Here is a 1,065,787-nt window from a genome sequence, read left to right on the forward strand (position 1 = left end):
TTTGGCATACAATTAAAAATGGCCAGGATAAGTAGGAGAAAAGAACATGTGATCAAAACCCAGTTGAAACAACAGATAATGGAACTAGAATAACAGGTTAACCAGATAAAAGACCTTTCAGATATTCATTAAAAATGCCTATGTTCAAGTAAATAGAAGACAAAATTAAGAATTTTAGGGGCAAACTGAAAATTATAAAAAAATCAGGTCTTGTTTCACGTAACGAAGTTCTGTAATTAGGGACTTAAACATTAGGAATATTGTCACCTGATAAATGGATTCATTAATTATAATGAAATGTTCCTATATGTCTCCAGTTATACTCTGTTTCTTGAAGTCTACTTTGGCATTAATGTACCCAGTCAAGCTTTCTTATGCTTAATTTTACACAGTATATTATTTTCTATACTATTACTTTCAACCTATCTCTTGAAATTCAAATTAATTCATGTGAAAGTAGCATATAGTAAATAGGACTTGTCTTTTTTCTAGTCTGAAAAACTCTCCATTCTAATTGGAATGATTAGATCTGCTTAAATTTAATATTATTAATACAGTTTGTTTTAAAGTTGATGGTCTTGCCATTCATTTTCTATTTTCCCCATCTACTTTTCTGTACTTCTTTTGTGCTTCCTTTTGAATATTGAATACTTTTTATTAATTCAATTTAAATTCCTCTTTTGAACTTTTATTTGTGGCAGTTTATTTTTTTAATTTTTTTAATCTCTGACTTTGTTTTTAATTCTTAAGCCCTATGATCGGATAGTTTACAAAATATATAAGTAGTTCTACAGTTGTGTTTCTGAATTCTGGTTTAAAAGACAATCCTGAATTATAACTTAGTCTGACTTCATGAAGAATGCACAAGCAAAGTTTGCTAGCATATCTTGTCACAGTGAATTTTAAAAGCATCTGACCTTAAAGATCCTCTATAAAATGTGAGGTGCCAAATATTCTTTATTTGATATTTGATGCTATACATAAACCATACTAAAATGCCTTTTTTAAGTAAAAGGCAGTATTTTATTAAATAATTTTAATTAAATTGGCATAGTTAAGACCGAAAAGATATAGTGGACATTGTCAGTGTGTCTTTAGCCCTTGCATAAATAGGCTAATGAGCACAACTTGCAACACAGGTGAATTTCATGCTGTTCTATAAGACAATGAAGGGACCTTCTCAGTGTTTAAATAAATATATATATATATGTCAGTTATAGAAATATATATATATATACCAGTTATAGAAATCTGAACATAAAACCAATCTCCTGTAGGGTCTGAGAAGGCATTCACCATCTTCCTGAAAAGTTTGACATTTCTAATTCAAGTTTAATCATCTCTTTAGAAAGGGAAAACAGTGATAGTCCTTGTTGAACCGGAATTACTATCAAAATTCAAAAAGCTGACCATATTCATTAAGCCACAAGCCGATCTTATTTGAATCAGGACTGTCCAACAGAAATATTCCATCAGTCATTCATGATCTGAATTCTAGTGTATGCTGCTGAGATCAATTTAAATATGGTACACATAAAAAGTCATGAGACGTTTCTGTTTTGTAATAAATAAGGCAGTGGACAACTATTACTCATTAGTAGCTTTTTTGAGATAAGCTATGGTCTTCCCTTTCTCCCTTCTTCTTAATGCCAGGGAACATCACTTTTGTTCCACAGATGCACTTGTGATTCTCCAAGTAATCCATCAGTTCCTCTCCCCAGGTGATGCCTTTGTTCTTGTTGGGATTTGTGTAAAAAGAATTCAGCTGCTTGACCTGTCTTTCACCCAAACAGACCATGGAGATTTGGCCCAGTCTTGTGCTTGCCTCCCTTTTCCACAATATGGCACGGGGCACACTTCTGAACAGAAATCTTGTCCTCAGCGTCACCCATTTTTAAATCGTTCCTTCTCCTTGCACGGTTGAGAGGTTCCTGCTTCAAGCCGCAAGCTGAAGGTCCCGCTCTCTAAGCCCAAGGACACACCCCTATGGCCATTTGAAAACCTCTCCACACATTCTTTAACCTCCTTTCCTTCAAGAAATGCGTCTTATGGCTGGCTCCTCCCAGGATTCTAGGTCAAGCCTAGTGAATCTTTGTAACCAATACAATGCAACAGTTGTGATGCTAGATAAATTCCTGGAGTGGAATTTCAGCCAACTGACATTATCAGCTGTCACCAGCAGAGGGCGCCGTGTTGGTCCTCCACCCTGTGCTTTTCAAGCACAGATTACAGGTCACGGTGGTTCTCGGTTTCCATATTTCCTTTCATATCCTGTAGAACTTCCGGTAATAACATCAACTACACGTTGTCCGCCGGCAGATTGACTCAGGTGTGTTTATATGGATATGTCTTAATTCACTGTTAGTTTGGAAAGATAATTTTGCCGGATAGAGAATTCTACCGACGTTTTATTTTTTTTGTTCAGTGTCAGAAAGGTTCTTCGCCATTATCTCGGTGTCTATGGATTCTGTTGAGAAGGCCGCCATTGTCGTTTCTAGGGAGGTAACGTATCTTTCTCAGACGTTTTGATTTTTGTACACTTCACTAATATTCTTTATATTTCATATAAATATCTAAAAGTCGTTTACTTCTGAAATATTTTAAAATTTAAATAGCTGTTTTGTCAATTCTAAATTTTCCATTTGTGTAAATAAAAGGATTAATTTATTGGAATGACAGAAGCAACAAAATATAGCAAGAGCAAAAATATCTTATTAAAAATAGCAAAAGGCTATGTATTTATTTTTTTCTTACTGCTGCTGCTGCTAAGTTGCTTCAGTCGTGTCCGACTCTGTGCGACCCCATAGACGGCAGCCCACCAGGCTCCTCTGTCCCTGGGATTCTCCAGGCAAGAATGCTGGAGTGGGCTGCCATTTTCTTCTCCTTTTTTTTTTTTTTTTTACTAAAATGCATAAAAAATCTGCAAAGGCTGTACCTAACCAGAATTTGGAGGGCATATAAAACGGTACTGAGTTTTTGGAAATTAATTTGCTGTTTTTTACCAATACTTTAAATTTACCTACCCTTTTCCACCATAATTGGCTTTCTATGACTGTATCTGACAGAATTTGTGGAAGATATGTATATAAATATGGCTACAAAAAGGCACAACAGCTATTTTTAGTACGTTATATTGTATTCATACTATAAATGCATTGCAGATTTTACACCCAAATAGATCATATATAATTGCAGAAGATATCTCCAGGACATATTTTTAATAAAAAGCAAGCAAGTTTATTTCACATGTGTTTACAAGTAAATAAATATTACTTATATAGATGTATATTTATATGTAAGTTCAGGTACACTCTTCATTGCTAATCATGGTTACTTCTGTGAAAGGATATATATCTGTGTTTTTTGGAAATTTTACACTGAGCACACATCTTACTTTTAATCAACAAAATAAAATAGTTACATGGCAGTATATTACTGATGATTCTTTTTAACCATCTACTTTATTTTTATAAGTAGTATGATACAGTGAGAAGTTATGCTTAAAACCAGAATTATGGCAGAGGTGGATGGGAAAGAAATAATATGAAAAAATATAGAAAATATACGTGGAGAAAAAATTAATTTTTGTGTGAACCATTTATAAGAAACTGACCTCTAATTAGTCAGTGAAATCATTGTACTGGGGGCGATAAGTAAAAGTGTCAGAAAGAATGCTTTTTTCACTGTTCTACTGGGATTAAATGTCAGGTGTAATGTAGAATTTACTTAATATCCAGGAGCTTCTCTTGCCATATTAGGAAAAGTGACAGCAGTAATCAGGGTCAAAATCCTCTCAATTTTTATCTGATCAGTGTACAGAAAAAGACTTAAAACTATAATCTTGTTGTATAGGGTTTTCATGCCATTTCTTATGATGTATATGAAATGTTTAGTGAGAATTGCTGTTCTTTAGAAAAATGTGTTTAGATTTAACTGTGTGGAATCCAGCAATATTGCTAAATGCAGTTATTAATTCTAATTTGTTACATGTAGATTATCTTGAGATATTCTGGAAACATAAATATTCAATTCAATAAAGATGTGTTTGTTTCTTTTCTTGTCAATTATTTATGCATTTTTAACTTTTGCATGTATTGTCACCCCTGCTGCTGTTGCTGCTAAGTCGCTTCAGTCATGTCCGACTCTGTGCGACCCCATAGACGGCAGCCCACCCGGCTCCACCCATCCCTGGGATTCTCCAGGCAAGAATCCTGGAGTGGGTTGCCATTTCCTTCTCCAATGCATGAAAGGGAAAAGTGAAAGTGAAGCTGCTCAGTCGTGTCTGACTCTTAGCGACCCTATGGACTGTAGCCTACCAGGCTCTTCCGTCCATGGGATTTTCCAGACAAGAGTACTGGAGTGGGGTGCCATTGCCTTCTCCATTGTCACCCCTAGGCCTCTATAAAATGTTGAAAAGAACTAGTAATAATAGGCATCCTTGCCTCCATTCTTATCTCAGGTTGTGTTTCTAAATGTTATATTACTAATTATGATATTTGCTATAGCTTTCTGAGGCCTTTTTAAAACTCATAACTGGATGGTAAATTTGCCTGATGGTTTATCTGTGTTTGTAGTGAAAGTGACAGGGTTATTTGTCTTTTGTTGAGGAGAATTGATGTTAAAATGTTAAGCCACTTAAGAATTCAGGTTTGGATTAAACTCAGTTTGTTCATGGATGATAACAATTGAAATGTGTTTGGATTCATAAGAATTTTTTTTCTTATGTTGTCATTGATGCATATCAATCTTCCTTTCCTTTTGCCTTGTCAGTTTAGTGTAAAATTTATAAGGATGTCATTAAACATTTTGGTTAGTGTTTTTATTATTTCTATTCCATGTAATGGGTTGAGCAAGACTGGTATTATTTATTTCTGAATTTTATTTAAAAGTTTACACAATCAGGCATCAGACTGTAGAAATCATTTGTAGGAAGGAATTTTATTATGAATACAATTAAAACCTATAGGATTTTGAAAATTTCTTGTTTTTTTGCAGTGTATTTTTCTGGAATTTTGTCATATCATATAATTTCAAATATTATATAAGGGTCTCAAGCATCTACAGTGATGATCCATTCTATATTCCTGGTGTTGATGATGTATGCCTTCCTTTGTGTGTGATCAGTCTTGCCAGGAATTATAATTTTTTAACATTTAGCCCCTGAAAAATAATTTTGGGGTTTATAAATGTTTGTATTTTTCTGAATTTCATTAGCTAATTCTAATTGTTTTAAATACACTATCTTTTTTTGCTTGTTTGTTTAAATCAGCTCTTTGCCTCTCAATTTTTGAGGTGGTTTATCAGATCTCCAATTTTCAGGGTTTCTTCCTCTACTCTTAATGCTAAAATGTTTCTTTAGACACATTTTGGTGGACCCCACACATTTTTAACAGCCTTTCTTAGGTGTGAGTGAAAGTGAGAGTTGCCCAGTCATGTCCAACTCTTTGGGACCTCATGGACTATGCAGTCCATGGAATTCTCCATGCCAGAATACTGGAGTGGGTGGCCGTTCCCTTCTCCAGGGGAGCTTCCCAACTCAGGGATCAAACCCAGGTCTCCCACATTACAGGCAGATTCTTGACCAGCTGAGCCACCAGATGTAATTGACTTAAAATAAACTGCACAACTTTGAAATAATGTAACTTTTGAGATATTTATATATTTGTAAAATCCTCACCACAATTAGGGCTTCCCTGGTGGTTCAGATGGTAAAGAATCTGCCTGCAGTACAGGAGACCTGCGTTCAATCCCTGGGTCAGGAAGATCCCCTGGAGAAGGGAATGGCTAGCCACTCCAATATTCTTGCCTGGGAAATCCCATGGACAGAGGAGCCTGGTGGGCTACAGTCCATGGGGTCACAAAGAGTCGGACACAACTGAGCGACTAACACTTTCACCACAATTAAGATGATAAACACATTTATCCCCCTCCGAGGTTTCCATGTGCACCTTTGAATTTTTCCTCCTTCTGATCCAGTCAAACTTTGTTCTATTTCACTCTATGAACTTTTTCATGCAATTCTTTGTGTGCGTATATACTTTCATTTTTTTTCTTGTATAAACATCAAGACATGGAATTGTTGGGTTACATGATATGTGTTTCTTTAAGATACTGTAGAAAATACTAAGCTGGTTTGTAAACTGATTATATTATTTTACACACTACTAGCAGTGTATCTGGGCTTCCCTGGTGGCTCAGATGGTAAAGAATCTGCCTGAAATGCAGGAGACCCGGGTTTGATCCATGGGTCAGGGAGATCTCCTGGAGAAGGGAATGACTACCCACTCCAGTATTCTTGCCTGGAGAGCAGTATATTAGGGACCCAGTTATTCTATATACTTGCCAGCACTTACTCTGGTTAGTATTGTTAATGGTAGCACTTCTGATAGGTGGGCAGTGCTTTGTCACTGTCACTCTAAATTGCACGGATGTAACTATGTCCTTGTTCTTTCTGTCCCAGGAGTCCCTCGTGAGGGGAAAAAAGTGGATTGCAGACCCGATACTAATCCTTTCATTCCCTTCTCCAGGGGATCTTCCTGACCCAGGGATGGAACCCCGGTCTCCTGCGATGCAGGCGAATTCTTTACTGTCTGAGCCACTAGGGAAGCCCTTTGAACGTACAGTTATAGTTTATTGCTTTTAGAACTTTATCTATGAAATACTATAGAGATAATTGGAGATATGGAGATAACTGGATGCTTTTATCTTCCTTCAGGGGGTATTTCCTTTTGTTTCTGGGAGGCAGCTAGGGTAGGAACAGTTCATCTCATTACAATCAGTGGTTGAGTCTTTTGAAGTTGGGTCTCAGGTTTTATGAATAATTTTCTATTTCAGGTTTATATTGACTTTTAGAACATAGACCCTTAAGGATGTTAAATTCACCCCTGGGTTGTTTTCCAGATCCTCTCTGCAAGGGTGGGCCTTGAACCCAGTCTGTGTTCCCTGGCTTGGTGAGATCAGCTGCTTAGGTTAGCAGCTGCAACTTTTTTCTTAGCATCCTGTGTTGTTAGTCACCTCCTTTGGATTAGCAAAAGGCTTGTGGGGAAGAGGGGTACCAAATTTGTGTCTCATTGCCTGGGTTTCTCTTCTGAGATCCAATTTCTTCAAATGCTTGCTTCCTTTGGGTTTATGATACCTTTGAACAAAATGTTTAATATCTACCAGCTTTCCTAGTTTTTCTCAGTGGGATGGTTGGGCAGAAATGGCTAGTCTACCATTACTGGAAGAAGACAGTCCTGCACATGCTATTTTTTGAAATATGTTTTATTTTTAGTTATTTTTCCTCCTAGATTCAGTTTTCCTATCTTTTGCCAGAATGTTTCTTTAGTTTCCTATATGTGCCAGGTATGCATGTGCAGGTACATTATTGAAAGGTAGCCTAAAGGAAAACAGACAAGTAAATACGGAGTATATTTTAAAAGGTAAATTTTATAGTAATCTTTTATGCTGTAATAATAGCCAGAACACTTATCTGTGGGCTTTCCAGGTGGCACCGGTGGTAAAGAACCTGCCTCCCAATGCAGGAGATGCAAGAGATGTGGGTTCAATCACTGGGAGGAGATCCCCTGGAGAAGGGCCTGGCAACTCACTCCAGTATTCTTGCCTGGAGAATCCCACGGACAGAGAAGCCTGGTGGGCTACGGTCCATAGGGTCCCAAAAAAGTAGGGCACGACTAAAGCAACTGAGTACACACTCACATACGCACTTACTTGTATTATATATACTGGTTACTCAAAGGATTGGCATGTGGATCTTTAAATTATCTTTGTCTATTCAGAGTTAAGATAGTACCAGTTTCTGTATGCGTAGCCTCACAACAGGATCAATCCATTTATTCTCCCATTTTGCTCTTTTGTCAAATATTTTATTTAAATGTTCTTATTTAAAAACTTAAATTGATTATATATAATTTATTTTCACCCTTTAATTTTCTTAAATATATTGCATATTCAGTAAATGCACAAAGCTTGTTGACAGTTAGATTAACTTTGCAAATTATGTATTTTACATCCGAAGCGCTGCTTCATTTTTACTTCAGGCAATCACCTTTTTAAACAGAAATAATTGAAAAAAAGTATTATTTTATATTTAGCCACATATCTTCCCTATTCAGTGCTCTTCTCTCCTTTTTGTAGTTTCTATTAGATATTTTTCCAGTTGACCCAAAAGAACTTGCTATAGGGTATATATTATTTTTGGACAGGGACAAAGCGTCTTAAACTTTTTTTATGTGTCTGCATCTCATCTCACTCTCAGTTTGGAAAGATAACTTTGATAGATAAAGAATTTTGGGTTGATGGTTTAATTTTTCTTTCAGCATTGGAAAGATGCTGCTCCATTATTGTTATTTCGCTAAGGATTCTTTTGAGAGTGCAGTCATCATTTTAATCATTATTGGTGCTTTATTTTTCAGAAGTTTTTTTTTTTTTTTTCTGGTATATACTTACAAACTTCACTAATATCTACATATTTCACATAGATGTCCCATATATAGTTTAGTGATAAAATATTTAAACATTTTAATTGCTATTTTATCAATCCAAATTTTTCCATTTGTGTAAATAAAGATAGATTATTGGATTAACAATAGTAACAAAAAAGCTAAAAAAAAACTCATAGGAAGAAATATTTTGCAAAAATCAAAATATTCGTTATTTACTTTCTGTCTATATATATAAATGTCTACACATATTGATACAGATTAAAATGTTACATACATTCTCATGTGAAGTTAATCTGATGCTAATATTGACATACATGAGAAATTGTATGAGAACAAATAAAACTCTTGATAAACAATAATAAAGTGTTTCATACAACAGAAAACAAAATGTTTATATTTATAGTAATTATATGCTATGTAATAGCATTCAATTTGGCAGGCAGTCTATATCTGAAATGACTTATATAAATATAGTACATATTGGAATACATTCATAACAGGCTCTATATATATGAAAGCAACAAGGATACACATATGATTAATATATAATAATTTTGATTTTAAAATATTTATGAAATGTTTGACTGTTTATTTAACAAATGGAATGGTAAAATAATCAAGCAATTCTGGAAATAAATGAAGACCATCAATATGAGAACAAGAACACACTACTTATTAAGAGCTTACTATAAAGCAGGAAATCAGACAATGTCACTTGTATTTGGCAGAGACATAAAGGCAGGTAGATGTGTGGGAAAGCTTTATGGTGGAGAAAAGGGAAGGCTTCACGTGTGCCCTAACTGGAGGTTGTTAGTCTGGGGAAAGTAGAGTCTGGTTAAGTAGAAGTGGAACATCATATATGTTTGCTTAAGGAATCATACTTGGCTTCCTCTCGTTCATCCTAAGTTAGGAGCAGGGGCAGAAATTAAGGAAGTTGGCCATTACTGATTAGGTCCTCCCTGTTTTGGACCAGTTGATGCAGAATCTGTGGTTTCGCTTCACCGGCTGCTTGCAGCAGAGCTGTGGGTGAGAGTTCTATTTTTGTATATAGTCTGATCATTGTCAGTTTGTACATTCAGTGTCTCACAGTAAAAACAAATATAAATGGCCAATTACTATTTCGAGTATACTCAATAGTTACTGCATTTTAAACAGGTAGTAAGACACTTTTTATCTTGATACAAAATTATTGAGGGAGAAAAAAATGATACTGGGTAAATTTTTGAAAATTAAAACGGTATTTTAAAGCAAATTTGAAACATTTCCTACTCTTTTCAAACAGTAATTTTCCTTCTAGTACTATACTCAACAAAACTAATCACAAACCTACATAAAAGTATGCTTAAAAATGATAAAAGATCTATTTTAGGTAAATTATATTGTGTTCTTATCATGACTATTATATAGATTTACAACTAGACAGTTCTTGTATATTTGAAGAAGACATCTCCAAGTCATATTCCTAATAAAAAATAAATTACAATTTATTTCACATGTGTGTACATGTGTATAAGCATATTACATTTGCAAGTGTATGTTTGTTCATATACACATTTCACTGTTAGTCATGGTTACTTCTGTGAAAAGATATATATATACTTTTTGGGAAATTTTATACTTAGTACATGCCAAATTTATAATTAGTAAAAGGAAATTAAAAAATGCATGAATGCATATGATTAGTTTAAAATATTTTCCTTTTAAATGTATAACAGGAAAGAATAAAAGTTACGCTAAAGACAAAAATAGAAAACCGTTTGAAACGAGAGATACAGTAAGAAAAACATAAAGAAGTTTTGTAGAAAGAGTTAATTGTGATCCATTTTAAAAAAAAAGCAGTTCTGTAGTAAAAAAAGCTGAGCTCTAGTTTGTAAATGAGATCACTGAATAGAGGCTGTTAAGTAAACTTATCACAAAGAGTGCTCTTTTCATTTTTCTCTTGGATTAAATGTAGTATATCATCAATCTTATTTTATATTCTGGAGCATCTATTACTATGATATCAGAAAAATGACAATAATAATTGAGGTATAATAACTCTCAAGTTCAGTTCAGTTATCTGATAATTATGTTGAAAAACACCTTTAAAAATGTAACCTTGTTCTGTAGAGTTTCATGCCATTTCTTAAAATGTGTATAGAGAATTCACTAAGAATTGCTTTCTCAGAAATATGGGTTGCTGTTTGACCATCTCTTTTCCATCAATCTTGATAAATTCAGTTATTATTTGTGTATGTTACCTAGAGATTGCTTTTAACAATAGCAGCCTATAAGTTAACGTACATTACAGAAGATAATTTTGTGGTAATTTGTTTGGAAACATAAGCATGCAGTTTGCTAAAAAGGCAAAATAATTTCATCCTTTTCAATATTTATGCCTTATTTTTTCTCTTTTTTTGCACTAGTGCCCTGGCTAAGACCTCCCTAAAATGTTCAATAGAACTTGTGCTAAGTTAGGCATCCTATTCTCATTCCTCATCTCAGGGAGAGGTTTTCAGTGTTTTGCTAGGAGGTATAATATTTGCTGCAAATTCCTGAGTATTTCTTTTCAATCATAAATGAGTGGTAAATTGCATCAAATGGTCTTTCTGTATTTGTTGTGATGAGTTCAGTTCAGTTCCGTCGCTCAGTCATGTCCTACTCTTTGTGACCCCATGGACTGCAGCATGCCATGCCTCTCTGTCCATCATCTACTCCCCAAGCTTGCTCAAACTCATGTCCATCGAGTCAGTGATGCCATTCAACCATCTTATCCTCTGTCATCCTCTTGTCCTCCTGCCTTCAGTCTTTCCCAGCATTAGGGTCTTTTCCAGTGAGTCGGCTCTTCGCATCAGGTGACCAAAGTAGTGGAGTTTCAGCTTCAGCATCAGTCCTTCCAATGAATGCTGCTGCTGCTGCTAAGTCGCTTCAGTCGTGTCCGACTCTGTGCGACCCCATAGACGGCAGCCCACCAGGCTCCGCCATCCCTGGGATTCTCCAGGCAAGAATACTGGAGTGGGTTGCCATTTCCTTCTCCAGTGCATGAATGGGAAAAGTGAAAGTGAAGTCGCTCAGTCGTGTCCAACTCTCAGCGACCCCATGGACTATAGCCTACCAGGCTCCTCCGTCCATGGGATTTTCCAGGCAAGAGTACTGGAGTGGGGTGCCATTGCCTTCTCCGCTTCCAATGAATATTCAGGGCTTATTTCCTTTAGGATTGACTGGTTTGTTTTCCTTGCAGTCAAAGGGACTCTCAAGAGTCTTCTATAACACCACAGTTCAAAAGCACCAATTCTTCGCCGCTCAGCTTTCCTTATACCCAACTCTCACATCTATACATGACTATTGGAAAAACCATAGCTTTGACTAGATGGACTTTGTCAGAAAAGTAATGCCTCTGCTTTTTAATATGCTGTCTAAGTTTGTCATAGCTTTTCTTCCAAGGAGCAAGCATCTTTTAATTTCATGGCTGCAGTCAGCATCTGCAGTGATTTTGGAGTCCCCAAAAATAAAGTCTGTCACTGTTTCCATTGTTTCCTCATCTATTTGCCATGAAGTGATGGGACCAGATGCCATGATCTTCATTTTTTGAATGGTGAGTTTTAAGCCAACTTTTTCACTCTCTTCTTTCACTTTCATCAAGAGGCTCTTTAGTTCCTCTATGCTTTCTGTCATAAGGGTGGTGTCATCTGCATATCTGAAGTTATTGTTATTTCTCCCGACAACCTTGATTCCAGCTTGTGCTTCATCCAGCCCCACATTTTGCATGATGTAGTCTGCATATAAGTTAAATAAGCAGGGTGAAAATATGTAGCCTTGAAGTACTCCTTTCTCAATTTGGAACCTGTCGTTCCATGTCTGGTTCTACCTGTTGCTTCTTGACTTGCATACAGATTTCTCAGGAGACAGGTCAGGTGGTCTGGTATTCCCATCCCTTGAAGAATTTTCCACAGTTTGTTGTGATCCACATAGTTGAAGGCTTTGACGTGGTCAATAAAGCAGTAGTAGATGTTTTTCTGAAACTCTCTTGCTTTTTTGATGATCCATCGAATGTTGGCAATTTGATCTCTGGTTCCTCTATCTTTTGTAAATCCAGCTTGAACATCTGGAAGTTCTCAGTTCGTACTGTTGAAGCCTGGCTTGGAGAATTTTGAGCATTACTCTGCTAGCATGTGCTGCTGCTGCTAAGTCGCTTCAGTCGTGTCCAACTCTGTGCGATCCCATAGACGGCAGCCCACCAGGCTCCGCCGTCCCTGGGATTCTCCAGGCAAGAACACTGGAGTGGGTTGTCATTTCCTTCTCCAGTGCATGAAAGGAAAAGTGAAAGTGAAGTTGCTCAGTCGTGTCCGACCCTTAGCGACCCCATGGACTACAGCCCACCAGGCTCCTCTGTCCATGGGATTTTCCAGGCGAGAGTACTGGAGTGGGTCGCCATTGAGATGAGTGCAATTGTGTGGTAATCTGAACATTCTTTGGCATTGCCTTTCTTTGGGATTAGAATGAAAACTGGACTTTTCCAGTCCTGTGCCCACTGCTGTTTTCCAAATTTGCTGGCATATTGAGTGCAACACTTTCACAGCATCATCTTTTAAGATTTGAAATAGCTCAACTGGTATTCCTTCACCTCCAGTACCTTTGTTTGTAGTGATGCTTCCTAAGGCCCACTTGACTTTGCATTCCAGGATGTCTGGCTCTAGGTGAGTGATCACACCATCGTGGTTATCTGAGTCAAGAAGATCTTTTTAGTATAGATCTTCTTTCTGTCTATTCTTGCCACCTCTTCTTAATATCTTTTGCTTCTGTTAGGTCCATGCTGTTTCTGTCCTTTATTGTGCCCATCTTTGCGTGAAATGTTCCTTTGGTATCTCTAATTTTCTTGAAGAGATCTCTAGTCTTTCCCATTCTGTTGTTTTTCTCTATTTCTTTGCATTGATCACTGAGGAAGGCTTGCTAATCTCTCCTTGCTATTTTTTGGAACTCTGCATTCAGATGGATATATCTTTCCTTTTCTCCTTTGCCTTTCACTTCTCTTCTTTTCTCAGCTGTTTGTAAGGCTTCCTCAGACAACCGTTTTGCCTTTTTGCATTTCTTTTTCTTGGAGATGGTCTTGATCACTGCTTCCTGTATGATGTCATGAACCTCTGTCCATAGTTCTTCAGGAACTCTGTCTATCAGATCTAATCCCTTGAATCTATTTCTCACTTATACTGTATAATCGTAAGGGATTTGATTTAGGTCATACCTGAATGGTCTAGTGGTTTTTTCTACTTTCTTCAATTTAAGTCTGAATTTGGCATTAAGGAGTTCATGATCTGATCCATAGTCAGCTCCTGGTCTTGTTTTTGCTGACTGGATAGAGCTTCTCCATCTTTGGCTGCGAAGAATAAAATCAATCTGTCTTTGATATTGATCATCTGGTGGTGTCCAGGCATAGAGTCTTCTCTTGTGTTGTTGGAAGAGGGTGTTTGCTATGACCAGTGCATTCTCTTGGCAAAACTTTGTTAGCCTTTGCCCTGCTTCAGTTTGACCCGCTTCACTATCTGTTGTGATAGGACATGATTTTGTTCCTTTGTTTGCTATAGTGGTCTGATTTCAAAATGAGAAGAATTCATTCTTAGATGAAATTCCATTTATTCATGAGCCATTACAGTTGAAATATCTTTGGATTCGGTTTGTAACACCATAGTTTTACATTTTATTTATTTATTTATTTTTCCTTTTGTTGTGAAGCATAAAGACTTGATATTTTTTATGTATAAGGGCCTTTCAGTTTGGTTAAACTTTATAAGGATCTTTTGTGCAATATCACTGTTATCTTTCTCAAATTCATGGACAAGATCAGGAATTCAGGCATCAGAGCTTTGAATTCACTTGTAGGAAAGTTCTCAGTCCAGGTGCAGTTTATGTAATAAGTTACAAAATTATTGGGATTTCCCAGTTTACCCATTTGCGAGATGGTGTTTTAGTTTTTGTAATTTCATCATTTCATGTAATTCCAAATATATTGGTATAAATTTGATTACAGTATAATGTATGTGTTGCCAAGATCCATAACAAAAATCCCCTCTGCATTCCTGTCTTTGATAATGTGTGCCTTCTGGTTATCTTTGTCAGGGCCTTTACCTTCCTTGTGATTCTCCTCCTCTTCTTTTTCTCCTCTTCTTCTTCCCCCTGCGCCCCCCCCCCACCCCGGTTCTTCCTCACCTGTTCTTCTTTTTCCTCTCCCTCCCTCTTCCCTTCCTGTTTCTTTCTCCTTCATCATTTTGATCAGTTTTGCCAGGGTTCATCAATTATTTTCACCATTAAAAACAAAAAATCCCTTTAGCATTATTGACCAGTTTTTTCAGTTTGATTTATCCACCATAACTTTAAATTTTTTGTTTCTGGCTTTGATTTATATTACTACTTTATTTTCCAATTTTGTGAAGTATCTTATCATATCTTAAATTTTCAGGATTTCCTACTTTGCATTAATGGTATAAATTTTCCTTTAGGTGCATGTTTTGATGCATCCACACAGTTTTTAATAGCTTCATTGAGATATAATAGGTGTAAAATAAACTGGACAACTTTAAAATAAATAATGTAGGTTTTGAAATATCAACCTATCTAAAACCATCACCACAATTAAGATAATATACATAGACATCCCCTCTCACCAAACTTCTTTGTTCACCATTTAATTTCCCCTTTTTGTTCCTACTCAAGCTATTCTTCCATTCATATGTTATGAATATTCTTGCACAAGTTTCTGTGTGAACATATACTTTCTCTCTGTTTCTTTGTTAGTTGAAAAAAAATCAAAGAAAAGAATGACTGGAACACATGAGAAATGTATATTTAGTTTTTTTCTAGAACATATCAGATGTCTTCTAGTGTGATTGTACTAATTTGCATCCTATCAGCAGTATGAGTTGCAATTGTTTTACATCTTTGACAAAACTTGTTGTGGTTAGTATATTTAATTGTAGTCCTTCTAATCATCATGCAATAGTATCTTACTGTCACTCTAAATTGTATGAGTGTTAGCTTTGAAAGTCTTAGCTTTCCATCCCAGGCATCATCAACAAATGGAGAAAATAGATCACATTTATATACCTAATTTTTCCCCTCCCCCATTTTATTTTGAATGTAGGGTTTGTTTTTTTTTTTTGTTATTGTGTGTGTGTGTGTTTTGTCTGCTGGATTTCCTGTGTGGTATACTATAAGAGATAATTGGAGGCTCTACATGATTTTATTTTTGCCTTGGGAGCATTTTCATTTTATTTGGATAGTTGGATAGTTCTCATCTCAATCAGTAATTCACTCTTTTTGAAGATGTATGTCATGTTTTGTGAGGAATTTTCCATTTCTGGCTCATATTTACACTAAAGACATAGCCCATCAGGGGTGCTAATTCAACTCTTGGGTTATTTTCTAGGTCCTGGGGCTTCCCTGATAGCTCAGTTGGTAAAGAATCCGCCTACAATACAGGAGACCCCGGTTTGATTCCTGGGTTGGGAAGAAGGGATAGGCTACCCACTCCAGTATTCTTGGGCTTCCCTTGTGGCTCAGCTGGTAAAAAATCCGCCTGCAATTTGGGAGATCTGGATTCGATCCCTGGGTTGGGAAGATCCCCTGGAGAAGGGAAAGGCTACCCACTCTAGGATTCTGGCCTAGAGAATTCCATGGACTGTATATTCCATGGGGTCACAAAGAGTTGGACATGACTAAATGACTTTAACTTTCACTTTCTCTGCCAGGGTGGGCCATGAACCCCCCGTGTGTTCATTAGGCTGGTAAGACTGCTGGGAGCCCTGGTCAGCTGCTTAACTTCTCAACTAAAATTTTCTACTTAGCACCTTAGTTACCACCTCTGAATCAGTAACAGCCTGGAGGAAAAAAAGGTACCAAATATGAGTCTCACTCTCTGGACTTCTCTTCTGAGATCCAGTTTCTTCAGATGCTTGTTTCCTTGGGTTTGTGGTGCCTTTGAACAAGATGTTTCATATCTTCCAGCTTTCTTAGTTTTTCTTAGCAAAGATGGTTGGTTGGCAGTGGCTTGTTTTCCATTCATAAAAGTAGATGGTTTCATAATACTGTTTTGTTTTAAATGTGTTTTTGTTTTCAGTTATTTTTCCTCCTCTAGCCAGTTAATCCATACATTATATCGGTAAGATAAAATAAATTTTATGGCAACAATCTACTCAAGTAGTGGGGCTTTTCTATCATTTTTTGTTTAATGAGCTCCAATTAAATTTTTTCAGGGATTTCTAAATGTTTCCCAAGTTACCAACATGTGCCAGGTATGGATTCTGTGGTGGAGGTACATTCTTGAGCTATAACCTAGTGAAAAAAATGCAAGTAAGTATGAGTATATTATAGGTGATACATTACTGGTAATTTGTTATTCAACAATAGTTACCAGAATGTTACTTATGCTACTTTATGTTATGTTCAATCATTTCTCTAGGGCCTGACGTATGAATCCTTTTCTTACCTTCAGTTCAGTTCAGTCGCTCATTCGTGTCCAACTCTTTGCGACCCCATGAATTGCAGCACGCCAGGCCTCCCTGTCCATCACTAACTCCCTAAGTCTACCCAAACCCATGTCCATTGAGTCAGCGATGCCATCCAACCATCTCATCCTCTGTCGTCCCCTTCTCCTCCTGCCCCTAATCCTTCCCAGCATTAGGGTCTTTTCCAGTGAGTCAACTCTTTGCGTGAGGTGGCCAAACTATTGGAGTTTCAGCTTCAACATCAGTCCTTCCAATGAACACCCAGGACTGATCTCCTTTAGGATGGATTGATTGGATCTCCTTGCAGTCCAAGGGACTCTCAAGAGTCTTCTCCAACACCACAGTTCAAAAGCATCAATTCTGCGGCGCTCAGCTTTCTTCACCATCCAACTCTCACATCCATACATGACCACTGGAAAAACCATAGCCTTGACTAGACGTACTTTTGTTGGCAAAGTAATGTCTCTGCTTTTAAATATGCTATCTAGGTTGGCCATAACCTTCCTTCCAAGGAGTAAGCGTCTTTTAATTTCATGGCTGCAATCACCATCAGCAGTGGTTTTGGAGCCCCCCAAAATAAAGTCTGACACTGTTTCCACTGTTTCCCCATCTATTTCCCATGGAGTGATGGGACCAGATGCCATGATCTTAGTTTTCTGAACGTTGAGCTTTAAGCCAACTTTTTCACTTTCCTCTTTCACTTTCCTCAAGAGGCTCTTTAGTTCTTCTTCACTTTCTGCCATAAGAGTGGTGTCATCTGCATATCTGAGGTTATTGATATTTCTCCCGGCAATCTTGATTCCAGCTTGTGCTTCTTCCAGCCCAGTGTTTCTCATGATGTACTCTGCATATAAGTTAAATGAGCAGGGTGACAATATACAGCCTTGACGTACTCCTTTTCCTATTTGGAACCAGTCTGTTGTTCCATGTCCAGTTCTAACTGTTGCTTCCTGACCTGCATACAGGTTTCTCAAGAGACAGGTCAGATGGTCTGGTATTCCCATCTCTTTCAGAATTTTCCACAGTTTATTGTGATCCACATAGTCAAAGGCTTTGACATAGTCAATAAAGCAGAAATAGATGTTTCTTACCTTAGACTCCTTCTATTAAGGATTGTACCCCTCTGTGTAAATGTAACTTCACAATACTACAATCCATTTATCCCCCCTTTCCTTTGTTCTCTTTTTGTCATGTATTTTATTATTTAAATGTTATTTGTTAATTATAACTTATATTTGCCTTATAATTCTGGTTAAGAGGTTAGCACATTAAATGAACAAATCTTAAAACAGTTTGATAATTTTACACATGGTCTTTACCATCTATAATTCTACTTATCATTTTGTTTTGAGTCATTTATCTTTTAATGAAATAATAGAAAAAAGTAGCCTTAATATTTCTGCAAATACTTTTCCTTTCAAGACCTTGTCACTCCTTTCTGTGGTTCTCAGTTTCTATCGAATGTCATTTGCCCTCCACTGAAAAACTTCTGTGGCTTTATTTAGATTACAGTCGGCCAGTGACAAATTGTCTCCAGTTTGCTTATGTGGCTATGCCTCAGTTTGAGAGGAAAATTTTGTTGAATGTCGAGTTCTAGCTTGAAAGGTTCTTCTTGCAGTATTGGAAAGACTCAGGTGCATTTTCTGTGCCTCTCCATGGGTTCTGTTGAGAAAGTGGCCATCATTTAAATAATTGTGCCTGGATTTGTAGTAATATGTCTTTATTTTTTGGAAGTTTTTGTTCGATACACATTTGTTCCCAGATATTCCTGATGCTTAATATAAATATCAAATATAAATGATACTAATATCATTTAAAAGGCTTCCCTGGTGGCTCAGTGGTAGAGAATACACCTCCCAATGCAGGAGATGCAGGTTCAATCCCTGGGTTGGGAAGCCGCCTGGAGAAGGAAATGGCAACCCGCTCTAGTTTTCTTGCCTGGGAAATCCCACAGGCAGAGGAGCCTGGCTGGTTACAGCCCATGGGATCACAAAGTGTTGGACATGACTTATTGACAAAACGACAGCAGATATCATTTAAAACTTCAGTAACTACTTTGTCAACCCAAATTTTTCCATTTAAGTAAATGAAAAGATAACTCATTCGGTTGAAAAGAGCAATAAAACAAGACAAAAACAAAAAACAGCTATCATTAAAAATAAAAAAGTCCAATTTTTTCAATTAAAATATATAAACATGTTGGTGCAAATTATATACAAATTAAAATAATGAAAGCACATTCACAAGCAAAATATCAAAATGGTCCTAATTATTGATATGTTGATAATGTTAACATATACAAGATAGTGTACAAGAACAGATTAAAACCCTTAATGCAAAATAATAAAGCAACATTTGTATTACCTATAGCAAAATATTTTATATACGTACTGTAATTGTATAACATATAGTATAATTCTTGGAATAAAAGTATTTTATATGTAGTACATATCCATCAATTCACTAACAGGAAATGTATAGAGTATAAATGAATGTAATAATTTATGCATTTATGTAGGCATAATATATAGTATAGTCATATGTTGTACTGGATTTTAGTATTCACACAATGAATGACAGTCTCTATAATTACAGATGGATTTAGTAAAATGCATCAAGGATATACACAAAAATTTTAAATTGGCAATTAACATATTAGATCTGTTCAGTACTTAGTGGAAGTTAGATAACAAGATATCCTTTTTTTATATTGATACCAGATAATGAAAGGAATATGCAATGGTCCTGAGTTTTTAAAATTAATTTAGTATTTTTTAGCAAAGTTTTAAATTCTGTCTACCCTTTCATATAGTAATTGTCTTTCTACCACTGTATCTGACAGAGCTGGTTAAACATGTGTATTTGTATGGATTTAAAAAGGCAAAACAAAACTATTTTTAAAGTAACTTCTACTCTGTTAAAATGGTGAATACTATGCAATTTTTACACCCAATCAGGTAAATCTTATAAAATTGCAGAAGGAACGTCAAAGGTATTACTAATAAAAAAGAAAGCAAATTGTACCTTATTTCATTTGTGTGCAAAAGTATATAAATGTATTACTTATCTAAATATTAGTGTATCTGTTGATAAATACACTGTGCTGCTAATCGTGCTTACTTCTGTGAGAGGATATACATTTCTATTTTGGGTGAAATTTTACACTAAGCATATGCCAGAGTGTTATTTGGTAAAATAAAATTAAAGAAGTAGTCACATGAAGTCATATCAATAATGATCTTTTGAAAGATCCATACTTTTTTCTTTTTCTTTTGTGAGGAAATACAGAACAGGTAAGAGCTTATGTTTAAAACCAAAAATAGGACAGAGTTAGAAAAGAAATAAGAAAATACATAAGGAATTTATATAAAGAAAATAATATAATTTAGTAGTAAAACATTTAGAAATAACTCTAATTAGTTGGTGAGATCATTAACCTTGGGGCCATAAGTAAAACTGGCACGGTGGATACTCTAAATTGTTTCATGAGGATTAACTATAGGTATATTGTGAGATTTATCATATATTCAGGGGCCTCTATTACCATGATATCAGAAAAAATGACAACAATATTCAGAGCTATAATAATTCTTAAATTTTATCTGATAAGTATATAGAAAAAAACTGAAAAATATGACCTTGTCTTGTAGGGTTTTGGGGCCATTTCTTATGAGGTGTATAACAAAGTTTAGTAAGAATTGCTATTCTCAGAAAAATGTGTTTAAATTTAACTCTATGGAATATGGCAGTCTTGCTAAATTCAATTCTAATATATTACCTATAGAGTGCTTTTCCATAGCCTGGAAACATGATTGTCCAATCTGTGAATAAAGTGGTTTCTTTCCTTTCTTTCCAATCTTTTTTTGCATGTTCTCTTTTTCTTGCATTTTTTTCCTGGCTTTGGTCTCCCTAAAGTGTTGAATAGAACTCATAGGCATTCTTATTTCTTTTACAATCTCAGGATAAGGTTGTCAATATTTCACCACTAATTATGATATTTGCTGCAGCTTCCAGAGGGTTTTTTTTTTTTTAATATAATTGGATGGTAAATTTTGTCATATAGTTTCTCAGTATCTATGGTGATAGTGACATAATTCTGCCCTTTGATTTGTTAAAGTTGTTTCGTTTCAAAATGTTATCTCAACGATAATTCACACTTGAATTCTACCCAATGTGTTCATGGGCTTATATAGTTGAAATACTTGGGGGTTCCGTTTGGCAAATGAATGATTTTTTGTTACTGTTGTTTGATTTTCCTGACAGTAAGCAGTATGGTTTTCTGAGGAATATAAATGTTTGTTTTTACTTTCTTATGATGTCCTTATCATCATGGTATAAAATTTATAAGGTTCACGTGAAACATTGTTGGAAATGTGTACTGCTTCTAGTATATGAAAGAGCTTATGTAAGATTTGTGTTATTTCTTTCTTATTATATATAAGATGCATGACTTCAGGCACCAGGGCTTAGAATTCATTTGTAAGAATTAGTTTTCAGTAAGTGCCTGTGTGTGCAAAGTCGCTTCAGTCGTGTCTGACTCTTTGCAATCCCATGGGCCGTAGCCTGCCAGGCTCCTCTGTCCATGGGATTTTCCTGGCAAGATTACTGGAGTGGGTTGCCATTTCCTACTCCAGGGAATCTTCCCGACCCAGGAATTGAATCCACATTGTCTCCTGCATCTCCACATTGCAGGCAGATTCTTTACCACTTAGCTACCAGGGAAGCCCATTTTTCAGTACAGACATAGCTTATTTGTGAAGTACAGAATAATTGAGATTTCTTAAGTTTTCTTGATTTGCTAAGCAGTGTTTTCTTGGAACATTCTCATTTTGTGTAATATCTCTTATTAGCGTAAATTTTCTTATACAACTATGTATGTGTCTCCAGGATATGGTGTGAGGATTTCCTTTATAATGCTCATATTCATTTTATCTTTATTTTTAAATTTGGTCAATCTGGTCAGGAGTTTATTAATTATTTTTTAACTTTTTATGAAAAATGAACATTTTTAGATTGGTTGATTTTCTCTTTGTAATTTTAAAAATACCTCTCAGTGATCTTAATTTTATTGTTTCATTTCCTTTTGATTGAGTTCCTTTCTCTCTGCTTACATTACTCTGCTCTTATATGTTCTCCAGTTTTTCCATTAGAGCCCTTAGCTTAATAATCATAGTTATTTTAAATTCCTGGTCTGATAATTCTAAAATCTTTGCCATACCTGAATCTAGCTTTGATGCTTTGGATACTGCCTTTTCAAGTTTTTTTTTTTTTTTCCCTTCCCCTTCAGTATGCCTTGTCATTTTCTGTTGAAAGCCAAATGTGTATTAGGTAAAAAGAACTGAGGTCAGAAGTCCATCACATATTTTGCAGCTCTGATATTGGGTCCATACACATTTAGGATTGCTGTATCCTTTTCTTCAGTTGACCATTTGTTATTATAGAATGTGCCTCTCTGTCTCTGGCAAATTTCTTTGCTCTGAAGTCTATTTTATATGATATATATGACCATTTTTGCTTTCTTTTGATTATCGTTGACATGATATATCTTTTCCAGTCATTGTATTTTCAACCTATCTCTGTTATTGTATTGGAAATGAGCTTGTTGTGGACAGAAAACAGTTGTCATATTTTAAAATTTACTTTTCCAGTGTCTGTCTCCTAATTGACGTGTTTATATCATTTTCATTTAATATTATTGTCAGTGTTAGGATTTCAGTGTACCCTCTTTACTTATTATCTCTATTCCTCTTTTCTGCCTTCTGTAGGTATTTGAATAATTTTTAGAATTTAGTTTTTATTTATCTATAGTGCTTTTTAGTGTATGTCTTTGGATCACTCTTTTAGTAATTGCTGTAACATTATATATATATATGTAAATATAAAAGGTATATACACATATCTTATCATTATACCACTTTGGGTTAAGTGAAAAACATGTATTTTATATCATTTATGCTCCATCATTTATAATATAGTTATATTAATTTTTTCCACATATTTTGAAAATCAGGTCAGAGAGTGTTACAATTTTTGCTTCAATCATCCATTCTAATTTAGAAAACTCAAAAAGAGAAGGAAAGGCTTTTGTATTCACCTATGTATTTTCTTTCTTATCTAATCTTTCTTATTTTAGATGTTCAAAGATTAATTCTTTTGTTATTCCTTTTTTTATAGAGCTTCCTTTAGCCAGTCTTTTAGGGTATTTTCATTTATCAGTTCATTGTTACCAACCCATCTCCTTCCATTCTCCTCTTGCATGTTTGCTCAGTCATGTAATCCCATGGACTGCAGTCCGCCAGGCTCCTCTGTCCATGGACTTTTCCAGACAAGAATACTGGAGTGGGTTGCCATTTCCTTCTCCACTGACAACCAGTTCTTTTGGTGTTCCTTCATCTGAGAATGTCTTGGTTTTTACTTTATTCCTAAAGAATATTTTTTCTGGATATAGTATCCTGGGCTGCCAGTTATTTTCTTTCAGCACTTAAATTTTTTTGTGTCACTTCCATCTGGCCTCTTGCTTGTGATGAGGAACTTAACCCCATTGAATGATTTTTATCCTATAGGTAATGTGTCATTTCTCTCTTTCTGCTTTCATGTTTCTTTCCATTTTTAGTTTTCAGAAGTTTGACTATGATGTGTCTTGGTGTGGATTTCTTCAAGTTTATATTTTTAGGATCTAGCTTCTTGAATCTGTAGGCTCATGTCATTTGACAAATTGTGAAGTTTTCAAGTATTATTGTTCCAAATTATCTTCCAGCTCAACCTCTATCCTTTTATCAGGGGAGTCCAATGACATGAGTCTTGTTATAGACTCATAGGTCCTTATGTCTTTATTATTTTTGTTTTTTGATGTTTCCTTTCTCTTGTTCTGTTGGTTAATTGCTCTTTTTTTTTCTTATCTTTAAGGCCATTGATTATTTCCTCTGACACCACACCAGCAGGGGAAATGTGGAGGTACCACCTCAAGTGGGCTTCCTTGGTGGCTCAGATGGTGAAAAATCTGCCTGCAATGCAGGAGACCCAGGCTCAATCCCTGGGTTGGGAAGATCCCCTGGAGAACAGAAGGGCTACCCACTCCAATATTCTTGCCTGGGAATTCAGTGGACAGAGGAGCCTGGTGGGCTAAAGTCCATAAGGTCGCAGAGTTGGACACTACTGTGTGACTAACACATACATATATACATACTACCTAAGTTGCCAGGTGCTGAAGTTCAGATTTCTCCCATAACCCCACTGGCTTGAAAGTGGGGAATGTTTTTGGTTACTCCTAATCAAGGTTGGGAGTTCTGCTCCCCACTGTTGTTTGTTGTTAAGTTTCCAAGTTGTGTCTGACTCTTTGTGACCCCATGGACTGCAGCACACCAGGCTTCCCTGTCCTTCACTATCTCACAGAGTTTGGTCAAACTCATGTCCACTGAGTTAGTGATACCATCCAACCATCTCATCCTCTGTTGTCCCTTCTCCTCCTGCCTTCAATCTTTCCCAGTATCAGGATCTTTTCCTAGTGAAAAGTTGACTCTGCATGAGGTGGCCAAAGTATTGGAGCTTCAGCTTTAGCATCAGTCCTTCCAATGAATATTCAGGGTTGATTTCCTTTAAGATTGACTGATTTGATCTCCCTGCTGTTGAAAGGACTCTCAAGAGTCTTCTCCAGCACCAGGCCTCCACTAATGCCTCCCTGATAGAAGAAATAGTGTCAGATTACAGGTCCTCAAGTGGACTCCACTGATACCATGCAGAATGACTTCTTTAAAATGGAATCTGGTTAAAGTTATTAATCTCTCTAAGCCTCCTCTGACATCACTTCAGCTAGGAGAGGAGGGTCATCTCATTAATTCCTAGGGACTGAAAGTCCAGTCTCCCAACATAATCTTCACTGACTGTGGTGGAGAGGTACTCTTTATGTTCACAAAGTATGAAACTCTTAGTGCCTATTCAGCTTTTTCTGACATCAGGGCATTGGCAGTTGGGGTGATTAGTTACATCCTGGTGAATGTGGGAGCCTAAGCTCCCTACAGGGCCTTTCCTTGCATGGGTTCTTTCTAAAGTCAGGACCTCCATTTTATCTGTCATGCTGGCTGGAGTAGGGTGCTTATTGTCTTAAAATCTATCTTGTTAGACTGTCCTTTTCCTACTTTTTCTCTAGAACTTTTTTTTTCATAGGGAGTCGGGGAGGCACTTTTTTCGGCCTATATCCTTTATTATTTACAGGTTGCTATATGGGCTTTCCAGGTGGCACTAGTGGTAAAGAAACCACCTGCCAGTGTAGAATATGTAAGAGACACGGGTTCAGTCCCTAGGTTGAGAAGATACCCTGGAGAAGGGTAGGGCAACCCAATCCAGTATTCTTGCCTGGAGAATCCCATGAGCAGAGGGACCTGGTGGGCTGCAGTCCATGGGGTCACAAAGAGTTGGACATGACTGAAGTGACTTAGCACACTCATGCATACCTTTTATATAAAAATACCATTTTAAAGTAGTCATAAAATGAAAAATACCCCCATGGTTTCAAGATTCATTCTGAAATGCTACATTATAGAAAATTCATATATCCAAATACAATGGAATCATATAAACTCAAACACTAACATAAAAGTGTAGCTGTCACAAACCATCAACTTATCTTTAATTTCCCAGTAGAATATCTTCACCAAGATACTGTACAGCTTCTATATGAACTTCAGTGCAGGAAACCACAATTTTCAGAACTGTTTTAACATTGACCGGTAGATTGTTCCTTTATTCTGTTTAACTGGAATCTAACTTCCTGTTAATTCTTCCCAATGGCCCCATTTTTTACTTACGCCTTTACAGAACATGCTGAATTATTGAACATGCTGGGATTTGACTTGCATTCACAGTGAATAGGGTTGCATGTGCTTTAGAGTGGAAAGAATTGATCACCTGAAAAAAGTGAATCTTCTGTTGAATAAGCTTTGAACACCATTCCAATTGTTCATATCTTCATTAATTCCTATCAATATAATTTCCCCATAGCTCACTATGTAAAGAGCTTGCACAGATTTCATTAAAATTTTACCTGAGAGTTTGATAATCTTTGAGTTTTTAAATGATATTCATAATTAATTTAATCATCTAATTTGCTGGCATTTGGAATTACAATTTTGATTAATCATGTATCCATCAATCTTGCCAAATTCACTTGTTAATTCTAATATATAATATAAAGATTGATGTTAGATAGTTTAGAAATATACTCACACGATATGTGAATAATAAGTTTCATTTCTCCAGGCCAGAATACTGAAGTGGGTAGCCATTCCCTTCTCCAGGGGATCTTCCCGACCCAGGAATCGAACTGGGGTCTCCTGCATTGCAGGTGGATTCTTTACCAGCTGAACTACTGGGGAAGCCCTAAAAGGGGTGGGTTGCCATGCCCTCCTCCAGGGGATCTTCCCAACCCAGGGACTGAACCCTGGTCTCCCACATTGTAGGCGGATCCTTTACCATCTGAGCCACCAGGGAAGCCCAAGAATACTGGAGCGAGTAGCCTATCCCTTCTCCAGGGGATCTTCCCAACCCAGAGATTGAACTGGGGTTTCCTGCATTGCAGATGGATTCTTTACCAGCTGAGCTACCCAGGAAGCCCCAAAGTTTTACCTGGGAGTTTGATAATCTTTGAGTTTGTAAATGATATTTATAATTAATTTAATCATCTAATTTGTTTCTGGCATTTGGAATTAGACTACTATAGACTGACTTATAATTGTCTCTCTTTTCCTTTTTCTGTTTTATCTATCTCTTATTTTTGTGCTTACTTAGGTATTCATTAGATGATATTTGTTATTCATTTTAAAGTCCTCTCTTGGATTTTTATCTATGGCAATTTAAAAAGATGCCTACATTAAAAACAAAGGAAAACAAAATATGCCCACATATTTTTTGACATTCCCTTGCTTCAAGTGTGTTATTGGGACTCCATGGACTGTAGCCCACCAGGCTCTTCTGTCCATGAAATTCTCCGGGCAAGAATACTGGAATGGGTAGCCATTCCCTTCTCTAAGTGATCTTTCCCGATCCAGGGATCAAACTCAGGGCTTCTGCTTTGAAGGCGGATTCTTTACCGTCTGAGCTACCAGGGAAGACCCTTGCTTCAAGAGATAGCGCCTTACTGGGCCAACTGTAGTGACTTTCTCCTAACCAATAAAATGCAGCAGTTCTGTTGTTGCGTAAATTCAGTTCAGTTGAGTTCAGTCGCTCAGTCGTGTCCGACTCTCTACGTCCCTATGGACTGCAGCACAGCAGGCTTCCCTGTCCATTACTAACTCCCGGAGCTTGCTCAAACTCATGTCCATCAAGTCTGTGATGCCATCCAACCATCTCATCCTCTGTCGTCCCCTTCTACTCCTGCCTTCAGTCTTTCCTAGCATCAGGGTCTTCTCCAATGAGTCAGTTCTTCGCATCAGGTGGCCAAAGTATTGCAGTTTCAGCTTCAGCATCAGTCCTTCCAATGCATATTCAGGACTGATTTCCTTTGGTAATTTAGCTGCATAATTTATGCAGGCAATTTAGTTGCATAAACACAGGCAATTTAGCTGCATAAATGCCAGTAATTTACCTGCATAAATTGCTGCTGCTGCTAAGTCGCTTCAGTCGTGTCCGACTCGGTGCGATCCTATAGACGGCAGCCCACCAGGCTCCGTCGTCCCTAGGATTCTCCAGGCAAGAATACTGGAGTGGGTTGCCATTTCCTTCTCCAGTGCACGAAAGGGAAATGAAAGTGAAGTCGCTCAGTCGTGTCCGACTCTTAGCGACCCCATGGACTGTAGCCTACCAGGCTCCTCCATCCATGGGATTTTCCAGGCAAGAGTACTGGAGTGGGGTGCCATTGCCTTCTCCTGCATAAATTACCGGGCCGGAATTCCAACCAACTGCCGTTACCAACTGCTGCCACTGGAGCGCGCCATCTTGGCTCTCTAACCCAGTTTTTGTTGCGTGCCGGTGTTCGCGCTTCTACCACGAGGCGGTCGCGGTGTGAATTAAACTTCGTCAAGCAGTAAATTGTCTCAGGTTTGTTTATGTGGCTGTATCTTACTTAACTCTCAGTTTGGAAGGATAATGTTGATTGTTGTAGAATTCTGGGGTGACTTTTATTTTTTCTTTCAGCTTTGGAAGAGTCTCCGTTTTCGCTGATTCTCCGTGGATTCCGCTGAGAAGGCAGCGGCCATCTTTTAGATCGTTGTTCCAGGCTAGGTAATGTATTTTTATTTTTCAGATGTTTTCAATTGGTATACATTTGTTCACTTCACTGATACTCTTTATATTTCATATGTGAAGTGAAAGTGAAGTTGCTCAGTTGTGTCCGACTCTTTGCGACCCCATGGACTATCACCTACCAGGTTCCTCCGTCCATTGGATTTTCCAGGCAAGAATACTGGAGTGGGTTGCCATTTCCTTCTCCATTATATTTCATATAGATGCCTAATATACAGCTTAAAAATGAAATATTTAAAAAATATCGGTACCTATATTGTCAATCCAAATTATTCAATTTATCTAAATAAAAATAGAACTATTTGATTGACAGTAGCAACAAAAGGCAGCAAAAGCAAAAGAAAGTCTTCCAAAGTGGGGGGGAATAATTTTTATTTCTTATTAAATATATATCTCTAAATTATATACAAAAGAGAATGAGCATATTCCACAAAAAATCCTAATTGTTTTTATAGTTGTTGATCTGTTTCTAGTGACATGCATGAAAAAATATGTAAGACAAAATTAAAATATAAAGAATAGTGAAGTGGCGCTTATATTACCTACTGCAAGATACTTGCTTTGGCAAATCATATTCTATATCTGAAACTATTTATATAACCACAGCACATATAGAAATTGATCCAGTAACAGGCATTATATGGAACAAAAGGGAAAGTAATAAGAATAAATATATATAATCTTAATATATAAAATGATTATTTCAAATAATTATAAAATGATAAACTACATTGGAATAGTAAACTACAGGAAGCATTTTAAACTAAAGTAAGCATATATTTTCAATATCTGTATTGAAATGTGTGCTAATTAGTGTAAAATAAATAACAAGATATTCCTTATCTTGATGCTAAATGGTACTGGGCTTTTGGCAATTAATTTGCCATTTTTAGAAACTTCTTTTTTATATATTCTTTTGTATTTTAATACTGTATCTAATTTGAAATGCTGCTGCTAAGTCACTTCAGTCGTGTCCGACTCTGTGGGACCCCATGAACTGCAGCCTACTAGGCTCCTCCTTCCATGGGATTTTCCAGGCAAGAGTACAGTAGTGGGTTGCCATTTCCTTCTCCGCAAACTTGAAATACATGGTTACAAAATTGGCAGAAGAGATATTTTTTAAATAAAATATATTGTGTTCATTTTATGGTTATTATGTAACTATGAAACTAGTCAGATTTCCTGTACTTACAGATTATATCTCTATGACATATTTCTTACCAAAAAAAGAACAAATTATAATTTCACTTGTGCGCCACACATATATAAATATATTCTTTATGTAAATGCATATTTACATGAATATGGTTTCATACACACTTTATTGATACTCATGGTTAATTCTGAGGGAAAATTTTTAGATTTTTGAAAATTTTACACTCAGCATATGCTGAATTTACAAATAGTAAAAACATTTTAGTGATGTGATGGCATATCACTAGTGATTGTTTTTTGAACATCTACTCTTTACTAGTGGCCCTAAGTAAAATTGTCTCAAATAATACACTTTTTATTCTTCTCCTTGGATTAAATGTCATGTGTATTCTAAAGTTTATGGGAGATCTCTATTACCATGATACCAGAAGAAATAATGTCAGTATTCAGAGGTATAGTAACTCTCACAATTTATCTGAAAAGTATATTAAAGAGCCTTAAAAAAAATTCTTATCTTGTGGAGTTTTTGTGCCATTTCTTGTGATGTCTATGAAAAGTTTATTAAAAATTGCTGTTCTTAGAAAAATGTGTTTAAGTTTACTTGTATGGTATTCATCAGTCTTGATAAATTTACTTGTTGAATGTATCACCTGCAGATTGATTTTAGGTAGCCTGGAAACATAATTAAGTGATCTGTGAATAAAAGCAGGTTCATTTCATTTTTTTTTTCAATCTCTATGCTTCCCCCTCTTCTTTTTCTTTCATTATTGCCTAAATTTCCCCTAAAATGTTGAATAGAAGTGGTGATAATATACATTCTTGTCTCTGTTTTTATCTCAAGAAGTTTTTCAGTATATTATTACTAATTATATATGTTGAAGTTTTCTAAGTTGTTTTTTAAAAATCATAAGTAGATGGTTAATTGTATTAAATAGCTTTTCTTTGTGTACTATTATGGTGACATGATTTTGTTCCTTTTTCAAGATTGTTTGGATTCTTGTTGGTTTAACATTTTCGAATCATTCTTGTGTTAAGCCCAATTTGTTCCTGGTATATTATATAGTTGAATTATCTTTGGATTCTGTTTGTCCAACATAAGGTTTTCATTTATTTATTAGTGTTTGTTATAAGGCAAAAAGAAAAAAAGCCTTGATTTTCTTTTTGTATAATGATATTATCAATTTGATGTCTGGTTTATAGGATTCTCTTAACAAGTTTGGTCAGAGTTTGTACTGTTTCTTATGGGAGAGGTTGTTTAAGGCTGGTGTTATTTCTCTGTTGATGTTCCTATTTTCCCATGCTATGGATATTCTTGTTTGAGTTTTGTATGGATGTATCTTATTGGATCAGGCAAGGATTGGAATGATTGGATCATATGAAATGCATTTTAAAGTTGTTTTAGAGTATGTGAAAATGCTTTTCAACATGACTGTACCATTTTACATCTTAAGCACAGTCTGAAGGTCATGCTTTACATTCTTGCCAGCCCTTGTAATGGTCAGTGTTTTTAATTGGTGTGCACTGGTATCTCTGGGTAGCTGTAAATTGTGTGGGTATGCACGAGGTATCATTCTTTCTTTGCTAGAGAATCGCTATAAATGGAGGAAATGGATCACAGGCCTGATGCTAGTCCTTTCCTTTCCTTTCCCTTTGTTCTTTTTGCGTGTATGGTTATTTGTTATTACATGCTAGATTTTCTGTATGAAATACCATGAAAGTAATTAGGGACTCTGAATGATTTTTTTATTTTTTTCTTGTGGGCTAGCATGAGGCCAGTTCATCTCATGGCAATCGGGGAATTAGTCCTTTGGAAGTTGGATCTCAGGTTTTGTGAGGGATTTTCTATTTCTAGCCTCTCAGGGATGTCAAATGGACCCCTAGGTTGTCATCCATATCCTTTCTCCTTGGTGCTCCTTCAGCTCCAGCTTGCCCCTTGAGCTGGGGAGACTGCTGGCAAGCCCTGCTCAGCTGCTTACTTTCTGAATTAACACTCCCAGTTTAGCTTTTTGACTTCTCAATTCACCCCCTTTGAATAACTACACCTTGAGAGGAGAAGAGATACCAAGTTTGGGTCTCACCACTTGGGTTTCTCTTCTGAGATCTTGTCTTTTTAAATGCTTACCTCCTTGGATTTGTAGTGCTTTCAAATGTCTTTAGTATTTTCCAGCTTTCCTGGTTGTTCTCAGCAGAATAGTTGGGCTAGTGAAGTTGCTTAGTCATTACTGAAAGCAGACACCTTTCAATGTGTGTATATAGTCTTCAGTGTGTGCAGATACTCTTTTTGGAATAAGTTTTTATAGTTGTTTTTCCTCCTATACCTTATTAATCAAATCTTTATATCAATTAGAGGAAAAACTTATTTTAAGGCAAATAAACTTCCAAAGTATAGATCTTTTTTGATCTCACTTACTTAGCGTACTCTGAACTTTTTCGTTGATCGCCTAAATGTTTTTTTAGTTCCCTGCAAGGGCCAGGTGTAGATTATGTGGTGAAGTTATGTGATTTCACTAGGTATAACCTAGTGGAAAACAAGTAAATTTGGATTATATTATAGAAGATAAGTTTTGTGGTAATTATTTAAGCTGTAGTAGTAAGTCAAATGTTACCTATACCTCTTTGTATTATGGTTACTTGCTAGTCTAGAATTTGGCATATAAAGCTTTTATTGTCTTGGCCTACTTAGAGTTAAGAAGGTACCAGTTTATGCCAATACAAAATTACAAGAGGAAAATTTCACTATTTCCCCTATTATTGGTCTTTTTATCACATTTTATTTGAATATTTTATTTAAAATATTGATGGTTATTCATTTTTTCCTTTAATTTTCTTAAATGAGGTAATTTTGCATTCAGTTATTAATATACAAATCTTGAGCTTCCATTGCAGTGAATTTTGCAAGCTATATATTTTATGTACAAAATGTTATTTTACATTTTTACTTAAAAAATCAGTTCTTTTTAAATTTCTGATTTCCTATTTGAATTCTTCTTTAATACATCGTTTATGTGGTTCAGAGTGGTTTAATTTTCATTTATTTTTAAAACTTCCAAATTTCTACTGGTTGTTTTTTTCTAACAGCTTTATTGAGGTGTAACTTATATACAAAAAGCTGCACATATTTAATGTGTACAATGGGCTTGAACACATGCATGTACCCATGAAACCATCACCACAATTAAGCAGCCTTTAATTAATTAACAGCCATTAATTAATTAATTAAGCACAATTAATAAACAGTCATTTAATTTCAGTCCATTGTGTCAGAGAATATACTTTGCTTTATTTCAGTCCTTTGAAAACTACTGAAGTTTGTTCTATGATCTAGTATATAGTCCTCACTGGAAATGTTCCATTTGTAAATGCAAAAAATGTGTATTGTGCAATTGTTGGATGAGTATTTTATAGGTGTCTTCTAGGTCTAGCTGTTTGTGGTGTTGTCCATGTCTTGTATTACTTGTTGATTTTTTCTTTGATTTTTTTTTTTTTTTTGCACAGTTATTCTGTTCACTATTCAAAGAAAAGTATTGAAATCTCTTAATAATTATGGTTGAAGTATCTATTTTTCTTCTCAGTTTTGTCAGTTTTTGCTTGAAGTATTTTGGGACTCTATAGTTAGGAGTATATCTGTTTACAATTTTTCTTTGTGATTGACTCTGTTATCATTATCTAGTAACATTTTTGTCTTCTTTTGTCTGATATTAATATAGCCACTCCAGCTCTCTTATGGTTGGTCTTTGTATGGCATGCTTACTTTGCATCTAATGTATGTCCTATATAGACAATATATAGTTGAATCTCATTTTCTTATTTAGCCTGATAATATTTTCCTTTACTTAGATCACTTAATCATTTACATTTAATATTATTATTATCGGTATGGTTTTTATTTATGTCAACATTTTTTTCTATATGGCTCGTAACTGTTTCTCCCTGTTTCTCACTAATTTCCTTTTATTAATTAGAATCCATCTCTCTGCAGTCAACAGCAGTCCTCGCCCTGGGATCCCTCCATAATCCCTAACCTCCAGCTCCCAGCCACTAACCCCCTTCCAGGAGACCCGTGTTCCTGCCCCGCTTATGTATGGCTGCAGCAAGGACTGTCTGATTCTCATTCCATTTAGGCTGCCACAGATCAGCTGTTTCACTTTCAGCCTTAAATGTTTCTCCTCTGACTCAGACAGTTGTCCCGATGTGGGGATTGAACCCCTGCTTCAGTGCCCCCACCCACCGAGCGCAAGTCCAGTCCTACTAACACTCCTGTTTTCCCCCTTAGTTCCTTTGTCCTTCCAAGTTTTGCTTGGTTCTGTATATTCTTTTCCACTGGTCAAGTACTCCTGTCCACTCTCAGCTGGTGTTCTGTGTGCACTTCTGTGTCTGAAGGTGTATTCCTGATGTATCTGTGGAGAGAGATGTACTCCACGTCCACGTACTCCTCTGCCATCTTGTTCTCCCCAGTGATGTATCTTTGATTCCATTTATCAAGCATAAGTTACTCTTGTTTTTTGCATTTGGTTATGTGAAATGTAAACCTTATATTTTACTTTCTTATTATATGTTCAGTTTGGTGTAAAGTTTGTAAGGGTCTTCTGGAACATATTTAGTGGTGTTTTTCTGTTTTGAGAGAAAGTTTATACAAGATTATTTCTTTCTCATATGGAAAATATCAGGAATTCAGACACTGGGACATGGAATTCATTTGTAGGAATTCATTATAGACACTGTTTAATACTCTAGGACCTTTGAGATTTCCTAAGATTAAAAAAATTGGCATTTCATGTAATTCCAAATTTACTAGCATAAATTTTAAAATAATATGTGTTTGTCTCCAGGATCTGTAGTGATGATCTCTTTTACATTTATGGTATTGGTAATGTGTCTTTTATTTGTCTTGATAAAACTTGCAAGGAATCTTTTAAGTTTTTATTCCAGCTTAATTATTGAGTTGTAATTGACAAAAATTGTATGCATTTAAGGTGTACAACATGGTTATTTGATACATATTGTGAAATGATAACCACAATCAAGTTAATTATTTTGTTCTATTAAAAAATCTTCAGGATTTGTTAGTCTCTTTGTGATCGTTAAAATTTCACTAACTGATCTTAATTTTGTTGTTTCATTCTTTAATCATTATTCATAGTAAATTACTTATTTCTTCAATTTCTTGAGGTAGATTATCTGATTTTAAAATTTCAGCATTTCCACTTGTGCAGTTAGTGGTATAAAGTTTCCTTTAGACAGATATTTTGGTGCAACTTATATATTTTAACAATTTTATAGAGGTATGATTGATTTAAAATAAACTGCACATCTTCAAAATGAACAGTATATGTTTTGAGATATGTCTGTGTTTGTGAAACGGTCAACACAAGATAATGTAAGCGACTATCTCACTCACCTTTCCTTGTGGTACATTCATATTCTCTCCCTGATAATTCTGCGTGAACACTTCCTATTATCTCATGCTCTGTACATTCTTATACAGTTCTTTATATGGTCATATACTTCCATTTTGGGGGGATAAACTTGAAAGAATGGGTTGCGAGATCACATGATTAGGGATATCTTAAAGTGATTTTAGAATATGACAAAATATTTTGCAGCATGTCTATACTGCTTTATACCCCCTCAGTGGTGTGAGTGTCTCAGTTGCTCTACATTCTTGCAAGCACTTGTTCTAGGCGTTATTTAAAGCCAAAGTCCATCTAATAAGTGTGCAGTGGTATTTCATTGTCACTCTGAGTTGCTTAATTGTAACCAAGCTCTTCCTGTCCCAGGCATCCCCTGTAGATGGAAAAAAAGAGATCAAAGGCCTGTTGTTAATCCTTCCCATTTATACTTTTGCCTGTATGGTTATTTTTATTGCCTGCTGGATGTTCAGCATGAAATACTAGAGAGATAATAATAGGCCCTAAGTGGTATTTTTCTTTCCCCAGGAAGCATTTCTTTTGCTATTCAGGAGCAGTTTCCTGCAGTAAGTTCCTTTTGACCTTGAGACCTTTTGAAACTGGATCTCCAGACTTATGAGATGTTTTCTCTTTCTAGTCCATATAGACATTTAGGGCATAACCCCTCAGAGATGCCAGAAGAATCCATGAGGTTTGTTTTGTTTCATTAGCCTTCTGCCTTGCTGGGCCCTGAGCTCAGTGTGTGTCCCCTGAAATGGTGAGAAGGCGTGAAGACCTGTTCATGTGCTTAGCTCTCAGCCTCTTCTTTCTGCTTAACATCTTGAGTGTTCAGTCCTCTCTTTTAAATTAGCAAATACTTTGTGGGGGAAAGTGGTACCAGATTTAGAGCTCACTACCTGGGCTTCTCTTCTTCCTTGAAATCCTGTCTCTTCCATGCTTACTTCCTTGAGTTTGCAATACCTTGAAAACCTGTCTTTCATATATTTCCAGCTTTCCCAATATTTCTCAGCAGGATATTGGGGCTAGTTGACTATTATAAGAAGCAGGTGTCTTCCCTAAAACTAGTTTTTGAAATAAGTTTTAAGTAATAGGTGTTTTTTTTTCTCCCATAGCCAATTAATTCCAACTTAATATCAAAACTATAAACAATAGTCAATTTAAGTTTCTATTTTAAGGTAATTATATGTTCATTTGCAATTGTAAGAAATACTATAGAGACATTCTAGTACCCAGTTTCCCCCAATTTTAACATCTTACAAAACTATGAATAATATCTCAACCAGGATATTAACATTCTTACAGTCAAGATACAGAACATTTCAGTCACCACAAGAATCCTTTCATAGGCAAGCCCCTCTTGCCCCTTCATCCATCCCTGCCTTCTGGCAACTACTAATCTGTTCTTCATTTCTATAATTTTTCCTTTAATGAATATTTTATAAGTAGAATCATTGTTTATGTGACCTTTCAGGTTAACTTTTCTCACTCAGCATAATTATCTGGAGATTCATCAGGGTGGTTGAGTATATAAATAATCTTTTGTTTCCATTACTGAGGAGAATGGTATGGATATACTACATTTTCTTTAATAATTCACTCTTTTAAAAACATCTGAACATTCCCAGTTTTTTACTTTTACAGAAAGCACTGTGATAAACAGTTCAGTACATGTTTCCTTGTGAGCATGAGTCTTCATATCTCTGTGATAAATACCCAAAAGTACAATTTCTGTATCATATTGTAGTTGCATGTTCTTTCATTTTTTAAGAAATTGCCTGCCTTCCAGAGTTCACTGTATTTTATGTGACAACAGGCAACGTATGAGTCTGTCTGCATCCTATGGTGAAGCATTTTATGGTGTAGCTATCTTTTTATCAGCCTTTCTAATAAATGTAGTGATATATCATTGTAATTTTAATTTGCATTTGCCTAATGTCTTTGGTGTTAAACATTTTCATGTGATTACTTGCCATATGTATATCCTCTTTGGTAAAATTTCTCATTTCTTTTTTTGGAGGGTGGCAGCACACCACACAGCATTTGGGATCTTAGTTCCCTGATCAGGGATCGAACCCACACTCCTGCAGTGAAGCATGGAGGCTTAACCACTAGACCACCAGGAAAGTCCCTTTCCTCATTTCTTTTGGTCATTTTCCAGTTGGATTTTTTTAAATTTTATATTTTAAGCTTTCTTTATATGTTACATTCATCATTTGTCAAATATTTGGCTTATAAATAATTTATCCCAGTATGTAACTTGCTGTTCCCAGTTACTTAACAGAAGTTGAAAACTGGTAGCGTAGCAAAAGGTTTAAATTTTGACAAAATCTAATTTGTTAATTTTTCCTTGTATGGATTGTACATATGGTGTTAGATCTGTCAGCTCTTTGCTTAGCCCTCGGACTTGAATGTTTATATCTTATTTCTTTTCTGTAAGTTTTATAGGTTTTGTTTTACTCTTAGGTCTGTGATACATTTTGAGTTGCCTTTTTTGTTGTTGTTGTTGTTGTGAGGTATGAAGTTAAGATTGAGGCTTAATTTGGGGCCTATGGATAACCAATTTTTATAGCATAATGTTTGAAAAGACTGTTATTTCTGAATTGAATTGCTTTTGCAGCTTTATAAAAAATAAATTGGCCATACTGTATGGGGCTGTTTATAGGTTTCCTTTCTGGCTCATTGATCTGTATCTCTCACTTTCTGTCTTTCTCACTCTCTCTAGTAATACCACACTGTCTTGGATATTGTAGCTATATAATACATCTTAAAATTGGGTGGAGTGATTCCTCCAAGTTTACTCTCCTTCATTTCAGTTCATTCGCTCATTTGTGTCCAACTTTTTGCAACCCCATGGACTGCAGCACACCAGGCTGCCCTGTCCATCACCAACTCCCAGAGCTTGCTCAAACTCATGTCCATCGAGTCGGTGATGCCATCTAACCATCTTATCCTCTGTTGCCCCCTTCTCCGCCTGTCTTCAGTCTTTCCCAGCATCAGGGTGTTTTCAAATGATTCAGTTCTTCACATCAGGTGGCCAGAGTATTGGAGGTTCATCAGTGTTGTGTAGTTTTTAACATAGAAGGCCTATACATATTTTGTCAGGTTTACTTCTAAGTATTTAATTTTTGAAGCAATTGTAATTTGTATTTTTTATTTCAATGTTCGCATGATCACTGTTAGTATATAGAAATACAGTTGAGCTTGTGTGTTCATCTTGTATCCAGTGTAACCTTGCTGATATCACGTACTTCAGAAATTTTTATAAATTCCTTGAAATTTTTTTATGTAGATATAATGGCATTTGCAAATAGCAATAATTTTATTTCTTCCTTTCAGGTTTCTATGTCTTTTATTTCCTTTTCTTGCCTTATGGCCCTGACTCACCTTCCAACACTATTTTGAATAAAAGTTATAGAAGTCAACATACTTCATAGAAGTGGACGTACTTGCCTTATTCCTGAACTTAGCAGGGAAGTTCAGTTTTTAACCATTATGCATAATGTGTATTGTAGATCTTTTGTTTGTTCTCTGTATCATGTTTCAGAAGTTTCTTTCTATTTCTGTTTCTATGGGTTTTTACCTTGAATGAGTTTTGATTTTGGTTAATAGTTTTTACTTCATTAATTGATACGTTTACTTTCATTCCTTAGCATGTTAATTACATTGATTGGTTTTTTAGATACCGAGCCAGACTTAGCATATGTTTTTTAGTATATTGATGAGTTCTATTTGCCAATATTGTATTAAGGATTTTGTGTCTGTATTCAAGGGCTATTACTGTATCAGTTTTTTTTTTTTTTGGTACTTCTTTGTTTGATTTTGATATCAGTATAATATTATCTTCGTTAAATGAATTGTGAAGTGTTTTCTCCTCTTTTATTTGCTTTCTGTCTTAAATTTTGATATATTGTTTTATTTTTATTTTAATTTATTTTGGTGATTTAATTTTTTTTATACTTCCTCTTTAACCTATTTTTTTTCAAGTGTGTTGTTTTGTTTGCAAATTTTTGAAGATTTTCCTGGTATGTTTCTTTCTTTCTTTTTTATTTTTTTGATTCCCTTGTGGCCAGACAATATACTCTTAGGATTTTAATTATTTTAAGTTTGTTGAGGTTTCTTTTATGCCCCAAGATATGGTGTATCTTGGTATATGGACATTCCATGGACATTTGAAAGTAATTTGTTGGGTGCAATGTTATGTCAATATTGATTAGCTCCTGCTGGTTAATATTACTGTTGATTTCTTCTGTATCTTTGTTGAATCTGTATAATTGTTCTGTCAGTTATTGGGGGGGGGGTTGAGATTTCCAGCAATAATTGTGGATTCATCTATTTCTCCTTTCAGTTTTATCAGTTTTGCTTCTGATATTTTAAAGCTCTATTTGTTGAATATAAACACATTTAGGATTACTGTATCTCCTTGTTAGACTGAGCGTTTGTCATTATATGATGTCCATTTTTGTCTCTGGTCATTTTCTTAACTCTGAATTCTGCTGCATCTGGTTGGTATTCATACTTTCTTTTTATTTATTGTTGGTATGATGTATCTTTTCCCATCCTTTGCTTTCAAACTGCCTGTATCCTATTCAAAGTGAGTTTGGTATAGACAGAAAATAGTTGTCTTTAAAAAAAAATTCACTCAGCCAATATCTGTCTTTCAGTTTATGTATGTAAGCCATTTCCATTTTATTTTATTTCTCATATACTCTCCACTGACACTGTGGTGTGGTGGAAGACAGGCGTTTCTTTAACTTCCCTGGTGGCTCAGACAGTAAAGCGTCTGCCTACAATGTGGGAGACCTGGGTTCGATCCCCAGGTCGGGAAGATCCCCTGGAGAAGGAAATAGCAACCCACTCTAGTATTCTTGCCTGGGAAATCCCATGGACAGAGGAGCCTGAGAGGCTACAGTCCATGGGGTCGCAAAGAGTCGGACACGACTGAGCGACTTCACTTTCACTTTTCAGCAAGTATGAAAGTCCTAGCTCCCTACTTGAGCTTTGGACATTACAAGAAGAAGGTTTGGGTTAAATGGTTACAACCTAGTGATTGTGGACCTTTGGTGGTAAGGATAAGGATGAAATCTCAGTTTTTCCTGTAGTGTTTGGAGTAGAGCAGTTCTAGTCAGTTATTAAAGAAGTAAAAGAATAGTCATATATTTATCCATGTAATTACATATATTATGGATGCCTAATTTTTCTGCAAATAGAATTCTGGGTTGAAAGATTTATTTTTCTTGCAGCGTTTGAAAGGTAGTATTCTATTTCTCTAGTTCTTTACCGTAAATCATTGATTTCCCTTTCTTCTAATACCCTTGTCATTTTTGTGTAAAGTTTATAGCAGTCTCATAACACAATTGAGGAGCATTTTTACTATTTCTATTCCATAGACAAGATTATGCAAGACTAGTGGTGTTTTTCATTATATGAAAAGATCAGGTCTTGAGTCGCCAGTAGAAACACTGGTAGGAAAGATTTAATTACAGATGCAGTTTATTAAATAGATATTGAATTGTTGAGATTTTCTGAATTTTCTTTTTGGTTAAACGGATTATTTCTTGGAATTTCAAGTAATTTCAGAATATTAGCATAACTTTGCTTATAATATTAAGTTGTCTTAAAGATCTATGTGATAATCCTCTGCATTTTGGTAGTGGTAATGTTTAGCTCTTTTTGGAGGGTGGACAAATGTTGTCAAGAGTTTATAATTTTTTGACCTATTCCAAAAAAGTAAAACAGCAACAAGAGCAACAGCAAAAAATGACTTTTGAATTTTAAAAAGTTCTCTTTATAATTTTAAATTTTCATTCATTAGCTTTAATAATATTATTTTTAAATTTTCCATTTTTTTTGGCTTAAAATTGTTTCCAATTTCTTGAGGTGTATAATTAGATTTAAAAATTTTAGTACTTCTTTTGACTTTAATGCTCTAATTCCTCTTTAAAACACATATTTGGTGCATGCTGCACATTTTGAACAGGTTCTTTAAGATATAATTATCATAAATTGCATAACATTAAAGTTAACAATATAAGTTTAAAGATATATATCCATTTGTGAAACCATCACTACAGTTAAGATAATATAAATATCCACTCCTCCCTCATCAAAGTTACTTGTGAATTTTATACTTCTCCTCTCTGATCCTCCCCAAGCCTTCTACTCTTTCCCATTTTTATGGACATTCTTGTAGGATTTTTTGGTATGGAGATTTAGGTTCATTTTTTTTCTTGGAAAAACCTCAAGGAACAGATGGCTGGATCACATGATAGTTGTCCATTTCATTTATTTTAGAATATGTCAAAGTGCTATGCAATGTGAATATGCTGTTGTACTCCCCATCAGAAGTACATGAGAGTCATGTTTGCTCTATTTCTTTGCCATTATTTGTTACAGTCAGTGTTTTTTATTGTTGCCCATCTGACAGGTATGTAGAGGTATCTCTGTTGCTCTAGGTTGCATGGGTATAACCAAGTCTTGGTTCTCTCTGTCCCAACATCCTCAGTAAGTGGAGAAAATGGCTCCCACATCTGATAAGTTGTTCTTTTCCTTCCCATTAACTTTTTGCATGTGTAGTGTTTTTCAATTGCAGGCTAGATTTTCTGTATGAAATACTAGAGAAGTAACTGAAGTTCCTGTGTGATTTTTATCTATTTTTAGTGAGCATTTGCTTTTGTTTTTGAGAGACAGTTGGGGCAGTTCATTAGATCAGAGATTGATACCTTTTGAATTTAGATCTCAGGTTTTGTGTGGAGTTTTCTGTTTTAGGTTCATATTGACATATAAGGCATAGCCCCTTGAGGATACCAAATACCCACTGGATTGTCTGCCAGAACCTCCCCTGGTGCAGGTCAAGTCATGGTGCACTGTCACATTCAGTCTGTTCCTCCTGAGTTGGTTGCGACTACTGGAATTCTGTTCAGCTGCTTAGCTGCTTAGCTGCAGATTTCTGTTTGGACCCTCAGTCACATCTTTGGAGTCAGCAAAAGCCTTCAAGAACAAAGCAGTAGCAAATTTGGGTGGATCGCACCACAAAGTCTTCTCTTCTAAGATTCAAGCTCTTCAAATGGGTTCCTTGAGTTTGTGGTGCCTTCAAACAGTATGCTTAATATCTTCCAACTTTCTTAATTTTTCTTTCTTTTTTTTTTCTTGGTACGTGCATAATGTTTATTATATTCTGTACATTTCTGTGTTGTAATGATTCTTAATTTTTCTTAGTGGGATGGTTCAGCTAAAATGGCTGGCATGCCACTAATGAAAGTGTTTATCTTACAAACACTAGTTACTGAAATACTTTTATATCTGTAGATGTTTTTTTCTTTTGTAAGAAATTGATATAATTTGTATGCCCATAATGGAGAAGGAAATGGCAACCCACTCCAGTATTCTTGCCTGGACAATCCTATGGACAGAGAAGCCTGGCAACCTACAGTCCATGGGGTCGCAAAGAGTCAGACACAACTGAGCGCTTGCACACACACACACACATACACATAAGTTCAGTTCAGTTCAGTCAATCAGTCGTGTCCGACTACACTGACTGTGGCTCAGATCATGAACTCCTTATTGCCAAATTCAGACTTAAATTGAAGAAAGTAGGGAAAACCACTAGACCATTCAGGTATGACCTAAATCGAATCCCTAATGAGTATACAGTGGAAGTGAGAAATAGATTTAAGGGACTAGATCTGATAGGCAGAGTGCCTGATGAACTATGGACAGAGGTTTGTGACATTGTACAGGAGACAGGGATCAAGACCATCCCCAAGAAAAAGAAATGCAAAAAAGCAAAATGGCTGTCTGAGGAGGCCTTACAAATAGCTGTGAAAAGAAGAGAAGCCGAAAGTAAAAGAGAAAAGGAAAGATATACGCATTTGAATGCAGAGTTCCAAAGAATAGCAAGGAGAGATAAGAAAGCCTTCCTCAATGATGAGTGCAAAGAAATAGAGGAAAACAATAGAATGGGAAAGACTAGAGATCTCTTCAAGAAAATTAGAGATACCAAGGGAACACATACACATACATGCCTATAAATAAACAATTTTTGTGAAGGTGAATGATCTTCCAAAGGACTGCATCTTTTCCCTTATCATTTTACCTGATTTATTTCAATTTAAATATTTCATTGATTCAGTAAATTTTTCTTCAGTTTCCAACATGTACTAGGTACAAGCCATGTGTTGGTGATACTTATTGAGATTCAATCTAGTAGGAAAGATAGTAAATAATGAGCATATTATAAAAGATACATTTTGGATGAATTTATTATACAGCTTTAGTAACCAGATTACTATCTATACTATGTTTATGAATTTTTGCTCTTGAACTGGCATATGAATGTTTACCTTATCCTGGTCTATTCAGAGTCATGACAGTACCACTCAACACACATGAAACCTCACATCCTCTTCCTTTCCTTTGTCACATTTCCTGTGTGACAAATCCATTCTTGTCATATATTTTACATATGTGTGCTGCTTACCACTTTTTCTTCACAGAGATTTATTTCAAAAATAGAGAAAAGTAGTCATATATATCCATGTATTTTTCCCTCTCCAGTTCTTTTCACTCCTTCTTGTAATTTTTAATTTCCATGATGTGTCCTTTCCCTTCAACCTGAAGACCTTACTTTAGTATTACTTGCATTAAACGTTGTCCAGCAACAAATGGTCTCAGGTTTGATCGTGTGAATGTGTCTTATTTCATTCTCAGTTTGGAAAGATAATTTTGATGGATATAGAATTCTGGATTGACTGTATTTTTTCTCCCAGTGTTGGAAAAATGCTGTCCCCTTTTTCTCTGGGTCTCCAGAGGTACCCTTAAGGCAGGCATTATTTTAATCATCATTCCCGGGTAGGAAATTCATCTTTATTTCTCCAGCACTTTTGTTTTTTATTCTTTGACTCTTGGCAGTTTAAGTATGATGTACCCATATGAATATCTATTTTAATTTAACCTATTTTGATTCTATTGATCTTGGATCTATAATTTAACATATTTCTTAAAGGGAAATTTTAATTTGGTTTACATCTATGTTTATTATATAGAAATATGATTTTTTTGTGTTTGATCTTATATCCTGCAACCTTGCTGAGGTAATTCTGTTCTAGGAGGATTTTTTGTAGATTGCTTAGAATTTTCAGCACAGACAATGATGTCTTCTGTAAATTGGTATAATTTTAATTCTTCTTTCCAATATGTATGTATGTTATTTATTTTTCTTAACATGTTTTAGTGGCAAGATTTTCTAGCATTATGTTTAATTGAGTGGTGGGAGCAGACTACCTTGCTTTGTTTCTGATATCAAAGTGTTCAGTCTTTCACCTTTAAATGTGATGTTATTTGTAGTATTTTTTTTTTTTAATAAATTTATTTATTTTAGTATTTGTAGTATTTTTAAAGATGCTCTTTACCAAATGGCACTAATAGCCTCCATTGGTAACTTGCTGAAAGTGTTTTTTTAAATTATAAATGGTTTTTGGATTTTTTTCAGATGCTTTTTCCATGTTGGTTATTATGATCATTTTTTCTCCTTTTTTCTCCTGATAATATGGTGGTTTACACTGATTGATTTTTAAATGTTGAACTAGTTTTGCATACCTAGAATGAATCCCATTTTGTCATGATGCATAATTAATTTTATACATCATTGCATTAAATTTACAAATTTATTGTGGAGTTTTGCATCTATATTCTATATTTATGTGAAATAATTGATCTGAAGTTTTGTTTTAATGTATTTGTTAGTGTTTGTATCAGGATAATATTGGCTTTTTAAAATGACTTTGGAAACATTCCTTTCTCCTCACATGGTCTTGTTTTATCTTGATTGAGTTATGGTGTTTGTGATTTTTCAAGAATCCATCCATTTCTTCTAAATTGTCTAATTTATTTGTGTAAAGTTGGTTGTTAACTTTCAATGGCTGTAGAAGTCAATGGCAACCCACTCCAGTACTCTTGCCTGGAAATTCCCATGGATGGAGGAGCCTGGTAGGCTGTAGTCCATGGTGTCGTTAAGAGTCAGACACAACTGAGCATCTTCACTTTCACTTTTCACTTTCATGGATTGGAGAGGGAAATGGCAACCCACTCCAGTATTCTTGCCTGGAGAATCCCAGGGACAGGGGAGCCTGGTGGGCTGCCATCTATGTGGTCACACAGAGTCGGACACAACTGAAGCAACTTAGCAGTGTCTATAGTGATAGCCTCTCTTTCACTCCTGATAGTGGTGATTTGTGTCTTCTCTTTCTTTGTCTTTGTCAGTCTTGCTATACACGTTGACTGATTTTATTGATTTTTTTTCAAAGAAGCAACTTGGTAATCATTGGTTTATATGTTGTTTTCTGTATTAGCAATTTTAGGGTTTCCTCTTCTTTTGTTGTTATTCCCATCTGTGTGCTTTGGGATTACTTTGCTCTTCTTTTTCTAGGTTTTAGCAGTGTTAACTTACATAATTGACTTGGGGCATTTCTTCTTTTTTAATGTGAGCACTTCCCTCTCAGCACTAGTATTGTTAATGTCCCACACGTTCTCTCTGATATGTTATATTTTCATTTTTATTCAGTTCTGTGTATTTTTACAATTTACCTTCAGGCTTCCTCTTAGACCATAGAGTATTTAGAAATCTGTTGTTTAATTTTCAAATGTTTAGAGATTTTCCTATTTTTTCTGATACTGATTGCCAGTTAGATTACATTATGGTCAAATAACACACTCTGTATGAGTTCCAGCTATCTTTCTTTTATTGATTTATAGTTGAGTTCCATTGTGATCTGAGAGCATACGCTGTATGATTTCTATTCTTTTAAATTTGTTACCATGTATTTTACGGCTCAGAATGTAGTCTGTCTTGGTAAATATTCTATGTGAGCTTGAGAAAATGTGTATTCTGATGTTGATGGAGGTAGAGGTGGTCTATGATGTCAGTTATATCCAAATTGAATGATATTACTGTTGAGTTCAACTCTGTCCTTATGATTTTCTGCTTCCTGATTTCTGATAGAGGGATGTTCAAGTCTCCACCTATAATAGTGGATCCATATATTACTCCTTACAGTTAGTTACAGTAGCTTTTTCCTCAGTATTTTGATACTCTGTTGTTAGGTGCATACTCATTAAGGATTGATATGTCTTATTGGATTATTGACCCCTTTGTTATTATGTCATGCCCCTCATCATCCCTGAAAATTTTCCTTGATCTAAAGTTTGCTGTATGAAATTAATGTAGCTACTCCCATTTTGTATTGATTTAGTGTTAACATGGTATAACTTTCTCCATTCCTTTACTTTTAATCTATTTGCTTCTGCATATTTTAAAAGAGTTTCTTGCAGACAACATGTCACAGGGTCTTGTTTTTTGATCCACTGTGATAATCTCTTTTAATTGGCATATTTAGGCCATTGGTATTGAAAGTGTTATTGATATAATTGGATTAATAACTACCATATTGAATACTGTTTTCCATTTGCTGCCCTTGTAACTTTCCTGTTTTTGACTGCCACATTTTTTCTGCCTTCTTTTGATTTTATTTTTTGAATTTACTTCCAGTTTTATTGAGGCCTAATTGACAAAGGAAAATTCTGTATATTTGAGGTGTACAGTATGATGTTTTGCTATACATACTCATTGTAGAATGGTTGCCACAGTCAAGGTAGTTAGCATATCCATCACCTCACATAGTTACCTTTTTTTTGTAGAGAACACTTAAGATCTATTCTGTTAACAAATTTCAAGCACAAAATACAGTATTATTAATTCCACCACCCTACTGTACATCAGATCTCTTGAACTTATTCTTCCTGCATTACTTAAACTGTGTACCATTTAACCAACATCATACCATATTCCCCTCTCACTCAGCCCCTGGAAGATACCGTTCTAATTTCTGCTTCTGTGAGTTTGAATTTTTTACATTCCACATATAAATGTGGTTTTATTTTTTGTTTTTAGTTTTTGGCCACGCCATTTGGCTTGTGGGATTTTAGTTCCCTGATCAGGGATTGAATCCAGACCCTCAGCAGTGAGAGCTCAGAGTCCTAACTACTGGACCACCAGAATATTCCCTAAGTGTGTGTGTGTGTGTGTGTGTGTGTGTGTGTGTGTGTGTGTGTGTGTGTGTGTGTGTGTGTGTGTGTGTGTGTGTGTGTGTGTGTGTGTGTGTGTGTGTGTTTAAATTAATTTTTATTGGGGAATAGTTGCTTTACAGTGTTGTGTTTTCCTGAGTGTAATTTTAATTGAGAATGTATATGTTCCATTTTCTCTTTTTTTTAGCATATTAATTATACTTCCTTTGTACTTTTTTCAGTGGTTGCCCTAGAGTTTGCAATATGCCCTAGAGTTTACATATAATCCAAGTCCACTTTCAAATAACACTACTGCTTTATGGGTAGTGCAGGTACCTTACAATAACAAAATATTCCAAATTCCTTCCTCCCATTCTTTGTATCATTGCTGTGATTCATTTCACTTAATCTACTGATAATAAGAGCACAAAGCATACATTAACATATGTATAAATATTTATACATATTAGAATACATTGTTGCTATTATTAGTTTGAACAAGCTATTATCAATTTAGAATAAGAAAAATAAGTTTTTATTTTACTTTTACTTACTCTTTTTCCAGTGTTCTTCCTTTCCTTATGAAGATATGATTTTCTGACCTATGTTATTTTCCTTCTCTCTAAAGAACTTCTTTAAATGTTCCTTGCAAGGGAGGTCTTCTGGCAATAAACTCTCTCATTTAGTGTTTGCTTGAGAAACTTTTATTTCTCCTTTGCTTTTGAAGATTAATTTCAAGAGTACAGAACCCTAGGTTGGTGGTATGATATAGAACCTTTACTACTATAAAGCTCCATGCCCACTCACCTTTATTGTACTGTTTTTTTATATATTATGCCTGTATATATATATCAATAAATGTAGTTATAATTATTCAAGACATGCATTGTTCTGATTATTCCTTTATGTAAGTTTATATCTATTGAAGAGTGCAGTGGAAAGAAAAGCACAAACACATTTTATAGAGTTCATTTTATTTTATACTAAACTTCTTATGTTGTATATCTGATGTATTTGTCTTACCATCTGGTTTCATTTCCTTACTCAAACATAACTTCATTCACAACCCTCTCCTTTGTGTTCTTATTATCAGTATATTACATTTGTATGTTATATGACTAAAATACAATTTTATAGATATTGTACATTTGTCTTTTAAATCAGTTATTATAAGAGAGTGTCAATATATATTTATATTTTGTTTTATCATTTTCTGCAGTTTCTTTAACTGGAGATCATTGTTTTTTCCACATAGATTTTATATTTTATAAGCCTGGTATCACTTCTTTCATGCTGAAGAACTTCCTTTAGAGTTTCTTATGTGGCAAGATTTATAACAAATTCTTTCAGTTTTTGTTTATGTGGGGATGTGTTCATTTTGAATGATAGCTTTGCTGGATATAAGAATATTGGTTATCAGATTTTTTGTTTTTTCCTGTTTTTTTTGTCAGCCCTTTGAGTATGTCATCCACAGCATTCAGGCAGTTCCTGATGAAGTATCAGCTGTTAGTCTTATTGATGTCTGCTTGTATATGATGGTTCACTTTTCTGTTCTTGCTTTCAATATTTTGTTTTTATCTTTTGCCTTCCGTGTTTTGACTATGATATGTCTTGATGTGGTTCTTACACTTATGCTCTTTGGAATTTTTTGAGTTTTTTCGATGTATAGATTAGCGGTTTTCATCAGATCTGGGGAGTTTTCAGCTATTATTCCTTCAAATTCTCTTGCTTCTCCTTCTGGCACTCCTATTACGTGTATTGAATGTTGACACTGTTGATGGTGTCCCACATTTCTGAGGCTCTGTTCATGCTTCTTCATTATTTTTTCTCTTTATTCTTCAGATTATATAATTCTTAGGGATTTAGTTTTTTAGTTTGCTGATTCATTCTTCTGTCATCTCAAATCTAATTTTGAGCCTCCCTGGTAAATTTTTAAATTTTATTTATCATAGTTTTCTACCCTAGGATTTCAATTTGGTTCTTTAAAAAAAACAATTCTAGATCTTTATTGGTATTCTTGACCAAGGGTTTGTCCATTTCTTACCCTCTCCTTTGTCTTCACAATATGTCAGTCAGATCTCTTCTTTTTACCAGACCCTAAACTCTAGTTGTCCCTAAGTCTGAGCATTCTCCAAAGGAAAAAAATGGAACATTCCCCTTTATTGGCTTATCCTGACCACAGCATGACTGTTTTCTTATCAAATCTCACTGGTCATTTCCTCTTGCTTTTTATTTCCCTCCAAAGTTTCTGTTTATCTCTGCTTGCCATCTCCTTTACCTTATAGAAAAAACTTTTTCTGTTTGATTTTAAGATATTTACATATTTTTGAGATTGGAGCATTCTCCCTATACAATAGTCTTTCTAATTAAAATATCTCCCTTTCTAAGTCTGAAGTTGTTTTTATTTGATATTCTATATTCGATGAGTCGTTATTGTCATATATTTCTTTAATTCTTTAAACATGTTGTTGTTCATTTGCTCAGTTGTGTCTTACTCTTTGCGACCCCATGGACAGCAGCACACCAGGCTTCCCTGTCCTTCACCGTCTCCAGGAGCTTGCTCAAGCTCATGTCCATTAAGTCAGTGATGCCATCCAACCATCTCATCCTCTGTTGTCCCCTTCTCCTGCCTTCAGTCTTTCCCAGCATCAGAGTCTTTTCCAATGAGTCAGCTCTTTGCATCAGGTGGGCAAAATATTGGAGCTTCAGCTTCAGCATCAGTCTTTCCAATGAATATTCAGGGTTGATTTCCTTTAGGATTGACTGGTTTGATCTCTTTGCTATCCAGGGGACTCTCAAGAGTCTTCTCCAGCACCAAAATTTGAAAACATCAGTTCTTCAGTGCTCGGCCTTCTTTATGATCCAACTCTCTTTAAACATGATTTCTTTTAATTCTTTGAACATATTTAGAATAACTTCTTTGAATCTTTGTCTGATAGGTCAACATCTGGGTACCCCCAAATGTGGTCTCTATTGTTTGGCTTTGGTCCTCCTGTGTATGTGTCACACTTTCCTATGTCTTTGCATATATAACCATTTTTTTTTCTTTAAAACTGTGCATATTAGAAAATGTAGTGAATCTGGACACTGATCCCTAACAGGCTTGCTGCTGTTGTTTGTTCAGTGACTTGCCTGAAGTAATTGTTTGTGATCTGTTTCTTTTGCAGTGTACAACTTCCGGAAGTCTTGCTCAGATATTCTCCACATTTTTCTCTGTTAACCTGACTTCCTAGGGATCCTCCTTTGGTCAGCATAACACACTTATTGGTTAAAGGCCCTGAAGCAGATGTTTACTTTTTACCATTGAATCTGTTTTTGGCTTAGAGAGCACTTTTGCAATTATGGGTTCAAAGTTATATCTTTTCTCAGCGGCATTGGAAAGGATGGACTGAGTGAGATTTTATTTTTAGCCCAGATTCCTAGATGGAGCCCTGTGTCAGTGGTAAACTGTGATGAAAAAGGAGAGTATAGTGATGAGGAGTGATTAAAGGAATCTATCTTCCTTATGCTTCTGGGAGTCTAACAGTGTTTCATTCTCCACATGGGTGGTGCTTATACAGCTATGTTCTATTTGGCTAACTACATTGAACTGGTTAGTTGGTATTTTTGCACTGTTTTCCATTATCATGCTTTGAAGGATAAATATATACAACATGTAAATACAGTAAATTTAACCTAGAAAAGCAAGGGAATGGTCATTACCAAATTTAAATTTTTGATATGTGTATATGTGTGTGTGTTTGTTTCTTTTCCTGGGAGAAAGTAGGGTGATATAATTGGGGAAGTGTGTACATGGGATCCTAAAAGCATTGTGGTTTTTTGTTTTTCTGTTTGTATAGAAAATTTTCATATAGTAATTTATTCTGAACTTGACTTCATATACAAAATTAGAATGACAATTATAATTAAAATTAACTCAGTAAAAAGTTTAAATATTATAGACACGTACTATGAAATTCCAGAAGGGATTCGAACAGGTAACAGATAGATACTATTACGCATCTTTGGACAGATCCTACAGGTACTGTTCTCTTTCAGGCGGATGTACATTTGTTCGATTCCTTAATAGTCTTTATATTTCATATATATGTCAAATATATAGTACTAATATATTTTTAAAAAATAATTTCATTTCACTGGACTTTTACACTCTGTACTCTTTTGCGTCCAGTTTGTTTTGCTAAGTGTAATATCTGTGTATTTGTTTGTAGGATCAGTTCATGTTTTGCTTTCTGTGCTCAATATTTTATTGCATAAATGTTCCATCATATGAATATTTATACATTATATTGTTGCCTGCCAGTTTGAATTGTATCCTGTTTGGTGCTACTTTTAGATAAATACTTGTTATATTGTTGCCTATAGTTTGAATTGTATCTCTCTGGGGTGAATTTGGGTAAACTTTCTATCTGTATTCTGGTACATATGTCTTAGTGAATATATGCACTCATTTTTTAAAGATATATACCTAGAAGTGGGATTGCTGAGTCACAGGCTACATAGAGAAGGTCTAAGTTTAAATAAATCTTTGAGTTTTTACCATCATTAAAGTCCTGGATATTATGGTTACTAAACTGAGTCTTTCTTTTTGACTGTAAAGTGGCCAGAGGATATTTTATTCTCTGAGTGAGTGAACAGTGGTAGAACATACTTAGGATTTTATGTATGGGGTTCAGAGTAGAGACAGTGAACAAATTTAAATGGGCAGTGGAAGGTCCAGGGAACACAAAAAATTTTTCTGATCCCAGATAGAGTATTGGTTATTAAATAAAATGGTTATGTTTGCATATAACAGAGAAACAATGATGGTGTTTTGGTATTAATTTACTTCACATAATGTAATAACAGTAGCATTGGTACTGAAATCTCCTTGCATTATATCTCTTGGTTACTCACTTTTGCAAGCAGTTTAGGCAGTGCATTCTTTATGTGATACCATTTTCTGCATTGGCCTTAGATTTATAAAAGGGTGTTACGATCACCTGCTAAATAAATTATTGGTGCCAGATTCTACCACTTATGGAAGCAATACGATGAAAATAGTATCAGTCACAGAAAACAGGGTTATTGAAAGAATATCATATTTTCTTTCATTAGGAAATAAACATGACCTACTCTCAGCATCAAAGGGCACTTATTTTCATCAAGAAACAATTTTGTGATCAAAGTCCACATAGTACAGGTTAAAGAACTATTCACTGTGTTTTAGCTTTGTTTAAATGGAGATCCAAATGAAGTGATAGAATCAAAATGCCTAAGATTTGGAAATATTGAGAGTAACATCTACCAGAAAAGGGTATTATTTAAAGGGGAATGGAACCAATAATAATAGGTACTAATTTTTGAATGCTTACTGTATCTTGCGTGCTGTGCAAAAGTCTTGAATTACTGCACTTAATTTCACAAACACAGACATATAGATATAATTAGATGTTTTAATGATGCTGCTGGGTTTAGAAAGTACACAACTTGGCACCGTCTGTTTGCATCAGATGACCAAAATACTGGAGCTTCAGCATCAGTCCTTCCAGTGAATATTCAGGGTTGATCTCCCTTAAGATTGATTGGTTTGATCTCCTTGCTGTCCAAGGGACTTTTAGGAGTCTTCTCCAGCACCACAGTTCAAAGGCATCAATTATTTGGTGTTCTGCCTTCTTTATGGCCCAGCTTTCACAACTGTACGTGACCACTGGGAAGACCATAGCCTTGATTATACGAACTTTTGTTGGTAGAGTGATGTCTCCTGCTTTTCAACACACTGTCTAGGTTTGTTATTGCTTTCCTGCAAAGAAGCAATTGTCTTCTGATTTCATGGCTGCAGTCAGTGTCCGCAGTGATTTTGGAGCCCAAGAAGAGGAAATCTGTCACTACTTCCACTTTTTCCCCTTCTATTTGCCATGCAGTAATGGAGCTGGATGCCCTGATCTTAGTATTTTTTAATACTTAGTCTTAAGCTGGCTCTTTCACTCTCCTCCTTCACCCTCATCAAGAGGCTCTTTTTAGTTCCTCTTCGCATTCTGCCATTAGAGTGGTCTCATCCACATATCTGAGGTTGTTGATGTTTCTCCTGCCTATTTTGATTCCAGCTTGTAACTCATCCAGCCCAGCATTTCCCATGATGTGAAAATATATAACATATAGGTATATGAAGCACAAGCTGGAATCAAGATTGCTGGGAGAAATATCGGTAACCTCAGATATGCATATGATACCAGCATTATGGCAGAAAGCAAAGAGGAACTGAAGAGCCTCTTGATGAAAGTGAAAGAAGAAAGTGCAAAAGCTGACTTAAAACTCAACATTCAAAAAATGAAGATCATGGCATCCAGTCCCATCACTTCATGGAAAGTAGATGGGGAAACAGTGACAGACTTCATTTTCTTGGGCTCCAAAAGCACTGCAGATGGTGACTGCAGCCATGAATTTAAAAGATGCTTGTTCCTTGGAAGAAAAGCTATGACCCTGATGCTGGGAAGGTTTGGGGGCAGGAGGAGAAGGAGATGACAGAGGATGAGATGGCTGGATGGCATCACTGACTCGATGGACATGAGTTTGGGTAGACTCCGGGAGTTGGTGATGGACAGGGAAGCCTGGCGTGCTGCGGTCCGTGGGGTCACAAAGAGTCAGACACGACTGAGCGACTGAACTGAACTGAACTGAATTCAGACTCTGGATGCATGTGCACATGCACACAAGCTCACATATACAGATTCAAAGTTTGCATGTCCTCATACTGTCTCTGGCAAGACCCAATATTTACCAACCATCATAGAAAAAAAATTGTAAATAACCGTAGACTCCTCTCTGTACCTGGAAAATCCTTGTAATTCTACCTTGTAGATGTATGACAGCTTTAGTCCCTTTTCTCCATCTTCTTTACAGCAACCTCAGGTTTTCACCTCACAAACTTCTCTCATTCAGGCCCTGATCATTTCTATCATGCCCTCATAAATGATCTCAGTACTAGAAATTCTTTGAATGAAACAAGCTGCCTCCTCTTTCCCTGTTCTGCATATGTCATATTTTTCTTATTCCTGGACTGTTCTTACTCACTTGTCTCTCTTGTAAACATACGCTCAGCCTTCAGTTGGCAAAGCAGGTTTCTCCAAGGTTTTTCCTGATCCTTACTCCTCATACTTCCTATTACCCAGTGTAGGTAGGGAGTATGTCTTGTTTTTGGGGGGTGGGGGGTCTCAAGTATCCTTCTTCCAAAATTGTACATGGGAAATCTGTAAGCTCTTGAAGATCCAGCTCAACTTTGATGTGGTTGGAAGTGTCCCTCATTAGTGTAGGCCTATGATTCTCACATTGTGATCCTCAGACAAGCAGCAAAGACACCTGGGAAACTGATAGAAATGCAAGTTCTCAAGCCACATAACTAAACTATTGAATCAGACTCTGGAAGTTTCTGTTTTAACAAAACCCCCAGGTGATTTGAGTGCAGGCTAAGTTGGAGAAACATGCAAAGACAGTATTTTTCTCATTCTCCATGCTTTCATAACAACTTCCACACATCTTCGGTTGTAGCACCATATTATATTTACTTTTACTTTATATTTTGTTTTTATATTTACCATATGATAATTACTTCTCAATTATTCTCTTAAATATTTTCCTGTTCCTTTCATAGGTGATGGAAATGAAAAAAAAAAATCAACCTACGCTAATAATCTTTGTAACACTCTTGTTTTCACTCACTGCCTTTAGCAGCTGCTGGCCAGTGGCCACAACTGGCCTAAGTTCATGTCTTATGCCAGCCTTGGCAAGGATGGGTGGGCTATTTTAAAGTCAGTATAGTGCTGATTGAGTTTTTGCTCGCAGGTTAGAAGGAACCTTATGAGCATGAGTCTGAATCACTTCAGCTCAAAACTCTTGATGACCTTTCTGTAGCACCCAATTCACGCCTCCCAGCTTGATAGCAATGCCAGTGCCAGGTTTCAACTGCATTGGATTGTTCTTCCCAAGATTCACTCACCCTATATTCAAACCGTTCTGTACCTGCAAACCATGGCCACAATCTGCTGTGGATTCATACACTTCATCAGACCTGCGAAGAGTGACTGGTCTAGCATTTTCTGGTAGTACTGCTTCTGGCAAGTTTTTGGTGGTGGTGAGGTTCAGGAACCTGTTTTTCCACTTTTCAGATAACCTCAGAAAATTATTACTTCCTTTGGTCTTCACAAAATTCCTGGAATTAAGCAAGACGGAAACAGTAGATAGAGAAAACTGAGGGTCCAGTACTTAAGCAGAGCAGATCAGCAACTACGAATGTATTCTGTAGGCTCACTCTTTGTTATTATATGGATATGGATGGATTCTTGCTTGTTGATATCAGCTGATGTTTACCCCCCCTTTTGGAAAGACAGAGACTGTCTTGTCTATAATTTCATAGTATTGGTGATTCATGTGTGTCATAGCTATGGAGATGATTGCCTTCTACCCAAAGAGTTTCATTTCTACTTATTTCAGATTTTCATTACCTGTTGCTAACACGATGGAAATGATGGAGTCTGATTTAATCCTGTTGGCTGATTCATCCTGAGAATTACTCAGCTTGCATTTACCCAACAAGATCTGGTTGTGCCGAGTAGTGCTGTAGGATATTAGCACAGGGCAAGGGGTGCCAGAAGACTTGATGACACTGAAGGTGCAAGGTTTGGCATGTCAGTCATTAGTTTACTAGACATATTTTTTCTTTTCTTTTTCTTTAACCCTTAAAAGGGCCACTGTGTCAATTCTCCAACAACCGTTACAGTCTTATGAAACAGCTCCCCACAGGTGATGCAGTCTTGATGACAGTGATGCTGGTAGCCTTGGACTGTGAGTGAAGTGAGTGAAGTCGCTCAGTCGTGTCCGACTCTTTGCGACCCCATGGACTGTAGCCTACCAGGCTCCTCCATCCATGGGATTCTCCAGGCAAGAATACTGGAGTGGGTTGCCATTTCCTTCTCCAGGGGATCTTCCCGACCCAGGGATCGAACCCGGGTCTCCTGCATTGGAGGCAGACGCTTTAACCTCTGAGCCACCAGGGAAGTGGACTGTAGATACTGACAATCTCCAGAGTATTTCGTTGAGTATTTACCCCACTCACGGCCTCCTAATGTTAGTTTCAAGGACTTGATACATAATATGAACAGAGCAGGTACATGTCTCCTGGATGCGGACAATAGGGAACATATTGTAGAATGCAGCAGATTGGTTTTCCTCAGAATAATTCCTTGCATTCATGACCTTCAGTTTATGGTGGCCATTAAACCACATTTCACTCATTTCAATTACTCTCTAGGTCAGAAGTAACTCATGTTATATAGAGCATATATTGCTGCTTTACAGGGTATCCAGGTGCATTAAAGAATACTATGCACATGAGATTCATCCTCTTCTCCTCAAGATGCTTGTTGACTTCTCCTCTCTGTCCCCATTGGGTGCCTCTTTGCTACATGGCACTTAAAATACCAGGTTTAGAATCTCCTGGATGGGTTTCTAACTAACTGACATTACCTGTGTACATCCCACTAAGCCTATTTACAATAATTATGCAAAATGTCAGATAAAATGAGAACACACAAACAGCACAATATACGCAGTGTAAGTAAAATGCAGGTGCACAGTCTATGTGGTCCACAGAACCACTCTATCTGAAACCTTTAGTTTCAGTAGAATTTGGCCATAATCAGTATGCACCTAATTATCTCTACCACCTGGAGAGTAAAATTGTCTTAACAGATTAAGTTAAATCTGCTGGAATGATTGGTTTTAGTCCTGAGAAATGATATGCCAGTGAAATTATCTGCCTTCATTTAAGAACTGTCATGATACCATCCTCAAGGGATAATAAAAATGCCCTGCTTAGAATAATAGAGGTAGGTTCATGCTAAAGGTGTTCAAGTTGTGCTCACTACAATCCCAGGCCAGTCAGTTGTCCTGTCTATCAGTTCAAAGTGTTGGTGCTTCTTTGGTTCTTTACATCATGACGGCTGATATAGTGATAGAGGTGACTCACTGCTCCACCTTTACATTTTCATTGCTTGCCAACAACAGGATGAAAACCAGAGGTTCTGTCTCAAAACCACTAATGATTTCTCTGAGAATTATTTAACTTGCATTTATACACTCAGAGTTGTCATTGTCCACTCCTGTTGTTGTCCAGTGTTATTGTGGGATGTGAACACAACCTAGTGGCTGCCACATGACCTCACAACCATGAAAGTGCCATCCTTAGTATGTCAGTCATTGGTTTTCTAGATTTAAATTTTTCATTTGGATACCCAAGGAGACATTGTAATAATTGTCCGGCAAGTGTTATAAGCTACGAGTACAACTACTGATGACACTGGTTTGCTGACAGTGGTGGTATGAATCTTAGATTGGATGGTATAGATTGTCTTCACAGTATCTCACCCTGCATTTACCCTGGCTCATAGCCCTTTGGCATCATTTTCTAACATTTGCGGTAGGATTGCCTGGAGAATCCCAGGGACGGCAGAGCCTGGTGGGCTGCCGTCTATGGGGTCACACAGAGTCGGACACGACTGAAGCGACTTGGCGGCAGCAGCAGCATGAACAGAGGATCAGGTGTCCATCCCCTGGGTCAGGATAATTTAGAGCAAGTTGTAATAATACACAGTGGAATGGTTTCAATCACCCCCTGCCTTCAGTTTCTGGTAGCCATTGTACCAAAAGTGCTTGTTATAATTAATTTCTAGGTTTGAAAGAATTGAGGGTCTGTATACAGTGTGTTGCTCCCTAAGGGATTTCTCTGGCGCATAAACAAATATTGTGCAAATGAGACTTCTTCTCTTCTCCTTTGCATGTTTAGGGAACTGTTCTCTGTGACTCCATTTATTAACCATTTACAGGGTGACAATTTACAGTGTGTACATCCCAATGTATCCTTTTGCATATGAATAACGCATTCCACATCACCTCACTTAGTGCCTTTAATGGTTATTTTTTAATATGTGATGCAGGATCTGAACACATACCCAGTGGGCAGGCCCAGTGAAAGGAGAATAAAGTTGTCATTCAAGGAATGCCAGACAATGATTCTAAGAACCGCTCACTCTACACTGACCACTTTGTTTTGGCTGAACTTGGTCATTATGGGCATTGATTTCATTTTCTTCAACTCCCTGGAGACAACATGTGATACCAGAACAAATTACATCTGCTACAGCTATTGGTTTGTGACCTGAGAAATGTATGCCCATGAGACTGATTTTTCCTTAAATATAGACCTATGAACTCAAATGTATTCTTCCAAAGCATGTAGCAGTGCTTGAGGGGTAATGAAAAAACTTTGTTTTGGACAATAAGTATAGTTTTTGCCAGACAGTTTTATCATGTTTTCACTGTACTCTCAGGCCAGTCAAGAATGTTTTCACCCTAACTTCAGCTTGTTCATTTTTTATTGGTCTTCACATTACTGAAGGCTAACATATTCATGGAGGAGATTCACGTCCTTTATAGTGCTTCATTTCTACTCATTTAAACATTCACTGCTTGCCAAGGAGCTTGATGGAAAATTAGGGGTTCTGGCCAAAAACCATGGACAATTCTTAGGAGGATTATTCATCTTCCACTCACGTTGTCATTTTCCAGTGTTACTCTTGTATCTGAACACATCTTCAGTGGCTGACACACAACTTGGTAACAGTGAGGGTTCCAGGTTGCCTATGTCATTCATGGGTTTCCAAGATATGTATTTTCCATCCTGACCTTTAAGAAGGCCAATGCAGCAGATTTCACAAGTGTTGTAAGCTATGAGCACAAAAGCTCTTGAAGACACAAGATTATTGACAATGTTGGTAAGAGGGTAGGATTGGAAGGTTGTGGATTGTTTTTTAAATTATTTTTATATATTTATCACCCACCCTGCACTGGTCTTTGTACTCTAGATCTTTGTTGTGATGTGGGGTTTTTAGTTGTGGCATGTGAGATCTAGTTACCAATCAGGTATTGAATCCCGGGCCCCCTGCGTTGGGAGCATGGAGTCCTAGCCACTGGACCACCAGGAAAGGCCCAGTTGTAGATTGTTAATATCTACAATATCTTGCCCAGAATTTACTCCACTCTGAGTCCTTTGGAACAATTTTCTAACTTTTGCTATAGAATATGGATAGAACACAAGATATAGGTCTCCTGAGTAAGAATACTGTGGAGCAAGTTGCAAAATACTGTAGATTAATTTGACTCAGACTCCCTGCCTTCACAGCCTTCAGTTTCTGGTGGCCACCACACTCCAGGACACTTAATGGGATTCCTTAATGAGTGGAAATAATTGGAATTCTGTATTCTTTATTTTCCTGCTTCAGGCCTTTGTCTGGTGTATGAAAGAGTATTATGCACATCAGAATCCTACTCTTCGCCTTTACTTGGTTCCTGACTTCTGCTCTTTGTCCCTACTCTTGACCTTTGCTGAATGACCCTTATTTGAAGGCTTTCAATTACAGTACACTCTTTCCCATTGGAATTACTTTTCCTGAATCACCCTGTTCAGGGTTGCTAACAGTCATTTTTTTTTTTTTAATGTGATTTATTGCATGAACACATACTGGAAACCATACAGTGTAACCTGGAGAAGGAAGAGGCAACCCACTGCCATGTTCTTGCCTGGAGAATTCCAAGGACAGAGGAGCCTGACAGGCTACAGTCCACGGGGTCGCAAAAGAGCCAGACATGGCTGAGTGACTAAACAACAAACAGATACACTGTAAAAAGTATATGAATTTGCTGATGTATGAAGGCTGGGCAGTGGTTGCCCAGAACCACTCACCTTGTGTTTACTACCTTCAATATCTGCTGAACTTACCCATTGTGGGCACTAATTTCATTTTCCTCATCTCCTTAGAAGAAAATTTGTTGTACCAAGGCAAGTTATATGTAACTTGGTGACTGACTTCAGATCTGATCCAAGTTATGCCCTTGAGACTGTTCTCTTCTTTTAGTACTAAGTCATGGACTCTTGCATGTGTTTTCATAGTATGATGCCTTCCTCAAGGGTTAATTGAAATGCTTTTCTCAGAATGATATGGGTAAGAGGTTCATGCCAGAGGTGTTCAGCTTGTGTTTGCTATACTCCCCAGTCTGTCAATATTGTCCTGTCTTTTAGTTCAAAGTGTTGGTGCTTCATTGGTTCTTTACAGTGTGAAGCCTGAGATAGTGATGGAGGTGACTCAGTTCCTTTAAAGTCCTTCCGCTCTGCCTTTTAAAATTTTTGTTGCTTGCCAACAAGAGGAGGAAAATCAGAGATTCATTGCTCAAAACCACTGAATTATTCCTATGAGAATTATTTAACTTGCATTTGGTCACTCAGAGCCTTCTTTTTCCATTGTCCCATGTTATGGTAGACACCCACTCTAGAGGTTATTCCTGAATAAAGAAGTTAATTGACATCCTCTGAATGCTCGTCCACTTGCTGTTTACCCAAACTCAGTTTCTGGTGAACTCGCCAGTAATAGGTATAAAATTCATGTTTTTCACTAGTCAGGCAGGAAGCTGAGCCAGTCAAGTTAAAAATACTTTATAGGTTGGTTTTCAGTCCAAAATGTTTTTATGTTCTTGAGTCTAATTCTGTACTTATGGTGGAAGATGGATTCTTTCATATATTCCCATAACATGAGCCCTCGAACAAAGACAATGCAGGTTTCTCATGTAAATAATAAGGGTAGCTTCCTTTTAGAGGATTTCACCATGTATTCATGCAACTCATCATGATAGACAAGATTTTCACGTCTGTCATTTCCTGTATAGACAGAGATGCCTAATATTACTGAAAGTATGTCATGGTCACAGAGTCGATTACCTTCCTCTCAAAGTGATTCATTCATACTCTTAAATTTTCATTGCCTGTATACCTGCATTGCTTCTCAAGTGGCTCAGTGGTAAGGAATCCGCCTGCCATTGTAGGAGCCGCAGGAGATGTGGGTTCAATCCCTGGGTCGGGGAGATCCCCTGGAGAAGGAAATGGCAACCCACTCCAGTATTCTTGCCTGGGAAATCCCATTGACGGAGGAGCCTGGTGGACTACAGTCCTTGGGGTCACAAAGAGTCGAACACAACTGAGCACACACACACACACACACACACACACCTGTATTATGGAAATTATGGAGTTGGTGAAATTTATTGGCTGACAAATACTGAGAATTACTTCTCTTGTATTTTACCCACTCAGAAATGGTTTTTCAGTCATCCAGTTGTTCAGTAGAATGGTAACATGAATAAAATTGATGGCACATATCTTGATCTTAATAATTGGCCAGGGTTAGCTTGTCAGTCCTTGATTTATAAGATTTTTTTCCTGCACTTACGCCTATATAGGCCAGTGTTGGAAATTTCTAGCAAATTATATAGTCCGTGAACAAAGCTCTCATGAATGACACAGACTTGAAGACAGTGATAACTCCAGTCTTGCAGTGAAGGGTATTAACTCCATTATAAATTGCCCTGTGTTTATTCCACTAAGAGTGGCTTAGAGTCATTGTCTGGTATGTGCTATAGAATATGAACAGAGAACCAAGTGGATGTTCCTTTAATGAGGATAATGTAAAGCAATTTGTAGAGCACAGTGGATTGGTTTTCCACCAAATCATTTATTTTATCCACCACCTTTAGTGTCTGGTGGACTTTGCACCACATGTGTGGAAATACAGTTGCTTTCCATGTAGAAATAATTGATGATCTGTTGTCAATGTACTGTCTTCTCAAAGTTTTTTTGTTTGTTTTTTGGTTTTTTGGTGCCTGAAAGAATATTACACTTATGAATCTCAGAGTTGTTGCCTCATGGAATTTGGTAATCTCTCCTCTCTCCTCATGGAATTTGGTAATCCTCAATGGGTGACCCCACTGCCTGCTTCTTTGTTAGATGGCACTTATTTTGCCAGGATAGACTAGCTTGGATAAACTTCCATCTGAATGCTTCCTGCTGTATTCACTCCACTAAGGGCTGTTTGCAGTCATGGAACATGTGATGCACAATGTAAGCCTAAACCCAGTGGGATACTTCCTGTGTAAGAAAAATGAAGGTGCTGTTCTTTGTAGGCCTAGAAATGGTTTCCCCAGAACTGCTCCTCCTGAGTTGACCACCTTCATTTTCTGCTGAGCTTGGCTACAATCAATATTGAGTTTGTGTAATTCAGCAACCCTCGAAAAATTGGTTGGTGTATCAGCTAACAGTATATGGCCTTCAAGGGTTCGATGCTGGCCAGAAACATTTGTATGCCTATGAGGGTGATTCTCTTCTAATACTGTGTAATGATCTTTCATGTAGGTTCCCACGTGGTTCCTAACATTACTGAGAGTATCTCAAGGTCATTGAAGTGATTTTCCTCCTCTCGAAGTGTTTCATGTGTGAAATCCCCATCATGGCAATAAAGTTGTCATTCTTAACATCTCTGTCATTAGTTTCCCCAAATTCATCTCTTCTGTGTTCATTCCTCCCAAAGCCAGTTGTGGTAATTGTCCAGCAAATGCTGTTGCCTGTAAACATACTTCTCACTGCATGCTACAGTGGCATTTGATGACATTAATGTAGCCATTCTTAGATTTCAGAAAATAGCTTTGCCCCAAAACTCCTCCTGTTAAATTCATCCCATGCATACCTAGCTGAAGCCGTAATCCAGCATATGATGTTGGCTGTCCACACACACTCTTCAGGGAATCCCTGTGCAATTATAATGAAGGTGTCAATCTGGGAGTGCTGTGTAGTGGCTTCTCCAGAATCCTTCCAACTGCATTTACCACCTCCTGCTCCTGCTGAAATTGGCCGTAATATCCTTTGAGTGATGAACATCACCAGTCCTGGCAAGAATGCATGGTCTCTCATATATTGCTTATTTGGGCATTGTTGTCATGCGTAAAAAAACTAGTATTTCCATGGGGCATTATCTTCTTCTAAAAAGCTTGAACCCTTCTCTTTTAAACCTCATTGAATGTCTTTTGCCCTCATGGCAATTATGTTTCCCGGTTTCAAATGCAGCTATTGTGTTAACCCCAGATATTTGTTTGTTTTCAACCCTATTCTCGTTTGACTTCAGTCATTGTCCCATCTGTCCTATAGGAAAAAGGTAGTCAATAAATTGGATGTTCTGTAGGTGAGCATTATGAATGTGCCAGCCTTTGAGTGCACCAAAACGGTTTAGCATAGACTCATCCACCTCTACTCAGTATCTGCAGTTTGTGCTGAACTTTGCAGTGAAAGTCACTTATTACAGTTACTTTCTAGGTCAGAAATAATGAATTGTCTTTGAGGCATGAAATGATATCTTGGGGGTTTCTAATGTTCCTGAAGGAATGTTATTAAGTTTGTAAGATTCCTGCTCCTCTCCTCATGGTGCTTGACACCCTCTCCTCTAAGTCCCCATTGTAGCCATTTGCATGTAAACCACCCTTCAGCCTCTGGTGAACTTGACCACAGCTGTCCTTAAATTCATATATTTTACCAGGCTTTGATAGAAATGGTGATGTGCCAGGTTAGTGTATTGTTTCATGTATTCTTCAGAAGCTCTAATAAATTTCAGGGTAATGATGCCTGAAAGTGAAAGTCTTAGTCACTCAGTCGTGTCTGACTCTTTGCGACTCCATGGACTGTAGCCTGCCAGGTTCCTCTGTCCATGGAATTCTCCAGGCAAGAACACTGGAGTGGGTTGCCATTCCCTTCTCCGGGGGATCTTCCCTGACCCAAGCAAGGATTAAGCCTGGGCCTCCCGCGTTGCAGACAGGTTCTTTACCACTGTGCCACCTGGGAAGTCCTATGATGCCCGATCCCTTCTGTTAAAACACTTGATGAGCACTCCCATAAGGCTTTCTGTGTGTCCCCCTGCTTGATAGCAGTGAGGGTAGGCTTGGGGTTTGCTATGGTTCCTTAAGCTGGTAGAGGGCTGGAGTGGCAGAGATGAGATTTAGGAACCCGATTTACCATTTTTAAAGTGCTTTTGAAATTGAAATGATTGCTTCTTTCAGTTTTTACAAATTCTCTGGGATGTAAACAAGGCAGTAAGAAAATCAACAGCCAAATATTTAAGCAGAGTAAGTCTAAGATTACTGCTGCATTCTTTCTGCTGAGTTAATCTTCCTTTTTTAAAAGAAAAATTTTAGTTGATGTTTTCAGTGTTAATTCAGTTACATCATTTTTGGTATATACTTTATTATCATTCATAGAAGTGCATTGATTCAGTATATGAAATGTTCCATCTCTTGCTTCTTTGTATCATTTTCCTCTCAGCTTAAGTTGCACCTTCAGAGAATACATCTCTGACCATAACTCTGGAGTATCACTCCAGGTGATTCTCTGAATCCCTGTCAATCACCCATCTTTGAATTATTTATCAGCATCTAATTTTTTTAATGTATTTGGTTATTTGTTTTATTTTGGCCAACATGCAGATTCCATAAGAGCTAAGACCTTGTTTTGTGTTCTTTTGTCTTCTTTTATTACGTCATCTGGAGAAGTGCCTTGTATACTTAATGTACGTATACTTATAACTGCACTTCTCTGCTGAATGAATGCATGTGTAAATTAATTGTCACATCAAGATGGGTTTCTGAGGAGTGTGTAGTTGAACCACAGGAAGTACACAGTAGAGTGTAAAGGACTCTTAAATAAAATAACTACTCATACATCTACTGACTGTAACCTTACCAAAAGAAACTCATATTGGTGTTTTTAGCATGTTTTTAGCATATTTTTAGCAAATGAGCCAAAGATGACCTTTGTATATTGGCCCTTAAGTTTTTCACTGTTTTTGACAGCAGGCTGAGACCCATTATCGCAAAAGCCCACCAGCACTGAACTCAAAATTTTTCACATTCAGTTGATTTAAGCCTAGCCCAAATAAGCAGATTTGTAGCCAATTATAGCTTGCTTGCTTTGCATCCCCTGTGTAACTGTGACCAACATCTGCTGGCCATAGATAAGATAAACCCAGTGCTAACAAGACTATGATGGTGCGTTTTGAAGATCTGTGACCCAGAGACACTCTGCCTTGTGACTGACTAATACGTAAGGCCCTCTTCGACCCTCTTTCCCCCAAAGAGTTTCCTTGTCAATTTTCTGGAGCATGTCTCCTGTGCAGTTGCCTCTGGACAGTCTCATGCTGGTGGGTGGGGGATTTGCCCCACATGCAACCCTGTCAGAACATTGTCCAAATAAAGCATGTATGTGCCACCTTATTGTGGTCTTATTTTTTTTCCTTCATCAGCCTCAAAATCCCTAGAACCACCTACACAGAGACTGGAATTAAGGTAGCTATAGCAACAAAGGAATATCTGATTTATAAGACTCTTTTTAGAACATATTGTCACATTTCATATATGCCAAGGAGTAATAGGATTAGGATGAGGATATTTTGGCAAAGCGTCACTATTCTACAACAGTAATTGCTTTGGCAGAAACCATATTGAGACCTGTTAGACTCAGCATATAGACACAATAAAATGTCTTATCTATTAGTGTTTTCCTTGAGCCTTGTACTGATTTTGGCACATAGCAGATACTCAGACATATTGGTTGTTTTGTTGGTTGAATAAATGAATGCTCGGAGAATTGAATGAATGTCAAAAGAGTATAATTTTTCATTTAATTAGAATGTATTAAAAATACCGTATTTTCTCACAATTCTTGTGATGCCCAGGGCTCATGATTTTAATTGTGATATTCAGTGAACAGTATGCATGTTTATATACATAATAAAGGAGAGTGGGTTGAGGAAACATTTTTCTTCCAATCACCCATCCTAGAAAGCTTTTGATTTTCTTAAATCTGTTTTATTGCCTTCTTCCTCAATTTAATATATTGGAATGAATAAAAAAATGCAGAATATGTAAAAGGAAACATAGTGCTGTTTATTATTTTTTTATCTGAGTTCCTTGGTTTCTAAATAAAGGAGAGTGTATTCATCTAAGGAAAAGTGTCATCAATTTTTCCATCTCAATAATAGTGGCAGAAAAAAAAGTGATCTTTAGTTTTCTACATGCATGTAAATAAAATAGAAGAGATTTTTCAAAGAGAGGATTTCTTTGTCCAGAAAAGATTTAAATGAAAAGAATGTATTTATTCTCTCTCTCTCTCTCGTTCACTCACTGTCTTTCATTGAATTGTTTTAGTATACCTGATTTATAAAGCCAGCATTTCTCCTGTGAATTTGTATCTCAGCAAGGAACACACTATTTTATCATTAGTCATTAGTCTTTTTTTTAATTAGATTACTTATCTATCTTTTAACTTTACAATACTGTATTTGTTTTACCATACATTGACATGAATCCACCATGGGTGTACATGTTTTCCCCTTCCAGAACCCCCTCCCACCTCCCTCTCCATCCCATCCCTCCGGGTCATCCCGGTGCACCAGCCCCAAGCGCCCTGTATCATGCATCGAACCTGGACTGGCTATTCGTTTCACATATGATAATTTACATGCTTCAATGCCATTCTCCCATATCATCCTGCCCTCGCCTTCCCCCATAGAGTCCATAATACTGTTCTATTTATCTGTGTCTCTTTTGATGTCTCGCATACAGGATTATCTTTACCGATTAACTAAATACCATATATTTGTGTTAGTATACTGTATTGGTGGTCTTCTTTCTGGCTTACTTCACTCTGTATAATAGGCTCCAGTTTCATCTAACTCATTAGAACTGATTCGAATGTATTCTTTTTAATGGCTGAGTAATATTCCATTGTGTATATGTACCACAGCTTCCTTATCCATTCGTCTGCTGATGGGCATCTAGGCTGCTTCCATGTCCTGGCTATTATAAACAGTGCTGCAATGAACATTGGAGTACATGTGTCTCTTTCAATTCTGGTTTCCTCAGTGTGTATGCCCAGCAGTGGGATTGCTGCATCATATGGCATTTCTATTCCTAGTTTTTTGAGGAATCTCCACACTGTTCTCCATAGTGGCTGGACTAGTTTGCATTCCCACCAACAGTGTAAGAGGATTCCCTTTTCTCTACACCCTCTCCAGCATTTGTTGCTTGTGGACTTTTGGATAGCAGCCATTCTGACGGGCATGAAATGGTACCTCATTGTGGTTTTGATTTGCATTTCTCTGATAATGAGTGATGTTGAGCATCTTTTCATGTGTTTGTTAGCCATCTGTATGTATTCTTTGGAGAAGTGTCTGTTTAGCTCTTTGGCCCACTTTTTGATTGGGTCGTTTATTTTTCTGGAATTGAGCTGCAGGAGTTGCTTGTATATTTTTGAGATTAATTGTTTGTCTGTTGCTTCGTTTGCTATTATTTTCTCCCATTCCGAAGACTGTCTTTTCACCCTGCTTATAGTTTCCTTTGTTGTGCAAAAGCTTTTAATTTTAATTAGGTCCCATTTGTTTATTTTTGCCAAGTTATTTTTCCCCCAGCTTTATTGAGATACAATAACCTTGTGCAAATTTAAGGTGTACAGTGTGCCAAGTATTATTAAAAAGAAGACCAGTTTTCATTTCTCAACATCTTGAGACCAGTATAAAGGGAAGACTGACAATGAAATGTGATGGCTGAGTAGATGAGAGGTCACTGTTACCATCTCCACTTCCCTTCCTAACAGAACCCTTGGAAATGTGATAAAGAGTGACTGCCTTGAGATCAATAAAACATAGATTCTAAGCTCCACAAGGTTAATTAATACATATGTCTTGCTGATATACCTCCATCTCTGACCTGATTGCCAGGCACACAGTAGATTCTATCAATGAGCCAATTGGGTACATTTATAGCAATTGCTTTGAGACTCGAAATAAACTACCTGTCAATGCTGGATAATGAATTATTATTATAGGACCATACCTACGAAGAGGATAGTGCAATACCTGGTACATTGAATCACTCAGCTGAGATAAAAGGAATATAATAATTAACTGTATTAAAATGCAAATATACAATGAACATATATTTACAATTTAAGATAAATTGTAATTTTAGATTCATAGTAGTGACCTGATTATTATTCTCATTATCACAAGGATATTTGAAAGCCTTTTACCATATGATTCGATTTGCTGTCACTCAGATGTGTTTTCATTTTAATATTACTGAAGATAGAAATTTGATTTTTTTTTTTATGTGCCAACAGGAGGAAGAGAAAGAAAACAACATTTATTGAAAGCTTTTCAATGCTCTACAGAATTTGAGTTTATTCTTAAACTCATTTTAATTAAAATATATTTTGCTCATTTTTATTTTTTCTGTAGTTCAGTATTTCTTGCAGAGTAACATAGGTAAAAAAGAAAATACAGTATGGTAATACTGTAGACGTGTTGTACACCATTATGCATTTGATATTTCCGACATTGCTTTAGAGTAGAGCCGTCAAATCTGATTGCTATTCAGCACTTTAGTTTTAACACACTCTAGAAGCTCTTTTGCCTCTAAGTGAAATCTTACTTGCAACCTATCATTTAGTTTTGATCATTACCTTTTTTATTAGTATGTTTAATCTTTGTTGTATTTGTAGTTAATCTTGAGGTATTTTAAACCACCATTTATAAATATAATATGGTATGATGTGTATGTATTCTCTTAAATGTGTGAGAATAAGCCTTATTAACTTGGTAAGTACTAGCTGTGCCCACAATGAGAAAGTAGGTCATAGGAAGAATACTGGAAGGAGTTGAATGACGGCTCTAAACACACAATGAGTGATTTCATTGTTACTTTCAATCTTCTTTCACACTTTTATCCCCCTCCCAGAGTGCTTCCATGCAGCTAAGGGAGTTAAGGGAAACTGGACAAGAATATTCCTCCCATATTTACAGTGTATGTGTTCTAAATAATAAGTGAAAGTATATTTGTAGGATCATTAGCTTACAATCTATTGAACACGACTCGTATTCAAATATATGAATTTAGAGCACAGGTTGGCAAATTTTTTCCTTAGAGGGCTAGATAACGAATATTTTACACTTTAAGGAACATCTAGTCTCTGTCTCAAGTATTCAGTTTGCTCTGGTACCATGAAAACAGTCATCAATCATATATAAATGGATGAATGTAGCTCTGTTCCAAACAAAAACAAAATTATTTGATTTACAAAATCAGATTGGACCAGATTTGCTTTTATAGCTTGTCAGCCTGCTGGTTTAGAAGGTAAATTCTCATGCCCATATTTCCCAAGGCATAATTTCATTGGCATAAAATGAGAATACAATTTTATATGATAATTATTTCCAAGCTATTCAGTGATACATGAAAAGTACATGTTTATAACTAAAAATTGATATTCAGTTAGAACTAGATTACCAGTGTATTAAGTAATAAATTAACTGAACAGAAGATATAACAGACTAAGAAATAGTGGAGGTTCCAGTGGAAAAAGCAAGCCAACGTATATGTAATATCACTATGAAAATATAATTTGAATGTTACAGATACATTTTTTATGATTCTGTATTCCATTATGCTAAATTGATTCATATGTATACTGTTAAATTGACAACGTCAACTAGAACATAGGACTCAGTTTTGAATCCACATCTGATTCTCTCGGGAGTTTTAAGAATTCCAGATGAAGCATTTTTATTTAAGATCATGGAAGAATAACTGATAATAAAGTTGCACCCCCACCCATCACTATGAATAACTAGAAAAATGGAGAAAAATATGTGGAACAACCCTTTTCAGACTTGAACAACAGGTAGGGCAGGATCCCAGAGGGAAGGGAAAGAACAAGGTGGGCTATACAATAGCCCCCAACGTCAGCCCCAAGCATTTACTAGACTTCATTGAACATAGTGGACTTCTCTGGCATTAAAAACAGAGACAAAAGCTTAGAGAGCTGAGGTGACTGCAATTTGTGCAACAGAGTACCAGAGCAGAGAGAATTGTTCACTGAATGAGTCCCATGTATCTGAATTGGGATCATACGGAACATTTGGCTGAGTAAGTGTCACATACATAAGGGGAGACTTCACAAGGCTGCGTAAAAGACAGCTCACATAGAGCTATAAACTGAACAGTTGTCACAGTTCACATGGGGTTGGAATATAACCAAAGTAGAGTAGCCTTCTTGATTACCCCGAGAATTCAGTACAAACCCCAGAAAGGCCAGATTTTAGAAGGAAGGTTGTACTACCCCTGGGATAAAAGGTAGCCTAGCTTAGTTATCATTAAGCAATCCTAACAAAGCTTAGAAAAAAACTCTCAACAAGAAAATGCTGATATGCAAGTACATTATTTTCCAAAATGAAACTCAACATTTTTTTCAAGGAAAACAACAAAATTTGGACAACATCATCATTTATAATGTCCACTGTCCAATCAATAATTTTCCTACTAACCAATCATGTAGTAGGAAAATATGGCTTATAACCACAAAAAAAATCACGTAAAAATCCTGAAATTGACAGATAAATTAATATTAAAAGATTTAAATAGTTATTACAAACATGACTAAGAAAATAAAGGAATCATTAATATAATGAAGAGAAAAATAGGAACTTAAAAAAAAAAAAAGAGAAAGAAGATCTGGAAATTATGCTGTGGCTGCACGTCTTCTCTCTCCTGAGTCCACTTGTCCTTGACCTGTCAGTTATAAGGAAATAGTTATAGCTAATGCTCTGCTACTAATTTTGCTTCGCTTGGCATTTCAAATGAAATATTCTTTATAGTATATTTTTATATTGACTTTTACTGGAGATTATTCCACCCTATAAAACTCATACCTAATATACTTAACAGCTGAGATTATTTAAAAGAACTGAACTAACTTTGACTATAAAACATATTTCTTAAATCAAAAGTGATAGGTAAAAGTTCCAGTGAAACAAAAACCATCAAATATCATTCAAAGCTAATTTTTTTACAGTATATTGCTGCACTACATACTTGAAAGTTAAATCTGAGTCTGATTAGAGGATGTTTCTCCTTAATTTGCTTTCATTTTCCCTTTCAGAAAGATTTGAGTACCTGTTCTATATTTGACAAGGATAATTTACTATATTTTCTCAAGCAATTTCTGGATGTTCCAAAGATATATCAGTAACCATCATATGTACCCATAATTAATGCCGGAGTTGAGTCAGCATACAGAAAGTATGGCCTTTGGATGGCAACTCTTGGCTGAATTCCTAATGTTCTGTTTCAATTTCTGATGAGGTGATGAAGTGGAAAGCTTGTACGATGTAATTTTGCCATATGTTTCTTTTGGGATTTTTGAAAGAGGATCAACGACTTAAAATCATTAGATCAAACACTTCAGCTTTTCAGAGACTAGAATGAGGAAGGTCAAAGCTAATTTTTTATAAAATTCAACCTGAAGTATCTGAATCTATTCCAGATGAACCCAAGTAGAGTGGTAGTAATACTTACTGGGGCTACAACAATATGATATAAAATTTGTGAAATATGATATAATTCATATACATGCTACATTTTCAATATTAGGAACAGATAGACTCAATTTGTTTTCCGAAGATCAGCATAATGCCAATATTTAAAATGTAAGCATTTCAGTCTAAGTAAGCCAAAAACATGCTGAGGATCAATTTACAAATGTAACATTTTTCAATAATTACTTTAAAATAATCCCTCAGTTCAGTTGCTCAGTCGTGTCCAACTCTTTGCGACCCCATGAACCACAGCATGCCAGGCCTTCCTGTCCATCACCAACACCCAGAGTCCACCCAGTGATGCTATCCAACCATCTCATCCTCTGTTGTCCCCTTCTCCTCCTGCCCTCAATCTTTCCCAGCATCAGGGTCTTTTCAAATGAGTCAACTCTTTGCATCAGGTGGCCAAAGTATTGGAGTTTCAGCTTCAACATCAGTCGTACTAATGAATATTCAAGACTGATTTCCTTTAGGATGGACTGGGTGGATCTCGTTGCAGTTCAAGGGACTCTCAAGAGTCTTCTCCAACACCACAGTTCAAAAGCATCAATTCTTCTGCTCTCAGCTTTCTTTACAGTCCAACTCTCACATCCATACATGACCACTGGGAAAACCATAGTCTTGACTAGACGGATCTTTGTTGACAAAGTAACAGTAATCCTAATAGTTACCTAATAAATTCATTTTGATGATCGTCAGTGGTTCATATTGGTTAGTATTTAATATTTATAATTTTGCAGAAAATGAGCATTAACCTTAAAGAACACTGGTTTCTAAGTGTTTTAATTTGGTTTAGTGTAACATCATTCTTCCAATAAACGCAATAACATATATACACATTTAAAAAAAATTGTAACAATGTTATGATGACCAACCATTGATGACCAACCAGTATTCTGATGACCAACCAAATGATCAGACATTTTCTAAGGCGTGAGGGCATTTTTAAAGGGGTTCTATTTCCCCAGCCAGGATAAAGAAAATGATAGAATATTCCAAAGGAATTACTTAGAGAAATTAGGACCATGTTGAAGTCCTCTGAATCTTTCTTTTCTTTCCTATATTTCTGACAGAAGTGATCTTATTTCACCTATATGTTACCTTTCTATAACTTTTGATTTATTCACTGAGATAATTTTGTTCTTCTAGAATAATCAAAAGCTACTATATTCTATCCCCCACCCCTACCCTGTCAAGAATGTGAACAAATTAATATTTAGTTCAACTCAACTAGAATATTGTTCTACTTTTTGTTATGAAGCATATATCATACAAAATAATGTATATGTTATTCACTGTTGTATGTTGAGTGCTTGCTCAGTCGTGTCTGACTCTTTATGACCCCATGGATGGCAGCCTGCTAGGCTCCTCTGTCCATGGGATTTTCCAAGCAAGAATACTGGAGTGGGTTGCCATTTCCTTCTGCAAAAGATCTTCCTAACCCAGGAATCGAACCTCCATCTCTTGTGTTTTCTGCATTGGCAGGCGAATTCTTTACCACTGTGCCACCTGGGAAGCCGTACATACATTTTTTTTGGAGAATATATATTTACCATCACAGAAATTTCCAAGATTGTAATGGATGGAGCCTGTTCATTATTACAGTAGTACGAGCTTTTTCAGACTTTTGTTTCCATTAACTATTTTTAAAATATTTTTTCTGAGTGTAATTCTTGTTACCACTTGTAAAGTATTTTGCACAATTTGATATGGTTAATTTTTTCTCAACAACAGTCAATTCAGTCGCTCAGTCGTGTCCGACCCTTTGAGACCCGATGGACTGCAGCACACCAGGCTTCCCTGTCCATCACCAACTCCCAGAGCTTGCTCAAATTCATGTCCATAGAGTCGGTGGTGCCATTAACCTCTCATCCTCTGTTGTCCCCTTCTCCTCCTGCCTTCAATCTTTCCCAGCATCAGGGTCTTTTCTAATGAGTCAGTTCTTTGCGTCAGGTGGCCAAAGGATTGGCGCTTCAGCTTCAACATCAGTCCTTCCAATGAATATTCAGGACCGATTTCCTTTACGATTGACTGGTTGGATCTCCTTGCAGCCAAAGGGACTCTCAAGAGTCTTCTCAGTTGAACACCACAGTTCAAAAGCATCAATTCTTTGGCACTCAGCTTTCTTTATAGTCCAACTCTCATGTTCATACATGACTACTGGCAAAACCATAGCTTTGACTAGATGGACCTTTGTTGGCAAAGTAATGTCTCTGCTTTTTAATATGCTGTCTAAGTTGGTCAACATATGAGTATGAAAATTGCTGAATAGAAAATCTGAAATATTTGCAGAGTAAATATCCAGATAACTACCATTTGAATTCTACAATTTCTAACATCTTGCTTTATTTGCTTTTATCTCATATATTTGTCTATCTCTGTATCTATCCATCTATCAATCCGTCTTACCTTTTGATGCATTTTACTCCTAAACACATCAGCGTGCATATCTTTATCTAGAGTTCAGTATTTGTTTTCAGACATTTAATTCTTAGAGCCCAACTTCACACACAGTGAAATGAACAGTTCTTGTATGGACTGTGCCATGAGTTTTGACAAAAGCTTACACCGTGTCAGCAGCCCCTCAAGATATGAAACAGATGCAAATCCCTGTCAAGATATGACACATTTCCATCACTACAGAGAATTTCTGCATGCCCCTCTCAAGTCAGTTCCTTCGAAGTAACCCTTTTCTGATTCTCTCCATAGTTAAATTTTGAGCTTGCCTAATATCTCTGAGCTTCCCTGATGGCTCAGATAGTAAAGAATTCACTTGCAGTGCAGGAGACCTGGGTTCAATCCCTGGGTCGGGAAGATTCCCTGGAGAAGGGAATGGCTTCCCACTCCAGTGTTCTTGCCTGGGAAATCCCATGGACAGAGGAGCTTGGTGGGCTACAGTCCATGGGGTCGCAAAGAGTCGGACACGACTGAGCAATTAACACTATCACACTTTTAATATCTCTACCTCTGTTTCTTCATACTCAAGTAGTTCATTTCTCTCACTGTGCTAGAACATTATACCATTTCTATAGTGAAAATCAAACAGATAGGCAAAATAATATAAATAAAAACAATTGACCTCCTCCATTAAATAATGGAACCATAATAACATTCCACATCCATTACAATTTGGTTCCATCCTTGCTTTCTAGCATTACTTAAATATTCCTCATAATTTCCATCATTTCTGTAATTACACTGAACTTACTCTCTGACTAAACCGTAAGTATTATATGCTGTTATCATGCGTTATACATAAGGATTTAATAGTCATAGTTTTGACTCTCTGAGGATCTGTGATATGTGGTAAATTTAATATAGCTGAATGACAGATTTGAATTACAAGCTTGGCAAAACTGACATGTGGAAGCAAGCCCTGTACAGTAAGTGAATGAGCACAGCCAGCTTCATACATCTGCCTCTCAATATAGTGACATTTGTTATATACATCAAGTGTACATTCACTCTCACCCAGATTTTGAAGGGATCACTTAATTTGTTTCACTATGTTTTAAAGAGAAAGTTATAAGCTATGAGGAAACACGACTTACAGGATTCACAGCCTTAGGGTTTATTCCTCAGATATATAAATGTTCTATCCTAGTTACTTGTTGGTGCTGCAAGAAATAGGAAACTAAACTTTTATTCTTATTCTAAATATATTAGTTTCTATCGTAGTCTTTTATGCCTTTTCTTAATTACCTATTTACATGCTAATTCTTCTTTACAAATTAAAGAAAATTAGGAAGCACCCCACATACTTGAAACACTGTAGCTTGCCTTTTAGAATATATAATTGAGCTATTTCTTTCTAAGAAAGATAAAAAAGGATTTTTAAGAGACCATGATGAGTCGGTTATATATGGAAAGCAATATCAATCTAATATCTTAAAAATATATCATATACATAATTATTCACCTTTCATTTGCTTAGAATATTTTCTTCCTTATACTACCCCATGTGCTACATTCTTACAAATTTAAGAACAAATTGGGACGCATACGTTTTTTTCCCCCTCATACTAACAATTTCAGTTAATTGTATTTTAGGAATCAAGAAAAGATTGGAATGTGGTCTTAAATAACTTTATCTCACAGGAAATTTCTTCTGTTCGACTGACAATAAAACTGCCCAGTTTTGAGAGATTTATGTAGGAGTTGATATATGTATAACATAGAAATGAGACATAAAAAATATAAGCTGATTTTTAAAATCATATTAATACTATTATAGTTAACCCCCTCCAAGCAAGCTAAACTGATGTAGAAATAATAATTTTTTTAAAAACTATCAAAAGAGTTCATGAGATGCACAATGCTGCTGCTAAGTCGCTTCAGTCGTGTCTGACTCTGTGCGACCCCATAGACGGTAGCCCACCAGGCTCCGCCGTCCCTGGGATTCTCCAGGCAAGAATACTGGAGTGGGTTGCCATTTCCTTCTCCAGTGCATGAAAGGGAAAAGTGAAAGTGAAGTTGCTCAGTCGTGTCCGACTCTTCGCGACCCCATGGACTGCAGCCTACCAGGCTCCTCCGTCCATGGGATTTTCCAGGCAAGAGTACTGGAGTGGGGTGCCACTGCCTTCTCCGAGATGCACAATACCTGATGTCATATTATCCACAGACAGTATTTGCACTAAATTAGGAAGAGAAGCTAGAACCTCAGAGGCTCAGCACAAGAGTTCCTATCTGACTTATGCCTGATTCAAATGCTATTTAGCAGAGAATCTGCATATCATAGTCATTTAGGGATATATGCTGATGAAAGCTCCAAACTAAAATGTTTCCATCATCTCTCAAAATGCAGGATTATGGGAAATCATGTACTGGTTTGTAAAGATCCCACTTAAAGAGACAAGGCTTCCCTGGTGACTCAGAGGATAAGGAATCTGCCTGCAATGCAGGAGACTTGGGTTTGATTCCTGGTTTGGGAAGATCCCCTAGAGAAGGGAATGGCAACCCATTCAGTATTCTTGCCTGGAGAATTCCCTGGACAGAGGAGCCTTGCGGGCTATAGTCCTGTGGGTCACAAAGAGTCAGGCACAACTGAGTGACTAATACTTTATAGAGACATTTCCTTCCCTGATTTTTAATTGTCTTAAGGGGTACCCACTTCAGTAATCTTGCCTGGGAAATCCCATGGGCAGATGAGACTGGCAGGTTACAGTCCATGGATTTGCAAAGAGTTGGACACGACTGAGCTACTGAGCACACAAAGCAATTCACATGGCTGCACTCAACTATAAAATGTATATGGAAGTGCTAACCTAAAACATGTGCCTGAAAGGAGAAGAGGAGCAGAATGTAAACAGCTTCAGTGACCACTTCAGTATTTTTGGCATTTGATGATCAACTGGTTTTTGTGAAAGCCTGAGATTTTTTTTTTTCTTTTTGCATTTGTATTTGGGACCTTTCCACCACCATGGAAAACAGCAGTTTACTTAGGTGTGTTAGGTGAGTGGGCAATTAATTGTTCTTTAATTCTTTTATCAAGTAACTGTCATCATTCACAATTTCTTAGCTTTCCATATACTTAACTAGCTGAGTGGGAATTGTTAATTGAATAGACATTCCATTAATTGAGCAATAATAATGAATTAGTGATGTAATTCTACTTCAAAAGAAATGGGCTCTACTTTATTTTTTGTGCCTTCTTCCATTGCCATAAGGTGTAAGATGTATTCATCAGGTCCACAGTGCCTTGTTATGTTTAACTCGTGTGTGTGTGTGTGTGTGTGACTGGGGGAGAGAGATATCTGGGAAAATGGAAATGCATACTAATAAAGTCCAATGGAGTTTAAAGGCTTCAGGAAAATAAAATAGCCCAATAGAGTCTGAAATTAAAAGATATATCAGGAGGTGTTCAGCTTGAAGGGCGTTCTACAATAATAGGAGCAGGAACCGAAATGGGCATGTCTTGCACTAGAGTACCACAAGCAAATCAGTGTGAGGAAGGGAAGCCTGAGAGAGACAAGAATGAGATCATGACATGTCTTATGTATATTGTTAAGAACTTTGGATATTATCTTATAAAATGAGATTATAATGAGAATAAGTTTTAAAATTGTGAATAAATATGTTGTACACTTGAAAGTTATATAATATTGTACATCAATTATATCTCAGTGGAATAAAAATAACATGTTTGGAAGTGTTTGGTGTGTTCTGGATATATATAGCCATTAGACATTTTGATATTTCAGTTATAAATATGGAGATAGCTTGTTACTGTAGAAAGAGATTTGAATGTGATCAGTGTAGAGATGGTGGTGAATAGTGGAGACTGGAAAATTTACCCATGGGAAAATTATATAAAGGGAGAAAAGCAGTGGGCAAATGATGAAACCAAAGATTCTTGACTATATTATTATGTTCTATTTGTACAAGTGGTAGGGAAAATTAGCTTACTCTCCATGACAGAATCTACTGACTATAATTCTGAAAATTACTGGCAAGAAGAAGTATAGTTCAGTCCAGTCACTCAGTCATGTTGGGCTCTTTGTGACCCCATGGACTGTAGCATGCCAGGCTTCTCTGTCCATCACCAGCTGCCAGAGCTTGCTGAAACTCAATGCCCATCGACTCAGTGATGCCATCCGACCATCTCATCCTCTGTCATCCCCTTCTCCTCCTGCCTTCAGCCTTTCCCAGCTTCAGGGTCTTTTCTAATGAGTCAGTTCTTTGCATCAGGTGGCCAAAGTGTTGGAATTTCAGCTTCAACATCAGTCTTTAGAGTGAATGTTCAGGACTGATTTCCTTTACGATTGACTGGTTTGATCTCCTTGCAGTCCAAGGGACTCTCAAGAGTCTTCTCCAAGACCACAGTTCAAAAGCCCCATCAGTTCTATGGTGTTCAGCTTTCTTTATGGTCCAACTCTCACATCTATACATGACTACTGGAAAAACCATAGCTTTGACTTGATGGACCTTTGTTGGCAAAGTAATGTCTCTGCTTTTTAATATGTTGTCTATGTTGGTCATAGCTTTTCTTCCAAGGAGCAAGCATCTTTTAATTTCATGGCTGCAGTCACCATCTGCAGTGATTGTAGAGCCCAAGAAAATAAAGTCTGTCACTGTTTCCATTGTTTCCCCATCTATTTGCCATGAAGTGATGGGACTGCATGTCATGATCTTTGTTTTCTGAATGTTGAGTTTTAAGCCAACTTTTTCACTCTCCTCTTTCACTTTCATCAGGAGGCTCTATAATTCCTCTTCGCTTTATGCCACAAGGGTGGTGTTGTCTGCATATCTGAGGTTATTGATATTTCTCCTGGCAATCTTGATTCCAGCTTGTGCTTCATCCAGCCTGGCATTTCCCGTGATGTACTCTGGATATAAGTTAAATAAGCAGGGTGACAATATATAGCCTTGTCATACTCCTTTCCCTATTTGGAACCTGTCCGTTGTTCCATGTCCAGTTCTAACCATTGCTTCTTGACCTGCATACAGGTTTCTCAGGGTGCATGTAAAGTGGTCTGGTATTCCTATCTCTTGAAGAATTTTCCACAGTTGTTGTGATCCACACAGTCAAAGGCTTTGGTGCAGTCAGTAAAGCAGAGGTAGATGTTTTTCTGGACTTCTCTTACTTTTTCTGTGATCCAATGGATTTTGGCAATTTGATCTGTTTCCACTGCCTTCTCTAAATCCAGCATGAACTTCTGGAAGTTCACAGTTGACACTGTTGAAGCCTGGCTTGGAGAATTTTGAGCATTACTTTGCTAGCGTTTGAGATGAGTGCAATCGTATGGTAGTTTGCACATTCTCTGACATTGCCTTTCTTGGGGATTGGAATGAAAACTGGCCTTTTCCTGTCCTGTGGCCAGTGCTGAGTTTTCCAAATTTGCTGGCGTACTGAGTGCAGCACTTTCACAGCATCATCTTTTAGGATTTGAAATAGCTCAACTGGAATTCCATCACCTCCACTAGCTTTGTTCATAGTGATGCTTCCTAAGGCCCACTTGACTTCACATTCCAGGATGTCTGGCTCTAGGTGAGTGATAACACCATCGTGGTTATCTGGGTCATGAGATTTTTATATAGTTCTGTGTATTCTTGCCACCTCTTCTTGATATCTTCTACTTTGACTAGGTCCATACCATTTCTGTCCTTTATTGTGCCCATCTTTGCATGAAATGTTCCCTTGGTATCTCTAATTTTCTTGAAGAGATCTCTAGTCTTTCCCATTCTATTGTTTTCCTCTGTTTCTTTGCATTGATCACTGAGGAAGGCTTTCTTATCTCTCCTTGCTATTCTTTGGAACTCTGCCTTCAAATAGGAATATCTTTCCTTTTCTCCTCTGCCTTTCACCTCTCTTCTTTTCATAGCTATTTGTAAGCCCTCCTCAGACAACCATTTGCCTTTTTGCATTTCTTTTTCTTGGGGATGGTCTTTGATTACTGCCTCCTGTACAGTGTCACAAACCTCTGTCCATAGTTCTTCAGCTGTTCTGTCTATCAGCTTTAATCCCTTGAATCTATTTGTCACTTCCACTGTATAATCATAAGACATTTGGTTTAGATCATACTGGAATGGTCTAGTGATTTTCCCTACTTTCTTCAATTTAAGTGTGAATTTGACTGTGAGCCGCAGTCAGCTTCTGGTCTATTTTGCTCACTGTGTAGAGCTTCTGCATCTTTGGCTGCAAAGAATGTAATCAATCTGATTTTGGGATTGACCATCTGGTGATTTCTGGTATAGAGTCTTCTCTTGTGTTGTTGAAAGAGGGTGTTTGCTATGACCAATGCAGTTCTCTTGGCAAAACCCTGTTAGGCTTTGCCCTGCTTCACTTTGTACTCCAAGGCCAAACTTGTTTGTTACTCCAGGTATCTCTTGACTTCCTACTTTTGCATTCCAGTCTCCTATGATGAAAAGGACATCTTTTTTGGATGTTATGTCTAGAAGGTTTTGTAGGTCATCATAGAACTGTTCAACTTCAGCTTCTTTGGCATTAGTGTTTGGGGAATAGTCTTGGATTACTGTGATATTGAATGGTTTGCCTTAGAAATGAACAGAAATCATTCTGTCCTTTTTGAGATTGCACCCAAGTACTGCATTTCAGACTCTTTTGTTGACTATCAGCCCTAGTCCATTTCTTCTAAAGGATTCTTGCCCACAGTAGTAGATAAAATGGTCATCTGCATTAAATTCACCCATTCCAGTCCATTTTAGTTCATTGATTCCTAAGATGTCCATGTTCACTCTTGCCATCTCCTGTTTGACCACTTTCAATTTACCTTGATTCATGGACCTGACATTCCAGGTTCCTATGCAGTATTGTTCTTTAGAGCATCAGACTTTACTTCCATCACCAGTCACATACACAACTGGGTGTTGTTTTCGCTTTGGCTCAGTCTCTTCATTTTTTCTGGAGTTATTTCTCTACTCTTCTCCAGTAGCATATTGGGCACCTATCGCCCTGGGGAGTTCATCTTTCAGTGTCTACCTTTTTGCCTTTCATACTTTTCATGGGGTTCTCAAGACAAGAATACTGAAGTGGTTTGTCATTCCCTTGTCCAGTTGACCATGTTTTGTCAGAACTTTCCACCATGACCCGTCCGTCTTGTGCGGCCCTACATGGCATGGCTCATGGTCTCATTGAGTTAGACAAGGCTTTGGTCAATGTGATCAGTTTCGTTAGTTTTCTGTGATTGTGGTTTTCATTCTGTCTGTCCTCTCATGAATAAAGAACAGTACAGATGAAGAAGAAAACAGTGTGCTCTAAAAGCCATAATGATGGGGATAGGGAGAACACAACATGAGCTACTCAAGCTTGTCAAATAAAAAGGAAATGACAGCCAACAGCTTGTTTATAGTGCTCACTGTGTGCCAGGTACTATTCTAAATTATATATATGTATCCTCACTTAATCCTCACAGCAGATTGGAACAGAGAAAGATCAAGTAACTTGCAAGGCTTGTAAGAGTTAAAATAGTTAAAATCTTTTTTTAACTATTTAAAAAAGTTAAAATCCTTATTTTCATTTTTTTTTGAAGAGCAAAATTTTTTACCCAGGACTTCTGGCTGCAGCATCTCTGCTCTCAACAATGAGATCATGGTGATATTTTAAAATCTTATAGCTTCAGCTGTAATCTCCCTGTCCTTGTGTTAGAAGGAACTAATATACTACATTTCATTGCTTTAGTTTGTACACTAGTAGGTTCTGGCTTTTTGATAATCACTGTAGTGGTGTTAACCATAACAAAGGACTATTAAGTATGCCAGTTCATTTAGTATTATTTATTGGTAAATCAGAAGCTATTTACACTCTTTTTAAAACAAAAATAATTCACAGAAGAAGTAGAAATATTAAGAAAATTTAGAATAAAGATGTCCTATGATAAAGATATACAGCTATTCAATCTTTGTGACATCAGTTTCTTTATTTGTGAAATGGTATCTACATTAAGAATAGTTGTAGGAGTCAAAGTTTGTGTTCATAGAACATCTCATATAATATTTGCAAGCTAATTTCTCAATATTTTCTAACTTCATTTAAAAATATGTATGAAAGTACAACTCAAAGTTGTATTCCAAATATAGCGACTGCTATAAGGAAGAGAAATGCTCTTGTCTAGCTATTAGTAGAACATGAAATCGTCTTACCTTCCTTCACTTCACAAAAATCTAATTTCATTAAAATGTTAAACTTAGAATAGTGATGTCTTAATTTCTGGTTTAGGGTACTTTGAAATTTTTAGCTTGAATATTCTAAAATTAAATTTAATTTGTACCACCTCAAAGTATGCTCATAAACATCCTTCATACATCTGAGTTTGTGAGGTAGAGCTAATATGACTTTAAAATAACATTTTAGTCACAAGTAAAGGGAAAATAAGTTTCTCAAAAATATCCCATTAAGATAAGGAAAGAATAAAATCAGTAAAATGAAAATCCCTTCGCATAATAGTCTACTATCATGTATAATTAAAATCTCATTTGGGTTTTAGGATTTTTAGAAAATATTCCCATTCAAATATAAGCTGCTTATAAACAACTGGGAAAGATGAAATAGAAGGTTTTATTTTTCCTAATCATAAATAATATCTGTATATGCACATTAACACTTTGAATTTGCATTAAAACTGAAATATTGAGTCTGTGGAGAAAACATGTACTGAACACCTACTCTATGAGGTACTATGTTAGCTTTTGAAGATACAAAAGAGAAATGGTACTTACCAGCAGTTAGATCACAACGAAGAGCAACAAAGAAGAAATTACTATGGAAACAGAGAGATCAGTGCCATATTAAGAAGTAATTAGGGAAAGCTTAATAAATGAAATGATATTTTGCCTGGACTTTTATGTTTTCAGTAGGAGGGGGTAATGTGCATAGTAATGTGTTCATGAGTAATAGAGGAGAAGAAAAAAGATCAGAGAATCGAGTAAATTATATTTTAGGCAATTAAAGTGTTCATAGTATCTATTTATCCATACTATATATTTATAATATCTATTTCATAAGAATATATAAAAATATTCCACTTATTAAAACCTTTTAAAGTTTCACAAAATGTTGATTTTCATTTAGCAAAATTAATTTAATGGCATTACAAAGTGTTGATTTGGTAATATATAGAAAATGAGAGAAGCAAACCTGAGCAAAACTAACATTTTCTAATGGAATACTTTTAAAATAGAATTTTATCATTTATTCATACCCTGGTTGTGTGTGTGTGTGGTGCGGGTGTGTGATTTAACATGTGTGCAGGTTTGTGATGAAAAAAATTGAAGAGTTGTGTGACCATATAGGGCTTTTGTAAATAGTACTCTCTATTTATCTTTGAAGTTTTTCTCAAAAAAAAAAAAAATAGACTATATTTGAGTGCCAGTGGGAAACTATTTTAACAAAACTACCTGTTCTCGGACTTGATATAAAATTTAGAATTTGCTCACCTTACTTCTTAGAATTAAGTCTAAGGTATTGCCATATGCAATACCTGTTGGTGGCAGTGAAGATGGTAGGAAAGTAACTAAAACTTTGTAGAATATAGGATTTTTGGAATGTGTATCTTAAGACTTTAGGTAGAGTAGCTGTATAAAGACAGCTGTTGTAAATGTGATTGTAAGCTCTGTCTTACCATATCATATTCATCATCTTCCCCTTTCTTTTTTTTCCCGCTAGCAGTTAGTTATAGGTCAAACAGTTACCTAGAACTCTAATACATACCCCAAACACTATTCCCATACCCCAAACCTACTCCTTGGAGATGGCTTGTATGGAGAGGCATTTAGTGATCAGTGATTATAGAATCATAGGATATCATTCTGGAAACATAGTTACTTTATAATTTCTCATTCAAAACCTGAAATAGCTCTTAGGAAGAGTTGTTGAACCAAATAGATCAATTACTGTTTTCATACTATCAGCATAATCTAGAATAAAAAGTGCTGTAGTAAGCACTTTATAAAATGTAAAAAATATAGGCATGTTAAAACATGTGCATACACACATTTCCAAACCACTCCAAAGCTGTTGCTTTTGAAATATACACACTTATTATATCATGTTTCTGAATAAATAACTGGAAAAGAGCAAAACTGGCTTGAAAAACTGAATTCTTCCAAATGTGGATATTGAGTGTAAGCCAACACTGTTTATTTCATTGGAATATCCAAATACAAGCATCTGGATGTGAGGATTTAACAAGAATCATATTTCTATTTTAAGTAGCTTAAATATTAGTTTGCACTATTATATACATGTTTTAATGCAAAATTATTTCCAGTCTCTTTTATCTAAGCCACTGAAAAAACCTTAGCATTTGCAAACTTCATTTTCAAACTTCAGTCTGACATTTAGTCTCTCCTCTTTTAGTTGTCTGATTGACATTCCATACTACAGTGTATACTGCAGGGCTTGTGTACCTCAAACTGCATATTTTAAACCCATTTGTTAATCACTGGGTGATAGATCTCTCTGTGTCATTCATGTATCTACATGTTTTGCAAGTGAGACACCAACTGCCCTATTTTAGCAATTCTCTTTTCAAGGATATTTACAAAGCAAAAGGCCATGAAAGATAAAGGCTCAAGCCGCTCCAAGAGGAATAAGCTTCCTTGTAAGAATAACTTTAATATGAAGCTGATTATATAATACAGTTAGAGATTTTAATTAGTAAAGTTATAATGTAAAATGTAATAATATACATCTTCAGCAGTATTTTAATAGAGATTTCAACTAGCTATTGTATTCTAGCTAAATTAAACTTCCTTTGTTCTTTTTTGATTAAAATTTTACATATCTACTTTTATGCATGGTGTTCAAAGTTTAGTTTGGCAAAGCCATATTTTATTTAGCAGTGGATTGAAGCAACAAGAATATAGAGTTAAGAAGTATAAGACTTAGGTTACATTCTGCCTTTTTTGCGTTCTAATCAAATGGATAATCAAAATTACCCAAATATACTTGATGTCTACTTTCCCGTAGAATTGGCAATAAAGTCTACCTTGACTTCTTTGTCCTCACATTGTGGTGTGGATTAGATGAAATTAGGTGACATATTTTCCATATTATTATTTCCATATATTTCTCTATAAAATGTAATTGCTTATTTATATATATTTTGCTTTATTACAAAAAGGATTGAATGTAGTTTATAATCTTAGCAGATTGAACTGATGAAAATCCCCTTGAATCCCATCTACCTCCACCACTAGCAATGACAAGCACAGAGAAATGTCAGATGAAATATATTCCAGAAAAGTTCAACTATTTTTGCAATTGAAAGCCAATCTAAAAAAAAGAGTCTACTCCCAAAGTATCAGCAAGGAATAAAGAACAAAAATACAACGTTAAGAGAGTGATCTTATGCTACAGAGATTTAAATTATTAATTTCTGAACCTGAAGCTAGAACTGTAAGATAAATCTCTTCATAACAACAGTTCTTAGATACATACAACAACATGAATGAAGCTCAAAAACATTATGCTAAGTGCAAACACATGACTCAAAAGGTTACATACTGGGCTTCTGGTTACAGATAGAATGGAACAGACTCCTTTCTCCTTTCCTGATGAGTACATCTCAGGACCCTGGACTAACAGACAGTCATAAGAGGAAAGAGAGCATTCTGGGTAGGAAATCTCGGGTCTTGAGGAATGACATGACGGCAAGTTCTCTGTGTTTTCTTTACTTAGTTTTTCTCATCTTTTCTTCAAAAAAAAAACAAAAAAAAACAAAACTATATATCCTGACTGGGCATTGGATTACTGTATAATGTGCAACACCAAACAGACACATACTCAGAAAAGCCCAAAGAAAAAGCCTGATTTCTTAGGCAAAAGATGAGGAAAGGGTCAGCCTAGGATGATAGAAATTTTTTGGCAAATAATTGCCCAACCCTAACCAAACACCATGGATGGGCCTGCACCCTGTCTACCTCCCCATGTGGGACAACTGGAGACTGAGTGAGGAGTCTGGACTTCACACTATTGTCCTGGTGGTGGCAGGAGGAGCCCCTCACATTCTTAACTAGACAGTTGGAGAATCTTGAAGAGAGGAAGAAGCAGGAGACAGAAATCCTTTGAACTTGCATAGGAAGCCCTGGGCAGATCTTTGAGCAACCCACATGTGAAACTGACCTGAATTATCACACCTAAGGGATCAGGAACTGAACTGCAGTGTGGAATAACACCCAGGTTTTCAGATTGATTTCTCGGTGATATGCTTCATGAAAGTATATTAGAATAGCACTGCAAAGGCCCTAAAAATTAAGTTGTCATTGGATCCAGACCTTCAAAAGTAGGTCAGGACCTACATGCTAAACCTACACAGGGTGACTACCAGCTAAAATCGAAGGTTTAAATAGGACCCAGAATCTCCTAACATAATAGTCACAATATCCAGGATACAATTGCTAATTGCTAGTCACACCAAGAACCAGTAAACTTCCCACCTAAATGAGGAAAGATAATCAAGTGATGCCGGTGCCTAGATGACTCAGATGTAGAAAGTATCCCACAGGGATTTTAAAACAGTTATCAGAAAAATGCTTCAATGAGCAGTGCTTTTAAAACAAATGAAACAAAGAAAATATCAGCAAAGAAATAGAAGACATATAAAAGAGCTAGACTAATGGCTCAACCCAGGGAAGAAAAGCCTGATATATAATAGACATTTCAAATATTAAGAATACCATGAAAAACTATGCCCATACATTTGACAAAAAGGTTAAAAGTGAAAACCTCTGTGTAAAAGTATAGCTTAGAGCTTGACAGAAAACAGCAAAATTCTGTAAAGCAATTATCCTTCAATAAAACATAAATTAATTTAAAAAATGCGTAGCTTAGAAATTTATCTTACGAGAAACTCAGAATAAAAGCAACAACAACAACAAAAACTTAAAAAGTGAATCAATCAAAATGAACCATTCAAATTAAGCCCTGGGATTATATAATTTTATATTAGTTATTATTCAAGGAAGTATAATCTCTGTTATGCAGAGTGATTTAAAAAAAAAAAGAGGAGAAAACCATCATTACTGTTAGGTTAAATTTTTATCTTAAATTGATAGGTTAAATTTTAACTTAGGTTTTTAACTGAAATTCCATTTATAGCAGAAGTGCAAATGATTTATTTCCAAATAACAAAATGCCAAAATCAACCATTCAAAAAAGAAAAAAATATATATATATATTTTAACCATGGGCAATATATAGTACTAGGTAACTGAATTGCTTTTTTTTTTTTAATATACACTGTTTTTTTTTATAAGCTAATGAAATGATGGAGAGCATCAAACTGGAATGGTGGTTTTGATTTAGGGATAATCAGAAACCATTATTTTGGACAGTAATTAGGGAGTGGATCCAGTTTTGTTGCAGTCACTTACATACGTATTACAAGAAAATATACACATTGATGACAGCAGAGTCATTTTTTAGTCTGTGAGAGACTGCTTATCCCTCTATTTTCTATACCAGAAGCAGGGCAAATTAGAACTCAGTAGTTTATTCAAACTGTTATAAAGTAATAAAAGCATAGTTATAGAGATGTATGGTGAGTAAGAATGAACACATTCCTGTTCACTTCACAGGACATTACTGTCTGTTCCTCCAAAGGCAATACCCATCAGCCTTCTCTCACAGTAGCATTAAGACACAAGTTCTAATCATCATCGGTAACTAAAAGTCTATTAATATTTTGAGTTCTTCCTTACTGTTTTACTGAAAACCAGTTCCTGCCCTTGGAAAGATATGTCAGGGAAATAGCAATAAAAATTTCCCTCTTAGTGTAGATATAAATTGCTTCTGCCTTTGTGGAGGCAATTGGACAGCATATATTGAAATTTAAATGGGAATGCTCTGTGATCCAGTAGTTATTTTGTTTAAAAGTAAGGAATAGAGAGCGGTTATTAAGAATACTGGTCCTGACACTAGATAGCATGTGTGGAACTCCCAGACGTGGCACTTACTCTGTGAACCTAGACAAGGCAATTTTTACCTTCAGTGCAATCTAAAGATAATAACACCTTTCTCACATAACACAGTACTTGGCACATAATATTATCTTAAAGCAATCATTGTACAAATGCATCACGAGACATATACAGAAGTCTCTCTAACAATATTTTCTAAAAACTTAAAACAACTAGTTAAATGATGACTAGCATAGATGTCGGAGAAGGCACTGGCAACCCACTCCAGTACTCTTGCCTGGAAAATCCCATGGACGAAGGAGCCTGGTAGGCTGCAGTCCATGGGGTCGCTAAGAGTCAGACACGACTGAGCGACTTCACTTTCACTTTTCACTTTCATGCATTGGAGAAGGAAATGGCAACCCACTCCAGTGTTCTTGCCTGGAGAATCCCAGGGACGGCGGAGCCTTGGTGGGCTGCCGTCTATGGGGTCGCACTGAGTCGGACACGACTGAAGCGACTTAGCAGCAGCAGCAGCAGCATAGATGTTACTGAAGACTTGCATTTACATATATTAGATCACTGTATCCCTGTACATAAATGAGATATATTTCATATTGCAGAATGAATAACTTCAGTACAAATTGAGGGGGGATATTGGTTGACATAAGCCATATTATTTGATTTGCCTGTAAAATGTAAAAGAAACTATTTGTCTAATAGCTATTTTAATATGTATATTTAAATCCCTAGAAAGAGATTAAAAGTACAAATACTAAAATGATAGCAGTAGATATTTTGGGAAGAGGAGTGGAATTTTGATGAGATCAAGAGGATTTTTTTTCATATATAAGGTTTCCATTTCTATAAAATGTATGCATGTCTTGCCTGAATGCATGCTAAGTTGATTTGGTCATGTCTGACTCTTTGCGACCCCATGAACTACAGCCCTCCAGGCTCCTCTGTCCATAGGATTCTCCAGACAGGAATACTGGAGTGGGTTGCCATGCCCTCCTCGAGGGGATCTTCTCAATCCAGGCATCGAACTCACGTCTCTTACATTTCCTTCACTGGCAGAAAGGTTCTTTATCACTTACCCTACCTGGGAAGCCCATATGCAACACCACAGTTCAAAAGCATCAATTCTTTGGCGTTCCACTTTCTTTATGGTCCACATCTCACATCCTACTTGACTACTGGAAAAACCATAGCTTTGACTGGATGGACCTTTGTTGGCAAAGTAATGTCTCTGCTTTTTAATATGCTGTCTAGGTTGGTCATAGCTTTTCTTCCAAGGAGCAAGAGTCTTTTAGTTTCATGGCTGCAGTCACCATCTGCAGTGATTTTGGAGCCCAAAAAAATAACGTCTGTCACGGTTTCCATTCTTTCCCCATCTATTTGCCATGAAGTGATGGGACTGGATATCACAATCTTAGTTTTCTGAATGTTGAGTTTTAAGCCAACTTTTTCATTCTCCTCTTTCACTTTCATCAAGAGGCCCTTTAGTTCTTTGCTTTCTGCCATAAGGGTGATGTCATCTGTGTATGTGAGGTTATTGATATTTCTCCCGGCAATCTTGATTCCAGCTTGTGCTTCATCCAGCCCCGAGTTTCGCATGATGTACTCTGCATATAAGTTACATAAGCAGGGTGACAATATGCAACCTTGACGTACTCCTTTCCCTATTTGGAACCAGTGTATTGTTCCATGTCCGGTTCTAACCGTTGCTTCTTGACCTGCATACATATTTCTCAAAAGGCACGTATTCCCAACTCTTGAAGAATTTTCCACAGTTTGTTGTGATCCACAGAGTCAAAGCCTTTGGCATAGCCAATAAAGCAGAGGTAGATGTTTTTCTGGAACTCTCTTGCATTTTCGATGATCCAGCAGATTTTGGCAGTTTGGTCTCTGGTTCCTCTGCCTTTTCTAAATCCAGTTTGAACATCTGGAATTTCATGGTTCATGTACTGTTGAAGCCTGGCTTGGAGAATTTTTGAGCATTACTTTACTAGTGTGTGAGATGAGTGCAATTGTGCAATAGTTTGAACATTTTTTGGCATAGAGTTAGTAAGTACCCTTAAAATTTGAGGAATAGAAAATTCTGCCTGGATGTTTTATATATTTAAGTTTTTAAATCAAATATGGTACCTGAAGGAACATTTCATAGCCCAGGCAGGAGACGCCTTTGGTATATAAATTTCAGTGTATTGGTTTTCATTTACAAAATTTTACAAAATTTTTCCAGTATGTGACAAGTTGACAATTTTTTTCTGGGCTCCCTAAGCCCTGATTCACCAAAGTTACGTGATCATCACTAGTTCCCAAATTTCTCATTCCTGGACTTACTAGTCTTACTTAGGTGCTGAGAAACAATTAAATGGGGCACAAATAATAAAGCTTAAAAGGCTGTTTTTAAAAAACTATTTATCTTAGTTAGAGTGCATCTGTTGCCACAAGCATCATAATGAAAAGATTGGAATAACCCTTTTCCAGTTTGCCATTTATTCAACTCAGAGTAAAACCTGAAGGATTCAGAGGAGAAGCCATGTAGTATGTGCCTGGGAACAGACACAGTGCTAAGAATTTTCTTCTTTTCTTCAGAATTGGATTATAAAATATTACCGTTTGTCAACACATTTCTTTTTCTAATAGGTGTAAAAATAAATCCAAAAATATCGTAGTGTCATGAAATTGTGATATTCATAAAGCTCCGTCTTGATCCAATTAAAATAATGAGAAGGCCTGCATACTAAAAAGTTTATGGTACACCCTTAATATATAATAATATTTTTAAAAATGCATTAGGCCATAAAACAAGTATAAGCATGTATAACAAGTGTTCTGCTTTTTCCTTTGATGACAGAGTTGGGTGTTTTATTGAAAATTCTCTCAGATCGTCCCACCCTCACCTTCTCCCACAGAGTCCAGGTTCGATGCATGAGACAAGTGCTCAGGGCTGGTGCAATGGGATGACCCAGAGGGATGGGATGGGGAAGGAGGTGGGAGGGGGGTTCAGGATGGGGAACACATGTAAACCCATGGCTGATTCATGTCAATGTATGGCAAAAACCACTACAATATTGTAAAGTAATTAGCCTCCAATTAAAATAAATAAATTAATTAAAATAAATAAGTAAATAAATAAAATACAATGAAAATCATTGAATGGGATTTAGAAAATATCAAGGATCTCAGGAGAAAATGCTATTTTGTCTATGCTTGTCATATTATGGAATAAATCATTCCGAGCCCCTTCAAAAAAAAAGAAAGTTCTTACTAGAAAACTAACCAAAATTATTGTGTATATATTTCTTCTGCTTTAAACATTTAGTCTGCCTTTTGGGTAAGCTTTGATTAAATTCTGCAAAAAAATAGATGAACTTGACAAGCATTCCACTTTTATTAATAAAAAAATGAAATGGACACATAGTGTTCTCATTAGAAGCTATTATAATATTACTAATTATACATGTATTATCATATGTAATGATATATTCTGTTTTTTAACTCAGAGCTATAACTATCTTCATATTTCAAATATTTCATATTAACTCAAATTTCAGCCTTACTTTGTACATTATATATCTTTTTAATGTATTACCAGTGTTTTTATTGACCAGTTTCATTTGAGAAAAAATGTTATCATATCATTAAAGATAAAATTGTTGTTGATGAGTTCATGAAAAAGAGGAAGGATTTGTAAATGCATAAGTAGGCTATCCTACTACATAATAATTTATATATAAAGTTCTAAAATAGACAGTACATTCTGTATTTAACCAAGTAACAGCAAATACATTAGTTCATTAATTTGTAGTTTATAATTTCATAATTTCATGTGGATAATAGTTTTATAATTATAATCATAAATTTACAATTTCATTGTGGATCACAAATGGACTTTTCACAAAATTATTTTTATTCTGAAAATTGTGCTAAACCTCTTAGTGATTGCAAATAAAATTGCAAAGAAAAATGTATCATTTCACTATTTTGAGATTTTTAAGGATGAAAGTTTGTCTTAACTTGTTATCTCCAGCACTTTATCCTATGCAGCTACTCAGATGTTATCCACTGTATATTGTCTGAATTTTGTTCATAAAACTTTAGCAGAAAAATACAAGACTATTGAGATACATGATGATAAGTTTAGAGATGCTGACTAGCTGAACTCATATCCATTAATCCACAGTTATCAAGATATTTTAAACCAACCTAAATATATCCAAATATGTATCTTGTTTATCTTTTGTCCTGGATAATTTGAACACGAGCACATATGTAACCCTGAAATACTGGGGTAATTAGTATGCAGACCTGGCTAGAAGAGTTAATAAAAATAAAATTCCACATGTTTCTTGTTTATTTGGTTTGGTTTTCTTGTTTTGTCCTTCCGCACCTATAAATCTGACTATAGGAAAATCAGAGCTGTGAAAAAGTTTATGAGAAATTGATAAATACTAGTGATGTTTATGTTTCATCACCTCATAATAGGCATCTACTTGAACTTTATCAGATTTCTGAAAGTTGATGAAAAAATGATGATGACAGGATAATGGCCGGGTAACAAAGTGAGAGTTCTATATGAAAATTATGTATATGTATATATATATTAACATGGTCAAACTTTAGTGAAAATTTCACATTCTTAAAGACTTATTTGTACCCATATACTAAGAAACAACAAATGACTTTTAGAAGTAGGAAAAAAATCTATCTAAATTGTGTTTCTTTTCACAGACTCTTTAAATACATGATTATATCTCAAAGCCTGTGTTTTGCTTATGTATTACTGCGTAGAAAACCATCCTAAACTTCATGGTGCAGAGTGACCCTTCTTTTCTTATGCTCATGGATTCTGAGGCATGGGGATTTGGAAAGAGCCCCTTGAGGTCAGCGTGTCTCTGTTCTATGTCAGAGACCTCACCTGCGAGGTGAATCCACAGCTGGAGGCTGGAATCATCTAAATTTTGTTTTTCACAAGTCCGGTGTTTAATGGTGGCTTTTGTATGGGACCTCAGAAGGGGCGCTTGGCCAGAACACCTACATAGGGCTTCTTCGTAGGGTTCTTTGTGTTTCCTCACTGCTTGGTGACTGAATTCAAGAGCACGCATACCAAGAGAACTAGATGGAAATTGTATCATCTTCTAAAAACTTAAGTGGCACAGCCTGAGAAATTACATGATTGTCCAAATTCAAAGAAGAGGGACATAGACCATATCTCTTGCTGGTTCTGTGTGTTACAATCACAATGTAAGAAAAACATATGAGATAGAAGATACTGTCATGGCTATTTATGGAAAATGCAATCTGGCACAGGCAGATTGAAGGGACACTATATAAGAGAAGATCTACAAATGGACCAAGAAACAGAAGAAAAGACCACCGGAGTAATTACTCATCAGATAAATGCAAGTGAAAACCACCACAGTACTACTACATACCCACTGGAATGGCTGGGTAATTAAAGAGATAGGATAGGCCAAGTTGTTAGTATGTGGAGCAACTAGAGCCATCATACATTGCCAGTGGGGCTGCAAAGAGCACAACCACTTTGGAAGATAGTTAGGTAGTTTTCTCACGAAGTCATAGCAATTGCATTCTGAGTTGTTGACCCAAGAGAAATTAAAACATATGTCCACACCAGTATTTCCTTATGAATGTTTATAGCAGCTTTTTTTTTTTTCTTGCATTAGCAAAAATCTGGAAACAACGCCAAAACCCATCAGTAGGTAAATGAATAATCACATTTTGGTCTTTATGGAATTCTACTCAGCAATGAAAGAGAACAAATTACCCACATGTAGCAACATGGAAAATTTTAAGATATTCTGCTGTGCAAAGAAGCAATGGAAAAGAGTATGTATGATTTCATTTATATGAAATTCCAGAAAACATCAAAGTAATCTGTAGTGACCAAGATTAAACTCGTGGATGTCTGAGGCTGAGAGTGGGTTGGAGGAAAACCACCTTCTGGAAGCTGGAGCGTAAGCCTGCTTTAGGTTTAGCCAATCATTTACCCCACCTCAGGAATTTGAATGGAAGGAGATGGTGTGGCAATGGAAGGAGATGGTGTGGCGATGGAAGGGTGGTTGAGAATTTAGTCATGCTCGCAAGGACATGCTGACAGCTTCTAAGTCTGGGAAAATGATGCCAAATCAATATCGTATCCTGGCAGTTTCCGTAGCATGATGTTGGTTGTGTCTCCATTACTCAGATCCCTTTGTTTTCTACTCATCTCCTGAGCCTGGTTCCTGAGCCTTCCTATTGATTCTGTAAGCTGCAGCTATCCTTCCAATAAATTTACGTTCGGCTGAAGTTACTTGGAGTCGGCTCCTGTTGCCTTAAAAAAAAAAAAAGAACCCGGATTGAAACAGACTTGCAGGTGCTGAATAATGGAATTTTTTCTTACTATGCAGCAGGAAAACTTTTCAGTAGAGAATTCAATAGGAAAGTACTATTGCGTGCAATATACCTAATGATACCATTGTTTTCAGTGCACTCTGGCTTACATTACAGTCATATTCTAAGAATCATCATACTTTATCTTAATTATGCAGATGATGGTAATAAATGGCCTAGTTTCTTGATCATTTATCTATCAAGGTCCCTCTTTTAAGGTGGCTTAATTTTAAAACTCAGGCTGAAATCAATATCCCCCTCTGGAATAATCTCCTTTCTACTGGAGGGTTTCTTAACTGTCTCAGTTGATAATTCTGTTGATGAACTTCAAGTTCACCTTTGATGCCAGTTCTGCTCTTATTTCTAATAACTGGCTCTTGGCTACATGCTTGGCAAAGGCTTTTTCTTCTAACTTGAGGTAATTCACTAGATCCTTGTTATTTCCCCATCTCTGAGCAGACATCTTAGTATTGAGTCTCCTTAACAGGCCACAAAGTACTACCTTAAGCCAAGCCTCCATCATGTTGAGCATTGCTTTTTAGTACTTCTATTGATTACCAGTCAACAGATTTTCTTAACACCTTTTTCCTGCCAGAATATCCACTGGCTGCCCTCCAGTGGACATTGCTGATTACATGAGCATGCTGCCTACTTGCTTATCTTCCTACTGCCTACTGGCAAATTCCCCTAACATTCAAGTAGCCAATCCAGATTCTTACTATTAATTGCCAGAAACTTCTCAGACTATGCTTCCTATAGCTTGATGACGTCTCTGGTTCCTAGGTCTCTAGATGTGTCTACTCAGATTTGATGGATGACTTGATAAAATCATAACTTTTGTTTTCATTTTCAGTGTGGTTAAAATCCGCTTTTATGCTTATACTTGGCCTGGTTAGATTTGATTAGGTTTCTCATATCGTGTATTCTCTTTCTCTCGCTTCTCTTTCTCTCTCTCTCAATGTAGGTAGAGGAACTTTTATCATTATTGAAGCCATCCAGGAAATTTCTGCAGACTTTGTCCAAATTTAAATTTATACAAGAAGATATTCTCAGTAGGGTCTTTGTAATATTGTGAATTTACTTTGTCTGAAAACAGGTATGTAACAGAGGCTGAATTTCAACAGAAGGAGAAACTAGCTTTTCTCAATGTCCTACCTATTTTCATTTCATTTTCATTATGTTTTAGATTATTTTTTGGTAAGATCAATATAATAATAGAGCATTGTTGGTCAAAACATGTAACATCAATATTTAGAGATACAGTTTTTCTTCTATTGGCTCACAAAATAATTATTTTTAAAGACCATCTTTTTAGTATATGTAAGCATAAAAACAAAATCTACCTAAACGTTTTATGCTTTTCATAGTATAAAACCACTTGGAACTAGGACTCTGTCAGGTTTATGAATGCATTGATGCTGTTTACCTGGATCAGTACTTTAGAATGTTTGTCAGGACAAATGTATACTGTCTACTTCGTAATGACAGATAGGCGGATGTGAGGGATATATTTTGTATTAGGCTTAATACAATTTTTAATATTTGGATTAATATAAATACCTGTTCAAAGTTACCAGAGGCATTTAATTATACTCCATTTCAGAGGATATTTCATTCTGTTTATTTGGGATTTTATTCATGAGAAGAATATGAAATTAATGTTATATATACAGTTAATGATTAACCTTTCTTTACATAAATACTATTTTATTTATCATTCATGGACAAAAGTGTTTTTACAATCTGTCTATTACTACATGTATTAGGACCAGACTTCAGGACTGTTGATATGATAGCTAATGGTTCTCTTAGTCTCATTGATTTGGGTTGGCTCTTAATATCCCAAAATGGTAATGACCTAAGGAGCAGATTTCAGTTTACTTTTACGAAAGTTGACTGTTACAGAAGAATAGCTTGACAATATCTATGCTTATATTGAAACCAGTGCATTGGGCCAGCTTTCTTAAGCATTGAAATAAAGATTGTAAACAGTTTCATTACTCACATGTTTAGGGGTGTAGTTTGTGGCCACTTCGATCAGAGAAATCCATATTAGGGCAATATTCTTTCCTTTTCTTTTCTACCCTCCAACGCTAAAATCAGATATTTTTGATACTCTATTATTTTATTCTCAATTAAATGAATTTCCTCAGTTGCTTTTTGAACTTACTCAGGCTAAATTGACTTTTTTTTGTCTTTTCTTTCTTATACTGTGATATTGTGGCTGATTATAATTATATGGATGAAAATCCAAATTTATTTTTAAGGCTATTGTATATTTTGCCTGTATTCATATTTGTGAAATTTTTCTGTGTTAGGATATGGTAAATTTTGGGGAAGAAACATTTTTTATTATTTTTTACATGTTTTTTTATTTAAAAAGTGCCTCAATTTTCCCAGGAGAAAGTAATATTTATTGCCTACTTATCGGGAGTGCTGATGTATTTGCAGAAAGTCATTGTTTATTTTTAAGGAACACATATGCGTAAGGTACACATATGGTCATAGCAAACACCCTTTTCCAACAATACAAGAGAAGACTCTACACATGGACATCACCAAATGGTCAATACTGAAATCAAATTGATTATATTTTTTGCAGCCAAAAGTGGAGAAGCTCTATACAGTCAGCAAAAAAAAGACTGGGAGCTGACTGTAGCTCAGATCATGAACTCCTTATTGGCAAATTCAGACTTAAATTGAAGAAAGTGAGGAAAATCACTAGCCATTCAGGTATGACCTAAATCAAATCCCTTATGATTATACAGTGGAAGTGAGAAATAGATTCAAGGGATTAGACCTGATACACAGACTGCCTGAAGAACTATGGATGGAGGTTCATGACATTGTATAGGAGGCATGGATCAAGACCATCTCTAAGACAAAGAAATGCAAAAAGGCAAAACAGTTGTCTGAGGAGGCCTTACAAATAGCTGTGAAAAGAAGAGAAGTGAAAGGCAAAGGAGAAAAGAAAAGATATACCCATTTGAATGCAGAGTTCCAAAGAATAGCAAGGGGAGATAAGAAAGATTTCCTCAGTGATCAATGCAAAGAAATAGAGGAAAATAATAGAATCGGAAAAACGAGAGAGCTCTTCGAGAAAATTAGAGATACCATGGGAATATTTCACGCAAAGATGGGCACAATAAAGGACAGAAATGGTAGGGACCTGACAGAAGCAGAAGCTATTAAGAAGAGGTGGCAAGAATACACAGAAGAACTATACAAAAAAGATCTTCACAACCCAGATAATCACGATGGTGTGATCACTCACCTAGAGCCAGACATCCTGGAATGTGAAGTCAAGTGGACCTTAGGAAGCCTCACTACGAACAAAGCTAGTGGAGGTGATGGAATTCCAGTTGAGCTATTTCAAATCCTAAAAGATGATGCTGTGAAAGTGCAGCACTCAATATGTCAGCAAATTTGGAAAACTCAGCAGTGGCCACAGGACTGGAAAAGGTCAGTTTTCATTCCAATCCCAAAGAAAAGCAATGCCAAAGAATGCTCAAATTACCGCATAACTGCACTCATCTCACACACTAGTAAAGTAATGCTCAAAATTCTCCAAGCCAGGCTTCAACAGTACGTGAACTTGAACTTCCAGATGTTCATGCTGGATTTAGAAAAGGCAGAGGAACCAGAGATCAAATTGCCAACATCCGCTGGATCATTGAAAAGGCAAGAGAGTTCCAGAAAAACATCTGCTTTATTGACTATGCCAAAGACTTTGACTATGTGGATCACAACAAGCGGGAAAATTCTGAAAGAGATGGGAATACCAGACCACCCAACCTGCCTCTTGAGAAATCTGTATGCAGGTCAGGAAGCAACAGTTAGACCTGAACATAAAACAACAGACTGGTTCCAAATCAAGAATGGAGTACGTCAAGGCTGTATATTGTCACCCTGCTTATTTAACTTATATGCAGAGTACATCATGGGAAATGCTGGGCTGGATGAAGCACAATCTGGAATCAAGATTGCCGGGAGAAATATCAATAACCTCACATACACAGATGACACCACCCTTATGGCAGAAAGCAAAGAAGAACTAAAGGGCCTCTTGATGAAAGTGAAAGAGGAGAGAGAAGAGGTTGGCTTAAAACTCAACATTCAGAAAACTAAAATCATGGCATCTGGTCCAATCACTTCATGGCAAATAGATGGGGAAACAATGGAAACCGTGACAGACTTTATTTTTTTGGGCTTCAACATCACTGCAGATGGTGACTGCAGCCATGAAATTAAAAAACTCTTGCTTCTTGGAAGAAAAGTTATGACCAACCTAGACAGCATATTGAAAAGCAGAGACATTACTTTGCCGACAAAGGTCCATCTAGTCAAAGCTATGCTTTTTTCCGTAGTCATGTATGGATGTGAGAGGTGGACTATAAAGAAAGCTGGGCACCGAAGAATTGATGCTTTTGAACTGTGGTGTTGGAGGAGACTCTTGAGAGTCTCTTGGACTGCAAGGAGATCCAACCAGTCCATCCTAAAGGAAATTAGTCCTGAATATTCTTTGGGAGGACTGATGCTGAAGCTGAAACTCCAATACTTTGGCCACCTGCCGCGAAGAACTGAATCCTTTGAAAAGGCTCTGATGCTGGGAAAGATTGAAGGCAGGAGGAGAAGGGGACAACAGAGGATGAGACGGTGGGATGGCATCACCAACTCAATGGACATGAGTTTGAGTAAATTCTGGGAGTTCGCAATGGACAGGGAGGCCCGGAATGCTGCAGTCCATGAGGTCACAAAGAGTCGGACACGACTGAGCGACTGAACTGAACTGAACACACATAACTTTCACTTAATGTCCCTAAGCGCTTGAGAAAAGTACTGTTCACAAAATCCATGCTATAGTTGACAGTTTAAGAGATAATTGGTTATTCTGTGTATTGCAGTTTAGATCACCAACGAGTCATGGAGTTATACTATATAAAGTCTATTAACTCAGCTTCTTAAAGAAATGCTTTTGATTTTTTTGGAGAACGAGGTAAACATACTCACCTGATAATATTTTACAGTTCCTGGTACCTTTGTCTCTTTTTATTCTATATTAATTTCTAACCTTTATTTTCAACTTTATTTTACCTGATTAATTCTAACAACCTAACATTTTTCAAATAGTTCTAAATACAGATATAAAATATCTGATCAATACTCTCTTCTCCCTAGTTGAAGGATTATCTTTTGCTCTGTTATCCTAAGCCCTCCAGTATGTCAACTGATTCAGTGGCTTTTGTGTTTTCTCATTTGCTTTGTTGTTTTGTCTATACTTTATTGAGCAACTACTTACTCTGTGCAAAGTGGAGTGAGTAGTAGTATATCTTTTTCTCACTAAATCCTTACAACTGCATATTTGGAGGCAAAATACAGATTTACAAGTTAAGCAACTGGTATTTAATAGATAGTTAAAAACAAAAATTTTTCCCTTCGTAACTCAGCTGGTAAAGAATCTGCCTACAATACAGGAGACCCCGGTTTGATGGTTGGGAAGATCCCCTGGAGAAGGGATAGGCTACCCACTCCCATATTCTTGGGCTTCCCTGGTGGCTCAGGCAATAAAGAATCTGCGTGCAATGCAGGAGACCTGGGTTCAATCCCTGGGTTGGGAAGATCCCCTGGAGGAGGGAACAGCTACCCACTCCAGTATTCTTTCCTGGAGAATTCCATGGACAGTGAAGCCTGGCAGGTTACAGTCTATGGCATCACAAAGAGTTGGACTTTCACTTTTCTTTCACTTACACTTATATATGCACACACACATCATTTAAGTGGGTATTGATACCCACAAAGTATCACTTGACAACCAGCTATTAGAGAAACACTAAGGCATGGAAAACTATTATGTTTTCTTAATAATAAAGATCTTGTAATAATTAAAACTTGTAGTCCATTCTCTCCAATTTCATATGTTAGGTATGAGTTGACAGTCATTAAGTTAAACTACAATGAGGGAAGTGAATTGCTAATGATTTTTCAAAAATTAAAACTGTTAGTTAGCATTTGTTGCCTAGTAACCCAATTATATATCTTTTTTTGTCCAATACCAGTTCTGCTTAAGGGTAGATGAATTACAACATATTTCATATAACTGCTATTACAATTTTCTCCTTTGCAAAATAAAATTAAAACAGCTTTGTTGTTTGTTTATATAGAGATTGCATCAGGCAAAAATACTTGTTTAATAAATAGGGTTGTGATATCTAAACCATAGCAGAACTGAGTAAATATTGATTCAGGAAATGTTTACAAATCAAGTACTGTGTTAGAAGAAACAAGTGTCTTCCTTTGCATATCTACTCAAAACAGTTTGCTATAGCTGTTAATATCTTCAAATGAAAATGTCTCTTGTATTTCTTTTTATTTAATTAAAGTATAGTTGATTTACTTGTGTCAGTTTCTAGCGTACAGCAAAGTGACTCATATATATACACACACACATACACGTACACACACATACATTCTTTTTCTTATTCTTTTCCATGTTAGTTTGTATTGTGTTAGTTTCTGTGTACATCAAAGTGCTAGATACATACTCTTTTTTATATTCTTTTCCATTATGGCTTATTACAGGATATTGAATATAGTTCCCTGTGGTATATAGGAGGGTCTTGTTTATCCATCCTGTATATAATAATTTGCATCTGCTAGTCCCAAACTCCCAATCCAACCCTCCTTGCCCCCTCCCTCTTGGCAACCACAAGTCTATTCTCTATGTCTTTGAGTCTGTTTCTGTTTCATAGATAAGTCCATTTGTGTCATATTTTAGATTCCATCCATGTAGCTGTAAATTTCATTCCTTTCTATATTTGCATCTTTTATATTTCTTTCCATTTTTCCCAAAGGCAAAAACAGTGTAAAGATTGACTGATTGATCAGTCATTTAGGTCATATTTTAAAACCTCATCTTGTTTGCAAAAGAATCATGACCATGGAATGCCTTGAACTCAATATAAATTATAACAGGGAGCCAAAAGGTTTTTTCAGTTTTGTGAAATTACCAGTTTTCTGATGAGTAAGTGTATTTTTTTAACATTCATGGTTCTTATAGAAACATTACATATGTTTCTATATATGAAAGAAAAAGAAAGAGAAAGAGAAAGGAAGGGAAAACACCTTAGGATGGTTTCTCTGTACCATATAAATCCCCATTGCAACTTCTGAAACCAGCACACAGACAATGAGCACTCCATAAATATGTGTCAATGATGATGATAGATTGCATGTTTTATATGCACTAATGTCAGTGCATGAGCACATTGCTTATGTTTCTGAAACCAAAGCAAGCAGTAATGTTGACAAATGACCACATTCTCTGGTCCTTCTGAGTACTGTAGTTCAAAGTCAGGGGCCCTTATCCATTTATCAGGACTACAACTGAAGTTCAGCTGCAATGTATTTGTCCAGCTTGAGCATTTAAGCATAAACACCATTTATCTGGAGTTACTTCTTTTCTCTTTAGATAGGTCTTGAGGTCAGACTTTCTTCTCAAATATGCTGGACACATTCAGAAGCTCTATCTTCCATAAAGTTTGAGATGTCTATACACTAAAAAGTGTAAATAATAATTTAAGGGAAAAAAAACCCTTCCATTCCATCTTGTGAAGCTAAACTAGTTTATCGCAGCAGTTTAGCTTTCAGTTTTGGGAAACAGAAGAGGTGGTGTTTGAATCTTATGCCACCTATTTCTAGCTTTATGTCCTCCAGCATATTAACTGGACCTTGCTAAATCTTAATGAAAGTCCCCTGTAAAATGCTGCTACTAAGAATTCCTATCTTGTAAAGTTTTTCTAAGAATCAGATGACATAATGTATATTATGCATTTAATGGAATTGCTGGTATATATTAAGTATTAGCTAAAATACCAATTTGCAGGTGTTTTAATAGAAAAACATCCATAGTTAGATATGAATGGATAACCACCACATTAGTACATTTCCTATTATTCCTGATGTTTACCCAGTCCCTTTTTTTGCCTGATTCTTTCTAACCACTTCGTTCCTTAGTTTTCCAAAAGTTCATCCATGTCCAAGTGGCTTCCTTAGAATTTATGAAAGAAGAGGATCTCAACATTAGAAAACATAAAATTCCCATAATAGAAACCATAAAAGCTTCCTAATATGGAAATTTTCAGATTTATAAAAAAAAAATAGAGAAAAGTAAAGTTAACTGATTTTTTTATACTCATATGTAGACTCAACGGTTGTCAACATTTTGCAAATCTTGTTTCTGTCTTTACTGAGAACTAAGACCATCTATATCAACATGACTTAGTCATTTTATTTTGTTTCCAGGATAACTTTTCTTTGGAAAGATAAGGCTATAAATTTATTAAAATAACTTTACTATTTGCCTTAGGAAAATCCTACAAATTGTTTTATCAAAGATAATCTCTTCATCTAAACAAACAACTCACTTACTAAATAACAATTTACTTATGAAAACTTGCTTTAAGACCCTTGCTACCTCACTGTGTCTACTATTAATAAATAATTATAGTATGATCTTTGTCCAGTTTCATTCAGTTCCCTGCCTTAAACCACTTGAGCCTGAGATACTGGTAAGAGTCTTTCAACATGGTTTTCTCCATTACTAAAATGATTTTCAACAAACTTAGTGTTTCTCTATTAGCAGATTGTCAAGTGATACTTTGTGGGTATCAGTGCCCACTTATATGATGCGTGTCTGTGTATTTGAGTGTAAGTGAAAGAAAAGTGAGAGTGAAAGTCGCTCAGTCATGTGTGACTGTTTGTGATCTCATGGACTGTAACCTGCCAGGCTCCTCTGTCCATGGAGTTCTCCAGGCAAGAATATTGGAATGGGTAGCCATTCCCTTCTCCAGGGGATCTTCCCATCCCAGGAATCGAACCCACTTCTCCTGCACTGCAGGCGGATTCTTTACCAGCTGAGCTACCAGTTTTGGGAGTAGTTAAGATTAAAAAAATAGATTCTATGTCATTTCAAGTGCAACATTTTCAGTTGACATCTCTAAGTGATCAGGGCATTTACAATAGCACAGTAATTATGCCATTATCATACTTAAACATAATTAGCGATTATTTCTTAAATTAGCTACTACTCAATCTGTATTCCGGAGAAGGCAATGGCACCCCACTCCAGTACTCTTGCCTGGAAAATCCCATGGACGGAGGAGCCTGGTAGGCTGCAGTCCATGGGGTTGCTAGGAGTCGGACACGACTGAGCGACTTCACTTTTACTTTTCACTTTCATGCACTGGAGAAGGAAATGGCAACCCACTCCAGTATTCTTGCCTGGAGAATCCCAGGGACGAGGGAGCCTGGTGGGCTTCTGTCTATGGGGTTGCGCAGAGTCGGACACGACTGAAGTGACTTAGCAGCAGCAGCAATCTGTATTCAAGTTTATTTGATTATCTCAAAGGTGATTTTAAGTATTTTTTTCTTTTAAATTAGGATTCAAATAAATGTCATACATTTGTTTACTAGGTTTCTGAAGTCTCTTTTATTCTGTAACTGTCTTCACTTTTATAAAAAATTTGCTATTGATTTATTGGATAAACAAGGTCACTTGTTCTAAATTTTGCTTTTCTCATGGTATGCATTTTCTTTCTATTCTACATATTACTCCCCATATTTCCTGTAAACTTCAGATAGTTCTGTGAGCTTTTTGGGGGAACATTATTTTAACAACATATCTTTTGAAGGTACTGTGTATTTCCTAGTGTATCTTATCATAGACATATAATGTAGGGTAGTCCAACTATTAGTTATAGTAGGGCTAATCATGGGGTTCATGTGGTATCAGTATTATCCTTCAGTTTTAAGTTTCTCCATCAGAACCTTACCTAAAGGATTAAGCATCCATTGAAGTTTATGGACTACTTCCATTATTTCATTGGGTACTAAAATTGTAATTTTATAATGTTACCATTCTTTCTGTGTTTATTAGCTGAGACTCTCTTATGGAGAACTTCCCTTATCAAGCAAGTATTTGATTACTTTGACATAGAATTTGTATGGGAAATGGAGGATAAATTTAGATTATTTCCTTCTATTTATCGATTTTCAGAGCAATGAAATTGTGCTCGAGCAGCATCCAGTGATGACCAATAAGGATTAACATTATGAACTGATTGTTTTTGTTTGTCTTTTTTTTTTTTTTTAACATTTGATACATTTGCAACTGAAACAATTTGTTCCTTACAGGTCATTAGAGGCCCTTTTTGTTTTGTTTTGTTTTAATTTAAATGTAAAATTCTTAGGACATATTCACAATTTATGATTATACATAACCAGTAAATTATCACAGCTTATGTGACCATTACCCACTCTAAAAACATTTATGAAATATTAATTCCCCCTTTTTGTTCCATCCTAATCTCTGTAATTTCTTTTTGTAAGCTAATTTTTATTGGAGTATAGTTGATTTGTATTGTTATATTAGTTTCTGGTGTACAGCAATGTGATTCAGTCATACATATACATATATTCACTCTTTTTAAGTTTCTGTTCCCCTATAGTTTATTAGAGAGTATTAAGTAGAGTTCCCTGTGCTATACAGTAGGTTCTTATTAGTTAATTTTATACATATATTTGTCTATATGGCAATATATATGTATATATGTCAATATATATGTGTGTGTATGTCAATCCCAATCTATAATTTCTTATAGAAATGTCAAATACACATGTGTATAAAATATAGTTACCAAATATATGTATGTTTGTATATGTCACATTAATATATGTGTATAAGTAACATATACACATGTATATTGTATATGTGTTGATCCCGATCTCTAGTTTCTTCCTTACCAAAGGTTGAAATGTTTTCACTATCATTATTTAACAGCATAGATTAGTTTTCTTTATTTTTGAACTTTAAATAATGGAATTGTCCAGTAATCATCCTTCTGTGGATGGATGTTTTTACTTAACATTATTTTTGTGAGATTCATCCTTGATGATGCAAGAAGCATTAGTTTGGTCATCTTCATTATGTTCACTCATTGCATGAATATAATCCAATATATCAGTCTGTACATTCATTAATACTTTACTGTCATAAATATTTTAGGTCTGTGATAAGTGCTGATATATAGTAACTTCTCCCAGCTTGTTAAGATTGATTTGGGTTTTTTTCCGTGTAAATTTTTGAATCAACTGGTTAATTTCCACTTAGAAAAAAAAAGAAAACCAAATTAAAACCTATTGGGATTTGTATTGTAAATTTAGTGGGTCTATAGATCAGTTTGGGGATAATTGTCACATTTATAGTACCAGATATTACAATGCATAGCTAATTCTGATTCACACAACCTTCACAATCCATTCTGTGCATTCTTCTTGTTAATGATTATTTTAAGTATTTCTGCCTGCTAAAGTGATTTTTTTTCCAATTTTTCTTTTTATGATTAGAATTATGTCAATTATATTTTTGTTCTTAAATGTAAAATTATTCTCTAATCAGTTCAGTTTAGTCGCTCAGTTGTGTCCGACTCTGTGCAACCCCATAGACTGCAGCACGCCAGGCTTCCCTGTCCATTACCAACTCCCGGAGCTTGCTCAAACTCATGTCCATCAAGTTGGTGATGCCATCCAACCATCTCATCCTCTGTCATCCTCTTCTCCTTCCTCTTGCCTTCAATTATAGTCAATATGATTTTCTGCCTGCACATGGTTTTCTTGTTATCCCTAAAGAATTATCCATTCTTACACCCCCAGACCCTTGTGGCTTTTTCCATTAAAGTTAATGATGGTAGATAACGATACACTTCAAGTTTTAGGGAGACAAAATGTACAATTATCAAATAATTCCATTAAAGTTTGGTGTGCTTGCCTGTTAGATTAGGATGATACATTATATATTGCTAGCTATTTTTAGTGCAGTGTTACTAGGTTTGTTTTTGTTTTTTTGTTTTATCTCGAGCTATATCTACATGATTCATTATTCCAGTGTTAACTTCACTAAATTAATTGTCTCTAAAACCATATATATTCTGATGTAGCCTTGTGCTTTCCTCACGTCATTATTCTTTCCTTCTCTCCCCCAGAGCCTACTTTGCTTAGGTTAATGCTGAATCATTCGAACTAATGTTTGAAAGAATAGAGGGAGAAAAGTTTTTTTTTTTCTTTTTTAAAGCAGTATTTATTTTGACTTGCCTCCAATGATTTCAGCAAATCTATTTTAGTTATCAGTTAATAGTTTTATCTGTTTTATCTCTTAATCACTTGGTTAAAAAGCTTTTATGTCTATTTAGCAGATAAAAGTCTAGCTATTCTGTTTCAAACTTCAGTTGTTCAAAAAGAACAAGTTCAGAGAAGACTTTACTTTTTTCCTCAGGTTATCATGTCTGAGCTCAAATGTTATTTGTCACTTTTGAAATGTTTAAAGCAGCCAAACTGGCATTTCAGTTCTTTGAGAACATCCTGCCTAATTTTCTGATACTTCACAGAAATTTTATTTAAAATAAAGTGAACTTTGATCTCTCAAACCCTGTTTCTGTTGAAGGTTTCAATAAAGTGTTTGGTCAAAAGGTCTTGACAGTTTGAAATGGACTGTGAATTGTTGTCAGAATCTGCACAATCAGACTGAACATTTCCTGAGGAAAGAAATAATCTTTGTGGAGTCATAGTTCCTACTCAGTCACAAGTATCTTAAACCCTTGAAATGTCTCCTTAAAATAATTAAGGAGAGAGCATTTGGGGTCAGATAATGATTTGTTGTGGAGTGTTCTTCTGTATGTTGTAGGAGGTTTGGTAGTATCTCTGGTCTTTACTCACTAAATGAAAGGACCACCCGCCTCCACCCAGTTGAAATAACCAACAGTGTCTCCATACATTGCTTAATGATCTGTGGGGAGCCAGATCACCACTGACTGAGAAGCAGGACTCTAGCATGTAATAGCCATAACTATTTATAGAAGAATTTTTTTGTTAATTTGTTTCCCTATTCTTATTAGAGAAGTGAGCTGAGGAGTAGCCCACTTACTCTCTTTAGAAAAAGAATTTTTGGAAGAATTAAATATCAATTCTTTGTTCCTAATCCAACCCCATCTCTGAGGGGGAAAGTAAAGATAGGTGATCTTTAAGGATATTCTCATGAATTAGGGAAACAAATCCTGAAAGAGCAAGATAGAGCATACATCTGGAAAATATAGCCCACATTAATCCAACCAACATTTCAGAAATGCCTTATAGTCAGAAAGAATACAAAAAGACAGATACTATGTGCTAAAGTGTTAAGAAAGCCAGAATTCACCATACTCAAATGAAGACAAAAGTCATTGGGAGGAAGAGGCAGGTGAAAAGCAGGTGAAACAAGATGAAATTAGAAACAAGAAAAGATTGCAGGGCAAATAAAATTAAGTAGTAGTTTACAAATCCATTTTGGAAAAAATGACAGAATATACAATATTGTGCATACTCACATTTTTTCAGTGATAAGCCATTTTTGCTTTACATTTCCTGTATTATTTAATTTTCATAACAATCTATGAATTAAGCAATATGAACTAAGCCAGTGGTAATGAGCAATAAAACCAGATTTTCATTGCAATGCTCTATTATACACAAGTTGCTTGAAAAGTTGTAAAAGGTCGAGAAAAAGACATTACTATATGCAGAGATGGTTGTTGTGACGAGGGTGTCTAATGTAAATACAAAATACAGAAATAGTTGAAGAGAGGAATGACAGAGAAACAGTACCAGTTGATCAGTGTAACTAACAACTGATGAGAAGTTGCTTCTTGAACAATAGTAGCAACAACAAAAAAGGACCTGAGGGTGAAGCTAGAAACAATTGGTGAACACTGGCAAAATCAATGTAAGGGAAACTACATCAAGATACTTTGTCAGATGAGATATGTTACAAAGTTAAGTGTAAAAGTCTGTAACATCCAGGAAAAAGGAGAGAAAAAGATCACCAAAAAAGAGTAAAAATAAGACTGCCTACGGACTTTTTTTCCAGTGTGAAGTACCAAAAAACAGTGAATTCATATTTTTAGACATCCTGGGGGGAAAATGTGGTAACCTGAGAATCTCAGGTTAAGATCTAAGATATCATGTTGTTGTACAGCAAAAACTAACACAACATTGTAAAGCAATTATTCTTCCAATTAAAAAAAAATAAGATAAAAAAGATCTAAGGTAAATTGTTTTTCACTCATGGACACAAATAACTTAATCCTTGTAGAGTCAAGAGTTTAGAAAATATCCTACCCATGCATCTTTCTTCAAAATATTACTTGAAGACTTTCCCAAAATTAATACTAAATCCTCCACTAGTTAAGTCATGACATGAGTTGACTTTCCTGAACAGGCTGAATGCCCTGAATGCAATATATCTCTGAATGCGTTATTGCCAGATGAGTTCTGCTGCTCAAAGTGAATGTTTCTCAATGCTTGCTCAAGTTTCCTCCCAATAATAATTACAGGATTGGTCTAGTACTAGTAGGTTTTTATTTGTTTTGTTCTATTTGGTTTAATTTCTCATATGTCTTTCATCTCACAGTTTAGTGGAAAACTCTTGTCACTTTTGAGAATGACATAAACTAATTACTCTTGCTGTCCTAAACCAGTAATTGGTAATAATAATGAAACTATTTTGGAGACCTTGCTGGATGAAATTGTGTCCAAAATGAGTTTTTTCTCTATCCACAAGAGCATGCTTGAAGAGAAAATTATAAATGCCTCACTCTTGTTGGAGACCTATAATGATTTTCTGCAACTGTAAATGTTATATTGAATGAGTTGAGCCATTTTTTGTTACTTTATTTTTGTCCTACCATTTAAAAATCTTAAATGTAGTATTTATGAATATTCCCAAGTTAACTCTTTTTAAAAGTCCAGTATCTTCTGAATGATGTAAACTACATAAAAACATGCAATAAAAAGGATAATAAAGAGATACACTAAAATGATGAGTCATTACATCTGGTTGGTGGGATTTTGTGTGGTGGTTTTTCATCATCATCATAATTTCCCATATTTTTAGAAATAACTTTTATGATAAAAGTAAAAACTTATATCCAATCAATTACAAGTAGTATTCATTAGAGAATATTCATTTGTCTATTCATTTGTATCAAGGCACAAATACTTTGGCAGGGTGGTAAAATTAGTAATATTTTTTCTTTCATCTTAGATTTTCTGTATTTTCTAACCATATCTCAAGAGTCAGCTTCCATCCTTCCCGTACCAAACAAAGTAAATGATGCCTTTCTCCATTATACATGGGAAAAAACCCTCAAATTGCCTCTCAGGCATTGTGCTTTTATCTTCTTTGCACTGTTTTTACTCCCTCACCCATCCCTATAAATCCCTACTCCAAGGTGCTTTTTCTTCCTCATGAAAGTCAGTAAGAGACTAACTGAAGAATATTGTGGTTATCCTTACTGTTCTTTCCACATCTCAAAGACACAAAGTAATCCTACCTCCTCCTGATGGTTTAGGTCAGTTACCCCCACCAGTGTCATGACTCTTCTCCTAGTCTGCCAGAAGTGAGCTGGCATCAGCCATAGCTTAATGTTAAATGGATTTCTTAGGAAAGGGATCCCAAAATAAAGAGGAAGATAGGAGAGGAAAGGAGATGTATCTTTTCACAAAAACTTGTTCCACTCCCCTCCTCCTCTCCCATCTTGTTGGTTAACAATAAAACTAAAACTACATTATTTGATAAGGAATTAATGCAAAATAATGATGATGATACCTTTAGAGAAATCCAGGTTTTCAATGACTAAAAAGTAATATGTAGGAAAAATTAATATCCATTTACTTGTTGCTTACAGCTTACTGTGGTTCTCCTTTTAAGGTTATTGAAAAGAATAGTAAAGTTGGGATAATGGAAAACTTTATACTGGGCTTGCCGGTATATTAGCATTTTATAAGGTTTAGTTTGGGGCTTCCCAGGTAGCTCAGTGGTAAAGAATCCACCTGCCAAGCAGGAGACTCGGATTTGATCCCTGTGTTAGAAAGATCCTCTGGAGGAGGAAATGGCAACCCACTCCAGTATTTGTAAAGAATCCACCTGCCAAGCAGGAGACTCGGATTTGATCCCTGTGTCAGAAAGATCCTCTGGAGGAGGAAATGGCAACCCACTCCAGTATTTTTGCCTGGGAAATCCCATGGACAGAGGAGCCTGGTGGGCTACAGTCTGTGGGGTTGCAGAAGAGTCAGACACTACTTAGTGACTGAACAACAACAAAAAAGCTTAGTCTAGTCTTGCTTTTTTCCTTTGATTAACCTGATTCATTTATGCTAGTTTATACATGTTGCTTGGAAATTATTTTTCAATGGTACTGTTTTGTGTGTTGTAAAGAAATTTCTACTTTTGTGTTAAGTCTGTATAAATACTTTCCTTTTGATGCCTTTATATTCATTTTGTTGTTTATCTTCTAACATTTTAAAGTGAAATTTTACCAATTTGTTTTGTAGTTTTTTTATTCTTATTGAACAGACTCAATGATTTAACTTTCTTCTCTGTGTAGAACAACATCCTCTTAAGATATTATTATGTATGTCCATATCCCCACTATTTTTGGATGGGAATATTCTTCAGTGAAAGTTTTTGACTTTTTGTTTTACTTATTTATTTAAGATCCTGTATCTTAGGGTTTTTTGTGTTTTTTTTTTTTTGATGCTTGTTGAGTTTTTGATACCATTGTAACCATAAACTTTTGTCTGCTTCAAGTTTACATTTTGGAATTTATCACAGTTGTCTCTGGACATATGATATGGTCATTTGTTTTTGTACATATATCTTTGATATCTGGCTCAAAATGGAGCCACTTGTGCTAAGCCTCACATCAGCAAACCACAATTTAATATAAACTAATGACAGTTTCAGCCTCTCTGAGGAGTGGAATTTTTAACCTATCAGTTTGGAATATCCTGATCAGAACTAGTAAGGTAATCTGCATGATACTCTCCCTCCCACAGCTGACTTTCCCTCAGAGGAAGGTGACCTTGCCTTCTTTCTTTCGTTACCTCCTACTTTCACCCTCTTTCTGCATATAAAAACCTGCCGCTTTGTGTAGTTCCTTGAGGTCTTGTTCTGCTAGCTAGATGAGATGCTGCCTGATTCATGAATTGTGAACAGAGAAAAACAGATCTTCAATTTTACTCAGTTGAATTCTATTTCTTAAAACTGTAAAATAATTTATTCTGATTTTGTAAGGCATTGATTTTAAACATATATCTTTTGCATAGTTTTGTTTTTAATAGTACTTAAATCTTAATGTTCTTAAGAATTGAGATATTGCTATAAAAATGACATAAAACTTCAATGTTTCTGTTAATTTGTCCTTATTTTTGTAGGTGTTTTATTTTATAAATGTTAAATGCTATAGTACTCTTTATCATCATAAAATAAGTTCATTGTCCCACTTAATGAGTTATACCTTGAAATGATTTTTCATGTTAATACTGTATCTTTTTGTTTCATTGGCATGTTATATCTTTATTGTTTTCATTTATAGTCAGTTCTTTCGAGGCAATTACTGAAACAGTATATGTTCACCTTTTAAATTTTTTGTTTTGTTTGTTTTCCTTGACCTTGAAAGTCATATTAATTTTATATATAAATTGTATTCCCTTTGTGTTTATTGTTAAAACTGGTAAGACTGATCTTGCTTTTGAAAAGTCAGTTTATGTTATTTTGTGACTTAAAGTTTCCTTTGTTTTGTTTTTCTATTGCTGTGCTCTATAAATTATGTAAATTGTGATTTTTGTATTTTTAGCATCACAGTTTTAAAAAGAAAATGAATTAGAATGTATACATCCTATTTGATTTCCTTTGTTTCCAGAAATTAAGAGTGATTTCTTGTTAGCTACACAGTTGGTGTTCATTTTAATTTTAATTCTCAGTATTTCTTTAAAAATTAGTTCTTTATGGTACAAAAGTGATAAATTGCTTGTATCCTTGCAATTCAAGATTGTTTTTATATTCTCTTAATTTCTGAAAGACTCATCATGTTGCAGGGAGGAAGCCAATTCTCACTGCATGTTGGAAACTGTTTCTTTGACTTGCTTTTATTATTATAATCATACTCAATGGCTTGCCTGGAGGACCCTGCCCCTCTGCTCAACTGTAAACTTTTAAAGTGCCTTTTTTCAGCTCTTGGAGAGATAGTCTGTCCCTGCTTACCTATAAATAGAAGAGATTAACATACCCCTTCCAAAGTCTGGCCTTTCCCTTGGAAATGTTTTGCAAGACTGAAGATCCTTTCACTTTACTTCCCCACTACATCTCCCTCTCTATTCTGCCTTTTGACTTTAGTTCCTCGTTGCTGCTTTCTCTCTAATATATAAAAGAACCTGGCATCCAGACCCCAAGAAGATGGTTATTTTGAGACGCTAGCCTGCCATCTTCGCGGCCTGCTGGCTCCCCAATTAAAGTCTCCTCCTTGCCTCGACACCTCATCTCTCTGCTTGATTGACCCATCGTGAGGGGAGCAGAGCGAACTTGGACTAGGTAAGTCAGAATAGAATTTTCTGATAGAAACTTTCTTATTTTGGTTCTGCTGTAGAAATTACTTCATTGACAATTAGCAGTTACATTTGTAGAAGAGAGAATTGCAGTTAGTACAGCCTTTTTTTCTATTTTTCCCTTGGTTAACATGATTCTTTCTGTGTCACTTCTTGATATTGGAAATGTGTAACTTCATCATAGTATAGGTTGTGGGTGTAGTTAATAATTTTTCTAAGTGTTAAAACTTTTAATCGGACATGTTCATGTTTTTCTTCATTTGAAATTTTTTTTCAAGTGTATCTGTGTGATTAAAAGAAAACTTTTCCATTTATCTTAGTCGTTTCTTTAAGCATTCTAATTTTCCTGTTATCCATTCTTTAGGAGTATTCACATTTTTGTCCTTGAATTCCATGTAATTTTCTCTAGTATACATTAAATACCACCGATTTTTCAATTTTTTAATGAAAGATTTGATACTACTGATTTATACTTTTAATTTAAAGTTTTGCAGTGTTATTATCTTTATTCTTAAATTGATTCTCATAACCTACCAGTTCCTCCTAAAGGGGAGCAGAGTTTGCCACCCCAAAATATGCCTCTTTGGCTAAGGATTATTTTGATCTTGTTATTTTTCTAAAAAAAAAAACAGATACGAAACTATGAAAACCAAGTAGAAGTTTTCCTTTCATAAGAGATATTTACATGTATAAGGGAAATGTCCGTGTGTAAGGGTGTCCTCCCTGTCTGTAATGGAAGAGAAGGATGATTAAATTGGTGGAAATTTATCAGTAGAAAAGACAAGGACTTAAATCTGCATATCACCCTTACCATTGCTACTTGTTACTGTGCTTTTCTGGATAATCTCCCATTAACAGCACTCCCCCGCCCCCAATATCTTTACTGAAGGTGGTATTTAAGGTGATAGCTTAGGCCATTTGGGGGAGTTACTCACTTTCCCTAGGTATTTCCCAGGTATATAGGAGGTATCTATGCTATTAAGTTTCTGTTTGTTTTTCTCCTATAAATCTGTCTTTTAGCACAGGGGGACCTCGGGAAAAATTCTTTCCTTCCCTATACTTTCTAATTATTAACTTATCACTATATTGCGGAATTCAGTGTCAAGGAGGAAGAAATTTTCCTCTACCCTTCTAGGTTCTTATGGCTGATCTAGAATTAATTGACATGAAGCAGATTAACAGGAGAAAACGAAACAAAATTTAATAACATGTATACATGGGAGAGTAAACTCCGGGAGTTGGTGATGGACAGGGAGGCCTGGCGTGCTGCAGTCCATGGGGTCGCGAAGAGTCAAACACGACTGAGCGACTGAACTGAACTGGTACATGGGAGAGACCCAGGAAAGCCACATAACTTACCAAAAAAGCCAAAAGTGAAGTCACTCAGTCGTGTCCGACTCTTTGCGACCCCATGGACTGACTATAACCTACCAGGCTCCTCTGTCCATGGGATTTTTCAGGCAAGAATACTAGAGTGGGTTGCCATTTCCTTCTCCAGGAGATCTTTCCGACCCAGAAATTAAACCTAAGTATCTCGCATTGTAGGCACACACTTTACTGTCTGAGCCACCAGGGAACCCTCACCTTAAATACCATCCTGAGATACAAACAAAAGGTGATGTTGAGGATGAGGTTAGTCAGTTGTGGGGAGTTACCAAGAAAAGCATGATACACAAGGGTGATTATGATGCAGATTTAAGTCATTGCCTTCTCCACTTCCAGGGGCTGAGAGGAAGACACTCTTATAAATGGTGATTTCCCTTACAGATGTAAATGTTTTATACCAGAGGGCATATACCAAGGGCAGACTCCTTGGTTTTCAGAGTCCTTTCCCTATTGGCTGTTTCTCAGAAAATAGCCTGCGTTTTAATGGTACACAAAAGAGACATATTTTGGGGTGGCAAATTCAGCTCCCCTACACTAGAAACATAGAAGTAAAAATCTTCTCCTGTTTTTTTTTTTCCATGGTGTGTGTTTTGGGAGTTTTGGTTGTTTGTTTTTGAAGGATGGGGGGGGCAGAGGGCAATCGTTTTATGTTTACTCTACCCAACTGGATTCCACACAAATGTGGATGGCATTTGCTTGACTCCTTTCCCAGGTGATGGAAACGGCTTTTAAGATCAAAACATTGAAATCTGAGCTGAGAAATTGGAAGCTGATAATTGATTTTTCATGTTTAGCCATTAAGTTATTCAGAGTCAGTGAAAAGATGATTCACTACCTGGTACCTTCCTAATGGTGCCTTTGTCTTCCTGTATTTTCTGTCTGAATATTTTACAAGTTATAGAAAGAAAAAATTGAAACCTAAAGCAAAGTTTAAAAAATTTTACGGTGAACTTCCTTATTCCCAGCATTTATAGTATTAACATTTTACTATACCTTTACACATCTAACCATTCATCTGTACGATTAATCCATCTCAATTTTTATGCATTTCACATTGATTTTCAGATATTTAGTCGTTAGTTATCTGAACACATCAGCAGGTGTATCATTAAAGTGAAATTTGTTTGCTGTGTGTTAAAAAACAAAATTCAACTGAGTAAATGTAAAAATCAAACTGACTTTATTAAACAATTCATGAATCAGACAGCATCCCATTCAGCATATAGAAAGGAGCTCCAAGGAGCTGTGCAGAATGAAAGCCTTTTATAAACGATTGGGAGACAGGGACAAGGAAAAGCAGATTGCCTCATGTTTCTTTGGGGGATAGAAGGGGTTGTTGACTTAAGAGAAGTCAGTCCAGTTAAATTGCTCAGTCGTGCCCAACTCTTTGCGACCCCATGGACTGCAGCACGCCAAGCATCCCTGTCCGTCACCAACTCCCAGAGCTTGCTCAAACTCATGTCCATCAAGTTGGTGATGCAATCCAACCATCTCATCCTCTGTCATTCCCTTCTCCTCCTTCCTTCAATCTTTCCCAGCATCAGGGTCTTTTCCAGTGAGTCAGTTCTTCGCATCAGGTGACCAAAGGATTGGAGTTTCAGCTTTAGCATCAGTCCTTCCAATGAATATTCAGGACTGATTTCCTTTAGAGTTGACTGGTTGGATCTCCTTGCAGTCCAAGGGACTCTCAGGATAGAGAACTGCATAGGGTAAAAAGTGTGGGTGGAGTTTATTCAATGTCTTACTGAGGACTATAGCCTGGGGTCTAGCCTATCAGAGAGCTCTGAGAAACTGTTTCAAAGGAGTAAGGAGGGAGGTCTGTATATATGTAATTCTGACAAACAGAATATGTGCAACCAACCAAACACACATCTTGGTAGAAAATTACTAGTCACAGGAACAGATATTTAGTTAATTGTTTTAATTCTTTTGTATGTATAGGAAGATGCAACAATCCAGGTTCATACAATATTTCAGCTGAAAATATCTAACTACCTGAAGGCCTATTCTACCAGTTTTCCCAGGGCACAGAGCATTTCATTCCTGATCTCCATCCTGAACTCCTTTTGGGATGTGTTAAGGGTCAGCAACTGCAGTGGCTAATGACTGAATCCTTGTAGAGCTGGATGGTGAACAACATTCTTTAGTTGGCAGGGTCTTAGGGGTATTACCTAACAACTGCTGACCAGAACATTCCAGACTGACCAGTTTAGATTACATTCCTGAGAAAGGTTGAAACTGCAGTTCAGTTCAGTTGCTCAGTCGTGTCTGACTCTATGACCCCATGGACTTCAGCATGCCAGGCTTCCCTGTCCATCACCAACTCCCAGAACTTACTCAAATTCATGTCCATTGCATCAGTGATGCCATCCAACCATCTCATCCTCTGCCATCCCCTTCTCCTCCCACTTTCAATCTTTCCCAGCATCAGAGTCTTTTCAAATGAGTCTGCATGAGTCCAGTGAAACTGCAGTTAGGTTGGATATTAAGTCTTGGTTTCCTGACATGGGGCTTAAGCACAAGTCACTCTTTTTTGGGGCTTGTTACTACTTCTTCTTGTTTTTTTAAAACAAGCTTTCTCTTTTGATGTGAAATTTGTTTTCATCTTAAATACCCATTTGGTGAATTTTGACAAGTGCATATACCTGTGTAACCCAGTCTTCTATTGAGGCATAAAATATTACAAACCCACAGTAAGTTCCCTCATGTCCCTTCCTAGAAAATGCTAGCCTTTACCGACCCAGAGATTTTTCTCTGTACATTAGTTTTACTTGTTCTAAAATTTCATGAAAGTTGAATAATGGAGTATATATTATATCACTTATGAATATGGGACAGAATATAATATGGGAAAGAGTATGCACTGTTTTGTGTAAGTCCTCTTTCACTCAGCATAATAGTTTGGAGATCCATCCATACTGTTGAGTATCTCATTAACATTATTCCTTTTTAGTACTAAGTAGTATTCTATTCCACTCCAGTACTCTTGCCTGGAAAATCCCATGGATGAAGGAGCCTGGTAGGCTACAGTCCGTGGGGTCGCTAAGAGTCGGACACAACTGAGCGATTTCACTTTCACTTTTCCCTTTCATGCACTGGAGAAGGAAATGGCAACCCACTCCAGTATTCTTGCCTGGAGAATCCCAGGGACGGCGCAGCCTTGTGGGCTGCCGTCTATGGGGTCGTGCAGAGTCGGACACGACTGAAGCGACTTAGCAGCAGCAGCAGTATTCTATTCTATACCCACTCCAGTGTTCTTGCCTAGAGAATCCCAGGGACGGGGGAGCCTGGTGGGCTGCCGTCTATGGGGTCACACAGAGTCGGACACAACTAAAGCGACTTAGCAGCAGCAGCAGCAGCAGCAGCATTCTGTTACCTGAATATACCACAGTTTGTTCTCCAATTGATGAGCATCTGAGATGTTTAGAGTTTTGGCTATTACGAATAAAACTACTATCAACAATTTTTAGATCTTATTGTGAACATATGTTTTCTTTTCTCTTTATTAAATACCTAGGAGAAGGAGAACTTTGTCATATGATAGATGATAGATGGTTATTTTTATAACAAATTACCAGAATTTTTTAATGATTGTAACATTTCATACCCACACCAGCAATGTATGCAAGTTATGGTTGCTCACACCCCCACCTATATTTGTTTTTGTCATTCTTTTAATTTTAACCATTCTCTTGGAATGTAATAGAATCTTACTGTGGTTGTGGATACATATTTTTCAAAGAATATTCATCTCTGGTTTACAGGTGCAAAGTAGTTTTGTTTCAGACTTCAAAAGCTAGTACTGATCATCCTTATGTTTTTACCCACTCTGCTGCTTTTACTGTTGGTACGTGGTTAGGAAAGAAGCCCTATAAGCCAAACATTCTCAGACCCTCCAATATTGAAGATGCCCAGCAAGATCCTTCAGAACACATTCGGCTAGATTTTCTCAACAGTTTTGTGTGAGCCCCCAATATCCTCTTTCAGCTGGGACCAAATTGCATTTTATTTGGCACATCCCACAATGATGATTGGAGCCTTTTCCTGTGTTAGTTATAAATGATGTTTTAGTCTCTGTTTTCATTGTTATCACTAATTTTGGGGAGAAATGAGAATTGTACATGGACATTTACTTCATCATTTCCCCATCTTTTAGGGAAATATTTAAAAGGGAAAAAAATCAACAAATGATATACAGTTTTTAAATTATGAAGCAACATTGCAAAAAGGCCCATTAATTCCTAAATCCATTTGTATCATCATATTATGGTAGTGAGTATGGACCTTTCTGCAATCCATTTTCCATCACTATATTAATGACTTTTGGATGGTTTTGTTTTATTTTAATCTCTAATTGAAATTTCACCCCAAGCAGGGTTTTCTTATTGAAAATTGTAATAAGGAGCTTTTCCATGTAGTTGGTAGATTGGTTTCAAGGCTTTTAAATTTTTTTTCTTTTTGAAAACAGGAGCAATCAGTTTCTAAGTTGTGACATGACAAAAGCTCCTACCAATTCTAATATACTGAAATACAATTGAAGTAACTTTCTAGCCTGGGAAAAAAACTAAATAAATGTGCATTATGATATTAGCTTTTCATTCTTCAAGGCACTGTTTAGAGTTTATGTCTAAAAGTTAATGTTCTGTTACTAAAAATTCTGATATCCAGGCAGTTTTCTAATTCTAAAGGCTAACTAGCTGTCAGTACTTGTTCTGAAAAGACAGCATCCAGAATCCAGCAAGCTTTTCCCTCCCTCCTTCTTTCCTCTCCTCCCTCCCTTCCTTCTTCCCTCCTTCTTTTCTCCCTCCCTTTGTTTCTCTCCCTCTCTCTCATATATTTTTTCTTCTTTTCTTCCGATTTCCCTCTCTCTTTTTATTTTTTTCTGGCTCGCTTCCACATGTAGCCCCTGGAGGAACTCTAATGATGTTCGCACATAACAACTTGATTTCAAAACCTAATCTGGCAGGGGATGGGCTGCCTTCAGACCTAGTGGCAGGGGAAGACACCCTACATATCACTTCTGTGAACACGTTAGAACATGCTAGTCCTTGTAAACCTTGTGGTTGAGCAACTGTTTAACCCATTCAAACTATGGAAATAAATACCAACCAAATGAGAATATTCAAAGGCTATTTAAACAAAGCTCCCTAGAGTGGGGAAGTCAGCCACGGATCACTTGAGTTTTGATAAAGACTCAAAGCAGGCAGGTATGTGGGAAAGTTTTAAAGTGGAAAAAAAGGGAAGGCCTCAGGTATGCCCTCCCTGATTGGAAATAGATGATAGGCTGGCTTTCCCCGGCTGATTATTATAATGAGTTCATTTCCTGTGCTGATTGCTGCAGGTTGGGGGTCAGAGCTTTCTTTTTATGTACAGCCTGGCCATTGTATATTTATATATTCAGTTTCTCCAAACTGAAGGTTGAACATATTGTTAAATGGGTACAGAGTTTAAGTTTTACATGGCGAAGAGTTCTGAAGATGGACCCATTTCCTTGCATTCACAATCAAATTGGATCACCTCCCATTCTGAGCACCCCTTCTGAAGACTTGGAACAGTTTATCAGTAATCTCTATGAAGAAATGTCATATTGATAATCAGCCTATTGGAACTCAAGGGAACACAGGAATTATCAGAGAAGAATATGTTAAAGAGCTCAAGGGCTACTGTGAAATATTTTTCTGTGACTTTCCAATAAAACTTCTAGATAAGTTTTCTTTTTCTACAAGCTTAGTGTTTCTTTAGATTCAGTGACAACACACAAAACCTACAAATTAATACGGGGGCATTCTTAAGCACTTAAAAAACAATTCTTCATGTTACGCCCATGTATCATGGCCATAAAAATGACTTGTCTTTGCTGGAGAGACTCCTGGAATTTTGTCTTTGGACATGGCTTTTTGGCAGATGGCAGAGGAATAGTCAGCTGCCAACTAAAGCAGTGATTTTTATCTTTAATATTGTAAGTGCAGATGTGAAAAAACTTGAAAAAAATATTTTCAAGTAGCTATTCAATTTTTTGTTGTTCAGTCACTAAGTCATGTCTGACTCTTTTTGACCCCATGGACTGCAGCATAGCAGGCTTCACTGTCCTCCATTTCCATTCAGTTTTTAATAACTATTATATTCCTGAAATATTGAATATTTTGCTACTTCAATACTATAAGTATTTAGACTTCCCAGGTGGTGCTAATGGTAAAGAATCCTCCTGCTAATGCAGTTATGGCACAAAAGATGCAGGTTCTATCCCTGGGTTGGGAAGATCCCCTGGAGAAGGAAATGGCAACCCACTCCAGTATTCTTGCCCAGAAAATCCCATGGACAGTAGAGTCTGGCAGGCTACAGTCCATGGGATCGCAAAGAGTTGGACATGACTGAGCATCTGAGCACAGAAGTGTTTAATCCATGAGGTTGGACACCAGTTTGGATTCTGCCATTACCAGTGGCTGGCAAGTCTAATGCAAGGGCTCTAATCACATGGAATAACCAGACCATGGTCTTCTAGAACTTTGCTCCATCTACTTAGAATAGTTACAGTGTGCTATTCATGTCAGTGGGCTTCCCTCATAGCTTAGTCCGTAAATCATCTGCCTGCAATGCAGAAGACCCGGGTTTGATTCCTGGATCAGGAAGATCCCCTGCAGAAGGAAATGGCAACCCACTCCAGTATTCTTGCCTGGAAAATCCCATGGACAGAGGAGCCTGGTGGGCTACAGTCCATGGGGTCACAAGAGTCGGACATGACTTACGACTAAAACCACCAACCACCAAAAATTAGTGATAATCACCAATGTCCAAGGATTTAATCAATCATGCCTGTGTAATGAGGCCTCCATAAAAACCCAAATGATGGAGTTTGGAGAGCTTGTGACTTGGCGAACACGTGCAAGTTCAGGGAGAAAGGTAGGCCTGGCAAGAGCATGGAAGAGCTATGCCTCCTCCCATGCTTTGCCCTGTGCATCTCTTCCATCTGTCCATTCCTGAGTTAAATTCTTTTATAATAAACCAGTGATCTAGTAGGTAAAATGTTTCTCTTGAGTTTTGTGAACTGCTGTCACAAATTAGTCAAACCTGAGGAGGGAGTCTTAGCAACCTCTATCTATAGCCAGTTGATCCCAAGCACAGATAACAACCTGGGTTTGTGAGTGGCAACTAAAGTTGTGGAAAGGGTGGACTCTTGTAGGACTGAACTCTTACCTGTGGAATCTGACGCTATCTCCAGGTAGACAGTGTCAGAATTGAAGTTGAATTGTAGGACACCCAGCTGGTACCTGGAAAAAACTCCTCTCCACACACTGGAAATTGAATCTCAAACTCATTTTAATAATAATATCATATTTTTTATTTGCTTATTTTTCAAGTATTTTTTTGCTGATCCTTCCTCAATAATCCTTAAGCTCAGTAAAATGTTTTTCAGTGTTATCTTCTGTACAGGCAAATATGTGAGATAGTTTCCTAGTCTCTCTCCTAAATTGTTATTATAATTTATTGGGCATTCTGTTTTCTTGTTTCTTTCTTACTTAGTTTACTTACATACCTTCCTGAAAAAGAAGGCATGAGAGAAAAGTAGTATGAGTTATTGTATATCTAAAATATCTTTGTTTTATCCTTTGGGTGGTTTGGCTGAATATAGTTTGCAATAACTGTCCCTCAGACTTTTTGTTTCATTTTCTTCTAGTTTTCTTCGTTGCTATTGAGAAGTTCTTTGTCATCCTATCAGAAAAGGTCCCTTATTAGTTTTCTTTGTTGCTATTCAGAAGTTCTTTGTCATTGTATCAGAAAAGGTCCCTTATTTCTCTCAAAAGCATTTTGAATATTTTCTGTAAGCCATATTCATTTCTCTTATCCAATTGTTTTGGTTATTATTTCCAAAGCAATATTAATTAGTAGTACTGACCATGAGAACCATTTCTCTTCTACATAACTCTTAGTGGAAATGCTTTTAGGTGTCCCCATTAATCACATTAATCATAATATCACCTTTGTCCTCACACAAATGCTTACCTATTTCATTATTGAGGCCATGCAATTGGCAGTCCTCTTTAATGTGGTTAATTTTTACATTCATGCCCTGCCTCCTTTCTGCTCTCATTTCTCTGAAAGATGCTTTCTGATTTACTTAGTTCAACATTTGGGTCTTTAACCTTTTCCTCTACAAACCAGTAGGGTTTTTAAACATTTGAGTTTCTCATGTTAATTTTTTCAAAAATTCTTTGTTGTCAATGTGTTTTTATATCTTTTTATTGAACAAGTTAAACGTTAAATACACTTGCAGTCTCTGATTCAAAAAAAAAAAAAATCCATCTATATTCAATCAACCACATTCTAGTCTGTATTCACACTCCTGCCACTACTCTTGTCAAGGATATCAACAGCCATCCTGTTGATAAAGCCAATGGACTACTTAAACCTTATTTTGTTTGATAAAACATAAGCATTCCAAAATGTTGTTCTTTTCCTTTTAAAAAACTCTTCCTTCACTTTTTATCACAATTTATTATATTGTTTTCTTTCTACAAATTCTGGTTGTTCCTTTTTGGTTTTTTCTTGTGGGTGGATTTTATTCTGCCAACCCTTGAATGTTGGAGTTCTTTGGGTTTCCGGTCTCGGCTGTCTCCTTTGCTCAGTGGACAGCTCTCTCTCGGACAGTTCCACTACTCCCAGGACTTTATTGGCCATCTGGCATGTAGCTGACATATAAGCTAACATTTCCAGATGTTTGCCTCCAGCCTAGGACTTTGCCTTCATATTCAGGGGCAAGAAACCAATAGCCTTATAGATATTTCCATGTGAATTTCTTATAGAATCTCAAACTGATTGTGTCCAGATGATAGGGTAATCTTTACTACCAGAACTGTTCCCCACAAGTATCTCTGCATTGTTGTTGTTGTTGTTCAGTCACTCAGTCATGTCTAACTCTTTGCGACCCCATGGACTGCAGCATGCCAGGCTTTCCCGTCCTCCACTGTCTCCCAGAGTTTACTCAGACTCACGTCCATTGAGTTGATAGTGCCATCCAACCAACTCATCCTCTGTCGCCCCCTTCTTATTTCTGTCTTGCTAAATAATAAATTCAGTCATGCTAATAATAAAATGATGCACTTTTCTTAGCTATTTTCTCTACCTTATGTCCAATTTCCAATAAATCACCTAGTCTATTGATTATACATTGTAAATGTCTTTTTAAATCTTTCTTTTCTCAATATTTACTGCCCCAAAGAAACCAACATCCTTCTCATGAGATGACTACTCATGACCAGTAGTCTCAAACTGAGACTTAAATCTCTTCTTGAAAATTTTCTTCTTGCCTTAGATTGCTCTCCTATTTTCTTAATCACCACAGACATTTGCATATAGTTATAATGTATTGCACTGAATGGCAAATATTTACTTATTCATATTTTCCAGTAAATTATAAACTTTGTTAATGACTGAATCTTTCTTGCTAATCATTGAAAAGCTAGCAATTAGCAAAAATGGCAATATAGTGCACTCAATATAATAGCTCAAGTTAATTAAAGAAAACATCATAGATGATTTATTAGGTGTTGTCATTGCCAGTGATTATCATAGTCCAAAAGAAACAGAACACATTAGATTTCCTTAAAAATATTCTCCTGGGGAGAAAAACACAAAAGATGAATAGCAGAATTTTTTAGTATTATTGGGAAGTCTATTGGCCAATATATCTTTAAATATTATTTCATTATGTGTTTCATTATGTGTTAAGGAAAATGTAATATCAATGTGACCTTTTTTACCAACTTATTGCTGAGAGTTAAAAGGAGAGCATACTCACCTTCAGTTTTGACAAATTGAGATACTGAGTTTCATTATATCTACAATTGGATGGGAAGAAATCCAGTTTATTCCACAGGTGCCATCTTTAGGAATAGACAATTACTGATTGCCTTTACTGAAGATTAAGTGTACCCCTTATGTTTATTTTTTATTCATATTTCAGACTATGCATAATGTGATTGATTACATTAATGTCCTGATCCCTCTCATCTGCCTATATCCATGCATTTTGCCATGCTATTTGTAGCCTCCCCTGCTCTTCACTTGCGTTGTCCTAAATGATGTTAGCATATGTGATGTAAGTGGAGATTTGACATGAGCTTGCACATTAGGTGATGCATTCTCTTGTGCCTCTGTTATTACCATAAAAACATTCCTGACCTAGTCTGCTGGAGGATGAGAGACATTTGGGCACAGCCAAGTTACCCAGTTCACCCCAGCCAAAGTGAGCCTAGATCAGGTGACCACCAGATCACCTTAAAACACATAAGAGAGGCCAGTAAAGATAGGCAGAACTGTGTAGCTGACTTCTAGCAGAGCGTGTGTGCATTGAGTGTTTACTGCTACATGCCGCTAAGGTTTTGTAGTTGTCTGCTATGCATAAAAAGATAACTGGTACATTACAATCCTTTCTGTATTCAAAATCCATTCAAAGTAGTTTCTGAAGAAGCATTAAAAAGTTACTTTCATGTAAGTGGCAAACTTGAAATAAGTTTTTTAAATAATTGAACAAAGTGATAAAAATATTCTGACTCTGTCAATAAACCATAAAAAATAGAAATTCAAGGAGTATTTAATAGTGCAGAATCTCTCTTTGAACATACTGAACATCCCTCTTGCACTACTTTGGCTCTAAAAGCAGGAGCCAGGTGACAGAGACAATGTTACCTGTAAAATATTTCTTCTTCCAGATCGAGGTGACTTTATACCTACCTCCTTTGCATTTTGACTAGAGTTGTGTACTTGAGTTTTTACTTATTAGAATATGAGAGAAGTGATGTGTTTTTTATGGTACAAGGCCATTAAGGATGGGCTTCCCTGATGGCTCAAACGGTAATCCCTGGGTAAGGAAGATCCCCTGGAGAAGGAAATGACAACCCACGCCAGTGTTCCTGCCAAGAGAATTCCATGGGGAGAAGAGCCTGGTGGGCTACAGTCCATCGGGTCACAGTCGGACACAACTGAACGACTAACACATGGGTTCTCCATGTTCATTCTTTCCCTCATGTATAGCTGAAAGTGAATTAATTGTAGTAGCTGTTTTTTTTTAAAAAAAGAAATCTAGCTCCACAGTACACTTTTGAAGAAAAGTCACCAGGTAGAACCTATAGGTTTGAATTGCAATGTGACGTGAGCCAGGAAATAGACTTTGGTCTATTTGTATAGTGTTCTATATGGCCACTAACTTTAATTAGCCTAAATAATAACAAGGTTACATTCTCAAAATCCTTTAAATACTATGCAAGTGAATAATCTAGGTGTAACATTGTACTCATTATCTACTGCTGCTTAACATATTCACCCCCAAAACATAGTAACTTGAAGCAGCAGTATGAATCATTTCATAGTTTCTGTGGGTCAGGAATTCAAAAGTGGCCTTAGTAGGTGGTTTTGTCTTAGGATCTCTCATGAGGTTGCATTCATGAGGTTGGTTGGGGCTACAGTCACTTGAAGCAGAAAGATCTGCATCCAGACTCACTCATGTGGTTGTTGGCAGACTCCACTTCCTTCGTGTGTGTGTCATTCCATAGGCTTCTATGAGAGTATTCATGACAAAGCAGCTAGATTCTTCCATAGCAAACGATTCAGGAGATAAAATGCCACTGTCCTTTGTAGTCAAATCTCAGAAATGATGTACCATTACTTCTGCTGTACTCTGTTTGTCACAAAAAGCAACTCAGATATAGTGTGGGCATGAATACGGGGAGAAGGAGATCCTTGGAGAATATCTGAGCATCCCTCTAGCTACCACAAACACAGTAGAGAATGGAGAGGCCTGAGATGAACTGGTGAGTGCATGCCCTACTCTAGTAATTCTGTTTATCTTTTTAGAACACTGTGTGGGCCAAAAAAAGCAACTCTCATTACAACTGGAAGGAAACACTCTTTTAAAAACACTGTATATATCAAGGGAAAATGTGGGTAGTGGGATGTTTCACTGAAAGAGAAAATGATATACTATAGGAATATGTGTCATTTTCAAGTTATGTCAAAAGAGAAAGTGTCCTTTCTGTGTATCTTTAATTTGAAATGGTAAGATCTTCTTTTATTTCAGTTAGTGTTGAGAGGCAGGTGGTATAATTGTCTGGTTCAAGCTGAAGTAATTAGTAGCTATCATTATATGCACATTAAGATAATGTAAAAATGTAATTTGCATAAAATGTCATCATAATAATCTTTAAGTCATTTTGCCCACTATAAAGAGGACCCAAAAGAAAGCCATATGGCCAAAATTTTAATTCTTACTACTTGTTAAAAAAACATAAAAATTGTGGTCATACCTTGATTCTTATAAATGTAGATCTCTCATTTTTAGCCATCTATTCAATATTTGCCACAAAAAAAAAGGAGTTAGAGGATCATAACTATAAAAATAATTCCCATGTAGGTGGCTCACCAATTGAGAAAAGAAGAGGTGGTTTGAATACTAAGGAATATAAAAGGAAAACTGTATGTATCATAATTTCTGGAACTTGGATAAAACAGAGGTACATTTCTAACAGATTAAGTTAATGATATCCAGTAATGGCATCTAATTGATAGAAGCAGAAAGAAGAATTCAGAATCTGAGGAGAGAAAGGCAAGAAAATTGGGTAATAGATTTTGTTCTGTTTTAAATGTCATAATTTTTTCTCAGCTTACATACAGGTCCCATATCCTTGTTATTATGGATGTGTGGTGTTTGTGTGTATGATTTTTAACCACACAGTTAACAGTAAAACATATATATATATATATATATGCTTATCTTTGTGTTGTGATAGAGTTCATTTTCATGTTATCTAGAGCAGTTACCAAATCTCCGTATTAGAAAAACTCACATGGCAGATGAAGAAAATGAATTATAGTTCATGATTATATTCCCTCAAAGGGAGTTCTGTTAAAATGGAAATGACCGTTGAAGATGTCCAGATTAGGTAAAAATACTGGATGATAGAAAAGGCAGCATCTTTTTATTTTTTTAATTTGGCATAATGAATAACTGCTTCAAATATCTGTAATGATATCTTGGCTGTAAATAATGGCAGAAGAGCTATTCAATAAAACAAATTTTAAGATATAGTTTTAAGATATATACCCATTTAGGTGGAAATCAGAACAGATCGTTTTAGAAATCAGTATATAGTGTTGATTTTATGCTCTATAAGCATATAATATTGACTCTACTTTCAGTTTTTCATGAAAACTTTTGCGTCATTGTTAGGGTATGGGGGCAGAATACTGGGCTTGGACTTGACCTAGATCTGGAACTCCTATTTTTGATTGTGTGATATCTGGTGATTTGAGGCTCAGATCAACAGTTGTGAAATGAAGGTAATGACACTTACCTCAAAGGATACTTGGGGTTTTGTTTGTTTATCTTTGGCTTTGTTTTGTTTTAAATATTTTATTTATGTATTTGGTGTGCCCCCAGGGCTTAGTTGTGGCATGCAGGATCTTTTAGTTTCAGCTTGAGAACTCTTGCTGTGGCGTGTGGGATCGAGTTCCCTGACCAGGGATCGAACGCAGGGCCCTTGTATTGGGAGTGCAGAGTCTAAGCTACTGGAACACCAGGGGAAGTCCCTCAAAGGACATTTGTGAGGAGTAAATGAGCAGCACATTTGCAAATAATTTGGAACTTGAAAAGTACTATGCAAATGTAGATTATGAATAGTTACCTCCAACTTACACTGGAAAACAGTTTTTTTTTTTCCTTTCCTCATTTATTTTCCTTCCTTTCTAACCATTTTATACCTCTGTCACTGCTCCTGCTGTCACAGAACTCGTCTCTAAACAGTTCCTGTCTTATAGCCTCCTTACAGACTGCTGTTTCTGATATGCTGGGCACTAAAAATGCAAATGGAACAAAAAAACAAGCTATTTGGATAGCTTATTGGAAGTTTTGCATTAAATAAATATGACTGTAATTTAAAGGCTCTGGCTTAAAACAGGAGGCAATAATTGTGCAGTAAACTGGTAGCCTTGTTTGGAATGATCAGGATCATCTACTATTTATTTACTTCCTGGTTCCTGTTGAGTTCCACAAAGATGAAATCTGAGAAGTGTGAAACAAGAATAAATGAAATGTTATAGAATTGTGGATATGTGGATAGAATACATGAACATATAAATATATTTGGGATATATGAAAAGACACAACTCTTTGCTAGATAATCATATGTCCACATGGAGTTTACTTCAGTTCAGTTCAGTTCAGTCCCTCAGTCGTTTCCGACTCTGCGACCCCATGAACTGCAGCATGCCAGGCTTCCCTGTCCATCGCCAACTCCCGGAGCTTACTCAGACTCATGTCCATAGAGTTAGTGATGCCATCCAACCATCTCATCCTCTGTTGTCCCCTTCTCCTCCTGCCTTCAGTCTTTCCCAGCATCAGGGTCTTTTCCAATGAGTCAGTTCTTCGCATCAGGTGGCCAAAGGATTGGAGTTTCAGCTTCAACATCAATCCTTCCAATGAATATTCAGGACTGATTTCCTTGAGGATGGACAGGTTGGATCTCCTTGCTGTCCAAGAGACTCTCAAGAGTCTTCTCCAACACCATAGTTCAAAAGCATCAATTCTTCAGAACCCAGCTTTCTTTATAGTCCAACTCTCACATCCGTACATGACTACTGGGAAAACCATAGCTTTGACTAGGTGGACTTTTGTTAGCAAAGTAATGTCTCTGCTTTTTAATATGCTGTCTAAGTTGGTCATAGCTTTTCTTCCAAGGAGCAGGCGTTTTTTAATTTCATGGCTGCAGTCACCATCTGCAGTGATTTTGGAGACCAAAAAAAGTCTCTTACTGTTTCCATTATTTCCGCATCTATTTGCCATGACGTGATGGGACTGGATGCCATGATCTTAGTTTTCTGGATGTTGAGTTTTAAGCCAACATTTACACTCCCCTCTTTCAGTTTCATCAAGAGGCTCTTTAGTTCTTCTTCACTTTCTGCCATAAGGGTGGTGTCATCTGCATATCTGAGGTTATTGATATTTCTCCTGGGAATCTTGATTCTAGCTTGTGCTTCATCCAGCCTGGTATTTCTCATGATATACTCTGCATATAAGTTAAATAAGCAGGATGACATTATATAGCCTTTACGTACTCCTTTCCCTATTTGGAACCAGTCTGTTGTTCCATGTCCAGTTCTAACTGTTGCTTCTTGACCTGCATACAGATTTCTCAGGAGGCAGGTCGGCTGGTCTGGTATTCCCATCTCTTTACGAATTTTCCACAGTTTGTTTTGATCCACACAGTCAAAGGCTTTGGCATAGTCAGTAAAGCAGAAGTAGATGTTTTTCTGGAACTCTCGTGCTTTTTTGATAAGTTTACTTACTATTTCTCAAATCTAATGCCTTATCTCCTGTCATTCTCATATCTGAATGATCTCAAGAAAAATAAAACAATTTTATCGCTAAAATAATTCCCATGTACTGCCACACTAAAGTTCCAGTAATATTAGCGTTATCAGTAATAGACTGTACAAGGTATTAAATAAATAGAAATGTACAAAATTTTTCAGAAATTTTCAACCAGGTAAATAGCATAATAAAGGTATTTCTGAAAACCCATTCACTTGTCTTCCTTAGCTCCTGTGCATAGCAGTGTCAGAGAATGTAACATATTGCTTTGTACAGGCTGATTTTCTTGAATGTCTCCCAGACTCATCTGTAAACGCCTTTAGAGAACAAATCACATCTTATTCTCCTTGCATTAGAACTACTGATAAGACTTGGTAAGACTGATATTTAGTAGTTCTCAATAAGTGTTTTTGAATGGATGAGTAAAAGATGAGAGCAAAGAGGAGGGATGACTGATACAACCAAAGACAGTCAGAGAAAAATTCACACGTAGTATTAACATTTTAAAAAAATTTATTTATTTACTTTATTTATTTTTGTCTGTGCTGGGTCTTTGTCGCTCTGTGGGCTTTTCTCTAGTTGCTGCAAGCAGGGGCTACTCTCTAGTTTTGGTGCAGTGGCTTCTCTTGTTGTGGAGCACAGGTTCTAGGCTATGTGCAGGCTTCAGTAGTTGCGGCTCCCGGGCTCTAGAGCACAGACTCAGTAGTTGTGGCACATGGGCTTAGTTGCTCCATGGCATATGGGATCTTCCCGGATCAGGAATCAAACCCATGTCTCCTGCACTGGCAGGTGGATTCTTTACCACTGAGCCACCAGGGAAACCCTAGTATTAACAATTAATCTGTCTCTCATTTTGATTTTTTGTTTTTTGAATTTTATTTTCTATTGTTTTCAAGTTCATTTATGAGTAATTGCCATATCACTGATGCCACCTATTGTAAGTGTTTAATTCAGTCATTTTTGGTAAATCTGTGCGGTAGTGAATCTGTCACAACAATCCACTTTGAGAACACTTTCATCAGGTGAAAAAGTTTCCATTTTCCCTTGTGCAGCCAATCCCCACTCCCACTCCCAGCCTCCGGCAAGTAACTACTCATCTACTTTCTGTATCTATATTGTTTCTCTTTTCCCCTCAAAATTTCATATAAACTGAAAAAAACAAAGCTATGGTCCTTAGTGTCTTGTATCACTCAACATAATGTTTTCATGGTTCATCCATGTTGAAACATGTATCAGGATTTTGTTCTTTTTTTGCTCAAATGTATTCCATTGTATGGATATTCCACCTTTTGTTCATCCATTCATGTTTGTTTTACAGACCTACCCTTTTTTCGATTTAATCTTTCTTTGGGCTCTGCTAGTTTTAGGGGTAATTTCTGAGCCTGGCTTCCCCCCAGCGGTTGGAAGGAGCCTTTTTATAAGTTTTCCCAGAGTCTTTCTGGTTTTCAGTCTCAACTTTTGTCAGTTAATCACTATATGCCTCTTTTAAAAGCTTTTCCCCAATGTCAGTTATTATATTTGACATTATCTGTTTCCACTGTCATTTTAAAAAATTATTTACTTGGCTGTGCCAGGTCTTAGTTGTGACATGCAGGATCTTTTTAGTTGCAGCATGCAAAATCTTTAGTTGTGGCATGTGGGATTTAGGTCCCCAACCAGGGGTTGAACCTGGGCCCCCCTCTTTGGGAGCTCAGAGTCTTAACTCCTGGACCACCAAGGAAGTCCCTGCACTGTCTCTATAGGAACTATTCCCTTCATTTTTCTCAAATGCCTTATACTCATTCATTTTCTTTCACTAGAATACTACCCCAGTTAACCACAGTAAACATTTTTTTTTTTAATTTCACTGTTGCCTGTTCCAGGGAATATGTGTGTTCTACCTATGATTAGTGATGGAGTTCTCATTGCCAGCTGAACTTTTGAAGATCTTATCTTAGTATTTGCTCTCTGACCACTCCTGGCCCAACTCTCAATGGTGGAGTTCTCCAAGAAGCAGACTCTAAGATGAAGATTAGTGTGCAAAAATTGTATTAGGGAGTGCTCTTGGCATCAGCATCTGTTGGAAAGAAAGAAGGAAGCAGGATTTGTCAGAAGGGAAGGTTGGGCTGTGATGCAACGTCCGTGATAGCTTCATACAACTGAATGAAGCTCTGAAGCTGGGAAGGACGGCCCTGCAAAGTTGTCCAGAGTTGAGGCAAGGGAAGCATACCCTTGTATTGGTTAATAAAAATGACTTTGAGCAAGACAACTCCATCAGTGGAGACAATTCTTAAGGAGGGCTTCTCTTTAAGAGATTAGGGCTGTCTGTCAACACTTCTCCTTGCAGCTGGGAAGATAAATCCTTCTGTCTTTAAGGGGAATCCAGATTGTATATCTAGCATCATAGAATCAGAAGGATTTTCTTACTGATGACATGAAGGGCAAAGGGTTAGTTGAGGCATAAAGGATGAATACAAGGTTTTTAGCCTGTGCAACTAGAAGGACGGGCGTTGCTATTAAGTGAGATGGTGCAGGCAATAAATGAAGTTTTTTGAGAGGGATTTCAGAAATTAAATTTGGGCCATATTGTCTGTGAGATATCGATTAAACATCCAAAAAGTTATGTCAAGTTGACAGTTGAATATATGTCTAAGGCCCAAGATAATTTTATTAATAACTGCCAGTATTTTTGAACTGCACTTTCCCATTCTTATGTTGTTATTTTCTTTTTGTTTTCTGGTGACTTTTGAAAATAGTACCTGGTTGTTCCATTTACTGAAATCTTGGAAGTCTAAGAATAATTTCTTTTTTTTTTTTTATTTCCACACTTGAATGGCAATTTGAGTACATACCTATTCCTGTGGAATTGTTCTTATTACTTTTTTCAAGCATAGGTATTTATGACTGTTTCTAGACTGTTTCTCTTCATCTAGGCTGTAGTATATTGGCTCAGTGGTAAAGAATCTACCTGCAAGGCAGGAGATGCAGGTTCGATCCCTAGGTCGGAAGATCCCCTGGAGAAGAAAATGGCAACCCACTCCAGTATTCTTGCCTGAGAAATCCCATGGACAGAGGAACCTGGCGAGCTACAGTCTGTGGGGTTGCAAAGAGTTGTACATGACTTAGTGATTAAAAAGCAACAATATTGTCATAGAACCCGTGCTTTAGTTATTGTTTGTAGATATATCCTTGAACATAATCAACAGCAAAAATCTACCTACACCCAGTGTTTCAAGACACTCAAATTCGTTGATTGATTTTGGCTTTTTCTCAATCACTGGGGCCAATGAGGATTTATTATTCATAAGATGGGGCATCTGCTGATATTTAAAAAGCTAAGTATTATTCTTGGTTAATATTTTGTCCCAATTATGCAGATTTATTTTGGATGGTTAATATCAAATCATCTGTTAATATTTTTGTCTTATCTCTGTTGTTACAGAAGTCATAAAATACTTCTGGTCTTAGAATATGTTCATTTCTTATTTTTTGGTTTCAAACCCTCCTCTTGTTGGGCAGTTAGAAATAAGAGTAATAAATCTTTCAGTCACTCAGATATCTTAATATCAATTTAGAATTTTTGATTTGTATATTAAAGATGAATACAGGTTTATCTCATAGATAGTGGTATGGAGTACAAGTAACAAAGAAGAGTAAGTCCTAAATAATAATGTCACAGGATATGTACAAGGAAATGCGTAGTCAGAGTGAGTATATAGGCAGAAACAGTGACCTATTTTTATACTTAATTCCATATATGTGTGTGTGTGTGTGTGTGTGTGTGTGTGTGTGTGTGTGTGTATGAAATATATTATTATATATTGAAGCTGGTGCACTGGGATTACCCAGAGGGATGGGATGGGGAGGGAGGTGGATTCAGGATGGGGAACACATGTACACCCATGGCGCATTCATGTCAATGTATGGCAAAACCACTACAATATTGTAAAGTAATTAGCCTCCAATTAAAATAAAGAAATTTATATTTTTTAAAAAAGAAATATATAGTTGGCTTCAGATTCACAGAAATTCTTTACTCTTAAACTATCTGGGTAATAAGGAGTTTTATATGCTGCCTGTGCTTTCATGAATATTTCTACTGTTGAGTTTAGCATCAGTAACAAAATCTCACAGCTTAGTAGACAGATCTAGGACTTTGAAAGATTACAGACAATAATTATGGTGAATCTGTTCCTACTGGTTAAATCCTGTGGTCCTCTCTTAAAAACATGCTCATTTAGTGACACTTCAGTAACAAGACCATGAATTAATTTTCCAGGTAAGAGTACTGGAGTGGGTTGCCATTGCCTTCTCTGATTAAATTAGGAAGAGAAACCAAATCTTTTAAAAAGGTGGTACTTTTTCGAAGTCAATGATAGTGACTCTTTGGAATAGAACCCTAGTATCATTTCCAGTATTCCTCATGACCACAAAATCCAAGGCTTCAATTTGACATTTAGTTTGTGTTGTGGATATTGATTTCCTAGGGGAAAATGAAATGTGCTACTGTGGTCCTATGTGCTTTATTGACCAAATAAATGCTGATTAAGAAGGCTTATGTACTATCCTTTGCTTTGTGTATTACTGCAAATTTATTTCAATGAAGCTTCTTTAATGATGGCTGATTGCAACTACATATATTAATAAACAGTACTACTAATTTACAAACTGATTACAAGATTTATTTTTTTTGTAGGCCTGCCTTAGCCCAGATAAAACCTTCAGTGTATTTTATAGTATTTTGTGAGGAACTTTATAATTAAGCTTATGTTTAAGTGGAAAGAGGTATGACAATACAATGCAGTTCCTCAAATCCTTTGATTTTTGCTGACTGCATTGAAAACTACAAAAGCCAAAGAAAGCTACCAGATATTTTTATGACTAAGTTGTAAATGATGCCTTTTGTTAAATATTTTTCTAAAAATGTAGTATCTTGGTTAAGTTAAAAGTGTTTTGCATCCCACCCAAGATACTGAAGACTCAAAAGCTATGACATTTCTCTTCAATATTTCCTACCCCCACATTCATTTAATATTACCTTGGTTAGTTTTTTCCTGTATATTGATTATTATGAACAAACTGGGTACAGTTCAGCTTTCTTAGATATACTAAATTAACCATTCTTCAGTTAAGTCGCTCAGTCATGTCTGACTCTTTGCGACCCTATGGACTGCAGCATGCCAGGCTTCCCTGTTCATCGCCAACTCTCGGAGCTTGCTCAAACTCATGTCTATTGAGTCAGTGATGCCATCCAACCATCTCATCCTCTGTCGTCCCCTTCTCCTGTCTTCAGTCTTTCCCAGCATCAGGGTGTTTTCCAGTGAGTCAGTTCTTCACATCAGGTAACCAAAGTATTGGAGCTTCAGCTTCAGCATCAGTCTCTCCAATGAATATTCAGAACTGATTTCCTTTAGGATTGACTGGTTTGATCTCCTTGTAGTCCGAGGGACTCTCAAGAGTCTTCTCCAGCATCACAGTTCAAAAGCCTCACACTAGGGCTCAAACCTGCAACTCATGCAGTGGAGGCACAGTGTCTTAACCACTAGACCACCAGGGAAGTCCCCAAATAAACCTTCTTAACTCAGTCATTCTGCATTGCTAGCACTCTTACTGAATGGCACGCTTCAGGTCTATTTCATTGAACACTACCACTAAACAAGAGAATATAATCAACATTTTTAGAACACTTTCACACACAACAGAATACACACTTTTTTCCCCAAGTCCACAGGAACACACTCCAAGACAGGCCATGTGCTAAGCCACAGTACTAACCTCAAAAAATGTACAGGAATTGAAATATAACGTAAACTCTTTGACCATAATGGAATCAAACTAGGAATCAATAATGGAAAGAAATAGAAGAATCTTAAAACACTTACAAATTAAATAACACATTTCTAACTGTTTTATGGGTCAAAGAGGAAAGCTCAAGAGAAGTAAAAACTACATCAAACTGAGTGAAAATGTAAATGCAAGATATCAAAATTTGTGGGACACAGTTAAAATAGTTCTGAGAGTGAAGTTTATAGCACTACGTGTTTACATTACAAAAGAGGAAGTCTTAAATCAATAATCCATGCACCCATTTCAGCAACTAAAAATAACAAAATATATCCAAAGCAAGCAGAAAGTGATAACAAAGATAAGACCAGAAATCATTTAAATTGAAAACATAAACAGTAGAGGAAAATAGCAAAATCAATTGCTGGTTCTTTGAAAAGATCCATAAAATTGATAACAACTGTAAAATAGAAAAGAAAAAACTTCACTAATATCAGGAATGAAATAGTAGCTGTCATTACATATGCATAAGGGGGTGTTATGTACAACTATCAAAATGTGTGCAGAATCTGTATGCAGGAAACTACAAAATCCCAATTATATAAATCAAAGAGAATCTGAATAAATGGAGAAATATCCATGTTTATGAATTGGAAGACTGACCATTGTAAAGATTTCAGTTCTCCTTAGATGGATCTCTAGACTGAACACAAATGAGTCTGTTGTTACTAAAAACAAACAAATCTACAGACATTGTTTATCATTGTTCTCCATATTGTCAGTTGGTTCCCTGGTGTCTCAGACAGTAAAGAATCTCCCTGCTATGCAGAAGACTCGAGTTCAATCCCTGGGTGGGGAAGATCCCCTGGAGAAGGACATGGCAACCCACTCCAGTATTCTTGCCTGTAGGATCCCATGGACAGAGGAGTCTGGCAGACTATAGTCATGTCCGACTCTTTGCAACCTCATGGACTGCAGCATGTCAGGCCTCTCTGGCCCTCACCATCTCCCAAAGTTTGCCCAAGTTCATGTCCATTACATCGGTGTTGCCGTCCTCTGTTGCCCTCTTCTCCTCTGCCTTCAATCTTTCCCACCATCAGGGACTTTTCCAATGAGTCAGCTGTTCACATCACATAACCAAAATACTGGAATTTCAGCTTCAGCATCAGTCCTTCCAATGAATATTCAGGGTTGATTTCCCTTAAGATTGATTGATTTGATCTCTTTGCCGTCCAAACGACTCTCAGGAGTCTTCTCTAGCACCATAATTAGAAGTCATCAATTCTTTGGCACTCTGCCTTCTTTACGGTTCACAACTGTACGTAACCACTGGGAAGCCCATAGCTTTCACTATACGGGCCTTTGTTGGCAGAGTAGTGTCTCTGCTTTTCAACATACTGTCTAGGTTTGTCATAGCTTTCCTGCCAAGAAGCAAACACCTTCTGATTTCATGGCTGAAACTCCAATACTTTGGCCACCTGATGCGAGGAAGTGACTCATTTGAAAAGACCCTGATGCTGGTAAAGATTGAAGGCAGGAGGAGAAGAGGATGACAGAGGATGAGATGGTTAGATGGCATCACCGACTCAATGGACATGAGTTTGGGTAAACTCCGGGAGTTGGTGATGGACAGGGAGGCCTGGCATGGTGTGGTTCATGGGGTTGCAAAGAGTCGGGCACGACTGAGCGACTGGACTGAACTTAACTGAATGAGGCCAGATGCCATGATCTTAGTTTTTTTCAATACTTCGTCTTAAGCCGACTCTTTCACTCTCCTCTTTCATTCTGATCAAGAGGCTGTTTAGTTTATCTTCATTTTCTGCCATTAGAGTGGTATCATATGCATATGCAAGGCTCTTGTTTCTCCTGCCTATCTTGCTTCCAGCTTGTAACTCATTCAGCCCAGCATTTCTCATGATGTGCTCAGCGTATACGGTAGACAACCCTGTCATATTCCTTTCTCAGTCTTGAACCAATCACTTGTTCCATAGAGGGTCCTAACTGTTGCTTCCTGACCTGCATACAGGTTTCTCAGGAGACTGGTAAAATGATCTGGTATTCCCATCTCTTTAAGAGCTTTCCACAGTTTATTATGGTCCACACAGTCAAAGGCTTTGGCGTAGTTGTTGAAACCCAGATAGATGTTTTTTTTCTGGAATTCCCTAGCTTTCACATAATTAAGGCCAGTGTGATATGAAAGTAATTGACAAATATATGTAACTCAATCCAATGTTCAACAAATATGCATTGAAAAAACATTTATTGGTTTGTGTTCTCATGGAGGTTAAGATATGATACTGACCAGCTTTTCAGGACATTTTTTTTTGTCCTTGGTGGGCACAATAAATATTATATGAAGAATGCTTTAAACATTTTTATATCTGGACAAAAATACTTTTAATAATACAGCTATCTCCCAAGGTCATGTGCCTCAAATGACTTCATTTGTGTAAAAAATTTGAATGAAAAATATGCTTACATTATTTTATATTATTTTTCATCATCAGTTCAGTTCAGTTGCTCAGTTGTGTCCGAATCTTTGCAACCCCATGGACTGCAGCAAGCCAGGCTTCCCTGTCCATCACCAACTCCTGGAGCTTGCTCAGACTTATGTCCATTGAATCAGTGATGCCATCCAACCATCTCATCCTCTGTCGTCTCCTTCTCCTGCCTTCAATCTTTCCCGGCATCAGGGTCTTTTCTAACGAGTCAGCTCTTTGCTTCAGGTGACCAAAGTATTAGAGCTTCAGCTTCAGCATCAGTCCTTCCAATGAATATTCAGACTGATTTCCTTTAATTAGGATTGACTGGTTTGATCCCCTTGCAGTGCAAGGGACTCTTTTCAGAGCTCAGCTTTCTTTATGGTCCAACTCTCACATCCATACATGACTACTGGAAAAACCATAGCTTTGACTAGATGGACCTTTGTTGGCAAAGTAATGCATAGTGAATATTTTTAAAATGTGAACTTATATTTATCATAGAAAATAATTTTGAACCTTATATATTTTGCAGTTCTCTAATGTGATTTCTAAACTTTTGATATTTTAAGATTCTTGAAAATATTTTAATCAATCATAGCAGGAAAGATTGACAAAACCATAAAATGGTTTTATCTATAGCTAGAATTATTCTCTAAAGTGGAAGACTCATCAAAACTGTGCTGATGTCTTAGTATTATCATTTTTTACTGCACAAGGCTATTTGTATTGAGCAGAGAGCAGAATCATTTTCAAATCAACCTCTTAAATTTACTGCATAGAAATACTTACAGGAGACAAAAGACCATAATACTGTCTAACTAGTGTTTTGTATTATAAGATATTAGAAATACATTCCTTTTTTTTTCTTCTGGCCTTGTATCCAAGTTTTGCTATAATGGTTTTTGCATTTTATCTTATCTGTAGTTTGCTTAGAACTATACATTTTAAGGTATAGAGCCAAAATTCATATTTCGTACTTTCTTGGATGTATCATTTAATTCTTCTTTAAGATCTCACTCAGCTCTACATCTCACTGGTTTTGTTCATAAGTGGCAAATGCCTACTTTGAACATTTTGTCTGAGGGTACAGATTCCAGTTATTGTTTTTAGCTATAGTTAGGTGAAACTACTTAGCAATATTTTAAAGGCAGATAAGGAGGCACTATTGGTAAAGAATACTTGTATATGTTAAACTTAGACAATGTTACATGTCGATTATATTTCAGTCAAAAAACCAAGCCTGAATATTAATTTATGTGTGATTTTTAATACCACATGGTAATCATAAACATAAATTTTTCCTCTGATTTATTTAAAATATATATACATGTACATAAATGACTATTTTGAACCACCTTCATATTCTCATCCTAATCATTATTCATTCATACTGTCTGTATTTAGTGTGTGCCTAAAATGTGGCAGGCGTTTTCCAAGAAGGTGGAGATTCAGAACTAAACAAAACATGTCAAATCCTTGCCCTAGAGGTATATAGTTATTTTTTCAGTGTCTTCTCTTTTCTGATACTTGATTTCTTACCTGGGTATTGATATTAAGAAATTATATGCTGATTTGAATTTTGTTTTCAATATTATCCTCACGTGGGCTTCCCTGACGTCAAAACAATATTATTAAGCATTATTTTAATTACTTCCCTGGTAGCTCAGTTGGTAAAGAATCCGCCTGCAGTGCAGGAGACCCTTGTTCAATCTCTGGGTCAGGAAGATCCCCTAGAGAAGGGAACGGCTACCCACTCCAGTATTCTGGCCTGGAGAATTCATGGACTATACAGTCCATGGAGTCGAAGAGTCAGACACAACTGAGCAACTTTCACTTTCACCTTAATTACTGCTCTGGAAAAGTTTAAATAGCGTTGGAACTAACTTCCTGGTTTGAAATCATTACAAAACCATCTGTGCCTCTTAATTTTTAGTGAGATATTTTATCAATATTTTAAAATTGATTTTCATTCAATGATTGGCTGGTTCAGATTTTCCATCTCTTCTGGAGTTAATTTTGATAATCAATGTTATTTATTTAATCTTGATTTTTTTAAAAATATACAAATTATTCTGTAATTTTTGATGTATATATGTTTTGTTTTCTATCTTTTCTCCTTTCTTCATTTCTGATTTTGCTATCATAGCATTTTATCCTTCTTCATATATTAACCTAGTGTCATTATAGTATTATTAAAGTGTATATAACTAGTTTAGGATTTTATATAATATTATTGATTAACCCCTTAAAATTTTTCTTTTTTCCATGGATTTTTTTTTTTTAAACATAACATGGAAAAATGTAACAATTTAAAAAATATTCTTTCTTATTTAGGGATATATGAGTCAAAGAGCATAAATTGTTTTTCACTGAAAATAGCTTTATAATATCATTATCTATTTTTTATACTTTAATTTTTTTTAATTAGAGGATAATACATTACAATATTGTGACGATTTTTGCCATACATCAACATGAATCTGCATTAGGTGTACATATATCCCCTCCCTGTTGAACTCCTTTGCACCTCTCTCCCCATCCCACCCCTCTAGCTTGTCACAGAGCACTGGCTTTGAGTTCCCTGCATCATACATCAAACTCCCATTGGCTGTCTATTTTATATATGGTGATGTATATGTTTCAGTGCTATTCTCTCATATCTGTTTTTAAAACATGTGTATCCTTACTCAAGATTGGTTTAAACTTTAAGAGCTTTATAGCAGTGCTTTCTTTGTAATTTAAAAATATTTTGAGACTTCAGATTTTCTTTCCTCCTTAATTTTAAATATTACACCATTGTGGCCAGAAAAATATGACTCTTTCTTTTTTTGCTTTCTTAAATGTATTGTGACTTTCCTTGTGGTCTAACATGTGCTCAATTTTAGTACTTGCCTCATCATCACATAAAGTTTTGTGTTATCAGGTTATAGAGAATATTATATGGCCATAGCAGATAGTAGTAGTTACTTGCCCATATCTCTCAGACTCTATCATTTTCAGGATGTGCCTTTGAACTTCCAGCTGCCGTTTTCTGTATCTCTCTGCCACAAGGCTGTTTTTGAACTCTTGATAAGCTATTCTGTTCCCACGTAGCAGGTCAGAAGTTCTGGTGAGTTAATACATGCCCTGCAACTCCCAATCCATGATTGCTGTGATATGTTATATAAATAACCTGCTTGTCTCCCCAGTTGGGTTTGAAAATGTGGTCATATTTTATGCTGTTTCTCAGAGTTTTCCCCTATGACTAGTCTGTGGCAGGTAGTTTAATTATGCACCTCTGCTGGCCGCTTTCCCTTACCTAAATAGTTTCTCTCTTCCCTACTTGTGTAGGCCTTCCCTAATAAACACATTTCATTGGTATTCTTATCTTACGACCTGCTTCTGGAGGAATTCAAAATAAGGAAATACCAATGTTATTAATCTGTTGTCCCTGATAGATTACATGGTTAACTGTTCAAAAAGATTATGTGACTTATTCATTAAGTATTTGTGGTGGTTTAAAGTCAGTTTATCATTCATTGATTTCCTTAATTTTGTTCTTGCAGTCTGTGTTTTATATTTTTGGATATTTTGTTTTTCAGTATCTAAATATTAATCACAAAGTTTTATTATTGATATGGACCATATTCTTTATTACTGTAACATGCTTGTCTTTTTCTTCTTTAAGAAGTCTCCTCCATTGTCTAAAATTAATATCATAACACAACTTGGTTCATTCTTGTACTTTTAAATCATTTTATATACACCTATTAAATGCAGTGTGTATTTGTTACTGTCATTTTAGCTGCCTAGCCTTTTACTTCTAGTATGTAAACTGATCCCTTTTCTAATTATTGATATACAAATATTTGGTCTGAATTCTTCCATTATATTTTATGTTATTTTATATTCAGTGCTTCATTTGTTTTCTCTCATCTGCTATGCAAATTGTATAAGAGTGGGTTTCTTTGTTCTAGTGTTTAGCTTTGTAACCTTAGATGACAGATGATGAATTCTGAAGGATAGGAAGAACCTCTTCTCTTTAGGCTGACAAGGGGTGAAAGACCTTCCATGAAAAGAGATTAATGTGTGCCCTTGCACAGGAGGTGAATGTTGTTCTAGAGAGAATGAGTGTAGGTATAGCCTTAATGAAACACTAGTCCTTTCTCTTCTATCGTCTCTGAGTGGGGAAAAGAGTTACTTAAAAGAAAAACACTGTAATGCAGTCTTTATAGTTCAGGCATTTAAAGTCTTCATGATTTGAAGTACCTTAAGATATCATATTTCCCAGTTTTCGAACCCTTTAAAACAGTGCATTAAATTAGTTCAAATTCAAGTGAAAGTCTTCCAGTTTTAACACATCTGTTAAAGCTTTCCTTTTTGATGATTCTTGCTTTCACTTTGGGATAGGGGTGTGGGTGTGGAGCATTAATAATCATTGACATGGTAGTTGTAAAGTTACTTGTCAGCAGTTTTCAAAAAAATTATAATAAAAATGATATAATTATATCTAATACATAGTATTTGTGTGTGCTTGCATGCTAAGTCGCTTTAGTTGTGTTCGACTCTTTGGGACCCAGTGGACATAGTATTTCAGTTCAGTCGCTCAGTCGTGTCCGACTCTTTGCGACCCCATTAATTGCAGCACGCCAGGCCTCTCTGTCCATCACCAACTCCCACTGGGTGACAGACATTGGTCCATATTTTCTATGTAGTAATCATTGATTTCCTCATGAGTTAAATGTGGATTATACTGCATGCAACTATGAGTTGTATATTAATACTACTATAAATGTATATCTGAAAAAATTGGCTAGCAGGAGTTTATATATCCTGTCTAGGGCTTCACATGCCTTAAATAGTATAGCCATGAGTCGAATTCATAATTCATAATATTTGGCTTCTGAATTCTTAACCACTCTTAACCACGTTACTACACATTCTCAGATAGGAGTCATCCTTTAAGAACGTATACCTGGAAAGATAAGAAATTTCACTCGTCTTCCCATTTGTTATACCTAAAATCTGGATAAGACAAATGAAAACAAACAGCAGAAGTTTATGAAAGGTAGAGAAAAGAAGGCAGATCCAGCTAGGAACACTGGGATTCAAGAAAAGACTCAAGAGTTGAGTCTTCTACTGTTATCTTTTTCACTTCTTCGTTCATGTCTCCAACCTGAGTATGGGAGAAGTTCTCAACCCTGAAAGGCAAACGTGTTGAAAAAGACCTAAAGAACAATGAAAAGAATCAGATTAAATCTGCTGTCTTTGACCAGGAGACTGCAAGGGCAGTGTTTGTCAACCAGGAATGATTTTATTCCTCAGGGGATGTTTGGCAGTCTGGAGACATCTGTGGTGGTCACTTTCAGAGAAGTAGAGTTCTGGGTCAACGGAAAGAATCAGTAAGCAGTCTATAATAGAAAACGGTTTTATTCAAGCCAAACTGAGGAGAGTAGCCCCAACAGAGCCTCTCAGATAGCTCTCAGTATTCCAGAGAAGCATGATTTTCAGCACAGTTTTACATCTTGTCAGAACAAAGAACATCAAACATGACAGGGTACATTCTTTCAAGGTTTCAAAAAGACAGATCAACACATACACAGCAAGTCAGTATGGCCATGGTGCTTGGGAATGAAGCCTTTCTCATTGAAAGAGTACTGACACTGACATCTCAGGAAGGGAGGCATTTAATCTTTATCTTTGAAACTGACTTTTTTTTCTAAACTTCTGATCAGTGCACCCTTTTCTTTAATGGTTAAAGCAGATATGCAATGTATGCTTAATAGACCACAAAGCAAGGTGTTTTAATAGACCACAAAGCAGGGTGCATAACGTTTTAAGTTAAATCATGTATAAGCCACAATGACTTGCCCATACCTCAGTATGTGAATTTTCTCCCATCAACTGGCATCTAGTGTATGGAGGCAGGAATTTTGCTCAGCATTCTACAGTGCACAGAATAGCTTCCATGACAGTTGTCTGGCCTCAAAAGTGCCAGGGTTGAGAAATCTTGCTAAGCTGTCCAGTCAGTAAACCATGGCCCCTCGCTTGCCAAGTCCAGCCCACTCTGTTTTTGTTGATAACATTTCATTGGAACTTTGCTTATGTATAATATATAGGATGTGGGAGTGGATAGGAGAGGGATATGTTATGGACACTTTTAATAGGGATTGTTTTTGTTCAGAGTAACAAAGAAAAGGATTAGCTTTAAAGCAGAATCTTCCTGAAATATACAGAAGTCTGAAAAGAGGGCCATGCCTATACTCTGTTTTTTGCTGCACTGTTTCCCTGGGATCTGGTGGTGGTGTTTCCCTGATCAGCATACTCTGGGGGAAAGATATTCTGCTATAGGCCATGTGAGTTCTGTTACACTTCTCTTCTCAGCTGTTTCTCTTTGAATTTGCAGATGTACTAATAAAGTATGCAAGAAATAGCAAAGTGAATATTACCAAGGATAATATTCTGTTGGCAGGAAAATGAAATTATATTTTAAAGTTATTATTTGCAGTGGAATGTATTACTTCCTCATCATGCTTTCACTGTAATTTCTACATAAAGTAATAATTTCAGGGGGTCCAGGAAGGGGAACACATGTAAACCCATGGCTGATTCATGTCAATGTATGGCAAAAACCATTACAATATTGTAAAGTAATTAGCCCCCAACTAAAATAAGTAAATTTATAAAAAATAAAAAAAAAAAAGGCACAGCCCAAAATGAATGGTTTAGGACCAGATTAAATCCAGGACTCCAGGGCAGTTTGAATAATGAATTCACTATTCATTATTCTTTTCTTTCTCTCTCTCTGGCATTTATTAATTAGCAACTGTTTTCCATAAAAATAATCAGTGGGGTCATCCTTACAACTGATCAAAATAAATGTAATGTTTAATTTTGTGTTTTAATTAAAACTCGATGTTATAATTGGATTTAAAAAAAAAATAATTTCATAATACTTAACATATATATGAACTGGGTAACATATTGCAAATTAAAAGACATTTGCACAGTTTTGTAGTTGTTCTCTCTTCAAGATACCTATTGATTACCAAGGAGAAAATAGGAAAATAGTAACTCTACAGCAGAGAAACCTGACAGACACCACCTTAACCAAGTCATAAAGGTCAATATCATCAGTAATAAGACATGTTGACATTATGAATCCCTTGATATGATGCACTGAGAACTCACTGTCACTTCCTTGGTATTGTCAAAAAATGTATAACTGAAATTCATTATGAGGAAACATCACAAAAAACTAAATTGAGGAACATTCAGCAAAATAACTGGCCAATTCTCTTAAAAAGTGTCGAGGTCATGACACTTCCTCAGGTTGGAAGACATGACAACTAATTGCAGTATGCCCATCTGGATACAAATAGCTGAGATAAGAAGAGAAGCTATAGGCAAAGGAGAAAAGGAACAATATACCCATTTGAGTGCAGAGTTCCAAAGAATAACAAGGAGAGATAAGAAAGACTTCCTCAGTGATCAATGCAAAGAAATAGAGAAAAACAATAGAATGGGAAAGACTAGAGATCTCTTCAAGAAAATTAGAGATACCAAGGGAACATTTCATGCAAAGATGGGCACAATAAAGGACAGAAATGGTATGGACCTAACAGAAGCAGAAGATATTAAGACTAGGTGGCAAGAATACACAGAACTATACAAAAAAGATCTTCATGACCCAGATAACCATGATGGTGTGATCACTCACCTAGAGCCAGACATCCTGGAATGCGAAGTCAAGTGGGCCTTAGGAAGCCTCACTACAAACAAAACTAGTGGAGGCGATGGAATGCCATCTTTCAAATCCTGAAAGATGATGCTGTGAAAGTGCTGCACTCATTGTGCCAGCAAATTTGGAAAACTCAAGAGGTGGGCACAGGCCTGGAAAAAGTCAGTTTTCATTCTAATCCCAAAGAAAGGAAGTGCCAGAGAATGGTCAAAGTATCGCACAGTTGCACTCATCTCACATGCTACCAAAGTAATGCTCAAAATTCTCCAAGCCAGGCTTCAACAGCATGTGGACTATGAACTTCCAAATGTTCAAGCTGGATTTAGAAAAGGCAGAGGAATCAGAGATCAAATGGCCAGCATCCGTTGGATTGTCGAAAAAGCAAGAGAGTTCCAGAAAAACATCTACTTTTGCTTTATTGACTATGCCAAAGGCTTTGTGTGGATCATAACAAACTGGAAAATTCTTCAAGAGATGGGAATAGCAGACCACCTTACCTGCCTCCTGAAAAATCTGTATGCAGGTCAAGAAACAACAGTTAGAACTGGACATGGAACAACAGACTGGTTCTAAATCAAGAAAGGAGTACGTCAAGGCTGTGTATTGTCACCCTGCTTATTTAACTTATATGCAGAGTACATCACGCAAAATGCCAGACTGGATGAAGCACAAGCAGGAATCAAGATTGCCGGGAGAAATACCAATAACCTCAGATATGCAGATGACACCACCCTTATGGCAGAAAGCAAAGAAGAACTAAAGAGCCTCTTGATGAAAGTGAAAGAGGAGAGTGAAAAAGTTGGCTTAAAACTCAACATTAAGAAAACTAAGATCATAGCATCTGGTCCCATCACTTCGTGGCAAATAGATAGGGAAAGAATGGAAACTGTGAAAGACTTTATTTTCTTGGGCTCCAAAATCACTGCAGATGGTGACTGCAGCCATGAAATTAAAAGAGGCTTGCTCCTTGGAAGAAAAGCTATGACCAACCTAGACGGCATACTAAAAAGCAGAGACATTACTTTGCCGACAAACGTCCATCTAGTCAAAACTATGGTTTTTTCAGTAGTCATGTATGGATGTGAGAGTTGGGCTGTAAAGAAAGCTGAGTGCCGAAGAATTGTTGTTTTTGAACTGTGGTGTTGGAGAAGACTTTTGAGAGTCTCTTGGACTGCAAGGATATCCAACCAGTCCATTCTAAAGGAAATCAGTCCTGAATATTCATTAGAAAGACTGATGCTGAAGCTGAAACTCCAATGTTTTGGCCACCTAATGAGAAGAACTGACTCATTGGAAAAGACCCTGATGCTGGGAAAGATTGAAGGCAGGAGGAGAAGGGGCTGACAGAGGATGAGATGGTTGGATGGCATCATCGACTCGGTGGACATAAGTTTGAGTAAGCTCCGGAAGTTGGTGATGGACAAGGAGGCCTGGCGTGCTGCAGTCCATGGGGTTGCAAAGAGTTGGACACGACTGAGCGACTGAACTGAACTTCTGGATTCAGTTCTGGAACAGTAAAAGGACATTATTGTGATAATTGGTAATATTTGATTAAGTTTTGTAGATTAGCTAGTAGTGTTCTATTGGTGATAATTTCCTGGTTCTTATGTACTACGATTTTATAAGGTGATAATTGGGGGTGAGGAGTTCTATGAAGGTAAAGGAACTGGGTACTATTTTTGCAGTGTCTTTTGGTTATATATATATGGATTTTTGCTCCACCAAGCCTAGCACAAATTAGCAGCTCCAGAAAAACTCGAATTAATAAATATACATCCATTAGTTTAATATTAAATTTTGTCTATACTTTGTTTAAACTGTTTGTTTCCTGAAACTAGATCTTACGTTCATCTCCAGAGAAGCCAATTGTTTTCTTTTTATGTAGAACTCTGCAAAATTCCAGTGCTCAAATGTGTCCACGTTTATTTTCAAAGACTGATGAAACCTCATCTCTTCTACTAGTAGCCTCTCTAGAACAATAAGAAAATCACTATCGGTACAGATAACATGAGCAGAATCCTAAGGGCCTGATTTGAAATGTAGCATATAATTTTTAATTATAATTTTATATAATTATAATTTAGCATTAAATTTGTGAACCTATGTTAATAACTTAAGTATATATTTATATGTGGTTGGATGGCATCATCGACTCAATGGACATGAATTTGAGCAAACTCCAGGAGATAGTGAAGGACAGGGAAGCCTGGTGTACTGCAGTTCATGGGGTCTAAAAGAGTAGGACATGACTGAGTGACTGAACAACAACAATTTTTTTGAAATCTTTTAATTAAAAAATATTGTCGTTTTACATTTGTATTGAAATCTTTTGAATTTAGCACTCAGACAAGCCATTATGAACTCTTCTTTACAGCTGTCAGTGTCTTATCTTACACATTTCCTCTCACTTAAAAGTTACTTACAGTAGATATATAAGAGAGAAGTAATTCCACAAGCCTCACATGAAAATCTCTGCTGGCATGCATTCATGTGTTTAACAGTTAAAAAGAATAAAATTTATTTTGTTTTTATGATCTTGATAAGTATCATGACTATTCTAAAAATATTTGGTGGCATCATTCTTTGAAGCTTCTGGTTGAAACAAATTAATTGTAAGTTGGTCATCCTTTGGATTAAAACAAAATATAAATCTGAAAATCTTGTTACTTGGAAGCAGCTAAATCTGTTAATATATGAGTATTGATATCTGTGATTCCACATTTACAGAGAAGTTAACTTAAAATTGCAATGTAGTATTTTATTGTCAAGATAAGAACAAAACTTGGCATCAGCTTCCTGGAATCAATAACTCTTATATAGCTAGATTTATTATACAAAAAAAGATGTTAATAAAGCTAAAATATTATAAGTGAATGGGCTTCCACTCTGGAATTGCTTTAAAATGAAAGGAAGCTGCAAAAGTTAATTATATTAGAGTTATAATGAAGAGTGAGCTTGAATATCTCATTGTGGTTATAATAATGGAGTTGGTCTGCTGACATATAAAAATTCTTAAGTGAAATAAGTTAACTTGCATCAAGAGAAATGGCCTCATAGTCCAGTAAAACTATCTGCAATAAGGTGCATATACAGAAGTAGGCAACCCGCTTTAAAGACTGTCATCCTGTAAATGATCCTGTAGTGAAAACTGATTTCAGTATTATACTCTTGGTAGCCATCTGTAATTAATCTGCAATGAGAATTTTAAATGTTTATTTTACTTATTAAAATAACTTGTGACATAAAATTGAACAGACTTTTTTTTTTAGTATAATTGACTTACAATATTATATTAGTTTTGGGATATTTTTATAGATAATATGCCATATAGTAAGTATAAAATATTGACTATATTACTTGGGTACATTATACTCTGTATATTACACCCTGTGACTTATTTGTTTTATAACTGGTAGATTGTACCCTTTATTCCTCTTCACCTATTTTGCCCCTCTCCTTCCATCCCTTCTCCCTTATTCTCTCTGTCTGTGAGGTTGTTTCCATTTTGTTACATTTATTTGTTTTGTTTTTAAAATTCCTGTATAAGTGAAAACATGCAGTCTATCTGTCAGACTTATTTCACTAAGCATAATACTCTCCAGGAACATCCATGCTGTGACAAATGGCAAGATTTCATTTTTTTTTTTAATGGCTGAGTAATGTTCCATTGTTTAAGTATGCGCACACATAGATACACATCATATCTTCTTCATCCATTCATCTCTTGATAGTAATTTAGGTTGCTGTCACATCTTTGCTATTGTATTAATAGACAATGCTGCTGTGAACACTAGGATGCATATGTCTTTTCAAATTATTGTTATTGTTTTCTTCAGATAAATATCTAAGAATAGAAGTGTTGGATCATATGGTAGTTGTATTTTTAAATTTTTTGAGGAACTTTCATACAGTTTTTCATAGTGGCTGTACCAGTTTACAGTCCCACCAACAGTGTATTAGGGATCCCTTTCTTTCACATCCTTGCTAAAACTTGTTATTTTTTGTCTTTTTGATGATAATCATTCTGACAGGTGTGAAGTGATTCCTCATTATGATTTTGATTTGTGTTTCCCTAGTAATGATGTTGAGCACCTTTTCATATGACTGTTTGCAGTCTTTCTGTATGTGTTCTTTGGAAAAATGCCTACTCTGGCCCCCTGCCCTTATCTTAATTGGATTATTTGGAGGTCTTTGGTGTTGAGTTGTATGAGGTTTTTTAAAATATATTTTGGAAATGAACCCCTTATCTGACATATGATTTGCATATATCTTCTCTCATTCAGTAGGTTGCTTTTCATTTTGTTGATGGTTTCCATCCCTGTGCAAAAACTTTTTAGTTGAAGTTTTATGGTTTCAGTCTTACATTTAAGTCTTGATCCATTTTGAGTTTACTTTTTTATATGATGTGAGGATATGTTCTAATCTCATTGTTTTATGTATAGCTGTCTAGTTTTCCCAACACCACTTATTGAAGAGACCATCTTTTCTCTATTGTATATTCTTGCCTGTTACATTTGTCTAGTGATTCTTCAGATGATTTCTCAAATTCAAGGCTTTTTTCTTACACTTTATGATAGTATGCCGAAGTTTTCAAGTTTAATATTATAATTCTGTAAATGTTCCCCCCTACAATAATGTGGTACACAGTTTTATTGTTGTTATTCTTGTTTCTGTTGTTTTCTACTCAGCATATTTTGTATTATTATTCTAAAGAACAGACAGAAGACATGATAGTATGGGAGATTCAAATCTACACATATCAGATATTAAGTTATGTATCAATAGACAAAATACCCCATTTTGCAAGTTAAGAAATGTCAGAAAGCATATATGATCTTAATGAATTCTGTGTCCTGTAAAAAAGAACAAGAATAATGTATAATGTGACAGTTAACCAAAGAAAGTTGGTGCTATTACTCTTACATCAGACAAAGTAGGTTGAAGGAAGGAAATTATTACTAAGAAAAAAATAGGCTTATTTTAATATAATAAGAGCCTGAATCCAAGAGGAGGATAGAAACATCCAAACCTTCTATTTAGATAATAATATAGCCAAATTTTACAAAACAAAAGAAGTCCAATTTACAAAAGGAGATATAAGTAATCACGGTCTAAGAGTTTAACTCACCTATCTCTGAAACTAAAAGAAAAACAAGGGGAAAAGATCACAAGAAAGAATAACATTTAAACAATCTTTTCCTAATTGACACACACAATAGACTCAACAATTGCAGTACAACAATTCAAGTACACATGAAATTATCTACACAATTTCATCAGATACTGAGTCTGATTATGCAAAATGTGACAAAATTCATGTAGCTAACACACAGTATATTCCATATCCAGAGTGGACTTAAGCTACAAATGAGTTAGAAATTTAGTTACTCTCAAAATATTTTCAAATCAGGTTTTCATATTTTGTATATATGATGACTTTTGGTTTTGATTTCCTATATACGTACATATATATATAGTTGTTCAGTCACTAAGTCATGTCCGAGTCTTTGAGACCCCATGGACTGCAGCACGCCAGGCTTCCATGTCTTTCACCATCTCCTGGAGTTTGCTCACACTCATGTCCACTGAGGCAGTGATGCCATCCAACCATCTCATCCTTGGTCACCCCCTTCTTCTCCTGCCTTTAGTCTTTCTCAGCATCAGGGTCTTTTCTAATGAGTCAACTTTTTCCATCAGGTGGCCAAAGTATTGGAGCTATATATATATTTATATTTATATATATAAACTGAATCATTTTGCTAGACACCTGAAACTAACACAACTTTGTGAGTCAGCTATACTTCAACAGAAAGAAAAAAAAACAGCTAAACTGACTGAGGTAAAAAAAGTGATTAGAGAGATTCTGGGTGATTTTGTCTTCTTCCAGGGAATACTTGCTTTTACTTCAAGAGGTGGGGGCAATTCATGTAATAGCTATCAGATATATGCAGTTTAAAATGCCTAATTATACAAAGAATAAAATTCAAATTTAAGAATTTAGAGAACTGGAAATTTACACAAACAAAACAATTTTTGTTTTATGTATTTAAAGTTCTATTTTTAGGCATCTAAATATTTAAGTTTATTGTATGCCTACTAAATGGATCCTTTAATTATAATGACACATCCCTTTTTTATCTTAATACTCATTTTCTTAAATTTTATTTTGTCTAATATTAATATACCCATTCCAGTTCTTATGCTTACTTTTGTTTGGTATTTTTTTCAAGCTGTTATTTTATAGCTTACCATATCTTTATAAGTTGTGTCATATAACTGGGATTTAGTTGTTGTTGTTTTTATCTCATCTGATAGTCTCTACTTTTAATTGGAATGTTTAGGTCTTTTGAAGTTTAGTTGTTATAAATATAGTTTGTTTTAAAGTTGACCATCTTGCCTTTCATTTTCTGTTTTCCAGTCTCTTTATTTCTCTGTTCCTGCTCTTGTGCCTACTTTTGTGTTTATTAAACATTTTTATTATGAAAATTAAGTTTTTTTTATTGCATTTTTATCTGAGGCATTTTAAACACACTTCCACACATTCTAAAAGTAACTAATTCCACACAAAAGTAACAGGAGCAAAGTATAGTAGCACAACTGAACACAGCAAGCTGAAGTTCCGTGATTCTTTATAGGATGATACTTTACCTAGTGTCATTTTTCCTGGCTTGATGTGGATATGCCCTTTAGTCTTCTTGCTGTGGTACTCCCAGACTGTGTCTTTTGCTTCTTATAGCTTAATAGGCTCAATAGGTGCTTACTTCTGCTTGCATCAAGTTGCCTTCAATTTTCTTGAAAGTTAAAACCCTGTATTTACTGAAATATTTCCTTATTTATTAGAAACTGTTACATTTTTAACTGTTAGTATGCTATCACAGTTATTGCTTTGTTCTCTAATCAAATTATATAGATTTGAGTGGTGTGATATAACCCATTATCCTATAATCCTTCTTGTTTTTAATGTATGCTTTTGGAAAAAAGATATTTTCTTCAGGAATGCATATTTTGCATTTATTTGCAGAGTGTCAGGCTTGCAATTCCTGACAGAGAAAAGTGTCTATTCAGCTGTTAGATGTTCACATTTCGTGAGGCATATTGGCACTGATGGTGGCTGCTGCTGCTAAATCGCTTCAGTCGTGTCTGACTCTGTGTGACCCCATAGACGGCAGCCCACCAGGCTCCGCCGTCCCTGGGATTCTCCAGGCAAGAACACTGGAGTGGGTTGCCACCTCTTTTTCCAATGCCTGAAAGTGAAAAGTGAAAGTGAAATCGCTCAGTCGTGTCCGACTCTTAGCGACCCCATGGACTGCAGCCCACCAGGCTCCTCCGTCCGTGGGATTTTCCAGGCAAGAGTACTGGAGTGGGTTGCCATTGCCTTCTCCGCACTGATGGTGGCGGTGACCCCAAATGTTTTAGTTAGAGGAGGCATCAGCATTGAGTTGGGTGAGGTTAGAGGACCCCAGTCCCACAAAACCCCTCAAACCACACTGTCCCTCAGCTAGTTCTGGTTGGGAAAGCCCTGAACTTTTGGGAAAGCCCTCATGACTTTTTAATTGACAGATGTCAGCACTTGTGATGCATAAATTCCTAGGCTGATGTTACAGTCGACTGCCACCACCAACTGCCATCAATGGGGGAAGCCATCTTGACCCGCCTCCCAGTATTCTTTCCTCGTATTTCAGTGGTTCTCAGTTCTCATACGTGTCACTTCCCTTCCGCTAGTAGAACTTCCGGTAGCTTGGTGAATTACGAACCATTAAGATAAATTGTCTCAGATTAGTTTATGTGGCGGAGAAGGCAATGGCACCCCACTCCAGTACTCTTGCCTGGAAAATCCCATGGACGGAGGAGCCTGGTGGGCTGTAGTCCCTGGGGTCGCTGAGAGTCAGACATGACTGAGCGACTTCACTTTCGCTTTTCCTGTTCATGCACTGGAGAAGGAATGGCACCCCACTCCAGTATTCCTGCCTGGAGAATCCCAGGGATGGCGGAGCCTGGTGGGCCGCCGTCTATGGGGTCGCACAGAGTCGGACACGACTGGAGCGACTTAGCAGCAGCAGCAGTTTATGTGGATGTGTCTTATTTTGGTTGCAGTTCGGAAGGATTATCTTGCCGAGTGTAGAATTCCGCCTCGAGGATTTTATTTCTTGTTTCTCTCTGGCTATAGTTCTCCGTGAATGCTATTGAGAAGACAGCCATCTTTTCAAAGCCCGTGACGACATCACCCCACTGAATGCGGCTTTGGTTTTAACTGCAGGTTAGCCTGGAGAAGGCAATGGCACCCCACTCCAGTACTCTTGCCTGGAAAATCCCATGAACGGAGGAGCCTGGCGGGCTGCAGTCCATGGGGTCACTGAGTCGGACACGACTGAGCGACTCCACTTTCACTTTTCACTTTCATGCCCTGGAGAAGGAAATGGCAGCCCACTCCAGTACTCTTGCCTGGAGAATCCCAGGGACGGGGGAGCCTGGTGGGCTGCCGTCTATGGGGTCGCACAGAGTCGGACACGACTGACGCGACTTAGCAGCAGCAGCAGCAGCAGCAGCAGGTTAGTCATTTATATTATTGCTCATTTCGTGGTACTATGTCCTTATTTCTCTGGCAATTGGTGTAAATACATTTGATCACTTCATATTTCATGTATATGATGAATATAAAGTACGGTAAAACATTTTGACAAAGTTTTAGCTAGTTTTAATCAAAATCATTTCTATTAATTTATATAACTTATAATTTCTATTAATTTATATAAATAAGCTAATTTGGTAATAACAATAAACTAAAGCAAAAAAGAAAAAGCCTAGCATAAAAATAACAAAAGCCAAAAAATTTAAATTGGCTTTTTTTCTTACCATAATATTTGAATAATTCATAGACAAAGTAATTTAGGCATATTTCTAAGCCAAGTTGCCAAAAATTAAAGCTTTTTCTATTATAATTGGTGATCTGATGCTAATGTTAAACTGGATGAAAAATTATGTAAGAACAGCTAAAGCTCTTTTTTTTTTTTTTTTTGGCCTGAAGCCATGATCTGCACAGAAGTTGCACACAATGTTGAGGTTTAAAAAGGAACCACTGTAAAGCTCTTAATAAAGAAAGTGAAGTGATACTTGTATTACCTATGGCAAAACATTTTATATGTACAGTAATTATATAACATTCAATTCTCACAGAACACCTTATATGTATTAATTTATATAGAAGTGTTCAAGTCAGAATCAATGCAGTAACAAATGGAACATAAATGAAAGTAAAACAAAAATATGCATTATATGTATGCTTAATATGTAATAATTTTGATATTTCAAATAATAATGAAATGATAGCCTATTTAAACAAATAGTAATTGTTAAAAAAAAAGAATAAATATGAAAAAATATAGAAGACCAGTAAGTATACTAAATATACTTAGTATTTAATATAAATTAAATGATAACTTTTATATTTCTACCCTAATATTAGATTATGAAGGAGTTTAAAATGTTGCACTTGTTTTGGAAATAAATTTGACACTGTTCTGCAAAATTTTTTTTGCATTACCTTGCACAGTAATTCCATGTCTAGAGCTGTATTTAGTACAGCTACTTAAACCTGCATATGAGTGTCTGGGTGCAGGGTTCTGGGGTTGCTGCTCCCTGTCTCCACCAGTTGGGGCTGTCCTTGCCCGATTCCCCTTCTGCTTTAAGAATTTACCTCAGTTGGGCAGCCTGGATGAGGGGAATGGGAATGTTCCTAGTGCGGGGGTGGAGGGGGGGGTGGATGGTTTCCCAGACCAGGGAGTGGAGGTGACCTTCGAAAAGAAGGCCTACTAAGCTGGGACCTCTGAGTTTCCCTCCAGGTTCAGGATGGGGCCAGGAGGGCCTTAATTTGTTTCTGGTTATGCCATGCTCTTCTATTCATTTGCAAAAGCAAATGCTCCATGTGGGACCCGGGCTGCCTGTTATTGAGGCCATACAACTGTCACAATCAATCTGGTAAATCTATATACACTTACAGAAAACATCTCCAATACACATTGCCAATAAAAAAGTTAAATTGTGGATTTTCAGAGAAGTGCACAAATATATAAATGTATTATTTATGTAAATGTGTATGTGTGTTTGCATTTGCTAATACACATATTTGATGTATAGTCATGATTTCTTTCTGCAAAGGGGTATGCATTTGTATTGTTTTGGAAGTTCTACATTGAATGCATGCTATATTTATAATTAATAGTATGAAAGTTAAATAGTCATATGATGGCATATTACTAAAGGTTACTTTGAAATGTCTGTGATCCTGCTTTTTTGTCTATAAAATTGCCTTTTTGGGTAATTTCACGTTGATGTGGTTTGATTTGTCTCGGTTTCTTCACTTGGCATAATGTTTTTGAGGTTCATCCATGTGCTAACATGCATCAGAAAGCAGGTTATTTTCATTACTGAGTCAGAATTCCTTTATCTGGCTATACCACTTATTGTTTACCGATTTATGAGTTGATGGAGATTGCAGTTCTTTTCATATTTTGGCTATTATGAATAAAGTGGCTATGAGCATTTTTTGTGGAAGTCTTTGGACAGAAGCTTCAAGTTCTCCTGGGCAGATACCTAGGAGTAGCAAGATTGGATCATATGGTGTGGTATTGTTAAGTCTTAAAGAAATTGCCTACGTGGTTTTCAAAGCTGCTGTATCTTTTTGAGTCTCACCATCAGTGTAAGAAGTTCCAGTTTTTCCACATCCTCATCAACTTTTGGTTTTGTGACACTTTTAAAATTTAACCATTATAGAAGGTGGGAACTGGTATCTGATTGTAGATTTTATTTTTATTTCCCTGAGGACCAAGGATGTTGCAAATTTATTCATGTGCTTGTTGGATATTCATTTCATTCATATTCAATATTCGTTCATTCATGAAGTATTTACTAAAGACAATTGTGCATATATTTAAAGTTGTATACTTAAATTTTATATATTTAATGAAATTGTACATGTATTCAAAGTTGAGTTTATATTTTTTATTTATTTAATTGGAATATAATTGCTTTACAATGTTGTGTTAGTTTCTGCTGTACAACAACATGAACCAGCTATATGTATACATATATCCTCTCCCTTTTGAGCCTCCCTCCCACCCCCTGTGCGTATATTTAAAGTTTATATATTTGATGAATTAGTTTATTTTTGGTATAGTGTCTAAGAAATTTTTTTCTGTGGCAAGCAAAGATTGAAAGATTTTTTTTTTTCTGTATGGTTTACAATTTGTACTTTTATATTACGTTCTAAGATCTATTTCAGGTTCATTTGCATAGTAGTATGAAATTCACATCCTAATATATTTTCCGTGTGATTATTCAGTTGTTACAGTATTTATTGAAACAACTCTTCTTTATTCCATTAGATTAGCTTGGCACCCTTGTCAAAAATTAATTGACTATGTTTCTAGACTCTCTTTTGGGTTCCATTTGCTCCTTATACCAATACTATACTTACTCTCTTGAATATTGGAGGTTTGTAGGAAGTCCTGAAATCAAGTATTAAAGATCCTTTAACTCATTGTTGTTGTTTTAAATAGATTCCTCATATTTCCATATTAATCTTAAAATAGTTCTGTAAATTTTTACATGAAAATCCTGCTGACATTTTTATTGAGGGTAAATCTGTAGATCAATTTGAAAAGAACTGAGAGCTTAACACTTTGGAGTTTTCCAACCCAAGAAAATTAGGGTATCACAGTTCTTTATTTCTTCTTTTGTTTTTCTCAGCAGTATGTAATGTTTACTTACAGGTTTTGCATATACTTTGCTAATGTTTCTCTAGGTATTTCATGTTTCTTGATGTTACTGTGCATGATAATATTTGAATTTGGTTTTAGATGTTTATTTGCCAATAGATATGCAATTGATTTTTTCGTGTACTGATCTTGTATCCCACAAACTTGATAAATTCACTTACTCATTCTGTTTACTTTTTTGTATATTCTTTCACGTTTTATATATATATATATATGGAAATTCCATTTCTGAAAAAAAGATAATTATAAGTAATATTTTCCAATCTGTGTATATTTTATTTCCTTTTATTGTCTGATTAAGCTAGCTAGGACTTCCATTTCAAGTTTGATTAGAAATGATACGAACCAATACCCTTATTTCCAAATCTGTGGAAAATCATGCAGGTTTTGTTTTATTTGTGTATGTGCATAAAGGTTTTTATTTTTTAGGATACATTACCAGAGTTACTGGGTTAAAGGGTAAGTTTTTTTTAACTTGAGATATAGTTGATTTATAATATATTAGTTTCAGATGTGCCATATGGTGAATCAGTTTTTATAGATTATATTCCATTTATAGTTGTTATTAAATATTAGCTACATTCCCTGTGCTGTACAAAGTTATCATTGTAGCTTACTTATTTTATGCATAGGAGTTTGTACCTCTTAATCTCCTACCCCTATCTTGCTCCCCCCCATAACCACTGGTTTGTTTCTATATCTGTGAGTCTGTTTCTTTTTGTTATATTTACTAGTTTGCCACATTTTCTTAGATTCCACATGTAAGTGATAAGATTCAGTGTTTGTCTTTCTCTTCCAGACCTATTTCACTAAGCATCACACCCTCCAGGTTCATCCATGTAATTGCAGATGGTAAAATTTCATATTTTTATGGCTGAGTTATCTATCTATATATATATATATTCTTTGGATACATTACCAGAATTACTGAGTTAAAGGGTATGCTTTATCTGAAATATCACACACACATATACATAGGACTTTCCTGGTGGCTCAGACGGTAAAGCGTCTGCCTACAATGTGTGAGACCTGGGTTCAATCCCCGGGTCGGGAACATCTCCTGGAGAAGGAAACGGCAACCCACTCCAGTATTCTTGCCTGGAAAATCCCACGGACAGAGGAGCCTGGGGAGCTACAGTCCATGGGGTCACAAAGAGTCGGGCACAACTGAGCGACTTCACTTTCACTTTTTCACTTTCATACGTACATGACACATCTTCTCTTCTTCTTTATCCATTCTTCTCATGATGGACACTTAGGTTGTTTCTGTATCTTGGCTATTGTAAATAATGCTGCTCTGAATGTTGGAATGTATGTGTCTTTTCAAATTAGTGTTTTAATTTTCTTTGGAATATATATACCCAGGACTGGAGTTTCTGGATCATATGGTAGCTCTATTTTTAGCCTTTTGAGGAACCTCCATACTGTTTTCCACAGTTGCTGCACCAATTTATATCCCCCTAACAGTGTACAAAGGTTTCCTTTTTGCCGACATTTGTTGTTTGTTGCCTTTTGTAGTCATTTTGACAGGTGTGAGGTGTTATCTCATTGTTGTTTTGATATGCATTTCTCTCATGGTAAGTAGTGCTGAGCATCTTTTCATGTAACTGTTGGCCATCTGTATGTCCTCTTTGGAAGAATGTCTGTTTAGGTCTTCTGCCCACTTGTTGTTAATCAGGTTTTTATTTTTTTTGATGTTGAGTTATATGAGCTGATTATATATGTTGGATATTAAAACCTTGTCAGTCATATTATTTCCAAATATTTTCTCTCATTCCGTTGGTCGTCTTTTCATTTTGTCACTGGTTTGTTTATTTTTGTTTTTATCTCCTTTAGGAGATGGGTCAAAAAAAAATATATATATATATGTATTGCTGTGATTTATCTCAAAGAGTGTTCTTCCTGTGTTTTTCTCTAGGAGTTTTATAGTATTTGATCTTATAGTTAGGCCTTTAATCCATTTTGAGTTTATTTTTGTATATGGTGTTAAAAAATGTTCAAATTTCACTCTTTTACATATGCTGGTAGTTTAGTCGCTAAGTTGTGACCCCATAGACTATAGCCCAACAGGCTTCTCTGTCCATAGGATTTCCCAGGCAAGAATACTGGAGTGGGTTGCTAGATCAAGGGGAAAAAATGCCATTATATAGTATCCATCCATAGAATGCCATTATATAGTATCTGAGCTCAGAAACAAAGTGTTATTTCCTTCAGAAGCTTCAACAATAATATGTTTTATCCTCTTTTCCTGGACATTCATCCCAGATTGTTACTGAGCAAAGACTTCAACCTTGTGTCTCCTCAGTTTACCATTTGCTACACAGACTATCTTGAATAGTTCATTGCCAAAATATTGTTTTTTGTTCTAAAAATTGATGAAGTATGCTTATCATGTGTAGAATTTAATGTAATTTTTCTGTATAATACAATCTTTCAGGTGAAAGAATTTAAATCTGTTGAGTCATTGACTCTTTACATAATTTGTTTAAATTTATGATCACTTTCTCAGCACACATACACACACACACACAAAACTGAATAGAGTCTATAAAAGAAAAGCAGACCATATCACTACTATGACATATGGTTCATCTGATTTGATTCAGCTTATTTCCCTGGTAGAGATGCCTATTGGGAACTGAATCTTTTCTACTTGTTTTGAATACACTAAATGACTAATTATGAACACTGGTACAGCATTTTATAATCTTTTTTTTTTTTTCAGTTCCCTTTGATTTTTTTTATTTTTTAATTTTTTTTTTATTAAATTAGTTCATTTTATATTTTTTAATTTCACAATATTGTATTTACATTGACATGAATCCACCATGGGTGTACATGTTTTCCCCTTCCAAAACCCACCTCCCACCTCCCTCCCCATCCCATCCCTCCGGGTCATCCTGGTGCACCAGCCCCGAGCACCCTGCATCATGCATTGAACCTGGACTGGCGATTCATTTCACATATGATAATTTACATGCTTCCAGGCCATTCTCCCATATCATCCAGCCCTCGCCCTCTCACATAGAGTCCATAATACTGTTCTATTTATCTGTGTCTCTTTTGATGTCTCGCATTCAGGGTTATCTTTACCGATTGACTAAATACCATATATATGTGTTAGTATACTGTATTGGTGTTTTTCTTTCTGGCTTACTTCACTCTGTATAATAGGCTCCAGTTTCATCCACCTCATTAGAACTGATTCGAATGTATTCTTTTTAATGGCTGAGTAATATTCCATTGTGTATATGTACCACACCTTTCTTATCCATTCATCTGCCGATGGACATCTAGATTGCTTCCATGTTCTGGCTATTATAAACTGTGCTGCGATGAACATTGGGGTACACGTGTCTCTTTCAGTTCTGGTTTCCTCCGTGTGTATGCCCAGCAGTGGGATTGCTGGGTCATATGGCAGTTCTATTTCACTTTCTTGAGGAATCTCCACACTGTTCTCCATAGTGGCTGGACTAGTTTGCATTCCCACCAACAGTGTAAGAGGGTTCCCTTTTCTCCACACCCTCTCCAGCATTTATTGCTTGTAGTCTTTTGGATAGCAGCCATTCTGACGGGCGTGAAATGGTACCTCATTGTGGTTTTGATTTGCATTTCTCTAATAATGAGTGATGTGGAGCGTCTTTTCATGTGTTTGTTAGCCATCTGTATGTGTTCTTTGGAGAAGTGTCAGTTTAGTTCTTTGGCCCACTTTTTGATTGGGTCATTTATTTTTCTGGAATTGAGCTGCAGGAGTTGCTTGTATATTTTTGAGATTAATTGTTTGTCCATTGCTTCATTTGCTATTATTTTCTCCCATTCCGAAGACTGTCTTTTCACCTTGCTTATAGTTTCCTTTGTTGTGCAAAAGCTTTCAATTTTAATTAGGTCCCATTTGTTTATTTTTGCTTTTATTTCCAATAAGGCTATGGTTTTTCCAGTTGTCATGTATGGATGTGAGAGTTGGATGATGAAGAAAGCTGAGTGCTGAAGAATTGATGCTTTTGAACTGTGGTGTTGGAGAAGACTCTTGAGAGTCCCTTGGACTGCAAGGAGATCCAACCAGTCCATCCTAAAGGAGATCAGTCCAGGGTGTTCACTGGAAGGACTGATGTTGAAGCTGAAACTCCAATACTTTGGCCACCTCATGAGAAGAGTTGACTCATTGGAAAAAACCCTAATGCTGGGAAGGATTGGGGGGCAGGAGGAGAAGGGGACGACAGAGGATGAGATGGTTGGATGGCATCACTAACTCGATGGACATGGGTTTGGGTAGACTCCGAGAGTTGGTGATGGACAGGGAGGCCTGGTGTGCTCTGATTCATGGGGTCGCAAAGAGTCGGACACGACTGAGCGACTGAACTGAACTTATTTCCAATATTCTGGGAGGTGGGTCTTAGAGGATCCTGCTGTGGTTTATGTTGGAGAGTGTTTTGCCTATGTTTTCCTCTAGGAGTTTTATAGTTTCTGGTCTTATGTTTAGATCTTTAATCCATTTTGAGTTTATCTTTGTGTATGGTGTTAGAAAGTGTTCTAGTTTCATTCTTTTACAAGTGGTTGACCAGTTTTCCCAGCACCACTTGTTAAAGAGATTGTCTCTTCTCCATTGTATATTCTTGCCTCCTTTGTCAAAGGTAAGGTGTCCATAGGTGCGTTTATTTGTAGTTTCATTTTCTATTTTATAAGCTTGTTATAGTTTATTTTTCTGTGAAATCAGATAAACCATCCAGAGTGGTTGGGGTAGTGGTAATGATACCTGCAGTCACAGTACAAAGGTCCAAACCTTGGATTGAGGCTTAATGAGTCCTTAAGTAAATAATGAAATTTCTGCACACGCAGGCTAACTTTATTGGCAAAGTGAAAATAATGATTATTTCCTCATAAACCTGAAAAAATAAACAAAATGTATGCAGTCCTCCAAAACAATTTGTTGTTATCTCATCAGCCAAAATAGTATGATCAATTCAAGGTCTCCTTCCTACAAGAGAGAAGACAGCCTTTCACTTTCCTTCTTCTTTAAATGTTTCTAACAATATTTTTCTGTGCTGCTCTCAAGTCTTATATAGTCATAACTATTTCATGACAGGAAAATATTTCACTTCCCTCTGTGTTTAACTTTTCTTTTATTAAGTAAGAACAGAAGTACATATTTTCGGAGAGGAAATGACAACCCACTCCAGTACTCTTGCCTGGAAACTCCCATAGATGGAGGAGCCTGGTGGGCTGCAGTCGGGGTCGCTAAGGGTCAGACATGACTGAGCGACTTCACTTTCACTTTTCACTTTCATGCATTGGAGAAGGAAATGGTAACCCACTCCAGTGTTCTTGCCTGGAGAATCCCAGGGACGGGGGAGCCTGGTGGGCTACCATCCATGGGGTCACACACAGTCGGACACGACTGAAGCAACTTAGCAGTAGCAGAAGTACATATTTTAAAGTTATCCTTCAGTAGATGTTATCATGCTTTCTTTGCATCATAGATCAAGTTACTCTGTTTCCATCTTTGTTACTTGTCCATTGAAAGTCTCTTATACGTAAAACAAATGTAGAATTTTAGGGGTCGAAAATTTATTTTGGTACATTCAGGTGATTATCATTTTCTCCTCTGACCTGTTGCTCAAATATATAAAATATGATAAACTGTCATGTTTATACTTTTATATTTAACTTTTAAATTACTCAAAGTTATATTTTGTTATCTTGTGTTTAGAGTGGATAGTTGTTTTTTTTTTCCTGGTAGTCAGTTCTTTGTCCTAGCACTATAGCACTATTCAATAATTAATATTTTTAAGGACATGTTTCAGTCCATGGAGTCACAAAGAGTTGGACATGACTTAACAACTGAACACAAAAAATTTTTAACCAACTAAACTGACAGTTTTACATGTTATCTTAAAACTTTATATATTCTAGAGTTTAGTTACAGGCTAATTCATTTCATTAATCTATTTACATGTCATTTTCATACTTTTATATGTTCAGTTCAGTCGCTCAGTCGTGTCTGACTCTTTGCAACCCCATGAATCGCAGCACATCAGGCCTCTCTGTCCATCACCAACCCCCGGAGTCTACCCAAACCCACTTCCATCGAGTCAGTGATGCCATCCAACCATCTCATCCTCTGTTGTCCCCTTCTCCTCCTGCCCCCCAATCCTTCCCAGCATTACGGTTTTTTCCAATGAGTCAACTCTTCTCATGAGGTGGCCAAAGTATTGGAGTTTCAGCTTCAACATCAGTCCTTCCCAGTGAACACCCTGGACTGATCTCCTTTAGGATGGACTGGTTGGATCTCCTTGCAGTCCAAGGGACTCTCAAGAGTCTTCTCCAACACCACAGTTGAAAAGCATCAATTCTTCAGCACTCAGCTTTCTTCACCGTCCAACTCTCACATCCATACATGACCACTGGAAAAACCATAGCCTTGACTAGACGGACCTTTGTTGGCAAAGTAATGTCTCTGCTTTAAAATATGCTATCTAGGTTGGCCATAACCTTCCTTCCAAGAAGTAAGCGTCTTTTAATTTCATGGCTGCAATCACCATCAGCAGTGATTCTGGAGCCCCCAAAAATAAAGTCTGACACTGTTTCCACTGTTTCCCCATCTATTTCCCATGAAGTGATCGGACAAGATGCCATGATCTTAGTTTTCTGAACGTCGAGCTTTAATCCAACTTTTTCACTCTCCTCTTTCACTTTCATCAAGAGGCTCCTTAGTTCTTCTTCACTTTCTGCCATAAGGGTGGTGTCATCTGCATATCTGAGGTTATTGATATTTCTCCCAGCAGTCTTGATTCCAGCTTGTGTTTCTTCCAGCCCAGCGTTTCTCATGATGTACTCTGCATAGAAGTTAAATAAGCAGGGTGACAGTATACAGCCTTGACGTACTCCTTTTCCTATTTGGAACCAGTCCGTTGTTCCATGTCCAGTTGGAACTGTTGCTTCCTGACCTGCGTACAGGTTTCTCAAGAGACAGGTCAGATGGTCTGGTATTCCCATCTCTTGAAGAATTTTCCACAGTTTATTGTGATCCACACAGCCAAAGGCTTTGGCATAGTCAATAAAGCAGAAATAGATGTTTTTCTGGAACTCTCTTGCTTTTTCGATGATCCAGCAGATATTGGCAATTTGATCTCTGGTTTCTCTGCCTTTTCTAAAACCAGCTTGAACATCTGGAAGTTCACGGTTCACGTATTGCTGAAGCCTGGCTTGGAGAATTTTGAGCATTACTTTACTAGCATGTGAGATGAGTGCAATTGTGCGGTAGTTTGAGCATTCTTTGCCATTGCCTTTCTTTGGGATTGGAACGAAAACTGACCTTTTCCAGTCCTGTGGCCACTGCTGAGTTTTCCAAATTTGCTGGCATATCGAGTGCAGCACTTTCACAGCATCATCTTTCAGAATTTGAAATAGCTCAACTGGAATTCCATCACCTCCACTAGCTTTGTTCGTAGTGATGCTTTGTAAGGCCCACCTGACTTCACATTCCAGGATTTCTGGCTCTAGGTGAGTGATCACACCATCCTGATTACCTGGGTCATGAAGATCTTTTTTGTACAGTTCTTCTGTGTATTCTTGCCACCTCTTCTTAATATCTTCTGCTTCTGTTAGGTCCATACCATTTCTGTCCTTTATCGAGCCTGTCTTTGCATGAAATGTTCCTTTGGCATCTCTAATTCTCTTTTATATGTATTAGATAGTAATTTGAGTATCTGTTAGCCAAAGTCCCTTGCTGACTCAGTTTCCAAAGTTCTGTTATGTTTGCTTTGCTCTTTATTCTTCCCCAGTCATTTTGGATTATTTGAGTCAATGAAAAACTAACCTTTCTGGGACTAAAGTGCACACTTTTCAAAAGAGATATTTGTAGAACAAATTGCGGAGCAGGAGTAAGAAAGGAAGAGTGAATCACTACTTAAAAATTCTATTCCTCACTTGGTACTGGACCCTTTTCCATTGGGGATAAAAATGTACAACTTAAACAATACAGGTTTTTTCCCTCAAAAACATGAATGACTGAAGTATAACATTGTAAGTATTATACTGAATACTTTCGTTACTTAGATCATTATTTAAGTGTTCTTTTTTTTAAGAATAAGAATAAAGAATTACACTGTGATCTTATTTTTGACAATTAAACTGTTGCTCATAACAGTTTAACCATTCTGAGACTGGTGCATAACGATTTCTGGCTATGTAAGGGTCGTATTTTTATATTCAGCCAAGTAACCCACTAATTAAAATGAAAAGAAATCAGTGAGTGATAGTTTGCTTCAAGTGTTCACACGAATGTCACCTTTTCTCTCTTTTAGTGAGACATTCTCTAAATAAATGTTCAGTAAGGCAATATTAATGGGAAAGAAAAGAAAAATGATAAATCAAGAGAGGGTTCTGCTTAAAGAATACATTGTAAGTTACCTGCATAAGTACTTTAATACATACTAGAATGTGGTGAATATGTCCCCGAGTATGATGGAACTTTAGAGAAGGGAGAAATTACTGTCATGTACAGCAATCTGGTATGACTTGATGGTTGATTTGGCATCTGTGCTACACCTTGACAGATGGTTTAGTTTGGGATTGAGGAGATGCCGTCACTGGAAGAGTTTAGATAAAGCCACTGAGATGCAGAGACTGAGTACATGTTCAGGGAAAACTAGGTAATTTATTTTGATTGGAACATAAGTATGTGAGAAAAAACCGTGGGAGATAATTTTGCAAAGACAGTTTGAAGCCAGATGGCATAATATGTTGAATGCTGGCTATTGCGTTGTGATTTTATTTTGTTGGTAATTTGTGATTCACAGAGTATTTTTTAAAAGACATTGTTAAGAGCAGTGCTATGCTTTACAAAGTTTACAGAATAGATTATCTAGATAAGCACTAAGGCTGATTTGCTGGGGGCTTTTGGATTTTTTTTTTTTTGACCATGTGGCATGTGGGATCTTAGTTGCTTGACCAGGGATTGAACCCACATCTCAAGCATTAGAAGCATGGAATCTTAACCACTGGAGCACCAGGAAAGTCCCTAGGCTGGGTATTTCTAGTACCATTGAGAGTCTAAGATTCTAAAATCTTAGATCACTAGGCTCAGGAAGATTTAGATAGTGCTGTTTTACTTAATGACTGATCGAGAAAGTTCATCCACCAAGCTATTTCTACTTTTGTGCTGTAATATTTGATGTCAAATTAATATTTTTTTGTTTTCCTTTATTTAAAGAAAGGTTTTAATATTTTTTTAAGGAATTAACTAAAATATATAATTAATGCCTTCTAGATTACTAGAATAAACTGCAATGTGAAATATTAAAGCTTTCTAGTGCATTACAATAATTATAAAATATCATATCATTTGAACATAAATTTGTGTTAAATTTGCTTCAGATATAACATTTTTTCTCAGTATAGTTACAAGTCAGTACACCTTCAGGATATCTCTGCTAATCTCAGATTAAGGAATTGGAATCACACTACAGACTAATTTAGTGTTTCATATGAGACTATTAGTTTTATTTCATTTTTAAATAAAGCCATACTCATAAAGAGCTTCATTTTATTTGTCATATGCATTATTTATTGAATTAATTGAGTCATGTAATTGATACTAATTTAGATAAATACTAAAAATGTAAACTAAGTAAACTCAATAATTTGCCACATGAGTGCTCGTGGACTAAAAAATGACTAAAGAAGTAGCAAAATCTAGTTGTAACTGGTAGTCCATTAGTGGGAACTAAATCAGTTCTTAGTGACACGTAATCTTGTTATATTGCAATAGCTAGTGGATAATTTTTATAAAAGCCAAAAGTCTGTAACATCTTAATTATGCATTTTATTTAGGAAATAACATTAAACCTGTATAAAAACCTGTAGCATAGAAATTTTGGAAACTGAGAGTGATCAGGCTTTGTAATTCTTAGAAAGTGATGAGATTTTCCATTTTAATGATTAGCAGTTTTGCATCTGTGAAGTTGCAGTTACTATGGTATACTTCACCTTTGGTATCTTTTCAGTTGAGATGTTAATATGTGGGAGCAATACAGGACTGGATAATGGATTAGATACAAGAGGTTAAAAAAATAGAGTTAAACTGACTTCCTCGATTTTGGCTAGTCTAACAGAATGGCTTAGTGGCTGCCGTCTTGGTCAGCTAAGGCTGCTAATCAAAGTACCATAGACTAGGTGGCTTATAAAAAATAGAAATTTAGTTCTCACAGTTCTGGAGCCTGAAAGTCTTAAGATCAGAGTGCCAGCATGATCAGGTTCTGATGAGGGTCCTCATCTAGATTGCAAACTGCTGCTGTCTTCTTGTATCCTCATATGGCAGAAAAAGGACAAAAGAGCTCTCTGGGGTTTCTATTATAAGGGCGCTAATCCTGTTCATGATCCAGTTATCTGCCAAAGGCCCCACCTCTGTTAGGGTAGGATTTCAGCATATAAGTTTGAGGAGGATACCACATTCAGTCCCTAACAGCTGCTATTTACAGAGATAGTGTGGAGTGTATAAGAAAAAACAGGGCTGAGAGATACAAATCTCAGTTTGGCCTTATACGGTTTTGAAATACTGCTTATCCAACTAGGTAGAGATGGCAAGAGTGCCATTGTATGTTGAGATGTGTAAGTCTGTGAAGGGGAAATTTATTTTGGGAGTTATTAGTATGCAAATTGCCAGTTGAAAACATAGAATTAAACTAGAGTGCTCAAGAAGACTGAAAAGAGGAGAAATTGGTGTCCTAGGATTAAGGCATGGGGTATTTAATCACTTACTGGCCTGGTAAGGGAGGTTGATCTTTGAAACAAGATTAAGGAAAGGCATCCAAAAAGTATAAAAACATTCATAAGAGGGACTATCACAGTAACTAAGGGAGCTACTAAGATTAAAAGTGCTACTGAGATTTAGATAAGGATTAGTTAATGATAATAATGTTTAACATTTATTGAATGAGTATTGTTTGCCTGGTACTAAGTACTTTACCTGGATTTATTCATTAGTTTTCAGTAATACCATGAGATGAATAGTACTGTCTTCATTTACAGATGAGGGAAACGAGGCTGAGAGAAAGTAAGAAACATACTCAAATTAAGACTGTTAGTAAATGGTGCATATGGGATTAGAACCTAGGTGATGTGAGTCCAGAGATTGAACACTTAGCCTGTATGCTCTATTCTATCCAAAGGGTCTGAAGAAATACCCACTGAATTTTTCTTTATTATGAAGAACAAACAGGGATTTATCAATGCAGAAAATGCTGAAGGCTGTTGAAGATGTGCTTTCTTCTACATACGCGTTTGAGGTTCTTTTGAATGATAAAATGAAGTAATATTGACTTCACTAGAGCCTACAAGTTGGAGGAGTCATGTAAAGGTCCTGAGTGACAGGAGAGAAAATAAGTGATAATGTACATGAAATTTTGGTTGGTTTTGACATTGCGTTAAAAAAAAAAAAATGACATTTCAGTTTTGCTTTAAGAGTATTAAAAGTCCAATCTCTAGCTCCACTCGAGTTGCATAAGCCAAGCATATCAAAGAGTGTCATTTTCAGCTGCCCCGTGGATTGATTGATATTGGCTTCCTTGGTATAAAACTCAGTTTTTAAAAATTTGGAACTTTAACTCTATTAAAATGGTAGAAAAATCTCTTCTAAATCTGCTGCCTTGCTTTCTTGTGGAAGCTTAATTCTTTTCCACTGCCCTGATCTGTAGAAATTATTGTGTTATTGAAGGGGACCTCTGGCCTTCCTACCTGTTACCCTCTCATTCTTCTGGAATGCTATGACATATTGAAACAGGAGCATGTGCTCAAGTGTACCACGGCAGATTTAGTTGTGGATTCTGTCTGAAGAGTTTAAGTGAGGACTACTCCACACACAGTTAGGAATTTCCCTCTTATTTGAATTAAGTCAAGTGTGTTCACATTTGGACATCATTTATTCCTTCTTGTACTAGATATCTCTAAGACCACCTTCTAAGACCATTTCTTAGAAGAATTCCCAGAAACCAGAAAAGCTATTCAACTCACACATACAAGGTTTATTATGGCAAAGCATAGAGATTAAAATCAGGAAAGGGAAAAGGTGCTTACAAAGAAATTCAGGAGACACTAGGCATAAACTTCCAGTTATTCTCATTCCTGTGGAGTTCTGCTTGATTCTTCAAGCAATGATGTGTGACAGCACATACGAAATGTTAACAATCTTGATCTATTGGCATGGAGCAGGTCATCTCCATCACTGACCTTAGCTACTCAGTCTTTAAGCCTCCATGGAGATCAAACTGAGTCAGTACACCTCAGAGCTCCAGTCATACACAGACATTCACCACAAACAACACTGTTAGCGTCAATATCTGATATGGCCCAATGTATCAGATATACAAAGATACTCTCACCAGGCAGGATATTCCAGAGGCTCAGAGGTTACATCCCAGGAGCTGGACAGGGGCCAGTCTGAAAGACCATAGGCAAGTGTAGGTTTGGGCAGTCCAGGTCTTGCAGTTAACCATGACTGCACAGTATATACATATATGTCTAGTATTTTTGTCCTATATAGTTCCTAAGTGTTTTTTTAATATATGAAAATGATTTCCAGCTATGTGTTTATTTTTCTATTTTATAAAACACTTGTTTCAATTCTAGTAACTTTGTTGTTCAGCTTTGCCTATAAATATCTGTAATCATAACTATTTACACATCAACAAAATAATTATCTTTGAGTATTTTCTGATATTGTTAGGCCTTATTTCTTATTTTTGTCTGGTTAAATTGATTTGAACCTCTGGGAAGGCTTTTAGATCACTGGGGTGATAATTTTCTCACTGATTACTAAAAATGAGAAAATAGACAACCCTTTAGCATATGCAAAAATTTAACATAAGAGAAAACAGAATATACATTTTTATGAGTTAAATAGTTATTGTGATCAGTTATATGTTAGAAATTGAAAAATGTGACGAGTTCTTATGCAGTTCTATTTCACTAATTCAAAAAATAAAAAAGTAATATATTCTAGGAAAAAATTATAAAGTGCTTCAGAAATGAGAAGAAAAATTAATGCAACATGATAAGTACTGAATAATATAAGACAGTAGACAAACTAGAAAACACTAACAAAGACATGGCAATAAAAATTAAGTGCAAATAATAGATTAATTATGCATTTGTGTTTTGCTTTTCTCACTGTTCAGTTAGCAATTTTTTTGTGCCCCTTTAAGAAACAACCCCAAATATCAGTCCAAGTTAAAACTGACACTTCCGTACACTCCAAGGGAGAAAATATGACTCCATCAATCATGTCTCCATCCTCCTGGCCAAAGTGCTTGGTCTAGGGGTGAGTCCATAATCCCCATTAGGTTGATGGGAGGTCTTTTTATTGACATTGATGGAAAGATGGGTTTTTTCCCTGCTGCATTTGGTAGAGTTGGACAGGATACGTCAAGAGCAGAGGCTCACAAGCTTACTGCACAGTAAATCCCAAGGGGAATTTTTAATACACCTGTTACCCAGGTCACAACCTATATCAAGTAAATCAGAGTTTCTGGTTTATAAAATCTGTGCTTCACTTGTATTTACAGACTCCCCAGAGAATTCTAATTGGCAGTCAGTGTTAGAAAACCTGTGGTCCAGAGAATAGTGATTCTCTACCTTTGTTGTGGATCCGAATCCTGGTGACCTGAATAAATCCCAAATTGTTTGGCCGGACTACACCATTTGAGTTTCTTTTTCATTAGGTGGGCTGGGTGGGACTGGGAATTTGTAGTTCTCTTAATTGCCTAGGTGATGCTGATTCTAAGACCAGACTGAATGATGCTTTGCTTCTCAAGAGAGAAAAAATTGAAAGTTAAGAAAAGGACAGAAATCTCAGGTAATTGAAATGCACAGGTAGATCTGGATGGTGGACCTCATGAGAACTTGAATTTCTTAGAAGGTTACAGTTTATGTCACTGTGGCTTTTTACTGGCCACATTTTGAGACTGACATTTGGTCAGTATAACTAATCATGATATCTACTGTGTTGTATGCTAATGTTTAGAAGTTTCATCTCAAGGTATTCAAATATTTCTAGTCTAACAATAAAGAAACAGGATCAGAATTAAACGGTTTACTTGAAGCCCTTGGACAAATAAGTGGCAGTCACTACTGCTTTGTGGTACCTTCAGGCATCTCTGCACACCTCTTGAGGAAGATGGAAAAATGTACCAGGTGTGCCAGCAATTAAAGTGTGGGGAGTGAAGGTGCCATGAGTCAGACAGCTTGAACACCTGCATGGCTCTGGATGTTGAAAGCCATAACTCCAGATTCCAAAGGCCAAAGCCATTCATGCCAGGCAGCCTGTTCTAAAGGTAGGTGCTCCTTCATCTTGCCAAGTTCAGTTCAGTTCAGTTCAGTCACTCAGTCGTGTCCGACTCTTTGTGACCCCATGAATCGCAGCACGCCAGGCCTCCCTGTCCATCACTAACTCCCTGAGTCCACCCAAACCCATGTCCATCAAGTTGGTGATGCCATCCAACCATCTCATCCTCTGTTGTCCCCTTCTCCTCCTGCCCCCAATCCTTCCCAGCATTAGGATCTTTTCCAATGAGTCAACTCTTCCCATGAGGAGGCCAAAGTATTGGAGTTTCAGCTTCAACATCAGTCCTTCCAGTGAACACCCTGGACTGATCTCCTTTAGGATGGACTGGTTGGATCTCCTTGCAGTCCAAGGGACTCTCAAGAGTCTTCTCCAACACCACAGCTCAGAAGCATCAACTCTTTGGCGCTCAGCTTTCTTCACCATCCAACTCTCACATCCATGCATGACCACTGGAAAAACCATAGCCTTGACTAGACGGACCTTTGTTGGCAAAGCAATGTCTCTGCTTTTTTATATGCTGTCTAGGTTGGTCATCACTTTTATTCCAAGGAGTAAGCGTCTTTTAATTTCGTGGCTGCAATCACCATCTGCAGTGATTTTGGAGCCCCCCAAAATAAAGTCTGACACTGTTTCCACTGTTTCCCCATCTATTTCCCATGAAGTGATGGGACCAGATGCCATGATCTTAGTTTTCTGAACGTTGAGCTTTAATATCTTGCCAAGGACCTGACCAAAAGTGGTCCTGCAGTCATTTGCTTACCTCTCAACCCGGAGACATATAAGAGATGAGGTGGAAAAGGTGGAAAGAGTATTGCTAGGGGCTTGTTCAAGGCAACAGTGTTCTCCCTCCACATGGTGAAGGGAGAGTCTGCTTTCCCCTTGTTTCACACCAAGCGCAGGTGGCTGCAGAAAGTCCACCCCCAGGGAAGCCAGCTTGGTAGTAAACTCATTGCAGATACAATGAGTGACCTTTGAACTTTTACAGTAAAGAAACTCCAAGAGAAAATCCACTAATCCAAAGATCCCTCCATGAAATTTAGGATCCCTACTTGAATTTCAGGAGATTTTTATTTGAATTATTAAACTTTTCTCTGAGTACAAGCAGAAGGTTACCACCCTAAAAACAGCTGAAGGAAGTCATACATGTGCTGTTTTCTGTATGGACACTTAAGGCTCATGGAGTGGTGGGACGAAGTAATATTGGCTGTTCTGCAGTGTCCAAAATGTCAGCGGTCGAGACAGGTTTCTCTCAGATCAAAAGAGCATAGTAAGTGTTATATGGACTTTTGATTAATTCTCAAACATCGTGATATGATATGTCGGGAGAGTGTGTAATTTCCTTGGTTCTGTCTCGCCACAACAAAGATGTGAAATGGTGGACCAGTGTTACAGCTCTGTTACAGCTCATAGTTTCATTGGGCAAACAAAGGATAGTACACCCTCCAGGCATGAGAGTGGGCCAACCCTAGAGGCGAGGCCTCAATCTTGGCTTCCTCTTTTTTGTCTCCTCCCCCCTGAGCCTGCCCTGTGCAAATTGGGCTAGCCAAGAAGGGGGTGTGTTTGTTTCACCTGAAGTTTTTACTCCAGTCCATGGATTTTCTTTTGTTCCATTTTTTTGGTCTTTTCCCTTTCTTTGTCTTTTAGCCACTGCCATTTTGGACTCCTTTTTCCTATTCTAACTACCTAACAGTAACAATCATGATCAAACAAAAGACTGTTACCACATAGAAGGCTGTTGAAAACCTCAGATAGCTGGACACCCCTCCCCAACCCTTCTACCATTCAGTTCAGTTCAGTTGCTCAGTCATGTCTGACTCTTTGTGACCCCATGGACTGCAGCACGCCAGGCCTCCCTGTCCATCACCAACTCCCAGAGTTTACTCAAACTCGTGTACATTGAGTTAGTGATGCCAGTCAACCATCTCATTCTCTGTTGTCCCCTCTCCTTCCGCCTTCAGTCTTTCCCAGCATCAGGGTCTTTTCAAATGAGTCAGTTCTTCGCATCAGGTGGCCAAAGTATTGGAGTTTCTACCTTCTACCCTTAGAATTTCTGATTGAAAAGATCTGAAGTTGAGGCTGAGGATTTGCACTTCTAAAGACTGCATAGATAATGTTGATGCTGTTGATCTGGAGCCCACATTCTGAGAACCACTGGTTGAACATTAAGGGCTACTACTTGAAGTGAGATCATCTGAGAATAAAACCAACAGAGGTAATAAGGGAATTTAGAGAGTCCTGGTGATGGAATCCGAGCACTTAGATCAGGAATGCTAGAATAGCAGGGGTTCTCACCATATGTTTACTTTTTATTTAAGTTACATAATTGAATTTCAAGTGAAAGCATCCAAAGCAAAACAGAATTCTAAATTAAAGTTGCATTAGAGGTTGCATTACTACTGAGTCTCCAGCTCCATACAGAGGTCAAACTGACACAGCAAGACCCAAAGCCTCAGGCAAACAAAAACAGACATTCCCATTGTTATTATAAGCTATCTGGTATGACCCAAAGCCTCAGGTGTATGCAGGCACTCTTATTAGGCAGGAGAATCAGAGGACTCAGAGTTTTTGTGCAAGAAACTGGGCCAAGGGTAGTCCTAAAGAGCTTTGGCATGTGGGGACTTTAGGCAAACCAGGAATGCTGGGTTGGGACCTGTTACAGCCCAGTTTGTAAATTCTTTTTATTTTATGTATGGCGTCCTTTATCCTATATAATTTATTCAACAGTTTTGTTATGAATGAAAATGTTTTCTAAAACTGTAAAGTATTAATTTTGCCTCCTTATAAAATATTTATACTAATTGTACTAAAGTTTGGTTGTCTGGTTGTGTTCACAAATAATTAAAATCATAATTATTTACATGTATACAAAAATCTATCCAGATTACTTTCTAACATTGCTAAGCTTTAATTCTTAGTTCGTCTGCTGAAATCCATTTGAATTTGTGAGGAAGCTTTTAAATATTAGGGGTGATAATATTTGCATTGTGAACTTAAACGAGAAAATAAGGAAGCCTTCAGCCTGTTCAACAAACTTAACATGAGAGAAAGAGAATAAGCATTTATATAAATTTAAAAAGTAGAATAACAGTAATATGCAAGATATTTGAAAATGTAACTTTTTGCAATTCTGTATCATTAATTTAAAAAAATAATATTTTTCTAGAAAAAAAGGAACTTAGCTTTTGCTTCATGATTCAGAACTAAAGATGAATGTAGCCATGATAAGTCAGGTTTATCCTCTGAAAACACAAACAAAATAAAGACAGTTAGGCAAGCTAGAAGATACTAACAGAAACATGACAATAAGCATTCTTATCAAGTTGTTATTTAATGAGAAACTTACTGTTGATTCCTGTTTATTATATTATTTATATAATAAATAATATTAATTATTTATATTAATAAATCCTCTTTGAGAACCATTCAGCCTGATTTTCAGGACAGGTTGTTTAGGAGTTGACAGTACCCCATATGCTATAAATGAGAATGCAGAGGGTCCATCAGGCAATCTTCTGTCCCCCAAGCCAAAGACCTTTGAGTTGGGTTGAGCACATAGCCATGTTAGGGCAATAAGAGGTCTTTTCCTGAGATTCCTAGGAAGATAAAGTCTCTTCCCATGTTACTCACTAAAGTTGTACAGGATAGGCCTAAGGTTGTGGTTCCCAAACTAACCGCACATGTTAATGTCCAGGTAAAAGGTTAAAACACCTGTCAGTGAGGGCATACCACACCTCAAATTCATGAGAAATTCCAGTTGTAAAAACCACGTATCAGTTGTTCTAAAAGAATCCACAGAGAATTCATGGTTATACATTATATTGAAGACAAGTCGTCAAGGAAATAGGTTTCTCATAATTTGCATGCATTGGAATTGATGAAGTGTTTGTTATTATTAATAAAATCCACATTGAATTGACCATACTCTCCCCTCAGACTCTGTACCTATATAGGTCTGGGTGAATGGGGTTGAGAATTGAAGTATTTACCACGTGCCCAGATATTACCGCTCTAAGGGCCATATTTTGAGAAGCACTGCTCCACTCTTAAGGGAAAGATTGAATATGCCACTTAAAAAATTTCACTGCTAATGATGAGAGTGTAGCATAAAAGGTTTTTTCCTTTGGTTTCAAAGGATAGAATTTTAGGCTACTGAGGTTTTCCAGATAGGCTTGCACATATGGGCCACCTGGGAATTAGATTGCCAAAACAATGGCACGTTATGCCAATGCTGATGTTTTCGGGAGCACATTTTTAGAACTACTCAGGAAAATTAAATACTCTCCTTTGAATATTTTACTTTATTTAAAATTTCTTTTATTTATTTATTTTCACGGCAACTGATGTTCATTGCTGTGCTCTGACTTGCTCTAATTGCGACATTTGGGGCCACTTTTCCTTTCACTGCACAGTCTTCTCACTGAGGTGGCTTCTCCTTCTTGCAGAACACAGGATATAGGGCTCACAGGCTACAATAATTGAGAAAGAGAGGGTCAGGAGTTCTGGCTCTTGGGCCCTAGAACTGGGGCTGAGTACTTGTGACTCAGAGGTTGAGTTGCTTTCCATCATGTAGTATCTTCGAAGATCAAGATTGGAACTCATGTCTTCTGACTGGCAGGCTGATTGTTTACCACTCAGCCACAGGGGAAGCCAGCAATTGATTTTTGAAACAATATCTGAGGGACTGCGATTCCTGATCATAGAAAAAACTTTTGATTCTACAGAATACTTTCCTCAAACCTTGGCACTCAGGGGACGCACTGGAGTGCTTGTGGAAATGCCTGTGGGTGTACAAGGCCCCAACAGAGTTTCTGAGGAGGCAGTCTCCGAACCATGGGTGAGAATGTGCACCACTACGAGGTGGCCACCTCTTGCTGAGGAGGAGACCGCGCGCTTTGAAAACACCTCCTCTGCTCTAGAGTCGAGGTCTACATTTGCCAGAGGAAAAAGTTGCGCTGTGTTTCTAATCAGAGGGTACTGAAAATGTTTATTGAAAGAAACAAAAGTGGTCAACTTTTACGGTGCCTTTACAGATGTGTGTGTGTGTGTGTGTGTGTGTGTGTGGACTCTCTTGGAATTTGTCATGTGAAGGACTTCTGTTTATGTGACTCCTCCTTACAGAGGATACATTTGAGGATACCAACAGTGTTTCCTCACCCTCTGTTGAGTACTGGACACTGAGTCTGACATGTGTTTAAACAAGTCGTGAAGGCAAGTATCTGTTATTTTCCAGGAGTTACAGTACAACTGTTTTTGTTTTTCTCGTAGAATTTCAGTTTTGATGCCTGAGGAAGGTACGGAATTGAGACGCATCTAGCAATAGAGAGGAAGCAGGGAAGCCTGGCGTGCTGCAGTCCAGGGGGTCTCACAGAGTCTGACACGACTGGGCGGCTGGACGGGAGGAGACGTATCAAAGCTGATGACCAGATGGAAGCAACTGTCTCCAGACACCAGATAGAGACTTTGAAGGCTTGGCATAACACTTGGATATGGCTGAACCTAAGCCGGGCCTGGGGGAGCCCGATGCGGAGAGAGTTCGCACCTGTTGGGGATCTTGGCCTATGCCCGTGTGGGCAGCTCTATGCGTCTTCTCTGTGGCCAGCCTGAGCCTCGGCGGTATGCAGCCACTACTGCTCCGTGGCAGCTGGAGGTACGTCTCTTTTCCTCTTGGGAAGACTGTACCCGCACCAAGCGTGCCGGCCATGAAGCCTGTGGCCAGAGCAGTTGCCGACGGGGCGACACGCCCCGCAGTATTCACAGGGTTTTGAACACTGCAAGCAAGAGCTCCGCTGGCTCATCGCTGAGGTGGAGGCCAGACTCCCTCCCGCTCTAAAGCCAGGTGCTCCTTTCTGTTGCCTAAGACCAGCCTGTGAAAGGGGTCTCAGGTTGTGGCTACGGCTTGTTGCGGGCAGCCATGTTCCACAGCCGCCTGGGACGGGGAGAGGGCCTGCCTGTTCCGTGTTGTGAGTTCAGCACGAGAGGCTTCAGAAAGTTTGCCCGCAAAGAGGCCAGCTCAGCCGTCCCCTCGCTGCTGACACACTTGACTGGCCTCGGGAGCTTTGGAGGCCGCCCAACTCCCCCCGGGACGTTCACTGGTCCCAGGATCCCTGGTCTCCTGCGGGCTCGACTCCCCCGGGGGATCATCCTTCCTTCAGAGTTTCTCTCTGAGAAAATGTGACTTGCAGAATCCAGGGACAGAGGATCCCGGTGCGCCAGGGCCCTCGCTTATTGCAGCGAGTCAGAGAGGACTTGGCAACTAAGCAACCAGCAGAAACCCTTGCTTCCTTTGGAAACCTGGCTCAGTGATTAGAGCCACTGAAATCCCCAGGCCATGGGGGAAACTTCTCCCGAGAAGACCCAGGGAGTGACCTCTCACCCTGTGCGGACAAGTCGCTCTGAGAAAGATGACTAGTCCGGAGGCTTGTTTGGAAAGTGGCCTCATCCCTGGCCCTAGCGAGTTGGGTTTTTTTCAGTTGCACAGTCGTGTCCGACTGTCTGCATCCCGCTTCGTGTGGCCATGGGAGTTTCCTGGCAGGAGTCCTGGTGTGGGTTGCCAGTTCCTTCTCCAGGGGATCTTTCCCCACCCAGGGATTGAACCTGTGTCTCCTGCGTTGCTGGAGGATTCTTCACCGTCCCAGTGGCCAGGGTCCTTCATGAATGTTTTCTCTGAGAACAAGCAGGAGGTGGCAACCCCAGAGGCAGCAGAAGGAGGCCCCGGGCTTGGGCGTGTCTGCCTGGCCAGGCGAGGCTCCCCGAGTGCTCTGAAGAAGTCCTGTGGGTTGGTTGAGGGTCTGAGAAGACACGCCGCTGTGGAAGACCCTCTGGATTTCCCCACACCCCAGTAAGTGTTCCCTGGCGTGGAGTGTGGCTGCTCTTGACCCGAGGGTGTGCTTTGTGATTGGGGACATGGGGGCGTGGGGCCCGGCTGTCCCCCCTGAGTCCGAGAGGCCGTGTGTCTTGGTTGTGCATGCTCCGTCGGGCCGAGGTGGTGCTAGAGCTGCTCCTTGGAGGAGCGCGTGGGGAGAAGCAGGGAGGCAGGCTGGAAGGCCGCCACCGGAAGGGGCCCCTATGAGGAGCACGTCCGCCTGGGCGGGTGCTCGGTCAGCTTACTGGGCTGGGCTTGCCTTTTCACAGTATCCCCGTACACCGCCGCGGTTTCTTGTATGCGTGTGACGTAGACAGTGCTTACCCGATCTCACCTCCGTCAACGTTGGTTTGCCAAAGACCCCTTGGGAAACTTAAGAGAGTCCGGAGCCGTGAGGCTGCTGTCTAGTTACCCCAGTCGGACCCATCTCACCCATTTTCAAACACTGAACGGAAACGAATTCCAGTTGCCTTCTCAAGGTGAGCAGTAGAATTTTAGCGTCAGTTGCCTTCCTACGTACGTGTTGAGGACAAGGTGTGTCACGCCCATAGTGATCTGACTCATCTGCGGACAGCCCGCCTCACCAAACAGCACGGGGGAGATGGGAAGGCTCCGGAAGTCGTTCTTCGATCTTCCCTCCCGTCCACCGGGCTTTGGGACAGACGGAGGACGCAGTCAGGTTATTTTTCCGTGGGGTCGGTTTCTGAGAATCTGGGAAGTCAAGGTCTTGCTCATGCCCTCTGCTGAAGATGCTGGGACGATGTTCTCGAGCCAGATCCGCTGGTTTCCCACACGTCACCCTCAGCGTATTAGAAACCCCCCCCCCCGGTCTCCCTGTATCATATTGCCTTGTATGGATCGATTCTCCTGGAGTGAACAGGTGTGTTCCCGTGCCATTTACAAGATGTCCCAAGGTTTCCTGTTTCCTGATAGTATTATGGACAAGGTGTGAAGGCAGTACTTGCCTCAAACCTTGGCGCTCAGGGTAAGCCCCGCTGTGCTTGGGGCAGTGCAGCATGGGTGCCCCGCCACGCCCTCAGAGTGTCTGAGGAGCTAGTCTGCGTATCACGGGTGAGAATGTGCACCACTACGAGGTGGCCACCTCTTGCCAAGGAGGAGACCGCGCGCTTTGAAAACACCTTCTCTGCTCTAGAGTCGAGTCTACCTTTGCCAGAGGAAAACGTTGCTGTGTTTCTAATCAGAGGGTACTGAAAATGTTTATTGAAGTAAACAAAAGTGGTCAACTTCTTTCAGAATATACAGGGAGTGACCTTTCACCCTGTTCAGACAAGCCGCTCTTCCAGAAAGATAACTTGTACAGAGGCTTGTTTGGAAAGGTGGCCTCATCCCTGGCACTATCGAGTTAGTTGGTTTGTCGCGAATTTTAGGATTCTTAGAGTTTGACAATGCCTTTTTCAAGGTTACCATGTTTTCTGGCCCCATGGTCTTGGGAGATCGTCTGCTTTTTCTGTGTTTCAAGCCCAGTGCCAGAAGCTTCAGATAATTTGCCCCAAAAAAGGACAGTTGAGCAAGTGGCTCTTCTAGAAAGTAACATTCATTCTAACAATGTACTTTTCACATTCATTTCTTTTTTCTCTCTCTCTCTTTTTTTATACATCAATTAAAAAATTTATTTTATTTTTTATTTATTTTAATTGGAGGCTAATTACTTTACAATATTGTAGTGGTTTTGCCATACACTGGCATGACTCCACCATGAGTGTACATGTGTTCCCCATCCTGAACTCTCCTCCCACCTCCCTCCCCTTCCCATCCCTCTCGGTTATCCCAGTGCACCTGCCCTGACCCCCTTTGTCTCAAGCATCGAATCTGGACTGGCGATCTGTTTCACATATTCTAATATACATGTTTCATTGCTGTTCTCTCAAATTATCCCACCCTCGCCTTCTCCCACAGAGTCCAAAAGTCTGTTCTTTATATATATGTCTTCTTTTGCTGTCTCACATGTAGGATCATTGTTACCATCTTTCTAAATTCCATATATATGCATTAATATACTGTATTGGTATTTTTCTTTCTGGCTTACTTCACTCTGTATAATAGGCTCCAGTTTCATCCACCTCATTAGAACTGATTCAAGTGTATTCTTTTTAATGGCTGAGTAATATTCCATTGTGTATATGTACCACAGCTTTCTTATCCATATGTCGGTTGATGGATATCTAGGTTGCTTCCATGTCCTGGCTATTATAAGTGCTGCAATGAACATTGGGGTACACGTGTCTCTTTCAGTTCTGGTTTCCTCGGTGTGTATGCCCAGCAGTGGGATTGCTGGGTCTTATGGCAGTTGTATATCCAGTTTTTTAAGGAATCTCCACACTGTTCTCCATAGTGGGTGTACTAGTTTGCATGCCCACCAACAGTGTAAGAGGGTTCCCTTTTCTCCAAACCCTCTCCAGCATTTATTGTTTGTAGACTTTTGGATAGCAGCCATTCTGACCAGTGTGAGATGGTACCTCATTGTGGTTTTGATTTGCATTTCTCTGATAATGAGTGATGTTGAGCATCTTTTTACATGTTTGTTAGCCATCTCTATGTCTTCTTTTACCATTGTATCAATTCTTTGTATTCTAATGTTTCAGTTTGCAGTGCCTACTGATACGTAGTCATGATTATCAATATACCCACAAGATAGATAATCTTGAGTATTTTCTACTGTTTATATGTCTCAATACCTGTTGTTGTCTACTTCAGTTTATTTCAACTTCTAAGAATACTGTTAAATATTTAGTGATAATTTTTATATTGGTAACATATGTGAGAATATACTCGAGACTTCAGCATGTATAACAAATTTAACCTGACAGAAAATGGAGTAAGTTTTTGTATGAATTACAAAATTATTGTGAGCAGAATATATGAGAAGTGGAGAAAACTATGATAAGTCCTTATGCATTTCTATATTGATAATTCAGAAGACAAATATTTTTCTAGGAGAAGTTTGGATTTTACTTTGCAAACAAAAAGAAAAGATGAATTCAACCAGGATAATCATTGAAAGAACAAACTGAACAAGGTAGAAAATACTGACAAGACCTTTGTCAATAAAAATTCCTTCCAAACATTTATTTAATATCATACTTGTTGTTTTCTATTAGCACTACCCTGTCCCCAAATTTTTGATTCTACTTTTAGGAACCACTCACCATTAATTTCATTCTAAGTTATTTTAATGGAGTTCAACCTACCCCACACACTAAGGGTGAGAATGCAATGGCTCCATTGATAATCCTTTATCCCCCTTCCCAAAATATTTGAAGTAGAGGTGAGCACATAGCCCATCTGGAGTCAGTGTGAGGTTTTTTCTTGAGATTTCTGAAGAGATGAGGTCTTCTTCTGCTCCCTTTGCTAAAGTCAGGCTGCATAGGCTAGAGCGGAGTTTCTCATACTTCCTCTGTATTAGAATTGTCAAAGTAGCATTGAAAATTTTTGTTTCCCAGTTCCTCCCTCATTTCAAAGTGATCACAGTCTCTGGTTGTAAAAACAGTGCTTCAGGTGTTTTCAAAGAATCACCTGGGGATTCCATTTAGTAGAAAATTTAGAAAGCCAGTGATCCAGGGAAGAGTGTTCTCAAACTTGGGCAGACATTCAGTCCCTCGCAGGTTTGTTAAATTGGCTTGATTGGCTCAATCTCAACCTGTGAATTTGTTTAGGTAGGTTTTCTCTAGGTTAGATTAAGAATTTGCATCTCCACCCACCATTTAGCTGAGGCTGATCAAGGATCACAGTTTGAGAATAATTGCTCTATGGCAAGATTTGGGTATGCCATTGAGAAGGGTGCTCTACTTTTGAAAAGAGAGAAGTATGAAAAAATATGTTTTTAGGCTACAATTTTCAGGTTACTGATCCCTACTGGATTGTCTGATTGGGTGGAACCCCTGAGAATATGCTTTCTAAGAAGATTCCAGGCCATGGCACTGCTGGTTTCAGGATCACCTCTTGAGAACTACTGCTCTTGCCCATCATCTTGAGGCTGCAATTTGTTTAATATAACTAATAAGAACTACTATGTTATATGCCAAGAGTTATACTAAGGTTTGTGCCTGGTATCTCATTTCAGTTCACTTGCATGGAGAACGTTGAAGTATCTCATCACCAAAAATATAGTGGCGATCAGAATTAAACTACCTTCTGAAGCCTCCAGGCTAAGAGGTGGCAGAGCTCAGATTGGAACCTAGAAAAGCAGGACCCCAAATCTGTGCTCTTAAGCACAAAGAGGAGGAGGTTTCACACCAGATGAAGGTGCCTACTCCGTGTCCTTCTTGGCAGGTAAACTCTTTCTTGTTGGTAAGTCGCAGGCCACAGCAGTGTGTAGCCACTACTGTTTGTGGTTTCCCTAGGCCCACTTCCTCACCTCTTAGAGAGGATGTATCTACCCATATTGCCTATAGGTAAAGGTGGTATGAGTGAAGATATTGGGAGCCAAACATATCCCTGAAAACCTGCATTGAACTAGATGCTGAAAGCAGCAGTTTTTCTTCCATGAGTTTGTTGGAGATGCCAAAGTCTGAATCCATACCTCCCAAGTACCCCTATATTTAAAGTGAGTGGCAGGTGATCTTGCAAAAGAACTGGGCCAAAACTGGTTCTGCAGGCATTAATCCATCACTCAACTAAGCAGTATAAAAGAGTTGAGGTGAAAGATGGTGCAAAGACTTGCCACCCTGACAAGGCATTTTCTCCACACACATTAGAGGAGAAAGATTGCTTTCCTAATGTTTCAGGCCAAGTGCAGGGAACCTCAGAAATCTTGCCCCCATCCAGGCCAGCTCAGCAGTAAACTCATTACAGACACAGTGAGTGGTCTTCAAACCTCTAAAAGAAAACAGACTCCCCGAGAAAGTCTGCTCATCCCAAGATAGCCGTTTGGTTCCTTGGTCCAAGATATGACCAGAGATGATCTATTGTTAAAAGTATTCTCTGAAAATAACAAGGAGCTCACAAGGCAAAAGAAAGCTGAAATAACTAACATTTGTGGCTGTTTCTGCATGCACACTTTAGGTTCCCAGAATGATACTGGCTGCGCTGGAGGCTCTGAAACTTCAGTGGTCAACAGAGGATCCTCTTGTGTCAAAAAGCACAGTAAGTGTTATCCCACATGCAGTCATGGGGGCTCTCAAGTGTTGGCATGCAATATAATCACCGGGGAGGTTGTTCAAACTTAGCTGCTGGACACCTCCTCTGTCCCCAGAGTTTCTGACTTAGTCCATGTGGAGTGGCGTCTTGGATTTTTTATTTCTAACAAGTAGCATAGATGATGTTGGTGCTGTGGTTTGAGGAACCACTGGTTTAACATCTAGGGCTACTATTCGAAGGAAGGTATTCTGGGAGTTAAGCCAACATGGATAAATTGGGACCCTAGATATTCTTGATGATGTGGTCTGAGTGCCTACTGTCAAGAGTGCCAGAATAGCAGAAATCTCACCATTTTTCTTTTAATTTAAATGAAATAAAATAATTCAATTTCAATGAAAGCATCCAAAGCAAAGTAGAATTTTAAATGATAACTAGTTTAAATGTGTATATTCATTTAGCTAAATTGAATTTGTCATTTAGTTAATAAATTGATCCTACAACCAAAAGAATACCTCCCAAATCTGTAATGAGTTGCAATTACAGAGTCCCTTAGGAACTGCTGTAATTTTGTTTTGTGAAAAAAAAAATGTTGGAAATACTGCAGACTACGGCAAAATTAAGTTTCAAAATTTTGCAGAAGAAAAATGACTTTGCCTATTCAAAACGATTCTTAGAATTAAGAATTATATGATTCTTAGTGAATCATATAATTAATTCCTCAAAGCCAATATTTATCAGTGGTATATTCATTAATTTGCAAGGAAGAGTTAAAGTAAATTGATTTAATTAAAGTACTATATTTGAAGGCTAAAATATTTAAAGATTTTTAAAATATGAAATAGCATTTGAATAATAAGTTAAAATAGACTCATATTTACATAATATGTTGTACATTTTATCATGGTGAAATTATTTCTGAATGTATGTAGTATTCAAAATAGTGTTTTTCATCTTCATATTCTGAAATAATGGACACAGCATTATTTTTAAAACCATTTTTGGTATACCTTTATATTTGGTCAATGGCTTTAGGAAACTATAACTTTGCAATGTAGGCCTTTGCAAATTGACCATTCATTTAATGACTCATTTGGAAAATTCACTTTAGGTAGGTTGGTTTTTAGTAAATTGAGCTAAAGATGGACTCTTAGACATCATTAGCTTTAACTGCTCAGAATTATTTCTGTTGTTTTGGAGAACTGCTTGCAGCTTTCCTTTGGAGAATTGCCCTTCCTACACAACTGGAATTGATGAAGTTCATGTGAAATTAATTCTTTCCTCAGCTACACTGAGTCTGTATAAACTAAGCTAATAAAAGGGTATGATATTCAAGTAAACAATGAATGGATTGACATTTGCTTCATTGATTAACAAGCTCTATATTTTTTTTAAAAAATGTTGGAATTCTGACTCTATTAATATAGTAGAAAAATCACTTCTAAATCTGTTGCTTTACTCTCTTTCAGAATATGGATTCTTCTTTGCTACTGACCTGTGCTGTAGACATTCCAGTGCTTTCAGGGAAGTCACAGCGAATTCACTTCATTTTCCCACCAGTGATGTGTGCAAACATGTGTAATTTTAGTGAAGATAATCCCATCCCCAGCTCCACTGTGGTTACATAAACCAAACTGGTCAAAACAAGCACATGTTCTTATTGGCTTTGTTGATATATAACCTTGTTTTCTTTGGAATCCTAACTCTATAATTACAGTCCCTAAAATCTTCCTGCAATACAGGAGCCTTGGGTTCAATCCTTGGATCAGGAAGATCCCCTGGAGAAGGAAATGGCAACCAACTCCAGTATTCTTGCCTGGAGAATTCTATGGATGCAGGAGCCTGGTGGGCTATAGACCATGGAGTTGTAAGTCAGGCACAATTTAGCGACTAAATGACAACAAAATCTTGTTTTCTTTGGAATCCTAACTATAATTACAGTCAGTAAAATCCCCCTGCAATGCAGGAGATGTGGGTTGGATCCCTAGTTTGGGAAGATCCCCTGGACAAAGAAATGGAAACCCACCTCAGTATTCTTGCATGGGAAATTCCATGGATGCAGGAGCCTGGTGGGCTACAGTCCATGGGGCTACAAAGAGTCAGACATGACTTAGTGACTAAACAGCAGTAAAACTTTGTTTTCTTTGGAATCCTAACTCTATAATTTACAGTCACTATATGACAAGTAAACCAGCTATCTTGCTTTCTGCTGGCAGGTTGATAACCCTACTACTGCTCTCATCAGTGATACTTCTGCTGTTGTTTTTCTTATGTGGCATAATGAAACAAATATGGGGTCAAGGTACCCTAGCATAATGCCTTTGGTCAAAGATTTGGCCAGATCTTTGTTCAGGGCTCTAGGTGACTAGGGGATGTAGGCAAGATCCCTTCCAACATCCAGTCAGCAATTCATATGTGTGTGTTGGTTAAAAAATATTTTAGGGGGACTTCCCTGGTGGTCCAGTGGCTTAGACTTCATATTCTCAATGCAGTGGGCCCAGATGTGATTCCTGGTCAGGGAACTGGATCCTACATGCCACAACTAAGAGTTCACATGGGGCAACTAAAACATGGCACAGCCAAGTAAATAAATGTAAAAAAAAATATATATATATATATATATATTTATTTGGACATATTCTGAACCCATCAGAAACCTGGAACAAATAAAATATTATATTTGATATATTGTTATTTGTGTTTTCTATTTTATATACATAGCATAATTTTGACTGATAAAATCTTTAATATCAATAAAACTAATTTGAATCACTTATGTGGTTTTGTGACTGTACAATCACAAACTACTATTTACATTAGCAAATTCTGTTTTATGTAAAACTGAATTTACAAGTGATTTAAAAAGTTGATATATTGGATTTAATAAAATTAAAATATTTCAAAGATACCGTCAAGAAAGTGGAAAGAAAACTCACAGACTGGAAGAAAATGCTATCCATAATCCACACTTTTAATTTGTTTTTTCCATTCATAAAAGGTATGTTAACCTGGGTTGTTATGGACTGAATTGTATCCCCACAAAATTCACATGTTGAAGACCTCACCTTCAAGGTGACTGTTATTTGGAGACAGGGCTTTTAAGGAGATAATTAAGGTTAAATGAGATCATAAGGGTGGGGCCATGATCTAATAGGATCATTGTTCTTAAAAGATGATGATGAGATGCCAAAGATCTTTCTCTCTCCACATGTGCACAGAGGAAATTTCATGTGAAGAGATAATGAGAAGGAAGACGTCTGCAAGCCAGGAAGAGATGCTTGACCAGAGACCAACCCTGCTGGCTCCTAGATTTTGGACTTCCAGCCTCCAGAACTGTGAGAAAATAAATTTCTCTAATTTACCTTGTCTGTCCTATTTTGTTATGGCAGCCTGAGCAAACTATGCATGGGACAGTGCTTGATACCAGCTGACAAAAATCGAAAGTCATCAATAGCCCACCCCAACACTAGACAATCTATAAATGAATGTTTTAAATTCTTGTGAATTTTTCCTGCTACATAGATTTTTTGCTCCATCATGCTAGTACTTCCATAGTAAAGGCCACTTTTACTCCTCTGCCTTACTAAGATATTGACATCTGCTCTTCTCCACCGATCTTACCATTAATTCACCCAAGTAAGCCAAACACATTTCTCACACTGTAGTTTTAGTCATCCATTTTAAATGAAAATCTGATCGCATCAATACACTATTTCCAAGTTATAGACCAGTTTAGATTTATTATCTGCCTTTTTTCAACTCTCTAAATATATCTGCACCATCGCCTTATGGTGCTTATGTTTATTAAATGAAACAAGTACAGAATTCAAATAAACAATTGTTAATGCTATAAGGAGCGCTGCTAAGATATGCAGAATATAAATCAGAATAGCTATGGAATTTCAGAGCTAAACAGTTTCAATAAAAAAAAGCTCAAGATGTTCATACACAGTATGTGAAAAGAAGAGTGTCTAGATTTTTTTTTTTCTGTAACCTTCAGGCAGAATATGTTTCTTAGTTATATCCACATCGCTGGCTTCTCAGATGTCTATCTCAATAAAGGCTCTTATTAATAAAGATTAAGGAGCTGACATTTCCACTAGGAAAACACCCAGAAAAGTCAAGAGTATAGCTAAGAAAGGAGTAAAAAGGCTGACTCCATCCTTCACAAAAGAATGAAGACTTGTTCTCCCTAGACTCATAACTTCAACAAGTTGATCTTCATGAATACATATTTTTTCAATTCCTATATTCCCATTTTAGTGTTTTGACATTTCTTTCACTTAGATTTGACTTTAATTACAGTTATGGTTCTCTCTCCTCAGATAATAACCCCTGGGTGAGTGGGACTGTTGGTGTTCAGTTGCTCAATCATGTCTGACTCTGTGACCCCATGGACTGCAGCACACCAGGCTTCCCTATCCTTCACTGTCTCCCGGAGTTTGCTCAAAACCATGTCCATCGAGTCGGTGATGCCATCAAAGCATCTCATCCTCCGTTGTCTCCTCCTCCTGCCTTCATGTTCCCTTGCATCCGAGTCCTTTCCAGTGAGCCGGCTCTTCACATCAGGTGGCCAGAGTATTGGAGCTTCAGCTTCAGCATCAGTCCTTCCAGTGAATATTCAGGGTTGATTTCCTTGAGGATTGACTGGTTTGATATCCTTGCTGTCGAAGGGACTCTCAAAAGTCATTTTCTTGCACCACAGTTTGAAAGCATCAGTTCTTTGGCTCAGCCTTTTTTACGGTTCAACTCTCACATCTGCACATGACTACTGGAAAAACCATAGCTTTGACTATATGGACCTTTGTCAGCAAAGTGATATCTCTGCTTTCTAGTACACTGTCTAGGTTTGTCATAGCTTTTCTTCCAAGGAGCAAGCATCTTTTAATATCATGGCTGCAGTCACCATCTGCAGTGATTTTGGAGTCTAGGAAAGGGTGTGTGGGACTAGTGGTACTTAATCTCTTCCTTTAGAGTTCAACACTTAATAGATGGTTATTGCATGTTTACTGAATAAAAATCACAGTGACATTTTTGACCATTTGCATTACATCACAAGTAAAGATTTATGTTTCAGTCACCATGGACATCGTTTTTGTGAAATGGTCTAACAGATAATTTTTACCATGTCTAAAACAGACAAGTGATTAGTATCTAAATTATTTAGGAAACAGCTACAAATATAAACACATAATCTCTAATAGATAAGTGAACAATTTACAAAACAGGAAATCCAAAATGTGAAAATAGCATTGGTAGAGTTGCTCAAAGTACACAATTCATCCCCCAAATGTTAATTGAAACAACAGTGAGTTAATCAGAATTCGTAATAATAACAAATTGGAAGTGTTTAAACAGCTAGAAAATGCCAGGTTTGAGTGAGGATGAGGATGTATTGTCCTACTGGTACACATTCTGTGGAGCAATCAGGCAGTACATTATCAAGCTAAATGTATATGACCTATGATCTAGCCATTCTACTACACATATTTTCCAGGGAAGTCCTTCTTTAGGTCCATGAGGAAAGAGGCAGAATGATGTACATTGCTTCATTAGACCTTGCCTGGACTGCTTGTCTGAAGATAGCCCCATGGTTTATCCTCGTATTCTTTTAGGTCTTAAGTCAAATGAGATCTTCTCAGAGTTTTTTTGACCAATTTATTAATTTGGGGATGTTTATCTCATTCCTCAAAAATCCTTATCCATCTCCCTTGCCTTGTTTTACTCCATATATTTTCCAACACATGAAATATGCCTTGCTTATTTACTTTTTACATAGCTTCATTATAATCTAAACAACATTTGTTATTGCTAGATCTCCAGTGGTGCAAGGAGTGCCTGACACATAATAGGTGCTCAATAATTTTCTGTTGACCAAATGAATTCAGTCCTAAGAATCTTAAGAATTCAAATACAGATGTGATGTTGCATCTTTCCCAAAACATGCAGTTTCTCTGAGTCTTGAGGTAAACAGATCAAAGCGTGAGCTTATCCTGACTTAATTTTCCCCTGTGCCCTATAACAGAGATAAAGAGAAATGGAAAGCTACTCCAGATTGGTTATAAAGATGCAGAAGAAAAGTTTTTGTTCACATTCAGGTCCCATAGCCTATTAAATCTCTTTCAATTGTTACCATTTAAGAGAGCACTTAAACTGAAGTATTTTTTAAAAAGCAAATTTTAGTTTTTACTGGTTGCTTTTTTTTTGCCAGAGAAAGCCAACATCTGGCAAACAGGGGTCTGTAATTAACTACCATAGTGATTGTTCTATCCCCCGCAGTCCATACTCATGTGCCGCTCTCTGAGGCACACTCACGAAGAGAAGTGGACAAGAAAAATTCCCTCAATGGGCATAAGAGGGTGTGTACTAAAAATTCTCTCCACTTACAACCATTACCATTCTTATTCATAAAGAAATGATAGATGCTTTGAGCCAGTAACCACTATATGCTAATTCCTCTTTACTGTTTTTCTAAATAAAATACACTTAAAAAAATTACTGTTACCCCATTTTTTTCCCCTGCAATCATATTTCAGGTGTGTTGAGGTGGTTAAATTGGTTATTTTTCACATAGGCTTCATCTCATTGCTAAACTGTATTTATAGAATGATCTAATTATTAGAGTCTAATACAGCAACAACTCTTTTAAGAACTTTCTATTTCAATAGATCTCTAGACTTTTCTTGCAAAGAAAGGAGCAATTTTGGTCACCTCTTATCACATCGGCATTAGGCAAGGTTACCTCAAAATAGGTTAAAGCTAACCTATTTAAAGCTATTAAAAGGTCTGATTGAATTTACTGAAGGGTTTATATAAGAGGTAAGGACAGGGTTAAGGGGACCAAACAGAAGTGTTGGAACCCTGAGAAAACCACAAGCCACAGTGGGAATCCTTTTACTTCCCCTAATACTGGGAGGCAGGGGGAGGAAAAGGTGATTCAGGAGCCTTTCATAGGGTCAGGAAGGAATATATACAGGAAGATAGGGTTTTAGAGGAATAAAAGTAGCTAAAACCTAAACTACAATAGCATGTACTACCAAAACTGCCTGTAACTCACTGCAGACACACAAGCTCTCTATCTAAACAGAGGACAGAGTGAACTCTTGCAGGTTCTGCCCTGAGAATTCCCTTCCCCATGGTTTAGCAAGGCTCTCCCTCAGTGAGGCTGTAATGTAGGAACCTTGTGCTTCCAGCTGCCTCCAGCACTCAGGCAAACTCAATTCATGAGTCAGATCCATGCTTTATCAGACTCGTGTCTGCGGGAATGCCCCCCTGGAAACCAGAGGCGTGGGTTGGAGGGAGAGGTCGCTAAGCCAGAGTAGTGGGTACAGTAAGAGCCCCGTGCTCCTCTTAGTTACTTCTGCTATTGAAGCTGCTTGGATCCGGTATCCTGTTTCATTTTTCTTTAACGAAATGGAATACTCACATATAAATTCAAATGCATGAGAACATGGGTCAGATAGCACATAATCTACAATGGGAAGCTGAGCCCACCTGGGCACTTGATTGTCCATACTTGGATGTTCATTCTCGATCGAGGTCTAGAGCCAATTAAGGCTTAATGGTCAACTGCTGCTGGAGGAGGTCATCAAGAGGACGTGACCGCTGATTGACCCTCCAGGTGTAGCCTGGCAGTCGGAGGCTCTGCCCCTTCTGGTGGCGGTGGGAGGTGTGCTCTGCATGCTGCTCCCAATAGCCGGAGCCATTGCAAGGCGTAGCCCTGAGGGAGTCGGCTGTGTTGAGACCATCTGGATTTGTGGCTGAACCCCATTAATGTGGCCACAGAAGCTTCTAGGATGCTGGAGGGCAGGTGTGGAGATCTCATTATGCAGCACCCAAGACAAGCCTCGGGGGTAAGTTCCTTTGCTACTTAGACCTGCCACCTACCCATCTGGAGTGGCCGTCTCTTTCTTCAGTCTCCTTGGCCTCCCAGTACAGGGCTGTTTTGCAAACCAACAAACGTGGACAAGTTTTTGGCAGAATATAGCATAGCCCTCCTCCAACAGACGGGGTGTCTGACTTTTGTTGTGGTTTGCCTACATGCCACAGACACTTGGAAGTATCCTGAGGTCACGTGCCAAGGCGTTCTGAATGCAAGCCTGAGCCGACTGTAGAACTCTCTTATTTTTAGCCTTACTCAAAACCAGCTAGCTTCTGAGCTACCTAAATTCATCAGAAAAGCAATCATGAATGTGGAATGTATGGCTGCAGAATTCTAAGAACTACACTGCTTGCTTCATTGTGGAAAGTTTGAGTTGCTGGAACTTGTTGCTCACTTTAGAGGGACTATCCCCATGTGCCATAGATTAATGGATGCCTAGTAACTATGGTGATGTGGCCGATAGGTCTATATTTTGGCATCTAGGGTACTGGCTACCTTTTTGTGAAAAGATTCAGTTAGCAAGATCAGTGTAATGGGCCAGAGGGATGTGAGTAAAACCACAGCGGCGGAGCATTGTATTTTAAACAAGGCGGTGATGCTGTCCTTAGAGAAGACAGAGAACTCAGACTGCTGCCCTCTGCAGGCGAAAGCGAACTTCTGATTTGCTGTACTGGTAAGTATTGAGAAGAGAGTGTTTGCTAGGTTAGCTCTGTATTAGGTGTCAGTGTCGAGATGCCCCAGCACTGTGAAACAGGCCAGTTAAATGAGATTCCTGATGCTGCACCTTTTAAGTTTTTGCAGGGGGCACCAATCTCTAAGGGGCTTCCCAGATGGCTCAGTGGTCAAGAATCCACCTGCAGTGCAGCAGACACAGGAGACGCAGTTTCCATCCCTAGGTTGGGATGATCGCCTGGAGGAGGAAATGGCAACCCACTTCAGTATTCTTGCCTGGAGAATCCCATGGACAGAGGAGCCTGGTGGGCTACCGTCCGTGGGGTGGCAAAAAGTTGGACACGCCTGAGCACATGACACACACACCTGGCACTAATCTTTGAAATCCTCTGATGTGGTAACGTGTTGGCTGACTATTTTGGAAGACAGACACAGTTCAACAATCGTCAAATTGGCCCTTCTTTTCTTAATAGTTCTCACTCCAGGCATCCAGGAAGCAATGTGAGGTTTCTCCTAGATACTTCATAAATCTTTGCCAGTATCTCTTCAGTAACTAAGGAAATAAACACAGACTAAGTCTGTGGTCTGTCTGAACCCACTGTTAGGCGGACATAGCCCAAGATTCATTCTGTATGTGATTTCCCTGCGTCTGCACTTTGATCAGTGGATCAAGGTGGCGTTACAACTCCCTAGGAGTTATCGACAGTTTGTATCTAACATCTAATAGTTTGCCAAAGTTTAGAGTGTTTTATTTTCCCCAGTTCCCATACATCTTAGGAAATGGCTGTCATTCCCTCTAGGAAGAGGCTTGGAGGAGTCACTGCAGTCAATCCTGGCTGCATTGCAGTCACCATTCAATATGACTTGGGCTCCCAATCAGTCAAGGCACTCTAGGTCTTTGAACTTGACTTGAATGTAGGATCTGGGTAAATTTACCCATTAGGGTGATGCATCAGGCTTCCACTTGCTCTACCAAGAATTTGAAATATTACCAGAAAGTTAGCCTAAAACAACATTCCACTAACCATTCCACTGGAATTTAGGATCCGGTAGTGTTTTATCTTTATTTAGGAAACCTGAAGTTGTCCTTGCTTCTTAAATCTACTGAAGTACTAGATATCTTTCAGTTGTATGAAGTACTGCTTTACTTTTATGGTTCAGTTCCATCATTTCAATGGGAAGGAGGGAGAAGGACCACCATGCAACAATTTTATTGATGACTATTTATTCATTTGCCAACAAATATTTATTGAATATCTACTACCTGCCAGACATTGTTCTAGGTACTGGAAATGAAGCAGTGAGTAAATCAGAAAAAATACTCCTGCCTTCATATACAGCTTGCATACTGGTGGGTGAAGACAAACAGTAACCAAGATAAATAGGTCAAAATATATTGTATGTTAGATGATAACAATACAAAGTAAAACAAAATACAGAAGGGAAATAAAAGTGATGAGAGAGGAGAGTTTGTACACTTGCAATTTTGAATAAGTTGGCCAGATATATCCTTCCTGTGAAGGTGACATTTCATTGAAGACCTGAAAGAGGTAAGAGAGTGAGATCTGTAGGTATCTGGGGTCGGAATAGTAGGGACAGAGAAAAGAGCAAGTGTGTCTACACCTCAAGGAGGGGACATGCCAGGCATGTATGAGAAACAGGGAAGACTAGTAAGTGATGCATAAATAATTGAAGAAATATCGATTTAAGTATTAGTAATGGTTAAAATGAACACTAGTAGAATTCAAAACCATTTGTACTTTTTCATCATTAGGCAAGATGAAATCAAAATCAAACAAGCTTCTCATAACTGTTTGAAAGCAACAAGGGAATGTTGAATGATACAAAGGAATGCTTACAAAGTAGGCCAAATGTAACTGTACTTTGTGACCTCTGATCTGTAACACGATATGACTGTGTGTGTGCTCAGTCGTGTCCGACCCTTTGCAACCTCATGGACTCTATGCTGTCAGGCTCCTCTGTCCATGGCATTTTCCAGGCAAGGATACTGGGGTGGGTTGCCATTTCCTACTCCAGGGGAATCTTTCCAACTCGGGGATAGAAACCGCATCTCCTGCATTGGCAGGCAGCATCTTTACCACTAGTGCCACCTGGGAAGCCCTATAACACAATATATCATTTTGAAATAAAATGTAGAACAGCAAGGAAAGTCACCAAAACGTTTTCTCTGAGTTGTGGGCCTTGAGTTAGAAAGATTTTCCTCCTTTTCCTTATCTGTACTGTCTAGTGTCTACAGTTTTGCTTTGCTTTCTCTAAAGGAACTAGAATACAGGCCTACCTCATTTAATTGTGCTTTGCTTTGTTTTGGTTCACAGATAATACCTTTAAAAAAAACAAGTTTAAGATTTGAGGCAGCTCTGCATGGAGTGTCTTTTGGTACCATTTTTCTAACAGCATTTGCTCCCTTCGTGTCTCTGTATCACATTTTAGTAATTCATATGATATTTCAAATTTTTTCATTAGTATTGTTTGTTATGGTGATCTGTGATCAGTGATTTGATGTTACTGTGACTTGGTGAAGATTCAGGTGATGGCCCACACTTTTTAGCAATAAAGCATTTCTTAAGGTGTGTACATTTTTAAAGACATATTGCTATTGCACATTTAGTAAAATACAGTATAGTGTAAGCATAACTTTTATATGTGTTGGGAAACCAAAACATTCATGTAACTTTATTGCGACACTCGATTTACTATAGTGGTTTGAAACCACAGTATTTCCAGGATCTGCCTCTGTAACAGTTAAGAGCTAAGGATTTGAATCAGACCTGAGTTGAAATGGTGGAGCTACTTGATCTACTGTTACCTTGGCTAACTGTTCATATCCGTAAATGGAGATAAGGATAATGACTTTATAGAATTGTTTTAGACACTAAATGCGGTACTGTTTTTAAAGGTGTTAATATAGTGCCTGATTGTCACAAATACTCAGTGGTAACATCATTATCAATCAAAAGTATGGCTCTTGAAATCTTTTTAAAAAGTTATTGGTTTAACTCAAACAATAACTCAGACATGTTAAATGATACCTCTCGTCACTGAACTTAAAACGGAGATTTCAGAGTAATTTCTACTCAAAATTCCCTACGTGGATATCACTTTTTTTGTTGTTACCTGTTTTTTTTTGTTTTGTTTTTTTTTTTGCATCTATGGTGAGAACACTGAGGATCTATTAATACTTTCTTTGCAAATTTTGAGTATATGATACAGTATGATTAACTATAGTCACCATGTTGGGCATTCAATCCCCAGGACTTAGACACATCTTACAGGTAACTGAAAGTTTGTTCTCTTTGACCAGTTTCTTTAACAGTTCAAACAAAATCCACCTTCTGGTTGATAACTGTATAGATGAGAAAAGATGTTTATTACATTTACAAACAATAGATTGTTTTTCTCATTTTAAGAGTGCTACATGATTTTTATAGACTCTTTGGAACAGGTAGGACATCTGAGGAAAAATATGTCGAAGATAGCCACTATAATATGTATATGTTTCTGTCCAGTATTTTACAGTATGTATTGTAAAATTTTTTTCTTAATCTGAAAGATGTTTAAATTATGTAATTTAATTAATGCAAAATAACACTTTTGAAATGTCTTAGTTTTTCATAACTTAAGCCAAATGTTCATATTTTTTTTAACTAAAAGAAGCATTTAAAACATTAAATAATAGATACTTAGATTTAGGTTCCAATAAAATTAGAATCACATTTTATAATATGACCAGTTCTTCAAAAATTGCTCTTGTATAACACCAGACAAATAATATTTCAAGATAAAGTTTAATTAAATGTGTTTTGTTAGAATTTTAATCTAATTTCTTTCATTTTCTTCTAAAAGATTTTAAAATGTAAACATAAAAATGACACACTAACCAAGAGAAACTGTAATCCTTTCCATTGTTTTAAAGTGCTTATTCCTAGCTCATACAAGTCTGTCAGCATGTTTTCAATCTAATGTACCAAGGTCAAATGCACTCTGGAGATATTTCTTAATGGAATTTTCAGGCTAGTCAATGCTATTGTACAGTAGACTAAACAATTTGATGGCCAGCACATTTAGAATATATATTATGTAATTTCAGAGAACTTTGGAAATGCAGGGGCTCCTTTTTAATGCTAAGCAGTATCTTTGGCCGTCCTTTCTGAAGAAATAGAAAGAAGAATTTTGCTGACTTCTTTCCAGTTAGACAAACTGCAGATGAATGGTGAGTGTAAATTTATTTCTTTCAGCTATTACTTCAGTAGGCTAAAAGCCTGTACAAAAAATATTCAGATGGACAGTAAGGAAGGCAAGATAGAGCAGCTCAAAGCTTCAGTTCAGTTCAGTCGCTCAGTCGTGTCCGACTCTCTGCGACCCCATGAACCGCAGCACGCCAGGCCTCCCTGTCCATCACTAACTCCCTAAGTCCACCCAAACCCATGTCCATCAAGTCAGTGATGCCATCCAGTCATCTCATCCTCTGTCGTCCCCTTCTCCTCCTGCCCCTAATCCTTCCCAGCATCAGGGTCTTTTCCAATGAGTCAACTCTTTGCATGAGGTGGCCGAAGTATTGGAGTTTCAGCTTCAACATCAGTCCTTCCAATGAACATCCAGGACTGATCTCCTTTAGGATGGACTGGTTGGATCTCCTTGCAGTCCAAGGGACTCTCAAGAGTCTTCTCCAACACCACAGTTCAAAAGCATCAATTCTTTGGTGCTCAGCCTTCTTCACCTTCCAACTCTCACATCCATACATGACCATTGGAAAAACCATAGCCTTGACTAGACGGACCTTTGTTGGCAGAGTACCGTCTCTGCTTTTCAATATGCTATCTAGGTTGGTCATAACCTTCCTTCCAAAGAGTAAGCGTCTTTTAATTTCATGGCTGCAGTCACCATCAGCAGTGATTTTGGAGCCCAAAAAAACAAAGTCTGACACTGTTTGCACTGTTTCCCCATCTATTTCCCATGAAGTGATGGGACCAGATGCCCTTGGCTGTCATTAATTTGTTAACAATTGTTCATGCATCAATATTATTAGATGATGTTATGGAAGGTAAATCAGGTCTCCATCCATTAACTAACTTATGGATGTGACAAATTAGAAGAACTTTATGTTATTACATATGTATTAAAGCAGATTAAGCTATGAACTATATGTTAAATAATGCCATATTTTAATTAATGTTGCCCTGATCCATTTAAATGTTATGGCAAGAATAATATTTATCAGAATAAAATTTGATGTTGAACAGAGTTATCATTCTGTTGTTGAAATAACTTTCTTTTATTTGATCATATTTACTATGTTTCTCATATTTCTCCATTGTTTTGTCTAGTGTGTCTTTTCTTATGTCATTTTTAATTCCTCTTACTTTCCTAACACATTAATGGTGGTTTTAAAAGCAATCACTCTATATTCCCAAAGTCTCTCCCTTGAATATCTTCATCTCCTTATTTTATTTATCAGCTATATATAGATAATAACCAAATATTAGACTTTTATTCTAGACTTTCCAGTGGCCAATTTGTAAGTCCCCTCTCTTTCTGCCCCTTTCCTACTTAGTTTACTATTAAGTTTCAAAATATCATATGAAGTATCTCATCAGTTTCTTCTCTCCTCTTTAGTATCTGTTGCTGTAGACATAAACAATATAGGTAAGAGCTATAGCTCTCCCCAATGATAGCCAGTATAACTTTCTGCAGTATCTTTGTTGTCAGATATGGTAGCCATTAGGGGAGCTATTGAACACTTGAACTATGGCTTATGCAATTGAGGAAGTGAAACTTTATTTAATTTTAATTGACATTAAATCTGTGCACATAAGGCTAGAAGCTACTGTATTGAACAGCACAGGTATAGATTGGTGTCAGAAGTTCCAAGATAAAGACTTCTGGATTTATCTTAAATCCAAGAAAGTGTACATATCACTCTGCTGCTTAAAGACTTTCCATGTCTCCTCCTATGTTACTACATAGTTGGATTCCAAAGGCTCACATATAATGTCCACATTGATCTCATTCCATAACACTTTCCCAGTCAAGTTTACATTAAACTTGTCCTTCTATGCTGTAATCCATCCAAACTGAAATATCTTTATTCTGAGTCCATGGGTTATGCCTTCTCCACACTCATAATTTGACTCATTGTATTCTCCTCTAGAAATTCTTTGCCCAGACTGTGTTTCCAAATCATCTTAATTGTTTCTTAAGAAAATTTCAAATATATTTGGAATATAACAGCAGAATACATTTTGTAAAATTGTGTATAATGAAACCATTTCTCTACCAGTTACATCAGTGGACCAGAGCCAGTTTATTTCAGAAGCCCCAGGGTGCCTTAAGACTATTTGTCTCATTATCCTTGTTATTTTCCCCTTCAGGGAACTGTCCTTAATAAACGTTATGTTTCTTCTCCTGGTTAGTGTTTTTTTTTTAATTATTATTCAATTTATTTAAACTAAAAGAAAAAAAAAAATTCATCCATTTCTTTGACCACACTGCTACCTCTCTACTCCCAACCTTCACCTCTAGCAACCAGAGGCTCTGTTCTGTCTACGAGCTTGGTTTTTTGTTTGTTTTATTTTTATATGCTGCATATAAGAGAGATCATACAGTATTTGTCTTTCTCTGTCTGACTTATTTCACTTAGCATAATGCCCTCAAGGTCTATACATGTTGTTGCAAATGGCAAGATTTCATTCTTTCTTATGGCTGAGTAATATTCCACTGTGTGTGTATACCACAATTTCTTCATTCATTCACCGATGGACACTTAGTTTTTTTCCACTGAGGACACTTAGTTTTTTTCCATATCTTGGCTGTTATAAATAATACTGCAGTGAACGTAGGGGTGCATATCTTTTTGAGTTAGTGTTTTCATTTTCTTCAGATAAATACCCAGAAGTGGAATTGCTGGATTGTATTTTAGTTCTATTTTTATTTTTTTGAGGAAACTTCATACTGTTTCCTATAGTGTTTCATCAATTTACATTCTTACCAACAGTGTACAAGAGTACCCTTTTCTCCAATTTCTCTCCAACACTTGTTAATTCCTTTTTTTTTTATCTTTTTGAATAACTGCCGTCCTAACAGGTGTGAAGTGATATCTCATTTTGTGGTTTGATTTGCATTTCTCTGGTTAGTGATATTGAGCATCTTTTCATGTACCCATTGGCCATTTGTATGTATTCTTTGGAAAACTGTCTATTCAGATCTTTTCCTCATGTTTTAATGGAATTAACTGTTCAGTTTCAGCTGAAGTTGCCACTTATTTTATGAAGCTTTTCCCAATTTCCCCTGTTAAGCAAGTTCTCCCTCCACTGAATCAGTCTAGTTATCTGTCTTTATTTCCTCCTGACATATATCTACTTTATCCTTATACAAGTTTATAAGCTCTTTCAGGTCATGTTCTGTATCTGATTTGTTCCATAATCTTCAGTCTCTGGTCTGTTGTCTAGTATATAGAAACATGCAAAATAATGGATTATCAAATGATTGGTTAACAATAACTGAATTAATGTGGAATTTTGAATTTGCTACTCTTACTATCATCAGAACTTTTCAAATGCAAGTAACTACCTCATTAGATACATAAGAATTTACAAAGGTATTGCATATATGGAAATGCATTTTTATTTATATATATTCTCTCAAATATGGAAATAGTCTCTTATAGCTGAAGGGTTTGCATATTTTATACAAATTGTTTTCTTTTTATGTGTATATGTAGTACATATTTTTGTATGATATGTCCTGAAGAAAGCAATTTTAATTTTTTAGTCTTCTGGATAATTGGCTCTGTTCTCCATTTTATTTCTCACATGTAGAGCAGTCTCAGACATTATAATTATATGCTACAAAGCAAAACATCATGTGAAAATATTTATTTGGAACCAGAATGTTATGTTGAGAGAATTTTCCCACCATGAACATTTGTTTGCCATCTGTATTCAGTCCAAGCAAGTTACTCATTACTATTAAGGAAACTTGGATAGTGGACCCTCTAACTCCTTGGAACTATTAAACTATAGCAGTCACCAATATAGTAAAGCTATGATGATATGACGTGCTGTTTAATGTTTTGTGAACTTTCTCTGGAATATCCTGAGACATTCACTTATTCCCTAAGAAATAGTCTCAAATAGTAAATAGGTATATTCATATTGTAAACACAAACCAAACAGTCTGTAGTACAGTTATTTCAGTGGTAAACTTTATATTTGTCTGACTACAGAAATGAATGATTCTTGGGACTGTCCTGATGGTCCCATGGTTAAGATTCTGCATTTTTGCTGCAGAGGGTGCAGGTTCGATCCCTGGTCAGGAAACTAAGATCCCACATGCTGTATGAGTCTGCCAATAAAACAAAACAAACCCCAAATCTGTTGTAAACAGTATCAAATGACAGGCTGTACTAAGGATTAGACATTAGGCATTAGACAGGGTTCAGTTGCTAAAGAAGACTCCCAGCAGCAACATGTTAAGACTTAAAAATGTGTCAGTTCCTTGCATGGAAAGGCCCCAACAAGGCACCAGCATTAAAGTCCAGATACAGGTCACAGCCAGAGGCTTGCTCAGAGTAAGGGTGTGAGGAAACCAAGCTATTGGCCTCCTTTTGCAAAGGCCATTACTAGGGCACACATTTTCTTTTAGATCAAGCACACAGTTTTCTCTTAAATTGAAAAACACCTACATGGGCACATAAAACCACAGAACTCAGGAACCCAAAATGGAGTCTCAACCAGAATTTCTTATGTCCCAGTGGTCCCGTAGGCATCTTCCTGCTGCATAACCTGCCCCTGTGGCACTTTCCAGGTCCCTCACCAAGACCAGGTGCAAATCATCAGTCTTACTTGTCAGTGAATATTGCTGATACGCTGATATATCACCCCAGATCTCCTCAGAACTACAGTTAGAAAGCAACACTAGTAGTCTGTGCAGTTTGTGCCCTGGCCAGGGTCAGAGCTGGACGGGTATTTTTCTTATTTCAGAGCATTTTCAAACCTAGGTTGGGGGATTGACTCTCACAGCTCAGACACCTAATAACAGGAACCATTTCTTTCAATGTGTAAAAGTGACAAAGGATTAGTATTCAGAATATATGAGATACTTGTAAACAAGAGGGAGAGAGACTCCAAACATATTTTTAAACACACACACATAAAAATTAATAATGGTTTAGGAATGATGAAAAACATCAACAAAAAAACTTAGCAGATTGCAAAACTTTCAGAAGTCTGCTAGATACATTTCAATAAGAATCTGGGAAAACAAAGGCCTTCACATGCTGCCAATGGTAGTGGAAAATGGTCCGGTCACTTAAAAGAGCAATTTGACAAGCTTTACCACAGGGAAGGATGTTTCTACCTTAAGATTGTTCATCTCCTAGGAATATACTTTAGAAAAACTAGAAAACATAACATGGGAAACATTTGCATGATTATTTATTACAGCATTGCTTGTAATAATGAAAAATTAGAAACAATGTATAACCTATACATAGAAAATATAGATACATTAGTTACCTATTTTTTAATGGACTACTCAGTAGAGGTTAAAATGAATGAACATTCTTGTATCATGAGTCAGTGATGTAATATTATACAAACCCTGAACTGTGAATATGCTGTTAATTCTAAAATTTTAAAACATAAAGCTGAGTGGAAATCAAATTATAGAAAGACACAAATTATATTGCATCACTTATATATGCAACTTAAAAACATGCAACTTAAAAACCCAAGAAAAATCTCATAATGCGTTATTTGTGAGACCATTCAGATGTCATGAAATATAAAATTTAGGAAAGATGAATACCACCTTTTGGATAGTAGTACTTCTATGGAGAAACTTAAATATCCTTAGTGAGGAGTCCAAAATGATTTATTTCTTTGAAAATAAGAACTTATGATAAATATGGCAGAAGGTTAACTACAGCATTTGGAAAATTAAAACTGTGCCTCCTAGAATTTAGGCAGTAGAGAGACAAGTGACAGACTTGCATCTGAAAAAAAAAAAATCTATCAGATAGGGAGGCCACAGAGGTCATACTGCCTCCCCATCAAAAGTAAAAGAAAATGATAAATTTTCAAGTAGCATAAAATGTGATAAAAATGGACTTCATCTGAAGAAACCTCTCTGGGCTTACCTTGGATTTTTCCTAAAATTACTGCCTGATTGGTTGTAGAATACAGCCCCAGCTTATGAATAGAAACTGAGTGAAGTGTCCTCAGCTCCCAGCGATAGTCGAGACATTTTCAAAGTCAAGAGTGATGAACTTGGATGGCTCCATTTGGAGTGCTTCTAAATAATTCTCGCAAACACAAAAGAAACACTTCATGGAATGAATAATAACTGGCATGAGGACCCTGCCATATTCAGAGGAAATCATCAAGGAATAGTCTTTTCTTGATCCTGTAGGCTGCTTGTTTGGAGGGAGAATGAAGCAAAGGAAGTGAAATATGAGAAGGGGTAGAGATGACAAAGATGAAGAACCAGATAATACCCCAGGAGTGATGGAGGACTGGACCCAGGTAAGAGACCCAGCTCTGAACTGAATGAGACTATGGAATTGATCATTACAATACAATGGGCATTTTAATTGTAAAATTGAGACTGTACCTTATGGCTAAATGTGGCCAGATCCCTTTTCATTATTTAACAGTGATCGTAAAGGTTTTTGGACCTGTTTGCAATTTCATCGTATGTAGGAGAAGAATTGGTCCTACAGAGTTGGTCTAAAGGGTCAGTGAGAGGAACAAATGTTATATGTTTATGCCTTAAGAGACACTAGTTGTACAATAAACAGATCTTGTGGTTATTTTGTGAAAGACAAATACAGGACACGAAGGAACATGTATCTTCTATAGAGCAGTTGTAATATAGACCTTAATCTGCTTGTCAGTGATTTGTGAGCATCATTATAATAACCTAGAAGAGAAAGGTAGAATTTGGTGGATATATATATTATAAACTACTTCACAATTCTGATCTAACTAAAACTTGTAGCGTTTTTCAGTTTTTTGTGCTAATCACTAATGTTACACATTGCAGTCCTATATATTTGTTTGGAGATGCCACATTGGTATCTTGAGATGCCACATGTGGTATTGTCAGAAAATACCACACTGGAAACATGAAGGAGAATTGGGGAATCATTCATTTAACACAGGGACAAAGAATGTGTTGGTTGAGTCTAATTTTTACCTGAATCATTAAGATAAATTCCTCTATCTCCAGTGTTTGAGGCTTAAGTAAGAAGTTTGAATACTTTTGCGGGGGTTGGGAAGGGGATTGTTTCAAAGTTTTTGATTTTCTTATTTTCACTTGTCACAAGTGTTTCTGTTTTCTAATGTGCAAATTCTCTGAAAGCCTATAATTTCCTCTATACAATTACAGTGAAGTATGACTGAGCAATTCAAGTGACCATTTGAGGTCATGGATTTGAGTTGCTACAAACTAGTTGAGTTAGAAGCTGTAATATTTAATGCAGCAATGCTCAGGGTGAACTTCTGTGTCACACAACTTTAAAGCCAGGTGATGCTTATCTGAATAATTTGGTTGATGTGATCTTTACTGCAGAGGGCTTATATGCAGCATAACATTACATGGTATCTAAGGGATCTTGACAAAGTTTGGAAAGATGAAGCCTGTAAGGTCATAGTCTTTAACTACTAGCATGATATAACATACCAACTGCTGAGTAAAGCCAGAATGTATGTTCTATCTATAGGCTTGGATGATTAGCAATAGAGTGATTTATATCAAAATGTCAACATGGGTTCCCAAACTCGTGTCTACTAAGCACTCTCTATCCCATATTGCTACATATAATATCCTGTTTCTCTCCCTCCAGAGATATGACCAGTGCCCCAGGAGGCATCTGATAATTTAACAAGAACGTTAAGTGACTTTTGAATTCCTTAGAATTGACTGATCATGTACTCTAATCAGTAACACTTTTCTAAGTGTTCATCACACACACACATGTTCTTTTATTTTAACTTATAATTTATACTTATACTAATGTTCTAGTACTTTATGTTCATTATTCAACGTATGCCCATACTAGAAACTTAAGATTTTTGAGATAAAGATTAAATAACCATTATTTCTGCAAAGATATCTTACAAGAGTCTTCAGCCTTAGATTCCAGCTATGAAATTCTTAATTGCTGTTTGAAGGGGAAAAAATTAATAAGATGCCATAAGTGCTTAAGTGTGTGTTGCCCCACTGTGATTTCATTCTGGAAGTCCCCTGACAGTGGAATTCAGTAACCAGGGGGATGTTATGTGACAGAAATAAGGCAGTCTTCAAAAACAATCCATGTAGCTGATATAAATGCATGCATAGATCAAGCAAATTTTGAGAACAAATGTCTGGGGCCATAGGGTTGTGTTCATGAAATGCATTGCAAAAGAAAATATTAAAACACTTCCCTGGCTCAAAGATGTAGAAATAAACACTGTTATAGAGCATTTGTGGGACAAACACAGAGGGGATTCTCCATTACACCAGAATTGTTGTGGCTTCCCTGATGGTACTAGTGGTAAAGAACCTGCCTGCCAATGCAGGAGACATAAGAGATGCGGATTCAATCTCTAGGTTGGGAAGATCCCCTGGAGGAGGGCATGGCAACCCACTCCAGTATTGTTGCCTGGAGAATCCCCATATACAGAGTAGCCTGGTGGGCTATAGTCCATGGGGTTGCAAAGAGACACGACTGAAGTGACATAGCACACATGCAGCTTTGTTGTAATTAACTTGCAAGAGGCAACAAAGGTAGAGTCAATGATTTCAACATAAAGCGAGCTTTTCTGTCCTGTAAAGGGCTTCCCTGGTAGCTCACTCAGTCAAGAATTTGCTTGCAATGCAGGAGACGAGGGTCTGATCCCGGCGTCAGGAAGATCCCCTGGAGAAGGAAATGGCAAACCACTCCAGTATTCTTGCTTGGAAAATCCTATATAGAGAGGAACCTGGCGGGCTACAGTCCATGCCAGGGTGGGGGGCGGGGTGTCATAAAAGTTGAACATGACTTAGCGACTAAACCACCACCACCACTTATCCTCTAAAGATTGGATGAAAATCCACTTTAATGACCCCTTGGTCAGACAAACACTTAGGGCAAAAGGGAGCATCTATAACCCAGGGGTTAAGAGACAGAAACAAACATGTCCCAGTAACCAGACACATAGATTTCATGTAACCGTGTTGGATCATTCAAGCGTTTGCAAAGGTATACAGTGGCTTTTAAGGAAAACCATAGCTGTTCAACTTTTTATTAAGTGTAGAGACGGGAAACTCCCTTAACTTACTAGAAAGATCATGACAAAAGGTAGCCTTTTCCATGCAAAGTTGCAAGGGATGGTGCAAAAAAGGAAAATAATAAAAGGAATCATTTCTCTTGGTTATTCCTTGAGGAAGTTCTCAACTCTGTTGAAGAGGGAATAGAAGTTAAAATAGGAATTCTACTGCAGCACTTCACAGTGCTGCTGGAATGAGAGTTCCAAAAGAAATAAATGTGTACTCAGGGAGAAAGAATTTTATGTGAAAATATAATCTGGGGTTCAGTTCAGTTCAGTCGCTCAGTCATGTCCGACTCTTTGCAACCCCATAAATCGTAGCACGCCAGGCCTCCCTGTCCATCACCAACTCCCGGAGTCTACCCAAACCCACGTCCATCGAGTCAGTGATGCCATCCAGCCATCTCATCCTCTGTCGTCCCCTTCTCCTCCTGCCCCTAATCCTTCCCAGCATCAGGGTCTTTTCGAATGAGTCAACTCTGCATGAGGTGGCCAAAGTATTGGAGTTTCAGATTCAACATCAGTCCTTCCAATGAACATCCAGGACTGATCTCCTTTAGGATGGACTGGTTGGATCTCCTTGCAGTCCAAGGGACTCTCAAGAGTCTTCTCCAACACCACAGTTCAAAAGCATCAATTCTTTGGTGCTCAGCCTTCTTCACCGTCCAACACGCACATCCATACATGACCACTGGAAAAACCATACCCTGACTAGACGGACCTTTGTTGGAAAAGTAATGTCTCTGCTTTTCAATATGCTATCTAGGTTGGCCATAACCTTCCTTCCAAGGAGTAAGCGTCTTTTAATTTCATGGCTGCAGTCACCATCAGCAGTGATTCTGGAGCCCAAAAAAATAAAGTCTGACACTGTTTCCACTGTTTCCCCATCTATTTCCCATGAAATGATGGGACCAGATGCCATGATCTTAGTTTTCTGAACGTTGAGCTTTATGCTAACTTTTTCACTCTCCTCTTTTACTTTCAACAAGAGGCTCTTTAGTTCTTCACTTTCTGCCATAAGGGTGGTGTCATCTGCATATCTGAGGTCATTGATATTTCTCCTTGCAATCTTGGTTCCAGCTTGTGTTTCTTCCAGCTCAGCGTTTCTCATGATGTACTCTGCACAAGACCTTCTAGAACTAACACCGAAAAAAGATGTCCTTTTCATAATAGGGGACTGGAATGCAAAAGTAGGAAGTCAATAAACACCTGGCATAACAGGCAAATTTGGCCTTGGAGTACAGAATGAAGCAGGGCAAAGGCTAATAGAGTTTTGCCAAGAGAACGCACTGGTCACAGCAAACACCCTATTCCAACAACACAAGAGAAGACTTTACACGTGGACATCACCAGATGGTCAACACCGAAATCAGATTGATTATATTCTTTGCAGCCAAAGATGGAGAAGCTCTATACAGTCAGCAACAACAAGACTGGGAGCAGACTGTGGCTCAGATCATGAACTGCTTATTGCCAAATTCAGACTTAAATGGAAGAAAGTAGGGAAAACTGCTAGTCCATTCAGGTATGACCTAGATCAAATCCCTTATGAGTATACAGTAGAAGTGACAAATAGATTTAAGGGACTAGATCTGACAGAGTGCCTAATGAACTATGGACAGAGGTTCGTGACATTGTGCAGGAAACAGGGACCAAGACCATCCCCATGGAAAAGAAATTCAAAAAAGCAAAATGGCTGTCTGAGGAGGCCATACAGATAGCTGGGAAGAGAAGAGAAGTGAAAAGCAAAGGAGAAAAGGAAAGGTATTCCCATCTGAATGCAGAGTTCCAAAGAATAGCAAGGAGAGATAAGAAAGCCTTCCTCAGTGATCAGTGCAAAGAAATAGAGGAAAACAACAGATTGGGAAAGACTAGAGATCTCTTCAAGAAAATTAGAGATACCAAAGGAACATTTCATGCAAAGATAGGCTCGATAAAGGACAGAAATGGTATGGACCTAACAGAAGCAGAAGATATTAAGAAGAGGTGGGAAGAATACACAGAAGAACTGTACAAAAAAGATCTTCACGACCCAGATAATCACGATGGTGTGATCACTCACCTAGAGCCAGACATCCTGGAATGTGAAGTCAAGTGGGCCTTAGAAAGCATCACTACGAACAAAGCTAGTGGAGGTGATGGAATTCCAGTTGAGCTATTTCAAATCCTGAAAGATGATGCTGTGAAAGTGCTGCACTCGATATGCCAGCAAATCTGGAAAACTCAGAAGTGGCCACAGGACTGGAAAAGATCAGTTTTCATTCCAATCCCAAAGAAAGGCAATGTCAAAGAATGCTCAAACTACCACACAATTGCACTCATCTCACATGCTAGTAAAGTAATGCTCAAAATTCTCCAAGCCAGGCTTCAGCAATACGTGAACCGTGAACTTCCAAATGTTCAAGCTGGTTTTAGAAAAGGCAGAGGAACCAGATACCAAACTGCCAACATCCGCTGGATGATCGAAAAAGCAAGAGAGTTCCAGAAAAACATCTATTTCTGCTTTATTGACTATGCCAAAGCCTTTGACTGTGTGGATCACAATAAACTGTGGAAAATTCTTCATGACATGGGAATACCAGACCATCTGACCTGTCTTTTGAGAAACCTGTATGCAGGTCAGGAAGCAACAGTTAGAACTGGACATGGAACAACAGACTGGTTCCAAATAGGAAAAGGAGTACGTCAAGGCTGTATATTATCACCCTGCTTATTTAACTTCTATGCAGAGTACATCATGAGAAACGCTGGGCTGGATGAAGCACAAGCTGGAATCAAGATTGCCAGGAGAAATATCAATAACCTCAGATATGCAGATGACACCACTCTTATGGCAGAAAGCAAAGAAGAGCTAAAGAGTCTCTTGATGAAAGAGGAGAGTGAAAAAGTTGGCTTAAAACTCAACATTCAGAAAACTAAGACCATGGCATCCAGTCCCATCACTTCATGGGAAATAGATGGGGAAACAGTGGAAACAGTGACAGACTTTATTTTGGGGGGCTCCTTGGAAGAAAAATTATGACCAACCTAGACAGCATATTAAAAAACAGAGACATTACTTTGCCAACAAAGGTCGGGCTAGTCAAAGCTATGGTTTTTCCAGTGGTCATGTATGGATGTGAGAGTTGGACTATAAAGAAAGCTGAGTGCTGAAGAATTGATGCTTTTGAACTGTGGTGTTGGAGAAGACTCTTTAGAGTCCCTTGGACTGCAAGGAGATCCAACCAGTCCATCCTAAAGGAAATCAGTCCTGAATATTCACTGGAAGGACTGATGCTGAAGCTGAAACGCCAATACTTTGGCCAGCTGATGCAAAGAACTGACTTATTGGAAAAACCCTGATGCTGGGAAATATTGAAGGTAGGAGGAGAAGGGGACAACAGAGGATGAGATGGTTGGATGGCATCACCAAGTCAATGCACATGAGTTTGAGGAAACTCCTGGAGTTGGTGATGGACAAGGATGCCTGGCATGCTGCAGTCCATGTGGTCACAGAGTCGGACACGACTGAGCCACTGAACTGAACTGAATTGAACTGACTCATGAAAATAATCTCACCCCTGAAATAACCATTAAGTATTTGTATCAAGTTAGATTGCATTTATAAAAGTATTATGGAATGAAAGGTAGTAGATTTAATGAGAGGAATATTTTATTGATTTGCTTGTACATATCTGTCACAGCCTTGCATCACAGAGGTTCAGTGCTACCTTGTGGTATTCATTGACCCAGAGTAGTACATTTGTCCCTCAGTGGATCATCAGCTAGGAATGGTTCTTAGAGTACAGAACGACTATAGTGGTAGAAAAAGAGATAGAGTAAGTGTTGTAAAACCCTCAGAGAGGGTGCACTTGACTATAAGCATGTTAATGTAAATTATCCTATTATATTCTATTCTCTGTTGTCCCAATGAAAATTGTGCTATTTAAGTCCACTGAGCAGTGCTTAGCTGTACTTTTAGATGTTCCACTTTATCTGAATATCCCTTTTCTTCTCTTCTCCCCTTTTTTAAATGAAGCCTTAGCAAAAAAAAAAAATTACATTATTAACTTACTGTGCCTTGGGAGCAGTTACTGTGAATTAAAATGCACATTTAATTTAAAATAAAAATTAAAAATATACAAAATGATTATATTTCTTTATGCAAAGTTATTTTCCTTCTTGCTAAAATGATTTACTTATTGCTTTTGCTTTAGATGGAACACAAATGAGGCATGAGAGCTCCTGTTTCTTTTTCATAGTTGAAAACGACATTGAGTATTAGCACAGTCATTAATATTATATAAAATCTCTAGTTCAGTAGGTTATTGATTTGTGTGATACCACACAACAAAGAAAGTGACTGTTTGAAAGAGCCTCAGCTGAACTGTGATAAAAATCATTATAGACTCTTGGCTTAAGCTAATCAACAGGTATTAGTTATGTTTTTAGGACTTTGAGCTGCTTTTTATGTTGCTACATGGATGATTAGTGAAACAAGGAGTTTGAGCTTTATTCAACACACACAGTTTCATTATTCTCTTTATCTGGTAAAACACTGATTATGAAGTCAAATATAAACTTTAGTTTTATATTGGAAAATTTTTAAAGCCATCACTCTTCAGATATGATCCAAAGCCATAACCAGGGAATTCACAGGAAGAGTGTCCTCACATTGATAATCTATTATTTATGTAAAGTTGAACTGATACTGTCATTTAGAGCAAATATTTGTTATTATGAAAAATGACACAATGTCTTGAAACGATCTTTTTAAAAACAGTTACATATTGAAATTTTAATTTTATTTTTTTGTGAACAGTCTAAGGAAATACATGTTGAATTCATAGTTTTATGAACATATTCTCAGTCACATTGATATAATGGTTCCAGTAGAAAACAGTATTTTGAAAAGTAATTCTCATACTAAGCATATCAAATCAGCAAATGCAGTGCATTTCAATATCTGATATCTGTGTTTTTCCTTTCTCAGATTTGGTATTGCCAACTTGTCTTGGTATAGTAATATGAGACCAGTTTGGATACTGCAGACCAAAGGGAAGCAATTTTGCCCCCAGAGGATATTTGACTATGTCTGGAGACTTTTGGGTAGTCACAATTTCTAAAATACTTCTAGAAAGCCAGTGTGTATTATACACTTAGTACATCTGAAATCAGACTAGCCACATTTCAGATATTCGATAGCCACCTGTAATTGGTGATTACTTGTACTGAGCAGAGTAGCTTGCCTATATTCTCACCTTTACTGCTATTCACCCATATTTTACGTACAGAAAAAAAAAAGAAGGATCTGTTCTGAGTTGTGCCACCAAGTGTGACCAGTATGTTCTTCTATTTAGCAAAGGAGATTTTTCATCCAATGATTTTATTAAGATTAAAACTTCCATATTAATGATATATCCCATCTTGAAAATTACCACTTTTTATGATCTTTACTCACAAAATCAGAAGGATTATCAGGAGGATGTGGTACAACCTCCATTTGAGTCCATCAGTTCTTGTATTTACAGTGTCAAGCCTATTGAGCTGTATCACCTGTATCTCTATCACTACCTAAAGTCAGTTTAATAATATTAAACGTGGAAGTACTTTTCTGAGAGCAATCTTAAATAGTATTTTTCATTTACTCTAAGAAATTCTTATATACAAAGACGGACAAAAGATTTAAGTAGACTTCTCTTATTTAAAATTAAATAGACTATTCCTGTGATTTACTCCCATTTAATGTGACACTGGAGTGCTCATTTGTATTTTCATGAGGATGATGAATCTGTGGTTAATGACTTATAAATGATATTACGTCAAAACTACCCCTCCTTTTAAAGTACAAGTATTATGGAATTAACTTTACTCTGGGCAAATAAACAATAAATTAGGGTTATTGTCTGAGTAGCCAGACAGTGCTAACCAGAATCTTGATATTTCTTGGAGAAAGTTGAAAATGCATCTTTCCTTAGCTTTTATTCTTCTACAAAATATAGGGCTGTCATAAATATAACATAAACATAACAAGTATCATTTTAATTGCTACTTTAAAAGAGTAAAGCAACCTCAAAATATTAATAAAATAGTGTATTTTCCCACAGAAAGCATAAACAAATTGTTTAGATGATTTAATCTACTGTTGAAAACTCCCATACTACTATATATGGCACCTGTGGTGAATTTGAAGAACACATATTTTGGTCCAAGTAACTTATCTTAATTTTGGTGCCTTTCCTCCCATGGAATCTCTCTCAAATGGCCAGGAACTTGGGGGAATTTCTGTTTCTGGTTTGAAGAGGTGGCTTCACACTTGGCAATTTGAGGTGTGGTTGATATAACAGCAAAGTCTTTGAATTTCTCTAAAACACATTAAGAAAGTTCTCCACTCACAAATGATGGGAATCTTAGAATTGAAGAGAACCGATTGTCAAATGAAACATGATGGTAGGTGATAGAATATGTTGAAATAGAGTTATCTGTTCTTCATTAATTGTTGCTGAAATGCACCATCTGCTTTAAAAGAATAATCATTTGTGGCATATCATCTTGATATGCCATTCATATGGCATATGTGTCATGAATATGACACATTCATGAGAAGAAATGAGTTTAATTTATTTTTGAACATCCACTTACTAGAGTCATTAATTTTGTATATTTGGCCAGTATGCTAGGGCAATAATACAGTGGGTGATCTACCTTTCAGCCAGGTAATCCGTTAGATCTGGTAGGGAATGTCTCCCTCAGTTCTTTCAGTATTCTTGGGTGAAAAGAATGAAGATATGTCTTGCCAATGGAGTTATATCAGAGGTATAGTACTGGTCAAATTGATATCTAAATGCTTGAAATATTTGGGAGAAGCTAAGTTTCATAAATGTCCATTGTAAGGGTTTGACGGTTATCTTCCAAGTAGGCTGCTATGTGCATTAATAGTACTCTTGCCCAGAAAATATAAAACGATTTGTGTTTTACAAGCAGGTAATCCAGAACAGTGTGATAGGCAATATTAATGACTCAGTATTTTACCTTAGATGTAATACAATCATTTCTTCATAGCATGTGAAACAAAATATGTTCTAGGCAGATGATAATAGTAGATAATATATTAAATATTTCAGTCTGTTCCTTTAAGGGTCACCTAAAGCATCTTTGCATGTTTTTCAATTCCTTCTCAATAATCTAATGATTGATTCTCATTATGTAATGTGGAAGTTATTCATTTTAGCTTGAATATCTTTGGCAGGTGTTTCTAATTCCCCCTTAACTATTTCCTTCCTTTTAGAAGACAAGCACTCTTAAGGGAAATGACTATCTTTGATTCTTCTAAATAATTTTTCTCAAATCTAGCACTCTTAATCAGTATTGGTTGTAATTAAATTGAATACTATATTGAATACTATTGAATACTATTCCCCATTTTGAGATTAATTGGCTGTCATGTATTAAGGAAAGAGTTTAATACACAACGCATTTTTCAAAGAGAAATCAGCCAGATGGGTTTTTTTCCATTTCAGTGGTTGACACACTTTTATATTTATTCCACGTGGCATGTGCTCTTTCTGTCACATCTCTCACTTTAATGAGTTGATAATGTCACCAAATGGTTTTTGGCTATATCAGAACTGGTATGTGTAGGAAGTAACTAGAATTCCCTTATGAATACCTGCAAATGTCAAATGAGTTTCTATGGAGGCATTAAGGGAAAAGAGAACATCTGAGTTAGTGAAAAAAGGGAATACACACTCTCTGGTAGATCTGTGATGGAAAGTACTTCGGATGGTGTGGTGTCTTCTTCAGAAACACAGGAAGCAGAGCTGACTCACTCTGTGTGTGTGTGTGTGTGTGTGTGTGTGTGTGTGTGTGTGTGTGTAACTGTGACTCACCTTGATTCTTTGTTCACCTAAAAAGGTATCTAGTATACTAGATACTAGTGTATTTACTAGTATATTTATTTACATCTGTAGAGTTGGTTTAGGTTTACTACTGAACATTGGAGAGTTTGACAAATACATATGTATTATTTAAGCTACCTATAGCAAATACAGAGAAGGGAATGGCAAACCACTTCAGTACTCCTGCTTTGAGAACCCCATGAACAATATGAAAAGGCAAAAAAGTTAGTACACTGAACAATGAACTCCCTAGGTTGGTAGGTGCCCAATATGCTACTGGAGATCAGTGGAGAAATAACTCCAGAAAGAATGAAGAGATGGAGCCAAAGCAAAAACAACACCCAGTGTGGATGTGACTGGTGATAGAAGCAAGCTCCTATGCTGTAAAGAGCAATATTGCATAGGAACCTGGAATGTTAGGTCCATGAATCAAGGCAAATTGGAAGTGATCAAACAGGAGATGGCAAGAGTGAACGTCAACATTTTAGGAATCAGCGAACTAAAATGGACTGGAATGGGTGAATTTACTCAGATGACCATTATATCTACTACTGTGGGCAAGAATCCCTTAGAAGAAATGGAGTAGCCCTCATAGTCAACAAAAGAGTCCGAAATGCTGTACTTGGATGCAGTCTCAAAAACAACAGAATGAACTCTGTTCGTTTCCAAGGAAAACTATTTAATATCACAGTAATCCAAGTCTATGCCCCGACCAGTAATGCTGAAGAAGCTGAAGTTGAACGGTTCTATGAAGATCTACAAGACCTTCTAGAACTAACACCCAAATAAGATGTCCTTTTCATTATAGGGGACTGGAATGCAAAAGTAGGAAGTCAAGAAACACCTGGAGTAACAGGCAGATTTGGCCTTGGAGTACAGAATGAAGCAGGGCAAAGGCTAATAGAGTTCTGCCAAGAGAACACACTGGTCATAGCAAACACCCTCTTCCAACAACACAAGAGAAGACTCTACACATGGACATCACCAGATGGTCAACACCAAAATCAGATTGATTATATTCTTTGCAGCCAAAGATGGAGAAGCTCTATACAGTCAGCAAAAACAAGACCTGAAGCTGACTGTGGTTCTGATCATGCACTCCTTATTGGCAAATTCAGACTTAAATTGAAGCAAGTGGGGAAAACCACTAGACCATTCAGGTATGACCTAAATCAAATCCCTAATGATTATACAGTGGAAGTGAACAAGAGATTTAAGGGACTAGATCTGATAGACAGAGTGCCTGATGAACTATGGACAGAGGTTTGCGATGTTCTACAGGAGACAGGGATCAAGACCATCCCCAAGATAAAGAAATGCAGAAAAGCAAAATGGCTGTCTGAGGTGGCCTTACAAATAGCTGTAAAAAGAAGAGAAGTGAAAAGCAAAGGAGAAAAGGAAAGATATACCCATTTGAGTGCAGAGTTCCAAAGAATAGCAAGGAGAGATAAGAAAGCCTTCCTCAGTGATCAGTGCAAAGAAATAGAGGAAAACAGTAGAATGGGAAAGACTAGAGATCTCTTCAAGAAAATTAGAGATACCAAGGGGACATTTCATGCAAAGATGGGCTCGATAAAGGACAGAAATGGTATGGACCTAACAGAAGCAAAAGATATTAAGAAGAGGTGGGAAGAATACACAGAAGAACTGTACAAAAAAGATCTTCATGACCAAGGTAACCATGATGGTGTGATCACTCACTTAGAGCCAGTCATCCTGGAATGTGAAGTCAAGTGGGCCTTAGGAAGCATCACTATGAACAAAGCTAATGGAGGTGATAGAATTCCAGTTGAGCTATTTGAAATGCTAAAAGATGATGCTGTGAAAGTGTTGCACTCAATATGCCAGCAAACTTGGAAAACTCAGAAGTGGCCACAGGACTGGAAAAGGTCAGTTTTCATTCCAATCCCTAAGAAAGGCAATGCCAAAAAATGCTCAAATTACCGCACAGTTGCACTCCTCTCACACACTAGTAAAGTAATGCTCAAAATTCTCCAATCCAGGCTTTAACAGTATGTGAACTGTGAACTTCCACATGTTCAAGCTGGTTTTAGCAAGGGCAGAGGAACCAGAGATCAAATTGCCCATATCCACTGGATCATCGAAAAAGCAAGAGAGTTCCAGAAAAACATCTATTTCTGCTTTATTGACTATGCCAAAGCCTTTGACTGTGTGGATCACAATAAGCTGTGGAAAATTCTTCAGGAGATGGGAATACCAGACCACCTGACCTGCCTCTTGAGAAACCTGTATGCAGGTCAGGAAGCAACAGTTAGAACTGGACATGGAACAACAGACTGGTTCCAAATAGGAAAAGGAGTACGTCAAGGCTGTATATTATCACCCTGCTTATTTAACTTACATGCAGAGTATATCATGAGAAACTCTGGAGTGGAAGAGCCACAAGCTGGAATCAAGATTGCCCGGAGAAATATCAATAACCTCAAATATGCAGATGACACCACCCTGATGGCAGAAAGTGAAGAAGATCTAAAGAGCTTCTTGATGAAAGTGAAAGAGGAGAGTGAAAAAGGTGGCTTAAAATTCAACATTCAGAAAACGAAGATCATGGCATCCTGTCCCATCTCTTTGTGGCAAATAGATGGAGAAACAGTGGAAACAGTGGCAGACTTTATTTTGGGCGGCTCCAAAATCACTGCAGATGGTGACTGCAGCCATGAAATTAAAAGACGCTTACTCCTTGGAAGAAAAGTTTTGACCAACCTAGACAGCATATTAAAAAGCAGAGACATTGCCAACAAAGGTCTGTCTAGTCCAGGCTATGGTTTTTCCAGTAGTCATGTATGAATGTGAGAGTTGGACGGTGAAGAAAGCTGAGCGCCGAAGAATTGATGCTTTTGAACTGTGGTGTTGGAGAAGACTCTTAAGTGTCCCTTGGACTGCAAGGAGATCCAACCAGTCCATCCTAAAGGAAATCAGTCCTGAATGTTCATTGGAAGGACTGATTGAAGCTGAAACTTCAATACTTTGGCCACCTGATGGGAAGAACTGCCTGTTGGAAAAATTCCTGATGCTGAGAAAGACTGAAGGCGGGAGGAGAAGGGGATGACAGAGGATGAGATGGTTGGATGGCATCACCGACTCGATGGACATGCGTTTGAGCAAGCTCCGGGAATTGGTGATGGACAGGGAGGCCTGGCGTGTTGCAGTCCATGGGGTCTCAAAGAGTCGGACATGACTGAGCAACTGAACTGAGCTGAACTGATGGCATATAAAGCTAGCCTCCAGGCATTAACTCAAAGGAAGCATGCAGGGAGCCACGAGCTTCCTAGTCTCATCTTTGTTGTGCACTTGGTATTTGTATGACCATGGCAAGACGTTTAACCTGTGAGTCAGTTTCTACATCTGTAAAATCAGAGATTTGAATGTCACATACTTTAGTGACATCACTTTAGTGAGTCTTCATTCTGAAGGTTTGCATGTGGTTGTGTGTGAATAAGACAGCCTTGATTTAATTCCCTCCTATATCACTTCGCTAGTGCCTAAGATTGCCTCATCATTTTCAAAAGGGATATAAATAAGCATGTGTTAGGAAGATTAAACACAAATAGTGATGTAAAATGCTTATGATATATAAAAATCTCAAATTTTGACTGTTACTATGAGTTTTTAAGCCATCAAAATGCCTTAAATATTTTTTTTTTTAATTTTAGTATAAAGCCTTCTATTTGCAATATAAATGTAAACTCTTCTGGTTCAGCTGTTTTAATCATGTTCCAAGTTTGATCATAAGTATAAAAGAAAAGCATAGTATATTTTATTACATATCCTTTATTGTATGAAAAAGTATTTCTGAAGATACGGAGTGTCAAGAGCTAAACTAATTAGGCAATGAAAAGTGTAATGTAAACCTCTTTAATGAGTAAGTCAGTGCTGTGCTGTGCTTAGTCACTCAGTCCTGTCCAACTCTTTGGGACCCCATGGACTGTAGCTCACCAGGCTCTTCTGTCCATGTGATTCTCCAGGCAGGGATACTGGAGTGGGTTGCCGTGCCCATCTCCAGGGAATCTTTCCAACCCAGGGATCAAACCCAGGTCTCCCCCATTGCAGGTGGATTCTTTACAGTATGAGCCACAAGGGAAGCAGTGTAAGTCAATATAAAATGCTTATTACTATACAGATTTTGGAGTATTTCAAATCTTTGCTCTTAAAAAGTATTTATAATCTAGATATCAAAGTGAGAAGTAAACAGTAAAATTATAATTCATGGTTGTTAAGAATATTAATTACTGGACTTTGAACAGTCAGATTAGCATATGATTTGGTGATGAGAAAAATCCCGAGTTAGGAGACAGTCAGTCATTCAACTCAATGTTGACAAAGGGCTAGACTGCAATGAACAGAGAATGATGCCCATGAAGTGGAAGAACGGCATGAGTATTAGGGCAGGAGTGGGAAAGACCGTGACGTGTTTTGCAGACAGTGGATAGATAGGGCTGGAGATGTTAAGGAGATAAGGCTAAAATGATGAAACTGCGATCCTTAATTGCCTGTTTAAGGACCAGAATTTTCCCTTCCAAGACAGAGGAAAATGTTGTAATTTTAACACAGGGCAAGTAATTTGCAGGGGTGTACCTAGCCTTTCCTGGTAGCTCAGCTGGTAAAGAATCCGCCTGCAATGCAGGAAACCGTGGTTCAATTCCTGGGTCAGGAAGATCCCCTGGAGAAGGGATAGGCTATCCACTCCAGTATTCTTGGGCTTCCCTGGTGGTCCAGATGGTCAAGAATTCACCTGCAATACAGGAGACCTGGGTTCGATCCCTGGGTTGGGAAGATACCCTGGAGGAGAGCATGGCAAGCTTGCATGCTGATGTTATTGGCTAAGTCTAGCTTTTATATTGATCTGATTTGTTGTCTTATAACAGATACTTTGCTCTGACTGGCTGACTTCTACCTCAGTTTGCTCTGATTGGCTGACTCCTGGTTTGTACATTGCTCTGATTGGCTGACTTCTAGCCTCCATTTGGCTTACCTCGGGCACCGCACTCCAGTACTCTTGCCTGGGAAACCCCAAGGACGGAGGAGCCTGGTAGGCTGCAGCCCATGGGGTCGGGAAGAGTCAGACATGACTGAGCAACTTCACTTTCACTTTTCACTTTCATGCACTGGAGGAGGAAATGGCAACCCACTCCAGTATTCTTGCCTGGAGAATCCCAGGGACGGAAGAGCCTGGTGGGCTGCCGTCCATGGGGTCGCACACAGTCGGACACGACTGACGCGACTTAGCAGCAGTAGCAGCAGCATGCCTGTACATTGCTCTGACACCTAATGACTCACCTGTAGCCTGGACATTTCTCTGATTGGCTGACTCCTAGCCTGAACATTGCTCTGATTGCCTGACCTCAGGCCTGTACTTTGTCCTGATTGGTGGAATCCTAGCCCATACTTTGCTCTGATTGGCTGAGTCCTGGTACTTTGCTCTGACTGACTACTTCTTGGACTGTCAGTATGTATGATTGGCTGAATACTAGCTCATACTTTGCTGTGATTGCCTGAATCCTGGCCAGTACCTTGCTCTGATTGGCTGACTTTTAGGCTGCACCTCTTGTTGACTGGCTGACACCTAAACTGTACGTTATTATGATTGGCTGATTCTAGCTTGTACATTGCCCTGACTGGCTAACTCAAAGCCTATACATTACTCTGATTGGCAGACCGCTAGCCTGTACTGTGAGCTGATTGGCTGACTACTAGCCAGTACCTTACTCTGATTGGCTGACAGTAGCCTGTAATTTGCCCTTATCAACTGCCTCCTAACTTTTATATTGTTCTGATTGGCTGACTCCCAACCTGTGCATTGCTCTGAGTGGCTAACTCCTATCATGCATATTTCTCTATTAAAGACGCTTAGCATTTCCCTGCACAGATTGGCTGACTTGAAATTGCAAACTGCTCTGATTGTCTGACTGGATGGTGCATTGTTCTGATTTGCTTACTCCTAGACTGTGCCTTCGGAGAAGGCAATGGCACCCCACTCCAGTACTCTTGCCTGGAAAATCCCACGGACGGAGGAACCTGGTAGGCTGCAGTCAGTGGGGTCGCTAAGAGTCGGACACGACTGAGCGACTTCACTTTCACTTTTCACTTTCACGCATTGGAGAAGGAAATGGCAACCCACTCCAGTGTTCTTGCATGGAGAATCCCAGGGAGGAGCCTGGTGGGCTGCCGTCTATGGGGTCGTACAGAGTCGGACACGATTGAAGTGACTTAGCAGCAGCGACTGTGCCTTATTCTGATTGGCTGACTCAAACTTGTGCATTGCCCTGATTGGCTGCCTCCTATCCCCTACTTTCTTTGATTGGCTGACTCCTGGCTTGTATTGCTCTGATTATCAGAGTCCTGGCCTATACTATGCTCTGATTGGTTACTACTTAGTCTGTTCACTGCTATAATTGGCTGAATACGAGCATAGTGTGCTGAGATTGCCTGACTCCTGCCTGTATGGTGCTCTGATTGGCTAATTCCAAGTGTGTTCTTTGTTCTGGTTGGCTGACTCCTAGCCGGGTCTTGGGCCTGATTGGCTGACTCTGAGCCTGATCTTTACCCTGATTGGCCAAATCTGAGCATGTACATTTAGCTGATTGAGTGACCTCAAGCCTGTAATTTGTCCTAATTGGCTGAATCCTAGCCTGTATTTTGCTCTGATTGGATGACTCCTGGCCTGTACTTTTCATTGATCGGCTGACTCGAAGCTTGCAAGCTGATGTTATTGGCTAAGCCTAGTCTTTACATTGATTTTATTTGCTATCTTATTGTATTATGGTCTGACTAGATGACTATTACCCCACTCCAGTACTCTTGCCTGGGAAACCCCACGGACGGAGGAACCTGGTAGGCTGCAGCCCATGGGGTCGCGAAGAGTCGGACGCGACTGAGCGACTTCACTTTCACTTTTCACTTTCATGCACTGGAGGAGGAAATGGCAACCCATTCCAGTATTCTTGTCTGGAGAATCCCAGGGACGGGGGAGCCTGGTGGGCTGCCGTCTATGGGGTCGGACACGACTGAAGCGACTTAGCAGCAGCAGCAGCAAATGACTACTATCCCGTAGTTTACTCTGATTGGCTGAACTCTAGCCTATTCTTTGCACTGATTGGCTGACTCCTAGCCTGTTCTTTTCTCTGATTGGCTGACTCTGAGGATGTTCTTTGCTCTGATTGTCTTGAGTCCGAGCCTTTACTTTGCACTGATCAGCTGAACTCTAGCATATATTTTGCCCCGAGTGGCTGACTCTTAGCCTATATTTTTCTCTGATTGGCTAACTCCCATCAGGTAGTTTGCTCTGATTGGCTAACTACTGGCCTGTACATTGCTCTGATTGGCTGAGTTCTAGCCAATACCTTGTTCTGATTGGCTAAACTCTAGGCTCTACTTGCTCTAATTGGCTGACTCCTAAGCTGTTCTTTTCTCTTATTGGCTGAGTCTGAGCCTGTACTTTGCCCTGATTGGCTGTGTCCTAGCCTAGCCATTTCTCTGATTGGCTAAACACTAACCTGTTCTTTGCTCTGATTGGCTGAGTTCGAGCCTGTACTTTGCCCTTATTGGCTGAGTCCTAGCCTGTATTTTTCTCTGATTAGCTAACTCCCACAGGTAGTTTTCTCTGAATGGCTGGCTCCTAGCCAGTGCCTTATACTGATTGGCTGAACTCTTGCCAGTCATTTGCCCTTATTGGCTGACTCCTAACCTGTCCTTAGCTCTGATTGGCTGAGTTCGAGCCTGTACTTTGCCATTACTGGCAGAGACATAACCTGAACATTTCTCTGATTGGCTAAACTCTGGCCTGTGCTTTGCTCTGATTGGCTGACACCTAGCCTGTTCTTTGCTCTGATTGGCTGAGTTTGAGCCTTTACTTTGTCCTTATTGAGTGAGTTCTAGCCTGTATTTTTCTCTGATTGGCTAACTCCCATCAGGTAGTTTGCTCTGAATGGCTGGTCCTAGCCAGTGCCTTATACTGATTGGCTGAACTCTAGCCTATACTTTCCTTTGATTGGCTGACTCCTAAGCTGTCCTTAGAACTGATTGGCTGAGTTCAAGCCTGTACTTTTTCATGATTGGCTGAGTCCTAACCTGAACATTTGTCTGATTGGCTGAACTCTAGCCAGTCTTTTGGCCTGATTTGCTGACCCCTAGCTTGCATTTTGCCCTGATTGGCTAACTCCCATCAGGTAGTTTGCTCTGATGGCTGACTACTGGCCTGTACATTGCTCTGATTGGCTGACTCCTAGCCTGCACATATTGGCTAAAGTCTAGCCTGTAGTTTGCTCTGATTGGCTGACTCTTAGCCAGTACATTGTTCTGACTGGATGAATTCTAGCCTGTCTTTTGCCCTGATTGGCTGACTACTGGTATGTACATTGCTCTGATTGGCTGGCTCCTAGCCAGTACCCTGTTCTGAATGGCTGACTGTAGCCTCTAGTTTGCCCTTATTACCTGAGTCCTATCTTGTATATTGCTCTGATTGGCTGATTCTTAGCCTGTGCATTGGTCTAATTTTTTGACTTCTATCCTGTACATTGCTCTGAGTGGCTAAGTCCTATCTGGTTGTTTTCTCTGATTGGCTGAGTCCTGGTCTTTCCTTGCTCTGATTGTCTGACTTGAACCTCTACATTGGTCTGATTTGCTGACTCCTAGACTAAACCTTGCTCTCATTGGCTGGCTCGAGCCTGTACTTTGCCCTGATTGGCTGACTTGTAGCCCCTACTTTGCTCGATTGGCTAACTCCTTGCCTGTTCGTTGCTCTGATTGGCTGGCTTCTGGCCTGCACTTTGCACTGATTGGCTGACTCAAAGCTTGCACGCTGTCCTGATTGGTTAAGTCAGGCTTTATATTGATCTGGTTTGCTAGCTTATAACCAGTACTTTTCTCTGACTTTTACCCGGTTATTTGTTCTGATTGGCTGACTCCTGGCCTGTCCTTTGCTCTGATTGGCTGGCTCCTGGACTTTTTTTTCCCATGATTTGCTGACTCCTTGCCTGTATTTTGCCCTGATTGGCTTGTGTATTGCACTGATTGGCAGATTCCTAACATGTACTTTGCTCTGATGGCTAACTCCTATCTGTTAATTTTCTCTGATTGGCTGACTCCTGAATTGTATTTACTCTGATTGGCTAACTGCTAGCATGTACATTGCTCCGATTGGCATACTCGAAGTCTGTACTTTGCACTGATTGGCTGACTTGAAACTGGTATTGTGCTCCGATTGTCTGACTACATCCTGTGCATTGGTCTATTTGGTGACGCCCAGACTGTACCTACTGTGATTGGCTGCCTTGAGCCTGTACTTTACATTGGTTGGCTGACTCCTATCCCCTCTACTTACTCTTATTGGCTGACTCCTGGCCTGCAGTTTCCTCTGGTTGGTTATCTCCTAGCATGTCTATTGCTCCGATTGGCATACTCCAAGTCTGTACTTTGCACTGATTGGCTGACTTGAAGCCGGTATTCTGCTTTGATTCTCTGACTTCACTGCTGCTACTGCTAAGTCGCTTCAGTCATGTACGACTCTGTGCGATCCCATAGACGGCAGCCCACCAGGCTCCTCTGTCCCTGGGATTCTCCAGGCAAGAACACTGGAGTGGGTTGCCATTTCCTTCTCCAATACATGAAAGTGAAAAGTGAAAGGGAAGTCGCTCAGTCGTGTCCGACTCTTAGCGACCCCGTGGACTGCAGCCTACCAGGCTCCTCCATCCATGGGATTTTCCAGGCAAGAGTACTGGAGTGGGTTGCCATTGCCTTCTCTGACTCTAGCCTGTGCATTTTTCTGATTCAGTGACTCCTCGACTGTACCTTACTGTGATTGACTGATTTGAACTTGTACTTTACCCTAATTGGCTGAATCCTATCCCCCACTTGCCATGATTGGCTGACTCCTGGCCTGTAATTGTCTGATTGACTGACTGATAGCCCATACTTTGCTCTGATTGGCTAACTCCTAGTCTGTACTTTGCTCTGACTGGCTGACTCCTAGCACCTCCTTTGCAGTGTTTGGCTGTTTCTTAGCCTCTTCTTTGCTCTGATTGGTTGACTCCTAGCCTGTGCTTTAGTTACCAAAATATATGTGGCTTCCTGCTGCTTGCTGCTCAGAAGCCAAAAAACAAGCAAGGTTGGTGGCTAGGAAAGATTGCTTAATTTCAGATGCTGGCAGCGGTGATGGCAAGATGAATGTCTGACCTAAGGCCAACTCCCCACTACTGGCAACTATTGTGGTAAGAGCTTTCATGGACAGGAGTGGGCTACGAGCAAAAACAGCATATTCAGCTCTGACATTCATCTTCCGATTGCTCATCGGTGATCTGATCAGAGTCATATTGGTTGTTTTAGGTACCCTTAATCTTCAGTTCTAAGGTCAGTTTGTTCCCATTTACTTGAGGCAAGTTCTTGGAATTGTGGCAGCATATGTCGTGGGTACAGCCTGGTCATCATGAAGCTAACTTTTTCACTCTAGTTTTTGATATCTGTACTTGTCACAGGATGTACCTCAGAATATTATCTGTAGAACTAAAGGTCCTTGACTATGCTTAATGAGTACAGTATTATTATTTGGTTTCTTTTACTGTTTTCCTTTGTTTTCACACTTTCTGATTAAACTTACTCTTTGACTAAAGTTTTCCACAAAAGGCTGACTGAGGACATGGTGGGTGCAGGAAGGCAAGGATCATAGGGTTCTGCTCTGTTTCAAACCTCCCTTTTCTTGATTACTCTGCAATCATGAATAGGGACAGGTACAGAAGAAGAAAGGGAATATTACTTTGTCATAGTACCTGGACAAGCATTTGAAAATTATTAGACATTACAGTGAGGATAATAATCAAACTGTATCTTTGTATTTTTTTCTGAATGCATTTTTCCTTAATGGTTAAAGCAGATGTACAGTGTATGTTTAATAGGCCACAAACAGGCTGTGCTTGTTAGCCTAAAGTTCAAGATAAATCCTGTGTGAAGTGAAGTGAGTTGCTCAGTCGTGTCCGACTCTTCGCGACCCCATGGACTATAGACCACTAAGTTCCTCTGTCCATGGAATTCTCCAGGCAAGAGTACTGGAGTGGGTTGCTATTTCCTCCTCCAGGGGATCTTTCCGACCCAGGGATCGAACCCGGGTCTCCCGCATTGCAGGCAGACACTTTACCGTCTGAGCCAGCAGGCCAGCATTATTTCCCCATACCTCAGTAGGTGAAAATTTCTTCCATCATTTGCCCCTTTTAATTGTAACTCCTTTCGAAGAAAGCATTGATGATCAATTATTTCTCTGACGTTGGCAGAGTGGCTCTTTTCCCTGCTTTGGGTCTATCCATTTCTCTGGGTCCTTGGCCTTGTTTTTGTTTATATATTTGCCTAGTTGTTCATGTTGGGGGAAAACTAATCAGATATCATGAACAGGCTCAGAGGTATGTTCACAGGGAAATGCTTTCTAGACCATACATTTTACAATTTATATCCAGTTGTCATAGAGATATTGTACATGTGCTTTAAGTCATAAACTTAAAGCCAGCAGTGCTACATATCACAAGTAGTTATACTCTGTGACCACATTATTGGACAATATTTCCATCCTGAACATTGGGGTCAAACTATGATTAGAAACAAGACAGTTACTTTCCTTTAGAAGTCTGTTACCAAATTCAGATCAATATTCCACTAGAACTTTGTTCTCTTCATAGAAGGAAAAAAAATTAGATCGAGATTCAGTTTACTATAATAAAATTCATTTACCTAATTAAATTTAGTGTAATCTTAATCCTGCCAAGGTACAAAATTCGTTTTTCAAAGTTCCTTTTTCAGAAACCTTTTTTATCGTCTCCTAAATCCCCACAGATTTGTCCTGCATTTTCCTATACAGAAACAAACACCTGTAGGACAGAAGGGTTATCATCAATCTTTCTCAACAAAAATATTTTCATCTTTATACCTTCTCTTTGCTGACAATACATATCCTATTGCTTTACACACTGCAATGGTTTCCTTATCACTTTTCACATCACAAGTTTTAAACCTGGAAAGCATAACAAATCCAAGACATAAGTAATTGAAATGTTATAGCAACATTTTCGGATTGGCAAATAAAAGAACATATTCCATAAACTTTAAAAACATTCATTTTATCACACCATAATTTTTTCTTTAATGATACAACATGCATGTTTAAAAACCCAAACATCTTTAGTTTCCTTCTTGTTCTTACAAGAAGACAAAAGTAGATAAATTTAGATTTGTTTGATTTGTAAGTGCTTATATTTTTTAAGGCCAATTCAATAGAACTCCTTTAAAAGTTAACCTCAGCAATAGTATCCAAAGTCAAAAGCCCATATTGAGACATGCAGATCTCCAGACAAATGGATATCTCATGGTTTCATCGTTTTACATTTCATGAATTAGACATTGCAGTTAAATGTATCTGTTTATGAATAACAGAATAGCCAATTTTACACACGCAATTTTAAGCCTTCTCTTTCTTCCCTTTGCCTTGAAGTTTTACTTATTAATCCAAAGCTGAAGTCTGAGGCAAAGTGGACATGTTTGTAATTCAAGGATATGGTGAGAGTCAACTTCCAACTTTCTTCTAGGTATATTTTTGTTTTAGCGTGGTCTGAAAAAATTGTTTTATCCAGCTAGGCTTCTCTAACCACACATGCAAAAAGAAACGGTTTTTAGAATTGCACGAGTTTCATCTTAACCACGGAGAAGGCAATGGCACCCAACTCCAGTACTCTTGCCTGGAAAATCCCATGGACAGAGGAGCCTGGTAGTCTACATTCCATGGGGTCGCTAAGAGTCGGATACGACTGAAGTGACTTAGCAGCAGCAGCAGCATCTTAACCAATTTTCTTAGGAATTTAAAGAATACTTTGCCATATATTGTCCAGAAAAAAAGTTTCTTTTTTGTTAGTCATGATTCCATGGCTAAAATTTTTCTTAGTGAATTGAACCTGAATTTCCCATTTTGCATAAGGCAACAAAATACCACTGACACAAATGGAATACACACACACGTACCAAACAACAGGTCGGTCACAAACCCTCTCCAAGGGAAACTGGTACAGATTCCCAGACAAACACCTCCCCAACATGATGCATCCCCAATTGGCAAAATGCCCAAATGACACTTGGTGCTCACCAGTGGTCCTCAATGGTAGACAGATGTCAGAACCAATTGGCAAGAATGCACCAATAGCACTGTTCACTAACAATCCTCAACATCAGACACACATCAGAACCAATTTGCAAAATGGTCAAATAGCACCTCGAGCCCCAAACAGTTCTCAACATCAGAACTAACTGGCAAGAATGCCCAAATAGCACTAGCACTCACAAATGGGAAGATTGCCCATGTGCACACTGGTGAACTAACCAGGATTTGGAGCTCGTCAGCTCATCTCAAGTGTAAGTTTCCATTCCACCAAGGAAAAGCCAGTGCCGAGCAAGGGAGAAACAGGGAGGATTCTCAAAACAAATGGTTTTGGCAGCTGCTAGGAACGTCCCCCAAATCCCCTACTCTGGGCTAGCTCGCCACAAGCAGCAGGCTCATACATTGTCATGACCACAGGTCTCCCCTGGAAAACCCAGGAGAACCAGGTGCCATGAAAGCTCAAGAGCTGGCAGTAGGCAGCCTCACGATGAGCACGAAAATCTGTTACCGGAAGGTGTGTGGGATCCGGGTGCTCTCCTCTCAAAAGCCAGTAAACTGTCCAGGTTGTTGTAAAGAAAAGTTTACTTTATTTCAGAGGCCTGCAGCTGAGTGGTAGGAGGGCAGATGTCTGTCCAAAGATGGACCACCACCCCCCACTGGCAACCATTGAGGCAAGAACTTGTTTAGATAGAAGGAGGGGACTATATGTAGAAAAGGCACAGTCAACTTTGAGTCATCTTGGTTGTCTTAAGTATAGTTGATCTTCAGTTCTAGGGTCCGTTTGTTCCCATTTCTTTGAAGCCAGTTCTCAGAATTGTGGCGGCTTATGTCATGAGTACAGTCTGGTCATCATGAAGTTAACTTCTTCACCCTGGTGTTTTAGTATCTATATTGACAGCTCACAGGGTGTGGCTCAGAATATTATCTATAGCCCTCAAGAAAGATTTAAAGGTCCTTGACTATGCTTAATCAATACATTATTGTTATTCGGTCTCCTTTGACTGCTTTCCTTGGTTTTCACATGTTCTCATTTTTCTGATTAAACTTATTCTTTGTCTATAGTTTTCCACAGACCAAAGGCAGGCAGGGGACATGGTATGTGGGAGTAAGGACCTCAGGGTTCCTCTCCATATCACTTTGCTCTGATTGATGGACTCTGATTGCCTGTACTATGCCCAGATGGTCTGACTCCTAGCCTATAAATTTCTCTAGTTGGCAGACCTCTAGCCTGTACACTGCTCTGATTGGCTGTCTCATAGCCTGTACCTAACGCTGATTGGCTAATTCTAGTCTGTACTTTGCCCTGATTGGCTGACTACTAGCCGGCCCATAGCTCTTTTTGACTGATGCCTAGCTTGTACTTTGCTCTCATTGGCTAACTGCTAGCCTGTACTTTGCTCTGATTGGCTGACTGCAGGCCTGTACTTTGCTCTCATTGGCTGACTGCTAGCCTATACGTTGCTCTCACTGGCTGACTCTTTGCTGGTAATTTCCCTTGCTTGAAAGTGAAAGTGTTAGTCACTCAGTCCTGTCTGACTCTTTGCCACCCCAGGGACTGTAGCCTGCCAGGCTCCTCCATCCATGGGATTATCCAGGCAAGAATACTGGAGTGAGTTGCCATTTCCATCTCCAGGGGATCTTCCCAACCCAGGGATCGAACTTGGGTCTCCCTCATTGTAAGCCGACTCTTAAGGGTCTGAGCCACCAGGGAAGAGCTTTCCCTGATTGGCTGACTCCTATTCTGTAATTTTCTCTTATTGGCTGACTTCTAGCCTGCACTTAACCCTGACAGGCTGACTCCTAACCTGTACCTTGCTTGACTGGCTGAACTCTAGCCAATATGTTGCTCTGATTAGATGGCTTGTAGCACGTACATTGGGCTTCCCTGATAGTTCACGGTAAAGAATCCGCCTGCAATGCAGGAGACCCCGGTTTGATTCCTGGGTTGGGAAGATCCCCTGGAGAAGGGATAGGCTACCCACTCCACTATTCTTGGGCTTCCCTGGTGGTTAAGTTGGTAAAGAATTCACCTGCGATGCACAAGACCTGGGTTCCATCCCTGGATTGGGTAGACCCCCTGGAGGAGGGCATGGCAACCCACTTTAGTATTCTTGACTGGTGAATCCCCATGGACAGAGGAGCCTGGCGGGCTGCAGTCTATGGGGTCTCAAAGAATCAGACAGGACTGAGCGACTAAGCACAGCACAGCCTGTACTTTACTCTGGTTGGGTGACTCCTAAGCCGTACTTTGCTCTGTTTGGCTGACTCTTCGCCTGTATATTGCTCTGATTAGCTAAGTCCAAGCTTGCACTCTGCTGTGACTGCCTGACTCTAACGTTGGTCTGATTCACTGACTCCTACCTTTACTTTGCTCTGACTGGCTAACTCGTAGCATGTCCTTTGCTCTGATTGGTTGACTCCTGGCCTGTACTTTGCTCTGATTGGATGACTCCTAGCCTACACCCTGTTTTGATTTGCTCACCTCTAGACAGAGGATGAGATGGTTGGATGGCATCACCGACTCAATAGACATGGGTTTGGGTAAACTCCGGGAGTTGGTGATGGACAGGGAGGCCTGGCGTGCTGCGATTCATGGGGTCGCAAAGAGTCGGACACGACTGAGCAACTGAACTGAACTGAACCTGTATGTTGTTCTGATTGGCTGACTCCTAGACTGTACCTTACTCTGATTAACTCATTCTAGCCTTTACTTTGCCTTGATTGGCTGACTCCTAGCCCAGTTTTCTCTGATTGGCTGACTCAAAGCTTGTGGGGGCGCTGAACTGATTAAGTCTAGCCTTTACATTGGTAGGATTTGCTGTCCCCCTACCCAGTTATGTGCTCTGATTGGCTGACTCCTGGCCTGTACTTTGCTCTGATTGGCTGACTCCTAGCCTGTACCTTGCTCTGATTGGCTGACTGTAGCCTGTAGTTAGCCCTGATTAGCAGACTTCTAGCCTGTATATCACTCTGATTAGCTGATTCCTAGCCTGTACTTTGCTCTGATGGTCTTAACTCCTTTCCAGTAGTTTGCTCTGATTGGCTGGCTCCTGGCCTGTATTTTTCCCTGATTCTCTGACTCCTAGCCCCTACTTTGCTCTGGCTGGCTGGCTCTTGGCCTATACGTTGCTGTGATTGGCTCACTCCAGGCCTATACTTTCTTCTGATTGGCTAACTCCTAGCTTGTACATTGCTCTGATTGGCTGACTGCTTGTCTGCATTTTGCACTGATTGGCTGACTTGAAGCTTGCACTCTGCTCTGATTCTCTGATTCTAGCCTGTGCATTGGTCTGATTTGCTGACTCCTAGACTGTACCTTAACTGTAATTGGCTGATTCAAGCCTATACTATGCCCTGATTGGCTGACTCCTAACCCCTACTTTCCCCTGATTGGTTGACTACTAGATTGTACTTTGCTCTCACTACTGACACCTAGCTTTTCCTTTGCTGTGATTGGCTGCTTCTTAGTCTGCACCTTGCTCTGGTTGGCTGACTCCTAGCCTGTGCTTTAGTTACCGATATGTATGTAGGTTCCAGCTGCTTGCTTCTCAAAAGCCAGTAAACAGACCAGGTTGGTGGAAAGGAAATATTGCTTAATTTAGTTGCTGGCAACTGGGGTGGCAAGAGGAATGTCAAGCTGAAGGCCAACTACCCACCACTGGCAACCTTTGGGGTAAGAAAGAGCTTTTATAGACAGAAGGAGGGGGCTATATGCAGAAATAGCATAGTCATCTCTGATAATCATCTTCGATTGGTCATCAGTGGTCTGAGTCATCTTGGTTGTTTTAGGTGCCCTTAATCTTCAGTTCCAGGGTCCATTTGTTCCCATTTCTTTGAGGCCAGTTCTCAGAATTGTGGCACCTTATGTCATGGGTATAGTATGGTCATCATGAAGTTAACTTCTTCACCCTAGTGTTTGGTATCTATAAGACAGCTCATAGGAAGTGGCTCAGAGTATTCTCTCAAGGCTGTGAGAAAGATTTAAAGGTCATTGTCTGTGCTTGATCGGTATATTATTCTTATTTGATCTTTTTTGAGTGTTTTCCTTGTTTTTCACATGTTCTCATTTTTCTAATTAAACTTATTCTTTGACTAAAGTTTTCTACACACAAAAGACTGGCTGAGGACATGTTGGGGGGTGTGGGAGGGCTGCTCCGTTTCAACCCTCCCTTTTCTTGGATACTCAATCAGTCTTGTATAGGGACAGGTACAGAAGAAGAAAGGGAGTATTACTTAGTCATAGTACCTGGACAAACACTTGAAAATTACTAGACATGACAATGAGGATAACAATCAAAATGTATCTTTGTATTATTTTCTGAATGTATTTTTTCTTAATGGTTAAAGCATAGGTACAATGTATGCTTAATAGGCCATAAATGGGCTGTATTGGTTAGCCTAAAGCTCAAGATAAATCATATGTAGGCCAGAATTATTTCCCCATACCTCGGTAGGTGAAAATTTCTTCCAGCATTTTCCTCTTTTAATTATAACTCCTTTCACAGAATGTGTCAATAATCAACATATTTTTCCCACGTTGGCAGAGTGGAAATATTTTCCCTGTTCTGGATCCATCGATGTCTCTCAGTTCTAGTCTTCACTTTGATCTGATTGACTGACTCCCAGCCTGTGATTTTCCCTGATTGTCAGAGTCCTAACTTGTACTTTGCTCTAATTGGCTGACTCCTAGTCTCTACCTTGCTCTGTTTGGCTGAGTACTAGCTGGTACCTTACTCTGATTGTCTGTCTCCTAGCCTGTACCTTACTCTGATTGGCTCTCTCCTAGTGTTTGCTTTGATTTGCTGACTCCTAGCTGGTATTCCTTAAAGCCTAAGCATCAGGAGAGATAAGAAGGCCTTCTTAAGTGAACAATGCCAAAAAAAAAAAAAAATAGAAGAAAACCATAGAATGGAAAAGGCTATAGATATCTGCCAGGAAAGTGGAGATACCAGTGGAACATTTCATGCAAAGGTGGGCACAATAAAGGACAGAAATGACAAGGACTTGACAGAAGCAAAGAGAAGAAGAAGAGGTGGCAAGAGTACACAGAAGAACGACGCAAAAAGGTCTTCATGACCTAGATAACCACGATGGTATAGTCACTCACTTAGAGCCAGACATCCTGGATTGAGAAGTCAAGTGGGCATTAAGAATCATTGTTATGAAGAAAGCTAATGGAGCTGATGGAATTCAGCTGAACTGTTAAACATCCTAAAAGATGATGCAGTTAAAGTGCTACATTCAATATGCCTGCAAATTTGGAAAACTCAGCAGTGGCCACAGGACTGGAAAAGGTCAGTTTTTATTCCAACCCCAAAGAAAGGCAATGCCAAAGAATGTTCAAACTACTGTATAATTTCAGTCATTTCACATTCTTCAAGGTAATGCTCAAAATCCTTCAAGCTAGCCTTTGACATCACATAACCGAGAACTTCCAGATGTACAAGCTGGGTTTAGAAAAACCAGAGGAACCTGAGATCAAATTGCCAACATTTATTGGATCATAGAAAAAGCATGAGAATTGCAAAACACATCTGCTTCGTTGAGGAAGCTAAAGCCTCTGATTATTTGGACCATAACAAACTGGAAAATTCTTAAACAGATGGGCATACCAGATACTATACCTGTCTCCTGAGAAATCTGAATGCAGGAGAAGAAGCAACAATTAGAACTGGACATGGAAAAATGGATCAGTTCAAAACTGGGAAAGGAGTATGTCAAGCTTATATATTGTTACCCTGCTTATTTAACTTACATGCAGAGTACATCATGCAAAATGCTGGGCTGGATGACACACAAGCTGAAATCAAGGTTACTTTAAGAAATATCAACAGCTTTAGATATGCTGATAATATCACTCTAATGGCAGAAAGCAAAGAGGAACTAAAGAGCGTCTTGATGGAGGTAAAAGAGGAGAGTGAAAAGCTGACTTAAAACTCAACATTCGAAAAGCTAAGATCATGACATCTGCTCCCATCACTTCATGGCAAATAGATGGGCAAAATGTGGAAATGGTGACAGATTTTATTTTCTTGGGCTCCAAAATCACTGCGGATGGTGACTGCATGAAATTAAAAGATGCTTGCTCCTTGGGAAAACAGCTGTGACAAACCTAGATAGCATATTAAACAGCAGAGACATCACTTTGCCCACAAAGGTCCATATAGTCAAAGCTATGGTTTTTCCTGTAGTCTTACACGGCTGTTAGAGTTGGATCATAAAGAAGACTGAGCACTAAAGAATTGATGCTTTCAAAATGTGGTGCTGGAGAAGACACTTGAGAGTCCCTTGGACAGTAAGGAGATCAAACCAGTCTATCTTAAAGGAAATTAATCCTGAATATTCCTGGAAGGACTGATGCTGAAGCTGAAGCTCCAGTACTTTGGCCACCTTATGCGAAGAGCCAACTCACTGGAAAAGTCCTGATGCTGGGAATGATTGAGGGTAGAAGGAGAAGGGGGTTACAGAGGATTAGATGGTTGGGTGGCATCATTGACTCAATGAGCATGAGTTTGAGCAAACTCCAGGAAGTGGTGAAGTGCAGGGAAGCCTGGCATGCTGCAGTCCATGGGGTCACAAAGAGTCAGACATGACTTAGCAACTGAACAACAACAAAGCATCACACATATTGTGTATATGAGTTGCCCGTGTTTGCACATGGCATGCTGGCTGTTAACAATATGTGAGTTAAACAAACTTAGTTCTTGTTTACAAACTCATTTAAATGTTCTGGGTTTCATTCTTTTTCTTTCATCCATCTTCTGGAGTTTTTGCATCTTTTTATTAGTGTAACTCTCTCACTTTTTTATTTTAAAATATTAGCTATTTTTTTAAACTTTTTATTCTGTATTGGGGTATAGCCGATGAACAAACTATGTTGTGATAGTTTCAGGTGAATAGATACACGCTGCTGTATTTAAAATGGATAAAGAACAGGGACCTACTGTATAGCACATGGAACTCTGCTTAATATTATGTGGCAACTTGAATAGAAGGGGGGCTTTGAGGGAGAATGGATACATGTGTGTGTATGGCTGAGTCCCTTCAGTGTAACTGTTTTAGATTAATCTTTTTCATATGCCACCTTGCAGGCTATGAGTTTTGATGTTATTTAAGAATTCTTTCCTTCTATTAGGTTAATTTTTCTTATTTACAGTTTATTGATGTATTCAGAAGATTTGATTTTACTCCCTTTTTCTTACTCTGTATTATCTATGTCTAATATTTTCCCCTTTTTCATAAGCATATTTTAATACAATTCTGTTTTTATTCATATTCAGAAGCTTGGCAGTTTGTTTTTATCCTTTCATTGATTTATTCTATAAATTAAAAGATGTGTAATCTAAATCACTAGAAGGTATTGGCAGGAGTGCTTATGGTGAATCAGATGTATTTGCAATATTGCTGGAGTGAAAATCCGAAGTAGGCTAGTTTTAAATAATTACAGTGGTATCTTGAGAACCTATCATTGATGACTTGTAGCATTTCTGTTTATTTAATTTTTTAAAGAAATACAACATAACAAATGATCTTGTAGGCACAGACAAAATAAAAAAAAAGAAACAACACTGATGACTCTGAATTAAAAGTAAAATCGTGTATATCATAATGATGCACCTTAAAATCAATCACACTATTGTGAACTATGATATATAATTACTAAGACCTTTACTGAACCCTCCACCATGAAAAATGAATATATTAGTAGATTCTCTTTCCATCTCTGCTTTCTCATAATTATTTTTACATTATATATAATGTAAGCTCTATAATATATACTTTTAGAGTAATAATCTATTTTTGACTTGTCAACTTAGTATTTTATATTTTACTTTCCTCAATGGAAAATATTAAAATTATTATATTTATACTTTCTCACACCCCATGTCATAATTTTAATTTCTTTTTAAACGAAACCATATGAAATTGCCCATTTTCTAAGGTCAAAACTGCCAACTCATGACAGTTTCATATAGTCTAACTTAATTACTATTATTTTTATACTGTTTTTATCATTTTAACTCACAAAAACATAATTTACACACAGCCTAGAAGATTTATTTGTATATAGCAATTGCCTCTGTGTAAAATGTATATTTTCAAAATCAGCCTGCCTGTGGGTCTCTAGGGCAAGTATTTTTCTCTCAGTAGGAAGTGTATCCAGTACTCACATAACACACCAACATAAGTTTCTCTAGATCTTTTTCTACTGACCACAAATATGGATGTCTGGGAAGTATGCTCTCAACTTTGGTGACAACTAGTAGTCTCTTACACAAATGCTGTCTAATTTTTGACACAGAGATACCTACAAAATGTACATAACTGTGTTAACATCGTGTATTAATTTCTAAACATAGAATTGAGTCTGTGATTTATAGGAAAGTAGAAAAATTTCAAAAACCAGAAAAGCAGTAGTAACAAATTTTGATAAATCAAGCTAGGAGAAAAGGTAAATAAAGGAGAAAGAAATGTGTAAAATTCAAATCACATAGAGAAAAATAAAGTAGTATGACAGAAATTAGACTAAATCAGTAATAGAAATTTGCTAATTATGCTTAACAAAATAAAAAATATGTACTATAAGGCTAAAAATAAGGAGCTAGATAAAGACAATCCAGATTTTTAAAATAACAGCATAATAAGATTATTAGTGATACAATCAGTCAGAGTAGAATTTAAGTTTAAAATCATTCAGTGAAACAAGCTTGGATTTTTGTGTCATCAAATGATGTGGCCCATCAAGAGTATATATAACAGCTCAGTATAATTACTTATTGAATAAGGTAATGTCAAAACGTAAAATGAAATGTTTTCCAAAAATACTGTAAATAGATGAATCCACATAGAGGGAATCCTTCATGAATTTTCTCAGAAATTGACAAAGAAAGTAGACAAAAAATAGAAAATTTAAGTAGGAGAATTAATAAGCGTAGTCAGAAAGATGAATAGAGAAAATTGTGCACAAGGAACAATTCTTTGTTAAGTCATTCTGGAACATTCCCCAAAACTGACCATATTAGAGCCACATAGAAAATTATAATTAATACAAAAAGAGTATCATATTGGCTACATTCTCTGAATTCTGTACAATGAAGCAAGAATTGAAAATAAATTGAGGACTTCCCTGGTGGGCAGTAGATGGGAATCTGCCTGCCATTTCAGGGACCACGGGTTCCATCCCTGATCCGGGAGTATTCCACATGTCTTGGAGCAACTAAGCCCGTGCACCACAACTTCTGAAGCTCGCACGCCCAAACTACTGAGCCCTCATGCTCCAACTATGGACCTGGGATGCCTAGAGCCTGTTGCTCTGCAACATTGAAGCCATCACAATGAGAAGCCCACACATGGCAACAAAGATAAATAAATAATTTTTTTTTAAAAAGGGTTGCCCATAAATATTTTAAAAATTTAAAAAATAAATTGAAAACCTTATTTTGCATTTGACTTCAAAGACAAGTTATAGTTAGGATTATATAAAGTAGAAAATGTAATGGAAATAGTGTAATACCTAATTTCTTAAAGCATTATTTGTACAAACCTGAGAAAATTCAGATTCAAGATGGCAAGTGAGGTACCCACATTTCTATCACATTGACATCTTATTTAGCAAGAGGTCCCAGAAAGAAGTATAAAATATGAAAGAATTAATTACCTTAGAAGAAACTTTGCAAATCATGTGATTGAGCAACATGGAGATATATGGAGACCTTGTCAATTAGTACTGGTTGTCAGATTATCCCTGAAAGCAAAACTAAAGAAAACACTCAAAGTAGAAAAAAATGATTTTTCACTTAGGAACGTGTTTGTGTGTATCCCTGAAATATACATGTATCTGAAATGCAATATTGACAAACTACATGTTGTGGATTCTTAAAAGAAAAATTATTCATGACCTAGTAGATGTTATCCCAAGAATTCAAGGAAGTTTCACAGTTTAAAATATGGTAATGTAATTCTTTTGAGAAACACATTAAAACGAAAAATAAACCATACAAGTATTTCGAAAGCTGCTGGAAAAGACTAACAACAGTAACAGCAAGGTCTATTAAAATTTTTAGCTAAATATAGATTTCTTTCAATCTCATCAAGTGTATTTTTCTAGAAATAGGGGGAGAATATGGTAACTAAGTGTGAATTAATGAAGTAGTATTCTTAATGTCCTCAGTAATATTATACATGCCAAAACATGGGTAAGTGAAAGTCGCTCAGTTGTGTCCAACTCTTTGCAACCCCATGGACTATACATGGACTATTCTCTATCACAGAATACTGGAGTGAGTAGCCTTTCCCTTCTCCAGGGGAATCTTTCAACCCAGGGATCGAACCCAGGTCTCCCACATTGCAGGCAGATTCTCTACCAGCTGAGCCACAAGGGAACTCAGAAGACATTAAGAAGAGGTGGCAAGAATACACAGGACTATGCAAAAAAGATCTTAACAACCCAGATAACCACAATGGTGTGATCACTCACCTAGAGCCAGACATCCTAGAGTCTGAAGTCAAGTGGGCCTTAGGAAGCGTCACTGCGAACCAAGCTAGTGGAGGTGACGGAATTTCAGTTAAGCTACTTCAAGCTTCACTCAATATGCCAGCAAATTTGGAAAACTCAGCAGTGGCCACAGGACTGGAAAAGGTGTTTTTATCCCAATCCCAAAGAAAGGCAATGCCAAAGAATGTTCAAACTACCACAGAATTGTACTCATCTCACATGCTAACAAAGTAGCGCTCAAAATTCTCCAAGCCAGGCTTCAACAGTTCGTGAACTGAGAACTTCCAGAGTTCAAGCTGGATTTAGAAAAGGCAGAGGAACCAGAGATCAAATTGCCAACATCCGTTGGATCATCAAAAAAGCAAGAGAATTCCAGAAAAACATACACTTCTGCTTTATTGACTATACCAAAGCCTTTGACTGTGTGGATCACAACAAACTGTGGAAAATTCTTCAAGAGATGGGAATACGAGAGCACCTTACCTGCCTCCTGAGAAATCTGTATGCAAGTCAGGAAGCAACGGTTAGAACTGGACATGGAACAACAGACTGGTTCCAAATCGGGAAAGTAGTGTGTCAAGGCTGTATATTGTCACCCTGTTTATTTAACTTCTATGCAGAGTATATCATGCGAAATGCCAGGCTGGATGAAGCAGAAGCTGGAATCAAGATTATCAGGAGAAATATCAATAACCTAAGATATGCAGATGACACCACCTTTATGGCAGAAAGTGAAGAGGAACTGAAGAGCCTCTTGATGAAAGTGAAAGAGGAGAGTGAAAAAGCTGGCTTAAAACTCAACATTCAAAAAACGAAGATCATGGCATCCGGTCCCCTTACTTCATGGCAAATAGATGGGGAAACAATGGAAACAGTAGCAGCCTTTACTTTCTTCAGTTCCAAAATCACTGCATATGGTAACTGCAGCCTTGAAATTACAAGACACTTGCTCCTTGGAAGAAAAGCTATGAACAACCTAGACAGCCTATTAAAAAGCAGAGACATTACTTTGCCGACAAAGGTCTGTCTAGTCAAAGCTATGGATTTTCCAGTGGTCATGTATGGATGTGAGAGTTGGACTCCAAAGAAAGCTGAGTGCATGCTTTTGAACTGTGGTGTTGGAGAAGACTCTTGAGAGTCCCTTGGACTGCAAGGAGATCCAACCAGTCCATCCTAAAGGAAATCAGTCCTGAACGTTCATTGGAAGGACTGATGCTGAAGCTGAAGCTCCAACATTTTGGCCACCTGATGCGTAGAACTAACTCATTTGAAAAGACCCTGATGCTGGGAATGATTGAAGGCAGGAGGAGAAGGGGACGACAGAGGATGAGATGGTTGAATGGCATCACCAACTCGATGGACATGAGTTTGTTCAAGCTCCAGGAGTTGGTGATGGACAGGGAGGCCTGGTTTGGTGCAGTCCATGGGTCGCAAAGAGTTGGACACGGCTGAGTGACTGAACTGAAACATGGGTAAAATCACTCACCTATTCAAAATGTTTCTGGATTAGAAAACATATTTAAGGTGAGCAAAAAAATATAAATGTTAGAAACAAACAAGACTAATTTGGTTTGCAGTAGTGAAATATCTACATAGCCTAATTTTGAAGTCAAACAGCCATTTTAAAAGCAAAGAATGCAGCCATCTTCATACCAGATGCACACACACACATACATACATACACAGACATCTATCACATTATGTACATGACCAGTACGTGGTGAGAAAAACATGTGGTGATGGTTTAGTCGCTAAGTCGTGTTCGACTCTTGAGACCCCATGGACTTTAGCCCGCCAGGCTCTTCTGTCCATGGGATTCTCCAGGCAAGAATACTGGAGTGGGTTGCCATTTCCTTCTCCAAGAGAGAAACAGATGCAATTTACGATAGTAACCCAGTAAAATTTCACCCCATCTCTAGTGCTGTCACTCTAGTCTCCCAACCTCCAATCCTTTATGTCTTCACTGGTCTCTTTGTCTTCACCCTTGATTCCCTGCAGTCTTCAATCTTTTTCAACAAAACAGCCAGAGGTATCTTTTTTTTTTTTTTTCCTTCAGTCAGAACTACCACTTAAAGCTGAAGTTAGATTTGTTCATAACCTCTGATAGCTTTGTTCTCACTCAGAGTGAAAGTCAAAGACCTTACAGGACCTTATACAATCATGACTCCCTTTATGTCTGTGACCTCATTTTCTGAAACTATCCATTTAGCTCTCTGCTCCAGCCACACTGGTTTCCCTCCTTTTCTTAGAACATGCCAGATGTGCGTTTCATCTCATATTGTTCCTCGCATATGCTTTTTTTTTTTTGCCTGAGTACAGTTCCCAGTTTTGCACAGGACTTCCTTTCTTGTCTCCTCCAGTTATTTATTTAAAGATCATCCTCTTTGCGAAGACCTTACAAGTTCATCCTATTTAGATTTGTGTTGCCCAGCACAGGTCTCTTCTTTTCCTTAGCACTCATCCCTATGTTATGTATTTTATATTTTCCTGATTTATCCTACTTATTTCTATCTCCCCATTGACAAGTATCTAAGAACATGCAGGTTAGGAACTGCTTCATTAGAAACATTCACATAGATTACAGCATTTTTTTTACTCCCCGTCTTTGTGTAATGTGCCACCTGCACAAATGTATAAGGTAGCCCTGTTCTCACGATAGTAATACATGCAAAGCCTGTTAGAGTGTCGATTTTTGCTGAGGTTTTTTTCCCCCTGTCATGTAAGGAGTGAGGTTAATAGTCGTGAGAGATGAGGTCAAAGAGGTAATGAGACCAGAGTGTGGATGGGCTTTGAAGGTCTTTGTAAGAACTTGGAATTTCCTTGGATTGAGGTTGGAAACCACTGGAGTTGTAACAACATAAGTGGTCTAATCCAGCTTTTGCTTTATAAGGATTACTCTGGCTGCCTTGTTCAGAATAGAATAGATGTGGAGGAAGATGGTGGTAATGGACATCAAACAGAAGACTGTTATAATGAATCAGGCCAGAAATGAAGGTGACTTGGGAAAAGAGGGACAGCGCGTCAGAGGTGGAGAGTTGTACTCAGGTCATGGATATATTGAAAGTAGAACCAAGAATTGCTGATACATTGGATGTGTGGGATATGGGAGAAAAAGTAGAGTTAAGAATAACCGAAGAGGTTTTGAGCCTGAGCCGCTACCTATTTCGAGCAACTACATATAACTCGAAATATGTAGTTGCCACTTACAGAGGCGGGAGAAATACCTGGAGCAGCTTGTTTGTGTTGGTGGGAGATCAGTAGTTGGGCTTTGAATATATCAGGTTTCAGATTTTTGTTGGACATTTGGATATATTTGGATATAGGACATTGAACTTTAAGGGGAGACATACAAGCTGAAGATACACATTTATGATTTATCAGTCTATCAATGGGCTTTTATTTTGTTTTTATTTTTAATTGTGGTAAAAATATACATAACACTTAATGTACCGTCTTAATCATTTTAAAGTGTAAAATTAAGTGATGTTAAGTATTGTAGATGGTTTTTAAGCCATGACCATGAGAAAGATCAACCAGAGCAAAGAGAAAATGCCTCAAGATTGATTCCTGGGGTACCCAATGTAAAAAAAAAATACAAGGAAGAACCAACAAAGCATAGAAGGAAAAACCAGTGAGAAGGAAGTGGGAAAACTAGGAATATGGGGTGAGTTACAAGTCAAGGGGAAAAATAGTTTCAGCATGGAAGTAGTGATCAACTATATCACATACTGCTGAATATTTAAAATAGATGAGCATTTAGATTTGACTATTTGATTTAGTACTGTGGGGCTCATTAGTGACAGTGGTATAGTAACATTTTTCGTCTCTAGTTTTTCAGCTCTGTCTTTACGCATGTCCTTTTCCTTGTGACTTTTCAGTTCTTCCCACTAGAGGCAAAGTGTGTATCTGTCCCTGATCTTGGACTTTGAGCCACGTTACTTATTTTGGCTGAAGGATCACAGAAAAGAGATCGGGGCTTCCCTGATAGCTCAGTTGATAAAGAATCTGCCTGCAATGCAAGAGACCCTGTTCCATTCCTGGGTCGGGAAGATCTGCTGGAGAAGCGATAAGCTACCCACTCCAGTATTCTTGGGCTTCTCTTGTGGCTCAGCTGGTAAAGCATCCGACTGCAATGCAGGAGACTTGGGTTCGATCCCTGGGTTGGGAAGATCCCCTGGAGAAGGGAAAGGCTACCCACTCCAGTATTCTGGCCTGGAGAATTCCATGGACTATATATGGGGTTGCAAAGAGTCGGACACGACAGAGCAACTTTCACTTTCAATGCTTCTGAGATACGTATATTTCCATTTGTCTTGCCCTTCTGTCTCACCATGAGGAGAGCATGGTCTAGTTAGCCTGCTGGTCCAAGGAGGATGAGATACCCTTGGGGACCCATACCCAGTCTGTGGCTTAGGGCTGTCCAGCCTACCACATGTCCCCATCAACTGCCTCTTAGACAGCTGATTTTGATAGGTGGTTGCTGGAGAGTCTGTGCTTGTTATATAGTTGACTGATGTGGTGACCTTGACAAGAGCTGTGTCATTGGAATGATGGACAGAGAGCCAATGTGAAGCAAGTTCAAAGGAAAATGGGAAGAAAATAATTGGTTATAGGCAGTATCTCAAAACTTCTGTGCAGTTTTTATAGTTTTCTCATAAATGGAAAATAAGAAATTGGAATGTATCTGGAGAGAGATGTGGAGTAAAAAATGATTTCTTTCTGGATGGCAGAAATGACAGCATGTTTGAATGCTGATGAGAATGATCCAATGCAGTGGAAGGCAGGAGGGGGAGAATGATGATGTAAGAAAAACAGGTAGAGAATGACTCCAGTCACTTTGAAGGATACCATGTTCACAGGTGAAGACTTTGGCTTAGGAAAATTTCAAGTTCAGATTGTCCTAACCCGAAAATCCACGCATTTTCTACTGAAATATACTGTCAAGTTTCTCTGTCTCTCTAAAAGCAGTAAATGTGGAACATGAGTGGGAAGATGTGTAGTAAAGCCAATTTAGTGGAATGATCGTTTAAAGTCTGGAGATCTTCCTGTGGTGTGCTTTAGATGCATGATCTCAGGCAGTCCTCTAATTATTTGGATCACTTCATTTCCTCACCTATTAAAAAGTGAATAGAGATATGACTTCTAAATTTCCTCATCTAGTTCTAAAATAGTATTGTTCTTTGACCTGACAATTATGCTTCAGATGCCCCTCTGAGAGCTGTTGCCATCATTATGTAAGCACATAGCTTGCTGGCATCCTCTGATATAACAGATCTCAAAATTCCTCTTTCACAGTAACATCCCAAACTCACCTAAAGTCAGATATTTTAGAATATCTGACATCTGCTTAGTCTCCAAAGACTGGCAGAATAGATTGAATAATAGTTATTTTAGGATGTAATTGCTGCACTGTTAAAAAATAAATCCCTCTGCAACTAAATAATGTCATATTTCTGAGTCACTTATGTAACCAAAATGATTTATCCAAATAAAAGAGCATAATTTGGGGAAACATTGAAAGAGTCATTGCAAATGGTTTTCATTACTAGCCTGCTGTGCTGTAAAAGTATGATTCTCCATAGGTTAGCTGGTAGCTATGTGGAACAATGGCAGTTTTCTAATATTACATGTTAAGAAAACTGAGCTTAAAAGCAATAGAGAAAATTAGGATATAGAATACAAGAAAGGGTATATGAAAGTGCTAATAGGCCCTAAATACCATGGAACAAATAGAAGGTAGTGGTAAGAAATTGTGGAAAGAGATTAAAAAGCTGACAGTACTTGATAAGTTTCTATACAAATGGTAGAGGAATAGTTGACAACCAAGAGGAGTAACATAAATGGAAATGAAGACCTGAGTAGAACAGACTGAGAAAACAAAGGGGGAAAAAAGGAAGTTTCTAGTAAACTTAACTTTGAATATTCAAGTTCAGGGTAATTAACGTCTGTAGTTTTAAAGAGCAACCTACCAAGCCCAGGGATTAGGGGTATGGATAAATAATGATAAGTGAATATATACTAAATATAGATAAACAGCATTTTCTGAGTATGAATAATTATATTTTATTTAAAATTTGTATAATTTTAAAGGATATCAAGAAACTAAGTTTGGCATAGCATACTAACTAGAATTGGGCAATGCCCATGCATATTAAAATCCTAAGTAGTCCTCAGTTAAGAATTTCAATGGCCTGGGGTGGATGATTGGATTAAAAAAAAAAGCCCCATCTGTACGCTTCATAGTGGAGAATCACTTCAGAGCTAAAGATATGCACAAAATTAAAGTGAGCGGGTGGAAAAAGATATTCCATATAAGAGTAAACAGAAAGCTGAAAGAGCAATACACATATTAGACAAAGTGAAAGTCTCTGAGTCATGTCCAACTCTTTGCAGTCCCATGGACTGTAGCTCGCCAGGCTCCTCTGTCCATGGAATTTTCCAGGCAAGAATACTGGAGTGGGTTGCCTTTCCCTTTTCCAGGGGATCTTCCTGAACCAGGAATCGAACCTGGGTCTCCTGCATTTCAGGCAGTTCTTTACTGTCTGAGCCACTAGGGAAACCCCATATTAGACCAAGTAGACTTTAAAACAAAGCCTGTAATAAAAGACAAAGAAAGGCTTTATATAATGATAAAAGGATCAATACGAAAAGATGATGTAACATTCATTAACATAAACATACTTAATATAGGAACACTTATATAAAGCAAATATTACAGACATAAATGGAGAAGTTGATAATAATACAATAAAAGTAGGGGATTTTAACCACCCACTTATATCAGTGGACAGGTCATCCAGCTAGAGCGTCAGTAAGGAAACAGTAGTTTTAAATGACCCATCAAAACTGTAGCACTTAACAGATATCTATGGAACATTCCATCCAAAACCAGCATAATACACATTCTTTTCAAGTGCACAAGGAACTTTCTTCAGGATATATCACATTCTAGGTCACAAAAATAAATCTCAACAAATTTAAAATTCAGTCAGACACCATTTCTGACCACAACGGCATGAAACTGGAAATCAATTACAGGAAGAAAAAAGAAAAAGCACAAATACATGGAGACTGAAGAATACACTACTAAAAAACAATGAATGAGTAAAGAAATCAAAGAGGAAATCAGAGAATACCTTGAGACGAATGAAAATAAAAACACAATTTTTCAAACTTTGGGACTTAGCAAAAGCAGTTTGGAGAGGGAAGTTTATAGATACAGCCTACTTGAAGAAACAAGAATAATCACAAACAACCTAACCTGCCATCTTGAAGAGTTAGAAAAAGAAGAACAAATAGAGCCCAAAGACAGCAGAAGGAAGGAAATAGTAAAGATCAGAGAAAACAAATAAAATAGAGACAAAAAAAGAAAGAAAAGATCAATGAAACCAAGAGCTGTTATTTTTTAAGATAAAATTGACAAGCCTTTAGCCAGACTCATAAAGAAAAAAGAGGACCCAAATAGACAAAATAGGAAATGAAAAAGGAGACATTATAACCAATATCACAGAAATACAAATAATAATAAGGGAATATTGCAGTCATGTGCCAACAAACTAGACAACCTAGAAGAAATGTATAAACTCCTAGAAATATACAATCTTCCAAGATTGCATCAAGAAGGAACAGACAATCTGAACACAGTGATTACTAGTACTGAAATTAAATCAGTAATCACAACATTCCTAACAAACCAAAGTCAAGGACCAGGTGGCTTCTCAGGGAAACCTTTCCAAACATATAAAAAGTTGATAACTATCCTTTTCAAACTTTTCCAAACAACTGAAGAGAGAAGGCTCAAACTCATTCTCCAAGGCCACCATTGTCCTGATACCAAACCCAGACAAGGACACTACAAAAAGAAAGAAAGAAAGAAAATTGCAGGTCAATATCTCTGATGCATATACATGCAAAAATTTGCAATAAAATATTATCAAATTATAATGAACAATTAAAAGATCATACACCATGATCAAGTAAGATTTATTCTAGGGATGCAAGCTTGTTTCAATATCTGAAAATCAATGTGACAGACCACATTAACAAAATGAAAGCACATAATCATCTCAACAGATGCGGAGAAAGTGACAAAGTTCAGTACCCATTCATGACAAAAACTCTCAACTGAGTTAGTATAGAGGGAACATACCTCAACATAACAATAACCATTTATAAAATGAACAAGCAACTAACATCATACTCAGTGGTGCAAAGCTGAAAGCTTTTCCTCTAAAATCAGGAACAAGACAAAGATGCCCACTCTCATCGTTTCTACTTAATATAGTATTAGAAGACTATATCGTCTTCCAAAATAGTCAGACAGGAAAAGACATAAAAGGCATTTATGTGACATAAGGATTTTTAAAGTACAGTCCAAATGGGGTAAGTAAAGTAAGTTGAAATAGAAATTGGAGTAGCAAGCAACTAAATTCTTAGACTTAAAGTCAAACTATGATTTTTAAAAATGACTTGTCAGAATATTTTAACTAGTAATTCATTATAATTATATAAGCAAATAAGCTGTTAAATGATATATTCTGAAATTTGAGTGAACTTCAAAGTAGTTTCAGTACTTGCATATGAACAGAGTTAAAGTGCAAAACAATATTCTGCTTTAATCTCATCCCCCAAAGAAAGACCATAAGCAGTCTCACTGAGATCCATATTGGCCCAATACTGAAATGTCAAATGCATGATATTAGTTAGCCCATCATTTCTTTCAGGTTCTGTAAATAAAGGTTTAAGGAGAAAATAACTAATTCATAGAGAAATAATCTGCATTACCATGACTGGTAAATCGTTTTAAGAAAGCAAGAGCTACTAAATCTCGTTCTTTTAATGGAATTTCCTGTCACTATGACACCTTTCTATGGGCATCCATCCCTATAGATGCAGCCACAGTAAATCCAATAAAAATAATCAGAAGCTAAAAGTTAGATTTTTTTTCTTACTAAAAAATGGATTAAAATCAGGTATCCGACACCAAAGTAAGTCCATTCAGTCTCTCAGTTCTGTCTGACTCTTTGCTACCCCATGGACTGCAGCATGCCAGGCTTCCGTGTCCATCACCAACTCCAGGAGCTTGCTCAAACTCATGTCTATCGAATCGGTGATGCCATCCAACCATCTCATCCTCTGTCGTCCCCTTCTCCTCCTGCCATCAGTCTTTCCCAGCATCAGGGCCTTTTCAAATGAGTTGGCTGTTCACATCAGGTGGCCAAAGTATTGGAATTTCAGCTTCAGCATCAGCCCTTCGAATGACTATTCAGGACTGATTTCCTTTAGGATTGACTGGTTGGATCTCCTTGCAGTCCAAGGGACTCTCAAGAGTCTTCTCCAACACCACAGTTCAAAAGCATCAATTCTTCGGCTCTCATCTTTCTTTATAGTCCAACTCTCACATCCATACACGATTACTGGAAAATTCATAGCTTTGACTAGATGGACCTTTGTCAGCAAAGTAATGTCTCTGCTTTTTAATATGCTGTCAAGGTTGGTCATAGCTTTTTCTTCCAAGAAGCAAGCATCTTTTAATTTCATGGCTGCAGTCACCATCTGCAGTGATTTTGGAGCCCCCCAAAATAGAGTCTCTCACTGTTTCCATTGTTTCCCCATCTATTTGCCATGAAGTGATGGGACTGGATGTCATGATCTTAGTTTTCTGAATGCTGAGTTTTAAGCCAACTTTTTGACTCTCCTCTTTAACTTTCATCAAAAGGCTCTTTAGTTCCTCTTCACTTTCTGCCATAAGGGTGGTGTTATCTGCATATCTGAAGTTATCAATATTTCTCCTGGCAATCTTGATTCTAGCTTGTGCTTCATCCAGCCTGCCATTTCACACGACACCAAATTAGTTAATCATATCGTTTGGCTTAGTTTCTGTGTTGTTATAATGACACATGACTGAATTTGACTTCATTTAAAAAAACTTCATTATTACATACATACTATGCCAAATATTTGAAGTGTCACCTCATTTAACAACCTTTATTCCTGATTCAAGCCAAAGATACACTAATAGATGATAGAGTCAGGATTCAGATCTAGATCTGCTTCCTTCAGAATTACGTTTTGTTGTCACAGACTGTCTTTGAAATACCATCTGGAGACAGGGTGTGGAATGAGGAGTGAGGATAAGTAATAATATGTAGGCAAATGGATATATGAATATAGATCCATAGCTAGATAAATTGATGGAAAGATGTGTTACATACTGTGGATGAATATTTAAACTTTATGGACAATTTGTGAAATTTTAAAGCATATCAAGCACACTGATTTTGTTATAGCATACTAATTTCACTAATTTCATCCATCATCTCTATACAATTGTAACTATAGCATATTTACCACAAAGGCATTAAATAGTACCATAACCAGAGGGTAAACAATAGGCAGATCTGAGTTCAAATCCAAGTTCTGCTACATACTGGCTATGTGACCTTGGCAAGTACAATAACTCATATACACTTCAGTTTCTTCAGCTGTAAGATAGAGATTTGGAATATATTGTTCTATCCAGAACTTACCCTTGGCCAGTGGTGGTGGGTTCTGATACAGTTTGGGTCCAAGTTAGAATCAACCTTCTTTCCCCCCTCACTTTCTATAGTTGAGTAACATAGAAAATAATAATTTAAGATGAGAGCTATATTGGCCCTGAATTGCTTGCTTATTCCCAGAGTGTAGGTTTCCAACCTTCTCCTGGAAACCTTAGAGACAGATTACAAGATAATGGTCCTTCTTCTTCAACCAGTCTTGAATCATTACCAAGTCCTGCAGAGATAGCCAGGCTAGTCTGTGCTGTTTTTGTGAGAAGTGTCATCAGTGGTGAAAACGATGCCTTGTTTGTTGTCCTTGAATTTGTCAGACCCAGTCTTCAGAGCATGTTTAACTTTGCAGTGGCTGAGCCTGGCTTGGGGCTCCTGACCTTCCCATTGCTTGGACCTCATGTTCACTTCTCAGTTGAAAGACACCATAGAGGAGGGAACAGTATTCTGTTTGGACGCCCCTGGACCCCACTGTGTACATGCCCTCTCAGGACCACCTGCCTGGGGTGGTGGGGCCCATGTCTGTGAATCAGAGTGCCTGTGACCACAGGACTGGACAGGGCTGTGCTCTATGCCAGAATAACCCTCCCTGACTAACCGCCTGGCCTCAGGTCTTCCCATGGGGTGGGGGTCTGCTCAGGAACCCCCAGCACCTGCCTGGGCCAGAAGAAGGGGAGTGTGTTGAGGAGCAGAGTAGCCTATGTGCCCACAGGGCTGCTGCCATGCCATCCTGGCTTTCTGAGTCTGGGTGGCAGCCACATGGCCCCCAGACTCAATTCTGAGATCCTGAGCCCACCCTTTTCAGTCCACACTTCTTCCCACTGCCCGGCTGCTGGGGGCTTCCCTTCTTATCACCCCGAGTGGCTGTCTGCATCAGGACTCCCTGGAGAGCTGGCTTCCATGTCTACTGAGGGAAGCATCAGGTGAATGTGCCAGATGGGGCATTGAGAGGGACCTCTGGGTTTGGGGAGGCAGCTCTGGGAGCCCAGGTCTATGACTCAAGGCCAGGAAACCTTGAACTTGGGCCTGCTTGGTCAGGATGCATGTTCTTTCCCCAGGAAACCCCCCTCCTGCAATGTTCTCCAGGTCTGCCCATGAGAGCCAGTCAGGCTGGTCCCCCACAAAGCAGGCATATAGCGCCCACACACATGTGGCCTTGGAGCCGTGTGCAGAGCTGGTGTGCCCAGGTGTGTGTCTACTTCTGCAGCCAAGAGTGTCCTGAGCAGGAGCCTACTTTTTTATAGATGGCCCTGTCGTTTCAGGGACTTCCCTGATGGCTCAGACGGTAAAGAATCCACCTGCAATGCAGGAAACCTGGGTTCAGTCCCTGGGTTGGGAAGATCCCCTGGAGAAGGAAACGGCTACCCACCCCATATTCTTGCCTGGAGAATTCCATGGATAGAGGAGCCTGGCAGGCAACAGTCCATGGGGTCACAGAGTCGGACATGACTGAGCGACTTTCACTTTCTGTGGTTTCAGAAGGCTTCCCAGGTCACACTAGTGGTAAAGAGCCCACCTGCCAATGCAGGAGACATAAGAGACACGGATTTGATCCCTGCGTTGGGAAGATCCCCTGGAGGAGGAAGTAGCAACCCACTCCAGTATTTTTGCTTAGAGAATCCCATGGACAAAGGAGCCTGGCAAGCTATATAGTCCATAGGGACACAAAGAGATGGACATGACTGAAGTGACTTAACATAAGATTATTCTCAAAATATTCTTGTGACACTGGTATACCACCCAATATGGAAAATGAACTTAGGCCAAATGCTTCGAGTAGATAACGATCAGAATAATTTAATATCTAAAAGTTTTTATCAATTCTTTGGTATAGAATAGTTCTTGACTTCACTCTGTTTTAATGATTTGGATTCAGCTACTCCATGAAGCAGGATCAAATGGATAATTGCATCAACTGGTTGACTACATCAGCAGCTTAACAACTGATTGCATTATTTCTGGTACTGTGATAAAAGGTCATTTTAATTTAAAATTTTTTCAGGTTCAGATAATTTTTTTTTAAATCTAACTTCTCATTACTGGGCCAAAAACTGAAGTGCTCTGTATTTTTTACTCTATATATCATTACAACCCCAGTGCCTAGTACAGTATCTGGCAAATTATCTATAGAAAAAGTGTGTTCATTGAAGTGAGTTGGGTAAATAATAAAATTACAAAGTGATGGTGGCTCAGACGGTAAAAAATCTGCTGGCAAAGTGGGAGACTCAGATTCGATCCCTGGGTCGAGACGATCTCCTGGAGGAAGGCATGGCAACCCACTTCAGTATTCTTGCCTGGAGAATCCCATGGACAGAGGAGCCTGGAGAGCTACAGTCTATGGGGTTGCAAGGAGTTGGACAGGACTGAGTGACTAACACTTTCACTTTCATTTTACTGTACTTGAAAAGAAATGTTTTAAATAGTTCTATGTAAAATTCCATTCTGTGCTGCAGGAGCTATATAAGAGTTATGCAGACAGCCATAAGAATAAACCTTTGAAGTTCATATATATAGCACTCATTAATGACTTTGAAATTGTGTGGGCAGTGGTAGAGAGAAATAAAAATGAAGCATAGGGCGAAAACTTAGTTTTTTCATAACACCTTTATGGGAACTTGTGCACACAAAGAACATATTTAAGTTAAAGACACACAGAATCCTATGAATACAAAATTAAAAAGGCATTTTTCTAATTCTGGGGTGGAATGCACTTTAACCAATGTTTTTATGTTTCGTTGTTAACGGAAAGTAGAACTATGACATTTTATGCAAAGTTACATGGAACAACGGACTGGTTCCAAATAAGAAAAGGAATACATCAAGGCTGTATATTGTCACCCTGCTTACTTAACTTATATGCAGAGTACATCATGAGAAACACTGGGCTGGATGAAACACAAGCTGGAATCAAGATTGGCGGAGAAATATCAATAACCTCAGATATGCAGATGACACCACCCTTATGGCAGAAAGTGAAGAAGTACCAATGAGCCTCTTGATGAAAGAGGAGAGTGAAAAAGTTGGCTTAAAGCTCAACATTCAGAAAACTAAGATCATGGCATCCGGTCCGATCAGTTCATGGCAAATAGATGGGGAAAGAGTGGAAACAGTGGCAGGCTATTTTTGGGGGGGTGGTCCAAAATCACTGCAGATGGTGACTGCAGCCATGAAATTAAAAGATGCTTACTCTTTGGAAGGAAAGTTATGACCAACCAGACAGCATATTAAAAAGCAGAGAGATTACTTTGCCAACCAAGGTCCGTCTAGTCAAGGCTATGGTTTTTCCAGTGGTCATGTGTGGATGTGAGAGTTGGACTATAAAGAAAGCTGAGCGCCAAAGAATTGATACTTTTGAACTTTGGTGTTGGAGAAGACTCTTGAGAGTCCCTTGGACTGCAAGGAGATCCAACCAGTCAATCCTAAAGGAAATCAGTCCTGAATATTCACTGAAAGGACTGATGTTGAAGCTGAAACTCCAATACTTTGGCCACCTGATATGAAGAGCTGACTCACTTGAAAAGACCCTGATGCTAGGAAGGATTGAAGGTGGGAGGAGAAGAGGATGGCAGAGGATGAGGTGGTTGGATGGCATCACCGACTCAACAGATATGAGTTTGAGTAAGCTCCAGGAGTTGGTGATGGACAGGGAGACCTGATGTGCTGCAGTCCATGGGGTCTCAAAGAGTCGGACACGACTGAGTGACTGAACTGAACCATTGAAGTTAAGGATAGGTTCTTAGGAATTTAATTTAGGTTGAATATCTTATCAATTACTCCTCAATTGTAGTATCACTTCCCTTTTCACCTTGTGAATCTTTAACCTTAGTCAGTTCAGTCGCTCAATCATGTCTGACTCTTTGCGACCCTATGAACCGCAGCACGCCAGGCCTCCCTGTCCATCACTAACTCCCTAAGTCCACCCAAACCCATGTCCATCAAGTCAGTGATGCCATCCAGCCATCTCATCCTCTGTCGTCCCCTTCTCCTCCTGCCCTCAATCTTTCCCAGCATCAGGGTCTTTTCCAATGAGTCAGCTCTTCACATCAGGTGGCCAAAGTATTGGACTTTCAGCTTCAACATCAGTCTTTCCAATGAACACCCAGGACTGATCTCCTTTAGGATGGACTGGTTGGATCTCCTTGCAGTCCAAGGGACTCTCAAGAGTCTTCTCCAACATCACAGTTCAAAAGCATCAATTCTTTGGTGCTCAGCTTTCTTTATAGTTCAACTCTCACATCCATACATGACCCCTGGAAAAACCATAGCCTTGACTAGACGGACCTTTGTTGGCAAAGTAATGTCTCTGCTTTTTAATATGCTATCTAGATTGGTCATAAGTTTCCTTCCAAAGAGTAAGCGTCTTTTAATTTCATGGCTGCAGTCACCATCTGCAGTGATTTTGGAGACCCCCAAAATGAAGTCAGCCACTGTTTCCACTGTTTCCCCATCTATCTGCCATGAAGTGATGGGACTGGATGATATGACGTTAGTTTTCTGAATGTTGAGCTTTAAGCCACCTTTTTCACTCTCCACTTTCACTTTCATCCAGAGGCTCTTTAGTTCTTCACTTTCTGCCATAAGGGTGGTGTCATCTGCATATCTGAGGTTATTGGTATTTCTCCCGGCAATCTTGATTCCAGCTTGTGTTTCTTCCAGCCCAGCGTTTCTCATGATGTACTCTGCATAGAAGTTACATAAGCAGGGTGACAATATACCGCCTTGATGTACTCCTTTTCCCATTTGGAACCAGTCTGTTGTTCCATGTCCAGTTCTAACTGTTGCTTCCTGACCTGCATACAGGTTTCTCAAGAGGCAGGTCAGGTGTTCTGGTATGCCCATCTCTTTCAGAATTTTCCACAGTTTATTGTGATCTACACAGTCAAAGGCTTTGGCATAGTTAGTGAAGCAGAAATAGATGTTTTTCTGGTACTCTCTTGCTTTTTCGATGATCCACCGGATGTTGGCAATTTGATCTCTGGTTCCTCTGCCTTTCCTAAAACCAGCTTGAACATCTGGAAGTTCATGGTTTATGTATTGCTGAAGCCTGGCTTGGAGAATTTTAAGCATTACTTTGCTAGCGTGTGAGATGAGTGCATTTGTGCGGTAGTTTGAGCATTCTTTGGCATTGCCTTTCTTTCGGATTGGAATGAAAACTGACCTTTTCCAGTCCTGTGGCCACTGCTAAAAAAAAAAATCTTTAACCTTAAATAGCCATAATTAAATCACCAAGGGATGATTTTTACCAGTTGGCCAAATCAAGGAGCAGACGTCTTTGCTGTAGCTGTGGTTATTGTTTTGTTGTGTATTTTTATGCCTTCCCTAAAGGGCAGATTATGAGTAGAGACCATTTGATCAAACTAATCATTTGTATTCTCAAACAATGGGTAGTTTTTCATACAGTGCTTTTTGATATCTAAATAAATGATTTCAATGTTAGTTATAGACTTGCTTTATTAATGTGGGAAGTTCAGATATGTACCATGATAAATAAAGTTATATCAGGTAACTTATATGTATATTTATAGGGTTGGCCAAAAAGTTCAGTCGTGTCTTTCCAAAATCTTATGGAAAAATTCAGTTTTTGGCCAACCTAGTATTTCCTATGAGAACATTCTACTGATGTTTTCTTCACTTTTTCATCTAACTGGAAAAAGTAAGAGGTTTTTGTAGTTCCTGGCCATGGTTGATAGACAATATTCTGTTAACAGTTTTTTTCATGTTAATGATTCTTTGCAATTTATGTCATGTTAATAATGTTTTACAATTTATTTCTTTGTACATATGTGGAGCTAATTTTAGCTACAAATTACAAGGTATACTTTGATAATTCCACTGTCCTTTATATAAATTATTTGGACAAATGTTGAAATTTTTTTGAAAACAAATGACAATTTCATTTATTTCAGGATGAAAAATACAAACTTACTTCATGATTATATACAATAGTAAGTGTTTAATTAGTAATTTTAGCAAGCAAGAAACAGAAATAAGGATAAAATTTATGAAGGTAAAGAAAATTTGTCTCTATTTACATACACATGTAAAATCTAATCCTTAAAACAATTTCTTGCATATGAAAGTTGCTCAGTCGTGTCCGAAACTTTGTGACCCCATGGACTGTATAATTCTCCAGGCCAGAATACTGGAGTGGGTAGCTGTTCCCTTCTCCAGCGGATCTTCCTGACCCAGGAATCAAACCTGGATCTCCTGCATTGCAGGCAGATTCTTTACCAACTGAGCTATCAGGGAAGCCCTTCTTGCATAAAACTATAAATTTTATACACACACATGAACATATACATATAAACATATTTATTTAACATTATATAGGAGAAAAATCTCCCTCTCCCCAAATTTCCTTAAAATTGTAAAATATTATTTATGCTTAAAATACAGATACATATCCACTTTGAGTTTAACCTGTAATATATATTTTTATCTTCCCCATTTTACTGTTGATTCATAAAATAGTCAATAATGGAACTATGAATGCGTTCCTTATATCACAAGCAATGCAAAGTATCAGTTGTTGCATATTATAAATTGTATTTCAAATTGAAATTACTATTGATTAAAAAATTCCCCTACAGTTAATAGAACAAACTTTAAAATGTCTACCCATTGAAAGAGCCACACAGTGCTGTAATGACCACAAACTCACTTTCACTCTTGTAAAGCATAAAATTTCTTACATATTAGAGTTAAAAAGAAATGTGAGATAAAATACATTGAAAGAATGCTATCCAGTCACAGAGAGAAAAAATAGAAGTTATGACAACATAATAAACAACCACAGTAGTTACCTGATTATGTGTTATGTAGTAACTAATGGCATCGCAATTGAACATCAAACCTGTTATTTGAAAGAGCTGTCATGGTTTCCATGATTGCAAAAAGAAGAGTGATTTCAGGAATTAGTTTTGATTATATACTACAGGCTAAATTCCGCTTCTATTAACATCAACAAAGATTAAATATTTCCTCATAAACAAGGTGGAAGTCAAAGTAGCTTTGAAAACAGCATCAGAGTTACTTCATTAACCCATTAGTTACAAATAGAATAAATTGTTTACGTATATTAAATCAATTTTGTGAGAAAATGCTTCATGTTTTATGGACAGAAAAAATTTAAAAACATTTAACATTTGGATTTCCCAGAATCTGTTTACCCCTCCAACATAAATGGAATCCAACAGGAATATTATATTATATCCTTTCTTGTTATTTCTAGTCACTAGTATTTAGTGGTATCACTTAGTTGTTGTCCTTTATGCTCCCTGACTCTGATTTGTGTCTTGAGATTGGTGCACAAGGCACATTGTAAATGAGAGATTAGGTGTGTGGAAGTTGCAGTGAATTTAAGAACGCATTGGAGCAATGAGGTGTGAGGTTTTGGAGGCTGGAAAGTTCAGCATCTCAGTGGACATGTGCAGAGAGGATAGTGCAGCAACATTGGTGGTGAGCATCAGTGGGATTTCTGGGACACGGCATTGGCCATATCTTGTGCCCCTCAGCTCCTGTTCCCAGCTGCTCCTGAAAATTTTCAGGGAGGCCTGTGAACTATCTGATTTTCTTTCAATAAATTCTTCTTATGCTTAAGATAGCCAAAGTAGGTTTCTGTTGTGGGCAATTAGGAATATTCATTTGTATTGCTTCTTTGTTTCTGAGGTACTTTTTTCTTTAATTGGTAATTGATGATGTAAATCTTTGGTGAACTTGAGCTTTAGCAAATTTATGAGCGTATGGCTTCCCTGGTAGCTCAAACAGTAAAGAATCTGCCTGCAATGCAGGAGACCTGGGTTCGATCCCTGGGTCAGGAAGATCCCCTGGAGGAGGGCATGGCAACCCACTCCAGTATTCTCGCCTGGAGAATCCCATGGACAGAGGAGCCTGGTGGGCTACAGTCCATGGGGTCGCCAAGAGTCGGACAACTGAGTGACATTCACAATGACAACAATGGCTAACCAGGGTATTTTGACTCTATCCAAGGATTGTTGAAGAAATGAAAGAGCCTGTGGATTTCGGGGAAATAAAACTCAGTGACCATTAAGAAAATTTTTTTCCACGCTTAAATGGAAATGTATGCACTAATTTCAGCAGAAAAAATAAAGCATGAGTAGTGGAATTGTGGGAAAACTCAATAAAATTCTGACATAATATTATGGTGTATAAAATTGACCACCCACAACCTAAAACCATTTCACCCTTAATTATTCATTCAAAAGACATTGTGAGGTAAATAAGTAAACAAGAAACTCTATTTTCTGAGCCTGTGAGTAGGAAAGACTTTTGTGAGAAATCAATCTATTTTAGAGCTTTAATGGAGCTGTAATAGTATAGTGTTCAAATGACCCAATTTAAATTGGTCCTTACCAGCCTATATTTTCCCACCCTGAATTGCAATTCACAATATCCAAATAGCTGGGATCAGGACAATTGCTGAATGAATAAATAAATACCTTAACAAATACTATTTTGCAATATGAAAATAGCATTAGTACAGATAACCCAATCTAAACAGTTATTAACATTTTTAACTAGAATCCAATCTCACAATATATATGCTCTATACTCCTAGGAGTTGTTAGCAAAGTTTAATGGAAGTTTGTCTCATCCATAGCTGATTCTAGACCTTGTTGCTCGGCAACTACCTGCCAGATCACATTTCCAAGCCATAATGTAACTGACTCCCTAGAGAGCACTTTAAACAAATGGGAGTTTTCAGCCACTTAATTCAATGCCCTTTACACAGGGATTGCTTCAGAGACCATGAGATTTGGGATTTAAACTGCCCCAGGACCCCTGTTAACTCTAAAGTTTTCTTAGAATGCTGGTTGCAGGTAAGTGCCTAGAACTGCAAAAGTGCGCACAGGCCCAACTGAAAGCAGGGGCCTGGCAGGCGTCTCATTTCTGAACTGCCATGAAGTGAATGAAATTGCCAGTAGAGAAACTGAAAAAGAGACAGAGAACAGTCTTGTATCATCATTTACCTGAATCTAAGGAGAAAGACATTGATAAAAAATATACAGTTGAAGAAGTACTTAGAAATTCTGGGACATATAATGGTTATGGAAGTTAATGAAGGACGGCATTTTAAGATAGTATGATCATCAGGGCCCACTCTATCCAAGAAGGCAAAGTGAGTGAGATAAAGCCATGGAATTTGAGGTAAAGTTGCTGATGAGACCAAAATAAATTGGCCTTATCAATCGATTGTTTTCCTATTGAGCACTTTACTAACTCACTTTTTTTAAAAAAGATTTTTTTGATGTGGACCATTTTTAGTCTTGATTGACTTTTTTACAATATTGCTTCTGTTTAGTATTTTATTTTTTTTGGCCATGAGGCATGTGGAATCCTCACTCCCCAACCAGAGATCAAACCCGCACACCCTGCATTGGAAGGCAAGGTCTTAACCACTGGACCTCCAGGAAAGTCCCCTAACTCACTTTCTTGGTGAGTCATTGGTAGTTTACCTTTAAACTTTCTAAGCAGTTACTCACCATCTCTATCTATGGCCCAAATAAAAGAAAGTAGAGTCAAGGAGATGGGGGGCAGGGCATCAAAGTCATTTCTTCATTGTTAGCATCAGGGCAGAATGGAGCAAGTCAATCAGAAAGTCTATCATACAGTCAAAGCATAGGAGCTGTCAAAGTATCCTTTGTCAAGAGAATCAGATGGGGGATAAAGGGCAAGAGGAAAGGTAAGGGCAAACTAGAAATCAAGAAAACAAAAAAGGAAAATTTTGGAGAGAATTTCCAAAACTCTGAGATTCCTCCAGACTTCTCTTTATACATATGAGGGAGTCCGTATCACTGGCCACAGCTTGAAACCTTAGTAAATTGTATAAGCTGGGACAGAGAGTGAAGTGGAACCCACCTATTCCTTCTAAGGAATCTAACACCCATTGATCTCTCTCTCTCAGTTTATCTATTTTTGTCTCTGTCTTTCTACATACATACACAGACACACAGGTGTATGCAAATACATTAAATTTTGTATAATATTAAATCGTTATTAGCCATCTTTATTACTAGTGCATAAGATCCTTCGTAGAAGAAAAAAAAAAAAAAGTCTTACACAATGCCAGCAGAGGAAATTGCAAATTATATGGCTTACTGTTGAAATGAAAAAAATGGACAGAAACCAAAATATATTTACTCAAAATAGAGGTATGTCAGGAGAAGCCTAGATATATCCCTAGGCATCTGAGCTCCGTATCCATCCTGCAGACCTTTTAAATTGCCTGCCCCACATTCACTTCTCTTTTATTAATGCTAATTCTCTTTGAGGTCGAAATGTGTGAGGTATTATTGCCTCTGGTTAAAAATACTCTCCTCTTCACAGCTACTTTGCAGATAGGGTTCTGGTCAGTGAGAGATAAAGAGAAATCAAGGGTGTTGGGCTTTGAAGAAATCTCTAATTTTCCTAATGAAAGGGGGCAGATTCAACATCCCTTCAATTTGTTTCTCCTCTGCCCTTTTTCATCTTCTTGCCTTGAGCAAAGGCTTGATGTTTGAAACAGTGGAGTTACTGTATTACAATCATGACTTAAAAGGTCATATTATAGGCATAATGAGGAAGGAAGCTAGAAAACTGTTGTAGACTTGATATCTTTCTTAAAGAACTACATCATCCCCGAATTCCAGTTCTCCCTGCTTCGTGTTACCTGAGAAAATAAGATCCCTATTTGTTGGAGACATAGATAATTCCCTGAGAGGTGATTTCATTAATGATAGTTACGTTATATCTGGGTCTATACATCTAAATTTATAGATTAAAAACAATTTAGTACATTGGCTTTCCAAGTAGCATTATTTACATATAGCAGCAGAAAAGACCACCAGGACTATTGTGTTAAGTATAATTAGGCAGTGATATACTTTGAAAAAATATTGTTGGATGTAAAAGTTGAGGTATTTTCAATAAAAAGACGGTGTCGACATAGGAGCAGTAACAACAGTAGAAAATTCATTATAGGAAACAGAAAGCACTATGCCATATTTGTTATAATTAAAATTCATCAATGTGAAAGGACAAGAAAAATTTTATTAAATGCCTCCATTTAATCCACATGAGAAAGAGAACTATGATTAAGGACATATTGAAATCTTGACTGTTAAACTTATGTTTTAAGAACATCTAAAAACCGGAGAGCAAATCATTATATTCAGGCCAGTATCCCACCATTTCAAGAAACATTTCTGTAAAAAGTTATTCCATCAAGGATTTGTTGAACATCATCTAACATAACATAAATATTGATTCTTGGGTCTAATAAATAGTAGAGGTGAGATGAAATGTCAAATGTCTAATGCAGGCAGATCTCATAAAACACTGGCAACATGTGGCCATTTATCACCTTTTGTTTTGCTTGTGTGTTTGTTTTTCCCGATATATGAAAAGTGGCAGACTGAAAAAAGTATTAAAGGGCATTTTTGTTTGGGGAGATTAAGGGTTTGATCCCATGCTTTTGTGGAAAGTGCACAAGGCATGAATATGTTTGAGAACCAGAAATATCGCACACTTGGGACCACATCAGAAAGACAAGATTTAGGTTTTTGAGGGAGCAACAAATTTGATTCCTTCTCCAGCAGATTAAGGAAATGTACCCTTGGTGAATAGCAACAAGGAATGGAGTACTTTTTTTGCTGCAACTCAGTCAAATAAAACCATCAGGCATATAGAGCAGACATGATGTTTGCCCAGTTTATTTCTGATATTGATATATTTTCTCATTTTCAAAAGTAAGAAATTTCAAGGCTTTCCAAATACAAGTGAGAGGTTATCTTTCCTCCATCAGCCTCCTTTTTTTTTTTTTCCCCTTCTATTCTTTGCCAGACCACAGGGCATGTGGCATCTTAGTTCCCTGACCAGGGATTGAACCCATACCCCATGCAGTGGAAGTGCTGCGTCTTAACCACTGGACCACTGGGGAAGTCCCTTTGTCATTTTCCCTTTATCCCCCTCTCTAGCCACTGCATCATCCTTAGAGAGTTCCTGGACTTAACCAAAATGTTTTCACTAGCAGTTCATTTTGCACGTGAATTACACTACAGCCCTCACTAGGATTATGATACATTGTTTCTTCCACTCTTCAGCTCTATCTACTTATGGTTTTTAAAATTTTAAATAACAAATTTCCATCCCCTTATACATATGCATTACTTTCAAAGACAGCTCCATGGTGTATGTTTACCTAGTCTAATGCTTATCAATGCGTCACACCCCCATGAGAGGAAAACTTGGCTGTCTCGAATCCTTTCATAAAGCCACCTCATTTCTGATAGCATGTTTTCTTTCACAGTCTCTGATAACACCCCTTGAGAAAGCTATTAACTGAGAAAGTTGTGACAGAGTAACCCTTGTAGGCTATGAGACTCCCATTGACTTGCTGTTTATGAGCAGAGGCAAACACTCTGTGGATTTCTGCAGTGATTTCCACCCCCATCCCTGCTGTAAATAAAGGAAGCCAGACAGTCATATCCAACTCTTTGCAACGCCATGGACTGCAGCATGCCAGGCCTCCCTGTCCCATACCATCTCCTGGAGTTTGCCCAAGTTCATGTTCATTGCATTGGTATTGCCGTCCAGCCATTTCATCCTCTGACACCCTCTTCTTCTGCCCTCGGTCTTTCGCAGCATCAAAGACTTTTCCCATGACTCAGCTGTTCTCATCAGATGACCAAAATACTGGAGCTTCAGCTTCAGCATCAGTCCTTCCAGTGAATATTCAGGGTTGATCTCCCTTAAGATTGGCAGGTTTGATCTCCTTGCAGTCCAAAGGACTCTCAGGAGTCTTCTCTAGCACTCCAGTTCGAAGGCATCAATTCTTCAGTGCTCTGTCGTCTTTACAGTCCAGCTCTCACAACTGTACATGACCACTGAGAAGACCATAGCTTTGACTATATGGACCTTTGTTGGCAGAGTAATGTCTCTACTTTTCAACACACTGTCTAGGTTTGTCATCGCTTTCCTGCCAAGAAGCAATCATCTTCTGATTTCATGGCTGCAGTCACCATCCGCAGTGATTTTAGAGCCCAAGAAGAGGAAATCTCACTACTTCCACTTTTTCCCCTTCTATTTGCCATGCAGTAATGGCGCTGGATGCCATGATCTTAGTTTTTTTAATATTCAGTTTTAAGCCGACTCTTTCACTCTCCTCCTTCACCCTCATCGAGAGGCTCTTTACTTCCTCTTCACTTTCTGCCATTGGAGCGGTATCATCCGCATATCTGAGGTTGTTGATGTTTCTCCCGCCTATCTTCATTCCAGCTTGTCATCCAGCCCAGCATTTCTCACGATGTGCTCTGCATATAGATTAAACAAATAGGGTGACAGCAGACAGCCCTGTTGTACTCCTTTCTTGATCTTGAACCAATCAGTTCTTCCATGCAGGGTTCTAACTGTTACTTCTTGACCTGCACACAGGTTTCTCAGTAGACAGGTAAGATGGTCTGGTATTGCCATCTCTTCAAGAGCTTTCCAGTTTGTCATGATCCACACAGTCAAAAGCTCTAGTGTAGTCGATGAAACAGATAGTCTTTACCATCTGAGCCACCAGGGAAGCTCAAGAATACTGGAGTGGGTAGCCTATCGCTTCTCCAGGGGATCTTCCTGACCCAGGAATCGAACCGGGGTCTCCTTCATTGCAGGTGGATTCTTTGCTAGCTGAGCTGCCAGGGAAGCCCCAGTCTTTTTTACATTCTGTTGAAAGTGATGAATGGTTAACTTTAAACTCGGCCTGGGGTTAAATGATCTCAGGCTTTAGTGAATTCTGATTCCTTTCTGGGAAACTTCCTGTGAGTTCCACTGTGTTCATTCATCCTAGAGATGCATGCAGGCAAGGCTTACTTGCAATTAGAAGAGCTAATCCAGAGTAGTGGCGGCCTTGTGGGCAGATGTTACTCTGTACTTATTGATCCATTTGGCTTCCCACTTTCAAGTCTTAGAGGTAGGAATCAGGGGAAACAAACTTTGCAGAGTGTAGCGAAGAACAAATTGAAAGGAGTGTGTGAACAAATTGAAAGGTGGGTAAAATAAATACACCTGAAATGGATTTCCCTCTCTTATATTCATTAATGATTCTATGAGTAGACAGTGATTTTTTTTTCCCATTTTCCAGATGTCCAAAAATATAGAGCAGTAACTTGACCTGCTGCTTAATATATATAAAAATGTTGATGGTGATGACAATCTAGGTTATGCAGCAATAAACTAACTACATGTTTCCTAAATAATGACTTTTTTATTACATGTCACTTCTCCCCTGTAAAAAATAAAATTTTGATCACAAACTGATGAACTCTTCCCCTACATTATAATTAGCAACACATTAGCCAAGTTGATGTGGGGAGAAATTTTATGAACACCATCTACCTTTATTTTTCTGGCTTCTCCATCTCCCTTCTGGGTGTTAGTGTAGGTCTTCCCACTGCTCTCAGCGACCTTTCTCTTTTTGATTCTGTGAAATAGGAAACACATGCTGCAGTGGACACTTAATCAGTTGGTGGTTTGTGGAGAGGAGGGTATTGACCTTGTAACGTACACATTTTTTTCTGTTACCTTCTGAGAGAACTGTGCGACAAAAAGGATGCAGGAAACAGTTACCAAGTTGAACTCCCAAGTGCCTGCCTTCTGGGGGAAGGTATTTGAAAAAAGGAAACTAAAAGAAACTTGGAGATTATAATCACGCACTGTAGCAGTGATGGTTTCAGAGGGCTGCCAATCTAAAAGAGGTATTCTGTTTTGTTGTTGTTTGTTTTTTAAAGTCTTTATTCAATTTGTTACAATATTACTCCTTTTTTTTACGTTTTGGGTTTTGGGGCCTCAAGGCCTGCAGAATCTTAGCTCCCCAACCAGGGATCAAACCCACACCGCCTGCATTGGAAGGCGAAGTCTTAACCTCTGGACCATCTAGGAAGTCCCTGAGAGTGGTATTCTTTATGGAAAGAACCAGAGAAGCATATAGGACTCTTCCTAGTTAGGACTCAGGAATAAAAATATAACTCACTGCCTAGTGTCACCCTGAATATTTTAGTTGTTTATAATGTTATCTTTCCCTCTGTCTCTCTGAATCTCGGTCTCTCTCTATATATGGTTGAATAACAGATATAAATGATTGAATTTATATATCTATATATAGACATATGTCATTTTGACTAAGGAGGAAGATTTTAGGAAGCATGTCTCCTTGTATTTGACTCAAACAGCCAAGCAGAATAGAATAGGCGAGGGCTGACAACAACCCTCTCTGGTCAGAGGATCACATTTGAATTGAAGATCAGTTCTTACAGAGGAGTCAGAACAACACAAATCTGCATCTCACTTCTCAAGTACAAGTTGTGTGATCTCAGTTTACTTACCTTAGGCAATGGAATCACATCACCAACTTTTTTGATCATTGAAAAATGTATATAAAATATTTAGTATGGTGCTTGACACATGAAAATGATCTAAAGGTGTAGCTATTTAAGTATTTTATGCAAATCATCCCTGCTTCTTAAAAGAAAAAGGTATAATTCTCCCAAACATGGATAGTGATACTGGTTTAGTAGATAAAAATATTAAGTAGACAATGAAAAGGGATGAAACTATATGTTTTTGTGAAAATTTATAGTGTTTTAGCTTGAAAATGTTATCTGATATGCCATAACTTTTATTGCACAAAAACTTCCCAAATGGGAAAAGGATGAGTTTAAAACTAAAAATGTAAAGAAATAGACCTATCCCCAGTGAGAAAACAAATGTATCCACCCACATACACATGAGATTGTTGGATGGCATCACTGACTCGATGGACCTGAGTTTGAGCAGGCCCCAGGAGTTGGTAATGGACAGGGAAGCCTGGTGTCCTTCAGTCCATGGGGTCACAAAGAGTCGGACACAACTGAGCCACTGTACTGAACTGAACATACACACACAGACAATACACCGTAGCAAGGTTATAATGGGTTACAAGAAATCCATTTAAAAATACTATCCTGTAGCAAAATTATTTTTTATGATCTGAACCTGAACTTCAAAAATTATGAAATATTTGAAGTGTTCCTTACACCTTTACTGGAATTAATTTACCAAAAAAAAATTTTCTATTGGATTGCAATTTCATATTTTAGAACAAAGTATTGAAATTCTGTTGATCTCCCATAAAAATGTATTCCATTGTATTCAATATATAATATATGCTACTATAGTTTAAAAGGTCATTGTCTTGTTTATGTGTTTATATGCGACATTTCTGTCTGTCTGTATTTGATAGATTTGCGATTATACTATGATTTTGAGGATTTATCTTTTTTCTATTCTCTTTGATGTGATAGTTGTCCCATATACTGCATATTGGTTTCATGCATATTGTATCTGAGCTTATATAATTCTTTTCACCTATTCATTTAATATAGTGTTGTTTATCTTTGGCATATAATTTATTTCAAACTACATTGCCTAGAGAGATGATAAGTTAGGTTAAATCCTTCAATGTGAAAGATATGAAACATACATATCATGTTGGTTCATATTCACTTTCAAAGTGAAATATGTCATGTTGACTTTCTGGGGTGGGAGAAAACAGTTATAAATTTACTAGAAAGGAAGAAAAATTATAACTGTGATAATTGCCTTAATGGTGTAGAATCAGGAAATCTTTATAAAATCCAGAAATGCTGTTAGAAAGCAAACTACATAACTGTGTTAAGTAAGGTAAGAGGAGCAAAGTTTTCTAAAAATAGAATATGTTAAACAACTTTGGATTGCTTTTTAATATATATATATATATATATATTCTTTTTTTAGATTCTTTTCCATTACAGGTGTTTGCAAGATATTGAGTATAGCTCCCTGTGCTTAGAATAGGTCCTTGTTCTTTATTTAATATATAGTAGTATGTATGTATTAATCCCAAACTCCTAATTTATTCATAGTTTGTTCTTAAACAGCCAATATAGCATTGATTGATCATTCCCTATGGACTGAGGAAATGAATAGAAAAAAAAAATTGTACAAGACAAACAAATGGAACTCAGAGTCTAAAGAATTCGTTCCACAAGCCTGACAGCTCTCAGCCAGTCAGAGATATCATACATTCATTCAGATTTATTGACAGTTTTTTTGTGTCTCCTAATGTGTACAGCATTATGAAAATCACTTGAGGAAACGACAAAGGTCAAATTAATCTAAGGGTTATTAAGTACAGAGATATACTAGGAGAGACAGCTTCTGCTGATCATAGCTAACAATTCAGAAGTGGAAATCGGTTCATACTAAGTGAGTCTAATGGAGATCAGATTGAGGCAGAAATCAAGTGCTGAGTTAATGGTAGATAAACATGGAGATTTATTTATCTACCCATTTGTTAAACAAATATTTATTGGCACCTCTGTGCCAGGCACTCTTTAAACATCGAGATGTAACTGCAGTCATAAAACACACAATGATCCCTGCCCTCGTGGAGCTGATAAATTTGCTAAATTGATCTGCCTTACACGGGACTTTTCTCTGTCAAATATTTTTTATGATAACGTGATTTTCTTTGAGAGATTAAGGCCTGCAAATGTTTCAAGCTTTCTACACACTGGGGAAAAATTCTGAGTGCCATTTACTTTTTTCCAACTTAGAGGAGTGTGATCTCTACCTTATAAAATAATGTGGAAAAATAGAGAATAAAATTGGTAGACAGGAGGGTAAGGCTAAAGAGATCTGCAATGGTTAGTGATTCCCTAGGACCCACTTCCCTTAGGAGGCTGAAATAAGGGCTCGTGAGAGATTGTACCCAGTAATGGGAAACTGTAAAGCCTCTTGTTGAGGCCAGTACTGACCACAGCAATCAGCCTGACACTTCAAGTATAATGGATATAAAATCACGTTGAGGAGAGTTCAGGCCAGAAGCTAAAAGCATAAACACAGTCATGCTGTTTTGGCATATCTAAATATGTTTCTGAGTTTTAATGCTAATATTATGGCTAAAGAAATACAGAATACCTTCTGGAAGAAGGTGATAGTGGGCAAAGATATAGAAATTTGATTATTAGACAAGAATGATAAGATGTTATCTTTGTTATCTCTGACTGCAGAGAAATTTCTTGAAGCGGTCTCTAATGGTGGAATGAATGGATGGAAAGATGGTTTCAACTCAGTCCTGGCTTACGGACTAAGCTTGTCTATTCCCAGTGGCCAGTGTATTCCTATTTTCAACACATGGATACATCTAAATAAATTATATTGTGTCTGATAGTTTCTTTTTGGTGGGATATCATGTTATGGACTCAGATAAAGAAAAAAGGGAAACATTACAATGTAATAACTGCAGAAATGAAACTAAAAAGAATTTTAAAAAATTGTTTTATCTTGTATCCACAATATAAATATAGATTTCTGCTAAAATATGTAAACTTGGGCTTCCCAGCTGGCTCAGTGGGTAAAGAATCTACCTGCAATGCAGGAGATGCAGGTTCAATCCCTGGGTTGGGAAGATCCCCTGGAGGAGGACATGGCAACCCACTCTAGTATTCTTGCCTGGAGAAGCTCATGAACAGAGGAGCCTGGTGGGTTACAGTCCATAGGGTCGCAAAGAGTTGGACACAACTGAATTGACTAAGCATGCACACAGGCTTGTAAATTATCAATAATTTTCAAAATTGGCACTACCAATATAACTATTATGGCTATGGTTAATCCTATATTTTGAACTATTTAAGCAATCTTTTTGTTTTAGTATTTGTATGCACTATTATAGGTGTGCCCTTATATCACTTTTTGTTTGTATCATTTTTATTAATTTTGTTTTATTGCTTTGAGTTCTCTCAGGTTCAAATTACTAAATAGTCCTTATCCCCAAATATAAGTGAGTGTACTAAAATTCCTTTGAAATTGGAGTGTGCTGAATTCAATGCTTTATTTCTAGTTTAGAAAGAAAATAACCCTATTAGAATAGTCTTTTAAAATAAATTTCCCAGTGGTCCTGACCAATATTTTCTTTAATTTCCCATTTAATTTTCTTCCTGGTTTCACACAAGGGTCTCTTTCAGTGCTCACCCAACCCCAGTTTCTTTCTCCTACCAATAGACATAAATTATTTTCTGTGAGGTGTTATTTTGCATTCATCTGAGTCACATATCTGGTACAAGAACTAAATTCTCTTTCATTGGTACCATTTATTCTTCTTCATCACGGATGATACGAAATGAGTAGTTCATGGGCAATTCCTCTAAATTAGAGACTGCTTATTGTTACATCTTAAGTTTTCTTCTAGGGTAAGTTTTTAGTCCTAGTAACAAAACTTTTTCAAAGTTTATTGAGAAATTGTTTCTTCAAAATCCTATATATTCTAGATTCATAAAGCTAGATATATTCTGCCAATTGATAATGTATTTTGACAGTGGTTACCAATTTATAAGCTTCCTATAGTCAGCAGTATGTCTTAATTTTCCCAAGAAATTCTATGCAGTTACTGTTCTATATGTATTTTTTCCCTCTTATCTCTCCACACCCAGCAAACGCATATTCCACTTGATATGAAATGCACCTATTAAAGAAATAGTTTTACAGTGTCTTAGTCACATGCTTTCTTAAAACAGAAGCACCCGTGTGGCTTTCTGGATGTCAAAAGATAGCATAGCCTTGACAATACTGTTTGCTGATTAGTAATTAATTAAAATTCCTAATTTAACTGAGAAGAAATTTATCACGTTGCTTTTAAGTACATTTTTTTTCCTGTAAATCCAACCTTATAATTATCCCCCTGCCTGTGATTAATATTGAGCCAAGAGCCACAAAGAGGCTCTTACTCATATCTTTTGGAGGACAGAATCAAGAAGAAGGACTGCCCATGTAAAGGCTCTCTTGTGTTGCTCCGAGAGATTCAATGTGCAGAGTAAAAACAGGACATCTTTGTAATAGAGGCTTAAGTTCTGAATTGTTCATACTTGTATCCCATGACTAGTAATGTAAGTCTTGAGAGGAAAAGATCTGCCTCCACTCATGAAAGCCAATAAGACAAGATATTTCATCTCCCAGCCTGTCAGTTAATATGCTTTCACCCACAAGTGACAGAATCTCCACCTCAAAGTGTATTAAAAAATAAGTAAATACATTATAGTATATATCACAAAGCTCAGAGAGACTGCAGGAGGGCTTCAGGGTGAGGCATTTAAATAACTCAGTGATATTGTTGGGGACATAGTTTCTTTCCAGCTCTCCATCTTCATTCCACAAAGCGGACTACCTTTTGAGATGGGTAACTTCAGAAAACTCGGCAGCATATCTATGTAACAGTGCCCAGAGGAAGCTGAGATGATTTTTCTGCTCTCCTAGGAGTGAAGAAATATTCCCATGAGCTCACAAGCAGACTTAATCACAATATTAAGTCACCAAATATTCCTGAACCAATCAGACCCAGTTTCCCATGAGTCACAGGACTGTGGCAGAAGCTGGATATCTGAACAAAACTGTGGTGCCTTTAAGGAGGAATAAGAGTTGAATGAGCCCTTAAGTGAACAGTCAGGGTGTTCACTATTCTCTGCCATCTGGCAGCTATGATAGAGGCACTAATTTATATTATCAACTGCCCTGTGTAGGCATTTCAGTATGCAACCCTGCCCACACCCTTCTCATCCCCTCCTGACCCAGAGTAAAATCCTCTCTTTTTTCTCACCGCTCACCCCGTGTACACAGTGTGCCATTTTGTAAGGGCCTTTTTGAACTGACTCTGACAACAAACATTACCCCCAGTAATATGGACCGAGAACACCAGCTCACTCTTCTCAGGCAGGGTGCAGGCTTAAAAGGGGATGGTTATAACTTGAGCTATTTTCTAAGTCAGCTTCATGATTGATTCAAAACATATGAACTGAGGGTAATGTCTGAGCCCGGATTATAGATAGTTCTGCATGATAGGATGGCCCGTGCCAGACGTTGAGGATCGTGTTATGTTTGATAGAAATAGCCCAGAAGGGAAAATCTTCCTCGTGGTCAAAATTTCAAATGGCCCATTTAATAGTTCACCTTATTTGAAAGATAGGATGGCCAGAGCTAACTCTAAATAGCAATTCATCAGCTGACACAAATGGCTTATGATTTAACTGGATCATCAGAGACTTGAAAGGGATAAAACTGTACTGTCTTAAAAGATGCCATAGAAAACCTAAATCTGTGCATAATATATGATGCTGCTGGTCCCTAGTCAGCATTCGTGTAATAAACAGGAGGGAGTGGAGATGCTGGCTCTCACGATTAAATCTGAATCACTCAGTGTTACTTCAGATCGTCATACCTCTAGGTTTCATTTTAGTACCCTAAAATGCATGCTTCCACTGTGCAAATATATTTCTCTTAAATTCTAAATGACACCTAGCGGTTTCAGCCTTTTAATGCCATTGCGTAAACAGGCAAAAAAAAGGGGGGGGGAGTAGGGAGAGGTTATGACACTGATTGGAGTGATTGATCTTAATTATTAAGGGGAAATAAGGTTGCTGATATACAACAGAGGTAAAGAGCAGTGTTTATGAAATTCAGATGACCCATGAGCGACTCCTTACACTGCATTGTCTGGAAGCAACTGATAATGGAAAACCACTGCATCTTTATGAAAGAAAGTGGCTGAGGGCTCAAACCATGGTCAAGGCAGAAGAAAACTTTACTCTCCCCTTCTGGGGTCTGGCTGGTGTAAGAATTAAATTAACATGACACAGATTAACAGGAGAAAATCAAATTTAATTTCATATGTACAGGAACCCCACACATGAGAGGGTCAGAAACAGAAAAGTGAAATGAGACATACACACCACCTGAGCTAAGGCATGGGGTAGGGCCTGGGGCTTCCAAGGACAGGAGGGTCATCCATAGGTCAGTAGGGGAACAGTTTGGAATTTAGATGTTTGCCCCGCCATACAGAAGGGGCCACCTAGATAAAATTTATCTCCAGTGATAACTCTCTTCTGGGAAAGATCCCCAGTTTAAATTCTCCTAGGTAGTTAAGGGAGGGACCATAGTTCATCTTGAGCCCTTCAGGGTCTCAATTACCTTTAGCTCAAAATAAACCTCAAGCAAAAGTGCCATGTTTTGGGGGAAGCTCATTCTGACCCCCTACACCACTCAGCAGTAAATAATGTGCCTAATGAATTTTTAATCAGCTCAGGAAATGGCTGAAGAAATGGAAACAGAATGGGTAATGGGAAACCTTGTAAATACCTGCAATCTGGTGAACAATTGCAAAAATAGAGACTGCACCCTCTCCCCCATGTTTCCTACCCTGTTTGTTGTGTCACGAATAGGAAGATATTTTAAATAATTGGTCTTCTTTTCTTTCTTTCGATGGGACAATTTAAAACACTGATACAAAATCTTTACCAAATACTGAGGCATCACCTAGAGATGGTGACTTATTACAGTCTAACATCACCTAGAGATTGTTGATGACAGTGAAGGACAGGGAAGCCTGGCGTGCTACAGTCCATGGGGTCACAGAGACTCAGACATGACTGAGCGACTAAACAACAACAAAGAGATTGTTACTGTTTATAGTAAGTGAACCTGGCTCATTGGTTTTGGACATTTAAATAAGAAAGGATGGATTTGGATATTGGAAAGTCTGTGGTGTGCACTTATTATTTTTGGAACTCAGCATGTAAATAACACTTTTGGGGGGAAGTAGGAGGGGTGATTCCCCACTTGAGTTAATCCTGGTAGGCAGAGGGCCCTGCATTTTACTACAAAATTCATCATGGTCCATATTTTCTCTCTTTCCCTCTAGCCATGACATAGGGGCATGACATAAGCTTGGCAATTAGGGTGTCCTGAGCCTGAGATTTTTTTTTAATTCATTTTTAATTGGAGGATAATTGCTTTACAGTGTTGTGTTGTTGTTTCTGCCATACATCAGCATGAATCAGCCATAAGTATACGTATGTCCCCTCCCTCTTGAAACTCCCACCCCATCCCACCCCATCCCACCCCATCCCACCCCATCCCACCCCTCTAGGTCATCACAAAGCTCGGTGTTGAGCTTCCTGTGTTATACAGCAGCTTCCCACTAGCTATCTGTTTTACATATGGTAATGTGTAAGTTTCAGTGCTACTCTCTCAATTCATCCCACCATCTCCTTCCCTGCTGTGTCCGTTTTTCTAGATTCCATATATATGTGTTAATATATTTTAATATTTGTTTTCTCTTTCTGGCTTACTTTACTTTGCATAAGAGCGGAGCCTGAGAGTTTTAAACTTGAAGGCATTACAAAAAGACCAGGGGAAGTAGAAAAACCACATGGTGTGGATGCAACAGTTAAGTATCCTGAGTCTAGTGGTTTCAGGGACATTTATTCAGCAACAGCGGTGCTAGCTGAGGCCTTCCTGAATTTGACTAAGTACACCTATTTTCCTACATGTCTATTATTTTACTATTCTGATTCTTTGGCCTTCTTCTCAACTCTATGAGTTTCCTGATGTTCTTCCAATAGTTATTTTTCTGTTTCTGATTCTTAGCTTGCCTACATTACTTATAAGGTAAATCCTCATTGGTACAGTAGGTAAACTTATCCCCTACAGATCAGTTTTTGTTTCTAAAATGAAGAGCAGGAAGTGGGCACTTTAAGATTCTTTCAATTTTTAAATTCATTTGTAAAAAGAAAAATTACTTAAAATATTAAAAACTATGTTTTGGAAGTTTCCTTAATAAATGAATTCAACCATTCCAACCTGTAATTAATTTGATCTGCAGAGAAAATAACTTGACAGATTTTTAAAAGTTACTCTCATGGTTTAAAAAATACTGTATTTTATTTTAAATACTCAAGTGAAAAATTATTCACTTAAATTATAAAGTAAAGAAATGCTTCACATATACCAACTATGCAAGCCACCATTTGTATCTCTAAATATTTGTTAAATTATAGTTAATAATTGAGAAATATGTCAAAATTCTATATGACAAGGTATCTTTAACATTTTCTTATGAAAAAGTGGTTACATGTAAGTATTTCTATTCTTAGTAGTTTATTTTGTTAGCTTGTTTATATATTACCAAGATTTGAAAATGCTTCCTCTGAAACTGGTAGCAAGTGATTTATACATTTTGAAAAATATGATGAAATGTCCAGCCTCTGTTCTGCAAAGTATTTGACAAGCATATTCTTGTTTCAGTTGGGGGAAGCAAGCTAAACAAGAAAAACAGGAGAGTTGTTTGTAGTATCACAAAATAAATCTCTCCTTTTTGGAACTCAAGTTATAAATGGGAAGGAAAAATAAAAACAATGCTTTTCATGAGTGGTAGCACTAATTGCTTCTGAGCTTAATTTTTTCCTGTGGATTTCCTTGAGTATCTTTTAAGTTACTGCTTAAATGTTTAATGAATGGATAAAATTATCTGTGACAGTGGCTAAATAGCAAATATTTTTTCAAACTTGATTTAAAAAGTGTCGAACACCATGAAATTTGTTGTTTTTGTACTAGGGTGATTCAACGTGGAGGAAAGAAGTTGGTTGAGCAAAGATATCTGTCAGAAAAATAACATTGTTAAATTCAAGCAGATTTATTTAGAAGCATCAATTAGAACAAAGTTAACCTTGTGTCTTTTGAAAATGCAAAGGAGTGAAACCAATTTAACAAATACAAAAAGAAAAACAAAAGACTTCCACTAGCTAATTCTCTGTTATAGAAATATAACATCTCCAAGATATACTTCTTTGTATTTTAATTCTAAACTAATGAAAACATGATTTTGTTTCAAACTCAATATGTTTCAATATAAAACACATAAAAGCTTATGGAGAAAAAAGAGAGTCATGGTCCTCAAGAACTGCAATCCAGTAACCATGCAAAATAGATTAACTTAAAGATGAATTAAACCATTTTTTTAAAAAGTAAAATTTGCCTTGGATGTTTTTATAGGTGTATACGCACATACACACACACATAATGTGTGTACTATAAGAGAATAAACAAATGACTAGTTGTAAAAAATCAGTATGTGTACCTAAAAATTCATAGATTTTAAACCTTTTATTTTGACAAGTGAAAATAATACACTTTAGGCTAAAGATTTTGTTTAATTACATTTTATTTATTGATGTAAGATATAAAAATTCTTGAACTATTAGTGACTTTAAGTATGTAATTATTCTTCTTCTATAGAAGCCTGCTTGGAACGTCTATGTATTTTAGGATAAATGTGTTATTAGATAAGTATTTTTCATAGGCCTGAAATGCAAGCCAAGACTTTTAACTAAAGAACACAAAATGTTATCAATTTTGTATAATCCATTTTTGCTCAAGTTTTATAGTTTTGACATTGCCTGTATAGCAACAGAATCAATATTTTATTCCAAAGTAAAAACATTTGCATATATATGCATATGTATGAAATACTTTAGAAATACATTCAATACATGCATAGGTGTAGGTAATATATATAAAAATTTCATAAGCTTCTGATAACTTTCTCTCTCTCTCTCACACACACACACACACACACACACACACACACACACAGAAACATGCTAAATAAAAACTGCCTCTGCTCCTACAAGAATAACAATTATGGCTGCAAAATAGGGTTGTCATCTTGATGCTGAAGTATATGATTTTCATCCAGTTATGAAATTGCATTTTATTTTCACATGCACCTGCTTCTATTCCATATTATATTATTCATTTCAACTCTGTTTTTTCTAGAATTGAGCCTTTGTGCTTTATTGAAGATTTTCAGCTCCTGAATGAAAAAATAGTGGGTCAGACACTTTTTCTTTTGCCAAAAGACAAAAAGAGGCATATGTGGTCGTAAGATAATGCTTTTGGCTACTCATGTGGTTTCCTTCATTTAATATTGAATCTTTTTCATTCACAAATCTACTCGAGAATAAAGCAAAAGCCTTTCTCCACCTCAATTTTAGAGGTTCCATGTTCATTCTTAAGAGACAGTGCACAGTTTCTTTCCTATAGTCTCAGATTTAGAATGGTTAGAAGTTTCAGATCATTTAATCACTCAAGCCCCATAAATATGCTTTAGATAATCCTCATTCAAAATGCATACAGGTATACAATTTACAACTCGTATAAATGAAGCTAGAACACTTGTCTCCTGAGTCTGGCCAGTGTGTTGTTGGCAATAGCCAGAGCATTAATAGTGTGATTTTTATTGTTTGCTGCTTTTAACACAGTATTAAAAAATAAGACATTAGCCCATTCAGGAATCAGTCTTCAAGCAGAAATAGAAGGAACATGAGATTAAAAAGAGGGAACAGAGATTAAAAACCTGTGTTTTCTTGTCTATGGAGTAAATATATAAAAAATGCACTAAGTTTGGGGGACAATGTAATTAACAAAGAAAGATACCTTTGTGTTTAAACTAGTCATATATTGAGACAACTTATAAAAGTTCTACAGAATCCAAGGAGGGCAAACTCCCCAGTGCTCATTCAGATATACCAATGAAAAGTGTGTGTTAGTTGCTCAGTCATGTCAGACTCTTTACGACCCCATGGTTCGTAGCCCACCAGGCTCCTCTGTCCATGCAATTCTCCAGGCAAGAATACTGGAGTAAGTTGCCATTTCCTTCTCCAGGGGATCTTCCTGACCCAGGGATCGAACCTGGATCTCCTGCATTGTGGGCAGACTCCTTACCGTCTGAGCCACCAGGGAAGCCCTGTACCAATGGAGGCTAATGATAAATTTCTTACAGAAATCAGAATCAAAAGCCAAACAAAGACTTTCTTATAGGAAGGATTCTTCATGGTACTTGTGTCACATGTCATCATCTTTCTATGTACCAGTGACTTTTGTATATTTCTCACTCTTTCATTCTGCAATTAATTTATCTGTTCTACTGTTCATGAACATTTGAGTTGTTCTAAACAATGCTACCATGGACATCCTTATAGACGTATCTTTGATCACATGGGGAATACTCAGTATATATCCTGGACTAGATTGTCATCATCATATCCTATGAATATATTTAATCATACTTGCTAATACCTAGTTTTTCGAAATAGTTATACTCACAAAGTGTATCTGTGTACCCATTGTTACACATCTTGAACAATGCTTTAAATTATCTGTCTTTTATTTATTTTTTTTTAATAAATTTATTTATTTTAGTTGGGGGCTAATTACTTTACAATATTGTAAGTTTTTGCCATACATTGACATGAATCAGCCATGAGTTTACATGTGTTCCCCTTCCTGGACCCCTCACCCACCTCCCTCCCCATCCCATCCCTCTGGGCCATCCCATTGCCCCGGCCCTGAGCCCTTGTCTCATGCATCGAACATGGAATGGTGTTATGTTTCACATATGATAATATACATGTTTCAATGCTATTCTCCCAGAACGTCCCACCCTCACCTTCTCCCTCAGAGTCCATAAAATTGTTCTATCTGTCTTTTAATATCTTTGCCTGTGTGTGTGTGAGATATATAAGTAGAGGAATCTCATTGTGGTTTTAATGGACATTTCCCAGAAAACTAAAATGATTGTACACTTTTGTGTGTATTTATTGGCAATTAGTATATCCACTTTTGTAAAGTGCACTGTATGAGTGTCTAGTTGCTTTGTATCCTTCCCCATCATTTGCCATTTTCCATCAATTGTTTTGACAATTTGAGTGGTAGTTAATATGTTTCATTGTGGAGTTAATTTACATTTCCCAGATGAATGATGAAGTTGGGCACTATAAAAAGATTTTGGCCCTTTGAATGACTATTATTAAGTTCCCACTCAGGACTGTTGCCTATTTTGTAAACACTGAATTTTCTCCCTCTTACTTATTTATAGAAGTGCTTTGTATAGAAATGGCATTTGTAATTCAAAAATTTCCATGAAAGAAAACTCTAGTCACATATGTTTTCACAGTTGAGAACTAACATCAATCTTATGCAAACATTTCCAGAGAAAAGAAAAAGAGAGACCACTTCCTAACCTGTTTTGTGAGGTCAGCATGATTTTTTGTTGTAATTTTTTATTTTTATTGAAGTATCATTGATTTACTATATTGTGTTAGTTTCAGGTGTACAGCAAAGTGATTCAGTTCAGAATCACTTTCTAAAAATATTTTTTTCAGTTTTTTTCATTATAGGTTATTACAAGATACTGAATATAGTTCCCTGTGCTATAGTAAATCCTTATTGTTTATCTATTTTATATATAGTAGTTTGTGTCTGTTAACTCCATACTCTTAATTTATCCCTCCCCTCCTTTTCCTTTTCCCTTTGGTAACCATAACTTTGTTTTCTATATCTGTGAGCCTATTTCTGAATTATATATAGATTAATGTAGTATTTTTTAGATTCCACATTTAAGTGGAATATTTTGACTGTAGTGGTGACTATGTGAGTATTTACATTTGTGAAAATTCGTAGTTCTGTAAACTTAAAAATGAAACATTTTCTTCTGTTAAATACATAAAATACATGGAAAATAAAATGAAACTATAAAATGGATACTTTTAAAAATCATAATGAGACATTACAACATTGACAGTAGAATGGCAACAATTAAATTAAAAAAAAAAACTGCTTAACAACATGAAGTGCTGGAGAGCATGTAGAGTGACTATAACACACACACATGGCGGATGAAGGCAGATTGTTCTTGTGTTTTGGAAAACTCTTTGATAATACTTGCTAAGAAAGCTCATTTATCCAAGATAAAAGCAGCTGTTCAGTCAATAGCAGAGCAGAAAAATTAACTGAGATACATAGTACAGGCAACACCATGAATGAACCTCACACACCCAATGTTGAGCAAAAGGAGCTAAACACAAATGATACAATTCCATTTATAAAAGTTCAAAGAGAGGTGAAACTAAGCTAGAAGGCAGAGAGTCGTGGTTACTTTTGGTGGGATAGTGGTATGTTGGACTTCTGGGATGCTATTGTGCTCTTTTTTTTTGACTGCATTGAGGGGTATGAGGTATCTTAGTTCACCTCCACCAACCCCCCAACCAGGGATCGAACCTGTGCCACCTGCAGTGGAAGCTCTGAGTCCTAACCACTGGACCATTAGGGAATTTCCTAATGTTCTATTTTTATGTGACTATTTATTACTAAGATGTGTGTTTGTTTTTTTTTTTTAATTCATCAGGTTGTGGAACTGTGATTTAGTACTTTTTGCATATCTAATACTTAAAATCTTTAAATTTAGATAATGAGATCATATTGTGGTTCTCAAAATTCTCCACTGGCTTCTCACTACACTTCTAGAAAAATTTCAAATCCCCACTCACTAAGCTCTGGCCACACTGGTCTGCTTTCTCTTCCTTCAGTTTTAAACCTTTTCACTTGCAGTTCCCTCTGCCTGGAACACCGTTTTCCAACATCTTGACCTAGCCTGCTTTTTATTGACATTCAGTTCTCTGCCTTTCCTGAGATCTAAAAGCAGTTCTCTTTACTTGATTTAAAATCCTGCATTTTTTTTTCAGTGTAATTCTGACATCTGAAATTATCTGATCTATTTATTTCATAGTTTCTGGCTCTCCTGGTTAGAGTGCAGAAAACATTTTTGCAGGAACTTTGGATGCCTTGCTCTTTGCTTTATCCTCAGTAACTAGAATCCTGCCAGACAGGCAGGGAGACATTCAGTGAATAATTGGAACATGGGAATTTATAGATGAATGAGTGAATGAATGAACTAAAAAGCTTATTGTATAGAAATTAATGGCTTGATTAACTATGAAATATTTTTATGGAACTGCATTAGGCAGGGAGAAATGTTAGGGAGTGATGTTTTTCTTCTACTTCTTAAATGACATTGTTGAAATATAGCCCAGGGAAAGGGCTTTGAGAGTGATGATTTCAGCAGCTTTCCATTCCAAGTAATAGAACATTTACTTATTTACTTCCTAATTTTATTTCATTTAATTTTATATATTTATTTCCCTCAAGCTTTCATTATCCTACAGTGTCATTGCTGAAGTTTCAAAGGTGAATAATGTTGCATAATGATTACATGTTACCCTAAAAACCTGAGTACTATGAACATGCATTTTTTCCAATACACTAAATGTATATTCTAAACACCTTACTCATAAAACCTATCAACACATCATATTTTTATACTTAAAGCAGATTATCATCTAATTTGTTTTGTTCAGTTTCTAAAGAGTTGCAGGTGCAGGAGGGCACATAAGTGCCTTTTCATGATAACGATAATTTACTGAGATTTCTTAGACATAGCATTTTCCTTGTAATGTTTTAGCGTCTATGTTCTCTTTAATACTTGCTGAATTCTGCTACCTGTAATATTTCATTTTCCCAGTTTGAACTATTAACATGTTTTACAGTTCTTAAGAATTTTTCATCTTTTAGCCTTATGTTCCCTCAAATCCTCATATTATAGTCAATAAATGGTGAATAACAGCAAACTGTATACAGAATTTAGCAAATGTGTATGAAAGGCCATATTTGCAAGGCTAAATGAATAGAAGTCATCTATTATGGTTAAAATTAGGTAACTTTTGCAGACCATACTCTAAATAGCTTACTATACTACTGATTAAGACAAAAGTTCAGTTGTAGAAACCAAGGTATATTCTTAGAAAGACATATTTGGAATGTAATTCATGTGAAATTAAACTATATTTCTCATAGTCTCATTCTACTATATCAGTTTGAAGTAATTCAGTTGCTCATTGGTGTCCAACTCTGAAATAATTGTTTTTTTAAGAATGGTGTTCACAACATCAAGAAATCAGTAGTTACTAAGAATGTATAGTGTTTTTCTAGCAATATCTAAGTGGAGAGAAACATTTTGGTTTTAAACACTTGTGTGTACATGATTTTACTTGATCCTCACTACAACATTAACTAATAAATATTTAGCTTATTGCTGGTGGTTATTTTGAAATCTTTGTCTGCCAGTTCCAATATCATTTCTGAGATTGATTTTTTTAGCAATTTTCCTGCTTCTTTGTATGTCTAGTTTTTTATTTGTTTGTTTTATAGAATGCCATATACTGGGGAGGATTTTAGAGGTTCTTTATTGTATTACCTTCTTCTTAAGAATGTTATGTCTTATTGGTTGATCACCACAGTTTTAACAACACTGTACTTATGAAAGCAGTGAAAGTATTAGTTATTCAGTCAAGTCCGACTCTTTGTGACCCCATGAACTGTAGAACCAGGCTCCTCTGTCCGTGGGATTTCCCAGGCAGGAATACTGCAGTGGGTGGCCTTTCCCTTCTCCAGAGGATCTTCCCAACCCAGGGACCAAACCTGGGTCTCCTGCATTGCAGGCAGATTATTTACTATCTGAGCCACCAGGAAAGTCATTGTGTGTGTGTGTGTGTGTGTGTGAGTGTGTGTGTGTGTGTGTGTGTGTGTTCAGTTGCTAAGTTGTGTCTGATTCTTTTGTGACACTGTGGACTGTAGCCTGCCAGACTCCTCTGTCTATGGGATTTCCCAGGCAAGGATCCTGGAATGGGTTGCCCTTTCCTTCTCTAGGGGATATTCCCGGCCCAGGGATCAAACCCACCTTTCCTGCATAGCAGGTGAATTTATCACTGAGCCACCAAGGAAGCCCCAACATTGATGTATTTGAACACTTAAAATTAAGAAAGTAGATCTCATATTAATTATTCCTACCACAACAAATGTGACTGGTGATGGAAGCAAGGTCCGATGCTGTAAAGAGCAATATTACATAAGAACCTGGAATGTTAGGTCCATGAATCAAGGCAAATTGGAAATGGTCAAACAGGAGATGGCAAGAGTAAACGTTGACATTCTAGGAATCAGTGAACTAAGATGGACTGGAATGGGTGAATTTAACTCAGATGACCATTATATCTACTACTGTGGGCAAGAATCTCTTAGAAGAAATGGAGTAGCCATCATAGTCAACAAAAGAGTCCAAAAGGCAGTACTTGGATGCAATCTCAAAAACGACAGAATGATCTCTGTTCGTTTCCAAGGCAAACCATTCAATATCATGGTAATCCAAGTCTATGCCCCAACCAATAATGCTGAAGAAGCTGAAGTTGAACGGTTCTATGAAGACCTACAAGACCTTCTAGAACTAACACCCAAAAAAGATGTCCTTTTCATTATAGGAGACTGGAATGCAAAAGTAGGAAGTCAAGAAACACCTGGAGCAACAGGCAAATTTGGCCTTGGAGTACAGAATGAAGCAGGGCAAAGGATAATAGAATTTTGCCAAGAGAACACACTGGTCATAGCAAACACCCTCTTCCAACAACACAAGAGAAGACTTTACACATGATGGTCAACACCAAAATCACATTGATTATATTCTTTGCAGCCAAAGATGGAGAAGCTCTATACAGTCAGCAAAAACAAGCCCAGGAGCTGACTGTGGTTCTGATCATGAACTGCTTATTGGCAAATTCAGACATAAATTGAAGAAAGTAGGGAAAACCACTAGACCATCCATGTATGACCCAAATCAAATCTCTTACGATTGTACAATGGAAGTGAGAAATAGATTTAAGGGACTAGATCTGATAGACAGAGTGCCTGATGAACTATGGACGGAGGTTCGCAACATTGTACAGGAGACAGGTATCAAGACCATCCCACAAAAAAAGAAATGCAAAAAAGCAAAATGGCAGTCTGAGAAGGACTTACAAATCTCTGTGAAAAGAAGAGAAGTGAAAAACAAAGGAGAAAAGGAAAGCTATACCCATTTGAATGCAGAGTTCCAAAGAATAGCAAGGAGAGATAAGAAAGCCTTCCTCAGTGGTGAGTGCAAAGAAATGGGGGAAAACAATAAAATGGGAAAGACTAGACATCTCTTCAAGAAAATTAGAGATCCCAAGGGAACATTTCATGCAAAGATGGGCTCAGTAAAGGACAGAAATGATATGGACCTAACAGAAGCAAAAGATATTAAGAAGAGGTGGCAAGAATACACAGAAGAACTGTACAAAAAAGATCTTCACTACCCAGATAATCGCAATGGTGTGATCACTCTCCTAGAGCCAGACATCCTGGAATACGAAGTCAAGTGGGCCTTAGGAAGCATCACTACGAATAAAGCTAGTGGAGGTGATGGAATTCCAGTTGAGCTATTTCAAATCCTAAAATATGGTGCTGTGAAAGTGCTGCACTCAATATGCCAGCCAAAATAAGTTGGCTTAAAACTCAACATTCAGAAAACTAAGATCATGGCATTCGGTCCCATCACTTCATGGCAAATAGATGGGGAAACAGTGGAAACAGTGTCAGACTTTATTTTTGGGGGCTCCAAAATCACTGCAGATGGTAATTGCAGCCATGAAATTAAAAGACACTTACTCCTTGGAAGGAAAGTTATGACCAACCTAGACAGCATATTAAAAAGCAGAGACATTACTTTGCCAACAAAGTTCCGTCTAATCAAGGCTATGGTTTTTTCAGTAGTCATGTATGGATGTGAGAGTTGGGAGTATAAAGAAAGCAGGTCACCGAAGAATTGATGCTTTTGAACTGTGGTGTTGGAGAAGACTCTTGAGAGTCCCTTGGACTGCAAGGAGATCCAACCAGTTCATCCTAAAGGAGATCAGTCCTGAGTATTCATTGGAAGGACTGATGCTGAAGCTGAAACTCCAATCCTTTGGCCACCTCATGCAAAGAGCTGACTCATTGGAAAAGACCCTGATGCTGGGAAAGATTGAAGGCGAGAGGAGAAGGGGATGACAGAGGATGAGATGGTTGGATGTCATCACTGACTCAATGGACATGAGTTTAGGTAAACTCCAGGAGTTTGTGATAGAGAGGGAGGCCTGGCATGCTGCAGTCCATTGGGTCGCAAAGAGTCGGACACGACTGAGTGACTGAACTGAACTGAACCACAACAAAATGCAACAAAATTAAAGGAAAGTTTTAAGCTTTGTTAAAGTGAGTCTATTTCACCTGTATTCTTAGAAAATCATGTGTACTTCTAGGTTGTAGCTTTTCTGGGGTGTCAGTTGTAAGTCTTCTGTGTTCATGAATGCCTTCTCCATTTGGGATAGCCCAAGCTCCAATGTCTCCCCACCATTCATGGTCTCTGAAATCTCTTCCCTCCTTCTAGCCTCTTGATTATATTCTCTTCTTGGTCTTCCAGCATCTTACCCTTCATATGCTCAATTCAGGAGCTGGCCAAGGCCCCAAGAAAGAATTTATTCATGGATTTTTAGAACTCTTTTCCTATAGTTCTCTCCTCTCAGTTTTCTATCTTTTAAGTTCCATCTGTTTTTGTGGACCCATTCTTTTTGCTTTGTCTTCTCCATCCAATGAGTCCATAGCTATCCTTGGGCTCTGAGATGGTTGGATGGTGTCTCCGACTCAATGGACATGAGTTTGAAAAAGCTCCACGAGTTGGTGATGGACAGGGAAGCCTAGCGTGGTGCAGTCCATGGGGTCGCAAAGAGTTGAACATGATTGAGCGACTGAACTGAACTGATGGTTTGGAAAATACCTTCAAACACATGACCAACCAGCCACCTCGTCCTCCAGTTTCCATCTGGTGTTATGCTGTTGTTTTGCTACCAGAATCTCCCGTGATATTTTCTATCCGTTATAGATCCAAGTTCTGTCTAACTATATCATCAGCTCTAGATCTGTATATCCTGAGTTTTCCTGTCAGTGAGTCCAGTCCTACACCCCCAGACTGTATAATTATCTACCTTATCCATCCAAAGACCTTAAAAGTTTCATGGCCTCAGCTTTCAATATTGCTACAGATTAGCATCTGATTCCTAAACCAGTTTTCTAGTACAATGCCTTTGTCAAAGAGATGCTATTTACTCACCCAAATTCCTTTATCTGTGTGTGGACCAGTGTGGTGTATGGTCCTAGCTTCTGAAATATCAGCATTACTTATGTTGACTGAAGTCAGTTGGACTAAAGCAAAACCGAACTTTGTTCTGCTAAAACTATATCAAAATGTTGAAAAACCTCAAAGATCCTACCTTAGCAGGCAGGAATATTTTTCTGTTGAGCATCAATTAACTTGAACATTACCTCTGAAACTGTCCAACAGAAGATTTAAGGGATTTCAGAGCTTTTCACTGAAGACTATCTTCATTTATCCTGTTTCTAGAGTGGTCATTTTCATAAATGGTTGTATTCAGTCCCACATTTGTCCAGTATATCATGCAAAATGGAATGAAAAGAGAGAAGAATTGGTACACAATAAAACGTGAAGACTCCTAGCAACTTAGTCCTCTAAAATAAGTGGGGAATTGTTTTTTTTTTCTTTCCCCCAGTGTCTGAAAGATTTCCTTTTATAGGTCTGCTGAGTTGTATTTTGTCAGGCCCTATTAAATTGTGGTGTCATAGATACATATGAATTGTATAGAATATAGAAAGGCTTTATTTTGGCTTTTATAAGCATCTGCAAACAAGGGCAAAAAAAGATTTAAAATGTCTGATTTTACTGAGGCTCTTCAATTTCTTGTTTCTTTAAGTTTCTTGTGCTAAAAAGCCATACTCTTGGCATTTAGGCATATTCAGGAAGTCTCAAGGGACTTTGAGTCTTTATAAATTGACTGTTTTTTCTAACATGTATGAATAAAAATGAATTATTTTGTGAATGTTTCATGTATTTTCAGTGACTATACAATGCATTGTCCTTCCATTCAGAAATACATATCTGGTATGTGCTTGTTTATGTATATGTGTGTGTTGATTTTTTTTGCCTCTCTTTTTAAAAAAATTCTTCAGTGTATAGTTGATCTACAGTGTTGTATTAGTTTTTGCTGTCCAACGAAGTGGATCAGTTTCCACTCCTTTTTAGAGTCTTTTCCCATGTAGTTCATTACAGAGAATTGAATAGAGTTCCCTGTCCTATACAGTACGTTCTTATTAGTTATCTATTTTACATATGGTAATATGTATATGTCAATCCCAATATATCCCTCCTCCCTCCCCCCACCTCAGTAAACATAAGATTGTTTCCTACATCTGTATGTCTGTTTCTGTTTTGTGAATAACTTCATATGTACTTTTTTTTAAAGATAACACATATAAGCAATATCATACAATATTTGTACTTCTCTGACTTCACTCAGTATGACAATCTCTAGGTCCATCCATGTTGCTACAAATGGCATTTTTTTTCATTCTGTTTTATGGCTAATATTCCATTATATATATGTCCCACATCTTCTTTGTCCATTCTTCTGCTGATGAACATTTAGGTTGTTTCCATGTCTTGGCCATTGTAAACAGTGCTGCAATGGACATTGGAGTGCATGTGTCTTTTTGAATTATGTTGTATAATTCAACATAATGGAGAGTATATGCTCAGGAGTGGATTTACTGGGTCATATGGTAGTTCTATATTTAGTTTTTTAAGGAGCCTTCATACTATTCTCCATATGACTGTACCAATTTACATTCCCACGAACAATGTAGGAGGGTTCCCTTCTCTCTACACTGTTTCCAGCATTTATTGTTTATGGATTTTTTGATGATAGCCATTCTGACTGGTACGAGGTGATATCTCATTGTAGTATTGATTTGCATTTCTCTAATAATTAGTGATGTTGAGCAGCTTTTCATTATTAGCCACCTGTGTGTCTTCTTTGGAGAAATGTCTATTTAGATCTTCTGGTTATTTCTTAATTGAGTTGTTTGTTTTGATGATATTAAGCTGCATGAGCCGTTTGTAAATTTTGGAGACTAATCCCTTGTAGGTCGCATTTATCTGCAAATATCTCCTCCCATTCTATGGGTTGTCTTTTTTTTATTATTTATGAATCCCTTTGATGTGGAAAACTTTTGAGTTTAATTAGGTCCGAGTTTTTATTTTTGTTTTTATTTCAATTGTTCTGGGGGATGGATCATAAAAGATGTTGCTGAAAAAGTATTCTGTCTATGTTTTCATCTAAGAGTTTGATAGTGTCCAGTTTCACATCTAAGTCTTTAATCCATTTTTAGTTTATTTTTGTGTATAGTGTTAAAGGTTGTTGTAATTTTATTTTTTTTAACATGTGGCTGTCCAGTTTTTCCAGCACTATTTATTGTGTTACTGTTGATTTCTCATTTTATGGTTGTTAGTATTTGCCTTACATATTGAGGTGCTCCTATATTGCATGCATATATATTTATAATTGTTATGTTTTGGATTGAACCGTTGATCATTATGTAGTGTCCTTCTTTGTCTCTTATAGCATTGTCTTTGTTTTAAAGTCTACTTTGTCTGCTATGAGTACTGCTACTCCAGCTTTCTTTTGATTTCCATTGACATGGAATACCTTCTCCCACCCTCTTACTTTCAGTCTGTAAGTGTCCCTAGGTCTGAGACTGCATACAGACAGCATATATATGGGTCTTGTTTTTCTATCCATCCAGCTAGTCCAGGTCTTTTGGTTGGTCTCATCACCATTTATTGAAAAGACTTTCCTCCATTGTATAGTCTTGCCTCCTGTGTTATAGATTGACCATAGGTGCATGGGTTTATTTCTAGGCTTCCTATTCTGTTCCATTGATCTATATTTCTATTTTTTTGTGTCAGTACCATACTGTTTTGATGACTTTAGCTTTGTAGTATAGTCTGAAGTCAGGAAGCCTGATTCCTCCAGCTCTGCTTTTCTTTCTCAAGATTGCTTTGGCTATTTGGAGTCTTTTGTGTCTCCATACAACTTTTAAGAGTTTTTATTCTAGTTCTGTGAGAAATGCCATTGGTAATTTGATAGGGATTGCATTGAATCCATAGATTGCCTTGGTTTTTAGTATAATCATTTTGACAATATTGATTCTTCTGCACAGGGGAGTTTTTAGGACAATGAGGCTGTTTTGTGTGATTCTGTAGTTGTAGATACATGACAGCATGCATTTGTCAGAATCCATAGAGCCTAATAGCACAAAGAGTGAACCTTAACTTATGCAAATTAGAAAAATTATTTAGAAGGTCAAGATGGATTGCAGAATGTGATCAAATAATCTCGTTATTTTAAATCTATGAGACAGTCTAACAGAGGTTGGAATATATATAGATAGGTTAAGTCATCCAAGTAAATGTAGACCTACAGCTATTATGCATTTACTAGATTTCCTAGTTCATTATCCTCTGAATGTATTTTTAACCATATAAAAGTATTATATAAATATTAAGTATTTAATATTGTGTTAAGTATTATAACACAAGGTATTACAAGAAACACCTCAATTGGAAAACTTCAGATTGAGATTTCAGTAGTGTTGAGAGTTTGTTATTCACCAGGATCTTTAAAAAGTATTTTTTCAAAATAACCTTATACATATATAAAATGTATAATTATATATTATAATCGTACATAACTGTTAATAATACATATAATCTATTAACATAAAATCTTATTCCAAACATATTTGATATAACATTCTCTTTAAGGATTCATAAATCTAATAAAAGCACTAAAATGATCTTTTACTTTTAACAATTCTAATTTTGTTGATGAATGCACATTATATATTAAATAAACATTTATATATATTCTTCTAGATATGTTTATGAATGAGATGGAATGATTATTTTTACAAATGACTAAAAACTTGCATATGACGTTCATTAAAGTTACAAAATCTCTGTGGTAGTTATTGCCATGGCTACAAAACCTTTTCTTTAAGTTATGCTCAATGAGTCACATTTCTAAAGTCTTTTCCCCAGTTTTTGGTACTATGTCACCCAGATAATAGAGTACCAATTCTATCTCCATCTGATCAACATGACAATTTATTAAAAGAAATGTTATAAAGGAACATTTTAATAATACATTATTAGAGTTGTGTATTACTTGTTTAAAACAGCTCACAACCAATTACTTGTTTCTGCTTCATTACTAAAGTCTTGGTAAGCAGGAATGCAATTTTGTTTTCAGGCAATGAAAGCTTTTGCTTTATAAAGAATTACTATTTTCTGATTTAACAGACAGAATGTCAAAAATCACCTTTTTTTTTGTAGTAAATGTCACCTTTTGAAGTAAATGTCTCTCAGGTTGATAACTCTTAAATCACCATCATTAATTGATCAGGGTAAGAGATATTTTACATAGTCACAGACAATTGAAATTATACCTTCCTCCGAGGACTTCTAGAGAATGGTTTCCTTAAGGAAATACCTGACAGGTACTGGTGGGTATCTTTCAGAATACATTAAAGGAATCTGTAAATAGTTTGAAAATATTGGGGTAGAAAGATTTCTACACCCTCAAGTCTCCTGTTCTGGAAGGAAATAAATATTCCTTCCATGTTATTATCATGAAAATAATAACAATGACACAAATTTAATCTAAATTTAGAAAACTGATGATAGTAGCAAATTAATACATGTTGATGAAGAAACAGGATAACTTAGCACTTAAATGAAGCACAGCTTTTCTGTTGGAAAGGTGAATCTGTTTAATCTCTGTGTATATACATAAAACATTTTACTGAGTCAAGTATTTTACTCACTGAGTTGCCAAGTAGTGCAGTATGAATATATCTCTCTTGGGCAGTGCTTTCCTTTTCTTATTAGAGTAAATCATTGCCATGTCTGTTTGTTTACGTACATTTGCTTATCATTCTTCCTTAACCTACATCCTCTTCCACCAGATGTTTCAGCATCTCTTTCTCATAGGACTTGCAGTAATATTTCACGCATGTGTTGAATTTCATTCTCTTTGGAGTCCTTTATTTTGAGGCCTCTGTTCTCTCTTCGGGAGTTGGTGATGGGCAGGGAGGCCTGGCGTGCTACAGTCCGTTGAGTCGCAAAGAGTTGGACACAACTGAGCAACTGAACTAAACTGTTCTCTCTCAAGGTGGACTAATCCCTCCCCAAACCAAATCTATAACCATTCATCCTAGAGCTGAATTTCCCTGTCAACCCAAGACTTTATGTTGTTGTCACTCTACTTTGCAACCCCTATTTTCCAGATCCTAAGTCCTTCTCTTGTTTTATTCAATCCTTTTTGTCTGGAGACATATTTCATGAACTTCCTAACAAAATGTCTTTGGGAAGTAAAACAAAATGCTGTATTTACATCTGGTGATATAGTTATTCTTCTATTCTAAATTAATCATTTGACTTGGATTTTGAAGTCTAGGTTAATAAACTCCCTCTGCAATGTAAAGGGTTTGTTTTCCTCTCCTTTACCTTTTAGCTTTAGAAATATTTCTTGTCATTTTAAAAGCCATTTTCTCTATTCTTTATGTAAATTTTTTTTTTTCTTTTTAAAAGTTTTAATGATCACCTGCTTGGTACTTATGTTCTGAAATGTCACCATTCTTATGGTTTGTTATGCATTTAAGCATTTTTCAACCCAAACAGTTATTTCCTTCATTTTCTTGAATATTTTCTTTCATAATTTTGTATACTCTGTTCCATGATAGTGATTTTTGGATTTGATATCATTTACTTGGGTATTTGACTTCTGAATTAATTATCTAGTTTTCTGTTTATTTCTCCAGTATTCAATTTTTTCACTTTGTTTTCTGAGAGACTTCCCATAGTATATCTTTCATCACTTCTACTGTATTACTTACTTTAGGTATCCAATTTTAATCTGTAAGAAAGCTTTATTTTTCTCTATTCTTTTATAGCATCCTGTTCTTGTTTAATAGATATAGTAACTTTCTTAGCCATCTGACTGCATTAATTGCTGTTCTGCTTTGATACTTTCTTCTGCCAGTTCCTCATAGTTTCTCTGTTTCTTTTTTTACTTTTGTATTTTAGAGAGAGAAATTATTTTACTATTTTGTTTTGTTTCCTTTGCTATTTTCATTTAATTCTATTGAAGGCATTCACCACATATCTGTTGTGCTCTTTGTTCATATTTAAACTTCTAATACTAAAAATAATTGAAATTTCTGTGTGTGTAAACTTAATTCTCCCACCAGTTTATCTGACAGTGAGGGGTAATTTGAGTGAGGATAGCCCCCAGTATAGTACTTGTAGCAAAATAATCTTTTGAGTGAATTTAATGATACCATGGGATGTTATAAATGTATGATATCAATTGCTTCATGAACGTAGCCCTCTTACTCTTCAAGGCATATCCCACCTTCTTAAGGTAGGAAGAGAACCATGAGAAAATGGGGTCATGGAAGAAAATGGGGAAGTGTTTTTAGAAATGTCAGATGCTACTGAAAGGACAAAGAAAATTGGCCTCAAAAATGGCCAGTAGATTTAGCAAAGTAGAAGTCCCTGGTGAGCTTACCAGAGAAGTTGCTGAAAAGAACTGGAGATTAACAGATGACTAAATGAGTTACAGGGAGAAAGGGAAGAGAGAAAACAGAAATAGTGAGTATATTCAACCCCTCACTTTATGTCAATACAACAGATTTTACCAAGAGCAAATTATATCTTCATATCTTGAAATATTTTAAGGAATCCTACCAGTCATATATTTAGAATTGGTGTAGTTAAACTGGTTTTTCAACTGAAAAAAAATGAAGTCTAGTATAAACTTGCGTTTGCCTTTTATTTCTAGTTTAAATCATACTCCCCAAAGGAGACTCAGTCCTTCCTTTCTCTGTGCTACCTTCTCTGTGTATAAAATGGTTACTTTATACAGATCTTACCTGTGAGCTTCCCTTTTGATTGCTGTCTTCTTTGATTTCAATACCTAGCACTTTGTCTGGGATGTAGTTGTTTCATAAGTATTTGGTTCACTAGAATAGAGCCATGGAGTTTAACCAGGTAGATATTATAGGAGTAATATAGTAACAAAGGCCTTTAGAAATGATACCAGAACATTGGTTTTTGCACCATGGTTCAATATGGCCAAGGAGATAAATTTTTAATGCCCAATATAGGATTTGAAACCTATCTACTACAACCTCATATCTTGGTAAATAGACTACCAAGCACTCCCTAATCTTACCCAGATAGTAAACTCATATATATGCCTTAGTGCCTATGGAGAAGATCTACCATAAACCCAAATTGAAATTGACATTTATCTTGAAGTCTCTGGAAAACCCATCTCATCTAAATGAGATGATTTACATGGACTGACTTATTTGTTGGTTTATTATTTTTGTTGGTGTAATTATGAGAGGATGGTTTGTTCCATAGATCTAGAGCAAGAAAAAATGGAACAATGCTGGAGAAAAATAGTATGTGTTTTGCATTCAGATCAGGTTGATGAGCCCATTGGAGAGAGAAGTTTCAGACAAAAGCTAAAGAAGACACTTACATAAAGGACCCCTATGTAATAAGGGACTCAGGATTATGACAAAATGACTCAGAATGCAGAAAGCTAGGTATTTTTTCCAATCTATATGGTACATAGTTCCACTACTATAGCACCCTGGGTACTCCAGTACAGTAGAGATGTTGCTAAATGGAACAGTGGTGAGGTAGTAATGAAACTCCAACTATCATGATGAATAGTAGCTAGTAGACACAGAAGTATTAACACTTAACATGTTTGAGAATAAGCGAGATTGCCTGGTGCTATTGTGAATTTGTAAATGCGTTTAATAAAATATTTAATGACTCTCCCAAATAATTTAATCACATTTTACTTGAAAGGAACATATGTAGGTGGGGACAAGAAATATAAAAACTTGAGTCATTGTTCTCACTGTGGTTTCATTGACATCATGGGATTATGGGCAGGTGTAGAATTTGATTATGTTTCTGTTTGTGTTTGTTTGTGTGTGTTCATCTATGATTGTTACTCTCACCAAATTACTGTCATTTACCTGAAAGAGTTAATAACACGTTCCTCAAAAGACCCATCTAGCTTTTCCTCAAGCACAAAACATGGCTTAGTCACTAAAAAAACTGAGCGAGAGAAATTTTACAAACATCTAGAGAACACTGAAACCGTGCAAAATAAACACAGTGGGATCATTAACAGTAAATCATGCTGGGCAAAGTTAAGAGGTTTTTTTCCTGACAGATTATAAAGTTAGGGCAGGAAGGGAGGACTAAGGATAATAAATGTCGAAGCTTCAATACAGTGGTTGATATAGTGGTTCAAGTAAGTGTATAAAAATTGTCAAATAAGTTTTGATAACACAATAAAATGGATTAAAAACAAACTAACAGCTCGTAAATGTGGAGAATGATAGATGAGAGTGGGACCTTTGAAGTTCCTGAAAATGATTCTTGGCGCTACTAAATGGATTTCTGACCATAAATAGAGGGCAAATAGAGCCCTGAATTAGATTGGCAGATTATATCAGTTTGGAAGGTGCTATCGAAACCGATTTGGAGAGAGAAATGATATATCTGGTTGTAAATATGTTCATGGGCAGAAAAGAACAAATGAGATTTAATTTGTAAAAGAGCAAGCAGGAAAAATATTATTCAACAACTATGTAACAGTACCATTTCTTCCCAGTAAAAGTGATGGTGCAGCCTTTTACGATATATAGCATGCCTAGTAAAGACTTATTTTTATGAGCTCATTGTGTAGCAAGCCAAGTGAACAGACTACTTTGTGGAATGAGGTTGATTATCCAAGGAAAGTCATTGAGATCTCCTCGGACTGGAGTCTGTGTGTTTGGCAGATGGGCCAGCTGCATATTTTGTTTCTATCTCCATCTGGCTCCTTCTGATTCTTGGAGCCTTGTCTGCATGTCAGGAAAGGGGCAGCAAGTTTCTCTTATTAGTAGAGCAACATGTCCACAATACTTCCTGGTGTTCAATCAGAGACTGAATTCTAAGTTATATCCCAAGACATGGTTCATCCTATTGTCTCCTCTAATGTATTCTTGCTTTCTGTCAAATACAATTTCATGAAATAAGTGCACAACATCTATCCACCCCATTTGGTCTGAAAGAAAAAGACAATCAGAACTCCTCCTGTTTGTGGTTTGATGGACCACGGGTGCTGTAGGTAAGGCAGTGCTATTAACCAGAGATGTAAACTTTCCTCCCTGTAAAACTATGTAATTTGTCTCCAGTTTTAAAAACCTGAATTCAAATAAGAATGAAAAGTGAAAGTGTTAGTCACTCAGTCGTGTCTGACTCTTTGTGACTCCGTAGACTGTAGCCCTCCAGGCTCCTCTGTCCATGGAATTCACCAGGCAAGAATACTGGAATGGGTTGCCATTCCCTTCTCCAGGGGATCTTCCTGACCCAGGGATCCAACCTGGGGGGTCTCCTGCATTGCAGGCAGATTCTTTACCATCTGAACCACCAAGGAAGACCTCAAATAAGAATGCGGAAGTATTATTTTGTTGTATGTGCAACACAAAAGGGGAGCAATGAGTTATGTTGGAAGTTAGGTTGGTAGCCACTCAAGATGTACATGTGTGACTCTACATAGAAGACAGAGATGGAAATAAACAAGGGGACTTTCTCATTATATGTAGTTAAATATGGTTTGTTTATTAGCCACAAACACTGCTGTGTTAGCTTCTTTATAGCCTTAGTAATTGCTCTGTAACAGCAATTAGGACTCAGCACATTGCATTACTGCTAATATGCATGCAATAAAAATATTATCAAAATAATTACTACAAAATCTTCTCCTAATTACTTCCTTCTCTTTGAAAGTCTCAGTGACTTTTGAGTCTTAGAATCCCAACTGAAGGCAGAGAAAAAGTTTATAGAAATCCTTTAAAGGATGATAGAATGCATTAAAGAGTTCCAGTAGAGTTGGGTGGTAAAGGAAAAGAGTAGGTGGGTGGTATTTAGACTGAGAAACCCAAGTCATTTCATCAGAAATGAATTAGGACGGCCAACACCCCCCAGAGAAAGAAGAACGAATGAACTAAGAACTTGTCAAATGTGAGTATTTTGTTACTTATAAGAGGGTAATTATAATAATAAAATTGAATGTATTTGCATTTGCTTTCCTAAACAAGGGAGCATTTCAACATATTCAGAGTTTCTGAGGTGTTGAGCATTCGCAGTTACCTTTGATGTGATATTAACCGGGTCAAGGGGAAACTCTTGAGCCCTCATAACTGGGCGAATCACTGTTGGAAGGGAATTTGGGTTGAGAATGCCAGTGTCACTTCAAAAACTGCTTTCTCAGTCAGGGTACCATGTTTTCTGAAAAAGCTGTATTTGTCAAGAAGAAATAAGATTTAAAATCAGTCAGAACTTGCTTTTGGATTCTCAGTAAGTGATAATCATTATGAAGAATCATGAAGAACTGGACGTTGAGATTTCACTGATTTGAACAGGAGTCATCATGACTCCAACAGAAAAAACAGGAATGCCTGGAAGATATAACTTGCCTTGACCATGCAAACACTTTATATCTCTACCAAAACTCAACCCCATCTGGAAAGCTTTCCTTCCTATGACCCATCATAGATTTCTCCTAAATGACAGAGAACGAGTTATATTTCACATATATTTTCTTTTTTATTTCTCTTTTGTACTGGAGTATAGTTTTTTAATATTTTTATTTATTTAATTGACTGCGCTTGGTCTCTGTTGCAGCACAGACTTTTCTCTAGTTGTGAAGAGCAAGGGCTCCTCTCGAGTTGTAGCGTTCAGGCTTCTCATTGCAGTGGCTTCTCTTGCTGTGGAGCGTGGGCTGTAGGCCCACAGGCTTCAGTAGTTGCGGCTCCTGGGCTCTAGAGCACTGGCTTAGTAGTTCTGGTGCATGGGCTTGGTTGCTCTGTGGCATGTGGGATCTTCCCAGATCAGGGATTGAACCTGTATCTCTTGCACTGGCAGGTGGATTCTTTACCACTGAGCCACCAGGGAAGTCCTAGAGTATAGTTGATTAACAATATTGTGTTAGTTTTCAGGTGTACAGCAAAGTGATTCAGTTGTGCATATACATGTATCTGTTCTTCAAATTCTTTCCCCACTTAGGTTATTACAGAATATTGAGTAGAGTTCCCTGTGCAATACAGTAGGTCCTTGTTGGTTATCTATTTTAAATACAGCGGTGAGTACATGTCCTTCCCAAACTCCCAATCTATCCCTCCCCACCTCCATCCTTTCCTCTGGTAACTATAAGTTCCTTCTAAGTCTGAGTCTGTTTCTGTTTTGTAAATAAGTTCGTTGGTATCCTTATTTTTTTAGATTCCACATATAAGTGATACCATATGATATTTGTCTTTCTCTGTCTTACTTCACTCGGAGAAGGCAATGGCACCCCACTCCAGTACTCTTGCCTGGAAAATCCCATGGACAGAAGAGCCTGGTAGGCTGCAGTCCATGGGGTCACTAAGAGTCGGACATGACTGAGCGACTTCACTTCCACTTTTCACTTTCATGCATTGGAGAAGGAAATGGCAACCCACTCCAGTGTTCTTGCCCGGAAAATCCCAGGGACGGGAGAGCCTGGTGGGCTGCTGTCTATGGGGTCGCACAGAGTCAGACACGACTGAAGCGACTTAGCAGCAGCAGCAGTATTACTTCACTAGGGATGAAAATCTCTAGTCCATCCATGTTGCTGCAAATGGCATTATTTTATTCTTTTTAACAGCTGAGTAATATTCCATTGTGTGTGTGTGTGTGTGTGTGTGTGTGTGTGTCTGTTTGTCTGTCTGTATGTCTGTATACCACATCTTCTTTATCCCCTCCTCTGTTGATGGACATTTAGGGTGTCTCCATGTCCTCACGGTTGTAAATATCACTGAAATGAGCATGGGGATACATGCATCCTTCTGAACCATGTTTTTCTCCAGATATATGCCCAGGAGTGGGACTGTGGATCATATGGTAGCTCTATTTTTAGTTTTTTAAGGAACCTTCATACTGTTCTCCATAGTGGCTGTACCAATTTACATTCCTACCAACAACGTAGAAAGTTTCCCTTTTCTCCACACCCTCTCCACATTTGTTTGTAGATTTTTTTAATGATGGTCATTTTGACTGATGTGAGGTGATATCTCATTGTTGTTTTGATTTGCTTTACATACATTTTCTCTTTCCTGTTGAACTACCACCAAGTTGTTGATGTTTGAGAAGAACTGAGGTTGTAGCTAATAAGGAAAGATTATGAATTTTTGGAATTATATTAAAATAAAAGGAAAAGTTTTAAATGCATTAACATTGTAATAGCTCAATAGCTATTATTGTTCCTCTATCATCTGAAAATCAGTGTGAAGCAGACTGTGGGGGCTGCAAAGAACAGGAAATTGTGTCCCATACTCTCAGGAAGTAAGCAGTGTAATGGTAGACAATAACACGTGAAACTAACTCTGCAGAAACAGGAAACAAGAAAATAGAAACAAAATAAAACAGCAAAATAGTTTGGGGGATTAGACATTTCCGTAATAATCCCAGCCTTGTATATAAAGTACGGAGAAGGCACTGGTGACCCACTCCAGTACTCTTGCCTGGAAAATCCCATGGACGGAGGAGCCTGGTAAGCTGTAGTCCATGGGGTCGCTAAGAGTCGGACACGACTGAGCGACTTCACTTTCACTTTTTACTTTCATGCATTGGAGAAGGAAATGGCAACCCACTCCAGTGTTCTTGCCTGGAGAATCCCAGGGACGGGGGAGCCTGGTGGGCTGCCGTCTATGGGGTCGCACAGAGTTGGACAAGACTGACACGACTTAGCAGCAGCAACAGTATATAAAGTAAGGACTCTTAAATTACAACTGATAAAGATTAAGGAATGAAACATTGCATTCCACCAAAGGCAGATTCTCAATGAGAAGGCTCATTTTGTCAATATTGTTTGTTTGTTTGTTTTAGTTTTGTCCAAACTAACTTTCACTTTTATAATCTGGGCTAAAAAGGCAGAGGAGTGCATGCGTGTGTGCTAAGTTGCTTCAGTCATATCTGACTCTTCGTGACCCTATGGACTGTAGCCAGCTAGGCTCCTCTGTCCATGGGATTCTCCAGGCAAGAATACTTGAGTGGGTTGCTATGCCTTCCTCCAGGCAATCTTCCTGACCCAGGGATCAAACCCGTGTCTCTTATGTCTCCTGTATTGGCAGGTGGGATCTTTACCACTAGCACCACCTGGGAAGCAGAGCTGTACTCCTTCAAAGATGAATCAAGAACATATTCCTAGTTTCTCTATTTCATTTGTTGTATTTTGCTTCCAATGCTACCCACTGCCATCTTGAACATAATGTACACTCACATTTCTCAATGACCATGTATTACAATGTGAGGGAGTTTGCCACTACTAGTGCTACATGCTAAAATATAGACCTTCTATCCCAAGGCTTGAAGATGTGACTGAACCCTGATTTCTAAGAGAAGCAAGTCTTTTTTTCTGCTGGGTCTGTTCTGCTTCTGTTTAATCTGTCTTAGAACCCATTTGCCATATCAGTTTCCTTGAGATCTAACTTGGCTGAAGTCATGGACGATCCTATTGTTTCCTTTTATTAAATAATTTATCATTTCCTTTTATTATTGATGACACGAGAATTCATTCATTGTTCATTCTGCGTACACCGAGTGCCTTTTATGCCCCAGACAGCGTTCTCTGAATGAAAAATACAGGAGTGAATGGAACCAACAAAGATGCTGCCTTTCCAGAATTCACAAAGGCAGGAGACAATGGCCCACAATACAACCAAATTAATAGAATAAAATTCCGAGTGGCGATAAGCAACCTATATTAAAATAGAGCAGACTAAGGTTCTAGAGGATGACATCACTGATTTTGATCTGATACTCAGGAAAGGCTGCTCAGAGGAGACAGCTTGAGACTGGAATGAAGTACAGGATGTAGCCGTGTGACCTGGAGGGAAAGAGTTCCCACGAGAGCCAATGCAAGTTCCTGTCAGGGGGAAGTCTTTGGCATGTAGAAGGAGCAGCAAGGGACCAGATGGCTGAAGTGCAGTGAGTGAGGCAGAAAGGCTGGGAGGTGAGGACAGAATGATAGGCAAGGACCAGATCTTGTTAGGCCTTTTTTTTACCCCCTACGCTAAAACCGTAATTTTCCTCAACATCTCTAGAGTCCATGCCACTCTTCCACTCAGGCTTTGGTCTTGCTTTACCAGTTATGTCCTCTCCTCTTAAGCTTTTGCTGTAAAGATCCTTCCAGTCACCCTCCCTCTTCCTGCATACGTAGGTGTGATTTATTGTGTTTGTGAAATAATTAGGAACAAACACAATTGTATTTGTCAAGAGGTTTTACATATGGGATATTTCTAAAGTTCACCTTTAGAGCAGTAAATAGCTTAGGGTGAAGACACAGAAGGGTGTTAGTCATAATCTGAGGGTTCATGCAGGGGACAACAAATCTTTGTGAGAGCAAATGCCAACCTGAAAAAGAATGTATTTCATAATCAGGGCCTTAAAATACAAGGAAGGCAGTGGGGAAGCTCAAGCACGGGGCAAGAAACCCCTCAGGTGTGTTTTCCTGAGGGTCTGACCGATGATGGTCACTTTAGACATGAGATCACACTCAGTGAAGGGCAGACACAGTGATCCAGCTGCTTCAGAATGGAGAAGATTTCAAAGTCACATGCATCTCATAATTTTTGTTATTTAATCTTTTTTATTTTGTATTGGAGTATAGCCGATTAACAATGTTGTGATAGTTTCAGGTGAACAGCGAAGGAACTCAGCCACACATGTATACATGTATCCCTTCTTCCCCAACCCACCCCCCCAGGCTGCCAAATAACACTGAGCAGAGTTCCCTGTGCTAGACAGTAGGTCATGTGGGTTACCCATTTTAAATACAGCACTGTATGCATGACCTTCCCAAAGTCCCTAACTATTCCTTCCCCCAGTCCTTTCCCCCTGGCAACCATGAGTTCATGCTCTAAGTCTGTGAATCTCTTTCTCTTTTGTAAGTTCATTTATATCATTTCATAATTTCTTGAGGAGCCCCTGTCATTTCCAGTCCTCTGAGGAATGATAAGTGGCTGTAACATCATTAATCCTTTGATCCAAGAGGTAGAGCTACAACGTGATGTCTAACACTGCCACATCACTTTGTCTGTTCTATGCTTGCTCTCCTTTCTTTAGGTAAATACTGAGGGTAGGGAAAGAATACGAAGAAAAAAGAAAAAAAAACTTAAACCTCTTCTTTGCCCCCCCCCCCTTTTTGGTCCATAAATAATCTCCGGGCAAAATTATATGTTATAAGGAAATGCATTACAAAACTTAATTAGGGCTTTTAAAATTCAAGCCCAACATACTATTTTATTTAATTTATATGGGGAATAGGCAGCTCTAGGTCAAAGGAAACAACTCAGCTTGTAGCCTGCTCTCCAGAAGAGGGAGGCCAAGCTACATGGACCCTGAAGTTTAACCAGCGCTCATATAATAGATAGCCTATTCTAGCTCTGGCTGCTAAGGTCACCTGGAAATTGTCCTTCGTGACAGCGTTTATACCTGTAGCCTTCAAGATCCAGATTTGTCTTAGCCTGAGATTTTTAAGTGCAGAATGACCCACTCAGAAATAGTTTAGATAAGCAGAATGATCTAAAACTTTAACCTCAATCTTTTCTGAACTCCCTTGTAGTTGACTAAGCTCTGTCTACACAGCCCTTCGTTTGTTTCTTGGTCTTCCAAAGCATTGTCCAATCTGAAGGACATCTGTCTGTGTGCCCTTTTCCTAAGATCTCCCAATGATTAGCTCAGTTAAATATCATTTCCTCTGGGAAGTCTTCTGATATCAGCATATATTAATAACACCCTCCATGCCAATTCTTTCTACCACATTTTTGTACTACCCCAGTATATTTCTTTCACCATCTCACTATTCAAAAATTAACTAGTTTATTTACTGGGTTTCTGTTTTTACCTATTTTCATCCACTCAAATGCAAGCACCATGATTTTTAGCTACATTAGTTTCTTGTACTCTAGAACAGTGCCTGCCACATGCACTGTTTAATAACCATTTTTTATACTTTCAGTTAAAAACTATTGCAAAATTATAGAAAAGTTGTAAGGAAAGAATAAAGAATGCCCATATAGCCTTCCACCAGATTCATGAATTGGTAACGTTCTGTCACATTTGTTTTATCACTTTTTTCTAAACATGTCTGACTACCTACCTACCTATCTACATATATATTTCCAAGAAACATTCTCATAACAGAACTTCATTGTAGGTAGCAAAGTCAGAAAATTTATTTTAATAGTTTTTATTAGCTAATTTCAGGCTTCCCTGGTGGCTCAGGCAGTAAAGAATTTGCCTACAATGTGGGAGACCCGGGTTCAATCCCTGGATTGGGAAGATCCCCTGGAGAAGAGAATGACAACCTAATCCAGTATTCTTGCCTGGAGAATTCCATGAACAGAGGAGCCTGGAGAGCTACAGTCTATGGAGTTGCAAAGAGTTGGACATGACTGAGTGACTAACATGCACGCATTAGCTAATTTAATGTCCACATTCAAATTGTGTAACTGTCCCAAATTATTTTTTGAGCATTTTTTTTTCTGATGTAAAATCCAGACCCTGATTAACTGTTGTCAATGTCTTTAGTATCCTTTAGTTGTCTTTAGTTGTCATGTCTTTAGTATCCTTTAATATGGAATACTTTTTTGGCTTTTCTTTGTCTTTCCTGACCATGAAATTTTTTAGGAGTACATTTATTTGGAGTACAGTTATTTTTGTAGAATACCAACAACCGTTTTCTTGAATTTGAATACATGAATACTGACTGCTGTCTAGAATTGTCCTTATATGAAAATTCATGAGAATTGAAAATGTGTAAAATTTTCAAAACTTCACTCAGTCCATTCTGAGATCTAAGAATAAAATGGGTACTAAATTAGACTTTGGGAGAGTCCCAATTTCCTGTCTTCCAACGTTTTTAATTTCCATAACTAAATAAATAACCTCAACAGATTTCCTGAATTTTTGTATTATGCTGACTTAAGATATACTATGAAAATTTAAGTAAGCTATTATAGTATAATTTATGTGGAACCCTTTTAAAGAGCATACATCAATGAAAATATCAATCTCATTAAAAATCAAGGCTTTACTAGCTTTACTTTCCAGTTTCATGTTCCACAGTTAGCCTTGTTTGATCAAAAAAGCAAAGGAGACAATGTCTGACTTTAGGTTTATTTTCAATAAAGTTCTTAGAGTGGAGGTTGCCATATACCAATGTATTACTCTTCCAAGGAGACAATCCAGATATGCTGGGCCATAAAAATCAATTAACAGTCTCAGATTTTAATGTTTGGGGGAGCCCAGTACAACATGATCTTGCCATTATATCTTCTTACCTTCTAAAAAGAAGTTGGCTGAATACTCAGTTTAAATAAATTCATTCAAACAACTGGCAGCTAAGAATTATCACTTTGTTTCATGGATTATTAATAGCCTTAGCCCCAAAAGGTCCTTAAAAAATCATGTATCTCCGTTCAGTTTTTTTCTTATCTGGGGGAAAAATCTGCCTCATCTTTTTAGTCTATTCAGTGGTTCCCAGCACTGGATGGTTATTGTAATAAGTTGGGAAACTTTGAACAACTAGCCATTCTTGAGTCACCACTACTGATTCTGGTAAAAATTGGTCTTGAGTGGACCCCTAATAATTGGTGTTATCTTGAAAGAACTTCATGTGCTTCTAAAGTGCAACCAGAATTATGAATCACTGATCTGAACCAAAGAAATCGCCATCACTCAGTGACATCAGTCAAGTGGAATGCTGAAATATCTTCCAGTCGGGTAGTCCTGCTTATACGGTATACTCATCCTTCCCCTTTGTGACAAGTCAATGTCTCTGGCTACTTCTAACTGAAGGGTTGTTGTTGAACCACAAAAAGACACTGGGATTCTTGGCCTCTGGAGGAGAAGAATTCAATCCAGGGCCAGAGACGAGGCTTGATCACTCAGAGCTTTTGTGTAATAAAGCTTTATTAAAGTATAAAGGAGATAGAGAAAGCTTCTGACATAGGCATCAGAAGGGGGCAGAAAGAATACCCCCCCTGCTAGTTTTTAGCTGGATGTTATATAGTCACTAGCAGCCTGTTAATGCTTAAAACTCAGAGAATGGCACCAGGCCCCTCATCCATAAAATGTATTTTGGGATAATCTTGGCACCAGAGGAGTCATCCCGGGGCCATAAAACGATTGACTCGAATCTTATAGAAAGGCAGATTACCATACAAATAGTTTCGTTTACATAGATTAGGGGAACAATGTCTGAGTATAACATACTGGTTTGTCAAGTGGTTCTGAGCCATTAGGCTGAACCGACTTGAAGACAGAGCCTGGGGTAAATGCATAGTATATTAACATAGCTTAAGACAAACATTTCCATAAGAAAAATGCATTGGTTAACTCAAGATTTGAGAATAGTTAACTTCAGGTGGAACCAGGTGTCATTATGGCAATACAGTATTTTAAAAGAAACCTTTTAAATTTGTATAGAGAAGGGGAAAAAAAATTATCACCAGTTTGTTTCCTCCTGCTGCTTAAGAGAGAGATAAAATATGTTTAACACTTGCAGCCTACTTCCTCAGTTTGGAGACCCCTGGCCTTCCTGCCTGTTACCTTCTCCTAACCAAATCTTTTAATTTTATTTAGATGCAATGGATTAAGACTCTTGACTAGAATAAATTAGACTATTATGTTACATAAACTTGTGACTAAAGAAACCTAAAACCTGTCTAATTTTGTCAATGTTAATTATCTTTAACCGTGGATTTGATTATATTTAATATCTCTCATATCCCTTTATGTTAAATATTTGATCATTTGTCTGGTTCGTTCTCTTGGGAATAACCATGGTCTTTAGTTGCAATGATGTCTCACTTAAAGTAAAAGATTTTCAAATTATAGAAAAACAAAAGAATTTGATACCACTAAATAATGAAACGTCATAAAACTTTTCAAGAGATTATGTAGTTAAATTGTTTATATATCCTCTTTTTATTTGGACTCTACAAATATGGATGTTATGATGTAAACAGTTAATTTAAAAAAAGAAAATCAATGGCAGTGTCATCTGAACTCTTTCCCCCTAATTTAATCAGGGTATTTGAACTACCCATTTCTGAGCTCATCAATGGTTCTTGAATGTCAGATGTACCCTATTTAATCAATAACTAAGACTTCATTAGACTCAATGAACTGCTGATGTGTATTTTTACATATTCAAACTGTCCCTCCATATAGAATCTAACTGGATCTTTATTGAATGAAAAGGTCAAGTCAGGCTTCCCTTTGGCAATTATGTTAACTCCCTCAGATTCTCATTAACTAAACCATGTGATCACTGCACAAAGAATGCTTATAGAAAAAAGAAGTATTGACTTCAGTGCATTATATTCTTTAAGAAGATTTAGTAATGGGCATTAGTTGTAGAAGCAAAGAACCTGACAGCTTACTGATTATGCAGATGTGTTTCCTGCATTTATTTAAAACGTTTGTTTTAAATTAGTTCAAGGGTTGGTAAACTCTTAAAGGGCCAGTGAGTTACAGTTTTAGGCTTTGCTGGCTACGTGGCCTGATGCAACTATTTAGCTATGCTCTTGCAGTGGAAAAGCAGCCACAGGCAGAACATAAAAGAACAGAGAAGGCTGTGTTACAAAATAAAGGCTTGTTTACAGAAACGGGTGTCAGGCTGTGGGTTATAGTTTGCTGACTCCTTAATTAGTGGAGCCAAATATGTCCTTTGTATAAAGATATATATATATATATATATATATGCATATATGTACATGTGTTTGTTTACAAAATGAAATTGAGTGCCTCTTGTAGCAAACTGAACAGCACAAAGTAATGCTACAAGAGATGCGAGTGAATTTTGCATATATTTGAAGCCATCATATTTTTTTCCTTTTAATCAGCATGTCATGTTAGAAAACATGAGAGAAAATCTCCATCCATGCCTCCTTTACTTAAGTACACTCTTTTCAGAACATATGCAGTACAGTCTTTCCTGCTAAGTCGCTTCAGTCGTGTCTGACTCTGTGTGACCCCATAGACGGCAGCCCACCAGGCTCCGCCGTCCCTGGGATTCTCCAGGCAAGAACACTGGAGTGGGTTGCAATTTCCTTCTCCAAAGCAGTCTTTCCTAAAGGAAGTCAATCGCAGAATTAAGCTATTCGTTAACTTTGCACACTTTAAATACCTAAGTAAATAAATACTCTCCTGTTTATTTGTTTGGCAGGGTTCTTGGATGTAAGATGCTTTATGCTGTCCTGACAGAATTCATCATCTCAGAGAAAGCACCAGAGGTCAGGTTTCAAGAGACAGTCTGTTTCCTCTGGTGAGGATAGAACTCTGTCATCAAATCTAAGTGCGCTTAATTTGGCAAGAACAATTGGTTAAAATTTCGGTACCAAAGTAAGAAATATATAGTGAATTGAGAAGGAGGGGTGTTCCTAAAATGGTTGAGATAGATGGATTCTGATATCAGTCTCAACTTTTTAAAGATTGCAGCCCAAGGACCTCTGGTGATATTTCTTCATGACATCCCGTAATACCTGATAATAGGAATAGAAACACAGGGGAAGGGGGAAAGAACCGACAATGTAGCCCTGATATAACCCCAACTCCTTCCATTCTGTTTAAGCTGCCATGCATTGTGACCTTTTATAATGGTCATTTGTTGACTTTTTCTCTCTTATAATGTGGAACTTGCCCTGTGCATATCCGAAAATGACAGTTACAATCAGAGTGGCCCACATATCTTCTGAAATTCAGACAGAAGCATTCCATATAACGTTCAGATCTAGTATTACAAAAGAGAAACACAACTAGCCAGTAAGACTCTCTTTGGTGCTTGGTTCACAGAGACCGAGCAGCATCTCATCTATTATTGCATTACTGCAGAATGTGTGTTGCAGTGCATTGCCTACAGCATAAAGTAGCTAGGCTTACACTTTTTGAGGGTATTTGGCCATATAGTCCTCAAGTCTGGTATCCAACTCTAGACGTAACTATACATTTTAAAGTAACTGAATCATGTATATCTTTAGAAGTAAACATTATCCTTGGTGTTTCTTCTAAGAGCATTGGGGACATATCTATACAGCAACTACATGTAGGGATTAATATATAATTATATGACTATGAATGCAAATAATAAATCTAGTTATTTAATAGTTTTCACATGAAAAGAAAATACTAACCTGAAGTTAAAATGTAGATCAATGATTCCAAGAAAACTAGTCTAACTACATTAAATAAGTTTTGTGACACACATTGGATGGAACCTTCAAACGTGTCAGAACTTTACAATTAATGTAAACTTCTGATGCTGGTTCATGGTTTTATGATCAATTTTGAAACTCAGCTCCATAGAAAAAAGTAAAAAGCAATTTTATTAGCTTTTGTAAAAAGCTTTTAAGTGATTTCACTAAATATTTAAAAACAAAAATAAATAACATTTCAGACTATTATTATCACCGGGGTTATATTAAAAGTCTCTTGGAAGTGATTATGACATTTTTGCTATTACAAAAAGCTTTTTATAAAAAAAAAAAACACTTTTATGTCCCAAATAGTTCAGTAATGATTCATTTTTTTGCAATAAGCAATAGCTATTTCGAAAACTAATATTTATTTGAAACCTAGGAAACTTGAGCAAAAATATAGAGGACAAATGAAGACATTTATAATCAATTAAATATAAAGAAGGCTAACTTTTCACAGGTTGTCCTCAAAATAGCCACTAATGGGCATAACTCTCAACAAGAAAAAGAATAAATAAATAAACCAAGGAGAAAGGAACTGAGTCAAAGGGAAAGTGGTAAATCCTGAAGATGTTGTGTGAGTTTTAAAAAGATCATAATAAAAGTTTTGTATAGTTTAAAAGCAAAGTTTAATTAAAAAATAGTATTAAACAATAGATGGATGATAGGTAGAAGATATTCAAATAAATTCTTTGTCTTGTAAAGAATGAGGAATAAAATATAGGCCAACTCTAAATTTGTAAGTTAAATATAGAATTAACTATGAATATTAATCTACTAAAATAGAGTAATAGAATAGCAAGAAGAAAATATGCAAAAGAAAACATAATTTAAAGTATTCTAGATTGAACACATATGTTAATAAAAAATGTAAAGACTTAAACTTATTGATGCTGGGAAAGATTGAAGACAAAAGGAGAAGGGAGCGGCAGAGGATGAGATGGTTAGATAGTAATCACTGACTCAATGGATATGAATTTGAGCAGACTCTGGGAGATGGTGAAGGAGAGGGAAGTCTGGTGTGCTGCAGTCTATGGGGTTGCAACAAGTTGGACACAACTTAGCAACTTAACAACAACAAAACTTATTCATCAGAAGCAAGTTAGAGACTAGATTCTTGCAAATTATTTGTACATGACTCACGAGAGAAGCATCTAAAGCAAAATGATATATAAAATTTGAATGATCAGAGATGAAAGGCAATATATATACCTGACAAAACAAATAGAAGATGATGAAGGAATGTATTAGATAAAACAGAATTTCACATGTCAAGAGTCCGTTGGAACTTAAAAAAAAAAAACCTCTTTTTTAGTTCTCATATTTTATTGAAGTATAGTGGATTTACAATGCCTTTCTGCTGTACAAGGTGATTCAGTTATACATATATATATATATTCTTTTTTTACATTTTTTCCATTATGATTTATCACAGGATATTGAATATAGTTCCCTATGATCTACAGCAGGACCTTGTTGTTGATCCATTCTATATATAAAAACTTACATCTGCTAAGCCCAACATACCACTCCAGCCCTCCCCCAACTCCCTCCCCCTTGGCAATCACTAGTCTGTTCTCTCTCTGTGATTCTGTTTCTGTTTCATAGATATGTTCATTTATGCCATATTTTGGATTCCACATATAAGTGATATCATATGTCTTTTTCTTTCTGACTTAATATGGTAATCTACAGTTGCATCCATGTTGCTGTAAATGGCATTATTTTGTTCTTTTTTATGGCTAATATTCCATTGTATGTATTTACCACATCTTCTTTATCCATTCATCTGTCAGTGGACATTCTGGTTGTTTCCATGTCTTGACTTTTGTGAATAGTGCTGCTGTGAACACAGGGGTGCATGTATCTTTTTGAATTATAGTTTTCCCTGGATATATGCCCAGGAGTGGAATTGCTAGATCATATGGTAGTTCTATTTTAAGTTTTCTGATGAACCACCATACTATTTTCCACAGTGACTGCATCAACTTGCATTCCCACTAACAGTGAAGGAGGGTTCCCTAAAAGTCAAAATTTATGAGAAATATTATATAAGTCATAAACTTGTATAGACTTAAGTGCCTGTCTTTGAAAAATAACATAAAATAGCATTTAAAATAAAATTTAAAGATTTTAAGAAAATTGTCTTAGAATATAATACACTGAGCACAAATAATTATGAATATAGATTATTTGTACAATACTATTAACTTCCCTATCTATGAAGCCATTAGAAGACAACTCTATTGTCTAGGATAAATATTCTAGTCTCATGATGCGTACTGCATAAATAAATACATATGGATTCAGAAAAGAGCACTTTTAGCAAATTCCAAATAAGGATTGGGTCATTTATATCAGTAGAAAAGAAGGTTAAGGAATAAATAAAACATGAACATGTGAGTTCTATCCATAGTACAGAATGCTACTCAACAGTCAAATTATTGGACTCAGCCTGCTTTTGCTAAGTCCCTTCAGTCATGTTTGACTCTTTGTGACCCCATGGACTGTAGCCTGCCAGCCTCCTCTGTCCATGGGATTCTCCAGGCAAGAAGAGTGGGTTGCCATGCTCTCCTCCAGGGGATCTTCCCAACCAGGGATCGAACCCAAGTCTCTTACGTTTCCTGCATTGGCAGGTGGATTCTTTACCACTAGCACCACCAGTTAGCCTAACTCATCATAAACAGGGGCTTCCCAGGTGGCTCAGTGGGTAAATAATCCATTTGCCATGCAGGAGACACAGGAGACATGGGTTCAATCCCTGTGTCGGGAAGAGCTCCTGGAGGAAGGTATGGCAACCCACTCCAGTATTCTTTCCTGGAGAATCCCCATGGACAGAGGAGCCTGGGTGGCTACAGTCCATGGGGTTGCAAGAGTTGAACATGACTGAAGTGACTTAGCATGCATGCACGCACACATCATAAACAGATCTCAAAAATATAATGTTGAGAGATGCAAGCAAGTTGTAGAATATCTGTACAATATAATTCTATTCATTATTATTTTGAGCATTCCAATTCTCAAAATAGGCAAATATATAAAACACTGAGTGGAACGAAACCCACTAAGTATATTGTAGTTACTGCTTCTCTCTGTGGAGGGAAATGCAATTGAGAATTGATTAGGAGTCAGTGAAACCACTCCTCTCTCTATGGGTAATGGTTGATGTCTTTTGCAAAGTACACCCCAAAATTGAGAGGAGTTGAAGAGGGGAAAAGGGACAGGAAGAGAATGACAGAGAGAAGGAGAAAAAGAGGCGAGGAGGAAGGAAGGGAATGGGAGAGGTAGAGAGAGGGAGGGAGGAAGTAGGTGGGGAGAGAGGGAGGGAGGATTTGAAACAAAAATCTGTGTGGTAGGCACTTCATCTCTTATTTCTCATACTGTTCCATACTCTCCTGTGTTTTTTAGCATTGATCAAAGCTCATTTCATTTGAATCAAGCTATATTAGATCCATGTTTCATAAGTGATTGCAAGTCAAAGAAAACTGGAATTAAAGTCAAGAGACTTGATTTTTAGTGCAATCTCTACCACTTATAGACTTGTGTGAGTCACCATCATTGAACCCTAGATCCTCTATCCACAAAATGTTAATAAGAATGGTTGCTCTGGTTAGTTCCCAAGAGTATGTGTAAAAAGCATTTTGTAACAAAGAAAATGCTTTCCAAATAGAAACGATATATATTTTTTTCTAATGAGCACTAAGTATTACAACTTCCAGGTATCTAATGCTTACCAAATGTCAGGCATTCTTAAAATATTGTTAATACTCAAAATACTAAAACTGAAAATTAGCTGTTTATCCCCATTTTAAAGAGCAGAATATTGAGGCTCAGTAAGAAACCATCCAAAGGGTGGTAAATAGCACTGTCAAGAAAAGGGCAGACCTTTTCTAACATAAGTTATCCCTTTCCTTTTGGTAAAAATGTCTTTTGCAACATATAGAATATTGGGGAGGGGATGATTCATTTAAAGGTTTTTCACATTTCTAGAGCTGGTACAATTTATTACTGATTGTGTGATACACTGTTTCTCTGGGTTAAATACTTGACTCTTGTTTTCTGATAGAAAGTATTTATCATTTGAATAAAAATATCACCAGATGCCTTCATCTGGGTCTCGTGGAAGGGACTCTCCTGACTTTAGCACTGAGAGTTCCGGTACAGTCATTTTTATATTTCCATGTTCTTAATGATATGTTGCCTTCTGCTGGTAGCTTAAGTGGCAGTCTGTCACCCTGCTGCTTCTGCTCACAGTCTGCCTGACAGCTCAAATACAAAAGAGCTATTGGCTCTGCCACACTTGCTCCCAGGAGCCCACAGCTATGCTACCTCATCTGAGTGTTGTGCTTCAGTAAGTCTCTAAGCGGGTTCTTCTGCCCACTCAGCTTATGTTCTCTAACCACATGGCAGCTGCTGGCAAAGCCAGCTCTCATCACTTCTCTACACAGACTCTCTCAACAGAGTTGCTCGGCAGCACGTATGGATTTAGTAGTGGCAGCCTCCTACCTTACTGATGCTTAGGCCATCACAACATTCAAAAATAAACATGAGTCACGGATACCTCTTACAGAGCTGTTCACTAAACCATCCGTGATCCATAGTAGCTTTCCTAATTTTTTTATGGCATCAGAAGACATCTCTGTAGGGACTTCCCTGGTGGTCCAGTGGTTCAGATTCTGTGCTTCCAAGGCAAGGGGTACGGGTTCAATCCCTGGTGGAGGAACTAAGATCCCACGTACCAGGCTGCACAGCCAAAAAAAAAAAAAAGACACCTCTGTAGACTCAGGAAAGAGCAAACCCCAAAGTGAAGCCTTTGAGAAGGAAAACTGTGCCTAATTTATTTTGTGAAAGTGCAGCAAATGCTATGTTCAGAAAAACTTTGCTTTGTAGTTCATTTGAAAGTTCCACTATCCTTGTCATTCATTTCAGTGGCTATCCAAATATTTGTTCATGAAAGTATTTGCCATTCTAAGCATGACTTGCTTTGGAACTCAGAGATCTTCATCCTGTTAGTTTTGGTTCTGTGTTGATTCATAGCAAAAAAAAGTAACCAAACGTAGTATCCTGACACTATATTTTATGTTGCATATTTGGTTCAGTGGAGATTTCTAGCAGTTGTGCTTATGAGCAAAGCTAAAATTCCCTACCTAGCCCTATGAATAAGTCCGTTTATGTTTTATTACTATTTTAAACATATTAATGGTTAAAATGTGTATGATGAGGGGTTTGGAATATGCATCTATATTCACATTTGGCTTTGAATACCTTGTTTTTGAATTACACTGACTTGAGATCATTTCAATATTTCAGAATGATTGATTCTATATACCAGTGAGAAAGACTAGCAATAGTTAGATGCTGATGTTTCATAAATTTGTTCTTGCATGTATCTAAAATATATTTACGTGATTACTTTAGTTTCTCTTTGCATTATAATTTGAAATGGAATTGTTACCATCTCCAAAAATGTATATGATTTTATCATCAGTTTATATATTCTGACTATATGTGGAATTTGAAATGCAGACCTTTCTTTTTTATGGATAGATAAAATGGCAAAATTCCTTATTTTCAGGCTCATTTTAATAATGCCCAATTCTAGGTGATTTTAAAGTGAGGTAAATGTTAATACACTAAGAATTTAATATCATTCACAAGAATAGAAATAATGCGTGGGTAGTGCTATATACGCAAAGTCTCAAGGATGGAAGGTTGTAAAAAAAAAAAAAAAAGGAGGGGGAGATAAAAATCAATGTAGAGCAGAGTAAACCTTCCTATTCTTTTTTCCATGTCAATTTGGAATTTTTTTACTCTAAGTCATACTGGAAAATGACAGAGGAATAAGTCACAACACCATCAAAAGCAGACAGGGGACATCCACAGAGTCCCAGTCACTTCTAGGACCATATGTTATTTTGACCCTGACATTGTCAATTATAGTCTGAACTCAAAACTAATAATGAAGCTCTGGGTTCCCTAGCAAGAAATTCTTCTTCATGTGCTTCCCCTGCTTGGATAGCCTGATGATTATTAATTATGCACAGATGATTAGTTTCAGTTCAGTTATACAAAATCCCTTTGTCTTGGTCACCGAAGAGGCCTGGGTCCCTACTTCATCACACATCACCTAGATTCTCATCCTCATCCTTATATTTGACTTTCATCTCTACCAATCCTTGATTCACCAAGGAGAAGGAAATGGCTACCCACTTCATTAGTCTTACCTGGAGAATTCGATAGACAGAGGAACCTGGCACACTATGGTCCACAGGGTTGCAAAGAGTCAGATAGGACTGAGCGACTAACACTTTCACTTTTTTCAGTCCTTGATTCACCAAGTCATTTCATTCTTGATTCTGAAATTCCCTATAGCCTTGCTCCTCAAATTGTTGGCGTCACCTGGGAACTTGTTAGTAAAGCAGAATAGAATCTTAGGCCAGAGCTCAGCATCTGCATTTAAACAAGGTCTCTGGTTAATTTGCATGTACATGTAAGTTTCAGAAATATCGCTCCTTGTGTTTCCTTACCATTTTCATCTAAGTGAAACACAGCTGTCTCCCTAAGCTGCTACTTCTTATGTAGTGGCTTCTCAAATGGTCATGTTCTCTGTCCTGTGTTTGTCATAGAATTTTGAAGGTCTGAAGGTTGGAAGAGTTCCCTCTTTGTTTCTTATTATTTCTAAATTGTTCTCGCTCTCCTCCCTAAGAAAACATATCTACACGGAAGCTTTTGCTTTTTGGTTTCTCCATTATCCCGTTATTCCTTGTTGCAAACCTCTATAGACTTGTCTCACTTCCCTCATGCCTTGAAAATATTTGGACCTCATTAACTCTTTCTACCTTGTGTACTACTCCTGATATAATGCATGGTGGTTAGAGAGTCCTTCCAATACATGGGCTCCAGTTTCTTGATCTCCTCGCTTATAATTATCTCGGCCTCCACTTCACATAAACCCAATGTTCTGCTCATGCCAGACATTATCATTCCCAATATGTACTTTTCATCCATAATCTCAGTTTCACAAATTCCGCTCTCTAAGTCTCACCTTCTCCCTTTCCAGTACATTCCCTCTAGTACCTTTTCTGCAACAATTGTTTACACCCATCAGCACTCATAATTTATTTAACTGCCCTGTTTTCACTCTCTTTCACTTACTTCCCTTCTTGCCTGGTTACCATAGTCATCTGTAAAACCTGTTTAAATCAAATTCTCTTACTACCCAGTTCTTACAGTTTATCACTTGAATATGTCATATAGTTGTATATTAATGTTACCACAAATTCTTTTTTCTAGGTAAATAAGACTTCCTCTGTTTCTTATAATTATTTCATACTCTCTTCTCTTCTCTCAAGCCTCAACACTTCTTCCGTGCTACACAGCCCTTTTACTATCTGTTGATGATCTGTTTTCTTATTTCATTGAGAAAACAGAAGCAATGCAAAGAGAAGTCTCCCAACTCCTACCTCCAAATCTAACAACAAATCTGTTTCCTACCCACCCCTTTCAGTTGATAACCTGTCCGAAATCCTTTCTAAGGCTGACTTGCAGTGGATGCAATGGATCCCATGTCTTCATGCCTTTTCAAGGACTTTGATACTTTGTCCCTCTTTTTCCTGGATAACCACATTAGCCAGCTCATCCTCATCTTTCTTTTAAGATCCTGTGACAGTGGGATCCCAAGTGTATTTTTATAATTGATTTATAATACTGTGTTATTTCAGGTATATAGCAAAGCGATTCAGTTATATGTGTGTGTGTGTGTGTGTGTGTATACACATATATACGTATTTGTTGCAGTCGCTCATTCATGTCTGACTCTTTGTGACCCCATGAACTGCAGCATGCCTGGCTTCCCTGTCCTTCGCTATCTCTCAGAGTTTGCTCAAACTCATGTCCATTGAGTCGGTGATGCCATCCAACCATTTCATCCTCTGTCATCCCCTTCTCCTCCCGTCTTCAATCTTTCCCAGCATCAGGGTCTTTTCCAATGAGTCGGCTCTTCGCATCAGGCGCCCAAAGTATTGGAGCTTCAGCATCAGTCCTTCCAATGTGCAGTCAGGGTTGATTTCCTTTAGGATGGACTTGTTTGATCTCCTTGCAGTCCAAGGGACTCTCAAGAGTCTTCTCCTGCACCACATTTCGGAAGCATCACTTCTTCAGTGCTCAGCCTTTTTTATGGTCCAACTCTCACATCTGTCATGGCTCCTGGAAAAACCACAGCTTTGACTATATGGACCTTTGTCAGCAAAGTGATGTCTCTGCTTTTTAATATGCTGTCTAGTTTTGTCATAGCTTTTCTTCTAAGGAGCAAGCATCTTTTAATTTCATGGCTGCAATCACCATCTGCAGTGATTTTGGGAAGAAGTCTGAAAATAAAGTCTGTCACTGTTTCTATTTCCCCCCACATCTATTTGCCATGAAGTGTTGGGACCAGATGCCATGATCTTAGTTTTTTGAATATTGAGTTTCAAGCCAGCTTTTTCACTCTCCTCTTGCACCTTCATCAAGAGGCTCTTTGGTTCCTCTTCACTTTCTGCCATTAGGGGATGTGTGTGTGCATTTCTGATTATTTTCCATTATAGATTATTATAAGATATTGAATATGATTCCCTGTGCTATACAATAGATCTTTGTTGCTCAGCATACTAAATTTAAGTCTTGCTATTGTAATTGTTCATTTCACTTCTGGAGAAAAATTCCTTGAAATGTCTTCTCATTGTAATTCACTATTTTCCTCTCATTCTTGTTTTAACCCACTTATATTAGTCTAAGTTACCCAGAGAAATAAAACCAATAGGAAATATATATGAATTACTTTTAATTATAAATATAACTTTAATTTATGTATATAAGAAATTATATATATATATATATATATATATATAAGGAATTGCCTCATGCAGTTATGGAGGTTGAGAAGTCCCAAGATCTGCAGTTGGCAAACTGGAGACTCAGAAGAACCAATGGTACAAGTTCTAGTATGTGTGCAGGAGAATGTCAGTGTCCCAGCTCATCAACAGTCAGCCAAAAAGAATATATTCTCCTTTATTTGGCCTTTTGTTCTATTCAGGCCTCCCACAAGTTGAATGAGGTCTGTCCACATTGAGGACGGCAGTCTTCTTTACTTAGTCTACCAATTCAAATGCTAATCTGATCTGGATCCACTCTCACAAACACACCTAGAATAATGTTTATCTTGGCACTCTGTGGCCTAGTCAAGCTGACACATAAAATTAATCGTGATATTACTCAATTAGACTTTTATTCCCAGCACTCCACCAAAAACCACCTCTTGAAAGTTGCTGCTGACCTCCATGTTACCATCCTAGTGCTTAATTCTCAGTTCTCATTTTCTTCAAATCAGTCACAGTTTATTGAAACACTCAAATTCACCTCAGGTATTCCAAATTCTTGGATTTTGTTTTTCCTAATAGGCTGCTCCATCTCAGTCTCTTTGAAAGTTCCTCTTTATTATCCCTATCTTTAAACTTTAAAGTGTCTTGGAGCTTAATCCCTTGACTTCTTGTCTTTTCTTTTATACATCCCTTCTGTTAGTGAACTCATCTAGCTTTCAGTAAAAGCTCTGTACCAGTGACTACATATGTTTTTCCTACCACCCTGGCTTCTTCCCCGAACTCCAGCACTGTCGTTGACATCACCTGCCTATATAATAGGCATTTCAATCTCAACATGTCTAACACCAAACTTTTGATTTATGATTGACTTAACCTAATCCATGTTATTTGCTATCTGACATCTCCATTCTACCACTAGTTTTAAGGGGTAAAAGCTTGAAATGATTTTGTCTTACTCCTTTATCTTTCATATTTCACATCAAATCCAGGAGTAAATCCTGTTGACACTAACTTTGAAATACATCCAAGTTTTGACCACTTATTATTCTCTTCACTGAACAAAGCCATGATCATCTTTTCCTTTGACTTCAATTAGAGCCTCCTGATTCGACTATTTTCTAAAACAGCTTTATTGAAATGTATTTAACATATCATAAAATTAATAATTTTTCATGTGTGCAATTCAATGATTCTAATAACTTTTCTCAGTAATTCAACCACCACAGTATAACGGTTTTAAAATATTATTATCCTCTTAATTTTAAGATAAGATCCATCATGCTTATTCCCCATTCCCAACCCTAGCTCTAGAAACCACTTGTCTTTTTATATCTGTGGCATTTGAAATAAGTAGAATGATAGAATATATAGTCTCTTCTGTCTGGTTTCTTTCACTTAGCATAATATTTTTGAGGTTCATCCCTGACATAATATATTTCAGTAGTTTGTTCCTTTCTATTGCTGTAGAGTATTTCATTGTATGGGTATACTACATTTCTGTCTATGCTTTATATAAGCCGATGAATACTTAGGTTGTTTCTAGTTTGGGGCTATTGTGAATAATTCTTTATGAACTTTGACTTGTAGGTCTTTTTGTGTACATGTTTTTATCTCCCCTAGATAGGTATCCAGTAGTAGAATTTCTGGATCATATGGTAGTCTCATGTTTAACTTTCGATGGCAAACTTGTTCCCCAAAGTGGTTATAACATTTCACATTTCCACCAGCAGTGTATGAGGGTTACTGTCTCCCCACATCCTTTCTTGTCCATACTGATCATTTTAGTGCATGCAGAATGGTATCTTATTGTGGTTTTAATTTGCATGTCCCTAGTGATTAATGAGGGGCTTCCCTGGTGGCGCAGTAGTAAAAAAAATTGCCTGTCAATGCAGGAGACACAGGAGACGCAGATTTGGTCCCTGGGTGGGGAAGAGTCCCTGGAGAAGGAAATGGCAGCCCACTCCAGTATTCTTGCTGGGAAATCCCATGGACAGAGGAGCTTGGCGGGCTACAGTCCATGGGGTCACAAAGAATCGGACATGACTTAGCGACTAAACAACAGTGACCAATGATGTTTAGCATCTTTTAATGTGCTTGTTAGCCATTCATCTTTCTTCTTTGACAAAATGTTTATTCCTATTTTTTTCCCTTTTTTTAATTGAGTTGTTTCTCTTCTTATTGAGGTGTCAAGGTTTCTTTTTAATGTATAAATTCTGGACACATATCTCATACTGCATATGTGTCTGTCAATATTATCTGCCAATTTGTTCTTTATCTTTTCATTTCTTAATGTTGCATATTGAAGTGCAAAAGGTTTGAATTTTGATGAGGTTCAGCTTATCAAATTTTTTTCTTTCATAGCCCATACTTTAGTGTTACAGCTAAGAAGTCTTTGCTTAGTTCTAGGTCCCGAAGATCTCCTGTGTTTCCACCTATAGTTTTCATTTATTTAGCTCTTACATTTAAGTCTCTGATCCAGTGTGAATTATTTTTTGTATATAGTGTCACATTCCCTGCTCCATCTTTATTCATGCACTTGCTGTGATCAACACCAAAAAAATGGTCATTTAAAATTTTAAGTCACATCATATGCCTCCTCCTGTTAAGATCCTCTAATGGCTTCGCATCTCATTCCAAGGGATACGCAAAGTCCTAAAGTGTCCTGGATCTCCTACCTTTTGATACCTCTCTTTAACTTGCATGGTTCACTCCAAGATTACAGACTTCATTGCTGTTTCTCAGAGTTTAATATCTCTACCTCACAGTGTCTGCTCATGCTGCTTTATCTGCCACGAATATTCTGTCATCTCCTCATAGGCATCTTCCCCAACTATACTCTCTGTAAACGAGTGCTCTGTGTCATATTCCCTGGTGACTTAGATGGTAAAGGATCTGGCCAAGTTCAATTCCTGGGTCAGGAAGATCCCATGAAGAAGGAAGTAGCAACTCACTCCAGTATTCTTGCCTGGAGAATTCCATGGACAGAGGAGCCTGGCAGGCTACAGTACACAGGGTCGGAAAGAGTTGGACACAACTGAGTGACTAGCACTGCATTTTGGACTACTGCATGTCCTATTCTGTATTGTCTTTTTGTATTTCCTTCATGGCCTTTAGCCTCTGCCAATACAATATATGTATATTTATTAATGTGTGTGTGTTTGTTTATATGTTGTCAGCTTACCCCATTAAAGCTCTGTAAGTTCAGAGACATTTTTCTTTTTTCCATGATGTTACCTTTATTACTTAGAAGAATGCCTGACACATAGTAAAAATGTTTGTGAATAAAAAATATGAATGACTCATGGTCCCTATCTTTGCTTCCAAGAAGATGTCTAGGAGTGGTATGTGAGTCCAAGTATGCTGATATTCTTGAAGAAGAATGAAAGTGGAGTAATATGGGGCTTGCTTTGTTTCTACTGATAGACACATCATTATGCAATGTTAACTGATAAACGATGATCTGAATGATTTTACAAAATAAAAATCCCATATTGAATTACCTCAGAATCATATTTATTATAATTATTTAATAATATATTTCAAGTTCTTGCACAGGTATTAGAAAAATATTTTTCAAAATAATTTATATAGAAATGTTCAATTTAAGAAGACAGATATGTGCATATTATTTGTTAGATAATGTAATCCTTTTCTGACTACCATATCTAGGAATAATTTTTCTCTCTCTTCCCACTTATAGTAATTTATTTAGGCCTACTTTTATGAAAGTTATCATTTGATTATCAATCTTTGCTTGTATTAAAGCCATCTCTGCCACCTCACTCTAAATATATACAAATGGATTATAAACTACTAATGAGCACAATCCGTATCTTATCTGTGTTTGCATTTTCCAGAAATACTTTTCATAAATTTCTCACATACATTTTTATCCAATAAATAGTTTTAAAAAACTTTAGCTAATATGCCAAAATATGAAACTCATGTTGCCAAGTGAGATTGATTGAACAATATAGAATAATAACGCTGACTGTTTTTATAGACTCATGGAACATATGAGCTCTTTCTATAATGTTTGAACTAGGCATCTACCCTATTCCGTTGCCTTCTGGATCCTGGGTACTGAGAAATGCTGGCAGTATATTGCACAGATTACATGACAGCAGCCAAAACAAATATTTTTAAGAAAGCATTTGATAGAAACCATTTTGAATGGTACTCTATTTTGCTGCTGCTGCTAAGTCGCTTCAGTCGTGTCCAACTCTGTGCTATCCCATAGACGGCAGCCCACTAGGCTGCCCCGTCACTGGGATTCTCCAGGCAAGAACACAGGAGTGGTTTGCCATTTCCTACTCCAATGCAGGAAAGTGAAGAGTCAAAGTGAAGTCGCTCAGTCGTGTCCAACTCTTAGCGACCCCATGGACTGCAGCCTACCAGGCTCCTCCGTCCACGGGATTTTCCAGGCAAGAGTACTGGAGTGGGTCGCCATTGCCTTCTCCGGTACTCTATTTTATCTGCATTTAATTATCGTTGTTGCTTCATACATGTATATGAACTGAAAAATAATGCTATATGTCTGTATATAAGTTTATGTATTTATACTAGGGATCTTATAATGTGAAATGTTAACTTTTATTCAGATGGAATCTGTGTTTTACAACTATGAAGAAAATGATGGAGGAAGACGTGCTTATAGTGCCTAACTGGTAAGTTGTGATGCTAGAGTTTTAATACATAGAATCTGAATCCATTGTGTGTCCCTAAGCACAGAAATGTACTGCTTTGTCTGTGAAAAACATTCTTTACATAATCTTTGTGTCTCAGTTTAATTATGTATGTAATGGGAATGTTAATTTAATCTATCTCTAGAATTGTGAGGAATTAATGATAATACTTTGTATATTATTATCAGTGTAGTGTCTAGCATATAGAGATGAATATTATCATTTTTATATTTGAAAATATATTACTTTTATAATAAAAGTGCAGGAAATAAAAAATTTAACAGAAGAAAACAAGGTTGTTGTGATTATAAGCCTTAAATAAATAAAGGATATCAAGGGAAATTGCAGTAATTAAACCTTACTTTATCCAATGCTCAGGTGATGTCCAAATTAGAGGTGAAGCATAGGTAGAAAACATGTGGGGCTGGTGATGCTAGAATATGAAACACAACTGACTTTGATTTTAACATTATGTTGTGTGAGGTATTTATATCATTAGGATTTTGTAGTTTCCTGCATACAGATTCTGCACAGATTTTGTTAGTTGTACACAACATCCCCTTATGCATATGTAATGACAACTACCGTTCAGTCCTGATATAAGTGAAGATTTTTTTCTTTCCATTTTACAGTTGTTATAAATTTTATGGATCTTGTCAATGAACCAGCAGTTGTTTTTGTTATTTTCCTCTACTGTTTTGTGTGTGTTTTCAATTTAATTTATTTCTCCTCTTATCTTTATTATCACTTTCTGCTTCTTTTGGATATATTTTGTTGTTTTCTAGTTGCTTGAAATAGGTGCATGCATAATAATGCAGAAGTCTTCAGCGCTCAATTTATTGGTCATTAGTTACTTTGAGAAGACTTCACTGAAAAAAATAAAACTCCTCCCCTCCCCAACTGATTTAAATGTCCAAATGCAAATTTTCCATAATGCCCTTTATTTATAACACAAATGATATCAGTATAATCATCAGTTTACTTGCCTGTCACTTCCATTAAAGGTACATCTTTCTGTGTCAATTTATAATTGAATCTTTATTCCTCATGCCTAACAGTATGAGGTACATTGCAATTCACTGATTTAAAAAAAGAAAAAAGAGCGATTTTATTGCACTGATAATTAGAAAGCAAGTCAGGAGAGAGTAGTACCTTGGACAGCAAAGCAGAATATTTTCAATAAAGAGAGATTAAAAACATCGAATCCCATGAAGTACATAAATCAGGTATCAATAGTAATGTGTCTACTGAATTTCTTAGAATTTGTGACTATATTATTTTGGAGTAGGTATTTTTCTTCATCAACGTTTAATTGTAGCATGTCATTAAGTTGTTTAGGGTTTGGGTATTGTAGTGAACATTCCTCTATGTTCACTACCCAATAGCTAAATCTCCATCTTGTGTTTGAAATATGTCTCTTCATGAGGCAGTCTTCCTTTCACTAGAAGAAAGAAATGGAAATCATATCAAACTTCCTTACAGCTAAGGAATGGGCAAATACAGCTTCATTTCTCCAAGTATCAGGTGCACTGGATCAGGACTTGAATTAGTGAATGCTGTTACAGTATTCATCAAATCAATGGCCATGACAGGCTATTCTTAATTATCTCAAAGATGATTATCTTGTCTGTGTATTAATCACCATCCTTTCCTTTTTCCAATCACCCTTAGAACAAAAAAAAAGGAGAACCTTGCCATGTTACTACATATTGAATTTAGTAGATTTGAACTGAAAATAATGGTTAAAATGAGATATTTACATCAATGATGTATTTGACATCTCTTTACTTTTCATATCTATTATTTCTATGTTGTTGTTTTACAGTCACTAAGTCATATCCAACTCTTTGCTACCCAATGGACTGCAGCACACCAGGCTCCTCTGTCCACCACTGTCTCCTGGAATTTGCTCAAATTCTTGTCCATTGAGTCAGTGATGCTATCTAACCATCTCATCCTCTGTCACTGCCCTTCTCTTTTTGCCTTCAATCTTTCCCAGAATGAGAGTCAGGGTCTTTTCCAATGAGTCGGCTCTTTGCATCAATTTGCCAGAGTATTGGAGCTTCAGCATCAGTCCTTCCAGTTAATATTCAGGGATGGTTTACTTTAGGATTGACTAGTTTGATCCCCTTTCTGTCCAAGGTACTCTCAAGAGTCTTCTCCAGCACCACAATTCAAAAGCATCAGTTCTTCAGCACTCAGCCTTCTTAACAGTCCAACTCTCACATTCATACATGACTACTGGAAAAATCAGAGCTTTGACTATATGGACCTTTGTCAGCAAAGTGATGTCTCTGCTTTTTAATATGCTGTCTAGGTTTGGCATAGCTGTTCTTCCAAGGAGCAAGTGTCTTTTAATTTCATGACTACAGTCAAGCCCCAGTGATTTTGGAGCCCAAGAAAATAAAATCTGTTACTGCTTCCATTTTTCCCCCTTCTGTTTGCCATGAAGTGTTGGCCTGATGCCATGATCTTATTTTTTCTTTTAATATTGAGTTTTAAGCCAGCTTTTTCACTTCTTATTAATCACCCTCATTAAGAGGCTCTTTAGTTCGTCTTCACTTTCTGCCATTAGAGTAGTACCATCTGCATATCTGAGGTTGTTGATATTTCTCCCAGCAATCTTGATTCCAGCTTGTGATTCATGCAGCCTGGCATTCTGTATGATACGCTCTGCACATAAGTTAAATAACAGGGTGACAATATACAGCCTGTCATACTCCTTTCCCAATTTTGAACCAATCAATTGTTCCATGTTTTTATAGATGACTGAAAAAAGTTACCTCCATTTTTCATATGTTAATGATCTGTGTATACATCTGTTTTAGTTCAGAAATCACCTTGACTATAAAATCTGTCCCTGGATATTTATAATATAAAATATTTTATATTTTTGTTGACCTTGATCCTTTAAAGTGCCACCTAGGGTTGATTGTGATCACATAGCTCACTTTTAAAATTTTAAGTATGTAGACTCATATAACAATTGGCATCTCACCCATTCCAAACTGTTGGCACAAAAAAGAATGCTGAATCATGACCTTGAGCTTCTGAGAATGCTACTTAAGTTAAGCAAATTAAGCACGACTGTCTTGGGCGCTTTAAGTAAGAATCAATCTGGATCATTACTTTTGGCACATTTACAGATCAACCTAAACCCAAAACATTTAAAAGCAAACAGGGAAAAGATAAGAAGTTTTTTAGAACTTGGGGTATTAGCATGGGAGCAGAGAATCAGGCTAGTGCCAGCATTGGAACCAGATTTGTCAAGGAGATAAGCAGATATTTCTTGAGCTTAACCAAGAAATAAACATACTACTGGACATTCTATGAGTGATTAATAAAATAGATAAGTAATTATTTTGTCTGGCATTTTTTTAAATAAAATAAATTTGGATGATAGGAGGAGGAATGCAGGCTTATATTTTGAAAAGGGTATTAACTACATGATATTAAATTCTATTAGAGAAAAATTGTATCACCTAAAGATATTAAGCCTATGAATTATTTTAGAAATTCCTTTGAAAATTGACCAGCAAACACTTCATTTATTTTAACTGCTTTAGGGATGCAATTGTGAGATTAAGTCAATTATATTATGAGATGAATTTATTCCTACTTTGGAAATTTCAGTTCCTTTTCTTTTTTTCTGTCTATTCACACTTTGTTTCACGACTTTTTTCCAAAATGCACCTGTTGCAAATCAAATACAATGAATGAATAACACTTTGCACCAGGCACTGCATGTCACCCGACATATTTAGAAATACTTCTAGGTTGTAATATAACTGGTAGCAATAACATAAAACACAAGTTAACTTGTAGCTGGTTCTTTTTAAGTAAAAGTAAAAACAAATAATAAATTCAAAAAGTGCCAAACTGCTGTCTGTCTCTTCTAGCAAGTTCCTCCTCCACATGGCAATTTTGAGTGTTTTAATCTTATTCCAGTGAATGAATTTCTGATCTGTCCTGCTCCATTATTCAGGTGTAATTGTGGTCTGTTGGCCTGGTTCTACTTGCTTGGCTTTAGCTGCTAGAAAGCAATTATATCTGATCATTTCTGGTAGTTATTACTGCCATTATCACTTGCCTGCCCAGAACCTGCCAAGATTTTCCCAAATACCACGACAGTTTTGTTCAAGAATAAGTGTGTGTGTATATGCATATATTATATATATGCGTCCTGTGTGCTGAGTTGCTTCAGTCGTGACTGACTCTGTGCGACCCCATGGACTGTAGCCCACCAGGCTCCTCTGTCCATGGGTTTCTCCAGGCAAGAATACTGGAGTGAGTTGCCATGCCCTCCTCCAGGGGATCTTCCTGACCCAGAGATTGAACCCACATCCCTTATGTCTCCTGCATTGGCAGGTGGGTTCTTTACCACTTGGGTAAAACCCCATTGTATATATATGTGTTATATAACACACACATATATTGCTGTATCAGTCCCATATTTGCATCTTTCTAGGGAATCACAATTGTGATGTTTGTTCTTCTGTAAAATTTTCTTTTTGCTGATGTTCATACTAAACTTCATGGGTGTAATGTGGCAGCTGGGTGTCTAGCCCCTCAATTTCTGTTTTTTATGATCTCTACAAGATTCTGGTCTCTAGCGTACAGTGCAGCTAACCCAACTATTATTTTTCCAGTTCCAGTCTAAGACAACTTTTAAAATGTAGGTTGCAACAAGTACAAATGTAGCCAGAGTATGCTGTCAGTTTCATATTGCTTCCTTCTTGTTTTCACACCAAGCAGAACTGGTGTTCAATACTTCCTCTGCTTTTGTTGATGGCTCTTGGTTTTTTACTCCATCAGTTTAATGACTGTATACACTGTACTGGGCTTCCTTGATAGCTCAGACAGCAAAGCGTCTGCTTGCGATGCGGGAGACCCGGGTTTGATTCCTGGGTGGGTAAGATACCCTGGAGAAGGAAATGGCAACCCACTCCAGTACGCTTGCATAGAAAATCCCATGGACAGAGGAGCCTGGTAGGCTACAGTCCATGGGGTCACAAAGAGTCATATACACTGTACTGGTCTTTCATACTTCCTGGATGGGAGGAAAGGTTTCATTTAAACTGAAGAATACTTAACAGTGAGGTCAACAGTGTCAAAAGACGCTGAAGGTCACAAATACATAGGAACATTCTGGGAAACTAACCCAGTTAGTTAACTCATTTGTGGAAATGAGTTAAATAGTAGAGTTTTCATCAGTTCAGTTCAGTTTCTCAGTCATGTATGACTCTTTGTGACCCCATGGACTGCAGCACACCAGGCCTCCCTGTCTATCACCAGTTCCTGGAGCTTGGTCAAACTCATGTCCATCGAGTCAGTAATGCCATCCAAGAATCTCATCCTCCATCGTCCTCTTCTCTTCCTGCCTTCAATCTTTCCCAGCATCAGGGACTTTTCCAAGGAGTCACTTCTTCACATCAGGTGGCCAAAGTATTGGAGTTTCAGCTTAAGCATCAGTTCTTCCAATGAACACCCAGGACTGATCTCCTTTAGGATGGACTGGTTGGATCTCCTTGTAGTCCAAGGGACTCTCAAGAGTCTTCTCCAGCACCACAGTTCAAAAGCATCAATTCTTTGGCGCTCAGCTTTCTTTATGGTCCAACTCTCACATCCATACATGACTATTGGAAAAACCATAGCTTTGACAATATGGACCTTTGTTGGCAAAGTAATGTCTCTGCTTTTTAATATGCTGTCTAGGTTGGTCATAGCTTTTCTTCCCAGGAGCATGTGTCTTTTAATTTCATGGCTGCAGTGACCATCTGCAGTGATTTTGGAGCCTAAGAAAATAAAATCAGTCACTATTTCCATTGTTTCCCCATCTATTTGCCATGAAGAGATGGGACTAGATGCCATGATCCAGATCTTAGTTTTTTGAATGTTAAGTTTTAAGCCAGCTTTTTCATTCTCTTTCACTTTCATCAAGAGGCTCTTTAGTTCTTCTTCACTTTCTGCCATAAGGGTGGTGTCATCTGCATATCTGAGGTTATTTATATTTCTCCCGGAAATCTTGATTCCAGCTTTTGATTCACCCAGCCCAGCATTTCGCATGATGTACTCTGCATATAAGTTAAATAAGCAGGGTGACAATATACAGCCTTGACATACTCCTTTTCCTATTTGGAACCAGTCTGTTGTTCCATGCCAGTTCTAACTGTTTCTTCTTGACCTGTGTACAGATTTCTCAGGGGGCATGTAAGGTGATCTGGTATTCCCATCTCTTTAAGAATTTTCCACAGTTTGTTCATATTGTCTCACATTTTGGATTATTATTATTATTAGAAGTTGCTTTTTGGTCTAGTTATGTTTCTTGAATACTTTCTTTTGGCATGTGAATTAAAATACATCATTTTTTCTTTGTTCATGCCTGACTGAGCCAAGAATGCATTTTGAAAGAAGGTAACTTTTGCTACTTAAAAATCATAAATTTGAGTCTGTCAGTAAATCATTCTCACTTAGATTCAGCCATCCTCAAAATCCTATTGACTGTGGGTATAAAATATAAATCCTAAAAGTTGCCTTCTAGGAACTTGAAGTCAATTTGTAGAGAAAAATGGAGGTAGTTTTAGCTGTAAACACAAATACAAAAGAACTAATGGTCAAGGCAGGTTATGATCATTGTCAGGGTCTGTTTGGTCTCATCCCCATCATGCATGTCCGGTCATCTCTAGGCTTGCTCTGCCCCCAGAGCCAGCAGGAGCCACCCCTGGTCACACAGCACAGCTTTTTTCTGCACTGGCAATGTCAGGATTTGGAAGTAATTTTCCTACGCTATGTGCTACCCTCTACCTTTCTCTCTACATGACCTCATTTCTGGCTGTCCCATCACCTGGGGGTGGTTTCTAACTTCTGTCCTTGGAGTCCGTGGAGTTCATTCCCACTGACTTTCTTCTTACTAGTTCAGCCCCTCCCCACTCTGAGCATGCCATATGGCAAGTGTTACACAAGAGTCCATGCTAATCCATTTATGAGAGTAAGTGCCAAATCAGTACTGCAGCTTACAAACTCTGCAAGAATTGAAATAAGTGACGAGTCACTCCAGACTAGCTTGTCAGAATCTTGATCTGTCTACAACCAGAAAGTATAGAGAAAAAGGAAAAGCTTTCTAGGTAGAGAAAAATCATAAGTGAAATCAAAGTTAAGACAATGTTTAATTGTGGAAGGATGACATGAATTTGCTTTGACAGGAGGGCTTGTGAAAACATAGCTGAAAATATAGTTTGTATCTAAATTAGGAATGTCCTTAAAGCTATGACATCTGGAATTATGTTGTATATAATGGAAAATTATTGGAAGGTTTTTGAGTAAAAGGACATTATTTTAAGCAACAGTTTAAGAATTTGGTTATGTAAGTTTGTGTATCATTGCAAACCAATGGACACATGCCCATTTTTGAAACAATCATTGGATTAATATATGGAATTGTCCTTCTTATAACTACACATTGAAAAACCTCTTAATTTCTAGGTTTTCTATGATAAACTCATATTACTTTTAAAAATAGAAAAAATATTACATTAAGAGAAAGACTATGCCAATGAAAAATATTTACAGAAAGTCAATAAGCATTAGCTCTATTCATTCATTTCACTGTAACATTTGTTCAGAGTACTTCAGGATCATTCTCAACACTATTATAATGTAATGAATAATAGTAATCATGAAGAATATTTAGAATTATTAATTCTCAGAAGAAATTAATATTATCTTCAACATTTATTACATACCTACTGTTCCAGATGTTAGCTTATGTTCTAGAAATAAAAATATAAACCTGAAATGATGCCTGCTATTAAGTAAAGCTAATGGAGGAGATAGTCAGATGCAGCACAGATTAACATAGATTAGTGGATGGCAAACTACAGTCCATGGGGCATATTTGGATGGCTATCTGTTTTTGTAAAGTTTTATTGGAACATATTATGTACCTCTTATAACCTATGTGTTTATGCATTTCCTGTGGCTGCTATCATGCTACAAAATCAGACTTGGGTAATTGCAACAGAGACTATGTGGCCCACAAATTCCAAAATAATTACTATCTGGCACCTTATGTATAAAGTTTGCAGACCCCTGACATGGAACATGACAATCATTGAGCTGAAAGTATACACCAGATGAATTGGGAGCACAAATAAGGGCATCTCAATCAATCCCATTCACTGAGAGGATTTTTAAGAAAAATTAATTGAAATTCAATTGTAGCACACTAATTACGCCAAGTCTGAATGACTGTCCATATGTGGATAAACAATCTTGAAAGCTAGCTGAACCTGTGAGACATTTTAGTTTCTTTGAAACACAGCATGACAAAAAGTTCTAAGCACAGCTGTGTTCATTGTGATTTGTAAATTATCATTTGACTGTCAAACATAAAATGATTAAATCATGGATCATTTTGTTAAAACAGTCATATTTAAAGTAAAACTTTTTAAATGTGATTTTTTATATAAGGACCACTATTCATTTGCTGCATTCAAGTGGTTTAGTCACCAAGTCGTGTCTGACTCTTTCGTGACCCCATGGACTAGAGCCCACCAGGCTCCTCTGTCCATGGAATTTCCCAGGCCAAAATACTGGAGTGGGTTGCCATTTCCTCCTCTGGGGCATCTTTCTGACTCAGGGAGTGAGCCCACATCTCTGCCATCTCCTGCATTGGCAGATGGATTCTTTACCCCTGAGCCACCTGCTTTCAAGTCGTATAAAATCAGTCTTTCCAAAATATCTCTCGTTCCTCAGATGAAAGGTCTTATATATCTTGAATTTGTTTCTTGATTTGCTTGTTGATTTTCATTCTGGTCACTCATATAATGGTATATTTAAAAGAGACTGAATGCATTTAACACAATTATATTACCATCATTTGTTGAACTTTGAACATATATATCCATCATTTGTTGAACTTTGTTTCCTAAAATGTTCTGATCTGTGTGCCAGAAAAGAGCAGACAAAAGCTTATAAAACTTATTAAGCTGGTGTTTATTCTTGGCTGTATTCTGATCTTGATTCACTTTAATTATATACCTGCATTACTAACACATTTTTTATCTAAGTCAGATTACATCCAAATTAGATGTATATATCAAATAAAAATCAAAAGTTTAGCTTTCTGGGATGCAATAATCATTCAGTAATAAAGCATGTTAAGTACTCCAAAAGGAAGATGCTGAATCTCCAAAATGATGACCGTGCTTAATATTTGTTTTCTTAATTCAGTAAAGAATAGTCTAGAGACTTTCCTGACGGCCCATTGGAAGACTTTGCCTTCCAATGCAGGGGGTGTGGGTTCAGTCCCTAGGATCCCACTGGCCTTGTGGCCTGAAAACCAAAACGTAGAGCAGAAACAATATTGTAACAAACTCAGTAAAGACTTTTTTGAAAATGGTCCACATTAAAAAAAAAAAAAAGGAGTAGTCTAAAATTGTCCATCTACTTGAAGGAAAAAGAGAGTCCAGAACTCCTAATTGTCCCATTCTACTGCTTGAAGAGCAGGGTGAAGAATAAGGCTTAGTCACCCAGTGTTCAGAGCACTCTAGGTAACACTTTAACTATGTGATGGCCAGAAGGAAGACAAGCCCCAAACACCAATGAGCTCTATGAGATCCCGTTTCTCCTTCCTCTCCTGCAATAATCACATCCTCATTCAATAAGATTTTCCTGTCTTCCCCCATCCAACCCGCTGGAGTCTTCTCCATCACTGTAAGTATAGAACTGGTGAAAATATTCATTTGGATTTTTCTTTCAGATGTTACAGAAAAACCTGAGCAAACTTTTTGGCCAACCCAATACCAACAGCTCTATCCTCTCAGCATTTTCAGTCAAAAGCAGGAAGTCATTCTTATTGCTTTGCTCTCACCATCCCCCCTTTATTGTATCATAACAAATCCTATTTTCTGTAATTTCAAAGTATTACAGTATTACCAAATCTAACCACTCCTTGGCAGCTGTACAGATAACAAATGACCTTCATTTCTGGTCTAAATTACTATGATCTTTGGCCAAAATTATTTTAATACTCTTTTGATAAACCTTGTTGTTCAGCCCTTTAACCCCTAATTATTCAGTTTATCTCAGCACAACAACGTAGATATTCCACTTATTACTGTATTTCCTTGAAGATGTCACACTTGTACTCAGAACAGGTCTATGGTGCTAAAGTTGCATCCTTTCAATTTCTCTGATCCTACAATATAAATTTCATACATGTTCTCTAATTTCAGTGGTACTCTGAAAAGACAAAGTCATAAATGTTCTCAACTTTCCATCATTAACTGGAGGCCAATAGGTATATTATACTCTCCAATGATATAGATGAGGAAACGGACAGTTTGACTAAGTTTTAGCTTACCCAAAGTCACAACTAGTCACATCTGGGATTCAGATTATTCCTTTATTAAGTATTATATCCAAAGGGAATGGAAATAGAAAGACACTGAATTTGAAAGCTACATTGCATTACACACACACACACACACACACAGAATATCATCTACTTCATCCCCAAAGTGGCATATATCATGCCCACTTACTGTTCATTTGTCAAAACAAGCCATGAGGCTCCAAGCTAACTTCAAGGGAAATTAGAAAAAGTTAAGAAGCTCAAGAAATATGTGTTGAGTACTAACTGCTTCTACTTGCACTGCTGATGAAGTGGCCCACTTGAGTCATCTTGAAAAAGTTTGCTGGCTGGATTGAGAATCTAGTAGAAAGAGGATGAAATTTCTTACCAAGAAACTCAGATGTATCTTCCATTTCTCTCTTGATCTCTGAAACTGCAACCTAGCATTTAATGTTCAGGTGTTAGGATTGCTTCTAGACAAGTATTACCATTTTTATCCCACTTATCAATAGTCACATCCTTTCATTATGTGCAGTAATTAATGGAGCTGCAAAAGGTCACAAAAAAGATATCATCCAGGCTAGAGAATGGTGTAGCCCCTCATCTCACTCTTAACCTAGATGATAACCTAGAAAGATGGAGGAAAGCTACCTGACTACTTGATCCATAAAAGACTCTTCATACATGGGTAGTAATCATTCTATTAAACCACAGCACAACATAGCATTAACGTCAATAGTGCAGACATTCACTTGGTCACCAGGAAAAGTCATATGGTCCTACTCTACCAAATTGGGAGAATCAGTTCACTTAATGGTAGTTCCTATCACAGGCAGTGCTCCTCTGCCTCTTACTGTCACATTTTTTTCAAAAATCTTCATGGATTCTCCCAGGTATTTAAGGAAATAACAGGTTCTATCCAGGATCTTGGTGCTCTGCGCTAGCAGCGTTATATAGGGAGCCTACCAAATTCTGCCGTTCAGTAAGGATCCAGAGTGGTTGTCTTAAAGATCCTAACACTTGAATTGAGGAGTGGAAGGAAATGTCATAGCTCTCTCTACTCCTGTGAAATTCTTCTTATAAAAAGTATCTTTAAGGAATGTTCTGCTCTCTTTTAGATGCAGTAGACAGGAGTGATGGTCATAAAACCAGTTTGGTTTCTGCTTTGTCCCTTCTTCATTGATGTTTCCTGAATATCCTTTTAGAATATTTGAGCTCTTACCCTCAGTTGCTGTGAGCTTTGGGTCTCAGTCAGAAATCTGAAGAACATTTTTACCATTCCAAGTGTTTGGGTAGGCAGTCAAACAGGATTTCTTTCTCAAAATTTTTATTATATAACCCCATGTTTTGAGCCAATGCAATACATTCTGGTGTCCCTTTCATTTTTTTTCTTTCTTATTTTCCTTTCTAATTCCCTACTCTTATTTCCCCCCAAAACTCCAAGTGATCTATGGATAGTAGTTAAGTAGTTTGGGATATGTGGTTTTAGGAACAAGTCCAGCTCTATCTCCCACATGTCAAAGCCTGGTCATTATTCAGTGATGGCTTAAAAAAAAAACAAAAAAAACCACTTTCAAGGTCTGTCCAAAAGATCAGTTACAGACGCTGATTCTAATTTAAAGCCAATGAGAAAACAAGTTTTAGACATAAATGAAGGGTAGGACCATGTTCAAAACAGGGAAAAAAGGACAGTAGGTAATAATTGCAATGCTTTTTCCAAAGCAGTCCTACTACCTAAATTCTGAATATTAAATTATATTTTTAAAAATATGACAACTGTGTAACGTGATAGAGCTGGTAATTATGTCTGCAATGGAAATCATATTACAGTATGTAAATGTATCAAATTAACATGTTGTGCACCTTAAATTTCCACAGTGTTATATGTCAAATATCAGTTCAGTTCAGTCGCTCAGTCGTGTCCGACTCTTTGTGACCCCATGAATTGCAGCACACCAGGCCTCCCTGTCCATCACCAACTCCCAGAGTCTACTCAAACCCATGTCCATCAAGTTGGTGATGCCATCCAGCCATCTCATCCTCTGTCGTCCCCTTCTCTTCCTGCCCCCAATCCTTCCCAGCATTAGGGTCTTTTCCAGTGAGTCAACTCTTCGCATGAGGTGGCCAGAGTATTGGAGTTTCAGCTTCAACATCAGTCCTTCCAATGAACACCCAGGACTGATCTCCTTTAGGATGGACTAGTTGGATCTCCTTGCAGTCCAAGGGACTCTCAAGAGTCTTCTCCAACACCACAGTTCAAAAGCATCAATTCTTTGGTGCTCAGCTTTCTTCACAGTCCAACTCTCTATTTCAATAAAATCAAAAAACTTACTAGTTATAATGTAAGAAATCACTGAAAAACTATCTAGATTCTTTGGTAAGGAATAATTTTATCTCTTGATTGCAAAATATATTAAAAGACCAGCAATCTCTGTGGCCGTCAAAATGGTAGGAGAACTGCGTGTCAGTCAGATCACTGGTAGTCAGAATAATGGCGTCCTAGTCCTCAAAACCTGTGACTATGTTACTTAATATGGTAAAAGGGACTCTGCAGCCTCTGTTAAGATTAAAGACATGGAGATATGGAGATATCTGGGCAGACCAAATGTAATGGCCTGAACTCTAAAAGTGGAAGAGAGAGGCAAAAGAAGAGGTCAGAGAGATGGTAGCCTGAGAAAGACTCAGTGAACCCATGGCTGGTTCTGAGATGTAGTTTTTGTTTTGTTTTTATTTATTTATTTATTTATTTATTTATTTTAATCGGAGGCTAATTACATTACAGTATTGTAGTGGTTTTTGCCATACATTGACATGAGTCAGCCATGGGTTTACATGTGTTCACCATCCTGAACCCCCCTCCCTCCTCCCTCCCCATCCCATCCCTCTGGGTCATCCTGGTGCACCAGTCCTGAGCACCTGTCTCATGCATCAAAACTGGACTGGCGATCTGTTTCACATATGATAATATATCATGTTTCAATACTGTTCTCTCAAATCATCCCACCCTCGCCTTCTCCCACAGAGTCCAAAAGACAGTTCTATACATCTGTGTCTCTTTTGCTGTCTCACATATAGGGTCATCGTTACCATCTTTCTAAATTCCATATATATGCATTAGTATACTGTATTGCAATGGCACCCCACTCCAGTACTCTTGCCTGGAAAATCCCATGGATGGAGGAGCCTGGTAGGCTACGGTCCATGGGGTCGCTAAGAGTCGGACACGACTGAGCGACTTCACTTTCACTTTTCCCTTTCATGCACTGGAGGAGGAAATGGCAGCCCACTCCAGTATTCTTGCCTGGAGAATCCCAGGGACGGTGATGCCTGGTGGGCTGCCGTCTATGGGGTCGCACAGAGTCGGACACGACTGAAGCGACTTAGCAGCATATTGTATTGGTGTTTTTCTTTTTGACTTACTTCACTCTGTATAATACACTCTGTATAATTACACTCTGTATAATACACTCCAGTTTCATCCACCTCATTAGAACTGATTCAAATGCATTCTTTTTAATGGCTGAGTAATATTCCATTGTGTATATGTACCATAGCTTTCTTATCCATTCATACCCCAATGTTCATCGCAGCACTGTTCACAATAGCCAGGACATGGAAGCACCCTAGATGTCCATTGGCAGACTAATGGATAAGAAAGCTGAGATGTAGTTTTATGCAAGGACCAGAGAAAGGCTTTGAGAAGCTAAGGGCAGCCCTCAGCCAACAAGGAAGTGGAGATCTCCTCACTGAAATGAATTTTGCCAACATCTGAATGAGGAATGAAACATTTTTTTTTTTTTCCCGAGAGCATCCAGAAAGTAATGCAGCCCCACCATTACCTTAATTTTAAACCAGTGAGACCCATATCAGACTTCTGACCCAAACAACTCCAAGGTTACTATTGATGGTGTTTTCAGCCACTATGTATGTTATAGAGGCAATAGAAAACTAATACAGTTACCACCAAGTAAGAATGGTTTCCCTGATGTGGCAATGTAAAGTTTTCTTTAGACATTGTGCCTGTCAACAGATATCTCAGTGTTGTCTTTTACTGGTAGCTCCCAACAGTGTAATCTTGGCAGTGGATTAGATCTATGATGTCTTCCATCCACATTAATTATTCTGCATTTCTTCTTCAATTGTGGGTTCTATATCGTGGGGGATTTCTATGGACAACTGTAATATTCAGCTGTTACTCTTTCTGGTACATTTTATGAGTGATCTGATTCTGCTGCTAGTGTGTTATTTGGGCAGCCTTTTAGATAGATCTTGATTGACAGATCTGCTGGTTACCATCTGTGGACCCTTGGGTAATTTAATTCACCATTCTGAGCTCTAGCTTTCTGTTTTGTTAAAAAAAGAATGAAATATTCACATTTCCTCCATAAGAATTGTATAAGAATTCATGAAGATTTTATGTTGTGAAGGGCTCATCACAATGTCTACAGTTGATTAACATTGCATCCTGTCTCCTTTCTCTGTTCATTCACTCAACAAATATTAAATGAACATTGACTACATGTAAATATTCTCCGAGGCACTTCATATACAGAAGACACAATCCTTCTTCTCATGAAATACATTCTCATGTAAACTCCACTCCACATATCACTCTATGATATCCTGTGTGGATTAACAGAAGTGATATATTGATGAACTGCATGGTATCATATTTATCATTTCTGGTTAATCTTGTTTCTCTTTCCCAGGACCCAAGAACTCTTTGTGAATTCAGAAGTAAGTTTATTCTCTATTGAGTTCTTCCGTACATTGCTTTGAAGAGTCTGTTGCTCTCTCCACTTAGTAATTTAAGGTACAAATATCTAAAAGTGAAAAGGATAATCAAAGTAATAGCTAGGTGACCCAAAACAGCCACAGGGAGAAATATTTTTAAAACATTAGAAATTTGTAGTGAGTGGTTTTGAAAAAGGATCAAATAAAAACCAACCAAGAAGGCCTCTGTAAAACTTCAGATAAATGTCTTAACCATAAAAATAATTCATGACTATTCTTAAAGGAGAACCAATTTTGGATAAAAAGGATAGCCGAGACTATTGTTAGCTCTACTTAGTTACAGTTTCAAAATGAAGTTTTCAAGATGAACAGATGGCCCTCTTTCTGCAGTGTTACTATTAGCTATGCAATATAAAAAAGTTTTGTTTGTTTGCTTACGTTTCAGTGCCAATTATATTTTTATTTACCTTATTTGTTTTAATTGATTATTTTTTCAGGCCTGAGTTTTCTAAGAAGAAAGAAGATGAGCTAATTTTAAGTTGTAAAACTAAAATTCCATCTAAAAATACACAGTGTACTCAGGCAAATGATTTCTATTGAATTTTCCTCTTTTTATCATTCAAATTCATCTGAGCACATAGAGAAAAGATTTTCTGTTGAATAGTCCTTATTTTTGTATTTTGCATCCAACAATTCCTCTTGGAAAAATTGAAAAATTATACTCTTTGAATTTCTAGAGAGACTGGTAAAACTGATAAATGTCTTCCATATATGTAGTGTTCAATTCAGTTCAGTCGCTCAGTCGTGTCTGACTCTTTGTGACCCCATGAACTGCAGCACGCCAGGCCTCCCTGCCCATCACCAACTCCCAGAGTTTACCCAAACTCATGTCCATTGAGTCAGTGATGCCATCCAGCCATCTCATCCTCTCTCGTCCCCTTCTCCTCCTGCCCTCAATCTTTCCCAGCATCAGGGTCTTTTCAAATGAGTCAGCTCTTCGCATCAGGTGGACAAAGTATTGGAGTTTCAGCTTCAGCATCAGTCCTTCCAATGAACACCCAGGACTGATCTCCTTTAGGATGGACTGGTTGGATCTCCTTGCAGTCCAAGGGACTCTCAAGAGGCTTCTCCAACACCACAATTCAAAAGCATCAATTCTTCAGCATTCAACTTTCTTTATAGTCCAACTCTCACATCCATACATGACTACTGGAAAAACCATAGCCTTGACTAGACGGACCTTTGTTGGCAAAGTAACGTCTCTGCTTTTGAATATGCTATCTAGGTTGGTCATAACTTTCCTTCCAAGGAGTAAGTGTCTTTTAATTTCATGGCTGCAATCACCATCAGCAATGATTTTGGAGCCCCCGAAAATAAAGTCAGCCAGTGTTTCCACTGTTTCCCCCATCCATTTGCCATAAAATGATGGGACTGGATGCCATGACCTTAGTTTTCTGAATGTTGAGCTTTAAGCCAACTTTTTCACTCTCCCCTTTCACTTTCATCAAGAGGCTCTTTAGTTCTTCACTTTCTACCATAAGGATGGTGTTATCTGCCTATCTGAGGTTATTGATATTTCTCCCACCAATCTTGATATGTGGTATAGTCTTCCTCAATATGAAGTCCTTCACATAGAATTGAGCAAACATCAAAGTAAACTGAAGTAAACACAAGTTTATTTTAGAGGACAAGTCAACATTTATAGTTGGGAATGAATCTATACAAATTTGAATCAGTGTTGACTTATAAGAGCTGCCCAATTTCCTGGCAGTGGCCAGAGGTAAACTTCAGTCTAATTTGGGCTACCACCAGAAAAAGACAAAGAGAGTTTTCCTTTTCAGCTGCAAATAAAAGAAATGAACTTGGCCAAGCAGAAAGCTCTTAGACAGGAGACAGGAGACAGGAACTGAGAGGAGGGCTGGTTGGTAAAAGACTGATGGAGAGGTTTCTTAGAGGTGTGTGAATGCTTTTTGCAGAGGTACGAGCACTTTACTGAATAATATTAAGTTGAGTGCTCCAGTAAGTAGCAAAAAGCCACAGCTGTAGTCAAGGACTCCCACAGAATGCCTTTTGGCAACTCAGCCAAGTTTCTCTCAGAACTTGGATAAGCTGTTCACTGTTCCCCACTGAAACAGACGGGTTTCCCAGGTGACTCAGTGGGTAAAGAATCTGCCTGCAATGCAGGAGACACAAGAGGTGCAGATTCTATCCCTGAGTCAGGAAGATCCACTAGAGAAGGGCATGGCAACCCACTCCAGTATTCTTACCTGGAGAATCCTGTGGACGGAGGAACCTGGCAGGCTATGCTCCATTAGATTGCAAAGAGTCGGACACGACTGAAGCGACTGTGCACAGTAACCAATAGTCACTCTGCCTCTTTCTCCTAGTATCATCAAAACAAATTCCCTCCCACAGAATCTCCTTAATCTTGGAAAATGGATCATGTTCTTTATGTATTATAGGGAAGGAAAATTTGCCACTCCAAAATGTACCACTTTGGCATGTGGAGTATTTTGAGCTGAAAACATTCAAGGCCCAAAAGACTCAGAAAGAAATTTTGACTTCCCCCTAACTGTCTAAATGTAGATAGAGGACTTGTTCCAGGAAGGGAGTTATCCCCATAGACAACTATAGTATGAACTAGATGTGTAGACAAGGAGGAACCTAGCAAAATCTGTCTATTAAAATTCCTCTTTGTGTCCCATTGCCTCAGCAAGGCCCAGCAAACATTTGTTTACCATTTTCATGTGAGTTACCTTCCTCCCCTTTGAAATCCCCGACTACTATTCTCTACATCCTCTTTTGCCCTTAACTGAAGGTGGTATTTAAGGTGAGGTCTTCAACCATTTGGGGGATTAACTCAGTTTCCCTGAATCTCTCCCATGTATACGTGGTTATTAAACTTCTGTTTGATTCTCTCCTGCCTAACCTGTCTCATGTCAGTTTAATTCTTAGACCAGCCAGAAGAACCTAGAAAGACAGAAGGAAAAAATTTTCCTTCCCAACAGTATCCTCTCTCTGGAACCTCCCCCCCTCCGCCCCTTCTCTCACTCATCCTTCAGATCTCAGCATCAGTGTCTCTTCCTCCAGAAAAACTTTGACCACTTCCCCAGTGCATGGAAGGCATTTTTCCTCTCCATGTTCCCTTAGTACCTGTGACCTCAGTCACAGCACACATCATCCCAGAAATTGTGGTTTAATTGTATGTGCTATTGTGTGAACTCTAAGGTCTTTGGGAACTTTCTACAATTATTACCAGTGAATCCCAAGCACTTAGCTTGTAATACTCTATATATTGTGTTTGTGGAATGACTGACCTGAAATCTGGGAATGGATTAGACTATTTAGGTCAATGAGTGATCACAGTTAGTGTTTCCCCTAGGTCCCTTCACATCTCTGTTATCATTTCTGAGCATTTAGATTTTCATCGTTCATTCAGTCGACTCAAATGCTTTTATATTCTATCATTACTGTGTAGAATATATGTCAATAAGAATACTGAGGAATCTGTGACTGGGTCACACTGAAGCATGCCATCATCAGCACCTTGTAAGTGGTCTTATAGCTACCTAAAAGTCAAAACTGTATCAGAGAGGGGCTTTTAAAAAATAATACTACCCGGCCACATGAATTGGAAATATAAATTCCAACATATGGAGATTTTGGAATTGAGATTTACTGTATAAAAATCACTGGCTCTTTTTATATCTTCACTCATCAAAAAGTATCTCTGAGCATCAGGTTGGCATAATAAATGTATAAGTCAGAAGCCTAAATAATATAAAATTAAGTAGCTCTTAACAGCTATAGCCTTAACCTTACATTTTATTTCCAGATGAATAGAAGTTTGCAGAATCTTTTCCTTCCTTTTTTTTTTTTTCTAATCAAAATAACTCCTCCTCCTGATTCTAAAGCTATGAAATGAAATGGCTAAAATCATGTTATTTTATGATAACGATTTTACAGCTGCTAAGAGGGAGACGGTTTTAAACCTCCCATATCTATTATAAACGACACTGAAATTATCATCCTTAGATTGAAGAAGAGGGTGAAATATTTGTCACAATATAGTCTCTCCACCCCACCATCCTGAGAAGAATGTGATGACTAAAATTAGAGAGTGCATGAAGCATTACTTAATTTCAGTCTTCTGCAGAAGGAGGAGAGAATTGGGTCTGAGAAGATAAATAGAGATCAGAACAAAGAAGCTAGTCAGTTCCTGTGAGCCTCTCAACACCCTGGGTGGTAAGCCCACAGTCATCCAAGAAACAGATGCTAAGCTGAAAACTCAATTCAGGGTGTCAGTGAATTGCATTAAACCTTCTATTTTGTTTGTCTCCTGAAGAAAAAAGAAAATCAAGTTTCATTTATCAAACACAAGCAGGTTTTTTGTTAGTTTGTTGTTTCAGAGATTTTGCTCTGGTGTTCTGCTTTAATTTCCTATTCCCTGAGGTCTTCAAGTCTCCCTTAAAAATGATGTCCATCCAATGTTCCAGGAATAAGTTAATTTATATCTCACATGATGAGCCTCGGCAGGATAGCCAACACAGCCTACCACAAAATGTTTGGCTTCTATTTAACATACTAGAGCATGAGTCATGCATTTAAAATTTCAGTAGATTTCTCCTGTTTTAAAGTCTAATTTCGGATTAGAGGAGAACAGACAGGTAGCAGAGTGAACAAACTGCATTAGCTCAAGGATGACAAGGAAATAGTCAACTGTCTGTAAAAAGGATATCTCAGGATGATTTCATATGGCACAGCCACCTCTCGTGCTTCTTACGCAGCTCCGAAAAAAGAGACAAATTCACTGATGAGGTTATTACAGTCATTAGGAGAATAAAAGTTACCGTCAACCAAGGGTTTCTAAGTGTTGTTGTCACTTGGAGACTTCTTTGTTTTGTTTTGTTTTGTTTTTTACAAAATTGGGAATTCTTGGTCATGCTAAGAAAATTTAACAACTTAACAGCAGCTTTTTGTGTAAGTACCTGTTTGTATACTTAAATACTTTTAAGTACAGAGAGATATTGTGAATGAAAAATAGTTGTATGAAAATAGATACTGTAAGGCAAAGAATGAGGATTGTCATGGGTATTACAAGCCTACATTTATAAACCAGTCTTGTTCTTTGTTGCCACTTAATGTTCCCCATTTTTCCATCTTAGTCAGGGATAGTGTATGTTGTATGTGATGATTTAATTTCAGGTGCTTTGAGCTTTCATTTGAATGACTTGTGAACCCCTGGATACTCCTTTCTCATTGATGACTTTTTAAACACAGGGTCCTACTAAACATTGGCAGGATATTCTGTAATCATTAGATACTATTCAGTTTAGTTCAGTTGCTCAGTTGTGTCCAACTCTTTGCAACCCCATGGACTAAAGCACGCCAGGCCTCCCTGTCCATCACCAACTCTCAGAGCTTGCTCAAACTCATGTCCATCAAGTCAGGGATGCCATCCAACCATCTCATCCTCTGTCATCCCCTTCTCCTCCTGCCTTCAATCTTTCCCCAAATCAGGGTCTTTTCAAATGAGTCAGTTCTTCGCACCAGGTGGCCCAAATATTGGAACTTCAGCTTTAGCATCAGTCCTTCCAATGAATATTCAGGACTGATTTCCTTTAGGATTAACAGGTTGGATTTCCTTGCAGTCCAAGAGACTCTGAAGAGTTTTCTCCAACACCACAGTTCAGAAGCATCAATTCTTTGGTGCTCAGCTTTCTTTATGGTCCAACTCTCACATCCATATGTTAGATACTATGGGGGAGGAAAAAGACCTTACCCCCTACACTTGTAGGTTCTTGTCTGAGAGTCTCCTTCAACAAAGGACAGTTTAACAAGAGAAAAACAAACAAAAGTTTAATAACTTGGATACCTCCTGTATACATGGGAGATGCCCAGGGAAACTGAGTCACTCCCTGAATCGGCCCAAGCCACCACCTTACATATTATCTCCAGTTAAAGACAACAGTATTAAGGAAAGGAGGCCAGTTATGGCAGGTAACAGGCAAAGCACAGTATGCAAGACTATGGTTGTAAAGTAGATATAAGTCTCTGCCTTCTCTCTTCACAAGAGATTCTAGAGATTTAAGGTTATCCTTCCCTTCCTAGTAGAGAGAGACATCCTTACAAATGGAAATTTCCCTTAAACATGTAAATATCTCTAACAAGAGGGTAATTTCTATTCAGTTTTTAGACCTTTTCCTACATCAGCCATTTCTTAAAAATAATCAGCCTAAAACAGTCTTTACTCCAAAGAGATATATTTGGCGAAGATATATTCTGCTCCCCTTCAATATAAAAAAATAATTTTTTACTATTTAAAAAAAATGTACTCACAGATAAAATGGGGTCAAAGTATATCATTTAATCTGTATACAGCATTACATTTTTTAATAAAAGATGGTTAACAAAAATATATTGTTAAGGAAATGAAAATATAAAGAAACACAATAGTACAGAATTTCAACATGAAGATCCCTAAGTCTGACTTTAATGAAAATAATTATCTGTGTATAAATTTATGTATCTGATTGAAATTTAATAGACTATATATGAAGAATTTTGGGAAGCATTTTATTTTTAAGTTATTTTAAAACTCCTCCTGAGGGATGGGATGGGGAGGGAGGTGGGAGGGGGTTCTGGAAGGGGAAAACATGTACACCCATGGTGGATTCGTGTCAATGTATGGCAAAACAAATACAATATTGTAAAGTTAAAAAATGGAAAATAAACTAATTAAAAAAAAAAAAGAAAAGAAAAAAAACCAACAACAAACTCCTCCTGAACCCTGAGAGAGAAAGGAAGAGGGTTCCCCTTTCTTTTTCAGTGGAAGATTTCCTTCTCTTCCTATTTTAGAATATTGTCAAGGAAAAGAAATATTTTAATGTTTTTTAACAAAGAGACTGTGATAAGAGAATTATCAAAAGAATGTAGATTTATCCAAGGAATTTTAAAAAGTAATATTTATCATTTTAGATGAAAAATTGTGGATAACTATGGCAAATATTCACATAAAATAGAGAATAGGAATAAAGCATGTTCACATAGTCTGTCAAAAGAATCTTGGAATATAAGCTCTTAATAACATCTGGCAGTGTTTTTCAAGAGCAAGGTGATTTTGGCAATTGACGTAGTTAATTAAATGAGCAATAAGTGCATCCCACAATTAAACTAAATCTGTCAGACTGTTAACTTAACCAGTCTACATATCAGCTTTTCAGGGGAGAAAATCTCTTCCTTTCTCCCTTTTAGGTTATTTGGCTGGTCTAATAACTAAACAGACATAAAGCAGATTAACGGAGGGAAAAAAAAAAAAACACAATTTTGTACATATGGGAATACCAAAGCCATGAAATTCCCTGGCAGTCAAACAATTGAGGCTTATGTACCATCCTGAGCTAAGGAGAAAGGGCTGAGGTCTAGGATGTCAAAGGAAAGGAAGACAACTCACAGGGAGATGGAAAGGGCAAATGTTTGATAAGCAAATGTTTGTCATGCCTTGTTGAGTAATCTTTCTCATGTAAAAAAGTTATCTGTGGTGTCCATATTTTTGTTCTCTACATCTGTGTGTTTCTGCTTTGCAAATAGGTTCATCTGTACCATTTTTCTAGATTCCATATATATGCATTAAAATATGATACTTGTTTTTCTTTCTGACTTACACTTTGTATGAAAGACTCTATGTAGGTTCATCCACATCTCTGCAGATGGCAAGATTTCATTCCTTTTTACGGCTGAATAATATTCCACATGGCCTTACCTGGTAGCTCAGCTGGTAAAGAATCAGCCTGCAATGCAGGAGGCCCCAGTTCAATTCCTGGGTTGGGAAGATTCCCTGGAGAAGGGCATGGTAACCCACTCCAGTATTCTTGCATGGAGAATCCCCATGGACAGAGGAGCCTGGTGGGCTACAGTCCATGGGGTTGCAAAGAGGCAGACATGACTGAGCAACTAAGCACAGCACAGTGTTATTCCACATAGAGAACAATCCTGGACACCAAGGGAGGAAAGGGGGTAGGATGAATTGGGAGACTGTGATTGACATATATATATGTATATATATATACTACTATGTATAAAATAGATAACTAATGAGAACCTACTGTATAGCACAGGGAGCTCTACTCATTGCTCTGTGGTGACCTAAATGGGAAGGAAGTCCAAAAACAGAGGGGATATATGTATACATATAGCTCATTTGCTTGTTGTACAACAGAAAATAATACAACATTGTAAAGCAACTCTACTCCGAAAGTTTTTTTGTTTTTTTTTTAAGCTATCTGTGGTAATAGCTCTCTTCCAGATACAAGCTGCCTATCTAAATTATTTAGGTAGTTAAGAGGAAGATAGAAAGCTCTTCTTGCATCTGTCAGGCCTTAATCATTTTTGGTGATGATGGTTTAGTCGTTAAGTCATGTCCAACTCTTGTGACCTCATGGACTATAGCCTGCCAAGCTCCTCTGTCCATGAGATTTTCCAGGCAAGAATACTGGAGTGGGTAGCCATTTCCTTCTCCTGGGGGTCTTCCCAACCCAGGAATCGAACCCGGGTCTCCTGCCTTGCAGGTAGATTCTTTACTGACTGAGCTTTGTGGGAAGCCCTAATCATAACTCAAAATAATCTGCGTGTCAAAAGTGGTACATTCTGGGACAAAATACATGAACCCCATCAGTCTTTTTGTTTATGTCTGTTTTTACAGACTATTCCGGCTCACACATCCTGAATAGGTATCATCATCTCATGTCCTTATTCTCTCTTTTCAGTTTACTCAACAAGTATCCTTCAAACAGATATTAATAGTAAAGGTGCAAAGGTGTCTGGTGACACTTTCTGGAAACATTAGACTTTTAGCTCAAGTGTGCTTATATGTATGTTTGAGGAAACTAGTGAGTCTTTCTGTGTAGAGTCATTGCCATTTGCTATTTTGCTTTAATCATTGTGCCCATTGCTCTCCCTTTTTGGGGATATAGATATGACATTTTCCAAGAGGTGTTTATGTTTCTACAGATTTAAAATCCCTACTTAATATTTCCTGGATTCAGTTTGTATAACACATTGATATTTCAATTAGCCAGACACTACTGAAGCGATTTAGCAAGCTTTCTAATAAATTGTTTGAACTCACTATAAGACATTTTAAAAATTATCTGAAGCTACAAATAACACACCAATGGAAAACATTACATCCATTGTTCCCTCTTGAGTGGTGGTAGATATTCATCTACTGCCATTCACATAAGCATCAACAAGTTATTATCTGATAAGATAAAATTTCTCTTTACTTGAATTTTGAATTGTTTGATTGCCTTACTTACTTTCCAGATGCATTATGTTTTGGTTACAGAAAGTGAGACTACTGTTGTAGAAAAACTGTCATGCTATCCATCACTGTGTACCATTAGGGGCCCTTTTGTTTATTGGGTTTTGTTTCTATCTGCCTCTGTTTGCTCGTTATGTCTCAAGAGATACAGTACTTTCTCTTAATTGCTGTGAATTGGATATCCATACACATGCACACACATTCTATCAATAATTTTACTGCACGTCTCACAATGTTCTGAAATAATGGCTAATTGAAATATCAATGTGTTATACAAACTGAATCCAATAGTGTCTGAGTCTGTGCAACGCTATGAACTGTGGCCCGCCAGGCTCCTCTGTCCATGGGATTTCCCAGGCAAGAATACTGGAGTGGGTTGCCATGCCCTCCTCCAGGGGATCCTCTCGACCCAGGGATTGAACCCAAGTCTCTTATATCTCCTGCATTAGCAGGTACCACCTGGGAAGCCCATTAGAAATCTTGTGTAATGATAAATAAAGGTTTAAAAACAAAATTTAATAATATTATGGTATATATATATATATACATATATATATATACACACACACATATATATATATATACACACACACATATATATATATATACACGTATATATATATTGAAGTACAATATGCCATACCTATTAATGATTTATTGTTTCAAATTCAGAAATGCCATTCTTATTTTCAAAACTGGGACACAGAAAAATGTAGAACTCAGTAAAAACTTCCAAATTGCCAGAAAAAGGTTTTCCTTTAAACTTTGAATAATGGATACAGCGAAATGTCCTCTTGATCAGATGTGTGTGATTCACTTGGGCCAGATGTTGGCCAAGCCCCTGGGCCTCAGCCAAGCCAACAGGAAGGACAGAGAGCGCAGACTATGAATTACTTGCTGAAGATGAAAATGGAGCCGCTCGTACCTACGCTGCTTCCTCCTTAGAACAGGGACTTCCCCAGGGAACTCTCAAGCACAGCGAAAGATGCAGTATTCCTAGTCTGTGGGCACAGCAAACACGCTGAGGAAACGGTGATGATTGTCTAAGCATGAAAGAACTAAATATGACAGCCATGAATAGAGTTTTCTTAACCAGCCATGTCTTCTTCGAATAGCGATTCCCAGTTTCAAATCTGTAACTCAAGGGAACTCTACAAAGAGTAGTGAGGTTATGTGGGAATTGCCCCCTGCCAGTATTTCACAAAGTCTAACAGTAGTCTTTGAATACATTTTCTAAAGACACCAGTGAAAATCATTTTCAAAACACGAAAGTCTAAGTGGGAAAAATAATAGAAGGGCTCTAGTTAGTGGAAAAAACTGGAAGTCATTGTTTGAGTACAGAATTTCCCCATGTATATTACTCAGAAAATTATTTCTGTAGGTTAATAAGCATTACTAGAAAGAAAAATAACCCAGTGGCCAAAATGTTTAGGAAATGTTCTGTTTAAAATAAATCATTTGACTTTCTAAGACTCTCCAAAAGGGGAATAGGAGAAAGTTTCCTAGACTTATTTATTTTGGCCACAGTGGGTACATGTGTGTGTATGCGTATGTTTCAGAGACTATGGCAGGACTAAACTTCTACAGAACTCATCTTGGGTAAGGCTTACTGAGATGACCGAGCCAACAGAACAGGAATGTGAACCTGAAGATGAAACCACCCAGCTGCCCTTAGACTCTGTTAGAACATTTTCATTCTGATGGAATAATCTGGATGCTTTAGGGTTTTATTTATTTATTTATGGAGAGCTCTTCTGACCCAATGACTCAGAATCCTCTGTCTTGGGACTGGTCTCTGTGATGTTTGCTGCCTGATGACTTCTTTTTACAAACTGTCTGCCCAGGGTTATTCTTTGTCTGGCTTTTTGTGGCTTGGGTCTGAGAAAGTAAGAGCCTAGCTTTTTTTCTTAACTTGCAGGGAGGTTATGTCATTATTCAACTCAACTGCAGCAACACTGAGTGCAGAAAGTCCAGCAAGAAACACGTAATCCTGGCAGGCTATGAAATTAGGGATCCTTGGAGCTTGTTGGGGCAAATGAGTTAAAGGAAAGTGATCTGGGCAGACATCCGTGTATTACTCCTACTAAACTTGGCATGTTGAAAAGCTACGGTATTTGCAAGAAAAGGATAGGAGATCTGAATCTCACCTTTGACCATCATTAGCTCTGGGAATTTGGACAATTTATGTAACTTTTTAAAACTTTAACTTCTTCATTTGTAACATAAAGACAACTGTGCTGACTTTGAATACTTAGAAGGTTAAATAACATAATTTCACATAGAAGAATCTGATATGTGTTAATATTAAAGATTAGGTCTTAGGGCTTCCCTGGTGGCTCAGACAGTAAAGAAAGAATCCACCTGCAGTGCAGGAGACCAGAGTTCAATTGCTGAGTTGGCAAGATACCCTGGAGAAGAGAATGGCAACCCACTCTAGTACTCTTGCCTGGAGAATACCATGAGGAGCCTGGCAGGCTACAGTCCATGGGGTCGCAAAGAGCTGGAGACAACTGAGCGACTAACACTTATTAGGTCTTAAATAGAATTATTATTAATAAAATAGAATGCATAAATCCTCTTGCCCCTACCATAGTCAGTCCTTGGAACCTCTTTCTTTACAACCTTCCTCCTTCTGCACCTCTCCTAACCTCTAGACAATGATTCTAAGTAGCATAAGATGTTTCTGGGAATTCCCTGGTGGTCCAGTGGTTAAGACTTGCACTTTCACTGCCATGGACTTGGGTTCGATCCCAGGTTGGGGAACTAAGATCCCACAAGACAAGTGGCATGGCAAAAAAAAAAAAAAAAAAAAGAGATGTTTCTGTTTCCACAGATAGTTTCTCTTCAGTGAATGATATCTGATGATTGAAAACACTTAGAGATAGAAGTAAATTCGTTTCTCATGATGTATTTTCAAACAATATAAAATACTATAGAAGAACTATTTCTAGTGTGAACATCTTTGCAGTGTTCCAATTTATATCATCCATGGGGGAGACTTAATCTTCACAAAGCTGACTCTCACCACACGCAACACTCGCACTTCCAGCAACCTCTTCAACCTTCTACTCCAATGCTTTTGATAATAGAAATTGACAGCATATTATCTATTGTTTGTCTAGCTATTTTGCATTACTCTGTGCAAACCCAGAGAGTAAAAATCTTATTTTACACCAGTGTGGTTCACTTTTAAAATGCTTCTCAAATTTTATTTTCCATTTCATGTCTTCATTCTATCTCCTCATTCCAACACTGTAAACCAAAGTGCATTACGTGATAGCTGTACTAATTGTGAACAGCAGAAATATGTGTGATATTCAAGTCTACCACTAAACTTACACAGCGATTGCTCACATTGAAATTTTATGTAAATGCTGTAAATAAACAAGTGAGATCATTTTGTGCCTCTTAAATGTTTATATATTGTAAAACTGCTGATCCTCAGTGCCCCCTGGTGTTTGAAATTATTTATTTGCTATAAAACATTTTAACGATTTTTCTCTATTATTTAAGCCAAGCTTTAAGTCATATGTAATTTTGCCAAGAGTTCTGCCAAGAGACAACTCTACTTGTCTGATAGCACGAGCAGTGTTGTTTTGTTTGTTGAGTTTTCCAAAACGGATAGTGCGGTCTTACACTCTGCAGCCTTTGTTCCAATGGGGTTGAATACCTTCTCATGTGTTCTGCTACTCTTTTTGGTACTTACTTGCATCTTAGTTCTCACAGTCTTCTGGAGTTCCCTCTTTGCTTCTCTCTCTCCCAAGATATAAGGCCTTGAAAAGTAGGAACTATGTCCTACCCACTACTGCCTCCTCAAATCCTATCACAGCATCTGACCCATTAGATATGCTTAAGAAATCTTTGTTCCATGAATGAATGTCATTGCAGAATCCTGACTGTGGAAAGAGGTTCATGGTCCATTTCCAAACAGAAACCACATGTACAGTGATACCCCTGGGGGTGGGATTCATCATTTCCAGTAGAACAATTCTAGTAATTTTGAACTCACTGTAGAGCTCAACTCATTTCTAAATTGTTCAGATGATTAAGAACTTTCTTGGTTATGCAGGTCAAATCTAGTTGATTAATATCTGAAAATACTCTGTTCTCTGTCTTTTGCTAAAGTAAATATAGTTTTATATCCTATTGGCATTTGTGTCATATCTGCACAGAGTAATTAATTCCTAACCTTTTATCTTGTTTTAGATTAAACCTCATCAGGTATTTTAATAGTCTTTGTATGGTATGCTGTAAGGTCCTAAGTCAACTTTTCTGTGGCTTGAACTATCCCTTTTATTTAGAAAAGACTCAGTGAAAATCCCAGAAATTATAAAACTCAGCTTCCATCCAGAATCTGGTCAAATGCCCTGTGTCTGTTTTCACAGGCAAAACAATAAGAACGATGAAAATAAGAAGACCCAGCCTTATTGTCATTTAGCAGAGACCCAACAAAGCTTGTTTGTGGAGCCCCAGAGCATCAGAACCAGTGCAGAGAGTATCAGGTAGGAAAAGTGAGAACAGTGATCAAAATCGTGCTTAATATATACCAGGGCTTCCACACAGTTATTTATTTTGCCCTTGTTGATTTGTTGTTTGCTGCCATTGGCATGAAACAGCCAATGAGTCTAGTACGGTTGTCCTTGCATTCATCTGTAACTTATAACCAGTGATTCCCAATCTTTTTAAAGTTAAGACATCTTACCACTGGTTATTTGATTTTATGAAACTTTTTCCTTTTTTTCTCCCTAAAGGAAAAAAAAATATTTTTTTAAATAAAACTAAACCAAAAAAAATGTGCTTAAAAAAGAATGCATAGGAAATGCAGCTACAGGTTCCAAAAAAGATGATTTAATTTGCTAATTTTGAAGGGCTATAAACTATCTTCTCCCTTGAAAATTTATTCATCTCATCATTAGAAGGTTTGTATGGTCCCATCTCCCACAATTCCCCAATGAAATAATATGAAGGTGGTAAGCTAGATTTTGTCTTCAACTCAAGTTAGTAGAATCCATTCTGCCTTGTTGCACATCAAGTTTATATCCCATTTATATATCCCCTCCTCAGCTCAACTGAATTCTGTTCATGATCAAACTGAAAGCATATTTCATTTCATACATGAAACTTCTTTCACAGAACACCTCGATATCATCTTATATAGATACTAAAAATCCAAATCTTAGGAAAATGTATTCCTAGCATCTTTACTAACATTCATGAATTATGGACATGACTCCAATAATTAAGAAATATAACAAATTAAGCTGATAAGGCTTACAAATAAGACCCCATACATATATGAAATGTAAATAAATTTCATAAATAGGAGCAAGCAGTTATAATAGAACACAGTAGATACAACTTGTGATACTATTATATCGATTTGATGAACTACCTCTTTGTAGATGAGACTTTCCTACTTTGTTTTTTAGATAATTTTATTTTGATAAATTTCATCTTTGTAACGAATTCATGAAAGCTATTTGGAAATACTTTTATTGAATTAATCTATTCAGTGAGTCATACTGTATTAGTTTTACTTGTTTTCATTGATCCTTTAAATCTGTAAACACAGTAACATTAATGTCCTGTTTGTTTGGTTTTTTCCTAACTGGACAAAGCCATTCCATAGCTAGTGATGTTTACATTGTAAAATACCACAGGTTTTCACATTAAAATGGCTAATGTTTGGGCAGATGATAAAGATAATATGTGGGAGGGAGAATGTGAACTGTGCTTTGACTCTGAAAAATATTTTTACGTATTTCAGAAGCAAAGGTGAGGTGAGTCATTTTGCTTCTTAGTGAGTTAGACCCTCAATGGCCAAGGGAATTTAAAAAGCTTTAAATTAAAACATTCTTTAAGGCCCTCAAGTGAGCAAACTTGAATTATTTTTTATATCTTAGGGAAAAAATAGTGGAAGGAGTTTTCCAATCACAAAATAGTAGTGGCTTAGACTTTAATCCTATCAAAAGTTTACTCATCTTTAGGACATAATTAAGGCAGTAGCTTATTTAGTGAAGAAATAAAATAAGGAAAATAATCCATGCAGCACAGAGAATCATGCTTTTGGCATGCATCTCTTTTTATATCCAATGACACATTACTGGTGAACGTTCCTTACTTAGTTCAACCTGACTTCCTACCAACAAGCAACATATAATTGCGATGTTCATAGATTGATACTGGATGAGCTTAATAAAGGGTTCTACTTCTGCACATCTCTGGAATTAAAACAAAAGGCACCAGACCTACAATTAACAGCTGGAGATAACATATAATTTTCCAGAGCCCAATAGCAGTTTTTATGTTACTCCATTGTGCTTCATATATTGGCCTATTTGCTGTGGATTCTGCCCTGGGAAAGCTGAGAGTTTGTACATGCTGAATTGGGATGTGGTTTGCTGTGACCTCTGAGCATTAGCGATACCAGCTTTACTGTCGGGGAAACATAGGCACCATGTTGCTTTTTTACCGTCAGAGATGTTGTCATTTGCTTCTCACAACAGAAATGCCTGTGGGTTGCACCACAGCCAAAACACAGTTTGTCAAGCAAATTTAATCAGCAGACACATCAGAGTACAGTCATGCTTGGAGCATCTATTCCATCGCTGTGAATCAGGTGTTATTTAGTAAAACACTCTGCCGAAGACAGCAGTGAAATAATTTGATGTGGTTAAAAGAATAATACTACATAAATCAAGGAAAAGAGCAGCAAGGCTTTTGGTTTTTCTTGGCAGCCTACTCTATGTAGTTAGTAATTGGCATGAGCATTTTTCTTAAAAAAAAGGCAATATCAAGCAATTGAGATGATTTCACTGAATTGAGTATACTAAAATTTAACAGAATAAAAACAGGGATGTTTAGAAAACCTAAGCCATAATGTCATAAGACTATAAAAATGCTGTCTTTACTATGTGAAAATAGCTCATATAAAAATGCACGTGTGCAGAAACATACCACACATGTGTAATGTCTAAGCAGAATTTTTGATACTTACATTTTATTTAATTTACACAAAGATCACAGAGAAAAAGGCTCTATCATTTTATACTAATGGTTGAGCAGTAGATGATAAAAAGGTTTTTTAATAAAAGTAAAAAAAAAAAAATAATTTGTAAAAAATTTAATTGAAAAAAAAAAAAAAGCTCAGGTGATGTACTAAGGTTTCAGGCTTAGTAAGTTAAAAATTTAGTCCAAAATTTTTTTCCCTATATATGAGGGTTTATTTTTAGATTTCTTTCCTTTGATGTTTCTGCCAAATCTGGGTTTCTGGGCTTCAGTTTATACATACTTCTCTTATTCCAAATACTGTTTGTGATGGCTTGCAATAAGAAACATGATATGCATATTGTGTATTATATTAATTATGTATCATATTAATAAAAATTATATATATGTATTAGTGAAACACGGGTGGGGAATGTATAAATACTATGAAAACATCAAATATAAAGTTACTCTAGAAAAATCCGTATTGTAATGTCCTTACAATACTCACATTGGACTGCAAAATTGGTTCTGAAATTCCTGCAGATTAAAACAAAAAGTGAAATGTGCTGGGTTACAAATTTACATTGTTCATTGCCTAAACCTCATATCACAAATGCCATAGTAAGAAGGTATAAAAATAATATGAAAAGAGAAATTCCAAATATAGCAAGTAAAATAATATATGTAAATATAATAAGCATATTGTGTCAAACAGAGTAAATGAAATATAAAGATCTGTGGGGTTTTTTGCATTTGATGAAAAAATGTAGCTTATTTGTATGCAGTCCATGAAATGATATACAGGAATAAATGAGCTAAAGCTGGAGATATAGGCTTGAATTTATGACCTTACAAAGCAAAATGTTTGACTTACTGAGATTGCACACTAAAACATCCTTATTTACTCTTAAAACAAGCCTTTCTAATTCTCTGGAACAGGAGGATTTAGAGGTAGTCTGTAGAGTATATTTTGGATCAGTGTTACAATGTATTCAATTTTAATTACTAATCAAGTTCTACTTTTTCTCTTGAATCACAATTGAATCAATAAATGGTTATTTTATAAAACATTGTCCATTTTTCCTGTTCGTCTTTCCACTGGCATATTGATTATAGCATCTTATAAATTTTAAAATATCTGCTATATCTGTGATTGCTTCCCTTTTTATGTTTTTGTCTCTGTTTTTTTCCTTTTTTACTTTATTTGTTCTCTCTTTTTGACATAATCAATCTTTCCAGAGGAGCATCTGTATTATTATTATTTAAAAACTGTAAGTTAGTGTGCAATAATTTAAAACATTTTGTTAAGGAGTCAGAGTTTGCATTACAAACAATCTCTATTTCTGCAAATTCAGAAAAAAAAAAGACCAATTACCTAGAATAGTGAAAGAAAAAAAGGCATACAGTAAGATGCAGCAAATATATCTTAGAAAGCCAGCATAAAACTGGTAACAAAATTAAGCAAATATTGCACAATAAAGCAATATGAAAAACATCCTCTAATGAATTTTGCCCTCTTTTCTCAGTTACCTATTCATTTATTGAGGTATAATTTACATAAGATAAAATTCACCCTTTTATTTTTTAGGTCCATAGTTCCATGAAATTTGTCAGTCTTATACAATCACGTAACTATTACCAAAATCAAGATATCTACATATGCCTATCACCTGAAAAGCTACCTTTATGCCACTTTGTAGTCAATCCCCACCTCTACTCCCATGTCTGGAAATCACCAATTTTATTTCTGTCTCTAGTTTTTTCTTTTGCTGAAGGTCATATAAATTGAATTGTGCAGTTTGCAGGATTTGGGGTCTGGCTTCTTTCATTTAGCAAGTTTTTGCACGTATCAGTGGATATTGCCCCTGTTTGTTGCTGAGTATTCTTTGATTATATGTATATATCACAATTTGTTTATTCATTCACCCACTAATGAACGTGTAGGTAACACATATAAAGATTCACTTATAGTTTTTGTGTATAAATATGTGTTCATTTCTCTTGGATACATACCTACATGTCAAATGGGTGGACAATGTGATAAGTGTGTGTTTAAAAATATAAAAACCACCAGATTATTTTCCAAAGTTGTAGTATCATTTCACATTTTCACCAAAAAATGTATGAGAGTTCTGGCTGTGTTCAGATATTGAAAGATTTAATATGTCAAGATGTCAGTTCTCCCCAAATTATTCTAAAGATTCAACACAATCTTATTCAAAATTTCAACAGGTGATTTTGTAGAATTTGATGAGATGATTCTAAAATTTGTATGGAAAGACAAAAACCCTAGGCATGCTAAATTTTTTAGTGAAAGAACAAAGCTGGGAAACTCTTGCAACCTGATTTCAAAAGCTAATATAAAGGTACAGTAATCAAGCCTGTGTTTTGTTGGTGAAAGGGTAGACATACAGTGTAATGGGACAGAAGAGAATACAGAAATAGACCTATATATTTATGGTCAATGGAATTTTTTCCTTACTAAGGAGAGATTTTGTTAAAAAACATGATTGCAAGCAAGAAGGAAGGGAGTGTTGTAATAGCGGAATGAGGGCTATTGTAATACAATGCTGTGGCTATAAGATGTGTGAGGATCTCAAGAGTTAGACAGATAGTTTTCCTTTTATAAAGAGGAGTAAGCAAGGCTAGGAAGAACTGGGTTTGGAAAGTGGGGTGAAAGCATGGCTTGATCAGACAGAAGATCAGATAGTGTTTTACCCTGAGACCAACCTGCTACCCTGGAGGAGCCTTTAAAGACAAGTGTATGCTAACTCAGGCTGGGGAAGTGAGGGGTCAAAAGTCAGGGTTTGAGAAAAGGAGGAAAATCTTTGTTTCTATTGATCAGTGAAGTAGCAATTTAACTAATTGTTTATGAGACAAAAAATGGAAATTTGGAGGGTCTGTGTCTGGCCCTATCATAGGTAAACACGGGAACTCAGGATTGCTCTTGGTGTTCCTGCAAAATCAGTTGAACCATCTGTTGAGGTTTGGTAGCAAAGGTCAATTGTTTTAATGTCAGGCATCTTAAAAGAGGGATATCAAGTGGCGCTAGTGGTAAAGAACCCTCCTGCCAATGCAGGAGACGTAAGACATGTGGGTTCAATCCCAGGGTTGGGAAGTTCCCCTGCAGGAGGGCATGGCAGCCCACTCCAGTATTCTTGCCTGGAGAATTCCATGGACAGAGAAGCCCGGCACACTGTAGTCCATAAGGTTGCAAAAGAGTTGAACACGAGTGAAGCAACTTAGCACACACCTCAAATGAAAAAGAGGCAGCATATGTTGCGTTAAACATTAGTATAATATTGAGTTTGTCCAAAAGTTTGTTTTTTTCCAGGAGAATGAACTTTTTTTGCCAACCCAATATATTAAACTATGCAAGAGGTTGGTGGATGGAAATCTTTTGATCATGTAACACTGCTTATAGAGTTTCTTGAAGCTATGATATCAGTACTATTGTGGTGTTGCCCAGTCTTGGTTAGCTCTCATATAACTGCTTGCACGATCTGAGCATTTTACCAGATTTGCTTAGTGACCCAGACAGTGGCTTTCCCAGGAAGAAATCCATCCCCTGTGTGATCAGTGACAGGACATGTCCTTTGATGTATATATCAAGTCATTGGGCTTTAACTGTCTGTGCTTCTGCAGCTCCTCAGAGAAAAGGCCAACTTCAAGGCAACCTGAGGTTTCAATAGGGATCTGGCCAGTCAGGTTTTGGTTCTCAGTGATGCCAAGTCAGGAGGGAGGGAGGAAGAATTAGAAATGTTCATTTGGAGAGATGTAGCCAGATAATATGTTTGATAATATGTGCAAGATGGTAGGTCCAATGTGCAGGTAGATAACAAAACCATACAATTTACAAAGAGTTACAAAATAGTTCAAAGACAATGAACAGGACCAGAATATGATAACCTACAATAATGTTCTAGAATTTACATTTGAAATATAAATGTCTCTCTACAGTTACACCATTTTTCATCAGGGATAATCTCTGAGATTGTTCTTGGTCACAGAATAAGTCTGTCTCATTAGATTTGGTCTGATTATTTACAAAGGTACAGCAAGAATAACAATTTACTAAATAGGCCCTTTACATCTCTCTTTGCTGGAAAATTTTATAAGGATTTATATTGGACTTTTAAAATCCTTTTGAGTCTAGTAAGCCAAGCCAAAAACTCACCACCCAATTTCACTTGCAGTACGTATTAATTTGGGTAAATTCCTCTCAAAGTCCCTCAACCCTGCCAGGAAGCAAACTTCCTTACGCACCTGAAAGGTTGAGCATCTTGTAAGCCACGTCCCAGGCAGGTTTCCCCAAAAAGCCTTTGTAAGCATTGGCTTCAAAATGTGAACCTTAGCTCTTTAGGAGTGTTTACAAATTGGATTCTGTGAGCATCATTCTCAAATATGACATTCCAGTCAAAGCTTTAGTTATGCAACCAATGTTTCCAATTACGTTCTGTTGATAAGGAGAACCAATTCTCATAAAACCCATGAAAACAATTCTTTTGCCATGAAAATAGTAATATTCAATAGGAGTTTCTGAATTCTGGAAGGATCAGGCCAGGAGAAAAATAAGTATTTCATCTCTGCTTATAAAATTATAATCTACTAAATTATTATAAATTCTAGCTAAAGAAAAAAAGGTTCCTTTTTTTCAGGAAATAAGATATCAATATTCCCAACAAAACTGACAATCACCCTAAGTTCATTCAGTCCTGTGCACTTAATTCTTGTTTGGCTCCATCTTGAATCTGCCGTTTTGTGAACTCATAAACTTCACTCAGGTTCTACAAATCCTGACTCAGTCCAGTGGTTTGGCCTCACTCATTTAAGCAAGGTTATCAGAAGTCTGTGCTCCAGGGTACTTGGCCTAGTCCTCTCCACAGATCTTACAGACAGTCGTTTTTGTTGAAGACCAGCATCCTAGCCTGATGGCACTCTTTCTGGGAAGCCTCACAGTAAAACAGAAAACTCTTTGTGGATGCCCAAAGACTAAAAACAACTATAGTTAAATATCTGATGAGACCTAATTATAAATATGTATGCAATCGACAAGGACATTTGGTTGCTTCTGTGTTATACGACATTTGAAAAAAAAAACAAAACTGAATTTGCGATCAAAGTAACTTATTTTGTGACCAGCAACACTACACTGTTGTAGTCTAATATCAGGCAAAGCATCCCCAGGATGTATTGTGGACAGCAGGGACACTGACACATCTCTATGAACTTCACACAATTTCTGAAATGTTTATGTTGGTAACATTTCCTCCATACAAACATAAACCAGGGAATGTTAAGCATCTCTTCTGATTTGGTAACACTTGCTATGCAATCCAACACATAAAATAAACCTAATTACTTCTAGCCCTTCTCGTTTTACAGGATGAAAGATCCTTTGTGGTTTTCCAGGGGTCCTCAAAAACAGTTTGAGGTCAGGAAGATATCATTTAGGATTTGCCTTCCAGAGTGCAAAATGTCAAAGGTTGTCAAGTCTGAATGCTTGGTTTAATAGGAGGTGGCTATCCATTTAACCAAAGTGGCTCTAAAAGTTTTCAAAAGTAAATATAGAAGGTAACATGATTCTATAAAACTTTCACTCTTTCAAAAGTGAGAAGACTTTGTTTTCTTAAATAATCAAGGACATGGCAAAAAGCAACACAAAACTCAGGATGTTACTCTGATAAAGCATAAAATCTTTGCCTTCTCGGCAGATTATTTAGAAAGTATAGAAAGTACCTTTCACAACCACTTAATAAGAGAACACCAATGGTCCTAGAAAAACTTGTCATTTTAACAGAGAGAAAACCAAATTCTAGTTTTGTATCAGTATAATATTTTATACTAAAGCTCTTTTTAAAACAATCTTATACATAAATCAATCAAATGCTAGCGAGCTTTAAGCAAGACAAATAAATTCCTGTTCTGCAAACTTTGTACAACTTTCCCCATCCATGCAGATTTTGTTTTGTTTCCTCGTTCTCATTCATGAACAGCCAGTCATTTTACCTCAGGACAAAATTATTTTTTTGCTTACCAAAAGGATATCCTGCATATCTTGCATACTTAATTTTAATTTTAGTGTAAGTTTAAGGTGTTAAAGTATGTATGATTAGCTAATTCATTTTTAATCAAGAAGAAATTATCAAAGAAGATACTGTCTTCATTTAAAAAAATCAAACATTATAATTTCTTTTAGAAGCTGTATAGTGAAGTGGTCTCAGAAAAGGGGAAAATTAGAGAAATATCAATACATTATGAAGAAATCATTACTAAATTTAGCTGAGCCCACAAAAACCAGACAAAGCAGTTATCAACTGATTTTAAAGTTTGCCTCTTTGTTTTCCAAAACTTAATTCAAGCATGATGATCTCTTCTCATAATATCCTAGATTACTTTTTATTTTGGTGCATAATTCACTGATAAAACTAAACATTGCTTTTAAATCAATTGAAATAACTTTTTATCACTTACTAAACACATGGAACATTTGTTATAAAACTGAAATCAATACACACTGCTTAAAATGTCTGTCCCAAATTTATTAGTACTAATGGGATTTTTAACATATTATGCTGCATATTACTATAGATAGGTTGTATTAACTGTGCCACTGTCTTATTTTACCCATGGCTGATTCATGTCAATGTATGGCAAAAACTATTACAATATTGTAAAGTAATTAGCCCCCAACTAAAATAAATAAATTTATTAAAAAATAAATAAATAAATAAAATGTAAAAAAAAAATGAAGTATATTTTATCATTTGTCCTTTTAAGATTAAATACATTTGTTTTTCTAGTTGGTCATTTCTGTTAGGGATTTTTTAATTGAATTTCTATTTATGATGCTTCTTTTAAGGGCATAAGCAAAGATATTTTTTTTCTTTTAGATATTTAGTCTGCTCATTCCTAATATACTTTTATCAGATTTCTATACCACTTTACTTCCTCAAAAAATTACAAATTCATTTGTTTTTTTTTAACTTATTATTTCATATTACAGTATATTCAGTTAACAATGTTGTAATAGTTTCAGGTGGACAACAAACAGCCTTAGCCATGCATCTACATGTATCCGTTCTCCCCAAATAGACTGTAGTAAATATTGAGAGATATCGTAGAGCACAGAACAAATCACTTTCTCATTCTGGTTGTATTTTATTTTAGCATATTTTTTCAAATATTTTGGAAAAAACGATTTTTTCTTTAATAAAAAATCCCTTTATGGTTTTTTAGAAATGGGTAAAATCAGAATCTGGTGTGATTGTAAATTTGAATTGTTACAGATGCTTCTTTCAATAGCTGGTTATTGTATTCCTTGATTTTTCAAGCGAAAAATCTAAGAAATACTATTCTCTTTCTCAAGCAGCCCAAATGTGACAGAAAAAAGAAGAGTGGCTAAGAAAAGGAATATAGGAGAAATTGTTTTTGCCCTCGAAACTCAAAGGTTAAAGTGGCGTTCTGTTATTGGAATGATGGCAGTCCGGCATGTGGCATGCTACCTAGGTGAAATCCAGCTTTTCGTTTAGAAAAGAAAAATAGAAGCTAGTATTCCTTCATTGTTGTATATTAAAAGCAGAAAATTGACATGGAATGAACTAGACAGGTAAAATATCCTTCTTGCAAAAGTATCTAGAAGCTGTTGACTGATAGCCTCAATCAAAGCCACAGAATTACAGAGGCATCATTACCAAAAAAATAGGTCCTCCCATCTGTTGTTTTTGCCACTGATCATCTTTTCTCTGCCAGGATATGAAGGAGACATTACAGACAGGTGACATAGGGTCAGATCGAAAGAAACCTCTTCCAATATAGAATTGCTGTTCCTCCAAAATTAACAAAGTAGAGATGGAAAAAAAAGATAATTTGAGACAGTTACTGCTTCAGTTGTTTTTAAGATTCCCTTCCTTCTCTCTTAATTCTCCAGGAAGTACAGGGTTAGAAGAAGAAATTACAGACTTTATTATTTCATTAGATGAATAAAATGGCATTCACATGTCCTAACTGTCAGTTTCAGTTACAAAAATCCCCATTAATAAAATCCATAAACTAAAAATAAATGTATTCAATTTTAAAAGGACAAACTCTATACGATATCCACCCTGATAGCCCAGTTGGTAAAGAATCTGCCTGCAATACAGGAGGCCCCGGTTCAATTCCTGGGTTGGGACGATCTGCTGGAGAAGGGATGGGTTACCCACTCCAGTATTCTTGGGCTTCCCTTGTGGCTCAGCTGGTAAAGCATACGCCTGCAATGCGGGAGACCTGGGTTTGATCCCTGGGTTAGGAAGATCCCCTGGAGAAGGGAAAGGCTACCCACTCCAGTATTCTGGCCTGGAGAGTTCCATGGACTATACAGTCAGTCCATGGGGTCTCAAAGAGTTGGACACGACTGAGTGACTTTCACTTTCATTTTACATATAGATGTTATTTTCAGTATCAGTGGCTATTTAAAAGGAAAATGGAGATATGTATAATATAACTATATATGACATCTGTATTATATATAGATATTATTTTCAATATCAGTGTAATCAATATAGTATCAATATAATCAACAATATATATTACATTATGATTTGTATGTGTGTGAATATATATATATATGTATGTATGTATATATGTATATATGGCTTTGTAAAGAATCTGCCTACAATGCAAGCGACCCAGGTTTCATACCTGGGTTAGGAAGATCCCCTGAAGAAGGGATAGGCTATGCACTCCAGTATTCTTGCCTGGAAAATCCCATGGACAGAGGAGCCTAGCAGTCTACAGTCCATGAGATCGAAAAGAGTCGGATACGACATAGCCTTAATCACCCATCCAACCTAAAATACTACTCAGAACATACCCTTCTTAGTATTCTAGATTTTTAATATTCAAGATTTTTCTCTCTTTATTGTTGAGGAACACAGACTACTCCTGGCCCTCATTAAGCTTTGGAAATAGTTCTGTCTGCTTCTTTCCAGTGGTTCTTTCCTCCCATTCAGGCACTAATCTGTCCACAACTTAGGGTGCCCGTGAAACTCTGCAATTCTCGTGAGCTTTTTCTCTGTGCTGTTCTTTTGTTTCTGTTCAGCTCTTTCTGCCTCTGTAATTATGTGGGTTTGATTGAGGCTGTCTGATACTCTGACTTGCCAACTCTAGCCTCTCTGGTTCTTAGGTATTTCTCCTCAAGTTGTGGTGATTGTAGGGCTCAACATCAGTTGTACATCCCTGTACTGCAGCCTAGATACTCATTCTAGGCAGTAAAGTGGAGCAATCATAGGGCTCACCTAATTTGTTTCCTGTCTCTCATGTATTGCTGTCCTGTACTGTGAAGCGCTCAATTTCTGAAAATTTTTGTTTCATGTATTTTGTCCGTTTTGTAGATGTTTAAGGTGAAATGATTATTTTGGCCCCTATTATTCCATCATGACCAGGGCAGAGATTTACCCTAAATTTTGCATTGCAGTTTTTCTGCCATGGTTTTAGTTTGCGCACATTATCTAGATATTTGTTCTCTCAGCTTTATTGTGATATGATTGACAAATTAAAAATGTATACATATAGGGTATACTACTTGATGGTTTTATATATGCATTGTGAAATTACCACAGTCAAGCTAACTGCAGTCAAGCTAACTAACATATCTATCACCTCACATGCTTACCATTTTCTTTTTGTTTGTGTGTGGTGAGAACACACCACACACAAAGATTTGACCTCTTAAGGTGTGGAGAAAAGGGAATGCTTCTATGCTGTTGGTGTGAATGTAAATTGGTGCAGCCGCTGTAGAAAACAGTATGGACTCTCTCAAAAACTAGACATAGAATTGCCATATGACCCAGCAGTTTCACTCCTGGGTATATATCCAGAAAAAAAAAAAAAAATGGAAACACCAATTTGAAAAGGTACATGTATCCCAATGTTCATGACAGCATTATTGACGATTGTCAAGATATGGAAGACGTTAGGTAAAGTTAGCAGTATCTGCTCTTTGAGGGAATACAAGGATTTCCATTAAAGCAATTGACCTTGCTCTTTTTTTTTTTTTTTTAAGAGGGAAGTTCTCTGACAAGCCCTTCTATTTCTTCCACAAAAATTGGTTTGGCATTTTTTTCTATAGGGATACATTTTGGTAAATTACATTTCCTAATAAGTCATCCACTTCCAAGAGGTTTTCAAGTTTAACTGAAAAGAGTTTGGCAAATGTTGTCCTCTGTTTCAGTAGTTGCTTCAGACTTATGGTGAATTGTACTTTTTTCTTGATTTAGCTGAGAATATCTGTTTCATTAATTGTTCACAGAAATTAGAGATTCATTTATATGTATTAGTACTACTTTTCTGGTTTCTAATGCATTAATTTCTGTTGTAAGCCTTATTATTTCCTTCCTTTGCTCTCTTTCACTTAATTTTGTTGTTATTAGCTTTTTAGTGGGATATTTAATTAATGTGTTTTCAAAATTTTCATTTATGCTGATCTAAATGTTTAAGTTTGTGACTATTCCATCACTGTTTTAATTGTACCCCATAAAATCTAAAATGCGGTATTGAGTTTTTAAATTTCTAAATAGAATTGTCTTTTAAAAAAAAATATTGATTTCTACCATACTGAATTGTGAACCAAGTATGTTGTTTGTATTATCTATACATGTTGTGCTTTTCTTTGTGACCCAATTAATTTCATAAATGCCCCAAATCCTATTGGTAAAAAACTGTGCATCCTCAGTTACTGAAGTGAAGAGCTTTATATATTATTCCATTACACTTCTGTAATTAGTGTGCTCAGGTCTTTTGTCTCTAGTGATTTTCAGTCCACTTCACTTGACTTAAAAATAGTGTCTGAAGAACTCATGTTTTTAGTGTGCTTCTATTATTCCAAGTATTGCATATAGTCTTTGCTGTGTAGGTATGCTGTTTAGTACATAGATATTCATAGCTGTTATGTCTACATTGTGAATTTGACTTTAGAATTCTAATATGTTCTCTCTCTCTTTTTGGGGGGAGAGGGAGTATGTGATTATTTTGACTTGAATTCTGCCTTGTCCAGTATCAAGATCACAAACACTACTTTCTCTCTCTTTTTTTCAGTCTCCTAACATACTTTTCCTTATGTCTTTATATTTAGCCTTTCTGAATCATCTTTTAAAAGTTGTATCTCTTGATTTCAGCATAGACTTGACTTTTGCCTTATGAGTTACTCTGAAAATAATTTCCATTTAATAGGTGAGTCAAGCCTATTTGCTTCCATTGGGATGGCTGATATGACTGATATAATTAGATTCAGCTCTATTAAATTGCTTTATGTTATGTTATTTTTTTAAATATTTGTTTACTTGGCTGTGCTGGGTCTTAGTTGCAGCATGTGGGATCTTAATTCCCTGACTAGGGATTGAACCCAGGCCCCCTGCGTTGGGAGCACAGAGTCTTAGCCACTGGACCACCAGAGTAGTCCCTATATTGTATTTTAATATGTGGTAATTCACTCTCTGATCTCCTCATTTGGATTTTCTTTAGGGACTTAGGAAGGTTTAGAATATTTCCTAGTTGTTATCTTAAACTAATATTCTAATATAATGCTATTATCCTTCTTTTTCTTAGTCATATCTTTGGTTTGTAAGCTTTCAATGTTTTTTTTTGCTACCCACATCTTATCTACATGCATGCAGTGTACTTACTCTGCATTTTAATTCTCCTCAATTTTTAAGATTCCATTACATCTGTTTGATGGAACAAATATTTCAGGCTTCAGTTCTTACCTCTAACTGTGTCCTTGATCTAAACCAATCATGACATCCATTTAATGTTCACTACTAGTCATCTTTCTGAAGTATCTTCTGTCATCAATGGGTTTATGAAGCTTATTCTCTAGTTACATGAGTGCAGGAGAGTTGGAGGGATTTATAAGGGCAGTACTCTGAATCTGGCATGTATGTATAACAATGTTTTTATTTAGCCTTGTACTTGAAGGACACATTGACAACATGCAAACTCCTTGATTCTCATTTTATTATCTGGTATTCCTTGAAAATATTACTTCTCTGTTCCTTTGCTGTGTGTGTTGTTGTCTAAAAGTCAGATTTCAAGCTGTGTGTTTTTTTTTTTGTAAGTAATATTCTTTTTGCCTGGAGGTCCAGAGGTTTTTTGTTTTTGTTTTATCTCCTAAGCTTAATCATTTTACTAACACATGCCTCAGAGTTGATCCATCCGGATTTTGTGGCCGATGTACATATCTCATATGTTCTTTTCTATAACTGGCTTCCATTTGCTTCTTTAGCTGCCTTCTGGAAAGACAGAGATATATCTTCCTGTTTACTCGTTTTCACAAAATTATTGAGTGTAATTTTTTGTTCTTTTCTTTCATGCCTGTTTAGGTTCTATTTAGTGCTGCACATTGCATACGAGATAATGTAGAAATAATTTGAGGATCTAGATAATGAGGCTTTCCCCTAAAGATTTACATTTGTTGGTTTCCTTTCACAGCGGGGTTTTGTCTCTATCTTATAACTTTTCTGAATGTTGTTCCCAGCCCCTCCTTTTGGCAGGACCTGAATTCCATAGTTGTTTACAAATCCCTCTTGAGTCTAAAACCACTCTTTCTCAGACTCTTAGCTTCATCTTTAAATATTAGTAAATGTCTCAACGGGAAATTTAACACAAAATCTAGCATGATGTCCAGAGTTTTCTCTTTCTCTTTGTAGATCAACAACATCCAAATTTTGGAATTTCTAGATATTCTCAGCAGGAAGGATAAAACAAAACAACTTAGTCTTCGTTACAAGTTGAAGTACTTTATTTCCCTCTCACCACTTTGGAATGATTCCCTTTACTTAGCTTATTGAGAAGTGTTGATATTTAGAAGCAAAGACTTAGTCATGAAGATTAGTGGTGTTCTTTATAGTAGTTTTAGTAATCTACATCTTTGTATAAAATACTGTAGCAGAGAACTGATATTTAATTTCCTGGATGAATATTGACAGGATGAACATAAGTCATGAACATACTAGATAAAGTGCATGGGCTAGATGTGAAGGCACCACTAGTCACCACTGAGCAAAAAGAGAGTCGATTTTCTTGTTGTTCAGTCACTTAAGTTGTATCCAACTCTTTGTGTCCCCATGAACTGCAGCACACCAGACTTCCCTGTCCTTCACCATCTCCCGGAGTTTGCTCAAGATCATCCTTTGAGTCGGTGATGCCATCCAACCATCTCATCCTCTGCTGTCCCTTTCTCCTATTGCCCTCACTTTTTCTCAGCATCAAGATCTTTTCCAGTAAGTCAACTCTTCACATCAGGTGGCCAAAGTATTGGAGCTTCAGCTTCAGCATCAGTCCTTCCAATGAATATTCAGGACTGATTTCTTTTAGGATTGACTGGTTTGGTCTCCTTGCAGTCCAGGGGATTCTCAAGAGTCTTCTCCAACACCACAGTTCAAAAGCATCAGTTCTTTGGTACTCAGCCTTCTTTATGATCCAACTCTCACATCCATACCTGACTGCTAAAAAAAACTATAGCTCTGACTGTACAGACCTTTGTTGACAAAGTAATGTCTCTGCTTTTTAATACACTGTATAGGTTTGTCAATGACTAATTCCAAAGACCTATTATATCGTGTTTTGCACATTTTTATTTAGTATCTGTTTAGTTTGTGCAGCTTCTCTGGTTTTATCATTGAAAGTGAATCTTAATATAATATTATTTATTTCTTTGCTTTTTTTCCCTTGCTAAATCTCACTAGAGTTGAATCAAGTGTTTGTCTTTTACACAATTAACTTTTGACATTGTTCAACATATATTCCCTTTGTCTTATTATTTTTTTTTTTTTTGGACTTCTTCCACTGTTTCTTGATAACCATTTAAATTTGATAATTAGCTCACAAGTTTTCATCCTGTCTGGTTTTGTAGTGTATGCATTTAAAGCTATAATTTCTCAGTTCTAGTTGCAACTTTCAAATTTTGATTTAGAGTGTTTTTGTTTTCATTTGGTTATAAGCTTTGTCTTTATTCTAATGTATTTTTGACCTATTAGTTTGAAAAATATTTTGAAAAATTATAATTATCTTTTCATATTTTCCCAAAATGTATTTCTAATTTAGTCTCACTTTTATTAAAGATTATGCATTTATTGTATTTTAGCTCTTTGATTGAATACTTATTTGAATAATTGTGTTAAAATCTCCTAAAATATTAGTTTCTTTGTCAGTTGTTTCTTGTGAATCTTTTAAAGTTTTTTGCTTAAATATTATGAACCATGTTGGTAGATCCATACAAGTTTAGAATTGAAATATTTACTGTGTGTGAAGTAACCATCATAAATAATAATGATTTAATGTCTATTTTAGGTGACAAATCTTCCTTTTGTATATATTTTCTTATTTTTTCACCTTCATTTATGTTCAAACTTTTTTGTAGGCTTTTGCTTTATGTGCTTGTGTGCTTGCTCAGTTGTGTCCAACTCTTGGCCACCCCATGTACAGTAGCCCACCAGGCTCCTCTGATCATGGAATCTTCCAAGCAAGAATGCTGGAGTGGGTTGCCATTTCCTACTCCAGGGGATCTTCCCCACTGAGGGATCAAACCTGTATCCCTTGCGTCTCCTGCATTGGCAGATAGATTCTTTACCACTAGTACCACATGAGAAGCCCTCTTTTGCTTTGCACATGTCTCTTATTAATGGCTAACTTTTGACTGTTCCTTGGGTGCCCTACCAATTCAGGACAATTTAAAATTAAATGAAATTTTTAAAAAATCATATGAACTAAAATCAAACCAAAATCTGCTTTAGTCTGATATTTCTTTCCAAAATTATCAAATTAGATTTTCTTTTCTTTCTTTTTTATTTTGGTTAGTTTGCTTTTAAACTTGGACTTTGTGCCTACACTGAATTGGGTATGTTTCCTCCTGGCTGCCTTCCTTACAGAAAGGCTTTTTACACATTCATAGTTTTTATAGTTCCATTTTAATGCAGGGAATACCCATCACAGACAGACCTTATGTTTGAAATTTTGGCCACAATACCCAGTACTAAAGTTCAAATTATCCAGGATTTGGTTAGCATACTCAGATCAAAAGCAAGTGTTTGTACTTCCTTACCACCAAGGGTTCCTGCTTATGACTCATTTGGGGAAATCTAGAATTCTTACCTTTATGTCAACTCAGTGATTTGTATTCAAATACATATTTTTATGTATTTTTTATGTATAAAAAAGATCTTAACTGGATTACTACAGAGGTGTGATTAGTCACCCAGAGCCAGACATTCTGGAGTGTGAAGTCAAGTGGGCCTTAAGAAGCACTGCTGTTAATCAAGCTAGTGGATGTGATGAAATTCCAGCAGAACTATTCAAATCCCTAAAGGATGATGCCATCAAGGTTTTGCATTCATTATGTCAGCAAATCTGGAAGACCCAGCAGGGACCACAGGACTGGAAAAGGTCAATCCTCATCCCAATTCCCAAGAAGGGTAGTACCAAACAATGTGATAACCATCGGACAATTGCACTCTTCTCCCATGCTAGAAAGGTCATGCTTGAAATCTTGCATGCTAGACTTCAGCATTATGCGAACCAAGAACATCCAGATGTCCAAGCTGGGTTTAGAAAAGGAAGAAGAACTAAAGATCAAATTGCCAACTAGAAAAACCAAAGGAATTTCAGAGGAACATCTATCTTTTTCATTGACTACACTAAAGCCTTTGACTGAATTGATCTTGACAAACTATAGAAGGCTCTTAGAGAGATGGGAATACCAGACCATCTTACCTGTATCCTGAAAAACCTGTATGCAGGTCAAGAAGTAATAGTTAGAACCCTGTATGAAACAACTGATTGGTTCAAGATTAAGAAAGGAGTATGACAGGGCTGTCTACTGTCACCCTATTTGTTTAACCTATACGCTGAACACATCATGAGAAATGCCAGGCTGGATGAGTTACAAGCTTGAATGAAGATAGGCGGGAGAAACATCAACAACCTCAGATATGCTGATGATACCACTCTAATGGCAGAAAGTGAAGAGGAACTAAAGAGCCTCTTGATGAGGGTGAAGGAGGAGAATGAAAGAGCAGGCTTAAGACTAAATAATAAAAACCTAAGATCATGGTATCCAGCCCCGTTACTGCATGCAAATAGGAGAAAAGGTGGAAGTAGTGACAGATTTCCTCTTCTTGGGCTCCAGAATCATACTGGACGGTGATTGCAGCCATGAAATCAGAAGACAGTGGTTTCTTGGCAGGAAAATGATGACAAACCTAGACAGTGTTGAAAAGCAGAGACATTATCTGCCAACGAAGGTCCGTGTGGTCAAGGCTATGGTCTTCCCAGTGGTCATGTACGGTTGTGAGATCTGGACCATAAAGAAGGCAGAATGCCAAAGAATTGATGCCTTTGAACTGTGGTGCTGGAAAAGACTCCTGAAAGCCCCTTGGACAGCAAGGGGATCAAACCAGTCAATCTTAAGGGAGATCAACCCTGAATGTTCATTGGAAGAACTTATGCTGAAGCTAAAGCTCCAGTATTTTGGTCATCTCATATGAACAGAGGGCTCATTGGGAAAGTCCCTGATGCTGGGAAAGGTTGAGAGCAGAAGGAGAAGAGGGCATCAGAGAATGAGATGGCTGGACAGCATCACTGATGCAATGAACATAAACTTGGGCAAATTCTGGGAGATAGCGAGAGACAGGGAGGCCTGGTGTGCTGCAGTTCATAGGGTCACAAAGAGTCAGACACGACTGGTTGACTAAACAACAACAAAATGTCTAAATCTTTGTCATTTCAATTATCTCCTATTTCTCTTTTATATCTTATTTCCCATTTCTATCTTTTATTTTACTTACTTAGCATATAAAAAGTCTTTTTATTTGAACTTTTTATTTTGTATGGTCAATTAACAATGCTGTAATAGTTTCAAGTGAACAGCAAAGTGACTCACCCATACAAAAAAATTTGTTTTAAAAAGCAGTTCCAGGTTCATAGCAAAACTGAGGGGAAGGCACAGAGATTTCCCACATATCTTCTACTCTAACACATGTATTCCCCGTCCTCCCTCCCCCATATCAACATCCCCTATCAGAGTGGGACATTTGTTCAGTTCAGTTCAGTTGCTTAGTCATGTTTGACTCTTTGAGACCCCATGGACTGCAGCACGCCAGGTTTCCCTGTCCATCACCAACTCTCAGAGCTTGCTCAAACTCATGTCCAAGTCAGTGATGCCATCCAACCATCTCATCCTCTGTTGTCCCTTTTTCCTCCTGCCTTCAGTCTTTCCCAGCATTGGGGTTTTTCCAATGAGTCAGTTCTTCTCATCAGGTGGCCAAAGCATTGGAGCTTCAGCTTCTGCATCAGTCCCTCCAGTGAATATTCAGGACTGATTTCCTTTAGGATGGACTAGTTGGATCTCATTGTAGTCCAAGGGACTCTCAAGAGTCTTCTCCAACACCACAGTTCAAAAGCATCAATTCTCTCTCAGTGCTCAGCTTTCTTTATGGTGCAACTCTTACAATCCATACATGACTACTGGAAAAAAACCACAGCTTTGACTCTACGGACCTTTGTCAGCAAAGTAATGTCTCTGCTTTTTAATATTTGTTACAACTGATGAACTTACATTGACACGTTATGACATTATCATTCAAGTCCATGGTTTGTTTACTAGGGTTCACTCTTGGTACAGTGCCTTCTATGGATATGGAAAAATGTTGACATGCATCTGTTTTCCCGACCCTAAAAAAATCCCCTGTGCTCTGCCTTTCCATCCCTCCCCACCCAAGTCCATAGCAAACACTGAGCTTTTTAATGTGTACATAGTTTTGTTTTTTCCCAGAGTGTCATACTGTTATATCATATAGTCTGTAGCCATTTTGAATTGGTTCCTTTCACTTAATGAGATGCATCTAAGGGTCCTCTGTGTCTTTTCATGCTTGCTGTCTTATCTCTTCTCACCATTGAATAAGATTCCATTGTCTGAATGTACCACAGTTTGTCCATTCACCTATAGAAAGATATCTTGGTTGCTTCTAAGTTTGGGCAATTATGAATAAAGCTGCTATAAACATCTGTGTGCAGATTTTGTGTGGACATAAGTGTTCATCCAACGTTTTTGGGTACATACCAAAGAGTGTGAATGCTGGATCATTTAGTAAGAATTTACTTACTTTAATTTTGTGAGAAACTACCAAGCTACCTTCCAGTAGCCGTACCAATTTGCAATCCCATCAGCAGTAAATGAGAGTTCCTCTTGCTCCATGTCTTCACCAGCACTTGGTTTTGTCAGTGTTTTGGATTTTTTTTTTTTAACCATGGCATCTCATTATTGTTTGAATTTGCAATTCCATAATGACATGTGATGTTTAACACCCTTTCATATGCTTATTTACCATATGTGGTGAAGTGTCTAATAAGCTATTTTGCCTATTTTTTAGTTGGGTTCTCGTTGTTGAGTTTGAAAGTTAGTTCCTTGCACATTTTAGAGGACAGTCCTTTATGAAATATATCTTTTGCAAATATTTTCTCCCTGTGTGTGGCTTGTCTTCTCATTCTTGTGGCAGTGTCATTGGTGGAGAAAAGGTTTTAATTTTAATGAAATCCAGGTCATTAATTATTCCTTTTGTGGATCTTACATGGGGGCAGCACTTTGCCCTGTGACATCACTTCTCTGGAGCTCTAAGAGGAATTGTTAGATTTTCAATTTTTTCAACTTTTTGCTTGTTGTTAGGATGGAGAGATGACTTCCAGGCTTCTTGTATGCCAGACCAGAAACTGGAAATCGAATTAACACTTTTGAAAAAATAAATGTCTTCTACCTCTTAAATGATCCTTTCTTCTTTAGAATTTACTTATCTAGCTGGCTAATTTATCACCTATCATCCAACTGTTTATCTAAAATATTTTAATGTATATTTATCTTATCTCTTTTTTTTTTCATGTTCTACAATTTCTTCAGCAGTCTGATGGTCTATGGGTGCCCATTTACATTAATGAATGAAGTGATAGAAAAAAAAATGATAGGATGTGCATGTGCATGATTATTCCTTCAGTTTCAGTCCAACTTATCGCTGGCCATGGGAAAAGAAGTATTTCTCTCAAGAAGCATTTCCCTCTCCCATGGCTGGTCACCTTTCGCAATCACTATTCCTCAGTACAGGAATATTAACAAGATCTTTAAAACTGGGGTCACATTCTTTAGATACATCAGTATCCTGCCAGAAGTATTTAGCTTCTGAGCCATTCCCAAAACCCCCCACCATTTGGGATCAGGTTTTACTGCCTTGACGTGATATACATTTTTTGTGCCTTTTGTATTTGAGTAATGGCACGCTAATAATATTCATTTGTGACCTTGAAATCAATATGTGTAGTGCTTTCACATTCATTGACAGATAGGTGCAGAGTGACCAAAAGGTTGAGTTATGCCCAACATGCAGGTTCCTAACTGAGGTCAAACAAGGCAGCATTTAGACTTCTTGTTTCAGTTCTCACACTGTAAACAAGTGCCCCTTTTGAAGTCTACTTAAAGAACATTTTTGTGCTTTTTGTTGGTGATTTCACTTTTTTAAATGGTCCAAAGCAGAATATTGAAGTGTGATCTAGTGCTCCTAAGCACAGAAAGAATATGATATACCTTATGGAGAAAATTAAAAAGAATAGATACATGTCCGTGTAAATATACTTTTCTGTACACCTGATGCTATTATAACACTGTTAATCAACTATACTCCAATATAAAGTAAAAAATTAAAGAAATTTTTTAAAAAAAGAAAATGCATATATTAGATAAGCTTCATTCAGGCATGAGTTATAATGCTGTTAGCTGCTAGTTCAGTGTAAATGGATCAAGTATATGTATATATCAGAGAAGGCAATGGCAACCAACTCCAGTACTCTTGCCTGGAGAATCCAATGGACAGAGGAGCCTGGTGGGCTGCAGTCCATGGGCTCGCTAGGAGTCGGACATGACTGAGTGACTTTCACTTTGACTTTTCACTTTCATGCATTGGTGAAGGAAATGGCAACCCACTCCAGTATTCTTGCCTGGAGAATCCCAGGGATGGGGGAGCCTGGTGGGCTGCCGTCTATGGGGTCACAAAGAGTCGGACACGACTGAAGCAACTTAGCAGCAGCAGCAGCATAAGTATATATATAAATATATAGACTCAACGCAGGTGGCGCTAGTGGTAGTGAATGCATCTGCCAATGCAGGAGATGTAAGAGACACAGGTTCGATCCCTGGGTTGGGAAGATCCCCTGGAGAAGGGCATGGCAACCCACTCCAGTATTCTTGCCTGTAGAATCCCATGGGCAGAGGAGCCTGGCAGACTGTATAGTCCATAGGGTCACAAAGAGTCTGACATGACTAAAGTGACCTAGCACACACATGCAAATACACGTGTGTGTGTATTTATATTTACATACATATACATACACACACTCAGATATGCAGATGACACCACCCTTATGGCAGAAAGTGAAGGGGAACTAAAGAGCCTCTTGATGAAAGTGAAAGAGGAGAGTGAAAAAGTTGGCTTAAAGCTCAACATTCAGAAAACTAAGGTCATGGCATCCGGTCCCATCACTTCATGGCAAATAGATGGGAAAACAGTGGAAACAGTGTCAGACTTTATATTTTTGAGCTCCAAAATCACTGCAGACAGTGATTGCAGCCATGAAATTAAAAGACACTTACTCCTTGGAAGGAAAGTTATGACCAACCTAGATAGCATATTAAAAAGCAGAGACGTTACTTTGCCAACAGAGGTCCGTCTAGTCAAGGCTATGGTTTTTCCAGTCGTCATGTATGGATGTGAGAGTTGGACGGTGAAGAAAGCTGAGTGCCAAAGAATTGATGCTTTTGAACTGTGGTGTTGGAGAAGACTCTTGAGAGTCCCTTGGACTGCAAGGAGATCCGACCAGTCCATCCTAAAGGAGATCAGTCCTGGTTGTTCATTGGAAGGACTGATGTTGAAGCTGAAGCTCCAATACTTTGGCCACCTCATGCGAAGAATTGACTCATTGGAAAAGACCCTAATGCTGGGAAGGATTGGGGGCAGGAGGAGAAGGGGACGACAGAGGATGAGATGGCTGGATGGCATCACCGACTCGATGGACATGAGTTTGGGTAAACTCCGGGAGTTGGTGATGGACAGGGAGGCCTGGCATGCTGCGATTCATGGGGTCTCAAAGAGTCGGACACAACTGAGCAACTGAACTGAACTGAACTGACATATACACACACATATATACATATATATGTAAAATAAAATGTCTTTAAATGGAAACATGCATAAAACTAGGTTATGTGTTCATCAGATGATGAAAATATTGTGGCTGGAAGTTCATAGGACTCTAACCTTGATTTCTCCTTGGAATAATGGTTCAATTTTCACTAATTCAATGTTTGTGGTAACTTTAAAAATATAACCACCACAAATAATGAGAATCAACTGTAGTTCAAAACTTGTGATTGATTGAAGGTTGTGATCACTTCATTGCTTCTTTGGAAATGTTGTATTTCTCTCTATTTCTGCTTTACTGCTTTTCTCCATTTGGGATGATTTCATGGAAGATAGTGGAAAATGGCTTCATTCTATGATATTTAACCAGAAACGTAATGTGTAATTTTATTTTTAAAGTCCTGTTCTAAAGGTTTTTTTTTTTCCCAAAGGATATTTCATTCTGCTATCAAATGACCCATGGTTATGTCTACAGAGGGGCAGTTTTGATGATCTGTAATTTTAGTATGTGGTTTTCAAGTTAAGCTTTAGAAATTTGAGTTCCTTCAAAATCATAGGACTCAATTTGTTGTTGTTCAGTCCCTAAGTCATGTCCAACTGTTTGCAACCCCATGGACTGCAGCACACCAGGCTTTCCTGTTCTTCACTATCTCCTGAAATTTGTTCATACTCATGTCCATTGAGTTAGTGATGCCATCCAACCATCTTATCCTCTGTGATCCCCTTTTCTTCCTGCCCTCAATCTTTCCTAGCATCAGGGTCTTTTTGTTTGTAGTTTCATACAATTTTTATTCCCCTCACCACTGAAAACTATCTTAATCCTGAGTAAGTTTTTAAAAAATAAAATAACATGACCCGAATCATAGTTTTCTGTATAGGCATATGGTAAAGGCTTTCTCTTCCATTAAGTTTTAGAAAAAAATCTCCCTCATTTTGTTAAAATTTTAATTTTCCATAACTTGAATTTGATCTGTAGTGAATTGTAGGCAAAATAATGGCATTGCTTGAGGGAAAAAAAAAAACAAAACAGTACAATGTTCTCAACTTCAAAAAACAGGTTAAATTTTTTTGAATTATTTAAAAAGTTAATGCTCATTTATTCTCATTTTTCTTTTGTTATAATTTTGTGTAATTATAAGAAAAAAGACATTCTACCTCTACAGTCTTCCTCCCTAAAGCCCATAATGCTGTTTAATCATGAGAAAAACATCAGATAAATCCCAATCAAGAGGCATTCTACAAAATACTTGGCCAGTGCTCTTTAAAAATCTTAGTCATGAAAAACATGGAAAGTCTGAGAAACTGTCATAGCCAAGAGGAAGCTAAAAAGGTGAGAAAATTAAATGTACTGTAGTATCCCAGATGGGGCCTTAGGAAAAAAAAAAAGACATTAAAAATCCCTGGTGGGCTGGTGGTTAAGACTTGACACTTTTACTACAGTGGTCCAGGGCTGAATCCTTGGTTTGGAACTAAGATCCCACAAACTGTATGCCATGGCCAAAAAACTAAAAAAAGACATTAGTGAAAAAGAAGGATTTCTGCATAAAGTAGGGAATTTAGTTAATATATCAATATCAGTTCATTAATTGTGACAGATGCACCATAATGTAAGATGTTAATAATAAGGAATGTTGGATGTAGGGTATATGAAAACTTTATTGTCTTAGCATTTTTCTATAAATCTAAAACTGTTTTTAAGTTAAAAGGCTATTTTTAAAAACCATGATCACATAAGAAAAGTTAAAGACAAGGTCTTCTTTTATTTTAAATTACAGCATCAAATGTTAAATTTGTATCTTCCATCAAAATGCCATCATAACACTAAGATTATAAAATTTTGTTCTTCTTGTGTTTGTTTTTCATGTAAAAACAGTGAATACTGCCTTAGTTGAACATATTCATGCTATTAATTCTTAAATGAGATTCTGCTAGCTAAGGAAGGAGATAAGAAAAATACTTTCCTTCACACAGAAAGTATTACAGAATCTTAACACTCTGCTCTATTTCTAAACTGGAAAAAACATCCTTTTTGGCAGAGATACTTAAAAGTTGGGCCATAAGTAAGAAAAAGGGTGTTTTTACCCATGCTTGTATCCTCTGTACCATGTTATTTTTGTATTATCAATGATCACTTTTATCCTATTTTAAGCATTAAAATAAATTTTTATTTCCAATGCATATTTGAATAAATGTAATCCTTCCATGATTATTACTTCCTAAAAGTCATTCCAACCATGTTTAGATCTTCATTGTATTTTTTAGGGCACCTTGAGCAAATGTGTAAAACATCAACTTTTATGAGTTCTGATATTATTTACCTAGTTAGGTAAAATCATTCTAAAGTTTATAACTAGCCGGTATAAGCTACAAAGTAGAAGAGGATCTTGGAGAATATAGTGACAACCCAGATAAAAGTAATAGAAAATAAAATGCTACAGAAAAAGTTCAGCTGAAGATTTTTGAATTAATCTACTTTTTACCAAAATATCCTTTATAAAAGTAAGTTATAACCATTGTATACTTGTCTTTTTGTCTCCCAAGTATGTCTTCTTTTCTTAGTCTGAATTTGTCTCTGTCCGAGTCTGAGTTAGGAAGCCTGCCTGGTCCCTGTTGTTTACTTGTTCAGTTGTGTCAGACCGTTTGCGAGCCTGTGGACTGTAGCCCGCCAGGCTCCTCTGTCCATGGGATCTCTCAGGCAAGAATACTGGAGTGGGTTGCCATTTCCTTCTTCAGGGCATCTTCCCAACCCAGGGACAGAACCCGAGTGTCCTGCATTGGCAGGCAGATTCTTTACCACTGCACCACTGGGGGAAGCTTAAATGACCTGCAGTGATTCCATAGTAATCCTGCACAGCCCAGGGGTTTCAAAGCAGGGCTAATCCTGCCACATCATCCCCTAAAGGAATCCCTTAATGTTTCCTGGAGAGTTCCTTCTCCTTGACCTCACTGATTTGCCCCATGAGAATCTGTCTGAGACTGTTGACAGAACTGCAGGGGATGATCTTTCCTTTTCCTCTGTAAATATACATTGTAAATATCAGTATTTTCCTATCATGTCAAGACCTAATATGAGAATAAAGCCAGTACAGGAAAGCAGATCTGAGAGATGGAAGTGCTAGTGACATTTTTGAACATCTAGATTTAGCCAGGCCCAAGGAAGCTCTGTCACTGGGCTTTCGATGAAGTGGACCAATTCATTCCTCTTATAAGTTATGTTTTTCTCAATCTAAACTGAAAATCATGGATAACACAGTAATTTTTTTGAATGTGGACTATGTGCTAGCAACCGTTAAATGCTTTAACTATATGATCTCATTTAATTCCCACAGTAGCTCTGTGACAGAGATTCTATAATTAATCCCTCTAAGGTAATAATTAACCCTATAATTAAAGATAAAAGAGTTTAAGTAACATGTCTAAGCTCCTGATTTTATAGATGGAGATACAGAGTCCCAACAAAGTTAACCCAGAGTCATAAAATGAAGTTTATCAAGGTCAAGGCTGTTATGCTACATCTGTCAGCACAAAAATCAGCATGAGAAAATGAATAATTGCCTGGCAGTCTAAACAGTTAAATTGACTTAACTAAAAACGTGAGTTCATTGACTGAATTCTACTTTTTATTTCCAAAGCAGTTTGTAAAAAGAGAGGATATTTTTTGTGTATATATATGTATACGTGCTTGTGTCACTTCACTCGTGTCCGACTCTTGGCGACCCTGTGGACTGTAGCCCACCAGGCTCCTCTGTCCATGGAATTCTCTAGGCAAGAATATTCAAGTGGGTGGCCATGCCCTCCTCCAGGGGATCTTCCTGCCCCACAGATCGAACCCTCATCTCTTATGTCTCCTGCACTGTCAGGTGGAACTTTACCACTAGCACCACCTGGGAAGCCCCATATGTGTGTATAGGTATATTTTTTCTTCTTTTCCACAAAACCAAAATAATTCAATGAATAGATAACACATTAATTTAACTATATGATGATCCATCAACAAAGTTTTTATTGACTTAAAAATATCAAAATGCTTATGTGGATATAAGACCCAAAATATATTGGCCACATGATCTTATTCACAAAAATACTTAATAAGCCTGCAGAAGATATATTTTTGTTCATATTTATGTTGCTTCTTTTTTCATGCTATGAGAATACTCTGAATGTTCCTAATTATTAGTCTTTCCTCAAAGTAATTTTGAAAGAGTGTATCACAAAACTGTTTTCATAATAAACTATTAGGTTCTAAATTCCAGTTCTCGAAATTACCATTTATAAGAGAAAGGTTAGAGAACTAGTAAGTCTGTAAGGGAGCTGAATATTAAAGGCAAAATCTTTGATTCTAGGATACATTTCTAAAAAGTAGTTGTCAATGCACTTAGAAATCTAGTAGTAATGAACATCATATGATTATGTGCTCTTTTGCTTTGCATGTCTTATAATCTAAGTAATGGATACTGGTACTGTGGTGTATATATATATATATATATATATACAGATTTTCTCTTAGTTCTTAATATTAAATATATATGTTGTATAGATTTGCCAAAAAGCAGAAAACAAAAGCCTACTCCCATATGCTAATTTATTTTTTGTTTTTAAATAATAACAAAATGAAACTGCATAAAGGACAAAAGAAATATAATTCTTGTCATATTTTAGAAATATATTTTAGTGCATGATTCCTGTGAATTTATAATGATTAACAGTGCTTCCTGGAAACTAAATGTATATCTTGGAGGTGGTTTAAATTTTAATAAGCATTTCCAGCAGTCTTTTCATTTAAAGTAGCTCAAGCATTTTTTTTTTTATTATTTTGTAAAAATTGGTATTATGGAGGGAAAACTTTTGCTTGTCCTCTTTTTCACTCTAGTTAATTGAGTTGTTCTTAATTTAACATCCTAAGTTCACCAAAGTAAAAACAGTTTAGCCAATCATTATCCATAAGCTATGTATGTATGTCCTTAGGTTTTAAGTACGGCTGCCCTGAAATTAGAACTAAAGATGGAAAGCACATGGCTATGAGCTCATCACGCCATAATGAGATGGGCTTCAGAGATTGCAAAGTGCTTCACTTCCACAATATGCAAATTGTGTACAATGCCAGATGCAGAAGCGCTGATCCAGTTGCCAAGTTCTGTGGAGGGCATGGTGATTCATTCACAAATTGTCACAAATTTAGATACTCAGGAACTTGCAGCCTGTTTAGGGCTGCCTACATGCATGGTTATGGTGGACTATTGTATGACATTCTGGCACCTGGAAGGAGACCTCAACCTTAAATTCTGTCAAAGTCTACCGTGATGTCAGACTCCGTTCACCCCAGGACATAACTCATAATATTTTTATGTGCCTGTGGATATTGGATCTGCCTGCTCATGACAGAGAGAAACCAATTCACATCGAAGAATTGACCTCAATGTAAATTAGCACCTGTTAGCACCTCTTTCCACACTCAGATTTATAGATTTCTCCTTTGAAACAAATTATTTTCTGCCTATATAGGCCAATGTTTAACTTATATATTTATGAAAGAACAAGTCTTAAATTCTATGTGACATATGATTATAGCTTTTTCACCATCTTAGAATAATATGTTCATTAACTCAGTGAATAATATTTAATGACTTACTGGGAGCCAGGAACTAAGTTAGATATCAAGAACAATATAACAAAATATGCCTTAAAGATATCAAAGTCTAGTGGAAATATAAATAAGTCATATATTCTTTGCTATTTGTGTGTGGCTAAAACTATTTACTTTTTAAAATATTTGATTTGTGTTTTGAGGGTCATTTGGGAGTGGAACAAAAATTTGATACCGAAAAAAATAAATCCTGGCCAGTTGCTGAGTTATTATTTACCCTTCACAATAAGAGTGTAGGCAGACTTTTGCAAAAGAGGAAGTTGGTTTGTTCCCTCCATCAGTTTTCTGCAGGTTTATCCCAGAGGTCTACTATTTTGGCCTAATGACTCTTTTTTTCAAGATATCAATCTTTTAAAAGAATGAAATACTGAGAGAGTAAAGGCTAGCAGATCTTTGAAAAATTGACTTTCTTAAGGGAAAGAAACTATATATTTTTTTCTCTGTGTGTAAAATGATGCAGATGCAAGTGGTGTGTATGTGTGATATCAGTGGGAAAATGTGCATTCAAAATTCCAAACAGTTGATAATGAGGTCAGCAAACTATGGCCTATTGGACAAATCAGATCTACCACCTTTCTTTGTAAACAAAATTTTATTAGAATACCACCATGCTTACTTATGTACATATTGCCTGTGACTGCCTGTACACTATAGCAGCAGAGTTGAATAGCGATGGTAAAGACCCTATGGCCTGCAAAGCCTAAAATATTTACTACATGAACATTTATAGAACCCTGGTTTGTAGTTTTGCATTGTATTCCTGTAAAAATTAGTGTTTATTTAAAAAATCAGCTCACATTTCCAAAGTGTTGCCCAAATAGAAAGTGCTAAATGATAATACTTATGCAGGGTGATTTATATCAGATTTCACATAAAAATACAATATAGAATCAAAATAGTTCTTTTGTGTAAAAGCCATCCTATAGAATCTATTTAACAGAGAAATTAAAGAAACACAAGTACTGCCCAATAATATTTTCTACAAAAATTACTAAATTTGGACCTATATTTTTTTCCATGTATATAAGGATCCAGTAAGGAAAACAGAAATCACACTAAGTTTATTACAGAGTACTAGTATAGGGAACTAGGTATAAAGACATTACAAGAACTAAAAATAAGGGTGGTGAGCCAATTCAAAGATTACCAACTGTGTGGGGTGACTACCATCAGTAGGGCTGAGAGAGTAAAAGGATACCAGTGGTGAGGTACTCTGGCTTCCAAGTAGAAGCTGGAATCACAGAAGTGCACCCCAGTGGGAACTAGGACTGTGAAGGGGTACTGTGTTAGTTTTCTTGGCTTGCCATAACAACTTTGTCATGGTCTGTGCATAGATTGGAAAGGAATTTCCAACATAATGCAGGGTGAGAGGAAAATAGAGTTTTTTAAAGTGGGAGACACTGTTAAAATAGTGGGCTGGCTCAAGAGAGAGTCTACGCTTTTGTGGGCCAGTAGCCAATTTTTATGGACTTCCCTGATAACTCAGTTGGTAAAGAATCCGCCTAAAATGCAGAAGACCCCAGTTCGATTCCTGGGTCAGGAAGATCTGCTGGAGAAAGGATAGGCTACCTACTCCAGTATTCTTGGGCCTCCCTTGTGGCTTAGCTGGTAAAGAATCTGACTACAATGTGGGAAACAGGTTTGAAGCCTGAAGACAAAGAAAATTCCTGCTGTAAAGTTTGCATTAGGTAATTGGTTAGCATGCTATAGAGTGGGTAATAGAGTGGGTATTTTTACCTAATATGGGGTCAAGGAGCTGGCTGGTTTAAGTTGGGGAGGGGACTCATGGCAAAAGCTGCTATGGGGCTCAGTCAGTTCTGAAAATGACCTTGGTGCAGAGCTCCATATCTGTGGCCTTGGTACAAGGCCCTGCATCTGTGACCTTGGTGGAGGGCTCCACATACTCATCATAAACTGCATGGCTTAAAATAGCAGAAGCTCATCCTCTTATAGTTCAGGGATCCTGAAGTCCAAAGTCAAGTTGTCAGCAGGGCCATGCTCCTTCTGAAGGCTCAAGGGAAGAAGTCTCCTTGCCTCTTTCTAGATTCTGGTGATTGCCAGCAATCCTTGGCATTCCTTGGCGTGTTGCTACATCCCTCCAATTTCTGCCTCCGTTTTCACGTGGCCATCTTCTCTTTGTGTGTCTGTCTCTTCTGTGTCTTTAAATTTCTTTTTGTTTATGAAGACATCAATCATTGGATTTAGGGACAACCTTAATCTACTATGACGATATCAGAAATGATTAAATCTGCAAAGACCCTATATCCCAATAAGGTTACATTCACAGGTTCCAAGTTGGCATGAATTTGGCATCTAGCTCAATAGAACTGGGCTTCCCTGATAGCACAGTTGGTAAAGAATCTGCCTGCAGTGCAGGAGACCCTGGTTCGATTCCTGGATTGGGGCGATCTGCTGGAGAAGGGATAGGCTTCCCACTCCTGTATTCTTGGGCTTCCCTTGTGGCTCAGCTGGTAAAGAATCTTCCTGCAATGTGCGAGACCTGGGTTCGATCTCCGGGTTGGGAAGATCCCCTGGAGAATGAAAAGGCTATCCACTCCAGTATTCTGGCCTGGAGAATTCCGTGGACTGTATAGTCCATGGGGTCGCAAAGAGTCAGACACAACTGAGTGACTTACACTTCACTTCAGTAGAACTGGACAACAGGCAAGAGGTGGATCCACTCAGTAAATTGTTGGAAATGTCACCTGAAGCATTCTCGATCCAATGCCTTCCATTTGCCAAACCTAACAAGAAGTTGAACGGAGACTGAGAAATGTGGTTTGCAAAGGGCAGCTCTTTGGGACATGAAGCAGATCAGGGGCTTGCTAGGTGGGTCTGAGAGACAGTAAGCAAACAAACAAAAAATAAAAACAACCTACTCATTGCTTTTAAAATTCTTCAGCACTTCCTAATCTTTTAATCTACCCTAAAAAATTTATTGATGAACTTATATGATGTTTGGAGTTTGCTTACCAATAATACAGAAAAGGGATGGAATGAGTTAGGGTCTAAATCAAGATATTTCAATGGCAGTAACACTGATATTTTGCACTGGGTAATTCTTCGTCATGGAAGTGAAGTGAAAGTCTCTCAGTTGTATCCGACTCGTTGTGACCCCATGGATTTTACAGCCCATGGAATTCTCCAGGCCAGAATACTGGAGTGGGTAGCCTTTTCCTTCTCCAAGGAATCTTCCCAACCCAGGGATCTGATCCAATCAAGGTCTCCCGCATTGCGGGCGGATTCTTTACCAACTGAGCCACAAGGGAAGCCCTTTGTCATGGAAAGGCAGGGGTATATGCATTGTAAGCTATTTACCAGTGTCTCTGACCTCTACCTACTAGATGCCAATAGCTCCTCCCCCCACCCCCACAACTCCCTCCAGTTGTGACGACCAAAAATGTGTCCAGACATTGACAAATGTATACTTGGGGGCAAAAGTGACCATTTTTGAAGATCACTGGTTTAGGTGAAAAAATTCTGACTTTGAGTGAATAATCAATCATTAAAGCTGGAGGATGGAAACAAAGTGGTTTGTTATGATATTCTCTCTGCTTTGGTATATTTTTAGTATTTCCATAACAAAAACTGAACCACACAAAATAATCTGCCTTAGAGAGTGTTCTGCTTCTGCTAAATTTAGTATGTGAAATAAGGTTCTTACTAAAGGTCACAAAAGTCAATACTTGAGTCAATTAGTAATGATGCTAATGAATTCTGAAGGTCAACTTCTGAAATGACTTTTCACAGAGAGAAATTGAGTAATTTTACATGCCCTATATCGTCATCATCAATATTCATGTATTAAGTATATAAATATATACAATACCCAATTAGATATTTATTTTTAAAATATATTTATACATATGCAACCCAAGTCTCCAAAAATCTTCAATCAAATAAAGATAGTTCCTTTGCACATAAATTGTCTTGCCTTACATTTGCAATGCAAATAGACAATCACATCATACCACACAATATAAGATAATGATGCTGAAAACTTGGCCTCTGTGTACCGGTGCCAAATCGAATCTCAGAGACAGTTTTGAGTGAATTAGAAAAGAATAGCTTTATTTCTTTGCCAGGCAAAGAGCGGGCAGGGGAGACAGTGGGCTCCTGACCTGAAAAATTGTGTGTTCCAACCTGGGAGGATTTGGTGAGGAGTTTTATAGCAATGGTCCAAGGATGAGGTTGCTGATAAGGATCAGGGTGTGTGTAGAACTTGTACTCCTTTAATCTGGTCTCAGAGGGTCTCCTAGAACTTTTCTGCTTCCTTTAATCAGGCTTCATGTGGTCTTCTCTGGAATGAAGAATGCTAGCATCTTCCATTTGTTGGGGTTTTGTAAATAGTTCAAAGATATTGTTATGTGTATCCCTTGGGGCAAAACCAAGACCTTGCCCCAAGGCTGCACTATTGTTTCTTGACTGCTCCTCCCTTGTCTCTCAGTTCAGTTCAGTTGCTCAGTCATGTCCGACTCCTTGCGACCCCATGGACTGCAACACACCAGGACTCCCTGTCCATCACCAATTCCCAGAGTTTACCCAAACTCATGTCCATTGAGTCGGTGATGCCATCCAACCATCTCCTCCTCTGTTGTCTCCTTCTTTTCCAGCCTCCAATCTTTCCCAGCATCAGGGTCTTTTCAAGTGTGTCAGCTCTTCGCATCAGGTGGCCAAAATATTGGAGTTTCAGCTTCAATATCAGTCCTTCCAATGAACACCCAGGACTGATCTCCTTTAGAATGGACTGGTTGGATCTCCTTGAAGTCCAAGGGACTCTCAAGAGTCTTCTCCAACACCACAATTCAAAAGCATCAATTCTTCAGGGCTCAGCTTTCTTTATAGTCCAACTGTCACATCCATACATGACCACTGGAAAAACCATAGCCTTGATTAGATGGACCTTTGTTGGCAAAGTAATGTCTCTGCTTTTTAATATGCTGTCAAGGTTGGTCATAAATTTCCTCCCAAGGAGTAAGCCTCTCTTAATTTCATGGCTGCAGTCACCATCTGCAGTGATTTTGGAGCTCCCAAAAATAAAGTCTGACACTGTTTCCACTGTTTCCCCATCTATTTGCCATGAAGTGATGGGACCGGATGCCATGATCTTAGTTTTCTGAATGTTGAGCTTTAAGCCAACTTTTCCACTCTCCTCTTTCACTTTCATCAAGAGGCTCTTTAGTTCTTCTTCACTTTGTCTCTGCACTCCCTCTATTCCCTGATTAGCAACTGTTTGAAAGGCTTCCATGCCCTGGCGCCCCACAGGGTCCTACCTGGTTTCAGTCAATCAGTTCAGTCACTCAGTCGTGTCTGACTCTTTGTGACCCCATGGACTGCAGCACACCAGGCCTCCCTGTCCATCAATAGCTGCATCCTAAAGTGAACCAGAAGTGACTCTGATGAGTTTGAATTCCAGGTTTGCTGTTACCCATATTCCTATTTTGGACAGACGATCCCTAGACCTCAGTCTCATGAGGACAAAAGAATTCTGTATAAAATTCCTATCATGATCTTTCTAAATATATACCATAATCATTTCCTTCTTATATCTTTAAGGATAAAGAACAAAATCTTCAGCGGGGTATCTACATTCCTTAAAATCTAGTCTTTGCTTATCACTCTGGTTATGTCTTACCATTTCTCACACCTCTATGCTTCATTCATGCTAATCTATCTGTAGTTCTGTGTATGTGTCATGGTTTATACTTTTTCTATATTTCTCCACATTCCATAGATCAACACAGTTCTGTGTTACTGGTGTCTGGAAGGAAGAAATTTTCCTCTACCCTCTAGGTTTTTCTGGCTAGGCTAAGAATTCAAATGACATGAGACAGATTAACAGGAAAAAAATCTCAACAAAAGTATATTAACATGTATACATAGGAGAGCTGAGTAACTCACCAAAATGACCAAAACCCTCACCTTAAATACTACCTTCAGCTAAAGACAGAAGAGGATGTTGAAGGTAGTGCTTTGGGACTTGAAAGGGAAGGAAGGCAATTCACATGGACCAGGCAGAGATTATGAAATCCAACCTGTAGTCTGACCTCTAGGCCCTGTAAAGTTTCCCCCATCACACCTAACCCATATTCTTTGCAGATATCTCTGATGATAGATCTGTTCCAGAAACAGGCCCTTTATCTAATTTATGTAGACAGTTAATAGGAAGGTAACAAGAAAAACTTCCTGAATCTTCCATCTTAAAAAAATAGATAAATAAACTAATTTAAAAAAAATGATCAGTTTAAATTAATCCTCATACCAGAGACACATTTGAAGTAGCTAAGTTTTGTACCCCTGTACTGGCCTGACCAGTCTTGGCCCCTTTGTAAGACACAAGTTGTTGTTGTGGTTTAGTTGCTAAGTCGTGTCTGACTCTTTTGCAACCCCATGAACCCAGGGGGTTTTGCGACCCCATGAACCCTGCCAGGCTCCTCTGCTCATGGAACTTCCCAGGAAAGAATACTGGAGTCGGTTGCCTTTTCCTTCTCCAGGGGATCTTCCTGACCCAGGGATTGAACCCATGTTTCCTGCACTGCAGGTAAGTTCTTTACCACTGAGCCGCCTGGGAAGTCTGACATTAATCTAAATATCAAGCAAATGGTTGGAATTTGTAACCTATGTTATTACAGAGTATTGCTAATGTCGATGAAAAAATAGTCAATCTAAGAAAGAAATGGAAAATTTTCCAGCTAGAGTTGAGGATTATAACCTGGATGAGTATCTCAAAAAGCTCTGAGAACTGTTCTACACATTAGAAGTCAAGGCATAGTTTTATGTTTTTTTAAGACAAAGGGCTGTACATCAAATAACGTATTATTAATAGTTTACATAATCCAGATCTAAGGGGCTTCATCGTGGGTCATGTGACCCCTTACAAGATTAAGAAGGAATTGTTAACATTTAAGGGGTGTATACTAGGACACTGTTGTTCTTTTTGTTTGAGCACATTATTTCTGAAAATAGGGGAGTGCTGGTTGATGCATAATGCAGTTACCCAATGCACAGTGCGGGGAGAGAGGCAGCCAAAGGGCAGAGAAGATATTTTGTTTGAATTTCTTTTGTCTTGTGATAAAAATATGACTTTTATTTCACACTAATATATATTTGAATGTGTAACTATTATTGTTGATCAGTCGCTCAGTTGTGTCTGACTGTTTGCTACCCCATGGACTGCAGCACACCAGGCTTCCCTGTCCTTCACCATCTCCAGGAGCTTTCTCAAACTCATGTCCATTGAGTCGGTGATGCCATCCAACCATCTTGTCCTCTGTTGTCCCCTTCTCCTCCTGCCTTCAGTTTTTCCCAGCATCAGGGTCTTTTCTAATGAGTCAGCTCCTTGCATCAGGTGGCCAAAGTATTGGAGCTTCAGCATCAGTCCTTCCAACGAATATTCAGTAACTATGCAATCTCTCATTTTTTTGTGTGTCAATTTTTAGTAATGATGATTTAAATGTCCAAAATTTCTAGCTACTCTTTCCATTTTGTAGTATTTCTCACTTTCCTTTCTCTATACTTACTGCTTTTCAACAAAATACTTCTATCAATAACCTTTCTTTTTAATGACTTCCTCTTCATGGTTCACTTTTATTACTCATGAACTTCCCGTAGTGACTCTGAGATAAGATCCTGGCATCTGGCTTTGTGCCACTCAACTCCACTTCCATATAAAAAACATTACTAGAACTAAGAGGCTGTAGACAAGACAACTTTCAGCTTGTTTTAATCTTCAGATAAACTTGGGATTTGCCTTCACCTACTTTAGAGGTATGTGCAATAATTTCCCATGGCAAACACACAATAGTGTCAAACAACCCAACAGATCTTCTATTTCCTTCAGTTTGAGAGGAAATGGTTACGTTTTAGAAATGTATGCAACACTATTTGAAAGCTTAGAGCAAATTTGGCTTCAACCCACAACTAGGTTGGCATATTATTATTTGGAAACAGTGGTTAAGCAATCTGATGGTTTCCTTGAAGTTCTTTCTCCATATATTGGAGAAAGGTTACTGAATAGTCAGTGATGGTTAAGTCAGCTGAGTTTCATGAAGTATCTGGTACTGATGCCAAAAACTTGTCCTCTGTGCAGTGGTGCTGAATCAGATCTCAGAGACAGAGTTTGGGGTGAAGGAGAAAAGAATAGTTTTACTGCTTTCCCAGGCAAAGTAGGATGCAGCAGGCTCATGCCTCAAAAATCGTGTGACCCAACCCAGGAGGATTTGGTGAAGAGTGTTACAGCAAAAGGGCTTCCCTTGTGGCTCAGCTGGTAAAGAAACCACCTGCAATGAGGGAGACCTGGGTTCATTCCCTGGGTTGGGAAAATCCCCTGGAGAAGGGAAAGGCTGCCCACTCCAGTATTCTGGCCTGGAGAATTTCTTGGCTGTACTTTCCTTGTCTCTGCATCCCCTTCCTTCCCTGATTAGCAACTGTTCGAATATGCCCTTTGGAACTCAGGGAAGGTCATGGAGGCTGCAGTCTATTCCCTACAAACAAGAAATGGGGGGACACAGAAAGGCTCCCATGCCCAGGATCCTCACAGAGTTCTGCTCATTTTCAGTATCTGTAAAATCACATTCTGGGTTTGAAATATTCATTCTTCTAAATTTCCTGCCTGGTGAAAGTCAGCATCATTCTAGGTATGGAATAAAAAAGGATAATCCAAGAGGATCTCTACTTCTTATATTAATTTACATTATTTTAATTTTTATAAATTATGTAATTATTACACATTACACATATACCAAAAGAAAATATTTATAAAAATGGTATAGTTAGACTCTACAGCTATTGCATAAACAGACAACTTATTCCCATTCTGTATGCATACCTCTATAAAAGAACAAAGCAAAACTTTTCAAAATGTATGAGCATATATTGTTGTTGTTATTATTTAGTTGGTCAGTCATGTCCTACTAATTTGTGGCCCCATGGACTATAGCCCAACAGGCTCCTCCATCCATGGGATTCTCTAGGCTAGAATACTGAACTGGGTTAACACTTCTTTCCCCAAGGGATCTTCCCAACCCAGGGATCAAACCCATGACTCCTGCATTGCAGGTGAATTCTTTACCACTGAGCCACCAGGGACGCCATGGGCTTACGTATTTTTTAGTAAATATTTTTATATCTCTGTGCATTTTTTGATAATATTTATCTAAAATGTGAAAATTTCCCCTAAGGTTTGGTCTATAAATGTTTAATAGAAAGTTACATTTAATAAGCACAAATCATTTCTCTTTCCCACTTGGGTTTATTAAATATTATAAATTACACAGATATAAAGTGATCATTGTTAGAAAAGTATGATCTTTCAGTTTCCTCTCCTACTTATACTCTAATATCAAAACTTAACAATCCTTTTAATATGAAACCCAAATAAAAATTACTTTTTATAAATTGTTTAAAGTAGCAATTTTTTAATATATTTCATTATTTGCTTTTGCTCCTGAACAGCAGTGTGCTTTAGCATAAATCAAACAAGAGCTTTACTCGTGACCTGGAAGCCAAAGCATTAGGTTGGGATGAAAGCTTTCCTGTTAAAGGGGCGTTTAAATGGCAGATCATTTACTGTTAAACTCTAAGTAATACTACATTAGGAATGCCTCAGGGTATCTTAAAACAAATCATCACCTTTTCTCGTTTCACAATTAAAAGGGAAGGAGGACTTCTAAGCATCCTTCGTTCCAGAAATACAAGTACGTCTGGAGTTCTGAACCTGGCAGTGATCAGTGGCCTCCTGTTAACAAAGCATGCCCCCAATTGCATACCTGGGATGACTGAGACGGCTGGCTTGGTGAGTCACTCAACCCTCGAGGACATTTTTGCAAATAGAGGCAAAACCTCAAGATCTTTCTCAAAAATTAAATCAGCAAGCTTGCTAGTTATCCTTCTGAGTTAAGTAGAGGGAGTAAATTCTTATTCCCTGAAGCATCTTGTAAGAGCAGAGATGCCTTTAGCATGAATGGGAGCTGGAAAAAATAGGCTTTTCAGAATACAAAGCAGGAAAAGTTTTCTCTTCCCATAAACCTATATGTAATACTTTTATAAAAAGTAATTACTCTGTACGATTGATGCATAGGAGTTTCACTAGTGCACTCTAAGCAAGGTCAGAATTTTAAGGAATAGTTTCAGTTACTTATAATGTGCTTTTTATAAAGACATATGAATCTCTTTTTCCATGGGTATCTACTTCAGATACTACAATCTACCTTCAGCTTCCTATATCTATTTTAAACATGCCTTTGCCCAGGAGAAGCTCTATACAGTCAGCAAAAACAAGACCGGGAGCTGACTGTGGATCAGATCATGAACTCCTTATTGCCAAATTCAGACTAAAATTGAAGAAAGTGGAGAAAACCACTAGACCATTCAGGAATGACCTAATCAAATCCTTTATGACTATACAATAGAAATGAAAAATAGATTTAAAGGACTAGATCTGATAGACAGAATGCTTGATGAACTATGGATGGAGGTTCGTGACATTGTACAGGAGACAGGAATCAAGACCATCCCCAAGAAAAAGAAATGCAAAAAAGCAAAATGGCTGTCTTAGGAGGCCTTACAAATAGCTGTGAAAAGATGGGAAGTGAAAAGCAAACGAGAAAAGGAAAGATATACATACCCATTTGAATGCAGAGTTCCAAAGAATAGCAAGGAGAGATAAGAAAGCCTTACTCAGTGATCAATGCAAAGAAATAGAGGAAAACACTAGAATGGGAAAGACTAGAGATCTTTTCAAGCAAATTAGAGATACCAAGGGAACATTTCATGCAAAGATGGGCTCAATAAAGGACAGAAATTGTAGGGACCTAACAGAAGCAGAAGATATTAAGAAGAGGTGGCAAGAATACACAGAAGAATTGTACAAAAAAGTTCCTCATGACCCAGACAATCATGATGGTGTGATCACTCACCTAGAGCCAGACATCCTGGAATGTGAAGTCAAGCGGGCCTTAGGAAGCATCACTACAAACAAAGCTAGTGGAGGTGATGGAATTCCAGTTGAGCTAGTTCAAATCCTGAACGATGATGCTGTGAAAGTGCTGCACTCAATATGCCAGCAAATCTGGAAAACTCAGCAGTGGCCACAGGACTGGAAAAGGTCAGTTTTCATTCCAATCCCAAAGAAAGGCAATGCCAAAGAATGCTCAAACTACCACACAATTGTACTCATCTCACATGATAGCAAAGTAATGCTTAAAATTCTCCAAGCCAGGCTTCAGCAATACGTGAACCATGAACTTCCAGATGTTCAAGCTGGTTTTAGAAAAGGCAGAGGAACCAGAGATCAAATTGCCAACATCCGCTGGATCATCAAAAAAATCAAGAGAGTTCCAGAAAAACATCTATTTCTACTTTATTGACTATGTCAAAGCCTTTGACTGTGTGGATTACAATAAACTGTGGAAAATTCTGAAAGAAATGGGAATACCCACCTACCTGACCTGCCTCTTGAGAAACCTGTATGCAGGTCAGGAAGCAACAGTTAGAACTGGACATGGAACAACAGACTGGTTCCAAATAGGAAAAGGAGTATATCAAGGCTGTATATTGTCACCCTGCTTATTTAACTTCTATGCAGAGTACATCATGAGAAACACTGGGCTGGAAGAAGCACAAGTTGGAATCAAGATTGCCGGGAGAAATATCAATAACCTCAGATATGCAGATGACACCACCCTTATGGCAGAAAGTAAAGAAAAACTAAAGAGCCTCTTGATGAAAGTGAAAGAGGAGAGTGAAAAAGTTGACTTAAAGCTCAACATTCAGAAAACTAAGATCATGGCATCTGATCCCATCACTTCATGGCAGATAGATGGGGAAACAGTGGAAACAGTGGCTGACTTTATTTTTCTGGGCTCCAAAATCACTGCAGATGGTGATTGCAGCCATGAAATTAAAAGACGCTTACTCCTTGGAAGGAAAGTTATGACCAATCTAGACAGCATATTGAAAAGCAGAGACATTACTTTGCCAACAAAGGTCCATCTAGTCAAGGCTATGGTTTTTCCAGTGGTCATGTATAGATGTGAGAGTTGGACTATAAAGAAAGCTGAGCGCCAAAGAATTGATGCTTTTGAACTGTGGTGTTGGAGAAGATTCTTGAGGGTCCCTTGGACTGCAAGGAGATCCAACCAGTCCACCCTAAAGGAGATCAGTCCTGGGTATTCATTGGAAGGACTGATGTTGAAGCTTAAACTCCAATCCTTTGGCCACCTGAAGCGAAGAGCTGACTCATTGAAAAAGACCCTGATGCTGGGATAGATTGAGGGCAGGAGGAGAAGGGGATGACAGAGGATGAGATGGCTCGATGGCAGCACCAACTCGATGGACATTGGTTTGGGTGGACTCAGGGAGTTGGTGATGGACAGGGAGGCCTGGCGTGCTGTGGTTCATGGGGTCGCAAAGAGTCGGACACGACTGAGCGACTGGACTGAACTGAATTTGCCCAGATGACTTTAAACACAACAGGGGCATGCTCTCAGCAGTGCTTTCCAATAGTACTTTGTGCTGGGATCAAAATGTTCTTGATCTCTTGGGTTGGCCAGAAAGTTCATTTGTGCTTTTCCATACCAGCTTACAGAAACCCTAAATAAACTTTTTTTTAGCCAACCCAATGCATTGTCCAGTACAGTAACCTCTAGCTACATTTGACTAATGAGCCCTTGAAATGTGGCTGGTGAGATTGAAGAACTGAAATTTTAATTTTTAAATTGTAATGAACTTGAAATATCCACATGTGGCCAGTAGCTACTCTGCTGGTATTGGGCAGCGCAGCTGTAGAACAACTCTTTTGAGCTCTAATAAGCACCAGGGGATCTTGTTGAAAGGAAAAGTCTGATGCACTGTGTCTAGGGTGAGACCTGAGATTGTGCACTTCCAACAGACTCCCAGGTGATGTCAGTGCTACCCACCACAGACTATGCTTCAAGTAGCGAGGCTTTACAAGAATGATTCTCAAACTTTGGTGCATATTAAAATAGCCTGGGGAGCATTACAATCCATGGTCCAGGCTGAACCCAATACCAAACAAATAAGGAATTCTCTTGGTGAGACACAAGTCATCGCTGTTGTGTTTTTGTTTGCTTCCTTTTTTAACATCTCTCCAGGTGATTCCCAATGTCTAGCCAAGTTTGAGAACTAGTGCTTATTATACTTCAGAGTCCATGGAAATCATCTGGATATATTGTTTAAACACAGATTTTGAGTTGCTGTGGGGTGAGGCTTAAGATCTTAACATTGCTAGTAAGCGTCTGGGTGCTTCCAAGGTTACTGATCTGCTCTAGACATCTCTCTGTCAGGTATTGTTGTAGCCATGCTTTCCAGCCATGCTTTTTAACAAACTCACTCAGAAGGACAATGCAGATAGTGGAGTGCAGTTTATTACACGGGCCGGCCCAAGGCAGAGTCTCATCTTAGCCAAGGACCCCGACCAGTTTTTGTGAAAACCTTATATACCCTAAGTGTACGTGCCCAAACCCACTTCCCCAAATTCCCTGAAACTAGTCTGAACAAAGGAAAAGAAAGATGCAATCAAAGTTAACCCATGATTCATATGCCTTAAGCCTAGGTAGTTAACAGTGGACAATTATCAATAGGCCTGTGGTCATACCCCAATAAGCATAATAGAATTTATGATTCTATTCAGTTACACAGATAATTAAGGTATTCTTTTAGGCAATAGAGAGTCTAGGTACGACCCCTGGAGCTCTTCCATCCAGGGGGTCTGGTTTTCCAGTTGGTATGTCATTTCCATAGACATTGGGCATATAGCTCAAAGTCCACAGTCCAGCTCAAGATGGAGTCCTGTTTTCAAGATGGAGCCTGTTCTGTCTGTTTCCTCCTTCAGTATCAGCATAATTAACATCACTGGAGAGCATTTTAGAAATGCATGATCTTGGGTTCTGCCCTAGAATCAATGAATCAGAAGCTGTTTTTAAGTAGCATTCACAGGCAATTTTGCATGTACATTATAGTTTAAGGGTCACTCTCCTGAAAGCTTAACCATTTTTTGTTAAAAATGTAATCCCAAGGAAGAGTATCATCAGATAGATGCTCAGTTAATATTTGTTGAATGGTTATTTATGAATAAAATATATAATATGCAGAATTTTTAGCATCTTCCAGGATGATCTTATAAAATGTGAACCTGATCATTTTATTTCTTCAGTAAAATCCTTTAACGCCTTACCAGTTCTATAAGGATGAATCAAAAACTCCTTAAGTTCATCTGCAGGATCTGGCCACATCCTAAGCCACTAACACCACCCAGAATCCCCCCACCCACCTAGCTCTTCAAAATACAATTATTCCAGCCTTCCATCACTTTTATCTTTGAAGCATACAACTTCCAACTTCAGGAACTTTGCTTGTTCAGATTGTCCTCTGCATATCTGTCTCACTACCTAGTTAATGACTTTTCACTCTTTGGATAACATGTCCCATATTCCTTTGAAAAGAATTCTTCGTGAATAAGTCCACCTCTCATGTTTTCTTATAGCTCTTTGTATTTTCCTTTAGTTTGCACATACCAGTATGTATCCATTTATTTGTTTAAAGTCTATCTCTGTTTCCATATTATAACCTCCTCAAAATCAGAGACCAGCTAGGAATTATACACCCAGTGACTAGCATATGGTAGCACTGGATATCTGTTGAATGAACAAGATAATTCATAATAAAAAAGATGAAGTAGTTTTAGTATCTCATCTGTCTTAGCTCCTTTGCTCCCCATCTCCACCCATTTTACAAATTAGAAAATTGAATAACTGAACTTTACCCAGAAATATTTAACTAGGTATCCTCAAAAAGTTTACCTGATGTATTTTCTTTATGTAAATTCAAAATGCCTAGCTCATAATTTTCTGAGAGGCAATAGTCTAATTGGAATTGTTTTCTTTGTTGTTTTTTTAAAATTAATTTGTAGATTTTTCCAAATTTTTATTTTTTCCAAAGCAGATAGATATATAACTAATTTACTGCCTGTTCCACCCTTTTAGTAGATCAAAGTAGGTCAATAAGAATTCAGAGTTAAATGTGTTTTTTTCATGTTTTTAGTTTCTCTGTATTAGATTCCTAGGGCTGCCCTAATGAATTACCACAAACTTGGTGACTTAAAACAACAGAAATTCTATTCTCTTTTCTCATTGTTCTGGACTCCAAGAATTTGAAATGAAGATGTTGCAGGGTTGGTTTCTTCTTGGAGGATCAGAGGAAGAATCTGTTCTATGTCTCTCTCATAGCTTCAGGTGATTGCTGGCTACTCTTGATATTCCTTGGCTTGTGGCAGTATAACTCCAATCTCTGCCTCCATCTTCACAGGGTCATCTTTCTTCTGTGTGTGTCCAAATTTTCATCTTATAAGGATACCAGTCACGAGGGCTTCCCAGGTGTCTCAATGGTAAAGAATCCACCTGCCAATGCCGGAGACACAGATTTGATCCCTGGGTGAGGAAGATCCCCTGGAGGAGGAAATGGCAACCCACTCCAGTATTGCCTGGAGAATCCCCTGGACAGAGAAGCCTGGCAGGCTACAGTCCATGGGGTTCCAAAGAGTAGGACATGACTGAACACACACACACCTTAATCCATATAGTCTCATCTTTACTTGATTATATCTACACATAAGTTGTGTCTGACTCTTTGCGACCCCATGAACTGCCTACCAGGCTGCTCCGTGCCTGGAATTCTCCAGGCAAAATTACTGGAGTGGGTTGCCTTTTCCTTCTCTAGGTGATCTTCCCAACCCAGGGATCAAACCCAGGTCTCCCACATTATAGGCAGACTCTTTACCATCTGAGCCACCAGGGAAGCCCTCAAATAAGGTCACATCCTGAGATTCTGGGTGGACATGAATTTGGGGCAGGAGACACTATTCAATTCAGGAAAAGCCTTCTCCCTAACAAGGAGGAAAGATTTAGTTAAAAGCAGGAATTATCATTTATTAGTTATTTAGTTATTCATTTGGTCTATCTCATATAATTTACCCAATAACATTGTGAAGTACAAGGTACTACTAGCTCTATTTGGCAAATGAAAGCCTAAGATTAAAAGAGAGTAAGTAAATTGTCTAACAACATATAGTCAATTTGTATTAGAACCAGAATTGAATTGAAATCAGATTTGAATTTTTTAACCAAAGCCTATGCTCTTTCTACTTCACCGTGATCCATACTGGTCCATACCAGGCCTTCCTACCCTACCTCATTTCATAAAGAAGAATGATATAGTGTAATAGTATAAACTCAATATTTATTCACAGTATTATTAAAATGTTACAAAGACAATATATTTACTCTTTGCATTTTACATATATACTCATTGCCTAAACTCCCAGACCTAAGGTTTTACCAATTCTGCCTCTTGATCATCTTGACAACCTACCATCTGATGGTAGGGCAGGGATGTAGTAAAGCATAGCATTTGTCAAAGGTAAATCCTGTGCCCTCTGGACTTACGTAAGATCATTCTCCCCTTTCGTCTCCTACCTATACATTCTAACTGAACTATTGGGGTTGTAGGTCATGCCCAGACAAGTCATATATGTTCTTTTGTTTCTTTTTTAGAAACTAATAAACTGATTTTAACTACTGCCATCAGAATTTACCATTATTTTCAACGACATCCTAAGCATTCTCTGTTTTCTATCAGCAGTCTGATGTCATTTTATTACTGGTGTATATAATAACATGCAAAGTAATTTTTTTAAGTATGTGCTCTTGATAATTTTCAGATAATTTCTATAATGAGTATAAGGAACATATAATTCTATAGATGCAATTATTGTTTGTTTGGTTTTTTCGTTGGAGTGTAGTTGATTTACAATGTTGTGTTAGTTTCAGATGTACAGCAACATGAATCAGTTATACATATACATATATCCACTCTTTTTTGGATTCTTTTCCCATGTAGGTCATTATAAATATTGAGTAGAGTTCCCTGTGATGTGCAGTAGGTTTTTATTAGTTATCTATTTTGTATATGATAGTATATATGTGTCAATCCCAATCTTCCAATTTATCCCTTCGTTTCCCTCCTTCCCCCTGGTAACTATTAGTTTGTTTTCTACATTTGTGATTCTATTTCTGTTTTGTAAATAAGTTCACTTACAAGTTTGAAGAAAAAAAGGGAAAAAAAGAAACTAAGTTCATGTATGCATGTAATTTTATTAGACGAGAAATATAAAATTTTTAAAAATTAGCCTGAATCCTAGAAATCATTTTAATTCAAGTAAATGTTATAAAAATATTTGAGTCATTTCTAGAGAGAGGGATACAAACAGCATCTGAAGATAATTCTGAATTAATTTGTGTGTGTGGATAACTTTCCTGTTTTTATTTATCTGATGCTGTGTTATAAATACTATATCACCATTGTCTCTAAAAGAGACTAAAGATATCAATTAGAGCTTTAACTGAAATTAATTAATTAGATAAACTAGGTTATTCTGCAGTAAAAACAAACTCCAAAATTTGACAGCTTAGAAAACAAAAGTTTATTTCTCACTGATATACCATGTGTTTGATAAACGGGCAGGGAACTCTGCTACTCATCTCAACTCGGGACCAGTTCTGATGCAACCATTGTGAATCTCCTACTTCAAAAAATATATAATATTTAAAATATTTTCCAGCTTTATTGCAATATAATTGACATATCCCATTGTGTAAGTTTAATATGCATGATCTATTCATTTCATGCACACATGTATATGTATATATATGTATTTATATAGAAAAATGATTATCACCCTAGCCTTACCTAACACGTTCATGATGTCACATAATTACTGTTCTTTTCTGTGGTGAGAACATTTAAGATTTACTTTCTTAATACCTTTTGGGGGTATAATACATCATTGTTATCTATAATCATGATTCTATGCATTAATTTATTCATCTTCTAACTGGAAGTTTGTACCTTTTAACCAACATCTCCTACTCCTTTTAAAGCTTCTTAAAACTTCTGATTGAGAGCAGCACACATCACTTCCACTCACATTTTATTAGCTAAAGCAATTAACATGGTTTCAATTTCAAGGAGGCAGATAGATGCAATCTTAACAAATACCTAGCAAGAGAACAAGAAATATTAGTGAAGAGCATTAATGACTATCACAGTCTCTCCTGATAGTGATAAACCTAAGGTTTGGTTTATTGTTGCATAAAATAGGCACACATCACCCTGACACCTTTTCAAAGTATAAAATCTAAAAAGACCCTGTCTTATTATTATTTGGGTGAAATTTCAGAATTTCTGAGCAATGTATAAGAATCTTTACATCTGATCCAAACGTGACCAGTCTTAATCCAGATACCTATGAACTAATTAAACAAGCAAATAAATGATATGTCCCACAGCAATATTTTTTTTTTCATACATACATGCATACCAGGAAACAAGATAAGGATGAAAGCTAGAGGGGATGTGAGCAGGTAGAATGTTCTTTGACTAGATCTTGATTATGCTACAGGGAAAGTGTGTCCAGTTCATTACTTTCTGTGGTCTCCAGCCACAAACTTTGAAAATATCTTCTTTTCCATTATCCTCCTTGCAAACATTTGAAATAACCATTGGAGAATAATATCTTTCCTTGGGGGTCTTTGCAGTTTTCTCAATCTGCTGCCCCTGGAAAGGTTGAGATGCCAAAGATCACTTTGAGTCTTAAATAATCATAAAATTTTTGTTTCTTTTGCAGTAACATTCTCGTGAGAAACTCAGTAGGTTTATTATGTTTTTATTAATAATTCTACCCAGTTCCATGCTCTAAAAGCCATGTATGTGGTTCATTTTTGTACTTGCTTATTAGATTTGTTCTATTTCTTGACTTTCTCATCCCCATACCTTCCTCTTTCTAATTAATTGCTTATTTCTTGGGCTTATCAACTTCCGGTAGGTGAACCATAATTTTATTCTATTTTTCTTAAGCCATTTTGTCCAATTGAAAGGATTTACTAGGTGTCAAAACCTTAATTGGGGCTTTTCTCTGAAAGATCTTTATTTGTTCAGAGATTGTAATTGTACATATGGAGGAAATACCCTTATTTGATTTCTGTCACAGACTAGGTTTTAATTGGCCTTGTCCTCAAAGCACTTCACAGATGTATATTTTACCAGTTAGTATTAAAAAGCAGTTTCCTCTTCTAATCCTGCAAGTCTCCAACTTTTTGGATTCTCAGTCTTTCCTTTTATTTCTGCTTGCAAACCAGCCAATCCTTTTCAGAGCCAGTCTGGTCTCTTTATTGTAGTACTTTATCAAAGGTAGCAACAAACAACTGACATATACATTTGCATTCTTTTTTTAAAAACTCTTTATTTCTTGATCTACAAACTCACAAGATATATAGTTTGTCTTCTATATTATCTGTCAACAATTTTGTCAAATGATTAGATACCATATAACTATAATTTTTATAGATAAGTTGAATAAATTTATTCTTTAATTAATTAATGTAATATAATTTGGCTGCATTGAGTCTTAGTTATGGCACATGGGATCTTCATTGCGGCATTAAACTCTCTAGTTGTGGTGTGCTGGCTCAGTAGTTGCAGTATATGGGTGTAGGTACTCTGCAGCGTGTGGCATCTTAGTTCCCCAATCAGAGATCAAGCCCGTGTCCCCTGCATTGCAAAGTGGATTCTTAACCACTGGGCCACCAGGAAAGTCCCATTACTATAATCCTTATAGCCTCTGATAACAATTTCCTCACATACACTTCCCAGTCTTTATTTTAAGGTTTTGTTATGGCAGTGCTACATTTGTAGTTATACATTTCTGTAGTAATAAAGATAGATGAGATTATTCTGCACGTTAAAAATTATTAGTGGCATAATCATCAAGATATACTTCTTGCTCCTGCTATATGGAATAGCTAGAGGCTGTCCTTATTCTAGGGTTGAGGCAATGGTACAGGGATATAGAGAGGATGGTGATTTAGCCTGGAAAGAACACATCATGTTCCACTCACATTTTTTCAGTTAAAGGAACTCACATGTTCGATTACAAACTCAGTGGTGGGGAGATACATACTCCCTACATGCCTGGGAAGATAAACAAAACTTTACTTTGTAAATTGCAGCAGTGACTGTCCTATCAAATAATAAATGAGTCAGTTTGGCTGTCAGAAATATTAGAAAGAAATTTGGCATGAATCTGTAATTTTACTAATATTCCAAAATAATTTAAAATACATATACTTCCTACTATATATATATATTTAGTATATCATGTGTGGATGCGAGAGTTGGACTATAAAGAAAGTTGAGCACTGAAGCACTGATGCTTTTGAACTGTGGTGTTGGAGAAGACTCTTGAGAGTCCCTTGGACTGCAACGAGATCCAGTCCATCCTAAAGGAAATCAGTCCTGAATATTCATTGGAAGGACTGATGCTGAAGCTGAAGCTCCAATACTTTGGCCACCTGATGCAAAGAACCGACTTATTTGAAAAGTCCCTGATACTGGGAAAGATTGAAGACAGGAGGAGAAGGGGACAACAGAGGATGAGATGGTTGGATGGCATCACTAACTCCATGGACATGAGTTTGAGCAAGCTTCAGGAGTTGGTGATGGACAGGGAAGCCTGGTGTACTGCAGTCCATGGGGTCGCAGAGTCGAACACGACTGAGAGACTGAACTGAGACTGAGTATATCATATAATAGTTATATTACATATATCTTCCTAAATATTTTTGTTTTGTCCAGTAATAAAAATAATGGTTATGTAAAGTAGTCTCAGCAATTTCTACATGGTAATTCATTTTATTCTTACAATCACCCTGTGAAGTATGTGTTATTATTCCTATTTGAGAGATGTTGAAACTTCAGTATTAAATAATCATGCCCAAGAAGTGCACTCATCGCTTGGTAATAAGTGAAGATGGATAAGATTCATATTTCTAGTCAGTTTCGGGCACTCTGAGATTAACAAATTCTTAACAACAACAGCAGTAGTAGTAGTAGTAATAGGACTACTACTATGAGAGAGCAACTATCACCTCTAACCAAAAAGTTTTAAAATTGTCTTTATTGTGGATAATAGATCAGTACCATTGAGGTTAGGTCATTCAACTTTGCTTTTTACTCTTTTCCATTGTCACTCCTCAGCACACCAAAGTTCTACTAATTTTATCTTTTTAATTATTCTTAAGTATTCTCAAAATGACTCAGGCTGTAAGATGAGTTCACCCTTGTCTCAAAGGGTAGGTATATGCTAATATGTAGACATATTCTAATATTCATATTCTAATAAATAGAAGCAACTTGGTATTTAATAATTAAAAAACACATGCAATATCGAAAGGGAATGTCTATCCCTAATGGTGTTTGTATTTAATAAATGTGCTCTGAGCTAATATGTTATGGAAAGCTTTCAAACATATAATGGGTCAATAAATTAAACTACAAAGTGCTTTAAAATCTAGGATTCTGCTAGGCCTGCTAGGCTGCAGGCCTACTTACTTCTTCCTTTCATATTTCTAAATCTTCTTTATGTACACCTACACACCAGTTTTAGTTTTGCCTCCATGTTTCCTAACTTAAATTTTGTAATCTCTGAAGTCATTCTTGTATCCTTCAAATTCTGTCACTCTCATGACCGACCTCACAGTGCTCTCTACTAGCAGGCTCTTCCCTTCTTGCTATTTTGCCCACCTTTTTCATTTCTTATTTCTCACTCTACCAATCTAAGTTGCAATGGTTCAGGCATGTCACTGCATTCCTAGTAGCTCCTTAGCTATAAACCACAGTGTCATCCTAATAGGTGATGAAAAATCCTTTGATGAAGTCCCATACTTATTTATGATGAAAAATATTCAGCAAACTAGGAAGTTATTTTAGGCTACTTCCTGCCTCTGACAAAGGACATCAGTGAAGACTTCTACAGCTAAAATTATATTACTTGTGAAATACTAAATTTTTACTCAAAAAAAATCAGGAACAAAAGATGTTCACTCCTACTACTTCTATTCAACAATTTAGTAGGGAAATCTAGCCACTGAGAAGACAAAGAAAAGCAACAGAAGTCACAGGGATTAGAAATAAAGAAGTAAAACTGTTGTAAACAATATGAACGTACACGTAAAAAAGCTTAACAGTTCTAAAATCTCCAAAAAGATATTAGAACTATTAAGTAAATTAAGCAAGTTTGCAGAATACAGGATCATATGCAAAATTCAGTTGTATTTTTATAAACCAACAATTGAAAATTGCATCCTAAAACACGAGATGCTTAGCTAAAGTCTAAAAATATAGGTGTATAATTTCTACATTAAAAACTATAATGCTTGGAGGAAATATTTGCATAGAGAAAATTTTTTTTAAAAACTAAGTAATTTCTGAGTGTACCATGTTCATAGGTTTGAAGATGCAGTCTTTTTTTTTTATTATTAATTTATTTATTTTAGTTGGAGGCTAATTACTTTACATTATTGTAGTGGTTTTTGCCATACATTGACATGAATCAGCCATGGGTTTACATGTGTTCCCCATCCTGAACCCCCCTCCCACCTCCCTTCCCATCCCATCCCTCTGGGTCATCCCATCGCACCAGCCCTGAGCACTTGTCTCAAGCATCGAACCTGGACTGGCGTTCTGTTTCACATAAGATAATATACATGTTTCAATGCTATTCTCTCAGATCGTCCCACCCTCACCTTCTCCCACAGAGTCCAAAAGACTGTTCTATGCATCTGTGTCTCTTTTTCTGTCTCACATATAGGGTTATCGTTACCATCTTTCTAAATTCCATATATGTGTGTTAGTATACTGTATTGGTGTTTTTCTTTCTGGCTAACTTCACTGTGTATAATGGGCTCCAGTTTCATCCACCTCATTAGAACTGATTCAAATGCATTCTTTTTAATGGCTGAGTAATATTCCATTGTGTATATGTACCACAGCTTCCTTATCCATTCATCTGCTGATGGACATCTTGGTTGCTTCCATGTCCTGGCTATTGTAAACAGTGCTGCGATGAACATTGGGGTACACATGTCTCTTTCAATTCTGGTCTCCTCAGTGTGTATGCCCAGCAGTGGGATTGCTGGGTCATATGGCAGTTCTATTTCCAGTTTTTTTAAGGAATCTCCACACTGTTCTCCATAGTGGCTGTTCTAGTTTGCATTCCCACCAACAGTGTAGGAGGGTTCCCTTTTCTCTACACCCTCTCCAGCATTTATTGTTTGTAGACTTTTTGATAGCAGCCATTCTGACTGGTGTGAAATGGTACCTCATTGTGGTTTTGGTTTGCATTTCTCTAATAATGAGTAATGTTGAGCATCTTTTCATGTGTTTGTTAGCCATCTGTATGTCTTCTTTGGAGAAATGTCTGTTTAGTTCTTTGACCCATTGAAGATTCAGTCTTATTAATATGCTGATTCTGCATAAATTCATCTATAAATTCAATGCAATTCTACTTAAAGCCACAGCAGGGTGGCTTAGAAACTGACAGGCTAATTACAAAATTTACATAGAAATGCAAGAAACTAACATAGCCAAAAACCATTTGAAAACCAAAGTTGGAAGGCTTACACTAACTGTGTATCAACTGTGATATGAAAACTAACTATAAATCAATAGTAATCAAAACAACATGATATTGCCATAAGAGTAGACATATAAGTCAATGGAATAGGATATGGTCAATTGATTTTCATCTAATATTCCATGATGTTTCAATGTAGAAAGGATAAACTTTCAACCAATGGTGCTAGAAAAATTGAATAACCATCTAGAAATAAATGAACTTTCACCCTTTCCTTGTACTGTAGTAACTAACTTGAAATAGATTATACACATGGACATAAAACTATAAAACTTCTGGAAGTAACCATAGGAGAATACCTTTGCAGCCTGGAACTAAACAAAATGTCTTAGGACACAATATGTCATTAAAAAATAATTTTTGTTGTGATAAAATATACATAATTTAAAATTTGGAATTGTAAGCATTTTAATGTATAGTTCAGTGGCATTAGGTACATTCACCACTAAAGCTCTCTAGAAATTTTTCATCATTGCAAACTGAAACTTTGTTGTTGTTGTTTTTTAATTAGTTTATTTTCTATTTTTTAACTTTACAATATTGTGTTTGTTATTGTATTTGTTTTGCCATACACTGACATGAATCCACCATGGGTGTACATGTGTTCCCCTTCCAGAACCCCCCTTCCACCTCCCCTCCCCATCCCATCCCTCCGGGTCATCCCGGTGCACCAACCTCGAGCACCCTGTATCATGCATTGAACCTGGACTGGCGATTCGTTTCACATATGATAATTTACATGCTTCCATGCCATTCTCCCATATCATCCCACCCTCGCCCTCTCCAAACTTTGTACCCATTAAACAGTAATTCCTTGTTTACTTCTCTCTGCCCCCCCACCCCCAACACCCAGCCCCCAATAACTACTATTCTACTTTCTATCCCTATGAATTTGACTATCACACATACCTCATTTAAGTTCAAACATCCAACATTTGTCCTTTATGTCTGGCATATTTCACTTAGCATCATGTTTTCATGATGTATCCATGTTGTAGCATAGATCAGAATTTCATTCATTTTAAAAACTGAATAATAATTCCGTTATATATTTTTATCACATGTTAGTTATCAATGGATATTAGTTATCATTGGATATTTGGGTCGTTTCCACCTTTGACTATTGTGAGTAATGCTGCTCTAAGTATCACTGTACAAATGTCTGTTTGAGTCCCTGCGTTCAGTCATTTGGGGTATGCATCTAGATGTGGAAAAGATTGCTTCTGTTGGCCCAGAAGATTTAGGGGAATTTGTGGGTGTAATCTCGCATATGTTCCCTTTCCAGATTTCTGGACTCCATTCTTTTTCCATTAGAATTCTAACTTTGTCATTGGGTGCTGTGGACAGCATACATCCCATCTGTTTTATAGCTCTGCTAATTTGCAATCAAATCCTAAGCCTGATGTGTTTAAGTAATGATATATGCTGTGGACATTTTCAAATATTTATAGAGATAGATATAGTAGTAAGATGAGCACACATGTATCCATCACCCAGCTTCAGCAATTATCAATGCATAACAAATCCTGTTTTAAATATACCCTCACTTCCACCACCCAGTCATTTTGTAGCAATTCTCTGACATCAGTATTTTATTTGGAAATATTTCACTATATAGATTTCAAAAAGATAAGAATCTTTTTAATACAAGCACTGTACTTTTATAACACCAAAAGGGAATAATAATTTTTTTAAATCATCAAATATCCAATCAGTGTTTACCATATTTTCCATGCATACATGCATGCTAAGTTGTGTCTGACTCTTTGCAACCCTATGGACTGTACCCTCCCAAGGCTCCTCTGTCCATGGGATTCTCTAGGCAAGAATACTGGAGTGGGTTGCCATGCCCTCCTCCAGGGGATCTTCTCGACCCAGGGATCAAACCCGTGTCTCTTATGTCTCCTTACATTGGCAGACAGGTTTTTTTTGTTTGTTTGTTTGTTTTTTTACCACTAGCGCCACCATAATGACTTTTATTTATATAAGTGTGTGTGTGTGTGTGTGTGTGTGTGTGTGTGTGTGTAATAGTCTGTTTATAATGAGATCTGGGCCTGTCTGCCTTGAAGTTGTTGGGAATGAGAGGCCTTCTGGCTTTTACAGCATGCTATCCATTGTTAGTTGGCTTTTCTGAGATTTTATTTCATTTTTGCTTGGGTTTCAGTGCTATTAACATAAGCCAGCCTACTCTACAATCATTCTAAATTAGCTTTGGCCTCATACAGTTAAATTGCTATAGCAACCATATATTCCAAAATCTCACCATCAACCTGCATTTCATCCCAATTAACCAGAGGTTTGAAAAAAACCTTTTTAATTGTAATGCTGTTGCATAGCATGCATTATCACCATGTCACCTGTCACCAGAAATGGCATCCCTATTGGCAGTGATCTGGTGAGCAAGCCAAGTCCAAAAATCCATCCCAAATAGATGGGATAGGTCTGTTTTCTAGGGCCACTCATGGTATAAAGTACCAGGCTGGATTCTCTAAAAAGCCTGAGGGATATCTTTTTTTTTTTCCCTAAAGTTCTTCTCCTTCACTTTTTTTATAGATTTACTTACTTTATTTTTTAATTTAGTTATGTATGGCTGTGCTGGGTCTCTGTGGGTGTGCACAGGCTTTCTCTAGTTGCAGCAAGCAGGGGCTACTCTTGTTGCGGTGGGTGGGCTTCTCATTGCAGTGGCTTCTCTTGTTGCAGAGCACAGGCTCTAGGCACGTGGGCTCAGTACTTGTGGCATGGGCTTAGTTGCTCTGCAGCATGTGGGGTCTTCTGGGACCAGGGATCCCACCTGCATCCATGTAATGGCAGGCAGATTCTTTACCCCTGGACCACATGGGAAGTCTGGGAAATCACATGTGCTGGTTTATTAGGGAGTACAGTCCCAGAGAAGCAGGAGCAAGGTAAATGAAGACAGAGTCACGGGGAGGGCAGTATGAGGAAGGCTTAGCAAACCGGCCTCCGCTAGGCATCAGGTTTGAGTTATTATTCAATGTCAGTGGACTTTCTTGTAAGAAGTTTTATGAACTCATGAGTATCAGGAAAAGTTAGATTGGAGGGAAGAGGAGGGAAAATTGTATTCACTGGCTTCCAGTCCCATTAGTTTAAACTTCTTCCCATGGGTTTCCTCTCCTTCCCACTTCTGGGTTACACTTTGGTCTCATACCTCAGTGGCAACAGGCAAGTTTCAGGTGGGAGGCTAAAACCATACTGCTTAAAAAAAAAAAAAGTGAGATTATTGAAAGGTTTGTTGCTGAACCACGGAAAGGAGCCGGATTCTTGGCCTCTGGAGGAGAAGAATTCAATCCGGGCCCAGAGACGAGGCTTGATCGCTCAGAGCTTTTGTGTAATAAAGTTTTATTAAAGTATAAAGGAGATAGAGAAAGCTTCTGACATAGACATCAGAAGGGGGTAGAAAGAGTACCCCCTTGCTAGTGTTAGCAGTGGAGTTATATACTCTAAGATAACAGGATTAGCCAGAAGGTTTAATCCAGAGACTGTCCTCAGGCAGGATACATTGTTGTTATAATATCCTAAGGAATGTAGAGGGAAAGAAAAAAAAGTTTGTCCTTTCTTCCTCCTTGAGAATTCCAGACCCCTCTCTCCATGGGGACCCCTAGACTTCCTATCAACCTGCCTAGGAAAGGACTCTCTCATTATGTTGTGTGGTACCTGCAAGTAGTCACATGACATTAGTAACTTCTACAGTGGAGGGGATGTTGAAAACAGTGGACAAGGGCTTAGACATGAGTGGGATCAAGAGACTCTAGAGTGGCTCAGAAGTTGTGTCTGATCCAACGCACTGTCCTAAATTAACCTGACCTCACTTGGTCCTTCATCTCCCACATAGGCTTCCCTGGTGGCTCAGAGGCTAAAGCGTCTGCCTGCAATGTGGCAGACCTGGGTTCGATCCCTGGGTGGGGAAGATCCCCTGGAGAAGGAAATGGCAACCCACTCCAGTACTCTTGCCTGGAGAATCCCATGGACGGAGGAGCCTGGTGGGCTACAGTCCACGGGGTCGCAAAGAGTCGGACACGACTGAGCGACTTCACTTTCACTTTCAGTTTCACTGTCAAGTTAAAGAGAAGTAATAAAAGTCACTAGTCAAAATTATTTAAGAGTGAAATTCTGTACTGTGGAAAGGGAATTCTTAAACCAAAATGCTCTACACCTGTTAAGTTCAAGGGTTCCTTTTGAAGTAGAGAAGGACAACATGCCCCTTACATAAAACATTAATAGTAACAAGAATAGGTGACAATGATAGGTGGCTACAGAATTGAAAATTCCATATTCGTTACATATCAGATTGAGTATCCAAGGGACGTAGATGTGTTTTTCCACTTGCTGAACACAAAAATCAAAACATGGGTAAGGACAAATTTGGGCCACTAAAGGGGAAAATGTGAGACAGATGAGTTTTTGAGTCATCCTTCTGTGGCAATGTCCATGGTAATCAGAGAACACATGTCATCGGGGAAATTACAACTACTTCAGTCAGACTGGAAGACTGGAGGAGTAAACGTCAGACTAGCTCCTAGATGAGAGAGGATGAAATGGGAAAGAGCCAATAACACTTTGCTAAAAGACTCAGGGATGTCTCTAAATGTCTTGAAACTATTATTGTACAGCTAAAGTAGATGTGAATTCATTGCTGTGAGTTCTGCTAAGTACTTCCATGCCTTGTGCAAATGTCACTGAAATTACTGATACTGTCGGCAGCATGCTACTTTCTGTGCTGGAGAAAGTTGTCAGATGACTCCAGTCACTTGGTGAGAAAGGGATACTTGAGAACAAATCTGGGCCCAGTGATTTGAATCGGTAACAGCAAAAGACACTCAGGTCCAAAATCTGGAGACTTTTTAGAGTTGCAAGTAGCTGCACTTAGAGTGCACAGACTTCATCTCTCTAGAATTTAAGGTGCTTGTCAAGATGCTCACTTCAGCGACTATACACAGACTTAGTTCACTGTGGACCAGAAAGTATCCATCATTGTGTCACTCTGGGTGAAACACCGTTCACTACATGGCTCAGTGGAGAACTCGGAAAAGAACCTAGCTCTCAAGCATGTAGAGGGACAAAATTTCCCCTTTTAATCCACAATAAAATATGAAACACCCAAGAAGAGAAAATGAACCACATTTCACTATTTTTTTACACAAATTGCCACTGAACAGAAGAAACTTTATAGACAATCTGTGGAATTAAGAGCGTGCCTATAATCCCATCAGGATTTACACCATTGTCTTTCTCTTATTTCATAGTATTCTTTTAGGGATGCACAAAGGAATTAGGGGCTTTCCAGGTGGTGCTAGTGGTGAAGAACCCACCTGCCAATACAGGAGACATAACAGACTTGGGTTCAATCCTTGGGTTGGGAAGATCCCCTGGAGGAGGGCGTGGCAGCCCACTCCAGTATTCTCGCCTAGAGAATCGATGGACAGAGGAACCTGGCGGGCTACAGTCCATAGGGTCACAAAGAATCGGACAACACTGAAGCAACTTAGCACAGTGGAGGTGAAATATTTGACAAGTTCATTCCAGAATTTAGCTAATCTTAAATGTACTTTGTAGGAAGTAACTTGACTAATGTACATGTTGCTCAATCTTAGAATAGGAAGTGATACATGGCAGAATCTTCCAGTATTGCTGCAACAGCAAGTAGCAGTGAAATGACCGATACTTATAATCTGCCTTTTGTTTCAAGAGAAGGAGGGTAGACTTATGACTTATTTGTATACCAAAAATGAAGTGAATGTGGTTAGGGAAATTTAAGATGATTCATCAAAAAACTTTTTGTTTACATGGGAATTTAATGGAGGAATTGCTCCCATTTTCTAGTGCAGAGGGAGCCTGTCAGAATGAGATTTTATCCAGCTGAAATAATAGATTCCTCACCTTAATTTACTAGGGTACCAAGAAGAAAGGTGGGGCAGTCATTCAGAGTGGAAAAATAGGGGTGATAATACCATGGCCCCAGTACCTCAAAATTGTTATTAAACAAAGATGTGGCTCGCTTTTTATTGTATCAATTGGAATTCAAGTTTAATTGTACCATATGGTAAAAACACTTTGATTTCCTATCAGAAGGTTCATGTGGGAAGAATATAAAAGGAGAATTGGAATCTGTCCTGGAATATCTTCTGATATAATAGTGATAAATATTTTGATATAAGTGTCAGAAATTTCCCCAGAAGTGAGTCTACAATTGAATCTTTTTTCCTTTTTATTGCTCATCATTAAATTGCCTCTTGCAATCTGAATATATATAATTCTTACATCAGACTGTAAAAAATCTTCTCTATATTTTTTAATATTTCCTTCCCTTTCCTTGGTTCTTGGTTATCTCGCTACAAAAATTTGAATGGATGTGTCGCGCTAAATTACCAAAGAAATTTCCAGATAGTTCTCAAGCAAAGATGGATTTATTTGAGATCAGTTTGAGGTCTGCAGGCACGGTGAGCCACATGTAAGCCCATACATAGCAAAGGCAGAGGATGATTTTAGGGAGAGGAAAAGGAAGTTGGGGGAGTGGGCTGGTTCTAGTAAACAAAGAGCCCAGGGCTTTTCACTGACTCAGTCCTTGCAGATAGAAGAGGAGTCTTTCTTCCTCCTGTTGGGCTCTGCTATCTTCGCAAAACTCGAGAGCTTTCCCTTCCAGTCTCCTGATTATTTAATTGACATTTCTGTTTATTAATTTTTTACAGATGGGTTCTGGTGTGTCTAGTTTTATCCTCCCTGTTACTTCACATTTTTCTCATATTTGTCATCCCTTTATTCTTTTCTCTTGAATTTTGAAATATTCCCCAGCTCGTGCATTTGATTGTCTTGGCCTGATTTGTACCACACAGTCTTCTGCAACCCAGGATTTTAGAGACCCCTGCTCTAGGAAACAGTTATCAGTTTGAGAAATCATTGGCCCTTTGCCAGCACATCACACAGGGAAGAGACAGGTTAGTGATTTAGTCCCCCAGCACCACTCCACCTCAGTTATCCCTGGAAAACTGCCTCTCCTTCCAGCCCCTTGCTGTTTGTTGTTCAGTCACTCAGTCATGCCCGACTCTTTATGACCCCATGGATTGCAACACACCAGGCTTCCCTTTCCTTCACCGTCTCCTGGAGTTTGCTCAAACTCACGTTCATTGAGTTGGTGATGCCATTCAACCATCTCATCTTCTGTTACCCTCTTCTCCTCCTGCCTTCAATGTTTCCTAGCATCAAGGTCTTTTCCAGTGAGTCAGCTCTTCACCTCAGGTGGCCAAAGTATTGGAGCTTCAGCTTTAGCATCAGTCCTTCCCATGAATATTCAGGTTTGATTTCCTTTAGGATGGACTGGTTTGATCTCCTTGTTCTACAGTAACACAATGAATAACTCCTAGTCATAGAAATCAGTCTCTGAGGTTTGTTTTGTATTGTGTTGTACTTCGTTAAAGATCTAAATATAAAGGATATACAGTCTTGATGAATCTAAAGTAATTTGCTAACTGTCTTGATTCTTTGGAGAGAACTACTAATAAAAATATGAAAGGTTAAAAAAAAAGTCATCCTTTCTACAATTTAATTTATAATTTTGAGAACTTCAGAAATAATTATTTAAATTTGAATTATGTTTTATTATTTCATCTTCAAAATCTTTTATTTTGAATATGATATCTGCTGGTATCACTTGGAAAATATGCATTATATTGTACTTGACATATTTTCTGTTTTAGCTCTCTTTCATTGTGAGTTTGATTATTTTGTTGACTTTGGTACCTCTCTTTCATGCTCTTATTTTTCTTCAAATGCTCGGTGATACTTGCTTTTCTCTTTCTACTGTAGATGAGGTTCTCGATTTAGCAACATTTATGGCTTGCCTATGTCTCTTTAGCTCAAGTAAAACATCTTAATTCTAGCATTGGTTAAGAACTCTTAAGCATAGGAACCCTAATTCTAGAAGGTTCATGGTAGAAGGGCATATAAGTGGACTGTTATTTATTCATTTAGGATATTTAAGCAATTTAAATTCCAAAAGTCACAACTCACCTTCCCTTGTGACACCTGTAAGTCACCAGAACACTTTCTATTTATACTGCCCTTGAGACCACTATGACATTACCCAGGGCCACAAAAACCTGCCTTAGAAAACTGTATTCTACCAAGTACATCAAAAGCATGATCTTTGCAAATGTCATGCATGCATTAGGTGCCATGAAATATTTGCCATGAAATTGAATCTAATCTAGAAGTGTCACTTACAATTCAAAATATGAAATCATTTTATCATCCAATTATTTTAATTTAATTACTTTTTATCATATTAGTGTACCATAGCAGTATGGGCAGGTGATATATGCTTTTGATATACAGTGAATAACATAGATGGAGTTCCTACCCTCTCATGGCTTATAACCTGATAGGAGAGCATAAAATACATTACAAAATAGTACAACTGCTGCTATAATAGAAGTCTTATTTAACACTAAATAGAACATAGCAGAAGTGATGTAAAGGAAAACTTCCTGGGAGGAGTGAAATTTAAGCTGGGAGGGATATGAAAGATAACTAGAAATTATCCAAATGAATTTGAGAGAAAAAGTGTTCCAGGTGTAAAAAAAAAATAGCAGCTATAATGGCCCAGAAGCAGGATAAAATGTAGTACCTTCAAAGATCTAAAAGGAATTTGAGTATAGCTCAGACCATAGGCTTCCCTGGCGGCTCAGATGGTAAAGAATCTGCCTGCAATGCAGGAGACCTGGGTTCAATCCCTGGGTTGGAAAGATCCCTTGGAGAAGGGAATGGCTACCCACTCTAGTATTCTTGCCTGGAAAATTCCATGGACAGAGGAGCCTGGCCATGAGGTTGCAAAGAATTGGACCTGACTGAATGGCTAGCACTTTCACTTTCAGAGCGTGGGATACAGTGTAGGAAGTGGAAAGAGGTGAAACTGGAAAGATAAACAGGTTCAGATCCCAGAGAATCAGATATGCCTTATTTAAGGACTGGGCCTTTAGATATATAGTTAAAGAGTGTTGAGGAAAAGACTAATGTAATCAGATTTTCACTTTGGAAAACTGAACCTGGTTACACTGTGAAAAATAGAACATTGGGATGGAAGGCTGGAGGGAAGGATAGTGATCAGAAGAGATGTTAGTGGCCTTGACATGAGCTTAGTAAGTACTATCAAGCTTGGTTATGGTTGGACTTTTAAAGACTGGACATGAGGTGAAGACAAATACTCGGGTTCATGGCACTGGGAACTTGGTAAAAGTTGTGTCAATTTCTTAGAAGTACAGGAAGAAGAGCTATCATAGGCATATGATTTGGGGGCAGTGAAGATGACTTTAGTTTTGAATAACTTATGTTCAATTGACTATAAGATATCTATGTTTATATGTCCTGTCGGCAGTTCTATATCAGAATCCTGCAAAAAAGTAACAGACATATCCAACACATACAATTAGAGAGATTTTAAGAAAAGACTGTTACAAGATGTTCCTAAGATTTAAGGAAACCAGAGAGGAGAGTGAAACACATGAGGCTAGCAAGAGCATAAGACGACAGGACGAGAGATGTAGCCTTTAGTAAAATAGCAAAACCATGACAAAACCATATTCCATCAATGAAGGAGCCAGTGGAGTATGTAGCTTGACATTTCTTTCCACTCGCCCTTGCTTTTCCCACGTAGTGCCTCCACTTGAAATAACCCAATTAAAAGCAAAGAGCAAGGAAGCCCACTCCAAAGAGCTCAGCTTTTCTGTAGAGATAAATGGGTGGTAGGCATAAAGGGAGGATATCCAACACAAGATCTAAATCTCTTACCTGGCCTAGAAGATGGGATTTTTAAAGAGCTATCCACTAAACAGACATTCATTTCATTGTGTGTTTGTGATAGAGAAGGATGAACTCATTCAAGAAAGTTGTATAGTGAAAATAGAACACATATCAGAGCTCTGCATCCGAGATTGGCAAACTTTTTCTGTCAAGGGCCAGATAAAAAACATTTTAGATGTTGTGGACTACTTGATCTGTGGAGAGTGAAGCGCTTGAGGCTAGCAGAGCACAAGTGTTACATCTATTTGTGCAATAAAATTCCTTTTTGATGACAAGACAAAAATTAAAATGAGAAATCTCCTCTGCCCTTTGGCCTCCTGTCTCCCCCAAGCCCCACTGTGCATTGTATATCTGCATCATGCATCACCCAACCCCCATCCCCCCATCAGCAGAAATACCTGCTCAACCATAAAGAGCAACATTCTCCTAACGTCGATAACTCCTTAAAAATAGCATTCCTTCTTGACAAGGGGTCACATGATATTTAGATCTGGATTGTGTAAACTGTCCATAATATGTCATTTAATATACAGCCCTCTGTCTCAAAAAAAAAAACCTCACATAAATAAAACTTTCATATATACATATATATACTGTATATCCTTTATATCTTAAATCAACTGATTAACTTTTCGTCAACTTTCTCAACTCAGTCATTCGTCAATGGCCAAAGCTTTAGACAATAGTCAAAGCTATGGTTTTTCCAGTAGTCATGTATGGATATGTTAGTTGGACCATTAAGAAAGCTGAGGGCTGAAGAATTGATGCTTCTGAACTGTGGTGTTGGAGAAGACTCTTGAGAGTCCCTTGGACTGCAAGGAGATCCAACCAGTCCATCCTAAAGGAAATCAGTCCTGAATATTCATTGGAAGGACTGATGCTGAAGCTGAAGCTCCAATACTTGGCCACCTGATGTGAAGAACTGACTCACTGGAAAAGACCCTCATGCTGGGAAAGACTGAAGGCAGGAGAAGGGGCCGACAGAGGATCAGACTGTTGGATGGCATCACCGACTCGATGGACATGAGTTTGAGCAGGCTCTGGGAGTTGGTGATGGACAGGGAAGCCTGCAGTCCATGGGATCGCAAAGAGTCGGACACGACTATGGACTGAACTGAATTGAACTTAGACAATACACCAATGAATGAGAGAGTCTCTGATCTAATAAAAAATTACTTATAAAAGCAGGTGGAGGTCAGGATTTGGCCTACAGGTCATAATTTGCTGATGATGGGCCTTAAGGAAATAAGAGTGAACAGAATAAAAGAAATGATCAGTTCAGTTCAGTTCAGTTCAGTTCAGTCGCTCAGTCGTGTCCGACTCTTTGCGACCCCATGAATCACAGAACGCCAGGCCTCCCTGTCCATCACCAACTCCTGGAGTTTACCCAAACCCATGTCCATCGAGTCAGTGATGCCATCCAAAATGATCAAAGGATACCAAATTGGACAGGATAGTTATTAGAGTACAAGAAGGAGTATTAAGCATTACAAAGCCAAAGGTACAGGGTGTTTAAAGGACAAGGGATGACCCATAATATCAAGAGATAAGGGAAAATTCAGTCAGAAAAAGACTAAGAAATTTCTGTTGGATTTAGGGATAGCGAGATAATCTGTTTTAGTGGTGCTCCAGAAGTGAGATTTTAGTGCATTGAAACCATAAAGTGAGAGTAAAATTACTGATTGTAAACAACTCTTTAAAACTGGGCTGTAAAGAGAAGTGATCTGCTGCTAATAGGAGGTGATAGCTTTTAAAAGATAGTTTAAGATAAGACAGATTAAAAGATATTTAAATGTGAATAGGAAAGAGCTAACAGGAAATAGTAGAAGATGCATGATATACATAATAAAGAAAGTGTACTTTACCTAAGAAAGGTCCCTTAATGGACAAAGATGGAAATTCAATCTTAGGAAAAGGAAGATCATTTTCATTATAACTAAATAGAAGCAGACAGTGACATTTTGTGTCTTGCTTTCATTATCCATTCTTGCATATCAAACTGCCCCTCAAAATCAATAAGGCTTTATTATTCTTCTACTTTATTTATGTTGACTGAGATCACTCATACAATAGTTAACCAGAGACTTACCTGGGACTGGCTGGCTTAAAATGGCTTCATTTCCCTGTAGCTCAAACGATAAAGAATCTGCCTGCGATGCAGGAGACGAGGGTTCGATCCCTGGGTTGGGAAGTTCCTTTGGAGAAGGGAATGTCAATCCACTCCAGTATTCTCGCCTGGAGAATTCCATGGACAGAGAAGCCTGATGGGCTACAGTCCTTGGGGTCACAAAGAGTTGGACACGACTGAGCAACTAACACACACACACACATGCCTAATGATTGATGCAGCTAAAGAAACAACTCTGTTCTCTGTATCTGTGAGTCTGTTTTGTTTCATAGATATGTTGATTTGTATCCTATTTTAGATTCCAGGAAGAGGGCAGATAGGGGAGGGAAGGAATGAGAATTTTGGAATTAGCAGAGGCAAACTGTTATATGTAAGATGGGTCAAAACAAGGTCCTACCATATAGTACAGGAAACTGTATTCAATATCCTGTGATAAACCATATAGGAAAAGAATGTGAGAAAGAATATGTGTATATGTATAACTGAGTCACTTCACCATACAGAAGAAATTAACACAACATTGTAAATCAACTGTGCATGCATGTGCTCAGTCGTGTCTGACTCTTGGCAACACTGCTGCTGCTAAGTCGCTTCAGTTGTGTCCGACTCTTAGCGATCCCATGGACTGCAGCCTACTAGGCTCCTCCGTCCATGGGATTTTCCAGGCGAGAGTACTGGAGTGGGTTGCCATTGCCTTCTCTGTTGCAACACTATGCTTCAATAAAATTTTAAAAAATAAATAAAAACAAAAAACCTCTGGTTCATGTTGCTCTCCAGCAGTGTAGCCATGGCTCATCAGAACTTATGAGGGTGAAAACTGAAGGGGCAAGACCTCTTAAGGCCAAGCCCCAGAGTTTGCAGAATATCTTTTCTGCTACCTTCTGTTTGTCAAAGAAGTCACAGGACCTGCCCAAATTCAAGAGGAGAGCAAAGAAGCACTGCCTCCTAATAGGAGGAAAGGAAAGTACTGTTGCCTTAGGGCTTATTGGGATGAGCAAGGTTGTTTCCAGCATCTTTGTGAACCACCTCATAAGCCTTCATAAAACCCATTCATTTACGCATTTCTCTTCCTTTTCTCAACAAAACAGACTGATTAGACCTCAAGTTTCAAAGGTATTATAAGCCATAATAACTAATGGGTAGAATGAGGAAGAATCGTGATTTTATGTAGATCTTCCTGGTAATAAAGCAATATTGAACAAAAGCAGCTGGAATACTTTTGATTCTATAATCCTTGACAGATGGAAAAAATATGAAAACGCTTCTTTATGGTTGCTTCAAGCACTAAAATCCAAAATATAATATGACAACTCCATTGATTTTTGACTCTAGGCTTTTGTTTATAACTTGCTTTCTACTTTCTGCAAAAGAGTGATTAAAACTTGCTCCCACTGAAACTGAGATTCAGAGAGTTGAGAGAGGACCAAAAGGCTTTGGAATTATTCGGTATATTCAGTTGATTTCTGGAAATATGATTGAAAAGTGGCACACGCAGTTCTTAACCATCAGAATTTAGATTGATCCTTTTATCTGAATAGAGTCTCAGTGGGTGAAAATCACGGAAATTGTAGAATATCTGAAACAACTTCAATCCATCACACTGCAAAATATCATCAGTGTGCTGAAAGGAATACAAAATAATGTTTACTTGCCTATTTTTGGTTCAAAAGTTTTCACTCAAAAAACTAATAAGTAGCTCAAGGTTTCCTAGTTGACATCTTTCTTAAAAACTACTTTTATAAAATTTCTGCTCTATTCAACAATTCTGAAGTGCTGAATTCAGTATTGATGACTTTTGAGACTGCATTTATTCTCTTACTTTCTCTTTTTTTGGTCTCTCTTTCAGTCCTTCCCTTCCTCCCTTCCTCTGTTTCTTGTTTCCCTCTTTTCTGTCCATAAATTGAAAGGAAGATATGTATGTTTGAGAGCCCTAATTTCCAAATGCATCAAGCTGAGATTTTATGCGTACACTCATTTTAGTTCAATTTTAGATTAATTTACGAGAGGTTACTCTTAACCCTGGCTGGAAATTGGGCCGTGCCCAGATAGATCTGAAGAGGTGCTGGGTTGAATATCACTAGGGGACAGTCTGTATGCTGAGTTCCAGGCTAAAAGAGAACAAGGAAAAACTTGTGTGTCAATATTTAAAGGGAAATTTGAGGCCAAGCAGGAAGGGGGAGACAAAATTCTGGCCAGTCTCAGTTACTGTCTAACCATCCTGGTTCCATCAACTTCTGTGAGAGCAAGATGCAGGCGTGTCGTTTGCACCGTATCTTGGCAGTGGGGAGGCGCCACCTTCAAGTGGCTTCTATTGGAGTCACCAACAGCAAAATAGTCCCAAGAAGACTATGAACCACCTGAGACACCTCTAGGGACCGCCAAACTGAGTAAGACTTTGAGGGGCCTAGGTAACCTGCTTAGGCACGTAAGGAAGAAAGAGTGAAATGCAATCCATCATATTAATATCCACTATATTTTGTATATTGGATCTGGTTAGGTTTCAGAGACAGGCTATACTTTGAAAATTTGCAAGGGAGTGTTTAGAAATTTGGTTGCAAAGAAATTTCTGATATATCCGGGACTTGATACGGAGCCTGTTAAGATGTATTGGCTGTACATAATGCCTCAGTAGATTTTTGCTTTGATAACTTTTAAAGGTAACACTAAACAAGAATACATAGCTGCTTATTTGGGCTGAAGTTTGCGTTATTTCCCTATTGCTAGTCACAGGTAATTGACTAAATTACACAAATCGTTGTCTATAGTTTGGTTTGGGCCATCAGGTCATTAGGAATTTTGGAATAATTGATCACAGCTGCTACTGGGTAAATTTACACTTGTTGGCAGTACAAACACCCACACATGAGCAGAGTTATCTGGTGATTAACCTACACTTTGGGGGTGAAGCTCCCTATTGGTTATCTTTAAGAAATATTCTTAAATTAGGGCAGCCATACTGGCACGGATGATTTATGTCCCTGTTACTCTCTGCATGAATGCAGATGTGCAATGCGAAATAGCTTATATATATATGTATATACATATATCATTGTTTGAATATTTGGTATACACATGGCTAAATATTTATTTTAAAAAACTGTCATTAAGATTTTTCTTTTGCACATCCTTAGCCTTCCTTTTCCAGTTTTTATTTTCTTTTTGTTTTTGCCTCACTATTGTTGCGATTTCCTATTATTTTATTGATCCTATTTTCTCACCAAAATCTAATTTTCATTTGTTCAATTGATTATGGTCTTTTTAAAATGTTTCAATATGCAGCTTTTTTTTTTTTAAGTGAGTTTCAGTGTGCCACTCCTACCAACAAATTACGGTTTAATTCATTCATCTTCAGTGATGAAATTAAAGACTGCCTTTCACAAAAGAGCCTGATTGGTAAGAAAGAAAGTCTGCAAAACTGCTTTCACACAGGAAATCTCTGTATCGAGCCTCACACTGGGGCTGGGGTCAGTGCTTTTATAGATGAATGCTATATATTGGGAAGAAGAGGTTTAGTCCAGTTTGAGGTGGAAATCAAGTTTTAAGAACTAAATATATTAAGAATTAAATATATTTATACATTTAGTCATGAAAATTGAGATGAAAGACTAATTGCCTTTGTATCTCTGAGCAGCCATGTAAAAATCCTATGGATAACATGCTGTGAGGAAGTTCAGGCCATATGGAAAATCCCCATGTCAGTGCCCTGGCTCCCATTCCCCAGTTTAGATCTCAACCCATAACCAGCATCAACTGCCGGACAACTGAGCAAAGGTGCCTCCAGAGGATTCCAGCTCCCTGCCACCACGCTGTCTTTACTTAGACAAAAGCTGTACACACTCTACTGTGTATCTGTAAACATAATAAAAATATTGCTTCATATTACTAGGTTTCAGGGTGGTTTCTTTGTAGCAAGAGTGAAAACAACGTGTGGAGAAAGGCTTTTCCCCAAATTTGAGGCCATATGAAAGGGAGAAATTCAAAGAGAATCGTTTGCAGAGATGAAAATGTAGCAAAAAGAAGACACTGGCTTTTCATTCATCATTTTGATGTTTGCTAATTGATCAGATTCAGTAATCTGCCCAGTTACCCATTTTGCATGGTAAGTGAACATCACGCCAAGTATCTGGGCTCAAGCCATCTTGGCAGGCTTCTGGAATGGCTCTGAGGTAAAGAATTGCCTGCAATGCAGGAGACAAAGGAGATGCAAGTTCGATCTCTGGGTCGGGAAGATCCCCTGGAGGAGAAAATGACAACCCATTCTGGTATTCTTGCCTGGGACAGAGGAGCCTGGCGGGCTACAGTCCATGGCATCACCAATAGTTGGACACAACTGAGCAACTGAGCATGCATACATCTTGGTGGTATGTTTCCCAAGATGACCAAAAGGTTACTAGTCTAGGTGATCTGAGCACCTCTGGGGAATGCCTTTGTGGCAGAAGCTGGAATTTTGGGGTGGAGTAAGTACAAGCGATTGAAGAGCAGAACAGGAGCCAGATCATTAAGGGGTACTTGTGGGAACTATTGAGGTTACAAGTCCAAGACTAGGGACTGCAGCCAATTAACATATTGTCTATTCAAGATTAATGGAAGAACATATGTCTGAATAAAGTCCACAACAGCAATCACAGAGACATATTTAGGAAATCAAAAAGAAGACTGAAAACTACAAACAAAAGGGATGGAAACTAACTGGTATAGGGTAGCAAGGCATAGGACCACTTAGGGACAGGCACACTGCAGTGAATTTCCAGAAGTGGTCCCAAAGTAATGAGTTCAGAGCTTTCTTTCTATAGTTGTTTGGAGAATAGTTGTTGTTTGGTCTGACAAATTTCATTGAGGTACTAGACATTAATCCAGTCTGAACCCAAATCCAATCTGAGCCAGGGAACAGTGGATCAGGAGTATCCCTAAGGATATATCTCACAGTATTTTTGCATACCTGCCACGGATATCTGTCAGCACTAGCCAAAGATGCTGCAATTAGAAAGAGGGGATGTGCAGTATATTATAGCCAAGACCAGTTAAATAAAAAGACTTTTTTCGCTTTCTCTTTTCTTCCTGCTCATGCCAACTCTTTGTCCTTTGAAAGGAGTCATGGGTAGAAGATGTCTAGCAACCGATCTTGTTTCCCTCAGCCCCCACAGGCAATCAAAGTCGCAGATCGGCTTGCACTGGGAAAGAAGAGAGAGGTTGAACTGAAATTGCCTAAAAATGTCATTAAGGGAACAAGATATACTTAATGTGTTTTTTCTTTTTGACAGGCAGTAGCTTATATATTCCCTTTTGTTAAAGATTCTTCAGTAAACAAGTCACTTGAATAATATGACTTTATATCCTTGAGCCTTGGGTAGGTCTTATAGAGTACTGGGGTACTAAAAGTACTGGCTTTGTAGGGTTATCAATTAATTAACTTCAAAGGTCCTAAAAACATAAATAAGCAAAGGAGGATCTCAGAATGTAACTAGTATTATCAGTGTTTTCCTCCTCCCATGGGAGGAAGGACCAGAAGACTATTTTGGATTTCAAATGTTTAAACAGAATTATAATAAGCTGCTCTGAGTTGCAAGCTTGAGAAAGAGAGAATTTCTAAGGATTTCGACTTATTATCTATGAAAAGAGTACTGATATTTTAACAGAATATTAAAGTTTTTAGATATCTTTATCATGTATTATCGTTTTTGACTTTCATAGTGCCCTTGTAAAAGAGAAGTTTAATTTTAGCCTTTTCATTTTATAGATGAGGAAAATAAAGCACAAATCTTTCAAAACTTGTTCAAAGTCATAAAATTAGACTAATATGGTATATAATGGTAACTCTGAATTCCCATCCCTTTCTTCTTATTTAGTGACTGCCCAAATTTTGTGTTTGTCTTGAGACCTCTGAAAATGCATACATAAATGTGATATGAATACAAAGGTAGATACTTTGTAACAATGAAATCGTGTAACAGATTACCATAAAGTACACTGGAAAGTTAATGATTTTAAGCCAGAACATATTTTGTTGAACTTTCCCAAGAGACTTAAAATGTTAAAATACATAAATGTAGAAAATGTGACTTTATCCAGTTTGGGTATTGATATAAGATAAATAGCCCAAAGTGAAATATTTTAAAAAATCACCTTTTTTTTCATATGAAAAAAAAAGAAAGTATGTCAACATTATATATGTAATTGAGAATTCCTATTAAGGATTGCTGATCTAAGAGGTAAAATTAGATTATGCATAATTTTCATTGATTTCTTGGCTCCTGGAATACCTATGGTTTTTTAACCATTAAAGACACTAATTTAACTAAGCACCACGTACCAAAGATGACCTGAGTCTGAGTATTCTAGTGGTCATTGTCATTTTGGACTGGACCATGGAATAATCAGAATGTTAGTCTGTGATTCTTTTTCTCCTCTTCTTCAGCTTGGTGATCCCGGTTAAAATAACTATATGATTGATTCTTGCTTTGGCTTCTTGTTTGTTTGTTTGTTTGTTTCCAATGCATATTTTCTCCAGCAGTCAGTGAGAATAAGGGAATGTATTATATATGCCAGCAAATACTCAAGATTATATTGCTTCAGCAAAATGTAACATTCATAAGAGAGAGCCTTGGAACACTCATTCTTCTGTGTGTGTGTGTGTGTAACTAGCTAGCTGGTGAGTAGGAGGAGAAGTTTCAGACTCTAAAGACAGAAAAAAGGCTTTTTATAATAAGACAGTGTACCTCATTGCACTTAATGGACTGATTCTATTTTAGTTAGTTCAACTTGGATTAATGTCAAGAATGACACTGAAATTTATCAGACTCAATTCAGCTCTTTTGATGAGACTTGACTCTAAACAACTATGGTAAGCAAACTCTAAACTATTCTGTACTCTGGGACCAGTTCTAGAAACTCACCACAGTGTTTTTTGTCCCCAGTTGGTGCTAAGCCTCCATCCCTCTTTGTTTGTAGCTGCAATCTTGCTGTTTGATTTCTTGCCCAAACTGTTGATTTGAGTGTGAGATAAATGTTGTTGTTTTCACATTTAACACAGACAGCAATAGATAACTGGAATAGATTTTTTTCTAACCTGGAATTGTGGTGCTTCTGTAACAAAATATAAAGCATATGACTTTGGGATAAAGCAATGTACGAGGAGGGAGAAGCTTTTTTTTTCTTTTAATTGATGTATAGTCAAGGTACAGTATTATATGTTACAGGTGTACAATACAGTGATCCACAATTTTTAAAGGTTATACTTCATTTATAGTTATTATAAAATGTTGAGTGTATTTCCGCATGTTGTATAGTATATCCTTGTAGCTAATTTTATACATAATAATTCATACCTCTTAGTCCCCTATGTTGCCCCTCCACTCTTCCTCTCCCTGCTGGTAACCACTAATTTGTTCTCTCTGAGTCTGTTTCTTTTTTGTTATATTCACTAGTTTGTTTAATTTTTAGATTTCATATGTAATTGATATCATACAGTGTTTGTCTTTCTCTGTCTGACTTATTTCACTAAAGCATAATACCCTCTAAGTCCATCCATGTTCTTGCAAATGACTGAGTAGTATACCATGGTGTGTATGTATGTGTATACAGTTCATGATCTGAGCCACAGTCTGCTCCCGGTCTTGTTTTTGCTGACTGTATAGAGCTTCTCCATCTTTGGCTGCAAAGATTATAATCAGTCTGATTTCGGTGTTGACTATCTGGTGATGTCCACGTGTAGAGTCTTCTCTTGTGTTGTTGGAAGAGGGTGTTTGCTATGACCAGTGCATTCTCTTGGCAAAACTCTGTTAGCCTTTGCCCTGCTTCATTCTGTACTCCAAGGCTAAATTTGCCTGTTACTCCAGGTGTTTCTTGACTTCCTACTTTTGCATTCCAGTCCCCTATAATGAAAAGGATAACACAAATTTGTACAATTAAAAAATTTTATTGGTTTGAAAGTGTTGAAGAACTAACATGGGAATATAGCAATAAAGTGAATCACATGAATATTGGGGTTTCCCAGTGCATATAAAATTTATATTTATACTATACTATAGTCTATTTAGGGTGCAACAGTATTATGTCTAAGTAGTATACGTTTATTAAAACATAGTTTGTAGCCAAAAAAGTGAAAAATAATTACAATGGTAACATCAATGATCACAGATCACCATAACATAATAATAATGAAGAAGTTTGAATTATTACAAGAATTATCTAAGTGTGAGAGACATAAAGTGAGCAAATGCTGTTGGAGAAATGATGCAAATAGTCTTGCTCGATACAGGCTTGTCTCAAACCTTCAATTTACTTTTTAAAAAAAGGCAGTCTCTGCAAAGTACAGTTAAGTGAAGCACAAGAAAATGAGGCATGCCTGTGCTAAGAAGAAAGTTGTATAGCTGAGTACATTTTAAAAGAAGATATCAAATTAACACCCTAACCTTACACCTTAAGGAACTAGAAAAAGAAGAATATACTAAACCAAAAACTATCAAAAGGAATAAAATAATAAAGACTAGAACAAAGATTAATGAAATAGAGACTAGGAAAACAATTTTAAAATATCAACTAAACTAAATTGTATTTTTACAAGATCAACAAAACTGATAAATCCTTACCCATTTTAATTAAGGAAAAAATCTGAAAGACACATATAAGTAATATCAGAAATTAAAGAGGAGACATAACAGCTGATGCCACATAAATTAAAAGGAATATAAGACAATACTATAAAAAGACACAATACTATAAATAATTTACCAATAATTTGGATAACCTTTGAAGAAATTGATAAATTCTTAGAAACACACAACTTCCAAGACTGAATCATGAAAAGAACAAAAATCTGAATATATGTATAACTAGTAAGAAGATAATGTCAGTAATCAAAAGCCTCCTGATAAAGAAAAGCTCAGTGTCACTGATGAATTCCACCAAGCATTTAAAGAAATATTAACATCAGTTACTTCCCAAACTCTTGCAGAAAGTTGAAGAGAAAAGGAACTTCCAAACTCATTTCATGAAGCCAGCAAACACATCTAAGAAAGGTTTATCTGAATAATTGGAAAAAGTTCAGCCTCTGTTCAATGAAGTTCCAGCAATGGAACCCCTGGACCCAGGTAGTTTTATACTACTTTGTTGTGGTTGTTTTTATAAACTTGCCAAGCTGGAACTCAAATTTATGTAGAAGAGCCAATTGCCAAGACTACATAAGAAGTTCCTTGAGGAAAACATGGTAAGGGGTTATTTTATCAAATATTTATTATTATTTTAAAGCAATCATTAATTACGATAACAAGATGTTTGTGCAGAGATGGCCAAATGGAGGAGAAAAAAATTTTAAGCCTCCAAATGTGAATCATCTTATATAAAAACTTAATTTATGTAAGAACTCAAAGATTTCAATAAATGAAATGGAGTGCCTAATTAGGCATTGATTGCTTTAAGTTTTTTCAATTGCTGAAAGAACTCAACAGGACTTAATCAGTTTTATTACAGTTTTATTATCAGAGGTAAAAGACACATTACAGCTACAGCAGGTGAAGCATATGCACTGAGGGGTCCAGAGATAGCAGAAGCAGGCTTCTTTATCTTCCCACCACTGGGTTGCAGAGGACATGTTTGCCCACAAATCTCACACCACTACTGGTCTGAATGCAAATGGAGACCAGCCACAAACATCAAAATCCCCCCGGATACACTGGAATCAGACACAAAGAAACAATTGAATCATTGTATAGCCACTCTAGAAAACATTATGGAGGTTCATCAAAAAATGAAATACAGAACTAACGTATTGTTGTTCAGTTGCCAGGTCTTCCTTGCGGCACGCAGGATCTTTAGATGCAGCATGCTAACTCTTAGTCGCAGCATGTGGGATCTAGTTCCCTGACCAGGGATCAAACCCGGGCCCCCTGCATTGGGACCACAAAGTCTTAGTCACTGGACCACCAGGGAAGTCCCCCTTATCTGACTTTATTCTTCATCATATCTCCAGTATCCTCCAAGGTGCCAGACACATAGTAGGTTCTCTATTTATTTTTGTTTAATGTTAGAAGGAAGGAAGGATGGAAGGAAGGAAATAAGGAAGAAAAGAAGTCATCCCCCAACCCCCGCCAGATACCCAGAGTATTAGGAACACAAAGCTGAGACAGAAAGCCTTTGACATATTAATTGTCCAGGTGAGAGATCAGAACACATCCACAGCCCCAAGCAGGACTACTCATGAATGAACTGTAGCCCCAGTAGTGGAAAATTGCAGAACTGGGAGTAGAGAAGTATTGTTATAGCAAATAGGGAAACCAGGTAGGAACATTTGAAAAAGGCCAGTGACCCGTAAAAGGTTAGAACTAGAGAAACGGAAGTGAACATCAAAGTAAATTCTAACAGCAAGAACTATTATTCAGAATTGATCAACGATCAGGGATATTATGATGCTCCCAGCTAATGGCTCATGGCTCTGCCTTCTCACCTCAGAGCTTGTTATCATAGGAAGAAGCTGCTAACTGTAATAGACTACATTTTAAAATAACTGTGTATTTTCTTATTTACTTGCTCTTCCATGCTTTTCACAGTTTGCACCTTTTGACAGTTTACTATTTAAATATAGTCTTTTAAGAAATGAAAAGTATAAAAAAGACATTCAAAGAAATGTAGAACAAGAGTTTAAAAATGTTGAAAAAGTTGGGAGTTTTCATGTGGTTTGATTTCCTGACAATAAATAACAGTTTTGAGGCCATGGATTAGGCCTTTTGCTCTGAGACTTTTCTATATAATCCTCTCGAACACCTCATCCCCTCCCCCCAAAATAGGCAGATAGGGGAACTAAGTCTGACAAAGTCTTTAGAGTTCTATAGCTTTAAGCATGTCTAGACCAAGGTTCAGGATATTAACATGGGAATATAGTAACCTTAAAACCAAGATCCTCCTTCCTTTATAATAGATTCCTCATATATCTTCTTTCTGAAGTTATCTCACTTTCAAAAGAAAAAAGACGTTTAAATTCCTCTCCCTTTGTTTAGAGGAAAGAGAGGGTACTAATGTGATATATAAACTACCTTCAGTTCAGTTCAGTCACTCAGTCATGTCCAACTCTTTGCGACCCCATGGACTGCAGCACGCCAGGCTTTCCTGTCCATCACCAACTCCCGGAGCTTACTCAAACTCACGTCCATCAAGTCGGTGATGCCATCCAACCATCGCATCCTTTGTTGTCCCCTTCTCTTCCCACCTTCAGCATCAGGGTCTTTTCCAATGAGTCAGCTCTTCGCATCAGGTGGCCAAATTATAGGAGTTTCAGCTTCAGCATCAGTCCTTCCAATGAATATTCAGGACTGATCTCCTTTAGGATGGACTGGTTGGATCTCCTTGCAGTCCAAGGGACTCTCAGGAGTCTTCTCCAACACCACCGTTCAAAACCATCAATTCTTCAGTGCTCAGCTTTTGTTATAGTCCAACTCTCACATCCATACATGACTACTGGAAAAACCATAGCTTTGACTACACGGACCTTTGTTGGCAAAGTAATGTCTCTGCTTTTTAATACGCTGTCTAGGTTGGTCATAACTTTTCTTCCAAGGAGCAAGCATCTTTTAATTTCATGGCTGCAGTCACCATCTGCAGTGATTTTTGAGCCCCCCAAAATAGTCCGTTACTGTTTCCACTGTTTCCCCATCTATTTGCCATGAAGCAATGGGACCGGGTGCCATTATCTTAGTTTTCTGAATGTTGAGTTTTAAGCCAACTTTTTCATTCTCCTCTTTCACTTTCATCAAGAGACTCTTTAGTTCTTCTTTGCTTTCTGCCATAAGGGTAGTATCATCTGCATATCTGAGGTTATTGATATTTCTCCCGGCACTCTTGGTTGCAGCTTGTGTTTTATCCAGCCCAGTATTTCTCATGATGTACTCTGCATATTAGTTAAATAAGCTGGGTGACAATATACAGCCTTGACGTACTCCTTTCCTGATTTGGAACCAGTCTGTTGTTCTATGTCCAGTTCTAGATGTTGCTTCCTGACCTGCATACAGATTTCTCAGGAGGCAGGTCAGGTGGTCTGGTATTCCCATCTCTTTCAGAATTTTCCAGTTTGTTGTGATCCACACAGTCAATAATAGTTATAGTTAATAGGTGTAGTTAATAAAGCAGAAGTAGATGTTTTTCTGGAACTCTCTTGCTTTTTCAATGATCCAGCGGATGTTGGCAATTTGATCTCTGGCTCCTCTGCCTTTTCTAAAACCAGCTTGAACATCTGGAAGTTCACGGTTCACGTATTGCTGAAGCCTGGCTTGGAGAATTTTGAGCATTACTTTACTAGCGTGTGAGATGAGTGCAATCGTGTAGTAGTTTGAACATTCTTTGGGATTGGAATGACAACTAACCTTTTCCAGTCCTGTGGCCATTGCTGAGTTTTCCAAATTTGCTAGCATATTGATTGCAACACTTTCACAGCATCATCTTTTAGGACTTGAAATAGCTCAACTGGAATTCCATCACCTCCACTAGCTTTGTTTGCAGTGATGCTTCCTGAGGCCCACTTGATTTTGCATTCCAGGATGTCTGGTTCTAGGTGAGTGATCACACCATCATGGTTATCTGGGTCATGAAGTTCTTTTTTGTATAGTTCTTCTGTGTATTCTTACAACTTCTTCTTAATATCTTATGCTTCTGTTACGTCCATACCATTTCTGTCCTTTATTGTGCCCATCTTTGCATGAAAAGTTCCCTTGGTATCTCTAATTTTCTTGAAGAGATCTCTAGTCTTTACCATTTGAATGTTTTTCCTCTATTTTTTTGCATTGATCACTGAGGAAGGCTTTCTTTTCTCTCCTTGCTATTCTTTGGAACTCTGCATCAAATGGGTATATCTTTCCTTTTTCTCCTTTGCCTTTTGCCTAAGAAACTACCTTAGCAAGTCTATAGAAAAGATCTTTCTTAAGGATGGATTTTAAGAGAGCTAGAATTGTATTTTGCAAACTTGAATGGGCTTTTTTCAAATAAGATCTTACCCCCAAACAATATATAAATAGATGAAAGAGGAGCTGCCCGGACAGAATTGAGGGTGGAGGAGCCTCTTGGATCCTGAATTCCCTTCCATGGTAGCTGAGGTGTCCCGGGGCAGCTCTGGAAAAAAAAAACCATAGCCCTAAGATTTTGAGCTCATAAATTCAGAGGGAAAAGAAGATAGGCTGATGGAGGTGGTGGGGGGGAGGGGTTTGGGTTGGGGAGGACATCAAAGGAGAAATAAAACAGCCTTCTCCTCATCATTTAAACATACAGTTGAAAATAATTTAAACATTCCTACTTTAGTCATTCTTTACCTTTATTTTTTTCTACATTTCTTCCAGACATATATATATAGTGTGTATATATATATATATATATATATATATGTAGTGTGTGTATATATATATACACATACATATACATACATATATACATATACATACATGTATGCATATGTATATGTATGTATGTGTATGTATGTGTATATATGTATATGTATATATATGTATACATATATGTGTGTGTATATACATATATATGTATATATGTGTGTATATACATATATATGTATGTGTGTATGTGTATATATATATAGTCTGGACATTTCCTTAGCTGTCTCAAAAGTAACTGAATCCCATCTGGTGAATTTCCAGTGCTGTGGTTTTCTCCTCTTAGGGTACAACTTGACCTATGCATCTTGAGCGTTTAGTGTGGGACAGGGGTGCTGTTGCTCCCCTTGCATTATTTATACAACCACAGCATTCAAAGTCACATCACAGCAGAGGCCTTCATACTGTTGCCTGACACTCATTTTTTTAGCCAACTGTACTAATTTCTCATTGCCATTCAACTCTATATGTACTTCTATATTTAGTGAATTTATAGCACATTTCCCTTTTATTCTTCCTTATGGTATCTTGGTTTCTTTCTTTTAGGTCCAGAATTTTTGTAAAAAATGGTAGCTACCTTTACCTATTAATATTTATTCAACAATTATCAAACTACTCATGGAAAATGTGCTTATAACCTTCATTACTCCTTAGAGATGATAATAAACCCTATGTGAAAGGCTTTATTTTTCTTAGTATTCACATCTTATTATGGTACTATAGGGTGTGTTCTCTCTCCATTTTGCAGGTGAGATCATTTGTTTAGTGTTTTAGTCATATTAGTGTGGCCTTATTTGGTATTTAAATAGACAGAGGATATTAATTCTGGTTTTGGCTCCCTGAAATATCAGATAAAAGACTTATTTCTGCCATTATCATGTGAAGAAAAATGGATCTCTTTTTCAATAGATCAATACTGAAATGGCATAATTTGCCTCAGTTAATGAAAGTTCTTAAAGAATACAGTGTTGTGTAATGATGCTGTCCAAAATAAAGGAAGAAGAATCATGGGTTACAGGAAAGCTCTTAATATTAATACTTGATTCTAATTTAGAAAAGTCTCCAGTATTTATACAACTTTTAATAAGATTTAGCCTCATAATCTTAGAGTAATACCCGCTTGTGTAGTGATAAGGGCACATGCAACTCATTTAAAATTATGGATTTTCACATAATCAGAAATTGACATTACTAAACCAAATGTCCCATTTTTTTCTATTCAAAACTAACAAAAATCCCACCAAATATAGTTCTACCTTATATTTCTTTCTACATAAGATACTCAACATCTGTATCCTGTACATGTAAAACAAAATAAGCTAAGCATTTAATTTATTGCTGTCATTCCTAGATAGTGCCATAATAGGATCAAAACTATCTTATTTCAATTGAATTAAGAAAACGTTTAGTGAGTGCATTTCTCTAAATACCCTAAAATTTACATGAGTAACTGCAGTCTTGGTCCTTTGAGTTATTTCTGATAGAATACGAGTGAATGTGAGGTTCTAGTTGCTTTCAATTAATTCTATTTATTTATTTATTTGTGGCTGTTTTGAGTCTTCATTGCTACGCATGGGCTTCCTCTGGTAACTGCGAGTGGGGGCTACTCTCTAGTTGCAGTGCGTGAGCTTCTCATTGTGGTGGCTTTTCTTGGTGGGGAGCATGGTCTCTAGCGCACAGGTTCAATAGTTGTGCAGCACAGGCTTACTTGCCCCGCAGCAAGTGGAATCTTCCCAGACCAGGGATCAAACCTGTGTCCCTTGCATTGGCAGGCAGATTCTTTACCACTGGAACACCAAGGAAGTCCTTGAGGTTCTATTTCTAATGTTTAGTCTATTCCCACATCACTAGGGCTTCAGTCATTTATACCTTAACTCATTCAACAAATATTAAAAATCCACAGTGCTAAGGTGTCCTGCTAGCCACTGACGCATTATATGATTGACATAATGTATGCCCTCATACAGTTAATGGTGAAGATAAGAAGCTAAACAGGCAAAAAATAAAATACGGTAAGAGAAATGGTGAGTGGTAAGGCCATACATTGCAGGAACATGAGGAGCTTGGGAAGACATCAAATTCTTGGGTCACATTCACTGGCTTTTCCCTTTTTCTCCTCTAGCAGATGTGATGGTGCTCCTCTTGTATTCCCATGTTACTCACAATTTTGATAAAAGCTTACACCATGCAGCTGGAAGCATCTGCAACCCCCAGCTCGTGTGTCGGACAGGCTAGAATTCCTGGTGAGTTGATGCCCCTAAAGAAGAGCCCTTAGCCAGCAACAGATGGGATTTGGAGGTTAATATCTAAGTTTCCTTAGTCCTCAGGTGGGAAATCTCTGCACAGTTTCCCAGAGTTCCTCAGTGGGACTGCGCCTCACTTGATACAGGACTAACTCCATCAGTAACATACACTTTCTTGGCTTCCTTGCCTGACCCATGCCACATCTCCCCTCCCAAAGAGGTGTTTCCAGGATCACCTTCCAAATAAACTACTTGCACCCAAATCCTTTTATCAGGGTTTACGCTAGAGGGAACCCAACCTATTATATTCACACTTCAAAACATACAGAAACTTTTGTAAAAATTGTTGATGCTCCAGTGCTTGTCAATTCATATGACATCTTTGACTTAACCCCTTGAGAAGAAAGAGATAAAGTCTGTCAAATTTTATTACCAGAGCCAAAACTAATAGACAGGTTTTCTGAATCTAAAACCATTGATATTCCTACAAAATCATGATGGTACCTCTCTAGTCAACCAGTTGATCTCATGGGGATAAATATCATGTCAGATAAAATCCTTTTTAATTATCTAGTAAATATTTTCTCAGTTAGGTAATCAAAATTGAAACACCAATCTTCAGTACTAAAAAGACAAGACTCTTGCCCTTATGCCTGGACAAGCCACATCCATTCAGCCATATAAATAAATAAGTTGATGTCTGAATTTTTATATAGAACTTTGCCATGCAAAGTAAAAATTAAAGATAGCAAACTTCAAGACCCATATTCTTAAAATCAAAAACATATATACAGGAAAGATAAACATGTATGTTACTAGATTAAAAACACCTAGATTATTGTTTAGAACTAATGACAATCACAAGCATATAAATGACTTTCTTGTATCAATATTTGGCATGTGGAACTATACAGAAATTATCAGCATAAGAGAGAACTTAGTATAGTTTACCCTACCATGTATTTTGGGTTAGTAGTAAAAGCAGATTTGAGATATTTTCCTTGGGCACAGAAAACGCCATTTTCTGTATGTCTTTCTGGTCTTGAAATGTGTATTTGATCATTTTTAGAAATTGCAGGTAACTATATTTTAAACCATTTGAAGTATAACTATTTTTCTGTTCTTTGGTATTGAAGATAGGTTTTCATATTCCTTCTATAAAAATATATTTCTGAATATCTACTCTGTGCAATGATGCTTTTTCTAAAATTTTTGGATAAATACTCAGGACTGGACTCTGGCATTGGAGTGCTTCTGGTTGGTAGGAGGCACAAATTAAATGTAGAATAAATGCATCAAGTAATTGATAAAGTGATAGTGGCTTTATATATTCATGTATTTTTATTCTGCTTTGTTCCAGAAAGAGAGACTTGATAAATATCTTGACTGAAGGAAAGTTTAAAATACACATTTCAGACATCAAGGCAAAGGGAAAAGAGCTACAGAAAAAGAATAGAGTTGAGAATAAAAGTAGTATACTAAGAACCACATAAATGTAGACAACCATAGATTTTATGGAGGATTCCAAATTTATTGCTAAGAACTCTTTGCTAGGCATATTCCATTCAGTCCTGTAGTGCAGTTCTCTATCCTTCTATATTTTGATCTCCCTCATGGCATCTGACCTGCATGGACTGTGTCGACAAGCTTCCTAGCCCTCTGGTTTCCAGTTGAGTTCCACCGTGGGTATACCCGGTAGGAAACTATAGAGAAGTGAGAGAATGAGGTCAGGGTATTTCTTTCTTTTGCTGTCACCTCACCTGATTGAAGTAGGTCACATCGCCTGGTTGTATCCTTCAAATGAGAGTCACTGTTTCTTTGAAGGAAGTCCTCTATGCAGAGTAGGTTCTGGGTTTTCATCATCACTTTATTCTTTCATAACTTTCTGGCCTATAATTGATAGAATCTTTGCTGTTACAACCGTAAGATTCCTGTACTATCCTGAATGACTTCCCTACAGACTGCTCACACCTTTGCAAATAGTCCCTTCGTTAGACTCTCTCTGAAATTTTCTATCTAAGCATGGTATTTATTTTCCTTTGAAACCTCCTTAACTGATACAACCCCAGTTTCTAAAATGAAGAAATAATCTAGAGGAAAATCAAGGTGCATAATGTTTATCAGATTGAAAACAATAGCAATTCATGAATCTATTTCAGTGAGTATATGATGTACAGTTTTCCTAAAGGGAGGTTCATAGCAAATGTGTTATCATGGGTATACATAGAGCTAGCTTTGTATTATAAATGTATGATATCTTCAATTCAGCAACAGGTTAAAAAGTATATGGCTGTTTTTTCATCTTTTTAATTTGTTTTTAATTGAAGAATAATTGCTTTACAGTATTACATTGTTTCTACCAAATATCAACATATATGGCTATTTTTAATAGCATCCTTCATGTAACTAATAAACATTATGTCCAACATATAGATTTCATGTGATTTAATCAGGAAACAAATATTTCTCTCCCACTGTCCCTCAAATGTGTTTGATAGGACTGCATTTCCCTTGCCTCTGGATGAAATTGATGGCAAGAATCAGTGTGTTGGGTTTTATCTAATCAGTGGTTAAGATATTCATTTCAGTGTAATAGTCAAAAATGTTTCCTTAGTCCAATGATGAGAATGTGAGGTCCTTTTTTTTCTTGGTCTTTTGCTTCATCTGTCCTTCTACATCTCTTACTGTGAGCATGTCCCTTTCCAAGTGCAGCAGATGAAGTGGTAAGGATCAGAGGGAGGGAGATGAGGTAAAGAGAGCAGGGACGTTCTTACTTGATTGGTGCTGCAGTGGTGCTTTCGTGTTCTGAAGTTGGAGAGTGTTTAGGGTTGGCCATTTGTTTCAGGGAGCCCTTTTGTAGGTTCTTCAGATTCTTCCCTTTATTTTCCAACCTTCAGACCCAGGGTTTCCTCATCCATATTTCCCTGGATGTAGAAGAATTGTTCTCTAGTCACTTCTTTGCATTATCACTTCATTACATCCTAGGCATCTTGGTGGTACTTTCTAGTTTATTAATTGATGAAGTCTGTTTGCCTCTCTAGAAGAACCTTTAGACATAACAACATAAGGCAATTCCATGCATGTCTTTTCGCACAGAGTCCCAAGGACATTCACGCATTCAGACCTCCGGGAAGCACTGGGAGAAGTGCCACTATTGATACATACTAAAACACAGTCCTCAGTTCTGGTACCACAGCCAGTTCAGACTGCCTCTTGTCTTTTATGTTTTTATGCCACTCGTCCAATTCCCAGGCATCGTTCCTTCTTACATCCTAAAGTAAAAACACCTGCAGGTGACACATACCCAGTTCTCAGAGTCTTTAGCAGGTTCTCTCCCTTGAAGCGACACTGAGGGGAAAGTGCCAAGAAGCCCCTTCTTTTGACAACACAATATTTTCTTATGGCAGGCAATTGGTTCTCTTTGGATAAGTCTTTCCTAACCATCTACTCCCACGAATTTTGTATCTTCATACAAAATTTGTATCTTCATACATATCAGTGACCTCATACCTCATTCTGGAATATACCTCAACCAACACTTCCATTTTGGTAGCTTATTTTAAAACCCTAACAGTCTAATGCATAAAGATATGTGAAGTCAAAATAATGTCATTGTTCCATCACAAAATCTCTAGGAATCCACTTGCATCCTGACCCAGAGGACTCATCTTCCTTTTCTTTATAATGGAAAATATGTGCCTATGTCTGATAAAGGTAAAACCGTTCCATTTGTCTCCTGTGACCCTCTCTAGTCCTGAACTTTGGTCTTACAATGATCTCTTCTCTGTCCCATATGGCCAAAATGCTTTCAGAGAGAAGCATCTGCATTCAAAGATAATCTAGTAATACACATCATTAAAACACTCTTTGTAACTTGTTATCCTCTTTGGGAGCTTGAAGGGTCACCTAGTAATTCATACTGCTTTTTTCTAAGATCTCTACTAGTTGAGAGAGAAAATACAAAGTATAAGGCATATTAAATCAGCTTTACTAACCTGTCATATTGGTACTTTTTTATATCAACATTAGAGAAGCTTTAACATGTCCTTGTGATAGCAGGGATAGTCTCTTCACTTCACTAAAATATGCAGTAGCCAAAAAAAAAAAAAAAGTGGTTATGATCTAATGTCCATCACTAAGCAATTAAACCAGGTACAAAATCATAATGTATCTTAACTGTGAATGACGCACATTAACTAAAACTGATGATAAAGATGCATACAAGCTGACTTAGAAAAATCTCCAATATATAGTTAAGATAAAAAAGGAAGTTGCAGAATGACACATATATTATGCTATAGTTTATGCAAATAAATTGCAAAATATCACTATACTTTTCTATTTACTGTACTGTGCTGTGCTTAGTGTCTCAGTTGTGTCCAACTCTTTGCAACCCCATGGGCTGCAGCCTGCCAGCCTCCTCTGTCCATGGGAATTCTTCAGGCAGGAATACTGGAGTGGGTTGCTATGCCCTCCTCCAGGGGACCTTCCCAATGCAGGGATTGAAACCCAGGTCTCCCGCACCACAGGTAGATTCTTTACCGTCCGAGCCACCAGGGAAGCCCACTTTTCTATTTGGTTGCACATTAATGTATAGAAAGTTTCTGTGAGTATAACATCCAGAAAGGAAATAACAGTGAATTCAGGGATTGTGATAGATTACAAATAGCCACAAATTCTTTGCAACTCCTGTGATTAAGAGGGGGAGTTTATTTCCCAACTCACGGAGTCTGGATTGGCCTTGGGACTGGCATTGTCACGTTGTTCAAGTTCAAAGGCTAGCTTTCAAAAGGTCTTGTAGTTTCTGACCTAGCTATCTTGGAACCCTGAGACCACTTACTTGAGAACTGAGATGTCACATGGAGAGAGAAGCCCAACCATCCTGGCTGTCCCAGTTGAGGCACATGAATGTGAGTGAACTCAACTGATGCCCAGTGGAGCAGAAACAGGACTTCGCTGATTCTAGCCCAAGTTACTGATCCACAGAATAGTGAGAAGACAAATGCCTTTTTTCAGTGCAGAAAAAAAGATAATATAGTGCTGTTCTTCAAAATGCCTTTTAGTTTTATGTGACCGGACTTCCCAGATGGCAAAGTGGTAAAGAATCCACCTGCCAAAGCAAGACACACAAGAGACAAGTATTTGATCCCTGTGTTGGGAAGGTCCCCTGGAGATGGGAATGGCAACCCACTCCAGGATTCTTGCCTGGAGAATTCCACGGACAGAGAAGATTGCAGAGTCAGACATAACTAAGCGGCGCATATGCGTGCGCACGCACACACGCACGCACGCACACACACACACACACCTTCTTCCCTCTCTGTCTCTCTCCCTGGCAATGGCCAGCTTCACTATTGTCTTAAGATGTGATCTCTGGAAGTCAGACTGCTTTATTTTATTTTTATTTATTTTATTATTATTATTTTTTCAGACTGCTTTAATACTTGATAAACTCTACCCTCTACTCATGTGCCCTTGGGAAAGTTACCAACCTCTCTAGGCTTCAGTTTTCTTCTCTATAAAATGACTTTAAAATAATAATACTTTATAGAGTTGTTATGAGAATTGACATATAGAAAACATTTAAAGCTTTTGGCACAAAGTGCAATACAAATGTTAGCTGTGAAGATGTTTGTCATTATTATTTTCTGTCGTCAAGAGTTACCACCTGAATCTTAGTGATATGTCTTGCCCAAGTTTGCCATGTGGAGAGTTTGGATTCTACTTTCTATTGTAGAACAGTATACATAACACAATTACCATTTTAACCATTTTTAACTGCACAGTTCAGTAATGTTAAATTTATTTACATTGTATACTCATCACCACTATCCACCACCATGACTCTTTTTTCGTCTTGTAAAAGTGAAACTCCATACCTGTTAAACAATAACTTCTCATACACCCCTCCCCTTAGTCCCTGGCAACCACCATTATTCTTTCTTACTTTAGTATTTTGCTTACTCTATATCTCATATGGGTGAATCATATAATATTTGTCTTTTTGTGACTGACTTATTTCACTTAGCATGATCTCCTCAAGTTTCAACCATGCTGTAACATATTGCAGAATTTCCTTCTTTTTTAAGGCTGAATAATATTCCATTGCCTGTGTATTCTACATTTTGCTTATCTGTTCATCTGTCAATGGACACTTGAATTGCTTCCATGTTTTAGCTATTGTGAATAATGCTGCTGAGAACATGGGTGTACAAATATCTTTTTGAGACCCTGCTTTCAATTCTTTTTAGTTGTATACCCAGAAGCGGGATTGCTGGATCGTATGGTAGTTCTATTTTTAACTTCTTGAGGAACTACCATACTGTTTTCCAAAGTGGAACACCAATAGTGTATGAGAGTTCTAGTTTCTCCATATCTTCATGTGTTCTTTTCTGTCTTCTTGATAGTAGCTATATTAATGGTGATGAGGCGGTATCTCAGTGTAGTTTTCATTTGCATTTCCCGAATGATTGGTGCTGTCAAACATCTTTGATATGTGTTTTGGCCATTCATATATCTTTTTTGGAAAGATGTCTGTTCAAACCCTTTGCCCATTTTTGAACTGGGTGGTTTGTTTATTTGCTGTTAACTTTTAAGAGTTCTCTATATATTCTGGATATCAATCCCTTATCAGATACATTATTTGCATATATTTTCTCCCATTCTGTGAATTGCCTTTTTACTCTGTGGCCAGAGCATCTTTTGATTGGGAGAAAGGGGTCTTTAACCCTGGCTCCTGAAGCCTACATGAAAGTTGCTCCAGGAACATGTACACAACTGCCTGTTAATATGGCTGGGGATTGGGATGGGTAGCTGCTACTGCGCTAAGGGCCAAAACTGACCAAAATTAACAACTTTCAGTCCCTCACCCCCTGGAAATTGTAAGCCTTCAATAGACTCCAGAGTTCCAAATAGTTACATCAAGCAGATTCTGCCATGCAACTCTTGTCTAGGTGAGAACACAGACTCCTCATGCATTCTACTCTACCATCTTCCCAGAATCCTCTTTAGGTTCATTTGATAGGCTTGTTATTTTTAATGGTCAGCTCATTAAAGCTAGGACTTGTTTCTAATTAGATCAACTGTATTACTTTCTCAGTAAATCTAATTTATAAAACACTGAAGACGTATTTTGCAATTAGAGCGTACAAAAGGATTTCTAATCCGTTTACTCAGAATAATACTTTTATTTTCTTATAAAAGTTATTGGTCTGTTTCATTTTGGAGTTAAGTATAAAATTTTAACAACCCAACATTAAATAGTTTCCTTCCAGGTCCCCAGATTAAATGCAAAATCTTGAGCTTCTTGCACAGTGAAATAACAAATGTTTCATGGAAGATTTTACAGCCTCAATATGGAAATCAAGACTGTACAAGAGCTTACACATTACAGAGGGCAGTGAGAAGGAAAATGTAGAATTTACTATAATTTAAAACTTGGGTTCTGCAAGACATAGAAAACAAACTTATGCTTCCAAAGCAGAAAGAGCAAGAGAAAAATTAGGAATTTGGGATTAGCATATACAGATGACTATATCTAACATAGGTAAACAGCAAGGTTCCACTATATAGCACAGGGAACTGTATATTCAATATCTTGTTATCAACTATAATAGAAAAGAAACTAACACTGTAAATCAGCTATACTTCAATTAAAAACAAAATGAAACTTGAGTTGTGGACCAACACACACACACACTCTCTCTCTCTCTCTTTATCTTTCTCTCTCACTCACTAACAGCAATATCTCTCTCACTAACAGTAATAGCCAGACTGGGCTTTTTTTTTTCTATTTAATTTTGTATCCATATGAAATGATGGTTGTTCACTAAACTTATTGTAATGATCATTTCATGATATATTAAGTCAAATCATTATGCTGTACACATTAGACCTTAGACTTATACAGGATTATATGTCAATTGTATCTCAATAAAACTAGAAGAAGAAAGCTTATGTACAGGGTATTTATTGCAATAGTATTTCTAATCATATAAAGGCAAAAACATCCTAATTGTGTAACCCAGACCTGGTACTTGTTCTCTGCTCCATGTACTACAACAAATGCTGGGAGATTGTGGTAGGTTCCCAAAATGGCCACATCTTTCACTCTTCCTTTTTTTTTTTCAGTTTTTGTTAGGGTATAGTTGCTTTACAATGTTGTATTAGTTTCTGATGTACAGCACAGTGAATCAGCTATACATATGCATACATATATATTCTTTCTTTTTTGGATTTCTTTTTCATTTAGGTCACCACAGAGCAGTGAATAGAGTTCCTTGTGCTATTCAGTAGGTTCTTATTAGTTATCTGTTTTCTACATAGTAGTGTGTGTATGTCAAGTCAAATCTCCCATTCCATACCACCCCTCTTCCCCCTACTTCCCTACCCACAGTGTCCACACATTTGTCCTGTATGTCTGTATCTCTATTTCTGCTTTGCAAACAGGTTCATCTGTACCACTTTTCTAGATTCCATATATATGCATTGATATACAGTATTTGTTTTTCTTATTTCTACCTTACTTCACTCTGTAAGCTTCTTTGCTTATATGAGTATTAGAAGATAACAAGTCTTCTAGTTTCTCATTTGGCATGTAAGAAGCTTAGAAGTCACCACTACACTACAAGAAATTTGGTGTTTTCTTACAAAACTACCCTAATTCTTATCAAATGATCCGCTTTCATTGATGTCTACCCAAAGGATCTAAAAACTATGTCCACATAAAAACCTACACATGGACATTTATAGCAGGTTTATTGATAACTGCCAGAACTTGGAAGTAAACAATATGTCCTTATATTTCAGTATCTTTAATTTGTGGAAGTTCATTATTTTATCCATAGTCATGCAAGCAAACACACATACACACATGTAGACACATGACTTTATCTTAAGTGGGATCTTACTGCTCTGCAGCCTTCTTCTTTGTCACCCCCACTTTAATACGGTAATCATTTTGCAATCTCGTTTAGCATCCTTTTCTACATTTTAGTTTTAATGATCAGACATTATTACATCAGTTTGCCAGTTAACCTTTTGATTACTGTTGTTGTTCAGTCGCTCAGTTATGTCTGACTCTTTGTGACCACATGGACTGCAGCCCGCCAGGCTTCTCTGTCCATGGGGTTCTCCAGGCAAGAATACTAGAGTGGGTTCCCATTTCCTTCTCCAGGTTTTTGATTACTAGTATTATTCTAATATTTACCATCTTTAATACCACAGCCATGAACTTCCTTCACTATAAATCTTTGCATGCACGTATAATAATTTTCTATGAGTAAATTGGGCTTCCCTGATAGCTCAGTTGGTAAAGAATCTACCTGCAATGCAGGAGACCCAAGTTCAATTCCTGGGTCTGGAAGATCCACTGGAGAAGGGATAGGCTACCCACTCCAATATTCTCTGGCTTCCCTTGTGGGTAAAGAATCAGCTGGTAAAGAATACGCCTGCAATGTGGGAGACGTGGGTTTGATTCCTGGGTTGGGAAGATCCCCTGAAGAAAGAAAAGGCTACCACTCCAGTATTCTGGCCTGGAGAATTCCATGGACTATAGTCCATGAAGTCGCAAAGAATTGGACACGACTGAGTGACTTTCACTTTCCTACTGATGAGTAAATTATTAATAGTCAAGGGGTCTATACACTTTAAAATTTTTGAATGTTTATTTGTCTCAAACAAAATTGTACCATTGTGATCTCTCCTCAGTTGTGTACAAAAAGGCCCCTTTGCCAAAAAACTGGCCTCACTGGGGATAACAGTATGGGTTTTCATGGCTAGTTTCATACTTGACATATTTCGTTCTTAATTCAATATGCATTCATTGGATTACTAGTATTTTCTCACAGTTTACACATGATTATGAATTGTTTAGTAATTTTGAATAGTTGATGAAGTGTGTTTGCTTTTCATGTTTGGTTAATTGGGCTATAACATCAGTTGTATTGATACTATATATGGAAACGTTAGGTATGTTGGAGAAAGGGTCTGGGCTGTACCACGGTTGAGGTATTTTTCTTTGGACTGAAAATTCTTGACTTTCTATCATTGTGGAACAGCTATACTTACAAGCTACTTTCTTCTGATCTAAACATGTAGAAATTATTGAGAAAAGATATGCATATGTATGAGGTATGGGGGGGACATCCATATTAGCAGTGAGGACGGGTATAAAACTACTATCAGTGGTTAAAGATCCAAAGGACTGAACGGTGGCATGGAATGAAGCCAGTCCCCCTGACTGAATCCAGGGCCAATGCTGTGAACCCCCAAACTAGTAGCTTGCTTGTGGCAAGGGGTAAACAACTATACTAGGAAGATTAACAAATGTTCTATTTAAAAAAAAAAAAAAAATCAGTGTCCAGGCAGGGCGGAGCACAAAAAAAAAAAAAAAAAGACACAAAAAGTTAAAAGATAAAGATGGCCTGGGAGAAGTTATTTGAATATATATCAAACACAGTATCAGAATTCAGTGAAAGTGTTAGTCGCTCAGTCATGTCCAACTCTTTGTGACCCCATGGACTGTAGCCCACCAGGCTCTTCTGTCCAGAGATTTCCCAGGCAAGAATACTAGAGTGAGTTGTCATTCCCTTCTCCAGGGGATCTTCCTGACCCAGGGATTGTACCTGGCCGGATCTCCTGAATTTCAGGCAGTTTCTTTACTGTCTGAACCACCAGGGAAGCCTTCAGAACTCAAAGTATATAACAAACTGTTACAAATAAATAAGGCTCAGGTAAACTGTTCAATAGAAAATTGGATACAGAGTTGGAACAGTAGTTTCACAGAGGTAAAACCTCAATGGCCTGAAAATACATGGAAACAGTTTCAACCATACAAATAATGACAGACTAGAGAAGGGAAAGGCTACCCACTCCAGTATTCTGGCCTGGAGAGCACCATGGACTAGTCCATGGGGTCGCAAAGAGTCAGACACGACTGAGCAACTTTCACTTTCACTTTTTCATATGTGATATACATAATGTTCAACAACTCCTATAGGAAAATTTGAGTGTCTTTTTTGCTCTCACTGCTGCTTTTAAACTGTGTATCTTCCTCCTCCTTCAAAACTCCAGATCTTCTGAATTTCATGCCATGAATCTTCAGTAACTGACACTTCTTTTCATATTTCCATCTACCAACCAGTGAAGTCACTTCTTGTTTACCTTGTATTCAGCAGCTAGCTTACTCTAGTCCTTTCTCCCACTTCCCATGTCATCACAGACTTAGATAATGCAGTACCCATAAGGATGGCCTCTCCCAGATTTTGTGCTCATGGTTCCTAAATATCTTGCTGCAATATTCATTTTCTCCATTAGCCTCAGTCTCTGACTCTCATGCCCTTATTGTTACTAGTAATTGCATGACTCCAAAATCTCTGCTACTGCCCCACACTCTAGCCAAGATCCCATCTTTCCAGTTTATCCAGTCTAGAATTTTATTTTCTGTAATTTTTCTAGCTAAGACCTCCAGTGATTTGGGTTACCATTTGTTTTTATTCGATATTAACTGCACAGCTTCACACATACTTCTTTCATTATCCAACTTGGGTTTTGTGTTCCATAATTGTAGTGGCTCATTTCAGTTTTATTGCCTTTCTCTCCATCCATAGTATACCACTGGCCAAGGTCCAACCTTGGCTATCACTGGCTGAGTTTCTACTGAATCATTTTTCCTTAAGCGGATAAATGCTGATTGGAGAATAGAGCACATTGTTGTCGGTATCTTTCCCATTAATGACTATTAATAATAAAAAGGCACTCTCTGCTGGTCAGAATTTTCACAAAACTTCTCTAGTATATTTACATTTCTATTCTTCCAGATTATTTCACATAGTATGCTTGTCTTCCAATCCCCATATGTGTCTTCCTGTACACACTGTATTGAAAGAAAAGCTTTAAAGAAAACAGTAATTTTCTCATGTCTCACCAATACTTTTACCAAGCTCTCTGCATCAGTATGCACATTGACTGCCTCGTTTCATGTTGTCAATGAAATAAACTGCCTGCATCAAAGCCAGTTCCTCTGGATCCTGCCATCTCTCAACATCTCAAAGGCTTAATTTCTATAGTTATCACATTCTCTCTGTCTCTTTCTCTTGTCTCATCTATTAATCTCACTCTACTGGATCATTCCCATCAATGTACAGATGTATTCTTCTCAAAGAAGCATTTAATTTGTCAAAATTTTAGAGCAATTTCAGTTTTTAAAATGAAAAAGAAAAATAAATTCATATATAAGATACTTGTAATTACTAAAAAGGATGAAATAATTCTATTAGCACTAATACGGAATGTCTCTAAGAAAAAGGAATCTGTACAATATATAGATGCATACATACATATATGCTTATGTTTGCATACACATTTAAAGTTTATGCATTTGTGCATGAAATATGTGGGAGTTACATACCATATTTTTTTTATAATAGGTATTCCTAAGAGGATGAGGGGAGTGAAAATGGAATGAAGTCAAAAGGTACAAAATTCTAGTTATTAGACAAATAATACTAAGGATGTAATGTACAACATGATAAATACAATTAACAGTGCTGGATGTCAGAGTTGAACCACAAAGAAGGCTGAGCACCAATGAATTGATGCTTTTGAATTGTGGTGATGGAGAAGACTCTAGAAAGTCCCTTGGACTGCAAGGAGATCAAGCCAGTCAATCCTAAAGGAAATCAACCCTGAATACTCATTGAAAGGACTGATGCTGAAGCTGAAGCTCCAATACTTTGGCCACCTGGTGCAAAGAGCTGACTCATTGGAAAAGACCCTCATGCTGGGAAAGATTGAAGACAGGAGAAGGGGACAACAGAGGATGAGATGGCTGGATGGCATCACTGACTCAATGGATATGAATTTGAGCAAATTCCAGGAGCTAATGAAGGACAGGGAAGCTTGGCGTGCTGCAGTTCATGGGCTCGCCAAGAGTTGGAGATGACTTAGCACAACAATGTTATATGTGAAAGTTAAGAGAGTAAACCCTCAGAGTTCTCATCACAAGGAAAAAAAATTTTTTTTTCAGCTTGTGCTTTTTCCAGCCCAGCGTTTCTCATGATGTACTCTGCATAGAAGTTAAATAAGCAGGGTGACAATATACAGCCTTGACATACTCCTTTTCCTATTTGGAACCAGTCTGTTGTTCCATGTCCATTTCTAACTGTTGCTTCCTGACCTGCATACAGGCTTCTCAAGAGACAGGTCAGATGGTCTGGTATTCCCATCTCTTTCAGAATTTTCCACAGAAGCATGGCCGAGAGGAGCTACCCAACGGCTGAGGCCGGGGGCGGCCGAGAGGAGCTACCCTGCATCCAATGAGTGGCAGCATGGGCACAGGAGGGCCGAGAGGAGTTATTCCTCATTCAAGGTCAGGAGGGGCCTCTGTGAGTAGATACCCCTTGTCTTTCCTCTTTGGTAACCACAAATTTGCTTTCATGTCTGTGAGTCTATTTCTGTTTTGTAAAAAGGTTCATTTGTATCATTTTTTTAGATTCCGCATACAAGTGATGTCATATGATACTTGTCTTTCTCTTTCAGACTTACTTTACTTAATGTGATAATCTCTAGGTCCTCCCATGTTGCTATAAACAGCATTATTTCATTCTTTTTTTGTATGGCTGTGTGATATTCCGTTGTATGTATAGACCACATCTTCTTTATCCATTTCTCTATTAATGGGCATTTAGGTTGCTTCCATGTCTTGGCTATTGTAAATAGTGCTGCTATGAGCACTCTGGTTCATGTATCTTTTCAAATTAGTTTTCATACTTTCCAGATATATGCCTAGAAGTGAGATTGCTGGATTATGTGGTAGTTGTATTTTTAGATTTTTAAGGAACCTCCATACTATTCTCCATAGTAGCTGCACCAATTTATATTCCCACCGACAGTGTAGGAGGGTTCCTGGGAAATGAATATTTCTTGAGCACCCACTACCTCCTGTGCTTGACTTTCACATATTTAGCATCTTATTTATTCACCTAATGTTTATATGTAGCTAGTAATGTAATGCCTTTGACAGAAAGGATAATTCAGTGCTCCTATCTGGTTTAGGGAAGGTAATCATGAGCTCTAGGTTTAAGCGCTTTGTTTGAAGACTTTTCCCCCTCTCCTTGATTTAGGGTTAATCCATGTTAGAAAGAAATAATGAAGTCCCACCTAATGATTAAATAGGAGGAGACAACAAGTTAGAGTGAATTCTAAGAACTCAATTCTTAGTGTATTCTCAATTCTTAGAATTCTTAGTGTATTCTAAGAACTCAATATTTATTAGTTGAATTAATGGATAGATGAATCTTGATCAGTTCACTTTATGCTTATATAAGAAAATACAAAATTATTAGTGAGGCACCTGATTATAATTCGCCAAAATAGATATTGAATCTTCTGTGAAATAAAGGCTGTGTAGAAGTACACAAACCTCAAATTAATCATTTTTTTCAATCATTCAGAAATATCTTTTCCACAGAAATAATAGCTTTCCAATTATAACCATGGTTTTATCCGTGTGGTCTTCTCTGTGATTAGGCAATTCATTATTATTCTATTAATTAGTGCAGTGATTTTCAACCTCAGCTGCACATTAGAATCACTTGGGGAGCTTTTAAAAATCCCATGCCCAGGGAAGCTGAACTCTGCACCAATTACCTCAGAATCTCTAGGGGGGTGACCCAAGCATCATTCCTTGTAAAAGCTCCCCCAGTGGTTTCACTGTGCAGCAATTTTGAGAATCACAAGGTTAATGGAAGTTGCATGATTTGCCCTCATAACAGAAGATGTGAATTCTCTCTGAAACCTGCAGCATGCCAAGTAAGCAGCAACATCAGGTGTTTTGTTTTGTTTTGTTTTTTTAAAGAAAGTTATCGTTTTAAATGTAGAACAGAAATGAAACAGAAGGCTCACCTGTTAAAATGTAATCTTGGATCTTTATTTAGGCACAGAGCCTGAGAACGTGGTAGTAAAATTTATTTACTCAGGAAAGGTTGGCATCTGATAAGTAGCTTCAGCTCAAGTTGGGATTTGCCTAGGGCAAGAGTACAGTTAATGAAGACAGAGCAGTGTTAAATCACAAGGCCGGTGATTGGTGTTTTGATTGGCTTCACAGAATTGTGAGAGCTACATTTTCAGTCTGATCCTCACCGGCTTTCTGTAATCAATTACAGCCTAAAATAATCATTTCTGCTTATTAAATCTGAACTTGGGAATGCAAATACATGTATGTGAATACAGATTAGAATTTGAAAATAAATGGAAACTAATGCTTCCTGTATATTTGATTTCTCCTTCCAGCAGAAAGAGTAACTCAATTGCATGTTTAATTTTCCTTCATTAATAGTACATTATACTTTTAGATGTTCCTTTAATATCTATGACTCAGGATGTTATACATTATTATTCTACATAAGCATAATCTTCAGAGATTTTGCATGATTTCCTGGGGCATCAGAATAAATTTTTCAGTGATATTTTTTCATGTAGTTTCCAATTCATAATGTTTCAGAATTCATAAAATTATATTTATTACTTAAATTGTTCCTTAATTTGTTAGTTGTTTCTATTCTCTTCAACAAGCATATTTTATCATAAACCATATCTTAATATTATGGTCATGCTATAGAGTATATAACAAAAATATACCATTAGTATTGCTCTAAAGGATGTTAAAATAGTGTGAGTCAGCATATGATATATATGAGGGCACAGAAATATATAAAAAATAAAATAAAATTTAGTCATCCTACAGGCTAGGAATTGTGTTTGCCTTTGAGGTGACTTATGTCAACAAGATGTAATGACCAATGTCTTCACAGGCTTTACTGGCATGTGTGTGTGTGTGTGTGTATGTATGTGGGAACAAAAATATTATATATGTACATTCACTGAAAATTTATCTTAATGGAAGTAAATGCACACACTATAAGAATATTTTGCAGGAGGAAATAACCCTGACCTGTTCTAGGGCTTGGGAAAATTAAGTCCAAATGAAACTACCGTACAGTATTTGTGGTAGAGATCCAGGTGAGAAATGGGCTCGGTATAGCCTGATAAAGTATACATTTCTCCCCAAAGGTAGTAGGTATATTGCCTTTAGTATGATACAAGATACTCAAATAAATATTAGGAATCTGGAGGCAAGGTAACCAAGGTGAGGCTGAAGAGGGAGACAGGAGAACAGTAAAGCTGAGCCAAAATGAACCAAGTATTGGGTTGGCCAAAAAGTTCGTTTGGGTTTTTCTATAAGATCCGCTGGAAAAATCTGAATGAACTTTTTGGCCAACCCAATATTACATTTGGGCTGTGAGTGCCCCACACCTTTATTATCTCAGAGGCAGAACCCTGGCACCTGAGTTGGGCTGTTGGAAGGAAGGAGCTCCAAATACCTTCGGGTCCCACCATGTTTCCTCTTTATAGGAAAGCACTCTTCATTCCCTAGGAGCACACTCTCCCCTCCTGCTCATCACAGGTCAGCAGGTGTGTGTGGAGAGGGGTCAAGCAGCATCAAGTGACCAAGGCACGTCTGCTCTAGTATCCAGGGGCCGGTCATTGTTGTTGTTCAGTTGCTCAGTCATGTCTGACTCTTTGTGACCTCATGCACTGCAACACGCCAGGGTTCCCTGTCCTTCACCATCTCCCAGAGTTTGCTCAAACTCATGTCCATTGAGTCGGTGATGCTATCCAACCGTCTCATCCTCTGTTGTCCCCTTCTCCTCCTGCCTTCAATCTTTTCCAGCATCAGGGTCTTTTCCAATGAAAAGACTGGGGCTAGAAGGTCAAGTCCTTCCTATACCAAAAAGGGATGGTTATGGGCTTCACTCCCTGGAAGACTGTTCCACTGCTCTGAGTTTGAGCCCCATGAACGTTTCCCATTCCAAAACACATGGGTTTCCTCCTACCTCCAAGTTTACAACTACTCCAAAATTACCATCACTGCTTAGCTGACTGCCTTTCAATGCTCAAGGGAGAAAGTTATGGCAAAGAGAGGCCCTGGATCACCATTGTTTGTGTGTGCTCAGTCACTCAGTCATGTCTGGCTCTTTTGGATCATCATTACATTGATAGTTTTAACTAGTGATCTCTCTGTCCACATGCAAAATTTGGAAAAGGCTTGTAAGTACACTGAAGACTTTGGATCTTATTCTACAACCCCAGTAAGCAGCCTTTGAAGAATTTTAAACACAGGCATCATATGATTGACTTTGTATTACAATAAAATATAATTCTAGCTACAATGTAGAGTACTAATTAGAGGTTCAAACTGAAGATGTCATGTAGGAATGTACTGCTCTCTCCTACTTCAGATGTCTAGAAATAACCAAAAAGTGATGTGTCTTATAATCCATAACCAAGACAGGATGTGAAAAAAAGAAATAATGAGGAAAATCTAAGAACTGAAAAGCAGAGGGGAATGTTTCACACCCTATGAAGACTAGATTAACCTGAAGGAACTTCTGCTGTGAAATACCTAGAAATTTTGGAATAAATATTCAACAAAGTCTTAAATGTGAAACAGATTTTGAAATAAATGACAGTAAATCTCCAGAGAATCTTTTCTTAAAAAATGCATAGGAAAGGACAGCCACAGTGATGTTAAAAGGTAAAATGAGGCACATTATAATTTTCTAGAGTTTATTTGAGTATGCAGTGATTCAGATTGGGCAACACCAAATCAAAAGTGGTTAGCAGCACCCCACCAAGGGGAGCTAGGAGAGAGATCTTTATAGGGAAGACTCGGAAGCAAAACAAGGAAATGATTTGATTGGCTACAGTTAAGTGGTTACCTTATTTGAGAAAGCCTAGTGGGCTTCCCCTTGGCTCAGTGCTAAAAAATCTACCTGCAGCGCAGGAGCCCTAGGAGACACATGTTCGATCCCTGGGTTGGGAAGACCCCTGGAGGAAAAAATGGCAATCCACTCCAGTATTCTTGCCTGTAAAATCCAGTGGGCAGAGGAGCTTGGTGGGCTACAGTCCATAGGGTCGCAAAGAGTTGGACATGACTGAAGTGACTTAGCACAGCACAGTGGGCTGTTTGTTATTGGTTATTCAGAAGTTTCATTTTCTAGGATTCCAGTGCACCACTCCAGCATAGATTTTGGTTTGCTTATGTAAGCCACCAAGGCGTTAGGGCTACCTCAATCTGATGAAACCCTTTTTTAATTACTTTAAGCAGTGGTAAATGGGTGTAGAATCTTTGATTGCCCTAAAAGCATTTGCTGGCTTCATTAACCAAATACTTGAGTTGTAATGGCTATGAAAAGTGAAAGCATTAGTCGTTCAGTTATATCCAACTCTTTGGGATACCACAGACTGTAGCCTCCTTCACGCTCCTCTGTCCATGAAATTATCTTCTCCAAGGGATAGCCATTCCCTTTACCAGGGGATCTTCCAGACCCAGGGATCGAACCCAGGTCCCCTGCATTGCAGGCAGATTCTTTACTGTCTGAGCCACCAGCTATACAAGGATAGAATTTCAAAGTAAATGCATACATGAAACCCCTGAAAATGGGAGAGGGGAGGAGAGGGTGAGATGTATGGAAAGAGTAACATGGAAACTTACATTACCATATGTAAAATAGATAGCCAATGGGAATTTGCTGTATGGCTCAGGAAACTCAAACAGGGGCTCTATATCAACCTAGAGGGGTGGGATGGGGAGGGACATGGGAGGGAGGTTCAAAAGGGAGGGGATATATGTATACCTATGGCTGACTCATGAGTTTTGTCAGAATACAGCAAAATTCTATAAAGCAATTATCCTTCAATTTAAAAAAATTTTTTTTTAAAAGCTGCAGTGTCCCAGAAAAAAACAACACCATTTCAAATCTGCTTAAAATATATCATTTGAGCTTTCCAAACTTATTTGACCTTGGAACCGAAAAAAAAAAAAAAAAGGTTGTCTAAGAAAGACTATACCGTCCATGGAATACAAAGGAACATTAAGCTATTGGCAAGCAAAGGGAGATGAAACCAAAGTTTGTATTTACCAACCTGGACTTTGGGTAAAAAAAACAGTGACCTAGGATCAGTTCTGGTATTCCAGTTCCAGTGCTCTAATTTGATATTTAATTGGTTCATAATATGAAGAACTAATTTATTCTTTCTCTCTCTCTCTTTTTTTTTTTTTTTTGCAGAGGGGATTCATAATACACTTTAAATTTATTAGTAGAGACTGAGAATGCCCTCTGGCCTTGTCAACACTGTTTGCATCAGCACTCGCTTTGAATACTATATATGTGGAAATACTCTGAGCTCCCTGTGGGAGATTTATTGGATTTAATACCAGTGAAAATACCTCACTGTTATAAACCTGGCTCCATGTCAATGTCTAGAGGAAAAAGCTCCAGGGATCTATCTCACCATCCATGTAAAATCATAACGTTTTAGAACAGGAGGAGTCTTTAGTGATGATGCGATTCAATGATCTGATTCAAATGATTAAATTACAGCCTACCAAAACTAACTAGAGCCTGATGCCTTCTTTAGGGAATAATTTAGCATTGTGGAGGGAAAAAAGGACCTTTCTCAATCCCCTATTAAAGAATTAAACATGGATCCAATTACTTTCAGGTGTGTTTTAGATTAATTCAGACAACTAGTACTCTTTCCTATAATTCCCATCTCACTAGTCCTTGAAATATGATGTCTTCACTCCTATCAGGAAAAAGGTAAAGGACAATCAGTATTAATTGATACAAGTCACTGAAGGAAAACCAAGCAATGATTAACTATATCTATTGCCAGATATAGCTTACTTGCTTAGTTGTCTCATCCAATATCCTTTAGGAAGAATGCTGAGCTTTACTATTCACTCTATAATATGTGAAAGAAATCTTCTGGCAGTGTTTGAGTTTTGTGGGTTACCTTGGGTGACCAAAATATTCATTTCCAACAGTCACAAATTACCTATATGTAGAATCCTCAAAATTTGCAGTATATTATCACCATTCCAGAGTCGCTCAAGGAAAAATAAAGGGAGATAAATGATGCAGCATAATATAACTTCTCTCCTCCACCTATGCTACCACTATATTATGATCATTATATATTTTAATGCCATATCAAAACAGCATACTTTTTTCTGGGAAAAATTCAATTTGCATTTTTGAGGATCATGACTCTCCATATGTATGACTCTAAACATAAATGTTTATATTAAAGAACATAAATGTATACATGTGTCCTCTAACCTATTTCCCTTCCGTTTTTCTCTATAAACGAATACAGTTTTAGCTAATACTCAAGAACAAACATGACATATTTAGTAATGCCAAGTCATGTGTCCCAAAGGGTAGAGAATTTGTTTGATGAGTTGATAAATAATGATTAATGATGATTATGATGATTAAGAATAAATGATAGGTCCTGGATATTTTGGGGTTCTCACCCCTCCCATTTGTATAACAGATGACAAATGCAACATACAGCTGCATTGCAATTAAATGGGTTTTTTCCTTTGTAGAATTAGAACCCTTTTTGATACTATGTAATATGCTGGGTCTATAAGGCAACTATACACACAACTCATCCAATCTGTAAGATTAATGATTTAACCAAAATGATGGAAAATGATACTGGTCTAAATAATTCACAGAATCACAGAAGATATTCATGAAATGTGGGTAAGTGCTTAAAAGTAACAAAAATATGATCCAAATTTGTTTAAACCATTAAATTTTACAAAAGAGAAAAATGTTTCTTGTCAGAATTGGACAGATAGATTATTCCCTTTTCATGTAAGGCAATTATAAAAAGCAGAAATGCCAATTTTTGGCATGGATGCTCTCTTGGAATTAGTTCTGTCAACACCCCTACAGGTGACACAAGAGAAACAGATTGAGAGGTTTGTTGATAATACGGGGTCATTCTGAAATCTCATTTTGGCTGTCCTCTTCAGCATCATTTAAAGTCCATGGATCTGACCCATAACATCTTTTTGATTTGGAAAATAATATTTCTGTATCCTGCCATAAAAATAAAACTGCTATTTTGTAACGAAAGTATCTGTTAAATGTCAAAAATTTGCCATGTGTTTAGCAGAGCTGAAATACTCCCATTGCTTCAATCAAGAAGAAGGTGCCAGCTGTAGCTTAGATGACTCTCACAAGATAGGTGATGATCATGGTATATGTACTGTTTTTGTTTCCACTCTCAGACTGAGTACTGGGATGTGGACCAGAAAATAGTCCTAATACAAATTCAGCTCATTTCCTGAAGGTTTTTGAAGTAACTTATTTTTTTAATCAAATTCAGTTTTTCACATTTATTGTTGTGCTAACATAATAGTCTCTTAAACTTGTCATGGATTGAGACCATGAATTAATGAATTTCATCTTGCTTGTTTTTAAATCCTCAGTACTTATCACATGGCAAATAGTATGCACTAAATATATGCTTACTGACTGATGATAATAAGAGAGTAAATTATTCTCTTAATACTGCTAACTCATTTATTTCACGATGAATAATAATAATAGCACTTTTAATACATTTCCATGTTGTTATTAGTAGTTAATAAAAGCCCCATAATTATTAGTATCTGCCCAATTGGGATATTGGAATATGAATAGCACAGTAAAAGCCACTAATTTGAAAATCTCAGCCATCTACCTAATTTAATTTCTCTCTGACTCTATATTGGTTGTAAAGCAAAATCTACATAAACCATGATAGACAATTCAGGCATCATAATTAAACCTGACCTTCTCTATCCTTTGTCTCTCATATGATTCTTTTTTGCAAAAAAAAAAAAAAAAGTCACCAAAGCTTTTGTTTATCACATTGACTGAAATGTCAAGGTCTCTGATGATTATGACTCTCAGAGAAAAGCTTTATCAGAAGTATGTAGCACTTTGGAATACTGTAAAATAAAACAATAATATTATATTATAGTTTATCTTTTGAGCTCTGCAGTATTCTAACATTACAGCAATTTCTTTTTTTCCCTCTACATTGCAGAAATTAAATAGACACAGGTATAACAGTAACTCAGGTTTCTCAATGGGAAACAAAGAAACAAACAAAAAAAGCAAAACACTTGTAATAGGATAAATGAAAATGGCATCTAGGATTAAAGTATCAGCCTTCACCAATGTGAATCCAATGATCAGCCAGTTGTTTGTGAGTGTGGGTGAGGAAGGATGGGAGGAGGATAATTAATCCTATAAAATACAAGGTGAAAGAGCAGAGGAGAGCAGAAAGAGTACAAAAGGATCAGACATCTGGGAGACCCTAGAAGATGAATTTCAAGGTCTAGCCAGATTGAAACCTGGTAAAATTTCCTAAATAGCTATGCAAACAAAACTAGTGAGCAATAAGTGAAAATTGTCATATATTATTAGTATAGTTGGGTCTATGCAAACACGAGGACAAAGAACTTTCAGTGTAGTATATTACACTCTACATGACTTGATCCCTGTCCATATTTCCAACTTAATCTCTCAGCAGCCACCTCACTGTATATGTTCCTATCACAAGGAACTCTTTTCAGTTTGGCTGAACACCCTTGTTGTTTCTCACTTTTGGATTTGTTTCCAGACTGTGTTTTTTCTGTCTATGCTCTGCCCCCACTCCCAGTTCTTACTTTCTTGGGTGACTCCTGTTCACAATCTGTAACTCAACTAAGAAATCACTTTGAAAAGACTTGACTGACTCCACTAAACCTGTGTTGTGTGTCCCTTCCATGATCCCATAGATCAATCCAGAGTTTATCATCAGTTCAGTTTATTTCAGTTCAGTCGCTCAGTCGTGTCTGACTCTTTGCGGCCCCATGAACCACAGCACACCAGGCCTCCATCACCAACTCCTGGAGTTTACCCAAACTCATGTCTATTGAGACGGTGATGCCATCCAACCATCTCGTCCTCTGTCGTCCCCTTCTCCTCCTGCCCTCAATCTTTCCCAGCATCAGGGTCTTTTCAAATGAGTCACCTCTTCGCATCAGGTGGACAAAGGATTGGAGTTTCAGCTTCAACATCAGTCCTTCCAATGAACACCCAGGACTGATCTCTTTTAGGATTAACTGCTTGGATCTCCTTGCAGTCCAAGGGACTCTCAAGAGTCTTCTCTAACACCACAGTCCAAACGCATCAATTCTTCGGCGCTCTTTCTTTATAGTCCAACTAACACATCCATACATGACTACTGGAAAAACCATAGCCTTGACTAGACGGACCTTTGTTGACAAAGTAATGTCTCTGCTTTTTAATATGCTGCCTAGGTTGGTCATAAATTTCCTTCCAAGGAGTAAGTGTCTTTTAATTTCATGGCTGCAATCACCATCTACAGTGGTTTTGGAGCCCAAAAGAATAAAGTCAGCCACTGTTTCCACTGTTTCCCCATCTATTTTCCATGAAGTGATGGGACCGGATGCCATGATCATAGTTTTCTGAATGTTGAGCTTTAAGCCAACCTTTTCACTCTCCTCTTTCACTTTCTTCAAGAGGCTCTTTAGTCCTTCTTCACTTTCTGCCATAAAGGTGGTGTCATCTGCATATCTGAGGTTATTGATATTTCTCCCAGCAATCTTGATTCCAGCTTGTGCTTCTTCTAGCCCAGCGTTTCTCATGATGTCCTCTGCATATAAATTATATGCATATAAGCAGGGTGACAATATACAGCCTTGACATACTCTTTTTCCTATTTGGAACCAGTTTGTTGTTCCATGTCCAGTTCTAACTGTTGCTTCCTGACCTGCATACAGGTTTCTCAAGAGGCAGGTCAGGTGGTCTGGTATTCGCATCTCTTACTAGATTGTAATCTAAGATACGCTCTCAACCATAATAATAATGCCTCTTAAGTTCTGTGAAGGCAGGAGATATAACCAGTAACAATATCTCTCTTGTTGATCATTATATGCCTTATTCATTGCACACTGTCTGTTTCATAGGAAATGCATCTGTTGGTTTAAATCAAAATTGAATGGTGAAGAAAGATGGCTATTCATTAAGCATTCATTAATTACTTACTATAGAGCCCAAATAATTCAGAAGAATTAAAAGCTAATACTAGGCAAGCGGATAGAAACCAAGGTTAAATTCAGCTCCAAAGGGTTCAGGAATTCAGACCAACACTTAGACAGGAGGACAGTTATATGACAGCCCCAAGACGAGAGAGACTGGGCATTTTGAGGCAAAAGGGGGATACAGAATATAGTAGCAGACAGAATTGAGGCAAACCTCAGCTTTAGGCAGAAAATATTTGTGCTGTTATTCTCAGGACAAAAACTGATCTTTGATCAAAGTTGGAGAGAGAGTGACATTTAGCATCTGCCCTGTGACTTAAAGTCTATTTTTAATTTGGTCAGTGGTATTGAAATATAACTCACATGTAGAAAAATGCATCCTTTTCCGAGTGCAGTTCTGGGAGTTTTAACAAATGTGTACAGTCATATAATCATCACCATAATCACAATATAGACCAGGCCCACTGCTCCATCACTTTATTTTGCCTTTTTGTAGTTATCCCTCACCCTCGCCTCCACCCCTAGCAACCAGTCATCTTTCTGTCCCCATAGTTGTGCTTTTTCCAAAATGTTATATAAATGAAATGGTAAATTCTGTGGTCTTTTGAAACTGGCTTCCCATAATGGTGGCTCAGATGGTAAACAATCAGCCTGCAATGCAGGAACGAAACCCAGGTTCTGTCCCTGGGTTGAGAAGATCCCCTGGAGGAGGGCATGGCAACCCACTCTAGTATTCTTGCCTGGAGAATCCCATGAACAGAGGAGCCTGGCGGGCTACAGTCCATGGGGTCGCAAAGAGTCGGACACAACTGAGGGACTAACATTTTCACTTTCCCATAATTAGTGTAATGCATCTGTGCTTCATTTGTGTTTTTATGTGTACATATTAGATGTTTGGGTTTTGTTTTGTTTTGTTTTAACCCCATAAGCGCAAATTGTACAATGAAGTTTCTCAAACATGGGAAAACTACAGGGAGTCAGCACATGTGCAGTGCTATGGGCAAGACTTGGCTTGGGAAAACCAACTTTGTGATCACACTATCTCCCTGGTCAAGTAAGTATTTATTAGATTATCTTTTATTGCTGAGTAATATTCTGCTGCTAGATATACCACAGGTTATTCATCCATTCTCCCACAGAAAGCTATTTGGCTTGCTTCTAGTTTTTGGCCATTATGAATAAAGGCACCATAAATACTCATGTACAAGTTTCTTGTGTGAAGATAAGTTTTTCCCCCTTCAGGTAAAATAAAAATTTGGCTTTAGCAAACGGGCCAGGCTTTTTCCTAAACTGCTGTAACATTTTGTATTCCAAGCAGCTGTTAATGAGAATTCCAGTTGTTCAGCATCCTTGCCAGCCCCTTGAGATTTTCAGGTTGTATACCTGAGTGTTCTGTTTTGGTTTTCATTTTATTTTTGTTTTAGCATTTCTAATCAGTGTATAGTGATATCTCACAGTGGGGTAGTGATACTGAACACAATATATGTCTCTCAACTTATAAAAGTCTTATTTGATTACCATTATCAGTGTTTTATACTTTTTAGTGTACAGATCTTGCATTTTTTGGTCAGATTTATATCTAAGTACTTCAGTGATTCTGATGCAAATTTAAATGCTATTTTTCCATAAACTTTAAAAATTATAGAATAGACTTAGATTAAAAGAGATTTTTCAAAATACAGAGCTCCTATATACCCCTTATCCTGTTTCCTCCATTGTTAACGACTAAGGAACTGACAGTTTTGCATTATAAAACTTCATACTTTTTAGTATTCCATTAATATCTTTTTTTTTTTCTGTTCCTGGATCCTATCTAGGATACCACATTACATTTAGTTGCTATGCCTCCTTAGGCTCTTCTTGTCTGTGACAGTTTCTCACCCTTTCCTTGTTTTTGGTGATGTTGACAGTTTTGAGGAGCATGAGTTAGACATTTTTAGAATTTTTCTCAGTTCGGATTTGTCTGGCATTTTTATTATGATTAGACTGTAAGTCTTCTCTAATGGAGAAGGAATTGGCAACCCACTCTGGTGTTCTTGCCTGGAGAATCCCAGGGATGGCGTTGCCTGGTGGGCTGCCGTCTATGGGGTCGCCGAGTCAGCCACGACTGAAGCGACTTAGCAGCAGCAGCAGCAGACTGTAAATAACATGTATAAATATCTAAAATGTTTTTATGTTTATGTCTGTGTAATGTATGCATATATTTTTATAATTTACAAATGTAAGAAATGTGTACGTATTTATATGCTTAGTATAAATGTATGCAACATATAAGGTGACATTGGTGACTGATGACTCTAGTAGAGCTCAAACAGTGCTTAGCAAACTTCTCATCACATCATTCTGTCAACACACCCAATTTTTCTGAGTGGGCAAATGAGATCATACATATCCTCCCTAACAAAGTATTGTATTTTTCTTCACTGTCAGCTATCGAGGAAGCCTCTGCTAAAACAATGACCATTATCCTGCCAGATGGGGACCCATCAGCTATCTCAGAAGAATCAGACCTCTTATTCTAACAATAGTCGTCTAAGGAAGGTCACAACCCCAGAATCTAAAGTGATTTTCTATATGTGACATGATCAGCCTTGTCGGTCACTACTAAAAACAGACAGAAAACCTGATTGCTCAAACACAGCCTCTAGTCAGGCACCTCGTGACACAGTCCCTCCTGAAAGTTATTCCTCCTAACTCTGCAAAGAATAATTAAAGAAATCAGGAAGTTTCCAATGCTGCTCTAGAGTTGTTCCCCAAACAATAACTTTACTCCGTTAGACAGTAGTTCACCTTCTGTGGGACACTTTCATCAGGCATTGTGGTGTTCTTCTTGGTCATCCTGAGTACAGGATAAATTTCATGACTCCATTTCAGGTCCATCTCCTGGGAATGCTTTCTTTTTTCCCCAGATTCTCAGTCTTTCTTAATCACTAGATATGAAGAGTGCTTCTGCATAGGTGTTTATATGCACAAGGAAGTCCCCAAATTCATGTGACTTGCTTTATTTTGGTGGTCTGGAACTGAACTTGCAATATCTCTGAGATATGCCTGTATTTTTACTACATGTATGTATTTTCTTAAGCATTGTAGACTATTCTTATGCAAATTTAATCTTCATACACATGGTATTTTATTACATTATCTGTTGGCAAACTGTCATTTTTTTATGCTATATTAGTTTTTAGTGATTCATCTATATTGATACAAGGTAGTCTAAATCATTTCATTCATTCTGAGCTGTTTCCAGTTGTTTGTACCACAAACAATATAGCTATAGATATTCTTGTCTCTTATGCACCTATGAGTGAAAATGCTGGATTATAGGGTATAAAAGTGAAAGTGAAGTCGCTCAGTCGTGTCCAACTCTTTGCGACCCCATGGACTGTAGCCTACCAGGCTCCTCAGTCCATGGGATTTTCCAGGCAAGAATACTGGAGTGGGTTCCCATTTCCTTATCCAGGGATCTTCCTGACCCAGGGATTGAACCCGGGTCTCCCGCATTGTAGGCAGACGGTTTTACTGTCTGAGCTACCAGGGAAGCCCAGGTAGGGTATGCAGAGTATCAAATTGTTTATCAAAAGTCACCAGTACATTTTTTTTACATAATTGTCCATACTTTCTTGAGATTTGCTGAGCTCAAACTATAGCAATGGTGATATGCTTCCCTTTATAGTTTTGATTTGGTAAAGTCAATATGTAGGTTGCCTCACCTTAGCACTTGATATGAAATAATAGTATTGATTAATATTAATATGTTAGTAAAATATGTTAAATAATATCTCTGAATTAGAAATAGTTTAATATGTAAATAATATATTTACTATGTTAAATTATATATTTATTAAATATGCTCTATACTATATTTATTTGTATAGCTAAGGAGAATACTGATTCAGACCGTGGAAATAAAATCAGAAGTGATTAAAATTCATCTCTTATGAAGAAAATTTGGCTTTCTGGAAACCACAGGTCATTCCTTCTCCTTTTTCTCCTCCTTTTTACTTTTAAAACTCGGAACCAAAAGCAAAAATGAAAATTTCAAACGAGCTTATTGTTTTTTCTTAAATCAGAAGATTAATTTTTCTCCCCTGCCTGCCTCTTTGTCCTTTGATGCAATTCTGATATTTTATATAACACTGGCTTCTACGATTCCTCTGTAACTTAGTCTCTTTCCACAAGACATAACTCTAAGGAACACAATTAAACAGAACACAAGAGGGTTTTAAAGTAGAGATAAAAAGTTATTTCTCCCCAGTAATGATGGAATGGATTTATACATGTTGCCCTATTGGTAGTTCCCAATCCACCACCAGAATTCAACAGCAAAATATCTATACACTAGCAGTTTGAATTGTTTCCCAGAGTGCCATATTTGTAAATATGTAATGGAAAAGAAAAATCAAACTCTAAATTGGGTTTCACATTTGCCTTGATAACACCCTCTTCACACAGAAAGCAGAACCTGAGCTACGGATGCTACCAATTCTGGTTCCTTGTAGTAGGAAAAAATATCTATGTGGAGAAAGCATTTCTTGTCTCCAAACATTTTGCCCTTGTCTCATATTGTTTCAGTGAGAATGTGTGCATGAAGAGTAGCTTAGTCATGTCTGACTCTGTGCCACCCTATGGACTGCAGCCCATTTAGCTCGTCTGTCCATGGGATTCTCCAGGCAAGAATACTGGAGTGGGTTGCCATGCCCTCCTCCAGGGGATCTTCCCGACCCACGGAACGACCCTGTGTCTCTTACATCGCCTGCATTGGCAGGTGGGTTCTTTACCACTAGTGACACCTGGGAAGCCCCGCTCCAGGGAGAATACTCTCTCAAATTCAGTAAAAACTCAATCTAACAGTAACACTTTGTATAACTTAATTGCAAACATCATTTCAATAGTCCCTCTTTTGTGTCATCTAAAGTTTTAATCAAATTTTTAGACAGAGTTGTGGCTCAAAAGTAAGGCTTTCAGAGATTTATATGACATGAGAGCGGTGTATTCAATTCTTGATGATCATTAGTTTGAAGCTAATGATAACTCCACTCCAAACCTGAAGAATGAGAGGAGACATAGTTTGAATTTTTAAGTTTATAGCATGTAAATCGGACTTTCCTGGTGGCTCAGACGGTAAAAGTGTCTGTCTACAATGTGGGAGACCCAGGTTTAATCCCTGGGTCGGGAAGATCTCCTGGAGAAGGAGATGGCAACCCACTGCAGTGTTCTTGCCTGGAAAATCCCATGGACGGAGGAGCCTGGTAGGCTACAGTCCATAGGGTCGCAAAGAGTAGGACATGACTGAGCGACTTCACTTCAGCTTTTAGCTTTTTAGCATGTAAATCTCCTTTACTTCATTATATATAATTTGTTTTTGTTTTAATCTTATAGTATTTTTCCTCAATTTTCTTCAATTTGTAATTGCAACCCAAATGAAATCATAATTACTAACATTTATTAAGGTGTCATTAAATGCTTACCATATGCCAGATAATTGTGTTGTTTTGCATATATTTTATTCTCTCAATCAATTTATGAATCAATAATGCCCCATTTTACATATGAGGAAACTGAGGCATATAAAGACTTTCACTTATTATTTGTATGTATAAGAAAATCTGTCGTGTTTATTCAATTTCAGACATTTGGAACAAAATAAAACTGAGAATAAACAAACTTAACAGTTAAGAACATTAATTAGAAATTATTCAGTTAAAATCAACAGAAATATAAAGAAACATAGTAAATTAATTACATGAAAATTTTCTTTAAATAAGCTCATTCAACCCCAAATCAATATGAAATTGAGACAAAACTGTCCTCTAAAATACTTTAACTACCTTTATTTAATGAAAGTATCTTCATTCATACTTTATCTCATTCCCTGTATGAATTGTAGAAAACTATTTATCATTAAAAATAGACCTTTACATACTTTATAGACTTTCAGAATGGTATTTTTGATTCCAGTCATTGTTGAAATCACTGGATTTCGGGTTATGATCCTAACCAATCACTTTCTGTTCTCTTTGGTTTGTCATGGAATTCCTGATATTTCACTCTATACATCTATCTTCCCTTAATTGAACAATCAAGTTTATGATGTGAACAGATAAGATTTTGCTGTTGAATTCTGTTATAGTTATCTCTTAGATTTCTGTTTCTTAAAAATGAATGAAATGAGGAAGGATGCAAGTGTGTATTTTTTTTGTTTTCTCTTATGCTTACTAATATTTAGTAAAATAACAGAAGGAAATAGAAAATTTCCTGGAATACCTAAACAAATAATGCCACAACTAGTTTGTTTTTTATAAAAAAAAGATGATTGCATATAATTGTGTATTAGTTACTGAAGTAACATTTTAAAATAAGAAATGTCTTTTTATATTGAGCTATTTCTTTTGCCTTTTGATAAATTGTTGAGATTTATACTTGGTACTGGGTCAAAGGCAATGGCACCCCACTGCAGTACTCTTGCCTGGAAAATCCCATGGACAGAGGAACCCGGTAGGCCGCAGTCCATGGGGTCGCTGAGAGTCAGACACAACTGAGCGACTTCACTTTCACTTTTCACTTTCATGCATTGGAGAAGGAAATGGCAACCCACTCCAGTGTTCTTGCCTGAAGAATCCCAGGGATGGGGGAGCCTGGTGGGCTGCTGTCTATGGGGTCACACAGAGTCGGACACGACTGAAGCAACTTAGCAGCAGCAACTGGGTCAAAAGAGAGTTTCCCCTGCCCTTCTAGGTTCTTCTGGCTGGTCTGAGAATTAAATTAATAGGAGACAGATTAACAGGAGAAAATCAAACCAAAGTTTAATAGCATGTATACATGGGAGAGACTCAGACTGAGAAACTTGCAAAAATGGCTGGAACTTTCATCTTAAATAGCATCTTCAGCTAAAGATAAGAGGTTATGGGGGTTAGTGATTTGAGACTTCAAAGGGGAGGAAGGTAATTCACATGGAGATGGAAAAGCAAGTATTTGGTAAACAAATGTTTGCTGGTCCAGGCAGAGACAATGGGACACAGAGTGGACTCTGATCTCTAGGCCCTGCCAAGTTTCCCCCCACCACACCTCGCCCATATACTTTGTAGAAGTCTCTAGTGACAGGGTAACAGGTCCTGTATCTAAATTATTTTAGGCAATTAAGTGGGGAGGTAACAAGAAAACCTTCCTGATTTTTCTGTTTCTTCAAAATAATCAGTGTAAATTAATCTGCATGTCAAAGGGACATATTTTGGGGGTGGCAAATCTTGCTCCTCTACACTAGAATAAAAAATCAATTAATTTGTGCCTCTAGGAATAATCGAATCAGAGTTATATGTTCTATACTGAATTATGTTTCCTCTTTTATAACTTATGTATCATTTTTTATTAGCTTCCTCCGTGTGTAGAATTTGAGGCATATTTTTTAATGTTACATTTCAATGCGATGAAAGTAACAATGACAGCAAAAAAAATCTGAATTTTATATTGTCATGCATATTCAATTTTAAGGAAATAAGCATTCTTATAACATAAGAATTTGAAGATTTTTACAAGATGAAATAGCTTTTAAATGCTACTGTATCACTGTCATTCTAAGGAGGTTCTTTAAGTGCTTATTTGTTTGATGGATTTAGATTCCACATGGAATTCACTCATTCATTTATTCATCAGATATTTATTAAGTGCCTGTCAGGCACCACAATTTGTACTGATCTCAGGTGGCCTTCAGGTAGCAACCTGAAGCGTGATTTTGGTTCCTGGTCAGAGACTGAAGTCTGGCCATGCCAGTGAGAATCCTAGCCACTAGACCACCAGGGACCAGGCCCTGGCCTGCTAGTTGTATAGAAATGAATTTTCACATAGAGATGCAAAGTAGTGAAACAAGCAGAGTGTTTACGAGGAGGAATAAGAGTACATTTGGATAGACTCACATGGTGGACTCAGAGTGTTGTACCCTCATGATAATTTAAGTCACTTTTATGAGGCATGTCTTCTGGTTTCCTTTAGATCAGCCATCTTGCTTTGCTTGGTTCTGAGTTCGTATTTGCGATGTCTCAGGGTCCTCCCATGTATGTATGCGCTCATCTCTTAGCCAAGATGAATCCTAGTGAAGGGGCTTACGGGTAGGCTGACATCATTTACTATGAGGTGATGCTCCCTCCTTTTTGACCTCTAAGGAGCCTTTCTGCACATGCATAATCTGGGAGGTCTCCTTGACTTCAAGACAGAGGAATATGTGATCTTTTACCTCTTATCTGGGCAGGGCTTGGCTTCTCCTCTCTTGCTATTTTGGAGTATCTGTCCACAGGGAACATCTGTCTCCTGACTCAGTACTAGGTACAAAAGAGTACAGGATATGGCTTAAATATCCTACAACAGTCAGAAAAGAAAACAAACTGATAGTTTAATTTAAAAAGCAAAACGAGAATGTTTATGTCTGTTTCCAGAAGTAAGGAATTCTCTTATGATGAAAAAAATAATAATAAGCAATGATAAAATGTATGTTTATGTACTCACTACCATTAAAATAGTAAGGACCTCAAGTAAAGAAGCCATGTCTTATTTTTGTCTCTTATTCAAAGTGAAATGTCTGTTATAACCAACAACCACTAGATCTCGGTGGCTTATCAAACAGAGATCTGTCTCTTCTTTTGTCACAGATAAATTGGCTATCTGGTGGAAAGCTTTGCAGAAGAGAGATTCAGAATGAGATTTTCTTTTCATTCGGTGGATCTACCACTTCTAGAGCCTCGGAGACCTCCTATGAACTGTGTGCAGCAAGCCTAGAGACAAAAGGTATCAGACACGGAGGATGACAAGTGGTCCTAGTAGTCAGCAGTGGAAGTGCCATATATACCTGCTCACACTCTATAGGCCAGAACTTCATTGTGTTACTCAAACTTAACTCCAGGGGTTTCTGGAAAAAAGAGAACTTGGATTATTTTTTAACAACTTGCCAAACTCTACCAAACCAGCCCTGTGCCTGAGACATTTGCTATTAATAAATGTTTGTTGAGCTCTTAGTTTGCATGAAACAGAACTTGAGCAAAGTAAACATACTTCTATAGCCCCTAAAATAATCTGTTTTGGATTTGCATTTTATAGACTTAATCTTTACTCAAAACTAATTGTATGTACTCTGGTAAGCAACTGGATATACTATATCCTTGAATCCCTATAACAGTAACCCTTTATTTTGTTTTCATTTTTCTCACAAGGAAAACAAGGATTTTCAAAAGTTAAATTACCCACCCCAAATCATATAAGGCAGGTGGTCTGATTTCACTGAGTTTTGTTATTTGGTCGTAATTTTTATAATTTTCAGTTTTTTAATATTATTGTTGGGCATGCAGTTTTGGTCATCATGAACATAAGCAAAAGAACTTTGTGACTTAAATAAGAAATATATGTTTGATGTTCATCCCTGTTTCTGACACAGAGCATCTAAAACCCTTGGAATTTCCTAAATAGTGAGAGCAATTGAGGTGTCCTTTGCTGTTGTTGTTAATGAGGTGACTTTTGGATCCGCCCCCCCTAAGGTTGGGGGCTGGTTTCCAAAGGAACCAACCAAGTGATTATATGGTTGAAACTTTGTCTCACTCTCCCATCCTTAGGGGAGTGGAGAGGGCACCTGGAGGTTGAATCCGTTGCATATGGATAGTGGTTTAACCTATCATGCCTAAGTAATGAAACCTCCACCAAAACCAAAAAGGACTGGCTTTGGAGAGTTTTACCAGTTGGTGAATCTGTACAGATTGGGGTTCGAGAGGAGGTGGCATACTGGAGAGGACCTGGGAGCTCTACGCCCTGTCCCCATATCTTGCCCTATGCATCTCTTTCATCTAGATGTTCCTGAATTATATTCTTTTATAATAAACCAATTGATGCCGAAAGCTCAGCTTCTCTGTACACTGGTGCTGAATTGAATCTTGGAGACAGAGTTTGGGGTGAACTAGAAAAGGATAGCTTTATTGCTTTGCCAGGCAAAGCAGGACACAGTGGGTTCCTGCCTCAAAAAACTGTGTGTCCCAACCCAGGAGGCAATAAGAAGTTTGCTGGCAATACTTCCCAAGGGAGGGCTTGCTGACAATATTAGGGTGTGTGCAGGGTAGTCAGGTCTCCTAATTTTGATGAACTTCTCTAGTCCCTTTAATCTTGCCTCGAGTGGTTTCTTGACTGCTCCTCCCTTGATTAGCAACATTTGAATCTGCCCTTAGGAACTCAGGGTAGGTCACAGAGACTGGAGTCTTGCCAACAAGAAATGGGGAACACAAAAAGAAGCTTCCATGTCCCACAGAGCCTCGCTCAGTTTCACAATGACCTAGTAAAGTAAGATGTTTCTCTGAGTTCTATGAACTGCTCTAGCAAATTAATTGAATCCCACGAGAGGATCTTGGGGACCTCTCTGATTTATAGCCAGTCAGTCAGAAGTATAGATAGTAACCTGGCCTTGTGACTGATGTTGAAAGTCAGCCCTGGTGGTGCCAAGGTGGTGCGGGTGGGCAGGGTGGTGCTGTGGTATCTTCTCAGACTGAACCCTTAACCTGTGGAATTGGATGTTATTTCCAGGTAAATAGTGTTGGAACTGAGTTGAATTGTAGGCCACCCAGCTAATGTTCCAAGAGTTGCTTGTTGTTTTGTATTAGTCCCTGACACTGAAATTGGTACCAGAACCTAGTCAAACTCTTATTCTCTTCCCTTTTCATCCATCTTCACTGTGTGTTCAGTAGTGTCTGTCTCTTTTGTGACCCCATGGACTATAGCCTGCCAGGCTCCTCTGTCTGTGGGTTTCTCCAGGCAAGAAGACTGCAGTGGGTTGCCATTTCCTCCTCCAGGGGATCTTTGTGACCCAAGGTTGGAACCTGTGACTCCTGTGGCTCCTGCATTGGCAGGCGAGTTCTTTACTGCTGAGCTAGTCTCTTAGGTGTAGACAATATTAGGACACAAAAAGAGATTTAGAGCAGGTTGAATAATGGCAATGTACTCTACATGTGGGTACAGAAGCAAACTCGGTGGCCTTGACTTTAAATGTGCTTTACTAATAATCTACATTTTCTGAAATAAGCCACATGGTGTTTCATAACCCTGGCTACCGCCTAGGTGTTAATATAGGTGTTCTGTCAGTCATGGAGGTGTGGGTCAAAAATGTTTGTTATAAGTAGTGCACCAGAATGTTTTAAAATGGAAGGTAAGTGTTCTGAATGTTCATCATTAAATAATCTTATATCAATACCTAAAAGAGGACATTTTAAAAAATATATTTTTATTTATTTATTTGGCTGTACTACGTCTTAGTTGTGGCATGTGGGATCTAGTTCCTTGAGCAGGGATTGAATCTGGTCCCCCTGCCTTGGGAGCACAGACTCCCAGTCACTGGACCACGAGGGAAGTCCCAAGGACATTTTTAGTATAGCCTCTCTCTAGTGCTGTGAGACATTGAATACCATTAAATCAGATTCTAGGGGTTAGTATGATATAACATTGAGCTAACAAGACTGGCCTAGTAATAATCACAGTTTATGGGATTGTTATGTCTTCTTGGAAAATTGTCCCCTTTATCATTCTGTGATGCTCCTCTTTATTTCATATGTTATTTTTCATGCACTGAAGTTAGCTTTATTTGAAATTAACACCTATTCTATCTTTCTTTTGATTAGTGTCTGCGTGGTACATATTTCTCCATCCCTATACTTCTAATCAATCTGTGTCTTTACATTTATAGTAACTTTCTTGTGAACAATGTATAGTTGGGTCTTATATTTCTATCCACTCAGATAGTCTCTATCTTTTAATTGGTGTAGTTAGACCATTTATATTTAAATTAATTATTGATAGAGTTGGATTCATATCAGTGACATTTTAACTATTTTTGTATTTGTTGCCCTTTTCTTTGTTTTTCTCTGTTTATTTTTGCCTTCTTGTCTTTTTCTTCCTTCTCTGGTTTTAATTGAGCATTTTGCATAATTTCATTTTCTCTCATCTTAACATATTAATTGTACTTAATTTTTTGAATTTGCCCTGTAGTTGACAATATACATTTACAACTGATATATGGATAGTGTAATATAACAATATGTCCCCAATTCCTCTCATCCTTAAAACACTACTGTCACTCATTTCACTTATCTGTAGCCTGTAGTCACTGAATACATTGTTGCTATTATTATTTTGAGCAAACTATTATCTATTAGATCAATTAAAATAAAAGATTTCATTTTACTTTCATTTATTCCTTCTCTGACACTCTAAGTCTCTGACGTATATCACTTTCCTTCTCTCTGAAGAACTTCTTTAAACATTTTTTGCAAGGCAAGACTACTGGAAACAAATTTTCTCATAATTTATGTTTGTCAGTGAAAGCCTTTCTTAATCCTTCACTGTTTTTCTTAATTGTAGTAAAATATAAAGAATGAAAGATTGGGATTTTTAAACCATTTTTAGTTTACAGTTCAGTGACATTAATTACATCACTCCTATCTCAAAAATTTTCCATCATCCCAAACAGAAACTCGGTTCCTTTTTTTCTTCCTCTTCTGATATTACTGTTCTAGGTATGTTAAACCCTTTGTAATTGTCACTCAATTCTTGGATATTTATTCCATTTTTTTTCTTTTCTGCTTTGTTTTTCAGTTTAGGAAGTTTTTATTGACTTCCCCTCAAGCTCATTGTTTGTTCTTCAGCTGTATTCAGTTTACTGATCAACCTATCAAAAGCATTCAGTTTTTATTTAACTGGTTTTGATTTCTAGCATTTCCTTTTGATTCTTTCTTTGAGTTTCTGTTGCAGGAAGTGGGGGGGGCGCATTCCAGTCTACCCAAGAGTAGACTCTTGTCTAACGCTCAGAAATGAATTGTCCAAGGATGCATACATGCTGACAAAGCAAAAAGCTTTACTTAGCAGAAGGACTCAAGCAGAGAGCAGCAGCATAAGGAAACTCAGGAGGACTGCTCTGCCATGTGGCTCACAGTCTTGGGTTTTATGGTAGTGAGGTTGTCTCTGGCCAGTCATTCTGTATCAGGGTCTTCCTGGTGGCGTGCACATCTCCCAGACAAGATGGATGTCAGTGAAAAGGATTTGGGGAGGTTGGTAGGATATATGGACTGGTATCTACTCTCTCCTTTCTACCTTTCCTAAATTCTTCTGGTTGGTGGTAGCTTGTTTGTTCCATGTTCCTTACCAAGACCTCCTGTTGTAACATAACTTTTGCTTGTGGTTATGATTGTGCCTGACCAGGGCGGGCAGTTTTGGTCAGCCGTTCCCTAAGATTTCCATCTCTCTGCTTATATTACCCATTTTTGCCTGTTGTCCATTTTGTTTCATTAGAGACTCTAGTATATTAGTCTTAGGTATTATAAATTTCCAGTCTGATAATTCCAACATCTCTGCTATATCTGAGTCTGGTTCTGATTCTTGGTTTGTTTCTTCACACTGTGTTTCTCACCTATTGCCATACTTTCTTTTTGCTGAAAGATGTAACAAGTTGGGCAAAAAGAACATAGGTAAATAAGTCTTTTGTGTGAGGTTTTACATTCATCTGGCTGTGTGTTAGGCTATATTTACTGGTTGCTCGAGTGTGGGTGTCAGAGGCAAAGATTCCCTCTGGTGTCTGTGTTTTGGTATCCTCTGTTGTATTTAGGTTTTCCTAGAGACATAAATAGAGACTGAGCCTAGGAATTCTTTGAAAAAATAACAGTTGCAATACCCTGCTATTATTCAGGAGCCCTGTTGATGTGGTAATAAATAAGGGGGCAGGGGGAAGTGTTCTGTAGTTCTATGATTATGTCTCAGTGTTTTAGGGAGTCTGTGGCCCGGGACTATGACCTTCACAAGTGCTTCTCAGCTTTTTCAAACATTACACAATGGCTAGGATGGACAGGTTTGGGTTTTCACCTTTCCCCACGTGGAAGGCTAGAAGGGCCTGAGGTTGGACATGTCTCTTCTCCCACCCAACACCCACGTTGGTTAGGCTCTGGTAAAATAGTTTCCCTTGAGGACAGTCTTTTCTTAAAGAGAACAAACCCTATGGGTGTTTTTGAAAGTGGTTTGCTTTTCCCTTCCTACTGATGGATACATGAAATTTTTATTTAATCTTCATTCTGAAAACCAAATGGTAAAATTCAATACCTGCTGGTAAAAGTGTAGAGGCCCCCACTAAGTATGGGTCCACAGGAATCTTTATCTCTCAAATGAGTACACACTCAGTCTACAGGAATTCAATTACCCTTGAAATATTCCAACCAGTCTCCGACTGTGGCTTCTGCTCCTGGAGGCTCAGATCCTCTGTACTCATCTCTTTATTTTTGGACCAGCAGATTGCCCTGTAATCTCAGTTCTCTGATGGATCTCAGATAAGTTATTGATTTCCAGTTTGTTCAACTTTTTGTGAGGATGAGGTTTATGACTTCTGAGCTATTTATATGTCTGGTAACCAGAAGTCACCATAATTTGTGGGAACAGCTTACTGTTAAAGTCTATTTCCTTTAAAAGTTTCCTGCTTAATAGCAAGGAGTCCTAGATATTTTGGAAAGAAATTTGTCTTGGGAAATAAATATATATATGATTTCTTAATGATTAGCAAACTTCGTAAAGAGTAAGTGTTAGTCGCTCAGTCGTATCTGACTCTTTGCAACCGCATGGACTCTAGCTTGACAGGCTCCTCTGTCCATGGGATTCTCCAGGCAAGAATACTGGAGTGGGTTGCCAATCCTCTCTCCAGGGGATCTTCCTGACCCAGGAATCGAATTCGAGTCTCCTGCATGGTAGGCGGATTCTTTACCATCTGAGCCACCAGGGAAGCCCTTGTAAAGAGTAAACCCAACAATAATTAAATATATGATAGTTGTTGGGCAAAATATTTCAAAATCATCACTTCAATTCACATAACCTACAATCCCTCATTTTTGTCTTCGAATTACCGGTGTGAACTACAGATTAGAGGTTCTCCAATTACTCATTTATTAGTTTAGTTGTGCTAGTTTTTTTTTTTTTAACAGTTTGACTACATTATTACATAATACTTGAATCAAAGCAATCTGACAATTTTTTACATAAGACATTAGTTGAAGTCTTTGCTTAAGTTTATTTTTAGAAAATATCTGTCTTGTCATTTGCAGAGAACTTCTATGACATTTAAAAATGCCCGTACAATTATTTACAGGTACTCAGCTGCAATGTGGAGATTTTAAAAACAAGTCATGTTACTCAGACAGCAAATTGTGAATAGATGTGTCATAGGTTGGGTTTCCAGGGAAGCCAACTCTGAAACGGTGTAATTTGCAGCAGATTTTTTGTGCTGGAATGTCATTAGGATCCAAAGCTGTGGAAGGGAGGAAAAGAAATCAGAAACAGGAGGAGAGAGAGGTCCAGTGTTGAGGCAGGCCCATCAAGAGTCTCCATCCATCCCTTGGAGGAAGCTCTGGAATTAGACTTGTCCTTCACCATCTGCTTGTATCATCTTTGATTTCTTTTATCAGTGTTTTATAGTTTTCTGAGTTGAGGTCTTTTGCCTCCTTAGGTAGGTTTATTTCTAGGGATTTTATTCTTTTTGTGGCACTGGTAAATGGGATTGTTTCCTTAATTTCTCTTTCTGATCTTTTGTTGTTAGTGTATAGGAATGCAAGAGGTTTCTGTGCATTAATTTTGTATCCTGCAACTTTACCAAACCCATTGATGAACTCTAGGATTTTTCTGGTGGCATCTTTTGGATTTTCTAGGTTTAGTATCATGTCATCTGCAAACAGTGACAATTTTACTTCTTCCTTTCCAATTTGGATTCCTTTTTCTTCTCTAAACTGTATTGCATGGTAGTGGTGAGAGTGGGCACCCTTGTCTGATTTCTGATCTTAGAGGAAATGCTTTGAGTTTTTCACCATTGAAAATGATGTTTGGTGTGGGTTTGTCATATATGGCCTTTATTATGTTGAGGTCGGTTCCCTCTGGGCTTCTCTGGTGGCTCAGATGGTAAAGAATCAACCTGCAATGCAGGAGACCTGGGTTTGATCCCTGGGTTGGGAGGATCCCCTGGAGGAGGGCATGGCAACCCACTTCAGTATTCTTGCCTGGAGAATCCCATGGTCAGAGGAGCCTGGCGGGCTATAGTTCGTGGGGTCACGAAGATCGACATGACTGAGTGACTAAGCACACACAGCACAGGTGCCCTCTATGGGCTTCCCAGATGGCACAGTGGTAAAGAATTCATCTGTCAGTGCAGAGGACACAGGAGACTTGGGTTTGCTCCATGGGGTGGGAAGATCCCCTGGAGGAGGAAATGGCAACCCACTCCAATATTCTTGCTTGGAAAATCCCATGGACAGAGGACCCTGGAGGTCTGCAGTCCATGGGGTTGCAAAGAGTCAGACACGACTGAGCACATGGCACAGGCAAGTTCCCTCTATGCCCGTTTTCTGGAGAGTTTTTATCATAAATGTGTGTTGAATTTTGTCAAAAGCTTTTCCTGCATCTATTGAGATGATCATATTTTTTTTAATTGGAGGATAATTGCTTTACAATATTGTGTTAATTTGATTGTATGGTTTTTATTCTTTAATTTGTTAATATGGTGTATCACATTGATTGGTTTGCGTATATTGAAGAATCCTTGCATCCCTGAGATAAATCCCACTTCTTCATGGTGTACAATCCTTTTAATGTATTGCTGGATTCTGTTTGCTAGTATTTTGTGGAGGATTTTTGCATCATGTTCATCAGTGATACTGGTCTGTAATTTTCTTTTTTGTGTGATATCTTTGTCTGGTTTGAGTATCAGAGTGATGGTGGCCTCATAGAATGAGTTTGGGAGTGTTCCTTCCCCTGCAATTTGGGATCAAAAAGCTAGGCCTTTCTACTCCTATATTAAGCAGTCTTTGGGTCTGGGCTGTCTGCAAGTTGTGATGTTGAGTAAGGCAGCTGAAATGACATGTAAAGGAGCTAAGAGTAAATAAGGCAACAAGTCTTTGAAGACAAACTATGTGTTGCATCTCTCTGTTCATCATGGCATGATAGTTGGATAAAAAGCACATTTCAATACCTTCTTCATTTAAGTATGATTTGAGGTTAAACAAAAGTCAAGGAATTGAGAATTCCTTGAAAACAACAATCAAGGAATTTATTTTGTCACCTCAACAGATATTTATCTATATGTGAGACTGAAAGTGTTAGTTGCTCAGTCACGTCTGACTCTGTAACCCCATGGACTATAGCCCACCAGGCTCCTCTGTCCATGGGAATTCTCCAGGCAAGAATACTGGAGTGGGTAGCCATTCCCTTCTCCAAGGGATCTTCCCAACCTAGGGATTGAACCTGGGTCTCCTGCACTACAGGCAGATTCTTTACCACCTGAACCACCAGGGAAGCCCTATGTGTGAGATTAGCTAATATAAAAAGCAGATATTCCTTTTACAGGAAATTTTTACAAAGGAATGTATTACAAACAAGAAATAGGTCAGACACTTAAAACATTATATGATCCCAGTAAAAGTTGCTCTTATAGAGTGGTGTCCTTTTTAATTTAGTAAAATTGAAATTAACATGGCATCTTGCTAAAATGTATTACACGTGCTATTGCTTTTATAGTCAAGGTGAGATGACTATTATCTGAATTTTTAAAAAATGATCTGTGGTCAACATTTTGATTACATGTTATATTATGTTAAATTATATTAATTATATTATATTTAAAGTTGGTGTGTACCCAAGAACTCCCCAAGAGGGTGGGTCTAGTTGGATTGGGAAAGTGACTGTAGGGACAGTATTTGTTAAAAATTTAATTTGAAGAATTCCATACTGAGCTAAAAACAAGCAGCAGTGTAGTTGAGAAAGACCAGGATGTTCACTGAGACAAAGGTTAAGTCAAGTTTTGCCAGTTGTTTTAAGGCCAGAATGTTGAAGAACATAGAAAGAAAAGGTGGGAGAATAGGATTGAGAATATTAGAAAGACAGGGGGCGAACATCCTTAAGAATAATCATCTAGGCTGAAAATTTGTGATAATGCATTGAGTTTGTACAATATACAACAGAGTGTTCCACATGAATATTATATAATCAAAATTCCTGCACTCTGCTTGCTTCATGTTCACTACTTCATTCAACATATACTTATTGCTTTCCCATTGTGAACTGTTATGAAAATTTTGAATCTTAATTTTTCATCCTGCAACGAAATGTACATAGAAGTCAGTAAAAAATTCAATGTGTTTATAATTTCCCATTTATTTACCATACCCTTAAACTTATTTGATCTAAAGATAACCATATTTTTTCCTCCCTTAGTTCCTTTCACATTTATGAAAATAATTAAGAAATTATGCTTAATTATAATTAAGCATATGACTTAAGGAAATAGCAACCCACTCCAGTATTCTTGCCTGGAAAATCCCATGGACAAAGGAGCCTGGTAGGCTACAGTCCATGGGGTCGCAAAGAGTCAGACACAACTGAACGACTTCACTTTCACTTTCTTTCTAAGTCATAATTAATTAAGATATGACACTTCTGGTAAGATATATATCTTTATCATTGGCTTGTGTAACAAACAATTAAGAATAAACATTACTGAGAATTCCATAATACTCCTTCTTAATTTTATTTTATAAAGAGGTTAAATTTATAAAGCTTTCAACACTAAACCTTAAAGTGAGGGAGCAAGGACACAATTTACTTCTACTTTGCACTTTATTAGTTCTTAGATTTTTATAGTGCTATTAAAGCAATTTAAGTTCATCTGTGGAAACTTAATTGTTTCACACTGCGACTATAACACATCAATGGCACCCCACTCCAGTACTCTTGCCTGGAAAATCCCATGGACGGAGGAGCCTGGTGGGCTGCAGTCCATGGGGTCACGAAGAGTCAGACACGACTGAACGACTTCACTTTCACTTTTAACTTTTCACTTTCAAGCATTGGAGAAGGAAATGGCAACCCACTCCAGTGTTCTTGCCTGGAGAATCCCAGTGATGGAGGAGCCTGGTAGGCTGCCATCTATGGGGTCGCACAGAGTCGGACACGACTGAAGCGACTTAGCAGCAGCAGCAACTATAACAAATAGATGTAATTCAAAAATATTTTGTAGCAGTAGAAATAAAGAAAACAGAACAGATGTCTATATAATCTTATGCTCTGGGTTGAAGGTGAAGATTAATTATAAGGATGAGATGTCAGATCACAGAGAATGTGACTTTTATTGGGAGAATTTTCATGAAGTTCTAAATCAGCACTTCTGAAGTATTACTATCTACTGATTTTCCTGAAGTGGACTAGATATACAAATAACTAGTTTTAGGATTTAGGGCAAGGAAGTAATATATTTTTTCCTACACATTTTGAACTCCCTTCCCCAAACAAAAAATAATTGAAATATCTTCATTAATTATAAGTATCAAAATTTTGGAAAAATATCTTTTTGAAATTAGCATGCAGTAATTTACAACACTTCCTTTGGGAGTCAGACTTTGCCTTTCAAAAGTATAATATGTAATTTTTATTTCCTATTCTTGGTTATGTAAGGTAGCACAATAATATCTTAAAATAAGCTTAATAGATTTTATTTGTTGACTTAGTTTGGGTAAACATTTCAAATTTTCACTAGAAAAAAAATATGAGCTTTTTTATTGGAAGGTGTATAAGAGATAATATGCAGAATATTACTTGGTGTATGAACATGCTAGATGTGTTTAGTTTTATTCCCAAAACATTGGGGCAAAATGAATACTACTGTTGTCCTGATAGTATTGATTTCAATTGTTTTATTATGAAGTACAACCTTTTCAGTAAATTAAACATATTACAATTTCTGTCAAAAGCAAACCTATTTTTTTAAAAAGAAATTAAAAGGTGACTTTAGTCAAAGATGTAGAATTCAGTTAAGTAAACAGTAACAGTGATTCCATTTAGATATAACCTCACTAAGGTGCCAGAGTCCTGCTCCAGCTGGAAAATGTAGAGTCATGCCAAATTGGCTCAACGGGTCAGCAGTTTTTGGCCTTTATTGAAACCAGGGTATTTTTTGTATATCCTAGTTACAGAAGTCTCAAGTTGTTTACATCATCTTCTGGCCTGGAGGCCTGCTAACATCTTATGACTCTTTATTGATAAGGGTTGATCAGCCAGAACACTTTTTTTAAAAGTATTTTTGTATCAGGCACAGAACGTGCCAGAGCTACATTTTTTTAAAGAATACAGACACAGTGGATTGTGACAAAGAAAGGATTCATTAATTCAAGGTTTCAAAGTAAAACCTGTTTTTTATAATCTATCTTTTGCCTTGAGCTTAAGAGAAAATAATGTAGTCCCGTAAAGTCATGGTATGGCAGGCTGAAACAATGTACACCAAGGTCAGTTCTTTCACAAAAATCACCAGCTAGATTAACAACTGTCTTATTATTTTTATATTTAGGCTAAACCTTTATTTTTATAAGTCTCTAACTACTATACCTTTATTATATAGGCTCAGGGCGTTAAGAGCAAAAACATAGCAAGTAAATATAGACCGAATAACAGTTTTATAAAGTAATATTTCTTATGTTTTTCCAATAGGCTTTCTCCCCCTCGAAGGGCTCTGTGCCCATTGGGGCCTTTTATGCGATTAGGCTCTCAATGCTGTTTATTGTTGAGGAGCAGTCATGCATACTAGTTCTAAAGGTACAGGCACATTTGTCAAGCAAACTAAGATGCTAGCAAAAGGAACTTAGATTAAAATACTCTTTTTTATGAATAATCTTATAGAGTGCCACCGTTCGGGGGACATGTTGATTAGAGTTTTAAATTGACCTGGTTAGGAAAGGATCAGGGAAGGCCTTCTGCCTAAGTCACAGAAATTAGGGAGCAGTCTATTATAGCAAGCATCAGAAAGATATCATCTTTAAGATGAGTGCTGAGGCAGCTTATCGAAATCCCTGAGGCCTGAGTTGCCTTGCTCGTCAGGTCTTCTCCTCATGACCTTGTCATGGGTGGGATCTCGTGTGCTGGCTCCCGGCACTAAGGAGTGCTAGAAAATTCTACATTCGTTTAGAGTTTGAATATCCTAATCTGTGGACCATGAAGAGAACTTATACCTTTCCTAGGCATACATGCTTTGTAACCATTTTGGAAGCAAGGAACTTAAAAGATTGCTTTTGGTCTGTAACCTGCATGCTTCCAAGCCTTATTCATATCTTGAATTTTAGTTGTTCCCAATATGCTGGCATGGTGACTTTATTTTAGCTCTTGATCTTAAAGACAGCAGAGGAGAAATTTAATGCACTTTATGGAAGCACAGATATTACTTTAAAATTATTAAAGTTCAGAATCAGTATGCCCATTTCCCTAAATAAACTGCATGCATCTTGTTCTTCTGCTTCTCTTTAAGCTTGATTACATCTCTGCTCAATTACAGAAATGAGCTTTTAATTGGACTTCCTTAATTGGAAGCTTGGCGGTTGCAGAGCACAACTGCTCACTTATTCCTTAAGCATCAGTTAGGTCTGATCTATGTGAATGCAATAGAAAAAATGACAAAGGTGGGTGCGGTCTCTGCAAATATAATGAGATTCCTAATGCAGGCTTCTAAATGACAAACCATACACAATGATTAGCCGTATCCAACCCTGTCGTTTTATTTATATCTTCTTCGTGTCTGATAGTCCTTACAAGACATTTGTAAATGTAAATGTTTTAAATTGCCTTTACTAAACAATAATGGCAGTATGGTTTATTAAAAGTCGAAAATATGCTTGTTTGTAAAATTTCAGATACTCAAAAATTCTACCCATTTTGCAAAAAAGTAGAATCATATTCTATATGCTCTTTTTAAATTGCTGAGTAATTCACTTTCATGAAAGCAAAATAAACTGAAGGGCACTTCAGATAAATGTGTGTTTGAAAAATCTAAATGATATGGCTAGATTAAAAAATAAGCTTTCAAAAACATAAAGAATTTGGAGCCATTTTGGTATTAATGCACCTTTATGTTTCAAATCTACATGGTACATTTTGACACCCTTCTGGGAAATTTAAGAAAAATTGGTACTCAGCCATTGACTTATTTCAACTTTACCTTCTCCATCCTCAGTTTTTATTCACTTATAATACTTTCACTATTGTCAAGTTTTATAACATTTATGCACTCTTTTTGAACTCTAAACTTACAATAGGATCAATTCTGTAAATTTAAATTGATTCATTGCTCATCATCAAGTTTACGCCATTCCTGATTTATTTTAAATCACACAACCAAGTAGTTGTATTTCACAATCAAGTAGTATTTATTTGTGAGTTTAATTTATAATAAAGAAGCTGTGGTTTTGGGGTATTATATGCCTTAGAGTCCTCTTTTTTGCTGCAAAAAGCTTTATTGTTTACATTTGGTCCAAGGCTTGGGAGAGAGCCTCCAGGGTGGTTAACAAGCTGCCCAGGGACTGCAGAGAGGAAGTTAAGCTTAAAAAATGGTGTTGTTGGTCCTGGTTCTGAAGGTTGAGGCGGGAAAAAAGGTTTGAGGGTGGTTGGAGGCTGGAACAAGGGGTGTCCCTTGGTGTCTTCCATCCAAACACTGTTACAGCAAGAGACAGATCCATGGGACCGCCCAGTGCACTGCCTGCCTTAAGTAATACCTTATTTTTATGTATTTTTTTCCTTTGGCTGCACCACATGGCTTGTGGGATCTTAGTTCCCTGAACAGGGATTGAACCTAGGGCCATGGTGCCTGCCTTAGAGTATTTGCCTTTTCACTTGAAGAAAAACTTAGCTGGCTATAAAATTCTTTAAACATGGTTTCTCCCTCACTACAGTGATGTAGCTTTGCTGTGCAGTCTTCTTGAGTTGAAAGTTGATTTGTAGAAGGCTGAAGGCAATGTACAGTGGAACATTAACAACATGAGTTTGAACTGCACGGGACCACTTACATGCAGATTGTTTTCAATAAATACAGTAGTACCCCATCTGCAGTTGGTTGAATCCAAGAATGCAGAACCAGTATATGGAGGGCTGATTGTGAAGTTATAGTGGATTTTTGACCAAAGAGTAGGGCTGCATGAGGGGGGGTTTCCCCTAACCCCACCCCACCACCACATTGTTTGAGGGTTAACTGTGCTTTCCATCACCTTGTGCATGACTTGCTTTGCCTTTGCCAGTGTGCATTTGTATAGTTTTGAAAAACTTAATGTTCAGTGGTATACCACCATATGCCTTGGCATTAAGCATTTCATTTCAGTTTCTCTAGAGATTATGTACCCTTTTGTTGTTGTTCAGTCACTAAGTTGTGTCTGACTCTTTGCAACCCCATGAACTATATAACACACTAGACTTCCCTGTCCTTCACTATCTCCCAGAGCTTGCTTAAACTCACGTCCATTGAGTCAGTGATGCCATCCAACCATCTCATTGTCTGTCATCCCTTTCTCCTCCTGCCCTCAAACTTTCCCAGCATCTGGTGACCAAAGGATGGGAGCTTCAGCTTCAGCATCAGTCCTTCCAATGAATATTCAGGGTTGATTTCCTTTAGGATTGACTGGTTTGATCTCCTTGCCATCTAAGACTCTCAAGAGTCTTCTCGAGCACCACATTTCAAAAGAATCAGTTCTTTAGTGCTCAGCCTTCATTATGGTCCAACTCTCACATTTATACATGACTACCGGAAAAACCATAGCTTTGACTATACAGACCTTTGTTGGCAAAGGGATGTCTCTGCTTTTTAATATGCTGACTAGGTTTGTCATAACTTTCCTTCCAAGGAGCAAGCGTCTTTTAATTTCATGGCTCCAGTCACCATCTGCAGTGATTTCCAAGCCCAGGAAAACAAAATCTGTCACTGTTTCCAGTTTTCCCCATCTATTTGCCATGATGCCATGATCTTAGTTTTTTGAATGTTGAGTTTTAAGCCAGCTTTTTCACTCTCCTCTTTCACCCTCATCAAGAGGCTTTTTAGTTCCTTTTCACTTTTTTGCCATTAGGGTGGTATCATTTGCATATCTGAGACTGTTGATATTTCTCCTGGCAATATTAACTTCAGCTTGTGAGTCATCCAGCCCAGAATTTCACATCATGTACTCTGGATAAAAGTTAAATAAACAGAGTGACAATATATAGCCTTGACGTACTCCTTTCCCAATTTTGCACTAGTCCGTTGTTTCATGTTTAGTTCTGACTGTTTCTTGCATCTGTATAATAAGTCCATTATATCAAAGACTCACAATTCTTTCCCATATATTCATCATACACAAATTTTTACTATGATAATAAAACTTATTACTATATATAAGTGAAAAATGTCAACATTGAAGACTTCTGTTTCTTTGTTAATTTCATTCATGTGTAATTCTGCCTGTGAGGAGAGAAATGCTAGTAGATCCCAACGAGAAACAGTGCACTGTCAGATCAACCACAGTTGCTGATTCTGGCCAAGACATGGGCTGTTATGTTATCTTTGAAAGGCTTTCACATCTAAGCCAAAATTTATGGGCTGAGTCCCTTGTAGAGTTAAGATTCATTGCTAATTCAGTTGGAATTTCCAAATCCACACCTGATCTCAGACTGTGTGTGTCTCTTGGTGCTTACATGCCCATCAAGTTTTGATCTGGGAGTTTTCTTCCTCAGTTTAAAAGTTACTTCATAATACTTTATAGAAATTTATTGTTAGACATTAGGTTATCTAAATGTGTCTATTCCAAGAAAAGCACACACTGTGTCTGTGTGATCAGTTCCTGTCTCTGGATTTTCAGCTAATCTGTCATGTTGCAGCTCATCACTGTAATCTCATTTGTCAGGTCATTGTGTCTGAATACCAGTGCTGCTTATTTGTCCTGATTTTATACAGTGCCAAACCTCAGAGAATTATGTAGCTTTCTTACAGTTCCTTATGGCCAATTTTCCTTACTTAGAGGAGATGCAAGTCTATATAACAACCCGTAACTCAAATGAAAAGAAAATTAAAGAAATGAGAAATTCTGAATAGGTTGCCATTGCATTTAAGCATATTCTTCTGTTAGTCATCTTCTTTTATATTTATAATTAACTTTTGTACATTTAAAATTAACTTTTCCATTTGCAAGTATCATTATGGACCCAAGGCTTTTCACAGATAAAACAAGTTCCAAATAATTATAATTATTATTCTTTTTGATTTTTCAGTTTTTTACAAGTTGTCCAGTGGGAGCTTTTATAGGGCACAGCTTTGCTCTTTTAACCTTACTGTCGATCTGTTTTAAAGACATCTTTCTTTTCTAGCAACAAAGTCTTCTAATTCATTATTTATTTTTTCCTGCCTCAAGAAATTAAATCAGTTACTCACTCCAATGTACAATAATTTCGAATTAGGAAAGACTTTTTAGAACTGTGGCAATTGGAACTGTATTCAGGTACTGGTAACAAGCTCCAGGAATGACATTTATTTAAACAAGTTAGGGGTTTATTTTTCTTACTTTCAGGAAAAATTTCAGAAGCCAGCAGTTCAATGTTAATTATAATATTAAATTCTTTGCCTTCTTTTCACCCTCGGGTCTTTGCTTTGACATATGTTTTGGAACAAATCCCTGAGCAACAATATGCCTAGAAAAGTATGTTTTAAAATAGACTAATTATAACAACAATCATTCAATATTTTTCTAAGTCCACATATTTCTTCTTATTCTAAAATGTTGCTTAACAGTGTCAATGCATGAATCTTCATCGAGTGACTTTTCCCCTGCCATTATTGAGATGTAATTTAAATATTATATTATGTAAGTTTAAGTTGTACAGTGTGATGATTTGATACACATATATTTTATGAAATGATTGCCTCAATGAGATTAGTCAACACATTCATCACCTCACAGAATTACAATGTATTTTCTGTGTGATGAGAACATATAAGATCTACTCTCTTAGCAGCTTTCAAGTAGTTAATGCACCATAGTTACCACACTATCCTCAGAACTTAAAACTATTTTATAATTGGAAGTTTGTATACTTTGACCACTTTCAATTTCCTCCACCCCACAGCACCTGGCAACCACCATTCTACTTTCTGTTTCTTTGCATCTGACAGTTGTTTTTCTTTTTTTTAATTTCACATTTGAGTGTTGGTCTTTCTCTATCTGCCTTATTTCGCTTAGCATAATGCTGTTCAGGTCCATTCATGTTATTAATATCACCAATGACAAGAATTTATTCTTTTTTAAGATGAATGATATTCCATTGTATATATGTGTGTGTATGTATATGTGTGTTATATATATATATATATATATAATTTTCTTCATCCATTCTTCCATTCATGATAACTTAGGTTGTTTACACATCTTGGAATAATGCTGCACTGAACATGAAGGTGCAGATATCTCTTTGAGATACTGATTTTATTTCCTTCAGATATATACCCAGAAGTAGGATTGTTAGATCTTAGGGTAGTCCTCTTTTTAATTTTTTGAGGAACCTCTGTACTTTTTTCCATAGTTGCTGCACCAATGTACATCCCCACCAACAGCGCAGGAGGGCTCCTTATTCTCCACATTCTTGCCAGCGCTCATTATTTATTGTCTTTTTGCTAATAGTCATTCTGACAGGTGTGAACTGGTATCTGTTTGTGATTTTGGTTTGCATTTCCCTGCTTAGTGATATTGAGCATCTTTTCATGTACCTTCTGGCCATCTGTACATCTTCTTTGGAAAAATGTCTATTCAGGCCCTCTACCCAGTTTTTAATTGGATTGTTTGTTTTCCCCTTTTTGAGTTGTAAGAGTTTGTTAATGAATTGTGTATTTGGATATTAACTCCTAATCAGATATATGATTTGAATATATCTTGCATATAACAGAATTTTCTCCCATTCAGTTGATTGTGTTTCATTTTGTTGCTGATTTCCTTTGCTGTGCAAAAGCACTTTGGTTTGATGTAGTCCAAAAAAAAAATCATCACCTTGACCCATGTCAAGGGAATTTTCTCCCATCTTTTCAAATTCCTTAGTTATTATTGATCTGTTTAGATTTCTAAGGGTCCTGATAGGTTTTATGTTTCTGAGAACTTTTTCATTTCTTCTAGGTTATCCAATTTATTGGCATAAAATTGTTCATAGTAACCACTTACAGTCCTTTGTATCAGTATTTCTGTGATGTCAGTTGGATAAATGTCTCCTCTTTCATTTAGAATTTAGATCTGTTTTTTAGTCCTTTCTTTTTTCTTGGTTAGCCTAGCTAAAGTTCAGTGAGTTCTGTTTATCTTTTAAAAGACAAAAATAAACAAGCAAAACCCCCCCCCAAAACTCAGTTTCTTTGATTATTTTCTTTCTAGTCTCTATTTCATTTAATTCTGCTCTCATATTTATTATTTCCATCCTTCTACTAACTTTGGACTTTAGTTCTTCTTCTTCTAATTCCATGAGGTATAAGCTTGGGTTGTTTGTTTATTTCAGATTTTCCCTTTTTTTTTCTTTTAAATTTATTTTTTATTGAAGGATAATTGCTTTACAGACTTTTGCTGAGTTTCTGCTGAAAGATCAGCTGTTGAGCATATGGGGTTTCCCTTGTATGTTACTTGTTGCTTCTCCCTTGATGCTTTTAATATTCTTACTTTGTGTATCGTCTTTGTTAGTTTGATTAGTATGTCTCATGGCTTGTTTCTCCTTGGGTTTATCCTGTATGGGACTCTTTGGGCCTCTTGGATTTGATTGACTATTTCCTTTTCCATGTTGGGGAAATTTTCAACTCTAATCTCTTCAAAAATTTTCTCATACCTTTTCTTTTTCTCTTCTTCTTCTGGGACCCCTATAATTCAAATGTTGGTGTGTTTGGTATTTTCCCAGAGTTCTCTGAGACTAACCTCAGTTCTTTTCATGCTTTGTACTTTATTCTGCTCTTCAGAAGTTGTTTCCACCATTTTATCTTTCAACTCACTGATTCGTTCTTCTCCTTCAGGTATTCTGCTATTGATTCCTTCTAGAGTATTTTTAATTTCAGTAATTGTGTTGTTTGTCTCTGTATGTTTATTCTTTAATTCTTCTAGGTCTTTGTTAATTGATTCTTGCATTTTCTCCATTTTGTTTTCAAGGTGTTTGATCATCTTACTATCATTCTGAATTCTTTTTCAGGTAGTTTGCCTATTTCCTATTCATGTATTTGGACTTCTGTGTTTCTAGTTTGTTCCTTCATTTGCATAGTATTTCTCTGCCTTTCCATTATTTTTTTTTAACATATTGTGTTTGTGGTCTCCTTTTCCCAGGCTTCGAGGTTGAATTCTTTCTTCCTTTTGGTTTCTGCCCTCCTCAGGTTGGTCCAGTGGTTTGTGTAAGCTTCTTATAGGGTGAAATTTGTGCTGAATTTTTGTTTGTTTTTCCTCTGATGGGCAAGACTCAGTGAGGTGGTAATCCTGTCTGCTGATGTTCGGGTTTTTATTTTTGTTTTGTTTGTTGTTTACATGGGTGTCCTGCACAGGGTGCTACTGGTGGTTGGGTGATGCCAGGTTTTGTATTCTGGTGATTTCCTTTGTGTGAGCTCTCACTATCTGATACTCCCTAGGGTTAGTTCTCTGGTAGTCTAGGGTCTTGGAGTCAGTGCTCCCACTCCGAAGGCTCAGGGCTTGATCTCTGGTCGGTAACAATGATTCCACAAGTGGTTTGTTATGGCATTAAGTGAGATTAAAATAAATATCCAAAACCGAGAAACCAAAGATGAACCCCAGACAAGTGGCAGTTACAAAATCAGGCAAATAATAATTAAAATAATGGAATATACACACATACATATACAGCCATGAGCAAAGTCAAAACAGTCCAGTGAAAATAAAGTACAATAAATTCACCTGGCAAACAAAGGAAATCAAAAGTTATATTTACCAGTTAAGAACAAAACTAACTAAAGCAGAAACTGGAAAACAAAACTAAAGCAAGATGCCAAGTGGGGAATAAAACAATGAAACAAAACTAACAAATATGTTGAGACGAAATGAAAGAAGGAAAAGAAAGAAAGAATAGATATGCAAAGTTAAATAGAAGCAGATGAAGAAGTGGAGAAGGAAATGGCAACCCACTCCAGTGTTCTTGCCTAGAGAATCCTGTGGACAGAGGAGCCTGGTGGGCTGCTGTCCATAGGGTGGCACAGAGCTGGACACGACTGAAGCGACTTAGCATGCATGCATGCGTTGGAGAAGGAAATGGCAACCCACTCCAGTGTTCTTGCCTGGAGAATCCCAGGGACAGAGGAGCCTGGTGGGCTGCCGTCTGTGGGGTTGCACAGAGTCAGACATGACTGAAGTGACTTAACAGCAGCAGCAGCAGCAGCAGAGCAAAAAGATTTATATACATTAAAGATTAACTGCAAGGGGAAAAAATCAGTAGGAAAAGCAAACAAAGGAATCAGTTCAATTCAGTTGCTCAGTCGTGTCCAACTCTTCGTGACCCCACGAACCGCAGCACGCCAGTCCTCCCTGTCCATCACCAACTCCTGGAGTTTACCCAAACTCATGGAATAAATGTAGAAAAATATAATAGGTTTAAAAAATTAAAAGTTAAAATTATAAAAAGAGAAAAGAAAAAAAATGGAAGAAGAAAGAAAAATGGAAAAAATTAAAGGAAAACTCTATTGAACTGCAAAAGCCCAACATAGATGCAGAAGCTTATAACAACAATAAAAACTGTGACTGAATATAGAAATATACATATACACCCATAAGCAAAATCAAAACAGTCCAATGAAAGTAAAGTACAATAGATTGACCTGGCGAACAAAGGAAACCAAAAATTATGTCTTCCAGAACAAAACTAACTAAAGCACCAACTAGAAAACAAAACTAAAGCAAAGTGCCAATTGGGGAATAAAGGAATGAAAATTAACAAATATGTTGAAAGGAAAGATATGCGAAGTTAAATAAAGGTAGATAAAGAAGATTTATATACATTAAAGGTTAACTGCAAGGGGAAAAGATCAGTAGGGAAAGCAAACAAAGGAATAAATGTAGAAAAATAATAATAGATTTTAAAAATTTAAAAAAGAGAGAGAGAAAAAAAAAAAAAACTCCCCAGAACTGCAGAGGTTTATAGCAACAATAAAAAAATGTGACCGTGAAAAGAAAAAAAAAAAAAACCCTCAAAATCTTAATTAGATTTCATTGTGCCACTAAAATGGACAACTACAACAGAGCGGGGGAAAAGGAAAAAAAAAAATCCAAAAGAATCTACAGAACAAGTCAAAAAATAAGAATAATAAATGTTTTCTTGAGTCACTGCTGTCAGAGTTCTTTCCCTCGCTGGGAGCCCCAGTCCACCTCACCTCCCTAGGATGCCCTCCAACACTGTGCTGATCTCTGAACCTGTTGTGGGGGCAGCTCAGATTCTAATCTGGTCCTACGACTCTCTTATTCTTGCCTCTAATGTCCACAGCTATCAGAACTACTGCATTTTCTTTTGTGGGAGCTCTCTCAATGACTTTTTATATATTCCATAGACACAGTCTGCCTAGTTGATGGTGTGGATTTCATCTGCAGCTTGTAGAGCTGGTGGGAAGGTTTTGCATCTTCGTCGTTAGTTACACTGCCCCTGGGTTTCAATTGTGGTTTTATTTCCACCTCTGCATGTGGGTTGTCCACTGGTGTTTACTCCTGAGGCTGCCCTGGAGGACTCAGGTCTGCCCCTGTGAGGGCCAGGTGTGGAGGTGGTGCAGCTGCTTGGGTCGCAGGGGTTCTGGCAGCACCAAGTACTCAGGGGAGTTGGTGGCTAGGGCAGCAGGAAATATAGTGCTCTAGAAGGGTATGACAGCCAGTATTGGCCAATATACTCCAGTATTCTTGCCTGGAGAGCCCCCCTCCCTGACAGAGAAGCCTGGCAGGATACAGTCTACAGGGTTGCAAAGAGTTGGACACTACCGAAGTGACCCAGCGTGCATAGATGCAAGACTTTTTTGCCTGTGGCAGCTCTGCCCCAGTGAGAGTTGAGTGTAAAGGTGGTGCAGCTGCTTGGCTCGTGGGGACCCTGGTGGCGCCAAGTGTGCAGGGATACAGACTGCCTCCACCACAGGAGTTATGGGCCTATCAGAGTCTTTTTTCGAACCTCTTGTAGCTGGCGATCAGAAGGCCTCTTTGGCCAGTCTTTCTCCATAGCTCCTCCCGTTCAGGCACTTAGAGGGCTCCCTTGCCTGGGATCCTTCTCTGTTGTTCGGCGCGTCAGGCACATAGAGGGCTGGCTGCGGTCCTACTCTGTAGATTAGCGCATTAGGCACTTAAAGGGGCACCCTGGGTGGGGTCCTACTCTGTAGTTCAGTGCATCAGGCATTTGATGGGCCAACCTCTGTATTGTTCAGCTGCCGATACTAGCATGTGGGGAGAGAGAGGCTATGGTGATGGTTCCACCCCCTACACATAACTCAGCAGTATCGCCTTGCTTCCATGGCTGCCCGGTTTTCCTCTACAGGCATTTCCCACCACAGTCTCTTCCCTCACCTCCTCCCCATCCGTGTCTCCGCAGTAAACAGCAGCCCTCGACCTGGCATTGCTCCACAATCCCCAAACTCCAGCTCCCAGCTGCTGTGCCTTCCCGGGGAACCCGCATCTCTATCCAGGGTATGTATAGCTGTGGCAAGGACTGTCTGATTCTTATTCCATTTAGGCTGCCACAGACCAGCTGTTTCACTCTCAGCCTTTAATGTTTCTCCTCTGACTCAGACAGTTGCCCCACTGTGAGGATCGGACTCCTGCTTCAGTTCCCCCACCCGCCAAGGGCAAGTCCAGTCCTACTAACACTCCCATTTTCCCCCGAGTTCCTTCCTCTACCAAGTTTTGCGTGAGTCTATATATTCTTTTCCGCTGGTCAGGTACTCCTGTCTGCTCTCAGCTGGTGTTCTGCATGCACTTCTGTGTCTGAAGGTTTATTCCTGTTGTATCCGTGTAGAGAGATGTACTCCATGTCCACCTACTCCTTCACTATCTTGTTCTCCCCAGATTTTCTTTTTATTAATGTAGGAATTTATTACTGTAGACCTCCCTCTTGGAACTGCTTTTGCTGTATCCCATAAGTCTTGGTATGTTGTATTTTAGTTTTTGTTTGTCTCAAGATACTTTCTGATTGTGCCATTGGTTGTTTAGGAGTGTATCCTTTAATTTTTACATGTTTGTGAATTTTTCAGTTTCTCTCCTCTTATTGAGGGTTTTCTTTCCAGTTGTAAAATGTCTGATAAGGCACATGAAAATATATAATAATAATTGGCTTCTAAACACTGATTCCTAAAATTGTTGATTAGAAAGGTTTTTTTTATAATCTGTGATCTCACTGGTCTTAACTAAAAATGAGAAACTTTACCATATGAGATATATAAATAATTTGTTTTTTAAATTTGTTTTTAAATTGCTTGATACCTCTTGAGTTATATGCTGGTAATTTAGTTTAAGAAGAAAAAAAGCTTGTCAGGAAGATTTATTTTTGGACTTGCTTTAAGCAAGAGTTATATTATGTTAGTCATTTTAATTCCTTGATATGTATTAGGCAGAATAATGTTCCCCAAAGATAACCAAATCCTAATCTCTGGAACCTATTAAATGTGACCTTAAATGGCAAGAGGGATTTTGCAGATGTAATTTAGTTAAAGATCTTCAGATAAAGAGGCTACACCCATATTCTCTGAATGGGCCAATATAATCACAAGACTCCTAAATGAAAAATGAGAGCAGTAGAGTCAGTGTCAGAGAGAGATTTGAAGATGTTAAGTTGCTGAGTTTGAGAATGGAGGAAGGGGCGTTGAGCCAAGAAATGCGGATAACCTCTAGTAGCTGGAAAAGACAAGGGAATGATTCTTGCCTAGAGTTCCCAAAAGGAAAGCAGCCTGGGTGATACCCTGATGTAAGACCCATTTTGCACTTCTGACCTCAACAACTATAAGATAATGTGTTTATGTGTGTGTCTGTGTGTCTTGAACTTTTTATTTTGTATTGGTCAATTAACAAGCAATGCTCTAATAGTTCTAGATGAACAGTGGAGGGACTCAGCCACACATATACATGTATTCATTCTCCTCCAAACCTCCCTCCCCTCCAGGCTGCCACATAACACTGAGCAGAGTTCTTTGTGCTATACAGTAGGTCCTTGCTGGTTATCTATTTTAAATATAGCAGTGTATACATGTCCATCCCAAACTCCCTGACTATCCCTTTCCCCTCATCCTTACCCCTGCCAACCATGAGTTCATTTTCTAAGTCTGTGAGTCTGTTTCTGTTTTGTAAGATTATTTGTATCTTTTCTTTTTAGATTCCAAATGTAAGGGATGTCATACGATATTTCTCCTTCTCTGTCTGACTTACTTCACTCAGACATTTGTGTTGTTTCAAGCCACTAACTTTGTGGTACTTTGTTACAACAATGGTAGGAAGCTAATATACAGTAGTAGATAAACAGAATTTCTGATTAAGTTCATGGTGTATTTTTAGTGGAGTTAGAGAAGGACTCAACAATCTTTACATTATTTACTTTTTAAAGAAAGCCTGTTAACACTATCTGGGCTTCCTTTGTGGCTCAGCTGGTAAGGAATCCGCCTGCAATGAGGGAGACCTGGGTTCGATCCCTGGGTTGGAAAGATCCCGTGGAGGAAGCAAAGGCTACCGACTCCAGTATTCTGGCCTGGAGAATTCCATGGACTGTATACTCCATGGGGTTGCAAAGAGTCGGACACAACTGAGCGACTTTCACTTTATTAACACTTTGGTTTTACATAAAACTAATATAGATAAGATTATGGAACACAAATCAATCACTTTGAGTTTTACTGCACTTAACTAAACTGTCCCAAAGCAACTATCCTAGAGGGAAAATACCTTTACCAGTTTTCTAATCAAATAACTTAATCAGCCAAAAATTTATAATCTAATTAATAATAATAGCAAAGCTACAAATAATGTATTTACTCACCTTAATGAAAGTAAGTTGCTAAGTATTAACTAGTGCTATAATTTTTTCCCCATTTTCCAACTAAGACACTGTAAAATATTTTTAGTTTTAAGTAAACATAGTATATCATTCATTTTAAATGAATATAACATTTCCAAGTACTTTATTTACAATGTATCAACATTCTAAGTCACTTTATCACTCTGTACTAGGTTACATATATAAGAAAATCAGAGTTGTGTAACAGAGGAGAAAGTAGCTTTGCTGCATATTATGAATTTGCTAAAATTCTACTTTTCAAACATTTTGGATCCCACATCTGTGTCCAAAAAGTCATATTATGCGTTACTTCTCTTCTCTGCAGTTTTTCTGCAATTGGCTCCATTAATTTAGATTTATGCTTAGAATTGGTGTTCAGCTGGTATTTGCCTATATGATCACACAGGTATCCAAAATGACTGATTATTGCCTGTGTCACACTGGCTGTTAAATATTTTCAATATCACCATTCTTTAGCTTGTATAATAAATACACAAAAACTGATTATGTGTTAGGCAGAATAATGTTCCCCAAAGACAACCAAATCCTAATCTCTGGAACCTATCAAATGTGACCCTAAATGGCAAGAGGGATTTTGGTGCATCCATCCTTGGTGCATTCAATCTTGCATTGTGGAAATAAGGAAAGTCCAAAATGTTGGGTTTAATACTTGATTGATCAAGGCGAGATACTGTGAATTATTATCACATTTGGGTAGTAAGTTGACCCCAGCCAAGGCAAAGAATGTCTCAGTTTGCTTCTGAAATCCAGGGTATGGGAATCATATTAATTGCAATGGTGAAATGAAGCCTACCACAATTCCACTATTCTCTAAAATTGCCCAAAAAAAGCAGCTAGGACCTGAAGTGAACACCTGGGTGTTCATTGGAAGGACTGATGTTGAAACTGAAACTCTAATACTTTGGCCACCTCATGCGAAGAGTTGACTCATTGGAAAAGACCCTAATGCTGGGTAGGGTTGGGGGCAGGAGGAGAAGGGGACGACAGAGGATGAGATGGTTGGATGGCATCACCGACTCGATGGACATGGGTTTGGGTGGACTCCGGGAGTTGGCGATGGACAGAGAGGCCTGGCGTGCTGCGATTCATGGGGTCGCAAAGAGTCGGACACGACTGAGCGACTGAACTGAACTGAGGACCTGAAGACTATATCATCCTCAGCTTCTCCAGCTATAGGATGTTGCATTAGCAATAATTGTTATTCTTATCAGGTTAAGCTAGTTCATGGGGAGAATTGTACAGAAACAGAACTATGTAATGTTTTGGGGGTAAAACTGGGGGGATGAGGTCACACTATGGTATAACTGGACCATGAGAAACAATGACAATGGTTTACATTTTTGTTTATGTACAGCAAGTTGACATCCATCAATTTGCCTAAAGCTTATTTACAAAACTATGCTGATGTTTAGAGTTGTCAAAGGTCTGTAAGTAGCACATCACATAGATGTAAAAATGAAACTACAGTGAATTCACTAGAGTGATAATGGAGTGATAATGGTTTTTTGTTGTTGTTGGGGTATAGTTGCTTCATAATGTTCTGTTGGTTTCTGCTGTACAATTCAATGAATCACCTGTAAGTATACATATAGCCCCTCCCTCTTGAGCCTTCTTCCCACCCTCCCCCCACCCCTCTAGGTCATCACAGAGCACCAAGCTGAGCTCCCTGTGCTTTATAGCAGCTTCCCACTAGCTATTTGTTTTACACATGGTAGTGTATATCTCTGAATCCCATTCTTTATTTGTACCCCGATGAAGGGAAATGAACCTGAGTCATTTAGCCCAAAATGTCTATTCAACATAGCAAAATGAAATGGGTTTCTTAGAGTTCGGTGAAATGTGACATGTCAAAACATTCTCACTAAAGTAGAGAATAAACTTAGGCATTTTGCTTCTTTGATCAAAGTCAGCAAATGAAGCACAAGGCTGGTGGGACATTCTGAATTACGGCATCAACATAATCTTTCCTGAGACTATTGGTTGGCCTACACCTAAAGACTTTGAAGGTGTTGCTATCCTTCTTGGGGTCTGGCCCAGGCACATGTCTTCCAACAATTGTAAGAAACCCTTCCTTTAGGGTTCGATCCCTGGGTCAGAAAGATTCCCTGGAGAAGGAAATGGCAACCCACTCCAGTACTCTTGCCTAGAAAATCCCATAGATGGAGGAACCTGGTGTCCATGGGGTCGCAAAGAGTCAGACACGACTGAGCGACTTCACTTTCTTTCACTTTCACTTTCTTCCTTTAGTCCTATAAGCCCTAATAGAACTAGAGGTCCTTCTACTAGTTCCAGAAGTGATTTGTGACCTTTCTGAAATTAACAAAGGGATGTTACAATCTTTTGAAGATTTTGAATGTCTGAGTTAAAATGATTATTATTGGTATGTCATTGTGTATTGGTGTCTGGCAGAGATCATCAATTAAAGTTGAAGTAAGAGGGTAGTCTGAAAGGTGGCCTACCACTACAGTTGCCAGAAAGTGATAAGCTGATTATGAGAAGAAATAATTAAAACTCAGTGGGACAAAATGTGGCTTTGTAAAGAAATTTTATTTCCTTTGTAATGACAAAGGAAAATCACATAAAATATGCAAAACCTTTCCACAAACTGATCGTGAAAAGCAATAATTATAACCCAGTGGAAAAAAGAGTTTCATGTCTCTGATGATGCTGAAAGAAGAAATTTGACAGAGAGCATACCAAAAATAGTTTCAAATTAAATTTCCAAGTATTTTACCAAGAAAGTTTTAGAGGTATATTATTTTTAAATGTTGGCCTAAATGCAGGTTACCAATCCAAAATTTTGTTTCCCTGCAGTTTTATATGACTGTCTATTAAAGTCTTGGTTAGAGGTTCAGAGTTTATATAGCATTTGACTGGCTGTGAATAGTATCTGATTCTTTTCAGATGAGAAAACCTACTGGGCCTCTTTGAAATGCTTAGTAAGGAGTGCACGTGACATACACTCCTCTCTCATCTGTAGACAAACATACACATCACTGATGTACATACAGAGACACATGCACAGACTCACAGTAGAGCTTAGTGTTTGTTCTTGTAAATTCCTAAGATGCAACATGTAATACATTTCGTCAACTGAAGGAGTGGTATTTCTTTTCCTTTTTTGAAAAGAGGTATTAGAGAAAAGTTTCAGTTCAGTTCAGTCGCTCAGTCATGTCTGACTCTTTGTGACCCCAAAGCAACTAGCAACAGACTGGTTCCAAATTGGGAAAGGAGTTACGTCAAAGCTATATATTGTGACCCTGCTTATTTAACTTATATGCAGAGTACATCATGAGAAATGCCGGGCTAGATGAAGCACAAGCTAGAATCAAGATTGCCGGGAGAAATATCAATAACCTCAGATATGCAGATGACACCACCCTTATGGCAGAAAGTGAAGAGGAACTAAAAAGCCTCTTGATGAAAGTGAAAGAGGAGAGTGGAAAAGTTGGCTTAAAACTCAACATTCAGAAAACTAAGATCATGGCATTCAGTCCCATCACTTCATGGCAAATAGATGGGGAAACAATGGAAACAGTGACAGACTTTATTTTCTTGGGCTCCAAAATCACTGTGGATGGTGACTGCATCCATGAAATGAAAAGACGCTTGCTCCTTGGAAGAAAAACTATGATCAACCTAGACAGCATATTAACAAGCAGAGACATTACTTTGCTAACAAAGGTCCGTCTAGTCAAAGCTATGGTTTTTCCAGTAGTCGTGTGGATGTGAGAGTTGGACTATAAAGAAAGCTGAATGCCGAAGACTTGATGCCTTTGAACTTTGGTGTTGGAGAAGACTCTTGAGAGTCCCTTGGACTGCAAGGAGATCCAACCAGTCCATCCTAAATGAAATCAGTCCTCATTATTCACTGGAAGGACTGATGTTGAAGCTGACACTCCAATACTTTGGCCACCTGATGCAAAGAACTGACTCATTTGAAAAGATCCTGATGCTGGGAAAGATTGAAGGCAGGAGGAGAAGGGGATGACAGAGGATGAGATGGTTGGATGACATCACCGACTCAATGGACATGAGTTTGAGTAAACTCCGGGAGTTGGTGATGGACAGGGAGGCCTGGCATGCTACAGTCCATGGGTTGCAAAAAGTAGGACACGATTGAGCGACTGAACTGAGCTGAGATATTTTTCTGGAACTCTCTTGCTTTTTCGATGATCCAGGAGATGTTGGCAATTTGATCTCTGGTTCCTCTGCCTTTTCCAAATCCAGCTTGAACATCTGGAAGTTCAAGGTTCAGGTACTGTTGAAACCTGACTTGGAGAATTTTGAGCATTACTTTGCTAGCGTGTGAGATGAGTGCAGTTCTGTAGTATTTTGAAAATTCTTTGGAATTGCCAAAGAGATAAGTACCAGTTAATGATAAATTACTGGATTTTATTGTTCTCCTCTACTATACTCTACAGTCCATGGGGTTGCAAAGAGTCAGACATGACTGAGCGACTTCACTTCACTTCATACTCTTTTTAGTCTGAATTCCCTTTAATCTTGTAGAATACATCATGGATCAAATAAAAAAAAATAGACCCAAAAGAGAACTGACATGAAATTATCAGTATCAAAATGTTGACACATCAACATTTTCCTGAAGTGGAATACAAGTGTTCACAGACTGTTTCATTCAACCCCACCACCAAAGTTCGAATTCATTCAGTTGCTTTGCTACTGTTGATTCCCCAGGAGACTACTAGAAAACTTGTTAATTAAAGAAACAAACTTAATTGGATTTACTTCAGTGAAGGAGGATCCTAGTTTGACAGAGTCTTAACATTACATCAGGATAGGGTGTCGGGAGAGAATATTTATAGAGCCATGGGGTCTGGAATCAAGTGGTTCAAGATGGGTCTTCCAAGACCAAAGAGACCAAAACTGTTGGAGACCGACAGATGTGGCTATAATAAGTTACAGCTGATGAACATCACTAGATAGGCATCTTGACATGAGTCTTGATGGTCAGCTCTTATTTGATAGGTGAGCTATTTGCTGATGTGATTAATATTCCTTACCCTCAAAGGAGATCTGTTTGCCCTCGTGAATAAACTGTCTGGCCAAATTGGCTTGTAAAAATTTCTTGAAGCAAAAAGTGCTGTTATGTTTTAATTTAAAAGTTTTATCTTCTAGGTCAAGAAGTTCCAGAGAATAGGTATTGTTCTCATGTTGAAAAAGTTGGCCTCAGTTCTCAGTCTTAATTGTTGAACTATGTTGATGCTGCTGCTGCTGCTGCTAAGTCGCTTCAATCGTGTCTGACTCTGTGCTACCCCACAGACGGCAGCCCACCAGGCTCCGCCGTCCCTGGGATTCTCCAGGCAAGAATACTGGAGTGGGTTGCCATTTCCTTCTCCAGTGCATGAACGGGAAAAGTGAAAGGGAAGTCGCTCAGTCGTGTCTGACTCTTAGCAACCCCATGGACCGCAGCCTACCAGGCTCCTCCGTCCATGGGATTTTCCAGGCAAGAGTACTGGAGTAGGGCGCCATTGCCTTCTCCCTGTGTTGATGCAGGTGGTCCCAATTCTTACTAAAAGTTCATCATAGCAAATATCTACAGTCTCCTATTGTGCAATACCAGTGTCCCAGGACTAAGCAAAGCTTTCAAGCACTGTCAAGAATCTTGTTCTGGGCCATTTAATAGGTAAGATACTGATTGAAATCAGAGCAAATTTGTCTTTGGAAGGAGGCAGAGATCAACACGCTTGAGAATGTGGTATGAGTTTTTATTCAAGGAAAGAATCAGTGATTCACAGGTGAAGAATCAGCTTCTACATAGATATTATGTATTAAACTTTACTCCATGAGATAGTCCATTTATTTCTACTCATTCATATCTTCTCAGAGAGTCCCATTGCCTTTTTTGTAGCTTTCGCAGAATCAACAACTGACTCAATTGAGGTTCTCTGAATAATAGTTTTCAAAAGAGAATCATAGGCAATATAACTACAATGCCCACATTCTGATACACACTATGACTAGATTCTATTAGGTTGATATATTACTTCTTCATGAATCTTCAATTAGTTTTATTTTGAATATAGCAAACTTTGATAAAAATCATGATTCTCCATGTATCATACATTTATGTGACAGGTGGAAAAATTTCCTGTTGAAACAATGAGTCTGAATTTATTGAACATTAGTATGAATAACATTGAAGTTAATCCATTTTATTGACATTTTACAGGGAAGTTGAGCAGAAATATTGAAAGTCATTCTTAACAATCTATAATAGACCATAGCTATTCACTCAAATTAGACAAAATAATAGATCTGAAAATATTATTTGTGATCCTAAAAAAAATTGCGGTGGATGACCTTTACTAAACCATGGCAATTCTACCTTCTAAGTGGTTCTCACTCCTCACTGTGAGATAATAAAAGTACATACATTTATTTCCCCACCCACCTCTAGCTCTGGTTCCTATCAAGTTCTAGAAATAAATCAAGCTATTTCCTACTGTATTAGTTTTCTGCTGTTGCAAAACAGATTACCACAAAGACAGTGGCTTAAAGCAGCACATTTTTATTATCTCACAGTTTCTGTGGGCCAAGAGTCTGGGCATGGCTTGGCAGAGTCCTCTACCCAGGCTGCAGTCAAATATTGGCTGACTAGAGTCTTATTGGACGCTTGACTAGAGAAGAAGCTGCTTTCGAGCTTATTCAGGCTGTTGACAGAATTAATTCGCTTATGGCTGTCTGACTGAGGTCCCTGGCTGCCTACAGGCTGTTGGCTGGAGGACAGCCGTGGTTCTCTGCCACATGGCCCCGTTCACAGGCAGTTCACAGCATGGCTCTGTGCTTCTTCAAAGCCACCAGGAGAATCTCTGTCTCTGTGTCTGTTTGTCTGTCTCTCATCTGCTGGACAGATTCATATGTAACAAAACACCATCATGGGAGTGACATCCTGTCACCTTTGTCATATTCTGTTGGTCAGAATCAAGTCACAGGTTCTACCTGTACTTGGGAGGCTGATGTATGGGTGTCACTCACTGGGGCTTACGTCAGAGTATGTCAGCAGTACATCTCATCCCAAAAATCAACTCTAAAGACACTGTAGAGATGAAAAGGTCTCATTGACTCAAGCAAAAATAACAATAACAAAAAATGGGGACCCCCCTGGGGAGTCATAGGACCCCTTGAATGGCCTGTGAGTTTACCAGATGTGCTGTAGCTTGGGGCAGAGAGCAGCCTGAGACAGCAATACAAGAAAATAATGGAAGGAACGCGTTAACTTTCATTTTCACCTCTCTCTTTTACCCTGAGACAACAGCCAGCAGCCCTTCAGCAAAGAATTCTGCAGCAACAGAATAGACTGCCAGTGTAGAAAATAAGAATGTAGAACAAAAGTCCTGCAAGAATGAGTTCAAAGCAACAGACGTGGGCTAACCAGACACTTGAGAGAGTTCTTTCTCTGTGACTTCACGCTCCAAACCTGAAGGCCAGTGAATGATAATCTAGGGAGACCATCTCCAGCCAGGGCTGCTTTTTCTGAAGAGCTTAAAGTGAAATCCTGGCCAGAGGGGTTATTTTGTTGAGTGACAGCAATTGGGAATGACATGCAGTGCATCTGGGTTACCGGATATTCTGTCTCTCTTTTAATTCATCCCGAGGAACTGTCCCAGACCTTGACTTTGACTTTATTCCAGTACCAAACAGAATGGCGGACACTACCAGGGGACATGTGCTCTCAGACCAACTACATTAGACACTCAAAATACAGTCACCTCAAAAGAAAGGCAACAAACTAAACAGGTGCTATATGGAACAGAACAGGAGTGCCAAAAATTTAAGTCTAGTTAAATAGTTGAGATGATGTAAGTAATAAAAATCATTAATCATGAGCCTTCAGTTAGAACCAAGTAAAAATATTTGATATAGAATTTACAATATTTAGGGCTTCCCTGGTAGCTCAGCTGGTAAAGAATCCATCTGCAATGCAGGAGACCCTGGTTCGATTCCTGGGTCGGGAAGATCCGCTGGAGAAGGGGTAGGCTACCCACTCCAGTATTCTTGGGTTTCCCTGGTGGCTCAACTGATAGAATCTGCCACAATGTGGGAGACTTGGGTTCAATCCCTGGGTTAGGAAGATTCCTTAGAGAAAGGAACGGCTACCCACTCTAGTATTCTGGCCTGAAGAATTCCATGGACTGTATAGTCCACAGGGTCAAAGAGTTGGACACAACTGAGCGACTTTCACTTCACTTCCACTTTTTTACAATATTTAAAATAAGAACATAATAGTTGAATGAATAGTAGGATATATATATCTGAAAAATTTCTTAGTGAGTTGAAAGGTGACGTTGATAACATCTAGATGGCAACCTGAAAGGGAAAATAAATCAAAATATAAAACTAAAGCTTCGAGTGAAGTACGATAACATTGTGAGTTTCAAAAGAAAACTAAAAGAAAAAGAGGAAAGTTAATTTTTGAAGGAATAGTGTTTTAAAAATGTCCCAGAATTAAAAAAAAAAACAAAAAACAGAGACCAGAACTTTAGATTTATGGTATTTCTTGAAAGCTAAGGGGGGCAAAAATCCACACCTAGACACATAATAATATTCACTAACACCAATAACAGACACCAATTTTAAATTATCAGAGAGTAAGAAGAAAATAATCTACAAGAGAGTAAGGATGAACCATTATATCAGAAGTATCAGCAGCAAAATTGAGCACAAAAATTAAAGAATGTTACAAATTAAATAAAAATATGTTTAGATCAAGAATGCAGTGTTGAGCCTCATTCTCATTCAAATGTGAGGGTGTAATAAAAAATAATTTTCAAAATGATGTCAGAATGTTCGCCAAAAAAAAAGATATTACACACTTGCAAGCATTATAGGAGAAACAAACCCAGTAATACACTTCAATATGTAAGTGTTGTAAGAATGTTATAATCCTTTAGTAGACTTTGTACGCTTAAAAATAAAATCTAATTCCTCAAAGGGATAAAAATGATGTCTATAATATCAACCTAGAAATAAGAATCCAGACAAATAACAGAAAATTTCCAGGGCAAGTCTACAAGGGATATATTTAAATACCTGCCTCTTAAATACCTGATTGTTAAGGGATAAAAATTTATAGGTTTAAAACTTCAAAATGAAAAGATTTTCATTTTGATTCAAGTTTTGGGTGTAGAAAGCCACACAAGAGTATTGCCCTTACCCTAAAAACCAGAAACTAAAATGAACATAAGAAACTTATATGAACTAAGTTCCAGAGAATGAAAAGCTTTTCTTAGCTGAGAAGAGACCCATGGCTGTTCTCATACCTGGGGGAAAGGAGGAAGAGGTGTGGTGAGGAGAAAACTAAGTGAATTTTAATGTTAGGTGATCAGACAAATTTGAGTATGGAGATTCCTCAGCCATAGAGCAACTCTTTCTCTGAGGTGTTCCCTGATTGCTCAGTGGTAGTGTACTATACACTAATGCAATCTAGAAAATAAATATTAAGTTGATCAATTTCTAGAAAAATATATACTCAGAGATTGATTGCTTGATCTCTACTGTACAGCTTTAGAAAGTGAAACTGATTGATTTTTTTGTAATCCCACTGATCTGAATCAGTGGGACAAAGCTAGTGGAGGTGATGGAATTCCAGTTGAGCTATTTCAAATCCTGAAAGATGATGCTGTGAAAGTGCTGCACTCAATATGCCAGCAAACTTGGAAAACTCAGCAGTGGCCACAGGACTGGAGAAGGTCAGTTTTCATTCCAATCCCAAAGAGGGGCAATGCCAAAGAATGCTCAAACTACTGCACAATTGCACTCATCTCACACGCTAGTAAAGTAATACTCAAAATTCTCCAAGCCAGGCTTCAGCAATACGTGAACCGTGAACTTCCAGATGTTCAAGCTAGTTTTAGAAAAGGCAGAGGAACCAGAGACCAAATTGCCAACATCTGCTGGATCATTGAAAAAGCAAGAGAGTTCCAGAAAAGCATCTACTTCTGCTTTACTGACTATGCCAAAGCCTTTAACTGTGTGGATCACTATAAACTGTGGAAAATTCTAAAAGAGATAGGAATACCAGACCACCTGACCTGTCTCTTAAGAAACCTGTATGCAGGTCAGGAAGCAACAGTTAGAACAGGACATGGAACAGCAGACTGGTTCCAAATAGGAAAAGGAGTACGTCAAGGCTGTATATTGTCACCCTGCTTATTTAACTTATATGCAGAGTACATCATGAGAAACGCTGGACTGGAAGAAGCACAAGCTGAAATCAAGATTGCTGGGAGAAATATCAATAACCTCAGATGTGCAGATGACACCACCCTTATGGCAGAAAGTGAAGGGGAACTAAATAGCCTCTTGATGAAAGTGAAAGAGGAGAGTGGAAAAGTTGGCTTAAAGCTCAACATTCAGAAAACTAAGATCATGACATCTGGTCCCATCACTTCATGGGAAATAGATGGGAAAACAGTGTCAGACTTTATTTTTTGGGGCTCCAAAATCACTGTGGATTGTGATTGCAGCCATGAAATTAAAAGACGCTTACTCCTTGGAAGGAAAGTTATGACCAACCTAGGTAGCATATTAAAAAGCAGAGACATTACTTTGTCAACAAAGGTCCATCTAGTCAAGGCTATGATTTTTCCAGTGGTCATGTATGGATGTGAGAGTTGGACTGTGAAGAAAGCTGAGTGCCGAAGAATTGATGCTTTTGAACTGTGGTGTTGGAGAAGACTCTTGAGGGTCCCTTGGACTGCAAGGAGATCCAACCAGTCCATCCTAAAGGAGATCAGTCCTGGGTGCTCATTGGAAGGACTGTTGTTGAAGCTGAAACTCTGATACTTTGGCCACCTCATGTGAAGAATTGACTCATTGGAAAAGACCCTGATGCTGGGAAGGATTTTGGGCAGGAGGAGAAGGGGATGACAGAGGATGAGATGGCTGGATGGCATCACCAACTCGATGGACATGAGTTTGGGTAAACTCCAGGAGTTGATGATGGACAGGGTGGCCTGGCGTGGTGCGGTTCATGGGGTCGCAAAGAGTTGGACATGACTGAGTGACTGAATTGAACTGAACTGATCTGATTCAGAGAATGTAATCAGTGTTTTTTAAATATCCCTGTGGATCTTTCCTCTCTGGAAAAAACTACTGTCCAAAATTATCCAGGGGTCATTTGTTTTATTTCACAATTTTTTAAGATGTCCTTATTTTTGCAAGTTTTTAACCTTTATACAGATGGAGTCACATAATTCATTTTCTGTAACCTTCTTTTAAATTCAGTAATATATTCACTGTTTTGGATTCATTAGTGTTCCTCATTCATTTTCACATAGTATTCAGGCCAGTGAATATACAAGAGCGTGCTTATCCATTCTCCTGGTGTTGATCATCTGCACTGTTGTAGGTTGCCTGCTATTACAAACTATGCTATGATGAACATGTTTACTTTTTCCTTTGTGCAAATGGGCAAATATTTATCTAGGATACTGATGCAGAAAATTGAAATAGCAGATATTTAAACCGTTTCAAAGGTGCGTATACCAATTTGTGAGAGTTTCTGATGAACAATATTTTTGACAATGCAAGATAGTGCCAAATTTTTATTAAGGCTTTACAGTCTTGTAAGATTGTATCTTATAGTAGTTTTTTAAAAATTTTCATTACCTGATTACTAACAGCACTGAACATATTTTCATATACTTACTGGTCATGTTTTCTAGGAAATGTCTGCTAAAACCTTTTGTTGCATTTTTCCTAGAGATACATTGTTTTAATTCTTATTGCTTGGCAGGAATTCATCATATGTCCTAGATTAAAATTATATTTCATTATGTGTGTTAGGATTATCTTTTCCCATTTTATCCTTGTTTTTAAACTTTTCAGACTTATTCTTTTATCATGCTAAAAAAAATAACATTAAATTTGCCATCTTAGCCATTTTTAAGCATTTATTTCAGTAGTGTTCAGTTCAGTTCCATCGCTCAGTCGTGTCCGACTCTTTGTGACCCCATGGACCACAGCACGCCAGGCCTCCCTGTCCATCACCAACTCCCGGAGTTTACTCAAACTCATGTCCATTGAGATGATGATGCCATCCAGCCATCTCATCCTCTGTCGTCCCCTTCTCCTCTTGCCTTCAAGCTTTCTCAGCATCAGGGTCTTTTCAAATGAGTCAGTTCTTTGCATCAGGTGGCCAAAGGATTGGAGTTTCAGCTTCAGCATCAGTCCTTCCAGTGACTATTCAGGACTGATTTCTTTTAGGATGGACTGATAGTGTTAAGTAGATTCAAAATATTATGCAGTAGATTTCTAGAACTTTTTCATCTTTCGAAACTGAAACTTTATACCTACCTATCCAACATTAATTTCATGTTCCCTCAGCTCTTGGTGACCACCTTTCTACTTTCTTTTTTGTATGATTTTGCTATTTTAGACACTTAATGTGAGTAGAATCATGTAATATATATCCTTTTGTGACTGGCTTATTTATCTTAGCATAGTGTCCTTGGAGTTCATCCATATTTTAGAATATAACAGAATTTCCTTTTTAAGGGCACACAATATTCCATTGTATATATATATCAGAAATACACTGATATGATATATACATATCACACTATCCATTCTTCTTTTAATAGGCATTTGTGTTGTTTTCATCTCTTGACTATTGTGAATAATCCTGCACTGAATGTGGTTGTGCAAATAATTGAGATACTACTTGGAGTTCTTTTAAATATATATCAAAAGTAGAATTGCTGGATCACGCAGTAATTCTATTATTAATATTTTGAGGACCCCTCCCCCATTGTGTTTTTCACAATGGCTGCACCATGTTACACTCACATCAACAGTATACAAAGATTCCAATTACTCTGCATCCTTGTCAACATTATTTTCTGTTTTTTTGATAGTGGCCATCCTACTGTGTGTGAAGAGATACCTCATAGTGATTCTGATTGGCATTTCTTTTGTAATTAGTGATGTTGAACATCTTTTTATATGTTTTTGACCACTTGTATATATCTTCTTTGGAGAGTTTTGACATATTTTTAAATCATGTTGGGTTTTTTTGTTATTATTGTTGAATTGTATTAGTTCCTTATATATTCTGGATATTGATCACTTATCAGATCTGTGATTAAAGCAAGGATTTTTCTCCCAATATTCAAGTTGCCTTTTTACTCTGTTGATCATTTTCTTTGATTAATAGAAGTTTTTAAGTTTGATTTAGTCCCATCTGTATATTTTTGCTTTTGTAGCTCCTGCTTTGGTGTCATATCTAAGAAATCATTACCAAATCCAATGTTATGAAGTTTTTCCTTATATTCCCTCCTAGAAACTTTATATATTTGTCTGTATGGCTATGTGATGTTGATTGGTTATTGTAGTTTTGTAATATATTTTAAAAATCTGGAAGTGTAAAGCCTTCAACTTTAGTTTTCTTTCTCAAGATTTTTTTAACTAATCAGAGAACCTTGGGATTCCACATGAATTTTAGGATTTTTTTTTCTTTTACTATTTCTGCAAAAAAATATGATTAGCATTTTGACACAGATTACATTGAATCAGTAGCTTGCCTTGGGTAGTTTGGATAATGTGGATTTTTAACAATATTATCTTGTAACTGATGAATATGGGATATTTGCTCATTTATTCATATGTTCTTTGATTTCATTTAGCAAAGCTTTATAGTTATCATATAGTTATCATATACAAATCCTTTGCCTGCTTAGTTAAATTTGTTTCTAAGATTATTTGATTCTTTTTGATGCTATTGTAAATTGTAAATGAAACTGTTTATTTTTTTCAGCTTGTTCATTCTTAGTGTATAGACATGAGACTAGTTTTTATGTTGATTTTGTATCCTTAAACTACTGAAAATGTTTATTAGTTATATAGTTTTCTGGTGCAATCTTTCTAGGGCTTTTTAGGTATAAGATCATGTCATCTGCGAACAGATATCATTTTACTTCTTTTCCAAGCTTTGAGTGCTTTTTCCTTTTCTTTTCTAATTGCTCTGACTAGGATTAGATGTAATGAGAATGGATATCCTTGTCTTTTTCCTAATCTAGAAGAAAAGTTTTCACCATTGAATATGATGTTAATTGTGGGCTATTCATGTACAGCTTTTATTATTTTGAGATAGTTTCTTTCTGCCCTGCTTTGTTAAGAGGTTTTATCATGAAAAGATATTGAATTTTGTTGAGTTCTTTTCTGCATCAATTGAGATGACCATGTGTATTTTGTCCTTAACTTTGTTAATATGGTGTATTGCATTGGTTGACTCATATATATATTGAACTAACCTTGTATCTCAGATATAGACCCCACTTAACCATAGTGTATGATTCTCTTAATGTGTTTCTGAATTTGGTTTGCTGGATTTTTGTGTGTTTGTTTGTAGGATTTTTGAGCCCGTATTAATCAGGGGTATTAGTCTGTGTTTTTGCTTTCTTAGTATGTCTTTGATTTTCATATCAGTGTAATGCTAGTCTTATAGAATGAGCTCAGTTCAATTCTTCGGAAGGGTGTAAGGAGAATTAGTGTTAATTCTTCCTTAAATGTTAGTAGAATTCTCCAGTGAAGCCATGTGATCCTGGGCTTTCTTTGTTGGATGCTTTGATTACTGGTTCAGTCTTCTTAGTAGTTATAGATTTGTTCAGATTTTTTATTTTTTTTTGTCATCCAGTCTTGGTAGATCCTATGTTTCTAGGAATTTGTCCATTTCTTCTAGGTTATCCAAATTTTGGCATGTAAATATTTGTTGTATCTTAGTCTCCATTGTATTTGTGTGGTATCTGCTGTAATTTCCCCTCTTTCAGTTCTAATTTTACTTATTTGACTTTTTGTCTGTTTTTCTTGTTGTTCTGTCTAAGGTTTAGCCAGAATAGGATCAATTGTATTGATCTTTAAAAAAGTTCATTCAGTTTTTTTATTATGTTCATAGATTCTATTTTACCTCTGCTCTAGTATTTATAATTACCTTCCTTCTGCTAACTTTGGAAACTTTTTCTGCTTCCATGAGATATAGATTTAGGTTGTTGACTTGAAATCATTCTTCCTTTTATTTTTCTTTTTAGTAAGCATTTTTAGCTATAAACTTCCCTCATCAGTTCAGTCGTTCAGTCATGTCTGACTCTTTGCAATCCCATGGACTGCAGCACGCCAGACATCCCTGTCCATCACCAACTCCCAGAGTTTACTCAAACTCATGTCTATTGAGTCGGTGATGCCATCCAACCATCTCATCCTCTGTCATTCCCTTCTCCTCCTGCCTTCAATCTTTCCCAGCATTAGGATCTTTTCCAATGAATCAGTTGTTCACATCAGGTGACCAAAGTATTGGAGTTTCAGCTTCAGCATCAGTCTTTCCAATGAATATTCAGGACGAATTTCCATCAGGATTGACTAGTTTGATCTCTTTGCAGTCCAAGGGACTCTCAAGAGTCTTCTCCAACACCATAGTTCAAAAGTACCAATTCTTTGTCACTCAGCTTTCTTTATGGTCCAACCTTCACATGCATACATGACTACTGGAAAAACCAAAGCTTTGACTAGACAGACCTTTGTCTGAGAAGTAATATCTCTGCTTTTTAATATGCTGTCTAGGTTGGTCATAGCTTTTCTTCCAAGGAGCAAGTGTCTTTTAATTTCATGACCACAGTCACCATCTACAGTGATTTTGGAACCGAAGAAAGTAAAGGCTGCTACTATTTCCATTGTTTCCCCATCTATTTGCCATGAAGTAAGGGGACCAGATGCCATGACCTTCATTTTTTGAATGTTGAGTTTTAAGCCAGCTTTTTCACTCTCCTCTTTCACTTTTATCAAGAGGCTCTTCAGTTCCTCTTCACTTTCTGCCATAAAGGTGGTGTCATCTGAGTATCTGAGATTATTGGTATTTCTCCCAGCAATCTTGATTCCAGCTTGTGTTTCATCCAGCCCAGCATTTTGCATGATGTACTCTGCATATAAATTAAATAACCAGGGTGACAATATACAGACTTGACGTAGTCCTATCTCAATTTGGAACCAGTCTGTTGTTCCTTGTCCGATTCTGTTGCTTCTTGACCTGCGTACAGGTTTCTCAGGAGGCAGGTAAGGTGGTCTGGTATTTCCATCTCTTGAAGAATTTTCCATAGTTTGTTGTGATCCACACAGTCAAAGGCTTTGGTGTAGTCAATAAAGCAGAAGTAGATGTTTTTCTGGAACTTTCTTGCATTTTCCATGATGCAACGGATGTTGGCAATTTGATCTTCCCTCATAGTACTTCCTCATTAAACTTCCCTCACAGTACTACTTTTGTTGCATCCCGTAAGCTTTGTTTTGTTTTCATTTGTCTCAAGACATCTTGGGAAATGTTCCGTGTGCACATGCTAAGAATGCCTGTTCTTCTGTTGTTAGATGAAGTATTCTGTACATGTTTGTTAGGTTCAGTTGATTTATGGTGTTGTTAAAACCTCTATTACCTTATTGATTTTCTGTATGGTTGTTCTGTCCATACCTAAAACTTGGGTATGAAATTCTGTCTTTTTTGTGTTGTTGTCTCTATCTTTTGTATTTCATTGATTTTTATATTGATTCTTTGTGAAAGTATATGTAATTTGAGGGTTAATATGTAAAGTGCTACTTAGTACCATTTTAAATGAAGTAACAGGTATGTATTTAATTATATTTATTTGATTGCTGTCTGGAATCAGGAATGATATACGGGCTTGTTAATGAGGACTAAGTAGGATGAAAAAACTATTTGTGATTTTATGTATAATTTGTTTTAATTTCTAATATGGTGAATATTGATATAGCGCATATAAACAAAAGCTCTTTGGGGTCCTCAATAACTTTAGATTTATAAAGCATCCCTGAGACAATGTATTGAATTGGCCAAAAAGTTTACTTGGGCTTTTCTGTCTTAAGCTGAATGAACTTTTGGGCCAACCCAACAGATTGAAAAGTGCTCTGTAAAGAAAACCCTCAAACATTCATTTTTCCATTGCTTACTCTCCTTCCATCTCTACTTCCATCAGCACAGAGAAATAACACCAGATTTGGTTATTAAGTGAAAATAAGATAAAGAATGAAAAATCTATTAGCGTAATGCTCAAGAAAGGTTAGCTGTTGTTAGCAGAATCATAATTTAGAATAGGAAACCATATTTTAAAGTCATAGTTAAGATATGTGCCAATATAGTTTGACTAAAAGCAGACCCAAAGTGGTATTTAGCCATCTACTCTTTTTCTACATGCTATCAAGTGATATTTTTTACTGTTTTTCATTTCAAGCAATTTTGATAAGTAGCATGCATGTTCAGTTGTGTCCAACTCTTTGCAACCTGATGGGCTGTAGCCCACCATGCTCCTCTGTCCATGCAATTTTCCTGGCAAGAATATTGAAGTGGGTTGCCATTTCCTCCTCTGGGGATCTTCTGGACCCAGGGATTGAACCTGTGTGTCTTGTGTCCCCTGCGTTGGCAGGCAGATTCTTTACCACTGCATTACCTGATCTCAAAATGCCTTCTTTCTATTTCAAGTTTTTCTTTAAAATAATTATGCATTGCCATTTTGGAGTTGGTGATGGACAGGGAAGCCTGGTGTGCTGCAAAGAGTTGCAAAGAGTTGAACATGACTGAGTGATTGAACTGAACTGATCTGTCATTTTGGAGAAGAGAATTGTATTTCAGGTACAAATGTAAATTTATATGAGAACTATTGGCAAGACTTCTGATGAGATTTGTTGGTTAAAAAAAAATCATACTTTGGTAGGCTGTTTAACAAATCACATCCCCAAACCATGTTGCCTGGCAGTGATTATTTGCAGTCATCTGTAAATATGTGACTTAATTTTAGTTTTTGCACATAGAGGGAAACCAGAAAAAAATGATACTGCAACATGGTCCCATGAAACACTGAAAAATGAAGTAGAGAAACAAGAATGTGGATTGCTTTCTTCTCTAGGCCTTTCAACCTGTCCACCCCAGAATCAAAACTAGACTTTCTGAAAGAATGAAAAATCACAAAATTGCTTATATCATATATACATGATTTATTGGTGATGTAGAATTAATGGACTACCTGCCAGCACACATCACTGAGGTCAAGTTTACCCTAGAATTATTTAATGAACTCTGACTTCATATGAAATGATAAAGGTCAGTAAAGTCCCTCTGTGTTACATGAAAAAGTAAACTTGAACTGATTCAGGGAGTAGTGCAGCAGATACTAAGTACCACAAAAATACACAGAGAGAAAAGTTTTTTTAACATCATCTAAAAGAAGATTGGTATTCAAGGTAAGACTAAAGTCCCCTTGATAAGAAAGTGAAGGAAAGTCCATTAATGTATAATAATAGTGGATTACTTTAGTAGTAATAGAAAATATATAGGAATTAAAATTAAATGAATATTGAAACCTGGACAGAATATTTATTGCAGCATTCCAGGTAAGATGAACTGTGGCTGTGTAGAAATTCATCACATACCTAGAGAAAGAACATGTTAATAAAAGGAAGTTGATTTGTACTGAATTACAGAAAAGCAGAAGTAACATAAGAAATACTGATAGAACTCATCAAAATGATAACCAGGGGGGAAGTCTTCACCAGTATGTTTTTAAATTTTATTTATTTATTTATTTGGCTGTGCTGGGTCTTTGTTGCTATGTAGGCTTTTCTCTATGTGGCAAGTGGGGGCTACTCTCTAGTTGCAGTGCACGGGCTTATCATGATCGTGGCTTCTCTTGATGCAGAGCACAGGTTCTAGGGCGCACAGGCTTAGTTGCTTGGCAGCAGGTGAGATCTTCCCAGACCAAGGATCAAACTCATGTCTCCTGCATTGGCAGGCAGATTCTTTACCACTGAGCCACCAGAGAACCCACACCAGCATATTTTGAGTAGTAGAATCCCAAGGGAAAGCTATCCTTCCTTATTTCATTATATCATTGTTTTAAGATGATGAAATTAACCATTTTAAAAAGAATTTTGAAATCCTTTTTCCTTTATTCTCTGCAGACCAAGCAAACTTTTGAGAATAGGTGATATTGAGCACAAATCTCTCTACGTGGAAGCACGTTGCTGGTCATGGGAGTACAGTTTATGCCATGAAAATTCAACTCTTTTCCAACCCAGACCACTGTGCTAGAAGGAATAACTATTCTTTCTTGTATATACATCCAGACATTTTCTATATCCACATGTGTCAAAGATTATAATGTTTAAAAATTTCATGACCAACATTCTGTGACATGGCTCCAACTTATCATGTCTGTTCCCTATTGATATGGTGGTGGTTTAGTCGCTAACTTGTGTCTGACTCTTTGTGCCTCCATGGACTGTAGCCCACCAGGCTCCTCTGTCCATGGAATTTTCCAGGCAAGAATACTAGGGTTGCCATTTCCTTCTCCAGGGGATCTTCCCCACTCAGGGATCAAACCTAGGTTTCCTGCATTGCAGGCAGATTCTTTACCAACTGAACCACCAGGGCATAAATTATTTTAAGTTTTGTTAAAGGCAGAGTTTCTAATTTTAAAATAATAAACTGTCTTCCATATTTAATGCCCTGTCTCAAAAAAAAATGGTTAATATATGACTGTCCCCTAAAACATGTATCTATTTTCAATGTGATTACTAAGAGCTGGTGGTTTTTTAAAGTTGAAGAAAAATCCCAAATCAAGATAAATTTACCAAGATAGTGTCCATATGAAAGTTCAGTATGAATCCTACATACTAGAGAGGGGCTGAGCCTGCAGATGAGGAAGTATATCAAATCTCAGGAACATTGCTGGAATTAACTTAATTGATGTTAAAAATGATGGTTAATCACCGAGACTAACTCACAAATGTTAATGTCATTAATGATGTAACTGAGTTATATAACTTAATATTTATGTAGGACGTGACACCAAAGGGAATGGCAGATTTCCCATTTGGGACTCCAAATGTATCACTTTGTCTATTGACAACTCTAAATAGGTTTATAGGGACTCTTACAGTTCTAACTTGTCAGGACACAGAATGCCAGTGGAGCGAAGACTAAAGGGACTTTAGTAGAATGATGCTGAGATGCTGTTCATAAGAATCTAACCAAACAATCTGTGTTACTAAATCTATAACATGTTGCTAAATTTTCTTTTTATTTTAATTCTAATCTACATGTAGTAAAAAGGTACATTTGACTATAGAACTATTTGGGGATAATGTCCCAAATCAGATAAATCTATATAGTCTTGCAAGTAGAATTGCAAGCATTTTTCACAAATACTCATATGTACCGGTAAAATAGGCTGTCACTGTTCGGTTGGTTTCAAAATCTCCTAAATTGCTTTGGTAAAATTTCCAGCTTGCACTAAACTCCATGCTTGGAGGGCTAATACTGACCCTGCACCTGTCAGTGAGGCTGCAGATGGTGCACGTAACACACACGATTGCCTTCAAAACAGGAAGGAGGAGGAGATGAAGGAACAGATTGCTCCGTGAAATGAACACACACTTCCAAAAGGCTAATTATTTGTTCCCTAAAACTATTTCCAGCATGTTGCATCCTTAAACACTGAGGCTCATTTCTGCGCATCATTAAAAAGCCAAAGAAAATTTACCACAGCAAATGCAATACATAAATATATTGTGATATCATTCACCAAAATGCATACTTCTTATTCTCTTGGAATTATTGGAGGTTGTGATAGAGAAATGTAGATTATAGATTAAACTTTCACACTTACCTTATGGATAGATGAAATAATATAATAAATGTTGTATAATGGATTTCTCTTCTTTTTTAAACAGAAAAATTGGTATTAGTTTCAGTGGACCTCTTCTTGATGACAAAATTACACTAGAGTATTGACTTAATTAAATTATATTTTAAGAGGAAATAGCTACCAAAAAAACTTTGGCACTGATCTTAAAATATAAAGTTGAGAAGCATTATCACAAATGATCTAAGGTAGAACTTGTTCTAAAGTAAATGGAAAATTAGTAATATATACATTAGCAAATAAATATATTTAATCAATAGTGACTGTATTAAAGTAGGAAATGGCAACTCACTACAGTATTCTTGCCTGGAGTATCCCATAAACTGAAGAACCTGGCAGGCTACAGTCCATAGCATCACAAAGAGTTGGACCCAACTGATGTGACTGAGCACAGCATGAAGTGATTGTATATATAATTATTTGAATATGTATCACTGTTATGTAGTATATTATTATATAATATATATTACATATATTGTTTTAATGATTAAGAAAATTTTTTTTCCTCATGCCACGTGGCTTCGGGGATTTTATTTAGTTCTGCAATCAGGGGCTGAACCCACGCCCTCAGAAATGAAAGCACCGAGTCCTAAACCCTGGACAGCCAGGGCATTCACTGTGATATATTCTTATTGCAAATGAAGCTTATAGGGAATTCCATGATGGTCCAGTGATTAGGACTCTGGAGTCATGTATATGTACACATGAGGACAAGAAGTACCATGACAAACTCAAAGATTCCAACTATATATCACAGCCCCCAGAACTTTCCCAAGAATCTGTTTGCTTATCTGCATTCATTTCCTAATCCCATCCCTGATCCGTCAGTGTCTGTTCCTAATCACCCCTCTGATGGGCTTCTAATTCTCAAGGGATAACCTAGTTGACGTGTATACCATTGAGAAAATTGCTCCAATCATTTTGTTCCCAAACTTGAAAACATCTACATCCACCTTTTCTTACTGCGTTGAATCTTATTCATTTCATCTGTAACTTTGACACCCTCCTTCCTTGGTATTTTATTTCATTGATGATCACAATTCTCTGGTCTCTTCAGTCTCTTCACTTCTTCATCCTTGCCACCACACATGCTGAGATTTCTAGCAACTTAAATATATTTCTTAAACTTTCATCCCATCTAGTCGCCATATAATCTTTCCTCATACAAACTTCCTGAAAGACTTGTCTAACTTTTTTTTTTCTACTTAACGCTCAAAATTTTCAACCCATCAGAATCTGGCTTCTGCCCTTTCTTTTTATTCTGAAACTAGTAATGTGACCCTTAATGTCACCCCAGACATTCTCATGTACAAAACTTGGACTATTTTAAAAATATTTATTCTTGTGGCTCAGCTGAATTTGACACTGTTGAGCACACCTTGTTTTGTATTTTATGCACATAGTACATATTTATTATAAAAGAGCAAATAAACAAAATATAAATATTTCAGTATACATTTCTCAATTTTCTGTTTTATGAATTATTAATATGTATATATAATAGTTAACCAAAAATGGGTTTATGATGTAGATAGTAATTTAGAGCATAACAATTTTTACCTAAGAATTTATTGAGAATGTAGGTCAATGATAAGTATTATTTTAGAATATAATCATAATGTGGCCATTGTATTTTTCTTAATTTATTAATTAGTTCTTAAGTTGATTTATAGGCTATCCAGTTTCACTACTTTTAGAAATAATTCAACAAATGATATTTCACTTGGATCTTTTAAAATTTTAGCTAGTAATCTGTTAGGATGGATACACAACCAGATTTGAAATTTTGAGACTGAAGTGAAACACATTTTTTAAAGTTTTTGTTATATATTTTAAACATTCTTCCAAAAAAGTTATCACAATTTATAAAAATAGTAGATCCTAGGAGCCCTTGCTCTTCAAAGTAATGAATGTATATGTTTTATTCAATTTGATTAACAAAGAATATAGCTTATTTAAGTTGGTTTGTCTTTGAATACTAGTGAGATACATATTTTTTCATATATATCATACTTTACTCATTTTAGTGATTTTGAAATTCTTATCACTTACCTTTGTTCCAATAGACTTTTTATAGGTGAGATTTGACAAATATGTATACCTCTTAAACTACTACAGAGAATTGTCACTTTACAGAGAGTACAAGCCTACCCCTACTCCCAGAGGCATCAGCTATTCTGACCTTTATCATTATCATTTTTCCTCATCTGTTTTTTTTTAACTTTTTTGTTTTTGTTTAATTACAGTTTTACTGAGAATTAATCCACAGACTATACATATCACCTATTGAAGGAGTACAAGTCAGTATTTTTAGTATATTCACAGATCTGTGTAGCCATCATATCACGTGGACACAATTTTAGAATATTTTAATCACTTGGAAGTTACCCCTATACCCTTTAGCTCTCATCCCCTGTCACCCTACTATTAAGACCTAGGTTTTCCTATTTGAATGTTTCATAAAAATTGAATTATATGTGTGATGTTTTGTAACTCATTTGTTTCAATTAGCATAATGTTTTCAAGGTTCATGTCATAGCATGTCTCAGATTTTCACTGCATTTTGTGGTTGAATGCTATTCCATTGTATAGATACACTACATTTTTTTTTATCGATTTGTCATTTGATTGATACTGAGTTGCTTCCACCATTTGACTATTATTAATGCGCTAAGTCACTTCAGTTGTGTCCGACTCTTTGTGACACCATGGACTATAGCCCACCAGTCTCCTCTGTCCATTATATTCTCCAGGCAAGAATACTGGAGTGGGTTGCCGTTCCCTTCTTCAGGGAATCTTCCCAACTTAGGGATCAAACCCACGTCTCTTATGTCTCCTGCATTGGCAGGTGGGTTCTTTACTACTAGCACCACTTGAGAAGCCCTTGTTATTAATAATACCCTTTTAAAAATTGTGTATAAGGTTTTGTTTGAACACTTCAATTATTTTGTATATATACCAAAACTATATAGGAATGGAATTGCTGGGTCATGTGGTAATTCTATTTTTACCTTTTTGAGGAACTACAATAATGTTTTCCACAGAAGCTGTACCATTTTATATTCCCACTAAGAAAGCTTGAGGATTTCAAGTTCTCCATATCCTCACCAACACTTGTTATTTTCTGTTTACTATAGCCATCTTCTCAGGTGGCACTAGTGATAAAAGACCTGCCTGCCAATGCAGGAGACATAAGAGATGCAAGTTTGATCCCTGGGTCGGGAAGATCCTTGGAGGAGTAAATGGCAACCCACTCCAGTATTCTTGCCTGGGAAATCCCATGGACAGAGGAGCCTGGCAGACTTACAGTCCATGGGGTCACAAAGAATCAGACACCACTGAAGTGACTTAGCACACACACATAGCCATCTTAGTGGATGTGAAGTGATTTCTCATTGTGGTCATATGATAAGCATATGTTCTGGAATTGCTATCATAGAAATGGTATTTAAAACAGAGATAGTGGCTGAGATAATCACTTGGTTAAGTGTCGATAGAGAATATAAGAGAGATATGGATTGAACCCAGAGGTAGTTTGAATTAGAGAGGGAGATGAAAGTTATCAATAAAATAATATAGAGGGAGAACTTCTGTTATGAACTGAAATGCATCACATGTTGAAGACCTAGCCACATGTATTCAAAAGTCACATGTTGAAGACCTAGCCTGCATGCAGTGTGACCATATTTCGAGACAGGACTTTACAGGAGATCAATCAGTCCAGTTGCTCAGTCGTGTCCAACTCTTTGCAACCCCATGGACTGCAGCATGCCAGGCTTCCCTCTCATTATATGCTAATTAATGATATTAATTATAATTATATAATTAGCATATAAATGAGGTCATAAGGGTAGAGTCCAAATGTGATAGGACTAATGACCTTAAGAAGAAGAGATGAAAGAGATTTCTCTCTCGGCATGCACACAAGTCAGAGACGCCTCATAGGAAATCAACCCTGACAGCCCCTTGATTGGGACTTCTTGCCTCCAAAACTGAGAAAATAAGTTGTTGTTGTTGTTTTTTAATATATATATTTATTTGCTTATTTCTTTGGCTCTGCTGAGTCTTAGTTGCAGCATGTGAAATCTTTAGTTGTGTCACATGGGATCTAGTTCCCTGACCAGGGATCAAACTCAAGCTCCCTGCATTTGGGAGTGCAGAGTCTTAGCCACTAGATGACCAGGGAAGTCCCAAGTTTTTGTTTTTTAAGCCCCTTGATCTGTGACATTTCTTTATGACAGCCTGAGTGCACTAATGTAGCATCCAGTGATTTAGTAGAGTACTGAACCTCAGTGAAGAAAGGAGCAGAGAGTAATTACATCACTTGATATCACATTGTCAAGCAATGTAAGGACTGAGAACTGACCATTTCATTCAGTAACATGGATCTTATCCGTGCCCTTGAGTGGTGGTAGGGTGAATAGTCTGATTAGAGTAGGTTTAAGAGAACATGTGAGGAGAGAAATAGGAGACAGCAACTCTTTCAATGAGTCTCGTTGTAGAGGTAACCAAAAAAAAAAAAAAAGGTAAGACTTTTAACTAGAGGGAAATTGAATTAAAAGGACTTTATTTAAGATGGTAGCTATAACAGGATGTTGTTGGGACAGTGGAAATTATAATATCAGTAGGAAGGGGAAATAATGACATAGAAAGTGAAAGTGAAAGTCGCTCAGGTGTGTCCGACTCTTTGTGACCCAATGGTCTATACAGTCCATGGAATTCTCCAGGCCAGAATACTGCAGTGGGTAGCCTTTCCCTTCTCCAGGGCATCTTCCCAACCCAGGGATCAAACCCAGGTCTCCTGCATTGCAGGTGGATTCTTTACCAGCTGAGCCACAAGGGAAGCTCAGTGACAGAGAAGGAAAATTTATTTGAGTGAAGCCCTTAAGTGGGTAAAAGTGAACAGATTCTAGTGCATAAATTGCCTTTATGTAGGAGTCTTTGAAATTTATCTACACCAACAGGAAGGAAAACAAAAGATACAGGTATGGAAGGCAGTAGGTGGGTGATCAGGTTGTGTAAGCTTGTGGATATTCTCTGTGTCTATAAACATGAGGCAAAAATCTGACTATATTTTTCTAAATATGTATAAATTATCTTTTATTAAAGATCCCAACTTTTGCCCATTGAAAACATGTCACATGTTTAATGCAAATTTCATTATTTATTCCCAGTCTTGCAATGATTCCTCTTTACTTACTTGAATTTATTGGCCCCTCTAGTACTTGATTTGTATATTGTATCTATATAGAATATTTTAACATGTATCAGTGAAAGTATACTCTCACTTTATTTCAAATATTTTATTTTCCATTCTTATGTATTTTTAATTTTATATGAATTTTATGAAGTTCTAAAAAATCCCTTGAAGAGTTTTATTTGAATTATACTAAAATCCCAACCTAGGGATTGAACCTGCCTCTCCTGCAATTCCTGTGTTGCAGGCAGATACTGTACCCACTGAGCCATGGAGGAAGCCCAACTAAAAGCAGAGATCATTATAAAAAATTGACATTAAAATGTTACTTTTTTCCTATCAAAAAATTCTTGATACTCTTTATTTAATAATTTTTTCGATAAAATTGTTCTTACTTTGTTCATAGATAGCTTGTATATTTATTATAATTGATGTGTATAGCTATTGGTAAAATGGTAACTGTTTATATAATTAAAATTGCTGATATGAAGAAAAACGTTCATGAAATCAATATACACATTATTGAGTAGTTTGATAATTAGATATTAGATCATGATCATTCTCCTATGAGGCTATCATATCATAAGAAAATTTTGATGATTATACCCCTACATTTCTAATGACCATAATTGTTCTTCCTTGTCAAATCTCACTGTGTTTACTTGGATTTCTGGAAAAGAAAGAGTTAATAATACTAAGAATGAGAATCATTTTTCTCCCTATATAATGAAAATTACTATAATATATCTACACTAATTAAATTTGAGTAATAAATTGGCAGTGGATAATTTTTAGCATAATTTAAAAAAAAGTAAGTTTGAGATGTCTCTATTGAAGTTAAGCAAATAAATTTTCAGCATATTTTGAGAGAAATATTTTCTCTTCTTTATAATAATATATAAAGTCCTTTAACATAGTATTTGAATTACGTAAATGATATAGTTAAATAATATTTTCATGAATTAAGATATTATTTAGACATCAAAACAGGGCTTCCCTGGTAGCTCAGCTGGTAAAGAATCTGCCTGCAATACAGGAGACACTAGTTTGATTCCTGAGTCGGGAAGATCCCCTGGAGAAGGTATAGGCTACCCACTCCAGTATTCTTGGGCTTCCTGGTGGCTCAGCTGCTAAAGAATCCACCTGCAATGTGGGAGACCTGGGTTCAATCCCTGGGTTAGGAAGATCCCCTGGAGAAGGGAACGGCTACGCACTCCAGTATTCTGGCCTGGAGAATTCCATGGACTCTATAGTCCATGTATAGTCCATGGGGTCACAAAGAGTCGGACACAACTGAGTGACTTTCACTTTTAGATATCAAAACTGTATTAAGGTAATATTTTGTGAAGAGAAATAAGTTTCAAAAGATATAAAAAATATTTGTAATTAAAGAAATGACCTGTACTTGATGATAATGACCTTCAATATATGCTGTTTTTCATGTATTAGTACTGTTAGTACTTTGAGAATTTCTGCATTATTATCTCTACATATTTGTTCAAATTTTACTATTTTGAATTATCTTGTACAGAGTTTGTTGTAAGGATTTTATATGCTTTGTAGAACAAAATGGGATGTTTTAGGAATTTTTAAATTCCTGGAGAGTTTATATAGAATAGAGTATTACTAGGTCTTTTAAACATTAAAAGCATTCTCTTGAGTTTAATATTTACTTCTCATATTTTGATTGCATAGGGTTGAAAATCATGTGATTACATTTTCTTGCCAGCACTTCATTATTTTCTTGAATATGTTATTGTCTTGTTTTCTATCTTAAATTGAAAAGTAACATAAGTTTAGTACCAACTCAGAAATCCAAGAACAGGGCTCAATTATTGATTTATTTATCTCTTTAGCATTTCAGTTACCCAACAAGGCCACAACAACATGGCAGGCATAATCATATAAAGAAAAAAGAACCTAGTATGGAATCTCAATAGCTGTGAGATCATGAATATGTTAATCTTTCTGAGTCTTATCTTCTTCCTTTGCAGGTAAGAATGATAGTAAAACTAGATCATGTCATCATTAAAAGCTTGTAATGACATACTGAATACAAGTCTTCTGTATAATGTCTAGAGTTCAGGAAATACTGAGAATGACAGGTACTATTCTTGATTATTAGCTTATAAAATTATGAATGAGTAAATTGATGAATGAAGTATAAAATAGATGAAATTGCACTGTGTTACGTTCGTTTGCTATTCTGAAAGAACACATATATTATGTTTGCAGACCTCATCAAGTAAAAATGATTTTGCTTTCACAAATAAAATAACAGTCCAATGATAGTGAGATTATAACTGTATTACCACTAAAAAAAATTAAATAATTTAAACCAACATAAATTTAGGGTGCTAGGTATGTACCCTGTTCTGTGAGATGAGCATAAAAGATTTGCATGTGTTTTCAAATTGTAAACTGATTGGTATTCTGAAACAGGGCATTCAAAGCTGGTGCACTGGGACAACCCAGAGGGATGGGATGGGGAGTGGGGTTCGGGATGGGGGACACATGTACACCCGTGACTGATTCATGTCAATGTATGGCAAAAACTACCGCAATATTGTAAAGTAATTAGCCTCCAATTAATATAAATTAATTTTTAAAAATTTACATGATAGAGTTGACATTTACAGAGACTAAGTCATAAAAAATATTATACTAAAACTCAGCCCAGAATGTAGACATAAAGTTGTGATTTATTGGCTTTTTCATGTATTCTTACTATAATGATAATCATAGGCTCAATGATTAAAAAGATTTGGGATATGAGAGCAAGTGGAAAGTATCTTTGTGTACTACTTTGCCCAATTAGGCACTCACGGTGGAATTTCAATCAATTTTTTTAACCTTTAATTAGACATAATGAGGACTGTTAAAAAGTATGAAACTACAGCCTCCTTGAAGGCAGCACATGTGCCTGCCCTATTTTATTTTTTCCTTTTGAATATCTCATTAAGTTCCTCGTACGTGATAAGTGCTCAGTTGTTCAAATACAGGATTAAGTCCCCATAAAAGACTTTTTATGTGTCTTTAAAACCTCATGTTGGAAAGCTATAACTGAAAATTGATGAGAGACATGACAGCTGAGACTGGACCACATGAGTCTTACAGAAATTGTTTTGATACTATGGCAACCACTGTGAAACTTGTCACCATTTCCCAAAGATGGAGGAAGCAGCAGCTAGGAGCCAAAGAGGACAGGTTTGAGGTGACAGAACTCTGGCAAAAGCCATGACAGGATGGGGCTGCTGCTCTGCTTAGATAGTTGTCTACAAGAGGCACTTGCTCCCTTTGGGAATCACTAAAGGTATGTGGGAGTAATCAGAGCCACAGAAAGGTTAGCTATTACATTGATACATCAAAGTTTCTTCTTACCTCCCTCATTTCTTTCTTCATCCCTTCCTTCCTTAACTCATTCCCATAGAGAAAAAAGAAAACATGCCTACCTCTCCCATCCTCCACTTCCATCTTAATTACTCAATTATTTTTCAAATATCAGAGTCTATATAAATGATATTTATATTGCCCTATAATTAATTAAGTATTCTTCATGGAAGATGGAGATGGGGGTGGGAGAGATGGCGATTTTATTGAGACAGTCATTACCTCCACTTATGTAATTGAGTATCAACAGTTGTCAAAAATTTGTGTAACAGAGAAAATGAGATTTTAGTATAATGTTGAAAATTATAGTGATTTCAAATTCTGGTTTGAAGGTGGTGGTGTAAAACCAGGATTCCTTCTTACCCTTTGAAATCATCCATAAGGTGGCACGGTGGTAAAGAATCCACCTGCCAGTGCAGGAGACACAAGAGATGCGAGTTCAATCCCTGGGTCGGGAAGATCCCCTGGAGGAGGAAATGGCAACACACTCCAGTATTCTTGCCTGGAAAATCCCGTGGACAGAGGAGCCTGGTGGGCTACAGTCCACAGGGTCTCAAAGAGTTGAACATGACTGAGCATGCATGCATATAAGCAACAAGGGGAACTAGAAATGAAAATGCAAACTCCATTTCTGTTTTTATTTTTAGTGGATCAATAACACAACTAAAGGAAGAATTTAATTTTTCTTCCTTCATTTTGGAGTAAATTGAGACTTTCAAAAACTGAGTTACAGGGTGGTCTTACTTAGGAGTTTCCTGGTAGGAAAACACACACACACACTCAACTGAGAACATCAAGAGTTCAAAGTAATAAGCCCTAGGAGCGAGACAGTTATTTTCTGCCAATTATATTTCTCTCACCACTGAATAAGAGTCTAGAAGTCTGTAATTTATAACTCTTATAGATGCACAACCTCAAAGTCCATGTAGATTTTTTTTTAAACATTTAGTGCTACTTCCAAGTTATTCCTAGCTAAGCAATCAAATCTTCTGAGAGGTAAATCCTATTAGCTGTTAAAAAGTTTAATCTAAATATATCTCTTTATAAAATCACCAAGTTGAATATAGAAAGTCTAACTCTCCTTGGATGAAATAACCTCTGTCAGTTCAGATCTTGATGCTGAGAACCTATGAAGCTTTTTGACCAGGTAGGGATACTCAAAGGCAGAGATGACTAAAAGTTAAAAATTGCTACGAGTAAATTTGAATAGAGTACTGAATGATAAATTTCTGAGAATCTAAATTTCACTAGTATGGAATTGGGCACAAAAGCACTCTCTCTCTGAAATTGGGAGTGTTGTGGGCAAGGTATATGGGCAGGACAAAGAAAGTGCTGTTTCTTGTTTTGAGAGAAATAAATCACTCACAAACTTATAGTACACTGGTTCTCAACCCTTGGTATACATTGGAATCACCCAATGAGCTTTTTAAAAATATGGATTCCAAGACACCAGCTTCAGAGACTAATGTATTTGGTCAGGGTCAGAGTCATGGTATTGTTAGATTTTAAATTTCTCTGAGTGATTCCAGTGTGCAGCTAGTTGTACACTATTAATGTTAAAGCAGTAGTCCCCCAAATTTGGTCATATTTGAGTCATCTGGAAAACTTTCAAATATTCTGATGTCCTGGTCTTATCCAAGATTGATTAGATTGAAAAGTCTCAGTATGGGAGTCAAGAGTCGGTGTATATATATATATATTTTTTACAATCTAAAGGTGATTCCGGTTTGAGAACCACTGGTTAGACAAGTAAAGAAATGAGGATGACATTAGAAATGCAACCCACCTGAGCTATACAGCTCTGATAACAGCTGCCTATGTGATGTTGGTCATTAGTTTCTCCATCCACAAAATAAGTCCAGTGATTCTCTTCCAAGATTGCTAGGAGGTGAAAGTAGAATATAGGATACAGTAAACTTTTGATAATTTAATTCTAATGTGATGACTTCCATAATACTTTTTTTATAAGAACTATTTTATTTCAACATAATCATAGTAATGTTTCACATTTCTCCAGTTGTCTCCTAAGTCTGTCTACAGTAACAAGTCCCCTTTCTCCAATTATTTTCTAAATATATATTTTTATGGTTGGTTGGTTTGTATCAGAAAACAAAGTCTCATGTTACATTTAGTTGAGTTTTCTCCTCAGCCTTCTAAAATCTGGAACAATTCCTGCTTAATTATTTGTTTGTTTGTTTGTTTAAGAAACCAGGTCATTTGTTCTGCTGAATTTCCCACATTTTTCTGTTTGCTTCCCTATGATGTGATTAAATTTAGCATTTTCATCCAGCCCCTGCCCTGTTCAGTTCAGTTCAGTCGCTCAGTCGTGTCTGACTCTTTGCGACCCCATGAATCACAGCACACCAGGCCTCCCTGTCCATCACCAACTCCCGGAGTTTACCCAAACTCATGACCATCGAGTCGGTGATGCCATCCAGGCATCTCATCCTCTTTCGTCCCCTTCTCCTACTGCCCCCAATCCTTCCCAGCATTAGGGTCTTTTCCAATGAGTCAACTCATCACATCAGGTGGCCAAAGTATTGGAATTTCAGCTTCAACATCAGTCCTTCCAGTGAACACCCAGGACTGATCTCCTTTAGGATGGACTGGTTGGATCTCCTTGCAGTCCAAGGGACTCTCAAGAGTCTTCTCCAACACCACAGTTCAAAAGCATCAGTTCTTCAGCACTCAGCTTTCTTTACACATCCATACATGACTACTGGAAAAACCATAGCCTTGACTAGACGGACCTCTGTTGACAAAGTAATGTCTCTGCTTTTTAATATGCTGTCTAGGTTGGTCATAACTTTCCTTCCAAGGAGTAAGTGTCTTTTAATTTCATGGCTGCAATCACCATCTGCAGTGATTTTGGAGCCCCCAAAAATAAAATCTTACACTGTTTCCACTGTTTCCCCATCTATTTCCCATGAAGTGATGGGACCAGATGCCATGATCTTATTTTTCTGAACGTTGAGCTTTAAGCCAACTTTTTCACTCTCCTCTTTCACTTTCATCAAGAGGCTCTTTAGTTCTTCTTCACTTTCTGCCATAAGGGTGGTGTCATCTGCATATCTGAGGTTATTGATATTTCTCCCGGCAATCTTGATTCCAGCTTGTGTTTCTTCCAGCCCAGCGTTTCTCATGATGTACTCTGCATAAAAGTTAAATAAGAAGGGTGACAATATAGACTGGTTATTAGATTTAGAACCATGATAAATATAAAGAATACTTTATAGGTGATGTTGTGCACTTCGTGTTGCATCGAGACACACATGTCTGCTTATCTCTCTTTTAATAATGATAAAATGGATCAGTCCATTCAAAGTGCTGTAAGTTAAATTCATCTGTCACATAGTTTGCCACTGTGTGCGTGCGTGCTAAGTCACTTCAGTCATGTCTGACTTTTTGTGGCCTCCATGGACTGTATCCCGCCAGGCTCCTCTGTCCATGGGATTCTCCAGGCAAGAATACTGGAGTCTGTTGCCATGCCCTCCTCCGGGGGTCTTCGCGACCCAGGGATGGAACCTGCATGTCTTATGTCTCCTGCATTGGCAAGCAGGTTCTTTACCACTAGCGCCACCTGGGAAGCCCAGTTTCCCTTTAGGTCTTTTAAAACTCTATAAAGTATTGTCATATGTGAAACAGAGCACCATTCCATGTTCGATGCATGTGACAAGGGCTCAGGGCCGGGGCAATGGGATGATCCAGAAGGATGAGAGGGGGAGGGAGGTGGGTGGGGGGTTCGGGAAGGGGAACACATGTAAACCCATGGCTGATTCTTGTCAATGTATGGCAAAAACTATTACAATATTGTAAAGTAATTAGCCCCCAACTAAAATAAATAAATTTATTAAAAAAAAAAAAAAAAAAAAACTCTATAAAGCTTTTTAAAAAAAATTTAAAAGTAATTAGCCCCCAACTAAAATAAATAAATTTATTTAAAAAAAAGAAAAAATAAAATACTGCAAAGACTAAAAAAAAATAAAATAAAAATAAAAAAATTTATATATTTACTTTATTTTTTTTATCTGTGCTGGTCTTCCTTGCTGCACTCGAGCTTTCCTCTAGTTGTGGCAAGCAGGGGCTACTCTCTAGCTGTGGTGTGTGGGCTTCTTATTGCAGTGGCTTCTCTTGTGCTTTTGCAGTGGCAAAGCACAGGCTCTAGGCACCCAGGCTCGGTAGTTGTAGCATGTGGGCTTAGTTGCTCTACAGCGTGTAGAATCTTCCCAGCGGTCCAGTGGTTAAGAATCTGCCTGCTAATGCCGGGGACTTTGATTTGATCCATGGTCTGGGAAGATTCCACATCCCATTAGGCTTGTACTTGAATATTTTTAGCAGCCCAGGATGGTGTTTGTTTAGGATCATGTTTCATCAGGAGTTGTGTCTTGTAATGCTATCATTCCTTTAGCATTTATTAGCTAAAATTCTTCTATAAAAGACTTTGCCTCATCAACTATTTGTTACCCTGAATTGAGACTAATTCTGATTTATTGTTCTTTAATTACCTGTTTTCGAATAATGAGTTGATGTCTTGGCACACCCAACGAGTTTCTTTGTTGTTGTTATCATTACAAATTGCGGGTTATCTATATAATATTTATTAGCCTTGCCACATGCTTTGTCGTACCATTCTTTTCACTCTTTTTGGGAGGGTGGGAGTCAAAGTATATTCCAAGCTACGGTGACCATTATTCTGATTTTACCAGGACTGAGGACTTCCCGGGACATGGGACTTTAAATTTTAAAATTAGGACAGTTCTGGTCCATCCTGTGCCAAAGCTCTGTTGAAATGAATGCAATTTGTTTTTTAACTCTAGTTGTTATACTAAACTTCAAAAGACTTAAGTTTTTCTTCATTTGATGATTGAATTATCAACAGAATTTTGCTGATTATTAAATGGTGAAGTGAGATCTGAGGCAACTCAGAAGGAAAACCAAAAATAAAAGACAAGAAAGATGGATATGAAGTTAAAGAATTGCCTCAAACTTGAACAGGTGGCAAAAGTCCATCCCTAATTCTGCCATGTTTTGCTCCATATTAGTATAGGGAATTACTTTCCATTTACCTTCCCACCTCTTATATTTCCCACTCATCTCTCTTTCTCTTCCATCCTATATACAGCCGTGCTGTGCTAAATTGCTTCAGTCGTCTCTGACTCTTTGCAACCCTACAAACTGTAGCCTGCCAGGCTCCTCTGTCCATGGGATTCTCCAGGCAAGAGTACTAGAGTGGGTTGCCGTGCCCTCCTCCATGGGATCTTCCGGGCCCAGGGATTGAACCCATGTCTCCAGTGGCTCCTGCATGGTAGGCAGATTCTTTACTGCTGAACCACCAAGTAAACCCATCTGTATCCAGCAGAGATTACTATATCCTGTAGTACTCTCTGCTAGCCTCTCAGTTGAAGAAAACTGCAGCTTCTGAAATGTTTCCCTTAATTTTACTGCCTTATCAACTCTCACAAAACAGTGATTGAATACTTATAGTGCTCTTTGTAAAGAGATCATTGTCTTTATCGTTTTTTATTTTCTTTGATGAGTGTTATTTAAACTGGTATGATACTTTAGGATATTATTATTGTTAAACACTTAGCATAAGAATCAGAATACAAAATCATTGGTGACTAACATAACAAGATTAGGGGTAATAGAATATCAGATTGGGCTATTAGAAACTTTCTGTTTTCAGTTACTTTATGATACTTTCAAAAGACTGGCAGCCATAACTTAATATATCTGTATCTGAAAAAAAGATGACCATAAAATCAGTAGATTTAATAGTCAGTGTAAATAAAAACACAAAATATAGTATTTCTGTAAATGCCAAGGAAAATCTTTAAGGATCAAACAGTAAAGAGATGATGTTATAATTAGCTCCATAATTTCATAAGCCTGCTCTGTATAATCAGATACATAGTACAGAAAATAATTGTGACAATATGGTAAAGATAATTTAAAATCACTTAAATTAATCTTTAAAATTAGTGCAAAAGACATTTAAAATATAATGTCCAGTAAAGTTAAGGGTTTAAAATGATAATTTCCTTCTATTTGAAGTACACTACGTAATTAAAACTTTTCTCCTTAGTCGATTAACTTGACATTAATTCTCTCCCTCTGACCCTTCTCATATGGCTACCATTCTCCCAATTAGGAAACCTGAAAGTTATTTTCTGGAAAAATGATGAGAAGAGTCTCCTGATTCAGGGTTAAAAGTCATTCCCATCTGGCAGAATTGGGTAAGGAGAGATAGGAAGCTGAACATAGTGGCAGTCAATGGCAGTCTGTAGAGTGAAGGTCAAATCTCCATCACCTTCCCCCTTTCCAGCTTTGTAAACCTTTTAAAGTAGGAACTCCAGACAAGATTATGAAGAATTATATTCTAAGAATACTCACTGACCATGGTGATAAGACTTATAGCTTCTTAACTTTTGAGGATTCTCCAATTTAAAACTCATCACCCAATCACTACACTGTGAATTCTATCTGTAAATAAACCTCTTATACACACACGGTCATGTTTTCAACCTCAGATGATTACACATTTGAAAAAAGCCTCTAAGGTTAAGGACTAGTATCTAAAAAACAGCAAAAAAAAAAAAAAAAAGTTAAATTAGTAAAAATAGAAATAATGTGCAGACTATAAAATAAGTTCAAATTTGTCATAATTAGCAGCATCATTGTAATATTATAAATGAAAGTATAAAGCATTTTAATAAAATAATAAGAAAGGGATCTTGGAAATTGAATATACATTAACTGACATTAGAACTAAATGTGTGTGCTAGTTGCTCAGTCATGTCTGACTCTTTGCAACCCCGTGGACTCTAGCCCACCAGACTCCTCTGTCCATGGAATTTTCCAGGTAAGAATACTGGAGTGGATAGCCATTCCCTTCTCGAGGGGATCATCCCAACCCAGGGATCGAACCTGAGTCTCTTGCATTGCAGGCAGATTCTTTATCATCTGAGCCAAACTAAATGCAGAGCTAAAAAATAAAGTTGAGAACATTTCTCCAAAAGTAAAGGGAAAAGAGAAAAAGATGGGAATTAGCAGATAAAAGAAATGAATATCTAATTGTAAATCATAATCTATTTATAGAAATTTTAGCAGTGGAGGAGGGAAATGGAGGAAAAAGAATGTAACAAAATTTTTCAGAATGAACAACATCAGTTTTTTTATGTGAAAGAGCCCATTTAGTGCCCAAGACAGTGAGAGTAGTAATAAATAACATCCTTACATCATGTCCTTTATGTCAATCACAATGGCATAAATATAGAGAAGACTATTCCCTCAGTGAGGGTAGGCAAGTGTGAGTTACACAAAGTAGCAACTGGATTGATCATTGCTGAAGTCCCATATCTACATGGTGACACCTTCCTTCCTTAATCTACTTTTTAAAAAAAAAATAAATTTATTTATTTTAGTTGGGGGCTAATTACTTTACAATATTGTAGTGGTTTTTGCCATACGTTGACATGAATCAGCCATGGGTTTACATGTGTTCCCGTTCCTGGACCCCCCTCCCACCTCCCTCCCCATCCCATCCCTCTGGGTCATCCCATTGCCCCAGCCCTGAGCCTTTGTCTCATGCATCGAACATGGAATGGTGTTCTGTTTCACATATGATAATATGCATGTTTCAATGCTATTCTCCCAGAACGTCCCACCCTCACCTTCTCCCTCAGAGTCCATAGACTGTTCTATGCACCTGTGTCTCTTATTCTGTCTCGCATATAGGGTTATCGTTACCACCTTTCAAATTCCATATATATGCATTAGTATACTGTATTGGTGTTTTTCTTTCTGGCTTACTTCACTCTGTATAATGGGCTCCAGTTTCATCCTTAATCTACTTTTAATCGTAAGCTTGAAGTTTATGTCATCAAGCAAGCATCTCTCCTGAAAAACCATGCATTTTCATAGAAGCCTGATCAAAAAATCTTAATCTGTGTAGTCATGTGAGGAGATAATATTCTTGTTCCCCTACCCCTATCTTACCCCTTCTCCCTTCCCTCTCCCCTCTCCCCAATGGCAACCACTAGTTTGTTCTCTCTAGATCTGTGAGTCTTTCTTTTTGGCTATATTCACTAGTTATATTTTTTAGATTCTACATATAACTTGTACAATATTTGTATTTCTCTGACTTATTTCACAATGTGTGATACCCTCCAAGTCCATCCACATTGTTGCAAATGGCAAAATTTCATTCTTTTTTATGACTCAGTGTGTGTATATGTGTATATATATATGTATACACGCACACACATATATGCATATGCCCATCATCTGTTGATGAACACTTAGCTTGCTTCTGTATCTTGGCGATTGTCAGTAATGCTGCTAAGAGTGAATGAACATTTGGGTGCATTTATCTTTTCTAATTAACATTTTGGGTTTTTTTTTTTTTTTTAATATAAACCCAGGACTGAAATTGCTGGGTCATATGGTAGTTCCATTTTTGGTTTTCTGAGGAACTTCCATCCTGTTTCCCACAGCGGCGGTACCAATTTACATCTCTACCAACAGTGTACAAAGGTTCCCTTTCTCTACATCCTCATCAACATTTTTTATTTGTTGTTTTTTTGATGATAGCCATTCTGACAGATGTGAGGTGATATCTCATTGTGGTTTTGATTTGCATTTCTCTGATGATTAGCAATAATGAGCATCTTTTCATGTGCCTGTTAACCCTCTGTATGTCTTCTTTGAAAATATATCTTTTCAGGTCTTCTGCCTATTCTTTAATCAAGTTGTTTTTGATGTTGAGTGTATGGCTATTTATGGATTTTGGATATTAACTCCTTATTGGTCATATCAGTTGCAAGTATCTTCTATTTCAGTAGGTTGTCTTTTCATTTTGTCAATGGTTTCCTTTGCTATGTGAAATCTTTTAAGTTTAATTGGATCCCATTTGTTTATTTTTGCTTTGATTTTCTTTGCTTTTGGAAACAGATCCAAAAAAATAGTTACAATTTATGTTGAAGAATGTTCTGTCCATGTTTTCTTCTAGGATTTTTGTGGCTTCTGGTCTTATGTTTAGGTCTTTAATCCATTTTGAGTTTATTTTTGCATATGGTATGAGAAAATGTTCTAATGTCAGTATTTTATATTTTTTGAAAGTTCTTGACCTCTTATCACTTATGTTAGTGTTTCATATTCATTAATTGCTGCTTTTAGATTTTTAAAATGTTGAAAATATGGTTTTGTTATTCTATTCTACTAATAGAGTGCATTGTCTACACTAGGGATCAGCAAACTGTTCAGAGTCTGGGTATGACTATTTCAGGTTTTGTGGACTGTGTGATCTTTGTTACAGCTCCTCAACTCTACCTTTGTATCTCATGAAAGCATCCATAGACAGTATAGAAAAGGATAAATGCAGAATGTGTTCCAATAAAACTTGATTTACCAAATTACAAAAATCAACAGCAGACTGGATTTGGCCTGGGGGCCTTTGACCACTAGTCTGTACTCTCATTACTTAAAGTGTGTTCCATGGACCAGTCAAATCATCATTACACAGGAGTTTATTAGAAATGTATATTCCAAATCAGAGCTGGAGAATCAGAATCTGCAGCTTCACAAGATCTCCAGGTAAAGTTTGAGAAGGACTGGTCTCTACTGTAAATTATTTAGATTCTTTATGTTTGCTTGTGTACATACTCTTAGGCAACAAAAGTTCTAAGAGTGAAAGTGGTTTTTCTAGTACAAGGATTAAGGAATTATTAACTACCTCCCCAAGTACTTGTGCTAATTCAGTGTGTAAGAATAAATACTGGATAACACTTTTCAGGGAACTATTCTGTGAGAAGCATTGTTAACACATTTGTGATCTATATAACAAATCTCTAAGGTATGTGTTACTAATCTCATTTACATATGAGGAAATTGAAAAAATAATTTGCTCAAGGTCACAGATCCCAGAAATGAAGAAAATGAGAAATATTATACAGATTGTAAATATTGTAACATCTAATTCATATTCTGTTATATCAGTCTATCCATATTGAGCTGTTTTTCTGTTGAAGTACAGTTGAGTTTGTGTTTGTGTGTATATACATGGTCTGCAACTCCTATTATTTATTTAGGATACAATCTAAGAAGAGAAATGATGTTATTAAATGGTAGTTAATGTAATGAAAGCTCTTGTTTTATAAATTTATTTATTTTATTTTTGGTTGTGCTAGGTCTTTGTTGCTGTTCACAGGCCTTCTCTAGTTGTGGCATGTGGGGGCTACTCTCTCATTGAGATGCGTGGGCTTCTTGTTGTGGTGGCTTCTCTTGTTGCAGAACACGGGCTCTAGAGCCTGGACTCAGTAGCTGAGCATGGATTTAGTTGCCCTGTGGCATGTGGAATCTTCCCAGACCAGAGATCACACTCGTGTTTCCTGTACAGGTAGGCAGGTTCTTAACCACTGGACCACCAGGGAATTTCAAATTAAAGCTCTTGATGCATCAAAAATAGTTAAGGCACATTCTTTGTAGTTCCACAACCACTGACAGTAAAGAGAAATACTTCTATAATTCTATCCACATCACCCCATAGTATTATTTATTCTTATAATTTTATATTCCACACATTTAAAAAGATAATACATTTAATTTTATATATGCTTATTAAAAGAAAACAATTCAAGTTTATTAGAAATCATAAACTTGAATTGTGTTATCTTAATAAGCATATATATATTTTTTGAGAAATTGCGATTTTATGCCCTCTTACACATTTTCTGCAGATGTTAATAGAATTATTCAATGTTTAACATTTTTTGTTGCACACATACAATTTTTCACATTGTTTGCTTTTAAAACAAAATGACATAAGTTACATTTAAAATAAAGTTGCTTTTGATTTTTAGTGTATAGAGGTATTAAATTTTTATGCACAAACATTGGCCTCCAGATATAACTGAGTAATTTGTATTATACAAACTTTCTACTCCTCAGTATATAAGTATAAGTACACAATTCGATAAACAAAGCTGATACTTGAAGACTTGGGGACCACAAAGATTTGAAAAGTTTCTGTTTTCTGTAAGTGGCCCATGGTCAAAACAATGGTGGAAAAATAAATAAATAAATAAAGCATGGCAAATTTTATCCTGGAGTCACTCAGCTGTTCCATGTGCCAAGATAGGGTCATAAGCCCAAATGTGAATCATGAGTAATGAAAGAAAGAGTCTACAATAATTTGCTTTCTGCAGTAAACCCCAGCGTCTGAAGCCAGACTCATGGTCCTGAAAACTGTAGCTACCTGTGCCTTTAAAAAACAAACATAAACAAACAAAAAACTGCGATTCTGTAAACCAGAGGGAAAAAAAAAAATGACTACTGGGAAAAACACCAGAGGATCTGCACGGTCTTTTCCTTTTGGAATCAAACATCCAAGCACCCCTTTGTCCAACAGTGTGAAAAAGGATAGCAACCAGAAGATTGGGAGTAATACCTTGAATCACAGTGAAATGTAAGGTGAATTTTTGTTGTCATGAATATGGCAAGCATACTTCATCTATTATTCTCCAGAGAATTGACTGTGCTTATAATAAGACATTATAAAAAATATATGTAAATGATTATTTATAAAAAAGAAGTTTGGGTATTTATAATTTTCAGAGTCTTTGTATCCTGAGTAAAATGTAAAAGAATCAATTGACAAACTGTAATATATGTTGTCCATGGGGTTTCAAAGAGTCGGACACAACTGAGCGACTGAACTGAACTGAATATATCATCAGTGGATTGATAAGTTTCCTTTACAAAGCAAGAACTAACAAATTAACAGTTGTCCTATAGACTTCCCTGGTGGCTCAAATGGTAAAGCGTCTGACTACAATGCGGGAGACCCAGGTTTGATCCCTGGGTTGGGGAGATCCTCTGGAGAAGGAAATGGCACCCCACTCCAGTACTCTTGCCTGGAAAATCCCATGGACGGAGGAGCATGGTAGGCTACAGTCCATGGGGTTGCAAAGAGTCGGACACGACTGAGTGACTTCACTTCACTTCTATAGATCGGTAAAAATCATTTTAAGAAGTTATGACAAAAAAAAGAACTTATTTAAAAATTACCAAAGAATAATAAAATATTGTAATTAATCGGAATGCAAGACCTTCCCTGGCCATCTAGTGGTTAGAACTGCCATGGATCAGAGTTCAATCCCTGGTTGGGGAACTAAGATCCTGCAAGCCATGTGGCATAACTAAAAAAAAAAAAAAAGCAAGATATTTTAGGAGAAAGCAATGAAAAATTACTGAAGAATGTAAAGGAAGACCTTCAAAGTGTAAAGCTATACTTCTTTTCCTGCTGGAAAAATTGAGTCATAAACCCAAGTATCATAAAAATAGCAGATTTTCTCAAGTTATTCCTCCCATTAAGAAAGGAGAACCTTGCCAAGGCGGGCCAGAAATATGAGATAAAAGAACAAGGAGAAGAGATTTGAAGGGTGATGGGATGTGCACACCATTGCTGGCTTTGAAAACGAAGGAACCACAAGACAAGGAAAGCTGCATCTCCATCAGCTAGGAACAGCCCTCAGCTGCCAGCCAGCCTGGAAACGAGACTTCAGTCCTACAAATGCCAGGAACTGAATTCAGCCAAGAACTCAAAGAAGAAGATTGTCCCCTGGAGCTCCAGGGAGGAATGTAGCCCTGCTGTCACCCTAATTTCAGCCCAGTAAGACCCAGGTCAGACTTCTGATCTCCAGACCTGTCAGAACATAAATTTGTGGTATATGAAGCTGTGGTAATTTGTTAAGACAGTAATAAGAGACTGAAACTGAAGGCTATAGTATGATGCTGGCATAGGAATAGACAAAGTAATACATGGAGCCAAATAGAGTCTGGATATAGATCCATGTATATAATCATTACTATATGAGAAAAAGTATAGGTGATTTTACAGAGTTTAGACCAGTTGACTATTGTGAAAAAAATGTTTGATACTTTTCCCTTCAGAAAAATTAATTCATAATGAAACACAGAGGTTAATAGAAAACATAAGTGAATATGTTTATGATCTTATGTTACAAAATTTATTTTTTTAAACAGACAGAAAAAAACTTGAAGAAAAAGACTGAGAAATGTGACTTCATTAAAATTAATCATATACATGGAAAGGTTTAGTCACTCAGTCATGTCCAACTCTGTGACCCCATGGACTGTAGCCTACCAGGCTCCAGTTTTTTGTTTGTTTGTGTTTGTGTTTGTCCATGGGATTCTCCAAGGCCGGAATACTGGAGTGGATTGCCATTTCCTTCTCCATGGGATCTTCCAGACCCAGAGACTGAACCCGGGTCTCCTATATCACAGGCAGATTCTTTACCAACTGAGCCACCAGGGAAGCCTCATTCATACATGAAAAAAGAAAATCTAAACAATTTTGAATAATTCAAGATGCAGAGAGAAAGCATATACATAAATAATAATTTCTATATTATCTAAGTAATTATTGGAAATCAAAAAGAAAAACAGAAGCCAGTGAATGAAAATGGAAATAGAGGCAAAAATAAAATGAGAATCAAATAGAGAGTGATTTAAGTTATAAAAAAGATATGTGAAACGAGAGTCAATTCTGTTAATCACAAAAGGGCAAATTAAAAGTAACAATAAGGGACTTCCCTTTAGTCCAGTGATTAGGACTCCAAGCTTCCAATGCAGGGTGCAGGTGTGGGTTTGATCTCTGGTTGGGGAACTAAGATCCCTGGTGCTGTGTGGTGTAGCCAAAAAATGAAAGTGACAATGAGGTTATTCTCAACCATTAGATTGGCAATCATTCAGACCTTGAAAAATAAATGTGTTGATAAGGGTTCAATATACAGATTCCAGGGAAAGGGTAACTCCTATAATCCTGTTGTGTGTGAACCTAAGTTCAAACAATTTGACAGGTAATTTGACAGAATATATTAGAAATAAAATCATGCAGAAATTCTAAGTTTCTGTATTAGGGAAAAAATACCTGAACATGAAGATTCTATACATGGATGTTCATTTCAATATTATTCATAATAAAAACTACTTGCAAGACCATCAAAAATAGTATAGCTCAGTTCACTGGGGTATATCCATTTCACGGAGTGCCATGCAGTAATTAGAATAAATGACCAAAATGTATGACACAGAGAGAACTTCAAGAAACATTGCTTGGAGACAAACCATGTTGAAAAATGGTGTGACGTATGGAAAATATATACAAAAATGCTATGAATTTCCATGAGTATATAAATAGATTTTTGTGCAAGTATATGACTCAAGTTCCAATATGTTAGATATCAATTTATAATACTGATTAACTCCAGGAAAGGAAGAACGGGCATGAAGAAGAGTAAGGAAAATTGTCCATAAAAAGTAGTCAGAGGAGACTTTAGCCTTCTTTGGGAGATTTAAACTATTTACCAAGAATATATGTTCAAAGACTATGTATGTGTGTGCTTGCTAAGTCGCTTCAGTCGTGTCCAACTCTAGCCCACCAGGCTCCTCTGTCCATGCGGATTCTCCAGACATGAATACTCAAGTGTGTTGCCATGCCCTCTTCTAGGGGATCTTCCCCATATGTACAATTATAAATTAAGCAAAAATACTCCTTTCACTATTACTATATATTTACATATGTTGACAGCATTATTCTGCACCACCTACAGAATGAGTCATGTAAAACTTTTTCTTCCTAGAAATAAGAAAAGTATTTATTCACGTAAGTAACCTAATGATTATGTTTTCCTTTCTTTCACAAAAGTAAACTAACTTTTCATCACATTTTTGCTACAAGTTCTAGGAATTTGGGGTCAGATTCCTTGCTTAAAATTCAGTATTTGAATTGTCCAGATTTCTAAAATTCCACAATATCTTCTATCTGATATTTAACTTTGTCATGACCTTCTTTTAGATAGAGAATGGTTCTTATTTTGAAATCTTTTTTTAACACTTTCCCCCCCACATCCATTACCATGGGCTATCTCTTGGGGGAGGAGGGTTAAATTTTAAAAAATTATTTTTGAATAATGTAAGCATAAGTTGACCAGCAAATGTATCATTCCGAAATTTAGTAGGAAGTAATCAAATTTGTAGACATGATAAGTAGTCTTCATATAGTTGAAGAGATTGTTGTTTTGAAAATGGAGTGAGTAAGAAAGCATCTGGCCTTCCCTGGTGGCTCACAGTAAAGAAGCCACCTGCAATCTGGGTTCGATCCCTGGGTTGGGAAGATCCCCTGGCGCAGGGCATGGCAACCCACTCCAGTATTTTGCCTGGAGAATCCCCATGGACAGAGGAGCCTGGCGGGCTACAGTCCATGGGGTCGCAAAGAGTTGGACTCGACTGAGTCACTAAGCACAGCAAGAAAGCATCTGTTTTGCGGAAAACCTAGATTCAGTGAGCTGAAGATATAAGGACGTGGATTTCGTCTTTTAATTGTTTTCCCCCCAGGTAGAATCAGGCCAACTCTCTCCCTCTTTCACATCTATGTTGTGTCCATTGTCACCTCTTACCAGCCTATTTACAATGCTAATCTCCCTTTGAGCCACCTCTGTATTGCACTCTTTTTATCCTGTTCTTATTTCATTTTCCTCTTTCTTCATAAAACTTACTGACTTCAGTATTCTGCATGGTTCAATATAGTTCCACTAACCACATGTGACCATTAAAATATCAATTTTAATGAATCAAGTGTAAATAAAATTTCTAAAATATCTACTTACCAGCACTAGCCATGTCCTGAGTGCTCAGTAGCCACATGTGGCTACTGTCTACCATATCGTACAATGCAGATATTCCAGGACAGTTTAATAATTGCAGAAAGTTCTACAGGACAGCACTGTACTATGTAATTTATCGTGTTTACTGCCATTCAGTTAGAATGCCAGCTCCATTAAGACATACCCTGGAAATAGTAGACCTTCGATAATATTTGTTTAATGAATGAATGAAGGAAAATAATGAGAAGTTATGATAAGAATTAAGCAGTCTGGATCTGACTGGGTTGTACACAGTACATACCCAATAGTACTCAGTAGGCACACAGGAAAACTAGGAGATTTAGAATGAGTGATTATAGATACTGAAAAGAAAAAACATTTCTCTAAGGTCACTGTAGTGGAATGAATATTGAAGAGTCTGATTTATGTCTCCCTGAAATAAAGCTTTTGATAGACCAGCCAGGTGGATGTCAAGTTTGATTCAGAATTCTTAGCAGTGAGTTCGGAGATAGCTAGGTTTAGAAATCATGACAGAGATTTGGTTTGAGTACCCTGAGGATATGAGCTTTATCAAATGAGTCTATGCCAATGGAAAGCAGAAGAAAGTTGAAAACAGAATGTTGGGAGCACACCAAATCTTAATCAAGAAGGCATTTTTCCTTGTTTTTTAAATAGATTTCAAAAAGCCTTTTGGAATAAAGACCATTTTATTTATTCTATTAACAAAATTGCATTATATAAAAGTGACCACAGTGAAAAATTAAAAGACAGTATGTTTCCATCACAATTAGTACATGAGTCTGTCTCTAATTGGCTTTGTCTCTTATTGTTAACAACTTTGTAGAGATGTTTATGAGCACCAATAAGGAAACCTTATTTATTCTTTTTTGTTGTTGTTTAGTTATTTAATTATTGTAGTTATACATTTTTGTTCTGTTTATTCTTTAGTGATCTTGTTCCTACAGTATATTAAGCATATTTTTCTTTTACAAACTGGCAATACTTCATTTCAAATCTGTGAAAAATAGAGGATATTTTGATAAATGAATATAAGATTTACCCCAGCAACAATCTGAGAGGCACTTGTTAGTGTATAATTGTATATATGTTTGTATATATGTATGTATGTATCTTTATTGAGTTATAATTAGCTTATAACATTTTGTAAGTTTAAGGTGTACATCCTGTTGATTTGACACATTTGTATATTGCAGTATGATTACCATGTAGCATTTAGCTAACACTTCCATCTTGTCTGATAATTACCATTTATGTTAAGAACAGTTGTGAGAACAATTAAGATCTAGTCTCTTAGCAATTTTTAAGTTTATAATATAGTATCATTGACCATAATCACTGTGCCAATTATTAAGATCCTCAGGACTTATTTATCTGCTAGTTGCAAGTTTGTATCCTTAAATATTATCTCCCCAACTTTCCCCAGTCCCTGGTAACCATTATTCTGCTCTCTGTTTTTATGAATTCACTATTTTTTAGATTCTACATGAATGATATCATACAGTATTTGTCTTTCTCTGACATCTCACTTAGCATAATACCCTCAAGTTCTATCCATGTTGTCACAAATGACAGGATTTCTTCTTTTTTAAGCCTGAATAATATTCCACTATATATATATATATATATATCTTCATTACTCTTTCATCCATTGAGGAATGCCTAAATTGTTTCCATATCTTGGCTGCTATCAATAGTGCTACAATGAATGTGTGAGTGCACATGTTTTTTTGATATTCTGTTTTCATTTCCTGTGGATATATATCCAGAAGTGGGATTTCTGAAGCCATGTATTGGATAAGGGATTGATATTCAACATGTATAAAGACCTCACACAACTCAATAACAAAACCCCAAAAATCCAACTAAAAAATGAGTAGAGGGACTGAATAGACATTTTTCCAAAGAAGACATCAAAATGGCCAATGGGTACATGAAAAGATTCTCAACATCACTAATAATCAGGGAAATGAAAATCAAAACCACAATGAGATGTCACCTCACACCTGTTAGAATGGCCATTATTAAGACAAGAGATTGAACTTGGAGAGTATTATGCTAAGTGAAATAAGTCAAAGCCAAATACTGTATGTTATCACTTATAAGTGAAATCTAAAAAATAAAATTAACTATTGAATATAACCAAAAAAAGAGAATTCCCTGATAGTCCAGTGATTAGGACTGCACAATTGAACTGCTGAGGGCCTGGGTTTAATCCCTGGTTGGGGAACTAAGATCTCATAAACCACGGGCATGGCCAAAAAAACAACAGAAGGAAAACATGCTGGATGAATATAACAAAAAAGAAACAGACTCACAGATACAGAATACAAACTAGTGGTTATGATTTAGAAGGGGGAAGGAGGAGGGGCAAGATGAGGTAATCTTAAGAGGTACAAACTACTACTATGTATAAAATAAGCCACAAGGATATAGCACAGGAAACATAGCCAGTATTTTATAACAACGATAAGTGGAGTATAATCCTTAAAAATTGCGAGTCACTATGTTGTATACCTGAAAGTTATATATACTGCAAGTCAAGTACGCCTCAATAAAAAAGAAAAATTTAATGAAAACAAGACAAGGTAAATGTTGTCAAGGACGTGGAGAAGAGAATCCTTGTGCATTGTTGGTGGGAATGTAAACTGGTTCAGCAACTTTGGAAAACAGTATGGAGGATTCTCAAAAAATTAGATATATTATATGTTTTTATTAACATTTGAGGGAATTCTCTGGTACTAAAAGCCAGAAAACTTTCTTTCATATGTACACTTTGTATACTCTGAACACCAATACTTTGTCACACATGCAATTTGCAAATAATTTCTCCAGGAATGTGATTTACCAATTAATTTTCTTAATTGTATATTGATGAACAAAATTTGTAATTTTGTTGAAAGCTAAAGTATATTTTTTTAATCTATTGTGGGGTGTTGTTTTTCTGTGTCTTTGCTAAGAAAGCTTTGCCTACTCCAAGTTAGTGAAGATAATTCTCCTATGTTTTCTTTATGTGTGTGCATGCTCAATCACTAGGTTGTGTCCAGCTTGTTGTGACCCCATAGACTGTAGCCTGCCAGGCTCCTCTGTCCATGAAATTTTCCAGGTAAAAATACTGGAGTGGGTTGACATTTCCTGCTCCAGGAGATCTTCCCAACCCAGGGATTGAACCCTTATCTCCTGCATCGGCAAGCGATTCTTTACCACTGAACCACCTGGGAAGCCATTTTATTTATGAAGTTTTATTTAACTTTTTTATAGTTAGGTCTGTGCTCTTGTATTACTTTTTGTAGAGGTTGTTAGATAAAGAACAGGGTGTATTTAGTTTCCATATAGATGTTATTCCAACATTGTTGAAAAGACTTTACTTTTTGTATTGATATGTATGTATGTGTGTGCATGCACACATGCACATGTGTACATATGAATGCCTTGGTCACATATCATTTATCTGTATAAATGAGGGTCTATTTCCACACTCTCTGTTCTGTTGCATTGAACTATTGTCTTTCATTATGCAATGATTACCCTAAGTTTATATTGGTCAGTAAGTCAGGTAGTAAAAGTCCTCCAGTGTAGTTTTACTTTTTAAAGTTTATATTATATCCTCTCTATCTTCATATACATTTTAGATTCAATACATTAGCTTATGTAAAATGTCCTGCTTGGATTATTATTCAGATTAAATTTAATCTATTTGTCAATTGGGAGAGAATTGACAAGTTGACAATATCAAGTCTCTTCAAATCCCATAGACAAGGTATTTCATCATTTATTCAAATCTTCATTATGTTTTCTTCTCAATGTTTTGTTGTTTTTATGGTTAAGATCTTGAATATCTTTTATTACATTCCTTTATCACAATATTAAGTATTTCCAGGTTATTATAAATGTATGTTTTTCTTTTTTATTGCTAGTGTATAAAAGTACAAATTATATTTGCATATCAATCTTCTATCCCATGACCTTGTTAAAATCACTTATATTTTGAAGTTTTTAAATGAATTCCTTAAGGTTTTCTACATAATCGTGTCATCTGTGAATAAATATAATTTTACTTCTTTTCTGGTCTTTATGTTATTTCTTTTTTTATTTTCCTCCACTAACTAGTAACTTCAGTTCAGATAGCATAGAGAGTAGACTGTCTTCTTCTCAATCTTAGGGGAAAAGCATTCCATATTTCCTAAATAAGTATAATGTTAGCTGTCAGTTTTTGGTACATTTTGGACTTTTTCTCTTGAGTCCTATTTCTCACATAATGAGCAAAATTTTGTTATATAGTGTATATTGTGGATGAGATACTGTAGAGATTCTGATCACTTTCTCTTGTTCTAGCTAAAAGTTAACTTGAATCAATTGAATCCCAAGTCTGTACCTGCCAGGACCTCACCATAAGCCCTAACTCCATGATGGGCAGCAGTTGAAACTGTTGAGTTTGTTCAACCTTCCAGCTATTGCATACTTTCCAACTTATGCCACATTCAGGGACTATCCAAGAGTATAAGCAAAATTTATCTGTATATTTGAGGACTGTCCCTTCTTTGGCTCCCTCCTTCCAGACTTGCCCATCATTTTTCAGCTGTTTCAGTACAGGACAAACTCTTCCTATAGCCAGTACCACTCCTTTCCTTCTGGCGGCCTCAGAGAAACTGGAAAGTGCCCTCAGGCAACTATTATTACTCAGGAATTTTACTCAAAGCACTTCCCTTTCCTCCAGGTTTTATTTAATTCTGGCCGTTCTTTAGTGCCTTCAAGTAGTTTTTACACCAGAGTTGATAATGGTTTTCTGCAGGAAGGTGATTCTGAAAAGAAGCTACTCAAACATTATTACCTGAAATGAAACAATAGTGAGTAGTATTTATTTATTTATTTTAACATTTTAGAAAATTTTATTTATTATTTATGGCTGTACTAGGTCTTCGTTGCTGTGCATGGGCTTTCTCCAGTTGCAGGGAACTGGGGGCTACTCTCTAGTTGCCATGCATGGGCTTCTCATTGAGGTGGCTTCTCTTGTTGCAGAGCACGAGTCTAGGGGCACAGGCTTCAAGTTGTGATGCATGAGCTTCAGTAGTTGTGGTGTTTGGGCTTCAGTAGTGGTGGAGCCTGGGAGTAGTTGCCCAGTCCCATGTGGAATCTTCCCAGAGCAGGAATCAAACCTGCGACCCCTGCATTGGCAGGTGGATTCTTAACCACTGGACCACCAGGGAAATCCTAATATTTATTTCTCTGTAGTTAAATCTATCTTTAAATCTAGCTGAATGTATTGGCTATTCATTTATGATATAATATTTTGTCTGTTCAAGTGTTCTGCATTTTCCATTATAATTACCTTGAAGTATCTATATCTATTATATGAACAACTAGCTCAGAACTTATTTAAAACAGGAACTATTATATGTTTTAGTGTCATTTGTTCCATGCTTAGATGATCACTTTACATGTTATATACATGTTCTTTAGATAAACATTAATTGGTTTGTTTCTAAAACTTGGATGCTTTCTAAGTGACCAATTTCTGATTTTCTTTTAACTTATCAGAACCATATTTTGTAAGAGGTGGGTGCACCAGAAATAAGAGAGACTCATTTTAAGTACATTATCTATTTATTCTTTATTATATGATTTTACTATGGAATTCATAGAATAATACTTTGTGTTTGATGTCAATAATAAAGGTAATCTATTTCAACCATCTCAGGCTTTTTAAATCCAATCTCCTTTAGAGAAACTGTTTCATCTACAGATAAATCATTGTTATCCAAATGTTCTCTCTACATGTGCATTATAGTGCAAATACAGAAATTCAAATTGCCAGTTGCCTTCTTGTGGTTTAATAATCATAACATTTTTATTTCCAGGTCAAATGCCATTGACTTCAACTCATGAAATTATGAAATGAATTAATTTGGAATGTGTGCCAGAATGAAAGGGAGGGTGGCAATGGATCAAGCTAAGTGAAGCTATAAAAAGAAAATCATGTCAGAGTGAAGAAGAGTTAAAATATGCTGAATTTCTTTCCATTTTGGGTTTAATATTAGTTCAGCTCATTAGGTAGAGAATGGATTAGGCTAATCCCAACTGTAATTATACATTCTACTGGGCATATAAAGGTAAATGAGAGAGCCTGTCTGTATTGCCATAAAATTCAGGTTTGAGATAATCAGCACAACAGAATTAAGCTGTCACTAAATGACATTCATTATGCGGCAAAAGCCTAAAGCAGATGGAACTCACTCATAGTTGGCTTTATACTAGATGTCAAGAAACAAATATATTTAGCCAGGTTCTCAGATTTTAGGAAAATACTTACATGGTAACTGTACTGACACTATTTCATATAATACACTTGAAACCAGTTGGAATTGAAACCAGTATTTTCTTACCCCTGGGGGGAAGCAAGTAGAAATCAAAATGATTATAATACTGTGTTCTTCAACAGTGTACATTGGAGACTAAATTTAGGTTTCTATCCTTGATTTGGTGACTCTTAGAAATGTGTTCGTATTTCTCAAGTGACTCTCCATGAAAATAAATATCTTTTAAGTTTAACATATACATTAAATTATATATGACAGAATTAAAAAATATTTTAGAAAGTTGGGTCTTCTCTGTGTTTGATTTTTTTCAACCCATCTCAAATACTATTTCCCAATCACTGTAGCAGATGAGTCAGGTATTGTGGTACTGTAATCTTAACTCATCTACTTATTTTAGTGATAACTTCCAGTCCATTCCAAACCCCCATCAACATTATCATATTTCAGGTCCTATCTCAAGCTGTTTCGACTCAAGATTTCAGGCAAGTATAATTGGGGGTGGAGGGGAAGTCAGAGAGGATTAAATTGAGGGGGCATGTAAGGCAGTTACCATAAGACTGTACTGTGGAATCTAAACTGGGTAAGGTTGAAAGCAAGGTTATTATAGCTGACTTAGAAGAGTGGGAAGCATATAAAAATCTGGTAACATTAATAGATTATTGGTTCTCACAAGTTCAAAAAAATCATGCAGTCAGGGTACTGGAGGAAATAATCTTTAGAGAGTGAGATGTTTGAAGCTCATATTATTGAAGGATGAGCAAGCATATATTAGTAATGACTATGTTAGTGTGTGATCGTGGATTGGTGGCTTAGGGAAAACTCACGGAAGGAAGGAAAATCCTGAAACTGAGAAGCAAGGTTTGTTTAAGAATTATCTTCATTGGTGTTAGAGTCATTGATAATTGTGAAAGATTTTATTGAGAAGGTCATGCATATGGTTAATGAGTGAGCAGAGTTGTATATGTTTGAGTGAATTAATGTGAGTACATGGGTATGTATATATTAGAGGGCTTAGTTCAATTATAGTATTGCTTCAGTTTAGTCTTAGCTGGTGTATTTAATAAGTAAAAATTGTTAATAAACAGCATAACCACGATCCTGGTGTCAATCAAATACTGTTTTGTAAACAGAAATAGACTCATAGGCAAAGAAAACAAACTTACAGTTGTTTTTTTCCACCTTAGAGGAAAGAGGAGTGGGGGAGGGAAAATTAGAAGGTTAGGATTAACTTATACACAATGATATATATATATCAAATAGATAATCAACAAGGACCTACTGTATAACACAGGGAACTCTACTCAATATTTTGTAATAACAGATAAGGGAAAAAAATTGAAAAGGAATAAATATAGATATGAGATATATATATAGATATAGATATATATCTCATATTGTGGTACACCTGAAACTAACATGATATTGTAAATCTACTATATTTCCCTTGCAATTTTTTTTTAAAAAAGAAACAATATATACAGTTTTGTATTATGGTTAACTGAAGACATGTATTGCTTTCTCTCCAAGACAATCACAGTGGCTAATTCTTTATTTCTCCTACAGCTGTGGTTTAAAGGAACACATTTATAAGGAGTAATTACACAGAGACAAAGTCAGCTTTGAAGAACGAACATTTATTTTCACCAGATCTTGACATTTAGTGGCAAAGCTGGTATACGCATATGAACAGTGGAATTGTTTTTTAAAAATACCTTTAGTCAAGGTTTAATGACCTTTATACTCTATGCCTGATGTTGTGCAAAATGCTTTACATGCATTGCATTACTCTCATTATTTTCCCCCTAACTTCAAGTTTTCATATTTGTAACTATTCAGTGACTTTTAGTAACTTTACTGAATGATGCGACCATCACCACAGACAAGTTTTAGAACAATTTAATCCTTCAAATAAGATTTCCTCATGCCCATTTATAGTTAATCTTCATTATCATGCCTAGACCCAGGTGACTACTAATCTACTTTCTGTTTCTATAAATCTGCCTTCTCTGGACATGTCATATAAATGGAATCTTGCAATATATAGTCTCTTATGTTTGGATTTTTTTGACTTTGTGTAATGTTTTTGAACTTCAGCCACATTGTTGCATGTATCAATATTTCACTCCCTTTTCTTGCTGAAAAGTACCCTGTCATAATGATATGCCGCTGTTGTTTCCATTCACTAGTTGATGGCCATTTAATTGTTCCCAGTTTGGGGCCATTAGGAATAAAGCTTCTGTGAAAATTATTGTACAAATCTTTGTGTGGAATATGCTTTCATTTACCTTGGACAGATACCTAGGGATAGCATTGCTGGGTGGTATAGTAACAGAAGTGTTCTTAAGAATAGATTTTGTTTTCAGAAGCAGGAGAGATGCTGATTGCTGTCTACTTAAATAATCCACATTCATCTTGATGTACTATCCCGGCTATAGGGCTCCTATCTGAAATTTTTAATATCTGGAAAATTTAAACTCCATACACACATATCATATTTAATGGAAGCTTAATCATTTTTTTCTGTTTTGTTTTAAAAAATATTTATTTATTTAGCCACATGCCAGATCTTAGTTGCAGCATGTGGGATCTAGTTCCGTGACCAGGGATTGAACCTGGGCCCCCTGCATTGGATGCATGGAGTTTTAGCCACTGGATCACCAGGGAAGTTCCAGACCTAATTGTTATGTCTTTTTCGCTGAAGGAAAGAAATGTGATCCTGTGAGAGGGAAAGGTTCTGGACTTGAGTGTAGTAGATGATCTGTGATGGATTCACTGGGGGAAATAGTCAGTATCAGATGAATATGAGTGAGCTAAATGAGGAGAAACTTAAAAGAGTATTTCAATTAGAGGGACTAGCATGAGAAAAAAATCATTATGGCAGCAGGGAGCATGAAGATTTTTGAGGAATGGGAAAAAGTACATACATTATGGCTGGCCTTTTGTCAGTGAGAAGACAAGTAGAGTCTTGGCCTCAAGGTTTGCTCTTGTCCCTAAAATCAGTAAGAACCACTGAAGGGGTAGAAACAGGTAGGTGACAAAATCTGATAATCTTGTCTGCGTCGGAAAATAGTGATTAGTCAGGATTTGTAGTGGATGTTGGGAGACCACTTAGAGTCTACCTGGGTTTTTTCTCTCATGTACATTTTTTGGGTGAGAGGGAAGGGAGGTTATCTGACATCTGTCATGCTGATGTGAACAGGAGAAGACTCACCAGTGATTGATGGTTTGTTAAGTCCTGCACCCTGTGCCCGAGGAGGGCAGCGTTAGAAGCTGGGTTCAGTTCAGTTCAGTTGCTCAGTCATGTCCAGCTGTTTGCGATCCATGGACTGCAGCATCCAAGGCTTTTCCTGTCCATCACCAACTCCTGGAGCTTGCTAAAACTCATGTCCATCAAGTCGGCAATGCCATCCCACCATCTCATCCTCTGTCGTCCCCTACTCCTCCTGCCTTCAATCTTTCCCAGCATCAGGGTCTTTTCAAATGAGTCAGCTCTTCGCATCAGGTGGCCAAACAAAGTACTGGAGTTTCAGCTTCAGCATCAGTCCTTCCAATGAATATTCAGGACTGATCTCCTTTAGGATGGACTGGTTGGATCTCCGTGCAGTCCAAAGGACTCTCAAGAGTCTTTTCCAACACCACAGTTCAAAAGCATCAATTCTTCAACGCTCAGCTTTCTTTATGGTTCAACTCTCACATCCATACATGACCACTGGAATAACCATAGCTTTGACTAGACAGACCTTCGTTGACAAAGTAATGTCTCTGCTTTTCAGTATGCTGTCTAGGTTGGTCATAGCTTTTCTTCCAAGGAGCAAGCGTCTTTTAATTTCATGGCTGCAGTCACCATCTGCAGTGATTTTGGAGTCCCCCAAAATAAAGTCTCTCACTGTTTCCACTGTTTCCCCATCTATTTGCCATGAAGTGATGGGACCAGATGCCATGATCTTAGTTTTCTGAATGTTCAATTTTCAGCCAACTTTTTCACTCTCCTCTTTCACTTTTATCAAGAGGCTCTTTAGTTCTTCTTCACTTTCTGCCATAAGGGTGGTGTCATCTGCATATCTGAGGTTATTGATATTTTCTCCCGGCAATCTTGATTCCAGCTTGTGCTTCATCCAACCCAGCATTTTGCATGATGTATTCTGCATATAAGTTAAATAGAAACTGGGAGTGTTCCCTAAATATATGGTAATTGGTAAATTAGCAAAAATGGTTATGCAAATATAAAATCAATCACAAAGCATAATGGGCTTCCCTGGTAGCTCAGCTGGTAAATAATCCACCTGCAATGCAGGATACCCCAGTTCAATTCCTGGGTTGGGAATTTCTCCTGGAGAAAAGAGCAGCTACTCACTCCAGTCTTCTTGGGGTTCCTGATGACTCAGGTAGTAAAGAATCCACCTGCAATGTGGGAGATATGGGTTCCATCCCTGTGTCTTAAAGATCCCCTGGAGAAGGGAATGGCTACCCACTCCAGTATTCTTGCCTGGAAATCCCATGGATAGAGGAGCCTGGTGGGCTACAGTCCATGGAGTCAGAAAGAGTTGGACACAGCTGAGTGACTAAGCACAGCACAGCACAAAGCATAAAGATGAATATGTGCTTCATTGCTCAGTTGTTTCTGACTTTTTGTGACCCCATGGACTGTAGCCCGCCAGGTTCCCCTGTCCATGGAATTCTCCAGGCAAGAATACCGGATTGGGTAGCCATTCCCTTCTCCAGGGGATCTTCCATAGCCAGGGATTGAACCCAGGTCTCCTGCATTGCAGGCAGATTCTTGACCTTCTGAGCCACCAGGGAAGCCTAAAGATGAATATAATGTATATAAACTCTTCTTGTAGTTCATAAAATATAAGCTTCATAACAAAGAGAACAAAACTAAATACAAACTGTTGACTATATACAATATTGTCCATTGGATAACTGCAATTTTTCTGAACACGCAATATTTATATCACTATAAATAAATATAAATATATACCAATTATTTAGTTCCAACTGTATGAGCTACTCTAAATACTTAATATAGCTTATCCTCAAGATAACATTACTGAGTAATAATTTTTAACTCCTTTTTAGATTAGAATATGAAGGTTCGGGAATATGAAATGTCTTGCCCCAGATCTCACAGGTAATGAATAAGGGAACAGATTTCCCAGTAATGTTCCATGTAGAACCCTAGAAAAGATGCTTACTCGTTTTCCAATTTTGTCTCCCTCCAAGCTCTTTGTAAAATAAAAGTTAAACATTTCAAAACCATTTCTCGAACAAATGGAATCTGAGTCATGGGTTTTTTAAGTGGCGTTTTGAAAGCCTATCTTTCATCCCATTTTTTTCTGCCAGGCTCTCCACCTTGGGTGAAGTAATTCATACACAGAGAATATAGTAACCTACCCTGTCATTAATAAGTAAGTAGAACTTTAGCAGTGAGCAATTTTTCCCCCTTCCTGCCTATCAGTTTGACAAGGCCAACTATTTAACAGACAATTTGTTATATTTCTAAAATTTATCTTAAGGATATAAAATTAGGAGAAGATGAATAGAATGAAAGGAAAAAGACTTCCAAATGAAAAAAGACAGAAGTACTCAGGGCAAAGAAATGAACCATTTTGGATCCTGTAATTAAAAAAAAAAAAAAATTGAATATTTTGTAGTCATCCTAAATGTTCTCTTTTCTATGTTCAAGTTAAGGTTGTATTTATGATCATATATCCCCCCTTTCTCTAGTTGCTAGTATTATTCCTAAAATAGAATAGTTCTTGTTGGCACTATATCCTGAAATGATACACACCGAGTTTACTCAGATTTAGTGATGGATTTTAGAAGCTGCACATGGTAAAACTTATTGACTTGTCATCTACTCATATTCATGGTCATAAACTAGGCAATATTCCCAAAGAGAAAAACTACTTTGGGTAGCTCTTGCTTCCTTTTTTTATTAAAAGAAATTCAAACAGTGCATGAAATAAAATCTAATTTTAAAATTTTGTTAGACTTATGCCAGTGGGCTTTTATGCAAATGGCCAATTGTAGACATAATGACTAAACAAGAGTGAGAAATGCTAAAAGAGTTCACTTAAGCAATGTCAACAAATGTTCCTTTCGACAATAAATAATGACAGATGGCTACCTTCTTCGTGACAGCTTCTAACTATAATGGTTTGACACTTAGAAAGAGCATTTCCCTAATGACACAAGAATGCCCTTCACTGAAAATTATTTGTACATCATCCTTTTTATAATATGACTATTAATGTGATGCTAAATGAGTTACTTTCAAAACAAGTGTTTCAATGTAAGCTCATAGTCATAGGCAATCTATAAGGACTGTTGCAATACATGTGTGTTCTGCCTTGCAAAGTTGTCAATGCGTGTGTATGATTTCTTTTTTTCTTCTTTTAGTTTTATTGAGATATAATTGGCATATAGCACTGTATAAGTCTAAGGTGTACAGCATAATGATTTGACTTGTGTATAGTATGAAAAAATTACCAAATAAGTTTAGTGAACATCCATCTCATATAGATAGAAAATAACAAAAAATTTTCCTTATGATGAGGACCCTAAGGATTTACTCTCTTAGCAGCTCTTATATGAAAAATATAGCAATGTTAATTGTATTTATCATGTTGTACATCATGTCCCTCATATTTATTTATCTTATAGTAGGAGTTTGTACCTTTTGACCAATTTCATCCAATTCCCCCACCCCCCACCACCCTGCCACTGGAAGCCACAAATCTCATCTCTTTTCCTATGAGTTTGGTTTTTTTGAAGTATAATTGACCTACAACACTATGTTAGTTCCTGTTACACACAACATGGTGATCAATACTTTTATACATTTCAAAATGATTACCACTAAAAATATAGTTAAAATATGTCAGTATACTAAGATATTACACAGTTACTAACTATATTCCCCATGCTGTACATTTCATACCCTTAACTCACTTATTTTGCAACTGGAAGTTTGTATCTTTTAATCCCTCTCATCTATATTTTTCAGGCCCCTCAACCTCCAACCCCTCTGGCAACCACCTGATTGTTCTCTGTATCTATACTCTGTTTCTTTTTGGATATATTTGTTCATTTGCTTTATGTTTTATATTCTGCATACAAGTGAAAGCATACAGTATTTGTCTTTCTCTGTCTGACTTATTTCACTACAGTTGTACCCTCTGGGTCCATCCACGTTGTTGAAAATGGGAAGATTTGATTCTTCTTTATGGTTGAGTAAAGTATACGACCCCACGGACTGTAGCCCACCAGGCACCTCTGTCCATGGGATTCTCCAGGCGAGAATACTGGAGTGAGTAGCCATTTCCTCCTCCATGGGATCTTCCCGATCCAGGATCAAAGCCAGATCTCCTGCACTGCAGGCAGATTCTTTGCCATCTGAGCCTTCAGGGAAGCCCCAAAGTATATACAGTGAGATATACATATACCAAATCTTCTTTATCCATTCATCTATTGGTGGGCACATAGATTCCTTCCATATCTTGGCTGTTTTAGATAATGATGCAAATCACTGTAGATGGTGACTGCAGCCATGAAATTAAAAGACGCTTGCTCCTCGGAAGAAAAGTTATGACCATCCTAGACAGCATATTAAAAAGCAGAGATATTACTTTGCCAACCAAGGTCCGTTTAGTCAAAGCTCTGGTTTTTCCAGTAGTCATGTATGGGTGTGAGAGTTGGACTATAAAGAAAGCTGAGCACTAAAGAACTGATGCTTTTGAACTGTGGTGTTGGAGAAGACTCTTGAGAGTCCCTTGGACTGCACGGAGATCCAACCAGTCCATCCTAAAGGAGATCAGTCCTGAATATTCATTGGAAGGACTGATGCTGAAGCTGAAACTCCAATACTTTGTTTGACCACCTGATGCTAAGAGCTGACTCATTTGGAAAGACCCTGATGCTGGGAAAGATTGAAGGCAGGAGGAGAAGGTGACGACAGAGGATGAGATGGTTGGATGGCATCACTGACTCAGTGGACATGAGTTTGAGTAAACTCTGGGAGTTGGTGATGGACAGGGAGGCCTGGTGTGCTGCAGTCCATGGGGTCGCAAAGAGTTGGACACGACTGAGCGACTGAACTGAACTGAACTGAACATAGGAGTGAATATATTTTTTGTTTTATTTTTAAATATTTATTTATTTATTTGCCTGAGCTGGGTCTTAGTTGTGGCACACAGGATTTTCTGTCTGTGTTGTGGCATGTGGGTTCTTTAGTTGCAGCATGCAGAATCTTTTAGCATGCTAAAAGATTGCAGCACGTGAACGAACCTTTAGGTGCAGCATGTGGGATCAGTGACTAAGGATAGAACCCGGGGCCCCTGCATTGGGAGTGCAGAGTCTTAGCCACTGGACAACCAGAGAAGTCCCTATTTTTTCTAACTAGTGTTTTTTTTTTTCCTTTGTGTAAATATTCAAGAGTGAAGCTGTTGAATCATGATAGTTCTATTTTTAATTTTTTGAGGAATCTCCATACTAATTTCCATAGTGGCTGCACCAGTTTATATTCCCACCAACAGTGCATTTTCTCCACATTCTCACCAACACTTATTTGTTCTTTTTGATATTGGCCATTCTAACAGGTGTGAGGTGATATCTCGCTGTGGTTTTATTTACATTTCCCAGATTAGTGATGTTGAACATCATTTTATGTGCCCATAGGTCATTTACATCTTTGGAAAAATGTCTATTCAAGCCCCCTTCACATTTGTGTACTATTTTTGTTCAATCAATGACATGTTATGTATTTTACGAACTCATTGATACAGTGAGATGAAAGAGATGCAACATCTGATAAATTACAGAAAATTATTAAATATTTTATCTATAGGGAATTGATGATGCCATGATAAAGAGTAGATGAAAATGAATATCATAATTTTAATTAAGGATACATGTCATTACATTCTAATTTAATTCAATTCACTCATGCTTTTACATTCAAAAATACCAGCCTGCAAACACAGGATTCCTAGACCCCAGATTCCTCACTTCCTTCTTACAACCCTCCTTGGAACTGGGTCTCCCTGCCTATACTTCATAATATATCATTTGGTTTTATTCATTGATTTGTGACCCTCTTCTACTGTCTTTCAAATTTTTGCTTATGCTAGATAGATACTTCCTAAGGCTTGTGACTGAGAAAAACTAACCCATCATCTTTTTGAAAAATCGCTGTGAGAGCTTTCTCTAATATTACAAGAGGCCTTGCAGATGAGAAAACAAGCAAATGAAAAGAACAACAAACCAAAAATCATTGATAAGTCCATTGTTTGAATTAGTTTTCATTATTTTGTGCTAAGGATCCTATTTCTTAAGATCCTTGGTAAGAAAGACCAATTATTAGAGAATGGTGAGCTAGTATGTTTAAAACTACATTAAAATGACATTGGGGAGGAATCATGTCTCCTCTCATAATATTTCCTCTAAGATCCCTACTAGATGTGTTCATTGAGACAGCATAGAGTTTTGGTGGTACACAGAATAGTACAAACCTTGCATGACGATTCCTAAGTTCTTACTGGAAATATTTTTTAAAGTATCATGTATTTATCAGTAAACATGGAATAAATGATTTACACATTCTAGCTAAATTCTTTTGGGAAGTAGAATTCTACAAAATAATATTACCTGAAAATGAAGTTATTTATGTAGTACGACTTAGTAAAAAAAAAAAAATCTTTTCAGATGATATGAGCTTTTTATTTTAAATATTGTTGAAATGATTAACATGAGGTTGATATAATGATGGAAGAAAATCACCTGAGTTTTTTTTTTTTTTTTAGTTCGACACAGACACACATGTGCACACAGATATCTACATAGTGCAATTTCCTATTACATATTGTATAAACAGTCCCCTGTAGCAGTGAGTGCAGAAACAGGATCTTTAACACAAAATAATGAAAACTAATTCAAACAACTGGGTATCAGGATCATTGGATTCCTGCCCAGATGGTCATTAGAAAGCTGGAGGACATTGGTAATATCACCTTGATTTTAACTTTTTAGAAATTATTCACTTGTTAAATGTGGGGGTAGGAGGAGAGTAGTGGCTAGATCATCTAAAATTTTTCTTTGTTGCTATTATTCTCTAGCATTTCCAAAGAATTCTTTATTTAGAACCAATTCATAATTCAGAGCACCATCTGGTGTCTTGAAAGGGAATTTCAGGGAAAGTTTTAGTTAATTGTCTTTGGAACAACAACATGTGTCATTAGTTTATGGGGGGGCAAGAATGTACCAGAGTGTATCACATGTTGTCTTAACAAATACTCTTGCAATGATATTCAGAACATCACCATGTAAGTATTACTGACACGTTATTTACATATTACTGTTTTCCACATCACAAGTGTAGCCTTTTGATTATTTTACCTAATTTTCTATGCTTTGTTTTAATAGTATTATACTAATGTCAGTTTGGAAGCTGACCTGACCATTTAATTTGAGAAGTTTTTACTCAAATAAAATATTATTAAATCAGTGGTTTAAAATATTATCTTGATGTAGTTTTTACCTCCAAGCACCCAAATGTAAATTGTGAAAATGTCTGAATAAAAGAGGCCATTGAATATTGTAAAAAATAAGTCACCTATGTTAACCTTTTCTGTCCAATATTTTTGTTCACTGGATAACCATGCCTGGGGTTCTGGCATGAATTTATTTCCAAAGAACATAGTTCCTCTGAACTCCACATACTGGAAAAAATGAAGTGAATCATTTAAATGAGGACATTTACGTGCACATGAATTATCTTCACAATATGGAGTTAATAGGTTCCTGGTGCTTTAAAGAGTAGGATCCTGAGAGAGTTATTGCCATGTTGGGAAAAATCATGGTTAAAGTTATCAAACACCAGCTTACCTTGCGAGGAAATGGACTTCATATACTTTATCTCAGCTTCATGAGTTAAAAAAAACAGAGAATCTGCTGATTTTCTCATTAATAATTAAGTAGCAGTCTTTTTAGAGTTAACTCTCCTGGAATTTACTACAACAATAGCAGAAGAAAAAATACCTTGTATATCTTTACAAGTTTTAAAAATAGAATTTTAAACAGTAAATAGTGTGGCACTAAAGCATTTTAACCAGTTTGGATTCAACCCCATAATAAAAACTAAATCAGACTAATTAATGATAGTTATAAACCATTCTAAATTCAGAATTAAACTTGGCAAATAATTATTCTGAAACATGCACAAAATGTATTTTAAAGAATATTTGGCCATGATCAATCACCAGGTGTCTATTTGCCTGTAAGGATGAAACACATTCTAACATTTAACCATCTGTCAGTCAACATTATTTATTGAATACCTGCTGTGTATGGAATAATTAACCTTAAAACAAATCAATCACAAAAAAAGTCAAGATTTTAATACTGAATAGAGCAAATGAAAGCACCTACATCAATTTCTGGTCAATTTAATAGGAAATTGCTTCATCATTTTGCATTTCTATTGTATACTTACTCTTGGAATATATTATTTGCATATCATATGAATAGCCTTTAATTAGGAAGTCCAAATATATACAGTAATATACAAGTATCCTATCAGCAACTGCCTTGTAACTCAGCTTATCCCACCATCTCCATACATTTATTAGAGGGATTTTCCTGTATCACCTAATGTGTCATTAATTAAAAGATTAACACTGGCCTGCTACCCAATTATCCTTAGATATGAAGCAATGTGATAATGTCTCTGTATCCTATAATGTTATTGCTGATATTCTGAGTGAGCGTTGTTGAGGAGGAAAAAAGATTCCCTGTACCCTTCTAGGTTCTTGTGGCTGATCTAAGAATTAAATTAACATGAGATAAATTAACAGGAGAAATAAAACTTTTAAAGAATGTGTATACATGGGAGAGACGCAGGAGAACTGGGTAACTTGCTATCACCTTCAGTCAGTTCAGTTAAGTTGCTAGGTTGTGTCTGACTCATTGCGACCCCATGGACTGCAGCATGCCAGGCTTCCCTGTCCATCACCAACTCCCGGAGCTTGCAACCATCTCATCCTCTGTCGTCCCCTTCTCCTGCCTTCTCACTGAAAGAAAAATGTTTACTAACCAACCTAACATTTCCAAATGACCATAGGTTCTCTGTCAATTAAGATCCCATGTATTGTAATAAGTCCCAGAAATTTCCATTGTGAAATGGAAAGATAACTTCAGCTAAGGCTCACATTTGTCCAAGTTCTCAAACTGGTGGGTGCCCACTTTAAAAAAAACTATATGGCTCTATTGATTTATCCAAACTGCTGGCTCAGGGGAGGGTAGGTCTCCTCCAAGACTTTCTATTTGACAAGCTTCTTTAAACAAAATCATTTTATAATGTATAAAAATATCAAATTACCATGTTGTAACCTGGAACTAATATAATATTGTGAGCCAGTTATACTTCAATTTTTTTTTTTTAAAAAGAAGCTTCCATTGTTATGTAATTAACTAAATAAACTCTCCTCATGTACTTTTCCTATAAATATACCAAGCAACATGGTGGGTAGAGCTTTTTCTTTTGGATCATTTTCATAGCACTTCTAGCTATGCCAGATCCAGAATATTGAGTTGTTCACTGTAGCTTTTCTCCCTGTTAAGTTTTCCCAATAAAATTTAAGCTAAGTTTATACCATATTATATGCTGTGTCCTTTTTATGATAGACATCTTATATTTCCTTTGACCCTTTATTAAATAACCAAAAACATCTGTGTAATAATTAAATCAATGAGTGAAGATAGAGAAGAACATGTATGATGGTGAAATGGTCTTTCTAATGTATTTGTGTACTGTTTTTATAGGTGATGTTTTTCAAGCTATTTTGATAACATTCTTCCTGAGAGTGAAGAGAAGCTGAATACCCATTTTGTTCCTAAATCACTTTATCACAGGTTAGTAAATTGATGGTTATATAATTTTGGATTCCTTTCAGTTGCATACAATAGAAAGACTTATATTTACAAAGTTGTAAACATTGTTTAACTCAACATATGGCTTTCAAACACCAACTTTGAAAAGGTGAGTAACCAAAACAGGCAAAAATATCTGCCCCCATGGAAATTACATCCTAGGAAGTAAGAGAGAAAATAAAGAAATAAAATATATATGTTAGAGAGTAATAATAAGTATAAAGGGAAAAGGTTGCTGAGAATTTAGAGAGGATGAGAAACAAGGGCTCATTGAGAAAGTCACATGTCACATTAAGACTTAAACTGAGATAGGAAACTATACAGATGTCTGGGATGAGATTATTTCAGAATGAAATAGCACAAGATCATGACAGGCTTACTTAGGAAATAAGAAAGAAACTGATGATTAGAACAGAGTGAACAAGTGGAAGAATAGTAGGAGATAAAGTTAAAAGGGGTGATGGGAGGAGGGCTAGACCTTGCTGAATATATGACTGTTCCTGTGATTGAGATGGGAATCCAGAACGTTCTGAGCACAAGAATGATGGGATGAGATGTGTATTTTATGGATTCGGGGGAGCCTTTTATGAAGTTATTACAGCATTCCAGGCAAAAATCTATGGTTGCTTGGACCAGCCTCATATCAGTGGAAGTGGTGAACACAGATGCCATATTGTACAATAGCAGGGGTATACTAACTTTGCAATCTATGTGAGTGGCTATGCACTGTACTGTTCTGTACTATCAATTAACATTCACATTGGTATCAAAAACTCAGACTCTGCATTGGTGCCAAATTGAATCTCGGAGACAGAGTTTGCAGTGAAGGAGAAAAAGAGTAATTTTATTGCTTTTCCAGGCAAAGTGGGACACAGCAAGTTCATGCCTCTCAAAAACTGTGTGCCTCAACCTGGGAGGATTTGGTGAGGTGTTTTATAACAGTGGTTCATGGGCAGGGTTATTGACAAAGATTAGGGTGTATGCAAGGCCTGCACTTCTTTATTCTGGTCTCACTCAGGTAGTCTCCTGATGAACTTCTCTGGTTCCTTTAACCTGGCTTCAGGTGGTCTTCTCTGGAGTGAAGAATAATAACATCTTCCATTTGGTGCCAGTTTTAGTTCTGCTGAAGAGCTTAATTATACTGTTGTGTGTATCCCTTGAGATGGAATCAGGACCTGCCCCAAGGCTGTACTAGTTTTTCTTGGCTTCTCCTTCCTTATTTCTGCATCCCTTCCCTTCCCTGATTAGCAGCTGTTCAAATCTGCCCTTTGCAACTCAGGGAAGGCATGGAGGCTGGAGTCTATTCTCTATAAACAAGAAATGGATAAGAAAGCTATGGTACATATACACAACGGAATATTACTCAGCTAATAAAAAGAACACATTTGAATCAGTTCTAATGAGGTGGATGAAACTAGAGCCTATTATACAGAGTGAAGTAAGTCAGAAAGAAAAACACCAGTATTAACACATATATGTGGAATTTAGAAAGATGGTAATGATGACCCTATATGCGAGACAGCAAAAGACACAGATATAAAGAACAGACTTTTGGGCTCTGTAGGAGAAGGCGAGGGTGGGATGATTTGAGAGAATAGCATTGAAACATGTATATTACCATATATGAAACAGATCACCAGTCCAAGTTTGATGCATGAAACAGGGCACTCAAAGCCAGTGCAGTGGGACAACCCTGAGGGATGGGATGGGGGGGAGGTGGGTTCAGGATGGGGGGCACATGTACACCCGTGGCTGATTCATGTCAATGTATGGCAAAAACCACCACAATATTGTAAAGTAATTAGCCTCCAATTAAAATAAATAAATTAATAATAATAAAAAAAAAGAAATGAGGGATACGGAAAGGCTTCTGTGCTCAAGAACTCCACAGGGTCTTGCTTGGTTTCAACATGGCACGCATGTTAACATGCTTCCTAGAGTTGTACTATGCAATAACCTTAAACCTGAAAGGGGTGCAGGTATGGGGAGAAAAAAAAGAGAAACTCAGTTTTGAATACTTTATACTTGAAATTTCCAGTAGAGGCACAAGCGAATATTGAATAGTCTGGTGGATATAGAAGTCCAAAAGTCAGAAGAGAGGAATGGGCTCTAGTCATACACTTGCTGGTAATCTGCGTATAGATATGTTTAAGGCTGTGTGACTATATAAGATTATCCGGATAATAAAAGTAGAATGAAAATATAAAAATTGAATTCTGAGGCACTGCGGTACTTGGAACACGTCTAGAAGAGGAGTAGGAGCCAGCAAAGGAGACAAGAAAAACATGGTAGAGAATATTTAAAAAATCATCATCACCTCTGTTCAGTGCTGGTGACTTAACTTTTCATTAGCTTATGAAAGTTCAAAATTGGAGGTGAGGTGGGTTCCATGGTGGGCTAGTGGTTGGGATTCTGAGCTTTCAGTGCCATGGCCTGGGTTCAATCCCTGGTTGAGAAACTGAGATCTAAACAGATTACGTTACATTGAATTGACTGGCCAGTGGGTCACTGTCAAAAATGCTAAATGTATGAAAATGTAAGTTTCTAAGTAAAAAAAGCAGAAGAATACATTTTTACTTGAGATATGTATATACTTATATATTCATATGTGTAAAATACATATTATAAAAATCAAAGTGCATAGAAAATTGCAAAATAGTATTTTTCAAAGTTGTTGCACTGCCATTATTTTATTTTTTGTCATACCACTTCCTCCTGTACTTCCTAAAGATATTTTGTGGTATGAGTCAAATATTTTTTAAGGGTCTTATAATTTTTAAATGAATAAAAATTGGGAGCTGACAATTTTCTGATACCCATTTATCATTAGAGATATCCCAGGTATTACAAAACCTGGACAGGGCATCATCAACCTAGAAAGACAATTGAAAGGAGTAAGCAATTCAATAAAGTATAGAAATACTACATAATCACACAGTTGGTAGTACAGAATAGTGGTTAAATGTTTACTCTCTGACTTGTGGGTTGGAATCTTTTAAAATTTATTTTTAGTTGAAGGATAATTGCTTTACAATATTGATTAGATTTCTACTATACATCCACATGAATCTTTTTTAAAAATCAAGATAAAATTCCCATACCATCATAGTCATCATTTTAATGTGTACAATTTAGTGGGTTTTAGTATATTCATAAAGCTGTGCAGTCTTCGCTAATTCCTAAGCATTTTCATCGTCACTCTCCCTTCCTCCCCTGTCCACCCCCACCCCAGGCCCTTGACAAGCACTAATCTATTTATGGGTTTGCCTTTTCTGGACATTTCCTATCAAGGGAATCATTATAATTTGTGACCTTTTGTGACTGGCTTCTTTCACTTAGTATAATGTTTTCAAGGATCATCAATGTTGTAGCATGTGCATGCATGCTCAGTCATCTGACTCTTTGCGACCCCATGAATTGTAGCCCACCAGGTTCCTCTGTCAATGGAATTTTCCAGACAAGAATACTGGAGTAGGTTGCCGTTTCCTACTCCAGGGAATCTTCCCAAATTCAGGGATCAAACTTGTGTCTTTTGCATTAACAGGCAGATTCTTTACCACTAAGTCACCTGGGAAGTCCACTGTAGCATGTATCAGTACTTCATTCCTATTTCTTGCTGAATTATGTTCCATTATGTGGATAGACCACATTTGTTTATCAGTTCATCAGTTGAGGGACACTTGGGTTGTTTCCACCATTTGGTTGTTGTGAATAATGCTGCTGTGAACATTAGTGTACTCCAGATATGAGTCAGCATATCTTCAGTTCTTCTAGATCATATGGTAACTCTACATTTAACATTTTGAAGAATTGCCAAACTGTTTACATTCCTACCAGCAATGTACAAGGGTCCCGGTTTCTCTACATCCCAGCTGACATTTGTTTTTATTTTTTCATTATAGCCATCCTATTGTGTGTGAAGTAATATGATAGTTATTCTAGTGAGTGTGAAGTAGTATCTCAATGTGGTGTTTTTTTTAAATTTACTTTTTATTGGAGTGTAGTGTTGTGTTAGTTTCAGGTATACAGCAAAGTGAATCAGTTATACATATACATGCATGTGTGCTAAATCGCTTCAGTCGTGTCCAACTCTTTGCAACCCTATGGACTGTAGCCTCCTGCCAGTCTCCTCTGTCCTTTGGATTCTCCAGGCAAGAATACACATCCACTCTTTTTTTAGATTGTATTCCCGTAAAGATCATTACAGAGTATTGAGTAGCATTTCCTGTGCTATACAGTAGGTCCTTAGTGGGTATCTATTTTATAAATAGTAGTGTGTATGTCGATCCCAGTCTCCTAATTTATCTGTACCCCACATAAATAGTATTTTGTCTGAGAGATTTTATTCTAAAATTATAAGTAAAGTTAGCATAACAAAGAAAGAATGTTTGGGTCAACCTTTTTACTTCTGCGCAAGTAAAATCAAAATGGATTTGGTATTGCATGAGAGCTCTCTAAAGTGGAGGAAGGAGGCCTCTGAGGAAGTGTGACTTATGCATGTCTCAGCCTGGATGCAATCTGATCTTTTGATTACTTATTGTCCTAAAGAACATCTGCCAGAAAGTAATACTTCACTGTCCCTCACCCTAAAGCAACTCGAGATCCTTAAGGACAAATATTTCCTGAATTGAATCAGAGTCAATCAGAATTCTTACCAAGCAAGTTTAGCAACCTTGTGGGGTTTTTGTCCTAAAAGGCTGGGACTTTTTGAAATGGGAATGATGGGGGGAGGGCATGGAAAGGATTTGTACTAGGGAGGAGGACCACAGGAACACTTCATATTGTTTTGCAGTATGCTGTGAAGATTCATTTTTCAATTTAATTTTTTTTTTAAATCAAGGTTAACTCTGAGTTTTGATTAATTCAGGTGTAAAGGAGCAGAAGGATTGGGCATAAGGATGATTTGGCATAAGGATTATTTTAGGCTGATTATTTTTAAGAAACAGAAGATAGATGAGAAGCTCTGAAAACCACATAAAATTTACCCTTTTGTAAGAGACATTTACATGTGTAAGGGAAGGCTCCATTTGTAAGCCTGTCTCCCTCCCTGTGCTGGAACCGGTCCTCCATCTGCATTCATTTAGGCAGCTAGGTGAGCATTAACGATTTGGAAGAAGTCTTTGGGGCCTTGATTGTTTTCAGCTCAAAATAACCTGCATGCTAAAGAGACGCATTTAAGGTGGCAAATTTTTCTCCCCTACAATAAAATACCTGAAGTTTATTTTTAAGGTCGCTTCTTTAATAAGAGAAAAGTTTGTCTACTGAAAGTAGCGTCCTGATATTAGTAACATGGATATCAGCTAGGGTGATTTACAAACACCAACACCTGAGCCTCATCTACCAAGTCAGAGTCTGGGGCTCTCTAGAGTAATTGATTTAAAAATCGCTTCTTTCTTTGAAAAGCCTGGAACTAGCAGATGTTGGTCCGTTAAGGAAAAACCCTTAACACCTGAATGCTTCTCCACCAAATAGGAAACCAAAGGAAGTGTGCTAAGATGCCGGGGATCTTACTGGAAGGTAGATGGGCAAATTCGCTGGAGCGCCTTAAAAAAGGAAGAGGAAAGAAAGCCAGTTTCAAGGGACTCCATGATTCTTCTCCAAGGTAGGCTCTTATGATCTGCTGTGGTCTTACTAGTTTTCTGTGTGCAGTGGTATTCTGACAGTAACGTTTTATTTCTGGTAATGGACCGTCTGTGTCTTCCTGATATTTTAAATGGTACACTGATGCCAAAGTTGTTACAGTTACTAATGCATCAACAAGGTTGAGGTAAATGGATTTTAGCAATGCTTTTAACTTTAATTGCTTAAAGGAAAAGTTTTGGTTTTTTGTTTTTTTCTTATAGAAAGACATTATGTAACATTGTGTTGCCAGCACAGGCACTGGCATACCTAAATGCTAAAGGATGCTATCAACTGTTTTATGTGTTCATGAAAAACCAGTGGTGGTGGTGGTGGTAACTAAAATGTATTTTTATAGCATTTATTACTTTGCATAAAATGTTCCTTTACATTATCTCATTTTGTCCTTACAAGTATAAGCTGTTAACTTTGAGGAGAACATAAAGACCCTGTGAATGGCTCATTCATTTTCCCAACTTAAAAAAAAAAAAACAAAAAAAAACTTAAAAAAGAGAAAAAGTAAAAAAAAAAACAAACAAAAAAAAAACCTCCCTGACATTATAGCTAGAAAATTGTAACCTAGAACTTGAATCTATGTGTTTAGTCTGTGTTTAGACTTATCACACTGGAGTGCCGAGCAGCGGAGAGGAGATACCCCACGTCCAAGGCCAGGAGAGAAGGCCGTGAGGAGATACACCACGTCCAAGGTAAGAAGCAGTGGCTGCGCTTTGCTGGAACAGCCGTAAAGAGATACCCCACGTCTAAGGTAAGAGAAACCCCAGTAAGACAGTAGGTGCTGAGAGAGGGCATCAGAGGGCAGAAAGACTGAAACCACAATCATAGACAACTAGCCAATCTGATCACATGGACCACAGCCTTGTCTAACTCTATGAAACTCAGCCATGCCGTGTAGGGCCACCCAAGACGGACAGGTCATGGTGGAGAGGTCTGACATAATGTGGTCCACTGGAGAAGGGAGTGGAAAACCACTGCAGTATTCTTACCTTGAGAACCCCATGAACAGTATGAAAAGGCAAAAAGATAGGACACTGAAAGATGAACTCCACAGGTCAGTAGGTGCCCAATATGCTACTGGAGATCAGTGGAGAAATAACTCCAGAAAGAATGAAGGGACGGAGCCAAAGCAAAAACAACACCCAGTTGTGAATGTGACTGGTGATAGAAGCAAAGTCTGATGCTACAAAGAGCAATATTGCATAGGAACCTGGAATGTTAGGTCCATGAATCAAGGCAAATTGGAAGTGGTCAAACAGATGGCAAGAGTGAACATCAACATTCTAGGAATCAGGGAACTAAAATGGACTATAATGGGTGAATTTAACTCAGATGACTATTATATCTACTACTGTGGGCAGGAATCCCTTAGAAGAAATGGAGTAGCCATCGTAGTCAACAAAAGAGTCCAAAATGCAGTACTTGGATGCAATCTCAAAAACGACAGAATGATCTCTGTTCGTTTCCAAGGAAAACCATTCAATATCACTGTAATCCAAGTCTATGCCCTGACCAGTAACACTGAAGACGCTGAGATTCAATGGTTCTATGAAGACCTAAAATACCTTTTAGAACTAACACCCAAAAAAGATGTCCTTTTCATTATAGGGGACAGGAATGCAAAAGTAGGAAGTCAGGAAACACCTGGAGTAACAGGCAAATTCTGCCTTGTAGTACAGAATGAAGCAGGGCAAAGGCTAATAGAGTTTTGCCAAGAGAACGCACTGGTCATAGCAAACACCCTCTTCCAACAACACAAGAGAAGACTCTACACATGGACATCACCAGATGGTCAACACCGAAATCAGATTGATTATATTCTTTGCAGCCAAAGATGGAGAAGCTCTATACAGTCAGCAAAAATAAGACCAGGAGCTGACTGTGGCTCACATCATGAACTCCTTATTGCCAAATTCAGACTTAAATTGAAGAAAGTAGGGAAAACCACTAGACCATTCAGGTATGACCTAAATCCAATCCCTTATGATTATACAGTGGAAGTGAGAAATAGATTTAAGGGACTAGATCTGATAGACAGAGTGCCTGATGAACTATGGGTGGAGGTTTGTTACATTGTACAGGAGACAGGGAGCAAGACCATCTCCAAGAAAAAGAAATGCAAAAACGCCAAATGGCTGTCTGAGGAGGCTTTACAAATTGCTATGAAAGGAAGAGAAGCCAAAAGCAAAGGAGAAAAGGAAAGATATTCCCATCTGAATGCAGAGTTCCAAAGAATAGCAAGGAGAGATAAGAAAGTCTTCCTCAGTGATCAGTGCAAAGAAATAGAGGAAAACAATAGAATGGGAAAGACTAGAGATCTCTTCAAGAAAATTAGAGATACCAAGGGAACATTTCATGCAAAGATGGGCTCAATAAAGGACAGAAATGGTATGGACCTAACAGAAGCAGACGAGATTAAAAAGAAGTAGCAAGAATACAAAGAAGAACTGTACAAAAAAGATCTTCATGACCCAGATAATCATGATGGTATGATCACTCACCTAGGGCCAGACATCCTGGAATGCAAAGTCAAGTGGGCCTTAGGAAGGATCACTGCAAACAAAGCTAGTGGAGGGGATGGAATTCCAGCTGAGCTATTTCAAACCCTAAAAGATGATGCTGTGAAAGTGCTGCACTCAATATGCAAGAAATTTGGAAAACTCAGCAGTGGCCACAGGACTGGAAAAGGTCAGTTTTCATTCCAATCCCAAAGAAAGGCAATGCCAAAGAATGCTCAAACTACCACACAATTGCACTCATCTCACATGCTAGTAAAGTCATGCTCAAATTCTCCAAGCCAGGCTTCAACAGTATGTGAACTGTGAACTTCCAGATGTTCAAGCTGGATTTAGAAAAAGCAGAGGAACCAGAGATCAAATTGCCAACATCCGTTGGATCATCAAAAACATAACAGAGTTCCAGTAAAACATCTGCTTCAATGACTATGCCAAAGCCTTTGGCTGTGTGGATCACAACAAACTGTGAAAAATTCTTAAAGAGATGGGAATACCAGATCACCTGACCTGCCTCTTGAGAAACCCGTATGCAGGTCAGGAAGCAACAGTTAGAATTGGACATGAAACAACAGACTGGTTCCAAATAGGAAAAGGAGTACGTCAAGGTTGTATATTGTCACCCTGCTTATTTAACTTATATGCAGAGTACATCATGAGAAACGCTGGGCTGGAGGAAGCACAAGCTAGAATCAAGATTGCCGGGAGAAATACCATCCTTATGGCAGAAAGCGAAGAAGAACTAAAGAGTCTCTTGATGAAAGTGAAAGAGGAGAGTGAAAAAGTTGGCTGAAAATTGAACATTCAGAAAACTAAGATCATGGCATCTGGTCCCATCACTTCATGGCAAATAGATGGGGAAACAGTGGAAACAGAGACTTTATTTTGGGGGGCTCCAAAATCACTGCACATGGTGCCTGCAGCCATGAAATTAAAAGATGCTTACTCCTTGGAAGAAAAGTTATGACCAACCTAGATAGCGTATTAAAAAGCAGAGACATTACTTTGCCAACAAAGGTCCATCTGGTCAAAGCTATGGTTTTTCCAGTAGTCATGTATGGATGTGAGATTTGGAGTATAAAGAAAGTTGAATGCTGAAGAATTGATGCTTTTGAACTGTGGTGTTGGAGAAGACTCTTGAGAGTCCCTTGGACTGCAAGGAGATCCAACCAGTCCATCCTAAAGGAAAACAGTCCTGAATAGTCATTGGAAGGACTGATGCTGAAGCGGAAACTCCAATACTGTGGCCACCTGATGCGAAGAACTGACTCATTGGAAAAGACCCTGATGCTGGGAAAGATTGAAGGCAGGAGGAGAAGGGGACGACAGAGGAGAAGATGGTTGGATGGCATCACCGACTCAATGAACATGAGTTTGAGTAAACTCTGGGAGTTGGTGATGGACAGGGCGGCCTAGCGTGCTGCAGTCCATGGGGTCACAAAGAGTCAGGCACAACTGAGCCACTGAACTGTACTGAACTGAGATTTTTGTCTGTCGACCCGGGAAGTATGGAGAAAGCATTTCTTCTGGATGTTAGAGTAAATCATTGGCTCTAGGGAAAGCATTTGTGTGGTTGTTTTGTTTTGAGCTGAAGTAGATGCTTGGTTTTTCATGTAACATTATTTTTACTTGAAAGAACTCCTGACAGAAAGTAATGGTTATTCAGACTTGGCCTTTTGGAAGATAGTTTCTCAAAATAATTAGAAGTGAGGCTGCCACTTCATGGGAAATGATTGACAATATTTGTTGCCAAAGAAAAAACTTTGAAATTTCATTTGAAAATTAGAATTTTGGAAATCTTGTAAATTCTTCCATAAGCTTGAAAGCTTTTTCATGCTTAACATCACCAGTATAATCATTAGAAATGTCCTTAAGCTGATTTTTTATATAACATAATTAAGTGTCAGTGAACCAAAATTCTCCAATGACCAATGTTTTATGTTACAAAATTACAGGCATGGAAAAGATACAGTAAAAGTACAATATATATCAATGGATTTTAATGTTAGCAGGGTACAAAAAGTCCTCTGATAGAGTTTGATTCTGCTTTGTAACTTTTATGAAACTATCACTTGTGAAGTTTGGATGTGGTATTAAATAAGAGTATCCAAATTTACCTTAAAAGCCTATTAAAATAGCCCTCTCCTTTCCAAGTACTTCTCTATAATAGGCCATGTTTTGTTTATATATGTACATCTACCAACATAACATCACAGCCTCTTTAAAGTAGAATATATGAGAACCTGACTGTCATCTAATAGGCTAGCCATTTAAAAAATTAGCAAAATTGTGAAACAGTGCCATTCTTCTGAGTAAATGTTTTATATTTTGTCAAATATATTTCTTTCTTTAAAAAGAATTTTAAATTTGTTTTAATCTCTAATAGGGTAAATATTAATAAATAACACTAACCCCAACCCCCAGGACTTCCCTGGTGGCTTAGAAGGTAAAGAATCTGCTTACAATGCAGGAGACCCGGCTTCAATCCCTGGGTCGGCAAGATCTCCTGAAGAAAGGAATGGCAACCCACTCCAATATTCTTGCCTAGAGAATTCCATGAACAGATTAGACTAGTGGGCTACAGTCCATGGGGTCGCAAAGAGTTGGACACGACCGAGCAGCTAACACTTTCACCTTCACCCTGATCCCAAACAAACAAAAATGTTCTTTGATGGTCTTCAAAAATTTTTAAGAGTATAAAGAGGTTCTGAGATCAAAATGTTTGAGAACAGGCCTAGTATACCAAACATTAGCAGTGAGAAACAATATCTCATATTTGTTTAGTTCTTCATATCTAAAATGTTCCCTTTTCAAGAAATTATTACCTTTGGTTTTCAGTTAATTTTCAGATAACTTTTAAGATAATTTGTTGCTTACAGATACGTATAATGCACTCAGATAATTTGTTTAAAGTGAAGTATGAATTGTGGGGTTTGTCATACCTCCTGTGCGCTAAGGGTTAATACTAGCAGGCCTGAAACTGGCCTGTGTTATCTTGCTAAAAGACCCTGACCAATGGTCAAAACATGAAATAATAGTGTCACTCTTGTCACCATAGATTCAAGAGATAATGCCAACTTTTGAGCATTATTTACTGATTATGTAGAGACTGGTTTAATATGTAGTTCTGGCACAAGCTGGTTGCATAGCAAGAATATGCCTAAGTGAACAGAATTGTGTAAGAAGCCCAAGCTGAGACTCAATTTGGGCTCCCTGATCATATCTTGGAATAGGCATTCCAGAGCGAGGATAATTGGTGCTTGAACCTGGCATCTTCAGATCCTGGCTTTGATGCCTTTTCTGTGTCATACCCTTTCCTCAAAATAAACTGTCAGTTCACAAGCCATGCTGTTTCAGTCCTGTGAGCTGTGTTTACCAATCACATCCTTTCTGATTGCCACAATTAGTGCATGAGCCAATCCAGTTTATTATACTAAGAGCAATAACCATGTGTTACTTCTTTAGAATCTATAAATACATCTACTAAGAAATTATTTTTTTAAATACTAGCTATTAGTTAACATTTCTAGACACTGCATGTTGAAGTAGGTACTCTAAAATATATCAAACCATTTATTAACATAAAATCATCTGATAAATGACCCTAGAGAGCTCCATCTTAATATTGTATCCATTAGCAGAGTTGTGACATCAAGTCTAGTACTTACCTTACTAAAAAGCCTGGAGAGAAGAATCTCCAGGATAAGTTGAGATGGTTAGCAATGTTATTAAGTAGACACTTGCCAAAATGATTTCCCTCCACACTTGGAGTGCTGGCTTTTCACTCTCAGAATTCTTAACGCCTGGGGATACTCGGGCCATATAGATATCACATCTGTACAGCTAAGTAGATAAGAGTTTTCATTTTATTATCATTCCTGTCTTTGGCTCATAACCCTTCTCTCTTCTCTGAGAGCTGTCTTTGGGCAGAATTTAGTTAAATAGACACACTTACTAGCAAGTGGCTGGGACCAGGATGATCCTGGCTTCAGCTTCCATCATGGATGGCAGGTTTTGCTGGCAAGTAGGAGGAGGGAGAGAAAACACCCATGGTGTGCACATCACCATGCCTGCTGTGTTATAGTACATGTGTGTGAGCCCCTAGAGTCACAGGTCAGGTGTACAGCGGGAAGTGGGTGGGGGATGGTATAACAGGATGAAAGCCCTCAGGTCCAACTAACTGGATGACCTTCCTCTCTCTTTAAATGCAGTCCTGGAGACTTTGTTTTGAAATTCTACTATGTGATGCCTCTTTTCCTTAAACACCTAGGTAAATTGTATTTTGTTGACCAAGCAATGCAGAAGGCAGCAAATAAGAAATAGAGTTTATATGGAGTCTTAGGAATTTTAATTCAGGAGGCACTGATTTGAGTAGCAACTCAAATATGCTCTGAGGAAAATAGAAAATGATGAGCATTTATAAAGACAACCAAGAAAGACATTCCAGAGAAATAATTTAGGTTATCTTTGCAGATCTGTTGTACAGTAAGTGCTGGCAAGCATTCAGTCTTTTGCCAGCAGCACCTTGTTTGCTATGCTATGGTCTCTAGGGAGTAAATACAAGTTCCAGATTGTCTCAGGATGGCTGGGTCAAAAGTTTATGTTGCACTGGGGGTGAGGGAAGGTGGTGGTGGCTTGCATATGTTTCACTTCCTTAATGGCCTCCTGGCTCCATTTTTAGATCCTTTTGACATAAGTGACTCCATTTTTTTTGCTCATGGTCCAAACTATAAAGTCACATATCAATTCCTCTTTGAAATTTTCCTAGATACCAAAAGAAAGAAGTTTTCCCTTCTATAAGCTTTGTGTTGAAGCCACTATTATAGAGCTAGTGGTATTAAAGTAATCTGTTTATCTCTGGCTGCCCTGATAGATTGCAGTCCTGTAGGAATAGAGCTGGACTGTGTTTATAGACAGTATCAGCCTCAATGTGATGAATATATTATTACATGCAGATTAGATGGAAAAGTAGATGGTTGAAAACTATCTTTTTCACGAAGACTATGAAATGGTGTTGAAGAAAACAGGGAAAAAACCCACTTTTTATTCAACACCATCTCTTAATGACCATGCAAGGCTACATATCAAGATGTTAGAGACAAATTAGGCCCATGGTGGCTTCTATACTAAAAATGAATCTCTCCATTCATGGGTTAAATAGGGTACAAACACCAATGACATATGGTTTGTGATTAAAAAGGTTTGATAATATATACACCCCTGTTATGCATCAAGCATGTTTAACCTTTAGGTTTAAATGCTTCAGTATACTATTTATGTCTTTTAAAGTTATTAACAAGAAAATACCAGGCATCCTCAGTAGTAAAAATAGCTTCCTCAGCTAAAATAACCTGCATTAAAATAAAAGAGCTATAAATATGCATGCTTTACAATATAATCCCAAATGTCCCCTATGGTATAATTAGCCAATCTGTAGCATTTAGAGAAGGCTTTTTCATCTGTGGATCTAAAAGTGATTCATATGTTATTAATTCCACAAAAATGCCTCTAAGGTAGGAAAGTTATAGATTAGGAAACTGAGATTTTTGTGTTTATTTGCTAAAGGATCTAATGCCAGAATGCCTCAGAGATGGGTTTTAAGGCCAAATTATATTTTATAATTTATATATGTTATATAAATTATAATTATATAATTTATATATTATATTTTAATCTTCTTCTTAGGTCACTAGTTAGTGTTACATAACAACATGTCTTAATAAGCAGCCAAGTGTTGGTGGTACAGTGCTAGGCACTGAACACCTTGAATGAACACTGGCCACACCACAGACTCAAATCTAAGGCAGAAAATCTAGATGCACAAAACCAAAATGAAGTAAGACTTGTGGTAAAACGTTCTTTGGCAGGAATAATTATGAAAATATCAAGTAAAAATCTAAGTAGTGTCTGACAATATAATGACTTGTATGGCATGTATATAGTTATAAATAATGCTGCTGCTGCTGCTAAGTCGCTTCAGTCATGTCCAACTCTGTGAGAATTATATATAAAGTGTTATAGACAGAAAGAGGAGAATAAGAGTGGGGGTGGGATGGAACAAGGGAGGCAGGGGCAGAGGAAAGGGAGAGGTGTTTTGGATTATGAATATATTCTAAGCATTGTTGTTGTTTAGTCGCTAAGTCATGTCTGACTCTTTTGTGACCCCATGGACTGTAGCCCACCAGGCTCCTCTGTCCGTGGGATTTCCCAGGCAAGAATACTAGAGTGGGTTGCCATTTCCTTCTTCAGAGGATCTCTCTAACCCAGGGATCGAACCTGAGTCTCCTGCATTGGCAGATGGGTTCTTTACTACTGAGCCACCAGGAAAGTTACCCATTATTATTTTTTTTCACCCATTATTTTGATTTAAATCAAGAATAACATGGAAAAATGTGTGGTCATGAGCACAGACTCAAGGGAGAACTGGAAGATGTAAGAAGGGCATGTAAAAATGAATGTATGAATTAAGTCTCTATACATACACACACACACACCCTTCACAAAGTAAAGTATGATTGATAGTCTTTTGAGGAAAACTCACGTTGAGTCCCTGTATGACCACTATTATAGTCCAAAACTGAAATGGAATTTTCCCCCCACCAGGAGATTAACAGCCCTTAAAAATTAAGTAATCACAACATTGTTAATCAACTATACCCCAACATAAAATTTTAAAAATAAAAAAAAAAAGTTATCACAACCCCATAAATCTCTTTAGGTCTTGATTGCCAATGCTTAACAAAATGAGTTCATGTTCTCACAAAATACTTCCATATGTTCTATACACTTTTTAGAGACAATTCTTCAATGCTATGAATAGTCTGGAAAGCTTTTTAAAGAGAATTTCACCATCAAAAGTTTCTCTTGATGATGTACTCCTCTGGCTAAACTTTACCTTTACACTGAAACTTCTGAAGAGATAGGCCTCCAGGGACTTTATCCACTCGAGTCCTGTCCTATCCACTTGGCACTTGGAAAATGCAGCTTATAACAAAGTAATAACTTACTCCTAGAAATAACCCCAGAGCCTCAGGAGATGGCTTCATAAATCTCCTCCAGCACACAGCACACCAAAGCGGTTCACCCTTTGATCCTAACTAGTAACTGCAAATCTCTCTAAGGAAAATTCAACCTAGCAGAAGGAAAGCCCAACCTAGGGATTCCCAGGAAGCCATTCGGCAAAATTGTTCCAGAAGAGTAGCTATGTGCTAGAGACTGACTGCCTTCAAAGGACTCTGAAGTCTTTAAAGGCACTGCCCTTCAAAGATCCTCACATCATGATTGATGTAATTGTTGCTTTGCCAAATACTCATCCTCACAGTTTTGTACATGGAAAAAAAAATGTTTATAATTTTGAAAAGCAAGTCTAGTTCTGAATATGCTACCTGATAGGCAATTTATTGTTTTAAATTAATTGTGTAATTAAATTACACAGTGCCATTACTATTTAAATCACATGAGTGCACATTTGTGTTTATGTCTTACCTGGTTCATTTGTTTTCTAAGGTAAGGTGCTTAGTCACTCAGTCGTGTCTGACTCTTTGTGACCCCATGGACTGTAGCCCACCAGGCTTCTCTGCCCATGGGATTTCCCAGGCAAACATACTGGAGTGGATTGCCATTTCCTCCAGGGAATCTTCCCCACCCAGAAATCAAACCCCTTTCTCCTGCATTTCAGGCAGATTCTTCACCAGGGAAGCTGCCTGCAATTCTCTAGTTTGGTGTAAAAAATTGTTACATACTTGGTGATTTAAAATGAAACCCCTTTATTAGCTCATACTTCTGTAAGTCAGAAGTCTGAGCACACTGGGGCCAGGTTCTCTACTTAAGGTATCGCAAGGCTAAAATCAAGGTGTGAGCCTGCTACATTCTGGAGCTTGGGCTTCTCATTCAGGTGGTAGAATTTAGGCTTAAACATAAGATCTGGGGACATCGGTTTTGGCAGTGATTCTTTTGGATCAGACATTAAAAGCACAAGCAACCAAAGCAAAATTAAACAAGTAAGACTATGTCAAACAAAAAAGTTTCTGCACAACATAGGAAACATTCAGCAATATGAAAAGGCAACCTGTGGAATGGGAGAAAATACTTGAAAATCATATATCCAATAAAGGGTTAATGTCAACAGTATATAAGGACCTCTTACAATTTAATGACAAACAGCAAATATGCTGCTTTTAAAAATGGGGAATAGACCTAAATAGACATTTTCTGAAGAAACCTAAAAATGGCCAACAGGCACATGAAAAGATGTTCAACATCATTGATCATCAGGGAGATGTGAATCAAAAACAATGAGCTATCACCTCACACCTGTTAGGTTGGCTATTATCAGAAAACAAGAGGTGACAAATACTGGTGAGTATGTAGAGAAAAGGGAAGCTGGTACACTGTGGGAACATTTGATAACATCTGTTATTAAAAGCACTACAGAGGTTCCTCAAAAAATTAAAAATAGTTATCATAGTAACCAGCAATCCCACTTCTGGGTATATCTGAAGGAAGTGAAATCAGTGTCTCGAGTTATCTGCACCCTCATGTTCATTCATAGCAGCACTGTTTACAATAGCCAAAACATGGAACCAGCCTGTGTCCAATGATGGAGGAATGGATAAAGAAAATGTAACATACAAAGAAAATGTGAGATACACACACACAGAGTATTATACATGCATATGCAATACACACACACACACACACACACACACTTCCCTGGCGGCTCAGTGGTAAAAAACCCACCTGCCAATGCAGGTGACATGGGTTCAATCCTTGGGTTGTGAAGATCCCCTGGAGGATGAAATGGCAACCCACTCCAGTATTCTTGACTGGGAAATCCCATGGACAGAGGAACCAGATGGACTACAGTCCATGAGGTCACAAAAGAGTCAGGCACTACTGCGTGACTAAACAACAACAAATGTGTACGTATTATGTGAGTATATACATATGTGTGCACATTTTGGGTATATGCATAGGTGTGTGTATACATATATATATACACACACGCACATACGTACATATATGCATACACACACTCAGTGGAATATTATTCAGTCCTTAAAAAAAAGTAAAAAGGAAATCATGCTTCTGGCAACAACCTGGGTGGACCTTGAGGGTCTTAAGCTGAGTGCCAAGTGAAATAAGCTAGAGAGAGAAGGACAAATAGAATTTGTCATAGTAACCTATGGTGTCACTTACATCACTTACATGTGGAAACAGTAGAATGGTGGTTACCGAGTTGGGCTGAGGACGGAGAGTAGATTAAGGGAATGTTAGCCAGGGTGCAAATTTTAAGTTATAAGTTCTGGGAATCTAATATTACAGCATGGTGAATATAGTTAACAATGCTGTACTGTATACTTGCATTTAATATGCTAAGAGAGTAGCTCTTAATCGTTTGCAGCAAAAACATAAAAAAACTGTGAGGTGATGAATGTTATGACTGTGGTAATTATTTTACAATGTATACATACATCAGATCATCACATGGGTTCGATCCCTGTTCAGTAAGCTAATATCCTGCACACCATGTGGCATGGCCAAAAAAACCAAAAACAAATTATGAGTGTTACTGTTTCATTAAACATCTTTCTCCATTCATTTGCCTTAAGGAAGGTGAGGTGGTTAAATTTAACCCAGAAATAAAGAATGTGTTTTGGATTTTGTTTCATTGTACTGAATCTCTATCTTTTGTTTACACAGTATACAAAAAGTCACAATAGTGTGTCTGCAGTGTTGCTTCAAGATATATGTGAATATTAATATGAGTAATGCTAACTCGGGCTTCCCTTGTGGCTCAGCTGGTAAAGAATCCGCCTGCAATGAGGGAGACCTGGGTTCAATCCCTGCATTGGGAAGATCCCCTGAAGAAGGGAAAGGGTACCCACTCCAATATTCTGGCCTGGAGAATTCCATGGACTGTATAATCCATGGGTTCTCAAGGAGTTGGACATGGCAGAGTGACTTTCACTTCACTTTCAATGCTAACTCAGCCCATACTAAATGTTCTGCTTCAGGCAAAGATATTTTCTCTTCACTTTTAAAATTGAACAAAAATAAATTATTAAGCGTGATTTCTCAAATTATGCAAAATGTTCATTATCACTTTAAAAATATCATGTCAGTGTCATTGCAAGTTTAAGATTCTACATAATTGTTCTCTCTGAATGCAGAAAGGAAAAAATGATTTGTTAAGGTACTGTTGAACAAGCGAAAATTTGTTGCCCTTGCCAATTTAAATCTATTTGAATGACCTGTATGGGACTTGTATTACTGCAGCCCAGGTGAAATTCTGAACATCAGATGAGTATATTCTTTTAAATTTAACTTCCTTTTATTTTTACCTAAATGGTATGATTTAAGAAATTCTGATAAAGTGGAAAGGACTCCTGAAGGTGAATATATTCTGACTTTAATTTAAAATACTATTAATAACCATCATCTATTGCATGGTGATGTATGCTAAGAAATGTGCATTATTTCATTTAGCCTCAACACTCTAAGGCAGTGTATCTGAAAGATTAAAAAACTGTAGTTGCTGTGTCATCATCACACCTAATTTTTTTAAACTTTAATTTTTTTTAAGTAATTAAATATCTTGTGTTTGAACTTCCCCAATTTCTATATACAATTTGTTTGAATCAGAATCAGAACACTAATCACAAATGGCAATTGATTGATATGCTTTTATATCTATTTACTCTATAAACCCACTTCTTTTTCCTTTCAAATATTATATTAAAAACTAATTTTTTGGGCGGACTCTTCTACAAGATGTACTTGGCTGATTGTGTCCACACAGTGTTGTTAATTATGTTCCTTTGTCTTCCCTGTGACAGGGCAACTGATAGATTGAGACAGGCTGGATCAGCTTCAGGTTTGACTTTTTTGCAAGACTGCTTTATAGGTAATGAGGAGCCTGGCTTTTTTGGGTTCACTTGCTTTGAGACAGTCTTTTGTTGTGATGCATATATTGACTTTAATGATTTTGCTATATTGTATCCTATTCCTGCAATAAATTTTGGATTTATAAGTAGTGCCCTTTTGGGTCATGCAAGTCACCTTTAGACCATTTAGTTCTATTTAATTGCCACCCTTAGCGTAAGATCTATACAGATAATCTGCCTTTCATCAACATTTTATTACACTCAGCAGCAGTTTGTAAAGGAAGCATGAAAAATGTTTGAGTCTTTTCCTTTATTTCACAATAATGACTCAGTTACTTAATAGTCCTCCAAAGGGGATGGATGTACTTTATTTTTCTTAAATGCCACTATAATTTGTTTTTTAATGTAAGCACACTCAATGTTCCAATCCACCGCAGTCTTCATTTTATTGTTGCTTAAATGGTGACAACTTTGGCTAGTGGGAGACAACTCAAGTTGGCTCCTGAAACACTCTGCTATGCCTTCAATAGTTTTTGAAATATCCCTTGCTTAACAGTATGACAAGGTGATCCAGGTTACTCATATATTTCCTACATTATACCTGGAATCAGCCATTTCTTTAGAGACTCCCTTTCCTGTTAATAGGAAATCGTATTTGGAGACCACAGTCTGGGCACTAGTAGTGCAAATTGCTACTGGGTAGCAAATTGCTACTAGTTCCTAAACCTTTTCAGTGAAAAGACCTATGAAATACATTGTTTGTTTGTTTTTTAACTTTTGCTTACACCATGCAGCATGTGGGATCTTGTTTCCCTGCCTGGGGATCCACTCTGCACCGCCTGCAGTGCAAGTATGGAGTCTTAACCACTGGACCTCCAGGGAAGTCCCTGAAATACATTTTTTTCCATGAATTTTACACCATGCCTTTCAATTCTTTCAACTAAAGTTCATAACCCTAAGAAGGTTTTTACTTACTCTCAGAAATGTTATTTTTTTCTCCCACATAAAGCAAAAAAAAAAAAACCCCAGTTACCAGTTGTACCAACATAATTTTTCTTTTTTTAGCCACACAGTACACACACAACTATGTTTGAATTACAGTATCAACACTGCAAAAACCTATTGACTATTGAAAATAGCTTGAGGTTATTTTTTTATTTTTAGTTTTTTTTGTCCTCAGAGTACATGCCACCAGTGATATACAGTCAAATTATTGTACTTACTATTTTATTTTTTTAATTTTAATTTTTTTTTTTTTACTAATTTCTAATCTTTTGGGTAAGATTTTTAAAATCTTTTTAAAAATTTAATTTATTAAAAAAATTAAACTAAATTGTTTAATGATATATGGGGACTTCCTGTAGCTCAGAGATGGTAAAGAATCTGCCTGCAATGCAAGAGATCTAGGTTTGATCCCTTGGTCAGGGGAATCGCCTGGAGAAGGAAATGGTAACCCACTCCAGTATTCTTGCCTGGAGAATTTCATGGACAGAGGAGCCTGGTAGGCTACAGTCCATGGGGTTGCAAAGAATCAGACATGACTGAGTGACTAACACACACAATGATATATATCTCATTCTGGTTTTTGTTTCTTGCTTTGCTTTCTTTACAAGTTACTGTGTTTTAGGTTCCAGCCATATATTTATGACATAATTTATTGCTTCTGTTTGCTGAGTACTTATTGGTATGCAATGGCTAGTTTTTATCTATCTACTCTTGCAGGTAGAGACAGTCAGATTACCACATGATCTCCAACTTCCATCAATTCGCAGACCCCAAAATAATATAATGCAGGTCATCATGGCTGTTCACCTTAGACTGGAATTGCTGCATTTTAGAGTATCCATACATTTAATTGTACTAGGTCAAATGGCACCATTGTCTGCTCACACCAGTAATAAATGAAGTAGCCTAAAGCCCATATCTACTAATATTTGGAATTATTCAACTCTCTGATGATTTTTTTCAGTTGCTGAAATGTTGCTTTGTAATTGTACTGTATTTGAAGATAATAGGCCAAAGAATGTGCAGAGTTGCAGGCAGTGGATTGCATTTTCCTCGACCCCCCACCCCCACCCCCACCCCAATAGACACTAGAAGAAAAATCATCTTATCTGGGGCTCATACAAGAGATTTCAGAAATATGTATTTAACAAGTGGAAGTTTTCTTGGGCCTTCTTGTACAGTTTTAGGAGAGGAACTCAAAAGATTAGACATCCAGCTAATAAAATAAATGGAAGCTCAGAATATCCAAATTTAGCTGTAGATAATACATTTATACTCACAGGTCAATGAAGCTAACAAAGGGACTACTGGTATTTTGAGCACTTGTGATGTCCTAAGTATTTTGCTAGTTGTGTTAATACAAGGGATCTCTTTTGAGCCTCACAACAGCGCTCTAAGGCAGGATTGTTTTTAACCTTACAACTATTGACATTTTGGGCAAATAATTCTTAGTTTTTGGTGGGGAGGTGAGCTGTGCATTGTAGGATGTTTAGCACCAGGGGAGGTGAGCTGTGCATTGTAGGATGTTTAGCACCACACTGTTCTCTACCCACTAGATGCCAGTCGCAACCCTTCCAGTTGTGACAACCCAAAATGTCTCTACAGACATTCCCAAGTGTTGCTTTGAGGGTAGGATTGCCTCCAGTTGAGAGCCATTGCTTTAAGGTAATGATCACCATCTGTATGTGTCTGGTAGAGACAATGAAGTTCACAAAGCTTGAATAACTTTGTCAGAAAGCAAGAAAAAATTTAGGAGGTTGGATTTGGACCCACATATTCTTTGCTTAAAAGCCCCTGATATTTTCTTTACTACCACCAATAACAAAAATTTGTTTTATATTTATGTAGTTCAGTTATTTTCAAACCATTTTCTCTGCTCCTATGCACAGGAAGGACATAATACTGCAAGAAAACCACCATGTTAGATACTTAGATCAGTCTTTCCTCTCCACATTCCCATCCAATTCTCAGAGAGGTACCCTGGTGTGTGCATGGTTTTCACTGATTATACATATCAGTTCACCAAACGTTTGCCATCTTTTAAGGCAGCAGGGTCAAGTGGTTTTCTACAAAGAGAGGAAGAGTATCTAATGATAGTCAAAGAGTATCTAATGATAGTCAAGATGATGACAGAGATATGTTAACCAGATCTTCAGAATCTTAGAACCCTTTTCTTCCAACTATATCATACCAGCTAGGTAGAAAAAACTCAAGACTTGGAGTAGCAGGTCAGAGGGACTTACTATTAATTGGTATGGAGTTTCGATTTTGTGACATTAGACCTTCTGGACATAGTGGTGTGACTATGCTTAATACTACTAAACTGTATACTCAAAAATGTTAACATTTTGTGTTATGTGAATTTTACAAAAAATAAAATCAAAAACCCCAAAGCATCGTATTTGGTATTAGAAATATACAAGAGAGACAAGTTTTCATTTATCAAGCCATTAGTTAGCTTTATTTTTACTATAGCCCTAAAGTACCCAAAGTCATAGATAAGACAAAAAGTTTACATAATCTGGGAGATCTACCAAAATGTTAGTTTAAGAGAGCAAACACAAAAACAATGTAAAGCAAGTTGTTGTAATATAGGCCTGTTGCTTTATATTTAGTATGTCTGCCCTAATTCCTTTTCAGTTGCAAAGCACAATTACTAGTGTTTATTGCCAGAACTGTGTTATTTATGGGCTGAACTCCCATCAAGAGGTTCTTCTTTCTCTGTCAGCAATGGCTTAATGAAATCGCCTTTCACCTTTTGAGACAGGCCTTTAAATTCTCTCTGTACAAATGGAAACACTGTAGGTCATTTTCTTCTAATTGCTTGTGGACAAGGATTGACAAGCCACCACACAATTTTGCTTGATTGGCAGGTACTTCCCAGTAGTCCAAGCCTGAACCAGCAATTTCAGCACAAGATTTAGATATCTTGTCAGAACCTGGGGGTGAAAATTAACCTTCTTCTGAGCTCTCCGAAAGAATTATTTTTAAAAGAAAGAGCAGTATATCACAATTCTTTAACACAAAATAGGGAGTTTTGTTTGACCATCCTATGAAATAATTTTGATAAATTGCTGCATACTTGCCATTTGGTGGCTCTTTCATAACCCTCAAGTGAGAAACATGCAGGAAAAATATTTCTTGAGTTCAGATTATTTTTATTTTAATTTTTTATTATTTATTTTATTTTTGTATGCATGGCATGTGGGATCTCAGTTCCCTGACGGGGAATGGAACACGTGCCCCCTGCAGTGGAAGCATGGAGACTTAACCACTGGATGACCAGGGAAGTCCCCCAGATTATTTTTAAATTATGTGTTTTTTTAAAGTATTAAGATTAAAATTATTGATTAAAAATTAAGATTTTTTAAAAATTCAGCGTATATTAAATTGTGGTATGCTGTAGGAAATTAAGGGTAATGTATATGCATGTGTAACACTTTTTCTCTGAAAGAAATGCTCCTCTTCATCTTGGTGCTATTTCTCAGTATTTCACCCATCATTGCAGATTGCCACAAGTGTTGAACTTACTGCCATATATGCCTTCACTTTGGATCAAATCTTTTAAGGCACATTTTGAAAATAATATGATTACATATCTGTCTTACTTAAAAGAAGGTCAAAATTTTTGAACTGTTATGAAAATAACAAAGGTCAAAGCTTTGAGATAAAGAGCAGATAGTAATAGTCAAGTCTTCAATAGTCCTCAAAATCTTTGGTCTCAGGAAAGCTATTTAAATTCTTAAAACATTAAGGAGGCTCCTCAGAAGCAAGTGTTGATGTGGATTGAACCCACTGATATTTATCATATTAGAAATTAAAACTGAAAAGAATGTAAAACATTATGTAAAAAATAGCAATAATAAACCCATTACATGTAGATATAATTTTATTTTAAAACATGTCTTCATAGTAAAAAAGTAGTGCTGAATATGGCAATGTTTTGCATGTCTGAAAATCTCTTAAATATATAGAGCTGTTTTATTAGGGGACAAAATGGCGCCCACTGGCTTTGGCAGAGTGATCAAATGATTGCTCTTTCTCACATCTGCACAGCTCTTTGGGTCTCATGGAGGTGACCCCCACTTTTTTGAAAGCCAAATGCTCTGGGTGCAGGTCTCAAAAATGGGGTTACCCAATGTAGGGTATGAACACTGCACTCCTCAGGTGTGCAAAGCTCCAAGTTCATGAATCCCCTCCCTATCATGGGTTGCTGCCAAGGGTGGAAGAGGGGGAGGTTATGGTAAAACTGGTTCTCTGCCTCTCTCACTCACTCAGTATGGCTTTTTTTCTCCTTTGCCTGATGTGAATGAAGCAGCTGCTCAACTAGTTTTCAGATCTTTTTTTCAGAGAAAATTGTTCCATAGATTTTGTGTATTTGAGGAAGGAGGTGGGTTCAGGAGCTTCCTGAACAGCCATCTTGAACCACATGGCTCAACAGAAGGCACTTGATTTCTCATATACATTTAATGAACCACTGGGCAACTTGATTGTAATGCTTGAAAGAGAATGAGACTGAAAAAAGCAAATGACATTATTGTTATGAAAATAGTTTTGCTTTGAGCCCTGGGACAGTTACAGGGAAGACTGGAGGTTCCTGGACCACACTTTTAGAATCTATGCCTTAGACTGAAATTTATATTGCATAGAAGGCAAATGTTTTATTTTTCTATTTGGAACTAATAAAATGTTCCCTTTGAGGCTAGAATGAGAAATGTGAGCTTTTGAGACTCATTTTACTACTTTTTAATTTAATGGTTGTGTTTCACCTTCTATAGAAAGCCTTCTCATATTTGGGCCAACCTTTCCACTGACAAGAGTATTGTGGGGATGGCATTCATAGCGTGGTGGAGAACTTTTTAATAAAATACTGAAGGCTGCTAAACCACAAAATAAATCCAATTCCATCAAAGATCAAAAAAGAAAACCACCACTGTTTATACTATATTTTTTAGAAGTACTCTTTTCATCTGCTCATCTGTGAGGAACAGCCCCAAAGATGACATTGAGGGAAAGGTGAAATAAAACTAAAACCCATTTGTATGTGGATGGAATCTGCATCCATTTGTTTAGATTTTATATAGGGAACAGTCATACTATTGGTAATTTTTTTCACAGAATATTGTTTTTTTGTTACAGTCTCTTATTCTGGTATTCCTGGAACTATCAGAAATAGTGACAATTACTCTTACTTTGCTGCTGCTAAGTCGCTTCAGTCGTGTCCGACTCTGTGCGACCCCATAGATGGCAGCCTACCAGGCTCCTCCATCACTGGGATTCTCCAGGCAAGAACACTGGAGTGGGTTGCCATTTCCTTCTCCAATGCTTGAAAGTGAAAAGTGAAAGTTAAGTTGCTCAGTCATGTCTGACTCTTCGCGACCCCATGGACTGCAGCCCACAAGGCTCCTCCGTCCATGGGATTTTCCAGGCAAGAGTACTGGAGTGGGGTGCCATTGCCTTCTCCAACTTTTACTATAGATTCCTATAAATTAATATAAAAGTACTGTCACCCTGCTTATTTAACTTATATGAAGAGTACATCATGAGAAACGCTGGGCTGGAGGAAGCACAAGCTGGAATCACGATTGCCAGGAGAAATATCAATAACTTCAGATATGCAGATGACACCATCCTTATGGCAGAAAGTGAAGAAGAACCAAAGAGCCTCTTGATGAAAGTGAAAGAGGAGAGTGAAAAAGTTGGCTTAAAGCTCAACATTCAGAAAACTAAGATCATGGCATCCGGTCCCATCACTTCATGGCAGAGAGATGGGGAAACAGTGTAAACAGTGTCAGACTTTATTTATGGGGGCTCCAAAATCACTGCAGATGGTGATTGCGGCCATGAAATTAAAAGACGCTTACTCCTTGGAAGGAAAGTTATGACTAACCTAGACAGCATATTACAAAGCAGAGACATTACTTTGTCAATAGAGGTCCGTCTAGTCAAGGCTATGGTTTTTCCAGTGGTCATGTATGGATGTGAGAGTTGGACTGTGAAGAAAGCTGAGCGCTGAAGAATTGATGCTTTTGAACTGTGGTGTTGGAGAAGACTCTTGAGAGTCCCTTGGATTGCAGGGAGATCCAACCAGTCCATCCTAAAGGAGATCAGTCCTGGGTGTTCATTGGAAGGACTGATGTTGAAACTGAAACTCCAATACTTTGGCCACCTCATGCGAAGAGCTGACTCATGGAAAAGACCCTGATGCTGGGAGGATTGGGGTCAGGAGGAGAAGGGGATGACAGAGGATGAGATGGCTGGATGGCATCACTGACTTGATGGACATGGGTTTGGGTGGACTCAGGAAGTTGGTGATGGACGGGAGGCCTGGCATGCTGTGGTTCATGGGGTTGCAAAGAGTCAGACACGACTGAGCGACTGAACTGAACTGAATTGAATTTTAGTATTTGATCTACACAGTTCATACATACTTTTACCCTAACTAGCAAAATCCTTGACCTTGTGCTTACCTCACCTAGATTATGGCAGCCATATTTATGGCTTGGCTTTATATTTTTATATCTTCCCTTAAGTCCCTGCTAAAGTTTGTGTCATAGTCACCTAAGGATCTTTTTCAAAACTGAAAAGTCAGATAAACTTCTTTCATGTTCCTGATGTAGACAACTTGTTGATCTATTTTGTGTCTACCTTTTCTGCAATTCATAAGACATGTAAAGAATTATAGGCCACCTCAGTGGTGTGCTGACATGCCTTGTATCTGAAATCCCCTGCTCAGGAACTACTGAATACTTACCACCATCTTTAGAGGCAAGGGTTATAATTTATTGAAAAAATTTTAATTGAGGTATAGTTGATTTACAACACTGTTAATTTCAGGTATACAGCAAAGTAATTCAGTTATATACTTTTCATATTTCCCATTATGGTTTATTTTCAGATTGAATATAGTTCTCTGTGCTACACAGTAAGTCCTTGATGTTTGTCTACTTTATATATAGTCATATGTATCTGTTAACAGCATACTCCCAATTTATTCCTCTCGCCTTCTTCCCCATTTGGTAACCTAAGTCTGCATTCTATCTCTGTGGGTCTATTTCTGTTTTGTAAATAAGTTCACCTGTATTATTTTTCAGATTCCACATGTAAGTGATATCATATGATATTTGTTTTTCTCTGATTTACTTAGTGTGATATTTTTTGGATCTATCTGTGTTGCTGCAAATGGCAATATTTCATTCTTTTTTCTGGCCAAGATGAATGGATAAAGATGTGTGACATACACACATATGTACATGCACATGTATTTCACATAATAATGAAATATTACTCAGCCATAAAAAAGAATGAAAGGGTTTTCATCAGACTAGATAGAACTTCTCATTCCCTGAGAAAACAATTTCTTTTCAACTAATTCCATCCTTTGCTATGGTGCTTTGTCACTCAGTCATGTCCAACTCCTTGTGACCCCATGGACTGTAGCCTACCAGGCTCCTCTTTCCTTGGGGATTCTCCAGGCAAGAATACTGGAGTGGGTTGTCATTTCCTCCTCCAGCCTTAGCTATGGGAATACCTGCAATTCCAAGGTATGTTTGTTATTTGCTCTAGTGTAGAGTTACATTCAGAAAAGGCAATGGCACCCCACTCCAGTACTCTTGCCTGGACAATCCCATGGACGGAGGAGCCTGGTGGGCTGCGGTCCATGGGGTCGCGAAGAGTCGGACACGACTGAGCAACTTCACTTTTACTTTTCACTTTCATGCATTGGAGAAGGAAATGGCAACCTACTCCAGTGTTCTTGCCTGGAGAATCCCAGGGACGGGGGAGCCTGGTAGGCTGCAGTCCATGGGGACGCTAGGGGTCGGACACGACTGAGCGACTTCGCTTTCACTTTTCACTTTCATGCATTGGAGAAGGAAATGGCAACCCACTCTGTATTCTTGCCTGGAGAATCCCAGGGACAGAGGAGCCTGGTGGGCTGCCATCTATGGGGTCGCACAGAGTCGGACACGACTGAAGCGACTTAGCAGCAGCAGCAGCAAAGTTACATTGGTAATCTTTAAGGAATCTGAAGACCCTTTTCTAGGCGTTTGAAAGAGAGGAAGATATTTTTAATGTAGTTGATATGAGAATCCCCTCTAGGGGGATTCCCATGTGTAATCAGAAGATTCTTCAATTTTCCAAAACCTGTAATTGGAGGAGGTGATGGAGGGGATGAGTTGGAATGCAGTGCTGCTAGTGGAATCATAAGACCCTTCTCATTATTCTCCCTGTAGGGGGAAAAAATCTGAACACTGTATTGGTTACAAAGCATTTTATTTGACAGTTTGTTTTTTTTTAATTTGGGAGATTGAAATCAGTATATGACAGATTCTCTCTGTTTATAGTTGAAGCAAACACATAAACTACATGCACAGTCAAAGTTTAGAATAATGAGGTGCTAGGAGAGACCTGAGATCCTTTCGTTTACAAAAACAAAGCTTTAAGAATGTGGTTCAAAGTCCTTGAGACAGTTCCATGATGATCCCTGTATACATACAAAGTTGAATTGTGTGATTATGAACAGCCTCGCCTGGCAAGTACAAAGTGTGGTGTGACCCCCTGGCTTAGATATTAAAAGAATCAGGTACTAGATACAAAAGTGAAACCTATAAGGCCACTGTTGGTGTTCTGAGATGTCATGGCAACACATACATTGAAATGTGTGCAGAAATCACTTCTTTTGTTAGACGAATGAATATTCCTTTTAATCTTGTTCCCTTCAGTTGTTTCTTTTTCCTTTTTTTGCTTATTTGACCTGGTGGGTAAATGATCATTATGCACATTGAGAATTCCCTGGTAGTCCAGTGGTTAGGACTCTGTGCTTCCACTGCAGGGTGCACGGGTTCAATTCCTGGTCGAGAATTAATATCCTGCATGCCACATGGCATGGCCAAAAAAGAAAATATGCACATTATCTCTTCTGTTTGTTTTATCTCTCCCCGTTTTACCCTGTATTTCAGTATTATCATTTCTATTTTATGGATAAAATTGAGACCCATGAAATGCTGATTTCACTTGGCTAATAAGTGATTGCCTTGGTATATTCACCTTGCTGTTGCTCAGTCGTTAAGTCATGTCTGACTCCCGCAACCCCATGGACTGTTGCGTACCAGGCTTCCTTGTCCTTCACTATCTCCTGGAGTTTGCTCAAACTTATGTCCATTGAGTCAGTGATGCCATTCGACCATCTCATCCTCTGTTGCCCCCTTCTCCTTTTGTCTTCAATCTTTCCCAGCATCAGGGTCTTTCCAATGAGTTGGCTCTTCGCATCAGGTGGTCTAAGTATTGGAGCTTCAGTTTCAGTATCAGTTCTTTCAGTGAATATTCAGGGTTGATTTCCTTTAGGTTTGATCTCCTTGCTGTCCAAGGGACTCTCAAGAGTCTTTTCCAGCACCACAGTTTGAAAGCATCTTCACCTTGAATCCCTCTCAACCCCAACTCCAATAGAATCCAGCCTCTTTTATCCACTTATAGAAAATTAGATACCTGAAAACATTTAGCAATATAAATTATATAAGGTCAGTTTATTGATCATTGAAACTTAGGAGGAGCAAAACCTTTGGTTTTTAGCTCTTTGACCAAATTGCCCTTGATTTTTTTTCAACAAAAATAGAAATACAAAAATGGTAACTGAACAGCTTGAGTTCACTTGGATATTCTGATATTTTAAATATTTTCATGATTTTGGTATAGCCATGGTTCATGAGGATTTTCTTCAGCTCATTTTCCTTTTTTAGTATGAGTCAGTGTTAATTTTACACACGTAGACACTCTATTGTTCTAGGAAAAATATCTCAGGAGAATAATTACCTTGCCCTGTTGACAAATTGTTTAGCCTAAATAACAGTGCCATCTGCTGAAAAGGACGAGTGAGTCACAGAAAAGTTTTCAGAGGGCTCATTTTGGCTGGAGATACAAGGACTGAAAATTAAAACAACAAGAAAAAACACTAGAGGAGGTGAAGTCAAACAAAGGCTAAACCTAGAGGGATACAGAACTTCAGGGTACAATAAATTCCTCCCATTGATGAGGAAATTTACAAACCTTGATGTGATATAAATTAAAACAGAACACTTTAGTCACACTGAGAATTTCAAGAAAGTAGGATTGAAGTCATAATTATAATACAAGTGAAATACTGCAGTTAATCGAAGGGGGTGTGAAGAAATGGTACAAACTAATTAAAAATAAACAGGTCAGTGAGAATAGGTTCTTCCTGTTCTTAAGCCTCCTCAAAAATATTCTGATGAAACTTTAGTGATAGATGACGTTAAGAACATCAAGATTAAGAAAGAAACATTAATTGCTGCTCCTCAAGAATACTTGAATTTTACTGATGTGTTCTGCAGTTTGTTAAAGGCATATCAAACAGGCAAATTCACTTTCAAAGGACTGTCTTTCAAATAAACTTCTTAAATATTATGTTATTACTTCCCATAATATTTGTAATTGCTAGTTGTCTCTTTTCTAACCCTATCTCGAGGAAAGTTCAGCAATTACTTACTGGTGTTCTGAGAATGAATGGTTGCTCTGGTTATAATGAAAGGTTTGTCCTAGAATGCTTTTGAATCAAAGTAAGTAGTATGTGGCCCTTTTATTACCATTAAAAAGAGAGAATCTAGAATGTAGGCCTGTTGAATATATTTTGATGATGTTAAATGGATCATTGCATTTTTCCTTGTTTTAATGTATTTCCCTACTGAAGTTTTGTGTTTTCCTTTTATGATATTATACAATGTCAAATGTCTAAAAGGAAAGTGAAAATTTAGAACCTCCTGAACTACACATTCTTTCTATGCACATCTTTTAATTTTTTTAGTTTTTTTTTAATTTAAATTTCTTTCATATACAGCATATTATTGAATTTAGCATTGTTAGCTAGTGTGAAAACATTTATTTTTGAGTGGATGACTTCAACCCATTTATATTTCTTTCTATGTTTCTCTGTTTCTATCTGCCATATCTTTTTGGAATTAAGGAAGTTTTGACTAGTTTCTATAATTAGTTTTTATATATTGAGTCTCCTTGGCCTCCTTTTCATTTAGCTATACTTCATTGGTTCCCAACTATGAAATTAGTTTTAGCTAATTAATACCTTCTTTTCCATCTCTTCCCTTTTCTCTTAGCATCGCATTTGAATCAGTCATTTTTTCTTTTATTTAATGCTTTACGCAATCTACAAGTTTATTTTACTTTTTGTGTTCTCTCCCATCTCTCTCCATTTTAGTTGAGATGATCTGTATTTTCAGAATGTATTGGCCATTGCATATTACATTATTAGCCTTATAACCAACCAGTGGTCTTAAGTACAGGTAGTACTCAATTCTCACTCACTCTTGAAGTCACTCTCTCTCCAGTCCTTTGGGATGCTTAAAGATAATTCTCTGGAACTTTACTAGCTGAAGTCTCATGGTAAAAATATTTGCTGAGTTCTTACATGTTCAAAAGATTGTCTCTGGCCCTGGCCTTAACACCTAAATATTTATTGACTGGGTACAAAATTCTTAGCTAAGATTTTCTTTACTAAAGTTTAATAACTAGACATTTCCATTGCCTTCTGATATTAAGTAGGTATTGGGAAAATCTGATAATAGCTTATCTTTCCCTTATATGTGACTGAATTTTTGCCTGAATATTTCTCTTTTTCCTTATAATCTAATACTTACACTAACATTTAAGAGAAGAAAATTGAAAATTTAAGGAAGAGATAGGGGCACCCCATATTCATTGCAGCGTTTTTCTCCATAGCCAAGATACAGAAAATTTCTAAGTATCCATGGACCAGTGACTGTATAAAGAAAATGTGGTGTATATATACAATTAAATAATATTCCTTGAAAAAAGATAATCCTGTCATTTGCAACCACACAGATGGACCTTGAGGACGTTATGCTAAGAGAAATCAGGGAAAGACAAATCCTATATGATCTCACTTACATGTAGAATCTAAAGAAAGCTAAAGTCATGGCAACAGATGATAGAATGGTAGATGTCAGGGGCTGGGGAGAGGGGAATGAGGAGATGTTGATCCAAGGGTACACACTTTGTGTTATAGGATAAATAATTTGGGGGTATCTAATGTATAACATGGAGAAGGAAATGGCAACCCACTCCAGTATTCTTGCCTGGAGAATTCCATGGACAAAGGAGCCTGGTGGCTGCAGTTCATGGGGTCGCAAAGAGTCGGACACGACTGAGCGACTATCATTCATTCATTCATTCAATGTATAACATGGTGACTATAGTTGAATGTTGCTCAAATGTTGCTAAGAGTAGATCCAAAACGTTCTCAGCAGTAAAAAAAAAAAGGTGATCATGCATGGGTGATAAATATATGTTAGCCTTATTATGGTAAACTTTTCACAGTATATACCTGTAACACATCATCACCTTGTATACCTTAAACTTACTGTGTCAGTTTTATGTCAACAGAGCTGAAAAAATAGTTTTTGAGTAACATGTAAGTTACATTTTAAAAATCTAGTTTGTGGGCAGGCATTTCTTCTGTACCTTGACTGTCTATACATTATTTTGTTCTTTTTTTTTTTTCCCCATATCCTAATTTTGTATGGAGTTTTAACCAGGATCCATTTTTTGTTTAGTGCATTTATTGTCTGTCTATATTTGTCTTAATCAAGACAGTAGAGATCTTTTTGTTTTATTTTTTAAGAAGCTTTATAGTTTTAGCTTTTACCTCTATGTCTATATTTTGTCTTGAATTCATTTTTCCATGTGAGTAGAAATTGAGGCTCGTATTTTCCTTGAAGGCTGTTCAGTTGTTGCTTCGTCATTTGTTGAAGATTGTTTTCCTGGTTGAATTCTGTTGACACTTCTGTCAAAATCAGTTCATCTATATATGTGTATATTTCTGGACTTGATGTTATATTGATCAAAGTATATTACCTCAGATAAGGACCACACCGCCTCAACTGCTGAAACTTTACAGTAGCTCTTGAAATCAAATCGTGTAAGTCCAACAACTTTGTTCTTTTCAAAATTGTTTTGTCTATGCTAGGTCCTTTGCATTTCTGTATTTCCATAAAGCCCACTGAGATATTAATTAGGATTATCCTGCATGTATAGAGAAGGCAATGGCACCCCACTCCAGTACTCTTGCCTGGAAAATCCCATGGACGGAGGAGCCTGGTAGGCTGCAGTCCATGGGGTCGCTAAGAGTCGGACACAACTGAGCGACTTCACTTTCACTTTTCACTTTCATGCATTGGAGAAGGAAATGGCAACCCACTCCAGTATTCTTGCCTCGAGAATCCCAGGGACGGCAGAGCCTGGTGGGCTGCCGTCGGTGGGGTCACACAGAGTCGAACACGACTGACGCGACTTAGCAGCAGCAGCATGTGTAGATCAATTCAGAGAAAGAAGACATCTTAGCAATACTGAGTATTCAAATATGTAAGCTTGGTAGAGATTACATTTATTTAGCTTTTCTTTATTTTGGCAGTAGAGAGGAGTGGTATAACTTTTGTTAAATTTATTCATAATATTTACATTTTATGCCCTTTTAAATAGATTGGTTATTTCATTTCTCAGGTTTTTTCTTCCATATGGAAATGGATACTTCTATATAAATTTTGAATCCTACGTATTAGGTAGGTAAAATCTACATTTTAATTCTCATAGGATTATTTAGACTCCTTAGGCCATTTTATGGAGATAAGGTTGTTTGTGACATTTTTGCTTATTATTTGACAAATGTTATGGGCTTTATTTCATTTGCTTGTCCTATTACACTTACTATAACTTCCAGAACAATGTTTAATGAAACTGGTAAGAGCAGATGTTCTTGTTCTTTTCCCAAGTTTAGTAAAAAGGTATTCAATGTAGCATGATTAAGTAAGAGGTTTGTTGTAAATATTTCATATATGCCCTTTATCAGAGTGAGAAAATTTTAAACATTTTAAAGAATCATGTTTCCTCTTCTAGGAGTGAAAAAACAGTAGCTATTTGTAAGAGTTGGAAGGGGACTCTTTATGATGTGTTAGAAGGGAAAGATGGAGAAGGCAATGGCACCCCACTCCAGTATTCTTGCCTAAAAAATCCCATGGGCAGAGGATCCTGGTAGGCTGCAGTCCATGGGGTCTCGAAGAGTCGGACATGACTGAGTGACTTCACTTTCCCTTTTCACTTTCATGCATTGGAGAAGGAAATGGCAACCCACTCCAGTGTTCTTGCCTGGAAAGTCCCAGGGATGGCGGAGCCTGGTGGGCTGCCATCTATGGGGTCACACAGAGTCGGACAGAACTGAAGCAATTTGGCAGCAGCAGCAGCAGCAGAAGGGAAAGGCTACCCACTCCAGTATTCTGGCCTGGAGAATTCAGTCCATGGGGTCATAAAGAGTTGGACAAGACTGAGCAACTTTCATGGGCTTCCCTTGTGGCTCAGCTGGTAAAGAATCCACCTGCAATGTGGGAGATCTGGGCTCAGTCCCTGGGTTGGGAAGATCCCCTGGAGAAGGGAAAGGCTACCCACTCCAGTATTCTGGCCTGGAGAATTTCATGGACTGTATAGTCCATGGGGACGCAAAGAGTCAGACACGACTGAGCGAGCGACTTTCACTCACTCACTCAGAAAATCTAACAGAGATGAAAAATCTAGCTACAGCACCATTAATTGCTAGATCTAAGATATGTATTTTTCAGTACATCTGTTTAATAAAGAAATACTAATAAGACCTTCTGTACTTCACAGTAGGTATTCCCTAAACAAACCCATAATGTAGCCACATTTGTTGTTCAGTCACTCAGTCGTGTCTGACTCTTTGCATGGACTGCAGCAGGCCAGGATTCCCTATCCTTCACCATCTCCCAGAGCTTGCTCAAACTCATGTCCATCGAGTCAGTGATGCCATCCAACCATCTCATCCTCCGTTGTTCCCTTCTTCTGCTCTCAATCTTTCCCAGCATCAGGGTCTTTTCCAATGAGTCAGCTCTTCACATCAGGTATCCAAAGTGTTGGAGCTTCAGCTTCAGTATCAGTCCTTCCAATGAACATTCAGGACTAATTTCCTTTAGGATAGACTGGTTTGATCTCCTTGCAGTCCAAGGGATTCTCAAGAGTCTTCTACAAAACCACAGTTCAAAAGCATCAATTCTTCGGCTCTAAGCTTTCTTTATGGTCCAGCTCTCACATCCATACATGACTACTGGAAAAACCATAGCTTTGACTAGATGGACCTTTGATGGCAAAGTAATGTCTCTGCTTTTTAATATGCTGTCTAGGTTTGTCATAGCTTTTCTTCCAAAGAGCAAGCATCTTTTAATTTCATGGCTGCAGTCACCATCTGCAATGATTCTGGAGTCTAAGTAAATAAATTCTGTCACTATTTCCATTGTTTCCCCATCTATTTGCCATGAAGTGATGGGACTGGATGCCATGATTTTAGTTTTTTGAATTTTGAGTTTTAAGCCAGCTTTTTCTCTCTCCTCTTACACCTTCATCACTTTCTGCTATAAAGATGGTATCATCTGCATATCTGAGATTGTTAATATTTCTCCCAGCAGTCTGGATTCCAGCTTGTGCTTCATCCAGCCCGGCATTTCACATGATGTACTCTGCATGTAAGTTAAATGAGCAGGGTAACAATATACAGCCTTGACGTATTCCTTTCCCAATTTTGAAGCAGTCCATTGTTCCGTGTCCAGTTCTAACTGTTGCTTCTTGACCTGCATCCAGGTTTTGCAGGAGGTGGGTAAGGTGGTCTGGTATTCCCATCTCTTGAAGAATTTTCCACAGTTTGTGGTGATCCACACAGTCAAAGCTTTCACGTAGTCAATGAAACATAAGTAGATGTTCTTTTGTAATTTTCTTGCTTTTTCTATGATCCAGCGGATGTTGGCAATTTGATCTCTGGTTCCTCTGCCTTTTCTAAATCCAGCTTATACATCTGGAAGTTCTCAGTTCCTGTACTGTTGAAGCCTAGCTTGGAGAATTTTGAACATTACTTTGTTAGTATATATATGAGATGAGTGAAATTGTGCGGCCACATAGATACAAGCAAATAAATACACATTTTTTTCTCCTGAAGGTGATGTTTTGAAAAAGCAATTATAAGTATTCTGTACTTGTAATGTTGATAAATCCTTACAAGATATGAATTAAATAAAGACAATTTAAGTGAAAATATTTCTCCATATTTCTCAAAATATTTAAGTGAAATCTTATCCTGCAAATAGATTAATGCAATATCTTTAAAAAATTAGCTTCAAAATTATAATTGTAGCTTATTTAATATTATCCATTTGCTTTCTTTATACCAGGGCTAGTAAGATCCATATTATGATACAACATGAATATTTAGTAGTCACTGTTATTTAACTAACATTAATTACTGTAAATTTGTGAATATTTAATATTTAAGTAGATAAACTAGCCTCATGAGTTAAAATATATTTTCTGCACGTCTTCATAAGTTTCAAAATTAAGAACTTTAGACAATTTATAAGTAAAATCATAATGTATCCCTAACATAGGTCCCCTAGGTGGGTAAATAGTAGTCAAATTCTGCATCACTTACTACATATATCTCCAAATAAGAAGTTTGAAAAGTCACATTTAATACATAGGAAACAAAGTTAATGTGACAGCCCTGGGAGAAAGAAAAATTAAATTCATCCTATCAACAAAATCAAGCACAGCCCTTTATTCAGCTTTTATCCAGAGCTACTGTTGCAAATAGGCATCTCATAGCAGCCTATGAGATAAATGAAGGTAATATATTGAGAGAAAAATTGCCTTCAGTTGTCCAAACCACACTTAATTCTTCTTTTAGACAGATGCTGAGCTCAAGCGGGAACCAAACACAGAAGAAACATATCCTAAGAGCAAAATCAAACCCCATGACTGTCGTAAAAACAAAATCAAATGAGTGGTTATCTAAGGTACCTCTAAAAGGTAAAATAATCAAAGAGGAGCAAATTTTAAACAGTTTAATGAGAAGAAATTTAAGCGAACCAAAGGGCTGGAAAATGATAATTAGTAGAAATTTATTCTAAACATACTTAGCCATGTCTAATTTGGCTTATCCCTATTTGGACAATCAAGGTACCTCAACTAGGCTCTAATTAGAAAGAAAAAAAACATATTGTTTGACTTTATTTTTAGTATAATTATTCATTTAATCACTTTATTTAACAAATGCCTGTTGAGTGTTGATTACATTCCTGGTACTTTATTTAGTGCCACTGAAATCATCAGGGGAACAACATGGCCGAGCTTATGCCTGTCACACCAGTTTCCATAATACTAAGGCCTAAGTGTTGGCCTCAGAACAGCTTGTAATTGCATTGAGGCCTGGCAGTGTGTGCCTGGACATCAGGGGCTGATCTTTTCCTTTGGCTTATTTGCATGATTAGCAAGGCCAGTTGGCTGAAGTTGAGGAAGTGAAGGGAGAGGAGTAGAACATAGTATCAGGCGAGTCTCAGAGGACCAGAGCCTGTAGAACTTTGTAGATGAGGGTAAGCTTTTTGTTTCTATTCTAAGAGAAATGACAGGACTGGGAAGAACAGGTTTGGCAAGTGGGGGAGATGGAAATTCAATTTTTAACCTAACAGGTTTGACATGTCTATTAGACATTCACATCCAGATGTCAAGTGGGCAGTTAAATAACTGACATTCTGAGGATATATGAATTGGAAAGTGAGCCTGAGTCTGTTTGAGATGACCTAGCAAAGAGACAGAAGTAATCAAAAGACTTAAAACTAAGACACTTCATCACTAGAGGATAGGAAGCTAAGGAAGCATTGGTAAAAGAGACTAAAAGTAGGCAGAGGGTAGGAGGAGAACCCAGAGTGAGAGGTGTCCTTGAAGTGGGGGAAAAAAATGAGAAAAAAACAGTGTTAAATGCTGCCAGTAAATCTACTGATTTAAGAACTGAGAATTGGCTGATAAAGTTGTTACTACTGAGGTTGTTTGTGACCTTGTCAAAAATAAGTTATTGTTATAGCAGCCCCCAATCCTCTGTGGCATGAAAGCAAGAAAGAATCAGAGGAAATGAAGTATAAACAGTGAGTATAGACAATTTGGGGAGGATTTATATTGTAAAGAAAGCAGAAAAATTAAGCCACTACTTACGTGATATTATAGCACATTCTGCTGCAATTAGAATTATCTCATAGGTTAGAAAGGAATAATATGGAGTTAAGAGAACTGCAGGAAAAAAAAAATGATTTTTTTTTTTTTTGCATTTGGGGAGGTATTGCCTTAACCAGGACCACAGCAAATTCATTCATACCAGTGAGAGAAGTTGAATTACATGGGTATCAATTTGAAAATAAAGATTGCCAGGAATCATAAAAGAAGTAGTTTTTAGAATAGAAGTGAGCCAGCAACTATTTATTAAATATGAGGGAAGGGACCATGGTACATAAATGCCTGCATCAAGAAGGGAATAATAGTGAGTGATATGTCAATGGCATTTACCTTTAGATTTGAAATTTCCAGAGATAGAGAGTAATAATACAGTTGCCTGAAAGTGGCAATAAGAAACAGGAAAGACACTGACCTTACTTTGAGGCTACATGGAGCATAGTGTCCTCAGAGGAATGGGTGTCCTCAGAGGAATGGGTGCTCTCAGAAGAAAATTCAGGAATGATGGGATTTTCCAGAGAACAGAGTGAAAATATGTTGAGTGTTGGAGAGAGGCGATGATGATGTAAAATTAGAGAGTGCCCAGAATATATGCGATGAGTTCCTGGTGGTGGGTAACAAGTGAGAGACCTTGGGCTTCTTCTTACTGATTCTGTGTTAAGGATATTGAGAGTGTCTAGTGATGACCTTCCTGGTAGTTTTGGTGATGAAGTTTATTTTCTGAAAAGGTGGTAGTTTTCCATATCCACTTCTTCTCCTGAGACAGGTGGGCTCCAAATCAGGCTGTGGTGGGGTTATGGGGAGTGGGGAGGCGGGGTGTGTTTCAGTTACATTTAGTTGCACTTGTCTCTGAAGAGACTTGAAACTGAAGTCTCAGTTTTCCTTTGATGTAAAAAGTAGTGTTATTACTGGCATTAAATAGTTTTTTTTTTCCCAATAAAGTGTTTAATACATAATTTGACACATGGCAGACGTTCATTAGCTAGTGACTTTTAGATATATTACTTAGGTATCATTACAATTGCTACAAATGATTTTAGGGACTTGATATTTAGGGAGCTTTTTAGGTTATTAAAATGTACGGATATGCCTAAGATAGCATGTTCTAGAAAAGCAAATGGATGCAGTTTCTGATGATGTATGCAGCATTAAAAAATTTATTTATGGACTTATCTGCTTGTCAGAGTGCCTTCTTTTAAGCTGTTCAAAAAGCATGTCTTTGATGTAACTGTAATAGGGCTTATAACTAATTATAATTCTGCATACCACTGTAGTTAACTCGTGAATTAACAAGGTGTTGAGTCAACAAGTCCTATGATGTCTGTAAAGTATTTCTGGCAACAGCATAGTCTTTAAACACCAGTACTTGATCATTTAGTTTACTTCTACATATTTGATTACATTGACTCTATGGGTTTGCTTTGACCAATAGGTTATTAAAGACATTAATTTTTCTATCTTAGTAATTCTGATCCAAGAAATGCATCTTCTCAAAGGTGAAAAACTAAATATAGTCTGTTTATTCAGAAACCTTGTAAGTATGCAATGATATGCTCTCAACATGTACTTTAGACATCTCTTTCTCTCAAAATCTTTTGGTCTGCCCATTCATTTGGTACTAAGTATTTGAAATAAGTTGAAAGTGTTCATTGCTCAGTCGTGTCCAACTCTTTGTGGCCTCATGGACGGTAGTCCACCATGCTCCTCTATCCATGGAATTCTCCAGGCAAGAGTACTGGAGTGGGTAGCCATTCCCTTCTCTAGGGGATCTTCCCAACCCAGGGATCGAACCTAGGTCTCCTAAATTGCAGGCAGATTCTTTACCGAGTGAGCCACCAGGAAAGCCCCTGAAAAATAGTGACCTAAACTGAATATGAATAGAAATTATTGGATTGCCCTGCTTTCTTGAAATAATTACTTTAATAAATGCATGACACACTTCACAAATCTTTTTGTGTTTCTTTCTGGAACAATTTATCATATTTGTCATATTTCTAGCCATGGTTGCTTAGTTGTGGAATCCTTAGAACTTAGGGACTTAGGATCCAAAATGATCTTAATTTTTTTTTTAACAAAAGATAAGTATCACATGGATGCTCTTTATGAATATTATAAACCCAGACATAAAATGGACCATGTAGTCAAGGTGAATAATTACCATTATTGGCCTGAAAATATATTATGATTTGTTATGGTTACACTCTGTACGCTTGGGCATCTACCAAGCACTTTGACCCACACTGTCTCTAATTCTTAAAGTCATCCACTGAGAAGTGTGCTATTACTCTGATATTACAGATCATAAAACTAAAGCTTGAAGAATTCAAGTGATAGTGTTAAAGTTTCACAGAGAGCTCAAGAATGAGGTTCTACATACATACACATGGTTTTGCCTGTGCAGCTTCTGTAGTCCTGTGTCTTTCCCTTATACTCTACACTAGACCTTTCTCTATATAATATGGTATCATATAGCTTTGAGTTTTTAATTAGGCAGCACATCATTGTTAAAATAATTTTCAAACCTGAAATTGGCAATCTGGTCAATGCCTTCAACCTTATCCTCTATAAACCCATTTATCTTAGGCCTGGAAAAAGAGAGACAGAAAGGCCACATGCCATATATCTAAGTATTTCAAAGGTGGTCAGTCAAGCCATATAGTACATAAAATAAATTTTATGCTTTTATTTTCTTCCAAAATGAAACAGTATTCGTTAAAAATCAGAAGACACATTATAATTCGTAAGTTAATATAAAAATTTTAAATCAAAATTATTGAAAACTTGGTTTTAACTTAATTTTAAAAATGCATTATTGACTCTATAAAATATTTTGTACAGTATCAGCTCTTTGCACTTCTAGTGTTTAGTGTCTGTCCACTTGACAATGTAAACCATAATATGTCTATGTCTACACATGTGAATGCAAACTTAAAAGTAATTTCAATTTTGTAATATTGCCAAATATTCCTCAGCTGTCACGTGCAACTTTGGAGAATTCCATGTTAATTCCTATGTACTTCTGAAACCATATGTTGGAACATTTAGAGAGGCAAAAGATGAGTATTTTGAAGAAGTCCTGGGAGATTCTGTTCCAACAGGAGGACCCTGTTTGCATTCATGCTGAGGGAAAGAATTTAACAAGTTAATTCATTTGTCTTTTCCTTAAATGCTCCTGTCACTCAAAATCCTCCCCCAATTCTGAAGCAGTATTCATCTTTCACACCGGCAATGGTCCAACTCCTAAACCTTTATGGCATTTGGATGCAGTAATCCCTGGTGGTGCAGCAATAAAGAATCCGCCTGCAATGCAGGATATCCGGGTTTGATCTCTGGGTCAGGACAATTCCTTGGAGAAGGAAATGACAACCCACTACAGTATAGAGGAGCCTGGTGGGCTACAGTCCATGGGGTCGCAGAGAGTCAGACATGGCTGAGTGACTAAACAACAACAAACAACCTTTTTACAATTTCACTTGATTTTTTAAAAGAACATCTGGGGAAGAGTTTCCCTGGAGCCTGAACAGAGTTTGATAAGAGCAGATGTTCAGGGTGTAGAAGTTATTCTGTGAGCATCAGACCCCACAGAATACAGCCACCCAGGGTGATATAACCACTTTATTTTTGCATGTCTTTGACATGTGGGACCTAACTGGAGTCCCACATCCTGTTGCCCCAATCTCTGGGTGCTACTGTACTACTACAAACCTTCCCATAAAAGCATACTGGTACCTTTGTTTCCTTAAATGTTCTGATTTTAGGTTCCTCTGCTTATGAAATTCTATTTGTAATCTTCTAGCTTTAAAAGATTTCTTTTTTCCAAGGTCAGATACAAATACCCGTTTTTATTTTTATTTTATTTTTTATGTTGTCTCTAGACATTTAAACTTATTTTTATTTTATATTGAAGTATAGTTGATTGACTATTGTGTTAGTTTCAGGTGTACAGCAAACTGAATTAGTTATACATAGACTTGTATCTGTTTCAAGTTCTTTTTCCCATTTAGGTTATTACAGAGTATTGAGCAGAATTTCCTGTGCTATACAGCAGGCCCTTGTTGGTTATCTATTTTAAATATAACAGTGTGTACATATCCATCCCAAACTCCCAATCTATCCCTCTCTTCCACCCTCCCTTCTGATAACCATAAGTTCCTTCTCTAAATCTGTGAGGCTATTTCCTAACACCAGTTTTTAGTCTTCACCAGAAGTTAACATTCTTTCTGAATTCTTGGGCCATTTATGCTCTACTTTGGCTCAAGCTTGCCATAGGTCCTGGAGGAGTCCCAAGCAGTCCCTTGAAGTTATACCTTTTATTATAGTAACGAACTCATGCATATTACCCATTCCATCATGTACTAGATTGCCACACCTATTGGGGAGAGAACAATGGCATTTCATCACTTCTTTGCTCTAATACCTATGTGTTTCTTATTGAATAATATCATTATCTCTCCATCCAGCACTCTTGGTCTTATATTCACAGTCAGATAATTTCTATTTGGTCTCAATGACTGGTAAAAATTGTAAAAAGGTAGAGAAGAACAGAGTTGTGTTCTGTCCAAGCCAACGAATCATCCAAGTCACATGCTGTGCTTTGATGTCGCTTCAAAGAGGGTCTGGATGCCTGAAGAGAATGACTAGGAAGGGTATTAGTGAGAAATCAGAGAGGACGTTTTACAAACACGTGTTCTGACAAGGCAGTTTCTGGTTACCGTTAAAAGGTCAAAGCAGGGTACCAACTTGAACTTGATTTCTGGCCAGCAGCCCAAATTGCATTTCCTCTCAACTACACACTGATGGAGCTCTGTAGTGGGAAGAAACAAAACCAAATCTCAAACAGAAATATGAAAGCTCACTATACTGAAACTAGTATCACTTGTCAAGCTCTGGGCAAAATGGTAACTTTTAAGAAATCAATTTTTTTTCCCCCCTCTTAGTGCACTGATTTTTAAATCTCAGCCAATGCAATAAGTTATCCTTCTAATTGTAATGATGTATACCTTATTCTAAGTTTTTCTTAGCTACATTTTCTTCCCAAGCAGCCTGAAGCAACCCTTGTAAGTAGGCTTGCCAGGTGAAATGCAGGAGGCCCAGTTAAATTTCAGTTTCAAATAAATAATGCATACTTTTGTAGCATAAGTCTCAAATATTTCATGGGATATAGCTATACAAAAACATGCATTGTTTATCTGAAATTTAAATTTTACACTTCTTCCTTTTCTATCTCTTCATACCTTGGTTAGTCTGGTTAATGTTTATTTTCTAGTTTCAGATGGGGAGCTAGAATAGTTTCTTTTCCCTCTAGTCTAGAGATTTGAAACAATGACTCTGTATTTGAACCACAGGAACAACTTAAGAAAAATGTGCACGGCCAAGAACCACCTAGGGATGAGATCCAGATATATTTTTAAAAGCTCCTAACGTTGCAGTCATGCACCGCTCTTACACCAAGAACCACTCACTGAATTTAATGGCATCCTCCTACCCACCTAAGACCTGATAGAAAAGAAACACAATGTTCCCTAACTAAAGAGGGAACTAAAGGTTAGTATTTCTAAGTGCCATGTGGGAATTGACCCAAATTGACAGCAGAAAGCCATTAGCCCCACCATAGAGCTGCTGAGCAGACGACCCACAAACTGCAGAACAATTATACCAAAAAAATTCTCTCACTGTTAAGAAAGTTCTAGGACCCACAACATATTTCCCAACCTGGGGGTCTGGCAAAGGAACTGAGAATCCCCAGGGAATTTGACTTTGGAGGCCAGTGGGATTTGATTACAGAACTTTCACAGGACTGGGGAAACTGAGGACTCTTAGAGGGGACAAATAAAACCTTGTGCACACCAGGAGCCGGGAGAAAGGAGCAGTGTCCGCACAAGAGACTGAGCCAGACTTGCCCATGAATGTCCAGGAGTCTCTGGTGGAGGCGTGGGTCAACAGCAGCCTGCTGCAGTGTCAGGGGGACTGAATACAACAGTGCCTGCACAAGTCCTTTTAAAGGAGGTCACCATTACCATCATTACCCCACCACAGTTTGGCCTCAGGCTAAACAACAGGGAGGAAACACAGCCCCACCCATCAACAGAAAATTGGCTTAAAGATTTACTGAAAGCAGAAAATTTTGCCAAGAGCAAACACCCTCTTCCAACAACATAAGAGAAGAGTGTACACATAGACATCACCACATGGTCAATACTGAAATCAGATCGATTATATTCTTTATAGCCAAAGATGGAGAAGCTCTATACAGCCAGCAAAACCAAGACTGGGAGCTGACTGTGGCTCAGATCATGAACTCCTTAGTGCAAGATTCAGACTTAAATTGAAGAAAGTAGGGAAAAACACTAGACCATTCAGGTATGACCTAAATCGAATCCCTTACGATTATACGGTGTAAGTGAGAAATAGATTCAAGGGATTAGATCTGATAGACAGAGTGCCTGAAGAACTATGAATGGAGGTTCCTAACTTTGTAGAGGAGGCAGTGATCAAGACCATCCTGAAGGAATAGAAATGCAAAAAGGCAAAATGGTTGTCTGAGGACGCCTTACAAATAGCTGAGAATGAAGAGAAGCTAAAGGCAAAGGAGAAAAAGAAAGATATATCCATCTGAATGCAGATTTCCAAAGAATAGCAAGGAGAGATAAGAAAGCCTTCCTCAGTGATCAATGCAAAGAAATAGAGGAAAACAATAGAATGGGAAAGACTAGAGATCTCTTCAAGAAAATTAGAGATACCAAGGGAACATTTTATGCAAAATGGGCTCAATAAAGGACAGAAATGGTATGGACCTAACAGAAGCAGAAGAGATTAAAAAGAAGTAGCAAGAATACACAGAAGAACTAAACAATGAACGTCGTGACCCAGATAACCATAATGGTGTGATCACTCACCTAGAGCCAGGCATCCTGGAATGTGAAGTCAAGTGGGCCTTAGAAAGCATCACTACGAACAAAGCTAGTGGAGGTGACAGAATTCCAGTTGAGCTATTTCAAATCCAAAAAGATGATGCTCTGAAAGTGCTGCACTCAGTATGCCAGCAAATTTGGAAAACTCAGCAGTGGCCACAGGACTGGAAAAGGTCAGTTTTCATTCCAATCCCAAAGAGTGTTCAAACTACTGCCCAATTGCACTCATCTCACACGCTAGCAAAGTAATGCTCAAAATTCTCCAAGCCAGGCTTCAACAGTATGTGAACTGTGAACGTCCAGATGTTCAAGTTGGATTTAGAAAAGGCAGAGGAACCAGAGATCAAATTACCAACATCTGTTGGATCATAGAAAAAGCAAGAGTTCCAGAAAAACCTCTGCTTCAGTGACTATGCTAAAGCCTTTGACTGTGTGGATCACAACAAATGGTGGAAAATTCTTCAAGAGACGTGACTACCAGATGGTCTTACCTGCCTCCCGAGAAATCTCTATGCAGGTCAAGAAGCAACATGACAGAGGATGAGATGGTTGAATGGCACCACCAACTCAATGGCCATGAATTTGAGGAAGCTCCGGGAATTGGTGATGGACTGGGCAGCCTGGCCTGCTGAACTCCATGTGGTTGCAAAGAAAGGCACACGACTGAGTAGCTGAACTGGACTGATTGTGTAGAGGAGCAAAGTAGGCCATCCTAAAATGTCTCCTTGGGGAACTGAAAACAGTCAAGGCCCCAAAGTCCCAGGAAATCTTTCTTTTTTACCTCCCCTTTAGCTGCCTAAAGATTTTATAGAAAGAGCCTATAATTAGAATAGAGCTATCAGGAGAGGTATCTTCAAAGACTTGAGCTAGATGTGGTGGACCAGCAAACATTTGTTTCCTCAACGTTTGCTTTTCCATCTCCTTGTGAAGTGACTTCCCCCCGATTTAGGGTCTGAAATCACTCCCCTCGACATCCTCTTCTGTCTTTAGATTGGTATTTAGGTTGAGGGTTTCAGCCAATTGGTGAGTTATTCAGTTCTCCTGCGTCTTTCCCATGTTACTAAACTTTTGTTTGACTTTTTTTTCCCCCTGTTAATCTATCTTACGTTAGTTTGGTTCCTAGACCAGACAGAATAACCAAGAAGGGTAAAAGGATATTTCTTTCTCCGGACCACAGAGATGTCTTGTCAGAATACAAATTGTTCCTTTCTAGTTTGTCTAAAACAGGATCTCAGGAGATAACGTAACAACAGCACGGGACATTTGCTTGTCTGGCCTGCCGTCTTACTAAGGCTGAATGGCGTGGGAATGGGGGAAGGGTGCAAGCAGGACTTAAGCCCTGTAGTTACATAGAATCTTGCCAGTGGGCTTCCCCAGCTCATAAAGAAAGGCAGGATGTTTAGAGACTGGCTTTCCCTAAGCAAAAATAATTTACCATTTCTTTTAGTACTATTAACGGAAAGCACTGTTTCATTTCAAGCATAATGTTAGTGTGCAAATGAAAATGTTGCATTATAATCAAGTAACACTAGTCCATTTTAATATCTGTAAACCAAAGACTTGAGTTGAATCAGTAAATGATCTGGTAACTCTAAAAGCAAAGTCTTTCTACTAAGTTATATTTGTTCCAAGTATCCTGGAACGTTATTGTACAAATTTTGTTTAGAAAAGTTGCCAGACACCATCTGGGACCTTTTTAGAAATGCAGAATCTTGGGCATTCCCTAGCAATCCAGTGGTTAACACTCTGAGCTTCTACCGTGGAGGGTCTGGGTTCTAACCCTGATCTGGGAACTAAGATTCTGCAAGTGACATCACGTGGCCAAAAAAATAAAATAATAAAAAAATAGAAATGCAGAATGTCAAGTCCCAGCTAGGAATCAAAACCTGCATTTTAACAGTATCATTAGGTGATTTGTATGTGAATTAAAGTCTTAAACACATTGATCTAGAACCCTCTGTGGGTCATGGCCCAGAGACTTCTACCATGGCAGTATTAAAGTGCAATATAGTAGGGAAATAATATGTACTTAAATATTTGGTGATTAACTAGTAACTCCTTATATTTTAAAGGGTCTTTAAAATGCTAGGATGTATTTTATCTGTATATATTAATAAACTTGCTTAAACTTACTTAGGTCAGAGTCAACATTGCCATTGACCAGTTCAGTATTCATACTTTTAAAGTATGTATTCTTTTCCCATGGTTGCATCATGAAATGTTGGGAAGCTACTCTTACATTCTTGATTAAAGCTCCAGACTGGCTATATGTAAAATGATTGATGCCAATCCAACCAATCCCGAGGTTTGGGGCATTATAAATTAATGCAAATTTTTTGGAGGCTCATTCTTCTATATGACACCAAAAGGCTTAAATTGGACGTGTGTGGCCAAAGCAAGTTCGTTATTTATACTAAACTTTATAGTAAAGAAAAACATAGGGTGTTTTCCCTACCAGATGCTATAACCGTTAGGTTATAGAATAGGGAATGTCGTTTAAAGACTCACTTCAGAGTGCATAATCAGTTAATATCACTGAGAGTTATGATGGTTTTACAGAAAGAGAAGGAACATTAAAAGTGCAGTAATGAACTGGGAAGAGCTTTAACTGGTAAATTACAAAGGCAAAATATCAAGCATATGAAAAATATTAGTAATCAAATACCAACTAAAGGAAGAGTGGCAAATGACTTATATATACTGTCTAGGTTTGTCATAGCTTTTCTTCCAAGGAGGAAGTGTCTTTTAATTGCTCTAATTTATGTTAAAAACAATATTTTACATTATCTTCTAGGAGTTTGATCTTTCAGATCTTACATTTAGGTCTTTAATCCATTTTGAGTTAAATAGATACCTATAACTATTTGTTTATTAAATGATTTATTTTCAGACAGATTGTACTAGATAAAGGGCACAACAAATATATTTGAAAGATTATATGTGCATATATGAAAGAAGTATTCTTGGGCTTCCCTTGTGTCTCAGCTGGTAAAGAATCCGCCTGCAATGCGGGAGAGCTAGGTTTAATCCCTGGGTTGGGAAGACCCCCTGGAGAAGGGACCAGCTACCCACTCCAGTATTCTGGCCTGGAGAACTCCATGGACTGTATAGTCCATGGGATCACAAAGAATCGGACATAACTGAGCAACTTTCACTTTCACAGTACACTATGGGCCTCCCAGGTGGCCTAGTGGTAAGGAATCCGCCTGCCAGTGCAGGAGTGTTAGTGTTAGTCACTCAGTCATGTCTGACTGTTTGTGAGCCCATGGACTGTAGCCCGCCAGGTTCCTCTGTCCATGGGATTCTCCAGGCAAGAATACTGGAGTGGGTTGCCGTTTCCTCCTCCAGGGGATCTTCCTGATCCAGGCATTGAACCTGGGTCTCCTGCATTGCAGGCAGATTTTTTACTGTCTGAGCTACCAGGGAAGCCAGTGCAGGAGATGCGAGTTCAATCCCTGGGTTGGGAAGATCCCCTGGAGGAGGGCATGGCAACCCACCCTGGTATTCTTGCCTGGGAAAGCTCATGGGCATTGGAACCTGGTGGGCTATAGCCCATAGGGTCACAAAGAGTCAGACACGACTGAGTCACTGAGCACGTATGCACACATACAGTACACTAGTTATATATTGCATCTTCCATGGCAGCTAAGTGTGGCTCTGTGACTTGGCTCTGGATAACTGAATATATATATTAGACTGGTATAAAAAATTCTAGGACACTTCCTTACAGGGCGAATGCTTCTTTAGAGGAGGAATCCTTCATTTTTTTCTTAATAGTTGGCCACAAGGCAGCTGTGATGTCTGGTGTTAGAGCAGCCATCTGATCACCACAAGGAAGTCACATAAAAGAATGGTAGCACATCACTACACACTGTATACATCACTTCTGTACCTGCTATATAATTTAGGTATTATTATAATAATAGGCTATTATTTAAAAGAAAAATAAACTTCTATCTTATTTAACCTGTGGTTATTTGGATCCTTCAACATCCACAGTGATGCCTGTGTTTACCTGATAGAGTGACCTTTTGGATCACCTGCACCTTTTTTGTTGTTGTTGAAAGGACAGAGGAAGCGGCATTTGACAACTCTAACTAGAAACTCTGTTCAATCTCTGGCAATTTATATGTCCTATTCCACAGTAGCCTGAGCTTGACCTCCTATTAGAAGTTACTGCTGTTATTTTTACCTCTTCTTAAGTCAACTGCAGCTACTCTAGAAATGGGATTAGACAAATCCTGTCTGAACAGAGTAACAGAGCAAACAGCATTTTGTAATTTGCTGATAGAGCCTTTCTTCCAGCTTACAAAATAAGTCTCAGGAGTAATGGGTAAAAACAGCTCTAGTTCGAGAGAGTGCTTTTTACAAGGCTTTCTAAACACCCAGTATTATTACTGTATGTAGTACCTACCTTGATATTAATTGATAGAAATGATTGAAAAAAAAGATAGCTAAGACTCCTAAGTGAAATAATACTGAATTGACCTTTGTAATATATGGAGATGTTAAATTACAATAATTTAACACTTAAATAATCTGTTGGAAAATATACTTCAGTCTATTAAATACTGGTCTTGAAAACTAATTGAAACTTCAGTTGCTCTGAAAATATGAAGATATCTTTATGCCGTTTGAACTATATGTATGATGATTGATTTCATATTCTTATGTGCATGATCTTCCTTCATTCAGTTATTATCTGTGATATTAGTCTGAAAAAAAGGTCAACGTGAAATACTTTGTGTCATGAAATGAAATAATGAAGGTAGTGTCTGTTACATTAATGTTGAAATCTGAGTTAAATATATTCATTTAATTGAGGAAGCATTCATCATATTCCCAGTACCTGAAAATGGAGAACTTTTAACCATCCACACCTTTATTATACACTATAGTCCTTCAGAATATAAGATAAAACTAAGATGAATGTGTTATTTTAGTTATCTGTTTCTAGAATGAACTTGCTAAAGGAAGGAGAAAGACATTACAATGATAAAATAATAAATATTTTTGAAAGGCATTTATTTTCAGCTCTGCATCTTAGCTGCACATTTGTAAGTATAAATGTGACACCTATTAATCTTTCTTTGCAATAATGTAAGAATGAAAAATAAATACTAAAGTTATTGGACATGGGTTAGCAAACACATATGGTTAATTGATTAGCTGCAAAATAAGAAATTCTTGTTTGTTTTACTGTATTCCTTACAAAAAATTAACAGGCAATTCATACTCTATATTGCTTTGTTCCCAAGGAGCCTTTTTAAGGTTGCTTTTAGATAACAGTCACAGACTCACAGCTGTTAGACAGTCTGTGGATCCCCAGGGACATGCTTATTGGCACATCCAGGAGTTTTGTTTGCTTTATATACATTTGATAAAATTCTCCTGTATTTTCCACCAACCTTCCTCTTGTGAAAAAGATGGGAAGAAGGTATATATATATATATATATATATATATATTACACACACACACATATATATAAATGATTATTTGAGGCAAAGTGAATTTTGATTTAATAGTGTAGCTATTCTGCTAAAGATTTGAGAAGGAGATATAAACTTTGGCCCTTGCCTATGTACTTAGCTGGAATCCTTCAAACGAACCCAGGACTCGAGCATTGTACTCTCCAGGCCTATTGGCTGCAGCAGTTTTGGATGAAAATGTGAAAATGATAGCCAACATGGTCTAATAGAATTAAGTTTAATCATTTCAGAGATTCTCTACAAAACTCACAGCTTTATTTGGAAAACAAATTGTTGACTGGCAAGAGATGGCACATAAGAAAACTCTAATGGCTTTTACTGATTCTGTGTTCAAGTGAGAAGTAATGAGGTTTTATAATGATTTTAAAGTTTACAATATGTATTATAGAGTATTTCATATTTCTTATAGCATAATTAGCCTGTAGCACTATATATATGCATATTTGTCATATGCACACATATGTGCCCATATATGTATATTATATATGTCAAATGACTCATATCTAGAATATATAAAGAGCTCCTATAAATCAGTAACAAAAGATTAGCAATGCAATTTAAAAATGGACAAAATTCTTATAACAGAAACTATGCAGATGATACACAAATGTCTAATGAACACATGGAAAAGTGTCCAACATCATTAAGCCACCAGGGAACTGAAAATTAAAACTACAATGAAATACTACCACTCACCCTCTAGAATGGCTAAAATTAAAAAGATCCACAGCACCAAATATTGATGAGGATGTGGAACAAATGAACTCTCATGCATTGCTGATGGGAGTATAAAATGTAAAATGGAAAGATTTGTATATAAACTGGCAATTTCATGTGTAAAATTAAAAATAACATCTTCCCTTTGACCCAGCCATTTATTTCCTAAGTATTTACATAAGACAGATGAGACTTTATCTTCATAGCAACTTTATTCATAATGGGCCCAAACTAGAATGACCAAGTGAATAGATGTAACAAATTGTAGTATATTTGTGCAATAGAAAATAGCTTGGTAATACCAAAAATGAATTACTGGTATAAGCAAGAATGTGGAAGAACCTCAAAAACATCCCATTAAGTGAAAGGATTCAGAGCAGATAATGCATGACTGTTTATATTAAGATCAAAAACAAACAAAACTCATCTGTAGCAAAAAGAAATCAGAACAGTGGTTGCCTGTGAAGATGGGGATTGACTGCAGGGGATATGGGAACTTTTGGGGCACGATGGAGATGTGCCAAATTTGGTTTGGGTTCATGGTAGATATATCTATTAAAACTCACTAAAGTGTCCACTTAAGATTTGTGTATTTCACTGCATCTAGAATTTACCTAAGCGGTGATAATTTTGAAATTGTTGTTGTTGTTCAGTAGCTAAGTCATGTCCAACTCTTTGCAACCACATGGACTATAGCACTCCAGGCTGCCATGTTCCTCACTATCTCCTGGAGTTTGCCCAAGTTCATTCCATTGAATGGGTGATGCTATCCAACCATCTCATCCTCTGGTGCCCTCTTTTCCTTTTGCCTTCAATCTCAAAACCCAAAACTAGACATTTCAAACAACTGTAGTTGAATATGGAAAGTTTGGGCTTTGCTTTCTCTTATCATTGCACTTCAGCCATTTCATCTGATCCTGGGACTGTCACATTGTCTCTACTGAACCACAACCACAGTCCTCTTAAAAACCACCTCTGCTGCCAATGCACTCAGTGTTTCACTGAATAAAGACATTTAAGATTATGGCATACCCAACCTATCCAGGCTTCCCTGGTAGTTCAGTCAGTAAAGAACCTGCCTGCCATTGTAGAAGACAGGTTCAATCCCTGGGTTGGGAAGTTCCCCTGGAGAAGGAAATGGCAACCCACTCCAGTATTCTTGCTTGGGAAATCCCGTGGACAGAGGAGCCTGGCAAGCTACTGTCCATGGAGTTGCAAGAGTCGGACGTGACTGAATGAATACACTAACAAGAGGACAAAAGGGAAAAAGTCATACAAAGTCCAACCATTAGCTCATCATTGTAGTCTATTTGGAACAATTCTTTAAAATATACACATACAAGTACAGTTAAATGATTATGGAATCTCATGCTATTTTTTTTTTAAATTTTTCTCCACTCTATCTGGCCTATGTGGTATATGGGGTCTTGGTTCCCTGCTGCTGCTGCTAAGTCGCTTCAGTCGTGTCCGACTCTGTGCGACCCCATAGACGGCAGCCCACCAGGCTCCCCCGTCCCTGGGATTCTCCAGGCAAGTTGACAAGGAATCAAATGGGCAGCCCCTGCATTTAAAGTGCAGAATCTTGGCCACTGGTCCACCAGGAAGGTCCCATGTTCTTAAATTACTAAATATGTATCTAAAGAATCTTTTTAATGGCTACCAATGATGATGCTGACTGAGACACTCTGGGCAAGAATTAAAATCTGATACCCTGGATAGGTGTTCATACCTAAATGATATATGAGGTTCTTTCAGGAATCTCCATGAGGAATATGAGGAGTTGGATGGTTGTGTCTCTTGCAGGCATTCAGAAGCAATAGTAGCTAGATGAGCCTTGGTACATAGGGAGACCATGTTGTTGAGACCAGACTACCCTCCATCTGTGCCATCATGACCATTCCACTTATGTGCCCATCATGGCAGTTCTGGGGTGGCCAGCATTGAACGTTGGCTAATATCAATTGACCACATTGTTTTGTCTGTCTGATTGTTTAGTGCTTCTTAGTGGAGGATGCTTTCCAGAGGGTGTTAACATAATAAAAAGATACTCTCATTTAGTTCTCCCCTTCACGTCTATCCACGTGCCTTTATGCCAGACCTTCTTGTCTCTAACCTCCCAATCTTTCTCCTTCCAGACCCTGAGCTGTTGACCAGGCCATTTACCACTACTCATGAATATATACAGAGTATAACTTGTGGTCATTTTTTATTTTAGCTAAAATGACTGACTTGGTGAACTGCTCTCAATTCTATCCACTGGGTAGATTTTCCCTTCTCAGCCTTTTTGTTTTTTAAATTGAAGTATAGTTTATTTACAATGTTGTGTTAGATTCAGGTGTACAGTAAAGTGATTCAGTTATATATATATATGTTCTTTTGCAGATTCTTTTCTATTATAGGTTTTATGAAATATTGAATATGATCTCCTGTGCTATGCAGTAGGTCCTTGTTGTTTATCTATTTTATATATAGTAGTGTGTATCTGTTAATCCCAAGATCCTAGTTTATTCCTCTCCTTTGACAACTAGAAGTTTGTTTTCTTTGCCTCCTCAGTCTTTTAAAGTCGTTCGTGAGAGTGCCTGTAAAATAGTCATTATTCCTTTTCAAAACTGTCCCATATTCTGACCTGACATCAGCAAAGCAAGCCGAGAGTTTTCTTCTCTCCATTCATCATTCAAGGCCTTTTTATACAGAGTAGACGTGAGCTGCAAAAAGACCAGTGTGGCAGTAGTAGGGAGTTACATCTGAATCTGAGCTTATTTTCTGGGGATAAATAAGAAGAGTAGGCTACACTCAAGCTGAGTTGACCCATAAAGGAGCCTACAGCTGGAGACGGTCTGCTCACCATATCCCTTGCTGATCAGCGACTCCTTTCATAAATCTAGGCGAATATCATTTTTATTCTTTGAGACTAAATTCATAATCAGTTTCCCAAGTTCCACATGCTAATGTGATTTTATAGCAATCAGAATTTAAGTATTGATTGAAGTTTTTATAGACAATATTGAATCTTCCTCAAAAGGGTAGTGACATGTCTCCATTTTATCAAAACTACTTTTGTCTTTCAATAGTTTTAAATTTTTCTTCATTTTCCTGTATGCATTTCTCATTAGGTTTATTCCTCTTTTATTATTTGTGTCTCTCATAAAACATTTTTATTGGGTATTGATTTAAAACAAAGGGTTATTTTTATTTTATCAGAGAAAAAGTTCATAAATGTTATTCTTACATGATTTCATTTATCTTGGATTTTTGTTATGATTTGCAAATAAAAATATTCAAATGTTGCATAATTATTGCATAAATAGAATAAACCCTACCTGATCGTAGTGCTTCTTCAGTTCACAGTCGCTCAGTCATGTCTGACTCTGCGAACCCATGGACTGCAGCATGCCAGGCTTCCCTGTCCATCACCAACTCCTGGAGCTTGCTCAAACTCACGTCCATCTTGTTGGTGAAGCCATCCAACCATCTCATCCTCCGTCGTCTCCTCTAGCCTTCAATCTTTCCCAGCAGCAAGGTCTTTTCCAATGAGACAGTTCTTCGCATAAGGTGGCCTAAGTATTGGAGCTTCCACTTCAGCATCAGTCCTTCCAGTGACTATCCAGGACTGATTTCCTTTAGGACTGACTGGTTGGATCTCCTTGCAGTCCAAGGGACTCTCAAGAGTATTCTCCAACACCACAGTTCAAAAGCATCGATTCTTTGGCGCTCAGCTTTCTTTATGGTCCAACTCTCACATCCATACATGACTACTGGAAAAACCATAGCTTTGACTAGATGGGCTTTTGTCAGCAAAGGTCTGTATGGTACTTCTTGCTTGCATGTAAAACATATATATATATATATTTTTTCTTTTATAAAAAATAAATATGAACTTCTGTAACACTTTTATGTGGAAGTTGCCACATCTTTTTTCTCTTCTAATACTGTATATCTATGTCTTCTGTTTTGTGGATTTAGTTTTGCTACAGACTGTGATCAGTGCTTCTTGAACTTTTCCAATGCCTGTTCCTAACACACTCAGTGAATTCAGCTTCCTAGGTTTCTGCAAGAAGGATGAAGTTTTTCTTTAGACTCATGTTTCATTGATAAATCAGTATAGATTGTGTAACATTTTATGCTATATATGCATTTGTTTTGCTATTAAAATAAGTACAGTTGTTTTCTTTTTCTTTGTTTCCTCTGAATAGTCAAGGAATAATTGATAGTTTTTCATGCCCTAAAGGCTTTTGTCATCCTAGAAAATTATTAGTCATTCGTGTTGAGAATGCTCAGTCTAATCCAGGAGTCATCCAACTAAGGCAAACAGGCTAAATCCTGTCTGTTGCTTGTTTTGTAAATAATTTATTGGAATGTGGCCACACTCATCCATTGACATATTTCTTTTGACCTGTGTGCATGGTACAATGGCAGCTTTGAGTAACTACCTAGTATGGCCTGCAGAGCTTAAAATATTTACTCTATGACCCTTTACATAATAAGTTTGCCAATCGTGGATCTATATATTTATTAAGGAAAGTTCCTGTATTTTTCAAAAATGCAATGTTTCTCTATTTTTTAATGATTTCATATTAAATTTCTCTCCCAGTTTTCATGGTTTTATTTGATCATTGTTTGTCTAACTCTTGGATTTAATTTTCTTTTACTTTTTATTGTGATTTATGCATAATCATGGAACATTTCTAATTTCTTCCAAAATATTTCTGGAAGTGCATTTTTCCCTCATATTTTGATTTTTTTTATTTTAAAAATTTACTTTTGATTTCTAGTTTCACTAAACTATGCTCCAACAATGATACCTATATAAAATCCATGGTTTGCAAATGGGTTTTACTTATGGCCTATGATGTCATTTTCAGAATAGCCTAAGAATATTTTACAAGATTTTGAAGTCCCTGGAAGGGAAACATTTAAAAGTGCATTTCTTCAGTTACTCTATTTGACTAGCTGCCAAAACCTGTAAGATACATCTTAAGCATTTCTCAGGCTACATCTGGATCTTGTGAAATGGACTGAAGCTTTGTCGGACTTGGTAAGAAAAAATTTATTCGATTAGGAGTGTGGAAAGAAAATGATAAAAAAGTTTTGTAGATAAAATAGGACAAGTCCCTGTGTTGCCAAATCCATTTTAAGGCAGGTGCACCACAATGGCATGCCTGGGGACACTTGCCTGTTGCTCACAGTTTTAGAATCAGAAACCTGCCTTTCATAGTGCCCCCTTTTTTTTTTTTAATAAGTTTATTTATTTTAGTTGGGGGCTAATTACTTTACAATATTGTAATAGTTTTTGCCATATATTGACATGAATCAGCCATGGGTTTACATGTGTTCCCCTTCCTGGACCTCCCACCCACCTCCCTCCCCATCCCATCCCTCTGGGTCATCCCTCCACCCCTCCCTCCCCATCCCATCCCTCTGGGTCATCCCTCCACCCCTCCCTCCCCATCCCATCCCTCTGGGTCATCCCATTGCCCCGGCCCTGAGCCTTTGTCTCATGCATCGAACATGGAATGGTGTTCTGTTTCACATATGATAATATACATGTTTCAATGCTATTCTCCCAGAACGTCCCACGCTCACCCTCTCCCTCAGAGTCCATAAAATTGTTCTATGCATCTGTGTCTCTTATTCTGTCTCACATATAGGGTTATCATTACCATCTTTCAAATTCCATATATATGCATTAGTATACTGTATTGGTGTTTTTCTTTCTGGCTTACTTCACTCTGTATAATGGGCTCCAGTTTCATCCATCTCAGTAGAACCGATTCAAATGTATTTTTTTAATGGCTGAGTAATATTCCATTGTGTATATGTACCACAGCTTCCTTATCCATTCGTCTGCTGATGGACATCTAGGTTGCTTCCATGTCCTGGCTATTGTAAACAGTGCTGCGATGAACATTGGGGTACACACGTCTCTTTCAATTCTGGTTTCTTCGGTGTGTATGCCCAGCAGTGGGATTGCTGGGTCATATGGCAGTTCTATTCCCAGTTTTTTAAGGAATCTCCACACTGTTCTCCATAGTGGCTGTACTAGTTTGCAATCCCACCAACAGTGTAAGAGGGTTCCCTTTTCTCCACACCCTCTCCAGCATTTATTGCTTGTAGACTTTTGGATAGCAGCCATTCTGACTGGTGTGAAATGATACCTCATTGTGGTTTTGATTTGCATTTCTCTAATAATGAGTGATGTTGAGCATGTTTTCATGTGTTTGTTAGCCATCTGTATGTCTTCTTTGGAGAAATGTCTGTTTAGTTCTTTGGCCCATTTTTTGATTGGGTCGTTTATTTTTCTGGACTTCAGCTGCAGAAGTTGCTTGTATATTTTTGAGATTAATTGTTTGTCTGTTGCTTCGTTTGCTATTATTTTCTCCCATTCTGAAGGCTGTCTTTTCACCTTGCTTATAGTTTCCTTTGTTGTGCAAAAGCTTTTAATTTTAATTAGGTCCCATTTGTTTATTTTTGCTTTTATTTCCAATATTCTGGGAGGTGGGTCATGGAGGATCCTGCTGTGATTTATGTCGGAGAGTGTTTTGCCTATGTTTTCCTCTAGGAGTTTTATAGTTTCTGGTCTTACGTTTAGATCTTTAATCCATTTTGAGTTTATTTTTGTGTATGGTGTTAGGAAGTGTTCTAGTTTCATTCTTTTACAAGTGGTTGACCAGTTTTCCCAGCACCACTTGTTAAAGAGATTGTCTTTTCTCCATTGTATATTCTTGCCTCCTTTGTCGAAGATAAGGTGTCCATAGGTGCATGGGTTTATCTCTGGGCTTTCTATTCAATAGATGCAGAAAAGCCTTTGACAAAATTCAGCATCCATTTATGATAAAAACCCTCCAGAAAGCAGGAATAGAAGGAACATACCTCAACATAATAAAAGCTATATATGACAAACCCACAGCAAACATTATCCTCAATGGTGAAAAATTGAAAGCATTTCCCCTAAAGTCAGGAACAAGGCAAGGATGCCCACTTTCACCACTACTATTCATCATAGTGCCCTTAGGGCTCCAGGCTGCTGAGATATATAGCAATATATGCAATATCCTTGCATTAATAGAAAACTTGGATCCTAGTAATGAATCTTTGAACCTGTCTTCTAGTCTTAAAAACATTTGTGTTGACCCTCTGATTCTTCCCCAATTGATTTAAATACATGACAATGAGTTCAGAAGCAGCAGATAATTTAAATCTATGACATGAATTAAAGACTAGACTGGGGAAACAGGTTTTATCTATTGGGTTGGCCAAAATGTTCGTTCAGGTATTCCTGTCTTACAAAAAACCCAAGTGAACTTTTTGGCCAACCCAGTATTTCTTCTTATAGCAAAATAAAAAGGCTATTCACCTCCTGAACATAAATTGTTATATTCATTATAAGAGCTTGGATAATCTGCTAAGGATAATCATTTACCTTTTATAAACAGTGGAAAACTAAGATTTTATATAGGTACTCTGAAAAAAAAAGGAGTGTAACTTTTTGAAACAGCAAAATAGAATTTACACATTAGTGGTTATAAAATAAGTATGTAATATCCAAGAGCCACAATACTTTGACTTCATGAATCTATCTTTTAGAAAGAAATATAATGAGCATTATGTAGAATTGATGTCACAAAGATGAACATTTATAGAAATGAATTAAGAGTTGCTTTTAGTTAAGCAAAACTGCAACCACATGTGCTGGAAATAAATTTCATTGTTAATGTGCCCAATACTCAATCATTTTTTCATGTTTTAATAGAATTTGTAAGAATGGCTTTCATTTCAATAAGGTTTCAAATACCCTTTCTTCAGGGGGATAAAGTGTTTAATCACCATTTACTTTTATTTAAAATCAGTGCATAATAATGCTGTATAATCTGGAGAGGCAATTAAAAGGGAAAATATGCCCCCCAAATTAGTACAAATTGGCAGTATTGCCAGTGCAAGACAGATGCAATGCAAAATATTTTTATTATTTTTACAAAATGGAGAGTAGGATTCAAATTAAGAACCAGTCTTTGGAAAACTGCCACAAGTCAACATTTGAAGAAATAATTAGTTTGTAAGGATGTCTAGCATCTCCTTAACCTCTTGCAGTGATGCACCAGCTCCTCCTAGAAAATATCAGCAGTAAGCCACAGGGCCTTTCCAAGTCTATTAATTTAACTTTTAAAATGCTCTTTGTAAAAAAGAAAAAGCATGGCATATTTTTCAAATGTAATGTTTCACTATTTATTCTTTTTAAGCAAAGCAGCCTTTTCAAGATATGTTTTACTGTATAATTTAAAAACATGATTGGCCAAAACTGGTCCTTCTACTTTTGTTTTGTCCCTTGAACAGTGTGACTCTGCCCAGCCCCCATGCAGTTGAAAACTTTTTACTCCCCATAAACCTAGGTACAAATAGCCTATGTTGACTGGAAAACCTACCAGTAATATAACCATAGGCTCAGGATTAGCAGCTCTGTAGATAAGGACCGTCCTGATCATACACCTGACCTCATTTGTACAAAACCATAGAATTAACCTTAAATCCTGGCGCTTGCTTCTCTTTCTTACCAATGAATGTCCTTAGTGGCATTTTTCCCCCCCAGAATAGGGCACTTTCATCTGCATTAAAAACCTGTTCAGGTAGATCTTTTTCCTCACAGATGTCTTTATGGCATCTGGGACCTAACGCACTCCAGTATTTCTGCCTGGAAAATCCCATGGACAGAGGAGCCTGGCAGCTGTCCATGAGGTCTCAAAGAGACGGACACAACTAAGCAACTTAGTACAGCACACATCGGCATTAGAAACCTGTTCAGGTGGATATCCTTTTTCCTCAGTGACGTCCTTTAGGGTATCTGGGACTCTTGGTCAGCAGAAACTGCTTCTCCTGTCATATCAACATTTTTAAAGCCAAACTTCTTTCTCAGATTATCAGACCATCCTTTGCTGGCCTTAAACCCTACAGCCTTAGATCCTTTACCTTCCTTTTGCTTTAGGTTGTCATATAATGACTTTGTTTTTCTCAAATCCTATTGGAGAAAACATGACTGAGTGACTTCACTTTCACTTTTCACTTTCATGCATTGGAGAAGGAAATGGCAACTCACTCCAGTGTTCTTGCCTGGAGAATCCCAGGGACGGGGGAGCCTGGTGGGCTACCGTCTATGGGGTCGCACAGAGTCGGACACGACTGAAGTGACTTAGCAGCATTAGAGTCTGTAGGGTAGGCCTTGCTGATAGCAATGCTGTACCACATAAAAGCTGTATTTTCTCATATGAGATAAAAAGGTATTTCTTGCAAAAACTGCATGGCATAAATACAGCTTCGGTTTCATGAATTTTCTTTTTCTTTTCTTTCTTTCTTTTTTTTTTTTAAACAATGATCCTTATGCTGAACTCATTCATCATGAGGTGGTGGCAACTGCAGCTGTGGATTTCAATCTGCATATCAAGCAATTCAACTTTTTCTTGTAATGTCATGACTTCCCTCTGTTTCTTGGGAATGCTTCCAGCAGCACTAGTGGCACTTTGTATGGGTCCCACGGTGTTCCTCAGAGTATATGGCCTCATACTAAACACAATGAGAAATACCTGAGAACCCCAGCAGATCACTGTCTACAGAGATACGCAGTGTAGGAGGGATGAACACACATCATCACACGACATGATGAGAGTCACAGGTCGTTTTAAGCAGATACTCAGGACACTTGAATGCAGTATAATAGCAATAGGAGGTGGCCAGGGAATTATTACAGTAGGACAGTGTGTATTAGGCAGTTAGGATGTAATACTGCGTCTTAATGTTCACATTTCTTTCGACTGGGAATGGTGCTCTGCATGGACTGTAAGCGTGTGTGTATGTAAGTTTTGATGAATTTTACTTTTTAATGATTCTCATATATTTTTATGGTAGTAAATGATAAGATAGACTAGTATCTGCATATATTTTATGCATTACCTAACCTGAGGTATCTCTAGGCTACATGGTTCATCTATGAATTTTTTCAAATTGTCACCAATCTCCAAAACATTTTCCAATATTTGTTGGAAAAAAATTCCATGTATAAGGGGACCCAGGCAGTTCAAACTTGGGTTGCTCCAGAGTCAGAAGTATTTTCAACAAATCACAGATTTTAATGATATGGATTAGTAAGTGTATATAAACGCCAAGAAAAAGATTAAACTTCAGTTTTTTAAAATATCCCATGATATTTTAAACTGATCTAAGTGACAACAAATTCCTAATCATCTCAAATACCAAAAGTAATTTTTGTCTTGATCATTTTGCCTTTTATAACCATATATTTACAACATGGAATAATAAACTCTTTTTAAAAAACATTTTATTTTGTATTAGTGTATAACCCATTAACAAATGTTGTGATAGTTTCAGGTGAACAGCAAAGGGACTCAGCCATACATAAACATGTATCCATTCACCCCCAGACTTTCCTCCCATCTAGGCTGCCACGTAACATTGAGCAGAGTTCCATGTGCTATACCTTAGGTCCTTGTTGGTTATCCATTTCAAATATAGCAGCGTGTATATGCCCATCCAAAACTCCCTAACTATCCCTTCCCTCCATCCCCTGCACCCCCTGGCCCGCCCACAACCATAAGCTTGTTCTCTAAGTCTGTGAGTCTCTTTCTGTTTTGTAAGTAAGTTCATTTATATCATTTCTTTTTAGATTCCATATATAAGGGATGTCATTCAGCTTCAGCATCAGTCCTTCCAATGAGTATTCAGAGTTCATTTCCTTTAGGATTGACTGGTTTGATCTCATTGCAGTTCAGGGGACTCTCAAGAAATCTTCTCCAGCAACACAGTTTGCAAGCATCAGTTCTTCAGTGTTCAGCCTTCTTTATAGAGTTTGGGAAAAAAAAAACAAAAAACAAAACAGAAACAGATTCACAGGTGGGAAGAAAAGTGGGGAGGGATATACTGGGAATTTCAGATTGACATGTACACACTGCTATATTTAAAAATAGATAACCAGCAAGGACCTACTGTATGCCACAGGGAACTCTGCTCAATATTCTGTAATAGCTTAAATGAGAAAAGAATTTGAAAAAAAACAGATACATGTATATGTACAACAATCACTTTGCTGTACACCTGAAACTAACACAACATTGTTAATCAACTATACTCTAACATAAAATAAAAAAATTTTAAACTGTGAGTGAAGTGAAATATTTACAGCATTGAGAGAAAAACCCCACCAACCTATAATTCTGTAGCATACCGAATCATCCTTTAAGAGAGAAGGAGCTATAAAGACTTCTTCAGACAAAAATTGAGGGAATCTTTTCCAGTAGACCTGCCTTGCAAGAAATTTTTTCAGAAAGAAGAAAAATTATATAAGGAAGCGGTTCAGATCTATATTTTAAAAAGGAAGAGCATTAGAGAATAAGTGAAGATGAAACAAAAAGTCTCATGTAGAAGAAAAATGAAGAGCCAAAGGAACCACAGTGAATCACTGAAAAGCAGGAAGGAAATGTTTAGAATGTTATTATATTAATATATGCACACTTTCTCTCTTTGTATCTTTGTTACTGTTGCAGTTAGAGAAAATATTACCTTAAAATCTATTGTCTATTTAGAATCATTCATAGAATCATGTCTAAGATTAAGTTTTCGTGCAGAAAGAGCTTTCCAGTGGTAGTTTCCCATTGCTCCTTTAATAAATTAGCACAAGTTGCTGCTGCTAAGTCGCTTCAGTCGTGTCCAATTCTGTGCGACCCCATAGATGGCTTAAAATAACATGATTTTCTTGCAGTTCTGTAGGTCAGAAGTCCAAGAAAGGTTAGTCACTGGGCTATAGTGAAGGTGTCAGCAGGCCCAGGTTTCATCTAGAGGATTGAGAAGGGAATGTTTCCTTACCTTTTCTAGTTCCTAGAGGCTGCTTAGATTCACTGGTTCAGCTCCTTCACCACTTTCAAAGCCATCTTTGTAGCCATTTTTCTCCTTTCCTGACCTCTCCTCCCAGCATCACATCTTTCTGTGCCTTGGTCCCTTTATCTCTCTGAAAAGGACCCTTGTGACTATACTGGGCCAACCTAGATAATCCAAGATAATCTTGTCTCAAAACCCTTAATCACATCTGCAGAGTCTCTTTTGCAGATATAAGTTAATGTAGGCACAGAGTCCAGCAACTTGGATGTGAGTGTCTCTTTTGGGGGGATGTAGTGGGGGTGGAGTGGGCTTCCAGGGGGGCATTATCTATCCCACAATATCTCTATACCCCTTTTACTCTCTCACGGTACCCAAATAGCATTCTTCATAGCCATCATCACTTTCTTTCACATTAGACTCAATGAGGGTTGAGGACTTTAGAGGTTAGTTCAGCCTTTTATTATTCCACTGTATGCTGCAGTGGCTGGCATACAGTAAACATTCTGAAATCCATAGTGAATGGACAGCCAAAATATATCCGGATCCCAGATGTCTTGATTCTCAGCCAGATGCACTATCTAAAACATCATAATGCTGCCTTTTTTGATTAGTATTATTATTTTGTTACATGTATTATTCTGAAAGTAGTTCCCATAGATTGATTTTATACTTAAATTAGATTAAACGCCTTCTTGGTCTTAGCACCACTGAGAAGGTGCTGTGTGCTCACATGTAATCCACATCAAGTAGTCTCAGGTTCAGAATGTAGTTAGACTGGATCATGACCCATGCTAGAGAATTTAGTCACTTAGTCCTCTTTTTATTTCTCATAATTTACCAAGGAAAGAGAAAACATGCCATGTTAAACTGCAGTTTTGTTTTGGAAAACATAGTTTGAAACTGATGAAAAAAATGAATCAAAAAAAGTCTTTTTTATACATATTTAATTACTTTAGATAGTATTAAAGTAAGCAAATTAATATATTTGAAGCCATTTCAAGTTTTAAGAAAATAATGCTCCTGTTATATATCTGTAGTAAAGCAATTTTTATCTGAAAGGTTAGTCTAAGAAGATTGAAATCCCTTTAACACAGGAAAGAAAAAATCACATGTTCCATCCACAGGTTACCATGGTTTCAGTTTAGCAAAAAAAAAATTGGAAGGTCACCAATAAGTTCTGAGCATATTCTTTTTTACAGAAAGAAGTCATCCCAATGCAGTGTAAAATCCTAACAAGATTTGGAACAATACAGGCACTTTGAAAATTACAAAACCATTAGTCAATGCACATTAAGGTGACTTATTACCCTCTAGTGCCACAGCCTTTTAGCTGCTGATGGAGATCCAGTTAAGAAATAAGATTATGAGTCTTTTCTTGAAATTTTCACACACTATTTTTTCAGAAAAAAAATAGATAAGAAATTATTGTTCATGTTACTTCTCAACTGGTAGCAATTTAAGAGGTTGATATTCAAGCTGAGAAATGTTTCCTGTCCCTTGTACCAAAATCTTGTACAGTCACTTTCAGTTAAATGATGCAGAAGACTCCTTGATTGCAAGGAAGGAAACCCCAATTTGAACTCGATTAAAGAACAAAAGAGAATTTATTAAAAGAACAATATCTCCCTAGATTATGTTCTAATAGCTTCATGATGAATCTCCAATATGAAAATCCCAAGGAAGGTTTTAAATGCCCCTATGTGGGTTCCTACTTAGGTCACATGCCTCCTTACTCTATGAACGGTTCTTTACCAGGTAGGGAATATCCTATGATTGACTTAAATTCACTCAGTTACCTATTGCTCACTTCTCTCTCTGATAGTGTCCGAAGTGGCCTCTTTTAGCAAATAAAAAAGAAGGGTGTAGTAGGTAGAATAATGGCCCCTCAAAGACGTCTATAACCTAATCCCACAAACCTGTGAATATATTTGGTTATATGGCGAAGAGGCATTAGGTTGGTAGGTGGAATTTATCAGGTCACCCTTAAATAGGGAGATTATTCTGGATTATAGTCAAAGCTATGGATGGTTTTTCCAGTAGTCATGTATGGATGTGCGAGTTGGACTATAAAGAAAGCTGAGCACCAAAGAATTGATGCTTTTGAACTGTCATGTTGGAGAAGACTCTTGAGAGTCCCTTGGACAGCAAGCAGATCCAACCAGTCCATCCTAAAGGAAATCAGTCCTGAATATTCATTGGAAGGACTGAAGCTGAAGCTGAAACTCCAATACTTTGGCCACCTGATGTGAAGAACCGACTCATTGGAAAAGACCCTGATGCTGGGAAAGATTGAAGGTGGGAGGAGAAGGGGACAACAGAGGATGAAGTGGTGGATGGCATCACCAACGTGATGGACATGAGTTTGAGTAGGCTCCAGGAGCTGGTGATGGACAGGGAAGCCTGGCATGCTGCAGTCCCTGTGGTCACAAAGAGTCGGACATGACTGAGCAACTGAACTGAACTGATCTAGGTGTGCCCAGTGTAATCACAAGGATTACACTGTGTAATTTGAGAAAAGTTTCTGTTCTAATTTCTCTCCTGCTTCCTTGATTCTCCACAATAAGGAGCCTGGGGGGTTTGGTTGGGCTTTATTTTCTATAATGGGAAAAAAGGGAACCTTGCATTCATGGATATATGGGAATGGGAATGATCTGTCCTCCTGGTCGCAAGGGGGAGTAGGGATTCAGTTTCAGTGAAAGAGGGAGACTGAAGAGAGACAGAGAAAGAGAAGTGACAATGGAAAAAGGGCCAAGGAGGTACTATGCTGCTGGCTGTGAAGATGGAGGAAGGGAGTCATGAACCAAGAATAAGGGTGGCCTCTAGAAGATAGAGGGCTTCCCTGGTAGCTTGGCTGATAAAGAATCTGCCTGCAGTGCGGGAGAGCCGGGTTCAACCCCTGGGTCAGGAAGATCCCCTGGAGGAGGGCATGGCAACCCACTCCAGTATTCTTGCCTGGAGAATCCCTATGGACAGAGGAGCCTGGTGGAGCTACAGTCCATGGGGTCACAAAGAGTCAGACACAACTGAGCAACTAAGCACACTAGAAGGTAGAAATGGGAGGGAAATGGATTATCTCCTGGAGAGCCCTGCTGATAGGAAGGTAAACTTACTAGGAGTCAAGAAAAAATGTTAAAATGACAATAAAAGTTAAAATGTTAAAATTTATCCTTGTTATAAATCAGTGTAATTTGAGCAAAGTTTCTGTTCTTCCAATTTCTCTCCTGCTTCCTTGATTCTCCACAATAAGGAGCCTGGGGGGTTTGGTTGGGCTTTATTTACTATAATGGGAAAAAAAAGGGAACCTTGCATTCATGGAGTATATGGGAATGGGAATGATCTGTCCTCCTGGTCGCAAGGAGGAGTAGGGATTCAGTTTCAGTTATTGTCCTGTGGATCAGATACACAGCTTCTGATATCTTCTAGTTTGTGGACTGGTGATCATGTTTAATAAAGAGACCGGATCTGACATTCAGAATCTAAGACAACAATCATTTGTTCTCAACCAGTCACTTGGTCTACCTTGTCTACCACTTGTCCTCTTAGAACCTCTGAGTCTTCCTGCTAGGGCACTTATCGTGTGCCCAGGCCATGGGAAAGCTTCAGGCTCATCTGTCTAGCTGTCTCTCTTGACCACCACTGTGCTGTTGCTCAAAGACTGTTGCATTTGGTCCAGAGACAGGCTTGTCAGATATGCCCAGGTTTTTAGAGTCCCCCAAGTTTTACCCAGGGAGCAAATATGGCTTACCTCCCTGATAGTCTCAAGACCTCCATACTTACCTTGGTACTTCTAAAGTGCTCCCTTCCCTGGGTCCAGCCCACTTGTGAGTGGATTGAAGGCAACTTTTCCCACTGCCTTTCCCTTTTCTCACAAACCACTATGGAAGAAGGGCAGATTTACCACTTGTTTTATATTATAAATTGCCCTAGATTGTATCTTTCTTCTTCTCCTTAGAAACTAAAATTCACTGCTCTGAAAAAGATGAGATTTCTCTATAATCTAGTCTTCCATCTCTCAATATGTTAATGGAGCTTCAAAGACTATGAAAATCCTCATCTTTCTTGATAAAACTTTTTATCTTGATAAAAGCTTTTAAGATTCTTATCATGCTTTTAACTGGAAAGTGAATTTTGAATTCCAAAAGCTGACTATTGATCCTTGTTTCTCTTTGTAATTCTGTTCCAACAATTTTAATCTTTCCCAAGTCAAATGAATGTCTCTGACTGAAGAGAGGGGTGTTGTAAGCATAGAAATGTAAAAGATAAAGGAAAATATATGTAGTTAGTGAAAATGTTATGTCTAATACATGTCAATAGATTTATTTGTCATAATATTTTAAATGTTTTGAAAATACATTCATATGTAACACTTATGGTTTAAGGAAACTCAAAGTATTAAAGTCCATTAGTACTGTAAGCACATGTCAAGATTGCTCACTACCCCAAAGATTTGGCAACACTAAGGTCATATATTCTTCACCCCCAAGTCTCGTGAATCCCTCAGTGAACGTATCTCATTGGTATGCTCCTCCTTTGAGACTGAAAACTAAGAGAACCTTTTACCTGGTTGCCACATGGATATTTTTGTAAGGTGGGTTAGTGGAGTCAGAAAGTAGCCACAACTCAAAGGGACAGTCACGCAACAACCACCAAGGAAAAACAATGGAGAAAAAAAGTGAAAGGAGTTCCAAGTGGCAAATGTTTTCTGCTAAGCAATATTGAGAAAATACAGATAAAATATAAAATTTTGAGCACTGCAAAACCCCCCTAAAATAGTAGAACAGTGTGAACTATTTTGATCACATGATTAGCAGTTAAATATAAATAGCCATGAAAAGCACTGAGTCTTACCTAATACCATCTTAGATTATTCCAGTGGAATAATAACCACCACTACAAACAATGACTGGATGCTTATCCTGGGCTTGGTGCTTTTCCAAGTGCTAAGTATTTTCATTTCTAATATTCAAAACACCTTGTGAAATAGTTTTTATTATGTCGGTTTTCAGTTCAGTTGCTCAGTTGTGTATGGCTCTTTGCGACCCCATGAACCACAGCACGCCAGGCCTCCTTGTCCAACACCAACTCCCAGAGACTACCCACACTCAAGTCCATTGAGTCGGTGATGCCATCCAGCCATCTCATCCTCTGTTGTCCCCTTCTCCTCCTGCCCTCAATCTTTCTCAGCATCAGGGTCTTTTCCAATGAGTCAGCTCTTCTCATCAGGTGGCCAAAGGATTGGAGTTTCAGCTTCAACATCAGTCCTTCCAATGAACACCCAGGACTGATCTCCTTTAGGATGGACTGGTTGGATCTCCTTGCAGTCCAAGGGACTCTCAAGAGTCTTCTCCAATACCACAGTTCAAAAGCATCAGTTCTTCGGCGCTCAGCTTTCTTTATAGTCCACTTTCACAACCATACATGACTACTAGAAAAACCATAGCCTTGACTAGACGGACCTTTGTTGGCAAAGTAATGTCTCTGCTTTTTAATATGCTATCTAGGTTGGTCATAACCTTCCTTCCAAGGAGTAAGCGTCTTTTAATTTCATGGCTGCAGTCACCATCTGCAGTGATTTTGGAGCCCCAAAAAATAGTCTCTCACTGTTTCCCCATCTATTTGCCATGAAGTGATGGGACCGGATGCCATGATCTTAGTTTTCTGAATGTTGAGCTTTAAGCCAACTTTTTCACTCTTCTTTTTCATTTTGATCAAGAGGCTCTTTAGTTCTTCTTCACTTTCTGCCATAAGGGTGGTGTCATCTGCATATCTGAGGTTATTGATATTTCTCCCAGCAATCTTGATTCCAGCTTGTGCTTCTTCCAGCCCAGCGTTTCTCATGATGTACTCTGCATATAAGTTAAATAAGCAGGGTGACAATATACAGCCTTGACATACTCCTTTTCCTATTTGGAACCAGTCTGTACAGATTAGCAAATTGAAACCCAATGAGATTAGATAGCTTTTCTTTCTTTTCTTCTTTTTAATTTCTTATTTATTTATTTGGTTGTGCAGGGTCTTAGTTGTGGGAACTCTTAGTTGCAGCATGTGGGCTCTAGTTCCCTGACCTGAGATTGGACCCGGGCCCCCTGCATTGGGAGCGGGGAGTCTTTGCCACTGGACCACCAGGGAAATCCTGTTTAAGTAGCTTTTCTATGGGCACGCAGATAATTGGTGTGAAGCTTGACTTTTGATTTCTATATTAATACTTGACTTCCTCCTCTTAATCTGTTAGCTGTGATATTTCTCCATAGGCACTCATCTGCTTGATGGAGATTTATAGACTTCAGACTTAGGCCAGGTATGACCAGATGGTTGTGCATGCAGCATGACTGTAATATCTCTGGGTGAATTCCTTTATTATTATCTAAAAAATCCTTAATTCTTCCTCATTTAGACATGCATAATATACTGTTACTCAAAGTTGATCAGTGATTATCACTAAGAGTATGACAGTCTTAAATTCTGGTGTTGGGCTTTAATGAATAGGGACAACCTCAAAGACTCAATCCAAAACTCAAGGAGACTTCCCTGGCAGTCCACTCGTTAGGACTTTACCTTCCAATGCAGGGGGTGCCAGTTCGATCCCCGGTCAGGGAGCTAAGATCCCATCTGCCTCATGGCCAAAAAAAACACAATGTAAAGCAGAAGCAATATTGTAACAAATTCTATAAAGACTTTAAAAATGATCCACATCAAAAAAAAACAAAAAAAATCTTTGAAACAAAGCCAAATCTTAAACCATGGCATGGTATAGCAGGAGGCTTCTCTGTCGGCAGCCTTAGTCATTCAAGAGAACTATTGTTTCCCACTTGAGATACTAACTGATAAACAATTCAGAATACCTACCATCTGCACTGCTACTGCAGAAAGTGCCCAAGCTTCTGCCAGTCTCTCTTTTGCCCAAATAACTGTGGCTTTGTGGAGGACAAGGTTCTGCCACCATTCAAGGTCCTAGAGTCTTCAGAGCTTGGAAGACAATTGCCCTGGCTGAGAAAACTAGTCCTAAATTCCTCATGGAGACAGTTTTGTTAATAAATGTATCCACTATTTATGACTTTGCTTTTCATTGGATGAGTAGTTCTGAATACCATAATGAATGAAATTAATAAAATTAACAGTAGGAAAAATTTAAAAAACTACAGAAGAGCAAAAAAAATCAAAACAAAAGCCTACTTTGTGTCATAATCAGTCTGTAATTAAAAAACAGCTATGTAAGTTTTACATATATATTTTACTTTGGGCATTCAGTTAATAACAAACAAACAAATTTAACAATGTTGAGAGAAACGTGACATAACAGGGCTGATACAATTTTATTGAGGTTTTGTTTAAGAATTTAGAGTTATAAACTATGTTAGAAATAAAGTTAAAACCTAAATGCTAAAGTCTTGTTATAAATTATTAGGAAATTTTGATAAAATAATCAATACTTGAAATATAATTGTAAATCTCTGACATACAAAATAAAATATAATTATAAATCATATAAATATATAAAATAAAACATAATTGTAAATCATCTTATCAGTTCAAGTTTTATTTATGAATTTAGGAGAGTAAAACATAGGAGTAGTCTATGATAAACAACAATATCTATTGCGTGTTTAGTGTCTGCTGACTGCCACACATTATAATTATCTTCTTAACCCTACCAAGAATCCTAAGATGGTATTATCCATGTAGTTTTACAGACATCATAACAGAGGCCTAGAGATAAAGTCTCTTCCTCCAGATTAAAATGAAGTCTTTGACAGAGCTAAGTTTCAAATTCAGACCCCTCTGATGCATTACCATCAGTACTACTGGTAAAGCAACATTCTAGATATAGATGAGGAAGAAGGGCCATTGATTGGTTCTATACACAAAGCACCTTCTTACAAGACAAGAGGACTGAAAGTTTATTTTTATTCAGGTGAAGGATTTCTCACGCAACTTGTCTCAGGTGGCATAGCCTATGAGAAGAAATCAAAGCTAATAAACAAAACAGAGGTGGGGAATGTAGAAAAAGCAAAGTCTTGAGCTTGTCCAAGGGTAATTGTTACATCACACCTGCGACCGGTCACCTTAACCTGAGAAAGAATATTAGAATGAAAGAATGTCCTTCCTTGGGACTCCTTCCAGAATATAAAAATAGTTTGTAACTGTATTTTTGTTGCTGTTGTTGCTATTGCTGTTGTGATTGTTACTATTTTCGGAGATGATTGCAACAAGGGAATAAGAAAGATGGGCAAACCTGATCACATTGCTTTTTGGGTTTTATTTCGTCTGCATCCACAATCTATTGAGTTTAAAGGGTGCTTTTTAAAAAACAGTGCTTGTTGTTGAATATTTAATTCAGTTTAATCCTGGTTGAGGGCACATGAGTAATTTCAAAAAAGATTTTCAGTCGAAGGGGTAAAGCTCCATAATAGACCATTTGACTGTAAAAGACATTGGAAGATGGTGGACACAAAAGAGTGGCCCCTGATTTGCAGTACTGGAAGGGGACCGTCGTCCAGCTGAGAGCATGTGATTCAGTGTAATCCATGGCTCTTCTTTCAGAGACACACACACACACACACACTGACATGTGTGCACACATGAATTTTTTTTCTCATCAACTCTGAAAACTCTAGGTATAGCCAAACATAATATGGCAGAAAGAAGACAGCTCCATGACCACATGTTATAAAGTCAGATAATCTCTGTTTGAATGGTGTCTCTCCCCCTTTATCCTTTTATTACCAGCCTGATTACTCGAAGTAAGTAGTTTCCCACATTATAAAATAGTTATAATTCCTCCCTCCTGTAATTGTTTTTTATTACCTTTTTTGATGTGGGTCATTTTGTAAGAGTCTATTGAATTTGTTGCTACCTTTTTTTTTGATGTGGATCATTTTATAAAGAGTCTGTTGAATTTGAATTTATTGAAATATATATATATATATATATATATCCTCAGTCATGTCCGCCTCTTTGAGACCCCATGGACTATAGCTCACCAGGCTCCTCTGTCCACGGGATTTCCCAGGCAAGAATACTGGAATGGGTTGCCATTTCCTACTCCAGGGGATCTTTACAACCCAGGGATCAAACCTTCATCTCTTCCGTCTCCTGCATTGTCAGTGCAATTGTTTTGAGGGGTAAATGAGATAACATGTTTAAAAATATTTAGTAAAATAACTGGAAATCACTTAGCAACCAAGGGTATATAATATAATAACAAAGTTATTTTTATTCTTGGTTCTGAAGGTAGCTCTGTTTTTGTTTTTTTGTTTTTTTGTCATTTTGTTTTGTTTTTTGCTATGGCTACCTCTGTTTCTCTCTCCATGAATGAGTCAGACTCAACTTCAGATTACTCCATTACTCAGAAGAATCACTACAGTTTATGGACATAAATTAGACTATGTTTTTCCATTTGGAATTTTTCATTAAAGATGAAAAATGGTGGGTAGGCTCCCTGTTCTCAGTCTCCCTTTCAGATGGCAGAAAGGAAAAATGACAACATTTCAGACATCAAGGAAAAGCAAGGATAAAACTTGGCCACTGAAAATGTCCTCCTTTGAAATTTGTTCTTCATTACATCACTCTTTTTAGGAATTCTTCCAGTTCTCTGTTGTTCTTTGTTTTTTGTTTTTTCCCATCTTCTGTTGGCTCATCTTCCCTCTGCCCACTCCTATACATAAAATGTCTCCAACTATGTTTCTCACAAAGAAAAGTCTCCTTGATCAGGTATGTGTAAGAGAGGCTGCTCTAGACAAACTTATATAAATGTTCTGTGCCTCAGTCTGGCTTTCTGTAATTATAGAAGATGGTAGTAAGTTTAAAGTTACTGACAGATGAAGTCCAGGACTGCAGTCACTCTTTTTTGTCACTGTGGTGCAGAACCATGCTCTTTAGAAATCCACACAGCTGTGCCTAAGCCAGACTTGCTCTGGTGAAAAAACCCTAACAAGAACATGTCCCTGCATAGAAAGTCATTTTATCTGCTCTCAGAATTTAACCTAGTGAGGACTTAACCCACAGAAAGGGATGAGATTTTTCCTAGCAATGTTTATGGCTATAACACTATCAAGTAAGCAATTGCTTCCACAAAGTTTTTCAGCCATTGGATTTGTTTACTGAAGAAGGGGAAAAAAATGAAAGCTAGAACCAAATATCCAATTTCTAAAATTAAAAGAAGATAGCCATAATGAAGCAAAAAATAAAATACATTTAGTTTTGCACAAAGTACTGTAACAAGTAAAATAAAATCTGTTTTTACAGAGATGGCTAATACCTGTTGTATTAAGAAAGCCCTTATCACTCACCTACTAATTTGTAGATGACAATATCAGTAAGAGTATTTAGAATACCATTTCATACAAGTTTCAGATATTAGAACATCTTGAGATATCTACTGTGTGTTAGTCGCTCTGTCGTGTCGGACTCTTTGTGACCCCATGGACTGTACAGCCCGCCGGGCTCTTCCATCCATGGGATTTTCCAGGCAAGGATACTGGAGTGGGTTGCCATTTCCTTCTCCAAGGGATCTTTCCAACCCAGGGATCAAACCCGGGTCTCCTGCATTGCAGTTGGATGCTTTACCATCTGAGCTACTAGGGAAGCCCATCTACTACAGTGAGATATCTACTACAGTGATGAAATGGTAATAAAATCAGTTCTCCTACACGTCCCTTGGCATTTATTTCTATCCGCCTTTTTTTTTTTTATTCCTACATGATCTTTAATGTCCAAACTGAGTCACTATAATTTAAGACAGTGTCATTCTCCCCACTCTTTGCTCTGTCTCCTTGAAACCTCACACCAAATAGCCTTGGAGAACCAGCAAAGTTGAAAGTGAAATGTATAGATGTTGACAGAGATTAATCAATGTGGGCTCTAAGATGTAGATGGCTGTCTTGCTTAAAGTCATTTTTTCACTTCTGAAGTGTGAGACACTTCCATTCACTGTTCTAATCAATAGTCTTTGTAACTGATGCAACCATGGGCACTTGAGTGGGTAAAAATGAGCTGGTCCATCTGTCATTTATGTGGAGAAGGGAATGACAGAGGATGAGATGGTTGGATGGCATCACCGACTCAATGGACATGAGTTTGGGTAAACTCCGGGAGTTGGTGATGGACAGGGAGGCCTGGCGTGCTGCAATTCATGGGGTCACAAAGAGTCAGACATGACTGAGCGACTGAACTGAACTGATATTTACATATTCATTTCCAAATGTCCTTAAATGCCACAACCAACAAGAGAGGTTCTTGTGGTACCTAATGAAAGGAAACATGAAAGAAGCTTGAGAAAAACAAGAGTTTGCAGTAAAATCTGCTTCTTTCTTTTATACTTTGATTTACTCAGTTGTAAGAATGATTCTGCCAGATGAAGGTTTATACTCTCAGATATGTAGAATGATAGGAGAAATTTTTCTTGGTTTAAGGAGGCTATTAGTTGAGGTAGTAGGAGAAAAAAGCCTACAGGCTTGATTTGGGCATCAAGGCATGGGTACAGTGTTTTTGGATTTATTTTTTTCCCCACAGCTAGGAAACAGTCTGTTTTCTTTGATACTGTTCACTAGATATTCTCTCTTTCATAGAAAAATGACCCAATCTCTTAAAGTGCAATGAAGTTATTTTTGCCCTTCTAGTAATTTTTTGAATCTCTAATTTTTTTCAATAAGATGTATTTAAAAGAAACAAGAGGATGTATAGTTTATTACCAATATTCCTATGGTTTTATATTTATCCTAATTGGATACCCCTATACAACATTCAAAGTATTTGCTACTTTAAAAAAATTCATTAACATATGACGCTGATAGACTTGATAGGTCTCTGTGTAGCTAACATATTCTATCCTTATTGTATTATGCATTTGTATATTTATTCCTTTTTCATAATTGTGTATTGTATCCCTAGGCAAAAATGTAGTGGGATTATAGACAGAATCTCTGTGGGAAGAAAGATAGATAAACCCAAACATATCCATATAAGTGAGTGTACAGGTGAGGAGGGGTCATGGAGGAGTAGGACCTAACTTTTGAGAGAAAGTAAAAGACTGTGAAAATAGATTCTGAGTGAGATGACACAGAGCAAGACATGGAGAATCCGAGGGAGTTAGAAGTAGATTAGTATACCAGAGGAAATAAAATTGAGTGTACAAAGATATCTTTGACAAGGCATCCTCCCTTTCCATTTCTTATTGTTAAATATAATTATGACTTTATCTCTAACGTCAAACCTCAATCCATTTTCCCAAAAGCTAATGGAATGTTTTTTAAAAAATCAAATCTGATATTACTACCATGGTTACAAATTTACACTAGTTTCCTATAGACATTAGAAGAGAAAGCAGTCTTCATAAGTCCTGTTCTGATTTGACCCCATGTTCTATTAACCCCTTTTGTAGACAGCTTTTATAGACTTGAAATTTCATTTAGTAACATTAGTTTATATTGAAGACTTATAAGAAATATTTATTTAAACCCAATAGTTGTGTTTATTGTTAAAATGTTGAATGCAAATATTTCTATGAATCCAACAGCTGTATTTACAAGAGGAATGTTGGCAATATTGTATATTGCATTATATGGGATTCTTTCTATGAGGACTCTTGAAAGAAATAGCTCTCTGGTCTTAGAAATAGCTGTGTTTCTTTAAAGGAACTGTTTGGCTTCATCCTGTTACATATATTCTGGATCATGTAACTAGTATTTTGCCTCTTTGACTGGTCTAATAGAATGCTTAGAACCTAGAATACATTATCTTCATTAGGAAATGTTTAGGATGTTAAGGCATTTTTTTAAAAAAGGAAACTAATCTTACTATTTGCCTTTATCTTACTTTCCTTTGTAATTTATCTTGACCCTATTTTTTTCTCATCTCTTTCATTTATTTTCCCATATAGGTATAGTGTAAGAGTCTGAAATTCATATTGAATTCTCTCAAACAAGATATTACTTGAAAGAAGGGAAAGGGGAGGGAAAAGGAGGGAAGGGAGATAGAGAAAAGTACATAGTTCTCTCAACTGTAACTTTTCCTCTTTAAAAGTTATAAAGGGAAACAGAAAAAACTATTCCTCCATACTCAGGTTATACATGTATATATGAGCATTCTCCTCTTTGTTTCTGAAATGTATCTTTGACAAGCATTGAGACATCTGAACTTGGCAGATTAGCTGAAAGAGAGCTTTCATCTTTTGAGAATTACTATGGGGGGCCCTATTCTCACTCTGGGTGATTATGTAGTTGCCCAGCTGACCCTCAAAGCCAGGGGAGGTCACACAATCTAGTCCTAGCCATTTAGAACATCCTACTCCCGCAAGTATGACTGATTTGGGAACAAAATCACAACTCAAAGTTAGCCAGTCAGAGCCCTCTGTGAGCTTTGCCACAGAACTAATATTGCAAAACAGAAGGATGAGGAAAACCTCAAAGAGCTTCAGTGCTTGTCTTTCCATTTGCAGAAGCCTTAGATTTAGGCCACCTCTGTTAGGATGGAGGGCTGAAAGCAGTAATAGAAACTTCAGTTCAGTTCAGTTCAGTCTCTCAGTCATGTCTGATTCTTTGCGACCCCAAGAATCATAGCACGCCAGGCCTCCCTGTCCATCACCAACTCCCGGAGTTTACCCAAACTCATATCCATTGAGTCGGTGATGCCATCCTGCCATCTCATCCTCTGTCATCCCCTTTTCCTCCTGCCCCCAATCCTTCCCAGCATCAGGGTCTTCCAATGAGTCAACTCTTCGCATGAGGTGGCCAAAGTATTGGAGTTTCAGCTTCAATATCAGTCCTTCCGATGAACACCCAGGACTGATCGCCTTTAGGATGGACTGGTTGGATCTCCTTGCAGTCCAAGGGACTCTCAAGTGTCTTCTCCAACACCACAGTTCAAAAGCATCAATTCTTTGGCGCTCAGCTTTCTTCACATTCCAACTCTCACATCCATACATGACTACTGGAAAAACCATAGCCTTGACTAGATGGACCTTTATTAGCAAAATAATGTCTCTCCTTTTTAATATGCTGTCTAGGTTGGTCATAACTTTCCTTCCAAGGAGTAAGAGTCTTTTAATTTCATGGCTGCAATCACCATCTGCAGTGATTTTGGAGCCCCCATAAATAAGGTCTGACACTGTTTCCACTGTTTCCCCATCTATTTGCCGTGAAGTGATGGGATGGGATGCCATGAACTTAGTTTTCTGAATGTTGAGCTTTAAACCAACTTTTTCACTCTCTGCTCTCACTTTCATCAAGAGGCTCTTTAGTTCTTCTTCACTTTCTGCCATAAGGGTGGTGTCATCTGCATATCTGAGGTTATTGATATTTCTCCGGGCAATCTTGATTCCAGATTGTGCTTCTCTGAGCCCAGCATTTCTCATGATGTACTCTGCATATAAGTTAAATAAGCAGGGTGACAATATGCAGCCTTGAGGTACTGCTTTTCTTATTTGGAACCAGTCTGTTGTTCCATGTCCAGTTCTAACTGTTGCTTCCTGACCTGCATACAGGTTTCTCTAGAGGCAGGTCAGGTGGTCTGGTATTCCCAATTCTTTCAGAATTTTCCAGTTTATTGTGATACACAGTCAAAGGCTTAGGCATAGTCAATAAAGCAGAAATAGATTTTTTCTGGAACTCTCTTGCTTTTTCGATGATCCAGCAGATGTTGGCAATTTGATCTCTGGTTCCTCTGCCTTTTCTAAAACCAGCTTGAACATCTGGAAGTTCACGGTTCACGTATTGTTGAAGCCTGGCTTGGAGAATTTTGAGCATTACTTTACTAACGTGTGAGATGAGTGCAATTGTGTGGTAGTTTGAGCATTTTTGGCATTGCCTTTCTTTGGGATTGGAATGAAAACTGACCTTTTCCAGTCCTGTGGCCACTGCTGAGTTTTCCAAATTTGCTGGCCTATTGAGTGCAGCACTTTCACAGCATCATCTTTCAGGATTTGAAATAGCTCAACTGGAATTCCATCACCTCCACTAGCTTTGTTTGTAGTGATGCTTTCTAAGGCCCACTTGACTTCACATTCCAGGATGTCTGGCTCTAGGTGAGTGATCACACCATCATGATTATCTGGGTCATGAAGTTCTTTTTTGTACAGTTCTTCTGTGTATTCTTGCCACCTCTTCTTAATATCTTCTGCTTCTGTTAGGCCCCTACCATTTCTGTCCTTTATCGAGCCTATCTTTGATGAAATGTTCCCTTGGTATCTCTAATTTTCTTGAAGAGATCTCTAGTCTTTCCCATTCTGTTGTTTTCCTTTATTTCTTGCATTATCGCTGAGGAAGGCTTTCTTATCTCTCCTTGCTATTCTTTGGAACTCTGCATTCAAATGGGAATATCTTTCGTTTTCTCCTTTGCTTTTTCCTTCTCTTCTTTTCACAGCTATTTGTAAGGCCTGCTCAGGCAGCCATTTTCCTTTTTTGCGTTTCTTTTCCATGGGGATGGTCTTGATCCCTGTCTCCTGTACAATGTCATGAACCTCCGTCCATAGTTCATCAGGCACTCTGTCTATCAGATCTAGTCCCTTAAATCTATTTCTCTCTTCCACTGTATAAACATAAGGGATTTGATTTAGGTCATACCTGAATGGTCTAGTGGTTTTCTCTACTTTCTTATATGTAAGTCTGAATTTGGCAATAAGGAGTTCATGATCTGAGCCACAGTCAGCTCCTGGTCTTGTTTTTGCTGACTGTATAGAGCTTCTCCATATTTGGCTGCAAAGAATATAATCAGTCTGATTTTGGTTTTGACTATCTGGTGATGTCCATGTATAGAGTCTTCTCTTGTGTTGTTGGAAGAGGGTGTTTGCTATGAACAGTGTGTTCTCTTGGCAAAATTCTATTAACCTTTTCCCTGCTTCATTCTGTACTCCAAGGCCTGCAATTACACTTTCTAGATACCTAAGCCAATGATTATCTTTACTACTTGTATCATTTGATTTAGATCTTTGTCATTTGTTGATTCAAGTGTCATTGATTCAAGCAGAGGAAAAAGGTCTTAGATTCTAGTAACAATACTGCTACCCAAGGTTTCTCCTCTCCATGAACACATTATCTTTCACATTCTTTCTGCCACCTGTATGCTGGGAAAGCCCTCCAATCTCACTCTATCTTTATCTTATTACACAATTAGGTCCTCAAAGTAGACACTTTGTTTAATATGACACAGTAATTCTCCCATCTGCAGTTTCCCTTCTCAGGTGTACTATGTGAATTACTGCAAGGAGTTTAATTATTAAATCATGCTCACACAAATAGTAGATCTTACCCAGCACCAATTCTACTAACAATTCAAAGGATACAGGTAAGCCGAGATGTTGGGGTATAGTGGTTAGCATAGCTGCCTTCCAGTGGATACAGGTAAGCATCAGGAAGAGATGGAAGTTGTCAGGCGTCCATTTTCTAGTGAGCTGTGATAAATTTTACTTTTGGATTAACATGACATTTTGAGAGTTTTTGACTCCTGCATTTTATATACTGTTCATTTCACAAAGAGGGTAGTGCTCACTTTACCCCCTCTCTCCAGCTAACCATGCTTGTTGTTTATTTAGAATTAAAAAACCTAGATCTTAAGTATGTTTGTAAGACAAGCTGGTCATCACCCATCTCCTCTTGTTCTAGGTGGGAAGAGAACAGATGATAGGTCTGTGACTAGCTCTGAGTGCCTAAGCCCCAAATGTAAAGCCTAGATGATATATGGGATCAATAACAATGTTACATAAGTAGTACCAATTTTTTACTATACACTATGCCATAAATAGAGGCTCACTTACAGCTAAAGGATGCTCCCTTGGCTTTACAGAACTCATAGTATAGTAGGAACAATATATAAGTAAATAATACAGAGTATTTGTGACTAGAGCTAAAATTGGTACCACATGATTAAGTTAACAAAAATGAAGGATACCCAGATCAGACTGAGAAATCCATGGCACAGCTTTGAAGAGAAGGTACTTGACACTGAGTCTTTAAAGATAATAATAACTTGGCTAAGAAAAGAGAGGATAGTCATACCAGATTCAGAAAATAGTAAGGATACAGGAAACATTGTCGGATAAGTCAAGTGATTTATGGTATAGTTTCTTACTATAAGAAAGTTTGTCAGAGTGTGTTAAAAAAGAAACCAATGAAGCAAGTATGGCTTGAATCTAGGGTTTTATTTTCATTTTGGAACCTAGGGGTTTACAATGAAAAAATTTAAGGTCACAGGGATATGTTATACCTATATTTTCATTACTCTTCTCTTATTTTCTATTCAACTGTTCACTATACTTTCAGCAGATATTAATATTTTTTGAGAGTCAGGCACTGTCATAGAGGCTGATTTTACAAATCTTTAATTTTACAGGTAAGTGGATAGGGAGAAGCAGATGAAAAGTAACAAATACTCATTATTATAAAATATGACATTTGTGCCAAGCTTGTATAGGGATCTCTGAGGATCAAAAGACCAGGTGGGACCTACCAGGAGAGGGTCAGTGAAGGCCTTTCTGTGGAAGTTACATTGAAAAGGACACATGAAAGAAGAGAGAAAACCAGCTTGGTGACTGTGTATGATGAGCAGAGAGAACTCCATGAACTTCTAATGAACTGAATAATTTGGTGTACTTAAGGAACATATGGAATCTAAGAGTAGAGTTAGGAACAAGTACAGAAGGTTTTATAGTAATTCATGTGAAAAACAATAATTAGGATATTGATAAAGTTAGCATTTCTTGAGCATGTACTTAGAATCACATACAATTGCCAATATATACCTGTCTGACCTACCATATAGGTGTATATTAGTATACACTTATATGCTATACACACACACACACAAATATATAGCATATATTTGATTTAAGTCAAATCCCTTAAGATTATACGTGGAAGTGACAAATAGATTCAAGGGATTGGATCTGATTGACAGAGTGCCTGAAGAACTATGGATGGAGGTTTGTGGCATTGTACAGGAGGCAGGGATCAAGAACATCCTCAAGAAAAAGAAATGCAAAAGGGGAAAAGGGTTGTCTGAGGAGGCTTTACAAATAGCTGAGAAATGAAGAGAAGCTAAAGGCAAAGGAGAAAAGGAAAGATACATCCATCTGAATGCAGAGTTCCACAGAAGACCAAGGAGAGATAAGAAAACCTTCCTCGGTGATCAATGCAAAGAAATAGAGGAAAACAATAGAATGGGAAAGACTAGAGATCTCTTCAAGAAAATCAGAGATACCAAGGGAAAATTTCATGCAAAGATGCTTGTTCACAATAAAGGACAGGAAAGGTATGGACCTAAGAGAAGCTGAAGACATTAAGGAGAGGTCGTAAGAAAATACAGAAAAAACTATACAAAAATGATCTTCATGACCCAGATAACCACAGTGGTGTGATCACTCACCTAGAGTCAGACATCCTGGAGGGTGAAGTCAACTGGGCCTTACGAAGCATCACTGCAGACAAAGCTAATGGAGGTAACAGAATTCCAACTGAGCTATTGCAAATCCTAAAAAGATGATGCTGTGAAAGTGCTGCACTCAATATGCTAGCAAACTTGGAAAACTCAGCAGTGGCCACAGGCCTAGAAAAGGTCAGTTTTCATTCCAATCCCAAAGAAAGGCAATGCCAAAGAATGTTCAAACTACCACACAATTGCACACATCTCACACACTAGCAAAGTAATGCTCAAAATTCTCTAAGCCAGGTTTCAACAGGATGTGAACCATGAACTTCCAGATGTTCAAGCTGGATTTCAAAAAGGAAGAGGAACCAGAGATCAAATTGCCAACATCCACTGATCATTGAAAAAGCAAGAGAGTTCAAGAAAAACTTGTACTTCTGCTTTATTGACTATGCCAAAGTCTTTGACTGTGTGGATCACAACAAACTGTGGAAAATTCTTAAACAGATCGGAATATCAGACCACCTTACATGCCTCCTGAGAAATCTGTACTCAGGTTAAGGAGCAACAGTTAGAACCGGACATGGATCAAGAGACTATACTCCGAATCAGGAAAGGAATACTTCAAGGCTGTATATTGTCACCCGGCTTATTTAACTTATATACAGAGTACATCATATGAAATGCGAGGCTGGATGAAGCACAAGCTGGAATCAAGATTGCTGAGAGAAATATCAATAACCTCAGATATGCAGATGACACCATCCTTATGGCAGAAAGCGAAGAAGAACTGAAGAGCCTCTTGATGAAAGTGAAAGAGGAGAGTGAAAAATTGGCTTAAAACTCAACATTCAAAAAATGAAGATCATGGCATCCCATCCCATCACTTTATGGCAAATAGATGGGGAAACAATGGAAAGAGTGAGAAACTTTATTTTCTTGGACTCCAAAATCACTGCAGATGGTGACTACAGCCAGGAAATTAAGACATTTGCTCCTTGGAAGAAAAATTCTGACCAAACTAGACAGCATATTAAAATGCAGACATTACTTTGCCAATAAAGGTCCATCTAGTCAAAGCTATGGTTTTTCCAGTAGTCATGTATGGATGTGAGAATTGGAATGTAAAGAAAGCTAGGCACCGAAGAATTGATGCTTTTGAACTATGGTGTTGGAGAAGACTCTTGAGAGTGCCTTAGACTGCAAGGAGATCCAACCAGTACATCCTAAAGGAAATCAGTCCTGAATATTCATTGGAAGGACTGATGCTGAAGCTGAAACTCCAATACTTTGGCCACCTGATGTGAAGAACTGACTCATTGGAAAAGACCCTGATGCTGGGAAAGATTGAAAGCAGGAGGAGAAGGGGACAACAGAGGATGAGATGGTTGGATAGCATCATTGACTCAATGGACAATCAGTTTGAGCAAGCTCCAGGAGCTAGTGATGGATATGGAAGCCTGGCGTTTTGCAGTCCATGGGCTCGCAAAGAGTCAGACTCGGCTGAGTGACTGAAGTGAATTGACCAACTCTTAACACTGCAAGACTGAAAGCGACAGCAAGCAGATGACTATATGACTGAAGCAACAGCAGCACGTTTCAGTAATTTCCTTGGTGGTCTAAGGTAAAATAGTGAAAGTAAGATTATGAGGATGGAGCAAATGGAAAAACTCATCAAAGACCTTTCTGTGGAAATGTGTAGGGCATGAGAAAAAGAAGGTATCTAGAGTGAGTCAAAACCTTTGACTTGAATTATTAGGTAGAGAGTGACGGTATTAAGTGAAGTTAGGACAAATGGAAAAAGAGAGAAAAGTTCAATTTGGGGAATGTTCGGTTGTAGTGTCTGTGGATTTTGTAACCTAATTGTTAGATGGGTAGGTAGAAGAAAGAGAGTCTTAGAAAATTTAGGAGATAGTTTTGAATTAGGAATTAGCATAAAGTTTTGGTGGTTGAGATTTGGAATTTATTTTGGTTACTCATGATAAATATATTGAAAGAAGAGAACCAGGACAGGAAAAGTGCTGATTCTTAAGTGCCATATTAAGGATGAGAATCCACTAAAAATCAGTGTCCCTACTGGATAATTTTGATTAAATAAACAGGAACAGGATAAAATAGCATTGCAAAAAAGAAAGGAGGAAAATATTGTTGAATGGTGGTTCAGTTTTCTTGTAATTCTAGAAAAATGTTGGAATGTCTGTAGTAAATAAAATCAATTAAAATAATGCACATGCATCTAATACAATCACTTAATTGCACCTTTCATGTTCTTTGGCCCCGCTCCCCTAACAGTGAGATGGAAAGTTTATATCAACCAGGGACGTGAATGCAGGGGCCAATATGGCCGTCAAGGGGACTTCTCACATTATGATTGAGACAAACCAAGGAAGAGCACTGAAGCTAAAAGTTTAGGGCTAGGCAGTTGTCAGGACTTGTAAGAAAAGGGTATCCACATAAAATACAATAAATAAGAAAATCTGTACAATGTGAATTTGAAAAATTCCTTCAACTTTTGTATAGTGGACATTATATTGACTTCTATTTCCTTCTTAATGGATAGAGTAGAACAAACAGATGAGTTAGTTTTCAACTATAAATTACCCATTAACTTATGAGAGTATATGTCTTATTACATCATATTTAATATTCTTTTGATTAAATGGGACTATCATGTTTAAAAATGATATAAGAAGTGAACTTAAAACAGGTGCACTTTCTAAGGAAATTAACTTTGAACTTACTTGATGAAAGACAAAAGAAATAATAAAATGCTTTTGTTTTTGTCTATACCTAGGATATAATAAAATTTTAAACACACAAGTATTATTGTATATTGAGAGTACCATTGGACTAGATCCCAGAGAGTGATATTTAAGGCTTATTATTACTGATGAGTAACACTGTAATTTTTTCCAGTTAGCTGGAGAGCATTATGAAACAGTTAACTGTGGGTTGTTTAGACTACAAAGAATATTTCTGACCAGTGTAACATACATTTAAAAGCACTAAATATAACTTCTTAAAATAGATCCCTTTGGTACCTAGATAGAAAAGAAACTACTTGCTGAATTCCAACAAAACTCTCTTACAGTTTAAAGCGACAATTAAGACCTTCCTCTTGTATCAAAGACTACAATTGGCCTTTATACTAAATACTCAGGATTCTGTTTTAAAAAGCAATTTCTTGAAAAAGTGTATTTCATCTCCAGGTCTAGACTAAATGGCCATTTTCATTTTTCACTTATAATAGTTCTCCCTCAAGCTAATAAACTACATGGGGTGCTTTATTGAGGTCCCTAAGTATAATTTTGAATATAATTCACAGAAAATAAAAATTTAGCTTACTTTAATATTAGGGCTCTTTATTGTGGAATATACATTTGCCACTGAATAATTAGGTGATGGTATAATTAATATCAATACCTCAGGAAGCATAAAAATAATTTATACTTTAGACAAATTCATTTTTATTAATGTTGGGTATTGTACATTGTATTATCATTCAGCTAATAGTCATTACCTACCCTGTCTCTACATCAGGGAATGGGTAGACTCCCTGCCCATTGATTTTTGGCATGGGGAATTGACTTGATTGGAACAATGTAAATGCAGCAGAAGAAACTATGAATTCCCGGTCAAGAAACTTCAGAAGTTTCTGCTTAGCCATCTTGGAGCTTAACTGCAAGCATGAGAAAAAATTTTCCCTGGTAGCCATTGCACCTTCATGCTGGGTTCGTAATGAGACCCATAGAAAAAACCCTTCACTCCACTTGGAAGCTGAAGCAGACTTCTTGAAATGAACCACAGATGATCTGCAGCTTGAAACGGAATGGCATACACTAATGCTTAGATAGAAAAAGGAGAAAGTTTTGTGGTAAGCCACTGACTTTGGGGGTATTTTGTTATGGAGCATTATAGCAATATCTGGCCAAAAAAAAATTCCTAATTGTTCCTTAGAATTCAGAATGTTTTAAATAAAATCCTACCATCGATTGGGTAATAAAAATACATGTTAATATTTGTAACTTTTAAAGGAAAATTTCAAAAGACTATTTTACCCAATTTGCGTGAATTGTGTAACGTAATTGCTAGATGATAAGCAAAAAACAGAACATTTGTTTGTATATCTTATTTCTCAGTGACAGCTTTGCCAAAGTGTTAGATTCTCCTATTTGGATAAATATTTTGCCAACTATGTAAAAAAGCAAGATGCAGTTTTACTAGTATAAAGTATTCTACTTCTTTAAAAGACAGCACTGAAATGAAATTTGAACACTTTTCCTTGAATACGTTTCAGCTCCATGTTGTTACCTTTTGAGATGGTGTATGAGATGATGCTGTGAAAGTGCTGCACTCAATATGTCAGGAAATTTGGAAAACTCAGCAGTGGCCACAGGACTGGAAAAGATCAGTTTTCATTTCAATCCCAAAGATGGGCAATGCCAAAGAATGTTCAAACTACTGCACAGATGCAATCATCTTACATGCTAGCAAAGTAATGCTCAAAATTCTCCAAGCCAGGCTTTAACAGTACATGAACCATGAACTTCCAGATGTTCAAGTTGGATTTCGAAAAGGCAGCAGAACCAGAGATAAAGTTGCCAACATCCAGTGGATCATAGAAAAAGCAAGAAGATTCCAAAAAAAAAATCTACTTCTGCTTTACTGATTACGCCAAAGCCTTTGACTGTGTAAATCACAATAAACTGTGGAAAATTCTGAAGGAGATGGGAATACCAGACCACCTTACCTGTCTCCTGAGAAATATGTATGCAGGTCAAGAAGCAACATTTAGAACTCGACATGGAACAACAGACTGGTTCCAAATTGGGAAAGGAGTACGTCAAGGCTGTATATTGTCACCCTGCTTATTTAACTCCTATGCAGAGTACATCACGTGAAATGCTGGGCTGGGTGAAACACAAGCTGCAATCAAGATTGCTGGGAGAAATACCAATAATCTCAGATATGCAGATGACACCACCCTTATGGCAGAAAGCAAAGAGGAACTGAAGAGCCTCTTGATGAAAGTGAAAGAGGAGAGTGAACAAGTTGGCTTGAAACTCAACATTCAAAAAATGAAGATCATGGCATCCGGTCCCATCACTTCATGGCAAATAGATGGGGAAACAATGGAAAGAGAGAGAAACTTTATTTTCTTGGGCTCTAAAATCACTGCAGATGGTGACTGCAGCCATGAAATTAAAAGACGCTTACTCCTTGGAAGAAAAACTATGACCAACCTAGACAGCATATTAAAAAGCAGAGACATTATTTTGCCAACAAAGGTCCATCTAGTCAAAGCTATGGTTTTTCCAGTACTCATGTATGGATGTGTGAGTTGTACTGTAAAGAAAGCTGAGCACCGATAATTGATGCTTTTCAACTGTGTTGTTGGAGAAGACTCTTGAGAGTGCCTTAGACTGCAAGGAGATCAAACAGTCAGTCCTAAAGGAAATTCGTCCTGGATATTCATTGGAAGGACTAATATTGAAGCTGAAACTCCCATACTTTAGCCACCTGATACGAAGAACTGACTCCTTGGAAAAGACCCTGCTGCTGGGAAAGATTGAAGTGGGAGGAGAAGGGGACGACAGAGGTGAGATGGTTGGATGGCTTCACTGACTTGATGGATGTGAGTTTGAGCAAGCTCTGGGAGTTGATGTTTGACAGGGAAGCCTGGCATACTGCAGTCCATGGGGTTGCAAAGAGTCGGACACAAGTTGGTAACTGAAGTGAACTGAACTGATGGGCTTCACAGGTGGCTCAGTGGTAAAGAACCCACCTGCCAATTCAGGAGAGGTGTATTCCATCCCTGGGTCAGGAAGATACTCTGGAGAAAGGAATGGCTACCCACTCCAGTATTCTTGCCTGGAGAATTACATGGACAGAGGAGCCTGGTGGGCTACAGTCCTTGGATCACAAAGAGTTGCAAACGACTTAACAACTCAACAACACAGATTTGTTTCTTACTGCTGCCATACGAAATTCCCACCAGTGTATTGGCTTCAAGCAACACAGATTTACTGCCTCACCATTGGGTAGTCCATAAATCTTAAAATATGTCTCATTGGGCTAAAGTTAAGGTGTCAACAGGGCTACATTCAATTCTGGAGTTCCTAGGGGAAAATCCATGCCCTGACCTTACCAGCTTCTGGAGATCATCCACATTCCTTGATTCATGCATGGCCCTCCTCTTCCTCTACTTTAACAGACAGAAACATTCGGCAAAGTATATCTCACGTTGTCATCCTTCTGGTTCTCACTATACTACCTTCCTCTTCCACTTAAAAAGATCCATGTGATTATATCAAGCTCACTAAAATAATCTAGGATAATCTCCCATCTCAAAGTCACCTGAAAAGCAATCTTCCATTTTCAAATTTAGCTCCCCCTTACCCTGTCATCTAATGTATTCACAAGTTCTGGGGATTAGGATGTGAACCTTGTTGGGGATTCATTATTCTGCATATAATAGATGATAGTGAAATTTGATAGTGCTCATAATGACTTTAAGTATAGGCTTCCCTGGTGGCTCAGATGGTAAAGCATCTGTCTGCAATGCAGAAGACCCGGGTTCGATCCCTGGGTCGGGAAGATCCCCTGGAGAAGGAAATGGCAACCCACTCCAGTATCCTTGCCTGGAAAATCCTATGGATGGAGGAGCCTGGTAGGCTACAGTCCATCGGGTTGCAAAGAGTCGGACACGACTGAGCGACTTCACTTTTTCACTTTATAATGATGTTAGATCAAAACATTGTTTTATAGACACACACACTCTGCAGTGTAACACATTGATTCACATCACATTATCTATTTCAGTAGACTTCTCAGCTTTTCCTCATCTCTTTTCAAGCTGCATACATTTTGGGCAGGATATCCAAGCTTTATAAGCTCTAATTTTCTCATCTGTAAAATTGGGGATAATGGATAATCTACGTTGATTGTGAGGATAATATACATCATTGACTGTGATTATAATGGATAATCTACATCGTTGATTTATATGTTGTTGTGAGGATTAAGTGCAATAATATGCATAAGGGCCATTAGCAAGTGTCTAATGTACATTAATTAATAAATAGTATCTATTATGTATATTATTAAGCTAAAGTATTTGTGCCTTGTATATGGGTATAGACTAGGCATTATGTCTGCTTATAACAACTAGGTTGTTCTTGGATACAGCAGGGCAATTTCAAATTATGCATCTGGCTGTATATGAAGAACATACAAGCCAAAAAAAAAATGAAGCTTGTATGATATAAATAATATTTTTGCACTGAATGTACATTACATTAATCTGAATCATCAAATCCAATTGCACACTCATTTAATACTACCCATGTTACTTTCCAATTACATTCGTCTCTAGCTAATAACCTCAAAACAGGTATCTAACAGTAAAGTCTTGATAAGTTGAAATCACTTTTTATTGATTTGGATACAAATACAAATAAGATTCGAGGATTCTAATATTGCTTGATAAAACCTCATTCTTTACAGATGAACAGCTTGAAATTCAATTCCAAATTAAACTGTAATTGCATCTCTGGCATTATTAAGGTATCAGTATTGGTTAATGACAATTTCCTTGAAATAAGATCTGACCATTTATTTTCCTAATCTGTGTGCTGCTCAGAGGCCTGCAGTACCCACAGAAATCCTGGTAAAACCTCTTTACAGCAGCATAGATTTGGGGAGTGAAGTGATTCTAGAGGGTGTTATTCTTTTTTCCTTTCTTTCCTTGTAGATAAAGTTTATGTAGGATAAATCCTCTGGCATTGCCATTGCAGGATTCTATGCTGAGTGTTTTACAAACTCTTATTCATAAGAAATTACTATTTCAGGCAACCTATACTTAAAGTTGAAGAGAATGAAGTGGGATTATATTTTGTTGTTCTAAAAGTTTACAAAATAAACTCTGAAAACATTTTTAAGTACCACTGAGGTTGCAGGGTGTCTGAAGAAGGATAATAAGAAAAACTTCTGGTCAGTGATTCTATTAATTTAAATTTTATAACTTCAAATAATTAGCACTTCATTAAAATCTTTTTTCTGTATATTGTTAATAAACAACTCAAATATAACAACTGAACTTCAGTGTTAGCATGGAATCTTTCAATGAACTATTAGGTTGGTACAAATGTAATTGTGGTTTTGGACTGTAAATTCTAAATTATTATAACTAAGCTCAAACACATCCTTATTTTTCAAAATAGGAGCCATTACAATCAACATATTTTTGCCAGTGAGAGATAAGTTGGTTTATTTATTTAGTCTGTGCTTCAGGATTCAATGAACTCTTGGAAAACATTTTCTACTTCCTGCTGGTTGTGGAAGCATTTTCCCTGCAAAAAGTTGTGGAAATGCTTAAAGAAGTGGTAGTCGGTTGTCGAGAGGTCTGGTGAATATGGAGGATGAGGCAAAACTTCATAGCCCGATTTGTTCAACTTATGTAGTGTTGGCTGTGTGACGTGTGGTCGGTGTTGTGGAGAAGAACTGGACCCTTTCTGTTGATCAATACTGGCTGCAGGCCTTGCAGTTTTCCATGCATCTCATTGATTTGGTCAGCATACTTCTCAGACATAATGGTTTCATGGGATTCAGAAAGCCGTAGTGGATCAGACGGGCTGCAGACCACCAAACGGTGACTGTGACCTGTTTTATTTCTGCCCAGGTTTGGCTTTGGGAAGTGCTTTGGAGCTTCCACTCCTTGGTCCAACTACTTAGCTGATCATCACTGGTTGTCATATACAATCCACTTTTTGTCATACATCACAATCAGATTGAGAAATGGTTCATTGTTTTTGCATAGAATAAGAGAACACGACACTTCAAAATGATTGTGAGGCTGGGGCAAGGACAGAGGACTTAATCCTTTTTGCTTTCCCCCAAATGCTTCTCCACCCCAGTCAGCAGTATTGCTTTCTTCTAATAGCAACAGCTAAATAAGTGCAATTGGCAGTTGAGATATCAGTGCTCGACTCCTGTTGCCCTTTCTAAGATGTCAGGGTCACAGGCCCAGAAGGCCTCTCCTCTTAATTCAGAGACACCAGCAGCAATGGACTAGTGTCTTATTCTCAGGAACCAGAGTATCAGTTCCAGGAGATCCCTCTTGTATGTTTCTAAGTTTTAATTATTTCAATCTCTTACCTTTGTTCTTTTAGCACTAGGGCAGTGGCCACATCCTGCCATCACTAACTTTGGAAGTCGCCTTGTTCTTTTTTAAAACTTTTATTTATTTATTTATTTAATTGAAGTGTAGTTGGTTTACTGGAACATGCCAGGCTCCCCTTGTTGTTGTTCAGTTGCTCAGTCGCGTCTGACTCTTTGCTACCCTATGGACTGCAGCAGGCCAGGCTTCCCTGTCCTTCACCAACTCCTGGAACTTGCTCAAACTCATGTCCATCAAGTCGGTGATGCCATCCAACCATCTCATCCTCTGTCATCCCTTTCTCCTCCTGCCTTCAATCTTTCCCAGCATCATGGTCTTTTCTAATGAGTCAGCTCTTCACATCAGGTGGCCAAAGTATTGGAGCTTCAGCTTCAGTATCAGTCCTTTCAATGAATATTCAGGGTTGATTTTCCTTAGATTAACTGGTTTGGTCTATTTGTTGTCCAAGTGACTCTCAAGAGTCTTCTCCAGCTCCACAGTTCAAAAATGTCAGTGCTTCAGTGCTCAGTCTTCTTTATGGTCCAACTCTCACATCTGTACATGACTACTGCAAAAACCATAGCTTTGACTATGGTTTGTCAGCAGGCATTTGTCAGCAAAGTGATGTCTCTGCTTTTTAATGTAGTATCTAGGTTTGTCATAGCTTTTCTTTCAAGAAGCAAACATCTTTTAATTTCACAGCTGCAGTCACTGTCCATAGTGATTTTGGAGCCCAAGAAGATAAGGTCTGTCTCTGTTTCCATTGTTTCCCCATCTATTGGCTGTGAAGTCATGGGAATGGATGCCATGATCTTAGTTTCTTGAATGTTGAGTTTCAAACCAGCTTTTTCACTTTGCTCTTTCACCTTTATCAAAAGGCTCTGTAGTTCCACTTTGCTTTCTGCCATTAGGGTGGTATCATCTTCATATCTGAGATTATTGATATTTCTCCCAGTAGTCTTGATTCCAGCTTGTGAGTCGTCCAGCCCGGCATTTTGCAAGATGTACTCTGCATATATGTTAAATAAGCAGGGTGATGCATGTGATCACATATAATTTGTTAAACTATGTGTGCTCTTTGATAAAATAAAGAATTTAACAATAGCAATCTTACAGGTCAAATTAATTTATTTTATTAACATATAATGAGTTTTATTTATTTATGGGCAAAAGTGTAGGTCTTCTCTACAGGTTTTAAAAATGTCCAAGAGAAAAAAATATTTAACCACTAAGGTACTTTTATCTGCACGAAGACAAGCAAATTTACAAATGTTCAAACAAAATAATAGATCACTGACTGGATCAGTATCTGATGTAAAATGTTTGTATAATAAACATGAATAGGTAATGACATGCTTTATTCACAGTCTTTGTTAACGATGCAGAATACTCAGGTTTGGATCATTGTTCATGATTCATTTCTGTATGCAATGGGAATGTAGAAATAGTGCTTATTTATTGAGTGCCTTGCTGCCAAATAATTCTTATTCTCAGTACAGTAAGAGTCATTGTATTTTTTAAATGTACATTTATAAAGACATAAAATAGACTCATTAGGATTAAGACTTAATTATTTATTCAGTTTTCAGAGAACATGGACTAAGTGCCTTAGTAGACATTCTCAAATGAACGGATGAAAAGAAAGGTAAATCTCAGTCCTGCCTACCAATGATTCATGGTATGTAGTTGAACAGCAAACAAGTAACTATGTACATAAAACAATTCCATTACCCTCACTTAACATGTGATGGAATACTCAGCTATTTAATAATCTGTCAAAAGTTTTTGAAGTGAGAGCATTGTGATTTGATCCTCAATTTACATTACTCTAAAGCTTCCTTTTAGAAACAGATTACCTGTCTCATTCTCAGAAATATTTGTTTCAAAAACTTAGCAGTTGCTAGCAGATGTTGTTCTACTTGAGATTAACTCTCTATATGTTAGTATTTAGCATTTTCAACAAGGTTAATACAGTTAAGTGCATAGATACAGGTTTGATTATCCCTGAAATCCAATGTGTTTTGCCTATTCCTATGAGGAAGAGTGTCAGTAATGCCAACAGCTTGAGCATAATGCAAATCCCATGCCCCTCATGTATAAACTCCCATTAGATAAAATTTCTATTTTGTAGCTCTTCTAAACAACTGAGAGTAGCTTAGAATTTTAGAACATGTAAGTTAATATTGTATAATTCAACTACAAATCTTATTAAAACAGTCTAGAGACATTAAGTGACTAGTGAAAGATCAGAGCTTCTGTGAGGGCAGTTTTTGGATGAAATACACAGGCACTAACACCCAGTCCCAGAAAGGAACATTGAAGAATCACCATAAGGACTCTGTTTTCAATATGTTACATTGCTTGATTTTGTTCCTAATGATTTTCTTATGAAATCTTTATAAAAATTACTGGTAGAGCCCCATATTCTTTTAGAAAATATGTATGTTACAGTCAGTGAGAAAATTAACAGATATTCTAGAAAAGTAAGACGAGTAAAAGTGTATTATTTTTAAAACTCTAATAAACTATGAATACTATGCAAAATTCAGGAATAATTAATCAGCTATACTAGTGCCCAACAATAAATCATAAAATTGGACATATTAAAAATGTGACACAATCAATAAGCAATGCAAGATAATAATATTATTAAAGCATGCAAACAATAATAGTTATTCAGGGATACATATGTTAGGATATTTATCAGATTCTACTGAGTATCCTTGGTGGTGCTATATGGAAGGTAGCAAGTGAGAGTAGAAATTAGGGTAAATGGACAATGTCAAGTCATACAAAAAAATGAAATAAACCAAGAGAGTGGCCTCGTACAGCCTGCTAGTCTGATAAATAGGATTAACAGAATTCACTGCAGCTGAAGTTCAAACAGGAAATTTTTAAAAATTACATTTATGAAAACCAAGAAACCAACATTGGGACCTTATAGCAATCAAATTACAAATTCTAAACTTATATTTGATAGATTTGCCACTAGTCTCCTTTTTCTGTTCCAGGATATAGTCCAGGATTCCACATTGCATTTCTTATGACTGTTTAGGCTCCTGTGGACTGTGGCAGTTTCTCAGTGTTTGTTTTTCATGACCTTGATAGCATTGAAGACTGGAAAAGGTCAGTTTTCATTCCAGTCCCAAAGAAGGGCAATGCCAAAGAATGTTCGAACTATTGCACGATTGCCCTCATCTCACACACTAGCAAAGTAATGCTCAAAGTTCTCCAAGCCAGGCTTTAAAAGTATGTGAACCATGAATTTCCAGATGTTCAAGTTGGATTTAGAAAAGGCAGAGAAACAAGAGATCAAGTTGCCAACATCCAGTGGATCATAGAAAAAGCAAGAGGATTCCAAAAAAAAGTCTACTTCTGCTTTATAGGTTATGCCAAAGTCTTCGACTGTGTAGATCACAATAAACTGTGGAAAACTCTTCAAGAGATGGGAATACCAGACCACCTGACCTGTCTCTTGAGAAACCTGTATGCAGGTCAAGAAGCAACAGTTAGAACCGGACATGGAACAACAGACTGGTTCCAAATTGGGAAAGGAGTACGTCAAGGCTGTATATTGTCACCCTGCTTATTTAACTTCTATGCAGAGTACATTATGCGAAATGCCGGGCTGGATGAAGCACAAGCTGGAATCAAGATTGCTGGGAGAAATATCAATAACCTCAGATATGCAGATGATACCACTCTTATGGCAGAAAGTAAAGAGGAACTGAAAGCCTCTTAAGCAAGTGAAAGAGGAGAGTGAAAAAGTTGGCTTGAAACTCAACATTCAAAAAACAAAGATCATGGCATCCAATCCCATCACTTCATGGCAAATAGATGGGTAAACAATGGAAACTGAGAAACTTTATTTTCTTGGGCTCCAAAATCACTGCCGATGGTGACTGCAGCCATGAAATTAAAAGACGCTTGCTCCTTGGAGGAAAAGCTGTGACAAACCTAGATACCCCACTGCAGATTGTAAGCATACAATGTACTTTTAATTATAATCATCACGCTGTACATTATATTCTTGGAACTTAATCACCTTGAAACTGAAAGTTTGTATCCATTGACTGACATTATGCTGTAAAAAACTTTAAATTTTATAAGACCCAGATAATTTAACATCCTGTAATTTTGAAACAGTTACTAAATCTTCAGTGAAAATATCTGGTTCTATTCTGAAGATTTATTTTCAACATTTTTATGGTGTGATTAATTACATCACTATTAATTATGTCACTGATGTTTTAAGTTTTATTTTTCCTTGCTGGCCTCATTCATTTCATAGGGCCAATAAATGAAATATATATTATTAAACATTTTTGCTTTCTATCACACAAATGAAGGTAACACTGATGATAAAACATGCTTTATAATGGAAAACCTAGCAGTTTATAGGGACTCTGGATCACATGTTGGCTATTAGATAAATCAGTAATTTAAGTTTTGATAGGATACCTTTTGCATAAATATGTAAGATCCTGATGATAATATGGAAACCAAAATTGAAATAGTCTTTAATATTTAGATATTTTGGTTGAGTCTTGACGGACACTTGACTTCACATTCTGGGTAGCTGTGACAAGCCCTATTTACTTCATACTCAAGTAGTGGTTGAGTTATTAGAGCATTAGCATGCTTTTATATACGTCTAACAGAATATCCAACTAATAGTGACTAAATTAGTTATTAATATGGTGCAATATTTGTGAGAGCTAACGGAATACTTGGAATGGTCGTCAGTCTGGCATGCTCTGATTTATTGTGTTTATGTGAAAAGTAGTGACATTAGATTAGGCAAATCCTTACTTTCAAATATGCTTCAAAATCATCTAATTCCAATTGCATTCTAATGACATTAGCCATTTATAGGAATCTCTCAAGATTATGTTCCTGACTAACTTTCATTGGCGTGGATTAAGGTAAACCAGGAGGCAAGTTCTGTTTTAGAATTGTCCTATAGAATATGGTTCTGATTTGGGTGGGGAAGCAGGAAATTAACTAATGGGAGAGGAGCTACTATCTCTGATGTAACAACACTGGGAGAGAAAGGAAAACTTTGCTCCCAAGGCCAGGATGGATGACAGCAGAAACATGAGAAGGTTGATTTCTACTCTTAGGTTTTCAAAATGTGTCTGGGCACATCCTTGTTTTTCATATGAGGAGCTGCAACAGTTTTCAATACCTCATATGAAGAGAACCACCAATCAGTCAAAAACGAGGCCATCACAGCAAAGTCCTCAGCCCAAAGTGATCAGGATGACATAAAGTCTATCAATACAAAGGAATATCTAGATCATGAATATCTTCAAATGTAGACCAAGGATCACAGAAATGTGACTTCAATCTTTTACTGTTACTACATTTTTTCCTTTCTTTTATGTCCACAACTACATAATACTTATTTTCTTTTCATGGTGGTGGTTTAGTCGCTAAGTCATGTTCAACTCTTGTGACCCCATAGACTGTAGCCCACCAGGTTTCTCTGTCCATGGGAATTCTCCAGGCAAGAATACTGGAGGGGATTGCCATTTCCTTCTCCAGGGGATCTTCCCAACCAGGAATCGAACCCAGGTCTCCTGCATTGCAGGCAGATTCTTTACCAATTGAACTCCCTGTTGATAAAATATGGCTAAATAGATTGATATAAACAAAGGAGAACTGAAAAACAATCTGTCTATGTAACTTAGACCAAGATAGAAGTCATTCTGAAAATGATGTATAAAAACTAATTTGAAATAGTTTCCATTTCCATAAACAGTTAATGATGGGAAAACTAATATGCTCAAGACTTGATTTCCTGTCATTGGGAGCAGGTTTGTTCTAATTCATTCATTCATTCATTCTCTATCTATCTATATAAAGAAAGACAAACACAGACATATAGTGGTGCGTGTGCACAGATACACATATACCAGACAAATGTAATTACCCAATAATAAACAGCATTTATTATTTGAATGTTATTTAGACTTTAAAAAATTATTATATACAAGTTTAAAAAGTATTAGCTTATCATTTATTGATTTTAATAATTGACTAATGGATCTATTTGTGATTTACAAGTTTACATTTTTCAAGTTGGAGCAGAAATATACAAGAATTTTATCAAGTCATGATTATTAAATGGGAAGATTTACAAACACAAACACGTTTCATAAATTTTCTTATTGTCCTTTCTAATGAGGGGCACAAAGTTAATCTGGTCTTTCAGTCCTGGTACCAGGACATAATCATATTTCCTTATCTAAAATTCAGAGAATTGTAATTAATCTTAATCATTCTGTTTACAGGATGCCAGTTAGAAAGTGCTTTAAAATTACAGGTTTTAACAAATGAAATACACTTTAGATTCTGAGGGAGCACGTTTTTATACACCCATGTTATGTTACTTGGTAGATTAAACTCGTAGGTCCTGAACCACCTGCTGTGATGATGGATTTAACACTTCATAATGAGCGCTAAGTAATATTTACTGTGTATCCTCATTTGCATTAAGTTGCTTTATGTTAGAGAAAGAAGAACCTTATGTTGAGTTTATTAGAGTAGTATTACATTTAAGACCTCCAGACTTTTCCCCATCTGTTAACTGAAATAACTTTTACTTGTGAAAGCAGACCAAAATAAATGTACTTCAATTAAGCTTCTTGTTTCATAGCCATGGAATTTATTTTACATTTTCTGTCTCAGTGGGAGTTGGAGACTATGCAGAGGTAATGATGTCTTTATTAAACTCCTTGACTCCATTCAAGAAAAAGTAAATATGTTTAATGAAAATATTTTTGTAAATTAAGGACAAACAAGGCAAGAAAAGTGGAAAATTTGCTGAAGCACATAAGTAATAAATCTTATATAGCATCTATTTTTTTTGGCTTTTTATATAAATAACATTTCTGAAGAAAATAAGAGTCAAGGTTAGTGTTTCTCCTCTGAACTCATTTCAGCACTCATTTGTTTACTCATTTAATTCAGTTCTAGTTATTGAAAATTGTAGAGTCTTTTTATCAAGAGTGCTGACAAGTAGGTAAGTTGAGGGTAAACTTCATTTTTAAGACATGTATGTCCAGTTGAATTATCACATTAACTACTTTTTATCACAACTGAATATGTGTGAATCCTTGGTTACTGCAATTAGTTCCTACAAAAGGTCAAGTGTGGCCAGATATTGGTCATCAAAAATGTTTCTCTCTTAATACCCCAAGTCTTTATCATTAATATTTAATGGAAAATATCTTTCCTGCAATAGCCACAAAAAAAGTATCAGACCTACCTTTATATTTGTTGTTTGACAGTCTTCAACTTCATACCTTTATCCCTATTAACCTAGACCACTCATAATCAATATATACATATTATTTTTAAAGTATCAAAACTAACTTGCTGCAGACACGTTTGTGAACCTATGAATATGTCTTTTGGTGACTAATTTCCCCATTTATTATTTTTTCTAGATTTCTCTCAACTCTGAAAGTCATATTTTTTTCTATTTTACCACTAACAAAATCTACTCTAATAAAATACCTGTCTACCAAATCATTTTATACATAAGGTCATAATTTCTGTGGATTAAGCTGTACTTTAAACAAGGAGAAGAATTAGTGGTTCCTGATTCTAATAATGAAATTTCAGGATTGGAGGGCTGGTCAGTGACATCTTTTAAAGAATGGAAGAGCTGCTTGAACCATATCATGTGGATAGTTTCTTACCTATTCTGCAGAAGGACTATGTTTTAAATGAGAAAAATAGCATAGTTACAGAGTATGAAGTCACAATGTTTATATCTGTCCCTTATTTGTAAAATATTTAAAGAAAATTTTGATCTCATTTGTAAAGGCAACATCTACAAAACCATCATAAAGAAGAGTTAAATATATTAGACTGTGTGAGCTGTCAAGTCAAAATTCAATCATTTTGCTCAAATTGCATGAAATTGAATCAATCAACTCTTCATTACATATGACCTTTATATTTATAGATTTTACCAATAATTATGCTATTGTTAAAATACTTCAGAAGCTTGGAATATAAAAATTCCCTGCTTTATCAGTGTTTAAGTGAAGGATATAGAGAAATTAGTCTATAGAGAATAGCTATGAAAATTTGTTAAATGATTGAGGAAATTGTCAGTAAATGATATTTAAATATGTTTATTTTAAGAAAGATAATTAGGATAATTTATATCACAGTAAGGCTTTTATAAATCTGAACTGTGAGAAAGTTTTCCTTTATTAATACTTGTAATATTCAGTTCTTATTCTTAAAAGAATTTAAAACTGACTTAACTTTGATGTTACATGAAATGCTTTCTTCTCAAAATCAGCTTAGTATTAGTACTCACTGTAATTGTTGAACAATTAATGTTGGGATACAGAAATACCTGTTTCTATCCATATTAATACAACAACATTACAGCTAAACATGACCTCAATGGATTCAGTGTTGGACTTCGACTAGCCCTGTTGAGATTGTGAACTCTGCCTGCTTCTGCTATGCTATATTTTCTTAAAAATTCCCAAGCATCTTTCAGAAGTGATTAGCAGTCACCAAAAAAGAAGTTTTTTTGTTTTTTTTTAAAAAGCTAGGGAAACAGATGAAAACAAATTTCATAGCTCAACATTATACCATGCATTTTTTGATTTCCATAGAAGTAGAAGTATCAGAAATTATGTCCCATTCTTGATATTCTATAAATATTTAGGAACTTCATTTCTTGTAAACATATCTGTACTTTGCTCAAAACTGTCCAAATAGAGTGGGGGAGGGATATATGCATTTTTAGTTAGTAATGTTATCTAAGAATTTGCATTAGTATTTAAATTGTTGTTGTTGTGCAGTCGCTAAGTCATCTCTGACTCTTTGCTACCCCGTGGACTGCAGCACACCAGGCTTCTCTGTTCTTCACCATCTCTTGGAGCTTGCTTAAATTCATGTCCATTGAGTTGGTGATGCCATCCAACCATCTGGTCCTCTGTTGTCCCCTTCACCTCCTGCCTCAATCTTTCCCAGCATCAGGGTCTTTTCTAATGAGTCAGCTCTTCACATCAGGTGGCCAAAGTATTGGAGCTTCAGCTTCAGCATCAGTCCTTCCAATGAATATTCAGGACTGATTTCCTTTAGGATTGACTGGTTTGATCTCCTTGCAGTCCAAGGAACTCTCAAGAGTCTTCTCCAACACCACAGTTCAAAAGCACCAATTCTTTAGTGCTCAGCCTTCTTTATGGTCCAACTCTCACATCCATACATGACTACTGGAAAAACTATAGCTTTGACTAGATGGACCTTTGTTGGCAAAGTAATGTCTCTGCTTTTGAATATGCTGTCTAGGTTAGTCATGGCTTGTCTTCATATGGCCTCATAAGCCTACTACCATATCAAAATATTCATTGTATTGTATATAACAGTAATATACAGGCCATTTCATAGAATTATAAAAAATAATAAAAATGAATAATCATTCTCTTTTCTAAACCATGATATATGATTAATAAGACATCTTCTTCTGATACTTCCTGTTTCGTTTTTCCATTTTATGTAATAAGAAGGAAAAAATAAGTTAGGAGATGGTAACAAGTTGGGCTATGGTCAAAATCTTAGATAAGATTTAGAAAATTGAAAACTTTTACTCTGTATTTATCTTGAGCAGTAAGAGCAGTTTGCTTCATCATCACTATTGTAAGGAGTACAAAACTTAGCCAATAAATTTAAATCATGGCAAAGACCTGAAGGAGGCTGGATCCATTCTATTACATTTTTCTAATTTGAATGTTTTTCATGAGAATTCTAGATGAGGAGAGGTGGAGGATGATGAATTAGAAGGAAATTCCAGCACTCACCTCCTCCCACCAACAAAATAACAATTATTTACAGAGCAGAGTCTATGAAAATGACCTGAACACTGGCAGTAAAGCTTTTCTGTAACTAAACACAAGACATGTAGGATGGTGGAGGCACAGTATAGTCAGGATTCACACCCCAGGGATTGTAACCTATGAATGGGAGTAATATCACAACCATAAAGGTCATCCCCAAGGGGTCTGAGCCCCACATTGGGCTCCCCAGCCTGAGGATCCTGCACTAGGAAGAAAACCCTTCAGAGTATCTGGCTTTGAAAATTATATACAATTGTGCACAGCAATGAGACAGAGGAATGTGTTCCAAATGAATGAATCAGATATAACCTCACACAAAGAGCTAAATGAAGTAGAGATAAGCAATCTGTCTGATAAAGAATTTAACATAATGATCATAAAGATGCTGAAAAAAATTGGGAGAAGATTGTATGAACAGGATGGTAAGTTAGAAGTTTTTAACAGAGTTAGAAAATAAAAAGATACAAACAGAGATGAAGAATACAGTATCTAAAAATAAACTAGAAGGAATGCACAGTAGATTAGAAGACAGAAACAGCAGATTGATGATCTAGAAGACAAAGTAGTGGAAATTAGCTAAAGTGAACGGGGGGTGAGGTGGGGTGGAAACAAACTAAAAAGAGAGATACCTCAGCAATCAGAAAAGAAAAAGAAATCCAGATTTGAATGGAAGAAGTAAAACTGTCTATTGTCTGCAGATGACGTAATACTATAAAAAGAAAATCCTAAAGATGCTACTCTTGTGCACTGTTGGTGGGGTTGTAAATTGGTACAGCCACTATGGAAACCAGTATAGAGTTTCCTTAAAAAAAAAAATACAAAATGAAACTACCATATGCACCAGTGATTCCACTTTGGGTATTTATCTTAAGAAAATAAAAACACTAATTTGAAAATATATGTACCCTAAAATTTAATTTAGCATTTATTTAGGGTATCCAAGATAAGGGAGTAACCTAAGTGTCTATCAATAAAGGAATGGGTAGAGTATGTGGGTATATATTTGCAATGGAATGTTAGTCATAAAAAAATCTTGCTGTTTGCAACATCAGTGAATCTACAGGGTATTATGTTAACTAGTATAAGTCAGAAAAAGACAAATGCTGTATCATCATATGTGGCATTAAAAAAACTTAACAAACAAAATGAAAACAGATTCATAGAGAATGAATGGGCAGTTTTCAGAGGATAAGGGGATGAGGGCACAATAGATCAGGGAATTAAGAGGTATAAACCTCCAGATGTAATATAAGCCATGTGTATGTTATGTACAGGTTTCCCTGGTGGCTCAGACAGTAAAGAATCTGTTTGCTATGCAGGAGACCCGGGTTTGATCCCTGGCTTGGAAAGATCCCCTGGAGAAGGAAATAGCTACTCACTCCAGTATTCTTGCCTGGGAAATCCCATGGACAAAGGAGCATTGCAGGCTACTGTCCATGAGGTCTCACAGAGTCAGACATGACCGAACAACTAAACACTTCTCTATGCTATGTAATCTATAGCATAAAGAATATTGTCAACAATATTTTAATAACTTTGAGGATAGATGTTTGTAAATGCCAAATCACTATGTAGTACACCTGAAACTAACATAATACTGTGTGTTATCTATATCTCCAAAAAAAGAAACTAGCAACCCATGCTGAAAGCTCTTCAGTGGAGAGCCATTCCTACAGGGCAGAATCCAAGTTCCTTTGTATGGGTACATGGACTTTCATTTTCTGCCCTTGCCTGTTTTTCCACTCTCCTCTTCTGAGCCTCCCAACCTAACCTATTACAAAACAATCTAGATGACAGTGTGTGTGTGTGTTTGTATGTTGATTGCTGGATTGAACATCTAAACTGAAGTCCTCTCAGTTTCAGTGGTACTCAACACAGACAAACTGAATATCATGGAGCAGTATTTTGCTCATGTTAATCATTTTGGGAGGCTCTGTTAAAAAAGTGTAACGCAGGCTATATAGCTATAACGGGAAGTATTGCTTTTCCTTATTCTTTGTTACATGAATTTTTTTTTTTCAGCTGGCCTGCCTGTATTTTGAAAGAGTTCCCAGTTATCCAAATAAACCAACAGAGTTTAGGTTGAATGTGTTGTAGGCTTAATGGTGATTAATTAATGGTCCTCAGAAGAGGACCTTGACGTGACATATTCAGTGGTAGATTGGCAACTTCCATATGAAAATGGTTTTGCTCCCCAAAACAAAAGCCTGTTAAAGACTACTATGAATCTGTATCCAGTGTGATGTGTGTTTCTTCTCTTCCCTTTTGGTTTGTAAAGCTTTAAGGAATATTCTAATATGACACCTTTGTTCTGGACTAGTGTTTTACTGTCTAGTTGCTTATTATGCTACAGTGGACAGTACACTTATCACCTACCCAAAGGCTAAGTGGTGGGAAAGAGATTGAAATCATTTGAATAATATGGTAAATAAATCTGTCAAAAATATAATTAATAATAATGCAAAAAACAAATATTTAACATTTACTTCATATTTCTTATAATGCTGTATATTTGTATAAAAATAATGCTCTATTGAATCAACATAGCACTTTAAAGGAAGAGTTCTAAAGAAGGTTCTGTGGACTGTTTGCAGGGTAGGGTTCCAGTAGATTGTGAACAAACTGTGCTCATGAGAAAAATCTTATGTGTATGGTAATATGGGAAGTTTTCTTAGAAAAATGACCATAGTTTTCATCACATTCTCAAAAGGTTCTGTGACGGTACCTCTCAAAATAACATCGTCTTTGCGTTACATTTCTCAAAGCAATGTACCTTGATTGTTTCTTTTCTTTTAGAAAATAAAACACCAATATAGTAAACTAACACATATATATGGAATTTAGAAAGATGGTAACAGTAACCCTATATGCAAGAAAACGAAAGAGACACAGATGTATAGAACAGTCTTTTGGACTCTGTGGGAGAAGGAAAGGGTGGGATGATTTGAGAGAATAGCATTGAAACATGTATATTATCATATGTGAAACAGATCGCCAGTCTAGGTTTGATGCATGAGACAGGGTGCTCAGGGCTGGTGCACTGGGATGACCCAGAGGGATGGGATGGGGAGGGTGGGTGAGGGGGGTTCAGGATGGGGAACACATGTACACCCATGGCTGATTCATGTCAATGTATGGCAAAACTACTACAATATTGTAAAGTAATTAGCCTCCAATTAAAATAAATAAATAAAAAATAAATAACACTGTGGAGAGAAACAAAATTATCATTGTTCTTATTATTCATAGTAGAATGAGACTCATCAATGTTAAGGATCTGGCCCAATCTTCAGTTCAGTTCAGTACAGTTGCTCAGTCATGTCCGACTCTTTGCGACCCTATGAACCACAGCACGCCAGGCCTCCCTGTCCATTACAATCTCCCGGAGTTTACCCAAACTCATGTCCATTGAGTCGGTGATGCCATCCAGCCATCTCATCCTCTGTCGTCCCCTTCTCCTCCTGCCCTCAATCTTTCCCAGCATCAGGGTCTTTTCAAATGAGTCAACTCTTCGCATGAGGTGGCCAAAGTACTGGAGTTTCAGCTTCAACATCAGTCCTTCCAATGAACACCCAGGATTGATCTCCTTTAGGATGGACTGGTTGGATCTCCTTGCAGTCCAAGGGACTCTCAGGAGTCTTCTCTAACACCACAGTTCAAAAGCATCAATTCTTTGGTGCTCAGCTTTCTTCACAGTCCAACTCTCACATCCATACATGACCACTGAAAAAACCATAGCCTTGACTAGACAGACCTTTGTTGGCAAAGTAATGTCTCTGCTTTTTAATATGCTATCTAGGTTGCTCATAACTTTCCTTCCAAGGAGTAAGCGTCTTTTAATTTCATGGCTGCGATCACCATCTGCAGTGATGTTGGAGCCCAAAAAATAAAGTCTGACGCTGTTTCCACTGTTTCCCCATCTATTTGCCATGAAGTGATAGGACCAGATGCCATGATCTTAGTTTTCTGAATGTTGAGCTTTAAGCCAACTTTTTCACTCTCCTCTTTCACTTTCATCAAGAGGCTCTTTAGTTCTTCTTCACTTTCTGCCATAAGGGTGGTGTTGGGAGAGTCATTTCCTAGGCAGGTTGATAAGAAGTCTAGGGGTCCCCATGGAGAGAGGGGTCTGAAATTCTCAAGGAGGAAGAAAGGACAAACTTTTTTTCCCTCTACATTCCTTAGGATTATATAACAATAATGTATCCTGCTTGAGGACAGTCTCTGGAAAAAAAAACTTCTGGCCAATCCTGTTATCTTAAAATGAAAATTATGGGAGTAGGTCTAGTGAGGTCTTTACAACCTCCAGACATTCTTTTGATTCAGGGTAATAACTAATTAAAGAGTATATAATTCCATTGCTAACACCTGCAAGGGGGTACTCTTTCTGCCCCCTTCTGATGCCTATGTCAGAAGCTTTCTCTATCTCCTTTATACTTTAATAAAATTTTATTACACAAAAGCTCTGAGTGATCAAGGCTCGTCTCTGGCCCCGGATTGAATTCTTCTCCTCCGGACACCAAGAATCCCAGCATCTTTACGTGGTTCAGCAACAACCTTTCAGTGTCATCTGCATATCTGAGTTTATTGATATTTCTCCCGGCAATTTTGATTCCAGCTTGTGCTTCCTCCAGCCCAGCATTTCTCATGATGTACTCTGCATATAAGTTAAATAAGCAGGGTGACAATATACAGCCTTGATGTACTCCTTTTTCTATTTGGAACAAGTCTGTTGTTCCATGTCCAGTTCTAACTGTTGCTTCCTGACCTGCATACAGGTTTCTCAAGAGACAGGTCAGGTGGTCTGGTATTCACATCTCTTGAAGAATTTTCCACAGTTTATTGTGATCCACACAGTCAAAGGCTCTGGCATAGTCAATAAAGCAGAAATAGATGTTTTTCTGGAACTCTCTTGCTTTTTCGATGATCCATTGGATGTTGGCAATTTGATCTCTGGTTCCACTGCCTTTTCTAAAACCAGCTTGAACATCTGGAAGTTCACGGTTCATGTATTGCTGAAGCCTGGCTTGGAGAATTTTGAGCATTACTTTACTAGCGTGTGAGATGAGTGCAATTGTGTGGTAGTTTGAGCATTTTTGGCATTGCCTTTCTTTGGGATTGGAATGAAAACTGACCTTTTCCAGTCCTGTGGCCACTGCTGAGTTTTCCAAATTTGCTGGCATATTGAGTGTAGCACTTTCACAGCATCATCTTTCAGGATTTGAAATAGCTCAGCTGGAATTCCATCACCTCCACTAGCTTTGTTCATAGTGATGCTTTCTAAGGTCCACTTGACTTCACATTCCAGGATGTCTGGCTCTAGGTCGGTGATCACACCATCGTGATTATCTGGGTTGTGAAGATCTTTTTTGCACAGTTCTTCTGTGTATTCTTGCCACCTCTTCTTAATATCTTCTGCTTCTGTTAGGTCCATACCATTTCTGTCCTTTATCAAGCCCATCTTTGCATGAAATGTTTTCTTGGTATCTCTAATTTTCTTTAAGAGATTTCTAGTCTTTCCCATTTTGTTGTTTTCCTCTATTTGTTTGTACTGATCACTGAGGAAGGCTTTCTTATCTCTCCTTGCTATTCTTTGGAACTCTGCATTCAGATGGGGATATCTATCCTTTTCTCCTTTGCTTTTCACTTCTCTTCTTTTCACAGCTATTTGTAAGGCCTCCTCAGACAACCATTTTGCTTTTTTGCATTTCTTTTTCTTGGGGATGGTCTTGATCCCTGTCTCCTGTACAATGTCACGAACTTCCATCCATAGTTCATCAGTCACTCTGCCTATCAGATCTAGTCCCTTAAATCTATTTCTTGCAGGCAATAATTTTAGAAATCAAGCTGAGGTCCCAGTAAATTTGATGGCTAGTTCAGTGATCTTTCTTATAAGATGAAGTATGATGTAGTTAATTTTAAGCACATTGGATACACTTCTTTAAAAGTAAAACCATAAATTCAAATTTATTTTGCCTGAAAAATAGATGCAAAATGTTTCTGTTTAGAAGCTGTCACTTGATTTGTCTAATAGATCTTGGTCTAATACTACAGCCCATATCCCTGCAGTATTATATTTTGGATTCTGGAAGGAGAGAATAGTGCTTTATGGATAGTGTGAATATTGAATTCTGTGGAGAGTCAGAGGATGAAGGGAACTTATTTGCAAGGCAGAAGTCCTGAAAGAGCAATATTTTAGGTCTTTGCCCTCAACGATAAAAGAAGGCTATTTGATAAGCAATGTCAAAAGGACTGTCTTTCTTTACACATGAAAGGCAGTACAGTACTGATGTATCCAAACAAAAGATTACAGAAATAAAAATGAGTTTTTGTTTTTGTATTTTTTCCCTGTTTTGATTTGGCTTGACTTTTTGCCCCCTCAACTGAACATTCAGGCAGTACTAATAAGATAGGGAGTAACTTTTGCCACCAATGAAAAGTAATATATTTTTTGGATGTCCCAAAATTAGGGGAAATGTACAGGATTTTAAGACTGAAACAATTTTTGGTTAGTAATAAGGTAACATTGCCCACATGCAAATATAAGAAATGAGATTTGCATAATGGATTGAAATAGGTGACCAAGGGAAAGATCTTACTATCTTTTTAATTCTTCCAGGCCAGGGCAATATTACCACTCAAGCCTCCTGCATTAAAGTTTAAACATTTTGATACATCATTCTTGCTATGAAAAAGAAACTCCTTTATTGGAGTGAGATTTTAACTTCTTCAATTCACAAAATAAGTATTATCTATCAAGATTCAACTAAAGAAACATAAGCAATAGGAGATGCATATTAAGGGATTTATTGCAAGCAATTGGCTTATGCAGTTATGGTGCTTGCTAGTTCAGTCTCAAATCTGTTGGACAGGCCACCTGTGAAAGGGCACCTGGAAATTTTTTTTTCCTTAAATCTTGGCTCTTGTCATAAGGTATTTTGGCAAATTGAATTAGGACTAACTAGCTATCAAGCATAATCTCCTTTACTTAACATCAGCTTATGATTGATATTAATTATTGCTACAAAATAACTTTGCAGAAATACTTATAAGTGTTTGATTGACTACCTAGCCACTGTATCCTAGTCAAGTTGACACATAAAACTGGCCATCACAATGTATTACTTATTCATTTGGCACTCAGTGTATTAAGTATTGCCCAGACTAAGTTAATACTATTCATTCCCATGACTGTACTAGTCCAAAATTGTTCCAAACCCCAGATGTCAGCACAATTTTCCCCTAAAGAGAGAATAGATATTTTTAGGTTTGCAGACCATATGGTTTCCATCATAACAAAAGTACATAAATGAATTAGTGTGTTCCAATAAGACTTACTTACAGAAATATGTGATCTTCCCTTGGGCTACAGTTGACTTACCTTCTGCTGTAAGCCTGCATTTAAATTCTTAATATCATCATGGATTATGGAGCACTTGTGAGCAAGACGCTGTCTTGGAGCCTACACCACTTGAAAGTAGCATAAACATCTTAACATCTAGTTAGAAGAATGGATATGCAAATAGTGGAATACAGGTCAAGGTTAAAATTGATGAAGTTCTACTTACAGTGTCTGGGAAGACAGATAAGACTGTCTTTAAATACATCTGTGGGGTTTAGGTGGTGTTTCTCCAAATAGCTGATCTCTGATTTGGCCCCTCAGGAGGTCTCTAAATAGAAGGGGTAAGGAAGAAACAAAGAGAGAGAGGAGAAGAGGATAGACTCACGGAAACATTTGGAGGCAGAAAACTAAACAAGTTCGATGGGCAGTGAATAATCCAGCATCACCAAAGGATGTGTGGGAAAAGACTGGATTTTATACTAGGAAGCTGAGCAGTTATCCTATAGGAAATGGGGAGACCATAAATTAAAGTCAAGGAGAGTATATATTTGATTACAAAACTCCATAGAGTCTTATAACAAACAAGCGATAACTGGGGCTTTCCTGATGGCTCAGTGATAAAGAATCTGCCTGCCAATGCAGTTTGAACTCTGGTCTAGGAAGATCCCACATGCCATGTAACAACTGAGCCCATGGGCCACAACTATTGAGCTTGTGCTCCTGAGCCCGGGAGCCACAACTACTGAGCCCACATGCCATTACTACCAAAGCCTAGGCGCCCTAGAGCCCATGTTCTGCAGCAAGAAGAGCCACTGCAATGAGAATCCCATGTACCTCAACTAGAGAGTAGCCTTCACTCCCTGCAGCAAGATAAAAGTCCAAAGACCCAGCAGAGCCAAAACTGAATAATTAAAATTTAAAAAAATAAAAAGCAGGAACCAAGTTACCTGCTAGATACTGTTGATGACCTGCCTGGTACTAATTCTCCCTTTTCCTTGTGTACTCCAATTCTTTTTTAAAGATGAATCTCTTCCCATGCAGACTGTGCACTTTGAGGAGAACAGTTCCATGTAGTTTGAGGAGTAATCTTTAATGATCTAAGAATAATCTCATCTGCCTTATTATGGGTACAAAGCAAACAAAGATGCTTTATTCTATAAGAAATGAAGAAATGAAGATGAATATATATATATATATATATAGCCACTGTATCCTAGTTAAGTTGACACATAAAACTGGCCATCACAACGTGTGTGTGTGTGTGTGTGTGTGTGTATATATAGTTATATAAATATATAACTATATATATATATATTGCAAAACTTCCCACTTGCAGATCATTTCTCTGACAACTCAAGCCTAATTTATTAAATATTTTCTTAGTATAAGAACTGCATGAGTTCTTTGTACTAGATACAAAATTGGGAAGTAGATTTAAACAGCCTTTAAAATTTTTAACAGATTTAAACAGTTAAAAATATCTGTGGAAATTAAATAACCCAGTTAAACTAAGACAGGGCTTAAATAAGAGTGTAAAATAGAAGTTGTACTATATCCCTATTTGGCAGTTTAATGTTTCTACTGTAATGCTGAAATGTAAATTTTATTTTAAAACCTAGACTCTCATGTGAAGCAGTCCGGTGGGGACACATTTATAGACAAAAGTTGTTTTCATTTTGTAGACATACACCATGGTTCTGTTCTGTTCTTTTTACTACATGGAATGAATGTCTATATCCAAGAAACATACGTTGCTTGAAATTATATGTAGCAAATGATTTATTTAGGGTTTACTTTGAAAAGTGTATGTGAAATGCTAAGGAGGTGAATAGCTATGAAGTGGCTTAGCCCCTTCTCAAGAAATTATGTGTCTTGTAAATTTAGTGTACCTGCTGATGTCTGTTTGCAATTTATATTTAGTTTTTCAAGGACCAAAAAAGAAAAAACTGCTATTGCTCTCCTAACATTGGTAATTATCTCTAATTACAGGAAGAGTTCTCTATGTGTGTGTCAAACAGCCCCCGATTTTTTTTCATTTCATCTGGTTGCATGTTTTAACTTGCACTGTGCTTCCAAGCATCTCTTGGATTTAGATCATTAGCATCTCCGCCAACATAGCAGTCAAAGGAATCACAAGAGTGTTTGCCTGCTGATAACCATGTGGGGGGGGGACGACCCACCACGTCATTTGTTGTTCTCATTTCCAGTGAGAATCCTGTCAGTGAAAGTTGGCTTAATGTTCAGTCACAGAATCTGCACCATTACAAAGGAAAACACACAAAAGCAAGTTCAGGATGAATTATTCTGGAGTCTGGATATGTTCTCTCCTGATTGACTCCTTTGAAAATTGCACAAGTGTTTTGTGCATTATGTTTTCATTCGGCAGATGCACATTCCATTACTACACCAAAATCCAGAAAACCTGAATGTTTCCTCATCTCAGAAGTAGCTAGTATTTTTTCAGAGCTGTCAAGAGGTGTCATGAGAAAGCTTCCATAGCTTACTAAAGCAGAGCTGAAAGGCATAAGATTAGGTAGTTGGGGGTTGAGTGGGACATCCCACCAACACTGATGGCACAATTTAGCCTCTGTTCACAATGAGGGCTTCATCAGCTTGCCTTCTTCCCTGGCTTCTCCACTGTGGGTACCTGGGCCTGAATTTCCTCTCTATTCCAAGATTTACAAGAACATTCACTATGGGCATTGCTGATGGACCAACATTTTTGTTTTGTTTTTTTAATAGATAAGTAACTTTATTTTTTCCCCAATATTTATTTGATTTGGCTGTGTCTTAGTTGTGGCATGCACGATCCTTGTTGAGGCATGTGGAATCTTTAGTTGCAACAGGTAGGATCTAATTCCCTGACCCCAGGGATCAAACCCATGTCTCCTGCATTGGCAGGCAGATTCTTTACCACTGAGCCACTGGGAAGCCCAGCTTATCACAGACCAAGAGTTAAGCTTCTCAGGACATGCTGAGTCCAGTCCAGATCAGATTATCCCTGCAGATACCTGAACTGAATTCATGTTTCTATTTGTTTGATCCTAAAGTTTTGTGACTGTTTGTTATATCATTGTAACAGTGGAGACAATATGGATCATGCCCAGAAGACTTCTTGCATGCTGAATTCTCTGCCTGGCAACTAGTCTTTTTGGGGGCTCTGTATGAATTTTTAAATGTGTAGACATGCCTGGATGAATATCACTCTGGAGCCTTTACTCTTGCCCGTTCACCCATCCCTGAAAAGATGACCTGCATATTGCAGTCATTCATATTCTAAACCCACACTGCCCTCTCTAGCCACAGTTAATATGCCTGTGTCAACTCTGAGACAGGTTGTGAGAGGCTTCTGTATTCAACAGCTGCTGGCAGACAAGACAAAGTTTGTAGGGAATATCCAGAGCAAGGTCTGGATAGAACGTAGCTGTGTGTCCATGTGTATATTTTAATCGGTAACCATGTGTGTGCTTTCTGGAGGGTGTGCAGATGAGAGTAGGCTTCATTCTCATTTAATTTAAAGTATGTGATTGTGAATTGTGTCCTTGAAATGTGGAAGCTGTATGCAGTATACAAATTGAGAGACTAGTAGGTTGCAGGCTACCTGTGAATCCTATGATTTCATAATTGGTGTGGTATTTCTCAGAATGTCCTTAAAGTTTTTCATTGCTCTGACCAGATGTACTGATCTTCTGTTGTGTACCCTGGGTGTACAAAGATAACTAAGGCTCGCTCTCAGTCCCCAAGAGTGTCAAAGCCTAGTCAAAAGACAAATGCAGAAGGTATTTTTGTGTAGTATTAGAAGTGGTCTTTTTCAGCAGTGATTAAAGTACTATGGAGAAACATGGTGAAAGTTGTTTGGCACAAGAGTACAGGCAGAGTTCATGGAAGGCTTCACAGAACAGAATTTTATAAATGAGTAGGTTAAGTAGAAGTTCTAAGAACTTAAGCTCTTAAAAGACAGGAGGAAGGAAATAGAACTTCCTAGAGAAAGGGCACAGCAAGAGTACTTGAACTGTAGAGAGAGATGACGTCACTAGATTGATGATCGGTAAACTCAATGGTGTGTTGAGTCAGACTTAACAAATGAGGAAAGAACAGAAAGATATGGGAAAATAGAGGATTATGGGAGACAGAAAAGAACTTTATCCTGTAAGCCATAGATAAATATATATGAAACACAAAAGTATAAAGATCAGATTTGTATGTTAGAAGTGGAATTGTGGAGAATGGGCCTGGAGGGTGAGAGCAATGCTTAGATATATGCTGTTCATATGGTCGCCAGCAGCCACATCTGCATACTGAGTACTTGAAATGCCTCAGTCAGAATTGAGGTTTATGTGCAGAGCAGTATAAAATATACACTGGATGTCAATGAAACAATTTAAATAGAAGATGTAAAATATCCTTCTAATCATTGATGCTGATTATATTTTGAAAGTGATAATATTTTTATATACTGAGTTAAAATGTACTATCAAATGTAATTTCATCTGTTTTATTTTTAATTTGTTTAATGTGGCTACCAGAATTTTTTAAAATTATGAATGTGGTTTGCAATATATTTCTCTTGGACATTCTTGCTCGAGATGATACATGATTGATGATCTCAGTTGTGACTAAAGTGTAAAGACAGGGAGACAATTTGACAGCTATTAAAGGAGGGGAAACTGGCAAGAATCTTGTGGGACTAGAAGAACTGAAGAGGTCTAGAATGTCTCTGAGAGTTCAGACTTGATTGTCAGGACAATGTTGAGTTCAATAAGTAGGATACAGAACCCAAGAATAATAAGAGTGAAAATGTGAGTTTGGTAGTCAATGTATCGAGTGATCTGGTTTTAATGGGTAAAGGTGGAAAATAAATAACTTAAGTATTTCTGGCATTCAGAACCAAAACTGTACCTTGAAATAAAGACTTAGTGGGGAGTGAGTAGGAGGGAGGCTGAAGAAGGAGAGGATGTGTATGCGTGTGTGTGTCTCTCTCTATATATATTTATAATATATATAAATTAATATATATTATAACTATATATGTAATTATGTATATATATAATTATGACTGATTACATAATTATGACTGATTCACATTGTTGTGTGGCAGAGACCAACACAACATTGTAAAGCAATTATCCTCCAATTTAAAAAATACAAAAGTAGACTTATGAGTTATTGGCCTACACAAGAGAAAAGAAATCATAATCATCAATGATATTGCTTCAGAAAACAAGGATGGAGAAAAAGAAATATAAATCATGGGATTTGGGAAAACCAAGTAGAGCCAGGCCTCTGTATCTGCAGATTCAACCAACCATGCATTGAAAATCTTTGGGGGAAAAATATCCAGAAATTTCCAAAAATGTGCCAGCATCTATTTACATAGTATTTACATGGCATTAAGTATTATAAGTAATCTAGAGATGATTTAAAGGATGCCTTATATAAGATAGCATAGATTATATGCAATACTATGCCATTTTACATAAGGGGCTTGACCATATTCAGATTTTGGTATCCAGGGGTGTCCTGGAATCAATCCCTCCATAGGATGAAGCAGAGAAAGCCATTAAAAAATGAAGTTGGAGAAATGGGGGAAGACTTCAAAGACTGTGGTCTAGGAAATTTGTGGAAGAGCACATCAAGAATAGGGGAAACTGAGCTTTGTTTTTTGTCAAAGGATAAATTATGTAATAGTAAGACATGGTCTTTGGATTCAAAAATTAACCCTCCATTCTTGACCTTATTCTGGTTCTGAGAATTTTTGTCAGCATCCAAAACATTCTGTTAATTCCGTGTTAGTAATAGCTTCAACAGTCTTGTCAACTTCAGTCAATATGTCTTCCTGTCAGTTGCTGTAATTGTCGCTTGAATTTGAAAACACAAAATAATGATCATCTATTTTAATAACTTGATTTGGGGGACACAGAGTGTAAGAATTCAACATTATTTTATTCCTGTGACTCACCAAAGAGTTTGGATAGTTCTTTGATTTACAGAAATAGTCTATAATCTCTGATGTCTATTTCTGTCCAAATTTGAGGGGTTTAAAATATTGAAGTATAGTTGATTTACAATGTTGTGTTAGTTTTATATATATATATATGTGTATATATATATATACATATATATATATTCTTTTTCAGATTCTGTTCCATTAAAAGTTATTACAGTATATTGAATATAGTTCCTTGTGTTATACAGTAGGCCTTTGTTGTCTATTTTATACATGGTGTGTGTAGTAGTGAGAATAAGTTGCAAAAAGCATTGGCAGAAAATGAAATACTTTGCCCAAATGCACAAAGGCGAGGAAAAGAGCTATGGAGGACAGAAACCACTTTATTATGATTAGAAGATTCTTTGGATGTAATCAGCTCGCCTCCAAGGCATTCTCCTCAAAACTGAAGGGTGGGCTACTTATTTTTTCACAGTCCCTGACAGGTTCTTCAATGTCATTTCCCTGTCATTATTATGCTGTATTCTCAGACCACATCCTACTCCTTGTGAACACCTACTAAGCACCTCACCATCCTCTCACATCAGGATTTTGACCCTAGATCACAGCTTCCCTCTCACCCCCTAGGTCTGTGATCATTCTGGGAAAGTTGGAGGTCATGTGCTTATCCACCCAGCACATGGCCCTCTCAGCTATTGACTAATATCAAGAATCTTTCTTATGAACCCTACTATTAGGTTTCTTTTAGTTTCAAGAATAGAGCTTCCCTGGTTGCTCAGTGGTAAAGTATCTGCCTGCAAGGCAGGAGATGTGAGTTCAATCCCTGGGTTGCGAAGATCCCCTGGAGAAGGAAATACCAACCCACTCCAGTACTGTTGCCTGGGAAATCCCATGGACAGAGGAACCAGTCGGGCTACAGTCCATGAGGTCCCTAAAGGGTCCGACACAGCTTAGCGACTAAAACAATTTCAAGAATAGTAATTCCCCTAACTGCAAGAATCTTATTCCTCAAGGTATAGAAGAGATGTCAGTCTATTTTCCTTCATTGCCCTCAGCTTCTACTCAGGAAATTTATTTAAATTAGAATGGCTTCAATTTTGGCATCAGGTCATATGACCCTACCCTTTCCAATTATAGTTCTTTTGAATAGGGAGAAACTAACTCAAAGCCACGCAATCTATTGCCAACCAGCAGGCAGTCAGAACCTCTGGTTAAGGAATAGTCTTTGTAGCTGGGAGACATTGAACACCCAAACAGAAAGATCTGGTAAAGTAAGATCCAGAGTCAGTATATAACAAGCCAGAAAATTTGCGCTTGTCAAAGTTATTAAGGAACAAACATTAAAAGGTTTTTAGACATGAGCAGTCTTCAGAGAGGACAGTGGAACAGATGTAATAGAGAAACACAGATGAAAAACTATGGTCAGAAAGTCAGAGAGAAATCGAGAGACTGCATTTTGATGATTTTCTATTCCCCATGAGGCTCAGTTATAGTTTCTGCAGTTTTCTTTTCAGTGTGATTCTCCTATATTTTTATAATGATCTCTTTGTTTACTTGAACTTGCTTGACTGTACTTCTGCCTTTTCCTTAAAATGATCTCTAACCAATACAGATACTACCTTTGTTTGTTTCTACCAGGGCATTCAGACTTGTGAAATATACATGTAAGTGATCAAGAGCCTTCTCCATTCCTATTTATGCTAGTGAGGAAAGCAATCAAAATCAGTTGTGGAATTTCAGCCTTACAACTCCTGAAAAAAAATTTTTTTTCTTGTTCACTCCTAAAACTAAGGACCAATAGTTATCTTTTTGATCATTTAGACAGTAAAACTGTCATTGTGTAAAATATTAAATCTTTTTCAAGTCATGCGATGACTTCATGTTTCACAAGGATGTCTGACTTATGAGCGATAAATTATACTAATAATACAGTTTTCATATGTATAATATAAAAATTTCATGAGTACATGAGTATAAACATTTTCTCATTTTGTTTCAAAACAGGAAATAATATTTGACATTGTAGAAAAGGGATGGGCATACTGTGGACTGAATCTAGCCTGTCACCTTTTTAAAATAAAGTTTTTTATTGTAACCACACCCATACCCATTCTATATATTGTCTGTGGCTGCTTTCATTCTACAATGGCAGGATCAAGTAATTGCAACAAAGACCATATAGCTTGTAAAACCTGAAATATTTCCTATTTAGTCCTTCACAGAAAAAAGAAAAAGTTACTTACCCCTGCTTGTAGAAATAGAGGACACATTATTTACCAACTTAACAGCATAAACACTAGTAGAAAACATAAGTGACTTAAGTGGGGCTTAAATTTCTGTATATTTACTGGATTATGAACTCACAGAATGCTCTACCTTCTTCTAGGGAATAACTGGAATAATTTTTTTTTTTCTGCACAGAATCATGATAAAGCAGGGAAGGATTGTTTGGTGATTTTAAATACAAAGCATCTTTAATAAAATGATGAGACATATGATATTTTATTACCTGCAATGAATAAAGTTAAAACAAAGAAGTCAGTTCAAAGAAATGAAATTCATTAGGAACATTAAGAAATAGGAAAGATGGGATTGTATTTAAAAGTATAGGATGGCTTCAAAGAAGCTAAGTAGGCAAAATTATAAAATTATAGTGATCTAAAATTCTAATGAAAGTATCCATTGGATGGAAAGTAGGCTAGGCTATTATAAAGCAGAATAAAGATATTTCACAATTAAAATTAAGGTCAGCTTGTTTAAAAACACAAAGTTGTGAGACTGAAGAGACAAACTAAAACCCAAACTTTATATTTCTCAAATCATAAATAGCATCAGAAAAATCCATTGAAGAAAGCTTGTGTTAAGATGATTATTGATAAACAAAACACACTGTCATGAGCTAAACAATCCTTTAAGCATGACGTATTACAATGTTATACTGCTTGCTTTCTTTTCCTCTATATTCTCTCTTGCAACATAGAGATTATATGTTTGCCATTTCGTTTTCACATCCCTCTCCTCAATCAAAACTGCTAGTGATTTCCCACTGAACCGTGGCATTTTAGAGCTAAAATCATTAAGTGCTATCAAGTCCACTAACACACAAGGGCAATGAGAAACGTAAGGTGAAACAGTTTTCCTGTGTGACATATCTGAACAAAAAGTGGATGTTCAGATTGAACCCCAAGGCCCCTGATAACTAGATCAGTGTTTGCCTACTATATTGAGCTTTCTTGTATACGGTTTTCTTAGATCTTTATGTTTACTGGTTTGTTACTTGAAAATCATTCTCTTGATACACTGCTTTTCTGGTTTGCTGCTTCACATTTGGCTATAAAACTCATGTCCAGTCTCAGTTTTTCTGCATTTTTCGCATGATAATAAAGTGCTGGAAAGCTTTGCACAATGCTCATTACATAGAAAGCACTAGTAAAGTTAACTGTATTTAAAGGCAAATAGGAAGCTCCTTTCTTCTGTGAAGCATGGTTTTCCTTCCTCTTAATTGCTTTAGAACATGTGACCTGATGTATTCATTTGGCTTTTGATACCTTCTCCCCTGTGTTGTCCTTTATTTTTCCCTGTACTTGTAACCATGGTGTAATCCAAATATTTTGTGAGTCCTTAAAGACAAAGATGATTTGTAGCACTCTGAACATAATAATTGTGCAATAATCTTTATTAACCACAATAGAAATTAAAAGTACTGTTCTCCATAGTGGCTGTACCAATTTACATTCCCACCAGTGGTGTAGGAGGGTTCCCTTTCTCCACATCCTCTCTAGCATTTATTGTTTATAGGCCTTTTACTGATGACCATTCTGACTGGTGTTAGGTGCTATTTGTTGTAGTTTTCATTTGCATTTCTCTATTAGTGATGTTGAGTATCTTTTCATGTGTCTGTTGGTCATCTGTATGTTTTCTTGGGAGAAGTATCTATTTAGGTCCTCTGCTCATTTTTTGGATTGCATTGTTTGTTTTTCTGATATCAAGCTATATGGATTGTTTGTATATTTTGAAAATTAATTGCTTGTTGGTAGCATTGTTTGCAAACATTTTGTCTCACTTTGTGGGTTGCATTTTCATTTTGTTTATGGTTTCCTTTTCTGTGCAAAAGCTTTTAACTTTAATTAGGTCCCATTTGTTTATTTTTGTTTTTGTTTACATTGAGACAGATCCAAAAAATTATTGCCGTGATTTATGTCAAAGAGTGTTTTGCCTATATTTTCCTCTAAGAGTTTTATAGTACCTGGTCTTACATTTAAATATTTAATCCATTTTGGGTTTATTTTTGTATATGGTGTTAGAGAATGTTCTAATTTCATTCTTGTACATTTAGCTGTCCAATTTTCCCAGCACCACTTATTGAAAACATTGTCTTTTCTCCCTTGTATATTTTTGCATCCTTTGTGGTAGATTAATTGACTGTGAGTGTGTGGGTTTGTTTTTGGGCTTTCTGTTGTATTCCATTGATCTATGTGTGTGTTTTTCTGCCAGTACTGTACTGTTTTGATGACTGCAGCTTTGTAGTATAGTCTGAAATCAGGGTGCCTGATTACTCTAGCTCCATTCTCCTTTCTCAAGATTGTTTTGGCTCTTCAGGGTCTTTTGTGTCTCCATACAAATTTAAAATTTTTTTTCTTCTAGTTCTGTGAAAAATGCCATTGGTAATTTGGTAGAGATTGCATTGAATCTGTAGATTGCCTTGAGTATTGCAGTCATTTTAACAGTTTTCTTTTTTTATATGTGAAATCTAAAATAAAAGAAACCAGAGAAAACAACCTACCAGGAAAAAAAAAAAACACCATACATACAAAGAACAAATCGGTTGTTGTCAGAAGTGGAGGGGTGAGGATCAGAAGGGGAGGATGGAGTGGGGTTGATGGGAATCTTTCGGATTCCCTCTGTGGTTGCTATTGCAGCAGATCCTCACTGCATCACCCTAGCCATCACCATGGTGAAGTTGAACAAAATTTAACTTTTCTACAAAGAAAAGGAAATTATATGCATCCATCAGAATTAACAAAGTCTAATTTTACTGATGTGTAAGGATTCCCCAAAATTAATGATTTAAAAAAAACCTAATCAAGGAAGACTGTAAATACTATAACCTCAGTTTTGTACAATATACAGCTTTTAAGAGAAAAATAAGATTTTAAGAAAAGGAAAAATATTTGGCTTTGGACAGCAGGGGTTAATTGGAAATCTTAGCGAGTGAAGAAAGGAAACAAATCAAGCATCACAAACAAAAACATATCTTTACTAAGTTTATGTAAGACAATAAGAAAAAAAATCAGTGCCTATGTTGAGATGGATGTAAAGAAAAGACTGCTTTGTCTAAGCTGTAGAGGAAATGCATGGGATAGAGATGTCTATTAATGTCAGGAGAGAGGAATTTAGAAAAAAAGAGGGGTCAAAATATATAATCAACTTCTCTAAGTTTAACCTTATACCTGGGCTGTGTACCTTACACCTGTGACTGTGTTCTGTGATTTGGGATACTGTCTGAGATTATAATCAGCATTGTAACAAGTAGCTAGTTCACTCTAATAAGCACCATCAATGGCAGATAATGGGATTATTTGATAACATTGGTTGTATGAAAATGAAATGACTTCTTTGTGTTTAGGTAATAGCCATCTAGTAAATTCAGATAGTTTCCTTTTTTCTTACATAGCAAAAATGGCTACTTAGTTGTTTAATGACATTTCAAACTTTGTAAAGATAAAAAATGTTTATTAAAATATCAAAACACTTTGAAAACTTAGAAATGTAGTATCATAATACAGTATTGGTCAGTGTCTTGGCCCTGGATCAGCACATTAGGATCATCTGGGAACACTGTAGAAAAGAAAACTCTCAGAGTCTACCTGAGACCTACTGAATCAGAAACTCTGGGGTGGATCCCAGCAATTTGTGTTTTAATTGGCCTCCTAGAGGATTCCTTTGAAATGCCACAGTTTCAAAAGCGTGGCTTTAATCCAGAGTCCAAATAATGGCAAAGGACAGGAAAAGGAAGAAGCGAAGACATGGATCTAGCTTGTCTTTCTGAATTATCTGAGATTTTATAATTCAGATTTAGGCTTGACATCCCTTAGATTTTACTCAAATTTGAGAAATGCCAGTTTTCCCCCTTATTAAGCTGAGTGCTAACAGAGCTAATTCCATGTGAAAAAGACTGATATCTTCTGTTATCACTGCTTCTATGCGCAATAGGGACTTTCAAGGCCCTTTCTGTCTTTCCTTTGTTGAAATGAATTTGGGAGCTTTTTCAAGTCATATGTTACTGAATGCAGCAATTTGTTTCCAAAATTGGACTGGTTCATTGTCATTTTCAGCCAACAACAAAGCTTCTCTCTATTGAAATACAATTGACCAAATAACATGAGAAACATATTCAATCTCCTTTTTAATAAGATAAATTCAAATTATGAGCACAGTGGGAGCATATGTTTTTGGTCTATTCTATTTTCATGGATTATTTTTAAAATGATGTAGTCATTACTTACATATGTATACATAAGCAAACAAACACTCAAAATGGCTTGGTGTTAGAAAGCAAATTGACAGATTGACAGTTTTTTCTTTCTTCCCTTTTTTTTGACTAATGTGTATTCTGTGTCCATGATGTGCCAGATATTATGGTAGAAACTTAACATGTATTATCTTATTTAATTCTCAAAACAAGTTTGTGAGGCCCTCCTTTAAAACAGACAGTTTCCATATTAGCTATCAATTAATGAGCACTGGACTCTAAAACTTTTTACTGGACTAATACACAAAGTCGTTTCACATCATCTGTCTACCAGCTAAACTGCCTCAACATCAGAAGCTGATTCTAGGGTAGACACACTAGAACTGAATACCCCATGAGATGAGCCTGAAATACCCCTCATTCAATCCATTGTTATTAATGAATCCACTTCCATGAGTATGCTGTCTACTTGCAAATGCTAAACATCAGTCAGTGCAAGAGCAGGGATTTTTTTGTTTCCTCTTTGAATAGAATGTGGATACAGTCACTTTGGAAGACAGTTCAGTGGTTTCTTATAACACTCATAATAGTCTTAACCTATAATCTAGCAAGCCGGTTCCTAGGTAATTACCTAACTAATTTGAAAACTTAGGTCCACACAAACACCTGCACTTGAATGTTTATAGTAGCTTTATTCATAATCACCAAAAAGTTGAAGCAATCAGGATGTCCTTGAAAAAGAGAATGGATAAGTGAAATGTGGGACATGCATATAATAGAATACTATTTAGTGATAAAATGGCAAAGCTAGCAGTGCAAGCAAAGACACAGATGAATTGTAAAGGCATGTTACTAAGTAGAAAAAAAAAAGTTGGAAAAAGCTGCATACTTTATGACTCTATTTATATTATACTCTGGAAAGTGCAAATGTGAGGCCAGGGGAAACCCAGAAAAAGCAACGCATGCTATGAACAAAGAATCTGTATTACTAATAAATGAGATAATCCCTTTGACAAAGAATAGGAGTATAACGAACGTGCTGACCTAATGAGTAGCTTTAGAGATTAGTGGAGACTTAAGACGCAAGGCAAAAGGAACTGTACACGGGCACTTGATTCTAGTTGATAAGGTTGTTTCCCATGGGGTAAGGATTAAGAATTCTGAAACTGCTATACATGTCCTGTAGAACTGAACAATTAAGTTAATGGATGGTAGACTACGGCACCCTTATTTTTCACCATTGGAGATAGAGGTGACGGATAAGCAGGATGGAAAGGCTAGAATAACCCATTTGATACTGGATTAGAGTTGGAGACTTTAATATGAACTCATGTTTAATTTTTTAGAGATTCAAATGGATACATATAGAAATATTTATAGATATGGATATATACATGTTTTAGTACACACACACACACACATACATTTTCTTGCTTTGACAACTGAGAAGGCCTGGAAATAACAAGTCTTCTTGAGCAATGAGTACATTCAATGCCCAAATTTTGATTTCTATTACCATCCCCCAAGAAAGGGAATGAGGGATCCTTGGAGAAATGGCTGATTCTAGGAATGGAGCGGGAACATTAATAGATGAGCCTGAAGTATCTTGTAGTCCCAGAAAATAAGGAAATGCTAAAGAAGAAAAAACCTACAATAGTGGAGTGATGTCAACGTAATATGGGAGTCAACTGAAAGAACTCCAAAGCAGAAACAGTTTGAACAACAAAATAAGCAATGTAGTGTTACAGTGTGACTCAAAGTATTTTTAAAAAAAATCTGTGAGACCATACTAAAATAAATCAATTAATGGGAGACAATAGACAAATATCCCATGAAGAAAAATTCCAAATAATTTATTTATAGATTTTTTTTTCCCCTGTAAAGGAGGTGACACATAACTTCTAACTCCTTAAGTATGGGCTCTATGTAGTGACTTCCTTCCAAAAAAGTACAGTATGCATGGGGGAAAGTGAGTGACTCTATAGTAGGGACACTTGGTAAACACTATCTCAGCCACATCATCAAGGTTAACATCAGCAATGATAAGACTAGTTGATAGCATAACCTCCTGATATGATGTGGTTAGAATGGTAACCTCCTCCTCCCCAAACCTGTAACTCCAGTTTAATTGTGAGAAACACATCAAACAAAACGAAAATGAGGGATATTCTGCAAAATAGCTGATGAGTACTTGTCAAAATTGCCAAGGTCATCAAAAACAATGTCTTAGAATCTGGCACTGGGTGAAAGAGCCTAAGGAAACCTAAGGACTTAATGTACTGTCCTAACTGGAATGAGATCCTGGAATATAAAAAACACATCCAGTAAAAACTAAGGAAATTTGCATAGAGTATGGATTTTAGTTAATAACAATGAAGTTAATAGGGGAAACCAGGTGTGGAGTGTATAAGAATTCTCTGTACTGATTTTGCAACTTTTCTAAAAATCTAAAATTATTCTAAACTTAAAATTTTCATTAAAAAATGTAATGTGACTCATGTGGTTAGACTGGATAAAATATGTTGAGAATTGTGTGATATTTTTGTGTAGTTGTTGTTCAATCACTAAGTAGTGTCCGACTCTTTGCGACCCCATGGACTGCAACATGCCAGTCTTCCCTGTCCTTCACCATCTCCCAAAGCTTGCTCAAATTCATGTCCATTGAGTTGGTGATGCTATCCAACCATCTCAACCTCTGCTGCCCCCTTCTCCTTCTGCCCTCAGTTTTTGCCAGCTTCAGGGTGTTTTCGAACGAGTCAGTTCTTCACATCAGGTGGCCAAAGTATTATGACTTCAGGTTCAGCATCAGTCCTTCCAATGAATATTCAGGGTTGATTTCCTTTAAGGTTGACTGGTTTGATCTCCTTGCTGTCCAAGGGACTCTCAAGAGTAACTTCTCCAGCACCACAGTTCAAAAGCATCAATTCTTCAGCAGTCAGCCTTCTTTATGGTCCAGCTCTCACATCTGTACACGACTACTGGAAAAACCATAGTTTTGACTGTACAGATCTTTGTAAGCAAAGTAATATCTCTGCTTCTTAATACGCTGTCTACGTTTGTCATAGCTTTTCTTCCAAGGAGCAAGCATCTTTTAATTTCATGGCTGCAGTCACCACCCGCAGTGCTTTTGGAGCCCAAGAAAGTAAACTCTGTCACTGTTTCTACTTTTTCCTCATTCTTATGTGGAGTGGTCTACTTTTGGGAAGTTTTATTATTTGAATCAAGGTGATGATCATAGTTATGGTACAAGTTTTGCAAGTATGACAGGTATGTATTATATTAATATGCTTTATGATTAAAATATAAATTTAAATAACTCAGTAGCTGATGAGAAGGTGAAAAATCCTTTTCCCCAGCCCTGCTGTAGTACCTCTCTGAATTCATGCAGTTGACACTTTCAGGTTATTTGGAAATATAATTTTCTTTTATTCAGTCTTTTTAACAAATACTATCATTTTCTTGATCCTCATAATTAAATGGGCTCCCTATACAACCCTCTTCAAAATCTGTATACAACAGCGATCACAATTTATCTTCCCTGTTAACTCAAAATAATTGATTGTAGTCAAAGGCTTTTTAAAAATTTCATAGATAAGTCATCTTTCATTTCAAATTTCATTTCAAGCTCATTATCATGAACTTTACCTTGCCTTTATATTTTCTTTTTGGAGCAAAAATTATATATCTAGATTTCGTCGGGAATTGTCTCCCAAATTTCCTGCTAGGTCATTGACTCAACCAATATTTATGGAGTACCTTTCCCTGATAGCTCAGTTGGTAAAGAATCCACCTGCAATGCAGGCAACCCCAGTTTGATTCCTGGGTCGGGAGGATCCCCTGGAGAAGGGATAAGCTACCCAGTCCAGTATACTTGGGCTTCCCTTGTCGCTCAGCTGGTAAAGAATCTACTTGCAATGTGGGAGACCTGGGTTCGATCCCTGGGTTTGGAAAATCACCTGGAGAAGAGAAAGGCTACCCACTGCAGTATTCTGGCCTAGAGAATTCCATGGACTGTATAGTCCGTGGGGTTGCAACAAGTCGGACACAACTGAGTGACTTTCACTTTCACTTTTTCTGTATGTCAGATATTAGCTTAGGCTTTGAGATATAGTGGTGTACAAAATATACAAAATCCCTCCTTGCATAGAGCTTGAATTCTGATGAATGTGAACAAGAAAGAGGGAAAGTATAGGAAAGTTAGTAAATTATATGACATCAGATGATAAATTCTAGGAAGAAAAACAAAAGAGAACAAGATGATAAAAATGGATGAAGACTGTGTGTTCTTTTTTGAATATAGATATAAGAGCAAGTCTCCTGATAAAGCAGGGAATATCAATAAGATAGTGAGCTAGGTGACTGTATAGAGAGGTAGTTATCAAAATGCATCAACCAGCAATATCAGCATGACTGGGCAACTTGCTGGGAATGCAAATCAGTGCATCCCATGTTAGACCTAATGAATCAGAAACCCTGGGTGTGGGATCCCACAGCATGCGTTTTAACAAGCCCTCATGTTCTGCTAATGCAGCTAAAGTTTGAGGGCCCCCTGCACCCCATGTTGTAGGGGCTATCATTTCATGTGGAAACAATAGCAGGTGCAAAGGCATGGAGAAAAGAGTTATTTTGTTTGAAGAACAGCAAAGAGATCAAAGATGGCTGCCACAGAGTGAGTAAAGAGATCAGTAAAAATTAGGAGGTGAAAGTAGAGATTAGTGTGGCGATTAGGGAAGTAGAGTATATTGTGACTTGTAAATGCTGTGACCTTGGTTCTTATTCTGAGTTGGGCAGCCTATGCAGTATACTGAGCAGAGAAGTGACTTGATTGAACTTAACTTTTTTAGAGCATCTGTCTCTAGTGTGTGGATGGTAGAGTGTGGAAAGTATGGCAGAGTGGAGGCCAGTAAGGGGGAAAGTAACTGCATTAATCTGGCTCTTATTTTGTTGAGATGAGTGTCCCAACTTTACAGCCTTGCTGTGAGGATTGAAAGACTTACGACTGTTACTTACTTCCCAAATGATCTTTTATTTTAAAATTAAGTCTATTAGAGTTGGGGTAATTCCTTTGAGGTAAAGGAAGAACCAGTTGATGTTTGCCTACTTGTATTCTTCAAATTATCTCAATGAAGGCACTTTAGAAAGTTACAAAATACAGAATATTCTGACTGTATAGTAATCTTCCTCTGAATTGTCCTTGTTAGTTCCGCTGCGTAAATCTTCTGTAAATTCTTGTGGTTGACCATTGTGTCACATATGGCAAGTGGTGGATGGTGTCTGATTCCTTTCTTCTGAAGTCCATGTGGAAATGATCCTTCCATATCTCCTTGAAGACGGATAACTATATCACTGCTGAAGTTCTGCTTCATGAGAGTGAGCCAAGGTGGTTTGTGTCAATGTGAGGCACTTTCCCCTCCTTTAGCTTGGTTTCTTGAGTGAAAGCATGAAATGTATAAAGTAATCACTTAACAAATATTTATTGACGATGATGTGTCAGTAGGGGCAGAATTAAAATTTCAACCCAGGAACATGTAACTGTAAACCCAGAACAGTTCTCTCAATGATATGGCCTTTCCCTTACTAGCAAAGACAAGCGGAATTATATCTCCATTGTAGACTCAAGATTATAGGGCGTTGTCTTGCTTCTGCAGTGAATGAGCCCTGCTGCCTTAATACACAGTCCTACTTCTGTGCCTCCAGATTGAAAGGAAAGGAAAGAACTAGATGATGTTTAGAAGGGCTGTGGACTTATGTCTGGGCTGTGGGGTTGAATAGAGCTGGACTCATGTCAGTATTCCTGTATTTTCCCAGAAGTAGTTGACGCTCCATTCTGTCCTATGCAAAATAGGGGTTCTTGCTCGCTTGTATGCTCTCTCTATCTCTTTCACTCACTCTCTGTCTCTGTTTCTCTCTCAGATTTGTTGTATAACTTTTTAAAAACTCTCTATTTTTTTAAATTGAAGTATAGTTGATTTACAGTGTTGTGCTAATTTCTACTGTACAACAAAGTGACTCCATTATACACATGTATACATTCCTTTTTTTAAAAAATAAATTTATTTATTTTAATTGGGGGATAATTACTTTACAATATTGTAGTGGTTTTTGCCATACATTGACATGAATCAGCCATGGGTTTACGTGTGTTCCCCATCCTGAACCCCCCTTCCACCTCCCTCCCCATCCCATCCCTCTGGGTCATCCCATTGCCCCAGCCCTGAGCATTTGTCTCATGCATCGAACCTGGAATGGTGTTGTGTTTCGCATATGATAATATACATGTTTCAATGCTATTCTCCCAGAACGTCCCACCCTCACCTTCTCCCTCAGAGTCCATAAGACTGTTCTATGCATCTGTGTCTCTTATTCTGTCTCGCATATAGGGTTATCGTTACCATCTTTCAAATTCCATATATATGCATTAGTATACTGTATTGGTGTTTTTCTTTCTGGCTTACTTCACTCTGTATAATGGGCTCCAGTTACATTCCTTTTTTATATTCTTTTCCATTATGGTATAGGGCTTCCTAAGTGGCACTAGTGGTAAAGAACCCACCTGCCAATGCAGAAGACATAAGAGATGGCATAGTCAATCCTGGGTCAGAAAGATCCCCTCGAGGAGGAAATGGCAACCCACTCCAGTATTCTTGCCTGGAGGATCCCATGGACAGAGGAGCCTGGCGGGCTGCAGTCCATAGGGTCGCAAAGAGTTGGACCCTACTGAAGCTACTTAGCACTCACACACACATACATTCTTTTTTTTTTTTTAATATTCTTTTCTATTATGGTTTATCCCAGGAGATTGGATATAATTCCCTTTGCTATACAGTGAAAGTAAAAGTCGCTCAGTCGTGTCTGTCTCTTTGTGACCCCATGGACTATACAGTCCATGGAATTCTCCAGGCCAGAATACTGGAGTGAGTAGCCTTTCCCTTCTCTACAGGACCTTCCTAACCCAGGGATCGAACCCAGGTCTCCCACACTGCAGGTGGATTCTTTACCAGCTGAGCCACCTTGCTATACAGTAGGACCTTGTTTATCCATTCTAAATGTAATAGTTTGCATCTATTGCAATAGTAACTTCAAACTCCCAGTTCATCCCTCCCCATTGTTGTATAATATCAAATGTAGAAACGTAGCTAGTCCAACCCCGCATCCTTTCACATGTTTATTATTTACTACCTAATTTGTGGTAGCACCATTCTAGACAGATGGGATAAAGTAGTGAATAAGACATACAAAAATGCCTGTCTTCATGGAACATAAAAATATGAGGACAATCAGTGCAAATTTATTTCTTTTTTTCCAGATATTGTTCCTTTCACTTCTGAAAATATGCTATACTATCTCTCCTTTTCTTTCTAAAACCCTTTCCAAACCTCTTCTTTTATTTTATTAGTGTGGAGTTCTGTACATGGCCAATTTTTTCACTGACGTGTAAAGATAAAATGAAACTATCTGTCTTTTTCACTGTATGGTCTATCAGTACTTTATGTATGGAAAATGGAAGCTCTATCTTAAGACTGCATTTTATAACTATGCAGCTAAAAAAACTGAGAGCAACATAATAAAATCTTTCCTTGAAATTAACTATTTAAAAACACTTTCCCCACATTGGCTGTAACTAGTTCTGTATCTTTATCATCATCTTTACTGAACCATTTGAAGTGAAATTATAGATACGATGACATTACATCAGAAATAGTTCATCCTGTGTCTCTTAAGAATATAGACTTTGTCCTTCATAACTAAACTAGTGCCCCTCCAAGGTGTTTAACAATGATAGAGTACTTTTAATCAACATAGAGTGCATAATCACATTTCCCCAAACTTCCCTAAATGCTCTTTTTCAGATTTTTGTTTCTGAACTAGGATCCAATCAAGGATCATTTAGTATATTTGATTGTCATATGTCTCTAAATTCTTTTTAATCTAGAAAGTTCCCGTCAACCCCGTTTTTCTTTTTTGACAGTGATATTTTGAAGAGATCAGGTCAATTGTCTTGTAGAACGCCCCACGTTTTGACTGATCCAAATGTTTTCTCATGATTAAATGCATGATAAAATTTTTATAAGAATTCTATAAATGTGCGCTTCTTATTAATAGAGTCTCAGAAAACACATCTTGTCAGTTTGTGCCACAGTGGGTATCCTAGTTTGAAGACTGAATTAAGATAGTGTTTTCTCATTCTTCCTGTTGTAGAGATATTTTTATCCATTGTAAATAATAAGCTACTGTGGCTTCATGCTATGAGACCATATTACTGTCCTCCTCCAACATTTCACCTAATGGTTTTAGAATCTATGCATGATTCTCACCTAAATCAGTAGTCATATTAGCGGTTGCAAAGGTCATTGGCAGTTTTTTATTGTATTGTTATGTACAAATGGATTAGCTAGCATTTTTGTACACCAAAGAGCTTTCCCTTATGTCCCTTTTGTTTTTGAGTATCACTATAGACTTGGTGTTTCTTATATTGAATATAATATAAGCTATCATCATTAATATGTAGTTTTTTGATGTGCAAATCCCGGTTAAACTAGTGGGAATCGTGTTGAGGCAACTCTTCTTGTTCCCTTTGGCATGACATAATGGAGTGTTTAAACATTTTATATAAAGGTTTATTTCTTGAAACACTAAAATATATGTTATACTAGTGACAAAACATTGGCTGTTCCTTTGATATTTCCTCTAATAAGTTAGAAATGATCATTCTAAGCCTATTTCTTCATTTTTGTAACAGAACGAGTAAAAAAAATTTAAAAAATGAATCACTTCATGAGTGATGAGCTACTCCCAAGAAACTGCACATAAAACACCTGTGTCACAGCTGTTCTCAGCTGCATTTATGTCATCTCTGATCATTCTGAAGGGGGGGGAAACCCTGCCATTTTTTAATAAGGGTTAATTATGGAGGAAAATTTTCACCGAGTTCTCCCGAAGCTTACTACTGTTCTTGAGTAGTATCGGTGATGGGTAATGATTTATCACTGTACATAGTTCCTGATAAAGCAATTTTTGGTAAAGTCTTGACAGTTTGTTATGACTGATATCAGGTATATTATTTTTTAATTGGCCTTCTCATCTATAGCTGAGAAACAGGCCACGCCATCTATCAGGCGGGAAGCTGGTTTTAAAATTGTTCCTGCATACCTGTAGTGCATGTGTAATACTTGGTTTTCTGTGCCTCCTGAAGTTTGATATTTTATCACTTCTGTTTAGAGAGTAAATGCTCATCATTCTGAGTGTTTACTGGTATTTCATGTAATTATTTGCAATGAATGTTTACCCTTTGGGCATAACTACATGAAATGATTTTGCCCTCTGAGAATGACTGTCACAAGGCAATAAATGACCGTCACAGTTCTAGCACCCTATGTGGCACTTATAGATATTCATTTTGTATTTTTATAAGGAAATAGATGAAGAATTTAAGAAAGAAAGAAAGGCACAGCAGAGTGTGATGGTGTCTAATAAAGACGCAGCTTATGCTCTTGGCTCAACTTCTTATCCTGGAGCCAGGCCTCAATCCCCCATTTCTTTCTTGCAAAACCTGGCCCTAGCATCACTACAATAGACAACCCAGCGGACAGGGTAGGAGATGTGGTGAAATCAGACTAGAACCTCAGCCAAAAGAAAAAAGGAAAACATCAGAATACAGGCTAAGTGAGAAATAACTCATCATTATGAGTGCCTAACTGAGAAGGTCATAATCCAATTAAATACATCAATTCAGAGTTGGTGGGAGGGGAGGGGATTGACTGTGGTAAAACAGTCCTTAGGAAATATTAAAACTCTGAAGCCAAAAAAGATATTAGTCAGGAACAGTTCTGTACTAATTCAGGTTTTTCCTTGGCTGAAGATGCATCTCTGCTGACTCCTGAGTTCAGTCTAGGAATCCAGAAAGCCAAAAATTTATAATCATTCTCCTGAACAGAAGCATTTGGATTATTAATATGAGTTCTTCTGAAGTAATGAGTAAATCCTTTATGTAAAGAATATTTTTAAAACACCTTTTTAGAATTAATTAGTCTCCTTTCTCAGCTCTAACAAGACCTTCCTTGTTCTGGAAGTGTCCCAGATGTCCTTGTAGAGAAGGAGAGGGGAAAGCTATGCTCCACAGAAATACTTGCTGTTCTCCATCTAGGGAGCTGCCTTGTTTCTGTTAAAGAAATTGGCAGCTCATATCAAGTGTGTTTCTTCCTAACCTAAATCCTATGAGTGGTTTTCTGAATAAAGGTTCATTTTAATTTCAGAGCAATATCTGTTTATAGCAACTGCATGTGAAGTGAAGTGTTATTCGCTCAGTCACATCTGACTCTTTGCAACCCCATGGACTGTAGCCCGCCAGGCTCCTCTGTCTATGGGATTTCCCAGGCAAGAATACTGGAGTGGGTAGCCATTCTTTTCTCCAGGGGATCTTCCCAACCCAGAGATCAAAGCTAGGTCTCCTGCATTACAGGCAGATTCTTTACTGTCTGAGTCACCAGGGAAGCCCCAGAAACCTTAGCTCCTAAATTACATCATGGTGTTGGTCACTGCTGCTGCTGCTGCTGCTAAGTCACTTCAGTCGTGTCCGACTCTCTGTGACCCCATAGGCGGCAACCTACCAGGCTCCTCTGTCCCTGGGATTCTCCAGGCAAGAACACTGGAGTGGGTTGCCATTTCCTTCTCCAGTGCATGAAAGTGAAAAGTGAAAGTGAAGTCGCTCAGTCGTTTCCTACTCTTAGGGACCCCATGGGCTGCAGCCTACCAGGCTCCTCCGTCCATGGGATTTTCCAGGCAAGAGTACTGGAGTGGGTTGCCATTGCTTTCTCCAGGTATTGGTCACTACCTGCCTTTATTTCTGTTTTGTTTTTAAATTGGGATATACTTTCTTTACAATTTTGTGCTAGTTTCTACTGTACAATGAAATGAATCAGCTATATGTATACACATCAATTACATTGAAACACTGCATGTTCATCTGGACATTTAATTATTGATCTCATCCTCTATTAGAATATAAATTCCATGAGGGCAAGAACTCTGTTGTGTTTACAACTATGTTGTGTTGCAACTATATCACCAACACCAGAAAAAGTAACATGGCTCAGAGTAGATGCTTAGTAAACATTTATGTTAAATGAACTCTAGTACTTACATGATTATATGGGCTTAGGAGCTTATAGATTTGGGGCTATTCTTTATTCCACCCATTCATCTGAAGCAGAACACAATGCTTTCCTCAGGCCAAAAATAAATGAAGCTTTATTTGAGACACCCTCATAAGGATGGAGGATGAACTGGGCAGGAAGTGAGCTCTTTGCTCTGGTAATTGAAGTCTCTACCTTTATTCTGAGCCTTTGCTCTATCCTCTCAACCTCAACTTTTTTAATATTGTACATGAACTGAAATATACCCATCTTGACCTCTCGTCTCCATTATTCTCCATTATTAGTTTTGCTCTTTTGTATGTATGTGGGACAAGGGGGCAGTGGATCTTCTCTCTGTAGCACTCAGAATTGCCTCAGAGTAATAGATGACTTGGTCCTTGAGAAATGCCAGTCATTTCTATAGGCTAATTGAAGAAGGCATTTTCATTTTTTTCTGCTATCTATCCTGCTGAGAGGTATGTATAGAATTGAATGTATTTCTTTTACTATAGTCCTTAACCTGTTGATTATTGGGTGTCTGCCATAGTCCTGCTTTTCCTCCCTAGCAGTCAATTCAGCCCAGCAACCTGGTCATATTAGTTAGCAGTAGGTATGGCCCCTGGATGTGAGCTACAGAGAAACAGATGTCAGTGTAACAAGAAGGAAAACCCCCTCCAGACGTTCAGCACTCAGAGAGGCTGTGGAAACACTTCTAGACTCCACACCTTTAATTTTACCCTATAGAATCATCAAGAAAGAGCTCTTCTGATGTCCAGCTCTGCCTCACTTAGACTGACACCTAGCTAGGCATTTGCTCAACTTGAGTCTCATGACTGACCACATTTGCCTTTGTGAATTCAATTTCGTATCTTATGATTTCTAAAGAAACAGATCTAAAATTCTCACTGCATCAGAAGCATTAGGGGCCTTGATAAAAGAGAATATTAAGGGGAAAGAAAGTGAGCACAAGATTGAGTCACAAAAGCTAGGGCAAGGAAGAAGTCAAAGGCTTAATAAAAGAGTGCTAAGTAGGTAAAGGAAGTCTTGAAAATGTCTTGGTAGAGGTTAACACCAAAATCATTTTTCCGAGCATCCAAAACCTTTCATTATCTAACATCAAATTATTTTTCATGATGATTTCGTAACACTGTACTCTGCTCAGATGGGCTTTGGATCTTGCTGAATATGCGTATTTATGCTTGTGTGGTTTATTTATAGACATAAAAACTAAAGTATATATATAGTAATTAACAATAAATCTTCCTTGGCATAAACTAAAGTATTTGGCTTAACAGACCTATTTCTAGAAAATATTCATCATAATTTCTTTATGGTTTCCTCTTTCACTTAGCTTTATGGTGAACAAAAGAAGAATGATGAGGATACTGGTGGTTATTTCTCTACCATCTATCTTCCAAATTTAACAACAGCAAAAGATAATCAGCCCTGTTGTTCTTGGCAAAAGTCAATCCAGAAAAGATAGTAAGTCTGACCCAGGTGGCATGAGCCCCTCTGTTTTACTTTCAACTTGGGAACCAAGCTTTTTCATACTGTTCATGGGGTTCTCAAGGCAAGAATACTGAAGTAGTTTGCCGTTCCTTTCTCTATTCAGGTATGACCTAAATCAAATCCCTTACGATTATACAGTGGAAGTGACAAATAGATTCAAGGGACTAGATCTGATAGACAGAGTGCCTGAAGAACTATGGACAGAGGTTCCTAACATTGTATGGGAGGCCGTGATCAAAACCATCCCCAAGAAAAAGAAATGCAAAAGCGAAATGGTTGTCTGAGGAGGTCTTACAAATAGCTAAGCAGAGAAGCAAAAAGGCAAAGGAGAAAAGGAAAGATATATCCATTTGAATGCAGAGTTCCAAAGAATATCAAGGAGAGATAAGACAGCCTTCCTCAGTGATCAGTGCAAAGAAATAGAGGAAAACAGTAGAATGGGAAAGACTAGAGAACTCTTCAAGAAAATTAGAGATACCAAGGGAACATTTCATGCAAAGATGTGCACATGAAAGGACAGAAATGGTATGGACCTAATAGAAGCAGAAGATATTAAGAAGAGGTGGCAAGAATACACAGAAGAACTACACAAAAAAGATCTTTATGACCCCGATAACCACGATGGTGTGATCACTCACCTAGAGCCAGACATCCTGGAGTGTAAAGTCAACTGGGCCTTAGAAAGCATCACTACAAACAAAGCTAGTGAGCTGATGGAATTCCAGTTGAGCTATTTCAAATCCTAAAAGATGATGCTGTGAAAGTGCTATACTCAATATGCCAGCAAATTTGGAAAATTCATCAGTGGCCAAGGGCTGGAAAAGGTGAGTTTTCATTCCAATCCCAAAGAAAGGCAATGCCAAAGAATGTTCAAACTATTGCACAATTGCATTCAGCTCACATGCTAGCAAAGTAATGCTCAAAATTCTCCAAGCCAGGCTTCAGCAATACGTGAACTGAGAGATCACAGATGTTCAAGCTGAATTTAGAAAAGGCAGAGGAACCAAGATCAAATTGCCAACATCCGTTGGATCATAGAAAAAGCAAAAGAGTTCCAGAAAAACATCTACTTCTGCTTCATTGACTTCACTAAAGTCTTTGATTGTGTGGATCATAACAAACTGTGGAAAATATGGGAATACCAGACCACCTTACCTGCCTCCTGAGAAATCTGTATGCAGGTCAAGAAGAAGCAGTTAGAACTGGACATGGAACAATGGACTGGCTCCAAATTGGGAAAGGAGTACATCAAGGCTGTATCTTGTCACCCTGCTTATTTAGCTTATATACAGAGTACATCATGCGAAATCCCAGGCTGAGTGAAGCACAAGCTGGAATCAAGGTTGGCGGGAGAAATACTAATAACCTCAGATATGCAGATGACACCACCCTTATGGCAGAAAGTGAAGAGGAACTAAAGAGCCTCTTACTGAAAGTGAAAGAGGAGAGTGATGAAGCTGGCATAAGACTCAACATTCAAAAAACAAAGATCATGGCATCCAGTCCCATCACTTCATGGCAAATAGATGAGGAAACAATGGAAACAGTGACAGACTTTGTTTTCTTGGGCTCCAAAATCACTGCAGATGGTGACTGCAGTCATGAAATTAAAAGACGCTTCTTGGAAGAAAAGCTGTGACCATGCTAGACAGCATATTAGAAAGCAGAGACATTACTTTGCCAACAAAGGTCCATCTAGTCAAAGCTATGGTTTTTCCAGTAGTCATGTATGGATGTGAGAGTTTGACCATAAAGAAAGCTGAGCTCCGAAGAACTGATGCTTTTGAACTGTGGTGTTGGAGAAGACTCTTGAGAGTCCCTTGGACTGCAAAGAGATCCAACCAGTCAATCCTAAAGGAAATCAGTCCTGAATGTTCATTGGAAGGACTGATGCTGAAGCTCCAATACTTTAGCCACCTGATGTGAAGGACTGACTCCTTGGAAAAGACCCTGATGGTTGAAAGGTTTGAAGGTGAGAGGAAAAGGGGACGACAGAGGATGAAATGGTTGGATGGCATCACCGACTTGATGGACATGAGTTTGAGCAAGCTCAGGGTGTTGGTGATGGAAAGAGAAGCCTGGCATGCTGCAGTCCATGTGGTTGCTAAAAGTCGCAGACAACTAAGAAACTTAACTGTACTAGTAACCAAGCTAACCCATCAACCTATATACTTCTTTGATCTTTGCTCGATTTTGTCACTCAACTAGCTGCTAAAAATCAGAATAAACTGTGCCCAGGCGTGTGCCACATTTTAAGAGAACACAAGCCTTTGATATAGCCCAGGGGAAAAAATATCCCAAGCAAAAGGAAGTTGACAGCATCCCAGATAATGATGATAACAACAGCAATAGCAATAGTAAAGAATAAAATTAAAGGAGCAAAGGAAGAATGTATTTTCCCGAGTTATGAAGTTCTCATGGAGTCCATTTCTATCCTATCTTGAAGAGGACCCTCTTTGAATTCCATGTGAATATTTTTGCAACTGAATTTTCTTCCCTATTGTGATGAGCCAAGCATAATTAGGAAAAGAAAAGCCCACAGAATGATTTTAAAATAAGGAATACACATTAGAGCTTACCCTTTTAAGCACTTTATTTTTAAGCACAAATGGCAGGGCATGAATTAGTAATAATTATGACAAGATGAAACAATGAATTTAAATAAAGATAGGCATGCCACCCAAATAGAATTTCATCAGAGAAAAATGCAGTTGTAAGTAAATTAATCAACATTTACCATATGTAATCTAAAGCAATCTTGTATTCTGGTTTTTTTCCATCTAGTGTTAGATTTATGCTTTTGTTTCCTATTGACAAAGATTGACTAAATATTACCCCAATGTAATTTTTCTGTAGCAATAATTATAAATGTTTCACTGTAATATGTGAAGCCAAAATCTCATTTGGAAAGCCAATCACTTAGGCTGTATACTAATAAATTAGCATCAACAGATGAAAAACCAGCCCCTTTCACACGAATAGAAATATCTTTTTTGATCCATTAGAATTCACATGTCACAAAGTCATGGTCTGTGGTTTAATTTCCACAATACATTAATATTTTTTTATAAATTAATTACATTTAAACTCTGTTACAAATCATTCTGGCCCATGCAGTATATCACATCTACAGCAAAACTGTTGTGAGTCTATAATTAAGGTGAAACGCTCATATGCTCACTGTACAGTAGTTAATCATATGTGAGGTGGAAAAAAGGGCTACACACACCCACGCATACATGCACACATGAGTTCAAGTAAAACTGGGGAAATGCAAACAAAATCAGTGTGTTGTTTCACTCTCAATTTCCTGGCTGTGATATTGTGCTGTAATTTTGCAACATGTTTGCATAGGGGGAAACTGGGTGGAGGATACCCAGACTCTTTCTATATGGCTTCCTACAACTGCATGTGACCCTACAATTATCTCAAAAAAATCCTTAATATACAAGAAAATATTTACTGTATATTTGACAAAGAAGAGAGAGACCTTTGGAAAGTGGAAGCTGAAGAGATTTAAGATAGGAAGATGCTAAATCAGGGCTGCACTCAAGAACCGAGAGGACTCTAGATACTCAAAGTAGACAGTTTAGAAGATTCTGTAACATTTTATTTTACTCTGGTTTGAAGTTAACTTGGCTGGAGTCAACAGTTTACATCCTTATACTTTCAGGCACATTCCTATGGGTTTCTTATACTTGGTTTTGTTTTTGCTTCTTCTTAAACTGAAATAAGGTCAGTCCTATTATAAGCTTATTCCAAACTCTCTAGTGGCAGTGACAGGAGGGAAAAGTTAGCAATGTACGTAATTGGGGAAAGTATGAAAAAATAACCCATTGACCCTATATTTTTTTTATCTTGTTTGTATTTTTGAAATTTGTAATTGTCTTGATAGAAGTTACCAATTTTTAAAGATTCATTTTCTCTAAATTCACCTATGATTTTAGTCTAATTTGCATACAAAATATCAAGATGATTCTATTATAGAAATAATCCAACAAATGACTTCAAAGCTTATATGGCAATAGAGAAGAAAACATGAGATGTGTCGAGATTTGCATTTAAAAGAACCATAAAGGCAACGAGCCTTACTTTAAACCAAAATGTGAAATAAAACTGAAGTAAGTACTCTTGCCTGGAAAATCCCATGGACAGAGGAGCCTGGTGGGCTGCAGTCCATGGGGTCGCGAAGAGTCAGACATGACTGAGCGACTTCACTTTCACTTTTTACTTTCATGCATTGGAGAAGGAGATGGCACCCCACTCCAACGTTCTTGCCTGGAGAATCCCAGGGATGGCGGAGCCTCGTGGGCTGCCATCTATGGGGTCACACAGAGTCGGACACGACTAAAGTGACTTAGCAGCAGCAATAGCAGTAATTGAAACACGGTAGAATTAGTGGAGGAAGAAGCAAAAGTTGATAAAGCAGAAGAGAGAATTCAAAAAAAGACTAATATATAGATAAGAATTACATTTATGATAAAGATGCATTTCAAGCATGTAGGGAAATGTTATAAATTAAATTCATTAAAATCCAATTAAAATACATTAAGTGATGTTTGAAGAAAAAACATCATTTAATTGTATCTTTTAAAATTAAGCATGCACTCATCTCACACACTAGCAAAGTAATGCTCACAATTCTCCAAGCCAGGCTTCAACAACACGTGAAATAGAAAAGGCAGAGGAACCAGAGATCAAATTGCCAACATCAGCTGGATCATTGAAAAAGCAAGACGGTTCCAGAAAAACATCTATTTCTGCTTTATTGACTATGCTAAAGCCTTTGACTGTGTGGATCACAACAAACTGGAAAATTCTTAAAGAGAGGGGAATACCAGACCACCTGACCTGCCTCCTGAGAAATCTGTATGCAGGTCAGGAAGCAACAGTTAGAACTGGACATGGAACAACAGACTGGTTCCAAATAGGAAAAGGAGTACATCAAGACTATATATTGTCACCCTGCTTATTTAACTTATATGCAGAGTACATCATGAGAAATGCTGGGCTGGAGGAAGCACAAGCTGGAATCAAGATTGCTGGGAGAAATATCAATAACCTCAGATATACAGATGACACCACCCTTATGGCAGAAAGTGAAGAAGAACTAAAAAGCCTCTTGGTGAAAGTGAAAGAGGAGAGTGGAAGTTGGCTTAAAGCTCAATATTCAGAAAACAAAGATCATGGCATCTGGTCCCATCATTTCATGGCAAATAGATGGAGAAACAGTGGAAACAGTGTCAGACTTTATTTTTCTGGGCTGCAAAATCACTGCAGATGGTGATTGTAGCCATGAAATGAAATGACGCTTACTCCTTGGAAGAAAAGTTATGACCAACCTAGACAGCATATTGAAAAAAAGAGACATTACTTGGCCAACAAAGGTCCATCTAGTCAAGGCTATGGTTTTTCCAGTGATCATGTATGGATGTGAGAGTTGGACTATAAAGAAAGCTGAGCACCAAAGAATTGATGCTTTTGAACTGTGGTGTTGGACAAGACTCTTGAGAGTCCCTTGGACTGCAAGGAGATCCAACCACTCCATCCTAAAGGAAATCAGCCCTGAATGTTCATTGGAAGGACTGATGTTGAAGCTGAAGCTCCAATACTTTGGATGTGAAGAGCTGACTCATTTGAAAAGACCCTGATGCTGGGAAAGATTGAAGGCGAGAGGAGAAGGGGATGACGGAGGATGAGATGGTTGGATGGTATCAATGGCATCAATGGACATGAGTTTCAGTAAACTCTGGGAGTTGGTGAAGGACAGGGAGGCCTGGTGTGCTGCAGTCCATGGGATCCCAAAGAGTCAGACATGACTGAGCAACTGAACTGAACTGAACTAAAATTAAGTAATCCAGAAGTTATAGACAATATGATTTTTTTTCTATTTTTCTTTTTAAATATTTTAAAATTTTTATACAAATTTTAAGGGTTGCTTTCCATATACAGTTAGTACAAAATATTGGCTATATTCCCTGTGTTGTACAATACACCCTGGGCCTATCTTATACCCACTAGTTTGTTCCTCTCACTCCCCCACCACTACACTGCTTATCCCTTTCTCCCTACTGGTAATCAATAGTTTGTTCTCTGTATCTGTAAGTCTGCTTCTTTTTTGTTATATTCACTAATTTGTTGTATTTTTCAGATTCTACATGTAAGTGATATACTTATTTATTTTTCTCTAACATATTTCACTTAGCATAATGCCCTCCAAGTCCATCCATGTTGCTGCAAATGGCAAAGTTTTCTTCTTTTGTTATGGCCCAGTAATATTCCTGTGTGCGTGTGTATGTGTGTGATCACGGCTTCTTTATCCATTCATCTGTTGAGAGACTTGTATTTCCATGTCTTGGCAGTTGTAAATAATGCTGCAGTGAACATTAGGGGCACATGTATCTTTTCAAATTAGTATTTTTATTTTTTTTCAGGTATGCTGGGTATATATCTAATTTACTTTTTGGAGAAACCTCTATACTATTTTCCATGATGGCTGCACCAGTTTACATTCCCACCACTGGTGTATAAGTGTTGCATTTTCTCCATATTTTCACCAATATTTTGTTAATTGTAGACTTTTTGATAAGAGCCATTCTGACAGGCGTAAGATAGTATCTCGTGGTTTTCATTTGCATTTCCCTGATGATTAGTGATATTGAACATATTTTCACGTGCATTTCTTTTTTGTTGTTGTTGTTGGAAAAATGTTGATTTACTTTTGCCAAAGAAAATACATGTACATTGTACAAATAGTTGGCCTCCTTCAGAAAATCACAACCGAATAGCAAAGAAATAGAGAAGAAAACAGATGTCATGGAGCTAAACAAATTTAACTTTACGAAAATAATGTAAATGAATGCACAAAAGGGATAAATTAATGAAATAAAATGGCAAGAAAATGACTGGAAGAAAATTACTTATAAAATGTAAAAGACAGAAGTGGTCACAATTGACAGAAGCCTCAAAATATCTTCAAATCAGTAAGAAAACTGCAATACATTTGTGCAGAATGGTTAATATAGAGCAAATTGCAAAATGACAAAAACAAGCAGTAAATGTAGTCACTAGTGCTCACCCTCACTAGAAATCAGTAAAATACAACTTAATGGAAAAACAAGATTATTTTGACCTCCGATCACCGTAGATTCAAAAGCTTGATCATTTTAAATGTGATAAAGAAATAGTTGTGTCTGACTCTTGGTGAGTCCATGGACTGTAGCCCGCCAGGCTCCTCTGACCATGGAATTCTCCTGGCAAAAATACTGGAGTGGGTTGCCATTTCCTCCTCCGGGGGATTTGCCCCAACCTAGGGATCGAACCCTGATCTCCTGCATTGCAGGCAGATTCTTTATCATCTGAGCTACCAGGGAAGCAAAGAAAGAGAGACTCTAGCTATCTCATATCACATTGATTGAAGTGAACACTGTTGATACAATTGGAAGGATTTGCTAAGATTTTGAAATACCAATGGATGGACCCTGTGATCATATATTAAGTAAGCTATCATATAGAGATATTTATGGGAAAATACAAGAATATTCATTACATTATAACTGACATTGGTTTCAAATTTGACATGAAGTAAATATGCATCACTCTGGAAGCTTCTACATTCATTTTGATTCAATAAGACTATGTAGTTGATATGCAGCTATTATAAAGAATTCGGTAAATGCAGGAAAAAATTACATTCACAGAGAAGGATATCTTGAAGCAAATTCTTGAACAATTTATTCCCATTTATATTTAACATCTCCATGCATGGAGAAAAATTCTACTCTCCATTCTACTCTATTTCTATGAGGTTGGCTATTTTTAGATTCTTCAAATAAGTGAGCACATACAATAATGTCTTTCTTGTTAACCTCTGGTTTCTAAATATATTTGACCTTATACTTCAGAACTATTTTGTAAAATTAGGTACTACCACTCAAGTTTCCCTCTAAGTTATCCTGTCCAACTGGTGATATTAAAAGAAGTTCAAAAAAAATTTATGTGAACTGTAAATAGTGACATTTGAAAATGAAATTGCTATGTCACATTTTAGGTGTTTCCAGTGAAATGTAAATAATATATTGATGTTCATTATGATCTGCTTCAGTTCAGTTCCGTTCAGTCATTCAGTCGTGTCTGACTCTTTGTGACCCTATGAACCGCAGCACAACAGGCCTCCTTGTCCATCACCAACTCCCAGAGTCCACGCAAACCCATGTCCATCGAGTCGGTGATGCCATCCAGCCATCTCATCCTCTGTCATCCCTTTCTCCTCCTGCCCTCAATCTTTCCCAGCATCAGGGTCTTTTCAAATGAGTCAGTTCTTCGCATCAGGTGGCCAAAGTATTGGAGCTTCAGCTTCAACATCAGTCCTTCCAATGAACACCCAGGACTCATCTCCTTTAGGATGGACTGGTTGGATCTCCTTGCAGTCCAAGGGACTCTCAAGAATCTTCTCCAACACCACAGTTCAAAACCATCAATTCTTCGGTGCTCAGCTTTCTTTATAGTCCAACTCTCACATTCATACATGACCACTGTAAAAACAATAGCCTTGAATAGACAGATCTTTGTTGACAAAGTAATGTCTCTGCTTTTCAATATGCTGTCTAGGTTGGTCATAACTTTCCTTCCAAGGAGTAAGCGTCTTTTATTCATGGCTGCAGTCACCATCAGCAGTGATTTTGGAGCCCCCAAAAATAAAGTCAGCCACTGTTTGCACTGTTTCCCTGTCTATTTGCCATGAAGTGATGGGACCAGATGCCATGATGTTAGTTTTCTGAATGTTGAGCTTTAAGCCAACTTTTCCACTCTCCTCTTTCACTTTCATCAAGAGGCTCTTTAGTTCTTCACTTTCTGCCATAAGGTGGTGTCATCCACATATCTGAGGTTATTGATATTTCTCTTGGCAATCTTGATTCCAGCTTGTGCTTCTTCCAGCCCAGCGTTTCTCATGATGTACTCTGCATATAAGTTAAAAAAGCAGGGTGACAGTATACAGCCTTGACGTACTCCTTTTCCTATTTGGAACCAGTCTGTTGTTCTATGTCCAGTTCTGACTGTTGCTTCCTGACCTGCATACAGGTTTCTCAAGAGACAGGTCAAGTGGTCTGGTATTCCCATCTCTTTCAGAATTTTCCATAGTTTATTGTGATCCACACAGTCAAAGGCTTTGGCATAGTCAATAAAACAGAAATAGATGTTTTTCTGGAACTCTCTTGCTTTTTTGATGATCCAGCGGATGTTGGCAATTTGATCTCTGGTTTCTCTGCCTTTTCTAAAACCAGCTTGAACATCTGGAAGTTCACGGTTCACATATTGCTGAAACCTGGCTTGGAGAATTTTGAGCATTACTTATTACTTTACTAGCGTGTGAGTTGAGTGCAATTGTGTGGTAGTTTGAGCATTCTTTGGCATTGTCTTTCTGGGGTTGGAATGAAAACTGACCTTTTCCAGTCCTGTGGGCACTGCTGAGTTTTCCAAATTTGCTGGCTTATTGAGTGCAACACTTTCACAGCATCATCTTTTAGGATTTGAAATAACTCAACTGGAATTCCATCACCTCCACTAGCTTTGTTCATAGTGATGCTTCCTAAGACCCACTTGACTTCACATTCCAGGATGTCTTGCAAATATTTATTTCTTGATAGCTGGAAATGTTACCTTTCCTTTCTAAATGTGACTAGCATTTCCATTCCATCTCTTCTATGAAATTTATCCAAATGAGATATACCTTCTGTTTATAATTCCTTTATTTATTACATTGTCATATTCTAATGACTAACATATATTTTTTTAATTTGTATTGAATTAATTTCTAAGTATTATATTTTTAACTTGGCTATGATCAAAAGCTCTAATAAAATGTTTTGGTCAGTTGGAGTTGTCATCATGATATTAGTACACAGTTGGTCATAAGAATATAAACATGACAGAATTTTGTGAAATAATGATTAAATATGAAAAATAATGTACTGTAACTTTCGTCTATTAATTAGATGGATGGAGATTTTATTTTCTTTTTCATAACTTATGTAATCCTGAATGGCTCTTACTACCACAATGAGTCAGAGTTGAACATAGACTTTATCCTCAATTTAAAACTTTGTAATAAAGAGTGACAGAAGTTGTTCTGTCACAACTTGTGAACATCTTGTGAACACATCTTGTGAACAAGTTGACAGAACTTGTTCACAAGAAGTAAAGAAATAGAATTTTTCAACAACAGGAATCTATTGTGTAGCCCAGGGAACTATATTCAATATCCTATAATAACCTATTATGGAAAAGAATCTGAAAAAAATAACTGAATTACTTTCTGTACATTAAAACTAACACAACACTGTAAATTAATGATAATTAAAAAAATAAGTAAAAACATTTTGCCTTCCTAAAAAATAAAGAGAAATAGAAGTTTTGTTTTAGCAATTCAATTCTTTGAACTCCTAAGATTCATGCCAAAATAACCAAATGATCCACTATCAAAGAGTATTTTAATAATCTGTTAGCTGACACCCTGATTAGATTCCCCTTCAGTTCCTTGGATACCAACAAAGGGAAAACCGCTTGCCTCACAAAGTGATTTGCTATCTAGTAAATTTCACTTTAAAGTAAATTTCACTTTCCCAAACCATTATGATTCTATTATAGAAAATTGTCCCTTTGTTTAGTATCCTGGAGGTTTTTACTGCCTGGGACAATGTTTAGGGGTAGAGTGGCAGTTTTCTATCTTTTACAAGGGCCAGAGGAAGTTGTGAGAGGGGAGGAGGAAAAGAAGAACCAGCATCTCCATCACATGTGTGCCTTTCTTTGATTCATTTTCAGAAAGACTATGGAAGTAGAAAACTTAAAAATCAGTGTCTTTGTATAATTCATGCTTTCTATTGTAGGGCAGTGTTTGCCTGAGTCAAAGGTACACATACTCTAGATGGATCACCTTGGACTTAAATCAGAAAGGCATTCATTGTTTATTTGACCAGATGTCCAGAGGTTGGCAGTCCTTGGTTGATTCTGTGATTGCACGATGTCTTCTGCTACCCACATTCCTGTCCTTCACTGATAGACATTTGATGACTGCAGTAGCTCCAAGCATCACAGTCTCAAGTGACACTATCAAAAACGGAAAACGAGGAGGGAAGATTAGACATTTTCAGGAAGAAACCACGTTCCTGGAGGCCAAAAGTATATTTTCCATTTACTAGATAAGGGACTCATGGTCATACTTCGATCAGTCAAAGGCAGTGGAGACAAAAGTGCCCTAAACATAACAGACCAGTTGTGATCCAGCCCCTGATGAACCAGGGCTATATATATACATTGGCACTCTCCAAAAGAAATCAGAATTTTTTAACAAAGAATTGAGCTATTGTAGCAGATGTTGCCAGTACTGTGCACATGTACCCTGGGATGATTTTTATCATTTTTGTCCCCTTTACCCTTTTTTTGGTCTAACACAGGCTTTCACTCCCAACTATCATCACCTGTATCTCTTTGTTTTGAGGATTGTCCTCATGGTAACCCACTCCAGTATTGTTGCCTGGAGAATCCCATGGACAGGGCAGCCTGCTGGGCTACAGCCCATGGGGTCGCAAAGAATCTCATAAGTCTTAGCGAGTAAATCCCCGCCGCCACCACCTCAAGCTACCAAACCTGCTTAGCTTAGTGCAGGGGAGCTGGAACTGCCTGGAAATTTACCATCCCTCTTCTCCTTCCCTGCCAGGAGGTATTTAACCCACTGGTATGGTGCTGGAGCTCCCTTACTGTCAATTATTATCAGCTCTGTGGTTCAGACTCTTCTGTAGGATTTAGTCAGTTACCTTGCTACTGTGGCCCTGCTTTCTGGTCTCTCCCCAACCCAGTGCTTCTTTCCCCCTCCCCTAGCTAATTTCCCAGAAAATCTTTCTAGCAAATCATTTTTGCATTAGTCGTCGCCTTTGGGTCTGCTTCTGGAATACCCAGCTGAGTGGAGGAGCGTTGGCTCTTGGCCAGCTATGGAACTTTCCTGCCAATCCCGGAGCAGAGGATTTTGTGATAGAGAAGCCTGGGGAGAAGGCATGTGAATAGTTTGCTATTTGTAAAATGGAGGCTGTCGGTGATTCTTATGGCAGCAAACAAATTTGCCAGCTTATTTCCACAACATGTATAACTTGTAAACAGACTCACTCCCCAAAGATTCCTCAGTATAGAATAGATAATCGTTAAAATAAATTCCAAGCCTATAATGCTTTGGTTTATGAAATATAGCCTGATATAATTTTATCACACAAATCCCTTGCATAAATGAGAGAATTAAAAATTGAGGCATCTATGAATGTAGAATTTCATATATTTAGACTATAAAAAATACATTAGAATTACTTTATAGTTCCCCAGTAGGATGTAGAGTAGCAGAATTATCTCTCCATGTTATACAAACCATGTTCCCCAAACAGTAAGATTAATTCCCCAACTACATGCAGAAATCTGTTTTACTATTTCAAATCTATCATGTTACTTGATAACACCTCATATGAGGAATCTCTATGTGCATTTAAATATTCAGTAGAAATACTTATATTTTAAATATATTAAAGATCACTTTTTAAGTTATTTTGAGCTAGAAAGTCAATTAATAGGGGATAGATAGATACATAGATAAATAGATAAACATTTCTTACTAGAATACAGGGTTGCTGAAAATCCCGGCGGAGGGAAACTTAATTTTTAAATCGTGTATGTTGACTGTGCCAGTAGGGAAAATTGAATGGAATGATTACAAATAATCAAATTATCTCTATAAGTCCATTTGTCTACTCTATGCAATGTGCTGTGATATATAACTTTTTAACCCTGATGCTGGGAAAGATTGGAGGCAAAAGGAGAAGAGGGCAATAGAGGATGAAATGGTTAGAAAGCATCACTGGCTCAATGGACATGAATCTGAGCAAACTCCAGGAGATGGTGAAGGACAGTGAAGCTTGGCATTCTGCAGTCCATACAGTCACAAAGAATTGGACATGACTTAGCAACTGAACAACAGCAGCACCAGCTCCTTATGAATTCATTGTAGTTATTCCCATTTTTGCATATAGGTAAAATGAGCTTCAACAAGATTAAAGGTAATTTTTCCAAAGATGTACAGCAAACCAACAATAGAGCTGGAATTTAGACACAAGTCTATGTGAACTGTAAGTCTATGGTACTACACCATTGTGTCTGCTCCATTTTATCAGATAAGATTAATCTTTTGGGGGAGAGTCATCCTGAATTGTTCTGATGTTAACTTAGTGTGCACTTCTAGTCTCCCTTAACTGCCCAACAGATTTTAGATAAAGGGCCTGTTCCCAGAATAGAGATCTCTGCAAAAAATCTGCTTGAGGAGTGGGTGAAGGAAACCTACCTTCCCTTTGTCTCTGCCTGGCCCAGGAAACATTTGTTTACCAAACATTTGCTTTTCCATCTTCATATGAATTGCCTTTCTCCACTTTGGAACCCTGGACTGTTACCCCCAGTATCTTCTTTGGTCTATAGCTGAAGTTGGTGTCTAAGTGAGGGTTTCACCCATTTTGATGAGTTACTCAGTTCTCCTGGATGTCTCCCAGCTAGACATGTTCTTAAACTTTTATTCGATTTTCTCCTGTTAATCTGTCTCATGTCAATTGAATTCTTTGACCAGCCAGAAGAATCTAGGAGGGTGGAGGAAAACTTCTTCCTCTCCACCAGTGATAGTATTGAGTTTTCCAATCCATGGCTACAGTAAACATTTTTAGTAGGAAAAGAGTTGAGTACGTTCAGTACAGCAAGAGAAGATTGGCATTAGATATATACACAGTCCATCCGTTCTACCAATATTCAGACATATATTATACAAATATTACAGTCAGATGTTTGATAGAAGGAGAGGTTTTACTATAACATGGTCATCACCTGAGAGAACAGGGAGTGATATTTCATGAGGGATAAGACATTATCTCTATTGATGGAGAGTGGGCATGTGTGAAGATGGTATTGCTTTCAATAACACAGCATGCAAATGATTATTAACAGAAACTATGACATTTTAGCTTTAGTCAAAATCTATTATTTCTGATCTCGGGTTCTATTAAATTCAGTTAATTTAGAAGGAGAAGGGGAAAATTTGATTCAATGCTTGATAAGTCTGTCTCAGAGAGTGCATATGGCACTGGTTGTTCTTGTGTTCCTGGCGAGTGGAAGTTATACATTTCAAAAAAAAAAAAGAGATAGAGATTTATTCGTAATCATAGTAACTCATCAACTGTGGATTAAATAGTAATAGTAATTTTCTACAAAGGAATATAATTATTTTGGGTAGGACTTATTAGTAGCATTTGAATATTTTTAACACATCTTTCGAAGGAAGTAATAAAACAGATTTAAGCAAAAAAAATTATAACTCCCTATTATTTTAGAGAAGAATAGTGTATGTAAATTTTATCATGTTACTGATAGCCTTTAAATAGAATCATAATTAAAATCTGCCTTCTGGAAGAAATATTTCACTACATTCACAATGCTAGCCTAGTGATTATATGTGTTTAACTTGCTCATAGAATATGACCTGAAAGCCAGAAAATAAAAAGGGACTAATTCTGCTACATAAGTGGATTCTGGGGGGAAAAGAGCAAAGAATAAGAAAGATTAGAGACCAGTAAAAGTGATTATAGCATAAAATATTGGAAAGCAAATTCGTATGGGCTATTTTTAGAGTCAGAAACATGATAGCATTATATAATAAGCCATTAAGTCTATCTCCCATGCCATGGATTTGGAGTTGCCTAAAAGAATAAAAAGGTTAATTGTTTGGATCTTTACCGAGTTTTCCGAAACCAGAAATTCCAGGAAATAACAGAAACACTTTGGATATGCTAAATGTCTTTCATATTGAGGAGAGAATGCCCACTCAACTTGTGAGAAGGATAAAAACGTAAAGGTGTAAGATTCATATTTCGTCAGTTCAGTGCAGTTGCTCAGTCGTGTCCGACTCTTTGCGACCCCATGGACTGCAGCACGTCAGGCCTCTGTCCATCACCAACTCCCGGAGTTTACCCAAACTCATGTCCATTGAGTCAGTGATACCATCCAACCATCTCATCCTCTGTCATCCCCTTCTCCTCTCACCTGCAAACTTTCTGAGCCTCAGGGCCTTTTCCAATGAGTCAGCTCTTCGCATCAGGTGGCCAAGTATTGGAGTTTTGCCTTCAACATCCGTCCTTCCAATGAACATTCAGGGCTGATTTCCTTTAGGATGGACTGGTTGTATCTCCTTGCAGTCCAAGGGACTCTCAAGAATCTTCTCCAACACCACAGTTCAAAACCATCAATTCTTCAGCGCTCAGCTTTCTTTATAGTCCAACTCTCACATCCATACATAACTACTGGAAAAACCATAGCCTTGACTTTGTTGACAAAGTAATGTCTCTGCTTTTTAATATGCTATCTAGGTTGGTCATAACTTTTCTTCCAAGAAGTAAGTGTCTTTCTATTTCATGGCTGCAGTCACTATCTGCAGTGATTTTGGAGCCCCCCAAAATAAAGTCTGCCACTGTTTCCATGTTTCTCCATCTATTTGCCATGAAGTGATGGGACCAGATGCCATGATATTTGTTTTCTGAATTTTGAGCTTTAAGCCAACTTTTTCATTCTCCTCTTTCACTTTCATCAAGAGGCTATTTAGTTCTTCTTCACTATCTGCCATAACAGTGGTGTCATCTGCATATCTGAGGTTATTGATATTTCTCCCAGCAGTCTTGATTCCAGCCTGTGCTTCATCCAGCCCAGTGTTTCTCATGATGTACTCTGCATATAAGTTAAATAGGCACGGTGACAATATACAGCCTTGACGTACTCCTTTCCCGATTTGGAACCAGTCTGTTGTTTCATGTCCAGTTCTAACTGTTGCTTCCTGACCTGCATACAGATTTCTCAAGAGGCAGGTCAAGTGGTCTGGTATTCCCATCTCTTTCAGAATTTTCCACAGTTTATTGTGATCCACACAGTCAAAGGCTCTGGCATAGTCAATAAAGCAGAAATAGATGTTTTTCTGGAACTCTCTTGCTTTTTCGATGATCCAGTGGATGTTGGCAGTTTGATCTCTGGTTCCTCTGCCTTTTCTAAAACCAGCTTGAACATCTGGAAGTTCACGGTTCACGTATTGCTAAAGCCTGGCTTGGAGAATTTTGAGCATTACTTTACTAGCGTGTGAGATGAGTGCAATTGTGCGGTAGTTTGAGCATTCTTTGGCATTGCCTTTCTTTGGGATTGGAATGAAAACTGACCTTTTCCAGTCCTGTGGCCACTGCTGAGTTTTCCAAATTTGCTGGCATATTGAGTGCAGCACTTTCACAGCATCATCTTTTAGGATTTGAAATAGCTCAACTGGAATTCCATCACCTCCACTAGCTTTGTTCATAGTGATGCTTCCTAAGACCCACTTGACTTCATATTCCAGGATGTCTGGCTCTAGGTGAGTGACCACACCTTCATGATTATCTGGGTCATGAAGTTCTTTTTTGCACAGTTCATCTGTGTATCCTTGCCACCTCTTCTTAATATCTTCTGCGTCTATTAGGTCCATACCATTTCTGTCCTTTATTGAGCCCATCTTTGCATGAAATATTCCCTTGGTATATCTAATTTTCTTGAAGAAATTTCTAGTCTTTCCCATTCTATTGTTTTCCTCTATTTCTTTGCACTGATCACTGAGGAAGGCTTTCTTATCTCTCCTTGCTATTCTTTGGAACTCTACATTCAGATGGGAATATCTTTCCTTTTTTCCTTTGCTTTTTGCTTCTCTTCTTTTCACAGCTATTTGTAAGGCCTCCTCAGACAGCCATTTTGCTTTTTTGCAATTGTTTTTCTTGGGGATGGTTTGATACCTGTCTCCTTACAGTGTCATGAACCTCTGTCTAGTCCCTTAAATCTAGTCCCTTAAGTCTATTTCTCACTTCCACTGTATAATCGTAAAGGATTTTATTTAAGTCATACCTGAATGGTCTAGTGGTTTTCCCTACTTTCTCCAATTTAAGTCAGAATTTGGAAATAAGGAGTTCATGATCTGATCCACAGTCAGCTCCTGGTCTTGTTTTTGCTGACTGTATAGAGCTTCTCCATCTTTGGCTGCAAAGAATATATCAGTCTGATTTTGGTGTTGACCATCTGATGATGTCCATGTGAAGAGTCTTCTCTTTTGTTGTTGGAAGAGGGTGTTTGCTCTGACCAGTGCGTTCTCTTGGCAAAACTCTATTAGATTTTCCCCTGCTTCATTCTGTACTCCAAGGCCAAATGTGCCTGTTACTCCGGGTGTTTCTTGACTTCCTACTTTTGCATTCCAGTCCCCTATAATGAAAAGGACATCTTTGTTGGGTTTTAATTCTAGAAGGTCTTCATAGAACCTTTCAACTTCAGCCTCTTCAGCATTACTGGTCGGGGCATAGACTGGATTACTGTGATATTGAATGGTTTGCCTTGGAAACGAACAGAGATCATTCTGTCATTTTTGAGACTGCATCCAAATACTGCATTTCAGACTCTTTTGTTGACTATAATGGCTACTCCATTTCTTCTAAGGGTTTCTTGCCCACAGTAGTAGATATAATGGTCATCTGAGTTAAATTCACCCATTCCAGTCCATTTTAGTTTGCTGATTACTAAAACGTTGACGTTCACTCTTGCCATCTCCTGTTTGATCACTTCTAATTTGCTTTGATTCATGGACCTAACATTCCGGGTTCCTATACAATATTGCTCTTACAGCATCGGACGTTGCTTCAATCACCAGTCACATCCACAACTGGGTGTTGTTTTTGCTTTGGCTCCGTCTCTTCATTCTTTCTTTCATATTTCATAATTCATATCCTTCAATCTTTCATATTTTGTAGGTTTATATAAACCTGGTTTAGAACCATGAGTCAAAGAATAAGATGTAAGTATGTAAATGTGAGGAAATGTGTTTGTCAAGGGCAGGATTGTCAACTACCACCTTCATGGGATATGTGGTGACGTGAGCTGATATGTGGCCATGAATATTGAGCAGCGTTTGCCTTAAATTTCAGGACCTTGGAATGACTGTGGCATTTGTCACCTTACATAGTTTCAGTAGAGTATCTGCAATGATCAGCTAACTTTCTCCAAATAGGTTTGGCATAATGGTTACTGAGGTACAGTCTCCTGTTTTCTGATTTTAATTTCCCTTCCACAAATTCTGCCTTGTCTTTCATGTGTCCCTTAGAAATATTAGTATTTGCTTATTCTTTTTTTTTCAGTACATTAATAGGATATATGGTATTGTAAATATAGAATCCTTATATACAGATAATTAAAGTCCTTGCTCCTTGAAACTTCTCTTCATGAATAAGATGTTTACCTTATTGTCTGAAAGATTCTTATGTATTATTTTGATCTGTTTGATGTCAAAATGTGTGTATATATATATTTAAGTGTTAGTCACTCAGTCGTGTCCAATTCTTTACACACCCATGGGCTGTAAGGCACCAGGATCCTCTGTCCATGAAATCTTCCAGGCAAGAATACTAAAATGCGTTACCATTCCCTTCTCCATGGGATCTTCCCAACCCAGGGATGAAACCCTGGTCTCTCACATCGCAGGCAGATTCTTTAATGGTCTGAGCCACCAGGGAAGCCCTTTTACGATAGCAAAATTACTTCCTAGGTCACTACCTATATAACCTATTTGCTGGCATCAATAAATTATGTTTTTCTGACAGTGAAATAAATAGGCATCTTAGAAAACTAGCAAAGTTATATATATATGTGTATATATATGTGTGTGTGTGTTCACGATATGTATGCATATTTGCATATATAGAGAGAGAGAAAGAGAGAAAATAGAGTAATTAAAGAGAAATCATTTCATTTCTCATCTTTTTTCTTCATCACATCTTTCCCTTTATATTTCCCACAAAATTGGAATCATACTGCATGTACTGGTTCATAACATGGGGTTTGGCACACTTTATATATTACAGAAGGTTTCCCTATATTATGATGTTAGTAGTTTCATAGTGATAATAATAGCCACAATATACTAAAGGCTGGGAGCTTCCCAGGTGGCTCAGTGGTAAATATCCTGCCTGCCAGTGCAGGAGACATAAGAGACGTGGGTTCAATCCCTGGTTCGGCGAGATCCCCTGGAGGAGGGCATGGCAACCCACTCCAGTATTCTTGCCTGGAGAATCCCATGGACAGAAGAGCCTGGTGGGCTACAGTCCATAGGGTCGCAAAGAGTTGGACACGACTGAAGTGACTTAGCACTGCACACACTGAAGGCCAGGTTCTAGTCTAAGTAATTTTCAGGTGTACCTCAATAATGTGCATAGTAACAATTTGATGTAGGTGATATTTTTATTTTAGATATTATTATCTTTATTTTAGATATAAAAAAGCTGAATCTTTAAAAGAATAAGTGACTTGCTCCTGACCACATTGATAATAAGTACTAGAACACTGATTCAAATACTGGTATTATGGTTTCCAAAACATGCATTTTAAAAAATATCATTATTTTGTAAACTCATGGTAATATTCAGTTGAATGAATAACAAATAATTTGTTCTACCAGTTTTCTCTTTTCAATATTTAGTGGTGCTCTAAAATAGCCAATTTTAAATTTGCCTTGTATTAAGCATTCTTTTATAAGGATTCATATTCATAATTCTCATGATTCCTGTAAGACAAATTCCTAGAAATCTAACTGCTAGTTTAAGGCTCTGAGTAGTTTTAATACTTTTGATATATAGTGCTGAATTACACTAAAGGAAGTTTTTTTAAAAAAATTAAATATCATCCCACTGGTACTGTTTCATTTTAAAGATTTCTTGGCAAATGTCCTTTTCATCTTTTTTAAGGTCATTTATATTTATACAGGTGATCATTCATAATTTTTATTTTCCCCAATCTGGGGTGATATATTTAGATCAAGATCTAGGTATATATTTCCCCAGGATTTGCAAACAAATAATATCCTAACATTTATATTATATTTCTTTCATCACTATTAAAATTTGTTGACTGTAGTTCTTCTTTTCAATTTCTTATTCATATGCTTTGCCTTTGTAAAAAAAAAAAAAATAATACATCCATCTCTTCTTAACTGATTTTAAAAATAAACTTTTATTGAATTATAACTAGTTGATGTTGAGGATCATTCTCTTCTTTTACATCCTTATGAAATGAATGGGGCAAATGACTTTCCAGCATGCTCCCTTGCAGCTGATCATTGACATATGCATAAATTCTGATCAGCAGTGTTTAGTGAGAACGTTATGAGATAGATTCTTTCCCTTGGTTACTCAGTTCTGTGATGTGACTTTCACATCCATTCTGTGAACTACAGTGTAGTAGTCAACTGTTGCTCAAAATTTCAATTGTCTACCATCTTTCTTTCTCATCGGTTTGTGAACTGGCTGTGGCAGCTCTATGTCAGGCAGCAGATCAGGCTCAGTTCTGCTTCATAGGGTTATCATTCTGAGATCCAGGCTAAAAGTAGCAGCAGTATCCAAGGCCTTGCCCTTCTCATGATAGGCAACAGCAGAGCAAGAGAGTCAGTGGAAATAAAAGATTATTCTTAAAACATCTACTCAGAACTGGCATAGTTGCACAGTGGCTGGGATGGGGACATAGACTGTACCTGGTCTACACTTCAATGGTGGACACTTCAATGTCACATGACAGAGAGCTTGGGTGTACAACCCAATAACATGGAGCAGAGCTGGCAACAAGAATCCAGTCTACCACACTCATTTATGTTCTGTTTCTAAAATCAAGGAGACTGTGAGACATTGAATTTCCTATAAAAAAAATTCCTTTCTCACTTTATCTTGAGTGGCTTCCGTTCTCTGCAGATAAGTCCTGAGTGACATTTTCCAGAACATTTCTGTTTTTAACTGGTGCTGTTTATCTGCTGGAAGGTCAGAAAGAAGACAGAATGTTCATCTGACATTTCTGCCACTAAACACGTTCTTCACCTGTACTCTGTGAAGCAGCTTGCCCTTTCACTCTCTGTCTATGGACTTTGAGTAGCATAGCCACCCTACCAGGGGTAGAACTTGTGATTTCATCTTAATTCAAATAAAAATGGCTAGATACTGAAATACAGTGGGATTGGGGATGATCTTATGGATCCCATGGTAATTAGAACCTTTGAATGTCCAGGTAAAGGATTAAACCAGTAGAGTGATGAAAACTAGAGAAGTCAAAGTTCTGTTCCAAATAACAGCAGCTATTTAAGTACAGTGAATGTGGCAGATGGGAATATCATTGCACTCAATAGAAGATCTAATGGGATATGATTAACTTATAGATGTTGGCTCTCTGAGAGCGAGACTGTTGAAGAAAATTTATAGGTAGATATGCATGTGGGCATTATATGTATACCCCTTCTGTGTATACCCCTTCTTTGTAGAGAGGAATTGAATTTTTTCAGAACTATTGTTTTTGATTAGTTCTGTAAAAATCCTCATTACTGGTAGGGGACACTTGAAAAGAGGTAGGAAAAGGTGAGTGAAAGGGAGAACAAATGAAAGTCACAGGGTAGAATTAGATTCAGTTCAATTCAGACGGTTATGTATGACAGAAATAAAATTTGAGTTATTTTTTCCCACATTCAATTTAGGGAAAATTATTTTCTCCTCTGAAAGTTCTGATTTTTCTTATCTCAACTTCACCTCTTTGTTATGTAGTACATGTTCCCCTTGTACTCATTGTTTACCCACTTCAAGGGAATTCAATATGATTTCTAATCAAAATTATATAAGCCTCTACTCGGCAGAACTTGAAGCAAAATATATAATGCCTTTAGAAATAAACCTCTGACATATACTTCTGCTCTCAGACACATGTATTATATTCCTAGAAGCATGGAGGGAGGTGGGAATAAGATTCTATTCAGTTAACCAAATAATCATTGTCAGTATCAGATACATTCTTCCTGTAGCTGACTCCATACCAACAATTACTCACATGGAATATATGCATAAACAATGTACATTTATTAGATTAAATAACCGCATTTTAGAAAACTCAACTCTATGTGCCCAATTGGGAGATGTCAGTATGTCTTTGGAAACCATAGGAAACTTTATTGCTTCAGATTATTTGGACGTTTGACTTGTACTACTCACCAGGAGAGCTGGAGGCTATGAACTGGGTTAAATATGTAAAAAGAAGAAAAAAGAGACAGCATATTTCTCGGAAGTACTCTACACTAGGAGGATCAGAGGACAAATAAAAAAATGTTACTAGAATCATGAGGAAATAGTCTAGAGTCATTAAATCCAGGATCTAAGGGATGGAGTAGCAGAATCTAGAGATACCTCAGTTCAGTTCAGTTCAGTCGCTCAGTCGTGTCCGACTCTTTGCAACCCCATGAATCCAGCACGCCAGGCCTCCCTGTTCATCACCAACTACCGGAGTTTACCCAAACTCATGTCCATCGAGTTGGTGATGCCATCCAGCCATCTCATCCTCTGTCGTCCCCTTCTCCTCCTGCCCCCAATCTTTCCCAGCATCAGGGTGTTTTCCAGTGAGTCAACTCTTCGCATCAGGTGGCCAAAGGATTGGAGTTTCAGCTTCAGCATCAGTCCTTCCAATGAACACCCAGGATTGATCTCCTTTAGGATGGACTGGTTGGATCTCTTGCAGTCCAAGGGACTCTCAAGAGTCTTCTCCAACACCACAGTCCAAAAGCATCAATTCTTTGGCACTCGGCTTTCTTCACAGTCCAACTCTCACATCCATACATGACTACTGGAAAAACCATGGCCTTGACTAGACAGACTTTGTTGGCAAAGTAATGTCTCTGCTTTTTAATATGCTATCTAGGTTGGACATAACTTTCTTTCCAAGGAGTAAGCATCTTAATTTCTTGGCTGCAATCACCATCTGCAGTGACTTTGGAGCCCAGAAAATTAAAGTCTGACACTATTTCCACTGTTTCCCCATCTATTTCCCATGAAATGATGGGACCATACGCCATGATCTTAGTTTTCTGAATGTTGAGCTTTAAGCCAACTTTTTCACTCTCCTCTTTCACTTTCATCAAGAGGCTTTTTAGTTCCTCTTCACTTTCTGCCATAAGGGTGGTGTCATCTGCATATCTGAGGTTATTGATATTTCTCCTGGCAATCTTGATTCCAGCTTGTGCTTCTTCCAGCCCAGTGTTTCTGATGATGTACTAGAAAAGAAATGCAAAAAAGCAAAATGGCTATCTGAGGAGGCCTTACAAATACCTGTGAAAAGAAGAGAAGTGAAAAGCAAAGGAGAAAAGGAAAGATATTCCCATTTGAATGCAGAGTTCCAAAGAATAGCAAGGAGAGATAAGAAAGCCTTCCTCAGCAATCAATGCAAAGAAATAGAGGAAATCAACAGAATGGGAAAGACTAGAGATCTCTTCAAGAAAATCACAGCTACCGAGGGAACATTTCATGAAAAGATGGGCTCGATAAAGGACAGAAATGGTATGGACCTAACAGAAGCCGAAGATATTAAGATGAGGTGACAAGAATACACAGAAGAACTGTACAAAAAAGATCTTCATTACCCAGATAACCATGATGGTATGATCACTCACCTAGAGCCAGACATCCTGGAATGTGAAGTCAAGTGGGCCTTAGAAAGCATCACTATGAACAAAGCTAGTGGAGGTGATGGAATTCCAGTTGAGCTATTTCAAATCCTGAAAGATGATGCTGTGAAAGTGCTACACTCAATATGCCAGCAAATCTGGAAAACTCAGCAGTGGCCACAGGACTGGAAAAGTTCAGTTTTCATTCCAATCCCGAAGAGAGGCAATGCCAAAGAATGCTCAAACTACCACACAATTGCACTCATCTCACATGCTAGTAAAGTAATACTCAAAATTCTCCAAGCCAGGCTTCAACAATACGTGAACCGTGAACTTCCAGATGTTCAAGCTGGTTTTAGAAAAGGCAGAGGAACCAGAGATCAAATTGCTAACATCCACTGGATCATCGAAAAAGCAAGAGAGTTCCAGAAAAACATCTATTTCTGCTTTATTGACTATGCCAAAGCCTTTGACTGTGTGGATCACAATAAACTGTGGAAAATTCTGAAAGAATTGGGAATACCAGACCACTTGACCTGTCTCTTGAGAAACCTGTATGCAGGTCAGGAAGCAACAGTTAGAACTGGACATGGAACAAGAGACTGGTTCCAAATAGGAAAAGGAGTACGTCAAGGCTGTATATTGTCACCGTGATTATTTAACTTATTGGACTTATATGCAGAGAGATACTAGGCTCAGGAAATAATGGCCTATGAACTGGAACTCATCTACATTGTCATGTAGCAAAGGTAGAAATAGAAACTCTGAGTGGGTAGAATCTAGAAACTAGATATGAGTAACAATACTGACACACAAGCTGTAAGAAATACACTTGACTTTGTAGCTAGTTAAGACAAAAGATTAAGCTTCATGCATTTCAAGTGGAAAAGAGTCTCATTAACATTAGACTTTCTTTCAGACTCAGATCTGGTCCCAGAGAATAAATTACCCCTAGCCTACGGTTGAAACAGACAGACTAGAGACTGGGCTGCACCCTCATCTTCTCTAGTTTGGATTTGTAACTTCTGTGTCTGTGTTCCCTGATCTTTAATTCAAATACCACTATGCCAGGGTTTTAATTAATCTTTGAATAGCTTTTCATTCAGAATTTGACTTTTTCATAATACTTGAAAATATAGGTCCAGATTAGGACTTTACATTTCATAATGTTTAAAAAAGCTGTTTAGAAAGTGCTTTTGCACTAAAATGTTACGTTACTACGCTTTTTCTCCAATGAAGCTCTATGCTTACCTTCACACTCAAAACATTTGTCTCTATTCATATGTGTATAATACACGTTAAGTCCCTTCATGTCTGGCTTCCCAGGTGGCCCTAATGGTAAAGAACCTGCCTGCCAATGCAGGAGGCTTAAGAGACACAGTCCTGTGTTGGGAAGATCCCCTGGAGGAGAACATGGCAACCCACTCCAGTATTCTTGCCTGGAGAATTCCAGGGACAGAGGAGCCTGGTGGGCTAAAGTCCATGGGGTTGCAAAGAGTCAGACACAACTGAAGCGACTTAGCACACACGCCCTTGATGTCTATTCATTTAATGGCTTGATATTTGCCTTCTGTTTTCATGCATTTTATTTTTGTGGTCTTAGGCTATGTACTAATATAATTTTTCATCTTCTGAATGTTAACAAGTCAATAAGGAACCCACACACTTGCATCAAGACCATCCCCTATAGCATTGTATGTTTCCATCAGCAGGAGTTAATTAGAGGTCTGGAAGTCTGCATGCTCATGGCACTAATCTCCCGCTTCTTATTTACCTTAACAAATCAGAGATTTTTCCTCCTAGGGAAAGTCAGCAGTGATCTCTCTGTACACTTTATATCTTTCTTGGAAGTCTTCATAGCAACCACTGGTCATTCTGGTAATGGGAATCTGTTCTGCTGTGACCCTACATCGACACTCTGAATTAGTCAGGGTCCTACCATGAAATAGAATGCCATTCAGATGGCTCACCTGAAGAGATGTGATGAAAGAGCAATTTACAGAGAGCAGAGTAGAGTTAAAGCAACCAACAAGAAGTTGATGTACCCAGAGACAAACAACAAAAAGAAATTACCATAAAGATAATGGGAGAAGTGTGTTTAGGGAACAGTAGTGAAAGCTAAAGCATTGGAGGAGGAAAACAGAGGCAATAATGATGAAGAGAAGCAGACATAGTGTGAATAATGACTTACAGAGGGAGAGAGGGGCAAGGAAAAAGTAATATTCCCGTCCTCTTTCCTCCCACCATATAATCTTCTCTAAGAGAGTTGTCAGATGTTTGATTCTGTCTAAAACATCCGTGAGACATTTGGTGCACAAGACTTGTTGTTCATAAGATACCTGATCCATGCCAAACTGTCCTTGATTGTTGGAGGACAATTTGGTACTATCCAAAACATCCATAAAACATTTGGTCCACGCCAAAAGGTCCTTGATATTTGGTCTTATCCAGAACCATTTGGCATGGACCAAATGTGCTCATGGACATTTTGGAAAACACCAAATGTCAGGGATCTTTTGGCATGAATCAAATATCTATTGGCACTTTTGGACAGATCAAACTGGCCTACAAGACCTACAGTCACTACCTCTTATCCAAAATCAAATGTTGACCAGTTAAGGTGACAGAGTCCATAGGAGTCAGATTCCTGGGGCATGCAACAAATAAAAGAAGAGTGAAGAATGAATTTGGGGGGTGGCAAAATTTGCTCCTCCCCACCTACTGAAATTATTTCATCTTACCCAGTGTACCCCAGATCAGTTATCAGCAGAATCCCCTATTTTCTCAAACTTTAATCAAAGTTTCCTTCTTCTTGCTCAAACTGTAACTAGAAATTCTTCTTCAAAATACTGCTTCCTCTGGAACAGTCATAAGTGATAGCTGTTTTCTTCCTATACTCTTATACTCCTGTTATCTAGAGGTAGGGTTACTCTTCATTGCTGCTTCAATACCATTCTTCCATCTTCCTTAAAATATCCTGTATTTGAATCTTTTGTCATTAGGGTGTAATACTCCTCATTGCAGCCATCCACAGTCCCTTAAGCTCATATGTCTCAGTTTACTAATATGTTATTTTGCTCCTGGTTCATTGACAGTTTATGGTATACTACTCATGTTATACAGCTGATAGCTGATTCCAGTATCCATTTCAACTGTTGACCCTGATTTTTATTTTATCCAATAATTTTGTCTTTCATCATATCTTAACCATAAATTAATGGCCATAAATTTTGTTACTGCCAGTAAATATAGCCTCCTCAGAATCCCAGTTCAAGCCCCCCATCCTTCAATTACCACCTGCCATATCTTTCAACTTACTCCCTCAAGTCAGCCATCACTACCTTCATCTGGTTGATTCTATAACATCTTTTATGTCTCTCACGTCTATCCTGTCTTCACTTTGTTTTTTAATTCAGCCTGAATTTCATATTCAATCATTATTATTCCTCCCTTGCATAAATCCTCAAATCTCTTGCTCTTTTCTCACTAAGTCATACCTTCTTGTACATCCTAGAGCTAATTAACTCCCCCTTTCTGCCTAGTCCTTGATGGCACACACATGGGTAAATATAGCTAGAGCAAAGCACATTCTATGGTATTTGTTGTTATTGTTGTTTAGTTGTTCAATCGTGTCCAACTCTTTGCGACCCCATGGACTGTAGCCCACCAGGCTCCTTCTGCTGGGATTCCCCAGGCAAGAATACTGGAGTGGGTTGCCATTTCCTCCTCCAGGGGATGTTCCTGACCCAGGGATTGAACGCAGGTCTCCTGCATTTACAGACAGGTTCTTTACCACTGAGCCACCTGAAGAATCCTCAATGGTATTTAGACCCACTTAACTTCATTGCCACTCACTTTATGGGATCCTAATGCTGTTTAGCAATCACACTACATGTACCTGTCCATTCTCTCTTAGGGAACTAGTTTGTAATTTTTTCTTTCTTGTCACATTGCCAACGTCTCCTTTTCTTTGATCACTCACCTGATGATGTTGCATTCCATTTCATAGAAAACAAAATAAATAAATAAAGCAATCAGAAGAAAATACAAGTTTCCACCACTATATCTATGCTGTAGAATCTCTGGAGGGACTGTTGATATACCTAGATAAGACCAAATTCTCCACTAATGAACGCTATCCCTTCTCCTCTGAGTCAAGCACTTTGCCCCAGCAAGACTCAATTTCTCTCCTGAATCACTAATCTTCCCATCTACTGGATCATTTCCATCTGCATAAAATGTCCCTCATGTCTGCCATCAGCTACAACCACAATTTCGTGAATTGCTTCTTGTGACATTTTCTCCCCCCCCCCACCCCCACTTTGGTTGCACCATGTGGCATATAGGAGGTTAGTTCCCCCACCAGGGATCAAACCTGCTGTGGAAGTGTGGAGTCTTAACCACTGAACCCCCGTGGAAATCCCTGATGACTTTCACCTTGGTTATTTTATCTTTTATGATTTATAGTAATGAATTTGCATGTTGTTATACTAATTCTATTTCATATATTTTGCAAATATTATCCTATAATTCTACACTGGATACTGAACTTTCTGCTGTCATTTGCCATATAAATAAGGAAATTTAGTCTAGTCAAATTTGTATGCTATCCTTTTAAAATTTGTTGTTTCCTGCTAAGGAAGCCATTCCTAGCTGAAGATCCTAAGCATTGTCTTTCTCTTTTAAAACTTAAATAGTTTGCTTTATTTTTTCTTTATGTTAAACTCTTTAATGCAGCTCAAATTTTATTTTCATGCATTATGTAAGTCACAGCTCTGCCTTTTTTTTTTTTCTTTTCTGCAAATGTATATCAAATTGACTCACCTTTGAAGCAAACTTCTATTTTTTCCCTCTTGGTTTCGAATTGCATCTCTATCACACACTTAACTTTCACATAAATATGTGTCTAGTCTTACCTTTTAGTTCTGTTCCAGTGATCTATTTTCCACATTCTCCTGTTAATATTATGCATTATTTTTCTGTCAGACTCAGTTATCCTAGTTCCTTGAGATATGATGAGAAGATGAAATATACAAAATGAATTCTTTCCAGAAGTTTTATAATTAACGTTTCTATAGTTCAAGGGCTTCCCTGGCAGCTCAGATGGTAAAAGAATCTGCCTGCAATGCAAGAGACCTGGCTTCGATCCCTGGGTTGGGTGATCCCCTGGAGAAGGAAATGGCAATCCACTCCAGTATTCTTGCCTGGAGAATCCCGTGGACTGAAGAGCCTGGCGGGCTACAGTCCACGGGGTCACAAAGAGTCAGACATGACTGAGTAACTAACACTATAGTTCACTATAGTTATATAGTTATAGTTCACTATAGTTCAAGTAGCACAAAGAAAGGTCATCTGGTGACTCTTAACTAATCAAGTGTTTATCCATATACTTTTCAAGAGAGCAGCCATTAGAAATACAACATTTGCTGCTCTGAGCTGTTCAATCTCCTCAGTGAATGCTCAGAATGACAAGCATAGAGCATCTGTAACTTCATTAGCTCCCCGCCTATTTTCCAATTGTTACCAAGTAGCAAAGACAACAGAAAATCAATTGTTTCCTTTTCCTATCCCACAGGGAGAGACAGTTTGAGCAACAGTCACCAGTAGACGATTGCAGTCAGCATTTTATGGCAACGTACTATTTCCAAACTGACTTGAGTGTAAATTACTCGGAAAATTCAAGTAAGGTAGATTTGGGAGAGGATGCCTGATCAATTTAGTGGGCTTTGTTCCACTCTTAGCAAACTAGATATTATTGTATACATAAATGAGTGATTTAAATATGAAGGTAAAGCAGCATTTTAACATTAGAAATCAATCACTTATCATTAAAATGTATGATCATAGTTAATGTATGTTCATATAAATTAATTTCTAAAGGTAGAAAAGCTCATTAAATCCATTAAAGCGATATATCTTTTTTTGTTTTTGAGGGGGGTTGCTTCCCGGTAGCTCAGCTAGTAAAGAATCTGCCTGTGATGCAGGAGACTCCAGTACTATTCCTGGGTTGGGAAGTTCCCCTGGAGAAGGGATAGACTACTCACTCCAGTATTCTTGGGCTTCCTTGGTTGCTCAGACAGTAAAGAATCTGCCTACATTGCGGGACACCTGGGTTCAATCCCTAGGTTGGGAAGATCCCCTGGCAGAGGGCATGGCAACCCACTCTAGTATTCTTGCCTGGAGAATCCTATAGACAGAGGAGCCTGGCTGGCTACAGTCCACGGGGGTCACAAAGAATCAGATATGACTGAGTGACTAAGCACAGCATATCCATTTTTTTCAAATAGATACTGCCTTGTTTTTAAAGCTGAGGACTAATCCTGAAGCAGATTGCTCACTTTCCTCACAAACTTGATCATTCCTTCTTCTTATAACTTTTATCACACTTAAAAAGCTCTGTATTTTTCCTAAGAATATCTTACATATAAAATATTAACTTTTAAAATACACTAATAATGCCTCATATGTGCCTAGAACTTTAAGATTTACAATGTGCTTTTCAATATTGGGTTGCCCAAAAAGTTCACTTGGGTTTTTCCGTAATATAGTGCGTTTATTTTTATACATGAGAAGAAGGCTTTTAATCACAGTTGCTAATATTGTGGCTCTTAGAAAGAACTCAGATTTGGGGGAAAGTTGGGAAGAAGAAGAAGGCCTAATGGGTGCATTCCATGATTATAATTCATCGTCTGATTTTTGTGTGTGAATAAATTCCCCACATCCTGCTTAGTACAATGGTTTATCAAGAAATAGTAGATGTTTCATGAGGCCATTTATGGGGAAGCATAAAGAAAGGAATGCATAAGGTCTATAAACCTCATAAACTGTGAGAAAGGTCAAAAACCATATACACATCATTTCATATACGTTAAGATGTCTGTTTTTCAAAAAATGAAAATTTAACATGTGTTGCTGAGGATGTGGAGAAATTGGAACCCTTGGCCATTGCTAATGGAAATATAATATGGTGCAGCCACTAGGGAAAACAGTACGGAAGTTGCTCAAAAAGTGAAACATGGAATTCCCATATGATCCAGGAACTCACACTTTTAGGTATACCCAAAAGAATTGAAATCAGGATCTCCAACAGATATTTATACACCAATGTTTATAGCATTATGCACAATAGCCAGAAGGTGAAAATAACCCAAATGATGTCTGTCAACATGTGAAAGGATAAACAAAAATGTAGTGTGTGTATATACATATATGTATGTGTGCATGTGAGTATATGCATATATGTATATAGACACATATATATATGCAATATAATATTATTCAGCCTAAAAGGGATAAAATTTTGATGTATGCTGCAAAATTGATGAAAGTTAAAAAACATTATGCTAGTGAAATATGCTAGACACAAAAGAGCAAATCTTGTATGATTCTACTTACCTGAGGTATCTAGGATAGGCAAACTCACAGAGACAGAAGATGGTTGCCAGGGGCTGCTAGGAAGAGGGAGTGGGAATTGTTGTTTAATGGGTGTGAAGTTTCTGTCTGGGAGGATCTTTTGCAGGTAAGCATAATCCCCCATACCTAGCACTTGTGAGAGTAAATGTTAGACACAGAGAGAAGCCCTCTGATCACAGAGTAACACATTCAGAGCAGCTTCCTCTCTCTACCTATTAACCCCAATAAAAATCTTGTAGAAAAATGGCCAGGGAGGATCTTTGTGATTAGAATCTGGGACCCCTCCTGCTGCACCTCCATTGTGCCCCAGCCCTAGTCATAGATCCTAGACTCCAGAAATCAGGTCTGTTAAGGCAAATAGATGGGGAAACAGTGGAAACAGTGGCTGACTTTATTTTGGGGGGCTCCAAAATCACTGCAGATGGTGATTGCAGCCATGAAACAGAAAGACACTTACTCCTTAGAAGAAAAGTTATGACCAACCTAGACAGCATATTAAAAAGAAGAGACATTACTTTGCCAACAAAGGTCCATCTAGTCAAGGCTATGGTTTTTCCAGTAGTCATGTATGGATGTGAGAGTTGGACTGTAAAGAAAGCTGAGCACTGAAGAATTGATGCTTTTGAACTGTGGTGTTGGAGAAGACTCTTGAGAGTCCCTTGGACTGCAAGGAGATCCAACCAGTCCATCCTAAAGGAGATCAGTCCTGGGTGTTCGTTGGTGGGACTGATGTTGAAGCTGAAACTCCAATACTTTGTCCACCTGATACGAAGAGCTGACTCATTGGAAAAGACCCTGATGCTGGGAAAGATTGAGGGCAGGAGGAGAAGGGGACAACAGAGAATGAGATGGCTGGATGGCATCACCAACTCGATGGACATGGGTTTGGGTAGACTCCGGGAGTTGGTGATGGACAGGGAGGCCTGGCGTGCTGTGATTCATGGGGTCGCAAAGAGTCGGACATGATTGAGTGACTGAACTGAACTAAACTGAACTGAAAGATGGAGACCATTTGGTAAACCAGATATTAAGATATCTTATTGACAGGTAGCCTCCACTGTACATAGAAGAAGCTAGTTCTTAGATCAAGTAAATGCCAGAGAAAACGTTTTTAAAATGATTTTTTATGCTGGGCCTGACTCTTCCACCAATTCATTTTTCCTTCCACCACAACATTCCCAGTTGCAGAGGTGTGGTTGTGTTTGTAAAGCATCTTGTCTGAAAAGACACCACCTACTTTTTACCCAGGGAAGTTTATGATACTAACTAGTCCAGTATATTTGTCTCATTCTTTGCAGTTCTTTATAGGCTATAATCAAACTAACTGGTATGCCTGACAAGGTTTTAATAACCTAAAATACATTCCATGGACTCTGCAATTTTTTTTTGTATTTACAAGGAAAGGTACAGAGAGTTCTTAGCTAATCTTCTTTAAGTCTTAAAACAAGGATGTTAATTCACTGGGAATGAGAGGATAAAACCTTTTATGCAGATACCTAAACACTGCAAACCTACTTGATATAAATATTAACCTTTAAAGGAAGAGAGAAAATACTCTGCACCTGAGAAGGTTCTAAGTGCATGATTATTAATACATAATTCAATGGAGCATAAAACCAATTTGGGAACAAAACGGGTGAGGATATAAATGCCTTAATGGACAAAGTGGAAATGCTTAAGAAATAGATAACAGCTTACTGGATGTTCATCTACCCTGTATTCCAAGGAGCAGTCCATAGTCTGGTGTCATATAATATGGCAGAAATTTAATAGCTCATTTAAAAACACTTCATTCTCCTGATTGTAACATAATTTTTTATCATTTTTGGATTTTCCCTCCTTAAATGAACATTTTTATTTTTAAGGGTAGCATACATATGCATGTAGATTATTTATGATCCATCTATTCCTTTAAGATAGAAAATAAATCCTTTAATAAGAATGCAAACTGAAGGGGGAAAGGACATTAAAAAAAAAACTAAAAATAACAAAAAGAAATTCTCATTAAAAAAAAAATGATGCCACAAAAATAATTACTGCTTTAATGCCCTTGTCATCTTATTGAGTAGCTGCTATTGTATGTATTCTATTGGAAACCTTGAAATTATCATTTGTCTTTCCCCGATTTTAATGTTAATCTTTTGCTCTGGAATGGTTTCCCTTCCTGAAGCTGTATGAGTTTTGCTTTTCATTTTAGGATGAGAGAGTATATGTGTATACTATTTATCCTGCCTATTTGAATATCCCAAAGGAATTTAAATTATACATTAGCATCTAAGCAAGTGTTACAAATGAGGACTCTCTCTTAAAAGGAACTGTATTTTTCATCTAATATACATTTTTAATTACTACTAACTTACTTCCTTAAAAGATAAAACTTCTTCCATGATTGTGCTGTTTACTGAAGCAGTACAAACCATTCTTTATTTGTCAAATCCATGTTAGCTCAATAAGTTGAAGGATACTAAAATTTGTGATTTCAGTATCCTGATATTAAATTATTTCATACATATATGTGATGTTTATTTTCTTTAACATAAAGGAGCTAAATTATCTCAACAACCAAAATAATTTTAGAGCTATTAAATTGATTTAATTTAAAAAGATTATAAGTTTTTACTTGTTCGTAATTTTTAATATAGATATCTTGGTTTTACTACAGCTTTATAGACTATATATACACACAACTACACATCATAATTATATGATATAATATTACATGGTGTGATGCTTTCTATATATTCATGATTTTAAAAAACAGAAATGAGATTTGAGAAGAAAGTTTTAAGTAACAGGCCACATAGTTCATGGAATTTCCAAGATGTCCTTGGAATTCAGTAACAGATTTTCTTTAACACTACTAGTGCCTTTAACAGTATAAATGAAGGTTCAGTTCAGTTCAGTCGCTCAGCCGTGTCCGACTCTTTGTGACCCCATGAATCCCAGCACGCCAGGCCTCCCTGTCCATCACCAACTCCCGGAGTCTACGCAAACTCATGTCCATCGAGTCAGTGATGCCATCCAGCCATCTCATTCTCTGTCGTCCCCTTCTCCTCCTGCCCTCAATCTTTCTCAGCATCAGGGTCTTTTCCAATGAGTCAGCTCTTCGCATCAGGTGGCCAAAGGATTGGAGTTTCAGCTTCAACATCAGTCCTTCCAGTGAACACCCAGGACTGATCTCCTTTAGGATGGACTGGTTGGATCTCCTTGCAGTTCAAGGGACTCTCAAGAGTCTTCTCCAACGCCACAGTTCAAAAGCATCAATTCTTCAGTGCTCAGCTTTCTTTACAGTCCAACTCTCACATCCATACATGATCACTGGAAAAACCATAGCCTTGACTTGATGGACCTTTGTTGGCAAAGTAATGTCTCTGCTTTTTAATATGCTATCTAGGTTGGTCATAACTTTCCTTCCAAGGTGTATGTGTCTTTTAATTTCATGGCTGCAATCACCATCTGCAGTGATTTTGGAGCCCCCCAAAATCAAGTCTGACACTGTCTCCACTGTTTCCCCATCAATTTCCCATGAAGTAATAGGACTAGATGCCATGATCTTAGTTTTCTGAATATTGAGCTTTAAGCCAACTTTTTCACTCTCCTCTTTCACTTTCATCAAGAGGCTTTTTAGTTCCTCTTCACTTGCTGCCATAAGGGTGGTGTCATCTGCATATCTGAGGTTATTGGTATTTCTCCTGGCAATCTTGATTCCAGCTTGTGCTTCTTCCAGTCCAGCGTTTCTCATGATGTACTCTGCATATAAGTTAAATAAACAGGGCGACAATATACCTATGGACGGAAGTTCGTGACATTGTACAGGAGACAGGGATCAAGAACATCCCCATGGAAAAGAAATGCATAAAAGGAAAATGGCTGTCTGAGAACGCCTTACAAATAGCTGTGAAAAGAAGAGAAGGGAAAAGCAAAGGAGAAAAGGAAAGTTATTCCCATTTGAATGCAGAGTTCCAAAGAATAGCAAGGAGAGATAAGAAAGCCTTCCTCAGTGATCAATGCAAAGAAATAGAGGAAAACAATAGAATGGGAAAGACTAGAGATCTCTTCAAGAAAATTAGAGATACCAAGGGAACATTTCATGCAAAGATGGGCTCGATAAATGAGGGTAATGAACTTGAAATGCAGTGCAGACTAATGGGGTTTGATCTGCCTTCGTAAAAAACTGTGTAGTATACTGCACACGATTGATGAAGAATTGATGCTTTTGAACTGTGGTGCTAGAGAAGATTCTTGAGAGTCCCTTGGACTGCTAGGAGATCTAACCAGTCCATCCTAAAGGAAATCAGTCTTGAATATTCATTGGAAGGACTGATGATGAAGCTCCAAAATTTTGGCCACCTGATGCAAAGAATTGACTCATTAGAAAAGACCATGATGCTGGGAAAGATTGAACGCTGGAGGAAAAGGGGATGACAGAAGATGAGATGGTTGGATGGCATCACCCACTCAATGGACATGAGTTTGAGCAAGCTCTGGGAGTTGGCGATGGACAGGGAAGCCTGGCGTGCTGCAGTCTATGGGGTCATGAAGAGTGGGACATGACTGAGTGGCTGAACTGAATTGACTGTTACTGCCACATGCTAGCATTTGTGAATGGAAGAGAAGGGCATTCATGTGTACTTAGGGTGATGCCTTAGTCAAAGGTTTAATCATTCTTAGGTCTACTTATTTCTGTGCATATCTAAAGGATATGTAGGCTTATTGATCACCTTTTGAGGAGACAATACAATGAGAGAGGAAAAAGGCATACAGCACAAACCTAAGGCGAGGAGAGAGATTACAGAGAGAAATTAACATGCCGCTTAGATCATGCTCCTTTCCAGCCCCTTGAGCTCTTGCCTGAGTCCTTGCATAAGCCCTAGTAATCAAGAGAACAAATGAAAAGCTAAAGTTGAATTAACACACAGAGCAGATGTGTCATTGTAGCAGTTTTTGATTCTCCTGAAGAAATGGAGTGATGTCTTCCAAAGGGTGGTATTGGCATGTTTGTGGTTTTGCCAATGACAGGAGATAATAGTCTCATCTCAGACATAATCACTGTCAGTATCAGGCATTAGCCAACTTGATGGAATCATCAGCAGGCACCAACCACTGAAGCACTGCTTTTGGCAGGCATGAACAACAGTAGTGACTTCTGGGGGAAATGACAATGTTGTTGCTATTAGCCTCAACAGAAAGAGGAAACCTCAGAAGAGAAAATTAAAGCACCATAGTCAGATAATCACTGCTGCCACCTTTTGGCTAAAGAGACACATGAATCACTCCCTAGGTACTTCGGGAACCATTTCGAAACACTTATCAATGTTAGGATTTCCAGAAATGGATGGGCACAGAGGCTGATAAACACTGATTCATGCCAGTTATTTTGAGCATTTTTTCTTTTTGTGGCTTTGTAATCTCAGAAATACAGTTTACACATATAAATACTTTGAAATACACCCAATACATGCATTTTTGAAAAGTTTGCTATAACCTGTTATGTACTGAATATGTCACTTTCATTCTTTCAAAAGTGCAGTGGATACTTTTTCAGTTTATTTGTTTTCCAGGCATATAAACTCATTTTAGTAAGAAAAAATCCTTTATTTTTCATTCTCTTTCAATTCGTTTGTCAAATCACCTCATAAATATTTCTTCCTTACATACTACATTTCAGGCATATACCACATCTACCAATGATGTATCGATCTTTTTGTATAAATATACTTAAATAATCTCAAACTTGTAGAAACACTGAAAGAACAAATAATGTTTTTATTCCCCAACCTATGAGAGAGTGGGCAGTAACCTGGTGCACTAATTCTTCCAAAAGTTTATTTTCTATTCCTATGTAAGTGATATAGGGAACTGTCCTTGTTTGAAGCATTTAAGTCAGAAAAATAATGTTATTAAATGGCCACTATTTAATTTGAAGTTCCATTCGTATTATAATTGTCCCACAATTATAATTGTGATGTTCTTTATGATGAAATGATCCAATTTCGAATCAGATATTACATTAGCTTATTGTATTTCCTTAATTTCCATCACTCTGAAAAAGTTCTTTCATCTTTGACTTTCATGACTGTGATAGAATTTTATAGAGTTACTTTATAGAATTTTCAATTTGGGTTTGTCTGGAGTTTCCTTACAATTATATTCAAATTATCGAGTGTTATTCTCAATGCTTCCTATTGAACAGTATTGCTTTGGCTCATTAATGATGATGCTCACTTTGTTCTCTTGAGTATAAAATGTCAACTTCCGGGCTCTGTAAAGTTATGCTTTCCTCTCTTTAGTTCATAAGTATCTCACAGAGAAGCTAACTTTGAAAATATGTAAACAGCTTGTTTGGCTCAAACTCTTTACTTATTCAGTTATATCAGTATGCAGTCAGGTTTCCTGTTTTATTAAATGGACAGCAATCCACTATGATTAGTATTTATCCCAATCTCAGACTTGGTCAGTAGGTGCCTTTTCAGCTAGTCCCATGTCTCCATCTTTCTTTGAGTACTTCCTTGTTTCCTGACATAAGAGGATGTTCAGGTACATACTGTATTTTTTCTACTCCAGCCCTAGAATCTTACATCTTCGAAAGCTTTGGTTTCTTCTCCTGGAGATTGGTATATAGAAGCAAAGATGTGGGTGCCAATAGCTCCATGCTAATATGTGGGTTGCTGCTTCAAGGCATATATCATATACATATACGTTCCAAGGTATGTGTGTGGGTGTGGGGGTGTGTGTGGGTGTGTGTGTGTGTGGTGTGTATAAAATCATAGGACCCTTTTTAGTTTTCTCCCTTTCCGTGTTTAAAAATTTTTTCTGAATCACTTTGCTGTACACCACAAACTAACACAGCGTTTTAAATCAACTATACCCCAATAAAATTTTTTTTTTAAATGGATTAATCTAACAGACCTTCTACACATTCATCTTAGTCTCAGAGACTGCTTAATGATGAGCCTCGCCTGAAACACAGTGACACCAAGGTGTGGTGCTCCTTCTCTTTTGTGACTCTTTTGTGACATCCCGGTGTCCTCAGCTTCCAGCCTTATAGACAGAGAGAGCACTGTGGCTGATATACCATGGTGGTTTAGGACTGGAAGTCATGACTACTTGTTCCTGGAAACTTCATGTTTGAATTTTTTCCATATCCCAGTGGCCAAAACTCCATAAGAGGACCCGATTACCAGCAAAAGGAAGGTTGAAAAATGTGCTTTTCCTTTGTGCCACAGAAAAAGAAATAGAATTAGGGATATTTTCTACCACAAAGGTTATCTGGGAAAATCTAACTAGCCAACATTGTTCTTAATGATAAAATAGTGGAAGCACTTATTAATACTTTCATTTAGAAATTAAAAAACAAGATACAGATACCCACAAAAACTGCTTTAACCTAAACCTTTAAGTGGGGCCCAGGTAGGGTGGGGCTTCCCTGCTGGCTCAGATGGTACAGAATTTGCCTGCAATGCAGGAGACCTGTGTTCAATCCCCTGGAGAAGGGAATGGCGACCCACTCCAGTATTCTGGCCTGGAGAATCTCATGGACAGAGGAGCCTGGTGGGCTACAGTCCATGGGGTCGCAAAGAGTCGGACATGACTGAGCAACTAACACTTTCAGGTAGTGTGATAACACAGGTGAAATGAAGTAAGAGTTTGTAGTTTAGAAATGAAAGAATACCACTTATCAATTGTAGCACGAGACCCACATACAACGCCTCAAAAATCACAGCATATATTTTTTTGAATTAAATAAGAGACTATAACTGACTAGATACATGATTAAAAATCAAGAAGTCATGGGTGACCAACAGCTCAAAAATATGATTTTAAAAGGTACTACTGTATCCCCAAATGTAAGTTACCTAGTCTATCAAAAGTCTATCAAAAGATGGCTCAATTTTGGGAGGTTTTTTTTTGTTTGTTTCAAAAACAAAAAAGAAGACAAATAAATGACCATCCTTTGTGCTTTCCATTAGAAATAAGCCTCTAAGAGAATATGATTTTAAGGGATCATGATACCATATACATTCCATTCTTTGTTTCATTAGATACCAATAGGGGCTCTCTCAGCATGAAATCAGACATTATAGAGGAAAAAGCCCAAGTGCTTTTACAATGTAAGCAGTGCAGAAAGTAAGCCAGTGAGAAGTGAGAAATATACGTGCATATGAGTGCCTGATCAGTAAAGCGAAAAGAAGGGCCTTCTGCCACTTTTGTGTGTGTATGTCAATTGCTCAGTCGTATCTGACTGTTTGCAATCCCTTGGACTGCAGCCAGCCTGGCACCTCTGTCCATGGAGTTCTCTAGCCAAGAATATTGGAGTGTGTAGCCATTCCCCTGTCCAGGTGATCTTCCTGACCCAGGGATTGAACTTGGGTTTCCCACACTGTAGGCAGATTCTTTATCATCTGGGTCACCATTTGTGTTCAGTTTTTTTCTGGTAATTTTTTTTCTAAACTTTTTATTTTGTATCGGCATGTAGCTGATTAACAATCTTGCAGTTGTTTGAGGTGAACAGTAAAGGGACTCAGCATACATATACATGTATCCATTCTCCCCCAAACTCCCCTCCTATCCAGGCTGCCTCATAGCATTGAGCTGAGTGCCATGTGCTATACAGTAAGTCCTTGTTGGTTATCCATTTTAAATATAGCAATGTGTACATGTCCATTGTTGAAGAAGATAATTTAAGGCAGTTATTTGGTTAACTTTTTAGGAATGATTCTCCTATGATGATGCAAAAATAAAATGGCTCATTTTTAAGTTAATTGTTTTGATAGTGTAGAGTCCCAGGAGTAGTTACAACTTACTGCAGAAATCATCAGGGAGTCAGTAATTTTTTTTAAAAAAATTCTCCTTTGATATTTTTTTTCCTCTGCTCTGCCATGTCAGCACCCTCGATTTCCTGTTCTTAGATACTTAATATGGAATTATTTGAAGCATTTAACTTCCACCTTCCCTCCTTGAGTCTTTAATTGAAGTTATTTTACTCGTAGAAAACCTATCTATTATAAAAAAGAGATTATATTTTAAATGAGAACTGTAATGTAAAGAGGGGGAAATGGATGGATTATATTAGGAAAGGAAGACTGATTGAGGTTTAAATTAAAAATGAAACATAAATGACATAAAAGTGGTGCATTTTCTAGATCCTATACTTTATATTTGAAGAGCACTTTTAGTCTTCTGGCTACTTTTGTAATTGCTGAAAATGATATGTCCATTTAGGGCTTAATAGGGGAGGCAGCCTTTTCAAATGTTATTTTGCTGAAACTCAGTTAACATCCATTTTATCCCTCTTTGATTGCTCTAGATGACTATGCTTCCCAAGGTTGTAAGAGAAAACATTTGCCACCCCCAAATGTGTCTCTGGCATGGGAATTATTTCGATCTGAAAACAATCAAGGCCTAAAAGGCTCAGAAAGAATCTTTGACCTTTGCTCTAACAGCTTAAAGAATGTAGATAGAGGACCTGTTCCAGGAAGGGGGTTATTGGCATAGATAGCTATAGTATAGTAGGTATATGCAATGTAATATAATGTAATACAGTGTAAGCAGGTGTGTAGACAGAAAAGTACCTGGAAAAGTCTGTTAGGGACTTTCCTGGTAGTCCAGTGGCTAAGATTCCATCTTCCCAATGCAGGGGGCTTCGACCCCTGGGCTGGGAACTGTATCTCACTTGGTGCAACTAAGAGTTCTCATGTCACAACTAAGACCTGCCTCAATCAAATTTTAAAATATAATTGCTTTGAAAAATCGGTCTGTTAAAATTCCTCTCTGTGTCCCATTGTCTCTGAAGGGCCCAGCAAACATTTGCCTTTTGGTCGCCAGTCAAGTTGCCTTCCTCCCCTTTCAAGTCCCAAACCACTACCTGCTGTGCCACTCATATCCTCATTTGTCTTTAGCTGAAGATGGTAAGGTGAAGGCTTCTGCCATCTTGGTAAGTTACTCAGTTTACCTTGGTCTCTCCCATGCATGTACATGTGTGCTCAGTCGTTTCAGTCATGTCCGACTCTTTGCAACCCTATGGACTGTAGCCCGCCAGGCTCCTCTGTCCATGGGATTTCCCAGGCAAGAATACTGAAGTGGGTTGCCATTTCCTTCTCCAGAGGATCCTCCCAACCCAGGGATTGAACTCACATCTCTTGCATCTCCTGCATTGGCAGGTGGATTCTTTATCATTGATCCACCTGGGAAGCTCCCTCCTATGTATACATATTAGTAAACTTTTGTGTGATTTTTCTCCTGTTAATCTATCTCATGTCAATTTAATTCTTAGGCCAGTCAAAAGAACCTAGAAGAGTAGAGGAAAACTTTTTCCCTGACACTGTAAATCTAACTACTAGGACTTAGAAAGATTTTGAGGATTGTTCATAGAAAGTGGAACCAGCCAAAGAAATTGAGATGGAGTGGACAGATGGGTTCAAGAAAAAGCACTATGGGGCATTGTCACAAAAGCCGGTAGATGTGATCAACTTAATACTGCTTTAATATTGAATTCATGGAAGTGTCCATTAGGTTTTGTCAACTTGACCTTTAAAAGAGCAATTTTGAGAGTGATTCTATAACCAAGAATGGAATTACAGGCACACCTCATTTTATTGCGGTTCTCTTTATTGCTCTTTTTGTGCTTTTTTTTTTTTTTACAAATTAAAACTTTGTGGCAGCCCTGCACTGAATAAGTGTATCAGCACCCTTTTTCCAGCATTGTTTGCTTACTTCATGTCTCTGTGTCATATTTTGGTAATTCTCACAATATTTCAAACTCTCCACCAGCATAAAGATTATGACTTGATGAAGGCTCAGATGGTGGTTAGCACTTTTTAGGAGTAAAATATTTTTTAATAAAGTATATACATGTGGTTTTTAGACATACCACTGCACACTTATAGACTGCAGTATAGTGTGAACATTGTTTTATATGTACTGGGAAACCAAAAAATTGTGTAATTTCTTTTATAGTGATATTGGCTTTATTGTGATGGTCTTGAACCAAACTCACAATATCTCCAAGGTGTACCTGTAATGGCACAAAATTGCAGACTGTCAGGTAGTAATCTAATGAAGAAATCCCTTTGAGTTCTGGAGTAGTTAGATGTGATGCCTTATTTCCAACTCACTGCTCCTTTGGATTTGAAAAATGAATAGGAGAAGAAATTAAGAGTATGCGAGAAAAAAACGTGAGTAAAAGGGAAAGGATAAGGTTCTGCTAGTAGTTTACACATTCTCAGAACTTGAGCAGATGAAAAGCCAGTCTCCTAATTCCTCTTTCTTCCCATTCAGGCACTATTTCATACTGCAACTCTGCATTCATGGACAGAACATTGACTCCATCTTCTTAAGCAAATGTAGCTGGGAGAATTCCTTTGAAGTTCATGTTAGTCCTTCCAAAATTCAAGGAAATGCAGTTTTTTTTAAAAGCCAGCAATCTATATTAGAATGTATATATACATAACAACAACAACAACAAAATCACAGAATGCCACCGTGTAGCTAATGGCTTCATCTGCAATTCCAGAATGGCAATTGCATTGTGTAACTATTTAAAAAGTAAGGCATTCTGGGACTTCCCTGGTGGTCCAGTGGCTAAGACTCTCAGGTCCCAATGCAGGGGGCCTGGGTTCAATCCTTGGTAAGGGAATTAAATCCCACATGCTGCAACTAAAGACCTGGTGCAGCCAAATAAATAAATATTAAAAAAAAAAAAGTAAGGCATTCTGCTGACGTGTGCGAAAATACACAAATCGTTTCAGGGTAGAATGTTGACAGTGGATTCAAACCTGATAGATTTAGACATATGTTTCTAGTGGATTATTCAACCCAATCCTGTTTAACTCCTAAATATTTGTTTGAATAAGACCACACGCAGTGGTTTCTAGAGTTACCTTCCACCTCTTCCCAGCCCCACCCCCACTGCCTCTTGTACCTAAATACCAGCTCCACAGCATTTCACATTCATAGCAAGAGCCCCCAGGACCTTTCCAGTTTTATGTCCTGTCACCACACACTTTATCCTTTACAATCTTTGGAGTCCCTAATTTGTATCACTAGTAATAAAGTCCAGCTTTCTTTTTTGTAACATGTGCCACAGAGCCTCACTCTCATAAAATGCTCCATGAAAATAAAATAAAATTTTTAAAAAGTTATATACTTTTTAAAAGAGAAATGTCACTTATTACATTTCCCCCTATAAATTCCCACTGCTGCTGCTGCTGCGAAGTCACTTCAGTCGTGTCCGACTCTGTGTGACCCCATAGACGGCAGCCCACCAGGCTCCACCGTCCTTGGGATTCTCCAGGCAAGAATACTGGAGTGGGTTGCCATTTCCTTCTCCAAATTCACACTGCATACTAGCAAATAAAATTTCCAGAAAGCTGAAATTAATATTACCCCAGACTTTCACACCGTGAGTACTTCTAAGGAGTACTTAAATCTCAGAAATACTAATTTAGCAGTGCTCCCCACCCCCAGAAAAAAAATAGAAAGCACTTATCTCATACATCAGTATTTTAATTGTCAGATACCACTGAAAACAAGCCATTTCAAGATTACCTTAACAAGAGTTATCAGAAGGAGTTACTTTGTGGCAATCACAAATTACGTCAAAAGGATAGTTTATTTTTTAATTCTCTATGATAGGCAAACAGACACTCATGACTTGAGTTAACATTTCCAGTAAAAATACCAAATACACAATCAGAAAGGCACTGTCTCTCAAATATCTTAGACTGAAGTAGAATGCGTTCTAGAACACTGTGTTAGGGGATGCAGAAAAGGGACCAAGGTAATGGGAGGACATTGATGGTGGAGTGGGCTTTGAAGCGTCTTAAGAAAAGTATTTCATTAAATGTGAGCAGAATAAAGAAATATTTTAAAATCCTGTTGAGTTGGCCAAAAAGTTCATTGGCCGAACAAACATTTTGGCCAACTTAATATTTACATTATGAGACTTAAATATATGTAGCTGAATTAATCAGAGATTATAAAGAGATATTTGACCTTTTCCTCTATATCACCCTCAGGTTTTATGTTTAAATTGGCTGAAATAGTTGCACATGAATTATGCATGTGCCTGTGTATCTCATTGGAATAATGGGGAGTTAATTTATATTTGTGCTTATATACCGTATCTCAGTCTATACTACCTTTGAGAAGTTCCCTCTGAACTCCTTTCTTTCCTTTTCCTTGTCTCTCTGCCAGGATTTCAGAGTTACCTATCTGTTTAAATACAATTCCATGAAGTTTACCTCTGTCTTTTCTCCCTATCCAGATATTTAGCTTTCATATGTATTAGGTGGAGGACAAGCATGTATTTCATTGGATGATTCATTTCAAAGGATTGTTACAGTGCCAGGCATACTGCTCAGTGAATGTTTGTTAAATTAATTAACAACATTACTTTTCAAATTAACTAATTGATTATCCCCAGATTTCACTTTCTTCTTTTGTTTCAAATCAGATTGAGTACATACATGATTTATTCAGTCAGTTCACATGCTAAAGACTGAAATTCCTAAGATGAAAGAAAGTATAAAACAGCCTTGTAGATGAAAATAATCATTTTATCCTACAAACTTTCACTAGTTCTTTTCATACATCCCGGTTTCAGAGAAATAATATCAGTGAGATTTCTTTGATATCAGTAAAACTCTGAGCCTGTGAAAAATATAAAAATGTTTTTTTCATTTCTATGACAATCTTTTTGTCACAAACTTTGTGTATATATTATATCATTTCAGATTGTTAAGAATTATGCTGCACCATTGCTAAAAACTTGCAAATTTATTGTTCTTCATCATATTAGTACATTTCAGAATAATTAATTACTAAAAACTGGTTGAGGTTACAAATAAAAAACTCATAACTGCTTCATTTTGTCAGTTTATACCTTATAAATGTTGTGATTAAGATCTGAGCATGTGGAAAGAACTATAGTAACTGTACTAACTAATAATTTATGTAATTTATGAGCTTGATTCAGACATTGAATTTAGTGACTATAAAAAGGAAAATAAAGCTTCAGAGAAATATTGTAAATGGTCTGTTCAACTTCTGTATAAATCAACCAGGTATAAAGTATTATAAATATTAAAACTTTTGTAATATAACTAGCTCTATTATCTAAAAACATGGTCATAAAATTAAATACTTTTCCTGAATTCAAATAAGAAATCTAGGAAGAAATTTACAATTCTTTGAGTAAATTGGGAAAGCAAATAACAAAGCAATTTCCATAAATTTCACCATTAAGATACCATATTTTTCATTTATGTGCTTAATTTTACAAAAGCTGTAATTCTATTGCTAAAACACAACTTTGCTGGATTTTAATGTCTTTATTGACTAATTTTTCTATAACCTTAGGAACTTCACCTCAAATCTTCACATTATTTCCGTTCATCAATAACATTGTAGTCATCTAATATTTTAAGTATTTCTTAACCAATAGCTGATTTACACTTTAACCTATATTGTTAGATTCTCTTGAAAACAATAACTGAAAATAATTATTATTCATAACCCTTAGGTAAGAGTCAGAAACATAAAGACACTGAGGTTTCCATTAGAATTTAATTAAATTTAGCAAGTTATAGCTTGGTGCTTTCTTGACATACAAAAAAAGAGTTGACAAATCTCATCTTAATTATTTCCTGTCTCTCATCCATGTTGATTCGGCCCTTTGTTACAGAACCACATTTCCAAGTATCAGTCATTAAGTTCTGACCTAAACATGTTAAAATTTGTATTGTGTTATGACATTTCCCCTTGCTATTAGTGCAAAAGAATTAGGGGCTGGAAGGGGTCACTTCTTTGTCCCCCACATTTCTGGAAGTGTATTGTTTTATTCTTTTGTAAAGTTACCTTTTTGTGTATTATACAGCCCACGTTTAATACATTGCCTTGTCACCTGGTCTATGTTCTTCCAAATACAAAACAAAAAAATACTGTGTTTTACCAACAGACTGTAGTATCAACTTCCTTACACACATTCAGTTGACATCTGTGACATTGTGAAGAAAGGAAAAAAAGTGTTCTGCAATTACATGTTAATAAGTCCTTAGTGTTTCTTTTCTGTTTATGTAAAGTAGGCTTTAAATTACAGTTATCTAACCAGAGGCCGGGTCTTCAGTGTTTAGTAGTGCAGCAGCTCCCCCTATAGAAATCTTGCAATTATATTTTGACCTGCTAATCCAGAGAAGATAAAGCTTGTTTTTTTCCCTAAGCACCTTAATTGTTGATCATTTTATTCAGTTATGCATTATTTTTTAGCAGTGTGTATCTTAGTTATTTTTCTTTTAAAGTGGATGGAGGCAAAGAAGAGAAAGAGGAGAGAGAATGAAAATAGTGTGAGTGGACTGATGCCAAAAGCACCTATCAAATACATTCCTTTTTGCTTGTTTCTGTCTAGTCTTCTCTTATTAGTCAGAATTCTACGTAAGGGTCACCCAGACAATGGGAAGCTACAATTTCATGGTCAGTCTAAGAGGCTATAAAAATAGTAATACTAGATACAGATTAGAACAAATCTCTTGTGTCTGGATTTAGATATCAGAGTATTTTGATATATGTGATTTCTATATTTTAGACAAATTAGAAGATGGAGCTGTGAATTAGAGAAAAGTTTAATACAAATAACCACCTCTAGGAATGCAGTCTAACATCTGTAGCTTACACACATGAGATGAAAAATTTGAGGTTACTGCTAAATAATAATTGAACCAAATTAATCGTGTAATTAGCATGTGCTTCTTCTTTGACATTTTGGCAGTGAAATATCAATGGTGTTTCTTCCCTCACATGAGTTAGTCATTCTGAAATCTTGCATGGTAATTTTACTCTCTGGGTAAGTATTATTAAAGCCTGGCTGAGTTCAGTACAGCATAGTCAAATTATCATTAATTTCCATTGGCTGAGGTTGTAATGAATGCGGATTGTTGTGTAATTGCTAGCTGACACAACTTGGTGTGCCCGAAGCAAAAGGAGGCCAAATAATACCAAAACATTGGACTTTGGAGCAGAGAGAGGCTTATGGCAAAGCCATGCAAGGAGACGAGTGGCTTATGCCCACCCCAGCCCCCCAACTTCCAACTCCCCAAAGTTTCAGAAAAGCATTTTTAAAGGCCTGGTGAGGGCTATGTGCTCATGATTATCAAGGAGTTAGTTTCTTCCATTTGCTCATATTTGAGCATCTGGACAACTGTGCCACCTGGGAAGCCCACAGAGGGAACCTGTGCTTGTGTGCTTAGTCTGTCCGTCGTGTCCGACTCTTTGCGACCCCATGGACTGTAGCCTGTCAGGCTCCTCTCTCCATGGGATTCTCCAGGCAAGAATACTGGAGTGGGCTGCCATTCCCTTCTCCAGGGGATCTCCCCAACCCAGGGATCGAACCCAGGTCTCCCGCATTGCAGGCAGATTCTTTACCATCTGAGCTACCAGGGAAGCCCCAAATAAACCTGAATAAATGTTATTTTCCCTTAATACGTCTGTGTCACGATCACTGCCCTTTAATGGCAAACATCTGTGGTGGAAATATGATATGGAAGGCAGTGCATAATGTCTGTGATTTTCCCCAATTGTCCTCTTAATTGTGTATGGATAGGAATTAACAAATGTTTCTTTGTGGACCAGCATAATAACCTCTGAAGAAACCTTCTGGATAGGCTTTGCTAAGAGAGACAGTGGAATGATAGGACAAATTAGGTAAGGTTATATACTTCAGTAAGCATTTCTGTCAAGGTGACACTAGGGACAGCAGAGAATGGCCATGTTCCGTCTGCAACAACAGAACATTACACATAGGAACCCACCACCAGATGGGAATATTTTTGAAGTCTCATGTCTAGTCAGAAAGACTTTATGTTCTCTTCAATAATAGATCCATAGGGTTTTTCATTTTTATTTTATTTTTTATTTTTTGGAGTAAAGTTGCTTTACACTGCTGTGTCAGTCATAGGTGTTAATTCAAAAAGAAATTATTCACAATTAAATGATTTGATTTTCTTCCCCCCCAAGATTTCATGTAGCATCAACATTCACAGTAGATGCATTATACTTAGTTATACTTAGTTAGTAGATGCATTATACTTAGTGGGCTTTGTGGTCACTTGGCAGATCTCTGTGTTTTGTCTATGGAGCTCCAATTTCAGAAGCATGGGTAAAACAATACTTCTTCTATGAAACTCACATCTGTCTACTGATAAGGGAACTCATAAATTAGGTTGAAGTCTGTGTTGGATTTTTAGAATGCCTTTCTGAAGTCCACCATATTCTGCTCTTAGAAATATGGTACCTGAAGTACATAACAAAACCTTTGCCTCTAAATGGAAGCTTGGCCCTGATAGCTGTGTAGTATTATTACATGCTGCAGAAGGATAATCCAATATCATTCATGAGATCACTTATTCCCTTCATAAAGCAGGGACAGGGGACAAAGTCTTCTATTAAATTGCCTCTATTGCAGAACAATGGCAAAAAGTTCTGCCAGACTTCAGAAAACCCTTCAGGAAAAATACAATTTTGATCCAAAGAAATATAACCATCTAAATAATTCTATCCTTACTGTGTACTATCCAGTTCATCAGGGGTACAGAAATATGAGTGGTTATTTCCATTTAAAGAGACAGAATCAATCTTAAAGCAAATACTGAAACAGTGCTGATATTAATGAAAATATCAAGTCAATCAGATAGTCTCCAGTTTTATTATAACCTTTCAAATGATAACAATAATGGTGGCATCATTTGGTAACACCCCACCAACAGTCATATAGGTATTATTTGACTTTAAATGATGTCATTGTAAATGACATTTAATTAATTAAAGACTTGAGGTCTTCTCTTCACCTAGGCTAAGTGGCATGAATAAAAACTAGATGAGATAATTGTAGGAAATGTAGATTCAGAGCTATTCTGCAATATGCAGGAATAAAGACAGGATGTGTTTCATCAACTATATTGAGAATTAAATGGTCTTGTCCTTAGAAGTTCAAAGTAGGAATAAGATGGGCAACTTGGAAACTTTCCACATTTTCTCAGAACAGACTGCTTTAACCAAGATTTTTAGTCAAGTAAACACGAAACAAATTAAATACCCGAAGAAAGCAATTAAAGAAAGCACATGTAAATAAACCGGGTAGTAACCTGGATTTAAAACCAACGAAAAGTCAAGTATCCATTCCCTAAAGCATGCAGTTACACAGATGGGGATAATGGGAGGAAAGGGACTAAGTACAGAGTGAAGCAATTTGAACATATGGCGTTCTTAAAGGTTCATATGAATTGGAGAGCAGGGAGCATTTGGGCTGTAAAGGAGACTAACAGATCACCCACATAATTGGCTGGCTAATGGGATATCTTTGAACAAAGGAACTGTGATCATTTTACCTATAGAATATTATGCCTGATAAACAAAGAATCCCGTAATGCACAGAAATGGCCACTTTTATTTTTCTAGAAGAGGAGAATAGAGTAAGTTCCTGGAAGCTCTTAAAAGACGTTATCATTCAGTGCTGAGAGAGTGTCATAGCAGACACCAGCTGATGATGACACTACCAGAACGAAGATTGTGAAGAGAAAGAATCGGCTCTAACACAGCATTGTAAAGCAGTTACCCTCCAATAAACACCATTTGTGAGTTACCAGAAAAACATCTGGGTTATAAACAGCATATGTTGGTTTACTACACATGTTCATCAGTCAGTACTACTTATAGGTGCAGATGGAGGTGAAGCTAGTGACTATCTCCTCTGTGCTCGGTTCTCTCAGCAGAGGCATGTCATTTGTTGTCGTTCAGTCATTAAGTCATGTCCAACTCACGGACTGCAGCATGCCAGGCTTCCCTGTCCTTCACTGTCTCCTGGAGTTTGCTCAAACTCATGTCCATTGAGTCGGTGATGCCATCCAATCATCTCATCCTCTGTCACCCACTTCTTCTCCTGCCTTCAACCTTTCCCAGCATCAGGGCCTTTTCCAATGAGTCAGCTCTTTGCATCAACTGGCCAAAGTATTGGAGCTTTAGCTTCAGCATCAGTCTTTCCAATGAATATTCAGGATTTGATTCAGAATATTTGATTCAGATTTGGTTCTGAATATTCAGAATATTGAGTTCCTGTAGGATTGGCTGGTTTGGTTTCCTTAAAGTCCAAGGGACTCTCATTTAAGCTTGGAAATATGCTTACAATGGAGATATTGTTATCACAGCTGAGATTGATAAATTAATTTACCTCAGGACTCTTACCTAATATGTGTGAAAATTTGGGTTTGACTCAAAACTTTCTAGCAACTCTACTCTCTTTTGTCTATGTCCTTTTTCCTTAACAAGCAAAATTTAAGGACCACCCATGATCACTCACTGGACATTTGCAGGTGACCTTCATCTTATTGTAATGCTCTTTTTTGCCAAGATGAAACATGCCCATATTATTCCTCTCTTAGGTGTTCAGCAGTCACAATTGCTGGAATTGACAATTTCTACTACATGAAACTACTTTGTCACACAAGAGAGAAAGCAGTACTCTAGCCTTGAAAATAGACGTTTTCAGACAATGTTATGTGGTTTTAAAAGAAAAAAAAATCTTGGGCACCAGACAGAAGTTTAATAGTGAAATTTCTTCTGGTTTATTTTGTGTTACTTAAATATTTGCTTCTCATTTGTTATAATTCAGTTGGTATTCAGCATATCTTCTATTTTCTTTCAAACCTACAGCTGCTTTTGAGATTCTTTGGTAGTAAGATTGGTGTCAAATCACCATATTGGCTTAGGGGATTCTTCTACTCTGAGACCAACTTACTGTGAAGGTTGTAAAGCTAATAGTGCTTTGGAGACTGTCACATACAAGGGTTTCTCTATAGGCCCTAGGTTTTTTGATGTTGGCCTATGTGGGTGCTTTCTTCAATTTGTAACTTTGTATTCCCTTTCTCATTGTAAATAATTTTTATAATAAAGTTTGTATTTGTTACTGGAGATTCATTTTCATAAAAGGGGACTCCCAAAATTGTGTAACCCTGAAGCCCTACAAAACCTGGGTACCCTTTCCTCCTTTAGCTGTTACATAGTAGTTATCTTAAAACTAACATGATTTATTTGAAAAGCTCAGTTTGTATGTTTTTTTATATCTTTTGCTCCATTGAAAATCTGTGATGTCACATGAGAAAAAGTCTGTTCTACCATGGGTTCTAAAATTCTCTTAGGATGTGCTTTGCATTTATTCTTGTTAACTATGATTGACTGAGACAATATATATATCAAAGAAAACGTTGCTCCTTTCTGACAGTGGAATGAAAAGAAGATTAGAAGGATCAAGGTATACTATTTAAAATACTGATAATACTTTATGAAACATACTCTAATCCCTAGCTGTACATACTGGCTTGAGATTTATTTGTATGTCTATTTTATTTGCTGATGTTTAATTTCTTGATGAATATTAAAGCCCTATAGGGAGAGGGAACTCTGTCCGCTTCTCCAGAGGATCTCCACCACTTAGAAAAGGGCCGGGCACATGGGAAACGGGAAATAAATATTTGCTGAATGAATGACTGGATAAATTAATGTCATGTGCTGAAAATCCCCAAATATACTGATAAGTGGAAGTCATCGCTTAAAAAAGATTCTATTGATCTAGCTGAGTCTTTCAGAAGTATTCAGGCACTCACAAAATTATACTAATTTTTACTCAACACTCATCATTTCTGTGCACCAAGTTTCAGCCAGATGTTATTTAAAGTATCTGAATTATAGACCCTTGAAAGCTGGGGTTTGTAATGGAAATGCTGACAGCCACTTAACCGGATAATAGCACTAGTTCACTTGGTGTGTATATATAGTGTCACTGCTAATATGGCTGTGCCATCTGTTCTGAGAGTTGCAAAGATCTGAGCTTCAAATGACTGGCTTAGGAAAAAAACAAAAAACAAACACAACCTGCTAGATAAATTGGATCCTAAAAGGTGAAGTAATGAAAGGATACCTTAATGCTTTAATTACATCACTATGGTGACTACCTAAGCGCAAATAGTGCACCAGGAAAGAGATGATGGAAACGGCATGTCACCTTGAAACCCACCAGGCATTTCTGGTTACAATTCTGTTCCTGCTAGGCAAGGTAGGAGAACATTTTGCGCTCCTTATCATTTTTTTTAACAGCCTAATAATAGTGTAGGTGTGTGGTCAACAAGGTATGGTGAAAATGTTTTTAAATGGCTGTACCTCTGCTGACTCTTATCTTGAAGAGAAAGGTCAGAGACAGTCCAGATGGCCATCACAAACGCTGCAGCAATGGCTTTCCCTAATTACTGACACTTGACAGGTGTCACCCCCTCTCTCCCCACAAGGTAGGCTTTCAAAGCACTGAAAATTAATTCTTAACACCTGTGTTATCAGGGCTGGCAGCCTGGGAGATCTTCTCTCTTGCCTTACAGCTCAGTGCCTGGGAGAGTCTCCCAACCTCTTAGCTATTTGGTAACAGGAAAATCATGGTAAGTACACAGACTGGAAAAGCTCAGAGTTCACAGGGTAAGACTTACCCTTCTCTCACTATAGCTGTCGAGTGTCAGATGGACATGGGCTGCTTCTGCTACAATTACATGGTGTGTCCAATGGAGCCAACCAATGGATGTCTGGAAGCAAAGACGGGAGGTCCATCTTCAGGGAGCTTTCCTCGTGGTCTCCTCACAATCTATTGATAGTTTCCCGGAGAACCTAGACACTTGACCTTCACTAAATGCTTCTCCACTTCCTGCTATAGGCTTCTACTTTGTGCCTTTACTACATGTATTTCACAGTTTCTTAAGAGGAAAAATATGTGCTATATTATGATTCAGGAAATGCTTCTGAAATTTAAAGAACTTTCGTAGCCTACAAATATCTGTGGTAGAGATAGGGGGAAAAGTATTACATGTTACATCTGATGCAAATTAAAATACAAACTAAGGTACACCAACTATATTTCAGTAAAAATTGTTTTCAAACTATACATAAATAAAGGGAGAGAAGACACTTTTGAAGAAAAATATTAAGGAAATAAGAGCAAATATGCTATCTCATCATTAAGTCATTCATTCACCAGGTAGTTTACATTTACCACGTGCTAGTTTGTGTCCAAATTGCTGGAGAAACTTTGGAGAGCAGGGCTTTTTTCTTTTTTGAAGGCTTAGACATTTGTGAAGAAGATGGAGAATCAACAAATAAATATACAAATAATGCTGAAGCCAATATATACAATTAAAGACTTGGCTATGTTTTCCAGTGGTCATGTATGGATGTGAGAGTTGGACAGTGAAGAAAGCTGAGTGCCAAAGAATTAATGCTTTTGAACTGTGGTGTTGGAGAAGACTCTTGAGAGTCCCTTGGACTGCAAGGAGATCCAATCAATCCATCCTAAAAGAGATCAATCCTGTGTGTTCATTGGAAGATCTGAAGCTGAAACTCCAATACTTTGGCCACCTCATGCGAAGGGCTGACTCATTGGAAAAGACCCTAATGCTGGGTAGGATTGGGAGCGGGAGGAGAAGGGGACGACAGAGGATGAGATGGTTGGATGGCATCACCGACTCGATGGACATGGGTTTGGGTAGACTCCGGGAGTTGGTGATGGACAGAGAGGCCTGGCGTGCTGCAATTCATGGGGTCGCAAAGAGTCGGACACGACTGAGCGACTGAACTGAACTGAACTGATGTTTCATAAAGTAGTCTCAATATTTTAGGCAGTGTTTCATGATCCTTCTAATCTTATTTTCATCCCACTGTCAAAAGAAATTCAACAAATTACGTGAAATCAACACTTTATGCATACTCAGTTGCTCAGTCGTGTCTGACTCTTTATATTTGGAGGATGGTTTATATAAACATGAAGGGTGCATGTTAAATATGAAAGTTAATAGAAGAAATCCTAAGAATTTTCATCACAAGGAAAAATATTTCTGTATCTGTCTGAGATAATGGATGTTCAGTAAGCTTATTGTGCTATTCATTTCATGACGTACGTGCTACCGAGCAAAGAGCTCTCTGCCCAATGTGCACAGAAGTCAATACTATGGTGCCTGCTTTTGAGAACAGAAAAAGCTTTATTGCTAGGTCCACCACCAAGGAGACAGGAGGGCAGGGCTGTAATGAGTTTCTCTGATGGGGGATCTCCATCAGTCTTCTATGAGTAGGGGAGGATAAGTATAATATTTGGAAATGCTAGAGTGCAAATTTCAATCGGAAGGCTTTGGAACCTGGCCATTTATGGTAAAATAAGGGGGGGGAGGGGGCTTTAGCATGTGATCTTCTTGGACAGTGGACTCCTTCCTTCTGAAAGGGATCTTCGTGTTATTTGAGGTCACAATTATCTCCTCTGTACCTGCTTTGGCTTCATGACTTCCAGTTTTGTTCTATTTTCCCTGAAAACCACTCAGTATCTTGTTCGAAACAGGGTAGGGAGAGTTTTGAACTGGCCTTCTGTGGTTACAAATCGTTATGCTGTACACCTTGAACTTCTCCAGTATTGTGTGTCAAATACATCTCAGTAAAAGTGGAAGGACAATAAATTGCAAACAAAAAAATAACAGTTAATGAAATAGTGCACATCCCGACTGTTCAGAAGTGTCTGTCACAGAGCAAGCACTTAGTAAAATGTAGCTATTTTCTGTTGTAGTTTACATTCACAAGTGAAACATTCTTACCTCGAAACAGCTTCACAAGAAAAGGTAGCTATTAAATAACTACCAAAATTTTTCCTCCTGTGGTCCTAATTACATTTAGGAATAGAGGAATAATTTGAGGTCAAAACTTTTCATCAGTGACTTCAGTGCCTCAGTGAAGGTGACATGGATGAGCACAGACTTCAGTGACAATGACTGACTTTCTGCGCAAGCCCTTTTTTTTTTTCCCTAACAAGAGTCAGCCCCCTGCTAACACCTGAACTACAGTCTAGAGTCTAGAGGAATAATGCTACCACAAAAATCTGTTCAAGGAAATTCTGGTTTCTAATGCAGTGGCACATCCACCATAATTTGACTTTGAAATTCCTGATAGCCAAACCTAATGGACTTTCACATTTGAAAATGCAGCAATTCGGAGGGGGAGCTATTTTCCCTGATTTTAGCAAGTTGAAATGCAGCTTTTGATATCCATTGTGTCTTTTTAGTTGCTTATTTAATCTGACAGCTGTTGGCTCTGTTACCAGAGAAAGTGTTCTTACAAACACTAAACATGAGGTTTACCCTTTTAACACAATTCAAAGTCCACAACATGATACTGTTAACTATATATATGCACTGTGTTGTACAGCAGATTGCTAGACTTATTTCTCTTGTATCACTAAAAGTTTATACCTACTAAATAGTAGCTTCTTCCTTTTGCCCCTCCTTCCAGCCTCTGGCAACGGTTACTGAAATTCAGCCTATGTACACCACTGGTAGATTAAATCTTGGAGACAGTTTGGGGTGAAGCAGAAAGAAACAGCTTTATTGCTCTGCCAGGCAAAGGGGGTCACAGTAGGCTAATGTGCTCAAGAATGTGAATCCTGCCCTGGATCAGGTAATAAGGAGTCTATGTTCAAGGAACAGGGTGTGATCAGCTCATGGACATTCTTCTGATTGGCTGCTGGTGAGGTAGTCAGGAGTCAGCATCATCAACCTTCTGGTTTCCACCCATCTGGGTCTACATGCTTGTGGGCAGCAAACCGTTAAGGTATTCTACCTCGTGGGGGTTTCAGTATCTGCAGAGCGTCTGGAAGGACATGGCTCAGAATAGTATCTATAGTCTCTGGGGAAGAACTAAAGGTCCTTGACTTTGTTTAATGGCTAAAGAATTATTATTTTGTCTTACTTGACTCTTTTCCTTTCTTTCTGCATTTTCTAACTTTTCAGATTAAATTTTATTTGATGACTAAAATTTTTCTACAGACAAAAGGCAGGCAGAGGACATGGAAAGGAGTCTATTATGGGACAATCTCATAGGGTCCTGCTCATTCACACAGCCGTCAGTCTCTTCTCTGTGAGTTTGATGATGTATTTTTAGATTCCTCATATAAGTAGAATCATGCAGTATTTGTCCTTCTGTGTCTGTCTTATTTCACTTGGTGTAATGTCTTCCAGGTCTGTCCATGATATCACAAATGGTAGCATTTTCTTCTTTTAGAAATGTTGAATAATATTCCATTGTATGTGTACACCATATTTTCTTTATCCATTCATTTATTGATGGACATTTAGGTTGTTTTCACCACTTGATTATTGTAAATAATGGTGCAATGAATCTGATCTAAATTCTTTTGGATATATACCCAGAAGTGGGATTCCTGGAGCATGTTGTAGTCCTATTTTTAAATTTTGGAGGAAACACCATACTGTTTTCCATTGTGGTTGTACCAGTTCATATTCCCACCAACAGTGTATACCTGTCCTCTGTTGAAACTTTGTATCTGTTGCCTCATTAAGCAGTTTCAAAAATGAAAACTAAGATGTCATAGAATTCATGGACAGTAGTACTAATATCAGAACTTTCTTCAATCTAGCAAAAGTCATCATCATTCAAACTCATTCCTGAAAATGGCTCATATATAATTTTTCTCTTTATAGCTATTTTGTAATTATCCTTAGACTTTCGGACAGCAGTTATGAGGGAATAAGGGAGGGAATTTGCAAAAAGATACCAGATCAGCTTCAGCTAACAGGAAAAAGAGAGAGAGAAAGGTGGGAGAATGTGCACAGAACACGGAGAGATGCTACGTGAAATCCTAACATCTTTCAGTCTGCCATGTGAATATAAATTTGCTGGAGTTTGGAAATAACACCTGCAATAACTCAAATGGTTAACATTAATTTTTAGGATGCCTTGAGGCCCCTGTAAACCTAGAAGAATTGATGAGAAAAGACATAGTTTATCAGCTATCTTTTTAATGAAAGGAGGAATGGTAGAGTTAGGCTTAAAAATGGCTGCATTGCACATACATTGTCTCTAGGGTTAGCTAAGGTTTTGTTGGAGACAGTACTTACCTTTGCTCTCAGAGTTCCCAGTAGAGAAGAGCAGTAGCTATCTGGGAACACCGCCTGCAGAGTCTTTTAGACTATTAAAGGATGATCCTAGAAAATCCATTTGAGCACACGTGCACACACAAAATCTGATTAGTATTTTATTATATTTCTCTGCCATCACTTGGTTTTGTAACCATCCTTTCTCTTAATATTTTATATTTTATTCTAGTTTTTAAAGATTTTTAAAGAGCTGACTCATTTGAAAAGACCTTGATGCTGGGAAAGATTGAGGGCAGGAGGAGAATGGGAGACAGAGGATGAGATGGTTGGATGGCATCACCGACTTGATGGACATGAGTTTGGGTAAATTCTGGGAGTTGGTGATGGACAGGGAGGCCTGGCATGCTGCAGTTCATGGGGTTGCAAAGAGTTGGACTCAACTGAGCAACTGGACTGAACTGAAACTTTTTTTGGTACTTGGTTTTACATAAATAAGAAGTCCCATTTTTGTAGATTCCATATATATGCTATTATGGTATTTGTTTTTCTCTTTCTGCCTTACTTCATCTTGTATGACAATCTCTAGGTCTGTCCACGTCTCTACAAATGGCCCAATTTCATTCCTTTTAATGGCTGAGTAATATTCCATTGCATACATGTACCACATCTTCTTTACCCATTCAGTGGATAAATGTCAGTGGACATCTAGGTTGCTTCCAGGTCCTCACTATTGTAAGTAGTGCTGCAATGAACATTGGGGTGCATGTGTCTTTTTGAATGATGATTTTCTCCAGTTATATGCCCAGGAGTGGGGTTGCCAGGTCCTATGGTAGTTCTATTTTTAGTTTTTTAGGGAACCTCCATACTCTTTCCACAGTGGCTATATCAATTCACAATCTGTATTTTAATCAAGCATGAAATTACAGATGTTGCTATTTTGATGCTTTTTATCAGATTAAACAAATTTCTTTTTATCTCTGGTTTGTTCAGAGATTTTACCAGGTGTTGAGTTTTATAAAATTCTGTATCTGAAAATATATTTTTCTCCTATATTCTATTAATGTGGGGAATTATACTGACAGATCATATGTTAAGACAATTTTGATTCTTTGAAATAAAACCAACTTGTGATGTATAATTCTTTTAAAATATCACTGGATTTAATTTGTTAATGTCTTGTTTAGAATTTTTGTTGGTTTCTATGTTCAGAGTGGCCTATAAGTTTCTTTCTTGTAATGTTCTGGTCAGATTTTGATATCATGATTATTCTGGCCTCATGAAACAAAAGATCTCATTCATTCCCCCTCCCACTCCCAACTTTGGAAAAGTTTGTGTATGGTTTTTGTGACTGCTTACTTAAATATTTAGAAGAATGCAGTAAAGAGGCTAACTCATCCTGAAATTTTCTTACAGTATTTTAAATTATGTATTCATTTTAACAGAAATAGATGATTATATATGTATATCCAATTTCCTTCCCGCCAGAACATTGGGGTTTTTTCCTGTGCCACAGATGTGTAATAATAGCTCATTGTTGTTTTAATTTACATTTCCCTGATGGCATGTGATGTGTGGCATCTTTTTGTATGCCATCTGTGTGTAATCTTCTTTGGTGAAGGGATCTATTAAGGTTAGGCCCAATTGTTAATCATGCATGTTTTCTTACTGTTTACTCTTCTGAGTACTTTGTATATTTTGGATAACAGTCTTTTATCAGATATATCCTTAGCAAATATTTCCCCTCCGTCTGGCTTGTATTCTTATTCGCCTGATACGGTTGGATTTTAACTTAAGAAATCATTCTTACTATGTTTTCTATTTATTTAGCCCATTTTTCTCTCTTTTTGCGTGCAAAATGGAATGACCATATCTTTCCTTTTAAATTCAATTGCCCCTTCCTCTCAGCTTGTTAGTTACCCCTTTATTACTGTTATTTTTTGTGGCTTTTTACAGTTGACTATAATTTATTAATAGTATTTTTTCTAGATGTTTGTAGGGCAGAAGTGGAGACACAGATGTAGAGAATGGACATGTGGACATGGTGGGGGGGGCGTGAGATGAATTCAGAGAGTAGCACTGACATATATACACTACCATGTGTAAAATACAGAGCTAGTGGGAACCTGCTATATAGACTAGGGAGCTCAACTTGGTGTTCTGTGATAACCTAGAGGAGTGGGATCAGGGGTGGGGTGGGAAGGAGGTCCAAGAGGGAGGTGATACGTGTATACATATAGCTGATTCACTTCATGGTATAGCAGAAACTAACACAACATTGTTAAGTGATTATATTCCAATTTTTTAAATTTAGTATTTTTTTAAGATTCCAGAGAATAATAGAAAGTGTGATCATTTTATCTATATTTACTGCCTTCTCACCTTTTGTAGAATTGTATAATTTTATACATATTTAATGCCATAAGCTTAATGAGCATTGTTCATAATATTCTATAGTAATTTATCTACAAAATACCTCCTAATCCTTTGCCATTTTCTTCCTTTGTTCCTGTATTTCCAGGGACAAAGACTTCTACCTTGGATGATTTTTCTTCTGCTGGAAGAAGTCCCTGTGCCTTTTACTGTGAGGCAGTTCTGCCGGTCATGAACTCTCTCATTTGTTTTATATATCTTAATCTAAAGTTCATCTTCATTTTGGAAGGTTTTTAGATGGGTAGAGAATTCTAGATTAGTCATCATTTCTATTTTTTAAATGGCATCCCATTGTTTCACGGCTTTCATATTTTCTGTTGAAAAATCCATTTTCAATCTTATATGAAGATAATGTATCTTTTCATCTACCTCCTTCAGAATTCCCTCTTTATATTTGATTTTCACTAGTTGAACTATACTATACTTAAAGATTTTATTTATACTGATTACACTTTAGGTTTTAGAATTTGTCTAGGCTGTGTTGTACTTTCTTTTTTTAGGTTCTCTCATCTGTGAACCTTGGCCCCTCTTGTTCTGGTTCATGTTCTTGATAGTCTGACTGCAGTTTTCATTTGTGAGGCCTGTTGTTTGCTGAATCTCTGAGCCACAGCTTTCTGCTTGGAGTTTCCCTTCTTTAGAACTGGCATTTGATATCCAGTTCTATTTGATATAAGAGGAGTGTTTGCTCTCCTCCTTTTCTATCTCACTCTTCTTATACTCTTGCTTTTTTTATAATTCCCGAAAAACTTTCACCACAGGCTCTGTTCTCCAGTGACCCTAGGCTAAGACAAACATGGCCATGTTGAGCCAATTTCTCTTTGTTCTGAAACTTTGGCAGATTCTTCTGGACACTATCACCCATGCAGAGCACTGCTGTGCATACCCTCTGAGTGCTGTCGTACCCACTGGTCACTGAGTTACAAACTCAGTTTAAAACTGTCATGGATATGTGAAAATTAAATGCAGATGAATCGTTTCTTCAGGGATTGACCCAGGAATGGTTCCTGTGCACATGGCCAGATATTCACATTTAGATCAGTGGGGGATTAAAATTCTTAGACATGTGTATATGCATTCTTGGAAGTACACATAGGTCTGTTGGGTCTGTGCTGACATTTTTCAAGTTCCCAGTTATAATTTTCCTAGCACCGCCTGTAACTTCACCCCTTTCTTTAGTCCCTAATACATTTAGAGAGCTGCTTACGCATTCTGAATCTCTGATATGCCTGGAAACATGTAAATTCTACAGATGCTAACAAAGTAGCAAAAGCTTGGATCTCTGATACAGCAATAACTGTGTTATTATTTCAAATCACTGTCAGTTTGGGATTTCAAACTAAGCAAATTCCTGAAGTAAGGGCCATATCTAGCCTGTGGTCAGATATGGTTGCCTACAACTCCTTTTTGGAAACTTACAGTTTTTTGAGGTATTTAAAGTAGCAGCCCTTAAACGTTTTAAAAGTCACAAACTCCTTGGACCTCTGGCGATGTGTATATATGCTATTTCAGAATATTATAATCAAGTGCATAAAATTAAATGCATAGGATTATAATGGAACCACTTGGAATGCAGTCATCAGTAAGGGCAGGTACACTTCTTTATTAATACTTTTAATAACAACATCTGTTGGCAGATTTAATAGCTATCAATTTTTAACTCATTATAACCATAAAAGATATTTTAGGATATCTGTGACAAATAGAATATGGTTTAATACCTGTGACTTCTACTGGTTACAAAATCAAAGTTACTACTAATACTGTGGTTTATTACTTAGTCATGATTAAAAGAAAAAGGTCAATTCCAGTTCAACCTAGTGAAAATAGTTTTTCCATCCAAATTCAGGTCTCCCTTGAATTCTATTCACAGAACTCTTGTGCTTCTGTAGATGCCACATTCAGTTCAGTTCAATCACTCAGTTGTGTCCAACTCTTTGTGACCCCATGGACTGCAGCACGTCAGGGTTCCCTGTCCATCACCAATTCCCAGAGCTTCCTCAAACTCATGTCCGTCAATCAAGTAGGTGATGCCATCCAACTATCTTATCCTCTGTTGTCCCTTTCTTCTCCTGTCTTCAGTCTTTCCTACTGTAAGGGTCTTTGCCAGTGAGTCAGTTCTTTGCATCAGATGGCCAAAATATTGGAGCTTCAGCATCAGTCCTTCCAATGAATATTCAGGACTGATTTCCTTTAGGACTGACTGGTTTGATCTTGCAGTCCAAAGAACTCTCAAGCGTCTTCTCCAGCACCACAGTTCAAAAGCATCAATTCTTCAGCGCTTAGCTTTCTTTATGGTCCAACTCTCACATCCATACATGACTCCTGGAAAATCCATAGCTTTGACTAGACCAGTAAGGTATGATTGGTAAAGATGCCAGATTAACCCCTGCTTTAAAGAGAAACTATTCCTAGAGTACTGAAAAATCCAGTAGAAACATATGAATGCTATTTACTAAAGGTCAAATATTAGGATTTTCTAGAATCTATCCTCTAAACACTATAGCCCCTCAGTCTTTCCTGTGGTACCTAGAACCATGTCAAACCTACACTTGCCAGTTTGGTTTGAACTCACAAGTCTCTCATATTCTATGTCAGATTCTCATTGCTTTGTTAATCCCAGAAGCACTGTCCCTTTTAGAAAGGATGGAGCTGGGAGGAGGAAGTTTCCATAAGTGTAAACTGGTGTACCCTATGTTTATAAGAATCTTGCATATGTTGGATATAGTAAATAAAACTATATCCCTTCTGGTGGGATTCTTTTTTTTTTTTTAATGCTTAACCCTGAGGAGAAACTGAGATGTGGGTCTTATGGCCAAGGGCCAACTGTATACATGGGGTGAAGAGCACGGGCCAGGGTGCTGACCCAGCTGTAGGCAGGCCCCTTCCACATGCTAATTCCAGCCCCATCTGGGAAGGGAGGCTGCTTCCTGGTGACCAAAAGAGCCAGGGGTGGTGTCAGGACCCTGCTTAGCTGCCCTGAAGCCCAGGGAGGCCCTGGGAGGTTCTGGCCAGTTGAAGATCTTTTGCTGGATACAGTAAATATGACGGTGTCCCTAGTTGTTTTTTAATGAAAATTTTAATACCTTTTAATCTAATATATATCTGGTACCTTCATTTTAGTGTGAGCCTCTCTGTTACTTATCTCCAACTGACAACATGTTCATTTTAATTAAACAGCAAGTGCTTTCTCCTTCAGAACACGAGGACAAACAGCTCTTCTTTTTTAAGTCAGTGACCACTTCTATCAAACTCTGTTTACGCATAATTAACATAATCAGCTACAAGTACTATTCCTAATAACTGAGGAGGAGCTTCTGAAAGGGAAAGACAGTTGGTTTGGAGATTTTTAGAAGTTGGTTCTGAAGAAACCCTCAGTCTTTTTTTGTTGGGGGGGGGTTCCCGTTATGTGTATGGATCAATGGGATTGGGAGTGGAGGTGGTAGTGGTGGTCCAGAATAAGATGATGTTGACTTAAGCATCAATAATATTTTAGTCAAACACAAAACAACGCTACAAAGATGAGAAGGTTCATTAAATGGCAGGGCAGATTTCAGGAACTAATAGGCAGATCTTGGCATGTAGGGAAAGATCAAAACAGCTCAATGAAGGCACAGATTGAATTATGCACCTGGTCTGCACAATACACAACTGAACCTCCTTTATGTTGTTTATTGACTTGGAGCAGAGCTGCCTTGCAATCCTAGAGCAAGGGAAGATAAGAATATTGAAGTAGAGCTTTTTTACAATTAGAAAGACTTCTAGAATTGGCTTAAGAGTTTAAGGTTCATGTGAAAAGTATTTATACTAAGTGTACAAATTCCACAGTTGTAGTCCTGCCTATAAATGTTTATGTATTATCTTCCAGAAGTTTATTGCTTGAGTTCTCAAACCCTTAGAAGTGTTTAATAAATATGCGTGCATTGTCTCCTCAAAGTCAAAAGTCATATATGTTTTTCAAAATTGGTTTTTATTTCACTTCCTTTTGCCATATGGTTCTGTCATTTATTCCTATTTTAATGGGGTAATACTCAAAATTGTGGACATGCCAAAAATATTGTAGAAACTACAGCAACCTGTGACAGTAGTTACCAAGGAAAATCTCTAAAGTGTTTTCTTTCTTGCAAATGATTGGAAAATTGCCTGTTCTATAATTTTAGGCATAGAGACTACTTTGCAGTGATAGATTGTTACTCAGCTTTTCTCTATCATGATATAAAAATGGAATGTTGAGTATTAATGAATGAAAGAACTGTGCAATTATTTCACTATTAAGTGTATATCCTATGTCAGAGTTTTAGGGGTTTATGTAGCACCAAAGTCCAGGATACTTACATAGTCACGTGCTATTTGAATATAGGTGGTGACATATATCAACTGAGAACTTAAGTTATTTAAACAATCTATGCTTTCTTTGGGTTTCTCATGTGTATAATTGGAAAATATGTGAGCTACTACAAAGAGTTATATTGAGAGAAAAAGTCTTCAAAATATGTATAAGTGGTTATTGATCAGTTCAGGTGTTGCTTAGTCGTGTCTGACTCTTTGCAACCCCATGGACTGCAGCATGCCAGGCTTCCCTGTCCATCAGCAACTCCCAGAACTTGCTCAAACTCATGTCCATCGAGTCTGTGATGCCATGCAACCATCTCATCCTCTGTCGTCCCCTTTTCCTCCCGTCTTCAATTGATACCCACTTTTTATATCAGTAGTTGAGGATCTTGGAAGAAAATGGAAACAAATTTTAGCTTATAAAGGGTGCCATAAAATGTTTTATCTTAAAAAGAATGAAAATTTGCCATTTGCAACCATGAAGATAGACTTGGAGGGCATTCTCCTAGATGAAATAAGTCAGAGAAAGAAAAATACTGACTTATATGTGGAATTTAAAAAATAAAACTAGCGAATATAACAAAAAAGAAATAGACTTACAGAAAGAACAAACTAGAGGTTACACTGGAAAGGGCAATTAAAAAATACAAGCTATTCTATATAAAATAAGTTATGAGGATAGATTTAACAACACAGGAAATAGAGCCAATATTATAAAATAGCTGTAAATGGATAACCTTTACAAATTATGAATCATTATACTGAATGAGTGAGTGAGTGAAAGTCACTCAGTCGTGTCTGACTCTTAGCAACCTCATGAACTGTAGACCACCAGCCTCCTCTGTCCATGAAATTTTCCAGACAAGAATACTGGGGTGGGTTGACATTTCCTTGTTCAGTGGATCTTCCCAACACCAAGATTGAATCCAGGTCTCCTGCATTGTAGTGCGATTCTTTATACTTTATTTATACTTTAAAATTATTTATACTTGTGGAATTTTGTTTAAATAAACTTATTTTAGGATATGTTTATAATTAAAAAAAAAGTTGCAAAGATGTTAGAGTTCCCAGCACCCCAGAGTTTAACTCCTTCTTATTATTGTGTTATATTTGTCATGATTAATGAACCGGTATCAATGCATTATTTTTTCAAAAATTAAAAAATTTTTATTGCAGTTCAGTTAAGTTCAGTCACTCAGTCGTGTCCGACTCTTTGCGACCCCATGAACCGCAGCACGCCAGGCCTCCCTGTCCATCACCAACTCCCGGGGTTTACCCAAACCCATGTGCATTGAGTTGATGATGCCATCCAACCATCTTATCCTCTGTCGTCCCCTTCTCCTCCTGCCCTCAATCTTTCCCAACATCAGGGTCTTTTCAAATGAGTCAGCTCTTCACATCAGGTGGCCAAAATATTGGAGTTTCAGTTTCAACATCAGTCCTTTCAATGAACACACAGGACTGATTTCCTTTAGGATGGACTGGTTGGATCTCCTTGCAGTCCAAGGGACTCTCAAGAGTCTTCTCCAACACCACAGTTCAAAAGCATCATTCTTTTGTGCTCAGCTTTCTTTATAGTACAACTCTCACATCCATACATGACCACTGGAAAAACCATAGCCTTGACTAGATGGACCTTTGTTGGCAAAGTAATGTCTCTCCTTTTTAATATGCTGTCTAGGTTGGTCATAACTTTCCTTCCAAGGAGTAAGCATCTTTTAATTTTATGGCTGCAATCACCATCTTCAGTGATTTTGGAGCCCCCCAAAATAAAGTCATCCACTGTTTCCACTGTTGCCCCATCTATTTGCCATGAAGTGATGGGACAAGATGCCATGATCTTAGTTTTCTGAATGTTGAGCTTTAAGTCAACTTTTTCACTCTCCTCTTTCACTTTCATCAAGAGGCTCTTTAGTTCTTCTTCACTTTCTGCCATAAGGGTGGTGTCATCTCCATATCTGAGGTGATTGATATTTCTCCCGGCAATCTTGATTCCAGCTTGTGCTTCCTCTAGCCCAGCGTTTCTCATGATGTACTCTGCATATAAGTTAAATGAGCAGGGTGACAATAAACAGCCTTGACGTACTCCTTTTCCTATTTGGAGCCAGTCTGTTGTTCCATGTCCAGTTCTAACTGTTGCTTCCTGACCTGCATACAGGTTTCTCAAGAGGCAGGTCAGGTGGTCTGGTATTCCCATCTCTTTCAGAATTCCCCACAGTTTATTGTGATCCACACAGTCAAAGGCTTTGGCATAGTCAGTAAAGGAGAAATAGATGTTTTTCTGGAACCCTCTTGCTTTTTCGATGACCCAGCGGATGTCATGGTAAGAACACTTAAATAGAGCTAACCTCATAATAAACTTTGGAGAAGGCAATGGCACCCCACTCCAGCACTCTTGCCTGGAAAATCCCATGGACAGAGTAGCCTGGTAGGCTGCAGTCCATGGGGGTCACGAAGAGTCAGACACGACTGAGCGACTTCACTTTCACTTCTCACCTTCATGCATTGGAGAAGGAAATGGCAACTCACTCCAGTGTTCTTGCCTGGAGAATCCCAGGGACGGTGGAGCCTGGTGGGCTGCTGTCTGTGGGGTCGCACAGAGTCGGACACGACTGAAGTGACTTAGCAGCATAATAAACTTCTAAGTGCACAATAAAGTAGCGTTTACTATAGGTTCATTCTTGTACAGCAGGTTGAACTTATGTTGTACAACAAAGTTCACATCCATTGAATAGCAATTCCCAATTTCCTACTGCTGCTGCTCCCTGGCAACCAGCATTCTACTGTTTCTATGAGTTTACTCATTTTAGATACCTCATGTAATTGGAACTATTCAGTATTTGTCCTTCTGTGACTATCTTATTTCACAATAAGGTGAAATAAGTCTTTCAAGTTCATCCATGTTATCAAATATGACAGGATTGCATTTTTTAGGAGTGAATAATATGTATTAAATAGTATGAATATAACTAGCTTTTCTTTATGCCTTTATCCATCAATATACATTTAAGTGTTCCTACCTCTATGTTATTGTTAATATTTCAGTGAACATGGGCCTGCAGACATTTTTTTGAGATCTGGATTTCAAGACTTTTGGATACATACCCAGAAATGGAGTTGCTGGGTCATATATTAGTTGTATTTTTAATTTTGAGAAATTTCCATACTGTTTTTTATGGTGGCTTCAACATTTTACGTTCCCACTGTGTGAAAAGATTGTAGTTTTTCCACATCACCAACACTGGTTATCATTGTTTTAAATAATAGCCATCCTAACAGGTGTGACATAATATCTCATTCTGATTTGATTTGCATTTCTGGGATAGTGATGCTGAGCATTTTTCCATATACCTGATGGATATCTTATGTGTCTTCTTTGGAAAATGTCTATTCAAGTTCTTTAAACTTTTCTAATCAGGTTGGTTTTTTGCTATTGAGCTTTAGAAGTTACATGAATATTTTGGATATTAAGCTCTTATTGAAGATACAGATTCCAAATATTTTCTGCCATTCAGTAGATTGTCTTTATACTCTTTTATTTCCTTTGCTGTGCAAAAGCTTTTTTAGTTCAGTGTAGTCACTTGCCTGTTTTTGCTTTTGTTGTTGTTGTTTGTTTTGTTTTGTTTTCAAATCCAAAAAATTCTTTGACAAGGCTGATGTCCTAAAGCTTGTCCCCTATGTATTATTTTAGGAGTTAATAGTTTGAATTTTTATGTTGAAATCATTCATCCATTTTGAGTTGATTTCTGGATAAAATTCAAGATAAGTGTCCAGTTTCATTGTTTTGCATTTAGATGTCTGGTTTTCCCAACACCGTTTGTTAAAAATCTTACGTTTGCACATGGTATATTCTTGGTGCCATTTTCTATGTGTGTGGGGGGTGGGGGATTTATTTCTGCATTGTGTTCTGTTCCATTGATCTGTCTCTTTTTATACTGTAATTACTGTCGTTTTGTAGTACATTATGAAATCAGGAAGTATGATGCTTTCAGCTTTGTTCTTCCTCAAAATTTGTTTGGTATTTGGATCGTTTGTGGTTCCATATGAATTTTAAGAATACCTTTTATTTTCCAGTAGGAAAAAAACTGTCATGGGATTTTGATGGGTTTACACTGAATGTATAAATCACTTTGGGTAGCATGGACATGTTAACAATTTTAAGTATTCTTATTCATGAACATGGATTTCTTTCCATTTATTTATGTCTTTAATTTCTTTCAGCAGTGTTTTAAGTGTTCAGTATGAAAGTCTTTTTCCTCCTTAGTTAAGTTTATTTCTAAGTATTTGATTCTTTTCATGTTATTGTCAATGAGAATGTCTAATAATTTCTTTTGGTTATAGTTTGTTGTTACTGTTCAGAAATACAATTAATTTTTTTTAACTTTGTATTTTATAATGGAGTATAGTACAGTTGGATGGTGAAGAAAGCTGAGCACTGCAGAATTGATGCTTTTGAACTGTGGTGTTGGAGAAGACTCTTGAGAGTCCCTTGGACTGCAAGGAGATCCAATCAATCCATCCTAAAGGAGATCAGTCCTGAGTGTTCATTGGAAGTACTGATGTTGAAGCTGAAACTCCAATACTTTGGCCACCTCATGCGAAGAGTTGACTCATTGGCAAAGACCCTGATGCTGGGTAGGATGGGGGGCAGGAGGAGAAGGGGACAACAGAGGATGAGATGGCTGGATGGCATCACTGACTCGATGGACATGGGTTTGGGTAGACTCCGGGAGTTGGTGATGGACAGAGAGGCCTGGCGTGCTGCAATTCATGGGGTTGCAAAGAGTCGGACACGACTGAGCAACTGAACTGAACTGAACTGATAGTACATGAACAATGTCGTAACAGTTTCAGGTACACAGAAAAGTGATTCAGCTACAAACATACAGGTATCCATTCTTTTTCAAATTCTTTACCCATTTAAGTCATACCATAATAACACTGAGCAGAGTTCCCTGTGCTATACAGCTGGCCCCCATCAGCCATCCACTTTAAATATAGCAATGTGTACATACCAAACTGAAACTATCCTACCATCTCCCACCCCCAACCTTTCCTCTCTCGTGACCCCAAGTTCATTCTCAAAGTTTGTGAGTCTGTTTTGTAAATAAGTTTATTGGTATCATTTCTTTAAATTTTGCATATAAACAATATCATGATATTTTTCTTTCTCTTATTTCACTCAGTATGGCAATCTCTCGGTCTATCCATGTGGCTGCAAATGGCATCATTCTTTTTAATGGCTGAGTAATATTCTGTTGCATGTATACACACCACATCTTCTTTATCCATTGCTCTGCTGATGGACATTTGGGCTAGTTCCATGTCTTGGCTACAGTGGAGCAATGGACACTGGGGTGCATGTAGCCTTTAGGTGAGGTTTTTAAGGAGCCTCCATACTGTTCTCTGTAGTGGCTGTACGCAATTACATTCCCACCCACAATGTAGGAGGGTTCCCTTTTCTCCACACCTCTCCAGAAATTGTGGATTTTTTTTCATAATAGCCATTTGGACTGGTGTGAGGTGATAGTTTTGGGTTGTTTGTTGTGATGACATGAAGTCACATGAGCTGCTTGGAAGTTTTAGAGACTGATCCCTTGTCAGTCACATTATTGGCAAATAGTTTCTCCCATTCTGTGGTCTTTTTGTGTTGTATATGGTTTCCTTTGCTATGCAGAAGCTTTTGAATTTAATGAGGTTCCCTTTGTTTGTTTTTATTTCCATTCTTTTTGCATTACTCTGGGAAATGGATCCAAAAAGATATTGCTGCAGTGTATGTCAGACTGTTCTGCCTGTGTTTTCCTCTAGCAGTCTTGTTTTTCCTAACATAGCTAAGGGTTTATCCATTTTGTGTGTCTTTCAAGAAACCAGCTCTGAGTTCTGTTGTTTCTATTTTCTGTTTTATACTGTATTAATGAAGTATAGAACAACAGAATGATTCAATATTTTTACAGATTACAGAGCATGACAGGTTATGACAAGACGATGGCTATAATTCCTGTGCTGTACAATACACACTTGTTGCTCTTTTCTACATAGTTTCTCTCTTAATACCCAAGCTTTTGTAGTTCTCCTTCTTTGTGGTTTGATTTTCTTCAGTAGTATGCTGATGTTCCTTGGTTTTTCATTTCTGAGTTGGAGGTGTTTGATTTGTGCTTACTAGGGGGTTCATACATGTTGATGCGTAACTGTCTACTGCTCCTAAACTGGTAGTCATTTAAGCTCACACTCACTGTAGAAGATCTACACTTGTACTCCCTCCATTTTGTGTTTCTGATGTCCTAGTGTATGGATGATTTTTTTTTTTTACCTTTTAAGGTAGATATTGGCTAATGAAGTGGTTGATCCTCAGTCCTTACTACATCTGTGCATTTCTTAGTGGGAGTTTCCCTTTTCCATGGCTTCTTACTTTTCCACTTAGCGAAGACCCTTCACCCTTTCGTTTAGAGTAAGTTTAGCAGTGTTTGCTAACTTAGTTGTTTGCTTCTTTGTTAAGTTTTCTCTCTATTCTAAATGGTAATCTTGCTATGTAGCGTCATGTTGGTGTCTCCATTTCAGCACTTAGAATATCCATCCTGCCACTCCATTCTGCCCTGTAAAGTTTCTGCAGCGAAGTGAGTTGATAGTCTTATGGAAATTCCCTTGTATATGACTCTTTCTCTTCCTGCCTGTAGAATTCTAACTTTGGCCATTTCAATTATGACATATACTGGTGTGGGTCAGTTTGGGACCCTCTGTGCTTGCTGGGCATTTTAGGTAAGTTTTGGACGATGGTTCAAGGTAAGCAAAAAAGCTCAGAAACACCAATTTTTCCCTTTGCAGTTGTTCCTGCCAAGCACAGGAGTTTGTGCCATCTTGGCCAGAAGGAGCTCACTGCATGGAAAAATGGCTGAACAGGTTTCCATAGCTGGGTTTGATTGTTTGTGATGAGTTTCAAATTTAGAATACGAAAGTAATTGAGCTGTGGTCAATATACTTTGCTCTCAGAAATTGTCCTCTAAAGCTGTGTATAAGTCTGTCTTCTTTATGACTCAGCATGATTTCTACTTTTTCATGGAGCCATTCCTATGCTCTGTAAAGTCGGGGTATTTGTCAGCAAAGAGGGAAGCAGAAGCTAAGTGTTTGAGAGTTCCTAGTTGGTGTAGTCGGAGAAGGCAATGGCACCCCACTCCAGTACTCTTGCCTGGAAAATCCCATGGACGGAGGAGCCTGGTAGGCTGCAGCCCATGGGGTCGCTAAGAGTCGGACATGACTGAGCGACTTCACTTTCACTTTTCCCTTTCATGCACTGGAGAAGGAAATGGCAACCCACTCCAGTATTCTTGCCTGGAGAACCCCAGGGACGGCGGAACCTGGTGGGCTGCCGTCTATGGGGTCGCACAGAATCGGACACGACTGAAGCGACTTAGCAGCAGCAGCAGCAGCAGTTGGTGTAGTGATTAGGCAGTTGCTTGGTAATGCAGGAGTCATAAGTTTGATTCCACAGCTAAGGAGAGCTACGGCAACTTACTTACCTTACTCTCCTAAGCTCTCCTTAGAACACTATAGTTCAGAGTAAGTCGGTCTCCTTAGCTCTGCATAGCCCTACATAGCTCTCTTTAGAACACTATACTTCAGAGTAAGTCAGTCTCCTTAGCTCTCTTAGAACACTATAGTTCAGAGTTGGTAGGTTTCCTTAGCTCTCCTTAGCCCTCCTTAGCTCTCTTAAGCCCTCCTTAGAACACGTTAGTTCAGAGTAAGAACGTCTCCTTAGCTCTCTTTGCTCTCCATATCTCTCCTTAGCTGTCTTTAGCTCTCTTGGAACACTGTAGTTCAGACTAAGTCTCCTTAGCCCTCCTTAGCTCTCTTAGCTCTCTTTAGCTCTCCTTAGAACACGTTAGTTCAGAGTAAGAATGTCTCCTTAGCTCTCCTTACTCTCCATACCTCTCCTTAGCTGTCCTTAGCCCTCCTTAGAACACTAAGTCAGAGTATGTAAGTCAGGGTACATAAGTCTCCTAGACCTATCGTGTTCTAAGGAGAGCTAAAGGAGACGTACTTATTCTGACCTATATTGTTATAAGGAGACCAAAGGAGAGCTAAGGGGATTTACTTACCCCAAGCAAGTGTTCTAAGGACAGCAAAGGAGACTTATTTACCCCAAGCAAGTCTTCTAAGGAGAGCTAAGGAGAAATAAGGAAACTTACTTACTCCAGCAAGTGTACGAAGGAAAGCAAAGGAGACTTACTTACCCAAAGCAAAGTGTTCCAAGGAAAGCTGAAGAGAGCTTTGGAGAGCTAAGGAGACTTACTTACCCCAAGAAAGTGTGTTAAGGAGCGCTAGGGAGACTTACTTACCCCAAGCAAGTCTTCTAAGGAGAGCTATGGAGAGCTAAGATGACTTACTTACCCAAGCAAGTGTTCCAAGGAGAGCTAAGGAGAAATAAGGAAACTTACTTACTCCAGCAAATGTACTAAGAAGAGCAAAGGAGACTTACTTACTCCAAGCTCAAGAGAGCTTTGGAGAGCTAATGAGACTTATTTACCCCAAGCAAGTCTTCTAAGGAGAGCTATGGAAAGCTAAGGAGACTTACTTACCCGAGCAAGTGTGCTAAAGAGATATAAGGAAACTTACTTACTCCAGCAACTGTACTAAGGAGAGCAAAGGAGACTTACTTACCCCAAGAAAGTGTTCTGCTGCTGCTACTAAGGTTGCCATTTCCTTCTCCAGTGCATGCATGCATGCTAAGTCACTTCAGTCATGTCCAACTCTGTGCGACCCCATGGACAGCAGCCCACCAGGCTCCTCCATCCACAGGATTCTCTAGGCAAGAATATTGGAGTGGGTTGCCATTTCCTTCTCCAAGAAAGTGTTCTAAGGACAGCTAATGAGAACTAAGGAGACTTACTTACCCCAACCATGTGTACTAAGGAGAGCTTAGGAGACTTACTTACCCCGAGCATAGTGTTCTAAGGAGAGCTTGAGGTTTCCCTGGTACCTCAGTTGATAAAGAATCCGGCTGCAATGCAGGAGACCATGGTTTGATTCCTGGTTCAGGAAGATCCGCTGGAGAAGTGATAGGCCACCACCCCAGTATCCTTGGCTGAATTGATGCTTTTGAACTGTGGTGTTGAAGAAGACTTTTCAGAGTTGCTTGGACTGTAAGGAGAGCCAACTAGTCAATCCTAAAGGAAATCAGTGCTGAATATTCATTGGATGGACTGATACTGAAGGTGAAGCTCCAGTACTTTGACCACCTGATGCAAAAACTAATTGGAAAAGACCCTGATGCTGGGAAAGATTGAAGGCAGGAGGAGAAGGGGACGACAGAGGATGAGATCATTGGATGGCATCACAGACTCGATAGTTTAACACAACTGACCGACTGAACTGAACTGAACTGAAGGAAGGATAAGGAGACTTTCTTACCCCAAGCTAGTATTCTAAAGAGAGCTAAGGAGAGCTACAGAGACTTACGTGACACAGCGTGCTTTGGAGAGCTACAGAGAGTTCAAGAGACTTACTTACCCCAACATAGTGTTCTTAGGAGAGCTAAGGACAGCTAAGAAGACTTACTTACCCTAACCAAGTGTTCTAAGGAGAGCTAATGAATACTAAGGAGAGCTTAGGGGAGGCTGCACAAGTTGGTTTCCAATACTTTTTATTTCACATATTTAATTCAATTGGACGTCAAATGAATTAAGCAATAAGCAGAAGCCTGGTGTGCTATAGTACAAGGGGTCACAAAGAGTCAGACATGACTGAGGGACTGAGCACTAAATCCAATGACTGCACTTCTCATAAGAGAAAGGATAGGGAAAATTTGGACATGGATGCTTTTTCCACACAGACCCAGAGGACACAGACACACAGAAGAAGGCCATGTGGGGTTGAAAACAAAGACTGCAGTCACTTTCTCATAATCCACAGAATGAATGCCAGAAGCACCATACATTGTAAGAAGCCAAAAAAGTATTTTTGCCTTGAACCTTTGGAGTGAGTATAGATGGATTTCACATTTCTAGACTCCACAAGTACAAGAGAGTACATTTCTGTTACCTTAAGCCACAAAGTTTGTGATACTTTTTGTTACAACAAGGCTAGGAAACTAATACAAGTGTAAAGTTAGTTTTGCAGATACAAGAAGCCTGTAAGTGAATGGCATTTACTAGCTAAAACATTTCCTTCCAAACTGTGTCTTGATCACATATTAAACAGTTTTCCTTGTTAATAATAAAATGATCGAGAACAGTTGCCAGCTTGAATTGTCACAGTTAGAGTAAAAATACGAAGTTGGAAATATTTTAATGCATCTTTACTGATTAAATCTGATCCTTAATGATTCTTGTAAAGACTGTTTATTCTGTCCATTTCCCAAAGGTTAAGTTGATGGAGTAAGAGAACATGGAGTTCACCACCCCCACACCCCTGTCAACCAACACATCAAAAACTCATCTACATGTGTAAAACTTCTCACTGACAACTAACTGGGAACTAGCAAAAGGATTCCGGTATAACCAATGCTGTAAGAAAGATAGACACATAATTAGCAAGGAAGGGAAGAAAAGCAATTATATCAGAACCTGTGTCCCTGGGAGGGAACTGAGAGGAAAAGGGAGATGACGTGGGCAGACACCTACCCTGGGGAGTGAGCGGTTCAAGGCCCAGAGCGGGTGCCCCAGTGCTGGGATCCTCCATGGAGGAGACAAACCTGCTTGACTGGTTGGAGGGCCACTGGGACAATTAGAAGTGCTGTGGGAAGCCTGGACTCTGCATGCGAGGAACCTCCATTCCCTGTGTAGCTCCTGAGGCAGGATGGAGAGGGGTCTGCTCTAGCACCTGCCAGGTTTCTCAGAACCACCTCACCACACATCGCGGCCCAAGCTGAGCGAATCTTCCGTGACTGAGCTATGCTCAACTCCATGCCACAGTACAGCACAGGTTCTGCTGTGTCCATAACCAGGGAAAACAATCAGCCATGTGACGCAGAGCCGGGGTGGGCTGGCAGTGGCCATTGTTGGCGCTTACTAAGGCACCACCTTGGAAGCCACTCCTGTCTCGTACAGCAGCCAGTCCACCGCACATCACTGCCCTTCCCCCTACACTCCGAGCAATCCTGTGGGCCCTCCAGCACTGCAGAGTGCTTCCACAACAGGGTGGGAGCAGGGGAGGTGGGATACAGCCATTTGCTCTTAGAGACAAAGAGAACTTGCCCCAGAGGCAGGTCAGAGAAAGGTCCCCTTTGGTGGCTGTCAGGTTTCCTGCAACCGCCTTGCTGCACAGTACAGTACTGGCTATGGTCCTTCCACAACCAGGGGGAAAGACTTGATCAGAGGACACAGGAGACCCGATCCTAGGGCAGAGCCTGGGCGAGCAGTGGCAGCCACTATGGGCACTGCCTCAAGTGGCACTCCAGAGGCCACCAGAGATACCTGACAGTAGCCACTCCACCACAGCTCACCCCTAATTTCTTACAAGCCCACGTGAGAGCCTGCCACCCCTGCGGAGGAGGTGGCAGCAAAGGCTGAGGGCAGTTAGCGACTGTGAGCAACAGAGAGGACTTGAAGCCAAGGCTGTGTCTGAGTGGAGACATGGATGGCTGCACAGTCAGTCCGATGGACCTCTATCTGGGCATGGGCCCCCCTTGCTTCAGCACTCCCTTTCTCTGGGGCAAAGATCTCAGTGTGGGGAGAGGGAAATACATATCCACACGCAAGCAGCATACATTCCTGTGCTGTGCTTAGTCACTCAGTCATGTCTGACTCTTTGTGACCCAAAGGACTGCAGCCCACCAGCCTCCTCTGTCCATGGGGATTCTCCAGGCAAGAATACTGGAGTGGGTTGCCATGCCCTCCTCATACATTCCTATCTCCTGTAATAAAATAACAATAAGATCCTGCAATCACACTCCTGGACGTGTATCTGGAGAAAAACATGGTCCAAAAGGATATATATGCACCCCAGTGTTCATTGTAGCACTATTCATAGCTAAGACATGGAAACAATCTTAATGTCTATTGGCAGATGAGTGGATACAGAAGCTGTGTTACATATATACAATGGAATATTGCTCAGCCCTTGAAAAGAATGAAATAATGCTATTTGCAGCAACATGAATGGACCTAAAGGTTATCATACTGAGTAAAGACAGTCAGAAAGAGAAAGATTTATCACTTATATGGAATGTAAAATATAACACAAATGAACCTGTCTTCAAAACAGACTCTAAGACATAAAGAACAGACGTGATTGCCAAGGGGGAGAGAGGGCTGGTGGTGGAGGGATGGATTGGAAGTTTGGGATTAGCAGAGTCAAACTACTATATATAGAATGGATAAACAATAAGGTCCTATTGTATAGCACAGGGAACTATATTCAATATCCAGTGATAAACCATAACAGAAAATAATATGAAAAAGAATATATATATATATGTCACTGCTGTATAGCAGAAATTACCACTGAAAGTCAACTATACTACAATAAATTTTTTAAAGTATTATTTTAACATCAAAAACTATCCCATTATAATACTTACTACATAATTGTCTCACTCTACTTGGGGACTTTGCATTTTTGGACTTTGATTGCTAGTGTGTTAAACCATCATTTGATATATATTTGGTTAGCACCTGAATCCTGCTTGTCCCTAAGTAGAAGCGATGGTTCTTCAAGTGATTCATTAGCACCACCTAGAAATTTGTTATAGAGCACATTCCAGCCCTGCACCAAATTTCCTGGGCCAGACTCTCTAGGGTAATATCCAGCAAGCCCTCCTGGGTTTCCAATGGTCACTGAGGTTTGAGAACCACTGAGATAAAGAATACTGGATGCGTAAGTTATGATCACTAGGAATCAATGAAATTCAGTTGAAAGCACTACTTTCTTTCTCAACTGTTTAAATGCTCAAATATTTTGATGGCAAAATGGAATGTGATGTGAGATAGTCATAAAGACTAAATAACCTTAAAATTCTGATGCCAAACACTTGACATGTGTTCTACACAGAAAGTATTGGCAAGAGCTTCATACTGAATTGATTATACAATCAGAAGACAAAGGTTTAGTGAAACATAAGGTTGAAACATAGGGCTTCCCTAATAGCTCAGTTGGTAAAAGAATCCACTTGCAATGCAGGAGACCCCAGTTCAATTCCTGGGTGGGGAAGATCCACTGGAGAAGGGATGGGCTACCCACTCTAGTATTCTTGGGCTTCCCTCATGGCTCAGCTGGTAAAGAATCCATCTGCAACTTGGGAGACCTGGGTTTGATCCCTAGGTTGGGAAGATCCCCTGGAGAAGGGAACAGCTACCCACTCCAGTATTCTGGACTGGAGAATTCCATGGACTGTATAGTGCGTGGGGTTGCAAAGAGTCAGACACGACTGAGCGACTTTCACTTTCACTTTTTCAAGGCTGAAATATCTGTACGTTGAAGGCCTACAAGGAACAATTAAACAACTGAAAGCATTAGGTCTTATTTTGGAATATACAGTAATTATTTATTCATGCTTATTAAATTTTTCAGTGTTTTTGTTATTGAATAATACTGCAGGAATACATAAAATATTTCAGAATACAGACAATAATCCAGTCACTTATGTTAAAAAGGTATGTAAAGTGAAAACAAAACCTAAAATGGGCTCGTACTATTAAATCTTTGGTTGCATTCCACGAAACATGGTGTTTAACTTTGAATCATAGTTTGTTTCCTATGTAGTGGAATCAATTTATGGGAACATTTAGTGAAAACCACAGAAATAAAAACTCAGTATCAAGTTTAATCACTGACCTTCCCTCAATTTCTCATTTTGTAAGGATCAGTCCAATGTTATTTTCTGGAATTTCTGCAGATTTTAGCTTTGTGAGCTCTATGTCCTTCTTGAAGCTCTCCTCTTCTACTTTCAAGACTTCCTTCTCTGATATCAGAATCTGTTTTGCTTTTTTTTTTTTTTTAAGATCTTTCTGTGGCCTCTTCCTCTACTTCTTGCCTGTGGTTGTTGAAAGTGAAAGTGAAGTCGCTCAGTCGTGTCCGACTCTTTGCGACCCCATGGACTGTAGCCTACCAGGCTCCTCCGTCCATGGTTTTTTCCAGGCAAGAGTACTGGAGTGGGTTGCCATTTCCTTCTCCAGAGGATCTTCCCGACCCAGGGATCGAACCCAGGTCTCCTGCATTGTAAGCAAGATGCTTTACCATCTGAGCCACCTTGTTGACCAGGTATATAATGACTTAAATTTTTGGAAACTTTCCTCTTAGATTTCTATTGAAAAAGGCACTGATGCTTTCACTCCTATTTATAAATCTAAAACCTTACACCTAATTTTTAAGCACAAATTCTTTTAGGAAATCATATTTGAATGTCAGCATTTAATTCAAATAATCCAGGATTTGGAAAGGTAAATTAGTAACTCATTCTCCAACATCTTTCTGATCCCAACTCTGTATTTCTATCAAAGGCAGCTTTATTGAGCCACTTTCCAATCACAGCACTGCTTTCAAGTTCCCTTTTGATCTTCTCTAGCTAAATAATCCTGAAAACATTTCATTCCTTTTTCTCTTCTCTTGCCTGCCCACTGCTAGGATCTTCGTCAAGGTTTTGACCTAGGACATGAAGCAGTGTAAAACCTAGTTTTCTGCCATCTCTTGTCTTTTGAAGATCTCTTTTTATGGGCCCCTGCTATATGATTTCTGTTCCTAAAAAATATGATTCAATCATGTTTCTACCATAGTTAAACCTTTTACTAGAACTTTCCTGTATCAGGGAGGAAGAGATTTTCCTCTTCCCTTCAAGGTTCTTCCAGCTGGTATAAGAATTCAATTGACATGCAGGGTTGCCAGGTGAAAATCAAAGAAAAGTTTAAAAACATGCACACATGAGAGAGACCCTACAAAACTAAGTCAATTGGCAAAATGGCCAAACCCTCACTTAAAATACCACTGTTAGCTAAAGGCAAAAGAAAATGTTGCGGGTAGTGGTTTGGGACTTCAAAAGGAAGGAAGGCATTCACATGGCGATGGAAAAGCAAATGTTAGGTAAACCAGTGTTTGCTGGGCCCTGCAGAGACCATGGGACACAGAGTGGACTCTGATCTCCAGGCCACCCTAGAGTTTCCCCCACCACATCTCACCCACATTCTTTGCAGGGATCTCTGGTGATAGCTCTATTCTGGATCACTGTCTAAATGATTTTAGGCAGTTAGGAGGAAGGTCAAAGTTTTTTCCTGAGTCTTTTGGGCCTTGAGTATTTTCAGCTTGAAATAATCCACACGCCAAAGAGATTTTAGGATGGCAAGTTGTTCCCCAATAGCTTCAAACAAGATTCATCCAAAAAACAATGCTTGGAATTTAAGAACTTCCAGACAGTACTATTTAATTTATATAGTGATACATAGTTTATGGGGCTTCCCAGTGGTAGAGAATCCACCACCATGGGTCGGGAAGATCCCCTGGAGGAGGAATGGCTACCCACATAGTTTATAAAGACCTTCTATGCATTTTAATCATTTATCTTCTCCCCAACTTTGAGCTGTGTGTGAAAAATTAGAAAACTATGCCTCAGATTCTACATCAGTGATCAAGTCTAAATTGGGGCTAGGTCCTTTAATTTTTTACTTTTTGAAATACAAATGGTTCCTAGTTTTATTGTGTTATCAATGGCAAATTAAAATGGTATATATTTAGGTTGTACAGTGTGAATATTTTGAGGGGTACAATTGATCATTTAATCTATAATACATACACAATGTGAAATGATTACCACAATCAAGCTAATAAACACATCCATCAATTTACATTGTTACCATTTGTGTGCCTGTGGTGAGAACACTTAATCTACTCTCTTAGCAAATTTCAAGTGTAAAATACAGCATTACCTCTAATCACCATACTGTATATTGGAATTACATTTTCTTCATTCGTCACTCCTTATGGCTTCTAATGAGGAACTGAGTGCAACATCAGAGAAATATGTGTTTAATTACTACGATTAATCTTCTGTGGGCATGATTTATTTGACCTTGAAGAGAGCTGTAAGAATGTTTTCTATCAAAAATATGTAAGAATTTATTTAGATCTAATACACTATCTCAGTTCCAACTGGTCAAAAGTGAACTTCACTTGCTTTTCAGAAAGAAGAAAACTGAAGTACAGGAGAAAATTCCTGAGCAATCACATAAATGAAACAGACTCTGGACCTATATTTTGTGCCGTGGCTTTGGATGTAGGCACTCCACCCAAAGTGAGGCTGTCAGATCACTTGGATCAAAGGAGAGGGATGACTGAGATAGTTCAGGGTAATGGATTAGGAGAGTAACATTTTCAATGGTCTTTCTTCAGTGTCCAGTAAAAAAAATGTAACTTAAGTTCTCTGTTTATTATTGGAAAGAGATTATTCTATCTCATTTGGCAACTCGAGTGGATTTGGAATTTATCATGTTAGCACTTCTTTTTTTTCTTATGAAAGGAAGATTCCAATTTTCTCTCAAAAATCTACTTAATCACCTCCCACCTATATTAGATTTGATTCCCCAGTAATAGAACTCTGGCAGGACATTGTGGTGCAGATGGCTTATTTAAGTAAGCCCGGGAAGCCTAAGAAACTGGGAAACTGACACAAGAAATGAAGAGTCAAAGGTGAGTTAAGAAGGGGTTACTGCTGTGAGCAACTGGATCTCAATCACACTGTGGAAACTCTTAGATACTGTGTAGAATAGAGCTCAGATTATCCCACTGAGGAATGAGAAAGCTGGCATGTGTATTTACCACTCCTGATTGTCAATGGTTGAGGGATATCCATGGAGGTGTTTAATCCCTAGAATTTCTTGGCTGGCCTGAATGCAGCCTTACAAATAGTCAGCTGCACCCGAGAAAGCTCTCAGAGAAGCAAAGAGATAAACACTAGAGGTGAGACTTTGAAAATGTGTATAGAAAACTGACTACAGTGCCTGCAGTTGAACTGAGAAGAGGCACTGGAGAAATATCTCAGCAAATCAACTGTGTCTTATAGTTTATTTGAAAAAACCCATTTCCCTGGAATCTATGTACTAAGCGTCAGCAACATATTGGGAAGATACAAGTCAGCAAAACCAAAAATCTGGCCTCCATTACATAAATATTCCTCTACTTCCATCCCCAACCAAATGATCTCCACCCTGATGAATTTTATTCCAAAATAGTTTCTGATGTCTTTTCCTCTCTGATTTTTTTCCAGTCAATCCCCTGCTTTAGGCTCTCACCATACTTATTCATATGGATTACTGCAGCTATCTGTTAAGTAGTCTGCCTTTCAGTACCACCCTCCTTAAAATCTTTCAAAGGTTCTCACAATCAAAACTTTCATCCATGGCCTACTTGTTCATCATTTTCTGGCCTCCATCCCATATGAAGTATATGGTTCATCCATGTCCAGACACTTTGTGTCCCAAATTCATCAGGTGATATACAGTCTTTCTGCACATTCTAATCTCCTTTTAAGAATACATCTCCACCCCTTAGTAGCAACTGCTACAAACGTATTTTATTTTCTAATTCACTCCTGTCAGTTCAGGTGATCTCTCTATTGACCCTGCTTATTTTCCAATAATTTACTTTACTATTAACAGAATACTTCATCACACTGTATGGTGGATATTTGCTCTCCAACTCATTCAACTCCTTTAAGACAAAGATTTTTGTACTTCATGTTGGTGTCCATGTCTCAAACCCTGAAATTTGTGTTGGTAATAATGTTGTATGCATATGGCTTAATGAAAGACAACAATACCCTAACTGCAAAGAAATCAAATAATAAGGCGTGTTGTCTGCTCTTTAGGAACTTGCTCTCTGATTTTGGGAACTTCAACTACTTACCAGAGCATTATATATAATAAATGCAGATTCCTTCCCATCGAGTTCTTAAGACCTTACAAAACAAGATCTCATTAGAAATACTCACATTAAACCAAATTTCCCATTAGCAACAGGCTTCTTTCTGGGTAATTATGGTCCTAATTTTCTCCCATTATTCCTGCTGAGTCTCACTACAATCTTTCTTAATATTGAGGCCTCAATCTGATTAAACCCCAAAATTTAGCACCAAGGAGGCACGAGAGTTTAGAATTCCATGGTTCTCTTTCTCTTCGATTCATTTCATAGATGCTCATAATACAGGATTTAAAACAGAATGAGACAGCTGGAAAAAGGTTTCTTTCTGATTTTATTTAGGGATTACTCCCTAATGCTGGAAAATAGCACCATTTTCATGACTCATCTTCTGTAACCCTTGTATAAGCATGTAAAGGAAGTAAGATGTCAGTGCATTTGTAGCAATAAAACATTAGTACTGGTATTGTTGTGGGTTCCTTTATTTGATTTCCAAATCCAAACGTTTTTAATGGAAGGCTAGTCAAATACTTCCCATCTGATAAGACTAACATAAGTATTACTGACAAGATCATTGTATTGACACAGAGTTCACCTTGACCGAACATTACACAGACTCCTCTGAACCCTGTTGCAACTAGGACTTACACACAGAAAGCTGATACACTGCCACAGACAGCAAAACACAAACAAACCAATTAAAAAATAGGCTGAGGTCCTAAATATGCATTTCTCCACAGAAGAAATACAAAGGGCGAACAGGCACAAGAAAAGAAGCTCAAGATCGCTTTTAGAAAAAATATGTATTGTCATTCGATAGTTTTTTTTTCCATTTAGATAAGCTTTATGTTAGAGTCACTAATTTATTCCCAAATAATGTTAAAAATTAATGATTAAATTATTAAGTGATGACTTTAAAATTAATTATGACATTATTATCTGCATGTAAATCAGTATTACCATATTTGTTGCCATATTGTGCAAATTACACACTAGCTCTAGACCCCCTCCCCCCACAAATACCTTAGTCTATGTTATTGTGCCCACTAAGCAGACTGGAGTACAAAACTCCAGAAAGTCTAAGAAACTCGCACAAAATAGTATGACTAGGAAGTGGTAGAGTTGAGAATCAAGGACAGTTTTTTTTTTCTCGTTAAAATTTTTTTAAAAGATGTTATAATGTTGCGTTAGTTTCAGGTATACAGCAAAGTACAGAGCATTTTGACCACAGAATCCATGCATTTAGACAATCTGTGAAAGTATCTCTCCAAGAGACATACTGGGTCATTACTTTCTGATAAACTTGAGATATGCAAGTACCCGTCTGTTCCTTTGCCTTTCATCCTACTAGTATTTGCATGCTGCTACTGACCTGGGTGCAGAACAAAAATTCCTGAATGGAATGACATACAACTTTTTTTTCCCTCAGAGTGTATGCCCTAAGGCTGCTCAGGGAGATCACATAACTAACTGCCCCAGTGACTGGTTCTCAGGATAATGGGAATAGCCTTGTAAAGGTCAGATGAGGTTAGAAATTCACACATATGCATAGTTTAGAATAAGAAAGGAGATCACCATTTTCATTTTCATCCTTTGATTCTAAATATTATTCTGCCAAAAATAAACATGGACTAGTCCAGAATAGCATGAAGGACTCAACATTCACAAGATGTAATACTTTTCTTATCTGACCATTCTCAAGTGATGGACGTGTCACTCAATCATTTGCAGTGAATTGTTCACATCACTGTGCGTATGTTGGCTCTGATGTGCTGGATTTATTCAGTTCTTTCTTCATTAAAAGAGATATGGCTTTAGGTACCTCCTCGGACTCTGGTGGAATCAGCCCAAGAGATGAATTTGCATTCACTTTGACCTCTAACGTGCAGAGTTTAGAAGGAAATATGGAAAAACATTACTTTACTTTCTGCCATAACCAACATATTCACTGGAGGGGAATTTAATTTCTCATGGCAAAATATGTCTCTTGGTGTTAAGATTATTTTAAGCTAGTTATTTAAGAAACATCTGACTAGGCTACCCAAATGGCACTGGTGGTAAGGAACCTGCCTGCCAATGCAGAAGACCTAAAGACGCGGGTTCGATCCCTGCATCAGGAAGATCCCCTGGAGAAGGGCATGGCAACCAATTCCAGTATTCTGCCTAGAGAATCCCATGAACAGAGGAACCTGGTGGGCTACAGTCCATAGGGTCACAGAGTCAGATAACAACCGAAGTGATTTAGAATGCACTGATGTATGAGAAGCTCTGAAAACCAAGTAGAAGTTACCCTTTTGTAAGAGACATTTACAGATCTATGAGACAAATCTCCATTTTTAAGGAAGAAAGGGTGACCATCTCTAGAAACGCTTATAAATAGAGAAGGCAAAGACTTAAATCTGTGTAACAATTATAATCTTGTTTAATGTGGTTTTCCTTGATTACCTCCCATAGTTGAATCCTCCTCCACCCCAACATCTTTTGCCTTTAGCTGGAGGTGGTATTTAAGGTGATGGCTTGGACCATTTCATGGTACTAAGTTTTCTTAAGTATCTCCTATATATGTTAATATATATTATTAATATATAACATATATGGTATCAGTTCAGTTCAGTTCAGTCGCTCTGTCGTGTCCAACTCTTTGTGACCCCATGAACCGCAGCATGGCAGGCCTCCCTGTCCATCATCAACTCCTGGAGTCCACCCAAACCCATGTCCATTGAGTCGGTGATGCCATCCAACCATCTCATCCTCTGTTGTCCCCTTCTCCCCCTGCCCTCAATCTTTCCCAGCATCAGGGTCTTTTCCAATGAGTCAGCTCTTTGCATCAGGTGGCCAAAGTATTGGAGTTTCAGCTTCAAAATCAGTCCTACCAATGAACACCCAGTATATGTTATTAAACTTCTGTTTGTCTTTCTCCTGTTACTCCATCTTTTTATCTCAGGGAGGTCTTAGCTAAGAACCTAGAAGGGCAGAGGGAAAATTGTTTCCTCACCTGTATCACCTAGCAAGTAAAGTCATAGTCATTTGAGATGTGAATTATCCTATGATAATGAAGTGTCAATGTCCAGTGTGTGATATATACTCTATAGTCAATTTATGGCCCTAAATGTTTCTCTGTCTATAAAAATTGTATTGGTATATATCTCTGTAAATAAGTGATTCACCAATAAAAACATATGAGATAAACCATTTCAAAATACTGTTGACAATCATTTTCCATAGTAAAAAAATCTTTTGAGACTACAATATAAAGAAATAAGCACAGTCAGCCATAAAAAAGAACAAAATAATGCCATTTGCAGCAACATGAGTGGGACTGGAGATTACTCTAGTAAGTGAAGTAAGCCAGACAGAGAAAGACAGACATCATTGATATCTTATCATGCTTATCTGTGATATATTAAAAAATGATGCAGATGAACTTATTTGCAAAACAGAAAGAGACTCAGACATAAAAACAAACTTATGGTTCCTAAAGGGTAAAGATGCAGGAGAGAGATAAATCAAGTTGGGGATTAGCAGATACAAGCTATACATAAAATAGCTAACAAACTAAACAACAACCTAAATGTCCATCAACAGACAAATGAATAAAGAAGTGGTACATATATACAATGGACTACTACTCACCCATAAAAAAAGAATGGAATAATGCCATTTGCAGCAACATGGTTTCAACTGGAGATTATCATGCTAAGTGAAGTACATCAGACACAGAAAGCCAAACACCATACGATATTGCTTATATGTGTAATCTAAAACATGACAGAAATGAACCTATCTATGGAACAGAAACAGGCTCACTGACATAGAGAACAGACTTGTGGTAACCTGGCGGGGAGTAGGGGAGGGATGGAGTGTGAGATTGGGGTTAGCAGATGCAAACTATCATATGTAGGATGGATAAACAATAAGGTCCTATTGTATAGCACAGGGAACTGTATTCAATATCCTGTGATAAACCATACTGTAAAAGAACATTAAACAAAGAATATGTATATGTCTGCCTGAATCACTTTGCTGTAGAGCAGAAATTAACCCAACATTGCAAATAAACTGTACTTCAATCAGAAAATGAAAAAAAGAAATAAGCATAATGAACTTAAACATTGAATTGTAAGTTTCAATTGAGATAGTGAATTAGGTGCCAATAAAATTGTACCTCTACTTACGATCCTTTAAAAATCACTTTTAGCAATAATTTTTCATTTTATACTTTTATATCTGTTAAGTACTCAACTTTTCATTTTATTAAAACTTTTCATTTATTGGAATATAAACTAATGATATGGTATCATGGGTTTCATTATACCTCTTATTTTTCAAGTGGCAAAGTACTATTTACAAACAGGATTCAAATCCACACTTCATAAAATATTTTCTAATTTAACCAAGTAAGCTTGACTATCTTCCACCTATCATAAGAATGTGGCTAAAGAAGTGTAAAGTATTTTGGAGCTAAAATGTCAAATGTAAAAAACAAACTGGAAAAACTGGATGGTCAGATAAGTGACAGAACCGTTTGTATTAAGAACCTGCTTCTGTTTATTTTCTAATGTCATGATTCTCAAAATGCAGCCTCCAGATCAGCGTTGTCACCATCATTGGAGCTTGTCAGAAATGCTCATTATTGACCCACATCACAGATCTACTGAATCAAAAAACTCTAAGATTGACAACCTGGCAACCTGGGTTTTCAAAAGGCCTCTCGGTAATTCTGATATAATCCAAAATTTGAGAACTCTGCTCTAGTCCACACATTCATTCATTTATCACTTGTATTTCTAACTTCTTACCACATGCCAGGTACTAGGTGAAGAGCTGGGCTACAAATTAAGACTACTGTATCAACAGTGAATATTTATTGAGAGCTTACACTTTGATTAAGACACTTTCATAACTGAGATCATTACCCTTTGTAACAACCTTCTAAATATTTCTATTATGTTCCAACTACCCTTTGGGGAGGACAATGGCACCACAGGGCAGCAACCAGAATTGTTGGAAAAGTGCCTGGCTCTGCCTGAGAGGATCCAAGGTGGTTGCCCAGTGGAGGTGGCACCTGAATTGCCTCAAAAATTGAATTGAATTTCCCAAGAAAAAACAAGTTAAAGTAAAAGAAACTAGGTATCAGATAATTTTCTAGGCAATTCATATTCTGTAATTTGTTTATTTACAACAACCCTCTGTGAAAGTTAGTGACTTACTTAAAAATAATAAAAAAAAAAAGAACCCAACAACATGAACCTAAATACATAAGCAATTGTCTGAAGTCATAAATTTTCAGGTTCCAAAGAAGGGACTTGAGCCCTGGCCTGAACCCAGAGCACCTGCAGACCCTCTGAAGTATGACAGTACATGGTCAGGAAGCTTAGTATGTTAAGAGGGATTGAGTGTGGGGTCTATGAAGATCGTGCTTATGGCTGAATTCAGAAATGAATGAATGTTGGGATCCATATTGTCAAGAGTTCTGACTACTCACCTGATAAGTTCAGATGTACTTCAGCATTAAGGTCTTGGTGGAAATACAGACACAATGAAACAATATCACACAATGAATTAATGCCAACCTGCTAGCTCATGGGTCAGCAAACTTTTCATGTAAAGGTCCAGAAACTAAAATATTTTCAGCTTAGTAGGCCAGTTTTCAGCGTACCAACTCAAACTCTTTTAGTACCTTTTAGTATCCTGTTAGAACCCTCACTTAGGATACATAGACCAGTGGTCCCCAGCCTTTTTCGGCACCAGGGACTGATTTCATGGAAGACAACTTTTCCATGGATGGGGGCATGGTGGTGGTTTTGGGATGATTTAAGCACATTACATTTCTTGTGCACTTTTTATTATTATTACATCGGCTCCACCTCAGATTATCAGGCATTAGATCCTGGAGGCTGGGAACCCCTGCCATAGTAAATATGTAAATGAGTGGGCATGACTGTATTATGAGAAAACTTTGCCTATGTACACTGAAATATGAATTTCATGTAACTGCCAGTTATCATAAGACATTTATTTTTCTCATTTAAAAATATAAAAACCTTGTTTAGCTTGCAGGCCATACGAAAAAGATATGAACTCCAGTTTGTCCCACGGGTCATTGTTTGCTGATTACCTCAGAAACTCATAGGAATTTAAAAGTCATGGAGATGTTTTAAAAGGAAGAGAGGCAAAAAAAAAGGAGAAAAACACCCATCTGAGTACCTGAGAGGAAGGGTTAAAAATGGTTTAATGCATTCATTGTTCTCAACAAACAAAAAAACAATCTCTTGCATCTTCCCACACATAGAAAAGCCCTAAATTCTTTAGCTTGAATTAACAGTCATCTTTTGACATCAGACTACATGCCCTTTGCTAGAAAACTTCTATATAACCTGCCCCCCACCCCCAACCACCTCCTCGGAGTTTTCTTTGGGTTGCTGGAGATGCTGCCTCCTTGGCTTGATGTCCTAAAAACTCCCACTGAATAAAACATAACTCTCAAAAAAGAAAAAAAAAAATCTCATCCTTATCACCCAAGACTTACCTTTTTCTTGCCCAATGCACAGCAAGCTGAAATGATTTGCAGCAAAGAGAAGGTTTATTCGCAAGGTACCAAGAGGAGAAAAAGCCAGTTTTACCACCACAGAGCAAGGGGCTTCTGGTATGTCTGATACAAGGAATAAAGCAGCACAATGGTTTGAGGCATGGGAAATGATGATTGGAAAGAGGTGTGACAACCCTCATTCTGCTCAAGCCTAACTAAGCTACAGGTCTTTGCACATTCCAAAGGTCACCCAACCGACGCTGGTGCATGCCCAGTTGAAGGTTTGACAATTATAGCCAATCTTAACCAGCTCAGCTGGAACTAGACCAGCTGACTCCGAGTTCCTAGAAAACAACATGGGCAAACATCTTATTAGGGTACAAGCCGCTTGGAAGACAGGCAGGTTTTTTGTAGCAACAATTAGAATGGCCTTGATTAATGACAGCAGGTTACAGATGAAATGGATTTAACTAATGCTTATCCATGGTTTCAGCATCTTTGTGAGATTTAGAAAAATGCCCATCTTCTCAGGTGGAAGCATAGGCTCTATAGCTAAACTCTAACTGGATTTCAGCCTCACTTGCGTCAATGTCAAATACTTTTGGTCGAGGCACACCTTGTACAACTGTTCATGGCAGCCCTGGATTCTTCATTATCCCATTGCCTTTTATCTTTTTTTCATGTCTTTATTTTTTGTTTGTAAATAAATTCTCATATAACAAGTCTCCCATGAGCAGAATATTAAATACACTATTAAATACACGACATTTTTATTTTCCCTGTGTAACACCAATCAATTAGCCATGATTAGTAAAAGCTTGGGCCAACAAAAGATGAACACTACCTCTTCCATCTTCAAGTTTGGTGATGACTGCATAGTATTCTCAAGAGAAAACACATGCTCAGGTCCTTTTTGCTGAGCTAATATGGAAAGTTAATTCAGATCAGATTGCAGTTAAAAGAATGATTGCTAGATGAATTATAACTAAGAATATTAACATACCTCCGAAAATCACTTGAGCCTAAGAAAATTAAATTATTTTTATCTTTTACATAACTTGACCAATGTTTATTTCTTCAATGAAGCCAAAATTGTTTTGGCATTTCTTGCTTCTTCCACTCTTAAGGTTCCATGACTATAAAACAAAAATCTTATGTTAATTCAGAGAAGCATCACAAAATTTTAGATTCTAGTAGACTTGCTTTAAAATGTCTGTTCTGCCAATTTGAATATGTAACTTTGGACAAGTTACCTATTTCGATGAGCAGTAAATTCTTCATCTGTAAAGTTGTCATCATACTTCCTACTTTATAGCTGTGTGGGGGAGGACCGAAAGGTAGATATAATCAAGATAGAGGTTAAATTATAGATATCATAATAAAACTGCAGAAATCTATTGATCTATGAATTTTCAAATCATTATAAAAGGGTAAGCATTTACTACTCTGAGTGAATCTTAACCTTTGCTGAATAATTGATAATGTTTTTACTGTTCTGTTATGTGGCATGGTTGACATTTATGTGCTTTAGGAATTCAAACATGTCATTTGCTTATGAAATCAAATGGCTTTTCAAAAAGATGAAATACATTGTACAATATAATTATGTGATAAGATGTGACAATAGAAATACTAACAAAATTTCCATTCACAAATTTCCAATTTTTCTTTCTTAATCCACATTAATAACATTACCTTAAGTATAGGTGAACCAGATATATTATAGTAAAATTTGATATACTACCTTGTAACATACCAAATCCAGTATCTATTCACTTTAATAATGGAAATTCTGTGGAAACTTATTTTTTAGAATTAAGTTTTCTAATTCGTATTGTTGAATCTCCAAAAAATATAGCATATTAAGGCTCCAACTATGTAATAAGAGTGATTTTGTTAGATTTATCAGACAGAGGAGATGGTTAGATAGGGATGAAGGGTCATGGAAATTAGGAGAGTCAGGCAGAACTGAAGGTGGGCTTGATTCCCAGCTCTAGTGTGAATTAGAATGCTTGGTGTGGAATTTGGGGCTAATTACTTGATCTCTGTTTGCTTTATCTTTAACATGGGGACAATGATATTTTCTACCATAAACGTTTGTTGTGAGCATTAAATGACTTAAGGCATGAATATGTAAAAAACGTAGAAAGTACCTGCCACCTATAATGAATGTCATCTATGATGATGACGATTATATCCACATGGATAAAAATCATCTTAGAAAATATATATAATATATAGTCAACATATATATATATATATATATATATATATAAAATATATGATCAACTTAGAAAATAAAGTACCGCCCTTCTATCTTACTGAAGCTGGCTCTTTCTCCTTTATCATGGTTTCTGACCCCATCCCTTTCTTAATCACCCAAATGTAAAAACTGGCAGGCATCTGGGGCTCTTTCTACACTGCACCTTCCACATCCAATAAGTCATCGTGTTTATGAACTCTACTTTCTAAATATCTCTTAAATAGGTCCCTTTTCTTCATCCTCTTTGTTCTGATTATAATTCAGATGGTCATTACTTGTTTTGATTTTCATAATTATATTATATCTGGTTTGGTTGTCTTGATAGTTGGACCTTTTCTTCAGTAACTAGTGTCCAAGATAGCCTCTGATGATCATCATCTCTTTTATGCATGCTCTTGTGGATTTGTTTTCTGACCAATAGAATATGGTGGAAGTGACAGTGTGTCATCTTTGAAAAGCTTTGCAGCTTTCTCCATGGTCCCTTTGTCTATAGCCATCATGCCAGGAGGACACTCACACAGCCCCATTGAGGCTTACCTAAAGAGAAACTGAGGCCCCCAGTCAACAGCCAGAAAAAACTTGCCAGTCATGTGAGTCACCTTAAAAGTGTATTTCATAGACCCAGTCAAGCCTTCAGCTGAATTCAGCACCCACCAATATCCTGAATGCAACCACTTGAGGACCCTGAGTCAGACCCACAGAGTCAGCTGCTCTTCAATTCTTGAAGCCCAGAACCTGTGAAAGATAATAGATCACTATCGGTTTGGTCAAGCTACTATGTTTTGGGGATGATTTGATCTGTAGTATCTCTCTTGGGATCGCTAATATAACAGAATAATCTTTTGAAAACACAAATTCAGTCATGTCACTTCCACGTTAAAACCCTTCAATGAACCCTGCTTGAGCAGCAAATTAAAATAGAAACTCTTAGTCCTCAAGAAGTTTTAAAGATCTCCTCCTGCATATTTCCCTGCCTCATCTCTATACATCTTATGTTCCACACATATATACATAGGCATACACAAGTATAAGATACCATTTTTACTTGCATAAAGTGTATTTCATAGGCCCAGTCAAGCCTTCAGCTGAATTCAGCACCCACCAATATCCTGACTGCAACCACATGAGGACCCTGCAGATACACTTGCATACCATTTTTATCTTGCATAAGATACCATTTTTACTCTCCTTTATTTCTGGAATATCCACATGAACTTGTCCTATCTGGAGAACTTCTCAGCACAAGCATCATCTTCACTCCATAGCATTTCTGGATTTCCTGAAGCAGGTATCCTCTAGGCTACCATTACCTGCTGAGTATATTCCCTAGTACAGTAATTATCATATTAAAAAATATTTTGTGTGTCTGTCTACCCATTATTTCCCCCATTAGACTGTGAAGTTCTTCAGGGTCATGCCAAACACTTAATAGGTATCAACACATAGTTGCTAAATAATTGTATTTTTGAACAGTTTCCAGTGAAAAGTTGTACTGAAGGAATTCCTATACACCCCCTTGAGACATGTTAACCTATATCTTTGAATTACTTCTTCAGGTTCAAGATTATATGTGTGTCTACATGAAAGAGAATGATTGTCTATGTGTGTTGGAATTGGTGAACTGAGACCTTGATGTTGGCCTTAGTAACCCATGGGTTCTAATTTTCATTGGCCAAGATTATAAACAAATTAACAAATGTATTACAGTTTCATTTGTTTCCTTTGTAATATTACTATGGTTTGGAAGTTCTCATTAGTTTACTACATTTGATTGTCCCTGTGGAATATAGTTTCTGATTTGGCAGAGTTTTTTATGAAGCTTCACAGCCAATTTTTGGCAGTCAATTTATAAGCTTGAAAAAGGGAATGCTAGCCAGAATGTGGATCTCTTTCATTTGATTGCATGCTACTGATTTAAAATATTTTGTTTTCTAATGTAGATGACAGGAAAAGAGTATCACAGCAATAATGAACAATAAGACTTAATATGATAAAGAAAAATCAACTTGTGAAAAGAAATTTTATGAAGATGGACAAGTACACTAATGTGAAGAAAGAAAAATTTAGGAAAAGTTGTTTCCAAATTCAATTAAGATGAACCAGTGAGATGTCAAAATGTATCTCAGATTAACTGGAAAATGGCTGTTTGTTTCAGTCAAGACACTAAAGCATTCATAAATCTCTCATTTAAAAATACCAAACTACTTAAAACTTTGACTCGGTAGACCATTTATTAACATATTGCTTCTTTTAAATATGAGAACTTAATTGTATGAATCAAAGTGATTTTCCAAATAGGCAAATAATATTATACTGGTTTTTAGCATATGTGAGCAATACAAATTTATATAGCTAGAAAAAATCATTAGTAGACATTTCTTATGAACTCTCAGAACACTAATTAAAAACTAGGCAATAAAGATTTGAAATATGAAAATATTATCTTCTTTAAATGCCATTTAAAATACTTTATTTCAGATGTCTTGTTATGTGGGTTTATGTGCTTATTTTTATCTGCAAAATGCCGCCAGAGATCAATCCAATAGTCGATGTTTCAAAAAAATGTGGGTGAAAAGCCAGGATTAATGAAAGTTATTACCAAAAAGTTTGCATATATATAAACAAGGTCATGTTTATAAGGCACAAACATAGAAAATCATATAAAAATATATATGGAAATCATTAGATTGTACTAAATTAATTATTTTTCAGGGTTTGGGGAAAGTGATATAGCAGTACTTAAGAGTACCCCAAAATAAAATTATTTTCATAGCACTTTGTAATACATTTAGCAATTTAGTTCTCTTATTAGGTCAGGCAGAACAATAAACATTAAGCAAATAAAGCACACTTATTAAACTGTATTCAGAGCCCTTATCAAATAGAAAGTTGAAATAGAATCATTGTAGTAACTCTGCTTAATTAAATAATTTTTCTCTGCATGACTTCTAAGTCATTTCAGTTGTGTCTGATTCTTTGCGACCCCATGGAATGTAGCCCACCAGGCTCCTCTGTCCATGGGATTCTCCAGGCAAGAATGCTGGAGTGGGTTGCCATGCCCTCCTCTAGGGGATCTTCCCAACCCAGGGATTGAACTTGTGTCTCTTATGTTTCCTGCATTGGCAGGTGGGTTCTTTACCACTAGTTCCACCTGGGAAGCCTATAAACTTTAGTGTAAACTACTGAATACAAGTATGTTACACACTTATCCTATGGTTCTACATTTACTATTGACATAGCAATATTCAAAGCAATTTAGCTATCATGAACTACAGAATTTTAGCCAGCTAAAACATGGTTAAAAAACGATCAGTTGTAAACATGTGAATTGGGTCCATTTGCTGATGACCTATTTACTTTCAGGCTATTTGAAAAACATGGTAGAATATTGTGAGAGAAATGAATCTACTTTGTTCACTTATGTATTACAAATGCCCATATGGTTAGTACTTAATGAATGTTTGATGAATTAATTTAACGAGTAGGTGAGCAGGCAATTACTTACATCTAACTTGGTTTCTTTATAGTCAGTGATTAAGGATGATATGGCAATGGTTTAAATGACTAAATATTGACCAAGAGGCACACTTTAAAAAGGGCAAATACATATTTTGATGTTAGGTGAATAGATTTTTATCTAAATGGGTTTATACAACAAATAACAGTTCCATGCCTACACTGTGTCTGTCAAAACTACTAGACTATATTTCTAGAAAATAAGATCTACCCTCAGATTATGGGACACGATTGAGTGACTACCACTTTCACTTTTATAATTTGTTTTCAGATTATCCTAAAATCCCTAGAACTTTCCACAACCAGAGACTGGACAGGCTTTATTGGAAGGGCACATCCAAAAATATAACTTACTTGGGGTCAGTTCCTCTTTATTAAAACCTAGTTATCTCTTCATTACAACATATTTGCTTAAGAATCCTGAATTAACTGTTCTGGAAATCTGGTTGGTATAGGCATTCTGAACTTCGTGTGGATATATATTACAGAAATGAATATGTGTTTGAGCCAAGTTCTCCAGCTATCTAAGTTCAGACGCTGTCAAGAGAAAATGCTGAGATCTAACTGCAGAATGAAATTAAAAGATGCTTGCTTCTTGGTAAGAAAGCTATGACAAATCTAGACAGCATATTAAAAAGCAGAGGCATCACTTTGCCAATAAAGGTCCATATAGTCAAAGCTATGATTTTTCCATTAATCATATATGGATGTAAGAGTTAGACTATAAAGAAGGCTGACCACTGAAGAACTGATGTCTTTGAACTGTGGTGCTGAAAAGACCCTTGAGAGTCCCTTGGACAGCAAGAAGATCAAACCAGTCAATCCTAAAAGAAATCAACCCTGAATATTCACTGGAAGGACTGATGCTGAAGCTGAAGCTCCAATACTTTGTCCACCTGATCAAACCAGTCAATCCTAAAAGAAATCAACCCTGAATATTCACTGGAAGGACTGATGCTGAAGCTGAAGCTCCAATACTTTGTCCACCTGATGTGAAAAGCCGACACACTGGAAAAGATCCAGATTCTGGGCAAGATTGAAGGCGGGAGGAGAAAGGGACGACAGAGGATGAGATGGTTGGATGGCATCACCTACTCAATGGGCATGAGTTTGAGCAAACTCTGGGAGATAGTGGAGGACAGAGAGCCTGGCGTGCTGCAGTCCACGGGGTCGCAAAGAGTCAGGACACAACTTAGCAACTGAACAACAAAACTGCAGAATCCTTCAAGTGCTTGTTGGAAAGGCACCTTGGGTTCACCCTGAGCCAAATAAAAGCCAAAAGGCCCATCTTCTACCCCAATGTACAGCTAGAAGGAACAGAGTTGAGCTGGGGTTGTGGTGGGATTGATACTGCATAGAATTTCTCCGATCAGTGGGTACTGTCTGGGTTAATTTGCAGTGAGCTGCCTCAGCCTGGCCATCTCTTGTGACTGTACTTTAAAGGTGCTGAGAAAGATCCACCCAATGTGTATGAAAAGGTAGGGACAAAAGAGTAACAATATAGCTTGGCTTGAGCCCTTACTTATGGGTTTACCAGGAGCAGAGGCAAGTCCTATTTACAAAGTATCAATTTCTCTTGCCCCTCAGGCTTCCAGGATCAAGTCCAAAGAACTTACCTGGCAGGGTCTGGGGTATAAGAGAAACTGAAAGATGTTAGGCAGAGGGTACAGAGTTTCAGTTAAATGGGATAAATATTTTCTGGAGATCTTATGTATAGCCTGATAACTATCATAGTGGTGAATACTTCAAATTTTCTAAGAAAATAGATCTCAAATTAAATCTTCTGAATGCAAAGAAACATAAGAGAATTACTATGTAGATGTGATGGATAACTTATTTGGTTGATTGTGGTGATCCTTTCACGTATACACCAAAAAACATCAGGATGAGATGGTTAGATGGCATCATGGACTCAATGGACATGAGTTTGAGCAAGCTCCAGGAGTTGGTGATGGACAGGCAAGCCTGGCATGCTGAAGTCCATGGGGTCATAGAGTCAGACACAACTCAGTGACTGAACTGACACTTGAAATGTATGCAATTTCTCTATGTCAAATATATCTCAATAAAATGATTTTTAAAAAGGTGGGGGAGGAACTTATCCTGGCCACTCATCTGTTTTTATGGGAACCACTCTATGGAGAATAGGGTCAGATCAACTATTCTTGTTTATTTCTGTGGGAAGTGTTGAATTACTTTCTGACAGCTGCTGCTGCTGCTGCTGCTGCTGTCACTTTAGTCATGTCCAACTCTGTGCGACCCCATAGACGGCAGCCCACCAGGCTCCCCCGTCCCTGGGATTCTCCAGGCAAGAACACTGGAGTGGGTTACCATTTCCTTCTCCAATGCGTGAAAGTGAAGTCGCTCAGTCATGTTCGACTCTTAGCGACCCCATGGGCTGCAGCCTACCAAGCACCTCCGTCCATGGGATTTTCCAGGCAAGAGTACTGGAGTGGAGTGCCATTGCCTTCTCCGACTTTCTGACAGCAACCTTAGATAAAAACAATCATTATTGTATTAAGTAGATAGGGGAGTTCCTGCAAATCTTACTGACTGGTTGATCCACTGACACTACCGTTGAACTTTAATACCCTGTTCAATGTAATGTTCTGAAAAAGAGACTGACATTTCACTGGTCCATGTTGATCAATCACACAATCCTTACAACCTTCAGTCCCCAATCTTTTTGGCACCAGGGACCAATTTCATGGAAGACAATTTTTCCATGGACTGGTAGGGGGGCAATGTTTTCGGGATGATTCGAGTGCATTACATTTATTGCACACATTATTTCTATTATTATTACATCAGCTCTACCTCAGATCAGCAAGCATTAGCTCCCAGAGTTTAGAGACCCCTGCATCACTAGCTTCAGGTAGATTCACATACAGGCACCACTCCCAAAGTGCTCCTTCCTTGTGGCTTTATTTGGCAATAATATTTGTGACACTTCACTCTCCCTGATATTCCGTTACTCTACATGTTATTGCCAAAACCTCAGTCTTCATTCTAGACTCCATTCCTCACAAGTCTATTCTGTCATCATCCTCATCAATATTTATTGTCTTTACTGGCTTTGCTCATTCCAGGCTACGATTATCCAATGCACTGTTTTCAGAGCAGACTTAGTTGAAAATGCAACATTCGTTGAGAGCATTTCAGATTAATATAAATATTCAAAGAGGAGCCAGAAGACAGGTCAAGTGTTTTAACTTTTTTTTTTTCCACAAAAAGCAATGAGTTTATATGCTTGTACATTTCAGACAGAGATATAAAAGAAAGGAAATGTTGGGATGACTGTTACTTAAAATGTATTATGTAAATGCATGTATACTCACATGTATTGTTACATATTTTGAGAAGTTGTAAAATCTTTTGTATAACAAATTACACAATGAGGTTTTGGAGATTATTTTGTATTTACAGATGGATATCTGTTTGCTCTGGTTTTTAAAAGTTGAAGCATTAAAAGATTTGTGAAAACAGGCTTTAAAAATCTTCTCAATTATCAAAAACTCTATCAAAATGTTGTTCCAGAGCCAAATTGTCAGGGAATCATAAATATTTATTATGTTTCTTCTAACCTTCAGAGACAAAAACCTAGGGCTTTATCAACACATCCAAAGAATATGATATATCGTTATATTCAAAATATAAATGGGCTCACTCACAGAAGATGATATTTTTCAGCATTTGTTTTAGGAATGGAAAATCTCACTTGGCAATATTTAGGGAACACACATTTGACAGGGTAATATTCACAAGTAATAGTGATGCAAGGAAAATTCCACCCCAAACGTTCATATTGTTCTTTAAAACAAAGATTTTTATACAAGATCTTCCACCCTTCCCTCCCACTCCAGTGAAGTGCTGAGTCCAAGGGTATTTTGCTATGCTCATTCTTTGGAGTCTTTACTGTCCTTATTTTTGTTGACCAGTTTAGTTTAATTCACTTCAGCAGTTTGGTAGCTGATTTATCTCTTAAAAAAAAAGTATTTCCCTTATGAATAATTCAAACCTTTGCTGGTTATAAAAATGCATCTTTGGCTCTCTCCACAGCCAACTGCTTCTTTCAAGTAACAGATTACAATCCGTGAGTTTGTATCACGGGTCTGACATCTGGAAGGGGGAAGGGAATCAAACCCAAGATTTGTTTTGAACAAACTTTCATTTTCTCTTTACAGGCTTCAGGATTGGCTTTTTATTGTTGTTGTTCATCAGAAAATAAAGTAGTTAATGTTTTCTCCAGATTCTGTATTTGTGTGCTGTAGTTGAAAGAGGAGGAAAACAGGAATAGAGTGTTGTAAATAAATGACTCAGGATTGAGAACATCTGCAAAATTTGGATAATAACAATATATGGGTATTTTTGGCCTATGTAGAGAAAGCAACTGCTAATTTTCACAATATCGGATTTTATCACCTTCTTGATCTGTATTTTGAAAATTAATTTTGCATAGATGAGTTACATTTCTTCTTACTCTCAAGACACACTGTTTTTAATAATTTTAAAGATATTATTCAGGGCTTCCCTGGTGGCTCAGTGGTAAAGAATCTGCCTGCCAATGCAGGAGATGTGGGTTTGGTCCCTAATCCAGGAAGATCCCACATGCCACGGAGCAACTAAGCCCAGGAGCCACAGCTTCTAAGCTGGCGTGCCCTAGAGCCCATGCTCCGCAACAAGAGAAGCCACCTCAATGAGAAGCCTGCACACTGCAACTAGAGAGTAGCTCCTGCTCGCTACAACTAGAGAAAGCTCACATATAGCAACAAAGACCCAGTGCACTCAAATAAATAAATTATATATATAAAAGATATTACACAGATGAGTATTAAAACTTAGGTAAAACTTTTAAAGTCATATAGTGGCCCCAAACTTATTTTTTTTCCGACTAGAAAGAGCATACACATTTGACTTGAAAATGTTTTATGTGTCTATAGATTGTATAGTATTTGCTTATTTTTCATTTGAATAAATAAATGAAGAAGTCATTCCTTTCCTTTAACAATATATATTTTAGTTAAAGTCTCATTGGACTCTTTGAATATTGTCCATCTCATCCAGTTTCAATTTACTTTTAAAAATAGATTAAAATTTTCTACTTGCATACTCAATACATTTCGCTGTTTTCCCCTCTTAATCCCTATTTGTCAAGCAGACCAGGAGTTATCGCCATTGTGACTCAGGGTTCAAAGAATGGGACAGCATGCTATATAATGGTAGTCACTGGTAAACCTGCTAGAGGTCACTGTGTGTAGCAAAGTCTTAATTATAACTTTGCCTTCATCTTTTCCTCAAAAGGCCCTACAATTGTACACTACAGAGAATAGGATATGGCTAATAATGAGTTCTAAGCTACACTAATGTTTTCTCTTGGAAATGATTTCTTCTGTAACATACACCTTGTTCAATTCTACCTTTAAAATACAAGATACTTCCATCTGGGACACCACAAATAGAATTGGTAAGGCAAATTAGTGCCAAAAGATAGTTGAAAAGACATTGTTTTCAGTCCTATTTGGGGTACTTTCAGTTCTGTTTCAGACTTTTTACTGTTGGGTGACTATTTTATCCCATTTTTTAACTGCTCTACGTAAAACAAAACAGATTTACTTCTTCTGGACACAACCCAAATTCTTGTCTTTCAAGCCTTTCATGATGAAAACAAAGCTTTTGTTGCCATGTGCATGGAATGGAGCCAAGAAAACCATTAATGATGCTGTGAGGTAATCATTATTTCTGGTCTTCTTTTGAGCCCCTTCAGATTAGTTCTCAATGGGATTCTACAGTGAATGCCCCTTTATGGCTTACATCACACTAAAATGATATACAGGGGCCTCCAAAGGTTGAATATGCATATATGTGTGTATCTGTGGTTCTTATGTCACATAGTATAAGATCAATTTTGTCTGTGGAAAACAAAATAAAAATGAAAAAAAAAAAGCCCCAAACAAAACAAATCAGCCAAAACAAAACAAACAAATAAAACCTTATCCACATTTTTGTTAGGGGGTTGTAGAAGCAGGCTAAAGAAGAAATCTGCATGGTGTTTTTTTCATACAATATATTGACAACTAAATCCCATTACTTGCAGAAATAAACCACATTTCAGGATACTCAGTCAGTCACTTGAGACAGCATTTGAAGTCAGAAAAATCCAAGAAGTACACAAATGTCATTTCTATCAGACAATGAAGGAAGTGTGACACTTCAATTACCTGCATGCTTTTTTTTTTTTAAAGTAGAAGTCTTTTCTTCTTATTTCAAATTAGTGATATGGTGTTTTGCCTTCTCTCATTATCTCTTCTTGTGACAGCATTTTCCTATTCACCCAGTGACCTTAGCAGTGAGGTCAACAGTAAACAAAGTGGGTCCTAGAGTTAGATTGATTGGGCATGTGTTGAAGTAGATGTCGTGTGATGTTGGTCAAGGTTCATGACAGACAAATATCATACCATAGCACTTACATGTAGAATCTTCAAAAATGATACAAATGAAGTTATTTACAAAACAGAAATAGACCACAGACATAGAAAACAAATTTATGGTTACCAAAGGGGAAAAGGGGGTGGGAGAGAGATAAATTAGGAGTTTGGGATTAGCATATACAGACTACTATATATAAAACAATCAACAAGGACTTACTGTACAGTACAGGGAACTTTACGTGATATTTTGTAATAACCTAAAAGGGAAAAGAATTTGAAAAAGGATATATATATATATATATATATATATATATATAGTGTGTGTATTTATGTATAACTGAGTCACTTTGCTGTATATATCTGAAACTAACAACTTTGTAAATCAACTATACTTCAATTAAAAAAACAAAGGTTCATCAACTCACAAAGCCTCAAACTTAGTTACTGTTGTCTATAAAAAAGGAAAATCATAGTACTTTCCTCATGTTATGTTTGGTTTTGCTCCTCCAAGAATTAACTGAGGTAATTAATGCATGTACAACACTTCAAATAGTGCTTGGCATAGAGCAAGTGGGCAACAGCTGTCAGCTATTATTATGGCCATTGCTTCATAACATTATTTCAGTGTTGCACTGGTATATCTGGAAGACTAGTTCTCCATGGGTACTTTTGTTACATGAACTCTTTGTTGCTGGAGGCAAAAAAAAAGACTAACATTATTAAACTGTCTCTACTAGTTGAATTTTTTTACTGTGAGGTTTGGTAAATGACAGGAGAGCCTGAGTTATCTGTTTGTTCCCATAGGACGCTAGGAATTAGAAAGAATTCTCAGTAACTTTTCTCATTTGATTTGGGCTCTTCATTAACGTACTAGTTCATTTTGGACAACAACTTTAAGCACCCGGAATGGTCAAATTAGGAAACCATTTTTCTGTCAAGTTGCTGCCTTTTTTCTTAATTGCAGTGTTTATTTTACATCTAGAGAGACATTGCTAGGGGGAGGTTTTTAGTCCCTCTCCTGCCAATAATTAGATGACTGTAAACAAGATAATTAGTATTTGCTTTCTTTTCTACAGCATTATAAGCAAAATGAACGTGAAAAATAGATTTTTCTACTTTTATATCCTTCACATGTTGTTACATTTGTGGGAAACTGGAGCAATTCCAAAGAAAACCTAACAGTGTGGTTTGAAGCAAAATAAGTCCCTGTCTCTGGACAATTTAAATTTTGAATCCATCATATGATAAATATATATTAACTCAATTCTACCTCTACCGACCTGACTTGGCCAACCTCCCTCTTTTATGATTAAGTCAATTAGGCAGAAAAAGCATAACAGGAATTTTTTCAGATAAAAAAATAATGAGCAATGTGATTTGTCTGAAAAAGGACCTGTGGGAGTGAGCAGAACTAGTAGGAAAAAACCATTTTGTAGTCTGTTTTGTTACATGACAAATGTATTTCCAATGATTGAGTTACTCTCCGGTTTCGATTTATAGAGACAAAATAACAAATTGTTGTATTTCTTGTCCTAAACTTGTACCTGAAAATGCAATTAATACGTATCTTATTCATTATGCTCACTTGGATCACTCAAAACCTAAGTCAATATTTTTAAAAATGTATATTGAGGACTTACTGTGTCACAAAAATAGGTACCAGGCTTCAAATATGCAAAGCAACAGATGTAGAGAACACCAAGTGGGGAAGGCACAGGGGTTAGATGAAGTGGGAGATTGGGATTGATATATATACACAAATATGTATAAAAGATGCTTCTCTGGTGATTCAGTGGTAAATAATCCACCAACCAATGCAAGGGATGCAAGATACGTGTGTTCGATCCCTGGGTTGGGAAGATCCCCTGGAGAAGGGTATGGCAACCGACTCCAACATTCTTGCCTGGAAAAAATCCCATGGACAGAGGAGCCTGGAGGGTTATAGTCCATGGGGTCACAAGGAGTCAGACATAGACAGGGTATTAAAAAGCAGAGACGTCACTTTGCCGACAAAGGTCCATCTAGTCAAAGCTATGGTTTTTCCAGTAGTCATGTACAGATGTGAGAGTTGGGCCATAAAGAAGGCTGAGCGCCAAAGAATTGATGTTTTTGAACTGTGGTGCTGGAGAAGACTCTTGAGAGTCCCTTGGAATGCAAGGAGATCAAACCAGTCAATCCTAAAGGAAATCAGTCCTGAATATTCATTGGAAGGACTGATGTTGAAGCTAAAACTCCAATACTGGCCAACTGATGTGAAAAGCCAACTCACTGGAAAAGACCCTGATGCTGGGAAAGACTGAGGGCAGGAAGAGAAGGGGATGAGATGGTTGGATGACATCATCAACTCAATGGACATGAATTTGAGCAAATTCTGGGAGACAGCAAAGGACAGGGAAACCTGACATGCTGTAGTGCATGGGGTCACAGAGTGAGACAGGACTGACTGAACTGAACTGAACTGAACTGACTGACTTAACTTCTCAATCCTGATGCATGTGCTATTTGCCAGGGTTGAATTTTGGATTATGCATTACTATATCTTTACTAAAAATGAATAAAATCCTGCTAAGTGATTTAAGTATTACACTCAATAGAAATAATTTTTCAGTTTAATTTATTTAAGCATCCGGCAGAAGATGGGCATTCAACATAGGAAAAAGATAGAGCTAATTGCTGTTTTAATATGCTCTATTTTCTTTCATAGGTATTCTTGAAAGTGATATGCTCTATTTTCTTTCATAGGTATTCTTGAAAGTGATTTTAGGCCTGTAGAGAAATAGAGAATGAAAGTATCTCAAAGGTTTTCTCCAGTCATTGCTGTATCCAAGAGTCTAAGAGGCTCAAGATTAACAAGATTTACCACTGACATACTGAACAGCTCAGTGGCCCACAGATAACACATGTGGAGAGTCAGGATTTGCTTTAGAAAGCATGGCAAGCAAAGGAATTAAAGAAAGTATACACTTAAGAATTTCAATCTCGAGATACCAGATGTCATATAGACACCTCAGAGTAAAATAATAATTACCCAGCTGGCAATTGGGTTGCTGCTAGTGGATAGCTATGCCATGAAAATAGTCAGGAAGGTGCAAAGATTAAAACTTGCTGCAGCAAAGCTAAACAGACTGAAAATCTCTAACTCTGTGTGACAATTCAAATTAGATGTGATTTCTTACCTGGACCACATATAAGTGAGCCAGGAGATGGATGAGAGAAGATACTTCACATTCCTAATTTGCACATTATTTGTGTTTATTCATACTGTTCATACTGTTCATGGGGTTCTCAAGGCAAGAATACTGAAGTGGTTTGCCGTTCCCTTCTCCAGTGGACCACATTCTGTCAGACCTCGCCACCATGACCCGTCCGTCTTGTGTGGCCCCACACAGCATGGCTTAGTTTCATTGAGTTAGACAAGGCTGTGGTCCGTGTGATCAGATTGGCTAGTTGTCTGTGATTGTGGTTTCAGTCTGTCTGCCCTCTGATGCCCTCTCTCAGCACCTTAATTGGGTTTCTCTTACCTTGGACATGGGGTATCACTTCACGGTTGCTCCAGCAAATCGCAGCCGCTGCTCCTGACCTTGGAGTTGGGGTAGCTCCTCTCGACCTCCCCTGCGCCATGCAGCCACCACTCCCAAAGAAAGGCAATGCCAAAGAATGCTCAAACTACCACACAATTGCACTCATCTCACACACTAGTAAAGTAATGCTCAAAATTCTCCAAGCCAGGCTTCAGCAATATGTGAACCGTGAACTTCTAGACGTTCAAGCTGGTTTTAGAAAAGGCAGAGGAACCAGAGATCAAATTGCCAACATCCACTGGATCATTGAAAAAACAAGAGAGTTCCAGAAAAACATCTATTTCTGCTTTATTGACTATGCCAAAGCCTTTGACTGTGTGGATCAAAACAAACTGTGGAGAATCCTGAAAGAAATGGGAATACCAGACCACCTGACCTGCCTCTTGAGAAACCTGTATGCAGGTCAGGAAGCAAAAGTTAGAACTGGACATGGAACAACAGAGTGTTTCCAAATAGGAAAAGGAGTACGTCAAGGCTGTACATTGTCACCCTGCTTATTTAACTTATATGCAGAGTACATCATGAGAAACGCTGGGCTCGATGAAGCACAAGCTGGAATCAAGATTGTTGGGAGAAATATCGATAACCTCAGATATGCAGATGACACCACCCTTATGGCAGAAAGTGAAGAAGAACTAAAGAGCCTCTTGATGAAAGTGAAAGAGGAGAGTGAAGATGTTGGCTTAAAGCTCAACATTCAGAAAAATAAGATCATGACATCTGGTCCCATCACTTCATGGCAAATAGTTTGGGAAACAGTGGAAACAGTGGCTGATTTTATTTTTCTGGGCTCCAAAATTACTGCAGATGGTGATTGCAGCCATGAAATTAAAAGACGCTTACTCCTTGGAAGGAAAGTTATGATCAACCTAGACAGCATATTAAAAAGCAGAGACATTACTTTGTCAACAAAGGTCCGTCTAGTCAAGGCTATTGTTTTTCCAGTGGTCATGTATGGATGTGAGAGTTGGACTCTAAAGAAAGCTGAGCACCAAAGAATTGATGCTTTTGAACTGTGGTGTTGGGGACGACTCTTGAGAGTCTCTTGGACTGCAAGGAGATCCAACCAGTCCATCCTAAAGGAGATCAGTCCTGGGTGTTCATTGGAAGGACTGATGTTGAAGCTGAAACTCCAATACTTTGGCCACCTGAAGCGAAGAGCTGACTCATTGGAAAAGACCCTGATGCTGGGAAAGATTGAGGGCAGGAGGAGAAGGGGATGACAGAGGATGAGATGGCTGGATGGCATCACCGACTCAATGGACATGAGTTTGGGTAAACTCTGGGAGTTGGTGATGGACAGGGAGGCCTGGCATGCTGCGGTTCATGGGGTCGCAAAGAGTTAGACACGACTGAGTGACTGCACTGAACTGAACTGTGCTTATTCTCTTATGCTCTATTAGTTTGTTCTCCTTTAGGTGGAAAAAGGGTCATGATTGTTCTTATCACTGTATTTTAGAGACTAGGAGACTTCCAAATTTAAACAGACTATGTGCTCTCTTTTAATATGGCAAAACATGCACTTACCTATTAAAGTTGACCCTGCCACATATATGTGCATGCATACTAAGTCGCTTCAGTCATGTCCAACTCTTTGTGACCCCGTAGACTACAGCCCTCCATGCTCCTCTGTCCATGGGATTCTCCAGGCGAGAATACTAGCGTGGGTTGCCACTTCCTCCTCCAGGGGATCTTCCCAACCCAGGGATCAAACCTGGGTCTCCTGGGGCTCCTGCGTTGCAGGCAGGTTCTTAGCACTGAGCCACTTGGGAAGCCCGCCACACACATGTTCCCCACTTATAAAGAAGAAAGAATAGTTATACTGTTTATAATATTGATGGATTACTTTTTCAAATCTTATTTCCATGATGCTATCAACACTGCAGAAGCCCTTAAAAATGTAAGTAGATATTATAGATTTAGATTGCTTTATTTATAACTTTCTGAAACTCCCACCCTGATGACATTTTACAATGTATGAATTAATTGTACTTGTGCTAGTTTTTCTTTGGGAGCGATGTCCTCAGAAAATAGAAATAGGATTAATATGTATGATTTTAAGAATGGACAGTCTGGTTATTAATACTGCTGTACATTTAGGTAAGTATTTGTATCTTAACAAGAATGCACATGTACATGGACAAGCATACTTCTGAAACATCGGTCTTATGAGAAAACTTCACTGTCATGGTAAAGTCAAGTAGCGTATCACCCTTTGCTATGGTCAACTTACCATAACATTAAAGTTATAGCACTTAGCACAGTAAATGTAAATAGATGACACAATTAATATTTGTTAGATGAATAGATGTACTGCCAAATTGTTTAAATAATATAATCAAAACAAGGTGAAACTATAACACTGGAAAAACATATGAAACAACCATTTTGAGACATTGGCAACAGAAAACACAGAGTAAACATTTTTGTAGAATGCCATTTGTAGTTTTTTACCGATCCACACATTTATTCATAATATCTATCTGAAAAAAATTACTGTAGACTAATATTGTCAGCTTTGGCTTCAAAGCAAATATTAACAGGAGGGTTTTAAAAGTCCAAAGCCCAGGCTACACCTCAGACCAACTAAATCAGAACATTTGGGGTAGGACCCAGGCATCAGTATTTTTTAGAGGTTCTGGGAGCTTCCACTGTTACAGCCTTGGTTGAGATCCATCTTAGAGAGTACCATTAAACTTGACTTTGGTCTGGATGAAATGTATAATAAATACTTGTGCTTTTATCTTATAGCACTTACTTTTAAATCTTTACTTTCTATGCTGATCACATTGCATCAAAATTATTTTATCAGTCTCTAGTCCAGTAAGCTGAAAGCTCCTTCGAGCAGGGACAGTATCTTATTCAGTTCAGTTGCTCAATCGTGTCTGACTCTTTGCCACCCCATGGACTGCAGCATGCCAGGTTTCCCTGTCCATCACCAACTCCCGGAGCTTGCTCAAACTCATGTCCATCGAGTTGGTCATGCCATCTGACCATCTCATCCTCTGTCATTCCCTTCTCCTCCTGCCTTCAATCTTTCCCAGCATCATGGTCTTTTCCAATGGATCAGTTCTTGGCATCACGTGGCCAAAGTATTGGAGCTTCAGATTCACATAGGTTCTTCCAATGAATATTCAGGGCTGATTTCTTTTTCTGAATATCTTATTAATCATTGTGTACTACTGTCAGCATCTACTATTTATAAATATCTGTTCAGGGAGATAATGAATTAATGAAGTGATTTGAAAACTGAATGAAAAATAACAGATTTCTGCATACAGGATGGTGGAATGATTGGTACTAGAATAGCCCTTCTAACATAAAAAACTATTAAAGTAGACAAAGCATATGAAACAACTATTTACAGACTTTGGATAACAAACAGGGCAGGACTGCTATACCTGAGAGAAGGCAAACAAAGCGACTGGGTTTATTTCTGGAAACACTCTCCAGATCATGGCCCAGGGTTGGATGCCAAAAGGAGCATTAAGATCTCTTGCTGACTTGCAGAGACCAAGATTGTTCAGAGCTACTGAAGGAGCTGGAATTTGTGGGGCAGGGAATTGACAAAAAAGACTTTACAAAGAGAATGAACTCCAAAAATCTGCATTAGGAATCTGCTTGAATCTTTGAATATTAAGCCATTACATGTATAGCTTAGAATATTCTAGGTTAGGAAAAGAAGAAGAAATTTGTGATCTATAACTAGGCAAGAACTATTCAATAGCAGAAATGGGATTAAATGACATTTAGAAAGCTATTATAAATACCTTTATTAATTTAAAGAAAATATGAATATAATGAGAATCTTATAGAAAATGGAAATTATGAAAAGGAATAATTTAGGAATTTTATGACTGGAAGATATAATATCTGAAATGAATAATTAATGGTAAAGACTCAACAGCAGAGTAGAAAAGATCGGTATGGAAGAAAATGTCTGTGAACTGAAGACAGGGCAGTAGGAACTATCCACATTGGGACACACAGAGAAAAAAGATGAGATAGATGACAGAGGGGTGATAGATGAGAGAGATAGATATCATGTATATATATATATATGTGTGTGTGTGTATACACATATCATAAATAAATGAAATATATATCAATGATAGCATAAAGGGCTGGGGCGAGAGAGAGAGAGAGATCCATCATATTACATAACTGCTTTTTGTGTGTACATGATCAGAACATTTAGACTTACTCTCTTCACAACTTTAAAGTATATAATACGATACCATTATCTGTGCTGTGCTTTAGATCCTCAGAACTTAATTCCTCTTGTAACTGGAAATTTGCACCCTTTGACCTAATTTTCTGAATTCCCCCATCCCCCAGCACTTGGCAACCACCATTTTACTATTTCTATGAGTTTGACTTTTAAAAAGCATGGCTGCAGGAAACCCCAATTACACTCATTGGCTGTATCATCTCAGTCACTTTTGGTATTTGCTACTCATGTTAGAGACTTCTAATTTAGGGTTACCATTAGACCTCTTCCCTTTCTAGCCCTTCAACTTCGGTGTCAGGAAGCTTTAAAAGCAATCTCTGAATCAACTATTTCATGATGTATAACTCCAGGCAGGTCCTCTTCTCTGAATTACTCTCTTATATCCAACTGATTACTCTGCATCTCCACTTGGATGGTTAAGAGACATTTTGCACTTAACATGAAGAGAACTCAGCTATTCATCTTGCCTCACAAACCTGTTCTTCAGTCTTCCCCAAGCCAATTATTGGCAATTCCCTCTGTCTAGTTATTTAGCCTAAAAACCTTATAGTCAGGTTCGACTCCTCTCTTTTTCAATGTCTTTCATGCAATCTGTTAACAAACTTTATGGGATGTAAGTGCAAAACATATGCAGAATCACACTCACTTCTGACCTGGACCACTGTAATCATTTTCTAACCTACCTCTAACCTTTCCTTACTCTAGTCTATTCTCAACAAAGTATCCAGAATGAACCTGAAAAATAGATTAGATCGTATCACTTCGCAATTCAAAACTCTCCAGCGCCCTCTATCAGAGTAGAAACTAAAGCCATTATGATGGCTAACAAATGTCAGGCATTTTTTCCTCTTCAAGTCTCTGGCCTCATCCTCTATTATCTCCATTCTGATCACTCTTCTCCAGGCACCTATTCTCTTTGTGATTCCTTGACTCTCTAATCACTTGCTCAACTCATGACCTTAGCATCTGCTGTTGCATCTGCCTATATTGCTTTTTCTCTGGAAATGCACATGCGTTAGTTACTCCCTCATCTGCTTCTCATTTTTATTCAAATATCACTCTCAAAATAAGGCCTTTCATGGCCTTTCTTTTAAAAACATCAAACTTTCCTTAATACTCCTTTTTCCTCTTCCTTGGCTTATGTTTCTCTATAATACTATCATCTAACAAGAGTGTTTTACTTATTTATTTTCTTTGCTGTCTCTTTTCTCATTATAGAATTTAAGCTCTATGAAAGTAGGTAATTAATAAGTACTAAAGGCTTATTGTTTCTTTTTATTATCACTTTTGTTGTAGTATCCACAAGTGTGTCTGTCACAAAGTATGTCCTCAGCAAATATTCTTTGAATGAATGTAGTCCAGTTTCTCCATTTGAAGAAGTTTACATAGGCTTTTTCTTCTGACATAATCTCTCTAGATGGATTTGATCTACATTGAATCTTGATACGAAAGCACAATGAAGTAAATTTGACTTGCTGTGTTATCTTTATACATTAATAGAATAAATTATGTAGTAAGTACAACTTAGCGACTGAACAACAACTCTATAAGATACTGTAGAGAAAGATGTCATTGTTTAGCAGGATAAAAATAATAACTTTCTCAATATTAAAACAGACTTCAGTAGCAATGCTACATCTTTTATTTAATCAAATTATTTAAAAATATGTTTATAAATGGACAGCATGATTCATCACAGGGCAAGTCACTATATTCTATTTTGTAAGCCTCAAGCAAATCAAGTTCAAACTATAAATATTGAAAATGATCCCTTACCTTAAGCAGCAAGCACATATTGAACCACTGTGATAATCACATTCACATTTCACTCAGCAAATATTAATAGATAGAAATAATAATAGTGCATATTAGTCACGACCTTTCAACAGAGAAAATTAAACTGTGCCTTAAATTGTAACTAGACATGTAAAACATTATGTCTGTTTGCTTTTCCAACCATTAACATTCAGAGCTTTGATTAATTAAGGCAACATTGTTGTTGTTGTTGAGGCAACATTACAGCTGAAAAATTTTGTCATTCACTTAGTTGAACAATATGATAGGATGGTTATATATATTCATAAACACATGCAAATTTTAACTTTAAAAAATGTTTAGAGTTGGCCAAATAATTTCAGACTATTTCAGGAAGTGGAAGCAATATTGGATAAAGAATCACAATGCCTACATTATATTTTCTAACTCTGCCACTGTTGGAACTTAACCTATTAGAACTAGAGTACACGGTAACATGAGGCTTCCCAGGTGACTCAGTGGTAAAGAATTCGCCTGCAATGCAGGAGACGTGGGTTCAATCCCTGGGTCAGGAAGATCCCCTGGAGGAGAAAATGGCAACTCACTCCACTATTCTTGCCTGGAGAATCCCATGGACAGAGGAGCCTGGTGGGCTATAGTCCGTGGGGTTTCAAAGAGTCAGACATGACTTAGGGACTAAACAACAACAATCTTATGTCCCCAGTCTTTTTATCTGTAAATATTAAAACTTGTTCTCTGACAGTTCATCTAACTGTTATATGAGTGTTATTTTTACCACATTTACAAAGTTTTAGTCTCTGAAATCAAACTGCACCTTTTCAGGTAATGCTTTTATTTTTTTGAAATTAATGTCAAATCTGAGAAACTAGAAGTTTCTAATGTTTTGTGAGAAAGAAAATACTTTCCATTTTTTTCAAAATTCCCTTTTACCTAGTTAATCTTTGCCCATCTTTCAGTTCTCAATTCAACTGTTACTTCCTAAAGGAAGTTTTGCCTGATCCCATCGGTTACATTATTCAGCACTGTCCAACAGAACTTTCAGCAATGATAGAAATGTTCTATATTTTGCTGTCCAACATGGTAGTCAATAGCCACACGTAGCTACTGAGGATCTGGAATGTGGCTACTGTGATTGAGGAACTGAATTTTAAAATTTTATTTATATTTCAGTTCAGTTGCTCAGTCATGTCCAACTCTTTGGGACCCCATGGACTGCAGCACGCCAGGCTTCCCTGTCCATCACCAACTCCTGGAGCTTGCTCAAAGTCATGTCCATTGAGTCGGTGATGCCATCCAACCATCTCATCCTCTGTCATCCCCTTCTCCTCCTGCCCTCAATCTTTCCCAGCAGCAGGGTCTTTTCCAGTGAGTCAGTTCTTCGCATCAGGTGGCCAAAGTATTGGAGTTTCAGCTTCAACATCAGTCCTTCCAATGACTATTCAGGACTGATTTCCTTTAGGATGGACTGGTTGGATCTCCTTGCAGTCCAAGGGACTCTCAAGAGTCTTCTTCAAGACCACAGTTCAAAAGCATCAATTCTTCAGCGCTCAGCTTTCTTTAGAGTCCAACTCTCACATCCATACATGACTACTAGAAAAACCATAGCTTTGACTAGACAGACCTTTGTTGGCAAAGTAACGTCTCTGCTTTTTAATATGCTGTCTAGGTTGGTCATAGCTTTTCTTCCAAGGAGCAAGCGTCTTTTAATTTCATGGCTGCACTCACCATCTGCAGTGATTTTGGAGTCTAAGAAAATAAAGTCTCTGTTTCCATTGTTTCCCCATCTATTTGCTATGAAGTGATGGGACCAGATGACATTATCTTCATTTTCTGAATGTTGAGCTTTAAGCCAATTTTTTCATTCTCCTCTTTCACTTTCATCAAGAGGGGCTCTTTAGTTCCTCTTTGCTTTCTGCCATAAGGGTGGTGTCATCGGCATATCTGAGGTTATTGATATTTCTCCCAGCAATCTTGATTCCAGCTTGTGCTTAGTTAGTGGCTATCATATTGGATAGCACAGTTCTAAACCTTGACCCTCTCCTTCACCCTATTTGTAATGATTATGACTTTGCATTTCTTTGTGAAATGACTTGACTAACATCTCACCCCACCATTAGCATTTAATTATCACAATGAAACTGGGCCATGTAAACCTTACTTATCTTATATCTTAAGGACCTAGCCAAATGTGTGGCAAAAATAAATGCTTAATAATTTATCATGGTAGAGTTGCTGCATTGTCTAACTTAAAGGGCACAAATCCATATTTCTCTGTATATAAATAGCACTTGCATGGAATTGTTCAGCACATTTGTGGCCAATGGGATGGCATGACAGGGTGGCTCTCCACCAAGGTAGGGCAGGGAGGGGAGTTTACTAAAAGCGGAATACAACAGAGAAAGGGCCATTGTTCATGTCCCCCCTTTCTAAGAGAGCTTAGTGATTAGCAAAGAAGCATTAAGATTTACTAAGTAAGAATCTAAGATCATTTAAAGTTTGGTTGGGAGCATTTATTGATTGACCTATGTAAGTAAGTACTCTAGTTTGTATATTGATAGCCAATAATTTCAAGACAAGATGCTTTAATCTAGGGATTTTCATTATACATGTAAGAGCCTAAAAAAATAAAACAGAAGATGAACCAAAGCTTTCCTGAAGATACTGTGTGTCACAGCCAATCATGAACTGTCTATGACTTGTTTCCTTTGCATTCGTACAGTTTCCTTTAAATAAAATTCTAAATTTCTAAAATATAAACTACAAGGGGATTTCCAAATTGTTAAACAAATGCTACTGAAAGAGTACAAGCCATCTTACTTGAGCCTTAAATACATATATGTTCACATATGAAATCCAGTATTTTTTTTTGCTGTTCTTAACATAAACCCTTTAATTCAAAAGTATCGTTTTTTCATTTAGAATAAAAATTAAGTCACTGAGTAGAGGCTCTCTTCAGTGACTGTTGATTTTCCAAGAGGTAAGCATCTTTTAAGTTTCTCTCTTTAGGCTACTTGTAGCAAATCTATTGGTTTCAACTTACTTCTTTTTGACCTTTCTCTCTGACTCATCCTACCATCACCCACCAGATCTGTCAAGAAAAGGAAAGTTAATAACCAGGTTCCAAGTCAAGAATGAGATTAGATTCACACTCAAGCAGAGGGAAGGTGAGGTTTGAATTTTGAAAAGAAGCCCTTCAAGGGTCATGTAATTACTAGGGTGTTATCAAAAAATTATTACTGCTGCATATTCCTCATTTAGGAGGCGGGTGCTACAATGCCACAGGGCAGTGGAAAGTTACAAATGGTGACATGCAAACGAGCCAGGCAAGCACATACATCGGTGTTTGGCTGCCCCATCTGCTAATGGGAAATGCAACATCAGAAAGCATGCCTTTCATGGAGAATGACATATCTAGGACATTGGCGGGGATTTATAGCCAACCATCTTTTTGCTGCTTCATTGGCTTTTACAATTCATTTCAATTTTCACTTATAGGAAAAAATAATGGTGCATAGATTAGCATAGATTCCCCTCGTCATGCTTCTTTTGGCTGTTTCTTTTACTTGTGATTAATTTTTAAAATTCAGTTAATTTATTTATGTGATAGTTCTTGAGAGTCATGACTTGGAAAATAATTTTGCCTTCATCAAGACTTGCCTCCATAACAATATTCTTATATCCTTGTACTAAGCAATTGCTCCGCTCTTTAAATTCTACCTTGACTTAAACACCCAAGCTCCTTTTTTATTAACTAAAGAGTCTAGTTCCAGATTTTTTTGTTGTTGTTGGTTAAAGAAAGGAAAAAGAGGATAAATTTTTAAAAGACAAGCTTCTGGACTAATGTATAAAAGGTCTGGAAATCACAAAACATTTAGTGCTTCCTGTATCAAAACATTAATTCTTAGGAAAATGTTTTATTCCAATTTAATCAGTACCTCAGAGATGCCGTCTGAATCTTTTGAGATTTTTGCAACCCTTAATTCTGACCCAGTTTTTTAATTTTTAAGGTGTTGAAGAAATACTATTTTCTGCATGTAAATAGGAAATCAAAACCATTTGGAATAGGTTGTCTCTTGTTATCTGCTTGACTGGTAGACTTAAGCATATTATTTTACTTTTACCGGAAGGAATGCTGATAGCACAAATTATATACCCTGAGACCAAATAATTAAAATGTGAAGAGACTCATTTCATTTACAGAGGCTTTTTCATAAAGCTCTGAGAACAAGTAGTATGTGAATATAAATTAAATGATTATTTATGCTATTATTCCATTTTATTTCTGAACATAGTATCACAGTATACTTTTAATAATTATTTAGAACTTTTAAAGTATTTTGCTGCCATATAAACAAAAGGAAGCACATGCAAAAAAGAATGAAATCATCTGTGCTTGAACCTTTCATTTACAATCATGTACATCAGCTAAGAAAGAATATTAAAGTAATAATAGAAATCATGCCTGTAATATAATGCTTCTTGGGTGCCAGTTTCCATGGTAATATTTTACTATTACAACCCTATGAGTTTGAAATTTCTTTAAGTTATAGATTATGAAACTGACATTTAGTTTAAGTAATACTTTCAAGATCCATGTCTAGTAAGTAACAAGAGTAGAAGCCATGCTCATGTCTGCCTGGCTCCCACATTCTTAACCACTCTATTATTTCAAGGTCTCTATTTTTTCATTGGATCAAGAAGTCAACCTGATTCAATGTTTTCAGAGGCTGACAGCTGTATCATAGCACTTTGTATTACTGAAACCAGATTATCACAGTAGAACTAAAAATAAAATACTCATCAAAGGACTTGCTAATAGTGATTCCCTTTTATAGATATTGGGCTTCCCTGGTGGCTCAGATGGTAAAGAATCTGCCTGAAATGCAGGAGACACATTCAGGAGACCTGGGTTCGATCCTGGGCTCAGGAAGACCCACTGGAGCAGGAAATGGCAACCCAATCAAGTATTCTTACTTGGAGAATTCCATGGACAGAGGAGCCTAGCAGGTTACAGACTGTGGGGTCGCAAAGAGTCAGACGCAACTTAGCGACTAAACAACAACAACTTTTATAAAGACAAGTATTTCAAGAAAAATCAAGAGCTACTCAAGCCTTAAAGAATAGAATTGGATTAAGATCAGTGACTAATGGCAGACAGAAGACACCATCCCCAGATTTCTAGAAGGAATCTTCATTCTTAGTGTCAATTTGGTACAGCAAATACCTGCCTCCTATTTCTGACAGCTTCTTACAAGACTTGGTTCATCAGTAATCTTTCTTTCTTAGTGCCTTTCATTGTTCTTATATCATGGACATTTACCCATGCCAAATATGCTCAAATAGTCCCAGAACAGAAATTCATTTTTCAGCCAGTGCCACCATATATCGTTTTTCCTTTAATATCAGGTTCTCAAACACAGAAATCTATTCTTGCCATTCATTCCTCAATCTTCCACAACTAGGGGCCAACTCCCAGCACTTTAAATACACTCTGAAATCAGATGAAATCTAATGCCCAATCCAATTCTATTCCCAAGGTCTACTCTACCACCTCATTTATTAATTTTGTCCATAAGAAATTTCATATTATCAAGCACTGTATTATAAAAATTATTTAATGGAAAAAGGAAGCAGAGTGCTAAAAAGAGTTTTAAGAGCATCAGATAAAAATTCTCCTCTTCTATAAGAATTTTAAATAACAAATGTTTTGCTTAATATATGTTGTTGGTGTTCAGTCACTAAATCTTGTACGACTCTATGCGACCCCATAGACTGCAGCACACCAGGCTTCCCTGTCCTTCACTATCTCCTGGAGACCACTCAAATTCATATCCATTTAGTCAGTGATGCTATCTAACCATCTCATCCTCTGCTGTCCTCTTCTCTTTTTGCCTTTAATCTTTCCCAGCATCGGGGTCTTTTCCAATGAGTCAGCTCTTCACATCAGGTGGCCAAAGTATTGGAGCTTCAGGTTCAGCATCACTATGGCTTCACCCACTTTACTACCTATCTACTATCTGCTTTTCACCTGAGATACTCATAAGTCATTTCCATCACAAGTACTCTAAATAAAGCAAAACAAAACAAACAAACAAAAAAACCTAAAGCATGACCATAATGGAAATCATGGTGAAAAGAGATTGCATAAGTTTGGGGGCTACTGATGGGAGGAAGTGTAATTGGATCCACTGAATTTTTTGAATAGAACTGTTAGATGATTAAGAAGACTTATGGAAAAAGTGTAGAGAAACAAAATGAAATTTGTCTCCAGCAAGAAAAAAAAAAACAAAAAACGAGAAACTAAATCTATACCAGTGATGAAACATTATAGGAAGGGAAATTGAAGGGAGAAATCTAATACTGTATCAATAAGACATCTCAAATAAGTATAAGAAGAAGCTATAAATACTGAATGACTTTTAAGTTTCAGTACCAACTGACAGGGCTTCAGGTGGTGCTAGGGGTAAAGAACCTGCCTGCAAATGCAGGAGACATAAGAGACATGGGTTCAATCCCTGGGTCTGAAAGATCCCCTGGAGGAGGGGATGGCAACCCACTCCAGTATTCTTGCCAGGAAAATTCCATAGACAGAGGAGCCTGGTGGGCTACACTTCATGGGGTCTCAAAGAGTTGGACACGACTGAAGTGACTTAGCACTCATGCACCAAGTGAGAACATGCTAGTGATTCTGTTAAGTTGAACTGAGGGTTCATGTTATATGAATTTTGATTACCAAAAATATGCTGAAATCCTAACCCTCGGTACCTGTGAAAGTGACCTTATTTGCAAACAGTCTTGGAGGTATCATCAAATTATGATCAAGTCATTAGGGTAAGCCGCACTCCAACATGACTGGTATCCTCATAAAAAGAGGAAAGCACCACGGAAAGACAGAGACACACAGGGAGAAGGTCATGTGATAACAGAGGCAGAGACTGGAATGACACAGCTGGCAAGCCAAGGAATGGCAAGGACAACAGCAATCACTAGAAACTAAGAAGAGACAAGAAGGATTCTTTCCTACCAGTAAATTTCCACTGTTTTAAATCACCCAGTTTGTGGACTTTATTGCAGCTACCGTAGGAAACTAATACACTTGATAATCTTAGTTTCTACTTGGTAAATGCTATGTTTGGGAGGCCTTTGGGACACCCATGGGGAGAAGTACAGTAGACAGTAAAAATACAAATCTAATGCTCAGGGTAATAGGTCAAGGCTAGAAACATGGCTCTGGGAAACTTTGATATATCAACCATAGTCAAGTCATCCTATAAGAAGGGCATAATATACTGCATTAATCAAGGTCATTAGTGCTAGCTGTTGTTAATATCCTCCAAATCTATCATAATATAATTAAGCTTTCCTATTCACTTCACAGTTGAAATAGGTTTTCTGAAGGAAGCCTTCCCTATGGTGGCCAAGTGATCCCAGTCCTCACATTCTATGGCTTCACTACTTTCAAGGGACCTCTCAGATTCTTCATTGGATTCTATATGCAGGAGTTTGAAGAGCAGAGAGAGTAGAATCATGTGAGCTACTGACTGTATGAACCAGGCTTCTCCACATTCCCCTAGCTAGAATTCAGTCACTTGCCCTAAACCTAAATGCAAAGGAGGCTGGTAAATATAGTCTTCCTGTTTGATCAGATGACCACATCTGCAGATTCTATCATAGGTGGACATAGAAATAAATGTATGCAAGATGGAAAATGACCTTCATGCCTTAGCAAGTGCAGACAAAATTCTATTACTTTCAAAGGTGAGAGAGAGCAAGACGATTTGGGGCTATGTAAAATTAAAATACAGCAATATTTGTGTTGAACTTTGAGGAGACTGTAGGATTTGAACAATGACAGAAGTAAAATGCCTGCAGGAAGAAAAGAACTGAATGAACAGAGCCACAGAGGCAGAGGATCCCAGGATTTCTTCTGAAAATAGCATTTGGCTGGTTTGGTTAGCACATGTAAACCAGAATCCAGTTAAAATGGAAACAGGACATTTATCTATCCCTACTTCTTGCCCAGATCAGTAGCAGACTTACCCTTTCACTTTACCTTTGCCAAGGGGATTTAAAATTCTGCAGACTCTAATTTATTAAAATTTACTACTGAAGTGAGAGTAACAGGTATTTCTTTGCACTTCTCAGTATGGGACCACAGTTTTATTAGAATGCTTGGCCTCTGAGCTCAGCAAGGAGCATGCTATAATTAGATGAGTATTACAATGGAGACTCTGTTAATGGGATTTTTGAGATGTAGTAAAAAAAAAAAAACCTACAAGAGTATCTCCATTACACTCTATATAAGTGAGGGAAACCTGTCTTAGGAGACCACTAAAGAAATCAGCAGGAGTTAGTTAACTGGAGGTCAAACAAAATGACATGATAAGCCTTGGGGGATACTGTTAAAGTAATAATTGTGGATAGGGACTGGCTGACTGTCAAGGTGCCTATGCGCATTTCTAACATGAAAATGAAGATGGGAATTAAAACAGCAGAAATGGCCTCTTTGTTTTTGTATGAGCTTGAACACCTCCTATCAATAAACAATATTAAAATATATTTTTTCTATGCATGGAAATTGTGAAACCATGGGACCTCCTATAATGGAATTGTTCCATATATAGTATCTAAAATGATGCTTTATTGAGGTCAAGTAGCCCCCTGGCTACTTTTTTCAGTGTATTTTTTTTTTTCTGAAGATATTGAAAACTATGCCCATTGTTAGAAAAGTTAGAAAACAGAAGATAAAGCACTTAAAATGCCACAAGTTAACAAAACTCACTAACTCTTTTTATGTTTTTCTATTTCCTATTTGTCAAGATCTTATTAATGTACCCATTATAATAATGTATATTTATTTTTTTACCCAGTAAAGTAAAATTAAAAAAGTGAAAGTGTTAGTCACTCGGTTGTGTCTGGTACTTTTCATTAAGTATTTTGGATTGATTGGTCCTTTTTCTTCCTTTGACTTAATTTTTTCATCATCTTGGAAAGATCATGTAAAACATCCTTAAAAATAATTACAGAAACTTTCATCTAATCAGTCTGAAATTCCTCTAAGGGAAGTTAAAGAAAATGAAGTCAATTATTTTGTACTGATTCAGCACAAGTCTGTACTGTCCTTGTTCAGGTAAAGAAAATAATATTTCCAGAGAAGAGGAGATACCAGTAGGACAAGGGAGCCTGTCACATAGGTGGAAGCCTTTCTTCTCAGTGGGCCAGCAAGTTGGCGTTGTAGTTCCCGCTGACTGGGGGTTTCTCTAAACACCTCGTAGTTACAAGAGGGCAAAGTGATAAAGGACAGGGAATATGTAGGGACTTGATCACTTCTTTGAAGATTTCTACCTCAGAAACTAGACTAACTGGAATGAGACTCTCTGTTCAGAACTGCTGACCTCTCCAAATATTCAAGTCCTGTCCACAAGATAAAAAGGGTCCCTCCTATATAGATTCATATAGCAAAAAGTTATATGCTTTCCCTAGCATATAACTATGAGAAAACACAAGCATTTGGTCCTGATATTCAAAATGACGTGACTTTAGGATTTCATTCTGTACAGTGTTTGTTATAATTTAGAGTGCCAGGAGAAATTAAATAACAATATTGTGTGTGTGTGTTTGCTCAGTCACTCAGTTGTATCTGACTGTTTGCGACCCCATGGACTGTAGCCTGCCAGGCTCTTCTGTCCATGAGGATTTTCCAGGCAAAATACTGGAGTGGGTTGCCATTTCCTCCTCCAGGGGATCTTCCTGGCCCAGGGATTGAACCTGCAGCTCCTCTGACTCCTGCACTGGCAGGCAGATTCTTTACCACTGTACCACCTGAGAAGCTCAAATAACAAGACTTCTGCAATTAAATGTTGTGCTTTTGACCTGGCACGAAATGAGCAACTAAACTAGGAGAAAGGACAGCTAGCTGTTATGAAGGTGAAAAAATACTGTTCCATTGCAGGCATTCATCTCATTAATAGGATGATTAGACTGTGTGTCACATTAGACTATTGTCTGTGTCCAACAGGACACCTTCTACCCGTTTGAGACTTGGATGTTATTTGCATAGGACTAACACATAAAAAAGTAACTATACTAAAAATAAAATTTTCTTATTTCTTAATGTCTTTCTAGATATAAAATGTAGGAGAAGGAAATGGCAACCCACTCCAGTATTCTTGCCTAGAGAATCCTGTGGACGGAGGAGCTTGGTGGGCTGCTGTCCATAGGGTTGCACAGAGTCGGACACGACTGAAGCGACTTAGCATGCATGCATGCATTGGAGAAGGAAATGGCAACCCACTCCAGTATTCTTGCCTGGAGAGTCCCAGGGACGGAAGAGCCTGGTGGGCTGCCGTCTATGGGGTCGCACAGAGTTGGACACGACTGAAGCAACTTAGCAGCAGCAGCAGCAGATATAAAATGAAGGATGTATAAAACACACAAATATTTCCACATATGCTGTCTTGAACCATAACCATGTATGAAAAGTGGAGTCTTGGGACCTCCCTGGTGGTCCAGTGGTCAACAGTCCACACTCCCACTATGGGGGGCACTGGTTCAGGTTCCATCCCTGGTCGGGGAACTAAAATCCCACGTGCCTCCAGGTGCAGCCAAAAAAAAAAAGTAGAGTCTTAGTTTCAGTAATCAATTGTTCACATGGATTCAGGAGATTTTACTTCCAGTTTTAGAAGTAAAGGTTCAAACAGTGGATTGAGACATCCTACGGATCTAATTTTGAATGGTTAAATTCGTGTGTGTTTATATATTCTGATTGGAAGGTAAAAAATTTATCGTGCTTGCATCAAATCAGATGAGAAAATTCTTGTTATAAAAAATGACTGATAATAACGTACTTGGAAATGAACAGAATTAAAAATTGAAAATTATTTAGGGATGTGATATCCGTATATGATTCTTTGCACATAACTATGCCAAAGAGTTGCATAAGATTGGATCAACATTTAAAATATGACTCCTGTCAGACTATAAATGATCTTTGACACCAAATTACTTTAGCTGGTGAATGTTAGAATCTATTTTTTATTTTCTGCTTTACTTACATTTTTGTTTTACTAAAATGTTTTTTGTTTTGGTATTATTTTATTTGTTTTTTTAACTTAAAAAATGAGCAAGTTCTTTGCTAGTCAAATCAATTGCTCCTTTTCAAATCAATTGCTCCTTCAAAAAGGACATAAGGAAGGAGATAACAAGTGTGAGAAGGAGGGAGGATGGGGAAAATTAAAGATGAGACTTGAATATGTGAAACAGAACACCATTCCATGTTCAATGCATGAGACAAATGCTCAGGACTGGGGCAATGGGATGACCCAGAGGGATGGGATGGGGAGGGAGGTGGGAGGGGGGTCCAGGAAGGGGAACACATGTAAACCCATGGCTGATTCATGTCAATGTATGGCAAAAACTACTACAATATTGTAAAGTAATTAGCCCCCAACTAAAATAAATAAATTTATTAAAAAAAAAAAAAGATGAGACTTGAAAGCAAGTATCAAAATCCTCATTTGACCTTATTTTTTCTTCTGGTGTCCTGAGGTCCTCCATAACTAGTGGCTCTACATGCCATTCTTCACAATTTTTAGGACTGTACCTTATAAAATTTTTTAAAGAAATTTCAAATATGTCCTTTGAACAAATAACCATGACCATTTCTCCTCTGGTAGATATAAATTTCCCATTCCAGAAGACCAAATAAAATCAAGTAGATTTAAATGGGTGTGAAGAAAAAACCATGTTAAAAAAAGAAAAGAAATGGTATGATGCCCAGTGAAATAAGTGATCATGGAATGTTGGAGCTACACAGAATGTGATTGAGTAAATTTGCCAATTAAAGCATATTTCTCTGGTCCATTGGTCTCATAATGAAATTACATACTGTTCTTCCTCTTTTTAATTTAATCACTTAAACATGGGTTTCTTGTACCTCTATATCCTCCTAGATTCTCTTCCTTTTGGGTTTAGTCCTAAATAACGAGAAGTTCCACATATTCTGAAAACTTCCCTTTACTGTCCCAACTTATCATCCTCCCTCAGTCTGTTTCCAAGTTCACATCTTTAAATATCTGTCTCTAAAATATTTATTCAAAAATTTCTACCAGAACCACATTATCTTGAAAATAGCAGGATACTTCTGTCTCACCCAAAGCTTTACTGTTACACCTTATATGTCCATTATGGTCAATATTGGACATTTTATTAATTCCACCAATGCCTGATTTTATAGATGATGCCAGGTTTTCCATTTTTTAATTTTTGTTTTCTAATTTATTGTGTAATCTGGGGATTATTTCTGATAGTACTAATTTTTACAATGTGAACTATTTGAGGAAATGATTTCAGTTTTAAAAAGTCAGAAAAGCAATTACATGGAAGATGCATGGCAGAAAAAAATTTTCCCTTCTTTCCTGCTAGCTTCTTTGGCTGGTCTAATAATTAAATTGACATAAGACAGATTACCAGGAGAAAAACAATTAACAGGAGTAAAAGCAACAGTTAGAACCAAATATGGAACAACAGACTGGTTCCAAATAGGGAAAGGAGTACATCAAGGCTGTATATTGTCACCCTGCTTCTTTAATTTCTATGCAGAGTATATCATGAGACATGCTGGGCTGGATGAAGAACAAGCTGGAATCAAGACTGCCAGGAGAAATATCAATAACCTCAGATACGCAGATGACACCACCCTTAAGGCAGAAAGCAAATAAGAACTAAAGAGCCTCTTGATAAAAGTGAAAGAGGAGAGTGAAAATGTTGGCTTAAAACTCAACATTCAGAAAGCAAAGATCATGGCATCTGGTCCCATCACTTCATGGCAAATAGATGGGGAAACAATGGAAACAGTGAGAGACTTTATTTTGGGGGGCTCCAAAATCACTGCAGATGGTGACTGCAGCCATGAAATTAAAAGACGCTTGTTCCTTGGAAGAAAAGTTATGACCAACCTAGACAGCATATTAAAAAGCAGAGACATTACTTTGCCAACAAGGGTCCATCTTGTCAAAGCTATGGTTTTTCCAGTAGTCGTGTGTGGATGTGAGCTGTGAAGTCGCTTCAGTCGTGTCCGACTCTGTGCGACCCCATAGACGGCAGCCCACCAGGCTCCCCCGTCCCTGGGATTTTCCAGGCAAGAGTACAGGAGTGGGTTGCCATTGCCTTCTCCATGGATGTGAGAGTTGGACTCTAAAGAAAGCTGAGCGCTGAAGAATTGATGCTTTTGAACTGTGGTGCTGGAGAAGACTCTTGAGAGTCCCTTGGACTGCAAGAAGATCCAACCAGTCCATCCTAAAGGAAATCAGTACTGAATATTCATTGGAGGGACTGATGCTGAAGCTGAAACTTCAATACTTTGGCCACCTGATATGAAGAAATGACTCATTGGAAAAGAGCCTGATGCTGGGAAAGATGAAGGCAGGAGGAGAAGGGGATGACAGAGGATGAGATGGTTGGATGGCATCACTGACTCGATGGACATGAGTTTGAGTAAACTCAGGGAGTTGGTGATGGACAGGGAAGCAGGCCTGCTACAGTCCATGGGGTCGCACAGAGTCAGATACAACTGAGCAACTGAACTGAACTGAAAAGCTTATGGGAACCAGATACACACATGAGACTTTCTGGCAGCAAGGCAGTTGAGGCTTATATAACCTTCTCAGATAAAGAGAAGTGGGTCAGGGGCTGGGGTCTCAATTCACAGGAAGATGGGAAGAGCAAGTGTTTGGTAAACAAATGTTTGCCATGTTATGCAGACAAGTACTTCTGATATTAAAATTTACTTTTGGTAATAGCTCTCTCCCTGGTACAGGGCCCCTATCCAAATTCTTTCAGGCAGTTAAGAGAGAGGTAGACAGCTCTTCCTGAATCACTGGGCTTTGATTGTCTTCAACTTGAAATAAACCACATGTCGAAGTGGCATCATCTGGGGCGACATTCTGCTCCCTCTTACAGGCTAAGCTGAGTATTATAAAGCAAGAATATATGTTTAATACACACTGTAAGAGACTTACTGAATACCATATTTATACTGACATGGAAATCTTTAGAAATTGCATAAGATCAGAATTACTGCCTAGTCTCTCAAGACAGTCATTTCTGCCCACAGGAAGCAGCAACTCATAAGACAGTTTCTTGCCTTAGAAAAACAAATATGGACTTCCCTCATGGTACAGTGGATAAGAATTCACCTGCCAAAGCAGGAGACATGGGTTCAATCCCTGGTACAGGAAGATTCCACATGCTGCGGGATAACTAAGCCAGTATACCACAACTACTGAGCCTGTGCTTTAGAGCCCATGATTCAAAACAAGAGAAACCACTGCAATGAGAAGCCCGAGCACTGCAACAAAGAGCAGCCCCTGCTCGCCACAACTAGAGAAACCTGCCCACAGCAACGAAGACCCAGTGCAACCAAAAATAAATAAATTAATAAAACGAAAAGTAAAAGTGCTTTTAGAGCTGATTTTGTGTTCAGTGATAGAATAAGCAATGCCACCAGAGGCAGGTCACTTTTGATATCTAAGAGGAAATGCCTTGTTTATTTTTTCATCCACAAACCTCTTCTGACCTGCAAAGAACCTCAAAGTATCTCCCACCCTTTCTATTGTGTTCATCAATATAACCTTAATGCTCAGAATAGTGCTAGAAAAATAGTAAGTGATCAATAAGTATTTTGGTATTAAGTAATTAAAAGAAAATCCAAATCTACTGCTCTAGATACCATTTAATTAATTGCCTTCTATTTCAAAATTAAACTTAACATAAGAAAGTGCTTGATATTTATTGTCCCTTCTTCCTCATATCCAGACACTTCTAAGCCCACGAAAAGTAATTGTCTATGTGCACCATTAAAATAAAACTTCTCTATATGGCACTGTGTAGCAGCCCATTCCGGAGCTGTCTTTTCTCTTATCTTCCAAACTGACCTTCTCATGGCAGATGACTCTTTGAAGTTCCCTTTGTTCCTGAAACTCATCTCACACTTTTATAATGAGATAGGACCTCTATTTCTCTCCTTCCCCTTCCTGGTAATAACCTCAGATTCTTCTGAGAATCTATTTAATAACTAGCTTAGGGAGTGGTTAAAAGTATGGATTCTGGAATCAGATTGCCTGGTTCAAATTCTGGCTCCTCTCATTACAAGAGCTTCAGAGCATGCTCCTAAACCTCTCTAGCCACTACAAACCGTTACAGCCTCTGTAAAATAATGGAAAGAATTTTACCTACTTCAGATAAAATAAGGTAAAACACAGAGTCCTTAACAATGCCACATGTACTGATCATTATGAGAGACTGAAGAACAGCATCAAAATGCATTTCATTTCCAGATTCCACAGCTGGACAATTAGTCATGTGCAATTCCACTTTTGCTCTCATCTACTCATCCAGTTGGTTACAGAATACTATCTAAATCTGCTCAAAATGTTCTTCTCCAAATCTATCTCTCCACATCTAGTACTTCTCTAGAGTTTTGCAGATGTGGTCATGGTTTTGGGCCACTGGGTTAGATGTTGGTCAAGAAGAGAAGCTAACATGTGTCAGAGTACAGTGGTTGTTCTAAACTTATTTCATTTTGTTTTCTTTTTTTATTGAAATATAATTGCTTTACAATGGTGTGTTAGTTTCTGCTGTACAATGAAATGAATCGGCCATATGTGTTCATATATCCCCTCCCTCCTGGACCTGCCTCCCTCCCACCTCCTCATCCACCCCTCTAGGTCATCACAGAGCACCAAGCAGAGCTTCCTATACTTTATAGCAGCTTCCCACTAGCTATCTACTTTACACATGGCAGTATATATTTGTCAATTCCAATCCCGCAGTTGGTCCCACCCTCCCCTTCCCCTTGTGTCCACATATCAATTCTCTATGCCTGCATCTCTATTCCTGCCTTGGAAATAGGTTCATCTGTATCACTTTTCTAGATTCCATATATATGTGTTAATATGCGATATTTGTTTTTTCTCTTTCTGACTTACTTCACTCTGTACGACAGACTCTAAGTCCACCCATGTCTCTATAGATGACCCTATCTCATTCATTTTGTTTCCAAACAGTCATGTAAAGTAGGTATTATTCCCGCACCACCCCCACCAGCCCACTCAATAGACGAAGCAGCTAGAGTTTCAATGAGCCAGCTACCTTGACCCAGGTAACACAGTTAACAAGTACAATAAATGCAAGAACTGAAATTTCCCATTAATATCAAGTTATCCCTTCTTTGTTTCTTAAGCATTCCATCAATGGCCACAGGACTGGAAAAGGTCAGTTTTCATTCCAATCCTAAAGAAAGGCAATGCCAAAGAATGCTCAAACTACCACACAATTGCATTCATCTCACATGCTAGTAAAGTAATGATCAAAATTCTCCAAGTCAGGCTTTAGCAATACGTGAACTGTGAACTTGAACATCTGGTTTTAGAAAATCATTGGAAAAGCAAGAGAGTTCCAGAAAATCATCTATTTCTGCTTTATTGACTATGCCAAAGCCTTTCACTGCGTAGATCACAATAAACTGTGGAAAATTCTGAAAGAGATGGGCATACTAGACCACCTGACCTGCCTCTTGAGAAACCTGTATGCAGGTCAGGAAGCAAAAGTTAGAACTGGACATGGAACAACAGACTGGTTCCAAATAGGGAAAGGAGTACGTCAAGGCTGTATATTGTCACCCTGCTTATTTAACTTATATGCAGAGTACATCATGAGAAATGCTGGACTGGAAGAAGCACAAGCTGGAATCAAGATTGCTGGGAGAAATATCAATAACCTCAGATATGCATATGACAACACCCTTATGGCAGAAAGTGAAGAGGAACTAAAAAGCCTCTTGAGGAAAGCGAAAGAGGAAAGTGAAAAAGTTGGTTTAAAGCTCAACATTCAGAAAACTAAGATCATGGAATCTGGTCCCATCACTTCATGGAAATAGATGAGAAAACAGTGGAAACAGTGTCAGACTTTATTTTGGGGGGCTCCAAAATCACTGCAGATGGTGATTGCAGCCATGAAATTAAAATACTCTTACTCCTTGGAAGGAAAGTTATGACCAACCTAGATAGCATATTTAAAAGCAGAGACATTCCTTTGCCAACAAAGATCCGTCTAGTCAAGGCTATAGTTTTTCCAGGAGTCATGTATGGATGTGAGAGTTGGACTGTAAAGAAAGCTGAGTGCAAATGAATTGATGTTTTTGAACTGTGGTGTTGGAGAAGACTCTTGAGAGTCCCTTGGACTGCAAGGAGATCCAACCAGTCCATCCTAAAGGAGATCAGTTCTGGGTGTTCGTTGGAAGGACTGATGTTGAAGCTGAAACTCCAATACTTTGGCCACCTCATCTGAAGAGTTGACTCATTGGAAAAGACCCTGGTGCTGGGAAAGATTGAGGGCAGGAGGAGAAGGGGACGACAGAGGATGAGATGCCTGGATGGCATCACCGACTCGATGGACATGAGTTTGGGTAAACGCCAGGAGTTGATGATGGACAGAGAGGCCTGGCGTGCTGCGATTCATGGGGTCCCAGAGAGTCGGACACGATTGAGTGACTGAACTCAACTGAAAAATAGTTCACTGCATGCTAGCTCTTGAAAGCCTCTGGTCCTTGTAAGTCATAATACATAATGACTTCAACTGATGCTTTTACTAAATATAATCAAGAATATTCTGCAAAGCAAATAAACTATCCTTTATGCAGTAGTAGGCACTAATGGCAGGGTTTCCCTGGTGGCCCAGTGGTATATAATCTTCTTGCAAGCAGGAGTCACAGGTGTGATCCCTGGATTGGAAGGATCCCCTGGAGAAGAAAATGGAAACCCACTCCAGTATTCTTGCCTGGAAAATTCTATGGATGGAGGAGCCTGACGGGCTGCTGTCCATAGGGTTGCAAAGAATCAGACTCAACTGAGCACACGCATGCACACAGGCACTAATGACTGGATTGCATAGGTGTATTTAATCTAGTCTGGACAGTGAAGTATTGGCATCTATCTGCTATATTTCTAGAGCTCTAAAGCAAGCAAACAAGAAGCAAATGGAACAATTTATTCCCCATATAACTCAGTAAAGTAAGATCAAATCCTCCAATGGATACCTTGCCCACTCTACGATGATATAACCCTATCTAAGAATTGACCAGAAAGCCCTTAGTGTGCTTTTAAAATAAACTGTGGCCCTACTGCATAAAATAATATTTCATGATATTACTTCATGATTAGACTACTGCAGTTTTCTTCTCAAGTAATGTTTTTAATAGTTAAAATGAACTATTTTCAGGCTCCTCACCATGCAAAGCAGGAGAGATATAAAGACTCTTTTTGATCTGGTGTCTGGTATTAATTTAAATTGAATATTCACTACTTTAGTTTATTGCAGCAGATGTCCTCAGCTACCCAATTATTTTAGCACAATTTGGCACATATATAATTTTAAAAGAACTTGTATCTAGGCAAAGCATTTAATTTCCTACCAAATTAATCCCTTTGGAACATTACATTGGATGCCATGGTGATTAAAAAATAGACTCTTTCATAACAGCAAGTTGCTCCAATAAATACCCAGTACTCTGCACAAATGGAAGATCTGCATTTATTTCCTCTGTTATATACGGTGCAGGTTTCTTTATTACTAATTACATGCTCTTTCTCGGCTCAGGCATTTTTAATAACAACGTGTGCTACGCCCTCTCCTCGGTAATTCTGGGGTTTTCTGTCCCCATTTGGGGGAGAAGGTATGATTTTACTGACCCCAAAAAGACAACAGATGTGGACTGTCCCAGAATTCTTTAGCAATGTGGTCTGGAACAGGAAGGATCAAAGAACTTTCTCTTGAACATTTTGCTTAGCTAAATGGCATATACCACAATGTGCACTTTCAGTACTTACTTAATATAAGTTAACATCTCCCAGTTACTGGAGCTGTGTAACAAATCATCCTAAAGCATTCTGGAGTATACCAACTATTTAATTACGGGCACAGAGTCTGTGGATTAGATATTTAAATACAGCAGAGCAGGGCTGGTTTGACTGTAGTCCATGATGGCTGGGCCCTCAACTGGCAAGACTCAAAGACTAGGGATAAGGTAATGGCTGAGAACTACAATCATGTGGAAGCTCCTTTGCATGCATGCCTGGCACACAGGTTGGATAGGCTGGGGGGCTTAGCTAGAAATGTTGACTGAAACATTTATATACAGTCTTTCTCAATGGTTTTGGTTTCTCAATGTGTGGTGACTATCTTCTGAGGGGAAGCATTCTAGAAGAGGGCATACAGAGAGCAAGCATTCCAAAAGAACCAGGTGACAGCTAATCTAAGCTTAGCATTCACATGGCATCATTCCTTCTAAATAGTTATAAGCAAATCACCAAGGTCAATCTAGATTCAAGGAGAAAAGAAACAAATACCATCACTTAATAAGAGAAGTTCAGTTTGTGGACACACAGCAAGCCCCTACATACGAGAAAGTTCTGTGCCCAGAGCATGTTCATAATTCCAATGTGTTCATAAATCCAACAAAATTAGCCTAGATACCCAACTAACACAATCAGCTATATAGTACTGTACTATACTAGGTTTATGATATTTTTCACAAGAATAATACATAAAAAACAAACACTTTCAATCTTACAATAAAGTACCTTGAAAAGTACAGTAGTACAATACAACAGCTGACACACAGGGGCTGGTATTGAGTGAACAGGCAAGAAGAGTCACTGACTGGAGGAGGGAGAAGAGGTGGGAGATGGTAGAGCTGAAGGATGGTCAGCAATAGGAGACAGAGGACAAGCTGCAATTTCACTCATGCCTGACGTTGATGGCACAGATTCTGGTTCCTTGCTGGATTCAATTCTATCTTCCCTCTTGAAAAAATGATCCAGTGATGTCTGGATGTGGTGGTTTAGTCGCTAAGTCGTGTCCAACTCTTGCGACCCCATGGACCGTAGCCTGCCATGCTCCTCTGTCCATGGGATTTCCCAGGCAAGAATACTGGAGTGGGATGCCATTCCTTTCCCCAGAGGATCTTCCTGACCCAGGGATTGAACCCTCGTCTCTTGCATTGCAGGCAGATTCTTTACCACTGAGCCACCAGGAAAGCCCTGATGTTGGGGTAGTAGCTCTTTTTTCTCATCATGGATGACACAGTAGCACTGGATTGCATTTGGAATGGCTGCTACAACCTTTGTGTCCTTTGTGTACTGTTCTACATTCAGGTCCAGTGCCTCAAAAAGTAACAATGTCTCTTCACATAAAGAAAATCCCCTTACCATTTCTGGAGTCATGAATCTCTTCAGTTTTTCAGTTCCTTCTTCTTCCTCTTATCTCTCTCCATCCTTTCTCTGGGCCTCCATTTCTATCAGATCTTCATTAATCAGCTCCTCATGTTACCCCCATCAGCTCCCATCCGAAGCAAAGTTCCAAAGAACGACAAGGAGAGATAAGAAAGCCTTCCTATGTGATCAGAGCAAAGAAATAAAGGAAAACAATAGAATGGGAAAGACTAGAGGTCTCTTGAAGAAAATCAGAGATACCAAGGGAACATTTCATGCAAAGATGGGCTCAATAAAGGACAGAAACGGTATGGACCTAACAGAAGCAGAAGAGGTTAAGAAGAGGTGGCAAGAATACACAGAAGAACTATTCAAAAAAGGTCCTAATTATCTGGATAACCACGATGGTGTGGTCACTCACCTAGAGCCAGACATTCTGGAGTGTGAAGTCAAGTGGGCCTTAGGAAGCATCACTACTAACAAAGCTAGTGGAGGTGATGGAATTTCAGCTGAGCTAAATACTAAAAGATGATGCTGTTAAAGTACTGCTCTCATATTGAGCCAGCTAATTTGGAAAACTCAGCAGTGGCCACAGGACAGAAAAAGGTCAGTTTTCATTCCAATTCCAATGAAGGGCAATGCCAAAGAATGTAACTACTCCACAATCACACTCATTTCACATGCTAGCAAGGTAATCCTCAAAATCCTTCAATAGTGTGTGAACCAAAACCTTCCAGATGTACAAGCTGGATTTAGAAAAGGCAGAGGAACCAGAGATCAAATTGCCAACATCCGTTGGATCATCGAAAAACCAAGGAATTCTAGAGAAGCATCTACTTCTGCTTGATTGACTACGCTAAAGCCTTTGTTTGTTGTGATCACAAGAAATTGGAAAATTCTCCAAAAAATAGGAATAACAGATGACCTGACCTGCCTCCTTAGAAACCTGTATGCAGGTCAAGAAGCAACAGTTAGAACTGGACATGGAAAAACAAACCGGTTCCAAATCAGGAAAGGAGTACGTCAAGGCTCTAAATTGTCACCCTACTTATTGAACTTATATGCAGAGTACATCATGTGAAATACAAGACTGGATGAAGCACAAACTGGAATCAAGATTGTCAGGAGAAATATCAGCATCCTCAGATATGCAGATGACACTACCCTTTTGGTAGAAAGAGAAGAGGAACTAAAGAGTCTCTGGATGAAGATGAAAGAGGAGAGTGAAAAAGTTGGCTTAAAGCTCAACATTCAGAAAACTAAGATCATGGCATCTGGTCCCATCACTTCATGGCAAATAGATGGAGAAACAACGGAAATAGTGACAGTCTTTACTTTCTTGGGCTCCAAAATCACCTCGGACAGTGACTGCAGCTATGAAATTAAAAGACCCTTGCTCCTTGGAAGAAAAGCTATGACCAACCTAGACAGCATATTAAAAAGCAGATTCATTACTTTGCCGACAAAGGTGAAAGTTGGACCATAAAGAAGGCCGAATGCTGAAGAATTGATGCTTTTGAACTGTGGTGTTGGAGAAGACTCTTGAGAGTCCCTTGGAAAACAAGGAGATCAAACCAGTCAATCCTAAAGGAAATCAACCCTGAATATTCTTTGGAAGGAATGATGCTGAAGCTGAATGAAACTCCAATACTTTTGCCACCTGATGCAAAGAGCCAACCCATTAGAAAAGACCCTGATGCTGAGAAAGATTGAAGGCAGGAGGAGAAGGGGGTGACAGAGGACAAGATGGTTGGACGGCATCACTGACTCAATGGACATGATTTTGAGCGAACTCTGGGAGATGGTGAAGGATAGGGAAGCTTGGCATGCAGCAGTCCATGGGGTAGCAAAGAGTCAGACATGACTGAGCGACTGAAAAACAATAACAACATGTTGCACAGCAAGGAGTTTAGTGAAGTCGTCCTATTGCAGATCTAGCTTCAGCTTCTCCCTGAGGGTCATTAAGCTACTGAACGAGACGTTCTCAGATCCACATAAACTGTGGACAAACTGTGGGCCAAAGTTCTTCCAAACCCCATATACAGTGATGGCTGTAACCTCTCACCAAGCAAAGTCAATGTTTTTAATGTCCTTGTAGTTATTAGTTTGTTCCTGATTCATCACTCACCTTTGTTGCCTGATGAAAAATATGATGTAAATAATATTTCTTTAAAATTGCTATAAGTCCCTGGTCCATGGGTTGGATGAATAATGTTATTTGGTGGTAGATGCAATATTTTGATGTTGGAATGAAAGTCATCCATAAATTGGGGGTGGCCTGCACTATAGAGCAGCACAAGAATGTTCAGTGGAACGTCCTTCTCCAAGCAATATTTCTCTACCTCTAGGGTAAAGTGGTGGAAAAAACAGTCTTGGAAAATGGTCTGTGTTACCCAGGCTTTGGGGTTACTCTTCCACACAACAGGAAGAGAGCCCTTGGCTGTGTTTTTACTCTTGGGTCTCTGAATGATAAACTAAGGAGCTGAGGCTTCAGCTTCATACTGCCAGAAGCATAGCCAAAAAACAACAGACTTAGCCTATCCTTTACTGCTTTATAGCCTGGCATTAACTTTTCCTCCTTACTGATGTAACTTCAATCTGGCGTCTTTTCCAGTACAGTCCTGTTTCATCCACATTGAAAAAAAAAAAAAAACTGCTCAGGTAAGCACGTGCCTTCATCAATAATTTCTTGAAGTGTTTCAAAAAATTTCCAGGCAGCAACTGTATCTGTACTATATACAGACCTTTGTTTAAGTCTTCATAAAGGCTTTTAGCTTTTCTCTTGAATCAGCACTAATCATGAGCAAGACTCTATGTTGATGCTGATGCAGATCCTACATTCACACATTGAGAAGTTTCTCCATCTCCATCACTTTTCCACACTATTTTGATATTATTGTCAATATCATCGGCACAGCAGCCTGCATGTGTTCCATGATCTTGTCCTTGTTCTTTAGAGAGTTTACTGATTGTTGAACAATTCATGTTATTAAGACTGAGTGACATATACAATCTTGTCTATGATCTTTTTGCCTCACTTCACTCTCTCAATTACTTTCACTTTTGTTTCCATCTTCATCACTTGGTGCTTCTTAGCAGTACCAGCTACGTCACTGCTGCTTTTATGCTTGCTTCCAGACACCCTGGGCTTGAATAAAGATATTGTACTACTGTACTCTATACAGTACTGTGAAGGACACAACAGCACAGCCACTTGCAGAGAATGAACACATGTAACAAAGCACACCAGACACATGAACTAACGTGATTGGACATGTGAATGTATGTTCTTATATTTGAAAGTCCACAACCTGAAAGTTCGTATGTAGGATACTTATTGTATTTAAAAACCACAAACAGATCAGCAAGGAAAGAAAGAAAGAGAAAGCTATTTTGTATGTGTTTGATTGTTGTAGGCTATATGTAACCAGTATGCATCTCTCAGCTATGAGGAGATGCACTGAAGTTTAAGTAGAGTGGGTAACAATATATTCACTATACATGTTGAAGCTCAACTTTGAATTCTGGTTGGGAATTCTTGATTACATGTCTTGATTACATTTCTTTATGATATGTACAGTTCTAGTGACGTTAGCTTTCTAATGGTTAGTAACAGAAGTAGAATTATTTAATTGCTACAAGGCAATAGCAAGATTAAAATAAATAATAAAAAAATAAAAGAGAAGCATATAAATAAGCATTGTTGACAACTATCTCTAGTCATCTGTTTTAGTTTGGGTTCCCCCAAAATTAGATAGTAAGGAAAAGCCTTGGATGCATGTTGTTTATTTGGGAGGTGATCTGAGAAAGCATAAATAAAAAAATGAGGAAAGTGATAAAAACCAACAGAATATGTTAATGCATAGGTATTAATAATTCTTGTAGGCGATCGGCACTCAATCTGCTGAGGACCACCTTAGGAACCACAAGTAACATGCCTCAGCATCACCTCTCCCTAAGTGGTAAAAGGCTGGAATGTTTAACCATCTGTGACTGAACCCATTGTTTTGAGGGCTGGGACAAGATGTATTAGGGACTCCACACTTGCCCACTGCTCTCATTTGCAGTAAGCATTATGCCCTGCTGCCAAGAAAACCCTTAGAGAAGAAAAGACACTCAAGTCCTTGAGGCAGGGAGCTGTCAGAGCGTGTGGGAATCATCCAGCACAGCTGCCGAGGGAACATGGGATGGTGTATCAACATCTCCTCCATCTTTTTTTCCTCTTTGAGAATTATTATTTTATAACTGTATTGTATGCACATAGTTCAAGGAGTAGCTGCTTGCTCTACTTTCTCCCTATCCTCACATCTCATGCCTCTGCTGCTGCTGCTACTAAGTCGCTTCAGTCATGTCCGACTCTGTGCGACCCCATAGACGGCAGCCCACCAGGCTCCTTTGTCCCTGGGATTCTCCAGGCAAGAATACTGGAGTGGGTTGCCATTTCCTTCTCATGCCTCTAGGAGCACTCATTTCCAACTCTTAGCATTCTCTTCATCTATTTACCATCATTTTTCTAAATAATATGCATATTTTTATTTATCTTGATTTATCAGGTTAATAATGTGTGTCTTGTTTTCCTATTCTGGCAACAGAAAATTTAATATTTTATACTATTCTACTCCCTCCAATTGTCTTCTCCCCATGTTTCCAATATAATCATATCAAAATTCAAGGGTAACTCAATATCCATATTATTTTGGCATTACAAAGGTTTTCTAGTACCAAGACTAATAGTACATAATGATAATATATCTTTGCTTGAAAAACTTGATTTTCCTGAAGAAAAGTATTTTCATTTTTATTTGCTTGGTTTTTGTACAATGTACCTATTTTTAATTCTTCCCAAATGCTCTACAAGCTCCATAAAATATATTTCAGCAATATTGTTTACACAGTTTAATGCAACATTTCTATTTTCTTTATGGATGTTTCTTTATTGGTGACCCCCACCCACTTCAATTTTGAGATTTCCTTTGCTTTCATTCTAGAACTTCTCTTTGCTTTTCATCTGAGTTAGATTTCTTGTTTCCTGCCTTCTGGAACTTGTTTTTTTCCTCTTTCTTGGTGTGTTGTCTTCCTTTAGTTGATTACATACTCCAAGAGTTTTCTGAGAGTTTACAGGTGGTACATTTTTTTTTAGGGTAATTCGTTTCTAGAAGTGGGAAAATGTCTTTATTTTGCTTACACATTTGTTTTCCAGTTTAAATCATTATAACATTCTAGCTTGAATACCATTTTTTTCAGAATTTTAAAGTTATGCCCAAATTGTCTTCTTGCTCCAGGTGTCAGTGTTGGGAATTTCTGTGTCATGATAATCTCCCAACACTTGTAAGTAACCTGTTCTGTGCTGTTGCTCTCTGATTATTTTTGTTTTTCTTCCTGAAAGCTTTCATGGTTTTTCATTTATCCTTTGCATTAAACTATTTTGTTATGGTAGTACTTAGTGTGGCCTCTAGTATTCTCTCTTCTGGGCTCCGTGGGTCCATTCATATTGATATTTATGCCTCTAATTTCTGAAGAATATGCCATGCATCCCTGTCATCTGTTTCTTATATTTGCTGGGAGAATGCCCTCCTAGGGCATTTTCTCCTCTGCACTTTCTTTCTGTAACTTTACAAATCAGATAGGCACCGTCTGGTTTGATCCTTTTATATTCTTACCTGTTCTCTCCAACTTTCCACCTCTGACTTTTTTCCTCCTTTGGGGAGATTTTACTGACTTTATTTTCTTGCGCTTCTACTTTGGTGCTGATATTTTTAATGTCCAAGATGACTTTTTTCTTCATATGCTTCTTCATATGCATTTTTCAAGTTCCATGTATACAGTATCTCCAATGAGTGTCATTTAATCAACATTTTTTCTTCTCTGAATATATATATATATATATATATGTATTTAAAATTTTTTCTTTTCTAGTTTTGTTGGGATATAACATACAGCACTGTATACACTTAAGGGATACAGTATAATGATTTGACTAACATTCATCATGAAATGATTATCACAGTAAGTTTAGTGAACATTCATTATCTCATATAGATACAAAATAAAAGAAAAAGAAAAAAAAATTTTTTTCCTTGTGATGAGAACTCTCAGGATTTACTCTCTTAACTTTTATTTATAACATGCAATAGCATTAATTACATTAATACTAATCACATTGTACATTATATGCCTAATACTTAATTATCTTAACTGGAAGTTTGTACCTTAAACTGCCTTCATCCAATTTCTTCTCCCTCCATCCCCCCTCTGACAACCACAAATCTCTGGTTTTCAACCTCTTTTTCTGTGAGGTTTGTTTGCTTGTTTGTTTGATGTATAATTGGCCTACATCACTATGTTAGTTCCTGTGGGACAACATAGTGATTTGATATTTTTTCAATTGAGGTATAGTTGATTTTCTTGATATTTCTATATATTACAAAATAATCACCTCTCTGAATATATTAACTATATTTATTTGAAGTTTCTTATTTTGCCTACATGATCTTGTTTCCTACAACATTATTTTTATCTACTTTCAGTTTATTTTTGTCTCTTTCATGTTGGAAGCTTTCCTTAAGTATTTGTTATCTTTGTTCATATTAAGAAAGGCATTAATTGCATCAACAAAACTAGTAGTTTCACTTGAAGATGACCAGAGACTAGTGAAAGAGCAGAGGAGGAATACTATGCTCTATAAGTGCTAATGGAAAAGAAAAACTTCTCCATTAAGGATCTGTTGTTAAACTTTCAGAGCTCCTTGAACTCTTCGATATTTAATACAGAAGTGCAGACTTTAGTATGTGTTTTATTTACTAGGAGGATGGTACATAGCATTAATCAGTTCTTAAAAGGTCCCATCATCTCAGAAGATTAACTAGCTTTGAATTATAAGATGGTAGAGATTTAGCACACTTGATGAAATGACAATTGTCTTTGTGTGACTAACAATGGTGTAGAGTGTACTAGAAATGACAATCAGTGATTAGTTCTAATACTGAGGCAGAGAAAAACTTGGTTTAACATTCTTTAAAATATTCATTAGATACTCTGGCACTTCCATCCAAGATGGAGTCACAATTTGATTTTACTAGAAAAAAACCAAACCAAACAAACAAACAAAAAATAATATTTTTGAAGGTATTAGACACAAGGCAAGAAAGCACAGTGATCTTTTTTCCCCCTATTCCTTCGTTGTTTTTTTTTTGTAAATTTGTTTATTTTAATTGGAGGCAAATGACTTTACAATATTGTAGTGGTTTTGCCATACCACATGAATCAGCCATGGGTGTACATGTGTTCCCCATCCTGAACCCCCCTCCCACCTCCCTCCCCATCCCATCCCTCAGGGTCATCCCAGTGTACCACCCCTGAGCACCCTGTCTCATGCATCGAACCTGGACTGGCGATCTATTTCACATATGGTAATATACATGTTTCAATGCTAGTCTCTTAAATCATCCCACCCTCGCCTTCTCCCACAGAGTCCAAAAGTCTGTTCTTTACATCTGTGTCTCTTTTGCTATCTCACATATAGGGTCATCGTTACCATCTTTCTAAATTCCATATATATGCGTTAATATAATATATTGGTGTTTTTCTTTCTGGCTTACTTCACTCTGTATAATAGGCTCCAGTTTCATCCACCTCATTAGAACTGATTCAAATGCATTCTTTTTAATAGTTGAGTAATATTCCATTGTATATATGTACCACAGCTTTCTTATCCATTCGTCTGCCAACGGACATCTAGGTTGCTTCCATATCCTAGCTACTGTAAACAGAAGCACAGTGATCTTTGAGAAGTGGGAAGTAAACAAGGCAAGCTCTGTGGTTATCCAAGGTTAGTGCCTTAAGAAAATATCAGCAGTTTCCCATGGTTCAAGCTATTGCCAGGAGGTTATTACAGTGACCACAGCAACCAATGTTATTAATAATGTCCACAATGTCATCATAATTTAACTGTTTTAAAATACCATTAACATGTTACTAAACGTAACAGAGCCAGTTAAAAAAAAAAAAAGAAAATGTCCAAGTGCTATACAGGGAAGGAAGCCAAGTGGAACCTCCTAGACTCTCTGAATTTGAAAGATGGAGCTAAGAGTCCAGGGAGAGCAAGGTGGCTAGGGTATGTAGGTTTGACTGATGGAGAGGAAAGGGCTGCACACAGAGAGAATCCAGGAGATGTGCACAGCGCCCCCTCAAGCATAGTTACATGTGGGAAACTGCCCAAGGCCACAGAGAAAACTATCTATAAGTGCTCAGATCTCTTATAGGCTTAGGCACAGTGCCTGCTCCCATCAGTCAGGCTGGGGAAATTCATAGTTCATAGGACAAAGGCACTTTTGTTGTTGTTGTTTAGTCCCTAAGTCATATCCAACTTTTTTGTGATCCCATGGACTGTAGGCCACCAAGCTCTTCTGTTCATGGGATTTCCCAGGCAAGACTATTCGAGTGTGTTGCCATTTCCTTCTCCAGGGGATCTTCCTGAACCAGGGATCGAACCAGAGTCTCCTGCATTGACCCACGGATTCTTTACCACTGAGCCACCAAGGAAGCCTAAAAGTAGATTATTCAGAGGATTTTGCTTCAGTAGTGGGGGAAACCAGCCCTAGACAAAATGCTACTCTGATCTGGCCTAGCAAAGTTTATCTTTGGAGAAGAGAAAAGGATTCGTGATTGGGACAGCAAGAAGATCAAACCAGTCAATCCTAAAGGAAATTAAGCCTGAATATTCATTGAAAGGCTTCCCTGATAGCTCAGTTGGTAAAGAATCCGCCTGCAATGCAGGAGACCCCAGTTCGATTCCTGGGTCAGGAAGATCCCCTGGAGAAGGGATAGGCTACCCACTCCAGTATTCTTGGGTTTCCCTTGTGGCTCAGCTGGTAAAGAATCTGCCTGCAATGCAGGAGCCCTGAGTTCAATCCTTGGGTTGGGAAGATCCCCTGGAGAAGGGAACGGCTACTCACTCCAGTACTCTGGCCTGGAGAATTCCATGGTCTGTATAGTCCATGGAGTCGCAAAGAGTCAGACACAACTGAGCGACTTTCACTTTCACTATTCATTGGAAGGACTGATGCTGAAGCTGAAGCTCCAATACTTTGGCCACCTGATGCTATGAGCCAACTCATTGGAAAAGACCCAGATGCTGGGAAAGATTGACGATAAGAGGAGAAGGGGGCAACAGAGGATAAGATGGTTGGATGGCATCACTGACTCAATGGACATGAGTTTGAGCAAATTCAGGGAGATAGTGAAGAACAAGGAAGCCTGGTGTGCTACAGTCCGTGGGGTCACAGAGAGTTGGATAGGACTTAGCGACTACACAACAACAAAGGAATTTCTTTTATTTTTTAAATTTTTATTGGAATGTAGCTGATACAAAGGAACTTCTGATATGCTCAGTAACATTCCATTATTGACCTGGAATATAGTTCTTTGAAGGGTTGAGATATCATCAAGCTGGATATTTTTTAAAGCTGAAAGTTAATGAGCTAAACATCTATTTTTAGAAGTTAAAGAAATGAGAACAAAACAAACCCAAACTGCAAGAAGGAAATTTTTAAAAGATAATTAACGGTAGAGAAAGCACACATAAAATAGATGAACAAAGTCAAAAGTTGGTTCTTATCAAAGACTCATGAATTTTCAAACTAATAGTGAGACTGACCAATTGAGACAGAGAGCCTGTTAACTAATGCCAGGGATGCAAAAGGGTGTGTAATGATAGCTGATGAAAACACTGAAAATGATAACAAACTGATATTTGATCAACTTGGTGACTTTTAATTTAAAAATTGAAAAGAAAAAAATCTGAGAAATATAAATGAACAAGTTGAATGATTTAATTTTCCCATGCTCCAAATAATCTCCATCTTCTAATTAATGTAAGACTTTAGATTTAGATCCAATTAGATGCATAAAGAAGGAAAAATGGTTCTTTTAATTAAAAGTATTTTTTAAATTGTAATCACAAATGACCTGCAAACATTAGGAATCTTTGAGATCCTAGAAACAATGGTGCAGCAGGTGACTCCTAAAATGGTGCCTACATCCTGGTATCCACTCCCGGTGTAATCTTTCCCCTTGTGTGGGCTGTACCTAGAAAATTGCTTCTAACAAGAAAATATGGCACAAGTGATGAGATGTCACTTCCAAGATTAGATTATAAAAGACTCTGGCTTCTGTCTTGCTTCACTCTCTCTTGCTCTGATGCAGTTGTAAGCTGCCTGATGGAAAGGTCCACAAGGCAAGGAACTAAGGGAGGTCACCAGCCAACAGCCAGAGAGGAACTGATCCCTAACAGCCTTGGAGATATATCCTTCCCTCTTTGAGCCTTGAGATGTTTGCAGCCTGTGAGAACTGCTGCACTGACTCATTCGGCTAAGCTGTGCCTGGATTCCTGATCCACAGAATCTGTGAGATCACAAATGTTCTAAGACACTAAGTGTTGGAGTGATTTTTTATGCACTAAAAAATAATGAATTTAGAAAAGGAGATCTAAAACTTGTTGGAGGTGACATCTCTGAATGGAATCAAGTGCCTAAATACCACAGAGGGAAGATAGTGGTGAAGTTAGGAGAGCTTCTCACTGAGGCGTCAGAGATTTCTGAGAGTTTCTATTCCACTGGTTGTCGGAATGTGCCATAATCTATTGTCACTAGGTTCATATGCATTACAAAATACCAATGTCAAAACCAATTTTCTCAAGTACTGCTATAAAACCACTCTGTGGAAACCAGTAACAGAAGCAGCAGCTGATAGGGCAACCTGACATGCAGCAATCAGAAACTGCTGTCTCATTTTCAGCAAGTTCCACCAAGTAGCACAAGAGAGAGCATGTGGTGTCCTATCCTTCCAAAAATGCCTATGGCTGTTAAGGAAAACAAAATCATTCCTGTCTTCTGGCTAAAAAGATAGAAACTCCAAATTTATACACATAGATGTAAAGTCATCTAACACACACACTTACTTATTTGATACCTATATATATGGTATGTTGCTTGGATGTGTGTGTGTATTCATTCATTTGTATAAATATGCAGAAATAAGTGAAGGACATTTACTGGACAGCAAGTATTAATTCCACAGTAAAAAGGAAAGGAGAGAGGGAGATTCTTAAATCTTTCCATTTATAATCTTTTCATATAATAAATACCAATGTTTTTATTGTGCAAAATAATAAATATATGTTTAAATGTAAATAAAGATTAAGTTACTGTGACTGCATTTTTTTAAGCTTTTGCTCTTACTTGATTTTGACATGAACTGTAAATTATCTAACTCTTTAGACAGTAGGGAGAGCCCACACTCAGGGTAGCTGTCCAAAGGAGAGTAATCTCCTTCTGCAACATCGTGGACCAGCTTTGTTATTTTTGAAATATCTAAAGTCATCTTCCCTTAAAACATATCTTCCACAAACTTTACTAGGAAAGTCAAAGAACAGAATGGTAATGAAGCTGATGCAGCATATTCTCATTTTATTAAAATTTGTTCACTGATGTAAGAGGCTAATTCAACTTTTTTTCTACTTCCTGGTTTTTGTTTTGTTTTTATTTTTGTAATCATTATATACTTTTTTCTTTCAAATTTAAAAATTAATTTATTTTTAATTGAAGGATAATTGCTTTACAGTATTGCATTGGTTTCTACCAAACATAAACATGAATCAGCCATAGGTTTACCAATGTCCCCTCCCACTTGAACATCCCTCTCACCTCCCTCCCCACTCCATCCCTCTAGGTTGTTACCTAGCCCCAGTTTGAGTGCAAATTGCCTTTGCCTATCTATTTTACAGGATGTGTCCTGTGGCATTAAATAAAAAGCCCTGCCATTAAAGGATTAGAAGAAGTTGCAGGGATGTCCCTAGTGGTCCAGAGGTTAAGACTCTGTGCTTCCAGTGCAGGGGGTGCAGGCTTGATCCCTGAACAGGGATCTAACTAAGATCCCACTTGCTTTACAATAGGGCCAAATAATAATAATAATAATAAAGAAGTTACACTGTGTATTGAGTTCTAAAAATAGCATAACACAGCCTGAAAGGAAATATAGACAATGGACATTAGAGTGCTAATTATGGTGTTTTATTTAATTCAAAGTAACCTTGATGGAGTATTGTTGTTGCTGTTTTAGTCGCTAAGTCATGTCCGACTCTTGAGATCCCATGGACTGTGCCTGCCAGGCTCCTCTGTCCATGGGATTCTCCAGGCAAGAATACTGGAGTGGGTTGCCATTTCCTCTTCCAGGGGATCTTCCCAACCCAGGAATCGAACTCGGGTCTCCTGCATTGCAGGCAGATGATTTACCAACTGAGCTATGAGGGAAGCCCTGATGGAGTATAATGAAACCCAAGTAAGAGCTCTAAAATCTTGCATGTTTTCTTTTGATCCTACAGATTAGTATCTCTTTCTTTCTTAAATGTCTTCCTTTTATTTCGTGATTCCTAGTACTAAGCAAACTAAATGGTTATTTTTTTTTCTTTTCCAGAAACAGACTCACAGACATAGAAAACAAACTAATGGTTACCAAACGGGAAGGTGGGAGGGATAAATTAGGAGATTGGGATTAACAGATACACATCACTATATATAAAATAGATAAACACGGAACTACTGTATGGCATAGGGAACTATATTCGATATCTTAAAATAACCTATAAGTGAAAAGAATATATATATAAAACTGAATCACTTTGTTGTAAACCAGAAACCAGTACTACATTGTAAATCAACTATACCTCAATAAAAAATTGTAAATGATTGTTTTTTAAATAAACTTTTTCATTTAGTAATTATTTTCAAAAAGCTATGATTTATTTACTAAGGAAACATATCTTACAGTGTCATATGTGTTGAGTGTCTTAAGAATTTTCAGAGAGTTACATTATCATGTGTAAAAAAGATCAGTTCAGTTCAGTTCAGTCGCTCAGTCGTGTCCAACTCTTTGCAAACCCATGGACTGCAGCACCCCAGGGTTCCCTGTCCATCACCAACTCCCGGAGCTTGCTCAAACTCATGTCCATCCAGTCAGTGATGCCATCCAACCATCTCATCCTCTGTCATCCTCTTCTCCTCCCACCTTCAATCTTTCCCAGCATCAGGGTCTTTTCCAGTGAGTCAGTTCTTCACATCAGGTGGCCAAAGGATTGGAGTTTCAGCTTCAGCATCAGTCCTTCCAATGAATATTCAGTACTGATTTCCTTTAGAATGGACTGGTTGGATCTCCTTGCAGTCCAAGGGACTCTCAAGAGTCTTCTCCAACACCACAGTTCAAAAGCATCAATTCTTCAGCGCTCAGCTTTCTTCACCGTCCAACTCTCACATCCATACACGACTACTGGAAAAACCGTAGCTTTGACTAGACGGACCTTTGTTGGCAAAGTAATGGCTCTGCTTTTTAATATGCTGTCTAGGTTGTGGAAAATTCTTAAAGAGATGGGAATACCAGGCCATCTGACCTGTCTCTTGAGAAACCTGTATGCAGGTCAGGAAGCAACATTTAGAACTGGACATGGAACAACATACTGGTTCCAAATAGGAAAAGGAGTACATCAAGGCTGTATATTGTCACCCTGCTTATTTAACTTATATGCAGAGTACATCATGAGAAACGCTGGGCTGGAAGAAACACAAGCTGGAGTCAAGATTGCCGGGAGAAATATCAATAACCTCAGATATGCAGATGACAGCATATGCAGATGACCCTTATGGCAGAAAGCGAAGAAGAACTAAAGAGCCTCTTGATGAGAGTGAAGGAGGAGAGTGAAAAAGTTGGCTTAAAGCTCAACATTCAGAAAATTAAGATCATGGCCTCTGGTCCTATCACTTCATAGGAAATCGATGGGGAAACAGCGGAAACAGTGTCAGACTTTATATTTTTGGGCTCCAAAATCACTGCAGATGGTGGTTGCAGCCATGAAATTAAAAGACGCTTACTCCTTGGAAGGAAGGTTATAACCAACCTAGATAGCATATTTAAAAGCAGAGACATTACTTTGCCAACAAAGGTCCATCTATTCAAGGCTATGGTTTTTCCAGTAGTCATGTATGGATGTGAGAGTTGGACGGTGAAGAAAGCTGAGCACCGAAGAATTGATGCTTTTGAACTGTGGTGTTGGAGAAGACTCTTAAGAGTCTCTTGGACTGAAAGAAGATCCAACCAGTCCATCCTAAAGGAGATCAGTCCTGGGTGCTCATTGGAAGGACTGATGTTGAAGCTGAAACTCCAATACTTTGGCCACCTCATGCGAAGAGCTGACTCACTGGAAAAGACCCTAATGCTGGGAAGGATTGAGGGCTGGAGGAGAAGGGGATGACAGAGGATGAGATGGCTGGATGGACATGGGTTTGGGTAGACTCCGGGAGTTGGTGATGGACAGGGAGGCCTGGCGTGCTGCGATTCATGGGGTCACAAAAAGTCGGACACGTCTGAGCGACTGAACTGAGCTGAACTGAACTGAAATAGGTTGGTCATAGCTTTTCTTCCAAGAAGCAAGCATCTTTTAATTTCACGGCTGAAGTCACCATCTGCGGTGACTTTGGAGCCCAAAAAAATAAAGTCTCTCACTGTTTCCATTATTTCCCCCTCAAAACAGATTTTGCCATGAAGTGATGGGACCAGATGCCATGATCTTCATTTTCTGAATTCTGAGTTTTAAGCCAACTTTTTCACTCTCCTCTTTCACTTTCATAAGAGGCTCTTTAGTTCTTCTTCACTTTTTGCCATAAGGGTGGTGTCATCTGCATATCTGAGGTTATTGATATTTCTCCTGGCAATCTTGATTCCAGCTTGTGCTTCATCCAGCCCAGCATTTTGCATGATGTATTCTGTATATAAGTTAAATAAGCAGGGTGACAATGTAGAGCCTTGACATAATGCTTTCCCTATTTGGAACCAGTCTGTTGTTCCACGTTCAGTTCTAACTCTTGCTTCTTGATCTGCATACAGATTTCTCAGGAGGCAGGTCCAGTGGTCTGGTATTCCATCTCTTGATGCATCTTCCATAGCTTGTTGTATAATACACAGTCAAAGGCTTTGGTGTAGTCACTAAAGCAGAAGTAGATGTTTTTAGCTAGTGGGAAGGTGCTGTACAGCACAGGCAGCTCAGCTGAGTGCTCTGTGATGACCTAGAGGGGTGGGATGGGGGGAGGGAGATCCAAGAGGGAGGGGATATATGTATACATATAATAGCTGATTCACTTTGTGGTACAGCAGAAACTAACACAACATTGTAAATAAATTATATCCCAATTAAAAAAGTAAAGTACTTAGAAGAGTTTTTTCTTAAAAAAATTTTTTCTTAACAATCATCTAGAGTAAAAGTCTATTTTTATATCTTCTCATGATGTTTCTGAGAGCTCTTTCAGTAAATAAGTAATATGCTTAAAAAGCATGACAAGATTTCTATGGTTTTAGAAATTTTTGGATTTTTCACTTAAACTTTGGTCTCAATAACTACATTTGAATAGTTTGTTTATTATCTATCACTACAAGACATCTCCCAAACTTAGTGGTTTCAAACAAACTTTTACCAGATCACAGTTTCTGAAATTCAAGCTGTGTGGTTCTGGCTCAGAGTCTCTTATGAGATTGCAGTAAAGCCGCAGTTACTTAAACGTTGACTGGGGCTGGAAGATCTCCTCCTAAGCTCACTCACATGGCTGTTGCCAGGAGGCTTCAGGTTCTCAGTGTGAGCCTCTCCATAAGACTGCTCATGATAGGGCACCTACCTTCCTTCTAGAGCAGGTAATTCCAGAGAGAGAGCACAAGCAAGCAGGCAGCCACAATGCCTTCTAAGACCTAGAGATTCCAAAGGCACTTATACCACTTCCGTTTTATTCCATTTGTTACACAGACCAACCCTGAAACAATGTGGAAGAGAACTATATAAGAGGTGAAAACCAGGAGGTGGGGGGCCATTGGGGACCATTTCAGAGGCTGGTGACCACAGATAACACATGAGTCGAGGCTTGATCAGACACACAGAACCATGAGAAGTGACACAGGATAAGAGCTTTCTTCTGGTCTTACATATTATGCTATTGTGGAAGTTGGTTGAACAGTTTATACAAGACTCCTGCTTTTCTGCACCTGGTGTTGTGCCTGAAGTTATCAGGGCCAGCAGTCAAGAAGGAAAGATGGACTTGAAGTGAGAGACAACAAAGGCAAACTGAAATTCACAAGGACATATTGGGCAAACTGAAACCTGTGAGGACAAAATGGAGAAAATGAAGACAAACCAGAATCCTGTTCCTATCTTTTATTACCTCCATCTTTAACTATGTGGGTCACTGCAGGATTGGAGGACACCTTCACCATAGAACTGCTCCAAAACCTGGCCCAGGATTCAGAGGAAAGGGATGTGGCAGTTCAAAGAGGTGCATGATTGGCTGTCACACCACCATGGTAAGCTGGTACCTCAATGACAACCTCTACAAGAGGCCTTGTCTTTTACCCTCCCTTAGAGCAAAGCAAAGTCTAGGACTTCACTTTTGCCTACTAAATGGTGAGCACATTATCACTGAAACCAACAGCAGACCAGAAATACATAATGAAGGGAATTCACAGAACATAGTTCCAATTAACTTCTGTTAATACAAAGCCATTACAGATGGGAAAAAATAAAATAAATTATACAGAACAAGAACACAGATATTTTTCTTGAGCATATTTTTTAAAGAGCCTTCTTAATAAATAGTCCATGAAAATATCTAGAGTTGAAAGCACTGCACTTAAGAATAATTGAAAGGAACTTGTGTACCCATTGCATATACACAACTGTGTACCCCAGGGGGGTTCATGGGCCCCCCACAGTAAACTGAGCTACCCTTACAGGGGACCACAGCCCACTTGGCTGCACTCTCATTTAGTCAATCTGCCTTCTAACATATGGTCACCCTAATTAAATCAATCATCCTTCTTAGTGAGTGTCAGGAGACTTAAGAAGTCAAATTGATTTAATAGGGGTCAGGAAACCTAAGCAGTTTGATCGGTACAATGGGCATTAGGACATTTAATAAGGATGATTGATTTAATGGGGGGGGTCAGGAGTTTTAAATGGGCTGATCTAATAAATGGGAGTGACCTGATTTATGGGAACTGATTTAACAATAGGAGTTCTGTGATTCAGGAGGCTTATTGAATGAGCCAAGCAACCCCCAAGGGGGACAGCACTTATATAGCAGCTGTGTATGTAATATGTACACACAAAGCAACTTGGTGTACACAATGTATATACACAACTGTGTACATAATATATGTCTACCTCAGAACCTTGTATATACTAAACACACACACACACACACACACACACACACACACACACACACCCCTTTGGATGTTCTATGTGTCCACAAAGGATCTTTAGGTACACAATGCATATACACACTGTGTACATGATAGGTGTCCACAAACAAACTTAGGTACACAATATATATATAGACGATGGATCATCAGAAAAGCAAGAGAGGACCAGAAAAACATCTATTTCTGCTTTATTGACTATGCCAAAGCCTTTGACTGTGTGGATCACAATAAATTGTGGAAAATTCTGAAAGAGATGGGAATACCAGACCACCTGACCTGCCTCTTGAGAAACCTGTATGCAGGTCAGGAAGCAACAGTTAGAACCAGACATGGAACAACAGACTGGTTCCAAATAGGAAAAGGAGTACGTCAAGGCTGTATATTGTCACCCTGCTTATTTAACTTATATGCAGAGTACATCATGAGAAATGCTGGGCTGGAGGAAGCACAAGCTGGAATCAAGATTGCCGGGAGAAATATCAATAACCTCAGATATGCAGATGACACACCCTTATGGCAGAAAGTGAAGAAGAACTAAAGAGCCTCTTGATGAAAGTGAAAGAGGAGAGTGAAAAAGTTGGCTTAAAGTTCAACATTCAGAAAACTATGATCATGGCATCCGGTCCCATCACTTCATGGCAGATAGATGGGGAAACAGTGGAAACAGTGGCTGACTTTATTTTTCTGGGCTCCAAAATCACTGCAGATAGTGATTGCAGCCATGAAATTAAAAGACACTTACTCCTTGGAAGGAAAGTTATGACCAACCTAGATAGCATATTAAAAAGCAGAGACATTACTTTGCCAACAAAGGTCCGCCTAGTCAAGGCTATGGTTTTTCCAGTGGTCATGTATGGATGTGAGAGTTGGACGGTGAAGAAAGCTGAGCACCGAAGAATTGATGCTTTTGAACTGTGGTGTTGGAGAAGACTCTTGAAAGTCCCTTGGACTGCAAGGAGATCCAACCAGTCCATCCTAAAGGAGATCAGTCCTGGATGTTCATTGGAAGGACTGATGTTGAAGCTGAAACTCCAATACTTTGGCCACCTGATGCGAAGAGCTGACTCATTGGAAAAGACCCTGATGCTGGGAAAGATTGAGGGCAGGAGGAGAAGGGGATGACAGAGGATAAGATGGCTGGATGGCATCACCGACTCGATGGACATGGGTTTGGGTGTACTCAGGGAGTTGGTGCTGGACGGGAGGCCTGGCGTGCTACGATTCATGGGGCCGCAAAGAGTCGGACACGACTGAGCGACTGAACTGAACTGAATATATATAGAACTGCATACATAATATGTGTCCACAAGGGACTTTGTGGAACAATGTATATAAACAACTGTATAAATATTATGTGTTCACAAAGGAACTTTGAGTATACCATGTATAAACATATAGCAAAGTTATGAGTTTTATTTTGTAGAAATACTAAAACATATTCATTTTAAATCCACATTAACGTTTCAATTAAGGTTTAGAAATGCTTCCTGACATACCTAGTCATAACAGTAGCTAAATAAAAGACTAAGCAAAATTAGGGGGAAAAGAATCACAAAAATTCTGATACTTAGTAAAAAATTAAAATAATGAATTTTTAAATAGAACATTGTAATTGCTTAATTTATGTTTGAAAACTGCCCCATGTAAATCACTGCAGTGGAAGATGATTTTTTTACGATATATCCGTAAATAAAACATATATAAATTTAGGGGAAAAAAGACTAATCCACTTCACCCACTGCTTGTTAAAACTTTTTAAAATATATAATAACCATTGTTGATATATGTATTTAAATACATAAAATAAATCTTATTGACACAAACTGAATTATAATACTGATCATCTATTTGAGGAGTTAGAGCAGGGCATGTTTTCTTCTTAACTGTAATAAATACTCCATGGTATTCTGTGTTATTTTAAAAATTATTTTATACTTTTTAAATAATGAAAAGGGAATATTGGCTTTCATTTGTGAAGAAGACTTTAAAATCTCATTTCCATACAGTCTCATTCTATAAAGTCTCCTACTGTAGTGTGCCAAATCTAGTAGCAAAATAAGTATGTGAACTATAATTGTAAAGTGAAAAATATCTTAGAACTAGAATTAAATAGGCCTTATTTAATTAGACTTCTTATTTCTCTGCAATATCTACCCAGCAAGTAAGTGTTGTCCCATGTACTAGCCAAAGAAATACAGTGATCCTGACTTTTATCCATTCTAGATCTCCTGACTGGATCATTCCAGTACTTCTTTATATATTAAGTTCTGTCAGCCCTCTTCTCATCGAGGGGTGGGGTCAATTTCCCTTCCTCTTTCATCTGGACAACACTGTAACTGCTTTGACTAATAGACTGCAGAAGATCTGATGCTGTGTGACTTCCAATACTAGATCATTAAGAAGCCAGCACCTTATAAAAAGTGTGACTACCTGGAGGCCACCATGCTAGAGAAGTCACTTTAGGTGCTCTAGTCAACTACATCAGAGATCCCAGACAAAAAACAATATCAAGTACTAACCTTATAAATGAGCCCTTTTGGGTGTCAGGCCCAGTTGAGACTTCAGTCACAGCAGCTCCAGTTTACAGATGAGAATTCCCAAGTAAGACCCATTCAGGGAGTGCTTTCACAATTTCTGACCCAGATTCCTGAGCAAAATAGAACAGTTGTTTAATTCCACTGCACTTTGAGGTAATTTATTACACAGAAATAAATAACCAGAATATGTTGGGCTGTGCTTAGGCATTCCGTCATGTCTGACTCTGAGACTGTATGGACTGTAGCCCACCAGGCTCCTTTGTCCATGGGATTCTCCAGGCAAGAATACTGGAGTGGGTTGCCATGCCCTCCTCCAGGGGATTGTCCCAACACAGGGACTGAACCCAGGTATCCCTCATTGCAGACGAATTCTTTACCATCTGAACCACCAGGGAAGCCCAAGAATACTTGAGTGTGTAGCCTATCCCTTCTCCAGTAGATCTTCCTGACCCAGGAATCAAACTGGGGTCTTCTGCATTGCAGGTGGATTCTTTACCAACTGAGCTATGAGGGAAGCCCCAGACTAATAAATACTTGGTGAAAATTTTCTCCTTTGGGACATGTCTCTTTAAGATCAATTGGAATGAAAAATTCAAATCTTTTCAAAGAGGTAAAAATATCACTATTTGCAGATGACATGATACTCTATATAGAGAACCCTAAAGACTCCACACAAAAACTACTAGAACTAATAAATGAATTCAACAAGGTAGCAGGATACAAGATGTATATACAGGAATCTGTTGCATTTCTACACACTAATAGTGAAATATCAGAGAAAGTAATGGCAACAGATTAATCTCCAAAATATACAAATATCTCATGCAGCTCAATATCAGAAAACAAAACATCCAATCAAAAAATGGGCAGAGGATCTAATAGACATTTCTCCAAAGAAGACATGCAGATGGCCAAAAAGCACACAAAAAGGTGCTCAACATTGTTAATTGATACAGAAATGTAAATCAAAACTACAATGAGGTATCAACTCACATCTATCCTCAAAAATCTACAAACAATAAATGCTGGAGAGGGTGTGGAGAGAAGGGAACCTTCCTGCATTGTTGGTGAGAATGTAAGTTGGTACACCCACTATGGAGGTTCCTTAAAAAACTAAAAATAGAACTACCATATGGCCCAGCAATCCCACTCCTAGGTATATATCTAGAGAAAAGGATATTTCAAAAAGATACCTGCACCCCAATGTTGATTGCATCACTATATGCAATAGCCAAGACAATAGGTTCAGTTCAGTCACTCAGTCATGTCCAGCTCTTTGTGACCCTATGGACTGCAGCACCCCAGGGTTCCCTGTCCATCACCAACTCCAAGAGCTTAGTCAGTCTCCTGTCCATCGAGTCAGTGATGCCATCCAACTATCTCATCCTCTGTCGACCCCTTCTCCTCCCACCTTCAATCTTTCCCACCATCAGGGTCTTTTCAAATGAGTCATTTCTTCACATCAGGTGGCCAAAGTATTGGAGTTTCAGCTTCAGCATCAGTCCTTCCAATGAACACCCAGGACTGATCTCCTTTAGGATGGACTGGTTGGATCTCCTTGCAGTCCAAGGGACTCAAGAGTCTTCTCCAACACCACAGTTCAAAAGCATCAGTACTTCGGCATTCAGCTTTCTTTAGAGTCCAACTTTCACATCCATACATGACTATTGGAAAGACCATAGCTTTGACTAGATGGACCTTTGTTGGCAAAGTAATGTCTCTGCTTTTTAATATGCTGTCTAGGTGGGTCATAACTTTTCTTCCAAGGAGCAAGCATCTTTTAATTTCATTGCTGCAATCACCATCTGCAGTGATTTTGGACTCCAAAAAAGTAATGTCTGGCACTGTTTCCATTGTTTCCCCATCTATTTGCCATGAAGTGATGGGACCAGATGCCATGATCTTCGTTTTCTGAATATTGAGTTTTAAGCCAACTTTTTCACTCTCCTCTTTCACTTTCATCAAGAGGCTCTTTAGTTCTTATTCACTTTCTGCCATAAGGGTGGTGTCATCTGCATATCTGAGGTTATTGATATCTCTCCAGGTAATCTTGATTCCAGCTTATGCTTCATCCAGTCCAACATTTCTCATGATGTACTCTGCATATAAGTTAAATAAGCAGGGTGACAATATACAGCCTTGACATACTCCTTTTCCTATTTGGAACCAGTCTGTCGTTTCATGTCCAGTTCTAACTGTTGCTTCCTAACCTGCATACAGATTTCTCAAGAGGCAGGTATGGTGGGCTGGTATTCCTATCTCTTTAAGAATTTTCCAGTTTGTGGTGATCCACACAGTCAAAGGCTTTGGTGATCCACACAGTCAAAGGCTTTATTGACTATTGGCATAGTCAATAAAGCAGAAGTAGATGTTTTTCTGGAACTCTCTTGCTTTTCTGATGATCCAACGGATGTTGGCAATTTGATCTCTGGTTCCACTGCCTTTTCTAAATCCAGCTTGAACATCTCGTAGTTCACAGTTCACGCACTGTGGAAGCCTGGCTTGAAGAATTTTGAGCATTACTTTACTAGCGTGTGCAAGTGTTAGTCGCTCAGTCGTGCTCGACTCTTTGCGACCCCATGGACTGTAGCCCACCAGGCTCCTCTGTCCATGGGATTTTCCAGACAAGGATACTAGAGTGGGTTGCCATTTCCTTCTCCACACTAGTGTGTGAGATGAGTGCAACTGTGCGGTAGTTTGAATATGCTTTTGCATTGCCTTTCTTTGGGATTGGAATGAAAACTGACCTTTTCCAGTCCTGTGGCCACTGCTGAGTTTTCCAAATTTGCTGGCTTATTGAGTGCAACACTTTCACAGCATCATCTTTTAGGATTTGAAATAGCTCAACTGGAATTCCATCACCTCCACTAGCTTTGTTTGTAGTGATGCTTCCTAAGGCCCACTTGACTTCACATTCCAGGATGTATGGCTCTAGGTGAGTGATCATACCATCATGTTTATCTGGGTCATGAATATCTTTTCTGTATAGGTCTTCTGTGTATTCTGGCCACTTCTTCTTTATATCTTCTGCTTCTCTTAGGTCTGTTAGGTGTATATATGTATATGTATAATTGATTCAGTCGGCTGTACATCTGAAACAAATAAATCAATATAAAATAAAAATTAAAAATAGAAAAAAAAAAAGGCTTATCTTGGTCATTGCTGCATAGACCAAAAGTAGGACTTGAACTTCCAAAATACAATCTCCTTTCTTCTTCTCAAACCTATGGTATTTTCTTCCTTTGAAAGATGGGTTAAGCCAATTGGCTTCATCTCTCTCTTTCTTTCTGAAACCTATATAAGGGAACATGAAGAAAATATGGAAAATATATTTTATAAGTAAGAACTGAAGAAATGAGAGACTCAAGGAAAATAAATTCATTAGTAAAGAGTATATTTCGCCTCAAGAATATGAAAGCAACAATAGGACATGTCCTCAGAAAACACCGACTTGAACCCTCATATGGACTGCACTGTATCCCCTCAAGATTCAGTTAGGAAGTCCTAAACCCCATCATGACTATCTGTGGAGATAGGGCCTTTAAAGGTGCTGCTGCTGCTGCTAAGTCGCTTCAGTCACGTCTGACTCTGTGCGACCCCATAGATGGCAGCCCACCGGGCTCCCCTGTCCCTGGGATTCTCCAGGCAAGAACACTGGAGTGGGTTGCCATTTCTTTCTCCAATGCATGAAAGTGAAAAGTGAAAGTGAAGTTGCTCAGTCGTGTCTGACTCTTAGCGACCCCATGGACTGCAGCCCACCAGGCTCCTCCGTCCATGGGATTTTCCAGGCAAGAGTACTGGAGTGGGGTGCCATTGCCTTCTCCCCTTTAAAGGTGCAATTAGAGTTAAATGAGGTAATATGCATGAGGATCTGGTTCAATATAACTAACTTCCTTATAAGAAGAGGAACAGACACTAAGGATGCATACACACAGAGAAAGAGGCCACGTGAATATACAATAGGAAGGTGGCCATCTGCAAGACAAAGAGAGAGGTCTAAGAAGAAGGCGAACCCCTGACACCTTGATCTTAGACTTCCAGCCTTCAGAACAGTAAGAAATCAATCTTTGTTGTTTCAATCATCCAGTCTGTGCTATTTTGTTATGGCAGCACTAAATCCTAAAGTGGGCATCAGTTAATTAAAATTTGCAAATAGATTACCTGATGGTTTGTGTTATTCTATTAACTAACAGGATAATTTATGGGAAGTTATTTAACTGTAGGTCATAGCTTCCTCATCTAGATGATGGAATATTCACAGTTAAATAAGATATTCACAAATTTAAATTTAACAGGAGTGATGACATTCCTAATTATGATGACAATCCTAATTATGCCAACCTATCAAGTTTCCCCATTCTCTTGAAAAATGCATTTAGTAAGTTGTATTACTCAATTGTAACTGAGTAGAACCAAAAAAGAAAGAAAGAAAAAGTAAAAAAAAAAAATCCCATTTAAAATTGCATAAAAAAATACCTAGGAATAAACTTAACCAAGGAGGTTAAGACTTATATGCTGAGAACTATAAAACACTGATAAAAGAAAGTAAAGATGATTCAAAGAAATGAAACCATAAGCCATGCTCTTGGTGTGGAAGAATTAATATTGTTAAAATGGTCATACTACCCAATTTAATGTGATCCCTGTCAAAATACTGATGACATTTTTCACAAACAATACTAAGATTTATATGGAACCACAAAAGACCCAGAATTGACAAGGCAATCATGAGGAAAAAGAACAAAGCTGGAGGCATAACCCTTCCAGACTTCAGATAACACTACAAAGCTACAGTAATTAAAGCACCATGGTATTGACACAAGACCAGATACATAGATCAATGAAACAGAATAGAGAGCCCAGAAATAAACCTACACACCTATAGTCAGTTAATCTATGACAAAGGAGGCAAGAATATACAATGGAGAAAAGACTGCCTCTATATTAAGTGTAATATTAGGAAAGCTAGACAGCGATATGTAAATCAATGAAATTAGAACACTCCTTCACACCATATACACAAATAACTCTGAAATCGTTTGAAGACCTCAGTATAAAACATGACACTGTAAAAGCCTTAGAAGAGAACATACACAAAACATTCTTTGACAAAGATCATAGCAATGTTTTCTTAGGTCAGTTTTCCAAGGCAAAAGAAATAAAAGCAAAAATAAACAAATGGAACCTAATCCAATTTATAAGCTTTTGCACAGCAAAGGAAACCATCAGCAAAATGAAAAGACAATCTATAGAACAGGAGAAAATACTTGCAAACAATGCTATTGACAAGGGGTTAATATCCAAAATAAGCAAATAGCTCATACAAGTCAATATCGAAAAAGCAAACAACCCAATCAACAAAAAGGGCAGAAGACCTAAGTAGACATTTCTTCAAAGAAGACACACAGATGGCCAACAAGCACATGGAAAGATGCTCAGCATCGCTAATAATTAGGGAAATGCCAATCAAAATTACAATGAGGTACCACCTCACATGGGTCAGAATGCGTACTCAGTCTTTCAGTCATGTCTGACTCTTTGCGACCCCATGGCTGTAGCCTGTCAGGCTCCTCTGTCCATGGAATTTTTCTAACAAGAATACTGCAATGGGTTGCCATGTCCTCCTCCAGGGGATCTTCCCAACTCAGTGGTCTAACCTGCATCTCCTGCATTGGTAGGCAGATTCTTCAACCACTGTACCACCTGGGAAGCCCACCATTCAGAATGGCCATCATCAAAAAGTCTACAAATAAATGTTGGAGAGGATGTGGAGAAAAGGGACCTCTCCTATACTACTGTTGGTGGGAATGTACACTGGCACAGTCACTGTATAAAACAGTCTGAAGATTCCTTGAAAAATGAAAAATCAAGCTACCACATGATCTAGCCATCCCATTCCTGGGCATATATCTGGAAAAGATGAAAACTCCAATTTGAAAAAATATATGCACCCCAAAGTTCATAGCAGCACTATGTACAATATTAAAGACATGGAAACAACCCGAGTGCCCATCAACAGATGACTGAATTAAGAATATGTGCAATATACATACAATAGAATATTAATCAGCCAAGTAAAGGAATGAAATATTGCCATTGGTAGCAATGTAGATGGAACTAGAGGATGTCAAACTAAGTGAAGCCAGTCAGATAGAGAAAAACAATATCATATGATATCACTTACATGTGGAATCTAAAAAATATTACAAAAGTATGTATATCCAAAACAGAAACAGACTCATTGACATAGAAAACAAACTTATGGGTACCAAAGGGGAAAGGGAGTGGGGGAGGGATAAAATAGGAGTATGGGATTAACAGATACAAACTACCATATATAAAATAGGTAAGCAACAAAGATATATTGTATAGCACAGGGAACTATATACAATATCTTGTGATAACCTATAATGGAAAATAATCTGAAAAAATATGTGTATATATGTGTGTATATATATATATATATTATATTATATATATATTATTAATATTAATAATAATTATTATTAATATTATTATATTAATATTAATATTAATATAATTATATTATTATAATTATTATATTATTAATATTATTATATTATTATATTATTATTATAATATTATTATTATATATAATAATATAATAATTATATTATAATATAATTATATATTATAATATAATAATATATTATAATTATATATAATATATTATATATATAATATAATATAATATATAATATAATATATAATAATATATAATATAATATATATTATATAATAATAATATAATATAATATATAATATATAATATAATATAATAATATATTATAATTATATATTATAATATAATAATATAATTATTATATTATTATTATTATATTATATATTATTAATATAATATTATATCATTAATATTATTATATTATTAATATTATTTATATTATTATATTATTAATATAATTATATAATATTATTATATTAATATTAATATATTAATATTAATAATAATTAATATTAATAATATATAATATATATTATTATATATATATACACACATATATAAATATAACTGAATCACTTTTCTATATACCTGAAACTAACACAATACTTATTATAAATCAACTACATTTCAATAAAAGAAAAATTCCAAACTTTTCCAACTTCTCAATTTTTGCTTTCTATATTGAGAGAGTACTCAGTTTAGTCCAATCAAATTTTACATGGGATAATCCACTTTGGATTATTTGGCTAATATTCTACATGAGGATAAGGTTGGCCTAGGCAAAGTTATTTCAATACTGTATTTTATTCTTTACTACCCCATGGAGAAATCTATTAGACAGTGAATATGGTCACATTCACTTCTCTTTCTTGACCTTTCACTTTCTATAAAGGATACACTGTACCAATTCAATATTGCCCCCCAGCTACTTATGCTTATATCAATTTCTGCAAAAGTCAAAATGATTGAGTAGTCTATTGTCAGACTTAGTAATAATTCATGGTGGAAAAAAACAGTGGTGCATTCTGCCTTCTTCTTTTCTTTTTCACATTTATGTTCCTGACAAAACCATTTTGAATGTCCTAGTTGTATTTCACATCCATTGAGATCAACAGCAAAGTGGATATTTTCCTATAGAATAATGGCATTTTTGGCTTTGCTTGGAATATAACTATCATCAGAAAGAATGACTTATACCCAACTATTCTAAAACAAAAATCACTTTTGACACATTCCCAAGCATTGTTTATATCTAGCAGTTTTCTGTAGTAGGTCAAATCATTTTATTTAGGTATATAATTTGTAAGCAGATTATCCTGGGAGATCCATTGTATGTTACAAAACTTAAAACTAGATAGATGATTGATAGATACTTTCATATTTGTAGTCATAGAATTTGACTGGTTTGAATGCATTAAATATTTTCCAAACTAAAATTATTGTGATTATGCTTTATGCGATAGAACTTTGTATCCTAAATTCCCATTTACCTCCATGTGATAAAAAAGACTCTTGTGTCAAAGAAAATGTTGATCTTACTGACAATTATTGCTGGATAAGTGGTTTTCATGTACATAGGCAGGTGCCCAGTTTATTCAATTTTTGTATAAGGTGTCAAACATGCATTTTACTCATTTATGAAGTATAGAGATTTGTTTAAATTCATTTGCAAAGGATAGCTTCATCCTGTGTTCTTACAAAAGAATATAACCTTAAATATCTTTGTTAGTCATAGTCTACTAAAAGTACAAATAAAAAATATGATTTATAAAAGAGCATCTGAAGGCTGTGCATATTATTTGTCTCATTACATTCTAAAACCTATAAAGCTGCATTGTCCAGTCCTGTAGCCACTAGCCACATGTGGCAATTGAGCCCTTGAAATGTGGCCAGTCTGAAATGAGCTATGTCATATGTGTCATACTAGTACCAAAAAATGTTAGCTATTACATCATTAAAATTTAATATTGATCACATGGTAAAATGATAATATTTCCTACATATTGGGCTAAAGGAGATAAGTCATTAAAATTAATTTTACATGTTACTTATATATGTAACTTTCATTATGCATCTACTACTGTATAGCACTGCTTTAAATGTAATTCTTGGATAAAATCATAATAAAATTAAGTGCAGTGATCGCAAGAGTTTTGATCCTCCAGGAAATCATCATTATATTGTTCTTGGTTTTATTCATGCCACTAATCTTTTTTTTTCTTAAGAATGGCATTTTTTAGGTTGTTGTTGAGAATAGGTAACTACATTTCCTAATGTATCCTAAATGAGGACTGGACTAGTCAGCATAGGGCTGGGTTATACTGTAGTAAGAAACAACTTCCAAAATCTCAGTGGCTTAAAATAGCAAAGGGGCACTTCTCCCTAAGGTTTCATGTTCATAAATGTCAAAGGGAGGGTGCTTTCTTCACTGTAGTCACTTAAAGATTAGGAAAGATGGGACATTCACCATCTCAAATGTCGCTAATCTCTGAGCCAAAGGGATAGAGCTCACTAAAGGATTTCACGCCAACAATTAAACATTGGGTTGGCCAAAATGTTCCTTTGAGTTTTTTCCATACCATGTTACAGAAAATCTAGAACGAACTTTTTGGCCAACCCAATATTATAGCCCAGAAGTAACCCATGTTACCTAAGCTAAAAACTCACTGATAATACCTACCTCTATTGTCCCATTCAAAGTTGAGCACTCAAGGAACTTCAGGCTCCCCTATACCCAGAAGGAGAGGAGAAACAGCAAAGAGCTGCAGTAATGATTATCACAATGGCCTATCAAAGAACTGCTCTCATGAGTCAATACTGAAGAAATAACATATTTAAGTTTTCTCAGTTTTAGATAGCTACTTGTTTAAAAATAACTAGACTATTTATCTTAAAATACTTATTATTAATTATGTTTTGCAATTGTTTTGGCTGATATTAACTTGATCTTTGCGTTTCCCTGGTGTCTCAGATGGTAAAGAATTCACCTGCAATGCAGGAGACCTGGTTTCGATCCCTCGGTTGGGAAGATTTCCTGGAGGAGGGCATGGCAACCCACTCTAGTATTCTTGCCTAGAGAATCCCCATGGACAGGGGAGCCTGGCGGGCTGCAGTCCATGGGATTTCTAAGAGTCAGACACGACTAAGCAACTAAGCACGCACGGACACAACTTGATCTTTAAGAAAATGTTCAGAACCCTTGGACTTTTTATTGTTCTGCCTTTAGTGTGCCATCTTCCATAGTTTCTCACTTATTTTAATCTCTTTGTTTTACATACACCTCTGTAAAATTTTGAAATCATTTTTGAAATAAAATAATTGTGTGTATGCTAATACATGAGAGAAAAGATTTTAAGATAATTGTTAGTGAATACTTGCTACATTATGGTATGCAAAATTACACTAAATATTCATATCATCATAAGTTTAATAAATAAAGCTCCAGTTCCTAGTGCTCAGTGTTGTAAATGTATATTGTTAGTGAATTTACCTATATTTTCTAAGAAAAAACATGTTTTCCTTCTCAATGGTTAGCTTTTCATTATTCCCCTTCATATTCTATCCTAAGGAAATGACTGAATTACTCACTTTTGTATTTAAAGAGATTTTATTTCATTCAATGTGTATATACATTACTTCACAATAAAAATTCAATCATTTTATGAGTGAATAAAAATAAATTGAACGTTACAAAATTAGAATAAAATATATTTAAGCGCTTCATGCAAATACAGTTAAATCTGACTTCAATGCTGGTTTTGAAGTCAAATTCCATAACTACCTGTGATGTTATATCCAAAAATGTGACATATTATTTTGACCTGCTGGACAGTTAAATCATGATGATATATTTTATTCAAGTTTTAGTGTTAACTTCTCTAAATATGTTAATAATATCTGTCAAATAGGGTTAACACTCAAAAAGTTTTTAAAAGTCCCTCTATGACCAAGGACCAATGGCAGTTGAAAATATTAACACATACCTGTAAATGACTAATTTTTGTTTTAAAAATTGCTTTATTGAGATTGGTAAATGTATTAGGCCTTCTAAAAGAAAGCCTGTGGAGAGACTGTCATGTTTTCCAGAATTCAAAGGAAGTTGGCCACAACTGCAAATATTTAGTTCCTTAAATGTGTGCTAGTGAATATGCATGAGAGTTCCCAGATAGTAGCTCCCCTGTGACCATAAAAGATCATGACTAATTACTGTCATACTTTCATTTTTTACTTGTTACTTAATAGCTCACTTTCTGTATCTGACAACGATGTCATTTTTACTGTGTAACTGGAAACATCACTAAGAAGTTACTTGCATGAGATTACAGCTCAGTCAACAGTTTAGGGCTGGAGAAATACATGTTCAGTGATGAGTTGGTTCTTGTAGCACTCAGTTTCTATTCCATTATGCTGCAGTCACAAACAACCCCAACAGTTCAATAGCTTACCACAACAACATCGTCTATTTCTTGCAGACATTATTTGTGGAAACAGAAAGAGTTGTGCCTCTGCTGGGCTCCATTCAGTCCTGCTATATATTCGTTCTTCAGTCTCAGAATTAGGCTGAAGAACATCTAATAAAAGGAAATCTCAGATTCACAGCAGAGAGAAAATGAGGAAGAAACTTTATGGAAACAGATGATCACTCTCTAAGTGTCTACTCTTAACTGACATTCATCACATCTATTCACATTTCTTTAGTCAATGCAAGTCATATGAAATAAAAAAAAAAATGTAGACTCTGCCCGCAGGGGTAGCATTACATGTCACACATCAATGCTCAGCAGTAAGTAATCCTCTTAGTAGCAAAGGAGAAGTGAATATTTGGGAACAATTATTCAGTCCACATTATATAAGGATGTAATAAAGTTGGGGAATAGAGAAGGGCAGAGGACCAATACTGGTGCACTCCAGTGTGAAGGTCAAGCATAAAGAAAGGAGATGGCAAAAGAAGGAATAACAGATTAGGAAAAACAGGCACATCTCATGATCAAAACCACAGAGGTTTTTAAATAGGAGAGTGGGGGTCAAATTCATTTGGTGCCCCCAAATGGTCTAATAAGAGGGTGACATATGTAGGTCTCCACTGTATTTTTCAATATGAACAAGACTGGTTGTCTTTGAAAAGTGAATTCTAAGGAACATTTTGAAAGTAAGAATAGAGTAAGTTCAGAAGTGAACTTCTGATTTCTTGTTCTGACATAAGGCCACCTGAATGAACATAAAACTCCTCCTGGGTCAGAAACTCCTAGAAATCCTGGATAAAGTATAACAACAGCAAAAAGATATTGCTGCACTTGTAAGAAAGAAAGGAAAATTCTGAAGTGCCAGGAACAAAGAGGAAATGCAAAGATAGCGTCACATCACTGAGCTGGTTGTTATGGAGGTGAGAAGAGGGAGAGAAAGAGCTTTATAGAACCTACAAACTCATTTTAAGGCTAAAGCTAGAATTTTCAAAGCTTACCAAGATATGGGAATGCCTTGCACCACCAAGAGGTCGGAGGTGATAGATGCCCCTAAATCAGCACATACCCCAGTGTTCATTGCAGCACTGTTTACAATAGCTAAGACATGGAAGCAACCTAAATGTCCATCGACAGAGGAATGGATAAAAAAGATGTGGTATATATAGGTTCATTAATTCTAACAAATACACCATACTAATGCAAGATATTGATAATAGTTGATAGTGTGATGGGGGAAACTCTGTACTGTTGCTCAATTTTTTGCTAACTTTAAAACAGTTCTAGGGGACTTTCCTGGTGGTCCAGCAGTTAAGACTCCATGCTGCCAATGCAGGGGATGCAGGTTTCACTTCTGGTCAGGGAATTCAAGGAATTAAGATTCCATATGCTGAGCAGTACTACTAAAAAGATTAAAAAAAAAACAAAAAAGCAAACAAAACAGTTCTAAATATAAAGTGCAAGTCAAGAAGCAACAGAACTGGACATGGAACAATGTACTGCTTCAAAATTGGGAAAGGAGTACGTCAAGTCTATATATTGTCACTCTGCTTATTTAACTTCTATGAAGGCTACATCATGCAAAATGCTGGGCTACATGACTTACAAGCTGGAATCAAGATTGTGGGAGAAATATCAACAACCTCAGATATGCAGATGATACCACCCTAATGGCAAAAGTGAAGAGGAACTAAAGAGCCTCTTGATGAAGGTGAAAGAGGAAAGCAAAAAAGCTGCCTTAAAACTCAACATTCAAAAAAGTAAGATCCAGTCCCATCACTTCATGGCAATTAGATGGGGGAAAAAAATGGAAACAGTGACAGACTTTATTTTCTTCAGCTCCAAAATTACTGTGGACAGTGACTGCAGCCATGAAATTAAAAGATGCTTGCTCCTTGGAAGAACAGCTATGGCCAACCTAGACTGTGTATAAAAACCAGAGAGATTATTTTGCCAACAAAGGTCCATACAGTCAAAGCTATGGTGTTTCTAGTAGTCATGTATGGATTTGAGAGTTGGACCATAAAGAAGGTTGAGAGCTGAAGAATTGATGCTTTCAAACTGTGGAGCTGGAGAAGACTCTTGAGAGTCCCTTGGACAGCAAGGAAATCAAACCAGTCAATCCTAAAGGAAATCGGTCCTGAATATTCATTGGAAGGACTGATACTGATGCTGAAGCTCCCATTGGCCACCTGATGCTGAAGCTGAAGCTCCCTTTGGCCACCTGATGCAAAGAGCTGACCCACTGGAAAAGACTCCAATGCTCAGAAAGATTGAGGGCAGGAGGAGAAGGGGATGAGATGGTTGGATGGCATCACCAACTCAATGGACATGAGTTTGAGCAAACTCCAGGAGATAGTGAAGGACAGGGAAGCCTGGCATGCTGGAGTCCATGAGGTTGCAAAGAGTTGGACACGGCTTAGTGACTGAATGACCAATAATTAAAAAAATCAAGAAGTCACTGAGCTGTAAATTTACATTTGTATGTTTTACCCTATGTAATTTGTGCTTAAGATAATATAAAAATGTTTAAAACATCCAAAAAAATGTCTAAAAACACCAAAACACAATAAAAACATGTGTCTTAAAACTCCTTTGATTAAAGAAAAACCTTGCTTGAACTCAATATTTTCAAAAGTTGCAAAATTCTAAAATATAGAATTATCATTGGACAATAAAGCAAAGCTTGGAAAGCCCCATGTACTGGACCAGAAAGTTCAGTATTTGCATATTGTGATACCCCTTTTTATAATTACTGTTCAGTATTGTTATTCAAGAAAGACATGTACCAAATATTACTAGACTGTTCAATGTCACCATATAACATCTGAAATGCCCACTTCATCTAAACTCTGTAAATTTTTTAAATTAATTAATTAATTTTAATTGGAGGCTAATTACTTTAAAATATCGTGGTGGTTTTTGCCATACATATAGATGGTATACTTTTAGGACAATCTTCCTAAATTTTATTTGTTGTTTCCTGAAACTTTGTTTATATAACACTCAATTGCAAGGAAAATCAGAAACCTCTACTTTTCCTTTTTTTTTTTTTTTTCAGTTTCCACATGTCTGATGCCAAGGGCAAGACCCAGCAGTGGTGGGCTTCGTGGTTGTTTGCCTGAAAGCTCAAAGTGCTATCTAATCCACTGGGTTATACTCTTACTTAGATTTCCTTTTGAAGGAAGAGATTAAACAAATCTACTGCTTTAATTAAGAGCAGACATAAAAGCAGAATTCAGTGAGACTATGTGTGGTATGCAAAACAAATCTACTGCTTTAATTAAGAGCAGACATAAAAGCAGAATTCAGTGAGACTATGTGTGGTATGCATATGCTCAGAATTAAGTAAAAGTTTCAGCAGAAAATGCAAATAAAGGTGTTTTTTGGCATAGAAGTGGAACTAGGGAGTATATCTAAATATCAGCCGTTCTAGAAAGTGCTTTTCTAGCTCCCCCTGGTACCAGACTTTATAAAACTCATATAATCATGATGCTGAGGGAACCACCAGCTGGATCAGAGTACTTGTTTGCTCCTGCTTTTCATCTCGTCAGCCCCAATGAATGATTTTGTTTTGATAAGGGTTTCTCTCACAAGGGTCCCACAAACCTACAATCTATAAATAACAATGCCTTTTAATAGCTCCACCAGCTTACATACACAGAAAAGAGGATATTATTAGAGTATTTATATAGATTAAAATGTCAACATTTTGAACTGCAATTAAGATTGTTCCAGCATTTCTTTTGTAAAGCTTTATTTTCAGGAATTCGTGATTCAACCTTATAATCATTCCCCATATAAAACTTGGCTCACAAATTCACAGAATCCAAGGGTTTTATTTTAATTCGAATTTTTAAAAGAAACTGCCACAATATAGCTCTCTTACTTTGACATGTTTTTGCCAAGAAAAAATAAACTTTTGATATTATTTTTCAGCCTGATAGCTATTACAGTGGATTCAGTTTTTTTAGTTTATGTAATTAACTAAGCATCTTGTGATTGGCCTTTTAAATTGCAATAATTTCTGTATATATTTACGTGAATTGCAGATTTTTTAAAAACTACAGTGTAAAATTGTTTATTATTTACAATGTGTGCATCAAGTATGCGTAGGTCAAAGTTCCAGAGACGTTTAATCTAAAGGAGTACTGTTTTCCAAGGAATTTCAGATCATTAGAGAGTGGCCTAGCCCTGAATGGACGCAGCTGGGATGTGTGATTTAAAACCAGGAGAAAACAGTTAAAACAGCAGAGGGAAAATATTCTTATATGTAAATTTGTCCAAAGTAAATTCGTAAGTAGTGAGTTTTGTGTCCTTGTTTTTCTAGAATGATTTAAAAGATCTCTTCCCAGAGGTGTTGGGAAGAACACATTGGTAGAAGGTGAGATTCTCTCAGACTTTGAGATTCTAAGAATTTAAACCATGCTTCATATTTCTATGGAGCATAAAGAATATTCATAATATTAAAAGATACTGTCCCCAAATATATGAGCCAGCCATTACTTTTTACTTGTTTCTTTTGACCAGCTTCCACTTTTCTATGATGGGCTGGAGGGGAGGGAAGGAGCTTTCAAGCTATCTATGGGGTTTGTCCATGGTAAGCCACTTCAGTCATGTTTGACTCTTTGTGACCCTACGGACCATAGCCCACCAGGCTCCTCTGTCCATGGGGTTCTCTAGGCAAGAATACTAGAGTGGGTTGCCATTTCCTACTCTAGGGGATCTTCCTGACCCAGGGATTGAACCCATGTCTCTTGCATCTCCTGCACTGACCACTAGCACCATCTGGGAAGCCTATGAACTATCTGGATCAAAATTGTAGGATATATTGATAGTGTTAATATCTAAAATTAGAATTGCCCTGTGTAAGGGGCTTGAGATAATTTATTTTTGAGGCATATTGATATATCATTTTTAAAGGCTCACACTAATTCATATCCCCATAGAGAATAAGAGTCTTTATTTCCACAGTTTTCCAACATTAACCATTATGAAATTTTAAACCATTCAGTCATTCTTACTATGTTTTACATTGAGGTGAAACTCACATAACAATTTAGTACATTTGCAATGATGCACAACTACCATCTCTATGTAATTTCAAAATATTTTCATCATCCCAAAAGGAATCCCATACCCATTAAGCAGTTGCTCCCTATTCCCTACAGCTCCTGGCAACCACCAATTAGCTTTCTGTCTCTATAGATTTATCTATTCTGGATATTTCCTGTCAGTGGAATCATACAATATATGACTTTTTGTGGCTGGCTTCATTCACTTAGAATTGTGTTTTCTAGGTTCATCCATTATGTATTATCACTGGAATATTAATTCCATTGTATGGATGTGTGCGTGTGTGTTTGTGTGTGTGTGTGCTCAGTTGTTCAGTTGTATCTGACTCTATGCAACCCCATGAATTCTAACCCACCAGACTTCTATGTCCATGGGATTTTCCCAGCAAGAATACTGGAGTGGGTTGCCATTCCCTCCTCCAGGGGATCTTGCTGACCCAGGGATCACTCATGTCTCCTGCATCTCCTGCATTGCAGGCAGATTCTTTACTGCTGAGATTCTTTACCACTGAGCCACTGGGGAAGTCCACTGTTCGGATATATACTTTGTATGTCTTTCAAAAGGTGTGTGTTTTAAGAATCTTTTTGATGTTGCCCCACTTTATCACAATCATTTCAGATAAATGCAAATAATCATCTTTAGGTGCCTTAAAAAATAAGCATGACGTTGATAAGCATGACATACTAAAATGTAACCTTATGAGATCAGATTTGTTTTTACCAACCTCATTAACAGCTTTTGACTTTATTTCTGTTATTATTCCACTTACCTATGAAATTAAGTTTTATACTAGGTTATTTTTGCCTGAAATGTCTAATCTTCAGTGGGTCAACAGTTTATCTGGCATCTGGAGTTTATTATCTATTAATAGCTTTATGGTCCTCCTGGGAAGGTGCAAGAAGTAACAAAGCATCAAGGTTTCCAACACACTAGGTTAAGAATAAAATGCTAAACCTGAACTTGATTAGTTATCTTTCTCTACTCTCAACAGGGAACTCAATAGGTAACCAATTCTTACTGTCATCACTCTGAGTCTCACACTTATTCTAATCTGATCTGTTCCCCCCATACCATTTCTCCCTTAAAACTAATAAGGTTTCTTTGGGTCCTCAGATCTCTAATGAGCAAACTCCATTATATCCTCAACCTGCAACTAAAATCTGCCTCTGTGTGTGTGTGTGTGTGTGTGTAGCATATCTGACACCTCTGAAAGGAAAGAGGGAAGGGAGCATATAGCACAGAGAACTGCATACTGTGATACAGATCTGAAACTGCTTTGGGTAAGTTAATGTTAGCTCTGGAACAAAGACTGACTATTAGAGGAGACTGACAGTAGTCAGAAAGGGCAAGGACCTGGTACTCTCGCCACACTTAGTAACTGTCTGAGGACTTCCCTGAAATAATATGGCTTTAAGTCACCTACTACAGCAGATGCTAAAGGTGCTGTAGCCAGAGGATGTTGGCTAACCATACTCCTTACAGTTGAACTGCATGTTATTTCTTACAGGAGATGCACGGCACATCTCCATGGTGATCACTTCCACTTGCATATTGAAACTGTCCAGAATATTGATATAAGTAGAGAACTACAGTCTTTAGTTTACATTAAGATTCACTCTGTTTTAGACATAGAGAATAGACTTATGGACATGGGGAGGAGAGGGTGAGATGTATGGGAAGAGTAACTTGGAAACTTACAATACCATATATAAAATAGATAGCCAATGGGAATTTGCTGTATGGTTCAGGAAACTCAAACAGGGGCTCTATAACAACCTAGAGGGGTGGGATGGGGAAGGAGATGGGAGGGAGGTTCAAAAGAGAGGGGATATGTGTATACCTATGGTTGATTCATGTTGAGGTTTGACAGAAAACAACAAAATTCTGTAAAGCAATTATTCTTCAGTAAAAAATAAATTAAAAAGAAAAAAATTGTACTATTAAAAAGGAACACTGTTAGACCATTCACAATTGTCTACTACAGAGGTTTGAGTAGGAATTAAGGTTTCTACAGGTTAAGGATTATAATATATGTAATTAAAACTAGTAGCGGGGCAGTCCTAAGATGGTGGAGGAATAGGACAAGGAGACCAATTTCTCCCCCACAAATTCATCGAAAGAACCTTCAGCAAATTCCACAAAACAACTTCTGAATGCTGGTGGAGGACACCAAGCACCCAGAAAGGCAGCTCATTGTCTTCGAAAGGAAGTAGGACAAAATATAAAAGATAAAAAGAGAGACAAAAGAGTTAGGGATGGAGACCTGTCCTGGGGAGGGAGTCATGAAGGAGGAGAAATTTCCAAACACCAGGAAATCCTCTCACCAGCGGGTCTGTGGGGAGTTTTGGAATCTCAAAGGGCAACATAACCAGGAGGGAAAAAAAAAAGCCCACAGATTACATGCCTAACCGCAACTCCCAGCAAAGAAGTAGCCTAGACACTCACGTCCACCACCAGCAAGCTGGGGCTGAACAGGGAGACAGACGCGGGCTATATTGCTTAGGGTAGGGACTGGGCCTGAATGCTCTGAGGACAGTCTGAGGGAGCTAACGTGAGATAGCAACCCAAACTGTGGGATAGCCAGAGAGAGAGGAAAAAAGAGAAAGAGAGAGAGAGAACTTTCCCACGAAAAGCTCTAACCTAAGGCACTGCCGGGCCTGCTCACAGAGCAAAGGACTGAGCGAATACCAGAGGAGAGCTAGCTGGCTGCAGACCGGCCCATCCCCTGCCAGAGGCAGAGAAGCAGGCAGGCGACAGCCAGAGCTGGAAGGCAAGGGGCAATCTCGGCCCCAGAGATGGCATCCTCTACCAAACTGTGAGCAGGCTCCAGTTGCTAACCAAGTCTTCCTGGGATCCTGGATGGTTGACATCTGCCAGGACGGCTGCAGCCAGAGATCAGCTCCCCAGAGGAGACACACAGCACACCTGAGACGGTGCTCCTGCTGCACACTCAGGAAACTGAGCGGCTGGGACCAGGGAGGTGATAAGATGCACCACCCACCTGGGGAGAGTGCACTTGCCAAGCACCTGGTCACCTGAACAGCTCCGACCTGGGAAGGGCACAAAACTCAGGCTCAACCGAGTCTGTGCCTTTGTGGAGTACCCAAGAACCTGAACCTGAGTGGCTTAGACCTGGAAAGTGCACACCACCCAGGGCCCGCTTTAGACAGTTCCCCTGCAGAGCAACCTGGAACCTGAGCAGTCTAGACCAGGAAAGCACACATGCCATGAGCAGGGGCAAACCCAGTGTGGCCCAGACACTGGGAGCACTCCCCACACATGCCAGTGATATTTGTTTGCAGTGTTCCTCCCTCCCCACGGTACAACTGAACAAGTGAGCCTAAATAAGTGACCATCTTCGCCCCCTTGTGTCAGGGTGGAAATTACACACTGAAGAGACTTGCAAACAGAGGAAGCCAAAATAAACGAAGAGGGAACTGCTTTGGAAGTGACAGGTGCAACAGATTAAAACCCTGTAGTTAGCACTGACTACATTGGAAGGGGCCTATAGACCTTGAGAAAAGTATAAGCTGGAACAAGGAACTATATGAAACTGAACTGACCCTACACTGCCCTCAACAGCTCCAGAGACATTCCTAGATATATATTACTATTATCACTTTTTTACATTTTTTAATTTTTTTATTTTTAAGTTCTTATTACTCCTTTAATTTTCATTTTTATAACCTACTATTGCCTTGCAAAAAAATAGACCCTATTTTTAAAGCAAATTTCATATATATTTTTTACAATTTTGTGCTTTTGTTTTGTTTTTTTTAATATTGTATTTTTGAGAGTCTAACCTCTACTCTAGATTTTTAATCTTTGCTTTTTGGTATTTGTTATCAATTTTGTACCTTGAAGAATCCAATCTTCAGTACCCATTTTTACTTAAGAGTGTGATTACTGGCTTGATTGCCCTCTCCCCCTTTTGACTCTCCTTTTTCTCCCCCAGGTCACCTCTATCTCCTCCCTCCCCCTTCTCTTCTCTACCCAACTCTGTGAATCTCTTTGGGTATTCCAGGCTGTGGAGAACACTTAGGGAACTGATTAGTGGCTAGACCTGTCTCTATCCTTTTGACTCTCCTTCTTCTCCTGGTCACCTCTATCTCCCTCCTCCCTTTTCTCTTCTCCATGTAACTCTGTGAACCTCTCTGGGTGTCCCTCACTGTAGAGAATCTTTTCACCATTAACCTAGACGTTTTATCATCAGTGTGGTATGGATGGAGAAGTCTTGAGGCTACTGTAAGAATAAGATTGAAAACCAGAGGCAGGAGGCTTAATTCCAAAACTTGAGAACACCAGAAAACTCCTGACTCCAGGGAACATTAATCAACAAGAGCTCATCCAAAAGCCTCCATACCTACACTGAAACCAAGCTCCACCCAAGAGCCAACAAGTTTCAGAGGTAGACATACCAAGCTAATTCTCCAACAATGCAGGAGCATAACCCTGAGCATTAAAATACAGGCAGCCAAAAGTCACACCAAACCATTAGACACCTCAAAACTCACTACTGGACACTTCATTGCACTCCAGAGAGAAGAGATCCAGCTCCACCCACCAGAACACCGATTCAAGTTTCCCTAACCAGGAAACCTTGACAAGCCACCCTACCTACAGGGAGGAACCTCCACAATATAAAGGAACCACAAACTCCCAGCATACAGAAAGGCCACCCCAAACACAGCAATCTAAACAAGATGCAAAGGCAGAGAAATATTCAGCAGGTAAAGGAACATGATAAATGCTGACCAAACCAAACAAAAGAGAAGAAGATAGGGAGTCTACCTGAAAAAGAATTCAGAATAATGATAGTAAAAATGCTCCAAAATCCTGAAAACAAAATGGAGTTACAGATAGTCTGGAGATAAGGATTGAGAAGATGCAAGAAATGTTTAACAAGGACCTAGAAGAAATAAAAAAGAGTCAATCAATAATGAATAATGTAATAATTGAGATCAAAAGCACTCTGGAGGGAACCAACAGTAGAATAACTGAGGCAGAAGATAGGAAAAGTGAGGTGGAAGATAGAATGGTGGAAATAAATGAAGCAGAAAAGAAAAAAGAAAAAAGGATTAAAAGAAATGAGGACAACCTCAGAGACCTCTGGGACAATGTCAAACGCCCCAACATTTGAATCATAGGAGTCCCAGAAGAAGAAGACAGAAACATCATGAGAAAATACTTGAGGAGATAATAGTTGAAAACTTCCCTAAAATGGGGAAGGAAATAGCCACCCAAGTCCAAGAAACCCAGAGAGTCCCAAACAGGATAAACCCAAGGCAAAACACCCCAAGACACATAGTAATCAAATTAACAAAGATCAAATACAAAGAACAAATATTAAAAGCAGCAAGGGAAAAACAACAAATAACACTCAAGGGGATTCCCATAAGGAGAACAGCTGATCTTTCAATAGAAACTCTTCATGCCAGAAGGGAATGGCAGGACATACTTAAAGTGATGAAAGAGAAAAATCTACACCCAGAATACTATACCCAGCAAGGATCTCATTCAAATATGAAGGAGAAATCAAAAGCTTTAAAACAGACAAGCAAAAGCTGAGAGAATTCAGCACCACCAAACCAGCTCTTCAACAAATGTTAAAGGATCTTCTCTAGACAGGAAACACAGAAAAGGTGTGTAAACTCGAACCCAAAACAACAAAGTAAATGGCAACAGGATCATACTTATCAATAATTACCTTAAATGTAAATGGGTTGAATGCCCCAACCAAAAGACAAAGACTGGCTGAATGGATACAAAAACAAGACCCCTATATATGCTGCCTACAAGAGACCTACCTCAAAACAAGGGACACATACAGACCGAAAGTGAAGGGCTGGAAAAACGTATTTCACACAAATACAAATGGAGACCAAAAGAAAGCCAGAGTACCAATACTCATATCAGATAAAATAGACTTTGAAATAAAGGCTGTGAAAAGAAACAAAGAAGGACACTACATAATGATCAAAGGATCAATCCAAGAAGATATAACAATTATAAATATATATGCATCCAACATAGGAGCACTGCAATATGTAAGGCAAATGCTAACAAGTATGAAAGGGGAGATTAACAGTAACACAATAATAGTGGAAGACTTTAATACTCCACTCACATCTATGGATAGATCAACTAAACAGAAAACTAGCAAGGAAACACAAACTTTAAATGATACAATGGATCAGTTAGACCTAATTGATATCCATAGGACATTTCACCCCAAAACAATGAATTTCACCTTTTTCTCAAGTGCACATGGAACCTTCTCCAGGATAGATCACATCCTGGGCCATAAATTTAGCCTCAGTAAATTCAAGATGTTGAAATCATTCCAATTATCTTTTCTGATCACAATGCAGTAAGATTAGATGTCAACTACAGGAAAAAAACTATTAAAAATACAAACATAAAATTGTTCCATGCATCTGTGTCTCTTATTCTGTCTCGCATATAGGGTTATCGTTACCATCTTTCAAATTCCATATATATGCATTAGTATACTGTATTGTTGTTTTTCTTTCTGGCTTACTTCACTCTGTATAATGGGCTCCAGTTTCATCCATCTCAGTAGAACCGATTCAAATGTATTTTTTTTAATGGCTGAGTAATATTCCATTGTGTATATGTACCACAGCTTCCTTATCCATTCGTCTGCTGATGGACATCTAGGTTGCTTCCATGTCCTGGCTATTGTAAACAGTGCTGCGATGAACATTGGGGTACACGCGTCTCTTTCAATTCTGGTTTCCTCGGTGTATATGCCCAGCAGTGGGATTGCTGGGTCATATGGCTCTGAGGGAGAAGGTGAGGGTGGGACGTTCTGGGAGAATAGCATTGAAACATGTATATTATCATATGTGAAACAGAACACCATTCCATGTTCGATGCATGTGACAAGGGCTCAGGGCCGGGGCAATGGGATGATCCAGAAGGATGGGATGGGGAGGGAGGTGGGTGGGGGGTCCAGGAAGGGGAACACATGTAAACCCATGGCTGATTCATGTCAATGTATGGCAAAAACTATTACAATATTGTAAAGTAATTAGCCCCCAACTAAAATAAATAAATTTATAAAAAAAAAAATAACAACAACAAAAAAATACAAACATATGGAGGCTAAACAACACACTTCTGAATAACCAACAAATCACAGAAGAAATCAAAATGGAAATCAAAATATGCATAGAAATGAATGAAAATGAAAACACAACAACCCAAAACCTATGGGATTTGGTAAAAGAAGTGCTAAGGGGAAGGTTCGGTATGTGTCTCTTGTTTTGAGGTGGATCTCTTGTAGACAGCATATACAGGGGTCTTGTTTTTGTATCCATTCAGCCAGTCTTTGTTTTTGGTTGGGGCATTCAACCCATTTACAATTAAGGTAATTATTCATAAGTATGATCCCATTGCCATTTACTTTGTTGTTTGGGGTTTGAGTTTATACACATTTTCTGTGTTTCCTGTCTAGAGAAGATACTTTAGTATTTGTTGAAGAGCTGGTTTGGTGGTGCTGAATTCTCTCAGCTTTGGCTTGTAGCAATACAATCTTACCTCAAGAAACAAGAGAAAAAGCAAATAAATAACCTAACTACACCTAAAGCCGGAGAAGGCAATGGCAACCCACTCCAGTGTTCTTGCCTGGAGAATCCCAGGGACAGGGTAGCCTGGTGGGCTGCCGTCCATGGGGTCGCACAGAGTTGGACACGACTGAGGCAACTTAGCAGCAGCAGCAGCACACCTAAAGCAACTCGAAAAAGAAGAAATGAAGAACCCGAGAGTTTGCAGAAGGAAAGAAATCATAAAAATTAGGGCAGAAATAAATGCAAAAGAAACAAAGGAGACCATAGCAAAAATCAACAAAGCTAAAAGCTGGTTCTTTGAGAAGGTAAGTAAAATTGAAAAACCATTAGCCAGACTCATCAAGAAAAAACGGGAGAAGAATCAAATCAACAAAATTAGAAAAGAAATTGGAGAAATCACAACAGACAACACAGAAATACAAAGGATCATAAGAGACTACTATCAGCAACTATATGCCAATAAAATGGACATCTTGGAAGAAACGGACAAATTCTTAGAAAAGTACAACTTTCCAAAACCGAACCAGGAAGAAATGGAAAATCTTAACAGACCCATCACAAGCACAGAAATCAAAACTGTAATCAGAAATCTTCCAGCAAACAAAAGCCCAGGACAAGACGGCTTCACAGCTGAATTCTACCAAACATTTAGGGAAGAGCTAACACTTATCGTATTCAAACCCTTCAAGAAACTTGCAGAGGGAGGTAAACTTCCAAACTCATTCTATGAGGCTGCCATCACCCTAATACCAAAACCAGACAAAGATGCCACAAAAAAAGAAAACTACAGGCCAATATCACTGGTGAACATAGATGCAAAAATCCTTAACAAAATTCTAGCAAACAGAATCCAACAACATATTAAAAAGATCATACATCATGACCAAGTGGGCTTTATCCCAGGGATGCAAGGATTCATCAATATTCAATCAATGTTTTATACCACATTAACAAATTGAAAGATAAAAACCATATGATTATCTCAATAGATTCAGAGAAAGCCTTTGACAAAAGTAAACATCCATTTATGATAAAAAAAAAAAACCCTCCAGAAAGCAGGAATAGAAGGAACATACCTCAACATAATAAAAGCCATATATGATAAACCCACAGCAAACATTATCCTCAATGGTGAATAATTGAAAGCATTTCCCTTAAAATCAGGAACAAGACAAAGGTGCTCACTCTCACCACTACTATTCAACATAGTTTTGGAAGTTTTAGCCACATCAGTCAGAAAAGAAAAAGAAATAAAAGGAATCCAGATTGGAAAAGAAGTAAAACTCTCACTGTTTGCAGATGACATGATCCTCTACATAGAAAACCCTAAAGACTCCACCAGAAAATTACTAGAGCTAATCAATGAATATAGTAAAGTTGCAGGATATAAAATTTACACACAGAAATGCCTTGCATTTCTATACACTAACAATGAGAAAACAGAAAGAGAAATTAAGGAAACAATTCCATTCACCATTGCAATGAAAAGAATAAAATACTTAGAAATAAATCTACCTAAAGAAACAAAAGACCTATATATAGAAAACTATAAAACACTGATGAAAGAAATCAAAGAGGAGACAAATAGATGGAGAAATATACCATGTTCATGGATTGGAAGAATCAATATAGTGAAAATGAGTATACTACCAAAAGCAATGTATAGATTCAATGCAATCCCTATCAAGCTACCAACAGTATTTTTCAGAGAACTAGAACAAATAATTTCACAATTTGTATGGAAATACAAAAAACCTCAAATAGCCAAAGCAATCTTGAGAAAGAAGAATGGAACTAGAGGAATCAACCTGCCTGACTTCAGACTATACTACAAAGCTACAGTTCATCAAGAGAGTATGGTACTGGCACAAAGAGATAAATATAGATCAATGGAACAAAATAGAAAGCCCAGAGATAAATCCATGCACCTATGGACACCTTATCTTTGACAAAGGAGGCAAGAATATACAATGGAGAAAAGACAATCTCTTTAACAAGTGGTGCTGGGAAAACTGGTCAACCACTTGTAAAAGAATGAAACTAGAACACTTTCTAACACCATACACAAAAATAAACTCAAAATGGATTAAAGATCTAAACGTAAGACCAGAAACTACGAAACTCCTAGAGGAAAACATAGGCAAAACTCTCCTGACATAAATCACAGCAGGATCCTCTATGACCCACCTCCTAGAGTAAAGGAAATAAAAGCAAAAATAAACAAATGGGATCTAATTAAACTTAAAAGCTTTTGCACAACGAAGGAAACTATAAGCAAGGTGAAAAGACAGCCTTCAGAATGGGAGAAAATAATAGCAAATGAAGAAACTGACAAAGAATTAACCTCAAAAATATACAAGCAGCTCATGTAGCTCAATTGCAGAAAAATAAACAACCCAATCAAAAAATGGGCCAAAGAACTAAACAGACATTTCTCCAAAGAAGACATACAGATGGCTAACAACACATGAAAAGATGCTCAACATCACTCATTAGCAGAGAAATGCAAATCAAAACCACAATGAGGTACCATCTCACGTTGGTCAGAATGGCTGCTATCAAAAAGTCTACAAACAATAAATGCTGGAGAGGGTGTGGAGAAAAGGGAACCCTCTTACACTGTTGGTGGGAATGCAAACTAGTACAGCCACTATGGAGAACAGTGTAGAGATTCCTTAAAAATCTGGAAATAGAACTGCCATATGACCCAGCAATCCCACTGCTGGGCATACACACCGAAGAAACCACAATGGAAAGAGACATGTGTACCCCAATGTTCATCACAGCACTGTTTACAATAGCCAGGACATGGAAACAACCTAGATGTCCATCAGCAGACAAATGGATAAGAAAGCTGTGGTACATATACACAATGGAATATTACTCATCCATTAAAAAGAGTGCATTTGAATCAGTTCTAATGAGGTGGATGAAACTGGAGCCTATTATACAGAGTGAAGTAAGCCAGAAAGAAAAACACCAATACAGTATACTAATGCATATATATGGAATTTAGGAAGATGGTAATGATGACCCTATATGTGAGACAGCAAAAGAGATGCAGATGTAAAGAACAGTCTTGTGGACTCTGGGAGAAGGCAAAGGTGGGATGATTTGAGAGAATAGCATTGAAACATGTATATTAGCATATGTGAAACAGATCGCCAGCCCAGGTTCGATGCATGAAACAGGGTGCTCAGGGCTGGTGCACTGGGATGACCCTGAGGGATGGGGTGGGGAGGGAGGTGGGAGGGGGGCTCAGGATGGGGATCACATGTACACCCATGGCTGATTCATGTCAATGTATGGCAAAACCACTACAATATTTTAAAGTAATTAGCCTCCAATTAAAATAAATAAATTAATTAAAAAAAAAACTAGTAGCAATAGTAAGAGAAACTATTCCATCTCTGAATACAAGGTAAGTAGGGTATGTCATTGGGTAACAAAGTATGAGACATGGAGATGTGTTTTTGTTAAGGGAAATGAAAATTTTGTCTTTAAGAACAACTGGCTATTTCAGAATAGAAAAGAGGAGACTAAAGAACAGTGTAAATAGAAAAAAAAAAAGATTCACTCTGTTTTGTGCAGATCTGTGGGTTTCTGACAAATGCATGTCACTTATCTACCATTACAGCATCATATGGAATAAACTCCCCTGTGCTTTACCTATTCCTAATCATCTTTTCTTCCCTCTCCATGAACTCCTGCCAACCACTGATTTTTTTTTTTACTGCCTCTATAGTTTTTTCTTCTCCATAATGGCATATAGTTGGAATCATATAGTATATAGCCTTTTTGGATTGGCTTTTTTCACTTAGCAACTTTCATGCCTTGTTTTTTTAAATCATTGAATAATATTCCACAGTATGGTCATACCACAGTTGGTTCATTCATTCACCTAGGACATCTTAATTGCTTCCAGTGTTTTGCAATTATGACCAAAGTCATTATAAATATTCATGTGCAGATTTTTGCATAGACATTAATTTCCATCTTGGTTGGGTAAATACCTAGGAGCATGACTGCTGGATCATATTGTTATAAGGCTATGTTTAACTTTGTAAGAAACTGCCCAAATGTTTTTCAAAGCAGACGTACCATTTTACATTCCCACCAGCACTGAATGAGAATTCCTGTAGCTCAACATCTTTGCCCATATTTAGTGTTGCCAGTTGTTTAGACCTGTGTACATTCTAAGTCTCTTCAGTTGTGTCTGACTCTTTGTGACCTTTGGACTGTAGCCTGCCAGGCTCCTCTGTCCATGGGGATTCTCCAGGCAAGAATCTGGAGTGGGTTGCCATGCCCTCCTCCAGGGGATCTTCTGGACCCAGGGATCGAATCCGCAATCTCTTATGTCTCCTGGATTGTCAGGCAGGTTCTTTACCAGTAGCACCACCTGGGAAGCCCCTGTTTAGACCTAAGCCATTTTAATAGATATACAGAAATGCCGGTAGTGTTTTTATTTGCAATTCTCTAGTGACAAATGTTATTGAGCTTCCTTTCATATGCTTATTTGCCAGTTTTATATCTTGTTTGATGAGATGTCTGTTAAGATCTTTTGCCCATTTTTAAAATTGGGCTACTTGTTTTCTTAACTTTTAAATGTTCTTTGTATGTTTTGGATACAAATCATTTATCAGATATGAGTTTTGCAAATATTTTCTCCCAGTCTATGACTTGTCTTTTCATTGTCTTTACACTAGCTTTTGCAGAGATGATTTTAATTTCAATAAGTTCCAATTTATCAATTTTACTTATTTAATGGGTCACACTTTTTATGTTATTTCTAAAGAATTATGGTGCTAAAGGTAAAAACCTGCTTGCCAATGTAGAAGATGCAAGAAACACAGGCTCGATCCCTGGGTTGGGAAGATCCTCTGGAGAAGGAAATGGCAATCCACTCCCATATTCTTGCCTGGAGAATTCCATGGACATAGGAGCTTGGCAGGCTATGGTCCATAGGGTTGCACAGAATTAGACACGGCTAAAGTGACTTAGCACACATGTTAAATAATTAATGTGGCCTTAAAGAATTTTAGCCAAACCCAAGTAGTCACCTAGATATTTTCCTATATTTTTTATCGATGTTTTTTAGTTTGCATTTAACATTTAGGTCTGTGATACACTTTGAGTCACTTTGAGTTAATTTTTGTGAAAGGCAGAAGGTCTGTGTATAGATTCTTTTTTTCAAATATAGACATCCAACTGTTCCAGTACCATTTGTTGAAAGACTGTTCTCTGTTTACTGTATTGTCATTGTTCTTCTGCTAACAATTAGCACACTATTTTTGTGGGGATCTGTTTCTGGGTTCTCTATTCTGTTCCGTTTATCTGTTTGTGTATTCTTCTGCCAGTAGCACTCTGTCATAATTATTGTAGCTTTATAGTAAGTCTCGAAGTCAGGTAGTGTCAGTCTGTAATAAGCATATTAAGGAGCATTTATGGATCCTAACCAATTGGAAAGATAGAGCTGGAGTCTTCAAAACATCTTAAAATTATTTTTTTAAACAGATAAATTCTACTAAGGGCAATAAATCACCTTCTGCAAGTTCAAAGTAATTAACACTTCACTTGAAGATAGATATATCCCAAAGGAAATTAATTGTTGGCTCTTCCTTTGAAGGTTTCAAAGTTAGTGTCATATGACTCAGGCTTGTGGATTTCAAATGAAAGTGGCATTCCAGAAAGGTTCCAGGATCGTACTAATTTGCAGCTCTTTTCAGCCTAAATAAAAGTCATCTCTTATGCCTTGTAGTGAATAATCTAAACTAAACTACCTGACATTTCCACTCAGTCCAAAGAACAGACTGAAAATGCTGAATTGTCAGCAAAGCTTTGATGTAAATCAGTAGTCACAGGAGACTGCAAAGAAGAACATAATGTAACCATCAGCTCTTCAAAGGGAAGCTTTCTTCTTTTAAGCAAAGAAATTCATACATGCTTCTTCTAAATTAAAGAATCATTTGGCCTCATTATTTTAAGATACAGTTTCCTCCCCATAAATAGCAAGATAATTAACACTAAAAAGTGATAGTTTTTTCCTAATGATCTAACAAAATTATAAAAATACAAATCAGAAACAAACTGTTATTTGGCATATGAGACTTTCTTTTTAAATTTTTTAAACAATATTTAAGCTCATGATTATCTCCCATGGATCAAAGTAAAAGAAAATTAAGAAAAAAAAACAAAAACAAAAACTTCAGCATATTTTTGAAGTCATTTTCCTGGAAAATAGTCATTTTTTCTCTTCTGAATAATACCACCTCCAAAAGACCATATGTCAACATCTTTTCTACACAAAGCATGGTCTACCCAATAAACAATACTGACATCACTTTGAGTTGTGCTAGAAATCAGATTGATTATATTCTTTGCAGCCAAAGATGGAGAAGCTCTATACAGCCAGCAAAAACAAGACCGGGAGCAGACTGTGGCTCAGATCATGAACTCCTTATTGCCAAATTCAGACTTAAATTTAAGAAAGTAGGGAAAACCACTAGTCCATTCAGCTATGACCTAGATCAAATCCCTTATATAGATTTAAGGGACTAGATCTGATAGACAGAGTGCCTGATGAACTATGGACAGAGGTTCGTGACATTGTACAGGAGACAGGGATCAAGACCATCCCCACGGAAAAGAAATGCAAAAAATGCAAAAAAGCAAAATGGCTGTCTGAGGAGGCCTTACAGATAGCTGGGAAGAGAAGAGAAGCAAAAAGTAAAGGAGAAAGGGAAAGATATTCTCATCTGGATGCAGAGTTCCAAAGAATAGCAAGGAGAGATAAGAAAGCCTTCCTCAGCGATCAATGCAAAGAAATAGAGGAAAACAACAGATTGGGAAAGACTAGAGAACTCTTCAAGAAAATTAGAGATACCAAGGGAATATTTCATACAAAAATGGGCTCTATAAAGGACAGAAATGGTACGGAACTAACAGAAGCAGAAGATATTAAGAAGAGGTGGCAAGAATACACAGAAGAACTGTACAGAAAAGATCTTCATGACCCAGATTATCACGATGGTGTGATCACTCACCTAGAGACAAACATCCTGGAATGTGCAGTCAAGTGGGCCTTAGAAAGCGTCACGATGAACAAAGCTAGTGGAGGTGATGGAATTCCAGTTGAGCTATTTCAAATGCTGAAAGATGATTCTGTGAAAGTGCTGCACTTGATATGCCAGCAAATCTGGAAAACTCAGCAGCGGCCACAGGACTGGAAAAGGTCAGTTTTCATTCCAATCCCAAAGAAAGGCAATGCCAAAGAATGCTCGAACTACCGCACAATTGAACTCATCTCACACGCTAGTAAAGTAATGCTCAAAAATCTCCAAGCCAGGCTTCAGCAATACGTGAACCGTGAACTTCCAGATGTTCAAGCTGGTTTTAGAAAAGGCAGAGGAACCAGAGATCAAATTGCCAACATCCACTGGATCATCAAAAAAGCAAGAGAGTTCCAGAAAAACATCTATTTCTGCTTTATTGACTATGCCAAAGCCTTTGACTGTGTGGATCACAATAAACTGTGGAAAATTCTGAAAGAGATGGGAATACCAGACCATCTGACCTGTCTCTTGAGAAACCTGTATGCAGGTCAGGAAGCAACAGTTAGAACTGGACATGGGACAACAGACTGGTTCCAAACAGGAAAAGGAGTACGTCAAGGCTGTGTATTGTCACCCTGCTTGTTTAACTTATATGCAGAGTACATCATGAGAAACGCTGGGCTGGAAGAAACACAAGCTGGAATCAACATTGTCGGGAGAAATATCAATAACCTCAGATATGCAGATGACACCACCCTTATGGCAGAAAGTGAAGAAGAACTAAAGAGCCTCTGGATGAAAGTGAAAGAGGAGAGTGAAAAAGTTGGCTTAAAGCTCAACGTTCAGAAAACTAAGATCGTGGCATCTTGTCCCATCACTTCGTGGGAAATAGATGGGGAAACAGTGGAAACAGTGTCAGACTTTATTTTTTTGGGCTCCAAAATCACTGCTGATGGTGATTGCAGCCATGAAATTAAAAGACGCTTACTCCTTGGAAGGCATTTTATGGCCAACCTTGATAGCATATTTAAAAGCAGAGACATTACTTTGCCAGCAAAGGTCCGTCTAGTCAAGGCTATGGTTTTTCCAGTGGTCATGTATGGATGTGAGAGTTGGACGGTGAAGAAAGCTGAGCACTGAAGAATTGATGCTTTTGAACTGTGGTGTTGGAGAAGACTCTTCAGAGTCCCTTGGACTGCAAGGAGATCCAATCACTCCATCCTAAAGGAGATCAGTCCTGGGTGTTCATTGGAAGGACTGATGTTGAAGCTGAAACTCCAATACTTCGGCCACCTCATGTGAAGAGTTGACTCATTCGCAAAGACCCCCTAATGCTGGGAAGGATTGGGGGCAGGAGGAGAAGGGGACGACAGAGGATGAGATGGTTGGATGGCATCACTGACTCGATGGACATGGGTTTGGGTAGATTCTGGGAGTTGGTGATGGACAGAGAGGCCTGGCGTGCTGTGATTCATGGGGTCGCAAAGAGTCAGACACGACTGAGCGACTGAACTGAACTGAACTGAGAAAATGCAGATTCTTAGGCCTTAGCTCAGACTAACTGAATCTGAATCTTATTCTTATGTGATTTGTATGCATGTAAAAGACTGAGACAGACTAGTGTACATGATAACAACTCACAATGCCCAGAAGCCATGATTTATTGCACTTTAGCATTTTGTTCAAACCCTTTCTAACCAAAACCTGCTGCTGCTGCTAAGTTGTTTCAGTCGTGTCCGACTCTGTGCAACCCCATAGACGGCAGCCCACCAGGCTCCGCCGTCCTTGGGATTCTCCAGGCAAGAATACTGGAGTGGGTTGCCATTTGCTTCTCCAGTGCATAAAAGGGAAAAGTGAAAGTGAAGTCGCTCAGTCGTGTCCGACTGTTAGTGACCCCATGGACTGTAGCCTACCAGGCTCCTCCGTCCACGGGATTTTCCAGGCAAGAGTACTGGAGTGGGGTGCCATTGCCTTCTCCGAAACCTGAGCACACAGCAATATGTGATCCGAGTTTACTTTGCATGAGACCTTTAATACTCAGTAGGGCTGCATTTCAGGTGTTTTAGAATTCAACAGTTATATACATTTTTCTTTAGTTAGAAGGAAGAAAATATAAAGATGATCTGGTCGAACTGTTCACATATGGCAAGATACTTTTCTACATTATAGATAAGATGTCAGTGAAAGTATATTCAGTTACAAATAATGAAGAGCTGAAGAAGAAGGCTTAAACAAGAGAATGTTTTTTTTCTACTAAGCAAGCAATGTTTTGCATTAGGCAGATCACATTTGAAAAATTCTGGGGTTTCAATATTACCATTAAGAACTCAAGCTCTTCTGTTGCACTCAAGGCATGACTTAGTTTCTAAGCTAGCTATCTCCCTCGATGGTCACAAAATGGCCTCCAGAGTCCTAAATGGGACTGAACCATGTGAAAAAGTGTTATTCCAGAGCTCTCCACACTGACTTTCCCTTATGCCTCACTGCCCAGATTGGCAAGGAAAAGGAATTATCATGATTGGTCTGAGACATTTCAGAATTTCTGCCTGAATCATATTGGGAGAGAGAAGTATGGGGATAAGCTTCTAAGATGTTTCCCAAGGATTCCAGCTCCTGGTATTCAGCCTGTTATTTATCCACCTTGAGTGTTAGCTAGAGCTAATGATTTGTTTCTAACAAACAGTGTATGGTGAAAGTAATGGGACATCACTTTCAAAACTGGATTACAGAAAAAATTTGCTTCCTGTCTTGCTTGCTTCTCTCTTTCTCTTTCCCTTACTCACTCTAATGCACACCAACTATCATACTGAGAGGATGCCCACTAGCAGGATCTGGGAACCGAGAGCCAATAACCAGCAAGAATCCATGATGCTTTAGTCTTACAATCACAAGGAAATGAGTTCTGCCCCAAATCTGAGCCTGTCCCAAATCAAGCCTCCAGATGAGAACACAGTCTGGTCTACATTTTGCTAATATCCTGTGAGACTCTAAGCAGAGAACCCAATTAGCCATACCTAGATTCATGAAAACTATGAGATAATAAATGTGTGCTGTTATAAGCTCCTACGTTTGTCTTAATTTATTACATTGTAATCAAAAGCTAATATAGGTGGGTAGTCAGAATGGCCACCATTAAAAAGTCTACAAATAGCAAATGCTGGACAGCATGTGGAGAAAAGAGAATTTTCCTTCACTGTTGGCGGGCATGTAAATTGGTTCAGTCACTATGGAAAACAGTATGGAAACAATAGTTTTCCTCAAAAAACTAAAAATAGAGCTACCATAAGATCCAGTAATCACACTCCTGAGCATATACCCAGACAAATCTATAATTTGAAAAGACACATACATCCCTATGTTCATAGCAGCACTATTTATAATAGCTGAGACATGGAAACAACCTAAATTTCCATTGACAGATAAGTGGATAAAGAAGAAGTGGCAATGGTATATTCAGTCAGTTCAGTCGCTCAGTCGTGTCCGACTCTTTGTGACCTCATGAATCACAGCACCCCAGGCCTCCCTGTCCATCACCAACTCCCGGAGTTTACCCAAACCCATGTCCATCAAGTCGGTGATGCCATCCAACCATCTCATCCTCTGTCGTCCCCTTCTCCTCCTGCCCCCAATCCTTCCCAGCATTAGGGTCTTTTCCAATGAGTCAACTCTTCGCATGAGGTGGCCAAAGTATTGGAGTTTCAGCTTCAACATCAGTCCTTCCAATGAACACCCAGAACTGATCTCCTTTAGGATGGACTGGTTGGATCTCCTTACAGTCCAAGGGACTCTCAAGAGTCTTCTCCAACACCACAGTTCAAAAGCATCAATTCTTTGGCGCTCAGCTTTCTTCCCTGTCCAACTCTCACATCCATACATGACCAATGGAAAAACCATAGCCTTGACTAGACGGACCTTTGTTGGCAAAGTAATGTCTCTGCTTTTAAATATGCTATCTAGATTGGTCATAACCTTCCTTCATATTACTTAGCCATTAAAAAGAATAAAGTAATGTCATTTGCAGCAACATGGATGGATCTAGACATTATCACACTAAGTGAAGTCAGACTGAAAAAGACAAATACCACATTATATCACTTATATGTGGAATCTAAAATAGGATACAAATCAACATAACCATGAAACAAAAGCAGACTCACAGACATACAAAAGAGACTTGTGGTTTCCAAGGGAAATGATAGGGAGTAAAGGAGGGAAGGAATGGGAGTTTTGGATTAGCAGATGCAAACTATTATATATAGGATGGATAAACAACATGATCCTACTGAATAGCACAGAGAACAACATTCAGTACTGTATGATAAACCATAATGGAAAGAATATTACAAAAAGAATGTGTATTTATATATAACTGAGTCACTTTGCTGTACAGAAGAAATTAACACAGCACTGTAAATCAAGTATACTTCAACAAAAATTTTTTTAAAAGAGCTGCTGAGAAAAAAGAAAGCAAATGAACAGTGTCTTCTATAGAAACAAAAAACTATATCCAGAGACTGAGATACCTCTCCCCTTTGATGTATACCATATCATAAGTGTATGGGTTCAGTTGCTAAAAAATAATTTCTAATGATAAATTAATTATGCCATGCAAATAGAAACATTAGGATGAACCATATGAGATGTCCATTGCTTTGCAGGTCAAAAACCAGTGAAATTGGTGATTTCATTATGATTCAATGTATATAGATGGAATTGTTTGAAAAGAGTTGTATTAAACATTAATAATCATCAAATTGAGAATTTGACTTTCAATGCAACAATATTAAAAGGTCAGTTGATGTTTCTTCTTTGCTTAGAAATCAGAGTTTTCCTTAAGTAAGTGCAGAATTACTCACTTCAATTTTCAGATTCTAAAAAGACTTTTCAATTCCTCAAATATGTTCCAAATGTTTAAATATTTTTCAAAATTGTATATACAGTTCCATCCTTTTAGTCTATTTGTTCTTTTGATAAAAAAAAATGCATTATCAGTGGAGGGTAGAAAGCTTACACGAGAAGGTATCAGTTATTTGTATCCTAATGTGAATGAATTTTTGGTTCTTTATTGAGTTCTTTGAGCCTTTCTTAAGGTTTAATAGGAAATAAACTTTCTGCTACAAACTTAACTTAAACTTTGATTTACTGATATAATGGCAAGTCTCAAAAATTAATCTTTCTTAAAACATTAATATGTGTGATGTGTTATTTAAGATACTCATATACCTTCTAAATGGCAGTTGTGGACTGTGGATATAAAAACTTTAAATGACTCTTGTATGTTCTCTAAAGCTGGACATTCTTGCTGGAAACGATACAAGCTTACCTTTAAATAAATGACACATTTTAATAATTGTTTTAACATATGCATTAAATACTTTTTAAAAGGCTCCTTTTTTTTCTGTAATGTACGTTAAAACCACAACTTCCTTATAAATCTCTTCACTATTACTGCAATAGTGCTATCCATATAATCATTAAAATTTCTGTAGAATTTAAAGGGCTATTTATTTAAAGCAATGTTTGCCAACTGGGGACCTGGGACTCATTGAACTCAGATGTGGAAATAGAGCTTAAGGAAATCAAACAAGCCCCATTTCCAAGAGAAATGATTTAGTTCTCTGTGGACACACATTTACTCTAGTTTCTTCTCACCTGCACACCCAGTGTACACTTGATGACCATGAAGTATTATTAATACAATAGAACAAAGGAAATTCTCTGAAGCGTCTTTAAGAATTCAGTTCAATTCAGTTCAGTCGCTCAGTCATGTCTGACTCTTTGCGACCCCATGGACTGCAGCACAATAGGCTTCCCTGTCCATCCCAACTTCTGGAGCTTGCTCAAACTCATGTCCATCGAGTCAGTGATGCCATCCAACCATCTCATCCTCTGTTGTCCCCTTCTCCTCCTGCCCTCAATCTTTCCCAGCATCAGGGTCTTTTCCAATGAGTCAGTTCTTCTCATCAGGTGGCCAAAGGATTGGAGTTTCAGCTCCAGCATCAGTCCTTCCAATAACTATTCAGGACTGATTTCCTTTAGGATGGACTGGTTGGATCTCCTTGCAGTCCAAGGGACTCTCAAGAGTCTTCTCCAACACCACAGTTCAAAAGCATCAATTCTTCGGCATTCAGCTTTCTTTAGAGTCCAACTCTCACATCCATACATGATTACTGGAAAAACCATAGCTTTGACTAGATGGACCTTTGTTGGTGAAGTAATGTTTCTGCTTTTTAATATACTATCTAGTTTGGTCATAGCTTTTCTTTCAAGGAGCAAGCGTCTTTTTAATTTCATGGCTGCATTCACCATCTGTAGTGATTTTGGAGCCCCCCAAAATAAAGTCTGTCACTGTTTCCATTGTTTCCCCATCTATTTGCCATGAAGTGATGGGTTAACATAAGCTTTAAAAAGTTTGTACAAAAAAAAAAAAAAAAAAAAAAGTTTGTACAAATGAAGTAGCTTCTGATTTAACAAGATGTGAAGTGGCAAAACTAGCCTTATGCAATAAGCAAAATGGGAAAATATTTCCCATAGCATGTTTCACCCCATTATCTTGCGGTTCTTCAATTCAGGAATAAATTTGTTGTCTTTAACCCCCATCTCTGCCCTGCTTCCCACAAGCTATACAATGCATTCTAATATCTCATAGCACAATTTCCTCTAAAAGTGATTGATGCGTTACTCTAATTTTTTTTCATAGTTCAAGCATTAAGGGAATGGTATATGAATATTAGGTTTTCCAAGGATAAGAAAATAGATTGCAATCTGGAAACCAGTTCATCTGTTCAGATTTTGTCTCTAAATCATAACTTGAAAAGGATAATAATTTGTTGTGTTTTAGTTCCTAAGTCATATCTTACTCTTTTGTGACCCCTGTGGACTGTAGCCCACCAGACTCCTCTGTTCATGGGATTTCCCAGGCAAGAATACAGGAGTGGATTGCCATTTCCTTCTCCAGGGGATCTTCCCAACCCAGGGATCAAACCTGCATTTCCTGCACTGGTAGGCAGGTTCCTTACCACTGAGCCACCTGGGAAGCCCATAATAATTTGACTCCTGTCTTAAATCTAGTTAGTTACGTAGATCCTAAAGCATTGGTCAGATGGTGACTGCAGCCATGAAATTAAAAGATGCTTGCTCCTTGGAAGAAAAGCTGTGACTAACCTAGACTTCATATTAAAAAGCAGAGATATTACTTTGCTGACAAAGGTCCATCTAGTCAAAGCTATGGTTTTTCCAGTAATTATGTATGGATGTAAGAGTTGGACCATAAAGAAAGCTGAGTGCCAAAGAATTGATGCTTTTGAACTGTTGTGCTGGAGAATACTCTTGAGAGTCTCTTGGACTTCAAGTAGATCAAACCAGTCAATCCTAAAAGAAATCAATCCTGAATATTCATTGGAAGGACTGTTGTTGGAGGTCCAATACTTTGGCCACCTGATGAGAAGAGCCGACTCATTGGAAAAGACCCTGATGCTAGGCAAGATTGAGGGCAGAAGGAGAAGGGAGCAACAGAGGATGAGATAGTTGGACGGCATCATTGACTCAATGGACATGAGTTTGAGCAAATTCTGGGAGAGGGTGAAGGTCAGAGAAGCCTGGTGTGCTTCAGTCCATAGGGTAGCAAAGAGTCGGACACGACTGAATGACTGAATTGAAAAGTATGAACTGAGTGTGCTAGACAGGGAGGAACCAGGCAAGACTCTTTTGATCGAAGTCCTTTCTGTGCCTCCGTAGTCTCTAGATGGCCCAGCAAACATTTATTTACCAAAATTAACTATTTTCATCTTCCTGTGAATGACCTTACTCTCCTTTGAAGTCCCAGAACCCAACTTCCTCCTCAGTCTAGGATGACAGATACACATCATCTTGTCTTACTGTCTTTGGAATTCCTCATACTTGAGTGAATTCCCCACATGTACATATTAAATTCAAATTTCTCCTATTAATCTGTCTTATGTCATTTTAATTATTTTACCAGCCAAAAGAACCAAGAATGGAAGCCAGAGAAATATTCCCCTCCCTCACAAGGCCTAAGTATAATGGTACATGGATATCAACAGTCACAGAAATGGCATTATCTCTTCTCCTACACCTTGTCCATTTTTTGTGCATACTTCTGTATTAAACTTTTCCTGAATTAACAAATTTTAAGCATCATTTCTTTCCTGTAAGAATTCCTATAGGTACCACATAGAAAAAGCAACAACCACAGCAACAAAGTAAGAATGACCAGAAAAATTATAAAAATAACAATAATGGGGACAATAGACCTGCATGATAAGAAAATTATTTTTTTTATGGTATAAGAAAATGTATTTTCACAAGATATGAATCATGTACCAATAAAGCACTTTAAACTAAATTCACCACTTTGAAACATTTTGCACAAAGAAGTTACAGATTATATTTAATAACAACATGTCTAGTTCTATACAAGAAAATATTTTCAAGACCTTACTGCAATAAAATTTTCCAACCAAAGAACAAAAATATTAAATAATTTATGAGACATCATAAAACCTATCTATGTGACAAATCAGGCAGAATTCTGTGCCATAAAACAGAATGAGGGAAAATCTAAATAAGACAAAAAATTCAGAAAATAGGCATTCTTAAATTTCTCGTTAATGGAGGTTTAATGTTGTTAAAGACCAGGAGTCTTTAGGCATCAGAAAATAAAAATGTGCTTATAAAAATAAAAAATTTCACGAACATTAGTAACATACTTTTCTACCTTAGCACAAATTTTTTTGCCCTTTACAATTCAGAAGACTGCTAGTCATGGTCAAATATCTGAACCATGTCTTAGTCTTAACCAACAGGCATAGGCCCTAGGTTCACTGGGGGAAAAAATATTATGCAACAGAATCAGTATCCAAAAGATGATATTGGTTAAGAAAATTATTTTAAAGCTAAATAATTAAAAACAGTGTAGCTTGCTTCATAAATAGAAAAACCTATACTACTGCATATATGTATTAAAAATAAATTTATGTAATATGGAATTTCCATATAATATGAGGTTGGCTATCTAAAACGGTAAGAAAAATATCTTATAAAAAGTTAGAAATTTACATCACGCTCTACACCAGAATAAACTACAGGAAAAAATCAACAATATAAACATGAAAAAGGAAACATAAAATATTAAAAGAAAGGCTAAGAGGTTTATTTTCCCCGTCCTGGGAAAGGCCTAACTATAATATAAATTCCAGAAGGAAAAAAAGCTAAAAAGTGTTACATTTCACCACATAAAATCTAGTGACTCCCTTTGCTCCACATGGAGTAACTCCAACTTTTGTGGTTTCACAAGGTAATACAAATAGGGGATGCATCTAGTCAGAGGAGGCAGGAACCTGGCCTCCAGTCTTTCCTTTCATATTAAATTACGTGAAAGATGTCACCATTGAAGAGTCAGCCTTATTAACATAAAAGTGAATTATTTCTGTGCCACTGTCACTGAATCTTTTTAAGTTTCAATGCAGAAAGCTGCTCCTGGCCTACAGTAAAGCTTTTATCATCTTGGCATACAAAGACATTGTAGCTTGAAACCTGTTTTGCCACTTACTTGTCACAGGCAGAAGTCTGTTTACCTATCTTGAACATAAGCAGACACTTCCCATGTCAGAATTACTATTTAGAAGGAAAGCCTATTAAAAACAGACCTGCATTCATGGTGCAGAGGAAATGTACACTGATCACCTAGGCCTTGTTGGACTGCTAAGATCCATTCCAAGGACCATCATATATCTAAAGAAATTGTATTGCCTTGAGAGAAAAAAAAAAGGAGGGAAAACATAATCAAAAGAAGAGCAGATATAAGAGGTAATAGAATTATTTCTTCAAGTATATGGGAAATTAGGAAAACAAACTCCTTTATTGGTATTTCAGAACACTTAAATACTAAAACTGTCAAAACAAGGTGCTATAAAAAGGCAATCATTATAGAATTATTAATAATAATATTTATAGAGATTAAGAATTGCTAAAATAAAATGAGATAAGATTTCAAGTTGAGAATATGTTCTAGAAAATAGCTAAAAGAATCAAAAGTGTGAGAAATATATATAAAATATAGAGTATCTGTTCAAGTGCTACAATATTCACCTGTGATTTCTCTAGATAGATTAACCCAGGAAATTAGAAAGGAAAATACGAGAAGAAATTTCTGATAGCAGGGGACAAAAATCTTCAGAATGAAAGGGCTTATTGATTACTGAGTGCAACAAAACAAAGCAAGATCCACACATAAATATATCATGTGACTGGATAACACTAATGATAAAAAGTCATTAAATTTTTCAAGAGATGAAAAAGAAAGCATTGTTGTTAGCCATACAGAAGGTAGGCTACATTGAAATAATGCTTTACAAGTTCTAAGAGGAACATTGAGAATCTAGAATTCTCTAACCAGCAAACAAACATATTTTCAGACATGCAATGAGTCAAGTAGTTTCCTTCCAAAACATGCTTTCTGAGAATTTACTCCATGTTGTACTTTAGCAAAATGAGGATAAAAGGTATGGGATTCAAGAGAAAGTGTAGCACAGGAGAGCAGGTTGAAAAATTCTGATTAACAGACCTAGAAAATGCAGTTCTTTGAAACAGGAGGACAAAGACCTCTGGGAAAGATGTCTTTCATCCAGTAGGTAGTATAATTCAGTGGACAGAAACATTCAAGTATATAATTCATTCTTTCATTCAATGAACATTTCTTTTTTTTAATTTATTTATTTTAGTTGGGGGCTAATTACTTTACAATATTGTAGTGGTTTTTGCCATACATTGACATGAATCAGCCATGGGTGTACATGTGTTCCCCCTCCTGAATCTCCCTCCCACCTCCCTCCCCATCCCATCCCTCTGGGTCATCCCAGTGCACCCGCCCTGAGTGTCTTGTCTCATGCATCGAACCTGGACTGGCGATCTATTTCACATACAGTAATATACATGTTTCAATGCTATTCTCTCAAATCATCCCACCCTCGCCTTCTCCCACAGGGTCCAAAAGTCTATTCTTTACATCTGTATCTCTTTTGCTGTCTCGCATATAGGGTCATAGTTACTATCTTTCTAAATTCCATATATATGCATTAATATACTGTATTGGTGTTTTTCTTTCTGACTTACTTCACTCTGTATCAGTGAACATTTCTTGAGCATCTGCTTTATTCTGAACACATGTATGCACTGAAGTAGTAGCAGTGGGGGGAAAAAAACCCTCTTATAAGAAACTCATATTCTAGGGGACTTCCCTGGTGGTCCAGTGGCTAAGACTCCGAGCTCACAATGCAGGGGGCCCAGGTTCAATCCCTGGTCAGGGAACTAGATCCCACAAGCCATAACTAAGAGTTTACATACCTTAACTAAAGATCCCACATGGTGCAACGAAGACTGAAAATCCCACATGCCACAACCAAGATCTGGCACAGCCAAATAAATATTAAAGAAAGAAGCATATTCAAGTTGTAGAAGATAGAATGTAAACAAACAGATAGGTGCATATTATTTTGTATGGTATTACAAAAGATATGAAGGAAAAAGAAAGCATAGCAAAAGAGAGCATGATAGCAGCTATTATTTTTCCGTTGGTTGGACTGAGACACTCTAACAGTTAATTTGGGATAAAACAAAGTTTCAGTATACCTGTAGTGGAGAGAATAAAAGGAAGTGTTAGAAGAGAAGAAAACAGAAATCTACAAATGATCTCACAGGGCCTTGAGGCCAAAAAAATACTAGATTTATTTCCAAGTGAGATAGGAGACCATCGGATGACTTGGAAAGGATTATTCTGTTGTATGTAAAACAGATTGTAAAAGGAAAGAGTGGGAGTGGAAGGAAAACCAGTGAAGAGACTACTAAAACAATTCCTAGGAAAGATGATGGTTACTTGGAATAGGATTTTAACAATGGAAATGACAAGAGATAATCAGATTTGAGATGTGACTTAACGGTAGAGCTGACAGGAGGTTTGGCTGGATTGGATGTGTATTAAATAAAAAGAGAAGCATTAAGATTGACAGTGAAGTATTTGTCATGAATAACTGGAACAACAGACTTCCCATTTATTAGAACACAAAGAGTGAAAAGAGTGAAGGAAAAATAGGTTTGAGGGACAGGAGACAGAAAGTTGGATGTATAAGGCTGGGGTTCACATGAGATATTTGGGAGAACAATACACACTTTTTTTTCTCAATAAGAAAATGTGAAAGCAATTAGAAGCTTCAGGAAAATAAAGAATCATTACAAGGCAGGCATGGTACAAAGATAAAGGAAATTAATATATGAATATGTATATGTATATGATTCTGATGAATGTGACGTTTTACTTGAAATAGTTTAGAGTCAATACAATGCATCTAAAAAAATTCTGACACACTGCTTGGCTGTCCAATAAACAGGATTTACACAATCTTAGTATTTGCATTATATTTAATTCGCAGTAAATTTATTATTAGGCTGTATAAATTTATATGCAAGGTAAGAAAGTTATGATTATGTTTCAAGAAGAAAATGCAGGATTTATCAACCTTGACAAGTATAAAAGTAAATCTGTAGGTGACAGATGGTGGGAGATGAGAGAAGAAAAGAATGTGGAGAATATCTGGAGGTACTGCTATCCTCATCCTACACAGGGGAGAGTCAAAATACTTAAGTAAATTTTATATCACAAGAAATTTAAGTATGAACATATTACTTACCATTATAAAGTTTCCCAACACAAGAATGAGTTATGGTAACCAACTATTTGGAGACAGATGAGAGAAGACAATAGAATGAGTTCCAAATATTATCTATAGCCCTTGAGAAGGAACTACAGGTCCTTAACTATGCTTAATGACTTAAACTATTAATATTTAGCTTTGTTGGACTGTTTTCCTTTGTTTATACATTTTCTCACTTCTCTGATTAAACTTATTCTTTGGCTAAAGTTTTTTCCACAGACAAAAGGCAGGTGGAAGACATGAGGGGCAAGGACCATTAGGTCCTGCTCCCTTTCATATTGAAGAGACTATCTTTTCCCCATCGTGTGTTCTCTGCACTCCCATTGCAGTCTTATTCATAATAGACAAGATATAGAAAAACCTAAATATTTTTCGACTGATGGATAAATAAAATGTGATATATATATTATATATTATATATATAATATATTATATATATAATAAACAAAAAAATAAAGAAATATTATTCAGCCATAAAAAGAAGTAAACCTGCCACTTGTGCCAATTTGGATGAACCTGGAAGGCATTATGTTAAGTGAAATAAGCTGAACAGAAAAAGACAAATACTGCATGGCATCACTTCCATGTGAAATCTTAAAAAAAAAAAGCTAATTTCATAGAAACAAAGAATAAAGTGGTGGTTGCCAGGGACTGGGGAGAGGGAGAATTAGGGAGATGTAGGTCAAAAGGTACAAATTTTTAGTTATAAAAAGTTCTGAGGATCTCATGTACAGCATGATGACTATAGTCAACAATATGGTGGTGGTGGTTTAGTGGGCCTTCCTGGTGGCTCAGTTGGTAAAGAATCGTCCTGCAAGGCAGGAGATGCAGGTTTGATCCCTGGGTGGGGAAGATCCCCTGGAGAAAGAAATGGCAACTCACTCCAATATTCTTGTCTGGGAAATCCCATGGACATGATGACTATAGTCAACAATATGGTATTATATAAAGGTGCTGACAGCAGGTCTTAACCATTCTCATCATACACACAAAAAAAGAGGGCTAGCTATGGGAGGTAATGGAGGCGCTAATTATCTTGATCTTGGTAATCATTCTACAACACATATGTATATCAAATCATCACGTTGCACACTTTAATGTATAAATTATGTGTGTGTATGTAAGTTGCTCAGTCATTTCCGACTCTTTATGACCCCATGGACTCTAGCCAGCCAGGCTCCTCTGTCCATGGGATTCTCCAGGCAAGAATACTGGAATGGGTTGCCATTCCCTTCTCCAGGGGATCTTCCTGACCCAGGGATCGAACCCAGGTCTCCTGCATTGCAGGCAGATTCTTACCATCTGAGCCACCAGGAAGCCCATATTAATTAGATTCTTCAAATAAAGTTGGGGGTGATGGAAAGGAAGTTTTCAGACAGAGTGTAAATAACCTTGTTTTCTGGGGGAGGTATACATTCATATTTTTGATAGCTCCTCAAATGAAATATGGTCATGGATCGATGTGAATTGGTACATGTTGCTTTCTCTATATTATCTCACCTTTACACCACCCTTTAGATGCAAGTGTTTTGAATAATGTAAGATGTTACAGGGGACTTTCCTGGTGGTCCAGTGGCTAAGACTCCAAGCTCCCAGTGCAGGCAATCCGGGGTTGATCCCTAGTCAGGGAACTAGATCCCATATGCTGCAACTAAGAATTTGCATACCACAACTAAAAAGATCCCAAGTACTGCAACTAAGACCCACTGCAGCCAAAAGAGAAAAAAGGCGTCACAAAGGAGTGTCCCTCCTTCAAGAAAACTGGGCTAAGAGAAACAAAATGTGATTCACAGTCTGAGTTCAGCTTCCTAATATGTCCTCTGCTCTAAGTTACTGGATTCATGTATAAGCATCTATTTGCAAATAGGTCTTACTTTCCCCAAAAGGGTTGAAAGAAAACTGAACCACTATCTTCAGAAAAGCTTAATACTCTCTGCTCATTCTTTCACTCATTTCAGACACCTCTTCCTTCCTAAAGGACTAAGTGGAAATTATAGCTTCTCTTTGGAATTTCCTTAGTGTCCTATTTCTTTTTCTAGGACATATGCCACACTCTATATGATTAAGAAGTTAGATTGTATCAACATCACTTTTTATGCTGTGGAATTAAAAGTTTCTGGAGCATATTGAAAGCTTTTTGAGACTGGATACTTTCTTACCCATCTCTGTACCCTAATTGATACCACAGGTTAAATCAATTTCACCTGCCTTCCATAATCAAGGTTACTTTAAGAGGAGAAAGCACTCCAAGCAGCATACAGTCTAAAGAATAGTGTTTACCTGAGTTGTTTTCTAGGAACTTATAGTCTCCTGTTTGAGCCCAGCCAGAGAAGACTGGATAGGACCACCCCCAGCTGGGCACGCTCTGTGTTGCTGCTGACCTTTGGAATGCACCCAGGTCTGTAGCTTAGTTACGTCTACACAGAAAGACAATTATCGGGCCTTTTTCTAATCACCCTCCCTACCCTCCCAAGGCTACCTAGGCTCCTCACGCCCCTCATGCTCACCAGGGCCACACTCCCTCCCAGGGCCTCAGATGCCCTGCTGCTTTATTTGTTATCACTTAAATACCCCAGCCCCTTGCCTTCAGGAAGGCAGTTGTAAGATTGGTTCTCTGGTGTCCTAGCTTGGCTGCCTGGCAAATAAATCCTCATTTTGCTGCAAATCTCAGAGTGTTAGTGTTTTTTCACTGGCTGTGTTTCTGACAAGATGAACCTGGTTCCATAACATAATCACCAGTGAACAAAATCTATAGATTTACATACATACAGGCAAATTTGGCCTTGGAGTACAGAATGAAGCAGGGTAAAGGCTAATACAGTTTTGCCAAGAGAATGCACTGGTCACAAAAAACACCCTCTCCCAACAATGCAAGAGAAGACTCTACACATGGACATCACCAGATGATCAATACTGAAATCAGACTGATTATATTCTTTGCAGCCAAAGATGAAGAAGCTCTATACAGTCAGCAAAAACAAGACTAGGAGCAGACTGTGGCTCAGATCATGAACTCCTTACTGCCAAATTCAGACTGAAATTGAAGAAAGTAGGGAAAACCCCTAGACCATTCAGGTATGACCTAAATCAAATTCCTTATGACTATACAGTGGAAGTGAGAAATAGATTCAAGGGATTAGATCTGATGGACAGAGTGCCTGATGAACTGTGGATGGAAGTTCATGACATTGTACAGGAGACAGGGATCAAGACCATCCCCAAGAAAAAGAAATGCAAAAAAAGCAAAATGGCTGTCTGAGGAGGCCTTACAAATAGCTGGGAAAAGAAGAGAAGCAAAAGGCAAAGGAAAGGAAAGATATACCCATTGGAATGCAGAGTTCCAAAAAATAGCAAGGAGAGATAAGAAAGCCTTCCTCAGTAATCAGTGCAAAGAAAGAGGAAAACAATAGAATGGGAAAGACTAGAGATCTCTTCAAGAAAATCAGAGATACCAAGGGAACATTTCATGCAAACACGGGCTCAATAAAGATGGAAATGGTATGGACCTAACAGAAGCAGAAGATATTAAGAAGAGGTGGCAAGAATACACAGAACTATACAAAAAAGATCTTCATGACCCAGATAATCACGATGGTATGATCACTCACCTAGAGCCAGACATCCTGGAATGCAAAGTCAAGTGGGTCTTAGGAAGCATCACTATGAACAAAGCTACTGGAGGTGAAGGAATTCCAGTTGAGCTATTTCAGATCCTAAAAGATGATGCTGTGAAAGTGTTTCACTAAATAAGCCAGCAAATTTGGAAAACTCAGCAGCAGCCACAGGACTGGAAAAGGTGAGTTTTCATTCCAACCCCAAAGAAAGGCAATGTCAAAGAATGCTCAAACTACCACACAATTGCACTCATCTCACACACTAGTAAAGTAATGCTCAAAATTCTCCAAGCCAGGCTTCAACAGTACATGAACTATAAAATTCCAGATGTTCAAGCTGGATTTAGAAAAGGGAGAGGAACCAGAGATCAAATTGTCAACATCTGCTGGATCATTGAAAAAGCAAGAGAGTTCCAGAAAAACATCTTTTTCTGCTTTATTGACTATTCCAAAGCCTGTGACTGTGTGGATCACCACAACTGTGGAAAATTCTCATAGAGATGGGAATACCAGCCCACCTGACCTGCCTCTTGAGAAATCTGTATGCAGGTCAGGAAGCAACAGTTAGAACTGGACATGGAACAACAGACTGGTTCCAAATAGGGAAAGGAGTACGTCAAGGCTGTATATTGTCACCCTGCTTATTTAACTTATATGCAGAGTACATCATGAGAAATGCTGGACTGGATGAAGCACAAGCTGGAATCAAGATTGCTGGGAGAAATATCAATAACCTGAGATATGCCTATGACACCACCCTTATGTCAGAAAGCAAATAAGAACTAAAGAGCCTCTTGATGAAAGTGAAAGAGGAGAGTGAAAAAGCTGGCTTAAAACTCAACATTCAGAAAATGAAGATCATGGCATCTGGTCTCATCACTTCATGGCAAATAGATGGGAAAACAGTGGAAACAGTGACAGACTTTATTTTGAGGGGCTCCAAATTCACTACAGATGGTGACTGCGGCCATGAAATTAAAAGACACTTGCTCCTTGGAAGAAAAGCTATGACCCACCTAGACAGCATATTAAAAAGCAGAGACATTACTTTGCCAACAAAGGTCTGTCTAGTCAAAGCTATGGTTTTTCCAGTAGTCATGTATGGATGTGAGAGTTGGACTATAAAAAAAGGTGAGAACCGAAGAATTGATGCTTTTGAACTGTGGTATTGGAAAAGACTCTTGAGAGTCCCTTGGACTGCAAGGAGATCCAACCAGTAAATCAGTCTTGAATATTCATTGGAAGGGCTGATGTTGAAGCTGAAACTCCAATACTTTGGCCACCTGATGCGAAGAACTGACTCATTGCAAAAGACCCTGATGCTGGGAAAGATTGAAGGCAGGAGAAGGGGACGACAGAGGATGTGATGGTTGGATGGCATCACTGACTCAATGGACATTAGTTTGAGTAAACTCTGGGAGTTGGTGATGGACAAGGAGGCCTGGCGTGCTGTAGTCCATGGGGTCGCAAAGATTCGGACACGACTGAGTGACTGAACTGAACTGACTGACATACATGTTGAATTGAACTTAAACTTCACTGTTTTTTTCTTCTTAATCGCATTAAAATACTTAACCATTTTATGGGTAGCTTAGCCAGTGTATCAGCTTAAAGAATGTTACCTTTTCTTTTAGTATTATCTTTGATAAGTGTGGGTGTCTCTGGTAGCTCAGCTGGTAAAGAATCTGCTTGCAATGCAGGGGACTCCGGTTCGATTCCTGGGTCTGGAAGATCCTCTGGAGGAGGGCATGGCAACCCACTCCAATATTATTGCCTAGAGAATCCCCATGGACAGAGGAGTCTGGTGGTCTATATCCCATGGGGTCCCAAACAGTTGGACATGACTGAGCAACTAAGCACATCACAGCACAAGATAAGTGTAATTATTTGAGTCACCCAATAAAAATCACAGCCCAACCAAAGATGTGGCTTAGGTCAGACTATTATTTCTCATCTGCAATAAATAGCTTTTGAAAGAGAATTCTTAGTTAAAATTCTATGAATATGTAAGAATGTCAAGGAAAAATATATCATTGTTAATTTTACATAAAATTGCTTACCTTATTTTTTAAAATTAGGGCATAAATTGTTAAATTCATCCAAGGCATATCAAAATCTATTTTCTTGATTTATTTGGTATGTTTTCATAGAAGTTTGTATTTAAATATATGACCAGAAAGTAGTTACAACATTCAACATAACGGGCCTTATAGCACAAGTCACTGTGAAACTACCAACATCCCAAAACAAGCTATTGTCATTTGAGTATTTTGCATAATTGTTCCTCAACCTAAGATATAACTACATTTTTAAGTAATATGACAAACCAAGGATCAATGCACGCCACAGTTTCACTGCCTATTCACAACCTGAAGCTGGTATTTTATTTCTTTCCAAGATTTAAATGTACAAAATAAAGGTAGGGAAACTAAATAGCACTTATCCAAAAATGTAAAACACAATCCAAAATAATGAAGAATGTTAAATATATCAACACAGTTTATACCAGGCTTATTAGTTTATGCAGGAAATATTTATTCTGTAACTTTTTTGTGCCATGAACATACTAAGCTTAGTCCTTGCAGTGTGGAGTCCATAGCCCAGCAGAAAATGTAGACATCAAATACTTAATAACAAATATAATAAATACTAATGAAGGGAATTTTCATTCATTAATTATAGCTATAAATGGGCATGGGTTACCTTTTCTATTATAGTAAACCTGAAGGCATTTATGGATTTTATAAAGTATCTAGAATGATATGATGTAAATAGATGACAAATATGTTAAAGGAACAAAGAAATCAATATATAAGCATCGTATTCGTGTTGAGTATCCAAAGGCTATAATGGTATGTGAGAAATGGCATGCAAATGGATTTTACATGAAGGCTAGAATACATGCCATCAAATTCTATTAGAAACAAAATAAGAACAAAATCAGATTCTCAGGTAAAGAGTGCAGGACTTAGAATAAATCTAAGAAAGTTTTCCAATGAGTGGTAGTCATTAAATATTATAATGTATTTCCAAATGAAGTCATCAAATCCTTTTCACATGTCTTTGAAAATGAGATAGGAATTTCATCTGTTCAGGATGCTTTAATCATCTCTACATTATGCCAAAACATCTGCTAGTTTCAGTCAATAGTAAAAACTCCATACTGTCATTTCAAAGAATATAATCAGCTCAATCATTTTTCTGACATCATGTAGCTCAAGCAAACCTGTTGATTGACATTTTCTTCATTTTTCTTCATACTATTTTAGTCTAATGGAAACGCCAGACTCATGTAATTCTAAGTGGGCTAGATTAACAAGGTATTGTAAAAATTTCTAAATGCTTTTCCAACTATATATTCATTAAACTTTTTTATTCATGATATACAAATATAAAATATATGTGAACTTTATGCAATTTGAATGATGCATACTTTAAGTATACTTGGAAATATTTAAAGTAAGAAAATGCTAATCTGAATATTTAAATTAAAATGCACCTTGCTAGAACTTAAGAAGTTGTATTGTATAGTCAAAGGTGAGTGTCTTTTATATGCTTCATTTGTATACCCATCATACATATGGAAAAAAACTTTGAAAAGAATACCAGTTGTACTAGAAGTGAGGATAACGAGAAATAAATTTTGTGTTGTTTTTTTTTTAATTTATGGAGAAATTAAGAACTTAGTTGATGCTCAGTGAATACCTACTGGATAGATTAATTGATTGGTTACTTTATATGTGGAGACACGGAGCTGAGGTCTATATGATAAGTGGTATACTTAAAATCTGTTAATTCAAAATGTCTGAAACAATACTTAATCCTAAAATTTTAGCTAAGGGATTTTCCAGTAAGAAGAGAAAAAAGAATAACAATGGTCCATGGGGAATAAATCCCAGTTGCTTCATGTTCTACATAAGTTTTTACATTATGATTTTTCTAATGAGCAAAATTAATTAGCTTCTTTTATATATGTGTGTATAAACAACCAAAATTTAAAATTTCCAGAATATTTATAATCTTTGTAATTTAATTTAATCATAACAGACCTTTATGAAAAGTTTCCTTATGAGCACATCATAGAAGCTAAGTGCTTTGTATTTCTTTCTAGGAGTTACATCAACCTAAGGAACAAGTACTGGTTTCACAGGAGAGGTAATAAAGCTAAGAAGAGGTCAGTGGTTATAAAAATTTAAGTAGTTAAAAACAATAGCTTCCATTATCAGTTACAGTCCTTTTTCTTATTGTTAAAAAATAATACAGGATAAAATTTCAATGATAACTATTCACTTGTTACTTTGTAGGTAGTTAAGTCATAGTATCATTAGTAGCTGTAAAAGATAAACTTCAAAACTTAATCTGATAAAAGCTTTTCCATCATTCACATAGAGTTTAATAAGAGTGTTCCAAACTTGTGAGTAGTTCTTCTTTAAATAATTTTTAGAGACCATGCTCTTTTCGGTTTGTGGCTGGGCCATGTAAAAACATGACTTCCAGGTAACTGTGTTCCTTTGCCTCAAGTCAGAGGGGAAGAAAAAGCCTGAGTAGGATAGATAAGAGAGATCCAACAGTTCTGGCTGACAGCAAAGAAGGCACTGTGATCCTTTGTCCTGCTAATTGGGAGAGTTCCTTGATTATAGCTGATTTTGTTCTCTGATAGCAAATTCCTTATTTTTTTTCTTTTTTTTAAGCAGGTAAGGCTCCTATCTGCAACCTCTGCAAGATTTCTCCTCTGTCATTATTCTCCCCCTGAAATGGCCTTTGTAACTATGCTTTCCTCAGAGACTGTATAGTTTTTACAACCTGTTTCTTCCTCATGCAAATCAGGAGGCATGATACTTTGGAAATATACTTAATGATACCACCCTTATGGCAGAAAACAAAGAGGAACTAAAGAGCCTCTTGATGAAAGTGAAAGAGGAGAGTGAAAAAGCTGGCTTAAAACTCAATATTCAAAAAACAAAAATCATGGCATCGGGTTCCATCACTTCATGGCAAATAGATAGGGGGAAAATGGAAATAGTGACAGATTTTTATTTTCTCGGACTCCAAAATCACTGCAGATAGTGACTGCAGCCTTGAAATTAAAAGACGCTTGCTCCTTGGAATAAAAGCTATAAAAAACCTAGACAGTGTATTAAAAAGGAGAGAGACATTACTTTGCCAACAAAGGTCCATCTAGTCAAACCTATGGTTTTTCCAGTAGTCATATGGATGTGAGAATTGGACCATAAAGAAGGCCTTAGCATCGAAGAATTGATGCTTTTGAACTGTGGTGTTGAAGACACTTCAGAGTCCCTTAGACTCCAAGGAGAACAAAGGAGTCAATCCTAAAGGAAATCAATCCTGAATATTCATTGGAAGGACTGACTCTGAAGCTGAAGTTCCCATACTTTGGCCACCCAATATGATGTAAATAAAGTTAAAAAAATAAAGAGCATGGAAGATTATGCATGGGGCATTTCTATGGTCGAAACTTGAAGTTTTTCCTTAAATCTCTTTACATAGAAATCATTCCATGAACACATTTTACTGCAAAAGAGGCAATACATGCTGTCTAAAAAGTAGAGAATGAATTGGTGAAATCAGCCAATCTGTAGCATAAGTTTTCATTGTTCTACTGATAGCTTACTGTGAAATGTCAGATTTGTGTTCTCCGAAGATTTAGCTTCAGGACCAGGGACCAGGCTTCAGGCACTCAGAACTTCTTCTGACAGAAGTTTTATTACAGTGGAAAGGACAGAGAAAGCTTCTGACATAGACATTAGAAGGGGGATGGAGAGTCTTATCAAGGCCTTATAAACTTTTACCAGACCCACTACCACAACCTGCATCTTAAATTAACAAGATCAGAACTATCAATAGAAAGGTCTTACTAGACTCACTCCCACATAAGATAATAGGATTAGTCAGAAGGTTTCTGTTAAAAAGGAGGAAAATATCCTTGAGCAAGATCAGTTCAGTTCAGTCACTCAGTTGTGTCTGACTCTTTGTGACCCCATAGACCGCAGCACACCAGGCTTCCCTGTCCTTCACCAATTCCTGGAGCTTGCTCAAACTCATGTCCATCGAGTTAGTGATACCATCCAACCATCTCATCCTCTGTTGTCCCCTTCTCCTCCTACCTTCAATATTTCCCAGCATCAGGGTCTTTTCCAATGAGTCAGTTCTTTGCATCAGGTAGTCAAAGTGCTGGAGTTTCAGCTTCAGCATCAGATTTCATTTAGGATGGACTGGTTGAATCTCCTTGCTGTCCAAGGGACTCTCAAGAGTCTTCTCCAACACCACAGTTCAAAAGCATCAATTTGCTGGGGCTCAGCTTTCTTTATAGTCCAACTCTCACATCCATACATGACTACTGGAAAAACCATAGCTTTGACTAGATGGACTTTGTTGGCAAAGTAATGGCTCTCCTTTTTAATATGCTGTCTAGGTTTGTCATAGCATTTCTTCCAAGGAACAAGTGTCTTTTAATTTCATGGCTGCAGTCACCATCTGCAGTGATGTTGGAGCCCAAGAAAATAAAGTCTGCCACTGTTTCCACTGTTTTCCCATCTATTTGCCATGAAATGATGGGACCAGATACCATGATCTTAGTTTTCTGAATGTTGAGTTTTAAGCCAGTTTTTTCACTCTCCTCTTTCACTTTCATTTTACTTCTTTTTCGTTTTCTGCTATAAGTTTGGTGTCATCTGCGTATCTGAGGTTATTGATATTTCTCCCGGCAATCTCAGCTTGTGCTTCATCCAGTCCAGCATTTCTCATGATGTACTCTGCATATAAGTTCAATAAGCAGGGTGACAATATACAGCCTTGACATACTCCTTTCCTAATTTGGAACCAGTCTGTTTTTCCATGTCCAGTTCTAACTATTGCTTCTTGACCTGCATACAGATTTCTCAGGAGGCAGGCAAGGTGGTCTGGTATTCCCATCTCTATGAATTTTCCACAGTTTGTGGTGATCCACACAGTCAAAGGCTTTGGCATAGTCAATAAAGCAGAAGTAGATGTTTTTCTGGAACTCTCTCACTTTTTTGATGAAGTTTTCCCATTTCTGAAAGCAATGTAGGTGCATATTGGAATCTGAGTTGGTTAGGTTGTAATCATTAGGCGTGTGGGGCATATAGAATCTAACATCTTAGAATTAATTCTTGATAACAGTTTGAATCCTTAGTCTAGTTACTAAATCTCTTTGAGTTATAATGGATTCATCTATAAAATTGGAATTAGAAACATTAATTATTTTATAGGATTATTGTCAGGATTAAATAAGAAAATGTGTATAAATCACTTAGCTCAGAGGCAGATAAACAGTAAACACTGCATACATTTCAGCTATTGATTTCTGTTTAAATTGCCAACATTGCAAATTATCTTCACTAAGCCCTGTTATATTTGGGATGTTGGGGCTGCTATACTCACATTGCATATACTCATATTATGCTCATCCAGCACTTTTAACTTGACAAAGTGAAAACTTCAATTCACATTTTACGTCACTGCTAAACACTGGAGTTTTTCAGATTTGTTTTTAGGAAGTCTGTTTTTTTTTAATTTCCACGATTGAAATAACTGCCCTGTATCTTCTGAACACGGATTTCTGATGTGCAAGTAAACAACCAAAAACAAATTGAAACCTTCCAAAAACACAAAGAGTTATAACAGCTTGGAAGAAAAAAGGAAATGGCATGTCCACATCCATGAAGATTAATGTGTTACTGTGATTTATGTGATATTGAAATGAAAATCTAGCAAGGCTTATTTGTAGCCTGACAGACCATGTTTAACATCTCTCGTGTGTTTACTACATGCCAAGCATATAGGTAAGGAGCATGTGAAATGCTTATATGTGTTAATTCATTCCACATTGACAAAATTCACGAATACTCTAGGCATTGGGTACTATTACTACCCCTCTTTTACACATGATCAAACTCACGATCAAATGATCTGTCTATTGCAGAGAGACATACAGAGAAAGAGAGGGAGGAAGGGAGAAAAGGAGAAGAGAGAAGGAGATAAGGGAGAAGAGCGGAGAGGAGAGAGGACAGGAGGAGAGAATTTTTACCTCTTCTTAGGCTATTCTGCACTATTCTGAATCTTGCTTGTGTCACTTAACAGCTTACCCTATTACTGTTCAGTATCAGTGTAGTGAGGTCTTCCTCATTCCTTTTCAGAGCTACGTAGTATAGTTAGAGAATATTTTATTATGTTTAAAGACATTTTGCATTGAGGATAATATTTCCTTTTTATATTTTCCATATTTCTATTGGGCTGTTGGTCTTTTTCTTCACAATAATGGCAATATTAGCATTTTGTGGAGTAAATTGCAAATGTTTCCCCAAGATTTTTGTTTGGCTTTGGATTTTTCATTTAAAGATTTTTGCCATTCAAGAAAAAAATCAACCACTATCTTCTGTAACCACTATTTGTGGTATTCAAGGGAAGAAATTAGTTATACATTGTATATATTTCATATATATATACTAGTTATAAATAAATGTATATAAATTACTACTATATATACACTTCATTGTACATATTTTACTATATCTCATTTATTTTCACTAATTCTTTGTGTGATTACACATTCTTTGCTGTGGATATGGGTTTCTCTGTAAATAGACGAATCCTCTTCTTACCATGAACTGTTAAATTCTTTTGCCCGTTTTTCTGTAGGATTGTCTTTTTCCTCTTTATTTGTAGAATTTTAAAAATAAACTGTGAATATGAAATGTTTGTCTGATATATGTCTCTTTTCCTGTATAGTCACTTGCCCTTTAACTTTGTCAATGGTGTTTCTTGCTTGGTTTTGTTTAAACAGAAGGTGCTAATTTTATTGGAATCCAATTTATCAAAATGTCTTTTATGTTCACAGCTTTTGGTGTCATATATATGAAATATTTACATGTTCTATATAGGCAAAGAAGTGCCTCTAAAAGTTTTTATTTTACTGTAACCTTTTAAATTTAGATTTGAAATTGTTTATAGCCCCAAACTGTAAACAACATGAATGTCCACCATGAGTAGAATGAAATAACATACAGCAATGAAAATGAACTAATTCGTACTAACTTCTGTAACTTGAATGAATGCCAGAAATATAATATTGAAAGGAAAAAGCCATGTTCAGTTCAGTTCAGTCACTCAGTCATGTCCGACACTTTGCGACCCCATGGATTGCAGCATGCCATGTTTCCCTGTCCATCACCAGCTCCTGGAGCTTACTCAAATTCATGTCCATCCAGTCAGTGATGCCATCCAACATCTCATCCTCTGTCATCCCCTTCTCCTCCCGCCTTCAATCTTTCCCAGCATCAGGGTCTTTTCCAATGAGTCAGTTCTTCACATCAGGTGGCCAAAGGATTGGAGTTTCAGCTTCAGCATCAGCCCTTCCAATGACTATTCGGGACTGATTTCCTTTAGAATGGATTGGTTGGATCTCCCTGCTGTCCAAGAGACTCTCAAGAGTCTTCTCCAACACCATAGTTCAAAAGCATCAATTCATTCGCACTCAGCTTTCTTTATAGTCCAACTCTCACATCCAAACATGACTAGTGTAAAAACCAGAGCTTTGACTAGACGAATCTTTGCTGGCAAAGTAATGTCTCTGCTTTTTAACATGCTGTCTAGGTTGGTCATAGCTTTTCTTCCAAGGAGCAAATGTGTTTTAATTTTGTGGCTGCAGTCACCATCTGCAGTGATTTTGGAGCCCCCCAAAATAAAGTCTGACACTGTTTCCATTGTTTGCCCATCTATTTGCCATGAAGTGATGGGACCAGATGCCATGATCTTAGTTTTCTGAACGTTGAGTTTTAAGCCAATTTTTTCACTTTCCTCTTTCACTTTCATCAAGAATCTCTTTAGCTCTTCTTTGCTTTCTGCCATAAGGGTGGTGTCATCTGCATATCTGAGGTTATTGATATTTCTCCCAGCAATCTTGACTCCAGCTTGTGGCTCACCCAGCCTGGCATTTCACATGATGTTCTTTGCATATAAGTTAAATAAGCAGGGTGACAATATACACCCTTGACATACTCCTTTCCCGATTTGGATCCAGTCTGTTATTCCATGTCCAGTTCTAACTATTGCTTCTTGACCTGCATACAGATTTCTCAGGAGGTAGGTCAGGTGGGCTGATATTCCCATCTCTTCACGAATTTTCCACAGTTTGTTGTGATCCACACAGTCAAAGGCTTTGGCATAGTCAATAAAGCAGAAATAGATATTTTTCTGGAACTCTCTTGCTTTTTCAATGATCCAGCAGATGTTGAGAATTTGATCTCTGGTTTCTCTGCCTTTTCTAAAACCAGCTAGAACATCTGGAAGTTCATGGTTCACGTATTGTTGAAGCCTGACTTAGAGAATTTTGAGCATTACTTTGCTAGTGTGTGAGATGAGTGCAACTGTGCAGTAGTTTGAACATTCTTTGGCATTGCCTTTCTTTGGGATTGGAATGAAAACTGCCCTTTTCCAGTCCTGTGGCCACTGCTGAGTTTTCCAAATTTGCTGGCATATTGACTGCAGCACTTTCACAGCATCATCTTTTAGGATTTGAAATAGCTCAACTGGAATTCCATCACCTCCACTAGCTTTGTTCATGGTGATACTGCTGACCCACACCTCCACCAGAGACTCCTGGACACTTACAGGTACCAGACAAAAGACGCTGGACTAGAAGAATGTACGCTCATCTTCTCCTGCAAGAACTCCAAAATTACCGCTAGCTGCTGAACAACCATCGACAGGAGAATGTTGGATCCCACCAAAAATAGATACCCCATGTCCAAGGGCCAAGGAGAAGCCCTAACAAGATGTTAGGAGGGGCAAAATCATGTTAGAATCAAACCGAATACCTTCCAGAGACATTCGGAGGGCTCATCCAAATCCTTGTGTGTACCAAGAGAACCCACAGAGACTGAGCCAGATCTTCCTTTGAGTCTTTGAGTGTCTCCTGCAGAGGTACAGGTCAGCAGTGGCCTGCCACAGGGTCAGGGGCTCTGGGTGCAGCAGACCTGGGTATGGCATAAGTCCTCTTAGAGGAGGTCACCATGAACCCCACTATAGAGCCACCAGAACTTACACAGGACTGAGGAAACAGACTTTTGGAGGGCACAAACAAAATCTTATGCACACCAGGACTCAGGAGAAAGGAGCAGTGATATCACAAGAGACTGACCCAGACTTGCCCATGAGCGCCCAGTTTCCCCTCAGGAAGCTTCCATAAGCCTCTTATCCATCAGAGGGAAGACAGAATGAAAACCACAATCACAGAAAACTAATCAAACTGATCACATGGACCACAGCCTTGTCTAACTCAATGAAACTATGAGCCATGTCGTGTAAGGACACCCAAGACTGATGGGTCATCGTGGAGAGTTCTGACAAAACGTGGTCCACTGGAGAAGGGACTGGCAAACCACTTCAGTATTCTTGCCTTGAGAACCCCATAAACAGTATGAAAAAGCCATATATATAAATATAAAATATGGTTTATTTTCTGTATTAAGTCAACAATAGTCAGAAGTAATCGATAGTGATCAAAGTCAGGAGAGTAGCTCCTTTGGAAGATGGGTATTTTTCAGCAGGAAGGGCCATGATGGAGGCATCTGGGATGCTGATAACATGTATTTCTTGATCTATGTGGTTCTTCCTTTGTAAAAATTTACTATCCACTTAAGGTTTTTGTAGCTCTATGTATTATACTATATATTTCAACCAAAAGTTTAAAAATTGTACAATATTTAGGTACTTCCCTTGCAGTCCAGTCATTAGAACTCTGCACTTCCGCTTCAGGGGGCACAGGTTCAATCCCTGGTCAGGGAACTAGGATCCCACATGTTGTGGGTGTGGTGTGGCAAAAAAAAAAATAATGTATCATATTTATTAGTCTATTCAATTGCTTTCTTAGAATAGTTTTGGAATTTTGCATATATTTTTTCATAAATAATATAGCTTGACAAATATATGAGTATTGGTAGTATTACCTTTTTATTTTACTGTCATGTGTCTCCACAGTTATTTATTTTCTTTTATTATTCAATTTTATATTATTTCACAATTTTCTCTTTTCAAAACTAATTTTGCCATCCTAGAATAAATCGTCTATGACTGGTTTGAGTTGTTTTAGGTAGTAGTTTTAAGTTTAGTTGTTATGCTTTCACTTTCTATTTTTATAATCTTTCTTGTGTTAAAATTAGGGGTTAGCATTTGAATTATTATGTTAACTTTTTGTAACATATTGTCTTTATATGTTACATATTACAGAACATTGAAATGAATCTTATTTGTAGAGTATTATAACCCTGTAAAGAATATGTGCTGAATTCTTTTTAGAGTGACCAAGATTGCCTTAATTTTCCCCTCAGCTTAACTAACTTTAGACAGGCTTCTTCATACTTATAGGCCCCTGATCTTTCTGTTCTTAGAGGATTAACTTTAGAAAATTTACAATTATAAATTATTTCTCTTCTCCTTTAGAGATAACTTCTTTCCAGTTTTCCAACTCACAATATCTTTCTCAAGGAAATGGGAGTCATCTCTTTGAAATAATCTCTGTTGGGAGGGTAAGAACCTAACTTCATGAGAGTCGATTAACAAACATAGGTGGAGTAATCATGTTGAACAACCTCTCCCTAATGTCCTCCAGTACTAAACTAGTAGCTCACTCCAGCACTTAAAAAATCTCCTGCCTTTTGTTTCAGGGCAGTTGAGTTCAATCTGTCTCCCCTATTGTGCTAGTCTTGACCCAGTTTCCATGGCATTGGGTAAGATCTTCCTTGCCTGTTTAACTTGTCCAATGCAATTGTTTTTTGACAAGAAAGATTACTAGTTGGTTAATGTCATGGTCCAGGTGCGGGTTGGAAAAGAATTTCCAAATATGAGGCAGATTGAGAGAAGAATAAAGTTTATTAGAGTGGGAGATGCTGTTAGAACAGTGGGCCAGCTCAAGGGAGAACCGATGTTGAATAGGGGTCCTTAGCCCACTTTTAAACCCAGGGTACAAGGAGTGGGATAGGGGTTTTATGGGTCATTTGCTGATTGGATGAGGCACATATACTGGGTGGGGGGAAGAGTAAGGCAAATACCTTCTCCCCATGAAGTAGGAAGGGAGACAGGTTATACTGCTCAGGAGGACCTGAAATTCGTTAATAGTTACAACATGGGGGAGGGAAAGATGATAAGGGCCTGGTTGTTCTGTTCTGCATTCCAAGACCCTCCTTGGTTTTATCTGCTCTTTTGTCCTTGGGTCACCACAGTTAATTTTTAATCCTCCATGGTTATTCATTAGGTCTTCTTCTCCTGTGCCTTTTGAATATATTGTAATCACTTTGCTGGATCAGAAAAATTACATTTTTCTCAAGAGGTCATCAGTTCATATGAGCATTCCCCTTCTCTGTCATTTCTACCTTTTTGCCTTGTTCTAACAGGTGAGTTGATTAAATCTAATTCCTGACCTTCATCTATTCACTTTGAGGTGCCCTATTATAAATTATCATAGAAAATCATGTGTTTAATCTATTCTATTGCTTGTAATTCCAGTAGTTTTCATTTTCTTTTGTTGTTGACTCTTGCACCTAACATCCTGGAACTGGCTTCAAAGCACACCTATCCAGTCAATTCTTTCATCATTAGTCAAGCGCCATTCATCTAAAGAAAAAAGGGAATTCCAGCCTCCCCAGTGACATCTAGCCATTCACATGGGTGAGGGAGAATGACCCGGCAGCAAATCTGACCTTTTCTTCATGCTCCACTGGCTTCTTAAACAACTGTCTTCTTTCTTTGTGGTTCCTCCATATGCTCTCCAATACAATAGAGTTACCTCCTATTTGTGTGTGTGTCCATGCTCAGTCATGTCTGACTCTTTGCAACCTCATGAACTGTAGCCTGCCAAGCTCCTCTGTCCGTAGAATTTTCCAGGCAAGAATACTGGAGTGGGTTGCCATTTCCTCCTGCAGGGCATCTTACTCACCCAGGGTCGAACCCATGTCTCCAGCATCTCCTGCATTGGCAGGTGGATTCTTTACTGCTGAGCCACCTGGGAAGCACCCCCTACTGAGTACTGTCCATTTATCATTTTTATATTTACCCCAGCTCCCCTTTATCCTCTACAGCATTTCCCTAGCCTTTACAATAAGAAAGCACAGAGGGAGAGAAACTGACATTTTATTCTTTTTCAGTTCAGAAGTCATTTCCTCAAGTTGAGACTTTGAAATATCCCAAGGTAAAGACAAAACAATCCCAAGGTTCCCAGTGTCAGGGAGGAAAAATAATTTTCCTTTTAGTCTTCTAGGCTCCTGGCTGAGGCCCCTGCTATAATAAAAAATGGATTAACAGGAGAAAAACAAACAAGTTTAATAACATGTATACCTCCTGTACACACGGAAGAGACCCAGGGACTTAGTAACTCCCAGATACGACCCAAGCAGCCACTTTAAATACCATCTATAGTTAAAAGCAAAAGAAAGATGTTGGCCAGTTATGCACAGTTTTCAGGCAAAGCCCAGAAAATAAGGGTATGGTTGTTATGCAGATTTAAGTCATTGTTTTCTCCATTGATAAGAGTTTCTAGGGATTTAGAGTCATCCTTCTCTTCCTGGAGCAGTAAGACAGATACCTTTACAAATGGAGATTTCCCTAATTGATGCAAATGTCTCTTAAAAAAGGGTTACTCCTCCTAGTCATTTTCAGAGCTTTTCCTGTCTGTAGCTGCTTAAAAAAAAATCAGTGCAAAATAATCCTTATGCCAAAGAGACATATTTGTGGGTGCTATTCTGCTCCCCTTCACCAGCTTCAGTGAAGTAAAGTATGTTGCCAGCTACACCCCTCTTCCTGTATTTGTTGGCTCTAACTAAACAGGTCTTCTTTACATAAAATTTATGTCAGAAATAAAGCTTTTTGACTCTTCCATGTGAACTTGGTAACCCAGTATTATTTGGCTAATGAATTTAACCCCATCCCAAGATCTCAGAACACTCTACTTGCCCATTATTCATGCACTTTTTCTTCTACCTTTTAAAAATGTTGCAAGAAGGAAGCCAATTCGGATTCCATGTTGGAAACTGTCCCTTTGACTTGCTTTTCCTTTTTGCTTTTGTTGTTATAATCATACTTAACAGCTTGCATCAGAGGACCATGCCCCTCTGCTTGACTGTAAACTAAAGTGCCTTTCTTCAGCTCATAGGTCCCTATGCACCTGTGAACAGAAGAGATTAATACACCCTATCCTTTGCAGATGTTTTCCAAGACTGAAGACCCTTTCATTTTACTTCCACACTGCCTCTCCCTCTCTATTCTGCCTTTTGACTTTAGCTCCTCATTGCTTTTCCTGTGACTCTACAAAAGAACTTGGCATCCAGACCTGGACAAGATGGATATTTTGAGGTGCCAAACTGCCATCTTCTTGGTCAGCTGCTTTCCGAATAAAGTTGTTTTCCTTGCCTCAACACCTTGTCACTCGGATTCATTGGCCTGTCGTGTGGTGAGCAGAGCAAGCTTGGACTGGGACTCAGTAACAAAGAGAGACTTCAAAGAAAAAGTTTTTAATGTACTTATCCCAAGGTTATATAAGTACATTTTTATAAATGTATATACAAACTTATATACATTTTACAAATGTATATAAGTACATTTTTATACTATTGCCTAAAATAGCATTTTAATTTTCTACTTTGAAGACACCTGAACTTCAAAAGACAATTATGGCTGAATTCCAACCCTCTAACTGCCATTTCTTTGTTCCTAAAACAGATGAATTGGTACCATTAGGTGCAGAATCAAAACTCTATTGAAAATGGACAAGTGGGAAAATCAACAAGTGATCTCCAAATTAAAATAAAATTGCTCATAGTTAAAGTAATAAACTTGTTTTTTGCTTTGCTGAGGTTTTTCTCCTCACTTCCAATAAGTTTTTTATTTTTTATTTTTTTTAGGGAAATGGAGTCAGTAAGAGTAAAAAAATCTCTCAGCTCTTGGCTCTCCTCTTTGTATCTGAAATTGATGGCAAAATGCAGCCTCTGTGCATTGGTGCTGAATCGAAACTTGGAGACACGTTTTGGGTGAGGTAGAAAGTTCAGTTCAGTCGTCTCCGACTCTTTGCAACCCCATGGAATGTAGCACGCCAGTCCTCCCTGTCCATCACCAACTCCCAGAGTCTACACAAACTCATGTCCATTGAGTCGGTGATACCATCCAACCATTTCATCCTCTGTCATCCCCTTCTCCTCCCGCCCTCAATCCTTCCCAGCATTAGGGTCTTTTCAAATGAGTCAGGTCTTCACATCAGGTGGCCAAAGTATTAGAGTTTCAGCTTCAACATCAGTCCTTCCAATGAACATTCAGGACTGATTTCCTTTAGGATGGACTGGTTGGATCTCCCTGCAGACCAAGGGACTCTCAAGAGTCTTCTCCAACACCACAGTTCAAAAGCATCAATTCTTCGGCACTCAGCTTTATTTATAGTCCAACTCTCACATCCATACATGACTTGTGGAAAAACCATAGCCGTGACTAGACGGACCTTTGTTGGCAAAGTAATGTCTCTGCTTTTTAATATGCTATCTAGGTTGGTCATAACTTTCCTGCAAAGAATTAAGCGTCTTTTAATTTCATGGCTGCAGTCACCATCTGCAGTGATTTTAGAGCCCCCCCAAAATAAAGTCTGCCACTGTTTCCCCATCTATTTGCCATGAAGTGATGCAGCCAGATGTCATGATCTTAATTTTCTGAATGTTGAGCTTTAAGTCAACTTTTTCACTCTCCTCTTTCACTTTCATCAAGAGGCTCTTTAGTTCTTCTTCACTTTCTGCCATAAGGGTGGTATCATCTGCATATCTGAGGTTATTGATATTTCTCCTGGCAATCTTGATTCCAGCTTGTGCTTCCTCCAGCCCGGCATTTCTCATGATGTACTCGGCATATAAGTTAAATAAGCAGGGTGACAGTATACAGCCTTGATGTACTCCTTTCCCTATTTGGAACCAGTCTGTTGTTCCATGTCCAGTTTTAACTGTTGCTTCCTGACCTGTATACAGATTTCTCAAGAGGCAGGTCAGGTGGGCTGGTATTCTGATCTCTTTCAGTATTCCCCACAGTTTAGTGTGATACACACAGAGGCTTTGGCATAGTCAATAAAGCAGAAATAGATGTTTTTTGGGAAATCTTTTGCTTTTTCAATAGTCCAGCAGATGTTGGCGATTTGATTTCTGGTTCCTCTGCCTTTTTTAAAACCAGCTTGAACATCTGGAAGTTCACAGTTCATGTATTGTTGAAGCCTGGCTTGGAGAATTTTAAGCATTACTTTACTAGCGTGTGAGATGAGTGCAATTGCGTGGTAGTTTGAGTATTCTTTGGCATTGCCTTTCTTTGGGATTGGAACGAAAACTGCCCTTTTCCAGTCCTGTGGCCACTGCTGAGTTTTCCAGATTTGCTGGCATATTGAGTGCAGCACTTTCACAGCATCATCTTTGAGGATTTGAAATAGCTCAACTGGAATTCCATCACCTCCACTAGCTTTGTTCGTAGTGATGCTTTCTAAGGCCCACTTGACTTCACATTCCAGGATGTCTGGGCCTAGGTGAGTGATCGTACCATCGTGATTATCTGGGTCGTGAAGATCTTTTTTGTACAGTTTTTCTGTGTATTCTTGCCACCTCTTCTTAATATCTTCTGCTTCTGTTAGGTTCATACCATTTCCATCCTTTATTGAGCCCATCTTTGCATGAAATTTTCCCTTGGTATCTCTGATTTTCTTGAAGAGATCTCTAGTCTTTCCCATTCTGTTGTTTTCCTCTATTTCTTTGCACTGATCACTGAGGAAGGCTTGGCTTTCTTATCTCTCCTTGCTAGTCTTTGGAACTCTGTATTCAAATGGGAATATCTTTCCTTTTCTCATTTGCTTTTCGCTTCTCTTCTTTTCACAGATATTGGTAAGGCCTCCTTAGACAGCCATTCTGCTTTTTTGCATTTCTTTTTCCTGGGGATGGTCTTGATCCCTGTCTCCTGTACAATGTCATGAACCTCTGTCCATAGTTCATCAGGCACTCTGTCTATCAGATCTAGTCCCTTAAATATATTTCTCACTTCCACTGTATAATTGTTAGGGATTTGATTTAGGTCATACCTGAATGATCTAGTGTTTTTCCCTACTTTCTTCAATTTCAGTCTGAATTTGGCAATAAGGAGTTCATGATCTGAGCCACAGTCAGCTCCAGGTCTTCTTTTTGCTGATGGTATAGAGGTTTTTCACCTTTGGCTGCAAAGAATATAATCAATCTGATTTCGGTATTGACCATCTAGTGATGTCCATGTGTAGAGTCTTCTCTTGTGTTGTTGGAAGAGGGTGTTTGCTACGACCAGTGCATTCTCTTGGAAAAACTCTATTAGCCTTTGCCCTGCTTCATTCTATACTCCAAGGCCAAATTTACCTGTTAGTCCAGGTGTTTCTTGACTTCCTACTTTTGCATTCCAGTCCCCTATAATGAAATGGACATCTTTTTTAGGTGTTAGTTCTAGAAGGTCTTGTTGGTCTTCACAGAACCATTCAGCTTCAGCTTCTTCAGCATTATTGGTGGGGGCATAGACTTGGATTACTGTGATATTGAATGGTTTGCCTCGGAAATGAACAGAGATCATTCTGTCGTTTTTGAGATTGCATCCAAGTATTGCATTTCAGACTCTTTTGTTTACTATGATGGCTACTCCATTTCTTCTAAGGGATTCTTGCCCACAGGAGTAGATATAATGGTCATCTGAGTTAAATTCACCTATTCAGTCCATTTTAGTTCGCTAGTTCCTAAAATGTTGACGTTCACTGTTGCCATCTCCTGTTTGACAACTTCCAATTTGCCTTGATTCATGGACCTAACATTCCTGGTTCCTATACAAATATTGCTCTTACAGCATCGGACCTTGCCTCCATCACCAGTCACATCCACATCTGGGTGTTGTTTTTGCTTTGGCTCTGTCTCTTCATTCTTTCTGAAGTTATTTCTCCACCGATCTCCAGTAGCATATTGGTAGAAAGGAGGTAGAAAGGAATAGCTTTATTGCTTGGCCAAGCAAAGGGGGCCACAGCTGGCTCCTGCCCTCGACAACTATGAGTCCCAACCCAGGAGGATGTGATGGGGAGTTTTATAGCAATAGTTTAAGGATGGAGTTTCAGAAGACTAAGGTGTGTGCAGGGCCTGTACTCCTTTAATCTGGTCTCAGATAACCTTGATGAGTTTCTCTAATCCCTTTAATCTTTCCTTGGGTGGTTTCTTGGCTGCTCCTCCCTTGATTAACAACAGTTGAATCCACCCTTTGGAACTCAGGGTAGGTCTTAGAGGCTGGAGTCTGTTTCCTACAAGCAAGAAAACGGGAAAGAAAGGCTTCCATACCCAGGAGCCCCACAAGGCCTTGCTGGGTTTCAAAACCTCAACACTTATCTACCTAGAAAGTGTAGGGGAAAAAATTGCCACCCCAAAATGTGTCTCTCTGTCATGAGGATTATTCTATTTTCAAGAATCAGAAGGCTTAGGAAATCTTTCTTTCTACATTCCTTTAATCTCCTAAAACAATTTAGATAGAGGGCCTATTCCTGAAATAGAGCTATCACCAGAGATATCTGCAAAGAATATGGGAAAGGTGTGGTGGGGGAGATTTTAGGCAGCACCTAGAGATAAGAGTCTACTCTGTGTCCCATGGTTTCTGCCCATCCCAGCAAACATTTGTGTACAAAACACTTGCTTTCCACCTCCATGTCAATCGCCTTCCTCCCCTTTGAAGTCCCAATCCACTATCTCCAACATCCTCTTTTGTTGTTAACTGAAGCTGATGTTTAAGGTGTGGGTTTTGGCTAATTTGGTGAGTTACTCAGTTCTCCTGGGTCTCTCCCATGTATCCATGTTATTAAATTTCATTTGATTTTCTTCTATTAATCTGTCTCATATCAATTTAATTCTAGACCAGCCAGAAGAACTGGGTACAGAAAAGTTTCGTTTCTCCCTCACAAAATGTATTGACTATCAGTCTAGCATTATCCAACTGGTAAGATGGGCTTCCCAGGTGGCACTAGTGGTAAAGAACCTGTCTGCCAATGAAGCAGATGTAAGAGATGTGAGTTTGATCCCTGGGTCGGGAAGATCCCCTGGAGGAGAGTATGGCAACCCACTCCAATATTCTTGCCTGGAGAATCCCATGGACAGAGGAGCCTGTGGGCTACAGTCCAATCCACAGGGTTGCAAAGAGTGGGACACAGCTGAAGCAACTTAGCATGCTCACATAATGATAACATGTAGCCGTTAGGTATATCTGAGATGTAATCTAAACCTTGGCAGTTTCAAATTCCTTTTGGGGGATTCTAGATCCCTTTGGTAGTTTTAGTACCAGCAGCATTAATTACACTTTGGAAACTTGGTATAAATGCAAATTCCTGACCTCTGTGTTCTAACAAACCCTCCAGGTGATTCTGTGCTTGCTAAGTTTTGGCAGCTGAGGTATCATCCACACAGCTTTGGCTAACAGCAATGTAGGAGGAATCTAGAAACTGCATCCTGGACCCCCTTGACTTTGTCTCAATTTGTCCATAATTGTCCACAAGGCCTAACCAGTTATACATAGGGGAAGACAAACTTACTGACACAATGTCCTTACCAAATAAACCTCCTTCATCAACCTAAACATCTTGAGTTTGGAGCCCTACTTTCCAAATTGGGAAAGGAGTACATCTAGGCTGTATATTGTCACCCTGCTTATTTAACTTAAATGCAGAGTACATCATGGGAAATGCCAGGCTGGATGAAGCACAAACTGGAATCAAGATTATTGGGAGAAATATCAAAAGCCTCAGATATGCAGATGACACCACCCTAATAGCAGAAAGCAAAGAGGAACTGAAGAATCTCTTGATGGTGAAAGAGGAGAGTGAAAAAGCTGGCATAAAACTCAGTGTTCAAAAAATGAAGATCATGGCATCCAGTCCCATCATTTCATGGCAAATAGAGAAACAATAGAAACAGTGACAGACTTTATTTTCTTGGGCTCCAAAATCACTGTGGAAGGTGACTGCAGCCATGAAATTAAAAGACGCTTGCTCCTTGGAAGAAAAGCTATGACCAACCTAGACAGCGTATTAAAAAGCAGACATTACTTTGCCAACAAAGGTCCATATAGTCAAAGCTATGGTTTTTCCAGCAGTCATGTACATATATGAGAGCTGGACATAAAAAAGGTTGAATGCCAAAGAACTGATGCCTTCAAATTGTGGTGCTGGAGAAGACTCTTGATAGTCCCTTGGACTGCAAGGAGATCCAACCAGTCCATCCTAAAGGAAATCAGTCCTGAATATTCATTGGAAGGACTGATGCTGAAGCTGAAACTGCAACACTTTGGCCACCTGATGTGAAGAGCCGACTCATTAGAAAAGACCCTGATGCTGAGAAAGATGGAAGGCAGGAGGAGAAGGGGCAACAGAGGATAAGATGGTTGGATAACATCATCGACTCAATGGACATGAGTTTGTGCAAACTCTGGGAGATGGTGAAGAACAGGGAAGCCTGGTGTGCTGTAGTCCATGGGGTCACAAAGAGTTGGACCCGACTGAGCAACTGACCAACAACTTTCCCCCTTGCCCACACAAAGCTCCCTGTTTCCTTCTTCAGTTCTGGACACTCCTTTCTAAAATCTAAATATAATACTGCAGCACCCAGGCAGAAAAAACCATGCCTTGAATTACAGAATTTCAGATGGTTTGTACACTGGCCAAAGGAAACAAGGCACCCTCTATGAGTTCAGCAGTTATTCAGCTAAGAAAGTGAAATTTATAGAAGTGAGATAACTACTAGAGCAGGGTTAAGATTAAATGGCAAGCATCTTGGTTGAATTTCCTTGGCCCCTGTGTTTCCTAGTAAGATACACATCTGCCAGGGACACTTTCCATACTGATATGTTCTTTTTAAGCAAACAGCTGAATAACTTCTATACTACTGCTCTTCTATACTAGAAGCTTACATCACCATACCAGAAGAAATTAACCAATGATCAATACACTTCTGTTCAAATGAATGCAAACAAAGAATGAATGCATTCTTTTTTCTTAAATGTTACTCAAAGGAGTATATCATCAGCAAAGAGAAGCAGCAAGGTTGGTCTGTGACCAGGCATCCATGCATAATAATTCTGCTGCCAGATTTTCAGGGTCTAAGAGTGTTCCTCTAAACTATCATTTATCTATTTTTTTAAATATGGCATTTTCTTGTGCATTTCCTCTTTGAAAAATCTCTATATATATTAAAGATTTCATTCTTTGACTACCAAATATGCTAGAAATATTTCTGGAACTCACTTATCTTTTACATATATTTTTGAATATGAAGCTTTTATTCATTAACTAGACAAAGTTATTAATTTTCCCTTTATGTTTTTATATCTATTTTAAAATTTTAGAAACATACTCTTAACCCAAGGAGTAGATAAATATTCACTTACACTAAGTTCTAGTCTTCCTTTAAGGTTTTTATGTTTTATCTTTAAAATTTTAAGGTGTACACTGAAGTGCACTTTTTTGTAAGGTGTGAGATGCTGTCCTAAATTTATTTTTTTCTTCAAATGTGTATTTACTTTCTTGATAACCATTTTATTTTATTTTATTTTTTTATTTTATTTATTTTTTATTTTTCAACTTTATAATATTGCATTTGTTTTGCCATACATTGACATGAATCCACCATGGGTATACATGTTTTCCCCTTCCAGAACCCAAATGATCCCTTCCAATTCATTTGAAAGTCCATTTTTAAAATGGTCCACATCCCTATTAATCCAGGCATATATCTGGACTTTTTCTTTCGTTATATTCAAGTACTTATTTTTTTGTTTTGAAATATGGCAGAATAAGCCACCATTCATCCTTCTTTTACTGAACATACTTTAGTATTTAATCTGTTTATTTCTTGAAGGAAATTCCACCTCTTATTGAGGTGTTAATTTTCATCACTCCAAACCAGAATAGGAAATTATTTTAATTTGAGAATAAGTGAAATCATATAAATAATTTAAAAGTTATATTTCAAAAAAAGAGTTTATCTCTTCCTTTTGTGTATTGTTGCATGATCCTCAATGTAAGTCGCATATCTTTTTTAACACAGGCCATCATATTATATTTAAAGCATACTTAGAATTGTGTTATATGAAATTCAGTGGCTATACATCTTAGTCCATTCAGGCTGCTACTAAGAAATACCACAGACTGGGTGGCTTATAAACAGCAAATTTATTTTTCACCATTCTAGAGGCTATGAATTTGGCACAGTTGGTAAAGAATCCACCTGCCAATGCAGGAGACGCAAGATACTCGGGTTTGATCCCTGGGTCAGGAAGACCCCCTGGAGTAGGGAATGGCAACCCACTCCAATATTCTTGCTTGGAAAATTCCATGGACAGAGGAGCCTGGCGGCCTACAGTCCATGGGATTGGATAGAGTTGGACCTGACTAAGCATGCACTAGCTGGCTGACAAAGGCTATGAAGTATAAGATCTGGGTGCCAACACAGTTGGGTGAGGGCCCTTTTCTAGATTACAGACTTCCTGTTATGTCCTCATGATATAGAAGGGGCAAGGCACCTCTCTTGGCTCTCTTTTATAAGGACCTTAATCTCATTCAGAGCCCTTATGACCTCATCACCTCCTAAAGACCCCACCTCCTAATAGCAGTCCATTGGGTATTAGGATTTCAACACAAAACTGGGAGAAAAACAAGCATTCAGATCACAGCACTATATAAATGGAAAAAAAATCCCCATTATTTTAGTTAAATTTAATCAAATTCCAATAATAATAAAAATATATACTCACTAAAAACAGCATTAGGGACTTCCTTGGCGATCCAGTGGTTAAGACTCGGTGCTTCCAATACAAGGAACATGAGTTTGATCCCTAGTCAGGGAACTGAGATCCCACATGCCTTGTGATGTAGCCTAAAAAAAAAAAAAAAAAATCAGCATTATAGATAAAATCTTCCTTGAACATCACTACAAAGCCCCTTCCCTCCCTCAGATAGCTATAAATCAGCCAGATCTCTCCCATGAATTTAGTTTTGTATTTACCATAAATCACACCGTGTTTTAAAATATAACTTATGTGTATTGTTTTGCATTTGCTTTTTATTACTCAACAATCTACCTTGGTTATATTGACAAACCCATACACCTATGTTAATCACAAACATATAATTATTGAAGAATATTTCTTGATATGCTGTGGTTTTTGTCAATATCCACTTGATAGCCATTTAGCTTTTATCCCATTTGTAATTACTACAAATATCAATGCAAATACACGAATAAAACATTTTTGTACTTACCCCCTATTGGACAAATCTCTAGTGTAAACACTCATAAAATAAGCAGTTTTTTATTTTAAAATATTCTAGTAATTGCTCTCCAAAGCAGTTTCAGAAACTTACTCTCCAATCAGCAAAGTATGAAATAATTTCTTCTTCACAGTCTCTTCTCAATATTACTAAACTTTTAAAATGTTTGTTTCTCCATTTTTTCACAGCAGTGGCCAACATTTTATTACTAAAGAAGTGGACATTAGAAAGTAATCTTCTGCCAGTTCACAGTTTCAGATGATTCAGTTTTCAGCATTATTATTCAGAGTATATTATCATTTAGAAGGCATTTCATGTATCAGCCAGGATGCACATTTCATTCTGTGCATAATTAAAACAATATCTAAGGCACAGTATTGTTGACAGAGGAGTGGTTAACAGATTCTCAGTTAGTGATTCTCAAATATGAAGCTTTTTGTTTGGATTTTTTAGTAACTTGCCCAATTTGAGTTAGTGTCAAATCAAGACAAAAATCTAAGATTTCTGATATTCAGAGCAAAATTGACTATTTAAGAATGTTTGTTTTTTGGGCTTACCCAGGTAGCACAGTGGTAAAGAATCTTCCTGCCAATGCAGAAGACGCAAGAGATGAGGGTTCAATCCCTAGGTCGGGTAGACCCCCTGGAGTAGGAAATGGCAACCCACTCCAATATTCTTGCCTGGAAAATCCCATGGACAGAGGAGTCTGGCAGGCTACAGTCCATGGGGTTGCAAAGAGTTGGACACGACTGAAGTGACTGAGCATGAGCACGCACACATGTATGTATAGGTTGCTTTTATATACATATAGACCTGAATATATATTTGTAGAGATATTTTCCTACATTATTATATAGCCTGAAAAGGAGGATACTAAGGTAGAGTTGGTAAGAGGCAAGCACATAGAATCTTTGGTTTGACTTCTGGCTCTGTCACAGGTTTTGTGACTTTAGCAAACTTAACCTACATAATGTTGTTTCATGCCATCCTATTCTCATTACAGAATGGTAGAAAGACTTAACTGAGTGCTAATCATTGTCAAATGGGTTAGGTATAAAGTTTTTCCCATTTTCTTCCAGATTCAATGTGTACATTCTAGCAAGGTATCATTACTTTGTAAAAAAAAGAAAAGCTGCATTTTTTTCTAAGTCATTTTTTTGGATTGATGCATGGAGTATTTCCCTCCATCTTTCTTTCTTTTCTTTTTTTTTAACAAATCTATATGTTCTTTTTTTAATTCTTGTCTATTATGATTTATCCCAGGAGATTGGATATAGTTCCCTGTGCTATACAGTAGGACCTGGTTGTTTATAAATGTTATTATTATTTTTTTCTTTTTTGGCCATGCCAAACAGCCTGTGGGATCTTAGTTCCCTGACCAAGGATTGAACCCAGGCCCTTGACAGTGAAAGTGTGGAGTCCTAACCACTGGACCACCAGGGAATTCCTTCCATCTTTATTTCAAATATTTAATTGGCTATATCAGATTGTATCTCTTTTAAAAATAGTGATATAATTAGCATATAACATATTAGTTTTAATTCTATAACATAATGATTCAATATTTGTATATATGGTGAAATGATTATCAGAATGAGTATAGTTAACATCCATCATTACATGATTTTTCTTTTCTTGTGCTAAGAATTTTTAAAACGTACTCTCTTTGCAACTTTCAAATATACAATACAGTATTATTAACTCTGGGCTTCCCTGGTGGCTCAGATGGTTAAGAATCTGCCTGCAATGCAGGAGACCTGGGTTTGATCCCTGGGTTGGGAAGATCCCCTGGAGGAGAGCATGGCAACCCACTACAGTATTCTTGCTTGGAGAATCCCCATGGACAGAGGAGCCTGGTGGGCTACAGTCCATGGGGTCACAAAGAGTTGGACACGACTGAGCCATTAAGCAGAGCATTATTAACTATAGTCACTTTTCTGTATACTATTATATACCCACGACTTATTTTATAACGGGAAGATTGTACCTTTTGACCACCTTCACTCATTTTTTCCCACCCACTAACCCCTACCTCTGGCAACCACCAACCTGTTCCCTGAATCTATCACTTTGGGTTTATTTTTTAGATTCCACATACAAGTGAGAGCCTATACTATTTGTCTTCCCCTGTATGGCTTACTTCACTTAGCATAATGCCTGTAAGTTTCATCCATGTTGTCACAAATGGCAAGATTTCCTTCTTTTTTATGGCTAAATAATATATATCTCTCACATTTTGCTTATCCTATCTTCCATTGATGGGCATTTAGGTTGCTCCATGATATGTATTTACTTTTGCTCCAGTTCTTCTATTATTTTTTCCCCCTTCAAGGGCACTGGGAATTTGTAGTGTAAAATAAAATTCATATTTTTTTACGGCAAAACAAGAAAAGTTTAAACATAAAAATATTTCTCTGCCCTTTGGCCTCCTCTCTCATCATTGTTGGGCTTCCCTGGTGGCTCTGTGGTTAAGAATCCACCTGCCAATGCAAGAGACATGGGTTCAGTCTCTGGATTGGGAGGATTCCCTGGAGAAATAAATGGCAATCCACTCCAGTATTCTTACATGGGAAATCCCATGGACAGAGGAGCTTGGCAGGCTACAGTCCATGGGGTCGCCAAGAGTCAGACACAACTTAGTGACTAAACAACAACTCCTCACCGTTATGCGTTGTGTACCTGCATTATGGGTTGACCGAACCTCCACAATAGGCAGAAATATCTACGTGACCACAAAGAGCAACATTCTCCTAGCATTAACAAGACAATTCCTTAAAAGATAATATTCCTTCTTGATTTTGTAATGGCCACAATGACACTTAGATCTACATTGTGTAAATTGTCAATAATACATCATTTAATGTACAGTCCTCTGTCTCAAAAAATGTATACAGTATAACTGTGCCTTGACTTCTAATGAATGGCACAGTTCTCAGAGATGTTCTTCCTGGGTTATAGTCCTCAACTTTGGCTTGAACAAAATTTCCTTCTTTCTTAGACTGATTGATTAATTTTCCATCAATAACAGAGTGAATATTTATTGTCATTTATTTAAAAACACCTGTTTCAGCTCATCCCTCCTTGTTTTCATTTTTGTACTTTTCATGGATCTATTCTCTGCCTTGCTACTTGTAGGGAAGCAAAACTTGCCATCGCAAAATGTCTCTTTAATATGCGGATTATTTTTAGCCAAAAAAAATCAGGGCACAAAAGACTAAGGAAGAGACTTTTACTTTCCTCCTAACTGCCTAAAATCATTTAGATTTTGGGTCTGTTCCCAGAATAGAGCTATCACCAGAGATCTCTGCAAATAATATGTGCAAGATGTGGTGGGGAAACTCTAGGGTGGGCTTGGAGATCAGAGTCCACTCTGTGTCCCATGGTCTCTGCTTGGCCCAGCAAACACTGGTTTACTAAACACTTGCTTTTCTATCTCCATGTCAGTTGCCTTCCTCCCCTCTGAAGTCCCAAACCACAACCTGCAACATCCTCTTTTGTCTGTAGCTAAAGATCATATTCAAGGTGAGGGTTTTGGCCAATTTGGCAAGTTAGTTCTCCTGGGTCTCTCACATATATACATGCTATTAAACTTGTGTTTGATTTTCTCCTGTTAATCTGTCTCATGTCAATTTAATTCTTAGACCAAACAGAAGAACCTAGAGGGAAATTCCTCCTTTGCCAACACTGCTATTGACAGCTCCAAGTTTTGTTTTTACTATTGTGGTTTTTTCCTCTGAATTATTTTATTTTTTTCTCCAGTCTCTTTTCAACTCTATGTTCATTTAATTCTGTTCCATTTTATCTATGAATTAATAATCAAATAGTTTTAATTTGAATGTAGCATAACTACATGTACATTTTTAATTACAATACAGCAGAGGAAACAGGGTAATTTTTAAAGTAATTATGGAAAATATCCATCTAGAGTGAAATATAGTATCAAACATGTAAGTTATTTTCTATGAACAATGGTGAATTTAAGTAATTATTTTAATGTTTGTGATCTATGAAAATTGGGCATTTTCTTGATCAGTAAATATGATCTAAGAGTCAGAAATGATTGAGCGACTAAAGAACAACAGCATCAAAAAATATGATCTAACTTAATGGGATCTCTGATATACAATAAGAATATTAAAATTATTATCAGCTTAATTCCAATTTTTTGACACTTTCTGCTTAAAATATATGCATATATATACATACATATATATATATATATATATATATATATATAACATGACTGTTTTCATTTGGAAATTGCTATTTGATTGGGATTCCTTATAGAACCCAAAACAGGTGCTGATCATGAAATCAGAGGCTTCTGAGAATCTAATATTCATTGATCAATGCTGGTGAGAGTCAGCCATTCTTGATAGTTTTATGACAAGAAACATAATTGATGTTTATGCTTCAAATAATTCATCAAACCCAGAAGATTTAAGATGCTGATAAAATCATCTGTCAACTTTATGTATTTATTGGTAAAGAGCAGATTTTGTCCTTTTATTTTGAATATAATAATTTTGCTATTTATATTAGGGAGAATGTAAAAGAACAGAAGGTACTCTTTACACTTCTGATTTAGAAAGATTAAAAGGAACAAGAAAAACTAACATTGACCATGTTTTACTTTTTTTCTATTCCATTATCCTAACTATTTTACTATGGGATTCTTTCACATTTCCAAGAATATAATCCCTATTGTGATGTTATATTTTCTCGTCTGGGGGAAAAAACTTACATACTTCACTATGGCTGGGAAGATAATATTGAGCATGTCCCTGGGAGGTGTATTGACTTTGACAGTAGTGTCAGGCCTGGCTGCATCTGTGCCTTGGGCTTTCTATTCTTCATCTTGAAAAGCTTCTTCATAATGAGCGGGGAAGTCACTGGGAACAGCATCACTGACCTTTGCCAAAAATTCCAGGACTTTCATCTTGCTGGTTTCAAGAAGTGCTTTTGGGCCCCAGAGGAACTCATAACGTGGAGGATCACTGTTGGTAACCTGGCGGTACTCCAGGTACTTCAGCCTCACTAAATCTTTGGTGATGAGCTTTCTGGGCTCTCCATAGATGAAGTGCTTTCTACCAGCATATACTCACATCGTACCCAGGAATTTCCAGATGTCTTCCTCAGCAACACAGTTGCCCTTCAGGAAGATCATACCCAGGAGATTCATCAGGAGACTGGTCTTGGGTAACCCCCTTCCACCACACACCCTCCCATTGTTGGGGAGTTTTAATTTGCTGACCAGATTATAGCAGGGAACGACTGAGTCGACTTCCTTCATATCTACTGCAAAGATTAGCTCAATGTGTTCAGAGGCTCTCTTGAGAATCTCAGCAAATCACTCATGGTGCCTTTGGTGGATAATCTTCAGCATGTCTTCCTTCATAATGAATTGCTTCATTTTATACTTGTACAGAAGGAACTGTGCCAACAAGCTAGCTTTCCTGGTTAAACAGTCAGTTCCTGGGGTCTCAGTGAAGGGTAGGACCTCATAGGCAAATGCCCTATACTCATTTTGGCCATCAAATGCTTCACTAGATCGAGTGTAAGAAAAGACTGAAGTAGTGGTGATGGTCGGTGCTCTTTGAGGCTCCTGGGAAGTGCTACATGACTCAGCACCAGGCAGACTCTGGGTAATACCTTCACACTGAAGAGAGGAGGTAGTGGACTCCTCTTCTGCTGCTGCTATGGCCTGAGCACCCCAACAACTCTGGGTCTTGCCTTGGGCTCGGGGGCGTTTATCACCACCACAGGCCTTACTCTTCTTACTTTGAGGCATGGTCAGGGACAGCAGGAAGGAGTATAGACAGGAGCTCAGAAGACGTGGGCACCTGGAGGAAGGAGAATAAGATGCTCTAAGCACCTCAGCAGGGAGATTCCACCTTGGCTTTAAGCAAGGCCACCTCTTCAGGGTCCTTGGGGACACTGGTCTAGGACCTCTCAAGGCTTCTGTTTTGATCAGCCTGTCCCCTGAGAAAACTGTGGAGGATATTAGAACCTTAGAATGCAGCCTGCCAACCCTGCTGAGGGTATACTAGGGTGACAGCAGGGGCTGCCAGTAGGGAGCCTCTGTTCTGGGTTTGAGGGTATTCTCAGTTTATAGTCAGGGTCATCATAGTCATACAGTCAATTGTTGGCAGGTCTTGAGCCTCCTCTTCTGATGCTTTGAAGCTGAAACCTCAAACCAAAGTCAGCACTTCCCTGAGTCCCCAGAGGAGGAAGTGAAGGGGTTCCTTAGCCCTTCTCTCTGTCAGAGGATACCCAGATGAGAGCTATGTGGAACCCACTCCTTCAGGGGCTGCTTGGGTCCTCAGTTCTTGTTAAGGATGCTCACCTGGTCTCCAGGCAGTACCTGGTATACCTCCCCTCTGCTGACTGGTGGCTGCAACTTCATACTAACCTCATACTCTTCTCTCTCAGATTTGATGTGGATTGTCAGCCTCAGCCTGACAGTCCTGCCCTGAGCCTGCAAGTTCTGAATGAAAAACGTGGGGCCTAGATTTTTTGAGATCTATTGTCACTCTGCTTATTTAACTTATATGAAATGCCAGGCTGAATGAAACACAAGCTGGAATCAAGACTGCCGGGAGAAATATCAATAACCTCAGATACGTAGATGACACCACCCTTATGGCAGAAAGCAAAGAAGAACTAAAGAGCCTCTTGGTGAAAAAGGAGAGTGAAAAAGTTGGCTTAAAACTCAACATTTAAAAAACTAAGATCATGGCATCCAGTCCCATCACTTCATGGCAAATAGATGGGGAAGCAGTGGAAACAGTAAGAGACTTTATTTTGGGGGGCTCCAAAATCACTGCAGATGGTGACTGCAGCCATGAAATTAAAAGATGCTTGCTCCTTGGAAGAAAAGCTATGACCAACCTAGACAGCATATTAAAATGCAGAGACATTACTTTGCCAACAAAGGTCCGTCTAGTCAAGGCTATGGTTTTTCCAGTAATTATGTATGGATGTGAGAGTTGGACTATAAAGAAAACTGAGTGCCAAAGAATTGATGCTTTTGAACTGTGGTGTTGGAGAAGACTCTTGAGAGTCCCTTAGACTGCAAGGAGATTAAATGAGTCAAACCTAAAGGAAATCGGCCCTGAATATTCATTAGAGGGACTGATGCTGAAGCTGAATACTTTGGGCACTTTATGCAAAGAACTGATTCATTGGAAAAGACCCTGATGCTAGGAAAGATTGAAGGCGGGAGGAGAAGGGGACAACAGAGGATGAGATGGTTGGATGGCATCACTGACTCAATGGACATGAGTTTAAGTAAGTGCCAGGAGTTGGTGATGGACAGGGAAGCCTGGCATGCTGCAGTCCATGGGGTCACAAAGAGTCAGACATGACTGAGTGACTAAACTGAACTGAATTGATTCAATAACTGGTAGTCCTCTCAATCTTTCCTTTGACCCTTTGCATGGTCTGGGATTTCTGTCTTCCTGCCAGCCTCTCCTGAGACAACAACCCAGTAACATATGAGGGTTCCCCCACTTTCCCATGGTCTCTAAGGCTGAGAATAGGGGATGGATTCTTTTGTACTCCATAAAACTCCTGGAAAGATCTGGAAATCCTTCTATTGTGGGGGAATAAACTACCCCTTATAAACAAAATCTTTCACCCGCCCCACCTGCTGCCTTCCTGCCTCGCCCCCCACCCCCCCATCCCTTCACCATTCCATCCTCGCCATACCATAAGAGAAAATGAGTGTAGGTCATCACATCACCAGTTGCACAGACATGCCAGGCTGCCATCAGGGCAGGAATTCCCTCTGTCCTCACATAGGGTCCTCATCCCAACTCCTGGCTACTGTAGGATGCTTTCCTCTGCTACCTTGAGGCCCCTCCCCTAAAAAACCAACACCCTCACAATCTCGGACACCCTCCTCAAAGAAGTCAGCCTGATCGCCCTGTCTGGGTCTTCCCAAACTTGACGGAACCACAGGTCCTGTGCCACTTCACTGTTCTGGGGTTGAGGTCCCCTCAAACCTCACTCACAGTTCCGTCTCGAATTCCTTCAGGGCAAGGCGGTCGAGTTCCTAATCTATCATATAGAAAAGGAAGGCTCGCCTCTACCTGACCGCCATGCTTGGGTCCTCTGAGAGCGACAAGCAGGGCCTCGTTTGGACTTTCCACCTGAATTTCCTCACTCCGAGCCTTGTTAGGGTCTTCTTCCCCCTGTGAAGTGGGGTCACGCACTTCAACCAAGGTCCTTACCTCCCGGAGAGCCTCTGGGCTGAAATCTTCCTCCACCAGAGCGTCGGGGATTTGTTGCGGGCGAGCCACGGGGGGGGGGGGGGGTAGGCGGCGCGAGTGGGGGGGAGGTTGGGGGGTTGTTGGGGAGTCTCTCATTCATCATTCAGGCTCCTCACCTTGACTCGGTTCCTGCTGGAGCCTGGATATGCTCACACGCTTGAGGCCATGCACCACCGCCGGAGGCAAACTCGTTCTCCTTCCTTAGCTGCCTAGCAGCTAGCTACTACCTAGGAGGAAGTGAGCGCCTCACCATAGATAGTGCCTTGATCTCTGGCACCCCCTCTGTTCTGGAGTGGAGGACACCCTCAGTTTCACACAGGCTTCTCAATTACACTCCTTGGCGGCCGTCTATGGGGTCGCACCGAGTCGGACACGACTGAAGCGACTTAGCAGCAGCAGCAGCAGCAGCAGGACCTTGGGCACTTCCTTCTGTCACTGTCCTTACAACAAGGTCCTCACCTACTTGAAACCTTTCTTGCAGGAAGCTGTCTGGTGGCACAGGTCTAAGAGTAGGTACGGGGTTGTCCCTGCAGGACTCCCTAAATGATCAGGTGGTGTTCTCCTCAGTAGTCCTGCACCCGAGTCCTGTCTTAGCTCCTGTCTCTTTAATGAATGGCTTCCTTGTAAATGCCACATCCCTGCAAACTCTTAAGTACTATCTCCACTGTGAGTCTTAAGGGCAATGGGTCTGTGTCCCCGGAATGATGTAGCATAGGGAAGCTGAAGTGCCAGGTAGAGGATTTAGATAGGAGTTGAGCTTTCAGAGAAAAAAGCAAAAAACATGCTGATTTATTTCTTCTCTTTACCACCCACACTTGGCTTCCGATACAACTTCTGTTCTACAAGACTTGCACACTACAGAAATGGGCTGAGCCTGATAATTTCGTGAGACCCTCATCTTTCATGGTTTACTGACACTGCACATATAAATATTCATATTGCTACCAGGTAGTATATCCTTCTCTTCATTATTCACACCCCTCACTTATTTTGGTTTTCTTATTGCCCTGGCTATGTATTTCAGTCCAGTACTTTGGGCACACACTGCTTTTTATTTTTATTGTTCCTTCAGTCACCTGAGATATATTCCAGAATAGAGAGAAGCTGCTGCTGCTGCTGCTAAGTCGCTTCAGTCGTGTCCGACTCTTAGCGACCCCATGGACTGCAGCCTACCAGACTCCTCCGTCCATGGTTTTTTCCAGGCAAGAGTACTGGAGTGGGGTGCCATTGCCTTCTCCAATAGAGAGAAGAAAAGTGAGTAAAAATACACAAGGTCAACTTCAGGGTGGGAGTGGTAGAAAAGAGTGTGCCCTAGAGAAATTCAGACCAGGAATCTAGTCTAGCTCTGTTACTTACCACCTTGTGAATATGAGAATATTGCAAGTCCTTCATCTGCCAAATGAATTTGATAAACCCTATCTTGTATGACTGTGGGAATGTATGTACTGTGTATAAAGCACCCATCAAAATCCTGGCAAATATTGGATGTTTCATGAATAGCAGTTAATATTTTTACCTAGACAATACCACCTTCCTATGTAGGAATGTTTTCTTAAATCCAGCATATGTCAGGGGAAATGCAGCACTGTCAGACAGAACAATACCAAATCAGTCAAAATTTTGCTTTGGCAAGTAAAATTAAGTATCTTTTCCACATTAGAGCATTTATTATTTAATTTTGATGTGAAGGTTTTTTTTCCGCCTGGAAGCAACGCAACTCAAAGTTCCTGGAATTTTGTCATGTACTGACTCTTTCAGTCCTTTCCAGTTTCCCTTCTATCTAAACCATGTCTGTTTTTATTTGTTTCTTCCCCACCAAAATCTAGCCCTCTCTTAGAGTTTGCCAAATTACTCAATTAAAATTCTCTTTTAGTGCATTGGGATCTGGCTCTACCAGTTCAAGGCAGAAAGTGTCAACAGAGTGGCTCTTGTGTATCTCACCTATTGGGGCTCAATGCAGGTTGCCCCAAAATATGCCACAGTAGCATATTGATTACCTTGTATTTAAGTTACTTAAGAAAAGGCCATTGCAGGAGTGATATTCTGACCCTCTTTTCTGTCTCCCTGAAAGCAGGAAATAAGTCTGTCATATGAAAGATGCACTGCCTGCGTCTGGAGGTGGAAGAACACCCTTACAGCCAAAAATAGAGAATTCAGTCAGAGAAGTCTGTATACACAAATGTCTTTAATTTACTACCCCAAGCTCAAATTCTGTTTAGATTCTTCACTAATTGAGCACTCAAAACTTACGTTTATTTGTCCTGTCCATTCCTCAAAAATGTATTGTTTCTAGGTCTAAAACATATAAAAGCTGCCTGCTTTGGCCACTTCTTTAGATCCCATTTCTAGGACACCCTCGTGCACATGAATTACAATTTGTTTCTTCTTCTCCTGTTAATCTGTCTGTGTCAATTTTATTATTAGTCCAATCACAGGAACCCAAGAGGCATAGAGGCATAAATTTCTCCCTCCCTGACAGTTGGCAAGCCAGCCAGGAGGCTTCTCATCCTGAGACTGCTGCTACTGAGAGATCCTGGGACATCTGACAAAGGCCACAGAAGGTAAGATGTCTTATCATGTCAGTCTCCCAGATCGCTGCCTTCAAGGTCTGATGCGAGGGAAAGTAGTCAGAGTCCCTTTTTTTCTCTCTAAATTTAGATTAGCAGGAGATAATATTTGTGTAGCTAGTTCCTTGGACTTAGGGAAACTTAGGGATTCTTTTCTTCTCAAACATGGTCACTGTTTTACTTTGTCTGATGTGTCACTTGTCATAAGGAGAAAGAACCATAGGGCAGTACAGCAGGCATAGGCCCTATAAGCCTGCTGTTCAAGCCAGCCTCACAGAGTGGTGAATTAGCAATTCTCACCAGACCTGCGTCTATTTAGACAAACTTTGCTGTGGTTCCTGTAAGTAAAAACCAGATGAGATTTTACCTTCCATCTTCTTTTATATTTTGAGAGCTCATCATTTTGTCCAGTGAGAATATTCTCTCTGGTCTCTGCCATCCAGGAGGTACATTTACGGGGATATATCTTGTGGCTTGTTGAATAGACTGGAGTTCCAAGACGTGAAGTCACCAGCAGCACTCTCTTTGTCTGTTTGGGCCAGCTCTCAGGGGGGTTTGTCATAAGGGGTCCTGGTCCATAAGGGGCATTTGTCATCTCAACTTGTGTTTCCTGTTAGCACTGGAAAGCCTCATGCCAGTAGTGCCTGCCTGGTGTCATGAATTAGTGAGCTTATGGCTAGAGTGCCCCACATTTTGTGGAACACTGGAGAACTAAAAAGGCTCTTGATGAAAGTGAGAGAGGAGCGTGAAAAAGTTGGCTTAAAAGCTCAACATTCATAAAACTAAGATCATGACATCTGGTCCCATCACTTCATGGGAAATAGAGGGGGAAACAGTGGAAACAGTGTCAGACCTTATTCTTGGGGGCTCCAAAATCACTGCAGATGGTGATTGCAGCCATGAAATTAAAAGACGCTTGCTCCTTGGAAGGAAAGTTATGACCAACCTAGATAGCATATTAAAAAGCAGAGACATTACTTTGCCAACAAAGGTCTGTCTAATCAAGGCTATGGTTTTTCCAGTGGTCATGTGTGGATGTGAGAGTTGGACGGTGAAGAAAGCTGAGCGCCGAAGAATTGATGCTTTTGAACTGTGGTGTTGGAGAAGACTCTTGAGAGTCCCTTTGACTGCAAGAAGATCCAATCAGGCCATCCTAAAGGAGATCAGTCCTGGATGTTCATTGGAAGGACTGATGTTGAAGCTGAAACTCCAATACTTTGGCCACCTCATGCGAAGAGTTGACTCATTGGAAAAGACTCTGATGCTGGGAAGGATTGAGGGCAGGAGGAGAAGGGGACGACAGAGGATGAGATGGCTGGATGGCATCACCGACCCGATGGACATGAGTTTGGGTAAACTCCAGGAGCTGGTGATGGACAGGGAGGCCTGGCGTGCTGCAATTCATGGGGTTGCAAAGAGTCAGACACGACTGAGCGACTGAACTGAACTGAACTGAGAGAGCTTGTTTTCACTACATCATTCATACCACCTGTAGCAACAAAGGGCTTTTACTTTTTTGACTAACTCTGGGAATGAACTTTCTGGATCTTGTGAGGGGTAAATACTCTCTTGTAATATGTTTCTTGCATCTTTGGTTAAGCAATAAGAAAAAAAAACCTTACTGGTTTGGGTTGCTGTTTGAAATTAATATAAGAGCCTACTTGCCAATGGCCAGATGATAGATCCTTTAAATTGGCTGTATTTAAAAGGAAAACATTTTGTGGGAGCTGTCATCATAAACATCTGCCATATTGATACTTACATGAGGATCGAATTGAAAGGAAAAAAAATTATAATGACCGTCCTTAAGAAATTCCTTATTATGATGAAAGAACTTAAACAAAAATCCAACAAAATTCTCCTTCTTAACAATAACCCTATTTCCTCAGTAATTTTTCAGGACCTCCTACACATAATCTCAGAACAAATCAGCTGGAGCCAAGGGCTAACAGAAACAACTGTCTTTGTCTTGTAAATATAAAATCAGAAATACAATTCTAGAAGCAAGTCAAAACACACCTAACTTGACAAGTCCCAAGGCTTTGCCCATCCCTCCTTAAAATGCTTGTAGATATTAGAAATAATCAGGGTATTAGAGTAAAATTTTCCTTTACTTAAGAAAAAAATTAATAGTAATTACTCAAATACTTATGATAATAGACAAATATGCTCCAAAACTCCTAGGAGAAAACTCACATTTTCTTTCTCTGCCCCTTGAAGTTATAAATTCTATCATGTCTTTCAAATGTTAACACAGGCCACAGCACCTGAGAATGAGTCTGGGTTAGCTCAGTCTGTAGAATTAAAAAAACAAAGAAAGGGATCTCTTTAAACACAAACTGCTAAAACACCCTCTTGCCTAAACAGTCTCTTTAAAATTGCTTGTCAAGGGAAAATACCGATCTTAAAAGTCTTCTCAACAAACAAAGAAAGAGACTTTGCCATCTGAATGAGTATACTTAATTAATTCCAGTTGTTATTTATAAACTAGTGAGTTTTTTACTGTACCTGATTCATGACTAAAGTTTTAAAATGAAAACTTTGAGCTAACTGTCTTTCTGTATGTCTATATGTATACATTATAAATATGGTATCTTTCTACCTTCAGATTATGTTGCCAAAATCGTATTTGTAAAAGAGCTCTATTTAATTGGCTTAAAAAAACTAGTGCTTATATAAAAATTCTTAAAAGTTTAATAAACACCAACCCAAATATTTTTCAAGTTCACATGAGCTAGAATAATCTTCAGTAAATAAAAGCTAAATTTAAGCTTACTGGCTTAATATGGGTATATCTTCAGAGTTAGCATAAAATATGGATAACCAACTTTTGTTCTACTGGGTTTACTAATCAAATGAGCTAACATCTCTGTTGCAACATTTGTTGGGAACAAACAAACAAAAAAGAGTCAAAAGGTCTTAAGATAATGACTAAATGCTTTAATGAGATTTTCATGAGTAATCTAAGTATGATTATTGAGAACATTAAATAGATATAAATGAGATAGGAGTTTTTAGGTGAACTTTTTAACAATAATTGTTTTGTGATATTGAAGAAGGAATTCATAGGACCTGGACTCCATCTTAGGCCTGTTTATGCTGATCATGCTTGGCCACCTCTCTAATGGGCTCTAAACTCTATACTTAGTGCCTATGGAAATGACAATAGAAGGATAAGACCCCCGCCCAAGAGGGGAACCTTGAAGATCATATCCAGGTTACTCATTGCCTAAGAGAAAACATACGCTAATCACCCCTGTCTCTGGACAGGCCATAAATTTTTCTGTACCTATCGGAGTGTAACCTCGGGCTTACTGATTATTGGCCAATTGTTTAACTGTTTAAACACATAACACATACATGATGAGATTATTGTGATTGTATTTACCCTTCCTTTGTTTATATAAGTCTCAAGGAATTTGGGGTGGTGAGTTCAGACACGTACACATGGGGTATAAAAGATTTTCACAAATGCTGGTCAGGGCCCTTGGCTAAGAGAAGACTCTGCCTTGGGCCCGCCGGTGTAATAAACTGCACTCCACTACCTGCATTGTCCTTCTGAGTGCATTTGTTTCCCAAAACGCGTGGCTATAACAATATGTCTACTCAAATTGTTTCCTAAATCTCTTTGGTAATTTATACTCTTAGAGTTTTGCTAAGTTAAGTTAAGTGACGACAATTTATTGAATGTCTAGTCATTTCCAAATAAGATAAAATACTAAAACATTAATTGTTGAACAAGTCTAAGTTTGCATATATTTCACCTCTTACTACAAGAGACTAAGTATATTTTGGTTTATTAATAAATGTACCTTATGCTTTATTGAAAGATTATTCTATATATTTCTAGAAATTATAAAGTGTATTTTTAAGTTTGCTGAGCCACAAAATGTTAATACAATTGAGAATTGTTTACTTCTTTATTTTCACTAAAAAAATTAAAATTAAAAGGATTAAGAAGTCTAATATGTGGTTAAAGCTACTGAATATAATAACAGAAATAGAATGTGTTTGGTGGTAATAAAATTATACGGTATGGTGATGTTTTTGTTAAGGAAAAAGAAAGTAGTTTTTTGTTAAGGAAAAAGAAAGTAGTTTTTTGTAAGGCTGGTTATTCCCAAATGGGAAAGAAAACAAAGCACAAACTAAAATGGACATAGAAAATTGTAAGTTTTGTGAAAAAAGAAATCTTTGGAAAGGAATTTTATGTGTGGTCAGGAATAAATAAGATTGGAATCAATTTAATTAAGTAAATGAGTTTAAGTATCAAAAGTAACCTGGTATAAAATTGGAATTTGGTTTTATCTCTGCTAAAAGCACAAACTGTCTTTTTTCTATTGGTTTGTTCTTGGTAAGAAGAAATTATGAAAGTTTTTCTTTACCTTGAAGGAATCTGACCAAATATATATATACTGCACTATATATATATATATATATATATATATATAGTATCTTGTCTTATCTTTATCAGGACATGATTGCTTAAGTAAACCTAGTCCTCTGGATGTTAAAAGAGCTAAATTTTATTCAGAACCATATAACCTATATTTGCCTATGAAGTCTTTAATTGTTATTTTGGTTAAATGGATAACTAAGCATTTTTTCCCATTGATCTATGTGACTAAGTGTTTTAAAGCCTCTTTGATATTTTTGACAAGCTTCCTCCAAATCAAATTCTATATGATGTCTTTTTGACTTAGAACTAACTTTGAGGTATACGTTATTTCAGAGGGCCCCTGAAATATCTCAAAGATTTGTTCTCTCTCCTTATAAAAAGAGAGATATTAAACTTATTAAGAATATTGGTTATGTTAAATTAAATGGGAAGCATTGCCAAATAAGAAGTAATGTTAAGCCTTTTTTACGTTGTGTCTGGTTTACCAGGTGGCTCAGACAGTAAAGAATCTGCCTGCAGTTCAGGAGATCTGACTTCGATCTCTGGGTCAGGAACATCAAGGGAATGGCTACCTACTCCAGTATTCTTACCTAGAGAATTCCATGGACAGAGAAGCCTAGTGGGCTACAGTGCAAGGGGTCGCAAATAGTCGGACACAACTGAGCAACTCACACTTTCAGACTTGTATAGGTGTGTATTATAAGTGTTTCAGGAATTACTAGAAACTTTTAGAAGTCTTATATGTCCTGTAGTAGAATGTTGTCTGTCATCAAAATTGAAGTTCACACTAAAAGGACTAAACCCAAGTATCAGAGAAACCCTGAAGCTGACTTTTATGTACAGGCAGCAACAACAAAAGAATCTGTGAACATTGTGGCATGTGTAGATAAAGTCCATTTTGCTTCTGCCAAAAAAATTGACCCTTCATTGCCAGACTTTTGCCATCCTGATGTCTATTTAATATGGCACCAGTCAGCTCCCAAATTGGAGAAAGTAAATGGGTAAATAATTGCTTTAAATTAAACAAATAGTTGGGGCTATGAGAAATTCAAGATGACCCCTTGGTTCCTCCCAAGGGGAGGAGAGTTGCTAGAGAGTTTCTAGCAACTCTCCCTGACCATCATTTAAGATGACTCAAATTATAGACACTGGTAGGAATATTTTTATAAAATTGTGCAAACAGTCTACCAGCAATGTCTATCCTGCCAGGTCCATAATTCTGGGAAGGAAAAGAAAACATATTTTTGCCCCAGAGGTCTCAGACCTCCTTTCCCTGGACACTTTGAACACCTGCAACAAAATTTCATTTATTTGCCACTTAGTATGAGTCACAAATATTTGCCACTTAGTATGAGTCACTTAGTATTTCCACAGCTAGTCCTTCCCATCAGGAAGCTTCCACAAACCCCTTAACCTTATCCATCAAAGGGCAGACAGAATGAAAACCACAATCACAGAAAACTAACCAAGCTGATCACATGGATCACAGCCTTGTCTAACTCAATGAAGCCATGTAGGGACACCCAAGACAGGTCATGGTGGAGAGTTCTGACAAAACATGGTCCACTGGAGAAGGGAAAAGCCAACCACTTCAGTATTCTTGCCTTGAGAACCCCAGGAACAGTATGAAAAGATAAAAAGATATAACATTGAAAGAGGAACACCCCAGGTCGGTAGGTGCCTAATACGCTACTGGAGAAGAGTGGAGAAATAATTCCAGAAACAATGAAGAGATGGAGCCAAAGCGAAAGCAACACTCAGTGGTGGATGTGACTGGTGATGAAAGTAAACTCTGATGCTATACAGAATAATATTGCATAGGAACCTGGAATGTTAGGTCCATGAATCAAAGTAAATTGGAAGTGGTCAAACAGGAGATGGCAAGAGTGAACATGAACATTTTAGAAATCAGTGAACTAAAATGGATGGGAATGACCAAATTTAATTCAGATGACCATTATATTTACTACTGTGGGCAAGAATCTTAAAGAAGAAATGGAATAGCTCTCATAGTCAACAAAAGAGTCCGAAATGCAGTACTTGGGTGCAATCTCAAAAAGGACAGAATGATCTCTGTTCGTTTCCAAGGCAAACCATTCAATACAACAGTAATCCAAGTCTATGCCCCAACCACTAATGCTGAAGAAACTGAAGTTGAACAGTTCTATGATGACCTACGAGACCATCTAGAACTAAAACCAAGAAAATATGTCCTTTTCATCATAGGGGGTTGGAATGCAAAAGTAGGAAGTCAGGAGATACATGGAGTAAGAGCAAGTTTGGCCTTGGACTCCAAATTGAAGCAGAACAAAGGCTAACAGTTTTGCCAAGGGAACCCACTGGTTATAGCAAACACCCTCCTGCAACAACACAACAGAAGACTCTACACATGGACATCACTAGATGGTCAATAACAAAATCAGATTGATTATATTCTTCACAGCCAAAGGTGAAAAATCTCTACACCATCAGCAAAAACAAGACCGGGAGCTGACTGTGGCTCGGATGATAAACTCCTTATTGTAAAATTCAGGCTCAAACTGAAGAAAGTAGGGAAAAGCAGTAGGCCATTCAGGTATGACCTGAATGAAATCCCATATGATTATACATTAGAGGTGACAAATAGATTCAAGGGATTAGATCTGGTAGACAGAGTGACTGAAGAACTATGGACAGAGGTTTGTAGCATTGTACAAGAGGCAGTGATCAAAACCATCCCCAAGAAAAAGAAATTCAGAAAGGCAAATGGTTGTCTGAGGAGTCCTTACAAATAGCTGAGAAAAGGAGAGAAGCAAAGGCAAAGGAGAAAAGGAAAGATATATCCATCTGAATGCAGAGTTCCAAAGAATAGCAAGGATAGATAAGAAAGCCTTCCTAAGTGATCAGTGCAAAGAAATAGAGGAAAACAATAGAATGGGAAAGACTAGATTCTCTTCAAGAAAATTAGAGATACCAAGGGAACATTTCATGCAACAATGGGCACAATAAGGACAGAAACAGTGTGGATCTAACAGAAGCAGAAGCTATTTAGAAGAGGTGGCATGAATACACAGAAGAACTATACAAAAAAGATCATAATGATCCAATAACCATGATGGAGTGATCATTGACCTAGAGACAGACATCCTGGAATGTGAGGTCAAGTGGGCCTTAGGAAGTATCACTATAAACAAAGCTAGTGGAGGTGATGAAATTCCAGGTGAGCTTTTGCAAATCTTGAAAGATGATGCTTTAAAGTGCTGCACTCAATCCAGTAAATTTGGAAAACTCAGCAGTGGCCACAGGACTGGAAAAGGTCAGCTGGCATTCCAATCCCAAAGAAAGGCAATGCCAAAGAATGTTCAAACTACCACACAATTACACTCATCTCACATCTAGCAAAGTACTGCTCAAAATTCTCCATGCTAGGCTTCAATAGTACGTGAATCAAGAACTTCCAGATGTCCAAGCTAGATTTAGAAATGGCAGAGGAAACAGAGATCAAATTGCCGACATGTATTGGATCATAGAAAAAGCAAGAGAATTCCAGAAAAGCATCTACTTCTGCTTTATTGACTACCCCAAAAGGCTTTGGCTGTGTGGATCACAACAGAATGTGGAAAATTCTTAAGAGATGGGAATACCAGTCCACCTAACCTGCCTCCTGAGAAACCTGTATACAGGTCAGGAAGCAACAGTTAGAACTGGACATGGAACAATGGACTGACGACAAATTGGGAAAGGAGTACATCAGACTGTATATTGTCACCCTGCTTATTAACTTGTATGCAGAGTACATTATGTGAAATGCCAGGCTGAATGAAGCACAAGCTGGAGTCAAGATTGCTGGGGGAAATATCAATAACCTCAGATATGTAGATGGCACTACCCTTATGCCAGAAATTGAAGAGAAACTAAAAAGCCTCTTAATGAAAGTGAAAGAAGAGACTGAAAACCTGTCTAGAAACTCAACATTCAAGAAACTAAGATCATGTCATCCGGTCCCATCACTTCATGGCAAACGGACGGGGCAATAATGGAAACAGTGAGAGACTTTGTTTTCTTAGGCTACAAAATCACTGCAGATGTCTCCTGAGAAATCTGTATGCAGGTCAAGAAGCAACAGTTAGAACTGGACATGGAACAACGGACTGGTTCCAAATCGGGAAAGGGGTACGTCAAGGCTGTATATTGTTGCCCTGCTTATTTAACTTATATACCGAATACATCACGAGAAATGCTGGGCTGAATGAAGCACAAGCCTGAATCAAGATTTCCAGGAGAAATATCAATAACCTCAGATACACAGATGACATCACCCTTATGGCAGAAAGTGAAGAAGAACTAAAGAGCCTCTTGATGAAAGTGAAAGAGGAGAGTGAAAAAGTTGGCTTAAAACTCAACATTCAGAAAACTGAGATCATGGTATCTGGTCCCATCATTTCATGGCAAATAGATGGGGAAACAATGGAAACAGTGAGAGACTTTATTTCCTTGGGCTCCAAAATCACTGCAGATGGTGACTGCAGCCATGAAATTAAAAGATGCTTGCTCCTTGGAAGAAAAGCTATGACCAACCTAGATAGCATATTAAAAAGCAGAGATATTACTTTGCCAACAAAGGTCCATCTAGTCAAAGCTATGGTTTTTCCAGTAGTCATGTATGGATGTGAGAGTTGGACTATAAAGAAAGCTGAGTGCTGAAGAATTGATGCTTTTGAACTGTGGTGTTAGAGAAGACCCTTGAGAGTCCCTTAGATTGCAAGGAGATTAAACGAGTCAATCCTAAAGGAAATCGGTCCTGAATATTCATTGGAAGGACTGATGCTGAAGCTGAAACCCCAATACTTGGGACACCTGATGCGGAGAACTGATTCATTGGAAAAGACCCTGATGCTGGGAAAGATTGAAGGCAGGAGGAGAAGGAGGCAACAGTGTATGAGATGGTTGGATGGCATCATCAACTCAGTGGACATGAGTTTGAGTAAGCTCTGGGAGTTGGTGATGGACAAGGAAGCCTGGCATGCTGCAGTCCATGGGGTCACAAAGAGTCAGACATGACTGAGCGACTAAACTGAACTGAACTGACAAAATCACTGCAGGTGGTGGCTGCAGCCATGAAATTAAAAGACACTTGCTCCTTGGAAGAAAAGCTATGACCAACCTAGACAGCATATTAAAAAGCAGAGACATTAGTTTGCTGTCAAAGTGCGTCTAATCAAAGCTATGGTTTTTCCAGTAGTCATGTATGGATATGAGAGTTGGACTATAAAGAAAGCTGACTGCTGAAGAATTGATGCTTTTGAACTGTGGTGTTGGAGAGTCCCTTGGACTGCAAGAAGGTCCAACCAGCCAATCCTAGAGAAAATCAGTCCTCAACATTCATTGGAAGGACTGATGCTGAAGCTGAAGCTCCGATACTTTGACCACATGATGCGAAGAACTGACTCATTGGAAAAGACCATGATCCTGGGCAAGACTGAAGGCCAAGGAGAGGGGGAAGACAGAGGATGAGATGCTAGAATGGCATCACCTACTTGATGGACATGAGTTGGAGCAAGCTCTAGGAGTTGGTGATAGAGAGGGAAGCCTGGCGTGCTGCAGTCCATGGGGTCACAAAGAGTTGCACAGGACTGAGCGACTGAACTGAACTGATGAGTCATCAAAATATTCTTCATGTTGTTTATATATTTTCTAGGTGAGTTGAAGCAATCCCTGGCTGCAAGGCTGATTCCCTTACACAGGCAAAAAAAACTGTTAGGAAATGTGTTTTTGACTTTGGTCATCAAGTATGATCAAGTCACAAATTACCCAGGGCAAATTATATGAGCTTTAACCAAAACCTTAGCTTCTTGAAATTATCATTGTCCCCCTCACCCACAATCTTCAGGGAAGTTTCACAGAACCAATAAAAACTGGACTCAAGCAAAATAAAAATTAATAACATGGGGCTTAATGAATATGGCAAATCCCTATATGGCAAATCATTATTCTTGCTGTACTTACATAAATAATCAAGCCAAGTTTATTGAATTTAGACTTATTTTGCAAACAAATTAGGTCTTAGTTTTGCTGTCTTTGGTAGAAATGAGGGAGATGTTAGAGAGAAAAAATGTTTCAATAGATAGTGTACTACACACTTTTGGGTATTAGATACTAGTGGTATTACTTTTTCTTGAAGTTTTGTTACTTACCTGTAAACTGGGTTGAATCCTGAATTTTTCTAGTTTCCTCCAGTATCTAGCTGCAACTCTCTTAACTAAAATTTCCAATTTCCTCCCATCCTTTTGATGTATCCATGGGCAGAAGGAGAGCTTCATACACTACTCCTCTGCCATCTTGATCTGCTCACTCTCCCATTCTTTTGACTTGAATCACTGAGAACTAAAATTACCCTTTTCCTGAAGAGCTGCAAATTGAAGCTAGATGACTTGATACAAAGATCAGAGAAATTACCGCAACAGTTCATGTTTAAACAGTCTTCATGCCTATTGCTATACAAGCCGCTCAGAAAGTTAAGCTGATCACCCAGAGATAACACTAACTGTGATAGAGACATTTCAAACTGCAATAGATGCTTCAACACTGACACCTAGAAATCTTCTTGACTGACTACCCCATGGGCTCAGAAACTGGTTTATAACCAGCTCCAATCATTAACATCTGTTTTTCTTTTGTTTCCATAGAAATGCCTCTTATTAATAACTACCTGATACTGCTTGCACCATAGACCTAGCTTTGGGAGCCCATCTGCATCACCGCCTATTGAAATGAGATGCTGCTGCTGCTGCTGCTGCTGCTGCTGCTAAGTCGCTTCAGTCTTGTCCGACTCTGTGCGACCCCATAGATGGCAGCCCACCAGGCTTCCCCGTCCCTGGGATTCTCCAGGCAAGAACACTGGAGTGGGTTGCCGTTTCCTTCTCCAGCGCATGAAAGGGAAAAGTGAAAGTGAAGTCGCTCAGTCGTCCGACTCTTAGCAACCCCATGGACTGCAGCCTACCAGGCTCCTCCGTCCATGGGATTTTCCAGGCAAGAGTACCGGAGTGGGGTGCCATTGCCTTCTCCGATTGAAATGAGATACCACTCTTTAAATGAACTGACCTGTTCTCAGAATTATACAACTGCTACTATGAAATGGAGGACTCCACTAATCCATTCTCTCTCTCCACAGTGACCAGTTCAGCTTTTACTATGTGAGATTTGCAGGCAAGTTTCAGAGGAGGGAACTGTGAAGGCTTAAGGCGGGCTGCCCCCAAATATACCACAATGGCGTATTGACTATTTTGAATTCAAGTTACTTAAGAAACAGCCAACAGAGGAGGGACATTCCACCCTGCCACCATTTCTGTCTCCATGAAAGCAGGAAATAAATCTCTCATATGAAGGATGCACTGTTTGCATTTGGAGGCAGAAGGACGCCCTTTGAACCAGAAATAAAGAGTTCAAGCAGAGAAGCGCGAATACAAAGACCTTATCAAGTCTTTAATTTACTACCCTGGGTACAGATTCTGTTTAGATTCCTTACTAATTGACTACCCAAAACCTAAGTTTATTTGTTCTGTCCATTCCTCACAAATCATTTTGTTGTCTAAAAAATAAGATGCCTGCTTTGCCCACTTTTTAGGTCCCATTTCTATGACATTTCTGAGCACATGAATTGCAATTTGTCCCTTTTTCTCCTGTTACCCTGTCTTGTGTCAGGTTTATTAGTAATCTAACCACAAGAATTCAAAAGGGATAGAGGGAGGAATTTCCTCCTTCCCTACACACCTCAAGGGAGGTCACCCTTATATCTTAGGAACTCCCTAGACACAATGTGTTTCAAATACCAGTCTGTGCACTGGAATCTCCTACATTAAGATAAGAGCAGAGACACCTTAGATTTCTGTCTGATAGGGGCCAAATTGTGCCCCTTCCAAAAATACATATTGAAGGCATAACTCACAGTACTTGACAATGCAGCTGTAGTTAGAGATAAGGTCTTTAACGAGATGGTTGAGTTAAAATGAAGTCATTAGGGTGGGCCATACCCCAACGTAGCCCTAAGAAGAGATTGGGACGCTAAAGGAGGCACCAGGGATATATGCACTCAAAAGGACTGGCAGGTGAAGAGGACGGCCGCCTGCCAGCCAAGGAGACAGGCCTAAGGGGAAACCAGCCCTCATCTTGCACTTGCAGCCTCCAGAACTCTGAGAAAAGAAATTTCAGTTGTTTCAGCCACCCATTCTGTGGGGTTTTGTTGTGGAAAGCCTGACAAATCAGTACGTTGCCCCAGGTAGAGATTTCTTCCTGGATTGTCTTTTCACTTTCCTGTCATTCATAAAGGCTATCTCACCATCGTCCTTATATGATTGCAGCTCCTTGTTTCTAAAGTTCGGTGGGCAAAGGCTATGTCTTGATCTTAGCCTCACCAGAACTAGCATAGAGCCTTTCAAAGAGCAGATGCTCAAGAAATAAATGAAGACAGTAAGAGGTCTAATTTGTTAAGACTTAATACCTCCTGCATTCTTTAATAGGCATATCAAGGGATAAATTTGTTAATTTTTCAAACAGAAGACAGAAAAGATGGAGAAAAATCAAGGTTGATCATGTTTTGAAGTTTCTTTCATTTTATTTTTTCATTCCATTATCCCAGCAATTTTATTGTGGGATTGCTTCCCATTTCAACTAAAATCCCTATTGTGATGTCAAATTTTCTTCTCTGGATGATTTTTTAAAAGTCTTGGACTTCAGTAGGGGTGGGAGAAGCTGCTGGACCTGGCCATGGATCATGCCTGGAAGTGACAGTGGTGCCAGGCCTGGCTGGAACTGTGGCTCGAGCTCTCTCTTCCTCATCTCGCAAAGCTTCTTCATATTGTGATGAGAAGGCACTGGGGACTGTATCATTCACTTTTGCCAGAAATTCCAAGACTTTCATTTTGCTGGTTTCAGCCTGGACTCTTGGGCCCCACAGGAACTGGTAACGTGGAGGATCGCTGTTGGCAACCTGGCGGTACTCCAGGTACTTCATCGTCACTAAGTCTTTGGTGATGAGCTTCCTGGGCTCTCCGTAGATGAAGTGTTTTCTCCCAGCATATACTTGCATCATATTCAAGAATTTCCAGATGTCTTCCTCAGCGGCACAGTTGCCCTTCACGAAGATCACACCCAGGACTGTCATCGAGAGACCGGCCTTAGGTAAAGCCCCTACCATCCCACACCCTGCCATTGTTGGGCAGGTTCAGTTTGCTCACAAGGTCATAGGAGTGGATGGTTGAGTCCGCTTCCTTCAAGTCAACTGCAAAGACAGCCTCGATGTGTTCAGAGGCTCTCTTGAGAATCTCGGCAAATCGGTCATGGTATCCTGGGTGGATGATCTTCAGCATGTCTTCCTTCATAATGGGCTGCCTCATTTTATACTTATACAGAAGGAACTGCTCCAACAAACTTGTCATGCTGTTCAGAGTATCACTGTAGGTGTTCTCGGTCGAAGATGAGACATCGGAGGACCGTGAATCTTCCTCATCTTGCCTGGTATCTTCTTCATCAGATGTTGTGTCAGAAGTACTTGAAAAAGTGCTGGTAGTAGATGGGGCTTCCGAAGACCCCTGGGAAGTGCTCTTTGACCCAGTAGCTGATGAGCTCTGTGAATTATCTTCTAAAAGAGAAGAGGTAGAGGGAAGCTCTTCCATTACTGCAGCGGGCTGAACTCCCTTGTGACTCTGGGGCTCACCTCGGGGCTGGTGGCTTTTCTCATGGATGTGGAGCTTATGATTCTGACCCCGAGGCATGATGACTGCGCTGGGGGACAATGATTAGAAGTGTGAGTAGGAGGGCAGGTGATAAGCGCCCGCAGGATGATGAAGCTTGAGTGTGCAGCCACAGCAGGGAAATAACCACCTTGGATGTAAGGAAGGCTACAGTTGTGGTTTTTTTTGAGGGCGCTGTTCTCAAAACCCCCAGGGTTCCTATTCTCCTAATCAGCCTGTCCTTTGGGAGACATATTGACGGAAATTAGAGTGATCTTTAGGCTGCATCCTGCTACCCCTGCCTCAGGCACGCTGGGGTGACAGAAGGGGCTGGTATTCTCCTAAACAGAGGCATCTGTTATTTCACATTCAAGACCACCACCCAACTGGTGGCCAGTCATAGGACCCATGCCCTCTGCTGCTCTGTAGTTGGCATCACAAATCTCCCGGGGATTTCTGAGTAGTGAAGGGGTCCTCCGCTTATCACCCCAGGCAGTAGTTATCACCTAGTACTGAGTGCTCCGTGGGATGTTTTCTGTCCTGGCCTCTGGAGTCCCCAACACTCATTAAGAGTACTTCAGTTGGCTCCCCATAGGGCCTGGTGTCCCCACCCCTTTCTTGGAATGGTATCTGCACCTTCATACTAAGGGTTTCACCACCTACACACCTGATTTAAATAAATGTTGGTGGAACTTCAGCTTGATACCTCTGCCCTGGTTCTTCAAGGGCTATAAAGAACAGGGCTGGATTCACCATCACTTGTTTTAATTGGCGGATGATCCCTCAGTCCTTGCTTTGACCTCTGTTGTGGCCTGAAATTCTACCCTCCCTTCCCCTTAGGCCCACCCCTTATACTACTGTACTTTCTTATAGGACGGCAGGTATCACCGTGAGACCCCTAGGAGGCAGTAAGATTCTCCTCATCCAACCATACCTGTCTTTGGTCTTCTGAGGCGCAGAGGATGAGATGAATCATATGGTTATGGGGTATGTGGTTCCCTTCGTCTTCAGGTTATTCAGTGGGTTTCTGGAAAACCTGGAAATAACCCCACTGCTGGCCCTAGGCTATACCCCTTGGACCCTGTCCCAACCCCCCTTGTGACATCATAGAAGGAAATGGGCATGTCATGTCAACAATGACCAGGTATCCCACGGATGGCAGGAAGGGCAGGGCTCTGTGGGGTTTCCTCAGAGTGAGGTCACAGGGTTTCCTAAGTCCAAAGCTGGACTCCTGGCAGGGTTTGGCACTCCTGTCTTTGTTTATGTAAGGGAGCTCTCCTCAGACTAAGGTCCTCACTCCCTGTGGTGCCAGAGAGGGAAGTCTGGGAATGCCACATCAGGCTACTCCTACCTGTGCCTTCAGGGGTGACATCAGGATTCAGGCTTCTTGGGGCCCTCTCTGTTCGGTGTAGGGGTATGCCCTCACTCAGGTTCCTCACCTTGACGCCTGGGGGACTCTGGATTTCCTCTTTCTTTCAAACTAAGGTGACCCGTGTAGACCAAAGATCATGTCTTTGCAAGCCCTGAAAAGAAGTGAGGGGTTGCTCAGCCTGGCAGCCCTGTCTTGGCCTTCTGAGAGCAGACACAGCCCAATCTCTCTGTGACTTCAGTTATGATGTGGGTTTTGTGTCCTCGGTCCTCATTCATCTATCTTTACCTTGACTCCCGTCTCTTCTATGAAAGACTTCTTGGGAAATGCCATGTCTTGGAGAAGTCTTAGTCTGCCTTCAACAAATCTCACAGAGAATAGGTTGAGTCCCAGGAGCAATGGGGAAGCTGCAGTCCGAGAGGGGGCCCCAGCATAGGTGGTGTGCTAAGAAAACATGCTGATCTTTTCCTTCTCGTCACTGACCAGACACAGCCTCTTATAGAACCTTCACTCTAACAGATTTACTCTCTGAAAGGAAGGGGCTGAATTAAATGATTTGGTGCGTCCCTGATCTTTTGTGGTTTACTGACATTTCCTTTGTAGGTAACTTGTCACTGAATGCTGTCTCCTCCCCTATTCGTACTTCACTTTTATTTTCATATTTTTGTTACTTATTTCTGGGGCTTTTTATTCCAAAACCGTGTTTGGGGTATGAAGTTCTGCTGTTTAACACGTGAAATACCTTTTGGACTAGTGTTCAGAAACAGAAGTGACCCAAGGTTGGCCTCATCCTGGAGGAGTGGCACAGTAGGGCTCTGGAGGAATTCAGTGCCAGGGTTCAGTCCAGCTCCTGTCATTTATGAGCTTTGAATTTGAGCTTCTCTATTCCCCCTTCTTTATCTGCAAATTGTGTTTGAAAAAGTCTATAGTATAGGACCACGGATATGTGTGATGTATGTAAGTCACCTGGCACAGTATGAGACAAACTTGGGTAGGTTGAATGAATGGCAGTTACTACGAAGATGATTTTGACCCCAAATGATAACAAACTTCCATCACATAATTTATTTCCGGCCTATATTAGAGAATATGCAACTCCAAACAATAATCAAGTCCACATCAGCACTAATGCTCCCAAGCAAGTAAAACTGAGCAGTATTTCCCTATTTGAGCACCTGTTTTAATATGTGTTTGGGGTTATCCTCTCCACATGGATGCAAGTACAAGTTCATTTGTCTCAAGGACCAGCAACTTCCCTCTCAGGTGCCTTTTTATCCAAACCACCCCTAATTTAATACCACTGACAGTAAAAATTGAGCCCTCCCTTAAAGTTTGCCAAATTACACTCAACATAACCTAATTATACTGCCCGTTTAACAGAGCAAGCGCTGATGATCCCATCCCAGAAAAAGAGAGACAGTCCAGTGACCTCTTGGCATCTCACTTCAGTGGGTATCACCCGTATTTCTCAGAAACTCTCCGGACAGCTTTTGATGAAAACACATAGTTTTGAGTGTTCACGTGCCCTGGCTCAAGTGCACAGGGCCCCTTCCATTCCCTATGCTGAGATTCCCTGTGGTTTTCTGATATCCCCGAATAATGGTGAATATATGGTTTAGATATATTCCCGGTTTAGAGCCTCACCTCTGAGAACCATTATATGAGTGTCTGCCATCGCTCCCACGGCTTCATCTAGCCCAGCGTGCATCTGGACTGAAAATGACCTCCCACCGAGGACGTAGACGTTTCCCAAGACCCAGTGCCACCTTAATCAGGTAACTTAGACTTGCTTGCTCTCATCTGGAACCTCCTCTTCCACACGTTCCCCTCTTTTTGTTTATGATTTGTTCATTCCTTAGAGTTATCTCACCACCTTCCTTATATGGTACCTGCTGCTAGACTCAAAATTCCATGGCCAGTGGCTTGGTCTTCATTTTCTTAACCAACCCAGTAGTATATAAAAGCCTTCTAAACAAAAGATGGTCAATTAACTTGGGAGAAAAAGGAAATAATGAGCAAAAACTCTATTTTATTATGATTTAAGTGTCATACCGTTTGAATGAGCTAAGCAAATCTAAGTCCATGTTATTAACTTTTACAAGGAAAGAGGACAGGTAAGAAGACAAACAAAGAATAAACCAGCGTTTACTCTGAAAGCTTTGTGATCCCAAATATTTATCTCTAGGATTCTTACACATTTCCAAGTAAAATTCTATTCCAATGCTATGTTACCTCGTTCTGGACCATAAGGAAAAATATTGAAGTCTTTTCAACTCGTTTACAAGTAACAAACTCCTAATCGGAAACCTAACAGCAGTAAACGTGACATCCATGACATTAATAAACTGATAGATTCTGAGGCAAAATAAACCTTATGAAGAGTAGGAACATTTAAAACTATAAAACACCACTACCTACCTACCTAAATCCTCTATTTTTGACTAGATATTATTCATATGGATAAAAGGAAAACATACATATGTGTTAAAAGTGCACCTAGCCTCCCATACTACTTAAAACTGTGAAGAATACATGGGTTTTGTTCCCTCCACCCCTACTGCCCTGCGCTGTTTAAGAGGTGGGCTGTTCTCTTCCAACACAAAGGGAACAAAGTGCCCTGCCCCTCTCCCTAGTTGTGGGAGCAGCTGCAGGACTTGGCCTTGGAAGCGGCACTGGCCTCAGCCTTAGCTGGAGGCATGGGCATGCCTCTCAGCATCGCTCTCTCCACCTGATCTCTCAGAGCCGCGTGATAGAGGTGTGGGAAGTAACTCGGGACTCTACCCTGGATCTTGGCCAGGACTTCCAACACCTTCATCTTACTGGTCTCAGCATAAGCTCTCGGGCCCCACAGGAACTCGTAGCGCGGAGGAGCGCTATTGGGCACCTGGCGGTAGTTTAGGTACTCCTTCTCCACCAGATCTTTGCTGATGAGCTTTCTGGGCTCCCCAAAGATGGAGTGGTTCCTCCCAGCATAGATCCCCAACACATTGAGGAAATCCCAGACCTCCTCCTCGGTGGCGCTGTCACCCTTCATAAAGATGAGGCCCAGGAGCGCCATGAGGAGACCAGACTTGGGCACCGGCGCCTCCTCATCACTCGGACCTTCGTCGAGCGTGAGACCGAACTTGTTGACGAGGGCGTAGATGTTCCTGCTGCAGTCGACTTCCTTCAGCTCCAGGCCAAACAACACCTCCACGTGCTCACAGGCTCTGCTCAGGATCTCAGGGAAGTGCTGCCTGTATTTCCTGCTGACGACCTTCAGCAGGGCATTCTGCGTGATGGGCTCCTTCTTGGTGTACTTCTCCATCAGGAACTCCATCATTATGCTGGCCTTCCTGGACAGAGGATCTTTGCGAAAGTTCTGAGCAGCCAGGGCTGCCTGGGCAGCATCTACCCTTTCTTCCTCTGGGCCCTGGGCACCCTCATCAGATCCTGCGCAGGAAGGCCCTGCGTCAGGAGAGCTAGGGGCCATGGCTCCCTGAAGCTCCTGGCAATCACCAGCAGCAGGGGAGCTCGGGGTGGAACCCTGAGGGACAGAAGAGGGGGAGGAGGGGCACTCCTCTCCTGGGACTGCAGGAGCACTGGCCTGGGCCTCCTGAGTGTCCCCCTGGACCTGGTGGCGTTTCCCGCGGGCATGGGACTTGGTTTTGTGCTTCCGAGGCATGACGACACAGGTCAGGGACCGCAGGTGGGCGTGCAGTTAGGAAGGCAGGCAACGAGGGCACCTTGAGGAAGGACAAAGAATGCCGTGAGCACCTTCACCAGGGAGAGTCGTCCCCAGCTTACACCAAGTCTGCTTCTTAGGGGGCCTTGAGTCTACTGCTCTAGGACCCACAAGTCTCCTGTTCTCCCGGTCAGCCTGTCCCCTGACACCCCTGAGGAGGAAGTGAGAGTGAGCCCGGGGGCACAGCCAGACAGCCCTGCCTGGACATTCGAGAGGGGCCTGTGGGGGCTGGCAGGGGAGGCATGTCACATTCAGAGTCAGGATGAAAAACGGGGAACGACCCCCCCAGCACCCGCCCCGTTCCCTCTTCTGCTCTGAAGTTGATGCTGCCACCTTCCCTGTGACTCCGGAGGAGAGGAGGGAGCGCTCAGCCTCCCAGCGAAGGGTCCCGGGACCCGCCCTTCTGCAAGCAAGCTCCAACCTCCCCACTCAGACCGCAGCCTCCCTTCCCCGTGTTTGGCCGGGAGGAAGCGCTGACCACAGGGGAGGGTCCTGATTCGCCCGTGTGTCGGGGAGGATGGTCCTCACCCTGGCGCCTCCTGAGCCCTGACATCCTCCCTCTACTGACCAGCTACCAACCCCTCGGACCGAGGTCCCCTCCTCCCTCCGTGTCCCACATCCGAGATCGCAATGAGGGTGCCATGCAGCTGTTAGAGCTGCCTGGATGCCATCCGGATGCTCCGAGGCCAAGTCGCGGGGGGTGGGGGTTTCGCGTGGCCACCGTTCTGGGGTGTGGAGACCCTCAGTCCCCACCGAGGGTCCCTCGTTTATCTACAGGGCTCGGGGCTTTCCCTCTGCTGAGCAGAACTGGAGTCCACCAGCCCCGGACCGAAGCCTTCCTCTCGGAGACCACGTGGGTGAAGCAGATGGACCTGGGGCTTAAGATGCAGGCCCGGATCTTCCGGGTGAGAGCAGGGCAGGGTGGCCAGGGGTTGTCCGGCCCCCTCTTTTCAGAGGGAAAGGCTTGGTCATGCCGGACGTGTGTCCCCGCACGTGTAACTCACGTCACCTCACACTTTGACACCTGATGAGACCTGCAACTCCTCCGTCTGGGCACCGTACACGGCAGCTCTCAAAGATGGCAGCAGCTCTCAAAGATGGCAGCAGCTCTCAAAGATGGCAGCAGCTCTCAAAGATGGCAGCAGCTCTCAAAGATGGCAGCAGCTCTCAAAGATGGCAGCAGCTCTCAAAGATGGCAGCAGCTCTCAAAGATGGCAGCAGCTCTCAAAGATGGCAGCAGCTCTCAAAGATGGCTTCGCAGCCCCACGTGCGTACGTGGTCGTCACTTCCTGTCACGTGCTTCTGTGTTCCAGGCGGACAGCAGAGGCGGGGCCAGGGCAGGCGGGGTTCCGGGGGAGCTTCCACCAGGATTGGCATGTGCACCTTTTCCTGACTCTTAGCGGATCCTGAGACCTTCCCTGTACTGAGCTGAGTCTACGGGTCTCCCTCCCAGGCTCTAGCTTCTGTCAACACCCCAGCGGGAATTGTTTGTGGGCCTGGCCGAACAGCCTTCCTGGAGCTCCTGAGAGTGACAGTGAGGGCACTGCCGGGCCCCGTCTTCTGTGCTGAGTGATGCTCCGTCCTCTCTCCGTGTCTTCCCTTGACCCCTATAGGTGGCGGGCTACGTCCCATCTGCTGACCTGAGGACAAGGCCTCACATCGAAGACGTCAAGCGCCAAGACTCCTGGTGAGAAGTGCATGTACATCTCCTGTGGACACTTCTGCCTGAGGCTTCCAGGAAATGGCTGCTGCAGGTAAGATGAGCTGAGAGGGAAGGATGGGAGACTGTCTTCTGTGGTGTGGAACCCCTCACATCTCACCCAGGATCTTCATATTGACCGCCGGCAGGGCCTGGAAATCCTACGAAAAATTTTAATTGGAGGATAATGGCTTTATGATGTGTTAGTTTCTGTTGTACAACAGTATGAAGCAGCTATAAGTATACATATATCCCCCCACCATGAGCATCCCTCACGCCACCCCCATCTCACTCCTCTAGGTTGTCACAGAACACCAGCCTGAGCTCCCTCTGTTATACACCATCTCCTCACTAGCAATCTCTTGTACACATGGTAGTGCATATATGTCATTGCCACTCTCAATTTGTCCCCCCTCTCCTTCCCTTGCTGTGTCCACATGTCTTTTCTCTACATGAGTCTCTATTCCTGCCCTGCAAATAGATTCATGAGTGCCATTTTCTAGATTCCATATAAATGCATTAATACGCAATATTTTCTGTTCTCTTTCTGACTGACTTCACTCCATATAACAGACTCCAGGTGCATCCACCTCACTACAACTGACTTAAATTCGTTCCTTTTCATAGTTGAGTAATATTCCATTGTATATATCTACCACAACTTCTGTATCTATTCATCTGTCAGTGGAAGTTGAAGTGGTTGCTTCCATGTCCTAGCTGTTGTAAAGAGTGCTGCAATAAACAGTGCGGTCCATGAATCTTTTCACGTATGGCTTTCTCAGTGTGTATGCCCAGTAGTGGGATGGCTGAGTCATAGGGTAGTTTTATTTCTAGTTTTTAAAAGAATCTCCCTACTGTTCTCCATAGTGGCTATATCAGTTTACATTCCCCCTCAAAGTTCAGGAGGGTTCTCTTTTCTCCACGCTACTTCATCCTTTATTGTTTCTAGATTTTTTTATGATCGCCTTTCTGGCGAGTGTGAGGTGATACATCATTGTAGCTTTGCATTTCTTTCATAATGAGTGGTGAGCATCTTGTCTTGTGAGCATCTGTATTTTTTTTAAAAAAACAGATTTAGGATTACAGACAATTAAGTAGATAGTATACAGAGTTCCTATAGAGCCAGTCTCTCGCTCCACTTAGCATCTTCTGTTAGTAACATCTTGGATTGGTTCAACTGGTACAAGTTCATCTGTTAAAACTGAGCAACTAATATCAATATGGTGTTATTAACTATTGTCGATTATTTACAATACACTTCACTTTTGTTGTTTTGCAGTTCTGTGTCGTTGTTTTTCTTCAGTTGCTCAGTCGTCTCTGACTGTGACCCCATGATCCACAGCACGCCAGGCTCCCTGACCTTTCCCACCTCCTGGAGTTGGCTCAAACTCACGTCCATCCAGTCGGTGATGCCATCCAACCATCTCATCCTCTGCTGCCTCCTTTTCTTTTCCCCTTCAGTCTTTCCCAACATCAGGGTCTTTTCCAATGAGTCAGCTCTTCCCCGCAGGTGGCCAAAATTTTGGAGCTTCAACTTCAGCATCAGATATTCCCACGAATATTCAGGGTTGATTCCCTTCAGGAATGATTGGTTTGATCACCTTTCTGTCCAGGAGACTCTCAAGAGTCTTCTCCAGCACCCCAATTCAAAAGCATCAATTTTTTCAGTGCTCAGCCTTCTTTATGGTCCAGCGCTCACATCTACACGTGACCCCTGGGAAACACATAGCTTTGACTAGACACATCTCTTTTGGCAATGTGATGTCTCTGCTTTTCATTACGTGATCTAAGTTTGTCATAGCTTTTCTTGCAAGGAATCAGCGTCTTTTCGTTTCATGGCGTCTTTTAATTTGGGGCTTCCCTCGTAGCTCAGTTGGTCAAGAATCTGCCTGCAGTGCAGGAGATCCGGGGTCAATTCCTGGGTCACGAAGATCCCCTGGAGAAGGAATTGGCAACCCACTTGAGTATTCATGCCTGGAGAATCCCATGGACAGAGGAGCCTGGGAGGCTACAGTCCAGGGGGTGGCAAGAGTCAGACACGACTTGGTGACTAAACCACCACCACCAGCGTCATGGCTGCATTCACCATCCACAGTGATTTTGGCGAAGAAAATTAAATCTTCCATTGTTTCTACTTTTTCCCCATCTGTTTGCCATGAAATGTTGGGTCCAGATGCATGATCTTAGTTTCTTGAATGTTGAATTTTAAGCCGGCTTTTTCACTCTCCTCGTTCACCCTCATCAAGAGCCTCTTTAATTCCACTCCACTTTCTGCCATAAGGGTGGTATCGTATGCATATCTGAGGGTGTTGACATTTCTCCCAGCAAGTTGATTTCAGCTTGTGTTTCATCCAGCCCATAAATGTGCATGCTGTACTCGACAGACAGCTTTAATAAGCAGGGTGACAATATACAACCTTGACTTACTCCTTTCCCAATTTGGAACCAGTCTGTTATTCTTCGTCCACTTCTAACTGTTGCTTCTTACCCTATATGCAGGTCTCCCAGAAGGCAGGTAAGGTGGTCTGGTATTCCCATGGCTTTAAGAATTTTCCACAGTTTGCTCTGATCCCCACAGGCAAAGGCTTTAGCATAGTCAAGCAAGTAGAAGTTTTTCTGGAATTCCCTTGCTTTTTCCAACGGAAATTGGCAATGTAATCTGGTTCCTCTGCCTTTTCTGAATCTAGCTTGTACAGATTGAAGTTTTTGGTTCACATTCTGTTGAAGCATAGTTTGGAGGATTTTGAGCATTCCCTTCCTAGCATTTCCCTTGTGAAATGAGCGAAATTATGTGATAGTTTGAACATTCCTTGGCATTGCACTTCTTTGAGGTTGGAATGAAAGCTGACCATTTCCAGTCCTGTGCCCACTGCTGAGTTTTCCAAATTTGCTGGCGTATTGAGTGCAGCACTTTCACAGCATCATCTTTAGGGTTTGAAATACTTCAGCTGGAGTAACATCACCTCCGCTAGCTTTGTTCATCGAGATGCTTCCTAAGGCCCACTTGACTTCACTAGGTTGCTTCCATGTCCTGGCTCTTGTAAACAGTGCTGCGATGAACACTGTGGTACACGTGTCTCTTTCAGTCCTGGTTTCCTCAGTGTGTATGCCCAGCAGTGGGATTGCTGGGTCGTATAGCAGTTCTCTTTCCAGATTTTTAAGCAATCTCCATAGTGTTCTCCGTAGTGGCTATAGTAGTTTGTATTCCCGCCAACAGTGTAAGAGGGTTCCCTTTTCTCTACACCCTCTCCAGCATTTATTCTTATCGGAAGTCTGGTGGGCCCTGTGACTTCCCGAGGCGGGCAGAGTTTAAGGAGTTCTAAAGCCCCAGGTTAGAGGGCAAAGCATTGTTGATGTGGGGCAAGGTCAGTGGTGTTCAATGCTGAATATAGTGAAGAAGAGGTCTGTGGTCCAGGAGGCTCCTTCTTTTCCCCAGTAAGAGTTCCTGTGAACAGGGCTCAGTGGCTGGCTGATGGTTAGTATCATTGGGAGAAGGGGAAGGGCTTTTCTGGAAAATTAAGCATTGCCAAGCCAGCAGAGTCTACTTGGGAGGTCTTTCAAAGTTCAGAGTTTTTCCTTAAGGCAAGGAAGACTTGGACATAAGGGACCTCCCTCCTATCCTAAGGGCAAGCCTTCAGCGATGGACAGTCAGTTACCTATCTGAAAAGGAAATGACGCATGCTCATAAGGGGCTTGAGGGGTCACTGAAGTCCCTCATGGCCTTTTCATGGCTGTGGCATCCCTCACCTGTGATCTTGCTGGGCAGAATGTGGTTCAGTTCTCACCCCAGGGGCCCTGGTGGCTTCCATGAGTATTTTTTTTTTTTAATTATTTATGTATTTAATTTTGGTTGCACTGGGCCTTCGTTGCTGCATGCAAATCTTCTCTAGTTTAAAGGAAGCAAGGCTACACTTCATGGCGATGCACTGGCTTCTCATTGTGGTGGCTTCTCCTACTGTAGAGCACAGGCTCTAGGACCCACGGGCCCCACTAGTTGCAGCAAGAAGTGGTGAAGTAGAAGAGGTGTTAGGAGATGGCTTTGGTTGTTTGTCTCTCATGTCTGACTCCTTGTGACCCCGTGGACTGTAGCCCTCCAGGATCCCCTATCTGTGGGATTCTCTGGGCAGGAATACTAGAATGGGCTGCCATTCCCTTCTCAGGGGAACTTCCCAACCCAGGGATCGAACCTGGGTCTCCTACATTTCAGGTAGCTTCTTTACCATCTGAGCCACCAGGAAAGCCCCGCTTCTGAAGATAGCCAGAAAATTTTTAGCTCAATCTCTTTTCTTTTCTTTCTTTGTCCATTCTCTCCCTGTCCTGTAGACACACTCAGCTTGAATTTTATAAACACAAGGTTGAGGCATTCACGGCATACAGTGTCTGGATTTGTACACCCAAAGGCAAAGATATTGGGAGTCTAGGTGCAGAGAAATGCAGAAGAAAGTGACTTTCATTCTAGCCCTATGAGCCAGTTTCACAGCCCATAGTTTAAAAATTTAGATGGGGTGGCATGGAGACCTCCTCCACTTGAAACCTATCACATCAGATGGTGACTAAAATCCACGTGGCCAGGACTCCAACCCCCCAAAATCCAGTTTGGGACTTGAACCATGGTCTTTTAATTAGAATCACTCACCTGGTACCTGGACTTACTGTGGCTCAGGTTCTTTGTGTCTCAGCGCACAAGGAATTCAGAAAGAGGCAAATTGTTAGGCAAGAAATAGATTTTTTTTTTTTTATATAGGATGCTTGTAAGAGATGCAGGCAGGCAGGTGATGGAGCTCTGCCTGGAGGATTAAGTGGGCTACATTTTATAGTCAAGGGAAAGTGGAGGAGAGGGAAAGATTTTCTTCTTTGAGTAGAGGTCAGGCTTACATCACTCACTCCCAATTTGTTTGGAGCAGGAGAGTGTCTGACCTTTTGAGCTCCAACTTGGATCATCGGAGCACTTCTTCACATCAATAGAAGGTGGGGACATTCTTCTTTTACCTAAAGGCCTGGGGGACATCTCATGTATCATTTATGGCTTTATATTTCAGCAAACCTGCTTCCTTCCACTACATTCTGATAGCTTTCTTGAACAATGTTAATTTACAACGGCCTACCAATGGTTCCTAGGTTTCTCTATCTCTATTCCCCTCCTAGACTTCTAGATCTACCTCTCTGTCTGTGCTCAGGCCCTCATTCATGTCTCACTCTTTGCAACCCCATGAACTGCAGCACTCCAGGCCCTCTGTCCATGGGATTCTCCAGGCAGGAATACTGGAATGGGTAGCCATTTCCTCCTCCAGGAGATGTTCCAGACCCTGGGATTGAACCTTTGTCTCCCGCATTGCAGGTGGATTCTTGTCCACAGAGTCACCTGGGACACAACCTGTGTCCTTTGCTAGTCTACCCCTGTCATATGGAGGCAGGCTCCCCCAGCCAAGAGCTGTCCTTTCTCTTGGTGGGCGCCTTCTCCATGAAGGTCTTTAGCTTGGACTACTGTCTGGAATTTAGTGAGCAGTTTTCTTCCCAACAAGGGGGAGGGGCAGTCATGCATGAGCAAACACATCAAAGGTGAACTTTCCTAGCAAGGACTTGAGGGGAGGAGCAGGACGCTGGGTTTGGGGCCTTCCTTCGATGCCCATTATCATGGAGGATTGGAAGGACAGGGGCCCAGGGAAATCAGTCTGCACAGAGTAGCTGACCCACGTATGAAATAACTGTCCTCCCTGCCACATCAAGGGTTACCTGAAGCTCCTCTGGAGAAATGACCAGGTGTCCTCTGGGAGCTCCTGGGAGGTCTTGCAGCTCCTCTGTCTTTACCTGAGGACACGTGCTCAGAGTAAGGCCCACAACTCTCTGAGACCAAACAGAAGAAAGTGAGGGTTGCCTAACTTGCCACATCTAGCTGTGGTCTCTCAGTAAAGAAAGCGGTGACTGGAAATTGAGGCCTTCTGATGGCTGGCTGCACCAGTCCTCAATCAGGCTCCTGGGAAGACCTGTATTTCCTCCCTCTCTTCACTGTTACTATCCTTTCTCCAGGTCCTCACACTGACTTCCCATCTGCTAACGAGACCTGTCCTCTCATGCTACAGCCTTAAATTCCCTGAGACCACCTCGGAGGATATGAGGGCTGCCTCGTGGGTATGCCTGCCTGTGGTCACTCATGGCTGTCCCTACGGGAGGGATTCTGTGGTGTCCCCACTTTTATAGTGTGAGTGGTTCCCTTAGTCCTCATGGTCCTCTACTTGACTCTTGGCATGACCTGGAATTCCTCCTGAGGTTGACCCCTGAGCCCCAGCGCCTCACCTCGTGAGATGGTCTAAAAGGAAATGTGTGGGGTGCATCATGCCCACATTCCCAAATTTGCCAGTGGGAGGTGTCGAGGGGCAGGGCTGTGTTCTAGGCGCAGTCCCTTTATCCTCATTCGGAGTCACTAGTTTTGCACTCTGTACTGCAGTGAGGCTTCTCCCAGTAGCCCAAGGCTCTCACCTCCCTGGGACCACTCCAGCGGAAAGAGAAGCACTTCAGCCAGAAAGCTTTGTCCTGGGTCTCGTAGTGCTGACACCAGGGGTGGGCCCCCTATCTCCCCTGTTCTGGGCTGAGTGGTCCTCTTGCTCCCCATTCAGGGACCTCATCCTCACTCCTGATCAGACCCAGGACCGCACCCTCCACTCACCTGAGGCTGTGCTCCTCAGAACAAAGGCATTCCTTTCTTGCAAGTTCTGGATTGGAAGACAGGATGAACCAGATGTGTGCAAAGCTTTGGGGCCTTCCGAGGAGGAGAACATTATAGGGCTCCACTCTTCTGGAATCGGTGGCCCCCGAGTCTTAGATCAGGTTTCCTACCTTGACTTCTGGTAGCATATGGGAATCCACCATCTCTGCTGGCTGAATCAGCTGGCCCGTGGCCAAGGCTTTTGCCTTCTTGAGACAACAGAAGGGGAGGTGAGAGAGCTATTCCCTGGCTACCCTTACCTGTTCTTCCGTGTCATCCCCCTTGCTATGGGGGGGTCCACTCCTCAGCACCCAGTGTCCTCACTGTAAATCCTATGAAGGCCTGTTAGGATCTGCTACTTGGGCAGAATTGGGGCTGCTGCTTCAAATCCAAGGCGCTGAACTCCCTGTGAACCCCTCCATCCTTGCCCTGCAGAAAGGAAGGCGCGCCTCCGACAGACTGCTCTCCCCATGGCCACACGAGGCAAGAAGCAGGATATCGTTTGTGGGACCCCTAGTGTTCTAAAATCCTCCCCTTGATAACTATCAGAGGCTGGGACTCCTCCGTCCACTGACCTGAGGACACGGCCCTTAAGCTAAGGCTTTTTTGTCCCTGACAATCGGGAAAGATAAATGAGGGCATATTGATCTTTTCAGGGTATCTGACATTGCATGTGTTCATGACCACGTTGTCCCTGAGTAGTTTTGTCTTCATTCGTACCATTCATTTAGGAACATTATTTTAACTTTATTCCAAACCAGTGCTTTGGGACAGGGCCCCATGTATCCAACGAGATACATTTTTTGGAGTGTTTAGAGGAAAAATGCGGAGAAGGCAATGGAACCCCACTCCAGTACTCTTGGCTGGAAACTCCCATGGACGGAGGAGCCTGGTAGGCTACAGTCCATGGGGTCACTAGGAGTCGGACACGACTGAGCGACTTCACTTTCACTTTTCCCTTTCATGCACTGGAGAAGGAAATGGCAACCCACTCCAGTATTCTTGCCTGGAGAATCCCGGGGACGGCGGAGCCTGGTGGGCTGCCGTCTATGGGGTCGCACAGAGTCGGACACGACTGGAGCGACTTAGCAGCAGCAGCAGCAGCAGCACAGGAAAAATGAATGAAAAGACAGGATGTCTGGCTTCGGCTGGGAGAAGTGGCACATTGTGGGCTCTGCACTAATCCAGATCGGGAGACTAGACCTAGGAAGGTCACTTCCATCAGTTTGTGAACTTGAGAAATTTGCAAGTTATCCATCCATAAATGGAGTCTGCTAAATCCGATCCTGCATGAATGCTGGAATGCATGTACTACGTATAAAGCAGTGGCATACGGATTAAGAAGCATTGGTTTGTAATAAATGGAAGTTATGATTACTATGAACCCCACAACTACCACCTTTCCTTCTGAGTTTATTTTTAATCCAGGAGAGAGCAGAGACTATGCAGTGAATTAGTACAAAAGAAACAAATATTCTTAAATGAGCTAAATAAGTCCAAGTATTTTTTATTTTTACTAAAAGAAAGTTTAAAAGAAGGTAAACCACGACTTAAAAGACATTTTAACTCTTATTTTTTTCTCCATTTTCTTTTTGTTTCTCAATATTTTCTGTGGTTGTCTTTCACATTACCATGAAAATCTCTTGCAGTGCTATGTTACCTACTTCCAGATCATAAAGACAATATAGATGGTTCATGAATATCTTTTATATCTACCAAAACTCTACCTTTAAAACTTTTAAAACAGCAATAAATATAACAGCAGGATCATTACCAAATTAATGCTCTGAAGAAAAACAAACTCGTAGAAGTAAAACTATTTGAAAAAAATGAAATACATAATATGTAGACATTACTCGTGTGAAACAGAAAGGTAAGTGAGATTTAAATTTTATTTCCTCCGCCTCTACTGCCCTGCACTCTTTACAAGCTTGAATGCCGTTCAAGAAAAATCCTCTTCTAATGTCATGTTATCCTGTCTGGATTGTGAGCAACATATTCAGTACTTTCAGTGTGTTTTACAAATACCCAAACTTTTAAAGCATTAAAACAGCAAGAAACTATGAGTTATATGATTCATACCTTTGAATTCTGAAGCACCATAAACCTTATCAAAAGTAGTAACATTTGAAAATACCAAACATCTCCCTCATCTCTTTACCTATCTGCTTTGAATCATCTTTCATTAGGTATTTCTCATATGGATAAAAGACAACAGATACATATTTTGTTAAAACGAACTGCACCTAAACTCGCTTACCATTTAAAACTGTAAGAACATAGGGGTTTTGTTTCCTCCACCCTACGACTCTGCGCCATTTAGGAGCTTGCCTGCTCTCTTCCAACACAGAGGGAACAAAGTGCCCTGCCCCCCTCCCTAGATGTGGGAGGAGCTGCAGGGGCTCTGGCCCCTGGAAGGGGCACTGGCCTCAGCCGTGGTAGGAGCCCTGGCCGCGCCTCTCTGCCCTGCTCTCTCCGCCTGATCTCTCAGAGCCTCGTCATAGAGGTCTGGGAAGGAACTAGGGACCGTTCGGTAGACCTTGGCCAGAACCTCCAGCACCTTCATCTTACTGGTCTCCGCACAAGCTCTCGGGCCCCACAGGAACTCATAGCGCGGAGGATCGCTGTTGGGCACCTGGCGGTACTTCAGGTACTCCTTCTGCACCAGATCTTTGGTGATGAGCCTTCTGGGCTCCCCAAAGATCCAGTGCCTCCTCCCAGCATACACCCCAAAGGCATTGAGGAATTGCCAGACCACCTCCTCGGTGGCCCGGTTACCATGCATGAAGATGACCCCCAGGAGCAACATGAGGAGACCGGACTTGGGCATGGCCCCCTCATCACTCGGACCTTCGTCGCCCCCGAGGTTGAGCTTGCTGTTGAGGGCGTAGATGTTCTTGACGCGGTCGACTTCCTTCAGCTCCAGGCCAAACACCAGCTCCACGCGCTCACAGGCATACCTGAAGATCTCGGGGTAGTGCGGCTTGTACTTCCTGCTGACGACTTTCATCATGGCCTTCTGCGTGATGGGCTCCTTCTTGGTGTACTTGTCCAGCAGGAAGTCCACCAGCATCCTGGCCCTCCTGGCCAGAGGGTCTATGCGAGTGCTCTGCACGGCCGGCGCTGCCTGGGAGGCACCTGCACTTTCCTCCTCTGGGCCCCGGGCACCTTCATCAGATCCTGCGCAGGAAGGCCCTGCGTCAGGAGAGCTAGGGGCCATGGCCCCCTGAAGCTCCTGGCGATCGGCAGCAGCAGGGGAGCTCGGGGGAGAACCCTGAGGGGCAGAAGAGGGCGAGGAGGGGCACTCCTCCTTTGGGGCTGCAGCAGCACTGGCCTGGGCCTCCTGAGTGTCCCCCGGGACCTGGTGGTGTTTCCTGCGGGCATGGGACTTGTTCTTGTGCTTCCGAGGCATGGTGACAACAGGTCAGGGACCGCAGTTGGGAGTGCGGGCAGGAAGGCAGGCAAGGAGGGCACCTGGAAGAGGGACAAGGAGACGCTGTGAGCACCTTCAGCAAGGAGAGTCCTCCCTGGCTTGAATGGAAGCCGCCTCTGAGGGGTCCTTGTGGCCATTGCTCTAGGACCCAGAGGGCTCCTGTTCTCCTGGTCAGCCTGTCCCCTGAGACCGCTGAGTAGCAAGTGAGAGTGAGCCCTGGGGCGCAGCAGACAGTCCTGCCTGGGCGTTAGAAGGGTGGCCAGTGGGGGCTGGCAGGGGAGGCAGGTCCTCTCAGCTGACATTCAGAGTCAGGACGAAAACTGGTGTGAGACTCCCCCATATCCAACGCCCGCTCTCCCGCACCCGGCCCGTTCCCTCTCCTGTCTGAAACTGACGCTGCCACCTTCCCTGTCATCCCAGACGAGGAGAGGAGGGCGTACTCAGCACCCCACTGAAGGGTCCCAGGACCTTCCCTTCTGCCATCTCGTGGCTGCCCCTTCACAACCAGGCTCCATGCTCCCCTCTCAGACCGCCGCCCCCCTTCCCGATGTTTGGCCGGGAGGACGCGCTGACCGCAGGGGAGGGTCCTGAGTCGCCCGTTTGTCGGGGACGAGGGTCCTCATCCTGACTCTACCCGAACCCTGACATCCTCCCTGTACTGACCGGCTGCCAGCCCCTCAGACCAAGGTCCCCTCTTCCCCGAGTGTCCCGCGTCCGAGGTCGCAGTGAGGGAGCCCCTGAGCCTTTAGAGACGCCCGGCTGCTGCCCGGATGATCCGCGGCCAAATCGCGGTGAGTGGGGGGTGACGCATGGCTGCCGTTCTGGTGTAAGGAGACCCTCAGTCCCCCCCGAGGGTCCCTCCTTCACTCCACAGGGCTCGTGGCTCTCCCTCTACTGAGCAGAGCTGGGGTCCAGCAGAGCCTGACTGGGGCATTCTTTCCTGAGACCAGCTAGGGGTTAGTGCATGGTCTTGGGGCCTAAGAGCTAGGCTGGATCCCCTGCTCTGAGTGCGGCGGTCGGGTGGCCGGAGGTTGTGTGGCCCCCTCTGTTTGGAGGGAGAAGGGATTCGGAGTGCAGCGACGTGTCCCTGCACTTGTAACTCACGGCACCTCCGATCTCGACACCCGATGAGACCTGGGACTGCTTGCTCCCTCTGGCCACCGTCAACGGCAGCTCTCAGAGATGGCGGCACGTTCAAGGATGGCGTCGCACCCCCAGTGTGCTTAGGGGGACGTCACTTCCTGTCATGCGCATCTGGGCTCCAGGAGGCCCGCAGGGGCGGGACCTGGACAGGCGGGGTTCCGGAGGAGCCCAATCTCACAGGATTGGCACGTGGCCTTTCCCTTGACTCGTAAGGGGTCCTGGGACGCCCCTGTCCTGGTGTGTCAGCTGGCTCACTCCATGCCTCTCACTTCTGTCAGCACCCCAGCAGGAAGAATTGGGGAGCCCAAGCCTAACAGCCTTCCTGGAGCCCATGAGACCGACAGCGAGGGCTCTCTTGGGTTCCCTCCTCTGTAGTAAGCGATGCTCTGTCCTTCTCCATGCCTTCCCTTAACCCCTGTAGGTGCTGGGCTGCGTCCCATCTGCTGACGTGAGGCCAAGGCCTCACCTCGAAGATGTGAACCCCCGAGTCTCCTGGTATGAAGTGCACATACATCGTATCTCGCCATTTCTACCTGAGGCTTCCTGGAAATGGCTGCTCCAGGTAAGGTGAGCTGAGAGGGAAGGATGGGAGACTGTCTTCTGTGGTGTGGAACCCCTCACATCTCAGACAGAATCTTCATTCATATTGACTGCCGACAGGGCCTGGAAATCCTTCCCTTTCTGGTGTAAGTCCACCCTTGTCCCCAACCAGGCACACACAATCCCAGAAGAGCAAGTGAAGGGGCTCCTTAGCCTGACAGTTCTCACTGTGGGCTCTCAGTCGACGGCAGGGTCATTGCTCATAAGTTCTGAGATGAAGTTCTGTCGTTTTGTACACTTACTGTGATACTAACTTTTCTCTTTTAGTCCCTGGGTGGTAGTCTGTTAAGGTGATCATTTAAAAGGGCCAGTGCTCATCCACTAACATTCCCTGGTGGCTCAGACAGTAAAGAATCCACCTGCGGTGTGGGAGACCTGGGTTCAATCCGTGGGTTGGGAAGACCCCCTGGAGGAGGGCATGGCAACCCACTCTAGTATTCTTGCCTGGAGTATCCCCTTCGACAGAGGAGCCTAGCGGGCTACAGTCCATGGGGTCGCAAAGAGTGGGACACAACTGAGTGACTAAGCACACACACAACAATCTTTGTGCTGGTTATTTCATGATCTGGGCCACACTGCCACATCCAATCCAAACTTTGGTGCCCCATGGTCCTGGCATGGGGCCTCGGAGATGCTGCCTCAGATACCTTCAGTGAAGCAGTGGAGATTCATGATCCCAGGGCAGAGTGGAAGAATCCGGGGCTCACGTTTAAAGCCTTTTCCAGCTGATCCTGTTGTCTGCTTCCCTTGCAGGCTGCGCATCTATGCCAGTCTCTGAGTACTCCCCCACCTGGGCACACATAGGGTCAAGTTCAGTGCAGACTTATTGTCCATCAAGGATTATTTAATTTTATGTTTTTACTTTTGTTAATAGTTTGCTTTATTCCTTCCATAAGATTTCCATGGTTACTTCAGGGTATAAGAAACAGCAGACCGTGTTTCATTGCGGTCTCAGCTACCCTGAATGTGGTACTAAATCTGTAAAGGAGTTACGGAAAATTGACAGTCTTACAATATCTGTTCGCCTTCTTTTTCCTAAGACTCTCAGGAAATTCTTCTTGTTGCCTCCATGAAGACTGTATACATTTTTCTAAAGTTTCTCTGTAGGTAAATTGTTTGTATGGTTGCTTATGTTTATGGTGTATTTTCTGTTACTTGCTGGAAGTAATTGTTGATTCTTCCAGACCAATCTCTTGATTTTGCTGTGATGATCTTTGTTTATGCCAGATTTTTGACGTTCCTTATATGTTTGAATATTTCCTGTCCTGTTTTCTAAGATTTTTAGTTTGAGAATCAAATTGTTACTGTGATCTTTTGCTTTTCATTACTTCTGACTTTTATTCATTTGGCATTGTTGTATATAACTCTAGTGGCTATGTGTACTTCTCCAGATGTTTTTTCTAAATTTTGAATTCATAGATTGTTTTGACAATTATTTCTAATTAGAAGATAATTAAATGTTATGTCAGGTTCTCTTGTATGAAAGAGCTATATGTATACATCTATCCCCACCGTCATGAACCTCCCTCCCACCCCCGACCTCACCCCTCAAGGTCGTCACAGAGCTGATCCCTTGTGTCATGCAGCAACTTCCCCCGGATGCCTGTTGTCCACATGGTAGTGTATATTTGTCCATGCCACTCTCTCAATTCGTCTCACTGTCTCTTTCCCCCGATGCGTCCACATGTCCGTTCTCTACGTCTGTGTCTCCATTCTTGCCCTGCAAATAGGTTTATAACTACCATTTTGTAGATTCCATATATGTATGCGTTAATATACAATGATTTTCTCTTTCTAACTTGTTTCACTCTTTTTTTTTTTGATAGATAAGAAATCAGCACTTTAAGGCAATGATTTGATAAATAGATGTTGGCACAATTGGGTATCCACATGAAATAAAACAGAGCCATGCCCCTATATCATGCCATGTGTGCATGCTGAGTTGCTTCAGTCATGTCTGACTCTTTTCTACCCTATGGACTGTAGCCCACCAGGCTCCTCTGTCCATGGAATTCTCCAGGCAAGAATAGTGGAGTGAGTTGCCATTTCCTCCTCCAGGGGATCTTCCTGACCCAGGGATCGAACCTTCATCTCCTGCTTGGCTGGCAGTGTTTCACTCTTTATAACAGGCTCTAGGTATGTCATTGTTCTAATAATCTGAAATTCCCTGAAGACATGTGATGTAGACCATCTTTTCATAGGCTGGTTGCCATTTGTGTATATTCTTTGGTGAGATGTTTGTTCAGCTCTTTTAACCACTTTTAGATTGACTTATTTGTTTTCTTATTGTTGAGTTTCAAGAGTTCATTGTATATTTTTGTTACATGTTTATTATGAGATATGTCTTAGAATTATTTTTCCCAGTTTGTGTCCTTTCTTTTTCATTCTCTTAATAGAATATTTTGCAGATAGAAGTTTTTAATATTAACGAAGTTCAGCTTATGATTTTCTTTCATGGATTGTGCTTTTGGTGTTGTGCCTAAAATCTCATTACCAAACTCAAGTTTTGCCCCCGTGTTATCTTCTAGATTTTTTGGCCTATTCCGTATGGCATGTGGAATCCTAGTCCCCGACCAGCAATCAAACCTGTTTCCCCTGCAGTGGAAGTGTTGAGTCTAAAACACTGGACTGCCAGGGATGTCCCTGCAATTTTTTCTAAATTGTGAGTTTTTCATTTAGGTCTGTGATCCCTTTTTAGTTAATTATTTTGAAAGGTTCAGAGTTTGTATGTGGATTCATTTTTCTTATATATGGTTGTCTAGTTATCCCAGGACTGTAAGTTTAAAAGACTGTCCTTTTCCATTGAATTGCCTTTGCTCCTTTGTTAAGGGTCGGTTGAGTGTTCTGGCTGTCTGTTTCTGGATTGTCTGTTCTGTGCCATTGATCTGTCTAGTATTCTGTTAATAGCATACAGTCTTGATTATTGTAGGTTTAAAGTAAGTTTTGAAATCTAGTAATATCAATTCTCTGGCTTTGATCTTCTTCAATATTGACTTCAGTTGGTATTATGGATCATTTCATTTTTTACACAAACTTTAAATTGTTTGCTGCTATCTATAAGCTAACTTGCTGGAATGTTGAACAGGATTGCATGAAGTATCTAGATTAAGTTGGAAATACGTGACATCTCAACAATATAGCATCTCCCCATCTATGAACATGGAATGTCTGTCTATTTAGATCTTCTTTAATTTTTTTCAGTGCAGCTTATGAGTTTTTGTCATGTAAATCTTATACATGCTTTTTAAAGAGTTATTTCTCATATATTTTGGTGCTAGTGTAAATGTTGTTAGGTTTTTAATTGCAAGTTCCATCTCTTTCTTGGAAAACAATTGACTATTATATATTAACCTTGTTAATATATTAATTATATCTTGATAATATATTAACCTTATTCATTTATGGAGGAGGCAATGGCAACCCACTCCAGTACTCTTGCCTGGAAAATCCCATGGACAGAGGAGCCTGGTAGGCTGCAGTCCATGGGTCGCTAAGAGTCGGACACGACTGAGCGACTTCCCTTTCACTTTTCCCTTTCATGCATTGGAGAAGGAAATGGCAACCCACTCCAGTGTTCTTGCCTGGAGAATCCCAGGGATGGCGGAGCCTGGTGGGCTGCCGTCTATGAGGTCGCACAGAGTCGGACACGACTGAAGCGACATAGCAGTAGCCGTACAGTATTCATTTATACTCCTGACTTATTAATGCCTGGAGTTTTCTGGTTGTTGAGGATTATAATTCCATTTTTTTCTTCCAAATATGTGTATCTTTTGCTTCCTTGTCTTATCTCATTGCATTGGCTAGGGCTCTCAGTACAGTGTTGAACAGGCATGGTGAGAAGGGATATCCTCACCTTGTTCCTCACCTTAGTGTGACAGCATCTGTCTTCTCACTAGGAAGTATGATGTTTTACCTGTATTTCTTTTTAGATGTTTTATATGAAGCTGAGGAAATGCCTGTCTATATCTAGTTTGCTGAGAATTTTTATGATGAATGGGTGTTGGATTTTATCAGCAAAAATCCGTCTAGTCAAAGCTATGGTTTTTCCAGTAATCATGTATGGCTGTGAGAGTTGGACCATAAAGAATTGTGAACACCGAAGAATTGATGCTTTTGAACTGTTGGTTGGAGAACATTCTTTTTTTATTTTTAATTTATTTTCTTATTGAAGGATAATTGTTTTACAGAATGTTGTTGGTTTCTCTCAAACCTCAACATGAATCAGCCATAGGTATACCTATACCCCCTCCCTTTTGAACCTCCCTCCCATCTCCCTCCCCATCCCACCCCTCTAGGTTGATACAGAGCCCATTTGAGTTTCCTGAGCCATACAGCAAATTCCCATTGTCTATTTTACATATGAGAACATAAGTTTCCATGGTACTCTTTCATATAGCTCACCCTCTCCTCCCCTCTCCCCATGTCCATAAGTCTATTCTCTATGTCTGTTTCTCCATTGCTGCCCGGTAAAAAGAGTTTCTTCAGAACCATTTTTCTAGATTCTGTATATGTGTGTTAGAATATGATATTTATCTTTCTCTTTCTGACTCACTTCACTCGGTATGATAGGTTCCGGGTTCATCCACCTCATCAAAACTGACTCAAATGCGTTCCTTTTTATGGCTGAGTAATAGTCCATTATGTATATGTACCACAACTTCTTTACCCATTCATCTGTCAATGGACATCTAGGTTGCTTCCATGTTCTAGCTATTGTCAATAGTGCTGCAATGAACAATGGGGTACCAGTGTCTTTTTCAACCCTGGTTTCCTCAGGGTGTATGTCTAGGAGTGGGATTGCTGGGTCGTATGGTGGTTTTATTCCTAGTTTTTTAAGGAATCTCCTTACCGTCTTCCATAGTGGCTGTATCAATTTACATTCCCACCAACAGTGCAAGGGCCTTCCCTTTTCTCCACACCCTCTCTGGCATTTATTGTTTGCAGACTTTTTGATGATGGCCATTCTGACCGGTGTGAGGTGATATCTCACTGTGGTTTTGATTTGCATTTCTCTAATAATGAGCGATGTTGAGCATCTTTTCGTGTGTTTGTTAGCAGTCTGTATGTCTTCTCTGAAGAATTGTCTGTTTAGGTCTTTCTCCCACTTTTTGATTGGGTTGTTTGTTTTCCTGGTGTTGAGTTGTATGTACTGCTTGTATATTTTGGAAATTAATCCTTTGTCAGTTGTTTCGTTTGCTATTATTTTCTCCCATTCCCGAGGTTGTCTTTTCACCTTGCTTAGAGTTTCCTTTGCTGGGCAAAGGCTTTTCAGTTTAATCAGGTCCCACTTGTTTACTTTCGTTTTTATTTCCCTTACTCTAGGAGGTGAGTCATAGAGGGTCTTGCTTTGATTTATGTCCCTTTCTCTTTGGCTTCCTTCTTTTTCTGATCATTTTCCTTCACAGGTTTCAGGAAGCTCTCTCGGCTCTTAGCGTGCTTAATATGCTCGATACGCACGTTAATTCTCTTGGCAAGAATCTTGCCCTTAACTTGTTTGTTTACAATGAGGCCAACAGCATGCTGGGTAACATTGTAGACTCTCCCAGTTTTGCCATGCTAACATTTATGGGGCATTCCTTTTTGAACAGTACCCATCCCCTTGATATCTACAATATCACCCTTCTTGTAGATTCGCATGTATGTGGCCAAAGGAACAACTCCAAGTCTTCTAAAAGGCCTAGAGAACATGTAGCGGGTGCCCCTCCTCTTTCCCTTTGGGTTGGTCATTTTGGCGAATTACTGGAAGATGGCGGTTCCGGCCGAAAAGAAGCAACTTGTTGGTTTTTTAGAAATGTGTTGTGTCATCTCCACGTGTTTGTGTTTCTTACAGTTTTTTTTCTTGCAATTGATATCTAGTGTCATAGCGTTGTGGTCAGAGAAGATGTTTGATATGATTTCAATTTTCTTAAATGTACTGAGGTTTGATCTGTGACCCATGATGTGGTCTATCCTGGAGAATGTTCCATGTGCACTTGAGAAGAAGGTGTATTCTTCTGCATTCGGATGGAATGTCCTGAAGATATCAATGAGATCCATCTCATCTGATGTGTCACTTAAGACTTGTGTTTCCTTATTAATTTTCTGCTTTGATGAACTGTCCATTGGTGTGAGTGTGGTGTTAAAGTCTCCTACTATGATCGTGTTACTGTCCGTTTCTCCTTTCATGTCTTTTAGTGTTTGTCTCATGTATTGAGGTGCTCCTATGTTGGGTGCATAGATATTTACAATTGTTATGTCTTTCTCTCGGATTGATCCCTTGATCGTTATGTAGTGTCCTTCCTTATCTCTTGTAATCTTCTTTATTTTAAGGTCTATTTTGTCTGATATGAGAATTGCTACTCCAGCTTTCTTTTGCTTCCCATTTTTTGCCTGTCTGTGTCTGTGTCTTTTGGTTGGAGCATTTAGTCCATTTACATTTAAATAAGTTATTTATATATATGTTCCTATTGCCATGTTCTGAATTGTTTGGGGTTGATTTTGTAGATCTTTTTCCTTCTCTTGAATTTCTTGACTATATTCGTCCGTTTAACATTTGTTGTAAAGCTGGTTTTGTGGTACTGAATTCTCTTAACTGTTGCGTGTCTGAGAAGCTTTTGATTTCTCCATCAATTTTGAATGAGATCCTTGCCGGGTACAGTAATCTTGGTTGTAGATTTTTCCCTTTCAGGACTCTAAATATATGCTGCCATTCCCTTCTGGCCTGCAGAGTTTCTGCTGAAAGATCAGCTGTTAAGCGTATGGGGTTTCCCTCGTATGTTACTTGTTGCTTCTCCCCTGATGCTTTTAATATTCTTTCTTTGTGTTTAATCTTTGTTAGTTTGATTAGTATGTGTCTTGGCGTGTTTATCCTTGGGTTTATCTCCTTGGGTTTATCCTGTATGGGACTCTCGGTGTCTGTTGGACTTGACCGACTATTTCCTTTTTCATGTTGGGGAAATTTTCAACTATGATCTCCTCAAAACTTTTCTTCATACCCTTTCTTTTCCTCTTCTTCCTCTGGGACCCCTATTATTCGAATGGTGGTGCATTTGTTATTGTCCCAGAGGTCTCTGAGAGTATCCTCAGTTATCTTCATTCTTTTTAGTTTGTTCTCTCTTCAGAAGTTATTTCCACCATTTTATCTTCCTGCTCACTGATTCATTCTTCTGCTTCAGATATTCTGCTATTGATTCCTTCTGGGGTATTTTTAGTTTCAGTGATTGTGTTGTTTGTCTCTGCCATGTTTATTCTTTAATTCTTCTAGGTCTTTGTCAATTGATTCTTGCATTTTCTCCATTTTGCTTTCAAGGTTTTTGATCATCTTTACCATCATTATTCTGAATTCTTTTTCAGGTGGTTTGCCTATTTGCTCTTCATTCATTTGGGCTTCTGTGTTTCTGGTTTGTTCCTTCATTTGTGTAGTATTTCTCTGCCTTTTCATGATTATTATTATTTTAATTATCGTGTTTGAGGTCTCCTTTTCCCAGGCTTCAGGGTTGAATTCTTTCTTCCTTTTTGTTTCTGCCCTCTAAGGTTGGTCCAGGGGTTTGTGTAAGCTTCTTGTAGGGTGAGATTTGTGCTGAGTTTTTGTTTGTTTGTTTTTTCCAATGATAGGCAAGGCTGAGTAAGGTGGTAATCCTGTCTGCTGATGATTGGGTTTGCATTTTGGTTTTCTTTGTTGTTTAGATGAGGTGTCCTGCACAGGGTGCTATCTGTGGTTTGGTGATGCCGGGTCTTGTATTACAGTGGCTTCCTTTGTGTGAGTTCTCACTAGTTGATACCCCTAGGGTTAGTTCTCTGGTAGTCTAGGGTCTTGGAGGGCTTGATGCTGAGTTTTGCCTGGGTCCATATATTCTTCTCAGCTGGTCATGTACTCTGGCCACTCTCAGGTGGTATTCTGCCTGTACTTCTGTGTCTGAAAGTGTATTCCTGATGTATCTGTGGAGAGAGATGTATTCCACGTCCACCAACTCCGCTTGCCATCTTGTTCCTCCTGGGGAAGTTTCATGAGAGTCCTTTGGACTGCAAGGAGATCTAACCAGTCTATTCTAAAGGATATCAGTTCTGAATATTCATTGGAAGGACTGATGCTGAAGCTGAAGCACCACCTGATATTGGCCACCTGATGTGAAGAACTGACTCACTGGAAAAGACCCCGGTGCTGGGAAAGATTGAAGGCAGGAAGAGAAGGGGACGACAGAGGATGAAATGGTTGGACGACATCACCTACTCAATGGACATGAGTTTGAGCAAGCTCTGGGAATTGGTGATGGACGGGGAAGTCTGGCATGCTACAGTCCATGGGGTTGCAAAGAGTCAGACACGACTGAGAGACTGAACAGAACTGATGAGTCATCAAAGTATTCTTGTCATTCCTATATTTTCTGGATGAGTTGAAGCCTTCCCTTGCTGCAAGGCTGATTCCCTTACAGTGGCAAAGAGAGTGGGAGAAAATGTGTTCTCTGCTTGGTTTATCAAGTGTGATCCAGGCACACATTTCCCTGGGCAAATTACACGAGCTTTAACCAAACCATTGCAGGCTTCTTGAAATTATCGTTGTCCCTATGACCCACAAACTTCGGGGAGGATTGACAGAAACAATACAAAAACTGAACTCAAGCAATACAAGAATTAGGAACATGGGGCTTAACGAACTACCAATATGATGATACTTTTCCTGATATTTTTCAAAGATTACTGTCTTTTAAAAATCTTTCAGTTTCTAGATACAAGGAAATTTTTTAACACAGCAATTTGAGAAGCTGCACCTTTGTCATTAGAATTGAAACATTAATTTTTCTCGCCCTACCGTATCACTCCAGAAATTAGGAACTCTCAGTGTTCTTATTTTCTTGGGAAAATAGTTAGTTTTCAAAAGTTCAGTAAGAATCTGTTCCTATAGCCGGACACAATTGGAAACATTGATTACACTACTGAGACTTTCACTGGAATGTCGTATTTGACAGACACAGGTCGACTTGGATATCAGCAGATAACTTGAGGAAACTAAGGGTAACCGTAGGGAGCCATAAAACCCGATGGAAAAACAGCCTGGGGCCTTGCTGACAGAATTCCCATCAGCCCTACCAGGTGAGTAAGGAAGATCACTTCTGGAAGCACAGGGACTTTAGGATGTTTTGGGGACTTCAGGAAGAGAGGAATTCATCCAGAGCTCTAGGTTTGACAACCAGTCTTTTCTGTGGCTTCCTAGCCTCAAGAGGCTATTAAAATTACCTTCTGAAGACTCCTTACGAACTGTTCCAACAAAGCGCATTTAAAAGCGCCTATATGGAAAATCGTTATTCTTGCTGTACTTAGATAAGTAATCAGGCCAAGTTTATTGAATGTAGACTTACTTTGCAAACGAATTAGGTCTTAGTTTTCCTGTCTTTGGTAGAGTTGAGGGAGGGGTTAGAGAGAAACAAATGTTTCAATAGAAAGTGTGCTACACATGTGTGGGTATTAGGTTCTAGTGGTGTTACATTTCCTTGAAGTTTTATTATTTACCTGCAAACTGAGTTGGATCCTGAATTTTTCTACTGTCCACCAGTATCTAGTTGCAACTTTGTTACTAAAATTCCCAATTTCTCCCATCCTTTTGATGTATCTGTGGGGAGACAATGAGCTCTGAGCGATACTCCTCTGCCATCTTGATCCACTCACTCTCCCATTCTTTTGACTTGAATCACTGAGAACTAACATTGCCATTTTCCTGAAGTCCTGCAACGTGAAGCTAGATGACTTGATGCAAAGACCAGAGAAATTGTCCCAACAGCTCATGTTTAAACAGACTTCATACCTATTGCTGTCCGAGCCACTCAGAAAGTTAACCTGAACACCCAGAGATATTGCTAACTGTGGTAGAGACATTTCAAACTGCAATAGATGCTTCGATCCTGACACCTAGGAAACTTGTTGACTGACTACGCCCTGGGCTCAGAAACTGGTCATAACCAGCTCCAGTCATTAACATCTGTTTTTCTTTCGTTTCCATAGAAATGCCTCTTATTAATAACTACCTGATACTGCTTGCACCATAGACCTAGCTTTGGGAGCCCATCTGCATCACCACCTATTGAAATGAGATACCACTCTTTAAATGAACTGACCTGTTCTCAAAATATGCAACTGCTGCAATGAAATGGAGGACTCCACTAATTCATTCTCTCTCTCCACAGTGACCAGTTCAGCTTTTACCATGTAAGACTTGCAGGCAAGTTTCAGAGGCGGGAACTCTTAAGGCTTAGGGCAGTCCTCCCCCAAATATACCACAGTGGCGTATTGATTATTTTGAATTCAAGTTGCTTCAGAAACAGCCAACAGAGGAGGGACATTCCGCCCCCCACCATTTCTGTGTCCCTGAGAGCAGGAAATCTCATATGAAGGATGTACTGCCTGCATCTGGAGGCAGAAGGAAACCCTTCTGACTAGAAATAGGCAGTTCAAGCAGAGAAGCCTGTATACACAAGCCGTGTTAAGGCTTTAATTTACTACCCTGGGTACAGATTCTGTTTAGATTCCTTACTAATTGAGTACCTAAAACCTAAGTTCATTTGTCCTGTCGATTCCTCACAAATTGTTTTGCTGTCTACAAAATAAAGAAGCTGCCTACTTTGCCCACTCCTTAGGTCCCATTTCTATGACACTTCTGTGCACATGAATTGCAATTTGTCTCTTTTTCTCCTGTTACCCTGTCTTGTGTCAGGTTTATTAGTAATCTAACCACAAGAATTCAAAAGGGGTAGAGGGAGGAATTTCCTCCTTCCCTACACACCTCAAGAGAGTTCACCCTTACATCTTAGAAACTCCCCAGAGACAATGTGCATAGAATACCAGTCTGTGCACTGGAATCTCCTGCATTGAGACAAGAGCAGAGACACCTTAGATTTCCGTCTGTTAGGGGTCAGATTGTGTCCCCTCCAAAAATACATTTGAAGGCATAACTCACAGTACTTCACAGTGCAACTGTACTAAGAGATAAGGTCTTTAACGAGATGGTTGAGTTAAAATGAAGTCATTAGGGTGGGCCATACCCCCAACGTAGCCCTAAGAAGAGATTGGGACGCTAAAGGAGGCACCAGGGATATATGCACTCAAAAGGACTGGCAGGTGAAGAGGACGGCCGCCTGCCAGCCAAGGAGACAGGCCTAAGGGGAAACCAGCCCTCATCTTGCACTTGCAGCCTCCAGAACTCTGAGAAAAGAAATTTCAGTTGTTTCAGCCACCCATTCTGTGGGGTTTTGTTGTGGAAAGCCTGACAAATCAGTACGTTGCCCCAGGTAGAGATTTCTTCCTGGATTGTCTTTTCACTTTCCTGTCATTCATAAAGGCTATCTCACCATCGTCCTTATATGATTGCAGCTCCTTGTTTCTAAAGTTCGGTGGGCAAAGGCTATGTCTTGATCTTAGCCTCACCAGAACTAGCATAGAGCCTTTCAAAGAGCAGATGCTCAAGAAATAAATGAAGACAGTAAGAGGTCTAATTTGTTAAGACTTAATACCTCCTGCATTCTTTAATAGGCATATCAAGGGATAAATTTGTTAATTTTTCAAACAGAAGACAGAAAAGATGGAGAAAAATCAAGGTTGATCATGTTTTGAAGTTTCTTTCATTTTATTTTTTCATTCCATTATCCCAGCAATTTTATTGTGGGATTGCTTCCCATTTCAACTAAAATCCCTATTGTGATGTCAAATTTTCTTCTCTGGATGATTTTTTAAAAGTCTTGGACTTCAGTAGGGGTGGGAGAAGCTGCTGGACCTGGCCATGGATCATGCCTGGAAGTGACAGTGGTGCCAGGCCTGGCTGGAACTGTGGCTCGAGCTCTCTCTTCCTCATCTCGCAAAGCTTCTTCATATTGTGATGAGAAGGCACTGGGGACTGTATCATTCACTTTTGCCAGAAATTCCAAGACTTTCATTTTGCTGGTTTCAGCCTGGACTCTTGGGCCCCACAGGAACTGGTAACGTGGAGGATCGCTGTTGGCAACCTGGCGGTACTCCAGGTACTTCATCGTCACTAAGTCTTTGGTGATGAGCTTCCTGGGCTCTCCGTAGATGAAGTGTTTTCTCCCAGCATATACTTGCATCATATTCAAGAATTTCCAGATGTCTTCCTCAGCGGCACAGTTGCCCTTCACGAAGATCACACCCAGGACTGTCATCGAGAGACCGGCCTTAGGTAAAGCCCCTACCATCCCACACCCTGCCATTGTTGGGCAGGTTCAGTTTGCTCACAAGGTCATAGGAGTGGATGGTTGAGTCCGCTTCCTTCAAGTCAACTGCAAAGACAGCCTCGATGTGTTCAGAGGCTCTCTTGAGAATCTCGGCAAATCGGTCATGGTATCCTGGGTGGATGATCTTCAGCATGTCTTCCTTCATAATGGGCTGCCTCATTTTATACTTATACAGAAGGAACTGCTCCAACAAACTTGTCATGCTGTTCAGAGTATCACTGTAGGTGTTCTCGGTCGAAGATGAGACATCGGAGGACCGTGAATCTTCCTCATCTTGCCTGGTATCTTCTTCATCAGATGTTGTGTCAGAAGTACTTGAAAAAGTGCTGGTAGTAGATGGGGCTTCCGAAGACCCCTGGGAAGTGCTCTTTGACCCAGTAGCTGATGAGCTCTGTGAATTATCTTCTAAAAGAGAAGAGGTAGAGGGAAGCTCTTCCATTACTGCAGCGGGCTGAACTCCCTTGTGACTCTGGGGCTCACCTCGGGGCTGGTGGCTTTTCTCATGGATGTGGAGCTTATGATTCTGACCCCGAGGCATGATGACTGCGCTGGGGGACAATGATTAGAAGTGTGAGTAGGAGGGCAGGTGATAAGCGCCCGCAGGATGATGAAGCTTGAGTGTGCAGCCACAGCAGGGAAATAACCACCTTGGATGTAAGGAAGGCTACAGTTGTGGTTTTTTTTGAGGGCGCTGTTCTCAAAACCCCCAGGGTTCCTATTCTCCTAATCAGCCTGTCCTTTGGGAGACATATTGACGGAAATTAGAGTGATCTTTAGGCTGCATCCTGCTACCCCTGCCTCAGGCACGCTGGGGTGACAGAAGGGGCTGGTATTCTCCTAAACAGAGGCATCTGTTATTTCACATTCAAGACCACCACCCAACTGGTGGCCAGTCATAGGACCCATGCCCTCTGCTGCTCTGTAGTTGGCATCACAAATCTCCCGGGGATTTCTGAGTAGTGAAGGGGTCCTCCGCTTATCACCCCAGGCAGTAGTTATCACCTAGTACTGAGTGCTCCGTGGGATGTTTTCTGTCCTGGCCTCTGGAGTCCCCAACACTCATTAAGAGTACTTCAGTTGGCTCCCCATAGGGCCTGGTGTCCCCACCCCTTTCTTGGAATGGTATCTGCACCTTCATACTAAGGGTTTCACCACCTACACACCTGATTTAAATAAATGTTGGTGGAACTTCAGCTTGATACCTCTGCCCTGGTTCTTCAAGGGCTATAAAGAACAGGGCTGGATTCACCATCACTTGTTTTAATTGGCGGATGATCCCTCAGTCCTTGCTTTGACCTCTGTTGTGGCCTGAAATTCTACCCTCCCTTCCCCTTAGGCCCACCCCTTATACTACTGTACTTTCTTATAGGACGGCAGGTATCACCGTGAGACCCCTAGGAGGCAGTAAGATTCTCCTCATCCAACCATACCTGTCTTTGGTCTTCTGAGGCGCAGAGGATGAGATGAATCATATGGTTATGGGGTATGTGGTTCCCTTCGTCTTCAGGTTATTCAGTGGGTTTCTGGAAAACCTGGAAATAACCCCACTGCTGGCCCTAGGCTATACCCCTTGGACCCTGTCCCAACCCCCCTTGTGACATCATAGAAGGAAATGGGCATGTCATGTCAACAATGACCAGGTATCCCACGGATGGCAGGAAGGGCAGGGCTCTGTGGGGTTTCCTCAGAGTGAGGTCACAGGGTTTCCTAAGTCCAAAGCTGGACTCCTGGCAGGGTTTGGCACTCCTGTCTTTGTTTATGTAAGGGAGCTCTCCTCAGACTAAGGTCCTCACTCCCTGTGGTGCCAGAGAGGGAAGTCTGGGAATGCCACATCAGGCTACTCCTACCTGTGCCTTCAGGGGTGACATCAGGATTCAGGCTTCTTGGGGCCCTCTCTGTTCGGTGTAGGGGTATGCCCTCACTCAGGTTCCTCACCTTGACGCCTGGGGGACTCTGGATTTCCTCTTTCTTTCAAACTAAGGTGACCCGTGTAGACCAAAGATCATGTCTTTGCAAGCCCTGAAAAGAAGTGAGGGGTTGCTCAGCCTGGCAGCCCTGTCTTGGCCTTCTGAGAGCAGACACAGCCCAATCTCTCTGTGACTTCAGTTATGATGTGGGTTTTGTGTCCTCGGTCCTCATTCATCTATCTTTACCTTGACTCCCGTCTCTTCTATGAAAGACTTCTTGGGAAATGCCATGTCTTGGAGAAGTCTTAGTCTGCCTTCAACAAATCTCACAGAGAATAGGTTGAGTCCCAGGAGCAATGGGGAAGCTGCAGTCCGAGAGGGGGCCCCAGCATAGGTGGTGTGCTAAGAAAACATGCTGATCTTTTCCTTCTCGTCACTGACCAGACACAGCCTCTTATAGAACCTTCACTCTAACAGATTTACTCTCTGAAAGGAAGGGGCTGAATTAAATGATTTGGTGCGTCCCTGATCTTTTGTGGTTTACTGACATTTCCTTTGTAGGTAACTTGTCACTGAATGCTGTCTCCTCCCCTATTCGTACTTCACTTTTATTTTCATATTTTTGTTACTTATTTCTGGGGCTTTTTATTCCAAAACCGTGTTTGGGGTATGAAGTTCTGCTGTTTAACACGTGAAATACCTTTTGGACTAGTGTTCAGAAACAGAAGTGACCCAAGGTTGGCCTCATCCTGGAGGAGTGGCACAGTAGGGCTCTGGAGGAATTCAGTGCCAGGGTTCAGTCCAGCTCCTGTCATTTATGAGCTTTGAATTTGAGCTTCTCTATTCCCCCTTCTTTATCTGCAAATTGTGTTTGAAAAAGTCTATAGTATAGGACCACGGATATGTGTGATGTATGTAAGTCACCTGGCACAGTATGAGACAAACTTGGGTAGGTTGAATGAATGGCAGTTACTACGAAGATGATTTTGACCCCAAATGATAACAAACTTCCATCACATAATTTATTTCCGGCCTATATTAGAGAATATGCAACTCCAAACAATAATCAAGTCCACATCAGCACTAATGCTCCCAAGCAAGTAAAACTGAGCAGTATTTCCCTATTTGAGCACCTGTTTTAATATGTGTTTGGGGTTATCCTCTCCACATGGATGCAAGTACAAGTTCATTTGTCTCAAGGACCAGCAACTTCCCTCTCAGGTGCCTTTTTATCCAAACCACCCCTAATTTAATACCACTGACAGTAAAAATTGAGCCCTCCCTTAAAGTTTGCCAAATTACACTCAACATAACCTAATTATACTGCCCGTTTAACAGAGCAAGCGCTGATGATCCCATCCCAGAAAAAGAGAGACAGTCCAGTGACCTCTTGGCATCTCACTTCAGTGGGTATCACCCGTATTTCTCAGAAACTCTCCGGACAGCTTTTGATGAAAACACATAGTTTTGAGTGTTCACGTGCCCTGGCTCAAGTGCACAGGGCCCCTTCCATTCCCTATGCTGAGATTCCCTGTGGTTTTCTGATATCCCCGAATAATGGTGAATATATGGTTTAGATATATTCCCGGTTTAGAGCCTCACCTCTGAGAACCATTATATGAGTGTCTGCCATCGCTCCCACGGCTTCATCTAGCCCAGCGTGCATCTGGACTGAAAATGACCTCCCACCGAGGACGTAGACGTTTCCCAAGACCCAGTGCCACCTTAATCAGGTAACTTAGACTTGCTTGCTCTCATCTGGAACCTCCTCTTCCACACGTTCCCCTCTTTTTGTTTATGATTTGTTCATTCCTTAGAGTTATCTCACCACCTTCCTTATATGGTACCTGCTGCTAGACTCAAAATTCCATGGCCAGTGGCTTGGTCTTCATTTTCTTAACCAACCCAGTAGTATATAAAAGCCTTCTAAACAAAAGATGGTCAATTAACTTGGGAGAAAAAGGAAATAATGAGCAAAAACTCTATTTTATTATGATTTAAGTGTCATACCGTTTGAATGAGCTAAGCAAATCTAAGTCCATGTTATTAACTTTTACAAGGAAAGAGGACAGGTAAGAAGACAAACAAAGAATAAACCAGCGTTTACTCTGAAAGCTTTGTGATCCCAAATATTTATCTCTAGGATTCTTACACATTTCCAAGTAAAATTCTATTCCAATGCTATGTTACCTCGTTCTGGACCATAAGGAAAAATATTGAAGTCTTTTCAACTCGTTTACAAGTAACAAACTCCTAATCGGAAACCTAACAGCAGTAAACGTGACATCCATGACATTAATAAACTGATAGATTCTGAGGCAAAATAAACCTTATGAAGAGTAGGAACATTTAAAACTATAAAACACCACTACCTACCTACCTAAATCCTCTATTTTTGACTAGATATTATTCATATGGATAAAAGGAAAACATACATATGTGTTAAAAGTGCACCTAGCCTCCCATACTACTTAAAACTGTGAAGAATACATGGGTTTTGTTCCCTCCACCCCTACTGCCCTGCGCTGTTTAAGAGGTGGGCTGTTCTCTTCCAACACAAAGGGAACAAAGTGCCCTGCCCCTCTCCCTAGTTGTGGGAGCAGCTGCAGGACTTGGCCTTGGAAGCGGCACTGGCCTCAGCCTTAGCTGGAGGCATGGGCATGCCTCTCAGCATCGCTCTCTCCACCTGATCTCTCAGAGCCGCGTGATAGAGGTGTGGGAAGTAACTCGGGACTCTACCCTGGATCTTGGCCAGGACTTCCAACACCTTCATCTTACTGGTCTCAGCATAAGCTCTCGGGCCCCACAGGAACTCGTAGCGCGGAGGAGCGCTATTGGGCACCTGGCGGTAGTTTAGGTACTCCTTCTCCACCAGATCTTTGCTGATGAGCTTTCTGGGCTCCCCAAAGATGGAGTGGTTCCTCCCAGCATAGATCCCCAACACATTGAGGAAATCCCAGACCTCCTCCTCGGTGGCGCTGTCACCCTTCATAAAGATGAGGCCCAGGAGCGCCATGAGGAGACCAGACTTGGGCACCGGCGCCTCCTCATCACTCGGACCTTCGTCGAGCGTGAGACCGAACTTGTTGACGAGGGCGTAGATGTTCCTGCTGCAGTCGACTTCCTTCAGCTCCAGGCCAAACAACACCTCCACGTGCTCACAGGCTCTGCTCAGGATCTCAGGGAAGTGCTGCCTGTATTTCCTGCTGACGACCTTCAGCAGGGCATTCTGCGTGATGGGCTCCTTCTTGGTGTACTTCTCCATCAGGAACTCCATCATTATGCTGGCCTTCCTGGACAGAGGATCTTTGCGAAAGTTCTGAGCAGCCAGGGCTGCCTGGGCAGCATCTACCCTTTCTTCCTCTGGGCCCTGGGCACCCTCATCAGATCCTGCGCAGGAAGGCCCTGCGTCAGGAGAGCTAGGGGCCATGGCTCCCTGAAGCTCCTGGCAATCACCAGCAGCAGGGGAGCTCGGGGTGGAACCCTGAGGGACAGAAGAGGGGGAGGAGGGGCACTCCTCTCCTGGGACTGCAGGAGCACTGGCCTGGGCCTCCTGAGTGTCCCCCTGGACCTGGTGGCGTTTCCCGCGGGCATGGGACTTGGTTTTGTGCTTCCGAGGCATGACGACACAGGTCAGGGACCGCAGGTGGGCGTGCAGTTAGGAAGGCAGGCAACGAGGGCACCTTGAGGAAGGACAAAGAATGCCGTGAGCACCTTCACCAGGGAGAGTCGTCCCCAGCTTACACCAAGTCTGCTTCTTAGGGGGCCTTGAGTCTACTGCTCTAGGACCCACAAGTCTCCTGTTCTCCCGGTCAGCCTGTCCCCTGACACCCCTGAGGAGGAAGTGAGAGTGAGCCCGGGGGCACAGCCAGACAGCCCTGCCTGGACATTCGAGAGGGGCCTGTGGGGGCTGGCAGGGGAGGCATGTCACATTCAGAGTCAGGATGAAAAACGGGGAACGACCCCCCCAGCACCCGCCCCGTTCCCTCTTCTGCTCTGAAGTTGATGCTGCCACCTTCCCTGTGACTCCGGAGGAGAGGAGGGAGCGCTCAGCCTCCCAGCGAAGGGTCCCGGGACCCGCCCTTCTGCAAGCAAGCTCCAACCTCCCCACTCAGACCGCAGCCTCCCTTCCCCGTGTTTGGCCGGGAGGAAGCGCTGACCACAGGGGAGGGTCCTGATTCGCCCGTGTGTCGGGGAGGATGGTCCTCACCCTGGCGCCTCCTGAGCCCTGACATCCTCCCTCTACTGACCAGCTACCAACCCCTCGGACCGAGGTCCCCTCCTCCCTCCGTGTCCCACATCCGAGATCGCAATGAGGGTGCCATGCAGCTGTTAGAGCTGCCTGGATGCCATCCGGATGCTCCGAGGCCAAGTCGCGGGGGGTGGGGGTTTCGCGTGGCCACCGTTCTGGGGTGTGGAGACCCTCAGTCCCCACCGAGGGTCCCTCGTTTATCTACAGGGCTCGGGGCTTTCCCTCTGCTGAGCAGAACTGGAGTCCACCAGCCCCGGACCGAAGCCTTCCTCTCGGAGACCACGTGGGTGAAGCAGATGGACCTGGGGCTTAAGATGCAGGCCCGGATCTTCCGGGTGAGAGCAGGGCAGGGTGGCCAGGGGTTGTCCGGCCCCCTCTTTTCAGAGGGAAAGGCTTGGTCATGCCGGACGTGTGTCCCCGCACGTGTAACTCACGTCACCTCACACTTTGACACCTGATGAGACCTGCGACTCCTCCGTCTGGGCACCGTACACGGCAGCTCTCAAAGATGGCAGCAGCTCTCAAAGATGGCAGCAGCTCTCAAAGATGGCAGCAGCTCTCAAAGATGGCAGCAGCTCTCAAAGATGGCAGCAGCTCTCAAAGATGGCAGCAGCTCTCAAAGATGGCAGCAGCTCTCAAAGATGGCTTCGCAGCCCCACGTGCGTACGTGGTCGTCACTTCCTGTCACGTGCTTCTGTGTTCCAGGCGGACAGCAGAGGCGGGGCCAGGGCAGGCGGGGTTCCGGGGGAGCTTCCACCAGGATTGGCATGTGCACCTTTTCCTGACTCTTAGCGGATCCTGAGACCTTCCCTGTACTGAGCTGAGTCTACGGGTCTCCCTCCCAGGCTCTAGCTTCTGTCAACACCCCAGCGGGAATTGTTTGTGGGCCTGGCCGAACAGCCTTCCTGGAGCTCCTGAGAGTGACAGTGAGGGCACTGCCGGGCCCCGTCTTCTGTGCTGAGTGATGCTCCGTCCTCTCTCCGTGTCTTCCCTTGACCCCTATAGGTGGCGGGCTACGTCCCATCTGCTGACCTGAGGACAAGGCCTCACATCGAAGACGTCAAGCGCCAAGACTCCTGGTGAGAAGTGCATGTACATCTCCTGTGGACACTTCTGCCTGAGGCTTCCAGGAAATGGCTGCTGCAGGTAAGATGAGCTGAGAGGGAAGGATGGGAGACTGTCTTCTGTGGTGTGGAACCCCTCACATCTCACCCAGGATCTTCATATTGACCGCCGGCAGGGCCTGGAAATCCTACGAAAAATTTTAATTGGAGGATAATGGCTTTATGATGTGTTAGTTTCTGTTGTACAACAGTATGAAGCAGCTATAAGTATACATATATCCCCCCACCATGAGCATCCCTCACGCCACCCCCATCTCACTCCTCTAGGTTGTCACAGAACACCAGCCTGAGCTCCCTCTGTTATACACCATCTCCTCACTAGCAATCTCTTGTACACATGGTAGTGCATATATGTCATTGCCACTCTCAATTTGTCCCCCCTCTCCTTCCCTTGCTGTGTCCACATGTCTTTTCTCTACATGAGTCTCTATTCCTGCCCTGCAAATAGATTCATGAGTGCCATTTTCTAGATTCCATATAAATGCATTAATACGCAATATTTTCTGTTCTCTTTCTGACTGACTTCACTCCATATAACAGACTCCAGGTGCATCCACCTCACTACAACTGACTTAAATTCGTTCCTTTTCATAGTTGAGTAATATTCCATTGTATATATCTACCACAACTTCTGTATCTATTCATCTGTCAGTGGAAGTTGAAGTGGTTGCTTCCATGTCCTAGCTGTTGTAAAGAGTGCTGCAATAAACAGTGCGGTCCATGAATCTTTTCACGTATGGCTTTCTCAGTGTGTATGCCCAGTAGTGGGATGGCTGAGTCATAGGGTAGTTTTATTTCTAGTTTTTAAAAGAATCTCCCTACTGTTCTCCATAGTGGCTATATCAGTTTACATTCCCCCTCAAAGTTCAGGAGGGTTCTCTTTTCTCCACGCTACTTCATCCTTTATTGTTTCTAGATTTTTTTATGATCGCCTTTCTGGCGAGTGTGAGGTGATACATCATTGTAGCTTTGCATTTCTTTCATAATGAGTGGTGAGCATCTTGTCTTGTGAGCATCTGTATTTTTTTTAAAAAAACAGATTTAGGATTACAGACAATTAAGTAGATAGTATACAGAGTTCCTATAGAGCCAGTCTCTCGCTCCACTTAGCATCTTCTGTTAGTAACATCTTGGATTGGTTCAACTGGTACAAGTTCATCTGTTAAAACTGAGCAACTAATATCAATATGGTGTTATTAACTATTGTCGATTATTTACAATACACTTCACTTTTGTTGTTTTGCAGTTCTGTGTCGTTGTTTTTCTTCAGTTGCTCAGTCGTCTCTGACTGTGACCCCATGATCCACAGCACGCCAGGCTCCCTGACCTTTCCCACCTCCTGGAGTTGGCTCAAACTCACGTCCATCCAGTCGGTGATGCCATCCAACCATCTCATCCTCTGCTGCCTCCTTTTCTTTTCCCCTTCAGTCTTTCCCAACATCAGGGTCTTTTCCAATGAGTCAGCTCTTCCCCGCAGGTGGCCAAAATTTTGGAGCTTCAACTTCAGCATCAGATATTCCCACGAATATTCAGGGTTGATTCCCTTCAGGAATGATTGGTTTGATCACCTTTCTGTCCAGGAGACTCTCAAGAGTCTTCTCCAGCACCCCAATTCAAAAGCATCAATTTTTTCAGTGCTCAGCCTTCTTTATGGTCCAGCGCTCACATCTACACGTGACCCCTGGGAAACACATAGCTTTGACTAGACACATCTCTTTTGGCAATGTGATGTCTCTGCTTTTCATTACGTGATCTAAGTTTGTCATAGCTTTTCTTGCAAGGAATCAGCGTCTTTTCGTTTCATGGCGTCTTTTAATTTGGGGCTTCCCTCGTAGCTCAGTTGGTCAAGAATCTGCCTGCAGTGCAGGAGATCCGGGGCCAATTCCTGGGTCAGGAAGATCCCCTGGAGAAGGAATTGGCAACCCACTTGAGTATTCATGCCTGGAGAATCCCATGGACAGAGGAGCCTGGGAGGCTACAGTCCAGGGGGTGGCAAGAGTCAGACACGACTTGGTGACTAAACCACCACCACCAGCGTCATGGCTGCATTCACCATCCACAGTGATTTTGGCGAAGAAAATTAAATCTTCCATTGTTTCTACTTTTTCCCCATCTGTTTGCCATGAAATGTTGGGTCCAGATGCATGATCTTAGTTTCTTGAATGTTGAATTTTAAGCCGGCTTTTTCACTCTCCTCGTTCACCCTCATCAAGAGCCTCTTTAATTCCACTCCACTTTCTGCCATAAGGGTGGTATCGTATGCATATCTGAGGGTGTTGACATTTCTCCCAGCAAGTTGATTTCAGCTTGTGTTTCATCCAGCCCATAAATGTGCATGCTGTACTCGACAGACAGCTTTAATAAGCAGGGTGACAATATACAACCTTGACTTACTCCTTTCCCAATTTGGAACCAGTCTGTTATTCTTCGTCCACTTCTAACTGTTGCTTCTTACCCTATATGCAGGTCTCCCAGAAGGCAGGTAAGGTGGTCTGGTATTCCCATGGCTTTAAGAATTTTCCACAGTTTGCTCTGATCCCCACAGGCAAAGGCTTTAGCATAGTCAAGCAAGTAGAAGTTTTTCTGGAATTCCCTTGCTTTTTCCAACGGAAATTGGCAATGTAATCTGGTTCCTCTGCCTTTTCTGAATCTAGCTTGTACAGATTGAAGTTTTTGGTTCACATTCTGTTGAAGCATAGTTTGGAGGATTTTGAGCATTCCCTTCCTAGCATTTCCCTTGTGAAATGAGCGAAATTATGTGATAGTTTGAACATTCCTTGGCATTGCACTTCTTTGAGGTTGGAATGAAAGCTGACCATTTCCAGTCCTGTGCCCACTGCTGAGTTTTCCAAATTTGCTGGCGTATTGAGTGCAGCACTTTCACAGCATCATCTTTAGGGTTTGAAATACTTCAGCTGGAGTAACATCACCTCCGCTAGCTTTGTTCATCGAGATGCTTCCTAAGGCCCACTTGACTTCACTAGGTTGCTTCCATGTCCTGGCTCTTGTAAACAGTGCTGCGATGAACACTGTGGTACACGTGTCTCTTTCAGTCCTGGTTTCCTCAGTGTGTATGCCCAGCAGTGGGATTGCTGGGTCGTATAGCAGTTCTCTTTCCAGATTTTTAAGCAATCTCCATAGTGTTCTCCGTAGTGGCTATAGTAGTTTGTATTCCCGCCAACAGTGTAAGAGGGTTCCCTTTTCTCTACACCCTCTCCAGCATTTATTCTTATCGGAAGTCTGGTGGGCCCTGTGACTTCCCGAGGCGGGCAGAGTTTAAGGAGTTCTAAAGCCCCAGGTTAGAGGGCAAAGCATTGTTGATGTGGGGCAAGGTCAGTGGTGTTCAATGCTGAATATAGTGAAGAAGAGGTCTGTGGTCCAGGAGGCTCCTTCTTTTCCCCAGTAAGAGTTCCTGTGAACAGGGCTCAGTGGCTGGCTGATGGTTAGTATCATTGGGAGAAGGGGAAGGGCTTTTCTGGAAAATTAAGCATTGCCAAGCCAGCAGAGTCTACTTGGGAGGTCTTTCAAAGTTCAGAGTTTTTCCTTAAGGCAAGGAAGACTTGGACATAAGGGACCTCCCTCCTATCCTAAGGGCAAGCCTTCAGCGATGGACAGTCAGTTACCTATCTGAAAAGGAAATGACGCATGCTCATAAGGGGCTTGAGGGGTCACTGAAGTCCCTCATGGCCTTTTCATGGCTGTGGCATCCCTCACCTGTGATCTTGCTGGGCAGAATGTGGTTCAGTTCTCACCCCAGGGGCCCTGGTGGCTTCCATGAGTATTTTTTTTTTTTAATTATTTATGTATTTAATTTTGGTTGCACTGGGCCTTCGTTGCTGCATGCAAATCTTCTCTAGTTTAAAGGAAGCAAGGCTACACTTCATGGCGATGCACTGGCTTCTCATTGTGGTGGCTTCTCCTACTGTAGAGCACAGGCTCTAGGACCCACGGGCCCCACTAGTTGCAGCAAGAAGTGGTGAAGTAGAAGAGGTGTTAGGAGATGGCTTTGGTTGTTTGTCTCTCATGTCTGACTCCTTGTGACCCCGTGGACTGTAGCCCTCCAGGATCCCCTATCTGTGGGATTCTCTGGGCAGGAATACTAGAATGGGCTGCCATTCCCTTCTCAGGGGAACTTCCCAACCCAGGGATCGAACCTGGGTCTCCTACATTTCAGGTAGCTTCTTTACCATCTGAGCCACCAGGAAAGCCCCGCTTCTGAAGATAGCCAGAAAATTTTTAGCTCAATCTCTTTTCTTTTCTTTCTTTGTCCATTCTCTCCCTGTCCTGTAGACACACTCAGCTTGAATTTTATAAACACAAGGTTGAGGCATTCACGGCATACAGTGTCTGGATTTGTACACCCAAAGGCAAAGATATTGGGAGTCTAGGTGCAGAGAAATGCAGAAGAAAGTGACTTTCATTCTAGCCCTATGAGCCAGTTTCACAGCCCATAGTTTAAAAATTTAGATGGGGTGGCATGGAGACCTCCTCCACTTGAAACCTATCACATCAGATGGTGACTAAAATCCACGTGGCCAGGACTCCAACCCCCCAAAATCCAGTTTGGGACTTGAACCATGGTCTTTTAATTAGAATCACTCACCTGGTACCTGGACTTACTGTGGCTCAGGTTCTTTGTGTCTCAGCGCACAAGGAATTCAGAAAGAGGCAAATTGTTAGGCAAGAAATAGATTTTTTTTTTTTTATATAGGATGCTTGTAAGAGATGCAGGCAGGCAGGTGATGGAGCTCTGCCTGGAGGATTAAGTGGGCTACATTTTATAGTCAAGGGAAAGTGGAGGAGAGGGAAAGATTTTCTTCTTTGAGTAGAGGTCAGGCTTACATCACTCACTCCCAATTTGTTTGGAGCAGGAGAGTGTCTGACCTTTTGAGCTCCAACTTGGATCATCGGAGCACTTCTTCACATCAATAGAAGGTGGGGACATTCTTCTTTTACCTAAAGGCCTGGGGGACATCTCATGTATCATTTATGGCTTTATATTTCAGCAAACCTGCTTCCTTCCACTACATTCTGATAGCTTTCTTGAACAATGTTAATTTACAATGGCCTACCAATGGTTCCTAGGTTTCTCTATCTCTATTCCCCTCCTAGACTTCTAGATCTACCTCTCTGTCTGTGCTCAGGCCCTCATTCATGTCTCACTCTTTGCAACCCCATGAACTGCAGCACTCCAGGCCCTCTGTCCATGGGATTCTCCAGGCAGGAATACTGGAATGGGTAGCCATTTCCTCCTCCAGGAGATGTTCCAGACCCTGGGATTGAACCTTTGTCTCCCGCATTGCAGGTGGATTCTTGTCCACAGAGTCACCTGGGACACAACCTGTGTCCTTTGCTAGTCTACCCCTGTCATATGGAGGCAGGCTCCCCCAGCCAAGAGCTGTCCTTTCTCTTGGTGGGCGCCTTCTCCATGAAGGTCTTTAGCTTGGACTACTGTCTGGAATTTAGTGAGCAGTTTTCTTCCCAACAAGGGGGAGGGGCAGTCATGCATGAGCAAACACATCAAAGGTGAACTTTCCTAGCAAGGACTTGAGGGGAGGAGCAGGACGCTGGGTTTGGGGCCTTCCTTCGATGCCCATTATCATGGAGGATTGGAAGGACAGGGGCCCAGGGAAATCAGTCTGCACAGAGTAGCTGACCCACGTATGAAATAACTGTCCTCCCTGCCACATCAAGGGTTACCTGAAGCTCCTCTGGAGAAATGACCAGGTGTCCTCTGGGAGCTCCTGGGAGGTCTTGCAGCTCCTCTGTCTTTACCTGAGGACACGTGCTCAGAGTAAGGCCCACAACTCTCTGAGACCAAACAGAAGAAAGTGAGGGTTGCCTAACTTGCCACATCTAGCTGTGGTCTCTCAGTAAAGAAAGCGGTGACTGGAAATTGAGGCCTTCTGATGGCTGGCTGCACCAGTCCTCAATCAGGCTCCTGGGAAGACCTGTATTTCCTCCCTCTCTTCACTGTTACTATCCTTTCTCCAGGTCCTCACACTGACTTCCCATCTGCTAACGAGACCTGTCCTCTCATGCTACAGCCTTAAATTCCCTGAGACCACCTCGGAGGATATGAGGGCTGCCTCGTGGGTATGCCTGCCTGTGGTCACTCATGGCTGTCCCTACGGGAGGGATTCTGTGGTGTCCCCACTTTTATAGTGTGAGTGGTTCCCTTAGTCCTCATGGTCCTCTACTTGACTCTTGGCATGACCTGGAATTCCTCCTGAGGTTGACCCCTGAGCCCCAGCGCCTCACCTCGTGAGATGGTCTAAAAGGAAATGTGTGGGGTGCATCATGCCCACATTCCCAAATTTGCCAGTGGGAGGTGTCGAGGGGCAGGGCTGTGTTCTAGGCGCAGTCCCTTTATCCTCATTCGGAGTCACGAGTTTTGCACTCTGTACTGCAGTGAGGCTTCTCCCAGTAGCCCAAGGCTCTCACCTCCCTGGGACCACTCCAGCGGAAAGAGAAGCACTTCAGCCAGAAAGCTTTGTCCTGGGTCTCGTAGTGCTGACACCAGGGGTGGGCCCCCTATCTCCCCTGTTCTGGGCTGAGTGGTCCTCTTGCTCCCCATTCAGGGACCTCATCCTCACTCCTGATCAGACCCAGGACCGCACCCTCCACTCACCTGAGGCTGTGCTCCTCAGAACAAAGGCATTCCTTTCTTGCAAGTTCTGGATTGGAAGACAGGATGAACCAGATGTGTGCAAAGCTTTGGGGCCTTCCGAGGAGGAGAACATTATAGGGCTCCACTCTTCTGGAATCGGTGGCCCCCGAGTCTTAGATCAGGTTTCCTACCTTGACTTCTGGTAGCATATGGGAATCCACCATCTCTGCTGGCTGAATCAGCTGGCCCGTGGCCAAGGCTTTTGCCTTCTTGAGACAACAGAAGGGGAGGTGAGAGAGCTATTCCCTGGCTACCCTTACCTGTTCTTCCGTGTCATCCCCCTTGCTATGGGGGGGTCCACTCCTCAGCACCCAGTGTCCTCACTGTAAATCCTATGAAGGCCTGTTAGGATCTGCTACTTGGGCAGAATTGGGGCTGCTGCTTCAAATCCAAGGCGCTGAACTCCCTGTGAACCCCTCCATCCTTGCCCTGCAGAAAGGAAGGCGCGCCTCCGACAGACTGCTCTCCCCATGGCCACACGAGGCAAGAAGCAGGATATCGTTTGTGGGACCCCTAGTGTTCTAAAATCCTCCCCTTGATAACTATCAGAGGCTGGGACTCCTCCGTCCACTGACCTGAGGACACGGCCCTTAAGCTAAGGCTTTTTTGTCCCTGACAATCGGGAAAGATAAATGAGGGCATATTGATCTTTTCAGGGTATCTGACATTGCATGTGTTCATGACCACGTTGTCCCTGAGTAGTTTTGTCTTCATTCGTACCATTCATTTAGGAACATTATTTTAACTTTATTCCAAACCAGTGCTTTGGGACAGGGCCCCATGTATCCAACGAGATACATTTTTTGGAGTGTTTAGAGGAAAAATGCGGAGAAGGCAATGGAACCCCACTCCAGTACTCTTGGCTGGAAACTCCCATGGACGGAGGAGCCTGGTAGGCTACAGTCCATGGGGTCACTAGGAGTCGGACACGACTGAGCGACTTCACTTTCACTTTTCCCTTTCATGCACTGGAGAAGGAAATGGCAACCCACTCCAGTATTCTTGCCTGGAGAATCCCGGGGACGGCGGAGCCTGGTGGGCTGCCGTCTATGGGGTCGCACAGAGTCGGACACGACTGGAGCGACTTAGCAGCAGCAGCAGCAGCAGCACAGGAAAAATGAATGAAAAGACAGGATGTCTGGCTTCGGCTGGGAGAAGTGGCACATTGTGGGCTCTGCACTAATCCAGATCGGGAGACTAGACCTAGGAAGGTCACTTCCATCAGTTTGTGAACTTGAGAAATTTGCAAGTTATCCATCCATAAATGGAGTCTGCTAAATCCGATCCTGCATGAATGCTGGAATGCATGTACTACGTATAAAGCAGTGGCATACGGATTAAGAAGCATTGGTTTGTAATAAATGGAAGTTATGATTACTATGAACCCCACAACTACCACCTTTCCTTCTGAGTTTATTTTTAATCCAGGAGAGAGCAGAGACTATGCAGTGAATTAGTACAAAAGAAACAAATATTCTTAAATGAGCTAAATAAGTCCAAGTATTTTTTATTTTTACTAAAAGAAAGTTTAAAAGAAGGTAAACCACGACTTAAAAGACATTTTAACTCTTATTTTTTTCTCCATTTTCTTTTTGTTTCTCAATATTTTCTGTGGTTGTCTTTCACATTACCATGAAAATCTCTTGCAGTGCTATGTTACCTACTTCCAGATCATAAAGACAATATAGATGGTTCATGAATATCTTTTATATCTACCAAAACTCTACCTTTAAAACTTTTAAAACAGCAATAAATATAACAGCAGGATCATTACCAAATTAATGCTCTGAAGAAAAACAAACTCGTAGAAGTAAAACTATTTGAAAAAAATGAAATACATAATATGTAGACATTACTCGTGTGAAACAGAAAGGTAAGTGAGATTTAAATTTTATTTCCTCCGCCTCTACTGCCCTGCACTCTTTACAAGCTTGAATGCCGTTCAAGAAAAATCCTCTTCTAATGTCATGTTATCCTGTCTGGATTGTGAGCAACATATTCAGTACTTTCAGTGTGTTTTACAAATACCCAAACTTTTAAAGCATTAAAACAGCAAGAAACTATGAGTTATATGATTCATACCTTTGAATTCTGAAGCACCATAAACCTTATCAAAAGTAGTAACATTTGAAAATACCAAACATCTCCCTCATCTCTTTACCTATCTGCTTTGAATCATCTTTCATTAGGTATTTCTCATATGGATAAAAGACAACAGATACATATTTTGTTAAAACGAACTGCACCTAAACTCGCTTACCATTTAAAACTGTAAGAACATAGGGGTTTTGTTTCCTCCACCCTACGACTCTGCGCCATTTAGGAGCTTGCCTGCTCTCTTCCAACACAGAGGGAACAAAGTGCCCTGCCCCCCTCCCTAGATGTGGGAGGAGCTGCAGGGGCTCTGGCCCCTGGAAGGGGCACTGGCCTCAGCCGTGGTAGGAGCCCTGGCCGCGCCTCTCTGCCCTGCTCTCTCCGCCTGATCTCTCAGAGCCTCGTCATAGAGGTCTGGGAAGGAACTAGGGACCGTTCGGTAGACCTTGGCCAGAACCTCCAGCACCTTCATCTTACTGGTCTCCGCACAAGCTCTCGGGCCCCACAGGAACTCATAGCGCGGAGGATCGCTGTTGGGCACCTGGCGGTACTTCAGGTACTCCTTCTGCACCAGATCTTTGGTGATGAGCCTTCTGGGCTCCCCAAAGATCCAGTGCCTCCTCCCAGCATACACCCCAAAGGCATTGAGGAATTGCCAGACCACCTCCTCGGTGGCCCGGTTACCATGCATGAAGATGACCCCCAGGAGCAACATGAGGAGACCGGACTTGGGCATGGCCCCCTCATCACTCGGACCTTCGTCGCCCCCGAGGTTGAGCTTGCTGTTGAGGGCGTAGATGTTCTTGACGCGGTCGACTTCCTTCAGCTCCAGGCCAAACACCAGCTCCACGCGCTCACAGGCATACCTGAAGATCTCGGGGTAGTGCGGCTTGTACTTCCTGCTGACGACTTTCATCATGGCCTTCTGCGTGATGGGCTCCTTCTTGGTGTACTTGTCCAGCAGGAAGTCCACCAGCATCCTGGCCCTCCTGGCCAGAGGGTCTATGCGAGTGCTCTGCACGGCCGGCGCTGCCTGGGAGGCACCTGCACTTTCCTCCTCTGGGCCCCGGGCACCTTCATCAGATCCTGCGCAGGAAGGCCCTGCGTCAGGAGAGCTAGGGGCCATGGCCCCCTGAAGCTCCTGGCGATCGGCAGCAGCAGGGGAGCTCGGGGGAGAACCCTGAGGGGCAGAAGAGGGCGAGGAGGGGCACTCCTCCTTTGGGGCTGCAGCAGCACTGGCCTGGGCCTCCTGAGTGTCCCCCGGGACCTGGTGGTGTTTCCTGCGGGCATGGGACTTGTTCTTGTGCTTCCGAGGCATGGTGACAACAGGTCAGGGACCGCAGGTGGGAGTGCGGGCAGGAAGGCAGGCAAGGAGGGCACCTGGAAGAGGGACAAGGAGACGCTGTGAGCACCTTCAGCAAGGAGAGTCCTCCCTGGCTTGAATGGAAGCCGCCTCTGAGGGGTCCTTGTGGCCATTGCTCTAGGACCCAGAGGGCTCCTGTTCTCCTGGTCAGCCTGTCCCCTGAGACCGCTGAGTAGCAAGTGAGAGTGAGCCCTGGGGCGCAGCAGACAGTCCTGCCTGGGCGTTAGAAGGGTGGCCAGTGGGGGCTGGCAGGGGAGGCAGGTCCTCTCAGCTGACATTCAGAGTCAGGACGAAAACTGGTGTGAGACTCCCCCATATCCAACGCCCGCTCTCCCGCACCCGGCCCGTTCCCTCTCCTTTCTGAAACTAACGCTGCAACCTTCCCTGTCACCCCAGATGAGGAGAGGAGGGCGTACTCAGCACCCACTGAAGGGTCCCAGGACCTTCCCTTCTGCCATCTCGTGGCTGCCCCTTCACAACCAGGCTCCATGCTCCCCTCTCAGACCGCCGCCCCCCTTCCCGATGTTTGGCCGGGAGGACGCGCTGACTGCAGGGGAGGGTCCTGAGTCGCCCGTTTGTCGGGGACGAGGGTCCTCATCCTGACTCTACCCGAACCCTGACATCCTCCCTGTACTGACCGGCTGCCAGCCCCTCAGACCAAGGTCCCCTCTTCCCCGAGTGTCCCGCGTCCGAGGTCGCAGTGAGGGAGCCCCTGAGCCTTTAGAGACGCCCGGCTGCTGCCCGGATGATCCGCGGCCAAATCGCGGTGAGTGGGGGGTGACGCATGGCTGCCGTTCTGGTGTAAGGAGACCCTCAGTCCCCCCCGAGGGTCCCTCCTTCACTCCACAGGGCTCGTGGCTCTCCCTCTACTGAGCAGAGCTGGGGTCCAGCAGAGCCTGACTGGGGCATTCTTTCCTGAGACCAGCTAGGGGTTAGTGCATGGTCTTGGGGCCTAAGAGCTAGGCTGGATCCTCTGCTCTGAGTGCGGCGGTCGGGTGGCCGGAGGTTGTGTGGCCCCCTCTGTTTGGAGGGAGAAGGGATTCGGAGTGCAGCGACGTGTCCCTGCACTTGTAACTCACGGCACCTCCGATCTTGACACCCGATGAGACCTGGGACTGCTTGCTCCCTCTGGCCACCGTCAACGGCAGCTCTCAGAGATGGCGGCACGTTCAAGGATGGCGTCGCACCCCCAGTGTGCTTAGGGGGACGTCACTTCCTGTCATGCGCATCTGGGCTCCAGGAGGCCCGCAGGGGCGGGACCTGGACAGGCGGGGTTCCGGAGGAGCCCAATCTCACAGGATTGGCACGTGGCCTTTCCCTTGACTCGTAAGGGGTCCTGGGACGCCCCTGTCCTGGTGTGTCAGCTGGCTCACTCCATGCCTCTCACTTCTGTCAGCACCCCAGCAGGAAGAATTGGCGAGCCCAAGCCTAACAGCCTTCCTGGAGCCCATGAGACCGACAGCGAGGGCTCTCTTGGGTTCCCTCCTCTGTAGTAAGCGATGCTCTGTCCTTCTCCATGCCTTCCCTTAACCCCTGTAGGTGCTGGGCTGCGTCCCATCTGCTGACGTGAGGCCAAGGCCTCACCTCGAAGATGTGAACCCCCGGGTCTCCTGGTATGAAGTGCACATACATCGTATCTCGCCATTTCTACCTGAGGCTTCCTGGAAATGGCTGCTCCAGGTAAGGTGAGCTGAGAGGGAAGGATGGGAGACTGTCTTCTGTGGTGTGGAACCCCTCACATCTCAGACAGAATCTTCATTCATATTGACTGCCGACAGGGCCTGGAAATCCTTCCCTTTCTGGTGTAAGTCCACCCTTGTCCCCAACCAGGCGCACACAATCCCAGAAGAGCAAGTGAAGGGGCTCCTTAGCCTGACAGTTCTCACTGTGGGCTCTCAGTCGACGGCAGGGTCATTGCTCATAAGTTCTGAGATGAAGTTCTGTCGTTTTGTACACTTACTGTGATACTAACTTTTCTCTTTTAGTCCCTGGGTGGTAGTCTGTTAAGGTGATCATTTAAAAGGGCCAGTGCTCATCCACTAACATTCCCTGGTGGCTCAGACAGTAAAGAATCCACCTGCGGTGTGGGAGACCTGGGTTCAATCCGTGGGTTGGGAAGACCCCCTGGAGGAGGGCATGGCAACCCACTCTAGTATTCTTGCCTGGAGTATCCCCTTCGACAGAGGAGCCTAGCGGGCTACAGTCCATGGGGTCGCAAAGAGTGGGACACAACTGAGTGACTAAGCACACACACAACAATCTTTGTGCTGGTTATTTCATGATCTGGGCCACACTGCCACATCCAATCCAAACTTTGGTGCCCCATGGTCCTGGCATGGGGCCTCGGAGATGCTGCCTCAGATACCTTCAGTGAAGCAGTGGAGATTCATGATCCCAGGGCAGAGTGGAAGAATCCGGGGCTCACGTTTAAAGCCTTTTCCAGCTGATCCTGTTGTCTGCTTCCCTTGCAGGCTGCGCATCTATGCCAGTCTCTGAGTACTCCCCCACCTGGGCACACATAGGGTCAAGTTCAGTGCAGACTTATTGTCCATCAAGGATTATTTAATTTTATGTTTTTACTTTTGTTAATAGTTTGCTTTATTCCTTCCATAAGATTTCCATGGTTACTTCAGGGTATAAGAAACAGCAGACCATGTTTCACTGTGGTCTCAGCTACCCTGAATGTGGTACTAAATCTGTAAGGGAGTTACGGAAAATTGACAGTCTTACAATATCTGTTCGCCTTCTTTTTCCTAAGACTCTCAGGAAATTCTTGTTGCCTCCATGAAGACTGTATACATTTTTCTAAAGTTTCTCTGTAGGTAAATTGTTTGTATGGTTGCTTATGTTTATGGTGTATTTTCTGTTACTTGCTGTAAGTAATTGTTGATTCTTCCAAGCCAATCTCTTGATTTTGCTATGGTGATCTTTGTTTATGCCAGATTTTTGAAGTTCCTTATATGTTTGAATATTTTCTGACCTGTTTTCTAAGATTTTTAGTTTGAGAATCAAATTGTTACTGTGATCTTTTGCATTTCATTACTTCTGACTTTTATTCATTTGGCATTGTTGTATATAACTCTAGTGACTATGTGTACTTCTCCAGATTTTTTTTCTAGATTTTAAATTCATAGATTTTTTTTCACAATTATTTCTAATTAGAAGATAATTAAATGTTATGTCAGATTCTCTTGCATGCAGCAGCTATATGTATGCATATATCCCCTCCGTCCTGAACCTCCCTCCCACCCCCAACCTCACCCCTCTAGGTCGTCACAGAGCTGATCCCTTGTGTCATGCAGCAACTTCCCCCAGATGCCTGTTGTCCACATGGTAGTGTATATTTGTCCATGCCACTCTCTCAATTCGTCTCACTGTCTGTTTCCCCTGATGCGTCCACATGTCCATTCTCTACATCTGTGTCTCCATTCTTGCCCTGCAAATAGGTTTATAACTACCATTTTGTAGATTCCATATATGTATGCGTTAATATACAATGATTTTCTCTTTCTAACTTATTTCATTCTGTATAACAGGCTCTAGGTGCATCCAATTCACTACAACAGACTTAAATTTGTTCTTTTTTATAAATGAGTAATATGCCATTGTCTATATCTACCACAACTTCTTTATCCAGTCATCTGTCAGTGGAAATTGAGGTTACTCTCCATGTCCTTGCCGTTGTAAATAGTGTTGCAATGAGCAGTGTGATCTTTTAAGTTATTTACTTAACTTAAATATACATGGATTTACTCAGTGTATATGCCCAGTAGAGGGATTGCTGCATCATATGGTAATTTTCTTTCTATATTTTAAAGGAATCTCCATACTGTATTCCATAGTGGCTATATCAATTTACATTCCCCCTCAGAGTGCAAGAGGGTTCCCTTTTATTCACACCCTCTCCTTCATTTATTTTTGGTAGATTTTTTTATGATGGCTTTTCTGACCCGTGTGAGGTGATACCCTGTGTAGTTACATTTGCATTTCTCTCATAATGAGCGACATTGAGTCTTTTTTCATGTTCTTTTGGACCATCTGTTTGTTGTGGTTTTTTTTCTATATAACCAAAATAGGATTACAGAAAATTAAGCAGATTACATAGAGTTCCCATACAGCCAGTCTCTTCCTCTACTTAGTATATTAACATCTTGTATTGTTTGAATGGATACAAGTTCACTTGTTACAATTGATCGACTAATATCAATGCGTTATTTTTAACTGTTGTCCATTGTTTACAATAGTTTTTACTTTTTCTCTTTCACAGTTCTGTAGTGCTTCACAAATGCATGACATTACCTGCTCCAGGAACATAGTGTCGTGCAGGGGAGTTTCAGTGCACTATAAATCTCCCATGCTCCACCTGCCCATCCCTCAAAACCTCACTTTGAGCCCCTGACAACTACTCAAAGGTTTCTTCTTTCTAAAGATTGGCCTTTCCCAGAATATAATATTAATAGAGTGATACAGGATGTAGGCTTTTTATACTGGCTCCTTCTACTAATCAATATGCATTTGTTTCTCTGTATGGTTTGATGGTTTGAAATTTTTCCTTTGAAGGCTGAATAGCATTCCATCATGAAAATTACCAAGTTTGTTTACCCATTCATGTACTGAAGGTCATCTTAGTTGATTTAAGTTTTTGGCAGCTATGAATTAGCCTACTATTAATATTTTTGAAGGGTTTTGGTGGAGATAAATTTTCAGCTCTTCTGCGTAAATACCTAAGTGTGCATTTGCTAGATCATATAAGGCTATGTTTAGCTTAAAAGAAATTGCCAGACAGTTTCCAGTATGTCTGTATCACTGCATTCCTTTCAGTAGTGAGTTAGAGTTCCTATTAGTCCTGGTCCTTGCCAGCATTTGATATCCTCAGGTGTTTGTTTTTGTGTTAGCCCTGTTAATAGGTATGTCATTGTTGTATTAATCTGAAATTCCCTGAAGACATGTGATGTAGACCATCTTTTCATAGGCTGGTTGCCATTTGTGTATATTCTTTGGTGAGATGTTTGTTCAGCTCTTTTAACCACTTTTAGATTGACTTATTTGTTTTCTTATTGTTGAGTTTCAAGAGTTCATTGTATATTTTTGTTACATGTTTATTATGAGATATGTCTTAGAATTATTTTTCCCAGTTTGTGTCCTTTCTTTTTCATTCTCTTAATAGAATATTTTGCAGATAGAAGTTTTTAATATTAACGAAGTTCAGCTTATGATTTTCTTTCATGGATTGTGCTTTTGGTGTTGTGCCTAAAATCTCATTACCAAACTCAAGTTTTGCCCCCGTGTTATCTTCTAGATTTTTTGGCCTATTCCGTATGGCATGTGGAATCCTAGTCCCCGACCAGCAATCAAACCTGTTTCCCCTGCAGTGGAAGTGTTGAGTCTAAAACACTGGACTGCCAGGGATGTCCCTGCAATTTTTTCTAAATTGTGAGTTTTTCATTTAGGTCTGTGATCCCTTTTTAGTTAATTATTTTGAAAGGTTCAGAGTTTGTATGTGGATTCATTTTTCTTATATATGGTTGTCTAGTTATCCCAGGACTGTAAGTTTAAAAGACTGTCCTTTTCCATTGAATTGCCTTTGCTCCTTTGTTAAGGGTCGGTTGAGTGTTCTGGCTGTCTGTTTCTGGATTGTCTGTTCTGTGCCATTGATCTGTCTAGTATTCTGTTAATAGCATACAGTCTTGATTATTGTAGGTTTAAAGTAAGTTTTGAAATCTAGTAATATCAATTCTCTGGCTTTGATCTTCTTCAATATTGACTTCAGTTGGTATTATGGATCATTTCATTTTTTACACAAACTTTAAATTGTTTGCTGCTATCTATAAGCTAACTTGCTGGAATGTTGAACAGGATTGCATGAAGTATCTAGATTAAGTTGGAAATACGTGACATCTCAACAATATAGCATCTCCCCATCTATGAACATGGAATGTCTGTCTATTTAGATCTTCTTTAATTTTTTTCAGTGCAGCTTATGAGTTTTTGTCATGTAAATCTTATACATGCTTTTTAAAGAGTTATTTCTCATATATTTTGGTGCTAGTGTAAATGTTGTTAGGTTTTTAATTGCAAGTTCCATCTCTTTCTTGGAAAACAATTGACTATTATATATTAACCTTGTTAATATATTAATTATATCTTGATAATATATTAACCTTATTCATTTATGGAGGAGGCAATGGCAACCCACTCCAGTACTCTTGCCTGGAAAATCCCATGGACAGAGGAGCCTGGTAGGCTGCAGTCCATGGGTCGCTAAGAGTCGGACACGACTGAGCGACTTCCCTTTCACTTTTCCCTTTCATGCATTGGAGAAGGAAATGGCAACCCACTCCAGTGTTCTTGCCTGGAGAATCCCAGGGATGGCGGAGCCTGGTGGGCTGCCGTCTATGAGGTCGCACAGAGTCGGACACGACTGAAGCGACATAGCAGTAGCCGTACAGTATTCATTTATACTCCTGACTTATTAATGCCTGGAGTTTTCTGGTTGTTGAGGATTATAATTCCATTTTTTTCTTCCAAATATGTGTATCTTTTGCTTCCTTGTCTTATCTCATTGCATTGGCTAGGGCTCTCAGTACAGTGTTGAACAGGCATGGTGAGAAGGGATATCCTCACCTTGTTCCTCACCTTAGTGTGACAGCATCTGTCTTCTCACTAGGAAGTATGATGTTTTACCTGTATTTCTTTTTAGATGTTTTATATGAAGCTGAGGAAATGCCTGTCTATATCTAGTTTGCTGAGAATTTTTATGATGAATGGGTGTTGGATTTTATCAGCAAAAATCCGTCTAGTCAAAGCTATGGTTTTTCCAGTAATCATGTATGGCTGTGAGAGTTGGACCATAAAGAATTGTGAACACCGAAGAATTGATGCTTTTGAACTGTTGGTTGGAGAACATTCTTTTTTTATTTTTAATTTATTTTCTTATTGAAGGATAATTGTTTTACAGAATGTTGTTGGTTTCTCTCAAACCTCAACATGAATCAGCCATAGGTATACCTATACCCCCTCCCTTTTGAACCTCCCTCCCATCTCCCTCCCCATCCCACCCCTCTAGGTTGATACAGAGCCCATTTGAGTTTCCTGAGCCATACAGCAAATTCCCATTGTCTATTTTACATATGAGAACATAAGTTTCCATGGTACTCTTTCATATAGCTCACCCTCTCCTCCCCTCTCCCCATGTCCATAAGTCTATTCTCTATGTCTGTTTCTCCATTGCTGCCCGGTAAAAAGAGTTTCTTCAGAACCATTTTTCTAGATTCTGTATATGTGTGTTAGAATATGATATTTATCTTTCTCTTTCTGACTCACTTCACTCGGTATGATAGGTTCCGGGTTCATCCACCTCATCAAAACTGACTCAAATGCGTTCCTTTTTATGGCTGAGTAATAGTCCATTATGTATATGTACCACAACTTCTTTACCCATTCATCTGTCAATGGACATCTAGGTTGCTTCCATGTTCTAGCTATTGTCAATAGTGCTGCAATGAACAATGGGGTACCAGTGTCTTTTTCAACCCTGGTTTCCTCAGGGTGTATGTCTAGGAGTGGGATTGCTGGGTCGTATGGTGGTTTTATTCCTAGTTTTTTAAGGAATCTCCTTACCGTCTTCCATAGTGGCTGTATCAATTTACATTCCCACCAACAGTGCAAGGGCCTTCCCTTTTCTCCACACCCTCTCTGGCATTTATTGTTTGCAGACTTTTTGATGATGGCCATTCTGACCGGTGTGAGGTGATATCTCACTGTGGTTTTGATTTGCATTTCTCTAATAATGAGCGATGTTGAGCATCTTTTCGTGTGTTTGTTAGCAGTCTGTATGTCTTCTCTGAAGAATTGTCTGTTTAGGTCTTTCTCCCACTTTTTGATTGGGTTGTTTGTTTTCCTGGTGTTGAGTTGTATGTACTGCTTGTATATTTTGGAAATTAATCCTTTGTCAGTTGTTTCGTTTGCTATTATTTTCTCCCATTCCCGAGGTTGTCTTTTCACCTTGCTTAGAGTTTCCTTTGCTGGGCAAAGGCTTTTCAGTTTAATCAGGTCCCACTTGTTTACTTTCGTTTTTATTTCCCTTACTCTAGGAGGTGAGTCATAGAGGGTCTTGCTTTGATTTATGTCCCTTTCTCTTTGGCTTCCTTCTTTTTCTGATCATTTTCCTTCACAGGTTTCAGGAAGCTCTCTCGGCTCTTAGCGTGCTTAATATGCTCGATACGCACGTTAATTCTCTTGGCAAGAATCTTGCCCTTAACTTGTTTGTTTACAATGAGGCCAACAGCATGCTGGGTAACATTGTAGACTCTCCCAGTTTTGCCATGCTAACATTTATGGGGCATTCCTTTTTGAACAGTACCCATCCCCTTGATATCTACAATATCACCCTTCTTGTAGATTCGCATGTATGTGGCCAAAGGAACAACTCCAAGTCTTCTAAAAGGCCTAGAGAACATGTAGCGGGTGCCCCTCCTCTTTCCCTTTGGGTTGGTCATTTTGGCGAATTACTGGAAGATGGCGGTTCCGGCCGAAAAGAAGCAACTTGTTGGTTTTTTAGAAATGTGTTGTGTCATCTCCACGTGTTTGTGTTTCTTACAGTTTTTTTTCTTGCAATTGATATCTAGTGTCATAGCGTTGTGGTCAGAGAAGATGTTTGATATGATTTCAATTTTCTTAAATGTACTGAGGTTTGATCTGTGACCCATGATGTGGTCTATCCTGGAGAATGTTCCATGTGCACTTGAGAAGAAGGTGTATTCTTCTGCATTCGGATGGAATGTCCTGAAGATATCAATGAGATCCATCTCATCTGATGTGTCACTTAAGACTTGTGTTTCCTTATTAATTTTCTGCTTTGATGAACTGTCCATTGGTGTGAGTGTGGTGTTAAAGTCTCCTACTATGATCGTGTTACTGTCCGTTTCTCCTTTCATGTCTTTTAGTGTTTGTCTCATGTATTGAGGTGCTCCTATGTTGGGTGCATAGATATTTACAATTGTTATGTCTTTCTCTCGGATTGATCCCTTGATCGTTATGTAGTGTCCTTCCTTATCTCTTGTAATCTTCTTTATTTTAAGGTCTATTTTGTCTGATATGAGAATTGCTACTCCAGCTTTCTTTTGCTTCCCATTTTTTGCCTGTCTGTGTCTGTGTCTTTTGGTTGGAGCATTTAGTCCATTTACATTTAAATAAGTTATTTATATATATGTTCCTATTGCCATGTTCTGAATTGTTTGGGGTTGATTTTGTAGATCTTTTTCCTTCTCTTGAATTTCTTGACTATATTCGTCCGTTTAACATTTGTTGTAAAGCTGGTTTTGTGGTACTGAATTCTCTTAACTGTTGCGTGTCTGAGAAGCTTTTGATTTCTCCATCAATTTTGAATGAGATCCTTGCCGGGTACAGTAATCTTGGTTGTAGATTTTTCCCTTTCAGGACTCTAAATATATGCTGCCATTCCCTTCTGGCCTGCAGAGTTTCTGCTGAAAGATCAGCTGTTAAGCGTATGGGGTTTCCCTCGTATGTTACTTGTTGCTTCTCCCCTGATGCTTTTAATATTCTTTCTTTGTGTTTAATCTTTGTTAGTTTGATTAGTATGTGTCTTGGCGTGTTTATCCTTGGGTTTATCTCCTTGGGTTTATCCTGTATGGGACTCTCGGTGTCTGTTGGACTTGACCGACTATTTCCTTTTTCATGTTGGGGAAATTTTCAACTATGATCTCCTCAAAACTTTTCTTCATACCCTTTCTTTTCCTCTTCTTCCTCTGGGACCCCTATTATTCGAATGGTGGTGCATTTGTTATTGTCCCAGAGGTCTCTGAGAGTATCCTCAGTTATCTTCATTCTTTTTAGTTTGTTCTCTCTTCAGAAGTTATTTCCACCATTTTATCTTCCTGCTCACTGATTCATTCTTCTGCTTCAGATATTCTGCTATTGATTCCTTCTGGGGTATTTTTAGTTTCAGTGATTGTGTTGTTTGTCTCTGCCATGTTTATTCTTTAATTCTTCTAGGTCTTTGTCAATTGATTCTTGCATTTTCTCCATTTTGCTTTCAAGGTTTTTGATCATCTTTACCATCATTATTCTGAATTCTTTTTCAGGTGGTTTGCCTATTTGCTCTTCATTCATTTGGGCTTCTGTGTTTCTGGTTTGTTCCTTCATTTGTGTAGTATTTCTCTGCCTTTTCATGATTATTATTATTTTAATTATCGTGTTTGAGGTCTCCTTTTCCCAGGCTTCAGGGTTGAATTCTTTCTTCCTTTTTGTTTCTGCCCTCTAAGGTTGGTCCAGGGGTTTGTGTAAGCTTCTTGTAGGGTGAGATTTGTGCTGAGTTTTTGTTTGTTTGTTTTTTCCAATGATAGGCAAGGCTGAGTAAGGTGGTAATCCTGTCTGCTGATGATTGGGTTTGCATTTTGGTTTTCTTTGTTGTTTAGATGAGGTGTCCTGCACAGGGTGCTATCTGTGGTTTGGTGATGCCGGGTCTTGTATTACAGTGGCTTCCTTTGTGTGAGTTCTCACTAGTTGATACCCCTAGGGTTAGTTCTCTGGTAGTCTAGGGTCTTGGAGGGCTTGATGCTGAGTTTTGCCTGGGTCCATATATTCTTCTCAGCTGGTCATGTACTCTGGCCACTCTCAGGTGGTATTCTGCCTGTACTTCTGTGTCTGAAAGTGTATTCCTGATGTATCTGTGGAGAGAGATGTATTCCACGTCCACCAACTCCGCTTGCCATCTTGTTCCTCCTGGGGAAGTTTCATGAGAGTCCTTTGGACTGCAAGGAGATCTAACCAGTCTATTCTAAAGGATATCAGTTCTGAATATTCATTGGAAGGACTGATGCTGAAGCTGAAGCACCACCTGATATTGGCCACCTGATGTGAAGAACTGACTCACTGGAAAAGACCCCGGTGCTGGGAAAGATTGAAGGCAGGAAGAGAAGGGGACGACAGAGGATGAAATGGTTGGACGACATCACCTACTCAATGGACATGAGTTTGAGCAAGCTCTGGGAATTGGTGATGGACGGGGAAGTCTGGCATGCTACAGTCCATGGGGTTGCAAAGAGTCAGACACGACTGAGAGACTGAACAGAACTGATGAGTCATCAAAGTATTCTTGTCATTCCTATATTTTCTGGATGAGTTGAAGCCTTCCCTTGCTGCAAGGCTGATTCCCTTACAGTGGCAAAGAGAGTGGGAGAAAATGTGTTCTCTGCTTGGTTTATCAAGTGTGATCCAGGCACACATTTCCCTGGGCAAATTACACGAGCTTTAACCAAACCATTGCAGGCTTCTTGAAATTATCGTTGTCCCTATGACCCACAAACTTCGGGGAGGATTGACAGAAACAATACAAAAACTGAACTCAAGCAATACAAGAATTAGGAACATGGGGCTTAACGAACTACCAATATGATGATACTTTTCCTGATATTTTTCAAAGATTACTGTCTTTTAAAAATCTTTCAGTTTCTAGATACAAGGAAATTTTTTAACACAGCAATTTGAGAAGCTGCACCTTTGTCATTAGAATTGAAACATTAATTTTTCTCGCCCTACCGTATCACTCCAGAAATTAGGAACTCTCAGTGTTCTTATTTTCTTGGGAAAATAGTTAGTTTTCAAAAGTTCAGTAAGAATCTGTTCCTATAGCCGGACACAATTGGAAACATTGATTACACTACTGAGACTTTCACTGGAATGTCGTATTTGACAGACACAGGTCGACTTGGATATCAGCAGATAACTTGAGGAAACTAAGGGTAACCGTAGGGAGCCATAAAACCCGATGGAAAAACAGCCTGGGGCCTTGCTGACAGAATTCCCATCAGCCCTACCAGGTGAGTAAGGAAGATCACTTCTGGAAGCACAGGGACTTTAGGATGTTTTGGGGACTTCAGGAAGAGAGGAATTCATCCAGAGCTCTAGGTTTGACAACCAGTCTTTTCTGTGGCTTCCTAGCCTCAAGAGGCTATTAAAATTACCTTCTGAAGACTCCTTACGAACTGTTCCAACAAAGCGCATTTAAAAGCGCCTATATGGAAAATCGTTATTCTTGCTGTACTTAGATAAGTAATCAGGCCAAGTTTATTGAATGTAGACTTACTTTGCAAACGAATTAGGTCTTAGTTTTCCTGTCTTTGGTAGAGTTGAGGGAGGGGTTAGAGAGAAACAAATGTTTCAATAGAAAGTGTGCTACACATGTGTGGGTATTAGGTTCTAGTGGTGTTACATTTCCTTGAAGTTTTATTATTTACCTGCAAACTGAGTTGGATCCTGAATTTTTCTACTGTCCACCAGTATCTAGTTGCAACTTTGTTACTAAAATTCCCAATTTCTCCCATCCTTTTGATGTATCTGTGGGGAGACAATGAGCTCTGAGCGATACTCCTCTGCCATCTTGATCCACTCACTCTCCCATTCTTTTGACTTGAATCACTGAGAACTAACATTGCCATTTTCCTGAAGTCCTGCAACGTGAAGCTAGATGACTTGATGCAAAGACCAGAGAAATTGTCCCAACAGCTCATGTTTAAACAGACTTCATACCTATTGCTGTCCGAGCCACTCAGAAAGTTAACCTGAACACCCAGAGATATTGCTAACTGTGGTAGAGACATTTCAAACTGCAATAGATGCTTCGATCCTGACACCTAGGAAACTTGTTGACTGACTACGCCCTGGGCTCAGAAACTGGTCATAACCAGCTCCAGTCATTAACATCTGTTTTTCTTTCGTTTCCATAGAAATGCCTCTTATTAATAACTACCTGATACTGCTTGCACCATAGACCTAGCTTTGGGAGCCCATCTGCATCACCACCTATTGAAATGAGATACCACTCTTTAAATGAACTGACCTGTTCTCAAAATATGCAACTGCTGCAATGAAATGGAGGACTCCACTAATTCATTCTCTCTCTCCACAGTGACCAGTTCAGCTTTTACCATGTAAGACTTGCAGGCAAGTTTCAGAGGCGGGAACTCTTAAGGCTTAGGGCAGTCCTCCCCCAAATATACCACAGTGGCGTATTGATTATTTTGAATTCAAGTTGCTTCAGAAACAGCCAACAGAGGAGGGACATTCCGCCCCCCACCATTTCTGTGTCCCTGAGAGCAGGAAATCTCATATGAAGGATGTACTGCCTGCATCTGGAGGCAGAAGGAAACCCTTCTGACTAGAAATAGGCAGTTCAAGCAGAGAAGCCTGTATACACAAGCCGTGTTAAGGCTTTAATTTACTACCCTGGGTACAGATTCTGTTTAGATTCCTTACTAATTGAGTACCTAAAACCTAAGTTCATTTGTCCTGTCGATTCCTCACAAATTGTTTTGCTGTCTACAAAATAAAGAAGCTGCCTACTTTGCCCACTCCTTAGGTCCCATTTCTATGACACTTCTGTGCACATGAATTGCAATTTGTCTCTTTTTCTCCTGTTACCCTGTCTTGTGTCAGGTTTATTAGTAATCTAACCACAAGAATTCAAAAGGGGTAGAGGGAGGAATTTCCTCCTTCCCTACACACCTCAAGAGAGTTCACCCTTACATCTTAGAAACTCCCCAGAGACAATGTGCATAGAATACCAGTCTGTGCACTGGAATCTCCTGCATTGAGACAAGAGCAGAGACACCTTAGATTTCCGTCTGTTAGGGGTCAGATTGTGTCCCCTCCAAAAATACATTTGAAGGCATAACTCACAGTACTTCACAGTGCAACTGTACTAAGAGATAAGGTCTTTAACGAGATGGTTGAGTTAAAATGAAGTCATTAGGGTGGGCCATACCCCCAACGTAGCCCTAAGAAGAGATTGGGACGCTAAAGGAGGCACCAGGGATATATGCACTCAAAAGGACTGGCAGGTGAAGAGGACGGCCGCCTGCCAGCCAAGGAGACAGGCCTAAGGGGAAACCAGCCCTCATCTTGCACTTGCAGCCTCCAGAACTCTGAGAAAAGAAATTTCAGTTGTTTCAGCCACCCATTCTGTGGGGTTTTGTTGTGGAAAGCCTGACAAATCAGTACGTTGCCCCAGGTAGAGATTTCTTCCTGGATTGTCTTTTCACTTTCCTGTCATTCATAAAGGCTATCTCACCATCGTCCTTATATGATTGCAGCTCCTTGTTTCTAAAGTTCGGTGGGCAAAGGCTATGTCTTGATCTTAGCCTCACCAGAACTAGCATAGAGCCTTTCAAAGAGCAGATGCTCAAGAAATAAATGAAGACAGTAAGAGGTCTAATTTGTTAAGACTTAATACCTCCTGCATTCTTTAATAGGCATATCAAGGGATAAATTTGTTAATTTTTCAAACAGAAGACAGAAAAGATGGAGAAAAATCAAGGTTGATCATGTTTTGAAGTTTCTTTCATTTTATTTTTTCATTCCATTATCCCAGCAATTTTATTGTGGGATTGCTTCCCATTTCAACTAAAATCCCTATTGTGATGTCAAATTTTCTTCTCTGGATGATTTTTTAAAAGTCTTGGACTTCAGTAGGGGTGGGAGAAGCTGCTGGACCTGGCCATGGATCATGCCTGGAAGTGACAGTGGTGCCAGGCCTGGCTGGAACTGTGGCTCGAGCTCTCTCTTCCTCATCTCGCAAAGCTTCTTCATATTGTGATGAGAAGGCACTGGGGACTGTATCATTCACTTTTGCCAGAAATTCCAAGACTTTCATTTTGCTGGTTTCAGCCTGGACTCTTGGGCCCCACAGGAACTGGTAACGTGGAGGATCGCTGTTGGCAACCTGGCGGTACTCCAGGTACTTCATCGTCACTAAGTCTTTGGTGATGAGCTTCCTGGGCTCTCCGTAGATGAAGTGTTTTCTCCCAGCATATACTTGCATCATATTCAAGAATTTCCAGATGTCTTCCTCAGCGGCACAGTTGCCCTTCACGAAGATCACACCCAGGACTGTCATCGAGAGACCGGCCTTAGGTAAAGCCCCTACCATCCCACACCCTGCCATTGTTGGGCAGGTTCAGTTTGCTCACAAGGTCATAGGAGTGGATGGTTGAGTCCGCTTCCTTCAAGTCAACTGCAAAGACAGCCTCGATGTGTTCAGAGGCTCTCTTGAGAATCTCGGCAAATCGGTCATGGTATCCTGGGTGGATGATCTTCAGCATGTCTTCCTTCATAATGGGCTGCCTCATTTTATACTTATACAGAAGGAACTGCTCCAACAAACTTGTCATGCTGTTCAGAGTATCACTGTAGGTGTTCTCGGTCGAAGATGAGACATCGGAGGACCGTGAATCTTCCTCATCTTGCCTGGTATCTTCTTCATCAGATGTTGTGTCAGAAGTACTTGAAAAAGTGCTGGTAGTAGATGGGGCTTCCGAAGACCCCTGGGAAGTGCTCTTTGACCCAGTAGCTGATGAGCTCTGTGAATTATCTTCTAAAAGAGAAGAGGTAGAGGGAAGCTCTTCCATTACTGCAGCGGGCTGAACTCCCTTGTGACTCTGGGGCTCACCTCGGGGCTGGTGGCTTTTCTCATGGATGTGGAGCTTATGATTCTGACCCCGAGGCATGATGACTGCGCTGGGGGACAATGATTAGAAGTGTGAGTAGGAGGGCAGGTGATAAGCGCCCGCAGGATGATGAAGCTTGAGTGTGCAGCCACAGCAGGGAAATAACCACCTTGGATGTAAGGAAGGCTACAGTTGTGGTTTTTTTTGAGGGCGCTGTTCTCAAAACCCCCAGGGTTCCTATTCTCCTAATCAGCCTGTCCTTTGGGAGACATATTGACGGAAATTAGAGTGATCTTTAGGCTGCATCCTGCTACCCCTGCCTCAGGCACGCTGGGGTGACAGAAGGGGCTGGTATTCTCCTAAACAGAGGCATCTGTTATTTCACATTCAAGACCACCACCCAACTGGTGGCCAGTCATAGGACCCATGCCCTCTGCTGCTCTGTAGTTGGCATCACAAATCTCCCGGGGATTTCTGAGTAGTGAAGGGGTCCTCCGCTTATCACCCCAGGCAGTAGTTATCACCTAGTACTGAGTGCTCCGTGGGATGTTTTCTGTCCTGGCCTCTGGAGTCCCCAACACTCATTAAGAGTACTTCAGTTGGCTCCCCATAGGGCCTGGTGTCCCCACCCCTTTCTTGGAATGGTATCTGCACCTTCATACTAAGGGTTTCACCACCTACACACCTGATTTAAATAAATGTTGGTGGAACTTCAGCTTGATACCTCTGCCCTGGTTCTTCAAGGGCTATAAAGAACAGGGCTGGATTCACCATCACTTGTTTTAATTGGCGGATGATCCCTCAGTCCTTGCTTTGACCTCTGTTGTGGCCTGAAATTCTACCCTCCCTTCCCCTTAGGCCCACCCCTTATACTACTGTACTTTCTTATAGGACGGCAGGTATCACCGTGAGACCCCTAGGAGGCAGTAAGATTCTCCTCATCCAACCATACCTGTCTTTGGTCTTCTGAGGCGCAGAGGATGAGATGAATCATATGGTTATGGGGTATGTGGTTCCCTTCGTCTTCAGGTTATTCAGTGGGTTTCTGGAAAACCTGGAAATAACCCCACTGCTGGCCCTAGGCTATACCCCTTGGACCCTGTCCCAACCCCCCTTGTGACATCATAGAAGGAAATGGGCATGTCATGTCAACAATGACCAGGTATCCCACGGATGGCAGGAAGGGCAGGGCTCTGTGGGGTTTCCTCAGAGTGAGGTCACAGGGTTTCCTAAGTCCAAAGCTGGACTCCTGGCAGGGTTTGGCACTCCTGTCTTTGTTTATGTAAGGGAGCTCTCCTCAGACTAAGGTCCTCACTCCCTGTGGTGCCAGAGAGGGAAGTCTGGGAATGCCACATCAGGCTACTCCTACCTGTGCCTTCAGGGGTGACATCAGGATTCAGGCTTCTTGGGGCCCTCTCTGTTCGGTGTAGGGGTATGCCCTCACTCAGGTTCCTCACCTTGACGCCTGGGGGACTCTGGATTTCCTCTTTCTTTCAAACTAAGGTGACCCGTGTAGACCAAAGATCATGTCTTTGCAAGCCCTGAAAAGAAGTGAGGGGTTGCTCAGCCTGGCAGCCCTGTCTTGGCCTTCTGAGAGCAGACACAGCCCAATCTCTCTGTGACTTCAGTTATGATGTGGGTTTTGTGTCCTCGGTCCTCATTCATCTATCTTTACCTTGACTCCCGTCTCTTCTATGAAAGACTTCTTGGGAAATGCCATGTCTTGGAGAAGTCTTAGTCTGCCTTCAACAAATCTCACAGAGAATAGGTTGAGTCCCAGGAGCAATGGGGAAGCTGCAGTCCGAGAGGGGGCCCCAGCATAGGTGGTGTGCTAAGAAAACATGCTGATCTTTTCCTTCTCGTCACTGACCAGACACAGCCTCTTATAGAACCTTCACTCTAACAGATTTACTCTCTGAAAGGAAGGGGCTGAATTAAATGATTTGGTGCGTCCCTGATCTTTTGTGGTTTACTGACATTTCCTTTGTAGGTAACTTGTCACTGAATGCTGTCTCCTCCCCTATTCGTACTTCACTTTTATTTTCATATTTTTGTTACTTATTTCTGGGGCTTTTTATTCCAAAACCGTGTTTGGGGTATGAAGTTCTGCTGTTTAACACGTGAAATACCTTTTGGACTAGTGTTCAGAAACAGAAGTGACCCAAGGTTGGCCTCATCCTGGAGGAGTGGCACAGTAGGGCTCTGGAGGAATTCAGTGCCAGGGTTCAGTCCAGCTCCTGTCATTTATGAGCTTTGAATTTGAGCTTCTCTATTCCCCCTTCTTTATCTGCAAATTGTGTTTGAAAAAGTCTATAGTATAGGACCACGGATATGTGTGATGTATGTAAGTCACCTGGCACAGTATGAGACAAACTTGGGTAGGTTGAATGAATGGCAGTTACTACGAAGATGATTTTGACCCCAAATGATAACAAACTTCCATCACATAATTTATTTCCGGCCTATATTAGAGAATATGCAACTCCAAACAATAATCAAGTCCACATCAGCACTAATGCTCCCAAGCAAGTAAAACTGAGCAGTATTTCCCTATTTGAGCACCTGTTTTAATATGTGTTTGGGGTTATCCTCTCCACATGGATGCAAGTACAAGTTCATTTGTCTCAAGGACCAGCAACTTCCCTCTCAGGTGCCTTTTTATCCAAACCACCCCTAATTTAATACCACTGACAGTAAAAATTGAGCCCTCCCTTAAAGTTTGCCAAATTACACTCAACATAACCTAATTATACTGCCCGTTTAACAGAGCAAGCGCTGATGATCCCATCCCAGAAAAAGAGAGACAGTCCAGTGACCTCTTGGCATCTCACTTCAGTGGGTATCACCCGTATTTCTCAGAAACTCTCCGGACAGCTTTTGATGAAAACACATAGTTTTGAGTGTTCACGTGCCCTGGCTCAAGTGCACAGGGCCCCTTCCATTCCCTATGCTGAGATTCCCTGTGGTTTTCTGATATCCCCGAATAATGGTGAATATATGGTTTAGATATATTCCCGGTTTAGAGCCTCACCTCTGAGAACCATTATATGAGTGTCTGCCATCGCTCCCACGGCTTCATCTAGCCCAGCGTGCATCTGGACTGAAAATGACCTCCCACCGAGGACGTAGACGTTTCCCAAGACCCAGTGCCACCTTAATCAGGTAACTTAGACTTGCTTGCTCTCATCTGGAACCTCCTCTTCCACACGTTCCCCTCTTTTTGTTTATGATTTGTTCATTCCTTAGAGTTATCTCACCACCTTCCTTATATGGTACCTGCTGCTAGACTCAAAATTCCATGGCCAGTGGCTTGGTCTTCATTTTCTTAACCAACCCAGTAGTATATAAAAGCCTTCTAAACAAAAGATGGTCAATTAACTTGGGAGAAAAAGGAAATAATGAGCAAAAACTCTATTTTATTATGATTTAAGTGTCATACCGTTTGAATGAGCTAAGCAAATCTAAGTCCATGTTATTAACTTTTACAAGGAAAGAGGACAGGTAAGAAGACAAACAAAGAATAAACCAGCGTTTACTCTGAAAGCTTTGTGATCCCAAATATTTATCTCTAGGATTCTTACACATTTCCAAGTAAAATTCTATTCCAATGCTATGTTACCTCGTTCTGGACCATAAGGAAAAATATTGAAGTCTTTTCAACTCGTTTACAAGTAACAAACTCCTAATCGGAAACCTAACAGCAGTAAACGTGACATCCATGACATTAATAAACTGATAGATTCTGAGGCAAAATAAACCTTATGAAGAGTAGGAACATTTAAAACTATAAAACACCACTACCTACCTACCTAAATCCTCTATTTTTGACTAGATATTATTCATATGGATAAAAGGAAAACATACATATGTGTTAAAAGTGCACCTAGCCTCCCATACTACTTAAAACTGTGAAGAATACATGGGTTTTGTTCCCTCCACCCCTACTGCCCTGCGCTGTTTAAGAGGTGGGCTGTTCTCTTCCAACACAAAGGGAACAAAGTGCCCTGCCCCTCTCCCTAGTTGTGGGAGCAGCTGCAGGACTTGGCCTTGGAAGCGGCACTGGCCTCAGCCTTAGCTGGAGGCATGGGCATGCCTCTCAGCATCGCTCTCTCCACCTGATCTCTCAGAGCCGCGTGATAGAGGTGTGGGAAGTAACTCGGGACTCTACCCTGGATCTTGGCCAGGACTTCCAACACCTTCATCTTACTGGTCTCAGCATAAGCTCTCGGGCCCCACAGGAACTCGTAGCGCGGAGGAGCGCTATTGGGCACCTGGCGGTAGTTTAGGTACTCCTTCTCCACCAGATCTTTGCTGATGAGCTTTCTGGGCTCCCCAAAGATGGAGTGGTTCCTCCCAGCATAGATCCCCAACACATTGAGGAAATCCCAGACCTCCTCCTCGGTGGCGCTGTCACCCTTCATAAAGATGAGGCCCAGGAGCGCCATGAGGAGACCAGACTTGGGCACCGGCGCCTCCTCATCACTCGGACCTTCGTCGAGCGTGAGACCGAACTTGTTGACGAGGGCGTAGATGTTCCTGCTGCAGTCGACTTCCTTCAGCTCCAGGCCAAACAACACCTCCATGTGCTCACAGGCTCTGCTCAGGATCTCAGGGAAGTGCTGCCTGTATTTCCTGCTGACGACCTTCAGCAGGGCATTCTGCGTGATGGGCTCCCTCTTGGTGTACTTCTCCATCAGGAACTCCATCATTATGCTGGCCTTCCTGGACAGAGGATCTTTGCGAAAGTTCCGAGCAGCCAGGGCTGCCTGGGCAGCATCTACCCTTTCTTCCTCTGGGCCCTGGGCACCCTCATCAGATCCTGCGCAGGAAGGCCCTGCGTCAGGAGAGCTAGGGGCCATGGCTCCCTGAAGCTCCTGGCAATCACCAGCAGCAGGGGAGCTCGGGGTGGAACCCTGAGGGACAGAAGAGGGGGAGGAGGGGCACTCCTCTCCTGGGACTGCAGGAGCACTGGCCTGGGCCTCCTGAGTGTCCCCCTGGACCTGGTGGCGTTTCCCGCGGGCATGGGACTTGGTTTTGTGCTTCCGAGGCATGACGACACAGGTCAGGGACCGCAGGTGGGCGTGCAGTTAGGAAGGCAGGCAACGAGGGCACCTTGAGGAAGGACAAAGAATGCCGTGAGCACCTTCACCAGGGAGAGTCGTCCCCAGCTTACACCAAGTCTGCTTCTTAGGGGGCCTTGAGTCTACTGCTCTAGGACCCACAAGTCTCCTGTTCTCCCGGTCAGCCTGTCCCCTGACACCCCTGAGGAGGAAGTGAGAGTGAGCCCGGGGGCACAGCCAGACAGCCCTGCCTGGACATTCGAGAGGGGCCTGTGGGGGCTGGCAGGGGAGGCATGTCACATTCAGAGTCAGGATGAAAAACGGGGAACGACCCCCCCAGCACCCGCCCCGTTCCCTCTTCTGCTCTGAAGTTGATGCTGCCACCTTCCCTGTGACTCCGGAGGAGAGGAGGGAGCGCTCAGCCTCCCAGCGAAGGGTCCCGGGACCCGCCCTTCTGCAAGCAAGCTCCAACCTCCCCACTCAGACCGCAGCCTCCCTTCCCCGTGTTTGGCCGGGAGGAAGCGCTGACCACAGGGGAGGGTCCTGATTCGCCCGTGTGTCGGGGAGGATGGTCCTCACCCTGGCTCCTCCTGAGCCCGGACATCCTCCCTCTACTGACCAGCTACCAACCCCTCGGACCGAGGTCCCCTCCTCCCTCCGTGTCCCACATCCGAGATCGCAATGAGGGTGCCATGCAGCTGTTAGAGCTGCCTGGATGCCATCCGGATGCTCCGAGGCCAAGTCGCGGGGGGTGGGGGTTTCGCGTGGCCGCCGTTCTGGGGTGTGGAGACCCTCAGTCCCCACCGAGGGTCCCTCGTTTATCTACAGGGCTCGGGGCTTTCCCTCTGCTGAGCAGAACTGGAGTCCACCAGCCCCGGACCGAAGCCTTCCTCTCGGAGACCACGTGGGTGAAGCAGATGGACCTGGGGCTTAAGATGCAGGCCCGGATCTTCCAGGTGAGAGCAGGGCAGGGTGGCCAGGGGTTGTCCGGCCCCCTCTTTTCAGAGGGAAAGGCTTGGTCGTGCCGGACGTGTGTCCCCGCACGTGTAACTCACGTCACCTCACACTTTGACACCTGATGAGACCTGCGACTCCTCCGTCTGGGCACCGTACACGGCAGCTCTCAAAGATGGCAGCAGCTCTCAAAGATGGCAGCAGCTCTCAAAGATGGCAGCAGCTCTCAAAGATGGCAGCAGCTCTCAAAGATGGCAGCAGCTCTCAAAGATGGCAGCAGCTCTCAAAGATGGCAGCAGCTCTCAAAGATGGCTTCGCAGCCCCACGTGCGCACGTGTTCGTCACTTCCTGTCACGTGCTTCTGTGTTCCAGGCGGACAGCAGAGGCGGGGCCAGGGCAGGCGGGGTTCCGGGGGAGCTTCCACCAGGATTGGCATGTGCACCTTTTCCTGACACTTAGCGGATCCTGAGACCTTCCCTGTACTGAGCTGAGTCTACGGGTCTCCCTCCCAGGCTCTAGCTTCTGTCAACACCCCAGCGGGAATTGTTTGTGGGCCTGGCCGAACAGCCTTCCTGGAGCTCCTGAGAGTGACAGTGAGGGCACTGCCGGGCCCCGACTTCTGTGCTGAGTGATGCTCCGTCCTCTCTCCGTGTCTTCCCTTGACCCCTATAGGTGGTGGGCTACGTCCCATCTGCTGACCTGAGGACAAGGCCTCACATCGAAGACGTCAAGCGCCAAGACTCCTGGTGAGAAGTGCATGTACATCTCCTGTGGACACTTCTGCCTGAGGCTTCCAGGAAATGGCTGCTGCAGGTAAGATGAGCTGAGAGGGAAGGATGGGAGACTGTCTTCTGTGGTGTGGAACCCCTCACATCTCACCCAGGATCTTCATATTGACCGCCGGCAGGGCCTGGAAATCCTACGAAAAATTTTAATTGGAGGATAATGGCTTTATGATGTGTTAGTTTCTGTTGTACAACAGTATGAAGCAGCTATAAGTATACATATATCCCCCCACCATGAGCATCCCTCACGCCACCCCCATCTCACTCCTCTAGGTTGTCACAGAACACCAGCCTGAGCTCCCTCTGTTATACACCATCTCCTCACTAGCTATCTCTTGTACACATGGTAGTGCATATATGTCATTGCCACTCTCAATTTGTCCCCCCTCTCCTTCCCTTGCTGTGTCCACATGTCTTTTCTCTACATGAGTCTCTATTCCTGCCCTGCAAATAGATTCATGAGTGCCATTTTCTAGATTCCATATAAATGCATTAATACGCAATATTTTCTGTTCTCTTTCTGACTGACTTCACTCCATATAACAGACTCCAGGTGCATCCACCTCACTACAACTGACTTAAATTCGTTCCTTTTCATAGTTGAGTAATATTCCATTGTATATATCTACCACAACTTCTGTATCTATTCATCTGTCAGTGGAAGTTGAAGTGGTTGCTTCCATGTCCTAGCTGTTGTAAAGAGTGCTGCAATAAACAGTGCGGTCCATGAATCTTTTCACGTATGGCTTTCTCAGTGTGTATGCCCAGTAGTGGGATGGCTGAGTCATAGGGTAGTTTTATTTCTAGTTTTTAAAAGAATCTCCCTACTGTTCTCCATAGTGGCTATATCAGTTTACATTCCCCCTCAAAGTTCAGGAGGGTTCTCTTTTCTCCACGCTACTTCATCCTTTATTGTTTCTAGATTTTTTTATGATCGCCTTTCTGGCGAGTGTGAGGTGATACATCATTGTAGCTTTGCATTTCTTTCATAATGAGTGGTGAGCATCTTGTCTTGTGAGCATCTGTATTTTTTTTTAAAAAAAACAGATTTAGGATTACAGACAATTAAGTAGATAGTATACAGAGTTCCTATAGAGCCAGTCTCTCGCTCCACTTAGCATCTTCTGTTAGTAACATCTTGGATTGGTTCAACTGGTACAAGTTCATCTGTTAAAACTGAGCAACTAATATCAATATGGTGTTATTAACTATTGTCGATTATTTACAATACACTTCACTTTTGTTGTTTTGCAGTTCTGTGTCGTTGTTTTTCTTCAGTTGCTCAGTCGTCTCTGACTGTGACCCCATGATCCACAGCACGCCAGGCTCCCTGACCTTTCCCACCTCCTGGAGTTGGCTCAAACTCACGTCCATCCAGTCGGTGATGCCATCCAACCATCTCATCCTCTGCTGCCTCCTTTTCTTTTCCCCTTCAGTCTTTCCCAACATCAGGGTCTTTTCCAATGAGTCAGCTCTTCCCCGCAGGTGGCCAAAATTTTGGAGCTTCAACTTCAGCATCAGATATTCCCACGAATATTCAGGGTTGATTCCCTTCAGGAATGATTGGTTTGATCACCTTTCTGTCCAGGAGACTCTCAAGAGTCTTCTCCAGCACCCCAATTCAAAAGCATCAATTTTTTCAGTGCTCAGCCTTCTTTATGGTCCAGCGCTCACATCTACACGTGACCCCTGGGAAACACATAGCTTTGACTAGACACATCTCTTTTGGCAATGTGATGTCTCTGCTTTTCATTACGTGATCTAAGTTTGTCATAGCTTTTCTTGCAAGGAATCAGCGTCTTTTCGTTTCATGGCGTCTTTTAATTTGGGGCTTCCCTCGTAGCTCAGTTGGTCAAGAATCTGCCTGCAGTGCAGGAGATCCGGGGTCAATTCCTGGGTCACGAAGATCCCCTGGAGAAGGAATTGGCAACCCACTTGAGTATTCATGCCTGGAGAATCCCATGGACAGAGGAGCCTGGGAGGGAGGCTACAGTCCAGGGGGTGGCAAGAGTCAGACACGACTTGGTGACTAAACCACCACCACCAGCGTCATGGCTGCATTCACCATCCACAGTGATTTTGGCGAAGAAAATTAAATCTTCCATTGTTTCTACTTTTTCCCCATCTGTTTGCCATGAAATGTTGGGTCCAGATGCATGATCTTAGTTTCTTGAATGTTGAATTTTAAGCCGGCTTTTTCACTCTCCTCGTTCACCCTCATCAAGAGCCTCTTTAATTCCACTCCACTTTCTGCCATAAGGGTGGTATCGTATGCATATCTGAGGGTGTTGACATTTCTCCCAGCAAGTTGATTTCAGCTTGTGTTTCATCCAGCCCATAAATGTGCATGCTGTACTCGACAGACAGCTTTAATAAGCAGGGTGACAATATACAACCTTGACTTACTCCTTTCCCAATTTGGAACCAGTCTGTTATTCTTCGTCCACTTCTAACTGTTGCTTCTTACCCTATATGCAGGTCTCCCAGAAGGCAGGTAAGGTGGTCTGGTATTCCCATGGCTTTAAGAATTTTCCACAGTTTGCTCTGATCCCCACAGGCAAAGGCTTTAGCATAGTCAAGCAAGTAGAAGTTTTTCTGGAATTCCCTTGCTTTTTCCAACGGAAATTGGCAATGTAATCTGGTTCCTCTGCCTTTTCTGAATCTAGCTTGTACAGATTGAAGTTTTTGGTTCACATTCTGTTGAAGCATAGTTTGGAGGATTTTGAGCATTCCCTTCCTAGCATTTCCCTTGTGAAATGAGCGAAATTATGTGATAGTTTGAACATTCCTTGGCATTGCACTTCTTTGAGGTTGGAATGAAAGCTGACCATTTCCAGTCCTGTGCCCACTGCTGAGTTTTCCAAATTTGCTGGCGTATTGAGTGCAGCACTTTCACAGCATCATCTTTAGGGTTTGAAATACTTCAGCTGGAGTAACATCACCTCCGCTAGCTTTGTTCATCGAGATGCTTCCTAAGGCCCACTTGACTTCACTAGGTTGCTTCCATGTCCTGGCTCTTGTAAACAGTGCTGCGATGAACACTGTGGTACACGTGTCTCTTTCAGTCCTGGTTTCCTCAGTGTGTATGCCCAGCAGTGGGATTGCTGGGTCGTATAGCAGTTCTCTTTCCAGATTTTTAAGCAATCTCCATAGTGTTCTCCGTAGTGGCTATAGTAGTTTGTATTCCCGCCAACAGTGTAAGAGGGTTCCCTTTTCTCTACACCCTCTCCAGCATTTATTCTTATCGGAAGTCTGGTGGGCCCTGTGACTTCCCGAGGCGGGCAGAGTTTAAGGAGTTCTAAAGCCCCAGGTTAGAGGGCAAAGCATTGTTGATGTGGGGCAAGGTCAGTGGTGTTCAATGCTGAATATAGTGAAGAAGAGGTCTGTGGTCCAGGAGGCTCCTTCTTTTCCCCAGTAAGAGTTCCTGTGAACAGGGCTCAGTGGCTGGCTGATGGTTAGTATCATTGGGAGAAGGGGAAGGGCTTTTCTGGAAAATTAAGCATTGCCAAGCCAGCAGAGTCTACTTGGGAGGTCTTTCAAAGTTCAGAGTTTTTCCTTAAGGCAAGGAAGACTTGGACATAAGGGACCTCCCTCCTATCCTAAGGGCAAGCCTTCAGCGATGGACAGTCAGTTACCTATCTGAAAAGGAAATGACGCATGCTCATAAGGGGCTTGAGGGGTCACTGAAGTCCCTCATGGCCTTTTCATGGCTGTGGCATCCCTCACCTGTGATCTTGCTGGGCAGAATGTGGTTCAGTTCTCACCCCAGGGGCCCTGGTGGCTTCCATGAGTATTTTTTTTTTATAATTATTTATGTATTTAATTTTGGTTGCACTGGGCCTTCGTTGCTGCATGCAAATCTTCTCTAGTTTAAAGGAAGCAAGGCTATACTTCATGGCGATGCACTGGCTTCTCATTGTGGTGGCTTCTCCTACTGTAGAGCACAGGCTCTAGGACCCACGGGCCCCACTAGTTGCAGCAAGAAGTGGTGAAGTAGAAGAGGTGTTAGGAGATGGCTTTGGTTGTTTGTCTCTCATGTCTGACTCCTTGTGACCCCGTGGACTGTAGCCCTCCAGGATCCCCTATCTGTGGGATTCTCTGGGCAGGAATACTAGAATGGGCTGCCATTCCCTTCTCAGGGGAACTTCCCAACCCAGGGATCGAACCTGGGTCTCCTACATTTCAGGTAGCTTCTTTACCATCTGAGCCACCAGGAAAGCCCCGCTTCTGAAGATAGCCAGAAAATTTTTAGCTCAATCTCTTTTCTTTTCTTTCTTTGTCCATTCTCTCCCTGTCCTGTAGACACACTCAGCTTGAATTTTATAAACACAAGGTTGAGGCATTCACGGCATACAGTGTCTGGATTTGTACACCCAAAGGCAAAGATATTGGGAGTCTAGGTGCAGAGAAATGCAGAAGAAAGTGACTTTCATTCTAGCCCTATGAGCCAGTTTCACAGCCCATAGTTTAAAAATTTAGATGGGGTGGCATGGAGACCTCCTCCACTTGAAACCTATCACATCAGATGGTGACTAAAATCCACGTGGCCAGGACTCCAACCCCCCAAAATCCAGTTTGGGACTTGAACCATGGTCTTTTAATTAGAATCACTCACCTGGTACCTGGACTTACTGTGGCTCAGGTTCTTTGTGTCTCAGCGCACAAGGAATTCAGAAAGAGGCAAATTGTTAGGCAAGAAATAGATTTTTTTTTTTTTATATAGGATGCTTGTAAGAGATGCAGGCAGGCAGGTGATGGAGCTCTGCCTGGAGGATTAAGTGGGCTACATTTTATAGTCAAGGGAAAGTGGAGGAGAGGGAAAGATTTTCTTCTTTGAGTAGAGGTCAGGCTTACATCACTCACTCCCAATTTGTTTGGAGCAGGAGAGTGTCTGACCTTTTGAGCTCCAACTTGGATCATCGGAGCACTTCTTCACATCAATAGAAGGTGGGGACATTCTTCTTTTACCTAAAGGCCTGGGGGACATCTCATGTATCATTTATGGCTTTATATTTCAGCAAACCTGCTTCCTTCCACTACATTCTGATAGCTTTCTTGAACAATGTTAATTTACAACGGCCTACCAATGGTTCCTAGGTTTCTCTATCTCTATTCCCCTCCTAGACTTCTAGATCTACCTCTCTGTCTGTGCTCAGGCCCTCATTCATGTCTCACTCTTTGCAACCCCATGAACTGCAGCACTCCAGGCCCTCTGTCCATGGGATTCTCCAGGCAGGAATACTGGAATGGGTAGCCATTTCCTCCTCCAGGAGATGTTCCAGACCCTGGGATTGAACCTTTGTCTCCCGCATTGCAGGTGGATTCTTGTCCACAGAGTCACCTGGGACACAACCTGTGTCCTTTGCTAGTCTACCCCTGTCATATGGAGGCAGGCTCCCCCAGCCAAGAGCTGTCCTTTCTCTTGGTGGGCGCCTTCTCCATGAAGGTCTTTAGCTTGGACTACTGTCTGGAATTTAGTGAGCAGTTTTCTTCCCAACAAGGGGGAGGGGCAGTCATGCATGAGCAAACACATCAAAGGTGAACTTTCCTAGCAAGGACTTGAGGGGAGGAGCAGGACGCTGGGTTTGGGGCCTTCCTTCGATGCCCATTATCATGGAGGATTGGAAGGACAGGGGCCCAGGGAAATCAGTCTGCACAGAGTAGCTGACCCACGTATGAAATAACTGTCCTCCCTGCCACATCAAGGGTTACCTGAAGCTCCTCTGGAGAAATGACCAGGTGTCCTCTGGGAGCTCCTGGGAGGTCTTGCAGCTCCTCTGTCTTTACCTGAGGACACGTGCTCAGAGTAAGGCCCACAACTCTCTGAGACCAAACAGAAGAAAGTGAGGGTTGCCTAACTTGCCACATCTAGCTGTGGTCTCTCAGTAAAGAAAGCGGTGACTGGAAATTGAGGCCTTCTGATGGCTGGCTGCACCAGTCCTCAATCAGGCTCCTGGGAAGACCTGTATTTCCTCCCTCTCTTCACTGTTACTATCCTTTCTCCAGGTCCTCACACTGACTTCCCATCTGCTAACGAGACCTGTCCTCTCATGCTACAGCCTTAAATTCCCTGAGACCACCTCGGAGGATATGAGGGCTGCCTCGTGGGTATGCCTGCCTGTGGTCACTCATGGCTGTCCCTACGGGAGGGATTCTGTGGTGTCCCCACTTTTATAGTGTGAGTGGTTCCCTTAGTCCTCATGGTCCTCTACTTGACTCTTGGCATGACCTGGAATTCCTCCTGAGGTTGACCCCTGAGCCCCAGCGCCTCACCTCGTGAGATGGTCTAAAAGGAAATGTGTGGGGTGCATCATGCCCACATTCCCAAATTTGCCAGTGGGAGGTGTCGAGGGGCAGGGCTGTGTTCTAGGCGCAGTCCCTTTATCCTCATTCGGAGTCACTAGTTTTGCACTCTGTACTGCAGTGAGGCTTCTCCCAGTAGCCCAAGGCTCTCACCTCCCTGGGACCACTCCAGCGGAAAGAGAAGCACTTCAGCCAGAAAGCTTTGTCCTGGGTCTCGTAGTGCTGACACCAGGGGTGGGCCCCCTATCTCCCCTGTTCTGGGCTGAGTGGTCCTCTTGCTCCCCATTCAGGGACCTCATCCTCACTCCTGATCAGACCCAGGACCGCACCCTCCACTCACCTGAGGCTGTGCTCCTCAGAACAAAGGCATTCCTTTCTTGCAAGTTCTGGATTGGAAGACAGGATGAACCAGATGTGTGCAAAGCTTTGGGGCCTTCCGAGGAGGAGAACATTATAGGGCTCCACTCTTCTGGAATCGGTGGCCCCCGAGTCTTAGATCAGGTTTCCTACCTTGACTTCTGGTAGCATATGGGAATCCACCATCTCTGCTGGCTGAATCAGCTGGCCCGTGGCCAAGGCTTTTGCCTTCTTGAGACAACAGAAGGGGAGGTGAGAGAGCTATTCCCTGGCTACCCTTACCTGTTCTTCCGTGTCATCCCCCTTGCTATGGGGGGGTCCACTCCTCAGCACCCAGTGTCCTCACTGTAAATCCTATGAAGGCCTGTTAGGATCTGCTACTTGGGCAGAATTGGGGCTGCTGCTTCAAATCCAAGGCGCTGAACTCCCTGTGAACCCCTCCATCCTTGCCCTGCAGAAAGGAAGGCGCGCCTCCGACAGACTGCTCTCCCCATGGCCACACGAGGCAAGAAGCAGGATATCGTTTGTGGGACCCCTAGTGTTCTAAAATCTTCCCCTTGATAACTATCAGAGGCTGGGACTCCTCCGTCCACTGACCTGAGGACACGGCCCTTAAGCTAAGGCTTTTTTGTCCCTGACAATCGGGAAAGATAAATGAGGGCATATTGATCTTTTCAGGGTATCTGACATTGCATGTGTTCATGACCACGTTGTCCCTGAGTAGTTTTGTCTTCATTCGTACCATTCATTTAGGAACATTATTTTAACTTTATTCCAAACCAGTGCTTTGGGACAGGGCCCCATGTATCCAACGAGATACATTTTTTGGAGTGTTTAGAGGAAAAATGCGGAGAAGGCAATGGAACCCCACTCCAGTACTCTTGGCTGGAAACTCCCATGGACGGAGGAGCCTGGTAGGCTACAGTCCATGGGGTCACTAGGAGTCGGACACGACTGAGCGACTTCACTTTCACTTTTCCCTTTCATGCACTGGAGAAGGAAATGGCAACCCACTCCAGTATTCTTGCCTGGAGAATCCCGGGGACGGCGGAGACGGGTGGGCTGCCGTCTATGGGGTCGCACAGAGTCGGACACGACTGGAGCGACTTAGCAGCAGCAGCAGCAGCAGCACAGGAAAAATGAATGAAAAGACAGGATGTCTGGCTTCGGCTGGGAGAAGTGGCACATTGTGGGCTCTGCACTAATCCAGATCGGGAGACTAGACCTAGGAAGGTCACTTCCATCAGTTTGTGAACTTGAGAAATTTGCAAGTTATCCATCCATAAATGGAGTCTGCTAAATCCGATCCTGCATGAATGCTGGAATGCATGTACTACGTATAAAGCAGTGGCATACGGATTAAGAAGCATTGGTTTGTAATAAATGGAAGTTATGATTACTATGAACCCCACAACTACCACCTTTCCTTCTGAGTTTATTTTTAATCCAGGAGAGAGCAGAGACTATGCAGTGAATTAGTACAAAAGAAACAAATATTCTTAAATGAGCTAAATAAGTCCAAGTATTTTTTATTTTTACTAAAAGAAAGTTTAAAAGAAGGTAAACCACGACTTAAAAGACATTTTAACTCTTATTTTTTTCTCCATTTTCTTTTTGTTTCTCAATATTTTCTGTGGTTGTCTTTCACATTACCATGAAAATCTCTTGCAGTGCTATGTTACCTACTTCCAGATCATAAAGACAATATAGATGGTTCATGAATATCTTTTATATCTACCAAAACTCTACCTTTAAAACTTTTAAAACAGCAATAAATATAACAGCAGGATCATTACCAAATTAATGCTCTGAAGAAAAACAAACTCGTAGAAGTAAAACTATTTGAAAAAAATGAAATACATAATATGTAGACATTACTCGTGTGAAACAGAAAGATAAGTGAGATCTAAATTTTATTTCCACCGCCCCTACTGCCCTGCACTCTTTACAAGCTTGAATACCGTTCAAGAAAAATCCTCTTCTAATGTCATGTTATCCTGTCTGGATTGTGAGCAACATATTCAGTACTTTCAGTGTGTTTTACAAATACCCAAACTTTTAAAGCATTAAAACAGCAAGAAACTATGAGTTATATGATTCATACCTTTGAATTCTGAAGCACCATAAACCTTATCAAAAGTAGTAACATTTGAAAATACCAAAGATCTCCCTCATCTCTTTACCTATCTGCTTTGAATCATCTTTCATTAGGTATTTCTCATATGGATAAAAGACAACAGATACATATTTTGTTAAAACGAACTGCACCTAAACTCGCTTACCATTTAAAACTGTAAGAACATAGGGGTTTTGTTTCCTCCACCCTACGACTCTGCGCCATTTAGGAGCTTGCCTGCTCTCTTCCAACACAGAGGGAACAAAGTGCCCTGCCCCCCTCCCTAGATGTGGGAGGAGCTGCAGGGGCTCTGGCCCCTGGAAGGGGCACTGGCCTCAGCCGTGGTAGGAGCCCTGGCCGCGCCTCTCTGCCCTGCTCTCTCCGCCTGATCTCTCAGAGCCTCGTCATAGAGGTCTGGGAAGGAACTAGGGACCGTTCGGTAGACCTTGGCCAGAACCTCCAGCACCTTCATCTTACTGGTCTCCGCACAAGCTCTCGGGCCCCACAGGAACTCATAGCGCGGAGGATCGCTATTGGGCACCTGGCGGTACTTCAGGTACTCCTTCTGCACCAGATCTTTGGTGATGAGCCTTCTGGGCTCCCCAAAGATCCAGTGCCTCCTCCCAGCATACACCCCAAAGGCATTGAGGAATTGCCAGACCACCTCCTCGGTGGCCCGGTTACCATGCATGAAGATGACCCCCAGGAGCAACATGAGGAGACCGGACTTGGGCATGGCCCCCTCATCACTCGGACCTTCGTCGCCCCCGAGGTTGAGCTTGCTGTTGAGGGCGTAGATGTTCTTGACGCGGTCGACTTCCTTCAGCTCCAGGCCAAACACCAGCTCCACGCGCTCACAGGCATACCTGAAGATCTCGGGGTAGTGCGGCTTGTACTTCCTGCTGACGACTTTCATCATGGCCTTCTGCGTGATGGGCTCCTTCTTGGTGTACTTGTCCAGCAGGAAGTCCACCAGCATCCTGGCCCTCCTGGCCAGAGGGTCTATGCGAGTGCTCTGCACGGCCGGCGCTGCCTGGGAGGCACCTGCACTTTCCTCCTCTGGGCCCCGGGCACCTTCATCAGATCCTGCGCAGGAAGGCCCTGCGTCAGGAGAGCTAGGGGCCATGGCCCCCTGAAGCTCCTGGCGATCGGCAGCAGCAGGGGAGCTCGGGGGAGAACCCTGAGGGGCAGAAGAGGGCGAGGAGGGGCACTCCTCCTTTGGGGCTGCAGCAGCACTGGCCTGGGCCTCCTGAGTGTCCCCCGGGACCTGGTGGTGTTTCCTGCGGGCATGGGACTTGTTCTTGTGCTTCCGAGGCATGGTGACAACAGGTCAGGGACCGCAGGTGGGAGTGCGGGCAGGAAGGCAGGCAAGGAGGGCACCTGGAAGAGGGACAAGGAGACGCTGTGAGCACCTTCAGCAAGGAGAGTCCTCCCTGGCTTGAATGGAAGCCGCCTCTGAGGGGTCCTTGTGGCCATTGCTCTAGGACCCAGAGGGCTCCTGTTCTCCTGGTCAGCCTGTCCCCTGAGACCGCTGAGTAGCAAGTGAGAGTGAGCCCTGGGGCGCAGCAGACAGTCCTGCCTGGGCGTTAGAAGGGTGGCCAGTGGGGGCTGGCAGGGGAGGCAGGTCCTCTCAGCTGACATTCAGAGTCAGGACGAAAACTGGTGTGAGACTCCCCCATATCCAACGCCCGCTCTCCCGCACCCGGCCCGTTCCCTCTCCTTTCTGAAACTAACGCTGCAACCTTCCCTGTCACCCCAGATGAGGAGAGGAGGGCGTACTCAGCACCCACTGAAGGGTCCCAGGACCTTCCCTTCTGCCATCTCGTGGCTGCCCCTTCACAACCAGGCTCCATGCTCCCCTCTCAGACCGCCGCCCCCCTTCCCGATGTTTGGCCGGGAGGACGCGCTGACTGCAGGGGAGGGTCCTGAGTCGCCCGTTTGTCGGGGACGAGGGTCCTCATCCTGACTCTACCCGAACCCTGACATCCTCCCTGTACTGACCGGCTGCCAGCCCCTCAGACCAAGGTCCCCTCTTCCCCGAGTGTCCCGCGTCCGAGGTCGCAGTGAGGGAGCCCCTGAGCCTTTAGAGACGCCCGGCTGCTGCCCGGATGATCCGCGGCCAAATCGCGGTGAGTGGGGGGTGACGCATGGCTGCCGTTCTGGTGTAAGGAGACCCTCAGTCCCCCCCGAGGGTCCCTCCTTCACTCCACAGGGCTCGTGGCTCTCCCTCTACTGAGCAGAGCTGGGGTCCAGCAGAGCCTGACTGGGGCATTCTTTCCTGAGACCAGCTAGGGGTTAGTGCATGGTCTTGGGGCCTAAGAGCTAGGCTGGATCCTCTGCTCTGAGTGCGGCGGTCGGGTGGCCGGAGGTTGTGTGGCCCCCTCTGTTTGGAGGGAGAAGGGATTCGGAGTGCAGCGACGTGTCCCTGCACTTGTAACTCACGGCACCTCCGATCTTGACACCCGATGAGACCTGGGACTGCTTGCTCCCTCTGGCCACCGTCAACGGCAGCTCTCAGAGATGGCGGCACGTTCAAGGATGGCGTCGCACCCCCAGTGTGCTTAGGGGGACGTCACTTCCTGTCATGCGCATCTGGGCTCCAGGAGGCCCGCAGGGGCGGGACCTGGACAGGCGGGGTTCCGGAGGAGCCCAATCTCACAGGATTGGCACGTGGCCTTTCCCTTGACTCGTAAGGGGTCCTGGGACGCCCCTGTCCTGGTGTGTCAGCTGGCTCACTCCATGCCTCTCACTTCTGTCAGCACCCCAGCAGGAAGAATTGGGGAGCCCAAGCCTAACAGCCTTCCTGGAGCCCATGAGACCGACAGCGAGGGCTCTCTTGGGTTCCCTCCTCTGTAGTAAGCGATGCTCTGTCCTTCTCCATGCCTTCCCTTAACCCCTGTAGGTGCTGGGCTGCGTCCCATCTGCTGACGTGAGGCCAAGGCCTCACCTCGAAGATGTGAACCCCCGGGTCTCCTGGTATGAAGTGCACATACATCGTATCTCGCCATTTCTACCTGAGGCTTCCTGGAAATGGCTGCTCCAGGTAAGGTGAGCTGAGAGGGAAGGATGGGAGACTGTCTTCTGTGGTGTGGAACCCCTCACATCTCAGACAGAATCTTCATTCATATTGACTGCCGACAGGGCCTGGAAATCCTTCCCTTTCTGGTGTAAGTCCACCCTTGTCCCCAACCAGGCGCACACAATCCCAGAAGAGCAAGTGAAGGGGCTCCTTAGCCTGACAGTTCTCACTGTGGGCTCTCAGTCGACGGCAGGGTCATTGCTCATAAGTTCTGAGATGAAGTTCTGTCGTTTTGTACACTTACTGTGATACTAACTTTTCTCTTTTAGTCCCTGGGTGGTAGTCTGTTAAGGTGATCATTTAAAAGGGCCAGTGCTCATCCACTAACATTCCCTGGTGGCTCAGACAGTAAAGAATCCACCTGCGGTGTGGGAGACCTGGGTTCAATCCGTGGGTTGGGAAGACCCCCTGGAGGAGGGCATGGCAACCCACTCTAGTATTCTTGCCTGGAGTATCCCCTTCGACAGAGGAGCCTAGCGGGCTACAGTCCATGGGGTCGCAAAGAGTGGGACACAACTGAGTGACTAAGCACACACACAACAATCTTTGTGCTGGTTATTTCATGATCTGGGCCACACTGCCACATCCAATCCAAACTTTGGTGCCCCATGGTCCTGGCATGGGGCCTCGGAGATGCTGCCTCAGATACCTTCAGTGAAGCAGTGGAGATTCATGATCCCAGGGCAGAGTGGAAGAATCCGGGGCTCACGTTTAAAGCCTTTTCCAGCTGATCCTGTTGTCTGCTTCCCTTGCAGGCTGCGCATCTATGCCAGTCTCTGAGTACTCCCCCACCTGGGCACACATAGGGTCAAGTTCAGTGCAGACTTATTGTCCATCAAGGATTATTTAATTTTATGTTTTTACTTTTGTTAATAGTTTGCTTTATTCCTTCCATAAGATTTCCATGGTTACTTCAGGGTATAAGAAACAGCAGACCATGTTTCACTGTGGTCTCAGCTACCCTGAATGTGGTACTAAATCTGTAAGGGAGTTACGGAAAATTGACAGTCTTACAATATCTGTTCGCCTTCTTTTTCCTAAGACTCTCAGGAAATTCTTGTTGCCTCCATGAAGACTGTATACATTTTTCTAAAGTTTCTCTGTAGGTAAATTGTTTGTATGGTTGCTTATGTTTATGGTGTATTTTCTGTTACTTGCTGTAAGTAATTGTTGATTCTTCCAAGCCAATCTCTTGATTTTGCTATGGTGATCTTTGTTTATGCCAGATTTTTGAAGTTCCTTATATGTTTGAATATTTTCTGACCTGTTTTCTAAGATTTTTAGTTTGAGAATCAAATTGTTACTGTGATCTTTTGCATTTCATTACTTCTGACTTTTATTCATTTGGCATTGTTGTATATAACTCTAGTGACTATGTGTACTTCTCCAGATTTTTTTTCTAGATTTTAAATTCATAGATTTTTTTTCACAATTATTTCTAATTAGAAGATAATTAAATGTTATGTCAGATTCTCTTGCATGCAGCAGCTATATGTATGCATATATCCCCTCCGTCCTGAACCTCCCTCCCACCCCCAACCTCACCCCTCTAGGTCGTCACAGAGCTGATCCCTTGTGTCATGCAGCAACTTCCCCCAGATGCCTGTTGTCCACATGGTAGTGTATATTTGTCCATGCCACTCTCTCAATTCGTCTCACTGTCTGTTTCCCCCGATGCGTCCACATGTCCATTCTCTACATCTGTGTCTCCATTCTTGCCCTGCAAATAGGTTTATAACTACCATTTTGTAGATTCCATATATGTATGCGTTAATATACAATGATTTTCTCTTTCTAACTTATTTCATTCTGTATAACAGGCTCTAGGTGCATCCAATTCACTACAACAGACTTAAATTTGTTCTTTTTTATAAATGAGTAATATGCCATTGTCTATATCTACCACAACTTCTTTATCCAGTCATCTGTCAGTGGAAATTGAGGTTACTCTCCATGTCCTTGCCGTTGTAAATAGTGTTGCAATGAGCAGTGTGATCTTTTAAGTTATTTACTTAACTTAAATATACATGGATTTACTCAGTGTATATGCCCAGTAGAGGGATTGCTGCATCATATGGTAATTTTCTTTCTATATTTTAAAGGAATCTCCATACTGTATTCCATAGTGGCTATATCAATTTACATTCCCCCTCAGAGTGCAAGAGGGTTCCCTTTTATTCACACCCTCTCCTTCATTTATTTTTGGTAGATTTTTTTATGATGGCTTTTCTGACCCGTGTGAGGTGATACCCTGTGTAGTTACATTTGCATTTCTCTCATAATGAGCGACATTGAGTCTTTTTTCATGTTCTTTTGGACCATCTGTTTGTTGTGGTTTTTTTTCTATATAACCAAAATAGGATTACAGAAAATTAAGCAGATTACATAGAGTTCCCATACAGCCAGTCTCTTCCTCTACTTAGTATATTAACATCTTGTATTGTTTGAATGGATACAAGTTCACTTGTTACAATTGATCGACTAATATCAATGCGTTATTTTTAACTGTTGTCCATTGTTTACAATAGTTTTTACTTTTTCTCTTTCACAGTTCTGTAGTGCTTCACAAATGCATGACATTACCTGCTCCAGGAACATAGTGTCGTGCAGGGGAGTTTCAGTGCACTATAAATCTCCCATGCTCCACCTGCCCATCCCTCAAAACCTCACTTTGAGCCCCTGACAACTACTCAAAGGTTTCTTCTTTCTAAAGATTGGCCTTTCCCAGAATATAATATTAATAGAGTGATACAGGATGTAGGCTTTTTATACTGGCTCCTTCTACTAATCAATATGCATTTGTTTCTCTGTATGGTTTGATGGTTTGAAATTTTTCCTTTGAAGGCTGAATAGCATTCCATCATGAAAATTACCAAGTTTGTTTACCCATTCATGTACTGAAGGTCATCTTAGTTGATTTAAGTTTTTGGCAGCTATGAATTAGCCTACTATTAATATTTTTGAAGGGTTTTGGTGGAGATAAATTTTCAGCTCTTCTGCGTAAATACCTAAGTGTGCATTTGCTAGATCATATAAGGCTATGTTTAGCTTAAAAGAAATTGCCAGACAGTTTCCAGTATGTCTGTATCACTGCATTCCTTTCAGTAGTGAGTTAGAGTTCCTATTAGTCCTGGTCCTTGCCAGCATTTGATATCCTCAGGTGTTTGTTTTTGTGTTAGCCCTGTTAATAGGTATGTCATTGTTGTATTAATCTGAAATTCCCTGAAGACATGTGATGTAGACCATCTTTTCATAGGCTGGTTGCCATTTGTGTATATTCTTTGGTGAGATGTTTGTTCAGCTCTTTTAACCACTTTTAGATTGACTTATTTGTTTTCTTATTGTTGAGTTTCAAGAGTTCATTGTATATTTTTGTTACATGTTTATTATGAGATATGTCTTAGAATTATTTTTCCCAGTTTGTGTCCTTTCTTTTTCATTCTCTTAATAGAATATTTTGCAGATAGAAGTTTTTAATATTAACGAAGTTCAGCTTATGATTTTCTTTCATGGATTGTGCTTTTGGTGTTGTGCCTAAAATCTCATTACCAAACTCAAGTTTTGCCCCCGTGTTATCTTCTAGATTTTTTGGCCTATTCCGTATGGCATGTGGAATCCTAGTCCCCGACCAGCAATCAAACCTGTTTCCCCTGCAGTGGAAGTGTTGAGTCTAAAACACTGGACTGCCAGGGATGTCCCTGCAATTTTTTCTAAATTGTGAGTTTTTCATTTAGGTCTGTGATCCCTTTTTAGTTAATTATTTTGAAAGGTTCAGAGTTTGTATGTGGATTCATTTTTCTTATATATGGTTGTCTAGTTATCCCAGGACTGTAAGTTTAAAAGACTGTCCTTTTCCATTGAATTGCCTTTGCTCCTTTGTTAAGGGTCGGTTGAGTGTTCTGGCTGTCTGTTTCTGGATTGTCTGTTCTGTGCCATTGATCTGTCTAGTATTCTGTTAATAGCATACAGTCTTGATTATTATAGGTTTAAAGTAAGTTTTGAAATCTAGTAATATCAATTCTCTGGCTTTGATCTTCTTCAATATTGACTTCAGTTGGTATTATGGATCATTTCATTTTTTACACAAACTTTAAATTGTTTGCTGCTATCTATAAGCTAACTTGCTGGAATGTTGAACAGGATTGCATGAAGTATCTAGATTAAGTTGGAAATACGTGACATCTCAACAATATAGCATCTCCCCATCTATGAACATGGAATGTCTATTTATTTAGATCTTCTTTAATTTTTTCAGTGCAGTTTATGAGTTTTTGTCATGTAAATCTTATACATATTTTTTAAAGAATTATTTCTAATATATTTTGGTGCTAGTGTAAATGTTGTTAGGTTTTTAATTGCAAGTTCCATCTCTTTCTTGGAAAACAATTGACTATTATATATTAACCTTATTAATATATTATATAATAATTATATATTGATAATATATTAACCTTATTAATTTATACTCCTGGCTTATTAATGCCTGGAGTTTTCTGGTTGTTCAGGATTATAATTCCATTTTTTTCTTCCAAATATGTGTATCTTTTGCTTCCTTCTCTTATCTCATTGCATTGGGTAGGACTTTCAGTACAGTGTTGAATAGGCATGGTGAGAAGGGATATTCTCACCTTGTTCGTCACCTTAGTGTGACAGCATCTGTCTTCTCATTCGGAAGTATGATGTTTTACCTGTATTTCTTTTTAGATGTTTTATATGAAGCTGAGGAAATGCCTGTCTATATCTAGTTTGCTGAGAATTTTTGTGATGAATGGGTGTTGGATTTTATCAGATGATTTTTTCCCTTCATCTGTTGATATGATCTTGTGATTATCTTCCTTAGACTATTGATATTAGGATTTATGATTACTGATTTTCAAATGTGGCACATCTGAAATGCATCCTACTTAGATATAGTATGTAATTCTTTCTATGGTTTGTAGGTTTCTTTTCTTATATTTTGTTGCGGATTTTGCTTCTATGTTCATGAGAGGTATTTGTGTGCAAATTTTTTTCTCTTAATTTCTTCATCTGATTTTGATATTCGAGTGTATACTCACCTCATAGAAAGGGAATTAGGAGGTGTTCCTTTTGCTTCTATTTTCTGGGAGAGATTGTAGAGAATTGTTATCATTTCTTCCTTAAATTTTTGTTAGAATTCATCAGTGGAAACATCCGGGTCTGTTGCTGTCTTTATTGGAAGCTTATTAGTTATAGATTAAATTTCTTTAATAGATACAGACCTAGTCAGATGATCTAGTTTTCTTTGCGAAAGTGGTGCTAAGTTATACCTTCAAGCAGTTTCTCAATTGAACCTTTCATTTTTGTAGGCACAGAGTTGTTTATAATATTCACTCATTATCTTTTTAATGTCCATGGAATCAGTAGTAATGGCCCCTCCTTCATTTCTACTATTAGTAATTTAATTTGTGTTTTCTCTCATTTTTCTTGTTTAGCCTGGGGGGAATTTTATCTTCTTTTTATTTTGTATCTTTAAAGAAACTTCTTCGGGTTTTGTTCTTTTTCTACATTATTTTCCTTTTCTCAGTGTCATTGGTTTCTGCTTTGATTTATTCTTCCTCTGCTTTCTCTTTTCTTTTACAAGTTTACTAATATAGAAGCTTAAGTTATTAATTGTAGGTTTCTTTGTTATAGTCATTCAAGGCTGTATACATCTCTTTACTGATTTTGCTGTATCACACAACTTCTGATAAGTTGTAATTTTGTTTTCATTTTGTAAATATATTTTAAAATTTCTCATTAGATTTTCTCTTTGGCCCATGTGTTATTTAGATGTCTCTCATTTAGTCTGCAAATAATCTTTAATTTTCCTTCTGTCTTTTTGTTATCAATTTATAGTTTATTTCCGTCACACTCTGAGAGCATTCTCTGTATTATTTGTATTCTTTTAAATTTGATGATGTACATTTTATGGCTTAGACTGTGATCTCTCTTGGTGTATGTTCCATGTGAACTTGAAAATAATGTGTTTTCTGCTGTCATTCAATATTCTATAAATGTCATTTAGATCTAGTTAATGGTTGTTACTTTTCAGTTCAACTGCACCTTACTGATTTTCTGCCTACTGAATCTGTCAATTAGTAAAAGAGATGTGTTGATATCTCCTTCTGTGAGAGTATATTTGCCACATCAATGTTTGCTTTGGGTATTTTATTTTAACACAGCTTTTTTGGTCCATACACCTTAAGGTTTGCTATGATTTCTTTGAGCGTTGACCACTTAATCTTTAAGTAATGCCCATCTTTATTCCTGATTTTCTTGTTCTGAATACTGCTTTACCAAAAATAGGTTTAGCGAGTACAGGGTTTTTTTTTCCCATTCATATTAGCATGATATAGTTTTTTCTATCCCTTTCCTTTTAATATATTCATGTCTTTGAATTTAGAGTGGGTTTCTTATAGACCCCATGTGCTTAGTCGCTCAGTCATGTCCGACTCTTTGAGAGCCCATGGACCATAGCCTGTCACACTCTTCAGTCCATGGGGATTCTACAGGCAAGAATACTGGAGTGGGCTGGCATGCCCTACTCTAGGGGATCTTCCCAACCCAGGTATCGAACCTTGGTCTCCTGCAATGCAGGTGGATTCTTTACCATCTGAGCCTCCAGGGAAGCCCAAAATAAAGATGGACAGCATAGGGCTAGATATATTTTTGTTGTTTCAACTTCTTTTCATCAATCTCTACCTTTTAATTTGTATATTTAGACCATTCACATTAAGAGTGATTATGCAGAGTTTGTTTAACATTGACCATATTCGTAACTGTTTTCTATTCATTGAAGTTGTTCTCTGTTGTTGTTTTTTTTTTTAATATTCTGCTGTTTTTCTGCCTTATCTAGTTTTAAATGAAGATTTAACATTATTTCCTTTTCTCTCTTCTTGGGAGATCACTTATATGTGTAAAAATGTTTTACTGCTTTTTGTAGAGTTTGCATGATACATTTGCAACTCATTCAAATCCTCTTTTAAATAACACCATCCTGCTTCACGGTTGGTGCAAGTATCTTGTTTCCCAGTTCCTCCTCTCCTGTCCTTTCTACCATTTCTGCCATGTTTCTTTTATCCATAAGGTATAATCACCACATGCATTGTTGTTTTATTATTATTTTCAATAAATAGTTATCTTTTTGATCAGTTGGAGATAATAAAAGCTTTATTTTATCTTCATTTATTCTTTCTCTAACTCTGTTCCGTTCTTTACGTAGGCCAGAGTTCCTGACCTATATCATTTTCCTTTTCCCAGAAGAATTTCTTTTAGCATTTCTTGCAGAGTAGTTCTGCTAGTTACAAATTTCCATCAGTTTTTGTTCGTTATAGAAAATCTTTGTTTTCATTATTGTTGAAGGATTTTTCCCCCTTGCTACTAAATTCTAAGTTAGTTGTAGTGTTTTGTTTTTGCTTTCAATGAATTGAAACTTTAATTCTAGTCTTTTCTTGATAGCATGGTTCACAAAGAGAAATCTTAGGTAATTGTTACTCTTGTTCCTCTATAGCAAGTTGTTTTTTTTTTCTCTAGTGTTACTCAAGAATTATGTTTTTCTTTGGTTTTCTGAAGTTTGAGTGTGATATGCCAAAGTTTAGATTTTTTTTCCCATTTATCCTGCTTGGTATTCTCTGAGCTTCTTAGATCTGTGGTTTGTTGTCTCATTAGTTTGGGAAAATTCTCAGAAATTTTTACTTTAAAAGTTCTGCTTATTTCTCTATTTATTCTCATATTATTCCCACCAAGTATATGTTTGTGGTTGTTTAGTCATTCAGTCCTGTGTGACTCTTTTGTTGACCCCATGAACTGTAGCCCACCAAGCTCCTCTATCCATAGGATTTCCCAGGCAAGAATACTGGACTGGTTGCCATTTCCTCCTCTAGGCCATCTTTCTGACCCAGGGATGGAACCTGCATCTTCTGCATTGGCAGGTAGATTCTTTACTGCTGAACCGCTGGGGAAGGTCAAATCTATATGAATCATAGCTATTCTAAAATCCTACTCTGATATTACAAATTATATCCTTTATCTGAGTGCAGTTAATTTAGATGGCTTTGTTTCATCAGACTATGCTTTTCTGCCTTTCAACATATCTTACAATTTTTTGGTTGAAAGCTGAACATAATGTATTGGATAATAGGAACTGATGTAAATGAGCCTTTAGCATGAGAGTTTATCTTTCTCTGGATAAGAGTTACATTGTGTGTGTGTGTGTGTGTGTGTGTGTATGTTGTGTTTACTGTTTTCTATTATTACAGGTGCCTGAGATTTCAGTTTCCTTGAGTGTTCATGTTGTCTTTGGTTTGCCCTAGAAACACCTTCATAAGTAGTCTAAGCCTTGCAGTTCTTTCAACAGTAATCCTCTGGTATTACACTGGAACATTGTTGATGTTGTGGTAAGGTGTATGAGAAGTGTTCTATAATCCTATGATTGGGTCTCCATGTTTTAGTGGTTCTGTGCCCCTGGGCTATTATCTTCAAACAGGCTTCTCAGTTTTTATTCCCCGGTTATGTGTTACAGGAAGTCTAGAAGGAGCTGGAGTTAGGATTTTCCCTTCATCCAAGTTAGTGGGATTTGGAAAGTACACAGTAGAGATACATCTGGGCTTGTATTAAGATTTATACTTTTTCCTAGGTGTATTTCAATGAGGTTTATTTTCTCCTCATGTCAGAGCATGCAGAAATTTTTCTTAGATCTTTACCATGAGACCCTGATAGGACTGAAGAACGAAGGTAAAACTCACAGAAGTGCCAGGGCTTCTCTAAGACTAGGCCCCTAGACGTTTGGGGCTCTCAAACTCGTCTCAGACAGCTTCGAGTCCTGCATCAATTCAGTTCAGTTCAGTCACTCAGTCACGTCTGACTCTTTGCAACTCCAAGGACTGCAGCACGCCAGTCCTCCCTGTCCATCACCAACTCCTGGAGTTTACTCAAACTCATATCCATCGAGCCGGTGATGCCATCCAACCATCTGATCCTCTGTCATCCCCTTCTCCTCCTGCCCTCAATCTTTCCCAGCCTCAGGGCCTTTTCAAATGAGTTAGTTCTTCGCATCAGGCGGCCAAAGTATTGGAGATTCAGCTTCAGCATCAGTCCTTCCAATGAATATTCAGGACTGACTTCCTTTAGGATGGACTGGTTGGATCTCCTTGCAGTCCAAGGGACTCTCAAGAGTCTTCTCCAATACCAAAGTTCAAAAGCATCAATACTTCGGTTTCCCTGGTGGCTCATATGGTAAAGCATCTGCCTGCAATGCGGGAAACCTGGGTTCAATCCCTCGGGTGGGAAGATCACCTGGAGAAGGAAATGGCAACCAACTCCAGTATTCTTGCCTGAAAAAAACAAAATCCCATGGACAGAGGACGCTGGTAGGCTACAGTCCATGAGGTCCCAAAGAGTCGTACACGAATGAGCAACTTCACTTTCACTTTCAGCTTGCTTTATACTCCAACTCTTACATCCATACGTGACTACTGGAGAAGCCACAGCTTTGACTAGATTGACCTTTGTTGCCAAAGTAATATCTCTGCTTTTTACTATACTCTGTAGGGTGGTCATAACTTTTCTTCCAAGGAGCAAGCGTCTTTTAATTTCATGGCTGCATCATCATCTGCAGTGATTTTGGAGCCCCCCAAAATAAAGTCTAACACTGTTTCCACTGTTTCCCCATCGATTTCCCATGGAATGATGGGACCAGATGCCATGATCTTAGTTGTCTGAATGTTGAGTTTTAAGACAACTTTTTCACTCTCCTCTTTCACTTTCATCAAGAGGCTCTTTAGTTCTTCTTCACTTTCTACCATAAGGGTGGTGTCATCTGCATATCTGAGGTTATTGATATTCCTCCCAGCAGTCTTGATTTCAGCTTGTGCTTCATCGAGCCCAGCGTTTCTCATGATGTACTTTGCATAGAAGTTAAATAAGCAGGGTGACAATATACAGCCTTGACGTACTCCTTTTCCTATTTGGAACCAGTCTGTTGTTCCATGTCTAGTTCTAACCATTGTTTCCTGACCTGCAAACAGATTTCTCGAGGCAGGTCAGGTTGTCTGGTATGCCCATCTCTTGAAGAATTTCTCACAGTTTGTTGTGATCCACACTGTCAAAGACTCTGGCATAGTCAGTAAAGCAGAAGTAGATGTTTTTCTGGAACTCTCTTGCTTTTTCTATTCTCCAGCAGACATTGGCAATTTGAGCTCTGGTTCCTCTGCCATTTCTAAATCCAGCTTGAACATCTGGAAGTTCATGGTTCCCGTACTGTTGAAGCCTGGCTTGGAGAATTTTGAGCAGTACTTTACTAGCATGTGAGATGAGTGCAATTGTGCAGTAGTTAGAGCATTCTTTGTGATTGCCTTTCTTTGGGATTGGAATAAAAACTGATCTTCTCCAGTCCTGTGGCCACAGCTGAGTTTCCCAAATTTGCTGGCATATTGAGTGCAGCACTTTCACAGCATCGTCTTTTAGGATTTGAAATAGCTCCACTGGAATTCCATTACCTCCACTAGCTTTGTTCGTAGTGATGCTTCCTAAGGCCCACTTGACTTCATATTCCAGGATGTCTGGCTCTAGGTGAGTGATCACGCCATCGTGATTATCTGGGTCATAAAGATCTTTTTTGTCCAATTCTGTGTATTCTTGCCACCTCTTCTTAATATGTTCTGCTTCTCGTAGGTCCCTACCATTTCTGTCCTTTATAGAGCCCATCTTTGCATGAAATGTTCCCTTGGTATCTCTAATTTGCTTGAAGAGATCTCTAGTCTTTCCCATTCTGTTGTTTTCCTCTATTTCTTTGCATTGATCCCTGAGGAAGGCTTTCTTATCTCTCCTTCCTATTCTTTGGAACTCTGCATTCAAATGGGAATATCTTTCCTTTTCTCCTTTGCTTTTCACCTCTATTCTTTTCACAGCTATTTGTAAGGCCTCCTCAGACAGCCATTTTGCTTTTTTGCATTTCTTTTTCTTGGGGATGGTCTTGATTCCTGTCTCCTGTACAATGTCACGAACCTCCATCCATAGTTCATCAGGTATTCTGTCTATCAGATCTAGTCCTTTAAATCTATTTGTCACTTCTACTGTATAGTCATAAGGGATTTGATTTAGGTCATACCTGAATGGTCTAGTCGTTTTCTCCACTTTCTTCAATTTCAGTCTGAATTTGGCAATAAGCAGTTCATGATCTGAGCCAATGTAAATTATACGTGATCAAGTGGGAGATGATAAGGATGATCAAGACATTTTAATAGTCAGTGAACTAAAATGGACAGGAATGGGTGAATTTAATTCATGTGACTATTATATCTACCACCGTGGGCAAGAATCCATTAGAGAAAATGCGGTAGCGTTCACAGTGAACAAAAGAGTCTGAAAAGGAGTACTTGGGTGAAATCTCAGAAATGACAGATGATTTCAGTTCTTTTCCAAGGCAAAAGATTCTAAATCAGAGTAATATAAGTCAAGTGGGCCTTAGGAAGCATCACTACGAACAAAGCTAGTGGAGGTGATGGAATTCCAGTTGAGCTATTTCAAATCCTGAAAGATGACACTGTGAAAGTGCTACACTCAATATGCCAGCAAATATGGAAAACTCAGCAGTGACCACAGGACTGGAAAAGGTCAGTTTTCATTCCAATCCCAAAGAAAGGCAATGCCAAAGAATGCTCAAACTACCGCACAATTGCACGCATCTTACATGCTAGTAAAGTAATGCTTAAAATTCTCCAAGCCAGGCTTCAGCAATATGTGAACCGTGAACTTCCAGATGTTCAAGCTGGTTTTAGAAAAGGCAGAGGAACCAGAGATCAAATTGCCAACATCTGCTGGATCATCGAAAAAGCAAGAGAGTTCCAGAAAAACATCTATTTCTGCTTTATTGACTATGCCAAAGCTTTGACTGTGTGGATCACAATAAACTGTGGAAAATCCTGAAAGAGATGGGAATACCAGACCATCTGACCTGCCTCTTGAGAAACCTGTATGCGGGTCAGGAAGCAACAGTTAGAACTGGACATGGAACAACAGACTGGTTCCAAATAGGAAAAGGAGTATGTCAAGGCTGTATATTGTCACCCTGCTTATTTAATTTACATGCAGAGTACATCATGAGAAATGCTGGGCTGGATGAAGCACAAGCTGGAATCAAGATTGCCAGGAGAAATACCAATAACCTCAGATATGCAGATGACACCACCCTTATGGCAGAAAGTGAAGAGGAACTAAAGAGCCTCTTGATGAAAGTGAAAGAGGAGAGAGAAAAAGTTGGCTTAAAGCTCAACATTCAGAAAACTAAGATCATGGCATCCAGTCCCATCACTTCATGGCAGATAGATGGGGAAACAGTGGAAGCAGTGGCTGACTTTATTTTTCTGGGCTCCAAAATCACTGCAGGTGGTGAGTGCAGCCATGAAATTAAAAGATGCTTACTCTCTGCAAGTAAAGTTATGACCAAACTAAATAGCATATTAAAAAGCAGAGACATTACTTTGACAACAAAGGTCCATCCAGTCAAGGCTATGGTTTTTCCAGTAGTCATGTATGGATGTGAGAGTTGGACTATAAAGAAAGCTGAGTGCTGAAGAATTGATGCTTTTCAACTGTGGTGTTGGAGAAGACTCTTGAGAGTCCCTTGGACTGCAAGGAGATCCAACCAGTCCATCCTAAAGGAGATCAGTCCTGGGTGTTCATTGGAAGGACTGATGTTGAAGCTGAAACTCCAGTACTTTGGCTACCTGATGCGAAGAGCTGACTCATTGGAAAAGACCCTAATGCTGGGAAAGATTGAGGGCAGGAGGAGAAGGGGATGGCGGAGGATGAGATGGCTGGATGGCATCACCGACTCGATGGACATGGGTTTGGGTGGACTCAGGGAGTTCGTGATGGATGGGGAGGCCTCGCGTGCTGTGGTTCATGGGGTTGCAAAGAGTTGGACACGACTGAGCAACTGAACTGAACTGAACTGAATTTACCTTGATTCATGAACCTAATCACATTCCAGGTTCCTAGGCAATATTTTTCGTAATAACATCAGACTTTACTTTCACCAGCAGACACATTCATAGCTGAGCATCATTTCAGCTTTCACACAGCCTCTTCATTCTTTTTGGAGCAATTTATCCATTCTTTCCCAGTAGCATATTGGACACCTACCACCCTGGGTGGGGGGGCTCATCTTCTTGTGTCATATCTTTTTGCCTTGTCATACTGTTCATGGGGTTTTTGCGACAAGGATACTGAAGTGGTTTGCCATTCCCTTTCCCAGTGGGCCACTTTTTGTCAGAACTCTCCACCATGATCCATTTGGTGGAGAATCTTTTGATCCATCCATGCATGGCATGGCTCATTGCTTCACTGAATTACACAAGGCTGTGATCCATGTGATCACTTTCGTTAGCTTTCTGTGATTGTGGTTTTTGTTTTGGATGTTGTGGGATTGTACTTCTTGATTCTTCTTTCTGTTCTCTGATGGCTGAGAATGAGGCTTGTGCAAGCTTCCTGATGGGAGGAACTGGCTGTGGGGAAAGCTCGGTCTTAGTCTGCTGGGCAGGGCCACGCTCAGTGAAGCTTTAATCCAATTGTCTGTTTTTGGTTGGGGCTGTGCTTCCTCCCTGTTAGGTTTTTGGCCTGAGGCAGTGCAATCCTCCAGTCTGTAGGCTCTATGATAGGACTAAAGGTGACCTCCCAAAGGACTTATGCCAACAGGTGCCTCTCTGGACCACTGCTAGCAGTGCCCCTATCCTCGTTGCAGTCCACTGCTGACCCATTCCTTTGCAGGAGACCCTCAAATACTCACAGGCAGGTCTGGCTCAGTCTCTTGTGGGGACACTGCCTGTTTCCCTGGGTCCTGGTGGCACAAAGTTTTGTTTGTGCCCTCCAAGCGTCTCTATTTTCCCCAGCCCTTTGGAAGTTCTGTAATCAAATCTTACTGTCCTTCAAAGTCAAATTCCTTGGGGATCTCCAGTCTCTATGGCAGATTCCCAGGTTGAGAAGTCTAATTTGGGGTCTGCTTCTGCTGCTGCTGCTGCCAAGTCACTTCAGTCGTGTCTGACTCTGTGCGACCCCATAGATGGCAGCCCACCAGGCTCCCCCGTCCCTGGGATCCTCCAGGCAAGAACACTGGAGTGGGTTGCCATTTCCTTCTCCAGTGGGGTCTAGAAAATTTGGAATAGTGAGAGAACAGTTTTGATATTATTGTTCTCCAGTTTGTGGATCGACCACCCAGTGAGTATGGGATTTGATTTTAATGTGATTGCGCCGCTGCTTCCTTCTTGTTGTGGCTTCTCCTTTTTCTTTAGGTGTGGAGTATCGTTTTTTCGTGGGTTCCAACATCATCCTGTCGATTGTTGTTCAGAAGCTAATTGTGATGTTAAGAGGTTAGGAGAATCTCTTCAAAATCTCAGAAGAATGGGAGAAACTTACTGTTTCAAGATGGTTTGGCTGGAACCATACATAATTTATGCTTTTTTCAAGTATACAGGGTACAGATGGCTTGAGGGATGTGTACTTTTAAACTGTATGAGGAGCGCCATACCTTGATGTTCAAGTTAGCACGAAATGTCGAAGAGTTTGGCAATTTTCTTGTTGAGAGATGGATGTTTAGTGAAACAGAAGCTGAGTATGTTTTGTCAGTCTGAGAAATTAAAGATACAGAGTGTTGAGCATAAATGGTTTTTGATACAGATAAAAGTATAGGAACCTTTTCATGTTCAGCAATGAATATCTAACATAGGAGTTGCCCAAAGGGCAAAAGTGACAGAATAAATGATAAAGCAACATAGGGGTAACTGCTTTGTAATCCAGTAATGCTGTATAACTGCTTAAAAAGTATGTAAGAGCCAGCCAATCATTCAGACCTTTAGCAAGAGTGTATTAAAGAAACAAGATGATAAAGTGTCAAATAAGGAGAGTTTTATTGGCAAGCATGCAATACAGGTTAAAGTACCAGACTGTATTGGGAAAAATACTGGTGTTTATTCATTACTTTTTTTATCTGTTTTAGAGTACATAGTCCCATGTTTTGAAAACGAAAGATAAAAATATTGTAGGATAATTTCATTGCCAACAAATAATGTGTATGTCATCTATCATGGAAGTATGCAGAATTATCACTAGATCATAAAGACTTGAAATAAGCTTCAGTATTTTTGCCTTGAGAATCCAGTGAACCCAATGAAAAGGCAAAAAGATATGACAGTTTTGGATGTGTGTGGTGTGAATGTAAAGTGCAATGTTGTATAGAAAAATATTGATAAGAACCTGGAATGTTAGGTCCATGAATCAAGGTAAATTGGATGTGGTCAAGCAGGAGAAAGCAAGAGTGAACTTTGATATTTTAGTAATCAGTGACTAAAATGGAGAGGATTGGGTGAATATAATTCAGATGACCATTATATCTACTACTGTGGGCAAGAATCCCTTAGAGAAAATGGAGTAGCCCTCATAGTCAACAGAAGAGCCTGAAATGCAGTACTGGGGTGAAATACCAAAAACAACAGAATAATCTCTGTTCTTTTCCAAGGAAAACTATTTGACATCACTGTAATGTGATGCCCCAACTCTATGCCCCAAAATCTAATGTTGAAGAAGCTGAAATTGAATGGTTGTATTACAACCTACAAAACCTTTTAAAATTAACAACTAAAAAAATGTCATTTTCATCATATGGGACTGGAATGCAAAAGTAGAAAGTCAAGAGATTCATGAAGTAACAAGCAAGTTTGGCCTTGGAGTACAAAATTAAGCAGGGTAAAGGCTAACAGAGTTTGCCAGGAGAGCACTCTAGTCTTACCAAAACCTTCTTCCAACAACACAAGAGACGACTCTACACAAGGACATCACTTGATGGTCAATACTGAAATCAAATCGATTATATTCTTTGCAGCTGAAGATGGAGAAGCTCTATACGGTCAGCAAAAACAAGACATGGAGCTCACTGTGTCTCAGATCATCAACTCCTTTTTGCAAATTCAGGCTCAAATTGAAGAAAGTAGGGAAAAGCAGTAGGCCATTCAGGGATGACCTAAATGAAATTCCTTATGATTATACAGTGGAGGTGACCAATAGATTCAAGGGATTAGATCAATAGAGTGCATGAAGAGCTATGGATGGAGGTTTGTAACATTGTACAGGAGGCAGGGATCAAGACCATCCCAATGAAAACAAAATGTAGGAATGCAAATTGGTTGTCTGCGGAAGCTTTACAAATAGCTGAGGAAAGCAAGGCAAAAAGCAAGGTAGAAATGGAAAGATATACCCAACATAATGGAGAGTTCTGGAGAATAGTAAGGAGAGATAAGAAGGCCTTCTAGAGTAAACAATGCAAAGAAATAGAGGAAAACAATAGAATGAGAAAGACTAGAGTTCTCTTCAAGAAAACTGGAGATCTTAGGGAAATAGTTCATGCAAAGATGGGCACAGTAAAGGACAGAAACAGCAAGGGCCTAACAGAAGCAGAAGAGATTAAGAAGAGGTGGCAAGAATACACAGAAGAACTGTACAGAAAAAGGCCCTAATGACCCAGATAACCACAATGGCGTGGTCACCCACCTAGAGCCAGACATTCTGGAGTATGAAGTCAAGTGGGCCTTAAGAAGAATTACTACCAACAAAGGTAGTAGAGGTGAGCTATTTCAAATCCTAAAAGATGATGCTGTTAGAGTACTGCACTCAATATGTCAGCTAATTTGGAAAACAGCAGTGGCCACAGACTGGAAAAGGTCACTTTTCATTCCAATCCTAAAGAAAGGCAATGCCAAAGAATGTTCAGATTACCATACAATTGCACTTATTTGACATGCTAGCCGGAGAAGGCAATGGCACCCCACTCCAGTACTCTTGCCTGGAAAATCCCATGGACGGAGGAGCCTGGTAGGCTGCAGTCCATGGGGTCGCGAAGAGTCGGACACGACTAAGTGACTTCACTTTCACTTTTCACTTACATGCGTTGGAGAAGGAAATGGCAGCCCACTCCAGTGTTCTTGCCTGGAGAATCCCAGGGATGGCAGAGCCTGGTGGCTGCCGTCTATGGGGTCGCACAGAGTCGGACACGACTGAAGCGACTTAGCAGCAGCAGCAGCAGACATGCTAGCAAGATTATGCTCAAGATCCATCAGAAGCATGTGAACTGAGAAATTCCAGATGTACAAGCTGGATTTAGAGAAGGCAGAGGAACATGAATCAAATTACCAATATCCGTTGGATCATAGAAAAAGCGAGGGAATTCCCAAAAAAATCTACTCCTGTTTCATTGACTACACTAAACGCTTTGACCGTGTATGCATCCAACAAACTAGGGAAAATTCTTATACAGATGGATATAGCAGACCACCTGACCTGTCTCTTGAGAAACCTGAATACCGGACAAGAAGCAACAGTTAGAACCAGACATGAAATAATTGACTGGTTAAAAATTGGGAAAAGAGTACATCAAGATTGTATATTGTTACCCTGCTTATTTAACTTATATGCAGAGTACATCATGCATAATGCTGGGCTGGATGACTCACAAGCTGGAATCAAGAGTGCTTAAAAAACATCAACAACCTCAAATATGTAAATGATACCACTTTGATGGCAGAAAGCAAAGAGGAACTAAAGAGCCTCTTGATGAAGGTGACAATGAGAGGGAAAAAGCTGGCTTAAAATTCAGCATTCAAAAAACTAAGGTCTTGGCATCTGATCCCATCTCTTTTTTTTTCTTTTAAATTAGTTTATTTTCTATTTTTTAACTTTACAGTATTGTATTTGTTTTGCCATACATTGACATGAATCCACCATGGGTGTACATGTTTTCCCCTTCTAGAACCCCCCTTCCACCTCCCTCCCCATCCCATCCCTCCGGGTCATCCCGGTGCACCAGCCCCGAGCACCCTGTATCATGCATTGAACCTGGACTGGTGATTCGTTTCACATATGATGATTTACATGCTTCCATGCCATTCTCCCATATAATCCCACCCTCGCCCTCTCCCATAGAGTCCATAATACTGTTCTATTTATCTGTGTCTCTTTTGATATCTCGCATACAGGGTTATCTTTACTGATTGACTAAATGCCATATATATGTGTTAGTATACTGTATTGGTGTTTTTCTTTCTGGCTTACTTCACTCTGTATAGTAGGCTCCAGTTTCATCCACCTCATTAGAACTGATTCGAATGTATTCTTTTTAATGGCTGAGTAATATTCCATTGTGTATATGTACCACAGCTTCCTTATCCATTCATCAGCTGATGGGCATCTAGGCTGCTTCCATGTCCTGGCTATTATAAACAGTGCTGAGATGAACATTGGGGTACACGTGTCTCTTTCATGTCTGGTTTCCTCAGTGTGTATGCCCAGCAGTGGGATTGCTGGGTCGTATGGCAGTTCTATTTCCAGTTTTTTGAGGAATCTCCACACTGTTCTCCATAGTGGCTGTACTAGTTTGCATTCCCACCAACAGTGTAAGAGGGTTCCCTTTTCTCCACACTTTCTCCAGCATTTATTGCTTGTAGTCATTTGGATAGCAGCCATTCTGACGGGTGTGAAATGGTACCTCATTGTGGTTTTGATTTGCATTTCTCTGATAATGAGTGATGTTGAGCATCTTTTCATGTGTTTGTTAGCCATCTGTATGTCTTCTTTGGAGAAGTGTCTGTTTAGTTCTTTGGCCCACTTTTTGATTGGGTCATTTATTTTTCTGGAATTGAGCTTCAGGAGTTGCTTGTATATTTTTGAGATTAATTGTTTGTCCTTGATCCTATCTCTTCATGGCAAATAGATGGGAAACAAATGCAAACAGTGACAGAGTTTACTTTCTTGGACTGCAAAATCACAGCAGACAAGGATTACATCCATGAAATTAAAAGATGCTTACTCCTTGGAAGAAAAGCTAGGACAAACCTAGACAGCATATTAAAAAGCAGAGATGTCACTTTGCTGACAAAGGTCTGTATAGCAAAGCTATGGTTTTTTTCCATTAGTCATGTAGGAAGGTCAGAGTTGTACGATAAAGAAGGCTGAGTGCCGATAAATTGATGCTTTTGAACTGTGGTGTTGGAGAAGACTCTTGAGAGTGTCTTGGAATGCAAGGAGATCAAACAAGTCATTCTCAAGAAGTCAACCCTGAATATTCATTGGAGGACTGATGCTGAAGCTGAGGCTCCAGTATTTTGGCCACCTGATACCAAGAGCCAACTCATTGGAAAAGACCCTGATGCTAGGAAAGATTGAGGGCAGGAGGAGAAAGGGCTGACAGAGGATCAGCTGGTTGGATGGCATCCCTAAGTCAATTGACATGATTTTGAGCAAACTCAGGGAGTTAGTGCAGGACAGGGAAGCCTATATATTGTAGTCCGTGCAGTTGCAAAGAGTCAAACGCTCTTAGTGACTGAACAACAGTAACAAGGATTAATGAATTTTGGAAAGAGAATTATTCAAAAATAATGAAATAAAAATGATCACTGCAGTGGAGAGAATATATTTCTTTTAAAGAGGCAAAAAAGAACTTGCAGTAAATAATACTGTGAGAATAAAATATCAATGCACAAAAGACATATGGAATTATATCAATGACTGAAATCATTAGTGACATTTTTAGCAGTCCAGTTTGTGATTGAAAACTTGCATGAAGTGGGACTTTGAGCATAGAAATCAGTATGTGAGGTGTAGCTAATACAGGGGTGGAAAAAATTTCCCTCTGCCCTTCCAGGTTCCTCTTGGTGGTCTAAGAATTAATTTGACATTAGACAGATTAACAGGTTAAAATAAAATATATATTCACATATACATGTATGTGTTCACATATATAACACATATACATATATATTAGTTATGTAAGTGTGTATGTGTTTCCCACAAGCTTTTGATCTTAGTTTTAATTTAAATGTGTTTGAAATGTTGAATTCCATTTCAGGGCATTCGCATGCTGTGCTAATTTAGGTTTTAAATTTGTATTGTACTGCCACTACAGACAAAGATGGAATAACAGGGAGCAGATTCAATGGCTTGCCTGAAACATCTAGCAAGACAACCCAACAAAATGGCAAAATACTTATGAGAACTATTTTTTGTAGGTTGGACATGTGACAAGGAAAGACAGTGACTCCTGAGAGATTGAAAACAGGCAAGGTGAACCTAGAATGACCTCAGCTTGCTGACTTGTGCCTGAAGCATGGGGATGGCAGGTCAGGTGAAACCTGGCCGCCTTCCATAGTTGGGATGAGGCTGAGGGTCAGAGGAGGACCCATGGGCTCCTGAGTGTTCACCAGACAAAGTAGTGGAGGGTGAGAACTACACACACACAGAGAGAATTCTGGGGCCCACACACAGCACAGAATAGTTTTTGTTCCCTTTAGTCATAGTAGAAAATCACATCCTGCCCAGGGCATCAGAGAGAGTCCTCAGAAAGGCTTGTGTCTGTAGTGATGCTATATGAACCCCAGGTTTATGCTCTGTGATCACATCTAACCGCTTAAAAGCAGGAAAGAGAGATCATTGTGTTTCAAATTCATTTAATTGAGTCCCAGAACAAAGCTCAAAATACAGGTATTTAAAGAAAAATGTTCAGTTCCTTTGTGCTGTGTAAGTAAGAAGAGTGTGAAGTTCATTATATTTGGTATAGAATTGAAAATTATTATACATGTAAAGGAGAAAAAGGGGGCTTTCATGTTGTTCAGTGGTAAAGAATCCACCTGCCAAGCAGGAGATGTGGGTTTGATCCTCGGCTTGGAAAGAAACCCTGGAGAAGAAAATGCAGCCCACTGTAGTATTCTTACCTGAGAAATCCCATGGACAGAGGGTCCAGGTGGGCTACAGTCCATAGGATCGCAGAGAGTCAGACATGACTTAGCGACTGAGCACACTACTTTATAGAAGTGAGAGGCAACACCTGACCAGCAGGATGCTCAAGGATCAAGAGACAGTCTGAGAAGTCTGGAGAGAAGGAGGATATAAGAGAAATTCAGGATATGAGGGAAAGTGTAGAGCTACGATGCTTCCTAGGCAGAGAGTCCTAAGCCTGCTGAGAAAGGTGCTCACTTACTGCCTCTGCTCTGGCATTGATAAAGTCTGCTTGAGACCCCCAGGAGGGAACGGCTCGCCCACAACGTACAGTCAAGGGTGCAGTGAAGCAGGCCAAAAATCTAGAGAAGGAAGCAGAGTCCCCCAGTTTTGGCCCCTGATGCAGTTCCGGGGTCCTGGAATCAGACTGGGACTAAGAACGAGTAGGGAGGGGAGTGTGCTCGAGGACCCACAGAGTGGGAAACTCACGCAATCAAGTCCCTGATTATTTGTACGGTCTTAATCTGCACGTTGTGTGGTCATCTTGGTTAAACTTCTCACCTCAAAATGGATAGAGCCATAGAGGAAATGACAAAAATTGAGAGGAGAAACGTCTTGGCCTCAGTGGGCACCTTCACCATTGGAAATTCTGTTTCCACCAGGCCCCAAGGACAGTGTCAACTGCCACGTGAGTGTTCTTTGGGTATGCACAGCCTGGGGGTACTCCTTGCAACTAAATTGAGGGGAGCCATGACACAGTGAGCTGACCCAGATTATGCCCTGTGGGTCTTGGAAAGAGTAAAAAGCAGAGAGTGACAGCAAGCAAGTTCTCATGGGAGAGACAGAGCGAAAGTCAGGAGTCTCCAGCCAGCAGTTTGGGCAAGACCACTGCAGTTTCCCTTAGCAGCAATCCTAGTCACTGCACCAAATATGTCAATGGTGAAAAGCGATTTCTCAGTTCTTGCCCTTCCAAAAAGAATGAATTCAGTTGAGAAGCATAGAGCAATTTTAAGTAGCAGGAGTTTTATTAAGCAGAGCGAAACTACAGTCACAAGAAAGGATGAGAGTGTGCTGTCTGGAAAGCACAAACAGCCCCACAATGGGGTAGGGCTGGGTGTGTCCTGTGTCATTTGACTGACAAGTTGATTGACAGCTTTAGGTTATTGAACTTTACTCTTAATGTGCAGGTGCTTACCCATTAGCTCTCAAGTGAGAACCACTGGGGGAGGCAGGTGGGGGACAAAAACAGCAATTCTAATTCATTACAAATACAGCATAATGATCCTTGGGTTTCCTTGAGTCAGTTTTCAGTTGTTGGTGTGCCAACGCCCATCTGTGCTGGTAGTTTTGTCTTGCTTGGTCCTGACATGGCAGGAAAGCTAGTGGTGGTCCTTGACCACAGGAGAGAGGCTCTCTGGCTGTGCTCTGACCACCAGTGTTCAGCTGGTGAAGGGAAAGACAAATCATCCAGGATGGGGCAAGACCCCCTCAAGTCTGACTAGCTACCTAATAATGTCATTTATAAACTTTGATTCTGAAGTCAAATACACCTTAAATGGAAAGAAACAATGTTTGAAAAATAATAAAAAAAAAAAATACACCTACAAGTTACTTATCTAGAAGAGGAATGAAAAGAAAATATGCACTGTATTTCTTCCAGTTCCCCCTTGCTCCATCACTGCTTCAAACATTAACTACATTCTTCACTGAAAAGCTGAAGACTCTCCCTCAGACTTCACCCAATGCAAAAGCGCTGTGTTGCGTGCTGTGCTCAGTCGTGTCAACTCTTGGGACCCTTTATACTGTAGCCTGCCTGGCTCCTCTGACCATGGGATTTTCCAGGCAAGAATACTGGAGTGGGATGCCATTCCCTTCTCCAAGGGATCTTCCTGGCCTAAGGATCGAAGCCAAATCTCTTCTGTCTCCTGCATTGCAGGAGGATTCTTTACCATGGAGCTAGAGGTAGGTGCTAGTAATGACCCTTTGGTGCTAACTTGGGTGCTAATCCTGGCTGCATCTATTCCTCAGGCTCTCTCTTCCTCAGCTCTGAAACCTTTATCATATTGGGATAGAATGCACTGACTCTCAGAGAAGGCAATGGCACCCACTCCAGTACTCTGGCCTGGAAAATCCCATGGACGGAGGAGCCTAGTAGGCTGCAGTCCATGGGGTCACTAAGAGTCAGACACGACTGAGCGACTTCACTTTCACTTTTCACTTTTATGCACTGGAGAAGAAAATGGCAACCCACTCCAGTGTTCTTGCCTGGAGAATCCCAGGGACGGCAGAGCCTGGTGGCTGCCGTCTATGGGGTCACACAGAGTCGGATACGACTGAAGCGACTTAGCAGCAGCAGCACTGATTCTGGCTTTTTTTTTTTTTTACTTTGGCCAAAAAACACCAGCACTTTCATCTTGCTGGTTTCAGATGGGCCCTTGGGCACCACAGGAACTCATAGCACAGGAATCACTGTTGGGCACCTGGGGTTACTCCAGGTACTTCTGCTACACCATATCTTTGGTGATGAGCTTCCTGGACCCTTCATATATGAAGTCTTTGTCTCCCAGCATATATTCCAATCTTATTCAGTTATAAAATAAAAAAGTTACGAAGATGAGGATTTAATGTATAGCATGGTGACCATAGTTAATAATACTATATTTCATATTGTAAAGTTGCAAAGAGGTATATCTTAAGGTCTTCATCACAAAAATCTGTGACTATATATAGTGATAGATGTTAAGTAGACTTATTGTGGTGATCACTTCATGATATATACAAATATGGAATTATGATATTATATACCAAAAACTAAGATCATGTTATATGTCAATTATAGAAAAATTTTGGAAAAAGAAATAACAAAAAAGTGAAAGCAAAGCAAAAAAATATCTCAAATCTCTTCTGTGGTGCAGTTGGCCTTGATGAAGGTGACGATGAGGTGTGGGCACCCTCTCACTACCAGTCAAACTTCTGTTGTTGGGAGGTTCAGTGCACTGACAAGAGCATCAGGGTTTACTTCTTTTATTCAAGGCCAAAGACCAGCTCCATCCATTCAGAGGATCTCCTGAGGATCTCGGGGAACTGGTCCTGATACTTTTTTTGGAAAGCCTTTACCGTGTCTGCTTTGTAATGCATCTTCCATTTTATAGATGTGTAGCAGAAACTGTACCAGTAACCAATAACTAAGCGGCATGTCTCCTTCCTGCTTAGAGGATCTGTGTGTGTTAGCTTTCAGTGCAGGGAGCTGCCAGGGATGTGCTTCTCCTCTCCTCACCTTGCTCTTCACACCTTCATCAGATCTTGTCTACAAAACCCCCCAAGAAGCTGTGGTGGGGTACACAGTTCCCTGAAGATTCTGGCAAGCGCCAACCTCAGGGGAGCTTGGGGGAGAACCCTGAGGGACAGAAGAGGGGGAGGAGGGGCACTCCTCTTCTGCAGCTGCAGCAGCACTGGGCTGGGCCTCCACAGGATGCTGAGGGTCCCCCCAGACCTGGTGGCGTTTCATGCAGTCATGGTACTTGTTCTTGTGCCTCCGAGGCATGGTGACACAGGTCAGGGACCACAGGCGGGCATACAGGTAGGAAGTCAGACAATGAGGGCACCTGGAGGAGGGTCAAGGAGATGCTGTGAGCACCTTCAGTGGGAAGAATCCTACCTGGCTTGAACCAAAGCTACCTCTGAGGGGTCCTTGAGGCCACTGCTCTAGGACCCACAGGGCTCCTGTTCTCCTGGTCAGCCTGTCCCCTGAGACCCCTGAGAAGGAAGTAAGAGTGAGTGCTGGGCTTCAGGGCACTAGCCCTACCAGAGTGTCACTAGGGTGACAGCAGTGGCTGCCAGTGAGACCTTCTGTGATCCAGAGTGGGGAATCTGCTCAGTTCATTTTCAGGATTGTCATGCAGACAGTAGACAGGGCCTGGGTTTCCTCCCCTGTACCGCTCTGAAGTTGACACTTTCGTGGTCCCTAGGACCCACGAGATGGAAGCGAGGGGGTTCCCAGCTGTCTGCCCTGACAGGGGGAACCGAGTGCTGATGGTTCTGTGGGATCCTCTCTGTCCTGGTGCTCCAGGAATCCTCTCCATCACTGGGTGCTCACTCCCTATTCAGTGCTCTCATCTTGGCTGCACATAGAGCCTGGGACCACCCTTCTGCCCTTCAGGCTAAAGATGTCCCCTCCCTTAGACCTGATGTTAAGGAGCCCATGCCCAACGACCCTGCACAGAGCCTTCAAGTGCCAAAAGCAGGGGCATGGCTAGACACTGTTGTCCTCAAGACTCAGGGGTTTGAGTTTGTTCCCTTAGTCACCCTGCAGGGTTCTCAGTTGAACTCCTGGGAGGTCTTACACCTCCTCTCTCTTTACCTGAGGACTTGTGCTCAGAGTAAGGCCCACAACTCTCTGAGACCCAATAGAAGAAAGCAAGGATCGCCTAATTTACCACATCTACCTGTGGTTTCTCAAGACAGAAAACTATGGCTGGCAAATTGAGGCCTTCTGATGGGTGGCCCCACCAGTCCTCACTCAGGCTCCTCAGTTTGACTCCTGGGAAGACCTATATATTCTCCCTCTCTTCACTATTACTGTCCTCACTTTTCTGTCACCCTGAGGGGGATCGACGGTTGCCTCTGCTCAGCCTGACATCTATCCGAGTGTCTTCCAGTACTGACAGCAGGGACAGATTATGGCTGCCCCATTGTTATGGTTTTCATGTTCCCCTGCATCCTCTGGCCCTCACCCTAACTCCTAGACCACCCAGATATTTCCCCTATGCGGTGTCAGCCAGCCTTATACCTAAGCTCATAGCACCCTCAGTCCCCAGATGTAGAAGTCAGAGTAGGCCATGTTTACCCACAGGTGTTTTGGGGGGCTTCTGAGAACTAACAGCAGAGGGCAGGATTCTCTGGCCTCCCTTGCTCTGGGGACGGTGACCTCTAGAGTACTCACTCTCTCAGGGTCTGGGCCTCTTCCCCATATTGACTGGAGTCCTCCCAAGCTGGAAGCAAGTGGGTGACACATCTGACTACCTCTGCCCGGGGCTCCCAGAGCTGAAACGGTGCTGGGGCTCTGTGTCCCTCTCTCCTTTGGGTTGGGGTTCCCCTCGGTCCTCTCTCCAGGTTCTCACACTGACTTCGCATCTCCTAACGAGACCTGTCCTCTCATGCTATAGCCTTAAATTCCCTGAGACCACCTTGGAGTAGGTGAGGGCTGCCTCATGGGCATGCCTGCCTGTGGTCACTCATGGCTGACCCTAGGGGAGGGACTCTACGGTGTCCCCATTTTTATAATGTGAGTGGTTCCCTTCATCCTCATGGTCCTCTGCTTGACTCTTGGCATGACCTGGAATTCCTCCTGAGGCTGGGCCCTGAGCCCAAGTTCCTCACCTCCTGAGATGGTCTAAAAGGATATGTGTGGGGTGCATCATGCCCGCATTCCCAAATTTGCCAGTGGGAGGTGATGAGGGGCAGGGCTGTGTTCTAGGCGCAGTCCCTTTATCCTCATTTGGAGTTACTAGGTTTCTACTCTATAATGAGTGAGGCTTCTCCCAGTAGACCAAGGCTCTCACCTCCCTGAGACCAATCCCTGTGGAAAGGGGCACTTCAGACAGAAAGCTTTGTCCTGGACCACATATGGCTGACATCAGGGGTGGGTCTCCACAGTCTCCTCTGTTCTGGGCTGAGTGGTCCTCTAGCCCCTCGTTCAGGGGCCTCATCCTAACTCCTGACTGGACCCAGACTGCACCCTCCACTCACCTGAGGCTGTGTTCTTCAGAACAAAGGCATTACTTTCTTGGAAGTTCTGGATTGGAAGACAGGATGAACCAGATGTGTGCAAAGCTATTGGGGTCTTCTGAGGAGCAGAACATTATAGGGCTCCACTATTCTGGAGTCAGTGGCCCCTCAGTCATAGATCAGGTGTCTTACCTTGACTTCAGTAGCATAAGGTTAGGGTAAATCCTATCCTGCATGAATGCTGGAATGCATGTACTACATATAAAGCAGTGGCATACACTTTAAGAAGTATTGGTCTGTAATAAATGCAGGTTAGGATTATTATGAACCCCTGAAATACCACCTACCCATCTGAGTTTATTTTTAATCTGTGAGATAGCAGAGAATATGCAGTGAATTAGGACAAAAGAAACAAATATTCTTAAATGAGCTAGAGAATGGCATTGAAGCATGTAAATTATCATATGTGACATGAATCGCCAGCCCAGGTTCGATGCATGATACAGGGTGCTCGGGGCTGGTGCACCGGGATGACGCAGAAGGATGGGATGGGGAGGGAGGTGGGAGGGAGGTTCTGGAAGGGGAACACATGTACACCCATGGTAGATTCATGTCAATGGATTGCAAAACAAATACAGTATTGTAAAGTTAAAAAAAAAAGATGCTGTACTCATGGAAACTCTGATGTGATACAAATAAAAAGAAAGATTAATGGAAGACTGAAAAGTGGGGGGAAAAAATCAACCAGGGTTGGTCATCTGTACTCTTGTCTTGTGGATGTTAAGATACAATCCCATGCTAAAAAAAATAACCTTATAATAAATATCCTCACAAATAAAAACAAAAGAAGTCAAAGTATTTTTTTATTTTTAGTAATAGAAAGTTTAAAAGAAATAAGGTAAACACAACTTAAAGACTTTTTTCCTCCACTTCTTTATGTTTCTCAGTATTTTCTGTGGTCGTCTTTTGCATTACCATGAAAATGTCTCTTTCAGTGCCATGTTACCTACTTCCAGATCATAGAGACAATAAAGATGGTTTGTGAATCTCTTTTACATCTACCGAAACTGTAACTTTAAAACTCTTAAAACAGCAATAAATGTAACAGCAATATCATTACCAAGTTATATTCTGAACAGAAACAAACTTAGAAGTAAAAACATTTGGAAAAAAGGAAATAATATGTAGAAGTTACTCATGTAAAACAGAGTAATGAGATCTAAACTTGGTTTACTCCACTCCTACTACTTTGCACTCTTTAGAAGCTTGACTACTCCTCAAGAAAATTCTGTTCCAAAGTCATGTTACCTTGTTTGGATTATGAACAATATATTCAGTACCTCCAATGTGTTTTACAAATACCCAAACTGTGGCTTTCAAAACTTTACAACAGCAAAGATTTATATGATCCATACATTTGCATTCTGAAGCACAATAAACCTTATCAAAAGTAGTAGCATTACAAAATACTTAACATTTCCCTCATCTCTTTACCTATCTACTTTAAATCATCTTTCACTAGATATTTCTCCTATGGATAAAGGGGGAAAGATACATATTTTGTTAAAACGAACTGCAGGTAAACTCCCTTACTACTTAAAACTGTAAGAACACATGGGTATTGTTCCCTCCACCCCTACTACTACGCACTGTTTAGTAGCATGATTGCTCTGTTCCAACACCGAGGGAACAAAGTGCCCTGCCCTCCTCCCTAGATGTGGGAGGAGCTGCAGGACTTGGCCCTGGAAGGGGCACTGGCCTCAGCCATAGCTGGAGCCTGAGCCATGCCTGTCAGCTCTGCTCTCTCCGCCTGATCTCTCAGAGCCTCGTCATAGAGGTCTGGGAAGGAACTAGGGACTGTACCGTGGATCTTGGCCAGAACCTCCAGCACCTTCATCTTACTGGTCTCAGCCCAAGCTCTTGGGCCCCACAGGAACTCGTAGCGTGGAGGATCACTATTGGGCACCTGGCGGTACTTAAGGTACTCCTTCTGCACCAGATCTTCGGTGATGAGCCTTCTCGGCTCCCCAAAGATCGGGTGCCCCCTCCCAGCATACACCCCAAAGGCATTGAGGAATTCCCAGACCTCCTCCTCGGTGGCCCGGTTACCCTTGATGAAGATGACCCCCAGGAGCGCCATGAGGAGACCGGACTTGGGCAGCCCCTTCTCATCACTCGGACCTTCGTCACCCCCGAGGCTGAGCTTGCTGATGAGGGCGTAGATGTTCCTCCTGCGGTCGACTTCCTTCAGCTTCAGGCCAAACACCAGCTCCATGCGCTCAGAGGCTCTCCTGAGGATCTCGGGGAAGTGCTGCCTGTACTTCCTGTTGATGACCGTCAGCAGGGCATTCTGCGTGATGGGCTCCTTCTTGGTGTACTTCTCCAGCAGGAAATCCACCAGCATGGTGGCCTTCCTGGTCAGAGGATCTTTGCGAAAGCTCTGAGTGGCCGGAGCTGCCTGGGAGGCACCAGCACTTTCCTCCTCTGGGCCCTGGGCACCTTCATCAGATCCTGCGCAGGAAGACCCTGCATCAGGAGAGCTAGTGGCCATGGCTCCCTGAAGCTCCTGGCAATCACCAGCAGCAGGGCGGCTCGGGGGAGAACCCTGAGGGGCAGAAGAGGGGGAGGAGGGCCACTCCTCTCCTGGGTCTGCAGCAGCACTGGCCTGGGCCTCCTGGGGACACTGAGTGTCCCTCCGGACCTGGTGGCATTTCACACGAGCATGGTACTTATTGTTGTGCCTTCGAGGCATGGTGACACAGGTCAGCGACCGCAGGTGGGCGTGCGGGCAGGAAGGCCAGCACCGAGGGCACCTAGAGTAAGGACAAGGAGATTCTGTGAGCACCTTCACCGGGGAGAGTCCTCTCGGGCTTGAACCAAGGCTGCCTCTGAGGGGTCTTTGAGGCCACTTCTCTAGGACCCACAGGGATCCTGTTCTGGTGAGCCTGTCCCCTGAGACTCCTGAGGAGGATATGACAGTGAGCACTGGAGCACAGCCAGACAGCCCTGCCTGGGTGTTAGAGGGGGGCCTGCGGGGGCTGGCAGGGGAGGCAGTTTTTTTCAGTTCACATTTAGAATCAGGATGAAAATTGGGGCAAGACTCCCCCATATCCGAACCCCTCCTCCGCACACACCCTGTTCCCTCTCCTGCTCTGAAGTTGACACTGCCGCCTTCCTTGTCACCCCAGAGGAGGAGAGGAGGGAGTGCTCAGCCTTCCACCAAAGGGTCCCGGGATCTGCCCAGAATTCTGCTGTCTGGCAGTTGCCCCTTCATGATCACGCTCTAACTTCTCCTTTCAGACCGCAGCCCCCCTTCCCTGTGTTTGGCCGGGAGGAAATGCTGAGCACAGGGGAGGGTCCTGAGTGGCCCATGTTATGGGAAGGATGGTCGTCACCCTGACCCCTCCCGAGCCCTAACATCCTCCCTCTGCTGACTGGCTGCCAGCTCCTCAGACCGTGGTCTCCTCCTTGCTGAGTGTCCCGTGTCCTTGATCACAGTAAGGGAGCCCCTCATTCTTTAGAGCTGCCCAGATGCTGCCCAGATGATCCGCGTCTGAGTCGCGGTTGGTGGGGTGTTATGTGTAGCCACCGTTCTGGGGCGTGGAGACCCTCAGTCCCCCCGAATGTCCCTCCTTCACTCCCTAGGGCTTGGGGCTCTCACTCTATTGACCAGAGCCGGATTCCAGCAGAGCCAGACCAAGGCATTCTTTCCTGACACCACCTAGGGGTTAGCGGATGGTCTTGGGGTTAGCGGATGGTCTTGGGGCCTAAGAACCAGGCTGGATCCTCTGGTCTGAGAGCAGGGGCAGGGTGGCCTGAGGTTGTGCGGTCCCCTTTTTGGACGGAAAAGGGGCTGGGGGTGTGGAGATGTGTCCCCGCAATAGTAACCCATGTCACCTCTAACTTTGACAACTGATAAGACTTGGGACTCCTCTATCTGATCACTGTCCACAGCAGCTCTCAAAGATAACGGTACTCTCAAAGATAACGGTACTCTCAAAGATGGCGCTGACTCCAACGGGTCTAGGAAGACGTCACTTCCTGTCATGCGCATCCGGGCTCCAGGATGACAGCAGGGGCGGGGCCTGGGTGGGCGGGGTTCTGGGGGAGTTTCCTGCAGCATTGGCATGGGGAGTTTTCCTTGACTCTCAGGGGGTCCTGGGACGTCACTGTGATGAGCTCAGTCAACTGGCCTCACTCCTTGCCTCTCACTTCTGTCAGCAACCCCGGCAGAGAGTATTTAGGAGTCTGAGCCTAAAAGCTTTCCTGGAGCTCTGGAGACTGACAATGAGGGCTCTCTGGGGCCTCTTCTTCTGTGCTGAGTGATGCTCTCTGTTCTTTGTGTCTTCCCTTGACCACTGTAGGTGCTGGTCTATGGTGTGTCTCTTGACCTGAGGACAAGGCCTCACATGGAAGACCTCAAATCCCCAGACTCCTGGTGTGAAGTGTACGTACGTCTCATCTGGACACTTCTGCCTGAGGCTTCCTGGAAATGGCTGCAGCAGGTAAGATGAGCTGAGAGTGAAGAATGGGAGACTGTCTTCTGTGGTGTGGAACCCTTCACATGTCACTCAAGATCTTCATATTGACTGCTAGCAAGGCTTGGAAATTCTTCCCTTTCTGGTATGAATCCACCCCTGTCCCCAACCATGCCCACACAATCCCAGAAGAGTAAGTGAAGGAAGTGGATCTTAGCCTGACAGTTCTCACCATGGGCTCTTAGTTGACTACAAGGGCATTGCTCTAAGGTTCTGAGATGAATTTCTGTCCTTTTGTATATTTACTGTAATACTAGTTTTTCTCTTTTAGTCCCTGTGCAATAGTCTATTAAGGTCACCATTTAAAAGGGCCAGTTGTCATCCACTAACATTCCCTTGTGACTCAGACAGTGAAGAATCCGCCTGTAATGTGGGAGACCTGGGTTTCATACCAGAGTTGGGAAGATCCTCAGGAGGAAGGCATGGAAACCCAATCCAGTATTCTTGCCTAGAGAATCTGCATGGCCACAGGAGCCAGTCAGGCTACAGTCCATGGGGTTGCAAAGTGTTGGACACAGCTGAGCAACTTGGCAAACACACAACAAAGTTTGTGCTGGTTTTTTTAATGACCTCTGGGCCATACTGCCACATCCAACCCAAACTTTGCTGCCCTATGGTCCTGGCATAGGGCCTCTGAGATGCTGCCTCAGATACCCTCAGTGAAGCAGTAGAGATTCATGGTCCCAAGGCATACTTGAAGAATCAGGGGCTCAACTTTAAAGCCTTTTCTAGCTTATCCTGTTGTCTGCTTCCCTTGTAGGCTGCACACCTATGTCAGCCTCAGAGTACTTCCCCACCTGGGCACTCATATGGTCAAGTTCCAGAAAAACATCTATTTCTCTTTTATTGACTATGCCAAAGCCTTGACTGTGTAGATCACAATAAATTGTGGAAAATCCTGAAAGAGATGGGAATACCAGACCACCTGACCTGCCTCTTGAGAAACCTGTATGCAGGTCAGGAAGCAACAGTTAGAACTGGACATGGAACAACAGATTGGTTCCACATAGGAAAAGGAGTACATGAAGGCTGTATATATGGATGTGAGAGTTGGATGGTGAAGAAAGCTGAGCGCCGAAGAATTGATGCTTTTCAACCGTGGTGTTGGAGAAGACTCTTGAGAGTCCCTTGGACTGCAAGGAGATCCAACCAGTCCATCGTAAAGGAGATCAGTCCTGGGTGTTCATTGGAAGGACTGATGTTGAAGCTGAAACTCCAATACTTTGGCCACCTCATGCAAAGAGTTGACTCATTGGAAAAGACCCTAATGCTGGGAAGGATTGGGGGCAGGAGGAGAAGGGGACGACAGAGGATGAGATGGTTGGATGGCATCACTGACTCGATGGACATGGGTTTGGGTAAACTTCGGGAGTTGGTGATAGACAGGGAGGCCTGGCGTGCTGCGATTCATGGGGTCGCAAAGAGTTGGACACGACTGAGTGACTGAACTGAACTAAGGCTTCCTCTGCAGCAGTAACATGAAATCTTGGATGTTTTGTCTGGAGTTAGGTCTGCAGAAGCAGACAAGTTAAGAGGTCCTAGAGTTGCAACTCGTGGTCTTAGACTTAAAATGGGTACATATACTACTAATAAATATTTCGTTCTGCCATGTGTGTGTTCAGTTGCTCAGTTGTGTCTGACTCTTTTTGAATCCATGGACTGTAGCCCACTAGGCTCCTCTGTCCATGGGATTTTCCAGGCAAGAATACTGGAATGGGTTGCCATGCCCTCCTCCAGGTTGGTTCTGCCATGCCACAGGGTAAATTTGGAGAAATGGGGAATTTTTACTTTGATGAGAAAAAAATTTTCTTTTGGAAAGTGATAGCTAGTTTGTTAGAGGCTTTACAACTGTCTACTCGGATAGCAGTAATTCAGGGTAGAACTCAGGGCAGAAGGACGAAGTTTCTAAAGGTAGTAAGAACTTTGCTGATAGAAGTATAAAATTTTCTCTTCAAACATAGCAGACTCACCTATTTTTGCCTTTGTTGCTTGTGCTTTTGCTGTCATATCCAGGAAATCACTGCGAAGACCAATGTCAAGGAGCTTTTCCTAGTTTTCTTCTAGGAGTTTTACAGTTTCAGGTTTTAAATTTAAGTTTTTACACTATTTTCAGCTCATTTTTGCCACCAGTATAACATAGGGCATGAACTTCATTCTTCTGCGTATGGTTATTCAGTTTTTCCAACAGCTTTTTTTGATGACACATTGCTTTCTCCCATTGGGTCAGATGTTATTGTTGGCATCTTGTCATATGTTTTTGTAGTTGCTCAGTTGCTAAGTCATGTCCAACTCTTTGCAACCCCGTGGACTGCAGCACGCCAGGCTTCCTGTCCTTCACTATCTCCCAAGCTTTGCTCAAACTCATGTCCATTGAGTCAGTGATGCCATCCAACCATCTCATCCTCTGTTGCCCCCCTTCTCCTCCTGCCCTCAGTGTTTCCCAACATGAGGGTATTTTCCAGTGAGTCAACTCTTCACATCAGGTGGCCAAAGTATTGGAGCTTCAGCTTCAGCATCAGTCCTTCCAATGAATATTCAAGACTGATTTCCTTTAGGATTGACTGGTTTGATCTCCTTGCAGTTCAAGGGACTCTCAAGAGTCTTCTCCAACACTACAGTTCAAAAGGATCAATTCTTCAGTGCTCAGCCTTCTTTATGGTCCAAATCTCATATCCATACATACTGCAGGAAAAACCATAGCTTTAACTATACAGACCTTGCTGGCAAAGTGAAGTCTTTGCTTTTTAATGAGCTGTCTAGGTTTATCGTAGCTTTTCTTCCAAGGAGCAAGCATCTTTTAATTTCCTGGCTGCAGTCACTGTCCCCAGTGATTTGGGAGACCAAGAAAATAAAATCTGTTACTGTTTCCACTTTCCTCCCTTATGTTTGCCATGAAATGATGGGACCAGATGCCATAATCTTGGTTTTTTAAATGTTGAATTTTAAGCCAGCCTTTTTGCTCTCCTCTTCACCTTCATCAGGAGGCTCTTTAGTTGCTCTTCACTTTCTGCCTTTAGAGTGGTATCATCTGAATATCTGAGACTGTCGATATTTGTCCCAGCAATCTTGATTCCATCTTGTGCTTCATCCAGCCTGACATTTCGTATGATGTACTCTGCATATACATTAAATAAGCAAGGTGACAATATACAGCCTTGAAGTACTCCTTTCCCAATTTTGAACCAGTCCGTTTTTCCATGTAAATTTCTAACTGTTGCTTCTTGACCTGCATACATATTTCTGAGGCAGGTAAGATAGTCTGGTATTCCCATCTCTTTAAGAATTTTCACAGTTTGTTGCAATCCACACAGTCAAAGGCTTTAGCATGGTCAATGAAGCAGAAATATATGTTTTCCTGTAATCCCCTTGCTTTCTCTATGATCCAAAGGATGTTGGCAATTTGACCTCTGGTTCCTGTGCCTTTTCTAAATCCAACATGTACATCTGAAAGTTCTTGGTTCATGTACTGCTGAAGCCTAGCCTAAAGGAGTTTGAGCATAACCTAGTTAGTGTGTGAAATGAGCACAACTGTACGGTAGTTTGAACATTTTTTGGCATTGCCTTTCTTTGGGATTCCCAGGTGGCCTAGTGGTAAAGAACCCGCTTACCAGTGCAGGAGACATGAAGAGACACAGGTTCAATCCTTGGGTCAGGAAGATCCCCTGGATAAGGAAATGGCAACCCACTCCAGTATTCTGGACTGGAGAAACCCTTGGACAGAGGAGCCCGGCAGGCTACAGCCATAGGGTCGCAATGAGTCAGACACGAATGAAGCAACTTAGCATGAATGCATGCATTCTTTGGGATTGAAATGAAAACTGACTTTTTCCAGTCCTGTGGCCACTGCTGAGTTCTCCAAATTTGCTAAAATACTGAGTGCAACACTTTAACAGCATCATCTTTTAGGATTTTAAATGGCTTATCTGGAATTCCATCACCTCCATTAGGTTTGTTGTAGTAATGCTTCCTAAGGCTCATTTCATTTCATACTCCAGGATGTCTGGCTTTAGGTGAGTGACCACACCATTGTGGTTATCCAGGTCATTAAGACCTTTTTGGCATAGTTCTTCTGTGTATTCTTGCTACCTCTTCTTAATCTCTTCTGCTTCTGTTAGGTCCTTGACGTTTCTGTCCTTCATTGTGCCCATCCTCGTATGAAATGTTATCTTGATATCTCCAGTTTTTTTTGGAAGAGATCTCTAGTCGTTCCCATTCTACTGTTTTCCTCTACTTCTTTGCATTGTTCATTTAAGAAGGTCTTCTTATCTCTCTTTGCTATTTTCTGGAACTCTACATTCAGTTGCGTATATCTTTCCCTTTCTCCCTTGCTTTTCACTTCTCTTCTTTCCTCAGCTCTTTGTAAAGCCTCCTCAGAAAACCACTTTGCCTTCTTGTATTTCTTTTTCTTTGGGATGGTTTTGGTCACCACCTCCTGTACAGTGTTACAAACTTCCATCCATAGTTCTTCAGGCACTCTTTCTACCAGATCTAATCCCTTAAATCTATTGGTCACCAGATCTAATCACTTGAGTCTATTGTATAATTATAAGGGATTTGACTTAGGTCATACCTGAATGGTCTAGTGGTTTTCCCTGCTTTCTTCAATTTAAGCCTAAATTTTGCAATAAAAACCTCATGGTCTGAGCCACAGTCAGCTCCAGGTCTTCTTTTTTGCTGACTGTATAGAGCTTCTCCAACTTTGGCTGCAAAGAATATAATCAGTCTGATTTCAGTATTGACCATTTGGTGATGTCCATATGTAATGTCATTTCTTGTGTTGTTGGAAGAGAGTTTTTGCTATGACCAGTGTGTTCTCTTTACAAAACTCTGTTAGGCTTTGTCCTGCTTCATTTTGTGCTCCAAAGTCAAACTTGCCCATTACTCCAGGTATCTCTCAACTTCCTACTTTTGTATTCCAGTCTCCTATGATGAAAAGGACATCTTTTCTTGATGTTAGTTCTAGAAAGTCTTGTAGGTCATCATAGAACTGGTAGACTTCAGCTTCTTCCGCCTCAGTGGTTGGGGCTTAGACTTGAATTACTGTAATGTTGAATGATTTTCCTTGGAAACAAACCTAAGATCATTCTGTCATTTTTTTTGAGATTGCACCCAAGTGCTGCATTTCAGACTCTTGTTGACTGGGAGGGCTACTCCATTTCTTCTAAGGGATTCTTGCTCACAGTAGTAGATATAATGGTCATATGAATTAAATTCAGTCATTCCTGTCCAATTTTGTTCACTGATTCCTAAAGATATCAGTGTTCATCTTGCAATCTCCTGTTTTACCATGTCTAATTTACCTTGATTCATGGACCTAACACTCCAGATTCATATGTAATATTGTTCTTTACAGCAGTGAACTTTACTTTCATCACAGACACATCCACAACTGAGTGTCATTTCCGCTTTGGCCTATCTACTTTGTTATTTCTGGAGCTATTAATAATATCTCTCCACTCTTCCCCAGTAGCATATTGGACATCTTGTGACCTGGGGCACTCATCTTCTGGTGTCATTTTTTTTTTTTCCTTTTCATACTGTTTATGGGGTTCTCATGGCAAGAATACTGGAATGTTTTTCCATGCCCTCCTCCAGGGGACCACGTTTTGTCAGAACTCTCCACCCTGACCCGTCTGTCTTGAGTGGCCCTGTATGCATTGCTTGATTGAGTTATGCAAGCCTCTTCACCATGACAAGGCAGTGATCCATGAAGGGGTGTCAAATGTGAGTTGATCATATATGAGAGGGTTTATTTCTGGGCTATTGATTCCATTTCATTAGTTTATGTGTCTGTTTTTATACCAATACCATACTATTTTGATTACTACAGCTGTGTATTATAGTTTGAAATTCAGAAATTTCATGCCTCCGGCTTCGTTCTTCTTTCTCAAGATTTCTTGGCTATTTGGTTCCTTTCTAATAAAATACATACACCAAATCATACAGCAGTCCTACTTCTGGATATCAAAAAGAAATGGAAACAGAATATAAAAATGATGTCTGCACCTCTTTTTTTATTGCAGCATTATTTTTGCCAAGATATAGAAACAACCCAAGTGTCAATCAAAGACAAATGTATAAAGAAGATGTAGTATATATATACAATGGAATATTATTCTTCCATGAGAAAGAAGGAAATGATATCATTTGCAATAACTTGGGTGGACCTTGGAGACACTATGCTAAGTGAAATAACTCAGAGAAAGGCAAATACTGGATGATATCATTTATATATGGAATCTAAAAAGTATAAACTCAAATGGATTCATACTTCCCATGTGAAGCCAGCACTACAGAAGGACTAGGACTGTGATTCTCTAGAGGACATGAAACTTATATTTTCTGGAGTAACTAAATTGATTCTTAATACAACTGAAAGGAGACATCCTAGCAAACTTACTATTCTCACAGACAACCTTGCTGTCCTGTTCACAGTAGTGGCTATTTCAAGTTCTTTAAGAGTCATGTTTTACTGGAAAATAGACAGGTTAGTTGTTAAAATTTGTAAACATACCACTTGGACTGTTTCATCCTGGAACAACAACAACTGCACAAAGCTCTCAAGGCACTCACTCCAAGATATAATCACATGTTCAAAATTACAGGAATATTCATATTTAAAATGACAGTTAGGTATGGGGACTATGACTATCCAGAAAGAAACAGGAGAGCATAAAAAAAACAAAGCATAAAATTAGTAGATAAATCTGTTCCTTGCTGATAGAGACTTCAGAGGACAGGTCTACTGTCACTTTGTTTAATTTGGGATACAGGTCCTCTCCAGTCCCGATATATGGAGATAATCAAAGGACATTGTTTGTGGACATTTAATTGACTGCTATAATAATATAACTACTGATTTGGATGGATGCTAAAAAGAGCTTGGGTGTGTCCTCAAGGCTTAAAACAGTTAGAGCCATGTACATTCAGATGGTGGAGTAGAAGAACGTTTGCTCAACTCCTGCGAGAACACCAAAATCTCAACTAGCTGCTGAACAATCATCGACAGGAGGATGTTGGAACCCACAGAAGAAAGATACTCCGTGTCCAAGGATAAAGGAAGCCACAACAAGGTGGTAGGAGGGGGGCAATCACATGAAAATCAAACCACATACCTGCTGGGTGGGCACCCTACGAACTGGAGAACAATAATACCCAAAAGAGTTCTCATACTGTTGCAAACATTCTAGGGCACACCTCAGACTTCCCAACCTGGGAATATAGCAAAAAGACTGAGAGTCCCCAGGGAATCTGGCTTTGAAGGACAGTGGGATTTGATTACAGAACTTCCACAGAACTGGGGGAAACGAGATTCCTGGAGGGCACAAAAAAACCTTGTGCACACCAGGATACAGGCAAAAGGAGTAGCCCCACAAGACACTGAGCCAGACCTGCCTGTTAGTGTTTGAGGGTCTCCTGCATAGGTGTGGGTCAGCAGTGGCCTGCAGCAGGAACAGGGGCACTGTCAGCAACAGTCCTGGGAGGTACTTGTTGGCATAAGTCCTTTTGGAGGTCACCTTTAGTCCTACCATAGAGCCTGTAGACTCTAGGACTGGGAATCCTCAGGCCAGACAATTAACAGTGAGGGAGAACAGCCCCAACCATCAGCAGACAATTGGATTAAAGATTTACTGAGCATTGTGCTGCCCACCAGATTAAGACCCAGGTTTCCCCACAGCCAATCTGTCCCATCAGAAAGCTTGCATAAGCCTCTTATCCTCATCCATCGGAAGGCAGACAGAAAAAGAAAGGACTACAATCCCACTGCCTCAGAAAGAAAACCACAGTCACAGAAAGCTAACCAATATGTTCACATGGATCACAGCCTTCTGTAACTCGATGAAGTTATCAGTCATGCTGTGCAGGGCCACACAGGAAGGACAGGTCATGGTAGAGAGTTCTGACAAAACATCCACTGGAGAAGAGATTGGCAAACCACTTGAGTATTCTTGCCTCGAGAACCCCATGAACAGTGAGTCAGTCAATTCAGTCACTCAGTCATGTCCAACTCTTTGCGACCCCATGGACTGCAGTGCGCCAGGCCTCCCTGTCCATCACCAACTCCCAGAGCTTACTCAAACTCATGTCCATCGAGTCAGTGATGCCATCCAACCATCTCATCCTCTGTCGTCCCCTTCTCCTCCCGCCTTCAATCTTTCCCAGCATTAGGATCTTCTCAAATGAGTCACTTCTTTGCATTAGGTGGCCCAGGTATTGGAGTTTCAGCTTCAGCATCAGTCCTTCCAATGAATATTTAGGACTGATTTCCTTTAGGATGGACTGATTGGATCTCCTTGCAGTCCAAGGGACTCTCAAGAGTCTTCTCCAGTGCCACAGTTCAAAAGCATCAATTCTTTGACGCTCAGCTTTCTTTATAGTCCAACTCTCACATTCATACATGACTACTGGAAAAACTATAGCTTTGACTAGATGGACCTCTGTTGGCAAATTAATGTCTCTGCTTTTTAATATGTTGTCCATGTTGGTCATAACTTTTCTTCCAAGGAACAAGCATATTTTGATTTCATGGCTGCATTCACCATCTGCAGTGATTTTGGAGCCCCACCCCACCAAAATAAAGTCTGTCACTGTTTCCACTGTTTCCCTATCTATTTGCCGTGAAGTGATGAGACCAGATGCCATGATCTTAGTTTTCTGAATGTTGAGCTTTAAGCCAACTTTTTCACTCTTCTCTTTCACTTTCATCAAGAGGCTCATTAGTTCTTCTTTGCTTTCTGCCATAAAGGTGGTGTCATCTGCATATCTGAGGTTATTGATATTTCTCAATAATATGAAAAGGCAAAAAGATATGACATCGGAATATGAGCCCCATGGTTCGTAGGTGTCCAATGTGTTATTGGGGAAGAATAGAGAAATAGCTCCAGAAAGAATGACGAGAATGGGCCAAGGCTGAAACCGTGCTCCACTGTGGGTGTGTTTGGTGGTGAAAGTAAAGTCCAATGGAGTAAAGAACAATACTGCATAGGAACATGAAGTATTGGGTCCATGAATCAAGGTAAACTAGATGTGGTGAAGCAGGAGATGGCAAGAGTGAACACCGATATTTTAGAAATCAGTGAACTAAAATGGACTGGAATGGGTGAATTTATTTCAGATGACCATTATATCTACTAATGTGGGCAAGAATCCCTTAGAAGAAATGTAATAGCCCTCATAGTCAACAAAAGAGTCTGAAATGCAATACTTGGGTATAATCTCCAAAACAAAAGAATGATCTTGGTTCATTTCTAAGGCCGACCATTCAACGTCACAGTAATCCAAGTCTGCCCCAGCAACTAAGTCACAAGGTTCTATGAAGATGGACAATACCTTCTAGAACTAACACCAAAAAAAAAAGGATGTCCTTTTCATCATAGGGGACTGGGATGCAGAAATAGGAAGTCAAGAGATACCTAAAGTAACAGGCAAGTTGGACATGGAGTACAAAATAAAGCAGGACAAAGCCTAACAGAATTTTGCCAAGAGTGCACACTGGTCATAGCAAACACCCTCAGCCAACAACACAAGAGATGACTACACATAGACATCATCAGATGGTCAATACCAAAATTAGATTGATTATATTCTTTGCAGCCAAAGATGGAGAAGCTCTACACAGTCAGCAAAAACAAGACCTAGAGCTGACTGTGGCTCAGATCATGAGCTTCTTATTGCAAAATTCAGGGCTTAAATTGAAAAAAGTAGAGGAAACTACTAAGCCATCGGGTATGACATAAATCATATCCCTTGTAATTATACAGTGAAGTGAAGTGAATTTGCTCAGTCGTTTCCAACTCTTTGTGACCCCATGAACTGTAGCCTGCCAGGCTCCTCTGTCCATGGGGTTTTCAAGGCAAGAATATTGGAATGGGTTACCATTTCCTTCTCCAGGTGATCTTCCCAACCCAGGTATCAAACCCGGGCCTCCTGCATTGCAGGCAGACTCCTTATGGGCTGAGCCATGAGGAAAGTCAGTTATACAGTGCAGGTGACTAATAGATTCAAGGGATTAGATCTGGTAGACAGAGTGCCTGAAGAACTATGGACCGAGGTTTGTAACATTATACGGGAGACAGTGATCAAAACCATCTCCAAGAAAAAAAAAAATTCAAGGAGGCAAAATGGTTGTCTGAGGAGGCTTAAAAATAGCTGAGAAAAGAAGAGAAGCAAAAGGAAAAGGAGAAAAGGGAAAGATATACCCAACTGAATGCAGAGTTCCAGAGAATAGCAAAGAGAGATAAGAAAGCCTTCCTAAGTGAATAATGCAAAATAGAAAAATAGAGGAAAACAATAGAATGTAAAAGACTTATAGAGATCTCTTCAAGAAAACTGGAGATCCCAAGGGAACATTTCATGGAAAGATGAGCACAAGAAAAGACAGAAAGGGCAAGGATCTAATAGAAGCAGAAGAGATTAAGAAGAGGTGGCAAGAATACACAGAAGAACTATACTAAAAAGATCTTAATGACCTGGATAACCACGATGATGTGGTCACTCACCTAAAGTCAGACATCCTGGAGAGAGAGGTCACGTGGGCACTAGGAAGCATTATTAGGAACAAAGCAAGTGGAGGTGATGGAATTCCAGCTGAGCTATTTTTTAAATCCCAAAAGATGATGGTGTTAGACTGCTGCACTCAATATGTCAGCTAATTCAGAAAACTCATCATGGCCACGGGACTGGAAAAGGTCAGTTTTCATTCCAATCCCAAAGAAAGGCAATGCTAAAGCATGTTCAAACTACCTTACAATTCTATTCATTTCATGTGCTAGTAAAGTAATGTTCAAAATCCCTTCAGCGAAACTTCAGCAGTACATGAACCAAGAACTTCCAGATGTACAAGCTAGATTTAGAAAAGACAGAGGAACCAGAGATCAAATTGCCAACATCCATTGGATCATAGAGAAAGCAAGGAAATTCCAGAAATATACCTATTTCTGCTTCATTGACTACGCTAAAGCCTTTGACTGTGTGGATCACAACAAACTGGAAAATTCTTAAAAATATGGAAATATCGGACCACTTTACCTACTTCCTGAGAAACCTGTATGTGGGTCAAGAAGCAACAGTTAGAACTGGACAGACTGGTTCAAAACTGGGAAAGGAGTATATCAAGGCTCTATATTGTAACCCTGCTTACTTAACTTATGCACAGAGTACATCATGCAAAATGTTGCGCTGGATGAATAATAAGCTGTAATCAAGATTGCTGAGAGAAATATCAACAACCTCAGACATGTAGATGACACCAATCTAATGGCAGAAAGCAAAGAAAACCAAAGAGCCTATTCATGAAGGTGAAGAGGGGAGTGGGAAAAGCTGGCTTGAAACTCAGCATTCAGAAAACTAAGATCATGGTATCCAGTCCCATCACCTCATGGCAAATAGTTGGGGAAACAATGGAAACAGTGACAGACTTTATTTTTGTGGGCTCCAAAATCACTGCAGATGTTGACTGCAGCCATGAAATTAAAATAACTTGCTCCTTTGAAGGAAAGTTATGATAAATCTAGACAGTGTACTAAAAAGCAGAAACGTCACTTTGTCAACAAAGGTCTGTCTAGTCAAAGCTATGGTTTTTCCAGTAGTAATGTATGGATGTGAGAGGTGGACAATAAAGAAGACTGAGCGCCGAACAATTGATGCTTTTGAACTGTGGTGTTGGAGAAGACTCTTGAGAGTCCCTTGGATTGCAAGGAGATCAAACCAGTCCATCCTAAAGGAAATCAGTCCTGAATATTCACTGGAAGGACTGATGCTGAAGCTGAAGCTCCAATACTTTGGCCACCTGATGGGAAGAGCCAACTCATTGGGAAAGACCCTGATACTGGGAAAGATTGAAGGCACAATAATAAGAGAGTGACATAGGATGAGATGGTTGGATGGCATCACCGGTCATGAGTTTGAGAAAACTCTGGGAGATAGTGAAGGACAGGGAAGCCTGGTGTGCTGCATGCAGTCCATGGGGTCAAAAATAACTGGACACAACTTAGCACCTGAACAACAACAACCCATTAAACACTGGAAATTCAAATTCTACCTTTCAACAGGTGCCTTGTAATAAAATCTTGTTACTAGATTATGGCCAAATGTCTTTGTGTTTCACATCTGGGAAGAACTATGTGGTGAGATAGAGCACTAAAGAGTTCTAAATGATCATATAAATATTATTTTACTTATGTTATTAAGAGAAACTCAGAAATTTATTGGCCCTTGCAAGAGAAACTCCTAATTAAAATTTTAGATTATCAGACTCTGGAGTTAAGCTTAGGCTTAGAATGGGTACTGTTTTACAAAGCACTACTAAATAATACTCAAATAGTTAATCATTTGGAAGCTTGAGCAATAAAGCATCACAACAGTTTTTAAAATTAATGTATGATGGGGAACTTTTGTATGTTGCTAACCAAGAATTTGCTTTAACCATTCTCCTTTAGTGTGACATATTTAAAGGTTTTCCCCTCTAGGCAAATAATGTACTGAATTTTTCAATCCATCCTACTTTATTTTTATATTTTCATTGCTTTTGTAATTTACCATAGATTTATTGGTTATTTAGATGGCTTTAATTTGCCCAGTGAAAGGTAGAAATGGCAGTGGAAATAAAATTTAAAACAGTAGTGTTACTATTTTGTAGCAACAAAAGGAGGGTATTGGAAGGAAAAATATAAATTAAAACAATTAAAAATAATTAATTCTTTTGGTGCCCCAAAAAAGGAATGAGACTTTCTCTTTTTAGAGCATTTACTTTAGAAAACTTGTAAATAGAAAACCATTTTCTTTTCAATATTCTTGCCAATTTTTCCACCCATGAATGTTTTCCTTTGGATAAAGGCTAACACAGTAAACCACCCCACTTACCACATGCATTTAGGAAGAATTGTCTGACATATGGTGATTGTTGTTCAGTCGCTAGGTCATGTCCGACTCTTTGTGACCCTATGGACTGCAGCACACCAGGCTTCCCTGTCCTTCACTATCTCCTGGCATTTGCGCAAACTCATGTCCATTAAGTCGGTGATGCCATCCAACTACCTCATCCTCTGCCGTTCTCTTCTTTTGCCTTCAGTCTTTCCCAGCATCAGGGTCTTTTACAATGAGTCAGCTCTTTGCATCAGGTGGCCAAAGTATTGGAGCTTCAGCTTCAGCATCAGTCCTTCCAGTGAATATTCAGGACTGATTTCCTTTAGGACTGACTGGTTTCATCTCCCTGGAGTCCAAGGGACTCTCAAGAGTCTTCTGCAGCACCCCAATTCGAAAGCATCAATTCCTCAGGACTCAGCCTTCTTGGTTCAACTCTCACATCCATACATGACTAGCTGGAAAAACCATAGCTTTGACTATACTGACTTTTGTCGGCAAAGTGATGTTTCTGCTTTTTAATATGCTGTCTAGCATATTAAAAAAAAATCTAGGTTTGAGTCGGACATGACTGAAGAGACTTAGCAAAGCACCAACAGTGATATCAAGTCCTCTTTCTTGAGGTCTAGCTATCTTTTATCTCGAGAACATGAATGTGACGGGTTGTATCTGCTTGGCCATATAAAAGGGTGAGATTTCTTGTTGACTTTGCTATCTCTTTAGTTGCTTGCTTGTGATGCACATCATATCCCAGTTTATCCTTATTTAATATTAAAATTATTTTCTTTGCTATATGATAATATTTTACCTGAGCCTTGTGATTCTGGAAAACAGTGAAGGTTAAAAGATCCTCATGCTTTGTGTTTCAGGAAATAGCTTACCTGAAAGAACCATTCTTCCCCATATAATTTAAATAAGACTCATAGATGTTCCTTTGTTTACCTATGACAAGGTCAAATACAGATACTCAGAAATACCACTTTTTGTTTCATAAATGATCAGTTGAAACAAAATGTTTGCTGGCCAAACTTGGGTTAAGCTTCTCTTTTTCTTCCAGGCTCCTGAATTTTGGCCTCCTCTCACCAGAGCTAGCAGACAACCTGTCTTGAGAATAGGCAGGCCTCAGGGTAAAACATTCTCTGATTCAATATCCAGTCACGCTACCCACTTCATCCCCTTTCCCCACACCCAGTTCTTTCTAGTGTTGTTTACTCCCATTTAGAAAAGAAAAACCCTTTTTGCCTATTACTTGAGATTCTTGGAGATCTTACGGTTACAGCTTTTCTCTATTGCAATAGTTCCCCTCCCCCTATTTCAAAATTCCCTTTGTACCTTGGTAATAATTTTTTCAAGGAAGATCTTTCCTTAATAATCTATATTTGTTTTTTATTTTATGCATAATATGTGGAGAGGAATTTTTGAATTGGCAAGATGGTTTGTTTTTCTAATTATTTCTGTAACACATATAATGTGATGTCATCATAGGGGTGACATCTCATCACCTTTGTCAAAATATATTAATTAGAAGCAAGTCAGAGGCCCACCCAAAACCAATATACAAAGGCACGATCACCAGGAATTGGTGATCATGGGGGCCCCATGAGGTTCTGCCTGCCACAGTTTACTCTCCAGGCTTCAATATTTCCTGCCCCTACCTTATACAAAATTCATTCACCCTCTCTCAAGATCCCCCAAAGTTTTGCCTCATTAGACAATTGACTTAAAATCCAAATCTCATCATCTAAACCAGGTCCAACTGCAGATGATGAGACTCTTGGGTGGGAGTTCATTAAGCATACCAGTTGGGCAGAATAAATCTCCATTTGTGGATATATAAGATAAAGAGACAAGACATCAGTTCTAACAAATCCAATGTACAATGGAGAGATAGCAGTAAGAATCTATAGACATTCTTGTTTAGAAACAAGCAAATGGGAAGTATAAGAGTCACTGGGCAACAGCAATGGACAAATGTTTCAGTTCCCTGATTTGATTACAAAGCCTGGGAAAAACTCTGGTTATCACCTCAGTCTTGTGAGTTCTCCTTTCTACCCTCTGAGTCATCCTTCCTTTTTTATGGAAGATAGCATGAGTTTGTGGTTGAGAATGTAAAATAGCTACTTTGTAAACTGTGATCACAATAAACTGTGGAAAATTCTGAAAGAGATGGGAATACCAGACCACCTGACCTCTTGAGAAACCTGTATGCAGGTCAGGAAGCAACAGTTAGAACTGGACGTGGAACAACAGACTGGTTCCAAATAGGGAAAGGAGTCTGTCAAGGCTGTATATTGTCACCCTGCTTATTTAACTTATATGCAGAGTACATCATGAGAAACACTTGGCTGGAAGAAGCACAAGCTGGAATCAAGATTGCCAGGAGAAATATCAATAACATCAGAAATGCAGATGACACCACCCTTATGGCAGAAAGTGAAGAGGAACTAAAAAGCCTCTTGATGAAAGTGAAAGAGGAGAGTGAAAAAGTTAGCATAAAGCTCAACATTCAGAAAACTAAGATTATGGCATCTGGTCCCATCACTTCATGGGAAATAGATGGGGAAACAGTGGAAACAGTGTCAGACTTTATTTGGGGGGGCTCCAAAATCACTGCATATGGTGATTGCAGCCATGAAATGAAAAGATGCTTGCTCCTTGGAAGGAAAGCTATGACCAACCTAGACAGCATATTAAAAAGCAGAGACATTACTTTGTCAACAAAGGTCCGTCTAGTCAAGGCTATGGTTTTTCCAGTAATCATGTATGGATGTGCGAGTTGGACTGTAGAAAGCTCAGCACCAAGGAATTGATGCTTTTCAACTGTGGTGTTGGAGAAGACTCTTGAGATTCCCTTGGACTGCAAGGAGATCCAACCAGTCCATCCTAAAGGAGATCAGTCCTGGGTGTTCATTGGAAGGACTGATGTTGAAGCTGAAACTCCAATACTTTGGCCACCTTATGCGAAGAGTTGACTCATTGGAAAAGACCCTGATGCTGGGAAGGATTGGGGGCAGTAGGAGAAGGGGACGACAGAGGATGAGATGGCTGGATGGCATCACCGACTCGATGGACATGGGTTTGGGTAAACTCCGGGAGTTGGTGATGGACAGGAAGGCCTGGGTGCTGCTATTCACGGGGTCGCAAAGAGTCGGACACAACTGAGCGACTGAACTGAAACTGTGATCAAATGCACTGGAACTAGTAACAGCTACCTTGTCTCTCCCAGTGGAGAGTTTCTTTCTTATTTATCTAGGATTCAAGAATTAACTGCTAAGGGCCATTTTATACTTTAGGCTTTAGTCTCTCAACTTTAAGACATACCATCTGAGGGTCCTCTGTAGCCTTACCTCATCCACCATATAGCTAAGCTTAAAACTTACTTTACATTGAAAAGCTGCAGTTTCCCAAATGTCCAAATTGATTTGCCTCAGGGCTTATTGGAGAAGGCAGTGGCACCCCACTCCAGTACTCTTGCCTGGAGAGTGCCATGGACGGAGGAGCCTGGTGGGCTGCAGTCCACGGGGTCGCTAAGAGTCAGACACGACTGAGCAACTTCACTTTCCCTTTTCACTCTCATGCATTGGAGAAGGCAATGGCACCCCACTCCAGTGTTCTTGCCTGGAGAATCCCAGGGACGGGGGAGCCTGGTGGGCTGCCGTCTATGGGGTCGCACAGAGTCGGACACGACTGACGCGACGCAGCAGCAGCAGCAGCAGCAGCAGCAGGGCTTTTATACCTAACTGCTCTTACTTGGGCTCCCATCCCTTTACTCCTTTTAAATTGTGCTAATGTGACACATTTTAACTTCTAACTGCTCCTAGACACACAATCGGTAACATCCCCAAGAATATCAAGGTGTCTTCCACAGAGCACGTGGTCAGTTAATATTTAGAGAATAAATGAACCAATGAAGTGATATCTAATTTGTTTTAATTTCTCCTACTTTCTTTGATTAAGTAATTCATGTACACATATTTTAATTTCACAAGATGATGGACTGAAAGTATTAGGAAGGCCGTGAGTCGACCATCTTTCACATTACCTATTTCTTAAGCCCAACAATTTTACTACTGAGTTCAAAATGATAAACATTTTTTCCTCTAGCCCAGTACCAATTCTCCATTAGTTGGAACATTTACTGCTCTCTTCAACCACAACTTAAAGAAACCAGTGCAGACTCATTGTGGGTAGGTGAAGAAACTGGACATGACCCTGGAACATGTGCTGTCTGTGTCAGTAGTGCTTACTCTCACTACAGCTTGGTCAGGTTCTCTTTTCCTCATTTCTACAAGCTTCCTCATATTGGTGTGGGAGGGAACTGTGGATAGTGTAAGTGACCTTGCCAAAAACTCCAGGATCTTCATCTTGCTGGTTTCTATATGGGCTCTTGGACCCCACAGGAATTCATACTATGAAAGATCACTGTTGGCACCTCCTGGCACTCCAGTTACTTTTCCTGCATAAATCTTGAGTGATAGGCTTTCTGGGCTCTTAACGATGAAGTGTTTTCTCCGTCTCACTCTCATTATATTCAAGAATTCCTTGATCTCCTCCTTAGTAGGGCAGTTACCCTTCATGAAAGTGTACCAAGGAGAGTCATCAGAAGACTCTCTTGGGCAGCTCCTGCCACCATTCAGACTCCCAACATTAGTGACATCCAGTTTGCTGACAAGGCCGTAGAAGTGCTTGGTAGATTCTACTTCCTTCAACGTAAGGTAAAAGAGCAGCTCCATGTATTCAGAGGCTTTTCAGAAGATCACAAGGATGTGGTCCCTTTATTCTTTATTGACTTTTTTCAGCATATTTGCCTTTGTAATGGGCATTCATTTTATAATTGAGCAAAGGGAACTATACAAACAAAGTCACCTTCTGGGTTAAGTCTCTGCATGGGTACTCACACAGAAACAACTACCAATTGTGTGTATTTGTTAGTGTTGTTATTGTTGTTCAGTCACTAAGTCATGTACAACTCTTTACCACCCCATAGGCTGCAGCACGCTAGACTTCCCAGTCCTTCCCTATCTCCCAGAGTTTGCTCAAACTCATGTCCATTGAGTCAATGATACCATCTAACCATCTCATCCTCTGCCACCCCCTTCTCCTCTTGCCCTCAGTCTTTCCCAGTATCAGGCTCTATTTAAGTGAGTCAGCTCTTTGCATCAGGTGGTCAAAGTATTGGAGCTTCAGCTTTTTTGTATAGTATGAGTATGACTATATAAGAATGTATATGTGTGTGTATGTATATATGCCTATATATTCCAACCAGAATGCTGTGAGATTAGAAATCAACTACAAGGGAAAAAGCTAAAAAAACACAAGCACATGGAGGCTAAACAATATTTTGCTAAGTAACCAATAGATCACTGAAGAAATCAAAGAGGAAATCAGAAATTACCTAGAGACAAATTAAAATGAAAACATGATGATCCAAAATCTATGGAACATAGAAGTTCTAAGAGGGGAGTTTATAGCAATACAATCTTACCTCAGGAAACAATAAAAATCTCAAACAGCCTAACTTTATACCTAAAACAACTAGAGAAGAACAAACAAAATCTAAAGTTAGTAGAAGGAAAGGAATCATAAAGATCAGAGCAGAAATAAATGATACAGGATGAAGAAAACAGTAGAAAAGATCAATGAACCTAAAAGCTGATTCTTCTAAGATATAAACAAAATTGATAACTTTCAGCCAGAGTCATGAAGAACAAACAAGGGAGAGGACTCAAATTAATAAAATTAGAAGTGAAAAATGAGAAATTAAAACAGAAACCACAGAAATACAAAGGAACGTAAGAGACTACTATAAGCAACTGTATGCCAATAAAATGGAAAACCTACAAGAAACAGACAATTTCTTAGAAAAATACAGTCTCCCAAGAAAGAAGCAGGAAATATGAACAGACCAATCATAAATACTAACATTGAAACTGTGATTTAAAAAATTCTAACAGACAATAGTTCACATTGCAGATGGCTTCCCAGGCAAATTCTATCAAACATTTAGGGAAATGTTAACATTTGACAGTTGTTAACATTCTGAAACTATTCCAAAAAATTGCAGAGGAAGGAACACTCCCAAACTTATCCTGTGAGGCCACTGTCACCTGGATATCAAAACTAGCCAAAGATATTAAAAAAAAAAAAACCCCACAAACAGTTATTTGGATACATGGGAATACTATAATGTAATTACAATTAGGTTTATAATTTTGCTTTGATAGGTGAAAAAATAACATTATTTTTTCATGTTTAACATATTCCTATGTTTATTATTCATTTGCATTTATATTTACTGTTTATTGTTCATGATTTTTGCCAATATTTGGTGTATTAGGATTTGAATGAAATTTTTATGTATAAAAATTAAAATCTGTTCTGAACATTTAAATCACCCTGTCACAGTTGTTAAATCAAGAAATAGGTATAACTATTTTACACAGTTATTGAGAAGAAATAGAACTGAAAAGAATTGGAAAAAAAAAAAAAGAATTCAGGAACCATGTGGGACAGTCTGAAGCTGGAGATGTCATCTAGATTATTTTTTCCAGACATGTCCACACTCAGCTCTTTATATGCAGTCATTGAGGTAATTAGCCTCGGGACATCTCCCACCAGTTTCTCCTTCTCTGCAGTTTTAGGTCCCCTTCCACTACTTACTGGTAATTGTATTCTGTTTCAACTGTCACCACTTCCCAAGCCTTCCCACTCATACTGCCCCAAATTCAGTGGAGGAGGGCCTGTACACAGGGTGAAAATACCAGTCTCCAGCAGCCATGAGCACAGCTCCCAGCCAGGAACACTAGCAAGGATGCAGTGAACCATCAGAATAGCCAAGAGATGTAGCTCTCCCAGCATCTAGAATCACTGGGTGACACAGAAAAGCTCCCTATACTCTGCCTGATGGTAGGCACAGAGAACTCAAAGGTACGTGAGATGTTTGGCATGCCTCTCTATGCCTTTCATCCAGTAGATATGCCCATAGACTTCTCAACTTCCAGCTGCTGGTGGTAATTCAGAGATTTCCCAAGCTGATTAACAGAATTAATTTTGAACCCTCTGCCCAGATTTTCCACCTTCTCCCCTCATAGTCCCTTCTCTCCCTTCTGCTAAACTCTAAATCCAGAATGCTGCCTGCCAGCCTGCCATGGGCTCTCTGGATGAGGTTTTTCATGTGGCCTCTCACGACCTCTGGCAATGGCTCTGATCTCATATCTTCACTGCCTAAGGGCGTCCTGCCCAGTTCTTTTGCCCAGAAACTGTTTATTCTTATTGAGTCCTTGCTTTTCAAAGTAAAGGAGGGATGTCTTGTTGATATTTCAGAATGTGAAGTACGCCTAGGAGAATCCTGGCATTCAAGACATTAATGCCGAAGTCCAGCTCCATATGGGTCAGAGTTTAATTTTATACTCAACCTATTTGAAAATAAGGAACTAAAATAACAATGAGACAGTATCTTTCATCCCAAAATTTGGCCAAAATTTAAAAGACTGATGAAATAAAATGCCTATGAGAATGTAAAGAATTCACACACATAATCTGAAAGACTATAAATTGGTATGGCATTTTTGGAACAGAAGTTCAGCAATATTTGTAAAAATTTTAAGTCTTCACACTCTGCCCAGTTTAATCAAGTTTGCATGTTACTATGTCTTTCTTGAGAGAAATTATGCATATCTGTCTAAGATTTCATGTTCAAAGATACTGATTTCAGTCCTATTACTCATAGCAACAAATTTCAAACAGTTTTTAATGTCCATCAGGAGGAGAATGGTTAATTATCACACAAACAGAAGTAAGATAATCCTTACCTGTCTTTTTCTTGGAATGAAGATTGGAACATGATGAGTGGAGTTCCCATGATGTGTGATTAACATCTGTGCATAATGAAGACTTGCAACACCTTGATTGCTCCTATCATATTCTTCCTGATGATCTTCCCTTCAAATGGCCAAAAGGTATTCAATATCACTAATTATGAAGAAAATGAAAGTCAAAGCCACAATGAGATAATACTCCACACCAGTTAGGATGGTTATAATTTTTAAAAAGGATAATTAAGTGTTAGCTAGGATGTTGAGAAATTGAACTTTTGTGTATTGTTTCTGCACTGCGTGCTTGCGTAGTCATATCCAACTCTTGGGACCCCATGGACTGTAGCCCACTAGGCTCCTCTGTTCATGGGGTTTCCCAGGCAAGAATACTGGAGTAGGTTGCCATTTCCTCCTTCAGGGTTTCTTTCCCCACCCAGGGATCGAACCCACATCTTCTATGTCTCCTGCATTGCAAGAGGATTCTTTACCCGCTGAGCCATCAGGGAAGCCCTGTATACTGTTGGTGGACATGTAAAATGGTTCAGCCACTATAGAAAACAGTATGAAAGTTTCTTTAAAAAGTTAAATGTAGAACTACCATATAATCCAGCAATCTCATTTCTAGATATGTACTCAAAAGAATGGAAATCAGGATCTTGAAAAGATGTCTGCATTCATGTTCCTTATAGCACTATTCAGCGAAGATATGGAAACAACCCCAATGTCCATCAAAGGTAAATGAAGAAAGAAAATGTGATTCATACACATACATACACTCACATACACAATGGAATATTATTCAGTCTTAAAAGAGGAAATCCTGCCATTTGCAACAATACGATGGACTTGAAGGACATTATGCTAAGTGAAATAAGCCAGTCACAGAAGAAAAAATACTGCATGGGTTCTGCTTAAGGGAGATACCTAAAATCATCGAACTCATAGAAGCAGAGAATTAACTGCAGTTACCAGGGGCTGGGGTGAGGGGGAAATGAGGAGTTGCTCAATGAGCTTCCCTAGTGGCTCAGACAGTAAAGAATCTGCCTGCAATGCAGGAGACACGGGTTTGATTCCTGGGTCCGGAAGATCCCCTGGAGAAGGGAATGGCAACCCACTCCAGTATTCTTGCCTGGGAAATCCCATGGACAGAGGAACCTGGCAGGCTATAGTCCATGGCATCGCAAAAAGTCAGACATGACTAAGCAACTAACACTTACACTTTTTTTTTCTTTCAGTTGTTACACTGGTTCAGATATGCAAAGTGAATTAGTTCTAGAGATCTACTATACAACATAGTGCCCATAGGTAACAATACTGAAAAAGTTTGAAAGAGCATAGATCCCATGTCAGGTGTTTTCACTCTGAAAGAAAAAACCAAAGGGACATGAGGACACTTTTGGAGGTGATGGATATGTCTGTTACAGTGATTGTGGTGATGATTTCACAGGCGTATGTGCTGTGCTTAGTCACTCAGTCATGTCCGACTCTTTGCAACCCCATAGACTATAGTGTACCAGGCTCCTCTGTCCATGGGGATTCTCCAGGCAAGAATACTGAAGTGGGTTGCCAAGCCCTCCTCCAGGAGATCTACCCAATCCAGGGATCGAACCCAGGACTCCCTCATTGCAGGCAGATTCTTTGCCATCTCTGCCACCAGGGAAGCCCAAGAATACTGGAGTGATTAGCCTATCCGTTCTCCAGGGGATCTTCCTGCCCCAGGAATTGAACCGGGTCTCCTGCGTTGCAGGTGGATTCTTTACCAGCTGAGCTATCAGGGAAGCCCTCACAGGTGTATGCAAATGTCCAACCTCATCCAAGTGTGCATTTTAAAATTGCAGTTTTTTAATTAACTGTATATCAATAAACATTTGTTTTTTTAAAGAAAAATAACCCTAGAGAGTAGTTAAAAGAGTGTGGTGGATCTATGTGCGCCATCATGGAAATATCCTGCATTCATTTTGTTAAGTGACAGGGTCAAGAGGCAGAACAATATGTACGTTGTTGATCATGTATGTTAAATTCAATAAACGTTTCTAAAATTTATTTATTTATTTATTTTTGGCTGCACTGGGTCTTTGTTGCTGTGTGTGGGCTTTCTCTCATTGCAGTGAGTGGGGGCTACTCTCCAGTTGTGGTGCTCAGGCTTCTCATTGTGGTGGCTTCTCTTGTTGCAGAGCACAGACTCCAGGTGCATGGGCTCGGTAGTTGCAGCTCACAGGCTCTAGAGCATGGGCTAAGTAGTTGTGGTGCATGGGCTTAGTTGCTCTGCAGCATGTGGGGTCTTTCTGGAAGATTCCTGGGATGGAACCCATGTCCCCTGCATTGGCAGGCGGACTCTCATCCACTGTACCAGCAGGGAAGTCCTCAATATATTTTTGTAGTGCATCTACACATGAGAAAGCCTCAGATTAGCCTTAAAGTGACACACATCAGGTTGTTGGGCTTCCCTTGTGGCTTAGCTGGTAAAGAATCCACTTGCATGGGGTCGAAAAGAGTCAGACATGACTGAGCAACTTTCACTTTCACTTTTTACTTTCACATTGTTAATTGTGGTTGCCTCTGAGGAAGGGGCTGGATTTTGAGGGAAGGAGGAGACTAATATATTTGTATTGTTAGAATATTTTGCAAGAAAAACACATGTACTATTTATTATCTTTGTAATTATAATATTTAAATACATCTAACTACCAAAATTGGAGAAGGCAATGGCAACCCACTCCAGTACTCTTGCCTGGAAAATCCCATGGACAGAAGAGCCTGGTAGGCTGCAGTCCATGGGGTCGCTAAGAGCCGGACACGACTGAGCGACTTCACTTTCACTTTTCCTTTCATGCATTGGAGAAGGAAATGGCAACCCACTCCAGTGTTCTTGCCTGGAGAATCCTGGGGACGGGGGAGCCTGGTGGGCTGCCGTCTATGGGGTCGCACAGAGTCGGACACGACTGAAGCGACTTAGCAGCAGCAGCAGCAACTACCAAAATAGTAGGTATGCCTTAATCAGATAAAGTAACTGATGCAACAGACAAAACCTGCAGACCCACAATGGCTTAAAGCAACAGTTTATTCTTATACATATGAAGTCCGATGTGGGTAGACAGGGGCCTCCACTGTCATACAACCAGGGATCAAACTGCTCCCATCAGTGCTTCCACTTATCAACGAGCAGTCTCCATGTTTGCTGCTGAATGGAACAGAAAGCATGGAGGTGGCATACTTGCTTTCAAATACCTTAGCCCAGAGGGTGACACACACTGTTTCTGTTCATATTTCAGTGTCTGTGTAGTCACACGAGTCTTCCCAAGTACAAGTGGAGTGGAATGAACATGTAGAACACATTTACAGGTGACATTAGGCGCAAAGGAAAACTAGGATTTTTCTCTGGGGCATGAACTGAGATAAGAGGTGTATGAAGGATGGTGAATTCTTTTGATCTTTATCGTTCAAAGGCAGCATGTGTGCCAAGAAATCATTTTCCTCTCCTAGAAGGACTGTGGTTCTGAGGAATTCAGCCTCAGTAGATGTTCACTAGAGAGTGATTTCCATGGTCTTTTCTCATCTTCAACTTATAAGGGAGGCTTTTGTAAGCTCACTCATTGGTGTATGTATTCAGTGTTAGTGTTAGTCAGTGGTGTCTGACTCTTTGTGACCCCATGGACTGTAGCCCACCAGGCTCCTCTGTCCATAGAATTCTCCAGGCAAGAATACTGGAGTGGTGGCCAGTCTCAAATAACACATCCCTGCAGAATCCTACCGACAATATCTGGGTCATTTACAAAATCCCCCATGTACCTTCAGACTGGTACCAAGAACCAGTCTTCTGTAAGAAATAAGATTGTGATCACCAGCTCATTTGAAATACACTTTGAGACTTGTGGGCTTAGAGTGGGACTGTTGTAACCAGGTATCTAGACTTCACAATCAGTGGTTCCACTGGTAGGGATGGGACCTTCATGTACAGAGAGCTGGAATGCTCTAATCAAGGGAGGGCAGGTGACTCTGGACTGCTTGTGTCACAGGGAGCAGGATGCAGCTCCAGAGGTCACAGTGAAGAGCTGGTCAGCATATGAGGTTCGATTTGGGCAAGAGGGCACACTGGGGAAGACCTGGGGGAAACAAGCTATAATGCAGGGAAGTGCTGGAACGGGACTTGTGCCCTATGTGAGCAGAGTCAGCTATCACAGATCCCTGGGGCTAGTTAGTGACAAGGGGATCCTCAGCAAATGAAGCCCACAGACAAGCCCCAAACTGCGCTTCATTCTCATATTCACTTTCTTTCATCAGGATTGCTTTTTGTACTTTGAATAGAGTGTCTCGTTTTTCAATCGTATGTGATACATCTTGGAGTAGTGAGAATAACAGAAAATGAAGACACAGGTCTGCCTCAGGCTGGAGGAGTGGACAAGTGTAGGCTCTAGAAAAATTTGGACCAGGGGTCTAGTCCCAGCTGTTTCACTTACCAGCTATGTGAGCTTGAGAAAACTACAAGTTCTTCATCTGCAGTGTCTGATAAGCCCTACCTTGTAGTACTGTTGTAATATATTCAATAGATATGAAGCACTTGACTGAGTAACGTCTTAAATGAATGGCAGGTATATGATTTTTTTTTTTACTGCAGATGATACCACCCTCCCCTCTGCAAAGAT

General features: G+C 38.7%; 10 protein-coding genes, 3 long non-coding RNA genes, 2 other non-coding genes and 2 pseudogenes across 33 annotated transcripts; 4 read left to right on the forward strand and 13 right to left on the reverse strand.

Moving 5' to 3' along the window:
- Positions 1 to 1,587: 1,587 nt before the first annotated feature.
- On the reverse strand, positions 1,588 to 1,892 carry LOC145537139 (cytochrome c pseudogene; annotated as a pseudogene).
- Positions 1,893 to 2,106: 214 nt separating this feature from the next.
- On the forward strand, positions 2,107 to 188,199 carry LOC145535763 (uncharacterized). The gene is made up of 11 exons (XR_014075492.1): positions 2,107 to 2,117; positions 2,278 to 2,329; positions 2,426 to 2,502; positions 28,049 to 28,135; positions 176,428 to 178,000; positions 178,294 to 178,503; positions 182,106 to 182,314; positions 183,047 to 183,127; positions 184,588 to 184,985; positions 186,337 to 186,453; positions 187,444 to 188,199. It is a non-coding gene; the product is annotated as an uncharacterized LOC145535763 (long non-coding RNA).
- TRNAW-CCA (transfer RNA tryptophan (anticodon CCA)) lies at positions 55,740 to 55,811 on the reverse strand. Its single transcript has one exon. It is a non-coding gene; the product is annotated as a tRNA-Trp (tRNA).
- A 34,758-nt stretch (positions 188,200 to 222,957) lies between the features above and the next one.
- On the forward strand, positions 222,958 to 840,673 carry LOC145535951 (uncharacterized). 2 transcript variants are annotated; one of them, XR_014075550.1, is made up of 8 exons: positions 222,958 to 223,085; positions 316,380 to 316,445; positions 345,259 to 345,375; positions 439,045 to 439,194; positions 547,762 to 547,851; positions 553,342 to 553,471; positions 554,093 to 554,195; positions 840,194 to 840,673. It is a non-coding gene; the product is annotated as an uncharacterized LOC145535951 (long non-coding RNA). The 2 variants fall into 2 exon arrangements; XR_014075551.1 differs by lacking the exons at positions 547,762 to 547,851; positions 553,342 to 553,471; positions 554,093 to 554,195; positions 840,194 to 840,673 and adding an exon at positions 458,408 to 458,782 and having other exon boundaries at positions 439,045 to 439,178.
- A 66,266-nt stretch (positions 840,674 to 906,939) lies between these two features.
- LOC145535764 (melanoma-associated antigen B3-like) lies at positions 906,940 to 907,884 on the reverse strand (annotated as a pseudogene).
- An 18,129-nt stretch (positions 907,885 to 926,013) lies between these two features.
- Positions 926,014 to 928,139, reverse strand: LOC145535824 (melanoma-associated antigen B5-like). The gene is given in 4 exon segments (XM_081564163.1): positions 926,014 to 926,133; positions 926,136 to 926,492; positions 926,494 to 927,088; positions 927,971 to 928,139. Coding segments are annotated over 3 exon segments (999 nt in total). The 5' UTR covers positions 927,079 to 927,088; positions 927,971 to 928,139; the 3' UTR covers positions 926,014 to 926,076.
- A 2,258-nt stretch (positions 928,140 to 930,397) lies between these two features.
- LOC145535823 (melanoma-associated antigen B4-like) lies at positions 930,398 to 933,394 on the reverse strand. 6 transcript variants are annotated; one of them, XM_081564161.1, is made up of 2 exons: positions 933,164 to 933,394; positions 930,398 to 932,130 (listed from the first exon to the last, which is right to left on the reverse strand). In XM_081564161.1, exon 2 carries the CDS (start codon positions 932,067 to 932,069, stop codon positions 931,035 to 931,037), a length of 1,035 nt encoding a protein of 344 aa, XP_081420287.1. In that variant the 5' UTR covers positions 932,070 to 932,130; positions 933,164 to 933,394; the 3' UTR covers positions 930,398 to 931,034. The 6 variants fall into 6 exon arrangements, with proteins under 6 accessions (XP_081420287.1, XP_081420285.1, XP_081420283.1 ...); XM_081564159.1 differs by having other exon boundaries at positions 933,154 to 933,394; XM_081564157.1 differs by having other exon boundaries at positions 933,139 to 933,394.
- Positions 933,395 to 942,013: 8,619 nt separating this feature from the next.
- Positions 942,014 to 945,185, reverse strand: LOC145535436 (melanoma-associated antigen B4-like). Its single transcript, XM_081563874.1, has 2 exons — positions 945,074 to 945,185; positions 942,014 to 944,005 (listed from the first exon to the last, which is right to left on the reverse strand). Exon 2 carries the CDS (start codon positions 943,941 to 943,943, stop codon positions 942,909 to 942,911), a length of 1,035 nt encoding a protein of 344 aa, XP_081420000.1. The 5' UTR covers positions 943,944 to 944,005; positions 945,074 to 945,185; the 3' UTR covers positions 942,014 to 942,908.
- A 35-nt stretch (positions 945,186 to 945,220) lies between these two features.
- LOC145535439 (uncharacterized) lies at positions 945,221 to 966,972 on the forward strand. The gene is made up of 7 exons (XR_014075416.1): positions 945,221 to 945,669; positions 955,865 to 955,899; positions 959,292 to 959,405; positions 961,424 to 961,562; positions 964,289 to 964,744; positions 965,087 to 965,227; positions 966,452 to 966,972. It is a non-coding gene; the product is annotated as an uncharacterized LOC145535439 (long non-coding RNA).
- Positions 957,396 to 959,521, reverse strand: LOC145535438 (melanoma-associated antigen B5-like). Its single transcript, XM_081563882.1, is given in 4 exon segments — positions 957,396 to 957,515; positions 957,518 to 957,874; positions 957,876 to 958,470; positions 959,353 to 959,521. Coding segments are annotated over 3 exon segments (999 nt in total). The 5' UTR covers positions 958,461 to 958,470; positions 959,353 to 959,521; the 3' UTR covers positions 957,396 to 957,458.
- LOC145535437 (melanoma-associated antigen B4-like) lies at positions 961,797 to 964,738 on the reverse strand. 6 transcript variants are annotated; one of them, XM_081563880.1, is made up of 2 exons: positions 964,546 to 964,738; positions 961,797 to 963,512 (listed from the first exon to the last, which is right to left on the reverse strand). In XM_081563880.1, the coding sequence occupies exon 2, from the start codon at positions 963,449 to 963,451 to the stop codon at positions 962,417 to 962,419; it is 1,035 nt and encodes a 344-aa protein (XP_081420006.1). In that variant the 5' UTR covers positions 963,452 to 963,512; positions 964,546 to 964,738; the 3' UTR covers positions 961,797 to 962,416. The 6 variants fall into 6 exon arrangements, with proteins under 6 accessions (XP_081420006.1, XP_081420003.1, XP_081420001.1 ...); XM_081563877.1 differs by having other exon boundaries at positions 964,536 to 964,738; XM_081563875.1 differs by having other exon boundaries at positions 964,521 to 964,738.
- Positions 966,973 to 973,357: 6,385 nt separating the features above from the next.
- Positions 973,358 to 976,528, reverse strand: LOC145535482 (melanoma-associated antigen B4-like). Of its 2 annotated transcripts, none has more exons than XM_081563917.1 (2): positions 976,417 to 976,528; positions 973,358 to 975,349 (listed from the first exon to the last, which is right to left on the reverse strand). In XM_081563917.1, the coding sequence occupies exon 2, from the start codon at positions 975,285 to 975,287 to the stop codon at positions 974,253 to 974,255; it is 1,035 nt and encodes a 344-aa protein (XP_081420043.1). In that variant the 5' UTR covers positions 975,288 to 975,349; positions 976,417 to 976,528; the 3' UTR covers positions 973,358 to 974,252. The 2 variants fall into 2 exon arrangements, with proteins under 2 accessions (XP_081420043.1, XP_081420044.1); XM_081563918.1 differs by having other exon boundaries at positions 976,412 to 976,528.
- A 13,263-nt stretch (positions 976,529 to 989,791) lies between these two features.
- On the reverse strand, positions 989,792 to 991,917 carry LOC145535483 (melanoma-associated antigen B5-like). The gene is given in 4 exon segments (XM_081563919.1): positions 989,792 to 989,911; positions 989,914 to 990,270; positions 990,272 to 990,866; positions 991,749 to 991,917. Coding segments are annotated over 3 exon segments (999 nt in total). The 5' UTR covers positions 990,857 to 990,866; positions 991,749 to 991,917; the 3' UTR covers positions 989,792 to 989,854.
- Positions 991,918 to 994,192: 2,275 nt separating this feature from the next.
- On the reverse strand, positions 994,193 to 997,134 carry LOC145535484 (melanoma-associated antigen B4-like). Of its 5 annotated transcripts, none has more exons than XM_081563925.1 (2): positions 996,942 to 997,134; positions 994,193 to 995,908 (listed from the first exon to the last, which is right to left on the reverse strand). In XM_081563925.1, exon 2 carries the CDS (start codon positions 995,845 to 995,847, stop codon positions 994,813 to 994,815), a length of 1,035 nt encoding a protein of 344 aa, XP_081420051.1. In that variant the 5' UTR covers positions 995,848 to 995,908; positions 996,942 to 997,134; the 3' UTR covers positions 994,193 to 994,812. The 5 variants fall into 5 exon arrangements, with proteins under 5 accessions (XP_081420051.1, XP_081420047.1, XP_081420046.1 ...); XM_081563921.1 differs by having other exon boundaries at positions 996,932 to 997,134; XM_081563920.1 differs by having other exon boundaries at positions 996,917 to 997,134.
- An 8,625-nt stretch (positions 997,135 to 1,005,759) lies between these two features.
- On the reverse strand, positions 1,005,760 to 1,008,930 carry LOC145535847 (melanoma-associated antigen B4-like). Of its 2 annotated transcripts, none has more exons than XM_081564192.1 (2): positions 1,008,819 to 1,008,930; positions 1,005,760 to 1,007,751 (listed from the first exon to the last, which is right to left on the reverse strand). In XM_081564192.1, exon 2 carries the CDS (start codon positions 1,007,687 to 1,007,689, stop codon positions 1,006,655 to 1,006,657), a length of 1,035 nt encoding a protein of 344 aa, XP_081420318.1. In that variant the 5' UTR covers positions 1,007,690 to 1,007,751; positions 1,008,819 to 1,008,930; the 3' UTR covers positions 1,005,760 to 1,006,654. The 2 variants fall into 2 exon arrangements, with proteins under 2 accessions (XP_081420318.1, XP_081420319.1); XM_081564193.1 differs by having other exon boundaries at positions 1,008,814 to 1,008,930.
- Positions 1,008,931 to 1,036,781: 27,851 nt separating this feature from the next.
- LOC145535373 (melanoma-associated antigen B17-like) lies at positions 1,036,782 to 1,039,972 on the reverse strand. 2 transcript variants are annotated; one of them, XM_081563791.1, is made up of 2 exons: positions 1,039,829 to 1,039,972; positions 1,036,782 to 1,038,744 (listed from the first exon to the last, which is right to left on the reverse strand). In XM_081563791.1, exon 2 carries the CDS (start codon positions 1,038,681 to 1,038,683, stop codon positions 1,037,643 to 1,037,645), a length of 1,041 nt encoding a protein of 346 aa, XP_081419917.1. In that variant the 5' UTR covers positions 1,038,684 to 1,038,744; positions 1,039,829 to 1,039,972; the 3' UTR covers positions 1,036,782 to 1,037,642. The 2 variants fall into 2 exon arrangements, with proteins under 2 accessions (XP_081419917.1, XP_081419918.1); XM_081563792.1 differs by having other exon boundaries at positions 1,039,836 to 1,039,938.
- Positions 1,039,973 to 1,061,119: 21,147 nt separating this feature from the next.
- Positions 1,061,120 to 1,061,253, forward strand: LOC145537278 (U8 small nucleolar RNA). Its single transcript, XR_014076302.1, has one exon. It is a non-coding gene; the product is annotated as a U8 small nucleolar RNA (small nucleolar RNA).
- Positions 1,061,254 to 1,065,787: the final 4,534 nt, after the last annotated feature.

The sequence above is a fragment of the Giraffa tippelskirchi genome, chromosome X, assembly GCF_054371585.1.
Source record: "Giraffa tippelskirchi isolate mGirTip1 chromosome X, T2T-mGirTip1v1.2.pri, whole genome shotgun sequence".
NCBI lineage: Eukaryota > Metazoa > Chordata > Mammalia > Artiodactyla > Giraffidae > Giraffa > Giraffa tippelskirchi.

Bases quoted from the DNA above. Each gene is read 5' to 3' on its own strand.
- LOC145535823 (XM_081564161.1), bottom strand. From the start codon at position 932,069: ATGCCTCGGAAGCACAAAACCAAGTCCCATGCCCGCGGGAAACGCCAC.
- LOC145535436 (XM_081563874.1), bottom strand. From the start codon at position 943,943: ATGCCTCGGAAGCACAAGAACAAGTCCCATGCCCGCAGGAAACACCAC.
- LOC145535437 (XM_081563880.1), bottom strand. From the start codon at position 963,451: ATGCCTCGGAAGCACAAAACCAAGTCCCATGCCCGCGGGAAACGCCAC.
- LOC145535482 (XM_081563917.1), bottom strand. From the start codon at position 975,287: ATGCCTCGGAAGCACAAGAACAAGTCCCATGCCCGCAGGAAACACCAC.
- LOC145535484 (XM_081563925.1), bottom strand. From the start codon at position 995,847: ATGCCTCGGAAGCACAAAACCAAGTCCCATGCCCGCGGGAAACGCCAC.
- LOC145535847 (XM_081564192.1), bottom strand. From the start codon at position 1,007,689: ATGCCTCGGAAGCACAAGAACAAGTCCCATGCCCGCAGGAAACACCAC.
- LOC145535373 (XM_081563791.1), bottom strand. From the start codon at position 1,038,683: ATGCCTCGAAGGCACAACAATAAGTACCATGCTCGTGTGAAATGCCAC.